At 41.1% G+C, this 1123277-nt stretch overlaps 6 protein-coding genes, 1 non-coding gene and 2 pseudogenes across 9 annotated transcripts; 1 reads left to right on the top strand and 8 right to left on the bottom strand.

Moving 5' to 3' along the window:
- Positions 1-17197: 17197 nt before the first annotated feature.
- Positions 17198-20877, bottom strand: LOC118618524 (annotated as a pseudogene).
- A 48573-nt stretch (positions 20878-69450) lies between these two features.
- Positions 69451-152195, bottom strand: SNAP25 (synaptosome associated protein 25). 2 transcript variants are annotated; one of them, XM_036245620.1, is made up of 8 exons: positions 152066-152195; positions 98921-99056; positions 96206-96247; positions 89207-89255; positions 83244-83361; positions 79183-79308; positions 76581-76725; positions 69451-70749 (listed from the first exon to the last, which is right to left on the bottom strand). In XM_036245620.1, exons 2-8 carry the CDS (start codon positions 98990-98992, stop codon positions 70681-70683), a joined length of 621 nt encoding a protein of 206 aa, XP_036101513.1. In that variant the 5' UTR covers positions 98993-99056; positions 152066-152195; the 3' UTR covers positions 69451-70680. The 2 variants fall into 2 exon arrangements, with proteins under 2 accessions (XP_036101513.1, XP_036101511.1); XM_036245618.1 differs by lacking the exon at positions 83244-83361 and adding an exon at positions 82948-83065 and having other exon boundaries at positions 69452-70749.
- A 157131-nt stretch (positions 152196-309326) lies between these two features.
- LOC118618523 lies at positions 309327-310419 on the bottom strand (annotated as a pseudogene).
- A 9867-nt stretch (positions 310420-320286) lies between these two features.
- Positions 320287-337708, bottom strand: ANKEF1 (ankyrin repeat and EF-hand domain containing 1). The gene is made up of 9 exons (XM_036245513.1): positions 337326-337708; positions 333110-333309; positions 332234-332383; positions 330537-330660; positions 326476-327298; positions 324180-324406; positions 322673-322836; positions 321296-321433; positions 320287-320445 (listed from the first exon to the last, which is right to left on the bottom strand). The coding sequence occupies exons 1-9, from the start codon at positions 337669-337671 to the stop codon at positions 320287-320289; spliced, it is 2331 nt and encodes a 776-aa protein (XP_036101406.1). The 5' UTR covers positions 337672-337708.
- Positions 337709-486136: 148428 nt separating this feature from the next.
- PAK5 (p21 (RAC1) activated kinase 5) lies at positions 486137-771506 on the top strand. The gene is made up of 10 exons (XM_036244816.1): positions 486137-486443; positions 615952-616099; positions 671947-672161; positions 731721-732506; positions 752421-752912; positions 754940-755073; positions 757016-757142; positions 765296-765421; positions 766982-767116; positions 769284-771506. The coding sequence occupies exons 3-10, from the start codon at positions 671958-671960 to the stop codon at positions 769437-769439; spliced, it is 2160 nt and encodes a 719-aa protein (XP_036100709.1). The 5' UTR covers positions 486137-486443; positions 615952-616099; positions 671947-671957; the 3' UTR covers positions 769440-771506.
- Positions 771507-778324: 6818 nt separating this feature from the next.
- On the bottom strand, positions 778325-794383 carry LAMP5 (lysosomal associated membrane protein family member 5). 2 transcript variants are annotated; one of them, XM_036245437.1, is made up of 6 exons: positions 793810-793895; positions 793083-793255; positions 792578-792709; positions 792359-792464; positions 790435-790623; positions 778325-778850 (listed from the first exon to the last, which is right to left on the bottom strand). In XM_036245437.1, the coding sequence occupies exons 1-6, from the start codon at positions 793871-793873 to the stop codon at positions 778672-778674; spliced, it is 843 nt and encodes a 280-aa protein (XP_036101330.1). In that variant the 5' UTR covers positions 793874-793895; the 3' UTR covers positions 778325-778671. The 2 variants fall into 2 exon arrangements, with proteins under 2 accessions (XP_036101330.1, XP_036101331.1); XM_036245438.1 differs by lacking the exon at positions 792578-792709 and having other exon boundaries at positions 793810-794383.
- Positions 794384-818207: 23824 nt separating this feature from the next.
- PLCB4 (phospholipase C beta 4) lies at positions 818208-1122522 on the bottom strand. Its single transcript, XM_036245264.1, has 39 exons — positions 1122452-1122522; positions 1079002-1079056; positions 983327-983425; positions 955169-955249; positions 954291-954350; positions 952818-952961; positions 926864-926943; positions 926234-926287; positions 920124-920205; positions 918674-918774; positions 917985-918042; positions 910388-910496; positions 906168-906378; positions 900431-900524; positions 899149-899228; positions 898502-898586; positions 895621-895711; positions 893749-893844; positions 888808-888908; positions 885242-885277; positions 882770-882911; positions 882056-882140; positions 881593-881717; positions 879729-879780; positions 875480-875582; positions 873416-873580; positions 870007-870211; positions 853164-853252; positions 852267-852417; positions 846917-846966; positions 846719-846784; positions 835794-835909; positions 834436-834511; positions 832520-832695; positions 829017-829118; positions 825208-825265; positions 824714-824800; positions 821762-821798; positions 818208-819695 (listed from the first exon to the last, which is right to left on the bottom strand). Exons 3-39 carry the CDS (start codon positions 983408-983410, stop codon positions 819607-819609), a joined length of 3621 nt encoding a protein of 1206 aa, XP_036101157.1. The 5' UTR covers positions 983411-983425; positions 1079002-1079056; positions 1122452-1122522; the 3' UTR covers positions 818208-819606.
- LOC118618783 (translation machinery-associated protein 7-like) lies at positions 1024840-1025034 on the bottom strand. The gene has a single exon (XM_036245263.1). The coding sequence runs from the start codon at positions 1025032-1025034 to the stop codon at positions 1024840-1024842; it is 195 nt and encodes a 64-aa protein (XP_036101156.1).
- Positions 1047507-1047610, bottom strand: LOC118619410. Its single transcript, XR_004957190.1, has one exon. It is a non-coding gene; the product is annotated as a U6 spliceosomal RNA (small nuclear RNA).
- Positions 1122523-1123277: the final 755 nt, after the last annotated feature.

Genomic DNA, 1123277 nt, shown 5'->3' with positions numbered 1-1123277 from the left:
TATTGAAATACTCTACTATTATTGTATTGTTGTTTATTTCTCTCCCTTTAGATGTATTATTATGATCTGTTAGTATTTGCTTAATATAGTTAGGTTCTCCAATCTTGGGTGCATATATGTTTACAATCATTATATCCTCTTGTTGAATTGACCCCTTTATTGTTATATAATGACGCTTATTTTTGTCTCTCCTTACAGTTTTTGACTTAAAGCCTATTTTGCTGATATAAGGATAGCTATCTCTGCTCTCTTTAGTTTCCATGGAGAAACATCTTTCATCCCTTCACTTTGAGCCTATGTGTGTCCTTAAAGCTGAAATAAGTCCCTAGTAGGCAACATATAGTTGGGTCTTATGTTTTAAAATTATTTTATTTTTTATTATTAATTTTAAAACTTTATTGGGGTGACATTGGTTAATAAAACTATATGGGTTTCAAGTATACACCTTTAAAAATCCATCCAGTCACTCTATACCTTTTGATTGGAGGCTAAGGATTTATAATGCAGTCTTACTGTTTTGCAGTTCTCTTGTTTGTTTCTTCCTCTCTTGCTGACTTCTTTTGTGAATTGAAGATTTTCCATCATGGCATCCTTTGATTCCTTTCTCTTTATCTTTTATGAATCTAGTATAGGTTTTTTTTCGTGGTCACTATCAGGCTTACATAAAACATCTTATAAATATATCACTCTATTTTACACTGATGACAACTTAACTTCAATTGCATACAAAAACTCTACTCTTTTACTCCCCTTATATTGCCACATTTTGTTTTGGAGGTCACAATTTACCTCTTTTTATATCATGTATCCATTAATAAATTATTGTAGCTATAGTCATTTTTAATACTTTTGTCCTTTATTTATTTATTTATTTATTTATTTATTTATTTATTTATTTTTGCATTTATCTTCAGATAGAGTGGGAGGGAGAGAGGGAGAAAGAGAGAGAGAGAAACATTGATGTGAGAGGGACACATCGAGTGGTTGCCGCCACACTACCTCAGTCTGGGCTGGGGACACACTGCAACCAAGGTACGTGCCCTTAGCAGGAACTGAACCCAGAACTCTCTGGTCTGCGGGCTGAAGCTCTAACCGCTGAGCCAAACCAGCCAGGGCACAGCCATTATTTCTTTAAACAAACCTCTGCCCCTTTCTTCCTTTCTTCTTTTTCTGGGACTCATAATGCATAGATTGTTTCTGTTAATGGTATTGTACAGTTCACACTCTGTTAAATTATTTTTTTCTCCTCTGACTAGATAACTTCAAAGGACCTTATACTTCACAGATTATGTCTTCTGCTTGATCCAATCTGTTACTGATGCTTTCTATTTCATCTCAATCATTGTGTTCTGCAGCACCGTCATTTTAATTTGTTTTTTTTATTTTATATTTTCTGTCAAACTTATATAGCTCATTACTGAATTTTGTCTGTTTTCTTGTAGCTCTATGAGCTTCCTTAAAATAACTATTTTAAGTTCTCTATTGGGAAAATCACAGATCTCCATTTCCTTAGGGTCAGTTACTCAAAACTTATTGTGTTCCTTTGGTCGTGTCAGGTTTCCTTGATTCCACTGCTGTCTTCGTATTCAAAGAAACAGTTACCTTCCCCAATCTCTACTGACTGGCTTAGAAAGAGAAATACCTTCCATAAGTCATGGCGGAGATTCTGAAGCTTTCTCAAACCTTGTCTATGGTTATTCCTGCTCTGCACTTCTTGTTCCCTATTGGGGGAAATTCTTAAAATTATATGTCTTCTCTCAATCCTGCAAAGCCAGACTGAGTGATGACAGCCTCCCTTTTGATTTTCCTGTGGTGGTGCTGATTGCTTGTGTTTGTGTGGTTTCTTTGAGTCTCACAGAGTAGAATTTGCTTTGTGTATGTGCTGACCAGCCATCTGCAGACTTGCTCTGCCATCATCAGGAGCACACACAAACCGCTGGCTATGATATGGGGGTATGTTTGGGTGAGGCACATGGAATATTGGTGCCCATGGGCCAGTTCAGGGGATCCACCGGTGATGTGTCCCCTGTGCCTCGTGGGTGAGCTTCCTGATGAAGTCTGTGACGAAGTTCATACCTCCCTCTTTGCCCTCTGAAAGCCCTGTCTGCTTTTGCCCAGCTGCTTCCCTCCCCACAGCTGTGCAGCACACTTAGTATTCTCCTAGTATTCTGCCTGTGGTCAGAAAGAAGTGGAAAGCCTAGTGTTCACTCACACATTCTCGTATTCCCCTGTGGGAAGAGTCCTTGTTGATAAGGTCTCTCTTGTCACCGAGTTGCGATGCCTTGAGGGAGGATGATGCAGGGATGGAACTGTTCCTCTTCAACGCAACCGATCTCTGATAGTTTTGTTCCAGTGGTGTGCTGGAAGTTCTCCCCTGGACTCCTGGACTCCCACAAAGGCTCTCTAGCTCATGGAGGATTGTTTAAACCAGTGTGCTTTGTAGGGGAAGATAGTAGAAAACTCTTATTTTGCCATTATTATGATCAATCTAATAATAAACTTCCACTCATATTCCACTGGTCAGAACATGGATATATGACTCCAACCTAATGGAGGCTGAAAAAAGTACACATGTGCCAAGAATAGGAACAAGATTGATGAGAACCTAGCTATTCTTTACAACATGATAGAATTAAATATATTAGTTTTTTTGGTGATATTTCAAAAATACAATTATAACTTTCAGATTTGTCACCTCAAAAGTTTGAAAACCATTGAGGCAGGTCCTTCTTTACAAAATTGTCACTCCTATTTAGCTCTAGAAATGCTATTCTATCATTTTCAACCAAAAGATAATTTTTCTGACCAAAAAGAGAAAAGCAAATTAGATGACGGACACCATAGATATAAATAAGTATCTTCATTCAAAGAATAACTTTATTCTTCCCTACATTTCAGTTAAAGAACAGACCTTCTGGAATAAAGTCAAGATAAATACTTTTTCCTCTCCTACAGGCTTTCAGGCTGAGTTTTTTACTTTTCTTTTTAACTCATTAACTCAAGAGCCACACATACCATCCAGATTACAACAAATGCCAAATCATTTGATTCCAAGTTCATGAGGCTCTTTAGGCATGCATACCATTCTAAAAGAAATGTTCAGGCTGGTCACGTAGCACTCTAGGGATGATATGTGCTTTAGGATTAGGATTACCAGAGTGTATTATTCTTCAGCAAAGCTAATTTCTTCAAACCTGTTTGTTTTCAAGTTTCTACAATTCTCTGGTTCTACTTCATGTTTACCACAGGAATCTTCATCTTTGTAAAGAGAAACATAACCTGCTATATAACTACATGTAATTTATAAAAAACTTGATGCTGTGTTTTGCAGTGAAATGAATATCACTAACTTAGAGTCCGAAGCAAAGGCATTTTCAACAAACGTTAAATAGTTCATTTCTAGTACTGTGAAATAAATTTAAATGTAAATTTGATAAAAATTAAGATGAAGATAAAATATCTAGGATGACTACTATATCATTATTAGGATAGAGACCTTCACCAGCCAATCACTTCTGCTGTGTATTATGAGATGTTGCTAGTTATGGTGATGGGGGCCAGGAAATGGTAACTTATTGGAGATTGTGATGTCATATTTGGTATAATTTTAGCAGTATTCAAAGAGGTATGTTATTATTATTCTCATTTTATTGAAGATAAAACTAAGACCCAGTGACTATCATCACATGGTTAGAAGCAATAGAAACAAGACTCAAATGCAATCTGCCATTTAAATTATTAGTAACACTTTTTCTGTATACCAGATGTGCCTTCATTAGAATGGTACTCAAGTACAGACTCTATGACTTATGGCAAAACACTTTGTATTGGCTTTGTTTTTGTTTAATACAGAATCTCACTGTTATTGTAGGTGATGGGAATAGCACCAGCTGTTAAATGCGTGGGGTCAGACTGGACATGGGTTCAGCACCTTGGTACCTGAGTTCTGATTAGGAAACAATTTAGAGCCAAGACTCAAACTACAAGAGAAAGTTTATTTGGAAAATCACAGAAGTAGAAGAAGTAATTTATAGAAGAAATGAGCTTAGGAAACCAATTACAGAGGCAAAGGAAGGACCCGTGGAGCTTGGGAGTGAGGAAGGTAATGGTAACGCGCCAGGGGGGAAGGGAAAGGGGAAGGTGTAGGTATCCTCTGGGAGGGTTTCAAGGGTGGAGATTTTAAGGGGATGTCTCAGGGAAAGATCTCAATAGAATATTTGGTAGGTTTCCAGGTGTGTCCTTTTAGGATTGGGTCGCCATTGATTGATTGATGGGCACCAGGGCAGAGGTCATTAGTCAATGCAGCTGGTCCTAAGGTCAGCTGTGGTGTTGCTTGTCTGGTTTTGCTGCTTCTCTGGTCCTGGGGCTGAAATACAAATGAGGCCTAGATGTTATCTCTGGGGAGGAAAGGTCAGGGGTCCAAACTGCTTGACCATCCAATATGCTAGGAGAGGAAAGGTCACCATGGGGGCAAGGTCCTACCATACAACCGTCTTTTGCTAGGCACCTAGGTCTTTCCACCCTGGTGACCTTCTGCACCTGGTTCATCGTCCTTGCTCAGCTCATGTCTGTCTAACTGCCTATCACATGATAAAATTCAATTCTTCACATAGCAATTTCATACACTACATTTCTTTACAGAATCTCAGCCTATAAAAATGATCATTGCTGCCCTGGCCAGCTTGGCTCAGTGGTTAGAGCATCAGCCTGCAGTCCAGAGAAACCCAGGTTCAGTTCCCACTAAGGGCACATAATCGGTTCCAGTTTGTCCCCGGCCCTGGTTGTGATGTGTGGGTGGCAGCCACTCGATGTGTTCCTTTCACGTCAATGTTTCTCCCTCTTTCTCTCTCTCTCTCTCTCTCTCTCTCTCTCTCTCTCTCTCTCTCTCTCTCTCTCCCCTTTCCACTCTATCTGAACAAAAAATGGAAAAATGTCCTCGGGTGAGGATAAAAAAAAACCTATCATTGCTGAGTCAGTCTTCCCATTGTCTGTGAAGAAGAGATTGTTTCACTAAATTAGAAATGACAAACTACTGATCAAACAATGCAAAATAAAATATTACTTGAGAGAGTGAAAGGTGTACTGGGCTTCCTGATGAAAAATTTGGCCTCTTTGTTCAAGTTCTAAACATACTGAATACAGAAAACAGACTCAGCAAGTGTTTTATGGAAAGTATTCATGGACTATATAGAAAACTGTTAATTCATAATGTGGATGAAAAAAGGGGCCACATACAAAACCTGACAAGCTCAGGGGAGGCCTGCATGACAGCCTCACACACTCAGGGACCTAAATAACCACACAGGGTGGTCTGAAATGAAAACTTTTAAACTAAAAGCTTAGTCTTGGTGAGTACTCATGTACTGGGCTGGCATCTTTCCTGATAAAGGTCAATCTTTACCTAAATTGAGCCTGTCTATTGTCTTTTTTGCCTAAAATGACATACCTTTGAAATGTCTGAGGAATCACTTTTTCCAGACCCCTCAGGACACAATCTCCCACCAGAAGCAGAGGCCAGAGATCCCCTAATTATTATCTTATCATGTTAATTGTTAACTGTCAACTATCCTTTACCCACCTATGTAAAAGTATGTGTCTATTCCTTTTACCTTTTATTTTTTTAATCCTCACTGGAGGATATTTTTCTATTTATCTTCAGATAGAGAGAGAGAGAGAGAGAGAGAGAGAGAGAGGAACACATCGGCAGGTTGCCGCCCACAACTCTGACCAGGGCCAAGGACGAACCACAACCGAGGTACATCCCCTTTATCGGAATCAAGCCTGTGACTCATTGGTCTGCAGGCCGACGCTCTAACCGCTGAGCAAAACCAGCCGGGGCATCCTTTTACCTTTTATCCCATCCCAGAGATTTTCTCACTTTGCTGTCTCCCACCTCCCCAATCTATCACCAAGGATTCCCTGTAATCTCTTCATGTCTTCTCTTTTGATTCTGATGAATAGAATAAGTGGTAATGAGACAAGCCAGTAAGCCAGGATATGCACAATAGGGAAACTGAGAGTTAAACAACCAAGCAGTCTGCAGCCATGTAGTAAATTCTATCTTCCCTAAACCAGGGACACAAGAGTAAATGGTTTGTACTTCTCCTCCCCAACCACAGGGTAAATAGCTTAAATCACACTACTCAGGGAGGCAAATAGCAGAAATCCAATTAGGGCCATTTGCCAACCATACCCAAGGACAGGTAAAGTTAAGAGAATAAACCTCATTTGGGTACATTAATGTAAAGTTGATGAATATTCTATTGAGATCCTCCCCTAAGACTTCCCCTAAACACCCAGCCTTTAGAATCTCTCAAAATCAAGGTGTAGGGCCTGCTCTCCCTTCCAGGAGCAGGCTCATGTCTCTCCCTACCCCAACACTCTTCTTACCCCACAGGTATGTATCTCTGAAACTAGGTGACCCCGCGAGTCTTGCAACCAGGGGAGAAATGGGCAGTGGCAATTCATCCCAGGCAAACCCCCTGAACCTGTCCCCAAGGGCCGCTTTTGTCTGACTTCTTAGTGGGCCAAAGCAGCCCAGCCTAGGCTCATTTCCCCAGCCCTTCCTTGTTTCACTGTCCCCAACTTTAATAAATGTCCTCTAGGCTCATTTCCCCAGCCCTTCCTTGTTTCACTGTCCCCAACTTTAATAAATGTCCTCTAAAATTTACGTGGACTCATGTTGTGAAATGTTTTCTGTGCAAAGTCAAGAACCCACAACTACCAGCTGGCCCTAGTCAGAGCTGCTCAGGGCCAGGTCCCCCTTTTGGTAACAGTAAAACTGCCGTTTTCTCAATCTGTTGAGATTTTGCTTTCTGGTAATTGTCAGTTTGGCTCAAAGAAACTCTTAAATTTTTTTTTACAGGTTTAGACATTTCTTACATTGACAAGAAAAAGCTCAAAATATGGCTTCTTGTAGTCAGAGCACCTATATGCTTTAGTTTTTAGAAGACATACCACTATTAAATTTAGTTTAATCTTTCTGAAGCTCAGTTTTCTCATCTGCAGAATAGAAACAAAAAAATCCTATTCTTGTCTTTTGGAGTTGTGAAGGTCAGTGGTATCTGTTGACACTGACTTTCGTGCTGTTTCCACACCATCTCTGGCAGGCCCGATCTTCTCGAGCGAGAGGGAGGGGCTCGGGCTGCTGAGGTTGCTGTGATCCTAAGCCAGCCTTCTCAGGAGAGAACAATAAACTCGTCATTTCTCAACTTAAGGTTTCTTCCATGTAGCACTGCCAATGGGAAAACAGGCAAGGCCATGTGGGCATTTGTCATCATTTGATTTCTTATAGACCAAGATTGGGCAAGATCAGGGAGAGAAATATCACTTAGACCCAGAAGCTCTCTCTCAAATGGGTTCAATGTAACCCTTCTACAAATAACTTGAGTGTTTTCCTGTCACCTTTAGCCTTTGTAACCTAAATCCCAAGGTGGAGCTACAGACAACTCTGCTAGTTCCACCTCCAATTATTACTTACTTCATTTGGGTGCATTTTTTCTTAGCAGATGCAGGAGGGCAGGTCCTCACCAAGGCAACCCCAGTGGGTGTGTTCAGGCTCCGTGGGACTCCCTGCCCCATTAAGTTACATTTTCAACTGTATTCTTGGCTAATTCACTTACATGATTTCAAGAATGTAAATAATTCACACTTTTCTTCTTCTCATTTTATTTACTTTGCCACAAAATCTCAATGACGTGGATACATCCCTGTGAATTTGTTGACTTCATACATTCTATTTCTACAACTGACCTTAATATATTTTCCTTCTTTGATACAATAAACTCCTCAACAGATCTACATAAGCTCTCATAGTGAAAGGCCATAAACAAACAGGAGACCTTTACAAACCTGATAACGCTAATATTAGATTTGTATTTCTCATTTCAAACCTAAAACATCATGCTGTCTGGACAACAGTTAGGATAACTCTGTCTTTCTTGTCTCAATGTTTTAGCTCCAGCTCTTCTGCCCCTCCTCTCTTCCCCCAAAAGATTTAAATTCTACCAACTCTGATATTGAAATCTACCTGTAAACACTCCCTTAATCTCTCAGATCTGAAGTCATTATTCACTGGCATTTATTGTTTGTAGAATACATTTATTAATTTGTTCAAGAACTGCTTTACAATATTTACTTTGCTAGCTCGCTTGACCATGTAGTTTATATTTCATACTGATTAGTTTTATGTTAATGTCAGTACTCCCCACCTAGAATTTTAACTCCTTAAAAACAAAAACTGTTCATTGTATTTCTACACAATTCCACCCTACTCTGTCCATTACCTTCATTAAGAAAGCCCTCTGGAAATTAGTTGTTTTTTTTTTTTGTTTGTTTGTTTTAAAACATGCTTTTTATATTTTGCTAAAGAAAATTAAATTGGGCTGGTATTTCTTTAACTATTTCCAAATCTTTTACTCTGAATATATACTTTAAAATTTCCAATTTACACCATGGCCTATTTGGCTCAGCACTTAGAGCATCGGACTGCAAAGCAAAGGGTCATGGGTTCAATTCCTGGTCAAGGGCATGTACCCGGATTGCAGGTTTGATCCCTGACCCCAGTCAGGGTCATGGGGAACGCAACTAGTTGATGTGTCTCTCTCAAGTCGATGTTTCTCTCTCTGTCTCTCCTTCCCTCCCTCTCATACTATATAATAATCAATGGAAAAATATCCTTAGGTAAAGATTAACTAAAATTTAAGATTTACTTTATTTTTACTTGTTTTCTGTATTGGTTTTAGAGAGAGAGAGAAAGGGAGAGGTAGAGAGAGAGAAACATCGATGAGAGAGAACATCAGTTGGCCACCTCCTGCATGCCCCTCACTGGGGATTGGGTCCACAACTTAGGCATATGCCTTGACCAGGAATTGAACTGGCAACCTCTTAGTGCATGGGTCAACGCTCAGCCACTAAGCCACACGGGCTGGGCAAGATTTACTTTTTTTAATTGAGATTTTTTTTTTTTTATCCTCACTCGAGGACATTTTTCCATTTTTTGTTCAGATAGAGCAGGAGGGAGAGAGAGGAAGAGAGAGAGAGAGAGAGAAACATCGACTTAAAGGGACACATCGAGTGGCTGCCACCCGCACGACCAACCAGGGCCGGGGACAAACCGCAACCAAGGTACATGCCCTTAGCGGGAACCGAACCCGGGTCTCTCTGTACCGCAGGCCGACGCTCTAACCGCTGAGCCAAACCGGCCAGGGCTTAATTGAGATTTTAACAGAGCAAATTTGTTATGGAGGTGGTGGTGATAATGGTAGTACATGGCAGAGCTTCTACAAGTTAGGAATAATTATCGCCGGTATTCAATAATTCAATGAGCACTTCCTATATATCATGTTGTAGTAAACAAAAACAAAAAAAGCTCTGGTTGGTGTGCTAAATGGTTAGCGCATTGGAACTCACACCGAAGAGTTGCAGGTTTGCTTCCTGGTCAAGGGCATGCACCTGGATTGCAGGTTTGATCCCCTGCCTGGATGGGGTTTGTAAAGGAGGCAACCAATCGATGTTTCTCTCTCTCTTCCCCTCCCTCACTTCCACTCTCTCTAAAAATTCAATGGAAAGTATATTCTCAGGTGAGGATTTACAACAAAAAAGACATTTGGTCTTTGTCTCCAGTTCCTGATGCAGAGCTTCAACAACTCTTAGAATTTTCTCAGTGGAAAAAATATGTTTTGTTATTAATCATGAACCCCTTTCCACCGTACCTGAATTTATGCTAATGAGATTCCCTATAACTGGGCCCTTAGACAGTGTTAGAATGGGTGCTGGTGGCTGGAAAAGAAGTTGAGAATTTCAGCAACCCCCTCCCCAAACACTGAGGAGAGAAGAGAGGCTGGAGATAGAGTTCAATCTTGTGGTTAATTTATTTAATCAATTATACCTAAACAATGAAACCCTAATAAAAACTCTGACCTATTGACAGTAAAATGGCCCCAGATGTTAGACCTGTGGAGTCAGACTAGACCTCAGTTCAGCAACCTCGGTACTTGAGTTCTGGCTAAGAAAGAATTTGGATCCAAGACTCAAACTATAAGAGAAAGTTAATTTAGCCCTGACTAGGTAGCTCAGTTGATTAGAACATTGTCCCAATAAGCCAAAGTGGTGGGGTCAATCTCTAGTCAGGTCACACACAAGAAGCAACCAGTGAATGCATAGATGAGTGGAACAGTGATGTATCTTTCTCTCTCTCTCTCTAAAATCAATAAATAAAATTTTTAAAAATGAGAAAGTTTATTTAGAAAGTCGCAGAGGTAGAATAAGTGAGCTATAGAAGAAATGGACTCAGGAAACAATTACAGAAAAAAAAGAAGGGCCTTTGGAGCTTAGGCGAAAGAGAGAAGCAAGGATAACCTGCCTGGGGGGAAGGGGGGGATGCATTGTGGGGAGGAGAAGGAGTAGGGGGAGACAGAGAGGGAGAAAGAGAGGGACAGGGAGAGAGAGGGGAGGGGGTGGGGGAGGGGGAGGGAGAAGGTCTAGCGGGGTCCTGTGTCCCAAGGGCTTTTAAAGGCTGGGATTTTATTTTATTTTTTTATCCTCACCCAAGGACATTTTTTTTCCATTTTTTGTTCAGATAGAGTGGGAGGGAGAGAGAGGAAGAGAGAGAGAGAGAGAAACATCGACGTGAAAGGGACACATCGAGTGGCTGCCACCCACATGATCAACCAGGGCCGGGGACAAACTGCAACCTGGGTCTCTCTGCACCACAGGCCGACACTCTAACCGCTGAGCCAAACAGACCAGGGCTAAAGGCTGGGATTTTAGAGGAGATCTAAGGGGAAGTTCTCAATAGAATATTCATCAGCTTTCCAGGTGTGACCTTTCAGGGTTGTGGTCTCCACTGATTGCTTGGTGCCAGGACCAGGGGTCATTAGTCATTGCAGCTGGTTGTGATGTCAGCCATGGCATTGTTTTGTCTGGTTTTGCTGCTTTTCCGGTCCTGGAGTTGAAACCCAACTGAGGCCTAGATGTTATCCGTAGGATGTAATGCTTAAGGGAGTGGTCATGAAAGGGCTCATATGAAGCTATTCTCCTGCCTCTCGTTCCTTCTCTAAGGGGGTCCAAAATCACATAACTAACAATATGCCAGGAGAGTAAAGTCATCCTGGGGGCAAAGTCCTTGTTTTCCCAGTGTTGCTAGGCACCCAGGGCTTTCTGCCCTGGTACCTGCTGTAACCTGGCCCATTGTCCTTGTTCTGCTCATGTCTACCTGCCTGCCTGCCACGGAACCACAAGGCTTGGAAAGTTTCCTGGCCAGTGAATGAAATATGCTGGTAGAGTGGTGGACCCTGACTCCACAGGTCCTATGCTCAGGACCCTTCCAGATCTTGCATCCTATACATCTCTTCATCTAGCTGTTCATTGATTGGTATCCTTTTAAATAAAAATGGTTATTGTAAGTATAGTGTCTTCCTGAGTTCTGTGAGTTATTCTAGTGAATTATTAAACTTCAGGGGGTGTGAGAAACCCTGAAAATGTGTACCTTGCTGGGTAAAAGTGTGGGTGGCTGATGTGTTATTGGTGATATACCCTCTGTGTCCCCACCTGTTACCAGTGGAAGTGGAGTTCTTGGGGTGCCACAGAGAAAATAATTTCCTGACAGGGAAAATAATTTCCTGAGGCCCCCATGGAAGGATGAGGCCTTATGGAAAGCTTTAGAGATGATGTGAAATTAATGGGGTTCTCTTCCAAGGTCCCATCTCCCTCTGTCTTACCATGGAAATAGTCCATTTTTGTCTTCAGAAGGGCTAGGATTAAAGCCTCTTCCGAGTCTCTGCTCCATATTAAAGCACAGTGTAGCACAGCATCTGGCTAGCTTAGCTTGTTGTTCCCAGCTACAGTCCATTTCATTTGGGGTTGGCATGACCATGGGCCATGTGGCTGCTTAAGGCTACATGGCAGGTGAGTGTGGGTCACAGAGCAAGAGAAAGTAAGCGCAAACAAGCGAGCAAGCAAGCGAGGAGCAAACAGGCAAGACTGAAGTGAGAAAGCAAGAACTCTGTCGGGGGATTACAACTGGGAGCTTAATTAATTAACCCTTCAGGATGTCATGCACTTGAAGTGGCTCTACCCTTCCAGCAAATTATCTTTTTCCCAGGTAAGACTGACAGGCAAGCACTTTCCCTACATCACCCCAACTTCATTGTGCATGTGCCCATCTCCCCCTTTGCTGGACTCCTTCCTCCAGTGATTTGCAGGGAATGGACTGATGGTTGCCTGGGGAGTGTGAAGTTGTAGCTTCCTGGTGAAGATGCCCAGGTGACCACGCTTATAATGTCTGGCTTCCTCTTCCCTCTTTCTATTATTAATTTTGACTAGCTAATTATGACGGTAACATCAGGACAACCAGGACTTGGAGCTGGCATCTGAAGTGAGGGACAGTCTTATGAGACTGAGTCATTAGCCTGTGGGGTCTGTGCTAACTCTTGGTAGTTAGTGTCAGAATTAAATTAAATTTATGGACACCCAGCAGGTGTCAGAAAGATGGTGTCAGAATGTACATGCCACAGGCAGAGGACTTTCTGTGTATTATCTCATCTTCACAGTAAACCTATGAGGTAAGTGTGGTTATTATTATCCTTTATTAGAAACTAAGATGTTGGAGCACAGAGAGAGTGACTTCTCCAAGATCAGAAACCTGGTTTCTTGGTATCAAAGTACAATGAAGTGACTCATTATGTTATACTATCTCTAAGTCTGACAAGTCTCATAAGGTAAAAATAATCAACTTGGTGGTAGGAAAATAAAGGTATATTGGAAACCTCTTTTGCTCATCTGGAAATCCTTTTGGTCCTTCCTCTTACTTCACCTACTGCCACAGTGACCAGTTTGGTGGGAAACATCTCATTCAGACCAGCCACGTCCCTGTTGTGCAAATATCATTGGAAACTGCTCAGCATCTACACATGTGAAGCTAGATGAGTTGGAGTGTGAACTCTTAACCAATATTGAAGAATTTATATTTTTCTCCCTACCTACTCCCTCCAGAATTTGACAACTCAGTGAGTAAGTAGTCTTCATGACAATATATTTATTTGCATAAATCCAATAAGAATCTGTTCTGTTTATAACAGGACATAGGAAACCAGGTTCCAATTGTGGTTTTATTAACAAAGTCTTTGACTAGAATGTCATGATCAAGAGAGACATGTCTGGACACTGGATGTCACCAAAAAGACTTAAGGAATGAAGATTGGCTTTAAAGCTGATAGCCCTTTGGAAAAATGGCCTGGTATCTTGCTTGTTCACAAAGTTCACAGCAGTGTTTCCAGGTAAGGGCAGAGAGAACCTCAAGACATTTTGGGGTCCTCAAGAATTTAAGGAATCCACCAAAACCCTTGTAGGCACAGCCAGATGGCAACTATGTAGCTTGGCTTCTATTATCTTGAGGGACTGACTAAAGCTCAATCTGAATATTCCCTGTAAGTGAAATTCCAGCAAAGTAGATTTGAAAGAGCCTATATGATCAATTGCTATTCTTGTTGTATTTATGCAAATAATCAGGTCAAATTAAAACTAGACCTAATGCAGTCTCTTTGATAAAAATGAGGGTGATTTTAGGGAGAGAGACATTGTGTTTCAATGAAAATCGCAATGCTCAATTGTGGATGTTGGACTCTATGACAGTTGATTGTCATCAACGTTTGAAGTTTTGTTTTTATCTGTGAACTGAACTGGTTTCTGAATTCTTTCAGTTGTCTTCAACCCTCCAAACTAAAATTTTATCTTTCTCTCATCCTTTGATTTGGAATTATTGAGAACTGCTGATGCAATATCAACCAGACAGAATTTACTTGAGCATCTGATGACATCACTAAAGGTATTTAAGCTGCTGATAAAGATGATCTGTCAGATTGTCACTGCTTTCTTTAAAAAAAAAAAAACCCGGCATATTTAAGAAAGAAGACGGTGGCAGGCAGAACCAGAGAGAGGGTGAGTGTGTGAGAGAGTGAGAGAGTGTGTGAGAGAGTGAATGAGTGTGTGAGAGAGTGTGAGTGGACGTGAAGGTGGATGACTAAACCCGGGCAATGCAGGAACATGGAGCAGAAGGTCCCTGTGCTGTGGGTGGAGCAGCCGGCTACTGCGGTAAGCGGCTCTTCAGGCCGCTTCTCCCTGCACCTCGGGGAGGTCCCACCATTTTGAAAGATCCTGGGTCTTCCCTGGGAGGAGGCAGTGGCCCAGCAACCTGAGCCCACCAGCGCACCTGGCACCATCAGACCAGTTCAGGAAGAATATATGTACACCCATGTTCATAGCAGCACTATTGACAATAGCTAAGATCTGGAAACAGCACAAGGGTTCATCAGTAGACGAATGGATAAAAAAGCAGTGGTACATATACACAATGGAGTACTATGCAGTTGTAAGAAAGATCTCTTATCCTTTGAGACAAAATGGAGGGACCTAGAAAGTATTATCCTAAGTGAAAGAAGCCAAGCAGAAAAAGACAAATACCACATGATCTCACTTATATACGGAATATAATGAACATAACAGTCTGAGGAATATGGTAGACCCAGAAACATGGAAGTAGGGCACAGACTGACATCCCTCAGAAGAGGGGGTGGGGGTGGGAAGAGATAAACCACAGAACTTATATGCATGTATACATAACCAATAGACATGGACAACAAAGCCGGGGACAGGGCGGGGATGGGGTGCAGAGGGGGGTGCCAATGGGGTAAAAAAGGAGAAACATATGTAACAAAAAAATAAAATAGAAAATTAACAACAACAACAAAAAAAGGAATCAATGCCATTCTTATACACTAATGATGAACTCACAGAAAGAGAAACTAAAAAACAATCTATTTACCATCGTGGCAAAAAAATTAAGATACCTGGGAATAAACTTAACCAAAGAAGTAAAGGACCTATTCGCAGAAAACTACAGGTAATTGAAAAAGGAAATAGAGAAAGATATAAAAAAGTGAAAGCACAGCCCTGGTCGGTTTTTCTCAGTGGTTAGAGCTTAGGCCTGCTGTCCAGAGAGACCTGGGTTCTGTTCCCTCTAAGCGCACATACCTCAGTTTGTCCTTGGCCCTGGTTGGTCACGCGGGTGGCAGCCACTCGATGTGTCTCTTTCACATAGATGTTTCTTTCTCTCTCTCTCTCCCTCCCAGGAAAAGTGTCCTGGGGTGAGGATAAATATAAAAAAAAAAAAAAGTGGAAGCACATACCTTGTTCATGGATTGGAAGAATTAACATCATTAAAATGTCCATACTACCCAAAGCAATCTATAGATTCAATGCAATCCCCATCAAAATACCAATGACATACTTCACAGAACTAGAACAAATACTTCAAAAGTTCATATGGAACCAAATAAGACCCTGAATAGCCACAGAAATCTTGAAAAAGAAGAACAAAGTTGGAGGGATCACATTACCAGATTTCAGGTTATACTACAAAGCCACTGTAATCAAAACATCCTGATACTGGCACAAGAACAGGCATATAGACCAGTGGAACAGAACAGAGAACCCAGAAATGGACCCAAGGCAATATGCTTTATTAATATTTGACAAAGGTGGCAAGAGCATACAGTGGAGTAAAGACAGCCTCTTTAATAAATGGTGTTGGGAAAATTGGACAGCTACATGCAAAAAAAAAAAAAAAAAAAAAAATGAAACTAGATCATCAACATATACCATACACAAGAATAAACTCAAAATGGATAAAAGATTTATATGTGACTCATGAATCCATAAAAATCCTAGAAGAAAATGTAGGCAACAATATTTCAGACATCATACGCAACAGAATTTTCACTGATACATCACCTAAGGCAACAGGAACAAAGGAGAAAATGAACATGTGGGACTACATCAAACTAAAAAGCTTCTGCACAGCAAAAGATACAATCATTAAAATGGAAAGGCAACCTACTGTACAGGAGAACATAATTGCCAATTATATATCAGATAAGGGGTTAATTTTCCATATATATAGAGTGTTCATACAACTCAACAAAAGGAAGACAAAGAACCCAATTGAAAAATGGCAGAGGAGCTGAATAGACACCTCTCCAAACAGGACACACAAATGGCCAGGAGACATATGAAGAAATGCTCATCATCACTAATCATCAGAGGGATGCAAATTAAAACAACAATGAGGTATCACCTCACACCTGTCAGAATGGCCGCTATCAACACATCATCAAACAACAGGTGTTGGCAAGGGTGTGGAGAAAAGGGGACTCTGGTACACTGCTGGTGGGAATGCAGACTGGTGCAGCCACTATGGAAAACAATATGGTGTTACCTCAAAAAATTAAAAATTGAACTTCCATTGGACCCAGTGATCCCACTTCTAGGAATATATCCTAAGAAGCCTGAAATACCAATCAGAAAGAATATATGTACCCCCATGTTTGTAGCAGCACTATTTACAATAGCTAAGATCTAGAAACAGCCCAAATGTCCACCAGTAAACAAATGGATCAAAAAGCAGTGGTACATATACACAATGGAGTACTATGCAGCTGTAAGAAAGAAAGATCTCTTATCCTTTGAGACAAAATGGAGGGGCCTGGAAAGTATTATCCTAAGCGAAACAAGCCAAACAGAGAAAGACTAGTACCATATGATCTCACTTATTTGTGGAATATAATGAACATAAGAGTCTGAGGAATGGGGTAGTCCCAGAGACGTGGAAGTGGGGTACAGACTGCCAATCCCCAGAAGAGGGAGTGGTGGAGGAGAGATAAACCACAAAATTTATATGCATGTATTCATGAACAATGGACATGGACAGCAAAGCTGGGGATAGGGCAGGGAGGGAGAAGGAGGGGAATCAGTGGGGTAAAAAGGAAACATCTGTAACAATAATAAATTAATTAATTTTAAAGAAAGGACACATTTATTCATTGTCGTGATCAGACTACTACATTTAGCAATCAACAGCATGGGTGTAAAAGAAAAAAATCTACATTAAAACACTTTGTTGGAATGCTTAACACTTTCCACAGAACAGAAACTAAAATAACCTGTTATACAAGTATTCACAAATACAGTCCTTGAGTTTTTGTGCCCATTCACATGAGTATTGTCTAAAACATGTCTTCTTTGTAGCAGCTAGGCCCTGCCACCACTGTTCTTGGCTGAGTTTACAAATCTGTTATAACCTGTAGCTTCCCTGTACTTCTCTGGCTCTCCTCTCCTGCGAAGCTTTGTTTCCTGGCAGTGATTAAAACCTGCCACTGCCTTAGCTGCTGCTGCTGCTGGAACCGCCATGGCCACCTTGGTTTGGCAAAGTTTTGGCCTCCACCACCATAGGGACCAGAGCTTCTGACTCCAACGTTCCCTCCTTTCATGGGTCCAAAATTTGAAGATTGATTGTTGTAATTGCCAAAATCATTGTAGCTTCTGCCACCTCCAAAATTGTTTCCATCGTTACCAAATCCACTATAGCCATCCCCACTGCCATCATATCCACCACCACCATGACTGCTACCAAAGCCACCTCGACCACTGAAGTTTCCTCCACGAGCAAAGTTGTCATTCTCACCAAAACCACCTCCAAAGTTTCCAGAACCACTTCGACTTCGTTGGCTGGACGAAGCACTAGCCATCTCTTGCTCAGATAGGGCTTTCCTTACTTCACAGTTGTGTCCATTCACAGTATGGTATTTCTGAATGGCAGTCTTGTCTACAGAATCATGGTCATCAAAGAACACAAAAGCAAAGCCTCTCTTCTTGCCACTGCCTTGGTCAGTCATGATGTCAATCACTTCGATTTTCTCATATGTTCAAAATAATCTTTTAGGTGATGTTCTTCAGTGTCTTCTTTAATACCACCAACAACAATCTTTTTTTTTTTTTTTTTTATCCTCACCCGAGGATATTTTTCTATTTTTTTTTGTACAGATAGAATGGGAGGGAGAGAGAGAGTGAGAAACATCGACGTGAAGGGACACATCGAGTGGCTGCCACCCACACGACCAACCAGGGCCAGGGACAAACTGCAACCGAAGTATGTGCCCTTAGCGGGAACCGAACCCGGGTCTCTCCGGACCGCAGGTCGACGCTCTAACCACTGAGCCAAACTGGCCAGGGCAACAATCTTTTTCACAGTTAAATGGGCACCAGGTCTTTGAGAATCTTCTCTTGAGACAGCCCTCTTTGGTTCCACAATTCTTCCATTCACCTTGTGTGGCCTTGCATTCATTGCTGCAGCCACCTCTTCCACAGTGGCACATGTGACAAACCCAAAGCCTCTGGAGCGCTTGGTGTTTGGATCTCTCATCACCACACAGTCTGTGAGTGTTCCCCATTGCGCAAAAAGGCTCCTCAGACCCTCATCAGTTGTTTCAAAGCTCAAGCCTCCCATAAAGAGCTTCCACAGCTGTTCCTGGCTCTTTGGGAGACTCTGACTTAAACCTTGTGACTGCGGGCGGGAAGACGTCAAAGATGCTCACTCGGGGATGTCCACCGGCAGAAAGCATCACTGCTTTGTTTTATTCCAGCAAAAGAAGCTTTAAGCCTTCTCAGCTGGCATTCTTACAGACTCAGAAACTGGTTTATAATGTACTGTGATCATTAACCTTTGTTGTTGTTTTTTTCTTGTTTTTATAGGCATACTCCTCAGTTAATACCCGATTGCAAGTTTACTAAATATAGGTCTCACTTTGAATGCCCATCTGCATCACCACCTCCTGAAATGAGACTCAACAATTTAACTGAACTGACTTATTTTCAGGACTAAATAATTGAATCAATGAAACATGGAACAATCTACCAACTTTACTTCTGAAGTGATAGGACAATTCCATATCCAGATGATGATAGGTTGGGGGTTCCAACCTATGCCTACCTTGGAAGAATCAGCTAACAGCCTCTCTGTTTCAGTCTCTGATCCCATTTCCTTGTCCTTCTTAGATCAGGCAGGGAGACTTCCATCCCTGTGTAGGCAGGGACCACAGCCCTTGTCTGCAGGATGCAGTTACTGAAGACAGACCATCCTCCCTCATCACCCCTGAAATATTTCGGGGATGGAGGTCTCTGAGGGGGGAATGAGATAGACCAGAAAGCCAGGACAAGCAGAATAGGTGAACTGAAACAGTTAAACAGCCTAAACCAAGGACACTAAAGGTAAATGGTTTGCACTTCTCCCCAGCCAGAGGGTAAATAATTTAAATCACCCTACTCAGGGAGACAGAGGGCAGAAATCCAATCAGTACCATTTGCCACCACAATAAAAAACAGATGAAGAGGATAAACCTCATTTTGGTACATTAGCATAAAGCTGATGAATATTCTATTGAGACCCTCCCCTGAACACCCAGACATTACAACCCCTCAAAATGAAGTTTCAGCATGTGCTCTCCCTCCCAGGAGCATGCCCACATCTCCCCCTACCTCCCTTCACTCTTCTTTCCCCACATCATTCCTAAACTCTAAAAGACTCCACAAGGCTTGCAACCAGGGGAGAAATGGGTAGCTGCAGCTCCTCCCGGGCTAATCCCAGAGCCTTCCCCAAGGCCCCTTTTCTCCAACTTCCCAGAGAGCTAAGGTAGCCCAGGCTAGGTTCATTGCTCCAGCTCTCTCTTGTTTCATGTCTGAAGCTTTAATAAACATCGTCTAAAGTTCACTTGGACTCGTGTTGTAAAACTTTTCCTGCATGAAGTCAAAAACTCACACACTACCATCTGGCCCTAGGCAGACCAGCTCAGAGCTAGGTCCCCTTTCCTGTAGCAAAACCATTCAGCAAATATTGATTGAGCACGTACTAGGTGCCAAATATTTCTCTAGGAAAACATCAGTAAACAAAATAAATTAAAAACATCATAGAGCAAAATAGAGATCCCTGAACTCATGATGCTTACATTCTAGCAATATTCTGATCAGAGATATCAGTTTATTTGAAACTCCTTTACTCTTAACCAAAATGTGTTTGTTTCCCTACCTATATCAGAACCAATTAGTAAACAGAGCTGGTGGTAAAGACATCACTCAGAGAACAAAGACTGCATAACATCTTGGTAAGAACTTACTCCTCATGGAGAATGCAAACCCTAGATTTCCAATAAAAGGTATAATTAAAAATTTTTTTTTCTTTATTGATTTTAGAGAGAGGAAGTGAGAGGGAGAGAGAGATAGAAACATTGATGAGCAAGAACATGGATTGGCTGCCTCCTGTATACTCCCCACTGGGGATCTGGCCCACAACCCAGGTATGTGTCCTGACCGGATATCGAACTGGCGATGTCTTGGTACATGGGTTGACGCTCAACCACTGAACCGTGCTGGCCAGGCTGATTTTTTTTTTTTTTTTTTTTTAAACAAGAATAATGGAAGGAAGACATTCAGGATTTTATCATTTCCAGATTTCTATTCAGCTAATTTGATAGGTTGGGATTGTTCATTCAGCTGTAATGGAACTATGGCCTTCTGTGAATAGGCATAAGTGATTCTCTAAAATGAAGCAGTATGCAGTTTGGGGGGGGGGGGGGAGTAAATGAAGAAAATTTTCCCCAAATTTGTTTTTCTACAGAGCTTTTAAAAATATAATGTTTCTTAAATTTTTAACAGGTGTCATTGATTATCTGCCTGGGAGGACTAGCCAATAACCAGATGAATGAGCATGTAATAAACCAATATTAAAGGATAGGTTTGGTTCAAAAGTTTGTGTGTGTGTGTTTGTATTTGTGATTGTGGTATTCTATTGCTTTTCATACTGTATGAATTTAATTAAACTTAATGATCTCAATCAATATAAACTTAAAATAGCTAAACATATAATTTTGTGCTAAAGTGTTATCTATATGATTGAAAAAAACATACCAGTAATTCATCATATTCTGCAAAAAGCACTTTGGTTTCCAAATGCTCTAATACTGCAAAAATTTTGAGTCCTGCTGTTAGCATCGATCACCAGGCAGAGCAAAGCTCTAAAATACTGGAAAGACAAAATATAAGGTGAGAAATCAAATCCTATAAAAATAACAATTTGGTGTTTACAGATGAATCACAACACTTTCTTACATTTTAACATATTAGTATTGAACATAAATGTATCTAACTTCTCTGAATTTGATTTGGCAAATATATGCATACACACATACACACTCACCCTTTTTAATTGGCACCTGACATAAAGCTCATTGAGGGTGAGCCCATGGTCAGTGGGTCAGTGTGAGATAGGAATCTTTGTTTCCTCAGCTTCCTAAATCCCTGGATGCCTCATGGTGTGCGTGTGTGTGTGTTTCTGTTTACCTGAGTTTAATATAATTCTTGCATTTAATGGTACAAGATTTTTTATGCAACATGTCCCCTGATCCCAAGCCATCATCTATCATTGGCTTTTTCCCAGGCCTCTAATTGTGTTAAATTTCTTGAAAGGGATACAGAATGTCTTCAGGGGTAACTTGAGGAGCTTTTCAAAAGTAAATTGATGCTGGAATTTCTCTCACATAGAATCTAAACTCAAAAGAAAAAGAAAGAGAATCTGTTGAATAATACTATATTGAATGTCACTATAAAAAACATTCAAACCTGGAGAGAATTTTTGTGAGTTTATTTGAGCCAAACTATCTTTTATACCTAATGTTGCCTCACTGTCTTTGGTATTTTCATGGAATTATCATGTCTATGTGAAATCCCCATATACATGTATTAAGCTTTGATTTTCTCCTGTTACTCTGTCCCTGTTAATTAGGTATTATCCCAGCCCAGAAGAATTTAGAAGAGGGGAGGAACAAATTAATATTTTTTAGCCCCTACAACCAGATAGGGAACAGTTAGAAGTTGGCCTAGATAATTGTATAGCCAGAGTAGAGAGACATCTACTTCTGTACTCAAGAGGTGCTGGAAAAAGGTCATCCCACCAATAATTTCTTCCTTGTTTTGTTAAATTAGAGTCATTTCTTTTGTTGATTAGAGTCATTTCTTTTGATTAGAGTCATTTATTTTCTTTTTCTGTAAGGCTTAATCTGAAATGTGCATAGTGGTAAAGGTTACAGGATCAGAAAACAAAACACCAACAAAAACATAGATACAGGGACTTGCAGTATAAGCAAGTCTGCATAAGGAAGCCTCTCCCCACTTCAGTTACTGAAAACTATACCAAATCTTCAAGGCAAAAAAAATTATCATCCCTATAGATTCCATCTTCCATGAAAGTAGGAGACTATGATTCATAGACTCTAAAATAAATACAGTACCTGAGAGGGGGCAGCAGCTGAAAAAAATGTATAATGGAAGGAAAAAGGCAGGAAGTCAGTAAAAGAATCCAGAGAAAAGTGGACCTCAGAAAGCACTGTCACATGCTTACTAAAGATTGTGGGCTTATCCCGAAGTGACTATGGGCAGCATAGAAATGTTACAACTTATAAAAATTGGAGTGGAGAAGATAGGAGTTAGAATAGATATGCCAGTTGTCTCATCAATAATAACTCTAATTTTAATGACATCAATAAAAGCTGGCTCATTGAGACTTCCGGTCAAGATGGCGGCGTAGGTAAATGCAGTATTGCGTCCTCCCACAACCACATCAAAATTACAACTAAACTACGGAACAATCATCATTCAAAACCACCTGAAATCAAGCTGAATGGAAGTCCTACAACTACAGAATTAAAGAAGCAGCTACATCCAGACTGGTGGGAGGGGCGGAGGCGCCACCGGCTGGTCCCACACCCACATGTGGCGGATAAAAATTAGGAAGACACCTCAGCTGGGCAGGTCCTTCCTGAGGACTGAGGGGTCCCCATCCCACACCAGGTGCCCTGCTCAGGGTTCCAGTGCCAGGAAGAGAATCCCCATAACTTCTGGCTGGAAAAAACAGCGAGAACTGAGGCTCAGGGAAGCTGAGGTGGCTGAAGCCCCAGGCAGCTCCACTTAAAGGGCCTGCACATGGACTTGTTGGACTCTCTCCCTCTAAGCTTGAAGGGGAGGCAGCTTGAGGGACGCCAGAGACATACAGGGAAGAACTGAGTTGTTTGGCATTGGAGTGAGGACTGGAGAGGGGGCTTTCTCCTGGATAGATATGCTGTCAGAGGCCTTTGTTCCTTTGGTGAGCCCTTCTCTCTGGCAGCAGACAGCCGCCATATCTGGCATTCCAGCAACCTGGCTCACACTGTTTGCCCCACCCTGGTGATTCCCTGAGGCCCTGTCCCACCAACTTTCAGGCCAACCCAAGTTGTTGCCAGTTGGTTAACTATAGGATTGGCCTGTCTTGGATCATGCTTCAGGTATTCCTAAATTCTTTCAAACAAGCAGCATCTGGTCTCAGCTAGCCCCATACCTCTCATTAAGTAATACATAGAAACAAACACAGGGAGGCAGCCAAAATGAGGAGACAAAGAAACAGGTCCCAAATGAAAGAACAGAACAAAACCCCAGGAAAATAACTAAGCCAAATGGAGATAAGCAACTTAACAGATGCTAAGTTCAAAATACTGTTTATAAGGATGCTCAATGAACTTAGTGAGAACCTCAGTGAACTTAGTGAGGGCCTCAAGAGCATAAGAAAGGACCAGACAGAAATGAAGGATGCACAGTCAGAAATGAAGGAGGCACTAACTGAAATAAAGAATAATTTACACAGATTCAATAGTAGAGTAGGTAAAGCCAAGAAGCAAATCATCGATTTAGAATGTAAGGTAGCAAAAAACACCCAATCAGAACAGCAAAAAGAAAAAAGAATCCAAAGAAATGAGGATAGTGTAAGGAGCTTCTGGGACAAGCATGTCAACATTCACATCTTGGAGGTGCCAGAAGGAGAAGAGAGAGAACAAGAAATTGAAAACCTGTTTGAAACAATAATGGCAGAAAACTTTCCTAACTTGGTGAAGGAAACAGACATACACGTCCAGGAAGCACAGAGAGTCCCAAACAAGATGAACCCCAAGAGGCCCACACCACGACACATCATCATCAAAATGCAAAAGGTTTAAGACAAAGAGAGAATCGTAAAAGCAGCAAGAGAAAAGCAGTTAGTTACCTACTAGGGAGCTCCCATTAGACTGTCAGCTGATTTCTCAAAAGAAATTTTGCAAGCCAGAAGGAAGTGGCAAGAAATATTCAGAGTGATGAAAAGCAAGAACCTACAACCAAGATTACTCTATCCTGCAAAGCTGTCATTTAGAATCGATGGTCATATAAAGACTTTCCCAGACAAGAAAAAGCTAAAGGAGTTCATCACCACCAAACCGTTATTATATGAAATGTTGAAGGGTCTTCTTGAAGAAAAAGATAAAACATATGAACAAACAAAATGGCAATGAATACATATCTATCGACAATTGAATCTACAAACAAAATGAACAAGCAGAACAGAAACATTCTCATAGATACAGAGAACATTTTGTTGATTGCCAGATGGGAGGGGGCATGGGGGAATGGGTGAAAAAGGTGAAGGGATTAAGAAGTACAAATTGGTTGCTAGACTGACAAACCTCAAAGGGAAGGGGGTTGGGTGTTGGAAAGAAATAAACCAAAGAACTTATATGTATATATGCATAACCAATGGAAACAGACAACAGTGTGGGAAAACGCAGGAGGGGGGCGGGAGTAGGGAGGAGGGGGTCAATGGGGGAAAAATGAGGAACATCTGTAATACATTCAACAATAAAGATATAATTTTAAAAAAAGCTGGCTCATCAAGTAATAGACATAAACACATCTTTAATAATACAAAGAGACTAGCCCTGGCCAGTTTGACTCAGCGGTTAGAGCGTCGGCCTGTGGTCCAGAGAGACCTGGGTTCGGTTTCTGCTGAGGGCACGTGCCTCGGTTGCAGTTTGTCCCCGGCCCTGGTTGGATTGTGCGGGTGGCAACCACTCGATGTGTCCCTTTCACGTCGATGTTTCTCTCTTTCTCTCTACCCCTACCACTCTATCTGAACAAAATATGGAAAAATGTCCTCGGGTGAGGATAAAAAAAAAAAAATACAAAGAGACTAGTAAGGAAGGTAATATTGATTTAAGTTGGGTGGTAGAGGAGAGAAATGAAATGGGGAAGAAAGAGGAAACACTATTGTTATTATTTTTCTTTATTATTTCTTGTAGCAGAGACCTGTTATGCTCTGACTAAATGCATTAGTAAGGTAATCACCAGAAGAGAACAGCAAACCCTTCTAGAACTCAGTGCTACACACAGAGAGCAAACCAAAAAAAACCAGACTATCTAAAGAAAGTCTTTAAAATACATATAAACAGGAAATATGAGATGATCTGACAGAACCGAGACCAAACATATATGCCATCTCAGGAAATGTAAGTGTGTTTGACCTACATGTTAAAAAAAGTTTAGAATAGATTGAATTATAAAGCAAATACAAACTATGTTATTTATGAGATACACTGAAATGATTTAGGATGGTCAAAAATAGAAATGGCAAACTCTAGGAAATGGCAAACATTGAATTTATATGCATATATGCACAACCAATAGACACAGACATTAGGTTGGGGAAAGCGGGGGTGGGGGGGTGGGAGTGGGAAGGAGGGGGTCAGAGGAGAAAAAAGGGAGAGGAGGGAGTCAATGGGGAAAAGAAGAAGACATCTATAGAGAACCCAGAAATGGATCTAAGACAATATGCTCAATTAATATTTGACAAAGGAGGCAAGAGCATACATTGGACTAAAGACAACTTCTTTAATAAATGGTGTTGGGAAAATTGGACAGCTACATGCAAAAATATGAAACTAGACCATCAACTTACACCATACACAAGAATAAACTCAAAATGGATAAAAGACTTAAATGTGACTCATGAATCCATAAAAATCGTAGAAGAAAATGTAGGCAACAAAATTTCAGACATCGTACACAGCAGAATTTTCACTGACACATCACCTAAGGCAACAGAAACAAAGGAGGAAATGAACACACCAGACTACATCAAACTCAAAAGCTTCTGCACAACAAAAGAAACAACCACCAAAATGGAAAGGCAACCCACTCTATGGGAGAGTATAATTGCCAATGATATATCATATAAAGAGTTAATTTTCAATATATATAGAGAGTGCTCATACAACTCAACAAAAGGAAGACAAAGAACCTAATTAAAAAATGGGCAGAGGAACTAAAAAGACACCTCTCCAAACAGGACATACAAATAGCTAAGAGATATATGAAGAAATGCTCAACATCACTAGTCATCAGAGAGATGCAAATTAAAACAACAATGAGGTACCACCTCACACCTGTCAGAATGGCCGCCATCAACAAATCACCAAACAACAAGTGTTGCTGAGGGTGTGGAGAAAAGGGGACTCTAGCACACTGCTGGTGGGAATGCAGACTGGTGCAGCCACTATGGAAAACAATATGATGTTACCTCAAAAAATTAAAAATTGAACTACCATGTGACCCACTGATCCCACTTCTAGGAATATACCCTAAGAAGCCTGAAACACCAATCAGAAAGAATATATGTATCCCCATGTTTATAGCAGCACTATTTACAATAGCTAAGATCTAGAAATATCCCAAATGTCCATCAGTAGACAAATGGATAAAAAAGCATGGTACATATACACAATGGAGTACTATGCAGCTGTAAGAAAGAAAGATCTCTTATCTTTTGAGACGACATGGAGGGACCTGGAGAGTATTATCCTAAGCAAAACAAGCCAAGCAGAGAAAGACAAATATCACATGATCTCACTTATTTGTGGAATATAATGAACATAACAGTCTGAGGAATGGGGTAGTCCCAGAGATGTAGTAGTGGGGTACAGACTGACAATCCCCAGAAGAGGGTGTGTGTGAGGGAGATAAACTACAGAACTTATATGCATGTATGCATGAACAATGGACATGGACAGCAAAGCTGGGGAGAGGGCAGGGAGAGTGAGAGAAAGGGGTATCTGTGGGGGAGAAGGAGAAACATCTGTAACAAAAATTAAATAAATAAATAAATAAAATATTTCTTAAAAAAAAAAAGAACCCTGGACTGTTTTGCTCAGTGGTTAGAGCATTAGCCTGCGGTCCAGAGAGATCCGGGTTCGGTTCCCGCTAAGGGTGCGTACCTCGGCTGCAGTTTGTCTCTGGCTCTGGTTGGGTCGTGGGGGTGGCAACCACTCGATGTGTCCCTTTCACGTCCATGTTTCTCTCTCTCTCTCCCTCGCACTCTATCTGAACCAAAAATGAAAAAATGTCCTCAGGTGAGGATAAAAAAAAAAAAAAAGAAAGAAATGAAAAGAAAGGGGCATCTGTAATACTTTCAACAACAAAAAATAAAAGAGAAAATATAAAAAATAAAACAAAAATGAGGCAAAGAAAAATAAATAAACAAATAGAAATTATGATTGTAATATCAAGAAAGGTTTACTTGAGTCCAAAAAGTAGTGGACATTTTATAATTTTTAAGGGTGCAATGCACATGAAAATATATGTTTTTAATATCTAAGTATCAAATAACAAAACAATAGAAATCCTAAGCAGAAAGTATAGAAAATATAAAGAAATAAGCCACTCTGGTAGTAGAGGACTTTAAATAAACTCTTTTAGTCTGTAATAGTTTGAATAGATGAAAAATACAATGGATAAATGGAAGGTCTAAACATAACTTAAAAGTAGAACTGATATATATATATGTGTGTGTGTGTATATATGTATATATTAAACCATACCCCCAAAATAGATATATGCATTCTTTCCAACTACTCATAAAGTATTCATATAAATTGACCACATTAAAGAAATGTAGGGCGCAACAAAAAAAATCTCAATAAATTCCAACGGTAGAAATACTTGAAAGGCTTGAATGAATGAATGAATGTTTCTTGAGCACTTACTGTGTTTTATTTTGGGTTCCCCTAGAAAACAAGTCCTGAGACAAGGATTTGAGTATAATTTGGAAAGTGAGGTTTTTGAGATTATCTAGGGGTTGAAGGAAACACAACTTGGGGATTTTGTGAGACAGGACAAGAGGAAGGAGTCAGTGATAGGTGCCTCAACCGAGCCAGCTACTGCTACGGATGATTCTACTGATGAAACTCTGAAGGCTGGTGTGCAATACTTCAGGGTTATGCTACCTGAGGGCCAAAGGAACTAGGACATTTCTACACTGTCAGAAGGGGTTGGAGGGACAGTGAAAGGCCTTGGGGAAAGAGATGCAGAGGTTGGCTGTTAAAAGTTGGGCTGGTGTATACTGAACTATTGAGAGGTGTAGGGGCATACAGGTGGGACACCAGCAGCATCCGATATTCAGTGTGTGTAAGTACAACATTTAATCGTCAGGGAAAGCTAAAAACCAGAATGGATTCATTTTTCTGGGCACACAAGTTGGACTGAGCAGAAGTATAAAACCGGGTTTTTCCCAAAGCTCTCCTGTCTTGTTTTCTTTTTTTTGTTTTGTTATTTTCCTAAAGGCTTTCCAGACAGGAGCCTCCTCTGCCAGTTGTACAAATGCCCCAGCTGTTTTCACTAGACTAGGCTGTACAGTTCATTACTCAGTCTTGTCTTGATTATGTCTACAGCCTTTGTTAGAATAGTTTGCACAAACTTTCCTAATTCAGGAAGCACTGATGTATTCTTATTAAGATGTATTCTTATTCTAGGCTTGTGCTTCCTATATTTCCTTGTAATTTGCCCTTGCTTTTTTTTTTTGTTTTGTTTTTTTTAAAGAAATTTGCTTTTTCTTTCTTTCTTTTTTTTTTTTAATATAGCTGGTGGGTGCAGGTGGGAGTACTTAACTAAAAGGGACTGTGAACAGTTTTGTAATGTGAAAAATATAACACAGGGTAAAATGTAAAATATTTAGCACACAATATGGTTTAGGCACAAGCCAATCCTCATGAACTCTTGATTGAATGCTAGATCTTCATTCTGTGCCAGGGTTAACCCTTTAGTAGCTGATTCTGGGGCCTCAAGGGGGCAGGCTAGGATGACTGGGTAACCTAGAAATTATGAAAAGGGCTCATAGCCATGGCAAGTTACCAATGGTACTTAAATATCATAATATTTTAACAAATTGTGAGTACTGGCTGAAACTCAGCCCTGAAACCCAGATAGATTTTGTCAATATTTACTTCCTTGAATTGGGTTTAGATGGCATTTTGCCTATACCTGCCTTGCACATGAGGACCGTGGAGTCTACAAAATCTCCCAAATGTCTCTAATTCATACCGGTTGTGATCTCTAAAGAAGCAACATGAACTGGATTAGTCTAAACTGATATCTAAAATCCTAGTTCCAATACTATTTCCAAACACTAATTAGTTGTGTGAGTTCATTCATCTACTTTTATGACTTTATCAAAGTAAAGTCACAAGTTACTTTTTCTTAGAGTGCAATCCCCTGATGTGGGCCACATTCAGGAAAATACCAGGATATAAATGGGCTTAATAGCAAAATCTGAGGGTTTTTTTTTTTTTTTTAATTCAAAGAAAGTGAGTAATTTGGAATCCTGAGGATTTAAATGGGCCACGAGCTTTCTTCCTAGAAATGGAGAATCTGGTATTTCTTGGTTTTTAACATGTGTAACCTGTGAATGAGAAAGGGCCTCTTGTTAGTGGCAAAACAGCACCAGGTGTTACCAGTGATTGGACCTTAGTTCAGCAACCTCAGTACTTGAGTTCTGGTTAAGGAAGAATTCAAAGCCAAGATTCAAATACCAGAAAAAGTTTATTTAGAAAGTCACAGAGGTAGAAGTGAGCCATGGAAGAAGTAAGCCAGCTGGCTGTGTGGACTCAGGAAATAAGTTACAGAGGCAAAAGAAGGGCTCTTGGAATGTAGGAGAAAGCAAGCAAGGATTTAAGTGCCTGGGGAAAGAAGGGGGTGGGGAAAGGCAAGGGTAAGGGTAAGGATCCAAAGGGGAAAGAAGGGGAGGGGGAAGGGGGAGTGGGAGATGGGAAAGATAGGGAGATGGGAGGGAGGGAAGGAGGTGGAGGGGTGGGGGAGAGGGAGAGAGGGAGGGAGGGAGGGAGAGAGAGGGGGAGGGAGAGGGAGGGGTGGGTGAGAGGGAGGGAGGGAGGGAGGGAGGGAGAGAGAGAGAGGGAGGGAGGGAGGGAGGGAGGGAAAGAAAGAAAGAGAGAGAGAGAGAGAGAGAGAGAGAGAAAGAGAGAGATTGCCCTGGGTTCTCTGTCCCAAGGCTTTTAAGGGTAAGAATTTTAGGGGAGGATCTCAATAGAATATTCATCAACTTTCCAGGTGTGTCTTTTCAGGGTTGTGGTCTCCATTGATTGATTAGCACCAGGGTAGGGGTCATTAGTTATTGCAGCTGGTCCTGATGTCAGCCATGGCATCACTTTGTCTAATTTGGCTGCTTTTCTGGGCCTGGAGCTGAAACACAACTGAGGCCTAGATATTATCTCTGGTTTGACCAAACCTCTGTCTCTGTGGTCAATAGACCCAAAGCTTTTTTTCTAAAATTATTTGATGTGGGTCAGAGCCTCATTGTCCTGAGAGTTTAAAGCTTAAGGAAGTGGTCATGCAAGGGCTTGTATGGGAGTCTTATTAGATTGTTCTCTGGCCCCCTTGTTTTTCCTCTAAGGGGATCTACCACATGACTAATGACATGTTAGGGTAGATAAGGTCAGGGGAGAGTCCAAACTGAATTGTGGCAGGATAATAAGAAGCTAGGAAAATTACTGGGGAAGTGGAATGGGAAAATTGAGACAAGAAAATTAAATAAGGCCAAACAGTTTGGGCAGCTTGCAGCCAGCTTGTGAATCATAAGACCTTATCTTCCCCAACCAAGAACACTTGAGAGCAAATGGTTATTCCTCTCCTTTATAACCAGAGAATACATAGCTTAAATCACCCTAGCCTGGGAAAATAGAGAACAAAGACCCAATTAATGTAATTTGTGCCAGCTAAACCCAAGGAGAGATGAAGTCTGGGGGACAAATAACAAAAACCCCCAAAGCATTTGGATGGTATCACTTGAGGGGGGAATGTTAGGCAGGATAGATAGATGCTAGGGGAGAAAGTGGAGAAGGGGAATAAAAAAGAGTTTATCTTACCCACTGAACAAAAAAGTCAACAGTCTTGGGATTTGCCAAAATTAAATTGCCAGATGTTCTCATAAAATTCTGGGAAAAGCCACAACATTGTAAAAGAGGATCCTTAAAATCTAGTCTATCCAGAAGGGAAACTTTGAAACATAGGAGGAAAATGTATAAAACTCTTGAACCCTCACCAGTGGTGTGCTCAGACTAGCTGCATTGCCTACTTGTGCTTTATGCCAAGTGTATTAATACATTCGCTTTGTTTCCTTATTAAATTCACTTGCTTTGCTTCAATACTGCTTTCTTTAACTCTGAATTCTTTCTTACGAGTGTGACAAGAGCCAATTTAGGGGGAGCCCCCTTTGACTTAGGCAGGTCTCTGGTAACAGAAGGACCAGCTATATGAAAAGTCAGGGAGTCTAAACCACATGACCAGAGATGTACTAGAGGAGGAAATGTCACATTGGGGTGAGGTCCCACCCTACAATTTCTGCCCTAGTGAACTTTCTTACCTAACCCACCATCATTGCTCTGCTCATGTCTGTCTAACTCCTACTACAGGGCCACATACTAAACCTGACGAGCTCAGAGTAGCCTGCGTGGTAGCCTAACAAACTCAGAGACCTAATGTAACCACATAGGATGGTCTGAAATGAAAACTTCCTAATTAAAAGTGTCTTGGCATGTAGTCATGTCCTAGGCCAGTATCTTTGTTGACAAAGGTCAGTCTTTACCTTAACTGAGCCTATTGTCTTTTTGCATCTACAATAACAAACCTATGGAGTGTCAGAGTAATTTCCTCTTTCCAGACCCCTCAGGGCACAATAATTGCACCAGAGCAGGAGACCATAGAACCCCTAATTGTTATTATTATTGTGTTAATTGTTAACTGTTAACAATTCTATGCCCACCTATGTGAAAGAAGTATGTGTCTATTTGTCTTACTTTTTATCCAATCCCAGAGATTTCCCCACTTTGCCTTCGCCTGCCTCCCTAATCTATCACCAATGGATTTCATGTAACCCCTAATGTCTTCTCCTTTGATTGTAATGTATAAAATAAGTGCAAAACTGCCATTCTCTGGAGCATTTTCTCATTCTGTTGAGATTTTTCTTCCCAGCAATAATGTTCGATTGGCTCAAATGAACTCATTAAAATTCTTACAGGTCTGGATGTTTCCTACACTGACAAATCAATTCTGAAGCAGATTCTGAGAATCTGTCATGCTGTCAAGCTGACTAAATTGTACAGTGTGCAATGCACATAATATTCAGTCATGTATGCATTTTCTATTCAGCCATGTATCTAAATTACATCTGCTGTCTTTTCCCTGAAGAAATTTTTTATTTCATTCTCATTTTTTTGTTGTGCTTAATATTGTTGCAAAGAAAAAAATATTATTCAAAACTTAGCAGTAAGGGGAAAAACAAGATTTCATCACCTTCATTTCAATGCCCTGTTCCTAGATCAAAAGTTGGCAAGCTTTTGTTTTTTCTTTTCAGTAAGAGACCAGATTAGTAAATATTTTAGATTGTGTGGACAATCCATTCTCTGTTGCAACACTTCAACTCTACAGTGAAAGCAGCCATCTACAGAACACAAGCAAATGACTGTGGTAGTGTTCCAATAAACTATTTACAAAAACAGGTGGTGAGTTAGGCCTGGTTTTAGTTTGCTGACCCTTGCTCTAAAGTCAGATAATATGCAAGTTTATTTGATTTACCATTTACTATTTACCATTTACTATTGAAGGTGATTAGCTAGTTATTAGTAATAGGAAAGGAGCAAAGGGAAGGCCAGGCATAATAGGCTTGTCATTTGAACAGCTTCACTGGGAAGCTGCTATTTCACACTCCCCAGGGGATGACAGGCCCCTGCAGATCACTGAGGGGAGGGGTCCAACAAAGGGGAGGTGGCATATGTACAGTAAAGTTGAGGTGACACAGGAAGAGTGCCTGTCAGTCATACCTGGGAGCAAAGATTATGGCCAGAGTGGGCGGAGCCACTGCAAGCACCTGAAAATTTGGGAATACATAATCCCCTAAACAAGGGAGTTCACTCTGTTGGCTCTTGTTGCCCTTGTTGCGATTCACTTTTATCTCATGAGGCTCTTTTGCTCCGGTTTCCTGCATTTGCCCATGTTTCCTGCATACCCACCTGGCCCTGTGGACCACACAAGCAGAGGAGTGGGGAGCACAAACCATGCCAGCCTGATGCTAGACTGGACATTGCTCCAACATGGAAACTGGACATAGGCTGTGATTTTGTTTTTTCTGAAGCCCCAGCTACACTTTTATGACTGGACAAAGGAAAATGAAACTTTGGAAACTCAGGGATTTAATTCTACAAATATAAAGTTTTATACAATACCTCACTCTCCCGTGGCGGCCTTTGGAAATTCTTATTTCAGCAGTACCCCAAGAACCCCACTTCCATTGATAACAAAAGGACCAAAATTCTACCACTCTGAAGTTTGCTTTTAGTGGTATTGATTTTAATCTGTTTATTAGAAACCAGAAGATTCAGAAAGAACCTTTGACCCTCCCCCATTTCCTGCCCAAGAGATTCAAACAGAGATTCAAGGGGAAGAGTTTAGGATGCTGCCTTAGCCTGATTTGAATTAAGTGTGGTAAACAAGCGGGCTTCAGTTAGATGCTTGTTAGCTAGATCCCTCTATGTCCTACTGTTTCCCCAACTACCTGTAAATTGCCCATTCTCACTTCTAAAACCCCTTTTCTCCTTTGTCCAAAATGTCTTATATACCCAATGTTGCCTCACTGTCTTTGGTATTTTTCCTGGAATTATCATGTCTATGTGAAATCCCGATGCACATGTATTAAACTTTGATTTTCTCCTGTTATTCTGTCTCTGTTAATTTGGTTATTGTCCTGGCCAGAAGATCTTAGAAGGTGAGAGGAAAAGTATTAATTTTTTTTTTAGCTCTAGCACCATTGATTAGAATTCAGGTAATTTACAACTCTATAAAGTCAGATGCTCTTTTATTGGAAACTGATAATGAGACAGGCTAGTAAGCCAGGACAAGTGGAATAGAAAAACTGAGACAGATAGTCAAACAACCAAGCAGTTTGCAGCCATCTAATAAATCCTATCTTCCCTAAACCAAGGACACTTAAGAGTGAATGATTTGGCCCTGGCCGGTGTTGCTCAGTAGTTAGAGCATTGGCCCACACACCAAAGAATTGAGAGTTTGATTCCCAGTCAAGGGCATGTACCTAGGTTGCAGGTTCAATTCTGGCTATGGTCCAGGTGCATTCTGGAGGCAACCAATCAATGCATCTCTCACATCGATGTTCTTCACCCCCCTTCATTCTCTCTAAAAATCAATGGAAAAAATATCCTTGGGTGAGGATTAACAACAACAACAACAAAAAGAGTAGTTGGTTTGCAATTCTCCCAAATCGGAGGATAAATAGCTTAAGTCACCCGATTCAGGGAGATAGCAGAAATTCAATTTGCCAGACACACCCAAAGACAGATGAAATTAAGGGAATAAATCTCATTTTGGCACATTAGCATAAAATTGATAAATATTCCATTGAGATTTTCCCCTAACACTTCCCCTAAATGTCCAGCTCTTAGAACCCCTCAAAATGAAGGTCTCAGTGCATGTGCTCTCCTTTCCAGGCGCACGCCACACCTTTCTTCCCTCTCAGGTGAGCATCTCCTAAACTCCGTGGGACCCCATGAGACTTGCGACGAGGGGAGCAATGGGCAGTGGCAGCTCATCCTGGGCTGACCTCTTGAACCTGTCTCCAAGGCCCCCTTTGCCCTGACTTTCCAGTGAGCCAAAGCAGTCCTGCCTAGGCTCATTTCTTCCTTACAGCATTTCTAGACAGCCCGAACAGCTCTGCCTGGGCTCTCTCCTGTTGCTTCTTCTGTCTTAAGTGCTGTCTTGTCTCACTGTCGCCAGGTCTAAATAAACATACTCTCAAAATCATCCGGACTTGCATTGTAAAACCTGTCCTGCACAAAGTCAAGGACTCACACACTACCGGCTGACCTGACGCAGACCCACTCCAGATCTCGTCCCTTTCCAGTAACAATAAGATATAAATAATTTTTTGGCAATATTATGCCAATAATTTTTGTCCAAGAACAATTAAAATTAGTTTTGTCTAATAACACAAATGATTTTTCTTGTGTAGACAACTTAAGCCCAAAAGCTATGGTCTTATTGCTGGTAGGAAAATAATCAATTTTGCATCTAACGTTGTGATTTATTGAAGCATTCTTCCTTTCATTTATTGATTATATAACCATCAGTTACTTGAATCTTTTTTAAAACTGATTTCTGCTCATGATAATTTTACATGAAAATCGTATTATGTTACATTTTGAAAATTATACTTTGTATATTGTTCTGTTAAGGAATTTACCTAGATTAGATCTCATGTTCTTCTCCTTCAATTTTATAAACAGGAAGGGTAAGGAAAAGTGTTCCCTTTGACTTCAAAATCTAATTCAAGACTTTAAAATAATTTAACCAAGAGCTGAAGACAAGTAAAAACCGTGTGAATATAATAAAGAAGACATGGGTGCCTTGGATAGAGCAGACATTTAAACTAAATGCCAGGCTCTGACTTCAAGTTTGGCAACAGTAGATAGTGTAGGAGACCAGAGTATGCTACTCCCATACATGCCTCCTTAGCTGATCATTTTGAGAAACAGCAGAGAGAGGAGAAGTTCTGAAAACAGAGTATAAATTGTGCTTTCTTCTTTTCTTTTATTTATTTTTTGATATTTTGTTTGGATAGAGTGGGAGGGAGAGAGAGAGAGAAACATCGATGTGAAAGGGACACATTCAGTGGTTGCCACCCACACGACCCAACCAGGGGACAAACTGCAACCGAGGTACATGCCCTTAGTGGGAACCAAACCCAGGTCTCTTCAGACCGCAGGCCAAAGTTCTAACTGCTGAGCCAAATCGGTCAGGGCTTCTTTTTTTTTCAATTGTGTTTTTTTGTTGTTTTTTTTTTTATCCTCACTCGAGGACATTTTCCCATTTTTGTTCAGATAGAGTTGGAGAGAGACAGAGAGAAACATTGATGTGAAGGAGACACATGGAGTGGCTGCCTCCCACACGACCCCAACCAGGGCCGGGGACAAACTGCAACCGAGGTACATGCTCTTGGCTGGAATCAAACCCATGAGTCATTGGTCCACGGGCTGACACTCTAACCACTGAGCCAAACCGGCCAGGGCATAAATTGCACTTTCTAAGGGAAATTTACTTTTATAAAGAAAATCTCCATTTGTGAAGGTGTCTCCATCTCCGTACTAGAAGGGGGAAGGGAGAGGAAGAGAGAAAAACATCAATGTGAGAAACATCAATTGACCAGGGGTCAAACCTGCAACTTAGGTATGTGCCCTGACTGGGAATTGAACTAGCGACCTATTGGTGCATGGGATGACACTCCAACCAACTGAGCCACACTGGCCAGGGCAAGGATGATGCTAAATCACTAGAAACCCTTATCAATTGGGATGGTACAGACTTAAATCTGTACCTTTTTCTTGCTTGCATGCTTCTGGTCCCTTTTCCATAACTTCCTCTTCAACCTCTACTTTCTTTATCTGTCAATACCCTTCTTCCTTTGTTTTAGCTGAAGATGATATTTAGGCCGGAGATCTAGCCACCTTTTTGAGTTACTAATCCCTGAATTACTTTTCCTTGCTTGCATGCTTCTGGTCCCTTTTCCATAACTTCCTCTTCAACCTCTACTTCCTTTATCTGCCAATACCCTTCTTCCTTTGTTTTAGCTGAAGATGATATTTAGGCCGGAGATCTAGCCATCTTTTTGAGTTACTAATCCCTGAATTTCTTTCATGTGTAAATGAGATATACTTGTTAATAAACTTTTCTTTTTCTTCTATTAATCTGTCTTTTGTTACAGAAGCCTCAGTGAAGAACCTAGAAGAGTGTAAGAAAATCTTGTTTCCCTCCCTTTCAAAGTATATGGTGTGTGTTTTAAATTCTAATTGGATAATATGCAGAGTATACCATCATGTGCTACTTTCCGGTAACATTTATCTCAAGATAGCAGGTATTTTTCCCACTGGAAGTTGTGAGCATACTTCTCTAATGTTACCTTTGCTTTCATACATGAAAATGCAACAAAATTAAAGTAGCTTTTCAGTGTAAACTACAATTATTCCTTAAATGTGCACCCCTCCCCAATAACTCGTAGGGGAATTTGAGAATTATAACTCCTGTTTCCCACTTTGGCTCATAGTGGTGACTTTTCCTGCTTTCAGGGGAGGCTGAACCTTTGAAGGTCAACTGAGTTCATGCCAATCAGCAGGCTGTGGCAAAATGAAATGGGTTTTTTTCCCCCCACATTAGACTAGATGGTGTAGCGCCCAGCTGAAAAATATTGTTTCATTTTGAATTCATGGTGGGCTTTTTTCTCTATTCCATGATGTTTGAAAGTCAAACTGAATGTCAGATAAAAATGTCACGCAGATTATAACTCATTTCCCTTGGATTCACTGGAGATGTACACAGTTGAAAATCTTGACTGAGTTATAGAGAGGTCAGTTCAACTATGCTATTCCCCAGAGCCATCCCCTCTAATCCTCATCCTAAAAGAATAACTCACTTTATTGTGTCCAGTTGAAACTCAGATAAGACTACACTTAAAAGCTTAAAGACAGTCAATTTACAAACGTTATAAAGGATAGCTTTTAGAAAAGATAAGCTCATGACTCTCATGCATATATAAAATGGGCACGTATCAAAGATTTTAGTTAACTCATTAATTAATGGGTAATTAATAAGTTACAAACAATTCAAAGGAGAATCCAAAGATAATTACACATATGTAGGTTATCAAGAATGCTGCAATACATTTGAATTTGCTTAACTGTTGCAAAAATGTCTTCTTCCACAAAGAGAGGGAAATTAATTGAAGCTTTCTCAAATTTATTTGCATATTTGTGGAAAAAATTATTTACATCTATTTCCCTTATCTACAACATACTGATTTGTATAAAACATGAATACAATAAAAGGTGTAAAGACTCCATAGAATCAGATAACCTGAAGGGGAATGCTACACAATGCCTCGTTTCCCATTGGAAACATTTAGTAATATTTTGGTGTATTCCAGTCAGTCCTTTGCAATTTTTTCCTACAAAAGAAAACCTAATATTATATTTGTATCTTTAGGGTTATATAAAACAGAAAAGGCAATATAGTGTTTGCCACCTGCATCTGTTTGCTAAAAGAATCAAAATAGGACAGATGGACTGAGTAGTAGCAGATACTTGAAAGCTAAAGAAATCAAATGGAAGGAACAGTACACTTCACAAAATACCCTTTGCTTAATCATTGTCTTTAGAGCATATTGCTTTGTGTTTCACATTGTGGAAAATTTTAAGAGCAACATACTAAAAGACGGAGCTGTCTTTTAAGCTACCCTGTTTTCATTTCACAAGCTTCTCAACATTTTGGAACATCAGGAATCTTGGAGCCTTGAATCAAAAGCCTTGGGCAATGATGTGAAAGTGTCAACGACAATTTTTCATGGAAGGATTAGGAGCCACTACACTGAATTCCATTCAGTAAGCCCTCATAGCAACCCTTAAAAAAAAAAAAAAAAAAATATATATATATATATATATATATATATATATATATATATATATATTCTTTATTGATTTTAGAGAGGAAAGGAGAGAGAGAAAGAAACATTGATGAGCAAGAATATCAATTGGCTACCTCCTGCATGCCCCCAACTGGGGATTGGGCCCACAACTTGGGCATGTGCCCTGACTGAGAATTGAACCAGCAACCTCTTGGTGCATGGGTTGATGCTCCATCACTGAGCCACACCTGCTGGGTGCAACCCTTCTTATCTACCTCTTGCTCCACCCAGAAGTTTCACTCCTAATAGCTATTCCTGAATCTCTTCTCTCCCTTATGCTCCAAAAGTCTTCAGTTGTGCTAACTCTTCTCCTTATTTCCCTTATCATTTATCTTTCTGTTTTTATACAAAGTAATTTTATCTTCTCTTCTTCAAGTTTTCTCTTCTTCTACTCTGCCTGTCAGCATGATGTCCTGATAAAGCAAATACTATGTTCTTTACCCTTTGAAGTGGATGGCAAAGACTCTCACAAAAACTTATAATGTGATAAGTTCCCCCATGCCACACTTTATTTCAAATTAAACAGTAGATATCTTTGCTATATGCTTTGGAATATAAATAAGTGCCATATCATAATTTTAAGCAGATAAAGCATAAATGATAATGATTTTGTTATACTTGTGAAAAAGAATTCCTAAGCTTTTTCTAAATGTCAGCCAGGTTCCTCCCAACATTACCCAAATGCTGGCAGGTGAAAGGACTGTATTTGCTAGGGCTGCTATAACAAAGTATCCCAGATTGGATGACTTAAACTATAGAAATTTACTATCTCAGAGTTCCGGAGGCTAGAAGTCTGAGATCCAGGTGTTGATAAGGTTGGTTTTGCTGAGGCCTCTCTCCTACACTTGCAAATGTCTGTCTTCTCCTTATGTCTTCACATGGTCCTCCCTCTGTGCATGTTTGTGTCCGAATTGCCTTTAAAAAGAAATTTTTTTTATTGATTTTCTTTTTAGAGAGAGATAGAAATATTGATGTGAAAGAGAAGCATTGATCACTGCCTTCTGTAGGTCCCCCATTGGGGATCAAGTCCACAGCCCGGGCATGTGCCCTGACTGGGAATTGAACTGGGACCTCTCAGTCCATGGAAGGATGTTCAATCCACTAAGCCACAGCAGCTGGGCCAAATAACCTCTTATAAAGACACCAGTCACATTGGATTAGGGCCCACTCTAATTACCTTATTTTAATTTAATAACTTTTAAAAGAACTTATCTCCAAATATGGTCACATTCTGAGGTACTGGGGGATAAGATTTCAACTTTGGGAGGACATAATTCATTCCATAACAAGGACTGTTTTTTTTTTTCATTTTAGTCGTGGAAGAATGTCAGATGTCCAATGATTAAATGATCTCTGAACAATCCGTCAAGCAACACAGCCAGCACCTCTAACTGATAACCTGTACTATTGGTTTTTAAAAAGTCATTCTTATACCCTAAGAAGCCTGAAACACCAATCAGATAGAATATATGTACCCGCATGTTTGTAGCAGCACTATTTACGATAGCTAAGATCTCAAAACAGCCCAAGTGTCCATCAGTAGATGAATGGATAAAAAAGCTGTGGTATATATACACAATGGAGTACTATGCAGCTGTAAGAAAGAAAGATCTCTTATCCTTTGAGACTACATGGCGGGACCTGGAAAGCATTATCCTAAGTGAAACAAGCTAAACAGAGAAAGACAAATATCATATGATCTCACTTATTTGTGGAATATAATGAACATAACAGTCTGAGGAATGGGGTAGTCCCAGAGACGTGGAAGTGGGGTATAGACTGACAATCCCAGAAGAGGGGGTGGTGGGGGAGAGATAAACCACAGAACTTATATGCATGTATTCATGAACAATGGACATGGACAACATAGCTGGGGACAGGGCAGGGAGGGAGGAGGAGGGGGGAATCAGTGGGAGAAAAAGGAGAAACATCTGTAACAAAAATAAATAAAATAATTAATAATAAAATAAAATAAAATAAAATAAGTCATTCTTAGAAGAAAGAATTTTTAGAGTGCAGCACTTTTTGGAGTTCAGAGTTGGCATTGTAGAATAAGTTTGAAGAAAGAAATGCTTTCATTTTTGTCTTTAAAGATATAAATGATGGACATATAGAAACCTTATAAATATCCTACAGGGTATCCAGATTAGCTATTTCCATAGTTTATCTAATTATTCATACAAAAGTATCATAATTATTTTTGGGTGTTTTTGACAACTTATTGAAATATAATTTACATACTATAAAGTTCACTAGTCTGAAGTGTATAATTATTGGCCGGCTGGTGTGGCTTAGTGGATTGACCATTGTCCCATGTACCAGGAGGTCATAGGTTCAATTCCAAGTCAGGATACAACATATTTAAAAAAATAAAATGTACTAGTATCATAAGTACTTATGTGTGCAGTTATGTGGGAAACTATTCTGCACTCTTTATGTAGACTATAATCTCTATGATAACTCTATAAGGTTGACATTATCTTTACAGATGAGAACATGAGGCTTAGAAATAGAAACAATTTTCTCAGAATCACCCAGTTAATGAGTAAAAGCACTGGTTATTCAAACCTAGGTCTGTGTGGGTGTAAAACTCAGGCCTACACATTGTACCACCCAGCCTCTCCCTCCTTATTTTTCCATAGGTAATACATTCTCATTGTATGGAACTCAAAGAGCATAGCTAAATAAAGAGAAAATAAGAATCACTTATCGTCCCATTACTTAGAGTTCACCAACAAGAAGCATGTGTGGCTTCATATACATAAACTCAGTTTTATAGGAAATGCCATACTTCTATATTTTCTTGAAATAAAATTGTCTTTCTCTGATTTTCATCCTACCAGATTGTCAGGAGATCCTTGTAAGCGACAGAGGTCCTGATCTTCCTTGGGATCAAAGAGAAAAATGGCAGACGTACGCACAGCTAGGAAAGTGGGGGAGACCTTTGATCTTTAACCCAGCATGGCAGCCTTCATTACTCTTTAATCTCTCCAGCAGCTCAGGAAGGCAGGCCTCAACCACTTCAGGGCCCAGAGGAGCATAGAGAGTCTCGTCCTGGCTGGGAGGCTCTGTGTTAGTTTGAGCTTCCTTCTGAGTCTTACACTACCTAAGGGTACTGTGAGGTATGGGGCCTGGGTCCTCCAGTTTACGGTACACACCTCTCCCACTTAAAGAACACTCCCCTTTATCTGACTGTCAATCTCTCCTGCAACTCCTCCTCTCACAGTACAATCCCTTTTGCTCAAGTTTTAAAAAACAGGAGCTAAGCAGGGTACTGTTTGTGGTTAACAACTCCCTTTGAAAAGGAAAATAAAGACTACTGAAAATTATTTTTCTACTTATTGTGACTATTATTTACAAAATCAGGATCACATTCAACCTGCTGTTTAATCAATTTTGACAGTTGTTATATTTTTTAGCTAGATTTTTTTTTTACTGCTGAATTTTAAGAATTTTTGTTTATTTTGGATATATGTCCTTTATCAGGTATGTTTTTTGCTATATTTTCTCTCACTTTATTTATAGTGTCTTTAGCAGTGGAGAAGTTTTAAATTATAAAATATCCGACATATCAATTTTTCCTTTCCTAGAGTATGCTTTTGGAATTGCTTTAAAAACTCATCTCTCAACCCCAAATCATAGAAATTTTCTCCTATATTTTCTTCTAAAAGTTTATAGTTTTGCACTTTACTCTTAGGTCTATGATTAATTTTGAGTTAATTTTTGTGAAAATGTATAATCTAGGTTCCAGCACCATTTATTAAAAAAAAACCTGTCCTTTCTCCATTGAATTGCCTTTGAGCTTTTATAAAAAATAAGTTTACTAATATTTGTATGAATCTATTGATGGACTCTCTATTCTAGTCCATTGATCTATGTGTCCATTTTATTTTATTTTGCTAACATCACACTGTTTTTATTATTGTAGCTCTATAGTAAATCCTGAAATCGGGTAGTTTAAATCCTCCAAATTGTTCTTCTTTTTCAGTATTGTGTTAGTTATTCTAAGTCTTTTGCTTTTTATATACACACTAGAGTCGATTTATTGACATCTAAAAATAGTTGCTGGGATTTCTGTTAGAACTGCATTGCAGTTATAGATGAAGTTGGGAAGAAAGGATGTCTCCGGACAGGACTGTCAAGCAATGACCAATGAGACTTGGTTATAAATGCCCAAGCTTTCCCTCAGGTAGGACAACTCTGTGCGAGTTCTACAATGCTCCTCAGAGGTTCCCAGCAGTGTCTAGCACCAGTTGTCCACAGTGGCAACTTCTCAAGACATCCTCTGTTTGCTGTCTTCTCTCCCCTACTCGCTTTCCCATTTCCCTACTGGTCTTCGCCGTAATCACCTCCCAAATAAACTACTTGTTCTCAAAACCTCATCTTAGTTTGTTTTGGGGGTGGGGGAGGGGAACTTAGACTAAGACAGACTTCTGACAACACTGGTATAGTAAAAGGCAGGTCTAATGAGGGAACACTATTTCCTATATGTTCTCAAATTCCCATGTAGGGTCAGGCTTAATTAATCTATATAGAAAACTCACAGTCAGGTAGCTTAAAACCTATCCCAGGCATTCAGATTTATTCTTTCATTTAAGAGGTAGCAAGCAAGTGCCCCTCTCAAAACTGCTATCTCCCCAGAAGGAAAATAAAACGGATAAAAAGAAATGCATTTAATTTCAACACATATGCAAGTGCATGAAAATGTACCTCGAAATAGCTAAACTGGTAAAAGATGTGCTATTTGAAATTCAGAAGATTTAGATTTGCTTCAGGCAGCTGTTAGTATCTAGGGTTTTATGGCTCACTAGTTTCAGGTTAGAAAATTAGAATTGCAAAGCATGCTGTGGTTTCAGTCTCCTCCATTTTTTCATAGTTTGTAGTGTAAGAGTACCCAGTGTGGGAGATAAGGGTGGGGGTGGAAAGGTAGGAGGAAGGAACGAAAGGTACCAAGAGAACGGGTCCAACTATCTGTCTTCATTTTTAACAGCCTTCAAAACAGTCATGCAGGAGCACTGCAGAAGCCCCAGGCATTTGTTGAGGGGGAAATCCTCTGGGAATGTACCCTTGAGGGGAGAAAATGGCTTCATAAAGAAATGATGCAAACATTGTACTTTGCCCTACCAGCAACTTCTCTCTTTATTTGTAGTTGTAGAAGGAAATATCCACCACATAAAGCCTCAGTCAGCTGTTAAAACAATGTATTATAACCTGATATTTATTTTTGCTAAAATGGATTCACATCCCTGACAGTCCAGATTCTGCAATCTTGCAAAGCACCCAGAGAGCCTTCCGTGACCTTGGGGGAGTGCAGAAGGCTAATGAAACATCCTCACTTTTGCAATTTAATTTTTCTTCAAGAACCCAAGCCAGAGCTAGATGAGTTTCCATCCAGTTTTTGGAGGAAATACCAAAAATGAATTAATTAAGCTTATCAGACAGTCTTTAAAACATGTAACATCAGACCTTTATTATGATATAATGTCAGCCAACACTCGCTTCACTTTCCCTGGGAGGAACTGAACTGAAGATTGCTGATCATGGAAGAAGTACTTTGTTGTCTCACCCACACACTCCAGCAATTGAAATCTAGTCTCCAAGAGACCTGACATCATATAAAGTGAAATTGTGTCCAGGTCTCCTAATCAATGAAAACATTACCTCAATACTGCTGTGCTTAGTCACTACTATGATTTCTCTCTTTCCCTGTAGCACCAAACATTATGGACAAGAAATTATTGCTACAGTACTTCACCACCTAATATTTTCTTAACTCTAAGATCTGCTGTCAGAACAGCAGAATGAGGCTGTTCTTTGGAAGGTCACTAAGCACCTCACCTTCTCCAACCCAATAAGCATTTTTCAGTCTTGATGGATGGCACTCCTTCTCTTTGGAAGCCTTGTTTTCTTGCCTTTTGTTGAAGTGATGCTTCTCTCTTTTCTGTGCATCTACTCAGCTATTCCATGAGGTCATTCTCCAAGGTTTTTTCTTTCAACCTTCCATTCTTTTTTTTTTTTTTTAATCCTCACCCAAGGACATTTTTTCGATATTTTGTTCAGATAGAGTGGGAGGGAAGGAGAGAGAGAGAGAGAGAGAGAGAGAGAGAGAGAGAGAGAGAGACATCAATGTGAAAGGGACATATTGAGTGGTTGCCACCTGCACGACCAACCAGGGCTGGGGACAAACTGCAACTGAGGTACGTGCCCTTAGCGGGAACTGAACCCGGGTCTCTCCGGACCGCAGGCCGACGCTCTAACCACTGAGCCAAACTGGCCAGGGCTCAACCTCCCATTCTTTATATTCATTCTCTCAACATGCATCCATTTCCATATTTTCAGCCATTACCTCCCTGATAGCTGGAGCGGCAGCACAGTCTTGACTAGTGAAGTACCCTTGATGATGGAATTCCCCAGTAGAACATGAGGAAGCAGGACATTAGAAGGAACTTGGCCCCCGGTGGCATCGTTGGAGCCACCATATTTGTTCTACCTGCCTACCACCTGGTTTCTTCTACCTGCCAGAATACACCCCGTGTGGTTAAGCCATTGTTATTCGGACTTTCTCTTATATGCAACAGAATCTAATTTAAATAATAAAATAGGTACAAAACTGCCTTCTTGTAAAGTCAGTGTAAAGTTTACATGATATAGGTCATGTGCCTAGCTTATGTGTATATCCAGGCATATCCTAGGTTGTCAAGATATTATAGATATTATTATTATTAGCTCTATGCCTGTGTTTTCAATGTCATGATGAACCATACTACAGAACGTGAACTATGTTCAAAACGAATCCCTGCCAAAACCAAATCTCCTCCTGATTGCCATAGTCTTTGGTTTATGATGTGCCAACCTCGTTATTAATCATGGTTTTGATTCTCTTCATTTAAAAATTTTTTTTTTCTTTATTGATTTTTAGAGAGAAGAACAAAGATTGAGAGAGAGATAGAAACATTGATGAGAGAGAACATAGATTGGTCGCCTTCAGCATGCCCCCCAATTGGGGATTTGGTCACAACCTGAGCATGTGCCCTGATCAGGAATTGAACTGGTGACCTCTTGGTGCATGGGTCAATGCTCAACCACTGAGCCACACTGGCCGAAATGATTCTCCTCATTTTTTTCCTCCTAATATTGAACCAATTGCTAAATTCTATTGATTTCATCCTTTACATTTTCTCCAATTCCCTTGGTTTTATATTTTCCCTGCAAACTCCCTAGCTAAAGCTTTCATTATCAATTACCCAAACATTGTAACCATCCACTCACTTGTTTTGCCACTTCCAGGCTACCTTCCTACTCCTGGTTATCTTACAGAAACTCTGACATGACTCTTCAGAAACACTGCTCGAATCTTGTTACTTCTCTGATTAAAAACCTGAGTGACGTGTCATTGCTGATTGGGTTAGACAACTCACTCCTTGGCCTGGCACTTGAGACCCCCAAACTATACTGTGATCCTCATCTCCATCTCCTTGCATGCTAATAAATCTAAACTCTTCAACTGCATTTTTAATTCTGTTGCTTGGTTCAGGTTTGACCACTCAGAATGTCCTCTTCCTACTCCACTCCTCATATCCTTAACATTTCAATATCTTAGGTAACCTAATTTTTTAATCTAATTTTAATTTAAAAAAAATCCTCACTTGAGATTGTGAAGGACAGACAATAGGGCAATAAAACAAAAGAACATACAGCTAAAGTACTGTGAAAACTTGTAGTTAAAAATTTCCCACTTGGTAGACCTTGCCCTGGACCCTAAGAGGATCACAGGAACTAGGTAGGAGGAAGGAGATAGGCATCAGCCGAAGCTGACGACTATATTGTGCAAATAGAACTGCTTACCCCACAGATTCATGGCTAACTGCAGATATCCGCTCTGTACATGCTTGCTTGCTCGCAGACCCTTAGCCCAATTTCTTAACAGGGGCTAAGAAAACTATATAAGCAACCCACCCCCTGAGCTCGGGGCTGCTCTCTCCTCTGCGTAGGATGGGACAATCACTGCGCGGCTAATAAAGCTCTCTTAATTTGAACCCAGTTTGGAGTCTGAGTCTGGTCTGTCTCGTTGGTCTACAACAAGATATTTTTTTATTTATCTTCAGATATTGTGGGAGGGAGAAACATCAATGTGAGAGACACATTCATTGGTTGCCTCCCACATGACCCCAATGAGGATGAACCGCAACCAAGGTAAGTCAAGGTACGTGCCCTTGACAGGAATCAAACCCAAGACTCTTAGGTCTGTGGGCCAACTCTCTAACTCTCAAACCAGCCAGGGTTACTTTTTTATTTATTTTTAATCCTTATCTGAGGATACTTTTCTATTATTATTATTGTTTAGACAGAGTGGGAGGGAGGGGGAGAGAGAAAGACATGGATGTGAGAGAGACACATCAATTGGTTGCCTCATGCATGAGCCCCACCAGGGCTGGGAATGAAACCCCCAACTGAGGTATGTGCCCTTGACTGGGAATTGAACCCGAGACCCTTTGGTCCGTGGGCCGACGCTCTAATCACTGAGCCAGGCCGGCCAGGGCTGTCAGGTAACTTTAAAAGCTCCACAGCAATACTGTTACTCCTGAAAGTCTTCCTTCCAAAAGAGATGTGATTTCCCCTTTACTCAAAGCACTTTGTATCTCTTTTATGGTGCTTGTTCTATTGCTTTACAGTGGTGGCTCTTAGATTTTAGAGAGCATCATAATCATCTGGAAGACTTATTACAGATTGCTGGGCTCAACTCCCAGAGATTCTGATTCAGAGGGTCTGGGGTGGGATGTAAGAATCTGCATTTCTAACAAAGTCCCAGGTGATGTTGATGCTGTTGGTCTTGGGACCATTCATTGAGAGCTGCTTTCTAGTTAACTGGATCCCATTCTCCCTCTACATTGTAAACTTCTTGACAATATGGTTCATTCTAATTTTTATATTTCCTGAGGCTCCCAGGACACAGCAGATACTTAAGTATTTATTTAAATGAAATTGCTTAGAACAAGAGGCCAAATGTCTGCTTTTGAAGTTGGCACTAACTCTTTGGAATTATGTTCAACTTAGTTTCCATCATCCAGAAAGAACACATCTAAGTGCTCTTGCTGAGAGCACAGCCAAATTCTTCCTGGTCTTTGCTGCTGTTCTTAGTCTGGGGAAGTGAGATCCAGTAAGCACCAGGGGGGATGTCAGGCTTTGAGGGCGATGACATGGCAGGATTTCAGGAAAAGCAGTAGTTGAAGGTCTCCCCCAAAGGAATAGAATGACAAAAGTTCAACATTTGGGAAATTAGGTATGAGGATTGCCATGGTAAGGTAATAACAGTTTTCAAATCTCTAACTGTACCTGGAGAGAGGCATTTAAGAGTCCCCTCCAAATACCTTTGTTCTCTCTTATGCTTTTAATGCTTCAGAAGCAAGTCACTCTAAATTCAAGTTGTGCTTCTAATTACTCTTATTATTATTCTTAGAATGTTCTTTAGAACCAACATGGTTTTTAGGAAAGAAAATTAATTGCAACTTTTCTTGGTTTGGAAATGTGGGAACTGACTATTCTGGCAAATTCATGTCCTGTTTTCCTCCCGTGTGTAGATAACAGACTGATTTTCTCCTTCTGCTGTCTATTCAGTTATCCAGTCAGGGCATTTTTTCAGGAGGATGAAGGGATGTTTTGCATATGGAAAGTCTTGTTAAATGACAAGAAAATAAAGAGCAAGTCAGCCAAAGAAACAGAAACACTGCAGTCATCCCCCAAAGATCTTTGCTTTTAGCTTTAGTATTTCATGTCATACTTCTCATGAAATAAATCCTAGAGAAATGATGAAGGATAGAAGGAGAGCATTATAAGAAAGAGAGCATATATCAAATATGGGTACTTCTTATTTTAAAGAGACAAGTCGATTAAACCCAGATGGAACATTAAAAATGGTGACACCTATGCACCGTCCTTTCCCAGCAGAGGCGCAGATGGTAGCTTTTCATTTGCACCACATGCCAACACAGTCAGTGTCTTCAACTGACAGCCCCTTCCCCTTCACGGTTCCAAGTTTACATGTAAGAGGACATGTTGGTTGAGTTAACTCAGCGACCCTTGGGAAACTGCATCGTGTGGGGCCCTGACTTAGCTATTTTATAATATTTTATTCTTCAAGGAAGCAGATGGGCTTGCCAGACCCTGACTTTTATCTACTGTTTTTGAGTACGGTGCCCCAGGGCTTCCTGCCCTTTCCAATGGCAGGCGGCAGATCTACAGTGGTAGAGAGAGTCCCGCAACATCTGCAGACATTCTGCTGAGAGCTCTTGTTTGTTTAAACATTGTGCTTCCTTCTTCTTTGTGTTTCTGAAAATTAGGGAGATGCTTATCTCTTCTTGTCCCAATAAGATTAAAAATGATGATTGATGTCATTAAGGGCCCACAATTTGGTCCTGAGTAAAAAATACTCCCCAAAACAAAAATACCAGAGTGAAAAGACACTTTGACCACCACCACCATTACCCCCACCAGACTTGTGGAATGGAGTGTCTGGGGATGGGAGCAGAAATTCTGCTTCTGCTGGGGAAATGACTATGGTCTTCTGGGGTCAACATACCTGCTTGGAGGGCCCAGGAAAATCCCACTTAAGGAAGGCCCCAGGTAACTAATAACTCAGAAACACAAACTCAAGGGAGAATAGAACTGTTTGCCAGCCTATCTCATGCTGTCCTGAAATGTCTACTTCACTGTGATAAAACACAACTGGCCAGAGAGCAGAGAATCCCTCATTTGGGCCCTAAGGCATTTCACAGCCTAGCATTTACCACTTTAATTCTTGGCTTCCCAAGCTTACCGATTCCACGGACAGTAATAGGCACTTACCATTTTCAGTATTTCACAACCTCTCTTGTCTCCTCTTCCTTCCTGTTAACAAAGAGCCGTCAGTCCTTTGAAAAACACTGTCTTCCCATGTTTTAGCCCTTTCTGTATCCCAGCCCTTTGCCATGTGGCGTTACGGCTTCCACCGTCAAGAGGTTCGAGCCTTTTCCCTGCCCTTTGATCCTGATTTAATCCCTGACTTGCTGTGGCCAGTGGGATGTTAGCAGGTGTGACTTCAGCAGAGGCTTGAGAGAGAGCTTCCTCCTTCCCACTGTGTCCCGTCTCCACGCGCCTGCGCCCAGCCACCCCGTTATTCCACTTGTCCCGGGAAAGACAGTCTAGAGCAGCGATTTCAACCGTTTTCATCTCATTGCCAAACTAATTGCCAAAATTCTTCGGCACACCAAAAAATATATTTCCTGCTTATCTGACAAAAAACATAGGTATAATTTGAATCATATCAGATGGCTATTGTTGTGTTGGCTCTTGTCATTTTTTTATTTTTATTTTTATTTGACAGTCTAAGGCAGCAGTTCTCAACCTGTGGGTTGTGACCCCTTTGGGGGTGTCAAACAACCCTTTCACAAGGGTCTCCTAAGACCATCGGAAAACATAAATTTCCTATGGTCTTAGGAACTGAGACACTGCTCCTCTATCTGCGATCCGCACACATACAACTTGAGGAGCTGTATTAAGGGGTGGCGGGGTTAGGAAGGTTGAGACTCACTGGAAGGGAAAAGAGGTCAGCGCCCCTGACTGAATAGTTAGGTACTGGATGTTTTAAAAATTCTTGTGGCACACTGGTTGAAACCAACAGTGAACTGATTCTCTTAGCAATCCTTTACCTTTCAATCCATTGTCCAAATCTGGTTTCACCTCCAAGGTAATTCCCAAGTTTGCCCACTTTCCTCCACCTCCACGGTTACCCCCTAGTCCAAACCACCTGCACTGTACTTCACCTGGAGTCTGTAAAGGTATTTCAGATGGTGCCCCTGCTTTCTCGTACACTGCTGCACACCTCTTCCCATTCAGTAGCCAAGGGAGCTTTAAAAACAAATGGGATGATGTTAGTCCCTGGATAAACCTTTTGATAGGTTCTCCTTGCTCCTAGAATAAAATCCAATATGTTAACACAGTTCTCAAAGTTCACCTATTGTGCTTCTCACCTGAACTTATACAGCACTGTCTCATCCTCTTACTAGGCTCCTGCTCCACTGTTCTGATCTTTTTGTCCTCAAATAAACCAAGCCCGGTCCCATCTCAGAGCCTTGAGGGGCTGCACCCTCTGCCTGGAAAGCCCGTTCCCAGCAATGCTAACCACCAGCTCTACATCCTCCGTCAGTTTTTGCTTAAACATTCCTCCTGGAGATCCTCTCGTTCCAAGTTGAAATTAGACCATTTAAGTAATGTCTATCCAAACATTAATCACAATCTGTAATTATTCTATTTAATTGTTTGCTTCTTTTAGTTTGTTTTTGTTAATCCTCACCGGAGAATATTTTTTCCATTGATTTTTAGAGAGAGTGAAAAGGAAGGAGAGGGAGAGAGACAGGGAGAGAAACATCAATGTGAAAGAGACACCTCGATTGGTTGCCTCCTGAATGTCCCCAGCCAGGGCTGGGGGTCAAACCTGCAACCCAGGTACATGTCCTTGACCGGTCATTGAACCCGCAGTCCCTTGGTGTGTGAGCGCTGACACTCTGACCACTGAGCAACACCGGCCAGGGCTAGTTGTTTCCTTCTTTGTTGCTGCTTTCCCAGCTAGAATGTAAGTTTCTCATAGACAAGATCTAGATTTTCTTATTTTCACTGATAGGTTAAAACCGGAGGACTCTTCTACACATGCACACACACACACATACACACCCTATACATGTAATAAGTATTTATGTGTACATAGTAACGAGTCCTTCAACTTCACATAGATATGTAATACATATGCAATGCATACTTATGTGTTCATGTACAATATGTATAATGAGTCTTATTTGTAAGCTGAAACACAAATATATACAATTCACTCTTCAGAATCTTGCATTATATAAAATATAAATCGAACACCTCTTTATAACCTCAAAGATAGGCCTACCTCATCCTTAAGGTTGCACAGTATTCTTTTGTGTGGATGTACCATCATTTATTTAGTCTGTGTGACCTAGTACTAAGATTGTTCCCATTTTAGTGATGAGGAAACAGAGACTGAGGGAGATAGTTTGCTGTAGGCCGTGAATGTTGGACTTGGTGTCCGAGTCCCAGTAGTGGAGTGGGGCTGCGTAGGCCAGGCACTCTGGGGGGTGTGCACATGCGGAGGCTAGTGTGTGTGGGGGGGTGTTCAGTTCTTGTTGCTGTTGCACTCTTTGACCTTCGGCTTTTTGTTGGCAATTCTCTTTCCAACCAATCCTTCTCCCAGTAGTTGAATGACAGGATGCATGTCAGTGGTTTTCAAAAGGCATTGTCCACAAATCACCTGGACATTTTGTTAATGTGCAGATTGTTGGGCCCCACCCCAGAGACTCTTGCTCAGCAGATCTGGGCTGGGGGCTAAAATTCTGCATTTCTAACACATTCTCAGGAGTTGCTGATGCTACCAGTCCATGGACTACACTTCAGGTGTGTAAAGTGCTCTGTAAACTCTGAAGCCCACACCAACTCAGGAGGATGCGAACTTTAAGTCTTTATTAAACCCCTACTGAATGCCAGCTATATGACAGGCATTACAGCAAAAAATAAACACAATGTAGGGGCCTCATTCATGAAGACTTAAGAATGTAGTTGGTGAAAAAAACACATGTGTCACAAAAACACACACTTTCACTGCAAGGAAGAGTGAGTAAGCCCCAAAGGAATAGTCTTTAATCAGAAACCAGTTCTGGGGGGAAAACAGCACTCTTCTGAGTGCAGACACTATGATTTTTGGCATCTACTTATTGAATATCTGGTGCAGAATTAGCATTCTCCCAGAACCGATTGATGATTGATTTGAACTTCTGTTTGCTGATCTGTCACTCAGCCAAGACTGCTTTAAGAGCCACACTGACACAAGGGGAGGGTGTCTTCGGTTGGGTCCTTAGAGGTGTGCCTGAGATGAGGATTCTTGTGTAAGTGCTTTATTTAGGGACAGCTCAGGGGAGGAACCCGTGACAGGGCAAGGGGAGCAAAGGGGGCGGGATAGGAGCAGAGCAAGAGTGTGGTCTCAAATATAGCCTCAGCCTGGGGCTCTGGAACGTGAAGGGCACCAACAGCTGTTCCACATCGAGTCAGGGGCTGCCCTTTAGTACCCTGATACCTGCCAGTGATTGATGGTGCATCGCCCTTGGGGGGCGGTACCTGCCAGCGGCCCTGGCACTTTCAGCAGGACCTTGCAGGCCAAGGGACCCTCCATCCTGGTTCACTGGATTCCTGACTTTCCCCCACTTCCACTCCGATTCCCACTGTCTTTGTAAAAACAAATCTTCTTGTTTTGTTTAGCCAGCACGTATTGATCACATATTCTAGACTCTAGGTACTTGTGAGGTTCTTTTAGCACCTTAACTTCTCTGTTTCACAGGCCGCGGTGACATCACTTGAGTGAAATGTGACCTGCTGGCTACAGGGAGAACCTTTCTCTCCAGGGTTGCACACCTGTAACTTAGCCAGTATGAGATTTGAGGCTGGCCCTCAGTCTAGCCTCTCCTACCTACTCCACACTGCAGTGGGGAGAATCTCTGTCAGGGAAGTCTGACCACTTTACTCTCACGTGAAGTCTTTAAGGTGCCCTATCACCCTGTTTTGGTCTGTAATATTCTTCATGCTCAGATATCTGTCACCTCATCTCTCACCCCTCCTCAAGCTCGAGAAGGCTGAAATGCCCACTCACCAGGGCTTTTGCGTGTCTTGGTCTTAGGTTGTCGTAGTACACTGAATAGCGGCCACCCAGAGGTATTAGTCCTACTCCCTGGAAACTGTTCATCTTACTTTATAAGAAAAAAGGTGTTAAAGATCTTAAGATAGAGATATCATCCAGGTAGGTGTTTTTTTGTTTTTTTGTTTTTTTGTTTTTTTTTAGACAGTGAGGAAGTGAGAAGGAGAGAGAGATAGAAACATCGATGAGAGAGAACATTGATTGGCCGCCTTCAGCATGCCCCACACTAGGGATTTGGCCCACAACCTGGGCATATGTCCTGATCTGGAATTGAACCGGAGACCTCTTGGTGCATAGGTCAACATTCAACCACTGAGCCACACCAGCTGGACTACCCAGGTGGGTCTTAAATGCAATCACCAGTGTCATCAAAGACAGAAGCTGAGGGAACGGTGCTGTGAAGATGGAGGCAGAGGTTGATTTGGCCACAAGCCAAGGAATGCAGGCAACCTCCCAAAGCTGAGAGGCCAGAACCGATTCTCCCCTAGGCCTCCAGAGGGAGCATGGCTCTGTCAACACCTCAATCTCAGACTTCAACCTCCAGACCACAGAGCGAATGAAATTCCTTTTTTTTGTTGTTACTACTTCTTGCCTGAGGATATTTTTCTATTAACTTTTTAGAGTGGAAGGGAGGAGGGGGAGAGGAAGAGAGGGAAATAGAGAAAAACATCAATGTGAGAGAGACACATCGATTGGTTGCCTCCCACATGACCCCAGTCAGAGTTTGGGATTAAACCTGCAACCCAGGTGCCTGCCCTTGACTGGGAATAGAATCCGAAACCCTTCGGTTGGAGGGCTGACACTCCAACTGCTGAGCCAAATTGGCCAGGGAGAAATTCTGTTGTTTTAAGCCACCCACATGGGGTAATTAGTTACAGCAGCCATGAAAACTACAGTTGTGATATTTCTGTTTCTGGAATTACCTGCCCTCTCCTCCTACAGCACACATTTCATCAGGGCGATTCCTATATCTGCAGCTCACATGCCAGCTCCTCCAGGCAGCCTCCGAGATGCCTTCCCATCCTCTCCAGGTTCCAGTCTGAGTTGACACCACTCCTGTCTCCCACGGTTCCTCTCTCATTGCTTTTTCCCACTCTTTTGTATGACCGTGTGTAGGTCCGTCTCCACGTTGACTTCTAAATCCCAAGGGCCTTGTTCATTTTTGTATCACCTGAGTTTGGCAAAATGCTGAGTGCAAGGTGGCTTCTTGGTGAGTATTTGTTTCTAGCCATGAAGGGAGGTAGACGCCCGCCGATCAGGCTAAAGGGGAGACGTGGGGCCTGTGAGGTCTCCATCACGGGCCAAAACCTGTGGTAACCAGCGAGTGGCAGGTCAGGTGGCTGGGCAGCCCTGTGCAGGCTGCTCCGCTGTGAACCGGCTCTCAAGCCCTCCAGGTCAGCCAGCTCGGACTACCTGAGGCCTCAGGCCTGGGTACCCCCTTGGGCTGTGTGTCTGCAGAGCCCGTGCTTATTTTCTGCTCTGAGTTTTTGATATCCTCCTCCTCCTCTCTCCCCTCTCCTTCTCTTGCCTCCCAAACAACAGTGACTCACAGCTTCAAACATTGCTCCCTTTTCCCATTATTTTTAGGAGCCGCATGATTTTCCTCATTGCCGCCTTCAGGCTTGAACCCGAGTTGGCCAGCAGCGTTTTATTGCTCAGGGCCAAGCTGGGGAGGGCGGAGCAAGTGATAGTTCAGTAAACCCGGCGTTGTTTGGTGTTAGTCATCTGGCTGCTCTGAGGAGGAAGTGGCTAAACAGGGGATTTGGAAGGTAGGAATTGGCTTCCATCAAAGGGGTGATGCTAGAGTTTTGAAATTCTGCAAATTCACTTTCCAACTCAGACTTCCTGGAAGAATTTTGCAGGATCCCTCCTAAAAATTTAACGATACTCCCTAAAGCCTGACAGTTTTCTATTAGCCTCCAAGGAAGGTAGATAATTATTTTGTTTATTGTGGTTATTAAAATTAAATTTCTCGGGGTGACATTGGTTAATAAGAATATAAGGTTTCAAGTGTACATTTTTTTAACACTAGGTAGAAACCACCATGATGTTGTACTTATGAAATGTGGACTTTGTGGGAGAGCTCAGTAATTTATTAACAAGCTGAATTAGTTATCTATTGCTGCACGGAAAACTGTCGCAAGGCTTAGCAGCTTAAAACAACAAGCATTTATTATCTCAAAAAGTTTCTGACAATCAAGATATAGGAGTGGCATGTTCTGTTTCAGGGTCTTTCATTAAGTTGAGTCAAAATGTTGATTGGGCTACTATATTCTTCAGAATGGGCTGGAGAATCTGTTTCCAAAAAGGCTTCCTCACATGCCGGCTGGGCGGAGGCCTCAGTTCTCAGTCACACAGCCTCTCCATCGGGTTGCTCGAGTGCCCTTACCACATGGCAGCTGCTTCTCTCAGAGCACGTGAGCCAAGAGAAGAAAGGAAGAAGGCTTTTGATAACCTAGTCTGAGAAGTTACACACTGTCACTTCTGCTTATTCTATTCTTAGGAGTGAGTCACTAAGCCCACACTTAAGGGGAAGAGAATTCAGCTTCACCTGTTGGAAGGAGTGTCAGAGAAAGTGCAGATATATTTTAAACCACCAGACTGGCTTTCCTTCAAATAGCTCCAGAGAAAGCAAACTAATCACTGTTACCCTGTAGATAAAATGCCACCTGGTATTTGAAAGTTCTGCTGAGAGGTTGTAAAACACTCAGAAATCCTACGTTATAATCATTGGAGTACTGAAAAGTAATACTTTTGAGGGTGAGTGAGAGGGTATTCTGTTCTCTTAGGCAATAGGGAGAAGAATTTGGGAAGAGTCAGAGATACCATTGGCTTGAGTTTAGCACTTTCTGTTTAATATATACAACATTAATTAGCAATCTCACTGTGCTCCTAGATTCAACAACTCAACACCAAATACCAGACAAAATCCTAATCTTCAAGAATGAGAAACAAATGGGGCAGAGATATCCCAGCTAAGCTGCCCCAGCCTAGCCCAGCCCAGGCAGAACCCCACCTGCCCATAGACGCATGAGAGAGCCCAGCATAGACCAGAAAACCACCCAGTTTAGGTCTGCTTAACCTTGCAAAAACGTGAGACATTAATATCTGTTGTATGCCCCTGAGCTTGTGATTATTTTTTTTATCCTCACCCAAGGACAATTTTTGATATTTTGTTCAGATAGAGTGGGAGGGAGAGAGAGAGAGAGAAACATCAACGTGAAAGGGACACATCAAGTGGTTACCACCCACACGACCCAACCAGGGCCGGGGACAAACCGCAACTGAGGTATGTGCCCTTAGTGGAAACCGAACCCGGATCTTTCCAGACCGCAGGCCAGTGCTCTAACCGCTGAGCCAAACAGGCCAGGGCACTTATGCAGCAATAGGAAGATACAAATTTGCAGTGTCTTGGAAGAGACAAATATAAAGGCAAATTTTGCAATGCAATATGACACATATCACACTTGAAGAATGAATGGGGTGCTCTGAGTGGAGTGAGAAGGAAGTGTGTAAATCTACCTCAGGGTGATCAAGGTTGTCAAAGACTTCAGCTGATGCTACATAAAGTCCTAAAGACAAGCAGATGTTTTCCACAGTGGGGTGGAGATTGAATTTGGCAGTGTGGGAAGCATATCTTTTTCAGATAACTGCAAGCATCTTACTAAACTAGGGAGCAATAGTAATGGACAGTCTTAATTGTTGGCAGCCATTAGCTCATGAATAGCTTCTTATGTCCTGCTAAAGAGTTTGCTCTTTATCTTAAAGGTAACTACTAAAGGACTGAAGGGGGAATCACATTATCAGATTTATGGTTTATTAAGCTCCTCCTGGGAGTATTTTGGACCCAGGCAGGAACTGGGGAGGATAGTCTTGAATCTGTGCTCTTCTGGATGTGGCCATGGGAAAGAAGTGGGCAGAGGAGGGAGGTGTTAAGAGGGGGTGCAGACAAGGGTCAGCAACCAATTAGTGAGGGAGTGTTACCTGGCTTCAGCCCTGAGGCAGAAACATTTGGACAGGGGTGGTGGTGAGTATTTCCGTATGGGTCATGCTGAGTCTCAGGTGCCCGTGGGTGAACCGGAGGGAGGTGTTTAGCAGGCAGGCAGAAATGTGGTTCGGGGCCTCAGAAGCCGAGCCTGCAGCAGGCATCTGGTTTGGGGCAGGCACCATCCACATGGAGGCATCAGCTGAAGCTATTATAAGCAAGATTGGGTTTATGGAGCATGAGAAGCAAACCAAATTTAGTACCTCGGGGAAACACCAACACCTGAAAGATGGGCAGAGGAAGAGAGGCCAAGAGAGACTGAGAAAGAGAAGCCAGAGAGTAAGAGAAGACCCAGAGGAAAGTGGTTTTGCACAAAACAAGAAAGGCGTTTTGAAGTTGGAGGTAAACGGTACCTAATATCCTAGAGGAGCCAAGCACAGGGGATTGAGAAGTCGTTTGTTTGTTTGCTTTGAACCCAGAAATCATTATGAATTTTATGGTGACCTGAGCAAAAGTTGACTCAAAGTCAAGAAGGATGAGAGACATTGGATAGAGTAGACAAGAAAACAGAGACATGAGTGGTTATTAACTAGTCTGTCGAAGAACCATTCTTGGTCTCTTGGCCTCAGCTTTGACTTCAGCCACAGATAGGCAGGTAGGTAGGTAGTTCCGTGCAGGCTTAGACTCCAAGCTGGCAGTGTCTTGCCTCTGGTGTGTCCTTTGAGTTTTTCCAATGTCATGGGCACCCATCAGAGCTTGCTTAACCCTGTACAAGTAATGTGTGCCTGATAATTGCGAATGTCACTTTGCTCTATTCCAGGAGGCATTTTTATTTCTTTTCTTTTTTTTTTTTTTTTGGTATGTGCCCCTAGCGGGAACTGAACCTGGGACTCTCTGGTCTGCAGGCCGATGCTCTAATCACTGAGCCAAACCAGTCAGGGCAGGAGGCGGTTTTTTCCACACTGGAATGGAATTGTGTGAACTATGCTCCTGCTGACAACTTTAGTTTTCTCCTTAAAATACAAGGTCAAGTCATGCCACGAGAGAGGGAAGGAAAAGGGTGGGCAGGAGGGGTTCCTTTGTATTTACAAGGCCCCTAGAGCTGAGGGGAGAACCAGATAAAAAGTTGGGGACTGTATATTTTTGCTTTTTTTAAACTGTTTTAAAACTTGTTGAGATATAACATACCCAGAGAAGTGCACACATACCATATTATACAGCTCAGTAATTTTTCACAAACTGAATATACCCACATAACCAACAGTCATATCAAGAAAGAAGACATTACTGATGCCCCATCAACTTCCCTTGTGTCCTGGTTAAGTCACCAACCCTGTAAGCCAAGAGTAACCACTATCCTAACTTCTAACACTATGGATTGACTTGTTTTTGAACTTTATACACATGGAATCACACAATATATTCTCCTTTGTAGTTGACTTCTTTCATTCTACACTGAATTATTAAGGTTTATGTATGTTGCTTTAGCATGTATTTGTGATGTGCTCATTCTTATGGCTGTAAGAATCCCATGTGTAAACAACGAGAAGGAATTTCTTCATTCTATTGTTGATGGGCACTGGGTAAACTCCAGCTGGGGCCATTATGAGTACTTCTGCTATGAACATTCTATTACCTAGCTTTTGGTGAACAAAAATACACTTTTCTGTGGACAGATACCTAGAAACCAACTGCTGAATCATAGCGTATGCATATATTTAACTTTCCCAGATACTGACAAATCGTTTTTTTTCTAGAGTGGTTGTACCACTTTACACTGCCACCTGCTGGGCATGAAAGTGCCAGTGGGGCCATAGTTTTTATTGGCCCAGTCCAGGTATTTACATGATTTTACCCTGTGTTCCCAAGGACCCTAGACAAGGGGGTTCAGGCAGAGGGCTGCATTCATCTAGAGTTTGGGGTTTATAGTCCAGGGATGAAGGACAGAAAATTGAGGATGCTGACATGAGAGTGGAGGGTGCTGTGTACCGTGGCTCTTGGTGACATTGGGAAGTTGGACTTAGTGAGAGAAAACTTAGGAGAAACAACTAGAAGTTTAGATAAGTTTGAAGGGCATGGGCAGAAATGTAAGAACATGAGAAAATTCAGGTGTGAAAAATCTGGTCAGAGAATGAGTATGGGTTCTCTGGAATTTGGGGCAGTGTCAGGTAGGTTGAGTCTGAGGATGAGAATGACTTTGTGGTATAGAAGCTTGTAACCAAGATCACCTTGAGGATGCCCATGAGAATCAAGGCAGAGAAGTGGACTGAGGAATGCAAGTTCATCAGGAAGCTGAAAGGGAACTAGCCTGGAAGGGACAGTAGGGAACTGAGTCCAAACCAGCCCCTGTCCTCCTGTTCTTCATGTACTACTTTTATTTAAGTGTTTCCTTTTATGTTTTTTTTTTTTTTTTGGTTCCCTTTTAACTATCTATTTCTCTGTTGTCACCCAAAACCTTTGATCTGCCACCAATATTTAGAACTTGATTTTTCCCATCTCCTTTCTATTGGTCCTCCAAATGATTTTATTTATTTATTAAAATTTTTTAGTTTTTTATTTAATTTTTTAAAAAAATCTTTATTGTTGAATGTAAACTGTATTACAGATGTTCCACATTTTCCCCCATTGACCCCCTCCTCCCCACTCCCGCCCACCTCCTGCCTTTTCCCACACTATTGTCTGTGTCCATTGGTTATGCATATAAGTTCTTTGGTTTATTCCCCCCCCCCTCCCCAATCCCTTTCCCTTTGAGGTTTGTCAGTCTAGCAATGAATTTGTACTTTTTAATCCCTTCACCTTTTTCACCCATTTCCCCAACCCCCCTCCCATCTGGCAACCAACAAAATGTTCGCTGTATCTATGAGAATGTTTCTGTTCTGCCTGTTCATTTTGTTTGTAGATTCCATTGTCGATAGATATGTATTCATTGCCATTTTGTTTGTTCATATATTTTATCTTTTTCTTCAAAAAGACCCTTCATCATATCATATAATAATGGTTTGATGGTGATGAACTCCTTTAACTTTTTCTTGTCTGGGAAAGTCTTTATATGGCCATCAATTCTAAATGACAGCTTTGCAGGATTGAGTAATCTTGGTTGTGGGTTCTTGCTTTTCATCACTCTGAATATTTCTTGCCACTCCCTTCTGGCCTGCAAAGTTTCTTTTGAGAAATCAGCTGACAGCCTTATAGGAACTCCCTAGTAGGTAACTAGCTGCTCTCTTGCTGCTTTTAAGATTCTCTCTTTGTCTTGAATCTTGTGAATTTTGATGATGATGTGTCTTGGTGTGGGCCTCTTGGGGATCATCTTGTTTGGGACTCTCTGTGCTTCCTGGACTTGTATGTCTGTTTCCTTCACCAAGTTAGGAAAGTTTTCTGCCATTATTGTTTCAAACAGGTTTTCGATTTCTTATTCTCTCTCTTCTCCTTCTGGCACCCCCAAGATGCGAATGTTGGTACGCTTGAAGTTGTCCAAGAAGCTCCTTACACTAGCCTCATTTTTTGGATTCTTTTTTCTTTTTGCTGTTCTGATTGAGCACTTTTTGCTTCCTTATATTCCAAATCAATGGTTTGCTTCTTGGATTTACGTACTCTACTATTGAATCTGTGTAAATTATTCTTTATTTCAGTTAATGCCTCCTTCAATGCTGCCTGTGCATCCATAATTTCTGACTGGTCCTTTTTTATGCTCTTGAGGCCCTCACTAAGTTCATTGAGCATCCTTATAAGCAGTATTTTGAACTCAGCATCTGTTAGGTTGCTTATCTCCATTTCGCTTAGTTCTTTTCTTTGGGTTTTGTTCTGTTCTTTCATTTGGGACCTGTTTCTTTGTCTCCTCATTTTGGCTGCCTCCCTGTGTTTGTTTCAGTGTATTACTTAACGAGAGGTATGGTGTTAGCTGAGACCAGATGCTGCTCGTTTGAAAGAATTTAGGAAAAACCTGAAGCAGGATCCAAGACAGGCCAATCCTATGGTTAAGCAAGTGGCAACAGCTTGGGTGGGCCTGGAAGTTGGGTGGGGTGGGGTGGGGCTGGGCCTCAAAGAGTCATCAGGGCGGGACTATCAGTGTGAGCCAGGTTGCTGGTCCCAGGTATGGCAACTGTCTGCCGCCCCAGGGAAGGGCTCACCAAAGGAACAAAGGCCTCTGACAGCACGTTTGTCCCCGAGAAAGCCCCCTCTCCAGCCCTCGCTCCAGTGCCAAACAGCTCAGTTCTTCCCTGTATATCTCTGGTGCCCCACGAGCTGCCTCCCCTCCAAGCTTAGAGGGAGAGAGTCCGATAAGATCGTGTGCGGGCCCTTTAAGGAGCTGCCTGGGGCTCCAGCCGCGTCAGCTTCCCTGAGCCTCAGTTCCCGCTGGTTTTTCCAGCCAGAAGTTATGGGGATTCTCTTCCTGGCACTGGAACCCTGAGCGGGGCACCTGGTGTGGGACGGGGACCCCTCAGTCCTCAGGAAGGACCTTCCCAGCCGAGGTGTCCTCCTGATTTTTATCTGTCACACGTGGGTGTGGGACCAGCCCATCTGGCCACAGGCCCTCGCGCCTCCGCCCCTCCTACCAGCCTGGATGTGGCTGCTGTTTTAATTCCGTAGTTGTAGGACTTCCATTCAGCTTGATTTCAGGCGGTTTTGAATGATGATTGTTCTGTAGTTTAGTTGTAATTTTGATGTGGTCGTGGGAGGACGCAGTACCATGTTTTCCTACGCCACCATCTTGACTGGAAGTTCCTCCAAATGATTTTAAAACAATGGCTTTTAAAAGTTTCATTTAGCCCTGGCCAATTTGGCTCAGCAGTTAGAGCGTCAGCCCATGGGCCAGAGAGTCCTGGGTTCGGTTCCTGCAAGGGGCACATACCTTAATTGCAGTTTGTCCCCAGTCCCGGTTGGGGTCGTGTGGGTGACAGCCAGATGTTTTTCTGTCTCTCCCTCTTGCTCTATCTGAAGATAAATGCAAAAATGTCCTCAGGTGAGGATAAAAAAAACAGGTTTTATTTATTGTTGGTTTTGATTTTTCTTCTTTAGCAATGAAACCAAGTCTCAGTTGAGACTTTCTCTATGGAGCAAGAAAATATGGAGCTGCTGTTATGAGGCAAAGGGCGCCTTCTAGGGTTGAGCAGCACTAACCTGCACAACTGTGTGCACATCAGATGCTCTTAAACATACCTGCAAATCCTCTTGTCCCGTCTCTTATTCCAGCCGCAGCAGTGGCAGAATTGCACCAGCCTCACACAAATACAACTGCCAGTGTCCGCCTCAGCCCCACCTCTCACTTCTGCCTGGGGCTTCTTCAGTCCACTAGTGCAGGGCATCCTTGCAAAGAACCCTTTGCCATTCATGCACACAGCCCAAAGTACAGGCAGTTACCACCCTGCCCTTTGACCAAACGAACACAGAAGTGAATGGGTAAATCACCCTTTCTTGTTCCAGGAAGATGGTCCTGATATACACGTAATAAGGCTTCTCAGCTGTCCGACGGGAATCAAACACCCAGGTGCTTGCAGCATTCATTCATTCCACAGCACAGTCTGGCATTGGCTCTCCCTCCTTGCCGTTTCACTCTCCCCTCCCCCTTTCCTGCTGGAATCACACTCCGGATTAACTACTTAGACATATGCCTTTATCTTAGCTTTGTTTTTGAGGATTCAGCCTGTAGCACCCCTAATTCAGCTGCTGGGGGTGGGGAAAGCATTGCCAAGGCACCCCCAAGGTTCATCTTGCCTTGAAAGCATTGCTCTGGAATAAAGTTATGTTGAGATAGTTTGTAGGAATATCTTGAGCTGAGCAGACTCTTTGCATTTAAGGTACACACATGAAAGTTCAGTGGGCAGAAATTCAAATGGGCCATTGTCATGTTCAAATCAATAGGTATGGAAGACAAAGTGGATATTCAGTGGAGAGGTATAAAAGCTATAGCCCCTTAGAGAATCTGTCTGGCCTAGTTCGGAGTTTTGTCTTTCCTAACAGATAAGAGTATGGGTTTAGGTCTCTAGGGCTTTCTATCTCCACAGCCTCTGAAAGTTTAAAAACAAACACCATTAGCACTTACCTCATCTTTCCTAAACTGTGGTTGTCACAGTTCCTTTAAAGAAGGAAGACAGTGCATGGAAGACAGCAGTCACCTCCCACACCCCTACTCCCCCAGACACCCAAGATACATCTTGTGTATACTTAAGCTGTCTCTGACACACATGATTTCTGTTTCATCCCTGAATAATGAGTCTTTTTTTATCCTTCTAGCAAAGAGAACAGTATATTTTTGTCCAGAAAATATAGGAAGGATAGGAAAATAAACAAAGCCCCCCACTCACTCCCTGAAATGTCAATGTAAATTCCCACAAAATAGCAACAAATAAAAGATGGCAGGGGAAAATCATAGTCTAGAATAAGGGTATTGGTCAAGCGCTGGCTGAGGATCCTATTCTATTTTGACCACTTTGAAATGTTTTCTTTCAAGTTCAGTTGCTGAGGGGTTAAGGATGGTGCTGAAACCCCATTGCTTGGAATAGGAGGGATTAGTTTCATTATTTCAGGATTAAGGTCAGTCCTATGAGCTGTAACATCCTGTCAGCAGTCCCCAGCACCACGGTCACTCTGCTCATGGGTCTCAAATCCTCTCGGGCTGCTAGCCTGGTGAGCCTTCTAGTTTTTCTTTTGAATACTACCAAAGGGGAAGAATATTATTATCATGTGTCCACTCTAAGACACACAGAGGGTTCACCCTAAACTTTTCTTTCCATAAGACTTCACAGCCACAGAGGAGAGAGTTCCATAGGCCTGTTTGAGGGTCTGGTAGATTGACTGTAAATATAGTCATATTCTTCACCCCTCTCTGCACCCACACCCTCTATAATATGACTTGGAAGCTTTTCCCTATCTCTGTGTCTGAACTGGTCTTGTCATTTGTTTTGGCCAATAGAATGTGGTAGGAGTGAAGAGCTTAGAGGAAGTTTTGCATGCTTCCATTCTCTTTCTTGGGATTTTCCTGAATTTGCCATGAGAATAAATTTTGATTAAACTGATGGAGAATGAGAGACAACAGAGAGAAAAGGTGAGGGGCCTCGGGCAACAGCTGGCCTGCTCCCACAGGCTAAGCTGCCCAGCTGAAGTGCAGTTGACTAAGTGACGAGGAGCTCGGCCAAGACCGGAAGAACTGCCAACCAAGCCTAGCTCAAAAATGCCGAGTGGCAGAATTGCAAGCTAAATAAACATTCATCTTTTTAAGTCACTATGTTTCGAGGTGGTTTGTTTCAGAGTTATGGCTAACTGTTACAGAAGTTTCATAGCCTCCACAATATTTCTTGGGTGGTATCCTGGTTTGCCTTATCATTAACACTATTGGCAGCAGTGAAAGCAATAGGTAATATTAGGATAGAACTGTGGAGTGTATAATTCATTTGGTTCTCCCGATAACATCTAGAAAATAATTCCTATTTTAGATATGATCAACAGCAGAAACAGTGATAATGCCCTTGACTTTTGTGGCCTTTGTGTAAAGGTCAGAGATGGAACTTTAATGGTGAAAAATTTAGCACATCAACTGCTACAATTTGGTACATGGAGATATTTGTATAGTTGATTGGTAGATTTAACAAAGGCGTGAAACATATTTGATGTGGAAAAAAATTTACTTAAACTTAAGATGAAGTTCAGTGAGTACATCTCGTATGCATATATGCAGTGAGTGAGTGAATTCTCTAATTAGAAGTGGCAAGGGACATCTGTTTCTGTCTCTAATGGTGTTGATTGTGCTTTCTTTCACATTAATCGACATGTTGGTGGCACATAAGAATTACAAGGCATTTTAATGAACATTATCCTAGTTGATATTCTTAACCATTCAGTGAAACAGGCAACACAAGCATCATTATATGTGTTTTGCTTAGACATACATAGACTAAGGCTCAGGAAAGTCTGAAGATTCCTGGTTGAATTCTCTTTCCATGGCAACTCATTGCTACCCTTTAGTTTATAATTTTGTGGGAGGCAGCTCATTGCCTTTTATTGTAAACGTGTATTCCTCCAACTCTTGTTTGGGCGGGGGGAGTGGTGGTGGTGCATGAGGGGCAGAAGCCAGATCTCACAGATGAAGGACAATGGGCTCAGGCAATAGTTGGTATTTGCTTTGCATGCAGCTCCTTGCTCACTACCGAAGAATGCTAATTCTTAAATGCAGGTGGTAGGAATGAAGGGACACTTCACTGACAAAGAATGGGTCCAAAGAATGCTGGGAATTAGGTGAAAAGCAGCACATTTCTCTATGGCAGTGTTTTGGGGATGATGCTCAGAAGCTGGTATGTATCCCATGAGAAAGTATTGCCTGAGGTTAATACCCCAGAAGCAGACTGTGAAACAAGGATTCGGGGACAAGTAGTTTATTTGAGAAGAGAGTGTCTGAAATGCAAGTAGTGAGGTGGGAAAGAGAAGAAAAGACAGTCAATAAAGACAGTGATAACCATCAGGCAAAGTTATCATGTGAGAAACTGAAGACTGATTCTGCTGGGGGAACTCTGGGAGACAATGCAGAACATATACCTAGAGCTATCCCAACCTGGGGCCAAGAAAACTGGGTATCCACTCACCCATCCCCATCCATCTTGGTTGAGGACTGCTTCCAAAGGCATTAAAACATCAGCTCTGGTGTTCCCTGCCCCAAGGCAGAGAATTACAGGGTTCTTCATTGCTACAGCATATTGTGAGTAGAGGTAAGTGCACAGAGCACCAGCAGTGTCTAGTAGAAGGATTATGGGCCACGCTTTTCTGAGTTGCTTGTGGGAAGAGGATCATGAACTCAAAGCAGTAAACCCCCCAATGGCAAGAGCCTGGAGGAGCTAAGGATGGGTATAAAGGTGGGTGGAGAACATCAGCTGCCAGGGACTGGAAACCTAGAATGTTCAGTACTCGTCCTGGAAATAGCCATGGGCTCTACGGTTAAATGACTTATTCAGTTTCCTTGTGTCTCAGAGCCTCCTACATTCTAGGAGATTGATTTAGGTTTCTAAAACCTAGATGGAAAACCTGAGATATATGACTAACCTACCAGAAGGTAAATTACTATGATGATGACTGTACAAAGACCAATTAGAGCAAGACTTCCTAAATCTTGGACCATGAAGTCAATACTTTCAACTCTTCTAAGAAAATGTGACTCGATATTCCTACCCTGCACACTGTTTCATCCTCTGAACTTGCCTCCTTGCTTGGGCCAAGGATTTTTCAAGTCTATTCTGAACAATGGGGGAAAATCATCAAACCATTTTTGACTGAGTTGCAGAGGAGGTACTCCAGTATTACTAAATAAAAAGGTACAGGTAGTTTATACATTTGTTTAATCAATCCTGGCCTTGCTTCCCAAATGGGTTCACTTTCTTTTTTTTTTTTTTTTTATTTTTTTATTAATAAATTTATTTTTTTGTTACAGTTGTTTGTCCCTTTTTACCCCATTGGCACCCCCCCCACCCCCCCCCCCTCCACCCTGTCCCCGGCTTAGTTGTCCATGTCCATTGGTCATGCATACATGCATATAAGTTCTGTGGTTTATCTCTTCCCACCCCCCCACCCCCCATCCCCTCTTCTGAGGGATGTCAGTCTGTGCCCTACTTCCATGTGTCTGGGTCTACTGTATTCCTCAGACTGTTGTGTTCATTATATTCCGTATATAAGTGAGATCATGTGGTATTTGTCTTTTTCTGCTTGGCTTCTTTCACTTAGGATAATACTTTCCAGGTCCCTCCATGTCGTCTCAAAGGATAAGAGATCTTTCTTTCTTACCAAATGGGTTCACTTTCAACATATTTTAGTTATTCCAAAACTTGAAGAATTCTCTGCTTAAACTTACATCATCTGTGAGGTCTTCCCCCATCACTCTATTTTAAAATAACACCCATTCTCCTATCTCCTGCTCTCTTTATCCCCTTCATTGCTTTACATTCTCTCTGACACTTACCATCTGATATACTTTATATTTTACTTGTTGGTTTATCTATCTCTCCCCAGCTTGAGTGTAAGTCCAATGAATGCAGGGAATTTTCCACTTTTCTCCCTCTTCGCTGTGCTCTCAATACTCAGAACCTGGCATAAAAGCTCAGTAAACATTTCACAAATAAATAAATGAATGATAAAAGGCAGGTTTACCAACACCTCCTGCTAAGAAGTCCAGTACATTTGTCTTTGCTCTTCTTTGTGAAGCCAAATACCTCTTGGAGTTTCCTGTTTGATTCGAGAGAGGCACCATCCTGAATTTATCTTCCAGGCCTCTCTATAGCTTTGGAGTCACACACATCTGGTTTGAGTCATGCCTACGTCACTTACTTGCTGGGAGATCTTGTTTAAATAAAATATTAATTTCTTCTTCTGGAAAATGGGCTAGCAATGCCTGTTTTGCAGAATTTTTAAGAGGGTTTAATGGGTCTACATAAGTAAGGCACTTCACATGGCACCTGGCATGTACTGGATGATCACAAAGTAAGAATTTTCTTCCCTTTCTCTTCATTTCCACTGCAATCACCAACTTGCTGACAAAGCAGTGACACAAAGGTTGGGTGAAGTTGGTTACATCAGATGCTGGGTGTGCGTGTGTGGAAGAAGGATAACAGAAACTAGAAATGGAGAGGCAGACAGAGGAAAGGATTCTGTGACTAGGACCTAGGACCCTCTTTCACCTTCTGTCTGGTCTTTTGTAGAAGGGTCACGGAAGAGAAAGGGATGATTTAGTGTTGTTTACAGTGTTCCTCCTCATGATATTTCTAATGTACTTCCCGAGTTGGCACGTTACCCAGACCTGATTCATCCCTGGGGAATATGTTCTCCTTTAGTCAAAAGGAGCTTGTCTGCATTAGAGCTGAGGTTAAATAAACTCAATTATTAAAGAAATATGCTTCAGAATGAATTATGTTGATGGACCTTAAAGCAAAATGCCCACATCTTACTTTTCATGTATCCAGTGTGGGGTTTTAATTACCTGGACAGTGAGGCGAGAGAAATCGTGGTGGTATTGGTGAAGAGGGTGAAGGAGATGGAGATAGAGGCAATGGTGGTGATGGCAACAGTGATGGAGGGGATAACGGTGATTGGGAGGTACAGTGATAAAGGTGGAGGTGGTGAAGGTGTTAGCTAAGATAGTGGGGGGGTTGGCAGAGACAACAGGAAGGTGAAAGTGGTGGTCATTGAGGCAGTGGTAATGGTGGTGGTACAGGTAGTACAGGTAATTGTGAAGGTCATGGTGGTGGAAGTGTTGGTAGAGACAATGATGGTGGAAAAAATAGTGATGTTAAGAGAATTGAAAACACACGTCCACACAAAAACGTATACATGAGTGTTCATAGTAGCATAACTCAAAAGAAGCAAAAAGTGAAAACCATCCCAATGTTCATCAGTGGGTGAATAGATTAACAAAATGTGTTTTCCATATACTATTATTTGGCCATAAAAAGGAATGACGCTCTGTTATGTTTCAACATAGATGGACCTTGAAAACATTATGCTAAATAAAAGCAGCCAGTCACAAAGGATCACATATTGCCTAATTTCATTATATGAAATGTTCAAAATAGGCAAATCTATAGAGATAGAACATAGTGGTTGCCTATGGCTGGGGAAGTGGGATGGGAGTGACTATTAATAGGTGTCGAGTTTCATTTTGGGATGACATTTTTCTAAAATTAGACTGTGCAACTCTGAGTATACTAAAACCCATTGAATTATATACTTTAAATAGGTGATTTGTATGAAATGTCAAAAAGCTGTTAAAATGTTAAGGCAACAGTGGGGTGGTTGTGGAGGGTTCAATTTTGGTGGGAGCATATTGGGGGAGAAGGAAGAGTAAGAGCCGATTGACAACCAATATGCCTAAATCTATGTAGGGTCAAGTCTGAGCGCCATCGATTTTTCTTTCATTCTTTTTTCTATGTCTTCTGGAAAACTATATATCCTCCCACAGTCAACACTGAATTTACACACTAGTATTTCTGAAATATTATAAAAATCAAGCCAAGTTTCAACTGCTATTGGAATTGTGTAAAAGAAACACCTTTGTCTTTTCTATTCAATGTTCTCAGCACACAGAATTGGCCTCTTAGGAGCAATGGGACAGGGTAGCCAGGCTTCCTCTTCTTGTGTGAATACAAAATCCATGAAGAAGGTAAAGCAGACATCTGGTGTCTATAATTTTTAATAATTTTAAACTAGCTACAAAATGTCAATCACTTCACAAACTGACAGAGGAGACAGAAGGAATTTAATATTACATGCTGTAATGATATTTATCTCACAGTTTATATTTCATTCATTTATATTATTTTTTAAAGGTTTCTTTATCAGCTACTAAACATCTCAGCAATTTGGTGTGCATAGCTCTAGATTAAGCAACAGAGAATTGTACTGATAACAAATCACAGGGAAAATGGTGATTAGTAAGAGTCAGCCATATAAAATTTACATCTCCACACTGTTTCACAGCAAGATTGCTTTCTCCAAAACACATTCTTCAAAAGCAGCAAACAAACCCTATATTACATCCATTTGACATAGTTTCAGTCAAACGTGTTTTTGTTTTTTTTTCCTGGAAATGATTAAATGGTGAGTGTGTCAAAATCATCTTTTTAAAAAATTATCTTTTTTAAAGAAAAATCGATGATGATGATTAATTAATAAGTCTATATATTGACAGAAAGTGACGCTACTGCAGTTTTGCTGGTATAACTTAATCTTGACAGTCTCAATACTGAACATGCTTTGTTGCTTTGTTGTTACTGTTGTTGCATGTGTGTGTGTGTTTTCTCATCAGTATGCTACTGTCACGGAAAGATTTTGTTTAAGTAGGAACCTAAAAATCTATTTAGTTCTCATGCATAAATGCATAAATCACATCACTTTTAGTGCAATGCCTGTTATGTAATTCCACATTGTCTAATCATGAAATTATAAAGACAGATGACAGCCAGGAGGAACCAAAGACAGTAAATTTTGAGAGTTTCAGAGCCTGACACCCAAAGAAAGGACCATGGCAGTAGCTCTGTGGAATGTCAGTTTTACAAGGACAATACTGTGTATTGAAAGAATCAACAGCACATTGAGCATTCCTTAATTGTTGTCATTCAGCAAATGCCACTGAGGAGAGAAAAGGAAAAATGAAACCCAAGACATCTTACATAGTGAGTTAGAGCCACCAAATGACCACTATTTATAACCTTTGGAAAGAAAGAGACCCAGAAAGAACAAAAGACACAATATTTTGGGGAAGCTGATGGACGGCACAAGACAACATTCACAATGGGAGTGGACTGATGTGTGTATGTGTGCAGACCTACTAGGTAATACCATGAGAAAAGCATGAAGGTGCTGTCTTGCCTGACAGCATTTAGAACAGAACATAGGTGGGCACATTTAACCACTCCCCAGCATCTTTGTTGCACGTTGGTTGGCCTCATCAATTCTGGTTTTGTTGGAATCAGCCTAGGAAAAGGGAAAGAAAACAGAATCTAGGTTACCCATTAACATTCTACTCATCCTTGTAGGTCCAGTTCAAATGCCCCCTTTTGGGTGAAAACATCTTGAAACTTCACTAATCAGAATTGACCATCTTTTTTTGTGTGTTCCCAGAACCATTGCTTATGACTGTACATGGACATGATCACAGAAACTTGATTTTAGGTCTCATGACTGTTTTCCCCACCAGCAAGCATCCTTTTGAAGACAGAGTTATATCATTTCTCTTTCTCTCTTGAAATGACACCCACTGACTTTCTGCGGTAGACAATCAAATCTGCTGGATTGAGTTGAATTACTACCACTTGTATTGTTGGGTTCAAGTCATAGATATCTTTTTTTTTTTCATCCTCACCTGAGGACATTTTTTCATTTTTTGTACAGATAGAGTGGGAGGGAGAGAGAGAGAGAGAGAGAGAGAGAAACATCGATGTGAAGGGACACATCGAGTGGCTGCCACCCGCACGACCAACCAGGGCCGGGGACAAACTGCAACCAAGGTACATGCCCTTAGCGGGAACCGAACCTGGGTCTCTCCGGACCGCAGGCCGACGCTCTAACCACTGAGCAAAACCGGCCAGGGCCAAATCATAGATATCTTAATAGTAGTGCCACATTGAGTAAATTACTCAATATCATGGGGCCTCAGCTTTCTCATTTATAAGCTGGGGGCAATAAAGAGTATTGCTAATGAGCATGTGTGTCTACTATGTTTCACTCATTCAATGTTGGTAGCATCAAGATTGACATCAACTATGAGACATGTATACTGTTTTAGCTTTTTTTTCCCAAATGAGAAAACCAAGAAGAGAGGATTTAGGCAATTTGTCTAAAGTCACACTACTAATAAATGGGGACACAAGAGTCAGAAGGCAAGCAGTCTGGAATCAGAGTCCACACTTCTAATCACTATGTCAATCATTTTACTTGTTAGGTTCGCTGTGGGGATGAAATGCATTCCTACACAACAATTGTTTATTATATCTTATCTTGCAATTATTTGTTATTTGGTGAAAATCTTGCTTACTTTTGGTATATTTAATACTTTTTCAGCTCCCTTTTTAAAGATTTACTCCTATGAGTTTGATAACTGACTTGTTTTAACACAGGTACACTTACCATAATTTTGGGCCTTGATTGATCTCTTTACTGCTTGAATTACCTTTTGCTGTATATACAACACGAAACCCAGGACTGCTAACCAAGACAGAACTTTAAACTCCACAAATAAATTATTCTTAACATCACTGAGAAACATATGAGTTAGCATGTAGAGGCAAAGACAAAGATTCTAGGAAAACTGAACTGCTCTACTATCAACCAGTATTTATTCAGTGATTATTGATTTTGCATCTACTCCTGTGCATGGTGCATTCCAATCTCTATCAAGTTGGGTCTTCTTTATTCAGTTTAATTGTAAATTCCCAGGACACTAAAGTTATCCATATTTAAATAGAGGTTTGCCAAGTGGAAACAGAAATATTTCTAGATTATTCATAACTGAATTATCTGGCAGTGGTTCCCTATCATCTGTTTGGCTTATCAAGAGATGACTTTCAAAACAAGTAGGAGAGAGCATTCATTTTCTTTGTTTTGATCTATACACTCATACTTTTGGCCTTGGGCTCCTAATTTGGAAAATAATATTCTTTCCAATTTTACTTGGCTCTTAAATCTTCCTTCTTTAGCTACAAATTTTATCAGAAAGAATGACACTTTGGTGTAAAGGAAAATTACAGGCTCAGACCCATGTGAAATGGTTCTGCAGGTTGAATTATGCTATTTCCCCAGACTGAACTCTAAGAAAATCCTCAAATAAAGAAATTATCCATTTAAAAAGAATGGCATTTCTGGAGGCAAATATTCTAGGACCTCCTGCATTAAGAATGCACTGGTGAGCTTCATATGGTAGTGCGAGAGGATAGTTTGAAGTAAAGCACTAGGTTACTCCCGGTATCTTCAAAGGATTTGGGAGGAGCTGGAACAGACCTGTCTTCAATGAGCATCTGTGATTTACACCTAAATTCTTTCTGAAGCATATCAAAGTTTCAGCCCAAACAATATCTGACACAAAAGGAGCCATCTTTATTATTGGTATAATAGAAGTAGTACCTTTTAGAAAAAATCCCGAGATAATCTCCTTTTAGATATCTTCTTGGTATATGGAGAATGACCCTGTGTATATTCTATTTATATGCTTTAGAATAGTATTTATGGAATTCATCTCATCTCATTTTCATATTTCTATTTCGAGGATACTGAAGTTGCTGGCATACCCAGGATATGGTACATGATTTGCTCTTGTGGGAAAGCCAAGGTGCCCACTGGCAAGCCAATAATAGAGTTAGAAGGAGCTATTTATTTCACCCTTCGGAACACTCTGGAAATCTCCCCGACTTCAGACCATGACAGCTAGCTTTTAGGCCACAGCTCAGACTTCCAGAAGTGGCGGCTCATTACCCAACATGGCAGCCAGTTCTCATCCCAGGTTTGGACTGTTCTCTGATTATTTTTCAGATGAGAAAACCAGGTCACGAAGCTGGTGAGCAGGAAAACCCTGTTGGACTCATGATCTTAGCTTTCACATGCCATGTTTCTTTGCAGATAGGAGAACCCAGTGAATGCTAAAGCAGCCTCACTCTGTTTCACCGTGTGTGTGGCATCTTTCACTGACAACTTCACATTGAAGTTTGAGCATCACTAAGTTATTAACTTAGCAACAATTCCCATAAAACATCTGATATAAACTTGCCTCATTTAGTTTTCTGAAAGAATGATACTTTTAGCCCTGGCCGGTTTGGCTCAGCGGTTAGAGCGTCGGCCTGCGGTCCGGAGAGACCCGGGTTCGGTTCCCGCTAAGGGCATGTACCTCGGTTGCAGTTTGTCCCCGGCCCTGGTTGGTCGTGCAGGTGGCAGCCACTCGATGTGTCCCTTCACATCGATGTTTCTCTCTCTCTCTCCCTCCCACTCTATCTGTACAAAAAATGGAAAAATATCCTCGGGTGAGGATAAAAAAAAAAAATGAAAGAATGATACTTTTAAAACCTTATATGCATTTATAGAGGGGTGGACAAAAGTAGGTTTTTAATTGTGAATATGTGAAACATAGAGTGTATTCTTGTACTATTTAATAATTGCATTATTATCCACACAAACAACTGTAAACCTGCTTTTGCCCACCTGTGTATATAAATATCCAAAATTTAGAAAACTAGGTTTTTAAAAAGGCAAAGTAATTTCTTGACAGTCCTTAGGGATATATTGAAAATTTCATTGTTTTGAACTCCCCAAATTTCATTATTAATTCAAGTGATGAGAAAGGATATTATTGATGGAATTGGATGAAAGTTATTGTTGGGGTCATGAGAAAATATGGGAGAAGCATCAGAAAAATTCTCTTTTCTCCTACTGTGTGATTTTAATTTAATCTTAGGCATGTAGGGAACCTTTGCACACCATTTTCTATTATCAGAAATGAGAACATACATGAGAAGGTCAAAGTCTGTTAATAATTGTGAAGCTCACATAACATGTATCATTTGAGGGCAATGCTGGGTTAAATTGGGTTCTAACTAAATCATGTCCAGATTGTAATTATGGGGATGGGAGGCTAGTTATTCAAAGGCAACTAGACCCCTCCCCACTTCTTCAGCATTCCAGGAATGATACCAACCATAATGGCTATTTCCCATCCTGGCTTTTGATTAAACAATGTCGCTGCATATGTCTTTGTCTTTGTAGTAAATAAATGGGCCCCGAATGAAAGGTTTTCCCTAAAGAAGAAAGCTAGAATTGCGAAGTGGCAGAACTAAAGTGCCACTTGCCTTTCCAGGAACAATTTTTCTTGCTTAAAGTCCAATTCTATCAATAAAGGTTGACTCCTCTCTCTTAGTAAAATTTCTCCTCTGGAACTCTAATTGAGTTAGAGATACATTATCTCCCTACATCTTTGAGTAAATTGAGTCCATTAATAGAAAATGATGACTTGTTTTTTCAAATCATTTTTCTGTTGGAAGGTAGTTCAGCAATTATTCCTCAGTTCATTTTTCTGAGCCATAATGGGTTAGGTCAGTCTGTGTTTGCTCCGGTGCTTTCTGACCCTTCTCAGTATCATTCTGAAATCTATTGATTTGCTCAGCTTTAAAAGCTGCAGCATTCAAAGCCTTAAACAATGGTAAATGAGTCATGACTTGTGAAAGTAAGCAAAGTATGAACATTTTGCCAACCAATACTGACATTTATGTAGCTTGGTATTGATCAGGCAAAATATTACACGATCAGGTATTTTTAATATGGAGTCCATAGAACACAACAGGGCCTTTTAAAGTGTTCCCTTTATGTCTACTCGTTCCTTTTTCAAGTCAGTGGAGTTGGCTTGGGTAGGTACCAAGAAACTGAATATGTAGCTTTATGATTCAAGAGATTTCAAAAACATCTTTCTCTGTTCACCAAAGCAGCGTGAATTGTTAAAAGCAGTTTCAGGGTCTCAGGCTCAGAATCTCCCAGGGAATAAACTCACTCATTATTAGATTAGCCAACTAGAATTGATTATAGATGCACAATTATCATTAAACCTACAGTGTGTCTATTTTTTTCCTTTTGGCATTTGGACATTTTAAGAGATTATAAATAATAGTCAAGACTCTACTGACTGGGGAGAGGATGGAATATAAGGACACAGAAACTACGTCCGATTTGTATAATGTGGAATATTAGGTTTTGGTGTCCCAAGTCTTTCTTTTTCTTTTTTTTTTATCCTCACCCGAGGACATTCTTGCATTTATCTTCAGATAGAGCGGGAAGAAGGGAAGGGGGAAGAGAGAGAGAGAAACATCAATGTGAGAGAGACACATCGAGCGTTTGCCACCCACACAACCCCATTCGAGGCCGGGGACAAACTGCAACCGAGGTACGTGCCCTTAGCAGGAACTGAACCGGTCTCTCTGGTCCATGGGCCAATGCTCTAACCACTGTGCCAAACCAGCCAGGGCCCAAATCTTTCTATAAAAGCTTTCAAGCATTGCTTTCTCTTCCCTTCTAATCGCAAGCCCCCAAACCCAGCCCTCCCCATTCTACTCTTACCAGTCTTCCTTATGTCTCTTGATGACACTATGGGTCAGTCTTACAGCCACACCTGGTGTCCTTGTGTGAACTCAACCTTGTCGCATTATGTCCTTACTTTGAAACCTAGACATGTGTATTGGTGGACTGGAAAGGGAATCTGGGTCTGTTTGAACTGTCATTAAAGCTTTGGCATTTATAAAAAAAAATCAAAGTTTATATTCATCTTCTGGCTAAACTAAAATAACTATTCTTCCCCCATTTTCCTGATTTTATTCCTAAATCACATCCACTTGACAAGCTCCTAACCGTCCTTTAAAACTCAGTTCAAATTCAACTCTTTATTTTTTGAGATTTTCCCATCCCTGACCCTTGAAATCTTTCCTCATCTAACCTACTTAGCATTCTACGCGGGCTCTCTCTGTGAATTACATTTCCTGTGGCAGTGAGTTCACCTGGAGGCGAACAGCCTCCCTAGACTGAGTTTCTGGCAGCGGGGACGGCATCTTCCTATCTTTATATTCTCTCTGATGCCTAGTGCCTCTGAGGAGTACTTGCTAGATTAAATTCTATCCTCTGTTTACCAACTGCTGCTGAATTTTTGACTTGGGGTAGGCGAAAAATTTCCACCTGCCAGACTGTCTGAATCCAGTGCCACAGTTGGAGGGTCTCATCATGCCCTTCGCGCTTTCTCTGCGGTGACTCCAGTGGACACTTGTTGACTTTCACGTGCTCACCTTCTCCATGATCCTGTCAATCTGGCGGTTCTGTGTATCGATCTCATTGCCCATATCCAGGGCCATGTGACGGAGGTTTCCAATGATGCCGCTGACTTGCTCCAGGTTTTCATCCATTTCATTTTCTCGGGCATCATTTGTTACCCTGGAAGTCAAACAGCAATTTTTAGTGGACAGAAGTCGAGAAAAAAACTTGAATACCAAGGACCAAAACTTAGGAAAAAAATCCATAGACCTCTAGGTTCGGTCTTATCCATCTGAAATCTCCATTCAATATGAGAACATGATTTAGCTTTTATACATTAGAAAATAATTTTTACTTATTTTCTCTTATGTTATTAGAAAATACTTTTAAAAAAATGCATTTTTGATCCCTTGAATTTCTATTTTGAAGAGTTTCTATTATTAAATAGATTAATTTATTCACCTTTTACTTCTACCAGCACATCATTTTCTCCCTTCAAATGTTTATCCAATTTTTTTTTTTTAATAAAATTATTTTAGTTGGGAGAATTCTAGGTCACAGAATAAAGATGGAACTAGTTGCAGACTATATTTTTCTTTCTTAAATGTCAACCCAAACCTCCAAGAGTCAAATTCAGAATGAAAGAAAATCTCACTGTGCTAAGTCAGAGAATTTCTCTGGTCATTTTCTTTCCCATTTGGGACCAACATCAGTGGGAAGAGTAATGATAATTTCAGTCTGCCCCTTAATCCTGCTTGCTCCCAAGAACTCCAAATGGAGCAACTTGTTCGATATGATTTTCTGATTTCAATGGTGTGGGGTTTTTAGTGGCACTATAAATGGGTGATTTAGGGGGGAAAAGCTGTGATAAAAGGTTTTGTTCCGGTTTGAGTGGGGAGAAAGGAGTAGGCTCTCAAAGTGCCTTAACATCTTGCCTTTGTTTGCTTTTCTTTTCTTTTTTAACCTACAGCTCAGCTTGAAAGTTGAAAAGGCAGTAACTCTATTGCAGATGATAGGTACTTACTCCAGAATGTTCTGGCTAAATAACATTTTCCTGCTACAGATGGTGATGGGCTAAAAATGTTCAGAGAGGTAAAAATCCTTCCCCTGTGGTAACTCCCAATGCCAACTAGCCTAAGATTTTTAAAGCAGTCCAGTCCAGAAAAAAATGTAAGGGGGACTTCCTAGCTTTTAATGTAGAGGAGAAGCTTATTTAAATGATCAACAGCAAAGACATACTTCTGATTCAATAGTTCTCAGCCTTGATTGGGTATTAGAATCACCTGAGGAGCTTTAGAAACTGCAGATGCCTAGGTCCTACTTCTAGAGCTTCTTATTCAGTCGGTGTGGATTAGGACCAGGCACTCATATTAAAAAAACCTCCATCCATTCTAATATGTAACCAGGACTGAGATCCCCTGGGAGCAGAGAAAACAGGAATAGAACTGCCATCTGTGAAGCTCCAGGGAGATAGCTAGACCTTACATCTGAGTGACAGTGACCTGTCACTTGAATCTGTTACTGGTTGGCAACTTTAGTGGCCTGGGTATAGATAGCTGTACAAGTGCTATCCTAGTCACTGCTGAGTCCTGGTACAGTAGCTTATAAAAAGGGATTATTCTATTTTTGCTTTTCAACAACAGGAATATGTGTTACTGTATTGTTTTCTGGTCTCCTAAAAACTGAGTTCTGAATTGGCAGATCTGTGTAATTTGAGATTTTAAAAAATAAATCCTTAAGTTGCTTTTGCTTCTAGATCTCAAAGGAACTGATTAATAAGAGGCCAGGTATGCTCATTATCTTTACTTGTACCCCCAGATCTATTCTCTGACCTTTGCTCTTTGCCCTAAGAGCTGACCTCTCCACACTGTATCACCTGGGCTTTCTCACCTTCTGATTTCCAGAGAGCGTTGACAATGGCCAATGAGAGACTAGAGGGCAAGAGGAGGGACAGGTTGGGGCATCTATTGCCTTTCTCATTTCCTGCTAGTTTTGGCAGTGGCTGCGTTTCTCTACCTGCAGCCATCACAGTTGTTGGGTTCTGATAACAGGTCCCTCCTGCCCCTTCACGACTCTTCCTGCTGTTGCTAATCCATGCGTGTTTTAGCACTGCTCGTACTAACCCTGCCCATACCTCTGTAAAAAAACCTCTTTAATAAGCTGTTTAATTAAACTCATGGAATGAGATGCCTGTTTGCTGCTCCACTGACCTTGAATGTGATCAAGTGACCTGCTCTGTCTGATGAGACTTTGGCAAACCAGACACAAGCAAAGGCTTGATAAATGCTTGTGAATGGGAGCCTGCCCCTTGAAATGCTTTTATCACCATGTAAGAAGCCTGAATGAACTACTCTGCTGGAGAGGCAGTAGGGGGAGAACAGAGGTGCTCTGCTGACAGCCCCTGCCCACACTAGCAAGTGTCGACAGCCCCAAACAAATGAGTGAGGCTATTTTGGATCATTCCAGGCTTAGTTGCCTGCAATGAGTGAGCCCAGGAGAGGCTCTCAGAAGAACTGTCCAGCCAACATACAGATTCACAAGTAATAAAATGGGTGTTTTTTTAAAAACCACTCAGTTTGGGGTTGTCTGTTTCTCAAAAATAGACAACTGTTAGAGTGTTGGCAGCACATGGCTCACCTGCGGATGAAGCCACCACTGATGGCCATCTGCTCCCGTTCGTCCACCACACGTGCTGGCTGGCTGGCCACCACTCCATCCTGGTTGTTGCCCCAGGCTTTTTTGTAAGCATCACTTGATTTAAGCCTATGCAAAAAAGAGGGTGAGTAACAGGGCAAGGGAGTGGTGTGTCAAGCTCACAGCAATGATTATCTCTTCAAGCCAAGAACCGAACCAAGCAAATGAGTTTTAATTTGAGGCATTAGAGAATACCGATATATCATAATATGGACCCAAACAGTTGGCCACCACCATACCTCAGCTACTCAGCATTTCCTTTCCAACTGAGTCAATTGCAGTTGTTAAAACTGTAACCTTTGCCCACAGTCAGTTCTTGTTTTGGTATGATTTTGTGGTTTATTTAGATTTAAGACAAGGATTAAAGTAGCTGGAGGACATTCAGTTCTATTTCAGTGACATGGTTATATTTTGAGACACAAAACACACAGGAAAACATACTGGCAGACAGACACAAAACAAGACTGCCAAGTAGAGTGTGTACATCACACCACAGCAACACACTGTCATCAAGAAAAATATACTCGACCAAGTTTCTACACACTATCATGCAGAATTCCCTGTTTAATTTTCCCCCCTCAATGCATGTGTCGAACTAACCATTCCAGCTCTGCATGAAGGACATAAAGGTTTGGTGGTTGGCCAAGGGTGACGGTCTCTGAGTTGCCTCTAGCGTAATCTGAATTAGATAATATATCGGTACTTCCAAACAGTCACCATACATCCAGAGTTGATGTACAAACCTTTGTCCACAGAGACAAAAAGTAAAAGAGGTGTAGTGAAATGAATGCAGGAAAATAGAAGAGAGATCAAGCCATCTAGCACCGAAAAGGGAAATCCCTCTACGTCTTCTTCATGCACCAGCTACAGGCATGAGTAGAAAGTGAAGCATTCTCATTTAAGCCAAACTACTCAAGAAGTTGACCATTCTCGAAATAGGCACTAGCAGGACAGTAATAGCCTTCGTGAGGATTTGAAACGCAGTTTCAATAGCTTCTTTGTCGGGCTCAAGGTCAGGGTGGGAGTGAGTACAAACTCCTATTTCAAACTATCCTGGGATGTGGCAGCGGAGAGTGGTCTGAACTGGTGTGGTCTCCATGGGCCATAGTTCACTGAGCTGCCTTGGAGAGAAACTTAAAATCCAGGCATACCTGTTGTGCCCAATAGAAACATGTGCAGCATATTTCGGTGGGTGTATTGTAATTTAAGGCAATCAAAGATGTTTTAAGGTTCTTTGCATAGTAGAAACCACACACGTTTTAGTCCAAAAACAAAAAGAACTTCCTTTGGTCCCATTCTCACAATTTCTATTAAAGACATATGCCCCGCCCCGCTTTTCACTTTAACTAGAGAATCACAGCCATCGATTAAAACTGGCTCTAATATTAATACTTGCAGACTGGGGATCAAACAACCCCAGAGACAAATTAGAAAATTGTACAATGGAATCTCAGTAGCTCCCATAATCTAGTGTATAACACCACGGCCCTTAGAGCACACATAATCTACTGTGCTGAGGAACCATGGGCCCACTCAGTGGGACAGGAAGCAAAACATAATTTAATACAGCTTAGCATTTGGCTTTGTTTTTTTCCCAACCCCCATCCCCTCCCTCCTTACATTAGAAGTTACATGGACCTGGTGATGTTTTCTGCTATGTAAGTGTCTGGTAGACCATCTTTGGCTAAGTCAAGGGTGTCAGAAGGTTTGCGTTTCTGAGAGAAGGCAAATCACTGCACTCACAATGCTGCACATAGACTCACATAACTGCCGTACATCTATCATAATCCTTCGAAACATGCCGAGACAGGGCGAAGCCCTCAGAGAGTCCAGGGCACCACCAGACACTGCGTTGTGACACATGGTTTTTACAGCATTATTTACACACAATAGGGAACACTTCGGTCAAGCTTTGAAGCTCAGTTAGGGTCTCTTGTACAATAAGGAATCAGTGCCAACTAATGTGTGGAATGCACAGGGGTCATCATTTTATCCAAACATTCGATCCATCCCCAGGGGCCTGCCTCTACCCTTTCTCCACACACAGTTGATGAATGGAAAAAATATATCTTTTGGCATTCATCACAACACAGGTGTACATCTCACCTGGTGGCAAGTAGCCACTGAACAATATACAGTTAAATCTTGACTAACTGGAATGCTTTGAAATGAGTCATTTTGGTGAATTATTTGACTTCCTCAATTAACAGTGGGCCACGGAGGAAAATTTTGTTTCAGGGGTAATTTGTTGATTATCAGTTAGATTCTCGAGCCATTTGCCTGACTTAGTCTTAGGGTAGTGAACATGATTGAATCTTTTCTTGGTTGTGTTTTCTCTTGATAGGTCTGATGGCCTTTCCTCTGAAGATCAATCAACTGATTGTTTGGTCCTCTTAGATGTGGAAGTTATAGAATGGAGACTGAGTGAGAGAATCCGAACTACCTATATTGTCGATTTTCAATTCCTGATGTGATTTTTCCCACTTTGTTCATTTGTCTCTTTTTGTCAAAAAGTGGAAGGGAGCAAAAATATAAATATATTTAAAGGTTCCAGTTAGCTAGATTCCAGTTAATCAGGCTTTACTGTAGATCATTCTTTTTTAAAAAAAGTTTTGAATTTTTTTTGTAAATTGAGCCCCTCCCCTCCTAAAAAGGAAGTGGGATATTTTAAATCAGCCTCAAAGTTTAAAGGATGTGAATGGTCATATAATCAACTAGAAATGACATCAATTTCTATTCTAAAAGTTAGAACCAGGAGTGCTTTTAGGTAAAAGGTTTCTGTTCAAAGGGAAGTGGGAGGGGTGAGGGAGATCAGGTAACGGGTTTAATTTTCCAAATGCATGTTGGACAATCCACTCATGCATTTTTGTCCACGGCTAGTCAAATGAAACTATCTTCCAGAACCCTCATTTTCAGGTTCCATCTGTTGCAAACCTTTATAACCACATGTCACACTTCTGCTACATTCCAAAAAAGCGTTGCAGAACCTTGAGAACAGTTGAATGTTTTGTGATGTTGTGCATGCAAAATCTACACATTTCAACATTTCTGCCAGTGTACAGGTAATCTTTCAAAGGGAAGAATTTGAGAGGAATGGGTCCAATTTGGGTAAGGCTTGAGCACTTCTTGCTGAAGGACTCCTAGCCTCTGCTTTGGGTATAGCTGTGGCATCTCTTGTCTAATCCCTGAGCAGGTTTGGCAACTGGCGGGCAGTTGAAAAGGTGAATCACTGGCATAGACTCTAACTTACAGAATGCTTACTTGGGCCAAATTACCTGTCTCTTTTGCTTCTGAAAAATCTAACCTTGATAGATGTGCCTCTCATCTTCCAAACTTACCTCCCTGCCCCTGTCTTTTCTAAATCTGCAATTTTGGCTTTTGGGGTTGGGAGAAACTAAAATTCATTGGGTGTCTCTTTCTTGAGGCTAGTCTCTGTCTCAAAGTACACTTTCTGGAAAATGTTGAAACGTTCGTCAATAAAAGTTGCTGACAGTGAAGCTTTCACTGTAGTATGCCTGATTTTTAATGCATCAACAGTAACTCCCACTAATATCATCTATGCTATGAGATGAATGCATTGGAGACGGTATTGATCTGTTCTGCATGCCACATGCTCATCCTGCCTTTGTGCCTGGCAGGAATGAGCTTGTCAAGGCTTGGAGATGGGCCTTGGGAAACCAGAGCTTCAGGCAGGCAGGCAGCACCTACTTGTTACAGGGACACACACAAAGCCCGCAGAATTTTCCTAGGTCCGTCAAATTCTTTTCTGCTTCTTTCATGTCCTTATTGATTTGGTCCATCCCTTCCTCAATGCGTTCCAGTTGTTCTGATTAAACACAAGTATTTTATCCCCACAGAATGAAGCAGATGGAAAAGGACAAAGAAAAAAAAGACAAAACTTCAGACATTCACTTTGACATTAAAAAAGAAGAAAAAAGAAAGAAAGAAAGAAAAGAAAAAAAAAAACTGGACGCCACAGATTAGAGCTGGTACCCAGTACCTACTTGTTACAAGGACATATGAAAAGGCCACAGCATTTCCCTAAATCTTTTAAATTTTTCTCGGCCTCCTTCATGTCTTGGTTGATATGGTTCATGCCTTCTTCGACACGATCGAGTTGTTCTGGTTAGGACAAAGGGATGACAGTGTGGAATGAATTTTTTGGGGGTTTCCAACACAACATGAGAAATGACTATGTGACACGGAATTTGAGAGAGAAAGAGAGATATTGCAAGGCATTGTCTGAGAGGACGCATTGCTGTATGTAGACTGCTTCTGCTGCCCTACGTGGGCACGGGCGGAAGAAAACAAACAAAAACGATGCTCAAAATAGTTTGTAATTCAGACATGATGGGATGGGGTAAGTAGGCCTATTGGATTCTGGGTGTCCAGGGAAAAAGCCCAGCAGATTCACTTATTCAGATGCCAGTGCAATCCAAGAGAATGAAAAAGAGGGTGTTAGTTTATATATTAGGGGTTCAGACTTAAGGCTACTAGACAAAGTATTTGCTTCAAACTTAAAATGTCTCTATCATGGTTTTAAGCATTCTCAGCCAAGAAAGGGTAGAAAATAGAATCCATCTTTTTCTTTGGAAGAAAATAACAACAACTAAAGTGATAATTAGCAATGGGTTCAAGATCTTTTTCGCCTTAGCAAGTCAAATGGCCATCCACCCCAAGGCAGCACATGGACGGTTCTCATTTTTGAATACTTAATTCATAGGAACTCATAGAAGCTGTGAAAACAGCAACACCAGCACACAACATTACAAATGCTGGAACATTTCAGTTCTTCCTCTCATCCTGTGATTTACGTGCTGTGAAAGCTTTAGCTTTGGAAAGCATTTTACTTCTTTGCCCCCTATCTCCCATTCTCTACCATGGGAGACATGCTGGATCCCAGCCACAGGCGGAAAGCAGGGAAAATGAGTGCATCGGTCTCTGGAGCAGCGATGGATCGGAACATAGAGCAGAACTGAGTCACTGCTGCCAGCAAAGCTGACCTTAGTGTATCGAACATGTAGATCAATAGACAGAAAAGCAAATTGGACTTCTTGGTTGCCAGAGTTACATACACTAACTTGATTAATTGCAAAAACTGTGTCACCAAATCGAGTAAACTACAAATTCAATAAAAAGATTTTTAAAACGGTTTTTAAGACCATTAGAGGAAGGCAGTCATGGGATGTCTCGGCTGTCTAATTACAAAACCTAATTATACTTCCAGTCCTCTTTTCACCTGTAGTCTCGTGCACGCTTGCCTGTGATTCTAGGAATAAGGGCATGGCTAGGATAAAACTGGTAAACAATTCCCATCTACAGGCATAAATAATCGCTTAAAAACAATTTTGCATTAGATGGTACGGTGAAATTATTATTCTGAAAAACAAAGGTTCACTGGTGACCCAAACTGGCGAGACTGTCCATTTGGAAAATAAGAGCCTATTGTTTCCTCTTTTGTGAGCTGAAGAAGAGAATTCAGATGATTAGGAAAGTGCTATTTCAGCTGTGCTTTTCAAGTGACCAGTGAAAACAAAATCAGTGTTCTCCAGCACTGAATAGCTGGAGGACTAACGTAGAACTGGTAACCTTTTGCTGAATAAGTACAGGTCTAGTAAGTAAGGTCTTTAAGACAATCCTGTAATAAGCCAAAAAAAAAAAAAAAAAAAGGCAATTCTATACATCCCAGAAGATTTCGTACTTTTTAAAAGACTTCATTCCAATTTCCTTTAAAAAATATAATAAATTAGTTTATAGATCAAATTAACTATTAAATGAAGAGACTGGTGAAGGGGAACCAATCAACATCGTCAAAAGAAGAACCATGTTAAGGACAGAGAAAAATAGGGGTGCCAAATCCCAACGGACTAATTGCTAATGGCTTCCTGGAGTGCTGGGTTGATGTAATTGAAGGAGCGGCTGGGATCAGAGGGAAGAAAGCCTGTTGGACTCAGCTAATGATAGCTGAGATAGTCTGTCCAGGTATTTGCCCTTCCTGGAGAGTTTCTCCTGAGTTTATATTTTTGATCAAAATATTAACTCTCTGATGATATTTCAGGGGCCTCACTCATTCTGCCTTCAGGAATTCAGAGGTAACAGAAAAATTGGTCCACAAGCATTGGACTTCTGAACTAAATAATTCAAAGTAAAAGATAAAAACAAGCAGGTCCAAATCTGTATTCTGAGAGCAGGGTTTTGCCATGGCTGCTGGCTTACTCGGCATGGCTAAGAGAGCATTCTGAAGCTCTTTCAGAAAACTTGATTCAAAAAACGATTTAATAGCTGCCAATTTTATATTGGTTGAATGTATCTTTACACACAATTGTAAGTCAAACACTTAATTTAAATAATATTGTGGAACCATTTTCTCATAGATATTCTAACAATAAAAGCAAATTTTAGGGTGTACTGAATTGTGTTTGGGGAAATGTTAGGCTTATTGGGACTTCATAGCATACCAATCATTTCTATGAAGACATTTCTCAGGAAATGCTTGAGAATAACCTAGCTCCTCATTTTGTTCTGAGGTGGACAGCAGCACCTCAGGCTGGTACAATGCATTGTCCAGGGCTGACTGCTTCTTCCCTCCCTAAGTTTGCTTTCTGGCTCATATCTCTTTATTCTTGGACTTTTTGGGTCAGAAGAGGTATTCTAGTAGATAACACTATATGTTGGGGCAAGAACTTAACCTTTCTTCTATTGAGTTTGGATGACTGGTTATTTGTGATAAACCCACCAATGGCAGGATGCTCAGGGATCCAAGTTTAGACATCTATTCTACTCATCGTACTTAAGTAGGACATCATCGGGCCTTTAGGATCCTCAACCTGATAACAACAATAGAAGGATAGCAAAATATCAATGGTATTGACCAGTGTGCAAGCCTTCATGAGTGTATCCCGTTAATAAGATGGATGCCGCCTATATGATTTAATTTTTCTTGGCATTGATGAACATACAAAAACTCATTTAACAAAATTTAAATAACCACAGCTGCCAGATTAGGCAGTTGCAGCTTTAGTCATTTATTACGTATTGGTGAGTGGACTTTAGTATAAGGGATGTTTTCACAAGTGCTACCTTGTAGTGCCACACACCTTTTAAGAAAGTCAACAAGCTCTCTGAATGAGGCTTGACTTTGCCTTTAGTCTTCCAGGGAGGGGTCAATAACTTTACTGTTTATAGAGTTGATCCCATGGGATTTTCCCAAGAGCTACAGCTTCAGCAACAAAACAAACATATAACCCAGCAAAGACCAACAAAAGGAACAAGAGATAAGAAAGTGAAAGGTTAAATTATCCCACATTAGTTAAGGTTGTTTCATGGGAATTTCTCTTGGAGACGAGAAAAGTCCCAGCACTCAATACATTTCCAGGGCTGGCTGTCATGCTCTGTGCTCCGTGGTGTGTCCTGATACCTGGGTATAAAACAAGAATCCAGTAAGGAATTTCAGAGTGCAACCATTTAGCTGGACAACCTGGAAAGGTTCTGTAGAAGGGCGGCCGTTTCCTGAGACTCCTGTGCAGCTGCAGGATTGAAACAGTCAACACCTTTGGTGTTCAGGCATAGGCAGAAGTGCTAGAGCATCTCTGGAGAGAAATTTTAAAGCAGTTACTGATCTCAACAACTAAACACAGCGTATGCAGAATTAAAACACATTTACGATGGCAGTGAAGATAGTTGTTGACTTATGCTCTTCTGTCATTTTAAAAGGTGCTCATCTCCTATTATAGTTAAATGGAACGCGTGAAGTACATTTATCCGAGGAATTCAGCAGAGACTGTGGCATAGCCACATTTGAAATGTTTTAACTGAGAACATTAACTATCTCGTGGGGGAAACCTGCTGTTCTGTTGTGCTTGTCAGAGAATAACATACAGATGTTTCTGGGAATCATTTGCTAAGAATAATATATTTTTGCATTTGTATGAAAATTTTGGCAATTTTTTTCTCTAGATTTTTTTTTCAAAGTGCAATGAACTTTGCAACTCAAGTAAGCATGCTATTCACTTTCTCTCTTTTTGATCCCAGATTTGTATGTATTATTTTTTATGTTTTTATGTCAGTACTTTATAGTTAGGGGGGATAAAAGGCATTGTCCTAAGCTTTCCCCCAACCTTTCCTCCTATCGCAATGCTGCCTTTTCCATTCCCATCACACACAGATTATCAACTAAGAATTGATAAGGTGAGATGTTCTTAGAGCAGTATTGCATTTGAGACCCTTCCTACCCAATCCTCCTTCCTCCCTCCTCTCCTTGTGTCAGATCCACATCACAGTCTGAAGTCTCTCCCTGCCTATTACTCTTTCCTCTCCCCTTGACCTATCACTGACATTTCCTCAACAAATCTTATGCACTTTTAACTGATTCTTAACATTTGCTTCCCAGAGGTTCCCACAAATACACCTTTCCCCACCCGTGTCTGCCCCTTCTCTATAATAAATGATGATTGTCTTTTTCTTTTTTTTTTAATGGCCATACTATAATTTATTTGGTTGGTCTCCCCACTGACAGACATTTAGGCTGTTTACAGTTTTATATGATTACAGGTAAGGCATGTACATTTTTTTTTTTTTTTTACATAAATGTCAATGTATATCTGTAGTGTACAATTCTAAGAGTAGAGTGTTTTGGTCAAAGGTGGGTGCACTTCAAAATGTGAAGATATTATCAAATTACTCTTCAAACATTTGTTACCAGTCTACAGTGCCCATCTGTAGAATGAGAGTTTGTTTTTTCTAAGCATATTCACAACATTGGTGATGATACATTTTTAAAATTTGTGTCAGTCTTCAAAAGAGGGGTATCTTGTTGTTGTTGCATGAAGCATGGTTTCATATGTCTATTTGTAAACTGATGATTTATAACTTATACCCATTTTTATTTTAGTGTGTTGCCCTTTTCTTTGATGATATGCAAAGGCTCTCTGATTTTAGAAAAAAGTCTTTATGTCTCTTATCCGGATGGCAAAGCTTTTCCCAGTTTGAGGTTTATGCTTAGAGTTTGTTTATGGTATCTCATAAACAAGGATAAAAAAGTAAAACATTCACAACAACTTATTCACAAGTTTGTTACAAACTTATCTTTGATACTATAACATCTTTCCACAATTCTGAAGAATTTTCTAATGCTTTCGTAAAATATGAATAAAGATAAAACTTTTCTCAAATACTTGTTTATTATGATAAGAATTCAGAATGAAATCAGGTAACTGACTTATGGTTAAAATTAAATAAATCATACCCATATAACTGCATATATTGAGACAAGAAAAAGCTTGGTATTATTTATCTCAATTTCACCTTAGAGATGCTATACTAAAATGTTGGCTCTCTGATTTGCATTGCTTCTAGAGTCTCCATAATTTAAAAAACAACTCAATTGTTCAATTTCCCATTTTCCAATGATCCCCCTCTGCATATAGCATGTTAAAAAGAGCATCCAGTTACTTAAGGCACCTCCATAATGACTTGAAAATTAAAGCTGCCAGCTACTGAATTAGGATGGTCAAATGAAATGGACAGTATTAAATATGTATATGTAATATATATTATATACCATATACTATGTATTATATACTATTCTCTCATTCTATCTAACAATTATTAGAAGAAAATCAAATTTATGGGAAAGATTGGGAATAAGAGGAATAAGAAAATTCTTACACTGTCTTAAATACTATCATTTAAAAAATCAACCAAATAACTTGTCTTCAAAATTCTGTTACCTCACCATATATAAAAGGGAGAGGAGTATTATTCATTTAATCATGAAGACCTCAACATTTCCATATTTATCTTTACCAATCTTTTCAACAGAAAGAAAAGGCAAGATGATGAAAACTCCAGAATCTTCACACTCATCTGTGTTTAACATGTGTCAAAATGACTACCTGTGCATACACAAATTTTTTAACGCATTTTATTCAGACGAGAAATTGTTCTTACTGAAGAAATCTCAACTTACCTCCTTGTTCATCCAACATAACCAAAGTCCTGATACCAGCATCTTTACTCTATATTCCAATAATGGTAGCAAAGTTGAAAAGGAGTTAGAAAGAAAAGAGAGAAAGATAAATCAGTAAAGGGGATAATCAGCTCTGTTTGAAATGGAAAATGAAGAAGGACCAAAGAAAAAGAAGAAGGAAATATGGCAAGAGTATTAGGGGCTCAGGAGGGATTCGGAAGGCTGGGGTCACCTGTGGACTTGCTCTATCAGGGATCCCCAGGGTAGAAGAGGAGATGCAGTTCAATCTCCACAGGGTAGTGTGGCAGGTAAAGCTTGGCATGGAATTGAAATACACAAACTTAATATTGTACTGTGATTTTATATTTGGAATAGAAAAACATCTGCAGTTTTCTAATACCAACCACAGAAAGCTAATCTTACAACATCTGCTAGACTATATCTTCTTCTCTGGCCTGCTGTATCCGAATGTCTCCAGCAGCGAACTGGAGATTAGTGCCTCATGGAGAACACGTGTAAGAATCTGGGGGCAAGGTTTTTAGGTTTATCAAAGGAAGAGATGGCTTCACAAAAGTTGAGAAACACAGCTCAGGAGGAAACTCACTCTTCTGTGAGAGTTAGAAAATGAATTAGATTGTTCTCATTAAATAAGGATTTTGGAATAATCTAAAATAACTCTATTTCTTATTTCAGGTGAAATCTAAATTTCATCATTCTGAACCATAAGATTCTGCACAATAACATAGTATGAGAAAATAATTCATTCACAAACTTTATTACAGTTGTCAGTGGAAGTAAAGACTTTGTTTCACAGGGTAACTGTTAATAAGTAGGAAATGGCATTGCTTATGGTTTGAATTAATTGTTTCTTCAAGAAAAGCTCCTGTGTCCCCCTAGAACAAATTCTAAAATAAGACATCTCTCATAGCCCCATTTATTTTCCACTGACTTACTTTAAACTAAGAAAGAAAGAGAGAGATGTTAGTGGAGGTCAACAGAGGTTTTTGTTTTAAAACAGGATTTTAACATTTCAATTCCAATAGTGCTTCCAAAAATTAAATAAAACACCAAAAGTGATTTCTGTGATCTTTCATAATTGCCCATTTCTGCCCAGCTGGTGTGGCTCAGTGGCTGAAGGTTGACCCATGCACCAAGAGGTCGCCGGTTCAATTCCCAATCAGGGCATATGTCCACGTTGTGGACCAAATCCCCAGTGGGGGGCATTCAGGAGGTGGCCAATCGATATCTTCTCTCTCTCTCTCCCTTTCTCTTTCTCTCTCTCTAAAAATCAATAAAGAAAAAAAATTTTTTCATTGCCCATTTCAGAGAATGTGTCTAGTTAACTCTCCCAGACAGAAGCCTGCTTGCTTTTAAACACATCTGGAAAGGCTTTAGTTTTGAGATCAGGATGTAGCCTGGACAGTGGTGGCTCAGGGTGACTTCAGGAGTCATGCCCTGGACTTCTGGTGATTTCATGTTCTATCTGTGAGACCCCAGGCAAATGTCTCAATTGCTTTGTGCCTCAGTTCTCTCGTTTGTCACATATAATAATTAATATATCGTTGAGTTGTTATACGAATTTAATGAGTTAATATGTGGTGTGTGATAGCATGGTGCCTGCTCTATATTTAGCATCACAGAAGTGTTTATAAAATTAATACCTTCAGAAAATGTATCTATAGCAGGATATCTAGGCAAACTAAATATAATATTACCCATTGCCATCAGAAGCTTCTAGACCACTGCTTCTCAAACTTGAATGTGCATATGAGTCCACTGCTTAGGAAAGACCTTGTTAAAATGTGGATCCTGATTCAGCAGGACTTGGGCAGAGCCCGAGATCTTGCATTTCTAACATACTATTCCGTGCTGATGCTGCAAGGACACACCGAGCAGCAAGATTCTAGACCCCAGGAGACATTTCAAAATCCTTTCCTTAAATGCTTTGTAAGTAGACAGTCATCTACACAAGCCTGTATTTTAATGACTTCTGAGCCCCTTTCTGCAAATTTTAGCCATTGCTTATGATAAGACATTGTAAAAAGCAGATGGCATGGGGATGTGACCATGCAAGTTCTGGCGAGCCCAGAGGTACTTCAGAGCATCAGCTCAAGGCTGTGCATAGGATTCTGGTTCCATTCTGTTGGGGACAGTGTGTGGGAAATAGGCTAGTGATTTCAGTTTAGTCACTCCAACTCTCATTTGTTTATACTTTGTTGATATGCTGTTATACCCTTTATTTTATTTTGAGCTCTGCAAATATAATTTCACATTTGTTCCATTTGGTGCTAAATGTTTCAACACTGAAATGATTCACAGAACTAATCTGAAGGGGCAAGAGTTGACCCCAGTTTGGGAGAACAGAAGCAGTGAACACGGATCAGGGAGCCAGGAATGCTGGGTTGTGCTCTTAGCTCAAACAACAGCTAGTTGTGAGACTGTAAGAGTCACCTGACTTTTTGGGATGTTTCCCATCTTTAAGATAAGGGTAGAGATTCCAAATAAGATCGAGTTGTTGGTAGGTTGGTTCATTCATTCATCCATCCATCCATCCATCCATCCATCCATCCATCCATCCATTCATTCACCAAGTGTTTATTGAGCCTCCATTCTGCTCCAGGCACTAAGAATAAGAGGTAGGTAGACAAATGCATAGCTTCTCAATTGTGCTTTACAGTGTGAGGGACAATCTGGTCAGCTGGGAGGAGCGGGGATCTGGGAGTCAGTAACTCTGAATTGTAGACTTATCTTGGCAATTCTGTTTCTAGAGTCACCTGTTCTGTTTCTTAGCTTTCCCAGCATTCTGATGGTAATAGACTTAGAGTCTAAGTACTGCCCAGAGTACTTAGGAGGACACAAGGAGCTGGGAATAAATGTGAACTCTTCCACAAGTTCAACTTCATGGAGGCTGTGGTTCAAAAAGGAGTACATTAAGATAAAGGACTTCATTTGTATGGAATCTCAATCAGTTTAGAATGAGTTGCTTTTATTTTTGTCTGTTTTTTTAGATCCTTCTGGTTTTTGTAGAATTCTCAAAGAAAAAAAGTAAATATTGTAGGACTTGCTGGTGGACAGGAAGTTAGGTGCTATGTGTAAGAATTTACACTTGGGAATCAGGTAGACCTGGACTTTAATTTCATCTCTGCCTTTGCACCTGTGTGTCTCCCGCAAGTTAATTTAACCAGTGTGTACTTCCATTTCTTCCTTGGTATGATGGAGAGCAAAATGCTGTAGTTACACTTGAATTTTGACAGCGCAGGAAGTGGGCACCCCTAACCCCTGCATTGTTCAAGGATCAAAAGCTAATGAAAGATGGCTTTAAAGACTGAGTGAGATCATATGTACTTGATGACGATAGCTTTTAGCACAGCACCTGGCACATAGTAGCTTCTCAATAAATGTTAGCGTGCACATTTGACTTCACTGTTTTGCTGACAGCTTTTTTCCAAACAACTGGATTGTTCTTTGGAGAGAAGGGAAGGCCTGGGACAATATCCTGGGGGAAGCAGAATTTTATTTTCTTCACTTCCTTAAAGAGTATTATGTTTTAATAGCTAAGAATGAGAGGAGGTGGTTCTATTTTTGTCTTAGTTTCTATCCTTGGTTCCTATTTGAGATTGCTGGAAAAACTGTCAACCTAAAAACAGGGCAATGTGAGATATGAGGGATTTTTTTTTTTCTGTTTCTTTTATTTTCCTCTATTTTTTATTTTTCCTTTTTTGCAGATGAACTAAAATCATGTTTGTGGAACATTCTAAAGTCTTTCTTTTGTCATTCTGAGATGCTCTCCCCCCGGTCTAATGCATGTGAGTGCAAACTAGCAGGGCCAGGTGCTCTACCTGCCCATGGCCCCAAAGACCCACACCTGCCTGCCCGAGCACAGCCGCCCAGCCTGAATTCTCCTCGTAGCAGAAGGTCTGCAAAACACGGCCATTGCTTTAGAATGCTTATTGTCTTCTCATGGCCAAAGTGTCTGGAAAGATAAGTTGGCATAAAAGGCAAAGATGCTAAAATAACCATGCAATGTTGGGGAGCCCTGTAGGCACCACTCGGGCTTTTGAACCCCCCTGCCCTAAAGCAGTGTGGCTTTTCCTGGGTTGAACATTCATAGCCCAAGGCATTCGTGTGTAGACTGCATTTAGTGTTAGCAGAGTTAATGGTTTTTTTTTTTTTGGGGGGTTGGAATCAAATACTTCCTACTTGAGGATACATTCATGACTTTTCTACCAAAAGTAATTGTTGCCTCCTCTATGCTTTTAAGGCAGGTACAGCCTTGAATTTGGAGAGCTATTTTCACAGCTGTTTTCCTGCATGATATCAACTTTATCTTTCCTCCCACTCTCGGAGGTAGACATTCTATACATATTTGTTGAAATGCATCCATCAAAAGGGACAGCACCTTCCTCCAGGCTGGGAACCAAGTGCTATATAATTTTTAACCTTTTGGCTTGTGTATGGCATTCAGCTCTTCTGAACTTTCCCCACTGACCTCCATGTAACTTTATATTATCCTTGGAATGCTAATAAGGCTTACACTACAAAACAAACCTCTACCCCACAACTTTGTTTCACCTTCCAGTCTATGAAAGATGGCATAATGTTGGACATTCCACTGAAAGTGAGATTGCTTGCCTTCGGGAGACATCATGAGCTTAGTAACCTTTCTGGGCTTTGAGACTGAATTTCAATAGGAATTCTGCTCACTTCAAATTATACAGCATTGATGCACTTTGGGATCATGGGCAAGATCCTGGTATTTCAATTCTCAGATTTTCCAAATCATTTCTGCCCTTGATGAATATTTAATGCTGATTATCTTTAAAGAGAATTTCCTTTTTGATTGAAAAGCAGAATATCATCTGAATAGCCAATGCCCTAGACATAAGAGGTGTTTGACCATAAATATAAAATAACCCAGGAGGAACTAAGAACAAATCAATCTACTCTAATAATGACTCGCTCATAATTTCCTAAGTATGGAACGTCTAATAGCCTCCTCTCACATATTAGAAGTAGACGAGAGCTTCCAACTGTTTTGCTCCTTCTGAGAAGTAACCTCATGCTTGATTGAGAAACACTTTAGGAGAAACAAACATGTATGATTTGAGAATCCTACTTCAATCAATAGAGCTTTTGAGATTCTTTTTCCCCTACAATAAATCAGAGCAGACACTCCTTTTTCAAAACTTGGGGATGCTGCCTGCAATTTAAGACGACACATAGAGGCGTGCCTGTGGCCCAAAGTCTCTGCTGGGTGAGGGGCCAGTTCAAAGTGGTGCGTTTTAATGCATTGGCTCCACCACATTCCATGTTCTGGACAGTGTTTTGACATTGCACGGGGGAGCAAATTGGAGATCATTCTGCTACTTTAGAAATTTGCTTCACATGTGCGCATACGTAAGTAAAAATTTTAAAAATGAGCTGGGAGGCTATGGTTGAAGGTGATCAAGACGTGTCAGGATAATTATGTCAGCAGACTTCTGAGCTCCCTTCTGGTCAACATCAGAGCTCACGCAGAAAGGTTGCTAAGGTCTGTTGCTTTCACTCTGAAAGCCTCTCCAGCACTCCTAGACTTAGATTTACCTGCCTCCTTCTTGGTCCTCAAGTATTTCTGCATGAATGATGCTCCCAGGATAGAGCAAAGAATAATTTCTCTTCATTTAGAGAGCAAAGGGAGCTTTCCTGTGCTGCTGAGGGCCCCTTAATAGCCTGACTTCTCTGGGTACCAATTTGTGCTACATCGCAGGCTCAAATGGTCGTTTTTTGTGATAACAGATTTTATTAAGTCCACCTCCTTGCCCTTCCCAAGTGTCCTGGGAGGTCCTAGTTATCACCTCTCCCTATTCCTCCTGTGGCAATTCACATTTAGCCAACATATTTCATTCCTAGATGAGAAGCTAAAGCTGAAGAAATAAGGAAAGATGTTGGCTCCTATAATGTAAAAGGCAGCTGCCCTTCCTTTTAGCCTTGTAAAGTTTATCTTATTTTCTTTCATGTCATTGCATAAGCAATTTGCAGTGGCATGGGGTGAGTCAGCTTATTTAATTATTCTGCTACAGAACCTCCAAGATTTCTAACATGATAACCATACATGAATTTACACATTGATTATCAGTTTCAAACCCTAGCCAAAACAGCATCTCACAGAATAAAAACTATTAGGTTTATTTTATTCATTTAGATAAATATAACCCGTCTCATCCTTTTCCACTCCATCTCTCCCAAAGGGCAAGTTCAATTAATCCATTTATTCTTCCTGGTTGACTGCTGCACTCCCAAATTGGAATCAGTGAGTTTTATTGCAAATGGCCTTTTGATTCCATAATTGCTATCTGACCTATTTTGCCCATTTAAAAATAGTTTGGGATTCATTAACCATGCCTCACAAATGGAGGTTCAATCCAGAGTCAGGAATACAAAAGAGCTTTTATATGTACATTATTGGTCTTCATATTTCCCCTTACTAAAGAATTATCCTCTTATTTCATGAACTTTATTGTATTATTTTCCTCTCATTTCATGAATTTTAGTGCCTGAGTCTAAACATAACAACTTCTGAAAATGTTATACCTGTAGAGGTACCTATTTTAAAAAGTCATACATGTGGCTAAAGACAAAACAGAATGTCAAGATTAGATGCAACTTAAGGGCATCAAAATCATTACAATAAGTTTTTTCATAGATAATTCTTTTGTATATTAAGAATCACTATGATTTGTTTAAAGTGATTCAATCCTTTGTAATTTCTTGGGAGTATTTATTTGGAAATGTTCTTCATCTCTGCTTCTCAGATTGTAAAGGTGGCCTGGGCTGGGAGATGGATACTTGGATGACTACCTGCAACTGCAATACAACCCCTCCCTCACTGCATGGCTTCCTGGTAGGCTCCAGCAACACTGGACTCAGTGAGCTCATGGCCCAGGGAAAGGCAGTGGGGTCTAGGGAAGGAATATGTCAGTGAAAGGGATCCATTTATTATAAAACGTGGTCACTCCTTACCTCTTCAACCAGTTGCAGCATACGACGGGTGCTTTCCAGCGACTAAAACAAAAAACATAAATAGTATAAATGCAGGATCCAGAGGTCTTGGAAAATCCAAACTACATTCTTCCCTTGAGAAGCACTAAGGGTTACTGTCACATATTCTTACAATGGTAACTGAAACACAAATGGTCTTCCCATGTTCAATCTTTTTCCTCTCAGGCTTTCTACATAATGAGATTCCCTAAAGCAATTACATTGAAGCTGATCTTCATAAAATCAAAACCATATGAAGCTGATTTTGATATCAGACAAAGTAATCTGGAAAAGATAATTTTGTATGTGTAGGACACATGAAAAATGATCTCAAATTCTCATAGGACTAACTTGACCATCCTGGAACAGGAATAATGAATTTTAAGCACAAATATAATTTTTCATGAATTGAGATGAATTTAACATTATAAAGTCCCTAGAAACACAATTGGAAGTTCTTATCAATACAAATTAAGCTGTCACCTTAGGGTGAAAAAAATCAAGTGTGTTTTAAATAACTAGCCTATAGGACACAGCTATAATAATTACCTTCATCTCTAGATAAGAAAAAATAAGATGGAAAGTTTGGTCCCTCAGGCACAAAATTTCACTTTTTTCTCAGTTCTTGTCAAACGACTAGAATCTAACAACTGGTGTGATTTCTCAAAGTTCTGCTTCTAAGTGATGAACTTATTTTGGACAAGATTCTGCAGGAACATGAAGAATGTTAACTTTCCCGAAAGAGCTGTGAGCAGCCTGCTTTTTATTTTATTTTTTGGTACATGCCCCTAGCAGGAACCGAACCCAGGACTCTCTGGTCTGCAGGCCAATGCTCTAACCGCTGAGCCAAACTGGCCAGAGCCTGCTTTTTGAAATAGATTTGCTGTATGCAGTGGTATGCTAGCAAATGTTTAACATCTGGCTCTCCAAAAATTAAAAAAAAATTAAAAAGAATATAGATATGATTTAAGTTTATAAAGGATGAATACTTCAAAATTTACAAATAATAATAAAATACACAATACTCTTTATTATAAATTCCATAGAACTGATTGATTCTCACAGAAAGCTTTTGTCGATCTGTGCTGACCTGTATCCATGACTGTGGGTAGAACAGGTTGGTTCTGCCATGAACACTGGTCGATATTTTAATTTACATTAAGGAGTAAGAGGAAAGTGAAACAATGAAGACATGTTGGAACTTGATTTATTAGTCATTGATGCAAGAAACGTCTTTCCTGAAGAGAATCATAGTTTTCAAATAGACTTCCCCAATTTTTTGTGCTGTTCACAGTGTAGTAGCTGCAGATGTGCACGCTTTTAAGTTTAATCTTCATCATTATTTTCTCCCTTTTCTTAAGTCTAGAGAGTCAATGAAACAGGAAACCCAGCCTTCATTTGTAGTGTTTGTAGATTCCCACAGTATAAATCCTCTCACCCGTCTGATTTCTTTCTTTTTAAAATAATTTCTGGTAATATTTTATTTTTAAAAATTTTTTTATTTATTAATTTGTTTTTGTTACAGATGTTTCTCATTTTTTCCCCATTGACACCCTCCTCTCCTTCCCCCCAACCTCATCCCCAGCTTTGTTGTCTATGTTCATTGGTCATGCATATATGCATGTAAGTTCTATGGTTTATCTCTTCCCCCCAAACCCCCCTACTCTAAGACTTGTCAGCCTGTACCCCACCTCCATGTCTCTGGGTTAATTTTGTTCAGCAGTTTGTTTAGTTCACTATATTCCACAAATAAGTGAGATCATGTGATATCTGTCTTTCTCTGCTTGGCTTGTTTTGCTTAACATAATACTCTCCAGGTCCTTCCATGCTATCTCAAAGGGTAAGAGATCTTTCTTTCTTACAGCTGCATAGTACTCCATTGTACCACAGCTTTTTAATCCACTCATCTACTGTTTCCAGATCTTAACTATCGTAAATAGTGCTGCTATGAACATGGGGGTACATATATTCTTTCTGATTGGTGTTTCAGGTTTCTTAGGGTATATTCCTAGAAGTGGGATCACTGGGTCAAATGGCAGTTCAATTTTTAACTTTTTGAGGTAACACCATAGTGTTTTCCACAGTGGCTGCACCAGTCTGCATTCCCACCAGCAGTGTACTAGAGACCCCACCCATCTGATTTCTAAGTACATCATGGTGTGACTGTGGAGAACTTGGGAAGATTCAGTATCTTTACACTACAGATTCATAACATGTCAAGAACTTTGAAAGCATAGATAGTAAAATACAGTAAAATGATTAGGAAATGATGAGTTTTGAGTATTTAGTACTTGATTTCAATACAACCCACTTAATTGTCAGTTTATACAATTCAGTTATAATACTAGCTTGCAAAGTTCTGGAAAATGTAACAATCAGCTATCAGAATGGAGCTGGTTCCAGCTGACCACTAGCTGTAAGACACCCAAAGACACTCTTTTTTGGAGAGAATCTTGATTCCTCCAGATTTCTAGAAATTGAGAGTTTGGGCTAAGACATTAATTTGTACGTAGGTTTTATAATTGACCCATTTCTGTCTGCAGAGGCCTTAGGTGCACAGGAAACCACCGTCATACTCCTCGTGTGTGTGTGTTTATTGTAATTGACACATTAGAAGAAAAACCTTTCCTCACCTGAACCTGAATAAGACAAACTACCCCACTCTGTCCTTTGCTCCCTTTCAGTCTCCATCCTCACCTCATCAGCCAGCTGGTCGGCCCTCCGCTGCATCTCCTCCAGCTCATTGCGCATGTCCGCATCTTCGGCCATGGTAGCGGCGAGGGGTGGCTGGGCGCCTGGGCAGGGCGGTCAGTGCTGGGTTTGGCCACGGAACCTAGGAAGAGGCAGGTGTTAACATGTGAGAGTTTATATGTGTATGTGTAGGTGTGAGCAAATAGAAGACATAAATGGCCCACACCCTGTCTCCGTGACTCAGTTATCTGAACTGGAAGCCATACTCAAACAGGAGTCTAGAGAATTGCCTGTGTTTCCAGAAGATGCCACGGATGCATACTTGCCAACTTCGCCACAGAGCTAGATAGCTGTCTACTTTCAAAGCATTTTTTAAGAGCCAGACCACCCAAGAGTTAAGAATGATGGGGTGGAAGTGGTTCTGGGTTAGCATATTCTTAACCTCACATTTATTAATTTTTAACAGCTTTATTGGGGTTTAATTGGCATACGATAAATTCCACATATTTGAAGTGTATAATTTGAGAAGAAGTTTTCACACACACACACACACACACACACACACACACACACACCCAGGAAACCATGACGACAATGAAGAAAATGAACACATTGCTCACCCTAACCACCTTACCTCAGGCTGAAACAACCACTTACATGCTTTCTGTCACTAAAAGTTAGTCTTCATTTCCTAAAATTTTATATAAATAGTGATACAATATGATAAACTATTTCTTTGTCTCACTTCTTTCACTTAGCATAATTATTTTGTTATTCATTCATGTTGTAGTGTTTATTAAATTTAAAAAATATGTTCTTATTAATTTTTAGAGAGAGAGAAAGGGAGAGGGAGAGAGAGAAATATTGATGAGAGAAACATTGATTGGTTGCCTTCTGCATGCCCACTATGGGGATCAAGCCCACAACTCAGGAAGGTGCCCTGACCGGGAATCTAACCAAGGAACTCTTGGTGGATGGGTTGACACTCAACTACTGAGCCACACCAGCTGGGCTGTTGGAGTGCTTATTTATTTATTTTTACAGTTTTTTAAATCCTCACCCAAGGATATTTTTCTATTTATATTTAGACAGAGTGGGAGGGAGAGAGAGAGAGAGAGAAAAAAACATCAATGTGAGAGGGACGCATCGAGTGGTTGCCTTCTGCACGACCCCTACCGGGGCTGGGACGAAACGCAACCGAGGTATATGCCCTTGACAGGATTGAATCCATGACTCTTTGGTCTGAGGGCTGATGCTCTAACCACTGAGAAAAACCAGCAAGGGTTGTTGTAGTGTTTATTAACACTTTATTCCTTTTTGTTGCTGAGTAATATCCCATTGTATTTAGAGGCATTTAGGAGCAGAGGACAGAAAATCTTTAGTCTTTTTCAATTTCTATCAGAGATTGCCAAAAGGGATTATATGGGTGTGTGTGCAACTATTTCTTCAAAGAGGGATGGATTCTTGGTCCTGAAATATGACCAGCCCATCTTTTGGCTACTCTCTTGAAATCTCTATTGTACAAATTACAGGTAGCCTGACTGAGCTACCCCAGAGCCAACCAGCCCATCTCCCTTCATCCCTTCCTTCCTTCTTCCTTCCATCCTTTCTCTTGTGCTTCCTTCCTTCTAAATTATTTATTGAATACCTGTAATATGCCAGGACAGTGTTAGACACTAAAAATATGGTGATGGATGAGACAGGAAAATTCATTGCTGTCACAGAACTATAGTCTAATTGGGAAGATGGGAGTGACATAAGAAAATTAGATGATTCACTGTGAAGCGAATTATATTTGGGGACATATCATTGGTGCCCATAGGTCACAGTAGGCCTCCCTAAGGAAGTCATGTCCCCAGGAATGGCCATCTGGAAGGGTTCAAGAAGACAACTATTTGATACGATAAAAACCTCCGTGAGTAGCACAACTGTAGAAGGCATGGGCTTGTGGCTGAGGTGGTCAACCATGTACCAGAATTTACCCTTCTTCCTCCATGGTACACATAGTCTCTGGGAAATGGCTGACCAGTTGGGAATTGCATTTCTGGTCCCCAATGTAAAGAGGTGATGTCATGTGGCTAGAGATGGTTTATGAGATATGTAGTCAAAATACTGTGTGTACCTGACAGACTAAAGCAATTCAGAAGCAGACATTCCTTCTGCATGCTCTCTGCACCTTTTGTAAGCAAAAATGAGGTCCTTAAGGATGGCTAGGCCAAGTAACAGCAGAAACTGGGGCCCTTCAAATCTGTACCTGGAGGAAGCTTGATAGTTGACCAGAAAGACCTGAACCTTCATATGAGGTGACAAGGCACTTTTCTTGTGCCACACCACTGAAATGTTAGGGTTTTGTTTTGTTATAGCAGCTGGTGTTCCACTAACTAATAAAGGCCTGAACTTAAAATGGAATAGAGGCATTGCATAGAAGTATGATTTCCTAACTGAGAAACACATTTATGTTTGTCTTTCCATTGAAAACAGAAGCTTAGAGAGTAAATCAGATTTAGGGCTTTGGGACAATATCATGTTTTATTATTATTATTGTTATTATTATTGCTATTATGATTTGTATGAGAAGCATTTTTTGCAAAAATGAAAACTCTTCATCAAAATAAATCAGCAAGATACTCACTGGGAGGCAAGGGAGCCAACGTTCACAGAGAAAGGCCGTCTCTGTGAGCCTGGGAAGGGGGCTCTGTGACCCCGTCTCCCAGGCCCCTGCCGCAGTGCTTTCCTGACAGCTAAATCTGAATTCCTTTGGGATTTTACCTTAGTACGTATTATTAGAATCTTTCACATTTACCACTCTTGTGAAGTAACTCAGACTGTTCAGAGGTCCTAGGTAGGAGGAATCCTAAAGTAAAACTTCTTTGGAGATAATAGATTTCATAGTTCTTTTGTACCCAGTGATTCTTGAGCAAAGCATCAAATATGACATCAGAGTAAGAAAGAAGAAAAAAGCTTCAGGGCTGCATTTTACTCGTGGCATTAAAAAAAAAAAAGGTAGTAAGCTTATGTTAGGTTAGTTTTATGGGCAGTCATTTAAAATGCCAGCTGGGCATCCTATCAGAGCCTGCTAATTTTTGCACACCTGTTCTGGCCACCGGAGTATGCACTCATGTTGTGATATCGAGCTTTAAATGCTTTGTGTTTTGCTTAACTACAGGTCTCCATTTTAGAAACAAGGGATCTAGGAAACAGAAATTGGAAGGAATTTACACCAAGTCGCTCCTGAACCTTGAGGGAGAAGAGGCACAATTCCAGGGTTTCCGAGTGCCTGGGATCTACCCTCCAGAATAAAACGGTGGGTCATGGAAACAATGAGTAGCTTGTGGGCTGGAGTTTCCGTGGAGTGGATAAGGGCTTGCACGTCAGAAAGGTCTAACTGGGGCTGTGGGCTCTGGCACTCCGTGGCTGGGTGACTCTGGGCAAGTTTATCGCTGTCTCTGAGCTTCAGTTTTCTCACAGGGCAAATAATACCATCGCACAGGCTTGTTGACGGGAATATGTTATAGAGGTTCTGATCTACCTTGTTTGTGACGATGTGGGGGCTTAATATTCATAAAGCCTTGCTCATTATGGATAAGCCTGTGCCCTTTGCTAAGAGTGGAACAAAGCCAGAAGACATGCCGAGCCCCACTGGAAGCCTGAAACCAGGGAAACCAGCAGAGGGCCTGGGCCTCCAGTTCCTAAGCAGCACCTCTCGCGGGATTACCACGTGGGACACACAGAGCGCCTTCTCCTGCCATTCTCCACTTTTGCATTTTGCTGCTAGGTTCCTTGGGGGAACGTCTTCCTTCAATCTAAGCAAGCAACTGACCTTTCCATTTAATAGGTCAGTTTATTAGAAGGCAGAAGTCTGTGTGCTCTCAGACCTGTAATACTGTTGCAATTTCCTACTCCTCCAGGTCTATTTGCTGATGGATGCTCCCGCTCTCTCTCTCCTCTCTCCCTCTCTCTCTGGTCTCATGTGTTTCCTTGGCAATCTCTGCTCAGAGTTGCTATTCTCAGCATCTGAAGAACAGCTATTGGGCCCCTGGCTTCAAGCTGATGGCACCCTACCAGGAGCTGGCTGATGGAATTTGGGGAGATGGCAGAGAAGCATGTGGTGAATACCCTTGTTTTCACCACTTTCATGGTTTCCCCAGAAGCTCCCACACCTTTGTCCTGTTCTAAAGTACTCGGGGTGTGTCTGAGATTTGGGAGGAAGGCTGATGAGTCTGACAGATTTCAAATGCATAGCATTGCAAACCTGTAAAAGCAATATCCCCTCTCCTAATGAGACTAGAGGAACACCAGGTGTGGAGCACACATCCAGACTCTGTTGGGATATTTGATGCTAGAGTTTGCTAGCTTGTCCCACAAAGCCCAAACCCAAGCATATTAACATTCGAAGAGACAGCACTTAATGGTAATTTCAGTAGCTGAAAGGATGTTAATAGTGAAATGGCATTTATTATCTAGGCAATGTGGAACAGTGCATTCATATTAGTGCATTAAAGCTCTATCCTGTGTGCTGCCAGAGCTGGGAGTGTGGCCCCAGCCAGCACAGCTTGCTGTGTAAATGAGGAAATAAAAAGCAGAGCCACTCAAAACTATTCCCTGGGGCTCTGATGTAAGACAATCTCCCATCCATTAAGGGCCCAATAGCATTCTATTAATTATTTCAAATCACCACTGTTTAGGGGTCTGGCCCCTAGTAGGTGTTCAATTTATGTTAATTGACTTATTGAATGAATGACTGAATGAATTGTTCTGACACCCTCAGGTGGCATTTAATGTTTCCAAGTCAGCAATTTTCCTTGTGTGGTCTACGGCAGTACTTCCAAGACTTCAATGGGCATCAGAATCACTAGCAACCTTGTGAAAACAGACTGTGGGTCCCACCATCAGAGAGCCTGAGTCAGTGCTCTGACAAGGGGTTAGACTCTGCATTTCTAACAAGCTCCCAGATGATGCTGATGCCACTGGTCCACAGACAACACTTTGAGTGGCTCCTGTCTATAGGAGCTCCTGTCTCCTGGAATGTTAGGAAGTGTCACCAGGTGAGGTGGAGGAGAAGGTTCTGTGGTCATACAGAATAGGGAAACAGTGGGTTTAACTTGGGGTGCTTCAGGGAATTGTGTCCAAATTCAGCTTACTGTGTTTTCGTACTGGCTGTGAGCAAAGAATGGTTTTTACCTTTTTAAATGGTTTAATAATTTGTACATGTGAAAATTATATCAAATTCCAGTTTCAGTGTCCATAAATAAAGTTTTATTGGAGCACATCCACATCCATTGGCTTGCCTATTGTGAATGACTCGATGTCTAGAATGACTCTTTTTTTTTTGGTTAATTGATTTATTTATATTTTTTTCGATTGCAGTTGACATACAGTATTATATCAGTCTGTAGTATACAACAGAGTAATCAGATATTTATATAACTTATGAGGTGATCACTGTGATAAATCTAGTACCCATCTAATATGTCAGTGGCTCCTTTCAGGCTACAGTGGCAGAACTGAGTTGGTTGTGAGAGACCAACATGACCCTCAAAGCTGAAAATAGTTACTCTATGCTTCTATACAGAAAACATTTGCTGATCCCCTGGCTAAATAATATAAACAGAAATCCTTAAAGCATTCCTTATCAGTCCTTCATATCCACAAAGTATTGTACATTTCCTGTGGACACTATGTGTGGTGTGTGTGTGTCTTTTTTTTCCTGTTTGTATTTGACTGTATACTTCCCTTTTCACGGTGCTTTCCATGATAGAGTTTGTTTCCTGGACCATATTGTAAAACAAGAAATGATGCATGGAGTAAAATATAAAAATGAATTTGCCTTTGACTCTTCCTACAGGTTTTAAGGACTGCAAATCAGATTTAATCTGTGTGGTTAATTGCAAGCTTCTGGGGTGCCCATAGAGCCCTCACAAAGATTCCTAATTTCCATGACCAACTGCAGATCAAGGCTCATGGCCACAGATGTAACAATGGACTATTTATATCAGACACAGAAACATCTGAGGGTCTGTCACTGTCGAGGTATGTGGCACAAAGTGAGCAGGCTTTAGTCACTCCTTGATGTCAAGTATAATTTGTAAAGCTCTTCTTTTCCAGTACTGCATCCCAGTCTATTTGACCCACAATGAACACGGGGCAGGTGGCTTCCAGAGACAGCCCTTCCTCTCTCGTCAAGGGCTTACCTATTTGTATGCATTGGCTGAGACTGCTTTCTCAATGCAGACTCTGAACTCAAATATGAGGTTAGGACTAGGACGAAGAGGAGAGAGTGGCTACAAGGAGTGTGTTTTTGAAAAAGCAGGTGGATAGAGACATAGATGGCTGCGAACACTGGCCGTTATTCCAAGTACCATAGGGCAGGAAGTCTTGGAGAAGGTGTGATTCTCTTCATGCTCTACCTTTCAATTAATAAAACACACTAACAAACCTGTTTATTTCAACATCTGTTGGCTAAATTATCACAGAGAGCTGAAACCTATATATTGATGTATCCCCACACTGCTAATCATTCAAACAAATCTTCCGCAGGGTAGATCTCTCCTCCTGTCCACTCTGCCTACTTTCCGATGGAATTCAACAAAAATTTCTTAAAGACTCAATAGAATTTAGCAGAAGTTTATTAAAGACTCACTATATTCATCAAAGCCCAAAGACGAACAAAGGGACTTTACATGTAGGACATTTCTTCTTAAATATTAACAAAAATCATACTAACACATATCGAGGGCTTACTCTTTGAAGGGCACTATTTTAAGTGCTTTTCATATAATAACACACATAACCCTTAAATGATGCATGGTGTGTGTACTATTACCATTCCACTTTATAGGTTAGGAAACATGCTTAGAGGTAGCTATTGACATACGATGAATTTCAGATCAGGAATTTGGGTCATTTTCAAAGCACATTTATTATCAAAGTATATTGTGTGGATATTTTGTCTTTTAATTAAAAACTGAAAATATTTTACTTTTAGTTTCATTTACATATTGGAAAATAATACAGAGTGTTTTGACAGGCACATCTCAGTATATCCCAGCTTTTGATATTATTTATCATTCCACCTATCTTATTAATCTCCAGTTCTTTTCTCCCTTGTCTTTATTCTTTTTTTACTTCTATTTTCTTTCTAAGATGTATTATTGTGTTGTTCTTTTTATATCTTCTTAAATTAATAAAAGATTCATTTATTTTGCATTTTTCTTCTTTTGGGTATAGTAGTACTATAAATTGTCCTCCATATACTACTGTGGCCCTATCATATAGGTTTTGGAATATAATATGGCTTTGTTATTTATTTCTAAATAGCTTTAAATTTCATCTTTAATTTCTTCTGTAGTTCAAGTTATTTGAATGTATAATTTTAAAATGTAATTAATATAGGGTGGTTTTTTTTTGGTAATTTCAAATTTATTTTTGTTATGGTCAGTAAACATGGCCCATGTGATTTTTGCTATTTGAAATTAGTGAGATTTCCACTGTAACCTATCACATGACCAATTTCTGAGAATTTTTAATATGTATTTGGGAAAAAAAGTTTATTCTGTCTTTGACTTTAGCTACCTACCTACCTACATTAAATCGAGCTTAAAAGGAAGATTTGTTTTTCAAACTCCATGAAATTCTTAGTCAAATTGATCTATTGATTTCTGTGTATTCAAGTCTTCCATAATAACTGTAGCTTTATCACTTTCTTCTTATATTTCAGCCTATTTTTGTATTTTATATTTTGCAGCTGTGATATATATATATATATATACATGCCATGATTGCTACTTTTTTTTAATGGTGGGGTAGTGCTTTTATCAATAGCAAAGATTAGTATTGCACCTGTATACTCCATTTCACTATGTTATTATGTTACACAACTTTGGTCAAACTGAAGGGACAGGGATATACATCTTAGATCTATCCCTTAAATCTTCATAAACACCCCCCAAAACAACAACAAACCAGCATTATGCATCTAAGTTGTGGGAGCTCTCTTTTGCTCATGACTCATGCTTTCTCTGGGTTTTTGTCCTCATCTTCTAGAAGGAGCCAGCACTTGGATGTTTGGAGGCAGCAGCCAATTATCTCTTTCCCCAACTGTAATGATATGAAAATGTGATCAAGGATGGGCCTAGTGCTTTATTTTCATGGAATGAATTCTCTCCTTGAAGTTAATGGAACTATAAGACCCAAAGTGCCTATTCTAAGGGAATAGAGAAACACAGTGACAGCTGCTGAGAGACGTCCTGAAGATTCCTCAAGTGCATTGGGAGCATTTTCTATTCAGAATAATAAGAATTCTCCCCAGGTTTGTAGCAGCCTTTCTCGACTAAGAAAAATCAGCTGCATTTGTTCCAACAGTCTGTGTCACATAACTCTTGTCAAAATACTATGCACAATAATAGTCATTTACTGAAAACTTGCTATGTGATAGGAATCAAACCAGGAACTTTATATGAAACTGGGATGCTTATACAGAACACCAAGCCTTCACTACTCCAAATGTGGTTCCCAGACCAGCATCGGCAGCCTCACCTGGGAGCTTGGGCTCCACCACACACCTACTGGATCAGATCACTTACTGCACAAGATCACCAAGCATCAGAAGTTGAGAAGTGCTGCCCTAAGCCACATTATCTCCATAATAAGCATGGAAGGAATAAAGTGTAACCTGACTTGATAACCAACAAAGATCACAGAGCTGGTCAGTGGAAGAGGCTGAGCGTCCCACCTTGGGAAGCCTGACTCTGTGCCTCTATGCCCTCTGCTGCACCACATGCAATTGGTTCACTTTGCCCATTCAGCATGACCTTCAGACTTCTGGCAGCATTTGCTTCCCAAGCAGACTGAAAGCTCCATGGGCCACGGGCTCTGAATGTCTTGCATAGTGTCCTGCACTAGGAGGGTGGACACACTGGCTGATTTCCATGTGACAGGTCTTTCATTCAGAACAAAGGGGAGATGCTTACCAGAAAAAGCATCCTGGAAATTTTTCATCTTCCCCAAATAACAGTTTGCAGGCTAAGACTTGTTGTTTAAGATCATTAGAGCTCAAAAGGGAGAAAACACTGAGGACTTTGAATGTCTATTGGAGACTATACAGATTGTCCTGATAAATTCTTCTTTCTCGAGAACGAGGATAATGAAAGCGCAGAGAATAGTTTTAGCAGATAACAGGTAGCAATGTTCTGTTTACCCTTCTGTTGTTAAAAGTGGCCATTTCTTAAATCTACTGTGTCTGGTGGTTGTTTAAGATCTTTAAAGTGTGGGCTGGACTGGGCTCCCTGATCTTCTGTTTTGAACATTCTTGTGCCTAAAATTCAACCTCTTTGTCTTTTTATAGTAGAAACTACTGGTTTTAATAACTTTCATGGTTGAATCAAAAGATTATCTTTAAAATATAAAGAATAAATGGCTCATGAATGACTGATTTACCATCTCACATCCATTTTTATGCCCATTATCTGGTTCATGGAAAAATCACAAGCGCTCATAACAGGACTTCTCAGTCGCATGGTCTGAGATGTCCTTGCATCTAAACTTCTTAGTTGCTTGTTAAAATGCAGATACCAAGTCACACCACCTAAGGGAAGAGATCTATGAAGGTGGGGCTGAAATTTTCATTTTTAACAATGACCATGAATCCTTTTTATGCTCCCAGAATAGGAGGATTCCTGTGCAGCATCATGTAGGCCGAAGGGCTTTCTAAGTATGCGATGGGAAACGGACAACCCTAAGATAAGACCATCTAGAAATGCAAGCACGTGGTTCTGTAGCATTTAGGAGGCCCTCTTGATCTGAAGTTGCAGCCTTTGTTTCTCCCCACCATGTTCTCCTCAGTATCTGATGTCAGAGTATGTACTATGTTAAAAACACCATGAATGCATTCCTTTTAGGAAAATTTAGCTTAAGAACTATCTCAAATGACATTTCAACCAGCTCACAGAAGTGTCATCATCACCCTCAGTGTCTCTGAGGGGAGGCAATGATCACCATTAGAGCCCAATTCATTTCAAGCTTGGTTTATTTATTTTCCAAACCACTGTACCCCACTCCATTCCTAAATGGAACTATGTCTGTACATTTATATATATACACATATACAGTCCTGTTTTTGTTTCTGTTCAGAAGGGAAGTCTGACTTCCCCAAAGAGCCCCTTCCCTAGGCTATTCTGGGGTTAATGACAGCATAGCTGACAGGCAGCTTTGGCTTGGTTTTTGTTTTTAGGGGCCTGGGTCCGGGGTGGCCTAGCATTTCAATGCAGCTAGCTTTGGCATCTTGTAATTGCAACAGGGCAGCCAGCCACAACCAACACTGATTATGCCTAAATTCCCCCTTTTCAAAAATGCCAATGTTTCCTTTGTCTGTTTTGCAAATGTGGCCAAATGGGTATTTAGCACTGAGGTTTATATTATGCAACAGTTCCTGATTGTTTACTTGGAGCCGAAGCAAGGAGGACTCGATGACCGGGAGAGAGGAAAGGACGGAACCGAACCTCATCTTATTTACTCCTGATCATAGTCAAAGCAAACCACAGTAATTGCTCCATCCATTTAGCCAGTGTTTACTGAGTGCTACTGTGAGTGCAGCCACATCCGGCTCAGCTGGAGTGGAATGGCTGTCCCCAAAGGACGGCTGCAGGGGCTCTGGCTAGAAGCCTTTGCTTTCAGGTCACCTCCTCCACCTTGCCTAGGAGAGAACTGATGACAGAGTCTGTATTCCAAGGTACCTGGCTTAGTTCCTGGAAGAAGAGTGGTCTAACACGTGGTCACATGAAAAACAAGTCTCATTACACCCTAAATAAAATGATTCCACTCAGGAGTGCATGAACAGACAGAATCCAAGACTAAGCAGAAAGACCCTCATTTTCATCAAAACAAATGCCTTCTGTGCCCACATGACCAAGCCAACAGTGAGAAGGAAGCTGCGAAATGTCCTGGCCCAGTCTTGCCTCCCTTTAGTGGAGGATGCTGTTGCGCTCGGCTCGGCACCCTGGGATCTCCCTCAGTGCTCCACGTGGTCATCCTCAGTTTCTGCATATTCTACTCCTGATTTACACCTGTGATTCTCCTTGGAAGACCACTCAAGGGTGGCTTCACCTATCCACGGAGAGCTGCAAGTACCCAGGTTCCCTGGGCAGACCCATAGCTGGCAGCTCTCTGGCACAGTAGTACAGAAGCCAGATTTTTTTTTTTTTTTTGCCATAAAGTGAGACACACTTCTGAGATGTAATGGACACTGCAAAGGTCCTCTCAGGGTCATGCCAAAGCTAGGGCCTCACCTCCATTACTCCACTGCCTGACTTCCTCTCCATCTCACCATCTTGCTTCTCCTCCTCCTGTTTTTCCCCAGGAGTACATCCTTAATAACTCACCTGCATCCAAATCTTTCTAAGGGTCTGCTTCTAAGGAATCTAACCTAAGACAATATCCACTGGCTTGTGAGCTATATTTTATCAAGCATGGATAAACCAGGTGCTAAAAGGAATCCACAAACACTGCATCAGGAAAGGGCTGGGGGGAAGCCCTCATATTCCCAGATGTGCCAAAGAATAACGGGAGTCCTGGCTGGACTTGATTGGATTTGAAGACTCCATGCCCAAAATATCACAGAGTGGTGAGAACTTGGGGGTCATTGGAGCATCCTCCCCACAAAAGAAAAGAAAGCTCAGAGAGGTAGATTGTTGGAAGGGACGTCATCGACTCAAATAATTTAACTTCCAATCTAAGGCTCGCCTTAATGTTTCCTTGAAGCAGCAAACATCAGAAAAGTTGGGAGAAAGGGACTTGTTTTGTGTGTGCCCTTTGAATGTTTTCAGAATGTATGAAAATAACGTGACGAAGGCCAACGTGGCCAGTGTACGTCTCCTACTGTTAACTTCAGGCAATTACTCTTTTTAACTGCTATGATATCATCTTTCCACTAACAAAACAAAAACTCTAGTTTCTTCTGTCTTACATCTTTTCTGGTGGGTATGGATCTTGGTTTAGAATGTTTTCTTTCCTGAATTAAAAGGAGATATATGAGCTCTGTGAGGTTTATCGAAGAATCAGTAGTGTGCGTGTTGCTAAACTAATTGCATTGTGGCATTTTCTGTTATTTTCACCTTTCTTCTGGTGACATGCTGAATGGTTTGACAGGTAAATGATGCTTAATAACCATGATCTGTTTCTCCCAGGAAAGGTACTCACAGTGAAGACGCCCAAGGCCAGGTCCCCTATATCCTGGACCTGTTATTTCTGTAAACAATTTATCCAAAACCCTAAGCTTCCTGTGCTTTTTTTTTTTTTTTTTTAATCCTCATCCGAGGACATTTTTCCACTTTTTGTACAGACAGAGTGGGAGGGAGAGAGAGGAAGAAACATCGATGTGAAAGGGACACATCGAGTGGCTGCCACCCGCACGACCAACCAGGGCCGGGAACAAACTGCAACCGAGGTACGTGCCCTTAGCGGGAACCGAACCCGGGTCTCTCCGGACCGCAGGCGGACGCTCTAACCGCTGAGCCAAACTGGCCAGGGCAGCTTCCTGTGCTTTCTTCACAATTTAAGAATAAATTCACACTAGATGATTAACTTACTTAATCATTTAAAAAATTGGTTTCAATGAACTCATGTTTCAAACTTAACCACATTCTAAGTAATAATATCTATAAAATCAGATTTTTTTATTGTTGAAAATATTACAGATGTCCCCCTTTTTGCCCCATTGACCTCTCCTTCCCAGTCCTACCCCCCTCCTGCTTTCCCCAATGTAAAATCAGAATTTTTGTGTTATCTTAAAATACATTAAAATAGACATACAACTATTAAAATTTGAAAAGAACAAACTTTATCTTCCTCTTAAATTCATTTGGTGAATCACCAAGGGAGTGTGTGTGTGTGTGTATGTGTGTGTGTAATTGGTCCAGGACTACGCCACTGGCCTAAGGCTTAAATTCGGTTCTGCATTCTGTCATCGTTAGGGAATTCACTTGCCCTCTGATTCTCACCTGGAGGGCTTGTTAAAACTCAGATTGCGGATGCAGTAAGTGATGCTTGAGTGGGGTCTGATAGTTTACATTTCTTAGAAATTCTCAAGTGATACCCCTGCTGCTGATTGAGGGAACCCACTTCAAGAACCTCTACTCTTACCTGCTCTGACCACAAGGTCTTCCTAATTCTGCCACCACAATATTGTATCTTCCCTGGAGAAGCCTTTTAGGCAAGCTATTTCCTGGAGTGCCTGAAGGAACAGAAAGCTGGGTCTCACTGTGTTGGTAGAAAGCTGGGACTTCACTGTGTTGGTGGAACCTAGCTAGGATTGTGTGTTATTTGTAATCAATATTTTCATGGAGGGAAGAATTCATTCTGAAGCTTGTTTTTCTTATTACAAAACACCTAATTTCAAAGTCATGGGAGAATTGATCTACAAATGTCAACTACTCTAACTCCTGGAGGCTGCAGATACCTGCTAAATAATTATGGAGTTATAAATAAGCAGAGGACAGTTTGCAACAGACTCCAATGAACAAAGCCATCAGCACGGGGAGGAAGTTATAAGAAAGTAGAATCTAGTGCCACAAGGAACCTTGACAAGATCTGTTCAAAGTCTGGATTTGAAGCTTTGGATGAAGTGAGTTCCTGTTCTTTGAAATATCCAAGAACAGCTAGTGGTGCCTGGTGGTTGAGATTCAGTAAAGAGAAGGGACACGGTCATATGATGTATAAATTCCTTTCCAAACCTGAGGTCTCTGGCTCTGTGAAAGAAGTCAAGGTGTATTCATGGTGCTGATGCCACCAGCCCAGGTCCCCACATAACAGCGGGTTCTTTGTAGCCATGGAATTGGGATTTCCTGAGTAGCTAGGGCAAATCCTTTAACATGACTTCTCAATATCCACTTCTTCCACAGGGAGACATAGAGGTGAGAACTTTGATGGAGCTAACTCTACTCTCTTGTCCCTTTTGGGACAGGTTTGCCGTGCAGAAAACACTGCCATCTGCTTCTTGATATTAAAGGATCCATTGTGGTTGGAGACCAAAAGAATATTCCCTAAGTGGGCAAACTCAGAGGAACTAGCTGACTCACGTGCAAAGTCGGCTTCACAGAGGTGAGAGAATCAAAAATGCCACCCTAACATCGTTTATCAGATTTATCTAACAATCTCATATCAAACAACACAGGCATTCACCCTGGACTTTATTTTTACTTTTGATGGAGATAATTATTAATTTTTGGCCTTAGATAATAGTTCTGCTATGTCTCTCATTGAAGCCATCATGACTTATAAACACAATTCCACTCCAAACAAACTCATTATGCATCGACTTACTAAGTAATTAAGCTAAGAAGCTCACCAAAATGTATTTGCTCTAAACATAAATTCCTTGCAGGGTTTCTTAAATAGCAAAGCTCCTAGCTTACATTTTAGCATTTTATAGATCATTAAACACTTGACAAAGAGAGTTAGAACAAAAAAATTAAAATGTCTGGCCAGAGTGTCAGGAGTCCCAGCGGATGGCAGAAGAGCTCCAATTGATGTTAAAGTGCCTCTGAAGAGATTGTGTGGGTCAGTGAGCAGAAGACTGATTTGTAAAATTAGATTTACCCAACTTCCTGTTGCTTAAGATGAGTAACCAGTGTGACTATGAGTAACTAGTGTGACTGTAACCACATCAGTGTATAAATCTGGCTTCTTCAGTTACTCAATTTGGCATTTGCTATCATTAATATGGAATGGATTTAAAAAGCAATTTGGATTAGACTTTGTGCACAGTGGTCCTGGGGAATTTTTCAAACCACAAAGAGAGCATGTACTGAGAACATCAGAAGGAAGGAAGCTTTCTGTGGCCGAACGGTGAGATGTCCATGCTGGATAAATCTCTTATTGTGAGTGTCCTGTGTGCACTTCTATCATCGAATGTGTGTTTGATCATGGACAGTTTCAAGGTGCAATTTCAACAAGTTAAAAACATGACTCGTAAAAATATACAGTGAATACATGTCAAAGATGTACTTAACTCATTACGGAGGAAAGCAACAAATGATAAAGCTGGTTCACAGAAAATTCATATATAATAATGCTGTAATGAGATTTCTAAATTAGATACAAAGCTGGTTAATATCTTCTGGGGGAAAAAAAATCAACCCTTAACTTTTATAGTTATCTTTTCAACCAGATAGAAAGCATTTAACTTTTTAGCACACAAAAATATCCAAGTTAACAAATGTGTAACTTCACAGAGTCTGGAGGCTGATCAAAAGTGAATAGCTGTTGTAAATAGTGCTGCTACAAACATGGGGGTGCATATATTCTTTCTGATTGGTGTTTTAGGCTTCTTAGGGTATATTCCTAGAAGTGGGATCACTGGGTCAAATGGAAGTTCAATTTTTAATTTTTTGAGGTAACACCATATTGTTTTCCATAGTGGCTGCACCAGTCTGCATTCCCACCAGCAGTGCACTAGAGTCCCCTTTTCTCCACACCCTCCCCAACACTTGTTGTTTGATGATTTGTTGATGGTGGCCATTCTGACAGGTGTGAGGTGATACCTCATTGTTGTTTTGGGGAGTGGCGGGGGAAAGATAAACCACAGAACTTAAATGCATGTATGCATGAACAGTGGACATGGACAACAAACTGGGGAAAGGGCAGAGAGGGAGGGGGAGGAGGGAATCAGTGGGGGAAAAAAGGAGAATCATCTGTAACAAAAATTAATTAATAAAAAAATAAATAAAAAATAATAAATAAAAAAATTTTAATAAAATGTAAAAAAAAAAAAGTGAATAGCTGAAAAACAGAGAATTAAATAATTCTTGGGTGAATCCATTAGACAGGTATCCAGACTTTTTGATTTGTTTTCAAGTTTTAGATCATTTTTCTTAATAACAGAAACAGGAGTGATTTTCCTTGGACACTACGCCATGAAACTGGGGAACAGCCACCAGGCAAACTTTGCTTTGGAAGGCTGAGTGAATATTGATGCTTTTCCTAGGGTGCTTGGTGAAGAAGAGTTAAAATGAACAAAACGAAAACTCTTATTTCCATGGTTATTAAACCGGAGGAGGGGGATACATTAAAATCTCTTGTGAAGTTTTAAAAACTCCAGATGCCCAGGCAACACCCCAGACCAAATCAACGAGAATCTCTGAGAAGGGGTCCAGGCAGCAGAGATTGTAAAGGTTGTCAGGTGATTCTAATACGCGATATACTACTTGGAATCAATATATGTGTGAACATATTTATTTTTATATTGGGATCATACTGTTTTATTTTGTCATTATGTTTTCAAAATTTTCATTAATCATTAAACATTGCTCAAATGCCATTTTTAAAGACTATTATGTTTGATAAGGTAAATATCTTATGATTTATTTGGCTAATCACCTATTCCTAAATGTTTAATTCTGTTTTCTTTTTTTTCCTTCTTTTTCTTTTTTTTTTTTTTTGCCATTATAAGTTAGACTGCCATGAAAATATATTTTTATTCTTTTATTAAAGAAAAAATATTTTGTTCTTTATTGATTTTAGAGACAGAGGAAGGGAGAGGGAGAGAGAGAGAAACATCGACGAGAGAGAACATTGATTGGCCACCTGCTGCATGTCCCCTGACCCCAGGGCACGTTCCCTGACCAGGTATCAAACTGGGGACCTCTTGGTGCATGTCAATGCCCAACCACTAAGCCACACCAGATAGGACTGCCATGAAAATATTTATACAAAAATTTTATCTACATCTTGGATTATTTCCTTGCAATAGATATTTGGAAGTGGATTTATAGGTCAAAAAAATGTTTTAATGACATCTGAGACATATTACCAAAATGCTCTCTACAAAGGTTTGTATGCTTTTTAATTGATGATTTACTTAATATTTTCATTTATAAAATATTTGTATGTTCCAAGAACAGTTAGAAATTATTTTTTAGTCTTTCTCAGTGGTCATTTTATTTTTATTTTTTTATCCTCACTCGAGGACATTTTTGCATTTATCTTCAGATAGAGCGGGAGGGCAAGAGGGAGGAAGAGAGAAAGAAACATCAATGTGAGAGAGACACATTGACTGGTTGCCACCCACACGACCCCAACCAGGGCCGGGGAGGAACTGCAACTGAGGTACGTGCCCTTACCAGGAACCAAATCTGGGACTCTCTGGTCTGCGGGCGGACGCTCTAACCACTGAGCAAAACCAGCCAGGGCCTCAGTGGTCATTTTAAATTTAACTTTTTAATCCAGCTAAAACTTACTTTAGTGTATACAAGGAAAAGGTTAAAACTCTTATTTGATATTTTTCCAAACAGCCCCTTTTCTCAACATCATTTGTGGAATAATTCATATCTTCTCCATCAGTTTATGATTCAAAGAAGTTGATGATATAATATATAGGTTAGTTAAGTGTGCTTTGTAATTGTGAAGAGACTCACAGAAGCACACGAGAAAGGTTGAAACTATGAACAAACTGTGTTGAGCATATTCTTGTCTTAATTTTAACCACCCACTTCTTGGAGCTATCTAGTTCTGGTTTTAACTCTCACTCACTTATAGAACTCTTAGGTGTTGAAAAACAACTCAGCTCATCCTCTCTAAGATGGCTTTAATCTGTCCTCAAGCAGCTCTTAACTTTGCCAATGACAGGCTGCCTAAATCCACCTATTCTACTTTAAATGTTCACCCTCTGTACTGTTGGCTATACCTTTGCATTACCTATGAGGTGAGCTTTTTCTACGTAATATCCCAGATTGACTTGTTACCAATTCTGAATTTAGTGGGATCCATTTTTATATATTTTTATTTGTGTATATATTTACTTTCATATTATTTCTATAATTATTAAAGTCTCATTGTTCTGTAATTAAAGGCCCTATTTAAAATCATTAAGTGAAGCCTGAAGTTATCAAAGCCACATTACCCAAAGGAGGCCAGAAATTTTAATTATGCTGAAGAGAAATATTTTCAATGAGCACAGGACACAATTCTTCTACTTCCTACTAAGCTTTTTAAAGAATTGTACTCCATTAGCCCTACCAGGCTTTATTAGCTTTGTCAAGTCTGAGAAACCTTCACTGTGCGTCTCCTATTGCCAGGCATCCTACAGGCCACCAGTGACTGCTTGCTGCAAAGAGGAACAGCTGATTTTGGTGAATTTCCACCCACAGCCCTAAAAAGGCAGAGGAAGGTGTAGGTGTGTGTGTATGTGTGTGTGTGTGTGTGTGCACGCGCGCATGTGTGCATTACTATTACAGACACTGTGGGTAGCTTACCCTGACTCCACCTTCTCCTACCAGACTATCTTCATCAAGGAGTTAACTGCTCATCTGAAGGATACACGCAAGGTACTGGAAAAGAATTATGGGTGTCGCCTGTGTCCAGGGGACCTATATGCAATCAAACTTTTAAGTGCTTTCCAGTACTAAAGAGTCCATGTGAGACCATTTTGATTCTGAAAACCTGGCCAGTTGGTGGTCATGGTCATCACACTCACCGAAGGGCCCACTTGGACTTGTAAGCTGGCAAACTCAAAAAGGCTAACTTTCAGGCCTTTCGCTTACCTTTCGCAAAGGCCAGGCCATGGGCTGCCTCCTAGGGAAGCAATGCCTCGATGTCATTTTAAACACCGATAGCTAGAAGATGGCTGAGCTGAGGAGTCCCATTATGTCTCAGCAAACTTGTTACTTCAAATGAAGATGGCAGAAACCTCAGCCCCCCTAATATGACTGAGTAGGAGGAGGAAGCCAAGGAAACTTTTCTGAGGTCAATGAGGCACAGAGCAGGCTGTCTCTGTTTTGAGGAAAGTTTCTGAGCCTTTGGGAGCACCCAGTGCTTGGAAAAAGGGCTCCAGACTCCAGGCAGGCCTGACTAGATCACTCTTCGGGCCATAATTATTTTCCTTAGAGGATTCCGAATGCTTCTTTCTCCACCCACTGCAAGTGCCAGGCTTTCTATCCTGTTTCTCCTGCCCTCACAGTGCTCACAAAGCAAGTAGCTCCAGATGGGCCAATTGCTCAAAGTAAGCCCTGGCTTTGAACTCCAAAGCAGGACCCTCCTCTGGGGTTCCACAAGGTCTCAGCAGAGACACACTTCTCTCCTGACAGTGAGAATGAAGGGAAAAGGAGGTGCTTATAGGCTAGCCCCTCCCAGGAGCCAACCCTGAGCCTTCAAGACTCTGGGTGCAAGGGGATTTTTAGGGGAATGCTCCCTGGGGAGACCAGGGAAGAAGTGGAGGAAGTAGGTCAAGAAAGGGGAAGACGAGTAAGCCAAGCTCATCCTGCAGGGAGCTCTGGAGTATAAAGCACACCTTGGAGTATGTATCACCTCAAGGCCAGGGAGCTGGGCCTTTGGACTCCCTCCCACACCAGTCAGTCATTGGAGAAAGCGCTGACTGGAACAGGGGCACAACTGCCAGGCATTCCTAGCTCTCTGTATGGGTGATGCAATCCTCCATGAGGTTACACCAAGGCAGGCTGCTGCATGGGTAGAGTCATAGGCTGCCTTTGGCAGCAAAACCTGCAGAAACTGTGCAAGGGGCAGGTGAAAGGGACCCAAGGGGACCTCATGGGGGAACAGCAGTGCCTGCTACAGAAACTCTCTGGGGATAGATTTTCTTGTAGCTCTGGGCTGAGCATACTCCAGATCTAGAGAGGAGCCATCCTGCCAAAAGCAGGTGGTAAGCCATCTGTGGGCTCTGTGGGAACACAAGGGCACATCCTGCTTAGGGAACACTGCCAGTCAGCAGGGTGGAAGACCTGGCCAGGTCACCCTGAAACCTGCCTGGCCAGGCCCTTGTGGGCATCAACACCTTTTCTCTAGTCCCAAGGCGCATGTGTGACATGTAGATCACAGAACATTTTTGTCATATACTGTACATGCAGCTGTTAGACTTGTGTTAGAACTCCAAACGCACCTTTGGAGTTACTACTGAAGGACCCCCAAAGAGGAACTGTTCTGCATATACAAATTGCATTCAACCCTCATCCCTCTGAGAAGTGTAATAACACTCCTCAGCCTTGCTAAATGTGCAGGACCCTGGGCTGCTCAGCCATTCATTCAAAGGCCCTAATAACAATAAAACGATCCCTGAGTGTTTAGTGTCTGCCAAGCCCTGTTTAGATCCTATTATGTAATAACTCACTGCAACAATCCCAGCAACTCTGTGAAATGGATGCCTTTATAATCTGTTTCACAGATAAAAAACCAGGGCACAGAGGGTTAAATGAATGGCCCAGGGTTCCATAGCCAATAAGTAGCTGAGGTGGAATTGAAAGCCAGAGAGCCTGAATCCAGGGTCTTCATCACCGACCACCTATTAACAGTATGGTGGACATACAGCCCTAAGAGCTTATGCATGGATTCTGGATGTGAAGAAGACAGAATTCCACCAGGATCTGGTTCAGGCCTGGTGAGTGAATGCTACTTTAAGAGTTCGATCCCGCTTTAGCCCTCCTTGACTCTTCTCACAGTTTATAGGTAAGGACTGAAAGATAAGGTAAAGAAAAGTGAGTTGGTCAAGATCACCCAGTTTTTAGTATCCTTAGCACCTCATTCTTAGTATATAGTATCTATCTACCACATTGTCTTATTCAGGCTCCTTAGTTATCTTCTTCCTCAGAAACAATAATGAAAGACAGTTAACACTTACTAGGTCCTTCATATAATATGCATCAGGTGCTTCACTAAGCTCTCCACATGCATTTTATTTAACCCTGGTTATATACCTATGACATAGGAGTCTATTGTTATCTTGATTTTTTTTTTTTTTTCTCAGATGGAAAATCTGAGCTTTGGGGAGATTTAAATGTTTTGCCCAAGTTACACAATTAGCAAGTGGCCAAAACCTAAATCTCTTTGATTTTAGATTCGATTGCTTTAATTAGTGTCAAAAAATTATCCAAAACTGGGAACTAAAGCAAAAGAATGACAGCATCCTTTTATACCCTACCAGCACATCATCTAATTGGCTCATGCAATGATTATCTAATTTTCTAGGGGAATGTGACTTTGTTTAGCTTACTATTTTTCTCTTTCTCTCTTATCAGCTTTATTGAGGCATAACTGATATACAATAAGTGAACATATTTAAAATGTACAATCTGATACATTTTGTCACAGTTACATCGCCATGATCAAGGTAAGAAATACATTCATCACCTCACCCCCAATTTTTAATATTTACTTTTAATTAGAGACCAGATTGTCAAATCAGATGTTACTTTATAGAAGATTGAGCAAATAGTTTTTATCCAATAAGATAAAAATTATTTCTCTTTGGCAGAAAAGATAATCCCAAGTGTTATAGTTTTGCTTTATAGAATATTAATCAGTTTCATACTTAATTGAACACATTTATTTTAACATTCCTTTCCTGATTGTCTATATAAATCTTTGTTCTTCAAATAGTCTGTGAATGAGCTTTAGTAGCCTACTGGTTTTCTCATTAATGACGTAAATGAACCTTTGACATATACTCACCATATGTTGAAAGGAGAATTTTGCGTTAACTCTTTGGAAATTAAACTTTGCCACTACTGAGTTTGTGCATGTATCTCAGAATGTGTTGATGTATCCATGTGTCCCCACACTGTTCCAGAGAACAAATCAGGGCATATATTGTCTTACCCACCTAAGGAAGGCAGAGCTCTGGATGGTTCTAGAAGGTCCTGGCAGCCATGGTAGAAAGCAGGTTTGTGATTCTTACTCTTTATTTGGCATGCACTGGTGCGGTGCCCTGGCAAACAGGAGTGTACAGAGCATTTGCACCTTGAGTCTCTTCAGATTCCCATTGTTTCTATTCTCCCAGATTTGAGATTTCTTTTTTTCTAGCTGCACAAATATCCAAAATTTCCATAATTTGCTTTCTAGGGGCAGGTATTATAGGCAAAGAGGCTTTTCTTGCCTAAAGTTTACTTAAGCTAGAACCTCAAGAGGATTGATGAAAATGAAAGATTTCATGAATAACAAAATGGAAAGACAAAGACACCCAGGAAAGGTTAGCCAGCTTTAATCACAAGAGTCAACATGGCTCCTTCAGATAAATTTATGTGTTCCTCTTTGGAGGTAGCAGTAGGTTTAGTTAACATTTTCCAAGGAATCGGATCTCATGTCTATTAATCATTGCTCCCTCAGGAACAAACCTGATGAAAATGCTTATCTACTTATTTTTACTGTAATCCTCCAAATCCCTGTTATTTTGTTTGCTATAATATCACCTCTCAACTCTGCCCCGCCTTCTTTTCCTGGCCAGCTTCCACATAGCCTTTTGAATTCAGCACAAATACCATCTCCTGGAGGAGGCTGGTGGCCTGGGCCAAGGCCCCCTCTCGACTCCCGTGTGCTCTCAAATGTCTTGTCCTAGTATTTATTGACTCATGCTACACTGGCCTCTTTATGTATCTACATTCCCTCTTCCCCCTCCTGTGACAGGTCTTCATAGGATACCCTTTTGGTCCCAGTGTCTAACACACAGACACACTGAGTAAATATTTCTGAGGACAAGAATCATAGATCACATTTCTTTGTAATATTTTTTGTTTGACTTGATGCTAGGTTCTCAAACTTGAGTAGGTACTCACATGTATGGTGCTTAATTTTTTCCTTTAGTGTTTGGCTTCAATCTTCCTTTGACCATTTAAGGCAATACATTCTCAATTAATTTGAACATGTTAATATTTTCGGAGAGTCCAATAAACAATTTAAGAAACCACAGGGGGTAGAAGGATTGAACAGAAAATAAGAGCAAAACCCAAAACAAAACAAAACAAAACAAAACAAAAGGAGGGGGAATTCATAGACATTAACAACAGTGTGGTGATTGTGGGGTTGGAGGAGGATGGGTGGAGGTGGAAGAGGGCATAGAGGGGATAAATGGTGATGGGGAAAAAAAGAAATCACACACACACTTAATCACTCGCCTCAGTGTCATAGAAGGTGAAGTACTGAGAGTGGAGGCAAGTGTTGGAGAAACCCATGAAGATTTCCTTTATAGAGAATCTGGAGACTACTCTTGGCCATTTAGGTGTCACTTTTGTGGGCTTGAGTAATACACTCAGAATGTAGCCCCATGCAATTCTTATCTGGGAGCTCAGGTTCTAAGCAGATGGAAGGTGACCAAAGTCTCCTGAACATAAAATCATGCAGCTGTACTGTACACACTTCTGCTTGTTTGGTCTCAACTTGCTCTTTCATGACCTGGACACAGAACCAGCTCTCTTTCAAAACAGTTTGTAAATGTTGGTTGCAAAATAAGTTTTAAAAGTAAGTGGTTTTCTGAAGAAAATGAGTTCCTTAATTAAGAAACTATCATTTTAAGCCTAACCGGTGTGGCTCAGTGGATTGAGCGTCATCCCGTGGACTGGTTCGATTCCTGGTTCGATTGAGGTCCTGGTCCTGGTTCGATTCCTGGTCAGGGCACCTGCCCTGGTTGCAGTCTTGATCCCTAGCAGGGGGCATGCAGGAGGCAGCCAATCAATGTTTCTCTCTTACATCGTTGTGTTTATCTTTCTCTCCCTTCCTCTCTAAAAAAAATCAAAAACTTATTTAAAATAAAAAAAGAAACTATCATTTTAAAATGTAACTATAGAATCAGAGATCTTGAAAAGTCTTATAAATGGAAGGCAGTGTTCTGTTTTGCCTTCTGTAAGGAGAATGTTGCTAAAGGAGTGCTAGCTGGAGCGTGAAGGACCGGCAGCATCCTTCGGCTTCCCCAGGGAGCTTGTTAGACTGAAGATTCATGAGCCTGGATCTGCTGAACCGGAGTCCCGCTGAGGGTGTGGCCCAGGAACTTATGATTCAACAAGCTTTCCACGTGATCCTGATGGTCAGTAGTTTGAGACATGCAGACTTAAAACTTTCCAGGGGGTCAGCTGTCCTCCTTGGAAGGCAAAATAATCACCTACGCAGAGTTCTTAGTAGACCAGACTTCTAAACAGTTAGCCACATAAAAATCATCAAGAGAACTTGTTAAAACACAGATTCTTGGGCCCCAACGTTAGAGATTCTAATCCAGTAGGTTTGGAGTGGGGCTTATGAGTCAGCATTTCTATCAAGGTGCATAGTGATTCTGTTGGTCCCTGGACCACAATTTGAGTAATGAGGACAGATACCCAGAAAGCTATGAGCTAACCCTACATCACTACAAAAGCTACACTGCATCTGTCAGAACATTATGAAGGCTTAGTGATCACAGGAGGCTTACTTTTTCCTTGTAGAAAACCCATCGAAATATTACCAGGCTCTTTGCTGTTTAAAAATAGTATAGAGGCCTTTAGAGCAGATTTCTTTCTGTAGCTTCAAAAGGCAAAATCTTTGTGAAGTTTTTTCTTCCAGAATTTTTTTTTTTGATGAGGACAGTCACTTATATATCAGTATGTAAAGGCTGCTGGGATCAGGGCTCATAACACTACCCACCCCAGGGCTCCCAGTGAGAGCCCCTTGCCAAGGAAATGAATGAATGAATGAATGAAGAATGGATGACTGCAAGCTCAGCATTTCACAGGAATGCCTGACTCTCAGAGAAGCTTCATCAACGTTCTGAACTAATTTCTTAAGTATGATAGCCTCACCAGAAGAAAAGCATGGGCTATAAAATGAGGTGAAAATTGCCCGTGTTCATTGGCTCCCATGAGAATTAACTGGAAAAGGGGTATAACTCAAAATTGGCCAGCTGTGTGTCCATGGCCTACTAACTGAACTTCTCTGAACTTCTGCTCCTTCATCTGTGAAGCAGAATTAACAATACATACCTAAATGCTGCTATGAACAGAGCCTCTCACTGCAGTTCATGGACCAGCAGCATCAGCATCACCTGGGAGTCTGTTAGAAATGCAAATTCTTAGGCCCCACCTGCGACCAACTGAATCGTAATATTTAGAGATGGGGCTCAGCAATCTGTGTTTGAATTAAGCCCTCCAGGGATTCTGACAAACACTAAAGTTTGAGTAACACTAGATATGAGGACCAACAGTAGAGTCTCATGGTCAAGAATGGTTTAAGGACTGAGGTTGCACCACTTCAAATGCTGGCTCTGCTACTTACCTGCTGTGTGATCTCAGGAATGATGTTTATCTTCTCTGTACCTCATTTTCATCATCTCAAACATGATTGTTGTAAGGATTAAATGAGTTAATACATGTAAAGCAGTTAGCAGAAGGCCTGACACGTAGGGCTCAAGAAATGGAATTACTGGTTATTTAAATATAGATAGAAAAAAGGCCAATTATTTATAATTACTGCCTCTGAACCATGGTATCATGATTGATTGTTATTTTCTTTTTTATGCTTTACATACTTTTTTGCAATTAACATAAATTGCCTTAATCACCAGAAGAAACACTAAAAATGATTTGTGTTGAAAAAGGGAAAATATTAACTGAATCAAATATGGGGTATTGGGTTTGGCTATGGAATATTTAATGGAGCCTCGTGGGTCTCCCTGCATGCATGCCTTTATCCTTAGAGCCAAGTATACCTTTTGTTGGCTTCTGTATATATGTGTTTGATCATTCCCATGCAATCAATCCCCATGGGCCTCAAGATAATTGACTGAATTGTAGTCTTCTCCTTCCTTCCTTGAATCCATGCAACCACTAGGTGAACAAACCCAGGCTAGCCTAGTTGATCCTGACACAGACAATGTGGAATAGAAATAAGTCCTCTTAGTTAAGGTCACTATAGACCAACTAGCTCCCAGCTGACTCACCAACTGACCACGAAGTGAACTCAACCAAGACTGAAATATCTGCCCAGCTGAGCTCAGCCCAAATTGTTGACTTGTAGGATCAAGAACTAAATAAATGAATGTTATTTGAAGCTACTAAGGGGGTTATTTGTTACTCAGCAAAAGCTCACTGATATACTGAGTATACCTCAGGAATACTATAGTGCCATTATCTTATTCCTTTCTTCACATTCAGCAGTAAAATTTTCACTCCTTTATGTGAAGCGTTTTACAGACAGTTGGACTATCAGTATGAGTAAGCAGCAGGCAGCAAGTAGAGCAGAAACAAAGCATGCTTGGAAGGCACATCAGTCATGAAAGGCGTGGTCTTAACATCCTTCAATAAAAGAAAATAGGCCAAAAGGGGTAAAAAAAAAAAGCCTGACTTAATATAAATTTTTTAATATGGCATCTCAGGAACAACCAGCAATTCTATTCTTAGTCTGTTTCTCTATTGAAGCTGAAATTTATTTCCAGTTTAATGTCTATCTTGGTCTGAGAGAAAATGCTAAAGATGTGGGCCAGAACAGAAAGAAGTTGGTATAAGAAAGTGTTGTCAGCCCATTTCATTTAAGGAGCTTGAAAAACACTGAAGTAGGGCTGGACCCACTGACCTGACCAAGTGACTATTGATGATACTTACTGTCCACTCTGCTAATGGTCCTCGATCAATGAGAGCTCAGATGCAAAACTACCATGTTCTCTGCAACTTTAGGGAGTAAAACAGACCCTTGCCTCACCCATTGAGAAATTGCCTATTCTTTTCTAACTTTTAGGACATATGGCTTTCAATTAGATGAATTAGCACCATGGTTAACACAAACAATCTTATTATCATTACCCCTATTCAACACATGAAAAACCTGAGGAACGGGAAGGTTAAATAGCTTTCCCCTAGTCTGAGGCCCAAGTACCCACCATTAACCCTTATGTTAGAACTCAACCAGATGTCAGGAAAGTTCCTGGGAAATGGTGGATGGTCAATACTGTGTCTGACTGACCAGGTGAACCCTAACAAGGATGTTGCATTTGGTGGTTTGTGAACACTCCTAGAGAATATGTATTAATGACGGGCATATATATATTCTCCTCTTCTGTTCCTATTTTTCCACTCAAAGGGCCACTCTTTATGGATTTCAGGGGAACCATAAAATTCTTTATAGCTTAAAAGTAGCAATTTGGTAGGAAGTTTAGGAGACTTGTCTGGAAAGTGAGTTTTCCCAGAAGGCATGCAGTTTCCCCTCAGGTTCTGTGGGTGGAGGACGGCTGGAGGATGGCTGGGGAACTGATGGAGATTCTGGGCATGGTGGACAGCAAAATCATGCTCTCCCCTCCCCTGCCATGGTCGAGGTGGCTTGCCTCTTTTCTATGTAAGACATTTTGGCCAAACATCAACATTTTGTGGGCTTATTCAGTCTTCATTACTAAGAAGAATCTTACAAGTGCAATTTGCTCTCCCTCTCAATAAATAGGTCAGCCTTTTACATCTCTTTCCTTCCATCTCCTATCCCCACCCCACATAATGTGCAGATGTGTACAGAACACACATGCCCACTATCCTTTCATTTGCTCTGAACCAGGAACATCCATTGCGACACTCTGAAATACAGTGGGTCAGACTCAGCCCAGAACCACATGCCCAGAAAAACTGCTAGAACTCTGAGTTTTCCCAGCAGGCTTCAGCAGAAATGGAGTCATTATTCAAGCATAAGATGAATTCCAGTGATGAATTCTAGACACACTGATGCTCGAGGACACCCATCACCTGGGCTGAAGCTTTGAACCCCCAGATGTCAGTAAAAGTCTGTTTAAAATTTCAATCATAATGTGAATTAACATACTTTTACTCCCTGCCAAGTTTGGAAGCAGAAAGATGATTTTATAGAGAGACAAGCTGGAACAAAGGAAAGGACATAGCTGATGATTCGCAGATGCTCCTGAGGTCTCAAATTTGGATGCAGTTTCAGACACATAATAAATAAGTCACAGCGCATTATCATGAGTCTATTTATTATAATCTCATTTGAAAACACATATCAAGCACCTACTGTGTGGGAGTTTTTAGTGTGTGCATATGTACAAGAGGGATAAGTGAGCAGTCTTGTCGCCAAGAAGCTTGTAGTTGAGTCAGGTGCAAGAATATGGATCTGGGGACATACCGAGGGCGAGAACTTAAATGCAATACTTTCAAACCTACATTGTCAGAAACAGTATTTACTTTAGACTCCTAGATCCCAATGAACATTTGTTGTCCCGAAATATAATTGGATATAATCTAAGTTCTCACAATCAGAAACTTCCTTTGCATTACCAACTCTTGACATAAAAATGAAGGAGGTCAAATTGCCCTTCTTAAGTGTGGAAGACAAAGCATGAGGATGTATTTGGTCCTGATTCTTTTATGCTGACCTTCAATTCCAGGTATTGAAAGAGGTGTCCTACCCTCTCCAATCTCTAAAATCAAAGACTGCTGAATTTTCCAAAGGGCACGTTCAGAAATTGAAAAAACAAGAGACAAAGTGAGAAAGGGAGATTTATTATGGAAAGGATACTTAACCGAGGCTGGCTTTTGGGGGAACCAGGAGGTTCCTGAATTTTTCCAAACACCCCAGTTCTCTTTCCCTCACCCCCACCTGCAACTTGCCTTGTATAAACTAACAAGATTTCACAGATGTTTGCCCTGTTGGGCTTCCCTGCCCTGAGCTCCTTTCAAACAGTCTCACAACACCAGACACTTGTCATTTGTACCACCTGGTCTAGTGTAGAGGCGATGAGCATGGACTCTGAAGTCAGACTGCCTCGGTTCGAATTCTGACTCTGCCAACTCACTGGCTGTGTGCCTTTACGCAAGCTACTGTGCCTCAGTTTCCTTATCTGTAAAATGGGGATAGTATAGTCCCTACTTCACAGACTTCTTGTGAAGAGCAAATGACTACCTATTTCTGAAAATGACAAGAACAGTACCTGGCATATAGTACATGCTAAATAACTTCATTTAATAAATAAACATTGTGTAATGAGTTGTTTATTATGTCCCTCTCAGATGTAAGTTCCAACTTACTGTTTTATGTCATTGGGGTGCACTATTGAGGCAGTTGATATCTGGTATACAGGCTGGAGTAAGGAAGATATTACTACTGCTACTATTGTTACTACACATTTATAGAATGTTTGTTTTCTGTCAAAACTTTGTAGGCATTATCTAGTTTAGTCTTTGCAATGACTCTTAAAATGGGTACTCTAATGATACCCATTTCTCAGATGAGGAAACAAAGGCTTAGAAGGGACTAAATAACCCACCAAAGTTAACATAGCCTTGATGTGCTGGTTCAGTCCCAGGGGATCTGAGGAGCATTTGAAGTCCTGGATCATTTGAGAAAGTTTGCACAATAGTGACAGGAACTAAGGCAAAGAGATCAGGACAGTATGGTGGCCATAAAAACGTGTCCCTTAGACTTTTGCCAATAGGTGGAGCTTGATTACCACTTCCCTACACACACACACAAACACACACATGCACACACACACCTTGGGAGTGGATTAGACTCAGTGACACATCTCCAAAGATTAGAATGCTGAAGGGAAAAGTAACTTCACAATAGAGGGATGTGGTGAACACTACCCTGGGCAAGTAGTAAACTATTACATCACCAGTGATGTCCTATGACTTTCCCCTGACATGAGGTGACAAGTAGGGCACTTCACTTCTGCCACATTCTTTCCAATAACCCATAGACCCAGTCTACCGATAAAAATAGCAACAGACAAACCCTGATTAGGGGACATTCTATAGGGTACCCAGTCAAAGCTCCTCAGGGCTATCAAGGTCACGAAAAAAGAAAGATGGGGAAACTAGCACAGACTAAAGGAGACAGAGGAGACATAACAACTGCATGCAATGTGGTCCTGAATTGGATTCAGAAACAGGTAGAGAATGCTAATGGAAAAGCTGGTGGAATCCAAATAAAATCTGGACTTTGATTAACAGTGATGAACTAACACTGATTTCCTAGTTGTGACAAATATACCATGATAATGTAAGGTGTTAACAATGGGGAAATTGGATGAGACGTATACTGTCTTTGGATGAAAAGGTATACCATCTTTGCAACTTTGATACAAATCTAAAATTATTCAAAAGTAAAAAGTTTAGTAAAAAATGCCCCCAGAAATGGTGATTTAATTGGTTTAGGATGTGGCCTAGGCTTTTGAATTTTTATTTTTTTATTATTATTTTTTTTTTATCCTCACCCGAGGACATTTTTCCATTTTTTGTACAGATAGAGTGGGAGGGAGAGAGAGGAAGGGAGAGAGAGAGAGAAACATCGACATGAAGGGACACATCGAGTGGCTGCCACCCGCACGACCAACCAGGGCCGGGGACAAACTGCAACCGAAATACGTGCCCTTAGCGGGAACCGAACCCGGGTCTCTCTGGACCGCAGGCCGACGCTCTAACCGCTGAGCCAAACCGGCCAGGGCTTATTTATTTATTTATTTTTTATTTTTTTTATTTTTTTAGGCTTTTGAATTTTTATAAGCTCCTAGGAGATTCAGCCCTGGACAGGCAGCTCAGTTGGTTAGAGTGTTGTCCCAGTACGATAAGGTTGTGAGTTTGATCCCCCATCAGGGCATACATAAGAATCAATCAATGAATGCATAAAAGAGTGGAACAACAAACTGATGTCTCTCTCCCTCTTTCTCTTCCTCTCTCTCTTTAAAATCAATATAAAAAGAAAGATCCTAGGGGATTCTGATGTGCTGACAAATTTTGGAAACCACTGATCTACATTCTTAAGAGCCACACAGTTGAGGAGGTTACAGGGGCTGCTGCATTGAGGTGGTCTACTATGGTACCTTCTCTGTGGTCGCAGTTCAAGGCTTCTTTCTGGAACAGCTCTCCTTGTGAATAGGCCATGTTTACTCTCAGAAATCAGAATCAGGTCTCTTTGGTGGGAGACTCTAATGTCCTGGTTAGGCAGACCTAATCCTAACCTCCTTTGATGTTGGCTAAATGGGTTTTCAGATGTAACCTTTGTAGAACCAAACTAAAATGGAGTCACTTATGTCAGAGACAAAGGAGGCGGTCAACACAGGTGCATAAAGGAAACAACTTAACCTTATGGGAATTTACAACTGTTCTCAGAAATCAGCAGAGGACACACCAGCCAATCCCAAACTCTGAGTCTGTTCACACCTTGTTCCCCTGATTCAGCTACTCTGATCTAAATAGGGAAGAAGACCACTAGGCAACCAATCAGATGGAAAACTCAAATAACTTCTCTATTTATCCCATAAAAAAATCCCTTAGTCTGTAAGCAACTCTGAACTCACTGCTCCCGTAGCCTTGAGTTTCCTGACTTGCAGGTTGAATACCTTGAAATAAACTCATCTTTCTACTTTATTTCATTCAGTATGTAGAACCTGGCTTTTGACACCTTCAAGCATGGCATAAATTTATTCCTGAGAAGCTGAGTGCATGGAACATCTGTAAATCAACTTCTATTCTCAGTGCATAGGGGGAGCTGACGACTTAAAGGCATCTTGAAGAGAACCTGTGGGCAATGAGAGGTTCCTCCTGTAAGAGATTTCCATGTTAGCTCATTTAATTAACTTACTTTTTAAAAAAATATGTTTTTATTGATTTCACAGACAGGGAGAGGAGAGAGAGACAGAAGCATTGATGAGAAACACTGATCAGCTGCCTGCATGCCCCCTACTAGAGATCGAGCCTGCAACCTGGACATGTACCCAGACTGAGAATCAGTGACCTCCTGGTGCATGGGATGAGCCTCAACAATCTGAGCCAGGTTATTTTTAAAATTTTGGGTCCAATGTTTTCTTGCAGCAGGACATTTCATAATCTACTTGTCCCCCTTCCCTCACTCAGGAAGGCCATGGCTATAAGAATGGATGCTGGAGGTGCCCTGCCCAGACCCCTGTTACAATGTAGTGGCCAGTGCACTAGTTCCCCAGATGCTGAGCTTGCAGTGGCTCACAGTTTATATCTGTGACTTTTCCTGATACCTGCCCTTGGTTAACAGGGGCCACCTCTGAGATGCCTGGGAGTTTACATGCCCACACACTCCAGGCTGGTCAATGACAGACTGATGTGGGGCTACCTCCTTGCCTCAAGACAGGAAGATCTGTGATGCAATTTATACTCTGGAGTTCCCCATGGGATCAGTCTAAGGCTGGTCCCCAGCTGAGACCACATCCTTGTTGAGCTTTTCCCCTCCCCCATCCTACCTTGGTCCCATTCTTATTGGCCAACCTGGGAATCCTTTCTCATCAAATCACTTGCACACTAATTCCACTGCAACCAGGGAACGTGACTTGCATCAGCTAGTTCTCTGGTGGCCCTGCCTGGTGTTGCTCACCTGCTGGCTATGTCTGTCTAGCTGGGAGCCCCTAAGTAAGTCATGTCATCTATCTTGGTCTCAATTTCTCTATTTATAGACCAACTTGGGAACTGCAATTGTCTCCTACTGGGCTCCCTATTTCTGCTCTTGCTCTACCACAATCCAGAATGACCTTGTGAAATGATAAAAGTAGATCATGTCAATCCCTGTCTTAAAATCCTCCAACCAGTGCTCTTCAAAGAAAAGCCAGACTCTCCAGGAGGCCATGGTTGCTCTGGTCCTCACCAGCTCTCCGGCCTCATTTCATACCACCTTTCTTCTGCCCACTTCCCTCCAACAGCATTGGCCCACTGCAGTTCCCCCAACACACCAACCTTGCTCCCTTGGTCCCTTCTCATCAGGAGCTTCCTTGTCATCTCCTCAGAGGCCTTCTCTGACCTGTCTCTTGTTAACACCTCACCTTATTTTAGTCTCCTACTTAGCCTCATCCCCATCTGATGTTGTTCTTGTCTCTCTATGGTTTGTTCAATGTCTGTCTCCTCCCACCAAAATGTTATCTTCACAAGAGGACTTCCTGCCTAACAAATTCAAACGTGTCTTCCCAGTGCCTAGAGCAGCACTAAGCATGTAATAGATGCTCAATAAATACACGGTGAATGACAGAAGAAGGGAGAATCCACAGGTTCTAGGGGCTCCAACTCTATGTGATGAGGACGCACAGTGTTGAACTCAGCTGATGCCCTCTGAGGCCCAGGAGGCATTGCCAGGTTGCCTGTAACTTATAGAACAAAGATGCCAATCCTTGTCCCCTGATGGCTCCCCACCCCTGCCAGCCTGCACCCTTGAGTTCAGTCCCAACCCTGGTCTTTGTCTTCCTGGCCAAGTTCTTTGCTGCTCTCTTTGGCTCAAGGCCGCCCAGCTTTGGCAGGGCCCAGTATGCTGAGGGCCCTGCAGCCCACACGGACCTCCCTTGAGCTGGGTGCACAGCCCCTGCACTCTTGCTTCGCTCCATGGAAGCTCAGTGAGGCCGTAGGGCATCCCCATTTCCCCAGCAGCTGCTTCACAGCTACACTTCTATAGCTCATGTCAGGGACCCCCAAAGTCCGCAGTGATTGCTGGCTCCACAGAGTGATGAAGCCATCTGCCCGCTCCCCGGGACGCTAACTGCAAACACTGAAGCAGAATGCTCTGGAGGCCCTGCCTGCACTTCCAGGGCTCTGCGGGCCTCGGTTCTTCTGGAACGATGATTGTGGATTGAGGCAATCAGGTTAGAAAAGTGCCTGCGGAATCCAACTCAGGCCGGCAGGCGGGTCTGCAAACATCAAAATTACCCAATTCAAAAGGAAGCCGGGCCGCTGAGAAACGGTCATTAGGAAGACCTCTGACTGTGTGGCGCGGATCCAGGTGCCCTCTGGGGTCACAGCACGTGGACAGCTGAAGGAAGAGAACTGGGCTTTCCCCAGTGTGGAGGTAGGATTCTGAAGTAGTCCTCAAGTTTCCCTCTGGTGTTCCAGCTGTGTGTGGAGTCTCCTTCCCCGGAGGGTGGGCGACACCTATGACTATGACAGGATGAGCTTATGTTGTGTGAAAAGGTTATGGGATCTGCATGTGTAATTAAGGTTCCCAATTAGTTGATTTTGAGATAATCAAAAGGGAGATTACCTGGGGTGGGCCTGATCTAACCAGGTGAAAACCCTTAAAATAGGGACCTGGTCCTTCCTGCAAAAATAAGGAAGCCATGTAGCAAGGAATTGAAGAACGTGGTCCCTGGCTGACAGTCAGCCAGGAACCAGCCCTCAGTCCTTCCATGCAAGAAACTGAACTCTGTCAACAACCTGAGTGAGCTTGGACACGGACCTCTGGCTCCAGGTGAGAAAGCAGCCCCAGCTCACCCCCGGAGGGAAGCCTGTGGGACCCTGCACAGAGCCCTGCATGATGTGCCCAGACTCATGACCCATGGAAACTGTGAGATAATAAATGTGTGCTGCTTTAAGCCACCACGTTTACAGTAATATTGTTCCATAGCAATAGACAGGGAATGATCCTGGGGTCCGGTACCGCCTCTCTGAAATCAGAGGGCTTCCCCCTGCTTCGTCTCCCTCGGCTCTACTGCCTCTTCCTCTACTTAAGGAAGTCTCATGGGCATCGTGGGGTAGTGTGTAGGCTCTACTAAACAAGCACTAATTTAACAGTCACCACAGTGTCCTTGGTTGTGAGTGAAGGGTTTGAGTCGGAGGCCTCTCAACATTCCATGATTCTAGGATGTAATCACACAGGGATGGCCTTGCACACTGAGCAGGTCAGATCACCTAGAGCTGGGATCTAAGATGGGATTCAAAACTAGGTGTGAAAGACAGGAGGCCCCTAATCTTCCTTCTCTGCTGAAACACTTTGGATTTTGTCAATGGGTATTTGGGCCCATGTTATAAAACTTACAGTCACTGATACATATATATGAGATAGAAACATCAATGTGAGAGAGACACATCAATCGGCTGCCTCCTGCATGCCCTCCACTGGGGATCGAGCCCGAAACCTGGGCATGTGCCCTGACCGGGAATTGAACTGGGACCTCTCAGTCCATGGGGATGCTCAATCCACTGAGCCACACCAGCTGGGCTACACTCACTAATATTTACCAGAGCATTTGTCCATCGAAAACCTCAGCCCCATTCTTTTAGTTCTTTCAACTCTAACTTTATTTTCCGTTTTGTCTTGGGAGGGCTGGACATTGGCTTTAGAGCATCAGCAGTGGTATTGGCATTGATGCTCTATTGACATTGTTTTTCCAAATGATAGTATGATTCCCATGAAGTCAGATGTATTATCCCTGAGCTGTGCAGCACTGATTTGCACCCCACCCACTCCCTCTGATGTCTGTGTTGTTGCCACCTGGAGGCTGGAGTTCTGTGTTTGCTGCTGCAATCCCCTCCCTGAGGCTGAGGGCTGCTGCCTCCCTCCCACTCTGCTGCTGGCAGGCTGGAACCAGCTATTCCTTCGCTTGGTCCTTACCATGTGCCACTTTATTTTTAATATATTAACAACAGTAAATTGGGACTTTTATTTTGGTCTGATGCTTAAAAACAAACAATTGGGTTCCATTTGCTTTAGGTTCATAGGTGACATCAGCCCTGATGTCACAAGATGCCACAAAGAGAGGGTTCTCTGATTCTTTCAGTAGGACACCAGAGGCAGCAGGACCTGCCAAAGCACCTGACAGATGCTGGTCATGGGTGGGTGTGACCTGGAGGATGTTTAATGACCCGGAGATTCAAAGATGCAATGAGCTTGGAGAAAGTGGTCACAATTCCAGGGGACTGGGGGGATGTGAGGGACAACCCACAGTTCTGAGAGAGTGTTCAGAACACCAAAGGGACAGAAGTTAATTCCCTGATCCAACTTGAGAACAATAGGTAAAGAAACAAGAGAAAGAGAAGGAGGTTTCTGGAGAAATGGTGAGACTAGGCCTCGGCATGGTTGGGTTTTTTCTCAAATCAGCAGGAGGATAGACTTTCCACCTAATTGGTGTGGTGATTACAGTGGATGGAACTTAGTCTTGATGATGCATCTGGGTGACAATCTCAGCTCTGCCATTTCTGAGGGACTTGAGCTGTCATGAGCTGAGGGACTTACGGTACTTTCCTTAACCCCACTGTGTCCTAGTTTTCTCAGCTGTAAAATCAAACTAACACTATTTTGCAAGTTGGCATGGGAGTCACATGAGAAGATAAATGCAAAATCCTAAGCTTAGTGTCTGGCACACGGGTGCTGAATCGATGGTACCCAGTAGGAGCCCAATGACTATGTGTTGAACATATGCTGACATATGAATACACCAAAGCTGGAGACAGCCATTGTGATGCTTGGGGTGTCTGGAAATGACAGCTTGCAGAACTGTAGCAGCCATTCTTGAAGCTCTATCTCACCTCACAACCACCTTTCCTGTATACTCTGAGGGCCTCCACTGCAAGCACCTACCACTCACTGCCTTAAGGATTTCTCCAGTCTCAGGAGTAGGCCTGGCCTTAAACAAGGCTGGGTGCAAGTTTACACCTCTTAGCCACTGAAGGATGGGAATTGGTGCAAAAATAGCCTGGATCCCCTGCCCATGGGGGGGGGGGGGCAATTCAGGACCATGCCCCGGCAGGTGGTACCTGCTCACTAATGCCCCCATATTGGCTTTCCTCCCATCCCACTAAGCTTCCCTGCTTACATACCTGTGCTTCCTAGAATCATCTCTCAAATAAAACATGTGCATTCATCTTCTCAGGGTCTGCTTCTGGGAGGACCCGGCCTAAGACAACATTCTGTCCAAAGGATAATTTAGAAGCCTTTACATTTTTTTTTTTTTTTCGGCTTTGGGAACTCAGTAAACTGAAACTGATGTAGGATCTGAAAGAATGGATAGTTCTTTTGCCCAGGGTCTGACCTTAAGGGGTCTGCTCTTTGACATCTAAAGTGGGTTGAGAAAATATATAGCCAAGGCTCAGAATATTCTTTGGAAGTGCTCATCTAGACAGCTGAGTGAGTCAGACATCCCTGCTAATCCAGGGAAGGGCTGAGAGGAAGGCTCTGGTGGGGCTTTGAGGCCCCAGTGCAGGTAGGTGCCGGGCTTGTTTTCCATGACGCAGCAGCACAGTTGAAAAGCCTTCAGGGTTTTTTCCATTGCCTCCTCCCTTGGGTTCCCATTTCCAAAGTGCCCATTGGACAGAAGGCTGGCAGAGAACTGTTTCTGCCATTATGGGAGCTCTTGCAATTAGAGGACAAAGCAGGATTTGCTTAAACAGGGAGCACTTCTGCAAGGACAGAGAAAAACCTTTCAGTACAGTTGCCCTTACTAAGACAAGTCCAAGTGAAATTTCATAGAAAGAAACATCATCCCCAAACAGTAAGAAACTGATGTTTTGTTTTGTTTTCTTTTTTCCAGTTTGAATCCAGAAAGGCTTACTCACCCTCAATATTCAAAGAAAAAAACTTCCTTTGACTCTCCCCTGAATTTACCAGGCATCTGGGTCTGTGACTGCTTAGCTTGGAGAGATGCAGTGAGTTGTTCCTCTTGCCCCAAGGATACCTTAAACTTAAACCCTAAGGCTCCAAGTTTGGCTGGAAAAGGAATGAGAAGGCCTAAGGCAGTAGGGTAATAAAAACCCATCCTAAGTCCCCTGGGTTGTGGAATTTAGTGGAAGTTACGTTGCCCCAGATGGACAACCAGAGACTAGTCCCCAGTCTGTGGTACAGAAGGGGCTTTCTCTGACTTAATCCCCCAAGACTGGTGGGGCTGTGATAGATTTCTTTCTTTTTTGCAAAAATGGTCTAATAATTTCTCTCATAGTATTCATAATCCTGGGTGGTCCCTCTCACACTGACCATGTGCTTGGCCATGTGACTTACTTTGGCCAATGGGACAATAGCAAATGCAGCCTAAATAGACTAGAAAAGTGCTTATGCATTGGGGTGTGCCCTCTCTTGCTGGTTTGGGATAATGAGAGACATGCAGTCTAATCACTCCTGTCACCCCAGCCAAAAGCAAGCACCAACCATCATTCATGGACCAAAAAGACCCCAAGCAATCTACCAACTGACTGAAGAACCACTTAGTTAATCCACAGAACCAGGAGCAATAAAAAATTGAATGGTTGATATTCAAGCCACTAAGTTTTAGGGTAATTTGCTATACAACAAAAATCTGCATCCGGCTTCCCCAGCTATTACTGCTGCCTGGATGCCATGTAATCTGCTTCTCCCTCCATATCACTGACTTCCTCCCACTCTACCACCAGGAGGCCTTAGGAGGACCAAACCATGAGGCATCACCAGCAGAAATCTCAGATGTCTTCATATCACTTTACAGTTGTTGCAAATATCTCGAAATATTGTATATTCTCAACACCATTTTGAAATTATGGTAGTTATTGGACTCATCACCAAATGTTGTTATTTAATGCTTTAAGTTAAAAAGATGATATATTGCTGTATCACAAATTAAAAATATATTTTGATAACCGTACTTCACTATAATTGGTTTTCTATGAACTCCTATGTATTTTACTTTATACATTAAAAATATCACCCTGAGAAGGGATACACACGCTTTACGAAACTGCCAGTGTGGTTAATGGAAAAAACAGAAAGCTAATTCTGCTCAGGTAAAAAAATTAAAATTGGTTGATCTATTTAGTACATATTTGCCCAATTCTGTCTCACAAATACTGACACCTAATTCTGGCAGATCACAGAACCACCAAGAATGCCATAACTTTGGTAGGTACCGGAAACTAATTCAAATGCCTTTAGGGGCTAGAAGATAATAAAAATGTGTCAATTAGATCATGTAGATAAAAATATATAGTATTAGACTCTGGGAAAAATTGGAAAGGAAATACCATGCCTTAAAGCATTCAGATTTAAGATATTTTCACTGGCCATATACAGAAAAAGTTTGTTGATAGCATTAAATCTAGAAGCAATTGCTTTTTCATCCCTGGAGTAAGAACAAAATTGGACATCTGGTCAACTTTCGTCCTTGAGCTGGTTCTGCCATTGAATCCAAAGAGTTAATCTTCCAGGACAGTTAACTTTCTTATGCCCCAGTTTTTAATATCTGAAAATGGTTATGGTTTCTTTACCATCTTCCTGTCCAGAGCTATTATGAAGTTTAAAAATTAGATCATAATGAGAGAAAAAGAAACAAGTGTTATTAAACAGATGCAGGGTGAATCAGTAGAACTGTTTGGTAAGTGACCTGATAAAAATTCATTCTTTGTATATAAGACATGTTTTTTTGTTTTGTTTTGTTTTATTTTTTAAGTCACCAGCTTGTTGCATCTAAAAGAGGCACTTCAACAATGATCGAAGGTTTCTTGCCTGCTTTACCCAGAGACCAACTCTAATCTGTTTGGCCAGAATTGTTAGTAGAGCTAGGAGGAAAAAAAACAAAACCATTAAGGAGACACTCACGTGAGTCTCAAGCCCTAATGTGGAAGACTAATTTTTAATTTAATAATACACAAAAGCTTGATTCAGGAAACCAAAGATGAAAACAAGCTCAAATAAATAAAACAAACAAAAGAAAGAAAAAGCAGACTCCTGGAATGCTAGAGAAGAATGGACTAGAGCAAGTAGAATGAGAATATGACCTTGAACTTGAATTTGTTGGTTCAGGGGGAAAAAAAAAATCTTGTAGCCTAACAGCATCTTTGGACCCACTTCCTTTTTTTAGGATCTGTGTGCCTTCTTGCATCCCATCATTCAATCAGATACCAATCCTTCATCTTTACCTCCTCATTGGATCAGAAATGACTTGGCTTTCTACTGGGTCTTTTTGGTGATTGATGGTAAGAGGGACTCCAGTCAATGAATGCAGAGGCAGGAGGTTCTCCCTTTCTTCCCCCTCCCTACTTTACTTCTCTTCCCACTCTTTATTGTGTCCAAGGAAATTTGTGGCAAATTCAGTATTATGGTTGGCTGGGGCAAGGGCTTACACTTGTATTTTCTCCCACTGAGCCACATGTATCCTTATGAAGCCCACATGGGACACAGCCTACATAGCTATAGAAGGAACTAGAAGTATGGGAAATTCACCACTTAGTTAACTATCCTGTGCAAATATCCTTGGTTTGGCTCTCGTTTTTTAGTTCATCAGCCTAGTGGAGACCATAAGTGCCTCAGCTCATCAGGATGTCCATGCATATAACAAGGTCATGCTAAGAGGCAAAGTGAGCCAAAAGAGGGAATTCTTGACTAGAAGACCAGAATCCTTAGTTTCTGTCACTGTGGGCTGTTTAGATTTCATGGAGTCACTTTCTCTCACTGTACCCTGAAGCTAGAAGTGCTCCAGGTTTTGAAATCCAAAAGAGAAATGACAAGATGATGAGGAAGCATATCTATATTATCCAGACCAAAGTCCAATTCATTTTTATTGCTGATAAATGATAGAATCAAGTGCTGAGGTTCTAATAAAGGTGTAGAGTGAGTGGGAAATCAAAATCACTGAGACTTTAGGTGATTTGGTCTCTGCTCAAATGCCACTTTTCAGAAAGGTCTTCTCCCATGGCCCTCTCTAAATCAGCATGCCACCCTCTTGAGGCCATCACTCCATCCCGTCCTGTGTTATTTTATTTACAGTATAGTCTATCATTCTCCACTAAAAATGTAAGCACTGTGACAGCAGAACTTTATCAGTTTTGTTCTCTGCTTTTCTCCATTGCTTAGAATAGTGCCTAGTATATAGTAGAAGACAATAAACATTTGATTAATGAATGAATTATAATGAGGAGGGAACATCCTACAAAATCAGGAAAGTCTGAGCCCGGAAACATGTGAAAGAGCTGTCCTTCACTTTGGTTAAGCTATTCTATGTTCTTGAGGGGAAGTTAGTTTCTTTTTCTAAAACAGCAGAGATTTTGCTTGTGGTTTGTAGCCATTCCAAGTTTTTAAAATAAAGAAGGAAGATGACTTGTTATGTCTGCCTTGAAATTGGTTCTTCCTTCAATCGAATTGTGTGGTTCTGGCATGTAAATATACTATTTCATGACACTCCACACCCACAATTGATTGGTGTAAGCTGGGCACACCACCCAGTTGGACCAATCAGAGCCCTTCCCTGAAATTTTTGAGTATGAGGCATGGACAACAAATGGCAGTCTTTTTTCCATAGTGGATGTATTGGAAGTACAACTTGAGTGTTTATGTTTCTGGTACATGGAGGGAGGAACCGGCTTTTTAACAAGAGAAGCAAAGTCAGTGTAATGAAAGAAATAGGATAAAGGTGGCGGAGAGAAAGCCTTGTTAGTATTTAAACATTCTGAATTCTAGCTACCTCTCTATCCTTCCAATGGTTTGACTGTTCAACATTTATTCAGATTTTTTTTTGAGCCAGTCAATCTCCATTTTTGCCTAAATCACTTATATTTGAGTTTCTGTCATGTACAGAAAAATCCAAATACTCATAAGCAATAGCTAACTTTTTCAGGAAGATCTGCCTGGCAGTGCAGAATGATAGGAATGTTCATACCCCACTTTTATGGATGCTGTGTCACCATTTGACGCCAAAGGTTTCTGAGGATAACAACAGACTGAGAGGTTTCCTGGTTGGAGTGTGGACTGTGCTGTAGAGACGATTTGGAAGGGGCGGAGCAGAGTAGCAAGGCAGCACCGCCAGTGGGAAGAGCATTGAACTGTGAGTCAGCAGCCCCGGCTGCAGTGCTCACCCTGTGACTTTGGCAGTAATTTATCTCTGGGTCTAGCTATTTGTCATTTTTAAAATGTGCCATTTGTAAGGTCTGTTCGAGCAACCCAAATATATAATTCTACATGGGAGGAGGGCAGAAAAGACAAATGATATGAGTTATCAGGATCCTTTTCCCAGGGTCATTTGGTGCTCTGATCCAGGGCAGAAAACAAAGAATTGCAGGGATGAATGGGAAAGGGCCAGGCCCCTTTTCCTTGCAGCTGAGGCAATGTATTGAGGAGCCAGGAGAGCAGTGAAAACTACTTTATCCTTTGCACAGTGGGCACTTTTCCTCTCTAGTGCTCTTCAGAGGCTATAAGCTGGGACTTTAGAAAAAAGGAAAGGGCTGTTGTATCATTTGGTGAGATTTTAAATTTTGGTAGGTGTTTTGGGGAGGATTCTGGGAGTCAGAGTTATTATTGCAGTGGGGGGAAAGCATAACAAAGGAGTCCTCAGCCCCCCTCCCAAAACCCCATCACTGACTGTAGAGGGTCAGTAGTACTGCACTTGGGATCTTAAATTCAAACTCAAGTTCCTTCTCTTATTAGCTGTGTGAAAGACTAAGAAACCATTTTCTCCCTCTCAAAGACTCATAAATTTCTACCTTGGACCTTAAGATGGGAACCTCCACTCTTTGGGAAGACCAGTATTGGGAAGATAGCTTCCACCTTCCCCTTCACCCTTTCCTTTATTTGCCCCTCCCTCTCCCAACTTAAGTGCTCTGTGAGATGGGAAATGGGAAGAAAGCAAGTATAGCTCAGTCCCCCACTTGGCTTTTTTTGTGGGATCTGCCTGCCCACAGAAAGCTGACACTTACTGCTTCTCCTAGCTGTACAACTCCTGAGGCAGGTTCCGCACTTTGGGAAGGATTGTGGAGGGAGCAGGACTCAAGGTGTTCTAGCTGTCCTGTCTTACTACCCTTATCTCTGCAGTCTTTTCTCTTTTGGTGAATCCCAATGTCTAGACTTGTAGTAGGATTAGGAGTAGGAAGAATAGGCTGATTCTGGCTGCTGGTCCTAATCATCTTTTTCTAACCAGGCTTTAACAAAAAGCCTTATATTTTAATCACTAACCCCTGTCCATATATCAGTTGGTTCAACAAGGGAGTAGTGGTGACAATTAGCTCCTTGGAATCTCTGGTAGAACTTTGACCATATAGTATCCTCTCTAGTCAAGTGTGAAAATAACACCCATCACTTAGGAAGTTGTTATAGAAATTAAAAATAACACCAGGACCTCTCAGGATGTAGGTTGACACTCAATCCACTGAGCTACACTGGCTGGGCCAGAATTTTAGTTCCTTGCTGCATACAGGATTGCTTTGGAAGTCTTTTTCAACTATGAAACGGAATCATTATGTGAATGTAGCTTAGGAGCATACATTTTTCAGTTCATATAGCTAGCCAATGCAGGTTTTATATTTATTGGTTTATAAACAAAGCTAAAGGTTTCAAATGATGTGATGCCTGCAGAAATCTTGTAAACAAGGCTGGCTGTGAGGAAGTCTGTGTCTGCACCTCTCTGCCTTCATATTGTGTGCACAAATAAGAACACACATGCACACAGGCAATACTTATTAAGAAACCCGACCCTCCCCAACAAAAAAAACCTTAACACAAAGCTGAATACAAAATAAAGCCAACAGATGTAGCTTCAATAACGGTTCACTAAACAACTTACAGAAAAAATTTTTTTTTCTTAAGCTAAAGAATAGCAGGAAATTTTGCAGATCATCTCTTTTAACTCCTTAAGGGCCTTAAAAATTCAAGCATTAAGCAAGAGAGGACCAGTGTTTAGTTAAACCATAACCAAGCCTCTTTGGTCTCCAAATGTTATCCTGAGAACCACAGGGCCCTTCCCAGAGATACTATTCAAAAGCATTTAAAAAATCCTCCCTCAAATTGAAAAATTAGAGACCAGTGACACATTTTTCTCATTTTATCATGCATGCTACTCAAGCTAGAAAAATAATATGATACCAAGACTTTTTGTTTCTTAAAGCAAACTTAACATTATAAAGAGAAAATGAAACATATGGCCCTCGCATAACCTACAATAAAAAACATTGGAAATCTGGCATGCCAAATGGCAGATAATGAAACATGGTAACAGTCCCCGCCTCTCTCCCAGAATGCTGCGGGTAACAGTACTTCACTAGCATTAGTTCATTTAGGTCTCATGACAACCCATGGCAGCTACTGCTTTCTTTTTATAGATGTGAAAACTGAGGCTCAGTTCAGGTTAGGTAAGGTGGCCAAGGTCATACAGTTGCAGGGGCAGAGATTGGCTAAGTATGAAGCCATCTGACTCTCAATCTAGGGCTCAATGAGCTTGTCTGGATACTTAGTTGCCCCTGGTCACTCACATTATCATGTCTGACCTGACTTTGCAGCCCAGAGAACTGAGTTATTTGGATTTTGCCGTCTCATGTTCTACATAATAGGAGCATACTTTCTATGAGAAAATCTCAATGGGTTGTGTACAACTCACTGAAAAATTCATGGGGTGGTGGAGAAAAACATGGATTTTATAGTCAGAGAGATAAGAATTCCAAACTGTTTTAAGGTTGCCATAAAAATTAAATGAGATAATGTATACCAAGGGTCGAGTGGGACATAACATAGGCATTCAATAAGTTAGTTACTTTCTTTCTTGTGGGCATAAGTAATATCTTCATTCTCAGCTGAGAAAATAGGGTGCAGAATAACTGACCAGTGGTTTTAGACTTGGTTCAAGAGAAGGCCTGGGAAGAAGAAATGCAAAACTCAATGCTCACTTGGTGGTTGCTTTTTCTTAAGGATAAATGGGTCTAGAACTGTTAAATACATATTTTTAAAAAAGATAAATGGGTCTGATTTAGCACATCATAGCTAGGTTTATTTTTTCTCCTAGGCAAGAGGCATTGGATGTTTGAAAAAAAAAAAAAAGTTAGAAATTGATGTGTTTGAAGGATACTTTTCAGGAAGCCAAGTCAATTTAGACAGCTTGTACATACCATGCCACCAATTCTAGCTGAGCAGTAGCAAATATGTGACCCTGAAGTCAAGGGTTGGCCTAAGTCACCACTCTGGCACCCTGGTAACCACAATATATGTCTCAATGGACATATCGCATCAAAACTATCCTTTCTAGCTTCGTGAAAAGTAAAGAATTTTGACTGTATTTTATATATGCTAAATAGCTTGGTTTTATATGTGAAATTTACTTTAATAACTCAAAGGCAATGTTTTTGCATCTCTGACTATAAACCTGCTTTTAGCCATGCTTTTTTGGAGTACATTCTAATTCTTCATTAGCACTTTAACTCCTGACTCACAGTTGATACAGCAGAAAGTTGAAAAATATATTATTTGTCGAAGTTTGACAGTTGGGGTGAACCAAAGTGCTTCCTTGGAACATAATTTTATTCCAACCTTTAGGTGAGTTGTTGTGATCATAACTTTTAATTAATAAAAGCAGAAATTACATAAATGTTCTCTGCAAAGGGGTAGCTGACATCCCCATTCACTCATTCATTTCCTGTATACCTGGTGTGTGACAGGCATTGTTACAGATACTGAGGATTTAAATATGGTAAAGATAATGCCCTCACTCTCAAAGACTTTCATGGTCTATTAAGGAAGAGAAATACATAAACACATAATTACAAAGCAGTGTGATAAATCTTACAAGGGAGATGAGAGCATTGCTCAATGATCAAAAGAGGAGGGACTAATACCGGGAGGACTGATCTTAAATCTTTGAGCCTTGTTTAATGGCTAAGAAGTGGATTGGCCATGCAAAAGGAGGTGCTGTGTCTTTCTCTGTTACCCCATTCTTGCTCATGAATTTGAGTTTGGACTATGTTTTCTGGTCTCAGAGGTACCATTTTTCTCACAGTTTGACCTGTTTTCTCTATGAGGGGTAGGAAATGTTCTATATAGAAAGAGGTCCCAATAGACTGAGATAATGGAATATAAACATGTATTTGAGGAAAATTTTAGTGAAGTCCTAGTCAATTGCCATATGAAGAGACAAATTTACATAAAGCCATAACTGAGATATTTACTAAGATCCTTGATGGCTAAAGCTGTTTGTTGATATACAATCTGTTTATGATGTAGAAATCTGTCTGTGGATATTGGCCACTCAGTAGAAACCTTCAATCAATTGCACATTTTGAATAGAGAACCAAGTTATTTTATAAGTTTAATTAATGTCTTAGATTCTAAAAGGGATCCGATGTGAAACATGTCTTCTAAAATAGTAATACCTCAAAAATAGATCCCAGTAAAATGCATAGAGGGCAGAACATGCCTATTTTATTTACTGATCTATCTTCAGTAACCTGTATAATGTTCTCCTGGTACATGACAGATACTCAAAAAATATTTGCTAAATTAATGAATTAATGAAGACTGCTATAATAATAGGTGATTTATGTTTGAGGAATTCAGAGACGGTCATTTTGGAATGAGAAAAAATGGATATGTTCAATACTTTATCAGGCTTAAATCAGGAATACTATTTTGAATTCCAGTGTTGCAGTGAAGTTATAATGAACTTTCCCATTAAAAGAAATTTTCAATCTATGGCATTACTGACTATCTCTTTCTAGAAGGCTTATTGGTATTTCTCTCTAATTTCTGTTTATCAATGGAGAAGACACAGAGTGATTTACCTATCAGACCAACCTTGGACTAACTTCAGGGAAATTTAAGAAATATATTGTTTTGCAATTTGTCAGTTAATATTTTTTGAAACTGTATAAAAGGTGTAAAGAAAAAAAGACCAGCAATTCGGTCTGAGATTTTCCATGTAAAAGGAATTATATCTAACTTACAGGACTCTCAATGCTCAACTGAGAGATTTCTCTAAAATAGGAATGAGGCAGGAGAGCAGGGTGACTCTGGCCTCAGGGGGGCACCTAAGAGGCTTTCATTTCCTTATATGCTGTCATCAGTAAAGGACAGAAGCACTACAGGTATGAAAAGCCATCTCCCAAGTTCAAAATCTATGACTAGTTTGGATATAGGAAGTAATGGGGAGGCTGAAACCAGATGGTCATTTTATAGAACCTACCATTTTAGCAGAAAAATGACCTTATTCAAGCATAACGTGGACCAAGGAAGACAAGATGAGGTGAGTCAGCAGAAAGTGCAAACAGTCTCAATTTAAAACAAGAAAATTAGGCATCTCTGGGTAGTAGAAACCAAATCAGTTCAACAACAAAATCCAAACACAGAAGAAAAGATAAGTAAATTGTTTTAGTTTTCTTTTATTGGATCAGAATTCAGCTTTTATTAGCTGAAAGGATCAAGTATATTTTTTCCAGACCAAAGAAAGCAATCCATAAACCTAGTACAGCTCTCATTCAGCATCAATTGGGTGTAGACAATTCACTTTGAATTTCTCTAGAATGGTTATTAAGCATTTAAAAGGAAACATTAAAGGAAAATCGTTAAACAGGATTCTCCCCCCACACCTCTTTTTAGGGATACAGATTTGTTCTTATCATCAGTTTATTACTAGTGACGCTAACCTCTGTGAGTCAGCAGGAAGAAAATCTGTTAGGATCTCTTGTAATATCATGCTTTACTTTGGGAAAGATGCTGAAATCTGCAGAAGAAATGAGGCTGTAGCAATAAGAACACAGCTTTTCTGAAACGTGAATTAATTCACATGTGACTATGAATTTAATTAATATAATCCTTCTTTCTTCATCTTTTGTACTTAAAGCTGTTTTCAAATGTTTTTACCACACACACACCCATCCTCTAGATTTTATTAGTTTTTGAGCTGGCTACTAATATCATGTGATTTAGGTCATATGGAAATGTTATGTTTTAAGTACATTAAGAGCTCACAGACTCTATAAGAGCTTCCATTTTCTCTTTTCTAAAGTGACAGAGGAATAAAAAGGAGAAGGACATAGCAGCTAATCAATTAACTTAATTCAGACTTAAAGTAGCTTTAGGAGATGATCAAAAGGGGGTCAATAAAGAAATAAAAAATAGTTAATTAGTTGATAAAAGAATGATAAAATGTTTAGGCAGGTTGTAGAGAATGATGTGTGCCAGACAGCAATAAACCTGACTGAGAAGAATGGGAGATCCCCGAAGCAGTCAAGACACAGATCAGGGCTCTGGGGGGAAATCCAGGACTTCTTAAGTCTGATCGGCAAGACAATGGCAAGCAATTATTGAAACAAAAAAAAAGCATATATGTGTGAGTATGAGTGTGAGCGTGTGTGTGTGTGTGTATGTACAGAGAGAGAGAGAGAGTAAGAAGGGGGCTGTGGATGTAATTAATATTACGATGGAAGAGGGAGTCTGGTCAGTTATTAAAGCAGTATTAAGGCAGTGCTAGCAGAGACCATCAGGTCACTGGGCCCAGACCTATTATCCAGGGTGTTCAGCACTGATTTCATTGACTTCTGAATGGTGGAAACACTGGGAAACATTAGTCCAGTTCCTGTCATTCAGCAGATGAAGAAACTGAATTCAACAGTGGTTGAGTGACTTATTTAAAGATGGTGTGATTCCAAAACAGAAAATTACAAGCAGTTGGTTCAAGGCTAGAACCAGGTGTCCTGACTCCCGATGGGCATCCTTTGCCATCACGGCCTGCTGCTCAATTGAAGGGGAGAAGATATTGCAAAAAATCGTGTACATTCTCTGTGCTTCCTCTGGCCAATATGTTTGTGAGTGATGCAAGAGGTAGCACAGTATGTAGTTATAAACTGAGTCTCTAGAGTCAGAGTGATTGCATTTAAATCCTGGCTCTTCTCTGTGATGTTAGGAAAGATATTTAGCCTTTCTCTGCCTCAGCTTCCCTATCCTTAAAATGAAAATAATAGTACCCTGGCTACAAGGTTGTTATGAGGATCTAGTGAGCTAGTACAGGTAAAAGCTTTCAGAATCAGGGTTCACTCTTCTCCCCCACAGGCCTATTCTGATTAATCACTGCTTTAGATATCTCGCCCTTCTAAATCAGATGTATTGCTTGCTAAATGTTATTTGATATTATATATAAACTCATATAACCATGGTTGGCATCATTCATTTAGAGATCAAAAACTTCTTGGTCTTTATATTGGGTAAAGTGCTATGAGATCCTGTGAAAAAAAAATATGTAGAAATGAGTAGCTACATCATTACAGCGATAATAGCAAATTTGAAGAGTGTAGCCGGGGTGCTCTGAAAATTTCTCTTAAGTTTCTTTCCTCCCGTAGGACTAATTTTTAAAAATCTCTCTGTCCATCCATCATGTCCTACTTCCTCATTGTTATGCACATCTCCTCCCTCCCTCTTAACTGATCTTTGGAAAGCCCTGTGCACTCAGTATAATACCCACCAGTCCGACCTCCTCTTAAAGCATCAAAGTCACTACCTCCAGATTTCCCCCAGGGACTCCATTGAAAATCAAAACATTATCCCAAGGATGTCTTTTCTGCCAGCATCTTGGTAAAGAACAGATGAGGATAGTCCCTTGACACTTTAGAACCAGAATTGAAATAGCAACAAGATTTATGTCTGCAATTGCCATTTCTTCCTCTACACAAAGCCATTGACTATTCTGAATTCATTTGGAATTCTGAAGCTCTACTGTGAGAGTAAAAGATTGAAAAGGAAATGGGTATAGTTCAGAGCTCAAACTAGCCCTCAGGTGGGAGTAATCAACAAAAGTCAGCAAGGGTGGTGGGAAAAGAAATAGTATATAATGCCCATTTCACCACAATCTTCCAAAATTTTACCATAGTATCTATTGTGTGTGTGTGTTTTGCCACTTGGGCCTGGTTCTATGTATCATGCAGCCCGAAACATGCACAGAAAAATGGATACATATTTTTTTTTTATCCATCCAGTTAGTGTATTTGACAGTGTAGCATACTCAGAAGGTGCAAGAGAGCATTATGCGTAATTATTATCCAAGTGTACCTTTTGCGCATCTCTCATCACCAGATTCTTGACCTGCTTTTCAATCCTTCTGGTAGATGCTCATCTTGAATAATTTGTTTCAGTTAGTAATGAAAAATAAAACTTACAATTAACTTCTGGGCAGGATGTATAAGTCTACCTGTATTCTGAAGAGTGATCTTAAAAGATGCCTAAATGGGGACTGTTTCTTTTTAAAAATTAATCACCCCTTATTATACCAATTGCTCCCTTCTATTTCTGGATGAATGTAAATTTAATCTACTCTGTCAACAGTAATTTCTAGATGTTAAAAAAGACCTGATTACTTTGTTATATCAGCTTCTGCTCAGAAATCAACTTGAGAGGACAAAGTACCAAATCCTCAGCTTGGCATTCAAGGCCTTCCACAGGAGGCTCCAACTCTCCATTCTATCATATTTCCTTACACAAGCTTCATATTCCACCCACATGGATGGGCATTTTTAGGGTTTTCTGACCATAACTTGGGCTTGCCTAACTTTAGTTCTGCCTATGCTGTAACTTTTACTTAGCAGACCTCACCGTCTCTCTCTAATTTCCGAAAGCCAGCTCAAGTCCTGCCTTCTCTCCCACATCATAACAGTCCACTGTCCTCAGAATTTACATTCCTTAGTTTTGGCCACACTTACTTGGCAGTAATTATATACTTTATCATGGTTTTCTTCTACTGTTTTATTGTATTTTCATTCTGGTATTATGTATTAATTTTTATTATTTATTATTTTCATTAAGATTACTAGTGCTAAATGTATTGAGGTCAAAGACGATATAAGCATACGACTTTATATCCTCCATGGTGCTCACTAAATGATGAATATTTTCCTATCAGGTTTATCCCTGCTGACAAGGGATGACATTGCAGAAATGTATCTACCACAGAGGCTGTAAACCAATTTTCTTATCTGTAAGCATTGTGAAGCTGTTCCATAATGTGAGAGAAATAGTTTATTCATAGTACATTATCTAAAAAGCAGATTTATCTATTTTATCCTTCATGTCTCCTCTCTCAACTTATTTCTCAAATCATCTCTCATTTCTACTAATCATCGAAACCTATATGCTCTGTTGAAGGCCAGCTACTACAGGAAGAGGTACTACTGGCAGAAACATCAATCTCCTGGTTAATAACCATCACTTCAGGGTTAACTCTCAGAGCTTAGGAATGTCTTTAGACAAGCTAATTAAGGGGCAGTTTGTACTGTGTTTGTGCATGTGTGGTTGTGCATGTTTAACAAAGTAAAAATAAAATTGTGAATTCTTGGGAGATTTTACCATGGAGAGGTTAAGGAGATTATTGTTTTGTATTCTGAGTGTCAAGGTGGTAATTCAGAAAATGCCAATGAGCAAAGATGCAAGTACCATTGGAGGGTCTGCGTAAATATTTCCCGGCACATTCCTATGTCCATCTGCTCCTGCCTCTTCTCTCTGTATTGCCCTGAATTTTTAAAACTTCAAACATGAAATCTCTTGATTTTTTTTCCTGAAGCTTATCAATAATGTAAATGTTAAATTTATGTTTTTCTTTAATTTCTCAGTAAGCTATTCTAGAACTAGCTCTATAATTGTGCACATCGCCACTTCCTCCCAGGTCTGTGCCCTTTGCCAGCTTCACTGCAGTCTTCTACCTCCGCACACCACCCCCCCCTACTCCAGTCCTCCACTAGCAAACAAACCCAGCAGTAATTACTAACATCCAAGCACGTAATTCCGGCAGCGCTAGGCCTTTTCATTTGACGCAACTACGCAGAGGAGCTGTCTGGACATGCAGCATAAAGTCAAAGCCTTTTGATAACCCCCACCTATCTTTTCTTTCCCCATTTCATCACTAAAACACAGTTATTTTATTTCATCTGCATATTGAAGAGTTATAAAACTATTCCATGCAGTTATATACTGTTGAATAATAATTTTACATCCATGTACAATAACGAATTAATATAGACTTATATAGAAACACATGGTTATCCAGAAAAATAAAAAACACTAGGAGATAAATAGGTGAGAGAAAGTACCTTCTGTATGTGGACAGGACATTTTAGTATCTCTAGTATGTAAATGATTAAAGTTTTAACTAACTAAACACAACCCAAGACCTTATTTTGAGCCTTTTAAGGGGATCATAATAGCATTTCTTTAATGCATTGTATATGTCCTTATATAATATACTGTTAATCTTATTTAACAACTACCTGTATAGTCCAATTTTGCTCCTGGTCATTTAATGCAAATTTTACCTACAGCAAATAGCTGGAAATATTCCTGTGATAATTTGTGTTCACTCAGAGGCTCCAAGTCTCAGAGTAGACAATGGTTAAAGTACTTATCACTGCCTCAGCAAAATCCCGCAGTGCTATAATAGAAATTGCAGTAGATCTTTAGGTCAGAGTCCAATTTCAGTCTAACACCATAGTCCTTTCACCACATTACCCTGAAGGACATAGTTGGATTCTCCCAAGGAAAAACATTCTTAGTGCTGTCAAAATCAGAAACTATCATCTGATAACCACTGTCCATAGAAAATACTTCCACTCACTCTGAAACCATGGCCAAAGAGGTTAAATCTATATCTTATAGGACCTGTAATATTTCTCAAGGATATATTTTTTGGCTATGTGATTGGGTTCATGTCTAAGTACAAGCATGAGGGAGAAGGAAGAGAACAAGGAATGTATTCTTAAGGTTGAATCTGCTCAGTTCAACTACCCCCATATTTTTGTCAAACAAAAGTATGTATGGATATACATGTTTCCAATAAACTGATCATATTGGCACCTTCCTATATACCTCATTCATGCCCACCCAAGATCTATAGAAAGATCTACTCTGTACTAAAAACAAAACCATTGATATCTAACTGGAAGATAAATGAAGTTTTTTTTTCCAACATGTGTTTATTTCCTACCTAAAAAATTTGGAAGAGGGCCACACATAAAATTTCCACAAGTAGACTATTATTTTTTTCAAGCTATGCAGGAACTGAGGGGACAAGAAAGCAGGTAATTGCCTGCAAAGGAGTACCTGTGGGCAGGATTTATTTTTTCTTTCTTTCTTCTTCTTCTTTTAAACCTACTATGTCTGCTTTATTATGGTTCTCTGTAGGACCCGGGTCTCAGAGAGGCAATTTGGCCTGCAGCCCTAGAACATCTAGCCCTGGCAAGGCATCTCTGCCTCAGACACAACGCGGCGGCCAGATCGCTGTCCGTGGTGCTAAAAGGTCGAGGGGCCCAGAGCCGTCTTTCGGTATTGCTGTCCAGGGTGCTGAGTGCGGTCCTCCGCATTCCCCAAGGCAAGCCTACCGCCGCCAGCTCTCCGCAGAACCCTCCCACCCGGCACGACCCGCCCGCCTCCCGCCAGCCCGCAGTTGACGAGGAGCAGGAGGCATAAATCAAGTCCGCAGGGCATGGAGGCTGCTGTCGCTACTGCGGCTCAGCTTGCCCGGGGCGGGAACTCCCCCTTCCCTTTTCGCCTTCTCAGCGCCCACACCCTGCCTTTCCCCAATTCTTCCCTGGGTAATAGCGCCCTAACGTCAACAGTCATAATAACAGGTTAGAACGACAGGGTTTGTTTATTTTGGTCTACAGAAAAACAACAAAACCAGCAGCCTAAACATCTCTGAAAACTGCATCGCAAAATGGAAGAGAGAGAGGATCCCACTACTGTTTCAAAAGAGTAAGTTATTATTCAGTACGTATCCTTGCGCTTCCTCCCCACTGCTCCATCTGCAGTGTCCCGATTCATCCCTTCCCCACGCAGCTCACCTAGAAAATACTTTATAAAGCCCCAGGCAAGAGTCTAGCCAGAGGCGCACACAGGGAATACCGCACCCTAGGTGCACTTGTATTTGCCCAAGTTCACTTGGTCTGCTCAGCTGTGGTCCTCTCTGGGACCACAGCCATACCGCCAGATCCACGACCTGGGGAGTGGGCTCCTTACCTTTGCTTCTCCAGAGGGTGGTGTTCGCCGGGACCCTGCAGGTTGCAAGTGTGGAGGAGCCGCCGCGCAGGGAGGAAAGGAAAGACAGCGCCTGACCTCCCTAAGGTTTCGTCTTCAATGCAACGTGAGCTCTGCCCTCATCAAAGATGGCTGTCCCTTTGACGTCAGCAGCTTTTAATAGCCATCTCCGGGAGGGGCGGGGGGAGGTGTATTAGGGGAGGGGGGAGGGAGGGCAGAGGCTGGAGGTGGGAGGAGAGGAGCCGCAAGGTGCCCAGCTCTTGACTCAGCTCCCCGTGCACTTTACTGCAAACCTTTGTATTTTAGTCTTTTATAAACAACAGAATGGGACGATTGTTATAACTCCATTTTAACACTCGATCTCTAGACAAACGTTTATCTCGCAACTGGTTTTCTGATGTTGCTTGTATATGTTATGCATGTATGTGTATGTATGTGTGTGTATATATGATATATATGTATATATGTATATGATATATATGCAACTATATATTAAAATTTTTCCCTGGTGAGTTGAGTTTTTGGTTGAGTCACAGAAGGGGGCGGGGAGTCAGAGGAGCAGTAGAAGGCGAGGGCTAGTGGGGTGGGGGTGGGGGCGGATTTCAATTGCAATTTCTTTTTTCTAAAGGAGGTCCGAAGGGGCATTCCTGTCAACCATCACCAGCTCCATATATGGACAGGCTACGTGGGTTGCTATTTTTATGAGTGATTTTTTTTTTTCCATTTTATCAAAGCAGCATCGAGGGCTTGGAGTTTGCATTAATGTGGTCAGTTGGGGAGGATTCACACACGTTATTTTAAAGTACGTCAGAGCAATTATCGCTGAGCCATATCAAATGAGTTGGGGAAAGGGGGAAGGGATGGTAGTTAACCCAAACAGCGTGGGTTTGCTGGAGTTCAAGGCTAAAGAGTTGAGACTTGTTTGCAGAGGGCAAAATAGATGACGCTGTTTTCGGTTGAATTTGCGATCAGAGCCTGGATTTTTATGTTGGTTTTCTTAGGCATAATCGCTTTATAGAATTGTCCAGACTTCCAGGAGGAATGCAGAGGGCAAGGGGTTCAAGGATCGATGGGACGCTACAAAATTCTGGTGGTTCTTTCAGTGGACAAACCTGGGTACTAGTCGAGGCTGGCTTGGGGGCCCTCTGATGCTCAAAACAGGGCGTGGGTGAGAAAAGCTACTTGTGTGGTCATATGACAGATTAAAAATAAGAATCATAAAGCAAATCCTAACTGTCCTTCTTTGTTGTGCTTTAGGGAAGGGGGAGGGGCATGCAAATAGTTACGCTGTGGCAGCCTCTTGGATGATTCACAGGTGTTTGGGAGGCTGTCTCCGGGTTCTCCTAGGGGAGGGCGAGCTGGAAGCGCGTGGGAGGTGGGGGACCTCGGCTGGGGAACTGCTTGTACTTTTCCGGGAAGGACGTGATTAGAAGTCGTGCTTTGCGGTGTTGAAACTTGATGGCCTCTTTTAGGCAATGGAAAATCCTTGTCTCCGGTCCCGGAAAACAACGCACCTCTCCTCTCCCCACCCCCCAGCACACACGCTCCCACCACGCACACACACACCCTCTCGCTGGCCTGAGAACCAAGCTTAGGTTTTTAATTGCTCACTATAGGAGAGAGAGGGGGTTAAGAAAAGGAGAGCGAAGAGAGAGGGAGTGGGAAGAGAGAGGGAGTGGGAGAGGAAGAGAGACAATGAGAATAAATCTCAGGCAAAAAGGAAAGCAGAGTTGTAAAGGAATTGGGGGGATTAGAGTAAGTAGATCTATAAGAATTTAATAAAGGGTGCCTTTAATTGAAATAAATAGAAGTCATTGTTTCTTAAAGAGTCCTGACCCAAGGGGTATTTTGATATGTTAATGTTTTCAATAATAATTAACAAATAGTGTTTGAATTTTTATTAAAGCTGGATTCCTAAAGGAAGACATGTTGCTGAAATTTGTTTGCTTAAATATTCATTAAACACTTAAAATTATTAGACAATAAAAAAGAATAAAATCTGCAAGGTCCTTAGATACTTAATTGCCAATAAAACAAGTTATGGTTCTTACTTTCATTTTAAAGCAAACTGGAATGGGCTGGGAGAAGGGCAATGAATACAATGTCACTACAATATCCTTTATGGTCAGTTTTTGTTTTTGTTTGTTTTTTTCTAAAATGTGTCACTTTTTTAGCATGTGGAAGCTTGGGGGGAAATAAGCCTGCAGTGGGGAGAAATAAAACATGTTTATAGTCCTCAGACTGAAAGTCATTCAGTATAAAGTTTTGTGAAGAAATAGAGGAAGTGGGGGATTTTCCAGAATTAAAAGATAAAATAAAATAAAGTAAAAAAATAACTACGTCAGTGATGTATTTTCATCCTGTGGGCAAGAGCTGGGTGGCAGTCACAGGGGAGGACTGGCTTGTTATTCCGAATTTTCAACCGCTGATGCCCCACACTGACATCTTTAAAAATTACAGATAAGAGCAGAGAGGCTGATTTAAAGCATCACAGAAAATACTACGGGCCCTACAGGATTATCTCATGGTGGCAGCAGCATTTTCCATTCTCCTGTGCTTGTGTTAAAAATGATGCTCTTTGAGAGGCTCTTTATCTTGTTCTGGGAAAGATAGCAGGCTAATTTGAGAAATATAAACATTGGATAAATATAAGTCTACTAAGGATGACCAGATAGTCTTAAATATATTTTTAATATAATGAGATTTTTCATGTAAGTTTTTCTCAATGCTTGTTTTAAAAAAAATCCATAGTCATCCTTGCCAATAGGGAACCAGCAGATTCATTTTATTCAGGGTCTATAAAGCCCTAAATCCCACAGAGAAGGAAGGTGATGAAAATTTTGCTCAGAAATGATTCAGCTGCCTGTGAGTTATTTCTACAAAGAACCTACATGTAGAGTAACTAATGCTTAGGAACTCATTCGATGAGTAATGAGAAAATTACCTGCTCTGCTGGATGGATATTTACACTATGCTAATTCAGCCTCTGAAAGCTTTTTCTGTTATACCATGCCTCAAAGTATTATAGTTCTAGATCCAAAATATTTAGCTTGTATCTCCTAGGTAAGGTGCAAGATTCATGGTTGAATCAATAATCACAACTTCATAAAGAATAATAATAAAATAAATAATTTATAAAATATCATATGCTCTTTTCAAAGTCAATCCATGAGTAGCTTAGAAAGAGTCTAACTCAGCCCTGGCCGGTTTCTCAGTGGTTAGAGCGTTGGCCTGCGGTCCAGAGAGTCCCGGGTTCAGTTCCCACTAAGGGCACGTACTTCGGTTAGAGTTTGTCCCCGGGCCTGGTTGGGTTGTGCAGGTGGCAACCACTCGATGTGTCCCTTTCATGTCGATGTTTCTCTCTCTCTCTCCCTCCCACTCTATCTGAACAAAATATGAAAAAATGTCCTCGGGTGAGGATTAAGAAAAAAAAGAGAGAAAGAAAGAAAGAGTCCAACTCAGAACCCCAACACTCTCCCCACATCCCTATTACTCCCCCACCCCGTCTCCAAGGTCCTGCTTTGGGATATGCCTGGTACCCTATGATGATATTTTAACACTATGAGGGCACAAGGCTTGAGTACAAGAATATCAAATTTGACAGATAACTGTTTTGATTCCTGGGTGTGCTTTCCACATGACTTGTTTGCCACTTTCTCTTTGTAGTTCTTCCATCCTTTATCCCAGCCGCCACCCCATTTATAGTGACCTAACAGTGCCTGTCAAAGCTTAAATATAAACTTCCCAGGTTGTCCCTGTTTCCTGAAGCCTCTGAGGAAGGGACATATCTTATGAGAGGTAGAAAGACCACCAGGAATATTGGTTTCTGTTTCTGTTTTGCCAGGCTGAAGGAAAAAAAAAAAATAAGACTGCACACCCAGAATTTTAAATAACACTTTGTTCTTTACTAAGAACAACATTGTTGGAAGGGAGGAGAAGAGTGCCCAGCAGCCAGAGGCCGGGTGCTTCCACATTCCTGTTCCTTAATGAGTCAAAATTATAGGCTCTCTTCATACATGAATGTATCCTAGGACCGCCTCGATGCTGAACCATGCGTGCCTGTGGTCAAGTAGGGAGGAAGAAACTTGTGACAATTAAGGATAGAGAGAAAGAAAAAATGGTAGCCAAAATTAGCAAAACTCAAAAAGGCTCTTTGAAAAGAATCACAATATTCCTTCAGTAAGTCTTTTAAGAATATTTTTAGCTTTATATTTTCTCTGTACCTCAGTTGTCTCACAGGTAAAATGGGGACAATAATTATAACCAACTCACAAGGAAATTGTGAAGAACTTTAAATTATCATGTTTGGCATTATGAATATTGATTAAATAAGATAAATACATCAATTTGATGAGATTTTTAACTTTCTCTAAGTCATAAAATGTAACTGCTTTACTATGGAGGGTTAAATTTTTAAAAATATGTTTTTATTTATTTTTTTAGAGAGAGAGGAAAGGAGAGAGAGATAGAACATCTATATGAGAGAGAAACAGCGATCGGCTGCCTCCTGCACATCCCTACAGGGTACCATAGGGTATGCAGCCTGCAACTCAGAAATGTGCCCTGATCAGAAATCGAACCGGGATCTCTCAGTCTATGGGATGACGCTCAATCCACTGAGCCACACTGGCCAGGCAAAATTTTTTTTTTATAAGCTACTAGTAGATATGTATCATTTAATGGCTCTAGACCTTGGTTTCTTCATCTATATTAATTCATTCATTTACTCAACATCTGATACCTGCCATATGCTTGACATTGGAATATATTCAGATTTAGGTAAGACCGAGGAGGGAATTGAGAATTAAATTAACCTGACCAAGGGCATAGCTAATATATGGAATAGCTGAAATTTGAATTCCATTGTCCAAGTTCACAATTACTATGCTTTGGTATAGACTCTTCCAGCCCCTTCAGACTCATCCCCTCTATATTAGTAAGGGTTCTTTAGAGAAACAGAACCAATAAAATGTGTGTGTGTGTGTGTGTGTGTGTGTACACGCGCGCGAGCACACACACACACACACACTCTCTCTCTCTCCCCATCCTCTCTCTATATATATGCAAAGAAGTTTATTATAAGGAATTGGTTCATGTGATTATGGAGACTGACAAGTCTCAAGATCTGCAGGGTGAGTCGGCAAGCTCTAGAGCCAGGAGAGCTGATGGTGGTGCAGTTCTAGTCTAAAGGCCAACCGGCTCAAGACCCAGGAAAAACAGTTGCTTCAGTTTGAATCTGAAGGAAAAAGCCAGTGTCCCAGTTTAAAGACTGTCAAGCAAGAGTAATTTTCTCTTGCTTCAGAGAGAACCAACCTTTTGTTCCATTCAGGCTTTTAGCTGATTGGATGAGGTCCGTCACATTAGGGAGGGCAATCTGCTTTTCTCAGTCTACTGATTTAAATATTAAACTTGTCCAAAGACACCTTTACAGAAACACCCAGAATAATGTTTGGCTAAATGTCTGGGCAGCTGGCTCAGTCAATTTGACATAAAATTAACTATTACACACTTGTTTTACAGCTAACCTCTCTGCTTCAACATATTGTGCCTTATGTATGACTTTTCCCATTAGCAGCTTTAGGGGTCCATTTGCTAATGGGATGAGTTTATGGGACACTAACCACAAGGTTTGGTTGGGGTAATTTCCAAGAGAAGGATCTACTCTGGCAATAGGATTATCTGGAATAAACAGAAGCAACGTATTAGAAAGGAAAAGAGTACCGAGTATAATCAAGAAGGGAATTCAGAGATCAGTACCTAATAAGGAGAACAAATAAGAATTGGGTCAGCAGTTGCATTCAAAAGTACTTGAGAAAGTCAGCCAGTAGTCATAACACAATAGCCATGTTGACCACTGGTTTTGAGGAGATGATATGAGGTCTTAAGTAGGAATTGATTCCAAGGACCAACAACCCTGGCACTGAAAATCAGGCTGACATGGGTCAAGGTGAATAATTCAGCATTTTGGCTGGGAATGGAGCAAGGATATCTTTCTTTTCTTTTAGTATTGGCCATGAAGGGCAGTGCAGTTCAGCCAGCTAACAGCCAGCAAGGCACACTAATATCTCAGCAGATAGCATCAATGATCTGTTGGTCAAATCCAATGAGCTTTCACCTTTCTTAACCTCTGACTTCACATGGCACACTATACCAATCATTCCATTTCTTAAAGGGCTCTACAGGTGCCCTCACCTCTGTTTCTCTCCCTTCTTTGTTGGCTCTTTATTTTCCATAGCAGATGGGTTGAAGCAGAAAAATTGTGGTGCTCAGCAGGTTAAGTTGGACATTTCCCTGAGCTCCACACCAGCCCTCTGGGAACTCCATATGTCCATGGAACGTGCCCTGACTCTCCACCAGGAAAACTTCTGTACTCTAAACCAAAGAGAACAGTATGGAACAGCTCACAATTATACAGCCCTGTATCAATTCTAAACCATTGTCACACATATGATCTCATTTTATTCTCACAAATCTCTGAGGTATGTATAAAAGTAATTATCATTTTAAATTTCAATTAATATGTGAAAATTCTGATTGATGTTTCAAACTCCCATACTGACCATGGTACATCAAGAGAAACTAATGTCCCATTTCTTTCTTCACATGTTGTCTTTAAAAAACTTGATCCATACCCTTGAATTTAACCATCATTATATATGTATGACTGTTAATTTTATATTTCCAGTTCCACCTACTCTCACGATCTTCAGTCATAGTCTTAGCTTCTTACTGAATACTCTTATCTGAAGGATCAAAGTCATCTCAGTTGATTTCCTCTACTCTTATTCTCTTCTTACATTTGTAATTAACAGTCTCACCAGGTGTCCCATTTACTAAACTAGCACTCAGAAGCATCTTAGTTTCAGTCTCCTTTTTTGGCTTCTCTTTATCTCTATACTCTCATTTTTTGGTGATTTTATCAAATTCTAGAACCTCAAATAGCATCTATGTGTTAACACTCTCATATTTACAGATTCCGCCCTGATTTATCTCCTGAACTTCAGCATATATATCCAACTTCCTACTCAATAGCCACACTTAAATATAAAGCACATATGGATATATAACCTACCACGTATGAAGTAGAATTTGTAATTTTTAACTCCAAAGTAGCTCACCTTCCCACTAGTACCTCTATTAGTAAATGGCAGCTAGTTCCTCAGGGTGAAAATCTTATCTTATTTCACTGATCTCTTTCACATGCACATCTAAACCCATGAGCAAAATTGCCCTACTTTTAATACATTTTAAAAGTCTAACCATTTCTCAACTTTCCACAGATCCTGCCTTAGTTTAAGCCACCATCGTGTCTTACTTGGGCTATAACAGTAGCCTCTGAATTTGTCTTTTATTTTCTATTTTGCTGCCATAATAATGCTTTTATCTATCTATCTATCTATCTATCTATCTATCTATCTATCATCTATCTATTTTGTTAATCCTCACCCAAGGATATTTTTTTGTCATTGATTTTTTAGAGAGAGTGGAAGGGAGGGAGGGAGAAAGAGAGAAACGTTGATGTGAGAGACACATCAATGGGTTGCCTCCTGCCCACACCCTGACCAGGGCCAGGGATTGAAACTTCAACCCAGCTACATGCCCTTGACCAGGAATCAAACCCCTGACCCTTTGGGGTGCATGCCGACATTCTAACCACTGAGAAACACTGGCCAGGGCCACAATAATACTTTTAAAAGACAAATCTTTCTAAAAAATGTTTAGTGGCTCCTATAATACTTGGAAATCCTTGTCTTAACCTACAAGATCAGGCTCCTGGCCACCTCTCCAAACTCATTTCTTTCTTTTCTTTTCTTTTTTTAAAAATTTTTAATTGATTTTTCTAGATAGAGAGGAAGGGAGAGAGAGATAGAAACATCAATGTGAGAGAGAAACATCCATCAGCTGCCTCCTGCACGCCCCCTACTGGGGATCAAACCTGCAAACCAGGCATGTACCCCAACCAGAAACTGAACCAGTATCTCTCAGTCCAGTCCATAGGACTGACACTCAATCCACTGAACCACACCATCTGGGATCATTTCTTAACACCTACTTATCTCCATTATAATCACATTGGCCTCTTGTTGTTCACTGTATAATCAAGCTCACTCCCACCTCAGAACATTTGCATTATTACCTTTACCCAAAACACAGTTCCCCAGACTTCTCACATCTCACTTCTTCAAATGCTACTATTTCAAAGGAGACTTCTCTGATAATCTAAACTAGCTAAACCTGCTAACCTCTCTTAACCTGAATTATTTCTCTTCATAGAACTTTCCTCATTTTGAGGTTATATATTTGATTATATTTTTAAATCTATATTTTATTCCGAGAGTCACGTTTTTAATGACATTAGCTTTTCCTGTGGGTAAATTCTTTTTGTTTCTTAATAATATGCAGCTATTGCTAGTTCTTGATTTATAAAATAGACTATCATTTAACTTCCTATTATGGTTGATGATAATCAAGCTCTCTTACATAATTTCTTTTTCTTTTCTTCATTATTTTAATATCAGGACTTGTTAAAGAATCATTCAAGCATTAATATGACAAGGTACATATTATTCATTGATGAGTTAGTACCACACAATAAATATGCTTCTTCTTTTGAATAATTTTCCACTTTTTTGGGGGGAAGATTTTAAGAGCTTCTGTAGAAGAGAAAAGGATGGTTGCTTACAAAGAAACATGAATCACACCAACATCAGACTTCTCATCAGCAAATCCAGATGGTAGAGGTCAATGGAATATGTCTTCAAACATTGAAAGAAAAATAAATATTATTCTGTAAGTTTATTCCAAGCCAAAATGTTAATAAAGAATGAAGGACAAAATAAAGACATTTCTGAACATACACAAACTCAGGAAGTTTACTTTCTATGTACTCTGTCTTCAAATAAAAACATTTCCTGAAAATTGTATCTTAGCAAAAACAATAACTCACAAAAGAATCCACAAAATGTAGGAAGACAAGGGATTTAGTAAATATTAGAACTAATGCAGAATTTCTTTCCTAAAATCAAAATTAGGAAGGAAGTATAAAAATAAAACCATCCAAATTAGATCATTTAACAAACAGTATAATTTAAAAGGTGGATAATCCTAGCATTAGTCTAACAATAACATACACCTCTTCTAACAGAAAAAAAAAAAAAAAAAGATTAATAAATGCCAGGACAAACAGAAGCTATCCCATGCATTTTTGGTTCCAATATATCACAATTTGGAGCAAATTTTTATGGAACTTAAAGAAAGACCTTCCAAATGTCTTTTCTCTTTTATTATTTTCTTCAAGTGAAGATTTAGTGCCATAGGAATATATAAAGACTCACTACCTAGTTCTTCAGCAAATGGTATTTATATAATCATAATGCTGTAAATGCTATTTATGGATTTTTAAATTTTATGATCAAGTTGTAGATCAAGCACAAAAGATAATGACCTTTACCTAACAGAATCTAAATGTTATGAGGCCCAACATATAAAAATGGTGGTAGAGTTCTTACAATGTGTTTGTTAAAAGAGGGTGCTAGGGAGAATACAAGGTGAAGAAGTGTTATTTAATATATAAGCCCCAATTTACTCATTTTACATGGTAAATGGTTAAAATAATTGGTATCAAGTTTATAGAAAAAAATAAAATTTAATTACATTATATTATTATAATAAAGTTATATATAACATTATAAAATTAACCAACAGAAAACAAAAAATTAATATATGTAACAAAGCTTGGGTCTACAAATAAGAAAGAAAGAGTCAATTAGATAATGTTCTAATCTTTAAAAGAGAGGTTAATACATATTATCCAAAACTGGTAAATCAAGAAATAGAAGTATATCATTTAAAATTAAGGTGATAAACACCAAGAACTTAAAACTGAAATATTTAAAGATGGTCACTTTGGAGAAGGATAAAGAGTAAAATGCATAATTTTATTAAAAAATTTTTTTCTTAAAACTGTATTACTATTCTTAAAATCAATGGAAACATTAAAATTATTAGAAAATGCTTTTAAGTGACACTGTTCACTCAGGTGGGCTGCAATATTCTACTTGCAATGTGTATCTCATAATGCCTTGGAAATGCTAAAAACTTGTTTATTCAGTCTATCATATGACTTTCACTTTTATTGGAGAAGAAAAAAGTATTCTCTGAAATGCATTTTTAACCCCTTTGTTTTTCTGAGCAATGATAAGGACAGAGTCTGAATTAAAATCGAAAAGTGAGATGTGAGAACTAACATTTGGACAGGAGGCCTGTTGGAGTCAACATTTTAAGAATAAAATTGTGATTATGGGAGAGCCGCTTTTGGAATGGTGGAGTAAGGACCTCCAAAATCTGCCCCTCCATAAAAGCAACGAGAACACCAGCAAAAATGGTCAAAATCAATTTTTTTATGAACTCTTGAAATTATCCAAAGATTTGCAACAATCCAGGAAAATTTATTCAAGAAAAATATCTGAATCCATGTAAGAACAGCAAACTTTGTGGCAACCGACTTTCCCTATTACAATCTCCTTTTCCAGGTTCTATAGTAATCTTGAAACCCGGAGTCTAGATGCCAATGGAGAGGGGTAATTTGTCTGGAGCATCTCATCCAGAAAGCATTGTCACTACCTGACCTACTTGAAAGTTTTCTGGAAACTACCACTCATTGCTTGTCTTCATTTGGCATGACTTAGAATTAAATCAGTGTGAACAGTTTTCCTAGGGCATTTGTCAAAAACAATCAGCAGCAAATGTTTAATATAGCAGCTCTCTGAGGCAGTGATAATAGTTGGGGCAAACAAGAGGCTGACCAAAAAACTTAAAAGAAAAGGCTGAAAAATGAGATGTCCACAGGGGCTTTGAAAGCTCCACTATATTGCTGGCACCCTAGAAGATCATGTGCATGCATAGGGCTGGGTACATGCCCAGGAAAAATCTGAGAAGGCCCTATTCTTTGCATGACCTTGAGACTCTGCATTAAGCAGGAAGCAAAGGCTAAGGCACTGTGGTGAACTGTTTGCAAGGGTGTTTCAACACTACCCTAAAACAGACAGAGCTTCTGTGAAAAGACTGTGAGACTTATTGGTGCAAGGTGTTTAAAGAAATCCATTCATTCATTAACTGATCACAAAACTGAGAAGAGACTTTGGGCCACATACAACAAAGAATATAGACTTTACAGAAGTAATTCAGGAAAGCCACTAAACAAACAAACAGTGGCAGCAACAAATGCTGGGACGTGTGTGTGTGTGTGGCAGAATCTAATTTCCAGGGTTCCAAATTATACTATTTAAAATGTCTAGTTTTTTAACTAAATATTGAAACATTTAAAGAAATATGGTCCATAAGCAAGAGAAAAGCATCAACAGAAACTTCCCCTGAGGACACCTAGTCATTAAAAAATTTTAAATCAGTGATTTTAAATATGTTCAAGAAATAAAAGAATTCGTGTCTAAGAAACTAAAGAAAAACATTAGAGGCCCTGACCAGGTAGCTTAATTGGTTAGAGTATCCTCCCAATATGCTAGGGTTGCAGGTTCCATCTCCAGTCAGGGCACATACAAGAAGCAACCAATAAGTTAATAAATAAGTGGAACAACAAATTGATGTTGTTTTCTCTCTCTCTCTCTCTCTCTCTCTCTCTCTCTCTATATATATATATATATATATATATATGGAAAGATGAATCACCAAATAGAGAATATCAATAAAAAGATAGATATTATTTAAAAAGTCAAATAGGAATGAAAGAGACCAGCAGCCATGCCAGGACTTGGGTGAGGTCAACAAGGTTAGAACATGGGGGTGACCTTGTATTTTAGGATGATTTTGCTTGCAAGTTATAGAAATCTAAGTAGTGATAACTTAGGCAAAAAGGAAACATAATGGCTCACATAATTAAGTCTGCGGTCAGATCTGACTTTAAGAAAGTTTGGATTCAGGTGTTCAAACAATGTTATTGAAAATTGATCTCTTGTTATCTTATGTCTTGACTTCATTCTCAGATAGACTTCATCAGCTGTACTTAACAGCAGAAAAAACCATGCCACTTCTCTAATAGTGAGAAATCCCTGACTACTTTTGACATTGGCCAGGTCTGGGTCATGTGCTCCTTCTACAACCAATCACTTTGACTAGAAGGCTATTGTGCTCTGATTGACTAGCCTAGGTCAGAACCATGCATGATAAGTCCCATCCAAAATACATGGACTGAGAGTGGGGGAGGAGAGTTGTCTCAAACAAAAATCAGAATTAGGTAAACAGGAAGGGGAATGAATGCTAAACCAGAAAAAATAACAAACACTCATTCCAGAGAGTGGGGCCATTGAGCAACTGCAGGCGTTTAAAAGCATGGGTAGGAAGTCAGAGGCTCAGCAAGGAACTGAGACTTGAAGCGTTAAGTAACCTATGAGAGCAAGTCTGACTGCAGATGCTATTCCAATGGTATTTATTCCCTATTGTGATACTTGCTAAAGCAGTGCTCAGATTCTGACTTAGAAGGCCTGGGGTCAAGTCCAAGAGTCTGCATTTCTAACAAACTCTCAAAGGGACACTGATGTTGCTGACCCATGGACCATTTTGATGTGGAGTTGTGTGGATATATCAGGACATTTCCATTCAATCATCTCCAGCTGTGGTGAATTCCCCACTTTTATTGTCCTTCTCTTAAAATGGTTGGGGTTGGAGGATTCTGTGTGCCCTTAGTAGGCTCTATCCGGCTATCAGTTACCTCTCTTGAGGATAGCATGGGGATGGAGACAGCCTTTCCATCAGAATCATGGGCTTTCCCATTTCCTTATTTCAGGCCTGCACTGGTTTAAGTACCTAGAGAAACTACCCTTAAAAAGAGGCAAAGGAGATGCCTGGCTTAGGATTCAGGGAATATTTGTTAGCTGGTCTATCATCAGCATTTTACTCTATAAAGGAGCCAGAGATTACTCTGCTTCCTACTACTCATTTATTGTTCTTTGGCTATAGACTAGACAGTTTTGCCAAACCCTGGATGACTGCAATTGCATGAGTGGGCCCCGCTGAGGCCAATTCAAGTTAGCAGAACTGCCCAGTTGACCCACAGGTTGAAGAACCATACAAAATGACTTGTTGTGGTCCACTGAGTTTTGGGGAGGTGTGCAACACTGCATTGTTTCAACAATAGATTACGAAAAGATTCTATTTGTAAACGTGGGTGATTTCTAACTCTAAGCTTTTGTTTTCTCTGTAAAATGGTGATAAACTTACAGAATTAAGTGAATAGTAAATGATGAGGAGATAAAGAACTTACAGTATTCCAAGAAATGGCAGAATTAGGACTACAATTTGATCTTCTACAGCTAATCTTCAAGAACCCTCACAAAGAAGGCAACTTCCTAGTAGAATTAAGTAAATGATGGTGTGAGAGTGACAGAAAAGAAAAATATTTTGTGATTTCTGCTTGGTGTCAGGACAATTTCCTATGTCCTTCACTATATTTTATAGTATTATATCTTCCTTACCGGCTTACATGGTAAGTTTTAGTTTTCCCTTTTTATAAATGAGGAAGCCATGACTCAGCAAAGTGAGTTGACTGTCAAAATCCAACAGCTAATAGTGGAGGCCCTGGGATAAGAAAAAACGTAGATCTTCTCACTCTAATGACCTTGCTCTTTCCTCCAGTAAAAATCAGTTCAAACCTTACTGTTTTTATTAAAATACTGCATTTAGGACTCCCAGTACAGAGTAAGAAAATAGATGTCTTAGCCAAAATTTTCAAAGATTATTTTTCCATTTCTATTTGACTTAATGTTTCTTCTTTCTTTCTAGAAACAGTTTCTCTCTCTCTCTCTTTCTCTTTCCTTGCTGCCTTTGATCCTTGTATTTAAAATTCAAGCAGAAGGCAAGTGACTCAGCAAGTTGGATGTTAATCTTGATGGTTTATTTATTCTCAAAAGACAAAAAAAAAAATTCTCTTAGCAGCATGTCTAGAAAGAGGGGAATAAAAATTTTAAGGCTTTTATAGAAAAAGCATCTTAGAAATACATATCTTTCCTTCCTTCCTTCCTTCTTTCCTTCCTTCCTTCCTTCCTTCCTTCCTTCCTTCCTTCCTTCCTTCCTTCCTTCCTTCCTTTTCTTTCTTTCTTCAGTGCCAGAAAAGAGGCCCAAGCTTACAGCAAACTTTAAATGAACCTCTCTACATATATTTATGCTCACACAAACAAGATATTTTTCTTCCTGCATTTAATGCCTACAGGAAATCAGGCCTAGAATAGACTTTGTCGAATTTGATCCCTTGCCTCTAAATCTTGGTCTGACTAGACATAGCTTTTCTATTTTTAGTCATAGAAACAGAAGACTCAAAACCCATTGTTTCCATCTTGAACCACATGACCTGGATTTGGATGATGTATTGGTCATAATGGGCAAGATCATACTGCAGTAATAAACATTTTCATGTTTATAATGGCTTAACCTAACACAAGTTTATTCTTCTACTAGCTACTTGTCCAATACAGATTAACAGGGACTTTCTTCATTATAATTATGATGGATTTCTACTGATGGAGATTCTAGAATGAGCTACCATAATTGTCAGTGTTGGGAGAAAGGGTGAATCAGCCAAACGTAGGACTAAAATGCTTCTCCTGGAAGATATATACATATATAATTTCTGCTCATATTTAATTGTGCAAATCAAGTTATCTGGCCTCTCTTACTTTACAGGGTGAGAAAGTAGAGTTCCCTGTGTTCCTGGAGAAGTAGAGCTGGAGGTTTTATAAATAGTTCTAACAACTAGCCAAGACAGCCTGTCTGATGGTCATGTAGAATCCTTGCCTCTCCTGGGATAATAATGAAATAAGATCCTGGCCAATTCACTTTACTCTTGGGTTGGCTAACTTCTTCCATTGGGGAAAAAATCATGCAATATCTTAGAGGTTGACATGTATAAGGAATATATATATATCGCATTGCTTTGAATAAGGTAATATTAAACTTTATTCTGTAAAATTATATGTACCTAGAGAAACTACCCTTAAAAAGAGGCAAGATTCTTTTTCAGTTTATTCTTTTTTTTTATCCTGATTTTACTTATTTATTTTTTAAAGAGTTATTTTTTAAATTGATTTTAGAGAGGAAGGGAGAGAGAGAGACAGAGAGGCTGATTAGAAACACTGACGTTAGAGGGAAACATCGGTCGGTTGCCTCCTGCAGGTGATCCAACCAGAAATCAAAACTACCACCTGGGTACGTGCCCTGATCAGGAATCAAACTCACCACCTTTTGGTACATGGGATGACACTCCAACCAACTGAGCCACACTGGCCAGGGCTCAGTTCATTCTTGTTTCCATTGTTACTTAGATTGCTTGTACTCTCTTTTTATCTGAAAGATGCAAAGTTATTATTTTTTTTTATCTTTAATCTATCATGATTACTGAGCTCCAGGCAGTTCAAACTTTGTTCATATTACAGCTGTGAAATGTAGCTTTCTATGGTGGACTGACCCTTTACATGTGTAAAATTGGTTTTAAGCCCAGCCAGTGTGCTCAGTGGATTGAGCATCGTCCCATGGATGAGAGGCCTGGTCAGGGAACCTGTCTACATTGTGGGCTCAGTCCCCAGTAGGGGGCATGCAGGAAGCAGCCGATTGATGTGTCTCACATCCATGTTTCTCTCCCTCTCTCTCTTTATTAAAAAAAAATAAAAATAAAAAACATATTTTTTAAAATTAGTTTTAAGAAACTACATGCATATGTCTAAATTTTATCAAAACAAGACCCTCTTTTGATTTCCTAAGAAACAGTTTATCATATTTTCTACCAACTACATTTGAGATAACTTGACCTAGAAAACTGGATACACTGATATGAAAGAAGTTTCTAGAGCAGTGCTGTGGAACAGAACTCTGAGACCAGAAAATGTCCTGTAGCTGCTTTGTCCAATAAGGTGGCCAGGAGCCACATGTGGCTATTTAGCACTTGCCACGTGGCTACTGTGATTAGGGAACTGCGTTTTAAATTGTGTTTAATTTTAATTAGTTTACAGTTAAATCTAAATAGCCACATGTGGCTAATAACTACTAAATTGAATAGCACAGTTCTAGAAGCTGGATTTTCAACAAATGTTTATTATTGTTGAATTAAGAAAAAAATAAAAATTCATCCTTAATTTGAAATAAAAGAAGCTTATGTGTATGTCCCTGGTCTGTCTTCTGAAAACCTCCAACTGCCATTGGGATGTTTTCTGATTCTAGCATGTGGGCCTCTTGGAGTTCTGGAATTGGCATAATTACTTCTTTGGGAGTGGACTTCGAGTTAGGCCATGCTGGTTGGCCGTGTTGGACTGTGGGATGGGTAGAGGGAAAGTCAGCAATTATCGTAAAGTGGAACTATTTTGTCAGTCAGCATGGCGGCCCTGCCATCCTCTCCTGGTAAGGTCTGTGGGCCCAGCGAGGTGGCCTGAGGTGGACAAAGAGAAGGTCTTGCCAGCTTATGCTGAAAATGTTCTGAGGTTCACAATCATCCTATTACTTACCTCCACCCATTCTTATCACCCTCCCCATCACTGGTGAGGATCAAGGTGATAGTTTTTGTTTGTTTGTTTGTTAATCCTCACCTGATGTTATTTTTCCCATTGATTTTTAGATAGAGTGGATGGGAGGGAGGAAGAGAAAGAGAAACATCAATGTGAAAGAGAAACATAAATTGATTGCCTCCTGCATGACTCTGACCAGGGCTGGGGATCAAACCTGCAACCCCGGGTGTGTGCTCTTGACCAGAATTGAACCCGTGACCCTTTGGTAAGTGGGCCGATGCTCTAACCGCTGAGCCAAACTGGCCAGGGCTCAAAGTGGATAGTTTTTACCCCCTCCCCCCATTACCTTCCTTAGTGTTCTTGAAGTAACAATTGCTGTTTTCTCAAACTTTTCTAAAGTATTAGACAAGTATAAATTTACCCTTCCCCCCAAATATACACACAAAAGTCAATTGCTTACCCTATAGTTCCCCCCTCCCTAATATGGATATTTGGGAGTGGGCACCGACCACCACCATCACCAGGACAAAGCAGTTAGGAATATCTCCTCGTCTCTGATTTGTCCAGGATCTCCAATCCTTAGTATGTGCCATATACTGTGCTAAGCCCTGCAGGCACAGAGATGTCCCTCTTTCAGGGAGCTACCAGCCCACAGTGAGGAAGAGACATACAAATAGTTAATTCACGATAAAACATGAGGTGCTTGGGAACACAGGGTAGAGAGTGACACATGGAAATATCCAGAGTGATATTAATATTTCCCTTATTTACTTGGGATTCAGAGAAAGAAATATTTCCAAAAATGTTGATGGCAAAAATTGGCTCAATACTCACAGTCCTATTGCTTCTTTCTGATCTCATGGGCTAAATTCCTCAGTCTCACTTTTATTTAGTCTGAGGCCATGTGACAAGGTTCTGGCCAATGTATCTGGCTAAATAGACATCTTCCTATGGAAAAAACAAAACAAAAAAACTTCCTATTTTATTCTTCTTTTTTTTTCTTCTTCTCTTACAGGAACCTGGAGGCTAAGTCCAGAGGATCATCATGAGATGAATGGAGCTGGGTCCTTGGAACACTGCTTGGAAGTGACACCAGGAAAGACCCACCAATCTACTGGGACCGTCATGTAAGAAGCAAACCTCTACTGTTTTAAGTCAGTATAATTTGGGAGCTGTTTGTTATAACTGCTAGTGTCAATTACCCTTACTGATATGTTGTCCAGGTAGCTTTAACTTGGAGATTAGATATAATCAGATAATTTTAGAAATTAGAAAATTCTCAGTCTATTTAAATCTCTTCATTTTACAGAAGAGGACATGAAGTGACTTGCCTGCATCCACACAGGCAGTTCTTGGAAATACCAGGACTAGAATTCAGTCTGCTGAGTCTCAGTCAAAGGCTGGCTCTGCTAGGCCAAACTTGCCTCTTAGTCTATACTTACTTTTCTGACTCTTGTATAATGGCCAGTGACACAGAAACATGCAGGTTGAATTTTGTAGAAAACAAAACTTGTTTTAATGAGGAAGGGAACATTGAGATTTAACCAAAAGTCATTTATTTTGATATTAGCATTGTCAGGTTGTTTGTAAAGTACTGAATTTTAAACATAGTTGGATTGATGTGTCAGGACAAATTTAGGTTTATCATCAAGAGCCTTATACCGTGTGGTTTTGTGGCACTATACCTGATGTTTAAGTTTATCCATTGTCAGGAGGTGAGAGGTTGAAATTCTTAGGGTATAACATTTAGGCTCATCAATTTCTGAGGAAAGCAGGCTGTAACCTTGCTGACCATCAATGTCATTAGATTTAACTCAAAGTTTCTTCGTCCATGGACTAAGTCCATGACACCTATACTTTCTAGGATAAAATGGGACAAAGGAGCACAGGGTAATTGACTGCTATGGCAGATGCTGTTGCTTGTGTGATCAATAACCATTCTCCTCTTCTGTCATAGGCCCCAAATCGTGATTCATTTGTGTGGCAACAGGCCCAGCCTAGGTGATGAATGGTGATGAATGTAAACCAGACATGGCAATCTTGGTCTCCTTTGCAAATGATTTGTGTCAAAATGGGAGTGGGATCAAATTCTGACCAATGAAATGTAACTAAAAATCTTCTGGAGGCTTTTGGGAAATATTTTACTCTCTGTCAAAAAGGAGGTGCTGAGGAAAGGCCATTACTGTTTGCCCCTTCCTGCCTATGGACTTAGTTGTGTGAGGACATGACTCTTGGGGCTGCAGCAGCAGACCAAGGGTGGGAAATGACTAAGATTTAGGGCATTTTTTTTTTTTCACATCCCTTTGCAACACCTTCTCCACATGTGCATAGTTGCTTATTTCTCAAGTCACTGGGATTGAGGGATTAAGGATTAGGCCCTTAATAGGTTCCCCAATAGGTTTATTGGGTTCTAGTCCCCCCCCCTCTTCTTCTCTGATAAATTAGCCGAATCACTATGTTTTCATTCATTCTATCTACTCTGAAAAAGGGTGGTACAGTCAATATTTGCCATCAAGTTTCTTATTTGTAAAATTGGGATGATAAAAATCCACATGCTATTGTTATTGGAAGGGCTATATTAAATTCATTTACCTAACTAATATTTACTGAGTACTTGTTCTGAGCCAGAAATTGTGGTAGTACTGATGATGATGATGAGCAAAGTAGCCATGACCTCCCATTCTCATGAAACTTCTGATCTGGTAGAGAAGACAGGCAAGAAATGTAAACTTTTAAGCAAACATACCTAGAATCAGAAATTGTGAGAATATCAGTGAGCTCAATGGGATGAGATGAGTGAGGAAAATGAGTGGGGCAGGAATACCATTTTGGAGAGAGTGTCTGGAGAAGATCTCCAAGACATGTTGAGATTTATTCTGAGGAGGTATAATGGAGCCCACCAGTTGAATAACCAGGAGCAAGGGAAGATCTTTTAAGCAAGGAGAGAGATTTTGTAGCAGATGAAAAAGCAAGAACAAAAGTCTTGAGATGGGAGGAGCTTGGTAATTCTAGGAGAAGTAAGAAGGCCAGTGTGGCTGGAATGCAGTGGGTTAAAGGGAGAGTGAAGAGAGGTGAGAATGTCAGGGACCAGGTCATGTAGGACGTTTTAAGTCATAATAAGAAAGTTCAATTTGATTCTAATCGCAATGGGAAGTCTTTGAAGGGTTTTAAGCAGGGGAGTGACATGCTCCTATAGGATTTTAAAATAAAAACTCTAGCTTTTGTGTGAAAAAGAGTTTAAGAAGTTTAGGTGTAGAGTGAGGAGATCAGATAGGAGGCTCCATAGGCAGGAGATGGCAGAGGTTTAGAGTGAGAGAAATTATGTTAGAGGTGCTGGAAATAAGTGAACAATTTCAAGACAAATTTAGAAAGTAGAGTCAACAGGTTTTGCTGATGGATCAGGTATGGGTGGTAAGGAAAAGGAAGAATTTAATTTCCCACATTTTTAGTTTGAAGAACTAGATGGATGGCAGGCTACTTTTTGAGAGAAAAAGACTAGAGAGGAAGGTTTTGGACTTGGGGTGAAAATCAACTGTCTAGTGTAGATTTCTTCTTAAGATGGCTATGCAACATTCATATGGAGATGTTAGGTTGGTAATTGAATGTATGTCTATATATAAGTCTAAGCTAGTGTATCAGTTAGCTATTACTGTGTAACAAATCACATCAAAAGTCTGCAGCTTAGAAGAAGAACTATATTGTTCCCTTGTATTTCTTCAGGTTGGTTAATTATCCTGCATAAGCTGGATCAGTACTCAGCTGTGAGCTGTCTAGGTGGCTTTGCTTCTGGGGGTTGGTTGGTTGGTTGTCAGATGGTATAATGACCTATATGTTTTTTAAATTCTTTAGTGGGCTGCCTTGAGCTTGCCAATATGATAAAGGGAGGGTTCCGAGAGTAAGCAGAGTCTTAAACTAACCATTTGTACACTGTAACTTCCCCAGCTTTGTGTTGACCAAAGAACGTCATAAGGCCAGCCCAGATTCAGTGGGTGGAGAAACAGACTCACCTCATAAAGGAAGCTCTTGCAAAGTCACATTGCAAAGGGGTATGGATACAGAGAAGCCATTAACTGGGCCATTAATGTGATCACTTGACTATAATGCAGGTTATAGTTTGAGTCTTCAGCATGTAGATATATAAGTGGGAACAAATGAGCTCAACTAGAGAGAAAGTATAGATAAAGAAGAGAAGAGTCATAAGAAACTCCAGCATTTGGCCAATGAAGTTGAGGCCAGAAAAATGCCTTAGAGGGTGAAAGAGGAAATACAAGTATGTAGAACATGAATTAATGTTTAATAAAATGAGTTTGAATATAGTTCATATTCATTTATTGAGGGTGTCCTTTGTTTAGGGTGCTTAGCTAGCTCTGGGGTAGAAAAAATGAGGTATAAACTATGTCCTTCTTCTAGAAATTATGTAAAATGTATAATTTAGTTGGAGGGACAGCCCCAGACTTATATAAGTTAATAATAATGTATGACAATTATACAGGTGTTTCTCAAGAGCCCATCAGCAAGAATCCTTCAGTAAGATTTTAAAAAAAGGTCAACCCTTTGGCTGGTTACACAGATGTTTTCAGTTTGTGAAAAAAAATAATCAAATCATATCCTTATTATTTGTGTAATCTTTCATGTTGTATTGCCAAAAGCAAAACAAAATAAACATAGTAAAAAAAAAAAAGAATAAAACCCACCTCAGCTCTCTGGGTTGATACCTAATAGTGATTTAGTTTGATTAAAAATATTAAATGTCTTTTCTTAAAAAATTACTTTTTAATATTAATTTACATATATGTGATATAGTTATATATATTTCTGGACCAAAATCTAGAGAAAGAAGCTTGAGAATAAACAAAATGTTATTTCTCCTTGGAAGCAATTTAATCACAATCAATTTTAAAAACTTAATAGTTTTGAAGAACAAATCTAATCTTTGTCTTCTGTCCCAGCTTAAATGAACCCACAGTATGTAAAAGGACTTGGTTCTCTGCTTCACCATACACTGTAGTTTTAACATAAAGTGAAAGAAAATTCAAACAGAGAAATTGCTTTTTGTTATAAATTTATGCTAACAAAAGGTAAGAAGTTTCTTTTGAGCAAGACAACTAAAGAAAAGAATGGAATAGTTAGAAAGAAAAGAAGACCTTGAAGGAATTTAAAAAAGGGCAAATTAGATAGGAGCTTGCTTCCAAAACTGGAATGGGGACAAACTAGCTGGATCAAAAGAGAGTAAGTAGCTTTAGGAAAATTGGCTAAAGCAGTAATCATAGCATCTGAAGGTGGTTTGGATGATTTAGGGATGCTGGGACAGGGGATGGCAAGAGAGCGCAAATCCTCATGAGACTTGTATCATGCTCTAAGAATAGTTAAAATAACAATAGTCCTCATATAACTAATGCAACTAAAAATATTATTATTAACTGGGCATTCATAGCCTGTGAGCATGGTCAGTGACTGAACTCTCATACATTGGCTAAATTGCAAGGTACTTAGAGATGATGTGATACAAGCACCCTTAATTCAGATGAGGAAACTGAGGCCCAGATTGATTAAATAATTTGCTGAAGGCTATCTGTTTTTTTTTTTTTTCTCCTCACCCGAGGTCATTTTCCATTTTTTGTTCAGATAGAGTGGGAGGGAGAGAGAGAGAGAAACATCGACGTGAAAGGGACACATCGAGTGGCTGCCACCCACACGACCAACCAGGGCCAGGGACAAACTGCAACCAAGGTACGCGCCCTTAGCGGGAACCGAACCCGGGTCTCTCTGGACCGCAGGCCAACGCTCCAACCGCTGAGCGAAACCATCCAGGGCTCTGAAGGCTATCTGAAGAACTAACAATAAACGGGTATAGTGTTGGTCTGAGTTAATAACTCAGAGCCTGAACTGGCAGGCTTGTGCTTCGGTAGCTAAACCATGGAAAAATTGACCTTGTGGAAGATACAGTTGGTGTGGATTCTTTTTCATATTGGGCAAGGCCCGTGACTAGAAGCAGTGGGGATGCCGAAGGAAGTGACTTTACAAGGGGTGCCAATTTCTCTTATGATACAAAAATGAGTTTATGCAACCTGCATTATCTTTCTGACACAGCTGTGTTGGCCTTTCTCCAAACCTGCGAACCTCAGTGTGCGCTTGGACTCCCCAATCATGTTAGAGCCAGGCTTCTGCTCACAAAACCGGGGTCATCTTCCCGCATCTGTTTTTGTACCTATGAAGATTTTCTTTAGCTTTCTCCTTTTGTGAAGGAAAACAAAGACTAACCAGGTTTCTGGGCCCTTAGCCACAGCATCAGGAAAAAAAAAAAGTCAAGGCCTGTAGCTTATTTAAGCTCCACACCATGCATTTTAATTTCACAGCAACCCCAAGGAGTTTAAGAGAAGTACTGGAGACCCAAAGTCTGAGAAAAAGATGGTGCCTCTCATGAATTTTGCCTGTAAAATTCTGTAACCCAATATGGTGAGTTGTGTCCATTTTCCCATCCATAAAAGCCTCAAGGAATGACTGTTCCTCCATGTCTATTAACTAACTCCCCATCAGACTGTAGTGCTGGTTGGTCCCCTGCCCCAATTGTCCCTTTTTCAGAATTGCCATTTTTCCCCGTTAGGTCATTGCTATTCCCTCAAACTTGTTAGCATGACCCCATTAAGTCATAGCTTTGGAAAGATACACCTGTTTAACTCCTTTCCTCAGAAATTTCCATAATTTCTGCAATCTTTGTAACTGGTCCTTGTCATAGAAAATAAAACTGCTTAAAAGAGTAGAAAAGGTGCTTTCCTCCAACATACGCCACACACCTATATGTATCAACTGTGTTTTGGATTCTTCCTTTAGAAGGTCTGACTGGGAAATGAGGTAGGTTCTGTATAATAGGGCAGGGGGAAATCAGTTAGTCAGTGTCAATAATTTAGTCCTGTAGAAGACTAGGGCAATATTATTACCAGAGGGAAAAGTAGCATCTTTTATAAATGGTTAAGATCATAAACTCTGGGGACAGACCAATCTGAGTATATAATCCTAGCCTGACTCTTGACTCTCTGACCTTGAGAACAACCATTTAATATTTATGTAATATGCTCTTTCCATCTAGATTGTTGTGCTTCTAGCTCATTTTTATCCTTCAAGTCTTAACTCAAATTCTCCGCAGCTGAGGGGCCTTCTCTGTCTGCTCTCTCATTTAAGGAAATCACCCCCATCTCTGGCCCGTTATTTCCTCATTCATTCCTCTATTTTCTTCCTTGTACTCATGATATTATTTGTAACTCTCTCTTTTTTTTTTATTGATTAATTTTTGTTACAGATGATTCTCCTTTTTTCCCCCACTGATTCCCCCCTCCCCCTTCCCTCCCTGCCCCTTCCCCAGATTGTTGTCCATTTATAACATTTGTTTGTGTGTTTTTATATTTTTTCAGTTGCTACTTTATTCCTAGTTCAGAATAGGTGCTCAGTTAATGAAATGTCTGAGCAAGACCAAAAGTGCCAGCCAGTCTGGTAAGAAAACTCAATCTGATTGATTATTTGTTGGCCTCTGCCAAGCACTATTTGATAGAAATATAATGCAAGCCATTTATGTAATTTAAAATTTTCTAGTCATCACATTAAAGAAGTAAAACAAAAAAGATGAAATTAATTTTATAATGTGTTCTATTTCACCAATATATCCAACATAACATTTTAACATATAATCAACATAAAAATTATTAATGTAAAAATTACTGAGATAGTTTACATTAAATTTTTTGTAGTAAGTCCTTGAAATCTTGTATTTGATACTTAGAGCACATCTAAATTCAAATGCTGAATTTTCATAGGAAATCTCTTATCTATATTTTAATTTCATAAAATTTATAGTTGAAAAAGGAGATTCACATACTCAGTTTGTTCCAAATATGCTTAAACATTTTCTAATACTTGAATTAAAACAATTAAGTGCAAGTTTAGATAAATTAAAATGAAATAAAATTAAAAATTCAGTTTCTAATTATGGTAGACATTTCATGAGCTTAATGGCCACAAGTGGCCAGCGGCTACCATACTGCAACTCTAGACATCTTGCTAAACTTTTCGCATCATGTTATCTTGTGAAAACATATCAGATTATATTGTTTCAAAAGGAATAAGAGAAAGGAACTTGTACACCTTCAGTGGACTGTACACTAGATATTTGAACAAGTATTTTCCAAATAACACTTTATAATGAGCCTATGAGGCTGGTTTCATGGTCCTCATTTTATACATTGGGAAACTGAAAGCTGAGAGGCAGAGAACTTGCTCCAAACATGATGTCTTTCTCTCTCTCCCCCGTGGTTTCTAAACCAGAAAAGAGTAAGCAGAAGGCACACACCATCAGATTTTCCCCTGTCTTCCCCATCTCATTCTATGCACTACGCCAAACACCTGAGTGCACACCCAGCTTCTTCTGCTCAGGTGTAGGCAACACTGCAGGCTTTCTGCTTCCCACTCCTTGCAGAGACTAGGGAAGGCTGGCCCTGGCCAATTTGGCTGAGCGGTTGTAGTGTCGGTCTGCGGTCCAGAGACTGGGGAAGGCTGGTCACAGGTGAGTTTATGCCTAGGGAACAGAACTAACTTTCCTTCTCCCTTTTTGAAGGGCACTTGAAGGTAGTACTCCTCCTTAAAGGTAAGAAGAGACTTGCTTTGCCTCAGAGCCAAAGACTCTCCAGAAAATTAGGATCTTTCCCCACTGTTCTATGGGAAAGACCCTTCTTTGGGTTGGGATGGCCTCTGGGAGTGTGGCAACCAACTGAACTGCAATCATTTAAAATCTTCCACATTCTTCAACTTGGACAACATTTCTTCTGTCCTCTTTGGAAAAGATAAATTGAATGTTTTAAACAAGTTTGAGGTGACTAGTCATCATCTGTGTTCATAAACTCAGTTTCTCAAGAGTTCAGGTGGAAAAAAAGAATTTTGATGACTTTATATGTCTGAGATTACTAGTTGCCTCTCAATATCCCCTTTTCTTTTTTCCTCAGTGATAGAACACCTTATTTTTAGTTGGCACATGCCCCTCCTCTGAGAACAAAGACTACATTTCTCAGCTTTTTGGGCAGTTAACCATGATCACGTGACTACATTTTGGCCAATGCAGTGTAAGAGGATATGTTATGTGAGGCAGATGGAGCTTCCCGAAAGAGTCTCTACCCTTCTTTACTTCTTTCTCCAATGTACAGGCTGGAATGCAGAGTTGATGGCTGGAACTCCATTAGCCATGTTGGATCAGGAGGTGGAGGCCATACAACAAGGATAATGGAGCAGCAAGATGAAAGGAGCTTGGGTACTCAGTATCACGGAGTGCCAAACCTGTCCTGGGCTATCTAAATCTCAGTTCTCTTTTTGTGAGGGGATATACGCATATGTCTTCCTCGAGTCACTATTATTTTGCATTTTTTGTCACATGTATCTGCATGCAATCAAATCCTAAGTGAAATACATACACTTTGAAAATAGAAGACACTCATGGAGGTGAGGCTTCTGCAATCGAAAAGGCCCAATTGATAAGATGGGACATGGATTAAAAACTAAATGGGAGATGTGAGGCCCCACTTGGGCTGCTCATTATTAAGATGTATCTAAGCTCTAGACCCATCACCCATATTTATTCAGGATGTAATATATATCCATTAGGTCCTAGATTAAATATTGAACCTGAGGATCTCTATAGCATGTTCCAGATTTAAAATTTTTTTATCATTTTACTACTTGATTTTTTCTTCCCTCTGTCTCACTCTCATTTACTTTTTTGAGTTCATTTCTACATTCGATTTTCCAATGTTATTCTTCACAGAGATGCAGAATGGGACTAATTACCAGGGGGAAAGATGGCACAAAAGTTGAACAGAAAGAGAAAAAGGCTGGCTTTCTGGACTGTCAGAAAGTGATGCCTAGAATGTTGTCCTCATTACCCAGCCTGTTTAATAATGCACAAAGACACATACAAAAAGTGTATGTGTGGGAAAAAGAAGGGAAGAAGTGTCCAAATTCAGAGCGGTGGTTATCCCTGGGGGTGGGGTAGAAGATATACTATAATTCTTTCGTCTTATATACTCTTGAACTATTTGATTTTTTTTCTTAGGATGGGCATATTTTATTCTACAATTTGAAAAATGGAAATAACAATGTGTCCACAGTAAAGGGGTGGTAATGGTTATTCGGTCACAGGAACCAAGAAATATTCAGCTGTGCTCTGTCTACAGGCGTGCACAGGCCAAGACCACACTCTTGAAAACCTTAGCTCGTACTGGATCTGCATTTGTGCCTTTTAGGAGCTTGTCTTCTGCTTAGTCAATATGAGGGGGTTGATGCTGGGTAAATAGTAGGAGGAATTCTGGGCCAGGCTGGGGCCACCTGCAGAGTAGATCTCCACAGACTTACACCTACATACTTATTCCAAGTACTGATGCATGAACTCACTTTCACTTTGTTATCACACTTTTCTGAGCTTTCTGAAATACCCCAAATCCTCTTAACCACAGGCATTTTGCTGTTCTCTCTTCTAAGAACCCAGTTCTCTGTACTGCTTCAGGGCTATTGTCTTGTTATTGGAGACTGTATTAATAGATGCAGATTTCCATGTCTCCCCTTATCCACAGCTTTGGTGTGTGACCTTCCACACTGATCCTGGGCTTCACCAAGAGATATGTTTGATTAATGAGACAGTAGCCATCTTATTGAAAGAAGATGCTTGAAACAGTGCATTTTCATTTTTGCTTTCTCTCTTGGACCCTTGCACCATGAAGAAAACATGCCTGAGCTAGCCTGCTGGAGGGATGTGAGAGATACATGGAGCAGAGCCAAGTCATCCCAGCTAAAACCACCCTAGATCAACCAGCTGACAGCCAACCTGGCAGCTCATCATGGATGCCTGAGTAAGCCCTGCCAAGATCAGTCAAGGCTGATCCAGAGTTGCAGAACTTCCTAGTGGAACCATAGGCTGATGAAAAAGAACAAATGACTATTTTAGACCACTACGTTTTTGGGTGGCTTGTTGCAAAGCAATAAGTAATTGATTCGGTTGCACATTTCCTTCCCCACCTGCCCCCCTCGAAACCCCTTATCACCACCAGCTCTGCAATTTACCACTTATGTGACTATACCAGTTAGTTTTCTCTGTGTAGCAAACCATCCCAACATTTTTTGCATGATGATTTATTTATGATTATTCATAAATCTGTGGGTCAGCTATGAGTTCTGCTGATTTGAGTTGAGTTTACCTGATCTTGGTGGGTCTTGCTCAGGCATTTGTCATCAGCTGAAGGTTTGGCTGGTGCAAGCTGACTTATTAGGGTGATGTTGGGATGATGGGGTATTTTTTCACTTAGTCCCATCATCCAGCAGGCTAGTCTGAGCTTATTCACATGACGATCACAGAGCTCCAGAAGTATGCAAGAGTGGCAAGTCCTAATGTAAAAAAAACTTTTTAAACCTCTGTTTACATCATGGTTGCTCTATCCCACTGGCTGAAACAAAACATGCCCAAGCCAAGAGTTAGTGTGTAAGGGTACTACCAGAAGATGTAGATACAGAGGGGCATGAAAAATCAGAGCCACTAGTGCAATTGATCCATCATAGTAACATCACACAAATTGTTTGGTTTCTCTGTGTCTTAGCTTCTTCCTTCAAAAAATGGAGACAATGATAGTCATAGGTGGAATTGTGTCTCCCAAAATGATACATAGAAGTCCTAACCCCTGGTACCTGTGAATGAGACCTTATTTGGGAATAGGGTCTTTTCAGATTTTATCGAGTTAAGATGAGGTCTTTGGGGTGAGCCCTAATCCAGTATGACTGGTGTCCCTATGAGAAGAAGAAAACACCATGTGAAGACAGAGACACACAGGGGCAGATAACATGATACAGCTGCAAGCCCATGAATGCTGAGGATTGACAGCCACAATGAGGAGCTAGGAAGAGGCAAGGAAGAATTCTACCCAGAGTCTCGGAGAGACAATAGTCCTGCCAACACCTGGATTTTAGACTTCTAGCCTCCAGAACTGTAAGATAATACATCTCTGTTGTTTTAAGCCAGCTCATTTGTAGTATTTTGTTATAGCAGACCTAGGAAATTAATACAAAGCCCAAGTGCTCTGGCAAAGTTTTTATTGAGGATCAATGAGAACAGTTACTGCTGATGGATGGACTTTAGCCCTATCAATGATTATTCTGAGATAATGCCAGTCCCATTTCATATTGGAAGAAGCTCTTCAAGCAGGGATGAGGTTGTACAGCTGTGCAGCAGCATCAGAGCTACCTCATATCTCTGGTTTTAGAGGCCTTGGGGTTTCCAAGGGAGGAAAAGGCCAGCATCACTTACCTTGCTGTCAGCCTCCTCCTGGTTTGTGGTCAGCTCCCCAGGCTCCTGATAGACACCTGTCCTCACAGATCTCTGAGCATCGAATGGGGCATGCCAGCAGGGCCTGGGATGTTTCCCTTTGCTGAAGGAGAAGCCCTGCTGATTGCTGGCCTTGTTCTCAAGAAGCTCTAGCTCAGGGAATACATCAGGAAGGCAGAGGCTAAATTTAATCTCCTGTACCTTGTGATTTTTATACTGTGCCCTTCATTCATACTCATGTTTTGCAGGGAACTTGGTCTGGGCATTGCTAGAGGCAATAGTAGTTGTTTTTGCAGCCAAACAGGCAGAGAAAGACTCTCCTCTCCTGTAGGAAGTCTCCCATCTCCCCAAGCATTTTATGAGGATAAGAACATGAAAGTGCTCCCAGAATGCACCACCAGATTTCTCCCAGAATGCTCCCTGTTGATCCCAGCTCCATAACATTAATCACTGTGTTCTCTTTGGCTAGAGAGAGCTTTCCTACTTTCTCTATCTGTGGTAGTGGTTCTTAAACTTTGAGAACTTTAAAGCTGGTTCAGAATGAAGAGAGCACAAAACTTGAAACAAAAGACCTGAGTTTGAGATTCATATGTAACACAATGTGTGTTTTTGAGCAAGTCACTTAACATCTCTGTTCCCTAATATTGCTATTATTATCATTAATAATATCATTATTATTATCTGGGGGAGAGAGTAACTTCATTTTTAGAATCAGCTAAGATAATGAACCTGAAAGTGCTAAATTGTGTAATGTTATTCAATTTATAAAGAGAAAATGCATTCATTTATTCATCCAACTAATAACTGTTAGAAGCCTATTTATTGTCAGATCTCAGCTGGATGCTGAGAATAAGGTAGTGAACAATAATGTAGAGGGTTCTACCCTCATAGATGTTATATTCTAGTGCAGGAAATAGGCAATAAACTAGCAAAAATAGGCATAATTACAAATAAGTAGATAATTATATGTTTTAATAATTGACTAGAAGGCTGTATTCCTCTATGTCCAGAGTAGAAAATCAGACAGGTAGAAGTGTGATAAGGACAAATCTTCTTTTTTAAAAAACTGTATTTCTATAACACCTTCTGAATTTTCTGTAGATCTGTTTGTCTTTCTGTCTTGCTACTCTTTATTCAGTGGACCACTGGTATTTATATCTTCATGGGGAAGGCAGCCACCCCCTGGACAAATGTTGAGGGTCATTGAATTACAAAGGGGGATTTCTTAAGTCTAAGGAAACAAAGGTTTAGAAAACTCACTAAAAAAGAAAAAAGAAATGAAAAGATTTCAAACCTTTCCTTTACATATTAAGAGCAACTGGAGTCTGAACACAGGGTTTTACCATAAACCAGATGTAGAGAGAACTTAGTTTATATTTAAAGAAAAGTTTCAGTGAGACAGAAAGGAGTAGATATTTTCCACCACTAAAAGAGGGAGAGGGAGGAACTGAAGCACAGTGTTCAGATATGAATATACTGGTTCTTTTTAGTAGATATAGAAAACCTATTGAAATATGGTTTGACCTCCCCTCCAGTTACAGGGGTGGGACTTACTAGAAGCAAATGATGGTACATACTGTAATCTCAACTCCCTTGTTGACAATTGGTTCACAAACCTAGGCTTTAACCAATCAGCATATGACATTCTTCTGTCCACTCATTTGTTTTGAGATGTTCCAATCAGGCTGAAGGGAAACCTTTTAATGTAAGGTTATAGAGACGTTTCCTCCTCTCTCTCTACTGGTGATGAAGAAAACAGGCTCCCTATACAGCCATCTTTGGACCAAGTGGGAAACCAGCTTTGGCATTAGACCAACAATGTGGCCCCCAGAGTGAAGAGACAAAAAGATATCATGTCCCAGCTGATATTTCTGAGGTCTTGAACCAACCAACTGTAATACTAAACTTACAGTTTTATGATATAATAATTTTATTTCTTGTTTAATCAGTTAGAGTCAAGCTTTATGTTATTAAGAGCTAAAAGCTCCTGAGATAATACAATGGGAAAAATAACTGGATTGCTTTGGAGGAGTGCCAGAACAGGGAATTTTTTCTTTTAAGAGCAGATCTTAGGAAAATGTAAAGATTATTTTAAGGATCCCATGCCAACACAGGGAGGTGAAGGCAGAATAGAAATGGACACATGCCATAATGTATTTAATCATCAAAAAGGTTTGTGCCATCTGCTTTAGTCTGAGAATGCTTTATAAGGAATTCAGAATTTCCTGCATGACCTTGTGTCCCCATGAGGGGACTCTTACAGTAAAGGTGTGTTGATTTTGTAGTAGAGGGCAGCAGGGTAGGCCACTCAGGCTAAGATTGAATGGGAATCATTGCCATGTCCCAGAGGAGGAGTATAACAACCAAGACCTAAAGAGAAGGAATATTCAAAAGGGGCAGACCCATCAGCACTGATTTAGAGTTTTACCAGATAAGGTGAGGTATATCTGAACTTGAGTTCACTGAAAATCAGCAGAGAACCTATGTAGGTAAGACTGTAAACTTTAACCTATACCCAAATATCATATAAGAAGGGATGATCAGGTTGTGAGACCCACTGAGAAAGAAGAGATATAATCATGATAGGGCATCTGGAGTTGAAAGTGATTAATCATTTACTCGAATGAGACAGAATTAATTTGTAAGAGACTGTGTTAAACTCATTATGGTATATTGTAACATTTGCCCAATTCTTTGCCTATGCTGTATCTATGTCTTTTGTCATGTGACCTCATAACTCTTCTTTCTAATAAGGCAGAGTCTGGGGTAGATCTGTTTCCTCGCTCCTGGATTTGTAGATGGCCACATGACTTGCTGTAGTGAATAGAATGAAACTGAAGAAACATGTCCTTATTCTAAGCTTAGTTCTCAAAAGTCCTGTGTGTTACCATTTCTTTGCATTTTTGTGTCTACCATCAATATGAAAACATGCCCAGGCTTAAGAGGTTTGTGGAGGAGAGCTGAGTCACCCTAGTCATCCCAGCTGAAGTCATCTTAGATCAGTTGACAGCCAGAGGTTTTGGTTTTCTATTGCCACTGCAACAAATTACAAATTAATGGCTTAAAACAATGTACATTTATTGTTACAGATCTGGAGGTCACAAGTCTAAAAGGGGTCCATGGAGCTGCATTCCTTTCAGAGACTATAGGTCTTTTCCAGCTTTTAGAGGCTGCCCATATTATTTGTTTATTTACCCTTTCTCTGTCTTCAAAGCCAGCAACATAGCATCTTCTCTCCTGTGTGACCTTCTGCCAACCTCTTATAAGAACACGTCCACAAATTTTAAAAATCTCTTCATCTCAAATATTTAAAGTAATCACATTTGCAAAGTTCCTTTCACCATGGAAGGTAATATATTCATTGTTTCTGGGGATTAGGTCATGGACATCTTTTGGTATCATTTTTCTGTCTACCATACCAGATATATGAACAAGCTAGACCAAGATCGGCAGATACAGATGTGTGAGAAATAAATGCTCACTGTTGTGTGTGGCTGGAATTTTGAGCTTGTTTGTTATGTGGCATTGTTGTATCAATTGATAACAAACACAGTAAAGATTGAACTACTTTTTTTTTTTTTTTTCCTCACCCGAGGACATAGTTTCACTTTTTGTTCAGGTAGAGTGGGAGGGAGAGAGAGGAACAGAGAGAGAGAGAGAAACATCGATGTGAAAGAAACACATCGAGTGGCTGCCACCCGCACAACCAACCAGGGTCGGGGACAAACTGCAACCGAGGTACGCGCCCTTAGCAGGAACCGAACCCGGGTCTCTCAGGACCGCAGGCCGACGCTCTAACCGCTGAGCCAAACCGGCCAGGGCAAGATTGAGCTACTTTTAATTGACAAGTTTAAAATAATATCCTCCCTTTAAATGAAAGGGAGTTAAAATGAAAACTAGAGTATAAGATGGGAACAAAAGAGCAAAGAAACTTACTTTCCTTTTCTTTTATTATTTCTTTCCTTCTTTCTGTTTTTCATTCTACTTTTTTTTTTCATTGTGGAAAAAACAGAGAAAATCCAGAAAAAGAACAAAATATAAATAAAAAGCACTTCTAATCATATCAATCTGAGATAATTGCTATCAATATTTTTATGCATAGCTATCTAAAGTTTTTTCAAATAGTCAATGCCAGGAATTTCTATTCTGGGACTTTCAACTGAAGGTTGACCTGAACTAAGAAATCTCCCCTTCCACCTTAAACACCTAGAAGTGGCAAAACAAGCATATTGAAAAATAATAAATGAGAGAAGGTCAGCATTTGGAAAGTGTACTGTTTGGAAGAAGAAGAAAGATGCAAAATAACCTGAGATTTCTAAAGTATACATTTTAAACATGGTAGAAATACAATGTGACATCTAAACCAATAGAGGAAGCTGGAAAACAAAATAGATCCAACAAAATTAAGTGGCAGAAGAAAGAAACAAAGAAAAATCTCCCAAATGAAACGCACAAAACAAGATGGCAGAGAGATATCAGTAATTATAATAATACAGATATATTATGTAAAAGGTAGAAATAATCAAATTGGTTTTAAAAAATCCATTTATTTGCTACTCTCCAGAGAGGTACTGAAAGGAACAAGACTCAGGTTGGAAACAAATAGATGGAAACAGCATCTGATAGATCAGGCAAATACTAAAAGCATGCTGCGCTATAGATGTGAACAGTCATATATACACTGCAGTGCTGTTTACACTAGATACAATTTTAAAACAGCCTGAACAGCTGTAAAAAATGGAAAGGATAAGTATATAGCAGTTACAATGAATGAACTAGAACCATATGAATCAACATAGATTATTAAAATATTGAATGAAAAAAGAAATAGAAAAATGATACATTTAGTCTGATAACGCTCATCCATATATATTTTTAAAAACCACAACTCTATATATTTTCCAGATGTATGTAGCAAAAATATAAAAATCTGGACTGGGTGACATACACCATATTTATGACAGTCATTTTGAGAGGAGAAAAGATGAGACAGAGAAATAGACTAAATGAGACATTAGCTTTATCTGTAATATCTTAGTTATTTTAATTAAATATTCTGAAGGGGCTTAGCCAGTATGGCTTAGTGGATTCAGTATCGTCTCATAGACTGAGAGGTCCCGGTTCAATTCCTGGTCAGGGCACATGCCTGGGTTGTGGGGTCTATCCCCAGTAGGGTGCATGCAGGAGGCGGCCAATGTCTGTCTGTCTGTCTGTCTGTCTGTCTGTCTCTCTCTCTCTCTGTCTTTATTTCTTTTTTTTTCAATCTTCACCCAAGGACATTTTTTACTTATCTTTAGATAGAGTGGGAGGGAGGGAGAGAGAAGGAGGGAAGAGGAGAAAGAGAGAGAAACATCAACATGAGAGGGACACATCGACTGGTTGCCTCCCGCAGGACCCTGACCAGGGCTGGGGACAAACTGCAACTGAGGTACATGCCCTTGATGAAAATCGAACCTATGACTCATTGGTCTGAGGGACAAGGCTCTAACCACTTAGCAACCATCCAGGGCTCACATGGATGTTTCTTTCTCTCTCCCTACCTCTCTCTCTAAAAAATCAATGAAATCTTAATTTTTAAAACCTTCTGAAGGGATTATAATTAATTAATGTTTGTTCTAGCATTCTGTCTAATTTTCTGTACTTAAAAAATATCTCAAAGAAGAGTTCCTTAAAACAAAGTGAGGGATATTTTCTGTAAGCCCTCTTTCAGTGCCAAAATTGAGATTCTATTATCATATCTAGTAGATAAAGAAGAAGAAAAAAAAGAAATCCATAGTGCTTTAGAACTTACAGGAAAATATTGAGCCTTATTTACTATAGAAAAAAATTGGAAAAACCTTAAATGTCTAGAAAGAAAACTGATACTTACCTTGGGGGCAGTATTAAAGAACTGTTAAATTCACATTCTTGAACAATAGTTTGTGACATGGCAAAATGTTCACAATAAACTGTCAAATTAAGCAGGATGCAAAACTATGCATACATACATATTTACATATATGCAAATAAAATTGATCAGCTTTGTGGATGCTGGCATTATGGGTAGTATTAGCTATATTTTCTACAATAAGCATGTATTACATGTAATTTAAATTTCTTTTAATTAAGGAGGCTGGTTTCATTGCATTCATGTGAACTCATAAAACATATGTAGTGCCCTGGCCGGTTTGGCTCAGCGGTTAGAGCGTCCGCCTGCGGTCCTGAGAGACCCGGGTTCGGTTCCCGCTAAGGGCGTGTACCTCGGTTGCAGTTTGTCCCCGGCCCTGGTTGGTCGTGCGGGTGGCAGCCACTCGATGTGTCCCTTCACATCGATGTTTCTCTCTCTCTCTCTCTGTTCCTCTCTCTCCCTCCCACTCTACCTGAACAAAAAAATGGAAAAATGTCCTCGGGTGAGGATAAAAAAAAAAAAAAAAAAAAAAAAAAACATATGTAGTTAAAAAATAATAAAAAGACTGCTTTAGAAAAATTTACTAAATGACAAGTGTTAATATTCCAGATCATCAGAAATGATTTAGATTTGAGTGCTATTTAGTTATTTTCTGCCTCTTCCTGCCCATCTATGGATGCATTAGTTGTAGATTCAGAGCAGAAAAAAATAAACACTGATTAAGACAGTTGATAAACCCTAGTGTGGCATGTAGAGTCCACACTGAACTCACCTGCCACCAGGATATTTAGGGTAGTGACCAGTATAGGCAATTTTATCTGATAGAGAGGTAGATTCTTTTCCAGACTGGGACCTCCTGGCCTTACAGAACACTGTCATTCAGACCACCCTGGGCAGCACAGCATTCAGCCCAAGGAGGGCTCCTCCTGGCTAAGAATCTTACCACTTCTGGCCTCGGAACAGGCTTTTCTCAGGGATAGTCTTCTTCTATGGTTTATATCCTACTCCACTCAAGATTTTGATATTGGGACAAAGAATTTTATTTTATTTTATTTTTATTTTTTTATCCTCACCCAAGGACATTTTTCCACTTTTTTTGTTCAGGTAGAGTGGGAGGGAGAGAGAGGAACAGAGAGAGAGAGAGAAACATCGATGTGAAAGGAACACATCGAGTGGCTGCCACCCACACAACTGACCAGGGCTGGGGACAAACTGCAACTGAGGTACGTGCCCTTAGCGGGAACCGAACCCGGGTCTCTCAGGACCGCCGGCCGACGGTTAACGCTGAGCCAAACCGGCCAGGGCAAGAATTTTATTTTTCATTCCAGGGAAACAGCTTGCTGAGTCTTCTGGCCTCTCAGCAGTCCTGAAAAGCAAACCTGGAACGCTGAGGGCCCAGGAGTTAGCTGGTGGAGGCCCCTGCAAAGTTTAGGTGACCAGCACATTTCAGACAATAACAAACTAGATCTAGACTGGCAACCTTTCTCTTTCTCACAGCAAACATGGAAGAAAGCAACCCTGTCTGTGGCACACAGGTGGCAAACTCTGAATGGTGTGCTCTGTTGTCACTGATAATATTATGGGTATTAGTAGGTGGCAAACAGTATAAAAAATGTCTTCATTCTAATAAGCTAGCAGAAAATTTAAAAAAAGAAAATAAAAACGCTGCATTTGACACCACAGTGTCACTCGGAAACTGGCCTCTGTTTCAGAGAAATTGTCTATATCACTAAGAGTAGTTGCTTGTCCTAGGCTTATCACTAGAACTAGCGCTTTGAAAACTACCGACATTTCTTTTTTTCTTTAGGAACTAAGTTTCATAAATTTGCATTATTAGTACACAGAGGACTTTTGGAAGGAAACAAAGCTTGGTGGATTTGCTGCATTTCCTACTGCCACAGCTTGGGCTGGAAATGAGATTTTGTGCCCAGGAACAGTGGAAAGGGGCACCTGTTCAGTGTCCTGCATCTGCCTCCCAGCCAAGGCTCTCTGTGGATACCTGCCAGACCATTAATTGGTCCACTGGAGGGTCCAGCAGCTCATGTCCTGGGGCGCTGGCAATTCTCAAGAAAGGACGCATTTACCCCACACCTTGTTAAGGCTGACTGCAAGGCTCTTGTTAGAACATGATTATGTGTGCCCTAAACATTTAAATCATCTTTCTGGTGGAAGACTGCATATGCTTTATGGAAACATGTGGATCTTATGTTTGGGCTCCTGCAATATGCTAGACTGCTCAGTATAAGTCAGGAGGCTTCATCCTTGGGCGCAGATGCTGGAAACAGCAACCACAAAGCAACTAATCAGTTAAGAGGCTGTCGAGTCTCACTCTCTGTTGTTAAGTATTTATTATAAGCTTCCTCAAAGATGTAGTACAGAGTCTTCTCACTGAGTGTGACCCAGAAAACACGGGTAACATCTTTTCCAGTTACCTCTCCAAAGTTTCCCAGTAAGAACAACAGTTACAGTTTCTCCATCTCTTTCCACACATCCCTTTTGGTATCATATGACTCACCGTTTTCGGATTTCAGACTTTCCGTGCCTGCCCACCATGCTGGACAGGGGAACTCCCAGCCCCTTGCACTGTTCTTTGGAGAATCGTCTCCCTTCCCACTCCTAGCTTCTTTATTGATTTTAGAGAGGGAGAGAGAGATAGAAACACCGATGAGAGAGAACATCGATTGGCTGTTTCCTGCATGCCCTCCACTGGGGATCGGGCCCATAACCTGGCATGTGCCCTGATCAGGAATCAAACCGGAGACCCATTGGTGCATGGGTCGATGCTCAACCACTGAGCCACATCGGCTGGGCCCCACTCCTCACTTTAAATGAAACTCTGATAAATAGAACTCTTTAGTATGGACAAAGCAGAACTTCCGATCCCTTAAGTGTGGACTACACTTATTGACTTGCTTCCAAAGAACAGAGCATGGAAAGGGAGAAAAAGTTACTTTACAGTGGAGAAACTTGGCAAATGCTACCTCAGCCAGCTGATCAAGGTTAACATCCTCAGTGACAAGTCATATCAGCGATATGATGTGTTAAAGATGCTACTTTGCTTCTGTGGTCATTCTCCATAAACTTATATCCCAAGTCTAACCATGAAAAATAATTTAGAAAGACACTAAATAGAAAGATATGCTATGAAACACTTGACCAGTGCTCCTTGAACACTGTCAAGGTCATTCAAAATAAGAACAGTCTAAGAAACTGTCAGCCTAAAGAGGCCTAAGGAGACTAAATAGTAAATGTGATATGAACCCTAATTAGGATCTCGGAACAGAAAAAGATCACTAGGGAAAAACCAATGAAATCTGAATAAAGTGTGGAGTTTAATTTTTTGGTTTTGTTTTTGTTTTTTTAAGAAAAGAACAATTAATTTTTTGATCTGGACCATGTATCTAGTGAAGGCACAAACATCGGTTGTCCTGACAGGTGATATAATGACTTTTAATTAAATTTGCTCCCGATAAATTTTTAGTTCTTATGTAGTCTAGGCTTGTCAATATGTTACATTAAAAACAAAACAAAACAAAACAAAACAAAACACTCAACATAGTAGCCAAATATAATAAAAATAAATGGTAGATCAAACTTTACTTACATATTTGTAGTCAAAATGAAAGAGATCTAATTCATAACACAGCATTTAAAAATTTTTTTCTTCTCTCTAGTTTTCATATAACCTGTAACTTTTATGAACTTTCTTATTCTCCAAATCCCTTCCTTTCTATTCCCTCCTTCTGCTTTTTCTGAAGTTCTACAACACATATCTTCCCTGTTCCATCATTGTCTCAATCCTTTCTTCCTGCTTCCTCCAAGCTTTCTCTACCTATTATCCATTTCCATCTGGCACAACCTGGGACCTTGTCCAACAGAGACAGAACACTCCAGGGGAAAAGAGAAGAAGGTGAGTAGTCAAAGAGAAAATTCTCCTTAGCAGGGGTAGGAAGGGAATGAGGGAACACTAAGAACTCCATAAATTAATATAGCTTGCTCTCCTCCCAGTTACAAATAGTTGGCCTTGAAATGCAGACCAGCAAGCATTTGAAGAACCATAACAGTGAGTGGGGATGAAAAGTACATCCAGAGGAGAAATCAGCTGGTCCTGGTTCAGGTCCCAGACATATGATTTAAATGGTAAATTCTATGCCGTGTGCAGCTAAAGTCCATGTCTGCTCTGTTTTCTGTGTCCCAGTGCCCAGCCCAGAAAAAGAACCCCAAATATTTGATGGGTGTCCTTGAGAATAAGAGTGTCCATTTATTTAACTGTAAAACAGCAAACTTAGACAGTGTTTGCCTTACTCCTGTGGTTCTCAACATTCCTAATGCCTCAACCCTTTAACACAGTTCCTCATGTTGTGTGTGGGCATATCTGCATGTGGGCAGACCCGCCTGGAGAAGGATAGAGGAGCGGTGTCTCGGTTCCTAAGACCATCGGAAATATGTGTTTTCCGATGGTCTTAGGCAACCCCTGTGAAAGGGTCATTCGACCCCCAAAGGGGTTGTGATCCACAGGTTAAGAACCGCTGCCTTAGTCACTACACAGATTTTACCAAGAGTCAAGCAACCTACATTTTATGGAAAATAAGTTACAAAAAAGAGAGAAGTGTAGTAAACAATGCATCCGGGAGGACAGAGTATCAATGAGAGGCCAGAAAAAGCCTCCATAACAAAGGGGGACTTAAATAAGCTCGTTGGCTATAGTTTCTCACCTGTCAAATGGGAAAGGTTGGGTGGAGTCATCTGTGAGTTCTCACTAGCTTACTGCAATGTGACTTGGCAGTTCCTCCCATCAAGAAGTCAACTGTGTGCCCTGGCCGGTTTGGCTCCGCGGTTAGAGCGTCGGCCTGGGGTCCGGAGAGACCCGGGTTCGGTTCCCGCTGAGGGCGCGTACTTCGGTTGCAGTTTGTCCCCGGCCCTGGTTGGTCGTGTGGATGGCAGCCACTCGATGTGTCCCTTCACGTCGATGTTTCTCTCTCTCTCTCTCCCTCCCACTCTATCTGTACAAAAAATGGAAAAATATCCTCGGGTAAGGATAAAAAAAAGAAGTCAACTGTGACATGCTTTGACAAATAGAATGTGGTAGAATGACAGCATGCAAGTTTGAGCCTAGATCTCAAGATACTTTGTGATTTTTCTCTCAGTCTTTGAACCCTTCCTCCACCATGTAAATAAGCTCAGGCTTTGCTGAAGGATGAGAGACACATGGCCCAGTCACCTTCCGAATCCTAGACAACTGCTAGTCAATTCTAGAACCATCTGCTTAGCTGATCAGAAGCTGACTGCAGATACATGAGTGAGATCAGAAGAACCATCTAGTAGGCCATAACTCAGATTTTTGATAAACATAATAATGAGCCAAATAAATGATTTTGGGGGTCATCAAGTTTAGGGGTAGTTTGTTATGCAGCAATTGCTAGCTGATATAATTTTCAAAGAAAAACACAGTGAGTCTATTACTATTTCTTCACCTGTACCTTCAGACAGAGGGCACATTTTTCAGGCCTCTTTTCCTGACCAAGAAAGCATCCAATGCATTGTCTTGATCTGTTGCCTGCTTTTGTTTGGCCATATAACTTTTTGTATTATTGTTTAATTGGCTACTTAAAAAGCTCTCAAGACATGGTTAAAATTTAGTCCACATATTATCCCTGGAGTCTATGTATTTATGCCTAAAGCTCTTTCTTATTTAACTAAAATTGAGCTACTCTTGATGTTCACTGAAGAAAATAATGAAGTAGGACATGTCTGTCTTTTGTTTCTGCATCCCTCTCCTCTGAGAACCACCACCCTCGAGGGTGGACAGCATCCTTTGATTGCCTTTAGATGCATTCTCTATGAACACCTAGGCTTAGTTGTTTGGTGGCCCTTCAGATCAGAAGTCTGTTCTTTACATTTCAAGGTAACGTCCAGTTATATAACATTAATTCTGCTATAATGTAACTCATCATTGAAAACTCAGCTCAGATTGGCACGAGAGAAGAGGGGAAATTTGTTTCTGTTACTGAAGGGTATCTGGCTTCAGGCATGATTTTAATTAGGTTTCAGGTCTTTTTCACTCCTTCAGTAATCTCTCTTTTCCTCTGTGTTGCCTTAATTTACAGGCAGGCTTTCTCTATGTGGTGACAAAAATTGCCATTGAGAGCCCATATTTTCTACTGAATAACTGCCTCACAAAGATACAGCTCCCTTCTCGGTAATTTCAACAGAAGTCTGGAAGCCAATTCTCATTGGACCTCCTTGAGTCATGTGTTGTACCTAAACTGGTAACCTGTAGCCCCCCATGGAAAAGGTAGTTTGGGAGGTGATGGTAGGGTTAACATGACTTAGTCAAGAGAGACTGGGGTTTCTGAGGAATGTCAGGTGCTATTCTAAAAGGAAGAACAGATGTGGGCAGGCAAAATCAGCAGTTACCACGAGAACAGTGGTTTTCAATTTTATTGTACATTATAGTCACCTGTGAGAACTTTTAGAAACCTCCAGAAATAGGGATATACTTGGTCAGAGGTGTGGCCTGGGCATCAGTATTACTTTAAACTCTTTGGGTGGTTCTAGAGCAGCCAAGGCAGAGAATCTCTGCAGTAGGGATATTGATAGTGAAGTCAGCCTTAACGCTGGGGAATGCATTGGTGGCTATGGGTCATGCCTCAGGACTGCACCTCTCAGGCAGAAGACACTGGAGAAAGCTGGGAGTCAGTGTGGTGCAGTAGTTGTGGAAGTGAACTGGGGTAGGGAGACAGGAAGCTCTAATTGTCCCCATTTTACGTATATTAGCTGCCACCTTCTGTGTACACAAGCTGCCAGCCCTGATGACAACTTATAAAGTTAAATTTTGAGAATCTATTTGCTCCAGAAAGCCAAAAAATCCACTATGACACCCCCAGCTACAGAATGAAAGGTGCAAGGTTAGCTACCCTGTCAGATACACCCCTGTCCCTCAAGGTTAAGTGTAGAGACGCTTGGGGGACCTTGGCATCACTATGCCTGATGAGCCCACACCTGACTCCCCTGTACCCACCAGAGGGGGAGGGAACAGCCATTTCCATCTTTGCTACTGCAGTGTTTTCTCCCAGCTGGTTGTAGGAGGCAAATTCTTCTCATCTTTCTAGTGAGAAAAAGTTCTGGCCAATCACAAGACGCCAACTTGAGACTGCAAATGTGGGGATGAGATGGCAAAATCTGTTTTTGGAGCTGCAAAAGACACCCTTCTCGGTGAGCAGAGCCGCCCCAGAAAGCTTGTTGTCAGGCAGGCGCTGGCAGCTGCGCGCAGCCCAGGGGCGGGTGGGGGGGTCAGTGGCGGCTGCTCCCTGATCTCCGCCCCCAGAATTCCAATCTCCCTTTACCAGGGTCCAGGCGCTGAGCAAACACAATGGAGACACAAAGTCTCCCCCAACTTTCATTTTGGAGTAACCAGGAGGGGAGAATGCTCAGGGAAAGGCAGGGGGCTGCGGCAGGCAATGTAATGGATTGGGAATCCAATCCCCAACACATTGCTTCCTGTCCTGTCTTCCTTGGCTTGGGCATGTGACAAAGCCTCCCTGAGCCTCAGTTTCTCATCTGAAAAACGAGGTACTAGATGCTGTCTGAAAAGCCTCCAGGCTCTGCAAATTCTGAGGTTTTGATAAGGAAGGGTGGGGCTACCAGCTTGCTTTACTTTGGGGGCAACTGCTCATTTGAGGCCAACGAAGTGTTTATGACCCTCCCCACACTTTGTTTTAATTTATAAATGTCTTTATCCACAACAATTAGGTTGTTCATTCCTCTTTGCCCTCTTCTTCACTGGTTTCCTGACACAGTTTACCTAGACACTTCTTCAGTCTAGCGAGATTTGCCTTTTCTTCTGGGTTGGCTCATGCTATTGATGTTTTGAGAACAAATATGACCCCCCTTATTTTTAAGGGCAAGAAACACCCTCTTTTCTCCTTGCCCCCCCATCATTGTCATTCCAGGAGCTTGAACACGAGGGAGGATGCCCAAAGTGTGTGAGGGCAGCCAGGTCAAGTCGGATCTCCCCATGGCGTCAATTCCGGCACATAACACAGAGACATACTGTGCACTTTGCAGATACGGAGGCTGAGTCCGCTTCCGTTTTTTGTTCTTTTCTCCTCCCCTGTCTCCCTCCTCCCCATCTCTCCCCATTCCTTCCACTGCTATTTACTGATCCCCCAGGTCGTGATGACGTGCCAGGCAGTGTGCCAAGTGCCAGGGCCCCGAATTCATCAAGGGGTGGATTAGAAAGCTCTGCTCTAAAGGAGTCTCCTGGGGGCAGATGTGGCAATAAGCAAACAGTGACAATACAGCGCCCCGAGGGCTCCCGGGGAAATGAGCACAGGCTGTTTGGAAAGCCCACAGGGGACCCTGACCCAGGGGATGCCTTGCGGGCGCCCCTCGCCCCCGTGACAGATGGCAGAGGGGTGGTGCGGGGGAGGCACAGCTACAGACAGTCCTGCCTGCCGGCAGCCCAGCCTGTGCCACAGTGAGTCAGGATCCCCGCCTCCCATCCCCGGCGAGTCACCGCAGCCCAGCTCACTGCGGCACCGCTGACAGCCTTCCCGCCCACGCCCGCCCCGCATCCCTCCTTCCCGCCGCGCTCCTGCCTGCTCGGCCGAGCCCTCCCTCGCCTTTTGCTCGCGCGGGGATTTGGCTCCCGGACCTTCCGCCTGCAGCACCGAGCGCGGCCATTGGAGCGAGACTGAGGGGTGCGGTGCCCTCCCTGCTGCAGGGAGGCATCACCCAGGCGCAGTGCTCTGTGCCTTAGGAACACCGCTCAGGGAGAGCGGCGACACAGCAGCGGTGAAACATGACTCAGGATTCTCAGAGTGGCTAAGACACAGCTGTGCAGAGGGTCCGCTCTAGAGGGAAAGGTGGGAGGCAAGAAGCCTTGGGAGTCTAAGTCTCAAACACAGGGCCCTGCCCCAACCCTTAGCTTGAAATTCTGCGGCAAAGTGGAAATGAAGTTATAATGTATAGCTCTAAAAAATATCAAACTGATGTGTTCCGATGAATTCACACCAAGCAAGTGACCCAGGAAAAGGAAGTAGGATCCCAAAGCCTTGAGCACCCAAAGAATAATCCCACTGCAGGGCAAAGGCCAAGTGCCGTAACCCCACGGCCTTTCTAGACGACCTTTTGGGAAGAAAGGCTGGTGGCTGGATGGAAATGAAAACAGCACCCATCTTGGAAGAGCCACCCTCAACTCCGGGGCTGCCGATGGGGTCACCTGGTCCCCAGAAGCTAATTCTGTGGATGGAATCCATCCTTCCCAAATAGGCCAGTGGTGAAGAAATGGTGTTGCCCTGAGCCTCTTGAAGGAAAGAGCTACCTCAAGCCTAGATGAGGTTTGTCGGAGATGGGCGTGATTTATTCAGCAAAGCGTAAGACTTGGATCTCTCAGCTGATTAAAGGACAGTGGGAAGCCCTCTTTGTTTCTCTTGCCCATACCTGTTTGCTTCCAGATGGGAAAAAGGCTGTCCTTCGCCAAAGTCATGTTCCTGGAACCTAAGTCAGATCATACTGTTACTCAGATCCCTCAGATGACTTCCCATCCCAAGTCATAAACAAGCCTAAAATACCTTCCACCATGGGCCTTATTTCTCACCTCCTCCCCTTCCACTCCCTTCCTTCCTCCCTCTGCCCCAGCCGCAATGGCCTTCTCCATGTTTCTTTAACACACCAGGTACACTCTACCTCAGGACCTTGCCACATGCTAGCCCCTGTACCTGGAACTGTCTTTCCTCTGATATTTATTTCACTCAAAAGGCCATTGAATCCAAAATACTATCTTGTCTGTAGTACCTCTCCTCTTTATCTCCGTAACCTTCCTTACTGTTTCATGTCCTCATTATATGTTTATCTGTTTATCATATATCTTCCCTAGAATGTGAGGTTCCTGAGGGCAAGAACTTTTTCTTTATGGCTCTTCTCTTTGCAATGCCTGGTACATTAGAGGTGCTCAATAAATATTTCTGGAGAGAATGAGGTCAGGATAGACCAAGAAATTTGTTGAACTTTACACAGTCAATTAGTGGAAGAGCCAGGAGCTGAACCCCCATTACCTTATCCTGACCTAGAAGTTTTCTAGTTTCTCATGCTCAAGCTAGTTATTTGCAAATGATCTCAGAATAAAATCAGACAGGACAATGGCCACTGAGAAAGCCGGGATCCTTCTCAAGATGCAGTTGTTGGGGTCCTCCAAAAGCCCAAATGCCCCATTATTCACATTCTGAAATGTGAATATGTATGAAAGTAGTAAGTTTCAATAGATGTTGAGAGTTCATGTATGAGGTGGTGCCAACCGTTGGTCTTTCCTGACATTTCTTCTTTAGTCATCTTTGAAGGTTTAGCCGAAAGCCCAGGTGTATAGAGTTTAAGGCTTTTGTAATGACGCTCATCTTGTCCATTAAGGCTGGAGATATTTTTGGAAGAGTAAGTCTTGCCTACTGAACCCATAATCATAAGATTTATACTGAGGTGTTGAAATATGGCTGTCATCTGGGCAAGATGGGCATGCTACGTGGTTCAGTCTTCATGTGGCCATTTTTGTGTGGCATACAACTAGTTCCTTTTCTTAAGAGTTATTTATTTTCTCCTCTAAGTTTGAATGTTATAAAAGAGGTCTGAGAATTTTAGTAGTGCTAGCACTTTTTAAAAGAGCATAATGAGTCTGGCTGGTGTGGCTCAGAGGTTGAGCATCAACCCATGAACCAAGAGGTCACCAGTTCGATTCCCGATCAGGACACATGCCCAGGTTGTGGGCCCGATTCCCAGTGGGGGGCATGCAGGAGGCAGCCAATCGATGTTCTCTCTCATCAATGTTTTTATCTCTCTCCCTCTCACTTCCTCTCTCTCTAAAATCAATAAAGGAAAAAGAAATAAAATAAAAGAGCATGGTAAAAAGAAATAATTTCCAGAATTGGAGGCAGGAAAACTGGGTTTGTGTCTTGACTGCTCTATATACCAATTCTGTGACCGTCTTTGTATTCCATGTCCTCATTTGAACAGCTCAGGCTCTACTCTCTACCTGAAGCACTGTAGTAAGAATCAAAAGAGGTAGCCTGGAATAAAGTGCTTTGAAGGTGGTACAGCACTGGGTACTTGAGTACCAAGCATGATGCTCTTAGGAAGAATATTATAAAGAAAATTGAGGATGAAAGATCAAGTTTTGGAGATTACAGTCAGGGTGGGGTTATGTACAAAATATAGTGCACTGGGGCCAATCAAGAAAGAGCTTATGAGCCAAAATGGAAAATTTACAGAAATCAAGGGTCAAGTCTGAAATGACCCAGAGACTCCAGGGGAATGTGATCAGTGAACAAACTGTGATGGTTGAATCATAGGGCTGGAACCAGAGTTGGAATGACCAGACAAATGGATGACATTTTATCACTGAGATGAAACAGAGCAGAGGATGGAAGGAAGGGTAGGGCTGGGGCTAGTTCCTACCTTCTTCCCTTCTTTCATTTAGTAATAGAGTTGGCCCTTCATAACCATGGGTTCAACCAACCTCAGATCAAAAGTATTCCAAAAAGTGCTACATTTTTGCTGACGTGTAGACTATGTAGTTAGTCCTAGAATGGCTGAGTTTGTACTGAACATGTACATTTTCTTCTTGTCATTATTTCCCAAACAATACAATGTAACAACTATTTACATAGCATTTACATTGACATAATACATTAGGTATTATAAGTAATCTAGAGATGATTTAAAGTGTACAGGAAGCTGTGCATAGATTATACATAAATTGTACCTCCTTTTATATAAGGGACTTGAACATTCTTGGAGTTTGGTGTTCATGGAGTGTCCTGGAACCAATCCCCAGCAGATACTGAGGAATAGCTGTATTATTGAATGCTAACCAGGTGTTAAGCATAGTCTTTTCATCATCTCTGAAAAACTGTCTCCAGATAATTGATGAATAACCAAGTCCTTCTTCTTATAAGTAGGCTTCTATTGGGGCATGAATTATTACCCTCATTTTATAGACAAGGAACTGCTCCAACACCCAGCTTGGAGTGGTTGAGTAAAGAACTAGGGGATTTGAACTTCCTAAACACCTAGAAAAGCATTAATTTTCTATACATGGAAACCTGTTGTAGGTTTCCAGAGAGGCAGAAGAACTGGGTTTTCTAGGGCTTGGAGATTAGGATACATCCTACAAAGCTGAAATGGCAGAATCAGACCAAATAAAACACCTACTATTTTTTTTTTTTATCTCTTGGTATTTTAATTTTTTAATCCTGAGGACATTTTTCAATATTTTGTTCAGATAGAGTGGGAAGGAGAGAGAGAGAAAGAAACATCGACGTGTAAAGGACACATTGAGTGGTTGCCACCCACACGACCCAACAGGGCCAGGGACAAACTGCAACCAAGGTATGTGCCCTTAGCGGAAACCGAACCTGGGTCTCTCTGGACCACAGACTGATGCTCTAACTGCTGAGCCAAACAGTCCAGGGCAGTATTTTAATTTTTTTTAATTAAAATGTTTATTTTTCAATTACACTTTAATTTCATAAAATATTACTCTTACCCTTTTATTATCAATAAACTATTCTACGTTTTCTACCAGTTGCTTGCCTCTGTGTTGTCTCTTTTAATCACTAAGCCACTAGGCGATGGGCAGTCTATCTTCTTAGCACACCAAGCGCCAAGTCACTATGTAAAGAAGCACATTGAAAATATTGTCTAGTGACAATGTGTTTTCTCTAACATATTAACTATAAAATAGCCTTCAGATGCCTAAAGTTTTCAATCACTCATTGAATATTTATCTGGCACTTATGGTATTCTCCTTTGTGGATGTACCTTTACCTACTTTATTTTTACCATCTGGGTCCCTAATAAGAGCTCTTTATAACTCTATGATGATACAAATCCTGATACTGAAACCCCTGACAAGAGGTTCCTAGAAAGAAACAGAGTAATTATAACAAAAGGCAGACCCTATTTTTATTGAATGGGAAGATGGAAGAAAGATAGGGTATTAGTCAGCTATTACTATATAACAGATCAGTCCAAAACTCAGTAGTTTTAAATAATGTTTTCTGGTATTTTTTTTTCTTGTTTATATATCACTAGTTGGATGATCTAAGTTGGGTTCAGATGGGCTTGGCTTAAAGCTGCAAACTGGGTCTATATCTGTACACAGATACATATCTTTTTACTTGGTTCAGCAGGCCAATTTAGGTGGATAATCAGAGCACAAACATGCAAATCCAACTAGGAAAGTTTATGTCAATCTTGTTGCATCATGCTCACTAACATTTCATAAAGCGATTCACAGTGTCTCATTCATTACCAATGAAGAAGGGGAATCTATTCTACCTCTAGTGGGAGGAATTGAAATGGTCATGGTTACAGGGAGAGGTGAAGCACTAGTATCAATAATGCATACATTAGAATTTAGTTTCTGTATTTGGAATGTTTCCAGAATATAGCAATATGATTTTATTCCACCCCCTGATGTTCTAATTCATTAGAATCCGTTAATCCATGGATTAGGCTGCTCTAGCTGCAGTTAAAATTATTCCCCAGTGAAGGCGTTTTTGGTTGTTTATTTATTGGCAAATGCTAAATCTGGTGCATTGCTAGACATAGAATCAAAGAGTGCTGAGTTCAAGTCCCAGTGGCACCACTTATTATTATCTATGCATCTTTGAGTGGTCACTTAACCTCTCTGAGCTTCCATTTCATCATCTATAAAATGAGGGTAATAATTCATACTCTATCTTATAAGGTTGTTAAAAAGATCAAATTAAATGAGATCATGTGTTTGAAAGTGTTCTGTAAACTGGGAATAACTGTACAAGCATGTAGTATTATTACTATGCAAAGAGCTCAAAGCCTCTGACAGGTACTATTGGTACTGAAGATTTTTAGAAGTCCAGCTTTTTATCTACTCTCACTGATTCAGTGGCTTGGGTTATTATTATTATTGTACCCTTCTGGGCATTATTGAGCTCCTAAAGCCTTGTTCCTGAGGCAGCCAGAATGAAGTATGCATATTCTGAGTTGGGGGTGGGACAATCAGGGTGGAATTACCAGGAAAGGACAATGGAAAGAGGTGGTAAAGCCAAGAAGAAATTCAGCCCCCTTCTTGTTCTAGTGAATGCCAGTTCTGACATTAGTGGCCTTTTCAGGGTCTCAGAGCATGGAATTCTGAAGTCAACATCTTTTCCTGGTGTTTTAAGATTTCTTCCTGGTTATTTTCCAGTTTCTGGGGAGGTTGGAACATGCTGTGGAAGCCAATGCCAACAAAAACAGAATAATGCAGAACTTTGGACAGTGCCTTGTGGTTTCCTTGGCTTGGCTTTCATTTCAGCCATTAAATTCTTGATTTTTATGAATGCCCTTAAAAATACATACTTAACAACCTTAGCAGTGTACATTATGCATATTCATATCTGGAATGCCATCTGTTCTATCCCTTGGAGTGAGTTGGTTTCTAGGTGTATGCCATCCAGCCTCATCCAGGAGGTGGCCTGGGGTGTCCATATGGCTTCTGGCATTTCCCTGGCCACACCAGCACCTGGGCTGAGGCCCAGGAAGTGGTTCGAGGTTAGGGATGAGCACCAAATGGACTAAGGTTTGATTTTAAGTATGGTTTGACTTTTCAGGCTGTATCTGAAGGGAGAAGGAAAGGCAATGGGATATTTCCTGTGATTTCCCAGAGGCAAAACTCATTACTGAAAGGGTCTCTCACCAATGTAACGATTTAAACAAGGTCTAAATGCAGTGCTATAATCTCAGGTTTTCTAAGAAGGAACATTCCATATAACATTCAAGACAGATTATAGGGTCAACATGTGAGCTTAAGATAAGACAAACAATCGAGTGAAATAAAAACTCAAAGTTAAACTAATTTCAACTTTGTAGCTATGAAGACCTGAGCAAAGCATTTCATTGATCTGTGCTTCAGTTTCCTCATCTGTAACAGGAGTTGAATTGGACCAGATGCCCTTAAAGGCCCATCCAGCTTTGCCATCTAAGACTTTCATACCTTCCCTATCCTTGTTGGCAAAATGAGGAAGTTAAACCACTTTACTGTGAAAGTGCTAACTCTTTTATCCAATGATTGTAATTTCTAGGGAGAGTGAAATGGAATGGCGCCGGGCTCAATGCGAGCCCTGTGGCCATATGTGTTCTTTGGCAAGAATTTAGGATTACAAAATGGAAAGGGACACAGAAGACACCTGGACCTTTTCCCATTGGCATTAAAGTGAATGTTTTGTTTAAAATGCCCAAAATAAAAATAAAACAAAGGAGTCCGCCTGTTAACATTTTTCATGTAAATAATAGACAACATCCCATTAGTGAGACTAGTCAGAAAACGTATTACTTAAAAATGCATTTTTCGTCTGACAGGTACCATTTGGAAAGCAAATGCATGTTTCTGGCAAAGCCCCGTGCCTGATGATGTTTTTCTTAGCATGGAGGGTTTAGGAACTGGGAGAGAGATTATGCAGATGAGGGAGTATATTCAGAAATTAAACACGTCTGTGTTGCTCATCTTTCAAGACCACCAAATTAATAACCTCAGTGACTCTGATTCTTCCAATGGAAGAATCTAGACATATCACTGCTGCTACCAGAGCCTGGGGACCAGTGAGCATCCTCTGCACCTTGGGGTGCTAGTGCTTTTACTTCTCTTCCTCTCCTAAAATCTTCCATCCAGTACCTCACCCTCTGTTTGGCCAGCACTGATAGAAAATAATGCATCAGCTTATAGGGTTTTGAATTCATAGCTTCTTTCTAGGCTGAGGCTGTGTATACATCAGTCTTTTTGGGGGTGGGAAGGTGAAAATTATGTAAACTAAGCAACTTGTGAAGTGCATTTTTAAAGTGAAGATGTTACTTGTTGTAAATTCCTGCAGATCAGCGTAGCCTTAGTTTGCCGCTCTGTTGAGTGGTGTCTCCTCATGCAAGGACACAAGTGCAAGTAATTTAGTCAGAAGGTGGTACCAACAAGCCCACAGAGAAGTGAGGGAGTGAGACAAGGAAAGGTGGGCACGAGGCTTTGCAAGAAATGTTATCGAACAAATTAGGCTCAATTTCACTGGGGGATTCTGAGAGCCCAGATAGAGAATGTTTCTCAGAGTTATCCTGAGGGATCAAGGAAGTTGGGATATTTATCTATACCCCTGCCAGTCATTGGTTAAGGGCTTCCTCAAAGGGATATTAATTATCCTTTGTACTTATTGTACCAAGACAGAAGCAGTAGAGTAAGCCCTCAAAAATAGGGATTCAGGTAGGAGAGCATTACAGTGGTAATATCTGAAGGGATATGGTCAGGGCCCCACCTGCACTTGCTACAAATAGACATGTCAAGGAGACTGCATATAACAAATAGATATATGTAGATTAAATCATTAGAATTTTCCACTCAAAGTTAAATAATAAAGGAGCAATAATCATTTAAAACTGAAATATCTAAAGACTGAGGTGGCTTCAGGTAGAGCTTGGTCCAGGCTCTTCAATGCTTTGGCCAAGCATGGGTTTCTTTTTTATATTTCTTTGCATCACATATTATGTATTGACTCCATCCTCAATAGTTTCTACTTTCATGGTTGCAAAATAGGTATCCGTAAGCTGGTTGGACTATATTTTCTAGGTTCGACATCCAGCCAAGAAGAAAAAGTCTTTTCAAATAGCTTAAACAAAACTTGCAGTTAAGTTTTGGGGGCTATGATTGCCCTGATTAGGGTCATGTTTCCACCTTTAAAGCAACCCTGCATCCAGGGGTTTTAAGTCTATCAAAACTCACTTCTGAGTTTTTGGATGGTGGGGGAATGGTGACTCTAACTCAAAACACATGGCTGAGAAATTTAGTCGGTTGGGTTAGGAATAGGAAGTAGTTAATACTGAGGCTCTTAAATCAAACAGTAGAGGTGTTTGATAACTTTAAGCAAAGGATCTGATTCAAAAATATTGTATTTCAGCTCCCTGATGTCAGAATCCAGCTGAATGTGTAGGCAAGTGAGGGAGAGATTAACTGGGTGGTGATAGGGATGAGGTTTGGGGAAGAGGGAAGAAGGCAGGAAGAAAAAGTATTGGTGAAAAATTTGAGTACCAACACCCACGCCAGGGAGCTGAATTCAGACTGTATCTTTGACAACACTAATACTGGGTAATATTTATTTAGCCGAGCTTCATAAGCAGAGTAAAGAGTCTCATCTCTCAAATTGGCACAGAAAGGGGCCACAGCAGCCAGGGTGCTGATAATTAACAGTGAAATGCCTGGCATGGTCTATCCCTGCAACATCCCAGGGGACGTCTGGGACTGCTGGGCAAATTCATTTTTCTCTTACTGGCTGGGCTCCGGATGGAGCTGGCTGTAGAAAATTACTGGAGCAGCCAGCCCGGGCAGAACAAAATGGCTGCTCTGGGCGGGCAGGCTTGGCTGAGGGCAAACCACCTCTTACCTGTGAGAGATCACTTACACATTTTGTATTTTCAATATCCATAAACATAGACCAGTACAGGCAAAGGGGGGTTATATTGTTTTCAGTTCAAAAGTGCTGCACTTGAAACAGTAGTTGCAGAATCAAAAATGTTAAAACTCACCCTGGCCAGGTTGGAGTGTCATGTCATACACCAAAAGGTTGCAGGTTTGATTCCCAGTCAGGGAGCATACCTACGTTTCGAGTTCGATCCTCGGTTGGGGTGTGTAGGGGAGGCAACTGATAGAAGTTTATCTCTCACACCATATTTCTCTCTCTCTCCCTTTGTTTCTCTACAATCAATAACATACCCTTGGGTGAGGATTAAAAAAATGTTAAAACTTCAATGAACCCTGAAGATTATCTAGTTCAACCATATGAAACTGAGTACAGATGTGTGGCTTGTCTAACCTCACAGTGAGTTCATTGTAGAACTGACGCAAGAACTCAGCACTCCTATGCACTGGTTCAACGTCTGAGATCTAACCTGCCCATAGATCTTGTTCCCCTTTAATAGCTGAGTCATTTGGTGGAATTTCTACAGTAATTCAGTAGAAGATAGGAGGCTCTAGTCCTATTCAGCCCTGTTCTTGAATAATTCTGGAAGTCCTCTCTAATTAACTAATAATAGTTGATAGGGATGAGAGATAATAATCATTTCACTCTCGAAATATACCAGGCACTGTATTAAGTAATTTATATGCATTATTACTTTGAATTTTAATCCTCATAAACTCTTTGATGTGAGTGCTATTCATATTATATGATGGAGGAAATTGAGGTTTACAGATTTTATGAACTTGCCCAGGAACACACAATTAGTCAGTGGGGAATCAGGATCTGCTCTCGTGTGGTCTTATTGAAGAGCTGAGCCTATGCCTGTAACCACTAACTTTAACTTTTTCTTCTCAGCCCTGCCAGTGTTTTAATGACTTTGCTTCTCCAAGAAGAAATTCTATATCCTGAGAGATCTGATATCCTCTCCTTTATCTCTAACTAAAAAGTCAAAGTTTATTGTACTTTGTAGAATTGCTGTTCATGATTTTGGAGATTTGGTACTTTTTTTAGAGGATCGTAAAACACCACATTTACATATTTAAAGACAGTTTTCCAAGATGTCAGTTCAAAACAGATTTATCAGGATTTGAAAATGAAGTAATTTTCTCTTATTGCTGACTATGAACTGTCAAGACTGTGCAAGTTGTATGCCAGAATTGGAGCACTGTGGGGGCATCTGACCCCACCCAAGGGATCCCTGCCAATCTTCTCATTTCCCGGCCCCTGATCTGCATGACTTCCAATTCTCCTTCCTCTAGTTTTTCCAGATGGCAGACATCTTTCAGCCTCCTGGCTCCTGCGACTTCTTCTTACTGAATTGAAGCCAATTCCTGAAATCGAACTTCCTCCTCTTCAAAGGGGTGTGCAAAGCTTTGACAAGGATGAGGCCATCTGACTCCACTGCCTGTTGTCTTCTCTTGCGAATGTCCTTATTTGACCTTAGTTTTTCCCAGTGGTCCCCACGGAGAGCTGACTATTGACCTGATTTGCATCAAGTTTTACTGTTGGTCCTCTTCTCATCTTAAATCTTATTTCATCAAATTCATCATTAATATCCCATTCTTCTCTACTTTGGGGCATTATTATAACTTAGGGCAGGTGGGTTAACTCTACTATTTTAAATTTCAAGCAATTTTGTCAGAGAGCAGGCTCAGGAATGACTAAAAAATTGATCATGCATCTATTGGGTTATGGGAGAAGTTGCTTAACATGGGTGAGCAACCCACCACAAAAGACTGGAGGATTGAGGCAGAGGCAAGGATCACAGAGTCTAGTTTGTACTTCTCTTTTTCTATCCTATCAGCTTGTTAAAACCTAAATTTGCCTTTTTTACATGATATAATCTAAACTTTTCCTACATTATTAACAAAAATTTGCCATGCTCCTGTCTTCTAGAAGTTTTTAAGCTACCTGAATATTTATGAGATGTGTAATTGAGTATTTTCCAAAAGTATGAAGAATCAATTAATGGGGGCTTTTACTGCTCATTGAGATTGCCCTTTTTTAAGAAAAGCAAATACTTACTCTGCTTAATCTTTTCTTTATCTTTAATATGAGTACTTTTTACTTCCCTTTATATAAGTGTTTATATTTTAATTTACTATTTTACTTTTATTTCTTTTATGTTGAGTCTTGATGAAATCTGTAAGTTATTTCTCCTCAGTAAAATGTCCAAATATTACACACACACACACACACACACACACACACACACACACCATTTTGGCCAAACTTCAGAGTGTACATTGACGTTCATACCCACAGAAATCCATTACTCACACTACTGTCAGACAAATAGTTCTAAAAAATGAGTGCCATCATTATACTTTCCTAATCTCCGTCACTTCCAGAATACAAAATAAAGTTTAAAGTCTTTCATGACTATTGCTCAAGTTACTCTATTTTCATTCCTCTTCTGTTCTAACAAGGTTTTATGCATTCTTATCTCTTCATGCCTTTGCTCAGGCTGTTCTTCTGACCTGGAATACTTTTATCTCATTCTCTGCCTTGAAGAACCATATGCACCTTCCTATTTTCACTAATGGCATTTTCTGTGAATCCTTCTATCAGCTGTCTGACACCTATGACACAGACACAATCAGGATTCATCTCTCCTTTCTTTCTCTTACAACTAACTCCCTGAAGCTTTTCTCTTTTATAGTGTTTAGGAGCATATAAATCTTAAGATTAAACAGAACAATTAAAAATAATTTTGTAGCCCTGGCCGGTTTGGCTCAGTAGTTAGAGCATTGGCCTACGGGCTAGAGAGTCCCGGGTTCAGTTCCCGCTAAGGGCACGTACCACGGTTGCAGTTTGTCCCTGGCCCCAGTGGGGTTGTGTGGGTGGCAACCAGTCGATTTGTCTCTCTCACATTGATGTTTCTTTCTCTCTCTTCCTCCCTCCCACTCTATCTGAAGATAAATACAAAAATCTCTTTGGGTGAGGATAAAAAAATAATAATTTTTGTAAAGCTTTTAAAAAGTTTGTCGAATATTATTCATTTATTTATAAATAATAATAATAATTTAAATTTATTGTGCAACTGTTAGGTGCTAGACACTGGTCCAGCCACTGGGGCAAAATAGTGAATGATGCAGACAGAGCCTCTGCCTTCATGGAACTTTTTTGTTTTTAGAGTTGAAAGTAAGAGAGATTTCATTAGTGAGGCAGGAAGACAGAGAGAAGGCTATGCCACAGGCAGAGCAGTCCCTCCCCAGTGGAATTTACTTCTTTTATTGTGGCTCATGAGGGGTAGGGCATTTAAGAAGGGAGAGAAGTATTCGATATTTTTCCAGGAAAGGGGTAAAGACTTCTCAAAAGAACCCTATTGGCCATGTGTCCTTATATGAGCTTTCTGATCATGGGTGCGTGGGGTGTGTCATTTAGTATGCAAATGTATTGTAACGAGTGTATAATGAGGCTAGGGGTTACTGCAAGGTGAAATTAGTGGCCACGTTGAGTCAAGCTGGTCTCCTGCTGCTTCTCAGACATGAATCTGTTGGGGGTTAGTCCTACTATCAGGAATTTTTTTTATATTGAGGGTAGGAAGACTAGAAATAAGTTTTGAAAAACATATTTATGAATATTGAGTATTTGGAAGAACATTACTTTGAAAAATGAGATAGAGAAAGACTGGAGGAAGAGGGAAAGAAGAACATCATTATTATTTTTTTTAATTGAGAGGTCAGAAAAGCATCTCTGATATTTGAATTGAAGCCTGAATGGTAAGAAGGAGTTGGCTAGGTAAAGATGGAGGGAAGAGAGTAGAGTGTATAGGTAGAGTGTACAGCAAGTGCAAAGGCCCTGAGGTGGGAGATTGCTAAAGCAAAAACACGCCAGTGGGGCTGGGGGAGAGATGTTCTTAGATGAGATCAGAGAGGAATAAGGAATTTGGAATTTATTTTCAACGACATAGAGATGTCTAGTTCTGCAAACTCTTTGAGAGCAGACATACATACTTATGTGCCCTAGCACAGTGCTTGACAAAATAGGTAAATTCTGTAAAACAAGTTTTACAATCAAGTTATTTTGAGCACATTAAGACGTTTCTTATTGTAAACTAGAAGAAAAATTGTTTTCTACAGTGGATGTCCACGGTCACACTTGGGTAAGCTGAAATTTAGTCATTAAGTAATAACCCTTGAATTTCAATTTTCTCCAAGGACCATTGTGGGGACTTTTATGAGCTCCTAACACTCCTACTTGTCCTGCAAGTTCCCATTCATTTCACTTTCTTCAATTCCATCTTATCGCTAAAATGGTTCGAAGCTTCAGGAGTTTTACAAGCTTCAATCTGCTCTTGGCTTTTTGCCTCCTGACATTCAATTTTTACACCTACTTTTATGATTCAAGAATGGTACTAGACTGGCTTCCTCTGATAGCATTTTTTTTCTTTCAACACATTTTCAAGCATGTCTTATTTAGAATGCTGTATAAAACATATATGTTTAGCTTAAAGAATAACTACAAAGCAAATACTTAGGGAGCTTCTACTTAGGTTAAGAAATAAAATGATGCCTTTTAGAAAGTAGAATTTTAGAACTGAAAGAAACCTTTAGAACTACAATCACCTGGTCTGCACCCCTTGCATAGATAAAAGTCTGTGGCTGGGAATGGGCAATTGGTTCTATACAGGCCCCACAACAGTTCCTGACAGACAAGCACGAGCTCAAAACCCACAGCCCCACAGAGTGCAGGCGCTCAGCTTCTCGGACCAGGTTGTCTGGGCTCCAGAGAAACATTTTTCAGTCAAAACGAGGAGAGAGGAGCTAATTATCTCATAAAGGGATCGTTGTTTCCCTTTCCAGAAGCTCTCTATGAAGGTAACACTGAGGCCTACAAGGTGCTTGCTAATTTCATATGTGGTTGGATTTGAGCATGGGGTTCTTTCTTTAAAATCCTCACCCAAGGATGTTTTTATTATTATTTTTTCTTTTGAGAGAGAGGCATCAATGTGAGAGAGAAACATCCATCAGTTGCCTCCTATATGAGCCCTGACCAGGACCAAACCTGAAACTTTGATGTGTGTCCTGACTGGGAATCAGATCCAGAGCCTTTCGGGGTTCAGGACAACGCCCCTAGCAGCAAGCCACCCAGCCAGGGCATAGCATGGGGTTTTTATTTTTATTTTTATCACCAACTTGGCTCATGTGTAGAGTTAATATTTTCTAAGTATCATAAGATTTTTGATGAATAGCAGAATCAGAAGTGGTTTGGAGTTTTACCTCAGTGGCTTTTATTCCAAAGACAGTTTTACAGCTTTAGTTGGAGGGGTGGGGTGTTGAAATCATATTTCATCATTTCCCTAGTAGGGTTGAAATATGGACCTAGGTGATTTTATGCCATTAGCATTCTCTCTCTCTCTCTCTCTCTCTCTCTCTCTCTCTCTCTCTCCCTTTCTCTCTCTCTCTCTCTCTCTCTCTCTCTCACACACACACACACACACACACACACACTTATATCAATGAACCAGTTAACACTAGTACCTCAAAACACCAAAAGATACGGACAACGGTCACATAAACATCTGTATTTCTCCATGTAACTTTTTGCTTACCACAAGAGATTTTCTTGGTCTTTATAGGCAAGAGAGGAGAGGATGGACAACATTTTTGAATTCTTAAGAATTAATTTAAAGTTAGAAAACTCAAATGTCTTCTATTCCAGGTAGAAAATATGAGTTTAGTGTCCAAAGAGTGCTAGGGGACAATGATTGGCAATCATGTGCCCAGTTGTGATGCTGTGATATCATATGAAATAATTACTTTTGTCTTTATCCCAGATTCCTGTCATAGAGCCTTTTTTTTTTTTTATCCTCTCCCGAGGACATTTTTCTATCTTTTTGTTTAAATAGAGTGGGAGGGAGAAAGAGAAAGAGAGAGAGCGAGAAACATCGTTGTGAAAGGGACCCATCGAGTGGCTGCCTCCCGCACGCACGACCCAACTAAGGCCAGGGACAAACTGCAACCAAGGTACGTGCCCTTATCAGGAATTGAACCCGGGTCTCTCTGGACCACAGACCGATGCTCTAACCGCTGAGCCAAACCAGCCAGGGCCTGGCACAGAGCTCTTTAAACCCTTGACATTTCTGAGTGACAGTGTTATTATTCATAATAAGCCCCTTTATCATACCTGTGTTTATGCTAATAAGGTGACTCTTGGAGGATGGTGACTAGTTGCCAAAGAAACTAACCACATAATTACAAGCTGGGAACTTTGAGCCCCAACTCCCCAAACTCCTTTGAGGGGAGGGGAGGCTGGAAGTTATATTAATCACTAATGACCAATTATGTAACCAATTGTGTCTAGATAATGAAGTATCCATAAAAATTCTAACAGAAGGCATATGGAGAGCTTCCCAGTCGCTGAACACATTGCGGTTCTGGCTGCTAGCACTCACGGAGAGGTCATGGAAGCTCCATGACCCTCCACCCAGTTCCACTATACCTTGCCCTGTGCTTTTTTTTTCTATTTGGTTCTTCCTTAGTTGTAGCCTTTATAATAGGCAATAATAAGTAAAGAAATTTCCTGAATTCTATGAACCATTCTAGCAAATTATCAAAACTGAGGAGGGTTATGGGAATCTCTGTCTTACAGCCAATTGGTCAGAAGTACAGTGACAACCTGAGACTGGCATCTGAAGCGAAGAGCTTATTTTGCTTAGCATAATACTTTCCAGGTATGTTCCATGTCATCTCAAAGGGTAAAAGATCTTGTTTTCTTATAGCTACATAGTATTCCATTGTGTATATGTACCACAGCTTTTTTATCCACTTGTCTGCTGATGGACATTTGGGCTGTTTTCAGATCTTAGTTATTATAAATAGCACTGCTTTGAACATAGGGGTGTATATACTCTTTCTGATTGGTGTTTCAGGCTTCTTAGGGTATATTCCTAGAAGTGGGATCACTGGGTCAAATGGTAGCTCAATTTTTAATTTTTTGCGGAAACACCATTTTGTTTTCTATAGCGGCTGCACCAGTCTGCATTCCCACCAGCAATGTACTAGAGTCCCCTTTTCTCCACACCCTCGCCAACACTTGTTGTTTGATGATTTGTTGATGGTGGCCATTTTGGCAGGTGTGAGGTGATACCTCATTGTTGTTTTAATTTGCATCTTTCTGATGATTAGTGGCAATGAGCATTTTTTCATAAGTCTCTTGGCCATTTGTATGTCCTCTTTGGAAAAGTGTCTACTCAGGCCCTCTGCCCATTTTTTAATTGAATTGTTTGTCTTCCTTTGGTTGAGTTGAATGAGTACTTTATATATTTTAGATATTAACTCCTTATCTGATGTGTTATTGGCAAATATATTCTCCCATACAGTGGGTTCCCTTTGTATTTTGATGCGAGTTTCTTGATGCTTCTTTTTAATGATCTATTTTTACCTGATTTCATTTTATGTAAGACATTATTATATTTGAAAAATGTTTTTGGAAGATATTTCAACCTAAAATGATGTTATCTTCTCTAGAAAGAAATTTTATTTTTTTCTGTCACATGCCTGGGACACTAGCAATTTGAGGTCATCATAATCTATTTAGGGATTTAAATTATCTGGACAACCCCGATGACTCAAACCTAAACCATATGTAATTACTGGATGACCTTGATTCCAAGTTTGATCTTCTTGATACAGTGAGACTGACAAAAATCCTATACTGTTTTTGAGATGCATCTTCCAGATGGGCAAAAAGTGGCACAAAATAATCATGCATCTCTCTGGATTTCCAACTTTCCCTGGATGTTGCTAATTCTTCACTATATTATTTACTCCTTTGTGCTTTCAAGATGACTTTTATTATTAGTTTTTAAAAAATATTTTTCCAGATTTTTCTAGTTGTTCTCAATAATAAGCTAATCCAAGTTACTAGTCTTCTATTACTAGAGGGAGATGCCTTGAGCTAGTGTAATTTATAAACTAGTCACCTATGTACAAACTTTAGGGGCTGGTTATACACTGGCTAAGAGAACACTAGCTGAATCGCCACCTGTCTCAGACATTGCCCTATTATCTGTTCTTTGATGATTACCTCATTTCACTCTGACAGCGACTTCCTGACCTCCTCTCAAAGCCTTGCTGAGCCATGCTCATGATGCAGAACTCTCTTAGAATTATGTGACCTGAGCTAGAAGAAAAAAAAAAGATGTCTGTCCATCACCATCCTTCCTTTTCAGTTACATATATATAACATACTAACATAAATATTTTAGGGAGGTTAATATGTTTTGCTGAATGTCCAGTAGAGAAGGTGTGAGATTTTGGAAAATGTATAACTTGGGATTCTGAAAATCTAGCCATTTTCTCTCGATAAACTCAGAATATGTGATATCTTTAGAATATCTTCAAAATCAAATGTGTTCCTCTTGTGAGGTTCAGCTAAAGATTCAACTTCCTTTCAACACACGCTTTTGATGGGTTTGAAAATTGGCATATTAATCTGTGAATACTTGCAAAAGAGGCTTTCTTAATTTTCTTGGGTTAAAATTCTTTAAATGCATGAATGCATTTTTAGTAAGCTTTTATTGAAATATAAAATAAAGAGAGGAACATGCACACATAAGTGTACAGCTGCATGAATTTTGGTAAGAACCTCCATGTAACCAGGACTCAACATCAGAACTAGATCACTACTGCATCCAGATGCCTCTTTCATGTCCCCTTCTGAGTCACTAACCTCTAGAGTGTAACCACTCTCCTGATCTCACACTGTAGATGAGTCTGCTTGTCTTCGAACTTTACACATAGAATTATTTAGAAAAGCTCTTGACACTGGTTGTTTACTTTCTTTCTGTCAACACTATGCTTGTAGTATGTATTAATATTATTGCATTCATTCTTGTTTTTTTATAGTAATCCATTGCATAAATGTACCACAGTTTATGTACTCATTGTACTATTGATGGACATGAGGATTCTTACAATGTTTTAAATAGTGTTGCTACAAAAATTCTTGTAACTTCTTCTTACCTTTCAGTAAACATAGCTATCAGGACATTCTTGACCTTTCATCTTCTAAGTTTTATCCCGTTCACCAGGACTTTGACCCAGATTCTTGTTCATGATCTTTTCATTTGGACCAAATACAGATGGAGACTCAGAGATGATTCCCATGACCTGCGTTGTGCAAAGCACCTTGTCCAGCTGACTGTGGTGTTTTGCCTGAGCTACACCGCTAGTGTTTGAATTGGATGTGTTTGATAAAATGGAAAGATCTCATTGGTAAGTGCCTCAGTTTGGCTTAAACTCTGGGTCTGCTCCCTGATTTCTGAACTTTGCTTTGTGGTTTCATCTGTTGAACCAAATTATACCTACTAGTCACTATAGATGTCTTAGAAATTAATTCTGCCATGTACCCGTTGAATCTTTTAAAAATGTGAGAAAACTCTGTTTTTAAAAAAATAAAATTGTACCTTATGAGAATATTAATACAATACTATTAGCTAATGACGTTCTGTGAGAATTTACAAATGTCTGTTCATGGGATCTTCAAATTGTTTAAACTCTGCTTGAACAGAAAAGCTCTCCGTACATCAGCGTCAAAGATGCTTAAGACAGGATATTATAATTAGTGTAAGTTATTGTCAGACTTGCCTAGTAGCCAAAGGAGGGCTGACTTCAGGCAAGTCTATAGCTTTTATTCTGTGATGAAGATATCCAAAGAAATAAACTCTGCTTTCCTGCACTCCGCCAAATGTCCCCAAACGTCCCAGGCAGTTGAAAATTGAGTCAGCTAAAGGACTTCAGAACAATTAAATTGCAGTAATTGAAAACAAATTTCATAAAAGAAATTGAGTAGGTCGTTTGCGGTTACAGAGCACCTGCTAATGGATGTTTGCGTCAGCACGTGTAGCTTTACTTTGCCTCCCCCCACTGTAACATTTCTGAAATCCTTATTGTGTAAATTCTGAGAATGTGTGTGCTTCTAGTTCCATGAGGCCAGAATTTTCCACCTTCCAGTTTTTGTTATTGGTGCCGTATCACCAGGGTTAGTAAAGGACACGAAACTGCTCTAGGTATTTCAAGCAGAAGGTGATTTAATATAGGGAAATAGGCCTTACAAAACGGCAGGAAGAACAGCAGTAAAAGGCACCAGTGGAATGTTGGTTTCAATGTCAAAGTAAAAAAAAACAACAATAAAAAACAGTGGTTATTACATGTTCTACTCTTGCTGTCTCCATAATCACCTCATTCCCACAAGGCTATTGACGACAGAGTAAATCCCTGATTCTGACTCCTGCAGGCACTTGAATCTCTCAAAGCTTCCTAACCAGCGGCCTTCACTGCAGCAAGACTGCCTCCCTTTACTCTTCCTCACAAATCCCAGGCACGTGTATCTAATTGGCACAATGTGATTCATATTCAGAACCCTAACAGCCAGGTGTCTAGAAAGTGTCATTTTAAGATTCCCAGCCCCTTGGAAAGAAAACAAGGGGTTGAGAGAACTAACCCAAGAGTACACCACTTATACTCACTTTACAAACTAAAGTATATTTTAAAAGGAGACCTTATATTTATACTGTAAATGAAAATCCAGGATCATTTGACATCAGTAGTAGGTATTTGTCACAATAAATGCATGGGCTTTTGTGTTTTGTTTTGTTTTTTTACCATAAGTTTCCCATAGATATTTTTCCTCGTGGAGAGAACAGAGTAATTCCAAAAGGACTCTTCTCTCAGGCTATCCCCAAACTGCAATATTTCCTCACGCTACCGCCATCTATCCACTTTGTGTGAGCCAAAAACCAATATTTGCAATGAAATTATAGGTCATGTCTGAAGTAAAGCAGACTTCTGTGCAAGTCACAATCAAGATGTTCACCCCTGGTGGATGGAGAGGACCACAGGGAGCCTCTTGGGCCACCTGCAGTGCACATCAGTGCCCTTTGGGAAATGCTTTATTAGTCGTAAGCACACTGAAGCACCCTGCTTTGATCTCTTTTTTCCTTAAATTCGAGGGCAGACCTCACATTTTAAAAATTCCAACCTGGTGACACAAATCTAGGGAAGAAGAAAATCAAGAAAGATGACTCAGGGAATCTCAGGGAATAAAACAAAGACTCGCAGCCAGTTTAAAGCAGGACCTTGTTGCCTTTGTCTAGGGTGGGCTTGGAGGACCTGGGGTCACTCCTGTAGATTGAGCCACAAGCCCTGGTCAAGAGTTGTTCGTTTAACCCAACTCCGTTCCTGGAGCTTTGGGTCTATCGCTCCTGTTAACTGCTGACCAAACCATTCTCTGCCACAAGGACCATAGCTTTCTCCATTCTTCCTCCACTTCACTTTGGCCAGCATGTTCCTCAACCTCCTGTTCCCAACTCTGCTTCAGTTTTCTTCAGACCAGTCACACTACAAGCGACATGACATATTGCTGTCTGCCTCACGAAGAGCTCCGCGATCCGCTGTGTTGTTCACAGCAGAACCCACAGCATCTGGAGCACTGCTCGTTACCAACACTCAACTCCTGGTGGTCGAGCAAACAACAGCTGGGTGAGTGAGCCACTAGCCTTCTTGGTCCAGCCAGGTGAACCCCAGAAAGAAGCCTGAACCCAGCTCAGCCTTCACTTCAGACTTACCGTGTTTCACAGTGTTAGATGGATCAAACTGTTTGTGACAGAATGCACTTCAAACTCCAGGCTGCCTGCACCACACGGAGGCCTTCATGTTGTTGTAAACTCAGTTTTGAGATAACATTGGTAGTTTCCTCTTTTGTGTTAGAGCAGCGGTTCTCAACCTTCCTCATGTTGCGACCTTTCAGTACAGTTCCTCATGTTGTGGTGACCCCCAACCATAAAATTATTTTTGTTGCTACTTCATAACTGTAATTTTGCTACTGTTATGAATCGCCCTCAGAAATATGTGTTTTCCAATGATCTTAGGCGACCCCTGTGAAAGGGTCGTTCGACCCTCAAGGGGGTTGCGACCCACAGGTTGAGAACCGCAGTGTTAGAGGATGAAGAATTGGGTTGAGACCTGACTCTCCCATCTCCTGAATGGCAAGTCAGTTTAATTTCCCGAGACCCCTATAAAAGGGGATTTATTGTTTTTGTTTATTCACCACTTATTGCATGGGTCATATAAAATCAAGCATTTGTCTATGCATTTCATCACTGAAGAGATAGTTTTCTGAGCGCCTACCACGTGCAAGGCTTTTGAATGTCATGATCTCAGTGTGGCCCTTTCTAATCATCCTCTGTGACTTTTCAGCCACTCCCTCCTCCTTCTTTGCTTTTATTTTTCTCACAAAGGTTTTCTTTTCTAACTAAATACATATTTTATTGATTTATAATATGTATCCATTTAATTTTGTATTATTCATATTCCCCTACTATGCTTTAAGCTCCATGAAAGGTAATAATTGGATGATTTTTTTTTTTTGGTGGGGGGTAGGGGGTACTGTCTTTCTAGGGACTGGCCCATAGTGGGCACTTAATAATGTTGACTGGATAAACAAATGTCCCATGCTCAGAGTACAAGTGCTGATAGAATTCAGGCTATTGTATAAAACTCAAATTTATTCTTTATTAGAGAAAACTTGCTGAAGAATGTATGTTCTGTACAGATGGCTTGTACAGAAGGGCTAGAGTTGGGCTGAGAGAACAATTAGGAGGCCAGTACATAATCCAGGCAAGAAATGACAAAGTGAATTACTCAGTGTCTGTGAGTAAAGGGAAGGGGGCAGTTAGAAAACATTAAGAATGTGGCATTGTGGGGCATACATATGAGGCATGATGGGAAAAGTGAAATCTACATCAAATCCCTAGTTTCAGGATTGGACCTTTGAGTATATTACGGTGATCTTCCTGAGCTGGGAATGCTGGAGAATGAGAGGGTTGTCTGAAGGACAAACATGGGGAGGGAATGTGTTGTCAGGTGCCTATGGGCCAGCAGATGTTCACTGGATGTTGAGTACATAGCTCTGGGTTTAGAAGAGAAATTTAGGCTGCGGATAAATATTTGAGAGCCCCAATCTTAGGTTCTAAGGACAGCACGCAGAATGGGGAATACCATAGTTTGGCATAAATGCAGAAAAAGAAGAGTTGCAAAGAGAACTATGAGCAATCAGAAAAGCAAGAGAAAACCAGGGGAGATTTTTCAAAGTGGGAGAAGCCAACAGCATCACATGTCAGGAAGATATCAAGCAGCACAAAGAATGAAAATTTCCACCGGACTTGGCACATGGAGGGCCAGGTGACAGAACGGACATTCTGACTTGAAATCTGAAGATCCTCACTTGCATCGTCACCCCACCTCTCCATAGATGGGACCCCTGGGGAGTGCCCCATTATTCTAAAAAATAAGCCTTTGGCCTATTCTATTTGAGACCCCAGAATTCTGCACCTTGGGTGGTGGAAAAGGATTTTATTTACTTAAAATCAGAGACTACTATTGTCTCCTTGAGGTGAAATACCCACAGTTCCCTTACTTCATTAACAAACATGGTGTCTGAAAGTGCTGGGTTTGAAAGCCGGAAAACCTGGCCTGATTCAGCTTAAGATCTGTTTTGGCTAAAGGACGACCTTGAACAACACATGGATATTTTTCAATTTAGTTTTCCTCATCTATAAAATGATGGAGTTGTTCTCAAGTCCCTGGGAAGATGTATCGGGAGTATTTGAGCTTTAACCTTATGAATTAATGACATCTACAATGGATATTCATTAAAGATCCTGCAAGTATCTAATTTCTATTCCATTCCAATAATAATTGTGCTGTTGGACTCATTCTAATTCCTCTGTATAGTCTTTAAAGCACAAAGAAGCCTAAACAGTGCACAGATCTCTGGAATATCATCATGAGTAATGCAGCAGAATATTTAAGAAGGTGGAACAAAATACAGACTCCTCTTTGCCTCTGTCATAAGCTTCTGGCTGCTGTCAAGCTGCTAGTGATTTATTTAGTATTCTGGTTGCACAGAGACAGGGCTAAATCATTTTATCGATATTTAAGTTTCCCTTGAAAAGTAATGAACCCAAATGAAGACAATGTTCACCAAGGGTCCTGAAAATAAAACACAACAATAAAACCACCAGTCTATGTATTTTATAGTAAGATTTCTTAAAGGGAGCCAAGAAAATTTTGGTATTTATGTTGTGCATTTTCTCAACTGAGACCTTATTGTGTTTTGCAAACGTGACTCAAATGCCAGTGGTAATTCTCCCTTTTTGCCTCTCAAAGCGATGGAGCAAATGAGAACTGAAAACCAGGTTGTTGTTTTTTCAAGGTGGTATTAAAAACGTAGTCTTTGAAGTTCATGTGTCTAACTGTAGTAGATTATTGTTCAGGTCATCTTCACCCCTTCTTCCCATCCTCCAGGGGAAGTGTGGACTTTCCTGTCCAGCTGATACTGGCCTTTGCCACATCTTGCTCAGGCAATGGAATGTGGGTGGAGGTGACAGTGTCCCTGCTGCATGATACCTTTCTGACACCTGACGCTGTTGGCTTTCACCTGTTTGAAATGGTGTCTTACATTGAAGGAGACAGTGTGTGTTTCTGGTAGAGTTTCTGGAAGCTTTTCCCTCCATTGTGAGAAGGGCTTCTCCCTAGTAGCTGCTCTTTTTGAGCCTGAGTCCCAAAGGTAGACTATGGAGCAAAATTGCCTCAATGAACCTACAGACTCAGAGTGGCCCCAGCCAACTTGTAGACCCTGACATGTGAAGATAAATTATTGTTATTCTAAATTTCTGAATTGCCAATTGGTGTATAATATAATGCAATTGCGTCAATAGTTAACTGAGACAGTATCATTACTTATAGAGTGAATGCCTTTTGAGATGTCTGGTGTCTACTCTATTCAGGGCCTGATAGACTTAGGGCAAAAATCCAGACAGAACTGTACTTAGAAAAAAATTAGTTTACAATTTTTTAAAGCTCAGAAGTCAATTTTACCTTTATAGCTGTTGACCGTTTTTAAGGACTAAATCTCAACCAAAGGCATTTTGTCTCCTCGGGATATTTGGCAATGTTTGGATACATTTTGATTGCCATGACTCATGTTGGGGTGCTACTGGCATTTAGTGGGTAGAGGCCAAGGATGCTGCTAAACACCCTACAATGCACAGCTCCTCACTGTGAAAAATAATCTAATACCAAATGTCAACTGTGTCAAGTTTGAGAAACCCTAGCCTAAGTATATATGTCTCTCTCAGGGTATATTAAATTGTATCTTTGAGTAGCACAGCATTAAAACAGATATCATTGCCAGGCCAGTGTGGCTCAGTGGTTGAGCATTGACCCATGCACCAAGAAGTCACCGATTCAATTCCCGGTCAGGGCACATGCCCAGGTGTGGGTCCAATCCCCAGTGGGGGGCATGCAGGAGGCGTTCAATTGATGTTCTCTCTCATCGATGTTTCTATCTCTCTCTCCCTCTCCTTTTAAAAATTAATAAAGAAAAAAGTTTTAAAATGATACCATTCATTAGAAACAAATAGGAAAACTGGGCCAAGTATACGCTAACATGCCAGAGAGTATCCTGAGAAGAAACCATAATTCTCTTGTTTATTTACCATTGAAAAACGTAAAGCAGAAGTATTATCTGCTCCCTTTTTGAGATTTAAAAAAACTTTAATTGGACTTAAATGTCTCCATGAGGTTTTCCTTTTTCACCAGCACTTCAGGAAAATTCTGTGTCACTCAGATATCAGAGACCTTGTGATTTAGTTATTCACCGACTCTCTCATTCATTCAAATTATTTATGGAGCACCTACCATGTGCCAGGCACTCTTAGGATTTTTCATTTCCAAGCTGTCAGGTTTAATTCTGTGCTTGTTTTGTTTTGATTCAAACTGAGTATATGAGAGTGCATTGAAGTTCACATTTATTTTAAAGCACCCCAATAGTGAATATAAATGTTCACCCTGCACTTTTGAACATCCCTTCCTGCATTATGAGTTTCGAAAGAAAGTAGATCCTACCCCTCACTAGAGATATGAGAAGCATATTCTCATCGTCTTTATAGACAACCAGACACAACTGTGTAGGACCTTGTATTATAATCTAGTGGATGTTGGAGATGACTAGAGGTAGGTGCAAATGTTTTAGTGGCAGCAATATAAGCACAGGTTCATTTTACAGGCATATTGCTCAGTGTAGTTTATATTAGTATCATGTTTTATAAACAAATATTTCCTATGCTTTGTTAGTAAAAGGTGTACCTGCAGAATCTGATACCACTAAGTGAGTAATGATTCTGTTTAAGTGAAGAACAATGGCAACCTCAAGAGAAAATGTATTAGGTTGGACCTGAAACTGATGGGAAAGAAAAGGCATTTTCTGGAAGATCCAAGACCCACTTGGGTCCTAAAACGTGTCTAACCTAGTGAAAATGTCCCACTTCCCACTGTAGATTCCAGGAGTGAACTTGGCCAGGGCAGTCTCGTGAAAACTGCTGCCTCATCACTCCCTTTCCTCTGTCCCTTGGAAGCCACAGTGAAGGACATCCTGGTGAGCCAGAGTGTGGAGAGCTGAGAACTTGAGCAAGAAGACGGTTCAGGGCCTGACCCATGGATCTGAAGGTGCAGACAACATGCAAATGGAGTACTTCCTTAGCCACGGCAAACTGAAATGTTCATATCTTTTTGGTAATTCAACTTTGCTGTGTTTGATTCAATCCCAGTATCTCCTTCACATAATGTTTATTTTATTTTACTTTTTTTCTGTACCCAGCCACAGAAAGAGTAGAAGGCAGCTAGCAGGAAAATGATGGTCTGACAAAGAGAAAATTAATGGCAAAGGTCCTCTTTTATGTTTTCTAATCCTTACAAAAACCACATGAGAAGGTAAGAAAACTAAGTTCCTGGAGATTAACTAACTTGAATTTTAATTCAGGTATGTCTGACTTTCAAGTTCATATTCTTTTTCATTAACAACTTAGGTCAACCATGATTCTCTTTTCTGAATTGTTTATATTCAAACTAATATAATTTTTAAAAACGTACAATTTTATTTGAAAAAGTCATATGTAGTTCTTTGCATTCTGCTCAAAGTTGAAAGACAAGGGCCACCTTGAAAATATTATAACATTATGTAACTCTGGTAAAACTTCATTTTAAACACAATCTGCATATATTTTAAAAAATTGAATGTATTTGTGTTACATAGGTTAATAAAATCATATAGGTTTCAGGCTATAATACATCATCTGTATATTGTATTGCGTTCACCACCCAAATCAAGTCTTCTTCCATGACCATTTATCACCCTTTTACCCTCTCCTACCTCTCTCAACCCCCTCCCCCTCTGATAATCACTAAACTGTTGTCTGTATCTATGAGTTGTTGTTTTTGTGCTTAATCCCTTCAGCTTTTTCCCCCAGTCCCCCAAGCCCTCTCCCCTCTGACAGCTGTCAGTCTCTTCTCTGTATCTATGAGTTTGTTTCTATTTTGTTTGTTTGTTTATTTTATTCATTAGATTCCACACATAAGTAAAATCATATGGTACTTGTCTTTCTCTGACTGGCTTATTTCACTTAGTACAATACTCTCCAGGTCTATCCATGTTGTTGAAAAAGGTAAGATTTCCTTCCTTTTTTGTAGTCAGTAGTATTCCATTATGTAAATGTACACAGCTTATTTTTTTCATCCTCGCCCAAAGACATTTTTCCTTTTTTTTTTTTTTTTGTTCAGATAGAATGGGAGGGAGAGAGTGGAAGAGAGAGAGAGAGAGAGAGAGAAACATCGATGTGAAAGGGACACATCGAGTGGTTGCCACCCACACGACCCAACCAGGGCCGGGGACAAACTGCAACTGAGGTACGCGCCCTTAGCGGGAACCGAACCTGGGTCTCTCTGGACCGCAGGCCGGTGCTCTAACCACTGAGTCAAATTGGCCAGGGCTGTACACAGCTTTTTTATCCCTTTGTCTATTGAAGGGCACTTGGGCTGCTTCTAAATTTTGGCTATTGTAAATAACATTACAATGAACACAGGGGTGCCTATATTCTTTTGAATCAGTGTTTTGGGCTTCTTTGGATATATTCACAGAAGTGGAATCACTGGGTTATAAAGCAGTTCCATTTTTAATTTTATGAGGTAACTCCATACTGCTTTCACAGTGACTGCACCAGTCTGCATTCCCACCCGCAGTGCACAAGGGTTTCCTTTTCTCCACATCCTCGCCAACATTTGTTATTTGTTGATTTATTGATGATAACCATTCTGACAGGTGTGAGCTGATATCTCATTGTGGTTTTAATTTACATTTATCTGATGGTTAGTGACATTGAGCATCTTTACATATGTCTATTGACCATCTGTATGTCCTCTTTGGAGAAGTGTCTGTTCAGGTCCTTTGCCCATTTTTATTTAAAATTTTTTTTTTTCTTTATTGACTTTAGAGAGAGAGGAAGGAAGAGGGAGAGAGAGAGAGAGACATTGATGACAGAGAACATCGATTGGCTGCCTCCTGCATGCCCCACTCTGGGGATCAGGCTCACAACCTGGGCATGTGCCCTGACCAGGAATTGAACTGACGACCTCTTGGTGCATGGGTCGATGCTCAACCACTGAGCCTCACTAGCCGGACTCCTTTGCCCATTTTTGAATGGATTGTTTGTATTTTTTGGTGTTGAACTTTATATGTTTTTTATAAATTTTGAGTGTTAACCCCTTATCAGATGTATCATTGACAAATATTTTCTCCTATTCAGTGGTTGTCTTTTCATTTTGCTGATAGTTTCTATGCTGTGCAAAAGTGTTTTAGTATTATATAATCACATGTTTATTTTTTCCTTTATTTTCCTTTTCCAAGGAGCTATATCAGGAAAAAAATATTGCTACAAGAAATGTACAAGATTTTATTGCCTATGTTCTCTTCTAGGATTATTATGGTTTCAAGTCTAATATATATATATTTTTATCCTCACTCGAGGACATTTTTGCATTTATCTTCAGAGAGAGCAGGAGGGAGAGAGAGAGAGAGAAACATTGACGTGAGAGAGACACATCGAGTGGTCGCTACCCACATGACCCCAACCAGGGCTGGGGACAAACTGCAACTGAGGTACATGCCCTTAGCAGGAACCTAACCCGGGACTCTCCAGTCCGCGGGCTGATGCTCTAACCGCTGAGCCAAACCGGCCAGGGCTCAAGTTTAATATTTAAGTCTTTAATCCATTTTGAGTTTATTCTTGTGTGTGGCATAAGAAGGTGGTCTGGTTTTATTTTATTTTTTTCACATTTCCATTTTTTTCAGCACCATGTATTGAATAGACTATCTTTACCCCATTGTATTTTTTTATCTTCTTTGTCAAATATTAATTGACCACAACAGAATGGATTTATTTCTGGGTTCATATGATTTTTGTCATGGAAAAATCCAAGCCCTGAAACTTCCAGGCAAGATGGTGACATAGGTAAATGCAGGACTCACCTCCTCCCATGACCACTTCATAATTACAACTAAACTACACAACAACCATCATTCGGAACTGCCTGAAATCTACCTGAATGGAAGTTCTACCACTAGGGAGTTAAAGAAAAAGCCACACGGAGGCTTTTTCGAGGGGCAGAAGTATAATATAGGCTGGTTCCACACCCACGTGTGGTGGATGAAAATGGGGAGGGATACCTTGGCTGCAGAACTCTTCTCTGAGAAGTGAGGGGTCCCAGCCCCATATCAGCCCCCCATCCCAGGGTTCCAGTGCCAGGAGAAAAAGTCCTCATAACTTCTACCTGTAGAAACCAGTGGGGATTGTGACCGAGTGAAAGGGGTTCTTCTGGAGTCCAAGGAAGTTCCTCTTAAAGGGCCCGTGCAGAACTTACTCTGACTCGCTCCCTCTGGGCTCTGCCAGGGACATATGGGGAGGAACTGAATTGGGTGAAAGCTGAGTGAGCAGCATTCTGCCAGACAAAAGTGCTGGCAGAGGCCATTGTTCCTTTTCTGAACCTTCTCCTAAAAAAGCCAGCAAGTGGGCACTATATCTGAGTCTCCGTCAATCTGGCTTACACTATTTTCCTCGCTTACTCTATGATTCTCTGAGACACCACCTCCACTCAACTTGTGGGTCCACCCAAGCTGTTTCCAGTGCCTTCTCCATACAAATGGCCTATCTTGGTTCATGCTTCAGAGTTTCCTAAAATCTCTCAAACAAGCAGCATCTGGCCTCAACATGCCTTGTATCTCTAGCTAAGTGGCCTCAGACCCGGCACTAGCAATAGCTGGCCTTGGTTCATAGCTAGGGCTCACCTGGGCACCTCCAGGCCCAGCACAAATAGCAGCCATCTGCAGATTGCTTTGTAGTTAATGCTGGGTGGCCCTGGGCAGAACACAGGAGGTGGCTGACTTTGGCCTACACCTCCCAGGAGGCCCCAGAGCCAATGCATCTACTGGACAACTTTAGACAATATCAAAGCACCATCCAATCACCTCCACAAATGACACATTCACGGGGAAGACTCGGTGGGCACCAGAGCCCCAATGAATTAAGTCCTGTTCTTTGGGCTGGACCCCTTCACAGTTGATCCTCTATGGTAGTTGGTGGTCGCAGCCAGGCCGTGCAGCCAAATGGCCTGTGGGTAAACTTCTCCCATTGACATGCCAACAGCAATCAAGGCTCAACTACAATAGGAGGGTGTACACAGCTTCCTGTACACAGCAGAGAGTCCAGGAGGGTGCATCTGAGGTGCCCAGCTTGGGTGATCATGAAGGCTGTGCCAATGGACCCTACAGAACATCTAATATATAAGGCCACTCCACCAAGCCTGGGAGGTGTAGCAGCTCTATCTAATTCATAGAAATAAACACAGGAAGGCTGCCAATATGAGGAGACAAGAAACATGTCCCAAGTGAAAGAACAGAACAAAACTCCAGAAAAATAACTAAACAAAATGCAGACAAGCAATTGACTAGATGCAGAGTTCAATGAACTTAGAACTTGGAAACTGTCATAAAGAACCAGTCAGAAATGAAAAATATACTAACTGAAATGAAGAATAATTTACAGGGAATCAATAGTAGAGTAGATGAACCTAAGAATCAAATCAACAATTTGGAAATAAGGAGTCAAAAACCACCCAATCAGAACAGCAAAAATAAAAGAAGATCTAAAAAAGTGAATAAAGTGTGAGGAGACTCTGGGACAATTTCAAGCCTACCAACATTAATATCATGGGAGTGTCAGAAGGAGAAGAGAGAGAGAATAAGAAATTGAAACCTATATTTCTTTCATGAAAAAATAATGACAGAAAACTTCTCTAACCCAGTGAAGGAAAGAGAGTCCAAGATAAACAAGATAAACCCAAAGAGGCCCACACCAGGACACATCATAATTAAAATGCAAAAGACAAAGAAAGAATCTTAAAAGCAGCAAGAGAAAAGCAGTTAGTTATCTACAAGGGAGCTCCCATAAGACTGTCAGCTGATTTCTCAATAGAAACTTTGCGGGCCAGAAGGGATTGGCAAGAAATATTCACAGTGATAAAAATCAAGGACCTATAACTTTGATTATTTGACCCAGCAAAGCTATCATTTAGAATTGAATGATAAAGAACTTCACAGACAAAACTAAGGGAGTTTATTACCACCAAACCAGTATTACATGAAATGTTAAAGGGTCTTCTTTAAGAAGAAGCAGAAGGAAAAAAGAGGATTAAAACTTTGAACAATAAAATAGTAGTAAATACATATCTGTCACCAATGAATCTAAAAAACAAAATAAATGAACAAGCAGAACAGAAACAGACTCATAGAGAACATTTTGATGGTTGCCAGATGGAAGGGGGTTGGGAAGATGGTGAAAAAGGTAAAGGGATTAAGAAGTCCAGTTTGTTGTTACAGAATAGTCAACCAATCAGATCTAAGTACAGCATAGGGAATATAGTCAATAATATTCTAATAACTATGTATGGTGTCAGATAGGTACGAGATTTATTAGGATGATTAATTAGTAAGTTATATAATGTTTAATCACTGGAGTGTACAGCTGAAACTAACACAATATTGTGTGTCAACTGTAGTTAAAAATAAAAATGATTTTAAAAAAGAAGGAAAGAAAGAAGAAAGAGAGAGAAAGAGAGAGAGAAAGAAAAGAAGGAAAAGAAGAGAGGAGAGGAGAGGAGAGGAGGGGAAGGGAGGGGAGGAGAGGAGAGAAAAAAATGTAAGGATGTAAGCCCTACCTGGAGGGGGGAAGCAGGGAACATAAATTCATCCCTGTGATGGAAGGGTGACATTACATATGGATTCAAAGCATCTGGAGAGGCAAGGGATCTGCTCTGAGTTTGCAAATTTGATTTTGAGGACTGGCAGCATGGGAGCTGTGTTGGAGTCAATATCTGCCCAGGAACAGATGAGGTGACTACTGAGCTGTTCACTGTTCCCTTTTGATCCACCTGCTCCAATGGGCAAATCACCATGCAGCCAGAAGACCCGTGATCTTGTGCACTCTAACTTTATGCTCTCTTCCTCTCTCTCCGGGCTTTTGACACCATGTTGGTGGCAACCAGTGCTACATGCTTACAGGCACAATTCATTTGAAGTAATAAATCATTTCAAATGATAACACAAGAGGTAACTGTGGCCAGAGCCACCATTTCATTTTCAAGGGTTATAGATTTTTTTTTTTCTTCAAGAAAACCTGGTTTCTTCAGAGTCCAATGGAACAGTGCAGAAACGTGTGTGGATTTGGGAACCACACTGCTTAAATCCTGACTCTTCTATTTACTCACTGCATAACCCTGGGGATGTTCCTTCACCTCGTCAGTGTCTCAGTTTTCTCATCTGTAAAACAGACTCATTCATTTATTCCACATATATGTTCTGTCATATGTCACAACTTTGATTCCATATGCTGGAAGGAGCACTGAGCAAAACCAACAAAGTTCTCTGTCTCCATGGTGGAGACAGACAATAAACAAATCTGTTTGTAACATAATTTTAGACTGTGCTAAATGCCATAAAGTCTAATAAAGCAGGTAGAAGATGGAGAGATGGGGGAAGCAATGGCTACATTACTAAGGGCAGAAAAGAAAGGTTCTTGGAAGAGAGGACACAATGAAAACATCAGAATAATGTGAAGGGGGTGAGCTACACAGTATCACAGAGAAGAGTCTTCCAAGCAGAGAGCAGAAATGTAAACAAAACATAGTAAGTGTGCCCACCTTACTGGAGTGCTGTATGCGTTACATGATAATACATATAAAATGAGACCATAGAAACTACCCTGGGAAGGTTAGCTTTCATGTATCATAGAATCTCAGAAATGAAAGAATGATCAAGTTCTTTCCAATCTTCCCTGTATAATGCTGGTGTTTCTAAAAGAAGCCATGGATCTTCTGCTTAATTACCTGTCATGATGAGGCTGCCCTGCTTCAAGAAGCAAGGCCTTACTTCTACTGTTGAGGGACTGCGCGCTCGTGTGTGTGTGTGTGTGTGTGTGTGTGTGTGTGTGTGTGTGAGAGAGAGAGAGAGAGAGAGAGAGAGAGAGAGAGAGAGAGAGGAAGTGCTTCTGTCCACTGAACTTACATCCTACTCATGGGAACTACAAAGAACTTACCTGCTCCCTCTTTCACACCACAGTGCCTCCAACATTTGAAATGATTTTCATCTCAGCTCCATCAGCTCCTTCAAGCATCCTTACTTGTATGGCTTCCAGATTTCTCACATTTTCATTCAATCATTTAATAAATGCAGTACAATATGCGCAGTCTTCGAATATTGGGGACAAAACTGTGAGCTTAGTGTTTGAGGCTCAAACTTCCCCCACTCAGAAGCTCTTTCCTAAAAGCTGAGTCTCTACATAAAGAGGAGCATGTCTGCTCTTCTCTGTGTGCACCTGCCCCTCCTGCCATCCTGCTCGGGTAAAGCCCCAGCCTGCACCTGTCTGCACTCACATCTGTGGCAATGGATAAGATAACTAGTTGGCTGGCCAGTGCTTCCAGTTTCCTGAACACTGGGGTGGAGGAGGGAGAAGAGAGGGCAGGAAATGTTGGGGGTAGCAGTGAGTGGTGGTGGATTCAGAACAGATGTTACTGCTGTATTATTAACTAAGAATCAGATCAATGGGATTAGAATAGAGCAAGCCCTGGGTTCCAATTCCTGTGAGCCACCTAGCCTCAGCTCAGCTCCTACCCCTTGCCAGCTTCTCATAAAGCAAACCGTGGACGCAAGGGTTAGAGGGTATAGAGGAGCCCTTTATATAGTGTTATTCTCTGCTAGAAAATAATTTCAAAAAGAAATTGGTCTCATGGTAAATGACTCGGGCCATTTTTCTTTAGAGCTTACCTGCTATAGAGCAGACTGTCCTGGGCACCACTGTGGAGCATAGGCTTGACGTTTAAGCCATGCTTTCAACCGTGTTGTAAAGTTCCGTGTCATCTTTCTCTGATTAAATTTTTGGACAAAGACACATTTTTGAGCAGTAGGTAGAGACAGGACATAACAGTAAACAGTTATGTTTTGATCTGTTTGTTTGTTTTAGTTTTTATATTTAAAACAAAGAAATCATAATACTTAAATTGAATATGGGAAGGGCAAGTGCAAGAAAGATTGAGTCAGCCACACAGGCTGATCCAACATTAAACAACAGTCACTGTGCAAACAGCCTGTAATCACAACTTTGCAGTGATTTATCTGCTCTCCTGGGCTAGTTTGATAAAGCAGCCGCCCCATGGATGTTCATGTGAGGCCACTCCAGGACTCAATTTGCTGGAAGCTGCCAATTGGCTGAGTAACTGCTGGAAAATAAGGAGCCTGTTTTTCATTGGTTGACTTGTTTGAATGACAGGCAGGTTGGATAAGACCAGGAATCTTGTGTGGGCAGGTCCATTCCAGGACACCAGCAGTCTGACCTTGAAGCTATCCAAACTGGGCAAGTCGCCATTTGGGGATCCTGACAGCCACAAGAATTTGCAGACTCATCCTACCTGACTCAAAGCTTTGCTGTTGTGGAAAATGTGTCCGCAAAATTTTACTGCCTTCTGCAGCTTGCAGACAAAATTTTTTTTTTTAACTCTGTGAAGGTGGGAAATTACTATTCCTTCAGTCATCTGTACCCAGCCAAAGCTTAGTCATTCCTCAGAGGCAAATTCTTGCATGGATATTTTCTTGACCGCTGAAGTGCATAATAATCACGCTCTCCCCTAAACTCTTACAACTTTAATTGTCTAGATCAGTGGGTCTCAAACATCACTGTGCTTGGAACCCCCTGGACATTCAGATAAAAATGCAGGTTCTTATTCAGCAGGTTTGGGGTGGTAAAAAAGGAAGAGAGATACAAGCTTTCCAGAAGCTTCAGGTACATCTGGAGAAATGTGCAAGGTCACAGACAGCCCATTTCTATTGTCACAGAAATGGACTCTTGCTACATAAGGGTGGATCCCCTGAGAGCTAGTGAGACATGCTATTAAAAAATTGTAGACTAAAGAAACCCCTATATGATAGAAACTCTGTAGATTCCTCCTTAACACAATGACTCACACGTGACATAATGCTGATTAATTATTCATTAAATAAATGAATGACTTGCTAGTATCTAGGAGGCGATTGAGAGACTAACAAAGAAGATAAGGGTAAATTTAAGAGGGATTTTAAAGTCCTGTTTGCATGAATCAGAAAGATGGGGAGAATAGGGGTGGAAATTCAGGAAATATGGTACCGGGAGTTAACTGATTTACACACTAGTCATGTGGCATCTAACATATGCATTGCTAAATCATTTCTGGTACAAAGATTTTCACAAGCATTTTCATGGTCACGATAGGGTTTTGAATGAATTCACTGATCTGCCCTCCTGCGGGCACTGTGAGGGGTACACAGCGGGAAAGGCAAGAACAGCATCTACTCTGCCAAAGTTCCATGGGAAGTCCTGGGCTGCCTGAGAAACAGTTCCTCTCGAACAGTGGCTTTTGACTTATTATTTTCAGTGACCTCGGCCTCCTTTCCTATGCCTGGCCACCCACCAACACACAGCCCAACACACAGACCGGGTTTTAACCTTGGCCTGGAAACCTGGTCCTCTTTCTTGCAAAGCTTCATCTACTGGGAGTTTGGATGAGTGCCCTTGCTGCTCAACTGGACCCTGACTGAATAAACAGGCTGTAGCTGTTCATTGAGAGGGGCAGTCACCTCCCAACATTGGGGGGGAAAAGCCACTGGTGGCGGAAAGGTGAAATCTGTGGAAGTCAGATGGGCAGCGAGGAGAACCAGGGAGGCCGAAGATCAAGGAAGTAAGGAGATGACTGGTCTCGCACTCGGTTGGGACAGCTCAGGACACACGGTGGTTTTGCAGCCCCGCAAGCTTCCTCACCTGCCTAAGTGGCTCTCTCACAGCCTGTGGTACCCTCTTCCCTTTGCCTGTTCCAGAACCCCTGCCATGAGATCTATTCATTTGGCTTAGGAAACAAATCAGCTTTGGAAGGCCATTGTTAACTTTGGCAACTGTGGAGATGGTAAGGGGTAGGCTGTAGGTGTCCTTGAAGTCTTCCTATGTCAGCACCCAGGTAAACAGAACCCTGGGTATTTTCCAAAACCCCTTCAGCTGAATTTTAAGGGAGGCCATCGAGTCCAGAAACATTTTGCTGATCTGAACCCTGAGCTTTGCTGAGCTCAAGTCACCCTGGCTGTGGGACTCGCATAGGGCTCAGGGTGAAGGGGGAGCATCTAGATGTGTTCAGGCCAGGGGGAGTAAATATGCAACCTGGAGCTACTTCCTGGAGGGGCAGCAAGGGACGGTGAAACCCTAGGGTCCTCAGACCCTGCAGGTGCAGATGGGCATGCCCTGAGCTGCACCTGTCTTGGTTACTGCACCCAGCTTCCCTGCCAGCTCTGCAGTCTGGCTGGCTTTGTTTGCAGCAGAGCTGTGTCCTCTCTGGCGCAGGTGGTGTTGATGCTCTGCAGGGCCCGGTAAAGGTGCGCAGGGCAGCCTTCAGTTTCCCTGCAGTGAGGACCCGGGCCAGCTCCAGGCTGGCTGCCAACAGCTTCCTGACGGCTGCATCACAGCACAGACCTCTGGCTTGCAGGCAAGGGAGGCGTAAGGCAGCAAAGCTGGGGACTGGAGATGTGTCTCTGGCACTGCTTCATCCCTCTTTCCCTGCCCCTCTGCATTTCATGCAGTTTCCCTTTCCTCTTCCTTTCTCGCACCCTGTCCCCCCCCCCTTCCACGCTGCCACATTTCCCTCCTCTGCTGGGTCCTCAGGCCAACATCCATATAAAGTGATCCAATCCTAGTGCATCCCTTCAGGGCCGTGCTTTCTAGGGAGAAACAGGCTGGTTGACCCCATGACGTGTTAGACATGTCATTGGGAATCAGTGTGAAATAATGGAAATTCAGCTGTTTCCATCTAGAGAAATTTCCCTGGCGCAGGGCCAGCAGGGTACTCTTGCTGTGTCCAGTCCACCTTTCTGTGTCTGGATTTCCCATCTGCAAAGAGAGCAATTACCCATCCCTTTTCGGTTTTATAAGGTCTTGTGAGTCTCGTGTGGGATAAGGGAGGGCTTCGTAAACTTCAGTGTACGTGGAAATTACCTGGGATCTTGTCAAAATGCAGGCCCCAGTGTCATAGGTCTGGGTGGGGCCTGATATTCCCATTTCTAACAGACTCCTGGGTTAGTGATGCTGCTGGGGTGGGGGCTGGTAAAAAGAGGACAATCTGAACATTACAACCACCAGGAAACTGGAACATTGTAATTGTTTTATGTATTTGCCCATCTAAAAAGCACATTTGCATCCAACAATAAGTCTTTACATTTTTAATTCACATGAATGTCACCATTTGGGGCATCTCAGACAGCTGCTAGAGAGAAAATGTGACGTTAGGAGGAGGGACTTGTTATCATCTCGCTTGTCACTGAAGCTGCTGCCTCCTTTTCCTCCCCTTTCCTTTTCTTTTTCTCCTCCCAGGGTGGACTCAAAGACAGATTCTTACCCAAACCTGTGGTCAATGGGTGGCCAAGGGCGTCAGGTCAGATGATGGGCAAAAGAGGGATTGATTGAAAGTCACTGTATCCTCAAGAAAAAGAGAATATGTGTGCATCAAAAGGTATATGCATGAATGTTTGTAGCAGCACTATTCAGAGTCGAAGCCAGTAAGAACCCAAAGGCCTCACAGCAGTAGAATAGAATAAATAGATTGTGATTTATTCATACAATGGAAACACCACTGAACAATAAAAAACAGCAAAGTACTATAACATGCTCCCTTCTATAAGAATTTGACAGGCAAATGACGAGTGAAAAAAGCCAGTCATAAGAGCATATGCTATATGATTCTAATTATGTGAAGTTCAAAAACAGGCAAAACGAAGGAACAAGGTTTCTTCTGCATGAGGGGTGGCACTGACTGGGAGTGGGAACAAGGGAACCTCTGGGTGCTGGAACTGCTCTAACTGCTCATTCACTGAGCCCGATTCTCAAGATTTATATAATTTACTGTGTTTGTTATAACCCAATAAAGAAATTTTAAAAGTACAAAACGAGAAAGCCTAGTGCTAATTTTGCTCCTGAATTTTACATTTCTGGGCCCTGCTCTCTTGTTCTTTCTCTGTCCCACACCTTTCATAAAATGGAAGCCCCTGTTGGGTGTAGCAGTCAACTTCCCTGATTCGTTCCCTGCTGGCTTCCTGGGTATTTTGTTAGATCAGGGAACAGAAATAGAAGCTGCCTTCTCGTCACCTCCCTGTGGCTGCACACAAAGCTTCAAGCTGTGTAGTTTGCACTCACAGGGCCTCCTCTGAGCTCTGTGCCTGCCTCTCTCTGCCTCCGGAGCTGTCCCCTGACCACCAGAAACCCTGTTCTCTCCATGGCTCTAAGCTGCAAACTCATCTCCCCAAGTCAAAAATCAGGCATGGAGAACTGTGTGTAGTTTGTAATTTAATGCTTTTGTCTCATATTTGGGTGTCCCCAAGAAGTCAGAAAGTTGTGAGAAATCAGGTAATTGTTGTCACAGTATTATTGTCATAGTAATGTCATGTGGAGGAACCCATTCTGGACATGCCAAGGAACCACCCCAAAACTCGGTGTCTTTAAACATTTACCATTATTAGTTCTCAAGGTGATGTGTTAGCTGGGTGGTCCTTCTGCTCCGCTCCAGGCACTACTTATCTCAGCTGGGCTTTCTGGTGAGTTGGTGGCCAGCTGGAGGGTGACCGCTTGAGGATGGCCTTGCTCATGTTTGGTGGTCAGCTGCCTGTTTTCTGAAGGGATGACATGGTTGGGTCATCTGTTTCTCCAGCATTGTCACATGGTGGTAGCTAAGGGTCTGAGAGAGAAAGATACTCAAGGGTTCTAGAGGCATTGGACCTGGCAAACCATTCCTTCTGTTCCATTCTATCAGTCAAAACAAGTCACAGAGTAGCCCATGTTAAGAGGCTGGGAAACACTACCTCTGCATTGGAGAAACTGCAGAATTACATTGCAATGAGTGTGCATACTGGGAGGAGCAGAAGATCGTGGCCATATTTTGGTAATGAATGTACATGTAGCTGGGGCATTAAGACAGTAGCATTGACAACTGGGTCTTCTCCCTTCTGCAGAGCATCTGTGCGGGGTGGCAGCTGTCATCAGGCTTCAAGCTTCACTCTGACCCACAGAACCAATCAAACCAGTTCTGCAGCCCTCTTTATACATCAGTTCCATGAGGCTCAGCAGGCTATTTTAATTCTGACTGATCAAATAAATGTGTGGCAGTGTGGATGAGCATGTAAAAGGAGCAATCTTAAATGTTTCTGCTCATGGGGAGATGTTTTAGGTCAAGTTTCCTAGAAGAGCCTGGAATGAGGATTCTTGTCAAGTGATTTGTTGAGGGAAACTTCTCAGGAAAAGGGGAGGGAGCTAAGCAGGCGTAGATGTGGTCTCCTCTGGAGATTTCTGCCTCCATCTCAGTCCGTTACTGGCCTGGGCTGACCCTGGGTGAGGGGTGGCACACATCCCCATTGCTATGGCTCCCATCAGACTTATGCAGTTTCTAAAGGAGGATGTAGCTGTGAGCTCTTATTTTTTTTAATTTATTTTTTATCCTCACCTGAGGACATTTTTGCATTTATCTTCAGATAGAGTGGGAGGTAGAGAGGGGGGAAGAGAGAGAGAGAGAGAAATATCGATATGAGAGAGACACATTGACTGGTTGCCACCCACACGACCCCAGCCAGGGCCGGGGACAAACTGCAACCGAGGTACGTGCCCTTAGCGGGAACCAAACCGAGGACTCTCTGGTCCGCAGGCCAACACTCTAACCTCTGAGCCAAACCGGCCAGAGTGCTGTGAGCTCTTAATAGCCAACACTCAGAGCAGCTGAGAAATGGGAATTGTTGTCCAGGAAAGGGGGTCTGGGCTGGACCCCAATAGCATTTCCTGAAGAGATGCACTATTTAGAAAGTGAATTCTGAACTCAGAACTAGAGACTATTTAGAGGAGGCCTGATAGCTGTGTTTAAAAGTTTAATGAGCTGTAATGTCATATGAAGGAACCCACTCTGCAGGCTGATCTAGGATTCATAATTGGACCTTCCATAGAAGCAGATTTGGGCTTAACATAAGGGGAAAATGTTGCATAATTAGAGCAATCTGAAAATAAACAGGATTGCCTTAGGAGTAGTGAAGTTCCAAAAAATAGACCAGGCACCATTTGGCAGGAAGATAGTTTAGGACATTAGTTAGGTTCCTGAAAGATAGACAGAGAGAAAGGATGGCTGGGATCCCACATCCCTGAGTTCTTGATGTTCTCGCTAGGAATTTAAGAGGGAGTGTGCAAAGGGGACATTCGCTCAGAGCAAATATGCTTCTGTTAATACAGGGCTGTGGCCTCGATCCCCCTTTACCTTACCCTCAACTCTGGCTGGCTGAGCCCCATAATACCTGAGAGGTAGATAGAAGGGACCTTCTTACAATCAGAGGGGGCCCTGGTCCACATATACCACCAACTACAAAGGAAAAGAGAAAGGTGGAACCTAAGAGAAAAGCCAAGATAGACCCCAAGAAGAAGGGTCACCATGTAGAACCCTCCTAAAGCAATGCCAACTTTAAAACTAAAACTAGTTATTTTACCAGCAAAATGGGTTTGTTCAGGGATAGCATAGAAATGCAATAAGGACAAGCCACAATGGCAAAACTGTAGGCAAGTCCAGACAACAGAGGAGGGGACTAATAAGAGTTCAAGGTTGCAGTGGTTTCTCATTGGCTGTGAGCAGTGGTCAGTGGGTTTCTGCTGGAGCAGGGAGGGCTCTTCCCTCCTCTTCTTAAAAGTAGGAGATGAAATTCCCATGCGATTACAGTAATGTCCTCCCTGTCAAAATAATTCTTATCTTCCTTCTTCCTGCTGGTTATGCTGGCTCAATTGAGTGCTACCTGCGTGAGATGTTCCCCCTCCAGGGCTTTCGGACTCCATTTGAAATCAGGTTTCCTTTATTTATTTTCACAGCAACAAGGTCCCATACTGGCTTTGAGTCTGATTGGAGAAACTACCCTCAAATATCTGGGTCTTCTACTTAATGCTGAGAGCAGTGGAATTTTCTCATGCCTCCAGTCTGGCTGCACAATAAAATCACTTGGGACCTTTCAAAAAACTGCACTGTCCAGCTGCTCCCCAGACAAGCGAAATCGAAATCAGAATTTCTGGAGGCAAGAGACAGGCATCAGTAACATTTGCCCTCCATCTCAGGTGATTTCATTGTGGGATTAAGGTCGAAGACCATTGTTCTGCAGCAGTTCTCAGACTTAAGTTTACATCAGAATCACCTGGAGGAATTGTTAAACCAGATCATTGGGCTCCACCCTCAGAGCGTCAGATTCAGTAGCTCTGGGATGGGCCTGAGATTCAGCATTTCTAACAAGGCTGTTGCTGTATTGTTTTGAGTAATAAGTTTCTAGCTTTAGCTTCCACTGTCCCCCATCCCATTCCACCTGTGCTGATTAGGTATTTTAGCTTTCAATTGGCTAGGTCCTGGGGTTTGGGGGTGGTGGAGAGGGACATCAATCCACTGGGATGCTTGATAGGCAGTGATGAGCACCTAATGACTTTGAGACTAGAAAACAAGCTGGCCAGGAGGGTGCCTATTGTAAGTGGGAGTGGGGTACTTTCTCAGGTAAACATAAACCTTTGCTGCCAAGAAGAGAAAAGTAGCTGATGAAAGTTGTATATATTTCGAAGTAAGTAAATTGAATAGTACTTCTCTGGGAAAAAGATATTATTGTTTGGCTTGTTTGCAAAGTAAACATTTTCTGGTCAGGAAGTAACATGACAACTTGAAACAAATTTCACTATTAAGTAAAATAAAGCCAGTCAGGAAAAGACAACAGAAGCCATCGTGTTAAACTACAGTAGCCCAGCATTGCAAGTAAATATCACAGTTGGGGCTAACCATTCAACTTCTAAAATTTTGCCAAGATTGAAAATCATCCAGTGATGAAGAAATAATAAAGGAAGGCTCAAACGTAAGTGCAGATGTTGCATTTCCTGATTTAAGAGGAGAAATTTCCAAAGTAAAATCAAGCATTTTATGAGCATTTTGCTAGAATCAGATCTTATTCAATAAAGTTATGAACCACTCTTTTTAAACTCTTTGTACTTTTTAACTTTCTCTTCCAGTCCTGATGATTCAGTGTCTACAATTAATATTTAAAAAATTCTTTTTCCTTTATTGATTTTAGAGAGAAAGAAAGGGAGAGAGAGAGAGAGAGAGAAATATCAATGAGACAGAACATTGATTGGCTGCCTCCTGCATGCCCCCCACTGAGGATCTGGCCCACAACCTGGGCATGTGCCCACCCTGACTGGGAATCGAACCTGGGACCTCTTGGCCCTCCACTGAGTCACACTGGCCGGCTAATATTTATTTTGACCTGAATCATTAATTCCTTCTTTAGCAAGCCAATTTAGCAGCTTTGTTAATTTCCTATCCATATTCTTCCTCCACTTTATGAAATGAACCTTCTTTTTTTTTTTTAAGAGCAGCACAGTGCCCAGCTGAAGTGCTCACCACATCGCCTCCTGTGCAGCTAGACAGCTCCAGTCCTGGCCAGTGAGGTGAAACTTCACGGAAACCTTTCAGCTGTGGAGGGACCCAGCTTGCATGTACCTTTACCCCTTGCCTCTCATTATCCATCTCATCTCATCCTTCCCAGTACAGATGAGACGCCATCCTGTGGCCTTGAAGTATTGCATCTGAGGACAAAGGCCACTTGCCACGGCTGGCAGAGTGGAAAGGGAATGAAGTCTCGGATGATAATAATAACATCATGGCTTTATAGCATCAGCTCAGGGTTGTTGACCTCCAGGCTTCTTGTGACCAAAAAAAAAAAAAAAGCCTTATTTACATAGACTACCATGGTCTACTTTCTGTTTCTTGCTGCCCAAAACAATCCCAACTGATATATCCATTTACTTCCTTAAAGTAGCCCTTTCATGGACAATGGTAGAGAAGTAATTCTCAGACTGGTATGCATCAGAATAATCTGAGGGGCTTGTTGAAAAAACAAATGTCTGAGTCTCAACCCCAGATATTCTGATTCAGCACATCTGGGGAAAGGCCTGAGAATTTGTGTTTTTAACAAGCTCCCAGGGGATGCCGATGTTGCCGGTTTGAGAACCACAATTTAAAAGCCTGTCAGTGGAGAAAGGAGGAAAACTGGTTTGTGAGGGTTTCAGTGTGACCCTGCCTCAAGTGAGAGCTTGGTGTGGGTGACACCTCAATGTCTGTTTCTTGAATCCCCTCATTCTGTGACTGTTTTCACTGGCCCAAAGACCTGGATATCATCCATATTCAGCTGTTGGATGCCAGTAGACAAACTGGTTGGGTAAATATTTTCAAGACATTCTAGGTATTCAACAATGAGTAGGAATAAATCTGTTGTTGGGTCCTACAGTTTCATGACATCTTATCTTTGGAGGATTCAGTTCATACATGTAGTGAGTTTCAGACACCAAGGTTTCCTTTTGCTGTGTCTGCCTGCTGGGTCCACTCCCCAATGCTTACTCAAGGGAACAGCTCTTCCCTTATATCATTGAGTTTAGAAGAAGCTCAAGGTTACACTGTCTTCCTATTCTTCCTTTGAAGACTCTCACACTGTCTACTAATAATTGCTACTGTTTTAAGGAGTCAGGGGGGATTAATTTTCTGCAAAAACTGATTTATGGCTATCACCTCTGAGAAGATGGTGTGAGTCACTCTCCTTGACTCATGCTCATGGCAGAATATTCAGTGATAAAAATCTTCTCTTTAAACACAGAAAATTGATGAGCAAACTTCAAGGTCCTCCCCCTAATGTAGCAATTAATCTTGAGGTTAGAGAGAAAAAGCAAAAACAGTCTATTTGCAGAGCAGCAAAATGGGATGCCCCAAATTTGGGTTTTCAGGCCCTGTTCCCTGGTTGTGACTATTGAGACTTTGCCCTTCACATTCCCTGAGATTTTACATTAGGGATGAGGCTGACTCCTCTACAATTATAAGGACTAAGTAGTTAAAATTTAACATGATTTTGAGACTCCACAGAACAGGATAATAACTATAAAAATAATACAACTACTATCATTTATTTGAGCATAAGGCCCTGTTTTAATGACTGAACCTTGAATTTTTAGGAAGCCATTTAGACCTCCTAATGAACTCATGCGACGAATTCAAGTATTCCTCCCATTTTACAAATGGGTAATCTGGTCAAGGAAAGGGAGCTAACTTGAACTAAATCATAACTATTAATGTGGTGAAGCCAGAAATCAGAGGCTCAACAGGCTGACCGCAGAACTCTTAACCACATGGTGTACTAAGCAAAGCAAAACAAAACAAAACAAAACAAAACAAAAGAAGACAAACAAATATAAAAGAAAAAAAAAAAACTGTCACAGAGATAGGCTAATCTCAAAGTTTATTTCACTGTTAGGTCTATGAGAGAAGTTGGGGTAGCATGTTTATGTACAGAGGAGGTTTTGTAGGGATCAAGTAGAGTCCAGGGCCCATTAACAATTATAACATGCCCAGTTATTTTAAAATTTTATATTATATCATTGTAAGTATAAATATATAACATATAACATTATATAATATGTAACAATACATTATATATATATATAATACACACTCTATTGATTATAATGTGTTTTATAAAATGTAATATTTAACATACAATAGTTTCTATTATGGTTTTATTAAGATATTACTCACAAACCATAAAAATTTGTCAAACTGTTATAATTCACCACTATCTAATTACAGAACATTTTGATGAAGCACAATTTATTTTAATTTCAATTTTTAATTTTTTTGTTACAAATGTTTCTCCTTTTTTACCCCATTGGCAGCCCCCTCCCCATCCCCCCACACCGTCCCTGGCTTTGTTGTCCATGTCCATTGATTATGCATACATGCATATGAGTTCTGTGGTTTATCTCTTCCCACCTCCCCCCAACCCCTCTTCTGAGGGTTGTCAGTCTGTGCCCTACTTCCATGTTTCTGGGTCTACCGTATTCCTCAGACTGTTATGTTCATTATATTCCGTATATAAGTGAGATCATGTGGTATTTGTCCTTTTCTGCTTGGCTTGTTTCACTTAGGATAATACGTTCTAGATCCCTCCATTCCGTCTCAAAGGATAAGAGATCTTTCTTTCTTATACCTGCATAGTACTCCATTGTGTATATGTACCACTGCTTTTTATCCATTCGTCTACTGATGGACACTTGGGCTGTTTCCAGATCTTAGCTATTGTAAATAGTGCTGCTATGAACATGGGGGTACATATATTCTTTCTGATTGGTGTTTCAGGCTTCTTAGGGTATATTCCTAGAAGCAGGATCACTGGAAGTTCAATTTTTAATTTTTTGAGGTAACACCATATTGTTTTCCATAGTGGCTGCACCAGTCTGTATTCCCACCAGCAAGTGTATTAGAGTCCGCTTTTCTCCACACCCTCACCAGCATTTGTTGTTTGATGATTTGTTGATGATGGCCATTCTGACAGGTGTGAGGTGATACCTCATTGTTGTTTTAATTTGCATCTCTCTGATGATTAGTGATGTTGAGCATTTCTTCATATGTCTCTTGGCCATTTGTATATCCTGTTTGGAGAGGTGTCTATCCAGCTCCTCTGCCCATTTTTTAATTGGGTTCTTTGTCTTCCTTTTGTTGAGTTGTATGAGTACTCTATACATATATTGGAAATTAACCCCTTAGCTGATGTATCATTGGCAATGATGTTCTTCCGTACAGTGGGTTGCCTTTCCATTTTGATGATTGTTTCTTTTGCTGTGCAGAAGCTTTTGAGTTTGATGTAGTCCCATGTGTTCATTTTCTCCTTTGTTTCTGTTACCTTAGGTGATGTATCAGTGAAAATTCGGCTCCGTATGTTGTCCGAAATTTTGCTGCCTGCATTTTCTTCTAGGAATTCTATTGGTTCATGAGTCATAGCTAAGTCTTTTATCCATTTTGAGTTTATTCTTGTGTATGGTGTAAGTTGATGGTCTAGTTTTATTTTTTTGTATGTAGCTGTCCAATTTTCCAAACACTATTTATTAAAGAGGCTGTCGTTACTCCACTGTATGCTCTTGCCACCTTTGTCAAATATTAATTGAGCATATTGCCTTGGGTCCATTTCTGGGTTCTCTGTTCTGTTCCACTGGTCTATATGCCTGTTCTTGTGCCAGTACCAGGCTGTTTTGATTACAGTGGCTTTGTAGTGTAACCTGAAATTTGGTAATGTGATCCCTCCAACTTTGTTCTTCTTTTTCAAGACTGCTGTGGCTATTCGATGGTTTTTTTTTGGTTCCATATGAACTTTTGAAGTATTTGTTCTAGTTCTGTGAAGTATGTCATTGGTATTTTGATGGGGATTGCACTGAATATATAGATTGTTTTGGATAGTATGGACATTTTAATGATGTTAATTCTTCGGATCCATGAACAAGGTATGTGCTTCCACTTTTTTATATCTTCCTCTATTTTTTTTTTTTTTTCAATGTCCTGTAGTTCTCTGCAAATAGGTCCTTTACTTCTTTGGTTAAGTTTATTCCTAGGTATCTTAATTTTTTTGCCGCGATGATAAATGATAAATTGTTTTTTCAGTTTCTCTTTCTGTGAGTTCATCATTGGTGTATACGAATGCCGTTGATTTCTTGACATTAGTTTTGTATTCTGCTACTTTTCCAAATTCATTTATTAACTCTAGATTTTTGATGGAGTCTTTAGAGTTTTCTATGTATAACATCATATTATCTGCAAATAATGACAGTTTCACTTCCTCCTTTCCAATTTGGATCCCTTTTATTTTTTCCTCATGTCTGATTGCTGTAGCTAAGACTTCCAGTACTATGTTAAATAAGAGTGGCAAAAGTGGACATCCCTGTCTTGTTCCTGTTCTTAATGGAAATGTTTTTAGTTTCTGCCCATTGAGTATGATGTGGGCTGTAGGTCTTTCATATATGGCCTTTATTATGTCGAGATATGATCCCTCTATTCCCACATTGCTGAGCGTTTTTATCAGAAATGGATGCTGGATTTTGTCAAATGCTTTATCAGCGTCTATTGATATGATCATGTAGTTTCTATTCTTCATTTTGTTTATGTGGTGTATCACATTTATTGATTTGCGAATATTGTACCAGCCTTGCATCCCTGGGATGAATCCCACTTGGTCATGGTGAATAATTTTTTTGACGTATTGCTGGATCCGATTTGCTAGTATTTTGTTCTGGATTTTGGCGTCTATGTTCATCAGGGATATTGGCCTGTAGTTTTCTTTCTTTGTAGTGTCTTTTTATGGTTTTGGAATGAGAATTATGCTGGCCTCATAGAACGAGTTTGGAAGTCTTCCTTCTTCTTGAATTTTTTGAAATACTTTGAGGAGAGTGGGTGTTAGTTCTTTTTTGAATGTTCGGTAGAACTCCTCTGTGAAGCCATCTGGGTCTGGGCTTTTGTTTGCTGAGAGAGTCTTGATTACCTCTTCCATTTCCTTAGTTGTTATTGGTCTTTTCAAGTTTTCTATCTCTTTCAGGTCCAGTTTTGGGAGACTGTGTGTTTCTAGAAATTTGTCCATTTTCCTTAGATTGTCAAATTTGTTGCCATATAGTTGTTCATAGTAGCTGTTAACGATCTTTTGTATTTCTGTGGTGTCGGTTGTTACTTCTCCTCTTTCATTTCTGATTTTGTGTATTTGGGTTCTCTCTCTTTGTTTCTTGGTGAGTCTAACTACTGGTCCATCAATCTTGTTTATCTTTTCGAAAAACCAGCTCTTTGTTTCATTGATCCTTTGAATTGTTTTTTTGGTCTCTATGTCATTGATTTCTGCTCTGATCTTTACTATTTCCTTCCTTCTACTTGCTCTGGGATTTTCTTTTTGTTTGCTTTCTAATTCTTTAAGTTGTGAGGTTAGACAATCAATTAGAAATTTTTCTTTTTTCTAGAGGTAGGCCTGTAGTGCCATGAACTTCCCTCTCAGAACTGCTTTCGCTGCATCCCATAGATTTTGTGTTGTTGTGTGTTCATTTTCATTGGTTTCCAGGAAGTTTTTAATTTCTTCCCTGATCTCCTCGGTGATCCATTCATTGTTTAATAACATGCTATTTAGCCTCCATGTATTCAAATGTCTTTAGATGTTCTTGTTGCAATTGATTTCTACTTTCATGCCATAATGATCTGAGAAGATGCTTGATATGATTTCAATCTTCTTGAACTTGTAGATATTTAGTTTGTGTCCTATCATGTGGTCTATCTTTGAGAATGTCCCATGTGCACTTGAGAAGAATGTGAATTCTGTAGTTTTGGGGTGTAATTCTCTGTAGATATCTATTAAATTCATTTGGTTTAATGCTTCATTGGGAGTCTCTGTTTCCTTGCTAATTTTTTGTCCAGAGGATTTATCCAGTGTTGTCAACTGGGTTTTGAAGTCCCCTGCTATGATTATATTGCTGTTGATTTCTCCTTGGAAGTCCTCCAGAAGATTTTTAATACATTTTGGTGCTCCTATATTGGGTGCATATATGTTTATCAAGGTTATATCTTCATGTTGGATAGAGCCTTTCAATATTATGTAGTGGCCTTCTTTGTCTCTAGTTATGGCCTTCATTTTGAAATCTATTTGATCAGATATGAGTATTGCTACCCCAGCTTTTTTTTGCTTTCCATTTGCTTGGAAATTTTTTTTCCATTCCTTCACTTTCAACCTATGTGAGTCTTTTGTTGTGAGGTGGGTCTCTTGTAGAAAACATATGCAAGAGTCATGCTTTCTTATCCAATCAGCTACTCTGTGTCTTTTTATCAGAGCATCCAGTCCATTTACATTTAAGGTGATTATTGATATGTACTTGTTTATTGCATTTTTGTTTAGTGTGGTTATATTTTTCTTTCTATTTCTTTTACTAATTACAGTAGTCCTTTTAACATTTCTTGCAGTGCTGGTTTGGCTTAGCCTTTTTTTGTCTGGGAGGCTCTTTATTTGACCTTCTATTTTGAATGACAGCCTTGCTGGGTAGAGTAGTGTTGGATTTAGATCCTGGTTTTTCATTACCTTGAATACCTCATGCCATTCCCTTCTGGACTGTTGTGCTTCTGTTGAGAAGTCAGCTGAGAGCCTTATGGGGTTTTCTTTGTAGGTAACCTGTTGCTTATCTCTTGCTGCCTTTATGATTCTCTCTTTGTCTTTAATTTTTCACATTTTAATTACTATGTGTCTTGGTGTGGGCCTGTTTGGGTTCTTCTTACTTGGGGCTCCCTGTGCTTCTTGAACTTGAATGCCTTCTTCCTTCACCAAATTAGGGAAGTTTTCTGTCACTATTTCTTTGAATATATTCTCTAACACTTGCTCGTTTTCTTCTTGTTCGGGGACTCCTATAATGCGAATATTATTACGTTTCCAGTTGTCCCACAGTTCTCTTAAGCTGTCTTCCTGTTTTTTTTATTGTTTTTTCCTTTTGGTGTTCTGATTGGTTGATTTTTTGTACCCTGTCTTCTAGCTCACTGATCCAGTCCTCAGCTTCCTCTACTCTGCTTTTTAGACTTTCCTATGTGTTTTTGATTTCTGATATGTCATTTCTTATCTCTCCTTGGTGGTTTTTAATTTGCAATTCAGTTATTTTCAGCATCTCTATGTCTTTACTCATGCTGTTGAGCTTACTCAAGATTATGGCTCTGAATTCTAGCTCTGTTAACTTGCCTAACTGATCCACATTGATATCATCTTTGGTGGAGGTCTCTTGTTCTTTCATTTGGCTTCTGTTTCTGTGTTTCACCATTTTGGCTATCACAGTGGGCTTTGGAGCCTGTCAAGTATTCCCTGTGGATGTTGGTGTTCTGCTGTTTGTGGCTCCCTCTCCTGGGTTTTGATGAGCGAGGGAGGACACACATTAAACACCACTGTCAAGTCTCACTTTCCTGGTTAAAGTTGCTAGCCCAGGAAAGGTACTGTTATCCTCTAGCTTTTTGCCTAGAGGCTAGCAGTTGAGGTTACTTGAAGAGTTTTGGGTTGTCAGTTGATTGAAAAACTCCCTCAGGTGCTCAGCATAAGGGGATTTCCTGAAGGTGGCGCAGATGCTGGTTGTTAATGAGTCTCAATTAGCATTTCAATGGCCCACAGGGTGTGGTTGGATCTCTGAGGCAGAGGCTGCTGCCTCTTCCTAGAGATCTGGGAAGGAGCACTATGGCCACCATCCTGCGTGGCTGCAACTCAGCAAAACTCTGAATGCCCTCCAAATTCCGAGTGTCCCCACACAGTTCCAGTCCAGTCTACCCTCCCTCTGCTGGAGCCCAAGGTGAGTGGCTGTGGCTGTTTTAGTCTCTGTCCCGGCTCTGCACTGTGGAGCCGCTTGGGAGTGTAACCCGAGGGCACTGCTCCCAGCTAAGGCCGCTGCTGTCTGTGGGCTCCCAGCCCCGGTCTTGTGCCTTCGCAATCCTACCAGGATCAAGTCAGTGTCCCTGGTTATATGGTCCTTGCAAGCTGCTTTTCGGTTGCTTTTTCCTGTCGATTTGTCTGTGTTAGAGTTGTAATTTCAGTTTGGTTCTGGGAGATGGTGTGTGTAGCTTCCGTTCACTCTGCCCACAATTTATCTATTTTTTCTTTTGTACTTGTGCTTGGTGTTATAGCTAAGAAATCATTGCCTAATACAGTATCACAAATAGTTATGCTTAGGTTCTCTGCCAAGACTTTTTATCATTTTAGCCCTTACATTTAGATCTTGGGTCTATTTTTCTTCATTTGTGCATATGATATGAGATGGAGGTTCAACTTCATTCTTTTACATGTGGATATCCATTTGTCTTAGCACCATTGTTTCAAACACTATTCTTTCCCTATTGAATTGTGTTGATATCCTTGTCAAAAATCAATGACGGTAAATGTAAGAGTTTCTATTTGACTTCACTGATTTATATCTCAATCCTTATGCCAGTACCAAGTACTCAAGATGATTGCTGCATCTTTGCAGTAAGTTTTGAAATAAGAAAGTGTGAGTTCTCTAAATATATTGCTCTTTTTTTAGGATTGTTTTGGCCATTCTCAGTTCTTTTCATGTTCAGGAGATCAATCTGAGTACTGCTATCTTAACAATATTGTCTTCCAACCATAAATAATGAGATTACTTTCTACTTATTTAGGTATTCTTTAACTTCTTTTGACAATATTTTTTTCTTTCAGTGTTCACTTTTTCACCTAAATTTTTTTCAACATATTTTACTTTTTGGATGATATTATAAATAAAATTATCTTTTTAATTTTATTTTTCATCTGTTAATTACTAGTGTAGAAAAATACAATTATATATATATATATATCTTCTATCCTATAACCTTGATACACTTTTCTATTAGTTTTGGTAGTTTTTCTGTGGATTCTTTAGGGTTTTCTATGTACAATGTCATGTCTTCTGCAAATAGAGATAGTCTTATTTCTTTCTTTTCAATCTGAATGCCATCTTTTCGTTTGTTGCTTTATTTTGTTTGTTTTTGCCTAAGTGCTCTGGCTAGAATCTCCAGTATAATGTTGAGTAGAAGTAGTGAGAGTAGACCTCTCTGTTATGTTCCTGATCTTGGGCGGGGGCACTTTTTGATCCTTGATTAGTATAATGTTAGCTGTGTGATTATTATAGATGATCTTTATCAGATTGAGGAAGTGTTCTACTTTCCTAGTTTGTTGAAGAGTTTTATCATAAAAGGGTGTAGACCACAGGGGCACCTTCTCTATAATTAGAGGGCCCTCTATGGGGGAAGGCCAAAGTGGGGTCTGGCCTTACCGATGTGGGTACTGGCAGACACTGAATTTAAAGGTGAGATGGCTTCACAGTCTCTTAAACATTCTTTTCACCTGTGGTTTTGAACATTTCTTTGCAATGCAGCTAGAATTATTCTTATAAGAGAATGATTTGATTTTTACACTATTCTGCTTAAATTCCTTCAAGGGCTACTCTTCCTCCAATATAAATCCCAAATGCCTTCAAATACTAGTTTACAATTTTTTTTTTTTTTTTTTTTGCATATCCTGTCTCTCTTTTCTTGTCACTCTGATTTCTTGCTTCTTGAATATACCTTTTCATCAATGACTCCATAAATGTCCCTTTGCTTGGAATATTCTCTCTTCTCTTCCCCACCTGCTAGCTGCCTGTATATGGCAAGAATTTCTCCTCAATATGAAGCTTAGCCTGAAATTTCTGCCGGAAAAGCTGACTCATATTTCCAGGTGGAGGCCCCTCCCACACGTTGCCACCTCCCTGCTTACCCAGCTACCCATCATCTCTTGTGAGCTAAATTATTGCCTTTGTGAGCTCTGAGGAGGATATTTGTCATTCACCCACGTGTATGACTGTAACACTCAAAACGGGCTTCTCATTCAGCAGCATCACCATCAGCATCAGCTGGGATCTTGTTTGAATGGCAAGCTCATGGGCCTCACCTCAGACCTACAGACTCAGAAACTCTGAAAGTGGGACCCAGGAACCTGCATTCCAGAAGCGCTGCAGGTGATTCTGATGAGTGCTAAATTTTGAGAAGCACTTGTAGAGTTAGGGTCAGTGAATGAATAAATTTGTAAGTCCTAAAAATACTACTAATTGTGTAATCTTGACCAGATTACTTAGCCTCATGATTCTCCTCGATAATGCTGACCTCTCTGAGGTTTGGAGGTCAAATGTGACAGCTTCAGAAAAGGCTCCTGCACAGTATCTGACACATAATACTTCCTTCTTGTTTCTTCATTGTTATTTCTAATTCAGCTGACTGCTTGCCACGGTGGTCTTTAAATCCTCAGTCTGTTTGCAGACCCACCATTGGACAAATTTGGAATATTCCTACTTGTTTCCACAGATCTGAAAAGGGAATAAGTAAAATGTGGCTGACAGAAGAAGTTGTTCTCTGGAGTTTGCAGGTGGCCCATCTGGTCAGGAATTTGTCTGATTATGTGGGTTGATCAGCATATGTAGTAGGCAACAAAATGTTGAAATACATTCTTTCCCATGTTCAAGCCTACAGGCTAGGTGAGTACCATCAGTTTTATTTCCAAAAAGATAAAATTTTGGTTATCAGAATTTCTCAATGCCAACTATAATTGTATCCACTCTTTAATTTGGGATAATATCTCTCCTAGTTGTGTGGTTTTGATGTTTTTCTTAAAAGCAAATCAAGGCAGCATTTAAAAATTCCTAGGCTGTTTTCCTTGACCACATCCGAAAACATCCGAGTCTGGTTTCTAAGTTTCTAATGGTTTCAGTCAAGGTCTCATTCTCTTTAAATTGTCCTGAGCTTGTTGAAAAAGGGTTATAATTTCCTCCAAACTTATGTAAAATTGAATGGTCAATTAAAATACACCACCCAAATTTAATAAAAAAATAAAGATAAAAAGTATTGAAAGTAAAAATACACACTAACCCATCTCTTAAACTGACTGGGTTTTTCAAAGGTGTTTCAAAAGGTGGTTATGGAGATATAAAAATAAATGATGCTTGAATGGCGGAAAGCCCCACAGTTCTTTGAAGGTCCACTTTAATGTAGGCTGAAACTCTTGCAATATGAGAAGCGCTGCAAAGAAGGGAGTGGGGCAGTAAGGTGTTTGTGTTCTTCATCAAAGGGTAGAAATGGGTGGAAGTAACAAATGCAAAGAGGTGGAGAGTAATGGAGACAAAGAAGGGATGGTGGCTTTTGATCATGCACCCTAGCATTGTCTTAGAATTAAATGTGTGCGAGGCCCCCGAAGGGAAGCTTGAAACTAGGCTCTGGGAAAACAGTCTCAGCAAAGTGCTGTGCACCCAAGAACGACCGACCTCTGTCAGAGCCACCTTGCTTCCAGGAACGACACATTTCTGAACAATGAGCATACAAGGTAACCAACTACCAGGGGAATTCCCAACAAATCTATGCTGCATACAACTTTGTGGACTTTTTTGGAGCTGAGGGGTTGGCATGGGCAGGAAGAAGCTCCACAGGCACTGAGATTGAATCTCCCTTGCCTCATTGAAATGAAGTCTTGGAGTCAGTTAAAATTTGATTTTTTTTTTCCTAATGAAGAATAAAGCATTGTGCCATATTTTTAAGCACGAGAGTTTTTTAAAGCAGAAGGAAGCTGATAATTTAAGTTAAAAATCTTCTCTTTTTTGTCTGAATTTTCTCACCTCTGGAAAAGATGTCAGAACCAAGCAGACATGGGTAAGGCAGGTCCTTTGTGGCTGAAATAAAGGTAGACGATGGATGCAAATCCACAGTGGTGGAAACCCTCCATGTACATTTAACAGGGGCCTTCTGGGTTGCATGCTTTAAGAACAGAGCCACTGCCCTGGCCGGTTTGGCTCAGTGGTTGGAGCGTGGGCCTGCGGTCCAGAGAGACCTGGGTTGGGTTCCCGCTAAGGGCATGTACCTCTGTTGCAATTTGTCCCCGGCTCTGGTTGGTCGTGCGGGTGGCAGCCACTCGATGTGTCCCTTTCGTGTTGATGTTTCTCCCTCTCTCTCCCTCCCATTCTATCTGAACAAAAAATGGAAAAGTGTCCTTGAGTGAGGATAAAAAAAAAAAGAACAGACCCACTGTGAGAAGTCAGAAGGCATTCCACCTTGTCAGAGATAGTGCAAGATTTGGCTCAGAAAACAAGCTTGGCTTAACCCCAGCTTCACCACTTACTAGCTGTGTTGTTACTTATCCTCTCTGCATTTCAATTCTGTCATTTGTGTATTGGAATTATAATAGAGTATCCTTTAATATTATAGAGGTTATTAAATGAGCTAATGTAATCCTATTATTTAGAACATTGTCTTGCCCAGGATTAGGGCTCAGCGAATGTTAGTATCATCACCATCATCATCACCATCACATGGGACTGTGTGAGGTGACCAGAGTATTAATTTGACTTTATTCACTTCTTTTTGCAAACCAAAAGAACTAGATCAGCTGGACTAAGACCAGCTATTTCTAAGCATATTTCTAGCAGCAGAAATTATTTTTCAAACATAAAATTTAATATACCGTACTCATTAATGTTATTTTGATTCCAAATGCTTAAATCAATGTGAAGAATGAAAGATATTTGTGGGCTCATATTACAAAATAGTCTAGGAAGACCTAACATCAAAACACAGTGGCTTAAAGCAATAGTTTATTAGAATCTCTCATGGTTCTTGGCTCAACTAGGCTCTTCTGGGTACTTTTAGTTTCTAGCTCTCCTTGGTTATAGTCAGATGGCAGCTGGGCCATCACAAAGGCTTCTTCACGCACATGCCTGGCATTCCTTGGGCTGGGAAGATCAAATGGCTGGAGCTGGAATGGAATATCTGGGGCTCATTGGTCATTCCTCCCTCCCAACCTTCTTCCCTAGCTCCCTCCATCTCTCAGTATCTCCACATGATATTTCAAGCTGGGCAGCCTTGAGGTAGTCAGATTTCTTATAGGGCAGCTGAAGATACCAAGAGTGAGTGTTCCAAAAGAACAAGGAGAAAGCTGCATGCCCCCTTGCAGACCTAGCTTTGGAAGTCACAGAGTGTTACTTCCATTGCACTCTTTAGGTTGAAGCAATGACAATACGCACCCAATATCAAGGAGTGGGAACATAGATTCTATCTCTTGGTGGGAGGAGTGTAAAAGAATATACAGCTCTCTTAAAACTATCATACCTTCTAAGTCAACCGAAACAATGTATGCTTTCCAGATCTCTGAAAAATTGCTTCATACTTTTCCATTTAAAATCACATTTTAGAGATTATCCTTGGTCATGCTGTTCTGATTACATCCTGCCCTTGGTGGAAATGAGGTGAGATTATCAGAGCACAGCAAGAAATGTGGTTTCTCAAATAACTGCACGCCAGAAAAGAGGCGTAGATGTCACATGCACATGCAGTGGTCTCCCTCTAACCTATTTTGGATAGTTGGGATACCTCTTAACTCTTACAAAAACATTGAAATACCTCACCCTAGTATAGTTTAAGATTTTGCTATGGAGTACAGCTAGAATCAAGACAATTACTCTTTACCATGTACTTATTAAAAGCAGTGGGGCACTCTAGAGAGACTGTGATACAATCTGGTGTTATTACTGAAAAGTTGATCATTTTGGGGAAAACAATAATGGTGTCTTTAAGGCGAGCCCTGGTATTAATTACAAACTTTGACATGGCCTAATAATCAGGGTAAAAGGGAAAATACACAAACATATGAGCGCACCAATGCTCAAAGCTCTGCTTTGTGTGACCATCCTATCCTTGTGGTGATTAGCAAACATGTAAGTAAAATCAGAAGACAGGAAGAAAGCAAAATAAAATTCACCTACATGACCCACCAGAGGAAACCATTTCAGAGTAGATTATGAAATCCTGGTTCTTCATGTTTGCAAGGGTGTTTAAGAAAAGATTACATAGGTGAGTGTGTGAAAGTATTGTCAAAACATGCAAATTATGTCTTCCTTTTAATTTCTGACACCAAGTGCATGTGTAATTTCTTTTATTGAAACTTAAATGCCTTTAACATAACACAAGAGCAAAATTTCCCATTATACATTTGACTTATTATTAGAAGCTAAGTTCTACTGAACAAAGACCACTAAGTGATTTTATAAAAACAGCAAAAATGGTGTCCAATATTCTTCCCTTAGTTCGCTAATATTCAGGTCTTCCTAGTGATTCTGGTGGCACTAACTCTGGGATCATATGGCCAACTCCTCTCTCCTCAAGGCCTAAGATTCTCCAGTAAACTGGCAAATGTTTATGATTCTGGTGACTGGGTTCATTCAACAGGCATTCAATGTGCATTTACTGACCGCCAACCACATGCTGGGGGCTGTTCTAGACTCTTAGTTGACAGAAATAAATAAGGCAGTCATAGGTTTGATGTATGGAATGTATAGGTTAACACTTATTCATTTCCACTGTAAAGCAAAGAGGGGGATTTCCAAGCTCTGAAGTTGAATCATGCTCTTCCTCTCTCCGAGTCCTGTGTATACTTTCTAGAAAAACTACAGAGAACCCCAGAGGTGGCTGGTACAATAGCAAATGTTTTCTGGAAGCTTCAACCTATTGAATTTCCCCAAGATAAAAAATCACAAATATTTGTTCAAAGTGCATGCATGTAGTTCTCTATCAACGTGAAATTTTGTTTCTTGGGATAGAGCTAGACTGGATTCATGAACTTGGTTCTAATGCTGAAAGGGAAAGACCAAGCTGCTGTCGATGGAGAAAATCAATGGGCAGGTAGAATACAATATCCATTCAATCAACAAATATTTAAGTTCCTGTAGGTCCTAGGGTTATTGTGGTAAAAAAGGCAAAGTGATTCCCTTGTGAATTCCATGTTCTAATTGGAGAGACAGATAATAAATGAGTACAAATACATAAATTCTACAATTGCAGGTAAGATGGAGGCATGACAAAGGTAGGCTGAATTTTAAATAAATTAATGGCAATGGGGTTCTCTGAGGAGTTAAAATTTAAGCTGGACCTGAACAATATGGAGGAGTGAGTCATGCAAAGGTCTACAGAAAAGTTTCAGGCAGAAAGAACATCATTGGAAGAAGCAAGAGATTTCATGGGACAGCCCCAAACCAAGAGGAACAAAGAGCAGCGACTGGCATAGCACATACCCAGCTGGTGTTGAGCGCCTGGTAATGGGCTGTATCTGGAAAGAAAGGCTCCAGCTGTTCAAACAGAATTATGTACAGCTCAGAGCCATAAGTAAAGATGGATTCTGAGATCTGGGTAAAATTGGGCTGACTGGTGAGGTACTGCTGCTGCCTGGAAGAGACATGGAGACCCCCACGCAGGAAGCCTCTGACAAGTTTAACTTCGGACCCACAAGCTTTAGGCTTTTAGAACTGGAGACCAAGCAACCTTATTGCATGGTATGAAGTAGGTGATTGCTTCTGTCTCAGCATAAGCTGTCATCCTGGAAATGTACTGGAATACTGCACTATAGTGTGTTTGAATGGAGTTAAATTTTTAAAAAAGAAAGAAAGAAAAGAAAATCACAAAGCAATCCAATACTTTCTGTTCTGCAGTAGGCAAGTGAGAATAATACAAAGTCCCCAAGTGTCCCATGGTCTCTTGGGGTACCATAGTGAGCAAAATCCCAATATCTCTTAATTCACCCCTCTACCTGTACACGGATGCCCAGATCTTCCCACTTTGGGCTCCTGAGATTGCTGCAGGGTTTGGTGATTTTGTTGGAGGAAACTGCTGTGTATCCTCACATGAGGGAGACAATTTGAAGTAAGGTTCGCTTCCTGCTTTCATGGGTGTGAATTGTTTTCAGATTCCTCTTCTTTAAGGATATTATGGATAAAAGGTAGAGCTGACTCTGTTTTCCAATGTGGCTTCTACCATCTTCCCTCTCAAGGATATTATGTCTTTTGCTTTCTCTCTAATATTATGGTCTGTTCTCCAAAACCGGACTTTTCTTCAAGCATGAAATCCTTTCTACCTCTCAGGAGTAGGGAGAACTCCCCATTCTTTGCTCCTATCTTCAGCTGGTCTACATGGTCTGGTCCAGGATCTTCTTCCAGTACTTCAGCAAACCCATTTTTCTTGAACATCCCAGAAATAGAGAGATTTCCCCTTAATCTCCCCACAGAGTATGTCTTTCAGTAACATCAATAGACATTCACCAGAAGACATCACTGACGTTTTAAGTTATTGACCTGCCTCTCATTGTTTCTTTTTCTCTTCTGTGTTTTTATTTTTTTATTTATTTATATATTTTTTATGCATATAAGTTCTTTGGTTTATTTCTTTCCACCCCCCCAACCCCTTTCCCTTTGAGGTTTGTCAGTCTAGCAATGAATTTGTCCTTCTTAATCCCTTCACCTTTTTCACCCATTCCCCCAACCCTCCTCCCAACTGGCAACCAACAAATTGTTCTCTGTATCTATGAGAATGTTTCTGTTCTACCTGTTCATTTTGTTTGTAGATTCCATTGTTGATAGATATGTATTCATTGCCATTTTGTTTGTTCATACATTTTATCTTTTTCTTCAAAAAGACCCTTCATCATTTCATATAATAATGGTTTGGTGGTGATGAACTCCTTTAACTTTTTCTTGTCTGGGAAAGTTTTTATATGGCCATCAATTCTAAATGACAGCTTTGCAGGATAGAGTAATCTTGGTTGTGGGTTCTTGCTTTCCATCACTCTGAATATTTCTTGTCACTCCCTTCTGGCCTGCAAAGTTTCTTTTGAGAAATCAGCTGACAGCCTTATGGGAACTCCCTTGTAGGTAACTAACTGCCTTTCTCTTGCTGCTTTTAAGATTCTCTCTTTGTCTTGAACCTTTTGCATGTTGATGATGATGTGTCTTGGTGTGGGCCTCTTGGGGTTCATCTTGTTTGGGACTCTCTGTGCTTCCTGGACTTGTACGTCTTTTGCCTTCACCAAGTTAGGAAAGTTTTCTGCCATTATTGTTTCAAACAGGTTTTCGATTTCTTGTTCTCTCTCTTCTCCTTCTGGCACCCCCAAGATGCGAATGTTGGCACTCTTGAAGTTGTCCCAGAGGCTCCTTACACTAGCCTCATTTTTTTGGATTCTGTTTTCTTTTTGCTGTTCTGATTGGGCATTTCTTGCTTCCTTATATTCCAAATCGATGGTTTGCTCCTTGGATTTACATACTCTATTATTGAAGCTGTGTAAATTATTCTTTATTTCAGTTAATGCCTCCTTCAATTCTAACTGTGCATCCATGATTTCTAACTGGTCCTTTTTTATGCTCTTGAGGCCCCTAAGTTCACTGAGGTTCTCACTAAGTTCATTGAGCATCCTTATAAGCAGTATTTTGAACTCAGTATCTGTTAGGTTGCTTATCTCCATTTTGTTTAGTTCTTTTCTTGGGGTTTTGTTCTGTTCTTTCATTTGGGACCTGTTTCTTTGTCTCCTCATTTTGGCTGCCTCCCTGTGTTTGTTTCAGTGTATTACTTAATGAGAGGTGTGGGGCTCACTGAGACACGATGCTGTTCGTTTGAAAGAATTTTGGAAAAACCTGAAGCAGGATCCAAGACCGGCCAATCCTATGGTTAAGCAAGTGGCAACAGCTTGGGTGGGCTTGAAAGTTGGGTGGGGCGGGGCCTCAGGGAGTCAGCAGGGCAGGGCTACCAGTGTGAGCCAGGTTGCTGGAGTCCCAGATGTGGCTTCTGTCTGCCGCCCCAGGGAAGGGCTCACCAAAGGAACAAAGGCCTCTTAGAGCACGTTTGTCCCGGAGAAAGCCCCCTCTCCAGCCCTCGCTCCAGTGCCAAACTACTCAGTTCTTCCCTGTATGTCTCTGGCGCCCCTTGAGCTGCCTCCCCTCCAAGCTTAGAGGGAGAGAGTCCGATAAGTTCTTGCGCGGGCCCTTTAGGGAGCTGCCTGGGGCTCCAGCCACTTCAGCTTCCCTGAGCCTCAGTTCCTGCTGGTTTTTCCAGCCAGAAGTTATGGGGACTTCTCTTCCTGGCACTGGAACCCTGAGCAGGGCACCTTCCCAGCCGCGGGAGCCTCCTGATTTTTATCTGCCACACTTGGGTGTGGGACCAGCCCGCCCCTCCGCCCCTCCGCCCCTCCGCCCCTCCGCCCCTCCGCCCCTCCGCCCCTCCGCCCCTCCGCCCCTCCGCCCCTCCGCCCCTCCGCCCCTCCGCCCCTCCGCCCCTCCTACCAGTCTGGATGTGGCTGCTGCTTTAATTCCATAGTTGTAGGACTTCCATTCAACTTGATTTCAGGCGGTTTTGAATGATGGTTGTTCTGTAGTTTAGTTGTAACTTTGATGTGGTTGTGGGAGGACGCAATACCGCATTTACCTACACCGCCATCTTGACCGGAAGTCAACCTCTTCCGTGTTTTTAATAATGCCTACTTCTCAGTCTATGGATAACACTCTGCCCACTATCAGGCTCTGTTGAACTTTACTTCACCCCAGACCTGTAGTCGTTAGTCAAATTTAGAGGAAAGTTGGCTTGGCAGAGATTAAATCGGCTCACCTAATCCATTTCCCTTTCTTCCTAGATACACAACTAAAGTACATTTCCCAGCTTCCTCTACAGTTAGTTGTGGCCATATGTCTGAGTTTTCTCCAGTAGACTGCAGTCCACAAAAATTTTCTGTGAGTACCCTTCCAGCTTATGCTTTCCCCATTTACCAGCTAAATGGAGAGTATTATAATGGACTAAAATGGGCAGTCATGAAATGAAGGAGTCTAGGTCTCACCAACCAGGAGAATCTAGTGAACTTTTTATAAATAAGAAATAAAATTTTATATTGTTAGGCAACTCAAATTACAGAGGTTGTTTGTTGTAGCAACTAACATTACTACAGTTGATCAATCACTTTCCTAAGGTACTGTCCCACACAGATGGGCACATATCTTCCTAAACTTCCTTCAGATCCTAGACCACCTTGATAAGTCTGTGGCTCATTCTCAAGAGGCACTGGGTCTAATTAGGAGCAGCTGTATAGGAAGCAGAGACCCCTATTTCTAAAGCCAAGTCACTGATAGCTAACATTTATTTTTTAATTAATTACTTTTTTTTTTTAGTGATAGCTGACATTTAGGGAACATTGGCTAAGTGACAGTCATTGTGTTAAGCAAAGGCAGATTTACTGTGAAGCTATTAAAGTCAAAGCTTGGGGCCTCTCCCATGTGTGGACCCTTCCCCAAGCCTTGGAAGGTGCCTTAGCATGTTCACATGTTTTTATGACATTTGCAAATGTAAACTTTAAAAAAATTTGTGGGAAGGCATATTTGCATAAACTTTAGGCCCCATCAAATCTAAATACAGCCTGAAGGCTGAGTGTTAACATGTATTTTCAAATGTCATTCTCACAGTAATTACATAATAGCTACTGTTATTTTACAGAGAAGAAATTTGATCCATGAAGATTTTTAAGTCATTTGTTGGACTTGTTGGAACCAGGATTCAAGCACTGGCTTCAAAGCACAAGCTTTCTGCCACCCTTATGGGAAGAAGAAAGAAAAGAAGTAGGAGTGGCAATGTTTAGCATATTTCTCTTGGCCCCTCTGTATGACTTTCTTTGGACCCACCCTAATTTCTTTAGTCCCAGATAAGATGGGCTAGGAATTTATTTGGGGGGTTACAATAAAGTGTTAATTTCACACACTAGCAAGCACATAGGATTTAGCATCAGACCTGAGTTTTGGACTAAGGAAACAATGAGATATAATGACACAGGTTTTGCCAAGATATTGCAAGAGGTAACAGCAAGCAGTTGAATCAAATGATGGATGGATGGATGGCTGTCAAAGGCAATGGAACAGCTTCAAAGCTCATTGCTGCCTCAGCTTCCTGAGGCTCACATGGTGCCAAGGAACTGGAAGATGTGGATGATGAACAGGCAGGCTGGAAAGGGGGGATTAAAACATGCAACCACAGATGAGCCTTCAGGACCAGCAATGCGCCGAGGCTTGTGCATGCATGCCCAGCTGTTACCTGTGTGGTGGTTTTATCCCCAACGAATACGCCAGCTGGCGGATGTTTTATTTCCTTGTTGACTTTTTTGCTGCCACCTGGGGAGTCTTAGTAACTGTAAACACAGATTTAGAACACTAATAAAGTGTAGGAGCCAATGTGGTTGACTCTGCGCAGGTACTAAAGTCAAATAAACTGTGGATGAGCAGCTGGCATGGGGAGACCCCAGCCACATGGGCCGGTGGGGAGAAAGAAGAGGCCAGGAGCAGGGAAGTTGGATGAGAGAGAAAGGGATCAGATTGCTGAAGCCCCCAGGTTCAGAGCCCAAGACTTATCCACTTGTAGTAGATTTTGTTGGATGGGCAGGGGTCCCCAGCCCCTAGCTTCTGTGAGTGTTGACTGCTAAGGACTCACAAAGGCCCCCTTCCCCAAGAATTGCCCTTAACTGATGCCTCGAAGGTTACACCCCTTTACCACCATCCTCCATGCACAAGGAGAAAATCATAGCAATGACTGATGGATACAGCGGTATAAAAGGCCAGCCTCCTTGTCTTACGGAGGGGACAATTGTGCCAACGTTGTGATTTATGCTCCAGAGCCTTTCTTGAATGACCAAGTTTAGATTTTACCTAAGCACACATCTTTGCTTGGCTTCTTCCCATATCCTGTTTGCTTTTCTGCTTTAGATGATTCTCCTGAGAGTCACCCCTCAACACACCATGATCCCTATCTTGGGCTCTGCTTCTAGAGAATCTCATCTAAGATGGTACTGAGGGTCTTAGGCCCCCATTGCCATACCTAATTCTGGCAGGAAATGGGCAGAGCTTTGAAGCAGGAAGACCCCAGAGATATGTATTTAGGGCAAATTTTCCAGTTATGTGTATATATGGGGAATGGAGGGTAGAGACTGAAGACGTATTCTGAGGAGCAGGTGTCAGCTCCCAGGGAAAGCGAATGGGCAGAGGGTGGATTCAGGGCTTTAACCAGAAAAGTACAAGTATGATACTCAGCAAGATAACCAAAGACAAACCCAGTCCAGAGCCTGGGTCAGCAAAGCCAGGGAAGAAAATGCTATGACTTGTATGACTTGATACATGGAGGTTCAGGGCTCATGTCTGGTTCACCAAAGCTTTGGTCTGTGAGTGGCAAGACCTAGGTACTTATTTGGCGTGAATCTTTGCAGGTTAATTTTTTTTCTAAACCTCAGCTTCTTCATCTGTGAAATGATATATAACATACATTCAGAAAATAGTAACTATTTTATTATATATTATTCTAAGCCCCGGTGAGTAGTAGAATTTTTGCCTGCTATGTGGTGGACCTGGACTTCTTTATTTTTATTTTTATTCTCACCCAAAGACATTTTTCCATTTTTTTTTCAGGTAGAGTGGGAGGGAGAGAGAGGAAGAGAGAGAGAGAGTGAAACATCGACGTGAAAGGGACACATCGAGTGGCTGCCACCCGCACGACCAACCAGGGCCGGGGACAAACTGCAACCGAGGTACGTTCCCCTAGCGGGAACCGAACCCGGGTCTCTCTGGACCGCAGGCCGACGCTCTAACCGCTGAGCTAAACCGGCCAGGGCGGACCTGGACTTGTATGTGGTGGACTTAGGGCCCACCTGTAGATCCAGACTTGGAAAGGAAAGAAATGTAAAACTATGGGATACAAAGTAGGGGGTGAAATAATGCCCATGAAAGGCCATGATGATGCTTGTATGGTTGTCCGTGGTTCTGCATCTGAAGGCCCAGAGCCCTGAGTTGCCAGGTTTGCATCTTCAGAGCCAGTCTTAACAGGGAGAAGGAAAGGGAGAACGAGAGGGAGAAACAGCTGTAAGCCAAGAGTCCTCCAGATTTGATCATCGTTCAACCAGAATTAGATCCGAGAGGGACTGCTGGGGATAGCAAGTTGGCCAATTATTCACTCCCAAGACTGAAACTGCAAGAGAGTATTTTTTAGCTCAGCAGATACTACATCCAAAATGCCAGATTCTCAGTGCTTATATCAAACTGGAACTTGTCAAAGACAAGAGCATCAGAAACCCTCAGCCATTCAAATGTTCTTTCTCTAAGACAACTCTCTACTCTCTCTATACTATGTTGGTTTTTTTTCCTTTATTGATTTTAAAGAGAGGAAGCGAGAGGGAGAGAAAAATAAAAACATTGATGAGAGAGAAAGAACATCGATTGGCCACCTCCTGCATGTACCCCACTGGGGATTTGGCCCACAACCTGGGCATGTGCCCTGACTGGGAATTGAACCAGCAATCTCTTGGTTGCATTAGTCAATGCTCAACCACTGAGCCATACCAGCCGGGCTCTCTCTCTATTCTAGTACAGAGTTATATGGTCCTTATTTTAGGAGTGGTTTCTTTCTTTTTTTTTTTTTTTTACCCTCACCCGAGGACATTTTTCCATTTTTTGTTCAAGTAGAGTGGGAGGGAGAGAGAGGAACAGAGAGAGGGAGAGAAAAACATCGATATGAAAGGAACACATCGAGTGGCTGCCACCCGCACAACCGACCAGGGCCGGGGACAAACTGCAACCGAGGTACGCGCCCTTAGCGGGAACCGAACCCGGGTCTCTCAGGACCGCAGGCCGACGCTCTAACCGCTGAGCCAAACCGGCCAGGGCTTAGGAGTGGTTTCTAAGAAGCAGACCTTGAGATGAGAATTCACATGAGACTCCATTCATTAAGGAGGCTCTCTTGGGAAAAAACTGGGTGCAAAAAGCAAGACAAAAAAGAGAAGAAGTCAAGCTGAGTTCCAGCCTCAGCCTGATCCCCTGGGGGAGGTTGGGGATGTAAATGGCATCTCAGGTTTTGGCCTAAATCTAAGGCCAAGGAGCTGGTCTTTCATTTTCCTGCCCCAGTCAATCACTGGATAAGGGTTACTATTAAGCACATAAAATCCCAGGAGCTTTTGTCTCTCAGTAGCCACCCCATTGGCTCAAGTGTAGTTCTTCATAGAGCATCACAGAAATGGATGATTAAAAGCAGGACACTTAAAAGTCAAGGAAAGGCACGCTGAAAAGCCCAAAGGGGTCCAAGGGAAGCTGAGTGGGATATTAATGGATGGGCCGCCACACTTAAGATTATTTTAAAGGACTGAAAAGGCTAGTCATTTCTGCAGATATACAGTTCATCCTCTATGTTTTAGTATTATAAAAAAGAGGGCAACCCTGGCCGGTTTGGCTCAGCAGTTAGAGCGTCGGCCGTCCAGAGAGACCCAGGTTCGGTTCCCACTAAGGGCATGTACCTCGGTTGCAGTTTGTTCCCGGCCCTGGATGGGTCGTGAGGGTGGTAACCATTTGATGTGTCCCTTTCATATCGATGTTTCTCTCTCTCTCTCTTCCTCCCACTCTATCTGAACATAAAATGGACAAATGTCCTCGAGTGAGGATAAAAAAAAAAGAGAGAGAGAGCGAGAGAGCAGGGGATTTGGCTTTAGAAGATGCATTAGCCCTGGAGCTGCCTCATAAACTTTGACCTTGGATGAGTCACTCAGTTTCCCTGGGTCTCAGTTTTTAAATCAATAAAATGGATTTATTATTTTTGTGTTTCTTAATATAAATTGCTATTTTTTGCTGGCTCTACAGGATATGTGTTTAAAGCCTTGAATAGAAGGGCAGGTGTTTCTACTGTGTCTTGTAATTTTGTCTTTTTTTTTTTCTTTCTATTTCAAGACATAGTGTTAGCCATTCAAAAATAGAACTCTTTCTTTTACCACTATGTAATGTCCCTTTTTATGCTTTGGGCCTAAATTCAATTTCTTCTAACATTAATATTGCTATATCAGCTTTCTTTTAGTAACTGCCTTATTTTTTTTTCCCCCCAATCCTTTAATTTCAACCTTCTGGATGTTTATGTTTTAAGTATGTCTATTGTAAACCACATCTAGTTAAACTTTTATAAACCTGGTCTGATAATCTTGTTCTTATAGGCAATTTGACTTCTTTACATTTATTTTTATTACTGCCCTATTAAGACAGATAAATAATCTTATTTTGTATTCTGCACTTACATTTTAATTTGCTCATCATTTGCTTCTTTTTCCATTTTTCCTTTTTTCTATTTGATAATTTAAAATTTATAACATATTTACATAAGTGTAAAAATATTTAACAAAGTTTAAGTTATTTACTATCTCTAATCTATTTCCAAATAACCCAGGAACTTAGTATGCTTTAATTACTCACCAAACACCTTAACCCTCTATATTTTTCTTGGTATTATTTTAATGATCTCTAGTAATGTGAAAAATGCCATTCTTTTTAAAGAGTCAATAGTAAATTAAATTTATCAACATATTTTACTAAATTCTGTACAAACTATTGTCTCTGAATTCCACTTCATTTCCTCCTGTCTCTCAGGGTGTTTTCTTCGGACTAAACTATATTCTGTAGTAGTTACTTCAGTGAATATCTGTGGGTAATAACCTCTTTTACTATTTTTATCTCATCTGGAGTGAATTTATTTCATTATTGATTTTGTTGCTGCCTTTCTTTGCATTATAGATTTTATTATCGAATGGAGGCTGAGCACCCTGTCTTGCTGATATATATTTTATCTCTTTTTTTCACCTTTTGAACACTTAGTTCAAACCCAGGTCTTATATTGGTAGTTCAGGGCTTCCAACCTACAATGATGTTGGAGTTATTACATATTTGGCCACTAAGTCAGCAGTTAAGACAAAGTCCAGGTTGAAAGATTTTATTTCTTACAGCTTCCTGCTACACAGCTTTATAGAAATGATAGCTCACACAGGGGTTTTAAAAGCTTATTTAGCCTCCTTTAATAAATGAGAAAACCTCACACTTGCTTCTCTGACTTCAAACAGTAATTTTGAAGAATGAGCCTCCTACTTCCTTCCCATGCGACACTTTTAGTCTTGTTACATCATGGGAACCCAGATTTCTGCATTTGAGACTGAGTCTGCAAACTCAATCCCAATAACTTCATTGTATTTATTTCCATTTCTGGTTTTCAGAGATATTTATCTCAGTTTCTAGGGTGACTCCATCATCGTAAATTTCTCTGCTTAGGTGTCACATGTTGTATCAGTTAGCTGTTGCTGTATAACACAGCACTCCTACGAACTGAGTGGCTTAATATAGTAGTCATCACATGCCTGGGGTTTGGCTAGCCTGGGATGGGTTCAGCTAAGCAACTCTGCTTCACACTGCAGGACATGAGAAGCAGGAATAAAATTCCTGTGGGTTTTTTTTATCCTTTTGCTATCTAGTCCCCTATTGGTGTCCCCATTCCTCATTAGCTAAATAACTATTATACCATTGATGAGTCCATAAATATCAGTCCCCTGGAGCACAGAGCTGGGTTGAGAAGGGGATAGGGGTCAACAGAGAATATCCATCACATTGCCCAAGGGGAGTCATAGGCAGTAGTTAAATCACTGGGAGACACGGGGCATGCGTAAACAGAAAACCAAGACACACAAGTCTCAAAAAGGGGTGGTCACTCAAGACAGATTTTGGTAAATCACTCTTTTTGAACTTTTAGAAATATGCAACTCTTGGCTCAGTTGGAAGATACAGAGACAGAGGGGACGCAGTGGGAAAATCCTGTTCCCCTTGAAAGATTATCTTGCACTCAAATAAATATTGTATGCTTTGGATTTTTTATTACTTAGGTCTCATTAATCTAGTCTTTTGTACTGAAAAGAACGAGAAAAGGGCAGATTTTTTCATTCAATGGATGCTGGAATAGCAATCAGGAAATCTATTGAGCTCCCGCTCTGTTACTGTCAAGTTTTGTGACCTTGGATAATTCATGTCTCTTCCTGAGCCTTCAATTTCCTCCAGATAATGAGGAGGTTGAATCAAATGCTTCACAACTACTCAGTATTTATGGTTTATAGATGAGATTAATGGCACTTGCAGTTTTTTTTTTTTAATTAAAAAATATATTCAACACTGACTACCCATGTTCTGATCTCTTTACTGAATCACTCAAAAGAATAGGAACCTTGTGAAAGAACTTTATATTTCCTATGAAGTTCTTTTTGCCATGTTTTGATAATGGTAAAATAAAAAGGGTAGAAGCCTGTACATTCAGATTTTCAGCATGTATTCTGATTTCCTGGCTTCATGGATGTCCTAATAATTATCTAGAATTATGCATAATTTACCTACTTCCATTGTCTAAGAAATTGTCAGTTCTAAGTTCAGAGTTTGACAATTTATTGGTTTGTCCTGTAGAAATAAATTGGAGGCATCTGGGGCTAGTCTTTAATGTGTGTAGTTGGGGCCATAGATATGAAGCTGCCTCCTATTTATAACTGAGCAAGCTTAATTGTTGCTTTTCAATCTAAATAGAAAGGCTCTGTTTACTGCTGCTTTTAATTGTAGCAAGCTGGTGAGAAAGCAAGCAGGGCCTCTTTAGTAAAGGCAATTCAATAAAAGCATTTTGTCAATAAATTATTATTGCCATCATGAAAACCATGCACCGCATTCAAATATAAAGCAAGCAGCAGCTCAGCTTCTCCTTTGATGGACCCAGCATAATGCTTTTAAATTTTCTTAACTCATTCCCTTTTTCTCCTGTTTTTATAGACTGTTATAGCTGATAAAGGCATTGTGGATCGTCTTATTCTCTAGGCTTCATATTAGAGAGGAAAATTTGAGTTCCTATGCAGTGCTGAGACATGATTGTGTCTAGCCATAAACAGTAAAGATCATCTGGGAAATCAGAAAGTCAAACCCCTTTCTTTGTGTATCTGGTTGGAAAGGGATCATAGTGCACACCAGACCTTTGTTTGGGGTGTTCTTTTTATAAAGCTCTTCTCAAATATTTCCTACCAAATGCTCCATTTCATCTTTAGATCCCTGGGAAGTGAAGGATCTGAAGACGAAATATGAGTAATATAAGATGCGGATCCCAAACCACAAACCCAACAGTGTTTGATGAGAGAAAACTCCAGAAGCAGATTTTTTTGTGTGTGTAGGAAGGTAAGGATGAGTGGAGGATTGCATTTCTTAAAAAAAATAACCATGGCAAAATTTGTTTTTAATTTTAATTTAATTTAATTTTGTTTTAATCTTTGCCCGAGGAGATGTTCACTGATTTTGAGAAAGAGAGAAAGGGAGAGGGAGAGAGAGAGAGAAAGAGAGGGCGATTGGTTGCCTCGTGCCCCAACCAGGGACTGCACCTGAAAACTAGGTATGTGCCCTGAAGGGAATCAAATCCACCACCTTCTGGTGTACTGGACAATGCTCCAGCCAACTAAGCCAGCCAGCCAGGGCAACCATGGCAATATTTTTGAGACCACATGTTCCTCCATCAGTCTATTTCCCCGTCCCTTAAACCTAGATGGTGTTGACTACCTTGAAGAGTATAAGGCAACAGAATTGGTTTTGAATGACTTTTGAGGTCGGGTCCTAAAAGGCACCATGTGTCCACCCTCAGGATGCTTGTGCTTGAAACACAGTCACCATGTTGTGAGGGGGCCTAAGCCATGTGGAGAGCACCCATGTCGGTATTCCACTGAGGTCTCAGCTGACATCAAGCACTGACATATGAGTGAGGCTTTGAGCTGCTCCCCAACAGAACCTCAGTTTGTTTTAGGTGTCCCAGCTTTACGTAGCCCATATGACTCTGGGAAATTCTCTCAGCTTCAGGAATGAATCTGACTGGACTGAATCTCACCCTCTTATCTGTAATTGGTTTATGAAAAGTCATTTGACCCAGTTCTGGGCAATCATAAGTGATAAGAGATTATTCAGGTGCCTGTTTGGGGAAGTTCTGCCTTGCTTCTAAGAGTAAGCTATTCTCTCTCTCCATATTTGCATAAAGGTAGATAAATCACAATTGTCCCCTGGTGAGAACCAGCCTTAAAAATAAAGCTAACTGTGTGAATAGCAAAGCCAAGAATTGCAGACAGCTAAGCCCCAGATAATAATACTAGGATGCTGGATCAACCAACTCCTATTAAACTTCCCATTCACTCATTAAAAAAGTTACATTGTTGGTGTATAAGAATGCCATCAATTTCTTGACATTAAGTTTGTATCTTGCTACTTTGCCAAATTCATTTATTAACTCTAGTAGATTTTTGATGGAGTCTTTAGGGTTTTCTGTGTACAATAACATTTCATCTGCAAATAATGACAGTTTCACTTCCTCCTTTCCAATTTGGATCCCTTTTATTTTTTTCTTCATGTCTAATTGCTGTGGCTAAGACTTCCAGTACTATGTTAAATAAGAGTGGCTAAAGTGAGCATCCCTGTCTTGTTCCCATTCTTAAGGGGAATGCTTTTAGTTTTTGCCCATTGAGTATGATGTTGGCTGTAGGTTTTTCATATATGGCCTTTATTATGTTAAGATATGATCCCTCTATGCTAAGCGAAAGAAGCCGAGCAGGGAAAGACAAATATCACATAATCTCACTTACTTGTGGAATATAATGAACTAAACAAACTGTTGAACAAAACTGACCCAGGGACATAGAGGTAGAGTATAGACTGACAAACCTCAGAAAGAGAGGGTGTTGGGGGGAAAGAGATAAACTGCAGAACTTATATGCATGTATGCATAAGCAATAGACAACAAAGCTGGGGATGGGGCGGGGGGGATGGGGAGGAGGGTGTTAATGGGGGAAAAAGGAGAAACATCTGTAACAAAAACAAATTAATAAAAATAATTTAAAATAAATAAATAAAAAGCTACAATATCCCCCCTTATTTTCTGTTTTGCTTTTCAGGTTTCAATTACCCATAGTCAACCATGGTCCAAAAATATTAAATAAAAATTTCAGAGATAAATAATGCAATAAAGAATTTATAAGTTTTAAATTGCATGCCACTGAGTAGCATGATGAAATCTGCACCATCCCACTCTGTCCTGCCCAGGACATGAATCATCCCTTTTTCTAGTGTATCCGTGCTGGTTATGCTACCGACTTTTTAGTCACTTAATAGCTAGCTCAGTTATCAGACCAAGAGTCCCAGTGTCACGGTGCTTGTGTGCAAGTAATCATTATTTTACTTAACAATGATTCCCAATAGCAAGAGTAGTGATGCTGGCCATTTGGGTATGCCAAAAAGAAGCTGAAAAGTGCTTCCTTTAAGTGAAAATTCTTGAAAGAGAGAAATAAAAATTGTATACTGAGGTTGCTAAGATCCACAATAAGAACAAATCTTCTATTCATAAAATTTTGAAGAAGGAAAAAGAAATTTTTGCTGCTTTTGTTGTCACACCACAAACTGCAAATGCATCTGATTACACAGGCATTTTACCATCTCACGTCCTCACAAGAAGGTGGAGTACAGCACAATAGGACATTTTGAGAGAGAGATTTTACATTCACATAACTTTTATTACAGTACATTGCTATAACTGATTTATATTATTATTATTTATTGTTGTTAATTTCTTACTGTGCCTAATTTATAAGTTAAACTTTGTCATAGGAACGTAAGTATAGGAAAAAACATAGTGTATATAAGGTTCGGTACTATTCCAGGTTTCAGGCATTGACTGGGGGTCTTGGAACGTATCCCACAGATAAGGGGGACGACTGTAGTTTAGAGAGTATTGAAAAAACAAATGGCTACATAAAGCATCCTAGTATTTCCAAATGCCTCCAATGAAGGAAACAATTCCTACCCTCAGCTTCAAATACAACCAAAATTTGCTTTATCCCTTCTATCTCTGTCTTCTTACGCTATAAATGACCAGATGGTTTCTCTCTCACATGAAGGATCGTGGGATGAGCTCTGTGCAATCTCTCCAAACCAGTCCTTAAACAGAAAATGTCAGAAGTGGTATCTGAGCCTTAAAGTGGTCTGTGCTCTGCAACACAGCCTGAGAGGCTATTTGAGATTACGGTTTGCAGCAGCGGGGACAACAGTTGGCCTATTTCTGCCTCTTGAAATCAGACTCTTCTCTTCCCTTGATCAAGACTGGTCTTTGATTCTATTGCAGGGATTTAATGACTGATGGTGAGAATAACATTCATTAGTAGTCTTAACCCAGCAATTATGTTCCTGAACCACCAGTGAAATGGATCTTGAGACATTTATTTATATATTGAAAGCTTTCAAGTATCTAATATTTACTTACAGATTTAATTTATATATTTGTACAATTTCTTTTTTAATTAAGTTATCTGTGTCTGTTACCAACTCTGAAAGGTAACTGTAGTAGATCTTATTAATTTCATTGTATAAATACAATTGAACAGGGAGAGGGACTTCATTTCTAGGTTGACTCTATTGTGATAGAACACACTCTGTATGACTTCAGTTCTTCTAAATGTGTTGAGGTTTGTTTTATGACCCAAGGAATGATCTATCTTGGTACATGCTCTGTGGGCACTTGAAAAGAATGTGTATTTGCTGTTGTGGGGGTGGGGTGAGGGATACATCTATGGATATTGATTAGATCCTTTTGGTTGATGGTGTTGTTGAATTCTTACATATCCTTTCTGATTTTCTGCCTAATTGTTCTAACAAATAATAAAAGAGGGGTGTTTAAACCTGCAATTGTAACTGTAGGTTCATCTATTTCTCCTTTCACTCTATGTCCTTCACTCTTAGCACATTGTCCCTCTCATTTCTTTCCTCACGGCATTTTGTGTTGTCAAGACTATGGGATATCTCATTTGTACAAGAATCAATTCCCATTCATACTCAGAGAATAAAGGCAGTATCTCTTCGCAAGACACATGGAAGCACATAGGTTTATTGTGGAAAAGGTTAGTACCCCTTCAAGGTATAGAAGCTTTTAAAGACTTGAGAAATTAGGTATTTATTGTAAATTCTGTAATCCCTCTTTACATAAGGGGCCATGTTCCCCTAGCCGTATTTCCAGGAGACATTTCTTTCCTTAGCCCAACTTCGTCCCTGGATCCAGAAGAGTTAGGATAGGCTCTGTTTAAGATTTTTCTACTTCTAGTCACATCTAGACAACCAGCCGACCATCTGGTTTGACTCTGTGTGAAGGAGGAGCCCAAGCCTGTGCCCGCGGTGGTGAGGGTCCAGGAGAAGGGCAAAGGCAGCAGCGGGAACTTTCCAGGAACCATGTTCCTCAGGCACTGTCCCAGGCACTCTCTGTTCGTTCCCTTATGTGAGGAGCCTGACAATGCTCCAACATCGCTACTGTTACTGTTTTCATTTCATAGACAAGGAAATGGAGACTCGGGAAGGGGAAGTATTGTCAGGGGTTACTCAAGAAATCCATCAGCCAGGCCGGTGTGGCTCAGTGGTTGAGCACTGACCCATGCACCAAGAGGTCACGGGTTGGATTCCCTGTCAGGACACATGCCCAGGTGTGGGCCCGATCCCCTGGGGGGGAGCATGCAGGAGGCGGCCAATTGATGTTCTCTCATTGATGTTTCTGTCTCCCTCTCCCTTCCTCTCTATCTGGAATCAATAAAGAAAAAAATTTTTTTAATAAAAATAAAAAGAAATGGATCAGTGTAATTTCTTCCACCCTACCAGAACTTGCTAATGACAGGAGAACAGCATCACATCCATGGCCTTTCCCCACACGATAGCACATCTTTTTGAAATTTAAGAGAAAGAAGAGATGATATGGAAATTTCCTAATATTCATTATGAAGAATTGATCATTGCTGCCATGTTGTCTCATTTGTTTTAAATATTTTAAATAAAATGTTAAATCTCTTTGACCCTCCCCCACTTTCAAGCTCATCCTACTATCCCCTTTCTACGCTCATCTCCAAGGATAAATCTCTACTATAAGTTTAGTGTTTTTCCTTCGAGCCCATTTGTCACACGTTTCAGAGACCTTTCTGGAGGTAGAAAGCTTCCTTCCCCTTACTGCTTCCTTCCAGGGGTTTTGTGAATCCCACACCTTAGAAAATGCCGGGGATGTGCCTGCCCCTCTGTGCTGCTCCCCAGCCCCAAGGTCTGTGCTGTTACTGCCAAGGGCTCAGTCAGAGCAGCAGCCCTGGCCGGCCAAGCGGCCTCCCTGCTGTGTCAGGCACAACCCTTTGTTCTCAGTTCATGCTGGTGATCGTTCAACTCCAAGGACGACTGAACACTGCCTGGCATTTCCTTTCCTGAGCCCCAAGACAACTTGAAATGATGCCATCTAGTGTCCCAACCGTTGCCAGCAAGAGAACTGAGGCATCACCCTAAATAAAGCAAATATGTTTTTTAAAATATAAAGAGGTGTTTTGATAAAAATAACTTAAAACTGAAACTTAAGGTGTTTTTTTTTTTCCCACCATTGGACTGCAGGAGATACTGTAGGTATCTTATCAATACTTCCCTACCCTCACCTCTTCAGTGCCGTGTCCCAGCCACCAGCTGCCAGGACCTGCCCTTCTTTGCCCAGGACTGCCCTGACCTCTCAGGCCACTTAGTGCAGTGTGGGAGGCTGAAGTGATATGGAGTTAGTGTCCCCTGGGAGCAACCCTCAACAAATGACTGATAAGAATTGATGTTTAAATACCCCAGCTCCCTCCTTCAGGTAGGATAACAAAAAGGCCTGTGTCCAACACTTCCAGTGTCCCAGTGGAATTAAGCTCCCACTGCCCAGAGTGCTAGCTGGCTGGGGTATGCACACTGCATTGGCCGCTTCCTTCTATATCTTAATCCCCTCCCCCCCTATTTCCTTCACTGCCCAAGTAACCAAGTAAACCATTTGCTTGGGAATCTTTGTCTCCAAGTCTCCTGAACTTAAAAATCTCCTCTGTGGTAGTTTGTAGAAATAGCCACAAACCTTTCCCCTTCTCTATAGTTTTACACTGTGATGTGACAGAGTTCTATCAAAAAGCGGGATGGCCTTGGGTCTTGCTTTGGCCAATAGAATATGGCGGAAGTGATGGCATGCCAGTTCCAAGCCTTTGCTTCCAGGGTCCTTGACCACGTCTACTTTTCTCAAAGACTCATGAGCAATAATAAATGGTTGCTTCTGTAAGCCACTCAGTATTGAGTTATTTGCATACCACAGAAATGAACTGATCCAACCCCCATTTCACATCTGCATGTAAGATCTTCGTTTGTGTGTATTCTCTTCAATGAGAGTATGGTTTTCCCTAAAGAAAAAGCATCTTCTCAGGCACAGAGAGGTTAAATGACCTCCTCAGAGTTGCCCAGCAGAATGTGGGTGCCAGTTGCTGTCAGTATCATGGTTTATGCTCTGCTCCAGGCCTCTGTGCTGAATCACCTTGTCTTGGTTTGCCAGCTAGCTGCTGCATTTTCTCTCCACAACGCTGCCCGCCAGGCTGCTGTTTTTTTCCAAAGCTCTCTTTTTACAGAACTGTGAGGTAGGAAGCCTCTGTGTTTTCACGAATTGTGCCGAGGACATATGTATCTGACAGGGATTCAAGTGCCTGCAGAGCTGGCCTGAGATGGAGAGCTCACTAAAAATACTACAGCTTCTGGGCGCTGGAGAATTTATGGAGCTTCAGAGCAGCAGGGTGCAGAGTAAACAACACTGAATACAGTGGATTCCCTTTCAGCTCTAAAATGCCGGGATTTGAGGACTGAGCAGAGCTTTATGCAAAGGCAAAGCCAAAACACCTGGGGCTAATTGTGTTGTTGAATAGAGCTCTAGTAGGCTAGAACAGTGGTCCTCCAGGTGGGGTCTCTGTACCTGCCACATAGCACCACCTGGGAACTTGTTAGAAATGCAAGTTCTCTGGCCTCACTCCAGACCCTCTAAATTAGAATCTCTGGGGGTGGTGCCCAGAAATCGGCATTAACCAGCCCTCCAGGTGGTTTGGATGCAGGCTTGAGTTTGAGAACTACTGACCTAAAGCTGTGTTATTTCAAATGTGTCTCAGGCATTGGCATCGTCTAGGAACTGGTTAGAGAAGCAGAAGCCCAGCACCACCTTCCAAACCTCCTGAATCAGAATCTGCACTTAAAAGACCTGCAGATATCCCGGGCCAGTGTGGCTCAGTGATTGAGCATTGACCCCATGCACCAAGAGGTCACTGGTTCAATTCCCATTTAGGGCACAGGCCCAGGTTGTGGGGCAAATCCCCAGTCAGGGGCGTGCAGGAGGCAGCCGATTGATGTTCTCTCTCATTGATGTTTTTCTCTCTCTCTCCCTCTCCCTTCCTCTCTCTCTAAAAAATCAATAAAGGGGGGGAAGGAAAATTAAGAAATAGAAGACCTGCAGGTAATCTGATCACATCAAAGTTGAGAAGCCCTGGGTTTGCTCCTCATCTCCTTGAAGACTGTGATTTGCTAGACCTGGGCTGGGGCCCAATCACTGACATTTCGTAAAAGCTTCCCCATATTACTTGTGGTGCAGGTTCAGGGACCTCACTTTGAGGACCAAGGCTCTAGATTTCAGGCCAGGCTTAGCATCTTGGCCATGGCAGGGTTTCAAGCCCATCAGCGTTGGCCTAAGCCACTCTGGACAGATGTGCAGACTGTGCACTGCTCAGCTCCAGGGGGCACCGTTTGCGTAGACTGTGAGTCAGAAACCTGAAACCTAGAGCTGAGTAAGACTAGAGGCAGGGCTGGGTAATGAGCGGGTTTTAGAGGGAACTGGGTTCACATCCTAACCTTGCCGTTTAAATTGTTGTGCGATCTTGGCAAATACATTGAACTCTGCATCTCATTTTCCGCACTTGTAAGATGGAGACGATCATACCAGTCCTACTAGATGAGATTCTCAATGGTCAGCACATAAAATAAGCCCAGCAAATATTCATTCTTTTTTTTTTCAGCCAAGGGACTAGCAAGTGTCATCAGACTCATAGGCCCCTTCTCCTCCTTGAGTCTCCTCCTGGCCACTGGCCTAATTGCCTGGTTTAGGCTGAAGGCCAAGTGAGAATGATGGGATTTTCTTTAGAGTTCCTGGGGGTCAGATGAAGGTGATACAGCAATAACTCAGGCTGCTTATATTAGAAACACTTCCAAGGGTTTTGTAAAAATCAATTCATAAAAATGACCAATGTAGCCAATTTTAAACTGCACCATGGCTTCACCTACCTACGAAAATCATAAAAGATAATAGCAGTCTCTGGTCTTGCCAAAGCTCTCTGTGATGCCCTGGAGCCTGGAGTCACGCAGAGGCTTTGCGAGGGCACCTTGGCTAGTCGGGCAGGGAAATCTGCCCTCCTGCACAAAAAGGATCCAGTTAGGCCATGCCTGAACTTTTGTGAGAGGAAAAACCATCCAGGATGCTCTGAAACAAACCTAAAGACCAAATTAAAGTATGGATTTGGAGTGACAGGAGAGTACAGAGCAGGCAGCATGATGCTTTCAAAGCTCATTAAATACAAACCAACCAAGGCAATGGTAAGAATCCAGATGAACCTTGATGGTGTCAGAAACTAGACAAGCCTAAGTTTGCTTTTTGGATTTTAAGATGAAGAAAAAAAAAAAAAATGAGCTGGCGAAATCTCTACCACAAGGTGGAACCACTGCTGAGTTCAGCCTAAGACAGCCACGAGAGGGCATCCAAGATCCAGGAAAACTGCATAGTGTCTCCCAGGCGAGGTCCTGAGAGTGTCAGGTCTGGTCTGGTTTGGGTGTTTATCATGAACCTGATTCCTGAGAACTTCCCACCAGAAAGAAGTAGTCAGCTCCGTTAGGGAAGTAGGTAACTAATTGACCTATTTATTCACTGAAAATGATTTCTGCATCTAAGACCCTGGTCTGTTGTAGGTGTGACATTAAAGATGAGAGTGTACAACTTTTTTTAAATTTTTTTTTTTAAATTTTTATTGTTGGATGTAAAATGTATTACAGATGTTCCACATTTTTCCCCCATTGACCCCCTCCTCCCTACTCCCGCCCCCCTCCCACCTTTTCCCACACTATTGTCTGTGTCCATTGGTTATGCATATAAGTTCTTTGGTTTATTTCTTCCCACCCCCCCAACCCCTTTCCCTTTGAGGTTTGTCAGTCTAGCAATGAATTTGTCCTTCTTAATCCCTTCACCTTTTTCACCCATTCCCCCAAACCCCCTCCCAACTGGCAACCAACAAAATGTTCTCTGTATCTATGAGAATGTTTCTGTTCTACCTGTTCATTTTGTTTGTAGATTCCATTGTTGATAGATATGTATTCATTGCCATTTTGTTTGTTCATACATTTTATCTTTTTCTTCAAAAAGACCCTTCATCATTTCATATAATAACAGTTTGGTGGTGATGAACTCCTTTAACTTTTTCTTGTCTGGGAAAGTTTTTATATGGCCATCAATTCTAAATGACAGCTTTGTAGGATAGAGTAATTTTGGTTGTAGGTTGTTGCTTTTCATCACTCTGAATATTTCTTGCCACTCCCTTCTGGCCTGCAAAGTTTCTTTTGAGAAATCAGCTGACAGCCTTATGGGAACTCCCTTGGAGGTAACTAGCTGCCTTTCTCTTGCTGCTTTTAAGATTCTCTCTTTGTCTTGAACCTTTTGCATTTTGATGATGATGTGTCTTGGTGTGGGCCTCTTGGGGTTCATCTTGTTTGGGACTCTCTGTGCTTCCTGGACTTGTATGTCTTTTGCCTTCACCAAGTTAGAAAAGTTTTCTGCCATTATTGTTTCAAACAGGTTTTCGATTTCTTGTTCTCGCTCTTCTCCTTCTGGCACCCCCAAGATGCGAATGTTGGCACGCTTGAAGTTTTCCCAGAAGCTCCTTACACTAGCCTCATTTTTTTGGATTCTGTTTTCTTTTTGCTGTTCTGATTGGGCATTTTTTGCTTCTTTATATTCCAAATCGATGGTTTGCTCCTTGGATTTACATACTCTATTATTGAAGCTGTGTAAATTATTCTTTATTTCAGTTAATGCCTCCTTCAATTCTAACTGTGCATCCATGATTTCTAACTGGTCCTTTTTTATGCTCTTGAGGCCCCTAAGTTCACTGAGGTTCTCACTAAGTTCATTGAGCATCCTTATAAGCAGTATTTTTAACTCAGCATCTGTTAGGTTGCTTATCTTCATTTCGCTTAGTTCTTTTCTTGGGGTTTTATTCTGTTCTTTCATTTGGGACCTGTGTCTTTGTCTCCTGATTTTGGCTGCCTCCCTGTGTTTGTTTCAGTGTATTACTTAATGAGAGGTATGGGGCTCGCTGAGGCCAGATGCTGCTCATTTGAAAGAATTTAGGAAAAACCTGAAGCAGGATCCAAGACAGGCCAATCCTATGGTTAAGCAAGTGGCAACAGCTTGGGTGGGCTTGAAAGTTGGGTGGGGTGGGGCAGGGCCTCAGGGAGTCAGCAGGGCGGGGCTACCAGTGTGAGCCAGGTTGCTGGAGTCCCAGATATGGCTTCTGTCTGCTGCCCCCAGGAAGGGTTCACCAAAGGAACAAAGGCCTCTGACAGCACGTTTGTCCAGTAGAAAGCCCCCTCTCCAGCCCTCGCTCCAGTGCCAAACCGTTCAGTTCTTCCCTGGATGTCTCTGGTGCCCCTCGAGCTGCCTCCCCTCCAAGCTCAGAGGGAGAGAGTCCGATAAGTCCGTGCACGGGCCCTTTAAGGAGCTGTCTGGGGCTCCAGCTGCTTCAGCTTCCCTGAGCCTCAGTTCCTGCAAGTTTTTCCAGCCAGAAGTTTTGGGGACTTCTCTTCCTGGCACTGGAACCCTGGGCGGGGCACCTGGTGTGGAACAGGGACCCCTCAGTCCTCAGGAAGGACCTTCCCAGCCGAGGTGTCCTCCTGATTTTTATCTGCCACACTTCAGTGTGGGACCAGCCCTTCGTGCCTCCGCCCCTCCTACCAGTCTGGATGTGGCTGCTGCTTTAATTCCGTAGTTGTAGGACTTCCATTCAGCTTGATTTCAGGTGGTTTTGAATGATTGTTGTTCTGTAGTTTAGTTGTAACTTTAATGTGGTTGTGGGAGGACGATACCGCATTTACCTACGCCGCCATCTTGACCGGAAGTCATCTGTAGAACTTTTTATAAGAGAATCTCTAACCAAAAAAAAAAAAAAAAAAACCTAGCATTAGGACTCACTGGTGTTATCAAGGACAGGCTTGGAAGGTGTGGAATTTAGTACCCATTACTTCCATTTCTGCGGTGAGAACAGCAAGGCTATGGAACAGCTCACTAGTGCTACAGCTCAGTTATGCAGCAGCACAGGTGAGGAACAGCATGGCTGCCAGGCAGCCCTGGGGCTGGGCCCCTCTCTAGATAGACTGTTCTGCTCCTATGCTTGTCTGTTCTGCCCTGCTCTGGGGAGACATCTTTAGTGTTTATTCTTTAATGTTTCAGCTTCAACCCAGGAAACATAGTCTTTAATGGAAAGGGAAAGTGCCCTCCCCCAGTTAGAGGGGAGCTGGCTTGTAAAGAGAAAAGTCGCCCTGGCCTGTTTGGCTCAGCGGTTAGAGCATCGGCCTGCGGTCCAGGGAGACCCGGGTTCGGTTCCCGCTAAGGGCACTTATCTCGGTTGCAGTTTGTCCCCAGCCCTGGTTGGGTCTTGCGGGTGGCAGCCACTCGATGTGTCCCTTTCACATCGATGTTTCTCTCTTTCTCTCCCTCTCTCTCTGCCCCACTCTATCTGAACAACAACAACAAAAAAGACAGAAGTCCTCACCCCTGGTCCATGATTGGTCCATTTTCATGCAAATGAAAACTCCAAATCCTCCAAGTTTGATTGGTCTAAAAGGCACTGTCCTGACTGGTCAGAATGGACTTGCTCTGATTGGTCAGTGAAGATGCTGATGGGGGGTGGTTATAGCTGCACAGCTCCAGTTGGATGGGAAAACACTCACTCCTATTGATTGACAAACTATTTCAGGAACTTCTTCATGAGGGCTGGCTCAGATGACAGGAACACAGTGAAGGTAGGCAGTTTAGTGCAGGCCTCTCCCTCAAGTGCAGTTTGTGTGAAAGGCCCCTATATAGAAATGGCTGCTGGGCTCTGTTTTTATTTATTTTTAAAAATTTGAGCCCAGTTAGTCACAGGGATCCCTTCTTAGTAGGTATATTCTTTCTCAGTTTCTGTATATCATAGTGGTTTAGGATCCCATCTTTCCTGGAGAGATCTAGACAACAGGAGCAGCTGAGTAGGGGGACATGTTAGAAAATGACCTACCAAGGTATGTTCCAGCCAGACGAGTTGGTGGTCAGGGACTGTGAGGGCAGGATGTGCACTGCTTCATCCGCCAGCGTCTGCTGGGAAGGCGTTCCTCTCCCCCATCCTCACGCCTCTGCACCCCTTCCAGCGAGGCCTTTTGGCTAAGGAGGCCCTTTACCAACATGACCTACACCTCCACCTTCATTCCCACACCGCCACAGTTGGCACCAACTTTGTGAGTCATGAAGGTTGGGGTAGGAGAGAGGGGTTCCCTACAGCAGGAGAAGGGTCTCCCAGCCCAAGGGTTTGCTCTAGGAGAGCCGAGTCCCAGATAACCTGAAAATATGGTCTCCTCTATACAGAGAGCTCCTGGAAAGGCAAAGAGATAGGTTGGGTTTTCATGTATTTTCCTGGTTGTAGGAGACAGATGGATAAAATAAATAAGATGAATCAGATTTTATTAAGCAATATAACATTCCCCTTTCTAATAGAAATTTCCCAGTGAACCTCTTTTTTTTTTTCCTGAGGACATCTTTGCATTTATCTTCAGATAGAAAGGAAGGGAGAGAGGGAGGAAGAGAGAGAGAAACATCGATGTGAGAGAGACACACAACCCCAACCAGGGCCAGGGACAAACTGCAACCGAGGTACGTGCCCTTAGCGGGAACTGAACCCGGGACTCTCCGGTCCGCGGGCTGATGCTCTAACTGCTGAGCCAAACCGGCCAGGGCCCCAGCGAACCTCTTATATCCCAGTTTCCCACAAATAAAAGGAAGAACATCTTCCCAGGAAGACTCTGGATTGCTGTCTGAATCACTGGCACCAGTTCCTCTGGCTCCTCCCTCTCCAGGAAGTACAATCGGCCACGTCAATCCTTCCAGATACTGCCTTCATCTTGTCACTCTTTGCTCTCTACTTCCCACCATGGCCATCACGTCCAAGCATCCTTACCTGGTTTCCAGGGACAGCCCATCTCTTCCACTAACACCCATCTTCATCCTGCTGGTCATCTCACTGTCCAGTAAAAGGATCCCTGGTATCACCCCGCATGTTTTCACACACTGTTCTCCTTGCTTGGTTCTCCTTCTTCCTGGCAAGCTGAACCCAAGCTACATTTCTTCCGAAGAGTCTCTGCTGATTACATAGCACTTACTGATTTTCTCTTCTTTGAACTCTCACATCTTCCTACCGACACTGGGGGACATAATCCAATACTGTTTTTTTCCCCTCCTACTCTCTGTTATTTTAGGAAACTTGATTATGGCTTGACAATTAGATGCCTAGGTCGTTGAGGACAGAGGGTTGAACATAGCATCCCAAGGCCCCAGCATGCTGACCCCATGCATCCATTAGAAACACAATCAACATTTGCCTGGTTAACTCCCATGCATCCTTTGGATCTTAGATTGAAACTTACTTCCTAGGAGCAGCCTCTCCTATTAGATCCAAATTTACTAGTTCCCCCCCCCCAAAACATCATATATCTTTCTTGTATAGGACTCCTCAAAGATGTACATTTTTTTTTTATTTGTTTTATTTTATTACTCACTTTCTTCACTGAGGGCTGGGACTATGTCTGGTTTTGTTTAGTGCTGAGGGCGGTGCTGGGAAGACCGTGGGTACTCTGCGAGTATGTATTAAAAGGAGAGGATACATGTTGGTAGATGGCTGAACTGGAATGTGACATAGACTTCTTGAGGAATGAGGAGGACAGAGCTGAGGATGTTAATCTCCTGAGACCTGGTGCCTTTAAGCATAGTCCTAAACAGAATGGAACAGCAGAGGCTCAGTCAGGCCAAATCAGCAAAGTCATTTCAGAGTCATTATTAGCAATAAGTGACACATTTTCTCAAAGAATTTATGAGTAAGTTATAAAGTAGTATGTATTCACTGTAGAAAATATATAAAGTTTAGAAAAGTATTAAAAAAAAAAAAAGTAACTACAAGCCTACTACTCTAAAAAAGGCTTTAAAAAATAATAATATGTTCTTCCAACATTGGTTTGATAGGTTATTATTTCTTTTTACATAGTGGAAATTCTACTGGATATACAATATTAGATCTTATTCTTGTTTTAAATTTTAAATAATTTAACATGAAATGATGAGCATTTTCCATTATAAAAAATTCACTCTTTGTGAATCTTAGTTTTACAAAGCTCCAGAATGTTCCACTGTATGGTTGTTCTCTATCATCCCTCCATTGTAGGATGTGAAGGCTGATTGATAAATGCGAGTTTTGACCTTCATGATTTTGCAGACACTCTAAAATGTAAGGGCAGTGAAGATAAAAGGGAGCTGTCTCAGACTCCCCAGCTGCTTCAGTGGCATACCTACCTCCACTCATCAGCATATCACCCTGGCCACCCAGTTCTCAACCCTGCCAAAGTGAGTGGTTCTCATTCCTTGCTCCCTCATCCTCAGCCCCCTGCTCCTCCATCTTCTATTTCTCCCCATGTAGCAGACACTATTGATATCCTGCCCATATCCCGACATCAGCATTCCAATCGCTTCCTACTGCCAGCACCTCGGATTCTCTGCCTATGGACTTTCTTTGGCTGCAGGAGCATGTCCCCAGAAACAGCTCTCAACCAATGAGAAATAGGAATTAGTGAACAAATACCTCAGCTCTCATCACCCATGAAGAACAATTTGGAGGTATGTTCTACACAGAGCTCCCCACCAGGACTGAGTTCCAGTTACCCGCAGGTATAACTCATTAATGCACCTCTATTAACTTCCTTTCCTTCACTGCCTCATTTCCACATTCCTCTGCTGTGTTTCCTGGGATCATCTCAAAAGTAAATTATTTGGCCCAGCAGGTGTGGCTTAGTGGATTGAGCAACATCCCATGGACTAGAGTCTCTGTTCAATTTCTGGTCAGGGCACATGCCCAGGTTGTGGGCCCGATCCCCAGTAGGAGGTGTGCAGGAGGCAGTTGATCAATGTATGTCTCTCACATCGATGTTTCTGTCTCTCTCTCTCCAAAAAAAAAAAAAAAATCAATAAAAAAAATTAAATAAGTCATTTGGGCTCAAATCCTTGTATCGGGGCTTGCTTCTGGGGAACCCAATCTAAGATACCCCACAAGCCCACTTCTTAATTATAAGTTCTAGCACTTTTTGACAGAGTTTCTGTCTTCCTTTTGAATAGTGCAAGCTAAAACGTCTAAGTGATCCAACATATATTTTAAAGAACAGGGTAAAAATGCCCAACCATGCCAGTGGCTGACTCTTTGTCGTCAGAACTTGTGATAGGAATGCTCCCAATAGGGAATAAATTATGCAGAGAATATGGTCTCTTTGGAGGTGACTTCGGATTGTTATTTCTTTCTCCTCTCTTTTGTCCTCTCGTTGCTCTGTTAATCTGCTGCTTCTGCAGTAGAAATCATCCTAAAATGAATTATTTTTTTTCTGCCAATCCCTAATTAGGTTTCCAGACACACTCTCAAGCCTGGGAGTGATGCTAGGCATATGCTGCAAACAAGTCCATATTCATTTTATTTAATTAATAGTTATGACCAGTTACTAAAGGCCTGATGTATGCTGAGCACGCTACTAGGTTCTGCAAGAGACTCTGCAGGGTCTATTAAGACACAATCCTTGTAGGGAAGATAAGACCCATAAACAACTGGACTCATGTGTGGCCAAGCGTGATGCGTCAATTGAGGGCACACATAGACAAAAACAAACAACCCCAGAACTTTAAGAAAAGTAGTGATTCATTGTGGCTGGATTTTGAGAACGTTTTATGGAACAGTCTAAGAATGGTGGTGGATTGGAATTTAGTAGGTCAAATAGATCACACAGAGCGAGAAGTAGCCCAAGCTTCCCCGATCTCAATTCCTAGGGGACATCTTTTTGATGTTAAAAAGTGAGACTGCTGCTTCCTTCCACCCCCCGCCCCCAGTAGGTTACAAAAACTTGAGTTTTCTTCTATCTCAGTTTCTCCAATACTCATGGGGAAACGACATCATCTTTCTGATATAAACAGACTGGGCCAGACCTAAGTCAAGCCTGAAAACAAGCATATCAGTTAGCAGTGCATTTCATTTGAGATAGAAGAACCCCATCTAATGGGGATTTAGACAAAATAGACACTGACTGCACCTCATGTTAAAAGAAAACTGGAGCTAGGCTTTTGCTGCTGCAGAATCTAGCTCCTCAGCAACATCATCAAGGATCCAGCCGCACTGCATCTTCCTCCTCTGCCTTCCTCATGCTGCTCACCCCCTAGTTGCAAGTGGCTGCTGCTGTCCAGGCATCACAACTGCCTTTGAGGCAGGACAAAGGGAGAAGGGCAGCAACAGAAGTCTCTTTTCTTCTTACTAAAACAGCAACCTTTTTTTTTTAAGCATCTACCTGCATAACTGTACTTTTATATCATTGTCTGGGTCATATGGCCACTCCTAGCAATAGAAAATTCTGGGAACTTGGATAGTATTTTATTTTTTAGATTCCATAATTACAGAAAGCAAGAAAGAGGTTGGGAATGGCTGTACTGAAAGTCTTACAAATTCTGCCTTCTCTTATAGGAAACTGCACCTGCTGTGGCCAAGACTCTCAGAGCCTTGTTTCCTCTTAGCTGATAGCTGATTCATTAGCCAACTATTGCCGCAAACACATTGTATAACAGACCACTCCCAATTTCGGTGCAGGTAATGATAAGCATGTATTATCATGCTCACAGGTTAGATGATGGGCCAGGGTGGCTCTGTCCCACGTGTCTTTCATTCTTCTGGAACCAGCATGGTGTGGCAGAAGCACAAAAGAAGTAAGCAGGAAGGTGCTGCCTCTTTAGGTACAGCCTCAGAACTAGCACCCCACCACTGTGTCCACATTCCACTGGCCAAAGCAAGCCACGTGGACTCAAAGCAAGTTTTCTAGTGGAAGGAACTGCAGAGTTACTTGGGGGAAGGGTGTGGGTATGGGGAGGGTGAGGAACCGGATACGTCCCCCTACCCGAGCTGGGTAATCTAATACATTACCTGTGGGAAAACAGTAGTGGGGCTACAATGTAAATATATGTCCCTGCAGGTGACAAATGTGCCTGTAATTTGCTATGGCATACTTAAGACCACACCCAATCAGTGAAGTGACCACAGGGTTGTAATTTAGACCAGGTGTGAGGTAAGGGAGGGATACAGCAGACTAGTCCTTTAGGGAAGGCAGAGCATGTTGTAGCTTGAGTCACTTGTCACAGGTGGTTTTTATTGATCTAATATATCCAACAAAAAGGATTCTGAGGCTCAGCTTCCCACCATCCATCACGTGCCATTATCAGGAGCAGGCAATTCCTAGCCTCAGTCTCACGTGTCTTGGACTTTTCATACCCCAGCTGGGGACTGCATTCTGCTTTACCAGCAGTGACAACTGGATACGTTACTTTCGTTTCCCAAGGAGTTTTTCCCCAGCTGAACCCTACTTGCTATAATTACTATAACTTAATTAACCACATATTGTGATAATAAGAGGAGAATAGAGATGGAGACAACTCCTCATAATGATTATAATACCCAGATCATTTGATGGTGCCATTATACTAACCAGAGCATCCTTGACAATTAATTTAATTAAATTCTAACACATATTCACAGAGAGAAACTGCAATACAGGCAAATAATATACTTGTGTCCCTGGAAAAAGTGTATACACCCTTTACTCTGAAAGTGGAATTCACTCATTCATTCAATAAACAGTATCAGTAGGTTATTCATCTTTCTTGGGAGAAGAAAGAAGAAGCATATTATATATAGGAAGCATATTATATATGAACTCATTTGAGAAATCAATGAATCTTTTTTAAGAAAAATATATAATACCACATTTTTGCATATTCATTTAATGGGTTTATATTATAGGACTTGTCATCTGCCAGATTCTAGTGCAAGCATTTGACAAATATAAACTTATTTTATCTTTATTATAAATGCATGAAGTGGGTGCTTTGTTCCAATTTACAGATTGAAACTCGGAAGCACAGACTCTCCTTATTTTAAGCATTCAAGGGTCCTTTGACCCAAACAAACAACAAAACTAAACTAAATGATCTTCATTCTGGAAAGCTGAAAATTTGCAGGGTTTTAAAAAAGACTTGTTTGTAAACTGGGAGTGTAAACGGACCCTGTAAAGCTTGTGCCTGCTTGCTCTCAGGTCCATTCTGCACGCTCCTGCCGCCCTCTTCCACATAGCAGGGAGCTCACCCTGAACGCTGCAGGTCTCAGACTCCCCAGCCTTGGCTTCTGGCTGGACTCAGCCCACGGAAGGCATGGGGGCAGAGACAGGATAGCAAAGGGAAGCCAGGAAGAAGCCAGGGCCTCTCTTTCCTTTTTTTTTTTTTTTATCTCTTACTAGGTTTCCCTTGACCTCATGAATAAGATGTTTGATGAGCAAGTGAACAAGTAGTAGAAGTGGAATGGAAAGGAACACATCTGTTTGAGAATTTTTTCAAAAAATACGTGCAGGCCTGGCCAGATTACCTAAGAAGTTTCTCACAACAAAGATCTTTCTGTGTGTCTACCTGTTCCTCCTCCTCCTTCTCCCTAAGTATGTCCACAAGTGAGGATTAAAAGAAACCAAAACCCTGCAGAACTTTCTGGCAATTGATTAGATACAGAGAACGAAGGGAAAGGAAACTGAAATCTAATGACTTTAGGAAATGGTTGTAACTGCTAAGAAATGAATTTGAAAGGAAGTTGATTTGAAGAGTAAAGTGAATCCATATCCACATAAACTTTATTTGAGGTGATATGATATCCAAGTAGATATGCCCTGTAGGCAAGTGGGGGCATGAGCCTGGATGAGACCTCAGAATAGGAATGGCTGTGACGTCATTGAGCAAACCCTAGAGTAGCCTACTACTGTCCCCTGAGTGTGGTAGGAAGAGATTACTGAAGAATATAGAGAAAGAGAGTTTAGAAGTAGGAGATTCAGGTGATATAACACTGGACAGAGTTCACAGGATTAAGCTCACAAAGTAGCAGGCAGTTGTATCTAATGCAGTGTAGAGGCTACCTGAGACAAAGTAATACCAGAGATTGGATGTGGCAACATAGAAGTCTTTGGCAAGAACAGTATGAGTGGTGAAGAAAGAAAGCCACTTTTGAACAATTAAAGAAAAATTTTATCTAGGTTACATAGAAGTGGCTTTTAGGTCACTTAAGATGTTTCACAATGAAGAGAATGGCTGAATCCACAGAAGGCACTCAGTATATCCTTTCTGCTTTAAAAGTGTTATATTTGCAGCATGGTGATTAGAGAGGCAAAAGGGGTGAGGGACAATTCTGAGGCCCATTTTGTATGATTCTTTAGAGAATCCTGAGAGGAGATGAACCCCAATTGTCCACACAGTAACTGGCTTAATAATATATCCTTTATCAGCCATTTCTCTTTATCTGTCTCATTATCTTTATTCCTTCCCTCCTGCTATTACACTTAGTGCTACACCCAAGACCTTATTTCAGACTTTGCTTTGTGAGAAATTTTAACAATTGTTGACCAAATTAACTTTCACATAGGTTGTGTGTGATTTAATGTAGAGATGTGTGGGGACCCTAGTTGTGGGACTTGTGTTAGAAGGTTGACTCTGCCTTGAGCACTAACATGAGAATTCACCCAGTTGCTTCAAGGAAACTGACTCCTCCAGGCCTTCTTATTACTAGCGGCAGGTATCAGTAATGTTACTTTTTATTTTATTTTTTCTTTAATTTTTGTTAATTAATTTCTGTTACAGATGTTTCTCCTTCCCCCACCCCCGACCCTCTCCTCCCCATCCTACCCCCCTCCCCCTAGCATTGTTGTCTATGTCCATTGGTTATGCATGCATGCATGTAAGTTCTTTTGTTCACCTCATCCATCCTCTGCCATCCCCCTGCTCTGAGGTTTGTCTGTCTGAATCATACTCCTTTCTATGTCTCTCAGTCTATTTTGTTCATCAGCCTACCTTGTTCATGATATTCCACAAATAAGTGAGATCATGTGGTATTTGTCTTTCTCTGATTGGCTTATTTCACTTAGCATAATACTCTCGAGGTGCCTCCACGTTGTCTCAAAGGATAAGAGATCTTTCTTTCTTACAGCTGCATAGAATTCCATGATGTATATGTACCACAGCTTTTTTATCCACTCATCTACTGATGGACACTTGGGCTGTTTCCAGATCTTGGCAATTGTAAATAGTGCTGCTATGAACATAGGAGTACATACATTCTCTTACATTGGTGTTTCTAGAGGTGGGATCACTGGGTCAAATGGCAATTCAATTTTTAATTTTTTGAGGAAATACCATAGTATTTTATATAGTAGCTACACCAGCCTGCATTCCCACCAGCAGTGTACTAGAGTCCCCTTTTCTCCACACCCTCGCCAGCACTTATTGTTTGATAATTTGTTGATGGCAGCCATTCTGGCAGGTGTGAGGTGATACCTCATTGTTTTAATTTGCATCTCTGATGATTAGTGATGTTGAACATTTCTTTATATGTCTCTTGGCCATTTGTATGTCCTGTTTGGAGAGGTGTCTATTTAGTTCCTCTGCCCATTTTTTAATTGACTTCTTTGTCTTCTTTTTGTTGAGTTGTATGAGCACTCTATATATTGGAAATTAACCCCTTATCTGATGTATCATTGGCAATGATGTTCTCCTATACAGTGGGTTCCCTTTCCATTTTGATGGTTGTTTCTTTTGCTGTGCAGAAGCTTTTGAGTTTGATGTAGTCCCATGTGTTCATTTTTACTTTTGTTTCTGTTGCCTTAGGTGACGTATCAGTAAAAATTCTGCTGCATATGATGTCTGAAATTTTGTTGCCTACATTTTCTTCTAGAATTTCTATGGATTCACTAGTCATAGCCAAGTCTTTTATCCATTTTGAGTTTATTCTTGTGTATGGTGTAAGTTGATGGTCTAGTTTCACTTTTTTGCATGTAGCTTTCCGATTTTCCCAACACCATTTATTAAAGAGGCTGTCTTTACTCCATTGTATGCTCTTGCCACCTTTGTCGAATATTAAGTGAGCATAATGTTCTGGGTCAATTTCTGGGTTCTCTGTTCTATTCCATTGATCTATATGCCTGTTCTTGTGCCAGTACCAGGATGTTTTGATTACAGTAGCTTTGTGGTATAACCTGATATCTGGTATTGTGATCCCACCTACTTTATCCTTCTTTACCAAGATTGCTGTGGCTATTCGGGATTTTTTGTGGTTCCATACAAACTTTTGAAGTATTTGTTCTAGTTCTGTGAAATATGTCATTGGTATTTTGATGGGGATTGCATTGAATCTATAGATTGCTTTGGGTAATATGGACATTTTAATGATGTTAATTTTTCCAATCCATGAACAAGTTATGTGCTTCCACTTTTTTATATCTTCCTCTATTTCTTTTTTTCAATGTCCTGTAGTTTTCTGCAAATATAGTCCTTTGCTTCTTTGGTTAAGTTTATTCCTAGGTATCTTAATTTTTTTTTTTTTTTTTGCTGCAATGGTAAATTAGATTGTTTTTTAAATTTCTCTTTTTGTGAGTTCATCATTGATGTATAAGGATGCGTTGATTTCTTTATGTTAATTTTGTATCCTGCTACTTTGCCAAATTAATTTATTAAGTGTAGTAGATTTTTGATGGAGTCTTTAGGTTTTCTATGTATAATGTTATGTCATCCGTGAATAATGACAATTTCACTTCCTCCTTTCCATTTTGCATCCCTTTTATTTTTTCTATATGTCTGAATGCTACAGCTAAGACTTTCAGTACTATGTTAAATAAGAGTAGTGAAAGTGGGCATCCCTGTCTTGTTCCTGTTCTTAAGGGAAATGCTTTTAGTTTCTGTCCATTGAGTATGATGTTGGCTGTAGGTCTTTCATATATGGCCTTTATTATGTCGAGATATGATCCCTCTATTCTCACATTGCTGAGCATTTTTATCAGAAATGGGTGCTGAATTTTGTCAAATGCTTTTTCGGCATCTATTGATATGATCATATGGTTTTATTCTTTCATTTTGTTTATGTGGTATATCACATTTATTGCATTGTACCAACCTTGCATTCCTGGGGTGAATCCCACTTGGTCATGATGAATAATTTTTTTTAATGTATTGCTGGATCCAATTTGCTATTATTTTGTTCAGAATTTTGGCATCTATGTTTATCAGGGATATTGGCCTGTACTTTTCTTTTTTGTAGTGTCTCTTTTCAGTTTTGGAATTAGAATTATCCTGGCCTCATAAAACGAGTTTGGAGTCTTCTTTCTTCTTGGATTTTTTGGAATAGTTTGAGGAGAATGGATGTTAGTTCTTCTTTGAATGTTCTCTAAAACTCCCCTGTGAAGCTGTCTGGGCCTGGGCTCTTGTTTGCTGGGAAAGTCTTGATTACCTCTTCCATTTCCTGAGTTGTTATTGGTCTGTTCACGTTTTCTATCTCTTCCTGGTCCAGTTTTGAGAGACTATGTGTTTCTAAAAATGTGTCCATATTACTTAGATTGTCAAATTTTTTGCTGTCCAATTGTTCACAGTATTTGTTAGTGATCCTTTGTATTTCTGTGGTGTCAGCTGTTACTTCTCCTCTTTCATTTCTGATTTTGTGTATTTGGGTTCTCTCTCTTTGTTTTTTAGTGAGTCTAGCTAAGGGTCCATCGATCTTGTTTATCTTTTCGAAAAACCACCTCTTTGTTTCATTGATCCTTTGAATTGTTTTTTTTGGTCTGTTTGTCGTTTATTTCTGCCCTGATCTTTACTATTTTCTACCTTCTACTTGCTCTAGGGTTTTTTTGTTTGTTTGTTTGCTTGCTTTTTAGTTCTTTAAGTTGTAAAGTTAGATAGTCAGTTAGAAATTTTTCTTGTTTCTTGAGGTAGGATGTAGTGCTATGAACTTCCCTCTCAGAACTGCTTTTGCTGCATCCCATAGATTTCGTGTTGTTGTGTGTTCATTTTCATTGGTTTCCAAGAAGATTTTAATTTCTTCCTTGATCTCCTTGGTACCCCATTCATTGTTTAATAACATACTATTTAGCCTCCATGTGTTCAAATGTCTGCATGTTCTTGTTGCAATTAATTTCTAGTTTCATGGCATTGTAATCTGAGAATACGCTTGATATGATTTCAATCTTCTTGAACTTGTAGAGACTTAGTTTGTGCCCTAACATGTAGTCTAACTTTGAGAATGTCCAATGTGCACTTGAGAAGAATGTTAATTCTGTAGTTTTGGGGTGTAATTCTCTGTAGATATCTATTAAGTTCATTTGATCTAGTGCTTCATTTAGAGTCTTTGTTTTCTTGTTAATTTTTTGTCTAGAGGATCTATCCAGTGATGTCAGTGGGGTGTTGATGTACCCTGCTATAATTGGATTGCTGTCTATTTATTTTTTGAAGTCCTCCAGAAGATTTTTAATATATTTTGGTGCTCCTATATTGGGTGCATATATGTTTACCAAGGTTATATCTTCCTGTTGGATAGATTCTTTCAATATTATGTAGTGGCCTTCTTTGTCTCTAGTTATGGCCTTCATTTTGAAATCTATTTTATCAGATATGAGTATTGCTAATCCATCTTTTTTTTCCTTTTTGTTTGCTTGGAAAATTTTTTTCCATCCCTTCACTTTCAACCTATGTGAGTCTGTTGTTGTGAGGTGAGTCTCTTGTAAACAACATATAGATGAGTCATACTTTCTTATCCAATCAGCTGCTCTGCATCTTTTTATTGAAGCCTTCAAGCTATTTACATTAAGGTGATTACTGACATGTACTTATCTGTTGCCATTTTTGTTTAGTGTGGCTCTATTTTTCTTCTTATTTCTTCTACTATTTACAGCAGTCCTTTTAACATTTCTTGCAGTGCTGGTTTGGTGCTAATATATTCCCTTAGCCATTTTTTGTCTGAGAAGGTCTTTATTTGACCTTCTATTTTGAATGATAGCCTTGCTGGATAGAGTAGTCTTGGATTCAGATTCTTGTTTTTTATGACCTTTATTATTTCATGCCATTCTCTTCTGGCCTGTAGTGTTTCTTTAAGAAGTCATATAATAGCCTTATGGGGGTTCCTTTGTAGATAACCTGTTGCTTATCTCTTACTGCCCTTAGGATTCTCTCTTTGTTTTTAAGTTCTGTCATTTTTATTACTGCGTGTCTTGGTGTGGGCCTGTTTGGATTTTCTTTTTCTTGTTTTTTGTTTTGTTTGTTTTTGGTACGTGCCCCTAGCAGGAACCAAACCCGGGACTCTCTGGTCCACAGGCCAATTCTCCAACCACTGAGCCAAACTGGCTAGGGCTTGTTTGGGTTCTTCTTACTGGGGGCTTTCTGTGCTTCTTGAACTTGAATGTCTTCTTCCTTCACCAAGTTAGGGAAGTTATCTGTCACTATTTCTTCAAATATGTTTTCTAATTCTTGTTCATTTTCTTCTTCTTTGAGGATTCCTATGATGTGAATGTTGTTATGTTTCCAGTTGTCCCACAGTTCTCTTAAGCTGTCTTCCTGTTTTTTCTTTCATTGTTTTTTCCTTTTGGTTTTCTAATTGGTTGATTTTTTTCTACCTTGTCTTCTAATTCACTGATCTGGTCCTCAGCTTCATCTACGCTGCTGGTTATTCCTTCAAATGTGTTCTTTATTTCTGCTATGTCATTCTTCAGTTCCACTTGGTTGGTTTTCAATGTTTCTATATCTTTAGTCATGGTTTTGAGGTTCTTACTCATGCTGTTGAGCTTCCTCAAGATCATGGCTCTGAACTCTACCTCTGACGACTTGCTTAACTGCATTTCATTGATCTCATCATCAGTAGAGGTCTCTTGTTCTTTCATATGGGATTTGTTTCTTTGTTTCACCATTTTAGCTATCTCAGTGGGTTTTGGAGCCTGCCAATTTTTCCTGTGGGTATTGGTGTTTTGCTGTTTGTGGCTCCCTCTACTGGTTTTGGATGAGCGTGGGAGGACCCACATTAACACCATTGTCAAGTTTTACTTTCCTGGGTAGATTTGCAAGTCCTAGAAAGGTTTAGTTATCCTCTAGCTTTTGCCTGGAGGCTATTAGTCTCAGTTACTTGATGAGCCTTGGTTTATAGCCCTCAACTGAATCCTCTCTTTCTTAAGGTAAATCATCTTTGGTAGTGATTTTGTGTCCTCTTTTCCAGCTCTGGTCAAATGGCCCTTCATTCTATGACATTACATGTAAAAATTTAGGAAGTGCACACAAAATCATACAAATTAATTATGCATTTATATATAGTTTTTTTTTTACATTAAAAACAATTTTATTTCAATTTTGCAAAGGTAAATGAAATTTATATATTTCTAGAAAAATGTAACTTACCTAAAGATATTCAAGAGGGAATAGAAAAATCTGAAAATACACATAGCCATTAAAGAAATTGCATTACTCTTTAAAATTTCCTTATAGAGAAAATATTATGTTTGGATGCTCTCTCTCTCTCTCTCTCTCTGTTCTCAAGTTTTCAGTTGCTACTGCAACAAAGTATTGGTTTAAAACACAAACTTATTGGCTTAAAACTACACATATTTATTACCTTACAGTTTTGGCAGTCAGAAGTCTGACAAGTGTCTCACTGGGTGAAAATAAAGGTGTCAGCAGGACAGTGATCTTTTCTGGAGATGCGAGGAGAAGGTATCTGTTTCCTTGTCTTTTCCAGCTTCTAGAAGCCAGCCATATCCCTTGACGTGTGGCCCCTCCCTCCATTCCCTGCATTTTCAAAGCCAGCACAATGAAATGTCTGATCATTCTTCTGTATTCACATCTCTGATTGCAGCTGGGAAAGTTCTATGATTTTAAGGATTTGTAATTAGGTTCTCCCCACCCCCACCCCATAACCCAAAATAACTACACATCTCAAGATCCTTAACTTAATCACATCTACAAAGCCCCTTTGGCAATGATCACAGGTTCCAAGGATTAGCATGTGGACATTTAGGGGAAAAGCCCGATTATTCTGGCTACCATGATAATTTATAGTAAGAAGACATCCTTCACCGGTAAAGTAAAGGCTTTTGTGAGTTACTTCTTCATCTAGCATGCCATCTTTCTGAGAACTTTTAAGTGTAAGTCCACAGCAGGAAGGGTGTTCATCTTTGGTTAGGCATAGCTGAGCAGAAAATGTACTATACATTTTTACAATGGAAGACAATGAGAAATCTACAAGTCCATTAGGATGGTTTTTACCGGGATAGCCAGGCAAATCTGAAATTAAAATTATGACAGAGCTGTCCTGTAGAATTCCCCCAATGAAAAGATAAGCGTCATTTGCTCTAATTGTTGCTTTGCTACATTGCAAATTGTTTTGGCTGTAATGACAAATTACTGTGATTCTATGAGATATAACATTTTCACTAGATTGCAGCGGTTCTGCCAAAAACAGGTCAATTTCTTGTGAACCACGATTATGCTGAACTGGTTAGTTGTCTAGAAACTGGGGCTTGGAACTAATTATTAGAAAGTGTTAATGTTCACTGACCTAGAATGAATAAGCCTTCCTTCCCAGTAGATTAACTTCTCTTTAAGAAAAGAGCTAATGAAATTCAGAACCTCCCAGAGATCACAAGTAGACACCTGATTAAGCAAACAAGTTAAAGCAAGAGGTTGATAGGCAATCATGAAAGCAGTCCTTGTCAAGTATTTCCACATTTCATTGAGCAATTTTACTCATTGAGCAAATAAAGGAATAATGCTTTAAAAGTTCAAGAATTTGAATTATGCAATCAACCATCAGAAATACTCAAGCTGCCCTTTCCGTTGATCAAAGGGTAACAGCTTTTCCCCATCATCCTCAAAGCATTTGTAAAGCTTTTTCTGCTTTGTTTCTGAAAAACTACTTTATCAGATAGAAATTGTTCCCAAATTTAAGGTGCAAGAAATTTCTCAGATTTCATAGCTCAAGTCAAATGTTGCTTATGAGGATAGCAACAAGTACAGTATACTGTAGTTATTATGGGTTTTTCCTCTTTTTTTGGATTAGTGAAAACCAGGACAAATGGGGTATGGCTTTTGGGCTGCCAAGGTACATACTGCCTATCTCAATTTGGGCCAGTAAATTGTGGGCCTCTGTGTTGTCAGCATCCGCCTTCTCTAGACCTAGCTGGGTACCATGAACTTCACTACTGCCCCCAAAGATTCTGTGCTTTGTGTCTTACAGTAATTCCCATGCAGTCTCCCCTTTCTGGGTGCTTCCACTGTTGAGGTACAGCCTGGGTTGAGCTTTCTATCCTACCATTCTGAGAAATCCAGCTCCATTCCTGATTTAGCTTCTCTGCCTGTAAAGGACAAGGTAAAAATCACCTTCTCATTCATGTCATAAGAATTTATTGAATGTTGTCTTAGTCTGTGTTCCCTCAAAAGCAGACCTTAAGATAAAAAAAAAAAAAACCAAGTGTAAGCAGTTTGTTTGGGAGGTGCTCCCAGGAAACACTAATAGGAAAGTGCAGAAGTGAGACAGGAAGGAAAGACAGCCAAGAGTAAGCTACCAGTGTGGGCAACTGAAGCTCAAGCCCACTGGGAACTCTGGGAGCCAGTGTAGAAGACCCAGAGATGACTTATGGAGGGCTAGGGAACTGGGTTATATACCCACCAGCCCCTAAGGATCAGTGGTTGAGGTTGTCAGAGGTTAGTTTCCCATTCTGTCCAGTCTGCTATGCTGAGCCCAGCGTGGCTTTCAGCTATTTGGAAGGAAGTCTTCTGTACTGGCAGTTGGAAGTAGAGCTAACACACGTTGCAGTGGTAAGGCCCGAGGGCCAGTAATACAGTTTCAGCCTATGAGTTAAATATTGAAATGGGGCTATAGAAAGGCTTAATTTCTCTAATCAGAACATAAAGCAGAAGCAGCTATGTTTTGGTGAGTAATGCCAAGTGCTGTAGCAGAAGTACAAGGCATGATGTCTCTCTGATTTTATTTCAAATGGAGGGAAGACAACTCTGACTTTATCATGCAGCATGGGCAAGTGGACAAAGTATGATGGTGCTACTGCAATAGGGTATGTGACAGAACAGCTGCAATCGATAAAAGCTACACAAACTGTAAAGAAGAGGAAGACCCCCCCCCCCCAACACACACACACACACACACACACACACACACACACACACGGTTTATGGCTTAAGACCAGCAAAGACCAGCTCAATCCAACGTGGCAACTAATATCACCTAATGGTAACCCCTAGCTTCATCTTATGCTCATGTAATACATTAGATACTAAATGACATCATGATCTCAAACAAAAAGCTCAAATAAGGACACAAAATGGTCCATGGAGCTTCTCTGGGAAATCTCCAACCCTTTCCCAGGAATATCCTGAATATTCCTTCTCTTTATTAAATACCCTAGTGCTGAGTAAATTAATATTTTTTGTTTTTTATTGATTTTTAGAAAAAGAGAAAGGGATAGGGAGAGAGATATAGAAACATCCATGAGAGAGAACATTGACTAGCCACCTCCTGCATGCCCCCCACTGTGGGGATCGGGCCCACAACCTGGGCATGTGCCCTGACCGGGAATTGAACCGACGGCCTCTTGGTGCATGTGTCAACGCCCAACCACTGAGCCACACCAATTGGAGCTGGGCTCGAGTAAATGAATCTTAATAAAGGAAGTCATTTTCACTAAAGGGAAGCTGCTCTGTCTATGGAGTAGCCCATTTTCTGTCTCACTGCTTGACTAATAATCTTACTTTCACTTTAAATTCTGCTGGCTTGTTTTTTTAATTCTTTCCTGTGTAAAGCCAAGAACCCACAGTGAGTCACAAATCCTTAGGTCCCTGGACTACTGGAATGCCTGAGTCACTAGGCACATTAGGGAAGGATTGGAATTCTTGGGAAAGACTTCATGGAGGAGGCAGGAGGAAAAGGAAGAAAAGTGTTTGTAGAAACAGAGCCAAAGCCTGGATAGTTGGAGGAACAGAGAGAGAGCTGGCATGGAGACAAAGTTAGCCTACCATGTTGATAGACAAGGAACATGCCCATTAGATTGGAACTGTTGAAACATGTTCCAGAGAAGTGAGACTCTTCAAGCTTGACTGGGTAGGGAAAGGCCCACACTGAGATGTTTGAAGACAAAACAAAAAGTCTGGCATTGTTCTTTTCCTAGAGATGTCAGTCATTGCCTTAAGCCCATAATCCCTTTTGCAAAGGTCCACCTACACCCTCAGTACTGCTGGGGAAGTGACCATGTTCTGGCAGATGACCCTGCTTCTGAGGCCACATCTGATTGGGCAGGGGCAGGCATCTGATCCCAGATGAACTAATCAGATTCTGGTGTTTTGGGTTTTTTCCCTGGCATTTGGACCTAGGACACTAAGAGACTGACTTGGTTCTCTATACCTCCAAGGTAAAAGTTTTGTTCCCATAGTAAGCCACAGCCATGTGCAAAGATACTACACTAGAGTAAAGCATCATAAGGGATATTGAACTAAGCAAAAAGGAGTACAAGTACTGAGAGAATCGGAGAAGAGAGACCCAGTGGCCCCAGCAAGTTCAGGAAACTTTCTAATTCCCCCAAGGCTGTGGTGTACCTCTGGAATTTAGTTTGCTGTAAACTTTCCACTCACGCTAATTTGAGTGGTTTCTCCTCCTAGGAAATCAAGGACCCTTAACTAAGGCAAAATGGTAGCCATTAACTTGCATATTGCCAGTGGTTGGATTTTAAGTCCTATTGGTTGACATCATAGCTGGCGATCCCCAGTAGAAAGCCTTGAGACCAGAATTACATTGCAAATGGTTTTTTAAAGTAAGGGCTTCAGGGAGACTGCAAAGGAAAAGAGAGCAGGAAGCCTTGGTGAACTTAGAGCAAATCTGTGGTGCCTGCAGAGGGTGCTGCAGTGAAGTCTCGGCCATTCTCATTCTTTATCCCCAGGCAAGGGAGCTGGGCTTTCACTCTCTGCTTACTGAACGTTGCATGCTGCTGGGCAAGCAGAGGTAAATTGGGCAACACCATTTCCCTTAACTTGTTTACAATCTAGGTGAGGGAGATAAGCTTGCAAATACATATAGGCAACTAGAAAATTGGTTTCTGGGTAGGGGAGAATAAGAAAAGCTACACCCAAAGGAAGTGCTGTATGAACAGTAAATAATTTAACTATGTGCCATGTGCTCTTCCCTCCTTCACCCCACCCCCTACCCTGCCAAAAAAAGAAAAAAGAATATGAGAATCTCTTAACAACATAAGCTTGGCTGATTTTCACTTAGAAATGTGTATATACATAATTTCTTCCAGAAAATTGAACTTCCTGAAAAATTCCTGTTAAAGGAACATGGTAAGAACCTGGCAGGAGCCCAGTTAATACTCAGCAGCCTTGACCCAAGAAAGAGAAGGGTAAATATCAAACCCAATGACGATAAGATCTTGTGTGCTTTGCTTTTTCTTTTTCTCCTAAAGGCATGTTTTCTCTTTTAAGGATTAGGAACTTATTGTTTAAAGTACTTTTGGTCCAGGGATCAGGCTGCCAAGAAAGCAGTGAGAATTTGCTTGCAGTAGTGGGGTTTTTACCCAATGTGACCTCTGTTTAGAGCAGGAATTGTGAAGTCTGGACCAGCATCCTTGAGGCTTTCAGGAGTCTTAAGGGATTAACACTAATAAAACACCAAACTTTTTCTTTGTAACAGGCAAATCATATGCCATATGATAACATGTAGAGATGAAGATTTGGTGGATGAACAAAATATAACCTTGAGGTACGCATTCTCAAGACCAGACCAGCCAAGGATCAAAGTATGTATGTGGACAGATAAGGTTAGCCTGGAGGGCAGGGAAACTGCCATGTTTGAACTGATTGGATTATTTACATGTGAATAGGTTGGATTTGTATGTCAACGGGCAGAAAAACTGCCCCAAGAGGACCAAAGGTCACGAATGCCCAGGCATGAATGGATTTGTTATTTTATATCTCCTTTGATGTTTCTTTGCTGAAAAAAGTGAGAGACAGGGCTTGGTTGTATGGTCAGCAGAGATGTTATCTCAAGGAAATAATGACCTAAAACAACATGTAACCTGGGGAAACACTTTGCAAATAAATTGGGCTGTATCCAGAGATCTGGAGCATTTGCTCCCTTGTGATGCTCCCCCTCACTCCAAGCAGCATCTTCTTGTAGTTTATTGCATTGCAATGACCCCTGGCTGGCTGAGAAAGACACCAAGTGGTGACCCTGATGTGATTCGAATACATAGTGATGTGATTCTATGTGAGCAGCAACGTGACTGTATGCTAAAGAAAATGAGAAAAGGAGTTAGCAATCTGGACCAAAAGTAAAAATATGCTCTAGTTTTCTTGAGTCAGTAGTGCCAGGCTTGGGACAGCAGCCTGTATATCTAATGTTATGAGGGGTTTTCCAGTAAGACAGCATGGGGTTGGGATTTTCTAAAAATCAGCAACTTTATAGGCCAGTCTTACAAGAGCTGCTGGAAATAGGTCAATGTTTTGTATCAAAGCAGCTCTTGCAGCTTCTAAGGGACATGCAAGAGCACTGCCCATGGTTCCCTAAGAAGGGTACATTGTATTCTGATGTGTGGTTCAAGGTAGGGGAAACTTTTAGGGTGTGCAAAGATTTAGGATGTAATCTTTCTACCTCGATCCTTCTTTTATGGCAATTGGTATTTATAGCATTGCAGCTGCTAACAAAGGAAATCAATCCCAACAGCGTGGCAACTCCAATCTCCCCTTACTCTCCTCCGGAACTGACTGCCCTCGAATGGTCATCAAAGGAGGAAAATTCTCATCCCACAAGAGATGGAGGATTCCTCAGTTTCTCCATGCCCTGCAAAGGAGAGCTGTCTTAAAGAGGCCAGGGAAGCTAGAGATTTTGGAGCCTTCTCAGCCATAATATGGCCATGAATGTTTGCCCTATTAGGTTTTTAAAGAATTCAGGCAAAGCATAATGAAAAATGGTTTACAAAGTTCCTTAAATATAAGAATATTAGAGGAAATCGCTAATAGTTATCAGATGACTCCTTGGGATTGGACAGCACTCATAAAAACAGTCCAATTCACAGTGTGGCAGTTAGAATATCAGGAGGGAACCACATAACAGACAGTAGAAAATCTTGGAACAGGGATTCCTATTGGACAAGACATATTACTAGGACAAGATAACTATTTAGATCCCCGAGTAGGTAAGGCAAGATGCTACATTGTTTTGTCAGGCCTCAAATTTAGCTACTAAAGCTTGGGGAAGGGTTCCAGAGTCTGGAGGAAGGACACAGACTCTTTTCCTACAGTTAGGCAAGAAGCACAGGAATCTTATGTGTCATTCATTAATCAGTTTCAAGCTGCAGTAAGCAGTCAGGTAGGTAATACAGAAGCAGCTAATACATTGTTATTACAATTAGCCTACAAAAATGCTAATGCAGATTGTCAGGTGGTACTTACTCCACTGAAGGGAAAAACCTCAAAGATAGGGGAATATATAAAAACATGTTAAAATATCGGGACAGAAACACATTGGTCCAGAGCATTAGCTGCTGCTCTTGGGATGTTACAAATTGGAGGATTCAATAAAGAACAACAAGGGTCCAAATTATGTTTCAATTGTGGCAAGCCAGGACATTTTCTGAAGGAATATAAAAAAGGAAAGGTCAGAACCAGTGACACTCCTACTAAGCCTTGTCCTTGATGTGACAAAGGGCTGCATTGGACCAATTGGTGTAAGTCTAAATTTGACAAAATTGGAAATTCCTTGTTGGGGAAATGGGAGGAGGGGTGCGAGACCTGGTGCCCAGACAGCTCCCTGGGTCCCTCAGCCTCAGGCTTGTCTCAGTCAATCAAGCAGAGGGTTGGAGACCTCTGAGCCTCCACAGCAGGAAGTGCTGGCCTGGACCTTATCCTCACCACAGAATTAACCCTTGAGGAGTCTGATGTTACTTATTTAGCTCCTACTGGGTTTAGGGCCCCTTGCCAGAGGGGAAGGTGGGTTTAGTGATTGGAAGACCTAGTTTAACAATAAAGTGATGCCAGGGGTAATTGACTCAGATTTTAAAGGAGAAATTAAAATTATGCTTAAGGCGGTGAGAGTTCATGTATTAATACTGGGAACCCGAATAGCTCAATTCCTTTTGTTACCATATTGGGTCCCTGGAGCCACTTCCACAGTAAGAGGAAATGCAGAGTTTGGGAGCACTAGTCAGTGTGATGTTTTCTGGACAGCTGCTATTAACACCAAAAAGTCCTTGCTCTCCATTAATATACAAGGGCAACTATTTTTAGCATTAGTGGATACAGGGACAGACATTTCTATTATAACCGCTAGGGAATGGCCTGAGACATGGCCTAGAGCCCCAGTACCCCTGTTAGTGACAGGAGTGGAAGGAACTCGAGCTCCTCAACAAACTACTCGCTCCCTTTCCTGTGTAGGTCCAGATGGATAAAAAGGATGGATTCAACCTTATGTCATGGAGTCTCCCCTAAATTTGTGGGGAAGGGATCTTCTCTCTCAATGGGAAATGATTATTCAAACCCAGACTTTTGGCTAGGGGTCACTGGTAAAATTCCCCTCCTTTCATTGGCCTGGAAAACGATAGAGCCAGTATGGGCTCATCAATCAGTGGCCCTTAAGAGGGAAAATTTATTTCAAGCAAACAAATTAATAAAAGAACAATTAGAAACAGGCCATATAGAACCTTTAGACAGTCCCAGAACACTCCCATTTTTGTTATTCCTGAAAAGGTAGTAAATGGAGATTACTACCTGATTTGAGGGTAATCAATGCTATTATAGAACCCATGAGAACACTACAACCCGGGCTTCCCAATCCTACAATAATTATTAAAAAATGGTATGTAATTATTATAGATCTTAAGAATTGTTTTTTCACTATCCCTTTAGCCCTTACAGATTGGAAAAAAAAATTTGCTTTTTCTGTTCCCTTGATTAACAATAGTAAACCAATGTAATGGTTTTTATAGAAAGTACTACCCCAAGGAGTGATAAATAGTCCAACAATTTGTCAATACTATGTCCATCATACTATTGATCCAGTAAGAAAACTATTTCCTGCCATTTATTTATACCATTATATGAATGATATTTTGTTAGCTGCCTCCACCTCAAAAGAACTAAATCAGGCATATGTAATGCTTTAGGAGACTTTAAAAGAGACAGGATTACAAATTGCTCCAGACAAGGTACAGCAATTAAAACTTTGGCAAGCCCTGGACGGTTTGGCTCAGCAGTTGGAGCATTGGCCCGCAAACCAGAGAGACCCAGGTTCGGTTCCCACTAGGGCACGTACCTGTTGCAGTCTGTCCCCGGCCCTGGTTAGGATTTTGTGGGTAGCAGCCAGTTGCTGTGTCTCTCTCAAATTGATATTTCTCTCTCTCTCTTCCCCCCATCTCCCTCCCACTCTATCTGAAGATAAATGCAAAAATATCCTTGGGTGAGGATAAAAATAAATAAATAAATAAAACCTTGGCAATACTTATGGTGGATATTAGGGGCAAAAACTATTTGCCTCCAGAAACTTATCATTCCAGTAAAAGTAACAACTTTAAATAAATTACAAAAATTACTGGGAGCCATCAATGGGCTTTGACCTATGCTTGTATCACTACTCAACAATTAACTAATTCATTTAATACTCTCAAAGGTAATCCAGCACTAAATTCACCTAGAATTCTATCTATAGAGACACAACAAAAACTTAGAGAACTAACTACTCAAATACAAACCCGACAAGCTCATTTTAGGTCATTAAAAGACCCTATTCGGCTATTTGTATATCCAACTGCACCATACCCTACAACATTAATAGGACAATTAACTCCTGAAGTAAAATATCTTAAATTAATCTTTCTCTTAGCTACCTCATCTAAAACAATAACTCCTGCAGCTGTAAGAAAGAAAGAGCTCTTATCCTTTGAGACAAAATGGAGGGACCTGGAAAGTATTATCCTAAGTGAAATAAGCCAAGCAGAAAAAGACAAATACCACATGATCGGAATATATGGCATATAATGAACATAACAGTCTGAGGAATACGGTAGACCCAGAAACATGGAAGTAGGGCACAGACTGACATCCCTCAGAAGAGGGGGTGGGGGATGGGAAGAGATAAACCACAGAACTTATATGCATGACCAATGGGCATAATGGACATGGACAACAAAGCCGGGGACGAGGTGGGGGCGGGGGAGGAGGGTGTCAATGGGGTAAAAAGGGAGAAACATCTGTAACAACAACAAAAATATATATATATATTTAAAAAATAAAATAAAATAAAACAATAACTCTATTTGTCAAACAGTTAGCAGATCTAATAACCAAAGGTAGAAAAAGAACACAAGAACAGACAGGATATGACCCTTAGATTCTACATTTGCCTCTTACTCAGGAACAATTTACCACTTTGATTTCCCAGGCAGTAAACTTTCAAATAGCTCTAGCAAATTTCATTAGAAAAATTAATTACTCTCTTCCAGCAAATAAATTCTTACAAAGTATTCCTCAATTACACCTTAACCTGATGCAAAAAATCAGTGATATCCCATTACCTGAGGCTAAAACTGTGTTCATTGATGGATCAGATAAATCTCACAAAGCAAGAATATCCTGGAAAGAAAATGAAAAAACATTAGCAGCCTTGAGCCTGGGTCAACTCAGCATACTGAATTATGGGCTGCAATATTAACTCTTCAACAATTGATAGAAGAGTCCTTAAATATAGTTAGAGATACAAAAAATAAAACAAGCCTTTATTAAGCCTTTAGTTCATCAACATCTATTAAACTTATTCTTTTCTCTTCAAACTTTAATAGACCAGCAAAATCATTCTATTTTTATAACCCACATTTGATCTCATTCCACACTCCCTGGACCTTTAACACGAGGAAATCAACAGGCGGATGCCATTGTAGCAACAACTCCTGCATTTCTTTCTTTTTTTTAAATTTACTTATTTTTTATTAATTAATTTTTGTTACAGATGTTTCTCCTTTCCCCCCCACTGATTCCCTCCTCCTCCTCCCTCCCTTCCCCAGTCTGTTGTCCATGTCAACTCCTGCATTTCAGCAAGCATAAAGTTCGCATGCCTTTTTTCACTAAAATGCTGGAGCACTCATGAAAACCTTTCATTTGACCCTTGTGCAAGCTCAAGGTATTATTAAGTCTTGCCCAGATTGCCAACTTTCGTGAGGGACTCCAATATCAGCAGAAGTCAATCCTTGGAGTTTAACCCCTAATGCCTTATGGCAGACAGATGTAACACATATTCCATCATTTGGTCGATTTCAGTGGGTACGTGTTACTGTTGATACCCATTCCAATTTTCTGCATGCAACCGCCGCTACCAGGGAAAAAGCCGAAGACATTAAGCGTCACTGGCTGTCCTGTTTTGCACATGTCGGGGTGCCATTAGAAATTAAAACAGATAATGGGCCAGCCTATACATCTCAAAGCATTAAATTATTTCTCCAACAGGAAGCACTGGGCATAAAACTGGCATCCCCTATAACTCTACAGGGCCAGCTATGGTTGAATGTACTCATACTACTTTAAAATTATTAATTACAAAATAAAAAAGGGGTAGTATAAAAATCAACTTTCTCTGGCAATCTATACCCTTAATTTTTAAAATAGAGATCCCTTTGGCACTATAGCTGCGGAGCGACATTTTCAACAAAAAGTTTCCACCACAAGGCCTAAGCCTTTAGTCCGGTACAGAGATGCACAGCAAGGGCCTGAATGGCAAGGTCCTGCAGAGTTACTGGCTGGGGGCGGGGCTATGCTTGTGTTTTGTCGCCTACAGGTCCCAAGTGGCTGGCAAACTTGGTGGATAAAACCTTACCATGAACAGGAAGGACCTGCCCTTCAACCCGATTCTGCAGATGGCACAGCTGACCACAGATGCTAATTGTAAAACTCACACTGGGTCCCGGGGCCCCTCTTGAACCTTTCCTGGGGTTACCTGGGGAAGTCCTCAGCAGGTGCAACAACGTTCAGAGGAAATACTAACTAGAGTGGGGGCTTCTCCTACCCAGAGGATACTTTTTTGGCTTACTTATCTGTAATCTCCACACAATCTAGGGAAGGTATTTTATGCTGCTTGCTTATATTTTTGAGCCCTGCAACAGCCAAATAACACTTATGTTAAACTCATATTATGGCTCCCCCTTTATTTCGCCCTGTCACTTGGTGGGATTCGGAGGCCCAGTTATCTAGCAATGACACTTGCTGGACAGGAGGATCTCGTCTTCCCCCAGATGGGCCACTGCAAGAGAATAAGGATTGGTTCCAGGTCAATGCCACTGTTTCATTACCGGAGCAGCCCCCCATTTGTTTGTCCATCCATGAAACCCCTGCTTATGTTCCCATACAATTACAATGGCATTTGTACTATAAGCTGGCCACATCGGGCCAGACTGCTAACTTAGCCTTTATCACGGGTGTTGGGGTTAAAGCACAGAATGTCTCTCAAAATTCCAAACCCCCCGTGTCTATCCCCACCTGTGCTACATTTCAAGGAACCCTGGAGTTTAATATGGAGTCCCTGGCTCCATATTAAAAGCTTGCCACTTGAGAGAAGGACGGTCCACAGCTAGCCCTAATTTGAGTCTTATTATTGAGGACTGGGGTCCTCAAGGATGTTTGTCCAGTAATCATCGTGAGTTAAACTTTTTAACCCCCTCCAGTGCCTCTATTTTATGGACCAATGGAGGTCTCTCAGGACCTGTTCTCAGGGCTATCTATAAAAATCATACTGGCCCCCTGGCACACAGGAATTTGGAGTCTGGGTTTGCCTTTCTTTATGAGATATATATCTCATGGAAATTATACCCATAATAACAATGTTACTATGATATTGACTACCAATCACACTGATTCTATGATGGTTTATATCTCTCACCCATATATGTTCTTGGCTGCCTCTTCTCTATCTCTGAAAGTAATAATAGATTTAATATTTCTGTTAATCAACCTTATTATCTAAGCTACATTACTCATAAAAATATTACTATGCTTAATATTACTAGCATTATTCCCATGTACTATAGAGCAAAGGTATAGATACCAGTAAGCCTTACTCAACCATGGAAAGGTAAATCTGGTCTAGCACAATTAGCTAAAATATTTGGACACCCCCATAAAAAGAGGTCTATTGGGTGGCTGGTAACATTCATCATTTCAGCTATAGTCAGTGCTGCTGCTGCTGCTGCTGCTGCTGCTGCTGTTTCAGTCACGGCCTTGACAGAATCAGTCCAAACGACACATACAATGACTGGAATTATGACCAATGTTACTAAAGATATGACTTCCCAGATAAAACTTAAGAAATTCTGACCCAATTAGATGCCTTAGAGGCAGCTATATTATGGCTAGGAGAACATGAAGAGGCCTTAGCCACCTGCTGTACATTACACGGTAATTAGAAATTTTTTTTTTTATGAATTTTTTATTTATTTTTTTGTTACAGATATTTTACCTTTTTACCCCATTGGCACCCCCCACCCCACCCCACCTCCGCCCCGTCCCCGGCTAAGTTGTCCATGTCCATTGGTCATGCATACATGCATATAAGTTCTGTGGTTTATCTCTTCCCACCCCCTACTCCCCATCCCCCATCCCCTCTTCTGAGGGATGTCAGTCTGTGCCCTACTTCCATGTGTCTGGGTCTACTGTATTCCTCAGACTGTTATGTTCATTATATTCCATATATAAGTGAGATCATGTGGTATTTGTCTTTTTCTGCTTGGCTTCTTTCACTTAGGATAATACTTTCCAGGTCCCTCCATGTCGTCTCAAAGGATAAGAGATCTTTCTTTCTTACCGCTGCATAGTACTCCATTGTGTATATGTACCACTGCTTTTTTATCCATTCGTCTACTGGTGGACACTTGGGCTGTTTCCAGATCTTAGCTATTGTAAATAGTGCTGCTATGAACATGGGGGTACATATATTCTTCCTGATTGGTGTTTCAGGCTTCTTAGGGTATATTCCCAGCAGTGGGACCACTGGGTCAAATGGAAATTCAGTTTTTAATTTTTTGAGGTAGCACCATATTGTTTTCCATAGAGGCTGCACCAGTCTGCATTCCCACCAGCAGTGTATTAGAGTCCCCTTTTCTCCACACCCTCGCCAACACTTGTTGTTTGATGATTTGTTGATGGTGGCCATTCTGACAGGTGTGAGGTGATACCTCATTGTTGTTTTAATTTGCATTAGAAATTTAATCATAGTGTGTGTGTAACTACATTGCCTTGGAATGCCACCTCCCACAATTAGACAGTAATCAAGCAACACTTACAAGGAGCTTTTGCTGGCAACCTTGGAGGGGAAGTAACTAAACTAAAAAGGGCTCTGGAAACACAGTTAGCAGATATACAACTACTTGCTCAACAAAATGTCTTAAAGGCAATCTCAGATAACGTCCAATGGCTCAATCCAAAGCATTAGTTTGAGGGTTTCAATCTTAGAATCTGGATTTTTACTGCTATTGGTTGTTTTCTTATTTGTGTTGACCACATAGTACTCCGAGGACTCTGGCGAATGGTGTCCTCTATGCAGAAGACTGAAAATAGAGTGATGACACTCCTGACCACGACAGCCATGACGATTCCTCAATTACAAGAAAACAAAAAGGGGGAGATATAGGGATAGGTTTGGTGGACGAACAAAATATAACCTGTGATATACATTCTCAAAACCTGGCCAGCCACGGATCAAAGTCTGTATGGACAGATAAGGTTTGCCTGGAGGGCAAGGGAAGCTGCCCTGTTGAACTGATTGATTGTTTACATGTGAATAGATTAGATTTGCATGTCAAAGGGCAGGAAAACCACCCTGAGAGGACCATTGGATGAGAATGCCCAGGCATGAATGGATTTGTTATTTTATATTTCTTTTGATGTTTCTTTGCTACAAAAAGTGAGAGACAGGGCTTGGCTGTGTGGTCAGCAGAGATGCCATCTCAAGGAAATAATGACCTAAAACAACATGTAACCTGGAGAACCACTTTGCAAATAAATTGGGCTGCATCCAGAGATCTGGAGCATTTGCTTCCTTGCGATGCTTCCCCTCACTCCAAGCAGTGTCTGCTTGCAGTTCATTGCGTTGTGACAACCCCCAGCAGGCCGAGAGAGATGGCAATATCATTTCATTTTTTATGTATAAGCAAGTGCTACACACTGGTCAGTTTCGACAGAGGAATTCATAGTACTAAAATTTGGCAATGGTACATTTTAAGTAGCACAATTTTGAGTTTATTGAAAATGGTAATTCAGGATCCCAGAGAAACTGGGCTTCCATTAAATGTTTCACAGCACTGTGAAATGTGACACAGGCCGCTGGAGTGAATCCCCACAGGGCTTGGGGGAAACACTGATCAGTGCATCCCTAGTGGTGTATATATAGTTTTTAATTGCTGCTATTCTTGCTTCTTAATTATCAGTCATTGCTAGTTCGAATTCATCTTAAGCTAGTTTCTTTTCTATTTGGTTCATTTTCTTATATGGAAGAATGCTGTTTTAATCTGGATCTCCGCAGAAGTAGACTCTGAGATAAGGATGTGAGTGCAAGTAGTTTATTTGGGGGGTGATTTCAGGAGCCACTGGAAAGTGAGTGGGGAAGTGAGACAGGGAAGGGAGGAAAATCAATCAAGGATGTGCTAACGAGCAAAATTACTGCTGTGGGCAGCTGGGGCTCAGGCCCTTGGGGACTCCACAGAGACTTTGTATAACATGCCTCGGTGTTACCCACCAGAAAGATGAAAATCGGGGTACTTATTCAACATTTCCCATTGGACCATTCTTGAGGCCTGCTTGTGAAGGCATCAACTCCCACATCTCCAGCCTGCCCTGCATGCTAGATCATGCCCTGCATGCTAGATCATGCCCTGCAGCCAAAGTCCAGCCATCTGGCAGAGTTGAAGACGCTGAAATGAGGCTGCCAGGGAGGAGAATCAGAAGAGACAGCCAACAAGAGGAGGGCAGGGCACTGGGGGCTCTGACAGTGTCTGTTATGGATGCACATTTCCCTGAGCAGTGTTTGGGGCTGTAGTGTCCTGACCATTTGTTGCATTCTAATGAGCGATATAAGCCCATATGGCTGAGAGTCAGGAGAGCCTTACGTAAGGATGTACTCTTTAAGGCAAAACCTGGCAGATGAGAAGCCAACCCTGTGAAGAGGAGAGGGGTCCTAAAATCTGCATCAATTTTCCCCTTTAAAGTCTGAATGTAGAACAGGAAATTTAAATTTTGGATTGCTTAAAGAGTGATTTTTAGCAATCACATTCTCATTCAGAATAAAATTGTTTTTAGCTATCTCCTACAGTATAAACTTTCAAATTTTCCATTTGGTACCATTTTAACATTCACGCTTCTCTCCTCTAGCAACTTCTCTGTGCTCATCCATTAGTCAAATTTCCTGATCCTATTTTCACCAATCACTGTTTTAAAAATTTCCATCTTCCATCCTTGGTTTCTCTAATCCTTTTTGAGATACATAGAAATTATAGTTCCTTAGGAAAAAAAGAATATCACCCTGGTGGTTTGGTTCAGCGGTTGGAGCATCGGCCTGTGGACCAGAGAGTCCCGGGTTCGGTTCCTGCTAGGGGCACGTACCAAAAAAAAAAAAAAAAAAGAAAGAACATCTCATTTGAGATACAGAAAGCCTCAGTCTCCTTTAGAGATGGTGAGGACAATTCAATACCTGGGACTGGACCTGCTCAAATCACTCTGGTTATAAATGTTCCCACTTTGTCTTGCTTCTCAGTCCAAAGGTAATTCCATATTCCTCAAATGTTAGTCTTGAAGTGTGTTTTAGGACTTAATGTTCTGGGAGCAGTTGTGTGGACTGAGAGGATTTAGATGCACCTACTTGTGAAGGATGCCTTCCCCAAAGGCCCAAGTCACAGATATTTTTCTTGCTATGGAGTCACTATCAAATGGCTTTAGTGACATATTCTTTCCAGTGTAACACACTCCCATGGGACATGTGGCTTAATCCTGAGCATGCTCAGTAAGCAGTGCTAGAAAGGATACTGAAAACTTGAAAGATTATGAAGCTCAGATCTCATATTTTAAAAGATTTCTCAAAATCCTCCACATGGTAACAGCATCACTTGCCATCACACAATGACAGTATCCCCTTCCATTATATTCTCCATTGATGGCATCTCTGATATTTTTGACTAGAAAGCTGTAAAACCTTTCCTCCAATGGTTTTTCAGCCTTTGTAAAAAAAAAAATTCTTACAGTGGTATCAAACTCATGGTCTCCTCACGAGGTTATTCAGACCAGTTTCATAAAGTTCCAATTGTTAAAGACACAAAAGTATTCAGGAGCCAAATTATGGACTGTTGTAAGTGCTGTGCTAAAAAATTTGGATAGCTTTTTGTCATCTTGATTAAGGGAACTCTACAAATAAACCATGTTAGCAACCCAAATGGAAAAAGTAAACAATTACTAATGAACCTCAATGCCCTCTGGCACCTATAAAGTTCTCATCCTCTACCTAACATTTCTGTTTATCCAACAAATGTGGATTTAGATGGACAGACTGTCTCACTGACTTACTATGAATGACTATGGTTTATTAACAATGCTGTTCAGAAGAGATTTATTTTTCTTTCAATCTGTAGCTCTGATAAATCACCATGACACAAAGTAGTATTTTTCCAGTTCTTCTGTAGTGCTCACATTGCCCTAGAAGCATCTTTGAGTTGGTCAACCTGTGCCATCTGCTCTCATAGTGATATAGCATAGGTGCCTGTCTTCTGACTTGGAGTAGAGTGTCAAATTCTTACTCAGGTCTTATATGAATATCCCTTTGCAGTAGGATCCAAAATATCCCATTTTCCTTGTTTAACCTCATAAGACTTACAGGAGATTATCAAGGCAAGTCTTAAAATATTATTGCCTTAATAATTTGGTAGGCATTTAAGGTTAATCCCTAAGTGGCATGTGGAGGGTAAAGAACATTCTAAGCCTCATTTCCACTGCCTCCACTCAGGTCTTCTCCATGTCTAATCTGCAAAACTGCCATAGCTTACTAAATCCTCTTCAGCATCAGCCTTGCCATGTCTCCCATCCCTTCCCTCCTGCAGCCAGTTGTGCTTTTTCTTAAAGGCACACCTGACGGGTCACTGTCGCTTCATTGCTTCATTATTGCCTTTTGCATAAAATTCAGATGCCTTGTTGTGGAATTCAGAGCCTGTGCCAACTTCTCCCACCTCATCTCTTGTCCTGACCTTTCTCTCCTCCAGCCAGGAGGGATTACCTTTGGTCCTGGACAGTGTGTGTTCCCTGCTGGTTCTCCTCTTCCCTGTCTCTAGCTGCAGCCATCCCTCAGAGCGAGGTCCTACTGCATGTCCTCCAGGAAGCTTGTTCTCCACGACTTTTCTCTCTGAGCAGGATATGTTTATGTTCCATCTACCAGTTTCATTGCATCCTGAGCTTATCTCAAATGCTGGCACTCATGATTCCTTATTATAATTGTTTTCTAGTGTAATCCTCCCCATATCCGAAGCTCTTGGCAAGAACAGGCTGGGTCTTTTATATCTATAGCAAGGGGATGTCAAACATCATAATTGCCTCATATGGCAAAGGCATGATGAGTGCAGGTGCTCCAACTTAGAAGCGAATAAATATTCAGCACTTTAGAAAAGGTAATCACGCTGCTGAGAACCATTCTGCAGAAGACACCCTTTGAGTGAACTGTAAGTAATGGTTGGTTTTAGTTGAAGTGCTAAAATATGAATATGGCGATCTCTGATTATTTTTCCCTAGATTATGTTTTTGTTCTAGTAATTGTTACATTTTTAAAATTCTCTATAAGTAGTCATATTGATTACGGTAATAATCAGGGATAAAGGTTTAAAAACAGTGTATATTATTTTGTATATTTGCATTTACCTTTATGGCATATGTATTGAGCAAAGGGACTGGGGTAAAGACCTCAATAGGTTAACAGTGGTTTGTTTTCTTTAGGGTTGGAAAAATAGATGATATTTTTCTTCTTTCTTTTAATTTGCCTTTTTTTCCCCTGTATAATTACGTATTCTTTTTATAAGAAACAATTTTTTTCAAATAAGTGTAACAGTTGAATAAGTTACATGATTATTAGTAATTTGATTTTTCAAATAATCAAACCACCCCCATCAAAAGATTATTGAATTTAATCAAATCACACTGTCAAGTTATTTAGATATTATTTTGAGAACTAATAAAAAACAATCTAAGTATAGAAACTTGTAAATCATTATTTATTTATTTAAGAATAATTTATTGATTTTGAGAGAGAGAGGAAGGGAGGAGAGAGAAAGAAACATTGATATGAAAGTGTAACATCCTTGGGCCTCCTCCTGCATGCCTCCTATGGGGGATCAAGCCCACAACCCAGGCATATGCTCTGACTGGAAATCAAACTGGCAACCTCTTGGTGCATGGGTCGGTGCCCAACCAAGCCACGCTGACCAAGATAAATCTTTTTTTTTTTTTTTTTTTCCCACCTTAAATCAGTTTATTGACACAGTAACACAACACACTTGCCTCCCTGACACCCCCACCCCCTCACCCAGACTAGATCTCTTCCTTTCCCTTTAGAACAAGCTGTTCCTTGACAAAGAAAAGGGCAGTCCACCTCTACAACTCCAGTCCCACCCCTAGGCCCTATGGAGCAGGGTCTCAGGCACTATTCAGAACCTGTTAGAAGGGTGGGTTGAAGGGGTATGCAGTTAGCACTGTACTCAGCCAGGCAAAGGCATCCAGTCCTTAAGAACAGATTCTCCCCTTCAATCCCCCGGGCCCTGAGTTGCTATTCCTCTTCCTCTCTGCTCTTTGTGATCCAGGAAGGAGACATGCTGGGCCCCGGGCCTGTAGCCAGTAGCAAGACCTCCTGTCCATGATCTGAGAATTGGAGTTTGGCTAGTCTTTTTTAAGGCCCAGGCACCGCCCCAAAATGCCCTGGTGGTGGGAGTGAACTTCAGTGCCCCTGTTTAAAATGCACTGATAACACAAATGCCAGAGTAACACTAAGTTGTAAAGAAGGAGGGGTCAGACCTACTTTCTCCCGGCCAGACACAAATGCAGAGAAGCCCAGGTGGAGTATCAAAAAACAACTCAAGGACACTGATGCACAGGGGCTGAAAAGCCTATATTCAGGAGCCCCTGGGGTGACAGGAAGCAAGGAAAGAAAACACACAAGTCTTTAAAACCAATAAAGAAAGTCCAACAGCTGGGGAGCCTGAGACTGATGGTACTACCCACCAGCCCTCCAGGCCTTGACCCAGACCCAGATAGTCCCTCCCGGTCTAGGCAATGTCCTCCCCCTAGGCTAGATAGAGCACATCACACAGCGCAGTTTAAAAAGCATCTAATGCCAGTTCATAAACATCTTCATTACTATTGGTGATTACATGTGAATAATATGTTTATACTGTTCTTTATGGAAAACAATTTCAACGAGTCACCTCCAAGAACACAATAGGCAACCCTCACCCTGAGCCCCTCAGCGTCCTTCTCTAGACAGCAAGGAGACCCCTCCTCTGTCCCGGGGCTGCCTAACTTCCCCTCTTTCCCCACTGTGGCTCTTGGGCAAAGCATCCTCTGACCATTAGTTCTCATCGGACAAGTTCTGGTCCAGGGGGTAAACCATGAACATCACATCTGGCCGAGAGGGTACACAGGGATGGCCTGGACGTGCAATCTCAAAGCCAAGAAGCTGAAGGTCTTCGGGAGTGGAGCTCTGTCTTCCCCGCCCTTCCTGAAGCAGATGAAGACATAGTTCACTTTCATCTTCTCTTCAGCAAACTCTAGTAGTGCTAATAATCCTTCTTTGCTCCCATCAGCTAATAATCCATCCATCTGGGATTTCTACAAACAGGCTCTGGCTGGACAGGACTGCATCCCTTCAGCTCGGTGACCTCATACTGGAAGTGGACGATGTGAGGTTTTCCACCGGTCACCGGGAGGTCCTGGCTCACAGTGAGCTTCTAGTCCTTACATGTTAATATTTATTTATTTATTTATTTTTTTATCCTCACCCGAGGATATTTTTCCATTTTTTGTTCAGATAGAGCGGGAGGGAGAGAGAGGAAGAGAGAGAGAGAGAGAAACATCGATGTGAAAGGGACACATCGAGTGGCTGCCACCCACACAACCAACCAGGGCCGGGGACAAACTGCAACCGAGGTACATGCCCCTCACAGAACTGAACCGGGGTCTCTCGGGACCGCAGGCCGACCCTCTAACCGCTGAGCCAAACCCGCCAGGGCCGCCCTTACACATTAGAGCTGAGAGAGAAGGATCCCTGCGCCCCCTCGCCCACCGGGGATCTTCGACAGTGGGTGAGGGGCGTCAGGAGCCCCACAGAGGCCCTGGAACAATGTGCCTGCAGCACTGGAGCTGGGGACAGTTACTCAAAGGCAAAATATTACTGTCCTGGGTGTTTATCATCCTCGGGGGCTCTGCTCAGGGTGGGAGGAGGCGGCGCAGGGAGTGGGTAGGTGGGTGAGTGGGTGGGTGTAGGGCCTCGCGCGGGGCGATCTCTGCGGGTTAAGTCCCTGTCAGGCCGCGGGCTCAGCCGCCTCCTGCCTCAGCGACCGCCTGCTTCCAACTCCTTTTTTTTTTTTTTAGTGGAGAAAAATATGACTCTGGAAATTATAAAACGGAAACTTTATTTAGAACTATTGAAAGTACATGTGTCATTGTGCTGGGAGAAGAGCCTATGTCCGATTGTGAATTATAGAGTTGGTTTTTAATAGCATGGAAGTATCCATTTTTGTTGCCAAATCTATTATTTTTTAGTACATAATACACCAGAGATTAAGGATCCACATATTCATCAAAAGATTTACTCTGAAGAAATAAAAGTAGGTTTAATCATAATGTATACAGGTGTGTATTTATAGGTAGAGAATAAATGTTTGAAAAAATGGGACTAAGAAAAAGCAAGAGTCAATATTATTTTAGAATATTATTTGATTTTCTTTTAAAAACCCGTATAGTTTGCATTTATTACAAGTTAAAACTAAACACTACTTTAAATATTTATCAAACAGTTGAGATTTTTCTGAATTGCATTTAGCAAGAGCTGAATGAATAAATCCCTTGCTTATGGGTATTTATTGAGAAGGAGATTATATTTTTAACCATTATGAGTTTACTTTTGTGAGCAAAGTAATGTTAAGTTTTTAGAGGTTCTTGTAAATTACCAATTATCACAATCTGAAAATATGATTTACAAATTTGATGATCAATAATTTCCGTGTATTAGTAAATGTCATAGCAGATACTTCTACAGGTAACTTGTATCATTCAATCTAAAGTGTGAAAATTAAATTCTGACAGCTATAGAAATGCTAATACTTGAACACAAAAGCCTAATAACACTTACCTGAAAGATAAAAACATATATGCATTTAGCACTTTATAGTGTGACAGATAATAGAACAATTGTCTCGTATATATTGTCCCACTGAATCCTGCAGGTGCTTCTTTGTGTATAGATTGCTTCTTCCTCCACCCCTCAATCCTGCTGCTTTGACTCATTTTTAGATTAGGTGCTTCCTCAGAGAGGTCACGCTTTTCTTCCAACCTTCACCCAGTGCTTTTCCGTCGTAACAGTTGTCACAGTGTGTAGTGCTATTTGGTTTACTCAGTTACTGTCTGCACATTACAGAGGCGAGAGCCAAGGAGCAGTGACTACGCTTTGTTTAGCAAAATTAGTAAATTCTTAATATTTATTGAATGAAATGAATGAATAAATGACTTTTCGTCAATTTATGTGTCTTCTTTTAAGCTTTGCCAACAACCCCAGTGCTAGAGGTGAGAAACAGAGATGGGAAAACCAAAAACAACCAGAAAAGTTAAATAAAATTTTAAAAAATATTTTTTTCCTCATTATTCCTGTCATTTTTTTATTAAAAAAAATTTTTTTTTCTGCCCAAAGCTTGAAAAAGGCTAACCTTTTTGGACTATTGATTTGTAGAATGAGGCATAAAACATTTAAGAAGAGTTTGCTTTCTTCCAGATGATTTCTGTAAGTAGAAAGGATATAGAAAACCACCAAACCAATGATTGCACTTGAATCAATAAGTACATTTTCCATTTTTTCAGACATTTATCACCAAATGGCTGAGACAAAATCATCTGTTCTTGGTGTGTGTGTGTGTGTGTGTGTGTGTGCGCATTCCTGCTCACACATATCAAATGAAGAAAAGTCAAAGGCTTTACCAAGCAATAGAAAGAATTTTGTTATCAGCCCATTTATGCTACAGCAATTCTGTGGGTCCAGAACCCAGAGGAAATGTAAAAGGATGTGCTCTCATTTGCATCACAAAACACATGGCACATTTAGGAATTAGCACCACAAGGGAAACTTTAATGCTGTAGAACACATTTATCTCCTGATGTGTGGTCTAGGAACAGTGTTTTTATTCTGTCAGTTCTGCCTCCCACCTCACGGGGGGTGGGGGGGGTGGGAGGGGGGTGGGGGGGGGGGACTCTTGCAGAGTATTTGAGACTAGTTGCCCCTGGTTTATTTGCAATCCCTCTACTCTTTCAGCCTCAATACCATTGTAATGAACCCAATTATTAATAACTAGAAAGGAGCAAAGAGAAGGCCAAATAATATGTATGCCCAGTAAGATCTGGATAACATAGTGAAGATACTTGTCTGTCAGTCACACCTGGAAACAGATCATTGGCCAGAAAAGGGGTGGCCACTGCAAGCACCAGAAGATTTGATATTTAAGCTCCTGAACAAAGGAGTTTCCTTTCTTGCTCTCTTGGGACTCCTGGCTCTCTTTTTGCAGGGGGAACACTCCCCTGCATTCACCCACATGGCACATGGCCATGTGGACCCCACACAATGAAGTAATGGACTGGAACTAGCCTGATGCTGTGCTGGACTTAACTCCACCGTGGAACTGAAACTCTGGACTCTGGCTTTGCTTCTAGTTCTGTGAAATCCCCAGCTGCACATCTTCTAGGACTGGTTTAAGGGAAATGGGACCTTAGAAATGCAGGGATGTTTTTCCACACAAATAAAAATCACTCATTCTCCTGTGCAAGTCTTAGACAATTCTTTTTCTCAAGATAGCATAAGAACATCACCCCCCAGCACCCAGTGGAGAAATGGATCCCCCACTTCCACCAGTGGACACCCCACTTCTACCAATAACAGCACAATTGACAATTTTATGCATACTTGCGGCGAGGGGGAGTTGAGGCTTAAACGGGAGAGCAGAGGGGTAAGGGAGCCCCTCTACCAGTGGGCACTGATTAGAAGCAGCCGTTTAGAAGGCCTGCCTCACAAATAGATATGCTGTGAGTGCAAAAGGGAAAGCTAATATACTCCAGTGTTATGGACTGTGTGCATCAAAGCCCAATAAAAACAGGAGTTTGCGGCAAAGAACGTAAGGGTTTATTTTTAGGAATTGGTCAACACTCAGAGTCATAATCGAGCTAATGCTAAAAACCTGGCTCCCAAATGGCTTCCAGGAGGTGGATTGTGTGGGAGAAAAATCATTAATCATGGTAACTAAGGGAGTTAGGGTCATGATCTCTACTGATCAGTGGGCACTAGGGTAGGAGGTACTTGATCAATGCATCTGGTCCTGACATCAGCCGTGGTGTTGCTTCATCTGATTTTGCTGCTTTTCTGAGCCTGGAGCTGAAACACAATTGAGACCTAGATGTTATCTCTAGTTTGACTGAAAATGTCTCTGGGATCACCAGACTCAAGGCTTTGTTCCCAAAATTATTTAAGCTGATCAGAACCTTATTGTCCCAAGGACTTAATGATGAAGGGAGTGGTTGTGCAAGGGAGAAGGAGGCAGGTGAATCAGGGTGCTGCATGAGGCCGGTTTGAATCAAGAGGCGAGAAAGAAGAAAAGGTCACGTTAAAGAAATTAAGTTTCTATATGGTTACACAAGTAGAAAGAAACACTCTAAAGAGCAAATGCAGAAACTCAGGAGTTTAAGTCAGGCTGAAGTAGCACAAGAGCAAACGTCCCTCTACACGTGACTAGGCACTGAGAAAGTACACACAGGATTTTCAGTCATGTACGATGACTAGCTTCAAAATAATTGCAGTTGAGATTACGTTATATTTTCAAAATGGCAGGAAAATCCCTGGAGGGATTTATAAGCAACCATATGCATCCTGGGAAGTGGTAGATTTCCACTAGATTCTCCTGATTCCTCCCTCGCCCTTAGAATTTCTTTGATTTTAGTAATACCACAGTTCTCGGTGCTTTTCGATATCTTTTGAAGGGCAATCCATTCTGTGTTAGGACTCTCAACACAGACCGGTTTGATAAAAAGAGAATGTAATAGCTCATGGGGCTCAGGATTTCAAGGGGACTGAGCAGGACCACATCTAAGACTCGAGAGCTGCGTGTCCCTCCTGTGCCTGCTGGCTCGCTCGCTCTCCAGAGCCCTCATTGGTGTGCGTCCAGCCAGACTATCCCCGCAAGGTAGCAACGACATCCACTAGCAGCTCCAGGCTTAAATCCTGTTAGAATCCCAAGTGAAAAGAGGTCCAATGGGTCTGATTTCATCCTCTTCCTCTACCCAATTTCTATTTATGTTTTTATCACCCCGCCTTTATTTTATCGATTGGAATGGATCTGCCCTGCAAAGTGCTGTGTCTTCCACCACATGCTTCCCTTCCATCAGGACCAACTTAATTCCTTACTCAGCCTTCAAATATCAGCTAAATGCCATTTCATTTAGGTGAATTTCCCTGACTTCATAGTACGTACGACAGGTTTACATGTTGTGGAAGGACAGGGTTACCTTGTGGCTCTACTAGGGTAGCACTAAGCTTAACTCCTTGGATGCCTTTGGATGCCTAGAAGTCTAGTGAAGATGCTGAATTGTACTAAGCCAGGACTTTATAATGTGCTGTTTAAAGTTAAAAAAAAATTTTGAAGGCAATCTATACTAGGTTGTCTACACTTTCTAGAAATATATAGATTGACAGTTTGCATCTGGCTCACTACAGCCAATGTGTATCAAAGACCCCTCAATAAATGTGTGGCTGGGCTCACTTGATAATGTATTATCTGAAGATAAAGTGTATCCTGTCCTGAGTAACTAACAAAGGACTCTGGGGGTTATGTCTGGAAGTCAGACCCAAATGTGAGCCAATGTGCTCTCTCTGCCCTGCTTTTGTAGCTCTTACCGGTGTTAAAACCGTACACGAGTACACCCTCTGGAGTCGTGATAATCTTCAATGGCTCAACCTTGTGTAGATGTCACATATAACTTTTTGTAATTATTCTACTGAAATATATTTCTCCTACCAAACTAAATGCTCCATGAGGCACAAGCCATGCCTCGCTTTGCATTTCATTTTCTGCTGACATGCCATAGCGCTCGATATCTGATAAATCAGTATCCAACCAGGGAGACAGAAACCACTTAGAGTTCTTACAGAAGGGAAGCTACTGTAAGGATGTGGTAGCACAGGTGATAGAAGAGGCTGAGGAACCAACAGGGCACAGTGAGGCAGCCCAGATATTAACAAACAAACAAAGGAAGCTGGTACCGTCCTTACACTGGTGGGACAGAGGGAAGAGGTGCCAGAGCCCAGGGGCCAGGCCATCTGGTAGAAGCCCGAACCGTGGCCGGGTGTTCAGGTGGGAACTGGAACCATCAGGGAAATGGACAGATATCGCCTGGGATACCGCCCAAGGCAAAAAGGGAAATAACTCCGCTGGCTTCTCCTCTCCTTCCTTTCCTCTCTATCTCTTACCAGTGTCTGCCACTGTCTGAATCCAGCTGTGAGCCAGATGATGCAGAAATCCGGGAAAGGCAGTCTGGGGGGATCACTATCGTGTGATGCACCACAGGAAGAGCAACGAATAGCTCAGGACTGTCATGATCAGTGCTCAGTAAATAGATGCTGAACAAATGGATAAAACCAAACTGTATACAAAACAGGTGTTGCTGGTTGATTCAAAATCCTAGTAGTACCAGCCTTGAAAGGTCTAGATCTATCATGAAAATGCATATGTTATATAGACAGAATCTGGAGGCACACAGTCAGCCTGGCTGCTCTCACTTAATGATTCTGTTGCTGATCAATTTTTCTTTGGGCTGACACTTTCTTTCTTTAGCTATACAACATGTTGCTTTAGCTTCAGATCCATGTAGACTTATCAGTAAAAATTTGTCCATTGTGCATTTTGTTGTCTGTGTTGATTTCATTATTTAATTTTTATGAAGGAATCCTTATTTTTCTTACTTACAACTTCTTTTTTTTTATTCCCACCGGAGGCCATTTTTGCATTTATCTTTAGATAGAGCAAGAGGGAGAGAGAGAAACATCAATGTAAGAGAGACACATCGAGTGGTTGCCACCCACATGACCCCAACAGGGGCCAGAGACAAACTGCAACTGAGGTACGTGCCCTTAGCGGGAACCGAACCCGAAACTCTTTGGTCCGTGGGCTGATGCTCTAACAACTGAGGCAAACCAGCCAGGGCCTTACGTACAACTTCTTTAGGAGGGAAGTATCACACTGGGCCCTGCGTGTCCTGATCACAAAAACATAATAATCTCCCAAGTTTAGAGAAATAGATGGATATTTCATATCCTCTTGTAAAAGAAATCATTAAATTGATGGAAATCAAATCATCCTTTGTGTGTTAATTCTTCTTCAAAGACTTATTTACTGAAGATAAAAGGGAAAGATCATCATTATTAGTCCTGAATAAAACACACACACACACACACACACACACACACACACCACTTTATTTTTCTGGGTAAAATGTCTCCAGAGAGCCCTGGCTGGTTTGGCTCAGCGGTTAGAGCGTCGACCTGTGGTCCTGAGAGACCCGGGTTCAGTTTCCGCTAAGGGTGCGTGCCTCGGTTGCAGTTTGTCCCCGGCCCTGGTCGGTCGTGCGGGTGGCAGCCACTCGATGTGTTCCTTTCACATCGATGTTTCTCTCTCTCTCTCTCTCTCTCTCTCTCTCTCTCTCTCTCTCTCTCTCTCTCCCACTCTACCTGAACAAAAAATGGGAAAGTGTCCTCGGGTGAGGATGAAAAAAAAAAAATGTCTCCAGAGAGTTCCAGAGTGTTGATAAATATTCAGTGCTTCCTCATTGCCAGATAAAATTCACGGTGTAGTAACCATCACCTAAGGATCTAAGAATATTAATGTGAACCCATTGGCTCTGCACAAATGCCCCATCCACTTTCATTTGTAAATTTCTCTCAGGACCTGCCATTAAAGAAACACAAATTCAGGGAAAAAATGTATGCCTTTTACAAATATTTAGAAAATAACAACACAGTTCAAAGGACTATTTACTTCAAACGTATGTTTGTGTATAGAAGGCATCTGAATTCTCTTCTCTCTTCATACCACCCTCCTAAAAAACAAACTATAGGCTGGTGGTTCTCTTGGGCACCTTCATGGCCACACAGTGAATTTGTTAAATTGTGAATTCAATGAAAATTGCTAAAATAACTTCACTGCAGCTGATTCATTTGTATCAATTAGACATGACCTTATCCTGAGCATGACTTGAATGCATCGTTCTGTCTCTCGTTTATAATTTCCAATGACTGATATCACGTTCAACTCAAGTTTGAAGAAAAAAACTACCACTGGGATTTGTGAATTGCTTTCTTCTTTTAAATAGCTGCTGAGTTAGTTCTCATTGCCGTTCTTGATAATTCTTTATTCTTTAAGAGTGTTTTAGACAAATTTGAAAGTCTGTAAAAGTTACTTTGTTTTTTAAGAGAAAGCTTGTTATACAGAATAATCCTCAAGAAGTCACTGTCTAAATTTTGCACCCAAACCTTGCACACAAAAGTGTATCACTTGTAGCAGATGCTCTCGGTGCCCTACCCAGATTCCCTTTACCATCTGGCACCTCAGTGCTCAGCTGCTGTGGTTGGTGGTTGCTTTTTGCTCAGAGCTACCCCCTGTTCAGGAGGATTCCCTTTGGCTGATTGGAACCACCTTGCCTCTGTGCGGTTTCTGTCTCCACAGGGGCTGACCAATGACTTACTGATGTAACCAGCCCCTTTCCTCAGGGCAGGGCAATCTCTGTGGGACATTTCATTCTCCATAGCTTCCCATGGAATCAGGCTGAGGGTAACATTCTCTTCTTTAAATACTCTCCCATTTTTATTCTGCTTCCCTCATGCCCTTAAAAACTTCTCCTGGGAGCACTCCCTCAATAAAGCACTTGCACAAACGACCCTATCTTGGGCTCCGTTTTTTTGGAACTGGACCTAAGATACCTTGTTAATTACCTGAGTGTTTCAACTCTAGAAGAAATTGTTAGGCTCTGTAGAAAAGAAAAATAGACATTTGGTCGACTGTCCACTAGAATTACTGTTACTGGAATTAGTGTTTCCATCGCAAGTGAGAACTACTCTTCTTTCTCTAATGACAGAAACTAGATAAAGGACATGTTTACGTGTTTAAATCACTCCAACTGACAGCCTGAAAGTGAATCTGCTTCAACAGATTGTTCTGATTGTCTGATTTTTGGTCCTTATCCCTGTGCCTACTTTTGGCTTACCTTCAACTTGAGGTTGAAAGAAGGTTAAAAACAAACCACTTATTGAGCACCAACTATGAGTTGGCACCAAACTAGAAGCCTTACGGATGTTATTCCATTTGAGTCTAACAATAGCTTATTGAGGGACATATTCTCTCTCTAGATGATGACATTGAAACCCAGAGACCATTTGTAGCTCCATGGACATACTCCTAGTAAATGGCAGAGTGAGGATTCAAATTCAGATCCACTGAATACAAAACCACACTCTTAATAAGTTCCCCACAGTATTTATATATGGATGAGAACACACATAGAGGAGAGTATTTCCTTTTAATGTTTATCTCTGTATATACATTTCTATAGTATGCCTTGATGGGGTCCCTTTTCCCATACTAGGCACTCACTTTCCAGCCAACGGTTCCCACGGTGACCCACCAATTCCACTCGTGTTGCCCTTGATCACTGGCATAGCCTTGCAAGTGCCCTATAGCTCGTAGCTATGAACTGATGCAGGAATCCAGAAACCCAGTGCCTTTGCCTGTGCTCTAGAGCTCTCCGCAGGTTAGACTAAAGCTGGGTCTTCATGGGAAAGCTCGCCCTCGTTTGGTCTCTTTCACTTCCCTGTCTGGCTTCAACCCTTTAGCCCTCACTGGTCTTCCCTGGGAGCATTTCCTTAACAAACCACTTGCTCCTGAATTCTTGGCTCAATGTCCGCTGCTGAGAGATTCTTAACTAAGTCAGGATATATAAAGAGAAAAAAGAGGCAAATGCTACTAATAAAATCACTTTGGTATTTTGGACTTCTGGGTCAACTTATATTATTTTCTTTTTTGTTTAAAAATTTTTTATATATTTCTAGCAACAGATAAGGGAATGCACTTTTAAAATATTTGCTAGGGGACTCAGAATCATAACACCATAGATGTTGTCTTAGTTTGGGTCCTTCCAGAAGAAACTTTGAGACCAGAATTTAGGTGTAAGTATTTGGGCGGGTGGGGGGGATGATCTCAAAAACGACCAGAAAGGGTGGAGAAAAGCGAGAAGACAGGAAGCAAAGGGGGCTAATAAAGGGTGTGTTATCACACAGCTCTTTACTGTGGGCATCTTGATCTTATCCCCTGGGGAGCTCTAGAAGTCAGTGAGAACATGCACTTTAGAACAATCTCACCAGAACAGTGAAGGAGCTGGGGTGTTAATGCACTGAATCTGTTCAAGCACTGCTTGAGGGCTGCTCTGGGAGGCGCTCATGCCCATGTGCTTTGGCCCCTACTGTGCAAGTTTAAGAGTCAGGGGAAGCCTGCCAGCGTCTGGAAGTCAGGCCCCAGAGCGCTACAACCCCACAGCAGAGGGGCAATGGGTGGAGCTCTGACAGTGTGGGCCAGAGGCGTCGAAGTTGAGTTAACCCAACACACACCACTTATGATGATGTGTGAAAGCAAGCTCCTTCCTTAATGGACTAAAAACCCCTCCTCTTTCCTAATATTAAAATGTTTTCATCAATTTCCAGAATTATATCTTTAGCAAACAGAATGATGTCCATTTGGTAAATATTTTGTTGTGTTTCTAATGTTATGTTTATAACCAGAATGCCATTTATTCCACCATAATCTTAAAGAAGATTGGGGGAACTTATCCAGAATGACATGTAATTCATTGCACAATAAAACACACCTTCTCTAGACAGCTCAGAATATTTATAGTTGTTAAATCATAAACAAATATTTGGTTACAAATAATTTATGGAATGCTTTGACTTTGATGGAAACATCTACTTTCTACAAAGTTTGGTCCCTGGGCTTCAAAATGTTTAACCCAAGATGCAACTCATGTGACTTAGTTCTTGAAAGCAGTTTCCAATGCTCGCGCTTTCTCTGTAATGTTCTTCTGAAAGGGCATCATGAAGTCTTCAAAGTCCACCTCGTAAGTGAACCTCTCCCTCCGCAGCTCCCTCTTCTTGATCAGCTCTGCCGTTGTGGCTTCAGGACTCCAGACCTGAAATGAGAACCATAGCCAGAGCAGGTATGAGTGTGACAGCCAGTAAACACGCTACATCCAGATAATACTCAATGTGGTTAAATTAAAACAATCAAATTTACTTCTAAATCTATTTTAATTTGTTTTTTCCTCTTACAAGACTTCTGTGGTTACATGGGCATCATTATTTCTGATGCTATTTGGACAATGCATCAGAAATGCTCTTTAGTTACCACTCTGGTGGCTTTGGGCCAGCTGCTGTTCATTTTTAGAATGTCAAAACTAGAAAGCAATGGAATTAAATTATTTGGATTTACTACTGTAATGTCTTATAGGGAAATCAAAATTATTTTTATAGTGGAAGGCAGAGGGAGATGGTGGTCTCTTTGTCAGCAAGGACTGATGGGCATTCACAAGACCACTCTTGTTATTCAAAGAGGCCTCCACCTCTTTAATTGTTTCAGGAAGCTACTGAATAAATCCACTCTTAATTAGTAGGAAAGTCCTACTAATTAAGAAGTTGGTGGTAGTAAGTATAAAGAAGGATTGGGCCTAAGGTACCAAGAAAACATATCTATAGCACTTTAAATGGCCATAGGGAATGATATTGACCAAAGAAGATTCTAATCTTTCAAAGAAATTGAAAATGTCAATTCTAGAAATAATAACAAAGGGAATCAGATACTGGGAGCTAAACAAGTTGACTTACTGAGTTGGAAGTAGCAGGATCTGGCAAAAGGCCACTTTCAAATAGTAATTATGAAAAATAACCTTTGGACATGTGTTTAGGTGTTAATGCATAAAAGGTATTTGGAAAATGACATTATGAGTTTATGCCACATTATGAAAATCTTTCCAAAGTACTTACTCTCTGTGGAACAAACGTGATATCCACTTTCTTGGTATAACCACTGGTAATCATTGAGTTGAGATTAACCACATTATCCTTACGCATTTTCTTTTTTTCCAATACGGTTGGTACAGTATAAACTGATGAAAGTGATTCCTGGAAACAAGACAAAAAAAACTTATTAATTCCATAAACCTATATACACTCTAATATTATTTATTTTTCTATATCTTACTCTGAAGCCAGAAAAATAAAAACTAAAAATGCTACTACGTAAATTATAACTCAAAATGAAATAGAATATTATTTTAACTTTGGGTAGGGAGAGATGTTTCACCTTTTTTTTAAACTCTACTTAATTAGTAGTATCAGTGACAGATCTCATAATTCTTCAAGATATCTATCCTTGACCTGTGGCCATTCATTAATCAGAGGGATGTATACTTATTGAAATGATAATGGTGCGCATAGTAGGAGCTTTAGCTGATTAATCCTCCTTCACCTCTGGCAATCCTTATTCTTGTGGTCCATGTTTGTTACTCTCTGCTGTCTGCCTATGATCCCTCCACCTTATCTACTCTGCCACCTACATTCCCTCTTTCCACTTGATAACAATAAAGCTTTTCCTTCTTAAATGTCATCCCTTGTCATGTGTCTGCAAGAATCTCCAGGGATCCTTCTATTTCCCTAAAAGAAGCTTCTAGTCTATAAATGCACTTTAGAGCTTCCCTGATAATAACAAAGCCTTGATGTCTCAGACATCCCCACAGGCAACAACCTCAACCTTCTCCTGGTAGTTCAGAGGCAACCATGCCACTCCAGATTACCAGGATCAGTCAATTTGGTGCTTTAAACCTTCTGAAGTCATACTGTGTGATATCCAAATTACAAGTGGCCCCATATCCCTGGGTTCAGTGGTAGCCATTAAAATTCCTTGGGGAGGTGGGGTTAAGATGTGTAATGAAAGAGTATGAGACCAAAATGAAGAAGTATGCTTTACTTCATTGCTCATAAAGGTTATCCTCCTTCCCTTTGGGCCATCTCATCAAATCAGTGTAATGTAAGACCACACGCGCACCCCCCCACACACACACACATATTACAAATATGCATATATCCAATATCAGTTATTTTTTCAACATTCTAATTATATTTGGCTGAACCAACTTGATTTTTGTGAGGATTCTGTTTGCAACAAATCCTTTTTAGACTTTTCAGTAATAGAAATTTTCTTGCTAGATATTTCTTTGAAAGTGTTGCACAATGGTGCTGAAAATACAGATTGGCTGTTATTTGGCCCATGTTGAATAAGTATGTGAATAGTGCCACTACCCCACTCCCCAAAAGTTTTTAAGGCATTCCAGTTACTAATGGGTAATCAGTTGCATTTTTTACCTCTTCTTTGTTTGTTTCAGGACCTTCCGTTTTCACTTTAAGAGGTGGTTTGCCTTTCAGTTTTTGGTTTTCTGCTGGTTTTGGCAAGTTATCTAGCTTTTCTTTAATCAAACCAATTATTCTATAGTCAGCATATGCCTTTGCAATATCCATGGCAGTGTGCCCTGTTTAAAACATAAATTCAGAGCAATAATAAACAGGTTAATAATAAGCCATGTAGAAAAATCTCAGCATGTCAGCCCTAAGCAGGTGGTTAGTAAGGGTGTTTCTAAAGTAAATGGTATGTGTGAAGTTACAGAGCTAGATCAGATATTCTCAAAGGTGGACCCAACTCTAAAATCTCATAATCAAAATGCCAATTTTTTCTTGTTCATTTTTTTTTTTTTGGTATGTGCCCCTAGCGGGAACCGAACCCGGGACTCTGTGGTCTGCAGGCCGATGCTCAACCGCTGAGCCAAACTGGCCAGGGCTCTTGTTCATTTCTTTAGCATGCTTCTTAAAGAATCAATAGGAACTATTGGTAGATTACATTTTGAACATCTAATTGCTGGTTCTCATCCCACACTGTGCATATTACATGTGACAATTTTATGTTGTCCTCCCCTTTCCATGATGTAATGCCTGGAGAAATGGCTGGTCACAGTGCAGGTGGCAGGGATTCATGACACCTGTAATGCCCTCAGACAGGCCTAGCGCAATACTACCCACGACTCAGAGGCAGCCTGAAGCAGCTGGAGGTTTAATGTTCTTCCATCAAGAGGAATCTCCCTCTCTCCTTCTCCCTTCTTCTCTCTTTAATATCAGTAATAACATTTTTTTTTTAAAAAAAAGGGGAGCAATGGATTCTACTATAAAAAATGATAGCTCCAAGCAAGAAGCTCAAATATATAATCCAATTATTTTTTTTATTCTTCACTTGTGATATGATATTTATAAGGTAGGCCTTCTGTTTACTTCCTAGAGAAAGCCTCAATTCAGAAATGACTTTGTCCAGCTTTAGAAGGAATCCAAACATAGAGGCTTTAAACTATGCCAATTATTAGATTTTGATAGTAAACAGTATTGTGATAAATCAAGGTATGATCTGCACACTGGTGAAGTCCACAAACTAATGGTTACTAGAGCACAATGAAATAAGCACAGGAATTAAGAGTAAGTACCTGGAACTTTTTATAACAATTTGATGGAAGAGTTTTCTGTCATTTAAATCTAATAAAAAAAATTGGGGGCTTGTATTTTTTCCACTTTGTTTTTCTAGTAAATAATTCTTTATAGTGTTTTGCAAAAATGTCAGTCCGTGAAAGACTGCAAACATAAAGAATTAACACCAGTGATTTGCAAAGCTGAGTATGAGACAAATCTCCATAACATTTAACTCAGGCTTACGTGGCAGCAGTAATTCAGGGGAAAATGTGGTCCTGCAAGCATAGACTCAGAAGGGGTTTGGAATCGAACATAAATTCTCCTTTTCTAACCCTAACCATCAATAATACAAACTCATACATACCTTTTCTATTTTCCAGCTGGAATTTAGCACCAATATCAAGTAGATATTTTACAGTATCCAGTCTACAGCTCTCAATGGCTCTAGTTAAAGGAGTTGAGTTGTTGATCGAAACTGCATCTATTATGGCTCCGGATTTAACAAGAAGCTCAACAATATCTTGTTGGCCTGCATGGCATGCAAAATGAAGCGGAGTCCACAGAAAATTATCTGTTGCGTTAACATTAGCCCTACAAGAAAAGAGAGATGTAAAAGCTAAAATGTGGGTTGTTACAAGCACGGGAGGCTAAAAATGCTAAGAAAGACTTCAAAGTTTCATCAACTTGTTCAACTGTAAAGCAAGGAAGCTCTGAGTCAAGTTAAACGCTGTGTCATAATTTTTCTTGAGAAGTGCTCTGCATTATCTGACAGTCTTAACTTTGTGTGTGCACATGCATTTTGTTTAGTTTTAAAAGGCAATTAAGACTGTAGGAGTTGTCCGGCCGGTGTGGCTCAGCAGTTGAGTGTCGACCCATGTACCAAGAGGTCGCTGGTTCGATTCCCGGTCATGGCAAATGCCCAGGTTGTGGGCCCAATTCCCAGTGGGGGGCATGCAGGAAGCAGCCCATTGATGTTCCCTCTCATCGATATTTCTATCTCTCTCTCCCTCTCACTTCCTCTCTCCCTAAAATCAATAAAGGAAAAAAAATGAAAAAAAAAAAATCCTAGGGGTTATAATTTTGCAAAGGTTCAAATCACAGAAAATTATGAAATTGAATCCAATAAAGACATAAGCTGACAGGAAATATGAGTTATTTTATTTTGTGTCTTTTTCTGCATGTTATGAATTTTTTTTTTTTGGTATGTGCCCCTAGCTGCTAGGGCCTAGCGGGAACTGAACCTGGGACTCTCTGGTCTACAGGCCGACGCTCCAACCGCTGAGCCAAACTGGCCAGGGCACGTTAAGAATTTTTTAAATGTACTTTCATTATTAAAATTCTAAGTATTACAAAGTTATTTTAAATTTTAGTCCTTTTTAAAGATTTACTGTCCAGTCCTGGCTGGTTTGGCTCTGTGGTTAAGAGCGTCGGCCTGCAGTCTGGAGAGACCCGGGTTCGGTTCCCGCTAAGGGCACGTACCTCGGTTGCAGTTTGTCCACGGCTCTGGTTGGGTCGTGTGGGTGGCAACCACTCGATGTGTCCCTTTCACGTCTATGTTTCTCTCTCTCTCTCTCTCCCTCCCACTCTATCTGAACAAAATATCAAAAAGTGTCCTCAGGTGAGGATAAAAATATAAAAAATAAAAATAAAGATTCACTGTCCAAAAGTTTGAATCTTCATTAGTTGCTTTACACTCCCTCTTGATAATAAACAAATTTGAATTATTTTTTGACATTCAACATTTGTAGTAATAAAAATAATACCTCTTATCAAGTATGCAATTATTGTGCTAATAAGATATATTTTTACTAATTTTACCTCCAACAAATTCTGTGAGCTGAGTTCCATTGGAGCCCCATTAATAATATGATAAAACTGAGGCACAACAAGGTTAAGAAAGTTACCCCAGGTTATTTAGCTATGGTAAAAGAAAGACTTGAACCCGAGTAATTGCTTTAGATTAAAAAGGTAAGTGAACATATCATGCTTTGGTATTTTGAAGATTTTTACAAATGAACCAAGGAAGAAAACTGCTCTCTCTGGTGAAGGAAATCAAACAAGTGTTTAGTCATTATAGCCAACATCCTACTTATTGGAATTTGTTGGTATTCCCCTACACACACACACACACAAAAGAGGCAGATTAAAAAGTGACTCCACATAAAATCAATAAATTCTAGAGATCCGCTGTACAATACAGCAGATTATTATGATTGTAGTTAATACTATTACATTGAATACTTAATATTTGTTAAAAGTCTAGACCTCATGTAATGTTCTTATCACCATAAAAAAATTTTTAATATTAAAATAAAATAAAAAGCAACTCCACACCAACTAGGTAAAGCTCTGAGACCAAATTAACTTGTCTTGGGAGGCCAGTGATACCCAATCAGAATGCTTCTTCTACCCTCAGAGTGAAAACTTCTTGGTCTTCACTTTATGGGTAGTTGTTATTGGCAAACCATCTTTGTGTACATACACTCCTATGTTCCCATTAGCCTGGTTTCCCAAAGATCTACCTAAAGATCTAGGATTTAGGAGGGAAGCATTCTCTTGGGCTATTAAAATTCTGCAGTTGAATGTATCTTAACTTTCCCTTTACTTTCTTGAAATATGAACACTCATGAAAATTTAACCTCCCCAGACCAAAAACCTACCCTTTTTCAAGAAGAAACTTGACCACATCAATGTTTCCATTTGCACAAGCAGTCATTAGTGGTGTTTTGTAATAATTGTCCTTCATATCCACAGGTATACCTGATTCAAATGCCATTTTCAGAGAAGCTAGGTCTCCTGCCTTGGTGATAAAGTTAATATTTGAAAATACCTTCCCTGAGTCATCAATGTACCAAGCAGAGTCATCCTGAATGGGATGTTCTGGTGGACGATCTCGATTAAACCGACTGCAATCAGTTTTATTGTCATAAGTTTCAATCATGTAATATGGTGGTCCACCATCATTCCGCCGTGGAAATGCATTGTCAGGGATGGTGCAGATCGGGAGGGGTAAAACAAATTTGCCTTTTTTGGCCTTTTTGGCTATCCCTTTTTTCTTTTTCTTAGGTCCATAGGATCCCAAGACATAAGACTTGTTTAAGTATTTGGTTCCCTTAAAGAAATCATTAATGTTGATCCCTCCTCCCCGTAATGTTTCATGTAATTGAGCAATGGCAGACAGCTGATCCACATTCACTAACTCTTGCCTCTCCTCCAGCACCATCACAAAGTCATCCTTGGTGACTGTCCCATCGCCCCTGTCCACAAAGGAAAAGGCTCCCCGAAGGAAAGTCTCATGTTCTATTGACCAGTCATGAAGTAGCAGGGCCCAGAGTGGGTTAGGATTTTTGACTCCTGGCCGGGCCAGTTTATTAGCGATTCTCTCTGCCCTCCGTATTTCTTTGCCCGCTGCTTTGAAGCCGCCTTCCTTAGCCAAAGCCCTGGGCGTCTTATGTTGTAAATTCTTCCATTTCAGGTCACATCCTAAAATGTGAAGCATCATTGTTATGAGTAGTGCCAAGGTACCTGCATGTTCTAACAAATGACATTCATCAGACCGTTTTACTAACTTCAAGTACGTAGTCTGAAGTTGGTCCCTAAATTATTAGTATATAAAGATGAGCACATTGAGCTGTTATAATTACAAAATTGAGATGTATTTATTTATTTTCGGCACTTTACTTTGGCAAATTTACATTATGTGCCTCCACAGGATTAAAACATTAATATAGATACTTAACACAAATACCATATTGGGATACTTGCTGAGGAGTCTTTATACCAAACAAGGACAGAGTAAGGGTGACACTGGACTTTGGAAAGAAACTGGTTTCAGACAGTTTAAGTGGGCCCTTCGGAATTCAGAATGCTGAAAGACACCTGTTTCTTTTTGAATGATTATGACTATAAATCTGTGTGCAATCTTAAATTATATTTATCTATATTCTCCATAAAATTAATGTCATTTATATAGATTGACTGTTTCATAGTAAGGCCATGTGAACAACCAAACAGGAAAAAGTAATCTGTTCATCAAATCTGAAAGGATTCCAGTATTATATTTGACTAAGTTGTATATTAAATTTCTTTTTCCTTTTTGATTACTTACTTAAAATCAAGAGATCAATGTTACATGTAAGTATCCTCTAAAAAAATATACTTTCTGAATGCATGGAAGGGGGTGTACTTAGTGCTACCAGGAAGGCTATGTTGTCTATAATAAGGGTCTTGAGACACTGAAAATCCATTATGTATTTAAATGTTGGACAATGAAGAAGTTCTTTCTAGTGTTTTCACTCTAGTAGACTCTTCCATTGCTTTGCCAATATCACATAATAAAAAAAAAATTACTACCTAATTAGTATATCTAGCAATCAAAATGTATAGGCAGCTGCATGTAAAAATAAAACATGAATCTCCAACACTTTGTAGTTTTATCTCTTGTCAAAAAGAAAATTAATCACCAATGATTTTCAAGATTAATACTTCCCTTAGTATTGTCAAAAGTTTAAAAAGTATACTGAGGCTGATAAGAAAAAGTAAATTGGGACAATAAAGATGATAAAACTTCTATATTGGACAGTTTTAAAAACAGTGACTTACTGGGAAGGGGTCTCAATAGTATAATTCTATAGCATAATAATTCCATAGCAATTTTCGGTATGCTGTTTTCACTGAGCTTCTTTTGCTTAGTCAGAGAGTTATCTACCATCTCCCAAGCCACTTCTACATTCACCCCAGCACCATGGATTCAAGGATTATTAAAACTGCGTTAGCTTTCCACTTTCTGCTCCCAGCTTCCTCCTAGTGAGAAATCTTTATGTGGATAAAAGACTAAGACATCTCATCCTAAAGATCTGAAGGCATTTTGACTTGGGAGACTCTTTGTCTTCTCCTTTATAATTAGTAAATAAAGATCTGTTCATTCCCTTTGTGACTTACGTTCCTCTGTGGTCAAGATACTCAACTTCAGGGGCTGGTGCTGTAGGGCACCAGCAGCCAAAGGTCCACGAGAGGGGGAATTCTCCATGGGGTGGGTGCATCAGGAGGACTACGCCAAACTTCCCTCCTCCCGTGGACATGCGCTCCCTCTTCTTACAGGACTTGTAATTGCTCCAGTGACAGAACCAGGGGCAAAAAGAGGAGCATATTGAGGAAGATAGTTCAATGTGGGAAAGAATTCAGCCTTCACATGGAACTTTAGAAAAGATTAAACCCACAGAGTTTGCTCAGAAATGAGTCCTTTACTGCTAATGGTTTCTTGCTGCTCTGATGGACTTAGAACTAAGATTTAAAGATGGACAAGTAACTGGTAACTCTGTTGCTATGGAACTGAGTCACCGACTTAGGATCTGCTGACGCGGTTGTACTTCCAAACACACTGCAGAACTCAGAACATTTTCAGACATTTGTTCTAAAACCAGTCTAGTCTTTGCTGCATGGCTGGGGAAGGCCTTTGTCATGGCCCAAGCTCTGGTCCTCTGCTTCTCAGTGTGCTTTCTGTGACTTTATCCCAGGAGTGTACATGTTCAGTGATGTTTGTCAGTAAGAAAGCAATCGACATGTCAAAGTTGAAGAAGCTTGTCTCAATCCGGGCAGATGTTTCGTTTTTAGAAATATACTGTTTAAAATGAAATGTTAGAATAAACTGCCAATTGTAATAGATTTGAAAACAAGACTGATGAGATGGTTTATGAGAGCAAAATGGCATTTAATATGTTTTCCTTTATCTGTTAAAAGTGTTTATTACTTTGGAGGATGAAGGAGTAATCAGTTCTTACACTATTAGTTATGTAGGCACATCTGTCTTCTCTATAATGAGTGGTTACACTAGGGATCCCTGGGTCCCAGGGACTTCGGACATTTTGTGCCCATGTAGAGAACAGAAACACAGAAGCACTTTTCTCTGCTCTAATATAGAGTCACAGGACTTTACGTTGTGCCCATTTTTCAGAGATCAAAAAGCAAAGCAAAACAAAAACAACAACACTACCATAAAGTTCAGCAGAATGCAGTCCCATCTCTAACAAAGAATTTAAAAAATGTTAATATGCATTCAATTAGCCTGTAATTGACAACAAGTTGATCCATTTCTTTAAACTTAATTAGTTAATATTATCATTTTAAGGAATACATTAAGCTATACATAATATAGTTTATATTCCTAAATTAACCAAGTTACTTAAAAGCTACAGGAAAAGCTAAAATAATAAATGTTACTTATATTTCAAATTTTCTATTAAAATTTTTATTTTATTTTCTAATTCGCCAAATATATTTCCCCCATAAGTTTAAATTATGTAGAAAAGTTATCTTTGCACTTGACACAATAGAATATTTTAAATAAAATAATTAAGAATTAAGATTAAAAGACATGGTTTCCAGTGTTGTTCCTTTTTTAGATCGATGTCCACATGCTTTTTAAAAAAGGAGTTTAATAGTTATAAACATTTTATAATAATTTATTGACCCATGATCCGATTTTTAACAATAACCTAAAAATATTTGGGGAAATGGGTTTTTATCACTTTTAAGACCAGATTCCTGATTTAAAAGAAAGTAGACTAAGAAAAGAAAAATTAGTTTTCTTTCTACACACACGAGTGAGGTGGGGCTGTTGAAAAACATAAGCAACTGACAAGTGACAAACCTAAATCCTCTACTTATCTACAACATGGGTAAATCATAAATACTTCAAGCATAGAATTGCTAGACAATGTACCTCGCTGAGCTAAATATTTACAGCAATCTGCAAAGCCACCCATGGCAGCATAATGAAGTGGTGTGTTCCCATTCATTGCAATCAGCCCCACGTCTCCATTGTAGGCAAAAAGAAGCTTCAGTATCTGCAAAAGAAAGAATGGGTAATGTAAATAAGAATGTACATTTACTGAGTGCAGGCTGCACGTGGACCTGTGCTATTCAATACATTACATGTTGTTAGCCACATATTGGCTATTTAAAATTAAATCAAAATTAAATAGAAACCAAATCTTAAAAATGAATTTCTTTAGTTTCACTAGTCATATTAAAAATACTCAAAAGCCATATGTGACTACTGTATTGTACTCAATTGTACAGCACAGATAGAGAGCATTTTTATTATTGCCAAAATTCCTATCAAAAACATTGATCTAGAGTATAAAAACCTCTATACTCACTTGGGGCACTACAATCGTGGTAAATCCAGGCAACTTTATTATTATTTTTTTTCTAAATAATTAGTTGACCCAGGTGATTAAATAGATTTTATTTATTTATTTATTTATTTATTTTTTTTTTATCCTCACCCGAGGACATTTTTCCATTTTTTGTTCAGGTAGAGTGGGGGGGAGAGAGAGGAACAGAGAGAGAGAGGGAAACATCGACGTGAAAGGGACACATCGAGTGGCTGCTACCCGCACAACCGACCAGGGACAAACTGCAACCGAGGTACATGCCCTTAGCGGGAACCGAACCCGGGTCTCTCAGGACCGCAGGCCGACGCTCTAACCACTGAGCCAAACCGGCCAGGGCCAGGCAACTTTAGAAAGCATCAGACTATGGCAAACATCACGAGAGGATCAAATTCTTTACCAAATATAACTTCTACAGTGATGCATATCTTTATTGCAGAGAAAAGACTCAATGAAAAAAATAAATAAAGGTAACTGTGTTAAAACTCACACAAAAGTTGAGTAAAGAAATTTTAGATATAATTCAGATTAAAAAAAAAAAAAAAGCCAGCATTGGTTTCTATTTTGTTTCTGCATTGCCCCTGTACCTGTGAGATAATCTTTGCTGATATGTCCAGATAATCAGAACAGAGATTAAAATTTAGGCGAGCCACTAGCTGCACACATAAACCAGGGATAAGAGTATGTTGGCATTGTTTTCCCCACAATTAGATGCTAACATATTTTGAAGATTCTAATATGTAGTGGAGGCATAAAATACAGTAGCTTCAGTAGGTAAAACTTTTAAATAGTCATAGTTAAGAATACAGAAAAACATTATTAAATGTATAAATTAGCAAGCTGATAAAATTGAATAAAGAGCTAAATTTTGTTTTTAAAAACAGCCTGGCTGGTGTGGGTCAGTGGATTGAACTTCATCCCATGGACTGAGAGGTGCAGGTTCAATACCTGGTCGGGGCACATGCCAGGGTTGTGGGCTCGATCCCCAGTAGGGGGTGTGCAGGTGGCAGCCGATGGGTCTTTCTCTCTCTCTCCCTTCCTCTCTCTCTAAAAAAAATTAATAAAAAACATATTAAAATAGTATCTGGTATAAAATATAATCTTAGAATTATTTAAGGAAATCAAGATGGTAACTCAGAAAAAAAAAATTGCCTTAATGTAACCTACGTGATATTTAAAATTTTTGAAGAAAAGGAGAGAAAAGTGTTAGGAACAGATTTTAAAGCAAAGAGCAGATTATTACATCAAAATAGCCTCCTTTGGCAGCAAAATGTGCAGCGTTATGTCTCTCATTATCAAATACATTCACTTGACCGCCTCTTTCCAGTATCCCTCGAACCAGTTCCACCACGCCTTCTCTTGATGCTTCCATTAAAACCGTTCGACCTGTGGACTGGACAAGAAGCAGATTAAATGCTGTTTATATCTGTCTTGTTAAATGACATATTCAATATAAATACAATCTAAATCCATTTGTCCTTAGAGTCACTGACATGTTTAGTTCTCTAGATTTCATGTAACAAATAGGAAAAATGAAGCCAGTAAAATGGGTTAATATCCAAAATGTAGAATTCTAAAATCAGAGTCAAGGTCACACCAGATGTCCCTGTGAGGAAAATGTAGTTCTTATAAAGATTGTAGAGCAAAAAGAGAAAAAAGGGTAAAATATATGCTAAAGTTAGGTTAGAGGTGTTTTCTAATGAGAAAAAAATCTGATTTTGTTGTCTTGAAATGACAATTAAAAGATAAGCGAGTTCAATAAAATAAGCCAAATGAGGAGAGAGAGCAACATGAATAAAGAAAACAGCATAACTACATATTCTCTTTCCAAAAAGATAAATTTTTATTAGGCCTTAGTGATACCTTGTCTATTTTCTGTAATGATCTTTTAACATTATGCATAATAAATACCAATTTTCCAAACATAATTAGGAATAAATCATAGGATTATGGTAATATAAAGATAATGAAAGGATATCTTCTTAAAGCATTTTGAATAGAAATGAACAGTCTATAAGCTAACAGAATAATTTTACCATATTTAAATGCAAAAGTTACACTGATAAAACTCTATAATTGAAAAAAAAATGAATATTTATAATCACAGGAATAGTCATACTGAGTTGATAGCATTTGGATTGGCTCCTTTTTCCAAAAGTGTCAGGCACAACTCTTTAACGTTATGTGCTTCTTCGCAAGCTCTGAAGAATATTGGCTTTCCATCGTAGTTAGCATTGTTGACGTCTGCGCCATGCTCCAGGGCAATCAGTGCACAGCGATAATGCCTCTTAGTAGGTAAAATGCAGTAAAACAAAATACCTGTAGACAAATAGAATCCCCAAAGAATACTTATTAATAGTCTCTATACATTTCACTCAGATAAAAAAAAAAAAAGAATAATTTTTAAATCCATAGTTAGCTACAGTGATAGAGCAAAGGCATATCTGTCTGTTTTCCCTCTGAAACTAACTGATACACCAAGATAGATAAACAGACAAACAAAAAAACTAAGCCTGTGATAGTTAGTAAACAGTCAGAAGTAAGTGTGGCTTGGAGCGTTACCTTCTTCATATTCTGCAAAATAGTTCAAAGAGAAAGTATAATATAGGCGTAGAATATGTCCCACATCCTTCTAAAGATCCAGTAAGTATTTTAAGCATTTAAATGTTTGCTTATCCTTTAGAAACAATGTGAAGTGAGTCAAACATCAGTCCCTGGAAAATAGGACATTAATGGCAGAGAGACTACTGTGGAATAAGCAAAACAGTTTGGCAAGTGGCAACCAAACTGAGGGATGTGCAAGGTGAGCTAGGAAGACAAGACACTTGGTGCAATGAGCACAGCATGGGTTGTGTAGAATCAAGGCAGAATAGGGCAGTACTAACAAGGTTACGTATGAGACAATATTTGTATTTGCTTCAAGTTTCATTTTATCTATTTTTTTATTTTAATCCTCACCCAAGGATATTTTCCCCATAAAGTGAGAGGGAGGAAGGAAGGGAGAGAGAGAGGGAGAGAGAGAGACAGAGAGATAGAGAGACTGGGACTGGGGATCAAACCTGCAACTGAGGTACTTGTCCTTGATTGGGAATCGAACCCAACTCTTTGGTGCAAGGGCCGGCTCTCTAACTGCTGAGCTAAACCAGCCAGGGCTATTTTTATTTTATTTTTTTTATCCTCACCCGAGGACATTTTTTCTTTTTTTGTTGTTCTGATAGAGTGGGAGGGAGAGAGAGAGAGAGAAACATTGATGTGAAAGGGACACATCGAGTGGATGCCACCCCCACAACCAATCAGGGCCGGGGACAAACTGCAACCGAGGTACACGCCCTTAGCGGGAACTGAACTCGGGTCTCTCTGGACCGCAGGCCAACACTCTAACCTCTGAGCCAAACCGGCCAGGGCAGCCAGGGCTTATTTTATATTTTGAATTCTTCCTATATGATTTGCCATATTGTTTTTTCATACACACATCTTCTAGAACTTTGACAGGTTACATATTAATTTGAATGAGCTTAAATTTTGAACCATATGGCTGTTAACATTTGCTACAAAGATTCACTTGACCTTGTTTCTAATTTTACCTTGATTGTTTAGTTTTAATTTTACAATTTTTGATTTTTATGCTATACAATTTCTCAACCTGTTTTCTTTGTGATTTTTATCTCAGCTTCAAACTCAAGGAGGTAAACAGTTCTTCATTACAGTGTTTCCCAAAGTATATTCAACAAAACTCCAGGTAGATAAGATGCCATAAGGAAAAACGATTTCATGGTCAAATAAATGTGGAAAATGTCATGGTCTTTAGTTTGTCTGACAAATGTGAAATCAATATGCCCAAATTTGTTCTATCCAATGTTTCTCTAATGAACTTGACAGTGGAACCAGTTTTGCATGTAGCACTTATCAACATCCCAGTGACTCAGTGGTCCATGAAACACAACTTGGGAAATGATATTCGATACAGCTTTGAGAGACTTCTGTTGTTTTTTTTAGGATGTGACATTTTAAAACACATTTGACCTGAGTGCACCTGAAGTTTATTTCGTTACATGGTGCCATTAAGCAATTAAATAATTCTCCCTGTCTCTGTTCTCGCCTCTCTTTTAAGCAAGTCACTGTTTGGAGAGAGTTACAAAAGCAGATTGTTTCTGTCAGAAAACATTAACATTATAAAACTAGATTTATTTCTCTACTGTGGGGCTGATGATAACGGCTTTGTTCTTAATGTAACTCTTTGGGACAGCTGATGAAATCTACCAATTTAGCTCTGCTGGTTTGGCTCAGCAGTTAGAGCATCAGCCCAAGGACCTAAAGGGTTGTGAGTTCAGTTCCAGTAAAGGGCCCGTACCTGGGTTGCAGGTTCAATCCAGACCCTGGTCAGGGCCATGCAAGAGGCAACCAACTGATGTGTCACTCTCACATAGATGTTTCTCTCTCTCTCTCTCCCCCTCCCTTCCACTTTCTTTAAAAATTAAGGGAAAAATATCCTTGGGTGAAGAATAACAACAACAAAAAAGAAATCTATCAATTTATATTAAGCCTTCTTAATGATGTTTTTTTCTTTCTTTTTTTTTGTTAATCTTCACCTGAGGATATTTTTTCATTGATTCTCTCTCTCTCTCTTTTTTTAAAAAGGGAGAGAGAAAAGAGAGAGAGCAACATTTATGTGAGAGAGACACATAGATTAGTGGCCAGCTGCAGGACCCCGACCGGGGCTGGTGATCAAACCTGCAACTCAGGTACGTGCTGGACTGGGAATCGACCCTTCTGTCTGTGGGCCGATGCTCTAACAGCTGAGCAAACTGGACAGGGCCCTTAGTGATTTTCATGAGTTTATGTCAACTCCTGCTGGAACCTGGGGTTATTTGGGCAAGAAGCTCCTGGACCATGATCTTGCGATGGGATTAGGGAGGAGAACAGAGGGGAAGTGGGGCTGTCTTACCTGAGTAATCATGGAAATGCCATATGTCAAGTTTCAAGTCATATTTCCAAATTATTTAAAATGACCCTTGTGCCCTGGCCAGTTTGGCTCAGCGGTTAGAGCATTGGCCTGTGGACCAGAGTCCTGGGTTTGGTTCCCGCTAAGGGCACGTGCCTCGGTTGCAGTTCATCCCTAGCCCTGGTTGGGGTCCTGTGGGTGGCAGCCACTCAATGTGTCTCTCTCTCATCGATGTTTCTCTCTCTCTTTTCCTTCCTTGCTCCCTACTGCTCTATCTGAAGATAAACGCAAAAGTGTCCTCGGGTAAGGATAAAAAATAAATAAATAAAATAAAATAAAATAAAATGACCTCTTGCCCTGGTCAGTTTGGCTCAGAGGTAGAGCATCGGCCCATGGACCAATGAGTCCCGGGTTCAATTTTGGCCAAGGGCATGTCCCTTGCTTGTGGTCCATCCCTGGCCCTGGTCAGGGTCGCACGGGGGGCAGCCAGTTGATGTGTCCCTCTCACGTCAATGTTATTCTCTCTCTCCCTCTCTCTTTACCTGAAGATAAATAGAAAAATATCCTCGGGTGAGGATTAAAAAATTTTTTTTAAATAAAATGACCCTTTCCCTGGTCAGTTTGGCTCAGTGGTTAGAGTGTCAGCCTGTGGACCAAAAAGTAACAGGTTTGATTCTGGTCAAGGGCATGTACCTCAGTTGCGGTTTAATCCTGGCCCTGGTTGGGGTCATTCGGGAGGCAACTAATCCATGTGTCTCTCTCACACTGATGTCTCTCTCTCTCTCTCTCTCTCTCTCTCTCTCTCTCTCTCTCTCTCCCCCCTCCCCACGCTCCCACTCTAGCTGAAGATAAATGGAAAAGTATCTTTGGGTGAGGATTAAAAAAAAAAAAGACCCTAGAAAGTTGGAGTTTATGCCAGGATCCACCTTAATCCTTCAAATTCCCAAGGGCAACCAACTCCTTTCTACATCAGACTGCTATTGAGAAGAGACAGAATCTTAGGATACTAGTCCTAAGTCTAGTATCACTCCAGGTTCCAAACTGTGAAGAGGAATAATAAATGCTTTCCCTCTTTTGTTCCAAACAAGATTTTATATTTTATAATGGATGATTAAGATTACAATAATATCAGTGTGTGCCATGTTGAAAATTCTCCACATTTAGAAAAACCACCTAACCCAGATTAATCAAATTCCAATTTTCTTTTTAAATGAAAAAACTCTCAGATGTAGTTTTCCTAAGATTTACCTATACTGTTTTCAAATTGTGGAGAGTTGGTATCCTTAGGAACAGAAGAAATTCACTTCTAAAGTTGGAAAGCAAAAAAGTTCACTTTATTGATTTTTGGCTACAAAAAGAATTGCATCTGTTGGGTAGAATGTTGGGGTTTTACCTTTTCCTTCATTATCAACTGTAGTCATATCAGCCTTGGCCTTGGCTAATATTTCTATGGACAACTCATGGCCCAGTTCTGCAGCCCTCATTGCCGAAGTACAGCCCATTCGGTCTTTCACATCGGGGTGAGCACCCAGGCTAAGGAGAAAGCTGACCATGTCAATGTCGTTGGAAATTGAGGCTAAGTGCAGCGCGCTGTGTCCATCGATAGGATCTGTGAAGTTGATTAGTCCAGGGTAACCAAGTCTGGTCAGCTTCTCTATCTGTTTCTTGTCTTTGTTTCGAACACACTGAAGTAATTTGTAGATTTGCAGGTTCTCAAGCCTCCTGTCTGCTAAAGCCATACTAGACCAGCTTCTTGAAAATGCTTTTGTGGACCAAAACAAATACTATAGCAGAAAACACACACAAAACCAAAACAAAACATGTAACTCAAAGTTAGTTATGTCACCTTTATTTTGATTAAATAATAATTTAAGCCTTTCCCAAGAAGAGAGGCTGTTTCTTATGAAGTGCTATTACCATAATTTATTGCAACTGATTTCATGAAAGTAGAAATTACAAAATACAGATATCTTTAGCATAAAGTTAAAATATTTCAAAACAAGTCTTTTATCATAATGAATACCATGCAGTTTTCCTGTTATCTCATTTAATCTTCCTCCTTGACACAGCCTTCCCATTTACTTATGAACAAGGTGAGGCTGAATTACCAAGGTAAGGATTTGAGCTCCTCACCCTATGGCTCTGTACCAATGAAGAGACCATACAGGATTCAGTAGTTAATAATATGTGATAAAGAACATACAACATTTTGCTCATTATAAACGGGAATCGATGCTCTGTGAGATACCACACAGAGATAGATAATTCTTTCTTCATTTTATGTGACAATGAGGTAACAACATTTGAATTGAGAAGTAGTAGGCCAGGCTAGGTACTCCCAGCTTCCTTTCCTGCATGTTTTTCTTTGAGTGGGGTAAACCTGTTATTATATAGGGAAACCATTTCAGATAGAACAGTGGTACTATCCAAGGTCAAATCATTTCACAGCCCCTAATTTGTCTCACTGCCTCCACAACAGCTCCTATAATCCAATCTCTATTCAATCCCCTGAAAAAAAAAAATCTTTTAAAAATGTAGATCAGATAAGATCAGACAAGTTTTGACCTCAGCCTTTTGGATGGGGTTGCCCTTTCCATCCCCTATGATATGAATGGATCCTCGACCCATAGGCTTAGCCTATGTGAGTGAACAGTCTCATACAGTGAATGTCTCAAGAAAATGCTCAGAAAATACATCAGTCAATCAGCATCCCGTGGGGCCCTTCTACCAGAACTGTATGGAAAGACTACTCTTACCGCGAAAGTTGTTAAGCAGTGAGGGGTGGGGCTGGGGCTCAGGCAGCCGTGGTGGCTGTCACAGAAAGACTGAGAGAGAGACAGACTGATGGCAGCAGCTGCACTCGGGACTCTAGAAATCACCTATTGTGTTCATGTTCAGGGTTGCATGAGTAAAAATACCCTTCTCCTGATCTTATTTTGGTAGAAGCTAGTTAGCTGGATTCCCGTCATTTGCAATAAAAAGATTCCATCTTACTACAAAATCTGAAACTGTATCAGCTTTTCCCCACCACAAACCTGCTCCCTTACCTACGTTCCCTGTGGCAATGAGTTGCACTGTTGACCACTTGTTCCTTCTTTAACTGTGATTCTCTAGGCAACCACAACATCTCCATTGCCTGTTTCCCTCCTAACTCCCCGCCCCCCGCTTAGTCTCCTTTGCTGGTTGTTCCCCCTCCTCTGTTGGAAGCCTAATCATTGGAGTGCCCAGAGTAAGCCCTCCAGACACTTCTCTATTCTCAAACACTCCCCTGTGATGTCATCCCATCTGATCATCTCTAACTGTTTACACTCAAATTTATACAGCCATCTCTGACTCTCCCCAGAGCTCCAAATTATAAATCTACCAGTTAACTCTTCATTCTCACTGGGACGTTGGATAGACATGGAAACTGTATGTGTGCAGAGCAGGACTCTTGCTATCACTAGCCTTTCTACAGTTCTCCCCATTTTCAATAATGACACCACCAACGCAGCCACCTACTCAGGTTAAAACGTAGGAGTTATTCTTCATTCTTTCTTTCCCTCACATATCCCTGAGTCTTTAAATCTATTAGCAAATCTGCCCTGGCCGGTTTGGCTCAGCGGTTAGGGCGTCGGCCTGTGGTCCAGAGAGACTCGGGTTCGGTTCCCGCTAAGGGCACGTACCTCGGTTGCAGTTTGTCCCCGGTCCTGGTTGGGTCGTGCAGATGGCAACCACTCGATGTGTCCCTTTCACATCGATGCTTCTCTCTCTCTCTCTCCCTCCTACTCTATCTGAACAAAAAATAGAAAAATGTCCATGGGTGAGGATAAAAAAAAAAGAAAAAATCCATTAGCAAATCCTGTCAACTCTGCCTCCTGACACCAATGTGCAGTGGTACTATCCGTGGCCAAATCATTGCTACAGTGTCCTAATTTGTCTCCTGCTTCCACAACAGCCCTGTGGCTCATTCTCCATTCAGCCTCAAAAAAAATCTTTGCAAAATGCAGATGAGATGAGATCAGACAAGCTTCCACCCCAACATTTTAGTATAACAATTTTTATTTTTCTTTATTGTATTTTAGAGAGAGAGGAAGGGAGAGGGAGAGAGAGAGAAAGAAACATCGATGAGAGAGAACATTGATTGGCCACCTCCTGCATGCCCCACACTAGGGACCCGGCCCACAACCTGGGTATGTGTCCTGCCCAGGAATAGAACCCGCAACCTCTTGGCACATGGGCCGATGCTCAACCACTGAGACACACCAGCCGGGCTAGTATTACTATTTTTAAAAGTTAAGTTGTTAACACCCATGTATCCACTACTGAGATCCTAACATTAATGCTTGACTTGCTTTTACATATCTATCCATTGTATTTTTCTGATCCATTTCAAATAAAACTGCAGACATAGTCCAGCACGTATATCCTTAGCTGGAGTTCAATATTTGTCTACAGCTCTTTTTTCTTGTTTGTCTTTTGAATATGTAATGAAATGTACAAGTATTAAGTGTACCATTCCATGGGTTCTGACAAAGGCTTACATCTATGTAACCCAATATCCTCTCAAGATGTAGAACATTACTTCATGCCAGAACATTCTCTCCAGACCATCTTTTCAAAGTATTTCAATATCTTTCCATTGTAATCAGAAAAACAAACAAACAAAAACCCCCGACCCTCTGATGACCTCCTTCAGGTCTCTTCGCATCCTCAGACCTTACTTCAATCTCCCTTGATCTAGTGGTCTCCAGCTTCTCTGACGTTCTTTCTATTTATGAAACAAAAGCACGCTCCTGCCTCTGGAATGTCTTGCTTCCTCAGCTTGGAGTGCCCTTTGCTCAGAATTTCGGTTGTTTGGCCCTTCTCACCATTCAACTTGACGCCACCATGTTACTTAATTTCTTTTATTTTCTTCATAATGAAATAAAGAATATATAACATTTCTATAGATGTGTGATATAGGTATATTCAATTCATATATTGTGTATCTTCCCCACTAGTATGCACTCTTCAAGCAACAGAAGCTTTATATTATAATGACCATGATTTCTTCACCAGCCAGAACTTGACTCATATGAGGCATTCAGTTAATGTTTGTTCAAATGATCAAAAGTTAAAAGACTGAGCAGTGGAAGGAATCACAGAAATTCTTAAATTTCTGGCTTGAGAATCTGGTTACCTCTGCCTGACATGGGTAGCTCAGAATGGGGTCCAGACTGGTTAGAGAGTATAACTGGTTAAGCTTTGAGTATGCTTAATTTGACTCCACAAGGCAATAGTATACATAATTCAGGAGAGAGATCTGAGCCTGGTCTATGTGAAGTTATGAGGTATTCGGGGGGGAGGGGAGTTTGCAGGGCAGCTGGAGACTGTGTGGGAGTAAAAAGGAGTTTCAAGTGGAAGGAGTGACCACCACCATCAAATGCATGCTGTTTTCTTGTCCTTCCTTTTTCCTCACTCTTATGCCTGCTATTTATTCTTTGTGCTTCTTCCCTTCCTGCTGAGACATTGGCCATCACATGGCTTGTGGCTTTAATGCCTGCCCCGTTTGCTGTACCCTCTCTGTTCCCTTCTAATCTGGTTATCATGTGGGGTGAACTAGGAAACCAGATAAGGAATCTTATTAGAGCCCCCCCCCTTTTTTTTAATCCTCGGATAGAGTGGGGGGGGGGAGAGAAACATCGACGTGAAAGGGACACATCAAGTGGCTACCACCCACACGACCCAACCAGGGTCGGGGACAAACTGCAACCGAGGTACATGCTCTTAGTGGGAACTGAACCCGGGTCTCTCCAGACTGCAGGCCAACACTCTAATCACTGAGCCAAACCGACCAGGGCTTGTTAAAACCCTTTGTATAAATAGGCTCCCAATAAGTCCTGAACTGCCTCAGAAGTCGTCTGCTTGGCCTTTGCTGCATACTTAGTGATATTTATTTTAGCTACTGTTTATGGCTGGTTTTATTATCATCAGTCAAATTCTAGTTAGGTGCAGTGTCATTATGCTGCATACATATGTACATCCTACACAGAAGAAAATATGATGGCCCCAAATAGCTTACTGCTTGTACTGAATTGATACCACTTCATTGGTATGGACAGAGACTTCCAAATCAGTGACTTCATTGTTGACAGCCCCTACTCCAAAGAATGCAGCATGTGGCATTATCCCATCAAGCTACTACAGTGAATTCAGCATCTGTGGGCTAGTTCTGTGGCTTGCATCCCTTCTGCCTAGAGCCCCATCATGCTGGGGAGAGAACGGTGCCCTATGCAGTGTCCTTCACAACCAACTGCCAAGACTGAACAAGAGCCTCATCCCACTGGAGGAAATAACAGAAGTCCTGCTCTCTAGTGCTGGGCTCCTTGTAAACTGTGTAGCATCTCTGATCCTCTGGAGAGTTGCCACATATCCACACACCCCAGCTATATACTGTACCTTCGTGTGCCCTAGGGCATTGTAGCATACCTGCATCTAACCATTTATGTGGACAGTCTCAAGAGTGGAGTAGAACAGCATTTCTTGACTTGAAGTCCATGTTGGGTCTGAATATTCTGAAATATGGAAGAGTGTGTGTGTGCGTGGGGGAGGGGGGTGCAGGTGTATGTTTCCTCTGGGGGAGAGATCCCTGGAGCTCATCAACTTCCCAATGGAGTCTGTGAGACAAAGGTGTTTGTGAGAAAGAGGAATGGAGGGAGACGTGCGTGGAAGAGTGGAAAGAGTGTAGGAGTGAAGGTGGAAGAATCTGCTTTTGTGATCCATCCTCCTCTGCATTATAATTTATACAAACTGGTTGGACAGACCTGAACAGTTACCTATGTCGTTTGTGCCTCAGTCTCTTCATCTATGGAATGGGGATAACAATAGTATCCACCTCCCAGTGCTTCTGAAGAGGAAATGTGCTAATCCTTGTAAAGGACTCAGGAAAGTCCCTCAATGCAGGCTCACTGTGAATAACTTCGTGGGTCTCAACTCACCCACAAGCCACGGTTTGGATTGGCCGGGGGTGGAGGTGTTCTTTACTGTCCCTTTCAGTTTTAAGTCTCAGAAGAATCTGGAAGGGAGGGTGTGTAAGATGTAACTTCAAGGGAAAGGTCAGGTGGCAGGGACCAAGGTGCTAAGCTCACCTCTCAGTCGTGGGGGTGATCAGGAGCCAATGATGTCCCGGCACCAACTCCGATGCGCCTCGGCCTGCGGGGCGCCCGGCGGCCCCAGCTCTCCTTATCTGCTGCCTGGTGCTGGCTCCAGCGGCGACCTTGGGCTCCTGGAGCCAGGCTTGGGCGCTCAGTGGTGAATGGTGTCCCTTTGGGCAGGGCAGGCGAGCCGGCACACGGGGCTCCAAGGAAGGGTGTGTGTGTGTCCATGAGCCCCGGGTCTGCCCCGCGCGAGCGCGCGGACAGGTGACTGCAGGGGGTGGGGCGGGAGCCACCCAGACAAGGCCAATTGTGAGCTACCGACAGGCGAGGCTCGGTTACCTGGGCAACCGCCCAGGGCGCGCGGGGGGGGGGGGGGGGGGGGGGGGGGGGGGGGCTCGTCTCCGCCCACCGCTCGCAGCTAGTCCAATAAGGAGGCAGGGTCCCCACCAGGACCGTGGAGGTGGGTTCGCACTCCAAGGGTGATGGATGCGGGGCTGGCGCGCCCAATGCTAAGGTCCCTTGGAGCCCTGCTTTCTTTCATCCTCTTCTCCCACCTCCGACTTAATTAAAATAATCTCATTAGAAACTCACAGGTCATAGAGTAAAATAAATAAAATACATAATAAGATAATCTAACACATAAGAACAGTAAATTATATAATAAAATAAAAAGTGAATCTACTTGGCAGAGACGACTGCTGTAGATTTTTCTAAATCTACCCAAAACTTTTCTTTGCATACTCCAGGATGCATAGATGCTTAAAAATATTCGAACAAATGGGAGCAAATATATAAAAGAGATAATCTTATTTCAGGGCCTGCAAAATGTGCCCCCAAATCCCAACTCCCAACATACACATTTTTGGGTAGGCAAATTCTTAAAGTTTTTAGTTGTTTATGTGGATGTAAGACATGCATGCTTTGAAAAACAGTAGGCAATAGCTTCTGAATAAAAGAAATTGTCCCCCCTCCCACACTCTATTCTATTTTCTATCCAGACACTCTGTTTAGAAAATGTTAAGGACTATTTAATGAATACAAAAAAATGCACTGTATAACATGGAAATTGTGAAGAAACAAAGCACACCATGGCTAAAGAAAATGAAGGCTACCTCTACTGCTGAATTCCGTGTCATTCTCCCCAGTATGGTGTCCTCCCTTTCTTGCCCTCAGAGGTAACCACTATTCTAAATTTTATATTTATCACCCTTTTGTCTTTTAAAAATATTTTGCTTCATATGAATGCTTTCCTTAAAAATGTGTATTTTGTATTGCATGTTTTAGAATGTATAAAAATGTGTGTTATTTTGAACATCATATTTTTGAAATGTAACTTTATGTTTAATTATAGTGTCTTTATCTTAACAGCTGTCTACTACTCCATTGTATTACCATTCCACAATTCCACACCCTTTTAAATTCTTTTATCTATGGACATTTGAGATGTCTCCAGTATTTGTTAGTACAAGCAATGTTGCTATGAGCATATTTGTACATGTCTTGGAGTGAAATGTCTGGGTTATAGGTTATTTATAACATCAAGATAATGTTAATTTGTTTTCCAAGTATATATAGCAATTTAGACTCTTATTAATGGTGTGTGTCTCAGCCAAAACTTGGTTTTGTAACATTTTAAACTTTTGCTAATATAGTGGGTGTAAATTGGCATTTTGTGATTTTATTTTGCATGCTCTGATTACTGATTATTAGTCTGAGAGCTTGGTTACTTGGAGATTTTGAGTGTAACTTTATTGGCAAGCCACACTATCCACCCTCAAGTACTTACCACAAAAGTCTTAGATTATTTTAACAGAATCAGGATATCATTTGAATTACTCTCTCTTAATGTAGAAAGTTTCACATTTGAATTTGGCTTGTTGACCTAGTGGGGTCTGGTAATGAAGAGCAAGTAAGTCGTTCAGGTTACTTAGATCTCAGTTTGTAAAATCAGAATCTTATGAACTGCCTTTACAAACCATAAAAGAAGTAGGCATCGTAATGCATGATCTCATCTTAGCTCTCTGGTAGACACATGTGATTGGTTCTTGGGAACACTTCTATAGATGAATTATTCTAACACTCTATTATAGATTGTCAGTGGATATTTACAACGATGGTCTTTCTCATTTGGAGACAAAGTTGATGTCAGTGAAAACATTGTTTAACTCTAGAGAGTTATTTGATGATCTGGTAGATTTGGGGAAAAAAACACATCTAGAAGACTGAAGTGGGTAGATTAGTAATGTTTAAATTATGCTTTGATGTATCGAAACTATTGGTGCAAATATTTTGAGAAGTTGGGTAAATATTTGTTAGTGGATTGAGACCATGGAGATAAACAAAACAGCCTTACTCACTCTCCTAATATGATTTCAGGGAAATGTACTCTCTGAGTTTCATAAAAACTCTCTTTGATGCTATGAGCAGGTAGCTGAAAGTAGCTAGCTTCACAATAGATCATTATATTTGATTTCAACCGTTTTGTAGCCTATGGAGGCTAGTTATGCTGAGCTATTTTAATTTACCAATTTCCTACATTGAGCCATAACATGAATAAAATTTTAAAAATCTTACAGATTAGTAAATAGACACAACCTTTCCCCTCTTTCACCAATGTTGCAAAAACACTGCCAAGTTTTTAACTTGAACTTTATTTATTTTTGCCTTAGCCTGTTGGCAGTACAGTTATTAGAACTTGGGCAACACAAAGGAAAAAATGGGTAAAAGGCATTAGAAGTCCTACTGCTTAAAACAAAGAGAAGTGAAAGAAAAGCTTATATAGTTCTTACCAACACAAACTAGGAGACAGATGCATGGGCTCAATTTTCCTCTTATGATCTAAGCTGTCATCTTTATCTGGTATTAAATTACATCTTATCTTTAAATTACAACTTACAAAGAGATTGTACATTTAGTACTTCTTGCAAAGACACAGACCTCCTGCAAAATGCTTGATACATAATAGTAATTTTGTTGAATTATCTCACACATCTTTATAAAAACTGTCACTAAAATCCAGTAATAAACTGTATTAGCTACCGGAGCTCTTAAATAAGAATTTACTGGCCTGGCCCGGCTGGTGTGGCTCAGTGGTTGAGCATTGACCCATGCACCAAGAGGTCACCCGTTCGATTCCTGGTCAGGGCACATGCCCAGGTTGTGGGCCTGATCCCTAGTGGGGGGCATGCAGGAGGCAGCCAATCGATGTTCTCTCTCATCGATGTTTTTCTCTCTCTCTTTTCCTTCCTCACTCTCTAAAGCCAATAAAGAAAAACAATTTAAAAAAAAAAAAAAGGAATTTATTGGCCTGGAAAGCAAGCCAGAGGTCCATAGCAGCAACTATATTTCTTAATTTAAATGTGAAGATAAATGAAATACAAATTAGTAACTGGTGTGGTATGCCAGTGGCTGATGGTATATTTAATTGTGGCTTTTTAACCAAAATGTTCACTTCCTCTCTGGGAAGCATCATGTTAGTGGCTTTTCATGATAATAAGTGATTTACACATCGATTTTAATAAAATTATTAGTGTAAAATTGGGAAAAAATAAAATAAGTATTAAATATACAATAAACAGTTAATTTGGGGAAGACACATGTAAATACCATTTTAACTCACTCCAAGGGATTCTCAGTATAAGTTCTTTGAACTGCATTTTGTCTAATTTGTTTCATTAACTATTGTTTACTAAAAGCACATTGCAAGTAGAAAGAATATATTGTTATCACTATAAATGTTGTCTTGAATTTGACCTGTAGTTGTATGTATAAAACTTTCACACCTCTCAGCCTTCAGTCTCAGTTATACTTAATGAAACGTATGACTGACTCTATAATTTATGACTATAATACATAGTTCATAAAATTAAATGACATATTTGGATATGATAGAAATTTAAAATTATCTAATGTAGATCTGAAAGAAAGAGATGCTAGAGAAGCTAGAGAAATTTAGTCCAATTTTTGTACTACTCAGTTGAGGAAACTGCAAGTTAAAATATTAAGTGACTTATTCAAAGTCATGGAGTTAATTGGTGTCATATTTGGAACTAGAAGGTAGAACAGGATGTAGTAAACATATTCATTATAAGGTAAAGCTGTTATAATTGCTATTCTTATCTTAAAAAATGAAAAATACTTTGAAAATGAATTGGAGAGTTAATAATTATCAATATAATTATTTCAAATGGCTCACGTATCTGCACAATTTAGGTAAAAGTCAACATTGTAGTTTTCTAAATTAAATGGATATTTAATTCTAGTTTCCATTGTATATAAATTAAAAGAGAAACCCTAGTTATATTATCTAGTTGCTTCGTCTTATTTAATACATTTAATTCATCCAATTGATTAATATTTTTGGTCCTTTAGCTGTTTCCTGTAACTATGCTGCCTAAAGTCACTTCTTTTTTTTTTTTTTTTTTCAAAAAAATTTTAATTGATTTTTAGAGAGAGAGTAAGGGAGAGAGATAGAAACATTGATGAACGAGAACACTGATTGGCGGCTTCCTGCATGCCCCCTACTGGGGATCAGGCCCACATCCTGGGCATGTGCCCTGACCGGTAATCAAACCAGCAACCTCTTGGTGCATGGGTCAACACTCAATCACTGAGCCACACCGGCTGGGCCAAAGTCACTTCATTTTGGAGAGCTAGTAGCTATATGGGACAGATTTTGATAGTGTTGTGTGGAAGGTTGTTTGGGTTGACTTAGCTGAATAAAGGCAGGACTTCTTAAACTATTAATCTACATAAGAATTATTGAGAGGTCTTGCTAAAAATGCAGAATTTAAAATGAAAGGCCACAAAAATGAAGTTAAGAAAATTATTTCATTTACAATAGCAACAAAAAGAATAATACATTGGGAAAATTTTGATAAAAACGTGCACGGCTTGAAACTAAACACCATAAAACATTGTTCACAGAAATTAAACAAGATCTAAATAAATGGTAAAAAAAAAAATATCCCACAAAATCCCATATTTATGGGTTGGAATCTATCAATCCATATAATAGATTATTACTGCTAAAATGGCAGCATTCCCCAAATTGATCTACATATTCAAGAAAATACTTTTCAAAATTCCAGCTCCCTTTTTACAAAAATTGACAGGCTCGTGCCAAAATGAATATGGAAATGCAAGGGACTCATCATGGTCAAAACAATCTTGAAAAAGAACAAAATTGGAGTACTAAGATTCCTGATTTCAAAACTTACCTCAAAGCTACAGTAAACAAAAGAATGTGGTACTGGTGTAATTATGAACATATAGGTCAATGGGATAGAAACAAAAGTCCAGAAATAAACTACTATATTTATAATCAATTTATTTTAATAAGGTTTCTAATTTCTTAATGGAGGAATTTATATATATATATATATATATATATATATATATATATATAAATGATGCTTGGATAACTGGATATCCATATGTAAAAGAATAAAGTTGGACCTTTACTTCACATTTTAGACAAAAAATTAACTCAAAATAGTTCAAAGATATGAAAGATAAAACTCTTTATCTAAATATGAAAGATAAAACTCTTAGTAAACAAAGTAAGAGTAACTCTTTATAACCTTGATTTCTTAGGTATAAAACCTAAAGTAAAAGCAATCAAAGAAAAAAAATAGATAAATTTGTTTTAATAAAAATTTTTTAATTTTATGCATAAACAGATACTATCAAGAAAGTGAAAGACAGACAGCCCATGGAATTAGAAGAAAATATTTGCAAATAATATATCTGTTATGGTTATAGTATCCAGATGTATAAAAACCTTCTTCAACTCAACAATAAAAGACAAGTGACACAATTTAAAAATGGACAAAGGATTTTGATTATCTTCTCCGAAGAAGATAAGTGTTCAAGAAGCACATAAAAAGAACATCATTAGTCAGTAAGGAAATGCAAATCAAAATCACAATGAGGTATCACTTTATACTCACTAGGATGTCTATAGTCAAAAACATGGGCAAAAAGAAGTGTTGATGAGGATATGGAAAAATTAAAACCCCTATACATTGCTTATGGGAATGTAAAATGGGGCAGCCACTTTGAGAAAGTTTAGCACTTTCTCAAAACCTTAAACATAGAGCTATTATATGACCCAGCAATTTTACTCCTTTATATAGCCAAGAAAATTGAACACATATGTTAACATAAAACATCTATGCAAGTTCTACATGATTGTTCATAGTAATCAAAAGATGGAAACAACTCAAATGTCCATCAACTCATAAATGGACAAATAAAATATGATATATCTATAAAATAAAATGTTCAGTTATAACAAGGAATAAAGTTCTGATACGTGCCATAACATGGATAAACCTTGAAACTTTTATTTTTAGTGAAAGAAGCCAGACATAAAAGTCAAATATTATATGATTCTATTTACATAAAATGCTAAGAAAAGGCAAATCCTTGGAGACAGTAGGTTAGTGGTGGTCTAAGGTTAGGGAGGAGAGAATGAAGAGTGACTGTCCAGAATTTTTTTTTTACTTTTTAATTACAGTTGACACACCACTGTACACCTGAAACTAATATATTATATTATATTATATTATATTATATTATATTATATTAGTTTCAGGTGTACACCAGTGATCAGAAGTGATCATCTTGATAAGTCTAGTTTCCATCTGACACCATACATAGTGATTATAATATTATTGACTATATTCCCAATGCTGTACTTGACATCCCCCATGACTGGTTTTATAACTGGCAATTGTACTCCTTAGGATTTGTTTTTGGAGTGATGAAGATATTCTGGAATTAGATAGTGTTGATGGTGCACAGTGCTACGAATATACCAAAACCCCACCGAATTGTACACTTTAAATGATTAAATTTGATGGTATGTGAATAATAAAAATGCACTGCTGGAGTGTGGCCCAGAATTCTCGTTTCCTTAAAGCTCTTGGGTAATGTTATGCACTTGGTTCACAAATCACACTTGGGATAACAAGGGTTTAGAGGACTCTTTCTGAAGTCTGGATGGGGATATGGAACTCGACTTCTGCATGTAATACTAGCAGTGCAGTTGTATTTTGCTAGAGACAGGTGTCCCTCTTATATCTCCTGCGTTAAAGTGGTAACTGAACAATAAATCTTGGGTCAATGAGTGATGTACATTTCTCACAAGGGCCATGGACCTACCTCCTGAAGATGGCACTCCACCCACCCCTGCCCCCTGAAGGTCAATCAGATTGGGCTCTAGTGTAACTAGCATCAGGGAGATTGCGTCTGGGGAATTAGACAGTAGTTGGGAACTGTATCAAGCAGGGCCCCACAAGGGAAACAGAAATAATTCAAAGTATTTAACATAGAGGAAAATTTACTGGGATTTGGTTGCATAGGTGATAGGTGAATAAGATGCCAAATGGGATAGTGAGACACCCCAGAATTTAGTAACCCATGAAACCACTAACATATTTTGGTTGTTAAGGAAAGAGGCTGTATTAACAAAGTTCATGGGCCAGGTCATACCCAGGAAATTGGAAACAGTGAGTCTGTCTCAGTGTCTGGCAGGACCTGGGAACAGAGAAAAACAGCTAGAGACACCACGCAGGTGGGAAGGAGGGGGGAAACACCCTGACTTCTGCCTTTCTCCCACCCTCTACATCTGTGTGGGTTGCTATAACAAAAATACCACAGACTGGGTAGTTTACATTAAAAGAAATTTATTTCTCACAGTTCTGCAGGCTGGGAAATTCAAGATCATGTAGTCGGCCCATTTGGTTCCTGGTGAGACTCTCTTCTTGGCTTCCTTCTTACTGTTTCCTCACAGGCGAAGAGAAAGCTCATCTCTCTCCTGCTCTTCTTGTAAGGGCACTAATTCCATTCAATTGGGCTCCACCCTCATGACTTAATTGCTTCCAAATACGACCACATTGAGGATTAGGGCTTCTCTGTGATCTTGGGAGGAAACAAACATTCAGTCTATATACTCTTAGACCCTGGAAGGGCCTCCCAGTGGCTAAAGGTCATTGGAAACCAGCTGACACATAGCCTGGGAACAGCCGATGGAGATCAGCCCTCTGAAATGCACAGCCCAGAATAGGGGAAGAAGAAGAATGGAGTGGAGGGAAAATGTACCAAAGCATAAGGCCCTAAAGGAAGTGCATACTTATCATTTATGATAACAAAAAACAACAACAACACCCCCACCCCCCCGGAAAGCCTGGCTGAAAAGCTGTTCTCCTTCATGCTTCCCAATGTTGGCTGCACATTAGAATCACCCAAGAAGGTTTGTAAATCCCCTGCCAGGCTGCACCCCAGACCAATTACATAAAAATCTCTGGGGCTGGGACCCAAGCATGAGTGTTTTTTGTTTTTTTTTCATTTTTAACTACCCAGGAGATTCCAGTATGTAGCCAACATTAAGAAAAACAACTTAAAAAATTTTTTTTCTTTATTGATTTTCAGAGAGAGTGGAAGGGAGAGGTAGAGAGAGATGGAAACATTGATGAGAGAGAACATCGATCAGCTGCCTCCTGCATGCCCCCACTGGGGATCCAGCCCACAACCTGGGCATGTGCCTTGACCAGAAATCAAACCAGCGACCTCAATCACTGAGCCACACTGACTGAGCAAGAAAAACTACCTTAAAAAAAGAAATTAGGCAGATGATATTTTATGTATCTTATTTTTAGGACTTATAATAATAGAGAGCATCATTTTTCTATTAACCTTGTGTAACAGTTGATAAATAACTGGAACAAGAGAAGAAAGGAGGGGAATAAGCAGGAAAGACAAGAAAACTTCATAAATGAGTATTTTTATGGTGAACATAACACTTAGAAAGATGTCTGAGAGTAAAGTATTGAGTCGGCAGTCATAATCAGAGTGGGCAATTCAAAGGAAGAGTTGGACTAGGGGAAGAAAATCATCAGTATTAGATCATGGAAATAAGAGAATTTAAGTTAATAAATAAAAAACAAAACTAGATCAGCTGGACACAGCAGAGAGAGCCACAAAACAAGAAAAGAGGGAGAACTCGAGAAAGGGTTGCATTCTTTTGATCATAAAAATGAGAGGATCTGAAAGCATAATGGAAAACCTAGAAGTGGGGTCCTATCAATTGACACCATGTTTGCACTGCTTTCGGTTGCCCAGGAAACAGGAGCCCCTTCCTCATTCTAATGAGAGTATAATGAGGAACACCACATGCAAATATAGTCACAAATAATTAGAGGTAAAGTCATAGCTGGTCCAGGGAGCTTCTTTGGGGAAAGGCTAGGTAGAAATTGGGGTGGGATTTATGTGAGAGGTTGTAAGAAAGAGGATTTGATTCACACGTGAAAGCAGAAGTTGAAGCCTTGCAGGGTCTGGTAGTGAGTTATTTACCAGGTGGCTGCCTTTCCATGTGGTCTCTTGACACACTGGGCAAGTTCGCGCAGGCATGCAGAACCCAAACAGCCGGGTTTGGCCGGATCTCTGCTCAGGAAATGGAAACACTGATTTTGATGTAGGAGGAAAAATCACAATTTACAAAATTTACCCTGCCCTTCTTGAAATATGTAAATGTCAACTTTTGTGTGTTTTTTTTTAATCCTCACTAGAAGATATTTTTTCAAATATCTTCAGATAGAGTGAAAGGGGGAGGAGGGGGGCGGGACAGAGAGGGAAACATGGACGTGAGAGAGACACATTAACTGGTTATCTCCCGCACGACCCCCACCAGGGCTGGGGACAAACTGCAACCAAGGTACGTGCCCTTGGCCAGAATCGAACCCATGACCCTTTGGTCCACTGGCTGAAGCTCTAACCACTGAGGAGAACCGGCCAGGGCAATTTTTTTGTTTTGTTTTGTTTTTACTCAGTTGTCTTGCCTTCCTAGATACTAAAAAATTCTAGTTTTATATTTAACATTTTAACATTTGAAAAAATATTGTGAAAGAACCATCTTTAAAAATTATCTTTGATATTTGAAGATACTTTCGAGTGCTTTTCAAATATCAGGAAAACAATTTAAATATAATATTTTACTTTAAAATTTTTTTATTTCAATGATAAAAGTAGAAATCAAAATGCTTAATGTTTTACAGCAATGTTTCTCAAACTTTCCTGTGCATAAGACTAAGCTGGGGATCTGGTTACAGATTCTGCTGGTCTGAGGTGGGGCCTAAGATTCTGCATTTCTAACTAGCTCCCAGGTCATTCTGTTGCTGCCAGTCCAACGACCTCACTTTGAGTAGCAAGATTGCAATTTGTTAACAGCAATTACCAGAAAATATAAATGATGATTTTGTAGTTGAATGTGGACAAATGTAATATTTTTATTTCATGAACTTTTTTCAGTTGTGGAAATAATTTTTTGTCAGATGTCCCGTTTATAAATCACACAGTAATGCACAGTTGTAAAATAATTCACTAATTATAGATATGGATGGAGTAAAAGAAAAATCCATCTTTATTCTCCACCCTTCTTCTTCCTCAGATGATACCTATTTTTGTAGAATAAACTCTTTGGTGCTTTAAAAAAAATTTTTTTCTTTATTGAGTTTAGAGAGAGAGGAAGGGAGAGGGAGAGAGAGAGAGAGAAACATCGATGAGAGAGAACATTGATGGGCCACCTATGCATGCCCCCTACTGGGGATTTGGCCCACACCTTGGGCATGAGCCCTGACCAGGAATCGAACGGGCCAGCTCTTGGTGAGTGGGTTGATGCTCAACCACTGAGCCACACCAGCCAGAATGTATAATAAACTCTTTGTATATATGAATAAAAACAAATAGAAATAGTATAATGAATACATGGGTATTTACTGAGAACTTTTACAATGCCACCATAATGCTACATAACAAATTTACCTGAAAACTCATTGGTTTACACAGTCAACATTTTGTCCCGATGCTTGGGGTCTCAGGTTGATGGCCATTGTCTCATGTAGAATAGGCTTGGCTGGGCAGCTGTGTGTCAGGCTCTGTGTTCCAAGACGGAAGCACCTGGCTGGGGCTGGGTTCGAGTTGGCTTCACACTTCATTCGGGGGCCTGAGTGGAATGAGGAGTGGCAGTTACTTGGGATGTGTCCTTTTCACTGAGGATCACAATTGCCAAGAAGACAAGCCCAACATTCAGGTAAAGGTGATGTCTGCGAACACTGTGCAGCACAGTTATGTGGTCAAGTCCAGAATCACAGCTGTTCACTCAGCCCACCGTAAGACCATGGCAGAAGGGTGTATTAATAATATCATTAAAAAAAATGAAGAATTGTGGTGCATTTTTAATCTATGAAGCCACTGTGACTATTTTCTTTCTAGCCTTTCTGCTGTACCTTGTTTATTCTTCTATCCCCGGTAAAGTCAACTGCATTTAAGTCAAACTTTCATATATTGTCACCTGGCTTTTCCATCAGAAAGCACTAGGTGGGGAACAAAGAGGGTCAAACCCCTGTTCTCTTTGAGTGACTCCACCTTGGTGATGGTCCAGAGTAATGACTAACACACGAGAATAAAAAATTCCCCAATGGTTTCCATGTGTTCATAAAGGAACAGGGCAGAGCAGAGCAGTTATTTAACATAGTTTGGAGAGGTCCTTTGTGTATAGGTTAGAGAAATAAACATGTTGATTTCTTTCCCAATTTGTTCTTTAGTCACAGCCAAGGGGATTTTCATTAAGAAGATCTAATGCCATTTTGTAGTTTTTGTCTGCAAATTATAATAAATAATCTCAGTTTCAAAGCTAATTTTAATTGCCTCTAGCCCTTTACCAATGAACTATTCTTTTCACCTAAACGCCAGGAGGAGGTTGTTGCTATTGTTTTTCTTCATGTCTGCACATTTTGTCCTGTGCAAACTAATCTCAGGGAGCATAGTAGAAGCCACAATGCCCCAGTCTGCATGCCCTCAGCCAACTTCTGGATTCACTACAGCTATAGAGTCCACCCCACCCGTCCACCTCAACCAGTCACACCTCTCTGCCTGTGCAGGCAGCCCGGGAGTGCCATGGGTTTAATGCTTCCAGAAGTAACCTTCAATTAGTGAGGGGAGCCAGTGCATAGACCCCTGTCTTTCATCAGTCAGTGGGACACACGATCAGAAAGACTGAGATGCCAATAACTTGCTCATGCGCACACACTGCCTTCCCTTCCCTACTTCACACCCCACTCCCTTGCGGCACTCCCTGGTGTCACCTCCCAAATAAACTACTTGTACCCACATCCTTGTCTCAGGGTCAGTTTGGGAGCAACTCAAGCTAAGGTTATAAGTAGAAAAAGATAAGAGCTTTTCCTAAAATACACAAAACTCAGAGCACCGAAAACAAGAATAACTTACGTGCAGGGAAGAAGTGGCTGGCAGGTGGCATTGCTTGTTGAGGGCTGGCTAGTTAAAATAAGTAGGAAGCAAATACCACAAACGTGAATAGGAAGAAGACCTCCCACTTGCTCTTGGTCTGTGTTTGAAGCACAGAGAAGGTGGAGTTTGGCTCTTGGCAAGGGCAGTGCCATAGATGCCCTGGTGTCTTCTGACCTCCAATTTGTTTCTCTCTTCATGCCTCCTGGATATTTCTGCTTTCTTATGAGAATTTCATTGTTATTCATGTATAGATGGAAAATTGATGTAGAAAAAACAACACATTAAAAATAATGATTACATAATTCATGCCATCTCTAATGAACTGTGTGTTATTTTCTAAAAGCTACAGATGTTATATTACTCATAACATCCTGTTCACATATTAGTTATGTCACACAAATAGGATGTTTGTTAGCTTGAAACTTTCAAGCAAATTCTGTGTGTTTCTTTTCAAAAGTTGGTATCAGGGTGTGTTAATGATTTTTTTGTGCCTGTAAAATGAAGAGCTAAGCTAGTTGAGGTCTAAAACCTTTCTAACTCAGAGTGTGGTCTTAAAACCAGCAGCACCAGCAGCACCTAGAACCTTTTAGAAATGCAGAATCCTAGGTCCCAACCCAGAACTACTGTCTCAGAATCTGCATTTTAACAAGATGTCTGTCCAGTGATTCACAAGGACTTTAAAGTTTGAAAGACTCTGATACACCATTTTCTACAACTATAAGTCTACAAGTTCCAAGAGCTAACTTTGGCTTTAATTGTGAGAACATCTGACACAGAGGACACTCTCAAGACACCTGGTGACCATAGCACTGGGGTTTTAGAATATATAAGTAGATTTTGAAGTATTCACTTACTGTAAATATTTTTGCTCGTTCTGAAACAAGTTCAGTTATAGGTTTCAAGGATCTTTAATTACAATAGTACTTTTTCCATGTGTTGATGGTTTATGTACTACTGATTCTTGGAGCAAAGTTTGAGGTTTTAGAAGTTCAGAACCATTTTAATAGTCCCTGATTGGATGTATCTTTTAGGCAAGCAAAATAAAATTTTTTTTATTTCTTTATTGAATTTAGAGAAAGAAAAAGGGAGAGGGAGAGAGAGATAGAAACATCTATGAGAGAGAACATTGATTGGCCGCCTCCTGCATACCCCTCACTGGGGACTGGGCCCACAACCTGGGCATGTGCCCTGACCGGAAATCAAACCAGCGACCTCTTGGTTCATGGGTCGACACTCAATCAGTGAGCCACACCAGCTGGGCAAAATAACATTTTTTTATATCTGTTCAAGTAGTAAACCTCCATGTAGTACATTCAGTTATGTTCAATAATATTAACAAATTTTAAGCTAGTTTTTTTAAAATAAAATTTTTCTACCCATCAGATTAAATAAAGATCAGCATTGTTACTGCAGGATGTTGGACGGGAAACTGCGCAATGTACCATTGGTCAGGATATGAATTGACATGAGCTCTTTGGAAGACACAGCTACCAACTCTTTCCTGGGCACACATTCTACAGAGATGTTTCGCTTCAGAAATGTACATCCTCATTCTCATATGTTTATAAAAAATATGTACTAGACTGTTCGCTGAACCATTTCATAGAAACATGAAAACTGGAAATTACCTAAATGTCGATCAACACTAGTAAAGAGATACATTGTTGTCCAAAATATGTAATTAAATTCAGATATTTATACAGATTACAAATGCAGATTTTGCATGAGATATAGATAGAGGTCTATGAATAGAGAATGCTCAAAAGGAAAACACTAAGATTTTCACAGTGGCTGTCTCTGGGAAGTGGTGTGGTGGGGAAAGGGAGGACTTTTTACTTTTCAGTTATCTACTGAATCGAACCTATGACCTCTCTGTGCACAGGATGATGCTCAACCAACTGAGCCAAATGGGCCAGGGCACATGCCCAGGTTGTGGGCTCAATCCCTGGTGGTGGTGGTGGGGGGGGGGGTATTTGAGAGGTGGCCAATCAATGTTTCTCTCTGTCCCTCTCCCTTCCACTGTCTCTGAAATCAATAATAAACAAATAAATAATACATACATCTATATTTTAAAAACAATAATTGTTTTTCTTCTGAATGTTTTTCTCCTAGATTTAAAAGACAGGCTTATAAATTTTAGAATATGTGTGCAATCCAAATAAATTAAAAACAGAAAAATTCAAGAAGAGTTACTCAAGAAAAGATTTCTTAGCAATTCTCAGCTGCAGGGTCTCTGAGGAATCTGAATTCTGAACTAACACGTTTTCTATGACTAGTTTAAGGTATTTTGGTAGATGAACAACATTTAAACTGAAGTAATTTTTCAAATGAAAAATAATGTGAAATATATCATTTCTATTTACAAGTTGGCAAAGAGATTGCTAAAAGTAAAAAGTTTGTCAATATTAAAAAGATTGCTAATATTCAGGAGTCATAAGTAGTTATACACAGAATGACATGGAAAGATGCATATTTTAAATGGAACAATGAACTTTATTCTAATATGTATAGCCTGACACCATTTTATAAGATAAATACAAACATATTTCACAATAACCATGAGAAAAAGCTGGGAAGAACAAAATGCTCTTAACGATTACCTCAAGGGCAGAGAATTAGAGAACAGACTTTCAACCTTTTCTATTTACAGAATTTTTTTTTTTTTCAGTGTGAGACTATATAGTAGGTTTTTCTTTTTTTCAGTATTTTCAAAATTTTGAAAGTATAAAGAGTCCTGGTGAAATTCATTTACTTAAAACATAGTAAACAACTTTGTGATTATTTCTATAACTCCTCCAAAATTTTAATCTTTCTAGATTAAATAAAAAATATAAAACAAAAATTTCTTCTTATAATTAGGTTTGTGAAAAGATATAAAAGGTGGACTTTGAGCGGGGTATTTATATGTGGTGCCTATCAGGTTGGGACAAGGAAGTGTATGGGATTTTATCCTATATACTCATTTCAAATTAATGCCTTTGGAAGAAAAGATACACTGAGAGAAGAGATACAATACTGTGTTTTCTTGATTCAAGGAACATAAATCGTAAGTAAATAAATACTGTCTTAAAACTGTTTTATGGCACTCTTTTGAGGGACACATTTGAGAATTCTATGTATTAGCTTTTTTTAAAAAAATATTTTTCTTTATTTATTTGTAGAGAGAGAGAGAAAGGGAGAGGGAGAGATAGTAATATCAATGAGAGAGAACATCGACTGGCCGCCTCCTGCATGCCCCCCACTGGGGATTTGGCCCACAGCCTGGGCATGTGCCCTGACCAGGAATCGAACTGGAGACCTCTTGGTGCATGGGTGGATGCTCAACCACTGAGCCACACCGGGCAGGCTGTATTAGCTTTTTGTTTACTAGAAACTTTGATTTTTAAGGTTTCAGGGAATAAGGCAATTGAACCAGGAACTGTGAAAGATGAAGCAATGAGAGTGCTGAGTCTAGACCATGATTCAAACGATTTAACAAGAGCTTTAATTTTTTTTTTTAATCCTCACCCAAGTATATTTCTCCACTTATCTTCAGATAGAATTCAGAGCCGGAGGGGAGAGAGAGAGAGAAACATCCATGTGAGAGAGACACACGGATGGGCAGCCTCCCCACATGACCCTGACCAGGGCCGGGGACCGAACCACAACTGAAGTTCATGCCCTTGACCGGAATTGAGCCCGTGACTCTTGGGTCCACGGGCTGACAGTCTAACCACTGAACCAAACAGGCCAGGGCAAGAGCTTTAATTTTTATTAGAAATTAAGTTCTCTTAGAGATTGAAAGAGTTCTAAGATATTTTCATCTTTTTTAATTCTTATTTTTTTTTAGCGGACATTCATTGAAGCTGGGGACAGTGAAACAAGGAAGGGCCTAGAGTAGATGGAGCATCAGGAGAGGGATTGGGTGGGGAAGTGAGCCTAGGCTGGGCTGCTTTGGCTCACTAAGGAGTCAGAGAAAAGGGGCCTTGGGGACAGGGCCAGGGGGCTAGCCTGTGATGAGCTGCTGTTGTTCATTGCTACCTGGTTGCAAGCCTCGTGGGGTCCCTTTCAGGTTTAGGAGCTGCCTGCCTGAGGCGGGGGGAGAAGAACAGGAAGGGAAAGGCACGGCATACTCCCTGGAGGGACGTGCATCAAGCTATTTTAATCTTTTATGGCACCTAATATATTTTTTAAAAAGTTAGTAAGTGGCCCTGGCTGGTTTGGCTCAGTGGTTAGAGCGTCGGCCTGCGGTACAGAGAGACCCGGGTTCGGTTCCCGCTAAGGGCACGTACCTCGGTTGCAATTTATCCCCTGCCCTGGTTGGTCGTGTGGGTGGCAGCCACTCAATGTGTCCCTTCACGTCGATGTTTCCCTCTCTCTCTCCCTTCCTCTCTCTCCCTCCCACTCTATCTGTACAAAAAATGGAAAAAAAAAAGTTAGTAAGTGACCAAATTGGGTTAAATATTTGGGTATGATTTCAATGTTTACTTCCAAGAATTCAAGCGGTTGTATCGTTCAACTCCTTAGCTTCCTTCTGTGACTGTTCACATAAAAGACTGTGGAGATCACATCAGGAGCCCCAGTAGGAGACCTACTATAAATGTCTCCTGAGACCTGTTCCCTCCCTCTCTGTGACAGGTCCTGATGGAAGAACCTCACGGTTTCTTTCACCATTGAGAACCAGGCACACCCAAGTGGAAGCGGTGAGTTCAGCAAACTCTACGTGCTCATACTTAGGGAATGTTTGCCCATTCTGGCTTCCATTTGCTGTGATTATGAGACAGATTGTATCTCACTGTCTCAAAGTAACAAATGAAAAAACAAATCAAGTGATATGAAATAGAACATTCACTTTATGAGCAAGATCCTACACAGATAATCTTTTCCTTCCTTCTCTTCTTCCCTCCTCCCTCCCTCCCTTCCTCTCTCTCTCTCTCTCTCTCCTTATTTCTTTCTTTTATTGAAGTATGATATTAGTTTCTGGTGTATAACATAATTGCAGGTTTTCTTTCACAGATAAGCTACAAGCCTCCTTGGGGGTCAAGGCAGTGATGAATGCATAAAATACTCTCCCTTTTTAGATCACTAGCCTGTGCTATTTATAAGTCTCTAATATAGTGCCTTTTGATTGTTGATTAAAAACATAAATATATGGTGCAATTTTGGGGGAAAACACTTGATTAGCTGTTCAAGGGAATAAAACTCCATGTTGAAGTACGTTATTAAAAGCTGATTTTAAATATAGTGTACTTATAGGGTATTTCTTATTCCTACTGGTCAGCAAGGGAAGCTGCATTAGTTACCGTGGCAGACAAACAGATCACCTGGGGTGGTGCGATTCATTCTTTTCCAATAGTAAATGCTCTGAACCCAAATACGGTCATATATGGACATGTGCCAGATAAAATGAGGAATGAGCTGGCATATTTAAAACTGTGGTTCTCTTCAATAAAACCTAATGAGGAAATCTAATTAATACTCACAATAGAGAATAAGTATTCCCATTAGAAAGAGAATAACATTGAAGCATTAAAAGTATTTAATTGACTAACACTTAGGGTTGACCAAGCAAAGTGAGGTATCATTACCATTACTGCAATCCAAAATTGAAAATATGAACCTAAGTTTATAATATGAATAAGTGGTTTGATCTAAACATGTTTAACTATTTAATTTATAATACATTTATCTCAACCTTTAAAAAAAATCTATAACATTCTATGATCTGAAGATTATTGGCCCTGGCCCTTGAAGAGCCTGCGGTTTAATGGGAGGAGACAGGGGTATAAATATGGTCACAATATAAAATTAGTGCTTTGTTTAAGGGTATGAAAAAAACAATATGAACTCATAGCAGTGGTAGAGATTTATTTTGCCTGGGGTCAGCAGGAAAACCTTCACTAAAGTGGAGGCATTTTGGTTTGAAATGTGTTTGTAGTTTTTCTTGTAAAGAAAAGAGGACATGGACAAATAATTAAGTGAATGAAGCACAGCAAGGGCGAAGGCAGGGAGACGTGAACACTCACTGTGTGAAAACTGGAGATGGGACGAAACCATGTTCATCAATGTCAAGTTACTGACAGGCCACATGGTCTCTATCTGGCTGGTTTTAAATGTACTTTCAAATAGAAGAAACAAAACAAATTGTATTTAATTTGGCTAACTTGCTTCTTCCTGAACGAGGAACCTGCCTTTCTAACCGTTGTAGAAGGAGCAAACTGGTCTGCATCAGTAACAGTCCTGCAGGTGTCACATGCGTGTCCAAAACAGTGAGAACCAGCTCACATAGTGCTGGTACTCAATTGTATTAAGTAGCTCCCACTGGGATATGTTTTCCAAAATAAATTTGAGTAAATATTGAAAAACCAACAAACAAACATAGTGAATTTCAGAACTACGAGAGATTCTGAGTGATAGGCAGTGGAGAACCTGGGGTAGTGGACTAAAAGATAAGGCTTCAGAGATACCCCTGGTGTAGGCCAGCCTGGATGCTCTGAGGGACTCTCTGACCAACGCTGGGTTCGTTTTCATGTAGGACATTGTTACGGGCTCTCCCCTTCCTTGTGTTGACTTGGCTGCTGATGCCTTGCTAACTGCCTCTTCCATTACACTAGACCTCATGGCCCACCCCTTTCTTCCAGATGAACCTGGCGAATCAGGTCTCTGGGTACTTTTTCCCCACTCTTCACCTACATCTATACCCCCAAACTCCTTGATCTCCAACCTGTGCACTCTATCTCTGTGTGTGTGTGTGTGTGTGTGTGTGAGAGAGAGAGAGAGAGAGAGAGAGAGAGAGAGAGAGAAACATCAGTGTGATAGAGACACATTAATTGGTTGCCTCCTGCATGAGCCCTTGACCAGGGAATCGAACCCAGGACTCTTTGGTGCACAGGCTGATGCTCTAACCACTGAGCACGCTGGCCAGGGCTAGCTACTTCTTTGCTAGTGGCAGAGTCAGACTTATAGTAGCCTAAGGAATAGGACAAAAAGACATTAATTACACAGCGGTTTCTGTGAAAATGTGCTTAAGCCAAAGGAGTCTACTCATAACTACCAAACCAATGCAAGTTTGACGAAATCTAGCATGAAAATAGTCACTGTGGAAAAAAAGATGAATAAAAACAAAAGCAAATACACTTACATCTAAAAGGAAAAAATGCATTGTCAACATGAATTAGAGCACCTCAGAAGTAGTGGCTGAGAATACTCAGTAAGTATTTCTAAGAATATTAAGGTATTATTGTTCTGAAGTTTATGGGTCAGCTGGTTGGGTCTTCCGGTCTCAGCAGGCTCCCTCATGTATCTGTGGCAGGTGTGGGTCAGCAAGGCAGCCCTGCTGATCACGGGTAGGCTGTCTCAGATGTTTGGGGGTCAGCTGGTCTAGGATGGCCTCAACTGGGACAGTTGGTCTCCGCTCTGTAACTGTTCTCATCCTTGAGCATTCTGGTCAGGACTTATTTCCAAGGTACTGGCAGGACTCCAAAAGAGAGAGCCAAGTTTGATAACCCTTGAAACCCAGGCTGGGAACTGTCTCACTCACTTCTAACATGTTCTATTGGCCTAGCCAAGTCCAAAGGGGACCCCAGATTCAAGAGGTGGGAAAACAGACGCAGCCACATTCTGATGAGAACAGTTGCAAAGAGCACGCAGAGTTGAAGAACTGAAACGCTTTGACAACAGATGTTCCATGTGTTACTACTTGGAGTTAAAATACTTTTGCATTCATATCTTCTACCTCATGCACCCCAGGTTTTCTTAGTGTCTTGAGCATTCTTCATTAAATGAAAGACTGTTTCTTCCTGGCTGGTGTAGCTTGGTGGGAGCGTTGTTCAGTACACTGAAAAGTGGAGGGTTCAATTCATGTCAGGTCACATACCTGGGTTATGGGTTCAGTCCCTGGTCAGGTGCAGATGGGAGGCAAGCAATGGATGTTTCTCTCTCACTTTGATGTCTCTCTCTCTCTCCCTTTCCCTTTCTTTCTCTAAAATCAATAAAGAGCATATCTTTGGGTGAGGGGGAAAAATGGTAAAAGAAAAAAAAAAAAGGAATAATGTCTATTGTGTTGAGATTCATTTGGGGATTCTCATAATGTTCTGTGCCCTGAAGTCACCATTTCCACTTTAAAATTTGAGCCTGTCTAAACTCTGGAAATACTGAAAATGTTTACTTCGGAACTTTGCAAGAGTCTATACTTTTTAGACTAAAAATAATTGGACAAAATTAATATTTATTTGTGTATTGGCATTTATAAAACACTAGTATAGTTGCAAATAGGTCTTACTATAGTCATGTCTATTTTCAACTATAGTTCTTTTTCTCTAAATGATTAATTACATATCTGAGATTTGTGAGCATATAAACACGAGTCCACGAAAGTTATGTTTATATTACTTTTCTTAGTCACACTACAAACACTCTCTAGTTAAATAAACCTGGCTGTAGGAGCTTAACCCTTAGAAACAAAAAGTCTTTCCAAGTACATTTGTCTACATTGGGCAGGCTTACTTGAAAAAATATAAATCTTGTTGTTTTTTTTTAAAATCTGTGATTTTGAACTTGTCATGGCTAACAATGACACAAAGTCATAGTGTCTGAGAGATGTTAATCAGTAAAACTGCCAGAAATCAATACTTGAGATGAAAAAAAAAAAAATCCAGAATGTATGCATCATCTTTTTTTCTTTATTCAGCAAACCATTCACATGTCAAGTGGAATGAGGACTCGGGCATTCTTAAATACTTTAAGAGTGATACTTGATTGGATTTTAGTCATCCTTGAGATATATATTCGGATAATTATCACATATAATAAAAAGGAGGGTAAAATACTTTCTTCGATAAGTCATCTCCTTTGTGGTCAAATCTATTAGGTAATATTATGAAATGGAAATTTTGAAACAATTATGGTATCTCATACTATTAAAACCAAATTTAAATAATTGGCTAACTGATCATCTTTATTCTAATCTATTTCTGTCAGTGGTCTTTAATAACAATTAAAATAGGTTTGAGCATCGTCCAACAGACTGAGGGGTCCTGGTTTTGTTTCCAGTCAGGGCACATGCGGGGGTTGCGGAGTCGATCCCCAGTGGGGGGCGTGTGGGAGGAGGCTGATTGATGTATCTCTCTCACATTGATGTTTCTATCTCTCTCTCTCTAAAAAAAAATCAATAAAACTTATTTAAAAAAATAGTAATGCTATTAGCTATTTATCCGTAAATGAAAAATTTTGCTCTGCTCTTAATGACACCTGGCTACTAACTAAAGACATATTAAATTAAGTAAATAAATACAGTGAAAGAAAACTAAAACTAACAGAGACTGTAGTCGAGACAAATTATAAATAAGGATATTTATTTTCTGGTTAAAATTTTAAAATTCATTTCCATATTTTATGTCATTTAATCACTACATCAACCTTCTTGTCAGCTTGGGCAAGTTTTATTAAATACACTGAATTTGTGAGTTTGCATGCCTGGCACATGTTCAGCTGATCCAGGGAGGGCCCAGAACGCTGCCCACACCAAAGCCCCTGTTCTCTTTACCAAGGTGACACTGACATCTGGCCCCACCTATGTACTCTTCCAGAAAGCTGAGCCTCCAGCAAAAGGGATGGAGAAAGAGAAAGGAATTCAAAAGACACACGATGAAACCATTTTCAGCCATGAGAAACAGCCAAAGAAAGGGTATACTCAGCGTCTATCCCCACCCAAAATGATCCCAATCTATTTATTTATTTATTTATTTATTTATTTATTTATTTAACCCTCACCCGAGGACATTTTTGCATTTATCTTCAGATAGAGTGGGAGGGAGAGAGGAAGGAAGGGAGAGAGAGAAACATCGACGTGAGAGAGACACATCGAGTGGTAGCCACCCACACAACCCCAACCAGGGCCGGGGACAAACTGCAACCGAAGTACGTGCCCTTAGTGGGAACTGAACCCGGGACTCTCTGGTCTGCGGATGACGCTCTAACAGCTGAGCCAAACCAGCCAGGGTGGTCTCAATCTATTTAATTGGAGTCATGGAAAATCTCAAAAAGTAAAGCATGTGGATTTCAACTCCTGTGTTAAACTTCACTCTGTCAGAATTCAGCTTGCTTTTTATTTCATAGAAAATATGGACCAATTACTAACATTGATAATGTTATTGGTTATAAAGTTTTGTATTCTCTATGCCTTGTGAATATTTTAAATTATTGTTCAGCATATACTTACCCTCCTATGACTTCCCTGGAAGAAGTGTGCCTCTTTGCCCCCCTGATATCATGTCATTTTTTTGGCCAAAGGAATGTGACCCAAAATGACAATGTGCCAACTCTGAGCCTACACCTTAAGAGTCAACACGAGTGTCCCTCTGTCCTTCTTGTGCTCTGCTATTGCCATGAGAAGATCATGCCTCAAATAGCTTCCAGTCCAAGGAGGATGAAGGACCTGTGAACTAGACATGGACCAACCTGCAGCTTGGAGCCCAGCCCACTACATCCAGCCTAGATCAGCTGAATCTCAGCCAGCTCACCACTGGTGATAAGTGATTAGAAAGCTAAGACTACCAAATTAAGGTATTCACATTATTCTCTATTACTGAGTGAGAGCTACAGCAAATCTTTGAGCATAAAAACAAATGGCCATGCTATATCTTACCAAGATCATTATTGCAACCAGGTGTAGAAAAATACTTGAAATGGGGTCTGTTTCTATAGCCCCCACAGGAAAGAAAAACTGATTTTGGTTTGATGCCAGAACTTTAACATGTAATGAGGCAATATGAGGAATGGCTGGAGCTGTGTGAAGAACTCAGGGTTGGAAATTTACCCAAAGGAAATAATGAACTTGAACCTCTGGAAATATGATTGCCACCTAGTTAGGGATTTTTGCAAAAGAATAATTACACAGTAAATGTACTGTAATTGTTTTTTATTATCCTTACTTTGGTCTTTCTCTCTCTTTGTCTGTCTCTCTCTCTCTTTTAAAGAACAGTTTATCGATTTTTAGAGAGAAGGAAAGGGAGAGAGAGAAACATCACTGTGAAAGCGAAACATTGATCAGCTGCCTCCTGCACACACCTCCTACCAGGGATTAAGCTTGAAACCTGGGCCATGTGCACTAACTGGGAATCAAACCTGTAACCTTTCAGAGCACAGAATGATATACAACCAACTGAGCCACACCAGCCAGGGCTACTTTGGTCTCTCTTGATAAGAGCCTTCAGATAAGGCCTTCAGTTCATTGTTATATTTTCTTGAACATATTTGAATGGCTTTCCTAAGAATTAACTGCAACTGAACATCAAATTAATTATTGACTCATCTTGTTTAAGACGGAAAGAAAATTTAATAAATGTGCTAAAAAAGTGGAAGCACATACCTTGTTCATGGATTGGAAGAATTAACATCATTAAAATGTCCATACTACCCAAAGCAATCTATAGATTCAATGCAATCTCCATCAAAATACCAATGACATATTTCACAGAACTGGAACAAATACTTCAAAAGTTCATATGGAACCAAAAAAGACCCTGAATAGCCACAGCAATCTTGAAAAAGAAGAACAAAGTTGGAGGGATCACATTACCAGATTTCAGGTTATACTACAAAGCCACTGTAATCAAAATAGCTTGGTACTGGCAAATAGACCAAGGAAACAGAATAGAGAACCCAGAAATGGACCCAAGGCAATGTGCTCAATTAATATTTGACAAAATTGGCAAGAGCACACAGTGGGGTAAAGACAGCCTCTTTAATAAATGGTGCTGGGAAAATTGGACAGCTACAGGCAAAAAAATGAAACTAGACCATCAACTTACACCATACACAAGAATAAACTCAAAAAGGATAAAAGACTTAAATGTGACTCATGAATCCATAAAAATCCTAGAAGAAAATGTAGGCAACAAAATTTCAGACATCATACAAAGCAGAATTTTCACTGATACATCACCTAAGGCAACAGAAACAAAGGAGAAAATGAACACATGGGACTACATCAAACTCAAAAGCTCTGCACAGCAAAAGAAACAACCATCAAAATGGCAAGGCAGCCCATTGTATGGGAGAACATCATTGCCAATGATACATCAGATAAGGGGTTAATTTCCAAAATATATAGAGTACTCATACAACTCAACAAAAGGAAGACAAAGAACCCAATTAAAAAATGGGCAGAGGAACTAAAAAGACACCTCTCCAAACAGGACATACAAATGGCTAAGAGACATATGAAGAAATGCTCAACATCACTAATCATCAGAGAGATGCAAAATGAAAACAACAATGAGGTATCACCTCACACCTGTCAGAGTGGCTGCCATCAACAAATCATCAAACAACAAGTGTTGGCGAGGGTGTGGAGAAAAGGGGACTCTAGTACACTGCTGGTGGGAATGCAGACTGGTGCAGCCACTGTGGAAAACAATATAGTGTTACATCAAAATATTAAAAATTGAACTTCCATTTGACCCAATGATCCCATACCCTAAGAAGTCTGAAACACCAATCAGAAAGAATATATGTACCCCCATGTTTGTAGCAGCACTATTTTCAATAGCTAAGATCTGGAAACAGCCCAAATGTCCATCAGTAGACGAATGGATAAAAAAGCAGTGGAGTTCTATGCAGCTGTAAGAAAGAAAGATCTCTTATCCTTTGAGATGACATGGAGGGACCTGGAAAGTATTATCCTAAGCAAAACAAGCCAAGCAGAGAAGGACAAGTATCACATGATCTCACTTATTTGTGGAATATAATGAACATAGCAGTCTGAGGAACAGGGTAGTACCAGCGATGTGGAAGTGGGGTACAGACTGACAATCTCCAGAAGAGGGGGTGGTGGGGGAGAGATAAACCACAGAACTTATATGCATATATGCATGAACAATGGACATGGACAACAAAGCTGGTGACAGGGCGGGGAGGGATGAAGAGGGAGGAATCAGTGGGGGGAAAAGGAGAAACATCTGTAACAAAAATAATTAATTAATTAAAAAAAAGAACTGGTAGTACTTATTTGTAGGATTTCCATTCTGGAGCTCACCAATATTGAATTCTTTGTTATGAAAAGCTAGCTTATAGTGGGGACACCCCATTGTTATTAGTGTTATGTACAAACCAAATGATCACTGGCTAATAAAGATATTTCAGTGGCAGAGAACATAAGGTAGTCGTTTTCAATTCTGCCCCCACATTATGACCACCTAAGGATATTTATTAAGAAACATATTAGGGCTTCACCCCAGATCAAATAATAATAATTTTTTTAAGCCTTTCTGGGTAATTTTACTGTGCATTCAGGGTTGAGAGAAGGCAATTTTTAAAAGGCAAGTAATCTGGATAGTTTACCTATACAAAATGCCCCATGAAGAGTGCTATTTCTTATAGCCTAGTTTTTATACCAGACAACAACCAAAACCAACTTTAATGTGTACATTATTCTTCATATTGATTCAGAAACTAAATATTATTATTAAATTTTGCCAAGTTACAATTCATTTACTTTTTTAAACTATTGTTATTAATTGTAGTAAAATATATATAACATAAAATTTACTATCCTAACCAGTTTTAAGTGTACAGCTGAGTGTCACTAAGGATAGTTACATTGTTGTGTTACCACCACCGCCATCCATTTACAGAACTCTTTTTCACTGTGCAAAACTGAAAGTCTGTACCCATTATTTAATAACTCTTCACCACCCAGACCCAGTCTCTGGCAACCAGCATTCTACTTTTTGCCTCTATGAATTTGACAATTATAAGTACTTCATATAAGAATCATACAGTAGCCTTGATGGGTTTGACTCAGCGGTTAGAGCGTCAGCCGGTGACCAAAGAGTCGTAGGTTTGATTCCAGCCAAGGGTACTTCGGTTGCAGGGTCTGTGGGAGGAGACCCGTCGATGTGTCTCTCTCACATCGAGGTTTTTGACTCTCTCTCTGTCTCTCTCTTTCTCTCCTTCCCTTCCCTCCACTCTATCTAAAGACAAATGGAAAAAAAAAAAAAAGAGAGAATCATACAGTATTTGTTCTTTTGTGACTGGCTTCTTTCATGTAACATAATATACTCACAGTTTATCCATGATGTAATAACTTTCTTCCTTTTTAAGACTTAATAATATTCCATTGCATGTATATTTCATATTTTGTTTATCCATCTTCAACAGACACTTCTACCCTTTGGCTGTTGTGATTAATGCTGCTATGAACGTGGGTGTACAAATATCTCATTGAGATATTTTTGCTTTCAGTTCTTTTGGGTATACGTACACCCAGAAGTGGAATGGCTAGATCATATGGTAGTTGTAGTTTTACTTTTTTTGAGGAACCATCATACTGCTGAGGAATCACCATTCTGTTTTCTATAGTGGCTGCATCATTTTACATTTCCACCAACAATGCACAAGGGGTTCAATTTCTTCATATCTTCACTAACATTGTTATTTTCTGGTTTTAATAGCAGGTATCCTGATGCATGTAAGGTGGCGTCTCACTGTGGTTTTGATTTTCAGTTACCTAATAATTAGTGATATGGAGCAACTTTTCATGTGCTTACTGACAATTTGCATATCTTTTTTAAAGAAATGTTTATTAACTCTTTTGCTCATTTTAAATCAGGTTTTGGGTTGTTTGATTTTTAACTTGTAGAATTTTTTTTTTATAATAACCTCTTATCAAATATATTATGCACAAATATATTCTATCTTTTGCATTGCTTATTGAATCTGTTAATTGTGTTCTTTGATGCACAACTTTTAATTTTGAGGCAGTGTAATTTATCTATTTTTACTACTTTGCCTGTGTCTTTGGTACCATCCATCTACTTTTAGCAAAGTCTGTCTTCTAAGGCACAAAGATGATTTACAATGCAAATCAGTTGGAGAACTTGAATTAATTTGCTCTTTCAAAACACAGGATATTAATGAATAAAATTGGAAAATTCTGAGATTTTATTAAGACTTTAACTTTTGAAAAAGGATTACATTTGTTTAGTTGTTTACTTGGCCTGAGGTTTCTAATTAATGTCTAGTTCATGGATCATTTGAAATTGAAACATAGTGGGAACCCTTTTGAAGCCTAATTTTATGCATTACGTGTCTTTGTTTTGCCAAACTAATTCAGTGGGTAGCAAAAAGAATCTACTCAGTTGGCCCTTAAAATAATAAAATATTAGTCTGGGAGTGACTTTATATTTTTTACACCCATGTATTCATTTTATGGGTGAACAAACAGATCCTGAAGGAAAAGTAATCTACGTGATCAATACTGAATACAAAAGATATTCTCTGCTTGCATACAGCAGAAATTCATGGGTTTAGAAGTTTGAACAGCCTGTCTGAATCACAGGGATAATTGATGTCTGTAGGATGCAGGTGTGCATATGATATCACTCTTTAACTGTGAACAGGTGTTGCAATAGGAACGTGGGGATACATTTTGGGTGTTTAAGAAAATTTACTTCAAGGTTTTTCCCTCAATTCTACAAAAATTCCTGAAAACTGTCACCTTGTCCCTTGGGTGCTCCCACATCTCATTCATTCCCCAATTATTAGCAAGACATTGTGAGAGATGCTAAGAAACTCTGTGCAAATTGCCTTCTTGGCTGACCAAGATTTGTATTTCTAACTCATTTTATTCTGTAAAGTTTACGGTATTTGAGACCTGAGGAAGCCTTCTAGGTCATGGAGTTCACATCCCCTTCTTTTCAAATGGAGGCTTACAAAGGCAGTGACTTGACACAAACTCCCCAAATGGGTGTGATCAAGATCCTAATTGGACTCCAAGATCCAAAAGCTTTTATATTGTTAGAAATGTCACCGAAGCAGAAACAAAAAAGGGAAACGTGAAATGAATACGTGGGTGTAAAAAATATAAAGTCCAGGGCTTGAGTCCCCCCCTTGCCTTGCAGCTTCTGAAAGCGTGCTCCCCCCCCCCCCCTGAGCCATCCACAAGACCGTGGGCTTCTAGGACTCGAACCCCCAAACCTAGTAACAGAGCCATGGGCCATGGGTCCTTCCCCTCACAGCCTCAGGTACACTTGAGGTGTTTCCACTGCCATCAAAAATAGGACCATGAACCTTTCCCAAGTATTTCTACTTTCAGCTATCTTTAATAAAAGGGCTTTATTCTGGAAGGGTTAGCATACTTAGTGTTGTTCTTTCCTTAGTCACATAAAATTGTATTGACGAGACTGCCAATTTTCCAAAATGTTCAAATGCATCTAACCTTCCAGATAACAACACCCACTGAAAAATTATTGGACATCTGTGAGAGTCATCTGGGGTTAAATTAAAATTTTGATGTGCTGTGAAATTGGGTCAGTGCATTAGAATTACACTTTAATAGTTATGAATGTGCTAATAAAATGCTATTCTTCAGTGCAAATTGGCTACACTCCCAGACTTCAGGAAGCTTAGAAGAAATGAATTTCAAAATTTCTGATGAACAAATATGTATAAGAAGTCAGAAAAGACAAATCAAGAATCCTCTATTAAAGTACACAGTAAAGCCTAGACTTATCTTAGGAGTTATGATCTTAAAGGGGGCGTATTTGCACTACAAAGAGCAATATTTAATGGTGTGAGTAGCTACTAGAAAATTCATAAGGAAAGACGTTCTCCTTTCTTTTTAGAATTTGTGATTCTAGTGAAGTCACTGTACTTAGTCAACTATTTTCCACATTGCTTATTAGGGCAAAAGTAGGACCAAAAAAATGGGAGTTGTAGAGATTTAAATTTCTATTGGATATTACAGAGAATTTCTCAACAACAGGTTGCCCGGTCCAGCTCATAAAAAAATTGCTTAAGCGAGCCCTGACTGGTTTGGCTCAGTGATTATAACGTCAGCCTACAGACCAGAGAGTCCCTGGTTCAGTTCCCACTAGGGGCACATACCAAAAAAAACAAAATAAAAAACAAAATTGCTTAAGCGAAATTGGACAACTGTCTTTCAGGTATATTGTAAAAGATGTTTCTGAATTGGATGAGAAGTGCACTCAGTGACTTTCAAGGTCCTTTTGAATTTCAAGACTGTGCTGCTACATTCTATAAAATAAAGCTAAAAGGAATCCTAGCTGAATCTCTCTGGTAAATAATAGGTCTTAGAAATGAATTCTCACCTAACAGCATTTAGAATTTATCAGAACTAAATTTAGGTTTCTGAAACCCACCCATGGGACAGTCACAGCTTTGGGATGGGACAAAGACCTCAAGGGAGCTGCAGGAGGTTGGTGGGGCATGGCGGGGCATGGCGGGGCATGGTGGGGCATGCCACCCCAGTGCGCTGCAGAGCCAGCAGGTGCTCTGAAGGCGGCAGTAAGACAGGCACATGGTGGAGGTTGAAAGCAATCTTCAAAGACATTCAAAATACAAGGCAGTTTTGTTTTCCTTTCTTTCCAAATCATTACCATTGACCCTAGTCCTTTACACTAGGAACAGATAGGAGATAAGAGAGCTCTGGGACAAATAGCAAGAAAACTTTGTTGGGGTACAACTGTGCCCCATTAACCCTGAATGTTAGCACATTCAAGTGTAGATGTTTCTTAGGTATCCAGACCCTTATACAGGCAGAATTTTACGTGTGACCATACCCAAGGCTAGTGTGTCACGCTCCTTCACCCCTTGTCCATACTTCTGTCTCATACCCTGACCCTTAGGTCCTCCCTAGGATCCCTGACTCGTGCCTCATATTCAGGACCTGCTCTTTTGTCATCTCTGAATCAAAACGAACCTCAGCTGTGTCCTCATTTCTCTGGGCCTTCTAGATAAGTTGCTGAGTTAGTTAAAAGTTAAAGACAAAAAGAAGCATAATCTGTGTAACTCTCCCATGATATTTGCATATTAGTTGAGTTTTCTTAGAATTCAAAAACCATTTCACAAAATAACGCTTCTGTAATCATAAGTTCCATGCAGGTAGTCAGCAGTAGGGGTAATAGTTTAAGACCTGGTCTAGTCCTATAGCCCACATCTGACCAACAAATCACCCCTCTACATCTGTGTATAACTTTGGAAACTATGTGATGGTGAATTATTTTTAAATTCCTTACTGCAATCTATACTCATTCAACCAAATGTATCAGTTTCTCCTGTGGAGCGGTTATTGCACCCCCACAAATGACTAAAACATGGATAACACTATTGTCCTAAAATCAAGTCGTCATTTTCTAAAAGTTTAAATATGTTTTTTCTTTCATGTGCTTTTAGTTTATTTTTATTTTTGACACATTTTCTATTTCTTTTTTCAGCTTTATTGATTAAAAATTACATTTATTTAAAGTGTCTAACTTATATATACACGTAAAATTATATATATTTAAGGTGTACAACTCGATAATTTGATATATACATGCATTGTGAAGTAATAATCCCAAGCTAATTTACATATCTATCCATTCACATAGTTACCTTTGTCTTTTTGTACTTAGAACACAAGATCTACTAAAAGTTTAAGTATTTATTGTCCATGGGACTAAGCTTATTATTTTCTTTACTGAGTACAATTTTGCTACTTCTTTTGGTAAGGAGTTCATTTAAGTGTTACCTTCCATGCAGAATAAAATAATTTTACAGTATGTTGGAAAGAAATACTTTAAAAACTTAAGCAGTCAAAAATCCAAAAGCAATGGGGATCCAATAGGACAGGGCTTGGTTTAAGAAGTACTAATCACAGTGGCTAAAATGGAATCAATTTACCAGCATCTTCTGCAAATAAGCCAAATATTGTTCCTGAGAAAAAGGTATCTATGTACTATAAAAATATGCAATTATACCATAAAAACCCAAACACAGGACACCTATTATGGCCATTTGTCTGACAATAACCAAGATAAAACTGTTCTATTTTCTTCCCCTGAACCAAAGCAATGAAATAAAAACAAGGTGCCAGCTAATTCCAAGTGAGTCCCGTTTCAGGATTTGAAATGTTATTAGATCACCCTGAACATTTTTCTCACTCTCTCCAGTGTTCACAGGACACTAGACAAACTAAATCTCCTTTCTGCCATTTCACAAACTCAAACATTGTGTTTGTTCCCAGGACTGTGCGGAAAATACACTCTGCTCGAGGACAACTACCTTCGCCACCTGGAGTCCAGGAAAACAACCACTTATCAATGGAAAGAACATCCATTTTCTAAAGCTTTCTCTTCTACCAAGCCTTTAGCCAAACTGCTAAGAGGAGAATAAAACAGAAGTTTTCACCTATTGACCGGTGTCTAACCAATGCTTGGAAGAGAAAATAGCACAGGTAGGACTCCCTGATTTACTGAATACATGGAACTTTCAGCTGAAAACAAGGACTGTTTGTAGTCCCCATAGAGGACGCCAAGTCTATTTTTGAAAAATGAAAGATAATGATCAAAAGCATTAGTTTGTTTTTCTCCTCTGACCTCACTTGTATAAGCATGCATGTTCCTTGTATTATCTCATTCACAAAAGGGAGAGTTAAACTAAACATCCCACATGCTTACCTTAAAAAATATCTCTTGTATAGAAGAAAAGATCCTGGTTGGTCCAAATTCATCGATAAATAAGATATAATATTGTGCACAAATTTCTTTTGTTCAGTAAAAGGTATCACTCAGGAGTAGTGAACGCAGAGTTAATGGAGCCAGAAGCTTATATGATTGGGGGTCAGGGTGTCTTTTCAAAAAGATGCCTCGCGTTTGGGTGGGTCTGATGTTCCAGCAAGTCTTCCCACGGGTCTCCTGCACCGCAGAGAGTTCCCCTCTCATTAGAAGAGAGAACCAGGAAAATGAACAGGAACCATCCTGGAGCGGATTCTCTCTGTGTTGCCTGCAAATGGCTTCCCAGAAGCGTTGCTAGACTCCAGCACCCAGATTCTGCTCTTGTTGAAGTCACAGTTTTTTTCCATTTACCCTTTGAAAATATAGAGAATGCCTGAGAAAAAAATACCTGTTGCTGCCATTAAGGAAACAGCATATAGGATTACAAAAATGGCCAAAGCAAGCATGAGATCCACCCCAAAAATGATCAGCTTTGCCAACATGTCTGCATTTCTCCTTGCTCACACAAGATACTTACAAATTCCCAAAGTCACCCACCATGCAGTTGTCTTTGTAAGATGTGGGCAGGAAAAAGAGATGTTTCCAGACATGCTAAAACATGTTGCAATTCTTCTAAGTATTTACCAGGAAGGCTGTATGAAATTTTTGATTTCCCAACTGATACAAAATAGTGGCTAAAGGTAAAGCAGGGATATGGCTCCAGCATCACTACTGTGATGGGGAGATTTATTTTATCCTCTAACTGTGTAACTCATTCACTTGGATTGTAGTTTTCAAGGGGTAGGAACACATTCATGTTATGCATTTACAACATGCAAGGCTACTATAGAAATCTGATGATTCTTGGAAAATTAAAATATACCAGTCTAGTATAAAAGAAAAATAAACCCATTTCGAACATGTAAAGACTCAGAAAGTTTGCCTCTTTTGCCTGCGTTTAAAAAAAAATTACTTAAAGATATAATCTAATAAAACAGCTTCTTTATTGAAATAGGATTACTTGGTATACAGAATTTAATCAATAGAGCAAAAAAATAAATAAATAAATAAATCCAAGAATCACAGCTCAGTAGCAGACATAGAAGTAATAATTCAAATTAGAAGAGGAAGTTAGTGGGTTACCAGAGGTAGTCTTTAAGAAGACAGTCTCCTTCCTGTATTAAATAGTATCATTAAAAAAAAGCATGATGATTTAAAAGCAATATGGCCAGGATATTCATTAGTTAACAAGGTAAATAAAAGGTAATAGAGAATCCAAGGAAAACATCAAGTTGAGTAATAAAGCCATGGTCCTCAAATGAAGCAAACTAAACTGAAGCATGATTCTGAGTAAGTGGTAAAATATGAAAAGCGAGAATGTGTTTGTTCTTAATATTCAGAAGCTTCTGCTTTAAGTAACAGATCAAGAGTGCAAGATTGGTTTGACTCAGTGGGTTAGAGCATCAGCCCTTGGACTGAAGAGTTGAAGGTTCAATTCCTCATGGGGGAGGCAACCAATCATTGTGACTCTCTCAAATCTCTCTCTCTCTCCCCCTTTCGCTCTCTTTCTCTCCCAGTCCCCCTTCCTTACCACTCTACTAAAAATCAATGAAGCCCTGGCCGGTTTGGCTCAGTGGTTAGAGAGTCGGCTTGCAGACCAAAGAGTCATGGGTTCGATTCCGGCCAAGGGCATGTACCTCGGTTGTGGTTTGTCCCCGGCCCTGGTCTGGGTCATGTGGGAGGCAACCAGTCAGTGTGTCTCTCTCACGTCGATGTTTCTCTCTCTCTCCCTCTCCCTCTCCCTCTCCCTCTCCCTCTCCCTCTCCCTCTCCCACTTTATCTGAAGCTAAATGGAAAAAAAATTAGCAGATGAGGATTAAAAATAAAAAAGAAAGTGTGAGATTGTATTTCCAAAGAATTAAATCATAGTGCTTGATTTCACAATGAATCTTTCCAAATGCATAATATTCTAAATACTATCTACAAGTTTTACATTTCTAAGACCCAAAAACACACAAAAAAATTATTAATTAGAGTAATAGAATAGACTGCATAAGTTATAAACCTTGACAATTTCAAAGTAATGGTATTGCTTACAAATGTTTGGAGGCATAGTGAGGGAGATGTAGAGACGGAAGGAATTGCTTTCTACATCTTGCACAGCTGGGATTCGGGATGCTGTCTAATATTCCCATAGAAATGAAGATTAGGTATAGTTTTACAAATAATAAAGAGAGCCAATGGTGAGTTAAATATGCAAATGTAACAAGATTTGTGAGATACAATGGGTAGAAGAGATTGTTAAATTCTTCATTTTCATGGCAGGAAATCAACAGATACTGTTTAAAATTGCTAAATAACAAACCAGATGTATCTTATGGAGGCCCCTGTTGTCCAGTATGATAGCCACTAGCCACATGTGGCTATTGAACATTTAAATGTCTCAAGTCTAAACTGATATGTGCTCCAAGTATAAAATATACTCAACATTAAAAAAAGCAGTATCTTCTTTATATTTTTATATTGATTATATGTAAAATGATAACATTTATATATATGGGACTAAATGAAATATATCATTAAAATTATTTCACCTGTTTCTTTTTACTTTTTAAAATGTGACTATTAGACTAATTAAATGTGGCTCACATTATATTTCTATTGGACAGCACTTCTAGAATTTTAGAGCAAATCACCAGGAGACCCCAAACCAAAAATGTTAAAAAGTTTCTCTGGACGGTAGGATAGGTGTGCAGGAGGGAAGACTATATTTTTATTTTGACCCATTTTTATGGTATCAACTTTTATTACCATATTAATTATTTTATTATTTTAAATAAACATTTAATAAAATACAAACAAAAAATGCACAATAAATAAAGATGCTGATACTTTTTTAAAAAGTGAATTCAGTGAATTAAACTGAATGCAAAAGTCAAAAGAACAAAGTGAAGACAGTAATTTAGATTAAGTATGAAAACAATATACCTTTCAATATATGATTTTAAAAAAATGAGAGGAATAGCAGGTAATTATAATTGGGAAGGAAGGTTAAGATTATAAAATATATTTTATTAAGCATAGTTCATTTTTCAGCTTAAAACTCTACGTTAGTAATCATGGGGTAGTTTTATACAGATTAGATAAAATAATAAAAGTAAAATAATTAATAAATAATGGCATTGCAATGGTTAAATCAGGTGTATCTAGCTTTATGCTTAAGTAATATATACATATTCCAATTTGACAAAGAGATAGACTTGGCCGTGATTACTTTTTTTTTATCCTCATCTGAGGATTTTTTTTTTTTTCATTTATCTTCAGATAGAGTAGGAGGGGGGGAGAAAGAGAGAGAAACATCGATGTGAGAGAGACACATCGATTAGTTGCCTTTCACATGACCCCTACCAGGGCTGGGGACCGAACCACAACCAAGGTACGTGCCCTTGACTGGAATAAACCCGCACCTCTTTGGTCCTCAGGTGATGCTCTAACTGCTGAGCCAAACCGGACAGGGTGATTGCTACATTTTAAAAAGAAGCTTGGCCCTGGCCGGTTTGGCTCAGCGGTTAGAGCGTTGGCCTGCGGTCTGGAGAGACCCGGGTTCGGTTCCCGCTAAGGGCACGTATCTCGGTTGCGGTTTGTCCCCGGCCCTGGTTGGGTTGTGCGGGTGGCAACCACTCGATGTGTCCCTTTCACATTGATGTTTCTCTCTCTCTTTCTCTCCCTCCCACTCTATCTGAACAAAATATCGAAAAATGTCCTCGGGTGAGGATAAAAAATAAAAAATAAAAAATAAAAAAATAAAAAGAAGCTTGTCCTAACTAAAGGAACCAATAAAGAACTTCAGAATCAGATACCCTTCAATTCTATCTTGTAAATTCAACCCCTGATTTTATAAAGCTGCTGGAGAAGTAACATTGTTGGGGAAAGAATTCAGATTTTCTATTATAATTACAATGAAAGAAATTTAATAAAACTAAATTTGCATAGATTATTTAATAAAATAAAGTATGTATTCAAAATTTCTTCAACATATTAATTATATAAAATTAAATTCATTTTAGTAGTAATTGGAAAAAATATGAGTTCAGTCTTTCCTTCATGATGGAGGATATGTTTTCAGTCGTCACATTGAAAATGAAACTTCTTTGTTCCCATAGAATTTGTTCTGTCAAAAATGCCTGAAAATTTTCAGACGGGTGGACAGAACCAATTGTTCTTTTGGGTCACTGCTTTAAAATTTTCTCCACTGTGTGATTTTACAAAAGAGAGGAGTATATCCCACTTTCATTTTTAGTTGTCTTTAATTTCCCATTAGAACATTTTTTCTTTGGCTAGAATTTTGTTTTACGTTGATATTTGGATACCATTGCCTATGCTAACAGGTTAAATTTACTTTGTTGAAGTATTAAGATCTGTTGGTAAATTTTAATTAAAATATTTATTTTAGAAAAAAGGTTTTGATAGGAAAAGTGAGATTGAGGCATTAGAGAACAAAAGATTGAAACCTAGGAAGGAATACAGAAAGGGCTCAGTTTAGAGAGGATTACAGCAAACCTCATTGATTTTACAGGCTTAACACTGATTGCCTCATTGTGTGAGACCCTGGGGGCGTAAGTGGGGATTGTAGCTTTTCTTGTCCCTCAGTGTAAAAACTAAGATGTTTTTAAATGTATATTGATTTCAGGGTCAAGACTAAAAGGATCAGGGGGATTCTTTCACCAAACACAAGAATCTGGCATTCTTATCCTAAAATAGGTTTATGTAAAAATCATTAGATCTAGAACTAGTCAGAGATTGATGCTTTAATATATAAAGAGCTTTGCTGACATACATTTTTATTAATGGATAGGTTTTTTTCGTGATGCAAATCTGATCTTAGTTATGAGCACCAAAAATCACATTCAACTCTTTATCTTAATGTCCCTTAAATATATCTTCAATGATTTAAAATACATTTTGAACTAGCAGCAACCAAGGCTTCAGTCCATGTATAACTATTGCAGTGACTTCTGAAGCTAAATTATACATTTACTATCTCTTACCTTTTAGATCATCAAATCCCATAAGACTCGCTATAAATCTCTCCACTTCTACCCCATAATGACTTGGGCAGAAACATTCTGAATTAAAAGATGATATCACTTGATTTATGTACATCTGGACTTTCTGCTAAATGGCTTCCCAGCACTCTATCAATCTTTATAAGGTCCTGGTAACGTACTTCAAAAGAACTGCAATGCAGTGAGTTAAAAATGAGGCCTAAATTTTTGTCAATGTTACAAGATAAGAAGCTGTGTGACCTGGCCCATGCTGTGTAGCTGGTGATGAAGGAGTGGTTGCACTTTGCACTCAGCAGCCTCCTGAGCTCTGCTGCTTACCCCTTAAGTCAACTTCCACATCCTGAAATGACTGCTGCTGAGAGAGGTTGAGAGAAGCTTCAATGCTTGAACTTCTTTTTTTTTTTTTTATCCTCACTCATGGACATTTTTTCAATTTTTTGTTCAGATAGAGTGAGAGGGAGGGAGGGAGGGAGAGAGAGAGAGAGAGAGAGAGAGAGGGAGACATCGACTTGAAAGGGACACATTGAGTGGTTGCCACCCACACGACCCAACCAGGACCGGGGACAAACTGCAGCTGAGGTACGTGCCCCTAGTGGGAACCGAACCCGGGTCTCTCTGGACCGCAGGCCAACGCTCTAACCTCTGAGCCAAACCGACCAGGGCTGAACTTCTTTAATATTTATTATTGACATGACAAATAAGCTGGTAGAACTTACTTAAAATGTTACCTGATCAATTGCTTCAAATAGGAACCTCCCAAAGCCCAATATAATATAAATCATTAAGTCTGATGATTACGTTATAGTTCCTAATATTAGGTGATTCTTTCTTCCCTTAAAGGGGTTAAACCTCCCAGGCCTGTTAACATCAGATTTGGCCATGTGACTTACTCTGACCAGTTAAGGTAAGCTAACATCATTAGTTATCTTGCTTGTCTTAAAAAGTTGCTAAGACTGCCAAGTGGTTTAGAAAGAATTTGATAAACTTTATGAAGTATTGTTTTGTTCTTTTATTTTTCATTTGTGGCACAACATGACTTATTTTGCTTTGATTGCAATTTTTTGAGTGGCAGCAATAATTTCTTATGCTCAATAGGTTCACTTGATGAGACCAATTTCTTCTTGTAAGACCATTGGAGTCAAAAACAATTTGTCTCCACAAATTAGTGTTAAAATGCAAGTTGCATGCAGTAAAATCTTCACAATTTGGTTGACAGTTTGTGTCAAATTTCTAATCCCAAAATGACTTTCTTTTTACACCTGGACCTCTTTTCAGACCATGAAGACTGATTTCACAAAATTAACACTAACATGATGAATTCATCACAGATTTAAAAAAGAAAGACGCAGAGAGAGAAATGGATTCTTTCCAATTTATCAACTATCATATTGTTCCTCTTTCCTTTAGCATGGCTAATGTTCCTTTTGAGAGCTACTTTGAATTTTACAGAATTTTTTGCAAAGTGTCTGTTGTTTTAGTTTAGTGAGTTAAAATTATTTAATTCTAACTTTCTGCCAAAAGATTACTGTGGAATCATTCTACTATATGTTGTAGAAATCAGATGTACCCTGAGGAGCTTTCCACTCTCCTCTATTTAAAAAAGAAACAACACATGTTTTTATTGATTTTTTTTAGAGAGAGGGGAAGGAAGAGAAAGATAGAAACATCAACCAGCTGCCTCCTGCAAACTCCCCCAACCCCCAGTCACCCCCCCCCCCACACACACACACATACACACATACACTGGGGATCAAGTCTGCAACCTGGGCATGTGCCCTGACTGAGAATCGAACTGGGACCTCTCAGTCTATGGGATGACGCTCAATCCATGAGCCACACCAGCCGGGCTGCTCTCTGCTATTTTTTAAAGACCTTTGTCCCATTGGGTAGTTTGCATATGGGTTAAGATGTCTTTTCAAGTCAGTTGAGAAATATCAGGCATCTGTTGAGTAGGTATTATTCCTTGCAGTATCCATATGAAAAGGACATGTTGGCCATAGCTTTTGTCTGGGACACATAAATTGAGCACTTCAATTCACTTGAACAAGATAATGATAAGTGATGGCTCAGGCTCAGACAAGAGAGGCGAAGAAATGACCCTCCATTTCTTGAAGAGTTCGGAAGCTAGGAGTATGTTTTTGTCTTGTGTTCTCTCTGGCAAATATTTTCCTCAATAAAGTTCTTCCTCTTGTCTTTTTGGGCATTACACATAGCAATAGCACCACCTATTGGCCTATTCTATCTGTTTTATTTGCCGTCAAGATTTGTTAACTCCTCACTTGAAAGGTATGGAGAATTCAGCTTATAGCTTTACTTTTATCACCTGCTCTTGTTTTCTACTGAGTAGCTCTGTTGTGCAGCAGTTTTACAGTTAGTTTGGTAGTTCATGAGTGTTAAAAAGAAATTTTAAAATAAGCCATTTCTTAGCTCCTAAACTTTCTCTTATTCAAAGTAAGTTGTATAAGTACCATAAATAACATGTTTTTATTAATTTTTCTATTACAGTATGGAGTGAATAAATGAGTATTTAGGTATTAGGAGGCATATAACGTTAACTGGTTAATAACACTGGTTAATTAACTAGCCTAATTCATTTTTATTTCCTTAACCTCAAGTATTGTTTCTGCTTGTAGAAATAGACATGACAATCCTAGAGTTATGAGTTCATATTAACTTCTTGTTTGAAGGGAACTAGAGTGTGTATTTGGTACATGTGTGCAATAGAATTTTGGAAAAACTTTATGAATTTGTTACTTATTTGAAGATCCCATTTGCAAAAAACATGGAAATTCTCTTTTATTTCCATTTTTTGCTGAGTTATGAAATTGATTGACCAGACAAAATATAAGTCGAGATTCTTTTGAAGTTGGGTGTAAAGATCTCCAGATGAACACTGACTTCTAAAGGAATAATTAAATTGAGTGCTAATAATCTCACCACAGCTTCCTGATGTTTGGCTACATAAAAGCAAATGACTCACACACAATAAGGGATTGATAAATATTTGAAAAATAAGGGAAAGAGAGAAGGAATGAGTACAAAGACTATCAAACCATACTGCATGTAGGTCAGATTCAAAGCAGAGCCTGAGACAGAGACCCATATGTATGTGATGCACCAAAAAAGAATTATTTGGAAAGAACCCATAACAACGGGGATAAAACAGGATAACAAGGATGTGGTCTTAGGTAAGCCCAATCCCATGAGAGCTCTGGAGTATAAGCCACATCAAAAAGTTGTATTCTAGTAGACATGGGGGCAGGGATTGAGACCTGGCCATGTGTGAACCCTTAACCCCACCCTGCTCACCTTGGAGAAGCACTGAGCAAAAACCCAGGCTACATCAAGCTGCGAAAGATCCGGGCAGCCCAGAACATCTCCAAGACGATTGCCACATCACAGAATCGTATCTATCTCACTGCTGACAACCTTGTGCTGAACCTGCAGGATGAAAGTTTCACCCGTGACAGCCTCATTAAGACTAAGAAATGAGCCCGATGACCAAGAACTCCAGAGAAGTGAATCTGTTTCTGCCCTGTTGTTTGAGGAGCCAACTTGGGGTCCAGCACACCCCTACCCTGCCCCCAGTATCATGTGATGGTCCCCTCTGTATCTGTCCTCCCAGCCCTTCTCAAATGAAGACTGACCCATTTTCAGGGGAATGACTTGCCTCCTCCATGTTGGCTGGGTTAGGACAGTGTGTGATTTCTCAGTGATTTCCTACAGTGTTGGCTCCTCTCTCAAGATTGAGAGGCAATAACCACCATCCCAGGAATTCTCAATAAATTTTTATTACTTAAGCTGAAAAAAAAAAAAAAGTTGTATTCTCCTATCCAAGTCAGTCATTGGCTCTAAGTTTGTCCTTGGTTGCATAGAAGAAGACATAACTTCCCTGGCAAGATATCTCTCTTGCACACTGAGGTCAGTGCTCTGGAGAAGAAGCAGCTGCTAGCCATTAGCATCTAATATTCACTGCAACTGAGAGATGGGCACTTTGGCTCATCTAGGGAATCTGGGTAAAAGGCATCCGGTGAGGATCTAAAGGTGTGCTTCCATAGAGTGCTATTTTGGACTTAGTTTCATGTTTAAATACATTCAATATTCACCATCAACTATTTTATTTAACCTTTCTATTCCTGAGCTCATTATTTTTATTCAAATCTAAATTGATTGGAATTCATCTTCAAGAATTTTCTTTTTCCAAAACAATTCATGGGCATGACAGCTTATATATTTGAAATTTTTACTTGTGTTTACACGTGAAGGACAATTTAGGGGTATAATATTTTGAGTCCTACTTTTGTCTTCTCAGCAGTTTATAAATATCACTCTAGTCTTCTGGTATTGATATTTCCAGAGAGAAGTTGAGATAAACTTTTTTCCTTCTATGTCACTTACTTTTTCTGCTTGTGATTCCCATGTGATTTTTTTTTTTTATCCTCGAACTTCTGTAATTTTATCAGGATATATGTTGGTGTCTATGGTAGACAGAATAATACCCCCTACCCACCCACCCAAAAGATGCCCACATTCTAATCCCTGGAACCTGTTATTTTACATGAGAAAAGAATTTAGTTGATATCATTAAGGACCTTGATATGATGAGATTATTCTAGATTATCCAAGTGAGTCTAACTTAAACACAAGAGTCCTTTAAAAATCAGAGAAGGTGTGAGGATGGAAACTGAGTCAGAGAGAAATAAGATGCTGCACTGCTGGCTTTGAAAATAAAGGAGGGGACCACGAGCTAAGCAGTTCAGGCTTCCTGTGAAAGCTGAAAAAGGAAGAGAAGGATCCTCCCCTACAGCCTCCAGCAGGTGTGCTGCCCTACAGACGCCTGGATTTTAGGTCAGTGAAACCTATTTTGAACATCTGACCTCCAGAACTGTAAATAATAATTTTGTGTTGTTTTAAGCTGCTAAATTTGTGCTAATTTGTTACAGCATCCACAAGAAAAAAAAAAAGATAGTGTCCACCATTACTTGATCTTTTTTTGTGTGTCTTCCATATATATTAACTCCTTTGCAATCGTTTTCATTGTTCTTTTTTTTTTTTAAATCTTTATTGTGAATGTATTACAGATGTTTCTCATTTTTCCCCCATTGACCCTCTCCTCCCCACTCCCATCCACCTCCCGCCTTTTCCCACACTATTGTCTGTGTCCATTGGTTATGCATATAAGTTCTTTGGTTTATTTCTTCCCACCCCCAACCCCTTTCCCTTTGAGGGTTGTCAGTCTAGCAATGAATTTGTACTTCTTAATCCCCTCAACTTTTTCACCCATTCCCCCAACCCCCCTCCCAACTGGCAACCAACAAAATGTTCTCTGTATCTATGAGAATGTTTCTGCTCTGCCTGTTCATTTTGTTTGTAGATTCCATTGTCGATAGCTATGAATTCATTGCCATTTTGTTTGTTCATACATTTTATCTTTTTCTTTAAAAAGACCCTTCATCATTTCATATAATAACGGTTTGGTGGTGATGAAGTCCTTTAAATTTTTCCTGTCTGGGAAACTCTTTATATGGCCATCGATTCTAAATGACAGCTTTGCAGGATAGAGTAATTTTGGTTGTAGGTTGTTGCTTTTCATCACTCTGAATATTTCTTGCCACTCCCTTCTGGCCTGCAAAGTTTCTTTTGAGAAATCAGCTGACAGCCTTATGAGAACTCCCTTGTAGGTAACTAGTTGCCTTTCTCTTGCTGCTTATAAGATTCTCTCTTTGTCTTGAACCTTTTGCATTTTGATGATGATGTGTCTTGGTGTGGGTCTCTTGGGGTTCATCTTGTTTGGGACTCTCTGTGCTTCCAGGACTTGTATGTCTGTTTCCTTCACCAAGTTAGGAAAGTTTTCTGCCATTATTGTTTCAAACAGGTTTTCAATTTCTTGTTCTCTCTCTTCTCCTTCTGGCACCCCCAAGATGCGAATGTTGGCACGCTTGAAGTTGTCCCATAGGCTCCTTACACTATTCTCATTTTTTTGGATTCTTTTTTTTTTTTTGCTGTTCTGATTTGGCGTTTTTTGCTACCTTATATTCCAAATCAATGGTTTGCTTCTTGGCTTTACCTACTCTACTATTGAATCTGTGTAAATTATTCTTTATTTCAGTTAATGCCTCCTTCATTTCTGACTGTGTATCCATCATTTCTGACTGGTCCTTTTTTATGCTCTTGAGGCCCTCACTAAGTTCATTGAGCATCCTTATAAGCAGTATTTTAAACTCAGCATCTGTTAGGTTGCTTATCTCCATTTTGCTTAGTTTTTTTCTTGGGGTTTTGTTCTGTTCTTTCATTTGGGACTTGTTTCTTTGTCTCCTCATTTTGGCTGCCTCCCTGTGTTTGTTTCTGTGTATTACTTAATGAGAGGTATGGGGCTATCTGAAACCAGATGCTGCTTGTTTGATAGAATTTAGGAAAACCTGAAGCAGGATCCAAGACAGGCCAATCCTATGGTTAAGCCACTGGCAACAGCTTGGGTGGGCCTGAAAGTTGGGTGGGGCGGGGCCTCAGGGAATTACCAGGGCGGGGCTACCAGTGTGAGCCATGTTGCTGGAGTCCCAGATATGGTGGCTGTCTGCTGCCCCAGGGAAGGGCTCACCAAAGGAACAAAGGCCTCTGACAGCATATTTGTCCCGGAGAAAGCCCCCTCTTCAGCCCTCGCTCCAGTGCCAAACAGCTCAGTTCTTCCCTGTGTGTCTCTGGCACCCCTCAAGCTGCCTCCCCTCCAAGCTTAGAGGGAGAGAGTCCGATAAGTCCGTGCGCGGGCCCTTTAAGGAGCTGCCTGGGGCTCCAGCCGCGTCAGCTTCCCTGAGCCTCAGTTCCCGCTGGTTTTCCAGCCAGAAGTTATGGGGATTCTCTTCCTGGCACTGGAACCCAGAGCGGGGCACCTGGTGTGGGACGGGGACCCCTCAGTCCTCAGGGAGGACCTTCCCAGCTGAGGTGTCCTCCTGATTTTATCCGACACACGTGGGTGTGGGACCAGCCCATAGAGGCTCCGTCCCTCCTACCAGTCCCCATGCGGCTGCTGCTTTAATTCCGTAGTTTTAGGACTTCCATTCAGCTTGATTTCAGGCGGTTTTGAATGATGGTTGTTCTGTAGTTATTTGTATCTTTGATGTGGTTGTGGGAGGACGCGATACCACGTTCACCTACGTAGCCATCCTGACCGGAAGTCTCATTGTTCTTTTCCATTTTGTTTTGTGTGATTTTTCTGAGACCTGTCCATCGTGATCCTGATCACATTCTTAGTAGTGATGTTTCAATGTTTCTTACCTAATGTGCCTTTCATTTCAGTAATGCATTTATATTTTTATTACATTTTTTCCTTAGGGTCAGCTAGTTGACTGTTCATCTCCTTCTGTCTTCCAAAATCTTTGTTTGAACTCTTGTATATTTCATTTGATTATTCCATGCATCTCAAGGGGAAAAAAGTGTTGTGGTTTTTATTCTTTTCATTCTGTTTTTGGTTTTGTTTGTTGGGTCATCATGGTGCCTTTTTTTTCTCTGAAAATACTGAGAACTATATGCTTCTCTGGGAGTTCTCTTGTGGCATAGATGTTTCATCGACCTTTTACTTAGTTATTTTCTTCCCTGGTTTTTATGTGGTGGTATCTATCAGCAGGTGTGGTGACTTTGTTAACTTGACATTTGTTCAATGGAGCACGGGGTGCTGATTAAGCTGTTCAACAATATACCACCAGAGAAATTGAAATGGAGAAGTTTGTTACTCACAGGTCCTGGAGGACGTATACCGAGCTCCTGGAGGGGTCAAGTGGGGAGGTCAAGGCGAGGTGCCAACAGAAAGTGAGATAGAACCTGGGGCACATGACTTTATTAGGGTCTGTGGGTGGAGCCCTTTGGAGTTCTTTGGTTAAGTCTGGATGGTCAATTCAAATTCAAGAAGCAGGTTTGGGAGTCTTATCTAAGGGGTGGGTAAGGCAGGCAGGCACTGGGAGGCAGGAGAGACTCTTGATAACAAGGGCTATTGAGAAGTCATATCAGGAACTTGTGGGTGCTTGTAACTTTGAGCTATTATTTAGAGCATGTGCTTGCATGAGGGGGCCTGGTGTCAATGTAAGGTCCTGCAGGTGGTTTTACCAAACAAAACAGACGCTGAGACAGCAGTACCCTAAAGTTAGCTTAGCTCACCTCTAGAGAACAGGTCTCAAGCTGGTCCCTAATTGATTTTGAATAGGCACAGCTATGTGATGGATAATATCATAGAGGAGTAAAGAAGGAAGATTCTGGGACAGTCTGGGGTTCTAATAAGATCTAATATTTCCAGTATCCTCTTAAATGTTTGTCCTTGGACTTTACAAGTATATCTCTATTTTTAGCCTTTAGGAAGTTGGTGTGTTCTCCACCCAAAGTCGTTTTCTTCCTGACTTTGGGTGGTGAATACACAGTGCAATATGCAGATTATGTGGTAGATACATATGCACTGGAAACCTATATGATTTTATTAACCAATGTCACCCCGGTACATTTAATAATTTTTAAAAAGAAAACAAGGATGAAACTAATAGAAAATAATATTGAATGTAGACTGTAGGTGAAAAATAAAAAAGTAAACAAAGCAAAAAAAAAAAAAAAGTTTGTGTGCTTCACAACTAACTTCCTGAAATCTGAGCTCTGACTTAAAGTGACAGTCTCTCTCTCTCTCACCTTTAGCATCGCAACCAGTATTCTTATATCTTGTTTCGTGCTTGTGGTAATACCTGTCACTTTAGAGCAGATTTCATAGTTTGGGGCACTATCTTTCATAGTCTGACTTGAAGTTGTAGCTCCTCTTTTCTTTTTTTTACATTAAAAAAGAGATAAAATTGACAAGTCATTAAAGTCACCATTTTAAATTGTACAATTTAATGTTTTTGTATATTCAGACCATTATATAACCATCATTACTATCTAATAGCAGAATATTTTATCACCTCAAAGAGAAACTTTATACCTGATAACAGTTACTCTCTATTAGTCCTCTCCTGCCCCCACCACCACCCCCAACCAAGTCTCTGACAACCACTAATCTACTGTCTTGATGGATTTGCTTATTTTGGACATTTCATATAAATAGAGTCATACAATATATGGTCTTCTATGTCTGGCTTCATTCACTTAGCATAATGTTTTCCAGGATAATCCATATTGTAACATGTATCAGTACTTGATTGCTAAATAATACCATATTTTATTCATCCATTTATCTTCTGATGAATATTTGGGTTGTTTCCACTTTTGAGCTATTATGAATAATTATGCTATGAACAGTTCTGTACTTTTGTGTGGACATGTTTTCAATTCTTTTGGGTACTCTTTTTCTTTTTATAGATGGAACATTTTCCCCTCTGTTTATAATTCTTTTTCTCTTGTGTTTTAAGAGGATAGTGAAATAAAAATGCTTTTACTCTTCCATCATTAATCAGAAATGCCCTTATCTCATCTAAACCTCAGATATGAAAACCAAAGTCCACAGAGCTTTCTTACACAAATTGCTCAGGGGCACAAGCCAGTTAACAATGGAGCTGAGACTAGAAGTTTCTTTGACTTTATGAGAGCACTTTATTCTCATTTTCTTTTATGTTCTCATAATATCTTGATTCATTTTTTCCTAATTCCTTTAATTAGTTATTGCAGCATAATAAAATACTTCAATACTTAGTAATATAAAATGTCAACCATTTATTATTTTTCATGAGTCTTCAGGCCAACTGGGGGGTCCTGCTGGTCTGAGTTAGGCTTGGTGGGCTTATTCATCTTGGTCAGCTGCCGGTCTGCTAAGTAACTTATTGAGTATTGCTGTGATCCTTAACACATTTGGGATCTTGGCTGGGATGACTTATTGTAGCTTCTTGTTGCCTCTCATCCTCCAGCAGACCAGCCTCATGGCAAGGTCAGGGTTCCAAAAGAAAAAGAAGGATGTGAGTTCTCTTGAGGCTTGGACCTCGCACACCATCACTTCTATGCCACATCGTTCAAACAGGTCACAAAATCAGGTCCAGATTCAAGAAGTGGGGAGAGAAATAGATCCCACCTCCACGTGGAGGAGCAGCCAGCTCATATTGAAGGGGTGTGGTGATAGAGATGGGTATAGTTAGGGCCATTTTGCAATCAATCTACCACAGATCTTGCGCTAAGAATAACCTTGCAATAATCATATGAAAGTCAATAGGGAGGTGACAGGGAGAAAATAGTTCAGAGAAATAAAAAATTAAGACCGAGTTTTTATTGGAGTCGCACACCTATTCAAGATTTTCTATGAACCTTTCTTCTAGGTAGACCAGTATGCATGCTGTCTTCAAACCTGCTGCTCCTTCTCTTGGGCTCCACCATTGTTTTGACGGTGACTCTTCTATGTCACGGAGTTTCTGCCTCTAAATTCTTCCTATGCTTTGAGCGCCAGATTTGGACTATCATTAACAACCAGAGTGTTCCTCTTATAACACACATGCTTATAATAAATTTACTTGTCTGACCACAGTACCCTGGCCCTCTGAAGGGAACCTCCTTTAGGACAGAGCTATTGCCTAATGCAACTTTGTATCATCTAGCCTGGGCCTAACACATAGAAGCAGCTTAATAAATGTTTGTGGAATTACCAAACTAATTAATAAAGTCCTAATTGCCTTCTTTAGCACATTGTGTTTTTTTCCCTATTATTCATTTCATGAATTATCTTTATCACTCACTTCATACTTTTTCCTTTGTGATATATTGTGCAATATATGGGTATAGTGATACCTCAGTTCTCGAACATAATTCGTTCCAGGAGGACGGTCGAGAACCAAATTGTTCGAGAACCGAAGCAATGAAACCCAATAGGAAATAATGGAAACTGGATTAATTCGTTCCAAGCCCCAGAAAATGCCTATTTACTGGCCTAATTTGTATATAATATGTAGAAAAACATAAGTCTCAACAAGAAATAAAAGTGTACAGTATGTCTAAGGGTTAAATTCAGTGTAAAGCGTGACTCTCTCCACAAAGCGTGACTCTCTCTCTGCACTCACACTGATGACACAAGCAAGGCGCGCTGGGCCGAATGAACGCCATTCGGCTCAACTCGGCTCATCTCGGAAGTTCGAGTTCCAAATATTTGTTCGGATTCCAAGACAAAAGTTTCTCGAATCTCCTGGTCGAATACCGATTTGGTCGAAATCCGAGGCGTTCGAGAACCGAGGTATCACTTACATATATTTACACACATATACAAACACACATAGATCTCTGAGTATATATACATATGAATACATACACACATATTTTTATTTTATCTGTTTAATTATTTTATTGCTTTTTGGTTTAACTACATAATAAATACTGTAGTATTTTTAAATCTATTTTTTAAAATTTAAATCATTTTTAATTTTTAAATTATCATTAACATACAATATTATATTAGTTTCATGTGTACACCCCAGTGATTAGACATTATGTATCTTACTAAGTGATCATCCCAATGAATCTAGTACCCATTTGCCACCATACATAGCTATTAAAATATTATTGACTATATTTCCTATGCTGTACTTCAGATCCCCATGACTATTGTGTAAAAACCAATTTGGACTTCTTAATCCCTTCACCTTTTCCACCCATCTCCCCAACCCTCCTCCCATCTGGCAACCATCAAAACATTCTCTGTATTTATGAGTCTGTTTCTGTTCTGCTTCTTTATTTATTTTGTGTTTTTTAGATTCATTTGTTGACAGATTTGCATTTATTGCTATTTTATTGTTCATATAATTTATCTTTTTTTCTTCTTCATCTTTTTAAAGAAGACCCATTAACATTTCATGTAATACTGACTTGGTGCTGATAAACGGCTTTAGCTGGGGAACTCTTTAGATGTCTTTTGATTCTAAATGATAGCTTTGCCGGGTAGAGCAATCTTTGTTGTAGGTCCTTACTTTTCATGACTGTGAATATTTCTTGTCAGTCCCTTCTGGCCTGCAAAGTTTCTGTTGAGAAATCAGCTGACAGTCTTATGGGAGGTCGCTTGTAGGTAACTAATTGCATTTCTCTTGCTGCTTCTAAAATTTTTTCTTTGTCTTTAAACTTTTGCATTTTAATTTGATGTGTCTTGGTGTGGGCCTCTTTGGGTTTTCTTGTTTGGGACTCTCTCTGCTTCCTGAACGTGTATGTCTATTTCCTTCACCAGGTTAAGAAAGTTTTCTATCATTATATTTTCAAATATGTTTTCAACTTCTTGCTCTCTTTCTTCTCCTTCTGGCACCCCCATGAGTCAAAAGTTGGTACACTTAAACTTTTCCCAGAAGTTCTTATACTATCTTCATTTTTGAATTTTTTTTTTTCTTTTTACTGTCTTAATTGGGTGTTTTTTGCTTTCTTATATTCCAAATAATGATTTTACTCTCAGCTTCATTTACTCTACTGTTTATTCCCTATAAAATATTCTTCATTTCAGTTAGTGTATCTTTCATTTCTGACTGGTACTTTTTTGCAGCTTCCATGTCCTTTTTTATGGTTTCCATATCTTTTTTAATGCTGTTGAAATTCTCTCTAAGTTCAACTACTCTTCCCCTAAGTTCATTGAGCATCCTTATAACAAGTGTTTTGAACTCTGCATCTAGTAGATTGCTTGTATCCATTTTGTTTAGGTTTTGTTTGTTTGTTTGTTTTGTTCTTTCATCTGGGATGCTTTTCTTTGTCTCCTTATTTTGGCAGACTTCCTGTGTTTTTTCCTATATATTAGTTAGAGCTGTTATGTCTTCCTGGCTTGGTAAAGTGGTGTCTTATAGGGTCCAGTGGCACAGCCTCCTTAATCACTCATGTTGGGCACTCTATTTGTGGGCTGTGTACATGTTCCTGTTGTAGTTGAGCCTTGATTGCTGTTGGCATGTCAATGGGAGGGATTTACCCTTAGGCCTGGCTGCAACCACTGGAGGATCAGCTGTGCAGGGCCCACCTCACAGAGCAGGACTTATTTCATCAGGGCTCTAGTGCCCACTGAGTCTGCTCCTTGAGTGTGTTGCTGTGGAAATGGTTGGGTGCTGTTTTGATGTAGTCTGAAGCTGCCCACCAGGTGTGCTGGCTCTGGGGCCTTCTGGGAGGTGCAGGCCAACATCAGCCGCTGCCTGTGTTCTGCCCAGGGCCACCCAGCTTGAGCTACAAAGTGATCTGCATCTGTCTGCTAATTGTGCTGAGATTGGAGGTTTCCAGGATAGGACTAGCTGCAAACCATGGCCAGCTGCTGCTACTGCCTGGTCTGGGGCCACTTAGCGAGAGGTATGGCGCGCTCTGATGCCAGATGCTACTTGTTTGAGAGATTTTTAGGAAAGTCTGATGTGTGAGCCAAGACAGGCCATTTGTATGGAAAAGGCATTGGAACCAATGTGTTTACATTGGTTAGGCCCACAAGTTTGGTGGGGTGGAGTCTCAGGGAGTCATCAGGGCAGGGCAAACAGTGATAGTTAGGTTGATGGAAGACTCAGATATGGCACTCACCTGCTGGCTCTGTGGGGGAGGGGGAGAGCTAATCAAAGGAACAGTGGCCTCTACCAGCACTTTTGTCTGGGAGAAAGCTGCCCCCTAAACTCTTGCCCTGATGCTAGACACTTATGTCCCTGGTGCCTTTTAAGCTACTATCCCAGTACTGTAGCTTAGAAAGAGTGAGTCTGAGCAAGTCTGTGTTCCTGGGATGGCAGAAACCCTCTGTCTCACAGTCTCAATTCCTGCTGGTTTTTACAGCCAGGAGTTATAGAGAATACTCTTCCCAGCACTGGAACCCTGGGCTTGGGGAGTTGATGTGGGGCTAGAACCCCTTAGTTCTCAAGGGGTTACCTTTGCAGCCATGATATCACTCCTGATTTTTATCTGCCACATGTATATGTGGGACTAGCCCATTCTGCATCTCTGTCCCTCCTACCAATCTCAATGTAGCTTTTTCTTAAAATCCCTTGTAGGACTTTTCTTCAGCTAGATTTCAGGTGGTTCTGAATGATGACTGTTCTGTAGTTTAGTTGCAATTCTGATATAATTGTGGGAGGATGCAAGTACCCTTCAGCTCTAATTTTTACTTTATATTCCACTTCTAAAAAGAATTTGAGGTGACTTTTTTTAACAATATAAAATAGGTCATCATGAGTACATATTGAAAAGAATGGAGGAAACATTGTTTTATAGCAATGTTCTAGAAGCCTGATATATTATAGTTACTTTAGCAATTATGGTAAATAGGGAAACAAAACTAGAGATTTCATTTTTAGAGAAACTCTTCTAGGAGGAGTTTATATGGCTTCTTATAAAAGGAACATGACAAAATATATATGTCATCTATAAACATGGCTGTATAGAATAAGGAGAAGTATGTTTCATATGGCCATTTCTCATACTGACCTTCAATTAAACTCAAAGTATTAAACACTGGCTTAATGATTACTTTTCTATGGAGAGCGAAGCTAAAGTAGTCTAGGAGGGCTTGTTTCTGATATACCAACTTGAACTCAATGATAGAGTTTTGAGGATGTAGGCTAAAAAGGAATTGTCACGTTCCTGAAAAATTTGGCCTCAAGTGTCTGCAAACTTACTTGCTACTGGAAGGTTTCCAAAATCAACAGAGTCAACACTGAACTCCCTCAAGTGTGCCAGAAATATAGGTTTTTTTAATCATTGTCTGAAATGTGATCCACAATGAAGTTCATATTTAGATTACTAGAAGATAATACTAACATATTTTTATGAAAATAAATTTCATGAATGAGAGCTCACTGCAGAATACAAGAGAGTTGAAGAAATGATTTCAAGGTATATTTAACCAGCTTATGTCTTCTCATACATCTAGATCCTGTTTTTTTTTGTTTTGTTTTGTTTTTTTAATGAGTAAAGTTTGTTTTTAGATTTACATTCTTTTATTTATTTATTTATTTATTTAATTTTATCCTCACCCGAGGACATTTTTTCTATTTTTTGTTCAGATAGAGTGTGGGAGGGAGAGACAGAGAGAGAAACATCGACGTGAAAGGGACACGTCGAGTGGCTGCCACCCACACGACCCAACCAGGGCCGGGGACAAACTGCAACCGAGGTACATGCCCCTAGCGGGAACCGAACCCGGGTCTCTCCGGACCGCAGGCCAACGCTCCAACCGCTGAGCCAAACCGGCCAGGGCTAGATTTACATTCTTTTAAATTTCCAATAATTTAATAACGAAGTCAATGAATCCAGGTCGAATGAATGATGACATTGGGAGGTAGGATTTTGATAGAGTGGGGTTATTGTTGATGGTAAAGATCTATGGAACTGGGAAGGTGGACGTGTTGGCTATTTTCTTATGCCCCATCCATTCCCTGCCTTCCCTCCTCTGCTTTGTTCTCCAGGAGGCTGATCACTCCCGATTTCATTAGCTACTTCTCTAGTCATTTTTCATTTGGTGCCCTTTTGGATTTGGCCAATGGGAAGCTCTGCCAGAGATCACAGTGAGAAAAGAGCTCAGAATATTTCGTCCATACTCCCTGTCAGCTTTGGGTTTTCAGTTCCGGAAATGTCTGAGTCCGATAATTATAGCATTCACCTGGCATCCCATCTTCCATGGCTCCATTGGTAACGTCATCACTGCCCCACATCCTTTCAAATCTATGGGCGGTAGCAGTTTCCCACTCTAGTTAGTCTCTGCATGTCTCCTCCTTCCTCACTGGTTCCTTTAATGCTGCCCATACCTCTATAAATAATCTCTTCATTGATCATCTGAAAAAAGTGCTGTTTCCTGCTAGGACACTGACTACAATAGTAAAAGCTATTATGTTATAGTGAAATAGAAATTTGCAACACATTAACTGTAAGTAAAGGGAAATAGCAATGAGGTTAGATATTATTTTAAGATTATGTAACCTGGTTGCCAATTTTTGAAAAATAAGGCATAACTCAGAATATTTGCTTGGCCACCACAGAGGTAAAATATGGGTGGAAGGCAAGATGAAAAATTGCAGTAGGTACTGCAATGAAAAATTTAGTGGGAATAAAGATGAAAGTCGGAACTAACCTGGGTGTGAGGATGTGTGTGTGTGTGTGTGTGTGTGTGTGTGAATCAGAGTAGGTGAAGGGGCAAGAAAATCTGGATACTTATTTTTCTGCAAAATACGTTTATGTAAGCTACTGGATTTTAAGGTAGGTGTCAGAGTAAGAAATCATATGAACCAGTTTTTAAATTTTGTAACTCGTAACAAGGGATTCAGTGGTAAATACTTAATGAGAATTAACTGGCTAGATGGTGGCTGCAAAGGAAGTATTAGTGTTTTTCTACCAGCCAAAATGTACCTATTTTTCCCTCTCTCCCAGAAGTTGCCACTACCAAGCCTATCAAAACCATCATTTTTTTTTTTAATTTATTTATTTTTTTGTTACAGATATTTTACCTTTTTACCCCATTGTCACCCCCCCCCCACCCTGTCCCCGGCTTAGTTGTCCATGTCCATTGGTCATGCATACATGCATATAAGTTCTGTGGTCAAAACCATCATTTAAAAGAACTATGAAGTTGGCAATTTTTTCAGAACACTCCAACTTCATCTTTCATAAAATGATTCAATCAACAGATCAGGTTAATTGAGATCTAGAGAGTAGGGTCTTGACATGAAACTACCAGCTACTCTTTAATAGAGTCTGGATCTTTTCTGTGTGCTCTGTTCTCCTCATTGAACATTCCTTCCACCCTTTCCAGGATTCTAGTTAGCATTAAGCGAGACAATGTTGTGTGAAGGCCCCCAACACTGTTTTGGGGCCAGAAGGCTCGACCTGTGATATTCTCATTTGTTGGGAAGTATTGTGGTGTAGAGACACAGAGCTGAGTTTAAATCCAGCCCCTGTCCTATAAACTGTGAGCTCCTGAGCAAATTTCTTAACCTCTGAGTTTCAGTTCCTCATCTGAAGAATGGGAAACTACAGCACCCTAGTGTGAGAGGATATGTAACAAACGCTGTGTTTTTTTAAGCCTCAGTTTCCTCATTAGGATAATTCTGATTCCATTGAATTGTTGACCAGGAACAAATGAGATGAGCTTCCACGACTCTCAATGAATGTGCTTCTGCACTCTTATCCCAAACCCTTGTGATTTTGATCTACAAGTGACAGTTTGTAGGCAGTGGGGGAGGGGGAGCTCCTGCCTAGCTAAATTGAGTATAGCGAGTCCACAAGACTCAGTGATATTTCATTTGACCCTAAAAAGAATTTTTACAAGTGGACATGGGCAAAAGTAAAGGCACAAAGATGGGGAATGTACAAGATCATATTTCAGACTGATCACAATCTAAGGATTTTTTTCAGAAATGCGAGGGATGATGGCTAAAGCCAAATTGTGGGTAGTGACCTTGAATGCAAGGCAAAAATAAGTTTTTGTTTTTTTTTAATTAAACAATGGGGAGTCATGGAAGGCTCTTAAGAAGATCAAAAGTATGACTATGTTGGATCTAGGCAGGAAGTCAGATATAAAAATGGATTATGTGGACTCTGCATTTTGAATGCAATCATTCTTAGTTTATTTACTGGAATGGGGAAGCAGTGAGTGACGCCCACTGTTTCATAAACATAGGTGAAATTATGGGGTGGGCGGTGAGGCGAGAAAAGATCATTTTATCAAGTATTGTGTCCTTAAAGCCAGCATGGAAATTGACATTAGATATACTTACCCATATGTCACAGAAAATATAGGTTGTTTCACAGGTTATTCTTTATTTGCCCACCCTCCTCACCCAACCAGATCCATTTTCTGCCCTTCTCTGCCCTGTTTTATGCCCTGGATTAAGGGGATTTGAGAGGCAGCAGCAGGACCCAGGATGGTAGGAGGAATGAGAGAGGTCAGGGTATACATTCCTCTGGCTCCCTCCCTAATTTAGTCACATTTGTGGCAGTGGTTGTCCTACACTCATTAGGCTCCAGTAACACTATTTCCTCCCTTTGCTCTCCCAGGCCCAGACCCAAGGTGGCAATAACTTCCTGTCATTGGCTAGTCCTCTGGATGCTGTAACCACCCTGTGGGTTCTCTTAACCCCTCCCACACCTCTGCAAGTCTCTTGAACAATCTGTACTAGGTTCTTTTTCCCAGCAGGATCTTGAATGATACAGTTGCATAACTTCCCTTGAAACATCATGGGATTTGAGAGAGTCTCCAGGGCCTTCTACATCCTGCCAGGACATTCAGCTGTCTAGAGGCTTCACATTCAGCATGCACTATTCCCACTCACCCCTACCTCCTGCGGTCAGCTATCTCAGTTAAAGTTTCCACCACTCACCCAGTTGTTCAAACCCAAAGGAACCACTGTGGTTATTCTATTTCTGTCAACTTTCACCCCATCCAATCTATCACAAAGTCCTGTCACCTCTTTCTCCAAAGTATATCCCGAATCTGCCCATTTCTCTCATCTCCACTGCTAACAACGTAACCCAAGGCCTGTGTCATTTCAATGGTCTCTTAACTATTCTCCCTCCTTCCTCTTTCCAATTCATTTTCCACCCAGGAGCTAGAGTGATATATTTAACAAGTAAATTAGACTTCCTTGCCCAGGCTTTCGTTCCATCCTTAGAACACACCTTGCTTGTGTTCTCAGGGCATTTGCACTTGCTGCTTTCTCTTCCAAAATCTGCACCCACAGTTTGTACATGGTTCTTTATCTTTATTTAAATTTCCATTTAAGAGCTCTCTTCTTAGTGAGTCTCTCTTTGATCACTTACTGTAAATTATTGCTCTTTCTCGGTTACTGTCACATCATGTGTATATTTTCTCTACTGTCTGGAATTCTTGTGGGTGCTTTCTGAAAAATGTTGATCTTTTAGTAGTTTATTCCTTGCCACCCCCCACCCCCAGTTTCCCTAGAATTCAAACTCCAAGGGAGCTGAGGTCTGTATCTGTCTAATTCTCTACTGCACTGGCAGTACATAGAAGAGGGTGCAGACATAATAGATTCTCTATAAATATTGGTTGAATGAGTGAATGAACAAACATCTTATGAATTAAGAAAAAATAGAAAAGGAAACTCAAATGGCCAATCAACAATTGGAAAGAAGCCAAAGAAATGCCGTTTGCATCCATCCAATGGGGAAAAATAATTGCCCAAACCAAGTCTTGGCAAAGTATTTTTAATAATAGAGCTTTCAAGCATTTACCTTGAGAATGTCAAATTGTACACCCATTTTAGAGAGCAATTTGGCCCTGGCAGGTGTGACTCAGTGGTTAGAGCATCTGCCTGCACACCTAAGGGTCTCGGGTTTGATTCCAAGTCAAGGACAAATAATTGTTGTCTCTCTCTCCCTCATCCCCTTCCTCCCACCCTTCCACTGTCCCTAAAAGAATCAATGAAAAAAATATTCTCTGGTGAGGATTACAAAAAAAATAAAGAAATAGAGAGCAGTTTGGCAGCATAAAATTGAAAATGTATTTAACATTTGATTCAAGAGTTCTATTTCTAAGAATGTACTTTAGCTTGCATATTTTCATACAGAAATGTTATGAGTGTTTATTGAAATATTTTTGTATTAACAGAAAAACTAAAGCAATCTAAATGTATATTAATTAAGGAGTATATAAAATGTGACACCTTCATATGATCGAAATACTATATAGCATCCAAAAGGGATGACTGTTATGTGTATGTGCATGATGCATAAATATATAAAAGTCAAATGGTTATATCCCCAAAATATAATTTAAAGTAAAAAATAGAAATATGCATTCGACATCATTCATGTAAATAGAAAACACAGTTATTGTTCAGGGTGCAAAACACGGAGTAGAAAGAAATCACCGTTTATTATTATTTTCTTTGGGGAAGGGAAGAAGTAAACGGGCCCAGTGGGTTTCTGATGGAAAGGGACTATGTTTGTATGTTTTTTTTTTGTTTTTTTGTTTTTTTCCTCACCCGAGAACATTTTTCCATTTTTTGTTCAGATGGAGAGGGAGGGAGAGAGAGGAACAGAGAGAGAGAGAAACATCGATGTGAAGGGACACATCGAGTGGCTGCCACCCGCACAACCAACCAGGGCCGGGGACAAACTGCAACCGAAGTACGTGCCCTTAGCGGGAACGAACCAGGGTCTCTCGGGACCGCAGGCCGACGCTCTAACCGCTGAGCCAAACCGGCCAGGGCTGTTTGTATGTTTTATTTGATTCTGAAAGTAAATATAACTAAACTTTAACAATTATTCATTCTGTTGTTTTTGTTTTTTTATCCTCACCTGAGGACATTTTTTTTCCATTTTTTGTTCAGATAGAGTGGGAGGGGGAGAGAGAGAGAGAGAGAAACATCGACGTGAAAGGGACACATCGAGTGGTTGCCACCCACACGACCCAACCAGGGCCGGGGACAAACTGCAACCGAGGTACATGCCTTTAGCGGGAACCGAACCCAGGTCTCTCAGGACCGCAGGCCAAAGCTCTAACAACTGAGCAAAACCGGCGAGGGCTCAACAATTATTCATTCTGGATGCTAATCATATGGGTGCTTCCCCCCTGTTTTTAAAAGATCACATTTAGTAACTTCTAATTTCTAAAATAAAGTGAAATAATAAAAATGAAGTCATATATTTGTAAGCGGGAGCAGCTGGGAAAGACCATCGGCGTGAAGCAGAGGTGAGAAGCTGAATCAGGCTGCTGATGGCAGGAAGGAGATGCTATCAGGGTCTGTGCCTGGATCCCCTTGCTGACTGGAGCCCTGTGCCCATCACCTTCCGTGGCAAGTTTGGCTGAAAATGGCTCACGCTCATCCTCCTGACGAATTGCCTCATCCTGCGGGCCCTGAGCGGTGCTGCAGAGGACCCGAGGCCGCATGCTCTTGTTATCCTTTCCTCAAGGCCTGAGGGGATGCTGTCGGTGTGACCATGGGCATTTGCATCTGAAATACTTTATTGTTTTCCTGTACTTAAGATCATGTCAATGAACTTTTCCTGGGGAAAAAAAAACCTAACCCATTGAGTCGGGGGAAAAGGGGTAGAATTAGTTTTAAAGTAGTTCAAAATGATTAAAAGTAAATCCTACAATCAAGAAGGAAAAAAATATTAGTCTTACAATATGGCCCCATCTGATCTCAATTGTCTGAGTTTCTTAATATGAAATAAACACATCTATTCCACAATTAGAATGACAACAACAAAAATGTAGAATGATGCCCTGGCTGGTTTGGCTCAGTGGTTGGGGCGTCAGCCTGCGGACCAGAGAGTCCCAATTTCATTCCCGCTAGGGGCATGTACCAAAAAAAAAAAAACAAAAGTAGAATGACAAGAACCAGGACTTGTTCGCACATGTAATGGTATGATCCCCCTAAAATGGGAGAGTGACCCCTAACCATCCATGGACAGAAGACCTGCAGTCTGAAAGTGAGCTGGTCCCTGCACATGAGGGAAACTGCATGCATGGCACAATAAAGACGGCTGCATCTGGCCCTGGCTGGTTTGGCTCAATGGTTAGAGTGTCAGCCCATGGACTGAAGCATTTTGGGTTCGATTCTGGTCAAGGGCATGTACCTGGTTTGCAGGTTCAATCCCCGATCATGCAGGAGGCAACCAATCATGTCTCTCTCATGCTGTCAATGTTTCTTTCTCTCCCTTTCCACTCTCTAAAAAATTCAATGCAAAAATATCCTCAGGTGAGGATAAACAACAACAACAACAAAGATGGCTGTGTTTGCCAGAGACACACTCTACAGCCTGGATCATGTTGCCCAGGGCAGGCCCAGTGCACCTGTACCCAGGTGGAGAAAGGCTGGGTTCAAAGCCTTCTCACCTTGCTGCCTGGGAAACCACAGTAGCAGCCATATGCAGAAGTCCTTGCCTCTGTCCAGATTCATGATTATTTTTATGTAATTCAAAGGGCTAGAAAGAATTAGATGGGATTCCCAGTTCCAGCACTGACTAGCTAGTGCGGGCCATGAGGAAACTATTTGACCTCTCTGGTCTTGCATTTCCTTGCATGTAAAGCAGTGTCACTGCAAGTCTTCAATGAATCAAAACATTACATGAATCCACATTAGGCATACAGTCAAGGTTAGTGCCTTTTTCCTGAACTAATGCAAGCTTGGCTTGGTCTTGATGGCTACGCCTGCTGCCCTGTCTGGCCAGCTTTCACTTTCCTGCCAAAGGAATGAGCTGTCATGGATGCAGAAGTTCCTTCAGCAGAACGCCCCATCTTTCACTCTCACAGAAGTTCTAGCTTTGCACATGCTGCCAATAGCCCCCATGACAAATGCAGCGTGGCTAGGAGCGGAGGCTGAAGTGAGGCTGTGGTCTGTTTTTTGGATAATATTCCAAAACATTTCATTTCTTAAAAACATTTTAAAAAATATATGTGTCTCACCATTTGAGAACTTGCGATTGCTTTTGTCCTCTGTCTATGTATCAAGTAGCACCATCACTGTCGCTTGTCACCACCAGAGGTAGAGAATAATGTCTTGAAAAGAAATCCAATCCCCTTTGCTCTCTCAGCCCATTCTAAGCAGCTGCATGTTTGCCTGAGACAGTACATTTGGTGGCAAACAAACTGATAGATGTCATCTCATATAATTTCAGGATATTGATTCATTAGTGGATCAAATGGGGAATTGACTGTTTCCCAATTTCTCACGCATGCCCTTATCCCAAATTTATTCTTTTTCTTCCTGTTACTCCTTTACTGGAAATATTTTGACATTTCAACTTCCTAGCAAAGATGGGTGATTGAACATACACATTTGCTTTCTCTTCCTCCAAAGCCCTATATTTTACAAAACAGTAAAGCAATTTTTTAAAAAGTAAGACTTACGCCCTGGCTGAGTAGTTCAGTGGTTGGAGCTTCATCTGGATATGCCAGAGTTGTGGATTCAATCCCTAGTCAGGGTACATACAAGAATCAACCAATAAATGCATAAATAAGTGGAATAACAACCCCCAAAATTGATGCTTCTCTCTCTCAAAAGATAAAACAAAACAAAAACAAAAAACCTTTTGATAGAGAAATCCGGGAACACAGAGAAGAAAACCATAATTCAAGAAATTTCCCATACTGGAAGGTCTTAAGTTTTCAGATTGAAAGAATCCAGCAAATGCCAAGCATATTGAATAAAAATATTCCTATGCCAAGACACTAGAGTAATGTCAAAAGCAGGGGACAGAAAGAAGATATACTTTATGAAAAAGTCACAATTAAAGAAAAAAAGTAAAGAATGGTCCTGAACTGCTCATGACTGACACTAGAAGCTATAAACAACAAGAAAATGCCTTCACAATGCCAAAGGAAATGTATTTTCAACCTAGAATTTTATACCTTGCAATGTGTCATTAAATGTGAGAACAGAACATTTTCAGACACACAAGATCTCTAAAATTGTTCTTCAGGAAGCTATTGTGTAGCACCAAAGCTAATAAATAAATCAAGAAAAAAAAACACAGGGTTTAAGAAACATAGAATCTAATGCAGGGAAGAGATAAAGAGAATTACCAGGGTGATGTTGATTCATAAGGCACAGGATAAGTCTCCTGATGAAAGCATGCCAGAGGCTTTGGGAGAAATAATTTGAAAAGATAAAATTATTGAAATAATGATATATCTGAATATTTAAATTTTTTCTTTATTGATTTTAGAGAAAGAGGAAGGGAGAGGGAGAGAGAGATAGAAATATTGATGAGAGAGAACATCGATTGGTCACCTCCTGCATGCCCCCCACTGGGGATTTGGCCCACAACCTGTGCATATGTCCTGACCGGGAATCGAACTGGTGACATCTTGGTACATGGGTCAATACTCAATCACCAAGCCACACTAGCCAGGCTATATCTGAATATTTAAAGAAGAGATAAAAGTAATTGCAGAAGAGCATACAGTGGAGTAAAAGACAGCCTCTTTAATAAACGGTGTTGGGAAAATTGGACAGCTACATGCAGAAACGTGAAACTGGATCATCAACTTACACCATACACAAGAATAAACTCAAAATGGATAAAAGACTTAAATGTGACTCATGAATCCATAAAAATCCTAGAAGAAAATGTAGGCAACAAAATTTCAGACATCATACACAGCAGAATTTTCTTTAGGTAACAGAAACAAAGGAGGAAATGAACACATGGGACTACATCAAACTAAAAAGCTTCTGCACAGCAAAAGATACAGTCATCAAAATGGAAAGGCAACCCACTGTATGGGAGAACATCATTGCCAATGATATATCAGATAAGAGGTTAATTTCCAATATATAGAGAGTGCTCATACAACTCAACAAAAGGAAGACAAAGAGCCCAATTAAAAAATGGGCAGAGGAACAAAAATAGACACCTCTTCACACAGGACATACAAATGGCTAAGAGACATATGAAGAAATGCTCAACATCACTAATCATCAGAGAGATGCAAATTAAAACAACAATGAGGTATCACCTCACACCTGTCAGAATGGACGCCATCAGCAAATCATCAAACAACAAGTGTTGGCGAGGGTGTGGAGAAAAGGGGACTCTAGCCCACTGCCGTTGGGAATGCAGACTGGTGCAGCCATTATGGAAAACAATATGGTGTTACCTCAAAAAATTAATAATTGAACTTCCATTTGACACAGTGATCCCACTTCTAGGAATATGCGCTAAGAAGCCTGAAACACCAATCAGAAAGAATATATGTATCCCCATATTCATAGCAGCACTATTTACAATAGTTAAGATCTGGGAATAGCCCAAATGTCCATCAGTAGACAAATGGATAAAAAAGCTGTGGTACATATACACAATGGAGTACTATGCAGCTGTAAGAAAGAAAGATCTCTTATCCTTTGAGAAAACATGGAGGGACCTGGGAAGTATTATCCTAAGCCAAACAAGCCAAACAGAGAAAGACAAGTATCATATGATCTCACTTATTTGTGGAATATAATGAACATAACAGTCTGAGGAATGGGATAGTCCCAGAGACATGGAAGTGAGGTATAGACTGACAATCCCCAGAAAAGGGGGTGGTGGGGGAGAGATAAACCACAGAACTTATATACATGTATGCATGAACAATGGACATGGACAACAAAGTTGGGGATAGGGAGGGAAGAGAGGGAGAGGGGGGAATCAGTGGGGAGAAAAGGAGAAACATCTGTAACAAAAATAAATTAATTTAAAAAAGTAATTGCAGAGAATTTTCAGTTGACTTATAAGAAAAAAATCCATGAAGAATCAAGGAAACAAACAAAACACAATTATTCATTATAAACAAAACTAAAAGTTCACAAGAAATGAAAAGTAATTATAGTATATCACAGGGATCAGTGGTTGGAGCATTCATATAATAATTACACATTGTTCTAACCCAAATTGGGATAGAACTATCCTAAGAAGATGGAGAGAGGGGAAGGTACATTCAGTGGGGAATAAAGGAACAGGAAAATGCAGAAGAGATCATCATTTTTCATAATAGGAAGACTAGATAATGCCCAAGACTGATAATTAACAAGGAGCAATATAAGCACACAATTTTAAGCTTTATGGATGTCTAAAACAAAAGAATAGTTGTAAAAGTTTGGAAATGCTTGCTTGTTCAAAAAAACCAGTGACTGCAGGGATGTGAGAACTGGTTTTTTTCATAACAAATGTCAGACAACCATTTCACTCTTTAAATTATATACATATATAACTTCATAAAATTACTCCCCTCAAAAAAAAAAAAAAAAAAAAAAGACATATTAGAGAATTCTAAGTTATTTGCTAGCTTTCTTTCTTTCTTTTGTTATCCTCACCTGAGGACATTTTTGCATTTATCTTCAGACAGAGTGGGAGGGAGAGAGGGGGAAAGAGAGAGAGAAACATCGATGTGAGAGAGACACACCGAGTGGCTGCCACCCACACGATCCCAACCAGGGCCAGGGACAAACTGCAATCGAGGTACATGCCCTTAGTGAAAACCAAACCCGGGACTTTCTGGTCTGCAGGCCGATGCTCTAACTGCTGAACCAAACTGGCCAGGGCACTAGCTTTCTTTTTATTTTGTGTTTTCTTTCTATTTAAAATTTTATACAACAATCTAAATGTCTTTATTTAAATGGATTCAATGGTATTGATTAAAATAACTGACAGGAGACCATAGTGGTACTGTTTTAGCTTTAGGCTATATGTGTAGTTTATTAAACTGAAAGGAATTCAATAATGCGGTTTTTGGTTTTTCATTAGGGAAAGTACAACATTTTTTAATGAAGTGAGCTTACTTTAATTAGCTTTGTGTTCATGAGCTGAATAAAGTGAAAAGTTTGCTTATTTAGAATGATAGAAAGTTAGATATTCTAATTAATAGATTAGTCTAATTTTGTAAGTGTGGTGAATTGATTGAAAAAAATGTCCTTAGTTTTTCACCTTTTCTATATGCTTTTCCTATGCAATATGACTTTGTAGCAACTTCCATTGACAGGTGGAGCCTCTTTTTCCACCCTGGAATCGGGGCGGGCCTTGTGCTTTGCTTGGCCAGTGGAATGCCGTGGAAGTGTGGGTTTGCTCGTGCTGAGGCAGTTGTGTATACGTCCACACTTTCTCTTGGAAACAAGCCAGACTGTTTGATTGAAATGGGAGACAACAGGGATGTAGCTTTAGCCAAAGTCATGTTAAAACACCCTAGAGCCAAGCATGTGGGGAACCTGGCTTAGGTCAGTAGATCTGTCAATCCAACTAACCATTGACTGCAGAGACAGGAGTCAAACCATCTAAGTCTGGAACTGCCCAGCTCAGCTGAGACCTCATGAGCAGTAACAAAAGTTTGTTGCTTTAAGCCACTAAATTTGGGGGTGGTTCATTCACAGTACTAGATAACTGGTACACTAACAGTTATCAACTTGTATCCATAAATATTCAACTTTCAAAGAATTTTAACTTAATTTTTTAAAAAATGCACCCTGAAGAAGAAATTGTCATACACTCTCTAAACAGGAAAAATAATCTTAATAATCCTAACAGAAAAGCATGTTTTCTGCCCTCGCTGGTTTGGCTCAGCAGTTAGAGCATAGGCCTGAGGACCGAAGAATCATGGGTTCAATACCCGGTCAAGGACACCTACCTCAGTTGCAGGCTTGATCCCCTGGTTGGAATCCTTCGGGAGGCAACCAATTGATGTGTCTCTCACATTGATGTTTACACACACTCTCTCTCTTCCCCTCTCTTCCCCTCCCTCCCTCTGTCCCTCCTTTCCTCCCTTCTACTCTCTCTAAAAAGATGAAAAAAAAAATTGATGAAAAAATAACCTCAGATGAAAATTTTTTAAAAAGAAGCATTTTTTCTGCTTTCCTAAATATGTACCATCAGGGATAGCAGCCAGAGAGAGCGGAGTCCCCTGTATTAGAAGGAGAAAAATTGCTTTAGAGTAGGAGAGAGGTTAATAACACTAACTCCTAAATGAACAAGAGTAGGAAAAAGTCAGAATGGTGTGTCCAAGCTGGGATTCCATGAAATAACAGGGATCTTAAAGATGTAATTTTTAGTTGTTTTCTGTGAGCTATAAAGTGTAACACTTTCACCTTCACAGCTTATAGTTCCTATGAACTTTCAGCAACATGTATAACGCTTACTCATGCTTTCATGTGACTGGTGCAAATTTTGAATCCAGGTTATTGGTGGTAGGCTGGTGGGTGGTAGGAGTGGACATCATTAAAGGTGCAGTGGTGCCTATCAAAGTTAAATTCCCCCAAATAAGCTTACGTTGGGAGAGAAATTTAAACTTGTTGACACTGTATACTTGGTAGTAGTGTGAATCCATTTTACCCAGACTGCTCAGAGAAGGGAGCCCAACTGATGTCTCAATTACATCAGGCAGCATGCAAGGTTGTGGGATACAGTAGAAAATATAGTAGAAGTTAAATATATCTGTACCATAGGATCCAACAATCCTGCTCCTAGGTATTTACCAAATGAAATGAAAACCTGTATTCACACACACAAAAAACATACTTGCATATTTATAAGTTTCATATTTATAGTCATCCCAAACTGAAAACAACTCAAATGTCCTTCAGCTGAAATGTCGGCAAACAAACTGGGTTATGTCCATTAAATGGAATACTACTCAACAGAAGGAAAGGAGTGGTTTGCTGAAACATGCAACAACATAGATAAATCTCAAATGCCTTAAGTTAAATGAACGAAGCCAGACACAGAAGGCTACTGCCTGATTCCATGTATATGTCACTTTTGCAAAGAAAAACCATGGGACAGAAAATAGGTTCTGGAAGCTAGGGATGTATGTAGAGGCTGGCTGCAAGCGGCATGGGGGAATTGTCAAAGCAAAGGCAGTGCCTACACCTTGATCCTGATAGTGGCTACATGACTGTATACGTACGTCAAAACTTGCAGAATACACAAAAAAGGGAGAATTATGCCTTAACTATTATATTTTATTTTTTTAAATCCTCACCTGAGGTTATTTTTCTATTTATTTTCAGATAGAGTGGGAGGGAGAAAAAGAGAGAAACATCAGTGTGAGAGAGATACACCAACTGGTTGCCTCCCACATGACGCTGACCAGGTCCGGGGATGAACCACAACAGAGGCAGGTGCCCTTGACCAGAATCAAACCCATGACTCATTGGTCCATGGGCTGACGTTCTAACTGCTGAGCCAAACCAACCAGGGCTGCCTTAACTATTTTAATGGAAATAAATATTAGAATTAAAACCTTAGCCTGAAAGGGTTTTCAATTTACTTTTGGAAAGCAGACACTAGTGTTATAAAATTATCAATGATAAAAGCATAACTGAGTTAAAACAAACAAACTCTTTGAAGGCTATGGATATGAGTTGAGAAAGCAAAAAATGTATTTCCAGACCAGAAAAACTTGAGGAATCTTAAAAGTATTGCTTGGATTTAAGCTGCCTCTATAAGACGAGTGGGGATTAGGTACATGGGAAAAAGAGGAAAAGTGAGCAAAAATTCAATATTTTATTCTGGCAAGGAAAGAAGCTAGTGGGGCAGGAATAAGACACGTGTGATTGATAGAAACCAGTGCCATAGAGAACTCAGCATTCTCCCTGCCCAACCTCTGTTGCCTGAAGCAATCCTCCAGAAGGGTCTCTGTGACACTGAAGACCCCGAGCTACTGCTTTCGTCCTGTCCTTGTTCGTGTGATTCACGATGAACTTCATTTGGAGACCCCAGTTGCTAAGATTACATGGAAAACTTGCTACAAAGTCAGGATTCAAAGAGGCAAAACTTGAGGCTTTGAGAATTAAGACTTGTCTTTACATTGAGATTTCCCTCCAAAACAGAAAGCGTAAAAATGGAGGGTGGGGAGGGGGGAAACTAAGAAACAAAATCATAATTCTGAAATCAAGATGGATTACGTTTTCTTTGCCTGAAATGACTGTCGACTGCAAAGGAGGAGAAAATGGGGATTTTGGTTAACATTTGTTTCTAGGGAGTATGTTTATGTATACTGAGGAATTCCTGGGGCTAGAATGAAATCCTATTTGGGAAGAACGTAATGTTTTACACAACTGAAGTATGACATTGAATTCAAGGTGGTTTCCCTTCATTGCACAAAGGCAGCTCTGGCAGCACGTTTTGTCAGCGTGGAAGCCTGTGTACAGAGTGCTCAGTTGTTTTCATCCATGATGCCATCTGGGATAACATGGTGCTCACATGTATCTAGGTACTGTGGGGACACAGTAGCATGCTGTGAACAATGTATCCTGGTGAGGGACTAGGGGCTGAGGCTGCAGGTCGTAGCTGTAGCTAGAAAAGATTTTCTCCTGCTGTCCATGTGATTGACACCCGCTCTGTCAACGGCAGGCCTCCCATCCTCATTTTATCCGTCTGTGAAATGTTCCTTGCACCATTGGAATATACTCTAAATGGGATTTCCTTTAAAGACCACCCAGAAATTACAGTTGGTGTAAAATGCAGCTGATTGGTCCAATTTGCATTTATATGGAGTCCAGAGAGAAATGAGGCCTATTTGGCTTTGACCGATTGACTTCAAATTGCCTTATATCCTATGAGTCAAAGTGGCAAAAAGAGCTGATATGGCTCAGCTTTCTCCAAATTCTATCTAAAGTTAGGATGGCCAAATAATGCATCACCCACACTGAAATACTCTCCAGAATTAAAAACAGTGCTACCCAATAATTACACTCCAAGTAAACAGAGTCTGTTGGGGGAAGGAATAAGGCAAATGAGATACCATTGAAAGATCTACAGTTCTAGAACCCCTTGCCCACAATGAATTGGAATGAACCTACTGGCCACCAGCAAGGCATTGACATTCCACGAACAACACACTGATCAATGTTGCTCTGGTTTACAGAGGCTGATTGTTATTAGTATGTGATTGCAACCTGTTTTAGGCTTTATCTCTCAATTAGTTAAATAAATGTGTAACATAAAGATTTTTTAATACATCTTAATTTCCTACTATTTTTCTATAGCAGAGCATTAAACTCTGCAAGATTAATAAATAATAAATTGTTTCTCACCTTTTTTTCTTTCTACTTGCATACATAGCTTTGCCTAGGAAATACCATGAATTAACCATAGGATTTTTTTCTTTTTAAATCTCTTTGCTCTGCTCTGCATCCTTTGCATTCTTTTACATTGTATCTTCAAACACCTCATCTGTTTCTCATTTACAAGCAGGGAGAATTAAATTATTAAAGAGTCAGTTTAAAATGTTAACGGAAAATCCTTTTCCTTCCTCTTCATTGATCCTGGGCCTTTTCAAGCCTCATCACCCAAGATGTATTTGCGTACTTCATTTCTATTACCTGGAATGAAATAACTTGAGTTTGATACTAATAGAATATAATTTTAATACAGAAATAAAGCCTAAAATTGTTAGCATTACAGGAAGCTGCTCTTGTGACAATAATCTGCTCAATGACAACCCCAAACATTATGCTAATGAGATACATTAATCAATCAAATATTTATTGAGTAACCCACATGTCAGCTGGCCTAGTAGTGTAGGGTGTTGTGGCCTGACCAGGGGGAGTAGGGCATCACATGATAGGGTGGCTGGTCTCACACACACACACAAGAATATACTATTTTCATTTTAAACTCCATTTGTTATCATAATTAACTGTCTCTAACTGACCCATTTTTTTTTATTTCCACCTCGTTTAGAGATTAATTTATTAAGAGGGTTTTTTCCCCCTATTTTTTTACATATGGGCTAGAAATTATCCAGTACATCTTAAACACCAAATGATTTGACAGCTCTTCTCATCAGTTTCAGTGTAAAGGTTTGTGCAAAACAAAACTGAGTACTGCTCTTTGAAAATATATCCTCAGCTCTGGATTGCCCCCACAGGCTTCGATTAGAGCAGGACATTTGCCTGTAATGATAGCAGACAATGTCATTTCCAGTGACATCTGGGTTTAGTAACTTAAAGGAGTAAATGGCTCTGAAGTTGCATTATATGATTTTCACTCTCAATAAATACTCAGAGCCAAAAATAAACTGGGGTGAGCTGCAGGGAAATCAGACAGCTTATATAAAGCAAAAATAAGTAGAGCCTCATTTGATACTTTTATTATTAATTTTAAATGTTACAAAGTACGGGTCATGTTTACTTTCTTAAGTCAAGGAGTAGCCAAACAAAAATTCACCCTTTATTGGGATTTTTATTTTGGCTCATTTGGGTAAGTTTCTGACAAGCTTTTGTTAGATTGGAACTTAGCAGCAGCATTCATTAGCGCATAGCATGCGCTGTCGACTGGAACTGAGAGCCACAACGGGCAAACATTGTGTGTGGTGTGGTCCGGCCTTAGGAACGGTATCAAGGTCAATTAACTTAACTTGGAAGGTTTGATGATTGTCAAACAGACGAATCTCAGAAGATTTCCCAGGCAAGTGTGTAGGCCTCAAGGATATTCTGTGATGATAATCCTGAAAATTATTGTTGACAGCATTTGGAATGAGGGTTTTAAGGAATGGTATAACAGTTTGAATGACTATTGACAGCATTTTTCTTGGTACATCATGCCTTTTTTAAGTTACAAGAGCATGGTAACTTGCAAAATAGTCAAACAACCTAAAAATATGCAGGGGAAAACCAAAGTCTACCTTTCTCCAATCCTGTTATCCTGAAGTCGTTGTTAACAGTACAGTGTGTGTCATCTCAGAATCATTTTACATACCCACCCCCCCAACACACACACAGTGAATCAGCAATGTTGCCAGTGGTTTTCAACCTTCCTAATGCTGCAACCCTTTAATACAATTCCTCATGTTGTGGTGACCCCCAACTATAAAATTATTTTTGTTGCTACTTCATAACTGTAATTTTGCTACTGTTATGTCTTAGGCAACCCCTGTGAAAGGGTCGTTCGACCCCCAAAGAGTTCACAACCCACAAGTTGAGAACCACTGACTGAGATGCTTTGTGTAGAAATAATGGGTTGTATAGACCACATTTATATTTTTTAGTTTTCAAAAATGGGATCTTTCTATTGTTCTGCAACTTTTTTTTTTTACATTTAGTAAATGTCATAAGCCTCTTTCATGTCAGTCATTATAAATATGGTTTCAAAAAACTGTCTAAAATTTCCTAATATTCTTGTACAATTTCAATATTGCCTCTATGATGAACATTTAGAGTATTTCTAATTATTTGATATTAAACCAGAACACAGTAATCTCTCTATATACCTTTCTGAACGTTTAAGTATTTTTGAAGGGCAGATTACTAGATAAAGTACTGTTGGGCAGAAGAATTTTAAATGTTGATGAATAATAACACATTGCCCTCTAAAGGAGGGGTGTGTATCTGTACAAACTTATTTTCTCATCATAGGTCAATACCCAAAGGCATTGGTTTACAAAAAATTGAGTGATAGACAATGTCATAGCCTGAGTCCCATAGAAAAATAAAGCTTGAAGCAAAACTTATGTACTAATGCTTTGAGGTAGATTATAAAACTGTCCCCAATTCTCCGTTTCTCTCTGTACTCAGACATTTACAATGTGCCTCCATAAATTTCTTCATGTCTCCCATCCCTCAAATCTGGAGCAGCTTTGATGGGTTTTGCCCAGTGAGACTTGGTGAATGATGCTATGGCCCTGCATGCCTCCACTTGCTTTCCTGGGACATTGCTCAGCTGCAATGAGAACCAAGCAGGGCCAGCTTGCCGCGGGACCAGTACCTGTGAAGCAGCAGTAAGCCAGCCTAAATGGACAAAGTCCTAGTCAGCCCAGCAACTGACTGAGGCTGAGTCCAGAAGAGTTGCCCAGCTGAGCCCAGCCCAAATAGCCAATCTATAGAATTGTGACCTAAATGAATGCATGTTGTTTAAAGCCACTACATTTGGGGGTATTTTGTTATATAGCAAAAGGGGAACCCTTCCATGCTTTTGAGGGGATGCACGTGCAATGAAAATGAGAGAGGAAAAGAGAAGAGAGGCAAGCAAAGTAAGAAAGTAAATGCAAAGAATGCATTTCAGAGCTGGCTAGCTTCAAAAAAAACTGTCATAGCTTGGATCATGGCAGAGGGTTTCTGGAAGGACCTTATGGAAACACAGCATCTTGAAACAGGTTGTTAAAAGGAAGAAAGAAAAAAAAAGAATTTATCTACCAGCCATGTTCACCTCCTGTCTCTCATTAATCCAAGTTTGCCCCCATTGAGCGCTAATGCCCATGCATTTCTGGATTTTGTTATACTGTCTTTCTGATAGTCCAAGAAAGCTCAAGCTCACGAAAGTCAAGAGAGCAGCATCCTGGGTGAGTGTGGTAGATTGGTTACAAAAATGTTCCAAATCCTTTACTGGGCCTTATATCCATATACTTTGCAATGTGACTACGCAGGTCCTCCCATTAAGTGGCATAACCTATTTCTTCATGCCTTGAATCTAGGCCTTTCAACTTGCTTTAGTCTATAGAATATGACAAAGGCAATTCTGAGCCAGTTCCAAGCTTAGACTGCTTCTGGTCTCTCTCTCTTCAGACCCTTGTCCCTCTGTGTGAACAAACCAGGGTTAGCCTGGTGTCTGAGACTTGGTTGTCCCCATTTTGTACCAGCCAACAGCTTGCCAACTGCAAAAAGCAGAGTCACCTAATTAATTCACTGCTGACTGCATGCATCAGAGTGCTCAGCCAAGACTAGAATAGCCATCCAGCTAAGCCTAGCCCAAATTGCTGACTCCTTGAATTAAAAGCTAAATACTTAACTGTTGTTTTAAGTTCTTCAGTTTTGGAGTAGCTTTTATGCAGCACTAAATAACTATTTTATGCAGCAATACGGATAGAGTGAACTTGCAAATGAGGAAGTGGACCACACTTACAGAATCAAAACTTGAGAAGCTTCATAATTAAAAAAAACCAGAGCATTCTAAACTTGTAAACTTGTCTATCATCGTATCTTTGAACTGAAAGGTGTTGTTTCAAATTAGTTTTCTAATTAGTTGAGTTCCAATATAACGAGTTTTTAAAAATCTTTCTTTTAAAAGTAATATATGACACTGACAAGAAGCCTAGCTTGTTCTTGTACTGAAAATTGTTAATAAAATGTTCCCTTGTTTTTCATTAATTATTGCTTAATTTCCTGCACAGTAGATAGAATGGTTGTTTTTTTTTGTTTTGTTTTGTTTTTAATAACAATCAAACCTGATAGAAATGTTGGCTTGGATCTGTCACCCAACACAATGGACACATGTTACTTATATAATGGGCAGAGCGGTATTAATCTCCATCTCCAGGAAAACACTCTTAAATGAAGAATTATGACTCCTTAGTTTTATTAGCTATAACATGGGTCTAATGGTAGCATAATTAGGAATTTAAATCATAATTGCTTTATTTTCATAAAATGGTTGAAAATTTTCCTTGTGATTTAGAAGTGTGTGCTGATATTGATATTTCTGACCCTGGCTAGGGGAGGAAAATAAAGACCAAGTATGTCAAGACTCAATTGAGATCTCTAAGGAGACAACTTAGAGTGTTTTACTAATTAGTTCTAGGTAATTAGTTAAAGGTAGAAGAGAAATGCTATAAGCAGCCTCTCAGAAATGTATCAGAGACAAGCTCTCTCTCTATTTTTTAAATTTATCTTTTGTTAAAAGCATTACAGATGCCACCCTTTCTCCTTTTCTACCCATTGACCCCCTCCACCTCACTCTGTCCCCCCCACCCCCCCACCCCCCCGCCTTCACCACACTGTTGTCTGTGTCCATGGGTTACGTATATATGTTCTTGGTTACCCTCTCCACCCCACCCCTTCCCTCTGAGATTCATCAATTTGTTCCACACTTCCATGTCACTGGATCTATTTTTTTCATTACAGTCTACATATAAGTGAGATCATGTGATCGTTGTCTTTCTCTTACTGGCTTATTTCATTTGCATAACACAATGTTTAAGTCAATTTTGATGAACTCAGCCTCAAAGTGAAACAAATAACACCTAAGTGCCGTCTCTCGGCCTGCCAGGATTGGTGCAACGCAATGAACCTACAACCACACACTGGCTGGAGTGAGAGGGAGCTTCGCAAGAGTGCAAATGCTCCAGATCTCTAGATGCAGTCCCATTTATTTGCAGATCGGTACCCCAGGTTGCAAGTGGATTTATGTAAATTATTTCCTTGAGATGGCGTTACTGCAAACCATACACCCTAGCTTTGTCTCTTGCTTTTTAAGGGAAGAGCCTTTGAAGCCCAAAGATAACAAACCCTTATTCACATGCAAATGAAGCCCTCAAAGCACCTGGGTGGCCAGGTTTCCGAGAATGCATTAACACAAAGTTAAGAGTACATTAACACAAGGTTATAAAAGGTCCATCTTCCAACCCCCCAGCCCCACACCTAAGTGTTTGTGTTTCTTTAAATCTTGCTCCAAATCAAGGTTTCCCAATCTCAGCACTATTGACATTTGGGACCAAGTCATTCCTTGTTGTGGGGCTGTCCTGTGAATTGTAGGATGTTTAGCAGCATCTCTGGCCTCTGCTCACTAGATGCAGTAGCCCCTCCTCTGCATAGTTCTGGCAACCAGAAATGTCTCCCGATATTGTCAAATGTTCCCTGGGACACAAAAGTACTTCTACTTGAGAATCACTGCTCCAAATCAATATCTTTATGTGGTCTGTAAAGTTATATTGTGATTCTTGGGGACTGCTGCAGAAAATGATGGGAAAACTAAATAAGAGAGACTTCAGGTTCCCTAAACTGACTTCAACCAGATGAGCTCTAGTTCTGTTTATTCAGGAAGCCAGTAATTGGTTTCTTTTTACTAAATTGTATTGAATGGTCCCATGCATTCTTTTTTTATTATTATTATTATTAATTAATTTTTGTTACAGATGTTTCTCCTTTTCCCCCCACTGATTCCCTCCTCCCCCTTCATCCCTGCCCTGTCCCCAGCTTTGTTGTCCATGTCCATTGTTTATGCATACATGCATGTAAGTTCTGTGGTTTATCTCTCTCCCACCACCCCCTTTTCTGGGGATTGTCAGTCTGTACCCATGCATTCTTAAAAGATTTTCTTTATACACTAGTTTTGTGTATACAGGGCACATTTTATGTGGCTCAGTGGTTGAGCATTGACCCATGCACCAAGAGGTTGCTGGTTCAATTCCTGGTCAGGACACATGCCCAGGTTGTGGGCCCGATCCCCAGTGGAGGGCATGCAGGAGGCAGCCAGTGTATGTTCTCTCTCATCAATGTTTCTATCTCTCTCTCTCCCTTCCTCTCTAAAATCAATAAAGAAAAAAAAAGAATTTAAAATCTCTACCAACATGGGTTTTTTGAGCAATTTTTATTTAGATATAATTTTCATATGATAAACAACCATTTGAAGTTAATCTAGCACTGAGAGAGGGTCTTTTAAAAAAATTGTTTTTGCTTTTGTTGTCCAAAAGATTTCAAAATTATGATTCTAAGAAGTACAGAAACAAAATCTTCACTTGAGGCCCAATTATAAACATTTTAGCAGTTTGCCACTGTCCTGCTAACATAATGGTCAGCTTTTAAGGCAATTAAGCTGTGTAAAAATAATCACCATTAAAGAAAAGAGCTAAATTCACAGCAGCCAGTCTTCAAAAGCATTACCATTTTGCACAAGAATGATGTGCATTTAATCAATAGATGTGCCTAGTGAGAAAAATTCTACCTCCTTGAACTTTGGGGGTGGGGTGTGAAAATTATTTTGACACATTACTTGGGACTGCTATAGATCTCTTAGTGATAAAACATGATGAGAACACATAGGTTCAAGGAACATTCTGAATGTTATTTTGGGCATAGTACTTAATCAAACGTTAATGTTGTCAATGCCCACCTACTTGATCCAGTCTCTAGGTATGCTTATTTTAAGTCAGTTGTTCAACAAACAGTTCTTGGTTACCTGTTACATTCCAGGCCCAAAGCTCACTACAAGTCAATAAATAGCAATGAGTTATGGGTATATACATACATACATACATATATATGTATGATTTTTTTATTCACTTTTTCCCCCTTCCCAATTACTGAAACTTTATTGGAGTAATTTAACTAAATAAAAAGCAGAGGTCCAAAATTTAGTATATGCCATCTTTCTTTTAAAATCCCTGCTTCCTTGGTGTTCCAAGCACTCTATGTAAGTTAATAAACTGTGTGTGTGTGTGTGTGTGTGTGTGTGTGTCTGTGTCTGTGTCTGTGCAAGGAAACACCCAGTCTTTCTCCAAGCATAGCAGAGCTGAGAGAGAGGTTCCCGGGGAAGATGATGGGAAAGCCAAATATTGCCAGAGACAGCCCAGATTTTGCAAGTTGGATGAAATTAGAATAAATTATTTTCTAAAGTTTTCCCTCCCTCTTACAAAATGGAGAAAGCAGTAAAGGCACTTATGTCTAATTTCAACATTCAGAAAATAAGACCAACAGGTAAGTTTTTAAAGCTAACTGCAGCTTATAGACAAGTCTTTGCGTAGCCCTACTCCTGTTTTTGTCTTACCCTGAGAACATACATTTAATTCACTGAATTCTTAAGTATAAATTTAAAAGGCACTATTTCGCCCTGGCTGGTTTGGCTCAGCAATTAGAGCGTCGGCCTGCGATCCGGAGAGACCCGGGTTTGGTTCCTGCTAAGGGCATGTACCTCGGTTGCAGTTTGTCCCCGGCCCTGGTTGGTCATGCATGTGATAGCCACTCGATGTGTCCCTTTCAAGTCCATGTTTCTCTCTCTCTCTTCCTCTCTCTCCCTCCCACTCTATCTGAACAAAAAGTGGAAAAAAGTCCTCAGGTGAGGATAAAAAATAAATAAATAAAAATAAAAGGCACTATGTCACTAGATTTATAAACATTGGAGAGTTTTTATATAATTGTCTCTCAGCAGAAAAATACTCTCCTCCCCACAAATTCTTAATTTCCATATTGTTTATCTATCGATCGATAGATAGATAGACAGAGAGAGAGGGAGAAGAGACTATTGCTACCTAACCATCTCAGAGCTTTCACAATTGACTTTTCCTTACTGGTTGGGTCTAATTGCAATTCTAATGTTCTCATAACACCAGCTATCCCTATTTCTGAATCACTAATGACAGGTGCCGTTCATGAGTACGTGTTTATTAATTTGTACGAGTGTTTGATTATTGTTCATTCTCCTCACTGGGTCCTACACCGTAAGGAGTTAGATGCAGGAACCATGCCTGGTTTGTCCTCTGGCATCCATCATTCTACTTCCTGTTTCTATAAATTTGACTATTCTAGATATTTCAAATAAGTGGAATCACACAGTATTTGTATTCTCTTCTTTTGAAATGATTTTCTCCTCTTTTCATGATATCGATCTCTGTCAGTTTTCCTCTACACCCTCTCTCAGAGTCCCCCCCCCCCCCCGCCGGCACTTTCCTTCCTGTGACACTTTGGGTTGCCCCCACAACCAGAAGCTGAGACAAGAATTTGTGTGCAATTAATTTTAGAGGTGATCCTGGGAAACAATGGTTTGGGAGTAGAGAAGTGAGACAGAAGAGAAGAGAAAATATGACAAATGATACATTATCAGTAAAAATGCATTATCATTATGGGCAAGTAGGCTCTGAGAGACAGTGCAGGACACAATTTAGCACTGTCCTCACTACGTGAGGGAAGGCTGGGCATCTATTTGCCAACAATGCCCCATCCTCGCTGGCTGAGGGCTCTTCCTAGGGGTGTTGACTCCATGGATTTCCAGCCCATGGACTGCGTGGGCCTCTATATTCCATGGACAGAAGTCCTCCAGCAGAGAATGCAAGTGCTGGTGGAGGAACAATGAGACACTGGAAACAACTGCGAATGTCCTCTTTCCTTCTTTGCCTTTCTCACTTTACACGTGATCTCTGCTGATGCACCTCATCAATGCCCAGGCCGTCCATTACCTTCCACATGCTGAAAACTTCTAAATCTTTGGCCCAGATTTTTCTCCTATGATCTGGATTCTTATATTTATCTGTTGGATAGAAACTTCTGGGGGAGCTTATGGTATCGAAAAATCAACACCTTTGTTCTTCCACCTTTAGTGCTAATTGTAGTTAACTATTGCCCCCTCTCTCTGGTACCACTTCCACCCCCAATTTGGTGGGTGTAACTGTGACTCCCTGTCTCCCCGGTCACCTTGGAATCCCCCTTCACAATCACTTTTCAAGGCTAATCAGTTATGAAGATCCGTCCATTCCAATTTCTTAAAACTCTAGTACATCTCTTTCACCCAAATGTTACTTTCTTCATTCAGGTTTTTATGATCTCACAGTGACTATTGCTGTACTCTCCTAACTTACCCTCCTCCCTCCTCAATTTAAAATGTATCTGGTTCACGCCCAAGCAGCAGAAAGAGAGATCTCCAATTGTAAATCTGGTCACGTCACTCCATTGTTTAAATTCTTTGAATAATGCTTGATTGTAACAATTATTTTAAAACTTTTATTTTGCCAGTTACAGAGAGGTAGACTTTTCTTTTTTCTAGTTTCTAGAGAAATTAGGAAACAATAAGAATTAACCATTTCTTAAATATTTGAGAGATAATACTTGTAAAACCTGTCAGACATGGTTGTTTTGGAAAAAGGGCTCTTGACAACCAAATTAATTTACTGTATTCTTACTGGTCTATTTAATTATCTCTACTTTGATTATGTTTCAGTTATTTTTCTAAAAATGTGTTAATTCCATCTAGGTATTCACATTAATAGACATAGAGTTGGTCATAAATTCTTTTTTACTTTTTTTTTAAATTTTTTAAAATTGATCCTTATTGTTGAATGTATTACAGATGTTCCTCATTTTCCCCCTATTGAGCCCCTCCCCCCCACTACCCCCCTCCTGCCTTTCCCCACATTGTTGTCTATGTCCATTGGTTATGCATATATATATATATATATATATATATTCTTTGGTTTATCTTGTCTCACCCCTCAACCCCCCTTCCCTTTGAGGTTTGTCAATCTAACAACCAATTTGTACTTCTTAATCCCTTTACCTTCTTTACCCATTCCCCTAAACCTCCTCTCATCTGGCAACCAACAAAATTTCTCTGTATCTATGAGAATGCTTCTGTTCTGTCTGTTCATTTTGTTTGTATATTCAATTGTCAATAGATATGTATTCATTGCCACTTTGTTTGTTCATATTATCTTTTTCTTTAAAATGACCCTTCAACATTTCATATAATAATGGTTTGATGGTGATGAACTTCATTAGCTTTTTCTTGTCTGAGAAATGCTTTATATGGCCATCGATCCTAAATGACAGCTTTGCAGGATAGAGTAATCTTGGATGTAGGTTCTTGCTTTTCATCACTCTGAATATTTCTTGCCACTCCCTTCTGGCCTGCAAAGTTTCTTTTGAGAAATCAGCTGACAGTCTTATGGGAGCTCCCTTGTAGGGAACTAACTGCCTTTGTCTTGCTGCTTTTAAGATTCTCTCTTTGTCTTGAACCTTTTGCATTTTGATGATGATGTGTCTTGATGTGGACCTCTTTGGGTTCATCTTGTTTGGGACTTTCTGTGCTTCCTGGACTTGCATATCTGTTTTCTTCACCAAGTTAGAAACGTTTTCTGCCATTATTGCTTCAAATAGGTTTTCGATTTCTTGTTCTCTCTTTTCTCCTTCTGGTGTTGCCAAAATGTGAATGTTGGTATGCTTGAAGTTGTCCCAGAGGCTCCTTACACTATCCTCTTTTTTTTTTTTTTTTTTTGGATTCTTTTTTCTTTTTGCTGTTTTGATTGGGTGTTTTTGCTACCTTATATTCAAAATCAATGGTTTGCTTTTTGGCTTTACCTACTCTACTATTGAATCTGTGTAAATTATTCTTTATTTCAGGTAGTGCATTCTTCATTTCTGACTGCTCTTTTTTTTTTTATGCTCTTGAGGCCCTCACTAAGTTTATTGAGGTTCTCAATAAGTTCATTGAGCATCCTTATAAGCTGTGTTTTGAACTCTGCATCTATTAGGTTGCTTATTTTCATTTTGCTTAGTTCTTTTCCTGGAGATTTTTTCTGTTCTTTCATTTAGGACCTGTTTCTTTGTCTCCTCATTTTGGCTGCCTCCTTGTGTTTGTTTCTGTGTATTACTTAATGAGAGGTATGGGGCTATCTGAGACCAGATGCTGCTAGTTTGAAAGAATTTAAGAAAACCTGAAGCAGGATCCAAGACAGGCCAATCCTATGGTAAAGCAACTGGCAACAGCTTGGGTGGGCCTGCAAGTTGGGTGGGGCAGGGCCTCGGGGGATCACCAGAGCGGGGCAAACAGTGTGAGCCAGGTTGCTGGAGTCCCAGATATGGCGTCTGTCTGCCGCCCCAGGGAAGGGCTCACCAAAGGAACAAAGGCCTCTGATAGCACATCTGTCCAGGCCTCTCTAGCCCTCACTCCAATGCCAACTCAGTTTTTTCCCATATGTCTCTGGTGCCTTTCAAGCTGCCTCCCCCATGCTTGAGCCTGGAGGGTGCGTGTCGGAGTAAGTCCATGAGCAGGCCCTTTAAGAGGTGCTGCCTGGGGCTCCAGTCATCTCAGCCTCCCTCAGCCTCAGTTCCTGCTGGTTTTTCTAGCCAGAAGTTATGGGGACTTCTCTTCCTGGCACTGGAACATTGACCTGGGCCCTTGGTGTGGGACAGGGACCCCTCAGTCCCCAGGGAGGACCCTCCCAGCTAAGGTATACTTCTAATTTTTTTCTGCCACACGTAGGTGTGAGACCAGCCTGTCCACACCTCGCCCCTCCTACCAGTCGTGATCTGGCTGCTTCTTTAACTTTGTAGTTGTAGGACTTCCATTCAGCTTGATGTCAGGTGTTTTTGAATGATGGTTGTTCTGTATTTTAGTTGTAACTTGGATGTGATTGTCCTTTTTTACTTTAAAAATTGGTTACATATATAGTTTTCTACTTTATTTTACACATTTATTTATTTGTAAATTCCACTCTTTCTATTTAGTCTTACCAGAATCTATCTTTCTTATTAAGCTTTTCAAAGAATTAGCTTTTGGTTTTGCTTAATTACTGCTATTTGCTGTATTTCTATTATTAACAATTTCATAGATTTCTGCCTTTATTTTAATATTTCCTTTGTCTTTAGTTTATTACATTTGCTAGGCTACTATTTTTCATATTATTCATTTGCATTCTTAGCTCACTTTTTTAAAATTTATTTTTTTTCCTTTTTTGTTTTCTTGATGTATGTACTAAAGCTATCTATATGTTCTCCTCTAGGTATTCTTTTTTTTGTTTTTAATTATCACTCGAGGATATTTTTCTATTTATGTTCACATAGAGTGGGAGGGGGACAGAGAGAGAAACTTCGATATTAGAGGGACACATCTTCTGGTTGCCTTCTGCATGACCCCAACCAGGGCCAGGGATGAACTACAACTGAGGTAGGTGCGTGCCCTTGACTGGAATCAAACCCACGACTCATTGATTCACAGCTGATGCTCTAATGGCTGAGCCAAATCGAGCAGGGCTAGGAATTTCTTTTATGTCCCTTGGATTTTGGTATTTGTAAAAAAGGAAACTCCACTTTTCTCTCTACTACACACACACCTGACACCAAATGTGTGGGACATTTTTTTTCCCTACATTGACCAATTCTCTGACACCAGCTGGTTGTCCTATAATTAAATTCATTTCTGACACTATCTGATACCATTGTAATTAGCTAGTTATTAATAGGAAAGGAGCAAAAGGAAGGCCAGACATTGTGAGCATGTCATTTAGACACCTTTACCAGGAAGCTGCAATTTTGTACTCACCAGGGAACCACTGACCCATTCCCTATACGTCACTGGAGAAAGGCGTCCAACAAAGGGGAGATGGGCACAGTGCAGTAAAGTTGGGGTGACTAGAGAAGGTAACTGTCAGTCACACCTGGGAAGAGAGATCATTGGCCAGAATGAGCATGGCCATTGCAAGCTACAAAAAGTTAAGAATACATAATTCCTTAAACAAATGAATTCTCTCTCTTAACTTGTGACTCTTGTGTGATTCTTGGCTTTTGTGACTCTTGGCTTGTGGGGCTCTCTTGTTTCTGCTTTCTTGCATTTGCCCATATGGCCTACAGCCATGTGGGCCCCACATGCAATGGACTGATGGACTACAGCCGAGACAACAAGCGAAGCCAGCCTAATGCTGGATTGGACACTGTTCCAATGGAGTGAAAACTCTGGACACTGGCTTTTACTCCAGCCCTATTGAAACTACAGCTGCACTTCTTCCTTGGCAGGACAAGGGGAAATGGGACCTTGGGAACTCAGGGATGTAATTTCATGGAAATGAAGCTTTCTATAATACCTCATCCTCCTGTGGGGTCCTCTGAAAATTCTTATTCCAGAAGTACTCCAGGACCTCCACTTTCTACCTGGAGTAAGCATCAGACCGCCCCCCACCAAGTTAGGGGCTCAATTCCACAGGCTAGCCCCACTTCAGATGCCAAGCACAAGTTCAGATCTTTTGTACTTCTGATCACCTGGCTATAAATCTGGAGTTCTCACAACAACATTCTTGTGTTTGGCAATTTGCTCGAATGGCTCACAGAACTCAGGAAAGTACTTTTATTACTATTATCCATTCATTATAAAAGATAGAACTCAGGAACAGCCAATGAAAGAGATACACAGGACAAGCTATGGGGAAAGGGTGCAGAGCTTCCATGTCCTCTCCAGATGTGCCACCTCCATGTGCTCACCAACCCAGAAACTTTCCAAGCCCCTTCTTTCAGGGTTTTTACAGAGGGTTTATTATGTAGGAATAACTGATTAAATTATTAACCACTGTGATTAAGTCAACCTCCACTCCCAAGTAGGGCTGAAAGTTTCAACCCTCTAACTACACCTTGGTTTCCTTGGCAACCAGGCCCACCCTATGGCTACCTAGGATCCTCAGCTGCCAACCATTTATTGGTATACAGAAAGACACTTACCATTTCAGAGATTCAAAGTGTTTTAGGAGCTCTGGTTCGTTTTCCCTTCGCGGTGGCTGCTAAATTTCTAACACTCAGGTGAGGATAAAAAAAAAAAATGCTCCTTTGTAATTCGGCTGTGCGTCTCTGGTTATCTCGCTGACACCTTACAACAGTTCTCAACCTTCCTAGTGCTGCAACCCTTTAATACAGTTCCTCATGTTGTATGTGGGCGTATCTGCATGTGGGCGGACCTGCCTGGAGACGGATAGCGGAGCGGTGTCTCTGTTCCTAAGACCATCGAACATATGTGTTTTCCAATGGTTTTAGGCAACCCCTGTGAAAGGGTTGTTCGGCCCCCACAGGGGTTGCGACCCACAGGTTGAGAACTGCTGCTCTAACTCATTTCAATTGTTTTCTGGGAGTATCACCTTGTTTCGGATACCAATCAGACATAAAAGTTTATAAGACTTCTTTTACATTATTGTTATTAAATAAGAGAATTAAAAGCTATTTTATCAAATAACGTCATTAGCTATTTATCTTGATCACTGTAACCTTATCTGATTTCATCTTGTAAATGTCATATTGTTTTCCTTGAAATTAAAAAAAAATTAAATCAAGTGCTGGTTGTCAGAACAATTTGTTTTTAGAACTTTATGCTATTCTTTTAAATTAAGTACACAGAGATAGTTTGATCATGATAAATAAATTTAAGAAATTCTTTCCAATGTTTCATACATAAATCTTATTTTATTATTCTCAAAAGCAGAACATCAGATTATTACATATACACACACACATATCTAATATATATTTTAAAGAAATGCTATGGTTTCTATCATACTCCTTGTTTACAAATAATTTATATTTTAGAGATGTTAAATAATTACAAATTAAATAATAAGAAGCAGAATATTGATTTATCTTTTTTAAAACTTACCATGAATTGATAAATTTTTATCATTTTTTTCTAATACATTTTATAAGAGGTATTCTGTAATAAAGATATTTTTGATGTGCATTATAACATATCTATTTGTATGGAAAAATGATGTCCCACTTTTTTTCTGACAGATAAGATGGTTTTGGCTGATGATTTTAAAAGTGAGGCCTGTCTTTGCAAATTAAATAACTCAAAGGGACTTTTCCATGAATTGATCTGTAGCTCTGATTTTTGATAAAGAAAGAAAAATATACTTAAGGCATGTAATACCTTTAGAAATTTTAGAAGAATATTTTATTTGCAAGGCATATAGAAATTAACAATATTTTGATTTTCTAAAAGTTTTCAGTGTATATCCCTAGTTGAAAGAGCGATAAATCTGGTTAATAGTATTTGATCATTCTTAGTAAATCCTTTTTTGCTACTTCTCCCAGAAATTGAGATATTGAACAATGCTAGTGATTGAGATAGAAATACTTTTTGCGGTCTGAGTGTTTTTCAAGAGTTCAGCAAAATTGAAGGAGGGTTTTGTCAATTTCATTGCTGATAGAATCACTAAAAGATTTTTCTGATAGATTACCATGTGTTTTGGAATATGTTTGGAAAGTTCAAATAATTGAACATCATGGCTATAATTAAACTTCTCCGAATTGGGAAAAAGGCTTATTTGTGGCATTTAGAGATGTATTTGCAAAACACTAAACTTTTATGTTTAATATTTATTTATCAAAATTTGTAATACATTTATAATTTTTTATCAATTATGAATTACCAATAATTGCAGAGTTATTTCAGTATATTTTAAAACATATCGACTTTTATGGTCATCAGCAATAGAATAAAATGGTGAATTATACATATTTTTGGAGCTTAGAAGAATGTACAATGAGCAATAAAATCTTTCAAATATAAAACAAATTACTTTAGGATAAAATTCTGTAGGAGAATCATAACAAAAATTTAATTTAATGCAGTAAAAACTATAGTGAGCCCCGGCCAGTGGCTCATTTGGTTGGAGCGTCGTCCTGTGCACCAAGGAGCTGCGGGTTTATCCTCCGGGCAGGCGTGTGTGGGACGAGGCTGATCAGTGTTTCTCTCTCACTTAGGTATTTCTCTCTCTCTAAAAGCCAATTTTAAAAAAATGTCCTCAAGTGAGGATTACAATATATATACATAAAATTACTGACTCTTAATTGGAAATGTCTTCTTTTTAATGGAAATACTTAAACTATGATATAACAGTGTTATTACATCATTGGATTCAACTTAACATTTGTGAGGGGATTGATAATTTTTTTAAATTGTTTTTGAGATTTGGCAGCAAAATATTTTAAGACCGTTGTCTTGGGATTCCACTTTTAGGGAAACGGGTTTAGGTGTGAGCAGCACCAGGGCCACACACTACCCAGCCACAAGGTGGGAAGGATGCTTTGCAACTGGCATGTACCATGTTAGAAGTCCACATAGTGTCTCAGAAAGAAACCTTTGTCATGCTCGCTGCCAGCACAGCTAACCTCTCATCTCAGTTTAATGGCTCTTCCCATAAAACTCCAGTTCCTGCAATTCATGGCTCCTGCTAGTAAAGAAAATTATGAAAAATGTTGCCTTTTTGTGTCATGCTAGAGTGTTCTTTAATAAGCTTGCCTGGGGTTCACCTGATGTTTCAGGGTCGTGCAATCCAATGTCAACTTTCTGTACTGACAGAAATGACCTCTATCTGGGCTGGTTGATATGACAGCCACTAGCCACATGTGTCTATTTGAAATATGGCTGATGAAACTAAGGAACATAATTTTTAACTTTATATAAGTTTAATTAATTTAAATTTAAGTAGCCACATGTGACTTAGCCGCCGCATTGGACAGAACAGCTCTAGTACATGGACCTTGGTTTGATTTACTATTTACCAATGATTAGCGACCAGCTTCTCCAAAGTTAAACGTTAACTTCTAGAAGACTGATCAGTTGCAAACAAGTTCTGTCCTGTACTATAGGGCAATACAACTGTTTTATTGCCCTTAGTACATTAACCAATTTTGTATTTAATTAACAATCTTATTTCAATATTTCTCCTTTCATGGACAGTATATGCTTCAATCTCTTAAACTCTCCTTTTAACCCACCTTACCATCCTATCTCTGCCATTAGTGGGTTTCTACTGTTAATCAACACACATTCCATATATATTTATGAGGAAGTAGTGCTTTTGAACATTTTATTCTGATGTTGTTTCCTATTTTATCTCATTTACTGTTTACTGAGTTCATCGAGTCCTCGAGGTTTGCTCCTGGGTATGGTCCCATAGTGACCTTGGAAAGACAGTAGAGTTGGGAAGGGGCAGAGAATCTGAACCACGTCTGTACATGCTCAGTTATAAGCCTCATGCACTCTATCCTGATGTTTGGGATGTTGCACTTGATTTTTGCATCAGTGCCTTCTCAGGTCTCTTTATATCCTCAGAGCAAAAATTATATGCATGTATGTGTAACCATGGACATAGACAACAATGCGGGGGCGGGGGGGCATCGGGACGAGGATGTCAATGGGGGGAAAAGGAGAAACATCTGTAACAAAAATAAATTAATAATAAAAAATAACATTATCCCCCCCCCCCAAATAAAGATGCAAAATGTGGAAAATTAACAATTACATGTGTTGAATTCTCACTTCCTTTGGTGTTCGCCTAGTGCAAACAGTATTTTAGGTATAAAATAGTCACAGGAGGCTGTTCCTCCTCTCGGGGCTCTTAGAGTATTAACGCACTGGCTCTCCAGATCTCATATACCCGCCCTACAGGGAGTATGTCAGCGCATTCGTGCCTCCTAAAGGCTGCACATTTCACTACCATCTCCCATCATGCTCCTCCTCCCATCCCTGGTCCAGGACACTGCGTCTTACTCCCCTTTAAACAGCACACTCACATCTTCTCTGAGATGCTCACTGCACCTTCCTTTACTGAATACTGATCACAAAGTGCTATACAAAGCAGTCAGCAGTTACAAAATAAAAACAGTTATATTCAAAATTCATATATCTGTTTTCAAATGTGTCATTTCATACCTTCAACAAATAGAAACTCAAAAAACACTAATAGACTTATTGAGAAAGTTTAATAAAATGGATGAATACATGATAAGCATATATAATGCATATGTGTGTGTGTGTGTGTGTGTGTGTGTGTGTGTGTGTATAATCCACTCCTTGGTGGGTACTTCTTTTCATTAGATTTTCATAGACATTGGAAACAATTATTTATCCACTTAATCAATACTACTTATTATTCAATTGTTGTATTTAATTATTTAATTCTGACCTGTTAATGCATCCTAGATTATCAGAATTTAGTTAAATCTCTCATTATATGTGTGGTCTTGTGAACTTTTTTTTATATTGTTTATTTGTCTGTCTTAAGACTGATAATCCACATATATACATTTATGACTGTTACGGCTTTAATTTAAAACAACACTGTTTTATTCTGTAATTTTACCATTAATTCTACATTCAGATATTAAAATTCCATTGTTTTTATGTTTGCTTTTGTCAATATATATATTTATCTACCTATGTGTACCTATTAACACAAGTATGCTTCAAAATTATTATTATTAATAAATATCTTAATTTTTAGTTTAAAGGGGAAAAACACCTTCTGGATAGATACCAAATTTTGATAAAATATAATACCCATTCCTCCTCCCTCTTCTCTCTCTCTCTCTCTCACACACACACACACACACACACACACACACACGTTAGAAGTAGAGAAACTTGCCCTACTTTGACAAAGACTACTTCCAGAAATATATAATGATCATTACAGGCTAGCTGTGAAAACCTTAAAATGTATTCAGTAGAATAAATTCCTAGAGTCTTATTGACCATTTGTAAATCTATAGTTTTACACAGCTTCATCTAGCTTTGCAATTATCACACAAGAAGAATGATTCCTGACTCTAGTCCTAAAAGCAGGACCTGAGTGGAGGGTAAGTAGGGTAGGTCTAAAGGAAAATGAGCTTAAAGGGGGGGAGGGGGCTGAAATTCCTTAAGACTGATCTCATTATACTTTCAAACTTAGGTAGCTTCCACTCTCATGCAAGGGGCCAGGCTAGATAGTCCTGGAGATTTCCTAAAAATCCCTTTGCTCAGGCCAGTGAGATGCACTCCTCCCCTGAATCCCTGCCCCAGTAACCTATTCTAGGGTCCCCTAACCGCACCCCAGGTCTTTTCCATCTCCATCCTTCCTCCTATCCTTGATTCCAGGCCCTCTAGGTTTGCTGCTGCTAGTGTTATAACTCTGACTGCCAGGGTAGTTACTAAATTAGGCAGAGAGGGGCTGGGCATTTCTGGGCTGAAGCGCTATTCCATTAATACTTTCAGAATATTAACATGCAAAGGTGAAGTCCTACAGGGTTTCACAGAGCTTGATTGTAGTTTAAAATTTTTTAAATGAGGGAACTGCATGTGTTACAAGCTAGTGGGAGCCTTGGGTTGTTCGGTGGTGGGAAATTCCTTAATGATTTAACCCAACTAAATATGAAGTAAAAGAAGGGAGGCGCCGGGACGAAGAGAGACTGTGAGAGTTCATGCCAGCATTGTCAACCAGTAAAGACTGTTTCATTTCATAGAGGAATGAGACTTTGATTCTTGGGAGAGTAGAATTTAGGTGGGAAGAAGGGCAGAACAAACCATCCCTCAATGAACATCCTGTTGAAAAATTCCACAGATGAAACTAAGAAACAAAGGAAGAAGCTGTTAAGTAGCTGAAGAGGAGGTCCATGAGACCAAGCCCACAGGAGATCAGAGAATGACCTACAAGGTCAGGCACCAACCCTCTCTCCTGGAGCAAAGAGGGGGCACATGCTGCTGGTTAAGCTCTGGAGCAGGAGTCTGGGCAGGGCTGGAGAGTAAATGCTTTTGGCTTTGCAGGCTACATGGTTCCTGTTGCAACTGCTCAGCTCTTAGGGCACGAAAGCAGCCATCGACAAGACATAAACAAATGGGTATCGCTGCATACCAATAAACGTTCATTTACAAAAACTGGTGAATGGGCTATAGTTTGCTAACCCCTCATCTAGAAGATATTTTTTTTACAGTCATTGAAGAAAAAAAAAACAACAAAAAAAAAAAACTCAAGATGCTTCTAAAATTGAAGACTCAGGTAAATGAAGTGCATGAGGATAATTGCCCAGGAGAAGAAAGTAAGAGACCACGACAATAGCACTTTTCAACCTTTCTCATCTCATGCCACACATAAGCTAATTACTAAAATACTGTGACACACCAACAAATATGTTTTTTGTTTTTCTGACAAAAAAATAGATATAATTTTGATTCACTAGATTGCTATTGTTGGGTTGGCTGTTGTCATTTTTTTATTTGACAGTCTAGGGGAAGAGGTCAGTGCCCCTGACTCAATAGTCTGGTATTACGTTTTAAAAACTCTGGTGGCAGAATGGCCGCCATCAACAAATCATCAAACAAGTGTTGGCGAGGGTGTGGAGGAAAGGAGACTCTAGTACACTGCTGGTGGGAATGCAGACTGGTGCAGCCACTATGGAAAACAATATGGTGTTTCCTCAAAAAATTAAAAGTTGAACTGCCATTTGACCCAGTGATCCCACTTCTAGGAATATACCCTAAGAAGCCTGAAACACCAATCAGAAAGAATATATGTATCGCCCTGGCCAGTTTGGCTCAGCGGTTAGAGTGTCGGCCTGCGGTCCGGAGAGACCCGGGTTCGGTTCCCGCTAAGGTCACGTACTTTGGTTGCAGTTTGTCCCCGGCCTTGGTTGGTCGTGCGGGTAGCAGCCACTCGATGTGTCCCTTCACGTCGATGTTTCTCTCTCTCTCCCTTCCTCTCTCTCCCTCCCACTCTATCTGTACAAAAAAATGGAAAAAATATCCTCCGGTGAGGATTTAAAAAAAAAAAAAAAGAATATATGTATCCCCATGTTCATAGCAGCACTAATTACAATAGCTAAGATCTGGAAACAGCCCAAGTGTCCATCAATAGATGAGTGGATAAAAAAGCTGTGGTACATACACACAATGGAGTACTATGCAGCTGTAAGAAAGAGAGGTGCATACCGTGGTCTGCCACTGCACAACCATTGAAAATTGCTGCTCTAGAAAATACAGGTATCAAGCTAAGAATTACTTGAAAGGTCATTCACACCTAGTGGACGAGGCTACTTGATTCTTTGTTCACTAAGAGACAACACATCCAGAAACGCGTGGTGTATTCCAGGTGCAGAGAATGTGGTTCCGTCAAGGTGGGTCGGGAACAACAGGTTCTGAGATGCTACAGTCATGCTCCCTGGAGTCTGTGGGCCAGGCCTGGTTTTCATGAATGGCCCGTGAGTCGGTCATTCATTATACTTTATTGATAAATTGTTCATCGGCTGTTTTCTTCAGACAAGTGTTCTTTCCGTGAAGTGGTGATGATAAATGACAGCATAACAGACTTACAGAACTTTAAAAGTACCTCCAAATAAATAAAAGTTGTTGAGTAGGAACAGAAAATTAATGCACCAAAGACTTTTGTTTGAGGGGGTTAAAAAGCAAGATACAAAGTAAATGCTCTGAGGACAAGAGTACATAAAGGTTCCAACCAGAATCTTTAAAAAATGAATCGAACAATAAATGAAATGCTGGTAGAAAGTGGACTTGTTGGGGGAGACTTTGGAAGTCTAAGACACAAAAGCAAACAAAGAAAGGAAACAAAATCAAACAAACAGAACAAGGCGTTAGAAGGCGAGAGATCTACAGAAATCTTACAAATATATTCAAGAAATTCTATAAAACTTTCAAAGTGTCAAATCCTAATGAAGCTAAATTCAGCAAAAAGAAGTCTGATCTCTAGCAAGTCCAAGAGAGGAAAAAAAGAAAAAATCAAGACCCGAGGCGAGCATGAAGCAGTGAGGAGACACAGCTGAGAGAACCACTCAAGTTGCAGTTTATTACAAAACTCAGGAAGACCTAAAGGAAACTCTTGTTTACAAAAAAGAAAGAAAGAAAGAAAGAAAGAAAGAAAGAAAGAAAGAAAGAAAGAAAGAAAGAAAGAAAGAAAGAAAGAAAGAAAGAAAGAAAGAAAGAAAGAAAGAAAGAAAGAAAGAAAGAAAGAAAGAAAGAAAGAAAGAAAGAAAGAAAGAAAAGAAAGAAAGAGAAAAAGGAATTTGAAGTTTTGAATAATTGCAGTAGGCAGCTGAAATAACTGGTGAATCAACAGAGTGAGAAGATCAAATAAATCAGGGATGACAGATGATATATATCTCCTGGATATAATCTTTGTTAACAATAGCTGGAAAAGACTGAGGCCATTTCCCATCCAAACTGAGTGATGAGGCGTCAGCCAGGCATGAGCTGGAAGAGCAAATAAGGAACGTGAGGTTGTTTGTTCTCTGTGTTCGGCAAAGCTCCCTGGGAATGAATGCGAAACCTTGCAGCACCACGTAGGGACCCCGAAAGCACGTAACGCTACGGCTCCGAAAGAAGCTGATTCGGGAAGAGGGAAAATGGGGGAAAGAAACAGCCAAAGCAATCAGCTGCCGAGCAGATGAAAATTTACAGGCAGAGAATTCAAGAAATGGGGCCGGGGGCAGGGAGAATTACAGAAAATAAACATATTCATGTGCAATTCATGATAAGAAGGCCCATCACCGCTGAAGATAAAATTAACATCTTACGAATTACTATATATAAAAATGACTACTATAATTACTACTCTATAAAAAGAGCAATGCTTCAAAAACCAGAGACTCTAAAACCAAATCCAGGGAGACTTGATTCTGAAACAATCCAAAAGAAATGTTCTCAATCAGTGGGCAGACTACATTGTGCATTAGACTCACCTAGCAGGCTTGCTGAAATGAAGGGGCTGAGCCCATCCCTGAGTTTCTGGTTCAGTGGACTAGGGTGAAGCCTGAAATTTTGCATAGTAAGAGTTCTCTTGTTATGATGATGCCCTTGATCTGAGGGTCACACTTTAAGAACCACTGCATATTAAAATTGCCCTGGCATCCTTTAGACCTATTTAGTTAGAATCTCTGTGTTTAAGGCTCAGGCATTGCTGTTTTGTGAAGCAACTCAGATGATTTGAAGCAACACAACCAGGGTTAAGAAGCACTGCAGTTAGCCAAGATGGTTCTTTCTACCAATTCACTGAAACTGGCGATGTGTTACCTTTCATCCCTGCTGATGACATTTTCGCCTTTGATGTCTTTCTTTTCTCTTAAGAGATTTGTCCAGAAATTAACTAGTCCCACCCATGGGCCTCCACTTAGTCTTAGGCAGTCTTCTGATTTATCAGTGGAATAGTAACTGCCTCTGTATAGATTCTGATGAAGCTTCATTGAGAAACTCAAGGGGCTACTTGGATGTAGTTCAAGCCTTTCATTCTGGTGCCAGAAACTGCCACCTCTCTACACCTTCCCCACGTTTCCAGCATGATCTCACCCCATGCTGGTCCCCATACCTGAACTCACCTGTTTTTTACTCTTCCTTCCACCTCTGTTTCTGCTGTGCATTTCTTTCTAGACCTAAGTAAATAACCTTACTTTTAACCGGAATAAGAAACTTGCCCTTTGACTCTATGAGAATAGACCTGGACACCCAAGTCTTAAAATATCCAGACTCTCTTGGTTCAACAAAGAGCATATCATCTGGTCTCAGATCAACAGCTCTATCTTTACCCCCAAACCAAACCTAAGTGCCTCATTACCTCCAGCTTTTGCAAGATCTTTCACAGTTTCAGGTATATTAGTACCCCCTCCAAACATGTGCTCACAGGTACTTCTCACAGCAAAAGATAAGTCATAGGCTTCTCTAAGGTTTTCAGTATAAGACAATAAATGGCTTATTTAAATATTTCACTTGACTCAAATCCTATAATTTTTCATTTTTATTGAAGTAAAATTTTTGGACACGAGTAATGCATAGCTCTTAAGTACAAAAGTTGATGAGTTCTGACAAAATAGAACATTTGTATCATCTTAGAAAGTTCTCCTATGCCTTCTCTCAGTCATTCCAAAAGTCAACCTCTGTCCTGATTTTCATCACCACCCATTAGTTTTGCCTGTTCTTGAACTTCTTAAAAATGAAATCACGCACTATGTCCTCAGCTGTATCTATCTCTTTTTTGCTCAGCATAATAGCCATGAGATTCATCCATATTGTTGTATCTCACAAGTTTATTCTTTTGTGTTCCTGAGTACTTATTTTTTTATTATTTGAATACAACAGAATTTCTCCATTTTTATGTTGCTGGATATTTGGGTTATTTCCAGGTTTGGGCTGTGCTCAATAAAGTTCTATAAAGATTCTTGGACAAGTCCTTTTGTGGACCTACGTTTTCATTTCTCTTGGGTGCATTTCTTCCCAGGAAGCTATAGCATAACCACAATGTTGAACTTAATAAAATAATTTTTGAAGTTGATTGTACCATTTTACACTCCAAACAGCGATGACAGTTCTCCAGCTCTATATCCTTACTAACATTTGGGGTGGCCAGCCTTTTTCATTTTAATCATTCTGGTGGGTTTGAAGTGATAAGATTTATTATTTCTGCAGAATTTTAAAAAATGCACACTGACCCGAAATTGTCCATATTTGAGCCAAGTTATTAATGCTGAGGTTTGTATTTAATTTTTTTAAGTTTGCTACAGATGGAAATCATCTTTTGAGCTATAGTCTCTTTGTATATTATGACCTGATTAGTTTATTATTAATTATTTAGATAATATAATTTTAAATAATTTACAATGTTATGGAAATAAATGCCTTGTAAATAAAAATAATTTAAATTTAATTAGTTAACTAATTTACCAGAAAAAGAAAGAAATGCTAGAACAGAAATTAAAACAAAATGAAATGTTACTTCTTCATTAGACTATTACTAAAATTGTTTCCATTTGTTACTGCTACATGTGTTTTGATTTTCTTCTATTATTGTGTTTTTATTAATTTTTTGGAATAATAAATTTAAAAACATTTTTTCATAGGTATCCTGCTTAAAATAATTGCTCAAATTTTTTTTAAGAAAACTTGGTGTATATACTCTATAGCAGTGATTCTCAAACTTTGTTAAAAATTCAATTTGGTAAAACACAAAGACCCAGCCCCCCCCTTCTTGTTTTAAGAAGCTTGGTCATGTGTGTTCTTTGTTAGTTTTTCAGGTGATTCTGAGACACCCACGTTCATAACCACTGCTCTAGAGTATATTCCAGCATGAAAGAAGAGTACGGCTTAATTATGATGCAGTTGTCAGCAGTGACCAGCAGGTGGCTCACTGGATCACAACACTGTTTAGGGAAATGAGAGTTATTTGCATATCAAGGCATTTCCACAGAAATAAGTAATGAGTGGAAAGACTACAGTTATTTCTGAAGAATATTTCAAATGTCCTTTTCCTTTTAATGCTTTTGAATGTGTGACACTTAACAACTCTTCGTGTAGAAACTTCCATGTGAAACTTGAATGTGAAAACGGTCTAGATTTTTTACATTAGGCTGCATTTCTTAAGAAGACTTCATTTCTGTTAAGATAAAATGCTCTCTATACATTAGAAAGCACTTGACTTCTACCACAGGTCAGGCAGTAATTTATTCTGCTCTGGTTTGGGCTCACGAGGGTGGATAGCCTCACAGGTTCACATGGGAAGAAGCTGCCTTTAGGCCTGGGTTTAATTACAACTGATCAATCGCAGCGATTCTAGCTGCAGAGTCAGCTTGCTTTGAGTTTGCTGAAAAAGAACTTGCTATTTGGAATTGTACAGAGTGTTCTTTCTGGGGGACAGCTAGGCCAGCATTACTACTTCACTCAGTGCCCCACCGCCCACCCAGTCAAGGTGACATGTTCCAAAGCAAGTGGTGGTTTCCCAGATAGAGTTTAAATGCCCAATTCAACTTGGAATTGTTCTATAGGCTCGCAATGTCCAAATAAAGGCTTCCAAATAAACCTGAGGATATACTTTATTTCTTCACTGATCATTGGTCAACATTCACCGAATGCCCACCCTGTGCCAGATGGTTAGTGAGGCCTGAGAACTACAACACAAAAGATATCATTTAGACTTGGAGACAGGCAAGTGGTCCACTTGCTATAGTTGTGTGACACTTGTCATACCTGTAACTGATGGTTGGGTGCCTGTTGTTTACACTGCCACACCCTGGTTGCCCAGCACAATGCCCAGCCCATGGCACCTGCTTAATAAATATAACTCAAATGATGGAGTAAGATTTTTGGAGAACTTCCTTTGGGCTTGTTTTCTTTAATTATGTTTGCAGAGTAATCTGTACATTTGGGATTTTAGAGTGAAACTGACATTAGCTTGCCCATCTTCCCTCACCACTCACTTCTATGCTCTGAGAACACCTAAGACTCAACACCTGAGGGCTATTACATTACAGCCAATTGCTGCTGGAAGTCCCTCCAAGAGCAGCCTTCAACTTGTGACTTCCAGGCGTTGGTGGCTAAATGCCCCAGTAGTTTTGCTCTACAGGTGAGATAACTCTGAAGTTGTTCTACACTGTCTCTTAGAGTTCCTCAATGAGATAGCATTTCTCAAATAACCCATAGTGGTAGATTGCTTAATAACACATCTTTTACTAGATTCTTCCCATTCTCTGCCTCACCCTGTTGGTGGTTCCTAGCATTAAGTCTCAAATAAAACACTCAGGTCCTTATCTTAGGGTCTACCCCTGGAGGAAATTAACCCAGCAATAAACATGAGCTGTCTATGTGCAGGTGGGTGAGCAGTGGGAGGGTTTTTGGTGACACGTTCACAAACAGAAGCATGAGGGAGCTTGAGACTGTGGATAGTTAACAATTGATGGAACTTAGGCTATAGTAGTTGGAAGTATCCTAATCTTTAAAAATCTGCATTTTATTTTATGTTTAATTTTTTTCTTTATTGATTTTAAAGAGAGAGGAAGGGAGAGGGAGAGAGAGATAGAAACATTGATGAGAGAACAGCGATTGGCCGCCTCCTACATGCCCCCTACTCGTGATTGGGCCCACAACCTGGGCATGTGCCCTGACTGAGAGTCAAACCGGAGACCTCTTGGTGCATGGGTCGATGCTTAACTACTGAGCCACACCCACCAGGCGCATTTTATTTTGAAGGCAGTGGTGATAAACTAAAAAATATATTTTAATTACCCAAATGTGTCTATATAAGTAAAAACAGGTGAACTAACTAATTTGTCAACATTTTTTTTAATCCTTACCTGAGGATATTTTCCCATTGATTTTCAGTTAGAGTGGGAGAAAGGGAGGGTGAGAGAGAGACACACACATCCATCGGTTGCCTTCTGCATGACCCTAACCAGAACCAGGGACTGAACCGCAACCGAGGTGTGTGCCCTTGACTGGAACTGAGCCCGAAGCTCTCTGGTTCGCAGGCTGCCACTCTAACTGCTAAGCCAAACCAGCCAGGGCTAAAATATTTTTAAAAGGAGGAAAAGGGGGCATGTTATGACCTAGCTGTAAGATATAGGCAAGTGTAGATGAGGCTAAAGAGTGAATGAAATGACCCATGACAAGGGGGGACTACTTTTAGAATCTGATAAAAGTTACAAACACTTTCACATAAAAATACACATACTCAGTTTTACACAGGAGTTTACAGGTGTTCACTGACCCCCTTTAAAGCATAGCCATTGTCCTGATCAGTGTTGCTCAATGGTTAGAGCAACAGCCTGTGCACTGAAGGGTTATGGGTTGGATTCCCAGTCAAGGTCATGTACCTGGATTGCAACTTCTCTCCCAGCCCCGGTCAGGGTACATGCACAAGGCAACCAATCGATGCCTCTCTCACATCAAAGTTTCTCTCTCTCTCTCCCTTCTTCCCTTCCACTCTCTCTAAAAAGCAATGGAAAAAAAAATCCTCAGGTGAGGATTTACAACAACAACAACAAAAGCATAGCCATGGATCTCCTCAAGGTTTCTAGAAGAGCGGTTAGGAACTCCAAACACTGAGTGAGAAGAGAGAGGATTAGGGAACTGAAGCCTTGGGAACAAGAGCGTCTACATGGAGACCGGAATAAAGAGGGTAGAGTAAGAAGCTCTCCCTGGGACAGGAAAAGGCTCAGAGCAGAGTTTGACAGGGAAACAACAAAAGGTGCTCTTGGTTGAGCTACTTTTGATTAGTAGGAGGCAGAGAGCATCACTCGTTCTGCCTTTCACTGCTGTTCACTTAGGAGGACACCATAGTCATCAATCAGGAGATGTTTCATGACAGGACATACAAACTGAAGGTCCCAGGTGAAATTTAGTTAATAAACGTACTGCTTGGTTCTAACAGTTGTCTGGTGTGTTTTAAGTTAGTTGTTAATGTTTAAAAATAAAGAAATTTCTATATTTTCTTGAAAGGAAAAAATCAAAACATCTAGGGCACCATGCCCAGCCAGTTTCCACTGTTCGATTAGTTGTTGCCCCTGTGGGATATTGTATGGGCTCCAAATGGCCACAGCTCTTGCTTTCATTTACATTATTGACCTGGCTTCTAGAGACCTTTAGATTAAATTCTTGTGGAGGGTTTGTTTATTTGCTTCTTTTTTATTTTGAGAGTACATTTATTAATTTTGGGGACAGTGTAACAAGGAAGAGCTTAGGATAGAAGAAGCAACAAGATAGAGCTTAGATAAAGCTACTTTGTCTCACTGGAAGGTCAGAGGGAAGGGGCCTTGGAGACAGGTTCAGGGAGTTAGCCCAGGACAAGATTGCCACTGCCCATTGCTCCCCTGGTTGCAAATCTAGCGGGGTTCCTTAGAGTTTAGGAGATGCATGGCTGAGAGGGAAGAAAGGCGTGGGCATGCTCCCGAGAGGGAGAGTGCTAAACTTTTAAATTTCTGAATCTTAGGGTTCTCACAGTAAAATTTCATATCTCAATAGTCAACTCCACTATTCATTCACCTCCACTGTTCATTATCATTTATTGAATGTCTGCTCTCTGCTGAATACAGAAAGACAGATGCTGGAAACAGAGAGACAAACATGGCTGTTCTTGCTCCAACCTATTTATAGCATAGCCAATAGAAGCAAAAAAAAAAGTAGACTTAGAAAAATCCTGGTTGTCAGTTGTACAATTCCAAGAGGGTCCCAGGGCTCTATCTGTGAATTATTGTCACAAAATAATTGTGAAATTTTGAATTTTGATCACAAAATTCAGAGATCTATTCTCTTCTGATATGTACTACTCATTCAGAAGTTAGGTCAATTATTCAAGAAATAATGGAATCACTCATATCTTTCAGGAGTGGAACAAAGAAGACCTTGAGTACCAAAGGAAAATAAAGAGGAAATTGTGAGCAAATAATACAAAAGAAAGCTAGTAGGATGTTTTCCTGGACAGAAAGAGAAAGGGGAACATAGTGGTTACTTTTGGATCACCACTACCAGGCTGGTATACCCATAGGTCATGCACCCATAACCCATCTCCTCTAAATATTGGTTGCTGTAGCTCACAGATGCATGGAATTACTATCAGCCAGTGGAAGCTGCCTTCTACTGTAGGTTATGAACTTCCCTTCCGGGGGGAAGGACTTTCTGCAGCTAGCAACTGATACACAGAAGGGTACGAGAGACGAACGAGAAAGGTACAACTCATGCCCCAGAGTTCCCTGCTGGATCAGACTGAGGCCAGATTCCAGGAGAGACCATGTCCTTGCTTACTTTCCCCCTCTGTTCTGACGTGGTTCCCCATACCTTTTCTCCTGAGACCTCTTCCTCAGTTAATCACCTACCCCTGAATCCCTGTCTCACTCTCTGCTTCTAGGGAATTCTGACCAGCATAAAACACAAAGACCAATAAAACATTTGTTAGTAATTGTCTCATTAACCTAGAACAGAAAAATATCAACCTATAGGGTGCAATCAGATTTTGCAAAACTAGATCAGTATTCAATGATATTCTTTAATGATTTATATACCACAATTAAAGTCAAAATTCAATTTGCAGTTCTCTTTGGAGACAACAGAATACTTCCCTAGATGTATGTACATTTCCACATTAGAAGTTACTAACTTTAATTCCATTGCACTCATTATAGGCTGCTGAGGGGCTTCTTGTGAATGATAATTGACAGGGAGGTGGGTTTCTGTTGGTTTGTGCTAGGCAGGTGGATTTCAGTCCTGGCAAAGCCAAGGATTTTTAACTCTGGATGTCTTATTTCTAGAAATTGATTGACCTTCAGGTTATCTAGATTCTCATTTACTCAGCAGATGAGGAAAATAAAATTAAAATGAAGAAGGCTGTATAATCATGCCTTTAAACACTGAGTGGTCTTCCTGCCTTTGTGCAAAAACTTTAGCAATTGCCTCATGATCTTTCTTTCTGCGGTTTTCAAATGTCCTTATTCCCCTTTTATCTTCACCTCGTTTTCAGAGCACATAACATTGGGAGCAAGTTCGCATTTTAAGGGGACCAAGAAGAATGGGAGTTGAGTATTCAGAAGCATTAATCTTTTGACCAAATAAATATGAGGATTCTCTTGTCTGTTGCAGCTCCCATCTTAGAGATACCTACGCCCCCAGAGGCACACTTACACTCAGGTAGTACTCCCTTATTCACATTCTCTTCTCCAAGCTGGTTTAATAAGGTATAGTCCCATTTGAGGAAAGAAATAATTGGACTCCTTCTGGAATAACACACCATTCACAGCAGAAGGGAAAGAATAGAAAAAGCAAACCAGTTATTGTCCAGTTGAGATTGTTGAACACCAAATGCTCATGCAAGTCCACAGAGAGTTTTTCTTTTTTTTTTCCCCTAGGCCCCATCAGTTAAGAGTTTTTCTTTAAAAAAAATGTTTTTTCTTTATTGATTTTAGAGAAAGAGGAAGAGAGAGGGAGAGAGAGATAGAAATGTTGATGAGAGAGAACATTGATTGGCCGCCTCTTGCACGCCCCCCACTGGGGATCAGGCCCACAACTTGGGCATGTACTCTGACCGGGAATCGAACTGGCAACCTCTTGATGCATGTGTCCATGCTCAGCCACTGAGCCACACCAGCTGGGCCACAGAGAGTTTTTCAAGTTGTCAACAATAATGTAGAACATTTTCTGAAATGTATCAATCTTTGTCACCAGACTATGTTAATTTCCAAACTAAAAATATGTGGATAGCCCTAGCTAGGAAACAAAAGTTTCTTGATTTGCTCTCTTACATGTTTCAAAACAACCCCAATTCTGGCAACATAGTCCCCCGACTCCATTTGAATTTTCTTCACTAAATATATCAGTACATGACTTATTTGATGGTTCATTATTTGTCCTATCTCCATACCCACCCACACACAAGAATATAGACACTATAATATTAGGTGCATTGTGTATTTTGTTCACTTTTCTGTTCCCAGCAACTAACTGGTTCCTGGTATATTATAGGTGTTCAATAAATGTTTCCCAAATTAATGCACAGATTATAATGGCAACTTCAGTTGTATGAATTGCAAATGAGAAAAATGTAGAGTGTGAGAACACCAATAAATAAAGTAAGGATCTTGAAAAGCCTTTTCAATATTCAAGAAATATCTTTACCATATTTTCTAATTATTTAGGGGAGTGCCAATATTCTATCTGCTGGATCTACCAGGGATCCTGGGAAAGGTTATTTTAATACATAAAATATACAGCGTTTTTTCCCCCTTTCAATAGAAAGTTCATTCTTGCTGCCAAACTAAGCAAAATATATAATGTGCATGTCATGTGATAGGCAGTGAGGGTAGGAAGGACATGAAATTGCTTAGGACAAAACCTCAGCACTGTCTCGTATCAGCTATGAGATGCACTGCACTTAGGGTAAGGTCAGGGGGAGAGTGAGAGGAAACCCAGAATGGCTGAGCAGTGTACACTGATTCTCTCTCTGGTGCTGAAAGTGCCACTTCAAGGCCACCAGGGACCCAGGCTCCTCCTAGTTTGGGGCTCCACCATGCCAGTACGTAGCTTTCGTCCTCAAGTTCACCTTGTGCTGCAAGACGTCTGTCATAGCTTAAAGCCACTGAAGGATCATCAAGGCCAAAATAAGGAAGAAAGTCAGAAGGGTGACAAATGCTTATCTCAAAAAACACTTCTTCCCTCACAGTCTCAGCTCTTTATGCATCATCAAGTTCTGTACAACACTTGTGCTTACGTTTCATTGGCTATGCCCTAGTCACATGTGTGTCTAGCTTCAGGAGAGGCTGGGAAGGACACTTTTTTATTGAACTACATTGTTGCCCCCAAAAGAATTTTGGTTGTACTACAAGAGAAGAAATGGAGAGTAGATATTGGGTGGCAACTTACAGTCTTTGACATGCCTCAGATAAATTCTTTATCCTTTTTAAGCCTCTGTTTGCTCATTGTGAGACAGGTATAATAGAATTGTCAAGAGCACTGCATAAAATAACACATACAAAGTCTGACAGATAGAAAATATTTTATGTAGTTGTTACTGTTATTATTACCATCCCCAACCTCCAAGAGTTCAACACTTTCTAGGGGAGACAAGTCAAGCATGGAAAATATGTAAATGATAGTGAAATTCAGTAGAAGGTGATAGCTTTAAATCAATAGGGCAGATGAGTATTATAGACACAAGCAGGAACCACGAAGTTGGTAGGATTTTAGCTGGGCCCTGAGAAGTAGGTGGGGTATAAAAGGAAGAGAAAGTAGGTGCCCTGAAATCTCTTCTAAAGCATTTTTGCAAAAAGCCTTTTTATGCTTGTACAGTAGTCTCCGATTACCTGTGGGGGCGAGGTTCCAAGACCCTCAGTTGGTACCTAAAACCATGAATAGTACCAAATGCTATATATGCTATGTTTTTTTTTCTATACATACATACGTACACTTTATGGCTTTTCTTTGGCATAACCAAACTGCCAGCATCACCACTCTTCTGCTTTGGGCACATCCTTAACTGAAATATGGGATACTTAAACATGATCACTGTGATGTGGCCACAGTCAGCCTGGTAACTGAGATGGCTAAGTGACTAACGGGACAGTAGCATCGACAGCATGGAGAAGCTGGACAAAGGGCAATGCTTATGCATCCATCTTGGGCAGGAGCGAGTGAATCAGCCTGAGATTTCTTCTGCTACTCAGAACGGTTCAAAATTTAAAACTTATCAATTGTCTATTTCTCAAATTTCCATTTAATATTTTCAGGCTTCAGTTGACTGTAGGTAATTGAAACTGCAGGAAATGAACCTGCAGATAAAGGGTGGGGCCTACTGTCATTCAGTTTGCCATTATCACTTCTTCATTGCAAGCCAGCTAGCAGCCACTTTGTGGTGGGTAGGGAGGAAAGTATTGTTTGCTATGTGGATTTCTCTCTGATTTATTCCTCTCTCTAGAAGGAAGAAAAGAGACAGTGAAGGAGCTTCACCCACATGGAGAATTTCCTTATGGAAGACAGCCATGGGAATAATTCCTATCAATAATCCCTATCAATAATTCTTATCAATTCCTATCAGTAATTCCTACCCATAATAAACAGCTGCAAGAGACTCTAACTGTGGTAAATGACAGAGCCGTGTTCCTCATGTGTTTCATGGACATCACTGGAGAGATTGCTGACAGCGCAATTCTGAGTTTCCACTCCCAAATCAGAATCTGCGTTTTATCAGGATCCCCTGATGATTTGTATGATCTGTTTGAGAACCAATGGTGTACAACACACTCCTGCTCACTAGAAGTTAATATTTGGAGAGAAATAAAGCATTAGTCCCTTAAAATGAGCAAAACAGTGAAGGCACAGAACATTTTAAGTGACCCCAGGGTAACAGAGGACTTGACATGAAACCTATCTGAACATGAAAACAGTGTGCCAACTTGAGAGAATTTCATTAACAGTTATTATTTGCCTAATATTCCTAAAATCCCTTTCTGAGAATGGCACCGTCTCCATCTGGCAACTTCTGGCTCTCACTCCATCCAAATTGTCCTCATTTCATTATCAAAGAAAGTCTTTTATCTTAAATAAGTCAGCCCGTTGCCCTGCATTAGCACAGGTAGGTTGCATATTCCTCTTGGAAGAGCCTGTGTTTTGAAGAACACTCATTGATTGTGCCAAGCCCTTGTTCATGGCTTCTGCTTGCTTTGTAAGCATTGTCCTCCACCCCATCCCTGCCCCAGCACCACACCCACATTTTGGGAACTCCAAGTGTTGATTTGTCAAAGGAGACTTACACAGTTGTAGATCATGCCTAAAACCAAAACTTACTAATAATTCAGAGAAGCAGGACGTCTTCAGTTATGGGTGAAACATTTATTTTTTGGTAAATCTGAGACTGTAAGACACAGATGCCCAAAAGACCATTTTTCTCCCTTATTTAAATGAATTTTGTTTTCATATTTAACAGAGGAGATTCTTTCTGAGCAATATATATGGAAACACTACTCACACATATATCCATTTCCATTTTACGGAGGCTAATTTTATACGCTGTTAATTACATTCTGCAGTACAATGTTTCATTATTCAGCTATCCATGACATATAAATCCATAAATTCCAGTTTTGTGGACAATAAGTAATCAAGAATCAAGACCAGGCATATTCTGTGGGGGAAAAAAAATTTCTAGGTAAGAAATCGCAGGTATCATTTCACCAGTTAACACCATTAGTGTGTTCACCAAGTGGCCTTGTCTTCAGGTCATTACTACATTTACAGGAAGACTTTGACTGAATTCATTATTTCTTCTCTGCTAAGAAGGGAATGGTTACTGACATGCTGTTGTTTTCCGCCCCCTAGGAAACTTGCTTGAATTCTTAGTTTTTTTATTTATCACTCTTAGTTTTGTCAGTAATCTAACCCAAAAGTCTGCAAGCCATCCTCAAAACCATTCTCTCCTTCTGCATCTACATCCAATCAATCACTATAACCTACATCCTATATCATTCTTGAATCCATTTTTTCATGGTCACTGTAATTCAAGACTTTGTAATCTCTTAGCTAAATATTGTGATCTCTTGGTTTATCTGTCCACCTCTTAATCTTTTCTCCCTCTAATTTACTGTCAAATGCTTTCCAGAGTGATATTTCTAAAATATACATCTGCTAAACTCTTCAACAGCTTCAATGACACCTCTATGGCTAGCTGTTGCTTCATAATAAACCATCAAAAACTAAGGGGCTCAACACAACAGTAATTAATTTTTATAGATCATGGGGCCAGAGATGTGCTGATCTCAGATGGCTTCTTTTTTTTAAATCCTCACTCGAGGACATTTTTGCATTTATCCTGAGATAAAGAGGGAGGGAGACAGGGAGGACGAGAGAGAGAAAGAGAGAGAGATGTGAGAGAAACGCATAGAGTGGTCACCATCCAAATGACCCCAACCAGGGCCGGGAACAAACTTCAACCAAGGCACGTGCCTTTAGCGGGAACCGAACCTGAACTGCTGAGCCAAACTGGCCAGGGCTCAGATGGCTTTTTAATGCATCTTGTGTAAGGATGGAGTACTGCTCTAGGCTAGTCGAACTGAGGTAGGTTAGCTGGAGCAACTTCATCCCATGTGTCTTTCAATCCCCTCCTGGGACTAGCAGACTGACCAGAGCATCTCTATAGGGCAATGGCAACAGCAAAAACACACAGGCTCCAAAGTGCAAATCCACCCCACACCCTTGCTGGCATTATGTCCCCTAATTTCCCGGAGCTAAGGGGTATTATAGGTCACACACACACACACACACACACACACAGGAAATGGTAAAATTGGGGCCAATAATGCAGTGTATCATATCTTTTATTTCACAGAATACAAAATTCAGTGTGATGCTTGTGTAGCTACTGAACATGGGATCTCTGTTGTCTCTGTGTTTTCCTCCCAGGTGGTTGACTATTCCATCCTCAGAGTTGCTTCTCTCACTGACTAGATATATGCCTAGTTCTTAACTCCCACTGTTGTAGAGAATTTGCAGCTTGGTCCCTTCAATAAGACTAGGAACTCCTTGAGAGCATTCTTATGTCTCGTTCACTTTCATATCCCCAGGCTCTAGTATAAGACCTGGCCCTGATGTTGCTTTAAAAATCATCATTGAGTTGAATTGAATTGAGTAGAATTGGAAGTATATCTCCTCGAGTCTAAACACATTTTGTATTGAACACGATGTTTCTAGCATTTCTGAGAAATTCAGTCAGGTATCTGAGGCATTGAGGAGATTCCTGGGGAGCAACCCCAGTGCCTGGGAAGTTGACTTATGAGAGAAAGATCAATTCCCAGGTCCTAGAGAGACTTCGACATCAGGCAGTTTGTATGACAGGGAACAACATGAGGTTCAATAGCAGAACTCAAGTGGAACCTGCCCCAGGGGGAAAAATCACAGAGGCCCAGTATCATTTGGGAACAGGAATCATTTGATTCTAAGCACCAGAGAATTATAAACATTTTCAATCTCTCTCTTCTGAGTTCAAAACTGGCTCTAAAGGACTGACAGTGAGGTCAAACGACCTCATCCTTGAAAAGAAAGCAAGTGGGGAAACCAAACTGACAATGTTCTGGCAATCCTTAGGGCCATGGTATTTATTAACCTTGTCATCAACAATAACGTATGGTCCAGTGCCAGGAAGGAAGATCAGAATCACAAAGTAATGAAGATGTTTGAGTGGATGCTGAATGAATCTCCGGTTGGCCTGGGGGTGAAATGTGATCTACATGACAAAGTTTACCAATTCAGTGATAGAGAAAAGAGAAATAAAGAATCTAGAATGAAAACACTTTTTTTTCTACACACACACACACACACACACACACACACATATCTCTAAAGAATTCTGATGAATGACATATAGTAATAGGGTCCGCTGGGCTTCTTTAATGCTTTGTGCAAAGAGAGGAAAGAAATCAAAGGGCTCACCCGGCTGGTGTGGCTCAGTGGTTGAGTGTCGACCCATGCACCAAGAGGTCACCGGTTCGATTCCCAGTCAGGGCACATGCCTAGGTTGTGGGCTGATCCCCAGTGACAGGCATTCAGGAGGCAGCCAATAGATGTTCTCGCTTATCAATGTTTCTATCTCTCTCTCCCTCTCCCTTCCTCTTGCTCTAAAATCAATAAAGAAAAAAAAAATTTTTAAATCAAAGGGCTTATCAAACACCCTTTATTTTTATTATTTTAATTTTATAATTAAATTATTTTTGTTACAGATCCCGATCCAGCACCCCTCCTCAAAATCCTCCCCTCACAGAGTTGTTGTTTATGTCCATTGATTATGCATATATGCATATAAATTATTTGGTATATCTCATCCCTCCTCCCTACCCCCCTCCTCTGAAGTTTGTCACTCTGAACCAGACACCTTTCGATGTCTGGGTCTATTTGGTTCATCAGCTTATTTTGTTCATTATATTCCACAGATAAATGAGATCATGTAGTATTTATCTTTATCTGATTAGTTTATTTTGCTTAGCATAATACTCTCCAGGTCCCTCCATGTTGTCTCAAAGGATGAATGATCTTTCTTTCTTATAGCTGCATAATGTTCCATTGTGTATATGTACCACAGCTTTTTTATCCACATACCTATTGATGGACACTTGGGCTGCTTCCAACTCTTAGCAATTGTAAATAGTGCTGCTATGAACATGGGGGTACATATATTCTTTCTGATTGGTGTTTCAGGCTTCTTAGGCTATATTCCTAGAAGTGGGATCACTGGGTCAAATGGCAGTTCAATTTTTAACTTTTTGAGGTAACATCATAGTGTTTTCCATAGTGGCTGCATTCCCACCAGCAGTGTACTAGAGTCCCCTTTTCTCCACACCCTCGCCAACACTCGTTTGATTATTTGTTGATGGCGGCCATTCTGACAGGTGTGAGGTGATACCTCATTGTGTTTTAATTTTGCATCTCTCTGATGATTAGTGATGTTGAGCATTTCTTTATATGTCTCTTAGCCATTTGCATGTCCTGTTTGGAGAGGTGTCTGTTTAGGTCTTCTGCCCAATTTTAATTTGATTGTCTCTCTTTTATTGAGTTGTATGAGTATTCTATATATTTTGGAGATTAACCCTTTATCTGATGTATCGTTGGCAATTATGTTCTCCTATATAGTGAGTGGGTTCCCTTTCTATTTTGATGCTTATTTCTTTTGCTGTTTAGAAACATCTTAGTTTGATGTAGTCCTATTTATTAAATTTTTCCTTTGTTTCTCTTGCCTTAGGTGGTGTATCAGTGAAAATTCTGCTGCGTGTCATGTCTGAAATTTTGTTGTCTACATTTTCTTCTAGGATTTTTATGGATTCACGAGTCACATTTAAGTCTTTTACTCATTTTGAGTTTATTCTTGTGTATAGTGTAAGTTGGTGACCTAGCTTCATTATTTTGCATGTAGCTGCCCAATTTTCCCAACACCATTTATTAAAGAGGCTGTCTTCACTCCATTGTATGTTCTTGCCACCTTTGTCAAATATTAATTGAGCATAACGTCTTGGGTTCTCTGTTCTGTTCCATTGATCTATATGCTTGTTCTTGTGCCAGTACCAGGCTGTTTTGATGACAATGTCTTTGTAGTATAACCTGTATCTGATATTGTGATTTCTCCTACTTTGTTCTTCATTTTCAAGATTGCTGTGGCTATTTGAGGTCTTTTTGGTTCCATTATAAACTTTTGAAGTATTTGTTCTAGTAATGTGAAATATGTTGTTGATATTTTCACGGAGATTACATTGAACTGATAGATTACTTTGGGTAATATGGACATTTTAACATGGTTAATTCTTCCAATCCATGAACAAGGTATATGTTTTCACTTTTAAAATATCGTCCTGTATTTCTTTTTTCAATATCCTGTAGTTTTCTGAAAATAGGTCCTTTACTTCTTCGGTTAAGTTTATTGCTAGGTATCTTAATTTTTTGCTGCAATGGTAAATGGGATAGTTTTTTTTTTTAATTTCTCTTTCTGTGAGTTCATTATCATTGTATAATGCCATCAATTACTTGATGGTAATTTTGTATTCTACTACTTGCCAAATTCATTTATTTATTTATTTTTTAAAATCTTTATTGTTGAATGTATTACAGATGTTCCTCATTTTCCCCCATTGACCCCCTCTTCCCCCCTCCCGCCCCCCCTCCCACCTTTTCCCACACTATTGTCTGTGTCCACTGGTTATGCATATAAGTTCTTTGGTTTATTTCTTCCCACCCCCAACCCCTTTCCCTTTGAGGTTTGTCAGTCTAGCAATGAATTTGTGCTTCTTAATCCCTTCACCTTTTTCACCCATTCCCCCAACCCACCTCCCAACTGGCAACCAACAAAATGTTCTCTGTATCTATGAGAATGTTGCTGTTCTGCCTGTTCATTTTGTTTGTAGATTCCATTGTCGATAGATATGTATTCATTGCCATTTTGTTTGTTCATATATTTTATCTTTTTCTTCAAAAAGACCCTTCATGATTTCATATAATAATGGTTTGGTGGTGATGAACTCCTTTAAATTTTTCTTGTCTGGGAAACTCTTTATATGGCCATCAATTCTAAATGACAGCGTTGCAGGATAGAGTAATCTTGGTTGTAGTTTCTTGCTTTTCATCACTCTGAATATTTCTTGTCACTCCCTTCTGGCCTGCAAAGTTTCTTTTGAGAAATCAGGTGACAGTCTAATGGGAACTCTCTTGTAGGTAACTAACTGCTTTTCTCTTGCTGCTTTTAAGATTCTTTCTTTGTCTTGAACCTTTTGCATTTTGATGATGATGTGTCTTGGTGTGGGCCTCTTGGGGTTCATCTTGTTTGGGACTCTCTGTGCTTCCTGGACTTGTATGTCTGTTTCCTTCACCAAGTTAGGGAAGTTTTCTGTCATTATTGTTTCAAATAGGTTTTCGATTTCTTGTTCTCTCTCTTCTCCTTCTGGCACCCCCAAGATGCAAATGTTGGCATGCTTGAAGTTGTCCCAGAGGCTCCTTACACTATCCTCATTTTTTTTTATTCTTTTTTCTTATTGCTATTCTGATTGGGCTTTTTTTGCTTCCTTATATTCCAAATTGATGGTTTGCTTCTTGGATTTATGTACTCTACTATTGAATCTGTGTAAATTATTCTTTATTTCAGTTAATGCCTCCTTCATTTCTGACTGTGCATCCATCATTTCTGACTGGTCCTTTTTTATGCTCTTGAGGCCCTCTTGAGCATCCTGATAAGCTGTATTTTGAACTCAGCATCTGTTAGGGTGCTAATCTCCATTTCACTTAGTTCTTTTCTTGGGGTTTTGTTCTATTCTTTCATTTGGGACCTGTTTCTTTGTCTCCTCATTTTGGCTGCCTCCCTGTGTTTGTTTCTGTGTATTACTTAATGAGAGGTATGGGGCTAGCTGAGACCAGATGCTGCTTGTTTGAAAGAATTTAGGAAAACCTGAAGCAGGATCCAAGACAGGCCAATCCTATGGTAAAGCAACTGGCAATAGCTTGGGTGGGCCTGAAACTTGGGTGGGGCAGGGCCTCGGGGAATCACCAGGGCGGGGCTACCAGTGTGAGCCAGGGTGCTGGAGTCCCAGATATGGCATCTGTCTGCCGCCCCAGGGAAGGGCTCACCAAAGGAACAAAGGCCTCTGACAGCACGTTTGTCCTGGAGAAAGCCCCCTCTCCAGCCCTCTCTTCAATGCCAAACAGCTCAGTTCTTCCCTGTATGTCTCTGCTGCCCCTCGAGCTGCCTCCTCTTCAAGCTTAGAGGGAGTGAGTCCAATAAGTTCATGCACAGGCCCTTTAAGAGGAGCTGCCTGGGGCTCCAGCCACTTCAGCTCCCCTGAGCCTCAGTTCCTGCTGGTTTTTCCAGCCAGAAGTTATGGGGACTTCTCTTCCTGGCACTGGAACCCTGAGCGGGTGTCTGGTGTGGGATGGGGACCCCTCAGTCCTCAGGGAGGACCTTCTCAGCCGAGGTATCCTCCGGATTTTTATCGGCCACATGTGGGTGTGGGACCAGACCATTGAGCCTCCGCCCCCCTACCAGTCTCGATGTGGCTTCTGCTTTAATTCCATAGTTGTAGGACTTCCATTCAGCTTGATTTCAGGCGGTTTTGAATGATGGTTGTTCTGTAGTTTGATGTGGTTGTGGGAGGACGTGATATCGCATTTACCTACACCACCATCTTGACCGGAAGTCCCAAATCCATTTATTAAATCTAGCAGATTTTTGATGGAATCTTTAGGGTTTTCTATGTATAATATCATGTCATCTGCAAATAATGACAGTTTCACTTCCCCTTTCTTGTTTGGATCCCTTTTATTTAGAATTATGCTGGCCTCATAAAATGAGTTTGGAAGTCTTCCTTCTTGAATTTTTTGGAATAGGTTGAGGAGAATGGGTGTTAGTTCTTCTCTGAATGTTCAGTACAACTCCACCGTGAAGCCATCCAGGCACAGACTTTTGTTTGCTGGGAGTTTCTTGATTACATCTCCAATTTCCTTAGCTGTTATTGGTCTGTTCAAGTTTTCTATTTCTTCCTGGTTCAGTTTTGGGAAACTGTGTGATTCTGGAAATTTGTCCATTTTGCCTAGATTATCCAATTTGTTGGCGTATAATTGTTTATAGTATTATTTAATGATTTTGTATTTCTGTGGTGTGAGTTGTTACTTCTCTTTCATTTCTGACTTTATTTATTTGTGTCCTTTTTCTTTCTTGGTCAGTCTGGCTAAGGGTCCATCAATCTTATTTATCTTTTCAAAGAATCAACTTATCGTTTTGTTGATCTTTTGAATTGTTTTTTAATTCTCTATGTCATTTATTGTTGTTCTGACCTTTAGTATTTCTTTTATTTTACTTGCTTTGGGGTTTTCTTTCTGTTTGCTTTCTAGTTCTTTAAATTGTGAAGTTAGATAGTCAATTAGAAATTTGTATTGTTTCTTGATGTAAGCCTGCAGTGCTATGAACTTTCCTCTCAGGACTGTTTTCGCTGAGTCCCATAGGTTTGTGTTGTTGTGTGTTCATATTCACTGGTTTCCAGGAAGTTTTAAGTTTCTTCCTTGCTCTCCTTGGTACCCCATTTGTTGTTTAATAACATGCTATTTAGCCTCCATGTGTTTGAATGTTTTTGAGTGTTTTTATTGCAATTGATTTCTAGTTTCATGCCATTGTAATCTGAGAAGATGCCTGATATTATTTCAATCTTCTTGAATTTGTAGAGACTTAGTTTGTGTCCTAACATGTGGTCTGTCTTTGAGAATGTCCCATGTGTACTTGAGAAGAATGTAAATTCTGAAGTTTTGGGGTATAATTCTCTATAGATATCAATTAAATCCATTTGATCTAGTTCGTCATTTAGAGTCTGTTTCCTTGTTAATTTTTTGTATAGAGGATCTATCTATCCAGTGATGTCAGTGGGGTGTTGAAGTTCCCTGCTATGATTATATTGCTGTCGATTTCTCATTTGAAGTCCTCCAGAAGTTTTTTAAATGTATTTTGGTGCTCTTATATTGGGTGCATATATGTTTACCAAGGTTATATCCTCCTGTTGGATAGATCATTTCAATATTATGTAGTGGCCTTTGTCTCTAGTTATGGCCTTCATTTTGAAGAATATTTTATTGGGTATGAATATTGCTACCAAAGCTCCTTTTTCCTTTCCAGTTGCTTGGAAGATTTCTTTTCATCCCTTCACTTTCAACCTATGTGAGTCTTCCGTTGTGAGATGGGTCTCTTGTAAACAACATATATATGAGTCATGCTTTCTTATCTATTCAGCCACTCTGTGTCTTTTGATCAGAGCATTTAATCCATTTACATTTAAGTTCATTATTGATATGTACTTATTTATTGCCATTTTTATTTACTGTGGTAATAGTTTTCTTCCTATTGTTCTGCTAATTACAGCAGTCCTTTTAACACTTCTTGCTGTGCTGGTTTGGTGCTAATATATTCCCTTAGCATTTTTATTATTATTATTATTATTTTGGTCTGGGAAGCTCTATATTTGACCTTCTATTTTGAATGATAGCCTGGATGGATAGAGTAGTCATGGATTCAGATCCTTCTTTTTCATTACCTTGATTACTTCATGCTATTCCCTTCTGGCCTATAGTGTTTTTGATGAGGAGTCAGCTGAGAGCCTTATGGGGGTTTCTTTGTAGGCAAACTGTTGCTTATCCCTTGTTGCCTTTAGGATTCTCTCTTTGTCTTCAATTTTTGGCATTTTAATTATCATGGGTCTTGGTGTGGGCCTCTTTGGGTTCTTCCTACTTTGGGCTCTCTGTGCTTCTTGAATTTGTATGCCTTTTTTCTTACCAAGTTAAGAAAGTTTTCTGTCACTAATTGTTCAAATATATTCTCTAACCCTTGCTTATTTTCTTCTTCTTCTGGAACTCCTATGATGTGGTTGTTATGTTTCATATTGTCCCACAGTTCTCTTAAGTTGTCTTCCTGTTTTTTAATTGTTTTTTCTTTTTGGTTCTCTGATTGGGTGATTTTTTTTTTTTTATTTTGTCTTCTAATTCACTGAGCCAATCCTTGGCTTCCTCTACTCTACTGTTTATTCCTTCCAATGTGTTCTTTATTTCTGCTATGTTATTCTTCATTTCTGCTTGGTGGGTTTTCTTTTCCAATTGTATGATTTTTAATGTTCTATATCTTTACTCATGCTGTTGAGCTCTTTACTCATGCTATTGAACTTCCTCATTATCATTACTCTGAACTCTACTTCTGATAACTTGCTTAATTGCATTTCATTTATCTCTTCTTCTGTAGAATTCTCTTGTTCTTTCATTAGGGATTTGTTTTTTTGTTTCACTATTTTGGCCGTCTCAGTGGGTTTTGGAGCCTTCCAAATTTTTCCTGTGGATGTTCCACTGGTTGTGAATCCCTCTACTGGGTTTTGATGAGTGTGGCAGGTCTCATGTGAAACACCACTGTCAAGTCTTACTTTCCTGGGTAGATTTGCAAGCCCAAGAAAAGTTCAGTTATCCTTTAGCTTTTTGCCTGGAGGCTGTTATTCTGTTACTTGATGAGCCTTGGGTTGTAGCCCTCAACTGAATGAAAAAGTCCCTCAGGTGTTCAGGGTAGAAGAATTTTCAGTGGGTGGGGCAGATGCTTGCTGGCTGTTAATGAGTCTCAATTTGCTTTTCTCTGGTGGTGTTACATTCCTGAGGGAGGAGCTGTTGCTTCTCCCTGGACTCTGGGAAGGGATTCTTTGAATAATATGGCTATTGTCTTATGAGGGAGTAATTCAGCACAAAACTCTTGGTGCCCTCCCAGCTCTCCAAACTCCTGAGTCCCTCCCCACAGTTCCAGTACAGTCTGTTCTCCCTCTGTCAGAGCCCAAGGTGAGTGGCTGTAGCTAATTTAGTGCTCTGTCCTGGTACTCTACACTGTGGAGCGGACTTGGGATTTTAACCCCGAGTGAGCTGCTGTCTGTAGGCTCCCAACCTACCCTCTTGCACCTCCACAGTTCCAACCAGGCTCATTTTGGTGTCTTCTTTCCATCTCTGTTTATATGGGTTCTCTCCAGCTGGGCTCAAAAATCCTTCAAATAGTCTAACCTAATCAATGTTATAAAACTATGAAAATGGAGTCTCAATAAGAAAGAGGAAAATGTCAATACTGATAATTTCTCATAATTAAAATAAAACAAATATGGTTATTGAAGACTGCTTATTAAATCAGTGGATGGGAAAAAGAAAACCAGTTTTTTATGGGTCAGGTCTACAAGTGACACTCAGAGCCTCTCCTCATGTGCAATTGACCAGAACTCAGCGCATGACTGCAGCCAACCTAACGGGAGGCAGCAGGATACAACATGGAAGTGAGCTAACAACAACAAAGAAGAGAATGTGGGTACAAGTGAGCACTTGTCGTTTTGGCCACCAGTACATTTTATCTTTACCTGCCCTCAGGAATTAGGGGGCCATTTCCAGAGCATGATCATCCCAAGAATTAGCAAGCTCATGTATGTTCCACATCCTCTATCATGACACCTCCCCCTCTGACCCATTTATGCAGAGCCACACTGGTTTTAAGTGTCCTGGGGATCAAGAAGCATAGCAACATGGTAGGAGAAGTAGTGTTTGTTTTTTTCTTTTCCACTTTAATTAATTTACAGAGGATTGCAGAAGGCCCTTCATATGTATATACTGGGCTAAGGAATATGAGAAAAAATAGCCAGATCCACCTAAAACAAAGGGCTCTTTTCACAAGGTTGAGCACTTACTTGAGTAACACCTGTTGAGAAGAATAAGGGAAACAATGAATGTGTGCTTTCTTGCTCAACATTCTTGGGCAGAACTCCCTGAAAACAATCTTAAGCTATTTCAACCTTTGTTACCTAACATTTTTGGAACTATCATTTTGTCCCAAAGTGATGAAAAAATATTCAACAATAATGTAAACTGTATAATCATATTTGAATGTCATTATATTTAAAGTTAAATTTTAAATTCAAATCTATGACCCACTTACCTTGCCTTTTGAATCAAAACATCAAGGAAAACATTTATTTTGAGTGGCATTATTTTCATACACAAAATCATAATTAACATAAAAAGCACTTATGGTCCAGAAAACTATTATTATTAGTGTGCACACAGGGTGGGTCAAAAGTAGTTTACAGTCATGAGTATCTGAAACACAGAGCTTATTATTATTTATTAATTCTTGTATTATTTTCTATACAAACAACTGTAAAACTACTTTTGCCCCACTCTCTATATTATCTCACTTCATTTCACCATTACCCTATGAAGTAGGTATTATTATTTTCTCTAGTTTAAAGATGATGGAGTTATCCCCTAAGAGAGATGTCAAGTAACTTGCCCAAAACCACACAGCTAATAATAGACAAGGTAATTATTCAATCCCAGACAGTCTTGTTCTAAAGTCTGTGCTTTTAACCAATTCAAATATTAGCTTGCTTCTCCACCCCCACCAACATTTGAAATTAAGCACAACAGAGACATTTTGGTTTAAAAAAGATACTTTATGCATTCCTTTACATTAAAAATATTTTATTCTATCAAGTTATGATATTTGAGCATACATAAAATATATTAGGTAATATTTTCAGGTAAAAATAACCAAACTCTGCCCTGGCTGGTATGGCTCACTCTGTTTGGACCAATTAAAATGTTTGTGTCATTCATATGAGACATTCTATGACAAGTATACTTAGATTTTTACTTTATTCTTGGTAAACAAATCAACATCTGTTATCCCAGCTAAGCCAGTGTAGTCAGCCATGACTCTTCACAACAAATATGCTCAGAAGTCTATTTATCGTGGAGGCTTTGGAGAACTAGAGTGAGCAGCTGGCTAATAAGGCTCACTCTTTCCCTTCCTACTCCCATCAAAAAATTCTCTTTCAAAGAATCATACAGATGAACACAAAAAGAAAATACTAAAATATGAAAAAGTCAGGAGAGATTAAGATCACATACATGAGATCTGGTTTTTCTAGAACTGGTTTAAACATTTTCATTATTTATTGTATCCAGTATTCAGCAAGATCATTGGGAGCTACAACGTGAGTACTTAAGAAAAGTCAGTTCTTCTCTTAGCCCATTAGACTAAGGCTAAAACAATTATATATCATGAAACACTGAAGGGCCTGATATACATCTGATTGAATTTTTCTTCAGGTGGGCCTGTTTAGATATGTGCTGTGTCATAGCTAATAAACACTGGAACATAAGCTAAATGAGGACGGGTTATGGTTTATTATGGGAAGGAACACAGAAAACACAAGGGGCACCAGGAAACTGTTGGGGGTAATATCTATGTTAACTACCTGGATCTTGGTGATTGTTTCCTAGTGTATACATATATTAAATTTTATTAAATTATATACTTTAAATATGGATCATTTGTTGTATGTTATTTATACCTCAATAAAGCCATTAATTTTTTAAAAATGAGGTTAATCTTGGTGGTAATCTAAGCACCTTTCAGCCAGAGTGATATATGATTTTGGTAACTCCTGGGTTTTCTCAGGAGACCCAGGGGGACCCTCTGCACCCAGGCCCTGGAGAAAAAGCAAACTTTCTTCCACAGATATCTAAAAAATACTACATGTGGTCCCAGGCATAGAAAACAAAGAGGAAATTTCAAAAATAAAAGATCATATGTTAGAATCAGAAACAAACTCCAACTATATGCAGTATACAGAAGCCAGACATGAAACAGAATAACAAAAGAGTAGGGCAAAAGAACAAGATAGTTAATGCTAATCTAAATTGGAAAACAGAAATCACAGCCTTGATACCTTGTAAAGTTGAATTTACAGACCTAAGTACTAGGTGAGAGGGAGGTGATTTTCTGGTGTGACAGCACGAGGAGCTCCGTGGACCTGCTCCCCAGGGAAGTGGGTAAAAATTATGTATATTCACTTATACGATATATCTTTATAAATATACAGAAGTGGACAAAGGTAGGTTCACAGTCGTGAGTACAAGAAACAGATTAATCTTGTATCATTATTTTTTAATTATTATATTATTTATTTGCATTGCTACTGTAAACCTACTTTTGCCAACCTGTATATATTATATATATACAAAATTTATATGTATTTAAAAATATAAGCATTTAAGGTCTCTAGAAGTGGTAAGGGCATACAGTAAGTAAATATCTATTCAAGAAAGTCTACCAAAATTCAGTAAGAATAGGGAGAATGTGTTATATTTGAACCAAGACCACTCTCTTCAGAGCCTAGATTCCTTAAGTAACAGATTAGATGGCCGATATGTTTTAAACAATGCCCATCACTTTATTATGGATATAAAGGAGATCCTATAGAAGTTCACTGTTAGATAAAATTATGAAGGCAACTCTTTTTTTTTTTTAAATCTTCACCCAAGGATATGTGGTTTTTTGTTGGTTTTTTATCCTCACCTGAGGACATTTTTGCATTTATCTTCAGATATAGCGGGAGGGAGAGAGGGAGGAAGAGAGAGAGAGAAACATCGATGTGAGAGAGACACATTTACTGGTTGCCACCCATACGATCCCAGCCGAGGCCAGGGACAGACTGCAACCAAAGTACGTGCCCTTAGTGGGAACTGAACCAGGTCTCTCTGGTCCACGGGCTGGACACTCTAACCACTGAGCAAAACTGGCCAGGGTGTGTTTGTGTGTTTTTTAAATTGATTTTGAGAGAGAGAGAGAGGAAAGCAGAGAAAGAGAAAGAGAAACACTGATGTGTGAAAAACACAGATTGTTTGCCTTTCGTACACTCCCCAATGGGTGATCAAACCCGCAACCTGTTTTTCTGATTCTCTATGCTTCTTTCAACATCCTACTCTTTTTGATATAATTAACATTTATATAATTAACTTAATATATCTTAGATGTTATGCTAATTTCTATATCAATTATAGAATATCTCATTTAACCTACATATCAACCTTATACAATATGATCTGTTATTAATCTCATTTCACAATTGAGGAAATGAAGCACAGAGAAGTCTGAGATCACTAGTAGACTATGGAGTCAAGATTTGAACTGAGAACACCGACAGGTACTCACTGAGCTGTACAACTTCCCAACACATTCCAGTTGCCCATTTCTCTTAGCTGTGCGGAACCCTCTGCAGAAGCTATCTTCTCAAATGACTCTCCAAGCACATAACTGGTCCTCTTTTTCCAGTGGTTCTCAACCTTCCTAATGCCACGACCCTTAATACAGTTCCTCATGTTGTGGTGACCCCCAACCATAAGATTATTTTTGTTGCTACTTCATAACTATAATTTTGCTACTGTTATGAATCGCCATCAGAAATATGTTTGTTTGTTTTTTATGGTCTTAGGTGACCCCTGTGAAAGGGTCGTTCGACTCCCAAAGGGGTTGTGACCCACAGGTTGAGAACCTCTGTTAATATGCCCTTGTAAACACTCTATTCTAAATTCCATTTCTTCAGACATTTGCTGTGGAAAAAACTAGTGTATTAATTAAGGCTTTATTTTTGAGCACTCACCGTGTTAAAGGATTAACATTAAAATTGTAACAGACACAGTAAAATGATATAGGATTTGGTATCTGATTTCAAGGGGATTTCAGGCTCTTTATCATTTGGTAACCTTACCTTGATCTGGAATCCAGAAAGTTAGAAAGTCCTGAGGTGAGGTTTGAAGCATCTTTGCCCACTATTTTTTATGATTGTATAAATCATATCCAAAGAAAGTAGAGAAGTGTGTACAAGGTGGGAGAATAAAATATGGCAGAAGAGGTAGGTGGTCTGGCATAATCCTAGAAACGAATCCCTCCATATGCAGTGCTTTTTTACTGTTTCCCAGTGTATATCTATATGATAGATCTGCACTCAATTAAAGGGGCTGGAGTGGGCTAAAGTATGGTAAAATGTTACATAATCACATAACATACATAGGGAATAGTAAAGTAATCCATACTGTGGAGGGAGTTTAGATAACGTTGCAGAGGGTTAAATGCTTCTGACTGGCCTGTCAAGTGGCTCAGTTGCTTGGAGCATTGTCCTATATATCAATTGTGGGTTCCTGGTCAGGATACATATTTGGGTTTTGGGTTTGATCCCGGGTCAGGGAGCATAGGGTTTCATTGATAAATGTTTCTGTCTCACATCTATGTCTCTCTCTAAAAAAAAAAAATCAATAAAGCATCCTTAGGTGAGGTTTAAAATAAAATAAAATAAAATAAATAAAATAAATGCCTCTGACTGAAAGAGAGCTGGAAAGATTGTATAAAGAAGGTAATCATTGTATTAGGCTTTCCTATGCTCACGAATGGAAATATAAATATAGGAGAAAGGGCAAAAAGTCTCCCTAGGCAGTGGAAACTGCATGACCAAAGGCATGGAGGTAAGAAGGTTCAGGGGGTGCTAGAGAGAGAGCAACCTGTTTTATTTTCGGAAGAGAGCAAGTTGCACCAGCAGTAGCACTAAGAGATAAAAGTACAGTAAGCAAGGAGAAGGAAGAGTTTAAAGGTGACTGATACTTTGAGGCTGGGTTGTGGGGTGATCATGGAGCCTATCAGAGCAGAAGAACTCACGTGAACAAATTTAGGGAAAGAAAGGAAGGGGCCAAGGATAGAAGAACATGTTGGAAGAAACTCTGAAGGTATTTTTTTTTTAAAGACCTAAAGATGAAAGGCTCTGAAGCAGCAGAACCAAGGAGGCAAAGGAGATTGTTAAGAAGCGCTGGAGTGACGAGAAGAGAAATGGCAAAGCGCTGACTGGCACTCCCTCCATAAGCGTTCAGTCATCACCTATGAAGTGACCAGTGAAGCCACTCGCTGGATGCAAAGAATTATACTCCAGAGTTCTTATATTCAGTTTATTCTTAAGCAAGAGGGAGTAACAAATAAATGGAGAGGAAGAAGTGAAGGTTATTACTCTCCAGAGAAGCACTTAGAGGTTTGAGAAGTAACATAATGAAGAGCAGATGGGTGTTTCATGTAGGAGACATTTAAGTAGGTTTCCACCAAGGAGAATAAAGTCATGATGATAAAAAGATGAACATGCAGGAGAAAACAACTGATGGAGGGAAAAGAAGGGATGGTTAGTAGGAGAGTGAGGCTTGGAGAGAAAGCAAGGTGAGTTAATACATAAATTCCTTGGTGGAGAAAGAGAAAATGAAGAGAGTTAAAATCAAATGACTTTGAAATTAATTGAGTTGGGCATCAAGTCATAGTCAAAGAAGTAGGAGGTGAGGATGGCAGCCCAAGAGAGTGGAAAGTTTTGGCAGAGGATCTATGAGGAATGTCTACAAAGATTGTACTAGATTTTAATCCATCAATCACCCAGTATTTATGCAGCATCTAGTCTATGCCCAGTGATGTATGCGGTATTATATTTCAACCTTCCAGAGTGCTGGCAGTTGCTGCCAACTTGGCAATACCAGCAAATGTTGTGAAATGTGTTCTCTATAGAAGTCACTAAAAAAAATAGGAAGTAATTTTGGATTTAGGTCCTAGGGCACACAACTTGCTCTCTTTTTTTCCGTTTAAGATCAAAGCACTGGCAGCTACATTTGAGCATTTTTTTATTCTTTCTTTTTTTAAAAATTTATTTATCTGTACTGTTGAAAGTATAACAAATGTCTCTCCCCCCACCCCAATTGACTGAGCTTTTTAAAATTTTTTCTTTATTGATTTTAGAGAGAGAGGAAAGAAGAGGGAGAGAGAGATAGAAACATCAATGATAGAGAACATCGATTGGCCGCCTCTTGCATGCCCCCCCCCCAAGGGGTATTGGGCCCACAAATTGGGCATGTGCTCTGACCAGAAATCGAACCCGTGACCTCTTGGTACATGGGTCAATGCTCAACCACTGAGCCACACTGGCTGGGTGACTGAGCATTTTTAAGTCAATATTGTTTATAGCACTATTTCATTGTAACCTGTATTTTGTATGCTTGACTATGAGTCCATCTTCTTAGCTTTTCTTTGCAACTTTCATAGATTCATGCATGGCTTTACACTTAACAAAATATTGTCTAACAAAAAAGATGTAAAGTTATGTGTGTGGAGTGTCACAGAAAGTATCATTTTAACTTGAAGTTCATAGAATGCATGGATCCACAATGTACTCGAAATGTGTCCAAAAAAGAGAGAGAGAGAGAGAGAGAGAGAGAGAGAGAGAGAGAGAGAGAGAGAGAGAGAGAGAGAAATGGGCCAGGAATTGAAAAAGACAAAAGCCTCAAGATAGAGAAAATGTGTTTAGAGAAATAGTGAATTTGAAATATTGAAGGAGGAAATTCAAAAACAACAGAGACTGTTTATCCTCCACTAATATCCCTTCAGCATTCACCTTTACAAAGTACTCTGATGTTCTCCTAAGAAAGCCTGAGGCTTTCTCTTGCTTCCAGAGCATGATTGTGTAAAGTATAGAAGTGCCATGAATTCATATCCCTGGGAGGGGCCTTCAACCAATAATGGATAGCATTTGGTCTAGAAATCTTTCGGATTCCTCATCCCCAGATGGGACAATTCAGAAGCAGGTTCTACCACATCTTTCAGTGGGATCAGCTTCAGTTTTCCACAGTGATAACCTCTTCATCAACAGCTAAAGGGTTCCTTTTCTTCTTTTTCTTTCCTACCTCTTCTTTACTCATTTTCCACATTTGCTTCCCCAAAATAGTGAGTTGCCTAAGGTCATCTTCCAGTGGAACTGAGCCTAACATATAGAAACCAAATTTTTCTGCAAAAGAGAAAAATAAATAAAACTCATTAACATAAGCTATATTTTTCTTATAAATCTAGTTTATATCCCGTCAAACCACCATCTACCCAATTCTCCAAAATAGAAACCTAAAATTTATCTTTGACATTTCCTCTTCCGCACATCTTATATTCAAATCATCAGCAGGTTCTGCAGGTTCGCCTCCTAAATGTCTCTCCAATCTACTTCTCTCAGTACTGTTTGCACAAGGTTACATGGGTCTTTGTAATCTTGTTGAATGAATGAGTAAAACTAAATGTGGCCCTTTCGGTCAACGTGAAAAGGAAGTTTCAAAAGAAAGGTTAAGGGTCTTGGTGAAGTGAATGGGTCTCTGAACTTGAAATAATCTACTTGGAAGAATGGGAGAGATTGTAGATTAAGAGGTTCTTTTGTAAGACTTGGGGGGAACTAATTTGGAGATACTGGAAAAACAAATTTAGGCTGACCTATCTGACAAGTTCATAATGTAAGGTGAAAATGGAAGTCAAGGAAATAGGAACAATGCAACTAATATTAAAAATGATGAAGATAAAAGCAGACGATAACATGAGATATAGTGAGGGAATAAAAAATATTAACTAGGTCCTGATAACTGCTCTAAATAGAGATCTGGTGTCTATGACCATTAAGATTTGGGGAAGGAGATAATTGCAAATAGGTAAAACCAAGTATCTTTATATTTAATATTTGATACATAATGCATTATGCAACTGAGAAAGTTAATTTGTTTTATTTGGCATAATTTATGTAAGAAAAGTTATTTTTGCTGCTCATTAACTTATGTTTATTTTCAAAGAGCCTGCAAATGAGCCTTTAATGAATTGCTCCAGAATCTTTCCAAACACAAAGTTGTTGTAGCTGGTCTTTTCTTATTATCCAAATTTTAAAAAGGAAAATACTGAGAATATTTAAGAAACTTTCCTAGTATGGGAATGCACAGCCATAACAAACCTGGAGCTAAACCACAAGAAAAAGTGATCATTTAGGTCTCTTACAAAGAATGCCATTGGTGGATTATGATGGAACAGCTCATTGTCATGTGGTATAACATCATCTGCTGTCCTTCAGCAAATGTCTAGGTGGATTACATTTCTGGTCTCTGGAAAGATGGGACCAATCAATATGAAAAAACTGTCTTTGATTATCCACCACAATCACCCAAGGAAAATCTCAACTTTTTTGGTTTCTACCATTGTTCTTGTCAAGAGACTCGTGGTTTTATTTTAAACCATGAAATCTGCTTCTGAATTTATAAGTAATAATAATGTCAAAGGTCTCTTTTTTACCTGGGTTTGTTTCTTATGGTGATAGAAAGGTCTAGCTTGGAAATGTCTCTCTTATTCTTTTTCAATATCTTTCAGTTAATTTTCCAAAGAATTATTTATGCTTTCAGTAATTATGGAACTTTAAAATTCTTATATTATTATGGCTTTAAGAATGCCTCTGATTCAGGAGTCAAATAAAATGGCTTGATTTGGAAAACCACTCTGATGAGAAATAAAAATACATTTCAAAAATTTATGTTTGAGGATTTTCCCCAAATACTCATAGTACTTATGTCATCTCTTTTTCCAGCTGGTTGAAGTTGCTGATAACATTGCTGATATTAAAAAGAAAGGATTCCCTAGAGTATCCTAATTTTTACACATTCACAGACTCTCTCTCTCTCTTTCTCTCTCTCTCATTGGAATAGGTATATGCTGTTTGCATACTGTATTTTGATTTAACATATTTTTGTAAGTTGATAAGATTCTGACCTAAACATGAATTTAAGAAGGGTCAAAGGAAAACACTGGTTTTCTCTTAAGTCCAAATAATTGCTGGTTAAAGCTAACACTTTCTGCTAGAGGTTATTTATATTTTCCATTTTTAAAAATTCACATTGAATATTTTTGAATTTGTGAGGAAAAGATTGACAGTTGTCCCAGATTTCTCTTTTTCCACTTCTCCATTTTGATTGGGCATGTGGCCACTTGGAATAAAGATCCTTTTTCCAGTCTCCCTTTGCAGCTAGGTCTGGTCATGTGACCAAGTTCTGGGCAATGAGACATAAGCAGAGGTAGAGTGTGCAGCTTCTGAGAAGTGCTCGGTATCTCTTCTTCAAAACTTCCTTCTTTCTTTAGGCAGCAGTGAGAGACTGGGGTGGCTGGAACTCCAACAGCCATGCTGGACAATAAGATCACTTTGGGAACAGAAGCCATGCCTGACAGAGCAGCAAGACAGCCATAAATAAGGTCTCTTCCACCATAGAGCACCATTTTAATTCTGGAATGATTGACTTTCAAAATCACCCTTCTTGAATCTGAGTGCAAAATGTATCTATTTTTATAGCCTTATTATTTGAGGACTTTCTATTACTCATAGCCTATTATATATATTTAAAAAATTTGATTGTGTCCTACTAATATAAGATTCTACTAGATGCCATTTCCAACTAAGATGTAAGTAGTGATACATATAATTGCAATGGAAATTTTCAAGAAAAATCATTAGTCAGTCAAGATTTTTTTTTAGTGACTTTTTAAAAAATCCTCACCAGAGGTTTTGTTCATTGATATTTTTTAGAGAGAGAGGAAGGTACACAGAAAGAGAGAGGGAAAGAGAAAAACATCAATCAGTTGTCTCTGCCCCAACTGGGGATCAAACCTGTACCCTAGGTATGTGCCCTAACCAGGAATCGAACTCTCAGCCTTTTGGTGTATGGGTGACATTCCAACTAACTGAGCCACGTGGCCAGGTCAATCAAGATCTTTTTCACATAAAGAAAAGTTCAAAAGAAAATAAAGTTTTATGCATAGTTATTGTATCTTTTAAAATTTATTTTTAAGTTCCTCCTTAGTATTCCATTTAATGAAATTGAACTTATATGTAACTCAGCATCACAAATCCAATTTCCAACTGCCAGCACCTGTGATTTTTTTGCTGAGCACGTAATCTAACAATAGAACCTGCTCTTGCTGAGGATGGGCCATGCAGGAGGTATTGAGGAATTAACATGCACTCCTCAACTCAAGACCAGCTCTGAACCAACGACTGAAAGGAGATCACTTAAAAGTATCTCAGCCCCTTTGCCGTATCTGGTGGATTAACTCAAGGGGCATTTGTCTACACTGGTTCCCACTTTTCCCCACTAGGATTCAGATCTTATCCAGAGTAGTAACCAGCTTGTTAACATAACCTTTATTGGCTTCCAGCCTTTTTTTTTTTCCCCCTCATTTCCTCATTGTCCTACCATTGTTTTCTGGGTCCACATCCTAAATTAAACTACTGCACATGAATGCCTATCTCAGAGTCTGCTGCTGGAGCACTGGAACTAAGACATACTATTTACATATTGTGTACATGGCAGTAAAAACATTATGGTCAAGGGAATGATATAAATAATAACACAACGTAACAGCCAAGTAGGCCAAGGAGTGGCTCTCCTCTCTTTTTCTTTCAGTCCTCAATGGTAGAACAGAGCAAGGCATTAACACATCCCTAAAAAAAATGGTTAGTAAATAACGCGCTTGGAAAATGCAATCTTAAAACACTGGGAAGAAGATGTTCCTACGTCCTTTAAATAATTAAGATGAACTGGCTCAGGGTAAAAGCAAGCTACATTAATCTTTTCAGAAAAAGTGTAAATAGAAATCATGGTGCCTATTTTCCCCCTATAACTAAAAAGCACTCAGATATATAGCAGTTAATTAATAAATATTTGTTGAGTAAAAGTATGGTAGAGAGGGAAATAAAGTAAAGTTGTCAGATAGGTTGATCACACTATTAGGAATGGAAAGGCAAACCATGGAGTCAGAGAAGATATTAGCAATACATAATCCAATAAAGGACTTCAATTCAGAGTATGCAAAAAAGTCTAAACAAATTATAAACCACAAGTCCATAGAAAAAATGTTCCAAAAGAACACCTGTTATATCTAAATGGCCGATAAACAGTTGACAATATCTCAACTTTACTAGTCACCAGAGCAATGAAAACTAAAACCATAATACAATACCATATTTTTTAACTGTATTGGTTAAAAATAGAAAGAGATAATACCAAGTATTGGTGAGTATGTGGAACAGTTGGGACTGTCATACACCTCTGGTGGAAGGACAGATCAGTACAACCAGTTTGAAAATTCTTTGGCAATAGTTACTAAAGCTCAACATTTACATTTCCTCTGATGCAAAAATTCCATTTGTGGATATATACCCAGCTGCCGTGCATATACGAGTTCACCAAAAAATATGGATCAAAATATGCATAACAACAATATTGATAATAATCTGACTTGGAACAACCCAGATGGGCATCTACAGCAGTGTGAAAACTTAAATTGTGGTGTAGTCAGTGGATTATTTTATAGTAATTAAAATGAATGAACTGCAACTGCCCACACAACATACATGACTCTCACAAAAAAAATAATATTTGCATGAAAGAAGTCAAATACAAAATGTATAGACTGTAAGTTTCAAAGTACATGCAGTTAAAAAACAGGCAAATTTTTTCTGTGCTGTTAGAAGTCAGGATGATAGTTATTCCTGGGAAACATGCTGATATTTAAAGGAGCAAGAGGGGGACTCCAGAAGTGCTAGTTTTCTCAGCTGTCCCACAGCTACCCACCAGCTTGAGGATTTTCTAACACTTTTATCAAAGTTTTAGTCATCGTTAACATTTATAACAGCAAAGGATGCAGGGCATAATAGCAGAAAGAAATACAGTGATACCTCGGTTCTCGAACATAATTCGTTCCAGGAGGACGGTCGAGAACCAAATTGTTCGAGAACCGAAGCAATGAAATAATGGAATAGGAAATAATGGAAACTGGATTAATTCGTTCCAAGCCCCAGAAAATGCCTATTTACTGGCCTAATTTGTATATAATATGTAGAAAAACATAAGTCTCAACAAGAAATAAAAGTGTACAGTATGTCTAAGGGTTAAATTCAGTGTAAAGCGTGACTCCACAAAGCGTGACTCTCTCTCTGCACTCACACTGATGACGCAAGCAAGGCGCGCTGGGCCGAATGAACGCCATTCGGCTCAACTCGGCTCATCTCGGAAGTTCGAGTTCCAAATATTTGTTCGGATTCCGAGACAAAAGTTTCTCGAATCTCCTGGTCGAATACCGATTTGGTCAAAAGTCAAGGCGTTCGAGAACCGAGGTATCACTGTATAATAGGTAAAGATTAGGGAGGTCCAATGCAGGTGTTTTTGTCCTCCCTCTCTGTAGGGATGCAGGGATGCATCTTCTTCTCCAGCTGTGAAGTGCAAGGACACCTGCGAGATGCCCAGTAAAGTCAGTCATGTCTTATGGTCCAAAGTTTCTAAATGGAGCTCATCACATTCTAGCCAGATGACTAGCCATGGTGGTAACCCCAAACCAGACCTGGAGTGCATATTATGAGCCTTTGTATTTGCTTTAACATGCTGGCAACCTGATTTATTTTGACCCACTGCTTTGGGAATATAGACTAAATCTTCACCCAGTCACTATGTGAACATTCCAGTATTTAGTTCTCAGGGTTGACCAGGGATCATTACCATGGCTATAGAGATAAACGAAAACTGAGTAAAACAGTCCTGCTTCATTAACCCTCTTCTCTCTAGTAATGTTATCTTTTCTTCTCTGGGGACTGGTTATATGGCTATATTTATTTTGTAAAATATTTAAATATTAGACTTCAAAATTTAAAAAAGAATTAGACAGTTATCCAGAGCTATCAATTAGAACTCAGTTGAGAAAATAAATACTTTCTCCCCACATTCTTGGAAGATTACTGAAACCCCGAGAGTTATCAAAATAACATTAGGAAACCATTAGGGAATATAAAAACCAGAGGTGACTCTAAATCTAAATAGTCGAGAGAATGAGAAAGTGAATTAAACTCATGATGCTGAGTTTCAAAATATGTTTAAGTAAGCAGGCAATAGTAATTTTGTAAAGAATTGTATTTGGATGTTTTGGCTATTCTTTAATGTGTTTGAAGTGATCAAAATAACCAAATTCAGAACAAACATTTGCAATTTAGATAAGTTGTAATGGTAATTTAACTGGTTGCACAATTGATGTCAAAAGGTACTGAAAACAAATTTTCAAATGTTTATTATGTTTTTAATTTTAAAATCAAGCATTAAACTATATGTGTAAAGTCAATAGATCTGAATTATGGTTCCATTTAGTATTTATTAGCCGTGTGACTCGGGCAAGCCCTCTAACTTCCGGCTTTCTTACCTGTGCACTAAAAGGGAGCAATAGCTACAATGATATCGCTGAGGGGGTTCTTGCAGCAGCACACATTGATGTTTTAGTAAGTTACTACTTCAGTACCACTGACTAGCCAACCAATGCTTTGTGTGTCTCCTATGACCCAGGCACTAGGCTAAGGGATGTGGGGAAATGAAATGCTGGAAAACAGGATTGCTATCTTCGGGGAGCTCAGTTTGGTAAGCGGGACACAGAAACAAGACAACTCATAACAAAGGAATGAGATCAGAGAGAGACAGGGAATCAGGGAAGAACCCAGGTCCAGGTAACGCCGGAGAAGGGACTTTTATGAACCAGTTGGATTCCAAGAGGAAAAGGAAGAGGAAGTTCATGTCAGGGCAACACTTCAACAAAGGCTTCTATCATGAAAATGCTCAGTTAAACAGAAAACAGCCTAGCCTTGCTGGCCCGAGGACTGAGAAACAATGCCTGTGGAAAAATGAGGCAGAAAGGAAAGATTGGGACTAAATAATGAAGTGCCTAACTTCCATGACATGCAATTCGTAAACAAGGAGGGCCCAAGAAGGTCTTTAGCATAAGAAAAAACACAAGTAGCTCTGGTTTCAGATTCATGGTTGCCAAATGTCACCAGCTGGGTTTCCCAAGAAGCAGACTCTGAGCCAGAGTTTAGTGGTTGGAAGGTATGTTAGAGTGCCCTTAGGACACAACATCTAAGGACAAAAGAGACGAAGCAGGAGAGGGAAGAGGGAGGAATTGAGAGTAATGCAGACGCAGTGACAGTCTTGGTCAACCCCAGGCAGTTCTGGGTCTAGCATGGCCCTCCAGAGTTGCACCACATTAGGCTGAGAAGTCTAGGCTTTGATAGTTTCACAGGGATCATTGTGTGTGAGCTGCCCCGGGAAGGACCATGGCCTTGGACAGGGCAGTGATCTGTGGCTGAGGCTGGAGATGCTGAGAGCTGAAGGCCATCTGCCAACCACATTCCCAGGAGCCGGACAACAAGTTCTTCCTGGAGGGGTAGCTGGGTGGTGCATCGGAGTGCTTGTCACATCAAATTTGTACTTTAGAATCACTCCGGGGCCTTTAGAGACTCAGCTTTCACGCTGAACTGGTAGACATGGAATAAAGCCAGACCTTTTTATTATAAGTAAATTTTCAAGATGATTTTGATGCACAGAAGTTTGATAACTATTTTTTTAGATATTCACTCAACACCCTTGTATAAGGACTCGTGGCCAGAACTATGTCCTTGGCTTGTAGACTAACCCTCCTGCCTCCAAGTTCCTTCCTTTGACACTCACAATAACTCCATGAAAAAAAGCAGGACTGACATCTGTATTTTGAAGATAAGAAAACTAGCTTAGAAAGCATAAGTGACATGCCCAAGGTCATACAGTTGCTAAATATTACTCAGGCTCAAATTTGCCCATTCTTGCTCCCACTCCGTCCTTTCTTCCTCCCTCCTTCTCTCTCTCTCTCTCTCTCTCACACACACACACACTTAAACTTTACTACTGTATAAGTCACTGTTCTTGAAATAAATGTCTTCATCATCCTTAGAAACTTTTCTAATGTTCTATTAGTGGCTCTTTTTATAAAAATAAAAGTTTGTCCCCGTTGTGGTAAAAATAGATTTCCCCCTGTATTTTATCCAGCATAGATGATCACATGGCGCTGGCTTTGATCCGGGCCATAGCTTTTGCCTTACTTCTCAACACCAGATACTGACAAGAAACTGCAACACAGTCCCATCTGTTTTTTGTTTTTGTTTTCTGAATGAATCCTTTCTAGATCTTTATAAGACAGAGTTGGGTTTTCAAGAAAAAGAAGAGCCTATTAAATTCCCCTCCAAGAGGCAACTGAAGATTTAGGTGGCTTCAATGAGGATGTGTTTTAAATGCAAAAGCAAGTTAAAATGAAGATGGGTGGTTTAATGGGCAGAGGAACTTTGTTTTCTGTTTTGTTTGGTTTGGTTTGGTTTGGTTTGGTTTGGTTTGGTTTGGTTTGGTGTGAGCACATGTTGCCTTCTTCAAATCTCTGACTACCTCTCTGTTTCTGTCTAAATAACTAGGTCTGTGCAAAGCAGAGAGGTGGCCGCGATCCCTCCGAAAGAATCCCCATTGCTCTCCATGCTGACAGTTTTACTAAATGACAGGTGAGTCATAACCTTTTATCACTTGGGCATGGCCCAGGGACCATGACTGAGTTGTTGCAGATACAGTGCTGGTGGATGAGATTGTACTTTATTTTCTATTCTTTGACCTCGATATTAAATGATGGCTTGGAAAGGCATTAAGTGTAGCCTTCACATAGTGATGTTGAAGATCTTTTCCTTTTTACAGAAAAAATCTGGCATTGATATTCATCAGTATGCTGGGATTTCAACAGGAGAGAAGCAATTATACACACTTGTGTATAAGGAACTTACACAAGCCAAAGGCCTTAATTGCTTGGCTGGCATGCCTCATACTTTCTGAGTATATATAATACATAAACAGTGAATATTTTAATTTTCCAAAACCTGGCATCTCATTCACAATTCTTAAGCTTGTTCGGGAGCAAAGTTCAACCTAAATCAATCAAGGGGATTTCATACAAATTTTACTGAAATCTATGGGTTTCCCTTTCAGAAAAAGGATAAAGTAATTTACTGTTATTTAAGACTTCTGGCCCTTAGAGTCCAATTCCACAGAACTTCAGCTATTCTTTTTCACCAGTAGAAATCTACCTTTTCTCCACTGACTTATTATTATATGAAATTATATGAAATTCCTATGTAGATTTGGGTCATTTCTGGACTCTTCTGTTGATGTCTATTTCATGTGCTGATACCAAAATGTTTTAATTTCTATTTCCTTTAGGCCAGGAGAAACAAGAAGAAGGGGGGAGGAAGAGGAAGAGGAAGAGGGGATCAGGGAGGGGAAGAGGAAGGGAAAGAGGAAGTGGAAGGGGAAAGGGAACAGGGAGGGGAAGAGGAAGGGAAAGAGGAAGGGGAAGGGGAAAGGGAGGGAAAGGAAAGGAAGATTTCTATGAGTGTTTGTCAATGTGGAAGCTGTAGCTCTATTACCTCCTGGTTTTCTGCATATCATCTCTCTCACTTTTTCCTTTGTACTCACTTCTTCCTCCATCCACTCCTTTCATGTTGGTGTTCGCCTGAGTTCCATTCTTTGACCATACTCATTCAATGTGGTTTTCTTAACTGAGTGTTTCAGCTGAAACTCAACCTGGTTCCACACTTCCTTGTTCAGCCTCGGGCTTATTCTTCTTGCTGACTACTTGGCATCTCTGAGTCCTGGGGGCGTTCTCAAGCCTTTCAGTCTCAACACATTAAGAAAGTTGAGCCATATATCTTCTACTCCAAACCCATGCTTTCTCTTTTATTAACGGTCTCTGCCAATAGTATCATCCACAAAGGAATCTCAATCCACTGCCTAAAAACCATTATCCCTTTGGATGCACCATCCCCCTGATTCAACTTTTTTGATACCTACAGAATTTATTTCCTTCTTCTCACCCCTACTTTCACTGCCATGTTAGAGCTGTTGATTGTTCTTCTCAGAGGTCACACCAGTATCTCCCAACCTGAAGTCTTGCTCTGTTCCAATGCGTTGCTGGGAGAATGGTATTTTACAGATACAAACCTAATTGGGTCATCCTTAAATTACTTCAGTGTCTCTCTAGGATCTTTATGATGGAATTTCAAGTGCCAAGGCATGGCATCCAAGGCCTTTCACCAAGCAACCCTTCCTAGCTCTCCACACACATCGACTCTGCCCTAGTTTATCAAACACTTGCGTTTCCTGAATGTTCTCTCATGTCAGTGTGCCTTTATAAATCCTGTTCTGACTGGCTTATTTCACTTAACATAATACTCTCCAGGTTCATCTATGCTGTCACAAAGGGTAAGATTTCCTTCTTTTTACAGGCCAAGTAGTATTCATTGTGTAAATGTACCACAGGTTTTTTTAAATCTACTCATCTACTAATGAACACTTGGGCTGCTTCCAAATCTTGGCTATTGTAAGTAATGCTGCAATTAACATAAGAGTGCATATATTCATTCTTTTGAATTAGTGTTTCAGGTTTCTTTGGATAAACTCCCAGAAATGGAATCACTGGGTCATAAGGCAGTTCATTTTTAATTTTTTCAAGCAACACCATACTACTTTCCACAGTGGCTACACCAGTCTGAATTTTCACCAATAGTGCATGAGGGTTCCATTTTCTCCACATCTTCACCAACATTTGTTGTTTGTTGATTTATTGATGATAACCATTCTGACAGGTGTCAGGTGCTATCACATTGTGGTTTTAATTTTTATTTCTCTTATGATTAGTAATGTTGAGCATCTTTACATATGTCTATTAACCATTTGTACAGTCTCTTAGGAGAAGTGTCTATTTAGGTCCTTTGCCCATTTTTTATTTTTATTTTATTTTTTTCCTTTGTAAACTTATCTTTATTGTTTAATGTATTACAGATGTCCTTCCTCCCCCCCGCCCCCCACCTTGACACCTCCTCCTCACTTCCACCCCTCTCCTGCCTTTCCCACACTATTGTCTGTGTCTATTGGTTATGCATATATGCATATAAGCTCTTTGGTTTCTTTCTTCCCACCTCACCACCCCACTTCCCTTTGAGGTCCCTCAATATAACAACCAATTTGTACTTCGTAATCCCTTCACCCTTTTCACCCATTCCCCAACACCCCTCCCATCTGGCAACCAAAAAAAAGTTCTCTGTATCTAACAGTCTGTTTCTGTTCTGCTTGCTCATTTTGTTTGTAGATTTGATTGTTACTAGATATATATTTATTGCCATTTTATTGTTCATATTTTTTAAATCTTTTTCTTCTTCAAGACTTGTCAACATTTCATATAACACTGGTTTGGTGGTGATTAACTTTAGCTTTTTCTTGTCTGGGAAACTCTTTATATGGCCCTCAATTCTAAATGATAGGTCTGCAGGATAGAGTAATCTTGGTTGTAGGTCTTTGCTTTTCATCACTTTAAATATTTCTTACCACTCCCTTCTGGCTTGAAAAGTTTCTTTTGTGAAATTGACTGACAGCCTTATGGGAGCTCTGTTGTAGGTAACTAACTGCTTTTCTCTTGCTGCTTTTAAGACTCTCTCTTTGTCTTTAACCTTTTGCATTTTGATGACAATGTGTCTTGGTGTGTACCTCTTTGAGTTCATATTGTTTGGGACTCTCTATGCTTCCTAGACTTGTATGTTGGTCCTTTGCCCATTTTTAAAATTGGATTGTTGGCTTATTTGGTGTTGAGTTTTATATGTCTTTTATAAATATTGGATATAAAGCCTTTGGCAGATGTGTCATTTGTGAATATGTTCTGCCATTTAGTGAGTTGTCTTATCATTTTGTTGATGGGTTGTTTTTTTTTGCTGTGCAAAAACTTTTTAGTTTGATGCACTCCCATTTGTTAATTTTTCTTTTGTTTCCTTGCCCAAGGCAATATATCAGACAATATATATATATATTGTTACGAGAAATGTCCAAGATGTATAGCCCATGTTTATGTCTAAAATTTTTATATTTTCAAGTCTAACATTTACATCTTTAATCCATTTTGAGATTTTTTTCTGTATGGTGTAAGAGGGTAATCTAGTTTTATTTTTTGTACATATCTGTCCAATTTTCCCAATAGCATTTATTGAATAGACTATCTTTACCCCACTGTATATTTTTGCTTTCTCTGTCAAATATTAATTGATCATAATGCAATGGTTTATTTCTGGGTTCTTTATTCTGTTCCATTGATCTATGTGTCTGTTTTTATGCCAGTACCATACTGTTTGGATTATTATGGCCTTATAGCATAGCTTGGTATCAGGTAATGATACCTCCAACTTTGTTATTCTTTTTCAAGATTGCTGTTGCATTTTGGGGGTACTTTGTGGTTCCATATAAATTTTTGGAATATTAGTTCTAGTTCTGAGAAATACACCTTTGGTATTTTTATAGAAATTGCATTGAATATACAAATTGCTTTGGGTAGTATGGAAATTTTAATAGTGTTTATTCTTTCTGTCCATGAGCATGGTATATGCTTCCACTTATTTGTATCTTCTTAAATTTTTTTCTACAGTGTCTTATAATTTTCTGAGTACACTCTTTTACATGTTTGGTTAAATTTATTCCTAGATGTTTAATTTTTTGATGTAATTATAAATGGAATTGTTTTCTTAGCTTTCTTTTCTGATAGTTTATTATTGGTGTATAAAAATATAACTGATTTCTTTTTATAAATTTTGTTTTCTTTATTGGTTTTAGAGAGAGAGGAAGTGAGAGAGAGATAGAAACATTAATGAGAGAGAACATTGACTGGCTGCCTCCTGCATGCCTCCCACTGGGGATCAGGCCTACAATCTGGGCATGTGTCCCAACCAGAAATTGAAGCAGTGACCTCTTGGTGCATAGGTTGATGCTCAACCACTGAGTCACACCAGCTGGACCATAACTGATTTATTGATCTTTATTTTCTATCCTGCTACTTTACTAAATTTATTTATCAGTTTTAGTAGTTTTTTGGTGGACTCTTTGGGGTTCTCTCTATACAGTATCATGTCATCTGCAAATAATGACCATTTCACTTCCTCCTTTCCAATTTGGATGCCTTTTTTTTCTCTTGTCTGATTGCTGTGACTAGAACCTCCAGTACTATGTAAATAAGAGTGGTGAAAGCAGACATCCCTGCCTTGTTCCCAATCTTAAGGGAAATGCTTGTAGTTTTTGCCCATTGAGTAAAATGTTGGATGTGGGTTTGTTGTATATAGCTTTAGTACACTGAGGCATATTCCCTCTATTTCCACTTTGCTGAGAGTGTTTATCATTAATGAGTGCTAAATTTTATCAAGTGATTTTTCTGTACCTATTGATATAATCATGTGGTTTTTATCTTTTATTTTGTTTATGTGGTGTATCACATGTGGCTTATTGATTTGTGAATATTGTACCAACCTTGAGTGTCTGGAATAAATTCCACTTGATCACAGTATATAATCTTGTTGTTGTTGTTAATCATCACCTGAGGGTATTTTTCATTTGAGTTTTAGAGACAGTAGAGGGAAGGAGGAAGGGAGGGAGGAAAAGAGAGGAAGAGGGAGAAAAACATTAATGCGAGAGAGACACATCAATCAGTTGTCTCCCACATGACCCCAACCAGAGCTGGGGATCAAACCTGCAACCCAGGTTTGTGCCCTTGACTGGGAATTGAATTCATGACCCTTCTATCTGCAGGCTGGTGCTCTAACTGCTGAGCCAAACCAGCCAGTGCTGACCTTAGTGTATTGTTGTATCTGGTTTACTAATATTTTGTTGAGGGTTTTAGCATCTACGTTTATCAGGGAACTTGGCCTATAACTTTTTTTTTTTTTTTAGTGTCTTTATCTGGTTTTGGAATTAGAATAATGCTGGCTTATAAAAAGAGCTTGAGAAACTACCCTCCTCTTAAACTTTTTGGACTTGTTTGAGAAGGATGGGTGTTAGTTCTTCTTTGAATGCTTGGGAAAATTTACCTGTGAAGCCACTCGGGCTAAGACTTTTGTTTGTTGGAAGTTTATTATTATTATTAGTGCTTTAATTTTACTAGTTGTAATTTGTCTGTCCAGATTCTCTGATTCTTCATGGTTCAGTTTTGGAAGATTGTATGTTTCTAGAAATTTATCCATGTGGTTTTTATCTTTTATTTTGTTTATGTGGTGTATCACATGTGGCTTATTGATTTGTGTCCAGGTTGTCCAATTTTTTGGCATATAGTTGTTTATAATATTTTCTTACAATTCATTGTATTTCATTAGTGTCAGTTGTTACTTTTCCTCTTTTATTTCTGATTTTATTTATTTGGGTTCTCTCTCTTTTTTCTTGATGAGTCTAGTTAAAGGTTTGTCAATCTTATCTTTTTTTAAAAAACCAGCTCTTGATTTCATTGATCATTTGTATTGAGTTTTTAGACTCTATGTTATTATTTCTGCTCTGATCTTTATCATTCTTTTTTCTTCTACTCATGTTGGGATTTGTTTTATAAGTTTCTTTAAGTAAAAAAGTAGGTTGTTTGATATTTTTCTTGTTTATTGAGGTAAGCCTGTAATGTTATGAATTTCCCTGTAAGGACTGCTTTTGCTGTGTCCCTAGAATTTTGGGTTGTATTCTCATTTTCATTTGTTTCAAGGTATCTTCTTATTTCTTTTTTGAGCTCATTGATAACCCATTCATTGTTTAGTAACATGTTATTTAGTCTCCACGTCTTTGTGTGTTTTTCAGGGTTTTTTTGTGTGTTTTCTTTTTCTATTGTTTTGATCTGAGAAGATACTTGATATTATTTTCTTAAATTTATGAAGTCTTGTTTTGTGTCCAAACATGTGGTCTATCCTAAAAAATGTTTCATGTGCATTTGAAATGAATGTATATTCTGCTCTTTTGAAGTTAAATGCTCTGAAAATATCAGTTAAATCCATCTGATTTACTGTGTCATTTAAGGCTGTTTCCTTGTGAATTTTCTGACTGGAAGATCTATCCATTGATGTCAAGGGGGTATTACTGTCCATTTATCTCTTTCTGTCTATCAAGATTGCTTGACATATTTAGATATTCCTATGTGGGTGCATAAATGTTTACAAGGGTTATAGTCTCTTGTTGGATTGCTTCTTTTATTATTATGTGGTGTCCTTCTTTGTCTCTTACTATAACCTTTGTTTTAAAGTCTATTTTGTCAGATATAAGTATTGCTATTCCAGCTATTTTTTCATTTTGCATGAAATATACTTTTTCATCCCTTTACTTTTAGTCTGTGTGTATCTTTTGTTATATGGTGGGTCTCTTGTAGACAGTATAGATATGGGTCTTATTTTGTTATCAAGCTACCCTATGTGTTTTGATTGGAACATTTAAGCTATTTACATTTAAAGTGATTATTGATAGGTCCGTATTTATTGCCATTTTATTCTTTTAACTATATTTCTTCTCCTCCTCCCCCTCCACCTTCTCCTCCTAAAATACCCTTTAACATTTTTTGTAACATTGGTTTGGTGGCCACAAACTCCTTTAGCTTTTTCTTGTCTGGGAAACTATTTCTTTTTCTATTTTAAATGATAGTCTTGCTTGGTAAAGTAGTTTTGATTGTAATTTTTTGCTTTTAATATTAAAATATCACTTTTAATATTTCATTCCAATCCCTTCTGGCCTGAAATGTTTCTGTTGAGAAATAAGCTGACAGTCTTATGGGAACTCCCTTGTAGATAACTGTCTTTCTCTTGCTGCTTTTAAGATTTTCTCTTTGTCTTTAACCTTTGCCATTTTAATTGTGATGTGTCTTTGTGTTGGGCTTTTTGGGTTTATTATTTGGGGATTCTTTGTGCTTCCTGGGCTTGTGTGTCTTTTTCCTTCACCAGGTTAGGAAATTTTTCAGACATTGTTTCTTCAAATAGGTTCTCAATCCCTTGTTCTCTCTCTTCTTTTTTCTGGTACCCTTATGATGTGAATATTGTTTTATTTCATATTGTTCCAAAGGCCCCTAAAACTATCCTCATTTATAAAATTCTTTTTTATTTGTACTGCTTTGACTGGGAGTTTTCTGTTACCTTGTCTTCCAAATCATTGATTGTAGCCACCGCTTCATCCAACTTACTGTTTATTTGTTCCAGTGTATTCTTCATTTCAGATACTGTAATCTTTATTTCTGACTGGTTCTTTCTTATGGTTTTTATGTCCCTTTTTATGCTTTTGTTGTTCTTACTAAGTACCTTGCAGTTCTAAGTTCATTGAGCATCCTTATAACCATTTTTTCTGAACTCTATATCTGATAAGTTACAGAGTTCATTTAGGGTTTTTTCTGGACATTTCTCTTGTTCTTTATTTTGTCTCCCCATATGGGCTGCCTCTCTGTGTTTGTTCCTATGTATTAGACAGATCTGTTATAATTCTGGGTCTTGGTATGGTGGCCTTATGAAGTAGGTATCCTGTGGGACCCAAAGGCACAATCTCCTTGATCACTTGAGCTGGGTGCTCCAGCAATGCCCCTTGTGTGGGTTATGTGGGTCTTCCTGGTATCGATGAGTCTCAATTGCTATTGGCCTGTTTGTGCATGGTATTAACCCTCAGACTAACTGACTTTGGTGCTCAGTCCCAATCATGGCATGCCAGCTGCCATGCAGGTGCTGACCACTTGAGTTGGGTGAGGTAGTTTCTTAGTAAGTCATTAGGAAGGCGCAAGTGGTACTGACCAAATTGATACAGGTTAAAATTTAGTGCAAAAGTCCTTAGGTATAGCTGCCACCTGCTGAGTGCTCACACCTCTATTTGTTGGGGAAGAGTCTCATAGAGTTGTCATGGTGAGGCCAGCAGAGTTTATCAGTTGCAAATAGACCAAGATTTGGCTGTGTGAAGGTAAGGCTGAACACTACTTGGTTGGACATGCAAGGAAAAAAATGGCCCTAGTCCTTTAGCTACACAACTCAGTCTATCCTAGATTCTGCCAGGAGGAGCCCAAGCTTAGCAGAGTGGGGCCTCTGGGAGTTGAGAGAATGGGGCTAGTGGCTTTCCTGTAATGGGGAGGTGCCATTCAGTCTTTGGTAAAGGGGAGGGGGGTGGCCCCTGCCTCAGAGTCACACAATTTAGTCTGTGCCAGATTTTGTTCAGTCCACAGCAGGGCAGAGCACCAGCGGTTGAGCATGTGAGACTGCCAGAAATCTGGAGTGAGGTTAGTAGATCTCCCACGAGGGGGAAGTGGCAGTCGGGTTCATGGAAAAGTGTACGAATGGCCCTCACCCCAAAGCCACACAACTCAGTCACTGACACCTCTGAGTCGGCCCAGACTTCTATACCCCAATCAAGGCAGCTGATTCCTCAACAGGGTGAAGCTCTGCAGGGTGGGGTGAGAGGGAGTCCATAGATGGGGCTATTGCTTTCCCCCAGGCTGATGTATGAAGGGGAGTGGTAGACCCAAGAAGAACGGTGTCTGAGGTATGGGAGAACAGCTCAGCACAGGGATGCTGACAGCTATCCCTTCAGCTCTCTCCCCAGAGCTACCAACCCCAGATTCTCCTCACATAATTCTAGTCCAGTCTATCCTCCTTTTTCCAGTGTCCAGGATGAATGGCTGTGAATGAAATTTTGTGTGTTGGCTTTTTAAGAAGGTATCTGTGTTTCTAGCAGACTCATGTCTCTCCTTGACAGTCAGAAATTGCTGATTTTCACAGTCAAATGTTATGTGGGTGACTCTTTCTAGCTCTGGTGCTCTGTTCTGGGGAGCCTGGCTTGCGATGGAAAGATCACACTTCTCAGGGGGACCCCCCCCCACACACAGCTGAGGTATCCCTTCAGAACTTTGGCTGCCCACCCATGGGAGTAGGGCCAGCCCTTTTCCCATCTCTGCCCTTCCTACCAGTTTGGATGTGGCTTCTTCTGTAAATTCTTGGTTATAAGACTTTTCTTCAGCTCTTCTTCAGTTGGTTATCCAGGATGATTGTTCTATGATTAAGTTGTAATTCCAGTTTGGTCCTTGGAGAAAGTGAATGTATGTTTCACCTATTCCACCACACTCTTGGATCTTCCATGTTTTTTTCTGAGAGTTTTAAATATTTAAATTTAGGTTCATGACACATTTGAGTAAATTTTTCTAACACTCGCCTTGTTTTTGCAACCATATCCACTATCCATCTCCAGAACTCTTTGCTTATCCCAAACTGAATCTCTGTACAAATTAAACAATGATTTCCATTCCCCCTACTCCCCTAAGCCCCTGGTAAACATTATTCTACTTTCTGTCTCCATGAATTTGCCTATTCTGTATATCTCGTATAAATGAAACCACACAGTATTTGTCCTTTTGAGTTTAGCTTACTTTACTTAGCATAATGTACATCCATATTGTAGCATGTATCAGAATTTCATTCTTTTTTAAGGCTGAATAATATTCTATTGTATGTGTATGCCATATTTTATTTATCCCTTCCTCTGTCAGCGAATGCTTGGGTTGTTTCCACCTTTTGACTACTTTAAACAAAGCTGCTGTAATTATTGGTGGGAAAATATCAGTTTAAGTCCCTGCTTTCAATTCGTTGAGTATATACCCACACATAGAATTGCTTCCCACCAGCAGTACACAAGGATTCTAATTTCTCCACATCCTTGCCAACACTTATTTTTTTCTTTCATATATATATCTCCATCCCAGTGGCTGTGAGGTGGCATGTGAATGTGGTTTAGATTCGCATTTCCCTGATCAGTGATATTGGCCATCTTTTCATGTGCTTATTGGCCATCTGCATATGTTCATTGAACAAATATTTATTCAAGTCATTTTTAAATTGAATTATTTGTTTTTTTGTTGTTAAGTTTTAGGAGTTCTTTATATATTCTGAATATTAATCCCTCATCAAATATGTAATTTGCAAATATTTTCTTCCATTCTGTGGGATGTCTTTTCACTCTGTTGATGGTGTCTTTTGCACAGAAGAATTTAATTTTTATGTAGTCCAATTCATGTCATTTTTCTTTTGTTCTCTTTGGTTTTGGCATTATAAATAGGAAATCATTGCCATGTCCAACCTCATGGTAATTTTCCCTATGTTTTCGTTTAAGAGTTTTGTAGTTTTAGCACTTATGTTTCTGTTTTTTACCCATTTTAAATTAAGTTATGTGTATGGTATAAGGCAAAGGCCCACCTTCATTCTTTTTGTATGTGGATATCCAGTTTTCCCAACACTACTTGTTGAAAAACTGTTCTTTACCTAAGCACCCTTGTAAAAAAATATTTTTTTGACCATATATGTGAGGATTTATTTGTGAGCTCTCTATTTTATTCCATTGGTCTTTATGTTTATCTTTATATCAGTATCTCACTGTTTTGATTATTGTAGCTTTGTAGTAAGTTTGAAATCAGGAAGTTTGAGTTCTCCAGCTTTGTTCTTTTTCAGGATGGTTTTGGCTATTTGGGTCTTTTGAGATTCTGTATAAATTTTAAGACAGTTTTTTTTTTTCTATTTCTGAAAACAAACAAAAAATCAAACAAACAAAAATTATAAAGAAAATCACATCATTGAGATTACTAGGGATTGCACTTGGTAGTACTGACATCTTAACAATGTTGTCTTCCAGTTCATGAACATGGAAAGTCTTAATTTATATGTCTTCTTTAATTCCTTTCATCAGTGTTTTGTACTTTTCAGTGTACACATCTTTCACCTCCTTTTTAAATTAATTTCTAAGCATTTTATTTTATACTATTGAAAATAAAATTGTTTTCCTAATTTCTTTTTTTGATTCTTCATTGTTAGTGTATAGAAATGTAACTGTGTTAATTTTGTACCTGCAGTTTTGTTGAATATATCTATTCTAATTTTTTTGATGTGGAATCTTTAGAATTTTCTACATACAAGATCACATTTTCTGCGAACAGAGATAATTTTACTTCTGCCTCTCCAATCTGTATGTCCTTTATTTCTTTTTCTTATCTAATTATTCTCACTAGAACTTTCAATACTATGTAGAATAGAAGTGGCAAAAGTGGGGACCCTTGCCTTGTTCCTGATCTTAGAGAAAAAGATCTGTCTTTCACTATTGAGTATGATGTTAGTTGTGGGGAGGTTCATTTTTGCCTATGTATATCCATTTGTTTCAGCACCACATGTTGAAAAAGCTATTTTTTGTCCATTGAATTGCTTTTTCACCTTTGTCAACAATCAGTTGGTCATATTTGTGAGTCTATTTTTAGGTTCTCTATTCTGTTTCATTGATCTACATGTCTGTTCCTCTGCAAATACCACATTGTCTTGATTACTATAGATGTAGAAAAAGTCTTAATATTGTAGAATGATTCTTCTTACCTAATTCTTCTTTGTCAAGTTGTTTACCTGTTCTAGAGCCCATGCCTTTCCATATAAATGCTACAATAAATTTGACTATGTCTACAAAATTATACTTGAATTTTTAATAAAAATTTCAGTAAAAATTTAGATAAATTTGGGGGAAATTTATATCTTTACTATACTAAATCTTCTAATTTATGAACACAGTATGTCTCTCTATTTATTCAGGTCTTATTTGATTTATTTAATTGGTATCTTGTAATTTTCAGCATACAGATCCTATATATGTTTTGTTAAATCTATACATAAATATTTCATTTTGTTATGAGCAAATGTACATGGTATTGTGTTTTAAATTTTATTTTCTGAATGTATACTAAAATACAATTGACTTTTTTGTGCTGCAAGCTTGATGAACTCAATTATTAGCTATAGGAGTTATTTTTGTGGATGTTTTGGTATTTTCTGTGTAGACAATCATGTAATTTGGAAATAGTGACAGTTCTATTTATTTATTCCTTTTCAATCCAGTGTTTTTCATTTGTTCTTCATGCCTCATTGCAGTGGCTAGAATTCCCAGTACTATGTTGAGTAAGATGGTGGAAACAGACATGCTAGCCTTGTTCCACATCCTAGAGGAAAATCACTTGCCGTTCACTATTAAGTTTGATGTTAGCTGGGTTTCTGTAGACCTTTTAAACCAAGTTTAGGTAATTTCTCCCTATTCTTTACTTGCTGAGAGTTTTTAATCATAAATGTGTGTTAGATTTGTCATGTTTTTTTCTACATCAATTGATATAATACTATTTTTCTTTCTGAGTTTGTTAGTATGGTAGATTTTATTAACTAACTTAAAACATATTAAACCAGCCCTATATTATTGGGCTAAACTTCACTTGAGCATCACATGAGTATGATTCTTTTTAGACACAGCAAGATTTGGTTTGGTAAATTTTTTTCGAGGATTTTTGCATTTAACTTCAAAAGACCTATTTGCCTGTAGTTTTTGCCTCCCCTACTGTGTTTGTTTAGTGTTAATATCAGGGTAATACTACTGGCCTCATAAAATCAGTTGGGAAGTACTCCTCTTCTATTTTCTAGCGGAGATTGTGTAAAAGAGGCAAACTCCAGAGTTTCCAGGTGCAATCTGAAATTGGCCCCTGCACAGGGAGGGCAGGGAGAGACAGAAGAAAGATGCGGAGCACCCTAGATTGGTGGCGGCAATGTTAATAAGCAAAGGAGCGTACATATGAGCTTGTCTTGGGCAGTCACAAGACGAATCGCTCTCTGTACATACCCTCCCAAATTTTAAAAGTTATTCTAGAGGACTTCACTGGGTCCAGTCACGTATACTGTCCAGAAGGTCTCAACAGTACCTTATTCTATCAAGGTTGTATCCTTGAAACTGGCCCCTACTGTGGGAATGGTGGGCAGAGGCTACAATCCAAGGACACAGTAGGGGATAAGGAGCCTTCAGTGGGAGGAGAGGGGGTCATGTCTTCTTGATGACCTCCTCCAACGACTCCCAATTGCTGATTACAGGCTATTTTTCAACTTTTAAATCTCTGAGCCACGGAAAAGGCTATTACTTATTTAAAAATAAATTTTCTGAATTCCTCTGATAATCAGTCCTATTTTATGTATTAAAAGTGGTATATTAAATAAATGTATTAGAACAGTGGACAAAGTAATGTATTATCCAGATCCCTCTTAAGTGAAGGACCTGTCAACCCAGCTGCAGGGATTACTGCCTTTAGCTGTTCTCTCGTTCAGGGATTGCCTCAGCTTCAGAGAGCTGCCTTGTCTCAAGTTCATGCACCTTCCAAGGCAGCTCATACAATGATTAATGTTAATATATAAAGGACTGGACAACTCAAATCAACTCAGAACAACCCTGAAGGGTCATCCTGGCCCCAGAGCTCCCTGGAGAGATAGTGGCCAAGACAGTCATTGGCATGCATCATAGCCGAACCCCTCTGCTGCCCACTTTTGCTTCCGGTATCTCCCACACACAAGTGTTGGTCCTTAGTCAGCATCCTGCCTGGTAAACTCTCAAGAAATTACATTATATACAAAGAAAACCCTTAGGACTTAATGCAACGTAATATTTACAGAAATAATCTTATTACTCACTTATAATGTTTACTTTGCCTAAATCCTAAATGAATTTGAGGCAACTAACAGTAATCCTAGTATTTAACCAGTAGGAGCAACCACACAAATACATGCTTTATCTATAACAGTAAAGATATTTTAAGTGATTAAAGCTCAGTATTTCAAAGCAAAATTTTAATTGACACCAATCACAAATAAACATGTCTATAAAATATTTTCTGGCCTTTGCACCTGTGCAAAAAAAGAAAATATTTATGCAAATAAAGGTGGAGGTGGTGTGCCGGTGGTGGGTTTTAGGGCTACTTGTGTGGCCTAGATAATAAAAAGATGGATTTAGAGACTCCTATTCCTTTAAACAGAAAAACAGGATGCAATGTACCAGGATATATTTTTCCTTTATTCATAGAAATATTGAGGGAGAAAAGTAAGCATTCATTTATCATGGGCTCCTATTTTCATATGGCAGCTATGACATTAAGGGTACTGAGTGAATGGAAAACAAACAAGAGGGAAGAGATATATATTGCACCATTAACTAGAAAGTTGTTTGAGAGTTATTGAGAATAATAGAGTACTGATAGATACAAACTCTTATTTTTAATTTGCTATCCAGTATGGGATCAGATATCATAACTAGTTCATGAGGGTACTATTAGAGCATATGAGGACAGACAAGGGTGTGACTTTCAGATCCAAGGTTCAAAACTCATGATTGGTTTTGTGAATATCTCTGTCTCACTTGAAGCATAGACAGTGAACATGCTTGACAATTCTGGAGCCTTTGGGGCCTTTGGAGGTTGGGAAGGGAGTGGACAACTGGGGCATTTGAGACGAACCACAGATATTGGAAACTCCAGCTCAAACATACTCATCAGAAAGTCCTGTCAACTCTTGGTACATAGTCACTCTACTCTTATCAGTCTTATTTGGGCAAGCCCAGTCTTACCTTACAAGTACCACAATGGACACTTTGATATCTAGTCTTAGGTTTTGTTCCAGTTCAAGAAAGGCAGAGGAACAGCCAAGGCAAACTGGTTCCAGTTTGAGTACAGGCTCAATGAGCAACTAGTTTGCTAGTCAACTAGCCAAGTGAACATGGAGAGGTCAAGGAACCCATATTCTCCCAGGCTTCAAATTTTGCAAGAAAGTAGCCAGTTTGTGCTGGGTGCTCAGAGTCCAGCCCTACTGAGATTCCTCCCAGGGCAGGCACAGCAACCAAAGGACGGGTGGGGGATGAAGGGGCACCTTCATGTTAGCAGCCACACCATCTGTGGGCAGGAGGGGCCTCTGTGGACTGTGGACGCCAGACACCATTTCTAGTCTGGCTGATTGAAGGATGGCCACTGGGAGGTCACAGAGTGGGGTTCTCTAGATCCTGGCTACTCAGTGTGGTGGCAGGACCAGCAGCATCACATCGCCTGGGATCTAGAATCGTAGGGCCCAAGTCAGACCAACTGGATCCGAACCTGCACGTTCATTTACCGGCACATTTAAGTTTGACAAACACAGGTCCAGGTGGAAGTGATGAGGCTAGCAGAAGGATCTGTCCCTCAGCCCCGCTCCCTCCCACTTTTGCCTCTCCACTTAAGCAAGGCTCAGACCTGCAATGGTCCTGCACAAATTTCCTGCAAAACCGGAGTGTGGAGGGAGGGGGCGTGCAGGAGCTGCCCCCGCCAGGGAAGGCAGAGGATACGTGTGATTGGATGGGTGAGAGGCGGCTTTCTCCTGCTCGGGGCTCCGCGGAGAGGAGACACTCCCCCGACCCTCCCCCGACACCTCTCCACCCCCACCCCCCGCAGCTGCTGCCGCCTGCCTCCCGCCGGCTGCCACGAAAACACGGAACAGCTGCGTGTGCTCACGGAAAGTCCTCCTAGGGGCGACGCCGGGCAGCTGGGCATGCTCAGTAGCTGGGGGAGGCTTGGGTGGAGAGTAGAAAGCTTTGGCTCTGCCTCCCCCTCCCCACGGCCTCCGCACCCCTCGCCCCCAGCCCGTAGTAGTTGCCCGGCGTGCGCCCGGGAGACCGGGAACATGGCGCTCCCAGCGTAGCAGCCGAGGCGGCGAAGGGGATGAGGCGCCGCCGCTCGCTGACAGCCAGCCAGCAGGTAGGCAGGCGCCAGGAGGGGCTGCCTGGGTGGGTATGGGCGCGGGGAGGGGCGCTTGCGGGGCTGTGCACGGCTGGGAGCCGGGGCATCTTGCTCTGCCCGGAGAGGATGCGGAGCGGACATCTGTGACAGCGCGCAATTGTGCATCTCCTAGGAGATGTCAAAGGCTGGGATCCTCTGGCTGGAGGGAAGGGATCCGGGGACCGCCCCCCGCCCCCTTCACACACACCCATGCGCTACCACCCAGCCCGGGCTCTCCACGGGTCAAATAAAGGGTAGTTTCTTTCCACTGGGTGGGAAGGCGTGCAGGAGAACCCTGGATCCCAGTGTTGGGAGTGCGCTGGTCCCCCAGACCGCTGGCAAGCCCAATACCAGTTCTTTGTGTATACAGCTGTGCACGCCCGGGGGTGTCACCGTGCCTGTATCTCCCGAGGAGTGTTGGACATATTGCCAGGGCAGGATTTCCGTGTGGTTTTTGTCTCTTGGCAGGTGTGGACTGGAAGATGCAATAGCTGAGTCTTTATGGGGCTGTTTTCCTTTGTTACTTGCTTTGGAGTGTGTGTGTGCGTGGTGGGTTGTAATGGAGAGAGAGAGAACTTCTGCTCATGGGCACGCGTGTGGGCAGAGCGTGGAAGAGGATTTCGATTCCAAACTCTTGTCAAAATTGAGTGCTATGAGGACCTCCTGGAGGGTAAACTGGAAAAGTCAGAGATGAGCGCCCGGTTTGGAGGAGCATGTTAGCCTTTCTTGAATCCATGTGTGTATGTCTAGAGCTTTAAACATGGGACACAAGTTCATTCAACATTAGATACCAATTAAGGGAATTCGAAGCATTGAGGCTATCAGTGGTGGGCACTTTTAGGCCAAATTAATAAAGAAAAAAATAAGTTGACACAAAGCCAGAGGAAAGTGTCATAGTTAATAGTTGATTATACCTTAGAAGGCTCAGTGCATTTTGGGGGAAATCAAGAAACCTGGCATTCCACAGGGTTTTACCAAGAAATAGCCATAGGGTCCTCAGTAACTCAGAGGACCTCTCAGTGCGTTTTTTTCCTCTTCTGGGGTCCAGTGGCATGTGGACACTCACCTGAGTCCAGATGGACCAGTTGCTCTTCAGAAGCCCACACTACACTAGAATTCTATGAAATTGATGCCCCATAATAACTGCTGTGTCACCTTATATTTGTATATCTGTTATATTCAGCAGTACAACTCAGTTAGGGAGGGAAGGTAAATTTAGAATATGCTTTTATTTTTTTGCCTTATAATTTAAAGGATGGACATCTTTGACTGCAAAGTTTAGAGACACTACCCTCCATACATACTGCATTTATTTAATGGTCTCCTTAGGTAGCAAAAATGAGTGAGTATCATCTAAATAAAATAGGGAATGCTTGAGGAAAATGCGTTTAAGTAAATTAAAGTCATAAATGTCCCATCTGATAGTACTTTGACTTGGAATAGTATGTGCAATGCAGAAACACTGCTAATGGAAGCAGTACAAGTTGATGACAAGTTCATTGATAGCATTGGTCTTAGAATAAAATGTTTCTGTTCCCGTATGAATGGGTAGAGATTGATTGTGCTAAATCCCTGCAATTTGTTATTTTGTAAATAAGTGTGAGATTGAATTGCAGTCATTGAAAACACAGTTTGGCATTGCCTCTCCTTCCCGGTGTCAGTTTGCTAAAATGCTGCAGGTGTGAGAGGCAGGTGTTCTGGGGTGTGGGATCATCTTGGTGGTGAGACAGAGCTAAGTTTTGAGCTCTGACTCTCCCATTTTTAGTGTTGTGATCATGGGCAAGCTATTTAACTTTCCCAAACCTAAGTTACCTCGTTTGTAAAAGAAGCTTAGGAAGACTTCAGGTAAGAAAGACTTACCTAAATAGGTGGGTGTGTGGATTACTCATAATATAAACCACTAAGAAAACAGTGGTGATCAGCATTACAGTGGTTCTCAACCTGTGGGTCACGATTCCTTTGGGGGTCGAGTGACCCTTTCACAGGGGTCACCTAAGACTCTGCTCCTCTATCTGTCTCCAGGCAGGTCCGCCCACATGCAGATATGCCCACATACAACATGAGGAACTGTATTAAAGGGTCGCGGCATTAGGAATGTTGAGAACCACTGGGAGAAGAAGGGAAATGGATGTTTATTTAACCTATACTAGGTGCCTTGTATCATACTGGTCAGGTTTAAATATGTAATCTCATTTAATCTTCCCAACTGTACTAGTTTCTTAGGGTGGCTGCCTTAACAAATTACTAAAAACTAGGTGGCGTGAAACGAAAACTTTCTCACAGTTCTGGAAGCTAGAGGTCCATAATCAAACTGTAGACAAGCTGTGTGTCCTCGGAAGCCCCTAGGGGAGAATCCCTTCTTGCCTCTTCTAGTGTCTCCTAGCCCCAGGTGGTCCTGGACTTGTAATAGCATAACTCCAGTCTCTCTGCCTTATCTTTACATGGCAAAATCCTTTTCCTAAGTATACTATTCAAATTGAATCAAGGGCCACCCTAATTCAATATGACTTCATCTTAACTTGATTACATCTGCAAAGATCCTGTTTCCAAATAAGGTCACAATCATAGGTTCTGGTTGGACATGAATTTGGGGGGGGGGCACTATTCAGCCCAGTTTGCCAACATCCCTAAGATCTGCATTTAATGACAACATTAATATTAGCATACAAGTAGAAGGTAAAAATAGAGTGGTATGGGTTCAGAAAAGACTTTAAGGGCTATTTAATCCAGCTGACCTATTCGAGATTTAATTTACCCAAACGTGGTAAGGTAGAGCAGCATTCAAACATACCTCACTTATACAAATGTCACTTACCTGGAAACCCAGACAATCCAAGATCTCAGTCTTGAACAGGTAATATACTTAACATACCCTGTCCCAGATGAATTAGTTAATGTTGTCTTTCTCTTTTTCCTACCCCGCCAACACAATGCAAACACACACCAGAAATCCAAATTAAATAACAAAAATAACAACAGCAACAAAAATACCCCAATTTTAACACCTTTATAATCTTGCTTGTTCTGGTGACTGGTAACACTGTCCATGAAGTTGCTTTAGCCAGAAACTCAAGAGTCATCTTTGGTATCTCCATTCCCTTTGCCTTCCACACCCAAAATCATCACATAGTCTTATAAATTCTGTTCTCTACTCATATCTCTAAATATATCCTGATAGATTCTTCTTTCCATTCCTCCCACCCTCCCACCATCAAACTTCAAGTCATTTTCTTTCACCTGGATTATTAGTATAATTTTCTAACAAGATCCCTAGTTACTTGCTTGGCCCCTCCAATATTGTATCCAGAATAGATAGGATCATGTCAGTTCCCTGCATAAAATGCATCCACATTCCTGGGACAGATTCCAGAGACTCTCAGAACCTTGGGTACTTGGCCCGCCTCATCTTGGGCATCTCTTCCTCTTGCTGCTGTCATGCTGATCTCCTGTTTCTTGAATATCCCAACCACTTCCCCTACACTTTGCAAGTTCAAGCTGTACTCATCCTTTGGCTTCTTTGATCTCTCTTCCCCACAACACAAACCTCTCATCACCCTTCTGATTGTCTTCCCTAGCACTTACTTTCTAGCATTTACCTGTTTGGCCATTTAATGTCTGTAAACTCTCTGATGGCCATTTATGTTGTATCTTGCATGTAGAAGATGTTCAATATATTTAGGTGAATGAGTGAAGGAATGAATATTCTTTCTTATAGCCCTTTTCTGTGCCAATTGAAAGATGTGATTTTTCATATAGCTTTATTATTATTTTTTAAATTTATCTGTATTGTTGAAAGTATTACAGATGTCTCTCCTTTTTTGCCCTCATTGACCCTCCCCACACCACTCCTTCACTGAACTGTTGTCTGTATCCATTGGTTATGTGCATATAAATTCTTTGGTTTATCTCTTCCTGTCCCCCCTGCCCTTCCCTCTGAGGTTTGCCAGTCTGTTCCCTACTTCCATGTCTCTGGATTTATTTTTTGAAGAAGCTTTTTTATTTACTATGTTGTAGAAAAAGAGCAATTCAGAACCTCATTCTGACTTCAAAAGAGGAGTATTCTTAGCTTTAACAGCAGCATCTTCTAATAATTGGTTTTAAGTGAGTAGTTAATAATTGTCAAAATATTTCCTGGCAACTGAGGATTTTGTAAAAATATATCAGTCAGTTAACAAATATTTCTGAAATATTTGTTAGACATTTATATTGGCCATGCTAGTACCTAGGAGGATGGTGGTGAACAAGACTTTTAGGCTTCTAGAGATTAATAATTAACAATAATTAATAATCAATAACATTATTTATTGAACTTCTGTTATAGCCTAGGTTCTCATCTGTCCCCATCCCTACTTTTTGCTATAGATGGCCCTCCAGTTTTTCTCAACAATGCAGAACTCAAATCAGATGCACAACAAATATTTGATGAATTCATAAGTAGTAAATACTATTATCCTGATCTTTTAAAATAGAAAACATGTTTGGGGAAAAGAGAATCTGTTCACATATCTATAAGATGATGCAATTGCTTTCTGAATATATCTAGGGGGGTTCAGTTTTAAAAATCACCCTGCCTATTGTCAGGGGTTAAAATAAGAGACAAATGCTCTTTCTATGAGAACAGGCTCCTGGTATGTTTCTTTGTCTTCTACAGTTGTCAAAATTCTTAATCACCAGCTGAATTGTTTTCTTTGTCCTGTTTGATCCAAGTGAGAAGTGACGTAGTCTCTCATTCAGAGCTCCTTTTGGTAGCTTTGAATAGCAAGACTGAGTACCTGAGGGAAGAGAATGTGGTTCAACACAGGAACACAGGTTACATTTTGGATTTCTAGGATGTCCTTAGTTTCATGTCATTTTATTATTTGCATAAAAGGTGATCTTTAAAAATAAATAAAAATATTGGTTGGTGCATATGGTTTAGTATAACATTTTACCTAAGTGGTGATAAATCAGACTTTGTGTCTTGATTTTGTTTAAAAGTGATGGATACACAATTGATTCAGCTAAAACCTAAAGAAACTAATATGAGACTTCAGTAAGGTGGATGGTTATGTAATACATGTTCAAAAACCAATGGCTACCCAAAATATCAGTTTTACCAACAAAAAATAGAGTAGGAAATGATTCTGTTCAAGAATCTACAAAAATATAAATTACCTAGCAAAAATAGTAAATGTACATAAAATACTGGGGACTAATAAGAAATATCTAAAGACTTAGGAACCTATAAAATTTTACTCAGACACATAAAATAAGAAACAAACAAATGAAAATTTGCCTTATTCTTGGGTGGAAAGATGGATATTATGAACTGGTTAGTTTTCCATGATTAATTAGCTTTATTGCATTGGGATTTGGGAAACTTTGACAAAATGATTCTACCATTTGTCTGGAAAAATAACTATATGACAAAAATCAAGAAAATTTTGCAAAAGAATATATAGGGAGTGAGGGTGAGTCATCTTTCCAGAAATGAACAATAAATTTGATCATCAAATTATAATCATTATAGCAGAGTTGTACTGATGTAAGGAAGGATCAATAAATAACTCAATGGATAGAATAGCCTGGAAACAGAATCAGGCAGTTTTTGGAAAAAGAATGGTGATTGGAAAAAAGCATTTTGAAATGGTGAAGAGTATTTTACAAGAGTCAAGGAAATTGGCTAAGTATGTAGAAAATGTTCAACTAAGAACTTCTGTTTACATGACTCACTAGACCGTGTTCCAAATAAATTGGAAAGTTTACCTGCCAGAGGAGAAACAAAGCTAGAAGAAAATATTTAACCATTTTATGGGAAGGACTCTTTAATATAAAATTAATGGAAAGAATCACAAAGCAAAGATAGATTGAAATCTATTTTAAATTTTTGTATATGGAAAAATACAGTTTAAAGCAGAAAACAGTCATGAAAAAAAATATTGACCCCAAGCATGACAGAACAGATAGTATAATAGTCACACTGAATTCTTGAATATTAGTAATTAGAAAATAACATCCCAATAGAGTTGTCTAAATATCTGAATATGTAATTTAAAAGGAAGAAAAAAGGCTAATATACATATTCAATAAGTATTCCTACTACTAATCACAAGTATGCAAATTAAAACAAAAATGAGATACCATGTTCTATGTATTAAACAAGCAATGTGTGTGTGTGTGTGCGTGTGTGTGCGCATGTGTGTGTGTGTGTGCTGGCAAGGGTGCAGTGAGAAGGACATCCTCATTGGTGCTGGTAGGAGACTTACATGATACAATTTTACTGGAGAACAGTTTGAAAATATTTGTGAAAGCATTTAAAAGCTCAAGTTATCTGACACAACTATTTGGCTTTTATTTTACTTTCATTTTAGTCTTTACTAGGGAAGTAGAGACAGGCACAATTTATATGAAGTATTATTTACATAATTTTCAATAACAGAAACAATTGAGCAACTTGTATAACTAAAAACAGAGGGGCTAGATAAAAGTATTCTAATGTGCGCAAATGATGGACTGTAACATCGATGTTAAAAGTGACCATTTTGAAGATTGTGTAATGACATGGAATAACCTTCACCACAATTTTTAGTGGACATAACCAAATGCACTATTGCATTACAATGATATGTGTTTTGGAAAGTGGAAATATCACACATGCATATGAAAACTGGAACCAAAACAAAGTTCAGCAATGCCTGGGTGGTAGAAATATAGGTGGCTTTTCTTTTACTTTTTTATACGTTTCCAAATTTTTCAAAACTTAGTCAATGATAACATTGTGTTGTGAAACAGAATAAAACCCCAATATTTTACAAATATGGCATTCAGATTATAATTATTCATTTATGTAACCAACATTCATTGATTATCTCTTATGTCAGGGGCTCTGCCAAGTGTATCAGCACTTGCTTTGTATGCAAATGAAAGAAACTCTGTCTAACTTCAGCAAAGAGAATTCACTGGAAGGTTACCAGGTAGCTAAAAGAATTGTCAGGATTGAGGGGGTTGAGGCAAAAACAATAACAACCATCACCAAAAGACCGGCTTGGAAGCTAACCAGCACCTAGCCAGTTGCAGGGTCTAGGTATCAGATAGAGAGAAACAGCTGAGAACAGCCTGCTCAGGGCTGGGCCACAGCCCTCTGGTGGTTGTACATTGGGGTGTGCCCACCACACCCAGCCCACTTGGCATCAGAGAGAGGAGGGAGGGCACCTTGATTAACAGGCCCACTGCCCCTTATACAGTGAAAGAAACAAAAAAGATGAGATGGGTGTTAAATAACCAAAATCAAATTAAAACAAAAAGATAAACTAAAAATGGCCACTACCGCAGAACTTGGAAGTCAACAGGACTGAGTAGCAGCCACTCGTCCCTCCCCTCTACAGGGAACATCACTGAGATGTACAGTCACAGCTGGCACAGGGTTCGAGGTACAATGTGCGCCGCAGTGCCCCACATAGGAGAAGCTGTTTCCTGGTGTCCTGAAGAAGGGGGCTGTTCAGATCTTCATGTACAGGCAGAGTATTTGGAGGGGAGGTCCCATTCTCAGGTGCGATGAGAGCCAATGACTGGATTACTAGAAAGAGAGAACTGTTTAGCAGAAGTAAGAGGTATAGTTTGGAAATAAATGGAATAGTCATGTAAGTTTAGGCTTCTTTGTATTCTGAATTAGCTGACATTTATCAGGTGCTACAGTAATGTCTGAGTTTAGTCCACCAAGAATACTGGGCTCTTGGTTTGAATAACTGTTGGTCCGTACTACTAAAAAATAATCCATTGGTCAGTTTGTATTCTTCCTACAGCTTGGAAATAGGAAATTCCTGTGGCTAACCAGGTAATTTAATGCACAGGTTCACGTTGCTTTTATAACTGTTTATAAACTTTTTCCAGAGGAAAGAAAACTTTCAAAAGGAATGGAAAAGGGTAATTATTTTTCAGTTGTACTGAAAACAGGAAAGAGATAAATCTTAAATTACCAAGAGGGGCCCCTGTCCTGGACACTGCACAGTAAAGAACTGAACTGGGCTGCACCTATACAGCTATGCCTTTTTGTACCAATCAAAGGGCCCGTGTACCACCTTGGTCCCCTCTGGGTCCTGCTCTGCATACCCAGGACCTTGGGCTTCCCAGCATATAAATATAAGGCTCATGGGCCTAAGTGGGGCTGAGGAAAGACTGTTAATGGGGGTTTGGACATGCAGATGTTATAGTCCACACACGAGTGCCGGAGGCCAGAGTAGAAAGAGCAAGGGGGAGGGACACGAGACTGCTTCTTCTTCTGCCATGTTCTGAAATTTAAGAATTTTATATGTAAGTAAACCTGGCTTTTGGTTGTTATGAGGGCCTATTTGTTAGGCTAGGCACATGGAGCATCTTTAATAATTTTTTGCTTGAATTATTATAAATATCTTAGATATATAATAATCAGGATTCCATTTGTGTTCCATTTGTGCTCTTGCCCCTCAAATGTTAGAATCAGACCTAGTTGCTATTTTAGAAAGGTAACACTCAGGTGTTCACACACACACACACACACACACACACACTCACACACACCAGCTGCTTGTGCATCAGCAATGTAGATTATTAGAAAGTAGACTGCACTCCTGAGATTATAGCTAACATATTGAACAAGATGTATTAAGCCCTCATCCAGCTATTTTACCTGTGTATCTTAATTAGTCTTGATAGAGCTCTATAAAATAGGTCATTCAAGAAAAATATCATGCGGGAATAGGGTAGAAAGGGCAGTCAACCCCCGGCTCATTTGAATCCCATTGTCCATCAGTACTGTACCGTATGGCAACTCAGTAGGTGAGAAGAGAAGTTTTGTTTGGAGTCCTTGAACCTTCAATAATTTAAAAGTTGCTGGATTAATCAATCCACCTGGACTCTCAGATCCTCTGATTCAGCATTTTTCTTCATGCAAATTTCCTCCTGGAAGGAAAAGGAAATGCATTGACTGCCTGACTGTGTTCAGTATTATGATTAACAATCAAAGCCCCAAATCGGTATTCGGTGGCTTGTATAGAAACAAATTTAACTTACATTTTAAAACAGATGTCAGTTATGGGATTCCTTCCTCCAATTTTCAAAGGAATTGCCATCTGTGTCATTGGTGATACAGATAAATTGGTCATGGAGAGCACCTTTGTTTTTCCTTAAAGGACTGGTTCATCGCCAAGCCTCCTTTACTCCATTGTTCCACTGAGTCGAGATGACTTTATCCAAACGTTATTGGTTCCATCACTCTTTTCATAACAAATTATGGGGGAATGGGTGAGGGCTCACTCACTCTCACCTTGAGTCCTAAATATAAGATCTATGACAGAGTCTAAAGTTGTTAGCCTCACTATTCAATTCAAATTCAAATTCAAGGTTGACATGCTATTTAAGAAATGCAGTTATTTTCTGGATGGAACTTGATTCCTTTGCTTCTAAGCATGATCATTTGACTTACCCAAATGTGCATAAAATGACAAGAGCACAAATGGAACACAAATGGAATCCTGATTATTATATATCTAAGATATTTATAATAATTCAAGCAAAAAATTATTAAAGATGTTCCATGTGCCTAGCCTAACAAATGTGCATAAAACACTGATTTTATAGCTAATTGTCCTTACTGTCAACTGAGTTGCTCCCTTGCCTAATTTAGCTCCTCTGCAATTTACTGACCCTGGGAGAGGTCTTCCTGAAAGGGAAGAGTAGAAAACTTATACTTCATTTGTTTAAGAGAGACATTCTTCCCCCAAAGTAGGAACAGTTACTATGTGGGTATACTTTAACCTTTAATTATATAAATACGGATGGAGGAGGAGGTTAAAGGGAAAAAAAAAACTTACAGAAATTGAACGTAGGGTTTTCCTCATCAGTGTGGTTTTTACAACAATGTTGTCACTTCTCTAGGTTTTAGGGACATGGAAAGAAATAATAAAAGGAATTTTCCAGTAATATTTGAATAACAGCTATTCATAACCTAAGTTAAATAGTAGTTTGTTTTATAGTTTATGTGAGTTTTTAAGATAACAGCTACCTCACCCAGCTGATGTGGCTCAGTGGTTGAGCATTGACCCATGCACCAAGAGGTTGCTGGTTCGATTCCCAGTCAGGGCACAAGCCCAGGTTATGGGCTAAATCCCCGGTGGGGGCATGAAGGAGGCGGCCAATCGATGTTCTTGCTCATTGATATTTCTATCTCTCTCTTCCTCTATCTCCTTCTCTCTTTAAAATCAATGAAGCAAAAAAAAAAAAAAAAGGATAACAGCTACTTCCAAGTTGTGTCCTATCTTCTTACTACTCAAGGTAGACTCCATTCTCCCTTCTCACAGCAACAGCTCCCTAAATCTCAGCAACTTAAAACTTTCTCACATGTACCACTGCCATTCCTCTTAGCATCTCTCAACTCAACCTTGTGTCAACTTCCTACCTATTCTCTTTGTTTTCATTCCCACCGCACAATGAGCATCTGGTCATCTGATTGTCACCTTCTCATTGAAGACTTCCTACCCAGCTACCATTCCCTACCACCACCCTCCAAAAAATTTCTTCCCCATGGTTCTGGATTCCCCTCTTAAAGCATTCATCACAGTGTTTTGTAGATGTTTTCTTACTTGACTCCTTTCTTGCACTAGACTGAGAAATCTTTTAAAGCAGGTATCTTGTTTCTTGATCTTTCTTATTCCCAGCACCTACTTTTATACATACATATGTCAGGTCTTTAATAAATAAATGTTTGTGGATGAATGAATGTTACCTAAGCTTATAGATGAGCCCAGCCCTGGCTGGGTAGCTCGGTTGGTTCGAGCATAGATCTGACACACCAAGGTTGTAGGTTCAATTTTTTGTCAGGGCATATACAAAAATCAACCAATGAATGCATAAATAGGTGAAACATCAAATTGATGTTTCTCTCACTGCCTTTCCTCCCCCCTCCCTCCTTCTCCCTTTCTCTTTTCTTCTAAAATCAATAAATAAAAAATGTTTAAAAAATGAGTACAGACATCAAAGCCAAATGCCATAATGGAACCTAGCAATGACCTAATCTATTTCCTTAAAAAAAGTTTTACACTCATTTCATTTTCTGCATTACATTAATGAAAAATATGGCAGGAAAAAATTAATACTATCTCTTCCTGGAAAGAGAAAAAAATTTAAATATTGGATAGGTGTATAATGTAGACATTCTAAATGCACTGAAAAGAGAGAAAGTAATTGAACCACATTATAAGCTCAGGGCATGTTTTCCAACAGTAGAGTACATAAACTGAGCTTCTTGAAAAACATTAAGAATAATTATTTGGTTACTAGATGCAACTTCCGCCTACCGCTCTGTTGTCCCATACCTGGTGTGGATGCACTTCGCTGGGTGGTATGACCCTTGCTGAAGAAGCAACTGATTTTTATACTGAAAGCTGGGGTTTTATTCAGTTCTGTCCAACTCTTTGACATCCTTGTTTCCATAGTAACAAATGCCCTAAAAAATGAGAAAAACTGGGAATGAATCAAAGTAAGTGGTTCAAGCAAGGGGTTCCCCAGTGTAGTACCCAGGGTCTCTTCAGGCTTTTGGTCTTATGTATTTGTACAGTATTCTCAGAAGAGTCTAGGGTGATGACTGGAAGGAATTTTAAAGGCAATTTATAGATACTCTCTATGAAAGAATTTACTGTGTTTTCTTTAGCTTTGATTCCTACAGTGGGTACCTGTATTGGCATATTAGCAGTCTACACTGGTTGAAAGAAACATTTGCTACCTGGAGCCCACTAACAGCTAAGAATCAGGGAAGAACAAGTGGAGATTCTTACTGTCTTTGAAATATAGTTGAGCTGTCTTTTCAAAACTGGAAAGTGTACGAGAGCCCTGAGTTTTAGTAGGTACTGGCATTTGACAATGCTAATTAGGGTTTCCAGTCTTGTGGCCTAGATGTGTTCTGTTTGGCATGCAGAGTGTGAAATTTCCCCTATAAATCCAGATGTTTGGCTTCTCTTGAAAAAAAATTATATATACACAAATACAAAATTTGACAACACTGATCATGTTTCTGCATGACTACCATCAACTTTGGCTGAGCAGTAGGCAGGTGATGGAGTTCACCCCACCCCCTGCTGTGCACCATCAGGCTAGTTTACACGTTTATGTTACCCTGTTGGTCCTCAAAGGCTTTTTGTAACCTTTGCATTAGAGGAGAGGATTGTTCAATGGTTTTAGATCATTTTATTCTTATATGTTGTTCTTCATAATCTATAGTTTCCTGAAAACGAGTCAATTTATGTAATAATTTAAATATAAGGTAAATGATATTTTAGAAAGATGCATTTTTTTTAAATTTCATTCTAGAGAAAAGAAATCTAGCCTTGAGCCTCCTGTACTTGTATGTAGTTAGTTTAAGATGTAGAGTTTGGGGATAATTGGTGGGAATATTCGCATAGTTAGGCTTTAAGAACTAAACTTTTTCAATGTTTTTTCAACATTAGATGATTATAAAGAATTCTCTCTTGTGTTTCATTGGAATTAAACTGAAATAGAAAAAGAAATCATAGGGTCTTGAGCTTGCTAGAGGTAGAAATTATTAGAACTCAAAAGTATGCTATCATATTCCACATGATGTTATCATCTGGAAAGTATAAAACATTCACAATGCAAATATGCCCACAGGAGTGAAGTGGAACCTTATAAATGATATGTGTTCTATAGAATGGCTGGCAAAATCTCAAAATCAATATTGGAATCACCCAGGGTGACTGGGAATAATGATATCACTGTACCTTACTAAAAAGTAATGAAAACCAAATGAGATAGAAAATTCCAGAGTTGTCCCTAGAGTTTTTATTTGCTTGAGCTAGGAGAGTGAGAGATTTTAGGAAGTGGTTTTCCCACCCTTTTTTTTTTTTTTTCAGACCTCAGTTTTATTTGAAACGCAGAGCACAGCCCACACATCGAAGGCAGTTTTCCTTTCTACGCGGACCAGGTTATGTGTGCAATGACTGTAGGTGTCACTGTCAAACCGAAAAACGTTAGGTTCTAAGTTAATCACTTAACTGGTAAGACTAAAATGAAGATAATTGGATCTGTCCAATAGGGTGGTGGCTGCTTGCTTCTGCTTTGTCGTTTGATAGGCTGGATAACACAGAGGAAGCACATCACAACGAGCATTCTCAAGCAGGCATTCATTTGGCAGACATTCACTGGGCACTACTCTGTTTATGTGGGGTGGTTAGCCATGTGGAGGCACATCAGCGAACATAGATAGAAATATCTCCTGTGCAAGGAGAGACAGAAAGTAAATAATAAATATAATACGTAAATATATAGGATGTCAGAAGGTGATCTGTGGTTTGAAAAAATAGAGTGTTTCATAAGGGAGATCAGAAGTCTGAGATGGTGGCAGCAAAGTGAAGTTTTAAATAGAGGCATCAGGATATGTCTCACTGAGAAGGTGACATTTGAAGGAGGGGAGGGAACTACCTGTGTAGGAATAGCCTATGATAGACTTGAGAGGCCATCACAGGCAGAGAGAACCCAGTGCAAAGCTGAAAGGTAGAACACATGGCTTATTTGAGGAAGTGCAAGGAGGCCAGTGTGGTTGGAACAAAGAGAATGAGGAGGATGCAGAAGGAGGCAATGTCAGGGAGGTGAGTGGTCAGAACCAGTAGGCAGGGATAAACACCTTGGCCTTTTCTCTGAGCAAGATGGGGAACCACTGGAGAGTTTGAGAGGAGGAAAGCATCTGACCTAGTTTCTGGGAGTCACTTTGGTCTCTACTGAGAGGGGGAAAATGTGAAAATGGGAAACTGATCAGGAGGACATTGCAATAATTCAGGCAAGAGATGATGATACTTGGACCAGGCTTGTAGCAATGAAAATGGTGAGAAATGACTCAGTTCTCATCTATTTTGAAGGTAGTGTTTCCTCAGGATTGGGTCTGGGTTGAGAGAGAGAAAGGCGTCAAGGATGGCTTGAGAAACTAGAAGAATGGAATTGCCTTCAGCTAAGAAAGGGATGTCACTGGGAAAAGTAAGTTTCTAGGGGGAAACTCAGAAGTTTAGCTTTGGACATTAGACATCCCAGTAGCTGTCTACTTGCAGAGGAGATGTTGAGTATCTGTATTCTGACAGCTGGAAATCAGTAAACATTTGGGTGGATGCTAACTGGGCTTGCTATATCCATAAATGTTGTTTCCTTGGCATGTCTCTGCAAAATTCTTCAGAAGTTATAAAAAACCCTATCTTTTGCTAACCAATTGTGAGTGCATTAATTGGACCATATAGTAGTGTAGACAAGGACACCTCATGGACAGTGGGTAAAGGGCATTGAGCCTGAGTAAGTTGCACTCAAAGTCATTTCTAAATGAATGACGTGATGTAACTATCGGTGCTGAATTGGAGTCTTAGATAATTAAGCATGCAACTGTTAAATGCATCTAATGTTGAAAAATAGGACAGAAGTAAGGCTACAATTGACCTTGTTATGAAACAGAAAGGATAAACTATTCCCCAGGAGTAAGTCATTTATCCATGTGATGCAATTGCATTCTTTTAGGGCACTGATGAGCAGTTGGTAAGCCATCTCCTCCAAGGCATTAATGGTACTCTGTGTCCCAAATACAGTAGGTCCTTGAATAATGTTATTTCATTTAATATTGTTTCATTGTAACATTGATGAGAGAAAAAAAAAGATTTTCATCTGGGGCCACTGTCTATGTGGGTTTCCTCTGGGGACTCTGGGTTCCTCCCACATCTCAAAGATGTGTGCAGGGGGTGAATTGGTGTGTCTACATTATCCCATTCTGAGTGACTGTGGTGTGTGCATGAGTGCACCCTATGATAGAAGGGTGTCCTCCCCAGAGTGGTTCCTGTCTTGTGCCCTGAGCTGCTGGGATAGGCTCCAGCCACTGGCCACTTGCCACCCCAAAGTGGAATCAGCAGGTTTGAAAATAAGTATCTTACTTGTTTTTTATTACTTTTTTTTATGTATTTGTATAGCTCCATTTATTTCAGTGTTTTGAGTCTCTTTTAGAATTTTGGTGATGTTTTTGTGACCGTAAATACGCTTTAGAAACTTTCACTCTTGTTTATATCAATTCACCTATGATAAAATTAGTTTCATTATTACACTTAAAGTTGCAGTTTCCAAGAACCTATCAACAATATTAAATGAGGACTTAATGTAATGTGGTTCCTGCTATGATCATTTTTAGGAGCAGATACTATTGAAAGTAGAGAAAGTTGGAGAAAACATAATAAAAGTTATCCCTATTGGCCTGGATAATAAAAATGGTTTTAATGAGCCTAAGCCTTGCTAGAAACCTCAAATTAAAAACAGTTTTCAGTGGAGAAAGAAGCGTGTCTGATGTGTATGATTAGGGCAGCAACAAGTCTTAGTCATATTTATATCTGTGAATACAGTAAATGTTAGTGTATTTTAACTGGGTGTTAAAATGTACTTGATAAGCAAGAAGTAGGAATGGATATTGAGCAGGCAGTTAGCAGCTTGTAGTGAGATTTAAAAAATAACCCAGATGGTTTCCTTGATGAGAATGTATGAGTAGGATTATAGAGGAAGTGTTTTAAAATTGGCCATTTGCCTCAAAGAATTGTGGAGGAAGAAGGGGGTACAAAGCTGGGGAGGTCATATCGAGATCACTGGTAAGATACTTAGGCTTAGCAGACCCCAAATCATTGTGCTCTTAAAATAATAACTTTTTTAATTTTAATTTTTAAATTAAATTTATTGGCATGACATTGGTTAATAGGATCCTATAATAACTTTCAAACCTTGGATTTGAGATATGGGTTTAAGAAATGCATCATCCTTGGTATAACAAGGAACCCTCTTGACAACACCTTGGATTTTGGAATTTTCACACCAGACAACACCTTGGATGCTGGAGTTTCTCACCTGGAATGCCGGAAACCTATAGAGAATCCTTTCAAATTTTCTGATGTTCCTAAAGGAATGAACAGAAGAAATTTGCGGAGAGCTGTCAGAGTCAGAAGAAGAGTGATGTCAAGTGACTTTGAATCAACAGTGAGCTCTACTTCACCATCTGTGGTTGCTCTAATTGTTGAACCTGAGATAGTTTTGCTCTTTCCTAATCAGGACTTCAAGGCTCACTATTCAGTTCTTTTATATCGAGGACCTAAGTGTTGTGAAGCTTCAGGGGACACCATTTATGTCTCTCTGTCCATGTGAATGAGCTTCCTGGCATGCTGTAGTCCACAGCCTGAATGGCCTTCTGCACTGACTCTGCTTTTATTGTCATTGATTTGGTCCAAACTTTGTGAAATGGATCACCATGCCTTGTATTATATGTTTTTTTTTTTTCTTTTAACCCTCACCTGAAGATATATTTTTATTTTTTTAATTGATTTTTGGAGAGAGAGGAAGGGAAAGGGAAAGGGAAAGAGAAAAAACATAGTTCAGTTGCCTTCTGCATGAGCCCCCAACTGGGGATCCAACAGCAACCTAGGTATGTGCCCTGACCTTGAATAGAACCTTTTGGTGTATGGAACAACACTCCAAACAACCAACTGAGCCTCCCAGCCAGGTCTAATTATGTGTTTTCTGTTCTCCTTCTGAAATGTAAGAAACTTGAGGGAAGATGCTAATGTTACGTATTTATAATAGAATATGACGCCCTTCAGTGAGTTACTAAAAAATCTTTACTAAATACATGAGATAATAATAATGCTGGGACTTGTTGAAATTTAACTGTGTATTAGCCTCTGTGTAAAGTTTTTTATCTGTTTATGTTTCTTGGTCCAAACAGTGACCCCATGGGCGTACACATTGCCTTCATTTATCCTTTGAGGATGTTGAGATGGTTAGCAGAAGGTGCATGAGTAGAAACACTGAGTGAAGACAATTCTTTCAAGAATTTTGGTGTGAAGTACTGAAAGAGTTAACAATGAAGGTATAACTAAAATAGGATGTTGGGTCTGGGGGGAACATTTTATAGAAAGATGAATGGACTTGACATGTTTAAATGTTGATGGGAAGGACTCAGTTGTGAGTAGGAGATGGAACATGTAGTTGAGGGAACTGATAATTGATAATCATTCAGAGATGAATCTGAAGAACAGAAATGTGGAAGAACAGAGAATAGGTCTGTTCTCCTGGAACAGGAGTAAAGGAGAGAATGGGATGGATTTGGGGAATCTTGGTGTTGGGAACCTAAACATTCTTGTCTGAAGCCTTATCTTTGAAGAAGGAAGCAAAGTCATTTATTCAATTTGAGGGAAAAGGTTGTGGTTTTCATGGCAATGATGGTGAGCATTTGTAAGAAGAGAGGAGAAGGTTTGAAATGGTTTTTGCAGAGGTTCAGAGAGACTGAGTCTGTTGATCAGAGACGCTAGCATTTTCCTATACTTCCATCAGTTTATGTTAATGAAATCATGTCTGCAAATTAAAAGTCTAAGTACTCATTGTTCTTGTATCTACCATAAAATAGAAGTTTTTCCCAATTTAATTAGAATCTAAAATAAAAGAAGAAAGGCCTTCTGCACATAGGGGAAATTTGGATTTTATCCAATGCATTTAAAGAAAATAAGCTTTTCCTCTCCCGATTTCTACCTATTGATTAATTGTCATGAAAGTTGGCATTAGGAGGGGGCTATACTAAGTGTATTCTATAGACTAAAGCTTTATTTGCAGCCAGATGTTTTGGAAAGTGAAGAGTGAGTGTCTTCACTTCAATATTCTTTTGCTTGAAAGAGTCTAAACTCAAAGCGACCCAACTCGAGTTGTACAGGCAAACTAGAAAATTATTGACCTGTAGAGCTAAAAAGTCCAGAAATACAACTGATCAGGAGCTCAAAGATATTATCATGGTGCTGTGTCTCAGCTCTACCTATTTCTGTGTGGGCTTCATTTTCAGGCAGGTTCTCCCACTTTTCTGGAGTGATGTCCTCCCCACCCCCTCACTCTGCCACTCTAGGTTTAGATCCTACTAATTTCAAAATCCAGCAGAAAATGCTCAAGGACCCAGGGATTCCTAAAAAGTCTTAGGAATGAATTTCAGTAATTCAGATATTACTCTTGTGGGACATATGACAGTGCTCGTCCCTACTCTTAGTCTAGCCTGGAGAATGTTCTTGTTACTCTTTAAGTCCAAACCCCTGTCTGGTGTCAGAGTCAGAGTGGAGTTAACTTTCTCTCCAATCACCTGAACCAAGAGTGGGGGTAGAGAGGATTCATACGGATTATCAGGGTGCCATTATCACAAGCAGGAACAATGGATGTGGTACCAAAACAATGACAACAACAAACTTTTCTTAGAGTGGATAAAAGTAAAATTGCCCAATGTAATTATATTATTCTCTACAAAGCTTTCAGTCCCAGTGAAATTTCTCTGGTCACATAGTTTTGGCAGCCCTCACTTTTTGGACTGATTATATGTGAAAATATCTATTTTTCCTGGAAATGAATTAGCAGCTTCCAAAGACACTGAACATAGATTCTTCTCCCTCATCCTCTTGTGATCTTCACTTTCTATCTTTGTGTCCTAATTTTATTCTTGTACATTTGCTTCTATTTTGGAACCTTGGTAGGAAACAGATTTGTGTGGATATTCTGATTTAGTACAAAATTAAAATGGAAAATTATTTGCATATTTAGACTCTCACTTAATGGGAGGAAAGTCTGTGATAATTGCAACCTAAATGTTTCTCAGGGAATGAACTTTTGTGGGTTATTGGGGACATCCTCTCATACCAAACTAACATGAAATGCATGTACCTAATCTCTCAACTTCTCCTAGTGTTTTCTTTCTTTGGCTTTCTCGTACAGAGTATGTTTTCTTATAATTTAAGTGATTTGGTATCATTTTGTCCTGTATAGCTTCATGCATGTTTTGTTGGGTCAGTTCCATTTTTGGACAAGACAAATAGAAAAGTACTTTTGGTAATTACTGTCACTTTGGCTCTTATTCAGTTTAAATCATATCTAGTGCCTTTGTTTGGATTATTTCTCCAGTCCTATCTGCCAGCCGATGTTCTATCTGAACAGTGTTCACCTACAATTTTGTTTCAGTTTGATGTTTATGCATTCTTAAGACAGTGACATACTTAAAATTCTGTCTAATGATTGCCTTCAACCCATCTGAAACATGTTTCCATTCTTTTCCATGGAATATTATCAGATCTATATGTTAGGATCATTTCATCTGTCCATTAAGAGAGTAAATATCAGTGGCCTAGGAACATCCAATATATGTGCTTCTGTTCAGGTATATTTGCTTTCCCTGGTAAGGTTTGGGGTCTTGTAGATACTCATCCTCCTATGAGACTCAGCTCCATGAGCTGCTGTTCCCATGTTAATGGCTTGATGGTTCTAGATCCCTCTTTTCCCCTTCGGTTACCTCCTTTGGGTTCCCTTCTTGGAAAATATGTATATTCCTCCTTCACTTACTCCTCCAGAAAAGAGATTTAAGTCTTCCTTTCATTCCAGGAAAAATAATGTTTTCCCCCAGAACAATTTTATCTCCAGACCAAAAGGCAGAAAGAACAGAGAAATAAATTTGAAGAAAATGTTCATTCTGAATTTGCTTTTTTTTTTTTTTTTTCAAAAGAAACTCAGCCTTCTTTAATTTTTACAATAAAGCTGAACATTTGTCTTGGAAATGGCAATGGAATTTTATGTGATAAAGATAGCTACTGACCCCCACTGCTTCGAGACCCTGGAGTCTGGCTGTGTCCAGCTGTGTCTGGCCTTCCTCTGGCTCGACCTCATTAATTCAGAATTGACAACTTTGGAATTTGATATAATTCATAGATTTTAACCTGGTGCGTGACTCTGGACTAGCCACGACACTTAACTAAGCAAAACCTCATTATTACAAAGGCAATTTGCATGGTGGGTGAGACATTAGATTCTGAACTTGGCAGGCGTGGCTTCCAATCCTGTCTGGACCATTTACTAGCTGTGAAAATTGATCAAATTTATTAGTTACTCTCAATATAGATTTCCTAAGCATTAAAAAAATAATAATATGCATAGTTTCCTCATTAGGGTTGCTGTGGGTTACCAGCATCCCCTATTCAAAATGTAACTCTGATTTCCATTCTACACATTTTTCACCATCTGAAATTACCTTGTTCATTTATCTGTTTATTTTGTATTATCTTTCTCCACCAATAAAACGTCTTCTCCAAAGTATCAAGGGCCTTGCCCATTTTGTTCAGCCTTCTGTCTCCCAGCCTGGAAGAGTCCCTGACACATATTAGGGGATCAGTAAGCATGTGTTGACTGAAATAATAAATGAATAGATTATGCTTAGCACAGAACAAGACACTTAGTAGGCTTTCAATAAATGCACATTATTTCATTTGCTGACACCTGAGGCTTTTCTATGTGTGGACTTGAAAGTCTTTCATTTAGATATAATTTTTTTTTTATTGTACAGATTTTAAATTATGGAAACTTAGTTAGAAGCTAGTGGATTTTTTTTTAATATGTTTTTTTTATTAAGTTTTAGAAAGAGAGGCAGAGAAAGAGAGAGAGAGATTGAAACATTAATGAGAGAGAAACATCAATCAGCTGCCTCCTGCACGCCCCCTACTGGGGATCAAGCCTGCAACCCTGCCATGTGCTCTGACCAGGAATCAAACTGGTGACTTCTTGGTGCATGGGATGACGCCCAAGCAACTGAGCCACACGGGCTGGGGAAGCTAGTGGTTTTGAGATTCCTCTTCTACCATCAAGGGTTATTATGTTGAATGCTTTTATTTGTATATTTTTAAACTCGCATAAAACCATAATTTTGCTTCAGTAAAGATATACCGGTGAAATCACAAGGTGTGTTCAGTCATAAGCTGTTAGTAGCAGTACAAGATGAGAGTTCAGGTGTCCTTTCTCCTGTCATTCTCCCCACACTGCATGTCTGTGCAGTGGCAGCTATGGGAATAATGAGACTAGTAATGGTAATGGTGGTTCACCGTTATTTCCTTCTTAAGATGGCATGTATTACCCCATGAGTTTAGTGCTATGGTAATCCCCATATTTCAGATGATAAAACTGAGGCTTTAGGGAATTTATTGCACAAGATCCCTCTGCCACTTCTGAACCCAGTGTCTTTCCAGAGCCTGCCCTCATCACCACAAAGCAATACTGACTCCAGACTGCCAATCTCCTGTAACTCAGAACTTTCATTGAATCAGACTGCCCCTCACAGTCCAGTTTCTCAGAGCCAGGAGTGCCACGGACGTGAGACTTGGAGCCCCCTCAGCGGTGGGCCTGGTAAGAGCGGTCTTCACAGTGTCTCATGAAAAGCTGCGTGTCTGGCTTCGAGCACAGGAAAACCAGAGAAGCAGCTTGTTGGTTTGAGCTGTTGGAGAGACAAGTGGGAGCTGTCATCTGGCACATGAAATAGAACTTACTGGCTTATTCTCCCCTAAGAAGGTTGGTGGCACTAATTTTTAAAAATTTAGTAAGTTTATTGAGGTGATATTAGTTACTAACCTTATATATGTATCAAGTGTCAAATTCCATAACACATCATCTGTATGTCGTTCTGTGCGCTCACCACCCGAATTCCAGCCTCCTGTCACCATATATTTGACCACTTTTACCCTTGTCTGCTTTAATTATCATTTCATTTAATAAGCAGACGAAGGACATTTTTCAAATAGTAGAAACAGAAGGAATTGCTACAGTATAACTTTAATCATAATAAGGACTTATTTTTGACTCACTAGGGGCCACAGTAAGAACAGATAACTCAGAACACAGAGAATTCTAACAGAAACAGGACCATTACAAAATTATACCTAGTGATTTGACATATGATAGTAACTCCTGTTCCCTGTAAGAGCTGGGAGGGTCTGGCTTCAGGGATGGAACAGCGAGTATGGTCTCCACCTGAGTGTGCGGATTTTACCTGCTGCTCCAAGAGGGAGTGATGGCCCAGTAACATCACCTGGACCCCAACAGTACCTTTCTTCCCAAGAAACTCCAAGCACTTCACAAATGTATTGTAGTGTTCATTCTTTGTGTTCCAAAGAAATGGTGGCAAGTGTTCATATTGCTGTTTTCAATGAAGATATTAAATCAGATTTATAGGACTACCAGCATAAATAGCAAAGTATCATACAGCTTCCGGTGGCCACCCTCACATCACTGCTGATGTCTGCTGGGTGCTCACAATGTGACGTTTGGGAGGATTCTAGCTCCAAAGGTGATTCAGAACAGTGAGGCTTTGAGTGGGAAGATGTTCTAGTAAGAACTTATATTTTTATTTTTTATGTATGGCTAAAGATAACAAGCTTTGACTGGATAAATCCAAAATAACACTTTTACAAGGTAAGCTAAAAATTCTAACTGATAAAATAATAGTGTGATTTTAGTTGGCAACCTTTCTTTCTTCCTCAATGATTTATAAAATAATGGTGCATCTTGCAATTCCTGGTATCTTACATTCAATGAAATATAGTAATGTTAACCATAAGCAATTTTTGAAGGTGTGCTAAGCACTGTGTTAAGCCCTTTATATGCATTGTATCATTTATTTTATTACAGTAGTCTCCCCATGTCAGCAGGGGATATAGTCCAAGTCTCACACACACACGCGGGCGCACATACACACACTAAACTTTAATTTATAAATTACACAGTAAGAATTAACAATAAAATAGAACAATAAACTATAATAAAAGTTATGTGAATGGCTTTGGGCCACTATTAGATAAAATAAGGGTTACTTGAACCTAAGCACCACAATACCACAACAGTCATTTGGATAACTGAGATGGATACTAAGTGACTAATGGGCAGGCACTGTATACAGTGTGGATACATTGGACAAATGGATGATTTACCTCCTGGATGGGCAGGGTGGGATGGCTCTAGATTTCATCCCGATACTCAGGATGGTGTGCAATTTTAAACTTATGAACTGTTTATTTCTAGAAGTTTGCATTTAATATTTGCTCAAGGCAACTGTACCTTAAGGGTAACCTACATCCTGACCTATATCAGCACTGACTAAAATTGGAATCATAAAGGAAGTCCTCATTTGGCCTCTTTTGTTCAGTATTTTATTTGAGAGATTCTTTTGTGTGTTCATATATAGTAGTAGTTACTTCACTGCCATTGCTATGTAGTAGAGTAGCACCCCCCCTTATGTGGGGGATACATTCCAAGACCCCCCAGTGGATGCCTGAAACTGCAGATAGTACCAAACTCTATGTACATTGTATTTCTTCCTATACATATATACCGGTCATGAAGTTTAATGTATAAATTAGGCACAGTAAGAGATTAATAACAATAACTAATAATAAAGTAGAACAATATATTGTAAGAAAAGTTATGTGGGTGTGGTCTCTATTCTTCTCTCTGGTTTCCAGTCTGGTAACCTCAGTGGCTGACGGGTGGGTAGTATATACAGGAGGCAGATGCTGGACCAAGGAGGATCCACATCCCGGTAAGATGGAGAGGGATGGCATGAGATTTCCTCACGCTGCTCAGAATGGCATGACATTTAAAACTTATGAATTGTTTATTTCTGGAATTTAAAAAATTAATTTTTTAAATGGAATTTATTGGGGTGATATCAGTTAATAGAATTACGTAGGGTTTCAGGTGTACAACTCTATAATACGTCATCTGTACATTGTATTACACATTCATAACCCCAAGTCAAGTCTCCTTTCATTACCATCTATCCCCCTGTACCCCCTTCTCCTTCCCCCCACTCCTCTTCCCTCTGCTAATCACCATGCTGTTGTGTGTGTCTACGAAGGGAGGGCTCTGCTCTGGTTGAGGGTGCGAGGGAAAAATGGCCCCTGTCCTAGAGCCATCCAACTCAGTCTGTCCCAGATTTTACCCTGATTTCGGCAGAGCAGAGTCACTGGGAGTTTCTGGAATTTTTATTTTAATACTTTTGGACTGCGATTGTCCACAAGTAACTGAAATTGCTGAAAGCAAAACTGTGGGGAAAGAGGAACTACTTATTATCATTTGTTTATCCATTTGTCTGTTGCTGGACATTTCAGGTGATTCCAGTGTTTATCTATTATAAATAATGCTGCTGGGAACACTGATGTAAAGATGTGCTTTCCCTTCCCTTGAGTATATATCCAGGAGGGGAATGGTTGGGTCATATGGTAGGTCCACGTGTAACACTATAAGGAATTGTCAGCTTTGTTTCTGTGTGAGTTGCAGTTGCTCCATATCCTTCCCAATATTTTGACCCTTTCTGTTTTTTGTTTTTCATTTTAGTTAATCCAATGGGAGGGGTGGGTATCTCATTGTGATTTTATTTATTTATTTATTTTTATTTTTAATATATTTTCTTTATTGATTTTAGAGACAAAGAAAAGGAGAGAGAGAGAAACATCGATAAGCAACAACATTGTTTGGCCACCTCCTGCATGCCACCCACTGGGCATTGGACCCACAACCCGGGCGACCAGGAATCAAACCAGCGACCTCTTGGTGCATGGGTTGATGCTCAACCAGTGAGCCACACCAGCCGGGCTCATTGTGATTTTAAAATATATTTTCCTAATGACAAAATGATACTAAGAACCTTTTTATGTATTATTTGTTATTTGTTTATCTTCTTTGGTGAAGTGTCTGTTCAAGTTTTTTGTTCATTTTTAATATTGGGTTGCTTTTCTTGTTGAGAGTAAGAAGTTTTAAAAATATATTCTAGATGCAAGTCCTTTGTTAGATATGTCCTGTGAATATTTTCTTTCGGATTACGGCTTGTCATTTTATTCTTACGACAGTGGGTTTTGTTGTGATGCTGTCGCACCAGGAACTGGAACAGTGGTTAGCACGCGGTGGTGCTCAAAATTGTTCCTTAAAGAGCAGATTCAGTGAAAGTGGTTCCCTAGTCAGTGTCTTAGATTTCAAAACAGGCTTGAGCAGCCCCAGAGCCCTGAATCTTAATCAATGTAGATTACACATATAGGCATGCGTTATATAATGAAGTATATTATGTAATGTATATACTTGAAGGAATTCCTGATATAAAAGAGCAATAATAATAATTAACATGTTTTGATTGATTACTATATGCCAGGTTTGATCTAAGCATTTCTTATGTAAAAACAACGACAAAAAGTGAAATAGGTGTTACAACTGCTGTTATTTGTCCCTATTATGAATGTAAGGAAACAGGCTGATGGAGATGAAGTCACCTTTTCCAAAGTCACCATGAGGGAACCTGATGAAGCCAGTGTTTGAACAAAGCATCCTGAATCCATGTCCACAGAGGGCACGATGTGTAGACAGGCTGGAGAATGGCAAGAGGGAGCATAGTCACTTTTTCCATTACTCAACTCTACATTGTTCCATGGCTGTGTGAATGTATGTTAACTTTTATACTTTTGAAGCATTCTTAAACATAATATTTTAAAAGAGTTACACATTCAGGTGTTGGATGGCATAATGTAAAGACGCAGCTAGACAAGATTGGCTCGGTGTCTGCAGCCTGGTCCTTCGGGCCTGGGGGCCATTTAGCCTCACCAGTCGTGCAGCCTGCACCAGGGTGAAAGTGGCCGGCCACCGGTCATAGTGCCACTGCTCCCTTTCCCTCGCTCACTCCGCATCCTTAGACCTGATACCCAGATATTACAAATAGTTTTAACTGTGTCAGCATTTGACTGGCCCGCATGTTAATGTTTGCCCTGGACCATACTTTATTAGTAAAATGAACCCCAAAAGCTTTTCTTCTTTTCTTCCTTCCTTTTCCCCTAAATTTTAGGAACACATTTTTTTTGGGGGGAGATAGGTGAGGAGAAAGAGGCAGAAAATGCATATAAATATCTATTTATCTATCTGTAGGTATGTCTATATCTATATATCTATATATGCATATATAGATATATAGATATAGACATATAGATTAATTTGTAAATAGAGAATCATTGGTCAGCACTTTGTAAACAATCCGGTGCTCATTTTTCTCAATTCAAATATTCCACAGTCATTAAAAAGATATTCAAGTAATGCTTAGGCAGCATAGACTGTATGAAAATCTGCAGCAAATCATGCACTCTGTATAAACCACTAGACTGCTTCTATTGCTGATGTGGCTACCAGATGTCTCCTTTGTGAGCTGACTTCCACGGTATTCTCCACATCACTAGAGTTATTTGTGGACTTGATTCCTGAATGTTTCCAACTGTGTGTGCGTATATAAATGTGTGTGTGCATATATAGTGAAATTAGCTTTACAAATCTTTTATTTACCTATGTTAAGAAATGGTAAAATCTGACTTGGCGAAATTTTATTAGTCTATGTCAGGAAATGGATTATCCATTGTGGTAGTAGGTAAAGTACATTTCGCAAGGAGATAATTTTAACAGCTACTGGTCAAAGTATTATTTAAATTTGATATCACAGAGTTGGAATTATATTTTTATTCTTTTTACTTATTTTATTGGGGTGACACTGGTGAACAAAATTATACAGGTTTCAGGTGCACAATTCTACAACACTTTAATCTGTGCACTGTATTGTGTGTTCACCGCCCCAAGTCAAGTCTCCTTCCATCACCATTTATCCCTCCTATACCTTCCTCCACCCCCTCTCCCCTGCAATCACCACACTGTTGTTCGTGTCCGTGAGGTCCATGAGTTTTTTTCTCTCTTTTTTCCTTTTGGCTCCAGCCCCTCCAATCCCTATTGACAGCTTGTTAGCCTGTTCTCTATCTATGAGTCTGTCTCTATCTTCATTGTTAGTTTGTTTTGTTCATTAGATTCCACATGTAAGTGAGATCATGTGATATTTGTCTTTCTCTTACTGGCTTATTTCATTAGCATAATGCTGTCCAGGTCTGTCCATGCTGTCAAAAAGGGTAAGATTGCCTTCTTTTTAACGGCTGAGTAGTATTCAACTGTATAAAGGTATCATGGCTTTTCTATTCACTTATCTGCTATTGAGCACTTGGGCTGCTTCCAAATCTTGGCTATTGTAAATAACGCTGCAATGAACGTAGGGGTGCACTACTCTTTCAAATTAGTGTTTTGCTTTCTTCAAATAAATCCCCAGAAGTGTAATTGCTAGGTCATAAGGCAGTTCATTTTTAATTTTTTTTTAGGAAATACCATACTGTTTTCCACAGTGGCTGTACCCACAGTGCATGAGGGCTCCCTTTTCCCCACACCCTCGCCAACACTTGTTGTTTGTTGATTTGTTTATGGCGGCCATTTTGAGAGGCGTGAGGCTGTCTCTCATAGTCTATTCAATAAATGACATTAGGAAAATTGGACAGATGCATGCAAAAAAAAAAAGAAAAGAAAACTAGAAAACCTTCTTACACCATATATATACACAAGAATAAACTAAAAATGAATTAAGACTTAAATGTTAGCCCTGGTAGGTTTAGCTCAGCTGTTAGAGTGTTGTCCCCTGGACTGAAGGGTTACAGGTTCGGTTCCCAGTCAGGGGCACATACCTGGGTTGTATGTACAATCCCCAGTCCCAGCCGTGGTCATACAGGAGGCAACTGGTCGATCTCCCTCCTTCTTTCTCTTCTACTCTATCTAAAAATCGATGGAAAAGTGTCCTCGGGTAAGGATAAAAAATAAAAAAGACTTAAATGTTAGTCTCAAAAACATAAAAATCCTAAAAGAAAACATAGGCAGTAAAATCTCAGACATTTCTCATAGCAATATTTTTTTCTGATATATCTCCTCAGGCAAGGGAAACAAAAGAAAAAATAAACAAATGGGACTACATCAAACTAAAACGTTTTTTGCACAGCAAAGGAAACCATCAACAACAACAAAAAAAGTCAACCCACTGAATGGGAGAACATATTTGCCAATACATCTGATAAGGGGTTAATATCCAAAATTTATAAAGACCTTATAAAACTCAACACCAAAAAACAATCAAATTAAAAAAATGGGTAAAGGACCGAATACACAGTTCTCCAAAGAGGACAAATAGATGGCCAATAGACATATGGAAAGCTGCTCAAAGTCTGTAATAAGAGAAATGCAGAGTTGGAATTATAAATTATAGTTTCTGGAGATGTCAAAAATACAAATATCTGCTAAATTAACTCTAGTTATGTACTGCCTCTGCTATATTCTTGGTTTGCCTTGCTGATATTTGTGTCTTTCTGAAGGAGTAGCTGTCAACTTTGGCTACATGCTGTAGTCCCCTGGGGGTTTTAAAAATACTGATGTCTGGACTCCATTATACGTGATTCTGGTTTAATTGCTCTGAGGTAGGACATCAAGATATTTGAAAGCCTCTAGGTGCAGAAGACGTTGAAGCCCACTGACCAAAAGGTAGTGAAAGTGTTGAGGGGGCTTTTCTGACCAAGGATTTAACTCTGCCCAAGAAGGGTAAGGTGGTAAAATAAAGCCAGGGAGTCTTGGGAGGAAGTGTTTGTCATTTTAGCATTGGAGGATAGAGCTCAGTGTTAGGAAAATGCTTGCACAATGGAAAGTCAGAGGAGAGATAAATAGGATTCTGTGGCCAGAGCCTTTTCAGAGTTTGACAACTCAAAGGATGAAGAGGCTTCCTCAGAGTGAAGTTCTGACTTTGCAGCCTTTCAAGCAGTGTTCTCCAAAGGGTGGTTCATGTTCCGTGTGTGGCATGCATTATGATATTAGGTAGCTAACATAAACTTTTAAAAAATATCCTCACCTGAGGATTGTTTTTAATTGATTTTAGACAGAGAGGAATGGGGAGGAGGAAGAGAGAGAGAGACAGATGTGAGAGAGATACACCAATCAGTTGCCTCCTATACATATTCCTACAAAGGATCAAATCCTCAACCTAAGTATATGCTCTGATCAGAATCAAACCTGCAACCTTTGGGTGTATGGGACGATGATACACCAACCAAGTGAGCCACTGGCCAGGGCACTGACAGATAAACTTTTAGAAATTGTTAGCAGCTATGCAATTATTTAATACGTACTAAACATATAAGAGACACATTAAACCTGTGATTTCATGAATTTATGGTCAATAGGTGAGAATGACTTCTAAAATGAGTCCATTTGAAATTGATTTAAATAAAATTATAAATTAATGATTGTACAGGTGGTATATGACAGAAATAAGGAATATGAGATGGAATTTAAGATATTGAGAAACATTGATCCAGTAAAGACAATGCATCTTAAAAATTGAAATAACAGCATGAAGGGCTCCAGAGCTCAGGTTTTCAAATGTGATGTCACCAAAAATCAGTGTCAAAACCATGCTGTGGACCTTCAAGAACACTGTAGCTCGTCCAGAGACTGGGAGTAGACTGGGCTTCAGCAATATAAAGACAACTAAGGGAAAGCTTGAAGAAATGGTGTTCTCCGTGAAGAGAAAAACCAGGCAAGGATTACCCTGCTTCTAAAGAGGCAAATGATAGAAGATAGAGATGACAGGAGAAATCAAATCTATTCAAGTCAAAATTATTTAAATCTAAACTATCCATGTCGTATTTTTCATCAACTGGAATGAACTAGAACCCAGTTTAAGTCCAACATGGACAAAGATCCAACTATACAAACAAATTCCTGATGGGAGGAAAATATTTGCCCACAAGATCATTTTGTTGTCTCAACTGTTACTGTCCTTTTTAAAAACAGGTATTTGTGGCCTTGTGTACTTATTATGTATTTTTTATTTTTTAAAACATAGGATTATTGCCCGGCTGGTGTGGCTCAGTGGTTGAGCGTTGTCCCGTGCACCAAGAGGTCACCAGTTCCATTTCCAGTCAGGGCACGTGCCCAGGTTGCAGGCCCAATCCCCAGTGGGGGCATGCAGGAGGCAACCAGTCGATGTTCTCCCTCATCGATGTTTCTATCTCTCTCTCCCTACCCCTCCTCTCTCTCTAGAATCAATAAAGAAAAAATATTTGTAAGTAAGTAAATAAATAAAATAAAATAAAATAATAAAATAAAATAAAAAAAAACATAGGATTATCCCTACAATCTAGAATCAGAGTCATTATCATACGAGGCTACCAAAAAACATAACACAGTTTTTGATTACCTCAACAGAAAAGTAATATCAATTGTTGAGCAAAATTACCTGGCCATTTTGCATGGTTAGTTTACCATCCAAAGTCTCTGATTCGATAGGTCTGATGTGAGGCGCTGAATCTCTATTTTTATGTGAACATCATAGGTGTATCTGGTGCATACTAAAGGTTTAGAATGTTAGTTGAGAATCTAGAGGAGATAGTGGTGAGGTTTCCCACACTGGTCAGAGCACAGATCTTCCTCCTGAAAGCATCTTTTAAACAAAATTATAAGTAGTTTAGTCAAATACAAGGTAGAAAGAATAATATGATGAATGCTCCTATACCTACCACCCAGCATAAGAAATAATATATTACTAATTTAGTTGAAGTCCTTCTGTGTACTTATCCCCAAATTGCTTTGCCTTCCCCCTAGAGATAATCACTCCTATGAGTTTTTAATAACAGATTTACTGAGATAGAATTAATATTTCATACAATTGAAGTGTACAGTTTAGTGGTATTCACAGAGTTTTACAACCATCCCCACAATCAGTTTTAGAACATTCTCATCATCCTAAAAAGAAACCTAGTAATTATTAGCCGTCATTCCTTTTTTTCCACCCCACCAAACTCTTAAGTCCTAGGCAACCACCAGTCTACTTTCTGTCTGTATGAATTTATCTATTTGGGACATTTTATATAAATAGGACCATACAGTCTGTGCCCTTTGAGATTACCCTTTTTCACTTAGCACGATGTTTGTTTGTTTTTTTAAATTCATCTTTATTGTCGAATGTATTACAGATGTTTCTCCCTTTTTTCCCCATTCCCCTCCTCCCCATACCTATCCCTCCTGCCTTCCCCACCCTATTGTCGGTATCCATTGGTTGTTCATATATGCAAAGAAATTCTTTGGTTTATCTCATCCCACCCTCCCTCCCCCTTTCCCTTTGAGGTTCGTCAGTCTAACAATCAATTTGTACTTCTTAATTCCTTCATCTTTTTCACTCACCCCCCAACCCCTACCCATCTGGCAAGCAACAAAAAGTTCTCTATCTATGAGTCTGTTTCTGTTCTGCTTGCTCATTTTGTTTGTGGATTCAATTGTTGATAGATATGTATTAATTGCCATTTTATTGTTCATATTTTTGTTCTTATTCACCTTCAAGAAGACCCTTCAACATTTCATATAATACTGGTTTGGTGGTGATGAATTCCTTTAGCTTTTTCTTGTCTGGGAAACTCTTGATATGGCCATTGATTCTAAATGATAGCTTTGCAGGATAGAGTAATGTTGGTTGTAGGTCACTGCTTTTCATCACCTTGAATATCTCCTTTCTGGCCTGCAAAGTTTCTTTTGAGAAATCAGCTGACAGTCTTATGGGAGCTCCTTTGTAGGTAACAGACTGCTTTTCAGATTATCTCTTTGTATTTAACCTTTAGCATTTTGATGATGATGTGTCCTGGTGTGGACCTCTTTGGGTTTAACTTGTTTGGGACTCTCTGTGCTTTCTGCAATTGTATGTCTGTTTCCTTCACCAAGTTAGGGAAGTTTTCTGTCATTATTGTTTCAAATATTTTTTCAGTTTCTTGCTCTCTCTCTTCTCCTTCAGGCACCCCTATGATGTGAATGTTGGCACGCTTGAAGTTGTCTCAGAGGCTCCTTACACTATCCTCATTTTTTGGGTTTCTTTTTTTATTTTTGCTGTTCTGGTTGGGTTTTTTCTGCTTCCTTATATTCCAAATTGATGGTTTGCTTCTTGCCTTTACCTACTCTACTATTGACTCCCTGTAAATTATTCTTTATTTCAGTTAGTGCATACTTAATTTCTGACTTGCCCTTTTTTATGTTGTTGATGTTCTCAGTAAGTTCCTCGGAGGTCTCCTTAAGTTCCTTGAAGGTCTCACTAAGCCCCTTGTATGTCTCAACAAGTTCCCTAAACAACCTTATAACCTATGTTCTGAACTCTGCATCTGTTAGATTGCTTATCTCCATTTTGTTTAGTTCTTTTCCTGGAGTTTTGTTCTTTTCTTTCATTTGGGACATGTTTCTTTATCTTCTTACTTTGGCTGCCTTCCTGTGATTATTTCTATGTATGAGGCAGAGTTGCTGTGCCTCCTAGGCTTCATAGGGTGGCCTACTGTTGTAGATGTCCTGTAGGATCCAGTGGCACAATCTCCCTGAGCACCCCAGCTGGGCTCTTTTGGTGCACCCCTAGTTTGGACTGTACACTCTTCTCTTGTAATTGAGTCTTGATTGCTGTTGGCACATCAGTGGGAGGGGTTTATTCAGGCTGGTCAGCTAGCATGATATTTTTAAGGTTCATCCATGTTATAGCAGCTATCAGTATTTCATTCCTTTTTGTGACTGAATGATATTCCATTGTATGAATAATACTACATCTTGTTTATCCATTTTTTGTTGATGGACATTTGAGATTCCACTTTTTTGGCTGTTGTAAATAATACTCCTTCTAGGACAACTGGAGTACAAATTTTTATGTGGACATAAGTTTTCAGTTGTCTTGGGTATATACCTAGAAGTGGAATTATTAGGTCACTCTATGTTTAACTTTTTGAAGAATTGCCTGTGGAAAATAATGAACAAAATAAGCTGTGGAACAAAATAGATCCAGAGACATAGAAGTAGGGAACAGACTGACAAACCTCAGAGGGAAGGGGGGGTGAGAAGTGGTGGGAAGAGATAAACCAAAGAACTTATATGCATATATGCACAACCAATGGACACAGACAACAGTGCAGTGAAGGTGGCGGTGGGGAAGGATATGTCAATGAGGGGAAAAAGAAGGGATGTCTGTAATACTTTCAGCAACAACAACAAAAATAAAATAAAAACAACAACAAAAGGAATCGCCAAATTATTTTCCAAAGTAACTATCATTTTGCATTCCCACCCGAGTTCCAATTTCTCCATGTCATGTTCACTTTTGTACAATCTATTTGATTGTAGCCATTCCAGTGGATCTGAAGTGGTATATGTTTTTTTTTTTTTTTTCATTTCACTGATGACTAAAAAAATGGAGCATCTTTTCATTTGCTTATTAGCCATTTGTATATCTTCTTTGGAAAAATGTCTACTCATTTTTATTTTTTTAAATTTATTTTTTATTGTTTTAGAGAGAGAGGAAGGGAGAGGGAGAAAGAGATGGAAACATTGATGAGAGAGAACATTGATTGGCTGCCTCCTGCGTGCTCCTCACTGGGAATTTGCCCTGGGCATGTGCCCTGACTGGGAATCAGACCAGCGACCTCTTGGTGCATGGGTCGGGGCTCAACCACTGAGTCACATCAGCTGGGATGTCTACTAATTTTTAAATTGGGCTATCTGGGAATGCTTATATAACTCATTTATTTTAAAAATAAAAATTATGGATATATATATATATATATATATATATATAGAGAGAGAGAGAGAGAGAGAGAATTATACCTATATATATATATAATGAGTGCTAGACTATTATCATATACATGATTTGCAAGTATTTTCTCCCATCCTACAGATTCTTTTCACTCTCTTATAGTGTCCTTTGCACAAATTTTTAAAATTTTGATGAAGTCAAATTTACCTATTTTTTCTTTGGTTGCTTGTGCTTTAAGTGTCATATCTAAGAAACTGTTGCCAAATAATCTGAGGTCATTCAGATTTACCATGTATGTTTTCTTCCCAGAGTTTTATAGTTTCAGCTCTTACATTTAAGTCTTTGATCCACTTTGGTTAAATTTTGTATATGCTGAGAGGTAGTGAGGGTCAAATTCATTCTTTTGCATGTGGATTTCTAGTTGTCTGGCACTATTTGTTGAAAATACTATTCTTCTCCCCACTGAACTGTCTTAGCAACTTTTGGGGTGTATGCTAAAAAATAAAATAAAAGCGGGATCTCGAAGAGGGACCTACACTCCTGTGTTAATTGCAACATTATTCACAATAGCAAAGACATGGAAATCTGCCCGGCTGGTGTGGCTCAGTGGTTGAGCATCGACCCATGCACCAAGAGGTCGATGGTTCGATTCTAGGTCAGGGCACATGCCCATGTTGTGGGCCAAATTTCTAGTAGGGGGCATCCAGAAGGTGGCCAATTGATGTTCTCTCTCATCGATGTTTCTGTCTCTCTCTCCCTCTCCCTTCCTCTCTCGGCAACCAATTAAGAAAAAAAAAAAAAAGTCATGGAAACCTAAATGTCCATCAACAGATGAATGAATAAAGAAAATAGAGTATATATGTACAATGGAATATTATTCCACCTTAAAGGAGAAGGCAATCCTGCCATCTGATATATCATAGATAAACTTGGGAGACATTATGCTAATTCAAAGAAGCCAGACTCAGAAGAACAAATATTTCATGATCCCACATATATCAGGAATCTAAAGTAGTGAGAGGGAGGGAGACTCAGGGAGGTGCTGGTTAAAGCACAGATAGTTTCACCTGTGCAAAATGAGTAAGTCCTAGAGATAGATGGTACTACATGGTACAGAGTTAACACTGCTCTATTCTATACACTTAAGAATTTAGGAGGGTAGATGCTACGTTAAGTGTTATTTGCAAGAAAAAGAGGGGGTGGGACACTTTTAGAGGTGATCATTAAGGTTGTGGCATTGTATGTGGTGATGGTTTCACAGGTGTATATTTATCATCAAAATCACCACGATGTATACATTATGTACAACCTTTTTTTGTATGCCAGTCATGCCTCAATAAAACATTTTAGAGACATGTCAAAAGATACTATTTTTAATTTAAAAAAAAATGAATTGACCATAGAGGTCTGTGTTTTTCTCTGGACTCTCATTTCACTTTCATTGATATATATGTCTTGTAATCTGATTTGAAAGATTACCTGAAGTGCTTGCTTACTGTATCTATATGCTTACCCCTGAGATTCAGTAGTCTGAGAAGGTGCTTGAATATCTGTGTATATACAGGGTGGGGCAAAAGTAGATTTATAGTTCATTGTGTGGAAAATAATATAATAAGTAATATATAATAATACAAGAATAAAATGTGCTATGCGTACTCACAACTGTAAACATTTTGTCCCCCCCACCGCACTCCCCGCACCACCAGGTGACTCTCCTGTCAAGATAGTGCTTCTCAAACGTCTGTGAACGCATGACTCACTAGGGCTCTTGTTAAAATGCAATTCTGATCTAGCAGTTCTGGCTTGGCTCCGAGATTCTGCATTTCTAACAAGTTCCCAGGGGTGATGCTGCTGCTGCTGGTCCCCAGACCACACTTGTTAGTGGCAAGGGGATAGTAGGTCTCCCACAATAGCCATGGCCCATGTGGGCCTATAGAGACAATGTTAGTTTCACTGTATATAAAACCTTTTTCATATTAGTCTTTACCTTTATTTACTTTCATACTACCAAGATAATGAACTTATTTAGTTGGTACATTATGCCTTTATATGTCAGATTTGGGGGATTTTTTTTGTTGTTAATCCTCACTTGAGGATATTTTTCTATTGATTTTCTTTTTTTAGATAGAGTGGAAGAAAGGGAAGGAGAAAGAGAGAGAGTGAAACATCGATGTGAGAGAAACTCATCAATTGGTTGTCTCCCACATGACCCCAACAGGGGCCTGGGATGGAACCTGCAACCCAGATATGTACCCTTGACTGGGAATCGAACCCATGACCCTTTGGTACACAGTCTATAACCCCTGAGCTAAACTGGCTAGGGTTGGGGTATGGTTTTTTAAAAGGCTTCAGGATTTTAACTCTGGGTTGCATAGGAAAAAAACAAGTGGAGTTGGGAATGGTTCCTAAACAGCTTACTAACTATAATGTTTCCATTTATTTTAATTCTACTTATTCCCAGAAGCTGTCTACTGGCAGGTTATTTTTCCCTTACAAGTGGTACTTTAATGCAGATATAGAATGTCATCATGTTTTGCCTAAAAATTGGTTTAGATAAGTCACAGGTGCTAGATTCCATCAGTTTTTCCAGTATCCACTTGGTCTGCCTTTATTTCAGAAATGGTCTATTTTGAAGGCTGACGGGTTATTCTTAAAATCTTCCTTTTTTTTTTTTTCTTTTTTTACTGCTTGTCATAAGTCATTGAAATTGTTTTGATGTAGAATATCTCGATTTTCACGGAAGAAGCATTTGTCCCTTTCCTCTCTCATGAAAGCTGCTGTTGCTCAAGTACTTTGGTGAGGCTTACAATTCACAGTCCTCAAACGTGTGCTGGGCTGTGCCCTTGCATATCATTCCATGCTCCCTGGGCTTGGTGTCCTAAGTGGTTATTGATTTCCTGGTAAAGGGGTTTTGTAGTTTCAGGCAACTACAGCTGTTAATTCTGGATGTCAATTTCTAGTAAACTCACATTTTTTAAATGAGCATTTTTGTGCAGTGTTTGCTTTCAGAACAGTGACAACGCTCTGAGTTAGGAGCACTTGATCTTTTTGTTTGTCTTGGTCCTTCATTGTTCTCTAAATGTTTCGGGACGCTTTGGTGCTCCTTAAATAATAACGTCCTAGGGTTACTGGTAATTTTCGGATTTGAAATGTTTTTGATGCAACATGTTGGTGGCTCTGTATTTAGCTTGTATTTGAAGCACAGATTGAAACTTTTATTTTTTTCTTCAATTTTTACTAAATAGTGTTCTTAATATAAGAGGAGTTCATGCACATATTAAAATAGCAAATGTCACAGAAAGGAATCAAATGAAATTAACACCCCCCCCCCCAGCACTCTCCTTTTGTTGGTTGCCAATTCCCTTTCCTTGATGTTTTGACATCTCTGTTTCTAGACTGATGTAGACTGATGTAGACTGATCTCTTCAAACCCTGAAAAAATGGGGAATTTCAAGCAATTACATTATCTCCTAACTTTCCAACTCCCCAACTCCCAGTTTCTTCACTTCCCAAGTTTATATATATTTTCTTGGGATTTAATCGTATATTTTAAAACCAATTTCCTTTTCAAAATTTTAAAGTTATTAAATTATTTGATTTTATAAATAGGACACATTTATGTGGTTCAAAAATCATAACATAAACTAGTGAGCAGTTAAGGTTGCTTTCTCTACTCTCATTTATGAAGTTACTCCCCCCAATATGTAACCTATGTTAATAATCCGGGGTATTCCTTCAGATGCTAACAATGCACATGAAAGATATATGTGTACATTAGCTTCGTTCTCCGTATTTACAATTATGACTGCATTAAGCATTGTTGATTGACACTTCAGATCCCCTTGGCCTCACTTGTCTCCCAGTCACTGCGGTGACCGCCAATTCATTTTGGCCTCCAACCATCATCTCACAGGTTCAGCCTGGCTCCACCTCACGCTATGCACGAGCCACCTGCGTTTGCCTTCTTTGTTTATATCCAAAGCAGGGGACTCCCGTCTAACTGCCCTGAGAAGCATTTCTTGTGGCTTCTCAGGGGATGGCCCCAGATCAAGAGAAGTCAGTCACCCTCGTGGTGACTGGAGGCATCTTTGTATTGGTTCCTTTTACTTCCCTGTTGTAGTTCCCATGTCCCTCCTCGTGCTTGCTGAGGTTGTAAAGTGGCAACACACACACCTTGGCCTCAGGCCCTCCTTCTTCGTGGTATTTTGGTGGCCTTCAGTTTGAGTGACTTTTATGCGTGAAATTAATTTTACTCTATCTCAAGCTATTCAGAATTGAGAAACTTTAATTCACACTGGCCTCTCCCACTAGTCTGAAAGAGTAAGATTGTAGTATACTCAAATGTTGAATTATCAATCTTGCCAATATCACATTTAACTAAAACATGTTTGAAATCATGGTGGGTATAGAGAGAAGAAAATTTTTATTTTTTATAGCTGACTGAAATAGTTTATCTGGGCATATATGTTATATGTATACATATACATACTTAAAAAAAATCTATCTTTGCCCTGGTTGGTTTGGCTCAGCGGTTAGAGCATTGGCCTGTGGTCCAGAGAGACCCGGGTTCAGTTCCCGCGAAGAGCATGTACCTTGGTTGCAGTTTGTCCCTGGCCCTGGTTGGGATGTGCGGGTGGCGGCCACTTGATGTGTCCCTTTCACGTCAATGTTTCTCTCTCTCTCTCTTTCCCTCCCACTCTATCTGAACAAAAAATGAAAAAATGTCCTTGGGTGAGGATAAAAAAAATCTATCTTCTATTCGTATGGAGCTGAGTTCCATAGATATTTTTTAAGTGAATAAGAAACTCTTTAAGAAGCTTTGTCTAGCCCTGGCCGGTTTGGCTCAGCGGTTAGAACGCCCACCTGCGGTCTGGAGAGACCAGGGTTCGGTTCCCGCTAAGGGCATGTACCTTGGTTGCAGTTTGTCCCCGGCCCTGGTTGGTCGTGCGGGTGGCAGCCACTCGATGTGTCCCTTTCACATCGATGTTTCTCACTCTCTCTCTTCCTCTCTCTCCCTCCCACTCTGTCTGTACAAAAAAATGGAAAAATGTCCTCGGGTGAGGATAAAAAAAAAAGAAGCTTTGTTTAAAAATGTGGTACTTTAAGTACAGAATAGAAAAAGCTTCATTGAAAACATAGCAGAATATTGTGAGATACTAGGGTATGCTAATTATTTTCACCATCAGCAAATCAAAAGTTTTAAAATTGACACTAGCATGTGCACTGAGCAGAGTTTGAAATTTTGAGACTTTTCACGGACCAGAAGAAGGAATTATCGGGGTGTGCTATGTCTGATATTCCCCCCCTGGTGAGTCAGTGTTCCCAGCTACTGTTCCTTTTCCTCCTATAGCAGTGAAGGGAAGGCTGACCCACTACGTTATTCTCAGCCGTGACCTGGAAGCCTTCCTGAAAGGGGTTATATTTAAGGGCTTCATGACCTGTTTTCCCTTAGGGACACTAGTAATATTGAAAAAGAAAGGCTCTATTTGAGTGTTGTTATTGTTTTCTTTACTGATTCCCTTTCTTACTGTAAAAATAAAAGTTTATAAGAATAAACTGGATAATTATCGATCTCCCCCTCACCTAACTGTACTACTGTTAGACTTTCCAAACTCTTCTACAGCCTTTGAATTTTCAGAATGTGTCTTTATATTCATTTCTCTCACTATTTAGCTTCTGCAGTGCATTGTGCCTCTCCCGGTGGCCTCTGTCCTTCTAGGGCTGGGAGAGTGACGTAGAATCTCTAACTTCTTAGTGGAGGAAATGAACAGGTTGGCCGTGGGTTGACACTTGTGGCTTCAGTTTACTTCTTAGGAAGTAGACTGTGGAGAGAGCAAGGGTTGTTAGGCCATGTTCAGTCATTTCATTAGGCATCATTATAAATTCAAACTCAGGTCTGGTATTACACATTTATTTCTCACCTGCTGGCCTTGTTGATCATTCTGTCAAAGCGATTCCAATGGCAAGAATATTGGGAAGTAGAAGGTCTCTGAGTACGTTCTTCTTGCCATCCCATAGGCACAAAGTTCAAATAGAAGTTAAGATTCATGATAAACAAGGGTCAATTTAAATGTAAGTGTTTGATAATGGTTGGATAATAAACTTAAGATTTAAAAAAATAAAAGGGCCTTGCCCTGGCTAGTTTGGCTTAGCAGTTAGAGCATCAGCCTGCAGACCAAAGAGTCACAGGTTTGATTCCCAGTCAAGGGCACATACCTGAGTTGCAAGTTTGATCCCGGACCCCTGTGGGGTCGTACAGGAGGCAACCAATCAATGTGTCTCTCTCACATTAAAATTTCTCTCCCTCCCTCCAACTCTATCTAAAAACCAATGGGAAAAATACTCTTGGGTGAGGATTAAAAAATAATGAAAAATAAAAGGGCCTTTAACCTCATGCCTATAGTTAACTGAGAAACTCAAATTGTTTGGTTGGAAAACAGGCTATGTTAGCAACTTAAATAACTGCCTGTCTCTGTCATCTCTATGAAAGTGGCACTTGCCAACCTCAAAGCATCACAAATCCTAAAATTAGAGGAGAAGGTCAAGATCCTTGTTCTGGCCCTGAGCACATGCCGCAAAGCCTAGGGACCCAAGGAGATGATTGTTTTATTATGAAGTGTTGTAATAATGGCTGTCTCCTCATACATTCTACCCTTGAATTTTTAAAAAAAGATTTATGATGATGAAGTCCACACTGGCTTTCACTTGTCCATTATTTACATTGTTGACATAAGAAATGTCCAAACCTGTGCAATATTTTTATGAGTTTATTTGGACCAAACATATGCCAGGAGCAAGATCTCAAACGCTCAGGAGAGGAGCCGTTGGTGGCTTCTTTTATGCCTTTGAAATTAAGGAGGGAAGTAAGAAAGAGTACATGGAGGTGGGAGAAGGCAGGGTGGGGATCGGAGTACAGAATTGTTAACCAGATCATACCTTCTTTAGGGTGGTTACAGTTTATTTCAAAGGTGTGTTAACCTACATGCACAGAAACAATGGAAGGGGCTTGCTTAAGGCAAAGACACACCTTTTACTAAAAAGTTATATGCCTGGGGCATGACTACCCACCAGGACCTACCCAGTCAGGAATTTATGATAGGCTCACCCAGAGAGGTTACTTTCCGTAGAACCCCTGTTCTCATCCACGTGTTTCTTTATGGTGTCATCCTGGTCTGTCTTTTTCTACGGTCTCTTTCAAGTCTCTATTTTAGACCAAATATTCCCAAAACATTCACTGTCCCTCATGTTTGGTGGTCTCAGGAAGGCACTTTATTATTATGGCTGAGTTTTAGATTATAAATTGCTGTCTCCCGGTGTGATATGCAGAACTGAATGGAAGAGCCATAGGCATCTCTGCAGGACAGAACTGAATGGGAATGTCACTGCCGCCACACAGGACACACATCCTATTAACAGAGCCACAGCATACAAGGGACTTACTGCATGTTCTAATCAAAACTCCTCTGCCTTTTTTCTCATGTTGTGAGGTACCCCATCCCGTTCTTGTACATTTCATTGGGGGGACCCGAGTGCAATAAAAGATGAGCAAGCAAACAACACAAAAACAACAAAAAGGTAGCATTCTTCACCTGTTAAATGGACAACAATGAAAAAAGTTGTTGGGCAGACATACAGTTGCAATAGTCATTCCTGTGCCCTGAGGACAGTTATGTAAAGTTTATGGAGGGTCATTGTGCAATATGTATCAGAATTTAAAACATGCACACTTTTCACTTAAGAACTGTGTTTTTAAATGTACTTTTTGAGAAGGGGTCAAGATATCAATAAAGGTGTCTTCACTGCTTATCCAGTTCTTAGTCCATGAATCGTCAGTATAATCAGTCTTTTGCAGATTCACTTGAATTATTTTGCTCTCATTCCCTCCTTTACATTTGCATGGCAAAACGAACAAGCAACCCCCCACCCCAAATCTCTCCCCAGACTGGTTTTTAAACTTTCCACTGCATCAGAATCACCTGGAGGGCCCCACCACCAACCATTCTGATATAAGTAGTCCTGGGGTTGGGCCAAGAATTCGCATTGTTAATAAGAAATTAGGTGAGGCTGAAGGTGCTGGTCCACTTTGAGGACCAGGGCCCTAGATAAACATAAACCGATCCCTTTATGAGTGTCCCTGAGAGAATCAGCTGGCAAATCACTACCTATTCATGAACCCCAACTTTAAATGGACATAACACACTACCTGGGAATTCTAGCTAGCTTCCTTTTCCATTGTCTACAGAGAATTTTACATCTTGATTTTTCCCTTCAAACTTACCTCTTCTCACAGGCACATAAGTGCTCAGAGTCAGGCTGATGGCTTTGCCTCATGCTTTCTTAGAAAGTAGGTATTTCCCTCTGGTGGTTGCTGACATCTTATTACAGGTCTACAAAGCAGCTAATGCCTGAATCCCCCTTTTCCCTCCCTCTCCTCTTCCTGAAGGAAGTTAGAGATAAATCTTGTACTTTAAATTCTATACTTTCTAACCTTCTCCAGATTCACTTATTTGTTTTGTTATTCCCCCTCACCATGCTGGATTACTCTCATTAACACACAGATATGCTGTAGAATTTCCCGTGTTAAAGAAGCAAAAACTAGGAGCCACTTTGACTGCAAATCCTACAATTATTCTACTTTTCTCTAGAATTTTAAAGTGAAACTTCTGAGAATTGTTTTCATACACTTCTTCCTACATTACAATAAGTGGTAAATGTATTCTAGTCTGGTTTTGCCCCCCAAATGCCGCTGAAATGGATTTCCCTGTCCTCTCCCAACCTCTGAGCCTAGCCGTTAGCCCTCTCCTGTGTAACGTGTGACCACGTGAGCCTTCCACAGCTGCCTTTTCCAGGGCAACCTTCTCGAAACGGTCTCTGCAGACTGTATGTAATTCGTCTTCTCTCACCCCACTTTTCCTTTGTAGTATTATTCATCTCTCTTAGGATGATATACAACCATTCAAGAACAGATAAACCTTTTATTCTATGTGGAGAACAGATCTTGATTCTGAAATCCAGACTCGTATACACCTAATTGGCAACTAGACTCTGATATACTCAACTCTAGATTTCCCTCCAACCCTGTTCCTCTCCCATTTTGTCCCTGTTTCAGAACAAAGATATCACCTAGTTGTTCACAGTCCAGCAAGAATCTTTTGACAACTCCCATCTAATCTGCTATATCGAATCCATCACCACATCTTGACCTTAATCTTTGATTTTCCTTTGTCTTTCCATTTCCATTGCCCTGACTTGAGATCAAGGTCTATGCTATATCTTGCCTGTCCCTGTAATAACCCCCAACATGTCCCCTTGCTAGCCTCTTCCCAGTTCCTTTCCATCACAGCAGTTACAGAAAAGGGGGTCTCTTAAAAATGCAAATCAGATCATGTCACTCCCTCACTTACCCCTCTTGGGTAGTTTCCTACCACATTTGTAATAACATTTAAACTTTATTTAGCATCCTATAACATTCACCCATCTTCTACCTCTTGAGCCTAGTCTTGGTCTACACCCTCCGTATGGTAGCCACATTCATTGTCTTTGAGTTTCCTGAAAATAAGATTTCCCATGAGGGCGTTTGCCTTAGCTGTTCCCTCTGGTTAGATGCCCATATCTTTACAACCTGTTTCATTTTCATCTTTCAGGCCTCACCTTGTTGGTTACCTCCTCAGAGGGATATAAGTCACTTCTGTTTTCTCCTCACCACCTCCTTCCTTGGAGTGCAAAATAAAATTTGAAGGGATATGTTTACTTTTGTTTTCTAACTTATCAGTTCCTTCCAGTAACTCTGAAGTCTGTGGAATTAGACATATCAGCTGTTGCTCACATCGAAATTTCCAGAGTCTAGCTCATTGCATGGCCTGTTAGTGCTCAATAAGTTTTTGTTGGGAGACTGAGTAATGTTTATTAGAGCATTGTTTTAACAGCCAAAAGTCTAGCCACAGTGTAAAGGTCTGGCAATTTAATGATTCAGTTGTAGGACAGTCCACATGAAGTTAATTTCTATATGCTCATATTCGATTCATGTTTATGAACTGTTAAGTGAAAAAGCACACTTGAATGAAGTCCTCTAAGACAGAGCCTTCCAGAGACCTGAGGAGAACCCATTCCAGGTAGAGCCAATAGCTTGAGCAAAGCCATGGAGGTGTGACTGAGTCAAGAGGAAGGGGTTTCCAAGAAAATTGCTTTTACAGGGCCCATGGCTCACGCAACAAATGCCTTTTGAAAGGACTCTTGTTTTATCACCAGCCCACAGGCCTTGGATGTAAAGCAGGTATATGCAAAGTGGTTATATGAGTAGTTTGGTTTAGGCACCAACATCTGATTTGAAATTGTACTTAAGAAAAAAAAAAAAAAGATTTTAGCCCAGCTGGTGTGGCTCAGTGGTTGAGCATTGACCCATGCACTAAGAGGTTGCCAGTTCAGTTCCTGGTCAGGGCACATGACCAGGATGCAGACCAAACCCCCAATGGGTACATGCGGGAGGCGGTCAATCGATGTTCTCTCTCATCGATGATTCTATCTCTCTTTCACTCTCTCTTAAAAAATAAGAAATAAAAAAAATAAAAGATTTTGAAAGGATTGTACTTTCTAAAAGGATTGGTGGGTTGTTTGTACCTACTCAACCCGCCCCCTGAATGTTTTGCTGCTTTTGGTGAGAGTCAGCTCCATACCCAGCCTGCTGCACAGGTGGGCAAAGAGAGACTCATGTCCAGGGAGAGGCAGGGACCAGCATTTGGAAGTCCTGTGTATGTGTGTGAAGACAGAGGTATGAATGGAGCACACATCTGCCTTGTTGACATGAGCCGGTAAGACAGGGATTCAGGATTATTACCAAGGTCTTGTTTTAGGTGACTTGGTGAGTGGTGTGGGTCATTCACCAAAAATTACAAATACAGGAGAAGATGAAGCAAGTTTGTGAGGAGGGCATGTAAGGAGTTCAGTTGTGGAAGGGGTTGGACTGTGAGATCCCTGAAGGCACACTGGTGGACTAGCCCAGCAAGCAGGGAAATTGGAGCATATATTTAGGGCTTAGAGGTGATGTCTGGACTAAAAGTTAAGGATTATCTTTTTTTTTTTTTTTTTTTTACAAGTGATTTATGCTCACAGCAGTGGATGAACACAATACAGTGAGAAGAGAAAGCCAAGAGAATAATGCTGAATATTGGATCTTTTTTTTATATACTCTTTGTCTTTTTGTTTATTTGTTTTTGTTTGTTTTTTCTTTATTGATTTTTAGAGAGAGAGGAAGGGAGAGGGAGAGAGAGAGAGAGAGAAACATCGATGAAAGAGAACATCGAATGACTACCTCCTGCATGCCCCCCACTGGGAATCAGGCCCACAAACAGGGCATGTGCCCTGACTGGGAATCAAACCGGTGACTTCTTGGTGCATATGGGTCAAACTCAACCACTGAGCCACACCAGCCGGGCATGGATCTTACTATCACGTAAATGAAATGGGCCTCAAAATTGATCTCTCAGAGGGAGGAGGAGTTCACCCCAGTCATTCCCAGTGCTGCAGAGAAGCCAGGAAAATGAGGGGAGACCCTGCTACTCTTGGTAAATAGGGAATCAAGAGCAACCCAATTGTAAGAGAAATATCACGGGGCAGAGTGAGTGGGTCATGCAGATTGAGATGTCCCCAGTGAAACCTCTGCTTTTGTGGAGCTTGTAATAAAAGGGAGGAAAAGTGGAATGATGATCAGGCAGGGTTGTGGAGAAAACAAAACATTTTATTTATAACATGAAAAGGAAATGGAGTTTGTTAGTGCCTAGGACTTGCCCTTTGCCTGTGTAGCAAGGGAGCTGCACCTGGCTAACTATAGATGGAGCACTGTTCTTCAATGAATTTAGTCACATTAAAGTCCTCCCTTTCTCTCAGCCTTGATTGGATCTGAGGCTAGCTCTGAATTAGGAGTTTATTTTCAGAGATACTGTCTCCTCTTTCCCTCCTCTTTGATCCAAGCTCAGACTATGCAATAAAGCCACTCTTCACAGGTCGCTTATTTTAGCGACCCTTCTCCCTTTATGTAACATTTCCATCCAAACCTTCTGTCCTCCCACTGCCTCATGTCCTGGAATAGGTTTCTTGCTCCCCTTTCTTCCTCTTCCCACGCCTCACCTCAGAATAAAAACGTATCTTTCCTGGGGCCTCTTTTGTACCATTTGCTCTGTGACAGGCAAACAAATTTGAGTATTTGTTCTATAGATGCTATGGCTTAACAGTGGCATGATGTGGTTTGTATGTTCACCTTGGTTCTCGAAGCCTTGAACCAAGCAGTTGGTTGCAGGAATTTCAAACACATGAGTAGAACCAGTAGAGAAAGTGGGGGGGGGGGGTGCAGTTTGCTTTGCCTCAGCAAGAGGCAGGCTCTTCTAGCTGCCTGGGAGAGCAGTTGGGGAGTTGGAATAGAAAGCTGTGCTAGGGAAGGAAGTGCCTGAAATTAACTTCTGTGGCAGCTCCCTCCTCAACTGCTTCAAGCCGATGCTTATTCATTTGCTTGCATCTTGGGTATGGAGAGAACTGCCTCCTTTCCGACTTCATCAGCATCTTTTCGCAAACCCATGTGGTTAGGATTATGGGAATTCAGCCACTTAGTCTTATCGGTGTCATTCCTGGGGCACTTTTTGACTGATGCCAGCCCCTATGATCCTCAGCATCTCTGGAGATTAGGGGAGAGGGAATGCTTTATTTCAGCCTCACCTGGAGCCTCAGCAAGACATTCAGAAGATAGTTCCTTGGCTTTTCCCAAGGAATCTGGGTCTTTCCAGTGTTCCCCTCACTACCACATGTGGGACCAGGAAAGGGGGTTCAGGCCTGCCTGGTACCAGCAATGTCATGAACCCTTCCTTCTCCAAAACAGGTCAAGCCTGTCATGCTCTTGAAGTCACCTTTAATACTAATTCCTGATGATGGTAAGAGTAAAAACTTCATGTAAGTGACATTTTGGGAAAAATGTAAAGGAATAGCTCAATGGGAGCTTTTTTCCTTCCTAGTGAAAATCTTAGAAATTAAGTGTGTTTTAAACTTACAGTGTAAATGCTCACACCTTCAAGAGCCTGGTATTGCACTTTGAGATGTGAGGGCAGGTGGTGCGTATTGCAAACAGAAGAGCAGTTTGATAGCCATCTGTCCCCAAGAAATGCAGCCTTGCCAGCAAGATGAAGCAATGATGACACCTGCTTGGACGAAGAGCTGTGACTTAGGCATAACTTTCAACACATATAGTGTTCCATAAAGGAGAACGGCAGCACACCAAGCAGAGATTTTACAGAAATATTCAAACATCCTCATGTTCCATAAAGAAGAGAGACAGCACAGCAAGCAGAGATTTTTACAGAAATATTCAAATGTCCTTGCATTTCAGAAAGAAGAAAGACAGGCCCTAGCTGGTTTGGCTCAGCGGTTAGAGCGTTAGCCCATGGACCAAAGATTTGCGGCTTCAATTCCGGTCAAGGGCACATATGTCAGTTGCAGTCACTCCCGGCCCTGGTCGGGGTCGTGCAGGAGGACAACCAGTCGATGTGTCCTTCTCACATTGATGTTTCCCTCTCTCTCTCTTCCTCCCTCCCTCTCTATCTGAAGATAAAATAGAAAAATATCCTCAGGTGAGAGAAGGAGAAGGAGAAGGAGAAGGAGAAGGAGAAGGAGAAGGAGAAGGAGAAGGAGAAGGAGAAGGAGAAGGAGAAGGAGAAGGAGAAGGAGAAGGAGAAGGAGAAGGAGAAGGAGAAGGAGAAGGAGAAGGAGAAGGAGGGGAGGGGGAGGGGGATCAAGCACAGATTTTTTACAGAAATGTTCAGATGTACTCGAGTAGCCAAGACCTTGCCTTCATGGCAGTCAGTGCGTACTTCTACAAATAGTTGACTTATTCAGCCTAAACTGCATACTAAGGGCTTCTAATACTCTAGGCTAAAAAATGTCTAAAGGCCTTCATTGGCCTTCTTCTATTAGATGCATTCCATGCCAGTGGTCACGTTCTACTAGGGGCATCTTTGTGGATAGTCCAAGAGGATTCTGAGGACTGGGTTTGGGTCTTTATTCACCTGCATATCCTTGTACATCCTAAGTTCGTGTTTGATGGTTATTAAAGCTCTGAGACCTGAGATTCACTGCAGAGCTGTCTCCCCTTGCTGGCTGGCTCAAGGTCAGTTACCCTCTGGTTTAACTGCTCTTCCCTCTGCTTGCGGCGATAGGATAACTCTACAATGAAGCTGAATCTTGGCACCTCTGATATATAACACATTGAGAAGAAGACAAAGGACTTTCAGTGATGAATAGAGGCATGCATAAATTGACCCAAATATCTCATCTCAACAAAGGCGAAAGCATGACAGTGGCTTAGATATGAGCAGAGTATAAGAGAAACAAGATGCTTGGATAATGCCTTTGCTTTTTGGAAGGTGATAACCAGGTTTATCTCTGTGCTGCATCCTTCAGACAATACCTTTGAATACAGGCCCTTTACCTTCTTACTTCTCATGTTGATGCTAACACTTGTGCTTCTCTTTCCTAGTTTTGATCATATTTGCCCTGCTGGGATCTTAACACAACTATCGTGGGTTAGCAGTTTAGGATTTAGGTGGTGGTGTGCAAGGATTTTACCCTGACCTTCATGTAAAGCTTGTCTGGGTTTGTAATGACAGAGGTTACGTCCTGACAAACTCTTTGGAAAACTGTCAGGGTGAGGTTTCAGTAAAGAGACCAGAGGTCTATTGTGACAAAATGCTCAGCAGTGATAGATTCTTGCCTTGTTGGAGACCCATTTTCCGTGGTTGCTTGGTTGACATTTCTTTGTAATCCTTAGTTTGATACATTTCTGTGCATTAGCATCAAAGTTGTTGCCACAGCCCTCTAACTAAACCTGTTAGCCATTTCTGGTATATGATCACAGTCAGTGGAGTTGGTGCTTCCTTTAATTTATGTCTGTTTAGTGAAAACAAAGCAAATATTGTAGTTTTCTTTCCTGTGAATGGCACTGGCTTTGGTTTACACAATGGTGTGTTTACACACACACACACACACACACACACGGTGTGCTAGAGCCAACTAATTTTCAGTCATTATTAAAAAGTATATATAAAACAATTTTATTTAAAAAGTATAGTTTACTACATTTTACTATTATCTATGTTATTGTAGTTATTTACATCTATTGTATGCATGTGGAAAATACTATATGATGTTGCGTTACTGCACATCTATTCCCAAATCTGTTTTAGCAACATCAGGAACTTTTTTGGAGAGCAACTTGTTAAACATATACCAGCACAGCACTGTAAATGTACACACACACACACACACACACACACACACACACACTTACATTATGTATGCAAATCCTTTTCATAAGCATGCAGAGTAGGTGTCAGTTTTTTATAGATGAAAAAAACCAAGACTTAGTTTAACTAACTTCCAAGGGACTACATTCATGCTTCAATTTAGGAAAGACTGAAGCTATACTGGAATAGAAGTAAAAATCAGAGATTTGAAGGAAGACAGAGACAGAGAACTATGTAGAACCTAGGGAATAGCATTCCAGGAGGAGGAACCAGCCAGTGCAGAGGCCTGGAGTGGGATCGTGCCTGCCGTTTCTGAGGCCAGGGGGGCTGCTAGAAGGCTGGAGTAGAGAATGGAAGGGGAGAATTTGAGGGGCTGAGAGATGCAAGTCCAGATAACTGACGGCTTTTATGAAATCAGGCAAGTACTTTCCTCTCTGTAGCTTATTTTTATGCCTTATTCATGCACATGGTTCGAGTAAACTGAGGGTAAGGTATGTGAATTCACTGTAAGTCATTGTTAATAAAGCTAAGCCATCACTACAGCTCAATCAGTGTTCTTTTCCTTTTGATTGAAAAGTTATTCTTTCTTAGAATTTATTCTTGCCATCTTTAGCAGCTGCATGATGACTGATCTGGAAATACTTAAATGTACCCCTCAGAAGTACCTATTAGCCTATTTAAAATCTATGTGAAATCCCAGTGTAATGCAGCTTAAATTCATCTGGGATTACTAGGATCTGTCTTTAGCTATCTTACTGACAAAGTGGTAGAATCGCAACAGAACACTCATTTGCACTTTTCACATGGCCAGTCTCATGGATCACAAAAGACTAGAAAATATATTGAAACATATTCTGTATTTAGAAACTCCAGGTCTTTTGATTTTTACCAGTTGTTCATTATCCATAAAATACATTACCAAGTCCCCATATCCTCATATAGATCACATAGACTATTGTTATTTATTTATTTATTTATTTTTATTTTTTATCCTCACCCGAGGATATTTTTCCATTTTTTTTTTTTTTTTGTACAGATAGAGTGGGAGGGAGAGAGAGGAAGGAGAGAGAGAGAGAGAAACATCGACGTGAAGGGACACATCGAGTGGCTGCCACCCGCACGACCAACCAGGGCCGGGGACAAACTGCAACCGAAGTACGTGCCCACGTGCCCTTAGCGGGAACCGAACCCGGGTCTCTCCGGACCGCAGGCCGACGCTCTAACCGCTGAGCCAAACCAGCCAGGGCGACTATTGTTAAATAAAGGTATCATATAGACATAATGGGCTTCTATGGCTATGGTAATATTCTGTTTCTTCTTACATGAGTGTGTTAAATTTATTAAAATTGAATAGGCTTTACAGTACTTTTTGTGCACTTTTCCATGTGTATGTTATACTGTAGTTTAAAGAAAAATTTTTCTTAAGAATGAGTAGGGTTTCGACAGAAGAGAAAGTATTTGCTCTACTGAACCAAGAAGACACTAAAGGAGATGGGGCTAGAGTCAGAATGAACACGGCGTGAGTGTGTCACAGAGAGGAGATGGCTCATTCCACAACAGGTTCACTGAGTACTTATGTGTCCCAGCTACAAGGTGCTGTGGGCTGGATCCTAAAATCATGCACAATCTGCTTCTCCTTTGTCTGCCTCCTTCATCAAACTTAGAAACTCAAATACTCCATTTCTGAGACTCCCTTCTAGCTAGGCATGGCAGTCTAAAATTGTTTGATGGAAAAGCCCTTAAAAGGGGTCGACTCAGTGGACATACTCCCTAATCCTTCTGTCTTTTTCTTTCTCTTTTCTTTATCCTGCTGGAATAGGGCCATGGTGCCCACAAGCAGGTCAGAGATCTTTCAACCATGATAGGACACGCATCAGAACAAAGGCCTATATCCCGATAGGCCGAAGTTGAGGGTTCCATCCCCGATCAGAGCACATACAAGAATTAACCAATGAATGAATAAATAAGTAGAACAATAAATCAGTTTCTCTCTCTCTGTGCCTCTTTCCCTTCTTCCTTCCTCTCTCTCTCTAAAAATAAATAAATATTTTTTTAAAAAGGATGTACAGATAGAAAGAATGAAGTATTATGGATCAGTGCTTCTCACTGATTGGTTGGTTTGACTGATAGGCAGGTTGGATAGGTTAGGGATGTGGGGGTCAGTCCATTCTAGGCCACTGTCCTGACCTAGAAGCTGCCTAAAAAGTTGCCCTTTGGGAACATGGCCACCATCATCCACAGACACGCTACTGTAACAGTTGTTTATGTGTTTCTTTTGACATACTGGACATACTCTTATGAGTGACATGTGATCGAATAAATCAGTTTTGTTGTTGCCAACTTTTTCAAAGTTACTTTTTACTGATTCAAACACTTTTCTCTCCTACTCATAGTCTATTTAGTTTTATTATCTTCAGATGTTAATCTCGTGTCATCCTCGTCTTGGAGGAATTTTCTGTACAAGAAAACATTTCAAACATTTCCATATCTGGAGAGAATACATGTTATCTTTACTCAGAAACTTGATAATTTTCCAGGAAAATACACTCAGAGAGAAATGGAGAGACTGAAAAAGGACTTGATAAACTTGAAGGTTGACAAAACAGACACCGTGATTCTCCCAGTTGCGTTAGCACATTTTATCACAGCCATTTTGAAGCTGTAACATTAAAATCCTTTGCTGACTGTCACTTGTCATCAAACTTAGTTTCTGTTTGCATTTTGTTGATGCATTTGTGATCATACAAATCATATATTACTGTGCTCACACAGTGATCATTTAAATAATACAAATATGGTTATATGTACATTTGCCAAGTTTTAGGAGAAAAATGGGTTCAATCTGTTTAATTATTATGGTGAGTTTTTTATATTCTTTCGTCAAATAATTTATTAAAGTCAGGAATTCTCATAATGATTATAGAGTACAGACTGGAAAAATATCTAGGGATTGTGATATTTAGTTAAAGTTGTAATTCGATGTATGTGTTTTGAAAGCCAAAAATACAATGAAAGATAAAGTGAAGTGAATATAATACAAAAACTTACTGAAATTATTAGAAGATACTATATTAAAATAATAAAAATGTTTTTTAATTTTTAAAAATATGTTTTTATTGCCCTGGCTGGTATGGCTCAGCAGTTAGAGCATCGGCCCGCGGACTGGAGAGTCCCAGGTTCGGTTCCTGCTAAGGGCAAGTACCTTGGTTGCAGTTTGTCCCTGGCCCCGGTTGGGGTCGTGTGGGTGGCAACCAGTCGATGTGTCTCTCTCACATTGATGCTTCTCTCTCTCCCCTTCCCTCTCTATCTGAAGATAAATGCAAAAAATGTCCTCTGGTGAGGATAAAAATATATGTATATATACACATGTATATATAGATATAGATATATATACACACATGTGTATATATACACACATGTATACACACACACATATATTTTATTGATTTTTCTAGAAAGAGAAGAAGGGAGAGAAAGGTAGAAACATTGATGTGAGAGAGAAATAGAGATTGGCTGCCTCCTGCATGCCCCCCACTGGAGATGGAGCCCACAACCGGGGCATGTACCCTCACCGGGAATCGAACCAGGACCTTTTAGTCCATGGGATGATGCTCTATCCACTGAGCAACACCAGCTAAGAAAAAATTCTTTTTGTTTTAAATGAAACTACATTTAGTTCATTTTAACATGAATTCGATCAATTTATACCTGTCTTTGTCAGTAGAGTAAGAGAGGTGAGGTAGGGAGGATTGTGAAATTTCACCCAATGATGTGGCTACACCTCCTCTCTCTTTGTTTTCTCTCTTGCATTTTGCAGATGGTCCTGCCTTCCACTTCACAGAGAATGCAGTCCATCTGTGGCTTGCATCTCTACTTCCCTCACTCCCACCCGAGGCTCATGTATTTATAACACCAAGCTTACTGCAAACTGAGCCCTTAATCTCATCTACTCTCTCCTGATTTTGGACTTTGCATCTCCACATGAGCCCTACATTTTGCTGGTATATACAACATATTTCTTTCTTTCCTTCTTGTCCTCAATCCACAGATGCTACCAGGTCTCCACCACTTGCCTTTCCTCTCAAAAAGCTGCCCTCTCAAGACATTCTCCTTCAAACATCTTGAGATGCTTATGTATTCTTCCATTCTTTCTTTAGCCTAGAATAAGTCTTTTCTTATTTTCCCTTCTCCAGAACACCACATTGGCAAAATTCTTACTAAAAGTAAAAATAAAAAATAAAAATAACCTAAAAATTCAACAAATTCATTTTAATCCTCAGTGCACATGATCTCTGAAGATTCTCCATCACTTTCTTTTGGACTCTGTCCTCACCATTTCCTTGCAGTTTTCTTCACTCTCTTTAATGAGATTTTTCTCTGCTTTTCTCCATGAGTGACTCTTCCCCTCTGTAATTGCATCCAGCCCCATTGCTGTCGCAATGATTTCTGCAACAGTTATCACCAAATCCATGTCCCTTAACTCCAGTCTCTCCCTTTAGCACCAAAGCTGTATTTCCAGCTTGTGCTAGATATCTCCATCTGGGTGATGTCTTAAAAATACGCCCCAAACTAATTTTACTTTTCACCCTCTCTCATCTTTGAATTCACTTTCCCATCCCCAATGCTGCACCTCAGCAGTGGCAGCCCCAGAGCAAAAACTTAAACAAGCTTCTGTATCCTCTATAAAAACAAAACAGGAGCATCAGAAATGTCCTTTTAATTAAAGTTTAAACCAGTAAAAATCTGTATTATCTATATTTTTGGCCTAGTCTGAGATCCCTGTGATCAGTTATTGAGAAGACACTGGCGTCTGTTATTTAATTTTATTTTTTACCTTTTTTTTTCTGGTTGGACTTAAATTATGATTTTTATCGTAGAGTTGTAGTTGATTGGTGTACCCCATTTCTTGCCAAAGTCCTTGTTATAAATAATTTGATTCATGCATTGAAGGGCAATTGAGAGAGTTAGACTAATTTTACAGATAGGAGGTTCTTAGCATAATTAAATCTGTTAAACAAGGAGATGAAAGCTGTTTTGGCCTTCAGGATCTTTGAGAGCATCATGTTAAATGAGACCCAACCAACAGAATTTTTCTAACTCTCTTATTTTTTTCATACAGAGAGTTATAGCATTGAATTATAAATTAAAAATTGAGTCCTAGAGTTAATAAATTTAGACTTGATTTAGAGTACCATACATATATATACACTTGTGAAATAAATATTATTAGGCATGATTTAAACACATTGTTCATACTATATACTGGTAGGAAAAAACAAAATAGACTTCTTTCCTCACAGTAAAGATAACTCTTCTCGAGTTTTACGTAGACAATAATAGGACCCAAGACACTGAGGTGGAGAGGTTCTCAGTCCCTGGTCTCTTGCTCAGAACTGATGCTACAGAAGTTCCAAACATTGCACAATGCTTGCAGACAGGAGTGGGAGAAGGACCTGCTGCCTGGGCTCACACTTCGGGATGTGGGCTGCGGGAGTCTTGAATATATGTACATATATATAATGATATTGTAATTGGATATATTACTTGGTGCCTCTTACGTCAATACTGTGATTTGTCCTATTTTCACAGTTTGGCAAAAAGAAAAAAGTAGACAACTGTGCCTACTCTCTTTAGCTTTAGAAGTGCTTGATGATGGTGACTGGGGGCCTCCCCTGAGACAATATGGTTATCATGGCACTTAGCACACCGGAATCCAGTGTCCTCCTAAGAGGATTCTAGTATGTACATAGTGGGGGAATAGAAAATGTGCCAGATGAAAAGAGAATTCGTCAGTATCGGGAGCACAGTTGCAATTTAGACCAAATATTCTATCTAAAAGGAGTGAATGTGATACTTGAAGGAAAACCAAAGAATCCCCCTGTAGTTACACCATTTATTCTTGTGGGAAATGACAGCAGTACGAATGTGGGAAATTACTCTGTGGGCGGAAAATGGGGCTGTGGGACCTTGTACATGGAAAAGCACCCTTCAACAGCTCTGGCTGAATCACTGACAGAGGCTTCACCCAGCTCTACTGAAATGTGATAACATATGAGTGAGTGCGTATGATGCAGTTTTTTATTTTCTCAAATATATATGTTAGGTGTACTTTACATTAAGTGAAAGGCACAGATTTTTTGAGAGAGAGAAACATCGATGTGAGAGAGACACATCAACTGCTTGCCTCTTGCACCACCATGACCATGACCAGGGCCAGGGACCTAGCCACAACCAAGGTACATGCCCTTGACCAGTGTGGAACCTGTAACATTTTGGTCTGCAGGCTGACGCTCTAACCACTGAGCCAAACTGGCCAGAGCATACCACCATAGTGTTTTCCATAGTGGCTGCACCAGTCTGCATTCCCACCAGCAGTGTACTAGAGTCCCCTTTTCTCCACACCCTCGCCAGTACTTGTTGTTTGATGATTTGTTGATGGCGGCCATTCTGACAGGTGTGAGGTGATACCTCATTGTTTTAATTTGCATCTCTCTGATGATTAGTGATATTGAACATTTTTTTTTCATATGTTTCTTGGCCATTGGTATGTTCTATTTAAAGAAGTGTCTATTCAAGTCCTCTGCCTATTTTTTTAATTGGATTGCTTGTCTTCCTTTTGTTGAGTTGTAATACTACTTTATATATTTGGAAATTAACCACTTATCCGTGTATCATTGGCAAATATGTTATCCCATACAGTGAGTTCCCTTTTCACTCGGATGCTAGTTTCTCTTGTTGTGCAGAAGCTTTTAAAAAAACGTTTTCAAAAAATTTTTAAATTGATTTTTAGAGAGAGAGAAAGAGAGGAAGGGAGAAGGGGAGAGAGATAGAAACATCGTTGAGCAAGAACATTGATTGGTCACCTCCTGCATGCCCTTCATTGGGGATTTGGCCCACAATCTAGACATGTGCCCTGACTGGGAATTGAATCAGTGACCTCTTGGTATATGAGATGTCGTCACTCAACCACTGAGCCACACTGGCTGGGTGATTGTGCAGAGCTTTTTCGTTTGATGTAGTCCCATTTATTAATGTTTTTCTTTTGTTTCTCTTGCCCTAGGTAATGTATCGGTAAAAATTCTGCTACGTAAGATGTCTAAGATTTTGCTGCCCATATTTTCTTCTAGGATTTTTATGGTTTCAGGAGTTACATTTAAGTCTTTTAACTATTTTAGTTTATTCTTGTGTATGGTGTAAGTTGGTGATCTAGTTTCATTTTTTTGCATGTAGCTGTCCAATTTTCTCAACACCATTTATTAAAGAGACTGTCTTTACTCCATTATATGTTCTAGCCTCCTTTGTCAAATATTAATTTAGCATAATGTCTTGGGTCGATTTCTGGATTTTCTGATCTGTTCCATTGATCTATATGCCTGTTCTTGTGCCATTACCAGGCTGTTTTGGTTGATGTCTTTGTAATATAACCTTATATCCAGTATTGTGATCCCTCCAAATTTATTCTCCTTTTTAAAGATTGCTGTGGCTATTCAGGGTTTTTTTTTTGTTTTTTTTTTGTTTTTGTCCCATATAAACTTTTTTTTTTTTTTTTATCCTCACCCGAGGACATTTTTCCATTTTTTGTACAGATAGAGTGGGAGGGAGAGAGGGGAAGAGACAGAGAGAGAAACATCGATGTGAAGGGACACATCGAGTGGCTGCCACCGCACGACCAACCAGGGCCGGGGACAAACTGCAACCGAGGTACGTGCCCTTAGCGGGAACCGAACCCAGGTCTCTCCGGACCGCAGGCTGGCGCTCTAACCGCTGAGCCAAACCGGCCAGGGCCCATATAAACTTTTTGAATATTTGTTCTAACTCTGTGAAATATGCCACTGGTATTTTAACAGGGATTGTATTTAATCTATAGATTTCTCTGGGTAGTATGGATATTTTATTTTATTTGTTAATGTTTTTATTGATTTTTTAGAGAGAAAGGAAGGGAGAGATAGATAGAAACATCAATGTGAGAGAAAAACATCAATTGGCTGCCTCCTGCATGCCCTCTACTGGGGATTGAGCCCACAACCAGGGCATGTACCCTGACCAGGAATTGAACCGGAACCTCTCAGTCCATGGGATGACACTCAATCCACTGAGCCACATCAGCTGGGCTGGAAATTTTAATGATGTTGATTCTTCCAATCCATGAACATGGTATATGCTTTCACATTTTTATGTCTTTCTCTATTTCCTTTTTCAATGTCCTGTAGTTTTCTGAGAACAGGTCTTTTATCTCTTTGGTTAAGTTTATTTCTAGGTATATTAATTTTTTGTTGCAATGGTAAATGGTGTTTTTTTTTCTTTCTGTGTATTCCTTATTAATGTATAAAAATGCCAACAATTTTTGAATATTGATTTTGTATCTTGCTACTTTGTCGAATTCATTTACTAATCTAGTAGATTTTTGGTGGAGTCTTTAGCTTTTCTATGTACACTATCATGTCTTCTGTGAATAATGACAGTTTCACTTCCTCCTTTCCAGTTTAGAAGCCTTTTCTTCTTGTATGATTGCTGTGGCTAAGACTTTCATTACTATGTTGAATAAGAGTGGTGAAAGCAGATATCCCTGTCTTGTTTCTGTTCTTAAGGGAAATGCATTTAGTTTTTGCCCCATGGGTATGATGTTGGCTGTAGATTTGTCATATACATTATTTGTTGTTTTAAGGTGTGATCCTTCTATTCCCTCTGTGCTGGAGATTTTATCATAAATCGGTGCTGGATTTTGTCAAATGTTTTTTCAGCATCTATTGATGTGATTATATGATTTTTATCTTTCATTTTTTAATGCAGTGTATCACATTTATTTATATGTAAATATTGTACCAGCCTTGCTTCCCTGGGATAAATCCCTCTTAGTCATGGTGTATAATTATTTTAATATATTGCTGGATCCAATTTGCTAATATTTTATTGAGGATTTTGGTGTCTATGTTCACAGGGATATTGGCCTATAGTTTGCTTTCTTTGTAGTGTCTTTATCTGGTTTGGGGTTTAGGATTATGTTGGCCTCATAAAAGGAGCTTGAAAGTCTTCCTTCCTCTTTAATTTTTTGGAATATTTTGAGAATAGGTGTTAGTTCTTCTTTGGATGTTTAGTAAAACTCCCCTGTGAAGCCGTCCAGACAAGGGCTTTTGTTTGCTGGAAGTTTATTGATTACTGTTTCAATTTTCTTAGTTGTTATTGGTCTGTTTGGGTTTTCTGACTCTTCCCTTTTGAATTTTGGAAGTTTGTATGATTCCACAAATGTGTCCATTTTTCCTAGGTTGTCCAATTTGTTGGCATATAATTGGTAACCCATTCATTATTTAATAATATGCTATTTAGTGTCCATATGTTTAAATTTCTTTTTAGTTTTGTAATTGATTTCTAGTTTCATGCCATGGTGATCTGAGATGATGCTTGATATGATTTTAATCTTCTGGAACTTGTAGAGATTTAGTTTGTGTCCTAACATATGGTCTATCTTTGAGAATATCCCATGTGCACTTGAGAAGAATGTATATTCTGCAGCTTTGGTGTGAAATGTTTAGTAAATATCAGTTAAATCCAACTGATCTAGTGCATTGTTTAGGGTCTCTGTTTTCTTGATCATTTTTTTTTGTCTAGAAGATCTATCCAGTGATGTCAGTGGGGTGTTAAAAATCCCCTGTTATGATTGTATTGCTGTCAGTCTTTCCCTTAAAATCCTCCAGAAGTTTTAAAATGTATTTTGGTGCTCCTATAATGGGTGAATATATGTTTACCAAGGTTATATCCTCTTGTTGGACCAATCCATTTAATATTATGTATTGACCATCTTTGTCTTCTAATATGCCCTTTCTCTTGTATTGTATCTTATCAGATATGAGTATTGCTACATCAGCTCTTTTTCATTTTCATTTGCATGGAAAATTATTTTCAATCCCTTCACTTTTATCCTATAGGAGTATTTTGTTCTGAGGTGGGTCTGTTGTAGACAGCATATATATGGGTTATGTTTTCTTAATCATTCAGCCATCCTATGTCTTTTGAATGGAGCATTTAAGCCATTTACATTTAAGGCTATTATTGATAGGTACTTATTGGTTGCCATTTTTATTCTTTATGCTTGTGTTCATCTCTCTCTATTTCTTCTTTTTCTTACAACAGCCCCTTTAACATTTCTTGCAATGCTGGTTTGGTGGTAGTAAATTCTGTTAGCATTTTTTTGTGTGTCTGTGAAACTTTATTTCACCTTCAAATTTGAATGATACCTTTGCTGGATAGAGTAGTCTTGGATTCAGTTCCTTGCTTTTCATTAATTTGTATACTGCATGCCACTCCCTTCTGGCCTGCAGAGTTTCTATTGCGAAATCAGCTGACAGTCTAATGCAAGCTCCCTTATAGGTAACTTTCTATCTCTCTCAGTGCCTTTAAGGTTCTTTCTTTGTCTTTAATGTTTGCCATTTTAATGATGTGTCTAGGTGTAGTTCTTTTTGGGTTCATCTTGAGTGGGACTCTCTGTGTCTCCTGGACTAGTGTGACTTGTTCCTTCACCAGGTTAGGGAAGTGTCCTGTCATTTCTTCAAACAGGTTCTCTATTTCTTTCTTCAGTTTTTCTCCTTTTGGTGTCTCTATGATGCAAATATTGTTATGTTTTGTATTGTCCCAATGCTTCCTTAAACTCTCCTGCTTTAAAAAAATTTTTTTTTCCTATTTGCTGCTCTGTTTGGGTGTTTTTTCCTACCTTGTCTTGAACTCACTGGTTCAGTCTTCATCTTTTTCTAATATACTATTAAATTCTTCCAGAGCATTTTTTATATCATCCATGTCTTTCTTCATTTCGACTTGACTTTTATTCATAGCTTCTACCTCTTTTTTATGTGGGTGTAATTCTCAATAAGTGGCTTTTAATTCTCACAACATTGTTTGAGCACCCTTAAAACTATTGCTTTGAATTCTTGCCCTGGTCGGTTTGGCTCAGTGGTTAGAGCGTCAGCCTGTGGTCCCAAGAGACCTGGGTTTGGTTCCCACTAAGGGCACGTACCTTGGTTACAGTGTGTCCCCTGCCCTGGTTGGGTTGTGCAGGTGGCAACTACTCAATGTGTCCCTTTCACGTCGATGTTTCTTTCTCTCTCTCTCTCTCTCTCTCTCTCTCTCTCCCCCTCCCACTCTATCTGAACAAAATATCAAAAAATGTCCTCGGGTGAGGATAAAAAAATAAAATAAATAAAACAAAAAACTATTGCTTTGAATTCTTTATCTGACAAACTGCTTGCCTCTATTTCATGTAGTTCCTTTTCTGGTGATTCCCCCTTTTCTTTCATTTGTGGAGGTTGTTTCTTTGTCTCATCATTTTAGCAGTCTGGTAATTTGGGGCCAGGTGAGGCATATTAGGATGCTTAGGCTGGTTGGTATGTATCAGATAAACTGCTGTGCCTCCCAGTCTTTGTGTTGTGGAGTAGTCTTTTTGATCTTCTGAGCTCATCCTCTAGGAATAACCCTTGTGTGGGTTATGTGGCCCCTCCTGTTGAATTTGGATCTTGATTGCTGGTCTCCATTTGTGGGTGGGCTCAGCCCCCAAGGTTGTTAACTGTGAGTTTCAACCCTGACCCTGTTGACTCTGTCATGCCAACTGTTATATAGGTGTTGACAGAATAATACAAAGCAAAACCAGAGCAAATCATAAAGAACTGCCCCCCCAAAAATATCAGCATCTACAATAATAAAAGCAACTGCCTCGACAAAAATATTCAACAAACAAAAATAAAACACGCACACATACACACAAAGTATACTAAGAGGCGTGAGACCAAAATAATTAAAAGAGAGAGAGAAAACAAAAATGAAAGTAAAGAAGGCAAGGCAAAACCAGACCCAAACCAGAAGCACCTGAAAAAAAATTTTAGTATCAACAATGATAAAAACACCAGCCTCAACAAAGACAAACAAACAACACACACACACACACACACACACACACACACAGAATACTAGAATACCAAAAGAGTTAGGAGAGGGGAAAAAAGAAAAGAAAAAAATTGAAACAAAAAAGGCAGAGAGCCCTGGCTGGTTTGGCTCAGCGGTTAGAGTATTAGCCCGCGAACCATCCCAGGTTTGGTTCCTGCTAAGGGCATGTACCTGGGTTGCAGTTTGTCCCCGGCCCCGGTTGGGGTCCTGTGGGTGGCAACCACCCGATGTGTCTCTCTCATATCAATGTTTCTCTTGTTCCCCTCCCCCCACTCTATCTGAAGATAAATGCAAATAAAAACGTCCTCAGGTGGGGATAAAAAAAGAAAAAAGGCAGAGACCAGAAATAGGTTAAGTATAAAAAATAAACACACACACGGTTAGAGCCTACTCTCTAACCGCTGAGCCAAACCGGCCAAAACTCTCTGCCTTTTTTGCTTCCAGAACATAATGACTGAAACAATAACAATAATTTTACAAAGTAATAATACTAAATTGAATAAAATATAGAGTAGGAAAGTAAAAAATGGGAAAAAAGAAAAAAACGAATCAAAAGTAAACTTTAAATGAACACACAGATCAAAACAACCACCACCACCACCACAACAAAAAACACCTTGGATAGCCCAGCTGGTGTGGCTCAGTGGCTTGAACGTCATCCCAGGACTGAGAGGTCCTGGTTTGATTTCTAGTCAGGGCACATGCCCGGGCTGTAGGCTTGATTCCCAATGGGGATTATGCAGGGAGCAGCCGGTCGATGTTTCTATCTCTCTCTCCCTTCCTCTCTCTCTCTAAAAAATCAATAAAAACATATTTAAAAAAAATAAAAAACAAACCAAACAAAGAACCTTGGATCTACTATTTTTGAAGCTCACTGGATTTAACTCTGATGTTGGGTCTGGCCCCTTGGGTGTGGGTCTGTTCTCTTGGGAAGTTCTCTGGTGTAGGACAATGTGCTGTCCCTGCCTGGCCCTGGGCCTCCTGGCTGAAGCCCTGCAGGGCAGGATCCCAGGTAGTCCTATGGGTGGGGCTTCCCTAGCCCAGAGGCTGGGTTGCCTTTGAGGCTCATGCTCAGATGTATTTGTTCTGGGCGAGCTGTGCTGCTGCACCCTCCCGCCATGCTGCTCAGCCACGCTGCTCAACAGCACGTGGTTGTTCACACATTTCACATCTTCTCTTGTCCTCTCTCCACTCCCCCTGCTTACAGTATTTTCAATCAGCTATTTTCAGGTGGTTTTTCAAGTTGATGTTCTGCAGTTTAGTCTCAAGTCCCGTCCTATGCTTTGAGCAAGTGGATGGAACTTTCTCAGGCTTCAGCCATCTCACTTCCCTCCATCACCACATGCTTTTATCTTCTTTTCTTCCTCTTTTTTTTTTCACTACTTCCTAACCACATCAAGTCAATGTGTAATCTTCCGACTTTGGGCTTTTCTTAGTCACTTATGAAACTATTAGAGTGTGACCTCCAGACAAATGAGAGAAGGCAGGAAGATATAATTTACCAGATTCACATGCATTGTCTAATGCTTATTACATAGAGTTTAAAGAGAAACAATGCAAGGAAAATCCTCTTTCTATTATCATTCAAGTGGATTATGGTATACTTGTATGAGCTTTGGGACATGTTGTATCTCTTTGGGTAAAGCCAGCTCATCTTCCAGACAGATCTTCTTGGATGGTCTTCTACACCTTGTTGAATTTACCATAGCCCTTGTTTGATTTTGAATGGAGGGGAACCTAATTTCTCAGCATGCTGACTTACCTATCTTAGTTTTAGTTTTCTTATAGACACCTGGGGAAAGAACATAGAGTATGCCTCAGTTTTCCCACTGAGTGTTGAGGAAGTTCAAATATTTATCCAACACTTGGTTGAGGCTCACCTTTGGGCTATTAACACACTGGTGTATTCAGACTGCCTTGAATACAGACTGAGCACCTCTTCTTGACCCTCAAACCAAGAGAAGCATGTGAGGAAAGTCTCTGCTGCTGTCCCCAGGGTGGGCCCAAGGGATATGCATGGGCACTGAAAGCATCTGTTCCATTGTTTCTCAAACACAAATGCACATTAAGTATATTCACCAATACAGAGGTTAATGTATGAAAAGTTATAGTTCTGATTTATTAATATTCAATGAGAAACATAACCACCAGGAATCCCAAGTATGTGTGATCTGACAGTGATACCTTCTCTTTGTGGTCATATCCTAGTGAGAAGCCAGCTTATCTTCACAAGGAAATTGGAGCTTTCAGAGTTGGTAACATGAGCTTTTTGGCTGGTGTTATCCCCCCAAGTAGGGTATTTCTTTATGGGAATGGGCTGGAGACTCCTGTTAAACGCTTTCTTGAGTTTGATTTTTTTATTTTAATTTACAGATATCTTACCATCATTCTTCTCCTAATACACAATGCAGTTCCTTAGCCATGAGCATTATATCCATAACCATAATCCAATTAAATGCCTCCAGGTCACCTTAATTTAGCTTGGAGGGTCACCAGTAATCTCTTAGTCACAGCTCCAGATGGATGCTGTTATCTGTTATCTTTGCATTTTTTAAAAATAGTTTTCTTACTCTAGGTTAAATTTAACTTCAGTTTTAGGAGATTCTTTTTTTTTTTTTTTTTATCCTCACCCGAGGACATTTTTCCATTTTTTGTTCAGGTAGAGTGGGAGAGAGAGAGAGGAACAGAGAGAGAGAGAGAAACATCGATGCGAAAGGAACACATCGAGTGGTTGCCACCCGCACAACCGACCAGGGCCGGGGACAAACTGCAATCAAGGTACGCGCCCTTAGCGGGAACCGAACCCGGGTCTCTCAGGACCGCAGGCCAACGCTCTAACCGCTGAGCCAAACCGGCCAGGGCAGTTTTAGGAGATTCTTTACTGTTAACTTCACATAGCTTCCTGCAAATATTTTCTTGATAAAATTCAGTTAGTGAAGAAAAAGTGAGTAATAGTTTACTAAGGAAAAAATCATTGATAATATGTTCATTTTTGACACCCTACTATAGTGGAAAGGACCCTAGAGTCCATTAGGTTAAACAGCATGAAACTCACAGTATTCAACCACTTTGACCTATAAAATGTCCATTTCATATGGTTCGGTTGACATAAAGATAACCTTTCCTTTTAAAAAGTGAATCAAGATGTTTGCATTATATCTGTGTGGCTTTGAGGCATATCCTCCCTCCTCTTTGGGTTTTGTTACTCATCTGGAAAATGGGTTTGGCTGGAAAAATTCTAAGAAGCTTTGCAACAATAACCCTGTCTGGTTTTATGAATCTTAAACAAGATAAGAAGGCCCTGGGCAGTCAGTGGTTTGACTGCTACAAGAAATCTTGTTTCTAGGATGTTTGTTCCTTCTTGTTGATCTCTTGCTTTCTTATATCTACCATCTCATAGAGGAAAGGGGTGTTCCTAGGTATGTGTATACCTAGGAGCTCTCCTCTGTTCTTTTCTGATCTTCTTACTAGACAGTTTTGTCTTGCCCTTAAGACAGCTTCTGTATGAATTCTCTGTTCCCACAGTTGCCTTATGATAGGGGTGATCTCTGCTGTTTATCTATCCTTAACAATTTGCTTTTCCATTTATACTAATATTAGAGCTCTGGCAATGAGAATGACTTCTCAGGAGCACTTGTTCCTTGTAGCACCTCACCTTCAACAATTCTTCAGCCCCACTGTGGTCTGAAATCCATTGATCCTACCACCTTTTCACTGTCCCTCATCCCCTTCATGTCATTTGCCCTCTATTTCAACTCAAATTCTAGCCTCCATAATTGTAATTACTCTCTTGCCTATACTTTGCACACATGGCCCTGTCTTCTTCCTATTCACTTGGCAAAAGTGTAACTCTGATTGCATTCAACTCTTCACTCACTTGTTGCCTGCATGTGCCCAGCTAAACACAGCTGGAGAAAAATGTACCATCATGCTGTCTGGTTTCACTTTGTATTCATGACCACAAACCACTCATGCGTCCGAGAGCTGCTGGGTAGTCTGATTATATTTCCTGAGTCCATTAAGTCTCCTGTTCTCTTATATAACCATTTCATGCCTTCTTCCCTCTTCTCTCTCATTCTAACTTGTAGCTGATGTTCTTGCTTCTTGTTTCATGAAGAAAAGAGAAACCATCAGAACAGACGCCCCAACGTTCCTCACCGTCACACTGCTGACCTTGCATCTGCACTCAGGTTCTCTACCTTTGTTCCTTTTGCTCAGGATGAACTGTCTGTGCTCCTGCCAGACTCATAGGGGGAACCCTACTCCGTAGGAAGTAGGGCATCATCCTTTCTGGTTTGCTGTAGTAACTCGCCCCTTCATCCTGGTTCATCAGCTTTACCTTTCTGCATCACACACATATGCTCTTATTTTTTCTCTAAAAAAGAAATTCTCTTGACTCCAGGATCCTCTGGCTATCACCCTATTTTTTTACTTTCCCTTTTAGTAAAACTTCTCAACAGAATTACTCATATATTTATTTATTTTTTATTTATTTTTCTTTATTGATTTTTTAGAGAGAGAGGAAAGGAGAGGGAGAGAGAGATAGAAACATCAATAAGAGAGAACATCAATTGGCTGCTTCCTGCATACCCCCCACTGGGGATTAGGCCCACAACCCGGGCATGTGCCCTGATTTGGAATTGAACTGACAACCTCTTGATGCATGGGTCGATGCCCAATCACTGAGCCACACCAGCTGGGCTATTCATATATTTCTGTGGGATCATATCATTCCACAATCTCCTGGTTCTACATTCCCCCACTAGCTCCTACAGATTTCTTTGTACCATATGTAGTTTTTAAAGAGCTTCTTTCTCTAGAAATATTTCATCTCAATACCATAGGTTATATCTCATGGGAAATGGCTGGTTGGTAGCTTAAAACAGATGAAGAGAAGGGGAAAAGCAGCCAAATATTTAGAGAATGCGGAAGCCATTCCATTCCATCATCTTTGTGTGAAGCATTTCAATTTACTCTGTACCTTAGATGTGTTCCATCTAGCCTACAGCTGAGCTGAAAGTACATTAAGTCTGTCTAACCAGGCTTGAAGGAAAGCTTGGAGATCATTTGTTCTTTTAAAATCGCTTTGGTTTGCAATTGTCAGATTCAATTTTGAAGGGAAGAGTTTAGAACATCATTGAAAGTAAAATACAGGCAGAGAAGCTATAGCCAAATCTGATAAATTTGTGTCAAAGTCTTCACCCTGTGGCAAAGAAGTATTGTTAGTGCTGATGGCTGAGGGGTAAAGCATGTCACAGGGACACCTGTGTACTTATGCAGACTGGCAGGGATGGAGAGGAACTATTAGAACCTCTGCCTTGTAGTTTGATGGCATGTTTTATTCCACGAGCAGCTTTGCAGGTAGTATTCACTCTGCTGATTATGAGAGAGAAGTGCTTCGTTACCACACACTTGGAAACTCGTCCTGCTTTAATGTCAATTCGTTTATGCCATAGGTCATCATGCCCCAAACACCAGTATTTTCACTTATCTACTGAATGTTAATTGAGCTAGATTTACTACGTCATGCTTCTGATGAGTCAGAAGTTCAGGCCTAATAAGTTATAGCTCTGCTTTTGTGCTGCTGTTAAGAGGGATGCTTGTCATTGTGATATTTTGAAAATGTTTAAAAATTACAATTAGAGGGAATTCTGGGAAGGTGTCAGCAGTTTGGGAGGCTTAGTTTGTTTTCTTTTAAAATCCTCTCATAAAAGCAGGACACTTAGATAGCAAGACTGAAAACCTATGGACACGATTAGAACAAAACTAGGTGACAAGGCACCTCCTTGAATCCTAATTATAAGTAGGACAGGACAATCTCCCAGCCCCACAAGACCTGCCTCATTCTCATGACTGGCAGGAAGAAACAGAGGGAACCAGGGCTGTGACTAAAGGACCAGAGAACAGGGAAATCTGAAACTAACCAACAGGTACTCCGTGAAATGCTTAAATATCGCCTGGAAATATGCATTCCTTCTTTATTCACTTATTTTAAAGGCCTTTCTTGATTGTCCACACTTGGCCAGGCCCAATTTTAGACACTAGAGAGACCACATCAAACAAGATGGAAAAGGTCTGTCTACTCTTATGTTTATTTTTATGTAACGTTTATGTTCTCAAAGAAAAACATATAGACAGATAATTTAATTTCAGAGACATGGGTGTACTGAAGAAACAAAAGGAGGGTAACAGGAAGGAAATGGTGACCAGGGTGAAGAAATTGTTATTACAGAATAGATAAGTAAATTATGTTGTTGAGAAGGTGACATTAGAGCAGACTGGTATGTGTACCTTAGGGGCCCATTTAATTAATAAAGTGATCAGGATCACTTTTGCTGTAGTCTGAATGTATGTCCCTCCCAGTCTTCGTATGTTAAAGCCCTAACCACCAAAGGTGATGGTTTTAGGAGGTAGGTTCTTTGGAAGGTGCCTAAATCATGAGGGAGAAGCCCTCACGCATGGGATTGGTGCCCTTAGAAAAGGCTCCAGAGACATTCCTCACCCTTTCAACCATGTGATGACACACTGAGAAGGCGCCAGCTTATAACCGGAAGAGGACCCTCACCAAAATTCATTCCAGTGTGGTACCTTGATCTTGGGCCTTCCAACCTCCAGAACTGCAAGCAATAAATTTCTGTTGTTCATAAGCTACCAAGTCTGTGGTGTTTTGTAACAGCAGCCCAAATGGACTAAGACAACCTCATTGCTTATTTGATGCAGTATTAAAATTATTTACTTAAAAAGGTTAATCATTCTGCTTTGTGATCCTGACATTTACTTGTTTTTTTTTCTTCATGTAATACCAAAGGCTGCCTCCATCTAAAATCAGAATGAATAATTTGGCTGACACAAATACCCTGGACCAAACAAATATGATATTGATTATTTCCAAAATAGGAGATCAAGAGGGATTTCCAAGACCTTGCTGTGGTTTAACCTTGTCTTCAGGGATTCAGTTCTGCGACCCTCAGTGTGTTGATTAAGGTGGTTACCAGGGTTCCCACATAGCCATGACTTAAGTAGGAGGGAAAAGTGGTCAGTCTCTTCTCTTGTCTCTCTCATCCTTTTCTCTTAAAAAACAAACATCTTATTGCAGTATAACAGAAAATTGTACATATCCTAATCATACAGCTTGATATAGTTTTACAAACTGAATGCATTTGATCTAGCAACCAGATCAAGAAACAGAATATAATTAGCACCCAAGAAACCTCTCATAGTTCCTTTTTTTCATATCTTCTCCAAGTGTAACCAGTCATATGATTTTAATCTTCTAACACCATAGATTAATTTTGCCTGTTTTGGACTTGAAACGGAACTACATGCTATGTAACATCTGGTGTTGGCTTCTTTCACTCATTATGTTTGTGAGATTAACAGTGATTGTTTGTGTGTGTGTGTGTGTGCGTGTGTGTGTGTAGTTGTAAACTATTTTCATTGCTTTATAGTATTCTATTGTCCATCCTACTATTGATGAACATTTGAATAAGAACCAGTTTGGAGTCACTGAGTCATATGCCCATCTCTTATTTGTAGCAGGACCTGGGGGGACGGGGAGGCGGGGAATAGCCAATGATGTGCCATTAAACAGTCAGCTCTCTGCATGAGTTTCAGGAAGTGGGGCTGATTTATAGCATTTGCCAGTTTCCCTGGTGTAAATACTCCCGCCATGGCCTGTTTAAGGTACCGACTTTATATCTACCAGCTAGCAAAGAAAAGAAGAGGACGGGGGAAGAGTAGGAAGCTTGTTCTGTAGACAACCAGAGTTTCTGCATCAATTATTGAGTTATTGCCATGGAAACACTAATAAACCACCATTCTAATCCACGATTGTTTTTGTAAAATTTTGACTATTGATAAAAATGGGCTTTTAGGAACTATTAGTTATGCTAGACTAGATTCATGCTGTATTAATAAATAACCCCAAATTACATCAGCTCCACACAGTTTATTTCTCACTCATGCCATGCCCACTGTAGCAAGAGCTGCTCTCCGGTGCAGCTGTTCCCAATGCAATGATTTAGCAGCTCAGGCTGCTTCTGTGTTATGACTCCTCATTTTAACACTCAGCCCCATGGCCACTGCTGAAGAAAAGGAGAGACATGAGGGTTTTGCATGGATTTGTAGGAGCTTCAGCTCAGAAGTGACTTGTTACTTCCACTCACAGGCCACTCATTGGCCAGAACTAGTTACCTGGTCCCTCCACCACAGAGAACACCCACTCATGGCCATACATCTGAATTTTTCTAGAAAATAACTGACACCTATACTCAAAGAATTATCCACTACTAATGCATTCTCTCAGAAAATAGAGGAAACTCTTTATTGAGCAATAATAGGATTAATCCTAATTAAGACTGTTTTCTGGCATGGCTAGTAAGGCTCAGTGGATTGAGAGTCATCCCATGGACTGAGAAGTCCCAGTTCAATGATTCCTGGTCAGCATACATACCCAGGTTGTGGGCTCAATCCCCAGTAGGAGGGGTACAGGAGGCAGCCAACCGATGTATCTCTCTCACATTGATGTTTCTGTCTCTCTCTCTCTTCCTCTCTCTAAAAAAAAAAAAAATCAATAAAAAAAGACTTTAAGAAAACAAAACACGACTTTTTATTTTCTGTATATGAGTTAATGTGCTTTTGTATTGGACTCTGCCTTCTGTATTTATAATGCTTTAAGCATAATGCTGATTTTGCAAACACCATAGTCATGGTTGATCTAGGCAAGACTCATCAATGAATGTTAAAATCACTCACTAGGTTAAAGTTTGTTGGGCAAGAGAATATTCACACAGTCTTAAAAGCATCACCCACAGATTATTACCTACACGAGGGAAAAATAGAAATAGAGAGATTTGGCAAATAATGACTCTTTCAAATTTAATATTGCTAATAATAGAACAAAATGAAACCATGTACTTCATAAGATGCATTGAGAAAGAATGTCATGTCATCTCTGCAGTATTTTGGACAAAACTGTTAAATATGAATGAAATTGTGAGAAAAAAATTGGCCAAACCAAATTGAGTACCATCCTTGAAAAAACTCAGCTGTCCCATTAAATGTCAATGTATTGAAAGCCCACATAATGCCCTGGATTAAAGGCGTCTTAGGAAGCATGATGACTAATGCAGTGTGAGACTGCATTGGATCTGGAAAAAAAATCAGGCTATAAAGGGCATTATTGGGACAATTTGGAGACTTTGATTAAGGCCATATATTAGAAAATAATATTGTATCAGTGTTAAATTTCCTAAATGCAATCAGTGGTCATGTGGTAGAATAATTTTGGTTTTATGAGAAATATAATAATATTTATGAGTGAAATGTCATATCTGCAAGTAACTTCAAAAGATTCCCCCAAACATCTATACATATATTGTGTACATATTTGTGTGTAAGTATCTGTATAATTGTGTATACGTTTAGACGTACACACAGAGAAAGAGACAAAGAAAGCAAATGTGGCAAAATGTTAACTTTTGATGAACCTTTGATAATGATGAAGATTATTACATGGATGTGAATCTTCTACTCTTGCAATTTTTCTTTGGATTTGAAATATTTTAATACAAAGTTGAGAAAATACTATTCATTACACTTATTCTGCAGTTTCACAACTTTGTTCTGTAATATTTTGGGAAAATGTCAATTTTATTGTGCTCAACTTCACTACGTTGTTTAATACATATATTTGTCTAGTAATCAGGTAAGAATAAAACTTGTAGCCCGGCTGGTGTGGCTCAGTGGTTGAGTGTCGACCCATGCACCAAGAGGTCGCGGGTTAGACTGCAGGAGGCAGCCAGGCGATGTTCTCTCTCATCAATGTTTCTGTCTTTCTCCTTCTCCCTTCCTCTCTGTCTAAAATCAATAAAGAAAAAAAATTTTTTTTAAAGAATCAAACTTCTAGAAGAAGGATTCTCAGCAATCACTTTACCTTGAATGTGCCTGAAACACAGGGAAGATTCTGTCCAAAAGCAGAGAACACCTTTTGTGGGTTTGTTTAATATGGCATCATGCCTGGAATTTGATGAGAAATAATGTGAAATCCGGGGTGGGGTTTTTTTGTCTAATTCTTGAATGACGCTGGTGATACTTTACATGTTGATACTGTAGGGAAAACTCCTTAGCATAACCTGTAGTGCTGAATGAATGTGCTGTCTTTCTAGAACAGGCCCAGTAATTTCATGGGAGGAATAGCGATATCAGATGAACTTCAAAAAGAAGCTGAACTCTGATGAATTTGTGTTTTCTTCAAAACATCAAAAACTTGAAATTTCGTCTTGGGAACTTCTGGGACACTTTTTTGGCCATTCTGTCAGAAGTGGGTTGATGGACCCGTAGAAGCAATATTGACCCTTTGTACGCCTTTTATGAGTTCAAATCTGAATGGGAGAACAGCAGACCTGTGTGGCATAGTTTTGCTCAGAGTTGAAAACAAGAGCCGGGTTTTTTTTGTTTGTTTGTTATTCTCAGAATGGATTGTTGATAAAACGAATCATTCAACTCTCAGTACTGAGACTTCTGGTGAGTAGCCTGGAGAAATAAATGATAACATTTTAGGATGTTGTCATTATTTTTTCATTGCCCAAACAGTCTAAAATGAGCTTTTTAAGCCTCTTTTCTTTTTTTGGTTCTACTTTTTGAAGCACACACACATACAGAAGTGAAAGCTATCATTATTTTCAGTAAATATGCCTCATGTGGCTGGAGCACTGGCTGCCACAGCTGCTTGTGAAACCACATGGAAAGGGCATCCACGCTGTGTGATTTAATTACAGATATTTAAATACCTTTCAATACAAGTCTTGGAAAAAAATGAGGGCAGGGGGACACCTCCCAGTAGGGTAGCAGCTTATTGCAGTATGAAGCTGTATACTTACCTAAAAGATTTTATTTGACTAAAAGGCTCATAGATGGAAGTTGACTAGTGAATGAAACAGTTGATATATATTATGACCTGAATATAACCTTAGACTTAGAGCTTAAAATAGTCTCCTGGGTCTTATAAGATCCTCTTTTCAATGACCCAATATTCTTCACCCAGCAACATTGTCTTCCAGCTTCCCGGGGGTCACTCCCAGCTGTGTTTGGGTAAACACTGTGCCAGCACTACTGTGGGCTTAACCCAGGATCCACAAGTGGGACCAGAGGCACCTCCCTTCTGGACCTTGTACAATGGACAGCATCTCTACCCAGTGTAGCATTGTGTAGAACAGAGCTACTCAAAATCCAGTTCACAGTCCAGAGCATCATCCTCACCTGGAAGGTTGTTAGAGACGCTAATTCATGGGCTAGGGCCCAGGGATGTGTGTTTTAAAAACCTCTCCCAGATAATTTGCTGAAGTCTAACAACCTTCGATTTCCAACAAGTGTGAGGCAACAATCAGACATATAGCTGAACACTTCTCCAAAGGTAATCATGATAATATATATTCACTCTGCCAAAGAAAAGTTGTTTCCCAGAATGCAAACGGATGAACACACTTATCTATAAGATGTGACTTAGAAATGGGTTCTTAAAAGCGTAAATGTGCTACAAAGTAATTTCCTTAAAGCATGGTGTTATCAAATGTTTAGCAGTGAAAAGACAGTAAAATAAAGAGGCAAAGCTAAATTTTAAAGCATCTTGCATAACTCCTATACTCTTTAGGTTTTTTTGTTGTTGTTTTTTTCTGGGTTTCCCTGTTATAGGACACAGTGTTAAGTGAAATCGTTCTCATTTGAATTTTTTTTATAATGGATGCTTGCTTGCTTTCTCATTAAGAGTTCTTAGGAGCTAAGCAAAGGTTACATTCATGTGTAACTCCTCAAGGGACTGCGTTGTGACTGGAGTCACAAAGGGCTTGGTCCCTTTTGGAGAGCAGAGATAGAACTCAGTGATCCTTGGGACCGGGTTCTATGTTGGTAAAAGCTTTCTTTTCCTTGGACGTGGCTTCCAGGGAACAGACAAAGTGGGAAGTTTGTGGAGCAGGGGCCCTATGGACTAGACTGAGGCATTTCTTGTCCTTATTAGGAGTTTCTCTTGTCTGGATTTTATTTTCATAAGCTGCTATGTTCATTTTAGTTCCTCCAATTCATTATGTGCTAAGCCCTGAATTGTAGCATTGGCTGATTTTGGGGGTATAAATATTCTCACCCTGGGACCAATTTCAAGCTACCAATGTGAGGTCACTAGAGTGGAGCTGGGACAGTCAGCCTCACTATGCTGTGGCAGCTCACACTGCCTGGAGTCTTATGAAATTAAAGAAAATAGGAATTGTGTTAGCCCTCGGTGGACATAGGTCGGTGGGAGGAATCATTGTTGATGCACAGGTGTGGAATGTGGGGTGGGGGACAGATCTGTTCTTCGGGAGATGAGAAATATGCATGTTTGACTCTATTCCTTTCCATGTGAACGCGTTGGCTTCCTGTGTTGGGGAGCCATATACAGTGTTGGATTCTACGTTTGTGTTAATAACATGATGAGTTCACCACAAAGCATAAGGACATCACACCTCAGGTTCAGGATAAGTGACTTAGCAACACCTTTATTTCCAGCTAGTATATCCAAAATATTATCATTTCAACATACAGACAGCATATAAATCATTAATGAGATACTTTACTTCTTTTGCCCCAAATCTTTGAAATTTGGTGTGCATTTACAGATGAGAGCACATGTTATATGTCAACTCAAACTAGTCGCTTTTCAAGTACTCAGTGGTGACATGAGGCTAGTGGTACTGTAGGGGGCAGAGCAGTCAAGGAAGGTCCCTGGATTTGATTTCCTGTTGACTGCATTTGCAAACGTGTCATTTGCTCTCTGAGTAACGCCACAAATCAATTCCACCCAGTATGTCAAGAAACCAAATATGTAGAATCAAGTTTTGGCCCAACTGATGCTTTCTTTTCTCAGCTAGATTATGTTCCTCTGATTTCTCAGGCCATAAAACCTTCTGCTTATTTTACAGAAGTATTTTGATTATTGATATATTGAAAACTTTAATATTTTAAATGTCTTAGCAAATGTATTTGCTGATGTTTTGTTATCTATTAGAATAGGGTCTTACTCATAAAAATTAGGTCCTCATTTATTCTCTTTTCTCCTTAAATTGAGAAATAGTTGACACATACTACTTTCAGATATACAACATAATGATTTGATACTTGTGCATCATTCATAGTTACAATTTTTTTTTTTTTGCGATGAGAACTTTTAAAATCTACTTTCTTAGCAATTTTCAAACATACAATACAGTATTATTAACTCTAGCCACCATGCAGTATATTACATTATCTACTTTTTCTTTCTCTCTTCACCCACCAAACATGTATTGAACACTTATTTGGGGCCAAGGCACAGTTATAGGTCCTGGGGCCTGTCAGTGAAAAGACAAAGTCTGCCTTCATGGAGCTTACATTTTGGTGGAAAAGGCCGGCAGTAAACAGAACAGCATATATATATTATTAGTGCCATGAAGAACAGGTTTTTTTTTTGTTTGTTTGTTTTTTGTTTGTTTTTTGTTTTGTTTTGTTTTTTTTTATCCTCACCCGAGGACATTTTTCCATTTTTTGTACAGATAGAGTGGGAGGGAGAGAGAGGAAGAGAGAGGGAAACATCGATGTGAAAGAGACACATCGAGTGGCTGCCACCCGCACAACCAACCAGGGCCGGGGATAAACTGCAACCGAAGTACGTGCCCTTAGCGGGAACCGAACCCGGGTCTCTCTGGACCGTAGGCCGACGCTCTAACCGCTGAGCCAAACTGGCCAGGGCTGTTTGTTTGTTTTTTTATGACTACTTTTTTAGAGCAGATTTAGGTTTATAGCAAAATTAAGAAGAAGGTAACACAGATTGAGCATATCTCCCCACACATGCAGGCTCCCCACTATAAACATCACCCACCAGAGGAGTATATTTGTTGCTGTTGATGAACTTATAATGATACATCATAATTACCCAAAGTCCATAGTTTACATTAGGTAACATAGGTACTTAGCAAATTTTTATGGTGTGTTATCAAGCTTTACCTTACTTTAATCAAATCCATGTGTAAAAATCAAATACCATATGCAAAAATAAGTTGGATAGTGGTTATTTAAAAGTCTTTTTTAAAAAAGATTTCTCACTTTTCAGAACTTTTTACTTCAGGGTTTGTTTAATTATAGAAAGCTTAGATTTAGAGCCTTTTTTAAAAATCCTCACCCGAGGACATTTTTGCATTTTCTTTGGATAAATCAGGAAGGAGAAAGGGAGAAAGAGAGAAACATCGGTATGAGAGAGACACATCGACCAGTCGCCACCCACACAACCCCAACCAGGGCCGGGGACAAACTGGAACCGAAGTACGTGCCCTTAGTGGAAACCGATCCCGGGACTCTGGTCTATGGGCCCACACTCTAACCGCTGAGCCAAACCGGCCCGGGCTAGAGTCTTTCTTTGAACTAATTGACAAAAGGGGCCTTTTTGGGATTTACCTATACTGTAAAATGAGTTACAGCAAGTCTGGTTAGGAGGATGTTTACACTGCCTTATTTTGCATCCCTGGGTGCCTAATTTATGGACAGTTCACACATCATACTTCCCCACAGGCTGTCAGATGCATGGGTGAACCACTGTTGGTGCCATCTTTTGGCGTAAACTTTAAAGGCCTTTGAAAAGTAGCTGCCAGCAGGGCAGGTCAAAGACTTTGCATTTTCATATTTCCAGTTGAACCCTAGGAAGTATTTATTTGAGTTGCTAATGTGAACAGTGCTCTGATTTGTGTATTAATTAAGATTGTCTGATTTACTGGGCAAAATGTGAAAGCATTTAATAATTTAAAGGTGATGTTTTCAAAGCATTAATTGACTTTTGAGGTTTAAGACACTAAAGAAAAAGATGTTAACTTGAAGCAAAGGTTTTACTGCAGTTGATTGCAAATGCAGGATGTTTCTGGGGTTATAATATATTATGCTAGGAAAATTCTTTCAGTAGAATTTAACTGGCTGAGTATAATAGAGTGTTTTATTACATAATAATTGACTTTAATGGTGTAGGTATTTCATTTGGCTATTGAAATCGTGTTAATGTAACTGTAATTGGAACAATTGTGTTTACTTTTTAAACATCTTTAACATGTCAGATTGGGTCAGTTGATTGAGTGCTTGAGATAATACATTTTGTTTTCACAGATTTAATTTTCTGGGATATATTGTTTCCTGAAATGTCTTAAGCCATTTCCCAGTAGATAGAGGTGGTTATTGAGTTCCTTTCTATACATCTAATTTCTTAATTTTTCATTGCAAATCAAATAGAAACTGATGCTGGCTATCTTAAGCAAAAAGAAATGTTTTGGAAACATAATGGGACAAAGAGAATTGATAGAAGTATTGAGCCTCAGTTTTTGCAAACAGGCAGGAGCCAAGAGCATTCTGGTGGCACCTGAGGTTGGGGACCTTAGAAGCAAAGCCTGAAATGGAGATTCTTGTGCAGATGACTTACTGAGGGAATGTTCTCTGGAGAAAGCTGTAAGGGAGTGAGAGTAACAGGATAGCGCAGGAGAAGGAGTCCAGCAACAATAAGGGTTCAGGTAAAATTTAGCCTTAGCTTGATTCTACAGGGAGTTCTGGAGCTTAAATATCATGAGAGAATTGTTCCACCTTGAGACAAAGGGCAGGCTTTGGTGCTCCTGTCTCAGCCAGTCATTGGGTATGGACTGCCTCCGGGTGGAGGTAGTCTCCCCATCAGAGATGCCGGACAGCTCTCTGTGGAAGAGGGTTACCAGTTTTAGAGCGTTTGCCACTTTCCATGGTGTGATACTCCCGTCATGGCCTCTTTCAAGCTACCAATGTGAAGTGACTGGAAGTGGAGTTGGGAAGAAATTTCACAGTAAGCTCTTAGGATCTGGTTCCAGAAAATCATTGCTTCCAGGCATCTCCTGGAGAAGGGGTTCCTGTCTGTTGAGGGCAGTTCTTTGGAAAAACTATTATCAGCCAAAACCCCCAGCAGTTGGAATACAGATCTGGAAAATATCTACTAGAGGTTGATGTGCTGTAGGGAGCTCGACAAGCATCACACAGTAGGAACAGGACTGTCAGCAGGAGGCTTCCACTGACTGCCATTGCTTCACTCACCCAAAATGCAGAGTCCTTGAGAAGGTAAAAGTTGGTCCTACCTAGGTACATGCCCCCTATTGGTTGTACCAGGGAGGTATGAGAAAAGATTTAGCGCACTGTGCTTTAGCAGTAGAAAGGAAGCGCTAACTCTGCCAAGACCATATAAAATTAGGGGGAGTTGTTATTGCTCAAAAAGGACCCCGAGAGTACTTCCTGATGGGAAGTGGAGCCTATATAGCATGGTCAATAAAAGAACATCCAGCCTAAGAAAAAGTCTTATAAAAGTTTATTTGAGCAGAACTGTTGACAATTGCTGGGAAGTTTTACAGCTTATTTTATACATTAAAATAAAAGATGGGGATGTAAGGAGGGGGTACATGAAATTCATTGGTGGTGGATTAGGGAGGTGGCAGAAAGCAAAGTGGGGACATTTCTGAGATTGGATAAAGAGTTAAAAGGAGTGACCCATACTCTTTTACATTCATGAGTGCAGGATAGTTAACAGTTACAGCAGATAGAGATTGTATGGGGGAAGAAAATAACACTAAAAGGTTCTGTGATCTTGTGCTCTGGTGGGAGGTTGTGCCCTAAGGGGTCTGGAAATGGGATTACTCTGACATTCCAAGTTGTGTTATCTTAAATGCAAAAAACAATAGACAGGATCACTTAGGGTAAAGATCGACCTTGGTCAAAGAAGCTACAGGCCTAGGGTGTGACTACCCACCATGATTCATGTTTAGTTAGGAATTTTTATGTTCAGACCATCCTATGTGATTACTTTTGGTCTTTGATTTTGTAGGACCCACCACGATGGCCTCCCCTGAGCTTGTCGGGTTTAGTGTGCAATCCCTTTTTCACCCACAGCATCAGTGGAAGTTGTAACAAAAGGAACTAACATTTATTGAGTACTTTTTTACTTAATGCCAATAGTTATTTGCCAGCAACTGCTCTAGCTACTCCATATACTCCAGCAGAAACTGTTGGTTGCTTCCTCACCAACGTCCCAAACTTCATCCTTGGTGGCAGAATCCTACTACCATTAAAGAAGCTCAAAAAATGCCAGATGTCAGCTGTCCCAGCTTCCCTTGAACAGGGGACATAAGCACATGACCCAATTCTGACCAATGGGTTCTGGGGGAAGGTCTTTTGGGAGGTGAGCCTTCTGGGAAAGAGTTACCTTTCTTATAAAAACAGACACTCATAAAGGAAAACCCTACCACCTTTTTTCCTGCTCTGAACAAAATCATGTCAGAACATGATGCTTGAAGCTATGGTAGCCATCTTGTGATGAGAGGAAAGCCAAGAAAATCCCAGAAAAGCTGACTTGCAACCCTGATGTTGTACTGTTAGATGAACTCTGAAACCATGTATTTGTGGTGTCACTATTACATGAAACTTTAAACACTTCAGTAATTCTTCTTTTATATGGGGGTTCAGCTATTTGATATATTTATTTTATGTTATTTTATGTCAGTATCCTGTAAGGGGTATATTCTTGTTTTCATTTCCCATGTAGAGAAACAGGCAAAAATCATTAAGTAACTTGACTGAGGTATGACAAAAAATTCAGACTTTTAGGTCTGACTCCAGGGGCTGAGATTTGTCTCTATACCAGACTACTTTCTTAAATATTAGCATTTCCTGTTCTCTATCTTCTTTTTTATTATTATTATTATTATTTCTTTATTGATTTTAGAGAGAGAGGAAGGGAAACAGAGAGAGAGAGTTAGAAACATTGATGAGAGAGAATATGGATTGGCTGCCTCTTGCATGTCCCCCACTAGGTATTGGGCCCACAACTTGGGTATGTGCCCTGACTGGGAATTGGACCTGCCACCTCTTGATGCATGGGTCGACGCTCAACCAGTGAGCCACACTGGCCGGGCAACTATCTTCTATATAAAACAGAACTCTCAGTTCTTGCTTTGTCCCCATTGACATTTTCATTGGTTACTACCATGAAACCTGAGTTATCCAGGAATCAGTCTTGTAGAACGATCAGGCCAACAGGGAGGATCACATCTCTTTAGGAACAAAACCATCCCTGGCAATAAAAAAACAACCTATGAATATCAAATTGCATTAGAAGAGCTTCAAACAATGGGCAGCCACTTCCAACTCAGCTCAGATCAGCTATGATCCAGGCAAGAGAAATGCTAATTCATAGAAGAGAGTTTCAGGTTTTAGAGTGATGAGGACCTCCTTCACTGCTCAGTATTTCTCATAATTCATGGTTAAAATGAGGAAGAATTATTACTTGGTGGGAAATCTCTCACTTTTATAGAAAACTCAGTACACCAGAATGACAAACTACTCAATGAATCTAGCAATTGGAAACCTTTCTTTATCTGAACACTAATTTCATAACTGCTGCCTTCTCTTCTTTGATTTTTGCTTTTGTTTATGTCTTCATTGCAGACTTAAAATTTTTCCTTTTCTTTTCTATGACAGTCCAGATTATTTGAGTGAGAACCAGGACAGCAGTTACTCCCTCTGAGCACAAACCCAAATATAGTATAACAAAATTTAGATAACATATTGGTGATAACAGTTGTTAACACAAAAATGTAAAGTCATTGGAGAAAGCATGGTCAGACATACGATTGAAACATCTCTGGCTAGAATCTGAGTCACACAGAGAATGGATTCAAAGGCTCATCTGAATTTCAGGTGCTCACTCCCACACCAGCTGATGGGTCAGTACCCCTCCTACCCTACACAGCCTGAGATTATGACATGACTCCTTTTTCATCACATCCACTTTTTCTGCCTTCAGGGAAGTTGGTAAGAATCTAACTTTTCCTCAGTCCCGTTTTGTTTTTTTACTTGACTCTATGGTGACGTTAACTGAAACAATATTCTGAGACTTTGAGATTTAACTATAGGATTTTCCTTGATGATTTTATGTTGCATTCCACATGAATTATTAATGGATGGAAAAGATAAAAGACTGTGAGCATATCTATTTTCTAGGCATTATGCTAGGTAGACCAGGATAAGGGGAACCTGAAAAACCCTTTTGGTTATACAAAAGATAAGGATGGCCATCAACCCTGTATTCCCTTTTTGTAGATGAGTAAATTGGTACAGAGAGATGAAATGACCTGTCCAGGGGCACATTATGTCCCAAGTGCTTATCTCTCTGGCCTTTCTCCCGAGCTCACTCTTTTACAGCTGTCTACAGACTACACCTGTCCTTTACAACTGACTCTCTTAATTCTAGCCTGCTTTTCTCCCAGGGCCTTCAGGCCAATAGCTCCACCTATAGATATGCTAATTATTAGAGGAATTTTGCTTGAGGTTTGAGCATTTGGCAGAGATTTGCAGGAGCCTGAAGATGGGATTAATGTCAGCATGGGTCTCAAGGGATTGGGGAGGTGGAGGAAACAAAGAGATTTAGAGATTTTGTACTCTTCTTGGGATTTCTGTTGCTGCCTAGATGTCACATACCTCCTGCCCTGCCCATTGTTTCTTCCTGTGACATAAAAGAAGCCTGAATTCTGGGCTCTCTTAAAATGGATTTGTGGAAGCTTTAAGGTCGATTCCCTACCTTCTCAAACTGGCACCTTGTCTATCAATAAACTTTTTCTTACTCCAAACTCTGGCATTTGTTGGCTTTTTGAAATGTTGCACACACAAACCTTGAATCAGTAATAGAAACTATTTGAGACCATTTGTTTAACAGTCTTTGGCAAATATGAAAAATTGGTATACTCTTCATGATTTTTTAATTGGGATTTCCCTTCATGGAGTATCACCTTCCATGAAATGATCTGGTTAGGAGAAGCAGCAGAGAGAGAGAGAGAGAGAGATGTTCTTATTTGGTAAAATAGTAGATAACTGTTCATTGACACCTAGAATTTTTAAAAAATATATACTTTTCTGTGAAACTCGACAGCATGTAAACTATTGCTTTCTTGCTTGGCAAAATTAAAGGAATTTGTCATACAAGGGTGGGCAAAAGTAGGTTTACAATTGTAATGTGAATAAATAATACAGTAATTAATAAATAATAGTACAAAAATAAACTCAGTGTTTCATGTGCTCACAGCTATGAACCTACTTTTGCCCAGCCCTTATATTTCTTGGTCTGTTATACATCAATATTGACTTACCCTCTAATGATACATTATGTTTAAGTAACATGGCCTTTCTCTTACTATAATAAATATTACCTTAGGGCTACCTATAGAATATAAACAAATGCAAATGTTTTTGAGTGGGGTGTTGTACTTTTATAAATTGTATTGTGTAAACATCATACTTGGTTCTTTTTTTTTATTTTTTTTATTCTAGGGAGTGAGGGAGGAAGAGAGAGGGGTGGGGGAGAAACATCGACGTGAGAGAGACACATTGAGTGGTTGCCACCCACACAACCCCAACCAGGGCCGGGGACAAACTGCAACTGAGGTACATGCCCTTAGTGGGAACCAAACCTGGGACTCTCTGGTCCGCAGGCCGACGCTCTAATCGCTGAACCAAACCGGCCAGGGCTCATACTTAATTCTTTACTTTCCCATTGTAACAATAGATTATTGTTGTATAACACACTATATATACATCACAATTTAGTGATTTAAAACAACCAGGATTTATTTCACTCATTGGTCTGCATGTGTCAGGGCAGCTTTGTAGATCTAGGCTGTGCTTGGTTGGTTTCGGCTGGTTGGCTCACATTTGTGAAGTAAGTTGGATATCAGTTTGTGTTTGGCTGGTCGAGGGTGCTCTCTGCTGGGATGTTGGGATGACTGGGGTCTCTGTCCCTGTAGTTTCTCATATTCCAGAAGGCTAGTCAGTGCATTCTCATGGGGGTGGCAAGGTTCCCAAAGAGAGTGGAAGCTACAAGGTTTTTTGAAACCAAACCTCAGAACTGTCTCAGTGTTGCTTCTACCCCGTTTAGTTAGCCAAAGCAAGTTATATATCCAAGCCAGATACAAGGGATGGGGAAAATGGGCTGTACCCCCTGATGGGAGGAGCTGCAATGTCATTGCAAAGGGCTTGGACACAGGGAGGGATGGTAAATTGGTGGCTGTTTTTGCAGTTCTCCATATGCTGATTCCCCATGAATCAGGCACCAATTCTTATCTGTTCTGTGAATAAAATATTTTTTAAAATTCTTCTAACTCTCACTACCACTAATCCAAATCACTAAGTCACCTGATTTACCACAGTAATACCCTAACTTAACTACCCTAAATCCATTCTTGGTCATCTCTAACCTGTTCTCTATACAATAGGCATGGTATACTTTAAAAATAGAAATCAATTTTGTCACTTCTCACTCTTAGAATAAGTCTATACTCTTTCTGTGCCTGAAATGTCCCACAGTGCTTTGTCTTCTGTCAGGCAAAATCCTATGTGCTTTCTATGAAGGCCTGGAGCATTTCAAACTCATTTTGTCTCAGGGACTTTATAATTGCTGGACCCTATTCCTGGTATGTTCTTTCTCCAGCTTTTCATATTATTTATTTCTTCTCATGCAACCACATTTCATAGAGGGTCCTTCCTTAACCACCTATGTCAAGTAGGACACTACCTTCATATTGCTTTGTATACTTCCTTAATTATACTGTTTGGTTTGGTAATTTATGTTTTTATTCCCCATCTCTTCCACCAGAATGTGTGCTTTATAAAGTCAAAGACAGTATGTGGTTATGCACAGCATTGTACATAGTAGTCACTTAATAAATATTTGCAGATCTCCTATAGAGCAGACATCTACATAAATTTTTTACTAAATAACAAAACTGAGAAATACTTATAACCTTTTGCTTAAAATGTAATTATTTCTCATATTTTTTGGGCCATATTCTCAGGTACACATCATAAATATTGATCATGACAAATGATCTTTTATTATGGAAATAGAGTCAGGATAGTCCAAAGAAGTAAAAGCTGATGCATGCTCTGTATATTGTGATGGAATTGTCAAAAGAAATATATTAGTATGTTGCTAAATCAATACAATGCAAGTCTACATTTTCAGATGGAGGTCTTTTCCAGATAAAGGCCTCAGTACTCAAAGCCTCATTTCCCACATGGAGAAGAGATCTCTCTGAAATTGAATTTTATTCATGCTTGAGAGAGAAGTGAAATTTCTCTGTCATGAAAAATGGGTATCAGGTGCTTTTGATTTCCTTTTATCAGTTGCTAATCAGAAGAGATGAGGGGAGAGAAGCAAGCTAATGAAGAAGCCAGTCATTTCATAGGCATTAGTATTGTAGGAAGCTTTGTGATTGTTAATTAGATGATGGCCTTGGGAAATACATTGTGAGGGAGAAATGGAGGAGGATGTGGTATATTGCAAAGCCTCTCCCTAGGTGGATTACAACTAACTGTGTTTATGCTAAAATGTTTTGAGTCATAAGAAATAGGTTTTGAACAAGAGACATCTGGTGTTTTGAAGATGCTAGAGGACATTTTTCCTTACAGGTCCTCTATTCATTAGTAATGATTTGTATCTATACATTAGTAATTTTACATCTCTTAATATAAATAGTTTAGAAACATATTGCAATGCACATTTGTAATTTGGAAGGGCTGCCAAATAGTTGTACCTTTTCTAGCTGGGAGAACACCTTCCTTTAGGAATCTGTAGAAGCCAGGGAAGCTTGATGCTCTGTTTCCCAGCCTCCTTTGCAACTAGGATACAGGCTTGTGGTGTAGGCTTGGGCAAGCAGATAAACACACCCTAGACTATTATATAAAGAAGCAGAGCAGGAGAGAATCTGTTTTATTGATAGACGTAAGTATTGGGAATTGGGGTCATAGGACCAGTAGAAGCTAAGATCTGTGCTGATGGTGGTGGCTTTTTAAGCTATGCGAAAACACAAACATGTTCTCATGGACAGATTGTGGTAGAATTCTAGTCATGGTCCATTTTAGCCTCCTTTGCCTCTCCCTGGTTCTTATTTTAGGCTTCCCAGCAGTGCTGTGAGTTACCTTCCACCCTTTCAATAAATTATTTTGCTCTTCAATAAAGCAAGGTCACTTTTTGTTGCTTACAGATAAGAACCATGACTAACTCACTCTCTTGAAAATGCTAACTACGCAGTGAGTAGTTCTATTTCCTCGAAAATGTATAGTCCCTTATATGATTAACATAATCATATGTTAATGTTGCCAAGTACCATGCAGATAATGAAATTCTTATTTAGGAGGATTTAAAAATTTTGTTACATTGGTTTCCCAATTCGTTCATTAAAATTGTAACTAATTTTTGAATTAGATTCTCTTTAGTCAATGTTATGCTTCACTGTGTCTTTTTTAAAAGATGTCACTTAAAAATATATATATAGTTTTATTAAATAGAATTAGCCCATTTAACAATTTTCTGCTAGCATGATTATTCTCACTGTATGTTTTGGGAAGTAACAAGGAGTCAAACAATTGCTGCTACCTCCAAGAGAGCAATTCCCTCTGGTAGGTAGTGTGGGCAGAAACTGATAAAGGTTAATGTATTACATATTTGAAGATCTGGCTCAACAATTACTTGTTTATTTAAAATAGTTTATTGGATACTCGCTAAAAGCCAGGAATAATAAAGCACAGGAGAGTCAGAACTGAATAATACGTGGGTAATTCTTCTTTAAGAAATTCTTTAAGAGCTTCTAGTCTAGGGCAAAGGTATCAAGTATGGTCCATGGACCTGTGCCATGTGCAAACTGTTTGTTACTGGTCAATAAAGGATTAAGGAATTTGTGCCATAATACCTGTCATTCATCACACTGTTTAGTCCAATTGATGTTTCTCTAGTGTAAGGTTTTTAGGTGTTTTTGTTTTGTTTTGTTTTGTTTAGAAATGTCTTAATTTACATTTTTGTGCAAGTTTCTTATCTTGTCACTAATCATAACAAGCAGTTTGGGTTATTGGGTACTTTGAATAGTAGTGATTTTAAAAGGCAGGAAATAACAATCTTTGGAACAGGAAAATAAAACCTCACATTAATATTCGTTTCAAAACAAACATTTAAATTAATATTTATTTTAGAGCCCTCATATATTATTTCCATAAGTGAACCCTGAGCAGGTGTTAGTATATGCAAATCACTGTTCTGGATTTTGTGAGGTTTATAAAAACATCAAAGATAACCATGGTCATCAGGATTGTTCAGCCTCATAAGTAGGAAAAGACATAAAAACAATTGTATACATTCAAATATCAGCTATGGTTGAAAGCTCCAGAGTGTTTTAATAATTGTTGCTCATTAGAAACCTCTGTCTATACATTAATTTAAATAAGTTTTTGATAAGTTGACTGATTGATAGACAGTATCTATAGATATAGATATAGATATAATTTTATCCTCACCCAAGGACACTTTTGCATTTATCTTCAGAGAGAGTGGCAGGAAGAGAGAGAAACATTGATGGGAGAGAGACACATCAACTGGTTGCCACCCACACAAGCCCAGCCAGGGCTGAGGAAAAACTACAACCGAGTCATGTGCCCTTAGCGGGAACCAAACCCGGGATTCTCTGGCCCGTGGGCCGATGCTCTAACTGCTGAGCCAAACCAGCCAGGGCTTGACTGTTATATTTTTATCTCAGTTTTGTATTTGTGTGTATGAGTTAATAGATCTCCATAAATCTTTAAAAACCCATTTCCCCCCGATTAAGGCAGAATTAAGAGTACTTGTAGATAAAAATAATGATAATAATAAAATAAGATGTTGGCATTTTTGTGAATAGCTAACAGGTTGTTTACAATTTCTTTTAAAAAATAATTCATTCAAATAAAGCACCAGATAAAAAAATTTAAAATGTTTTTGACCACAGTTAAACTAGAGACAGCCAGGACCAACCTGTGGTATTGGAGGACGGAAGAGGGGTTATGTTTGGAGGATATTGGGAGGGAGAGGGCATGAGAGAAACTTCTGAGGTGCTGGAAATGTTCTAGGCCTGGGCTGTCCAATATGGCAGCTACCTGCTACCATGGCTATTTAAATATAAATCAGTTAAAATAAATACAATAAAAAATTAAGTTCCTCAGTTGCACTAGCCACATTTGACATGCTAGTGATGCTGTGGCTAATAAATTGGGCATTGTATAATTACATTATATTATGGGACCTTTTCATCATTGCAGAAAGTCCTATTAGATTGTGGTCTGCGTTGTGATTGGGTGTACAGACGTGTCAATAATGATTGAGTTGTACACTTAAGATTTGTGTACTTTATTATAGTAAGTTATTTGTCAATTTGAAAACTATATAAGGAAAAATTAGATATGTGGTTCTCTTGGCTTTCCTTCTTCAGCTAAAGGGATGTTTTGTCATTTTTGGACACTGGGAAGCCTGGGTAGGGTTATAAAGAAGACACATTCTGGGACCTGTACTGCCATAGCAGAGGTGACCTCCACGGGGCATGTGCCAAAGGTGTGTGGGGAAGGGCGGGCAGGGCAGGGGCTGCCTCAGGTCCACCAGCCGAAAGGGGAGCGCTGGGGACACCAAATAAAAGAACAGTGTCAGTTTTTGGAAGATCATTGCCAGAGAAGGGACGACCTATGCTCTCCTGGGAGGTCAGAAAGTTTTTAAAATGCTTTTTGTTGTTGGGCTTGCTCTAGTCTTTTAAAAACCTTGCTCCTGCCTAATGCTGGTGATCTCTTTATCACTGATTTCTAGGGGGTTTTGGGGATGGGGCGGAAGCTGGAATAAAACTAGTGAAAAAACGATGTATTCTATTAAACTAGATTAACCAATTCTTTTTCTCTTGTGGTTTTTAATTGACATTTCCTCTCCTTTTTTTAAAAAAAAAAATTATTTTCTTCATTGATTTTTAGAGAGAGAAGAAGGGAGAGGGAGAGAGAGATAGAGACATCGATGAGAGAGAACATCGATTGGCTGCCCCTTGCATGCCCCCCACTGGGGATAGGGCCCACAACCTGGGCATATGTCCTGACTGGGAATCTAACTGGCAACCTTTGGGTGCATGGGTTGCCGCTCAATAGTGTGCAACACTGACTGGGAACCTCTCCTTCCTCCCCTCCCCCCGCCATATTTTTCTTTTCAGGTTTTGAGGATTTTAGCAGAGTTAACACTTTTCAGCCTTAATTTATTCAAGGCCTATTACACAAATGCAGTCCAGAGAGCAACAGCATTGATTTCCCCGGAGCTTATCGGACTCCGCCCCAGAACCGCAAAGCCAGAACCTGCATTTCGAAAGCCCTGTGTGTGCCCTGCAGCTAGAGGACACTGGTGCGGAGTCTAAACCTCATGGATGTGTTTACCATAGAGCAGCCAGAATGCTGTGTACGGACACTAATTAATTAGGTTGATTATTTTGTTGCCCATTAGCCAAGATGAATGATAGACATTAGACTGACCATCTATTGTCTGCTAATGTAACAGCTGTGGAGGGTTGTTTCCTCCTGGTGGGATCTCTCGTTGCACAAAGAACTGAGTCCCCAAGGTTGAAGTCCATTTTCTTATAACAGGCATGTGGGCTGTCAGATGTATTTTATACATTAAAAGTGGAAATTGCTTTTTGATGTTGTGTCACTCAGAGTGAAAAATGACATAGAAAAAGATAAGTGCACCATTTTAAGCCTTTGACTGAGGCAATGGCAATTGAATAAGAAATAACTTGGTACTGACAGCTTTCAATTAATCTCTGAAAGAAGAAAAAAAATGAATAGCCCCAAATGTCAGATAATTAACACTACTTATAGTTAGCTGTGTAAGGTATGTTCTACTTGCTTTTGACTGGGGGTAGCTTCATTTCCAATCAAATACAGAGGACAGACTCCGATAACCTGACTTGGAAGGCACAAAGGGCCTGTCTAGTGTTCTCTTCACCCCCGTCAACCTGCTGCTCAGACTTCTTCCGCAGCTCACGCCATAGGCAAATCAATTGTGCATTCCCAGAGAGGCCTCTCAGGAGAGCTGGAATGAGCTGGTTTTTCTCAAATCACAGAAGCCTGGAAAGCAAAACTTGATATTGAGAGTTGTGTGGAAAAGAAACGAGAACTAAGGCTGAGTGCCATGGTGTGCCAACCATCGAACCCAACGGCAAGATGGAGGTAACTTTGAGTTCGTTTGGAACATCATTCAGAATGGGCAGTCTGCCACGCCAGTGCATGCATGAGAAAGAGCCCTGCTGTGACGGTGCCTGTGACCAGGGACAGAGTCAGAATGCTCCGCCAGGTTTCTGTTCAGTCCATCATCTGCTATCCACCCAGTTAGCAGCACGAAGTTGAGGATTTTTCTCTCCAAAATTCTTAATATTTTTATTGTTTTATCCATTCACTGGGCATATTTTAAATGTCCATGACAAACTGTATACTTGAGATGATAATACAATCAGAGAAGTCTTTGATTTTAATGAGTTTATGTAGTCTAGCTTATAAGGAACACAGGCTGGTATTGCCAGTTGAATGAGCTAAAAGCAAAATGATTTGTCCTAGAAAAAGCCATATTCCTTTCTCAGGTTTTGTTTCTATTTAATAAACTCGAATGTTTCAGGGTGTCTAAAGTTGTATGTATTAAATTCCTGTGGTTGCTGTAACCAAGTACCACAGACTTGGTGGCTAAAAACAGTAAATGTCTGTTTTCTCACAGTTCGGAAGACCAGAGTCTGAAACCGGTATCATTGGGCTGAAATTGGGGTGTCAGCAGGGCCACGTGCCCTCCTGAGGTTCGAGGGGAGGATTCACTCCCTACGTCTTCCAGCTTCTGGCAGCTGCCAGCATTCCTTGCCTTGTGCCTACATCTCCCAGTCTTCAAGGCCAGCATCTTCAACTCTCTCTTCACATCACCTGCTCCTCTGTGTGTTTAATCTCCCTCTGTCTCCTTCTTAGGAAGAATGCATGCCATGGCGTTGAGAGTGCATCTGACTAATTCAGGATAAGCTCCCCATCTCGTGACCCTTAACTTATCACATCTGTGAAATCTTGGCCCTATGAGGGAATACTCACAGGTCCCAGAATTAGGATGTAGATATCTTTTGGGGGGTTGTTTCTCAGCCTACCACAGACTTTATGGAATTAGAGCATTTCCCTTTAAAATATTTCTTATTCTTGCCCTGGCTGGTATTGCTCAGTGGTTAGAGCATCAGTCCTCACACCAAAGGGTCATGGGTTCGATTCTTTGTCAAGGGCACATACCTGGGTTGTAGGTTTGATCCCTGGCCCTGGTCGGGAGGCAACCAATTGATGTGTCTCTGTCACATCAGTCTCTTTCTCTCTCTCTCCCCTGTCTCTCTCTCTCTCTCCCCCTCCCTTCCACTCTCTAAAAATCAGTGGGAAAAAATTCCTCAGGTGAAGATTAACAACACCAACAACAAAATGTTGCTCATTCTTAATGAATAGATATTGTATCTGCACGTTGTTCCAGAAAGGATCATGGACTTTACCTAGGATTAAGCTTTACTAATAAATAATGAAGAATCTGACAAAAACTTATCTCAGTATCCCAACATCTCTGAAGGGCCCATGGACCTCTCATGTGACTTCCTAAAACTCCCGTTTTTACCCCGGAATGCATTTTGGTTTAGGAATAACCACCAAGTGCTACCTAAAGGCGTGACACAAGTTAGTTCAGGTGAAACCATTTAGATTTAGGACTTCTCATTTTTGTATACTTTATTAGTCACACAGGTAGAGTGCCTATATGTTCATTCCCAGCAAGCTGTATCTGTAAATCCATAGGTTAATTGTGCGAAGCTGTCATGGCAGACCGGGAATAACCTGCTAAAACCTTGGATGAGAAGTTTCTGGGTTATCTTCCTGCTAGTGAATCCCATCCCAGAGTTTACAAGGCTGTCTGGTCTTGTCAAGGTCAACACTTCCTCAAGGGTACCCTGAAGGCAGCAGGAACAAGGAAGTGATAAACCCAGTGTTAATTCTCTTTTTCCCACAAGTGAATTATGTTTTAGATTTAGAGAACATTCATTTATGACTATACCCAGATATTGGTGGCACTTTGAAACCTTACTGTTAGAAACAAAGTACCTAAATAAATCCACAAAAATCTAATTCTTTTTTTCAGTTCATCTTGAAATGACTGTGTGTGTGTGTGTGTGTGTGTGTGTGTGTGTGTGTGTTTTCTACACAGAAGTATAAAGCAAACAGAAATGAAAGGGAACTAGATAACAGGAAGGTTTGCAAGCTGAATGCCTGCTGTTTGAACAGAACTTGGTATATTTGCTTATACTGAAGATGCCGCAGGGACTTCAGCTAAGAGAATGATCATCCGTGTGTGTAATTTATTTATAGGATATTTAGATGCTTTTATTGCACAAGATTGAAAACAATTAAACCCTACTTCTATCTGATGAATGAAAGAGTGACTTGAATACAATAATGGGGCGCCTATTTTTATTATGGGCTGATTTGCTTTAGTTTTATAGTTAACCTTTGTTACAAGGCAATAATAAAGTGAAGATGATTTTTCTCTTTCACTTCATATTTATTTGGCTTTTGCATGGAAGAAACAGTGTATACTTGGCACCTGATATTTCCAGGGCCATCTGTCTGCTGGTTTCCTTGCTGTGAACAGATTTACAGTATGATGTGGGTGTGAGGGGAGGAATCCTTATTAGAATCTCTTCTAAGAAGGTCAAGTCTGTGTGGCATCTGAATGCCCTTGGGGCATGAAGGTTGGATAACAATGGCTTTATTCAGCTCTTCTTGCTCTGTGTCTTCAGAAAACTGCTCATCATAGGACCACTGCTGGCCTCCAACTTCCCCTTGATATCTTTCAAAGATAGGATTTAGAGTAAGGACAAAAGGACAGGATCCCTGAGTAGCTGCTTCTCATGTTGACCTGACATTTTTCAAAGTATTGCTTTCAGGAAGGGAAAGAGGGAGAATTATTTCCTCTGTTGGATCATTAGGATCCTACTTAGCATTGTCTGAAGAAGTGGGTATATCAAAGATTTCACACAAGAGCTGAAAACCCCCCTCGGTTTGACTAGTGGCCTTATTCCTCCAACAAAGACCTTCACCCATCACACTGTGATTATGATAGAGCCTGGCATTTATAGGACACCTTAGGGTTTTTAAAGCAATTTTATAGATGCTGTCACATTTTCTCCTCAGAGTAACCTTCTTAAATACTCTGGGTAGGTATTAATATTAAATTTATAGGTGAGAAAATTGAGGCTAAGAGAGGTCAAGAAACTTGCCCAAAGTCATGTCATTCTTAATCAACAGAGTGGAGTCTAGAGCTCATTGCTCCAGAAACTTAATCCTTATTGTTACCTGTGTAGACATACTCACATTTCTTCAGGGACCTTTTGGGTAATAGAATTACATGAGCTTGGGAGGGGTAAGAAAATAGTAGTGGGCTCAAGGGTGATCTCACAAAGTGTGAACAGTTTTTTAAGATATTGTAGTGTCAGTCCCCCCCCCCCCCCACCCCCGACCACCCCTTCTCTATTTTCTGTCAGTAAAACTGGAACTTTACTAGGTCTCATTGATACGTGTCATTCCCATCTTTCACTTTGCAGACAATTTGAAAGGTAAGTTCATGAAACTGTACATGGTGGTTGTCCAGCAGGGGACTTTGCATAGATGAGGCTAAGTGGAGGCCAGTTGGTGGTAGCATGTGGCAGTGTAGTCTGTGATCGATATGTCACAAGTGACAGGGGAAATATTTGGAATGGTTAGCCCAAGGCTTTGGGTTGGTTCCACTGCAAAAGGCTGAGCCATATTGGGACCTGAGGGATCATCCAGTTAAACTCTCATTTGCAAGCATTTTAGGAAGTGTGGGTGTTATAGCAGTTATCTACTGCCACAAGAATACTGAGTAAAAAAGCATAAAACCTCAGTGGCATATTTCAATAAATGTTTATGGCTCATGGGTCTCGCATCAGCCAAGGGTCAGCTATGCAGCTATGCTGATCTTGGCTTGGCTGGGCTTGCTCACGTCTGTACTTGGCTGGCTATTGGCTGATCTAGGCTGGCCCCAGCTGGGAAGAGTGGGGCAACTCTGCCCAGCTCCATTTGTCTCTCACTTTTCATGTTCTCAAGAGGAAAAAGACAAGGTCTCTGAAGACCTAGCCTTGGAGTAGTAAACTGTTATTCTGTTGGATAGAGCACATCACATGGGGTAGAGAAATACACCTCACCTTTTTGGGAGCAACTCTGAAGTCACATGGTAAGAGGTAGGAAGACAGCAATTACTAAATGCTAGAGACATTACTAAATCTATCAATCACAGTCACTCAACAAGTTAGAAAGAGTGATAGGATAAAGCTATGACTCTTGCCCCACCCCCACAGTATTGCCTTTCACATAATTTCTGCAGCATGTCAATTTGTCTTAGGCATGCACCTCCCCCTAGATAAGCCCCAGGCATTTAGAGCCTTCAGTTCACTGCTAGGCTCCCTGCTCATCCCCCAGCTGGGCTGGTGCCTCGTTCTCTGCAGACACTCCCCTAATCCCTGCTACACTATTAACTCTCAATTAAGTAGTTTGCTGATAAAGTCCAGTGGTGGCTTCAACATATTTACTACCTAAGAATATTTATAATTTTTTTTTTTCCTACAGACTCCCTGTTTGGAAACTGTTTTGTACCACAGATTTCATAATTATTTTTTCCTTTAAAAATATAAAGCATGTACAACTATCAAACAGAGCGTCTGGTTGGTGTGAGATATCACACTGAGCAAAACCTAGATGAAAGTAAGACTGTTTCTGCTTCAGTTCGCTTGGACCTGCATTTTCACAGGTCAGCGCCCAAGTGTGGTTGACCCTTTGACTCTGTCTTCACTGCTTTCCAGGTTGAGAGCCTTGGTGATAAGAGATGCCTCTATCTGGAGCATTTTCTTATACCCAGATGCTTCTACCAACAAAACATCTTTCCCTTGTGTTTGTCACTCAATCTTGGAAAATTATTGATTATTCAAAAATGGTTGATTCTTTAATTTCACTAAGACTATTCATTAATCTGACCCCTGATAACAAGTTGAGGTGGAAGTACAGGTTTATATTGATGATGTCATTTAGCTCTTGGAAAATACTTAAAAATCCAGAGAAAGGCTAGGATAGATTAAAAATAGCATTCTCTGTTAAGTGGGTAATGTAGTTCACTTCTTTCTGAATTTCTAAAGGTTTAAATTTCAACTTCCATAAAATATGGTACGGGTGGTACCAAAAGTTCTAACAATCACAATTTAAGACTATTTCACAGCCCTGGCTGATTTTGCTCAGTGGTTAGAGTGTTGGCCTGTGGTCCAGAGAGACCCGGGTTCAGTTCCCGCTAAGGGCATATATCTCAGTTGCAGTTTGTCCCCAGCCCTGGTTGGGTCGTGCAGGAGGCAGCCACTCAATGTGTCCCTTTCACGTCGATGTTCCTCTCTCTTCCTTTCTCCCCCTCCCACTCTATCTCCCAATCTATTTGAACAAAAAATGGAAAAATGTCCTCAGGTGAGGATAAAAAATAAAAAGACTATATTTCACAGACATGAATTGTGCCCCAAATGTGTGCAAGTTTACTTTTATCTCCATGTCACAGGAAAGGTCAAATATGGAGATCATTTTAACCAGCTGGAATAATTTTGTTCTTTGTATGATTCTAGCCATGAGGAGACATCAGTGAGCACCTAGAAAATGGTTGCAAGCTGTGATTTTAAAAAAGGATAGAAAGAAAAAAGAAAGAATAAAGACCCTGTGTTGATTCAACTGCAGAAAGAAGAGTTTTTTAGTGTGGTATAGCATCATGATATTTGAGGGACTTTGCATATATTACACAGTATTACAAAATATGGATAATGTATCTTGAGGCATTTGTACACGAAGAATAATCCCTGTATGCTTTTTAAAATGTGTCAGTAATTTCTTTTCTGTTTAAAAAAAAAAATGTTATTTATTGATTGTTACAGAGAGATAGGAAGGGAGAGAGAGAGAAACATCAATTTGTTTTTCCATTTATTTATGCATTCATTGGTTGGTTCTTGTATGTGCCCTGACCAGGGATCAAACCCAAAACCTTGGCATATTAGGACAATGCTCTGACCAACTGAGCTACTTGGCCAGGACTAGCAATCATTTCTTAAAACAACACAGGAGTTCAAGAAGTGCTATCTAATAGAACTTTCTGCTGTGATGGGAATGTGTTTTTTGTCTGTTTGTTTTCTTGATTTTAGAAAGAGAGGAAGGGAGAGGGAGAGAGATAGAAACATTGATCAGAGAGAACATTGATTGGTCATCTCCTTCATGCTCCCCACTGGAGATTTGGCCCACGACCTGGGCATGTGCATTGACTGGGATTCGAACCAGTGACCTCTTGGTGCGTGAGTCAAAGCTCAACCACTGAGCCACATTGGCTGGGCTGATGGGAATGTTTTATACTTGCACTGGTAATACAGTAGCCATTAGCCCTATAAGGTTATCAAGCTAGTATGTGGTTAGTACAACTAAGAAACTGAATACTCTTTTAAAAAAAAAAAAAAAAAAAAACAACTTTATTGATGTTAACTGACATACAAAAAAAAATGCCCATATTTAAAATATATAGTTTGCTACGTGTTGACATGCATACAATGATTAAACTATCAACAAAAATAAGACAGTGACCATTTTTATCACCTCAAAAAGTTTTCTGGTGGCTTTTTAAAATCTCATGTCCCTCTCTACCCACCCTCACCTCTGTCCCCAGGAGGCAACCACTGATCTTATTTCTGTTACCATGTAGGCTGTTGTATTTCCCAGAGTTATATATAAATGAAATCATCTAGTATGTGTTCTTTCTTGGTCTGGCCTCTTTCACTCAGAATCCTTATTCTGAGAATCATCCAAATTGTAGCATGAATAAACTTTTGTGTCAGCTTGAAATTACATTCAGAAGAGAGACAAACAACTATAGGCCAAGAATAAACAAGCTCAGTTCAATTAAGGATGTAGAACAAAAATAGAGTGGAAATGACTTTTTCTTGGCTGATCAGGCTGGGTCTGAGAATATTGATAAACCACTTATTACAAGAAACACTTATGTCATGCAAAGTTTAATCCAATTTGATGCCCCTCCTCAAAAAATAGTTTATTCCAATTTATTGTTAAGAAGCAGTCTATTGCATGGATATTTCACAAAATGTTTAAAGATTTACCTGTTGATGGCCATTTGGGTTGTATCCAGTTTGGGGCTGTTACCAGCGAAGCTGCCATGAACATGCCTGCAAAGGCTTTCTGTGGATATGCGCTTAGATTTCTCTCGAGTAGATGCCTAGGCATGAAATGGCTGGATCATACAGAAGGCATTTGTTTATTATTTTAAGAAACTTCCATAAACTGTTTTTGCAAAGTCCTTATACCATTTTACATTCTCCCAGGAATGTATGACAGTCTCAGTTCTTCACATCCTTACCAAGACTTGGTATGATTAATCTTTTCAATTATATAACTTTTAGTAAGAGTGTGATAGTACCACATTGCACTTTTATTTTACATTTTCCTAATGACTAATTGAACATAGTTTCATATGTATACTTATCAGTATATAGTAATGAAGTACCTACTCATATCTTTTTGTCCGGTTTTTAATTGGGTTGGTTGATTTTTAAAAATTATTACAGTGATTTGAGGATTCTTTATTCTGAATACAAGTTCTTTGTCAGATTAATGGTTTTAACATGTTTTTTGCAGTCTTTGACTTGTGTTTTCATTCTCCTAATAGAAGTCCATAATTTTGATAAAGCATAATTTTTAAAATTTTTTTATGGTTCATGCCTTTAGTATTATATCTAAGAAATCTTTGCCTTACCCATGATCACTAAGTTTATTTTCTATGTTTTCTTCTAGAAGTTTTATAGTTTTACATTTTACATTTAGATCCATGATCCATCCTGAGTTACCTTTTTCTATGGTGATACCTATGACTTAAGTTCATCTTTTTGCAAATGGATATGCAATTGTTACAATAGCATTTGCTAAAAAGACTATTCTTTCTCTACTGCATGGCCTTTGCAACTTTGCTGAAAATCAGTAGTTCATATATCTGTGGTTCTATTTCTGAAGCCTGTTCTGTCCATTGATATACTTCATTGTCTTGATTACTTATTTCTCCAACTTTATTCTTTTTCAACCTTGTTTTAGCTATTCTAAGGTTTGAATTTTAATATAAATTTTAGAATCAGTATGTCATTTTCTAATTTTTAAAAAGCCTTCTGGGATTCTAATCTATAGTTAAGATTGAGTAGAACTGATCTCAACAATATTGGGACTCAAGACGCAAGTGCAAACTATATCTCTTCATTTATTTATGACTTTAATTTCTCTCAGTAATCTTATATAATTTACAATGTAGTTTTGTCACATTTATCCCTAAGAATTTCATATTTTTATGCTATTTTAAATGACATTTAACTTGTTCAATTTCTACTGTTTGTTTCCAGTATATAGAATACCATTTGTCTTAATATAGTTATCTTGTATCCTTTAATCTTGATAAATTTATTTTCTGTAGATTTCAACAGATTTTTTAATGAATAAACGTATGTTTTACTTCTTTCCAATATGAATGCCTTTTATTTTGTTTTCTTGCCTTGTTGCTCTATCTAGACTCTCTAGAACTAATGTCAAATAGATGTAGTTAGAACAGACATCTTTATCTTATTCTTCATTTTGGAGGAAAAAACAATCCTGTTGCTATTAAATATAATGTTAGATCTATGTTTTTCATAAATATCCTTTATCAGATTAGGCAGTTTCCTTTTACTCCAAGTGTGTTGAGTTTTTTCATCAGGAGTGGATGTTGAATTTTGTGAATGGCTTCTATGTACCTATTGAGAATATAATTTTTGCCTTATTAGTACATGGAGTACATTAACTTTGAAATGTAAATCAACTTTGTTTTTCTGCAATAAATTCCATTTGACCATGATATATTATTCTTTTTATATACTGTTGAATTCATTAGGTAAAATTTTTATTAAAATTTGTATGTCTATGTTCATGATGGTTATTGCTGTATAGTGGTCATTTATTACAATATCTCTTGGATTTTGGTAACAGAATGATGCTTTTTAAATATAGTGATATGTAAAATATTTCTTTATTTCCAAAAGAGTTTGCGTGGAATTAACATTGTTTTTTTCTTAAGTGACTGAAAAGGTTCACCAGTGTAGTTATCTAGGCCTAGAGCTTTTGTTGGAAGGTTTTAAATTACAAACTTAATTTTTTAAATAAATATGCTACTGTTATTGAGTAAGCTTTGGTAGTTTGTGTCTTTCAAGAAATTAATCCTTGTCATCTGAGTTCACAAATTCACTGTCATAAATTTTTGCATATTTTTTATCCTTTCAATATTTGAGAAATCTATAGTGATAATCTTTTCATCATTTTTTATATTGATGAATCACAAATCACAACTGGTAGGTCATGCCATCTCTTTTTTCTCTGATCAGACTTGCTATCTGTTATCAATGTTATCAATCTTCTCAAGAAACAGGTTTTGATTTTATTAATTTTCTCCACTGTTTTTATGTTTTCTATATATTTCCTGAAACAGTGGTATTTATTATTTACATTTTTCTACTTTGGGTTTTATTGCTCTTCTTTTTCTAGTTTTGTTAAAGTAGAAGCTGAGGGCATTGATTTGAGATATTTGTTATGTTCTTTTATTTTTTAATATGTTTTTATTTATTTTTTAGAAAGAGAGGAAGGGAGAGAGAGATAGAAACATCAATGTGAGAGAGAAACATTGATCGCTGCCTCCTGCATGCCCCCTATTGACACTTGAGCCCTCAACCTGGGCATGTGTTCTGACCAGGAATTGAACCAGGACCTCTCAGTCCAGGGGACAATGCTCAATCCACTGAGCCACACCAGCCTGGCTTATGTTCTTTCATTAATGATTTAGTGCTATAAACTGTCCCCAAGGTACTATTGTAATGGGGTTCCACAAATTTTTATATGTTGTGTTTTTTTATTTACTTCTGAGTAATTACTAATTTCCCCATTGATTATTTTTCTTTGACTCATGGTTTATTTAGAAGTTAGTCTCCAAATACTTGGTAACTTTTTAGAGTTTTTCTGTTGTTTTCTGATTTACTTTCATTATAGTCAAATAACATACTTTGTATGACAGAATCCAGAATCCGGTAAAACTAATTGAGACTTGTTTTATGCCCCAAAATAGAGTCCATCTTGGTAAGCATTCTATGTGAGTTTTCTTTGGATGTTTTTTAAAACTACATAAGATGTTTTTTATTTTTTAATTTATTGGGGTGACACTGGTTAACAAAATTATACAGGTTTCAGGTGCACAACTCCACAACACATCATCTGTACACTGTGTGTGTGCTTACCACCCCAAGTCAGGTCTTCTATCACCATTTATCCCCACTGTACCCTCCTCCACCCTGCCCTACAACTGTATCAGATTCTTAGAGATGTTCTCAAGCCTTCCTTGCTTCTGATATTCGGATAATGTCCTTCTCTAGATGAATCCTCTGCTAATCTACATGACCTTAAAACAAAGCACTTTAGCACTTCCGCCTTTCAGTTTCTGCATCCATGAACCTGGGAGGTGGATAGAAGGAAATACTAGAAAAGACTGATAATTGTTTTTTCCAGCTCAAAAATTCTGAGTACACAGTATTAAATGACACCAAATTTATATTCTTCTCAAAAAGAAACTTTTGGGGGAGGAGCATACAGCCATACTGTGAGCTGCCTACAGAGATAGTCTCAGAGCTTCAATGCTGCTACTACAAGGAACTGAATTCTGCCAACAACCTGAATGAGCTGGGAAGATAAGAAGGCAGTCTGGCTGAATCCTTGGTTGCAGCCTACTGAGACCCTGAGTAGATGACCCAGTGAAGCAACACCTCGATTCCTGAGCATGAAAACTGTGAAATAATAATGGAAACGTCTCAACATATGGATCTGGAAAACAGGTGAATGAGAGTGGCCCTGCAGCGTTCCCAGATGGCTTTTCAAAGGTCATATGGTTGCAGGAAATCTGGATTTTTTTTTTTTTTTATCCTCACTGCAAGACATTTTAGCATTTATCTTCAAATACAGCAGGAGGGAGAGAGGGAAGAAGAGAGAGAGAGAAACATCGATGTGAGAGAGACACATAAACTGGTTGCCACTCACACGACCCCAACCGGGGCTGGGGACAACTGCAACCAAAGCGTGTGCCCTTAGCAGGAACCAAACCTGGACTCTCTGGTTCCTGCGCCGATGCTCTAACCGCTGAGCCAAACCGGCCAGAGTGGAAATCTGGATTAAAAAAAATGTATTTATCTTTAGTCCTCCATTTTCCCCCCATTGTCCACCTTCACCCAGTTTCTGCCCAACCACAGCCCTTTGCCAGACTATTATCTGTGTCCATAGATCATACATATAAGTCCTTTGGTTATTCTCTGCCTTCCCAACCCCCCCTCTTCCCTCTGATATCCGTTAGTCTATGCCATGGTTTTTCGCCTCTGGGCCTATTTTGTTCATCTGTTTATTTTGTTCATTAGATTCCACATATAAGTGAGATTATGTGATATTTGTGTTTCTCTGACTGCCTTATTTTGCTTATTATAATAATCTTCAGGTCCCTCCATGTCATCTGAAAGGGTAAAAGATCCTTCCTTTTTTTTTTTTAACAGCTGCATTGTATTCCATTGTGTAAATATACAACAGTTGTTGTTTTTTTATCACTCATCTACTGATGGGCTCTTGGGCTGTTTCCAGATCTAAGCTATTGTAAATAGAACTGCTATGAACATAGGGGTATGTATTCTTTCTGGTGGGTGTTTTGGGATTTTTAGGCTATATTTCTAGAAGTGGGATCACTGGGTTAAACAGTTTGATTTTTAACTTTTTGAGGATATTCCATACTGTTTTCCATAGTGGCTGCACCAGTCTGCATTCCCACCAGCAGTGTACTAGGGTTCCCTTTTCTCCACACCCTCACCAGCACTTGTTGTTTGCTGATTTATTGATGGTAAGCATTCTAGAAGGTGTGAGGTGATACCTAATTGTCATTTTAATTTGCATCTCTCTGATGATTAGTGACTTTGAGCACTTTTCCATATGCATTTTATCCATCTGTATGTCCTCTTTGGAGAAGTGTCTATTTAGGTGCTTTGTCATTAAAAAAATTTTTTTTTCTTTATTGATTTTTAGAGAGAGAGGAAGGGAGAGGGAGAAAGAGATAGAAACATTGACGAGAGAGAACATCAATTGGCCACCTGCTGCATGCCCCCACTGGGGATTTGGCCCACAATCTGGACATGTGCCCTGACTGGGAGTTGAACTGGCGACCTCTTGGTGCCTGGGTTGACGCTCAACCACTGAGCCACAGTGGCTGTGCCCTTCTCCACCTTAATTGGATTATCTGTGTTCTATTTGTTGAGTTTATGAGTTCTTTATATATTTTGAAAATTAATCCTTTACCCAATATATGTTCTCTGATACATTGGGTTTCCTTAGCATTTTGAGGATGGTTTCTTTTGCTGTGTAGAGGCTTTTTAGTTTGATGTATTCCCATTTGTTTATTTTTTTCCTTTGTATATGTGAAAATTCTGCTACATAAGATGTCTAAGATTTTACTGCCTGTGTTTTCTTCTAAGATTGTTATGGTTTCATGACTTATAATTAAGTCTTTTATCCATTTGAATTTATTCTTGTGTATGGTGTAAGTTGGTGGTCTAGTTTCATTTGTTTGTGTGTACCTGCCCAATTTTCCCAACAGCATTTTTTGAAAAGACTGTCCTTACTCCATTGTATGCTCTCGCCTCCTTTGTCAAATATTAATTGAACATAATGGCTTGGGTTCTCTGTTCTGTTCCATTGATCTCTATACCTTTTCTTGTTCCAGAATCAGGCTGTTTTGATTACAGTAGGTTTGTAGTAAAATTTGATATCTGGTATTGTGATCCTTCCAAATTTGTTCTTCTTTCTCAAGATTGCTGTGGCTATCTGGGGTCTTTTTGGTTCTATATACATTTCTGGAATATTTGTACTAGATCTGTGAAATATGCTGTTGGTATTTTAATATGAATTGTGTTGACTCTATAGATTGCTTTGCGTAGTATGCACATATTAATCTTTCCAGTCCATCAACACAGAATATGCTTCCACTTATTTGGATCTTCCTCTATTTCTTTTTTTTAATGTCCTATTGTTTTCCAATATGCTCTTTTACCTCCTTAGTTAGGTTTATTCCTAGGTATCTCATTTTTTTGGTTGCAATGGTAAAAGAGATTTTTATTTTTTAGTTTCTCTTTCAGAGACATCATTATTGGTGTATAAAAATGGCATCAATTTCTAAATTTTAACTTTGTATCCTGCTACTTTGCCAAACTCATTTATTAACTGTAGTAGTTTTTCAGTGGATTCTGTAGGATTATCTATGTACAATATCATGACACATGCTAATAGTGACAGTTTCACTTCCTCCTTTCCAATTTGGATGTCTTTTTTTGTTTGTTTGTTTGTTTGTTTGTTTGTTTTCTTGTCTTATCATTGTGGCTAAGACTTCTAGTACTAGATTGAATAAGAGTGGTGAAAGCAGACATCCCTGTCTAATTCCTTTTCTTAAGGGAACTGCTTTTAGTTTTTGTCCATTGAGTATGGTGTTGACTTTAATTGTTTTTGTATATGGCCTTTATTATTTTGAGGTCTGATCACTCTATTCCCATTTTGCTGAGAATTTTTATCATAAATGAGTGCTGCATTTTGTCAAATGCTTTTTCTGCATTTATTGTTATGATCATGTGATTTTTATTCTTAATTCTGTTTATACAATGTATCACCTTTTATTATTCCAGCCTTGCATCCCTGGAATGAATCCCACTTTGTTATGTTGTATAATCTTTTTAATGTATTGCTGGATCTAATTGCTAATATTTTGTTGAGAATTTTAGCATGTGTCTTCATCAGGGATATTGGCCTATAATTTTCTTTTTTTGTAGTGTCTTTATCTGGTTTTGGAATTAGGATAATGCTGGCCTCATAAAAAGAGCTTGGAAGTGTTCCTTCCTCTTGAATTTTCTGGAATAGTTTGAGGAGGAATAGGTGTTAATTTTTTTTAATATTTGGTAAAACTCCCCTGTGAAGCCATCTGGTCCAGGACTTCTGTTTGCTGAGAGGTTTTTGTTTTTTTTTTTAGTTTTTTATTACTGCTTCAATTTCATTAGTTGTTATTGGTCTATTCAGGTTTTCAGATTCTTCCTTATTGAGTTTTGAAAGACTGCATATTGCTAAAAATTTGTCCATTTCTCTAGGTTGTTCAGTTTGTTGGCATATAGTTGTTCATAGTATTTTCTTACAATCCTTTGTATTTTTGTGGTGTCAGTTGTTACTTCGCCTCTTTCATTTCTGATTTTATTTATTTGTGTCCTCTCTCTTTGTTTCTTGATGAGTCTGGCAAAAGGTTCATCAATCTTGTTTATCTTTTCAAAGAACCAGCTCTTGGTTTCATTGATCTTTTGTATTGTTTTTTCAGTCTCTATGTCATTTATTTCCACTCTGATCTTTATTATTTTCTTCCTTCTACTTCCTGTGGACTTTTCTTGTTGCTCAATTTCTAATTCTTTTTGTCATAGGGTTAGATAGTTTATTAGAGATTTTTCTTGTTTCTTGAGGTAGGCCTGTAATGCGGCCTGTAATGCTATGAACTTCCCTCTCAGGACTGCTTTTTCTGTGTCCCATAGATTTTGTGTTATTGTATGTTTATTTTCATTAGTTTCTAGGAAGTTTTCATTTCTTCCTTAATTTCATTTTTAATCCATTCATTGTTTAATAACATTCTATTTAGCCCCCATGTATGTGTTTGACTGCTTTTTAGTGTTTTTATTATAGTTGATTTCTAGTTTTATGCCATTGTGATCCAAGAAGGTGCTTGACATGATTTCAATCTTCATGAACTTGTAGAGACATTTTGTGTCCTAACATGTGGTCTGTCCCATGTGCACTTGAGAAGAATGTATATTCTGCAAGTTCGGGGTGAAATAATCTGTGAATGTCAAATAAATTGATCTGATCTAGTGTGTTGTTTAAGGTAGCTGTTTTCTTGTTGATTTTTGTGTGTGGAAGACATCCAGTGATATCAGTCCATTACTCTGACTATATTGCTATCTATTTCTCCCTTAAAGTTGTCCAAGAGCTTTTATATATATTTAGGTGCTCATATATTAGGGCATATATGTTTACCGGAGTTATATCCTCTTGTTGGATTGATCCCTTTAGTATCAGGTAGTTCCCTTGCTTGTCACTTGTAATGAGCTTTGCTTTGAAGTTTATTTTGTCAGGCATAAATAATGCTACCCACCCTCCCTTCCTTCCTTCCTTCCTTCCTTCCTTCCTTCCTTCCTTCCTTCCTTCCTTCCTTCCTTCCTTTCTTCTTTCTTTTTCATTTTCTTTTTGATTTTGGTCTTGGAAACTATTTATTTCACTTTCAGTTTTGAATGATAGCCTTGCTAGATAGAGTAGTCTTGGTTTTATATCCTTGCTTTTCATTACCTTAAGTACTTCATGCCTTTCCCTCTGGCCTGTAGTGTTTCTATTGAGAAATCAACTCACAGCCTTATTTGAACTCCCTTTTAGGTTACTGTCTCTCTTTTGCTGCCCTTAATTTTCTCTTTGTCTTTAATGTTTACCATTTTAATTATAATGTGTCTTGGAGTCGATCTTTATTAGTATTTTCTGGGATTCCTGAACTTATATGACTTTTTTCTTCACCAGTTTAGGGGAGTTTTCTGTCATTATTTCTTCAAAAAGTTTCTCTATCCCTTGCTCATTTTCTCTCGCTGGTACACCTATGATGTAGATGTTGTTCCATTTCAGATTGTCCCAAAGTTCTCTTAAACTATCCTCATGCTTTTAAGGTATATTTTCTTTTTGCTGCTCTGATTGAGTGTGTTTTTTTCTACCTTGTCTTCTAATTCACTTATTTGATACTGTGCTTAATTGAGCCTGCTTTTAATTTCTTCCAACATATTCCTGATGTTGGATATAGTGTTCTTCATTTCTGCCTGGTTCTTATTCATAATGTCAATGTGTTTTTTTCATGCTGATATAGTTCCCACTAAGTTCCCTGTAGTTCCCACAGAGTTCCTTGAACATCATTGTAACTATTTCTCTGAACACTATCTCTGATAACTTGCTTGCCTCCATTTCATTTAGGTCTTTTTCTGGTGATTCCTCTTTTTCTTTTCTTTTTTTATCCTCACCCTAGCACACTTTTTCATTTATCTTCAGATATATCAGGAGGAAGAGAAAGAGGAAGAGAGAGAGAGAAACATTGATAAGAGAGAGACATATAGACTGGTTGCCCCCCACATGACCCCAACCAGGGCTGGGGACAAACTGCAACCAAAATATGTGCCCTTAGCAGGAACTGAACCTGGGAGTCTCTGGTTCATGGGCCAATGCTCTAACTGCTGAGCCAAACTGGCCAGGGCATTTCACTTTTAAAAAAAAATTGGGGGATTGTTTCTTTGTGTTTCCTTTTTAGTTATATCTTTGTGTTTGTATCTGTGTATTAGATATACTTGGTATGACTCCCAGTCTTCATGGGGTGGGCTTTTGTAGTAAATGTCCTGTGGGACCCAGAAGTGTATTCTCCTTGAACTATTGAGCTGTATGCTCTAGCAATAACACTTTTATAGGTTATTTGGGCTGTCTTGTTATAACTGGGTCTTGATTGTTGTTGTCCCTTTCGTGGGTGGGCTCTCCTCTCAGGCTGACTACTACTATAAGCCTGGTGTAGGTTCAGATTAGATATAGCCTTTTCTGCAGAAGTTTCAGCTACCCTACACTCAGTAGGATTGGTCAAAAAAGTCTCCGGTTGAGAATGTCATCTGCCCAACCCACAGAGGGGATCTAAGCATTTCCTCCTAGTTCTAGACAGGAGCCTCTGAGGGTCTTATACTTGGAATGTGCTGCTCTGAGCTGTTCTCCTAATCCTCACTGAACTGCACCCAGTGGGCTTATCTGGAGCTTCAGAGGGTTGATCCAAACCATTTCCTATTGGGGATCATGTTCCCAGCCTGCAGGAGGAGGAGGCATGCTTCACTCCTCCTTCCTGGGATTGGCTGGCTAAACTCACAGGACCCTTGGATCAGTCTCCCCACAATGCAGTCACAAAGCCCAACTCTCACTCATCTGACTCCCCAATATAAGCCTTCTAGGGGATGCAGTGGGGTGCCATCCCAAAGAAGCCCTGCTTGGCACTCTTGCACTTTAATCCAAACTGAAGGGGTTACAAAGTTGACCCTGTACAGCACTCCAGTCTCTCCACACAGCTAGTCTCAGTAAAGCTGGGGCCTAGAATCCCGGCTCTGCTTGTGCTCACAGCTGTCCTCAGTGTAGGTCAAAACTCCCCAATCTGCCCTGCCACCAACTCCACAGGATGGATTAGTCTGTGCAGCTCCAGAGGTAGGGGAAGGGTTTCCAACCCCACACTCAAGGTGAAAGAATCCTATCTGCTTCCCCACACCACACAGTGTAGTTGCTATTTGGGGCTCTGTACCTTGCCTTTCAGGAAAGCAAAGGGTCCCTCAAGTCACTGCTGGGTGCACCCCCTCCCCTTTTTTGGAACCAAACACCTCCGTGCACCCGTTCTAGTAGCCAGAGCCTGGGGTGAACCTTTCCTTCTGGGGCTGCCAACATTAGGCATGCTCTTCTACTGGGAAGGTATGAATCCAGGCAGACAGAGTTCCCCTGGATCCCTCTGCCCGATGCTGTGCAGGCTCTCCTTTCAGTCTCTGCTGCTCTGGATTTGGGATCCTGCATGGGGACGTGAGCCCACACTCCCAAGGGAAGGAAGCTTTGTAGCCTGTATCACTTGGGCCTCTCAGCTGAGCACGAGCTCCAGGGGGACTCCCCCTTTCTGCGACTCCTCCTCTCTTACCAGTCTCTACATTGTTTCTTTAGTGCTCCTTGGACAAAATATGTCCAATCAGCTACACTTCTCTTGTTTTTTCAAGCTGGCTGTGCAGTATTTTATCTGTAAATCCAGTCTAGGCTGGGAGGAAGGGCACCCAGCCTCCTGTTACACCACAGCTATCTTGCCCATCTATGCATTCTATGTGGGTTTTGGGGTTTTTTTGTAATTTTTTTTTTCTTTATTGATTTGAGAGAGAGGAAGTGAGAGGGAGAGAGAGAAAAACATCGAAGAGAGAGAACATCGATTGGCTGCCTCCTGCATGCCCCCCCACTGGGGATCCGGCCCACAACCTGGACATGTGCCCTGACCAGGAATTGAACTGGCAACTGCTTGGTGCATGGGTCAACACTGAACCCCAGAGCCCTGGCTGGGCTCTATGTGTTTTTAACAAGAATGTCTATCTTGCTGTTGCTGGTTACAGTGTTCTATAAATGTCAATTAGGCCAAGTTGGTTGTTAGTATTGTTCTAGTCTTCTATATTCTCATTGATTTTCTGTCTACTTACTCTATCAGTTATTGAAATAGTACCAAGTCTCCAAAAATGGTTGTAGATGTGTCTATTTTTTTGCCCTACTATCAGCTTTTACTTTATATTTTGAAAGTGTTTTTAGATGTATAAACATTTAGTATTTTATATCTAATGAATTTTATATCTGATGAATTTTACCCTTTGTTGGTGTGGAATGATTGGCTTCATTCTTGGAAATACTCTTTGCTCCGAAATCTTTGTATGATATTAATAGAGCACTGTAGCTTTCTTTTGATTAATTTTACCATATCCTCTTCCATTCTTTACATTCAATTTATTTGTGTTTTTATAAAATATATTTCTTGTAGGCAGCTTAAAGTTGGGTCTTGCTTTTTTATTCTGACATTTTTGCATTTTAATAGGTTATTTAGACCATTTTCATTTGTGATTATTGATATGGTTATGCTTAACTGTATCGTTCTTGCTATTTCTTTTCTATTTTGCCCTCTCAAATTTTTTTGTTTGTTTGTTTCTTTCTTTCGTTTTTTGGTAGGGGCAAATGAAGTTCTCAAAATATTTTTATTTCACTTTCAACTCTTTTGGATGGAGAATTCTAGATTGACAGGGTATTTTTGTTTGTTTGCTTGTTTTCATTTCTTTAAAGATTTTACTCTACTCTTTCTGTTTCTTTTGCATTGTTTCTGATAAGAAATGTGGTGCTTTCATGAACATAATATATTATCTTCAGCTAAAAGTATATCTTTAGCATTGTGTTTGAGCAATATAATTATGATGGGTCTTAGTGTAGTTTTCTTTATATTGGGGGGGGGGGGGTGGGCTTCACTGAGCTTGTTAAGTCCATGGATATATAATTTTCATCAGGTTTGGAAAATGTTCATCCATTATATCTTCAAATATTGTTTCTGTTCCTTCCTCTTTATCATTACCATTAAAGAATTCACTTATATTAGTCCACTTGAAGTTGTTCCATGGGTCACTGATACGATATTTTGTATCATTTTTCTATGTTTTTCCTTTTGAATAGTTTCTATTGCTAGGTCTCCAAATTCATTAATCTTTCATTCTGCAATATCTAATCCGCTGATAATCTCAACTAGTGTGGGGGTTTTTTTTGCATCTCACACATTGTATTCTTATCTGTAGATAATAGATTTGTGTCTTTTTCAGGCACATGGAATACAGTTATAATCACTGTTTTAAAATCCTTGTCTAATTTTAATAACTTTGTCAATGTGGTTTGGTTTTTTAAAGGATTTGTTTTCTCCTTATTGTTCATATTTTTCTGTTTTTTGAAATACCAGGTAAATGTTAGATACTGTGTTTTATCTTGGCTGCTAGATGTTTTAGTATTTCTATAAATAGTCTCTGAAACAGTTATGTAGAAACAGTTTGATTTAGGGGAGTGGGTCTTGCTTGAATATTAGGTGTAACTGGAGCAATGCTTGATCTATGGCTAATTATTACTGATTGCTGAGTACTTTACCCACTCAGTGTTCCATGAATCTTCAAGATTTCCATCCAGTCTGGCTGATAACAGCAGGAGCTATTGTTGGGTTTATGTGAAGGCTGGTCATTGTTACCTATAAACATTTTGGGCGATTCTTTCCCCAGCCTCAAGTAGTTTCTTTGCATGCTGCACTGCTCGGTACTCAGCTGAATATGTTCTACAAATCCCTGGAGTTTGTCTTTTCTTTCTCTCTCTCTCCTTCTATCTCCCCCCCCCACTCCCCCACACTCCCTCTCTGGTACTCTATCCTGAAATCTCCACCTGCTTTGTCTTAGCTCAGTCTTTACAACTCAAGGTGTCTGTTGGTCCTCTCCTGGGTTCCCCCTTCCTGCACAACAGCCTAGAAAACTCCCTCTTGAGCCCTAGCCTTCTTATGTGAGCAAAATCAAAGTATCTAGAACCAGATGGTAGGGTTCTTTTTGAAGAATGATATATCCATAAAGCACATAGGTAATAGATATTCTTAAATGTAAATTCTATTTTCCTTATATAGTATTATATATTACATATACTTCCATCAAGAATAATTTTGAGAAATGACCGTTCACTCACCACTCCCGAGTTTGCCCCTGGGGGGCTCATTTCTCCCATCCATTGTTCCATGGCTTCCAGATTCTGTAGCATCCTCTCACCAGCTGTGCTTATCCCAGGCTGGTTAGCTCTACTCTCTCTTCATGTATGCAAAACCACATCTAATTCTAAGGGGAGTATTTGCTAGCAGACTTTATTAAAGATTCACAGAGAGAAATTATAGAAGACAATGAGAGAAAACTTTAAATTCATTGTTAGTTATTAATATTACTATATGCACCAGAAATTCTCAGCCACAGGGGAATTCTCTCCGGCTGTGTGCTGCATTGTTGGCCTTGACTTTGCCAGGTCCTGGAGGAGATACTCTTCCACCCCCACCTTCTGCCCTCTAGTATGTCTCTGCTTGTGTCCCGTCTCTCATTACTTTTCCTCTGATCTATCCAGTTGACTACTCACTATTCACAAATTTCTTTTACTCTTCTGTGAAGGTCAAACTAGCTCTCTGCCTTATTCCTTCTATACCTTTGACCTACTTTTGCATAAATAGATATTAAGTGTAGTGCTTCTGTTTACAAAAGATCTAAAAATTTCTCCAGGTTTTCATCCTTCCTAATACAAAGAACAGTCATAAGCTTTGTGATTACACTTTTCTTTTAACATAACTGAGATCGATTTCATGCTCAGGTGTGCTCTCAGTAGTGTTAAAGGGAGACATTCCCCTATCACAATAGGAAATCTAATCTAATTTTTCTAAAGTCAAATTTTTGTCCATGGTAGTCTTTGGAATGATTTCCATTTTTGTTAAAAGGAGAACCATCCTCATTAAATGATTCTACATCTTAGTTAGTCATTCAAAATTGTTTGTTAAAACCAGTGTAGAGACTCTTGGTGCATACGGTTCTGCTTTGGCCTCTTAACACAGTAGTATGCTTCTCAGCAGAAGGATCAGTTGTGAAGAAGTGACTGGAAAACTTTCTGAAGTCTCACCATCTTTCAAACAGGTCATCAGTTCAATAACAAAGAACAAACATGAGAGGTCATGTTCATCTCAACATCAACGTCCATTGCCTTCACAGCTTTGATCTCAGCTTTGTGTAAATACGTATGCATTTGTTTAATTGATTGCAAATCCTCTTCCATACTAAATAAACCTTTACTTTTGTGAGGTTACAGGACTATGTCTGATTCATACACAATTCACTAGTCTGTGAACCCAATGTCTGCCCTTTTAAGCACTTGGTAAGTGTTTATTGTTGAATCTTGTTCTGAGAAAAGAAAGTAGGTTCTTTCAGGCACAAAGTGAAGCCTAGTAAAATACAAACAAATGATTGTGTTTATCAGCCAGCACCAATGTCACTAGTGAGTAAGAGGTAGAAGATGAGGTCTCTTTCAGATTATACTGCTGTTCTAGGCTTATTAATAAGCAAAGGTGGTAAGTTATGTCTTTATTCAATACCATCTCTTCTTAAATAACAGAGCATTAAAAAACATTGAGTTAACTGGAAGAAAATGTGTTCACACAGAGGCGTATTATATGGGATGTGAGTGTGGGTAGGAGGGGAAGGAGGAGGACGTGAGAGAAGTCACTGATAGATGAGCCGGAGATTAAAATGTCCCTGAACTCTGAACAACCTTTGTGTAGATGACTGTTTAGGAGAGGGGAAGTGTGTGGGTACATATTACCAAGTAGCATTATATGGTCTGTTGTAGGAATTAGATCTACAAGAGAGCCCACATGAGTTTATTATAGCACCAAGACTTGGCAGCAGTAATTATGCTAGTATAAGCGTGGAAGGACATAGACTGAACATGTCAACAATGTCTTGCATGCTTGGATTCTGAGTGATTTTTTTTCTACTTTGTGCTTTATATGTGTTTATAATTTTTTTTTTTACAATGAACAATATATAATCAAAGAAGTTTTAAATGTATAACTTTTGCCATGTATAGTTGGTGAAAATTATGTTTTGCAATCTCATGAATGCAAATTAAAAGCTACCCTAAGAAGCACACACTCTAAGTATTGCTGAGTTATCAAGTAATTCGACAGCCTTAAGGCTTGCAATGTTTTATTGATGTTAGGATACATAAGTTATTTAAAAATAAATGTTTTTACTTAAAAAAAAGCCCTTTAGAATTTTTTTTTTTTCATTTTTTACACAGTGCCAATTTTTGTCTAGAGGTTTTATGGCTTATTAACATGCAACCTTCTATTTGACCTAATGATTCTATAGATCTTTTTATTTATTTTTTATTATTTTATTTTTATTTTTTGGTACGTGCCCCTAGTGGGAACCAAACCTGGGACTCTCTGGTCCACAGGCCAACGTTCCACCCGCTGAGCCAAACCAGTCAGGGCTATAGTTCTTTTTAATGAGCTCATTTTATTGGGGAGAAAATTTTTACATGTCAATTTTTAATGTAAATGAAATCCATTCTAAATACTATTAATTGCATTGGAAGCTGATTATAAAATTATGCTATTAATTTTGACATTTTATATTTACTTCAGACTCTATATTCTAATGTATTATTTTCCATGTTGCAGAATATAAATAAAACTGTTTCATTATTGGCTGGGGATGTTTACTGCTTAGTGGGTTTTCTTTTGGCCTACATTAATGTCCCAATAATTTTTCTACCTGCAAAGTATTTGAGTTATAAGTGAGACAATTTCCAATGATATACTTCCTCTGCACTATAAAGTCTCTGCTTTAAAAGGGACACATTTAAAAACTAAAAACGTGGATGGTTTCAACCTTTGTATTGCTAGTATAATTTATATTACATTCTTCTTGGAAAAATGTTATTAATCTATAATATTTTAAATCTCAGTCTTTCATTCTTTGGTTATTGTCACTTAATCTTGAAGTCATCACAATAAGTCATAGAATACTCTAGATTTGCAGTGCCAAATATTGGAGCCAGATATGGCAATTGAGAACTTGAAATGTGGCTACTCCAAATTGAGAAATACTGTAAGCATTAAATATTCACTAGATTTTAAAGATTTATTATGAAAAAACAAATGAGACTATTTCGTTGATACAGTTTTCAGTGAGGATATTTTGGCTATATTGGCTTAAGCACAATACATTATTAAAATTAATTGTACCTATTTTTTGCCTTTGTAATGTGGCTATTAGAATATTTAAAATTATGTGATTCATATTTGTGGTTTAAATTATATTTCTATTGGGCAGTGCTGCTTTGGAGCTTGCTCCTTTGTCAAGGAGATGTGTTCTACCAAAATTTGTTGATGAATGAACCCCTCTGTCCTTGCACACAACATCAAGACTTGGCAAATTGGTATCCACCAAACTCTGCCATCATGTCAGTGTCCACTGGATCTCACTGAGGTTGCTTCTTGCTGTATATTGCAGCACAGGAATTTTCCCTGTTCTGACCTTTGGGCTTTGTTTTTGGGAAACAGTTCCCATCAGCCATTGACATACATGAATCCCAGTTGTTTTTCATTGGATGAGGCTGAGTCCCTATACAATAGATCAAGGATTAGCACAGAAAACCAGCTGACAGGAATTGGAAGTCAGCAATCAAGAGCTTAATAAAATAGACCATCACTTGCTTAGGCTAACAGAGGTTGCTGGTGTCTGCAATTTAATGTGGATGTACTTGTGTATTCATTCCGAGGGAGTCAGCATGCCACGTCAAAACACACATCATCATAGCTTTTCTAGATTTTTGTTAAGAGCTTTTACCTTTCACAAAGAACAAATTTTGAGAGCTTAAGATTTTTTAAGCGCCCTGGCTGGTTTGGCTCAGCGATTAGAGCATCAGCCTGTGGTCCAGAGAGTCCCGCGTTCAGTTTCTGCTAAGGGCACGTACCTCAGTTGCAGTGTGTCCCCGGCCCTGGTTGGGGTCGTGTGGATGGTAGCCAGGCAATGTGTCTCTATCACATTGATATTTCTCTCTCTCTCTCTTCCTCCCTCTCTTCTTCTTGCTCTGTCCGAAGATGAATGCAAAAGTGTCCTCTGGTGAGGATAAAAAAGGATTCTCTTAAGCATGTATACATTTTTACTTTTTCTGTTAAAGTTTTGTGATGCAGAATGAAATGATAAATACCTAAATTCAAACCATGGGCTTTACTTTCTTGAATTTCTTATGTAACAAAGGTATATAGGTCTCCATAGGAGAAATGTCTCTTTTTAATTTTTTCTAAAACCACTGCAGTTCAGTGCCAGTTATAAATTGATGTATCCTTTTTGTGGTAATTTTATTGATGAAAGTTGCTATTTCATTTTAAAATAGTAATTATAAAAGGATCAAATTGATTTGTAGTAGTTTCTTTTTTAAATATGATTTTATTAATTTTTTAGAGACAGAGGAAGGGAAAGAGAGAAACATTGATATGAGAGAGAAACATCAATTGGCTGCCTCCTGCATGAGGCAGGAGTGGTCGGTAATGTATCGGCCTAAGTGTTGCAGTGAGACTTTAAGGAAAGCCCACAACCCGGGTATGTGCCCTGATGGGGAATTCAGCTGGGACCATTCAGTCCATAGGACCAGGCTCAGTCCAGTGAGCCACACTGGCTGGGCTCTGTTGATCTTGACTGAGTTCTCATATCGGGGACTGGCTGTAGGTGGTTCAGTATGGTCTCAGCTAGGACAAATGGGTCCCGTTCCACATGCCCTCTCATCATTCTCTAGCATGAACTATTTCACGTATCAGTGGAAGGTTTCCAAGAGACAGAGTGCAACCACTCAGGGCCTGTTGAAGTCTAGGTTCAGAACTGATACTCTGTCATTTCTGCCCCCTTCTCCTGGCCAAATCAAGCCATAAGGCCTGCCCAGATTAAATGGGTTGGGAAACAGGTTCCACATCTTGATGTTGCAAAGTGCATGAATAAAAAAGGATGCCTAAAAAAGTAGGTTACAGTAAATATAACACAGTTGTCTTCTACTTCCTTTACCTGAAGGGAGGATAGATGCATGGTTCCTATTCTTACCTCATGGTCTAAGATGACTGCTGAGTCTCCAGCCATCACCTTGATTTTGCAAGCAAGAAGCAGTAGAAAGGGAGAAGGGCAAATAGGGCTCATGTCTGCCTTCTGACCTATCTAATGAGCTTTCCTTAAAGTCTCACTGCAACACTTATGCTTATACATTACCGACCACTCCTGGCAATGAGAGGTTAACTGATACCTTGTGCCCAGTCATAATCAGAGTTCTGTGCTCTGGAAGCCAATAGTGAGTCAATAACTGGTAGTTTCAGACATATCAAGCACAGTACCCAGCTTATATTTTACTTTGATTATTGGGCAGTGTTATAAAATATCCTGACTTTCCAATAAAAAAAAAAAACCCTATAAATACAGAAATTTTATGTGAAATCACCTGTACTTTATATGTTAGCACCTAAGCGAAATAAGCCAATCAGAGAAAGACAAATATCGTATGATCTCACTTATTTGTGGAATATAATGAACAAAATAAGCTGATGAACAAAATAGACCCAGAAACATGGAAGTAGGGTTCAGGCTGATAAATCTCAGAGGGAAGGGGTAGGGAAGGCGAGAGAGATAAACCAAAGGACTTATAGGCACAACCAATAGACACAGACAACAACGCTGTGAAGGGAGAAGGGGTGGGATGGGAGCAGGGAGGAGGGTGTCAGTGGGGGAAAAGGGAGAAACATCTGTAACAAAAATGAATTAATTAAGAAAAACATTGTTTATTTTGAAGTAATTTTAGACCTACAGAGAATTTGCAACAACAGTAGTTTCTAGACACTCTTTATCCCCAGTGTTAACACTTTACATAACCATAGTAAAATTATATAAAACAGAAATTAAAAAATGATGTAGGACTAAAAATCAGGAGTTGGCATTCTTTTCCTATAAAGGGCTTGATAGTAACTATTTTATGTGATTATCACTGCTACTTAACTCTATCACTAAAGCACAAAAAGCAGTCACAGACAACATGTAAACAAATGAAGAGAAAAATCAGTGTTTCAGTAAAACTTAATTGACAAAACTAGGTAACAGACCACATTTGACCCGTGAGCTGTAATTTGCCAACTCCTAAAATAAACTTAGCTAAAGACCTTATTTGATTTAATTAGTTTTCTTCATTAGTGCCTTTTTTTCTGTTCAATCCAAGATTTAGTTGTCATAGCACCTTAGTCACCCTCAGTCTAAGACAGTTACTCATCCTTTTCTTACCTTTCATGAACTTGTTGCTTTTGAAGCAGTCAGTTATTTTGTAGCATGCCTCTCAATTTTTATTTGTCTGATGGTTTCTCATGATTAGATTGGTGTTATGTGTAAATACAGGTATGTATGCATGAGTTAGTATACATACATGTATTTTCTAACTGTGATTGCCAAGTGAGCCTAAAATCAGTGACACCCCAGGAGCAAAGAGCATACAGATCTCCCAGATCTAGATTTCTAAATCTCATTCTCCAATTAAAGGAACCAGGGCTCTTTGGAGAAGTAGTTGACTCCGTGGCTGGGAAGGGAAAACTATATTTTGCCCAGAATATTTATGTTGTCAGAAAGTAGCCCTCAAAAAAGAACAGAGTATGTCCAAAGGACACATGAACCCATGTGAAGGAGTCCCCAATGGCCCAAACTGAGGTAAGTTGAGCAACAAAATACGTAATGAGATTTTTGGTTTGTAGCCCCTAGAATAAAATAAATATCCCCAAGTACATGGAAGAATTCAAATTAAATACATGGAATTAAATAAATTCCAATGAAAGAATAGAAGACATAGAAAATTGCCATTAGGCAAATGGACAGTAATAATTGTTGCAGACACAGTCCACTGAAGATTGCTAACTCAGTGGGCTAAGGTTTGTGGTGAACAGGGTATCCGTATTATCTAAAAAGTGTCACCCCCCAAGATTTACTAATTAAAAAGGGGGAAATAGTAACATTTTCCTACTGGCAAAAAGCACCTTAACCAAATGATCAAGGTTAACATCACCAGTAATAAGGTTTATCAACATCATGAATCTCCTATTCTAAATGTTTTAAGTATCGCCTGGCTGGTGTGGCCAGTGGTTGAGCATTGACCATGCACCAAGAGGTCAGTGGTTTGATTCCTGGTTGGGGCACATGCCCAGGTTGTGGGCCAAATCCCCAGTGGGGGGCATGCAGGAGGCAGCCATTTGATGTTCTCGCTCATCGTTTCTATCTCTCTCTCCCTCTCCCTTTTTCCCTCTTTAAAATCAATGAAGAAAAAAAAAATTAATGTTTTAAGCATTGATTTGGTTAGTGGGATTTTGCCTTTGTATTATCAATTTTCAGCCTCTACCATAGAGACTACCTTTGGTAATATTTGATTTACCACAGCTTTGTCATAAAATTTTTTAAATAAATAAATTGTATTTTTTTTGCCTTTTAGAAAACAATGTATTTTCTTGTTCACTAGAAAAATGTTGAAGTATGACTCAATCACAGTAGATGAAATGAAGTATGCATGTGTTTGGTATTCACTATATTAAAATCACAGAACTGGTACAATTTCTAGAAAGAAAAGCAAGACCATACATCTTTAGTAACTACACATGAAGAAGAAAAGAAGAAGAAGAAGAAAAAGGAGGAGTAGAGGAGGAGGAGAAAGAGGAGGAGGGGGAGGAGGAAGGAGGAAGAAGAAGGAAGAAGAAGAAAGAAGAAGAAGAAGGAAGAAGAATCATCTAGGTGGTTATGTCTTTGGACCAATCATTTCAAACATATAGTTTATACTTGGACTGTTCTATTGAATTAAGCATCCTAGAGTTTATCTCTTTATTTTCTAGCACGTACAGCTGATTATTTTGCTTTGTGCACTAACATTCCTTGTGCTTTCCCCCCCGAGCCAGATAGTCAAAGTTCTATCATGTTTTTATTTGCTTAAAAAATTTTCTATACTTCATTTTGTAAAGCATTTGGTTAACATCAGTTTCACCCAGGATCACTTACTCTTATCAAGACTTCAGTTTAGCCCTGGCTGGTTTGGCTCAGCGGTTTGAGTGTCGGCCGGCGGTCCAGAGAGACCCAGGTTTGGTTCCCACTATGGGCACGTACCTCGGTTGCAGTTTGTCCCCGGCCCTGGCTGGGTGTCAGCCACTCGATGTGTCCCTTTCACGTCAATGTTTTTTTTTCTCTCTCTCCCTCCCACTCTATCTGAACAAAAAATGGAAAAATGTCCTCAGGTGAGGATAAAAAAAATAAAAAGACTTCAGTTTATTGAAATACACTGCCCATTAAAGATGAATTTTAGAAGTGAAAGTGCTGTGTTGAGGCTGCTGCTTTTTGACTGTGACATTCTAAGTTGATTGAACTGTAGTCATGCTTTGTATGTACATTTTAGTTGACTCTTTAAATTTAAACTTCTGAACAATCACCTTAAGGAAAAGTAGCCAATGGCCCAGGAAGCAAGATTCATAAACCTAAAGATCCATGAATTTAGAATGTGCGCATGTGGATACAAAGTCAGAAACACCATATATTTTTATTAACAGGCTGCCCATCCTGTCTCTATGATACTTTGACACCTATATATTTTGTCTGAAAATGCTTTATCTTTTTAACTTCAAATATAAAAATTATTTTGAAACATCCTTCTATAGAAAACAGAAACATAATACAGACTTTCCTTTAAAATGTTTGATCAAAATTTGTTTTATTACTGACATTTAGAAACATTTGTTTTGGCCTCACATCTTGTCATCAGTAACAGCATGTAAACTTTTTAGAATTATCAAATTTGGGGAAACCTGTATCACATTTCTTAACTATATGAGTCCTAAGAATTCAGGGTATTTGTGGTTCGCTTATACAGTAACTAATCTTAATACTCTTTAAATGGATGAACTGTATCACCAGTTGCTCATTAATGTCTTCCTTGTTATGACTGTGTTAAGGTTTGTTATCTTCATAATCTTCATTTGTGTCAAATCAGAAAGAATTTAAATATTTCCTGGCGTTCATGTATTTTACTCCAAGTTCTTAACTGAATTATCAAGCAAGAACCAATCCATTCCTTCAATTCACCACCTTCCTCTTAGTGAATGCTTTGGGATGATCTGAAAATAATTGTGGTACAAGTGGCTTCTTCAATGTCACAATTATTTCTGTTGATTTAATCATTTTAATTGCTTCTGTTTGATATTCCATTATTTTTTCTTAGTTCTCCCTCCATTCTTTATTTTATGTTTTGCTTTGGAAGTGACAATTTTAAACCTAATTATTTTATTCTCTTTATATTCTCTTTTTAAAACCATGATTCTTTAGATCAAATAAACTCTAGTTTTTTAATATTATTTCTTTTTTATTCTTAATCCCTTCACCTTTTTCACCCAGCTCTCTAGTCCACCTCTCCTCTGACAGTCTGTTTCTATTTTGTTTGTTTATTTTATTTGTTCTATTTTATTTTATTTGTTCATTAGATTCTATATTAAAGTGAAATCATATGGTATTTGTATTTTTCTGATTGGCTTATTTCACTTAGCATAATGCTCTCCAGGTCCATCAATGCTGTTGCAAAAGATAAGATTTGCTTCTTTTTTATAACCAAGTAATATTTAATTGTATAAATGTACCACAGCTTTTATATTCACTCATCTACTGATACACATTTGGACTGTTTTCAGGGGTTGCTTATTGTAAATAATGCTGGATGAACGCAGAGTACATATATTCTTTCAAATTAGTATTTCAAGTTTCTTTAGATATATTGCCAGAATAAATGGGAATATGGGAGTTCAATTTTTAATTTTTTGAGGAAATTCCATACTGCTTTCCACAGTGACTGCACCATTCTGCATTCCCACCAACAGTACACAAGGGTTTTCTTCTCTCCACATTCTCGACAACACATGTTTTTTGTCGATTTATTGATGATAGCCATTCTGACAGGTGTGAGGTGATATTTTGTGGTTTTAATTTGAATTTCTCTGATGATTAGTACCCTTTAACATTTTTTTTAATTGTCTAATGGCCATCTGTATGTCGTCTTTGTAGAAATGTCTATTCAGGGTCCTTTGCTTATTTTTTAAAATTAAATTGTGCTTAAGTTCTTTATAAACTTTGGATATTAACCTCTTATCACATGTATCATTGGTGAATATGTTCTCCTATTCAGTGGGTTGTCTTTTCATTTTGTTGATGGTTTCCTTTGTTGTGCAGAATGTTTTAGTTTGATAGAGTCCCATTTGTTTATTTTTTTCCTTTTGTTTCCCTTGCCTGAGGCGATATATGAGAAAAAAAAATGCTATGAGAAGTGTCCAAGATTTTATTGCCTATGTTTTCTAATAGGAGTTTTATGGGTTTTGAGTGTAACATTTAAGTCGTTCTTTCATTTTGAGGTTATTCTTGTGTGCAGTGTAAGAAGGGGGTCTAGTTTCATTTTTTTTACATGAATCTGTCCAATTTTTCCAACACCATTTGTTGAATAGACTGTCTTTACCCCATTGTATGTTCTTGCCTCCTCTGTCAAATATTGATTGACCATAAAGTCATGGCTTTATTTCTGGGCTCTCTATTCTGTTCCATTGATCTGTATGTCTATGTTAATGCCAGTACCATCCTGTTTTTATTATATGGCCTGGTAGCATAGTTTGATATCAGGTAGTGTGATACCTCCAACTTTGTTATTCTTTCTCAAGACTGCTGTACCTATTTGGGGTCTTTTGTTGTTCCATATACATCTTGGAACATTTGTTCTAGTTCTGTAAAATATGCCATTGGTATCTTGATAGAAGTTGAATTAAATCTATAGATTGCTTTGGGTAGTATGGACATTTTAATGATGTGCTTCCACTTGTTTGTATCTTCTTCCCTTTCTTTCTTAGTGTCTTATAATTTTCTGAGTACAGGTCTTTTACATCCTTGGTTAAGTTTATTCCTAGGTATTGTTTTTAAGCAATTGTAAATGGAATTGTTTACATGGTATATAACATTTATTGATTTGTGGAAGTTGTACCAACTTTGCATCCTTGGAATAAATCCCATTTAATCACGGTGTATGATCTTTTTAATGTATGACTGGATCTTTCTTTGCAGTGTCTTTATCTGGTTTTGGAATTAGGATAATAATGCCTTGTAAAAGCAACTTTTAGTCTTCCCTTCTCTTGAATTTTTTGGAATATTTTAAGAAGGATATGCATTATTTCTTCTTTGAATGTTTGGCAAAACCAGCAAATTGTTGGATTGCTCCCATTATTATTATGTAGTGTCCTTCTTTGTCTCTTGTTATAGCCTTTGTTTTAAAGTCTATTTTGTCATGCATAAGAATTGCTACCCCAGCTTTTTAAACTTTTCATTTGTGTGGAATAGTTTTTTCCATCCCTTTGCTTTCAGTCTGTGTCTTTTGTCCTGAGGTGGGTCTTTTGTAGACAGTGTGTGTGTGTATATATATATTTCATCACTTTGACTATTTCATGAAGATGTATATATCTTTATTTCTTATCCATTCTTTACTCTTTTGATTCACGCACTTAAGCCATTTATATTTAAAGTGGTTATTGTAGGTCCGAATTTATTGTCATTTTATTCTTTATAGTTATGTTCCTCTGTTTGTTTATTTTTCCTTCTTCTTAAAGATCATTTAACATTTCTTGTAATACTGATTTGGTGGTAATGAACTCCTTTATCTTTTTCTTGTCTGGGAAGCTCTTTATTTCTTCTTCAATTTAAATGATAACATTGCTGGGTATAGTAGTCTTGGTTGTAGGTCCTTGGTTTTCATCACTTTGACTATTTCATGCCAATCCCTCTGGCCTGAAATGTTTCTGTTAAGAAATCACCTGATTTCTCTTGCTTCTACTAAGATTCATTCTTTGTCTTTAACCTTTATATTTTAATTATAATGTGTCTTGCTGTGGATCTCTTTGCATTCATCTTGTTTGGACTCTCTGCACTTCTTCTTTCCTGGACTTGTGTATTTTTCCTTCATTGGGTTATGGGAGTTTTCAGTCATTATATCTTCTAATAAGTTCTTGATCCTTTGCTCTCTTCTTTTTCTGGTAGTCCTATGATGTGGTTGTTGTTGCACTTCATGTTGTTCTAAAAGTTCCTTAAGCTATCCTCATTTTTTTAAATTCTTTTTTTTCTTTGCTCTGATTGGGTGTTTTTTTCTACCTTGTCTTTCCAATCGGTGATTTGATTCTCTGCTTTATGCGACCTACTGTTTATGCCTTCTAGTGTATTCATTTCAGATATAGTATTCTTTATTTCTGACTGGTTCTTCTTTATGGTTTCTGTGCCCTTTATGCTGTGATAGTTCTCACTAGTTCCTTGAAGTTCTCACTAAGTTTTTTGAGTATCCTTGTAACTATTTTCTTAAACTCTAAATTGGTAAATTGTTTACCTCCATTTATTTTAGCTCTTTTTTTTTTTTTTTTTTTTTGAGATTTCTTCCTCTTCTTTCATTTAGGGCATGATTCTTTGTCTCCCATTTTGGCTGTTTCTTTGTATTAGGTAGATCTGCTATGCCTTGCAGTCTTGGCCTTATATAGTAGGTGTTTTATGAGTTCTAATGCCATGGTCTCCTTGATCACCTAGGCTGGGTTCTTCCAGAATATCCCTTGTGTGGGTTATATCAGCCCTCCTGTTGTAATTGAATCTTGATTGCTGTTGGCCCATTCATGAATGGTTTCAATTCTCAGGCTGGCTGACTATGAGAATCAACCCCAACCACAGTGTACAAGTTGCTGTTTAGGGACCAGACAAAGCAGAATTTGCCTTAGCAGGGTCTGGTGCCTATTGAAATCTTCCTTTGGGTATTCTGCTTGTGAGGCTAATTGGGTCCTGTTCTGATATTGTCTGAAGCTGGATGTACCAGTTCTGGGGCCTTTTGGAAGGCACTCTTGTATAGCTCAATGTTATATACTGCCTATGACTGGCCCTGGGCAATCTGTTTGCAGGTACAAAGCAATGCACAATTTGTGACTGCCTCTGCTGGGCCTGGGTGTTCATGGGAAGGACCAAACTACACATCAAGGCTGGCTTTCACCATCACCAAGATCCTGCTTTGCCTGTCATTTGTCTGTTTTACTCAGTCACTGAAAGAGCCTCTGGTGGTACTCAAGTTGCATGAGGACAGTTCTCAGAAAGTTACCAGGTTGGGGCAAATGGTTTTCACCAGATTGATACAGGTTCAAACTTGGTGCCAGTGTTTGGTCTGAGGCCACTCAGCAAAAGTTCCTGGGTATACCAAATCTAGTTGAGTTATCAGGATGAGGCCAGCGGAGTTTATCTGGCCCAAACAGGCCAAGATTTAGCTATGTGAAGGGAAGGATCTTCACTAGTATGGCATGTAAGGGGAAAATGGCCCTTTCCTAGAGCCTCACAACTCAGCCTGCCCAAGTTCTGCTGGGAGCCAGAGCTCTGCAGGGTAGACTGCTGGGAGTTTGGAGAATGGGGCTAGTGGATCTCCTGTAGAGGGGAGACACTGGTTAGGCTTGGGAGAAGATGGGAGCAGTGGCCCTCACCACATAGCCACACAACTCAGTCTGTCCTGGATTCTTCCCAGAACTTCTCCCCAGGAAGGGGCCACCAGGAATTAGGAAGGTGGGGCTTCTTGGAGTCTAGAGTATGGGGCTAGCAGATCTCAGTTTTAACATGAAAGTTAGGGGAACGGCCCCTGCCCCATAGCAACAAAACTCAGTGATATCCCTGAATGTTTCTGGACCTCTGCTGACTCCTCAGTAAGGTGTGAGTTCCACAGGGTATGATGACAGGGAGACCAGAGGTTGGGTCTATTGCATTCCCCCAGGCTGATGCCACACAGAGAGGAAGGCTCTACCCAAGAAAGATGGCATCTACAGTGTGGGAGAAGGACTCAGCACAGAGATCCTGATGGCTGATCCTTCAGCTCTCTCTCTATCTCCACAAAACCCATTCTCTCCTCATATGACTCTAGTCCACTCTGCCCTCCCTCTTCCAAAGCCCAGGGTGAGTGGCTGTGAACAAGATTTTGCATGTTGGCCTTTTAAGAGGGCTCCTGTGTCTCTAGCCAACTCCCGTCTCTCCCTGGCAGACAGAATACGTGCTGATTTCACAGCCAGATGTTATGTGGGTGCCTGTTCCTGTATCTGCTGCTCTATGCTGGGGAACCCAGCATGATGTTGAGACCCCACACTCTCCACAGGGAATGTTTGCTGCAGAGATAGTCCTTTGCAATCCCAGCTGCCACCTATGGGAGAGGGGCCAGCCCTTTTTGCATCTCCTCCCTTTGTACCAGTCTTAATATGGCTTCTTCTGTAAATCTTTGGTTATAAGACTTCTGTTCAGCTAGTATTAGTTGGTTATTCAGGTTGATTTTTTTTATATTTTGGTGGTAATTTCAGTTTGGTTCTGGAAGGAGGTGAGTGTAGCTTCCATTTACTTCACGGCCATCTTTGATCTCTAATTTCCCTCCATTCTTTAATAAATAAGCATAAAGATGACATAAAAAGATTCCCTTTCTTAAGCAATCAGAGCAGGGCAGTTTAATTTTTTTCTTGTTTTAATGATACCTTCAGAACAACTTTCTATATTACAATTTAAAGCTATGTTCAAACCTGGTTGACTTAGTAAACAAAATTTTTGTGAATCTATGAAACTACAGTTTAGCATACTTAACATGTCGATGTGCCCATGTTGAAAGGCTTAAGAAGCTTTATAAAAGTCCACCTTTCTCCATGCACATTATATCCAGAGTTGCAGGGCATGGGGAAATCCTTGTGCCATGAGGCTGGGTCAGTGATGACAAGGAGGGGTCAGAGGACACCTGGAAGCTATTGCTGCATTGGGATGACTAGCAAAAACTGAACTGCAATGGAAATGAACTGCAGAACTCAAAAATATATTTCACTAATTGCAAACCAAAAGAACCCCCAACTTAAGTTTCCTTTTAGCTAGAGCCCCAGAATAGCGATAGCCACCTCAACTCCACGCAACACCTAGAGAAGTGTGATGTAGGAAGTTGGGATGCAAAGAGACAGCTGTCTTAACCAGTTGCTGTTAAAATATATAACCCATTTTTTAAAAATATATAACCCATGTGAAAAATATATAACCATGTGAACATATATTGTAAGGTCTTTCCCAGGACCTTGATGACCATGAACAAGTTAGTGGCCATGAACCTTTGCTTCATTTATCTCTGTTTCTTCTTGTGCAGGAAGATAACCAGAAGCAAAGTCAATGAGGACATTGATAACAAATTAGTAGCTGCATGTTGGCAATTCAAAGAAATCCTGAGATCTTACACTTGAGAGAAGTTTCTCACATTTGACAATAATTCTTAAAAAGATCATTTCCAGGACCAAAAACTTTAATAAACTCTTTTAAGCCCAGCTGGTGTGGCTCGGTGATTGAACATCAACCCATGCACTAAGAGGTCACCAGTCTGATTCCGGGTCAGGGCACATGCCCATGTTGTGGGCCCAACCGATCCCCAGTCGGGGGCATGCTGGAGGTGGCCAATCGATGTTCTCTCTCATTGATGTTTCTCTCTCTCTCTCCCTCTCCCTTCCTCTCTCTCTAAAAATCAATGAAGGAAAAAAAATTAAAAAATAAACTCTTTTAAGCTATGAATTAAAAAAAGAATTGCTTGGTCAATGACGCTAGCCTTTCTTGGAATGGGCCTCTGCAGGTGAGGGAGCCTAGGTTTTGTGGTTCATTCACTTATTTATGATTCAGTTTCTGTTACTAATGTTTATCTAACTCAGCCCAGGGACTTAAAGTTCAGTGCCCCCATTAAAAATTTTGCTTTAAAGAGGGGACTGATTATAAAAATGGACTCTGTGGTAGCCCCTTCTCTATCTTTCTTCCCACATCTCCCCACCATTCCTTTATCTTGTCTTCTGTCTTTGGAAATCGAAGCTCAGCAGGATCAGCATGGACAGGTGCAGATTCATTGAAGTGGAGACTAGGGACTCTTCATGATCTGGAGATATCATCACCGGGTTTTGAGATGTTATCTTTTATTGTTTTCTGTATCAATTAACTTTAAGTTAATTTCTGTATAACTCAAACTCTTAGGAATTAAAATGACTTTTCTAAATGTAACATTATATCATGATTCAGAGTATTAAAGTTTTTATATGCACATCAGCTCATTTAATCCTTTAAAAATTGTGTGGGCATGTGCTATCATGTGAGTACATGCTATGCTGTTGTTACCATGGGTTCAGAATGAGGAAGTTCAGATACAGAATGGTTTAGTCAATCAAGTTTAAAAAACAAGTACACTCCAGTGGGGTTAGAGCCTGGGGCAGCTAGCCAATAAAAACTTCAAGTGCTTTTTCTATTCAACCAGAAAACCAGTAGATCCACACTTAACTGTTCACTTGGTTTTTCAATATAAGGAATAGTTACTCCTAAAATAAAAGCCAATGCATAACAAAGTACTCTTCCAGATGAAAAGAGCATTAATGTGAGACCATTAGCTATAGTTTACCATCCTGAAAGGCTCAATCCTTTCCTTGTCTCAAGGGATTATTGTCTCAAAGGGAATGTCTCATAGAGGCCAGACATCTAAACAGGGTATTTTCCTGTAGGAGAAGGTGAGATTGTTCCTAAAAGTTGTTTCATTATTACTTGAAAAGAAAAAAAAAAAGAGCTCTCAACCCATATTTGAGGAAATCCAAAGACAGCAGGTAGTTCTGTAAATTCCTGAGAAGGTTCCCTAGAGAGGATTCAGTGCAGCAGACAAATGCAAAAATAACTACTGCAAAAATACAGTCCCATGTGTCACAGTCATCTTGCTTGGAATGAAAGAGACCATTTTTGAGTGGGTTGGGTTTTCTGTTCCCAAATTCTTAGTGTCTCTGTTATGTTGTGTTCTTCCATGGAAGCAGAACATACCTTATTCCAACTATGAAGAAAGAAGGGATGCTGAGCTCTGGCTATAAATATTTTATTATATATAGAGAGACAAAGATCACAGAGGTGAGCAGCAGGAAACAAATGTGATGTTGTTTCCAATTTCTCAGAGAAGGTTTATATTAAACTGTCTCTGCCGGTGTGTTTTTTGCTTGCCTTCTACACTGTCACACCTGGTAAGGAAATCCTGTGTATATCTACGGTTTACCTGTTGGATGAGGAGCACAGCATCTAGCTGAAAGTATATAATTATCCACATTGTAAAGTATACACAGAAAGCTATTATAAAATTCACATAGTGCTGAAGCTAGATTTTTAAGAAGGAGGATCCATATTAATTTCTTTTGAAAACACTCTATTTTAGTAAAAATAATAAAAGGTGAAAAACTAAATTGTATGTTAGATTTTCTCCATAAAACTCATTTTGTTCTCCTCTTACCTATATTGTCTCAGAGTTGTTGGAAGACGCTGACCTGATGGGGTTTAGCATCTTTCATGATTCTGTACATATTGGAGTTCATTTGGCCAGGACTCAATACCAGCCATGCAGAGACTATTTTCTTTTTTTTTTTTCTTTATTGATTTTAGAGAAAGAGAAGTGAGAGGGAGAGAGAGATAGAAACACTGATGAGAAAAAACATCAATTGGCCGCCTCCTGCTTGCCCCCTACTGGGGATTTGGCCCACAACCCGGGCATGTGTCCTGACTGGGAATTAAACCAGCGACCTCTTGGTACATGGGTTGATGCTCAACCACTGAGCCACACTGGCCAGACCAGAACCTATTTTCTTTGAGAGAGAGAGAGAGAGAGAGAGAGAGAGAGAGAAAGTCCTGTTTTTCTAACATAATATTGCAGACCACATATCAAACCTACCATTCACAAATTTGCATCTCTGGGTACAAGGGGAAGTGGATAAAAAGGTGAATAATGCAAAAAGCATTTTAAGATTGCAGGATTGATGGGGCCATTTCATACTGGGTCTAAAATACCTTAAAATATATCTGCATCAGATAGTTATCCTTGGATGTGTGGAGGAAAAAAGTATGCAGGGACTAAACTATTTGTACTTTATGGTTGATGGTAACTCTCTGTTCTGTGCTTTATAAAATAGAATCTTAGAGTTTTTAAGTAATTTGCCAGTGAGCCCAGAAATATATGCATATCTCAGAGTCAGGTGTCCTTTGTAGTGAAGTTTTTGTTTTTTTGTTTGATCTAATGGTCAAAGTGCGCAATATTGAGAGGTCAATTTATCAGAAAATCTATTTAAACAAAATGTGCAAAATGGCATTGACTTATGTGTTAAGAAGTTAGTTGTGATTCTTTGATAGTTATATATCTCTATTTTTATCTCACACACACACACACACACACCAGCCACTGAGATGCTTATTTTGCTGGTAAGTCAAAATGTGGGTGAACTATAACTTTTTCAAATTATTCACAGATGACAGATCACTGCTTTTAGGTTTTAAGAGTTAAATTCAGTTATCTTGGGTTGGTTTTGTAGTTAATAAAAAGAAGAGCCAACACTTCATACTGTTTGTTATTGTCCAGGAACATTACATGGGCCATTTTCACTTTATCCTCCAATGGAGGCCTCTTCAGTTTCCAGGTGAGGAAATACACTTGGGGACGAATGACTTGCCCCAAACCCTGCAGCTAGTATAGGTGGAGCCACATCTGTCAATTCTAACTCTAACCTTTCCTCTTAAAGGTTAGAAATATTACAGTTTATTAAAATTGAAGACTAAATTTCATTGGCATTTGCATTTCATATTAAGATGTAGCTTCAGAATGGTATAACTGTTATCTGAAAACAAGCTACTGAACACTCAGATTGCTGTTTTTTAAGTCAGCGGGGGCAGTATGGCTTTATAAAAGAGAGAGATATAATGGTTTCTTAGTGGCATGTTTAAAGAGAAAGAAATCTGAGCGGAGAGTTTTAGTGATGATCTAGGCACATATTAAAGGGAGTTTATAGCATCTGATTTATTATTAACTTATTATTTACAGAATAAATAGAAAATTTAAAATAATGCTAATTCTTACAAAATAAGCTCAAAGCAAATATTGGTTAATGATATATAAAGTATAATAATGCTACTAACAAAGTGTAAAAGTAGATGCATTTATTTCATTTTGTTTTTCTAGGTCAAGGTATCATTTTTGTAAAATATATTGAATTACGTTATTGTTAATGCAGTAGACCCATATGGTCACATCAATCCTGAAATTATATGTCCTGACACGGTGACTTATCTTCTGATGTTCTGAAATATATGGAGAGACTACCACAGGACCTTAAAAGAAAATTACATCTATTTATATTTTAGCTGATTTTGAACTAAACTTTTTATTGTCAATTACAGTGACATTCAATGTTATATTAGTTTCAGGTGTACAGCATAGTGATTAGACATTTATACAACCTACAAAATGATCCCCCTGATAAGTCTTGTACCCACCTGACACCATACACAGTTATTACAATATTATTGACTGTATTCCCCCATTCTGTACTTTACATCCCAGTGACTATTTGGTAACTGCAATTTGCACTTCTTAATCCCATCACTTTTCCCACCCATCACCCCAAACCTCCTCCCATCTGGCAACCCATTTTGAACTAAATTAAAAGCGTATAAGAATCGACTTTCAGAATCCTCCTCCTAAGATTTCTCGTTGCCTATGCAGGACTGCACTGGAGCAAGTCCTGCTGATCTTAGAATGACAGTTTCACACACAGGGCATGCGTTTGAAGTGATTTCAGCAACAAGTGACTTTCCATGAACTACAAATAAATTGAGGTTAAATTTAATCACTTTAAAATATTGACAAGTAAACTTAATTGGAAAATCTTTGCAACTGCTTTAAAACATAAATCTGTTATAAAATTAGAAGTCCTGAGGAAGTCTTAAATATTTTTAAATGCACTAGAAAGTATATAAAGTGTAAAGCCTCCATTTTTTATGTCACAGAGTGTTGGCATTGTCACAGAAAACACCAGTCTGCTAAGTGAGTACATTGTGCCTACTGTGAACTGATGCATATAATAAAATAGAAGCAAGTATTTCTTATTATTAACCAAGGAGAAAAATGGAGTCATCTTCTGGCAGAAGTTTGAGTTTTCCCATAGTGAATAAGGTGGACTATATACACCTATAGCTATTTTCAGGGAAGTTTCTATGCACTTGTCTGAAAATTGGATGAGCAATGATTAATATCAGGAAGAAAAAAGAACTGGGATCTGGAACCTGTTATTTTATTTAAAACTTTTTTTTCTTTATTGATGTTAGAGAGAAAGAGAAAGGAGAGGGAGAGAGACAGAGTGAAACATCAATTGGCCACCTCCTGCATGCTCCCCACTGGGGATCAGGCCCACAACCCGGGCATGTGCCCTGATCGGAAATCGAACCGGTGACCTCTTGGTGCATGGGTCGATGCTCAACCACTGAGCCACACCAGCTGGGCTAGAATCTGTCCTTTTAATAGGTTGGGAGAGAATAGCTGCTTTCAGTTTCTGGATCTTTCATGAAACACATAAAATTTGGATTTAGTCTCTTTTTACCCTGTCAGTAATACTTCTTTCTTTATTTTTATTAATTTATTTTTGTTACAGATGTTTCTCCTTTTCCCCCAGAGACACCCTCCTCAGTAATATTTATTGTTTACTCATTTAAATAGCGGTACTGTACTGAACTATAAGCAAAGTTAGGAACTTACAGCTCTACGTATAACTTTGATTCAGTCAATGTGTATACAGTCAATCCTCATTATCTATGGATTTTGTATTTGCAAACTCACCTTCTCATGCTACTTGTATTCTTGTGTCTGTCGTTGGTGATTTTGCTGTTTGCAATGGCTTCCAGCCTCATGCTGAAGTGCTGTCTGGTGTTCTAAGTACAAAAGCTGTGGTGTGCCTTAGAGAAGATGCATGTCTTAGGTGAGCTTCCTTCAGGCATGATTTATGGTGCTATTGGCTGCGAGTTAAATGCTAATGAACCAACAATATATTGAATAAGGTGTCTTTAAGCAGAAACACACGTAAGACCATAAAACAAAGTTATATATTGGTTAAGTGATGAAAATGTTGGGGCCAGAGACTAGCAGAAACCTATTCCCAAGTTTCTCCTAACAATGGTTTAGTGTTCACGGCAAATTTATAGAACATAACTATAGCAGGTAATGAGACTCAACTGTATTAAATATGCGTGATTGGAAGTCAGTGGGCCAGGCCCCAGAGATTCAGGGACCGATGGCACAGTCCCTGTCCCCATTGGGTCACCCTGGAATGATTAGAGAAGGTGCTAAGGGGAGGCTCGCACTGCCCGACTGTGTCCAGGTCATAATACACAGAGCAGTAGCTGACCACCTGAGGACATGATAGAGACGGTTTGGAAAGGATGTACAGCGTGTAAGAGAATGTGAAGTAAATGAAGTTAAATGTTTATTTTAGATAGATAGATAGATAGATAGATAGATAGATAGATAGATATTACAGATGTTGCTCATTTTCTCCACATTGCCCCCTCCACTCAACTCCCGCCCCACCCCAGGATTTCGCTGCACTATCGCCTGTGTCTATGGGTAATGAATATGTGTGTATAAGTTCTCTGGTTAATCTCTTTCCGTCTCCCCACCCCCTTCCCTCTGGTTATATATTTATTTTTAAACAGAGCATAATGTTGGTGGGGCTCTGACTCACGGAGGTAACATGTTGTTACAGAAACACACTGTGGCAAAATGCTTCCGCCTCTTGCCAAAATGGACATTGGGGGGAAATGAAGAGCACTGAAGAACTCCAAGGAAAAGCTGCACAAAAGAAATAGCCACACTCCTCTGGAGTCTGATTCATCCACAGCCATCATATAAAGGTAGGGGAAGAAATTATGGTATGGTTTTGCCTTTTTAAATTTTATTTTAAATTTTGCCTATATTTAAAACAAACAGCCCTGGCCGGTTTGGCTCAGCGGTTAGAGCGTCGGCCTGCGGTCCTGAGAGACCCGGGTTCGGTTCCCGCTAGGGGCGCGTACCTCGGTTGCAGTTTGTCCCCGGCCCTGGTCGGTTGTGCGGGTGGCAGCCACTCGATGTGTTCCTTTCGCATCAATATTTCTCTCTCTCTCTCTGTTCCTCTCTCTCCCTCCCACTCTACCTGAACAAAAAATGGAAAAATGTCCTCGGGTGAGGATTAAAAAAAAAACAAAACAAAACAAACACACATACACAGACTGGAATATTATTCAACCATAAAAAAGAAAGAAATTTGGCTGTTTGCGCAACATGGATGGACCTTAAGAGCATTATGCTTAGTGAAATAACTCAGACTGAGAAGGACAAATACCATATGATCTCAATTAAATGTGGATTCTAAAATATAACAACAACATTTAAAAAAAACTGAACTCATAGATACAGAGAAAAGATTGGTGGTTGCCAGAGGCAGGAGGAGGTGCCCAATGGGAGAAGGGGGTCAGAAGTTAACAAACCGCCAGTTATAAGATGAGTAAGTCCTGGGGATGTAATGTACAGCATGGTGACTATAATTACTAATACTATGTTGTATATTTGAAAGTTGCTAAGAGAGTAGATCTTAAAAGTTGTCATCATAAGATGGAAAGAGTTGTAACTATGTGTGGTGAGACATGTTAATTAGATTTATTGTGACTATTTCACAGTTCATGCAAATATCAAATTGTTATGTCATACACCTGAAACTAATACAATGTTATATGCCAATGATATCTCAATAAAAAAAAATATGCAATAGTAAAAAAAAACAACAGAAAAGTACATTTATTATTCAACAAATATTATTGAGTGACTGCTGTGTGCCTGCAAACTGCCCTACGCACAGGGGTGCGAGGGTGAACAAAGAAGGCCGGGGCGTGGCCTCGAAGGACTGGGCGGTCTAGTGGGTGGAGATGAGTAAGTAAATAAATGCAAAAAAATTGTAAATCAGTGCAGCCACTAATAAAGTTTATGAACATGGTGAACAGGTAATGAGATAGCGGGTGGTCGCGGCTCCCTTGGTTCAGGTGTCAGAGCAGATCAGAGAACGTTGAGCTGAGAGAGGAATGATGAAGAAGAGCCAGCGGAGTCAAGGTGTAAAGACAGGACACTTTATGTGCCGTGACCTAGGATCTAGGTGGATGTTCAAGGCTCAGAAAGCAGACCTGCATTTCTTTTGAGAGGGGATTTGGAGGAGCATGAGGGAGGAGGTGACATGTTGGGGAGGCCTGGCGACGTCGAGAAGTGACTTAGTTTTACTCTAATGGAGACAGAAGCCCTTGGAGAGTTATTAACAGAATAGTGAGTTTATGTCATATTTTTAGAAGACTCTTCTACTTTATTTAGCTAAGAGGTAGCAGCTCAGTAAGAGCGTCCAAGCTGAGAGATAATGGTGAGTTGGCTTAGGGACACAGCACTGGGGGTGGATGAATTTCAAATACGTTTTGCAGCTACTTCCCCTAGATTAAACCAGAAAACTGCCAATGCTCTTTATGAATCCCAACATAATTCTAATTTCCTTGTGAAGGGTATGCTGTTCATTTGTGTTTTAATAGACAATACTCAAATGTAATTTACTTTGCTGTTTCAAAGAATAGGTGATCGTGTATATGTTTGTGGCCTGCTTTTGAAACTTAGAGGGGGTCGATGTCAAGTGGTGAAGATAAAATTCCTTCCTGAAACCTCGTGTTCTAGGCAGGTTATCTTATTACACTTGGTGGCTGGGGCCTTCCAGAAGCCCCTGCAACTCTCTTCCTCCTCCTCGCCTGGTTTCTGACTTCAGAGAACATTGTAACTCAGTCCACGAGAGGTAGGCAATGTGAAGGGTTTTCTTTCTGATAAGAAACCTGTGAGTCCCCGGCTGGTTTGGCTCAGCGGTTAGAGTGTCGGTCTGCAGACCAGAGAGTCCCGGGTTCGGATCCCGGTAAGGGCACGTACCTCAGTTGCAGTTTGTCCCTGGACCCTGATGTGGGTGGCAGCCAGTCCATGTGTCTGTCTCACACCGATGTTTCTCTCTCTCTCCCTCCTGGTCTGTCTGAAGATAAATGCAAAAATGTCCTCGGGTGAGGATAAATAAATAAATAAATAGAAACCTATGAGTATTTTAAGGACAAGAGGATTAGAATGCAAGTCTGAAGCTTTTAACTGGATTATTCTTAGGTGGAACAGTGAAGGAAAAACGAAAATACTTCTTAAAATAGGTGTTTAAAAAGACAAGAATGTGGCTTTAAGCGATGTTTGCCGGAGAAACCACCACTCTCCACAGTGAGGGCTTCCTACGCCGGAGCATGTGAGCACAGGACAAGAGGAGGGGTACAGGACAAGAGGAGGGGTACAGGACAAGAGAAGGGGTACACGACAAGAGGAGGGGTACAGGACAAGGGATTATGTAAGGACCTTGGCAGGTAGCGCCAAGATTTCAAGAAGCCAACAGCCACTATTAGAGCATCAACCAACCTGTTTGTGTTCAGAAGAAATTTCGTGATAACTCAGCCCAACATTTTAAGAGCTCAGCAAAGCACAGAGCCCTGCTTTCCAGTACTCATAATATTCTGAAATGGCTCCAAATTAGGGTGCCTCCCTCTGCCCCAGACATTATCAAAAGGTTTGGGTTGTCAGAAGCCAGCCTCAGAGCAGCAATTCTACAGTTTCAGGTAATTGAAAAACATGTAAAGCTGTAATAAAGGCAAAGAATGAAGGATAAGGTACAGCAGGAGAAAGCAAGCCCAGCAAACACTGGAGAGGATGGAGGCTTCCCAGTCCAGCTCCCAGGGTCCTTTCTCCACCACACAGGATGCACTCCATGTTCTGGTCACGAACCACCAAAATACATGTGCAACACCTTCATCTCAGGGGAGCCACGGCTCAAGCTTACTGAGGGATATTTTATATCTACAACTCTGGTAGCTGAGAGCAGGCTTTGTGAACAGGTAAACAGGTGCAAACCATCAATCCATATGGTTTTAATAAAGAGTGTAGACAAGCTGGTACAGGGTGCCGCTGGGGGAATTTGAGACTTTTAACAGCGTATTATAAATCACTAGCTGGTGCATTTCACTTCTGTCTTGGCCAAGGATCAATACCATGGTTGCAGGAGCCCTTCGAGATAAGCACAGAGGTACCCAACTGCAAGTTAACCCTGTTTTCACGTACTCAGAGAACTGAGCCATGTGAATACATCTGAGAAGACCTAAAAATGTTACACCATATTCTGTGATTGGTCTTGTCATATACTGGTTTGGATGCAACTCTTTAATTAGCTGGAGAGATCATTAAGAAACTAGGAAGAAGTCATTAAATCCTGGAACAATAAGGATAAAATAAAACAGAAAGAGCAGTAGTGTCTTGGGTTGGTTTCCCTAGAATCCGATGGTGGGACAAAACATTTGGATGTTATTTGGGTAGTGATACTAGGATGCGTGGAAGTGAGTGGGGATGTGAGACGGGGGAGAAGGAAGACGGAAAAGATGCGTTATCACCGCTGTGACCACAAAGCACACAATCTCATTGGACAGCTATGGGATACATATAGAACATATTTTGGATTTATCCTAAGGACAAGGAGATTGGGGTTTGTAGCCACCTTCTCCCATCTGACTTGGGTGAGGGCTGCTCCCCCAGGAGGAAATGGATGATGTCAATTCCTTGGTATTTGTGGTCTACCATATATGTGGACCAAGGGGGCTCCAGCAGGGAGAGGAACCCTCAGGAAGAGTCCCAGTGTTTGCCATTGAGGCCACCATCAGGTCAGCATGAACAGAAATCATGAATTCCAAGGGGATGTGGCTACGGCAACTACAATTCCTGCTGTAAGAAGTGATACAACAACGAAGATGATCACGATCATATCACTAGAGAGACCATTTATTGAGTAACTATAAGCCATGTACTATACTGAATGCTTTATGTACATTTTAAAATTTAATTGTTATTTGTTGAGCACTCACTATGCCAGGTTGAGGGGTGGCCAATATATCTTATCACCAAAACCCTGCAGCATATACATTATTTTAGTCTTCAGTTTATAGATGAGCAGATAAGGTTGAGTAACGTTAACCAAATTCTCTGAAATAACACATACAGGAAATAGAGTTGGGATTCAAACTTTGGTTTGCCTCCAAAACCATCCCTTGGGCATCATGTTATCCTTAAGGAACTAATTAATCACTGATATTTTTCCGACACCCAGTTGCTACCTGTATTTTGGGATACAAAACAAAAATTGCCCCTCAAGGAGCTCACATGTCTGTGGAAGAGAAAGACAGGAAAGCATGTAGTGATATAAGGGCTATAATGCATGTATGCTGTAGCTATCAGATGGAATAAAAAAGGGAGTGTCAGTTGTTGCTGCATAACAAATCAATGCCTTGACTTAGTGGCTTAAAACAATAAGCATGATTGCTCATGAGTTATTGGTTGAGCTGACAAGTTCTCATCAGTCTTTGGCTGATCTTAGCCAGGTTCACTCATTCATTTGCAATCAGCTGAACATTGGCTGGAAGGCTGAATAATCTAAGTGGCTTCACTCACATATCTGGTAATTGATTGGATGAAGCTGGGTCAGCTCAGTTCTCCAGCAGGCTAGCCTGGGGTTATGCACACCGAGGCCATAGCCAAGGAAGGTTTAAGAGAGTGAACAAAAGTGTGCAAAGCCTCTTGAGGCCTAGGCTCAGAACAGTCACTCCTGCTGCCTTGTTAGGCCAAAGAAAACCAAGGGCTGCGTGGGAAGAGACTCTCTACCTCTTGGTGAGAGGAGCTTCATGGGCACATTTCCGAAGGGCATTGGTGCAAGAAAAGGAAGATCTAGATGGCAGTCTACCAAGAATAGAAACATCTCGATTAAGCTTCACGGGGTGAGTAGGTATTCCCCAGCCAGAGAACGTAGGAAGCCAATGTAAGGCAAGAAAGATGGTATGTGTTCAAAGACGCAGAAACCTAATGTCCCATGGTGCTCTCAGGTGACTTGGGAATGAAGGCATATTGTGGTAAGGGAAAGAGAAGTGTCAAACACTGTGAGAGAGCAAGAAATATTCTGGTAGACTGCACCAGAATTCAGGAAAATAGAAGTTAACTTGCAGACAGAAAAATATGTTTATGAAAAAGTAATAAGCAAATGGGAAGATAAAAGTCAATGAGTGCATGGTTAGGTGGACAGATGAGTGTAGCAATTGCTTGACAAAATTATGATATTTTTCTCTTATGAAAGGATTTGTATTTCTTTCATAAAGGGAAAGAGGGAGAAAGGGAGGAAGGAAATACTTTGGTGGGTGCTTGGAGAAAAATGTGAGGTTGAGAGTGGGTCTAAATGCAAGGACTTTCCGCCTCTGTGCTGGTGGCTTCAGGAGGGTAATCCAAAGATTCAGATTATGCCCCAGAATATCTGTGTGATGCACCTTCCTTATGCATGCTAAGCATAGTGAGTGAGTTTTTGTGGAAACCTATCAAGAATTGTTGCATTAAAGTCCCAAACTGAAATTCCAAGGCTCTGGACTCTCACAAGACCAAGTTTCTGGGGCAGTTTCTATCGGCATTAGGGATCTATACATGTGCATTTCCCCTGGGACGCGTGTGTGAAATGGTCATTTGCAGTTCATGGGTTTTTCACTCTGAGACTGAATTTTGTAAATTAAATAGAAGCCTAATTCTACAGTATTCCTAAGTGACTTTTATTACTTCCTTGTGTTTTAAGTCTGATGTTCTTCTAAGTCATAGGTGCGGCAGATTTTAGTGTGAGGCTTAAAAGGCTGATATTAGCATCTCCAGCTCCTTGGAGGCAAATGGGAACTTGACTGCAGAAATAAATGCTGGCAAGACCCATGAATGGAGACCCCAGCCCAAAAGCGCCACCACTGTTGGCTTACATTTCTTCTTCTCTCCCAAATCACATGTTTTAACGAGGTAAAATAAACAAAAAATAGCATAGCTAAAGCTAAATAAAAGTTAAAGTTGATAGCAAAGCTATAAAAATCCAGTGAACATTCTCTGGGAACCTAGTAATTGCTTACTTTATTAATTCTTCTTTAGGGAACAGATGCCTCCCCATTCTGGTTGCCCACCTCCCCTCCAGAGGTAACCACTATCCTAAGTTTGTATCAATTCCTTGCTTAAAAAAAGTATCAGCCCTGGCTGGTGTGGTTCAGTGGTTAGAGCATTGGCCCATGCACAGAAGGGTGGCAGATTCGATTACAGGTCAAGGGCATGTACCTGGGTTTCAGGTTTGAGCACCAGCTTTCTTCAGGGCACGTGCTGGAGGCAACCAATCAATATGTCTTTCTCACATCAATGTTTCTTTCTCTCTCTCTCTCTCTCTCTCTCCCCCACCATCTCCCCTCCCCTCTCTTCCTTCCTTCCTCCTTTCCTTTCTCCCTTCCATTCTGTCTAAAACTCAATGGAAAACATTATTCTGGTGAGGATTAACAACAATAAAAAGAACCAAATATGAATATTATTAATGTTTGCTTCCTTTTGAGCTTTATGATCATGATCTCATGTAGTTTACAGATTTGCTCATTTCACTGAACATATGTGTCTAAGATTCATCTATGTTGTTACATGTAACTGTAGTTCCTTTTCACAGCTAAATACTATTATGCTGTGTGACTAGATCACAATACATCCCTTCTCCTCTAGATGGACATTGCTATGGTTTTCATTTTTTGTATTACGAAAATACTGTGATCCCTTGTTTATATGTCCCCTGGACCACATGCAAGTGTTTTTCAGGGCCGCACAGACAGAGGGGTTTCTAGGACGAGAGCTCGGTGGCCAGTCATCCCGTTTGCCTGGATCTGCGGAGGTTCCTAGATGGCAGGATATTTCGTACTAACACCCACGGTCTCAGGCCAACTGGTATGAGCAGTCACCTTCAATAAGTATGTGTTCAACTTTACAATGTAATACTAAACTCTTTTCCAAAGACATGGTAGCAATTTACACTCCCGAGCAATGAGTGGGAATTCCTCTGGAGAGCGCTTCTGCCGTGCGTGGTGCTGTCCGTGTCTTAATCTCTGCCACTCAGTGGAGTGTGAAATGGTTCTCGCCACAATCTGAGTTCCCTGGTTGCTAATGGGTTCTGTATCTTTTCATGTTTTGTTCTCCATTTGTGTTCTCACCTGCGAAATGTCTTCTGTATCTTTTGTCGCTTTCGGTCGGGCTGGCTTGTCAGGCACATCTTACGCAGCTTTCTTGTTCTGCTGGCGTCACCAGCACCCAGAACAGGGTTCGTCAACAGTAGCACTAATGACATATGGGACCGAGTAAGTCTGGTTGTGGGGACTGGCCTGTGCATTACAGTATGTTGAGCATTATCTTTGGCTTCTACACACTAGATGCCAATCGTTGTGCCAGTTGTGGCTACATAAAAAGTCTCTAGACATAAAAATTTCTAGTCAGCCCCAGCCTGTTTGGCTCCACCGTTAGAGCACTGGCCCCTGGACCAAAGAGTCACAGGTTCAGTTCCAGTCAAGGACATGTACCTTGGTTGCAGTTCGGTCCTGGCCCTGGTTGGGGTCATGTGGGAGGCAATCAATCGATATGTCTCTCTCACATCGATGTTTCTCTCTCTCTATCTCTCCCTCCCTCCCACTCTATCTGAAGATAAATGGAAAAATATCCTCAGGTGAGGATTTAAAAAACATATATCTGTAGTCAGATGTCACCTTGACTAGAGACTAGTACCTGGCTGAGAACTATTGACCAAGATCCGTAGCAGCTTGTCCCATGGGAGAGAGAAGGAAGAAAGCAGATGCATCCTTCTCCATGTCTCTCTCTGATGGCCCATTCCAAGGCATATGTCCCTGTACATGTTCAGAGGTGTCCCATGTCATTTAGCAGATGCATGTTCTGGGCCACTGGCTGTGTTCCTTCATGGTGCAGGTGTGGGGGAGCATTTTTCTGCCAAGGGCCATTTGGATATTTATAACATCACTCACAGGCCATACAAAATTGTCAACTTAAAAATGAGCCTGCTGTATTTGGTCAGGCTAACTTGGTGAGGCGTGTGATGTGAGCTGGTGTTGATTTTGCAGGCCTTGTTTGGCCTGTGGGCGGGACATTCCCCACCCCTGGTAGGCAATGCAGTGGCCAGGACAGCAACACACCACCTTGTCTCGCTTCCTATCCTTCCCTGCCTCGTTTCCTTATTTCCTTTCTCATCTCTCTCCTACCTTGGGAATGCATGTTCCAGTGAACGCATTAGCACTCGATGTTTGTCTCAGGGTCAGTTTCCCAGGAAAACCAAGCTGAAAGGAATGGCTGTAGAAATGATACCCTGTGGATTTTGGAACTGATTTACTAACCTGTCTGAAAGCAATAGCGACCACATTCTGTGTGTGTGTGTTAAATTGGAATAAAACAGCATCGCAATTATTTAAGCTCTCACCTATAGTTAATTGAGATAAAATGTATGTGGAAGGTCAAATGCTAGGAAGGCTAGTAGGTACGGTACACAATGAATATTGGAGCAATGATGATTGTGGAGTAAGGTGACTACTCTCACCACCCCCCTTTTTTTTGACCTGCAAAAAAAAAAAAAAATGTTAGGTAGAGGGTAGTCATTTGCCAGCTTGAGGCATGCTTCGAAAGCCAGAGGGCATCTATGACAGCTTTTTTTTTTTTTTTTTCAATGAGATAACCTTGGTTTACAACATTCAGGTGTACAAGATTATAATTTGACATTTGTATATACTACTACATCATGCTTTCCAACAAGTTGGTAGTTTCCATTCATCACCATACTCTATGGCAGCCTTGAAAGAGACGTATCTCTGGTCATTGCAGGGCAGACTGGGATCAAATCCAGGCTCAGGCCCTGACTTTAAGTTTGGCAGAGCTGCAAAGGGGACGGCATAGCTTTGTATGGTCTCCTGTCTCAAACTCATGCCCCTGGCAAAAATGCTGAGGCCTACTAATATGTGCCATCAGAGCCAAGGAAACCCATGTGGGAGTGGACTTGGAATGTACTTTTGGGATGACAAAATAAACTACCCTCTGGACCAGAGGTGATTTAATGATATAGGGCACTCACTCATAACTCAATATTTAATCACTTGTCAAGGACACTTGAAACAGGTTCTGATAGGTGTGTGTGTGTGTGTGTGTGTGTGTGTGTGTGTGTGTGTGTATGTGTGTGTGTTTAGGATATTTTTTTGATGCCTGTATGTTTTAATGACCTATAGGAAATGGAGAGGAAAAAATCCCCAACTTCTTTGACACAGCCTTGAAAAGGGGTCAGGTGGCTCAGGGAAAAAGATTAGAATGGATGTTAGAATGATGATGGGGTCCAGAGCAACAAAGGCTGTGTAGCAGCACACACTGTTAGTGGCAAGGTGGACTTGACTACCATAATAGGTAGCAAAATTAAAGTGCCAGTTAGGGTTCCCTGGACCACAGGCATCTGATAATGGCTGTGAGCCTGGAATTCTTTGTGACAAAATAATTAGATGGCTGACTAGGATGCTGCACAATTTGGATAATTGGGAGAAGAAAGTCCTGAAAACGTGACCATAGAGTATCCTGGTCCCTTCCCTAGTTCCCATATCTGACTCACTTCCCAGATGGCAAAGGGTCATGCCAGTCAGCCCATGTTTGCCTTTATTCCATTTTTAATTATTTTTACATTCTACACATTGCTATTTTGTACTTATCTTCTGATTACAATATATGAAGTGCAATAGATGAAGAAACTTTTATTCTTGGTGATGTTTCTCCTTTGTGTTAGGTAATATTTAATTACATATGTGGGAACCTTAGGGCCTAAACTGCAGGTATTTCCTATGGGGACTCTTGCTTTGCTTCCCATAAATAGAGTCAGGGATAACTTACGCCCTTCTTTGAAGTTCCATCCCAGGTTCTGTCTCTTGGGCTTACCTGCCCTGCCTTGTTTTGAGAAGGGCCTAAGGCTTGGTCTTGATCAGTGTTGTTATTATCATGTTCCTTTAGATCTATCCTGACTTTTTCATTAGTTGACTCTCTACAAGGGTTCTCAGGCTCCATTTCTCTTTCTTTCATTCTGGTGGGGCAGGGGATACTCAGATAGTTTCTTTACTATCTTGTGAGCCAGTGTTTCATTTTTAAAATGTATCCAGGATATGATTGTATTTTAGCATAAGGCACCTTTAGATTATTTAGACTGCATGCTACCAAAATGAAGTAACTCTGGCTCCCTACTAACATCTTGGCAGCATGAAAATGACTAACTGCATTTAGAAACTGCCCAGTGCACCAGTCATAATAGAATTGGGTTTGGTCCAGGAAGTGTTTAATTGAACAGATCAGAAGGGCTGCGTTTCTCATTGTCAAATATCCTGCTCCCGTGGTTAATAGAACCGATCAGAAGCCTGGGCCTGGGGTGTATATCTGAGAGAAGTCTTGCTGTGGAAGCCAGCTCAGCTGGCTGACCTGTCCATGCATTCCCTCTTGGACATTTAACACAGGCTTCAGTATCTGCTGGGCTGTCCCTCTTATTTTGGTCATTTCTTGGAAACAGGCTGGTATATGGAACTTTTTAGAAAGATTTCCTCATATTTCATAGTTTAACATGTAAAAAGACAACTTCTTAACTGTCCAGGACACTCTCACTTTGGAATTGCCAAGTCCCTGTGCTCTCAAGGAGAGAAATGTGAATGAACCAGACTGACAAGCCGTGGGCTTCTCGTGCCCACGGAGCCCAGGCGATGTGAGACAGTAATGGTGGGAACTGTGACGACGGGGGAAGCTGGGCGTTTCTAACTTCAGAGGCACTTAACCCTGTCTGTTATTTCTCTTGGCAGTGGTTCTTAACCTTCCTAATGCCATGACCCTTTGCTACAGTTCCTCATGTTGTGGTGACCCCCAACCATAAAATTATTTTCATTGCTACTTCATAACTATAGTTTTGCTACTGTTATGTCTTAGGTGACCCCTGTGAAAAGGTCATTTGGCCCCCAAAGGGGTCGCGACCCACAGGTTGAGAACCACTGCTTTATGGGCATGTAGCCCAGGTCGACTCAGATGTCTAATTTTTTAAAGAGAAACTTGAAAACTGGAGTTTTCTGGTAGTAGATCTGCCAATTTTTAAACATTGATATATTAAAAAACAAACAAATATATGCAAACAACGAAGAACCTGATTGTGTAAGGAATCAACACATTTGTAGGCAAACTTAATCTATCCTGCAGACAAGTTCAAAAAACCAACATGCAGTTTGCAATTGATGAGTTTCAGAAAGTAAATTCTATCTGCATGGCAATTTTATTGTTTTGTGTCAAAGAAAATAACTTTAATGTCTTTCTTATTTTTGCTTTTGCTTGCTGGGTGTTTTGCTTGGGATTTTTTCCCCTAGTAAATCTTAAAATTCTCTTGGATACTGTATCGACTAAGGCTATAAGGTGCAGCAAAGATTCTGTGTGTGTAACATAGAAACAGTTCAGAATCTCAAGAAAGCTACACTGTGACCCATCAAAGCCCCCCTAGATTTATATCCCAGGAAAATTCGTGCATAACGAATCTATTCATAATAATCTCAAACTGGAAAGAAGCCAAGGGTACAACAGAAGAATGATTAACACATCTTGGTTTATTCACTCAATGGTATACTGTGCAATAATGAAAAGAACATGATATGGATACAGCAACATGGATAAATCTCACAGACATTATGTTGAGCAAAAGAAGCCAGACACCTAAAAGTATGTATGTGTGACTCCATGTACATGGTGTTCGAGAACAAGTGAAACTAAACCGTGCTTCGAGAACTCAAAAAACCAGTTTACGGTGCTGGAACTCTAGAGGGTGCACAGGAACCTTCTAGGGTACTGGTGACGGTCTGTCCCCCAGGCCAGGGGGTGATTTGATGGCTATAGACAGTGGGGACTTCTTCATTCTACGTGCAACATAAATAACTCTGTGGGGAGCAGTGGTTGGAACAGTGAGTTTGCAGCTCAGGGATGACCTCTGAGCAGTTTAAAGGTTTTCAAGTATCCCTGTTTGCTACTGGTGTGATGGAACTGGGCACTTGAAGGTCAGTTCTTCCCATTCCTCTCCAACATGCGATGTCTTCATGACAAATACACATGTGTACAGAGATGAAGGCATTCTGCTTTCCCATGTGGCATGATAGTCCAATATTTTCAAGTCTTCCATGTTACCTGCCTATGAAATGGGAATTCTTTTAGCCGTCATAGACATTTAGTTTTGTATAACATCTAAAAACTTAAAAGAGTGGAGCTTTGGGGAACATTACTGTGTACACTGGCCCCATACCTATCCCTGCAAGTATCCTTGTCTCTGCATATTAAAAACAAAAATCATAGCAGACAAACCCTTCTCCCATCACTCACGAGCTTAATATTTCAAGTTCTGCAATTAATAGACTCAGGAGAGGAAAATAGGCACCACAGTCTGTTTCTCTGCTACTTGTCATGCCGCAACGCAAGTGTGGCCCCAACGGGAAGCAACAGGGAAGGGCCATTTGAGAGCTCCCAGCCTGTTTTATTGGCATCTGAAGGTGGGCCAAGGAGAGTGTCTGTAGAGAAACCAAAGGAGTAACTGAAGGAGTGGAAGCACTGAGCCCCTAACCCTGGAAAGGCTTCTGAGCACGCAGTCAAGACTGTGTATTCCAAACACATGTGCAGGTCCTCATTGCTTGTTACAGCTCTTTGCTTGTGTGGCGTGAAATGCAAGAGCCTGAGACCTGGCTGAAATACGGGGGATTCAGAGAAGGGGGTTGTGTTGTCACAGTTCACAGCTGACACTCCCGCCTGCCTTCCTAAAGGCCTGACTCCTGACTGAAAGTTGTAGTCATGTCTTCACGTAGTACTCAAAACATAAAGCGACTCAGAATCTCTATCAAGCACTCACCTTGCTCATCTATAACTTACAAAAGACAGGAAAAACTGGAAAATGGTCTTTGTGTCAACTTGCAATTATTTTATGTTGTTTTGTTTTTAAGCACATTAAATCTCATGACAGTAAGCTTCATGGGAAGTTTGGCATTTTAGTGCATGACATTTTCATTTGGCAGAATCAAACATACCTGACTTGGGAGTTGGGTGACCTCAGTCATTTTTGGCTGTGTCCCCTTCGGGCTGCAATGCGGTCTTGAGCTCAGTTCTTAATGTTTCTGAGCACAGAGCAAAGCAAAGTGAAAACCCCTCGTCTGCCTGTTCCTGCGAAAGTGGAAAGTGTGATGCCCATGGAAAGTGTGATCCTTATATCCCTGTGCTTAGCAAGCCCACCAGATGTCGTGTCTGCAAACATTTCTTGGATGAAGTTCTCCTTGATTCTTGCAACTGGTGTTTTCATTTTCATGAGAAAGGGAAGTGAGTTTCTTTAGGTGTGGAAGGATAACTAAAGAGCATGGATTTTAATGGGGGAAAAGGAGGTGTACAATTATAATGTAAAATATTGAATTTTATTCTAGCTTCTCTTCCAACTGGCCAAATGGCATTAAATCAATGGAGTTGGGTTTTTTATTTATTCCTAAAATAGGAATTAGTATCTACCATCCTGATCTACCCAAGAGGAGGGCTGTAAACATCAAAAGAAATCATGTCTGAAAAGGTTTTAAAAGTATATAGACAACAATGCTGGAGGGAGGGATGAGAAGGTGGGTGTGTGGGGGTGGGGGAGGAGAAACATCTGTAACAAAAATAAATTAATAAAAATTGGAGAAAAATAAATTTAAAAAAAAAGAAAAACAAAACAATTCTAAATAATGGTTTTGTTGAACTACATTCCACCTTTATGGTGGAGTATATTCAATTAATATTTAATAGTATTGAGAAATGCTCATGATAAAATATTATTGGTCAGAACAGAGCAGAACAATCTGTAATCTCTCTACCTAAGTAAATATGGCAAGAAATTTACAAAAAAAAAAAAAGTTTTAAAAGTAGAAAGTAAGACAACATGCAGATAGGGTTTAGACAACTTCCTTCTCTTCTCAAAAAGGTTTTTAAACAATGTGTTGAAGGTTCTGAAAAGATCAGTCAAGCACCCTATCCAGCTTGCCACACTACCTGATTTATTTTCTTCTATTACAAATCCAAATAAATTATTACTAAATAGCAAAGGCATTGCATATGCCAACTGATCACAATGGTCAAACAGTTCTCACATGGTGGGCTGTTGCCAAGAACTTGGAGACCTTTTATGGCCAATGTTTTCTTATATCAATGTAGGTCATCACTTGGAAAAATGTATGTATTGTCCCAATCTGCGCTGGTCTGAAAGTAAAAAGGAGAGCTATTAATATTTATGCCAGGATAAAAGTAGTAAACTAGAACTGTTCTGGGCCAAATATATATATATATATTTGTGGGGAAGATTAAAAAAACAGCAACAGTCAAAATAAGTGTATATATACCATGGTTCTAGTCTTCAAGAAGCCAGAGTCTGTATGGCAAGCGAAAACTTACAAAATTCAATGATGCAAAGAGAATACATGAAAGAGGGTAGCCTGGATAAACACAACAATAGATGGGTTTCCATGGCTCTGTGTAGAAGGCAGCCAGAAGAGGGCTATAAAGGAATTTTAAAAAAGATAAACTTTATTCTTACAATAAATATTTATTGAGCACCTATAGATGCTCAGTAAATAGGTACTCAATAATACAGGCAATATTCTAAATGCTAGGGATTTATCAGTGAGCCAAACAAAATCCTTACCCTTGTGAGTTGTATATAAAATCTGCATCTCTTTCATATGACCATTTAGATGGCAAGATGTTTTTTGACAAGAAAGAAAACGTTACTTGAGAAGAAGGGAACAGGATGATTCAGCTCCTTTTGTGTTAAAATAATTAGAGAACCCTAGCAATTAAGCTAACTGATCTTCTAAACTCAAATCTGAGAAATGGAGAAGGGTTTGTCAAGCATCCATCCATTCATTAAACAAATATTAGTTGTGAACCTGCTCGGTGCTGGGCAGTGTTATGATCTGGAGGCACCTCAGTGAGAAACATGGGGAAGCTCCCTGCCTCTGGGGAGACATTCATCTGATAAAATTGGGTCTCCCATATTATATATCTCAAGCCAGAGAAATGAATATTTTTTAAAAAATAAAGGTTCTTCAAGTACCTTTTTATATATTCATTTCATTCATACAGAGCTAATAAGGGGAAAGCAGTTATTTGCACTTCTCTATAATACAATTTCCTTGCTCTGATTATTTCTATGTGGGCCCCGGTCTTTGCTTCTGCAAATTTAATAGATGCCTATGGCAGCTGGGACTCATCACTAAACAAAACAATCTTTCTCCCACATGTCTGTCGCAGAGCGTGCTAGACCACTGTGGCATGAGAGGTCTCACTGGGAGTCTGTGAGATGGTAACCCAACTATGAGGTTACCAACCCCATGCTTCTTCTTTAGACAGGACAGTGTATTTATAACATTTCACTATAGAGTTCATTCAGGTCATTGCAGAAAAGAGAAATAACCCTGGTATCCCCAGGGTTCTGGAGCACACATAAAAATCGCAGAAACACAGATTGCTAGACCTGGTCCCCAGAGATTCTGATTCTGTGGTCGAGCCCAGAGTTTGCATTTCTAAAAATCCTAGGTGATGCCTGTGTCAGGCATGTTCTATACATCATAGGTCTGAAAAAATAATCTATGACTCCAAAGATGTATGACAATTATAAATTTATATAACAGTCATCCAGCTATTTGCTAGATTGAAATGATAACTTATATAGAGGCATTACTTTAGAAAATATAATTTGTTCGACACAATGATTCAAACGCCTTCATGAGTACACTGATATATTCTTCATAGGAAGTTGGTCTTAATGTATATTGTTATAAATTACTAATGAACTAAAAGTTATATGACTCATTTGTTCAAATGCACTTTTTGGTTTCGTTTTATAAGTGTATGATTGCAGTGTACATGTTATCTATACATGCCTACTTTGAAATGCTGCATTACTGATAAGTTCCCATAATTTAATGTGCTATATGGCTCTTTGAGTCAGAAATGACTTTAATGAACTATTCTTTGGCTTTATTAAGATTTCACATTGAAGTGTGTGTGTGTGTGTGTGTGTGTGTGTGTGTGACAGACAGACGGATGGACAGACAGAGGCAGGAGAGAGGGAAAGGCAATGGAATGGAGAGGAAGTGAGAGAGAAACGACACAGTAAACTCTCATTTTGACCCTGATTTCCTCCTTTGGGAGAATCGAGCAGTCAGGTCAGTTGCTCCTTGCCACACTTTCAGGGCATCGCCTGCGGAACACTAAGGTCTTATCTCACTCTTAGATTTATCAAGAACCATGCTAGATTTACAAAGAATGAGGCTTTTACCCCTTTTCTGAAAAAGGAATATCAATTCCCTTCACAAATGGTCAACTACTTTCTCTCCTCATAAAGGACTCATTTGTCCCTCATGCCACATACGGTATGGTAGAAATATGTTATGGTATTGATCCCTGATTTGCTGGTAAGGGAGGAATTAGCGTTGCTTTTGGCAACAAACCTAAGAGCCAGACTTCTGGTTTTGTGAATGTGTGTCAGTGGGGAAGAGGAGAGTATTTCCTCTTTTTCTTTTTTAATGAAGAGCAAATCAGGTGCTTGTCTGCCAGGGTCACACAGCTGCTGAGTTGGTGCTGACCCCGTGACACACCCTGTTCCAGGATAACACAGACTCCCAGCTTCAGAGTTTGTCGTCACCACACACACCTAAATCTTTTCAAATTACACATTTCCAGTTTTAATGCATATTTTACAACAGTGTAAAATGGCATCCTGAGTGCATAAGAACTGGGATTATGATTAATTCTCAATGTTTCTTTATCCTCCCCCCTTCCCCCCAAATAACTAAATAAATGAAGTTAAATCAGCTACTTCAAAAAATCACAAGGTTGGAATCCCTTTGGTATCAGATACCTTCATTTCCATCATATTACATGGAACTGTATTCATGGAATAAAATATAGCCTAACTTCAAATTGAAATAAAATTATGAGTGACTCTTACTAGGGTTCGTAGATGAATTCCTACACATACAGTGGCAAAGATGGACTCTTGATATTTCAGAATCATGTTCTGGAATTGTATTTCCATTTTAGTGTGGAAGATAGTATACAAACAAGTAATTAAAGAAGGTGAATGCACCACCTTGGCCAGTTTGGTTCAGCAGTTGAGGCATCGGCCCATAGACCAAAGAGTCGCGGGTTCGATTCCGGTCAAGGGCACGTACCTTGGTTGCAGTTCAGTCCCTGGCCCTGGTCGGGGTCCTGCAGAAGGCAACCAGTCCATGTCTCCCTCTCTTTCTCTCTCCCTCTTCCACTCTATCTGAAGATAAATGGAAAGATATTCTCGGGTGAGGATTTTTTAAAAAAGAAGGAGAATTGCACTAATGATCTTTAACTTTCCAGTTGCTTTCTTAAAAGGCACGTGGCTTTCGTATTTTGGGCATTAATGTCAAGTTAGTTGCAATACTGGGAAAACAGGTCCTGTTATCTGGCTGTTTTGTTTTATATGATATTTTAAAAATATGCTGAGTGACTCTCAATTGAATGAGTGCGTACTAAATATTACTTCTCCAGGAGAATGTATAATAAGCAGAGTTTGAACAAGTGATGCATCATGTACCTGGGCAGGTTCGGTGATTTCTTGGTGCATGAACTGAAACTTGGTTCTGCATAGCAATGTTGGCTCAGCAGTCTCAGAGGCTTCTGAAGGGAGGGAATAGCAGCCCTGTTCCTAGGTAAGGAACAGCTGGGATTTGTGATCACCTTTCAAACCTTTTAAAATGAATGATCCCAAATAAAAGTGTTTATGCAAATAAAATATCTTAAATGCAGACAGACTATGAGGTGCTGTTAAGAGTCTTATAATGAAATAGTGAGAAAAATGTCTTGGATATAAAGAGTAGAAGAGGATCTCTTATGTACATGGACTTGTGGTTCCATTTTTTCCTTTCCTTGTGAAAAACAGAAAGAGGTTTGTGACTTAATTTATGAATGCTGATTATTTAAATTAGATTATTTTTATAACTGAGAGTGACCAGAAACCTGTGGTATCTTCACAAACTTTTTGTCCTGAGCAGGAAAGGCGATCCCTGTAAAAGCGCCAGCTTTGGAGTGGTTGTAGAAAATAAAGTGGGCCCCGGCCAGGCTGGCTCAGCAGTGAGAGCATCGGCCCTTGGACCGAAGAGTTGTGGTTTCGATTCCGGCCAAGCGCACATACCTTGGATGCGGTTCAGTCCCCAGCACTGGTTGGGGTCATGTGGGAGGCAGCCAATCTATGTGTCTCTCTCATATCGATGTTTCTTTCTTTTTCTCTCCACTGTATCTGAAGATAAATGAAAAATATCCTCAGAGGAGGATTAAAATAATAATAATAATAACAATAATAATGTGCTTTCCCATTTAAACCCTACCAAATGTGGGCCATTCAATCAACGTGTTACTGACTGGATGGCTGGCTGAGAGATGATCAGAAGCCCTTTTCTTTCCATACAGTCTGTGATTTGGTGACAGAGTTCCCTAAGGCCTTTTGGGGGACTTGTCACTCCAAGAACAGTATTTTTTCTTTACCTTCACTCTTCCTTTCCTTGCCTTTCCCACCATCTGGGTGTCCTAGGGAAGCAAGTGCATCTATCTTGTGGTATAGATGTGGCCCAGTTTATCGTAACTCTGTGGGTTTTCTCTGGGGAACTCAAGTACCCCTGTATTTGAAACATCTGCAAGTCCTTCTCGGTGTGGGCGTCTGCGTGTGTTTCTGTGAGGCAGCTACAGGGCACACAGATGCTCCTGTTGCCCTGCCTGCTTCCCTGTGGCTTTTTCTAGTTACAGAGTCTCCATGTGGGGGGCAGACAGAAGTGGGAGCACCCCTCAGCCAAGGATGGACAAGAGCTGATGAAAGAATATGGCAGCTTCCTAGCTCCTGGGGGAGACGTAGGGAGCAGGGGTGGGAGACACTTCTGAAGCAACTTGAACTTTGTCTTGCAGACGTCCCCGGCAGGACTGGGACCAGTGGCCCCCGCCGGTAACTTGCTCAGAAACTCAGCATGCATTGGAGCCCCCCTTCCCCTGAATCATTGTCCTACTTCCCTTGCTTCCTGCGACGACCTCGCAAATAAATTACTTCACTCAAGTCCTTGTCCCAGAGGCTTCCTCCTGGGGGAACACAACCCATGTCTCCTCTCAAAGATAGTATGATGTGCCATGTCAGCGTTGTTTCATCAGAAGGCAGGTCTCCGTGGGAATTAGCAGTCCACAGTCTGAGCAGCCACCCCAAGCCTGCAGGCGGGGGTGTTCTGCTGCGCTGTTGCCAGCCTGCCCTCCGCGGGACTCCGGCTGCCGCAGTGTCCTTCCATGGCCATAGCGCTCCTTTGTCTTCCTGACCGGGGCAGACTACGGACAGTTTTCCTCTCGACTGACCTAAGTGTTTCACTTATAAATAGCCACCTATTTATATGCTACTATGGCTGACTTACTGGGCAAAGAGAGCCATTTATTGAGGGTGGAGTCAGGTTTGCTTTTTCAAAGATCTAGAATAGAGCATCTTGTACTCAAAAAGGGGCCGGGGCATCTGTGTGCAAAGGTCCCTGTAAGCTCTTACTGCCCAAAGATCAAAGAAATGGCCTAGAACCTCAGATGCGTTCTAGTTCTCTCTATTCATATCTATCTATCTATCTATCTATCTATTTGCACCTGAATTCATGGAAATACCCAAGAGACATTTGGCTGTTAAATGATTCTCACCCTAAATCGCAATGTATTTCAAACCCCAGAGTAACAATTATGGGATACAGGGACCAAAAAGTCATTTTGGATAAAGGCTCAGAATCTGAATAATCCATTTATCTAGTCCAAGTGACCAGAGAGACCTTTCTCCAAGCCTGTTTGCAGGATGTCCCTTGCTCTTCAGAAGTTTCGTTGCGAGGTTCCAGATCAGGAAACACTTGCAGCATGAAGCTGGGGAAAGGCGTACTTGTGGGCTGGACGAAGTGCCAAGGGAGGTCAGGGAACCCAAGAGAGAGTTATACTGCCAGATACAGACACAAAGGAAGGGGAGGTCTCAAGAAAGAGAAACAATTAAGAGTCTGTTTGAAATCAATTGAATGTCCATCTGCTATCGAACTTCATCAAAGCCCCGATCACAGGGAACTGGTGATTTTCTGGGCAGGTACTTAGGCTGGCCACAGAATGAAAGGAAGCAAAGGACTGGTGGATTTATTCTGCATCTTGATTTTTCCTCTTTCTGATGCCGGGTGTGAGGGCTGGGATGCGGCAGGCGGAACCTCCCTTGGCTTCTGCCGAGGGGAGGGTGTTTACGGAGCAGTGACACCTTCCAGCTCAGAAAATAAGTGAAGCCGTGCCTGATGGGATGTGCACCCACCGGCCTTAATTACAAGGCACAAAGGCGCCAAAGGAAGAGTTTGAAATGTGGCTGATGTAAATGAACTTGTAAGTGTGAGGGAACTACTTTCTAATGATCCGGGCACACATCTGCAGCGAGGGGACCAAGTCCTCGTCGTCACCGCACCTGCAGTGATGGGCTCTGTTGACAGGGCTGTCCTTGATACCCAGCTGAGACTGGCATCACTTGGCACCCATCACTTTGTAGGACTGACCAGAAAAATGACTCGTTAACATTGGGATCACACTCAGATGTGCCAGGCAAAATTGTTTTCATATGATAACACTTTTGATGGTAGCCCTGGGTAGTTGTTTGCTGATGAGGACACTGAGGCAGAGATCCAAGGTTGCGACGTTGAGGTGCCCCTACTCACTGCTCATTTCTATCCTGTGCTCAAGCTCTGGGAGCCTCGGCCTCCCGCTGTGCGGGGAGGAATGCCCAGTGTTTTCCAGGCTCTGGCTTTGCGGGGAGAGGAAGAGGAAGGGGCCGTCACTGGGCAGAGAAGGGTGCCGTCGGTCCCAGGGAAGAAACCCCAAGCTCAGAGCCCCGTGCCCAGCCTGGACAGGTGAGCAACCAGCAGAAGCCTGGACACCCTGAGTCAGGGTCGGTTACCAGTGGAGTAAACACATAGACATCTTCTATTTCTAAAGGACTTGGAATCTTCTCAGCTCCATTCTGAAGAAGCTGCTTAAGTTCAAAAGGCCTGTGCTGTCATCTCCTAAATGACACAAAGTGCACATGGGGGAAAAGCAGAATCTGAAGTAAGACATTTCACTCTGGCTCTTCATGGGGCTCTCAGTCTAGTTTGGAAGCAGGAAGGCAGCGAAGTCTGCCCTCTGCTGACTCTGCACCTTGTCCCTTCTGTGACCCTCGGTTCCCACGGGGCTGTGAACCAGCCAGTTGCAGACTACTTCCATCTCCCTGAAGGCCTCGAGCTCTTTCTCGCCTTGGTGTCTAGTTAAGTATTCAGAACACCTTGATTCCAGTCCCTGTCCTCTAGCACCTCCCCCACAGCGATGCACGGACCCTTAGCTCAGCTCAGACTTCGTTCATTCACTCCTTGCTTTCACAAAAAATTCTCTCTCTCTCTCTCTCTCTCTCACACACACACACACACACATACACACACACACAGGCACAAGCCTATTCCCAGGCTTCTCTTCATCCTAGCACTTGTCACACTATACTTCAATTACATATGTATTTGATGTATTTGTGTGACTGCTCATGAGGACAAAGACCTTGTCATATGCATGAAGATATTCTCAGTTCTGGGTGCATGGCGGGCACAGCACACATGGTAATTGGATGGGTAAGTGGCCCATCTAAGTGACCCAAAACACATATTTGGCCATATCTGGAGCCACCGTTTGCAGTAGCATTTGAAATTAATCACCATATATTTATGTCTAGCCCTGTACTTTGGAAAAACATGAAACCTGGGAAACTCTAACCCAATGACTACCCGGAGTAGCCCCTGGATCATGCGAATCACAGAAAGTAAGATTTTCTAATGCAGTGGAGGAAATCAAAATTCAGCATGACATGGTGAAATAGGAAGTGTCAGAATAAAATTCAGTGAAGAAAAAAGCACAAGGAACCACGAGTGGAGAAGAGAAACTATTGAAAAGTGAGATGGTAAACGATGAAGTGCAGGTAGAAGTGTTGTTCGAGAATATCCAGTGGGGACGATGTGACTGAAGCCGGCAGGAGAAACGTGGGGACTTGGCGTCTGCAGGGACTGGTGTCCGAGCACCAGCCACGGGCACCGAGCCTCTCCGCTGGCTGCCAGCTGCCAGTTCGCGCAGCTCCGGGGCCGACAGTTCTTTTCCACCCTGAGCAAAGCTGTCAGCCTGGGGACGAGGTAGGCGGACAGTTTCGGTGAATTCACACCCCAGGAGTACTCTCCACCCATTGCTCTCTTAGGAGGAAACAGCCCCTCCGTTTTATACTTTTTTTTTCAGAATTCCTCAGCGGGATGTAACAGCCCTAATTAGCTATCTTCACCTAACACTTCCTTCCTTCCCAAACGGTGGTCCCTGTACTTCCCAAATAAGTAAGAAAGGAAACCTACCTCCCACCGGAGGTGGGTTTAATTTAAACCCATTTAAATGAAGACACTTCAATGCAAGGGATGCCTAAGGGTTAAGGAAGGAGACAAGGATGGTGAGACCCCCAGGGACTAGGAACAGCAGGACGCCTTTACTGTCCCTCGGCCTAGGGTTCAAGGAGTGCAGTGTTTTTTCAGGCACTGTGATGGTGGAAAAGCACAGCCACTTTTGGAGGCAAAGGGCCAGAGCAGAAAGAGAGGGGGAAAGAAATACCCTGACTTGTGTCCTCTCCTGCCCTCATGTAATCTGACAGTGTCTCCCCCAGCGGCCAAATCCATCCAGACACCAGTCACCAAGGGAGTCTGGGCCAAGCGGTCCACATGGGTCAGCCTCCTAGGGCAGAGAAGGGCAGATACTGGACTTGGCAGAGCTCACAGAGGATAAAGAGCTCATATGGTAGTCCTACTTATCACATTATAGTCTGGGCTCCTGCTGATACCGTCAGATTCTAGATTCTATTACTGAAGAACCCAAGGAGTCTTTCTTAGCCACTGCAGAGATGACTTGAAATTTAAGTCATTAAACCATGGCTAGCATGGTTGTTGGTTGCAGGGAGGTCCCCTATACTAAAGGTGGTGAGTTCGATTCAAGATCAGGGCACATACCAGGTTTCCCAGTTTGATCTCCAGCTGTAGTTGGGGCATGTGGAGAAGGCAACCAATTGAGGTCTCTCTCCCTCCCCCCTCTCTTCCCCTTCCCCTCTCTCTAAAAATAAATGATCGTGTTTTCAGGTAAGGATTAAAAAAAAAAGTTAAGGCATTAAGACCCATTAAGAAACAATCAAGGCTCATTTAGCTCAAAGAAAAGAAAACTGAAAGATCAATTAATATTGTTCATTGCATGTAGCAGTAGTTTGCTAACCAAGGAGATGGGTTCCAACATCATAGATTTTTAAATCAAAAACTTCAAGGGCAGGGATGGAAATAAGGCAGGCAGCATGGGGCTGCTCTTCAGAACACAGATGATACAACCGACAGATGGAACCTTCAGTGAATAAGTAGTAGCAGAAGTAGCCTTAACAGCTGATATTTATTGAGCACTTGCTATGTGCTACACACTATGCTATGAGCACCCTGAGTGTTACCTCTTGCAGTCCTCAAAACAGCCCGGTTACATAGATATTGTTGTCCCCTTTGAGTAGGTTTGCCAGGACTGCTATAACAAAGTGTCACAGCTGGGTGCCTTAAACAGCAGGAATGTATTGACTTACAGTCTGTAGGCCAGATGATCTGAGATGAAGGTGTCAGCAGGGTTGGTTCCTTCTGAGAACTGGAGGGATAAGCTGTCCCAGGCCCTTGGTGGTTGGCTGGCAGTCTTTGGCATCCTTGGCTTTAGTTCCCTGTCCTCATCTTTACTTGGTGTTTTCCCTGTGTGTGTGTTTGTGTCCAAATTTCCACTTTCTAGGACACCAGTTACATTGAATTAGGGCCCACACCACTGATCCCGTTTTAACTAATTACATCTGTAACAATTTCATTTCCAAATAAGGTCATATTCTGAGGCACTGTGGTTAGGTATTCAACCTATAAATTTCGAGGGGATACAAATGAACCCATAATTTCATTGTTAGATGAGAAAACTGTTAGAACTTAGGTAACATAAAAATTACCCAACTAGAAACTGTTTTCCTTTATTTTTTATATCTGTTTTTATTTATTTTTTATTTTATTTTATTTTTTAGAGAGAGAGGAAGGGAGACAGAGATAGAAACATTGATGTGAGAGAGAAACATCCATCAGCTGCCTCCTGCGCGCCCCCTACTGGGGACTGAGCCCAAAACCCGAGCATGTGCCCTGATTGGGAATCAAACTGGGACTTCTTAGTCTATGGGATGAAGCTCAGTCACAGAGCCACACGGAATGGGCTGTTTTTCTTTATTTTTATTGTGGACACTGTTACACGTTACCCAGTGTGCTCTAAAGCAACATTTGTCGGAAGCATGAGGCCTGTGTTATGGGGAGGCAAGGACAGGGCTGGATTAAGATTAGAGATATTAGGGCCAAGCTGTCTCCAAGGAGGAAAGAGATCAGATGAGGGGCTGGAGACAAGTATGTGTCTGAGAAGTCGGGGCTCGCAGGGGTTCCTAGGAGAAGGAAGGAAGTCAAGTTACAGTAGCTCTTCAGGAGAGAGGAGTACCTGCCATGGCAGGCATGCTGCCCTCCCCACCCCGCACATCCCCAAGTTTGCCATCAGGTCTGCCTTCCAGTGGCTTTTAGTCATGAAAAAAGTCTACCCATTTACTGGAAAATGGGGCAACTCCACACTTCAAGAGGCTTAAAAATACTAATGCCTGATTGAGGAGACATCGGACATGAGTGAGTGTAGTCAGCTTGGTCATGAGGTTTTGATAAGGTGGAGAACAGAGACGGTACAGAAAGCAGCAGAGGCCGTTCTGGGTGTGGTGTAAATGTCCCTGGGAGGAGGGGATGAAAGGTCAGCATGTCACTTAACAAACCTGTGTGCCCAACTTACTCATGGAAAGAAAACTGGCATTGTCGATAGCTTCCTTCCCGCACATTTCCAGACCCCGAGGCTGCCCTTTCCTGACGCCCTCCGCGCCTCCATGACCTTCGCGTCTTCAGAGCCTGATTTAGTCGGAGTCGGAAACACTGTGACGAACAACTTCACAGCTCCCGTTGGCTTAGTGCAGTAGGTGTTTGTTTATCCTTCACGTCCCAGTTCCACACAGGAGTTCCGGTCCAGCAGCCCTCCGCAGACGCGTTCGCGACCCAGACCCGAGGGAGTGTCCCAGGGTCACAGAACTGGCACCGTGCTAGAGCCACGACCTGAACCCAGGCAGTCTATTTCCAGAGAATAAAGGTGCCCTTAACAACCTGCAGGTCCTGGCCCCAGTCTGTTTGTAATGGTAGCTGGCTAACCTCTGTAACAACAACAACAATCTAAATTCCCCATGGCCTGGTACCACGGAAGGGCATTTCTCATTCACATCACCACCCACTGTGAATGGTCTCGGTTGGCAGCCTTCCACATGCTCCTTCGGGACCTGGGCTGCTTCTGTCTTAAGGTCCACTTGTTCTTCTAACTAACTGTCATAGGAGGACAAAGAGAGAGCTGAGAATCACTCAGGGGAATTTTATGGGTCATGCCTGGAAATGAGATAAATCAATTGCCATCCTTATTTTGTTGGCCTGAACTTAACCGCATCACCACGCCTAACTGCAAGCATGGTTGAGGAGTGTGATCTAACCGTGTGCCTGGGAGAAAAGGGAAGCAGCTTCTGTCACAGCTTAAGATCTCAGAGCAATCCATGTGTACAAAAAAAAAAGAAAAGAAAAACAGGCAGAAGATAGGTCCCCCAGGTTCCACAGCATCTTGTAAGGCATCTTTGTTTGGGCCTGCATTAATGGAATCTACATTGCAGCTGCAGACACAGGCAGATTTGCTTTCTGAAATTTCTGAGAAATAAAAACGATTGTCAACATGAATGAGTTCGTTTATAGGCACTTTATTCCCAAGAGAATAGCTAATTGAGGCCTCTGTGTAAAAATATAATTATTCACAGAGTGTGGGACTTTGTTTTTCTCTTTCTTTTCTATTCCTTCTGGAAACAGAATGAGAGGTAGGAGCCCAAATTGCAGCATGAGATATTTTTGGTTAAACAGAAGTTGGAGAGAGAATGTGACTCTTTGAACAGAATTCCTCAGTTGCTTTGTGAAATCCCTGGAGGTTTCTAATGAACAATGTAGCATCACATCAGGCCCTAAAAAGAAGAGCATCAGCCTTTCTATTAGTGCTCGAGTAGTGTGATTGCAATTTACTTAAGAATGGAGTTCTAAACCCTAGCACCCTAACGTCTGGAGTGGCGGTAAAGATCAGCCCTGCAGTGGTTTTCACAGAATCCATAAAGCTACCTCCTAGAGCTTGAGCACAATTAGGAATTTTTCCTTAGTCCATAGATCCTTCCACATGTAGAAGGCTCTCCTTCCAGTGGGCCAGGAGCTGTGCTCCTGTGGTAACCACCTCTTTGCCTCCTGCAAAGGGAGGCTGTTAGGATAGACTCCCCTTCTGAAATCTGTGCCCGCGCATGAGAACCTTAAAAACGTGACGCTGCCTGGACTGCGGGGCTCACCTCAAAGTGTTTCCCGTTTCTTCAGGACCATGGGTCCTCAAGGTTATTAAATTCTGAATTCCCCAGACTAAGGAGGCGAGCGAACTTTCAGCTCCACGTCTGAGCCCTTTGGCCACGGCTGTGTGCGTGCATTCAAGTTCTGGATCTGTAGTTTTTCTGCATCAGTAAATGCCTTGAGAGGAGACAAAACTCCGGAGGTCACCTCGAGCACACGCCTCTCCCCCGTACCCTGGCCTCTCTGGCTCGGCCACCTTAGTAGCTCAGGTGCCTGCGAACGTACTTTCAAAATAAATTGTCAAGCTTTGCTGGTTGTTTTAGGTGGGAGAGTTTGTACGCTATCCTTTTTAGAAATGGAAATGCAAAAAAAACAACAGTATATTTGAATAGTGGAATTCTCACTACAGGAAAAGGTCAATGGTAAAAATGCTTACCTAAAAGAAACTGACTTGGAAGTTTCAAATCACACCGTCAGTGACCAGTAATTCTGTCTATCTGCCCAGCCATCCTGGCTTCAGTGTGCTCTGTACCATTAAAAGAAAGCCACGTAATAAACCTCTATAAACCTTAAAAAAAAAAAAAAAAAAAAAGCTGTAGAATAGTCAGAGGCTATATGAATTATTTTACATTATTTATTATGTGCCAGGAAAAATACAGGATGCATATTGGTTATTGTTAAAATTAAACACCACCCGCTTTCTTTGATCTTGGAAATTTTGTTGATGTTTAAGTTCAACATTTCCAGGCATTAGGCCTTGGTGACACAGAAGGGGGCGGAATCTTCACGGCTAATTTACCCACTGTGTAGCTCTATGGGCAGCTTCATCCCGCTGTGCTTCAGACAACGTCTTAGCAGCCTAAGTGTGGTCACACGGGCCTCTCTGATGCCCCTGTCTAAGGCTGCCCACTGCCAAACAGTCAAACTGGAACTGGGGAGAAGAGGCCAATGCCACCAAGGGTCCCGGCCTGCGCCGCTCAGTCCCCACACCCTGCTACCCCTTTCTGTGAGTCTGGAGAGCCCGGCTGGGGCTGGTATGATGCGTATTATTAGAATGCCGAGGTCCAGGAAATTTGTCTGAGGAGAGAGTTCAAGTGTAGTGCAAAACCTGAGCTTAATTAATGTAGAATATATTACTAAGTGAAAGGCAATCTTTTTTAAGATTTAAAAAAAAGATTGCCCCTACCCCTGCAAAAAAAAAAAAAAAAAATTAAATACTGTTTTGATGTGTCCCTAAGGATGTGGCTGTCAGTTTCTTTGGGGAGATACTATTTGTTTTCCTCTGTCTTTAGATATTCTTCAGTGGTCAATGTGAGAGTCTCTGAAACACTTGCCAACCATTCTCTAATTTTATTGCTAGAATATCAGATGTGCATTTAATACCTAGAGTTCGCCATGGCCAAATGATTCCATTGGTTGAAGCATCATTCTGTATAACAAAAGGTGGCAGGTTCAATTCCCAATCAGGGCACATACCCAGATTGCGGGTTCAGTCCCCAATCAGGGTGTCCATAGAAGGCAACTGATCAATGTTTTTCTTTCTCTCTCTCCCTCTCCTTTCCTCTTGCTCTAAAATCAATAAAAAAAAAAAAGTTTATAAAATTGACCAGCTGAAAGGAAATACATAGACACCATATAAAATATAAAAGTAATATATAAATATGCTGAATATTACAAAATATATAAAACTGTGAGCAAAATTTTGAGAGTAAATTGACATAGATTTTTTTGCCCTCTGGAAAATGAATCATCACCAATGAGGATGATTTTATATGCATAAAAAAAGACTGTTTATATATACATATTTATATGTCTGTGTGTATACTGATCTACCCTTTCAATGGTTTCCTAAAGACTTTTATTTGTTGCTTTTCAAAGAATTTTTATATTCAAAAGAAACTCCACCTGTCCTGCCCAGCCATGTTTTCCAACAAAGCTGAAATGCAAACCACCCTCTTTTCTTTCTGCGTGTAAAAAATGACATCAGTAATGTTCACATGCTTCCCAGGAATAAGGATCTATTGGATTCTATTTTTCATTCTGGGGAGACAGAAATCAGAGTCTATTAGATCATTCAACATTAACAAATTATAAAATTTATGTGTGGTATTTTATTTATCCACATTATTTTCAATAATTCATATATTGCTTAAAGCAGTTATTTGTTTCATTGTCTTGCTTTACTAATTTATAATTGGAGCTATGTTGCAAGGAAGTGTTATAGAACTGGAAAATAAACTTTGCTCGTAGCAAGTTGTCATCAAATAGCCTCGTGACTAACAAAGTAAGCAGCAAGACACATGGTATCAATTGACTCATTTGTTTATTACAAATATTTCGAATGGTTGCATAGGTTGCCTTTCTTCTCGAAAACATTTCGTCTGCCCAGCCAGTGTGGCTCAGTGTTGAGCACTGATCCATGCACCAAGAGGTTGTGAGCCAAATCCCCAGTGGGGGGCATGCAGGAGGCGGCCAATTGATGTTCTCTCTCATCGATGTTTCTATCTCTCCCTCTCCCTACCTCTCTCTAGAATCAATAAACAAACAAAAAAAATTTTATTTTTTAAAATAAAAACATTTTGTCCTGTGGTAAATTTAAATTTAAAATGTGACCTGAATAATGTAAGTAGAATGGGGAAGAAATACATACTGGGAATGATGAATTATTAAACTGTTGAGCATTGTATCCTTTTATTCATTATTATATTGAAATGGAGAACAGATATTTATTTATTTATTTTTAAATTTCTTTTTTTCTTTATTGATATAATAGAGAGACAGAGGAAGGGTGAGGGAGAGGGAGATGGAAACATCGATGAGAGAGAACATCGACTGGCCACCTCCTGCATGCCCCCAACTGGGGATCGGGCCCACAACCTGGCATGTGCCCTGACTGGGAATTGAACCAGTGACCTCTTAGTGCATGGGTCAACACTCAACCACTGAGCCACACCAGCCGGGCGGTGAACAAATATTTAAAAGCACCTACTATGGGCTATGCCTTATGCGAAGCACCATTGGTCCTATTTGCTTTTTCAATTTCAAATTGAATTTTGGTCATTGCCAAGTGTTGAAGCCCCTCATTTTTGTCATTCTTACATTAGAAAATGGTGACCTCCCCCTATGCTTTTGTGGATGTTCAGCTGGGATGGTTTGACTCTTTCCTTTGTATATTTCCTTTTTTGTCACCTGTATTCAGTTCCACTTAAAAAGCTCCCAGGACCGCCATATCCTGGATCATTCTCAACTTGAGGAAACTCCTTTGCTTGATTCAGTGCTTGAAATTTTTAAATGTTTCATTTTTTTTCCAGGAACTGGGGTCCCTATTCAGGAAGAAGAGTGTGGTAGATGTTGTAAGTGCCCCACCCAGGTCTCTAGGTGCCCTTATTGGGCCTGTGTACCATCCCCCCACTGTGGTGATGCTGGCTGCCAGCAGCTCACAGCTGCCCCTTCTCTGGAGAGTTGCCCCAGCCAGTGGAAGCATCTCCACCCAAGATGCTACACTCATAAGCAATGATTGACACAGGAGTCCAACATGTGGTTCCCCTTGCTGGGTGGCAACCAATGCTCCAGGCTCCCCCCAGAATAGGCTGAAAACAGGCTCCAGGTAAGCCCACGTCCTTGCTGAGCACCTAGCCCTGCTTATCCTGCTGCCTGAGAGCATTCCCTCCGCAAATCATAAGCAGCCCAATTCCTTCATCAGGCTCTGCTTCTAGGAACCCAACTGATGACAGTAAGGTTTTGCTTTTGCTGAAGAGACTTTCTCAAAATGCCCGTAGCATTGAAGAATGATGTGTGCCCTTTCACTCCTTCTTGTTACTCTCACTGGACTTCTGTTTGCCACAGTAGCTGCCTGTGGAGAGTCTGGATATTGTAGTAGATATTTCAATAGAGTGGATGGCAAATTTCAATGATACGACTCAAGTTATTCACTCCAAAGGGGCACATGTGATACATGTCTCCGTTAAATTATAGTAGATTATTTTTCATTTGTGTTATTCTAAGAACTAGTGCTGAACTCTACTTTTCTCTTCCTCCTTCCCTTCTTCTTCAGCTCATTTATAAGTAAACAGAAAGCACTTGCTTAGTGAGCTATTGAAGATAAAGGTTTAAGATGCTGTAACACAGAATCTCAAACATACAACGTGTTCAACAAAAATAGATGTTTGTTTCTCTCTTTCTCTATAGCCTAGGCATGGAGGCAAGCTCTGCTCCACCACTTAATTCAGGGATCTGGTCTAACTGAGAGCTGTCCTGAAGATGTGGTTTCCTATGTTCTCATGGTCACCATTTCTCAGCAGTGGAAAGAAAAATAGGAGCCAAGTTCAGGGCAAATATCTCTGCATCTTGAAGACAGCCTAGAAGTTGCATACATAATTTTCTTTTCTTATTTAAAAATTTTTTTCTTTATTAATTTTAGAGAGAGAGGAAGGCAGAGGGAGAGCGAGATAGAAACATCAATGAGAGAGAACATCAATTGGCTGCCCCCTGCATGCCCCCTACTAGGGATTTAGCCCACAACCTGGGCATACGCCCTGACCAGGAATTGAACCAGTGACCTCTTGGTACATGGGTTGGGGCTCAACCCTGAGCCACATCAGCTGGGCCATAATTTTTGTTAATAATTTAGTCACCTGGTCACAGGTAGCAGTAATGAGAATTATAGTTTCTAGCCAGGCATTTATGTGGCTTGGAAGAAGGGATTTGAGGGTGGTTTTGATGGGGGGAGGGGCACACAGTTGACGGTGTGCCACGTTTGTTGCTGCTCAAGAAAATAACTCAACTTGTGAATAACCGATACAGATGCTGACCATTCAGTTGTTCCTCCACACCCTGCAAGTTGTACTGCCAAGATATGCCTCCCGTGCCCACTTTTTAAGAGAGTTTTTAATAAAATAATTTGACGTTTATGGGTCAGGGCTGTGTCTCAGTGAATATTTTTCTGACTTTAAATGTCCTTTGGCTTTGTATTTGTGAGCTTGTGGTACATAACATGAAGCTGGAGGCTACAAACCATTTTTTATCAACAATAACTATCATCCATGCATGACTATTGCCTTTGGTACTGCCAAGGATTTGGGATGGTAATTGTAGAAGAAAGTGGGAGAAATAATTAGAAACAGTAGCAGCAACAATAGCAAATACTCTCTTGGTTCTTTTGAGAAATGAAATGCTATTCCACGAGATTTAAAGATACCTAGCCAAGTTCCATTGTCTGACCAAAATGTTTGTTTCCGGATAGATTATACTGTAATCATGACATTTTCCAACCACTTTTAACATACACCTTGTTCATTTTCAAAGTCCCAATTCGTACAACATCAAAGAATCATAGAATTCTAGAGCTCAATCGGGTCATTGGAAGTCTGATTTACTGCCAGAAACCATTGGAGGGTGGAGGATCTCTTGTGGTACAGAAAAAGGGTGTCAATACACTGAGCTGTTTGGAGAGAGAAGGGGAAATGCTGAGCTTCCTTCAGTTTGGGTTAAAGTGTTGCACCTTGGTTAGGTTCTACAGATTTTCTCCTCCAAGCATTGCTCAGATGGCATAATTCAGTCCCAGAGAGGAGTCTTCACTTGAAGTCAAGAGTTCTGACATGTTGTCTGCTGACCCTGATGGAAGGGACTTTTCTGCCTGTGTCTGACCTGTTTGTAAATTCTCTTTTCATAAGACCAAGGATGCATTCATTTGTATCTGGCTTTTTTCAGTCAACATCATGTTTGTGACATTTATCAAACTTTTCTTTATAGTTCCTTCTCATTGCTGTCTAGCATTCCATTGTAAGAATATGCCACAATTCATTTATGTCTTCTGCTGCTGGTGGGCACAGGGTAATTCCCAGCTTGGGATTCTTGAACAAGAAAAGGCAATGAAAGCTAGTGCATATAGAAAGGAGACATGCACAGCAATGGCTTAAATGCTCTTATTCAAAAAGCTCTCGTCTTCTTCTGCGGGAATATATTTTAACTGACTCTCTCGGTGATGATATAAGTTCCCTGGCTTTGCTGGAGAGCTCAGAGAGAGCCTGTTGGATAAGGGCTCCGGAGTGCAGCTCTGCTTTACTTTTGCAAAGGAAAGGGCAATCTTTGCTGAGTTTATATATTTCATAATTATGACATTGTAGAAAGTAGGAACAATAAGCCTCTTTTCCATTTTAAAAGAGCCAGAAATCCCACCATTCTCCAACAAACCTACTCAAATTAAACAGTAGTAATAAGTTGAAGAGAAAAAATGCATTTTGGCATTTTTTCAAAGATCTGAATTTTAAAAGGTTATTATTATGCATAACAGAGACAGGGAAATGACAATGCTATTTAAATAACCCTCACTAGAACGTCACACTAAGTACATTTTAGACACAGTTTCAAGATGCAGAAATTAGGAGTTACTATCCTGGCAGTATTTCCTTCCAACCAGCTGCACAGTGGGGGTTGCTTCACAGGAACACCTAACTTCCACACTAAAATCAACGTTTGGTAAAAAGAAAACATTGCCCAAACCACTGATCTTACCATGGCACTGTTTTTTCTTTATGAATTCATATATATAAAGGAAACAGAACTCCACCTGTTATCCTATATCACAACAAAGTCAATTTTCTAAAATATGCAATAACTTCATTAACAACTTCACTGGCAATCTTTCTTAGGGTGTTACTGCTAAAATTTTGCGTAGTGGCTACTAATCTCCATTGTTGCTACTTCATATTTGTGTCTCATTCTTTGGCTCATTAAATATAATATAAAAATTATACATTAAAAGCCAGGAGAGCTTGATATGGGCCTTATATCTGCCACCAGCTAGTCAAGTGATCTTAGGCAGATGATTTCATTCTAATCCTCAGCTTTTTTCTCTTTGATGTGCAAGGGCAATGCTATTGCTGATACATAGTATTGGTACCAGAAAAATATGACATGTACATTAGGGTAATCCTCACTGTCATAACAATTAAACCCCAGAACTTCATTAGCTTACCCGATATACTTGTATTTCTCTCTTGCATGAAGTCCAATGCAGGTGCTCCTGGTCAGCGGGAGGGTCTCCTCCACGCAACAATTCAGGGACCTATACCTTGACATTTACCACCTCCTTGCACTTCGTCTTGCTCTGCACCCAGACAGCAAACGTGACAGCCCTGATATGAAACTGGCTGACTTCACTGCAGTACACACTCTGTTGGCAAGGGCGAATCACACAGTCATGCCTGGGTGCACAGGGAGCTGGAATATAGTCCCAGGCTGGCACCCACCTCCTGGGCTGAGCGCCACATTGCGGAAGGGGAAATCATGTGAAATCCATATACTGGGTGGGGCAGAAGTGGGTTTACAGGGGTGAGTACACAAAACACAGAGTTTATTTTTGTTATTTTTGTTGAGAAATGATTGTATTATTTTCCATACGGACAACTGTAAACCTATTTTTGCCCCACCCAGTACATTATGTGAATTTCACATACGTTGGGAAGCGTTTTGTTGTTCTTGCGGTTAACATTGTAGTTACTTTTTTCTGTAGCACCATCATTCCATGCCAGCATCCCATAATCACACCAGACGTCATCACGTTAGCTTAGAAAAGATGACCAGAGAGTAATCACAGTGTGAAATACTGTAGCGTTAATGCCCAGCACATGGTGTACACAACAGCCAATATTTTGCTGAGCTAACAAATGGTTCTCCATCAGACGGGAACCAAACTGTGCTAAATCTTAAACCACGAAGAACAGAAAAATGTGTGTGCTGTACCTATTAGAGAGTGACAGTGAGGGAGGTTGGCAGATAGACCCAGGCTCCCACTGCAGTGAGGTGGAACCAAAGGAGCACCCTCTTCCAGGACTGGGGAGGCTGAAGAGCACCCCAAGGAGGTCACGCTGAGGAGGCCAACCCTGCATGACCATCTCCCCACAAATCTCCCCCCTGGGGTCTAGGGAAATCAATATACCCAGAAAGCATACAACCAGATGATCACATCCTAACCCAAATCAAACATTGTTTCAGTTCAAGTCACCAAACATTCAAATCACTGCCAGTCCACTCAGAGAAGAAGAAAGTCCTGAGGTGGCAGATGATGCCCTAAATCACTGCTTTTCAAACTTGATTGTGCCTCAGAAACATCTGCAGAGCCTCATAAAACACAGATGTCTGGGTTGTACCCCCACAGTGGCTGATTCAGTAGGTCTGGGGTGGAAACCCCCAAATTTGCATTTTTGACTTTCTGGCCAGTGACGCTGATGCTGCTGGTCTGGGGGCCATATTTGAATACTGCCCTGTGCTATCTGGTTCCTGTTCCAACTGTCCTCATGCCTCTGTCCTGTTGCTCACCTCTCTCCGGCTCACCAGCCGCTCTTTGTGAACCCACCAGGCATGTCCCCATGGCCAGGCCTTTGTGCTTGCTGTCACCTCATACTAGAACCCTTTGCCCAGGTAGTCTCATGGTTTTCCAAAGAGCCTTCAGATCTTTGCCCAAATATCACTTTTTTTTTAAATTCTTATTTTATTTTTATTCAACAGAGGATATTTTCCTATTTATCATCAGACAGAATGGGAGGGAGAGACAGAGAGAAACGTCGATGTGACAGAGCCACATTGACTGGTTGCCTCCCACACAACTCCACCCGAGCCAGGGTTGAGCCACGACCGAGGTACATGTCCTTGACCAGAATCGAACACCCAATTCATTGGTCTGCAGGCCTATGCTCTAACTGCTGAGCCAAACTGGCCAGGACCCAAATATCTCTTTCTTAGATACATCTTCTTTTCCCTGATCACACAATTTAAAATTTCTAGTCTGTCATCCCAGTACTCACTACCCCCCTTCCCTGCCTTTCCCCCCCTGCCAAGCCTTATTCCTTTCTAATACACTAAGTAACTTACCTATTTATTTCTGTATTGTTTTGTTGTTTTTTTTCTCCTGGCTATAACACGAGCCCCATAAAGGTGGCCAAGATCTTAGTCTGTTTTCCTATTGAGTTTTCAGCACCCAGAACAGTGCCTGGCTTCATAGGTGCTCAATAAAATATTTGTTGGATAAAAGATGAAGGGAGGAGTAAGGAAGGAAAGAATGGAGAGACAAGTTAATCTTCCTCTACAGTAGATTTCATCAGCTCGGAATGCAGGTTACATCTCCCAGGCACAGAGCCACTTTGTTGCAAATTTGTTTGCATTATATAATTCTGAAAGCCTTAGCACCCGTCAGCAGCATTATCCTCAGGCTCTTCTGGAGTTAGAGAGCCTCCGGTGACGGGCATGAAAGGAGGTCATCAAGCTGTCTTACAGTAGGAGTGGGCAACGTCAGGTTTGGAAGGAAGTTATGGTATCAGAGGCTAATTGTTGTTGATTTGCTGTATTACTGGGCCCTTTGGCTGGTCTGATTTAGACTGCACCAGCATCCCGGGCCTTTCTCTTTGTCATACTTGTTGTCTAGAAGCAAAGCGAGGAGCCAGAAGGGGAGCGTTACACCCCAAGGCAGGGGATTCTATGCATGGGAACTTCTCTTTGAAGCTGACACACCATCAAGACTTGACCAATATTCTTCAATGGGGTAGAGATTCCTAAACCCAATACTCTATTTGTGAAACCACATATGATCAGACATTTTAGAAGTGGATAGCTAACCGGCTTATTCTTCCCATAGCCTCAAGAAGGTGTCCAACTTGGTGACAATTGGTAGCAATGCTAATAACTTATTTTTGGAAATAAGACAAGTGCCATTGCCCAGGTAAAGCCTACATTCTCACCAGGAGGTGGTGGTAGTATATGACCCTCAGATGAGAGGGAGCAAAATTAGGCGAGTGTTTGTGCAACCCATCTGACCAATCTAAATAAAACAAAATTAAGGTGACTTAAGGTTCTTTTGCTCCATGTGAAATTCCAGTGCATCACATTTTCTCTTCTTGGAGACTGAAGTCTCTAATGTTCTTAAACTTGATGTTTCCTGTTATGATTTATAGGAGATCTGAGTTTGATTGACAGCCACACATGCATGCACATGCATATACACACACAATCTTACTTGCAGTCACCTGGGAAGTTTGAGAATTACATTATGACAACCACCACCATGTATTCATAGTTTCTTGGCAGACCTCTAAAATCTGTATACCCAGTGTGGGGATTTGGAGGCCTTTATAGCTGTTGTAGGGGCATATAGACCCCTGCAGTAGTCTTTTAAAGAGAAGGCGGGGCCCTGGTCGGTTTGGCTTAGTGGTTAGATTAGAGTGTTGGTTTGAGGGCTGAAGGGTCATGGGTTTGATTCCTGGTCAAGAGCATGTACCTGAGTTGCAGGTTCGATCCCCGGCCCTGGTTGGTGTCATGCAGGAAGAAACCAATCAATGTGCCTCTTTCACATTGATGTAGCTCTCCCTTTCTTTCTCCTTCCTTCCCTCCCTTTCACTCTATGTAAAAAATCAATGAAAAAATATGCAGACTGGTGCAGCCACTGTGGAAAACACTATGGTGTTACCTCAAAATGTTAAAAATTGAACTGCTATTTGACCCAGTGATCCCACTTCTAGGAATATACCCTAAGAAGCCTGAAACACCAATCAGAAAGAATATATGTACCCCTATGTCCATAGCAGCACTCTTTACAATAGCTAAGATCTGGAAACAGCCCAAGTGTCCATCAGTAGATGAGTGGATTAAAAAGCTGTGGTACATATACACAATGGAGTACTATGCAGCTGTAAGAAAGAAAGATCTCTTATCCTTTGAGATGACATGGAAGGACCTAGAGAGTATTATGCTAAGCAAAACAAGCCAAGCAGAAAAAGATGAATATCACATGATCTCACTTATTTGTGGAACATAATGAACTAAACAAACTGCTGAACAAAATTAATCCAGAGACATAGAGGTGGGGTACAGACTGACAAGCCTCAGAGGAGGGGGGTTTGGGGGAGAAGAGATAAACCACAGAACTTACATGCATGTATGAATGACCAATGAACATAGACAACAATGCTGGGGATGGGGTGGAGCGGGTGGGGGGCGGGGAGGAGGAGGGTGTGAGTGGGCGAAAAATGAGAAACATCTGTATCAAAAACAAACAAATAAATAAATAAAAAGAATAACATAATTAAATTTTTAAAAATGCTCAGGTTACGGGATTAACCCAAAAAGAGAGAGCGACAGAGAGAGAAGGGGCAGGGATCTTAATGTGCTGTCCTGAATGGGGGAGGGCCAGAAACTGGAGTGTTCTGCCAATTCCCAGAATTAGAGATCACTCTCTGTGGTGTGCTGGTGCTCCTGGGCTTGTAAGAGTCAGTTGTGTGCATCTTTTTAAAATTCCTTTTTAGCAATGTCACATGGTAGCTTGAAATCAGTCATGGAGAAAATACATGTACCCTTGTACCACAGAATTTGACAAATAAAACAGCAGGGCTTGACTGTCCCCACGCAGGCCCTCCCCAGTTCTTCCCAGCACACCACTGCATAACTGTGGTAGATTGCAAACAAGGCCTTGATTCTCTGTCTCTCCCTGTAGCCACACCCTTTGCAACGTCACTTTGTAGTTCCTTCCTTTGAGCAGTGGGCTCCATTTCCCCACACCTTGAATCTGGGCTGGATTTATGACTAGTTAGGACTTGTATTAGTGACAGAAAATAGTGGAGCCAATGGTGAGCCTTTTCTGAGCCTGCGTCTCAAGAGGCATCACTTCTGCTTTCTCTCGGAACCCTGACACCACCTAAACAAGCCCATGCTATCCTGCTGCAAGGTTAGAGTCTGTGTGGCCATCCTAGACTGGTCAGTCTCCAGCTGACCGCAGCTGGCCACGAAACACTTGAGTGAGCACAGTCAAGACCAGACACAAAATGTCAGGCCACAGTATTGTGAGCTGAACAAATGGTTTTTGTTTCACTCAGTGTTGGGTGGCTTGTTATGCAGCAGAAGCCAACTGATACACTAATCTATCAACAATTGCCCGTAGATTTTACACAGACAAATGTCAGCAGTATTGCCAGGATTAATGTATAGGCCAATGTCTATCTGGGAACCTGCCTCACTTAGCAAATACTTTCTGTATCAAAGTTGATGAGGATGTTGGGGTATTGGGATCAGTGGAGTAGAATACAAAAGGGAACTGGAGAATCTGGGGCTATCTAGTCTATGTCCCTCTCAAGATGGGGGGGCCACTCCACTTCCCACTTCAATCAATATTGCTTCAGCCACACAGATAGCTTCTGTTGCTTAAATAAGGCTTCTTGGGATCATTATCCTTGGTGTTCCTTCTGCCTGGAATACTCTGTGTCAGCTTTGAAAGACTACATCTTTCTTCCCTAAAGACTGAACTTTAGGCATTCTCCACCCCCTTCCATATCGCAAGTAGTCACACAATTATTTTCCTCAAAGATATTTACACATCACTATTCAAGAGAAATAGAATATGAGGTACATATTTTATTTTTAATATTTGGTAGCCACATTTTAAAATGTACCAGAAAAGTGAGTTAATTGAGTAATGTGTTTTACTTAATCCAAAATACCTAAAATATTATCATTTCAATATATAATCAATATAAAAAATGAGTAATTTTCAAGACCACAAAAATGTATTTACTATTATTTATACCAGCTTTATTTATAGTAGCCCAAAACTGGAAACAACCACACTATCCTTCAGTAAGTGAATGGTCAAACAAATTATGGTACACCGGATCATGGAATAGTACGCAGCAATAAAAAGGAAATAACTATTGATATACAAACAAGTTAGATGGATCTCCAGGGTATTATGCTGAGTGTAAAAATAAAGCCAATTTCAAATGGTCCTATGCTGTATAATACCATTTATATAAATGTCAATATTACAGATTCATGGAGATAAAAAACAGACTAGTGGTTGCCAGGAGTAAGGGGTGGGGATGACTATAAAGGGGTAGTAGGAGGGAAATCTTTGTGATGACGAAACAGTTCTGTGCCTTGGGTAGTGCTGGTGGTTACACAAATCTACACATGTGATTGAATGGCAAAGTATGGTATGTACACATTGTATCAGATTCCTGGTTTTGATATTGTACTATAATTGTGTAAGATATAACTGGGTGGGGAGCGAGGTGAAGGCTACATAACACCTCTTTATATTTTCTTGGCAACTTCCTATGATTCCATAATATTTTAAATTAAAAAGTATATTTGCACACATATATATGAAATGTTTTACAGTGTATACTAATTCTTCACAATTTGGTGTCTATTGTACACTTACTGCACATCTCAGTTTGTATTGGCCCCATTTCTGGGGTTCAGTGGTCTTATATACCTAGTGGCTGTTATATTGAATAGCACAGCTCTGTCATATGACCTTATTTTGGCAGCATCATAGGATTTTTTTCTACTCTATAGTGTTTTGTTTATTTCTTTTCTTCGCAAGAATGATACCTAAACATTATTGAATGCCCAGTCTATGTCAGGCATTGTTTTATGTGTTTAATAGACATTGACTCATTAAATATTCACAAAAATCCTTTAACATAGATATTAACTGTTAATGGGGAGAAAACCGAGGCATGAAAAGATGAAGTGATTCGCCCCGTTTAGTGACAGAGCCAAGGTCGGAATTCATAAGGCTAACTCTGAACTTCACCATGCTTGTCTGTCTTTTTCTTCCACTAGAGGGTCTCACCTCTCCTCCCGTAGGTCTCACCCCTACCCCACCACTGCTTTGCCTTGGTCCACAGTTGTGCGGACTAAACATTTCTTAAGGAGTGACCAAAACTGATGAGGAAGAAGTTGGAGAGCTGGGTTCTCTGCCCCCCTCTGCCCGTGGGAGCTATATGCTGAAGTGGGGTTCCTTAGAAGCAGAGCCTGGGGTAGGATTCGGATGCATGGCTGCCAGTCTAACCCTGTGAGCTCCCAGTCTGGCTCAACTACAGATTGTTTTTATCAAGGGAAATATTTTGTTTCAGAGACCAGTTATTTAACATATATTTATTGAGCACCTACTATATGCCAGGCACAGATAAGGCGGACATCAACTTATGGGACTTATGGATTACCAAGGAAGACCAAATTTGTTTTTTCAAACATTGGTAAAAGAGGAGAATGACCCAGGCTTTCTGAAAGCCAAATAGCCAGCATTTAGAAGTTTTAAACGTACATGCTGTTATAGGCTGAATTGTACCTTCCATTCATATGTTGAAGTTCTAGCTGCCAATACCTTAGGATGTGACTATATTTGATGATAGTCTTTTGAGGTATTTAAGAAGTGAGGTCATTAGCATGGGCCTTATTCCATATGACTGGTGTCATTATAAGAAGAGGACATCGGGACGCAGACAGGTACAGAGGGAAGAGCACGTGAGGACAGGGAGAAGATGGCCATTACCAGCCAGGAGAGAGGCCTTGGAAGAAACTAACACTATGGCACCTTACCTCAGGCTTCTACCCCCAGTTCTGTGAGAAAATAGATTCCAGCTATAAGCCGCCGACCTGTGGTACTGTTATGTAGCAGCCCTAGCAAAGGAATACACTTGCCCTTTGTCACCTTATTGCCATACTCGCTGTCATCCTGTGCCACAGAACTGCTCGTATTTATGCAGAATGATGCAAACACCTGGATTCTCATGGGAATGCTGTTTTTAAGAGTAAGAAAATACCTTACACGTTAATCAATAAAGGAATCAATAGATGCGTTACTGTACATTACATTTTATAAAGAGCAAGTTTTGCCCTGGCCGGGTGCTCAGTTGGTTGGATCATCATCCCATACACTGGGAGGTTGTGAGTTCGATCCCTGGTCAGGGTGCATATGAAAGGTTACCTACTGATGTTTCTCTCTCACATCCTTGTTTCTCTCTCTCCCTTCCTCTCTCTCTCAAAATCAATACAAACATATCCTCGGGTGAGGATTTAAAAAATGAAAGTATTCATATGTTGTGATATGGAAAGATCGCCAAGTTTTTTCTGGTTGGTTTGTTTTTAAACAGCTAAGATAGGTTAAATGACACAAGCTTGTATGTAGGTGGTCATGTTTGCGGATGAAAGGTCAGGTGTTCGTAAACAGACAGAAAGAGGTCCAGCTGTGGGGTTTTGCAGTGAGAACAGGTGTGGCTGACGACTTTCAGCCTTTCTTCTGTATGCTGCTTCACCGTGTGAACTGTCCAAAGCTTGCTTGCATCCATGCGTTGCTTCTGTTATTTGGAATAGTCTTTTTCTGTACCGTAATAGTTACCCAAGGGGCTGTGACGGATGTAAGAAGAGAGAGATTCTGGGGTTCAAGAGTGGCCCCCTTGAGGAAGTGGTGTTTGATCTGAGGCCCAAAGGGAGACTTAGGGTGAGGGTTGAGATAAGGGGGGTCAGAAGTTGGAGGGGGCAGAAGGCCTTGAAGGGAACGGAGAGGACTAAGGACAGAAAGCTTAAGGAAGGGAGAGAAGGAGTGGACTCAGGGATCCCTGTGAGCTGTGTAAGGAGTTTGGTTTGGTTTTTAAGGTCCATGAGAAGTCACAGCAAAGGCTTAGAGAGCAGGATGCGATCATATGTTTACATTTTAGGAAGGTTGGTTTGCCTGCAGGGTGGAGGGCTATTGGAAGGGGAGAGTTTAGTTGAAGAAAAACTTAGCTAAAGGACTTTGTAGTGGCCTAGGAGAAGGATGGTGGCGGCCCGGTGGGCCGGTGGGTGTGGCGGGTGTGATAATGGCCCGCTCCAGTGTCTGTGTCCCAATTACTGAAATCTGTGAATACAATAGGTGGCATTGCAGAGGGGGATTAGGATTGCAGGTGGATTTACAGGTGCCAATAAACTGACGTTACCGTAGGGCCGTTGTACAAATAGGCACAATGTGATCACAAGGGTCCTAGAAGCGGAGGAGCCGAGCAGAAGAGGAGGGTCAGGCAGAGCTGTGTAACAGGAAGAACAGTCAGAGACCCAGTGTTGCTGGCTTTGAATATGGAGGGAGGGTCCAAAGCCAAGGAATGCAGGTGGCCCCTAGAAACTGAAAAGGGCAACGAGCTGGGTTCTCCCTTAGGGCCTCCAGAAGGGGACACAGCTCTGCTGATGACTTGATTTTCACCCAGTGAGACCCATGTCAGACTTTGACCTTCGGAACTGTATGATGATGAATTTGTGTTGTCCAAGCTGCTGTGTTTGTGGTATATTGTTACAGCAGCAATAAAAAACTAATACAGTTGCCCTGGCCGGTTTGGCTCAGCGGTTAGAGCGTCGGCCTGAGGTCCAGAGAGACCCGGGTTCGGTTCCCACTAAGGGCATGTATCTCGGTTGCAGTTTGTCCCTGGCCCTGGTTGGTTGTGCGGGTGGCAGCCACTCGATGTGTCCCTTTCACGTTGATGTTTCTCTCTCTCTCTCTTCTTCTTTCTCCTTCCCGCTCTATCTGAACAAAAAAATGGAAAAATGTCCTCGGGTGAGGATAAAAAACAAAACAAAACTAATACAGTGGGAATTCTGACAGCTATACAGATGTAGTGGGCATTTGGGGAGCAGAGTGGACAGGAATTGGTGGCAATTGGATGTGCAGTGTGAGAGAGAAGGGCAAGTCCAAGTGGAGTCCAGAATTGGCCTCAGCAATTTGATGCAACATGGTTGTACAGTTAAGACTGAGATATCTAGAACAGGAACAGTTGAACATATAGGAAGATCATGACTTAAGCTTTGGAGATGCTGAGTGTCAAGAGTGGAAAGAATCCAGGAGGAGAGTTGGATGCATAAATCTGGAGCTCAGGAGAGGGGTCTGGGCTGTCTCCATACCTGGGATCATTGGCAGGAGAAAGAACTGAACTTGTGCTATAGGGTAAGACCTGGTGAAATAGGAGCGCCTGTAACATTTAACACATTTTTCTGAAATTGTTTTTGAGTGCCTACTCTGTTGATGCTATTCTACCAACTATGGTTTTCTTCTTCCTACTGTTTAAACATTGCTATCCCTCTGGACAGTGTGAAATGATCATAGTTTAAATATATTCTCAAAGCATGCCATTTTTTAGTTCTGGATGGGGGGTGGCAGGAAAATGAGATGAATAAGCAGAAGCCAGATGGAGCGTCTTGCAGTGGTTAAGGGCAGACAGTGTGGAGTTGGGTGAATGGATATGATAAGTCTGAGTGCAGCCACAGATTCCAGAATCGAGACAGACTCAGAAAGTGTAGATGAGAAGGAACCAGCAGGTAGGTGAGATCCAAGCAATTAGATCAGTGGAAAGTGCCTGAGAGATTCATACAGCACACAAATAAGGAGTGAGGAGTCAGAAGTCCTGGCCAGGTAGCTCAGTTGGTTGGAGCGCCATCCCAATAGGTTGTGGGTTCTATCCCTGATCAAGGCACATACAAGAAAAAACCATGAATGCATAAATAAGTGGAACAACAAATCTCTCTTCCTCCCTCCTCCCTCCCTTCCTTCTTTCCCTTTCCCTCCCTTTCTCTTTCTAATACCAATAAATAAATAAATAAATTTTTAAATGTAAAAAGAAGCCTGGCCAGTGTGGTCAGTGGTTGAGCATCGACCCATGCACCACGGTCTTCAGTTCGGTTCCCGGTCAGGGCACATGCCCAGGCTGTGGGCCCGATCCCCAGTGGGGGGCTTGCAAGAGGCAGCCAATCGCTGTTCTCTCTCATCGATGTTTCTATCTCTCTCTCCCTCTCCTTCTCTCTTTCTCTAAAATCAATAAAGAAAAAAAAATTATTTTTAATTTTAAAAAGGAGCAAGGAGTCAGGTATGAAGGTGGAGCTCAAATACAAAGTATAGAAATGGGAAGCCAGCGACAGATGGAGGGGCAGTAGCTGCTGAGAAGGCGGGTGCCGTTGGGTTAGGGCCCAGGTCAGAAGAGCAGGCACAGAGCACACAGCAGCTGGGTCATACGTGTCTGCACAGGACAAGTGGGGACCAGGCACAAGAGTAATTGTACTTGCCCAGCATGCCTTGAAGTGGTTTTTCTGCGGTGTGAAGCACCTGGTAGAACCCAGGGACTACCCCATGGGTGATGTTCAGGGGACATAAAAGAATCTCAGGAAAGGAAGCAATGTCATTTACATCTTTTTTGGATATGATGACATTATTTTTCTTAGAAAACAACTTTACTTTTAGATTATATTATGAGCCCATCTCGGGTTTTCAAGTATTTTCCTCTGAATCCCAAATGGGTGATTAATGTTACGTTTTACCTAAAAGCAACATAACTAAAAGCCTGGTGCATCTTTCTTTTTAATTTTTTTTTCTTTATTGATTTTAGAGAGAAAGAAAGGGAGAGGGAGAGAGAGACAGAAACATCGATGAGAGAGAACATCGATTGGCCGCCTCCTGCATGCCCCCCACTGGGGATCTGGCCCACAACCTGGGCATGTGCCCTGACCGGTGACCTCTTGGTGCATGGGTCGACGCTCAACCACTGAGCCACGCCAGCTGGGCTTGGTGCATCATTTGTTCCTGGTTCTGAGTCTATGACAAATGTTTGTGAGCAGTGACATCTCAAGGGACAGTGCAGTTGGTGCTGCCCCCTGCAGGACAATTTCTCAAACAGCTCTCTTTCTTCCACCAATGGCAGGCCGGTCATTACACTTCAATCATCTGCACACAGGTAGGAATTTCAGAAGTACTTAAATATCCATTACTACATTTACCAAGTTCTTCACAATAGGTCTGAAGATAAGAAAAGCGAAACCTTCTCCTGAGGGAATCGATAAGAGAAGAATTGCTCCTGAGAGATACAGTGAAGGCACCGTTTTCAGTTCTGTGCTCATATTCTAAGAATCCAGCTGTCCGGCTGGCTGGAAACCTTACTAGTCTGGTAATTACACTGACTTCTCACTTCAGCTCTAGGGCTTGCAAGCATGCCCTAAGTAGTTGTCAGTGCCAAAGGTTAGACCAAAGAGATTGTCAGATAGATTCGCTCCAGCCCTTCTCCTCTGTTCCCTGCCCCACCACATCTTCAACAGGCGCCTCTCTGCTAACCACTGCCTTGTATGCAGTCAAAGCTCCTGAACTATGTCAATATAAGAAACGTCCAAACCTGTAGAGAATTTTTATGAGTTTATTTGAGCCCAGCTGATGACATAGGTTGGGGAGCAAGATCTCATGCTCTAGAGAGTGACTGTTTCACAGTTTCTTTTATGCATTGAAATTAAGGAGGGAGCATAAGTGAAGGTGAGAAAAAGCAGGGCGGAGATAGAATTACAGGCTTTATTCAGATTGTGTACTCTTCGGAGGTTTGTCTGCTTTAGGAGGGGTCTGCAAAGGCATTTTCAAAGGTGTGTTAACCTAGAGCACAGAAACGATGCGCATAGCTTGCTTGAGGCAAAGATAAGCCTTTACTTAAAAAGATATGTGCGCTCTTCCCCTTTGAGACAGCATGGAGGGACCTGGAGAGTATTATGCTAAGCGAAATAAGCCAGTCAGAGAAAGGAAAATATCACATGATCTCATATGTGTGGAATCTAATGGACAAAATAAACTGACAAACAAAATAAATCCACAGACATGGAAGTATGGAACAGACTGACAGACTGACAGGAAGGAGGGAGGGAGGGCCGGAGAGACTAATCAAAGAACTTATATGCATATATATGCATAGCCCAGGCAGGCGAAGACCTGAGGTGGGGTGGGAACTGGGTGAAGGGGGCAAAGGGGGAAAGAGGGGGACGTCTGTAATACTCTCAACAATCAAATAAATTAAAAATAAAAACAAAAAACTTATATGCCTGGGGTGTGATTACCCATCATGACCTGCCTACTTAGGAATTTGTTATCAGATCACCCTATGAGGTTACTTTCCATAGAAACCCCTTTTCACCCATGAATATATTCATATTCTTATTAGCATTATTATAAAATATACTCAACGTAAAATTCACCATTTTAACCATTTTTAAGTGTACAGTGGCATTAAGTATACGCATCTTGTACAACTGTCTTCAAGATCCATCTCCAGAATCTTTGCGTCTTCCCGTGGAAATTCATTAAACAGTAAGTCCCCGTTTCCCCTCCCCCAGCGCCCGGCAATGCCATTCTCCTTCCTGTCTATAAATTTGACTACTTCAGGTACTTCATATAAGGAGAATCACACAATATTTGTTGCTTGTGTCTGATTATTTCACTCAGCATAGTATCTTGAAGATTCGTTCACATTGTTGCCCGTGTCCCAAATACCTTTTAAATAATTTTGAATAACTAGAAAACTAATATCTTTGCAATTTGTATCGTGTAGCCCAAACTCCATTCAGAACCCCTTATAAGCATGCCAACATTTTGGAAATAATAGATATTTCCCATAAGTATATCACTGGTCTTACTGATTATTCAGCTCTAGAAATTAATAAAAAAATGTTAGAAGTTGTACAAAAATAAAATTACCAGGCATATGGATAACAAGTTCGACTTTGAGCAAGAAAGTTGAAAATGGAATTCATAGTCCTGAAACTGACTTCTTGAGCCAGAAGTATTCAGGAGGGGAAAAAAAATGCTAGTGGCTATTTTCCAGGCCAGTAAGCATGTTTGCAGACAGGCAGAGTTTAATATTGACTTGCAAGATCACTTTGTTTTCTATGTAAACATGAAGAATATTTGTATTTTTAAAATTTTTATCCTCACCCAAGGACATTTTTGCATTTATCTTCAGATAGAGCAGGAGAGAGAGATGGAGGAAGAGAGCGAGAGACATCAAATGGTTGCTACCCACACTTGGTGTCGGGGACAAACTGCAACCGAGGTACATGCCCTTAGTGGGAACTGAACCCAGGACTCTGTGGTCTGCGGGCCAACGCTCTAACCGCTGAGCCAAATCGGCCAGGGCAAGAATATTCTTATCAATTCTCCTCCACATGCTTGTGATGGTTAATATTATGTGTCAGTTTGACTGGCTAAGGGATGCCCAAATAGCTGGCAAATAACATTTCTGGGTGTGTCCATGAGGATGTTTCTAGAAGAGATTGGCGTTTGTATTGGTAAACTGAATAAATCAGATGCCCCTCCCCAGTGTGGATGGGCATCCTCTACTTACTCGGGGGCCCTCACAGAACGAAGAGAAAGGAAGGGTGAATTGCTATCTTCATGCGTGAGCTGAGACATCCACCTCCTGCCCTTGGACATGGATGCTCCTGGTTCTCATGTTTTCAGATTCAGAACTGAACTGACACCATCAGCCTCTGATTCCCAGGCCAATAGACATGGCTGAATTACCAAGAGCTTTCTGGTTCTCCAGCTGGCAGACAGCAGATTAGGGGCCATCTTGGCCAACATAACCACATTAGCCAATTCCTGTACTTAGTCCTGTTGGTTATGCTTCCTGGGAGAACCCTGACTAATACAATGCTGATACCATAAGCAGAGGACCTCTGAGCTAAGAAGTGTCATTGGGGTTTCAGTAGAGCTGAAAGTAAAGCCAGTGTCCAGAGTTTCTGTTCCATGTTGCAGCCAGGTCTAGTTCAGCATCAGGCCAGTTGTCCATTAGTCTACTGTGTGTGGGTCAAGGCAGGGAAGCAGGAGCGTGGATTCCTGCAAGCCAGGAGTCAAGTGTAACACGCCAGGAGCCAAGAGAGTGAACTTCTTTGTTGAGGGACTTAAGTAGCCCAAATTTCATGTCCTGACAGCGGCCATGCGTACTCTGGCCAATGACCTGTTCCCAGGTGTGACTGACAGCAAGCATCTTTGCTAATCTGCTCTATTTCACTGGGCATGCATCCGTCTGTCCCAGTCCAGTCCCTTCCCCCAGCGGTCTTCAGGGAATGGACAGGTGGCTCCCTGGGGAGTGTAAAGCTGCAGCTTCCTAGCAAAGCTGCTCAAGTGACATGCCTGTAACATGCGGCCCTTCCGTTGCTCCTTCCCTGTAATTAACAACTAGGCTAATTACAATGGAATCAGCACCTCCCAGCGTGGTCAGAATGTAAGGGAATGGCTACCACACATAGCCCTTCAACCTCTGATCCCAGAAAGACTCCCTTTATGTTATGTTAGCTCGTATTGTGTTGTTGACATTGTATACAAAGGACTTCTTCTACTTTCCTGTTTAGTTATTCTAACTATTCCAGAAGCTAGGCACATTTGGAGTTATCTCTATTAAGAGAGGAGGACTCTCCGTCTCAGAGGCTGCCAGGGTCACCGGGCGTGCCATGTAGGAGATGTGGGACAGGTATTCAAGGCAGCGAGCCTAGGGGAGTGCATGAGCCTGGTCTCAGGATGTGGACTGCCTGAGCCCTGAGCCCTCTTCAGCTTCTTTCTGCTTGGGCGAACTTGGGCACATTCCTTAACATCCCCGGGCCTTGGTTTCCTCATCTGTATGGTGGGAATAATTGTTTTTATTATGTAAATTTCAGTGAAGAGAACATGTGAGTGTTCATGTGCAGAACAGTGTCTGGCACACAGTAGCCCTATAACAGTGGAGTTTAAGGAACATTTTCTGGTCTCTGGTGTGGGCTGTGTGACCATCACAAAGCACCTGGCTCAGATAGCCCCAGGTACTCTTCTCCTGCTTGCTAGTCTTTCTCTGAATCCCTGCTCACTGTCCCAGCTAACAGACCTGAACTGGGAGAGGCTGCATCCAGGAGCTTTTGGACAACGCATGTGCTTAAAGCAAGACGACCTGCTAAGTCAGGTCCAAAGCTGGGGTGCTCCGGAAAGCAGGTTCAGGGCTAAGGTGACAGTGAAAATTTCAGAGCATTGCACTGGAGTCTGAGAATTTGGATTTCCTTCAGACTCTTCCAAGACACACCTTTCTTATGAGAACATGTAGGGATCGAAATCACCCCTCAAAGCAGCGTGTGCCCTGAGTTTTGCAAGAAACTTTCAGAAACATGAATCTGGCGTGTGTTTACTATCTTCCTCTAGGAATGTAACTAATATTCGTACAGTAAAGACTTTGAGAAGTTCCATTGTTTTCACAAACTTATTTGACTAAGAGATCAACCCTCTCCCTTCTAATTCCCCTTTCAGAGAGCTGGTTTCCTAGGAACACACTTTGGTTAGTGCTGATTCAGACTAGCAGGTGAATGCTCACCTGTGTATTTAATAATGAAATGAGGGGATTAGGCAATAGTAGACATTAAGTCTTAAAATGCCTAATCTTAAAGCTTGTAGCAGACTTTCTGTTGTACTAAGCAGTGTCTATTGTTGAAGTAAGAAATGTCCAAACCCGTAGAGTATTTTTATGAGTTTATTTGATGATAATTTCTGGGAAGCAAAATCTCAGTGGATTGAGAAAATGCTCCTGAGAATGGCAGTTTTGCACCTTAGTTTATACATTACAATCAAAGGAGGAGGCATAAGGAGGGTTACATGAAATCCACTGGTGATAGATTAGGGAGGTGGGACAAAGCAAAGCAGGGAAACCTCTGTGATTGGATAAAAAGTAAAACTGATAGGCACATAATTCTTTTACATTGGTGGGTACAGGAGTGTTAACAATTAACATAGACAGCACATAGAGATGGTGCAGGGAACAAGATAACAATGAGGGGTTCCCTGGTCTCTGTGGTCTTGTGCGCTGGTGGGAGATTCTGCCCTGAGGGTCTGGAAAAGGGGGTTACTCTGACTTCTAAGGCATGTTGCCGTAGATACAAAAAGATGATAGACAGGCTCAGTTAAGGTAAGGACTGATCTTTGTCAGGGAAGATACTGGCTCGGGACAGGACTACCTGCCATGACTCACTTTTAGTTAGGAAGATTCCATTTCAGAGCATCCTGTGTGGTTACTTGGGTCGCTGAGTTTGTAAGGCCACCACGCAGGCCTCCGCTGGGCTTGTCAGGTTTAGTATGTGGCCTCTTTTTTGTCCACAATACCAAAGGGTTCTGGAAGGCCTGCTGGGACTCAGGAGCAGGACGGTATTCCATGCCCTTGGTTTACATGGACGCTCAACAGCACAGGCCGTCGGTTCTCCTCCAGCCTTGTCTGCTCAGTGATGGAGTTCTGTCTCAGAAAAAGGGTCCAGATTTCCGGAGAGACATGAGGACCCAAGAAACCTCCAGAATCTCATAGTTACCTTATTCGAGCTCACACTACCCACCAACCTGTATTTCTAGGGGAGCAGGGTTTCTAAGGGCCAGGTGTGTCCAGTACAGAAGGCAGGTTCTGCAGCCAGTGACGAAGAACGTGTGCTGGGAGGTTCTGAGTCTCCAACTTTGCCTGTTTCTAACCTGGGCTCTGAGCTTCTATAAATGGAGGTATGATAATAACACTCTTGTGCAAAACAAAAGAGTCAACAGAGCAGGCCTGAGACTGCCTATCTAAGAAAAGTCTATTTGCTAGGTTGGACCCTGGCTGGCATCTGGAAGTTGGGTTTTAGGAGGGTTCCCATCATTCCCCAGTAAGAATGGCTCACTGTGGCTAAACAGTTTATGCAAACTATGTGGTTTATGCTGAACCTCTATTTCCTTCAAGAGTCTGACATTGGGCATGGACTAGGCAGAGGGTGCTTTGTGCCCAGTGCCCAGTAAAGTCCTCAGGCACTGAGTCTCTACTGGGCTTCCCTGATCGACATCATTTCACAGGCGTTGTCACAGTCCAGTGCGGAGGCATTGATCACGTCCTGTGTGTGTGTCCACTGGGAGAGGACCCCTGGGAGCGTGTGTCTGCTTCCCTCCAGACTTCGTCCCACACACCTTTCCCTTTGTGTCCTTTCACTGTGACACATCGCAGTCATGAATATGACTATATGCTGAGTCCTGTGAATCCTCCTGGCAAATGGAACGTGGGGTGGTGTTTGTTGGGGATATATATATAGGGTTGTTGTGGATTTTAAGTGAGAGCATACACATTGAACATTTAGCACCATGCCAGGTATAGACTAAGCATAGACACATCAGACAGAAGACACCATCTACCAAGCAGATCTTCACTTCCCTACCATGTGTCCCTCTGCTTCACGGTGCTAAAAAGCACCAGGACATTGTCTGTCTTTCCCCTGCATGTGGGATTCCTCAGTGCTGTCAGAGTAATGGCCATCACTAATAGGCCATCACTACACACCATGCAGAGCCTCTCTCTGCGTTTAGTCTGGTGTGGGCTTCACGGGAACGTTGCTTTAGGAGTTGGAACTGGTTTTTTATTTTGTTTAAAAAAATTTTTTTTTTTCATTGATTTTAGAGAGAAGAAGGGAGAGGGAGAGAGAGAGAGAAACATCGATGAGAGAGAACATCAATTGGCCACTTCCTGCATGCCCCCCACTGGGGATCTGGCCCACAACCTGGGCATGTGCCCTGACCAGGACTCGAACCGGTTACCTTTTGGTGCATGGGTCGACACTCAACCAGTGAGCCACACCGGTCAGACTGGAAGTGTTTTTTATTTTCCTTTCTGGTTGCTTCCTCTGTAACTCTTTAACTCCAACTTATTAGACTATACTAATGGTATTTATTGTCATTTAGATTACAGTTGTATAGTATCACAAGATACAACATAGGTAAGTGAATTCAGCTGTGGGTTTCCTTGTACAACTGTCTTATTAAAAACAAGAACAGTATTAATTCATTGATTTTTCTTTATACTCCCACTTGAATGGCCTAGCAACCACTGGGAAATTCACAATCAGGAAGGGAATAGTAAGACATTTCTGTTCTGGATCTAAAAATATTTGGCCTAGTATTTTCAGTGATTGCTCGCGTTTGAATACACGCAAAAGAACTCTTCTAAAATGATTTTCATAAATGACTGTTTTTAAAAAATACTCATGAAGTTTATTAAAATGTCAAGTGGACTCAGCCAACACATGACCAAGTTATATTTTTCAGTGTTTCTTTATTTTCACTAAATAACACCGAGAGATGTTATACAGAGCCACTTACTTACTTGGCATAATTTCCTGGCCACTGAAAACATTCAAGGCCCTCAACCACCCACATAATAGCATCAAAATCAAGACTCTTCTGAGTCAACACAATGGCATAGCAGCTAATATAGTTACCCAGGTTGGACATTGTCAGTTGAGACTTTGAAGCAGCAAAAACAGAAAGAGAAAAACGAGTATCTGAAGATGCAAGGTATGGGGTGCTAATCAGGTCTTTGCATTCCTAGGACAGTTGGCTTTTTTCCATCCATCAATTTACTCCAAAATATAAACAGCATAAAGTAGCAGCCATTTATTTGTGTCCTGATTCTGTAGGTCAGCACTTTGAGTCTAGTTCTGCTGGGTGGTTCTCCTGGGCTCACTTAGTGGATAGCTGCCACTCAGCTAGGGGGCGCTGCTCCTAGGCCTGGTTGCTGGCTGGCCCAATGGGTGACCGAGCTACATGGTCCGTCACCCCCAGCAGGATAGTTTGATTCTTATGCTGGCTGTTGGTTCCAGGAGCAGCAGGAGGGAAAGCCCCCATGTGCAAGCGCATTTCACGCTTGTGTCATGGTTTTAGTTGTCCCACGGGCTACAACAAGTTACAAATGCAGGTATGAGTCTGTGTGGGAGAGGCTCACCCAAGGGCATGGCCACTGGCAGGCATGAAATGTCAGGGGTTATTCCTGCAACCACAGCTGGGTTTCTTCACTTCTTTACCCTTGGCATAGGTGCACTCAAATATTTAAAATCAGTTGACCAGTATTTTAATTTTTTTTTTTCTTTATTGATTGTTTAGAGAGAGGAAGGGGGGGGGGGAGAAACATCGATGAGAGAGAACTCTGCATGCCCCCCACTGGGAATTTGGCCCAGAACCTGGGCATGTGCCCTGACCAAGAATTGAACCTGCGACCTCCTGGTACATGGGTCGATGCTCAACCACTGAGCCACACCAGCCGGGCTGACCAATCTTTATTAACCTACTGGTAGCAAGGTACTTCAAGAATAAAAAAATGTATAGTTTTGCTTTCCAAGAGAAGCAACATCAAGGCATTTTGAGCTCTTATCATATTTCATTAGTTTTTCATTAGCATTTTATATTAGTTTTCTAAATTAACCTGAAGCAGCAACCAGGATGGATGGTAGAAAGGATTTTGATAGAGTCTGGGAGTTAAGGCTGTGAAGGATCTGAGTGCTGTCAGAAGAATAGAGATTCAGTGCTGTGGTCCGAATGTGGCCCTCCAAATGTCTGTGCTGGAACCCTCACTCCCAAGGTGATGGTTTTTGGAGGAGGGGCTTTGGGGAGGTGACTAGCTCGTGAGGGCAGAAGCCTTCTGAAGGGGATTCAGCCCCTTACAGAGGACGCCTGAGGGAGCACCTTTGTCCCTGCTGCTGTGTGAGGTTACAGCAGAAAACAGCCACCTGGGAAGCTGGTCCTCACCACACCGAATCTGCCAGCACCTTGACCTTGGACTGCTGGTCTCCAGGACTGTGAGGAGTAAATGTCAGTCGATTAGAAGCCGCCTGCCCTTGTTATAGCAGCCCCAACAGACTAGACTCCAAGTAGGGATGCAGTGGGGGCTTGAGCAGAGCGGGAGCGACAGGCTACCCTGCTCGCCAAACAGGCAGAAGTGTGAAAAGGAGAAACAGAAAGTGTAATGACAGGTGAAGAGAAGAGAGGGAGAGAAGGAAGGAGGGAGAGAGCAAAGGAAGATGTTAACATTGATGGAGCTCTGACCCCAGGTGCTATTCTCTGAATATTTTAGGTGATTTTAGTCCATCAGCAAATATGCCAGAAACTGGCAAATAGTCATGGACGAGTGGGCAGCACCCATTGTCTCATGGGCCTTATATTCTAGTAGGAAAACAGACACTGGGCACACTGTCACCCATCATTAACTGACAGCAAATGGAGGGGTGCTGTGAAGAATGTGCACACACAGCTGGAGGAGTGTGTGACCCACCTGTTCAAGTCTGAGGGCTGCAATAGGCCTGCCTATCAGAGCAGTGCTGAAGCCAAACATCATCTTATAGGACGCCCAGCACAGTAAAAAAGGGGTCTTCCTCCCTGCCCATCCCCCTCTCCCCAGAGGTATATTTAATACTTGTAGTACCTACTTTGTGCTAGGTGCTTTTCATGACTTTTTCAAATGTTTAATCCTAATAATAATTTTATGTTCCATTTTTTATGTACAGTTAGTTGTTCCTCAGTATCCATGGGGGATTGGTTCCAGGACCCTCTACAGATAACAAAATCCACAGATGCTCAAGTCCCCCATAGAAAATGGCATCATATTTGCATATAATCTATATACGTCTTTCTTTATGCTTTAAATCAGTGCCAGTTACTTACAATGCCTAACACAATGAAAATGCTGTGTAAATAGTTGTTATACTGTGTTTTTAGGGCATAATAAAATAAAAAGTTTGTACGTGTTTAGTATAGACACAACCAACTTTAGTACAGATACAGCCATAATAGGCCTAACTATATAGTATGCATTAGTCACAATGTAATGTTTTTTTAATACTTTTGATCCGTGGTTGGTTGAATCCTTGAATGGGAAACCTCGGAATATAAAGGGCCAACTCTGTGCACATATTATATTTTTCCACACAAATGGTTTAGATTGTAAGTGCGCACCAAACTTTGAGGTGCTTCTCCCTGTGTGCTAGTCAGCTTTTGCTTTAATAACGCCACATAACAAACAAGTCCAAGGTCTCAGAGGCTTAATTATGAACATTGATTTCTTCCTCAGGAGTCAGCTGTGGCTCAGTTGGACTTGACTACTACTGGACGTGGGATTCGTGTCTGCTTCCTGCAGCTCTCCTTCCAGAAGCTGAGGTTGCATCATCCACCAGAGAGATCTTTATGCCAAGTGGCAGGAACACAGGAGGGAAAGTGGAAACACACACACAGGGCCCCAAAACAGAACCTTCGCCCTGAACAGGCACACTGTCTCTTCTATCCACAGTCTATTTGTCAAACCAGGTCATACGGCCAGGTCCAGAATCACTGGGGTAGGGAACTGTACTCCACATGGCCAGTGCAAGGGGAGAACAAACAAAATTAGAATCAAATTAACTGTACACCCTGAAAATCCAACTTTCATCTTTTGTAGCTGGCGTTTAGTGCCGCGACTTTCAACCGGGGTGCCACACTAATTTTTTAGACACTCAATACCTGAGTGTTTAGTCAGGGGCACTGACCTTTTTCCCCTTAGATAGTCAATGAATGAATGAATCAAAATTATACCTTTTTTTTTTTTTTGTCAGATCGGCAAAAAATATATTCTTGGTGCACCACAGAATTTTAGTAATTAACTTAGATGCGTCAAGAGATGAAAAACATGTTGAAAGTTGCTGATATAGAGGAATTACTGAAAAGATGTAACTGTGAACGAATTAGTAATTTCCCTGTGGTCTTCTGCTGACAAGATATAAACAGCTGCCTCTCTTCTGTTTACATTTCCCAGGTTTTTGCATCATGTTTGGAAAGAAAAAGAAAAAGATTGAAATATCTGGCCCCTCCAACTTTGAACACAGGGTGCATACTGGGTTTGACCCACAAGAACAGAAGTTCACCGGCCTGCCCCAGCAGTGGCACAGTCTGTTAGCAGACACGGCCAACAGGCCGAAGCCCATGGTCGACCCCTCGTGCATCACACCCATCCAGCTGGCTCCCATGAAGGTATGCTGAAGGCTTCTTATTCAGTTGACTTAGGAAGCATGTTCTCATTTGATTAAGACCATCATCTTTATGGGCAAACTATAAAATGCCTAAGCAGTGTATTTGTTTTTATTTTTATTTTTTTATTTTTTTCCTAGTTTCTTTTTGTTTTATTATTATTATTATTTTTTGTTACAGATGTTTCTTCTTTTTTTCCCCATTGACACCCTCCTCCCTATCCCCCCACCCCATACCTGGTTTTGTTGTCCATGTCTATCGGTTATGCGTACATGCATATAAGTTCTGTGGTTTACCTCTTTCCTCCCTCCACCACCCTCTCTTCTGAGGGTTGTCAGTCTGTATTCTACTTCCACGTCTCTGGGTCTACCCTATTCCTCAGACTGTTGTGTTCATTATATTCCACAAATAAGTGAGATCATGTGATATTTGTCTTTCTCTGCTTCGCTTGTTTCATTTAGGATAAGACTCTCCAGGTCCCTCCGTGTCTTCTCAAAGGATAAAAGATCTTTCTTTCTTACAGCTGCATAGTACTCCATTGTGTATATGTACCACTGCTTTTTTATCCATTTGTCTACTGATGGACACTTGGGCTGTTTCCAGATCTTAGCTATTGTAAATAGTGCTGCTATGAACATAGGGTACATATATTTCTGATTGGTGTTTCAGGCTTCTTAGGGTATATTCCTAGAAGTGGGATCACTGGATCAAATGGCAATTCAATTTTTAACTTTTTGAGGTAACACAAAAGTATTTTCCATAGTGACTGCACAAGTCTGCATTCCACCCAGCAGTGTACTAGAGTCCCCTTTTCTCCACACCGTCACCAACACTTGTTGTTTGATGATTTGTTGATGGCAGCCATTCTGACAGGTGTGAGGTGATACCTCATTGTTGTTTTAATCTGTATCTCTCAGATTATTAGTGATGTTGAGCATTTCTTCATATGTCTCTTGGCCATTTGTATGTCCTGTTTGGAGAGGTGTCTATTTAGCTCCTCTGCCAATTTTTATTTTTAATCCTCACCCAAGGACATTTTTTGATATTTTGTTCAGATAGAGTAGGAAGGAAAGAGAGAGAGAGAAACATGGACATGAAAAGGACACATCGAGTGGTTGCCACCCACATGACCCAAACAGGGCTGTGAAGAAACTGCAACCAAGGTACATGCCCTTAGCAGGGACAGAACCCGGGTCTCTCTGGACCGCAGGCTGACACTCTAACCGCTAAGCCAAACCGGCCAGGGCCCAACACCATTTATTGAAGAGGCTGTCTTTGCTCCATTGTATGCTCTTGCCTCCTCTGTCAAACACTAATTGAGCATGTCTTGGGTCCATTTTTGGGTTCTCTGTTCTGTTCCACTGGTCTATATGCCTGTTCTTGTGCCAGTACCAGGCTGTTTTGGTTACAGTAGTTTTGTAGTATAACCTGATATCCGGTATTGTGATCCCACCTACTTTGTCCTTCTTTTTCAAGATTGCTGTGTCTATTGAGGGTCTTTTTTGGTTCCATATGAACTTTTGAAGTAATTGTTCTAGTTCTGTGAAGTATGTCATTGGTATTTTGATGGGGATTGCATTGAATCTATAGATTGCTTTGGGTAGTATAGACATTTTAATGATGTTAATTCTCCCAATCCATGAACAAGGTATGTGCTTCCACTTTTTTATATCTTCCTCTATTTCTTTTTTCAATTTCCTGTAGTTTTCTGCAAATAGGTCCTTTACTTCTTTGGTTAAGTTTTTTTCTAGGTATCTTAATTTTTTTGCCACGATGGTAAATGGGATTGTTTTTTTTAGTTTCTCTTTCTGTGAGTTCATCATTGGTATAAAAATACTGTTGCTTTCTTGACATTAATTTTATATACTGCTACTTTGCCAAATTCATTTATTAAATCTAGTAGATTTTTGATGGAGTCTTTAGGGTTTTCTATGTATAATATCAAGTCATCTACGTATAATGACAGTTTCACTTCCTCCTTTCCAATTTGGAACCCTTTGATTTTTTCTTCACGTCTGATTGCTGTGGCTAAGACTTGCAGTGCTATGTTAAATAAGAGTGGCGAAAGTAGGCATCCTTGACTTGTTCCTGTTCTTAAGGGAAATGCTTTTGGATTTGCTCATTGAGTATGATGTTGGCTGTAGGTCTTTCATATATGGCCTTTATTATGTCGAGATATGATCCCTCTATTCCCAGATTGCTGAGCATTTTTATCAGAAATGGGTGGTGAATTTTGTCGAATGCTTTTTCAGTGTCTATTGATATGATCATGTGGTTTTTTTCATTTTGTTTATGTGGTGTATCACATTTATTAATTTGCAAATATTGTACCAGCCTTGCATCCCTGGGATGAATCCCACTTGGTCATGGTGAATAATTTTTTAATGTATTGCTAGATCCGATTTGCTAGTATTTTGTTCAGGATTTTGTTATCTGTTCATCAGGGATATTGGCCTGTAGTTTTCTTTCTTTGTAGTGTCTTTTTCTGGTTTTGGAATTAGAATTATGCTGACCTCATAAAACGAGTTTGGAAGTCTTCCTTCTTCTTGAATTTTTTGAAATAGTTTGAGGAGAATGGGTGTTAGTTCTTCTCTGAATGTTTGTTAAAACTCCCCAGTGAAGCTGTCCCAGCCTGGGCTTTTGTTTGCTGGGAGAGTCTTGATTATTTCTTCAATTTCCTTAGTTGTATTGGTCTGTTCAAGTTTTCTATCTCTTCATGGTCCAGTTTTGGGAGACTGTGTGTTTCTAGAAATTTGTCCATTTCGCTTAGATTGTTGAATTTGTTGCCGTATAATTGTTCATAGTATTTATTAACGATTCTTTGTATTTCTGTCGTGTCACTTGTTACTTCTCCTTTTTCATTTCTGATTTTGTGTATTTGGGTTCTCTCTCTTTTTGTTTCTTGGTGAGTCTAGCTAAGGGTCCATCAGTCTTGTTTATTTTTTCAAAAAACCAGCTGTTTGTTTCATTGATCCTTTAAATTGTTTTTTGGTCTCTATGTCATTTATTTCTGTTCTGATCTTTATTATCTCTTCCTTCTACTTGCTCTGGGGTTTTCTTTTTGTTTGGTTTCTAGTTCTTTAAGTTGTGAGGTTAGATAGTCAATTAGGAATTTTTCTTGTTTCTTGAGGTAAGTCTGTAGGGCTATGAACTTCCATCTCAGAACTGCTTTCACTGTATCCCATACATTTTGTGTTGTTGTATGATCATTTTCATTGATTTCCAGGAAATTTGTAATTTCTTCCTTGATCTGCATGGTAACTCACTCATTGTTTAATAACATGCTATTTAGCCTCCATGTGTTCAACTGTTTTTGCATGTTCTTGTTGCAGTTGATTTCTAGTTTCATGCCATTGTCATCTGAGAAGATGCTTGATATGATTTCAATCTTCATGAACTTGTAGAGACTTAGTTTGTGTCCTAACATGTGGTCTATCTTTGAGAATGTCCCATGCGCACTTAAGAATGTGAATTCTGTAGTTTTGGGGTGTAATTTTCTGTAGATATTTATTAAATCCATTTGGTCTAGTGCTTCATTTGGATTCTTTGTTTCCTTGCTAATTTTTTGTCTAGAGGATCTATCCAGTGATGTCAGCAAGATGTTGAAGTCCCCTGCTATGATTGTATTGCTGTCCATTTCTCCTTTGAAGGTCTCCAAAAGATTTTAAATGTATTTTGGTGCTCCTATATTGGGTGCATATATGTTTACCAAGGTTATATCTTCCTGTTGGATAGATCCTTTCAATATTATGCAATGGCCTTCTTTGTCTCTAGTGATGGCCTTCATTTTGAAATCTATTTTATCAGATATGAGTATTGCTACCCCAGCTTTTTTTTCTTTCCATTTGCTTGGAAGACTTTTTCCCATCCCTTCACTTTCAACCTATGTGAGTCTTTTGTTTTGAAGTGGGTCTCTTGTAAACAACATATATATAAGTCATGCTTTCTTATCCAGTCAGCTACTCTGTGCCTTTTTATCAGAGCATTCAGTCCATTTACATTTAAGGTGATTATTGATCTGCACTTATTTATTGCCATTTTTGTTTAGTGTGGTTATATTTTTCTTCCTATTTCTTCTACTAATTACAGTTCTTTTAACATTTCTTGCAGTGCAGGTTTGGTACTAATGTATTCCCTTTTTTTTTTTTGTCTTGGAAGCTCTTTATTTGGCCTTCTATTTTGAATGATAGCATTGCTGGGTAGAGTAGTCTTGAATTCAGATCCTTGTTTTTCATGACCTTGATTACCTCATGCCATTCCCTTCTGGCCTGTAGTGTTTTTGTTGAGAAGTCAGATGATAGCCTTATGAGAGTTCCTTTGTAGGTAACCTGTTGCTTATCCCTTGTTGCCTTTAGGATTCTCTCTTTGTCTTTAATTTTTGACATTTTAATTACTATGTGTCTTGGTGTGGGCCTGTTTGGGTTCTTCTTACTTGGGACTCTTTGCACTTCTTGAACTTGAATGCCTTCTTCCTTCACCAAATTAGGGAAGTTTTCTGTCACTATTTCTTCAAATATATTTTCTAACCCTTGCTCATTTTCTTCTTCTTCGGGGACCCCAATGATGCAAATATTACTACGTTTCCAGTTGTCCCACTGTTCTCTTAAGCAATCTTCCTTTTTTTAAATTGTTTTTTCCTTTTGGTTTTCTGATTGGTTGATTTTTTCTACCCTGTCTTCTAATTCACTGATCCGATCCTTAACTTTCTCTACTCTGCTGTTTAGTCCTTCCAATGTACTCTTTATTTCTGCTATGTCACTCTTAATCTCTTCTTGGTTGTTTTTAATTTCCAATTGGTTGATTTTTAATGTTTCTATGTCTTTACTCATGGTGTTGATGTCCTTAGTCATGCTGTTGAGCTTCCTCAAGATCATGGCTCTGAATTCTAGCTTTGTTTACTTGCCTAATTGCATTTCATTTATCTCATCTTTGGTAGAGGTCTCTTGTTCTTTCATTTGGGATTTGTTTCTTTGTTTCACCATTTTGGCTATTTCACTGGGTTTTGGAGCCTGCCAAATTTTCCCTGTGGGTGATGGTGTTCTGTTGTTTGTGGCTCCCTCTACTGGGTTTGATGATCATGGGAGGACCCACGTTGAACACCACTGTCAAGTCTTACTTTCCTGTGTAGAGTTGCAAGCCCAGAAATGGTTTAGTTACCCTATAGCTTTTTGCCTGGAAGCTATTAGTCATAGTTAGTTGAAGAGCCTTGGGTTCCCAGTTGAATGAAAAACTCCCTCAGGTGTTCAGTGTAAGGGGATTTCCCATGGGTGGGGCAGATGCTGGTTGTTAAATGAGCCTCAATTTGCATTTCAATGGCCCACTGGGTGGGGTTGAATCTCTGAGGGCGGGGCCACTGCCTATCTCCAGATCCCTGGGAAGGAGTAAGATGGCCACAGTTCTGTGTGGCTGCAACTCAGACAAAGCTCTGTGTGCCCTCTAAATCCTAAGTGTCCCCACACAGCCAGTCCAGTCTGCCCTCCCTCTGCCGAAGCCCAAGGTGAGTGGCGATGGCCATTTTAGCGTCTGTCTCAGCTCTACACTGTGGAACCCCTTAGGAATTTAACCCCAAGGGCGCTGCTCACAGCTAAGACCACTGCTGTCCATGGTCTCCCAGCCCCCTCTAGTGCCTCCACAATCCTACTAGGATTGAGTCAGTGTCTCTGGTTATATTGTCCTCGCAAGCTGCTTTTCTGTTGCTTTTTCCCAACGATTTGTCTTTATTTTAGTTGTAATTCCAGTTTGGTCCTGGGCAATGGTCTGTGTAGCTTCCATTCACTCTGCCACCATTTTGGAATCTCTTGTATTTGTTTTTAAATATCCACAGATTAGCCACAATTATTCTTCAGTGATTATAATGCTCACCATAATCCTTTGCACATGCAAAGGAACCTCAGCTTTTAGATGTGAGATATTTTTTATTTTATTTGTTATTTTATTTACTTTTATTGGTTTTTAGAGAGAAAGGAAAGCAGAGAGGGAGAGAGATAGAAATATTAATGAGAGAGAAACATCGATCAGTTTCCACACACCCCCTACCAGGGATGGAACCCGCAAGCCAGCCACGTGCCCTGACTGGGAATTGAACCAACGACCTCTTGGTGCACAGGTCAGTGCTCAACCACTGAGCAACACCAGCTGGGCTGTGAGATCTTTTTAAAATCAGACATATAAAATATAATTACAAATAGGAAATGTTTATTTTACTTCAAATGATGTTTGCTAATCTTTATACTGAAGAATATTACCCACACCTTATGGTGAATACCGGCAATAACTTTTGATTAAACATTATATTAGATAACCTTTGTTGTTTTGCATTTACTCTCAGAATGTTTAAACTTTTATATAAAATTTAGGATTGATATATTTTACAAAAAATTTATATATATGCATATATACATATGCATAGACATGTATATACATATAAAATGTTTACATATGTAGTCATATATATATGTATAAGTATGCATATATGTTCAAATTTGTTGATATAGTCTGAAAAAAAAGCTGTTTCAAATAAAAGTGAATCATTTGAATCATGGATTTACCCTAAAGAAATTGCCATGGCCGGTTTTGCTCAGTGGTTAGAGCATCGGCCTGCGGTCCAGAGAGACCCGCGTTCGGTTCCCGCTAAGGGCACCTACCTTGGTTGCAGTTTGTTCCCGGCTCTCTCTTCCTCCCACTCTATCTGAACAAAAAATGTAGAAAATGTCCTCTGGTGAGGATAAAAAAAAAAAAAGAAATGGCTAGTAGATTTTGTCAAGAAATGTTCATGAAAATAATTGCATTAAAGCAGAAATCAGATGTAGTAAATTTCAGATACATTAAGTTTCTACAAAGAAAATCTAGCCATTGCAGTTTTCTTCTGCATCTCAGAATAAGAATTTCATAGACCATCAAGTAATTGCCCCCAGATCTTCCTATGTAGTTAAACATTTTCAAAATTTATCATTATATTATCCAATAGATTCCATTCTATTCTATATCTCTTGCTCATTGTATCAGTAGACATCAGAGCTACATGAATACCTTATTCTATGTTAACATGAATATTGAGTACATTGTCTTTAAATGATAGACAAAACAAAAGTGGATGTAAAGAAGGATCATAGCTAATAAAGTATGGGAAGTACTTATAAGGTATCATCTGAGCTGACTAAATTAGAATTGCATTTCTATCATTTATGTGTCATCTTGGTCATTCTGTTCTGGTATTGAACATGTGAATGGTTTCTGCCTAGAGATCAATATGAAGTCTTCTAATCCTGTATCTTCTGAATTTGATTTTCTGATAGGATTTTGAAACTTTTCAGGCCAGCTAAAATGTAAAATATGCAAAAGATGAGTATTTGAAAAGATAACTCTTTAGGGACAAAAGGACCTTCCATTTTAAACAGGTATTGATTGATAGTTAATAGAAATTGACCAATTTACCAACTCTACTGGTTAATAATAGGCAATATCTTACTGCTGTACATATTTTTTTCTGCTAATGCTTAATTAATGACCAAATAATAGGGTGGGCCACATCTAAAGAGAAGTAAGGATTAGAAAGAATTTCCTTTTTTTGGTTTTATTATTTTTCTCCTATCCCAAGTTTTTATAAAAACTAGAAAATGGAATGTTCAGTGTACCCAGAAAAGTCCACTGCTGTTAGTCATCATGATGAAGGAAAAATGCCCAACTCAAATGAGGGTTTATTTTCTTACCCTTGAGTACAGTTCTCATTTGACAAGGAACATTCTAGAAGTATACTCTAGAACATTCTGGAGTCTTAGTATAATGCTCTAGCTGATGGCCCAGGATATGTGCTCTCTTTTAGAGAGCATGTTTATTATTGGGTAAGGACAGAGTATTATTTATTCACCACGGTTCTTCACTTGTCAGGTTGTAGCAGGTGCTGGCCACGGTGAAGGAGGAGGAGCCCCCATCTCGGTGAGAATTCACCACGCTCAGTGGGCGTAGGCTAGAGGAGGACTGGCTGGCTCCTCTTCCATCTTCCGGAGGAGCTGGCTTGTCATCCTCTGTGACAGAATTTAAAAGCCCTGCTGAGTTAGAGCAAGGTTTTCTACATGCTGAACCCAAGCCCCATGATGCTCTCAGTCACTTTATCGCTTTCTAGCTTTAATGCCAGATGTGTGAGCATCCAGCCTGTATTAAATGAAAATATTTGTTATAAATGCTTAAATGCCATCTGGGGGACAACTGGAAAATACATCTCAAGTACAGATCCAGCCCTGAACTCTGCAAATGAGAACTCAGGCACAGTTTTACCTGTGAGAAAAAAATAAAATAAAAACAGACAAGAAATGACAAACAATAGTCAACTAGGTTGAAATTTCCCGAGAAAGGGTGGAGTTAATCAAGTGCTTTGAACTGGACCTTATACTCTCACCAATCGTCGTTCGGTTGGTCCTCTGGCTTCAAACCCTATGAGCGCCGCCAGCACTGTTGGCACCTCCTGGACAACATTAGTGGTTCCGGGATCCTACTGACTCCACCAGACTCTTAGAAAAGGGAAAGTAGCCCTGGCCACTTTCTCAGTGGTTAGAGCATCGGCCTGTGGACCAGAGAGTCTTGGGTTCGGTTCCTGCTAGGGCATGTACTTCGGTTGCAGTTTGTTCCTGGCCCCCGTTGGGGTTGTGTGGGCGGCAGCCGATTAATGTGTCTCTCTCACATCGATGTTTCTCTCTCTCTCTCTCTTCTTCCCTCTCTCCCTCCAGCTCTATCTGAAGATAAATGCAAAAATGTCCTCAGGTGAGGATAAAAAATAAAAGAAAAGGGAAAGTAAAGGGTTTAAGGGCCCTGAGGATTGGATGATTCCACTGTCTGGAAATGCCTTCTCTGGAGAAATCTTCCCAGTCACTTGAGAATTACATATGATAAACCATGCAGAATATATCTCAGGAGTCAGAATAATCCTTGAAATAAGAGGTGATAAATGAATCGATAGAAAGGAGTGAATACATGGAGTTGTGCAGATTTAAAGTCATTTTAACACAGTTATTTAAGTTAAGTAGAACCAACAATTCTAATTTGATCCAGTTGTCCTTTGAAGGGAACAAGGGAAGCCCTGTACGGTTTGGCACAGTGGTTAGAGCATCGATCTGTGGATCAAAGAGTCGGGTTGGATTCCGATCAAGGGCACGTACTTCAGTTTTGGTTCAGTCCCTGGCCCTGGTCAGGGTTGTGCAGGAGGCAACCAGTTGATGTGTCTCTCTCACATCAATGTTACTCTCTCTCCCACTGTCTGAAAATAAATGTGAAAATATCCCGATTTAAAAAATTGTTTTTTAAATAAGTAAATAAAGGGAACAGGGGAAATTAGACAAGAGAGCATGACATAAAAGCAGTAAATGTGCCCTGGCCAGTTTGGCTCTGTGGTTAGAGCATCGGCCTATGAACTGGAGAGTCCCGGGTTCGGTTGCCGCTAAGGGCATGTACCCTGGTTGCAGTTTGTCCCCGGCCCTGGTTGGGGTTGTGTGGGTGGCAGCCACTCAATGTATCTCTCTTGCATCGATGTTTCTCTCTCTTAAAAAAAAAGAAGAAAGAAAAGAGAAGAAAAGCAGTAAATGGAAGAAGGGTACAGTAAACGCCAGTTGTTCAGTACTGGTCGGTGAGCTTCAGACAGGCTGGTTCTGAATGGAAATCTGCTGTGGCAACCAGCCCTCTCCTCTGTGTTGACCCAGGTTTTCAGATGTTCCTGTTCAGAACTTTCTTTAAATTGCAGGCCATGCTTACCAGGACACACCTCTTGCATGTAGATTTATTCGGATCAGTGTTCTCAAACTACAGTCCCTCAGAATCACCTGGAGACTTGATAAAACATGACTGATGGACCTGTCCCCAGAGTTTCCGATTAAGTAGGATTGGGATGGGGCCTAAGAATTTTCATTTTAATAAGTTCCCAGGTGATACCCATGGTTCTGGTCCAGGGACCACATTTTGAGAATCTTGATTTAGGTCATTATAAAGGAATTTATTCACATAATATATCATCAATGCAAGTTTACACTGGCCAGGATTTCCAAAATTTCAGAAATTTAACCAGAAGCCATAGATTGACTCAAATTTGTATCAGAAGCTAAAGTTCATGTACCCAGGCCAACGGCATGTGGGCAAACTGAGACCACCTGAATACCCAAACGGAGGAGCGAACTGTCTTTGAGAAACTGTCTTTAACATCTAACATCATTTGGTCCACAAGGGCGTCATAAGCAGTATTACCAAAGTTCCTACTGAAGTCGCTGTGTCAAGGGCAGGCTGGACGGTCACAAGCGTTCTAGCGGGAAAGCAGAGTTGGACTCTCTCGGCTCTCGGGGCCTGTGGCTTTCTGGAATCCCTCCTTGTCTGCCGTCTGCCTTTCCGCCTCCCACTGCCGCAGAGACTGGGAGGAAACCCTCACACTGGCCCCAAGTTCTCACGCGTGCCTAATTCAGGACCTTTAGGCAAGGTGACCTTTGTTCTCGAAGAGTGGACCAAGCCAAGCCAAAGGAAGGGTTATTCTAGATCTTCACTTCCTGACCCAGCCATATCTGGGCACTTCTGAAAAGCAGTTTTCCATTGTATCAGTAAGTTAGTATTTAATGTGCCCTATGCCTGCCCTCCAACTCCCCCTTCTCCTCTCTCTCCCCCCTCCCTCCCCCATCTCTCTTCTCTTTCTATTTTCTTTACACACACACCCTTCTGAAAGTAAACAAATTTTTATAAAGGAAATTAATATCGACCATTTAGCAGTACCGTTTTTCTTTTATTACTGCGGTGTTTCCCCGAAGCTACCTGAACATTTCCTTCCCACGACTGCGCAGCCTTGAGGCCAGATAACCTAGGTGTTACTCCGAAAAACAGGAGCTGCTGTTTCCAGGGTAGAGGGACTCATCGCAGGAAAGCTGTGGCTGCGGGCCCTCGCCCCAACTTCCACTCTGAGGAGGGCAGGGCATGGACACACCCCCTCCCCAGACCGGTTGCCTGGCTCCTCCTGGCTCCCAGAGTGATGGTTCTGTGATCACAGATGAGTGGGTCCCACACCTGAGACTCACTGGGACCAGTAGGACATAACCGGCCTTTCGTATTGATCCTGGAGTCTGGAAGAGGGAGCCAGGTTCCCAATTAAAGCTGGACCGCTAAGACCCCACGAATGCATGCTCCCCATCTCCCTCCAGCGTTTGGTGTCTGCAGTCACCCTCAAGAGCAAAGTAAACATAAAGAGAATATACCCTTTTAAAGCCATGGTCAATAATAGGTTACATTGGAAGGTGATATATGACCAATTGACGGTTGGAGCTATTTCTGAAGGCCTTTTCTCTTAGTTTAATATGCCTCGCCCAGCATTCCTGCAGGGACCATGTTCTCCTGCTTTGGCTCCGGGGTGCGCAGACACAGCAGATCACACACAGCGACTAAATACCGGCAGGGGTCCTGTGACCACTTCACTTTGACTGTTTTGCTCCAGTTCTATTCCCAGAGCAGATGCTAGTGTGAGGCAAAGCAGGCCTCAAATCTATATAGTCTGCAGATCTTGCAGAAATATCCCTGGAAACAGGCTTGACCAAAATCCACAATATTATTACCAGACATTGGATGGTGTTTTACAGAATACACAATCTTTAATATTTATTAGTCTGTGGCAGAGCAGTCATTTAATACCTCTAACCCAGTTATAGTGATTGGAAAAAGCTGGACTCCTCACGGCTGACTGATTTGTTTCAAGTCACCCAGTTTCTATTTTGAAACCAGATCTAATACCAGAGAACCATTGGTGTTCGGTGGCCCCGCACCCCATCTTTCCTCCTCCCGTGCCTTTCTTCCCAAAGGGGTGAATGATTGTGTGCCTGCCCCCTCCAAAGTATTTGCTTTGGACAAGAGGACCATAGGGAAAAGGCAATAAATAATTCCAAGGAGAAAACCTCATTTTTCAGCATCAGACAGGTGAGTGGAGTGCTGGTACATTTGAGCAGGAGAAATTTTCTTGTTTGCTTCAAGTAGCCTAAGAAAGATTGATTGGCCTAAAGAAGTTTGGCAAAAAACAATAATAATAATCAGAGATGGCGGTGATCATTATGGCCCTGATCAGGCGTGGTTGTATAAGATCCTTACCTATGCCATCTGTGGACTGAATTATTTAACTCAGTTCTTCATTCATCTTTCCATAGCCTCACGGAGAGCTAAGTACTTCCCCACCCCTTGAATTTGGACTTGGCCATGGGACTTGATTTTGGCCAGTTGGGTAATGTGAGCAAAGGCTTGAAATAGACAGCGGAGATTTCCCTTATTGCTTTTACCATCACCATAAGAACATGCCTTGGATAGTTCGGTGATTCCAGAAGATGAGAAGAACCATCCCAGCCCATCTGCATCCCTATAGCTTGAAGCAGTCACCCCAGCCCCAGCTCCATTGAATGTGGGGTGGTTTTTCACACAGCATTATTAGACAACTGACTGATACACTACCTCACTTAGCCCTCATTTCTTTTCAAATGAGTGGTGTTTACTTCATCTTTTAGGTACACCATACTTCACTTTGAGCTTTGCTTTATTGTACTTCAAACGTGTTGTGCTTTTTACAAATGAAAAGCAAGACGCTCCAGCAGCAAAAAGATTACAGTTGGCTTTATTGTGATACTCACTTTATCACAGTGGTCTGGAGCTGAACCCACAATATTTCTGAGGTATGCCTGATATGGAAAGCAAGATTAGCAAGGTTTAAGAAGGTGCTGAAAGTCCCACTGGAAGGGGCCCAGGATTCAAGCTCCGCCCCTAACTCAGAAGCCCATGCTTGTAGCCAGCACCCAGTAGCCTTTTGACGATGAGGGTGTGTTTGGACATGAGTGCTGCACAAATACTGCTGAGGCAAAACAAAGGCACTTCCTTCTCACCTAGTCCTGCCTTTTCATCTGACAGATGACACGACTGGTCCAGGTAGATAGAGGGAATTTTCCCAAGGTCACAGAGCAAGTTAATGTCAGATACAGTTTCTGTGTCTGGGGATGCTTCTGAGTCAAGCACTTGGAAAGCCTAGAGTTGGTGCACGAACTAGCAGTCACTTGAGAATCAGACTGGGAAGTCATCTAAATGCCTCCCTCCCTATAATTTCGTATCATCACTGCCATACGACGTCACGTTCTAGCTGTAGAGTCCTCAGAGCCCTCTGCCGAGTCTTTCACTGTGCATGGGATCCACACAGTCTGCTCATGTGAATCAGGCAGAATCTTTAAACAGGGAGTATCAATGAAATGTTGCACCAAGAAGCAAATGAGTAAACGTCCAAATGTGTGCTGCCCACCTGTCTCCAGATGGCCCGGCTGCTCCTTGAGCTGATCATACTTGAGGTCAAATGGTGAGCCTTCCGATCACAAGCTTCTCCCCGGACTTCCGCTGGGTTCCCGCCGAGTGGCCTGCCCTGAACTCCTGCCAACTGAACTCGCCGAGTGAGGACGGCTGTGCTTTGAAAACTGAAAAATTCTATATTAAGGGAGAAGATGTTGTCAGGAACGCCTTCTTTGCCCCAGCACTTCCCTCCTGGTAGGGGTGACCTAACTGAAAACAATCCTAAATCAGAAGAAAAAGCATGCGGCTCTCTGTGACTCCCACACATGCTTGGAACTTCAGAGACTTCATTTCACCTCTCATTTAGCATCTTACAGAAATTGGGGCACTAACATGGCAACTGTCAAATCCTAGAGTTTTATCATCCTTGTCGTGTAATATTCAATAAGCATTATATTGTCGACTCTGTTTAAAGTAGTGAGAAAGCCATTCATCGACACTTTGATCATTTCCAACCAGGACATCACTATGTGACCTGTCGGCGGCTCCTGCTATTACCAACACCGTTAAAACTTCAGTGAAAAAGTCTGTGCCCGAGACGGCACTGCTCGAAGCTCTCATCACGCAATCCACTGCCTTTGGAGAGTGGGCGTATTCGTTTTTCATTGCTGCATAACAAATTGCCGCCAACTTCGTGGCTTAAAACACACACACATTTATTATCTCACAGTTTCCAGGAGTCTGGAGTCCAGGCAGGGCTTAACCGGTCCCTCTGCTCAAGGGCTCAGAAGACTGCTGTCAGCAGGACTTTACTGCCCTCTGGAGGCTTGGCTGGGAAGAATCCACTTCCATGCTCATTTAGGTTGTTGGCAGAATTCACTTCCTCTCTGTAGAACTCGTGGTAGCTGCTTCTTCGAGGCTGCAGGAGAGCGAGAGCTACTCTGCTTGGAGTCTTATGTATGTATCGTAGCAGAATCACAAAATGACATCCCAGCACTGATGCCATCTCGTGTAAAACAACCACGGGAGTGACATCCATCACTGTTGGCTAGAAGCAGCAAGGCACAGGTCCTTGGCTCGTGGACAGGGAATTACACAAAGGCACCAGCAGGGGGCGTCATCCCAGGGCTTGTCCTCTCTGGTCCCCATTGTCTCTCCCACCTGCAAGATACATACATTCACCCCTGCCCAAGGTTCCGGGAGTGTCATCCCATTAGGGCATTGTCTTAAAGTTAAATTAGGGTCAGGTGTGGCTAAAGGGCTTGCGTGTACTCTATTAATCTCAGCTGCTGGGGCACAGTTTCTCTCCAGCTGTGGACCAACATGGGCTGGTGGGTCAGGCATAGGGTAATAATTGCAGACATTCCCTTCAAAACTGGGGGAATGGAAGGTAAAAAGGAGTCACTGGTCCAGAGCTCTCTGAAACCCAGCCTGGCAAATGTAGGGAGTTCCTTGATTAGAAGTCAGGCTTGGGAACAGTCCTCTGTGGCTCAGGCTCCACTCTCTTGCCCCTCGGTGCTGCTGTTTTTCGTGGAGGGTGGCTCGTGTGTACAGCAGTCGTTTTTCCAGCCTGCCCTCTGTTGTCGGTAGAATTGGAGGTGCAGCAGCCTCCTTTGGTCTTTTAATATCTCTGTCCCTTGCAGTGCAAGCTAGCAATGTTTGTATTTAAACAATTTCTTATTACCTTTGTAAACCTTGTGTGGATCTCACTGTGGTTGACTCCGTTAGGCAAAAGCTATACCCACAGATATTCTTAAGTAAACCTCCTGTCCTCCGGCCTCCTACTGAGGCGGCTGAGGGACAGTGCCCTGCGGCCTCCAGGGTTCTCTGCTTTGAGGGAGATCTGCGAGGCGCACCCTTGATTTCTTCAAAAGGCCTCCCAGCGATTGCGTGTTCTGACCTTCAGACCCTCTGAGTCTTAGCGGCGTTACCGTCACAGCCTCAGAAGAGGCTTCCCTGAGAGGCAGCTCCTCATTGGTGTGTCTGTGCCACCTGGAGAAGCTCAGCACTTTTAAGACAGGGGATCCCGGGGTATTGTTTTTAAGGTCTCCCTTCAACTCATCTCTCTTTAAGCAGAAAGAACCTAGCAGCACTCACCACACTTTTCTTGGAAATCTCTAAGGATGTCGACACATTTGTCACTTCCAGCTTCCGCGTCCCACATAACTCCAGGAGACAGTTCTGTCACCCTTTCTGCCACGACATCGCAAGGACCCCTTCCTCCAGCGTCCAGGAACATGTCCCTCGTTTGCTCCTGAGCCTCACCGTCAGCGTCCTCAGAGTCCAGATTTCTACTAAGAGTCTGTTTGTGGCAATTTCAACTTTCTATACCATGTTCCTCAAAATTCCTTCAGCCTCTACTCACTTCCTGGTTACAAACACCTCTGTGTTGTTAGGGACTGAATCGTGTCCTTCCAAAATCCATAGGTTGAAGCCCCCTCCCCCCATGTGACTGCATTTGGAGATGGGCCTTTAAGGAGGCATTAAGGTTAAACAAGGTCATAAGGCTGGAGCCCTAATCCTATAGGACTGGTGTCCTTACAAGAAGAGGAAGAGACACCCTGGGCATGCAGTCAGAGAAAAGACCCCATGAGGACACCACAAGAAGACAGTCGTCTGCAAGCCAAGAAGAGAGGAACCAACCTGCTGACCTCCAGCCTCCAGAATGTGAAAAATCAGTCTCTGTTGTGTAACCACCCAGGGCGGTACTCTGTGATGGCAGCCCTAGCAAGCAGCACCCCTCTCAGATTCCAAAATGGGTAACAAGTTACCAAAAACTCAACAGCTTGTAACAACACACATTAATAGCCTCACAGTTTTCATAGGTAGGAGTAGGGCCATGTTTAGCTGGATCCTCTGCACAGGCTCTCACAAGACTGAGATCAAGGTGTCCACTGGGCTGTGTTCCCATCTGAGGGCGCAACTGGGGAAGAATCTGCTTCAAAGTTCATTTGGCTTTGGTGGAATAGACTACTGAGACCAGGAGGGAAGAGAAGTCAAGAAAGGGTGAGTTCGTGAGCGCTAAGTGCTGTGGGCACCTGGGGCCCAGCCCCAGAGAGACTCTGCAGAACACACCTTTGACTTAGCCCCGCAGGGGAGCCAGAGCATCTGTCCACCACCTTCAATCCCGCGCTGGCTGCAGGTTGCCCCTGGGAATTAATCTCCGGGAAAAGTCTACCTGCCCTGCATTTGGCCAGGCATTCCGCAGCAGCCAGGGGACACTTTCTGGTAGTGAGAAGTGGGAAACCTTCAGGGTGGACAGGAGCTGCCTGCAGGTGACCTCCAATGTGGACCGAGGGATCCAGGCCCAGCACCAAAGGCATCAGTGTCCATGTAGCACCTGCTTTCATTTCTTCATCAGATATTCATGGTGAACCTACTATGTTATAGGCAATGAAGCTTGAGAAAAACGGTGTTTGGTCCCCATCTCTACAGAGTACACAGGCTAGTGGGGAGAGAGATGTGTGCAGACACATAATGAATGTTACTATAGAACAGATAACACGATAGAATATATAAACATGTTGCTGCAAAAGCTTTGAGAACGGAATGGCTACACTTCTTAGAAAGTTTATGGGAGGCATAATTTTAGATTTTTAAAGAATATAGTCATATATTCATGCCTAATGGCAGGATACCCTGAGGTAAGAAAATAACTTTACCAAGAGGCAGTGACCGTGTCCTGCTTAAGAGCCCCTGGAGCCAGACTCTCCCAGATCAATACAAAACCATGGGTCTGCCTATTCCAGTTATTGGACCTCAAGCAAGTTACTCAGCCTCTGTGCTCACTTCTTTGTCTGTTAAAAATGGATATAATAAGCCCTGGCCAGTTTGGCTCAGCGGTTAGAGCATCAGCTAGTGGTCCAGGGAGACCTGGTTCGGTTCCCGCTAAGGGCATGTACCTCGGTTGCAGTTTGTCCCTGGCCCCAGCCCCGGTTGGGGTCGTTTGGGTGGCAGCCGATCGATGTGTCTCTCTCACATTGATGTTTCTCTCTCTCTCTCTTCCTCCCTCTCTCCCTCCCACTCTGTCTGAAGATAAATGCAAAGAATGTCCTCAGGTGAGGATAAAAAAAAAAAATGGATATAACTGTACTACTCACAGGGCCAGTGTGAGGACTAAGCTGTCTCATACTTTTAGAATATTAGTGGTCAGTACATTTTGACAAAATGAAACAAACCCATTTATCACAAGTACAAAGTATGATAAAAATTGCCATTTTTAGGACTAGAGCAATGTTTGGGGTTTGCTTTCTCCCACAATACAGCAAAGACTGGAGTCTCAGTTTTGGAGATAATGCCCTAACATCCCACAAGATGTGCGTTCTCAGAGTCGGGTCTCGGAGACCAGCGGGGACCGGCAAACGCCCAGATCCCTTTCACTCCGGTGCTTTCCAGCGAGTTTCCTCAGGGCGGGTTCCGATGCTCTCTTTCCCCTGGACCGCAGGATGCTGCAGGCCACTCCTTTCTCCAGAAGCAGGGGTCAGGAGGACGGTTATTTCGGCAGCAGCCTCTGACTCTGGCCGGCCACCCTCCCTCCGCCTCGTTTTCGCTAGATCTGCCAGCTGTTAGGCTAAGAAGCCCTGTCCGCTGGGAACCCCACGCCAAGTGCCCTTCCTGAAGGCTGCAGGGCTGGTCCATGGGTGTTTGACGAAGCAGCACCCAGGAGAGATGCTCACAGAAACAGGTTTGCAGGCCCAGTGCCCTCACGCCAGCTCCCAATCTGTGGGGCAGGAAATGGGAGAAGTGAGCAAGTACCAGTAAACCTGTTCCCAAAGAAAACTCTCTGGTGTGTTCACCACAGAATTTTACTCATAGAAGCAAATGCACTCATTTGGGAAATTATTTGTAATAACCTTTAAATGTTGTTAGCATATGAGAGTAATACTTAAAATATAGGAATCTGTAGAGAAGGGAGATCTATTGTATTTCCTCTGCCCACTGTTAAATGTGGATGTACTTTCTTCCATCATTTAAATAGACACACACACACACACGGGAGGGTGAGATAGATTTGATAACAGTGTCTATGCAGTTTTTATTTCCTTTTTTTCACCTAAGGCAGTAGTTCCCAAACTTTCTTGGTTTACAGCACCCCGCGTCTCAGTCATTTTTCACAGGGCTTCCTAGGCACAAAGAAATAGTTAACCTTTCCATTTATGAAGTCATTCAATCCAAACACGTTAATAGGTATTTAACAAATAATACACATAAATTGAGATTTACATTTTTGGTCATTTTTATTTTTATTCATTCATTTATTAATTAATTATTTATTTATTTATTTATTTATTTAGTGGTACATGCCCCTAGCAGGAACCAAACCTGGGACTCTCTGGCCCGCAGGCCGACGCTTAACTGCTGAGCCAAACTGGCCAGGACTTTTTTTGTCATTTTTAAAGAAAACCCTAATGAAATGTGCACACCTGTTGGGCCCTGAACACCTTCTTCCGCCTCGGAGCCAGCTTGGGTACCATACCCTCATTTCCTGTTCCACATTGATTTTTTTATTTTAATTTTTTTTTCTTTATTGATTTTAGAGAGAGGAAGGGAGAGGGAGAGAGAGAGAGAGAAACATCGATGAGAGAGAACATCAATTGGCCGCCTCCTGCATGCCCCCCACTGGGAATTTGGCCCACAACCTGGGCATGTGCCCTGACTGGGAATTGAACCAGCGACCTCTTGGTGCATGGGTCAATGCTCAACCACTGTGCCACACGGGCTGGGCTCTCCACATCGATTTTTACACAGAACTTGCTTTTTTTTGTCACGACAACTGCCAGATACACAGCTTTACATTTACTGATGTCATTAAAAGGCAGGTAATCGAATACAGAGACTTGAACTACCGTGAGCTGGTGATTTATAAGGTGTCTGACAGAGGTTAGATATTGCTGTTTCCTTCAAAATTGGGAATGACCTTGTCACACCTTGAATTCATGGTAGTCCTCTAGGGCACCTCAGTGTACAGTTTGAGAACCATGAACCTACATGTTACATTGCCTGCGGCGTGGTTTTTAGTGGCCACATTTGGACAGACAGGCCATGATTTGAAATTTATGTTGATTTGCGGTTCACTTTGTATTGATAAGTGCATTGTCTTCAAAAGGGTAGGAAGTTCCACTCTTTGATGTGAAAGTGGAATTTTTGAAGGCAGTTACGAGGCATTGTTTCTTGGCCTATTTCTATTCTCATCTTGCAGTTTGGGGGCCCAGTTAGCAGGCGCCACCTCATCTTGGACCTATGATTTCCCACCTCCCCAGTCGTCCCATCTTCGTGGTTTCTATTAGGCTTTAAGAACAATGAGCCTAAATCAGGAAACAATCTTTAACCCATCAAGGAGGCCACACATTTCCAAGGGAATGAATGAAAACAAAGCCAAGGAATTGACAAGACTTTGTAAATTAGCAACAATGAAATTGAAATGAACCTAGAATGCAAAAAAAAAAAAAAAAATGCAGGCAGTTAAAAAATAGTCAACTTCCAAAAACTGCTCATTTCCCCGGCACAGACCTGGGCTCCGCGCGGTCTCGCACTCGCTGGTGCTGGCTCCTGAGGGGCTCACCCTGCGCCCGCCTTCTGTTCCTCTGCGCGGCGCTGTAGGCGGCCGTGCAGCTTTGGCGATAGCTCTTCAGCGAACGGTCGATCCCTTCCCTGCGCTGGGTGAACACTCCTGCCCCTCTAAACATTTTCTTGCCTTGTGAGGTTGTTATGTGCATCACGTCAAACAAGAAAGAAAGGAGGAACTTCAAAATGAAAGAGCTGTTGGCAGGTTTACGGTGGTGTTGACCGAGGGGATTGTGGAGCTTGGTGGTGGAGGTGATGGAGGCCGCGGAGGTTGGTAGAGGGGGTAGAAGTGGGGGTGGGGCAGTAGTAACCAAATGTGAGACCTTCAGGAAATTCTGCCTAGAGATGCAGAGGGCCCACAACTATTTGTGCCCAGTGATAAGGCTCTGTTGTCCACACACCAAATTGCTAGTAACAGACTCACAACTTGGTTTTCTCTGTGGGACGCAGGGCTGGGGGTAATAGAATGAATACGTTGAGCCTTCCTATGTGAAGATAAGTGATGGTATCCTCCTTTTGCAGATTGCTAATTTAGGGCTGAGAGACACAAGGGACTTGCCAAAGGTCACACGGCGATCACGCGGCCCAGCTGCAGCAAGGGGTTCAGCCAGCTTCTAAGATGCCAGGGCCTCTCCAGGCAGCAAAGCCATGTTGAAGGTGGTAGCCACCGAGGGATAGCAGCACTAGTAGCATATTACAAGGCATAGCTGTGAGGAGAAAACACAAAGCTTAATTCCAAGAAAACAGATAAGTTAGAAGAAACTGCGCTTTATCTCTAACATTTCCATGCAGTTGTAGGCATCACAGGAAAAACTCTCCTGTAAGCACCTTCTAAATGGTCAAATTCCATTGCTTTCTAACGTATTTACCATGGCAATGCCTTGGTTAGGTTTTCAATATGGCATTCATTCTGCAAGCTGGACCTGCGGTGCTTGCTTAGCTGTGATGTGTGCGTCCATGACTGTGACATTGATAACTAGCAGAGGCTACAGTGTTTATAGAATTGAACCAAATGTGAATTTCCTGATGCAATTCCCCCATGCCTTATTTATTTTTATAGCAAAAGTTCTCTATTTCTGCCAAAATCTGAAAGGTATATATAAGCCCCTCTCTGGGATTGTGATTTTTACATGTTTTCCTTGTGACAGTTTATTCTCTAAAGTAAGACTGCACATGCGATGTTAAGTTATAATTTCTTCCTTGACTACAGGGCGTACTATCACCCTGGGGTGGGATTGTTGGGTCATAGGCATGTATACCTTTCAAGTGAATTGAGTGCAGACGGCTCCGGAAGGTGATTCTGGTCCACCCCACCCGTGGAGCCCAGGTGTGAGTCTCCATGCACGCGGACCATGCCGTGGCATTATAAGCTATTCCAATACTTGCTGTTCCAAGGAGGGTCTCACTGTTGTTTTTCTTTTCTTTTTCTGATTGCTAACATGTTTTGGTCATCTCTTCACATCGTTAACTATTGGACCACTCATTCTGTGAATTGCCTATCCAAATCCTTTGCCAATTTTTCTGTTGGTTTTCCTGTCTCAACAGCTGAGTTGCAGGATTTCTTTTTGTATTAGTAAGAGTTTATTTGGTGCATTTAACTTTAAATGCCCCCTTGTCTGACATTTCCAAAGCTGGTTGCTTTTTTGTTTACACGTATCTGGTATGTCTGGTATAGTGTGTGTGTGTGTGTGTGTGTGTGTGTGTGTGTGTGTATCAGCATTTTCTTGCCAACAGCAAATAGTTTGGTTTTATGTCATTTTTTCTTCACTCAATCTCTCATTAATCAGAAGATTCAGTGTCATGGCTCATATATTTATTTTATTCTGCTATATTAGTGTTTTATTTCATGTACATTGTTTTCTCCTCTTCCGTATTTTCTTGCTAATTTGATCATGTTGCTTCTCGTTTGTTAACTGGGAGGTCACTTGTTTGTTCAATCAATGAATCCTCCCCTTTCTCTGCTCTGGGTGTCAAATACCTACTTCCTTACTATATTTTGTAAACAAAACCCCAACTAATTCCCCCAGTAAGATGTACTGTGTCCCCCAAAGAAATGCTCTATTTCTTCCCTGTACCCCACTGCAATAAGACAAGATGTTTAGAAAACTTTTGTCCATTTCCCTTCTTCCCCTTAATCACTTTTTGTAACCCAGGGACTTCGACCTTCAATAAAGGATAGCAGACAGAGAGGAAAAACAACACTTAGTTTTCTAATACCTTCCAAATGCTTAAATTTTGATAAAATTATTTTAAATTTCTAGTGGCTAAACTATTATTATTATAACTCTCCTTATATTATCTCAAGACTCCTTATTTAGCAATTTTATTATACATGATGGCTTGACATTATTTGTTCAGAATTTCATAAATGTGTGTGTGTGTGTGTGTGTGCGCGCATGCATATGTATGTATGTATAGAGAGAGACAGAGGGACAGACAGAGACAGAGAGGCAGAGTGACAGAGACAGACTACACACCAGGTCTGTTGCTCAGCTGATTGTCTCTCTCCTCTCATGCCGACCTCATCCTGAGGTCAGTGTCTGGATTAGCACCACTGACCAGAACTTGCTGCCGTGATGGAAGTGTCTGATACATTTGCTGTCCAATAAGTAACCACTAAGCTACATGGAAACACTGAGATCTGGAAATATGGAGAGTATGACTCAAATTAAATATTTTATTTGTTACATTGATTTAAATTTAACATTAAATAGCCACATAAGCTAGTAGCTACCATATTGAATAAAACAGATCAAGATCATTTGTTATTTGGCTAGAGCATCGACTTTGGCGTTATTTCTAAAATGGGTATGTGCTTTCTTAATTCTAACCTGTGGTCATAAATATATATTTGGCTTTGGTTTTGCTGATAGTGACTTATATCTTGGTTGAGGATAGGCTTCTCAGCTTCTTCCTCTCAGATTGTGTTCCCTACGACCTGAGATGTGATTCTCGCACATGCTCGGTGCAAGGGGAGCACTGCAGAGGGACCTGTAACATCTAGGGAGCAGGACAGGAGCGAGCACCAGCGGAGCACAGACAGGGCTTCACTTGCAGTCTGGCCTCAGCCTTGGCCCACAGAGAGCTCTGGACGAACGAACCACCGGGTTATCTCACCATGAGGTGACAGGTCTGACCGTTCTTCCCACTTACCGATCAGCCACTGGCTGCAGGCCATCCCAAAGAAGGGCTACTTTACCAGGCCTGTCGGGCGAGGTGGTTCTCAGGAGAAGTGGGCGGAGCTGCGCGGCCAGCACTCAGCCCCGGCGGAGGGGGTCCCGTCAGGCACCGGCAGTGTCGACCCCTCGCTCTTTAGCTTCCAGTGTTTAGAAAATAAACCCACTAATGTTCTCATTCTGCTTTCTTTCCTGGAAGTATGTCGGTTTTTCTTTATTCCTAGAGTTGAGGCATTTTTCAGGATATGCCAAGGGCTGTTTTTGTTTTGTTTTGAATTGGTCCTGCCTTTGAAGCTGCATACTCAGGTCTTTCTTTAGCTCAGGGAAGTTTTCATCTATTATTGCTGTTCCTCCATCGGTTCTCTGTTATTGTTTTTACACTCCCATTATTTTGCTTATTAAGCCCCCCCCCCCCCTCGTGATTTTTCTCTCTCTGTACTTTTGCAGGTTTTGAGACCTTACTTCCCATTGTCAGGCTCCACTTCCTGTCACAGCTGTTGACCATCCTTTTCTTCAATCCATACACTGAATTGTCTAGTTCCAGACACACTCTTTTGTGACATGCTGGAATGATCGGGGGTGTTGCTGCTTTTCACATTTTAGTTGTCATCTGTCTCTCCCAATAGCTCTGTCTGGCGGGGTATGAATTTATTTTGTTCTGAGCCAATATCTCTCACTCTCTGGCTGCTATAGACTCCCTTAGGTGGGAACACACACACACACACACACACACGTACTCACACACACACATACTCACACACACACACACACTCACACACACACACTCACACACACATTCATATTCCAGATGATTGATGTCTCAGTTGGCTATTTTCTTTCCTAGTAGTATTTTCTTGCCATGGTCCTCCTTCTGCCCTCTGCATTCCTTTGAAAGACACCCATATTCAAATATATATTCTTTCATTTCAGGTCACCTTGTTTCAGCAAACACCTGCTATGGGCCAAGCCCAGTGCTCCGCTCTGGGGACACAGCCATGAGTGACAGGCATGAGTCCTTCCTTCCAGGAACATTTACTGCGCGGGGGAAACAGATGTGATCTGGAGACACCATTGCAGAGTGTTGGGAAGGGGCAGATAAAGGTGTGGTGGGATGGCAGGGAGTCTTTTTTCACATTTCTGCTCTCAGTACCCACCTACTTGTCACAACAAAGCTTCCTGCCATGTCCGCTGCACAGGAAAGGTGTAGGTGTCGTTCCATTCCATCCTTGGACCATGTACAAGTGCATTCGAAGAAAGGTGGCTGGCATAACGGAGCATTTAGAACTGAGGCAGCTTGACAACTGGTTGGTAATGTCTGTCAAAGACTTGGGGAGGGAGGGACACTATGGCTTTCTTCAGTTGCTGAATTATTGCCCAGTGGGAGGGGCATCTAGGATCCGCGAGGAAGCCCCTGGAAGGGAAAATAGGAAGAGCTACGTGAGGAATGCACAGGCAGGCCTCGGTACTGTGCAGGACTCTGCATCCGTGTTCTCCAGCAATGGGAGGGCTGCCTTGGAAAGTATGGAGGTCCCCATCATTAAGAATATTCTAGTATTGACCCAACTGCACACATAAAAGGCAGCTGGACACAGCAGCTGGGGCAGGAGCAACAGCCAGGAAGGCCCGGAGTAGACACGTTTGTTAGGGAATGTGGTGCCCGAGAGGTTGAGGACACCCACGCAGGGTAGGGGTACAGGGAGGAGTGGAAGGAGTTGGAGGCACGAGAAGTGTGGCCATGGTTTGGCACTTGTGTCTTCCTCAAGGACAGGTCAGGAAAGAATGGCATTATTTTTGAGTTATATCTTGCCAAGTCCTAATGACATCTAAGATTTCTAAGGTAGAATATAGCCATGCTTTTTTTTTGTCTCAAACTTTCTTCTCCTCCTCCTCCTCCACTCCCCTCCCCCTCCTCCTCCTCCTCCTCCTCCTCCTCCTTCTCCTCCTTCTCCTTCTTCCTTTCCTCTCTGCTTTATCAAAAACAAAGGACAATAAAAAACAGATTCTACCTTCCATAAGTCTGCTCAAAAACTTCAGCCTTGAAACATATATTCTGTTATGAATATATTCATTCATCCAAGCTTTCTTTACCTTTCTTGTATGTTCTGCTTATAGAACTGTGTCTGTCACCAGGCAGGCGTTCAGTATGTATTCGATGATGGTATAAATTCAGATACATTCCAGCCCATAATAGTTTGCCATGTATATTAACATATGCCTCAGCAATGACCCTGGGTCAGGGAATATTAACAGAAAATACTGCAGCCAGATGGAGTAAAGCTGTGTTTCTTCAACCTGATTGTAACGGGGTCGGCTGGTGAGATTTGGGAGGTACCTGATGTTTTTTATACATGTATATAAGTAACTTTAAACTCTCTGCAGTAGGCATCTACCTCATCCTTTAAAGTTATACACTGTTTTCTGTATTACCTACTGCTTCAGCCAGCATTTCATTGACCTGTTCCTTCTCCCTTGAGTGTCTAGCAGCGGTTCTCAACCTATGAGTCGCAACCCCTTTGGGGGTCAAACAACCCTTTCACAGGGGTCGCCTAAGACCTAACAGTAGCACAACTACATTTATGAAATAGCAACGAAAATAATTGTATGGTTGGGGGTCACCACAACATGAGGAACTGTATTAAAGGGTCGCTGCATTAGGAAGGTTGAGAACCGCTGGTACAGGCTTTGTGCTTTCGATAGAGGATGCTGCCATCTAGTGGGTTTGGGGCCACACGACAAGCCTACCCAGTGGGTTTATTTTTCATTATATTAATATTAATTCAGTTGAAGAATAAATAGTGGGTAGAGCTTGAGTATTTTTTCCATGGTGTTTCTTCAATTTCAGGACACAATTTAGATGCTTAAAGGTGTCTTTGATGCTTTGACAATAAAACTTAAAATGTTCATTTTTTGTTTTTCCTGATTTGGTAGAAAATCCCCAGTCTCATCCCTGCAAACTGAGTAAATCTCAACCTGTTTCCTCATTTTTGTTGTTGTTGATATTTTGTCCAGATAGAGTGGGAGAGAGAGAGAGAGAGAGAGAGAGAAAGAGAAACATCGACGTGAAAGGGACACATCGAGTGGCTGCCACCCTCATGACCAAACCAGGGCCGGGGACAAACTGCAACCCAGGTACGTGCCCTTAGCGGGAACCGAACCTGGGTCTCCCTGGACCACAGGCCGACGCTCTAACCACTGAACCAAACTGGCCAGGGCTGTTCCTCATTTTTTAGGTAAGGGTTTACTGTGTCAGCTATTCTAATGCCAACCCATATAAAAGTCACCTGGGAAGAATTACTTAAAAACACAAATTTCCAGGGCTCAGTCCCCAGAGTTGGTTCAGTATGTTGGAGAACTACTCGACTAACATTTCCCCCCTTGGTTTCAGCTTTAAGTTCTGGCTTTGTCAAGAAAAATGCAAAGGTGCCACCTAGTGTTCCTGAGTCGTTTGTGCAGCCTCACTCAGAAGTAACTAAAAGGAACGGCGGTGGGTGGTGCTACATCAGACAGGAACATATTGGAGCTTTAAGCTGTCAGTGTTTCCAGTGATAAATGCAATCAAATTTGCATTGAATTAGGGAAGCCGATGCCCTTGTGAGAGAAGCAAATGTTATCCATCAAGTCTCTTGGAATGATTGGTTTCATCTCCGTTTTGATTTATGACTTGGCCTTTTTCTGAACTCAGTTATATCCTCTTAGCCTTGTGTCTGAATCACACATAGTTGCAATAGTCCAGCTTTTTTCAGTTATCTATATTTTTACACCTTCAGGAAGACCCAAGTGAAGAAATGAAAGAAAAGACTTTTGCAGAGAAAAATTGTAATTTCTAACCCCTTCCCATTTCCACTTGCAGTAAGCAACAGACGGCTAAGGACTTCAGCATTCCTCCTCCACCCACCCTGGACTGCCACCCTTAGGTTTAACTGCCACGGAAAGCACAGACTGCCAGGCTCCTGGGGAAGGAGGCATGCTTTCTTAGGTCACGGGCATTGCACCCCAGTGTATCACCCTACCCCACAGACCTTCCATTCCCGTGGTGCTGGCCACAGGCCATGTTATGCAAAGTGTTGAGTTCCCAGAAAACCTCAGCATAGTGTTCATGGATTCCAAAGAAATAACTCAGAGGACTGGCTGTGAAAGACATGGGTTTATTAGGACTTGTGTGCACACCGGTGGCAGCTGACGGGTGAAGTTCTCTGTCGCTCCGGCTGCCACTGGGGAAGTTGCCCCACTATGCCCCGTCCGGGCTGAGGATGGCTGCACTAGGGGCGGCCTGCGGGTTCTAGCTTCGCTGCCACCTAGACTTCCCCAGCACCAGGTTTTACAGAGTAAGAAAAACAGCATGCGGCGGGAGGGGCACGGGCCCCTGCCCACGCTGTGTGAGATCAGAACACTCGCTGTTTACAACCCAGGCTCACATCTAGAAGCGGTTTTTCCTTGGCCTTAGACTGAGTTGCTGGCCGGGTTTCCAGGGTCTCGCAGTCGGCATACAGATGGCCTTCGCTGTTGCTTCCACAGGAAGGGAGGAAAGCTGGAGTAAACGGCCCTTGTTCCCGTTTACCACACAGGCCAGCAGCTGCAAGATTCCCTGGGAGTTTGTAAGATGCAGAATCTCAGGCTCAACCCAGACCTGCTGAGTCAGGTTCTCAACCAGATGTCCAGGTGATACGTGTGCACATTCACGTTTAAGATGCACCACCCTAGTGCACCCAAGGTTCAACTCTGATGCCCTTCCCATCCTGCTGCTTTCCCTGATGGGTTCCCAGGAGCACAAACTGGTCTGGAAGGATGGGCATCAGGCAGATCTGGATTTGGCATCAGAAGCTGCCCCTTCCTGCCCACGTGATTCGTGCTGTCTCCTTAATCTTTCTACATCTCTTGTTCCTGACAGGAACATGGAAACTATGATACTAACTTCAGGGGGATGTGGGCTCACGTATGTGAAGTGCCCCGCCTGATGTCTGCCTCATAGACCTTGATAAATACTAGTACCTTTTACTACCCACCTACCTCCAGGTAAAAGGGTAGTTGAGTATAGTTTTAACATTGCTTGGTGGGTTGCTTTTTAAAACTGGCCACACTACTTCTTGGACACTCTCCTGTCAGGTATGGTCTCCATCTTCCCTCCCCTTGACTCAAGCGGGCCTTCTGATCCCCTCATGACCAGAGGAATGTGGAAGAAGTATCACTGCAGACGCTCAGGCCGCTGAGGAATGGCCACCCACTTCCTTCTGCCTGGTTCTCTCAGGAAGCCCACTCTGGGGGAAGCCCCACTGTGTAAGGAACCACCATGCTGGGGACGCCTTGTGTCGGTAGGCGCTTGGTGGACAGCCTGGCTGAGCTCGCAGCCCAGAGTTGCCATCAACTGCCAGCCATGTGAGCATCGGGGACGGCCAGTCCCTTGTGCCTGCAGCCACAGCCAACGTGTGACTGCAGCTGTAGGCAACTGCCCACACCCTTCCCCAAGTCCTGACCCACATAGTTACAAGCAAATAAAACATGGGGGAGGGTCATTTATGCTGTAACAGTACATTTGGAGTTCATTTTTGTGAATGATAGAAGGTTTGTTTGTAGATTGATTGTTTGCATATGAATGGCCAATTGTTTCAGCAGCATTTGTTGAAGTGACTATTTTTGCTTCTTTGTACTATCCTTTGTCAAAAATTAGTTGACTATATTTGGGGGGGGTCTATGTCTGGACTCTCTATTGTGTTTCATTGATCTATTTCTCTCTATTTTAGCCAATGCCACACTGTCTTGATTTCTATGCTTTGTAAGTCTTGGAGACAGGTGGTGTCAGTCCTTTGACTGTTTTTCTCCTTCAGAGTCTGTTGGCTGTTCTGGGTCTTTTGCCTCTCCAGAAAAACTCTGGAAGCAGTTTGTCAATGTTCAAAAATAACTTGCTGGGATTTTTTATTAGACTTGCACTTGATCTATAGATCAAGTTAGGAAGAACTGACATCTTGACAATATTGAGTCTTCCTATTTGTGAACATGGGCTATCTCTCCACTTATTTGTTCTTTTTTGTTGTTGTTGTTTCTTTTATCATAGTTTTCCTTATATAAATCTAGTAACTATTTTGTTAGATTTATACTTAAGTATTTTATATAAGAGAACACTAATATAAATGGTAATTTCAAATTCCACTTGTTTGTTGCCGATATATAGGAAAGTGACTGACTTCTGTATATTAATCATATTTCCTGCAACCTGGGAGGGTTTGGAGTTGATTCTTTGGATTTTGTGCATAGACAATGATGTCAAATATGAACAAAGACAGTTGTATTTTTTTAATTCTCAGTCAGTGTAACTTTTATTTACTTTTCTTATCTTATTGCTATACTGGGACTTCCAATAAGACATTGAAAAGGAGTGGTAAGAAGGGACCTCCTTATGTTGTTTCTGATCTTAGCAGGAAACTCTCTATTTTCTCATCATTAAGTGTGATGTTAGGTTGAGGTTTTCTGTAGGTATTCTGTATCAAGTTGAGGAAGTTCCTCCTATTCCTCATTTGCTGAGTTTTTATCCTGAATGGGTATTGGATTTTGTCAAATGCTTTCTCTGGATCTACTGATATGATCATGTGATTTTTCTTCTTTAACCTGTTGATGTGATGGATTGTATTAATTGATTTTCTAAGGTTGAACCAGCCTTACTGAAGGGCTGCCCTTCAAAGATGAGTTCCAGGAACTGGTCATTAGAAGCAGAGCACACAGAGCCAGGGGAGAAACACTTGGGAACAGTACAGGAGACCCAGTAGATCTGAGCAGATTATTAGCAATGTCTGCTATGAAGGCCAAACAGGCAACTACCAGATCAAAGAGAAAATACCTTAGGATCTTGTAAATATGCCAGCACCTATACCTACCTGTCTGTAATTCAAATATCAGGCACTTTTCTGTGTTCTGTTCAGGTAAATATAATAAATATATGATGCTAATTGAGAATTCAGCAAGCACACTGTACCATGCAAGCTGGCTCTCCAGTCGGGGAATGAGAAATAACACCCACACACAGCAGTTTTGTTTGAGAAAGCAGGAATAACTGATAGCACAGGCTCTGTGTACGAAGCACACTGAAAATCCACCTGGGGCAGCATATAAGGGAAGTGTCTGATCATAGTCTGCCTATCTGAAAGGTACTAATTCTTCCATTCCTTTGATATCCTCAGTGGTGGCTGGCCTGGTTCTGAATACAGTCAATGCAGAAACAATTGTAGAATCTATCAGCCCACTGTACACACCAGGTTTTTTGTCTAGCAGGGTGATGATTTCAGTCTTATCACAAAGATAATAAGTTGACTTTTATTATAATCATCTGCAGTTAAGTAGCTGCAGTTGCTTTATCTATCTCTAACACTAGGGGGCAGACGCGAGTCTTTTTGAAATTCTTTGTTTCTTACAAAACAATGGCTATGACTAATTTTTAAAGAAAACAAAACAAAGAAACAAAACCTACTACATTTGGCTACCTCAGGGGAAAATTACCATCTGATATTTTACTTCTTCCACTGTCATGTACTAATTACAATCCTTCTGTGGACTGATTTAAATGTGTTACTATCCATCTGCTCTGTCTGTTTCTTTCTACTCCATTTGGGACCATTTTTGAAGATATATTTGAATTTTAAACAGGAAGGTCTACTGTCTGTGTCAAAGGTCCATCAGCTAATGTAGGGCTGCAGTTTCCAAATTTCTAGAATAAAACATTTGCCCACATCAGTCATTTTTAATGTGTTCTTGTTTTATTCGTGTGAAATCTTCCAGTGGAACATGGCCAGTGGCCAAATGCCTAAAGACCCTGATGCCCCTGCCTCTGATGGCTTTGACCCGAGGGCTGGCCTCCCAGTTCACAGACCTGCTCGTTTTCCCAGTGCGACCCCTCCCCCTGAACGCCTGCCTTGCAGAAGGAAAAGAATGGTTTGCATCAGCTCAGCCCCTCGTGGTGTCTTTACCTGGAAAACGTCAGCATTTTCACACGTGGGCTCGGCCTACGTGTGAATATGTGGGCGCCTACGCAGGGTTAACATGCTTCTCTGATCCTCTTTCATCTGGAAGGAGGAGGCCGTGGCTCAGCTGCTTAGGGTGGCACGAGGGCTCTGAGGGCCGTGACCTCTCCGTTTGATTCATTCTCGAGGCTCAGACTCTACCTGAAGCCAACTAGTCAGTTGGCAAATTACAGCCACTGGCCGGGGCCTGGGCAGCGAAGGCATGTCCCTCTGCATTGCAGGAGAGACCTCACAAAGCAGAACCCTCCTACCCCCGGCACCGGGGGATTGCCGGGACCCAGTTACCCAAAGCCTGGTGTCTGGCTTAGATCCTGGGAAGGGCATGGAACACATACCTCCCGGACAGTGGGTATAAGTGGTGAAGAGGAATCGTTAAATTTGCTCCTTTTGCAGATGTTTCGTTTTGTTCTTCATCACACTGCATATCCTCCATCGCTGGGGCTTTTCCATTCCCCTCTCTCGTTCTCGTTTCCATTACCAGTGGCATCAGACGAAGCGGTAGCAGCTGACAGTTTAATTTATTAGGGCTGTCGGGGCCAATCTACCACTGGTAATAGAACACTGTGGAAGGGGACCTGTCCAGCAACGCAGATTAAATCTAAATGATCCGAATGGTGTTTTGGCAGCTTCCTCTAAATGAATTCATTTTAGAGTCCCCCTATTAATCTTGTTTTAATATGAGAATATGTGTACATTACACGCACATTTCTCTTTTTAAAAATACCCTGGCAGGGTTTACAGACAAGATACTTGGTATTTAAAATATTTTTACTCTGATTTTGAAAATCTAGTCAAAGGACATTACTCGGGGTCCAGGGTGCCTGACGCCTCGTCCACACGGGAACTGCGGAGGCTGCTGCGCAGTTTAATCCGCTCCAGCACGTCTTCTTGGACCGCTTGGCTGTCCTCTGAGATCAGGCATCCTCTTGGCTAAAGCATTTGTGGGAAGTCTTTTACATTTCACTTCTATCTGAAATAATTTCAAATTTACTGAAGAGTTGTAAGTACCATATAAAGAATTCTTTGTGTAGAATCTGTTGAGATGAATTGTCACCCAGTGCTCCATCCCTTCCAAACACCAGTGTGTGTGTTTCCTACCAAAAAGGAGCATCTTCTGTGTAGCCACATGTCACCATTAGATCAGGACGCTCACACTGAGACTTTCTAGCCATGAAGCCCCAGGCCCCGGTGAGGTCCTGCAGTGTCCAGCAGGGGCCGCCAGAGCAGGGGCTCCAGCAGAAAAACACGTGTTGCACTGACGTGCCGCGTCTCCTTAGTCTCCTTCAGGCTGGATTGTCCTCAGCTTTACTTTGTTCTTCTTGGCTTTGGCACTCGGAAGAGTACAGGCAAGTTGTTGGGTTGAATGACCCTCGGTTTGGTTTCCTCGTAGTTGGGTTCAGGTGATGCATCTTTACGGGCCGTCAGAGACGTGGTGCTGGGTGTTCCCGTTGCATCTGTCTCGTCGTGTCCCATTGTGTTTCCTTGTGGCACACGCTGCGATCACTCCACGAAGGTGGGGTCTGCCGGTCTTCTCCACTGAGGGTTATCGTTCTCCCTCAATAATAATCAATAAGTATTGGAGGGGAAGGTAGTTTGAGAATACGAAATAGGTTCTTCATTATTAAGACATGCATCAGCAAAAGGTTTTTGATCCAAAAACTCAGTTCATTTTCTAAAAAGGCTTGGTTTTCTGAACTTTGTATTCCTGATGCACATAGAGGGAAATTAACTCTTGGTATCTCTGTATTCCTTATTCAGTCAGGTTGCAAGCTCGACAGGCCCTCACATCCACTTTTTTTCTTTATTGATTTTAGAGAGAGAGGAAGGGAGAGCGAGAAAGATAGAAACATTGATGAGAGAGAACATTGATTGGCTGCCTCCTGCATGCCCCACACCGGGGATTTGGCCCACAATCTGGGTTTGTGCCCTGACTGGGGATCAAACCAGCGACCTCTTTGTGCATGGGTCGACACTCAACCACTGAGCCACACCGGGCCCTCACATCCACTTTTTAAAAGTTTTGACATTTAACATACATATGGAAAAGTGCAGAAATCATAAGTGAACAGCCCATCACATATTCACAAATAGAACACACTTGATCAAGAATCACCACATTATTATGCCTACTTACCACCCTGGCAAATGCCCATCTTGTGCCCATTTCTGTTCTCAGTCACCCCCAAAGGTAACCACAATCCACCATGGATTTCGCAGTTTCTGAACTTGACTTTAATGGAATAGTACAGCATCTGCTCCATGCTGCCTGACTTCCTTCAGTTAGGATTATAGGATTGTGAGATTCATCCTATCTGTGCCCCCACATGGAACTGCCACCATTGTCTCTCCCAAGCCACCATCCACATTTGGAATCTTCTGTTCCTTTGTTTGTTCATTATACACCTACAGAGAATCCAGAATATTAGGCAGAGACTGGCAGTGATGGACAAACCTTTGATCATCTGGCCTGTCCACATTCTCTCCATTTGTAACCCAATGGGGAAGAAGCGGTAGTCCACGTGGTACCTGCCACTGTTCCAGGTGCTGACACATGCCCTCTCTCATTTGATCCTCCCTTCAGTCAACCTAAGAATACCTCACGTCAATGTTGCAGTCAAGGAATCTGATACTTAGAGAGAGACTTCTGCAATTTGCATAAAGCCTTAGAATTAACAGGTGGCAGAGCAGACACTTAAACGTGCATCTATCTGTGTGCAAAGGCCCCGGTAGGAGTCACATGGGTGCCCCGTTTCATGTCCTCTGAAGTCCCCTCAGTCTACCTGTAGCATCTGTGAACTGATCTCATGCTCTGTGTGCAAGCTCTCTGACATGACAGGTCAGCCCAGAAATGCCAGGGTATTAATGCCCCCAGAGATGATCCTTAACCAATAAGAAATTTGTTGAGTAAATGCCTTCACTTCCCTGTCCCTTGGTGGGACAATTCTGACGTGCATCCTGTGTGAATCCTCCAAGGGTCCTGCTAGACTGAGCCCTGGTCGCCCACGGTGGTCAGCTCCTGGTGCACCGTGGTGGATTTCTCTCGTTTCCATTGCACTGTCCTCGGTCTCACATGGCTTCCTGGAGCCTCCTCCCAAACAAAGAACCTTCACTGAAGTCCTTCCTCGGGGTCTGTTTTCAGGAGAACCCAGACTCGGACACGTGTTCTCTTTGCAGTTCCCTGTGATGGGACAGCTAATGCCTACATATGGGGCACATTCCAGATTACATCCCAGTGGTCAGCTGGACCAGTATCCTCTCCCACAGAGTGCCTGGCCTTCAGCACTCAGTGCCCCAGGAGGCAGGAAACCAGTGTCAAGACAGCAGTCATCTTGTTCTCTTCCCTCAAGACAGTGCCCACGGAGAACGGAGGCAGAGGCGGTGTCTGGTGCATGGGTGGCCGAAGGGCAGAGCCGGCCAGGTCTGAGAGACTCATAAAGCAGGAGGATCATCAGCGGTCCCAAGTGTGGATGCAGCCATTTTGAACAGGGATTTATAAGTGTTTAAAAGCAAATGCTTTGGGTCTAAAGAAACCTGGCTCCCAACTTGATTCCTCTACTTAAACTAGCCGTGTGACCTTGACCATGTTTCTTACCTTTCTCCGTTCCTCAGTTTTCTCATGTCATGTGGTGGCAATAACTCTGCCAGTTCTACAGGGTTGTTGAGTGGATTGGATTTGAAAGGATAAGCCCTCACCACACCTCTCAGGAGATGTCACTTTAAAAATTTTAGCAATGTAGGTGTGCTGGCTAAGACAGGGGCTCTACTCTGCAGCCACGCGGCTTGGGTTCAGATTCACAGCTTTCCTACTTGCTGGCTCAGGCCTCAGTGTCCACATCCCCAGAATGGGGATAATGACAGTTCAGGCCTCATAGAGTAGTTATAAAGATGAAACAGAAAACAGAGATGGGGAGGTGGGAGAGAGAACTTGAAACAGTGCGTAGCACATCAAAGCACTATGTTATTCCTAAAGCTAGAAAAGCAACCTGGATCAGAAGCTGTGTGGAGACAGGAAGGCACAGAACTGGAGCATGGATCCGGACAGTTTTGGTTAATGAACGTGTGGGAGGGGCATGAGTGGTCAAGAAGAACAGTGTGAAAAGACAGTCCTGAATCTTCCTCTGGGCACAAGCCCTGGTGACTAGGCATGGAGAAGGCAAAACCCTGGGGTGCCAGGAGGTGCTGATTCTCTGATTAAAGTCGAGCAGAATGCAGAGCCTTTGGGGAATGAGAGGGCGTCAGTAGGAGGGAGTCTCAGAAGCAGGAGGAAGGAAACAGAGGAGATGGAGTTGATAGAGATTTTTAAAAGATGGATGTCTGTCTCTTCCCCACCGGGCAAACCTGGCTGCTCCTTATATGTCCTCCCTCTCCACCTGGAAGCATTTCCCAGGAGAGGATAAATGTTGCATCCGTCCCTCAGAGCTCCATCTACCCAGAAAGCCACTCTGTCGTTGCACAGGTAGCTCCTAGGAGATTGGCTGCTTCTCGATCTCGAGGCCTCTGTGGGTCTGTGATATGCCCTCTCCGGGCCACCGTGCCTACCAGCTTGCTATGCTTCGCGAGGCTTCTGTGTTGACAGTTGTCCCACTCAGCTTCCTGGGTTCTGTGCCAAGACAAAATGGGACAAAATAAATCAACTCGGCTTCCCATCAAAGACACCTCTGTCCCAACCATCTGTGATGCAGAGGAACAAGAATTAAAAAGAATGACTGATGATACATGTTATTTTTGTTATGTTGACTTGCTTGCTTTTTGTTTTATTTTGTGTTATTTTCTGGGTAAAGACGAGATTAAGTAAATGGATATTTTTGCCGGCACCAGCTCTGTTGTGTATTCACTCAGGCAAGATGAGGAAGGCCTTGGGTTAAGTTCGAATTGTCCCCTAAGATGAAACCCAACTTTGGTTGATAAAGGGGGTCCTTTCTGTGTCTTGCTCAAATGCCGTGGTCACATTTGACTGATTTTGAGCAGCTGTGAGCCTCAGCTCTGTCGATGTTGCATGTAAACCAAGGTTTTTACTAGCTTCCCATCTAGCGTGGAAAAGTCCTGCAGTGCAAAATGGCAAGAGTGGAATGAACTGCAAAAGGACCCCTTAGATTCTCAGGACCCGACTGACTAATCAGCCTAGAGCTCTATCCATGAAGATGGTTACTGCGTGGTGGTCGAGGTTCTGCACCGCGAGGCACGTCCCGGACCCTGGGGCTGTGAGCACAGTGGCTCATCCTGGGCAGTGCAGTTCTGTAGATCGTAAACTAGAGAGGTTAGAGCAAGGGCTCGGCATTCAGACATTCCTGGAATGTTATCCCGACTTCACCACTGCATTAGGCAAAAATGCTGCATGACAGACAACCTTAAAAATGTGATGTAATGTTTTTCTTGCTTGTGAGTCTGCAGGTCAGCGGGGTCACTCTTGTTCAAGTTTCAGGACAGCTGAAGTGGGCTGCAGGTTTTAGATTGGGTTCAAGTCTGTCCTAGATGCCTCTTGGGATGATTCTTGGATGAGCAGGTGCCCAGATCAGGCTCTTTCCAAGGACAATGGCAAGAACTCAGGGAAGCAGGCCAAACAATGCGAGCCCATGAGAGCTTTAGCTTGTGTCTATTCACCAGCTTTCCAATGGCCGCAGCAAGACACATTCCAACTCCAAGTCAGTGGATCAAGGTTTATACACCACATACTCTCTGGGAAGCACTAAAAGTCACACCCAATGGCTTGAATTTGTAATCATCACAGGGAGGGGGCATGAAGAATTGAAACATTCTTTCATTCTACTACAACCACTAACAAGCTGCAGAAACTTGGACAATCATTGTAACTTGTCTTTTCTCATTTGCAAAATGAGGCATAATAATGCTTACTCCTAGAAGCCGTTGGGAAGGTTAAAAGCAAGAGTTCGGGATGATTAAAGAGTGATTTGAATTTCACAGAATCCATCCTTTCTATTCTGGACCCCTTTTTCCTGATTTTTGTCCCCTGACATCCCCTCTATAGTACCTCCCACCCTCAATTCCTGAGCTATTTTGCTTGGCCTCCCCAACTTCCAGGACTGATTTTATTATACTTGCACATGAGGTTAGGGCAATGTGACTACTTTGCAGGCTCTTGTGTATTCAGACTGTATATGAGATTGACTCAGCTCTGTGGTTGTGCGGCCCCATTTCCATGTGAGGCCTTGTGCAATACACACCTCCACCTCACCTTCCAGCGTAAATGTAGAAGAGAGCTCTGGATGCTGAAAGTGACCCAGTGCTGAGGGAGAATCACTTCCACACACACTGACCACCTGCTGGTACTGGGTCAGAGTGGGACTGCTGACCTCTAGAAGGGAAGTTCTCGGTCCTTGTCACGTGGAACCAGAAGTATACACATGACATGCAGAAGAATATATAAGCCATGCAGCCAAGATTATACAAGGTGTCTAGAAAGACTGTCAAGAAGAAGGAAGCAAGAGCCCTTGAGCCCTGCATGTGACCTACCCTGTCTCCTCCCTTATCAGATAGGTCATGTTCCCTGTTCCCTGTCACATGCAGACGAGTGGGGGAGGCAAGAGAAGGCAAAAGCACTATTCCAGTGGAAGAACCTTTGTGGAAACATGAGGACAGAGGAGAAGCAGTTTCTCTGACAATCTGTTTTACAAATAAGGAAGGTTAATCCCTTGCTGGGAACTTTCTAGCCAGTGGAGAAAGCAGTAGGTTTGGAGTTAGTGGTCTTGACTAATATCAATAAGGGATCAAGTTATCTTTTATCACAAATAAGATTGTGTAACAAAGCACTCCAAAGCTAAATAGCTGAACACACACCCCAAACTACAAAACATCACTGAAGGAAATGAAAGAAAACATAAATAAATGAAAAGACAGCCTGTGTTGGTGGATTGAAAGACTTAATGTTGACTCATAGTTATCGACAGTCAATGTGATTTGTATCAGTATCTCAATGGTGTTTCTTTGCAGAAATAGGAAACCCCATCCTAAAATTCATATAAAATCTCAGGGACATCAAATAGCCAAAATATTCTTCAAAAAGAACAAAGTTGAAGGACTCACACGTTCTGATTTCAAAACTGACTACTAAATAAAGAAAGAAAGACCAACGCAGCATAGAACTGTCATAATGATAAACATCTAGGCAGAATCTAGAGCCCAGAGACAAACTTTAACATATGTGGTCAAATGATTTTTGACAAGAATTCCAAGCCCATTCATTGGGGAAAGGACAGGGCTTTCAACAAATGTGCAGGGGACACTGGGATATCTACCTGCCAAAGAAAGATTCTGGACCCTAACCATATACAACATCTATAGGAATTAACTAACAATGAATCAAAGACCTAAACATAAGAGCTAAAACTATAAAACTCTTAGAAGAAAACCTAGGGAGAAAGCTTTCTAACACTGGATATGACATCAAAAGCACAGACACTAAAAGAAGAAAATCAATACATTTATTGGATTTTGTCAAAATTTAGAACTTTGTGTATCAAAGGACACTACCCAGAGAGTGAAAGTACAAGCCACAGAATGGGAGGAAATATTTGCAAATCAATTTTTCTGCTAAAGTATTAATATCCGGAATATATAAAGAACTCCTACAATTCAAAAACAAAAATAAACAATTCAATTCAACAATAGACAATGGACTTGTATAGACATTCTCCAAAGAAGATATAGCACTTAAGTGCTTGAAAAAATGCCCAACACTACTGGTCACTGGGGAAATGCAAATGCAAATCAAAACTTCTGAGAGATACCACTTCACACCCATTAAGATAGCTATTATTTAAAAATAAAATTATTGTAGGGAAAACAAATGTTTCAAGGATGTGGTGAACTTGGACCCTCATGCACTGTTGATGGAGTGTGCTGTGGTGTAGCTGCGGTGGAAGCAGTGTGGTTGTTCCTCAGAAGTTAAACAGACTTACCATGTGGTCCAGCAAATCCTCTTATCACTATATAACCAAAATGATCGAAAGCAGGGATTCAAACAGATACTTGCACACCATTGTTCACAGCAGTGTTATTCAAAATAGCCAAAAGGTGGTCCATCAACAGATGATAGAATAAGAAAATAAGATATATCCCTGGCCAGTTTGGTTCAGTGGTTAGAGTGTCAGTCCTCAGATCAAAGGGTCGAGGGTTCAATTCTCGGTCAAGGGCACATACCTGGGTTACAGGTTCAATCCCCCGTCCTGGTCAAGGTCGTGGGGGAGGCAACCAATTAATGTGTCTCTCTCACATCAATGTTTTTTTTTCTCTCTCTCCCTCCCTCCCTTCCACTCTATCTAAAAATCAATGGAAAAATATCCTCAGGTAAGAATTAACAAAAATAATAAATACATAAATAAAAGAAGGTATATACATTTAATAGAATATTATCTTTTCTTAAAAAGAAGTGAAATCCTGACACATGCTACAACATGGATGAACTTTGAAAACATTATGCTAAGTGAAGTAATCCAGACACAGGGACAAATATTCTACGATTCCACTTACATAAAGGACCGAGAATCGGCAAAGTCATACAGATGGAAAGTAGATTAGAGCTTACCAGGAACTGGGGGCAGGTGGAGGGAGAGTTATTTTTTAATGGTAGAGTTTCTGTTTGGGAGGATGGAAAAGTTCTGGAAATATGCAGTAGTGGTGGTTGCACAACAGTGCGAATGTACCTAATGCCACTGAGTTATACACTAAACACAGTTAAAATGGTTCATTTTAAGTTATACCACAATATCTTTTTTTTTAAGTTTTTTTTTCTTTATTAATTTTAGAGAAAGAGGAAAGGAGAGGGAGAGAGAGATAAAAACATTGATGAGAGAAAACAGCGATTGGCCACCTCCTGCCTGCCTCCCACTGGGGACGGGCCCACAACCTGGGCACGTGTCCTGACTGGGAATGGGCCTGGCAACCTCTTGGTGCACGGGTTGATGCTCAACCGCTGAGCCACGCCGGCTGGGCACATAGTATCTTTTAATAGAGCTTCAAACAATAAGCATTTGTTGTTCCTCTTTATTCTGCAAATTGGCAATTTAGGCCACGCTCCACTGGCCGGTCTTCCAGTCTCATCTGGACTTGTTCATGCGTGTACGGTCAGCTGCTGAGTGGGCTGGGGGCTGGCTGAGCAGGGGTGGTCTCAGCTGGGCTCCCCCAGCTCGGCTTCATGAGTGTCTCGTCATTCCCCAAGCGAGCCCAGGCTTGTTCGCGTGGCAGCTGGGCGGGGGCAAAGCTGCACATCCTCTAGAGGTGTAGGTCTGAACTTGGCCGGAGCAAGTCACGTGGTCAAAGCCAGTGTCAGGGGGCAGGGAAACAAACCCTATCTCCTCGTGGGAGGAGCTACAGAGGCGCCTTGCAAAGGACCTGTTACAGACAGATGGGAATTGGCACCATTTTTTGCATCAACTTACCACAACTGGACATTGTCAACCCAGAGCGTGTCAGGACACCAAGTGGTTTGTGGCAGGATGGGCTTATATATCTAACCTAGGAATTGTTTACAATAGAGGGTCAGTGCATGTTCTAGGAAGTTAGAGGTGTAGGCAAGTATATACAAACTCCAGTCAGGGCACCTGATGTCTCTCCCAGGCATTAAGCACCTGTCAGATTATTTTTCAATCAAGCCAGCTACTTCAGAAACTTAGCCATTATAGGAACAATAACTCTTTGGAGCAGCTGAGACACGCAAAGGGTCTTCAAAACAACAGAATATTTGGAGCTGGAAGGGAGCCAGGCAATCTCAGTGCAGATGGAAACTACAGCAAGGCAGTATTGAGAAAGGCTTCATCGTTGCCAGAACTAGGACCAGACCCCAGATGCCGAATGCACAATCCAGTCCTCCCTTTAAGACATAGTGGTGGTCTCATTTTCTTTGAAATATGCAAACCCAACTCAGCCGTTCAAGGAACTTGATCTGCTCTTTGGGACTTTACAACTTAAAGTGTGGTCTGCAGACCAGCAGCATCATCTTACCAGAGAGCTTGTTAGAAATCCAGAACCTCGTGCCCCACAGCAGTCTGCTGAATGAGAGTCTGCGTGTTAGCAGGATGCCCTGGGGATTTGTGGGCGTGGTGGGGCCTGCGATGCACTGCCTCAGGACCTGGTTTCCAACCTGGCTACTCATTGGAACCACCCGGGACAGGCTTCCAGTACTGCTCCACCACAGAGACCCTGGTTTGCCAGCTTGTCTGGCGATAAGGATTTTTGAACTCTCCTTGAGCTATCGCTTCTCCATAGTCCATCTAATGTACTGAAGATGTTGGCAGCTTTTGATTAGCTTTTTCCTTTGTACAGTGGGCTGGTATATTCTTAATGAACAAGACCCTAAATGATGACCTTGCTCTAGTGTTCTGGGTCGGATGTGGGATTAAGGGATTTATACATTTCTGAGGATTGTTTAAATGTGTTTTCATGAGGAAGGAAGGTAAAATATGGGAACTGGCAATTGAGAGAAAATTTTTTAAAACCTATTTTGTTTCCAAAATGGATGGGTACTAATGTATAATGAAATTCACATAGTAATAGTTTGAACAGTTTTAAATATAATAAAAGACTGAGGACCAAGAAAAAAATATAAATCATGGAAGAAAGAAAAGAACCCCCCCCCCCAAAAAAAATACAAATCTGTAAGCCTTGCATGTAAACATAATCAATATTAAGGTATAAATTTGATTTTTTTCAAGCCTCCTGGGAATCCAGTTGAAACAGTTACAAAATTTTTATCAGTAGAAAAGGATAATGGGAGAAACAGTCTTTTTTACAGTTTCTAATTATAATTTGTAAATAAATGATCCATGAGGTCTTTCTGTGGGGACACTGCTGGCATAGTGAACAATGTCTTCAAGAAAAGTCCTAGGATATACCCTAAGAAGCCCGAAACACCAATCAGAAAGAATATGTGTACCCCATGTTCATAGCAGCACTATTTACCATTGCTAAGATCTGGAAACAGCCCAAGTGTCCATCAGTAGATGAATGGATAAAAAAGCTGTGGTACATATACCCGATGGAGTACTATGCAGCTGTAAGAAAGAAAGATCTCATCCTTTGAGATGACATGGAGGGACCTGGAAAGTATTATCCTAAGCAAAACAAGCCAAATAGGGAAAGACAAGTATTATATGATCTCACTTATTTGTGGAATATAATGATCATAACAGTCTGAGGAATGGGGTAGTCCCAGAGATGTGGAAGTGGGGTACAGACTGACAATCCCCAGAACAGGGGGTGGTGGGGGAGAGAGAAACCACAGAACTTATACTCATGTATGCATGAACAGTGTACATGGACAACAAAGCTGGGGACAGGGCAGGAAGGGGAGGAAAGGGGGGCATCAGTAGGGGGGAAAGGAGAAATATCTGTAACAAAAATAAATAAATTAATTAATAAAAAAGAAAAAAAGTCCTAGGGCAACAGCAAGACTAGATTTCATCTGTTTCTTACAGTGTCTTTTTGTTAAATCTATGGTCACCATATGAAAACAATTGGTGGAATACAATTTTGGAAAAGAGAAAGATAATAGAGTTTAAGTTTCTCATGTGTGTTTGTGTATGTGTGTATGAACAGCTTTATCTGAGCTATAATTCAGGAGAGGGGAATGGTAAAATCATCCTCTCTTTAAATCTTTGAAGTTGGCCAGGTTGCTATCATCCCTCTTAAGGAAGAAGGGGGTAGTCTCTCTGTGCTGATGTAAGGGCTCTTGCTGTTCGGTTAATATCCAGTAAACTCTTCGCAGACTCCTGCTTTCCAGACTTTAACTCGCCCTCTGGGATATTTGAGCACAGTCATAACAGGATGAATATGCTCCAGCATTAAGCCACAGAACACATTCTAGGAACATAATACCCCAGTCCCTGCCCTTTGTGTTATGAATGGATCATCTTCCCCATTTTGTTTTGGATGACTTTTTTTTTATAAAACAAAGAAAGGACCCTACTAATCTGGAGTTCAAGGACTAGGGAATATCTTTGCTTTGATACTACACACCTATATATGCAGATATACATATAAGTGTACAAACGATATATATGGAGGGGTGGGCGAAAGTAGGTCGACAGTTGCAATACAAATTAATATAATAATAAATAATAGAAGAATAAACTGCTTTCAATACTCACGACTGTAAACCTACTTTTGCCCAACCTTCGCGCGCACGTGTGCACGTGTGTGTGATTTTGTGTGTGATTTGAGCTGACATTCTCATAGCCAGCAGTCTTCCAGGTGGGACTGGTGCTGCTGGCCTGGGGACCACACTTCGAGTGTCAAGGGAGAAGGCGGACCAGCAACGTGGCTCCCATGCTTGGCGGCACAGTGGACTCGCCTGGGAGCTTCAGAAATTACCGAAGCCCCACCTGGAATCACCACCAGAGCTGTAATGTCTCTGGGGCAGGGTTTTGGCTTTAGAGGTGTTCCTAAGCCCCCGGGGTTCCGGTGCAGCCATGGCTGAGGCCACGGCCCTAGGAGCTGCCAAGTGAATCTCACCGCCTAGTCTTTCCTAAGAGCCATGAGAAAGCCTCAAGGTGCACTCTTATTTTTTTTTTTCTTTATTGATTTTAGAGGAAGAGAGAGAGAGAGAAAAACATCCATGAGAGAGAACATCGATTGGCCGCCTCCTGCATGCCCCCCACTGGGGATTTGACTTACAACTTGGGCATGTGCCCTGACCAGGAATCGAACCAGTGACCTCTTGGTGCATGGGTTAACACTCAACCACTGAGCCACACCAGCCGGGCTCAAGGTGCACTCTTTAAACCTTTACTGGGTTTCAGCCCTGGCCAGTTTGGCTCAGCGGTTAGAGCGTCAGCCTGCAGTCCGGAGAGACCCGGGTTCAGTTCCCGCTAAGGGCATGTGCCTCGGTTGCAGTTTGTTCCCGGCCCTGGTTGGGTCATGTGGGTGACAACCACTCCTCGATGTGTCCCTTTCACGTCGATGTTTCTCTCTCTCTCTCTCTCTCTCCCACTCTATCTGAACAAAATATCAAAAAAAAATGTCCTCGGGTGAGGACTTAAAAAAAGTAATAATAATAAAAATAAATAAATAAACCTTTACTGGGTTTCAAAAGATAAAATCTTTGAAATGTGAGCAAATCTTACATCTTTGAGGGAGGGAGAGAAAGACAGATCCATCCTTGGGGGAAAAAGTCACATTTTGGAAAAGAAAAGAGAAACCATATGATTTGATTCTGTGAGTAGCTTATATACATCAAAGGAATGTTGAATTAGCACGTCTGTTGTGCAAGAACAGCATCACACACTTGCGATCTCTCTGGGTGAGCCAAGGTAGTACCTAGAGAGGCATCAGGCCCCACTAGCAGGAAAAAATTAGGGATGAAAGGAGACTCCCAACACTTAATAGCATCCTTTAGTTGGCATTTGCTAAGCTACTGGACTACTCAGTGTGCAGTCTTGTATCTTAGATTGGGTTTCCCTCCTGTCTGACCCAGCCACCAACCCACAGCCACAACCCCAACACCTGTTCTTCTCTCTACCTCCCACCCTTGGACCCTCAGTCTTCCAACTCTGATGCATTATCCTTACCTATCAGCCCCCTTCTTTATTAATTCTCTTCCAATTTAACTCCATGTTTCATCCGAATTCTAGCCCTCATCAGTACTGACTCGCCGCCATCCATCCATGGCAAGCGCCTGGCAAGCAGTCATTCTCAGATATAACCAGTGTCCCCCCTGCCACTTTGCCAAAGCTGCCTTCAGGTGCTGCATATTTACTAGAGAAGTCAGGCAACCACTTGGTTTGGTGCCACTCCAGTGTAGTTTAACACAGAAATAATTTACATATAATAAAAGACAAATCATATCCTGGTCAGTTTTGCTCAGTGGTTAGAGCATCAGCCCACAGACCAGAGTTGCGGGTTCGAGTCTAGTCAAGGGCACATACCTCAGTTGCCGTTTGGTCCCCAGCCCTGGTTGGGATCACGCTGGAGGCAACCAGTCAATGTATCTCTCTCCCATTGACGTTTCTCTCTCTCTCTCTGTCTCCCTCCCTCCCTCTTACTCTATCTGAAGATAAATGGGAAAATATCCTCAGGTGAGGGTTTAAAAATAAATAAAAATTTAAAGAAGACAAATCATATATATACAGTTTGCAGAATTTTTACATGTGTATATTCACGTGACCACTACCCAGATCAAGACATAGAACATTTTCATCACTCAGAAACTTCCCAATGAGCACCTAGGCCTGGAGTTCATCATTATTCTAACTTTGATCACTAAAGTGAAATGAATAACTAATAAGAATGTTTGGTAAAGCTGACCTTAGTATCTAATGGGCTTCGAAGTCTCATGTTTCTGAAGCGGTTGGAAGAGTTGGAGCCCAGCTTTTCCCCACAGGGGCATAATGTTTCTTGACATCTAAGACCAGTACATTCCTGAACTATTAAGTACATAATTATAGTACCAACTTATACTTTAAAATGTTATTGAACTGCCTAGCAGTTTTATTTCTAGATTAACCAAATGTTTAGCATTTATTATGCCTCAGAGAGATCATTTTCATGCTTGTTAAGGTTGCTGAAAATGTCAGGTTGAAAAACAAATTTAAGTTTCTGACACTCAAGGTAAAATTTTGTTGACCAAATTTAAAATAAATGTACCTTGTGCTTCTTTATATAGTCTACAAGAGAATGTAGATTATTTGCCTTCTTTAAATTTAGCATTGCATATTATCAATATTTCAAGAACTTTTTATTCTGTTATTTTTACAGGGGGAGGTGACAATTAATGTGTAGACCACGCATTTTGTTCCTAAAATTTTAAATGTCAGAAACTCCAGCCAATGCGATGTAACAAGATGTTTCTTTTGTTACAGTGACAGAATTTTGAAGTTGTTGTCAAGGCTAATAGTTCCCAAGAGCCAACAACTTGTTTTATCCCAGTTCCCATAATCCTGAGTTTTAAACATCCTTTCTTTTTTTTTAATGTTTCTTTAGGACTTTTTGTTTTGTTTTTCTATTTTGAGAGAGAGAGGAAGGGAGAGGGAGAGAGAGATAGAAACATCGATGAGAGAGAACATCAATTGGCCGCCTCCTGCCTGCCCCCAACTGGGGATCTGGCCCACAACCTGGGCATGTGCCCTGACCGGGAATCAAATGGTGACCTCTTGGTACATGGGCCATGCTCAACCACTGAGCCTCACCGGCCGGGCTTACACATCTTTCCTTAAGATAGTTTTATTTCTGGAAATAGTGTTTATCACCTTGCCATGGTGGATGCTTACATTCCTTTCATTGTATCACAAAGTGGGTGGGGCTTATTCTTGCACGCTTTTGCTGTCTTTTCCACACACCGTGGGAGGTTAAGTTGATGATGCTGTGATTTCAGACAGAGAGAGGCAGTATTTATAATAGTTAAGAGTAGGGCTTGCTTTCAAACTCTTCTCTATCAGCTGCGTGACACTGACAGGTTACTTGGCCTCTCTGAGCCTCATTTCCCTCTTCTGTGGAAAAATGCCCTTCATCTCAGAGTCATGTTGTGAGGACCAAATGGACAAACGCATCTAATTGTCTTGGCACACAGCCATGTTTAGGTCAATGGTAGTGACTAGAAGATCTTTTAAACTAATTCATGGAATGGTGGCAGTCGTTTTATTTAAAGCTCAGATCCTATGCCCATCACATACGTGATGCCTCAGGTGAGCTCCCCACCCAGCAAGACCTCCATGAATTTGCTTCTCTGCTCTCGCTTGAAAATTCCTTTGAGACCAGGATACAGTTTCTTATTCTACGGGACGGACTTGGCCTACAAACCAGATTGCCTTAGAAGTGGGGAGACCTGAATTTTGTGTCCCCTTCTGCCACAGAACCACCAATTGTAAATGAACTCAGGGGTCCTTTGTAGCCAAGTGACCACACCCCACTGAAACTGCACACCCAACCTACTAGGAGGCTTTCTTCCTTTTTCACACAGCCCATAAATCAAATACAAGGACACTTTTCCCCACCAAATAAAACCTGTATGGCTGGTGACACTGTAGATCAATAGTCGGCAAACCTTTTCTGAAAAGGTCCTTATAGCAAATATTTCATGCTTTGGGGCCACAGGGTCTGTCTCAGCCACTCAACTCAGCCAGTGGTGGTGCGAACACAGCCGTTCATTCTTCATAAACAGACAGACGGACGAGGCTGTGCTCTGATAAAAACATATTTACAAAAACTGGCTGGCTTTGGCCCACAGGTCATAGTTGGTAAATCCTCTCTCTAGATCAATGCTGTCCAGTAGAAATAGAATACTGTGCAGCTGTAAAAAAAGAAAGATCCCTTCACCTTTGATACAGCATGGAGGGACCTGAAGAGTATTATGCTAAGCAAAATAAGCCAGTCAAAGAAAGACAAATATCACATTATCTCACTTATAAGTGGAATCTAGTGTACAAAATAAACTGAAAAATAAAATAGAACCAGAGACATGGAAACATGGGACAGACTGACAAATCTCAGAGGTGGGGAGATTAACCAAAGAACTTATATGTAAATATGCATAGCCCATGGACACAGACAATAGGGTGGTGAAGACCTGGGTTAGGGGGGGAACCAGTTGGAGGAGGACAATGGGGAAAAGGAGGAGAACATCTGTAATACTCTCAACAATAAAGATAAAGAAATTAAATATATATATATATTGCAAACCACATTTAATCTTACATTTTTAGTAGCAACATTTAAAAATTTTTTGATATATTAAAACATCTCAATTTGTAAAGACTTCTAAAATATAGAATAAAAAAACTTAGAGTCGAAAAGGACAGATGCCTTACCTCACAAACAACTGAAATTCACTAAAGCAACCATATACCTAATGGCTAAATGAAGAATCTTAAGTGATGATGGGAAACTTTGCATAATTACTAAAATGCCCATTTATATAGACTGTAAATAGAACCAAAATTCTAAACATAAGGCTGTGACAATTTAAAATCACTTTAGCCATAAAAAATCTAAAACCAACTCCGAGATAAGCCTTGGCCATACCCCTGCTGATATTTCATGTGACTCATCCTTTATGGGCAAGAGCAGATGGAGGGCTTAATGATTAGCACAATTCAGGAGAAGCCTGCCACCCAGGACTCATCTCTGGTGAGTTTCCACTCATAAAATGTCCCGTTCTCTACTCACATCAAGGCTTGCATTCCCCACCCCCAGGCACGCAAGCCTTTCCCCTCTGGTAGGCAGGTTCATGCACCCTGGTGCAAATGAGCCCAGGTCCTAGCTTCTATGCCTCCTTTCTTCTGCATCTCCCTGCTCTAGCCTGTGTGGAGGAAAGGGGCGCATAGATGAAATGGGGCTGCTGACTTGGATGGCCTCAGCAGCCCTGACTCGTCTCAGATCCTGCAGCTGGCTGACCCAAGCTTGTTCATCTGGGAAAGGCAGGGGGCAGAGAAGGTGGCAGCTAGCAAGCCTTCTTGCAGCCCAGACTAAGAATTGGTATAATGTCACTTCTGCCTCCTTTTGTCTATGCAAGACGTGTGGCCATCCCAGGTTCAAGGGTGGGGACATAGATTCCCCGCCACTTCCAATACAAAAACCTACAAAGTCACATTGCATGGGAAGGGGGATAATTGTGCAATTATCACAGAGACTAATATCAAACTGCATTGATTGGCCCCTACGTGATACATTTTAATGAATGTGCCTTCCTTTACTCCCTGCATGAGTTTATATCTCATCCTGAAATATGGAAAAGTAGAAACATTTGTTCATACATGGTCTACTCTTACTGATACCCTCAAATCAAGCTCAGATAAGCAGTTCCATTCACAGCTCTCAGTGCTCTGTCTCGGGTTGTAGGTGATCAGTAACACCTTTTCTACCAGCACATTATCAGTGCATGTCTGGTTCATAACTCAAATTGCTCCCTTGGTATCCCAGGAGCTGGCGTGGATGTCCTGGGCTCCATGGCCAATGCCAGTGATGGGCAGTTACCCTGGGCATACTTTGTGGGAATGCCAAGATAGTCTGCCCCTGCTTACTCTCTATTATTCCCGGTCTGATTTCTAATTCTGGACTCACTATAATCATTATTATTATGATATATTTGTTAAGGTAATTCTAGCTGTTACAACATATTAACCCTTACATCTCAGTAAATAAGCTCAACAAAAGAAGAGTTTATTTCTCAATCACTGAAGATCCAATGTGGATTTTCCCAGCCCGAGTGTGGCATTCCACATGGTCATCCAGCAATGCAGATTTCATTGCATGGCTCTCGCGTCCCCTGGCACTTAGAGGATCCTGCTAGATCTTGTCCATCCAGCTGGCAGATGGGAGAATAGAGAGAAGAAAAGGGATTTCTTTGTGACTTTTTCCTGGAATACATATCATAACCTGCTCATATGCCATGAGTGAGAATTGGTCCCATGGTCCATATAGATGCAAAGAGTGCTGGGAAATGTGGCTCCTGGCTGGGACAGCTTTGCAGCAAGAGGTTTGCATTTTGGGGAGTGGGGGTCACGCATACCTTTGGTGGTCACCTAGCAGATCTGTGTATTGATTAAGAATGCCCAGTGGGGAAAAGAAGGGGGCTCTGTTTTATTTCATTTTAATATTTTCATTGTGAAATATATATATATATATATATGGAAAAGGTGAATTGGTCACCTCATGTGTCAGTCTTTTTACTCCAGCCACTGCTGAGGCAACAGCTACTCACCTCAGGCACACCCTTACCTCCGCTTTCGGACAGGACAGTTTCTTTACTGCCACCTTCTGGGGCACATGTGGGAGTCCCCTCAGCCATTCTGAGGCAAGAGATGGGAGCAGGCTGATGAATCCTTCCATCTTCACTCCCTCAAGTGGTCAGTTCTGAGCCTCAGTCTGCACAGCTCTTCACGAGAACCGAGCCCACTTGTCCACAGATAACCATCTTGATAATTCGCCCATGAACACGCTTCCCTCCTTCCTGGTTCACCCTCCTCTGCTCCTTGACCTCACTTTCCCAAATACACCACTCACATGCAGGCCTTTGTCTTGGCTCTGCTTTTGAGGAACCCAGGCTGAGACTCATGAATGTCGCGCTTGGGAAGCTTAAAGAACAATGTCAAATGCTTGTATCTGCTTCCCAAGTTAAGACATATATTATGGACTCATGTCTCGTTTATCTCAGATTTCTCCCTGCACTTGGAAATGATTTTTTGTTTGACTAAATGAACAGAGATACTTCCACAGACCTCGTTGCTCTCTGGACAACGGACTGGGAAACAGCAACCAAATAGATAAATTCCCAGCCACAGCACTCCTAGTCAAATCGACTTTAAACACAAACATAACACACTTTGGTCCAATCGACTTGAGTTGACTTCAGCCTGGCTGCCTCACATTCCAAGCAGCAAGAGCCAGGGCTCTGACTGTCCACATTTGCTTTGCCCACTTAACAATAAACAGAAAGTCACCTTCCGGGATTGTCGGTGAATGGAACTGGTCACTACATGTGTTGGCTTCTCTGGGCTTTAAGAGGCAGAGAAAGTGGTAAACAGTAGAACATGTTCCAATTAACTTAATGAGGAAATCTGGATTTCTACAAAATTTACAAAACCTTTTTTTAAACACACTCTACTTTCTTGTAATTTGTGTAGAACGTAATGTTTTTAGTTAGTAGAGGGACTGGTTTCTTTGGATTCCATGTAATTAAGATTATTTTGTCATTTACTTCAAGGGATCTTGATTGAAAACTCTCACCACCACCTCCACTCTGAGACATCCTGTCCTAATTCTCCTATTTTCCTGGAATACGTGATTCTCAATTACTCGCCCAATTAGCCTCACCACTATGGTTACCAAAAAAAAAAAAAAAAAAAAATTGTGTATGTAGAAACCTGAAAGAAAATAGAAGATCTGAGTTCTCTGGTGTTAGAAAAGCCAACCACAAATTAGTCTTTTTCCTCTTCCTTCCTTCCTTCCTTCCTTCCTTCCTTCCTTCCTTCCTTCCTTCCTTCCTTCCTTCCTTCCTCTCTCTCTTTCTCTCTCGTGTACCATCCGAGTATGTCAGGTGTGTTTGTTTGTTGTGATTATGTACCCAGCTGTTTCTAGCCTCATGCTTTCATAAAAACGGGAATCGGTTCCCTGCAAACAGGGCAGGAATTTAGATAAATTGCTTAAAAGTAGATACTTTGTGAGAGCGTCCTGGTTTGTCTCCAGTCATGGGACTATTTAGCTTATTGACCTCCTGAGAAGTGTTTACCCAGAAAGACAAAATGAAACACCTTCTTGAGGAGGGTGGAAGACATTGTTTTTGAAAAATAAATGTGAGGTCTTATTAGGGCAAAGCCGTTAATTACACACTTCATTATTGTCAAGGTTAATACAGTCGGGGAGAGCAGAGGCACTTTGTCATCGCTTCCCCGGGAACAAGGGGAGACAGCTGTTCTTACGGGCAGATCCATTATAGCTTATCACCAGCCGACAGCCTGAGGAAGGAGCACCATGAAATATGGCCGCTGTCACCGGAGCCAGAGCGGACGCAGAGCCAGGCCAGGCGCAATGGCAGACAATGCGAACCGGCGTCAGACTCAAACAGATTGCGTTACATTGATTTTCTTAATGCCTGGTTGTTCCGCAGCATGAAATTCACTGATACTCTTGCAGTTATTATATTATTGATCTCTATAAAACGGCACGATCTTGCTTTAATGAGCATCAGATACTGACAGTAATAAATAGTGGCTCTGACATTTTTTTAAGCCCGGTTAAATCGTGTTGTAAAATTCTGCATGTGTAGATTTCGTTAATACCGTCTGCGGCTTAGGATTCCTTAAAGCGAAGCCCATGTCAGAGAAACAACTATTGCCTCGGTTCTGGGTCCACCGGTCTTCCTGATTAAATAAGGCTATTATACCCTTCTTTTAAAACGTTCGGTGAGTGGGGAGTGTCAACAATTAATTTGTAATAAATATTTACATTATGCAAGCCCCTTCTTCTTAACACTGATTTAATAGTTTTCACCAAATGAGAGAACGTATGTGCTTTCTTAAGAGTTGATACCATTAGGAAACATTTTCAAATGCTGAAGAGGAGATTCAAGAAGAACCATGACTCAGGTACCCTATACTTTGGTTTCTTCGATTTTTTTTTTTTTTTTTTTTTTTACAATAGATGGAATTTTCTTCTTTTCAATGTGTGCACCACACCTTCAGTTCTGTGGTGCTCGGGTTTTATTCGTGACTAGCGCTAAGGCTCAGAGCTTCACAGCAAGATCATGATGACGCAGCAGCAGGTGGTCCACAATGGTGACATGTTGCAGTCTTCGTTTTGGTTAAACCTAATGAATATTATACCTTCATAGGGAATGGGAAAATATGGAACAGTGTAGCTCCCAACAGTCAACTATAACATAATATAAATTTAACATAATACATATCTATATATTTAACACTATATCTATATATTTATATATATAAAAAACATATTTAACACTAAACTCTCCATATATAAAATGCAAAATCCTACTGTACTGGAAAAGCATATCTCGGTCTAACATTTTTATTATGAAAGTAATCCTGATTATAGAGAAGCTGGAAAATGTAACAACCCCACTGAGGAAACAGCACCAGCCCAGCAGGGTCATCGCCTGGGAGCTCACTCCAGATCCGGAATCTCCGCCCCTCCTCACTCCTGTTGAATTAGAATCTCCCTTTAACAGAATCTCAGGGGATTTGTTTGCACATTCGAGTTTGAAAAGAATTCGTGTAAAATATCAATCATCCTTAATCTTTCCACTTAGAGAAGACTAATTTCAATATTTTACTGTATTTCTATTAACCTTTCTTTTCCATACATATATTTCCATTTAAATATTCAGAATGTAACTTAGTTTTTGCGACTCAGACACTGTGTGTTTTAAAAGAGAACAATGGTGTTGATCATGATTTGAATGCATTGCATTTTTTAGATCTGATGAGTAGTATTGAATACATATAACAGTTGTAATTAATTTGAGGTACATCTGTTTCAATTCAAGACATTTGTGTCTAAAGTTACTAATAGTCATTTTTAAAGTCTTCTACACCAATTTTCCTTTTACTTTCTACATGTGAAGCTGAGATTTATTTTTTATATCTGTTGGTTGGAATTTTATTTTTTACCTAAATTATTATCAGCCTAATTTAAAAGTACACTTTATCCATAAAAATTGTTAAATAACTACCATTTATTATACTTATTGTATGCCAAGAATCATACCTACTTTTCACACAAAGTATTTCACTGAATCATCAAATTAACCCTATGAGATAAGGATTTATTCTCACCATTTTATGGATTAAGAAACTGAGTCTTTAAAATGTTAAGTAACTTCCTAATATCATATTGCTGTGAGCCTAAGATTCAAAACAAGCAGAAAAATATTACACTGTTTTTTAAAATGTTCTTTACCCAGTGGATAGACTATTTTTTCTTCTAAATATCATTTAGCTCATAACAATGCTAATATTTCTATTTCCATGTTAACAAATAGAGAATTCTATTTATTGAGTTGACCGCTATAATTTTGCATGTGAACTGAGCGTACTTCTCTGGATACGCAATGAAGAGTGCACAGAAGAGCAGATTCCCCACCTCTGAGGCCACTAATTAATGCATATGCTGAAACAGGAACCCTCTAATCTCTTACAGAAATATGAATGAAAATATTTGGGGGCCAAAAATTATAAAATAGCTGTTTATGATGGTTTGATTTTCAATATCCTGAGTAAGACATTTATTACATAATTAATGAGAAAAGGCTCTCCCAAACAGACCTTTACATTATGACTTAGTCAATTAAATATATTTACAGCCCTGGCTGGTTTGGCTCAGCCGTTAGAGCGTCAGCCCTTGGACCAGAGAGTCCCGCCCGAGTTTGGTTCCTGGTAAGGGCACGTACCTCGGTTGCAGTTTGTCCCCCACCCTGGTTGGGGTCGTGTGAGTGGCAGCCGGTCGGTGTGTCTCTCTTACATCAATATTTTTCTCTCTCTTCCTCCCTTTCTCCCTCTTGCTCTATCTGAAGATAAATTCAAAAATGTGCTCGGGTGAGGATAAAAAAAAAAATTTACAGATAGTGTAGATAGGATGGATATAGACATACAGATATTCTAGATATCTATTGTAGCTGTCTGTGGAGATAGATGATAGATAGATAGATAGATAGATAGATAGATAGATAGATAGATAGATAGATAGATGCCCCTTTTTGGCATGTAAATCCCTTTCTCTCAGTATTCCTAGAAACAAAGTTAGTTTCAAGTCTGCCCATTCAACTAATTAAGGAAATGGAAAGGGTTTCAGTGGGAAAGTAGAGAGATTTAAAGGACCCAGCAGTTTCAAAAGTATTCAATAATGCTCTGCTCTCAAAGGAATCACATAGGAAAGGATTTTTTTTCTTCTCAATATCTGTGTCCTAATAGTAATAATAGTCCAGCCTCATCATAGCCATTTATTCACTTTCTGAAGATGAACAAGCAGATTTTCTGTATATAAATTCCAAAGGAAAAGTGATTCAGATGCTAATTTGATATGAATGGGGAACCCTTTCTTCCTAATCACAATTACCCTCAGAACCCCGAAGATGGTGGCATCTCAACACATTCTGATCATCTCTGTCATCGTCTCAATCACTCAATGAGTGTTGAGCTGGTAATTACCTCATTTCTTCCCACCATCCAATTACTACTATTGTTTCCTTCTGGAACTAGATGATAATTCTCTTCCTGAAAACTTTCCAAGATTTTTAGTTTTTTTCCTCTTATCTTTTCTTTATAATTTTTATGTTTTAACTTGCCTTCATTCTTATTAAATATTCTTTTTTTTTTTTATCCTCACTTGAGGACATTTTTCAATTTTTTGTTCAGGTAGAGTGGGCGGGAGAAAGAGGAAGAGAGAGAGAAACATCGACGTGAAAGGGACACATCGAGTGGCTGCCACCCGCATGACCAACCAGGGCCGGGGACAAACTGCAACCAAGGTACATGCCCTTAGCGGGAACCGAACCCCGGTCTCTCTGGACCGCAGGCCGGTGCTTTAACCGCCAGGGCTTATTAAATATTCTTAATTTATTTATATTTACTGATTTATGTCTGCCAGACATCTGTATTTATTGAGGGCATTAGTATGTTTTAAAATACTATTAGAATGTTTGTAATAAAAATAAATATAACTCCTAAAAAAAAGTTTGTCATCCCTACCCCCATCAGCCTCTACAATTCCTGGGGGATGAAGAGTGCCCCTAAATCTCAAGAGAAGTTACCCATTTTACAAACTGGAAAATGGGAAATAAAAGAATAAAATGAATCACATAGCAAGTTTAGCTGAAATTGAGACCAGAACCTAGAAGTATCCATACTCAGTAAATTCAACTCATTGCTAAGTATAGAGTACATAATAGAAATATGCTCTTCAGTGACCCATTTTTGACAGCTTGTGATATCACATATCAAACCTTTGCATTGCCAACTGGTGCTGTTTTGTTTAGCTCAAACAAATCTGAAGAATACCTTGGAAAGAAGGCTAGACTGGGAGAAAGAGGACTTGGGTTTCAGTCCCAAAGCCTCAGCGACATACCAGTCGGCAAAGTCAACACTAAGTCAGTTTTGCTCTGTAAAAGGAGATTCCTTCCAACATTTAGATCCTGAAAATGATTTTGTGGTCCCAGAGCTGAATATTTCATGTATTCAGAGATGGAAAGGGTGAGGACAGACAGAAAAGACTTGTTGAAATATTAAGATAGGTAGCACTTAGAGAAGTAATTTTTTTCCTAGGATATAGACCCAAAGATAATATTGAATATGAAAAATTCTAATATAGTCATCTATTATTTGGCAAGTTCAGAGAAAGTCTGGATAATATTTTTGCTAAAAGATTTTCCCAAGTAGGTCTGATAATTCAAAAGGTACTTAAAAACCTAGACATAAAAACCAGTTATTATTCATGTGGCACATCAGTCAACCAGAAAGCTACTTGTAGGGGACCATGAATTTCTTATCACATTTTCTTTGAGAGAGAGAGTAGAAATATGCAGAGGGTAATGCTATGCAGAATTCTGGCTAAAAAGACATTTAATTGATATACTCTGATATAAACAAGCGATTGCTATTTTCTTAAAACTTTCTGTAAATAATATTGAAGAGACCAACAGTTTAAATCCAAAGAGAGTAACAGTACACATGTCTAAGAAGGTTTGAAGAGCACCCCGAGCAAATTGGAAGAGAAGTTGTAAACAGGTAAAACCCACCTGAAATGCAATAAGAAGCTGCTCAAATAGACATGATATTTTTGAGGGTGAATTATTAGCATTCATACTTAATGTATTAGAAGATGTCCATTTTATCATTTCCTCTTCCTGTGCAGCTCACCCGTCCCTGTTCACAGGTATTATTTCTCCATATTCATCTGCTGGGGGGGACATCAACATTAGTGCTCTGAGGAAAGATCCAAGAATATATATGTTTACGGTTCTCTCTCTGGGGTGCGGGGCTCCAACAGAACATCACTACTTTGGCAATCAGTCAATTGATTTGTACCCTCCCTCATACAATCACAACATATCATATACTGGAATGCTATTCAGTGATAAACAGAAATCAGGAAAAAATGTACTGTTCATTCATAGAACAACCAGGATGAATTGTGCTAAGTGAAAGAAGCCTGACCGAAAGGCTCCATCCAGACTGTGTGATTTCATTCATATGATATTCTGGAAAAGGCAAAAGTACAGGAATGCAAAAAAATAGATCAGTGATACCTGGGTTTGGGGAGAATGTAGTGTCTGAATAAGGGAAGCTCAGGAGATTTGGGTGAGCAGGGGAACTAATTTGTACGGCACTGTAATGGTAAATACATGCTCCTTCACATTTGTCAATAGGATTTTCCAGCACAAAGAGTACACTAATGAATAAAAATTTTTTAAGTCAACCTCCTGGATTGAGGATCAGCGGATCCCAAGATGGAATGCAGACTGTGACAAAACAATCTATTACACATATCTGACATAACCTCATTGAAGGGGGTGTGGGAAAAAAGACTTGGAAAACAGTATATTGAGTGGAAACTGTAAGAGTAAAGTCAAAAAGATCTGTACATGAGCACTGTGCTCTAGTTGGCAAAGTTGTTTCCCTTGCTGGTGTGGATTAATACTCTGAAACGGCTGCATGTGTGTGCTGGGATTGACTAAGTATGAATAACAGATGGTGACATCAGGCTTTTCACTGTCACGGGGCGGAGGGGATTACAGATAAGTAAGGGGGAAAGCTAGAATGAACCCTGTGGTTCTAGATTAGGTTCAGAGGCAATAGTATAAATTCATGTGCAGCTTAATATAGACAGATGGGCAGGTATAATGATACATGTGTACATATAAATGGTAAGTATATACATACATATTTTTTCGTTCTGTTCAGGAGAGGGCCAGGAAACCATGACACCCCAGTAGCAATGAGCATACCCAGCACCCAGATTCTAGTTCCTAGTACCATTCTCCAATAACAGAAACCAGGGCTCCTTGGGAAAATGGCTGACTTTAGGGCAAAACAGGGACAATCCAAAAAAACCTGGAGCATCTTATAGTGTCAGAAAATAATGAAAAAATAAAATGATGGGGGCTTGTCAAAGGGACAAAGCAGCCGGCCTGAAAGAACTCTTAGTAAAAGCTGGAATAATTTCGGCAACAAAACAAATAATGTGGCAATGGATTATAACCCAAAGTATAAGACAAACACCCATGATTCCACCCATACTGATACAAATAAATGATTGACTACTACAAGCGGGGAGAATAGACAAGTCGCCTGTGCAGAAGAATTCCAAATACCCTTCTAAGGAGATAAGGCTTGGCACCTCTTCCCTTGAGGATGGGCTGCACTCCCTGTCTTACTTCCAAAGAGTGCAATATGGAAAGGGTGGGGGTAGTGTAACTTCACAGTGTGGAAATTTGGCAGACATTAGCCAGGTGATCACGGTCAACATCATCAGTGATAAGCCATGTTGTAGTGTGTACCCTTGATATGATGTGATGAATTTGGTACATTATTCTGTGGTCTTCCTCCCTAAAACCAATAACCCTGATTTAACCACGAGAAAAGCATCAGATACACTCAACTGAGGCACATTCTGCAAAATACCTGACCAGTACTCCTTAAAACTGTCAAGGTATCAAGAACAAGGAAAGTCTGAGAAACTGTCACAGACCAAAGAAGACATGACAAATAAATGTAATGAGGTATACTGGATGGGACCCTGGAACACTAGGGAAAAAAATGAATGAAATCTGTATCAATTGCGGAATTTAGTTCATAGTAATGCAAGATGTTAGTGATGGGAAAACTGGGTGATGGATGTATGAGAACTCTATTATCCTTGCAACTACTCTGTTAATCTAAAACTATTCCAAAATTAAAAGTTTATTCAAGAGAAAAGGGTAGAGACTGAAAGTATTAGTCCAGGGCTAATTTGGGGGGATGGCACAAAACCCTGTCTTTCACTATGGATAGTTTTATAAGCACTGATCTAGAAAAACATTTGCCAGGATGACTTTGACTTTTCTTCCAGTTTGAAATCTTCTTTCTATTGTACTAACTCCTTGCTGCTTGCTCAAAGACATTTTTCTCTTAAACTCCTGGACGTCTGAAGTCACAACACTTTGTTCTGTGTTCTTTTATCCACCCCCATCATATTTTGCTGCAAACCTTGTCATCATCAAGGTGCAGCTAGCTGACTGGCTTTGTAAGTGGTTTGTGCTTTCCTTCTGTTCCTGGTATTCCAGTGCTGTTTCAGTTCATTAAGGGAACATTTGGGCTTGGCAATTTGTCACCAAGATTCAGGTACACCTGCATCATTACCAAGCCCCCAAAATTTAGTGGTGATTATACACAAAAATGCGGCCATAACAAGCATTACAATCATATATTTAATAAGAACACACTTGATTATGAATTAAATCACACAAGAACTATCATGCTGCTCCCTATTTACAGTTCAGAAAGCTCCTTTCTCTTCTAGAAAATCTGATAACTTCAATTATCATGTGTCTCCCATGAAAAAAACAAAAACAAAGTGCAATTATTTCTCAGTATGTTACTCTTTAAGTAACAATGCTGACTGGGTTTAGAAATAATCTGGAAAATGAATGAGAAAACATAATAAATACGCCTTTTATGACCAAACAGTTATAGACTATTAAAATTATAATCATCAGCTTATTGTTAGATGGTTAGGGTTGATTATTTAAGGGAAGCGATTTCCAGTGAACAGGTAAATAAGATAATGATAGCCTCAATAGTCTTCCAAATGGCTTTTTGATGTTTAATTGATCTATTGAGATAAGTAAGGGACATTTTGCAATTTGAGATTATTGTTTAAATATTTTATTTATTTCACCACTGAAGTCAATCAACAGGAGTGTGTGTGTGAGTGTGCGTGTGCGTGTGCGTGTGTGTGTGTGTGTGTGTGAATGTGTGTGAATCAGTTCTATGAAATGTTCCTGGGGTCTGTTTTCTTCTGATTTAAATTGGATGGGGTGGGTGTGAGATTCCTCCATCAATTTGAAAGCCTGAAATGTTTTCTTTAAACAGTATTCCCTTTATTATTCCCAGACAATCGTTAGAGGAAATAAACCCTGCAAGGAATCCTCCATCAACGGCCTTCTGGAGGATTTCGACAACATCTCTGTGACTCGCTCCAACTCCCTAAGGAAAGAGAGCCCGCCCACGCCGGACCAGGGAGCCTCCGGCCACGGCCCGGGCCACCGGGAAGAGAACGGCTTCCTCACCTTCTCCCAGTACTCCAGCGAGTCCGACACCACTGCGGACTACGCCACCGAGAAGTACCGAGACAAGAGCCTCTATGGAGAAGATCTGGATCCGTTTTATAAAGGCAGCCATGCAGCCAAGCAAAATGGGCACATAATGAAAATGAAACACGGGGAAGCCTACTATTCTGACATGAAGCCTTTGAAAGCCGATATCGCCAGATTCCCTGTCAATTATCACGCACACTTGGACTCCCTGAGCAAGCCGAGCGAGTACAGCGACCTCAGGTGGGAGTACCAGAGGGCCTCGAGCAGCTCCCCGCTGGACTACCCGTTCCAGTTCACGCCTTCCCGAACTGCAGGGCCCGGCGGCTGCTCCAAGGAGAGTCTGGTGTACAGCGAAAGTGAGTGGGGACCCGGCCTGGATGACTACGACAGGAGGCCAAAGTCGTCCTACCTGAACCAGACGAGCCCTCAGCCCGCCATGCGGCAGAGGTCCAGGTCAGGGTCGGGGCTCCAGGAACCGATGATGCCCTTCGGAGCAAGTGCTTTTAAAACCCACCCCCAAGGACACTCCTACAACTCCTACACCTACCCTCGCTTGTCCGAGCCCACAATGTGCATTGCAAAGGTAACGTTCACCGCCTCCCTGCCTCCCTGTCTCTAGTGGGCACGGCCCTCCACAAAGGTGGTGCTAGCACCCCCTTCTTACACTGTCAGATTCTAAAGTGCTGGGTTGCCTTTTAAGTGAGAATCCCTATGGAAATTCTGTCTGATTTTCAACCCTGAGCCCCAAGAGCAGAAAATGTAGGGCAAGACACATTTATTCATTAAAGTAAAAGTCTTTGGGGAATCTCCTATGGGGTTTCTAGTTAAAAGGCAAAAAAATCCTGTTTATTTGAAAGAGAACTTAGTATAATGTGAGCACATCATATTTATCATAATTCTTTGTTACGGAGTGTACGATTGTAAAGCGTTAGATGGAATAATACAGTTGTTCCTGCATTCTGGCAAAGTTTATGTGGTTTTGATGAAAAGGGGAAAACATCAGGATAATGTGGTAAGTGTTTAACTAAGTTCATTTTATTCTACTTAAGGGACAGTTCATTTTGAGAGCATGTTCTTTCTGCTATTGTCTTGAAATGTCATTTTTTGTTTGTATGAAATTTGGGGATGGTAGCTGGAAGCTGGTTGCTGGACATTTTTCATGTGCTTCTTATTTTGTTTTGTTGTAACTCCTCTCTTGGTTAAAAAATAATAATGATAATGTTAGCTGCTGCAAATTTGCTTTGAAGTTTGGTGATGATATCTCAGTCTGGGGAGCACTGTTGGAGAAGTTATTGAACCTGAAAGTACAGACTTGGCAAAATACTGTGGAGAGTGTGCCAGTGGTTTATTTTCCCATGGTAACAGAAATGTTTTCGCTACCTCACCTGTATAGCAAAGTGAAGATGGAGCATTTGGTGATGGGCTGTGGACAACACAGAGATTTCATCCTAGGTGAGAGGGACATGACTTCTAATAGTGTGATGGTTTATACCAAGTGCTGTCTCTTCAGCAGCCTGATGGGCTGTGCAGCAAACTCTGGGAAGCAGGCCTGCCTGCATTTGCCTGCTTATTGACTGTAGATAGTCAATATTTTTCTTTGCTTACTATTTCTCATAATCCCAACCTTACGTGTTAAAGTCATTTAGGGACATGCTGGGAGTGACTTAAGCCATACTTTAGAAAACAAACCTCTCATTTTCATTCCCAGTACATAAAATGAAAAACAAAGACCTGAATATATGCCTCCAGTTAAAATTTAAATTTGAGAATGCTTTTCATCTTACTGTGTTAATTATTTGAACTCCCATGGTCAGGGTATCATGACTGCCTTTACTTCTTATGTTCTTACCAGGGTAGTTGTCGGCAAGAGGATTGTCTAATTGACCAACAGACAAAAGCTACGTGAAGCCCTGTACATATCACTCACCTGAGGGACCCCTTCATAGTACTAGAGGGGAATAAGAGAATTGACTCGTTCCATAGGTGTATCTAGTAACATGCTTAGGTTTTGAATATCAGTATTTACTTTATGTAGCAATAAAGAATGTGACTTTCTTTTCAGCTTTATTTAAGTATAATTGACAAAATTGTAAGATATTTAAAATTTACAACACGATGATTTGATATATGTAAACGTTGAGAAATAATTCTCCTCCGAGTAATTAAGACATCCATCACCTCACATATTTACTTTTATTGGACAGGGTGAGAACATTTAAACTCCACTCTCTTAGCCCTGGCCAGTTTGGCTCAGCGGATAGAGCATTGGCTTGAGGACCAGAGAGTCCTGGGTTCGGTTCCCACCAAGGGCAGGTACCTCGGCTCCAGTTGGGGTCATGTGGGTGGCAATCACTCGATGTGTCTCTCTTATGTTCCTCTCTCTCTCTCTCTTCCTCCCTCTCTTCCTCCAGCTCTATCTGAAAATAAATGCAAAAGAAAAGAGAAAAAAAAGTCCTCGGGTGAGGATAAATTCTACTCTCAGGAGATTTCAATTATACAGTACAGTTTAATCAAAACTATAGTCACCATGTTATACATTAGGTACTCAGATTTTATTCATCTTATAACTAAAAGTTTGTACCTTTTACCAACTTCTCTTCCCACCCTCATCCCTGACAACTACTTTCTACTCTCTGTTTTGATGAGTTCTACTTTTTTTTTTTTTTTTTTTTAAGATTACACATATAAGTGATACCAGAGAGTACTATTTTTCCTCTGTCTGGCTTACTTCACTTATCATAATGCCCATCTGGTACTTTCATGTTATTGCAAATGGCAGAATTTCCTCTTTTAAGGCTGAATAATTCCACTGTGTATATATTTTCTTGATCCACATTTCACTGACCCATTCATCTGTTGACAGACACATAGCTTGTTTCCATACCTTGACTGTTGTTAATAATGCAATAGCCATGAGAGATAGCTATCTCTTCCAGATAATGATTTGTTTCCTTTGGATATATATCCAGAGTGGGAGTGCTGGATCAGATGGTAGTTTTATTTTTAATTTCTTGAAAAACCTCCATGCTATTTTCCACAGTGGGCTGTACCAGTTTACATTCCCATCAACAGTGTTCAAGTGTTCTTTTTCTCCACATCCTCACCAGCATTTGTTATCTCTCATCTATTTGACACTAGCTTTCCTAACCACTGAAAGGTGATATTTCATCGTGATTTTGATTTACATTTTCCTGATGATCAGTGATGTTGCACACCTTTCTATGTATCTGTTGGCCATTTGTATGTCTTCTTTAAAAAAAAAAAAAGTCTATTCCAATTCTTCGCCCATTTTTTAACTAGGTTATTTGTGGATTTTCTTTTTTTGTTTGTTTTTGTTTTTGCTATTTAATTGTATGAGTTCCTTGAATATTTTGGATATTAACTCCTTATCAGATAAGTGGTTTACAAATATTTTTTTCCTATTCCATAGGTTGCCTTTTTATTTTGTTGATGGCTTCCTCTGCAGAGCAATAGTTTTTTAGTTTAATTTAGTTGCACTTGTTTATTTTTGCTTTTGTTACCTTTTCTCTTGGTGCTAAATCCAGAAAGTTTTTGTCACAACCCATGTTGAAAGCTTTTCCCCTATGTTTTCTTCTAGGAGCTTTATGATTGCAGGTCTTACATACAAGTCTTTAAACCATTTTGAGTTGACTTTGTATATGTTGTAAGATAAGGCTACAGCCCGGCCAGTGTGTCTCACTGAATTGAGCGTCGTCCCATGGGCTGAGAGGTCCCAGTTCTATTCCTGGTCAGGGCACATGCCAAGGTTGCAGGCTTGATCCCCAGTCGGGGGTGTACAGGAGGCAGCTGATCCATGTTTCTCTCTCACATCAATGTTTCTCTCTCTCCCTTTAAAAAAAATTAATAAAACATTTTTATTTTTTTAAAGATAAGGGTTCAGTTTTATTTGTTTACACATGGCTATTCAGTTTTCTCAGCACTATTTACTGAAGAGACTATCCTTTCCCCATTGTATATTTTTGGCTCCTTTGTCATAAATTAATTGAACATATTTCTGGGCTCTCTGTTCTATGCCACTGATCCATGTGTCTATCTTTATGCCAGTATGATACTGCTTTGATTACTCTTACTTTGTAATACGGTTTGAAATCAGCAAATGTAATACCTCCAGCTTTGTTCTTCTTTCTCAGGATTACTTTGGCTAATTTGGGTCAAATATTACTTTATGTGTATGGTGCATTTGAACACTTGTGTTAGGGAGCTGTTCTATGTCATTGTCATAGAGAATATTTTGTCCAGACTCTGTAACCTTTGGGCCGTGGAGCTGGCCCATTGGCATATCCAGCCTACCCAACACTAATTTCCAGCATCTGGAACCTCAGGATATTTATTTCACTTAGAAATCCCAGCTTCTGGGTTGCAGTTTTCTCTTGGGGGGGGGGTAGTCTGGTATCTCTGGGCTCACGTTTTCTCGCAGCACTGGAAACAGATTGGCTGGAGGTCAAGGCTGCCCCACTAGAAGGGACATGCCCTGCTCAACCCACTTCATCCCTTTTTCCTATTAGCCCAATACCTAAGGCAGTGGGGTTTATTATACCCACCAGCAACCCTGGCCAGTCATTTCACAGGAAGGAAACCGGTCCATAAAGTCACATGGCACACAAGGTTTCATAGTTTGTTGGCTGCTAAACAAGGACAAGAATCCGGGTCTGGTGTTTCTCCTAAGTCCAATATTTTCCCCATTATATGGGCATATCTTATTTCAGGGGTTTAATTGCATTTGCCAGTCAAACCCATGAGAGGGCCCATGGCTACCAGAACTGTAGGCTAGGTGGAGACATGGGAAGAGGATGGAGAGGGGGGAAAGGAGGGAGCAGGGGATAATTTGCTCAGTCCTCACCAGCTCCCTCTTCCTGCAGACTTTCAAATATAAGGCAGAGGAGACCTACCCTGAAATCTGGTTTTGTCAACCCAGAAACAATGCCAGAAACTACTGTGGCTCAGACAAAAATATAGAATATAGAATAGAAATATAGAAAATATAGAACAGTTCCCCCAAGATTTTTTCAGCCCTTATAATCAGGACTCCTAAGGAGCAGCCTGTTCCATGTTTCACAAGAGACCCGTGAGAAATTCACGAGTAGGTTTTGGGAGAGTCGGAAGTGGGAGCCATGTTAGTAATTATAACATTTACTGGATTAAAAATAGAATATGTCTCTAACAAGACTTAGGTGCCTGTGTCTTTAGAACTCCAATAACAGGAGAAAGCACAAATCTCATGTAGGTCTCCAGATAAAGCAAAAATGAGTGTGTGTGTGTGTGTGTGTGTGTGTGTGTGTGTGTGATACCAGTTTTACATCATTTGGCCAAACTAAAAAAAAAAAAAAAAAATACTAATGTTAATCTACAGAGTTAAAAAACAAAACAAAATGTATATGTGTAACCCATAGATACAGACAATAATGTAGTGTAGGCCTGGGGGGGGGGGCAGGAGCAGGGTGGAGGGAGGCAAAGCGGGGGAATGGAGGACACCTGTAATAGAGTCAACAATAAAATAACTATATTCTTTGGCGAGGAATTAAAAAAAGAAAAGAAAAGATAAAGCCAAACAAAATCCACATAGCAGTATTCATGCCACAGAACTATCAAAACAGCCAGATGTGTAGAGAGAACAGTTTTCCACCCTCCCTTGCAGACAAGTCTGCCTCACGTGGAGGGGAAATGGCTGGAGATATTGTCGCTGTGCATTTGGTTTTGCTCATTCTGATGCTCTCCTGGTACCAGGCAGCTGCTGGCTGGAGTGTCTTGTCTGGCTCAGCACATCCTTCCTTGCTCTGGCTCCAACCCCTGAGAAGCCTCCAACAAAATCACAATTCTGCCAGTTCACTCGGTGCCCTCTGCGCCGCCGGCATTCCTCAGCCCTGTGAAGCTTTGAGAGGCTCAACCACAGCTGGGCCCGTCAGCTCGGAGGAGAGCTGGGCTCAGCTCTCTGGGCTCAGCCCCTTCACCAGACATTGGATACATTCCCAGTGGCACAGGAATGGCTTCTGTGGGTGCCAAGCCTTACAAGCTCCTTTTATCATCTGCAGCAATGAGGTCCCCTTGGGTTGCATCATCCTGTCTCATGCCATAGCGGGATTTCTCGATCTTGACACTATGGACATTTCAGCCTGACAATCTTTTGTTGTGTGGGCTGTCCAGGGCATTGTAGGATGTTTAGCAACATCCCTGGCCTCTACCCACAATGTCGATAGCACCTTTCTCTCACTTGTAACAACCAAAATGTCTCCAGACACTGCCAAATGTCATAAGGGGCGCGGGGCGAGGGGGGGGGGGGAGCAAAGCAGCCCCAGTTGAGAGTCACTGTTCTGTGGTTATTATTTCTCCAGGACTTTTTGGCAGTCAAGGCTGTAGGTTCTAAGATAAACTCCCTCGGTTTGAGTCCTAATATTGTCACTTATAACTGGGTGGGTAAACTGCTTAACTATGCCTCTACTTTATCTATAAAATGGGGATACAAAGCATCCCTGCCTTATCATGTTGTGTGAGGGTTAAGTTAATAACTCCAAGAGCCTAATGCTTGATGCGCAAAGTCCTTATGCATCAATCTCTGTGTGCAGTGCATGGGTGGGTGGTGGCTGTGATGTGATGCTGAGGGTCGCTCCGTGCCAGCACTGTGTTAAGCATCTTAATGACATTACCCCATTTAGTCCACACGACAGCTTTAGAAGGATTCAAGATCATCTCTTTACCACCAAGAAGCAGAGACTCAGAGACTAAATTGTGATGGACATGCCAAGGCTCTGAAAGCAAATGGCTGAGCCAGGATCCAAAACTAGTTTTATCTGACTCCAAAGTCTAGATATAATCCAGAATATTTCCATTTCCCCAGAAGAACCCGAGGAGCAGAAAGATGGATGTGAGGCCGTGAGGCCCAGATGCACACACTGCGGCAGCCCTCGCTGCTGGTGAAGAATGGGTGGTGACACACTTGACTCGGTCTGTTCTTGGTCAGGTGGAACCTTCAGAGACATTCCTTAGTGTTACCCAGGCTGTGATTTGCGGGTAAAAGCTGGACCATGGGCTGCAAAGAAAGCATTAAGAGTAGGGATCCCTGAGACTTGCACATGCTCATGCACCCTGAGTTGGTCTCACTCGATTTTACAGAAGACAATCCAGATGCCCGGGTTTTGAGCACTTACTAGCTGTGTGATCTTGTCTGTGCCTCAGTTTCTTCATCTGTAAAGCGGGTTGTTTCAATATCTATTTTGAACTTGTCCTGAAAATTAAAAAAGATTAATAAATGTAAAGGAGTTAGGATAAGGCAGGTGCTCATTGTTACAGCCCTTATTCCTAGGAATAGTTCCAGTTAGAAAATATGGCATTAATATCTGCTATCGCCAATCATAGAAACATCCTGTCTGTATACTCTTTTATATCTTTTCAAAGTATGGGGACAAGTTCCGTCTGACTTTGCCCTCACAGCTAATTAGTACTAGTGTACTCACTTTAGAGATGAAGGTCACAGCAGGCCAGCGTGGCCCTGCGAAGCCTTGGTGGCTGAGCTGGCCCCAGGACCCCAGTCCCGCCACCTGAGTGCTTGCTCTGCTCTCTAGCATGGACATGAATCCTCATACCTCCCACGGAAGCCAATGCTAAGGGAGAACAGACATTTTAGCAACATGAAAGCAAGAACCATCAAAACATAGGTGTATAGTTATGATGGTTCTTACCAGCCAACATCCCAACTTGACCCCCATCATCTCCTCTGCCTACAGCAGCAAAGTGGCCAGGGCTGCAGCCCAGGATGTCACAAACGGATGGCACATACGGGGTTCTGAGTGAAGATAGAGGATGCAAAGGAGAAACGGTGGCGTGATTCCCCAGACTTTCCTCTGGAGTCACCGGTGTGAGGGTTTCTCACTGCTCTGCTATCACTTTGCTTTCCCTGGAAGGAAAAGCAGTTGGACCTGTGGGCTCAGTGTTCCTGCATCAATAATTTAATGGCTCATCCGTCTTTGTGGCACTTGCCAGGCCCAGATGCAGCCAAAACTCCAGGAACAAAAGTGCAGCTCCTTGTCTACTAAGGATCCCTGCTGAACCTTCCGGAGTTGCTGTAGGAGCCTGGGGTGATGAAATGGAGCTGGTGATATCTGATTCTCTGCGCCAGAAGTCTGAGGTGCAGTAAGTGGGGGGAGGAGAGAAGGAAGGAGGGAGAGAGAGAGAGAGAAAGAAGTGCTTAAAAGCTTAATATAATAATGGGTATTGTCTTTAGATTTTTTTCCTTTATATATAGGCTTCTGTAGGATGTTCACTAAAGCTTATAAAACGTCTGAGGAGGTGACTCAGAGCAATACCTGTTTTTCTAATGGAGACTTTGGGCATCTTTTGCATATGAATGGGCTAATTTTCCCATGCGTGTTCTTGTGGTTCACAGGAAAGTATATTTTGGTCATTGTAAATGGGTTTTCCCATTACCAAATTAAAAACAAAATGATTGTATCCTGGCCTTACACATTTGGTTTGTCCCCGGAATCTCCAGCTTCTGTGGCTGCTGGTGGCCATAGATCCCAGGTCAGAGTAATCTGCTCTTGAATAGAGGATGCATTCTTAGCATTTGGAGCAGCAACCTTGGGGGCTTAATTGGGTAAACGGATTCAGAGGTGGAGGAAGAGCCTACTGATCACAAATTTATTCATTTCTTCAAATTACTAGGGTGTGCTTATTTGTAGTGGTCATAAGCCTTGTGTCCAAACATTCTCAGTGTGAGCTCGCCATATATTTTGCAGGGTAGGGAAGGACACGACTCTTTCGATTTTGTGCCATAAGGTGTAGATTCCTACATGCCTAAGGAATCCGCTGTCATGATGGGGGAGATTGACACTAAATATGGTGAATGACTTTCTGCTACATGCAGTTTGGAAATCCAGCAGCTGTCTGACCATCCAGAATTTCACTTACTTCCCAAGCAGCCTGCGTGACTGTCTTAAGGAGACACCTTGAAGCGTCAGGTCTCCCCAGGGCCTGCTCATGACCACGACTCATGGCAGTGATGATGCATGCTTCCCTCTTTTACCGAAACAGAATGTGAGCTCAAGTTGTATGTTGTGTCCCTTTGTCACCCAGCCAGAGTGACTATAATAGGTCCACTTAATTTTGTAAGTGAAAAGAAGTCATTGGGAGTAAACTAACCATGGTTGGGCACATGCCATCATTGTGCCTCAAGCAGGGATGGCAGCTACTATTTTATTAGGGTACAATTAGAGCTGGAACAATTTCCTACCACCCAGCAACCCAGGGGACAGCCTGGAGCTGTCATGACAGTGACCACCTCGGAGCAGAGCGAGAAGCAGAGGCTGGAAAGATGGAGACACATGAGCCCATTGGCCACAGGCCAGGCTGTCTGCCCCGCCTGAGGTCCAGCAGGGGCTGCCCATCAGCAGCGTTCCTGCCTGTGGCAGGGAGAATTTAATTGCAGAGCATAACCAGAGGGGCAGATGAGAGTAAACACACATTTGAGTCACGTGTTTTAATGAAGTCCTCTTCCCCTCATTACCAGGCTCTGAAATGCCCCTTCAGAGAAAGCCAGTGACTGATTCTCTCCAGAATTCTTTTTCTTCCCCAAAGCCAAGGCTGGTCCTGTTACGTTTCCCATTGAGTCAAGCAAGGGCAATTGGAGATGTCCTTTCCTTGCTCAGGTAATAGAGGCCTATGATTCACTTTTATCCCACGTTGGATTTATGCAGAGCAAGCAGCACCCAGTCTGGCTTTTTCATCTTGAAGATGAGCAGTCTCTGCTTTATTGTAGCCTGAAAAGGAGTATTGGAGCATCACACCTAGGCGCCGGAACCAGCTGTCTTGCAGCCCCATCACTCTGCGGAAAGTGGAAAGGGCGACCCTCCATCCTTCACAGAACATTCCGCAGTCCCCATCTTGCGGGGGCGCGCACATGCGCACACACACACACTCAATCTGGAATGATCCAACCAGGGCCTCTCTGTCACCAGTATAGAAGGCGGCAGTGACAAATAGATGCTGAAGCAGGATTTTTTTCCCCCTTCTTCTGTTTCTCCCCCTCCCCCCACCAGGCCTGTTTTTCCAGTCTTGGCATAAAATGGTCAAATGATGTTCTGCTGCAGAATTCAATTTCACAGTTCAGTTAGGTCCTTGATTACACTGCCAAATTCAGATTAATGTGCATTTAACTAACATGGATCATGGGATTTCTGGCTGACAGCCAGATGTAATCAGAGCAATTGATAGCTGTGTGGAATTTTATGCCCTGTCCACCCCTGCGCACTACTGGTGAAATTGATTGATTAAATGAATTCATTGCTATAATTATGTATAATTTTGATACATCACAAGCCTGTGCCTGACCCTATCCTTGGAGATGTTGTTCACATTGTGGAAGGGAAGTTTGACAGAGTTGTTAACTGGGGATTATTTACTTCCATTTAACAGCCCCCCATCTCTGTTATACTTTTTGATTGGGTTTGAATAGAGACATTAAAAAGCACATTTCTTTAGGAATTAATTGGTATACTGGTATACTAAAAGGCATCAGAAAACTAATAAATGAATAGATGTCATTAAGCATTTCAAAGAGAAGAAACCAAAACTGCTTGCACATTCTTTCAGTAGCTTTAAGGATTCCTGTAGAAAGAATTCCTTCTTGGAATGTATCCAATTTTCAATGACAATTAGTGGCCTTGGAACAGCAGCTAAGCAGTTTAGCAGCCTGGGTGCTAGTTTGCAAAAATGATCCAGTCTTCTCTTAATGTATCTGCCATATGGAACCCCTCTCAAAAGTATGCAGACCATGGTCCCATTTCTATGAAGTTACTTTGTCACCAAATCACAGGACTGCTCTCTTGGCAGGAGTGGGGAGGAGACTTCCTAGTCTCTGTATTGTTCTCACCCCTGCTCTGGCTCCTGTGCCCTTGCTAGGTCTTCAAAGGTAAACTACATGCTTAGATCTTTTGGCAATGGTTTGGGGCATGGGTGGTGGGAGGTACATGGGATTTGTTTATTAAATATCTGCACCTTTTGCTCGTCCAAATCCACTGCATTGTGGTTTCACTAAGAGTCACCCCTACATCTTTCTCACAATACTCTGGGCCTGCTCATACGAACTCCACGTGGACTCTTTTTCTTTAATTTTTTTTTCTTTATTGATCTTTAGAGAGAGAGGAAGGGAGAGGAAGAGAGAGAAACATCAATGAGAGAGAACATCAATTGACTGCCTCCTGCATGCCCCCCACTGGGGATCAGGCCCACAACCCGGGCAGGTATCCTGACTGGGAACTTGAACCAGCGACCTCCTGGTGTATGGGTCGACGCTCAACAACCTAGCCACACCAGCCGGGCTCTTTTTCTCTTTATAGAATATACTCGTAAATCAGGTTATTGAAAAGGTTGCACAGTTCAGACTTTGCTCCTTTGCAAGTCCTTCTTACATGCATGAACATGCGCGCATGTGCAAAACAGTATAGATGGACAGATTCATCCTTTATGTTTCGCTCACTTCCAAATATAGGATATAGGAAAGACGATTTCCAATAGAACAATTAAATAATTATAACAGTTTAAGAGCCATGTAAGAGAGCCAGGAGGGCTTGTTACAAAAGAAAATGTGGGCTCTCTTTTTTGGAAGACTCCATGGAAGAATGTTTGGGCATTGTTATAACTGAACACAGAATTCTGCTCTGGCCAAAGCAAAAATGAAAGTGATGAATTATGTACATAAATCAACTCATTTTGCTCTGATGATTATTCCTTTTTTGTATATATTGAGCTGATTTCTCTAAGCCAAGACTGTTTAAAAAAACAACACCACTAATTTTTTTTTCCATCTCCCTCTTCCAGACATTATCATCCATCATTTTCTGGCCCAGTTCTTGCATTCTCTCCAGGCTGCTTAGACATCTGGGCCCCAACGAAACACCCTAACAGGCTTTAGCTCTGTAGTTGTCACTCCGCTCTGTGTCCACCTCTGTCCTGTCCCTTCTAGCTTCTGATCGTTGAAGGAGCTCGCAGAACGTTGTCAAGGGCGCAGGTTGTAACGTGGCGCTGTCTGGACTTGAATTCTGACTCTGCTTCTTAGCTTTGAGGACTTTGCCTGGCCTACATAAACCCACCATGCCTCAGTTTTCTCATCTGTAAAACAGAACAATTATGGGGCGTATCTCACTCTGTAACTTGAGGTTCAAATGCAACCATGTACATACAGTGCTTAGAACAGCCCCTGGCACATGGGAAGTACTCAGCAAATGTCAAATATCATCATTAACATTAGTGTAATATCATCTGTCCTTCAAGGATGGACTTCTAACAGAGTACTTGGCTGCTGGAAGGGGCCCAGTAATACACCCCTGCATCTTGTCAAGGAGAGAGTGTCCAGCCTTGATTACACATACCAGGGAGGTAGAAATGCCAAGGCAGGGAGGAAGGCAGGCCTGTGGTGCCAGGGTGCCAGGCATGTGGACACCCAGGTACCCTTCCACTGGGAGTGAAGGACTGGTCTGAGCAAAAGAATGGGGTGACGTAATCTTCTTAGGACTGCAGGGCCATTTGACGTGGATTACTTGGGGGCAATTTCACCAACCCGAGCCTCAGTTTTATCAACAATAAAATGGAACAAATTGCTCCCTGCTTGACTGTCAGGGTGAAAAAGAATGAGACTTGCCACAAATGTGCAAGCCAGCAAACCTCGCCATCATGAATCCCACAGCTGGGTCAGCGACGTGGTGGCCTCGAATAAGGTCATGCATGCATTTCTCCTTCACAAAGTCAGCTACTTACCCAGCATCTCCTTGGATGGATGAAAGCCCATAAGGGAAATCATGCGTTCCCTCACTCAAGACAAGCAATCAATTGTCCTTTCACGATTACACATCGGGTTTGGTTCCAAAAATTGTCTTTTGTGATAGTGGTTGCTCCTCACGCATCGCTTTTACCAGCAGACATGAAAAACATTAGCACTGTTTTGTTTCACAGACCTCTTTTCAAAGACGGTTGGCTCGCAGTGAACAACTCTGCGTTCTGTGTGACTGGAAGTTGTCCCGTTCACACAGCAAGTGTCTTCTTTCTGCCACGCGCCGGCTGGAAGGCCTAGGTCCTGACAAAGCTGCTGACACTCAGCAAAGAAGAAAGGTGGCCCATGCAGTGGGGAATGGTGTTTGCGATTCCTAGAGGATACATTTTTTTTTTTTTTTTTAAATATATCTCACCCTGGCTGGGTGGCTCAGCTGGTTGGAGCATCATCCCATACACTGAATGGTGGTGGGCTCAGGGCACAAACCTATGTTACAGGTTCGATCCTCAGCCTCCTCAGCCTCATTAAGGGGGTATGCAGGAGGCAACTGATCGATGTTTCTCTCTCACATCAATGTTTCTTTTTCTTTCTCTCTCTCCCTTCCCTTCTCTCTAAATATCAATAAACATGTCCTCAGCTAGGGATTAAAAAATGTATACTTTTTATTTGTTATCCAGGCTTGTGGGGAATGAATTCAATTTTGCTTAAAGCAGAGGAACAAATCCCCCAAGGAGATACTAGATGATTGTACATGATGGTTCCCAGGACACACTTTCAAAACAAAAGTAATACCCCCTCTTCCATTCACACACTGTCCTGTGGCTCGCTGGGCCTGGCTAAGCTCAAGAAGCATCTGAAGGAAGAGCCCAATTGTTTAATTTATACTGACATTCTCCTCCCCCTACCCTCATCACATATATACACCAATGTTCCTTGTGTATGGCCCAAATCCAGCTTAGAAAAAAAAAAAAACTTGATTTCAAATACAGCATTTTAATTATTATAATACACTGTTCAATATATTGTAATTAAAGGAACTTTGATTGTTTTGAGGATTGTTGGCTAGGACTATATATATATATGTCACCAGTACATTATACATCTGTAATAAATGCTAGCTATTTTATTAATAGTGCAGTTGCTTCATTCCCGCTGCTGTGCTGAGCACTTTATTTATTTTTCACTGTTGATTTTAGAGAGAGGAAGGGAGAGGGAGAGAAAGACAGAAACATCAGTGAGAGAGAACCTTGATTGGCCGCCTCCTGCATGCCCCCTGTTGGGGATTAGGTCCACAACCTGGGCGTGTGCCCTCACCAGGAATCGAACCGGCAACCTCTGAGTGCATGGGTCCATGCTCCACCCCTGAGCCACACCGGCCGGGCTGTGCCGAGCACTCTATATAAGATCACCCCCTAGGAAGTACTGGCCAGTCACTGTATGATCCCTCTTACGCATATTCAGTCCTTTGGAGCTCACAGTGACATAAGGAGGTGGGAATTATTCTTATTTCCACATCTTCCAGATGAGAAAACTGAAGCACAGGGAGTTTAAATAACTTGCCCAGTGTCACTCACTTGGAAATGGCAGAGAAAAGGTTTTGAGCCCAGAGTCTGTTTTTTGTTTGTTTGTTTGTTTGTTGTCTGTTTGAACACCAGCTTGCCATAGTTAAGCCTCATAAAAGCCCTATGAGGAGGGTATTGTGATCCTCATTGTACAGATGAGGAAACTGAGGCTCAGAGAGGCTAAGTGATTTGGCCAAAGCCGTCAGAGTCAGAATTCGACCCTAAACATGTCCGTCAACCGCATGTATTCTCTCGGTTCTGCAGTCAGGACAGCGCAGTGGCTGAGCAGCTCCCTGGGGGCTGCTGGGAGGCTATGTGAGTGGCGGGCTTGCCTGGGTGTGGTGGTGTCAAGGCAGGAAGGGCTGTTGTGCAAAGGGCAGCCCGTCCTGTGGGTGCCAATGAACAGGGCAGAGAAACTTAGAGTGGTGCCATGGTGACAATTGTAAGGAGCCACGGTGTGCAGATCTTGCTCCTTGACTTGTGGGCTAGGCCTGCAGTCATGCCGTGTGATAGCACAAGAGCTTGGGACACCAGCCTTCTTCCAGATGCCCACCAGGTTGCCAGTCCAGCAAGCAACATGCCCACCCTCCTCACTTCTCGGTAGCATTTGACATGCTTCATTACTCTTTTCTTCTCACAATATGTTCCTCCCTTGGCTCCAGGACACCCTAGTCCCTTATTTTCTTTCCTGTCACTGTCTCCTCCTCCTGCTCTTTCTGTCTCTAAATGTTGAAGTCCTTGGACCTTCTCTTAGACATTCAACATCATGGCTTACCAAATACTGATCAGATTCATGTTTTTTGCTGCAACCCTTCTCTGGACTCAAGGCATATCTAAGTTGCCTAAGTGACAATTCCTCATGGATGCTTAATAATTCTCAAGCTTAACAGGATCCTAACAGAACTCTGTTTTCCCCTGTGTATTAGTTATCTATTGCTGTGTAACAAATTTCCCCAAACTTAATAGCTTAAGGCAACAATAAACACTTCTTATCTCACATGCTTTCTGTGTATCAGGTCTCATGACTAGGTGAGCAGGGTGATTCTGGCCTGAGGTTGTACTCAAGATGTCAGCCAGGCTACAGTCACCTGAAGGCTTGACTGAGCAGGAGGACCACTTCCAAGGTGGCTCGCATGGCTGTTGGCAGAAGGCCTCAGTGTCTAGCTGGTTCTTGGCAAGAGGCCTTGCCACTTGGACCTTTCCATAGGATTCTTGAGTGTTCGCATGACATGGCAGCTGGAGAAAAGCCAGAGCAAGGAAACCAATAGAACAGGTAAGGAAACCATGATGACTTTTTTGGCCAAAGGCGCTTACTATCATTTCTACCATATTTTGCTCACACAGAGCAACCTCATACAGTACAGGAAGAGATGACACAGGGATATAAATGTCAGGAGGCAGGGATCATTGTGAGCCATCTCGGAGGCTAATGACCACACCCCAAAACCTAACAGGGAGTAGGTTTTGGCCTGAGCAACAAATCATTAAATGGCCTGTTGCTCGGGCCAAAATCCTAGGAGTCATCTCTGATTTCTTTCCCTCAGATTCTAATTCGATCCATCAGCAACTCCTGTCAGCTCTGTCTTCAGACCCTACCCTGGATCCCACCTCTCTCTCTCTTTTTTTTTTTTCTAACTGCAGCATTTTTTCTCCAATTTTTATTAATTTATTTTTGTTACAAATGTTTTTCCTTTTCCCCCCTAGATACCCTCCTCCCCATCCCCCCCCCCCAGCATTGTTGTTTATGTCCATTGGTTATGCATACATTCATATAAGTTCTTTGGTTTATCTCATCCATCACCCCTGCCCCCTACTCTGAGGTTTGTCAGTCTGAACCACACTCCTTTCTATGTCTCTGAGTCTATTTTGTTCATCAGCCCACTCTGTTCATTATATTCCACAAATAAGTAAGATCATGTGGTATTTGTCTTTCTCTGATTGGCTTATTTCACTTAGCATGATACTCTCAAGGTCCCTCCATGTTGTCTCAAAGGATAAGAGATCTCTCTTTCTTACAGCTGCATAGTATTCCATTGTGTATATGTACCACAGCTTTTTTATCCACTCATCTATTAATGGACACTTGGGCTGTTTCCAGATCTTAGCGACTCTAAATAGTGCTGCTATGAACATAGGGGTACATATATTCTTTCTGATAGGTGTTTCGGGCTTCTTAGGATATATTCCTAGAAGTGGGATCACTGGGTCAAAAGGCAATTCAATTTTTAATTTTTTGAGGAAACACCATAGTGTTTTCCATAGTGGCTGCACCAGTCTGCATTCCCACCAGCAGTGTAGTAGAGTCCCCTTTTCTCCACACTCTCGCCAGCATTTGTTGTTTGATGATTTGTTGATGGCAGCCATTCTGGCAGGGGTGAGGTGATACCTCATAGTTGTTTTTAATTTGCATCTCTCTGATGATTAGTGGCGTTGAGCATTTTTTCATATGTCTCTTGGCTATTTGTATGTCCTTTCTGGAGAGGTGTCTGTTTAGGTCCTTTGCTCATTTTTTAATTGGGTTCTTTGTCTTCCTTTTGTTGAGTTGTATGGGCACTCTATATATTTTGGAAATTAACTCCTTGTCTGATGTATCATTGGCAATTATGCTCTCCCATTCAGTGGGTTCCCTTCCCATTCTGGTGGTTGTTTCTCTTGCTGTGCAGAAGCTTTTTAGTTTGATGTAGTCCCATGTGTTCATTTTTTCCTTTGTTTCTGTTGCCTTAGGTGATGTATCAGTGAAAATTCTGCTGTGTATGATGTCTGAAATTTTGTTGCCTACATTTTCTTCTAGGATTTTTATGGATTCACGAGTCACATTTAAGTCTTTTATCCATTTTGAGTTTATTCTGTGTATGGTGTAAGTTGATGGTCTAGTTTCATTTTTTTTTTGCATGTAGCTGTCCAATTTTTCCAACACCATTTATTAAAGAGACTGTCTTGACTCCATTGTATGCTCTTGCCACCTCTGTCAAATATTAATTGAGCATAATGTCTTGGGTCCATTTCTGGGTTCTCTGTTCTGTTCTATTGATCTATATGCCTGTTCTTAGGCCAATTCCCAGTTGTTTTGATTACAGTAGCTTTGTAGTATAACTAATATCTGGTATTGTGATCCTACTTACTTTGTCCTTCTTTTTCAAGATTGCTGTGAGATCCCACATCTCTTTATCTCATCTACAGCACCCACCCTTCTCTCAGCCCAACTGACTGCAGTAAGCTAATTGGTACCCTTGTTTCTACTCTTACCACCAAAGTCTCTTCTCCAGCAGCCAGAGTCTAGATTATGTTACTCCTCTCTGCTCAACAACCTCAGTGGCTCCCACCTCACTCAGAGCGATGGCCGGCATCCTTGCCATGGTCTGCACGATCTGGCTCTTGGCTGCTTCTCTGTTCGTTTTTCCAAACTGCCTCCCTCTCCATTCCAGGAGAGCTCCATGTTGTCCCTCAAGACTACATGTGCCTCAGAATCCTAACTGTGCTCCTCCTTCTTCTGGCTGGACCACCCCCTCCCCACAAACTCATATGGCTTGTTCCCTCACTTCAACCCGGTTTCTGTTTGAATGACACCCCACAGGGCAGAAAGCACTTCCCTGTCCAAGATCACACCTCATTATTCTCAACCTTCTCACTCTGCTTTATTCTTCTTCATATCACTTATTACTTCTAGACCACATCCTGTATAAGTATTGGTTTACTTGTTTATCATCTATCTCTTTCTCTAGAATATAAGCTCCAGAAGAGCAGAAATACCATACATGTTTTACTACAAGTGGACCTTTCCACTGCACCTGAAATAATGCTTAGCACATAATAGTTGCTCAGATATTAATTTGGGAAATAAATGAATCAATGAGTGTACTACCTGGGAGCAATCCATTCAGCTAGAACAGTGCCACCTAATAGAGTTTTAACAGTGGTAGAAATCTTCTCTATCTGTGCTCTTTGATGCAGTGACTGTTAAAAAAAATACTTAAAATGTAACTAATATGACTCAGGAACTGAATTTTTATTTTAATTGTATTTAATTTATATTAATTTCAATTAAATAGCCACATGTGGTCAATACCCACCATATTAGACTAGATCTAGATTTTGGGGGTGGATGGGTGGGAGGAGGCATGTAAATGTCATTCCATGACATTTCAGTAGAGAAGTAGAGACTTTCTGAGCCGCTGTGTTAAGAAGGAGCCTGAGGTCTAATAAAGAAATCTTCTTTGAACATCTTCTATGTATCTGGCACTGTGCTGTCATCAGGATCTTACGGAAAGAGTCCACGAATCAATTAGCACTTTCTGCTCTGGGCAATGAAGCAAACGTGGTATGATGTGTTATATTTACCATCCCTGATCTCAGTCATGCCAGGGGTGACTGGGGCTCCTTCCTGCTCCCTGGAAGAGGATGATTGCTGGAACCTACACCTACTGCATTTAAGCCTCTCGCTGGCTTTTCCTACCCCTGCTGCGTCTGCCCTCCCCGTCTTCCTGCAGATTCCTTAATCCAGTCTTCAAGTCAGACTTGAATGTTCTTTGCTGGAGTCTCTTTGAGGGCTGAGCACATTTCTCTTTCACACACAACCCCCTGCAAATGTTGGTTATTCTCAACTATATTGCACTTATTTAGTGAGAACATTGCATATGTTTACCTTATTGCTTTACACCAGTCCTCCCTCATCCATGGTTTTACTCTCTGTGGCTTCAGTTGTCAACCAGTGAAATCATGGAAAATTCCAGTAGTAAACAACTTTTAAGTTTTAAGTTGAGCACTGTTCTGAGTAGTATGATGAAATCTCAGGCCATCCCACTCTGTCCCACCCAGAACACGAATCATCTCTGTCCAGCATCTCTACACTGTATACACTCCACACAAAAACACCCTTAGTCACTCCATAGCTGTCTTGGTTATCAGATCAGCTGTCACAGTATTGCAGGGCTTGTGTTCAAATAATTCTAGCTTTACTTAATAATGGGCTCAAAGTGCAAGAATGGTGATGCTGGCAATTTGAATATACCAAAGAGAAGCCATAAAAGGCTTCCTTTAAGTGAAAAGGTATGTATGTGGAGTGTATACTGTGTTCTGTACTATCCAGGGTTTCAGGCATGTATCCTTGGAGTGTGAGGGGAATTGGTACAATAAAGGCTGTCTGCACAGCAGCCATGTTTCCCTTTTATGTTCATGCTGTGTGTGTGAACAGCACATACCACCCTCTAGTATGGGAGTCCAGGAGGGTGTGTATATACAGAGAGAGATTTTTTTCTTTATTGATTTTTATAGAGAAAGGAAGGGTGAGGGTGAGAGAGATAGAAACATTGATGAGAGAGAACATCAATTGGCCACCTCCTGCATGCCCCCTCCTGGAGATCGGGCCCACAACCTGAGCATGTGCCCTGATCAGAAATTGAACCAGCGACCTCTTGGTGCATGGGTCAATGTTCAACCATTGAGCCACACCAGCCGGGCCCAGAGAGAGATTGATTTATGTGATTGTGGAGGCTGGAAATCTAGAATATGCAGGGCTGGTTGGCAGGCTAGAAATTCTGGCTGGAGTTGATGGAGTCTTGAGTACAAGGACCATCTAGATGCAAAAATCCCTCCTCTGTGGGTGACCTCAATCTTTTCTCTTAAAGCTTGCAACTGATTAGATGCAACCCACCCACACTAAGGAGAGTGATCTGTTTTACTCAAAGTCTACTGATTTAAATGTTAATCACATCTAAAAATTACCTTTACTATAATATCGAGGCTGGTGTTTGACCGAGCTACTGGGTACCATAGCCAAGTTAAAACATATAATTAACCATCATATTCTTGGTCATAAAACTTGTTATAAAAACTCACCGTTTTTTGGCATTTCTCTCTTTCTTGTTTTACTTCACACCTCTAGAGATCACATCCCACTTCTTACATTCAAATCCCGGTCTCAGAGACTTCTGGGGAACTTGACATGGAAAGGGAAAGAAAGAGGCTAGATGAAGAGATTGGAGGTCAGATACAGGGTGGAAAGCAGGGTGACCCAGGGCCTTGGAAGGTCAGCCTCACCCATGAACAGGTTGTGCCACGGTGCTCTCCATTCAGACCCGCCGTGTTTTAGCTCACTAACCAGCTAGCTGTGGCATTCAGACGTAACGTGAATATTCTTCATCCTTGTCTGTCTTTCCAGGTGGATTACGATCGAGCACAGATGGTCCTCAGCCCTCCACTATCAGGGTCCGACACCTACCCCAGGGGCCCTGCCAAACTACCTCAAAGTCAAAGCAAAGCAGGCTACTCCTCAAGCAGCCACCAGTACCCATCCGGGTACCACAAAGCCACCTTGTACCACCACCCCGCCCTGCAGACCAGCTCACAGTACATCTCCACAGCTTCTTACCTGAGCTCTCTCAGCATCTCATCCAGCACCTACCCCCCGCCCAGCTGGGGCTCCTCCTCAGACCAGCAGCCCTCCAGGGTGTCCCACGAACAGTTTCGGGCTGCCCTGCAGCTGGTGGTCAGCCCAGGGGACCCCAGGGAGTACTTGGACAACTTTATCAAAATCGGGGAAGGGTCAACCGGCATCGTATGCATCGCCACCGAAAAACACACGGGGAAACAAGTTGCAGTGAAGAAAATGGACCTTCGAAAGCAACAGAGACGAGAGCTTCTATTTAATGAGGTAGATGATGTATCTGGATCATCCTTTCTCATCTGCATTACACTTATTTCCCATTTCAAAAATACCACATGTGCATTTTAGGACATTAGAAAACAGTGAAAATATAAATATAAAAATAGCGTCCCCCATGATCCTTCCTTCTTTCTATGCGTGCATGGCTGCTACCTTTAGGAGGAGCTTCATGTATTTACGCACTGTGCCAAGCATTGATCTGGTTTGATTCTCACAGCTCTGTGAGACAGAAAGATGTTATCACCATAGCAACAAGGGAATCTGGATTCACGTTACATGACTAGCCTAGAGTCACACAGCAGGAGGATGGCAAATTCCAAAGCCTCATGCTACCCTGTCTATGTGGGTTTATATACCTTTTACACTGAATATCCCTTATAGCCAATTTTTTTTCTAAGCACAATAAACAGAGGTCAGTTTAACAATGGACTAACTGTCACTCTTTAGGAACTTTAAAATATTTTTTTCTAACTATAGAAATAATGGATTCTTTCTGTAAAATATTTTTAAGGCCTCATAATTCCATAACCAAGAAATAGTCTACATTAATATTTTAGTATTTCCTTTCCATATCTTTCTACTTAGGGAAATGATCCATAGTATTGATTTCCAGAGAGTTTGTACCAGTTTAGACCTCACCAAAGTGCTGTTTTATCCTCACTAGCATTGGATACTATCATGCTATCTCTGTTAATCTGATAGACATAAATAAATCTCATTGTTTTAATTAACGGTTATTACCAGTAAAGATGAATCTATTTTTAAATGTTTACAAGCCATTTTTTAAACTTATTCATTGAATTGCATGGCCTTTGTACAATTTTCAATTAGAGTGGTAGCATTTGTCTTGTTGATTTGTAAGAGCACTTGATATATTAAGGAATTAACCCTTAATATATAGATAGATCGAATTTATATTTGTTGCACCATTTTTCCACTTTCTCATTTTACCTTTTAAGCTTGATCATCATTTAAGAGTTCTCAAATGCACATAAGTGGAAAAAATGAGTACCTGTGTCCAGGGACAAAGCATTTTGGAGCATTTAATGATTGTATGGGGGACTTGAAGAGAGAGATGAGCTTTTGCGGATAAGAAATCTAAGTCTTAAAGATATCATGTCAGGAATCTAAAGTTAGATAATATGCCAGTCTTTAGCAAAGAATGTCCCACCTACATACACCTCTCAGAGCAATAAACAGACACTGTGAAAATGCAGTCAGCTGTGACTTTGGATTCTCATCTACAGCGGCTCAGGTGAGGTCACACACCCCCAGCTCCCAAAGGTGTTCATTTCCTTCCCAGGTTCTGCACCCCACAGAAAGCACCAGATGAGTGGGCTTCTGCTTCTTCCCAGTCCACAGTTTCTGATTTCTGAAACGTGTTTCCCCCAATGCCAGAACAGACAGGGCAAATATAATTTCAACAAACAACTCTATGATTTATTATTTAACGCTAATTCCAAAAATGTCACCAGAAGCTACAAGGCAACAATTCCTGGAAGATTTCTCCAGCAAACAGACTCTAATTATTCTTTTATGCCTAGGTCATCTTTGTCTTTCCCTTCCAGACCCATCCTCTATATTCAGCCCAAACCTCTCTCAAATCCAACCCAGACCTTCTCCCAAGAAATGAAGTTGGTATCATAGGACTGCACCTCTAGAAACTGTTTATTTCATTCACATGAGACTCAACATTGACTCACTTCCAACTGTAGTGTGGATGGTGCCTTCTAAAGGAGACCCTTAAGAATCTTATCACATCCCCCCCAAAACAGGCAACTCGCCTCCCTCTGTGGCTGCAAACCTGGTCACAGTTCTGCCGGTTCTCACTCCTGTTCTCTCCCGTCACCCAATGTCTGCTTGACCTGCCATTTTCTCTAAATTTACTAACTTGATTCCCTTTATTTCTGCTAGCTACGCTCAATCCATTGTACTCACAGCACAAATGTCACCCCAAGAAAACAGAAGCCACATTTTACTGTCACAAGTCAAAAAGTATCTTTCTGTTCGCCCAGGTCGTGATAATGCGGGATTACCACCACGACAACGTGGTCGACATGTACAACAGCTACCTTGTCAGCGACGAGCTCTGGGTGGTCATGGAATTCCTGGAGGGCGGCGCCTTGACAGACATCGTAACTCATACCAGGTAAGTTTCTTTATTATCCAGACACACCATCCAAGGTACTTATTATTCTCCTCCGGGGTGAGGACACGATGACCATCTTTGTGAAGTCTTTGTAAATTGCAAGCACTTTGAAGTCAAGGACCATGACTACCCTCTTCCTCTGTATTCAGCAGGTGCCTATTATAATATCATGCATGCATAGTCCATTCATTCAATTAACATTCTCCTTGCCCTCCAGAAGTTCATTAATACCCATTGATTTTAAAATCAGCAAGCTGCTGAGAATAAAGTTTTGGTGACAAATAGTAGAATTTTCCATTTCTACATAGATATCTAAAACTAAGTTCCAGTCTCGTGAGTTGCCATGACATTGCTGTGTGTTGCTACACCAAGGGTACCTGAGGAAGGGTCAGATGGAAGATCAAAATTTTATGTCATAATGACCAACTTATATAACATAGAAAAATCCCTCCGTTCTGTTTTTAAATAGTCTTGCAAGTAACAGTGGTTAATTACCATTGTTACACACTTCCCTGATGTGACAGTTGTGGTCATTGCATCAAATGTTTATCACTTTTTACGTGCCAGGCTCTTTCCTACATGCTGGTATACAAAAGACACAAAAGAATAAGGCTGAGCAACATTCCCTCAAGGAACTCACAGATTAGAAGTAAATACATTATTTCTACCTGTGGACAACTAGAAAGATGTATGTAAGTAGCATAGAAGAATACCTGAATGTCTCTATCAAGGCGTGTCAAGAAAGATTTCTAATATAAGGTGATATCTGCGATGGGTTTTGAGAGGTAAGTAGGAGTTTACTCAGACAGAAAATGGAGGAAAAGGACATTGAAGTCAGAGGAAAGAGCATATGCTAAGACAGTGCTTCTCCAAAGGACACTGAACTTTTTTCAACAACATTTCAGCTGTCGACTCCTGGCAGTGTAACCATTGACATGCCCACCCCCAAAATACCTAAGATTATCTTAATTTGTAGAAATAAATACACTGAAGAGACCTAAGAACAAGATAAATGTGACTCACAAATAAAACAATTAATAAAAATGTACCTAAAGGAGAGGGTTTTTCCTGCCTTGGGGAGCTTCAGATAGCTACACATGTCTCTCGAGTCTCCCTTTGTCAAGGTTCTTTTCAATTCCTACTTTGTAGCAAATGAATAAGGCTCAGATACATTCCATCAGGAAGTCACAGATTAGAAATGACTACATCACAATACCTCTGAAAGCAATCATACTCTGAAAGCAATCTCCTCTGAAAGCAAACATACCTTCTTCCGAGGAGGGCGGCCAAGCAGTGTGGGAGCTCATGGCCAGTGCTGTGCTTGGTTTTCTCCTTCCCATGGCCCGTCTCTTACAGTGTCACCCATTCACACCCAGTAATTAGTAACTAACTAGGTCCACTTTCCTTCCTGACAGATGGACCTGGAGCATGAGCAACCTCCAGTTCCCGGAGAAGGGAGAGGAAGGGTTAATGAGAGGCAGGGCAAATCTCAGAGATCCAAAAACCACTTTGCCTGAGTCCAGCCTTGGAGAGAACCCTGGTTGTCTCCATTTCCAAGATAAGGAAAAAGAGACCTGAAGAAGTCAAAGGACTTGTTCAAGGTCACCTCGCAGACACACCTGGAACCTTGGTGCTATTCAGTTCACTCTCTTCGTAGGACCCTGAAGGTTTGGCAATACCTAAGGAATTACCTATAAGAGTCCAAGGTAGTGCATTTGCATCAGTGACCCAGAAGCCAGCCAATGGGGCTCTCTTGCCTTTGGCTTATATTTGGCCCCTGCCTTCCTCGTGCCTAGCCATAGTTTCTGCAAATCAGATCCCAAAGACGCCCTCTTCCTTGCCCATAGATTTCCCACACATGGGCTGGTTCACTAGAACTCAAGAGAGCTGCAAAGATGTTCTTAAGTCTGTCCTTGCTCCTTAAATGTTCTTTTCTTTCTAGAATGAATGAAGAACAGATAGCTACTGTGTGTCTGTCGGTTCTGAGAGCTCTTTCCTACCTTCACAATCAAGGAGTGATTCACAGGGACATAAAGAGTGACTCCATCCTCCTGACAAGCGATGGGCGGGTAAGAGCTTCATGTTTGGCCCCTCCGTGCTTTACTTTGTCACTTCATCTGTCATGGGTATTGTTCTCCCAAGAACACTTCTTATAATTCTGATTTTTTAGTCACAGGTCGCCCACTGCCCTTCCCAGAAGGCTTACAAAAGGAAATTACCATCCTCTGTGTCATCCTGTTAGTCAGAATTATCTGTGACTTGAATGTGATGGATAATTTTTCACCTTAACAGTGAGTGGAGGAAATAATAGAAACTGTAGAAATTTCATTTCTGCCACGTTCTTGTTTTTGTTGGAGGAGATGACGTTTTCTAGGGCCGTATCCACCCTATTATTCTCGTGACCATGCGTGTCTGCAGTACCTGTCTGAGTCCCTGCAGGAAACAGATGTCAAACTAGAGGTTGTTGTGTGAAGGGGGCTGCATGCAGGAGTCTGATCTGCAGTGGAAGCCAGACCACAGTGAACATGCAGGGTGGGAGCTGGGGGAATAAGTACCCCACCTCACTCTGTTCCTTCCTTCCGTCTCCTCCTGGTGCTCCCTATTGGCTAAAACAAACCAGAAGCCATCACTGCAGTCAACACAGGTCGCCCTCCCAGGGCCCAGAGAAAGTAGCAGAGTAGATGTAAGGACAAATGGAAGATAGTTATCATATTAGCATATCTCCAAGCTTGGCATTATGTTTAATGGGCAGTTTTAAATCCTGCTTTTTGCATTGCTCTAACTTAAAAAAAAAATTTTTTTAAAGAGGTCTTTTTTATTTTTCAATTTTTTTTCCTTCATGGATTTTAGAGAGAGAAGAAGGGAGAGAGAGAGAGAGAGAGAGAGAGATAGAAACATTGATGAGAGAGAACATCAATTGGCCGCCTCCTGCATGCCCCCCACTAGGGATCAGGCCCACGACCTGGGCATGTGCCCTGACCGGCAATTGAACTGGTGACCTCTTGGTGTATTGGTCGATGCTCAACCACTGAGCCACACCGGCCGAACTAACTTAAAAACATTTTAAAGAGAGTATATAGCAGTCAGCTTTTGCTACATAAACTATTCTGCAGTTAGTGGCCTAAAACAACAACCATATATTTGCTCATCTGAGTCAGCATATGAGCTGATCTCAGCTGGGGCAACTCATCTCTGCTCCATGTGGCATCAGCTGAGCTCACTGTGGTAATTGTGGTCAGTCTGCAGTTGACAGCCTCACTCATGTGCCTGGCGTTTGGCTGGCTGTCAGCCAGGGCAGTAGAGGTAATGGCCACATGTCACTCATCTCCCAGTAGACTAGCCCAGGCTTATTCATGTGCCGCCTGTGGCAAGGTTCCCAAGAGCAGCAAGACAGGCAGGCCCCAATGCACACACACTTTTGAACCCTCCACTCACATCATGTTTACTGATGCTCTTTTGGCCAAAGTAAGTCACACAGTCAAGCCTAGATATAAGGATTGGAAACTGTTCAATGTCATTAGCCCTTAGAGAAATGCAAATTAAAACTAGAAGACACCACTACATATTTATTAAAGTGAAAAAACAGCAATAACACCACTTATTCATGCATGGCTGGTAAGAAAGTAAAATGATACAGCCACTCTGAAAATGATGAAGCATTTCCTTTCAAAACTAAAAATGTACTTACCAAGTGACACACTTTGGAGAAATGGAAACATATTTCTACACATAAACTTGCACACAAATGTTTACAGAAGTTTTGTTTATAATAACTCAAACCTAGAAACTCCCCAGAGTCATTGAAGGGCAAATGGTTAAACAGACTGTGGTGTATCTGGACCATGGAATGCTCGGCAAAAAACAAAGGAAAGAATAAGTGGATACTTGATGAACCTCAAGGAAATTATGCTGAGTGAAAAAAAAACCAGTCTTTAAAAGATACACACTGCTTAGTTCCATTTATATAACATGTGTGAAATAACATAATTATAGAAATGTACAGCAAATGAGCAATTGCCAGGGGTTAGGGATTAGGAGTGTGTTGCTATGAGGGAGTCTTCTGGGGAGGGTACATTTGGGTACTTGATTGTGGTCATGATTGTGCAAGGCTACAATGTAACAAAACTGCAGAGTATATTCACACATACATATACCACAGGCACAGATGAGTTCAGATATAATTGAAATCTGAGTGAGCTCTATGGACTGTTCCAACCCGAGTTGCTTGGTGTTGATATTGAACTATACTTGTATGAGATACTAACATTAGGGAGGGCTGAGAGCACATTTCTTCGCAACCTCCTAATTATTTCAAAGTAAAAAATAAATAAATAAAAGACAGTGAATGTGTTCTGATTTAAAAGGATAAATCCTTTCTGGCTTCTTCAAAGAGTAGAAGGGAAATTACTTGCTATCAGCTGAAAGTAGATCGTTCATTATTTGTCCATGGCAGAAATAATACCTAGTGAGTCACCTATTTGTCTTGAGCAAGGGGATGTGGTGTTGGGGTTTGAAAGGGGAGACAGATAGCATGTCACAAAGCGGTTGCCAGAATTACATGACGCAATTTGTGTAAAACCATTAGAAGTAAACAAGGCGCAAGGGAGATGCTCAGAGAGAGGGTGATCCCCACCCCACCCTTGCAATTACGGGTTGAGTAAAATCATCCACAATCTTTCCTCGGTCTGGGCCTTGCATCTGAGAGATGATACTTAGAGGCCACTAGACCGTGAGTGATTAACTTTTATCAAATTCATTGGCTGGAATGAAATTCAAACTTATTAAGCCTAGTTATCTATTGAAAAGGGACATACACAAGTGATTTTTTTTTTTTTTTATCCTCACCCGAGGATATTTTTCCATTTTTTGTACAGATAGAGTGGGAGGGAGAGAGAGGAAGAGAGAGAGAGAGAGAAACATCGACGTGAAGGGACACATCGAGTGGCTGCCACCGCATGACCAACCAGGGCCGGGGACAAACTGCAACCGAAGTACGTGCCCTTAGCGGGAACCGAACCCGGGTCTCTCCAGACCGCAGGCCGACGCTCTAACCGCTGAGCCAAACCGGCCAGGAACACAAGTGATTTTTAAGGTCTTTTTTTTTTTTTTAATTGATTTTTAGAGAGAGAGAAAGGGAGAGGGAGCGAGAGATAGAAACATCAAAGAGAGAACATCGATTGGCCGCTTCCTGCATGCCCCCCACTGGGTATTGGACCCACAGCCTGGACAGGTGCCCTGATGGGGAATCAAACCAGTGACCTCTTGGTGCATGGGTCGGCGCTCAACCACTGAGCCACACCTGCCGGGCTGTGGTCTTTTTAAAAAAAAAACAAAATATAAATTGATTGCCACAATTTAAAATTTGGGAGGTTTCACATAAAATTTCAGTTTCCTGTCTTCCCTGCAAAAAAATCAAAGTATCTGACATCACTGTGTCTGATTTCCCGCGGGCAGTGACGGAGGTGGTGTGATGAGGGTAAGTAGCACCGAAGCAGACTCCACTGGTCACCCACCCATGACTTCCTAGTCAGTGCTCACTAGCTTCACCTCCAAATGCCACCACCTGCGTCTCTTTCCCTGGGGACTTTCTCTGGCCACCATCCTCTGCCTTTCTAGTACAAAGCAGGTTGGAGATTCAGGGAACTAACATCCACACTCCCCAAGAACAGCCCGTACACAGATGGGGGTTGGTGTGCCAGTACCACAGCTCGTGCCCTCGGATGGCATAGCTCTGAGGCACGCCCCCCGGCTCCAGCCTCCCAGACTTTCTCAGCAGGACCTGGATCTGGTTCACACTGTGTGGCTTGCTTGGTGATTAACCCTTGACTGACTGCCTTCCCTTCCCTATGGCACGTCCCCTTTTCCAGTGTTCCCTGTACCCACCCCCCCAGCACTGAACCCTTGACTCAGGAGCGTTTCTGGGGAGCCCAAACTAACAGAGTGTCCAGAGATGGCAGTGTGTCTGCTCTCTACACAGGATGTGAGTGAGGGTAAAGGGTAGGTAAGGGCACAGCCTGGCACCAGGGCTTATGCCTGTCCCAAGCCCTCTTTTCTGTGCCCCTGACAATCAGCTGGAGGTCGATGTCTCTTTACCAAGGGCATGGAACCCTCGTTTTCTGCTGTCTCCACACCAGCCATGTAATTCATTGATATTATTGCCTCGCTCCCTTAGGCATTTGAGTTTTGCTGTCTCAAGTCACTAGAATTTTATAATTAGAAAACACCTGAAGTTTATTTCCCAAATGCTCTTCTCAAATAAACAGACTTGGGCATATTAAATACCTTCTTTTTTTTTTTTTTTTTTTTTTTTTTTACAACAAATTACAGTTATTCTGTATTTTAACCTGCATCTATAATTATAATTACTGGTGTTCCTTATTTACGTGGATACAAGTTACTATCTAGTGTCTTTCATCCTGAAAAGCTCACTTAGTATTTCTCGTAGGGCTGGTCGTGTAGTAACAAATTAAAGTCATTTCTTTCCAATAGTCGCCAAGATACACCAAGTCTCTGTTTGTCCCCCTTCCCTGCCACTCCACAGAGGTCACTTTTCCTAAGGCAGGAAGCACAGCAGAAGTCAGGAGACTCGGGTTTGAGTCCTGCTCAGATTCTGTTGTACAGACTTGGGCAAGTTCCTGCCGCTCTCTGCACCCTGTCAAATGGCAGAGGCCTGGCTGAGGCCTCCGAGCTGTTCCGAGCCACTGTGATGCCCTCCTTCTCCTCTCGGGACTGGCTGAGGAAGTGTGCAGTGAGCTGGGGACACCCTCAGTCTGGCCCCTCCTATTACCTCTCTGTTCCTTTGTCCTTGGCTCATTGCTCTTCTTAAAAAACAGTTCTCAAACTTTAGTGAGCATCAAAACCTCTGGAGACCTTGGCAAAAAACAAATTCCTGCCCCCTCCCATTCTGATTCAGTCACCCTGGGTGGTACCCGAGAACCTGCATCTGTAACACATTCCCAGGGGATACTGATGCTACACGCTTTGGGAAGCACTCGGGAACCAGGCTCAAAAGCATCCACGCAAAGCCCTGGCGCAGGTGCAATGCTTCTTCCGAGTGTATGCAATTTACAGAACGTGGGTTTTACATTCTGTTGTAAACCTGTAGCAACCTTGCGGATGGACGCTTTTGCCCCGCCTTCCCGGTTTTTGCCAGGCCTCTGATTCCCAGCCGGGACATGTTGAAATGGATGAGACCTCATGTTTAAACTGCAGCTTTGTCTGAGCTCTAAGCTCTAGTTCCTCATCTGGCCCCCATGGAACAAGCTCCATCTCCTCCTGTGAGGGCGGGCAGTGTGCTAGCTCCAGTTCTCTCAGCCTGACTGCATTAGTGGGACAGAGGCGGTTTCCGAAGCAGGCACATTGTACAATTCTATCCACAAGGAGGCTCAACTTAGGGCTTGTATGATTTGCTTCTAAGATCTGCCCACAATGTCTTATTATATTCATTACTTGAGTTCTCATTAACTATTTTCAGATTTATTTGGATGAATATTATGTGCCACTATAGTCTTTTAGAATATTGTCTCTTTTATGTACTTGGATCAGTTAAAAAACAAAAAACAAATTTTGCAGAAGCACTACAACAGAACAGGCCTGGCTTCCGAGTGCTGAGTTTCAGTTTCTCATCTTACATTTTGTCAGGGAGATCACTGTTAGTCTGGCAGATTTGGGGTCTTTTTGTACGTCCGGAAAGAGAAAGCCACACTGGAGATAGTGACATTAAAAACTGCCAATACCGCCCTGGCCGGTTTGGCTCAGCGGTTAGAGCGTCCACCTGCGGTCCGGAGAGACCCGGGTTCGGTTCCCGCTAAGGGCATGTACCTCGGTTGCAGTTTGTCCCCGGCCCTGGTCGGCTGTGCGGGTGGCAGCCACTCGATGTGTCCCTTCATGTCGATGTTTCCCTCTCTCTCTCTTCCTCTCTCTCCCTCCACTCTACCTGAACAAAAAATGGAAAAATGTCCTCTGGTGAGGATAAAAAAAAACAAAAAACTGCCAATACCAAAATGCAAATGCATTCACCTCCTTAATCTTGCAGATCTCTTAAATGTGCAGGCAAATAAAATGTACCGGCAGAACTGTTCCTCCTCTTCCGTCTGTGCAGTGAGGTTACAGATTTACTCATATTCAAGTTCTGGAAATAACTGCTCACACAATTCCAATTTCACTGATTTTAAAAATGAACCTAGACTTCTTCACAAAGCTCCATGGACTAGATTTTTTTCAAAAATCTTTTTTAAATTTAATCTATTAGATTCAGTGTGCTTAAATATCTAAACTGTGTATCAAAGTTCAACCACATTATTATAAGGTTTGACTGATACCTTTAAAACCTCAGTCTTTAAAACCACCTACTCCTCCTTCGTACCTAGCATCCCCATCTTCCTCAAGGTGGTTCTGGGAGACTAAGGAACAAAAGTGGGTTATGGGACCTCAGGGTGAAGGAGGTAATACTATCTTCTTGCTCCTCCCTGGCCCCTGCCTTGACTAAACGGGCCTGTTCTGCTATCTGGACTGCTAACCACTGAGGCCAAACAGGTCCCATCAGTTGCTGGGCTTTTCAGGAGGCTGCCTCTGCCGAACCTCACAACTCCAGCCTCTTGCCACAAGAGCTCTTGCAAGCTGTCCTTGGCACTGCTTCCTCATGTCAGCCATCGGCCCATTCCTTCACCGAGGTCTGATGGAGCTTCTGGATCCCTGCACACCTCACGGAGATCCTCTCCCTTGTTTGTGGGGGGATGGATGCTCTTCAGATATTTGATTCTCAAAACAGCTGTCTCCCATAAGTCAGTGGTTTCATGGAAGCCAGTAATGGGGGCCATATTGGACACAGCCAAGGCTGGTGTTCAGCTGGTATTCAATAGTGTCTGTATTCATTAAACTATTGCAATATTCTCATGCTTGTTGGCTAATGTTCACTGTTTCAAATCACTGGAGTATCCAACTCCCTTTGCCTAATTAAAGATGGTAATGCGCCCTGGCCAGCTTGGCTCAGCAGTTAGAGCATTGGCCTGCAGTCCAGAGAGACCCGGGTTCGGTTCCTGCTAAGGGTATGTACCTGAGTTGCAGTTTGTCCCTGGCCCCAGTTGGGTTGTGTGGTTGGCAGCCGCTCAATGTGTTCCTTTCACGTCGATGTTTCTCTCTCCCTCTCTCTCTCCCTCTCGCTCTCCCTCTCCCTCTCCTTCTCCTTCCCACTCTATCTGAACAAAAAATGAAAAAATGTCCTCAGGTGAGGATAAAAAATATAAATAAATAAAGATGGTAATGCCTCCAAGATAACTTCAGTACACCACTTAACTTTTAGCTTCTGGTTGGTCTAGATGAAACTGGTTATTAAATATTTTGACTATTGCCTCTGAAGACAGTCCTCTTCAGTGAGATCATCTGAGGGTCATAGCAGATCATTGTGAACGGGAATCATGCCTCCCAGAAATAAACGGAGTCCCTGTCATCTGGAATATATCAACAGACAGGGTGCCTAATGGTGGGATATGTTATTAAGAGTATTCTTAAAAGCTTAGTGCAAAAGTTTTCGGGCTTTTTGATGACATTTAAGATAATAACATACACATACATTGGCTCATTAGAGTGTCACCTCATACCCCTGGTAACCAAGTGCCAACACCCAGTTTTGATGCCCATATTTTCATTTGCACTGATGTTCACACTGGCAACTTTGATTGTCATGAACAAAGGATGAAAACAGAAGAAAAAAAAAAAGGGAGCTGGTATTTAAACCATCCTGTATAAATGAGGTCTTACAATTCAAATACAGAAATAAGGTTGGTTATTTGACTCTTTCATGGTACTTAGAAATCTAAGTGTGCAGAAGAATCTTAACTGTGGCAATTTGTACAAATCTCTCACTGAGAATAGCAATTTACTTACACTGCATCTATTACATTGAAGTTATAGATTTGAATTTTAACAAATTTGTTGTCTGCAGTGTATTGAATTTTTAAACTTTTTTTGTTTCATTCTTTTATAACAGATCTAAGTAGCAGGAGTTTAAACATTTGCATGGAGGAGCCATGAGAGTTTTTCTATTAAAAGGGCTCATGCTTTTCCAATAAAAGGGTCCACCAGCCTCTCCTCCAATAGTATTCCCAAAAACTGTTACTGAGACTGTCTTGTTTGTTTGTTTTATTTTAATGTCTCTATATATTTTACATCTCCAACCCAGTATATTTAAATTGTCAGTTTGTTGCTTTCCTTTCCTTTACAGATAAAGTTATCTGACTTTGGTTTCTGTGCTCAAGTTTCCAAAGAGGTACCGAAGAGGAAGTCGTTGGTTGGCACGCCCTACTGGATGGCACCGGAGGTGATTTCTAGGCTACCTTATGGGACAGAGGTAAGGGAACGACAGCCGTCGCTTGGGAGGCAGGGCCTGGGCAGGCTCAGGGACACAGTAGTTCTGAGAGTGTTAATGACCACTGGACCTCAGGGTGATGACCTTGGACTCCACATTTGCCCCCATTCACTAGACTTATCAGAGTCGATTGTGGCGGAAGGGAGAATGGCCAGCACCAAGGACATTGCCTAACACGGACCTAAGGGAGTTTGCTGAGATCCTCCCACGGACACTGGGGGAGATTGATTCGCACTCTGGCCCCACCCTCAGGGCAGGCATGCACACAGCAAGGGGATGCAACTTGAAAAGTGGTCGGAGACACACACATGAGCAGGTGTGATGATTCAAAGGATAGAGGGTCAGAGAAAGCTCCACAAAGAAGGGGTTATAATTGGATAAACAATCATGTTTTCCCGTAGAAAGAAACCTCATATGAATATTATATATCAAAATATGGCACAACTCCCCTGAAATGGAAACAATTGCTCATTATTTTTTAAGAGATCGGGTTTAGATGTGAAAAAGGGGGACCTTCTAGAGAGGGAGCAGTGTGAGTAGAAGCTCGGAATCATGCAAGGCAGCACACACACACAGAGGCAAGGAGCTCCTTCCGGCAGGACTCACAGTATTCCCACGTGTCTGGTGCAGAAGGCAATTCTAAGACAGGAGACGGGTAGAAGAGGTGGCAGGGGTCAAGGAGCGAGGGACATTGCATAAGTCGGGCAGACTCTGCTCTCTCCCCCTTGTTTGCTTGCCTTTGGATGAGTACGCAACTTATTTTTCTCCCTGGGGTTCCAAGAGCACACATTCTCAGCGAAGGTCACTACAAGGGTTAGAACGGGAACGCAGCTAACTGATAAGAGGTGTAATGAGACGGGAAGAGGGAAGTGACTGTCACTGGGAATTTATGGCAGAGCTAGGGCTTCTCATTGTCCTGGCTCCCAATTCTTTACTCAGAAAGAATTGCTTGTCATCTCTTCCTTTTCTTTTCTCCATTCCCTGAAAATGGTTTTATAAAACGGGGTTTTGCACATGCTGCTTCAAAATGACAAACGCAAAGGGAAGAACCCCGAAGTGGCGGGGGGGGAGGGTGCAATTTTAAAAATCAAATTAATTCAAGAATCAGAATGTATTGTGCTGTGCAATGGAGCCCTTTGTAGTTTGTTATGCAGATGTCAAAACTCTTATTTTTCATAGTTTAATGTAACTTTCATCTCTGTTCATAACATAAAACTTTGCATGTTCTTCTCAACTGCCCCGATAGACAATTAACTACCAAAGACAATTAACTACCAAAAAAATAAACTTCAAAACTTCAGAATGTTAGGGTGTTCATGGGTACCTAATTGTCTTCCCTGGCATTGTCTTGAAAAAGCAAATGAAGACCATTAGCAAACACTCGGTAACTCAATGATTCATTATATAAACCTGTGTTGTAAATGTTGATAAATTACAAACACCACATTAATTTATGAATGAGTATAATTTGGTTCCCTGGACACATCCAACATTGCAAAACTTTCTCCTTGCCTGGAATAACCGGTGGGTTGTGCCTAACAGGTGGACATCTGGTCTCTGGGGATCATGGTGATAGAAATGATTGACGGCGAGCCCCCCTACTTCAATGAGCCTCCCCTCCAGGCCATGCGGAGGATCCGGGACAGTTTACCCCCACGAGTGAAGGACCTACACAAGGTGAGAAGTGGCATCTGTTGCTGGAGTTCAAAATCATTCTTGGGTTTATCTGTCTCCCTGAAGCTTTAAAGACTGGCCTAGCACATCCAGGAGTAGATCCTGGTTTATAAGCAGGGACTTTAAATGAGAGTCACTTGGATTCAAACCTCTGCCATTCCTGACCACTGCTGGCGGAGGACTCGGCCTCTCCATCGCTGGAGTTCATTTGTCAAGTGGGCTATGACCAGCTCCTCTCTTGTGGTGTTGGCTGGAAAAGCACGGCTGGGCCCCACTCAGCACTCCCTCATTGAGCACCTGCTGCATGCCAGGGACTGTGCTCAGTGCTGCGGCTATAACAGTGTGAAACCCCAGCTTTCCTGACTCTCGCAGAGCCCGCGTTCTAGCTGGGAAGGCTGATGATAAGACACAGACAAATGGATGAACATAATAATTTCAGAGGTCGGCACATGCTAAGAAGCAGATAAAACACTGTGAGGTGACAGAGCGTGCCAGGGAGGGGACTGGGAGCTCGTTTAGGTTGAAGAGGGAAAGCAGCCCTTTCTGGGGGGGATCACCCAAACTGGAGTCTGAATGGAAAGAAGGAGCAAGCAAGCAGAGATCTGGGAGGAACATGCCCCAGGCAGAGAGACAACAAGGGAAGGTCCCCAAGCCGAGACGGACAGCTTCCATGGCTGAGCACAGTGACCAAGGAGGAAGGGAGGTGTCAGAGAGGGAGGCAGGAGCTGCGCCGTGCAGGGCAGTGAAGGACATGGTCAAGGGATGAAGTAGCGTCCTTCCTGTGTTTCAAGGATTGCCAAGTAGGGCCAAGCTCAGAAAATAAACGATGCTAAATTGAAGAACCACCACTAAGGCGGCCACCAGTGGGGGCAGGCTTTCTGAGAGGGGTCATTCCACAAGACCAGAACTATAAACACTGACCCCACACACCTCCACTCCTATGTCCCTCAGAACAATAAGAGAGGGGTGTGGGGCTGCCTTCTAGGGGAGACTAGCTTGTAATGGTAACATCTCCTCTTCCCTTGCCCCTAAATCTTAGGGAAGAGCCCCAATAGATTTACTTATAGAGGTTGTGTGGACCTGGCCCCCCCCCCCAAAAAAAGGCAGGGGAGCCTCCTTGACTTGAACAAGAGGTTAAAGCTCTTCCTGCATTGGACTAAGTTTAAATAATAAAATGTGGTTAAAATAGTACAACATCAAAATAGTCCCACGCCCCATATAAATGGGTGTGATGTTCTTCAAATTCAAGTACAGGAGCCGCTTTAACCCAACTGGTCAAAAACTGGAACCTGCCCAAGGTGGTTTCCCAGATGGAGAAATAATATGTGGTCTAGTTCCACAGTGAGCACCACACTGAAAGGGATGTTTGCCACAGAGGGAGGAATCTCACAACCCAACGAAGAGTGAAAGAAGCCAGACAGAACAGTTGACAGTACTCGACTACGCAGCAGCATGTCTATAAAGGACAAATGCAGGCAGAAGTGATTGGTGCTGTCAGAGGTCAGGATGGTGTGATCCTTTGCATGGAGAAGAGTACTGAGTATTGACAAGAAGGGGCCCAAGGTAGCCTCCTAGAATGAGAAATGTTCTATGTTTGCGTAGAGATGGAGAGTAAATAGGTGTAAATGTGTGTTTTAAAAAAACCTACTATAAAGCATACACTTCATATTTATGCACTTGAATGTATATAAGCTATTCCTCAAAATTAAATTACAAGAAATTCAAGGGAAAAAATGCTGTCTGCATGAGATACCCTTACAGAAAGGGGGTTTCACAAAGCCTACATGGTTGTAGTTGTTAGAAAAACAAGACTATTCCGTGTTCAGACCACACATCACCATAAGAGTATGACCAGTGCCTGTGCAGAATAAGTACCTTATAATAGCTGCTATTATCACTAATATCATCATATTTTATTTAGTGAATAAATTGTCAGTCTTCATTGCACTGCCATTTACTCCTATTATTTCAAACTTGAAGGCAAGGTAAACATTTTGTGTTAATAAAGGAAATACCTCCTCTTGCTTCCATCACATCCTTCTCCTCAAGCTGACCTTCTGGAATTGGATGTTGCTAGAATGATTTTTCTGGGAATTAGCTGGAAAGCATTTTAGGGGAACTGGGTTGGCTCTCTGTGTCCGTCTTCAGGATGGTTTCGATGTTTTCGCAGGTTTCTTCAGTGCTCCGGGGATTCCTAGACCTGATGCTGGTGAGGGAACCCTCTCAAAGAGCCACAGCCCAGGAACTCCTTGGACATCCGTTCTTGAAACTCGCAGGTCCGCCGTCTTGCATCGTTCCCCTCATGAGACAATACAGGCATCGCTGAGCAGAGCATTCACATGGTAAACAAAGCCGGATGAGGACGTGAGAATAATTCAGGAGAACACGAGGAAACCATGGAACGTGCAAAGGGCCTGTGCATTCTAACCAGCTGATGGTGGGACAGTGTGATGACCAGCAGGGTTCAACAGACCAGGGCATCTTCTTGTGTCTTAAACAGGCATCTCTCCACTGCAGCTGGCATGGTCATTAGAATACGGCTTTCATAAGTCATTATTATATTTTTCAGTCCTTCATCCGGCACATCAGAAGAACTCAGTGCGAACTCTGTTACGATATATCCTAGCCACATGCAGGGTAATGCATAGGATTTTCTATATTGAAAGAATACTTTTCTGGCAAAAAAAAAAATTTAAAAAAAAGGAAAACAAAAAGCACTTTTTTCTTAATGGTAGCAGTGTAATGTATTTTGCAATGAATTTGTAATTTTTTCTGTACGATAGTTTTGATAATTTATAGTACTTTGATGTCTGGTAGCCATTGTATCAGTTGAAGTAATACTTGTTTACTAGCAAGAGTTTGAACAAAGCCTTTCCTACTTTTTTATCCCTTTCAGAGAAACAACGATTCTTTAGGAACTTTGAATACTGAATGACTCTCAATCACCGTCAGCTTTAGTAGAATATCTTTCTTATCTTAACAAGTGTCTTATGTGATGGACGAAGAATTAAGAGTGATGGTGATGGTGGTGCACATTTCATTTATCCAACCAAAAATAATCAAGTTTGAGCCACAGTATACCACCAAATTACTCTTTGGGATAAAGCTAAATATTTTGAAAAATCATATTTTCCTTTAAGGCTGTTAGTCACACACCAGTGTTTGCACGGTGGGATGTTTCCCCCGGTGCCCTGTCTCAAATGGGTATGACGTCCCCTTGTGGCCAAATTTCCCTCCCAAGGAACAACTGCTAGAATCATGAGCCTCAGTTCCCCAAGTTGAATGTCTCAGTAAGGCCGTGAGATTTCCAGTCTCACAAAGGGAAAGGAGATGGAACAGGGCAGGATGTTTGCTTTCGTTGTCACTGTTTTTAGAACTCTGTATGCTAGCACACCAAACCCTCGTCTGCATTGACCTTTGTCCCACAATGTTAATTGCTATTGTTCATGTATCGTGCTGGGAGCTGGACCGACTCTAGAGGATGAATTGGGAAGGGTGTGACCTGACTTCCATCGTGACCATGTTCTGATGTGTTTCCGACATAGGAGAGTTGTGCTGCTGACTAGATCTTCTCAAATGTGGATAAAAATGAATGACTACTACAATACATTTTGTGTTGCTTGTTGGATGAATTTGCATGTTAACTGTAGGCCAATATAGATTTGCCTTTAAAACTCCGGAAGAGCTACATAGTCATCATTAGTTTCTATTAATTATGCATCAGACAAAAGCCATTTGTTACCAAACTGGAAAACCAGAGGCTTTTCTTACTGACTTCACATACTGTAACAAATATGAATTTAAATTGAAAATGCTCTGGTTGCTCTAAGCATAATTAAGACTTTTTTGTAATTAATAGGTTGCTAATTATTTATTATAGTTAAAAGGAAAAAAGGCATAAAATGACCTTCTGCTGATTAGATTTTCAGTCTTCCCCCAAACTGGAAATGCCTCACCATAAATAGAACCTGTAATATTGTTTCCTAAAACTCAACAAGTCAATGTTTCATGTAAAATATTAAAATATTAATATAAATGTGTAAGAATAAAAACAATCTAAATGCAGAAAATGGCAGTCCTAAAAGTTCATGGAACAGATTATATTAATTTAGCCAGGACTATGTAGTAGAAAGAAAAGAAAAAGAAAATCTCTTTTTAGCCAGAACAAATATGAAAACCATTGCAGAAAATAGTGGATTTTGGATTCTAAACATTTTGACAGTGTGATGGAAATTTTTCTGTAATTTTCTTATCACTGGGTATTTTTTAAACTATTCATTGGGTTTACCAAAAGCTACTGTAGCTTAAGGTTTTGTGAGCACTAATGATTGGCAGAAACTGCACTTGCAAATAAAAATAAATGTTTGCCTTTTTCCCACTGTGTCATTAGAAACTCTACTGATTTTCCAAATTTGTTTTCTTAAGTAACCAAGAATGGTTTCATTATGATCTTGGAGAATGCAAATGAGCTGGTATCAAGTTATATGCAACATCATGATGACATGAGCCAAAGACAAATATTCCCATACCCAGGGGTTACAAACAATGTAAAACTATGGTGTAGATAGCACTACTGAGGAAGAGTAATTATTGAATTCTGAAGTCCAAGCTCAAGGAAAGCCAGAGTCAGAGCTTAACGGCTCCCACTCCACTTCCCTGTTCCAAAGATGCTGAACTGATCTGAAGGCTCCTACCAACAAAAACATAAAAAAAGAGATGTTTTTGGATCAAAGATGGTGTGGTAAGAGCTCTCTGGTAGCCTGGAAGAGAGTGTTACCCCCTCCCCTTCTTGTTTGGGTGACAAAGGAGACATTAACATTTAACTCATGAAGTTGAGAGGGACACTTGTGTATAAAGAGTTAATTTCTCATCTGGAAATTTCAGAAGGTGAAAACCCTCAGGGAATAAATAGCCTGAGATACTATGATGAGAAAGGATGTAGACTATCATGTACCAGGGGAGAGAAAGATGGAGGTCAGCTTCCCCAGGCAGGTCCCCAAAGCCATTGCAGGGCATGGAAGGAGACATCAGCTTCCTTTGGCTATGAGGGATCGTGGAGAAGGAACAGGGAACATGGACATGGCAACCCACTTAACTAAGCAATGGGATACCCAACTTAGAGAATGCACTGGAGATATGCACCATAGGGGAAGACTAAAGGGAGATACAGCTGCTTTTCTGCAGGGTGAAGGGGTCAGGGTAGCACTAAACCTGACTCTAAAAACTACATGTACCATCTGCACCAAGACCACTCTAAATAGCAGAGGCTTCAGGCTGACACCAATGAGATTCAAGCATCTACCATTTTTCCAACAGCATCTCCAAAACAGCCAGATGGGTTACTAGAACCTCCCTTCCCAACTGCTCCCTATAATTTTAGGCCATGTGTTAGGGTGAAACCCCATGGCTTGGAGACGGGACTTGGAAGAAAGAAAGTGTAGTAAGAGAACATTACATGTTTCTTGCCCTTACCTATCCACTGCTACCTGTTTATCTTTCTCTGATTGATGTTTAGCTCAAGCAAAGGAGAGGGGAGTTATTTTGAACTAGAATGAGAGAGAGATAGAAACATGGATGTGGAAGAGAAACATTAATTGGCTGCATGCCCTCCTCCCCCACTCCGACTGGAGATAAAGCCCACATCCCAGGCATGTGCCCTGACCAGGAATAGAACTGGGACCTCTCAGTCCATGGGACAATGCTCAATCCACTGAGCCACATCAACTGGGCAACAGATTGATTTTAAATGGATTAGATAGAATCAGACTGAGTTATGGTTGTATCCCCATTACCCACTGGGAAGAACACATTTAGTAGAAATTACTGGAAAAATAAAACTATTCCATGTAGTTCACAACTCAGAGTTCAGACTTCTTGCTCAAACAGGTCAAATGAATGGCACAGGGCCATCAAAGAAATGGCAATGCGACTCCAGGAGAGAAAAGATAGATTTGGTCTGAAGTAGATACAAAATGTACAAGCAGGAGCATCTGTGAAAGTGACCTGACACCATACAAATTCCAACTGAGCAGTGAAGTCAGTCAATGGAGCCTTGGAATGTGTGCATTTTGAGTTGTATTTCCAAGTCTAATGAATATATCACCTTAATGTGAGTCTTGCCAAAAAGAGAACGAACCTAAGACAAAGACTTTGACACAAATACTTTATTTGGAAGATGATCCCGGGAAGGTCACGCAACATGGCAGAGTTGAGAAGTAAGACAAAGAGGAGAGAGAAAAACTGTTTTAATGAGTGGGTTACCACTATGGGCAATCCCAATGGAGACACTCTAGGAGAGACACTCCAGAATCGTCCTTCCGGAGGTGAAGATGCTGGGTATTTACCCACCGTCTCCTACCCCTCACTGGGTGAGAGTTGCTCCTACAGCTTTAACTCCCAGAGCTTCCTCCTGCTCTGTACGGGGCAGTGTGCTCCCTCTAGCAGAGAGGCAGAGGTGCAGGGGGCCGTGGCACACACAGAAACTCCACAAGTGACTTTGAGGAAGGGCCAAGGGAGCATGGGTGGGACCCTGACACAGCTACACAAATAGATCTAATGAGGGACAAACAGAAGACTTGAGAAAAGGAGAGTTGCTGATTTATGGGTCAAAATACTCTGTTTCCTTTTCTAAAAAAAAATGTTTTTATTGATTTTTTAGAAAGAGAAAGAGAAACATCGATATGAGAGAGGGACATTGATCAGCTGCCTCCTGCAATCCCCCCACAACCCCGACATGTGCCCTGATCGAGAATCAAACCAGGACCTCTCAGTCCATGGGACGATGCTCAGTCCACTGAGCCACACCAGCCAGGCAAAATATACTGTTTTCAAAGCAAAGCTATTTCTTATCTTAAAGAGTTTGCTCGGGGCGCAAATGCTTTGATAATTATGCCTCATCACTGTCAGCATTTAAAAATAAATGTAGCCCTGGCCAGTTTGGCTCAGCGGTTAGAGCGTCGGCCTGCGGGCCAGAGTCCCAGGTTCGGTTCCCGCTAAGGGCACGTACCTGGGTTGCTGTTCGTCCCCGGCCCCGGTTAGGGTCGTGTGGGTGGCAACCAGTAAATATGTCTCTCTCATGTCCATCTTTCTCTCACTCTTTCTCCCTCTCTCCCTCCCACTCTATCTGAAGATAAATAGAAAAAAATGTCCTTGGGTAAGGATAAAAAAATAAAAAGAAATGTAAAGTGACTTTAAGGTCTTATATGATCCATCTTAACTGAGCTCACCAAGGCTCCCAGCATTCATCAGAATACCTGAACAGACCACATGTGCACACACACAAATTTCAGTTTCTTGAGGGCAGGGATGTTTACCTACTGTGTTCACTGATGAGTCCCCAACACCTATACCAGGGTCTACACACAGGATCAGTGCTAACAAATTCTCATCTCATTTGTCAAATGAGCCTTTGTGGGTCCTTCCCCAGCAGACAACCTGACAGGTCTGGGCACTTTAACTGACAACCAAAGTAGCCACTATCGCAGGAGTTAGCCAAGGTTCCCACCCTGGACCCTCTTGCCTGTCTGAAGCCTATACATGTCTTCTCAGAAAGAAATGGTTTTAAGTGTATTAAGTAAAATACATCAGCTTACAAAGAAAACCAATTAAAATATAGTTATCATTTTTAAATTTTTATCATTATAAAACATTAAATAACCTAATCTTGTGAAGGTCTATCATAATTCCAAAGTAAGGAATATAAATGACTTTTGGAGAAAACTCCAACAAGGGTAATGTGGTGATTTCTGCATGTACTACAGTGGTTTGGTGCCTGTGTTCATAATTGAGGGGATGCTACCTTTTATATGAGGTGAGTAAAAACCAAAGGTGTACATTTTTCTCCTCCAAGTTCATGGACTTTTCCACCTAAAGAGTTTACTGGGCTGGGGGTGGTGGGAAGTCCCTGCACAGAAACATACTCTGAATTTAAATTAAACTGTGGCTACCAGGTTTAAAACCCTTGCATCAGTCCCTGTAGGTCTTTTTTGAAATTGTATGGCAGGCAAAGTCTGAACAGATGTGTTAAAAATTATGCTAGTAAAATGTCATCAATAATACCTTTTATGAGCATTTCCAGTGTGTCAGGCAATGTGCGAGGAACTCAAATGCATTGTCATGAATCTTCAAATAACTGCAAGAAGGGGCGAGTGAGCACTATTTTCAGATGCGAAAATGAGCAGAGAGAAGCCCAATCATTTGGCTAATGTTGCAGGTAGGCTGATAGCAGAGTGTTTCTAACCAGTTTTCACACTGCTGCACTATATTACCTGAGGAGTGTGGTGAAACTGCAGATTCCGGGGTCTCACTCCAGAGATTCTCACTCCGTCCGTCTGGGATGATGTTCTAGAACTTACGTTTTCTTCAGTGGCCCTGGGGAGATTCTGGTGCAGGCTGCTTGCAAAGTGCCCTTTGACACACACCGATGTAAGGGATGTAAGGTTGTGTCTGCCTGGCTCACCCCAGACCACAGCGCGCTGCCTCCACCAGACGCTGCAGGGCATTCCTCTGACCCCTTCCCTTTCCTCCACCTCCTGGTCTGTCTCCCACACCCCCGCGGCTTTGCCACATCCTTGCTCATGGAAAGACTGGGCAATCGACCAGATGACAGTGGTCAGAGTTTAGAGGGCTTGCTCAGGCTGGAGAGCAGTCTCTCCTGCCCCCTGAGAGAGCTTCATGGGAGCTATTTCCCAGAAATGGGGGAACCAAGGAAAGAACTGCACTCAGAATTTAAATGAAACTCATGCTCCCCCAACAGAAATCTGCATATGGTTTATCAGGCCAGGCTTTTCCAGGCTGGTGCACCAGCAACCGGACACAATATCCTTTTGTGCCCAGAGGCGTTTGTGTTTAAAACTCCAATAAAAATGAAAAATGATGGTTAAAGGGTTTATTGAGCACCTGTGCTTTGTGTGTTTTCTCATCTCTGAGCGTGAGGAGCAATGCAGAGGGGGGAGCCACCGCCTCAGCTTGCTCCTGGTACAGCAGCAGCTGGGAATGCAAAACGCGGACGCTGACCAGGAAAGCAGCCCAGGACTGAGGCCCAGGGCTGAGTGGGTCCCTCTGCACTCCAGGCCTTCCCGCCGAGTCCACTGTCCCTGCCCAAATGGCAGGCTCCCTTTATTTTGTTTAGTTGCTAAAGAAGATGAAGACATGGCTGAAAGAGATAAAGCGAGGTGCAGAGACAGTAAGCTGAGCCTGAGACCTCATCTGAGGACAGCTAGCTAGAAAAAGATGAAACAATTAATAACGAGGGTAGTCATAGTGATGCCGCTCTTTCCGCATACTGCATATCGCAGGGGGAAAATCAGTCTTTTGCCTGAGAATTAAGAAATTTGAATCCTAGGAAGATTTAACTGGTGAGCTTAGACAAGGATGTGGCCACGTGACAACCTTTTGAAAGGAACCAGTTCTTTTAGGAATGACCTGCGTACGTCTGTTTTTTTCTTGTCATTCCTCCCGCTACCCGCTGTTCAGTTGTCAAGTTTACGGGGTGTACAGCAGTACACCCAACAGTTAGCCTGCACTCAGTAGGTGCTCAAAAACTGTTAAATAAATGAATGAATGACAATACCAAAACTAACAGAGTCTGGTTTCATGAAAGTAATTAACAAACACACACACACACACACACACACACACACACATTTACTGCTGTGAAAGTAAATTAATATGAAGTTTTCAGGCATATGACTCAAAGTTCTAAAAGTTTTTTTCTAAAGGGGTTATAGAGCCCGGCTGGTGTGGCTCAGTGGTTGGGCATCGACCCAGGCACCAAGAGGTTCCCGGTCAGGGCACATGCCCAGGTGGGCCTGAGCCCCAATGGGGGACATGCAGGAGGTGGCCAATCAATGTTCTCTCTTATAGATGTTTCTATCTCTCTCTCTTCCTCTCTCACTAAAATCAATAAAGGGGGAAAAGTAAAAATGAAGGTGTTACGGAAACCAGGGGTAACTTATTGATACATCTAAGTGTTCATTTCTCCCCAAATCCTTCGATGGAGACAATAAATAAGAGGTTTGTGGGGGAAAAGTACATGGGATGCTGGGAAGGAAAGGGTGTCAAGTCTGGGACAGTGGGGTAGGAGGAGCACAGAAGACAGCAGGGTGGGGTAAGCCGTGGGGGATGTGCCCCCTCAGCAAAGGCATCTCCTCCCCTTTGCAGCGTGCAGCCTGTATGAGAAATCAGGGCTTCGCCCTCACTGGTGCCAGACAGACACTGAAGAGAGATCACTCAGAGGGAAAGACTGCGGTTGAAAGAGCAGCAAACACATGGGTAATAGCACAGCAACCGGCTGATACTTATCAAGGTTTGCTGGGATATGTACTCCTAAGATGCACTACTGTCAGCAGCTGAAGACTCGGGCGATGGAGTCACGCTGCCGCTCAGGGGGGGAGACTGTATGGGGTGGGAGGCTTTCCACCTTGACACCGGAGAATAGGACTTCCTCATCCCCAACTCAGCTCTTCTAAAGAATGATTATTCAGAAAGCGAGGAGCGTTCAAATAATGAAGTTTCAATAAATTACATTTACTTCCAATAAAACTCCACCTAGGCTACCATATTCAGTCTAGCTGTTTAATCCAAAGTGAAATACCAAACTCAAGACCAAAAGGCATCAGAAGCAATATCAGACCAGTTGATTAAGAGGTGCCATCATTAAAACAACGTATATTTGCCAAAACGAATGCATATTTTTTTCACCTGGAAAAGCCAACTTCCCCTCCAATGCCTGCCTGCCCTTTGTTTGCTTTTCCTCTTGCAGAAACGAAAAGCCCATGTTCGTCCTTCCCCTCGCCTCTGGATGCCAAAGAAACCATTTTACGTTTGTTTACTTCTTTCAAGAAAGCAGCCACATGTTAGACTGTAGTGCGTTTTAATTCATTCTGAAAAACAAACTCGCATGGATTGATTGATTCCTCAGGTCCCCTTATTCGGACCTGGCACGTTATGAAGTCCGAACCACTTCACATAGTGACAGTAAACGGGTCTTGTGCTGTGACGTCACTGGGTGCAGGTAGCAGTGGACATTCCCAGACAATCACTAACATGCAGAATGCCAGCCGGAAGCATGGATCACTTTCAGGGGTCTTGCCGCAGGGAGCATGAGGTTGTATTTTGTGTGCATTGACAACTGTGTAGGGTAAGCCAGTTGTATTTGAGGAGGCAAAACACCCCCTATTCCTCTGAACCTAAAGGGGTGTCTTCCCAAAAGGAGTGTCTTTCCAATATGTACGATTTGGGGCCAGATACCCCTCTGAGTTGTATGTGTTGCTACTTCGAGAGTCAAAGCCAAGCCAACAGGAGCAGAAAAGCTGGCTGGCCCCCTCTATTCCCATTCCCAGCACAGAGAGAACAACTGCCATTCACCCCCCAAAATCCAAAAAGTCCCTCCATCCCTGGGTTTAAGCATGGATGCTGGCCAAGCAAGCCTTGGATACCCAGGACTGCTGGATTGTAGCTATGTTGGTATATCCCATGTACAGGTGGGAAAGTGCTTTTGTTTCTTTACCTGATCCAGGTGGGGAAGAGGGGCTTGGGGGCTGCCTGCCTAAGGGCCCCTAGCCCATGTGCTTATATTGAGACCGGTCCCTAGGGATCTGCACCTGGTTGGCAGTCATTTTGTGGTGGATGTGGTAAATCGCCAGCGTTACCACAATGACGAGACCCAAGATGAGCCCCAAAATCAGGGGCAAGGTCTCCTCCAACTGCTCCCGCTCATCCACTGGGCATTTATGCTCTGAAATGGGAAGAAAGAAGACAAGCAGTGAGCTCCTGTCAAAAGGTACGAAATTCGAAGTCTTCTTACTGAAACCAAAGCAAAGATGGGGATGGCAATCTCTCTCAAGGGACCTTTGGGAAGACATGTCTTTGAGAAACAATATTACCCCGACCAACTCTAAGACCCAATCATATATTTTTGCATAATTTAAAATAAAAATACACCAATGAAATAGGGCAACATTCGGTTACAGATTCCTAGCAGATGTCAACAAAATATCCAGATGATTTTTTTCAGTTTTCTGAGAGACAGCATTAGACACAACCACCATCATTTTTATTGTTGGTTTGATTTTATAACTTTTCATTGAAGTATAATGTACACATGGAGAATTGCACACAAATATACAGTTTTTAAAAGTCTGAAAATACCAAGTGTTGGCAACAATATGAAAAATTGGGACTCTCTTACATCGTTGGTGGACAATGGTACGAACACTTTGTAAAATTGTTTAGTGTTTCTAATTAAAGCAAAAAAGAACTGTGAGACAGAAAAGAGTACATATTGCGTGATGCCATTTATGTGATGGTGATTAAATGAAATCATAAAAGTGCTTACGTCTAGCAAACAGGACACAAGGGAACTTGCAGGTGTGGTAGAAATGTTCTATAACTTGATCTAGGTGAGAGTTGCATGATTGCAAGTATAGGTCAAAATGCAATGGGCTAAATACTTCAGATTTGTGTATTTTAATGTATGTAAATTTACTAAAATTTTAAAAAGAAAGTACAGAGCTTAGTGAATCTTCACAGATGAACACCCCATGTAACCAGCACCTACACCAAGAAAGAAAATGTTACCAGCACACAGGGTTGACTCAATTTTATCTGTGAAAATTTAAAACAGTATAATAGCCCTATGCCTCCATTTTCACATAGAACCAGAGAAAGGCATTTTCGGGAGACCTGGTGGTCAGCTACATTGTAGAGCTGACAGAAAGGCATTCCTAGAAACCATACACATTTACTCGGGCTCCTTGTGGGTAGCTAGTACCTTTCACCAACATATGAGCCACAACTGGATAAAACAGGCTTCAGATCTCTCTTCATAAAGATCAAGTTCTTAAGTCAACATGAGCCAGTGAACATTTATTGAGCAACTACTACATGCCAGGATGCTCCGGAATCCCTGTTGACACAGTCCTTCCTCTCAGCTCACCTGAGACGAACAGAGAGGAGGATGAGGTCAGGGCCACAGGAGTCTTCCCTCTCCAATAAAGAGACTCTGGGAAATCGCAGGCAAATGTACAGCTTTTAAAAAGCTCATTTTAACATGCCTGGTCCCTAAATTAATCTTCAGTTCTAAGCACAAAGATTGTCTTGTGAACTCTCCCACAAACACCACTGTTATTATTTCACACGTAAGTTGAGTGAGACAGAAAGAACTAAGGAATTTGGCCAGGGTAAATGAAGCCCCAGTCTGAACTCACATAGCCTAACTCAACAGCATCATCAGGGCAGTGCTTGGCAGACATGAGCTAGGGGTTCGAGTCAGGGTCAGGTCCACAGTCCTGAGCTGCTGCCATTCGGTGGTGCTGAATCATAAGGTGGGCAAGAAGGAGGCTCATAGAGGTACATCCAGTTTCTGGAAATTCAGTGAGCTAGATACTTATTAGGAAGGGGTATAAGGATACTTTTGGGAAATATGTTGATATTTCAGAATTGTAGTGATGACTTCATAAGTATTGCTAAGAGTCAATATTTATCAAATCATAAATTTAAATTTTGTAGAGTTTATTCTATTTTAATTATACATTAATAAAACTGTTTAAAATAAATGTGTAAACATATACATATATAGATTCCCCAAATGAGAAAAAAATTTTAAAGATATTTTGGCAAATATTAGGGATCTATCAGCACTAGACTTAGCCTTTTCATTACAACCAGGGCTGAAGAGAATGAGTAGGAGTCTTACTTTTGCACTCTTTGATTCAGTTCTAATGAGCCCAACACTTTGGGTGTCGGCCTGTAGCCAGATATCCCCATGTCCCCAGGGGAAAGACCTACTGTTGTTACCAGGTGCACCAGGGGTAGCTATGGGCCGAGAACTTCACAGTCGGAATTCTGGCTGGATCCGCAAGATTCCACATCGCCTCTTTGGAAATGGAGTCTCCAGGGTAGCGATTGTGTCAACAACAAAGGCTATTTGTTTCCACACCACAACACACTGCTGTCTGTGTTTGGTTAACGCAGATTGTGAGGTTTGCTCAATTTTCATGTGCTAGCTACCAGCTCATACCTTGTATGCATAACAAACCCCTTCAAACACACCTGAGTTTATGTTAAGGAGGTGACTTGGGAAAAACCTCTAGATCACCTAAGGACACGGGGACTGGTTGCCAGGAGAACCAACCCTGTGATTAAAGGGTTGCAACTTCCAGCCCCAATCCCCTGATTTCCGGGAGGGGAGAGGGCCTGGAGATTGAGGTCAATCACCAACAGCCAATGATTTATTCAATCATGCCTCTGTCATGAAGCTTCCATAACAACCCAAAATACAGAGTTTAGAGAGCCTGTGGTCGGTGGACATGTGGACATATGGAGAGAATGGCGTGCCCGAGGGGGAGGGGGGGCATGGAAGCTCCTTTCATAGTACGTGGGTGATCTAATAAGCAAAATGTTTCTCTGAGTTCAGTGAACCACTCTTACAAATTAATCGAACCCGAGGAGGTCGTGCAAACCTTCAATATGTAGCAGGTGGGTCAGATTGTTGTCTGAGTGAGGGAGGGAATTAGTCATGTAGACTGAATTCTTAACCTGTGGGATATGATTGTATCTCCAGGCAGATCGTGTCAGAATTGAGTTGAATTGTAGGACGCCCAGCTACTGTCAGAAAATTGCTTGGTGGTTGGGAAAAAACACCACCTACTGGATTTGGTGTCAGACTTGCAGGGCCAGAAGTATTATCCTTAAATGGATAATAACTTTGGCGTTGTTATGAGAACGTCTCATGTCCCATCCTTTAAGGAAAACAGAGGAGAAAAGCACAATGTATTTTAGCTAAATATTATGTTTTTTACTATTATGTTATGTTAAATTACTATTATGTTTTATTTCTTAATGAAGGTCTTGTGGCTTTAGGAAAACCTGAACTAAACATAGCACAGGAAGTGGTATCTGGAGGGAGTATAAAACTACAGACATCTCAAACATGATCATGGCGAAAAAAGAGGATATCAGAAAGTACCATGAAAAATACTGAATCTCCATCTCCACCCATCTCCTTCCACTAAGAGGTCAAATAAAGGGGAATTCCTGAGCCTGCTACCCTGATCCACCCTTCCGAAATCCACAAAGTTCCGGAAACCAAAAGTGCTTTGCTATCACTCATTTGGCAGCAAAACCTGACTCGAGCTCACATTGGACTGCTCGTGATTCTCACTCATCCTACCTAGAGTGAAGATCCGCGTGTCTCACTGCAGGATTAAGATGTATTAATATATCTGATTACAGGGGGGCTGCCCTAACTTTTCCAGGGCCTCCCATTATACAGTATCCCCACTTCTCCACAAGGGCTGTGTTCCAAGACCCCTAGTGAATGCCTGCAACTGCAGAGACTCCTGAACCATATATTCTATGTTTTTTCTTATATACACTTACTTATAATAAAGTGATTTATAAATTAGGCACAGTAAAAGTTAACAACAATAATTAAAATAAAATAGCCCTGGCCAGTTTGGCTCAGCGGTTAGAGTATTGGCCCACGGACTGGGGAGTCCTTGGTTCGGTTCCCGCTAAGGGCACATACCTCAGTTGCAGTTCATCCCTGGCCCTGGTTGGGGTTGTGCAGGTGGAACCAATCAATCTCTCTCTCTCTCTCTCTCTCTCTCTCTCTCTCTCTCTCTCTCCCTCCCTCCCTCCCTCTCTCCTTCCCACTCTATCTGAAGACAAATGCAAAAAAAAAAAAAAAAATCCTCAGGTGAGAATAAAATAAATAAAGTAAAGTATAATAAAACAATTATAACAATATACTGTACCGAAGGGTATGTGACTGTGGTCTCTGTCAAAATACCTTATGGTAATGTATTCGCCCCTCTTCGTGAGATGACACTGCCCGCGAGATGGGATGAAGTCAGGTGAGTGACGCGGGCCCTGCCGTGCCGCAGTGGTCAGTGTGTGACCCGGACAGCTGCGAAGTGATTAATGACAGGAGCATAGACAGTGTGGCTGTGCGGGACGAAGTGACGATTCATATCCCAGGGGGGATAAAGTGGGACAGCGAGATATTTCACCCTGCTGCTCAGAACGCTGCACAATTTAAAACTTATGAATCGTTTATTTCTGGAATTTCCCATTTAATATATTTAGACCGTGGTTGGCCGTAGATAACTGAAATTATGGAAAGCAAAATCATGGATAAGGGGGACTACTGAATATAAACTACGCAGTGTACCGTCTCTCTAAAGTCTATAATACTCTGAATTCTGAAACACATCGAGGGTTCTAGCTGGGACTCACAATAAGGGACTCGCATTTCCCTTGTGGGCTTCAGCCAGTGTTTTCAAACTGCCTCTGACCTACAGGGGAAACACTGTAGCTACAAGTCAGAACAGATGTATATACACATAACTAAGGCCAACGTTTTACAAAATAATAGTGATCCTTACTTTGTGAATCTAATAATTTATACTCTTCTATTCTCTTTCATTTAAAGCAGTGCTGGTCATGACCCACTAAAGTAGAGGCTGTTATCTTATTTTGTACTAGTATGATGAAACTATAACCCCTTCTCAGAATAGTGCTCACAAATGCCTAAAAATAAATTTATAAGATTATAAAGGAAACGGATTACACTGAAATTCAGCTATCAAAATATGTTCTAATAATTTGGGACACTAATAAATGTACTTCTTTGTTAATACACATGTGTACTGGCTGTGGTCACAAAGTAGTGAGAAACATCATTGTTACTTTGCAAGATCTGCAAAAACTAATGTGAGATGAAAATATTACTATATGTAACAAAGTCACAGGTACTACTAATACTACAGTGGGTTGTTATCTTTATTTAAAATTGAAGAAAATGTTAACTATTAATCAGAAACTAATGGAAATAAAGATGTAAGTATTTCCCATTGAAGTGTACAGACCCCTGAAATCTATGCACAAACCTTATAAACCCCAGGATTAAGATCCTATGCAATAAACTGAGTGTGCACCCCTGGATTATAAGACAAGGGAGACCCCAGATCTCTTCCTGGGAGAAGAGCATCTGTTGGTTCAGCCCAGACCAAAGGCTTTGGACACTCGGAGACCCCTAACTCCCTGTCCACCTCCATAGGCCTTGGGGTCCCGCATGCCTCTGTCCTGGCTGGACTCGGGGTTCTAGATCACACACAGGGGCGTAGGGTGGATGGCGACAGCCAGCCTAGTCACTGGGAAGACCCCGAGGAAGACAGGTCAGACAACAGAGGGCAGAGCTAGTGCTAGTTTTCAGCTGCCAATCACAGTCCTATCGACCATCAACCTGCTGTCCCCCACTGAAACCTTGATTCATCATAGGTTCTGTCTTCTGTGTGTTTTATTTCATTTTGTTCTCTTTGATGGCTACCTTATTCAAAGTTGTATTTACTCCTTGAGGCAAACAAAATCTAAGAATCCTTCCTTATACCCCAAATGAACAGCACTGAGATGGGCCAAGAGGCAAGCTGCCTGCCTCCTTGAGCTCCGCCAAGGCCACAGACGATTTCTGTCCGAGGAGGAGGGCAGCTGTGCTTCCCTTGCTGCCTGATGGGGCAGCGAAAGGGAAGGCTTTGCCCCTCTTTCCACTTTTCTCTGGGCTGGCTCTGAACTGCCACAGCCTCAGCAGACTGTATTTTGTACACTGAGAAGTTCAGATGCGTGGGCTTCAGAGCCCTCTGGCTGAGGACGAGGTGGACGAGGCGAGAAAAAAGAGACGAGAAGTGATTCTGATTGAGGCTCCTGCGTGCCAGGAACAAGGCAAGCGAAGGAAGGAGTCGTATAAACTCTTCACCCACGAGCCTGTGAGCCCCTCCAGGGCAGGGAAAGTTCCTATCTCCCAGTACCCAGGGGTAGCAGACACGATCAAAGTCTCGTCCCCTTGACACTCACCACTGCCACACGTTCCCATGGGTTTTCACTACAAGGCAACTTAGATGTCCCAGAGTTAATGCCTGTCCCTCCATCCCAGCAGTCATTGGAAAGGTTGTCAGGTACCCTGAATTTGTGAGCTTTTCATCATGGTTTCTAATATTCCTAACAGCGTGATTGGGAGATGCCACCTAATCTATGTTTTACCCAGATGGAGTGCATAGGCGTTGACAGGTAGATGCTCCCCCCACCCCCACCTCTGGTGGGATAACTGAGGCAGGTTCTTTTTTTTTATCCTCACCCGAGGACATTTTTCCATTTTTTGTTCAGATAGAGTGGGAAGGAGATAGAGGCAGAGAGAGAGAAAAATGTTGACGTGAAAGGGACACATCGAGTGGCTGCCACCCGCACATCCCAACCAGGGCCAGAGACAAACTGCAACCAAGGTACATGCCCTTAGCAGGAACCAAACACAGGACTCTCTGGACCACAGGCCGATGCTCTAACCGCCGAGCCAAACTGGCCAGGACATGAGGCAGGTTCTGTAGCCTCTCCCAGGGTTCCAGCAGCGTGACCCCGGGTGCCCACAGGAGTAACCTGCTCATCAGTACACCTGTGCTGACTGCCTTGCCTTCCTGTCTCACTTCCCCAATTCCTACCAGTCTTTCTAGGGTCATCTACTAACTACACTACTTGCACTCACACACTCCCTTAGGATCAGTTTCTGGGGAGCCCAACTAAAACACTATGTTCCAGGATGATACGGGGAACACAGACTTCTAAGACTGACCAGCAGCGTGGCCCTCCCCCGGGGCTCCATATTCTGGCCTTCAGCACAGTTCTCATCAGTGTTAATAATTGAATTATCTCACCCTGGCAGGTTTGGCTCAGCAGTAAGAGCGATGCCCGCGGACCAAAGAGTCCTGGGTTCGATTCTGGCCGAGGGTACGTACCTTGGTTGTGGTTCGTCCCTGGCCCTGGTTGGGGTTGTGTAGGTGGCAACCAATCGATGTGTCTCTCTTACCTCGATGCTTCTCTCTCTCTCTCTTTTTCCTGCTCTCCCTCCAGCTCTATCTGAAGATAAATGCAAATATATCCTCGGGTGAAGATAAAAAATAATAATAAAATTGAATTATCTCCCTCTGCATGCTTCTACAAGAGCTCCTGAGGAGCAACTACCCAGCGTGACATGTTTCTTGACAGGAAAGTGCCCAGTCAGTCACAGGCCTACACACCCGTCTGGATCAGCGTCAGCAGACCCTTCCTGTGTTGGTGGCATGGCACCGAGCCACAGGGCACCTGCTGCGATGGCGTACAGGGAAAGGGGAGGCGCCCTCATTCCCCCTGGGACACAAATCACTGCCCCACAGCTCTGGGTACAGTGCAGGTCAGGCGGCCTCTCCCAATCATGCTGCGAGCAGCCATGACAAAGAGTTCGCGAGTTTGGGGTACCCGAAAACCTTCCTCAATGTGCCTCCTGCCTCCACATGTCGATGATCGTTGCCCAGCAGAAGTAGCTGAGGCCCCGAGAGGTGACGACCACAGGATCTGACGCCCAAAGACGGTCTGGCACCAGCCCTGGCAGCCGTAGGCGAGCCGCCTGCACCCATAACTTGCCTTCTCCGAGCCCCACTTTCCCCACTGTCAGCGAGGATCTCAGTCACTTCTGGGTTGGTTTATTCACTTTTCCTCCTTGGGGATTAAAAAGTGACCAGTCTATCTGTGGTAACTTTTAAATGCCCGCAAAACCTGACTCTTTAATAAAGAGGAACGGAGGCACCCTTCCTGTTCTATGGTTTCTTCGGTGATCATGCATAGAAGTTGCCTTTAATTCAGGCCATTGCCATACTCGGGCTGATGTGTCCCCTCCCAGTGCTGCCTCCCCACCCTGTCCCAAACAGCAATGTCCTGGGCCCTCAAAGGGACACACAGGAATGGGCTGTGGGAGGACAAGTTAACCCTCCCACTGAGCCACAGGGTGCCTGGAGCTGCAGGGCAGATGACACACAAAACGTATTTGTTATGGAAATGAGCCAACTTGCCTCTGTGTATTGGCCCCCGGGTGGGTTATTTCTTCACTGAACACTGAGACCCATTAGTGGAGAAGCCCCCTAGCGCCAAACTCAAATTTTTACACATCCAATTATTTTTAAAAGAGCCCGAACAGATTTTCAGCCATTTAGAGCCTGCCTGCTCTGCATAACAAACTTCAACCAACAGCTGTTCCCCATTGATAAGACAGGGCCTTGTACTTATAAGGCCCAGAGCCTCTGTGCTGTCCCTCAAAGCTCTCTGACCCAGAGACTCCTCACTGTGCTGCCAAGTGACAGACATCGCCTAGGCAGGGAAGCCCTCTCTCCAATCCTCCTCCTCCTCCAGCAGTTCCTTGTTCTTCTTCCCCTCTGGATGGTGATCCATGAGGTGCCTCCCTCTGGACAGTCCCATGCTGTGAGGGGCTTCCCTGCTCATGCAACTCGGTCCAAGTACAACCCAATAAAGCTTGTGTGTTACGGCCTCTCATGGTCGTATCTTTTCCACAGTATTCCACAGACCAGGACATCACCAGGAGCTTGCTAGAAACGAAGCCCCTTGGGCCTTGCCCCCAGACCTGCTGAGCCAGACCCCGCCTGTTCACAGGCTCACACAGTTGTACACACTGCAGCAGACGGCTGTGCACACTGCAGCTGGAGACACGCTGGGCTAGGAGAATTTCCTTGGGCACTGGTGTAGTAACCAAGCTCAGTACTCAAAAGGGATTTGTGTGACAAAGATGTCAACCCCCATTTGGGCGGAGAGAAGCTCTGTGAGTGTTCACTAATCCATTTCACTGCCCCTTCCTTGTTGTTCTCATTCTATGAAGCAGGCAGGTGTGAAGCTGCAGGCTGCCAGGTACGTCCCCTTGCACAGGGAAAACATTCTTCATAGAAACCCTGCACACACCTAACCAACTGTGTGTACACACTCCTGCAATGGGCATACCAATATATGGCCAGATGCCCCTCCACATGCGTACACACACACACACACACACACACATACACACACGGAGGCATGTTCCACTCACACCCATACAGACATCCGCAACACATCTAGGGCCTCCTGAGCCTCTATTCTGGGGAATGGGGGACCAAAGAAATCTTTTGAATTCCAGCAAATTAAATGAAATGATCTCTTACGAAACACAGTGGGGGTCAGGTGCTGAGAGGCTCAGACCAGAGGAGCCAGGAACAAAGGGAGCCCTACCACACAAGGCACATCGACCGCCTGAGTGACTGAGTGGGGCTTGCCTGCTTCCTGGAGCGTCAAGGCTTAAACCCCAGGGCACTGGGCAGAAAGGAACATCCTAATCATTACCCAGAAACGCCTGGGTGACACAGGCGCAATTTGCTTGTGCTTAAGACATCTGCGCTTCCACTTCGGAAATTATATATATGCTTCCAAACTCTCTAAGACTATCATGCCATCGCAGACCTGGAAGTGAGTAAAAGACTGCTTGTCAAACAGAAGATGTCATTACACCCATGCCAAGAACTTCAGCGATTTTTAGGAAAGTCGCTCTAGTCCTTATGCAGAATTCATTTACTCTTACATTGTACACAATTCTAAACATCCATGAGATTTGATTTTTCAGTCCATGAATGACTGTAAGCAATGACTGAGAAGTAACCCAGAGCGGGTTAGGGCAAGGTTGTGGTCAGAGACCAGTAAAAGCAGCAATTACAGCACCAGCAGTATCAAGAAGTAAAGACGCGCCTGAGAGCAACAGACAAGCAAAAAACAAAAAGGCACCAGAGGCCATTGAAAGGACCCATAGAAACTTTGAGTATCCATGCTAGGTACCCGGGGCACTGATACTACACAATCCAATATTTTTATCATAGATTCCTGGACATCAATAATCACCAGTCCAATTACATTTAATTATATTTAATATTATCAGTTTAAGCAAGACATTATTGCATGTATAGATATTTCTGTAATCCAACAGAGCTTTTAAAAATGTTAAGGTCTTGACACAGAGTTTAGTTTCAGTTTTGTAGAAAATACATTAAAATGGAATAGCCCATCCTTCCACAAGAACAGTTAAGTGTGGCACCGCTTTACTACATCAATTAAATTCTGATTTGCCCGGCACTGAAGCATTTAGAAGTCTCTATTAATTGAGTTCAAGTTTCAGCATATCAATTCAGCCAAAGTTAACTGGACATCTGCAATGTGCCAAGCATTGCATTAGGTGCTAACCATACGAGGATGAAAAAGAAGCTGGCCCTTCTCTCAAGAATACAGGGATTCTCAATGCTTTCAAATGACCACATGGTGGTGGCGGTGGGGGGAGGGAGTCTATTCACTAGAGTTTGAGTGGTAGGGGCATTTTATGAAAGTTGGACTCCTTGGGAAATCACAATGATTTATGTGTGACACAGATGGGCACTCTCTAATATCCTGACCATTGGAATAGTTGTATTCACCTTGGGAGTCCCCACCCAATGGAAGGCATAAAACAATCAGAATCTCTCCCCATTTTTTTTTTTTTAACCACAAGGAGTCAACAGATTATGAAACTGTCTTTAACAACCTCCCCAGACAAGAGACAGAGAATAAATGAATTGAAGAATTCACTTAACCTACATTGGCCCAGGGTAAATTGTTGCTAGATTTGGACAAATTGCAGAAAGGTGAACTCCCTTCACGCCCTACCTCTACTGGGAGGCAGAGAACCAAGAGAATGGGGATGCCCTGAACCTTTCTGATCCCCTTCCAGGGGCTAGCACAGACTGGGAAGAAGCATTTCCCCCACAACCCAGAGTGAGCAGATCAAGGACTCATGGCCCCCCAGAGCCTGTGGGTATCCCTCCCACACAGTGAGTGCTGGATGGAGACAGGTCTTCATAATTATCTCTCTGTGATTTTTGTGACCTACACACACACACACACACACACACACACACACACCTATAGCATGCTAGCCACACAAAAACTTGAACTCACAGTCATAGAACCTACAGCTGGAAGTGTGTGTGAGAACATGGAGAAACTGAGGCCCACAGAAGCAAAGGCTCTTCTCCGATCTATGGTTGTCTAAGTAAATACCTGAGATGTTTAGCGCTTTTTTATTGAAAGGTTTAAGCCAAAATTATATATTTTTTCCAAGCTGCCTTTCTCACCTCTCTTCCTATCAAGGTTCCTCTTTGGCAAAAGAAGGGAGGGAGAAAGGGAAAGATAAAGAAATAAAGGAAGAGAGGGAAGAATGAAGGAGGAAGAAGAGGGGGAAAAGAAAGAGTCATTGAAGAAAGTTGGTATGATTCAGTTTACTATCTTTAGTCTTTGAAAAATATTACAGAGGAGGTAGTGTCATGTCAGCCTAGAGGAAATCCAAGTGGCAGCAGCCTGGAACCTAGGCAGGTCCCCTTCCACATCCATCCCGAGGTCAGCCTTCCTTTTCCCTCCTGCCTCCCTTTCTCCTCCCAGCACCACCCCCACTAACCTACCTTCACTGAAGACAAAATCAGAGATGATGTCAAAGGGCTGGATGTGGACTGCAGACAGGATCATGGTGACTGTCTTCTGCGGATCACTGGAGGCAAGTGAAATGCTCTGCTGAGCTTGACACTCATAGGACATTCCGGCTGGGGTGACCAAGGCAGAGAGGTGATGAGAGTTGGCTGTATGCTTCCCGGCTGCAGGGAAGACCCAAAGCAATGGTTAGGTTCCTCTCATTGGCAGAACCCCCCTTGCTCCTAAGCTCCCAGCCAGAGAGTTGGTTCTTGCCTCCCAGCTCCAGAACCCCTTCTACAGTCTGTGTGGCCAGGCCATGTCAACTTGCCAGGGCTGGGGCTCTGCCTGTGGCATTAGTGGTGTCAAATACACCCATTCCTTCATGAGTAAGTAACTCCTTAAACATTAATTTGGAATTTGGGGAAATTTTGGAATTTCTGTTAGGAGAGGAGCATGATATCTAAAAACCCAACCGTTTTTACTCTATAAAACCTAACAACAGAGATACTAAAGATCCAGAACAATTACTTGGTTTTCTGCACTTCACACTGGTCCCCAAAGAATAAAATGTCTTTCTCAACAAAGCATATTTGATTTCTGGTGTCCTGGGCAGATGCCCTGGGCAAATGCTTGAATGTGAATTTTTTTTTTGTCACTTCAAAATAGGCCTCCCTTTTATTAATACATGCAAATCTCTGTCAACAATATGGATGAAAAAAATTTTTAAGTTAAACTGAGAGTAACCTAAGATTACAACACTTATTCTTACATATAAAATATTTGAATGGGCAGTTCTTGATCAAGTATCACACATAGCTTAGGTGAGAACAAATGCAAGGCAATATTCAATCGTAGAGACAACTCCATGCTATTGAGTCTAAACCCTCAAAGTCAACCAAACAGCAATTGCACAGAAGTCCAAACTGAATTTTTAGTGCCTCTGAGAATATGACTTTGATTATTTATGTCATAGTTCATTGTAGTTCATCAGAACTTGCAAAAGGCTCTTAGGAATCAGAAAACAAACCCACAAATGTCCTTTTTGTGTTTTAGAAAGTGAGACAGAGATACAATTATTTGAATGTGAATTTTGATGAAGGGAAGAAAACACCTTTTTTTACTGTGATGATAAAAGGGGTGAGAAGGGAAAGTTGGCGTGTGTATTCTTTCATGTGTTTAATAAAAATATTTGCCCAACTCAGGTGTTCAGGTGATCTGCAAGGCCTCATTATGAGTAGATTAGACAATTTACAAAATAAATACATTTAAATGTGGTCTTTGACAGTGCCTGCAAATGCAAACATTGCTATTTGGGGAACGGACATCCCTCTGGCCACGATATTTTTGGAGAATCTGGGTGAGTTGTCAAAATGATGGGCAGAAACAGCTATAAATTAGGCCACGGTTCTGAATGCACTCTGGGGTGGCTTCAGTGGATGACTGAAGACAGCGTGGGAGTCCTGCTGCCATGGCAAAAAGATACTTAAGACCATCAAATCCTGACCTGAAAGGAGATTCATACTGCCCCCTTCAAGTTTTAGCTCAGAAAAACCAAGGCCCAGAAAAAACATACAGCTTTGTCCTTCTCTGCGCCTTTCTCAAGGACAGATCATAAGAGGTCGTCCTGAAGCAGCCAGGGGAAGTCAGGCCCCCACAAGAGACAAACCGGCTTCAGGCCAGGGGTGAGGGGCCGGTACTCTGCTCTGGTTCCTTGCGCATCTACGAGGCCTGAGGTCCAGAGGACCCACTGGAGCTTCCGCTTCCTCTGAGCCAGGGCGGATTTGGCCTGGGAGCGCAAAGCCCGACCGGTTTCCAGAAAATTTCCGAATTTCCTGAGGAATTCGCCCTCCACGCCTGTGCTTCTTCAGTGTCGCGCTTTCCCAGGCTCCCTCTCCAGCCCTGCTGATCTCTACTCACCTCTGACTGCGTCTTTAAAATGGGTCTTCTCCGAGGAGTCGTAGATAAACTGGACCTTGCTCAGCCTCCACGTCGCCTCGGGTCCCTTGGAGGTGTTGTGACTTTCCTGTCGAGAAGGGGAGGCGCGCATCAACTGCCCCTTTGGCTTCTGGGTGGAGAAACCGAGGGGCAGCCCCTGCCCACACCCTCTTGGGAGTCTGCGTCCCCACTCCGATTTACCTTTACAAACAGCAGTTTGAGCGTGTACGCGCGGTCCACCCAGAACACCTGCAGCTCCGACTCATTGTGGCCACAGCGGCCGTTCACTTCAGCACCCCGGGTCAGTGATATATCAGCCTGTTCCGTGATCAGCTGGGAACACAGACGCCCCGCACCCCCTCAGCGCGCCAGGCCCCAGTGGGGGCTGTAAAGGGCGGCGCGTCCATACTCCGGGTTGCACGCCTGGGCGCTCCTTTGCGCCGGTGCTCCCAGGTCCGGGAACATGCGGTTAGATGCTCTACGTGCAGACCCCGCCGTTAGGGAAGCAGAAAGAGGGGGATTACTTTCAAAGCAGGCAGGGCGAGCAGAAGGCAGTACAAGCTGGAACCCCCATGCAGCATTCGGGAGCAGCCTGCAGGGGCTAAGGGGGCAAGGCGGGCGACCCAGGTCTTCATAGGGCCTTCAGGGTCGGTGCCCTTCGCCCCTGGAGCCCTAGGAGCAAGCTGGGAGGGAAAAGATTCCTTACATCGACATAATTGCTGGCCCACACATCATAAGGGACAATAAATTTGGCTGCAAACTCTGCCATGAGACATGTCGTCCCATTTTCCCGCACCACAAATATATCTTTTTCAGGGTTAGTGGAAAGGCCAGAAAGATTTTCCACTTCTTGTTCTGCCATGATTCGAGCCATTGTATCTGCGGGGGTGGAAAAAATCCTATCGGTTCCGGGCTCAGGTCGCCCACGCGTCATGGGCAAATAAATGGTTGGAGACTGGTCTGCGGGCTCTGGGGTCACAAACTTCCCTGACCACTGCTGTGCGCTCTGCGGGCCACTTCTCTAACCTAGCGCCAACAAATCCAACTCCGTTGCTGTTAATTTATAATTAAAAAAATAAAATTAAAAATTAAGCCGCTAATAAGTTATAACCCGACTGGTCTTCTTCTTTATTTGCGGATTTTAAACTAAATTTTTCTTGCCAGTGCTTTGACCTCACGAAGCAGGTTCGTATAGCACTCTGTCTGGGATATGGCATACAGGTGTGTACTTCTCTGGGGAATTCCTCGTCACTAGCAGGGAGGGCCCCCGCCCACTCCCTCCACTCCAACCCCCACTCCACACCCCCCAAAAAGAAAAAAAAAATCCGCAAAATGTTAAGGGCCACATCTTAAGCTACTGACTTTACTATGCTGGCTCAACATTCTCCATAAGGAGTGTACTCGGTCTTCGCAGTAGCCTAAACGTTACTCACGAAACAGCATTAGGAGAACTCGAAGTCTATTCAAGCTGAAAACGGCTCTTCCTCGGAGATCCATGCTTGCCTTGCAGCGAATGAGGCCAGATGTGCTGCTGCAGAGGCCGTCTGAGAGGGAATCCCTTAAAGTCGCTGCTGCAGTGAGCCGGGGTGAGCCGGGGGCGGGGGCGCCGAGAGGGAGGAGGGAGGGAGCGCGTGTTTTGTGAGCGCTGGCGAGGACTTGGTGTCGGGTGCCGCACCGACCGATGCAGGCGGAGAACGAGTCAGCTCACTGCAGAGGAATGAACCGCGCTGCGAGGGAGCTGTCCACGGCTGCGAGTGCTGAAAGGGATAGGTTGTGTTGTAGGAGTGATTGTGGCTTGGATTGTGCAGAAGGCCAATGAGATTTTTGGGGGGATGGGGGGCTAAAATTCTCTCTGAGTCTGCTTATTATTTGGCAATTGCATCCGCAAAGATGATTCTGTCCTGAGAAACTTAATGGACTTATTCCATATCCATACCAAGAACAGTTATTAGGTGGTGTAGATAGCACAATCATATCACTGGAGTCCCGGCTTCTGAAAATGCATCTGGCTTCTGAAAGAAAACGGCAGAGCACAAATTGTTGATGTTTGGGGGGGGGGGTGGAGGAGTAGGCAGGAATAGAGAAGGAAAATGCTATGGCAACAGTTTCCTGCACTGGGAGACATCCCCTGCTGAGCTCAGGGGCTTAAAGTTAAATTGACGCCTCCCCACATGAGGCCATCAGTCAATGCAGTATATACATTTGGGCTTACTTTCTGTGAGTCTTGCTCTCCCGTTGCATGAGGACTCTGAACTCTAGGGTCAACTATCTACCCTTACTCATTATATGGTGATTACTCTGCCAAGAGGAATGTAAGTGAACCTCAAGTTTGTGAGAGTTATCTAGGGTCTCTTAAAACAGTAATGTCTCAAAGTTATGTAAACACACAGCTACACACACACTCACACTGATATAACTCCTCAGCCTCTAGTGGGACAGAAAAACAAATACTACTGAGCTAATTCCTATATTTACTTTCTTGGTAGCTAACCTTTTTTTTTTTTCCTCCATAAATCAGAATCAGAATACAGTTATTTCAGCAACAGATATGCTGGTGTAGTGATCTCCAAATATTTTATTTCTTAGAGGATCTTCCTATGTGAATAATCAGTAATATAAGGTCATAAAATAATGTCATATTAAGGGGCAAATTACAAAGTATTTTCATGTGCATTGTCAAATTTGATCCTCTTACAACTTTAGAAGGTAGGCAAGAGAAGATAAACCTCACTGTGGTTGTACATAACTCAAAACTAAAGCTCAGGGAAATTAAATGACCTTCCTAAATGTCACATGGGCAGTTAGAATTAAAATAAGAAAGCCACATGCTTTAACTTTGTAGGGATCATCTTAATTTTTTCTTATATAATACTTTGACTCTCCAAGATATACCATATTTTTATTTCCATAAAAATCTTATTAAGTGACCAAATAACAAGCTGTTGGTAAAATTTCTATTATTAATTTACATTCCTGAAATATATAGAATGCTGTATTAAGTATAATAATATTTTGATATGACATTTGCTCCAAAGTGTCTATATAATTATTCTTTCAAACCTATTCCTCTATTGATAATTAGGTACATATTTTTACAACTTTATTTTTATCTCTGTATATTTCATCCAATCATTTCTCAAGAATTTTACATAAATGACTATATATAAAATAATTGAAGCAAACTTGTGATTGATACAAAGTCAATTATTATCAGCTGAGAATGGAAGTTGTAAAATTTATATACCTTAGCATTTGTCATGTTAGCAATCTGTCATGGTAGCAATTGTTATTTTCCTGTAGTGCTGTAAAAACTAGGAAACAAGGAGACATATGTAATGAATGAAGCTTTATATTTTCTCTGCCTCTCTCTTTCTCTTCCTCTAGTACGTTGAGAAAAGAGAGACATAGATTTTAGTTCAGTATTCACTATTTATTATTGAACAGATGTTAGTGTTCCTTGTCTTTAAAAAGTGGCATACTAGCTCAGAGGATGGCTGGATAGGCCAAGTGAGCCATTGAATATAAAGCATTCAAAACAAAAGACAAATCAATTTAATCCATCAACATTAACTGAATACATACTACCTGCATTATGCTTGGTGCTTTGGAAACCTATAGATAAACAAATACCATTAAACAAGCAGGAGAGCTATCTGTAAAAGATTATGACAGTTTCTCTTGTGACACATTATTGCAGATATCCTCACTTTATAAGTTGTTAAAAGATCAACTGAATGAATGACGATTAACTGCTTTAAAAATAAAATATTAGATGGGAAGTAGCATTGGTCATTAATATTAAATTATTGTAGTTGATTTATATATCACAATGGCTTTGGAATCTCCTCTAGATCCTCTAAGATCTTTGAAGGATTCTCTTCAATTCATGTACTTGGTTATTGAATTAGCCTTTGTGAATCTCATACCACTCGGTGATTGCTGTTTTATATAAGTGGGGAAAAGTCCCCTGCATGTACAGAACATCAATTTGGATGGGAGCTGAAATTTGTTATGTTGATATTTCAGTCCACACTGAAATGTAAAAATGCAGTCTGGCTCTGCTGTCTCCATCACCACCAGCAAGGAGGGAGGGAGGGAGAGAGAGAGAGAGAGAGAGAGAGAGAGAGAGAGAGAGAGAGAGAGAGAATGAATACGGGAGCACACATAGATAACAGAAAATAGAAGCAAGAATAATTTAACTATACTGGACAAGATGTACGCCAAAATTACTACTTAACAAAACATTTTCTTGTGCTTAGCTTATCACTGAACAATTTTTTATTTCATTTAATCACTGCCCTTGAATACCTTTAAAATCCTTTCTAGGACAGAAACCCTTTTGGATAAGAACTGAAAAATAATAAGTGTACACCATAATGTTTTGTGCATAAATTGCCAAACCCTGAAATGTGTGGAAAGAATCAGACAATTGAATTTGGGCCTCCAATGCACTTAGCTCATATGTCCTTGATGAAATTTCCCTTATCCTTTCATTTTACTGGCCTCTCCTGCATCCACTTTAATAAAACAAGAGTCGCTCCTGCAATGAGGGCTAACAGCAGAGGAGACAAAGCACCAGGAAATATCCCTCTCGTTGGCAAAGTGTATTTATGATAAATTCTTAGAAAAAGTGTCCATTTATAAATTCATTTAGAATAAATGCCTTCACATGCTGGAATGCAGGGACCAAGTCCATATAATAACACCCTGAATAAGCAGATGGTAAGACCAGGTCATCATTTCTGAAAAGTTCAACAGTAAAGAAATGTATTTTTCTCTTTCGAACTAGGTATTAGTTTACCGTTCTGATCAGTTTTAGGTTGATTAGCACTAGCTCCAGTGTGTAAATTTTTAGGCCATAGAGTACCATCCTCTCTGCTTTCCTAGAAATGAGGAAAATCTTAACTCAGGGCGGAAGAGCCAAGTGAGGATTTTAAAAATATTTAAGAAGTATTTTCTCTAAGAAATAACAACTACTTCAATGGCCTAAGGTTAGGGAGGCTGTGGCTCATTTAAAATAGTTTGCTACCTGAATTCTGAGATAATGAAATTCCTTAAAATCATTTTATGATGTGTTACAGGGGTCCCTAGGCCCCAGTTAACTACTTTTTAAATTGTCTATTTGAAGTTATCTGCATATTCACTTAAAGATGGGTTAGAACTACGGAAAATTGATACTAATTACCCTTGGGGGAGGGGGAGAGTGGGGCAGCCAGTTTGTTTTGCTTTAAAGGAAGCTTTGCTAGTGTACAGCTGAAGTCCTGAAATGCCCGTGGGTGTTCTGATGTAAGTTTGGTTTGTTTCTACCATTGTTTTGGTGAAGACTTTGCAAGACGCCCCAGTCACCAAGAACAGAAAGCAATACGCTAGTTATGCCTTTATTACACCACTAGAGACAACTTCTGGGAGAAGTGACTTCAACATCCTTTCCAAAAGGATCTCTCCAGGACTAAATGCCATACTAGGAATGACCTTAGCTGAGAAGTGATCTGAGCAATTCTTTTTTTTGGGGGGGGGGGGGGGGCTGGGAATTTCATTATTAAAATGTAGTATCTCAAGGTGCAAGAAGTATGTGCTGGTCAGGACACACGGACAGCGTGGCCTGCGGTGTTACCTTGGGTGGCACCTTGGCAGGTGGGCCTGCTTGCACAAGGCTTGGAGCTTCGCGGGGCGCTCCGACTGCGGACTCGGTGAGTAAAAGCTTCTGCGGAAGCGAGTTGAGCTGCGCGCTGCTGCCGGAGTCTAGCTGCCTGCACCCTGAGCTCGCGACGACCTCAGCCTGGGAAGCCGTCGACGTCTGGCACCTAGAGTGGTCTCCGTAGCACTTTCCCGTAAACACTCCGGGTTTAGCCGCGGGGGCGAAAACTCTTGCCCAGTTGCAAAGATGAGGTCCACAACGGTTCCAAAGCGGGAAATGGGGGACAAGTCCGAGGGTACTGGAGTTGAGCAAGTTCCCCGGCCACGACGACAGGGGCTTTTGAGGACCAGGAAAAGGAGAGAAAGAGCCGGGCAGAGACTTTCTTTGGAGCTCCCACGCCCAGGAAGTCTCGGCAAACCCTGCTACGAGGCGGGAAGGGTGGGCGATGAGATCCCAGCGCTCTCAGGACCTCCGGGCCTTTCGGGTCTCCCCTCCCCAAGAAAGTCCGGAAACTTGGGATGGGGGTGTAGGGTGCTCAACAAGGAAGAGTGAGGAGACCCGGTTACAGAGGCTTCTCTCTCTCTCTCTCTCTCTCTCTCTCTCTCTCTCTCTCTCAAACTGCCAGTCTGTATCCGCGTGGAAGGGAAATGCCCCCGAAGTGCCCCAGCGGCCCAGTTCCGGAACCAGAGTCAGGAGGACGCTGCGCTCCAGGCCCAGCGCCGCGCGGGGACCCTCGCCGCAGGTGGGTCCTTGGACAACTCCAGGATCCCCGCGAGGTTTTCCAAACCGAGAGGAGATTCTACTGAGGCTGCGACGGCGGGAGGCTCAAAGCCGCGTCGAGAGCTCCGCGCGCACGGCCGGGAAGAAGCGGCCTCTGCAGGCGGGGTTGGATCCCGGCGGGCGCGGGCCCGGAACCGCAGGTGAGAAGGTGGACTGACTCTCCGGGCCCCTTTGTAAAGGTCCCTGGTCTCTAAGTGAAGCTCTGGTAGAGAGGAGAAGTGGGACTGAAACCTACCCGTAGCTTTCTGGCCTGCAAGAGGCCCAGGGCTGGGAGGTTTTGTTTTGATTTTTAATCAGGGGGTGGGAGCGGAGGGCATTGTCTACCCTCACTTGCAACTGGAAGAAAACCCTCATCTTCAATCTTAATGGGGGTCTCCAGCGACAAATCAGGAACCCACCTTTCAGTGGCAAGTCTCAGTCCGCAGAGGATGACCCAGTGGCCCGGCTGCACGCCGCCGCCCTTTCCTCCGAGGCCGCTTGCGGTGGGTCCCGAGGCTGCAAGTGGGTGGCCTGTCCACGCCTCTTTACGCTTCTCCCACCAACAAGGCCAGAAAAGAACTCTAGGAGGCCCCAAGCCTGAGAACACCGTGGAGACCTTCCCGATATTCTTTTCAAAGTAAAAATAACACTAAGTCTCAAAATGAGGGAATGAAAACACGACATTCAGATCTTTTTTTCCTTGGCGACTCCATGGTTATTTTTAATTCAAAAGCAAATTTGCGGGTGCCCCAGCCTTGCCCATTCCTGTGAGATCCTCCGGAACCCCGCCTCCCCAGGTTTGTCTGCCAGAGGTCTCGGTCGCCCAGCTGCCCCCCCTCCCCCGCCCCCGGTGGCACCCGCGTGTGCAGACTCAAAATCCAAACCCATTTGTTCCCCAGGAGGTTCTTTGTGTTTCCAAATCGCCCGGGGGCCGCTTTTGTTTGTTTCCTTTCAGTTGTCAGTACAACATCTGGGTCTGTAGAGGTTGTAGCCACTGCCTCGCCCACAGCTCTGGACTCACACAGGCCTTGGAGCCCAGGTCACCAAAGCCACTTCCAGCAACGCGCCCGACCCCTGTCACCTGGAGGTCGGGAGCCTCGGTAGCTGCCGCTGCACCGTATTCCCGGGTGACTTTGTGGAAAAGCACAGATGGGGGACGCCTCCGGCTGGCACTTTGGGCCAGCTGATGGATCGTCTCATTTCCCGACTTGATGGACCGGAACCTGAGCTGGCGGGGAGTGGGGGGCGGGTGTGCATCGTCCAGTAGGAGGCCTTGGGAGCTGAATTTTGGTTGGGGGGGGGGTGCGGTATACAAATCTCAGAAGAAGGCTGGGAATACCCCACTTGCACCAGCACGAAGTTATCCCTTCCGCGGTTTTCTGTTCCCGACACCGCGCCGCGTCTCCATCCCCGTCCCCGACGGCTTCGGGCTGTGTGTGTGGCGGCGGCCCCCGGGGGTCTCGGGGCGCCGCGCCGCCTCTTCTCCCTGGGGACTTGGAGTCGCCCTTAGGGCGCATCCGGCAGCCTTTCCCGGGTTGGGGGGTGTGGGGTGGGCGCTGGGCAGGACTGGACTTGGCCACCTTGTGCCTGGAAAGAGTTCTGGGTGGGGTTGGGGGACGTGAAATCCGCAGTGCAGGGAACAAAAGGCTTCCAATCGGGGGTCCATCTAAGGTCCGATTTTCATGGACGGGGAACTTGGAGGCCGTCAGCGGGACGGGAGTTAGGAGTCCGAATTAGCGGTAAAGGATGTTGTAGAAGGTGAGTGGAGAATGCGCGCTGCAAAGCTTGCATCCCGCTGTCCGACCACTGTGAGGTCCTGGGGAGGGCAGAGCAGCTGTCCCTGTCCTGGAACCTCAACTGCAGCTCAGGCGGGGTGGGGAGGGGAACCCAGCGAGAACCCCAGGCTGCAAAGGTGAGAGGAGGACAGCCTACTGGAGAATGTGGGGTCACTGAGGTTCCTGCCTCTGGGCATGATTGTGATGTTTTTTTTCCAGCTTCCTGAAGTTTTCTTCCAGTTCTCAGACACTGAAACTCCGGCTCTGCTCCAGGGCTTCATCCTTGGCTGCGTCTTGGAGGACACTAAGGGGTTCAGGTCTGTGATCCCAGGAAATCCTCAATCTTGGGCAAAGTATTCCAACCCTTTTCCCAAGCCACTCCCCAGCTGCTGGGAAAGTCCACACTTTCTAGAGCCAAGAAAGTGGCACGTGGGTCAGGGCATTTAGACGACGAAGCCCAGGTCGAAGATCAGTGTGGTCCTTGGACCAGTAGCATCCCCTTCACCCAAATTCTACAGAATCTCAGGCCACGCCCAGCCCTACTGCAGCAGAAGCTGTATTTAAATTGGTTGTCCAGGGGAGTGGTGTGCCTCCAGGTTGGAGAAGCTCTGACCTAGTTTATAGGTCCTGAGGTTAGCCACTGCCGACTTGTCCCACTGTGCGTTTCCCAGCCTCATTTTCATCATCTGTCAAATGGACCTATCACCCCAGAACTCACTTTAGACCAATGAAATCAGAATATCTAGTAGGTGGAGCCCAGGCAACAGTCTATTTTTAAGTGCCCACAGGTGACTCTAACAACAGCCTGGAGTAACTAGTGGAGAAATACCACTTTTACAGGTTAGTTCAGATACAGCCTGAGCTCTATGCAAGAGAGTAGTACAATGGTTAAGGACTCTGGGCTCTGTAGCCTGATTCATTCTGGCTTCAGCAAGTGTGACCTCGACCAACTAATTAACCTTGCTGGCACTGTTTCCTTACCTGTAAAATGAAGTTGTTAATAATGCCTACCACAAAGGGTGTGGTGCAGATTTAGAATCAAACATTTAGAATAAAGTTTAATAAATGTTAATTTACAAGGTCAAGTCTCTCAGTCTTTCCTTTTAAACCACAATGGGAAACTACATAATACGGCATTTCCCTGCCAGCCTGTCCCCATGGTCCAGGGCACAACAGCTTGATTTTTCTCCAATATTCACATTTATTAAAGAAAAAAAAAATTATACATGAAAACCAATGTGTTAAATCACTTAGCAGTTTAGCAAACTCAGTCCTCTGAGAAAGTTGATTTTGCTGCTTCCAATAATTGTATTCTTAGTCTATCAGTTTTAGAAGTGTGCTCAGCTCTGTGTCTTGCCAAGGAAACCACTGCATAAAAAGCCTGGAGTACTTGTTAAGAGACTGATGGAAGGGCCCCGCCCACCCAGAGGTCCTGACTCTGTAGGGTTTGGGGAGGAACCCAGCAATTGCAAATCTAACAAACTCCCACCTCCAGTAATACTGAAGCTTCCGGTCAGAGGGGATCACATTTGGAGAACCATAATGCCAAATGAATGGTCTGCTTTTGTAGAAATCTCGACAGCAGCATTGTCCAATAGAAGTGTAATGCAAACCACAATTATAATTTTAACTATTCTGGTAGTCACATTTTATTTTTTTTCATATTTATTTATTTTAATCGAAATATATTTGATATATAACATTATGCACATTTAAGACATACAAGATGTTGATTTGATACATTTATATATTGTAATATGATTGCCATTGTAGTGATAGTTAGCGCCTATGTTATGTCACATAATTATCTTTTTGTGTGTGTGTGTGTGTGTGTGTGTGTGTGTGTGGTGGGAATAATTAGAATCTAGTCTCTTAGCAAGTTGATGATTATAATACAATACTGTTGTCCCTATATAGTGCATTGCTTTCCAGGACTTATTTATCTGCTAGCTGCAAGCTTGTTCCCTTAAATGACGTCTCTCCTATTCCCCCACCCTCTGGCCCCTTGTAACCATCATTGTACGCTCTATTTTTGTGAGTTTGGTAGCCACAATTTAAAAAGTAAAAAGGAGGCCCAGCTGGTGTGGCTCAGTGGTTGAGCATTGACCCATGCACTAAGAGGTCGCCAGTTCAATTCCCCATCAGGACACATGCCCAGGTTTTGGGCCAAAACCCCAGTGGGGGCATCCAGGAGGCGGCCAAACAATGTTACCTCCCATCGATGTTTCTATCTCTCTCTCCCTCTCCCTTCCTCTCTCTAAAATCAATAAAGAAAAAAAAATTAAAAACTAGAAAGGAAATGGGTAAAATTAATTTAAATAGTATATTTAACCTAAGACATAAAAATAATATTTCAACTTTTAATCAATAAAAATATGCATTTTATATGAAATGTAAATTAATTTTGTAGTAAGTCTTTGAAATCTGGTATTTCTAATCTGGAATAGTCACATTTCAAGTGCTCAAGTGTCACACATGTCTGGCAGCTTCTGCAGTAGACAGTGTGGGTCTAGAGAATTCCTTCAACTGGAAAGAAGTAGATGTGGATTTTATTGTTCCCTTGGAAGCTGTCCAGAGATGCACACAAACCAGAATGTCCGGGTAGCTTTGTTTGTTTTTGTTTCTGTGGTACGTGCCCCTAGCAGGATCCGGACCCGGGACTTTCTGGTCCACAGGCCGATGCTCAACTGCTGAGCCAAACTGGCCAGGGCTCATAGCTTTGTTGTTATGTGGTGTTTGTTTGTGTGTACATGGGAGGCAGGGGTGAGTAAGGCAGGGACACAGGGGTAGGAAGATGTCAGGTATTTGGGAGGGCTGAGCCAAGGGGCTAATCCACTACTGGCATGATGATCAGTCTGCATCATGTTTTGAAAGGATGTTTAGTGGACATCGCTTGCTTTTCTCCCTCCACTCTGGCATCCACATCTACTTCCTTTAACTTCCTGGTTTCCTTCAAGGAAACCTGTGTCCAGCTTTCTGAGTACACGGAATTCTGGCACTGCTGAATCGGTCATTGACTCCTGATTCAGGGTCCAGTATCTGACCTTATGAGGAAGGATGAGGTCTTTCTCAAGGTTTGTAGGAAATGTATTTTTCTTCACTGGATTTAGCTAAGAGGATTTAAGATCTGGAGCTGCTAGAAGGTTAGCAGGTGACAATTTGAGCTTCTGCCAGTCCACTGGGAAACATATTTGGATGGAGGAGGGATGAATGGATTGAGGGAGGGGGGGGGGAGGGTGAGGAAGAGAAAGAGAGAGAGAGAGAGAGAGGGAGAGAGAGAGAGAGAGAGAGAGAGAGAGAGAGAGAGAGAGAGAGAGAGAGAAGAGCGCAAGAGAAGCTCCACAGGACTTGATTCACTGACCCAGCCATTCTTAAAGGCAGCTTTGAATCAGCTCATCTCTCCTACCTTCTTAAATGAGGGAGGGATTCATTTTATGAGTCTGTAGGTATCACAAGCTGGAGCAGAGTGGCAATTTGCATTTTTTGAGCAGCTTGTTCTTACATTCAAGCCCTTTGATGCATTATGATTTTTTAAGAAAAGAAACAGGACATGTAACTGTTATGGTAGCAGCCCACTTTTGGGGATCTTCTTTCTCAAGAGTGCCCTGTGTATTAGCTGCAATCTCATGCCCCTTGGCATTGAAGACTTGATAAAATATCAGGATCTAAAAACTGTATGGTAGATGTACTTCTCACAGCCTAGTAGTTAACCCAAGTGCTGACAAAAGGCTGCTCATTACTTCCCTCCAAGAGGATGACATTTGAAATAGACCTTAACAGGAGTATGAATGAATACAGATATTGATTGCTCCTTTTTTTGTGGCTATAATAATACACTCACACACCTCTGATTATATACTTATATTGTGGTTATTTTTCTGTTTTCCCTGCTAGTTGAAAACTCTTTAAGAGCACCTCTGTCATAAATGTGTACATCTCTCCAACACCTGTCACGGGGTCTGGAACGTCACAGATGCAAAGGAAGGTTTCCTGATAGACTTTGTTATTTCCAGGAGTCACTATGTATATGAAGTTAAAATACTTCATAATCACACTGTTCTATAAGTATTCATATATTATCAATGGTCGAGGTCCATTATGTAAACAAACATTTTATGAGTATTTATCAGACACTGTTCTAAGCTCTGTTCTAAATAGATCAATAAGACACTAGGCCTTTTTCCATCTTTAGACCTTGACCACTGGCATTTCTTCTGCCGGGAATGCCCCTCTCTCCCCTCGGTATCCCCCGACTCTATCATTCACCTCCATCACCTCCATCAGGTCCATCTTCAAATATGACCTCATCAGTGAGGTTTTCCCTGGACATCCTGTTCCCAGTGAAATCCTCTCTGTCCCCACCATACACCCCATCTTTCTTCCTGGCTTCATTGTTCTCTCTTATTACATATAACTTTTTTTAACCCTTCTGTACTTTACAAAATCTAAGGTTTTGCATAAATGACACACCATTATTTTATGTATTACTAAGATAGAGAAAAAATGCTACCGCCTGGCTGGTGTGGCTCAGTGGATTGAGCATCATCGCATGGATTGAGGTCCCAGTTTGATTCCTGGTCAGGGCACATGCCCGGGTTGCAGGCTCGATCCCCAGTGGGGGATGTGCAGGAGGCAGCTGATTAATGTTTCTATCTCACATTGATGTTTCTATCTCTCTCTCTTCCTCCTTCTCTAAAATATCAATTAAAAAAATGCTGCCAGTTAAGTCATGAGATTCCATTGATTAAAACTCATTCTAATTTCAGGCTATCAAAGTGGGAAAAAACAGCCTTATGTGGCTTAGAATCAACTAAATATAGTATTGCAGAATGCATTTATTTACATTATTTATTGTCTGGCCTATTTCAGTAGAACAAAGATTTCAATATTTTTTTATTGATTGATTTGAGAGAGAGAGAGAGAGAGAGAGAGAGATTTGTTGTTCCACTTATTTATGCATTCACTGGTTGATTCTTGTATGTGCCCTGATCAGGATCTAACCTGCAACCCTGGTGTAGAAGGATGACGGATGCTCTAACCAGATGACTTTTTAAAAAAACATATGTTTTTATTGATTTTTAGAGTAAGGAAGAAAGAAGGAGAAAGAAACATGGATCAGTTACCTCCTGCACATCCCTTACTGGGGATCCAGAACATTGATTGGCCGCCTCCTGCATGTTCCCCACTGGGGATCAGGCCCACAACCTGGGCATGTGCCCTGACCCGGAATCAAACCGGCAACCTCTTGGTGCATGGGTCCATGGGTCGACACTCAACCACTGAACCCCACTGGCTGGGATAGTTTAGAAGTTTTTTTATATAGGTTTATAAGTACATAAAACTGGAAAGTAAACACCTTTTAGATGACTAAGTTCACCCTCTTGTTCTTTAGAGGAGCCTGGTGTAGAAATGTAGTGTATCTGTTCTCTTCCAGTCTTGTCATGGGACAAGGTTAAGAAGGGGTTAAACATGATTTTGACAAAAAGCCAAAGAGCTGCAAAGAGTGAATGTTCTGATAATCAAACCCCTTTATGCCCAACAAAGGTCATGGGGCTACTTTGAAGACCAGCTTAGAATCACAGGGTGGCATAGCAAGAAGGAGCCACAGAGGAGAACTTCTTCAGTTCAGTTCTTGTTCGAAGAGCAAACCAAAGCCTGGAGGGATGGAGTGCTGGGATACATCTTTCCTGCTTCTAGTTTTTATATCCCCAGCAGTAACAGTGCAAACAGCCTGAGAACCTCTTGGTAAGACTCAGCCTCCCTGTCCTGTTCTTCAACACTCACAGCTTCACTACACCAGCCCCCTGGAAACCATGGAGACGATCTTCATGTGCCCTTTATCCCTACCTATGCCAGGCACCCCAGGGTGCCCGCCCCCAGGTCCTCCTAATACAGCTCCGCTCCGAAGGCTGCCTTACTGGAGAGGTTACTGACATCATCTCCCATCTCCCCCAACTTCTGAAACCCGTGATGAGTCATGAGCAAATTTCCCTAAATCCTCAACTTCTCTGAAAATTTCCCCTCACCTGCTTGCTCTAACTTGGATCTGGATCGCACATGAGAACACCGCATTCTGTGCAGCCCTCTCAAGAAGGAGCCGCTCTCTCCCAACTCCTCCCCTGGGTCTGAAGGCGGTGTGTGTCCTCTTTGCTCCGGGTTGGAGTTGCTGTTTCCCAGACTATTCGCTCCTATTCCTCCCCAAGCCCCCTACTGCTCAGCGTTGAATGTTAAGTTGTCGGGTGTAACTGCACTACTCTTTCTGGTATTACCATCCACTGCTGTCACCTCCCAAACCCGGAGCGTGTCTCATCTCAGTATGTCAGCTACTGATTGACTCACGCTCTGGCGTTCCTATTCATGGTGGTGTCACTATCCACAGAGATGACTTTCTGACATCATAGCCTCTAATTCCTCAAGCTCCTCTCCATTTACATCCCATGTCAGCCACGTAATCCATGGTCCAACTTCCTTCCAGTCACTGCTCCATTTATGTTTCTCTTCATAGCACAACTCTTAGAAAGAGTTATCGACACTCATTATCTCCATATTCTCTCCTCCCATTATCTTGAATCCACTTCAGTTTTATTCCCACGGTCCACTCAAGCTGGTCTTGGGGCAAAATGGTTTTCTGATGAGCCATCTTGGTTAGGCTAAGCCAGTCAATCAACAGTAATACAAGTGTTCCTATGAAGATGTTTTGTGGATGTGACTAAAGTCCAGAATCAGTTGATTTTAGAAAGGGAGATATTTTAGATAATGATGGGCCTCATTCAATCAGTTGCAGGCTTTAGGCTTTCCTGAAGAAAAATATCTGCCTGTGGACATAAGCTTCAGCCCATGCCTGTGAGTCATAGCCTGTCCTTCCCAATAGCCTGCCCTTTAAAATTCAGACTTGCCTAGCCAACCCCCACCATTGCATAAGCCAGTTCCTCACAATAAATCCCTTAATATATATCTCCCTCTACTTAATATATATTTTCTTTTTGTTCCGCTTGAACCATCACTGGTTGAACCCTAGCTGACACATGAGGTTTTTCATGATTTCCAAGTTGCCAAGTCCAAAGGCAAATCCTCAGGTCTTACATAACCAATCAGCAGAATTTGACACAGTGATCATGTCATTCTGGAAGCATCTTCAGAACACTGCCCTCCCCTGGTGACTCATGGACCACTGGATGCTTCACAGTTCCCTTTGGTGGGTCCTCATCCTATGTTCTAAATCTTAAGGTTGGAATGCCCAGTCCTCAAACCTCTTCTCTTTCCACACACACTCAGTTGGTTATATCATTCAGTCTTGTTTTTAAGTGAAATGGATATGTTGATGATCTCAAAGTTTCACCACAAGTAAATCAACTGCCTAGTCAACATCTCCACTGAAATATATAAAGGTATGTACAACTTAACAAGTCCATGATAGTTAATTCTATGTGTCTGCTTGGCTAGGATATGGTGCCAGATGTTTGGTCAAACACCAGATTAAATGTTGTGATGGTTTTTTTTTTTAAGATGTGAGCAACATATCAATCAGTAAATTTTGAATAAAGCAGATTACTCTTCATAATGTGGGTGGGACTTATCCAATCACTTAAAGGCCATAAGAGAGACTGCGTTTTCTTCCCTGAGGAGGACGGGATTCTGCCTCCTGATTGTCTTCAGACTCCAGCTGCAGAATCAGCCCTTCCTTGCATCTCCAGCCTGCTGATGTGCCCTGGAAATTTTGGGATTGCCAACATCCATAATCATGTGAGCCAATTCCTTAAAATAAAATTCTCTCTCTATATATATACACACCCTGTTTCTCTGAAGAACTCTGACTAATACAATGTTCCCAACTAAAAATCCTATTTCTCTTCTGTCCCATTTCCCCAAAACCCTGCTCCCCCGCAACCTTCCCCGTTACAATTAGCAGCAACTCCAACTGATCAGACCAAAAGCTTCTAAACCACCATTGACTTCTCCCATTCCCTCATGCCCCATTTCCAATCCATCAGCAAATCCTGCCATCTATCCCTTTAAACCAGATTCATGATCTGACCACTTCTCACTGTGTTCACTGCTATGTCCTTGGTCTATGCCACCATTACCTCTCATCTAGACAAAAACCTCCTAGTTAGTTCCTGTCTGCCTGGGACTTTTCTTTATATAATGTCAAGAGTGATTCCAATGTATAGGTAGGACCACATCACTCTCTCCTCAAACCTCTTCGGTGGTTTCCCATTTCATTCAGATGAAAGAGCCAAGCCCATGAGGGTCTACCTGATGTGTCCACCACAGTCCCTCAACCCCTTCGCTCGCCTCACATTCTGGACACTCTCCTGTCTCAGGCCCTTTGCGCTTGCTGTTCCCTCTGCTGGAAATGCTCATCAGTAAGACTTAAGTTTGGCTGTGAGAGATGGAAAACCCAAAACAACTGTGGCTGAGACAAGACAGCAGTGTATTTCTCTCCCAGGAAAGTCCAGGGATCATGGCTCCAGGGTTAGTAGGCCTCCATGATCTCAGAGACTCAGGTGTCTCCAACCTGGAAAGGCCTTCATTCTCAATGACCCTTCATCATCCAAATAGCAGGAAAAAGCAAAAGAAGCAGGAAAAAATGGATCAAAGAGACAACTGTTGTCCTTTTTTTTTGTAAGCTTCACCTGAGGACATTTTTCCATTTATCTTCAGATAGAGTGGCAGGGGGAGAGAGAGAGAGAAACATTGATGTGAGAGTGACACATCAATTGGGTGCCTCCCGCACAACCCCGACCAGGTACAGGGAATGAAGCACAAACAAGGTACATGTCCTGGACCGCAATCAAACCTGCGACTCTTTGGTCCGTGGACTGATGCTTTAACCACTGAGCCAAACCAGCCAGGATGACAACTGTTGTCTTTTAAAAAAGGTGGGCTAAAGTGTCCACTGGACACTTCCCTGACATCCACTGCCCAGAACAGAGTTACATGGTTATACCTTGCTTCAAGGAAGCCAGAGAAATATAAGGTTTACTCTGAGATGCCATGAACCTTACAGAAATTCAGAAGGTCTATTCTTGAAGACGATGGAAGGAAGGACATTGGGAGGAATGTCAGCTTCTATTGGAAAGACAAAGACGCCCAGTGTGGCTTGTGTAGAGCAGTATGAAATTAAATTTGAGAGACTAGGTAGGAGTAGAAGATTATTTCTAATGATAGTTGCCAAAATTTTCTCCTGTTCTTGTACACTTATGTTACCCTCCAATCAAGAGGCAGGTCTCTGCTCCCTTTTCTTGAGTTTGGGACTTGCTTTGACAACAGAATAGGTGGAAGGGATGTTCATGGCTTGACTTAAGCTTTAAGACTACTGGCAGCTTCCTCTGCTTTCCTCCTGAGAGTCAGCTGCCAGGAAAGGAAGCCAGAAATTGATCACCAAATGCCCCAGAGCACGTAGAGAGGGAGAAGCCCGGGAGCCACCCCAGTGGAGGTACCAGACACGTGGGTAAAGCCATGTTCAGCCCCATTTGGGTTCCCAACCAAACACAGACATACCAGTGACATTAGCCAGTACCAAATGGAGCAGCAGAACTGCTCAGCTATCCTTCCGCTGAGCATCACGAGAAACAAGAAATTGTTGTTGCTCTAAGCACTAAGCTTCGGGGTGGTTTGTTACGCAACAATAGAGAACTGAAATAGCAGGGCCAGATCACGTGAGGCTTCAGGCTCGGGAAAGGAGTTTGGTTTTTATTTTTGGTTTAGAGTAAGTGTTAGAGAATTGTAAGCAGATGAGTTATATGATACAATTTTTACCAGAGGCACTGTGTGGCCCTGGCTGGTTTGGCTCAGCAGTTAGAGCGTTGGCCTGAGGTCCAGAGAGACCCAGGTTCAGTTCCCAATAAGGGCACGTACCTCGGTTTCAGTTTGTTCCCGGCCCTGGTGGGTCGTGCGGGTGGCAGCCACTCGATGTGTCCCTTTCACGTCGATGTTTCTCTCTCTCTTTCTCTTCCTCTCTCTCCCTCCCACTCTATCTGAACAAAAAAAGGAAAAATGTCCTTGGGTGAGGATAAAAACAAAGAGAGGCACTGTGTGGGAAAAGGGGTGCAGTGGATTAAGAGTAGATGGAAATGAAACCATTCCAGAAAGACAGGAAGAGCCTATCATACTTGTAGATTAGGCCCAGGGGGTGAGAGAAAAAGTAATGAGAGTTTATTCTTAGAATTTTATCCTGAGGCTGGGAGTGTGGTAATATCATCAATAAGTGAAATATGAAGGAGCAGGTCAAAAGAACCCAGGAAAGCTGTTTGGAATGACTTAGGTTTGCAGTGCCTATTGTGTATACAATGGCGGCGTTGAGTGAAGAAACGTGAGGGGGATCGCTGGACATACACGTTTGAGTCGGATTACGACGACTGCTTCGTGCTGCTTCGAGGCTGTGTTGTTTTTGCCTGCCCCTCAGTGCAGCGTCCACTTTCTCAGAGAAGTGCAAAATATTAGTGAGCCCGAAAATTAGAACTTCACATTGAGAAGTACATTCAGAAAAGCCTCCTGTCCTTGAGACGGTCCCTGGCTTCCTTGGCACCTGACACACATGTGCACCGGGCCTGAGATGATTAATGGGCTCGATTGTTCACGACCCACTTCTGGGCTGTTTCTTCCATTATAAGCCATTTGGAAGCTGGAAGGCTGGCTGGATTCCATTTCAACTGGAACACTACCATCATTGTATTGTTTTTTTTTTTAAGACAACCAAACCAAAAAAAAAAAAAAAGATGCCACCCAATCGTATCTCTGGAGGTCTTGTTATTAAAATATGGCACAGATTATAGTATCTGTGTATTTTGTGTTTTCAATCTCGTTCATTAAAACATTCGAGACGGGAGATCAAGAACTGGTTAGTTCTCACTGGTTTGGGTGATCGCTGGAGCACAATTTCCTATAAATTATTCACGACTTCTGTTGATGTCGTCGACATTTCTTGTGTAGCTTCCATACCAGAGGATGGGCAGTGAAAGAGAAAAGAGGCAGCAACGACCCCACATTTTTTCCTGACTGACGAATGCAGTAGGCAAATGTCTAGACTCATCCTGTTGCCTGACACTGAGGAGTTTGCTGTCTAAGAGGGAAGACAGTACACACACGGGCACTTGGCACACTTTTGGCTGCAAATTCCCCTTATTTATTTCTTTTAATCAAACTAAGTCTAATTTGAATCTCTTCCCTTGATCCCACTAGCTGTCCAAGGTTGGGGGGAAGGAAGCCCAGTGCAGCAGACGCTCTCGGTGCCCACTCTTCCCTCGGGCTCCCCTGCAGCTTTGGGGCGCGGTCTTTTTCATGCTTCCGCCTCAAGCACTTGTGGCTTCCTCCCGAAGGGTTTCTTCAGCAGCAGGACCTTGTCATGCTGGGGAGTTACTACCCTCAACAGCAACCTTCGAGAATGAGGAGAAAGTTGGAGGATAAGTACCCCTTTGATTTCACCCTGGGACAATTCAGAGGTGAGTGCTATAATGTCCCCCAGAGTCCCCAGTGGGATTGAGCCCCAGTTGCCCATAGTAGAAACATCCCTCCATAAATATACTTTTATTGCTCTACCCCCAAATCCCTATGTTTCCTGGAGTCACCTCTCAAATTAAGTACTAGTCTGAGGGTCTGAATTTTGGAGAACACACATTGAGATATCCAGCATCACTTCTTTTGGACACCTCGATGACACCGTGGGGAATGGGGGAGCCTCCCACCTCTCAGTGGCAGAGGTCACTGCTGCTATTGCTCCTGTCCCAGCCAGCATGGGCTGGGTTCCAAGTCTAAGGCAGCCCTCTCCTCCTACACTGGCTTGTAACACAGGGGGTCTTCCCATCTGGGGTTCTGCCACTGCCTGGACCCCTCAGAGCCCGTGTCTTTGAAGACCCTTGACGGCTTCTCTCCAAAACCTGGAGAACTGGGTTCCCACCACTTGGCTCTTCACCTTGGGGAATATCCACCCCCTTCCCTTCTGTTTACTCAGCTCTAGTGGACCAGATTGGGGACCGGCAAACTTTCTCTGCAAAGACCAAGATAGTAAACGTTTTTGACTTTGAAGGCCATAGTCTCTGCCACAAGGATGTAACCCTGCTGCTGTGCCAGGAAAGCAGCCACGGGTTATGCACGAGTGGATGAGGTGGTCACGTCCCAGCCCATCTTTATAGACACTAAGATTTAACTTTGATAATGTTTTATGAGTCAATAAAGTTTTCTTCCATTTTTTCCCTCAACTGCTTAGCAATGAGAAACGCTTCTTACCTCACGGGCTGGACAAAAACAGACAGCAAATCAGATTTGGCCAGTGGGCCAGATTTTGCTGATTCCTAGGCAGGACTTTTAAAAGCAAAGTCCTGTTTAGATTTTATTTGCTGCTAAACTCCTTTTTGATTGGTATTATTTAAATAAAATCTAATGAACGTTAGGAATGTGTTGGATTTACCAGTTCTGATGTATTACTGACAAATACATCCTTCCAGGGCAGGGAGAACATCCCTTTGCACTCCCCCGTCACTTCCTGTGGTGGTATGCATAAATTATTCAATAATAGCACCAAAAGCAAAATGCATATTATTTGTTCTTTGCTGTGCTCTGTGCAGTGGGACTCACTCAATCACTTCCTCATTTGAAGAAGAAATGATAAATCCCACACTAACAGGTTGCCATGACAATGAAATGACATTGGGTCTGTGGCAATGCTCTGTTAATTGTAATTGTAAAATGTCAGGTGGTATTGTGACCATGGTTTTTAGGTATCAGATATGACAGTTTCTGGCATAGGGCGGTGGTTTTGTAGAGAAGAGGAATCTGGAAACTGGAGCATGATGGGTTCTGTTTTTAATCTTCTGCTGTGTGGCTTTGTGACCTTGACTCAACAATTTCTGCATCAGTATATGGTGATAATGTCAACAACTTGTCTGTGACATGAGGATGAAATGAGAATTTTAAATGCTATAAACTTGAAAAATTCAACTTTAATACTAAGGGTCTGTATTAGAAGGGTGTGTGTGCATGTGCGTGTGCGTGTGTGTGTGTGAAGTTTTAGGTGCATTCTGATTCACCTAAAGTTACTGGGGCCCTGGCCGGTTGAGCTCAGCGGTTGGAACGTTGGCCTGCGGTCCAGAGAGACCCAGGTTTGGTTCCCGCTAAGGGCACGTACCTCGGTTGCAGTTTGACCCTGGCCCTGGTTGGGTCAGGGACGTGTGGAAGGCAGCCACTCGATGTGTCCCTTTCACATCGATGTTTCTCTCTCTCTCACTCTTCCTCTCTCTCCCTCCCACTCTATCTGAACAAAAATGGAAAAATGTCCTTGGATAAGGATTAAAAAAAAAAAAAAAAAAGCTACTGGATCATGGTGTGAGTGATTAGGAATAAAATATTAAACTGGCCTCCTCTGGAAATAAATTTCAAATTTGATCTTAGTGGAAACTTCAAGGGGTCTCAAAAATTTCCAGGATGAAGTAGCTTGGAGACTGTCCCTTGTCCCAAATTTCCAAGAAAGTAATGTCAATAAGAATAAATAGTATCATTTACAGTGATAAGTGCAGCCACTTACTTTTTTCTTTTCACATAAAGGCAATGATGCTACTATTTTTAAACCATCCCCCACCTCCCCCCTTAATATTTTTTCATTATTCTAACCTATGAAGCAGAACGCTTTTCATGAAATATTATTAACAACGATGGCTCATAAAAATTCATCCCAGAGGCACTACCCAGAATTTATTGTGACATTAAAGATGAAATTATTAAACTTTGTGCTTGGGATTCTGTTAAATGCCAAGCATAAAGGGAAGGTAGAAATGCGTGGTCCTCGGATAGATTTACAGAAGTGATGATGAAGGAAGCTATTGTGAGCTTGGGATAAAGCATCCATAAGAACACCTCCACACTAAAATGATACAGGACATTCCCTCATCACGCTTCATAATCACACTTGATATTGATGGATCCGCATATCAAGTGCCTGTTGGCCATTGCGATAGTCACGCTGTTTTGAAAGGATGCTAACAATAAGAATAGACAAGTGTTTTTCTTGAATTTGAGAAATCACCAGAAAGCTTATTTAAGCCTTTTAATCAGGTTTTCAAAGCCATTGCCTGAATAAAAGGCCACACAGTTACAAATCCTTCATTCTACCTCACAGAAAATAATTTAAATAATTATTTGATGATTATTTACTATCTGTTCTTTGCAAAGCAAATGAACAAAGTCTGAAAAATTAGTCTGGGCTGGTGGGAAAGTCATATGCTTAAATAGCTTTCAAAGTATAAATGGATAACTTCAGAAGGGCAGATGATTTTGCTTGGGGGAACAAGGGAACTTTTGGAGGTGGCATTTTGGGAGGTTGCTTTTAAGGATTGCTAGAACATCATGATGTGATATGATTAGAAAAGATGTGTGATCTCTGTGTATGAACACAGAGTAATGATACATTCAGACTGGCTATGTAAGTAGTCAGGTTGGGGTCAAAACTGAATGCTGATAGCAGTACTTTTAACATTATTCTTTAGGTAGTGAGTAACAATTCAGTATTTATGAGCGGAATGGTAATATGATCAAAGCTGTCATTTGGGGAAATTCATCTATGTGTGGAAGTGATTCTAAGGACAAAAAATTCAATAGGAAGTTACTAACAATTCTGGGTGTTGAGGACAGCATTTGTAAGGGGGAGAGAGGAGCTTCTAAGACAGGGTAGAATTCACAGGTTTTTATCAACAGATGAGGTGTGGGAGCAAATGCAGATACAAGATGCCCCTGCCCCCAAGGTGTAGCACCCTGTGGAGTAAATGAATAAACAGGGAGGGCAGATGCAGAAAGGGCCTCTACTTAAAAACATTTTTTTATCCTCATCCGAGGACATCTTTCCATTTTTTGTTCAGATAGAGTGGAAGGAGAGAGAGGAAGAAAGAAACATGGATGTGAAAGGGACACATCGAGTGGTCGCCACCCACAGGACCCAACCAGGGCAGGAAACAAACTGTAACTGAGGTACGTGCCCTCAGCGGGAACCGAACCTGGGTCTCTCTAGACCGCAGGCCGACACTCTAACTGCTGAGCCAAGCCGGCCAGGGCAGTGTACACGTGGGCCCTGTGTATAACTCTAAAATTCTGACAGGAAGAGGAGCAGTTAAGGTCAAGTCCAAAGTGATGGACTTGAAAATTATATACAGGGAAGCAGAAATTGAAGTCATGTGAATGGAACAAAACAGCTAAAGAAAAGTACAGAGAAGATTCTTTGAGTAGATGGTGAAAGATGGATTTCTTTTATTTTTTGAATTGCTTTCCAGGAAGATCATTGCTAAATGTGAAACCCAGCTGCAGAATTCTCTCTTCATTTAGGTTTTCTGATATAAAGTTTGTCTTGTACTTCTATCTTTAAAACTTGCCCGCCCTCCCCCCGCTTAAAGGTTGGGGTTTGAGTAGCCTGTATAATATTTTTGCAATACTATATAATTCATGGATGCCAAGATGCACATATTTTTTACATTTTAATCTCTGAAACTGAGATGTGTCTTAGAGTCACTGGATGGTGCGTCATATTTTAATTGGCAGCATGTTTTCATTCTTTGTGGCACATAAAATAGTGGTGCATGTTATAATCAGTGGTTCTAGATTCGATGAAATATGGTACTTCCCACTGGGTTTCCCTAGTTAGCAATGTTCCCCCCACAAAGCCTTTTATTCTCCCAAGAGAAGAAGAACAAGCTACTTGGGGATGGAAAATTACAGTCCTGTATGGCCATTCTAATCAGTCAGAAATGGACAGTTGAATACCTTTCTGGGCTGATAGGAGGAAGAAAGGTAAGAATTGAGACTCAAGTACCCTGACTCAGAAATTGGAACAAAAAGTTCCAGGGGCTGGAGAAGCAAGATGTAGTAGAAACCCAGGTAGTTGGAAGCCCAGGACCAAGCAAGCTTGCTGCTTGCTTCTTGAGACATAGCTCTAGACAAGGGCAAGCTTCTGGGATAAGCCTCCATGGTTTTGGAACAACATGGCCCTAGTAGCTGACAAATGACCCAAGGAAGTACTTAAAATTGGACCCGAGCTGTCACCTCTGGTTCCCCTGTGGCCTACAAAGATCCAGAAGGTCCTGTGTATCCCAGAAGAATGTTGGAATCAACTGAGCCCAGGGTGAACACTTGGCAGAGCAGAGGCTTTAAGACACTAGGATGGAGCCCGGCCGGTGTGGCTCAGTGGTTGAGTGTCAACCCATGCACCAAGAGGTTGCCAGTTTGATTCCTGATCAGGGCACATGCCCAGGTTGTGGGCCAAATCCCCAGTGAGAGGCATGCAGGAGGCAGCCAATTGATGTTCCCTCTCATCGATGTTTCTCTCTCTTTCTCCCTTCCTCTCTCTCTCAAACATCAATAAAGGGGGTGTGGGGGAGACACTGGGATGGAAGGACACACTCTGCAGGCCTACCGTACAGGGCACTCAGGACCACGCAACAGTGGGGACACCGGCACTCCTCCCCACTGCTGGGAAGACATACGAGCCTCCCCTCCAACCCAGATGCCACCTGCAGAGAGGGGCAGAAAGACCTCCTGAAAGGGGAGGGAACTCTAATGGGGTTTGACTTTGAAGTAATTGAATATGCCTCTGAAATAAAGTGTTTTTTAAGCTGGAAGAGACCGAGTTATTTTTAATTGGGAAGATTTTTTTTTTCCTTCTTAATAAGCAACAATTGAAGATTTGAGTACAGTATGAACTTGTAATAGATAATAAAACACATCTTGTCCTGGCCGGTTTGGCTTAGCGGTTAGAGCGCTGGCCCGAGGACGAAAGAGGTGCGGGTTTGATTCCGGTCAAGGGCACGTACCTCGGTTGTGGTTCACCCCAGCCCTGGTCAGGGTCATGCAGGCAGCAGCCAATTGGTGTGTCTCTCTCACATCAGTGTTTCTCTCTCCCTCCCTCCCTCCCTCCTCCTCTATCTGAAGATAAACAGGAAAATATCCTCGGGTGAGGATTTAAAGATAAATAAATAAAATAAAACACATAAAGTACATTTTATGCCTATGACAATGGCACAGTTTGGAGGAGGTAAGGTGTCTAAATACTAAAAATAGTTTGGGGTACCAAAAATTGACTCTGGCTATAACACTGGGAAAGAATTACTTATGTTAATGCAGGAGAATGAAAAGCCAGAGAAGAAGTAATCAGAAAAATGAGAAAACAAGGAGTAGTTCTCAGAAGCAGAGAAAAGAGGAAGCAAGCAATGGATTCGGTCAGGTGCTGCGCAGGACGAGGAACTCACCTGAGCTCAGGAAGAAGCCAGTGGACCTGATGAGGAGCGGCTGTCCGGAATCTGTGAAGATGGCAATGCAAACGTGGTACCATTTGATAACCATACTTCTGCATGGGATGCTGGTGCGAGATATGTCGTCTGCCTCCATGGTCTTACAGATAAGGACATTTGGAGCCAGAGAAGTTTCACAGAAGCCAATTCAAACTGTAAATATGAGTAAAAGGAAACCACGTATCTTTGCACTTGGGAGTCAACCTAATCAGCCCGTTCTGCATCCATTTGGGAGAAAAAGATTTTGGGGGCATGAACAAGCCCCTTTGGAAAGCAATGAAGTAATGATCTCTATCATTTACGAAAAAGGCGAAGCGTTTACTGAAACCATCCTTGGGAGCAAATACTCTGACAGATAGCAAGTGTTTTAACTTTTTATTAGAGAAGTCGGAAGTTTAATTTCATTACTGATGGTAACATAATCGTCTCTGCTCTGCTCAGAGGAACACACAGAATCCATTTGTACAAGCATATACAACAATTCAGTTGGTGTTTTGTGTCCTGAAATCAGTAATCTGATTAGTCCTAGACCACGGTCTGTCCATGCGCTCCTCTGGGCTCAGCACCCGGCTCAGTTCCCCGCGGAACCCTTTCCCATGCGCTGTCTGAACACACTACAGCGTGAACACCATGCAGAGTAACACTGTAGCAAATTGTTTCAATATTTGAACAGACATAAAAAGGTTATTTCCTGATATGAAATTCTGAAAATCTGCATAAATATTTTTGTGTAAAATTAAATTAGTTATGTATTTTCTCTGAAACTAGAAGTTGAAGTATCAAGAATGCCCACATAATTCATATACACATATATATAGACTTTTTGTTATGCTAAAAGTCTTGATAGTCAAATTATATTCTGTGCCATACATGTATTTAACCAGTATTGATTTGGCGTTAGGTTAACTGTGTCTGTACGGATTAGTCTTCGTTGGTGCTTGTGTATCATGCAAACATAGTTCTAGTATTCCTGTTCACTAGTCTTGTCAGGTGGCAGGCAATACTTACATGATTTTGCTCTATAACAGTGTGAGTTAGGAGTATAAATACTTTGTACATGGTCACATTTACAAACGTTTGCCAATACCACTTCACAATCTTGAAGGTGTAATAGTGAATTATAATATCTGGAATCATCTGAAACAATTCCTAGAAAGCAATGTCAGATGTAAACGTTCTTAACTGCGTCTAACAGAGTCTTCCTTTGAGCACGGATGAGTTTTGGCACAGGTACACTGTTCTATTTTTCTATTGTTCTAATAATTTCCACAACTTGTACAGGAAATTAGCTCCTTATGGCATGGTAGAGACATGGCACTTACTGATGAGGTAACTTAGATGTAGAAAAACTCTGCAAAATCATTTGTCTAGCTAGACACCACTTCTGCTGATGAATTTGTAGACAGAGGTTTTTTTTCCCTCCTGTACATGCATTTGCTGTTAAATTGCTAATGCACTATTTTTGCTGCAGCTCAAACATGTCCTAATGCATCACGAAGCAGAGTTGTTAATACAAAGCTCGTTTACTTGTGATGATATCTTATAGCAAACATGTTTAAGTTGTATTATCGATGGTTAAACTCTGCCTTACGGGAATGGTAATTTGGTGGATTTGTAGCTACTTTTGGTTGGCCAAGGAAATTCAATATGTGAAGTGGAAGTATGTAAGTCTGTGGTTTGGGGTAACATCTTGTCTATGCATAAAGGAGACAAACACAAAAGACGACTTTCCTCCAGGGATTGTGTTCAGAAGTCTGGGAGTGAGCTTTTGACGCTGTGGGTTTTGCTGCTTCAGTTTGTGTTCTGGAGTTTCAGACTACTGTTGCTGGTCTGCGGTCCATCTCGGCTTCCAATTTCACCATCTGCTGCATCTCCTTCGCCTGCAACATCAGAAACATGGCCTTACATGTTGAAACCCTCTCCTGAAGGCACGTAGCATATCCCTGCCCTCTCTTCTCCTGTGAATCTGCCACTGTGTCCTGAGATCTTGAGAGGGAGGCAGAGTCAGGGGGTCTACCCCAGACGTAGAGTCTGAATCTGCGTCTTAATCAGATCCCCAGGAAATGTTTATGTGCACTGACGTGTGAGAAGAATGGGTCGAAACAGCAGGAGGACCATCTGAAAAGAGGCCGAGCCAGTCACTGGATATTTAGACTGCGTCACGTCAAAATGTTGTTTGATTTAATTTCTACAGATTGACATGCTGCCTTCCTTGACTGTGTGTAGATTATTTGATCACTTTTAGAATAATCATTGCTTATGCACACTTTATTCACAAATAACCTGCAATTTAATGAAAAGTAGTTCCCTCAGAATAGAACTGGTAGGGAAGGTTAGGTGGGAGGGTATCACATTGGTTTGGCTGGAGTATCCTGCAAATAGAACATTCCAGGAATATGGAGGGTCCCTGGAATTCTGTTGTCCAAACACTATCCCTATAGCTCTCATTTCGGTAATTAATTCTTTTACCAGTTTCCCAGGCAGTAGGCCATGGTGAGCTCACTCTCATGAATTAAGACTGTCACTAAGACACCAGGAGGTAGAAAGAAGTCAGATGGCCAGGTTCTGGTGGCAAACAAAATGCTGGGCAAAAAACAACTGGTTCGTTTCAACTTTCACTTTCCATCTGAATACTTTTCCCAACCTGGTGCATGTATCTTTTGGAGGAATAAAGCACCCATTTCCTCTTTTAGTAATATACCACTTTGAAATAAAAGACTTTTAAGAATGGAATCATGTATATATAAAGATATAACTCAGAGGAGGATCTGAAGTTCTTGATGTTACTACTGATGTCTACTTAGATATTCCAACTAAATAGAAGGTTAGTAGGAGGGTTTGGTCAACTCTACAGATCATACTATGAGTATGTAAATGTCCTAACAAAGTCCTATACAAAATTAGTTTACCCCCTGGAACATACAGTGATATTCTTATTTTTATGTTATAAATTTACATTTTATTTTTGTGAGGATGACTATAACAACACCAAAGAATTATATCTTTCTGCTTACATTTGGGATGGATGGTTTCCTCTACTCAGATATTTTTTTATGTCTGAAGTATAATAATACTCTAATAAAGAAATGAAAAAAATGGAGAAAAATATACAAACATGAAACTATGACAAACGGTATTCATAAAAGATGACAGTGAAACATTATTAGTACTGAAAATTAAATCTATTTTATACTTATAAGTAGTAAGAAAGGATTCACTATGCTTCTCCCCCTTTGGCATTTAAAGACAAATTGAACACAGCTGAGAAGGAAGAACCATATGACATTAAAAGATTATTTCAATAGTGCAGTTCTTGTATGAGCAGGGTGACCATTTATTCCCATTTGCCAGGGACAGTTCCAGCTTATGTCTTTAGTCCTGGCAATTATGACAGCACCCCCTTTTATTCTCACAATGATTCCAGTTCAAACAATAAATTATATGGTCACCCCACTGATGAGGGGTGTGATTAAGGTCCTTGGCAGACTGGATCTAGCAGGACACGAGTCATTGTAGAATGACATTTTAGGACGTTCCCACCATTAAAAACCACCAATGAATTCTTAGTGGAGTGCTTTGAGAATGAACTGCAGTCATATTAGTGCTTGTGAAAGAGTTGACCCTGTGACCCAGTCTCAGCTGTGGCGGTCCACATGACCACGGTGCCCACCCCCTATTCCTGATGCCTGGATATGTCTTCCTTAGCATGACTTGAGTGTCCCAGGTCATTATTACCATCCGAAATAATTATCTAAAGATCTGGGGCATTTCAGTTTGAATATTACATCAGAAATCCAAGCATGAAATAATCAAGCTTTTCAATCCAAACCCCTGAAATAGTAATTCGTTTGTGAGCAGATGCAAATCATCCGTGGAAACTACCCCGAGAATGCGGACGTAGTGGAGAAGGAAAGCGACATCGCGCTTATCAGAATTTCGGTCCTACCTTGAGTTTGGGACACTGCATGACAGGATTTCAAAAGCTGTTTGTACAAAAATAGTAACGTCAAAATTGAGTCATACATACGAAACAAAGAAAATAAATGAATACTGAAGTGAACTTGAGAAATGAATGCAAAAACCATATACAGAAAAGCAAAATGCTAAGAATAAAACATGTATCCAACCGTCAGTGACAAACTTTCCCCGAGCTGATCTCAACATAAAAAAAAGAACAAAACAAACAACCGATGCCTGTGGACCCCGACTGCGTCTCTCTTCTGCGGCAGTGCGCGGGGACCCTCCCTCCAGCAAGGTGCTCACTTCTCCGTATCAAATGATAGGACTGACGACAAAAACCAATTCTTTCAACTTGGGTGTGAGAGCAACAGAGCTGTTAGTGTGTGAAATGGTACATGTCAAGATGGGATGTGATCCTGGGAGGTCTATGGGAAAACTGAAACAGAACTGTGGAGTTTTAAACGAATACCTGGCTGATCAAGTAGGCAAGGCTTTAGGTGTCTCAAAAAGGACACCTAAGTTAGGATGCAGAATCAGAACCAAAATATATTAAAACCTGATTGTTTCTGCCAGTGCCCTCAACACTGGTCTAGCTAATTAAGTAGACCCCTTCCAAGCGTTGCCTCGGGGGCCCCGGGGGAAGTTAAAGGAGCAGGGTAACGGGAAAGCAGTGAGGAACCTGAAAGGGAGCTTTTACAGGAGAATGTTAGACGGAATTTATCTGTGGCTTTGAAACACAAAGATCTTGGGGTTTGACTGGCTCGGGAGATTATTATACAAGTTTGCGGTTATCTGGAATTAAGACTGCTTTTTGCCAATGAAAATGTTTAATGGATTAGAAAGGGAGCTCCCCTACACAGTCCCAGACCTCGTCTTATGAGGGGGAAAATGGAGTCAATGTTTGTGCCCTTTGCACTGTGCCTAGGACAGTGCTGTAACACACTGGGTGACTAAATTGAGGGCAAAAAATGTATACTAGGAATATCTGCTTGAATTTGTTGTAGAATAGGCCATATTTGTAAAGCAAAGCTTAACATGAAATTCAAGTCCAAATTCCACATCTATTAGAATATATCAATATATCTTGAATTGCTCTTCATTGAATTTAAATTAAATTTCCATCCAACCTCAAGCCTTCTCAAGTTCTGCGCTTTCCTAAGCTTCTGTGACTGAAAGTATCAGCCGTGGGTGGTAGACATTACTTATGACATATTACAAGGCACTGTATGACTTTTTGGAACCAAAAGCCGCTATCCTCCCAACATGATCCAATCCATACAGCTACTACTAATTCAATATTTTAATGCCAGAACTCTGGTACGATTAGAATAATTCATATATTAGAATAAAAGCTCAAACTGTTTTTTTTTATTATGTACCTTAGCACTGAAACTAAAAACACTAAGTAATTGTATTCCCAAGCTCTGAGAAACACCACTATTACAGTGATGAGTAATTTTTAGCACATTTACAGTCTTTAGTCAAACCTGTTGCTAAGCAACACAATCATTTCTAAGTAGTTTCTTAATTTAGTTAACTGAAACATAAATGTGCCTTACCTTCACTGTGCCTTCTTCTTTCCCACCCAGACCCAAGTCACCAAAGTGCATTCTAATGTTTTGGAGATGGTGGCTTATTCTTATTCATATTCCTGTTTCTCCCCAGAAGTGTTATAAGAGCAAAAACATAAACTGGGTAATTTGTACCAGAACTTGATGTAACTATGAGTTGGCCAAATGACTTTGACCCATGGGACAGTAAACAGTTATTGTCCCCCTTGGGGATCTGTGGACTGTTAATGAATAGACACATTTATCGGAAAAGGAATCAAGAAACTTAACTCAGAAGTATGTTCATGAATAAAGCACCATCCCCCCAAGTAAAGAATCTGCAACCAGAGGATGCAATTATTTGTTATCCAATTGCAATATATAACAAAAAAGATTTTATGGTTTTGTTTTACTTTCTCAAGAGTACTTTTTACCGTAATTCCCACCTAAGTGTTCCTCAATGGGAACCATTTCTTTGAAAAAAATATACCTTAAACAGGATTGCTTTCAAGATGGGAGAAAGCAGGCAAGAGCGAGCCAGTGAGTTTTAATTTCATCAAAACTTTTTTACAGTTTCTAGACAGAAGTAAATGATCTAGAAATAATAACTTCCAAACCAGCTACACCTAAAGAGCAGAGTTTGAACTAAGAGACACTGAAATTTAAACTGCTCTTGAGGGTCATTTTGCCATATAAGCCACAGGTATTTCCATCACACTGAAACGAGACTGCGGATGGCTGATGGGCTGTGGCCATTTGGGATGGAGCCCAACTGTGTGATGCTTAAAGTAAACAAACTAGTATCTCGGTGTTGGTATATGTCTGATGGCCTAACTAAACGGTTGGGTTTGGGATAACTTTTTGTTTGTGTGTACGCCATTTAGTGTTTTGCCTTGCTGGAGAAAAGCACTAAGGGCGTGGTGTCCACTCCTTCCGTCCCTCTTGTCAGCCCAAGAAGGCTTATAACTGCATTTTAAGGCTGAGGTAGACAACAGGTGGTTTCTCTCATTTGCTTTTAAACACAATATCACTTGCCCCTAGGTTGCAAATTGTAAAATTCTAAATGAAAATAGAGAAACAATGTGTAACCTCTCTTTTTCCGCCTCTCAGTAATGTCATTCTGAGAATCCCCATAATTATCCAAGTGATGACTTCTGATGCCTTTTTTTCCCACAGCTACATTCCTCTCCCACTTCAAAGAGGGATGCCTTCTGCTCTTGTTGGCTGAGACAGGGGAATGCAGTAAGAGGCACTACGTTTTGCTGGCCGCTCTCCCACGCCACTACGCAGACACGGGCTTTCGCAGAGGGGTCACGGCAGGCCGAGGGTATCTGCCCCCCGAAGCTGGCTGGCTGCCTATGTCTTTTTACACTTTTTAGGTGAAGTACCTGCTCATTCTGTTTCTCTAGGAATTCTAGGTGCTCAAGCTGGACTTTTTTCAACTGATCCATTTCTTTGGACTGTTTCATTGCGAGCTGCAAACAAACAAAAACAACCAAAGACAATTCTGATAAACTTTGTGTTGTACTCTTAAAACTTATGAATGATAAATGACTAGCAAGTTTATGATTTAAGTGAGAGAGATTATAATTTTTAAAGAAACAGTTTGAAAAGTGGGATGTTTAGACCCACAATTCTTACTGGGAATCTCTCTTCTGTTAAAATCTTAGAAAATAATATTGTACTTACACATTCTTTATATAAAGTGGTTCCAAATAATTACCTTAAAGATTTTGGGAAACTATTATCATAGCTTTCAGGGCACAGAGAAGCTAGAATGTTTAATGTGCAGAAAAATCAAATTAAGCAAATTAGCTAGAAGTCTGATATCTAAGCATACATTACTGTTTATAGTTTTTAGAGAAAATTATAAAATACTTACTCTCTTTCTTTCTTCCAGAAACTTTTTAGTGTTGCTGCTGTTTAACTCCCTGACTCGCCTAAAAATAATAGGTACAAATAATAGTTGGTGTGACATCGAATGGAATTAAACAAGAAAGAGTTATGTTCTGTTTCATTATCTGGGTAGAATCATCACTTTCTTTTCTGGAATTTTACTGTGGAATTTGGAAACATGAATTCAACAGAGAAAGATATAAAAAGAATATGCATACCCATCACTCAGATTAATCAATATTAATGTTTTACCATATTTGTTCCATATTTTTAAAGAAAATGATATTCCAGGCATAATCAGAGCCCCCTCTGTATTCTTCCTGATCCCATTTCACTCCTCTCTCTCTCTCCAGACACAACTACTCTCTGAAGCTGTTATGGACTATTTCTAAGACACTCCCAGGTGCTGCTGGTGTGTATTGTTTCACGTGTCTTCCAAATTTACCTAAATGGTAACACATTCTGGGTTAATTTCTATAACATCACTTTGCCTTACGTTTTAGAGATACACTGTTTCAAACTCTTCCATTCTTTTCATCTGCTGTATGAATATTTCCCATTATGAATAGATTACAATATTCCCATCTCGCCATTATAAAAAGTAGATCATTTCCAAACAATGCTGCAGTGGTCTGGCGCCTTGGGCCCCGCGGCGCTTGGTACACTGCATATCTGTGGACTGAGTGAGTGAACGAAGTGCAGGGCGTGTCTTCTTGCGCACTAGGCAAAGGGTTCTCTAAGGCAGACACTCGGACTTGCAGCTGGGAAGGGAATGAGCAACTTCGCCTTTACTCCAAAGCAATGGCCCCAGCCTGCACTCCCGTCCACAGCGTCCGGTGGTCTTCTCCCCGTCTTCGCCCACCGTCGCACACTTGCTTTTTTGTCAGTGTGTTGGTTTTGTGAAATGACATCATGCTTCTCTTTATCCTGCTCTGGTTTCCGGTGAGGTGGGGTACTTCTCATGACTGAACAGACTTGGAGCGGACTGCATTTCTGTAACTGTTACAGGTCTAGCCACGTTTTCTTCTTTTCCGGTCAGTTTTGATATTTCCATCTTTGTAGGCGATTGTCCATTTCACCTGCTTTCAAATTCATTGGGAGTCTTGCTTTTCAAAAATATTGATTATATTTGCAGTTACTTACCCTTTCCATTCTAATATTACTTTCTAATCTGTGCTTTCTCTTCATTGTCAGTCTTGCTAGAGGTTTGCTGACTGGATTTTTAATAAATAACAAGATTTTGTTTTTGCTGATACTATCTATTGCCTTTTATTTTCTATTTCAATAATTCTTGCTTTTTAAGTCATTATTTCTTCTCATCTGAGTTCTTTGGGTTCACTCTGTTTTTCTGATTTTATACTCTCTTTATTTGAGTATTTATCGCCTTAATTTCCATTTCTTTTAAAAGTGTATAAAACATCTCTAAGCAAAATAAGCCAGTCAGAGAAAGACAAGTACCACATGGCCTCACTTATCTGTGGAACATAATGAACAAAATAAGCTGTCGACCAAGAGAGATCCAGAAGCATGGAAATAGGGAACAGACTGACAAGCCTCAGAGGGACTGGGGTGGGAGGAAAGGGAAGAGATAAACCAAAGAACTTATATGCACATATGCACAACCAACTGACGTGGACACTAGGCGGCAGAAGGCAGGAGCGGGTGGGAGTGGGAAGGAGGGGGTCATTAGAGAAAAAAGGGGGGCATCTGTAATACTTTCAACAAAAAAATAAAAAATAAAATAAAAATGTATAACATCTGCCTGGCTGGTGTGGCTCAGTGGATTGAGCATCATTCCATGGACTGACAGGTCCTAGTTTGATTCCCGGTGAGGGCACAGGTCCGGGTTTTGGGCTCCATCCCAGGGGAGGTGTGTAGGAGGCAGCCGATAGATGTTTCTTGCTCACATCAATGTTTTTTCCTCTCTCTCTCCCTTCCTCTTTCTCTAAAAAAATAAAGAAAAACACATTTTAAAAAATGTATAACATCTAGGCTATAATTTTCACTCTAAATATCACTTTAGCTATTATGTTGTGTGTTTTTTTTTGTGGTGAGAATATTTAAGATCTACTCTCTTAGTAACTTTCAAGTATAGAATGTAGTATTTGTTAACTAAAGTCAACATGTTGTGCACAGATCCCCAGAACTCATTCACCTTAGGACTGGAAGTTTTTACTCTTTTGACCAACATCTCCTCATTCCCCTACCCCTCAGCCCCTGGCAATCACCATTCTATTACTTCTATGAGTATGAGTTTGGCATTTTTTAGATTCCACATATAAGTGAGATCATAGAGTATTTATCTTCCTCTGACTTATTTTACTTAGCATCATGTCTTCAAGGTCCATCCATGTTGTGGCAGAGTTGCAGGATTTCCATCTTTTTTTATGGCTAAATTACATGTGTGTGTATATATATATATATCTCCCCTTATCAGATATACGGTTTATAAATATTTTCTCCCATTCCGTAGGTTGCTTCATTTGGTGATAGTTTCTTTCTCCGTGCACTTTGGCTTCCTTCTACACATTAAGAAACTGTGTCTCCATTGTCATTCAGTTATATGAATATTGTGTAATTTCTGTTGAAACATCTTCTTTGACTCAAGAATAAAGGTGCTTTTTAGCTTCCATATGTCTTTCTTAGCTCTCTGACTATAAATTTTTAATTTTAATTCTTCGATTTTTTGAAGTATCTACTTTGTCAAACTACTAAAAATTAAAATTAAAAATTTATAATTAGAAAGCTAAGAAAGACATATATAAGATAACCACTTGGCATAGAAAAAATTGTTTTTCTAAAAATGTCAGCCATTTACAGGTGTTTTAGAACCACCTAGATACAGAGTTACAATAAATAAATATATTAAGTCAGAATTAGAAAATTAAATACTTTGCTAATTAGGTTACCAGTAACTCAGAACTGAAGATAATTTAAGAGCTGGGATTAGTGCTATTAATTCCCTCTCCTGGGTAGCATGACTGCAGGCACACCGTCATTTGGTTCCAGACCACAGCAATAAAGTGGGCATCTCAATAGAGCTAGTCATAATCTTTTTTCGAGGGTCTTGCCCTCAAATTTTAAACATGCAACATCTGTGAAGCAAAATAAAGTGAAGCATGTTGTATTGACGTCTTAACAGAAGTACAAAGGCCAGACACCCTTGGCTCAGACAGACAAATCCATGGTGCAGTGTCTACTCCAGAGCTTGGGATCAGGCTGAAGAGGTGTCCCAGTGAGCCCAGACCCTTGCTCAGCCCCATTCCTGGCCCGCGCCTGCTTCCCGCACTCCCCTGCTCTGAAGATCCCTTTCTCTGTAAATCACATGCACCCAAACTCCTGTCTTGGTCTCTAATTCCTTGTCCTAAGACAAGGACAAACCAGAAAAACTGGGTGGAGTTTTTGAGATATATCCTTGGTATCAATGACAGTGCAAGTGAATCAAGGGAAGACGCCAGTCCTCCTACAGGCTGCTATTCCGAGCTGGCCCATCCAGAATAGGCTTACACCTGAGCAGGTGAGATGCTAGCAGGAGGACCCATTGGAATATGGGAAGGATCTTTTGCCATGTTTTATAAGTGAGCACACATATAATGAACATGCATTTCTTTTACTGGTGGCAGTAAACAATCAGAGGATGACTGTTCTGCAGTAATAATAAATCTTCATAGCAGTTATAATAGCAGAAGTCTTCGCCACAACTCACAAATGTGAGCCTGTGTGTGTACGCACACACACGTTAAACCTATGTCTTCAAGGCAACGCTCTATTCCCGCAGACAGAAGTCTCACTTACCTTTCCCGTTCTGCTTTGTTCTTGATAGACTTGTCTTGGCTGATGGCTTTGCTATTTTCCATAGAAATCTTAGCCTGGTGTGCTCTCATTTCCTTGCTTTCCCTGTGTACGAAACATAAACAGGGAGAGGGAGAGTGGGGGTGAGTGTTTACTGGCCACAGAGGGTCAGCTGGAGAGGGTAACGTTCTGGAGGTGGGTGGTGGTGAAGGTTGCACAACGGTGTGAATGTAGTGAATGCCTCACACTTAAGAACAGCTAGAATGGTAGGTTTTATGTTACAGGACTTTACAATATGAAAATTAAAAACAAACAAAAATATTCCACATGTAACAATAGGACTTGGTTCACTTTTTCTTTTTATTAGTGAGTTCTTCGTGGGGAGGGGGAGCCCCAATTCCTGCGCATGCTTCTCCCTGAGGGCAGTGGGTCACCTAGTGGTGAAGTAACAGTGATGGACTGGGCAGAAGGGACACTATGTTTGACCACAAAATACAAGACTTTTCCAGCTTTGTCCCACATGTGTGGGGGTCAGATGTCCTGAAAGAGAGAGAAAGAATGCTCCCACCCTTACAAGTGACCGTTCTGTTTTCTGACGGCCTGTGGGAATGAAGGGAACGAAATGCTTTCAATCAGCACAGGAAGTAGGAAAACAGGATGTTTCCAGGCGACCGATCACTGTGTGCCCAGATGCATGTGTTTGCATCGCAAAGACTCGGTCTTCAGATTATTTATGTGTACATTAAAGGCATACGATTTAGAATAGAAAGGTGAGTATTATTAACAAAGATTAACAAATAATTTTTTTTTCTGGCACCTATGGACATCTCCTTGAAGCACTACCTGGAAACTAGGGAAGTCAGGTTACCTAAGTGGGGTCTGCTCATCGAAAGGGATAGAAAACCACCCAAGTGTCCATCAAAGAATGAATGAATAAAGGTGATGTGATATATACACAATCGATAGATATAGCCATTTATAGATATATATAAAATGACATACTAATCAGACATAAGAAGTGAAATATTGCCATTAGCAACAACATGGATGGATCTTGAGAGTATTACGCTAAGTGAAATAAGTCAGAAGGAAAAGGACAAAAACTGTATGATTTCACTCATATGTGGTCTACAGGACAAAAAGGAGCAAAGAAAATCACAAAACAAACTCATAGCCACAGACAACAGAATGGTAGTTACCAGAGGAAGGGGGTGGGGGAGGCTGGACTGGGTGAAGGGGTCAAACATATGGAAACCCAAGGAAACTAGACTTCGTGGGGAGCATGCACGAGAGTATACAGATGTGGAGTTATAATCTATATAGTGTTATTAACAATGTTACGTCAATAAATTTAGGTTTTAGGGGAAGAAAAAGGGATAAAAAGGGAGGGACAATGCTGTAACAGGTTCTTCAGTTAGAAACATCAGGGCCAGAGGCAGGAATACATATACAGACTCCTGGGCCCCAGAAAATGGCTCTCAAATTTTTCCATAATTTGTTAGCAAATTGACCATTTCTTCATTCATTCAGCACTTATCAATAACCAAAAGCTGCTGAAAGCGTTAGGAAGGCAAGGTTGATTAACCAAAAACAACAGCTATGATGAGTAAGAGAAACGCAAACACGGGGTACGGAGGACAAGCCCAAACGCTGCTGTTGCTTTGAAGAAACGGCCCTGCGCAGATTCACATTTTAAGGTAAGTTAATAAGTAGGTGTGGTCTCTTCAGATGACTTCCTAAGGAACGCAAGAATTAGTTTGTTTTGTTTTCTCCTTTGAACGATGCCTACTGTTGCAGGCTACAAAAATGAGGAAAGAAGTGCCTTATTCTGTGAAGTGTGTGGCACAAGGGTAGACGCCTAAAACCTGATGTTGTAGCAATGATCCAGGCAGACTGAGGAACAGACCTTTCTGTACACTGAACTGTGACTATTTCCAAGGCAAAATAGAAAAGACAACTTCTAATCCTACACAACAAAATAGAATATAGTTGATCTCTGAGCAACATGGGAATTAAGGGTGCCAACTCCCTGCATTATCCATACATCACTTTTGACTCCCCAAAACTTAACTACTAAGTTAAGACTAAAAGCCTTCCTCATAGCATAAACAGTTGATTACATATGTTTTGCATGTCATATGTATTACATACTGTATTCTTACAATCAAGTAAGCTAGAGAAAAGAAAATCATAAGGGCCCGGCCGGTGTGGTTCAGCAGTTGAGCGTGAGGTTGCTGGTTCAATTCCCGGTCAGGGCACATGCCCAGGTTGTGAGCCCGATCCCCAGTGGGAGGTACACAAGAGGCGGCCAATCAATGTTCTCTCTCATTGATGTTTCTATCTCTCTCTCTTTCTTCCTTCCTCTTTCTCTAAAATGAATAAAGGAAAAATGATTAAAAAAAAAAAGAAAATCAAAAGGAAGAGAAAATACCTTTGCAGTACTGTATATATTTATTGAAAACAAACCCAGGTATAGTGGACCCCGTGCAGCTCAGCCATGCCACTCGAGGGTCAGCTGTACTGTAAAGTGGGTAGGGTACGGAGCCTTAACCTACAGGTCCTTCTTTCGTTGTCTCGAATGAGAATTGAAAACTAGGGCAAAATACTTCATGCTCTTATGGCTGTATATATCCCTCCAAGATAAGGTGAGGAATTTGGGAATGCAATCAGATAATCGATACAGTTAGCATGTTAAAAATGTCTTGTTTGATTTGTTTGTATAATGCTTCTATTATCCATTTTTCTGTGTGTATCAATAGGCCCTAACCATGGTGTGGAGTGGGCATTGGGGGACAAGCAAGCAAGTTGCAACAAACTGTTATCACAAGAACTGACACGAACGTTTTCTTGGTGTGTGTGTGTGTGAGAGAGAGAGAGAGAGAGAGAGAGACAGAGAGAGACAGAGAGAGAGAGAGAGGTGGGGGTAGGGGTCCAGCTCATCATTTGCTGGTAGTTCACATGTAATATCCAACTTGCTGAAGCAGGAAAAGACCAAACTAAACCGATCCTTCGTTGTTTCCTTAATCAGGACTGTCTTTCTAATTGTCACAGAAGTCCTAATAATGCAACAGAAGGGTCTCTCCACTTTTAGCCACAGAGTGGTCAGTACCAGTCACTCTGGGCTTCACTGGCTGGTCTTTACCTCATTCTGTCTCTTCTCTTCCTAAAAGACTTCAGGGGGCTTTTCACAGACCATTCTGCAGGCGGTCGTGCCGTTTGGGCTGGATGCTCTTTCTCCTGTGACACCTTTTACTGCGTATCATACACTGCTTGTGATTTGACTTAGTTTTCCATGTGAGTGTTAATATCTTAACACCTGTAAGCCCTTGGGTGGCGGAGGCCATTTCTGACAGTTCATCTTGTCATATCAATCATATGATCCGACAGACATGGAAGCTCAATATTACGTGCCGAGTTGATTTCACTTACTCCCTCAGCTCACACATGCAAAAGTCACGTTTTTTTAAAAATAAGGAGCACAGTTTGGAGATGGCGACCTCTCCTACCTGTCGTGGGAAAGTTTCAGCTGCTGGGTTTGCTGCTCGTGGGCGTTGATCAGGAGCTTCCTCAGCAGCTCGCACTGCTGGCTGAGGTGCAGGTCCCGGATTTCCTGCTCCTCGGCGCTGTGGGTGTTGATCATTTCCGACCACTCCTTGGTGTGCTGTGCCACAATCTCTTTGACCTGTGCAGGGAAAAGGGGAAGGTGCCGCCTGGAATTCTCACATTCCAGGTATAACCAGCAAGCACAATGTTAGTCATGCATTTTAGTTCCTTCCCACCAATTTACTTGGTGACTCAGTGGACACCTATGTCCTGCAAAAAATATGTACTAATCAGTGGCAATCAGGAAGTCATAGCTTATTTAAAAAAATCAATCACTTTGGTTCTAAATATTTAACGATGGCACGTTATGTCACTGCCGACCTCGGCTTCTGATGCTTTACCAATTCTATCAGAATTCTCTGCATCACCTCACACCTGTCCAGTTTCACTCCTACCAGGCCACAGGTCTGCAGTGAGGGTGTGGGTTCTTATTCCTGGATCATGACTGCCTGCGTCAACCCTACGGAGGCTGTATCAGCGCCCTCTGCAATGCGGCTCCCCAGCTCCTCTCATCAAGATCTGACTCTCTTTCTCCACCTCCTTGACTTTGGCTGACCTCCTGACTTGCTTCCGTCATGAGCCAGCAGCAAATGTGATGCAAGCAGAGGCTTAGAAAGTGCTTGCCCTTTTGCTCTGTCGGGAACCCCGAGGCTGCCCTGTGACCGAGCCTGTACCAGCCTGCTGGACGACGAGAGGCCATGTAGGAAAAAGCAAGCAGCAGCCAGCTAACCAGCAGGTACCCGAGTGAGGACACCAGTCCCGCTCACTGGAGACACATGAGCGAGCCTAGCCGAAATCAGCAGAAAACCACCCCGTTGAGTACAGGCCAAATTTCTGACATGCTGAACTGTGAGCTAATAAATGGTGGTTGTCTTGACCCACTACATTTTGGCATGGCTTGTTCTACAGCAAAAGCTAACTGACAATGGCCAAGGTTTCTACTTTTCTCTTTATGCGAAGAATCTAAAAACCATGGCGTTTTGCACAGGCATTAATTCTGAAACAGTCCAGTTAAAGAGAGAGAGAATGGGAAACAGCTCTCCAAGACACACGGCTTCCTGCTTCAGAGACTTCATGGCAGAAAGGACACAAGATACACAGTGCCAAGGAGAACTTCAGCTTGACCGGTATGGCTGGCCCGTGTGTGCAGCAGGGTCACTGGGCTACAGGACAGAACTGCAGGGGACATATGGAGGGAGGCTGACTGGTTTGACCAACAGCTGTATTTGGAGCTTTCTTTAAGAGTTTTTTCTTTCCTTTTATAATTATTATCACTGGAAAACTTATTTATGTTCTTGACTGGAACTTAGCATTCACTTCTCCAAATGTCTACAGTCTTAATTAAGGTCTCCCAGATTCCTATTTTCCTGTGTCTTTGAGGAAATACAAGTAATGAGGCTTATCTCCTAGAATAGCAACTCTTGATTTTTGTTCTTATCACAAACTTCCAAAGCTAAGATGGAATATCAAAGAGTAACTCAATCCCTAGTTAGGTGGTTTTCTGTCATATGTTTAATGTTACTTCCCTAGGGAAGCATATTCTGTATTTTATATAGTATTTTCTTTCAGTTTATTCATTTATTGTTTCCCTTGATGTCTCTGAAGCAGAAAACAAACACTGTTAGCATATCTCCACAGATGAAGGAAAAGGTGTTCCATGAAAAGTCTTTCTCTAAGCCAGTAAGACTGCAGCCCAGACCCTTTCCTGTCCCAGACTAACCCCAGGCTAATGTTACTTCTGATTGATACTATGTAGCTTTGAAAAAAAATTACAAAGTATCTCCTGCAAGTTCTGCTGTAAAAATAGGCATTTTCTTACCTTAGATTTGTGATCTGTTGTCAGTGTTTGAATTTTAATTTCTGTTTCTTTTTTCATTTCAAGACAATTACTTCCCCTGGGAATGAAAAATCGCAAATGCATGCCAGACGTTAGATATCTTCCCATTCCCGTGGGCCTTTGCTACAAAGCTTTCTGATGGAGAGAGTTTGTTCATCAGACATGGCATGCCACGGCTCATTGGGCAACGCCATTTTCCCAGTGACAGATGCATACCTTACAGAATTCTGTATCTTGATTACTCAATTCAACTGCCACACAAAGAGACACTGCAGACCTAACAATTACTTCATTGTTAAGGGTCTGTTGTCAGAATTTCCATTTTGGTTCCTGCTTTTCTTCCAGCTATTTTTCATTTATTCAATAAAATCTTATTTGGAATAAAAACTGGAAAACTGGCCCTCAGTGAATTGTTAATTCTTCCATTTTGGTTATAAAGCCAGATTTTGTCTTTGATACATGCCAGTAAGGAAGAAAATAGCATTTCTTGGCATATAAGGGTGATTTGTGCTTCTTATTCCATTGTGATCAGAAAATATATACCAGGAAATTGCCCAGCAACCATTACCGCCTATCTCAGTAATTTTTTTTTTTTTCCTTTTGAAACATCCAAATCATTGCTGAAACCAGAGCACGTTCTGAGTTTTTGTCTTCAGCATAGAATGCTTTGATTTACTGTGGCCTAAGTCAGAATGCTTCGATGTACTGTCCACTCAGAGTGTCTCCAGGAGAAGCATTATTCTAAAAAACACTAGATACCTCATCAAATCTATTACTTCCCAATGGCTGACACTGAGTATGTTTCTCCTTTCATCTGTTATTTAGTGGGCTTGCTGCATTAGAGAAACATTCTCCTGGCTTAATTCTAGAGATAAAATCTTTCACAGAAAATGCAACGATCGCTTTTATTCAACAGTCTTCTCTGTGGCATAAGGTAAAAATGCTTCAAATATTTAAAAATCAAAAATTGCATTTTTGAGCCAATTAACCTTATAATTTATTTTCTGGCTCTGCAAAATAATCTCAGTAAGTTCAAATCTTCTTAGCTTTAGCTTGTCCTTCCTTCTCCCCTGATTCACCTCCAAGATACTTGAGTGGAAAACACACGAGAGACAGTTATTCTATCATGAACCAAGAGCTGTAGAACTTGAATAAAGCTCCTCTTTTCTACTTTAATCATTCCTTTCAGTTGAATCAGACTCTTATTTTCCAGGAATAATTTTAATGATGAAAACTGAGTTAGAATGAAATTCTTCCTTGGCCTCAACGGGCAGCTAAACTATGGAAAAGACAAAATATAAACCAGCAAAAGGCTTCCAGAAGGAAATAAGCAGTATTACCCCCTCTTCTTCATCGCCTTCTCTAGGATTTTCTCGTGAGTCGACTTCTCTTTGTCATACTGTGCCACGATTTTGTCAACTTGTGTGCAGTGTAGCTTCTGCATGGTACTGTGCTCCTGAACAAGAAGAATGTGCAGTTACAAGCTGAACTCTTAGTGTGGCTGATACACTGTACCAAACATGTGGCTGGCATAATTTTCACCAGCTTTCCCGGAGTATTAGTTTGGAAATTAAGGAGTGACTGAGTCTGGGAACTGGAAACACTTCCAATGTCCCATCCAACATGTAAGTCTTTTGTACAGGCATATCCTCAACAAGAAAGTCTCTAGCCTCAGCTTAATGAATACACCCACCTCAAAAGACAGCCCTGCCCACCACCTGGCAGCACAAATTATCCCTCATCCCAAAGTCCTTTCTTCTGCACATATGTATCTCCAAAGAATCTCCACCCATTCGTCTTTGTTCTTCTGTCTGAGATACTTAGTCTATTGTCCCTTCTTCACATTGTCCTGAAATACCCAAGTTCAGCTGCCATATTTCTTTTTTAAAAATTATTATTCATTAAAGTATAGTTAATATATAATATTATATTAGTTTCAGGTGTACAATACAGTGATTTGACATTTACATACCTTATGAAATGATCGCCATGATCAGTCTGGTAACCATGGGTCACCATACAAAGTTATTATGATATTATTGTCTATTTCAGCTGCCACATTTCTTCTCCTTTATGTGCTAAGTATAACTATTCATCCTGTGATATGGCTTCAGAAGACCTGGCACATGTGGGAAGGTCTTGAATACCATTATTACAACAATAAGAATTGGCGATGTAGTTGGAACTACCAGTTGCTTTTGAATCCCTATTACTTGGTATTTTCACCAGCATTCTTGATGTTGACAGAGTGTTCTGGAACTCTGGTCTTCAGCCTTACACATATTTAAACTATTTCCCATCTGCTTCATTCAATCACTGAAATTGGGTTGCAACATTTTGAAAATAAGTATTTGTCTATAAACATTCTCTTCTGATAATTTGCCCACAGCCAGTGAGTTAGATGCTCAGCTCCCCAAGCATAGAGGAATCCAGCACAATCAGTAATATCCAACTCTAAATGGTATTGGATGTTATATCCTAGTCTTATTCTTGAGAAACTTAGATAAATAAAATGGTATTTGAGACTAAAATTGATATATATGTTCAGGTTTTATAACCACACTCACAGTCATATTTCCTTTTGCTTATACATTTTTTAAAGTGAGTGACTTAAATAAATAATTTTTTTCCTAAGGTAAGCTTGACTTGAAGCAAACCTAATTTATAAACATTTCTAAAAGAGCTAATAAAATATTAATGTGGAAGGGAAGTCTAACTTTACCGAGATTTCCTTAATTTCTAAGCTCTGTTCATAAATTAACAGAAGACTTGATCTACAATTTGTTTACACATATATTCTTCAGAAATGCATTGGTACATAAGGTCCCCACAGTCTTGTCTGTGGGTAAATGCCTTTGGGAGAAGTCATGGAGAGAACGGTGCTGGATGGGGGAAGGGTCTTAGAATAGGTCTTGACAATGGGGACAATCGGTGTGGTCCAGGGGATGTTATCTTGCTATGGATTTGGGGAGTCAAGGAATCACATGTCATAGTGTCTTCCTTAATTTGTTGTTGGAACAGCAAACACATCCGGCCATATTAACAACGTGTGTGCACTGCTGTGTCATACACACATTTCAGTCAGGGTTTCTGCAACATGGCATTGGGTTAAGGTCTTGGGTTCTTCAGTCTCAAATCCTGGAAAAAGTCACTTACCCTCTCAGTCTGTTCATCTTTTAATTGGGATAGAGATGCCTACTTCCAGGGTTGTTAGGGTTAAAAGTAAATATAATAAAAATCATATTTCATATACCTGTTATACATTATTTAAAATATAGTTACGTACAATTCTATTTATATTATTCAATATCCATAATGATATTCAGAGAGTGACTTGGGATAAAAGAAAGAGACCAGAATAATTAAATCAATAAATCTTTCCTCCAAGCTTAATCTGCTGTCCTGGGGAATATATTCACACTTGACATATCCTTATTTGAATGAATTTAACTGCTCTTGCATCGTCATGGGAAAAAAATCTTGCTAAACTGCTCTACTCTTGGTCTACCTTCAAACATTTAGAAGTCATCCTGCCTGCCTAGCACATGTATTAATTTTCCTGGGCAAATAAATGAGGGACTCGATGCAATTCTAGATTAAAACATTAGAGGTGCCATATTCCTATGTCTCTTGCAAATATCATTGAAAGGAGGATGAAGATAGTTTTTTAAATTTTATAGTGCAACATAGGAAAAGGAGGGGCCTTGAGACTTGAAAGTAAGCTGCCACAGACTATTTCTTGAGGAAATATCCTGGCAAACCTATTAAACCAATTAGATATGAGGAATGAGGCTGTCTGTACCATATAAGGTGTTCATGATGGACTCAAGTCTATAAGATATGCTCTACAGGGGTAGGGCACAAAACGTCGCATGAACAGATGCCCAATAAGTATTTGTTGCATGAACAAAAATTTAGCATGGTAAAACAGCAGGAGGACTTGGATTCTGGTCCCAGCTTAGTTAATAATTTACCAAATGGCCTTGTAAAATATATATACATTTTTCCAGGCCTAATTTTTTTCAATTAGAAAACTGCACAACATCCATTTACCTACCATCATTCATCACTTGGTTCTGGGCTGTAAAGTCACCTAGTGTATGCAGAAATTATATGAAAAATCAGAAGCATACTGAATTAAAATGGTTACAGTCAATACAAACAAGACAGCTGGTCTTGAAAAATTATCTCTGTGTTTATGTGCTTAGAACTCTATCCCTTTGTGGTAGGCAATTATTACTGAAATGTTTTGGGATAATCCTGTTCTCAGACACCACTTCTCCTTTCACAAAGGAACAGGGATCATCATGTGACCAGGGTCAAGCCTCGCCTTTCCGGTAGATAAAACAGAGGAGCCAGGAAATAATCTCAAGCTCATTTTAACTTATAAAAGGTCTATCACTGATTTTATTCTTTTGGTCCTTAATTAAATCATAAGACACTATATAAGATGTACATTTTTTCATTCATTCAGGTCAAGAGTACCAAAGTGTGTTGACTTAAAAGTCAATCTTGCCCTGGCCAGGTGGCTCGTTTTGTTGGAGCATCATTCTGTATACCAAAAGGTTGCAGGTTCAATTCCCGGTCAGGGCACATAACTAGGTTTCGGATTCAATCCCTGATCAGGGCACTTACAGGAGGTAACCCATCAATGTTTCTCTCGCACAGCAATGTTTCTCTCTCTCTCTCTCTCTCTAAGGAAAAAAATAATCAATAAAAACATATCCTCAGGAGAGGACTAAAAAATAAAGTCAATCTTAAGTGGGCCATTTTGGAGGAATAAATGTATAGCTTTGAGCTGAATGTGTACATGTTTCTTATAGAAGTTAAGAGTAAATTCACCTTCTTTTGGGAAAAACTTCTGCAATTCATTCTTGTGGCTGATGTGACTGTGCATGAATTTTCACATGACAGATGTGAGAAATCCGAGTAAATCACAGAGGCTCAGCAGGTAACTGTGATCACCAGTAAACTGCCTCTGTGGACGGAATCTCACTGAGATCTTGTCATGAATTACAATTGATGGTATCAGCTAAACTGCGTGCACGGCAAAGAGCAAATTTTCCATTAGTAGCTTTACTGACATGCCAAGTTTTAGTCAGTTTCTCAGGTATTTCATTTGACTCATCTACTGGGGATGTTGCAAACTGGTAGCCCAAAGGATGAATACAATCTGTAGATGTACTTTTTTTCTTTCTTTCATTTTTTTTTTTTTTTTTTATCCTACATGGTGTTTCAAGAAAAGATTGAATGCCCTGGCCGGTTTGGCTCAGCGGTTAGAGCATCGGCCTGTGGTCCTGAGAGACCCGGGTTCGGTTCCCGCTAAGGGCATGTACCTCAGCTGCAGTTTGTCCCCGGCCCTGGTTGGTTGTGCGGGTGGCAGCCACTCGATGTGTTCCTTTCACATCGATGTTTCTCTCTCTCTGTTCCTCTCTCTCCCTCCCACTCTACCTGAACAAAAAAATGGAAAAATGTCCTCGGGTGAGGATAAAAAAAAAGAAAAGAAAAGATTGAATCAGTAGCTAATATTGAAAGATCAAAAAATTCATACAAGATTTCAGATTTCATTATTCTCCTTTAGAGAATGAAGCTGGTCCACAGATTCTTGAGGTACCAACAGTGGGAGCTGAGACTGACTTGCCCTTTGGACAAATTCCTTCATTGATTTCTTGCTTGGTCCGGCACTTGAGTTGAAATTCTTCTTCTAACATGTTACTGAGCATATTTAGCTGACTTTGAGTTTTATATCTTTTGCTCAATCTGAAAAGCATGGACAATTGAAAAGCATGCCTATGTCTTAATGAAGGTAACCCTAGCTCTGTACCCCACTGAGCCCAGTGCTAGGGGGAAGTCACCAATGATTAGTTCTGCTTTTTTCTGTGTCTCATCTAATGAACCCTTGACAACCATTTCACTAGTTTCCATTTCAGATTGAACAGGTGGCTCTAGAAGTGAGAGACAAGTGGCAGTCTAATTGCCAGCTGCATCGACAGGGTCAAAAGCAAATGACCATTGCCATTTCCCCAAAATGGTATGTTAACTAGCATCTTGATCTCATTTGGGGCTCAAATGGTCACTACCCATTTTTTGTTTCTTACTATCCTAACAGCAGATCACATATCTGTTTCTATGGTTCTCTTTTGCAAATGGCAGATTCTCACATTCACACCACTATTTCTTCTCTATCCCGTAGCTAATTGTCAAGTATGGAAATAGGCTCTCTGTTGGACCACACACTTGTTTCTTAAACCACTGGGATTTTCTGAGAAGTGGAATTATTTACCTAGGCTGATATGTAAAAGCTGAGAGTGCTGTACAGTCACGGAATATGGACTAAGTAATGGTTTCTACTCTTTTTTTTTTTTTTTATCCTCACCCGAGGACATTTTTCCATTTTTCGTTCAGGTAGAGTGGGAGGGAGAGAGAGGAACAGAGAAAGAGAGAGAGAAACATCGACGTGAAAGGAACACATCGAGTGGCTGCCACCCGCACAACCGACCAGGGCCGGGGACAAACTGCAACCGAGGTACGTGCCCTTAATGGGAACCGAACCCAGGTCTCTCAGGACCGCAGGCTGACACTCTAACCGCTGAGCCAAACCGGCCAGGGCTGGTCTCTACTCTAAACTACCAGGATCAAGGCTGAGCCGTGAGCACTGTAGTCGAGAGGGTGCAACCAGGCCACCTTTCTTTTCTAGTAAGTAATTTTATAACCCAAGGCTTTGGGGGGGGGGGGGGCATATTTTAGCTCCACCACAGGTAGCTTCAAAACTTTAAGTTGTAGATAGTCCGGCTGGTGTGGCTCATTGGTTGAGTGCTGACCCATGTACCAAGAGGTCGCTGGTTTGAGTCCCCACCAGGGCACATGCCCAGGCTGTGGGCCAGATCTCCAGTGGGGGGCATGCTGGAGGCAGCCAATCGATGTTCTCTCTCATTGACGTTTCCATCTCTCTCTCCCTTTCCCTTCTTCTCTCTCTAAAATCAATTAAAAAATATTTTAAAAAGTTTGTAGACATTGTTTCATGGAAAGGCTGGGGGAATTTATCATCGCTATTGCTTGACTAGGACAAAACCTGTGTTTTAAGAAGGCCTGATCTGCATCTTTCAGGCAACCAGGGGAGTTTCCACTAAGTGGCCAGGGCCAGTAAAGGGTATGAAATAATATTCCAAGTGAAACAGCTCTCAGAATTTAGTGTGCACGGTGGAGCCCGTGTAAAGTGTTCTCCTAGACCTCGCCATGAAGGTGAGAATAAGTCTCCGATGGGCATGAGAATATGCATTTTTATGAAGCCTCAAGCTTTGCTCTAAAAATCATATGTTAAAAACCAGTCCCAACAGAAGTCAAGGTATTGTAACCCTGACAGACTCATGGTTGCTCTTAAAAACCTTTTACTAAGACCATCAAAAAGATATGTGTAAGGAAAAACTAATGTGGGAAAACTCAGAGGAAACCAAGTATAGTAGTTAAGAGTTTGAGTTCTGAAGTCGGAAAGAATGTTCAAATCCTGGTTCTACCATGTAAGAAGCTAGGTGATTTAGTCAAGGTGTGTTTATTTTAAAAGTAAATGATCTCATCTAGCAAATGGTTGGTAGAACTGCAAAAAGGGCCACAGTTATTTCTGCCTCTGTATCCACCCCCCTGAAATGTGACTTTGCGGCTCTTCCTATCAAGAGGTAGAGTCTCCTTCCTTGAATCTGGGCTGGCCTTGTGACTTGCTTTAGCCAAGAGAATGAGGTGGACATCATGGTGTGCCAGATCTGAATTGAGGCCTCAAGAAACCCTGTCTGCTTCTGCTTGGTCTCTTGGGACCCCTGCCCCCAGAAACACGCCTGGGCTGCCCTGGTGGAAGATGAGAGACCACGTAAAGCAGCAAGGAAGGGCTCAGCAGAGGCCTTCCTGAGTCAGCCAGCCCCCCATCCAATCTGCCCTCCATGAGCCAGACTGGCAGTAACAGCCAATGCAGGAGCAAACCTAGCTAACACCAGAAAAATCACTTAGCTGGACCCAGCCCAACTGCTGAGCTCAAGATTGTGAGCTCAACAGATGGTGGTTGTTTTAAGTCAACATTCATATATACCTTTTATCCTAGAAGTTGCTTCGGATGAGACAGTGGAAAAAGGTTAGGAAAATGTTATAGACTAAAAATTACAGAAGGTTTATAGAGAAGAAAGTCTAATTATTTGAAAATAATTACTTGCAAAGCCCTTGGACAGTTAAAATAGATGAAAAGCACTTTAGTTTTAACAGCATTAACTAGTTATATTGCTCTGGGCAAAGGACTCAGCTCTCTGAATTTCATTTTACTCATGTCTAAAATACAGACAGTATTATTTACATTTTAGGGGTAACAGGAGGATTTGAGAATATATATAAAATGTGTGACACAAAATTGCATTAAATAGATGTTTACATTGTTAGTAGTAATTTTTTTTTAAAAAAAAACATTCACAGAATTATGAGTTCATAAATTACACTGCCAAAACGAGCTGAATTAGAGTGGGCCCCCTGTGAATTTAACGTGGGAGCAGGATTTCATTCATAAACTTATAATCACACACTTGTTTGTAACTTGAACTTCTGCAGGACATGCAGACGGGAAAAACAAGTCGTGAAATGCATCCCCCTGCTCAGAAATGCTTCAGAAAAGTATTCTAAAAAGCAACAGGCAGCCCAGCCGGTGTGGCTCAGCGGTTGAGCATCCACTCATGCACCAGGAGGTCACCGGTTCGATCCCTCGTCAGGGTACATGCCCAGTTTGTGGACCCGATCCCCAGTGTGGGGCATGCAGGAGGTGGCCAATAGATGTTCTCTCTCATCGATGTGTCTATCTCTCTCTTCCTCTCCCTTCCTTTCTCTAGAATCAATAAAGAAAAATAAAATAAAATAAAAAATAAAAAGCAACAGGCAAGCTATGTACATTTTATTGTGGCAATTTAGCTCTGTTACTTGACCTAAGAAACTTTAAAAGCTTCTTCAAAAAAAAAAATCTATTGAGTTGGGATTGAGGGACTGAAAATCTCCTTTCAGGTTTTGCTTTTATTATAATGCGGAGCTCCCAGAACTCAAGGCTGTTTTCTGCAAAGGAAAGCAACTCGGGTTCTTCCGTCCACGTGGCGTCCACGTGGCATGCACTGGTTATCAAATACTGCGAACATTTCCCTGCCGACAGCGCGAAGAGAACCACAGGAGTGCAGCGCAGTGGTGTCCGGGTGGAGAGGAAGCGCTTAAAGCCACCTCTACACGACCTCACAGAAGAATAATTTTTCAACTGTCACAGACTCAAACTTTGTGCCCCCCACCCCCCCAACCCTATCCTTATGTTGACACCCTAAACCTCAGTGTGATAGAATTTGGAGGTGGGAGGTGATTCGTCAGGGGGGTGGAGCCCTTGTGAATGGGGTCAGTGCCCTTATAAGAAGAGACAGGAGAGAGAGGACAGTCCCCTCCACCACGCGAGGACCCAGCAGAAGGAGGCTGTCTGAAAGCCAGGAAGGGGACCCTCATCAGATATTGGATCGGCTGCTCCTTGATATTGGACTTCCAGCCTTCAGAACTGTGAGAAATAAACGTCTGTTGTTTAAGCCACCTGGTCTACGGTGATTTGTTACAGCAGCCCAAGCTAAGACATCATCTTGGCCACTTTTTTGGTTAAGCAGACAGGCCTGTTAACTGACCTGAGTCAGTTTAAACTCAAAGGCTTAGACAAGCAGTCAGCAGACAACTCTGCTCAACATTATGTAGGTCAAGTTCTAAAGAACTGAGGAGCACCTTCCTTAGTAGCTTCTAAGTAACCAGTACGCTGACATTGTCCAAACTGGCTGGAGATTGTCGTCATATCCCGTGTGTTGCCACTGCACTTGCGCCACGAGGGGAACTTATGTACTTATCACAGTAGCTAATATCCTACAGAGTAATTCAGTTCTGAACTCAGATGGTTTGAGTTCAAATACTGGCTCTGCTGTTCCCTTAATCTGAGATATTAGTTCAATTGCTTAACCTCCCTAACCCTTGATTTCCTCATTCACAAAATGTGGACTTCAATAGAAATTACCTTACAGGGTAGAGAGTAGTAAATAGATGGGCCGCCTCCTGCATGCCCCACACTGGGGATCGGGCCCACAACCTGGGCATGTGCCCTGACCGGGAATCGAACCGGCGACCTCCTGGTGCATGAGTGGATGCTCAACCACTGAGCCGCACCGGCTGGGCTGCCTGTTGCGTTTTAGAATGCTTTTCTGAAGCATTTCTGAGCAGGGAGATGCACTTCATGACTTGTTTTTCCCGTCTGCATGTCCTGCAGAAGTTCAAGTTACAAGTGTGTGATTATAAGCTTATGAATGAAATCCTGTTCCCATGTTAAATACACAGGGGGCCCACTCTACTTCAGCTCGCTTTGGCAGTGTAATTTATGAACTCATAATTCTGTGAATGTTTTTATAAAAAAACTACTACACGTAAATACATGTAAAGTGCTGAGCACAGAATCTGGAAAATACCGAACATGCAAAAATTCTAGCTGCCATTACTGCTGTTATTATCATCATCAGTATATGTCCTGCTTATGCCTCAAGGAAATAGTAAATAAGGATGAGGCATAAGCAGGACATAGACTGATAGTAAAAAAATAGTAAAAAAAAGCTTTAAATTTCCAAGTAGCCCAAAGGCCTCTGAAATGCCTGCCTCAAGAAAGAGATCCAATTTATTCATTTATTTATCATTAATCCTTACCCAAGGATATATTTTTTTTAAATTTTAGATATAGTGAAAGGGAGAGAGGGAGAAAGAGAGAGAGAGAAACACTGATGTGAGAGAGACACAACAATTGGTTGCCTCCCACATGACCCTGACCAGGGCCAGGGATCGAACCTGCGACCCAGGTACATACCCTTGACTGGGAATCGAACCCCATGACCCTTCGGTGTGAGAGCCAACACTCTAACTGCTGAGCCAAACCGGCCAGGGCCAGAGGTCCAATTTAAGTGGAAGGACAAATCTGCTGAATGATGACTTGCCATATGCGTAACAGTTCCATTCCTAACAATTAAAGTCATTCAGGTTGTATTTTCTCTTATTTCCTTTTCTCTCTCCTTTTCTGTTTACTTTCCATAGTCTAGGTTGTTGTCAATGACCAACAAAACTAAAATCACTACTTTAAATAGCTCTGTCACCAATAGTCCCACATTTATATCACTCTGTAGCAAGTTTCTCCTGTGGGTAATTCCACTGGAAATTCCAGTGGGTAAAATGATTCATGAAATTTAGGAGCAGAAGTCTTTGAAGTGACCTTGATATCAGCAAATCCATTAAACCATCAGTCCAATAGTACAGGGACCGTTACTAGGCCAACACTAGGCTGCAGTTCTCAAAGCAGCACACACAGTTGAAGAGATGACAGTTCTGGGTCATGTTCTTTGCATCTTAACCTCTGGAGTGAGTCAGAGGTCCGTCATTCAGGTCCAGCTCTGCAGGAAGTGCCTTGGATGGAGGCTTGGCTCAGAGAATAAAGCAGTGGGAATGCAGCATTGCTTGGAAAGAACTCAGAGGCCCTTTGGAGAAACAAAGTATCTCTTGCTCTCATTGTCCTTAATGGAAGAGGACACATATTATCCTCCCAGTGACAGCAGTTGTGACGCATCTTAGGCAGAAAGGAGGTATTCTGCTTTCTGCCTTCTCCCTATCATTATCAAAATACCTCTTTGATGGGTAAAAAGGGAAAATAAGTATATTTCAGAAATAGGCCACCGAGCAGAGTTCACATACTAGGGGAAAAGAGAAGAGCTCGCTCTCTCGGGGCCCTGGGTGAGAAGGCCGGAGCCTGTCAGCACCTCCCTCCACGCGCTGTGTGTGGCAAACTATCTGCCAGCGACCAAGGGAATTTGGTACCTAGAGGCTAAGATTGAGAGCGTCTTCAACAGTTAGGCTACGGCCCACTAGTTTAGATAAAGTCATTTTATTAAACAACTTTTAAATGGACAAAGCTTTGTTATGCCTTTGAAACAACTGCCAGAAAGGCAGATTATAAATCAGTGGCAACAGATCCCAAAGGGATTTTATGTTTCAATTTCATTTCTAACTGGTTAAAATGTATGTCCTGTTGTCCAGTTGACTGGTAGTCATTTCTAAGTAGTGTTTTTGGCTGTGAAGAATTCGTTGTTCCGTAACACAAAATAGCAGCTTTAGGTTTTCCTCAGAGAACTAAAAGAAAAAAAGAACAAACAAACAAAACTACTCAAAAAAATATGTATGTACACACGAAACACTGTACCTTTGCATGTTTCTTCTTTAAAGAATTTAGCTCCTTCTGTTGTTTCTTTAAATGCTTCAGGTAAGCCTATGAAAGAAACAAAGAGGATCCCAAATAAGTTTTTGTAGCCAGGATGACCACACTTGAGAAACAAAAATATATTGGTTTTGCCAATATGCATAATCTAAGAGTACTTGGAAAATGACTGAGCAATTTTACCTTCATCTGCTTTAAATCTTCTATCCTCACTTGAGGAATCAGTTCAATACCTTAAAAAAAAAAATTGGACACTGTGTTTATTAAAAGTTAGAATAACTGATAATAGAAAATTCACATTTTGAAATTTCCTCGAAAGAGTCTGAAACGGCTTCCCATATAATGTCATGGATATAAACATCTCAATAACTAGACAAAACTGAAATGCTTATTGTCTTAAGTCAGGTTTCCTAGAACCAGAGCCTACACAGAATTTATTGAGGGGAGGCTCTTGGGAGAAAGCCCTAAGGGGGCGAGAGAAGCAGGCAGGACAGGGCAGAGGAAGAAGCCAGGAGGTATTTCCACCTTGATCCGACTGGGAGCTCATTAGCACCAACGGCCCTCCAGACCTGTTCTATCTTCAGGTAAGGAGAGTGGGCTTTTGCAACTCCATTTTAGTCAGCTAAGGCCTTCAGAGGGTTTACAAAACCTTCCAGGCACTTCCAGGCAAGAGAACTCCCGTGGTTTGAGGGCAACTCTCCATGGAGAAAAGTACAGCTATCAGCTTATTCCCAGCAGGTGACCAGGCTGAGATCTGACCAGGCCCAACAGCATCTAATACAATTACTTTTATCTTTGCATTTCAAGGCTTATCATACTAGTCAATTAACTCCCAATTCTCTCCCAACTTCATCATCAAAGACTAAACAAAACATTTTTTCAGCTTCTTTTTTCCACTACATTTAAGTTGAGCATGTAAGCAAAATGCTATTGAGCACAGCAAAGCCTTTAACATCCAGGAAACACTGAAATCAAACCACTGGATACCAGGATGCTTTCTAGAGGACCTGGAGTAATGTACTAAGGCATCCTGCTGAATGATGCTAGGCTAGCGTCGCCATGGCAACCACAGTGGTAGAAGAATCCCCAAACAGGTTCCATTTGGCTTCCGATTTTCACCTTAGGCAAACACAATGAATTCTCATTCTGTACTATAATTGATTTCCATGAGAACGCAGAGGCTAGGTGTGAGATAGTTAAGAAAGATAGGCATCTTGTTTTCAGTCATATTCATTTTAATAAGATGTGCACATCCAGTGGAGGGTGGTAAGACTGGAAAAGGAGAATCATGGCTGACAGAAATCAGTCTTGTGATCTGTAACATTTTATGATAGGGTGTCAAGGGAATATGAGGTTGATTTCCTATCTCTTTTAAGTCTTATATCCCAAGGAACTCCCTGCTTTATTGTGGACAGTGAGAGGCAGTGAAAGGCTAAAAGCTCCTATCTTTGGGTCTTTTTTCTCTTTCTTTATTTTTGTTACAGATGTTTCTCCTTTTCCCCCCATTGACAACCTCCTCCTCCTCCCTCCCCGCCCTGTCCCCAGCTTTGTTGTCCATGTCCATTGGTTATGCGTACATGCATATAAGTTCTGTGGTTTATTCCTGCCCCCCACTCCTTCTTCTGGGGATTGTCAGTCTGTACCCTACTACCACATCGCTGGTCTACCCTGTTCTTCAGACTGTTATGTTCATTATATTCCACAAATAAGTGAGATCATGTGATATTTGTCTTTCTCTACTTGGCTTGTTTCGCTTAGCATAATGCTCTTCAGGTCCCTCCATGTTGTCTCAAAGGATAAGAGATCTTTCTTACAGTTGCATAGTACTCCATTGTGTATATGTACCACAGCTTTTTTATCTACTCTTCTACTGATGGACATTTGGGCTGTTTCCAGATCTTAGCAATTGTAAATAGTGCTGCTATGAACATGGGGGTACATATATTCTTTCTGATTGGTGTGTCAGGCTTCTTAGGGTATATTCCTAGAAGTGGAATCACTGGGTCAAATGGCAATTCAATTTTTAATCTTTTGCGGTAACACCATAGTGTTTTTTTCTCTTGTCTGTAAAATGAACATACAGGATTGGGAGCATACAAAGTCCTCAAGAGATCTAACAAATCTTCAGAGTTTGACCCAATCTGATGAGACTTTTCTTTTTTTTTTCCAACTAAATCTTGATTAACAGGAACCTATGAAAACAGAAACATCTATCACCTGGTTTTTCGTTTTTTGAGAAAGATATAAAGAACTTGCAAAAATCTCAGTCCCTAGAAATGATTGTTAGAACAGGAACTGGTACATGTGCAGATCCACCTAGAGCAGCACGTCCGACAGCACTCTGACGATGCAGTCCCTTACTCCCTAGACTCTCCAGTCTCTTTGTTACCACGCCACACATATTATGACAATCTCGGGCTTGGGTCTCCCCTGCTCTTCTTTACTCACCTCTCTTGCGAATCCTCTGGGCACTGCCAAGGAAGTAATGAGATCGAGCTACATTGACTTAATTTATGCAGGTCCCCTGGGGCCTGTGCCCTCTGTGGCAGAACTCGTTTCTTAGGGACTGCTCTACTACAGTCAGGGGCTATTCCAAAATGTTTCTATATTTTTATTCTTCAGTTATGGCTCCACAATTCTTAGCAGAGGGCCACCTATCCAACTTCTTAGATCAATTGGAATCTATCTGTGTTACACTGCAAAAATGGCCACATTTTCCCCCTCTCATCAAGAGGTGGAGTCTATATCTCTATCCCTTAAATACGAATTAAACTTGTGACTTGTTTTGCCCAATAGCCCACTAGCAGAAGCTGGGAAACACTGCTCTTGACACCCTGGGAGCAGCATTCGACAAGCCTATTTTGGCTGCTGGATGATGTGAGACAACTTGCCAACTGAAAGACATGCAAGAGGCCATCCCATATTTAACCTCTAGTGCAATCCACCAGCCAACCACAGATGCATAAGCAAGACACAGAGAGATCAGCCAAACCAGCTCAGACCAACCAATCCAATGGAACAGGACCTAAGTAAATGGTGTTGTTTTCAGCCACTAAAATTTGAGGTCATGTATCATGTGGCACATTCTAACTCATAAGCTTCTTCAGTTCTTCCTTTCCACTCTGAAAATTTCTTTGTTCATCCTTCTTCTTGGCTCAGACAGAAGATCTCTATTCCCTCCTTATAAAGCAGAATCTCCTCTCTTCTCTTAAAAAAATTTTTTTTTCCTTTATTGATTTAAGAGAGGAAGGGAGAGAGAGTTAGAAACATCGATGAGAGAGAACATTGATTGGCCGCCTCCTGCATGCCCCCAACTGGGGATCAGGCCCACAACCTGGGCAGGTGCCCTGACCGGGAATCGAACCAGTGACCTCTTGGTACATGATTCAATGCTCAACCACTGAGCCACACTGACCAAGCTCCTCTTTTCTCTTAATTCAGCTCTTTCTCAGAGCTTTGTTTCAACACATTCTGCTCTCTTGCATTTTCTTTCTCTTTCTTTTCATTAGTTCCTCCTAACATGCTAGTCCTCCATAACAATCATTACATAACAATTTAACAATTTGTTAAATCATTACATGGTACATGGATCAACACCATTACATGGTGCATTGGTTGATGCTCAACCACTGAGACATACCGGCCGGGCATGAATACCACAGTTCTTAACTGGACCTTAGCATCTATCTCCCCCTTTCAGTGAGTTCTTTTGTCAAGACTGTATTAAGTCTTCTTTGAAAAAAATCCTTTGATTTTCATTCCCTACTGTCTTTTCAGGATGGTCCCAGAACCCATTCCAGACCAGGAAAAGTGAACTACTCACCACTGCCTATCAGCAGTCCCTTGTCCCCTTTTCCTACACATCTAGATTGCTTCCTATGTGGCTTCTTCCTTTTGGCTCCTGCACCATCTACTCATATATACTTCAGACCTACGTTACAAGGCCCAGCTCACCTGGGATCTCATCCATAAGTCTTCCATGGGACCCTGGCTGGAAGGGATTCCTCTTCCCTACTGTTCCTGAGGGGTCAGCCATCAATGACTTCAGCCTGTGCAGAAGTCTGCCCTATCTTACCTCTCTGGCCACTTAGGTCTCTCATGGTGTGAAGGCATTTCTCATAAAACCTAGTACTGTCGCTTAGAGTAAGCTTCCAGGTCTCCTGAATAAAAGGAGAAAACGAAACAGCATGTAGACCCTCTTTCTCAGGGTGACTATCAAGAAAACTAGAATGGAAGTGAGAGCTACTTGGATCCTTTGAATGCAGCCTTTTTTGGAATCAAGGATGAGGCAGTTCCAAATGCAATCATGTTTCCTTCTAGAACTAGGTTTACTTTTGTCCTCTGTCAGCTGGTCACACTGCACTGTTTTTTTGGCCATCTAACACACTATAATTACAAATGTCTTTTTACTATGGGTGTGATACAAGAGCTTTAATTAAGCAAAAACTTTCCATTTTCCATGTCTATCTCTAGCTGAGTGGCTAATGGTAATAACGACCAGTGCTGATACACAATGCCCAAAGCCTATATTATTTCCTTGCTATAGGTTCTTTCCAGGGAGGAACAGAAAAACAGCTGCAGGCAGTGTACAATTTGGGCTACTTTCCTGCAGTATCATTTTCTAATTTGTTTTATAAAGCTCAATGCACATTTAGTTTCCTGCTAAATTACTGTGTTGCTTTGGTTTGGGAAAGCCTGTTTTTCTTACCTTAAACTGCAGTGCTGTGTGTATTCTAAGTGCACAAGCAACTTGATTTCCTTACACCAAGGACAGTGAAGTCCCATATAATTGGGAAATATATATACCAAGTGAAAAAATCAGTAGGAAAAAAAATTCTAATTAAAGTAAGAGAAGTGAATTTAGTAAATGATCCATGGTCAAGGAGGATATTTAAGATATTTAATTAACAGTATGGAATTGGCACCATCCAATCAGAATGGATGCCTGGTCACTAAGAATGGAAGTCAACCAGTTAGTTGTCTCTCTACATACCAGCTGCATATTAGCATCCACATGTAACCACAAAGAACTCGCCCCCATCTGATAATTTTAAAAATAAATAATCATGGATGCTAAATAGCATAGATGACATTGTCAAGAAGAGTATTTATTTTATTTTTTGAAGGTTCTGGAATTTAGAAATGTCTGAACCATCATAATTCTGCTGGTTCATGAACCTACTGGCTGTCCAGAAGGAAGTGGGGAGGCGTTAGAGAAGTTCACTGTGTGAAAGTGCTTCCCAAAAAGGACACCGAATTTAAACATTTTCTAAAATGATGGATATTGTACTCGGTGTAACCAAGGTGCAGGGGATCCAGCAGATGAAACACCAATGTTGACTCTCTATTAAACAGAGAAACTGAGCAGTTTGTCTAATCTACAAGAAAACACGTTGTTCTTGAGTTTCGTGGGGCATGAAAATGGGCAAAATGAACAATTCTAAATACCCTCATAAAAGATTAACATAAAGGACTTTGTAAAAAGAGTCTAAAATGACCAGAACAGACAAGGAGCCCAAACCACATCCTTTACCTTTCTTGGCTTCCATGCCGGACCCCAGGGCAGCCGTGGTGGCAGGTCTGAGCTCAGAGCTGCTCTGCGGGGTGACGTTTGTCTTGGCAGTGTTGGCCTTGCCTTTCTTGTCGTTCTTAGAAGTGTCACTGGGCACATCAGCTATGTCACTCTGGAACAGAAATGTTTATATTAACCCAAATGAGTGCCACCTCAAGTTCAGTCGTCTTGCACATTTTCTATTTTACTGAATCCTCTCTGGGCCACTCAACTTCTCTCCCTGCAACTGCCTTCATGAATGGGTCTCTGCCTGGCAGGAGGAAACATCACATGGTTTCCTCAGGCTTGAGGCAAAGGACGAAGCCAAGGAAAGAAGATCCAACTCCTTTACCAGCAGGGTATACCTTCTCTTTCACTCGCTACTAGAGAGATCATTGCTTCCACTCCAAACTGAGGAGTGTGATGAGGGAGCTTTAAAACCAAAGAAATAAACACTGCAACTGTGCACTGAAGTGGGAGATGGCTGGATGTAAGACTGGTAAAAAAAATAACAAAATAATAAATGTCAGCTCCATTAATTTACTGAATTGAGTTGGCTGGTATTTCAATGTATCACAAAGGCAGCCTATATTTTAAACAATGGCCTTTTTCTCAATTTAGTTTCCTGCAGGGAAGGGGTCCCTAGATGTGAGTTGGGCCATGTTGAAAAAATGGGATTGTCAGATGGTGGTCACATTTTATTAAATACGCCACTGTCTCATTGGTCCTTGACACTGTTCCGGTGAATTGATAAATTCAGTTTCAAAAACCTTCTTTGAACTTATTTAATTAATTTTTTACTTTGTCTTGCTCTTGTAATCACTGCTTGACAACTAAACTTCCCCACTTGGCTGTCTTTAATCAACTACTGCTACTTACGGTTTCGATGCCCATAGCTCTCATTTGGTCTGCTCTTTTTTCCGTAATTGAAAGAAACTTCTTTGGATCCGATAAAGCATCCACGATATCTGGGGAGGAAAAAGAACACTGAGCTGTTCATTCTCTGTTTTACTGAAAACATCCGAGGATGTGCAGCTGCTCCACATTCGGAACCTGGATTCACACTGCGCCTCCAAGTTCCCCTCCTAGGACATGAACCGAGTTCACAAAGCAGAGCTAGTTGCTGAAACAAGAAATGAGTAAAGGCAAGGATTAAAGGCCAGATGACTTCCTCTTGTTTTCCCTTTGGTTCTCCCCAAATAAAGCAGGCAGTATGGCGGAGCAAGCCAGGTAAATCCTTGGGCTCCTGACTACTTACCGTGTGACCTTGAGCAAGTGGATTAATGTCCCCAGACTCCGTTTCTTCACCTGAAAATTAAAACTGATACCACCCACCCTGCAGGGTACTGTGAGAATTCAGTGAGATGATGGATGTCAAAGCATCTGAAGCCTAGCAGATGCCACTAGCACTACGTCTGGGTTTTAGATATAGAAAGCTAGTGCATTTTTAAAGCCAATTTTGTCCCATGGTAGATAAACTGAAATATTTCTTCAGTGTTTTCTCAGCTATAATTTGCACTTAAAAACAGTAAAACTGCATCTTTTATATAACACCATTTGAAGAGTTTCAAGTACTTTCAAACAGAATTTCATAACATTTTGCATAATTTACCAATACCATAGAAGGAATAAGTATTCTTGTTACCTTAAAACAGTATATAATTTACAAATTTTAAGAATTATGTTTTTCAGTTTCCCCCTAGCAGAATCACTTTCCTAATTATTGATAACATAATTTTCTCGGTAAAAATTTTTCTTTTTCCTTTTATAACGGAAAATAATATATGCACATGATATATATTCAAATATATAAAATAAAAAGTAAAACTCTCCTCTCCTGTTAATTCTATGTCCAGTAGGTAACTACTATCACCCATTTCTTTTATCCTTATTTTTGTTTTTTAGAACTCCAAATGGGTTGATAGTTTTCTCCACCTATTTTTTATTTTTAAACTTCACATGTCTTAAAAACACTTTCATATCAGCAATATAGATCTATTACATTATTATTTTTAAAAATGTTTTTATTTATTTTTAGAAAGAGAAACATTGACTGATTGCCTCCCACATGCACCCAGACCAGGGGTCTAAACCACAACCTAGGCATGTGCCCTGACCAGGGATTGAACTGGAGACCTTTCAGTGCACAGATGATGCTCAACCCACTGAGCCACACCAGCCAGGGCAAGGTCTACTACATTATTATTATTGTTTTGTTTTACTACATTATTTCTAAGGGCTGCTTAAATAGACTCTTTTCTGAGTGGCTATAATACCTTTAACCAGTTCCTTATTGACAGGCTGTTTGATGACATCCAGTTCCTTCCTGTTATAAAGTGTTGCAGTGAATGTCCTTGAACACCTCACAGGATACCTTTACATCTATCCATTGGATAAAGTCCTAGAAGTTAGAATGATCAGTAAGGGCATTTGTCCTTTTGGGAGTTATTGCTAATTGCCCTCCACCAAAGTTACGCCATTTTATTCTCCTACCAGTGGCCCATGAGAAGGTTTGATTCTCATGATCACTCATGTCCCTAAGAATTCTTTGCCTCATAATGGGAAATGTGGACATTAAATCACACTCAGGAATTACCACAGATAATTATTTTTTAGAAGTTAATATTCTAGGAATGTATCTATTTTTAACATTATTTTAAATGAATAATAAATGAAAAAATTCAAACATATACATAATTAGAAAGAAAAGTAAAACACCCCCCTATACACTGCTGGTGAAAACCTAACATTTTTATAAACAGTCTGCCTCATCTCCTTTATCTATCCTTCTAAAGGGATAGATTAGAAGAAAGCATCCTTCTTTCTCTCTCTGCTTAAACGTTTGAAGGTAAACTCCAGACATCATAACATGTCATTCCTGATTACTTCTCGATGCATCTCTGAAAAACAAAGGGCAACCAGGCCAGTACTGTATCCAACAGGACTGGCAGCAATTCCATACTATGACATAATGCATGGCCCATGTTAGTATTTCCCCTATTAAAATCAGTTCATTTGAATCAAAGTCTACACTGTGTCTCCGATAATTATGTCTGTGAAATCTATTTTAATCTAGAATAGTCTGTACTACTTATTTTTCATAATGTATAGCCATGTTGAGGTGAAAGGTCTTGTCAAGGTGTCCTATAAATGTCCCACATTCTGAATCTGCATTCCTCCTTGTCGTATCATTCAGTTCTAATGTATGGCTTTCTCTCTTAAAAAAAAGTTTTTATTGATTTTTAGAGAGAGAAAGGGAGAGGGAGAGAGAGAGATAAGCATTGATGCCAGAAAGAAACATCGATTGGCCGCCTCCTGCATGCCCCCTACTGGGGATCAAGACCACAACTCTGGTATGTGCCCTGACTGGGAATTGAATCAGCGACCTTTTGGTGCATGGGACGACACTCAACCATTGAGCCACACTGGCCAGGGCTTGGCTTTCTCTTTTTTTAAGAATACAGCATAGGAGGTGCTGTGACTTCATGTGGGTCACATTGAGGCAGATAACGTCTGTTTTTCCACAGCTTCAGACCACATTGAAGCACCACCCAACACCCTTTACAATGACACATTCAAGGGGTGAACTCAGTGGGTACCTGAACCCCACTGAAGTTAGTTCTGCTCCATAGGGTCCGCCCCTGTGCAGATTCTCCATGGTGGTGATGGACAGTCCTTGCAGCTGATCAAACCGGGAATAAATCCCTCCCACTGACTTGCCAACAGCAATCCAGACTCAACTACACAGGAGGGTGTACATAGCCCACACTGGGCGCAGTGCACCTGGAGTGCCCAGCTCAGGTGACTGGGTAGGCTGCATCACTGGGCCCTACAGGACACCTACTATATAAAGACACTCTATCAAGGATGGGAGATGTAGCAGCTCTACTAATACAAAGAAACACACACAGAGGCTGCCAAAATGAGGAGACCAAGAAACATGTCCCAAATAAAAGAATAGAAAAAAACTTCAGGAAAAAAAAAAAAGAGAGACAAGCAATCTCCCAGATACAGACTTTAAAACACTGATTATAAGGATGCTTAATGATCTCAGTTCAAACTTCACTAAAGAGGTGGAAAACACAAATGTGGAGATAGAAAACACACTTAGAAGAAAACCGGTCAGAAATGAAGAATGCACTAACTTCAATGAAGACTATATTACAGAGAATCAACAGTAAAGTAGATGAGTCATTGAATCAAATCAGCAATTTGGAAGATAAAGAAGCAGAAAATGCCCAATCAGAATAGCAAAAAAAATTAAATTAAATGAAGATAGTTTTAGGGGCTTTTGGGACAACCTCAAGCGTACCAACATTCACATCATGGGAGTGCTGAAAGGAGAGAGAGAGAGAGCAAGAAATTAAAAACCTATGTGAAAAAACAATGACAGAATACTTACTTAATTTGGTGAAGGACATAGAGACACAAGTTTAGGAAGTGTAGAGAGTCCCAAAGAAGATGAACCCAACGAGGCCCATACCAAGACGCATCATAATTAAAATACCACAGGTTAAAAATGAAGAGAGAACCTTAAAAGCAGCAAGAGAAAAGCAGTTAGTTCCCTACGAGGGAGCTCCCATAAGACTGAGTTCTCAACAGCAACTCTGTAGACCAGAAGAGATGACACAAAATACTCAGTGATGGAAAACAAGGACCTACAACCAAGATTACTCTACCCAGAAAAGCTATCATTTCAAATCAAAGGACCAATCAAGAGCTTCCCAGACAAGAAGAAGTTAAAGGAATTCAGCACCACCAAACCAGTATTACAAGAAATGGTAAAGGGTCTTTTTTAGTTATAATAAGAAAAAAATATTTAAATAATAAAATGGCATTAAATATATATCAATATATATTTTTGTTGTTAATCCTCACCTGAGGATATTTTTTCCATTGATTTTTAGAGAGAGTGGGAAGGAAAGAGGGAGGGGGAGAGAGAGACAGAGAAAGAGAAAGAAACATTGATGTGAGAGAGACACATCAATTGATTGCCTCCCACACGTGCCCCAACTGGGGCTGGGGATCAAACCTGCAAAACAAGGCACATGCTCTTGACTGGGAATTGATCACATAATCCCCTCCGTGTGTGAGCTGTAACTCTAACCACTGAGCATAATGGCCAGAGCTATCAACAATCACTTTAGATACAAGTGAATTAAAGGTTCCAATCAAAAGACATACAGTGGCTGAATGGATAACAAAATACGACCCTTACATATGGTGTCTACAAGAGAATCACGTCAGATAGAAAGATGCACATAGACTCAAAGTAAAGGAATGGAAAAAAGATGTTTCACATAAATGGAAATAATAAAAAAGCTGGGGTAGCGATATTTATACCAGACAAAATAAAATTTAAGACAAAGGCTATAACAAGAGACAAAGAAGGACCCAGAAATTCCATTTCTGGATATTTATCCAAAGAAACCCAAAACACTAAATTGAAGACATACATCCATATGTTTATTGCAGCATTATTTACAATAGCTAAGACATGGAAGCAACCTAAGTGTCCATCAGTAGAAGAATGGATAAAAAATAGTGTTGCATATATACAATAAAATATGACTCAGCCATAAAAAAGAATAAAATCTTGCCATCTGCAACAACATGGTTAGACCTAGAGGGTATTGTGCTGAATGAAACAAGTGAGACAGAGGAAGGCAAATGCCAGATGATTCCACTTATATGTGGAATCTAAAAAGCAAAATAAATGAACATGCAGAACAAAAACAGACACAAAGATACACAGAACAGTTTGACAGTTGCCAGATGGGAGGGGGTTGGGGGACGTGTAATAAATGTGACTCAGAAGTACAAATTGGTTCCCTACAGAAGAGTCACGGGGATGTAAAGTACAGCAAAGGAAATACAATCAATAATATTGTAATAACTATGTATGGTGTCAGGTGGGTACTAGATCCATCTAGGTGATCAGTTTGTAATAGGTGTCTAATCATAGGCTTGTACACCTGAAACTCATATAATGTACATCAACTGTAATTTTTAAAAAAATTATTTTATTTTATTTATTTATTTTGTTATCCTCACCCGAGGACATTTTTCCATTTTTTGTTCAGGTAGAGTGGGAGGAAGAGAGAGGAACAGAGAGAGAGAGAGAAACATCAATGACGTGAAAGAGGCACATCGAGTGGCTGCCACCCGCATGACCAACCAGGGCCGGGGACAAAACTGCAACCGAAGTACATGCCCTTAGTGGAACTGAACCCGGGTCTCTCTGGACCACAGGCTGACGCTCTAACCACTGAGCGAAACTGGCCAGGGCTAAAAAAAAATAATAATAATTAATAAAAAGCATGCAGTAGGTTAAATAGTGCTTTCCAATATTCATGTCTACTCAGAATCTCAGAATGTAACCATATTCAGAAATAGGGCCTTTTCATATGTAATTAGTTAAGCACTTAGATGAGACCATCCTGGATTAGGGTGGGCCCTAAATCCAATGATCATTATCCTTATAAGAAGAAGAGAGGACACACAGAGACAGAGAGAAGAAAGGCTAGGTGACCATGGAGCAGACTGGAGTGACACAACTCTTAGCCAAGGGGCACCAAGGATTGCTGGGCCACCAGGAGCAGGAAAGAGGCAGGCGAGGATCTTCCCAAGGGCCGCCAGAGGGAGGATGGCCCTATTGACTCCTTGATGTCAAACCTCCAGCCTCTAGAACTGTCAGAGAATAAGTTTCTGTTGTTTCAAGTTTCCTAGTTTGAGCCCTGGCCGGTTTGGCTCAGCAGTTAGAGCTTCGGCCCGCGGACCAGAGAGACCCGGGTTTGGTTCCCAGTAAGGGCACGTACCATGGTTGCAGTTTGTCCCCAGTCCTGGATGGGGTTGTGTGGGTGGCAACCAGTTGATGTGTCTCTCTCACATGGATGTTTCTCTCTCTCTCTTCCTCCCTCTCTCTCTCCCACTCTATCTGAAGATAAATGCAAAAATGTCCTCAGGTGAGGATTAAAAAAAAAAAAGTTTCCTAGTTTGTGGTAAATATGATTAAATATGGTGTCTGAGAAAAAAAATCTGTTACTTATATTCTTGGATATACATCTTCTATATAAAGTCAAGTGCTTCAACTCACAAAACAGACACTCTTATTGCTAAGAAGGATCCATGAGCCCCTGGAGACCTCCCCAAGTCCTGTCATGGTTGGATCTTGGGGGAACTTGAATCCCAGGGGTATACTTCCTGTTTACTTGGACTTTGTCCTGAGAGCTAATCCTACACAATTCTGAGCTAGACTATATGTTCTATACTTCGTAACATCTAGTTACAAAACAATATGTAAACTAGGTCACGTACTGTTTTTATTACAAGAACAAGCTGACTGAGATGCTCTTGGCAGCCAACTGCTGTAGGATTACTTAGACCCAGGCTACGCCATACATCAAAATAAGATGCTGCATTAGTTGGATAAATACTATTACTTAAATGTATCCTCAATTATCAATGACCAATTCTAGAATTCTAGGTTATGTCCAAAGATCCTGACATTCTGCCTTATTAATTGAGTTTAAACGAGATGCCTTATTTGTAGTTACATGTACCTTAAAAATATTTTTTACAATGGAAATTTTAATGAAATAGAACTCAGTTATAATATAATATAATATAATATAATATAATATAATATAATATAATATAATATAATAGTAAATGACAATAAAAATACACTAAGTATAAATAAGTCTTGTTCAAATTAAATCACATGGTACAAAAAGGAGATTACAAGACGGCTAAATGCCTTGGACACGGTTGAGCAGGTTACTTGAAACAGTTGCTCCATTCCAGGCGATTGAATCATAAATTAGATACTTCCAGGACATATAATTTTGCCATGTGGCAGCAGGTGACCAGGATGGCAACTAAGCACCTGGAACAAGGGTACTGGGCCAAGGGAAACAGGCTCAGATTTAGGGAGCCAAGACCAGTACCCATCTCTTCTAGATAATTTTTCCATTGTAACCTAGTTTTTCCTGTGGCAGAGAATTTTAAACACATACTTTGTACACACACACACACACAGTTTCCTTATGTGATATGCAGTATATATCAAATATAGAAACTGATTTTCAATATCCACATGTAAAATGATATATAACCAGAGAATGAGAGTCTATATCTCAAATATCTCATAACCTTATGTACTTGTATAACTCTATTGGAAAACGTTCATTCTTTTTCCTTGCCTCTGCCCAGAAAAAAGATTTCAGGAAGCCGTTAAATCATTCTGGAATATTCATGGCCAAACTTTTGCATATTCAAGTAAACCTGGAATCTTCCTTTGGTGTCAGCCTGACAACTCACGGGCTTCCCCCTCATACTGGGGAACACTGTGGCTGGCTATAGCCCATGTAGTTCAGCGCTCCACAAGACAAACCACTGTGGCAAGAATGAATTTTAAATGCCGACAACATTACCTAGTGCATAAATAGGCCTGTCTAGGGACTAGTTACTCTGAACACCTAAGACACGGGTCCACATTGGCCTCTGACTCTACAGAACCCACAAGGGGAGCTAAAAGGTTCTCGATACTTGGAAGCCATGGCACAGCTATGAAACCTTTCCTTTTAAAAAAGAAAGAGATTTGCCTTTTCTCATTTGCTTCTTTCTTCTGGACTAAATGAAAATTTTACTTATTTGGATTTTTTAAAAATCCACCTATTTGGGGGTTTAGTGCCATTTTGCAGGTGAAGAGATTCCATGTATATCCAGTTTTCCCCTCCCTCTCTCCTGCCCCCCATCCGCTGCCACTTCCCTGTGGAGTTGAAAGCATCGATTAGGCATACCTCCACACCAGAAAGAAGTATAGATTCTTTAGTACAGGCTTCTAGATACGTATAGGGTTTCAGGGGAGCTCTGGTTTTTGTTTGTTTGTTTGTCTACCAATGGTTTTCAAGGCATTTGATTTGGGTGCCTCAGTGGTGAGCACCCACCGTGGTACCTAGGACTCTGCCTCCCCCCGCCATGTACTCACTCTTGGCCCAGGTTCCCTCCCACTCCTCACTCTACTGTTTCTCTCTCATCAAAAGATAAAGGCAGAAGGAAAATACATGTTCCCCTACTGGCTGCAACTCAATGCTAAAAAAGGTTGACAAATCTTATAACTATGAACTCGCATGAGCTCTCTTGACTTCTACCAAATGATTAAGCATCCCCCAAACGGCATTTCCTAGAATGCTAGAAGATACAGCAGGTGCTCAGAGGCAAAGGATCCTGTGCTCGAATGAATCGGGAAATGCTCATGTGTCCTCCTCCTCTCGGGCTCCACCGTGCATCTCAAAAACTGCAATGAGGAGCCTGTTCAAATTCACGTAGCCTAGCAATTCCTGATGTATTTTACCATAATCCACCCTGGGAGCTTTTTCTCTTGGCATGCTTACTACTCGAAAGAGGCCATAAAAATGGATACCACTGCTGTGCAAATAGCTTTTTCAACATATATTTAATAGAGAGAATAATGTGTTTTAACATCCATGAAAAACAGGACAAAACAAATTGTATCAGAAAATCCTGAGCTCTTACCCAAGGAATGACATCTTAATTTAGGAGGTTCCTCCTCTGATGTAAGCAATGGCCAACTATCTTGACAAGGGGGTTAGAAAGCAACCCTGTGAAGATGCTGGGCGGAGTGGACAAGAACCTCCCACCTCCTACCGGGATGTATCTTTAATCACAGGGAGGCAGAAAGGGGAGCTGGGCAAACAGAAACGAAGGGCCACTTCATTTTTGCTACATAGAATAGCCTCGTTGCAGAAGAGGCGAGAAACATCCATTTAAATAGAATGCTGATTCTCCCTCCCGGTATTCTGGAAGAATAGTGTCGACTCTCTTATTTCCTCCCCTCCCTACCACTCAGTAATAATAAGAGAAATACGAACGGCAAAACCCATCAAAAGCAACAGTGGGTGAGAAAAGAAAAATACTGATACCAGCTTGTCATATACTTGTCACCAGCTTTGGAACTGTTTCCTGCCACCGACAGCGATGCAGCTATGGCCAACGGTGACAGAGCCACTGCGATGGGTCAGTGCCTAGTCTGTGGCACTGGAATCGACAGGTCTGACAGCCAAGACAACTCCAGCACTCCGGGTCTCTGGATTTTCTTGTTTCTTTTATCTTAGCACTCAACTTACTAACTTCGATTGAAAAATTAAACTGAGGTTTCATGATTTATTCCTAGTCATCTCTCTTCTAAATGTTACCTTTTTTTTCATATCAAAATTTAATTTATGAGCCCTGGCTGGTTTGGCTCAGCGGTTAGAGCGTCAGCCCACAGACCAGAGAGTCCCGGGTTCGGTTCCCGCTAAGGGCATATACCTCGGTTGCAGTCTGTCCCCAGCCCCTGTTGGGGTCATGTGGGTGGCAGCCACTCGATGTGTCTCTCTCACATCAATGTTTCTCTCTCTCTTCCTCCCTCTCTCCCTCCTGCTCTATCTGAAGATAAATGCAAAAATGTCCTCGGGTGAGGATTAAAAAAATTAATTTATGATAGTTAAGAGACTTCATCTCTGCTCTTCAGCCCAGATGTATTTTACATCTAGGCCACTTAGGAAATCAGACTACAGTAGCCCCCTATCTGTGCGGGATGCCTTCCAGTGGATGCCTGGAACCGCAGACAGTACCGGACCCTACATATACTACGTATTTTTTCCCTAGAAATATGTACCTATGGTAAAGTTTAACTTATAAATGAGGCACAGCAAGAGATGAATAACAATAACTAGTAATAAAATAGAACAAGTATAACAATCTGCGGTAATAAGAGTTACATGAATGTGGACTCTCCCTCCCCCTCTCTGTCAAAACATCCTGTAACCGTCTCAGCTTCTCCCTTAAAGGAATTGCTCTATGTCATCTTTGGCATATCTGCTCTGCCAGCATCACTACCCTTGCATGTTGGGGCCATTACTAAGTAAAACAGGGTAATTTGGACCCAAGCACTGTGGTCCTGATAACCGAGGTGGCTGCTAAGTGACTCATGGGCAGGGAGGGTACACAGCGTGGAGACGCCGGGCAAGGGCTGATCCGAGTCCAGGGTGGGACGGAGCAGGATGGCGCAGATTTCATCATGCTACTAAGACTGACTTGCAGTTTAAAATTATGAATTGCTTATTTCTGGAATTGTCCATTTAATAAATTTGTACCATGGTGGACCTCGGGTAACTGAAATCGGGGACAAGGGGGGCTACTGTACCTACGAAGAGTTCAGAAGCTCTAGTGGCCGTCCTGGCTGTTTCTCTTGGGCCTTGGGAGTTATTGTCCTGTATTAATGAGGAGAAGCACTGCACTAACACCCTCTGCCTCCGTTCCCAAGGGGACCTGCCAGAAATCGGAGAGGGTCAAGGTGGAAACACTGGCTCTGGACCTATTTCATGTTGGGAGGGAACAGGGCAGCCCAGAGATCAAGGCTCTACAGAACACAATATGCCAGAAGGTAGAAATAATTATGGGCGATTGGAAAAGTGCCAAGTTGTCTCATCAGGAGGAATTCATCTTCTTATGGTGACCTCCTAAGAACCCAATATTGGCACAGAAGCCCAATAAATATGTGACCAGCAGAAATTTTAAATGCCCAGGCCCTGCCTACGGAATTGTTTCAACTTGAGAAAACCTTTTAGGAACATTTTTTTTGTTCTCTGCTTTTATAAAATGAAACCACCCACCTGACTACGAAGACTTAAAATACACTTAAAAACCACGTAGAACATAAAGTTGTTGGTTCCTATAGACATTATGGTAGCATCACTAATGCATTCGAGTTTTGAATAGTCATAGTAGGCAAAAAATTCAGAGATTTTTCTTAGGATGATGAATGGCTATGGCAAAAGAATTTATTGCAGCAAACTTACGGGTGAAATTAAGGAGCAGAAACTATAACCAATGGATTTTTCTTTACCTTGTCTAAACTACCTTGTTAAAAATAAATACAAATTAATGGAGGGGTTCCTATGATGGGGCCCGTTCCAGAGCTCACTTGATCTGCACTTACGAGTGGGGACTGTGGTGATCCCCGAGTTGACATGTAAAATGCTTTGCAGGCTCAGACGAGCTCCGCCAGACAGGAAGCCGTGGTGTCCAGGCAGCATCCTCACACACCTGCTGTGTGGCCTCAGTGAAACAGCATCCTATCAGGCCAAGACGAAGAGCCAGTCTTTGAATCCCCAGACATCACACAGAACATTATTTAGATGTTGAAATGTATTTGAAATCCCATTGGAAATTATGAAAGATCTTATGAGTAAATCAAAATGTGATTTAAACAGTTTAAAGAAGAACAATACATTTAAAACAAACAAACAAGCACAAAAACAAAGGGTATTAGAGAGTATTCTTCTGGCCAAGGAATACGTGTGACCGAGAAGTGCACGAAGATGCTCGGTATGACTCATAATTGTAAATATGCACACTGAAATGATGAGCTACCACTGTACTGCCTTTACTGGAAACATTGAAGAATTCTCAGACTCCAGAATTGGCCATGCTGAGTGAGAACAGGCAGTCTCATCTATAATGGTGGTGGCAATACTGATCCAAACCAAAGGGCTGGGTAAAGACATAGTGGTATATACACATATAATGGAACTTTATGTAACCTTTACAAAGAATAGGAAAGCCTTTTATGCACTGACATGAAATGCTTTCAACAACATGTTATGTAAAGAAAGTATAGCATAGAACAGGATGTATTATGTATCTTGTATGGTAAAATTAAAAATATATACACACACACATAATCTTTACATTTATGTATAAATATATTTACTTATGATTTTAAATATTTGCACAAATACACTTTATGTTTTATAACCTGCTGTTTTAAGGCATTCATGTATTTCTTTTTTAAATCCTCACCTGAGGATATTTTTCCATTTATCTTCAGATAGTGGGTGGGAGAGACAGAGAGAGGAACATCAATGTAAGAGAGACACATCGACTGGTTGCCTCCCACATGACTTGGACCAGGGCTGGGGACTGAACCACAACTACTGAGGTACGTGTCCTTGACCAGAATCGAACTCACAATTCTTCAGTCTGCAGGCCGATGCTCTAACCACTGAGAAACTGGCCAGGGCAACATGTAATTCTTTTATTTTAAATTGTTATCAAAAATTTTCTAAGCAGCAGAATAGGTTGCTTTAATTTTCTTTATTTTTTTCCTGAATTCAAAACAAATATGTACTTAAAAATTTTTTTCTATAGACTAATTTTGTATTACCTTGCTGTTATAAAAAAATATGGTGATTATATGTATATATACATATATATGTATACACACACACACACACACACACACACACACACACACACACATATAAATTTATAGACAGTAAAGTTATATGCTTACTTAAACTTAAATAACCCAGAAGTACTGAGTGGAGTCCCGCCATAGCAGCTGCCATACAGGACAGAGAGCTCTCTGTAATGCTCCTGAAGTTGACCAGTGCCATTGCCTAGCTCCACTAAACCCTTTCCTGTCACTCGCAGAGTAACTACTGTTAATGTTGGGTGTGCACCCTTCTAGAATTTTTTCTGTGCACTTTATGTACTCATATAAATAGTTAGGGGTCTTTGTAAATAATAGAGATTGTTTTGCAATTCACTTTTTCTCTCAGAAATATATCACTGTCATCTTTCTGTTTTAAACACTGCAATCCAAGTTATTTTTAATGAATGCATAGTATTCTATAACATGTTTATGTTTAGAACATATTTACCCAGACTGTACTGATGGGCTTAGGTTGTATCTGATTTTTCTTTTTTTGTTGCTGTTGTGAATCCTCACCCGAGGGTATTTTTCATTGATTTTTGATAGAGCAGAAGAGAGGAAGAGAGAGAGAGGGAGAGAAACATTGATGTGAGAGAGCCACATGGATTGGTTGCCTCCCACATGGCCCTGACCAGGGCTGGGGATCAAACTTGAAACCCAGGTACGTGCCCTTGACCAGGAATAGAACCCGCGACCCTTCATTCTGCGAGCCGATGTTTTAACCACCGAGCCAAACTGGCCAGGGCATTTCTGATCTCTTTTATACAAATAATGCTGTCTGATATTACAGGATGGGTTCTTAGAAATTAGCTGGCTTTTAATAATCAGAGTAAAGTAGTAAGTAATTCCTAGGTTAAGTGTTCGGTGAACTATAAAAGCGGGGACTTAGTTAGCTTGGTCAGGCTCAGAGGTCTTTCTTCTGTAACTGGGTCCAAATTTGTGAAGTGACTGCGGACAAGCCAATCCACCTAACAACTGAGAAGATACAACTTACCGAATTACATCTTTTCCTCTGAAAAAATGTTTTAAATAAGTACATCAAAGAAATACCATTTTAACTGATTAACCAAGTAAGTGTTAACAAAAGTTGTATCTCATATACTGTGATGTGTTATTTGGCAATCTGAACCTAAAACTTAAAATATGTACACACTCCTTAATACAGTACATCCATCTCAAACTTTTCATCTTCAGGAAACGATTGAGAATATTTCCCAAGCTTTGTATTGAGGGTTCTTAGAATCAAAATAAAAATAAAACTGACCTCAGTGTTTACCAGTGACTAAATTATGGCATGCGTAAAAGAGAATAACATGCAACCAATAAAAATATTTCATGATATGGGGAAATATTTCCCATTATGTGAAAAAGATTACCTCTCTGAAATAGTGAGTCCAAATGAATATGCAGAGGAAGATACGATTTAATTAAAAATAAATTAGAGAGAAAGAAATGAGATTGGAAATAAGGGAGTTCTCTCTGGGAAATAAATTTATGAATGACCCTTCTTTTATTCTTTGTACTGTCAGAATATCTCTGTGATACATATTTTAATTACTTTGCATTTTACAGAATAAACCTGCTCCACATAATTGTGGAATGAGTGAATCTATATTATCTTTTTTTAGCCAAATAAAATCTGATGATATGTATCAACAACTTCCCCCCTTTTCCCCCCTAAAAATGCTGGAGTGTGAGCAAACACTTTCATTTTGAAAAATTTCCTATAATCAACAGAGAAAAATCAATGTTCTTGAGAATAGAGACTCAACAGATTTCCTGCCATGCTAATTCAGTACATACATGTTCAGATCTGAATTTGGAAGATTACTTAAGCAGATGAAATATACACACATTGTATAAATCAAGATGCTGTAAAGATCAGAAATTTGGAAAAGAACGTTCTTGTGTTATTTTCAGGGAAGATCCTTAAGTCTTATAATGTCTGCTCTCAGTTTCTTCACATATAAAAGTGATGACTAAAAAATTCTGAATAAGCAGTCTCTGAATGTCAAATCTGAGGTTAAGACATTAACAGCAGACCCCACCACAGTATGGAAATTCCAAATGCTTCCGATAAAAAGTGACCACAAGGACATGTCAGAAAAGACTACTTGCAGGACTGTCTTTAAAGAGATTAATTTGGATCAATACTTATATAATTACTGACACTGGTAATAAGTTATATTATAAATACAGACATTTCTTCAGCATGGTCCTGCATATGTCCACATCCATTCTGAACAATTTCACATGTCTGGGCTCTATTTAGATAACGGGCTTGACACAAAGTAGAAACTCAAACTATCTTTTCCCTTTTCTCTTCAAAAGCCCCTTTCCCTGGAATGAATTATGGAGTTTCATTTGAAAAGTAACCCATGCAGAGGCAAAACCTGTAAGTCTTTCATCACAGTTGTCTATATGACTATTTCTAAAATGTATGAGGCTTCATGCACTGCCTACTTTCTAACTCGAGTATGCGGAACATGACTTAATTCATCTGCTGATCCCTGGTGACCATCACATGCTCCTAAATACACACTACAGGACTTCTGGCCCATTTCTGGTAGAGTTACCTGGCCCACAGCAGCCTCTCCAGCCTCTTCTATGTCTCTTATATCTTCTACCATATGTTGAAGTTTCTAATAGGCTTTTTTTTTTTTTTTTTTCCAATTGAAAACCACAAGGGAAGGAGGAAGGAAGGACTCATTACCCTGGATTTTGTGACTAAAAAATCCCCATGACTTTTTGAACCAGCAACCAGGTTGTTAAAGTGGAAGACTAGTTGCATAAAATCTGCCCTGCAGAGCAGCATGCATTCCTACAAACAAGCAACAAAATAATCCCAATTCCCTAAACCTAACTGTGATGTGTTCCAGTGCAGTACAGAAGTCACAGCTGTATCCGTAGCCACACATACAGGCAGGCACACATTTTCGAGCCTGGCTAGGGCATATACAGTAATGATGAGCACCCCACAAAAATACTATGAGCCGGCAGCGTTAGTATGTTCACTTTAGGGGTGAAGAAATGAGAGGTTTGAGAGGTCATGTCACTGTCCCAAGGTCACCTGGGCAGCATGTGAACTGTTGGTTAATTTGATGCAATTACTCTGCTGTACTGTGTCCATCTGGTTGAACAGGCTCGAAGAATACTAAAACATTTGTTTTCATTTAATGTTCTTGGCTTAATGGGGGTGGTCAGGTTTAAGCAAAATCCTATGACTTGGTCCAACCTTAGATTCCTCCCATTCCTTAGCAAAACCAAAGGTGGTCTTCTAAGGATTAATGACCAGGATTTTCATGGGAAATTGAACTCTCTTGTGAATTTGGAAGAAAATCCAGGCATATTGAAAGCTGAGTTCAATTTAAATCTTTTAGTGATGCCAGTTGATATCAGTGTTCCATATAATGTCTTCCCCCTCTTTGAATGATGCTGTAAAGTATGTCTTTCACAAATATATTTGAAAAAATTGATAAACATAAAATTATATTTAAAAATAAGAAAGAGCCTGGCCGGGGTGGCTCAGTGGTTGAGCATCGACCCATGCATCAAGAGGTTGCCGGTTCGATTCCCAGTCAGGTCACATGTGCAGCTTGTGGGCCCGATCCCCAGTGAGGGGCATGCAGGAGGTGGCCATTCGATGTTCTCTCTTATCGATGTTCCTATCTCTCTCTCCCTCTCCCTCTCTCTCTAAAAAATTCAATAAAAAATAAATAGAAATAAGAGAGAACCTTAAAAATAATCTAAGCTTGGAAGGCAACTGTGCTCACCTCTATGAGGAATACTATGCAGGTGTAAGAAAGAAAGATCTCTTATCCTTTGAGATGGCATGGAAGGACCTGGAGAGTATTATGCTAAGTGAAACAAGCCAAGCAGAGAAAGACAAATATCACATGATCTCACGTATTTGTGGAATATAATGAACTAAACAAACTGACGAACAAAATTGACCCAGAGACATAGAGGTAGGGTACAGACTGACAAGCCTCAGAGGAGGAGGAAGAGGAGTTGTGGGGGGAAGAGGTAAACCACAGAACTTACATGCACATATGCTTGACCAATGGACATAGACAACAAAGCTGGGGATGGGGCTGGAGGGGTGGGGAGGAGGGTGTCAATGAGGGAAAAAGGAGAAACATCTGTAACAAAAACAAATTAATAAAAAAAATTAAAAAAATAAAAATCTAAGCTTGCCCTTTCTTTTCTTAGCATGAACCCTGAGGCTGTGAGTCATCCTGGTTTCTTTGAGGCTACAAGGGTTGGCAGCACTGGAGGAGCAGATGTTTTCTTAAGTCACTGGTGAAATATTTTATAATCTTGTAATTTAGGACCATATACATATGTGATTTAGGACAATAGATAGATAGATAGATAGATAGATAGATAGATAGATAGATATAGATACCATATTCTGTACCAAAATGTTTAACTTACCTCCAAACCCATCAGGCACATATGTTTTGAGCACAATATTGCAGAAAATAGTTGGCAGTGATAATGGTTTGTTTCCCTCATTTCGAAGGGAAATGTGTCGGTAGCCGGCTTGGAGGCCATCCAGTGGGAGAATCCTCTGGCCAATGAGCTTGTTGTTGTCATCGTACACGGCTATTCTCAAGACTGCCAGGTCAGGGAGGATGACCTGCAAGCAGAGAACGGTACTTTTCACTGAATTATGGAAAGCAGCTCCCAAGAACCCCGACTCTCAGATGCTCCTTCACACGTGAAAACAGGCCCCTGATCAACACGCATTCCTCCAGTATCCTGTATAAGCTACAGTGCCCGGGCCAGGGAGGAAGGCAGCTGGACGGGTTTCCTGGGAATCATCTCACTGAAGGTTTTACATGGAATGAATGTGCACGATGACTAGCCCAACCCTTGTCATCTTTCCCGGTCCCCACCCATGAAATGGGTAAGCAGAAGGAGACCCTGAGAAATAAAGTGACTCTCCTTATTCTCAGAGATAGTCAGCCACAGTTGGGCCTAGCAATTGGGCCTCGTGACTTTCTCATCCTGAGGTCTGCCTGCTACCTGGGCTGCTTCTGATGTCTAATTCAGCCTGTTTTTAAGAATGTAGAGAGCATCTTTGAAGAAAAGCTTTATGTATAAAAGCTACTTTATAGCCCAGCCGGTGTGGCTCAGTGGTTGAGCATTGACCCATGCACTAAGAGGTTGCTGGTTCGATTCCCGGTCAGGGCCCAAGTCCAGGTTGTGGGCCCGATCCCCAGTGGGGGGCATGCAGGAGGCGGCCAATTGATGTTCTCTCTCATTGATATTTCTGTCTCTCCTTCGCCCTTCCTCTCTCTCTCAAATCAATTAAAAAAATATTTAAAAGTTACTTTATATATAAATACGAATTCTCCCTTTTTCTTATATTCCTCAATTTTTAAACATATTTGAGGATATTAAATAGAATAAGATGGGACAGCTAGAAACACTAACATATAACCAAGACACCTACTCTTGCCATTCCCAAACTGAACAAATGGACATAAAACCTGAGCTCACATAGGAGAAACCCCATCCAAATATGAAATAGCAGCAACATCACAAACACAAAACCCAATGTTTGTAATGTTTTTAATCAGGAGTGCCTTTTCATTGGCTCAGAGCAATCTGGGACATCTGGGCTGACTGGAGTACTGTGGCAAAGCAGATGGCACATGGATTGCCTGCTTATGACTAGAGGCTGGAATTTAATTCCAATTTCAATAAGATAAAAAGGCAAAAAGTTAAAATTCAGCCAACGTCAGCCACTCTATTGTTTCTCACGTGATGAATGGAGGTTTATTATCTTGTGAGATTACTGCAAAGAACAAAAAACAATAACAACAAAAAAAGGAAACAATTACAGTGCTTGATATCAATGATAGGCAATTTAATTTCTGAAGGACAGTGAAGGATCCAGAATTGGCATTGGTTTTGAGGGCCAGTAATGTTATGTAAAGAAACCAAGTTCACTATTTCTTTACTCATAAAAACAAAGTGTCCATCAGCAGATGAGTGGATTAAAACACCGTGGTATATTTACACAATAGAATACTACTCAGCTGTAAAAAAAAAAAAAAAGGAAGTCTTACCCTTTGCAACAAGCATGCATGGACCTGGATATTATTATGCTAAATAAAATAAGCCAGTCAGAGAAAGATAAATACTAGACGATCTCACTAATATGTGGAATCTAATGAACAAAATAAACTGATGAACAAAATGGAACCAGAAGCATGGACACCTGGAACAGGCTGGCCAGTGCCCAAGGTGGGGGGATGGGTGTGACTGGGTAAAGAAGGTAAAGAAAATAGCTAAAGAACACAATGCATACCCCATGGACACAGACAATAGTTTGGCAAAGGGAAAGGGGAGAGGTGGGTAAAGGGGGAGAAGGGGGACTTCTGTAATAATCTCAACATTAAAAAATTTTTAGCCCTGGCCAGTTTGGCTCAGCGGTTAGAGCGGCAGCCTGCGGTCCAGAGAGACCCGGGTTCGGTTCCCGCTAAGGGCGCGTACTTCGGTTGCAGTTTGTCCCCGGCCCTGGTTGGTCGTGCGGGTGGCAGCCACTCGATGTGTCCCTTCACATCGATGTTTCTCCCTCTCTCTCCCTTCCTCTCTCTCCCTCCCACTCTATCTGTACAAAAAATGGAAAAATATCCTCGGGTGAGGATAAAAAAAAAAAAAAAAAATTTAAATAAAAAAAATAATAATAATAAAAGAAAAGAAACCTTAAGATAAAACAAAACCAATAACAAAGAACTGTGCAGTTAAAGTTCTGAATTTCTAGAAATGTGTGCCAGGATTATTCATTATGACAAAGAACACTGGCCAAACAGACAACAGATCCAGCTAATAACAAACTGGAAAAACCAGAGAAGAAAGAAAGAAAGATCACAGGTGTGGATGCAATTTATATCTCACTCTGACAGCAGAGAGCAGGTGACAGTGCGCGGTTTGCATGATAACTGTATTCACATCACAAGGTGAACCTAATTTCAAAACAACCTGTTTCATTGTCCCTACATTGATCTCCACTAAACTGGTTTCCGTAAACCAGTTAGTCTATTGTGAAGAGAATAATCCCTATTCGTTAAGACGGGAAGCTGATTATCTGTGCTGCGTGACACACAAATGGAGCAGAAGCACCTGGAAACGCTGTGCCTACAGAAGAAGCAAGAGCCCATTTTGATCAGGATAATAGAAGTGAGGGAGAAAAACAGACATTCTTAGAGACAGCACGGCCAATGAACGGATTTTCCAATATGCTTCCAATTGACGAAAGAGAAACAAAGTGAAAAATAGTTACAAGACAAAATGCTGAATCACAAGAGAGAATGACTGTGATTCTACTTAGGATCATATTATTGAACTGAATAAAAAGCCCCAAAATACCAAAAATCGCACATGAAGCACAGAACCAGCAGGTAGCAACAGGTACTGTGCCCTCTGGAGGCACAGGGCAACACCAACTGACCACGTGAAGTCATTCACGGGCCTGAATTATGCTGAAGCACCGTTCCTGCCCTCCGAGCTAACGGAACAGTGCAAGTCGCCAGCTGCTGCCAGGGCTGGGAAGAACTCTCCTGTGTGATGTGTGACCCAGCGGGGATGCATTCTAAGCGAATTGTACGCCTGGGCTCAGGCATTGTCACGTAGGAGATGTGCTTCCCCAAGGAGAGAAGCGCCCAAAGGACAGGGACAAACAAGTAACAATCATATGACAGCTACAGCACTTACCCATTAAAAGAAAAAAAGAAGACACTTTGTGTTGAATAACTGTCCTTCTATCAGGTCTATGCATGAAAACATGTTGCCCAAGTTAGCAGAGTGAGTCTGACACACTGAAATGCCCTACCTTTCGAAATACGAATGATTCTTCATTGTAAACGGGATTGAGTCCGTTGTTCATCACCATGCGAGTTCGGAATTCCTTCCGTATAGTGTCCGTGGGCAACCCGTACATGTCCACTTCTACGTATGTGCCGATTTTCTTATCTGATAAGAACTGACCTGATATGACCTATACCAATAGGGTAAGAGAGAAACAAAGTCTGTGTAATCATCAGAAGCAAAAGAATAATCAGGAATTAAGAATTTCTCTGCCCGTCTTTAGAAACTTGAATTATCTATGGAAATAATGGCTTCACTCCCCATTAAACTAAAACACTATTGAGCACCTACTCTATGCAAAAAAACTATGCTAAGCAGAGGTTCTACCTCAAGAACTGTCTAGAAAAAGAACAAAGGAAATATACACGAATCATATAATACAAAGGAATAGTGTCCAAGTATCTTCATGTCACCTAAGTGCCCACACCTATGAAATGAAGTGATGGGTTCAAATATGCCCTAGGATCACTTCACAGCTCCAAAATTCTGCCATACATACTTTCACTGAATTCTTTTTAAAGTCTTAAAAAGACACACTCAGAAAGAAAAGCAATGCTGAAATTTGCATTATTCTTTTCTAATATTGACACCAGTCAGCTATCTGTTATGTATTTACAAAGACCAGCATTGAATTCTATTTATTATAAAGCTATGAAAAGACTATTTTTCATTTACTTTCCAAATGACTTCAGCCATTTATCAGTTTTTTCCCATATTATCTACTAACTAATAATTTTGAAACAGTTTTTTGGCGGCACAATTGATATACAGTAAACTACATATTTGAAATACACAATGAAATCAGTTTTGATATATAAGCACGTGTGTGAAATCATCACCAAAATTAAGACAACAAACATTTCCTTCACCTCCCCAAGGTTTCTGTGTGGCCTTTTGTAATCTCTCCCTCCCTCCAGCTCTGTCTGCTGGAAAGCACTGAATTACTTTTTTGTCACTATACTTTAGTTTGCATTTTCTAGAATTTTGTATGAATGGAATCATACAGTGGGTATTTTTTCCATTCATAATCTTTACCGTTTTAGAGCAGTTTTATGTTCAATTTAGCAAAACTGAGCAGAAAGTAAAGAGAGTTTGCAGATACATCCTGTCCTGACACACACGACCTCCCACATTACGTGCATCTCTCACCAGAGTGGTACATTTGTTGTGTCAATAACCCTCTACGGACACATCATTATTACCGAAAGTGCATAGTTGACGTTAGACTTCACTGTTGATGTTGTATGTTCCATCAAATCAAATGTAAATGACATGCTCCACCGTTACAGTGCCATGTACAATGGTTTCACGGTCCTAAAATCCTCTGCTCTGCCTATTCCCCTCCCACTCCACACACGGCAACCACTGATCGTTTGTCTCCATCCTTTTGCTTTTTTCACGATGTCATGTAGTTGAAATCATACAGTATGTAGCCTTTTCAGATTGGCTTCTTTCCTTCAGGAATGTGCATTTGTTTCTTCCCTGTGTTTTCATGACTCAATAGCTCATTTCCTTTTAGCACTGATTAATACTCCATTGTCTGGATATACCACCATTTATTTATTCATTCACCAAAGGACATCTTGGTTGCTTCCAAATTTTGGCAATTACAAACAAAGCTGCTACAAAAATCCCTGTGTAGGTTTTTGCATAGACACAGTTTTCAGTTCATTTGGGTAAATGTCTAGGAGTGTGATTGCTGGATCGTATGCTAAGAGTATGTTTAGTTTCGTAAGAAAGCACTACACTGCCTTCCAAAGTTTTGGATTCCATTTTGCAGTCCCACCAGCAATGAATGGGAGTTCCTCCTACTCCATATCCTCTGCTAGGGATTCTTTTTGATCTGGTGTCTTTCACGAAAAGTAGTGATGAAAATGTATCTCTTAAGAAAAAAGGGGATTTTTTTAGTCCAAGTTGAGAACAACACATGAATCTTGCCCCTTGACATGAAACAGTTTAATTGTGATTTCTTAAGACCTTTCGAGGGCCACCTGCCTACATCATGCTCTTCTGTGAAGAGCAGCCTTACCTGCACTGAGCAAGTGGCTGCAATCACCCCATCAACAGGAGTCTCAGAGAAAGGATCAAACGTTCGATCGGGCCGTCTCATGAAATCTGGTTTGAGAAGGTACCTGGCGGGACAAAAGCACAGAAGGAATTTGCGATCTCAGTTGCTTTTACAAAGAATAAAACACTAACTCTTCAGGTCGCTAAATACTTCCTTTTCCCCATTTCTAATTTAGGAGCTATGCTTTTAGGTAGAGAGTCCTAAGATTGAAGAGAATAACCCTGCCCTATGGACCGTCCTAAAGAGGAGCAGACAAGAAGGAATGTTCTCTAGAACCTAGGATCAGGGACACCTAGGACTACCTGATACTATCATTTTCTCTTGAACTTGTTTATGCCATGGATCTCTCCAGATATTTGCTCTTATGTGCACAAAATAAAATATGAAGAATAACAATGAAAAACCAATTATATAAGCTATAGTTATCAAAACATAGAAAATACGTAATATTTGGCTCAGCGGTTAGAGCGTCGGCCTGCGGTCCGGAGAGACCCGGGTTCGGTTCCCGCTAAGGGCACGTACTTCGGTTGCAGTTTGTCCCCGGCCCTGGTTGGTTGTGTGGGTGGCAGCCACTCGATGTGTCCCTTCACGTCGATGTTTCTCTCTCTCTCTCCCTTCCTCTCACTCACTCCTACTCTATCTGTACAAAAAAAAAAAAAAAAAAGAAAATACGTAATATTCTACTTAAAAAAATTTTTTTTCCTTTATTGATTTTAGAGAGAGAAGGAGAGAGAGATAGAAACATCAATGAGAGAGAACATCAATTGGCTGCCTCCTGCATGCCCCCCACTGGGGATCGGGCCCACAACCTGGGCATGTGTCCTGATTGGGAATCAAACTGGTGACCTCTTGGTGCACGGGTCAATGCTCAATCACTGAGCCACACCAGCCAAACTAATATTCTACTTCTTTATTGTATTTTAACTAATGTATTAAATTATGAGATGTAATGGAAAGTTTGGTAATTAGCAGAATTTCAAAGTTCTGCTATGCATAAAAATAATTTTAGAGATCTATGACAACAGTAATGTTATAAAATAGTTTTGATTTAAATTGGTGTTAGAGTCACAGGTACCACTAATATTACTGTGCATTGTTGTCTATTAATAATCAAAGGAAGCTCTGGCTGGTTTGGCTCAGCGGTTAGAGCGTTGGCACGTGGACCAGAGAGTCCTGGGTTCGATTCCCACTAAGGGCATGTACCTTGGTTGCAGTTTATCCCTGGCCCCGGTTGAGGTTGTGTGGGTGGCAGCCACTTGATGTATCTCTCTCACATCATGTTTCTCTCTCTCTTCCTCTCACTCCACCTGAAGATAAAAGCAAAAAAAAAAAAAAAAAAAAAAAATGTCCTTGGGTGAGGATAAAAAAAATAATAATAATCAAAGGAAATCTGAAATTTCAGTTAGAGGTAGGTAAAAATAAAGATGTAATTATTTCTAGCCAGGGTAATTAGGCAAGAAAGTAAAGTAAAAGTTATCCAGAGTGGAAAGAAGTAAAACTAGTTCTTTTCCCAGATGACAAGATCTTGTATATAGCTCTCTCTAAAAATCAATAATCAATGTTCTCTCTCATCGATGTCTCTCTCTCTCTCTCCCTCTCCCTTCCTCTGTCTCTAAAATCAATAAAGAAAAAAAATTATAAAACAGCTATTGTTTGTCACTGTAGGCCTAAAAGGCACAGAATGCCACTGTTGGGCACAGACATGCCACCCTCAGACATAGTCCACAGGGATTGTTGTAAACGTCCTTGCACATGGAGAATGGCCAGGACAACTATGAAAGCCGGACAACTATGAAAGCCACAGGGGCCCCTGGTACTTTTGCTCCATGGACAGGTGTCCTGCATGGCTGGTCGCAGCTACTGGGTATGACTTTGTTCTCACTGAGGGACACAGAAGGTCAGAGTTGGGCAAGATTTCTTCTCTGTGCCCCAAGAGTGACAACTTTTACTTTAAGGGGAGGGCACACAGACTGAATAACACTGTCAATGCCTCTTACGTTGAGCTGCCCCACTGAACAATCATAGATTTTTGTCCCTCTGGTGGGCTGAGGCTTTTGGTCACAAGGCCTCAAAGACATCTGCACAGAATTCAGGCTAAAGTAGCAGCGTCTTATAAGGTATTTTAAAATAAACAATGGTACAGAAGAGAGACACATACATGCAAACTATGGGGAAATAGCAAACTCCTAGAAGGAAACGTAAGGAATGCATACAACTTCCATCGAGACCTCTTTTTACCAGAAGTGGTTCCCCACACCCCCCCAGGGTCAGTACTAGCTGTGGGACAGCTGAGGTGAGAAGGGAAAGTGTTGGCTTTCTGGGTCATGGGGAAGGGTCTAAGGGGGGAGCACGGGGAGGTGGGGGGGACTGACGTGTCTGTGTGAACCACAGGGCTGTGGCTGCCTCCCTGGACTTGAAGGCCCGATTGATCAGAGCGCTCCTTTATTCTTGCCTGATCTCTGGGTATGAACGACCACAAGGTCTTAAGCTTCCTTAAACCTCACGTTTGCAGCAAATTTCACAGTTCATTAAGTCCTTCCACATACACTCACATTCACCCTTACTGAGCTGTGACAACAAGCCTGTGTGTTAGGTGTTGTCATTTTATCAAGCAGAATATCGAGGTTCAGAGTCCAACATGCCTGGCCAGGGACGTGAAGCCAGCATGGGGAGGGGCTGGAGGGCTTCTAACCCCACACCACAGCTGCCCACGGGCGTCACTGTCTCGGCCTACCCCTGGGGGTCCACCCATCAATATCGGTGCACAAGCTCTTGGTTATGAACACTTTGCATTCAATAACAAAATATAAGCTGGGTTTTTTAACTACATAATTTTTATTGCATTTTCCCTAGTTATTTGTTTTTTTGTTTTTTTTTTGGTACATGCCCCTAGCGAGAACTGAACCCGGAACTCTCTGGTCCGCATGCCGATGCTCCAACCACTGAGCCAAACCAGCCGGGGCATTTTCCCTAGTTTTATTGAGATATAATTGACATAACATTTTAGTTTAAGGTGTACACTTTTTACTTTTTTCAAAATACACAGCAGAAAAAAAATGTGTACACTCCAGCTATGTGTGTGGGGGTGATTCAGGCAGTAGGGCCGTGTCCCCCGCAGGTAGGTCCACGGGCAGAGAACCACGTGGCAGAAGGGAGAGGTGGCAGTGTGCACTTTGAACCTACAACTGCTGAGCAATTTTGCTTTGACTGTTTTTAGTGGCAACAGTTAGATGTTCAACCAGAGAGGCCAAGAAATCTCTGAGAGTATGTTACAGGATGAGATGACACTCCACTGGGTAATTTAGGGTCCTTTGGGCAGCGGCTTGGGGTTACTGGCCTGCTGCCGGGGACATATGCATGGAGATAAAAAGGGCCACACAGTGCTTTTCATCTCCGTAGAGTTTTAACTTTATAATTTTATTTCCTCTGTCATCATTTCAGTGGAATTAACTTTTCTTATTTCATACTTGATCCACTGATTTTTTAGGGTGCTATTTATAAGACATGCAAAAGAATGGAGAGAAGACAAAGTTTTCCTCTCAACTGAATTAAATAAACTCGCCACCCATCGTGTTATTATATATTAAATCAGCTTTATTTCTCTATTTGTCCCAGGCAAAATATATATCTTTAATGTCCCGTTAATGTCCAAACGAGCAGGGATCTTTGTATATCCTAGCTATAAAAATCTCCTATTGAATTTAAAGTGAGAAAGTTAAACTCTAGAGTGTATATGAAAAACTGCCTAACTTATAGCTAAACTTTTATTTTATTTTTTTATTTTAATTAAAAAATATTTTTTCTTTATTGATTTTAGAGAGAGAGGAAGGGAGAGGGAGAGAGAGATAGAAACATCGATGAGAGAGAACACTGATTGGCCACCTCCTGCATGCCCCCCACTGACAACCTGGGCATGTGCCCTGACGGGGAATAGAAACGGCGACCTCTTGGTGCCTGGGTCGACACTCAACCACTGAGCCAAACCGGCCGGACATAATTTATAGCTAAAATTTGTTTTAGAATATGTAAAACTGGAGATGAAGAATGCATATTTGCAAATATACTCTACCTAGGGGTTTCATTTGTTTCCATCCCTCCCTCAAGCCCAGCTTAAGTCCGACAGCCCCTAATTAAAAACAACGCGGTTTCATTACGACTGTGGCACAGAGCGCAGGGACACAGGGACAGCAGTTTAAATCGCATTACTCACCCGCATGATCCATTATACTCAAATTTTCCCTGATTCAATTGCATCGCTAAATCTGTCAAGAGACAAAAATAATTTAGCATCTCATCTCCCTGGACAAAGAAGATCCTAATGGGGTGATTTTAAACAATGGAAAGCAGATAGTGATCCTAGGCTGAAAGACTGTTCTTAACACTGCAAGGTACTACCCTGTCTGTTTAAGCACACAACTCTCACTTTATGTTGGAATAACCTTGGGTTTAATTTAAATTAAACACAGAATGTGTTTTCATAAAGATCACACCAGCATTGCTTTAACACTGGGATTAACTCTATGAACTTAGAGTTGAGAGTATAGATGTCCAACCTGATGTAGTTGGAGAGGATGTGCCTTGTGACCCCAGAGGAAGGTTTCCCTGGAGATACCCAGTAGGTTACGTGTGAATATAAAACTCCATTAAAAAAATAAAAAATAAACGAGGTAAAGTTTCATGTAAAAATCAGTGCTCTATGGAGAATCCTTCTAGTGGGCTCCACACGTGCAGAGCACAGCTTGTGATTTTTCTCTTAAGCAGACACAATCTTCATTCTTTCTTTTTATGAGCCAAGGAAATGGGTCAGCTGATGGATATTTTTCTTCTTCAAAACGCTGTGGTTAGACCTAACATTACAGAATGAAACATAAGCTGACCTACTGAATAAACTGCTTTCAGATCACTGAATCCATGCAGGGGACTCACTGATAACTGAGAATACAACGTGACATCATTCTAAGAAAGTGAAATTATCTTGTCTCTGCTGGAAACACTCTGGGATTGTCCTGGCACCTGGTCACAGTTTAGTATAGCAAGGAATGATGGGCGCGCGTGCAGAGATTTGATTCCAATTTCTCGGTCACTGCGGAGATTCGACCAATGAGTGGGAAATACAGTCTGGTCACATTCATGCCCCAAGTGTGAAAGTCAAAGGATCCTCCAATCAGTGCAGAGCACAGAGAACAAGGTGGGAGAAATTCTCAAAGAATGGCAAGGGGATTCGAGAACAAAAATGCCCCCAAATTTGGAAACATGGGAGGTACTAACATGCAGCAAATAACTCGACAAGAAAGCACTGTTTTGTTTTACCATTATTACAGACCATGCTATGGAATTAACCATAAAAAGTGAATAGTTTTGTGGCGTATTTGTTACCTGTTTTAGATAAGAATCTAGAGTCCATTACTTTTCTATCTCTAGCCTTAAAATTGTGATCCTCAGCTCTTATGCAAACCTCAAAAAACATGAAAAAAAATTTTTTTGCATTTATAAAAGTTTGCTCCTTTCCTTCTGTGGAGGAGGGGGAATCATATATTGGAAACCTGTCTTTGAGTCACTTTGGAGGATAAAGTTATATATTATACCTCTAGGAACATATATACTCCCTACACACCATTTTAGCAGAGTGTACCCCATAATATTCTGTACTTTTAGGGTGAGATATCACTGTGTCTTTAATATGTGCTGAATGTTAACAGTGGGAAGATACTTTCCAAAGGAAAAATGAGTCACAGTGATTACAAAGATACTCAAATTCTGTTTTTGGAAATGAAGATACATTTGATCCAAAAGAAAAAAAAAACTGAAATATTTGGAATAGGGGAAAATGGTTAGCAGAGCAATCATGGCATGTACAAAAGGAAATTTGATATAAATCAAAATATATTATCTTCTATCATTGTTTTGCTCTGTTTTGAGTTTTTAATTTCTCACCATTACATGAACCCAACACGTTGTTTTGCCATATGTCTGCTTCCTTTAAAAAATGCCCACAGCCAACTGATGGCAACTGTTGGCACCACCCTGCCAGAGCGTTCCCGTGGAATTCGAGGTCACTGGACATCAGTTCCTACCTGGGGTTTGATAGTTCAGTGAAACCATCTGGCAGCCAGCGTTCCAGAAAATCTGAGGCATGTAATTACTGGAATCGACTCGGCCTCCCTTGGGGTAAATGCGACTCATTTGCCGTTTGTTATAACTATGTAATTTATTAAGGAAAAAGGGTAAAAAAGCTTATTCCAGAAGCAATAAATAAACAACAAAGAGCTGAAATAATCAAGGTCTAGACTAATAATGACAAACAAGTAGACAAAAGAGAGCACATTTCACATTTATAAATGATGCTGTGGAGAAAAACTGGTTTGCTGTGTGGATTATGAAAACAATTCACATTTGGGCAGCTTTTCCCGGTCTCTGTGGTCTTTTACATGTATTGTTTTATTAGCTCTGCGGTCACAAGGATGTATTAGCCATTTATCTATTTTAGAGACTCCTGCCAAACCCAAAGTGCACCAACCACTTATTCCATAAGGATACTTCACAAATTCAATCGCGTGTGTCTTCAAGTAGCCTAGGCCAACTGACTCGTTGAAAGAAGACATGTTATAGTGAATATTGCGTTCTGTAAAGAAAAGCAAAGACACGCTCAGAAACCCTGCCATCAAATGGTCCCAGGAAAAAAGACAAGCAATGAACAGAATTACACCCCCGAATCATGAGACTTTGCAGGCAGATGATGCATTATTGTATCAGTAGCTCCTTCTTTCATTAACGCCCTATGGACGGAGACAGTTGGCTTTAAAAACATTGTGATAAATTAAATTTGGAATCATTAAGCAAATAATGTGCACATGGTTGCCACACTTGGCCACCCTTGAAATATGTATAATGATGATGATGATGGCTTCTTTAGCCCAGAAATAATTAGGGGAAATTGTAAAACACTTTACACATTTTTTGACCAGCTTTTGATGAAAAGAGGTCTTATGAAGTATATTGAATGCAAGAGGCTACCCTCTTTGAGTGTTAACAAGTCCAGTCTCTCAGAGCCACCTTGTGGATGGTGTAGAGAATGACATTACAAATGCCACCACATGCCAAGAACATGTGCTCTGTGAAACAACAAAATAGGTGAGGTGGAACAGTCTCCAGGCCCAGAGAGGGGAATGGCAACAAGTCGGATCACAGCTCATCAGCATAACAGCAGCAAAGCAGACAAAGAAGGCAACAGCGTTTGAACTTTGGCATTACCTTCAGCCACATGGAAACCTTGAAACTTGACCGGCTGTGCATAGTTGATCATTGTGGACAAATATGGATGAATATTAGTGGTAGCACCTACATATTTATAAGATGCCATCCATGCCTGCTCATCTTCTACAGTGACCAGGCCCTACAAGCACAGGGAAGGGAACATACATGTTGGTGACTTCAGCAGGACTCGCAGATGTACGCTCCAGACTTCCTCACTAAAGATAATTCACACACACACACACACACACACATTGAAAATAAAGACCCTTTCCTTGCTCAATTACACTAAAGGATCATAAAAGTTAGTGTCTATTTAGCTCCAAATAATCCAAAAGGAATATCTTACATTTTTAGGACATTTTTTAGATTTTCAAAGGACTTTAAAATATTCAAGAAACTATATCGAGGTTCATGGAAATGCTATGAAATATACATAGCAGGGATTAATTATTCTTATTTTCACAAATGGAGGCACAAAATCAAAACAGTGACTCTTGAACTTGAGTGTTCATCAGAATCACCTGGAGGGCTTTTAAAACACAACACTCCTGGGCCCCACCCTCAGAGTTTCTGATGAGATGAATCTAGGTTGAGGCCCAGGAATTTGCATTTCTAACTAGCTTCCAAGTGATAATGATACAGGATCCTCCGGGGGCGAGAATTTAGTTAACACTGCTCTAGGATTTAAGCCACATACACAGTAGTTTGCGGAATTTTTTTTTAAGTGTTTTCTTAAAATAATCTGATAACCCAATCCATAGGACATTGTCCTATTGAAATACTAAAATTTTATCATTTTTCCTAGAGGAAAAAAACAAATTATTTTAGGTTATTTCTTGGTAAATCAGAACAAAACCAATAACAAAAAGAATGCCTTCAAAAGTGAGCAACATTTTGTTGAGAACTTGGAAAAGCCAAATTTCCTGCATAGACAGTTAGAGACAGATAAACTGCTTAGTCACATGAATCAATTCATTAGCTAAGAAAGGGTCAGACCATTTGTCTTATCTGATGATCTGACATTCTAAAGCATCAAACTGATTTCACAAATAAAAGCCTGAGATACGAAATAATATAAGATTGTCGTTTTTTTCATCTTTTTTTTTGTATGTCCCAACCCCTCAAATAGGGTAGAGGCCAGTCTGATTCTTGTGTGTTTCATGATAATAAGAAACACCAGCGTCCTGTGCTGGGCACCGGGCTGAACTCTGCATGCACTGTCCTTACTGTCAGTAGTCCTGTGTAGTAAGAATTAGAGTCCTGCCCATTGACCACATGAGAAGACTGAGGCCTTGGGGATTACAATAATTTAGTCACAGCTACTTGGTTCATAAAAAGCAGTGACCGAAGGCCAACCTGTCCTTTGTTTACCACAACACCTTATGAAATTCTAGTAGAAGAGAATTTCACAAACATCTTGGGAGAGGACTGGGTTCAGACTTATCTATAATTATTCCAAATTTAAAATTTCCACAGTAAGAAGACAGGGTCTTACTCCAAATAAGAGAGAAACCCAGAGAGAGCAAGACAGTATTTTCTACAGCTCTGAAAAGTATAAATCAAATTACAAGGTAAATGTCTGCCTGTGGATGCCATTGGTCTCACTACTGTAATAAACCACATACATTTACTAAATAAGACCACTTTAATATCATGGGGAACTCTGAAGAAGTTACAAGAAACTAAAAATAGAACTTACCTTCCCTTAAAATAAAGTCAATATCTAATAATGTCAAACTTCCGGAATGTGTACAGTGTGAAATTAACAATCTGTCAGAAGGCCAGTGTAATCAGAATGAAGAGAGACTTTCAATTTCACTACAATATGGATTTGCGGGCCAATTATTAGGTCATTTGTATTTTGAAATCCAGTGTGTTGATGATCATGTATTGCTGTTCTAGGAATGAAATCTCTAATCCTAGCTAAGAAAATGCCTAACTGCACCAAACATTTATTTTTAGGAAATCATTTTCTTTACGTGTCCTAATTTTGGGATTTTTTAAAATTGGGATTTAAGCATTTCATTAATGCTTTCTTTTAAAGATTCTTAAAATTGCCTTGGCTGGTTTGGCTCAGTGGTTGGAGAGTCGGCCCATTACCCAAAGAATTGCGGGTTCGATTCTGGTCAAGGGTGTGTACCTTGGTTGCGGTTTGGTCCCCAGCCTTGGTAGGGGTCGTGCAGGAGGCAACCAGTTAATGTGTCTCTCTCACATCAATGTTTCTCTCTCCCTCTCTCCCACTCTATCTGAAGATAAATGAAATAATATCCTGGGTGAAGATTTAAAAGAGTCTTAAAATTAGATGCATCAAATGTAATTATACCCATAAACAGTAAGATTGACATTCCATGGGGCAGAGGAGAAGAAAGAGTAATAACACTTAGTACACAATGTTCAACATTGCCTTTTTCAGGGTCCACATAAGGTGTCATAACAAAAACAAAATGCACAATGAAATTCTTTTCTTACCTTTTTGTTGTTTTCATGTTCAAGATCATCAGAAACCTAAATTAAAGAAAAAATAATAATTTGTTTACTCCTCTAATGGGCAAAATTCCAAATTTGCACCTTAAATATTTGCATACTTAAATATAGGTAAACATTTTATTCTATTTATTTGTTAAGATGGGAATTTATTAATGACATACAGCCATGGCCAAAAGCAAATACTCAAAAGATAGTATTTTACAGACCAGAGTAGCTCATGTGAATGCACTCTCCCTCCTTTGCTGACAGTTTTCAACTATTTAGATCCTTCCTAATGGCAATTTCATTAGTGAGTTAGTCACTGGGGCTTGGGAAACAGTCAGTGTGGCCGCCTGCCTGATATGTAAGGGGCAGCAAGCATGAACAATCGTCCTTCAGCAATTCAACATTCATGTCTAGGAATGATAAAGGCTTTATGTTGTAAAACAGTATAAAGGTAAGTACTGAGTCTTAGTAGATATACAACAGTCTGCAAGTAGTCAAAATTCCCTATCAGAAAAGATAGGGCGTAATAGCGGTATTCCTTTGGCTTTGCTCATCAGACACTCTCTCATTTTCTTGCAACCAAATGTATCTATCAACTACCTGCACCTCCATCCACTGTCTTCAGTAATTAAGTATCCTTGCTCCAAAGACCACACCTTCCCATCACCATCACCCTGATCCCACAGGCAGTTAGCCCCTCTTTCCTGCAAGACTGAGTCTCCCCCTCTCTGCCTGCACCCTTTTCAACAGACTGCAAACACTCCAGGTTCAGTCATCTTAAAAATAACCCTTCCTTGACTCACGCTACCATTAACCACCAGCCCATTTCTTATTCCTCTTTATAGCAAAACTACAGTCTCTACTCATTCATATCTCTCTTCTCCAGTGGCCCCTACCACCCCATAGAAACTTGGGGTCGCCAACATTTCCAGGTCACCAATGTAACCAGCCCAATGGACACTCTCGAGCCTTCTTAATCGCTCAACAGCGTCAAAAACAAGCAACCACTTTGCCAGGTGCTTGGGGTCTGGGGAGCTGTTTGCTGGTCCAAGGCTAAAAACCCAGTGATGAGAGGATAAGTTCCAAGGGTCGAATGTGCAGCAGTGACGATGGTTAACAGGACTGTAATATGTATCTGAAAGGTGCCGAGGGAGCAGATCTTAAACGTTCTCACCACACACACAAAATAGCAATTATGTGAGGTGACGGATGTGCTAACTGACCTCACTGTGGTAATCATTTCACAATATATTTGAGTATCAAATCATCACACTGTACATCTTAACTTACACAAAGTGGGGCACAGGTGTGTTTACACTTGTGAGTACATGACACAGAGTTTATTCTTGCATTATTATTTATTAATTATTGTATTATTTTCTGTACAAACAATGGTAAGCCTACTTTTGCCCCACCCTGCATTATGTCCACTATATCTCCACAGAGCTGGGGAACAAGAACCACCACTCCGTCTTTCTCTTCACGCCGTTCTCTGGGCTCCACTGGTCTGGTTGTCTGGTTTCCCTACCACTTCTCTAGCTATATACCTTGCTCTTTGCACTGGTTCCTCTCCCGTGAGTTTGCCTGTCAATAGGGCTCCACCTGGACCTTCTTTTCTGCCTCTTCCCACGGATCATCTCAATTATTTACATGGTGTCAAATAATATCTTCTAACTTCCCAATGTATCTCTCTAGTCCAACCTCTCTTCTAGTTCCAGAGACAGGAGATGCTTTTGCTAGTGATGCTGATAATGACAATGGTGAAGATGGTCATATGGCAGCATCTTTATGAGTTACAATGTGCCAGCACCATTCTAAGTTCCTTACATATACTAAACCCATCCACTCTTCGTAATGAACCATTTATTATCTTCATTATGCAGATGAAGGAAGCAAGGCACTGAGGGGCTAAAGGCCTTACCAAGGTTACACAGTTAGGAAACACACCCAGAGTCAGAGGTCAATGCTACGCAAACACCTAGGAGGCACCTTAAGTACCTCACAGGCCTCAAACAGCCTGTCTTACTTGAAACTCCTGAATTCTGTCTCTTCCAGGCTTCCCCGAGGTATACCCAGGTCCTCAAACACAAACCCTAGAGAGTCATTTTGCATCCCTGTCTCTCCCTCATTTCCCCACGTTCAATCCATCAGCAAGTTGAATCATTTTTGCGTCCTCAGTAGATCCTGAACCCACTCGAGCCTGTGTTCTGCTGTCAGTTAAACCCTCAGGGTCTGGCCTAGGGTGACAGCCCAGCCGACCTGCCCTTCCCGTGTGCTCCTGCTTCCTTCGAAACTCCTCTCCGGAAGGTAACCACAGTGATTTTTTAAAAAACCCTTCCAGGCGACATTGGCCTCTTCTTTACATATTTTCATTGGCTTCATCTTTCTCTTAAACGAACATCTGAGTTTCTCATAGCAGCCTCCCAAATCCCGCATCGCCTGGTTCTCACCTGTTTGCGCAATCTCATCCGGTTTCTCTCTACCCCTCACTCCGTTCACTGTTTACACTGTCTTTGTTCTTACCACTGCGGTCCCTCTGCAAATAAAGTTGTTTTTCCATGTCTGTGCGTGTCTGGTTCTTCTTTACCCTTTGGGTTCCGGTTTCCTTATGCCCTCCACGACATTATCCTCCATCTTGGCGCTCGGCTCCCTTTAGTTTCATACCAGCACTTACCACAGGTTGTAATCATGTCACTGACTGTTGTTTGTTTCCCACGCCCTTCCTATAAACTCCCGTCAGACTATAAGCTCCACGAGGGCAGAAATCAAGTGTGCTTTGACCCTTCCGGGTTGTTATGGCCTAGCCTGTGCCTGGCACATAATATGTGCACAGTACCTACTTTTTCTTGGCTGAGTGGTTGGACAGATGGGAACATCTTTATGCTTACTGTATATTAGCAGGGAGATGAGCTCTCTAACTAGTAGGGCTGGTTTTGTAACGAGGGCTTGCTTGTGATGAGCAGGGGTCCTTTTCCTGATGATTTCACCAAGCTAACCTTTGTACTAGGATGCTGCTGTCGTCTCCCTATTCAACTGGAACAGCGATTTCCCACCAGTGTGCCACGAGAATTTTTAAAACATGCAATACCTGACTATTTAGTCAGGTGCACTGACATTTTTTTTTCCTTAGACTGTCAAGTTAAAAAAGAAAAATTACAACAGCCAACCCAACAATAGCCGTCAGGTATGAATGAATCAAGATTATATCTTTTTTTTTTTTTTTCAGATCAGCAACAATATAATGTTTTTGGTGTGCCTCAGAATTTTAGTAATTAGTTTGCGTGTGCCATGAGATGAAAAAGGTTGAAAATCACAGACTTAGAATAATGCAATAAATGATAATATTTAAGGGACACTGGCCAAATGAGTAGGGGTCAACAATGGGGACGACTAAAGAGTCATTTACTGTCTTTCCTACTGTCTTAAATTCAGATCTTAAACTGGTCAGCCAATGTAGAAGAGGAGTTACAGGCTAGTCTCCTGTGGTAGTTCCATTTCTATCGTTTAACAACTAACAGCTGCTTCTTGAGAATCATGAGATAAAGGGGACCCGAGACACTGGCCTTCTTGACACTATTTGCAATAGCTTCCTTGTGACCCAAGTCATCAGCGGAAAGTTCACTTCCAAATTTGTACTCGGGGTGAGCTTCTTCTTCCTGGTCAACTGTGTGAAAGACAAAAGAAAAACCCATGAAGCCAAATTACCACCAAGCAGTCAGAACTTCTCCATCATCTTAGGTGAACATGAGCTTTTAGAGGAGAAGGAGAAGGACGCTAAAAGAAAACAGGAACACTGAAAAATGCAAACTTTTTTTTTTTTTTCCAAATAAAACTCTCACTAAACTCTTCTCAAGGATTATATCTTGTTATTTATTCTCTCTCTTGCATCTAGCATGGCATTTGACATGTTTGATGCTTAATACATTTTTCTTCAGTGAATGATTATTTCCATCCCAGCACACTAACCCTAAAAATTAGTCTCAACACCTCAGGAATACCTGTAACTCACAAAACATATATTTTGATCTTCCGTGAGATCTAGAGAAAACGAGAAGAAAATACAAGAAAAGGAAAATACATGATACTTTTGAAAAGGAGACTAAAATGTCCACAAGTTATTATGTGACAGAAAAAAACGAAGAGCTTGGAAGGACTGTGCTGCTCCTGGAAGCTGTGTCAAAGCTGACTTAGGGTTAGAAGGCTCTGCCGTCATTTCTCAGGCTCACGCTAAGGGCGGGGCTAGAAGTGGGCACTAAATAAAGTGGGACCACAGGAGCCTGGTCATGGCTATTAGAGGAGGCACAGAAGCACTTGGCCCGTTGGCCCAGGAAGGTGACAGGAACTCTGATATCCACCCACGTCCATTGGTGAAGAAAGGGTTACTCATTAGAAAACAAGCCACGTACTGAAGTGAGATCTGGATTCCCAGGATTTCTGGTAAAGAATCTGCCTGAAAACTAATTTTGCCCTTGAGGGACCCATATTGTAGAAAAAGAGGGAAATGCCCTGGCCAGTTTGGCTCAGCAGTTAGAGCGTCGGCCTGTGGACCAGAGAGTCACGGGTTTGGATCCCGCTAAGGGCATGTCCCTAGCCCTGGCTGGGGTTGTGTGGGTGGCAACCACTCGATGTTTCTCTCCCACATTGATGTTTCTCTCTCTCTCTCTTTTTCCCCTCTCTCCCTTCCACTCTATCTGAAGATCAATGTAAAAATGTCCTCAGGTGAGGGGAAAAAAGAGAGAAACAATGTCTGCGTACAGACTCACAAGGGAGGTGAGTAGAGCCATAAACATTAGAAATCTTTTTCAAAATCATGTTTAAAATGTGCAAAGGAAAAGGCAAGAGCAGGAGTAAACATAAAATGATTTCACTGATTCTAAGACACATCCCCCAGCCCACAGTTTCATATAACGGACACTGCAATGCACCCTTCAACTGATGGTATTCGAAAATCAACTAGAAGCAGTTTTCTTTCTTAGGCAAAATAAAACAGTGGTGTCTTTCAACTGATGTTATATTGGATTCGGAATTTGAGAGACTGATTACAGCAAGGTGCTACTTTAGGCATGGGAGGAAGGTGAGGTGAGAGACAGACACCTGCCTCTTCTGGACTGATATTCTGATGAGGGGATAGTCTCGAGGTGGATGATTAAAAACAAAACAAACAAACAAACAAAAAACCCAGTAGGTCATATAGGCTTTGGGTAGGTAAAAAAGAATTCGAGGAGCCACAGGAGGGCTTAATCTAGTCTGGCGTCCTCATTTTACAGGTGGGGAAACAGATTTGAGATATGATTTGACTTGTGAGGTCACAGTAAGATACGGACTAGATTCCTCCAGATTCTTAGAACAGTGCTCTGAATGTGCCCTGGGTTTCCATGGCCACAGGCCAGAACGAAGATGCTGAAACTTCCCACCATCACTAACAAATTTCCATCTCATGTATCTGTAGTCTAACCTGCCCAGCCAGATGTAAACTACTTGAATTCAGGGGTATGTTCCATACAACTGGTATAACCACTTTAAAATAGTTATATATATGAATGTTATCATCTCTCTTTGTTGCTGTTGTTGTTACCAAAGGATATTTTTTCCATTGATGTTTTTAGAGAGTGAAAGGGAGGGAGGGGAAGAGAGAGAAACATTGATGTGAGAGAGACACTCTGATTGGTTACCTACCACAGGGGCCTTCCCCGGGGGCCAGAGATATAACCTGCAATCCAAGTGTGTGCCCTAGACCAGGAATCAAACCCACAACCCTTTGGTCTGATGCTCTAACCACTGACCCACACCAGCCAGGGCATCCTTATCATCTCCGGAGTGTGCAAATATGTACAGGCACACATACAATTCTGACATTCCTCACTGCTTGTCTCACAGTCCTGGGAGTCACATGTCCTTCTGAATCTAAATCCGGCTAATGAATGCGCACACGCTTGGATCGACTAGGCCGTTTCTAGTTCCTACAAGCTCCAGGCAGCCTGCCCTCTTGAACTACGCTTGGTTTCCTCTTGCCTGCTGTGTCAAAGTGTTCAAATTAGAGACTGTAGTCATTTATATATAGTAGGAGCATACTGTGATGTCAGAGTAATTACAGCCAACTGATAGACCAGAACCATAACTAAGCATTACTGAGGGAACCTAAGAACCAAATATGTAACTGGTATGGCAGAAAACTCAAAACCCTTAAAGAGAACTTCAAGTAGACCATTCTATCTTCTCAGCTACTTTCCTACATGTATACTATCCCTCATGAGTATTTCTGTCAAAATTTAAACAAAATCTCAAGCATGTTTTGAAGTAACATGGGATACACTAGAGGCATATTTTTGTATCTGAAAGAAAAATTAACCTATTCATAGAAGCTGGGAAAGTACCCTGAAGGATGATAAGTGGGATCACACTGACCCTCATTTTAGATTAATATGTGTGCTCAGAAATTCTCACATCTTTGATTTTCATCCGTTACATTCTTTCTCCTTTAAAAATGTTTTAACAGCCATGTTGCACATTTGTGTTTTCTTCATAGTCCTGTACATTAGAAGGGCAGGCTTGTAAACACAAAAGGAGTTAAGGCAATTCTAGGATTGAATCTTAGTCTGCTGCTTACCAGCTGTGGGATCATGCACAAAACGTCGGTATAACAATGGTAGTTGTTGTTATTTTCTTTCCTGTTAATTTACTCCATTATTCTGCAGTTTGTTTTATTGGATTATAGTATCTAGTGATGTCTTCATGGTTTTGATTACCACCTATGAAGCATAACTTAAGAAACTGTTTTTACCTAAGATTCAACTTCTCAAATTTTAGAAGTATTTTACTGAAGTTTTGAATATATTTCTTTCAATATTTCGTTCTTAAATCTTGTTTAGGTTTGTTATTTGTTAAAGCTGTGAAATAATGTAGTAGGCACCGTGGCACACTATTTTCCAAAGACAGCTGCAGTAACATCTGCCTTCCCATTTCTTCTTCTGCAGTGTGACCTTGCCGCTCACCTAACTCCTGGGACCTGGGTGGGTGCTAAATCTGACTTGATACATAACAAAGAGAGGAAGTGATGATGTCCCAGTTCCAGGCGTAGCTCTTAAATAGTTTAGCAGCTTCTCCTTTCTGCTTCTTGGAACAAAACATGGCCACCATGCTATGAGAAGCCAAACCACATGGAGAGGCTACATGGGGGTGCTCGGGTCAGTAGGCCCAGCTGAGCTCCCAGCAGAAACAACTGCCAGCCACACGAGTGAGCCACCTTGGACACCTGGCCCAAATGAGCATTCAGAGGACCCCAGCCTCAGATGTCATCTGCTGGCAGCTGCATTAGAAACCTCGGGGAGAACACCAACCTGAACCCAGACGGTCCACGGAACTGGAGAAGATAATAGTGTTGTTTTATGCCTCTAAGTGTTGGGGAGATGTGTTACACAGTAATAGATAACCCTAACATTCATTGATTCAATAATATCAGATATCTCAGGCCTTCTAGACCTGCCCTGACATACGAAGCATATGAAAGTGAGTCTTCTGACTTATCTCGGGAGGGAAGTTGAACCCATGGTCTGCACCTGCGATGTTATGAAGTCCGTTCCACAGACAGAAGTCTTTACTAAAGGGTTGTGAATTAGTTAATTCTCACAGCTTTCAAGCTTTCACCTATAATATCAAACTTTCCTAACATCTACTCTTGTAGTTCAGATATTTATATAACAAAGGAGAGTTTTTACATGTATTTCTAAATTACTTAGCCCAAAGAATTCTATAAATCCAAGGCACTGTCTAACCAACACACACAGTGCAACTCCAAATTATTTTGTTAATAATTTCTCATGCTGCTTAATGAACAAGTAACTTTCTAAAAACATTCCAAACCTCTCAAAAGACCTGTTCAAAAACAAACATTATGGTTGTGCCTATAGGGCCAAAGTAAAACAAAAACTAATAGCAAATATTAAAATATTTTCAACAAGGCTGCCTTTGTTAAAATTATCTGCTTGTACAGATCTGGGGAGCTGGTTATTTGAATGAATTAGAATTTTAAAGCTTCTTTGAGATTCCAGTTCATTTTGAGCGTGCATATGAACCAATCATTTACTTGAGAGTCTTGACTCACGTTCTCTCCTTTCAACTTGCCTTACTACTATCTCATTAACTAGTTCATGTGTTGGTTTACAGGAAGGGACTGCAAAATAAGCTCTGTGCTCCTAGCCCTGCCTCCTACAGCAAGTGCTTCGAGTCTGGCTGTGAATTTCTGCTGGACAGCTGAATGCACAATGGGAAGGGAGAGGACTAAGTCACTACAATCTAGTGCCCAGGAAAACTGAAAGTAATGCTATTTGGAAAAGTACAAAAAAACCCAAAAAAAAACAAAACCAAAATATTAAGTCTGGTACATGAATACACACACCTGACTATTAAGAGTTAAAACATCACATTATGTAAAAGGGTCTATGGAGACAAATTCATTTTTCTATTTTAGAAAGTATGTCTGTGCCACGTAAATGAAAACAACCTACCGCTTTCTATCTCCTCTTCGTTATCGTCCTCTAAGATGCTAGCTGGAGCCGCGGACTCGCCGGCTTCCATCATGCTTTTCAAAGCTTCGAGCTGTTCTGGAAGGAGAAGGCGACAGATGTTAAATCATTTACGAAACCTGGGCTTTAAGATCCACTGAGCAGGGAATGAAATGGGATGAAACGGATTGTCGGGGCTCCCCCATGGGCTACGTTCCTAAGGCCCTGTCTCACCTGGTCCTGGGGGTTGGCCTTAAGGAACAGCAAGGGTCCCATTATCTACACAGGATGAGAAACTACTGAAACATCTCTGGTCAGAGGTTTGAGAGGGGGCTCAGTCACTGGGAAGGCTTTATTTTAAGTCTTGATAACAAAAGCCCATAATTGGAGGAATATTCAGGTGAAGTGACAGAAAAGAATCATGCATACTGAAGACTGACAAAAGTTCAGGAGAAAGTATTTGCAACTGCTATAACCAGAGTTATAATCCCAATATATAAAAACTGCTCGACATCAGTGAAAGACAAATAAAATAATTTTTTAAATGGAAGAAGAGAAAATCATAAATAATAATAAAGAAACTAGTTATCAAAGACATATAAATAAAAAATCAAGGGATAATTTTCTTCTATTTTGGGGCACACATACTGTAAAAATAGCCAACAGTCAGCATTAAGAATAGTTCTGGGAAACAGGCAGGCTGGTATATTATAGTGGGTGTAATTGGTACAACTTTTCTGAAAGACAGTATAACAAGATATATCACAGTATAACATGTGTGCATGCTTTGACCAACCAACTCTAATTGTATCAATTGATAAGGTTGCACAAATGTACAAAATGAACATTCAGGCATGATTATTATCGTTATTTAAAAAAATAATTTTTTTTTCTTTATTGATTTTAGAGAGAGAGGAACGAAGAAGGAAAGAGAGATAGAAACATCGATGAGAGAGAACATCGATTGGCCGCCTCCTGCATGCCCCCACTGGGGATTGGGCCTACAACCTGGGCATGTGCCCCGACTGGGAATTGAACCAGTGACCTCCTGGTGCAGGGGTTGACGCTCAACCACTGAGCCACACCGGCCAGGCCAAAAAACTAGTACATTTAATGTGATCCCAGTTTTGTTAAAATGCATGTATGTCTAAACATGCATGTGTGTATGTGTCTCTAGTACATGTATTTATGTGTAAAATATATAATTTAGTGCTATTTTATTAGTTTCTTATACTTGTTTGTTGTCTTTATTTTCCAATGGCATCATTGCATGTATAATAAAAGTAAACTATCATTAATATAATTAAAATTTTAACTTAAGAATACCTAGGGAAAAACACAAAGCAATCATACAATATTTCATGCTACTAATTTATTGAAGCAAGAGAACTGCTGAAAGAAAATGTTTTAGGAAAATACAGGGGGAAATATCTATAGAAAACAATTCCTCTCTCAACCTCTCTGATGCACACACACACACACACATTCACACTTTCACATTTACCTAAGATCCCTAGATATGTATATGTCAAGTAAGCAAAGTGCAAGGGAGTTTTCATATAAGATGAGAAAATGCTAGTTCCTTATCTTCTGATACATTCTAACATGCCTCTTCCACGGTCTTCTCTCTTCCCCTTGGGCCCCGCCCAATTCTGTTATGTGAATGTGCTTTCCTCACGGTAGAAATGAACTGATGCAGAAACTAAACGCAAGTGGAAATGTGGCAGCTTTGCTCGGAAAAGTACATGTAATAACACCACTGTACTCCTTTCTCCCCCAAATCAGTGGTTTTAAAACGACTGCATTCTAGAAGCTGAACTGTTGAAACACACATTGTATGTATGCTTCCATCACAGACACAAGTATTTGACTTACTTTGTTCAACCTCAGGTTTCAGTCGTTTATTTTTGATGAGTATTTTCCTTTTGAGGTCATTGGGGGATGGCAAGGGCCTGCCTGGTTCGAGCTACAGGGAAACAGAAAAGGCTGGATTAACGGCAGGTGGTGCTTCTCCCTTCTCCTTTCCAGCCTAGAATGAACCCAGAGGCCTGTGAATCATACCACCCATGTCCACCAGATGGCAGTCAGCACAGTCTTATGATTTCCTTTCACAGCCCGAATTAGCCCACCATATCCAAGTGTGCCCTAGACTATCTGGTAACTTGACATCCATGCAGCCTCCAGTAAGCAGAGCTGTTCCCGCTGGCCCAGTGGAGCCGGGTCCCACCTGGGGTGGTGTTGGGACAGAGCTCCTGTCCAACCTCGGGTTCTGCCCCTTTCAAATATCTGGTCAAGTACAAAGAATCATTGTGCCAGCTCTGGTCAGCAGTGGCTTTCCCACCATAAGAGTCTCCCCTGATCTCCCCAAGGGTTGGGCTGCACTGTAAGCCTGTCTGTTCAGTCTGATCCAACCTCAACACTAGGAGTATGGGCTGTGGGTTCAAATAGGGAAACAAGGGAGTGGTCTTAATTGCTGAAATCCGACCTCTACTGTGGTTTCATTTGCTTGGATTTCTGTCTGCAAAGGAAGTGTCCCTTTCTTCTATTACCTCTAATCCATAGAACTGTGCCCCATCCAGTCATCCATTCCCCATTCCCCATTCCCCATCCATCCATCTGTGTACCCACCCACCCACCAACCCATCCACCCCTTCCAGGCATCCACTCATTTTCAAAACTGATGTTTATACTACTTATAACATGCAAGGCACTATGCATTCCTATGTCTGTTTTGCCTCAAATGAGGCATCTTGCTGAAACACTGCTTCCTTTGGGAAGCCTGTTGTGAATGAGTCCACTCCCTGGCACTCTCTCTTGAACTTGCGTATCTCCAATAAAAATTCAACGCATCATAGGCCATTTTAGTTATGTTTTTACATTTGTGTGCTGTGTCCTAACTCCCCCACCCCGTGACTGAGAGCTCTTTAGTCCAGGGAGCAGGTTTTACTCCCGTTTACATTACCTATGCTTCTCATAGCACCTTTCACGTACGTGTACATCACTTCACAAAGAATACACTGGTATTTCCCCAACAGCAAGCACCTTAGCCCAACCAAAAAATAAAATAAAATAAACAGAGGGCCTAGGTGAAACAAGAAAAATAAGAGAGATAAGAATCAGGGATGTTTCTCAGTTTGGGTTCCTTCCAATCAGTCTGAGATGAGGATTAATGAACCGGTAGTTTATTTGGGAGGCTGCCCCAGGAAACTCCAGAGGGGCAGGAAAGTGATAAAATGAAGACGGACAGCCAATCAAGGGTGTGTTATCAGGCAAGTTATCACTCTGGGCGACTGGAGAAGAATCCCGCTGGGGAACCCTGGGGGACACCGGGGAACATGTGCTCCAAGTCATCCTTCCTGAAGAGTGAGGGAGCAAGGGGTGGGTGTTAATCCTCTGGCACTTGTGGCCGTCTTTCACCCGTGGGCAGAACAGGCTTCAGTGTGGAGGGCTCTCCCCCGGGGAAAGCTGCAGAAGCTGAAAGTCAGGCCAGTATGCAGAGAAACAGGCAGTGATTCCTGCACGTGCACTATGGTGTCAGTGAACGAAAGAGAATCGGAGTGGGTGTAAGGGTGCAATTATCCTCGTCTCCTAGGTTCTTTTCCGTTCCCACAGATGATTTCTGAAAAAAACTCATTGTTCAACCACACGATGTGTTCCCAGGTAACACAACACCTCCCTTCATGTCAGTCATTGTGATGTTCTGCTGCCACCTCAAGCTACCCAACCGGGCCCATCTGCTGCTTGTCAACAGGGGGTAAAAATTTACTCCTGCTCCTTGTTTTATACTTGAATTCCGTTGGCTGTCTTGCTACTCCTAAGACCTGTGACAGTGGATCTTAACCACTTGGGGTTACAGAGCTTGTAAAATGTGATGAACTGTCTGGAATGTTTATATAAAACAATTGCATGCAATTACACTGAGTTCACAGACCCTGCAAAACCTATCAATGGTCCACAGGTTAATAATCTTTTGCTTGATAAAGAAATTAGCAGTTATAAAAATGAAGCTTGCCCAGCCGGTGTGACTCAGTGGGTGAGCATCGGCCCGTGCACCAGGAGGTCACTGGTTCAATTCCCGGTTAGGACACATGCCCAGGGTGTGGGCCAAATCCCCCGTTGGGGGCATGCAGGAGGCGGCCAATCGATGTTCTCTCTCATCAATGTTTCTCTCTCTCTCTAAATCAATAAAGAAAAAAGAAAAAACTAAAAAAATGTACATAAAACATTGCCAAGTATTTATTTTGGAGGTGAGAACTTGAACTTCACACTCCTATGACTTCAATCTGTGAACTTTCCACAGGCTCCCGTGGGTGTTGAACCCTGGGTGCACATCTGAGTCACCTGACGAGCTTTTCAAAAGCACCATGTTCAGGCCTGACCTTGGATCCATTAAATCAGAATCCCGAGTGGGGACCTGCAAAGGTATTTCTCACAGTTCCCCCGGTGGTCCTAACATGCCACTGAAGTTGGGAATGATTGCTGAGCTTAGACTCTGGTCAGGGGGCACTTTATGAAATTTTAAGACAGAGATCTCAGAAACCAAAAGACCCCAAGATCTTCTGAATTTAATCAAACCTAGTGTTTACGTCTCTCTCCACACATCTCTCTGAAGCAGGATAAAAGCATTCTGCACCAACAAATTTCAATAAATATGAAGATCTTTAGCATTAGTTCCCTAGTACTACTTGACCCCTTAGAGATGAATTTCAAAACAATTCCATTCACGTTAGAAATATGGCTCGCTAAAAATACATACTGGATGGGATTCAAGAGCTTGTTTCAACAGGAGGTCCCCAAATAGATCTTCGCAATATTTGGACATCTTGTACTGTTGATATTTGCTGGAAAGAAAGAATGGGCACTTGTAAATTCAAACATCCAGTAAGTCTAAGAAGAAACACCCATTCCCAGGCGATTTAAAACTTCCACTCTACAAAATGCATGACTGTCTTCTTGGTGTTCATGTAAGATGTACTGTTACATACCACAAACTCTAAAGAGTGTCTTTTAAAAAAGGAGTAGATTCTGCCCCCACACTAAGAGCTGAAAAAACAGAACTTAAAAATGCCTTTCAAGTTCAAGAAGTCTGATTTCAAATATATTGCCAAGTCTTCCAACTCAATGTAACTTTGGGCAAGGTGTCCTGATAGCTGCCTTTTTGTTTAGAGAAAGCACCTCTAAAACACAGTAAGATGACTTTGTTTTTGTTTTTTTGGAGGTGGGGAGCAGTAGTGGATTGGGGTTTTCTTTCTTTCTTTTTGTCTTTTTTTTTTTTTTTGCATTAGACTATGTGTTACATAAGACCAAACAAATTATTCGCATACTTAAAAAGATGTGGAGCAGGAGTGGGGATAGGAATTAGGAAATAACCCTTAGAGACTTGGAGTAGATGAATCATTATACCTGCAGTGATTTTCAAAGGAGAGAATTACAGGAAATTCAGATGTGACAAATGCAGTTTCCTTGATGGCTTGAATAACATCCTTTAAAAATAAAAGAGTGTTAATCAGAGAGAAGAGAGAAAAAAAAAATTAAGGCACCTGAAACCCATCAGAGACTATTAATTTGAACTTTTCAGAAAATCAATTCTGGCAATTTAGATCAGGAGAACCTCTTTACCTTGATTCATCCACAGGGTGAATTCCCTGCAGACAGACCCAGGCACAGTTAATGTGGATAATGATAATGTTTTCCAAGCTATCTTTTCCTTCTCCAAAATTATGGTGCTATTCACCGAAGACAGTTCACCTACATGGCAGGCTAGTTCCTTGCTCAATAATCCGCCTTGACAGGTTCAGAGGTCACCTTCTGGCTGGCACAGTGATTTTCACAACAGGCCGCTATTCTGCTCTTCCTGCCTTGTGGGGAGATGTGTTGGTAATAACCTAAGGACTGCTGGAAGCCTTTATTGACTTTTCGCTGCATCTGGGAACCAGTTTTTGGATACATTTCTTGAATTTGATGAAGACTCTCATGAAATGATGTGACATTTACAATATCCCTTGTTGCTTACTGGCCTGGTGAAGGGGGGGGGGGGTGGTAGTGAAGCAGCATGTACAGGGAGGTGCTCTGGATGCCCCTCTGAACTGAGAGCTTGGTCACTTGAAACTACTTTTGAATTAGTTGAACATGTGAGCATGCTCCCATCACCATCTCTCCTAAGAGACGGCCGGCCTCACTTTCTGCTTAGCTGTAGAAAGCATGGCTGCAAACCAATGCTTCTACAACCAGAGCAAGGTTAGATCATCTTGGAATATTTAATTGAGCACCTTTATGTCCAAGGTGCTCCTTTAGGTATTTTTGCTTAAAGATTCTTCCTAGGTGAAATGTCTGTGACCTTGAATGTCCACTTGACATTTATCTTTTTATGCCACTTTGAAGTCCTTCAGGAATATTGCAAAGTAAGAAAAGAAAAGAAAAATAAATAAAATCAGACTTTTTAAAGTAAGTAGAACCAGGGAGACTGCCAGAGAAACCTCATCCTATAGCACCACCAGCATTTAAGCAGGCAAAGTAGCATAAGGAAGACACAAGGCGGAGAAAACATTTTTTCTTATTTCTCCTCAAAACTAGAAGAAAGGAATGTAAAGGCAAAATACTTGAAAAAACAAATAATTTGATTTTCCCACACCACTTATTTCCACAAGAAACAGAAAGGCTATGGCTATGTAATTTGAAAACTCACCTTGAAAAGGATATCTGTACACATTGCTTTTCCATGAGTTATTATCGGTTCTTGGTCTTCACCTTTTCCGTCCCAACAGTCAAGTTCTACACATCTAAGAACACAGTGAAATTACAATATTAGACTCTTCCAATAAAATAGTGTGTGTAAAAATTAAAAGGCACCAAAATAAGTTTTCTCATAGAAGTAGAAAACGGAATGAATCAAGTCACATGATCACTTCATGGAGTATGAAAGGTAAAATCACATTACAGTATTTTCTTTATCAGTTTGGTGTTATAAAAAAGGGACTGTCAGAGATTAAAAGATGTTTCAGAGAGAGAACAACCAGTGTGGTTCTGTATGAAATTCTAGTTGTGACAAAGCTACTGTAAAAGACAGTTTGGGGGTCTTTGGGGGCTAGCTGCTGCCCACATCTGGCCTCCTGGACAGGGAAAGGGCTGATGCACTGACTGGCAATACAAGGGCAGAGCAGAAAGAAAATGGCAGCAGAGTGAATGGAAGTTACAAACACTATCTACCAGGACCAAACTGGAATTGTAACTAAAATAAATACAAATCATCAGGAAAAAACAACTGAAAAGCAGCTGGAGAAAACCTGTATAATCAGGGTTGAAAAGAGGACACCAAATAGAGCCTTGTAGGAACTGTAGAGGTGTGAGAGGGCAGACTGGGAATCTATGAACAGCAGCTGAGGGCTGTTTAGCTGTGAGCAATTTCCCGCTGAGAAGGCAGGGGTTAAAAGAACACCAAATAATCTACAGCCACTCACCTTGGGCCCTGGCAAAGGGAGGGCAGACTGAACTGGAACTGTGTAAAGAAAGTTGAGCTCAGAGGAGAGAGCTAGGATGGAGGACACCAGGAATTTTATGCTGAATCACTCCCTCATAGGACAGTAGCCATATTACTCACAGAGCCCCTTCCCAGGGCACCAGGGAGAAGCAATCGGCTCTCCCTCAGGAATTTAGCACCACTCGGCCAGGCCAGAGAAATGCAAATTGAAACTCATTAACAGCTAGAGTCTGCCAGCAAGCAAGTGCCCCACCCACGCTGGAAATCCTCTTACACTTGAGGGATTTTTCATTTAGCTGAGGGCTACAAAACTAGGCTCATCAAGTAACTGAGACTAATAACCTGAAGGCAAAAGTTAGAGGATAACTGAACCTTTGCTTGGAATGCAAATCTTCCCAGGAAAGTAAGAGTTGACAATGGTATTTCACATGAATCCTCCCACACTCATCCAAACCCACTAGAGGGAGCCACAACCAGCGGAACACCAACACCCACAGGAAAAATTTGGCAGGCTCCAAAACTCACTGAGACAGCCAAAATGAAGAAACAAAGAAACATATCCCAAATGAAAAAGCAAGAGAATTCTACAGGGAAAGAGATAAATGAAAGGGAATTAAGCAAGATATCAGAGGTAGAGTTCAGAGTAATGATCATGAGGAAGCTCCACAGTATGAATAAAGAGCTCCACAGTATGAGTAAAGATATAGAAACATTGAAAAACGACCAATTGGAAATGAAAAACCACCAAGAAGAAATGAAGAATGACATAGTAGAAATAAAGAACACATTAGAAGGAATAATCAGTAATGTAGAGGAAACTGAGGACTGGATCAGTGAATTATAAGACAGGGTAGAAAAATCACCCAATCAGAGAACCAAAAAAAGAAAAAACAATGAAAAAATAGGAAGACAGCTTAAGAGAACTGTGGGATAATATGAAATGTAACAACATCTGCATCATAGGGGTTCCAGAAAAAGAAAATGAGCAAGGGTTAAATAATATATTTGAGAAATAGTGACAGAAAACTTCCCTAAATTGGTGAAGGAAAAAGGCATACAAGTTCAAGAAGCACAGAGAGCCCCAAGGAAGAAGAACCCAAACAGGCCCACACTAAGACACATAATAATTAAAATGCCAAAAATTAAAGTCAAAGAGAGAATCCTAAAGGCAACAGGAGATAAGCAAAAGGAAAAAATACAAAGGAACCCTCACAAGGCTATCAGTTGACTTCTCAGTAGAAACACTATAGGCCAGAAGGAAATGGTAAGAAGTAATCAAGGTAATGAAAAACAAGGATCTGAATCTAACACTACTCTATCCAGCAAGGCTATCATTCAAAATAGAAGATGAAATAAAGAGTTTCCCAGACAAAAGGGGCTAAGGGTGCTGGTTAGCACCAAACCAGCACTGCAAGTAATGTTAAAAGGACTGCTGTAATAAGCAGAAAATAGGAAGAGAAACGTAACCATATTAAACAAAAGTGGCAATAAATAAGTACATATCAATAATAACATCAAATGTGAAAGGATTAAATGCTGCAATCAAAAGACCCAGAGTAGCTAAATAGATAAGAAAGCATGACTCATATATTTTTTGTTTATAAGAGATCCACCTCACAACAAAAGACTCGCATAAGTTGAAAGTGAAGGAATGGAAACAATTTTTCAAGCAAATGGAAAGGAAAAAAAAAAGCTGGGGTAGCATATATCTGATAAAATAGACTTCAGAATAAAGGCCATAACTAGAGACAAAGAAGTCCACTACATAATATTAAAAGGAGTTATCCAAAAGAAGGATATAACTTTGGTAAACATATATGCACCTAATATAGGAGAACCAAAAAACACTAAAAATCTTCTAAAGGACTTCAAAGGAGAAATCAACAGCAATACAATCAGACAGGGAACTTCAACACCCTGCTGACATCACTGGATAGATCCTCTAGACAAAAAATTAACAAGGAAACATAGACTCTAAATGATACACTAGGTCAAATGGATTCAATAGATATCTATAGAGAATTACACCCAAAAACTGCAGAATTCATATTCTTCTCAAGTACAGATGGGACATTATCAATGATAGACCATATGTTAGGACACAAACTATGTCTCTACATACTCAAGAAGATTGAAATTATATGAAGCATCTTCTCAGATCACAGTGGCATGAACCTAGAAATCAATTACAATAAAGACACTCAAAAACATTCGAACACATGGAGGCTAAATAGTATGCCATTAAACAATGAATGGGTTACCAAGGAGATCAAGGAAGAAATTAAAAACTATAGGACATTGAAAAAAAATAGAGAAAGATACAAAAAGTGGAAGCATATACCTTGTTCATGGATTAGAAGAACTGACATCATTAAAATGTCCATTCTCCCCAAAACAATCTATAGATTCAATACAATCGCCATTAAAATACCAATGACATATTTCATAGAACTAGACCAAATACTCCAAAAGTTTATATGGAACCAAAAGAGAGCCTGAATAGCTACAGAAATCTTGAAAAAGGAGAACAAAATAGGAGGGATAACAATACTGGATATCAGATTATACTACAAAGCCACAGTAAACAAAACAGGCTGGTACTGGCACAAGAACAGGCAGATAGATCAATGGAACAGAAGAGAGAACCCGAAAATTGACCCAAGACATTATGTGCTCAATTAATATTTGACAAAGGGGGCAAGAGCATACAATGGAGTAAAGACAGCCTTTTTACTAAATGGTGTTGGAAAAACTGGACAGCTACATGCAAAAAAAAATGAAACTAGACCACCAACTTATACCATATACAAGAGTAAACTCAAAATGGATAAAAGGCTTAAATGTGACTCATAAACCCATAAAAATCCTAGAAGAAAATGTAGGCAACAAAATTTCAGACATCACATGCAGCAGAATTTTCATTGATACAATGTGTAAGGCAAGAGAAACAAAGAAAAAATTAATAAATGGAACTATATAAAACTAAAAAGCTTCTGTACAGCAAAATAAACAATCATCAAAATGGAAAGGGAACCCACTATATGGGAAAGCATAATTGCCAATGATACATCAGATGAGGTGTTAATTTCCAAAATATATGGAGTACTCACATAACTCAATAAAAGAAAGACAAAGAATCCAATTAAAAAATGGGCAGAGGACCTAACCTCTCCAAACAGGACATAGAAAATGCCAAGAGACATATGAAAAAATGCTCAACATCACTAATCATCAGAAAGGTGAACACAGAATGACTATGAGGTATCACCTCACACCTGCCAGAATGGCTGCCATCAACAAATCATCAAACAACAAGTGCTGGCGAAGGTGTGGAGAAACGGGGACTCTAGTACACTGCTGGTGGGAATGCAGACAGCCACTATGGAAAATGATCTGGTGTTTCCTCAAAAAATTAAAAATTGAAGTGCCATTTGACCCAGTGATCCCACTTCTAGGAATATACCCTAAGAAGCCTGAAACACCAATCAGAAAGAATATATGTACTCCTAAATTCATAGCAGCACTATTTACAATTGATAAGCTCTGGAAACAGCCCAAGTGCCCATCAATAGACAAGTGGGTAAAAATCTGTGGTACATATATACAATGAAATACTATGCAGCTGTAAGAAAGAAGATCTCTTATCCTTTGAGATGACATGGAGGGACCTGGAGAATATTATGCTAAGCGAAATAAGCCAATCAGAGAAAGGCAAATGTCACATGATCTCACTTATTTGTGGAATATAAAGAAAAAAATAAGCTGATGAACAAAACAGACCCAGAGACACAAAAGTAGGGATCAGAGTGACAAACCTCAGATGAGGGGGTGGGGGTGAGGGTGAGATAAACCAAGAAACTTCTTTGCATATATGCATAACCAGTGGACATAGCTAACAATGCTGGGGGTGTAGGGGTGGGATCTGGGATCTGGAGGAGAGTGTCAGTGCGGGAACAAAGAGAAACATCTATAACAAAAGTAAATGAATAAAAAAGACAATTTGGGGATAACTGAGAAAATGTGAATATGGGCCACACCTTGATGATGTTAAAGAATAATGTTTAAATTTTGTTAGGTGGGATTATGTTACTTTGGCCATAAGACAAATGTTCTCATTATTTCAGCAGTTCATACTCAAATATTCAGAGATAAAAATAATGTTGTTCATTTCTTTTAAAATATTTCCATACTCAGCCCTGGCCGGTTTTGCTCAGTGGTTAGAGCATCAGCCTGTGGTCCAGAGAGACTCAGGTTCGGTTCCCGCTAGGGGTGCATACCTCGGTTGCAGTTTGTCCCTGGCCCTGGTTGGTCGTGCGGGTGGCAGCCACTCGATGTGTCCCTTTCAATGTCGATGTCTCTCTCTCTCTCTCTCTCTCCCTCCCACTCTACCTGAACAAAAAATGGAAAAGTGTCCTTGGGTGAGGATAATGGAAAAATATTTCCATACTCAAAAAGTACAGGTTAGGAAAATACGGTATCAGTTATTGATAACCAAGAAAAGAATCTTAATTTCTTATTTTTCACTTTCAACATTTTTGTCATATTTTAAGCCTCAAATATTTGCCAATTTCTGTAAGAGAAAAACAATTTTCAATCCTTTTTATTCTCAGAGAATTAAATTTTAGAACTTTAAACATTCAAGTTAAATTTGCAAGTGACTGTGACCAACAGGATACAGCATGACTTCCTAAAATATGCATTTTGGGGGGTAATTTTTACAGAATATTTTAAATTTAAAGTAGAAAATATCTTTTGACCCACAGAAGGACTCTAGACCGCGTGGAACAGATACTGTCCTCCCTTTTTCGGGGCTGAATGACTACCACAATCCCTTTAAGAGAAGGACCAGTGTCCATTTCACTTTGAGTATTACTTCCATTGCTTTAGAGAAAAGTAAAAAGGCATCATATACAAACAAATCCAATAGCCATCTTGAGTTTCTGACCTGCACCCAGCCAGCAGAACCTGTTTGTACATTTCTACTGAAGACTTCCCGCCAAACTGTCGGCCAGTGAGATAGGTGTTGTGGGAAGAACTGATGAAGTAGTGAGCCAGAGGATGGTCCATTTCTTGGTAAAGTTCTAAACGATCTAGGAAGACTGGGGCGTTTTCATCTGACATCAGATATCTGCAAAATCCATCACTCGATATAAGCCCTAGGGAAAAAAAAAGAAGATCTTAGTAGACTCGTGGCTTTGTTAGATACACATCTCCATGTCTTATTCTTGGAAGTGGAAGCAGATTGAACAGGAGGAGCAAAAACTTTTTCACAGTTTATTTTTCAAAAACCTTCATTATTCGGAATTTGAACAAAATAACATAGTTGCACATTGTAAGTAACCTAATGCACTCCACAAAGAGGTAGCATTCTGCATTCATGCCCATGATGGCACAGCATACAGTTCCCTGAGTTCAGCAGCACAGCACCCTGAGCTGTGGTGACCCGGGGTCAAGGGGACCTTGGTCTTGTTCCACCTCTGCCACTCCACTGCTTATGCCCTGTGTCTCAGCTTCCTCTTCTGTCAAGTGGGGGGAAGTGCTGGCAACACCTGCTTTCCAGGACCATCAGGAATGGGAAATGAGAATATATACAAAAGGCGCTCTTAAAAAACTAGAGTGTAGTCAACTACAAGGCACTATTCTTCTCACCATATTGGAGAAGGGGTTAGTGGCTTCTCTGGATCTAAACAATTCAATTTTCCCATTTTATCTAAGAGGCAGGGTATGGGACTAATGAGAAGAGTATGCAGTTGTCAGAAATGTGGCCCCAAGAGCCACTGCTCCTTCCAGCCACGCCTTTCTGACATGGGGACAGGACCCATGCTACCTAGAGGAGAGGCAATCATTTCGGCATCTTCTATCCTATCAACCATTGGCAGCTTCAGCTGTTTGTTTTTATTTACGCATTTGCAAGTTATACAGTGATTTCAAGCTTATGGACATGGACAGATGATAGCATAATAAATAGCCATGGACTTCCACCAGAGCTTTGTCAGATCATAATATTTGACCTTATTTGCTTGACATTTTTTAAAGGAATAAATGGTTATAGATGCCTTGGTGGTACCCTGCGTGCCCCACCCTCAACTCCTTTCAATTTCATCTCTCTACTCTAATGCAGACAACCACTATCCTAGTTTTTGTTTTAACATGCCCCAAATAGTTTTGAAACTTTACCACATGGGCATTTATCCAAACATTCGGTAATCTTAAATATTTTAGAATTTATATGAAAGATATCCCACTCTTTGCATTTGCAACTTGCTTGCTTCACTCTAAATTTTCTTGAGTTGTCCAGTTAATATAAGTAGATCTTGTTCATTTATTTTTCACTGAATAATGTATAGTATGCCCAGAAATGTATAGCAGTCCATATATAAATACACCACAATTTATTGTCCATTATTCTGTTGATGAATATTTAGGTCATTTCTAATTATAATTAAAAATACTGCAATAAAAATGTGTACCTCTACCTCCTGGGCACACGTATTTATTCTAAGAGCAAGAACTTTTTGACGCATTGGGATATTAGAAGTGATACTGAAATAGACAAGCCCCTCCTTCATGAAACTCATATAGTATGGGCAAGAGAACAAATATATTAACAAATAAATATAAGTATAGTACAGTGCCAAGAAAGTGCTAGAAGGAAATATAAAGCAGGGGATAAAGTGATCAAGAATGACCAAGACACTGTGGCCAAAAAGAGCCGTGCTGAGGAGGTCAAGTTTCTGCATGAGGAGCAAGCCACATGCACACCTGGGGGAGCCCCATCCCAGGCAGAAGGCTCAGCAAGTGCAAAGACTTGGGTAGGAGTGTATGCCAAAGGGCAAAGTGGATGGAAATGAGGCTGGAGAGGCAGCCAAAGGCTACGACAGTTGGACTTCAGTCTTCCCTTAGCACTTTGGATTTTATTCTAAGTGTACTGGAAAGCCTTCAGAGGGTTTTGAAGAATGGAATAACATGATCAGATCTGGTGTGTGAAGGTTTACTCTGTGTAGGATATAAATTGTAGGGCACTGAGTAGAAAGGAGAAGACTAATTAGAAGTCAACTGGCATTGTCCAGGGAGAGATGATGTATGCTCGGAAAGTCTGGTAAAGGTGGAGATAATGAGAAATAATTTATTTAGAATTTATTTTGCACACAGATCTTGTAGATTGTACTGATGTATCAGAGGTAATATGAAAGAACAAAACAGGTTGAGGATAATTTCAAGAGTTTTGGCTTGAAGAGCTGGGTGAATATCAGTACCAATTTCTAGGCTGGGAAAGGAACAGGTCTATGGGGGAAGAGAACCAGATCGTGATGGACATTTACATTTGAAATGCCCATTCAACATGCACATGGAGAGTTCTACTACAGGTCTGTAGAGATTAGGAGTGGAGAATTTAATCAGAAAGTCATGTGTGTAGAAGAAACCTGAAGTCCTCTGTCTGGACGAGCTCTTCTGGGGAGTGGGTGTAAAGGGAGCAGAGATCTGAGGACCGGACTTGGGCCACTCTGACACCAGAGTTGGGAAACAGAAGAGAAGTTCTCAGGACACCTACATGGACGTGGACAGGCTGAGCTGCGGGGAGGTCCATTTTCCACTGCACTAACTATTGCCAAAATATTCATCAAGATGGTGGTTTGTACCAATTTAGGCTCCCACCAAAAATTTATTAAGAATGCCTTTTGCATCACAGTCTTACCCATACTTGATCATGACAGACTTTAAAATTTCCATCACCGGTGCTTTTTGGAAGTGTCCATGATAATCTCATAGATGTTTAGGTCCTGGAAGGACTTTAGAAATAATCAACGATCGACTTCTACCATAACATCTGTCACGACTGCCGAGTCTTTCTTCTTCACCAGACCACAACTGCCTCATTCAGTTTTGAATCACCAGCTTCTAGCACAGTGCTTTGGTACCAAGGCAACCCTTTCTCAACTTTAAGGAATGAAGGTAGGGAGATAAAAACTATTCAAATGGCTGCATGAACCCCACTATCTTCCAAGCAGGGAAACTGAGGTCCAGGAATACAGTTCCTTGCTCAAGGTCACACAGTGACAGGGTAGCAACAAAATCAAATCAAATACTGAAAAGTGCTCAATTTTCTATGGAGCCGCTCTCCATCACATGCAATGTAGAATAAATTATGATACTCAGAATATTGATAAGAGGTAAGTAATGAAGCTGTTTGCTGAAAATAGGTATTTGGGGGCTCTAGCAGAGTGTAAATACAGGACTACAATCAAGGAAAAATTCTATTGGATTTGGAAAAATATCACAGGTGAGATCACGCTTCATGGTGGGCCAGGCACGGTATAAATGGGTTCTATGTAGGTGCAGAGACTATACAAACCTTTTAGCCTCATTCACCGAGATACAAAATAAAAAGAACGCCTGTTCTAAAGAGGAGGAAACTGCAGCCATGATACTCATGGGCACTTGGGACAGACAGGACTTGAACCTAGATCCCTTTTCTCTCTCCAGGGAGACCAGGCCACAGGCATTAGTTCAGGTATCGCCCTGTCCAGTTACATTAGCATCATCCCTCCCATCATTTGTAGGTGTTTTCCACTGTTACGGGACAATCTTAAACTCAAGCCTTTCCTCTGTCAAATTTTGGAATAGGCAACACATTGTTTTCAAAAATTTATTGAAAGGGACAAATGTTCATAAACCCCTACAATTTGCTAAATTGATTCCTGACTATTTAATTTCATATTAAGTTTAATTATCTTCCATAACAGAGGCGAAATGATGGGTGAGAAGGTTCATCAAATAATGTATGAAAAGAGAAAAAGAAGGTGTGAATTTCTATAGGAAATGGAATTCCTTTCAAAGATTGATACGATTGTATTTGGCATTTTTACATGTTAAGTATTACACAATATAAGCATTATAAAATATAAGAAAGAACATGGCAGAATATCACTATAATGTCTTTAATAATACAATGACAACCTTTTAACTCATGCAGCATGGAGAAATTTTAATGAAAGATAAAATTTATACAACTTATAGAAAAAAAGTCAGCCAGTTACCAATCCTTGGCTCTAGAGAGTTCCAAGGCATTTAAAAAGATTTTTAACTAAACATCTAAGAACTTTAAAAGTTACATATATTCTTGCCCTTTTTCTAATAAAAAAAACTTTTTTTCACTTTTATTACCTTTTTTCTTCAAGTCTTCATCGGGCTCATACATCTCAATGATCTGCATTGCCCTTTTAGCATCATAAAATGGGAATAAAATTTCATTGAGTCGAGGGTCTCGCTGATGCTATGATGAGAAAATAACTCCATTTAGGTTGACATTTCTCGCTCCATGGTGTTACACACTACTCAACTATGTAACATCTAAAACAAGATATATTTATAATATCATATTTATAGTTACAAAGATAGGATTTCACTGTCTTCCTGTCTTTCTTCCTACAATATACTTCAAAAAACTCCAAATTTGGATGTACTTGGTTGGTTCCCTCACTGAGCTAGAGAGGAAGAATACAGAATATACTTTGTTTTTCCTTCAAAAAGTGAAGGATACGAAGTATGGTGTGTATGTCAACTGTACTGTCTTCTTGTTCCCATCCCACAGGTAAGACATTTGGCATGAACGTCTATAAAAAAGTAAAGTCAAAAATTTTTTAAAGAAAAGAAAAAATATGAAAGCAAAAAAAAAAAAAAAATCCCCAAATCGTTATAATATACTACTTTAAATGCCAAAACAAAAACAATAATAAAATCCCCTAAGACAGACAAACATCGTTTCATGTCCCTTATAGCTTTCTACATCAATAAAAGATTTCTTGGGCACTCTGAAAACTTTGTTTTCTTGAGTAAATATTTATCAAAATGAACCACTCTTCATGATGATGAAAATTAATCAGCACAAGAATATTCACAAACTGTAAACAATATAAAAATCTGGACTTAAATGTCAGTAGTTCAGAAAGTCTAACTCAGTTTGCCCCGAGGACATTCTCTGGGCAGAGTGCATGTGCATGATTACGGTACTTAGAAGGGTGGTGCTTTCCTGCCTTTCCAATCAGCACATAGATGCTCACGGTAGTGCGTGAGTCATCAGGAGCAATGCTATCCCTGCAGCCTATCACTCTAACTTCACAGCAACGATGAAACAAGTTTCAATTACTAACTGACTCAGCTACAATCCTCTGTGTGTGTGTGTGTGTGTGTGTGTGTGTGTGTGTCTGTATATACTTGGAGGCAGTGGGCCCATTAAATTTCTTTATTGTTCACTGTGGATTAGAGGACCAAACACCGCAACCCTGGTCATCCACCAAATAAATAAATAAAGCAAACTTTAATGGAATAATGGCAGATAAGCAGATGTGAGCAAAATCTGGTCAATAGGTAGGACTTTGGCAACAACTCTTTACCCAAATATATGCACAGACTTTGGAAAAACACAACTGAAAATGTATTTAAGAAACCATTGTTAAAAGTTCATATGGATTTCCCTTCCCCATTTATTTTGAAATAATAATTTGAAGAGGGGGTTACACAGAATGAATGCCTTTGGCCAAAAGAACTTTTGATGTAATTCCCTAAAGCACTTGTGGCCTAGCCTGATCTGGTCTTCCCACCTCCCCACCGAGTAGAGTATTCACTCAAAAGGAATCAGTATTCCTTTTGTCAATGTATCCCAATGAAGCATGCTTCTGCTGTCATCTAAGAAATTACGCTCACAACAGCTCACATCCATGCATGTGCTAGAGCAGAAACTGTTATATTAATCACAGGCCTTGAGACCACGAAGAACAAACGTTATGGGCTATGCAGAGAAACTGTGAGGTGGACCGTGGGTTGCCAGGCAGTGCAGGCATGCGACCCCTGGTGTGGGAAATGGATGCTCTCATGCAAGTCCAGAGATCACTAGTCCAGGGAATGACAAGCACCACCCCTCTGGTGAGAATACATTGTTTAAAAAGCCAACCAACCAACCAACAAAAAACTTTCTAGGCACATTCCTTCTCCCATCCGTCTCTGTAAATCACATCACGAAAGAAGGTGGGTATGGGATAAAAGGTCCTTTTGAGACCTCACTGCAGTTATGTGCATGGCTGGCCACTGTATTTCTCTTCCTTACTAAAATTAAGTCTTTTGATTTAAAGATCTGCTCATTGGTAAATATTCTGGACTAATGGAGATGATGGGGTAAATCCATATGAATTAAAATAGTGAGAGGAAGAAAAGATTCAGCTAAAGGGCAGAGAAGAGATGAGAGGGACTCCAGACATATTATGTGCTGTTTACATACACATGTGTGTGTATTCCAAATGGTGTGACCAATAATGGGATCTGTGAATGGCAACAATGGCATCACCCTCTCCCGGGAGCTTGTTAGAAGTGTTAATTCTGGGGCCCCGCCCAGCCCCACCAAATCTGATCCTCTGGGGAGGAACCTCTGAATCTGTTTTTTAACAAGCCTTCCAGAAGATTCTGATGGGCTACAATCTAAGCACTGTTCTAATATGTAAATATGTACAGATTTGAATATATTTGAATATCATTTTTAGAAAAGTACCTATCACAAGGATAGAAGTCCTACAAGGATAGAAAAATGTTAAATGTTTGCAATGTCTTCCCAATTAAACTTCTTTAAAACTCTGTCTCACAGTATGACATTCACTAGAACACCTGCCTATCAGAAGCAACAGCCAGGGAAACCGAGGCCTACGGTGGATGGACCATAATCCTCTATTCTACATTCACAGGGAATCAGCACTGGGAACAGACAACAGGAAACTGCATTTGTTTTTGCAACTGCTCCACCAGATAACATAATATTTTGCTTTCACTAAAATTTTCACATTTCCAAAAGGAAGAACAGTGCAATCTGGATAATCCAAAGATAAGGAAACAAATGCTAAGACTTGTGTTAGAGTCACACAATTATGACGTTGAGATGAAAAAAAAAAAAAAAACCACCAAGAGGAGGAAGCTCATTTCCAGGTGACCTCAGAGGAATAAAGTTGCAGAAGAGCTCCACCCGGACATAAGGACAGCAAGACAGATGGTGCGCAGCTCTGAGGAATGGACCATCAGTTTCTCATCTGGGCTCAGGGAAGCAGTACATCCAGGACATGCACCCCATGGTGTCCAGAGCTTTGTAAAACCAGATTCTAAACAGCTTCCAAAAAGGGGTTACCGAACGTGCCCAAGTGAATGAGGATTAATGGGCGTGGCTCCAGGACAGTCCTTGCTCCTCTACTGAGAAAAGGCATCCGCGGCTTCCATCCAAGCAGCCTTGGGGCAGATAGATGTAGATGTTGACGTAAATGATATTCAAAAGAGATACAAAGAAAATAAAGGAAAAATTGGCGAGGGTAGGTTTACTTGTAAGACTGAATAACACTGTTACCATCATAATTAGCTAGTTAATATTAATAAAAGAAAAAGGGCAAAGGGGAGGCCAGACAGTATAAGCATAGTCACCTGGGAAGCTTGACCGGGAAGCTCCAGTTTCACACAGCGCTGTTCCCGGCAGGGATTAGCACGTTCCCTTCCCCCATCTGATACTGAATGGTTGGGGCAGCAGGAGGAGATGGGCACATGCGCAGTGAAGTCAGGGTGACATAGGGAAGATACTCGCCTGTCAGTCTAGCCTGGGGAACAACGGACTGGCTAGCGGGTGGACCCCATCAGAAACGGGCAAAATCTTGAGAAGATGAAATCCCCAGATGAAGCATTCCGTCCCTCCCGCTCTGGCTCTTGCTTCTTCCTGTTCTCTCTGGCTCCGTGACCTGCACTCACCCTGCATGCTCTCTCTCCATAGCCATGTGGCCTGAAACAGCCATGGGCCACGTGGACTCCACACACAGGATGCTAGCCTAGACGGTACTTCAATATGAAGCAGAAACCATGGGCAGTGGCCTTGCTGGAGACAAGATGGGACTTCTTCCATGATGAGAGGGACAGAGGTGGGAACTTGGAGGGGAACTCCCTTAATTTTACGTCATCATTAAAGCTTTCCATGAAACCCCAACCTCAACTGGGGACCTGAGGAAATTCTTTTCCTCCCGGCACCCCAAGAACTCCACTTCCACAGATAGCAACGCCCCTCTCTTTGCCCATTCAAGAATATAGATAGCATAAATGAAAAGAGATCCTGGGTCCTTTCTTACATTCTTTCAACTGAAAAATATTTTTTAAATCAGGTTTAGCCCTATAATGATGATACGATATGTAAAATGCAGGGGGAAGACTACCAGCAACAGGAAAATAAAGCTAACTCCTTACTATTACACAGGTCTAAGATCCCTTTCTTCTCTTCCTTAGTTGGATCTTTTTCTCCCGCTCTCCATGTATCTCTCAATTCTGCAGACCCTCAGCTGTTACCATCTTCATAAAAAGTCAAATAAAGGATGAAGGTAAAACGAAAATCAATTTAGCTTCTCATTAGGAAGGGGAAAGAGAGGTGAAACGAAGGGGGCCTGGAGATGTTAATTAGGGCTGTGACATCAGACAGCAGTATTCATTCGGCAGCCGTAACAAGGGCTGCCCTAGCTCTCCCAGCTGCCCATTTGCTCTTCTCATAATACAGGCAAAGCAAGTTTCCCGCAGTCTCCTGGAAGGGAACACGGAACATAGCTGTGGCCGCATTTTAGATCTGAGTGGTGGATTTCCATGACAAAACTCATTATGGCCAATAACTGAAGGTATATGCCGCTCTCACATTCTTCCCGTTCACACCAGGCATTCAGGGGATCCAGGTAATTCACTAGTACCGTGCTTCACAAAGTTCACCTGCAGACAGATCACCTGGGGATCTTGTTAAATGCAGATCAGACTGCGTGGGACCCACGATTCTGCATTTCCAACAAGCTCCCAGAGGATGCCTATGCTGCATCCCTGGACCCCACTTTGGGGAGCAATCAACAAGGAGATACTGAGAAGCAGACAAGGAGCAGGTCTAAAGCTACTGGCGGGGGGCAAGTTCGTACGTGTCGCATGGCATGGATAGGCAAAAGGAGGTGCAAACCCCTATAGGATCAAGGCAATAAATGTCCGATTGTGTCTCCACCTCTCCTCCCAGTTTCCTGGAGATACATATGAATACATTAACAGGAAATTTCATATAAAGAGTAAAAGACTTACAAGCGGGAAGGTGGTGAGAGGCAGGATGGCTTTTCTAATAAAATGGAACTTTTCCCCTATTCTAATTGGTCAATGCTGATGTACATATCTATTGATTTTTAATTTCTTGATCATGTCTCTGGTTACCTTTCTAAACTCTCTTACATATTCAAAGAGTCTTGCAGTTGACAATTTGTAATATTCAGGGGACACAAGTATCATCAACAAACAGTGAGAGTAGGACCTTGTCCTTTCATGTTCATGGGACTCATTCATGTTTTCTTGTCTTATTGCTTGATCTGGGGCTTCTAATACACATGTCAAATTCTAGCTTGTTGAGACTGTCTCTAAGGCATTTTGAAAATGTTTAGGTCTAAGCTTTTGGATTCATTGACCCTAACATTCCAATGCCTGTTCCCTTCTGGGGTGAACCCTGTCTCCTTGCATTATGGGGTTTGAAGGTGTTCTGCCTAAAGGATGCTTTTGATTTTGGAGAGATGAGATGGGCAACAGTAGGACTCAAAAGAGAGAATGCAAAGAGCTGGCAGAATGTTCCCTAAGTCTGACAAAGTTTCTTCAAGAAGACATTCAGATGTTTGTCTAGTTCTTCCAGTTGAGTCACTAGGATAGAAAAGGAAGAGATTCAGGGCAGACACTGATTAAAAATAAAGGCCGTACACTTTCCTGGGTTGTCTGGCAGTCTCCATGTCCTAATTAAATCAATACAAAATCACACTGATTCCATCAGTCCCACCCCCAAATTAAAGGTGCTTCCCAACTGTTAATGAGAAGCCAAACAGAAGGATATATAAATGGTAAATGAGAGCTACTGACACTGTCATCATGATAGATAAAAGTTTACCAAATAATAAGTATTTAAGAAAGAATTTGGATGGCAGAGCAAGAAAGTAGGGGCGATCATTTAAAAGTTAAATGTTATGTGCTTAGACTTCGGGAATGACAAGAGTGATTAGTGGGCAGGCCTACAAAAACAATCCCAAAAGGAAAGGCATGAACTAAGAACCCATGAATGCAGCCCTTTCCCTCAGACATCAGACTTTTTCCTTTACCTGCACAATGAAATGCAAACTTTAATAGCTGGCTGGGTGCTAGCTTCACCCCAGTGCCCACTGAGAGGTCTTCAGTTGGAAGGTGCCAAATTGATGACATGGTAGATGTTCTCACCACTCAAGTGTCTTTCCTCTCAGTAGAAAGCAAGCTTCCTGCCCATCTCACCAAAACTTAAGATGATCAAACACCCAACGTGCATGAAAAAGCTTAGGGAAACAGAACAATAAGTTTGTTTTCATTTTTAAGGCCGAGGAGGGACAAAGGGGCAAAGGAAACAAAGGAAGGCGGTTTTACTTCTGAGCAATGGTGTGCAAGAATGTGGATAATATCTGGGTAAAGATTATGAACACAGTATTCACATGAACAAAAACCAGTGGAGTGCGGACACTTCAACTGTTTTCAAGTAAAGTAAATATCGTAGTGTACGGAGAGGGTTATTTGAAAGTGGACATCTGTGCTGATCTATGGAGTAGCCTCTCGTTCCTGCACCAGTGCTTCTAGGCTCTGGTAACTGTGCCTTCTAATGTGCAACCCTACAGACTGGAAGTCACTGAGCCTGGCAGGGAAAGAAGAGCTGAAGCCCCTTTGCAAAGGTGTGATTTGTCTGCCTGTTGTCTATTTTGAGGCAATACCTCAAGTCTGGCATGATACTCTCTCTTCTAACGCTTTCTCTTTCTATGGTATAATGGCTAACATAAATTGTTTTGAAACAAAAATACACTCTCCATTTCTCACTTAGAGTGTTATTAAAGTGTTGGGAAAAACATGAATTTCCCTTTTTTGGATTTAGCGAGCGCTTCAGTGGGTTTCACTGAAGAGAAAACACTTTCATTTGTACGTGTAAAGAAAAAAAAGTTAATTTGAGTTGGAATAACAATTGCAACCTTTACTTGTCCTAAAATACTTTATTCTGCTTAAGCAAATTCTGTCAAACCAGTTTTGGTTGTTAAGTGAATCATGTTCTAAAATTAGCTCTGAAAATGTTACAAAAATAAAAATAAAAATTTAACCTGCAATCCAGATGACTAATATGTACTATATTTTCACCCAGGAAATATAATTGTGCTTGTCGTCAAAATATTCTATTTGAATCTACGTATTTTTCTTACATGCAACCCATTAAAAGACAAAAATAAAGCTGCCCAGTCCATGCAAAAATATTTTTAAAAAGTTAGCAATGGAGAATCCAACTATACAGAGTGGTAAATTCAATCCATTCTCTTTCTATTTAATGAGATCAATAGGTAAACAAACAAGCAAAAAACCCCATAAGTACCTTAAATATCATCTTGCAAAAACATAGACACATTTAATTAAGTAAATATATTATAAAAAATTCACACACACACACACAGAACCAGAGCTACACATCACAGCAAGAAACCGACAAAAAAGCGGTGTGCAAAGCCAACGTGTAGGAAGTGCATGAACACAAGGGCAGCAGCTGATTTTTGCACCTGGTAAAGCCATAATGGAAAGATCAGCAGGTCAAAAGCAAAGCGAATGAGGGCGTATAATGCGGGCATGCAAGGAGGACACTGGAGGAAGCAAGCCACTGCACACAGACTATATGGAGTTAATGTATGAAAAAGCTTACTTCATTTAGAAAGCTCACTAATTGGTCTACCGTTAAATAATCAGTTTTGTCTCCATTGCTGAAAAGAAATTTATTAGAAAAAGTAAGTTTTTGTATTTTTGCTACAGTAGGTACGATTTACATGTTGACATTTGTTGATGATAATTCTAAACTTATTGTCTAACCCTGAAGTAGTGGTGCATTCTTAAAATGGCCAGAGACTGTAAGAACAAAACTCAACAACAAAGGAAAGGAAACACTTCCACTAGCTCACAGAAAAGTCTGCAGTTCTTCGTTAGCATTATCAAAAGGCATTGCTTAAAAAACAACATGTAAGTCATCCATTTGAGGTAACTGGAATGAATGAACTTTTCAACAACATAATAACATTCCAAATTGAATCTAGTTAGTTCACATAACAGGTTAATACCTAAAGGAGCAGGTTAAAATTGTAGGTAGTTAGTAAAGCCAATGCAAAGGGAAAAAAAAAAAAAAGTTCCAGGTGCTGCCACTAACTTATGTAAAAGCTTCTCAAAAAATCAGTGAACTTTTACACAGATAATCTAAGGGGTGAAAATATAACCCTGACTAGATATTCCTGGATGCTATCAACATACTATAATACAATATTATGACAAAAATTTTTTAAAAAAAAATCTAAAAGGACAAGGATAATATTGATAGGACACTTTCTCATAAATGGAACTTACATTTTTTTAAAAAGATCCTCTATATCTGTCCGAGGACAAATCTTTTGTGTCAGTTCATAAAACTTTTCATAAGTAAATGCTGCAGGCTCTATTTCGTCATTCTGTAAAGAATAAAGAATAAATCATGCAACATAGTTTCTCCTTGGAAGGAAAAAACCACAGGATCACGAAGCAAAGAGATGACCACTTGGGACCCCAGGGCCTCCACCTCTGACTCTTGCTGACAGAAGCCAGAGGCCAACCTCCAGCTCGGCCGGGCCGTCTGTCAGGACACGTTCACGTGGAAACGAGTGTTCCCGTTACCACGCAGCCAGCCACGCTGTAGGCAACCCTCGGCTACAGCCAGGCCTGCTCTGGGAAACACCCCATCGCACACACACAAAGAAACATTTCCTCCTTCTCTACTTGAGGGAGCAAAACAAGTGCCGGCCTGAAGGATGCTGAATAAATCCAGCCCAAAGTTTACTTACGCTTACTTATGTTGTGAATGTTCACAAGACTACATAAAGGGGCTCAGGACAACCCTAAAAGATTTTACTCATCACGCTGAAATTTATAGTTCCAATTGGATTTGTTAAAGCAATAACAGGCTTAAATCTGTCTTGCAGTCAATAAATTAATTTCGGTTATTTTAAATCTGAAGGGCTATTAACACAAATGGTTTGTGTGGGAAGAGGTGCTTCATAAAATACCACCCAGCCGTCTTGTCTTGAAGAACTGAATTTATTAGTCAATTATTCATGCTGACATGTGCTGGGTTGAGGCAATGCTGATGACCTTTTCTAAAATAAGCCTTCCATAAACTGCGCAAAAGAGTCATTTCCTTTCCTTAATAAAGTTGACAAAAACATCTGAAGTACACTGTCTGAATTTGAACACATTGAGGTTGAAATGCCCAGAAAACAAAAGCCAGGAGGGAAAATAAAGAGAAAAGTGACTGTACTTCTATGTGACTGAATCTAATTCTCAACCTGAGGTTGGCTTAATATATACAATCTGGTGTATTACAAATAAGAAAATAAATAAGAAAAATGGCTTTAGAAACACAGTATTAAATAAATGAATACCTTATGCTAAGTAAAATAAGTCAGAGAGAGACAAATACCCTAACATTTCACTTACATGTGGGATCTAACAAACGAAATAAACAAAAACAGAAATTCACAAACCAATGGTTGCCAGATGTAAGGCGGTTGGGGGACTAGGTAGAAAAGGGGAAGAGATTCGGAAGAACTGGTAGTTACAGAACAGTCACGGGATGTAAAGTATAACACAGGGAATGAGTCAATAATGTTGTAATAACTGCATATGGTGTCAGGTGGGTACTGGACTTACTGGGGGGATCACCTCGTAAGGTATATACATGTCTAACCACTATGCTACCCACCTGAAATACAATATTGAATGTCAAGTATAACTGAACAATAAAATAAAACAAATGAATGAATACCTTTCCACTGGGGAGACCTAACTCCTTGAGTGCTTGAAAGATCACCTTTTCTGTTTTCCCCGATGCAAAGGTTCTAGTAATACTAGAGCAGAAAAGAAAGAAAAAAAAAATTCAAGTCATTGTTAATTCTGTTTTCGCTGACGCAAAGCTCCAAGTAATACTAGGGATGGTGGGAAGGAGAGAAAAGGAAAAGGAGAATAAAATCAATTCTCATTTCTAGGTGTATTTTACTTCCCAAACTTGCGCCTGCAATGTTCCTGTGGTCACCAGCTGATTCTGCTAGTGAAGCAACTTGACTCTAAGACAGGCTGACCCCCGGGGGGCTTGCAAATATCAGAGGCTCTGGGGATACATGCTTTCGGACAAAAGCAATGAAACATTTTTACACTCCCAAGTTACTTCCTTAGGAAAAGGGAGTGTGGCAGGTGGACACTAGCAGTGGAGAAACACCTCATGTTCACCTTGTCTGGGCTTGGGGAAAATAAGTGGGCCCCTCAGAACTCAGCCCACGCCGGTGAATGCCCTTACCCTGGTGCCACGCTTCCTACAGCTGGCATGCATCCCCAGATATATGTTGTTTATTTGTTTGTTTTCTGAGCTAACCACCCTTGAGCTACTCTGAAATGTCAGCTGCCCCAAGGACTGCGGAGTTTGTCATGAAAGTGCTGGGTGGGGGCGGGGAGGCAGGGGAACAACTATTCCACGTTTTCACAGACTCTCTGCACTATCCCTAAACACGGTATTTTTGAATAATGGTGCCGTATAGTGTACATTAAGACTAGTAAAATGAATATCAATTCAATGAGCATGTTTACTAATGATGATAAAAAGAGAAAAAAGACTCTGTATGATCAATAGACTGGTGACCCTCAGAATGAATGCTATTGAGCAGAGGACTTGGGAATCCACACTTGGCCTGAGCCATGCCTTAGCTACCCAAAGGAGCCTCCAATCACTCCCTGATTGGTAACTGGTGTGTAAATCAGAAGTCCAGCCTCCACTTAAGGCAGCACGTTCTCGCATCTGCGAAGCCTGGCTTCGGAATGCCTTCCCTGTGAGCACGAGAGAACCTGTAACAGCGCCGTCTGAGTCCCCACCTGGCCACCGTTCCCATTAGTGGAAGGCAAGCTCCAAAGGTAAGCACCGACCCCATTAACCCTGATGAGTGGGACAAAGCCCCACTTCAACCAAGGAGTACGAACTCCCAAAACAGATTGGGAGGCACTGACTTTAAGTAAATGAATTGTTACATGTTCATTCAAAGCTTTATTGATTCATACTCGGTCCAAGAATACTTCAAGAGGTATAGTTTTAAGAGTGCTTGAGACAGTTGTATTCAAATGTAGGGAGGCCTATGCATCCTCTTTAACAAACCTACAGACATGTGTGTTTGACATCCAGTAAAATGATTACTAGTGTAGAGGGTGCTATTTCCATATTGTCCCACCTCTCCAGAGTTCGTGGAATTTGTATGCTTTAAATTAAACTGGGTTGAGAAGCAATTTATATGCTCTTTACAAAACAGGGGGAAAGTAGCTAGCTATTTGTGTGTGTGTGTGTGTGTGTGAGTGTGTGTGTGTGTTTAGTACACATTAATGGGAGAGCTACAAGCCCCCAGCAGGATATCAGGCACTGTGTTCAGGAGGAAACTCTGCATAGAAATCTCAGGGTCTCTCAGCGAACTTGAACTTCTAAGGTTTGAACAGGCCTGGCAAAGGAGGTGAAAAGTGATTGACATGCTCAGGAATGTAGCAGGTATCAGGTCCTTCTGATAAAACAGAACCTGGGAATCAGGTGGGGGGTGAGGCAGGGAAAAAGGGAAGAGTATATAGAAACAGGCTCTTTTTGACTAGGGCTTGGTGAAGCACCAAGAAATAAGAAGTAGAAAAAGAACATCTCATGGGATTAAGAAGGTCCAAGCCTTTGTGGGAGGCAGAGAATGTGAGAGAGAAAGTAGGGTGTCTAGTGCCAGGACAGAGGGAAACCCACGGAGGAATATATTAGTGAGGGCCAAGTCTGAGGCCAATACCATGACTGCACAGAAGATAATAAAGGCAAGAAGTGGCCCTGTGGGTGGAGGGGCTCATTCTCAGGCCCACCTTTTCATGAGGGGACTTGGGCTGGGCAACCTCACCCCAGATTTGCTCATCTCATTCCATAAAAGAGAACAAACCCAGGATGGAAAGTGGGAGAAAGGAAGTGAACAGACCATTCCCCTGGGCGGTGCCTTTATTCCTTTTGCTTCAGGCAACTTTTGGAATCATTCCTGGGCCTTGAAATGGATTTGCTAAGGTGGAGGGGTTGCGGAGTGGAGATGGATTCTTGGAGTCTCCAGTGCATCAGAGGTCCAGCAGAAGGCATTTAACCAGGGTCCTGAGAGAAACTGCTCATCACAGGCTGGGGCATTTTAGACAACATTGTGGGGCATTTCACGGAGACATATTTATGAAGAACTATAACTTAGTCAGATGTTCATATATAGCCTCATGCCCACAAAGTAAAGTTTAGTGCTTCATAGCCAACAGATGTTCAAAGACATTTTGTTGAATCTAAATAAACCACTTCCCCAAAGGAAATGTTATAAATGCAAATACCTGTAGGTGGTCCCTTGTCCTATGTATGTCCTGGTTAAGTTCCGTGCTCCAGGGAACCTGACAGATGACTAAGACACCAACGATCCTAGACCCTAAGGGAGTCTCACTCTTTGCTTGCCCTCAGAGGGTCTGTAATTTATCCAATGGTTTTAACACCATGTTCTGAAACAGTCAGGGAGGACTCATGAAGTGACGCCCCAGCAGAACCAGACCCTCCTGGTGGGCAGGGTGCATGCACATGAAATCACACCTGCTAGTGGCCTCTGGGACATGGGTGGATTCTGTAGAAGATGGGCTGCCGTGACCACACCTGAGGTCTCACCCTTCTTGAACCCACTGTTCCCTTCCAGACTTCCTCCAGCCCGAGCCCACAGCTACTGTCTGGCTACCATTTTCCAGCCACTGCTTCCGACTCCGTTACAAAGGGGGGGGAGATGGCAAATGACAGAGTGTCCCACCCACAGCTTTGGTCTGAGTGGGAAGATAAACCAAGTGTGAGTTTGTAAGTTTGAGAGGAAGGCAGACTGCATGAGATGATGTACATAGAAAGAAAAGAGAAGAGAGAGATAAAGGGTGAGACTTTCTTCATTTATCATTCTTGAAACGTCCTGGCTGTTAAATTTCAATGAATGCTGAAGAGCAGGGGCCATTCCCAAGCCACGTAGTGACTGTGGCCAGATCCCTGGAACACTGCATATATACCAATGGTTTCCATTTTAGAAGCTCCAGAATAATAGTGATGAAATGACATTTTAAGTGTTTACTCTTCTTTTATTTATTTATTGAATTAATTTTTAATTAATTCAGGAAGAACAGATTGATGTATTTTTTTATCCTCACTCGAGGACACTTTTTGCATTTTATCTTCAGATAGAGCAGGAGGGAGAGAGGGAGAAAGAGAGAGAGAAACATTGATGTGAGAGAAACACATCGACTGGCTGCCACACACACGACCCCAACCGGGGCCGGGGACAAACTGCAACTGATGTATGTGCACTTAGCGGGAACAGAACCCGGGACCCTCCAGTCTATGGGCTGACGCTCTAACCACTGAGCAAAACCGGCCAGGGCTGTTTACTCTTCATATCCATGAAAACATTCAGAACAATATCCACCTAGCCTTTGGCAGCTCATCCACCAGGAGATTTATCCATTTTTTTTCTGGCGTGGTATCAATTCTCCATCATTTCCAACAAACTGCCCCCGAATCGCAGATGGCTTGTGCCAAACACCTGTTAATACTGGCAGTCCCCCAAGAGTTCATGTCCAAGAGAGCTACAGAAGGTGACAAAATATCTAGGCTATTTCTACACAGAAAAGTAATAATTCTATATGTAAACATGCTAGATAAATATCTTTGGATTGAGAAAGAGCGTCTAAGAGTAAGTAATAGCGAGGTGGTGAGCAAGGTGCATGCACATGAAATCACACCTGCTAGTGGCAAGGTGCTCTGACCAGTGTGTGTGTTTTATACTTGTCCATTTCCTGAACCTCATCTGGGAAGAAAACGCAGGAGAGTAAGCTATGTAAAAACCGATCCAACTCAGATTTCTTTACACTGCTATCTGTGTTCTCTAAGTTTGGACTTACTACTTCCATACTAATTTTCAAGAAAAATGCACTCTCTTTTTACCAATAGCTGTAGAATGCTGGGAAACATTAAAATAAGCGCCCTGTTCTTGCTCAACAGAACACAGAGTTTTAAATAAAATAAGGATCAGTGTAAAGTGTCTTTGCCAACAACCATCAGCCAAGGTTGCTCATAGGGCTTTTTTTTTTTTTTTTAAATCCTCACCCGAGGATATTCTTTTCATTTTTTGTTCAGATAGAGTGGGAGGGAGAGAGAGAGAGAAACATCAATGTGAAAGGGACACATCGAGTGGCGGCCACCCACATGACCCAACCAGGGCCGGGGACAAACTGCAACCGAGGTACATGACCTTAGCAGGAACCGAACTCAGGTCTCTCTGGACCGCAGGCTGACACTCCCAACTGCTGAACCAAATCAGCCAGGGCTCATAGGGCTTTTCATATACCAAAAAGGAGGCATAAATTGACTTGCTAGTAAATTGTTAAATAAAAAGCAGAGAATCCTCCGTTTAGATCTAGAGACCACAAAAAATCCCTCTAAACACTCAACAGAAGGTTAAGTAGAAAGATATCATCTATGGTCTTTCTGATGGCATGAATGTTTTTCATTTTCTCATTGATATTTCAATTGTGTCACATGGATACTTGAGTTCATGACTGCTATAATGCCCAGAATGAAGAAAAATGATGACCTCTAGGACCATTCTGTTCAATCTGAAAAGAATAACGTTGAGGGACTACGAAGATATTCTAATAGGGACGCAGAATGGACGCTTCAGAGCAGAATGAAGTGGCTGGGTGGAGAGGAAGACCAATGGCCAACTGTGGTCAGCATGCCACTGCCGAACTGCGTCTAATTCAAATGCTATGCCGGTGGCGACTGCCCTGTAATTCTGGGTTTTATTTGTTGTTGTTGGTTGGTTGGCTTCTTTGCTAAAGTGGTGTCCAGGGAAGAAGTCCATGTGAATCTGAGTCTGGAGATCCCTAGACGAGTAGGTTGGTATCTGGGGAATCTGTTTTTGATTAAAGTTGAGGGCTTAAGTTCATGAATCCAAATACACTCCTGGCCTCATGTGGATACCTGATGCTCTGGGGGCCAGTTCGACTTCTGGATTTCCATGCAGTGCTTGCACAAACACCGACCAAAATGATACTCGAGAGTTTGGCAGAGGATTCCCATCACTACCATCCTAAGAGCTGCCACCTGTGCCCACAGACTGTTAGCAAACACGAGGACCTGAGAGGGAGTGGAGAGGCAGGAAGAGGGAAGATGAGGACACGGGGCCAACACGTCGGCACTAAATGTGTGGAGGATGTAGCTGGTGTTCTCCTCGCTCATGACTCCACCCAAGCTCTACGGGCATCCTTTTCCGCATCGCTACTATGCTGATCAAGGCAAGGAGTCGACAACTCTGAAGAGTGTGCAACAGTCCACCTAGGGAGCCAGTGCCAAGAAGACAGAGGAGCCCGCCTGCCCTGGGCACCCGAGAACCAGCAAAGCCTAGGATGAGACGCACTGTGCAGAGGCATCGCCTTCCTGATGCCCACACCCTCCCACTGTAGGTGCCCAAGACGAACGTCGTTAATTTTAGTCAATGGTTGCTGAAGGCACAGAGGTGAAGGACATTTCAATCTTAAAAACCCACCTATTCGAAGATTTTTAAAAACAATGCTACATTTTCAGATGGTCTTTAACTTATCAAAGTACAGTAGTCGCTGCCCTCTATTCCGAGGAAACTGCAACTTTATGTCCATAAATGATTTTTACAAACTGAACATGACATTTGATGAAGTGATTCGAGCTCGGCTTCCAGAATCTTTGCATTAAGTAGTTAAGAAGTGTCTGGGGTGGGGGTGGGGGAGGGCTCTCCCGGCTCGGGTCTGAGGGCGGACGAGGTACAGAGAACATGCAGAGGAGACACCTACCTCCTCACTGGAATCTTCCCGTTTGTGTTGGTCATAAACGCCAATTTCATCCAGCTGGAAAACAACAGGACAACCCTGTCTTAATGGTTCTTAGGAGAAACAGCTTCATCAGGATAAAAACACTTCACAAGATCGTTCATTCAAACAGAGAACATTTAGTCTGAAAACCAGGGACAGTTTGACACTGTAAGATAAATTTACAGTTGTCTGATCGCAAATAAAAATACCGGCAGTTAAATTTGAATTTCAGATAAACAGCAAATAGTTTTCACTACAAGTATCACCCACATATGCATAGGACACAGTTATATTAAAAAATTATTGGTTAAAAATCTACCCCTTGGTATCCCTCTGGATTTGGGATACAGTGAGTTGGGGTAAGGCCTGCTCTCCAAATTCTAAAAGTACGTTTGGAGCCCTGATTGTGTGCTAAGCAGTCCTTGGGATCAGTGACCTCTTCTTCACCCTAGCAATGGGTGCTCTTGCAAGTACTACCCTTGGCCACACTCCCCAGTTCTCAGTTCTATGCAACAGAGCAAGACATTGCCTGGCCACATATAAGCCTCATTTCCTACTCTGACCCTCTGCTTGATGACAGCCACGAACAAAGGGCAAAGAAGCGAAACTTACTGTTTCTTGAGGCAGGTCATCGGACTGACGTTGTTGGCCCTGAAGTTGTGTATGATTGATCTCAGGCCGTCTACCCATTGCTGAAAGTAAAAGAAAAAAAAAAGTGTTCTTGGTGAGTAAATCAGCTGGAGCTAAGCCTGGTTGTGATTAGATAGCCTGTATCCATTTTGTAGAATAATAACATAAACTCTTTGCCTTCCTGCCACACAGCCATCTTCATTTGGCACGCTTATTTATTCTCTTTTATGAATTTTATATTTATTGATTTTGGTTTTTTTTGTAGAGAGAAACAAACATCTATTTGTTGTTTCACTTACTTTTTACTCATCCATTGGTTTTTATATGTGTCCTGATCTGGGATCTTGGTGTATTGGGACGATGCTCTAACCAGCTGAGTTACGTGGCCAGGGCCTGCTCATTTTTATTCTTTAATAAACTGCTTTCACTTTTCCCATGAAGATAAATGTGGCGTCCATAGTGTCATCAAACACTGGGTGGCCACGAAGGAATGCTCCCACTGACGGACTTGGTAGGCCTTCTATTTGCTGTCTACATAGCAGCCCCTTTTCAATCACTGGCAACCTTAATCATTTCTAAGCATCATTATACAATACAAGATGACATATTGAGCTATTCCTATTCTAGACAATGAATGCTTCAAGGAATTCATCAATTTTATTATGTGATACTACTTCACTCTAAGAGTTTGTTACATATCTTACTGTCTGTGTTTTTCAGCAAAGCCTTACAAAGTAAAACATTCCCTGATTGCCAGGGTGCCCAGAGGAAGCAGCGATGGGCTTACATAATTTCTTGTTGAGGACTTGGACCACCCCATGGATCGCCAGGGCAAAGTGAAGGAAGACGGTGCATGGCAGTCACATGCCATGGAATTCGGGTCTCTAAAGGACATTTTAATAGAAAAAGTGGCCTGTGAATTAAGGCTAACTCTGTCCTTGGGTCCAGTAACTGCCAATGAATGCCAAACCAAGTTGCTAAAACAAAGAATGATGCTCTTGGCAAAGTGCTTTGTACAAAATGAATGCCGGAGGTTAAAAGAGAACCGGGGCCCCCACACAAGCCGGCACCTTACCTTTCTAGTCTGACTGCTGAAGCTTTGTGCTGGGAAGGGAAATAGACAGTAATACAGGTGTACTTTCTACCTGCACTCTCCAGTATGGCAGCCACCAGCCACACATGGCTGTATACATTTGAACTGAATAAAACTAAAATTTAGTGCCTACACTGCACTGGTCCATTTCAAGTGCTCACAGCCAGCAGCGTGCTCATGCCTCCCACGCTGGGCAGTGTGAATACAGAGCATGTCCTTCCTCACAGAAGGTTCTATTGGACAGCACTGCAGGGTCCTACCAGCTTTGACACGGTCACGTGATGTAATTACTACGATGGCAGAGGTGATGGCTGAGTTTTGGAAGTGTGTGTGTGGTTTCAATTTTAATTGTGGTAAAATATATATGACATACAATGTATCATTTCGGCCCTTTTTAAGTGAACAGTTCAGTGGCATTCGTGATATACATATTGTGCGGTCATCCCCACCTTCTACCTCCAGGTCTCTTTTCCTCTTGCAAAACTGAAACTCTGTACCTCTGGACCCATTAACAATGTCCCCTTTTCTTCTCTCCCTAGTCGCTGGTAACCACTGTTCTACTTTTTGTCTGTATTAATTAGCCTCATGTAAGTGGAGTCATGTAGTATCAGTCTTTATGTGATAGACTTATTTCACTTAGCATAATGTCCCCAAGGGTCATCCATGTAGCATGCACCAGAATTTCCTTCCTTTTACTGGCTGTGTAATATTCCATTGTATGCATGTACTGCATTTGTTTATCCACTCATCTGTCCATGGGCAGTTGGGTTGCTTCCACCTGTTGGTCATTGCAAATAGTGCTGCTGTGAATGTGAACATAGGGTCCAGATAGATATCTCTCTAGGTTCTTGCTTTCAATTCTTTGGGGTATACACCCTGAAATGTCCTTGCTGGATCATGACAATTCTACTTTTAATTTTTTGAGGCCTCATCATGTTGTTTTCCACAATGGCCGTACCATTTTACAATCCCACCAGCAGTGCACAAGGGTTCCAATTTCTCCACATCCCCACCGACACTTGTGATTTTGTTCTGTCTTTTATTGTTTTGACAGTAGCTATCCCAATGGATGTGAATCTAACAGGCTTTTCTCTTTTCTCTTTGTGCTCCAATCATACCTAACAGCTTTCTGAGCTGTAAGAGGTAAACTTCCTTTCACAAGCAGAAAAGGCCACTTTCTGAGGACCGTGACGGCACTGAAAACCTCAGCAAGCTAAGTGAAGTCAGGATTCCGAGAGAGGAGGAAGAGATGAAACAGGAGCATTAATGAAATGCCTCAATTATTTTCATCATCAGACTTCACTTCCTCTGTCAGGCTAAATACGGGACTATAACTCCCTGGGGACTATCAGATATCCTGCTACTGGCCTAACAAAGCAGAGGCTCATACAGAGTTTCCCAAGGGGACACAGAAAAAGCACAAATGATTCGTCTGGCATTCCCTGGGAAGCATTTTCTTAACCTGAACGCTTGAACGTGCTTCAAAACACAAAACAACATCCATGGTTTCCTAGGACCGAAAAGTGGATGATTTCTGAGGCTGTTTGCTGTTTTTTTTCCTGATTGTTCTAATTTAGTTGTTTCTAGAAATTGATTGCAAAGATGCTGGGCTTTAGGAGGCTTCTGCAACCTCCATCCATCTTTTGAAAATCAGGTGCTGGTGAAGACTCTTGTTTACGGTGATGGAAAGGTCCCTGAGGGTGACCTTGGAGGCCACTGCTCCATGTCAGCCCCCAGGCTTCAGTCGGCAGGAAATGCCTTGGAAATCCTCACGAGTCCTAATGTGCCCTGGGAGCGTGGTTGCTGGTTATTCTCTCTGTGATGATGGAAGTGAGGTCAAGGGCTTGGCCCAAGGTCATGGAGCCGCTAGCTCAGGACTGTATTCTTCCCTTCACATTGGGGATATTTTCACTCAAGCGATGCTCACGTCTCCCTCCATGATGGGGAAAGTCCTTTCAGACCTTTCCTTCTCTCTGTTATCTTTCAGGTCATGTACACTTAGCATATCAAGGGCAAAAGGCTGTAGAAAATATGGTAAGCATTTTGCTCCTTTTGCTCTGTTTTGTTTTTAACATGAAAGAGACGAAACACCAGCAGGTGTCAGCAGAGCCTGAGAATTTAGCTGGAAAGTTGTCCAAGAGTAAACCAGATGCATAGCAACTTCTCTTAATGTTTCCAGATTGGCAGAAGAAAAAAACTGTGACTTAGATACATTGGGTCCATGGTGACACACTCCTAACATGATTCATGGGACCCTGGGTGCCTTCCCTCTTGTTCTCCACCCTGAGTGGGCACACGCAGCCTGGATACTGGGGACCAGTCCACAGGAATGATTCCGTTCAGGTGTCTAAATCAGCGGTTTCCACACCTGTCACTGTCACTGTTACTGTTCTCTTACTTTAATCTTTTCCAATTTTGTTTAGATTTCCTTAAAGCCTACTTCAGCCCTTCTTAGGAGAAGGGAGAAAGGTCCTCCACAGGACTCTTGAGGGCTTGTGCTGGGTGATTTGAGCATAAAAGAGGGAGGAACAGGGACTGTCTCTAATTCTCTCCTGGGATCCTTCGTCCTCTCCTCTTTGAATCTTTAGACTTGTCTTCATCATGCAGGGAACATTCACTTCCAGGCAAATGGCTGGGCCTCAGACTTGACTATGTCCTTTGCCCTCAGAACACAAGGACTGTCAGACGAAAATAATCCTCTTCCCATTAAAAAAATGTGTATAGAGCCCTGGCCGGTGTTGCTCAGTGGTTAGTGTTGGCCCATGCACCCAAGTGTTGCAAGTTCGATTCCCAGTTAAGGGCATGTACCTGGGTTGTCGGTCTGATTCCTGGCCTCGGTCGGGGCACGTGCAGGAGGCAACCGGTTGATGTCTCTCTCTCACATCAATGTTTCTCTCTCTCCCGCCCCCCCATTTCCACCCTCTCTAAAAAATTAATGAAAAAAAAAAATCCTCATGTGAGGATTAACAACAAAAAAGGTATATGGAGATATAACAAAACTATGCCGAAAAATAGATGAATTTACACAGAGCATATATCTCACTTTTTCCCCTCTAAACACATTTTATGGTTATAAAAGCAATATTTGTAGAAAAATGTAAAGTTAAAAAGCATAAAGCAAAAGGTAAACATCAGCCCAAATCCCACGACGGTAGGTCCGGACGTGGTGAACAGGTTCTGTGACTTTAAGGGAAACGACACATAACAAACCAGTTTTGCCACAGGTTAATTGATATAAACAAGAGTTAAGTTCCTACAGCATCTCATCAACATTACTACATGACGACACTGAGCAAAATGCCCTGTTATTCAAGGGCCTGCTGTACTGATGCGAAGAGATATCCACTGACAACGTTTTGCTCTTTGTCCTTCTAGCCTTTTTCTATGCACAGAGATTTGTCCTTTTAAAATAACCGTTATCATTATTATACAGTCAGCACCACTTCAACTCAATCTTATCTCTAGATTTTGTTCCAGAAGCACTCTTTTTAGTCATTTTAAAAAAAAAAAGCATATTGTCAAAGCAAAAGCAATACAGACCCTGTGACACATTCCAAGTCTGCTCAGTAATTTTCTCCAAAGGGAAAACCCAATAGCACCCTCCCTAACCTTTTAGCGTCTGGCTCTCTGTTTTCAGAGGTGGCATTTTAACTAAGTGCTCCCAAATTAACTAGAGATGTGCTACTTAGGGAACCAGCAGCATCAGAAGCCCCTGGAAATTACTGAAATGCAAATTATCAGGCTCCACCTATTAAATCTGTCTCTAGGGCCTGGAACAGAAATCCGTGTTTAAATAAGGTTCCAAGTGATTCTTTTGCAAACTCACTAAAAGCATCTCTGTTCTAAATCCATGTCACTCAAAACAGGTGACTCCAAGACCAAGAGCATCAACATGACCTACTCCTTGGTTAGAAATGCAGACTCAGACCTCATCCCAGACCCAATGGATCAGAATGTGCATTTACTAACATTGCCAATGACTTGTGCACATTCCATTTGAGACGCATGGGTCTAGGAGAGGGAGTCTCTCCAAACCTGGAGCACCTCCTTCCATTGTCCATCTAGGAATATCCAGGTTTGGTTCCTAAGGAAGGTGACAGTTTCCTACCGTGCCTTCTGTTGGAATATGCAACTTTTAGGAAGGACCCACAGTCCTGATTCGCTCTTCTTTTTTGTCATATCCCTCCCACCTAGGCTGAACAAATCTGCATTCACTAGATTAAAAATTCTGACCTGCACATTTAGGAAATAGAAGTTCAATTGCTTTTATGTGGAAAAAGGGGCAGCAAGAGACGGCAGGTGGTGACTTTCACAGTCCTTGTCTGAGCTGTGAAAATAATGAATGGATGAGGCCATCTGAAATATTTAGAACATGTGAATTTTTGGTACCCAGAACTCTTCAACTTTGATCCATGCAAGGTTATTTTTGTTTTGTTCTTTTGTTTAAGTAAGTGTGCATAAGAAAAAGGACATATTTCAACTGGCTATCCTTAAGGTGCCTAATTGCTCTAATAATGAATTTGTTTTCATCGGCTCAAACAACATAAGCCAGGAGTTTATATAATTTGAAATACAGCTTTTGATCCCTTTAAACTGAGTTCTGGTAAGACTGAGGGTCCTTCCAGAAGGGAAATAAGACATGAAACTTTCAAGTAAGATTTCCAGTGTGTAACATTGCAATAAGACACAATTCTTTACAAGGTGTTTAGAATGTAAAATTGCAACATTTCACAAATCTCCAGGTGAATCATAATTCAGTGGAGTTATTGCATCTTTACAGTAAACTAGAAACGTAATTTTAGGAAGGCACTGAGCTTTTGCACTAAATTCTGAGCATTTGCCACTAAATCAGCGGTTCTCAAGCTGTGGGTCGCGACCCCGTTGGGGTTCAAACGACTCTTTCACAGGGGTTGCCTAATACCATCGAAAAACACATATTTCCGATGGTCTTAGGAAGCGAGACACGGCTCCTCTATCCGTCTCCAGGCGGGTCCGCCCACATGCAGATACGCCCACATACAACATGAGGAGCTGTGTTAAAGGGCTGCATCATCAGGAAGGTTGAGAACCACAGCACTAAATAAAGGCAGTGGCTCAGATTATAGAGTAAAGACACTGTAGAAAGAACCCCAGATGTTTTCTCAAATGAGTCCCTAAAAGCATGGTGAGTGAAATCATTTCAGTTCAGTTAGAATAAGGTATTAGTTGATATTAAATTGCCAATATTTAATTTTGAAGGCCAGCCAAGGGGAAGACATTTCCAGCAGGAACACTGTGAAAAGGAGACTGTGGATAGCACTCAGAGACTAGGTTAGTTGTTCCCAGAGCCTTTTGTACATCAGAACCCCCTACGGAGTCTAAAAGACTTTTCAGAAACCTGGACTCCACCCCTGGAGATTCCCATTAGAAAGCTGAGTGTAGGTGGGCCATCAATCTACTTTTTAGGCACTGCTGATCATTCTAATGTGAATATACAACAGAGGACCTCTGAACTACACCACACACACTAAATTTAGTTTACCCCAGTATTTTTCAACTTTAATGTGCATTTGGATCACTTGGGAATTTTGTTAAAGTACAGAGTCAGCAACAGGAGGGCTGGTTTCTGCACTGAAGAGTTTGCATTTTTCACAGGCTTTCAAGTGCTGCCATGTAGGCATGTGGACTTGTTTTCTGTGCCCTGCTCATGCAAGGGTAGCAAGGCCTGTATGTTATTTCTAGACATCGCGTATCTTTAATACCACTACTAATCCACTAATGAAAAAGCAGTTCTACTCTTCATTATCCCAGCTCTTCTCTGTGGGTCCTTGGACCAGCAGCATGAGCATCACACAGGAGTGTGTTAGAAAGGCCATGTCTTGCCTGGCTGGTGTGGCTCAGTGCTTGAGCATCGACCCATGCACCAAGAGGTCACTGGTTTGATTCCTGGTCAGGGCACATGCCTGGGTTTTGGGCTCAATCCTCAGTAGGGGACGTGCAGGAAGCAGCTACTCTATGGTTCTCTCTCACATGGATGTTTCTGTCTCTTTCTACCCCTCCCCTCCTCTCTCTCTAAAAACCAATATAGGTCTATTTAAAAAAAAAAAAAAGAAAGGCCAGCTGAGCCCACCCAACCTACAGAACCAGACACTCGGGTGGGCTCAGCAATCTGCAATTGAACAGCCTTGACTATAATGCAACACCCACTGGACTATGCTGGTGTCAGAGCATCCCCTGCTAATCAGAGATAAAGATCTTTGGAGAGGTTATGGAGGTGGCCACTGGAGACCTTTGTCTGGTTTTGTTTTTCATCTGTTGTACTGAGATATAATTTATACATAATGAATGGGCTATGGGCTTTTGATTTCAAGCTTTTCAAATGCAAACTAACCACCCTTAGGGTGAGTACTACCAACAGAGACACTTCAAATTTTAAATTCTCATTCCTCTGTTTTGGATTAAGATTCACACACACATACCATTGTATACTAACCTATTCTGAAGAAAGTTACAAGCTTTATCAAAGTAAAGCAGGCAGCCAGTGGGAGGCTGGCTGAAAGGAAGTTCCACAGTCAAAGAAAGTCCAGGAGCTGGTGCTGTTCCAGGATCTCATTAGGCAGCAGGAGATAGCCCTGTGGAAGGAAGCCTACTGGGGGCAAAGGTTCCCCCCTGCTTCCACGGGAGGTAAGTACAAAATCAAGACAGGCCTGGTCTGGAAGGCCTGGGCTTCTGGGGATAAGACTTACTAAATAGTCTGATACAGAAACAAGACAGAAGTCCATTCCCCATAACTAGGGAACATGATCTGAACACTGTTCACTTGGGCCACCCATGTCCAGTGATCAGGCCTGAGCACCAAGGCTGGAGCGCACACAGCAACTGGAGGCTGAGTACCAGTGTCTCCTCGAGTCTCAGTCCCCGTGGTGCTTGGCCGAGGGCTGAGGCAGGGCCAAGGATTAAAAGACCCGGGGGCAGAAGCAGGAGTGGACAGGCTGGTGATTTAGGCAGGACTTGACCAGAAACATTAACATTTTACCCTCCCAATGTGCTCACCTACGATGCTAAATCCGTTCTAAAGTTAAATGGGAGCTGATCTTAGCAGTGTGTGTTTGTGTATCATACTCATTTTTACCATGCCTGGAAGAAAAGAAAATAACTTTTCTCTTTTATTTCAACTACCTTCTGGCGCTACTGAGGAGACCAGTGCGGGTAAAATTACCAAGCATCAGTCCCACAAGGTATCAATGTCGGTGCTGCAAACTCCCCCACAGCAAACAGGCAGACAAAGGCGATGATGACAGTGAGAACGAAGCAGGCAAAGGACCCGGACGTCACCATCACTGCTACCCCAGAATAGAAGCTTGCAAGATGGGAAGAATTTCATGCATAATAAACGAGCTTAGGTTTCAATCCTAGACAAATCCAGTTGCAAAACCCAGGATGAAAGGTTTAATTAAGGACCCTCTGATAATGACCAACAGCAAACTATTAAAACTGGTGGCCAACAACAATGGGGATTTGGTCAAAAAAAGAAAAAAGAAAATTACTACAGAACAAGCCTAGAAGTAATCTCAAAAGCCCTTGGGAAGCCAATAACAACTCTCATAAAATTTTCAAATCCAAAAGACAGCAACTGTGGCTTTTTAAATTTTTTTCTTGACATAGTCTGAGTGTCTTCCAGAAAATACAAAATTTTCATCTGCTGTTCTCTGTCCAGAGAGTCAAGTTGGAGAAGGTTAAAGAAGGAATGTATTAAGCGTCATCTGTTTCTGAAATTACCTCCAGAGCATGGCAAATGAGTGCTTGGGCAGGAAATAAGCTGCCATATATGAGTATGTGAGGCTGTGTTTCCAAGATAGATTTGGATGGGGCTGGATAATATTCATACTTTCCTAGTCAAAATTAGTTTAGCCACTCACAGATAGTCAAAACAGTCTGTCAGCCTGGCTGCTTATCTTGACAACACTGGGTAGTTAGGTCAAAAAGGACCTCTAAATAGTCGCAGGAAAGGAGAGGATGCTGTGCTATTCTTGGTCATCACTCAGAAGCTGGAATGTCACATTCCCAGACCAGATCTGTTTCTGTCCATCACCATCCCCAAGAGATCTTTTTGCATTGCCTAAGCCAGATTCTGTAGATACTCTGTAACCATGTCGTATTAAAACTATAGAATCTTGTCCCAATAACCACGTCTCATTCCAGATACCTATTCAATCAGTATACTGTTGAAGGGAATCAGAATATGCCACCCCCAAAATATGCCTCTTGGGTACAAGAATTATTTTGAGATGAAGGCATCTGAATTCCTGAAATCCCTTATCTGCCTAAAAGCAGAGTCTCCCTAAAGAACTCAATTATCTTGGCCCTGGATGAGTAGCTCAGTTGGTTAGAATGTTGTCCCAATACAACAAGGCTGAGGGCTCAATCCCTGGTCAGGGCACATACAAGAATCAGTCAATGAATGCATAAATAAGTGGAACAACAAATTGATGTTTTTATTTCTGCACTCACTCTCTCTCAAATTAATAATAAATAATAATAATACTCAATTATCTTAAATACTCTCCCCAGTACCAACTTTAATCCTCTTTTCTGGAATACAAAAAAATTGGCACCACACCCAAGCAGAAAATGACTCAGAACTATCATATCTACTCTCTCTTCTTGTCACATTTACTATCTGTTCTCCTAAGAGTCCATTAATCTTTCTTAAAAATCATTTGCTCTCCCAAAAGTAGCCTTTCGCTCCTCTTTCCCCTATTAAGAAGCTTCACAAACTCTCAAATCTCACTGCTCCTTTGGGTTCACTTCTTTCTGTGATCCCCCCATGCATGTAAAATTAAAAACTGATAGATTAAATTAATAAAAAATAAATAGATTTCTATTTCTTTTCTCTTCTGTTGTCAGTTTTTACTGCAGACTCAGACATCATACATAGGGTGTCCCCAAAAATGTATACACACAAAAAAAGTGTAATTATAAACCCAGTGTTTATTAAAATACATTTCATTTTCAAAATGTAATAGAATCTTCAGTCACCCTCTACACATTTTTTGGGGACACCCTGAAAACACAAGTACATTCGGAATGCATTCATGCCTATGTTCACTCCTGCCTACTGACTAAATAAACAATATGGGGTGTGGTTTAGTGCCCCAGGGTTCACAGAGCAGCTCCCTTCCTACGCACCCCAGAAACCATTCACAAAGCTTGTGAGTCGTTTGGTTTATTTATGTAACACTTATTTGACATTCACTGGAAAACTCTAATATAACTGAAGAACTTCAAGATCTTGAGAAAACCAACAGCATCACCCTATGCCAGTCAGAAACCACCAGCTTTGTAAGAGTGCATTTTTTGGTCACAACTGTCAAATTTGCAAAATCGTGGTGGGTAAGAAATGAATGAACAGCTGCTGAGTTGAAAGATGTTCATGAAGTTGTCTCTTTGGCTGACGCCTATGTTTATAATCCCTGAGGTCACAATCCTCCTGACAATGCTGGCAAATTAAGTTGAGCCAAAATGAACAGTATTTCAACATGCGTACAGATGCTACCTGCTGAGGCTCTGTGACAGATATAATCAATCAAAGGGCCAACTCTTGCCCAGGCAGCATCAACCTGCTTATTAGCTCAGGTACATCAAATCTATATGTAATCCTATAAACTAAATAGAACTTAATATAAGAGACACTAAAAAGAATCTAAATCACTGGGTTTGTTTCATTACCTAACTTTCTATCATTATGGAAAAGTCCCCCCACCTTCTTGTGCCCCCAAGAAAGGGGAGGTGGAGGGAGAGAAGAAATATGGCAGTAGGAAAACAGAGACAATAAAAAGAATATTTATGGGCACGATGATAAATGAATGCCTACATTCCATTGTTTTGATACTTCTGGAAAAATACTAGGCTGAGTAATGCCTCTATAACGTCATTTGCTGACTTTTCCCTATAAAATTGCCATTCTGAAAGATTTTCATTTGTGCCCCCTCAACAGGCCAAAATAAAAATGAATAGAAGTTTGAGAAATAGCCCTTATGGGTTTGCAAGGTGGTTAGAGCATCAGCCCACAGACCAAAGGCACATATCTGGGATGCAGGTTCAATTCCCAGCCCCGGCCAGGGTAGTGCGGGAGGCAACCAAATCAATGTGTCTCTCTCACATTGATGTTTCTCGCTTTCACTCGCTCTCTCTCCCCTCACCGTCCTCTCTCAATCTCCCTTCCCTTTTCCACTCTATCTAAAAATTAATAGAAAAATATCCTTGGGTGAGGATTAATAACAGCAAGAAGAAAAGCTTGAGAAATAGCTGACTAGCCCTCCCCTGCCCCTTGTTGAGATTGATATGAGAACAGTAACTTTCTCAGAGTGCTACTATTATTGAAGAACTTTGTGGATTGCCTTTCTCTGTTGCTAGTGAGGGGGGGGGGTTCTTGGGGAGCCACTGGAATAAGCATTTCCGGAAGTCCCCACGGGAGGATGGGGTGTGGCAGAAAGCTTTATTTGCGTGGAATTACCTATCCCTGGGCCTGTAAAGTCCCATTTCCCTTAAACCAGTCCTGGAAGAGGTGCAGCTGGGGCTTCCGTGGAGCTAAAAGCAAAGCCCGTGTCCAGGGCTTCCGTTCCTGGTAGAGCTGGGTCCGGCACAGCACCAGGCTAGTTCCAGTCCATCAGGCCACTGTGCGTTGGGTCCACATGGCTGTGGGCCATGTTGGAGAGCGTAGAGCATGACAGCTCCACAAGCCAGGAGTCAGGCATGAGCAACAAGAGCAAGAGAGGGAACTCCTTTGTTCAGGAGCTTAAATACCAAGTCTTCCCGTGCTTGCGGTGGCCATGCCTATTCTGGCCAATGACCTGTTTCCAGGTGTGACTGACAGGCAAGTGTCTTCCATGTCACCTGGACTTCACTGGGAATGCGTCTGTTTGGCCTTCCCTCTGCTCCTATCCTGTTAATTAGTAACTGCGTTAATTACAACAATATCACTACCGCAGAGAAACCTGTCCAGCAAGACTTTCTTTCTCACGCTTCCTTGACCAGGGAACTCCCTCTAAATGTGGACTTTTGAGGAATCCATTTTGCTGATCATCAATTTGGGAAGTGTTTTCTTCCCAAATACTACACCTCCCTCAGACAATGATATTAAACATTTACCTTAAAGACTGCAGTAAGCCTGGCCGGTGGCTGAGCGTCGACCCATGCACCAGGAGGTCACCAGTCCGATTCCTGGTCAGGGCACATGCCTAGGGCCCGATCCCCAGTGGGGGGTATGCAGGAGGTGGCCAACTGATGTTCTCTCTCATGGATGTTTTTCTCTCTCTCTCCCTCTCCCTTCTTCTCTCTCTAAAATAATAAAGAAAAAAAAGTGCGGTAAAGTCGCACGATGATCTAGGTGGAAACAGCTGTCCCTCAACCTGAGAGCTGCTGCCTAGGGCAGTGGCAGGATTCAGCATCTTGTGTGGATCCACTGCCCAGCTTCAAAACACCAGCTCTGCCACTTCCTGGCTGTCTGACCTTGGACTACTTACTCACCCTCGCTGGGCCCATTTCTTCCTCCATAAAATGAGGATGCTCATACCCATGCCATAAAATTGTTGTGAGAAGTAAAGGAGATAATACACGTCAAGTGCTTTGAACAGGGTCTGGTACTCAATACAAACTTAAAAACCTCACTGCTGTTCCTCTGGTTATGATGATGGCGAGGGGTAAGCCAACCTTTTCTGTAAAGGGCCAGGTAATAAATGTCAGGCTCTGGAGGCCACGTGTGGTTCTCTGATGCACAGTTTTTATGTCTTGTTTGGTTTCATAACCCTTTAAAATGTAAAAGCCACTCCTAGCTCATTGGCTACACAGAATCAGGCTGAGGGCCATCTGGCCCATGGCTGCAGTGTGCCAGCCCCTGACTATGAGATTCTTAAATTATTTGCTCCAGATCATAATGCTCAGAGGCAACAGCCTGTCTCAGGTGTGGTGTCCTACCCACCCCCTTATGGATCCCCTTTTATTTTATTTTATCCTCACCCGAGGACATTTTTCGATATTTTGTTCAGATAGAGTGAGAGAGAGAGAGAGAAAATTGACATGAAAGGGACACATCGAGTGGTTGCCACCCACACGACCCAACCAGGGCCGGGGACAAACTGCAACCGAGGTATGAGCCCTTATCGGGAACCGAACCCTGGTTACTCCAGACCACAGGCCGATGCTCTAACCACTGAGCCAAACCGGCCAGGGCTGGATCCCCTTTTAAAATTATAACGCAAAGACCAGAAAACCTACAAACACAGGCAGGCCTATATTATGCACATATTATGTTCACAGTGGCAGTTTTTGCTAGCAGTAAAAACTGGAGCTTTGTGGTAAATGGAGAAGCAATTTAAAGCTAGTGACATTTTTCTCTCCCAGGGGCCAAAAGGTGAAATCCAAACTTCATATTATGTTTCTGGTGCAATTAGAGTAATTCATTTGCATTCCCTTGGTGGAGTCATTTGATAACACTTGCAATTAGGGCAAAATGAGCTGCTCTGGGCTGAACCTAGAGCCTAGTCTCTTCTTAGGAAACCTGCCAAGTCTATGCAACACAACGGTGAGGGAGGCCCCGGCAATGAAAACACGTCCTAGGTGAAGACCACGGCCTTCTGAACAGAAGTGCCCAGGAGGCTGGACGGTTTCTAAAGAAGCACGAGCTGGTAACACCAAGAAAATGAACCTCAAAGATCATGGGGATTGACAATTACATGGAGCCCAAGAAAACAATTTAAAGACCGGGGAAATGCACGTGACGAAAAAATTTAACTATAAAATACAGTAGATTAAACTCTATAAAACAGCATGAGCACAACTGTGTATAAAAGAAAACTGTGTGTGCACATTAAAAAGACGTTAAGGTGGTTGGGGGTTGGGGGAGCTTCTTGGGCGCAGGGCTTCGGAACATGTTTTAGGACTAGGTGGAGTGGGCGGTTGCACAACAGTGCAATTTACCAAATGGCACTGCACTGTTCGCTTTAAAACGGTTAATTTTATGTTATGTGCATCTCGCTTCAATTTAAAAACAACACAGAGGAAAGGGGAATGCTCTCTAGGAGGGGTTTATCTTCTTGTTTTTACTCATCTACTTTCTTGTTTTAAAAAAATTTTTTTTTCGCCCTGGCCAGTTTGGCTCAGCGGTTAGAGTGTCGGCCTGCGGTCCGGAGAGACCCGGTTCGGTTCCCACTAAGGGCACGTACTTCGGTTGCAGTTTGTCCCCGGCCCTGGTTGGTCGTGCGGGTGGCAGCCACTCGATGTGTCCCTTCACGTCGACGTTTCTCACTCTCTCTCCCTTCCTCTCTCTCCCTCCCACTCTATCTGTACAAAAAAAATGGAAAAATATCCTCGGGTGAGGATAAAAAAAAAAAAAAAAAAAAAAATTTTTCTTTATTGATTTTAGAGAGAGGAAGGGAGAGGGAGAGAGAGAGAGAGAAACATTGATGAGCGAGAACATCGACTGGCCACCTCCTGCACACCCCCCACTGGGGATTGGGCCCCAAACCTGGGCATGTGCCCTGACCAGGAATCGAACCGGCGACCTCTTGGTGCATGGGTCAATGCTCAGCCACTGAGCCACACCAACTGGGCTCGTCTGTACTTTCTACTAGAATGAGAGGACAGATGAGCTCCACCATGAGCAACACCCCTCTTGCATTCAGAATACACCAGTCAACAGTGTCAAGATGCCCAGTCCATGCAAAAGTTGAGCATGACTTTGCCAGGCTGCTCGGTGGTGTTGCCGGCTGGGGCTACGCCGCAGCTCCAGGCCTTTCTCGCTTTGCTCCCCTCGCTCTTCCAAGGAAACCTCACTGATGCAGGTGCTAAAACCCCCTGAAAACTACAGCTCATTTCTTGAGCACACATTTTGACAAGGAGCTTTACTTTTAAGCAAGTCCAGTGCTAAAAAAAATAACAGTAAAATTCCACATTTGAAACTTAAGCAAGTAGAGGGTTTCAAAGGAAAACAAAGATAGCAATTTGCAGAATGTTGAGAGATGCAGAACACAGGGATGTGGAGACCAGGTCTGGCCCTACAGACACATCCAAAGGGGTCCCACATAGCTCGTGATCACCTTTGCACGGTATGAGTCACAGCAGGTCCCATGACACACATCTTCCTCATAGAACACATTTAAACAAATTCATTGTCCTGTCCCCTCTTGTTCCAAAGCAACCAGGTCCTCAGTTTCTTGTAACTGTATCATCATAGGCCTAGGTAATGAAATGTAAGATCTGGTCTCTACCTGACGTTCTGTAACCTCACCCTGAAACAATCTCACTTGATGACACATTCCAATGTGTTTCCGGTCTTCCTCCTTGGGTAAGCAGTTGAGACCAAGACCAACTGGTTTTCTTGTATTTTGTCTCAGTTCCCCTCAAAATTCAAGGTGCAAAACAAGTGCCTAGGGATCTTGAAGTGCAGATTCAGATTCAGCAGGTTTGGGATGGGGCTTGAGAGCCTGAATTTCTAAGGAGTCCCAGGTGATGCTGAAGCTGCTGGTCCGGACCAGGCTTGGAGAAGCACTGCTCTCGGCCATGTGTTATTACCACATGTAATTCTTCCTGGGATGTAAAGAGTGTGCATCCCACCACACTGCCGGTCATGACCTGTTACCTCCCTAGAAACTTCAGGGCAGATTCCACAAGCATCGCAGCTTGGCACTCAAAGCGGGCCATAGTCTGAGCCTAGTTTTCCAATTTCCTAAATGTTCACTTTAGTCTTCTCGCTGGACCCAACCCTGTGGTTCCAACATTCCTCTGCTTTTGAATCTCTGCTCGTGTCTAACTCCCATCTGCACAGCCTCTCTCTCCGGGTGAACGTCGCACCACAGACATCACCATAACGTGACCAGCAGGCCCTCCCTCTTCTGGGTACAATGTCCCGCCTCTTCGAAGGAAAGGCTTCTCTCCCCTCCACTCTCCAACCACAGAGCCGCCTACGCTGGTAGCCTGAGGGGTGGTGATGAGACTCACATTAGGCTCACCTAGGACTTCCAGCAAATGTCTTTCTTTTTTTTTTTTTTAGAGATAACCTTTTTTTCTTTATTGGTTTTAGAGAGAGAAGAAGGGAGAGGGAGAGAGAGATAGAAACATTGATGAGAGAGAACACCGATTGGCCGTCTCCTGCACGCCCCCTATTGGAGATCGGGCCCACAACCTGGGCATGTGTCCTAACTGGGAATCAAACAGGCGACCTCTCGGTGCATGGGTTGATGTTCAACCACTAAGCCACATCGGCTGGGCACTAGCAAGTGTCTTGTCAAACCAAGTCGCCTGTTCCCTCGGCATTTAGCACTTTTGGGGGGCAAAAAGATTCATTAAATCTTATAGGCGAAAGTAACATCAAGGGTCACTTGGTACAACTCTCTTCTTTTACAAAAGAGGATTAAAAGGCCCATTTAGTGAAAATAATTTGTCCAAGTTTAGAATTCATCAAAAAATAATTCTTGGGTGAAGAGCTGAGCGAAGAAAGGAAAAAACAGGTATCTCATTCAAAATGCCAGTGAGGTGAACACATTAAGTAAATATTAGCATTCACCTTAGTTTAAGTGTATTTATACTATATGCTGGCTGATGTCTAGAGCTAAGGTACTAAATGATCCACAGACATGCCTGTCATTTGGCACACACAGTATTCAAAACAATGAATGTATCTGTCAACATTTTCACATTAGGAAATTTCATGTAAAAAATCCAGATATCCAGTATCTCATGGAAAAAGCACTACTACCACCAACAATTTAGCAACCTGAAGCCCATGTTCAGAGAGTTGGAAACTGGCTGGAAGTCAATGGATGCTGCCCCCCACCCCCACCCCTCGGTTATGTGTGTGGGTATGGGCATTCAGTTCCCTCTATTTGTCTTCTCTGGAACTTTTTTATATTCTCATCATCTCCCTGGCTCCTGTAGGCATCTGATTTCACAACTTCTGGTCTAAAGGAACTATAGCTTTTGGTGCTACAGAGATAAAGAACTCATTTCAGAATTCAGAGAGTGTCACCATGGCTGAGACAGAAGTACCGGATCCTGGGACAGGTGGCGCTGCAAGAGCCAATGAGGACCAAGGCAGCAAGAGAGATGAAAGGTGGTGTGGGAGGCCCAAGGAGACAAGTTTCTCCCACTCCACAGATTCACTGATGAACACAGCCCTCCCAAAGCAGAGAGTTGGATGGTCTCTACATTCAACTCAGCAATAAAACAAATGAAGCCCATTACCATTGTTTGGCAAGAAAACACCTAGGCGGGCTGGGTGCTTATGAACTTATGAACTGGCAACCACTCATCTGCTCTGATTCACAGCTCTGTCCTTAAGAAAGTGTTTTACTGCCTCACTGATTTGTTTTACATGAATTCAGAATCCTTCAAAGAAAAACAAAATGAAACAAGAAAATGCCAACTTTCAGACTTGGAAACAGGCACACGAAAATAACACACGTCCACCACCCAGACTTGAGCCTCCAAGAACTGTGAAGCTACAGGGGCTGGGGTGACAGATCAGAAATTCAGATTTACATTCAGCCATACAGCACTCAGCAAGCATTGGCTCAGGAGAGCCTGGGCAGCAGATGGAGACGTCAATGTAAGTTCTTCAAGGCTTCTGCGAGAGGAGCAGGAGATAAAAGCTCCTTACTGAGCTTTTCTGCAGGCAGTGGTTCTCAAACTTGAGTGTGCATCGTCAACACCTGCAGGGCTAATTAAAACCTGGGTTACTGACTCGGCAGGGCTGGGGCAGGGCCTCAGAATCTGCATCTCTGATTCAGTTTCCAGGCACTGCCGGCGCTGATGGTCTGAGGACCTCACGTTGAGAAGCTCTGGCATATGGAATACAATTAAAAGTGCATTTCAAGAAATAGCATTTTAAAAAGGAGGTGTTTTGAAACAAACCTATTTCTAGTGTCATGTTTTAAATTGTGCTTTTTGTGTTTTGACTTAGTGAATTCTAATCAATGGGTAGGCCAGTGCAATAGATAGATCTAGAGATTTACCCGTATGCTGCAGTCAATTTGGTAAAAATGTGTTTGGGTTCAAAATTGTTGTGATTTTTTAACCAAATTCATCTGTATGCTAAGCCAATGGGACTCAAATTTCACCCAGCTTCAGAAAGACCTGGGTGAATAACCTGCTAGTTAAAACAGATTACTGGGCTCCACCCCAAAATTTCAGTTGCATTAGGCTCCACCCCTAGAATTTCAGATTCATCAGGCTCCACCCACAGAATATGAGATTCATTATCCACCCACAGAATTTCAGATTCATCAGGCTCCACCCTCAGAAATTCAGATTCTTTAAAAGTGTCAGCAGAGAGAATTTGCATTTTTAAGAAGCTCCTAGTGAGGCCTCTGGTCTGATCCCTTTGAGTAGCTCCATGCTTGGCTGTGGGCATAGAAATTAGTTGAGTGGCCCTGGCCAGTATGGCTCAGCAGCTAGAGCGTCAGCCTGCAGTCCAGAGAGACCCGGGTTCGGTTCCCGCTAAGGGCATGTACCTCGGTTGCAGTTTGTCCCGTCCCTGGTTGGGTCGTGCGGGTGGCAGCCACTCGATGTGTCCTGTTCACGTCGATGTTTCTCTCTCTCCCTCCCATTCTATCTGAACAAAATATGGAAAAAATATCCTCGGGTGAGAATTAAAAAAAAAAAAATTAGTTGAGTGGAGGGAGGCTCTGCAGGGTGTTAGCAAAGCCAGTAGGTGAGACTAACTAAATAGTGAACTTGATTGTTTTTTTCTTAAAATATGTTTTCTTTCTTGATTTTAGAGAAAGAGGAAGAAATAGGGAGAGAGAGAGAGATGGAAACATCGATGAGAGAGAACATCAACTGACCGCCTCCTGCATGCCCCACAGTGGGGATCAGGCCCACAACCTGGGCATGTGTCCTCACCGGGAATCAAACCAGCGACCTCTTAGTGCACGGGTTGATGCTCAACCACTGAGCCACACCGGCCAGGCTGAACTTGATAGTTTTTTTAACGAAACAAAGAATAAATCCTTCTCCAAGAATCGTTACAGCAAGCCTTCCACTCAACATAATTCAAATTCAGCAAAGCGATTTTGACATTCGACCCAATTTACTAAAATAAGATTTATTACCTGTAATAAACCACTTGACTTTATCTTTCTTGCCTACAAAAAAGAACATGCAACATTTTTGTAATTTAATTTCTATAATAGTTCTCTACACACTTATGTGATGACTTGGTTACAAAGCACAATTATGAAGTTCGCCAAATATTTACAACCTGCATAAAGTATAACGAGGAGTCTGGGAATCGTCTGAACTCAGTTCAAATCTTTGCATTTTGATCCTCATAACAGCAGCTTATTTTTGTGATCACAGGAAAATTCGACTTGCTATAAAATAACAGACCGTCGTAGCTATTTTAAATGAGCACTGCATGCAGGTTCATGTGCTGCAACTGCGAAGCCAGCCTGCTGGGCAGCCCAGCCGTGACTTAATGAAAGACACCTGGAACCCCTCAGCTGCCCAGAGCAAATCCCCCGAGCAAGTTGCATTCTAAGACAGAACAAATACGTGAGAGAAACTGACTAGCTTTTCTAACTGTTAGAAAAAGAAAGTTAGCACGTTTGGTATTATTCATGTAGTTTATGGTAACAGTGGGCAAAGAGATGAGCATAGTACAGGGGGAAACAAAAAGCTGTTACAGCTTAGAAAAAATTGGAAAGGGCCTTTTTCACGTGGCTGCTTTGATTCATAGGTGTTTTAGGACACCTGACCTGTGAGACTCACCTATTCCCCACAGGCGCGCTGTGTTTGAGGAAATGGTGCCAGCCATCTGTTAGCAAGTCCTTTTAACAGAGGGTTTTTAGGGAGAGGAAATGAGAGCGAACTTTTCTAACTGAAGTGACAGGAAGCATTTAGGTAAGCAGAAAATAATGATCTAAATTGAAAAGAGGCCAAGACGCCAGGGTTCAAACCTCCAGTCCTGTTGTGTCTCCTCAGCAGCAGCCCCAGTACATCCTGGAAAGTGACTCTAAAAATAATACCTTGGAATCCCAGACCTTTTGGACTATCACTAAATCACATTTTCTCATTCGTCTTGTCCAAAGATACTTTCTTAGCTTTTCTTAGCGCTAAGCTGTAAAAGAGCTTGAGGTGTACAGCAGTAAGGATTGTACATATTCGTCAGCTGGGTTAGAATTTACTGGTTCAGTCAACATAAAGACCTCAATAAACAGATGTTTATTAAACACTTTCTAAATGCTGGGTATTGACAGTTTTTGATGCTACGGATGCAGTGAGTAATAAAAACTCTGCCCTCGCCCTGGCCGGTTTGGCTCAGCGGTTAGAGCATCGGCCTGCGGTCCCAAGAGACCTGGGTTCGGTCCCCGCTAGGGGCGCGTACCTCGGTTGCAGTTTGTCCCCGGCCCTGGTTGGTCATGCGGGTGGCAGCCACTCGAAGTGTTCCTTTCACGTCGATGTTTCTCTCTCTCTTCCTCTCTCTCCCTCCCGCTCTACCTGAACAAAATATGGAAAAATGTCCTTGGGTGAGGATAAAAAACAACTCATGTGGAAGAAGAAAGACAACAAGTGAGAATATGAAGAAAAATAAAGCAGGACAAGGAGTTAAGTGCTGGGTCGGGGGGAGACGGGGAGCTCCCACCAAGGTGATATTCCAGTAAAGACCTGAGAAAACGTGAGGGAGAAAACACCGCCTGTCACTGGGGAAAGAGTATGTTCCAGGCAAAAGGAACAGCACATACAAAGTCCATGAGGTAAGAAGGAAATGCACGGAAGAAAAAGGGAGAGAAGGACAGAAAGGGGAAAGGAAATGAGAATCCGTGCTTGTCAGCTGTGGAGGGTTCGGAGCAGTGAAGTGGTATGATCTGAATTACATTTTTTTTATTTATTTATTTATTTATTTATTTATTTATTTATTTATTTATGTCCCCTCCCCTTCCCCCCCGCCTTTTGATTTTAGAGAGGAAGGGAGAGGGAGAGAAAGAAAGAAACATCGATGAGAGAGAACACTGACTGGCTACCTCCTGCATGCCCCCCACTGGGGATCGGGCCCACAACCTGGGCATGTGTCCTGACTGGGAATCGAACCAGCGACCTCTTGGTGCATGGGTCGATGCTCAGCCACTGAGCCACACCAGTCGGACTAAATTACATTTTAATAACATCTCTCCAGCTGCTATTTGAGAGTGGATTTAAAGGGTGAAGGCCAAGGCAGAGCAACCTGTTAGAGGAGAGATGACACCGGCTTGGATCATGCTGCAGTCACGGCGGTAGGGAAAAGCAGCTAGATCCCAGACACGAGCACTTGTCAGCAGATCCGTGCAGGATGTGCGAGGACGGCGTTCGTGGTCTCAGCAGCTTGGAAAAACTGTGGGTGGAGGGTGACACATCTGGATGTGGACTTAGGTTTATGATACTACTGGACGTTTATTTCATGGGGGAGACACGCCTGGAGGACGCAGCTCAAACCTTCGCAAGAGCTCCGGAGGTGCAGTGGCAAGGGCGCTGAGGAAACTGAGCTACAGGAATGCCTTTGACACTGGCGTCATCTTTTACTGGGGAAAAGGAAGAACAGTCATATTTTCACTGTCATGGGTACTGAAAAATATTTTGTATTTCTTTGAAACCTCAACTCTAAAAAGCCAAGATTTCATGTAAAAATATTATTGACTTGCTGGAGCAGCGTGGCTCAGTGGTTGAGCGTCGACTCGTGCACCAAGAAGTTGCTGGTTTGATTCCCATTCAGGGCATATGCCCAGGTTGTGGGCCACATACCCAGTGGGGGACATACAGGAGGCAGCCATTCGATGTTCTCTCTCATTGATGTTTCTGTCTCTCTCTCCCTCTCACTTCTTCTCTCTCTAAAATCAATAAAACAGATTTTTTAAATTGACTCTTAGAACACCCACTTGAAATAAGAAAAAAATATCAGAAAACCTATTTGAGAAGTGGAGGCACAAAGAAGGTTAAGGGCTCAAGGGCAGGATCCTCTGCGGGTGAGCTGCTCCTCCACGGGGCGTGCATGAAGTTGAAAGTTGGCCCCCTTGCCTGGATTGAATGTTTTGCTAAGTGAATGCTTTCCAGACAGTCAGACTGTAAGTGTCATAAGAGTCTAGAAATTAAGAACAGACTCAAGAATCTCTTAGGACAAAGACTCCTAAAAAGGTTCTAGACTAGATACTGCCTTAACTTACACCTCACTGGCCGGACCAAGACTTGTCAGATGTTCAAGCAAGCCAAACACCTCGCTGAACTCACAGTCAGCCAGCTACTTTCCAACGCCGTACGCCTTGTGCTTTCACCTTGCACGCTGACCACGGTGACTTATGTTTGTTTCCCAACTGCTCTATACTTGTAATAAAAAAGCACACAAACCGATGAAGTGAAAAGGTGAAAAGGTTGTTGTTTCTCTACGAATATTCTGGAAAGCTTCCTTTAAAGGCAAGTTGCTAAAATACGTTTTCTTAAACTCTATGGAAACAAGACAATGAAATGATGAGGGAAAGAAGTCCCATCCTCTGTCTCCTTGCGATACTTCATGAGTGTCTTTGAAGCATCAGTTCTACTTTCAAATATCCAAACTGGGTATTTTAGATGATGCATTATGGATGAGGTACACACACAGAATACATTGGCCCCAATCAACAGATCCATACTTAATAAACACACTTCAGCCCCAACATTAAAAGACTGACCAACAATTGAATCATATGTATATGCTTTAAGTGAAAATAAAGTGTTTAAGGCATATATGCCTTATTTTTAAAAAAAGATGACTTGCTTTAACTGACTTTTACGATAAGCTGACCAGGAATTCAGCTGGCTAAGAGGGCTGTTAGCACATTCTATGGTGCCTAAGCTGTCCTCATGTTACAGTGGTCGGTGCCACAAAGTGTCACAAACACTGTTTCAGGTACTCTGGGAGATCTCTACATTTCTCACTTGCCTGGATTTAATGTGTGCATTCTGCCATCGTTTTGACCTGAGGTAATTACATCTGTGTGTATTTTGTACATATCCTGTCACTTTGATGGGCTGGGTGTTCTGTTAAGGATGATGAAACCCACAGAGGAACAGGAACAGAATGGCAGTGATGGGGAAATGCTGTCAGTGCTGGAGGCGGTAACTATTATGATCTGGAATAATACTTAAGTTTTAAAATCGGAAAGTGGGCAAGAGTATCCACATACATGTGTACTTAGTGAAAAAAAAAACTTTTTTCAGTATCTTCTCCAAGTATCGATCAACCAACAGGCCACACTCTAATGATACAAACTGTCTAGTTTGGATAGTGAGGTTTATATGGATACATGATACTATTATTGAAATATAAAATCCTTAGTAACGATTTCCAGAAACGGAAACATTCTGTTTCTTTAATAAAAGCAGGCCTAAAGAGTGTTGATTTTCAACTGAAAATCCAATACAGAATTATTTCATAGTCCTCACTTCTTTGGCTAGCTAGTACTAAATTTCAGTGGAAATGTTACTAGAAAATAAAAATCTTATCTTTAAGTATATACTCTGTGCCTCAAATATACACATACATACTACCTACTCATGAGTACAGATTTCAGAACATGGTTCTTAAACAAAATGGACCAAGACCGACCACAATCAGACCATGGAAGGCAAACAGTTAGGGATTTACTGAATGGAGCTGTTTCCCAGGACTGCACCTGCTCAGGGCATGGAGTGCGTAGCATCACGTGGAAATCAGAAGGCCCGAGTTTTAGGCTGGACTTTGGCCAAGCCTGCTGTGTAGTCTTAGGTGAGTTCTTTTAACTCCATGGCTTCATTTCCTCATCTGAAAAATGGCCTGGTGGGAAGCCCTTCCTAAGTTCTATCTCCAGCTCTAAAGTTCTGTGACCCTGTGATCATGAGCTAACACGAGAATGGCAGCGCGTGAATCACTTTCCGTGCAAGAACGCATGCAGTCCTCACGACAATCCTAGAAGCAAATATTTTGGTGTTGTTCCCACTTTACAGACCAAGAAAATGAGGCACAGAGGCAAACTGTGTGTCTAAGTCACACAGCTGAAGAGCAGAGTTTTGAGCCTAGTCAACATGGTCCCAAAGCCCAGATTCTTTAGCTCATACCTAGTCATACTGTTCTTTGTAATATGACAGGATGACAACAGCCAGGAAATAGGTCTACAGAAGTGTCATTTTGCAAAATTTCAGGTGGCTAAATATCTGTATGTAGTTAGCAAGCCTTTTTCGTGGGTGGCCAGCATGGACTTCTGGGCCTGAATGTTGCTATGGCAAAGAGCAACTGAAAAGACCTCTAGCACACAGGCAGGCGTGAACTACAAGTAGCAGGAATAATGTTTGTTTAGATCAGCAGGGTTCCAGGAACCATTCAAACAGGTGTTGATCTGAGCAAAATAATCAAAGAACTTGAAGGCACTGCAAAATCTATTCTCTCAAAGGAAGGTGACCTGGAACAACATCACAAAGCCAACAAAACCACCACAAGGACAGAGGCAAAGGCTCTCAGGTCCCATGGGGCATCCATTCCTGGCTTCAAAGCCAAGAGGCCAGGAGCGTCTCAGAATTCACTGCACAGATGAGTCACCTGGGTGGGTTGGGGGCTCTTGTTAAAAATGAAGATTTGGGATCAGTGGGTCTGGTGGGCCTGTGACTTTAACATGTAAGGAGCTCCCGGGTGAAGCTTCAGACACTGGGCTGTGGACTCAACCTGCAGAACTCAGCTCTGCCACCAATTAACTCAGGGTTATATCTTCTAATTTCAGTTTCCTCCAGTGATCTCGTGTACATTCCCTGGTAGCTCTAAACTTTGATATTTCTAATGATGGCCTTTATCCTTCAACTCTGAACTGAGTTTCCACTTGTAATACTACTGGGAAAATGAAATGCTTCCTGCATCCCACAAACCTAGGTCTCTGGACTGGGACAGCCAAGGCATAAGCCTCTTTATACATATCACAGAAAGATAATGGGAGTTTTGTCTAGAGGTACCCCCCCCCCTTTGAGAACAGAAGACTTACAGAAACATGAACTCGATTTGAAGCTTTCTACTTCATTGGCCAAAATCTCGTTGAGAGGCTTGCTTGCCAGGGCAGTGTATGCTGATTTGGGTGTTGAAAGTTGGATCTTAACCCAATACTGTAATAACATATTGGGGGTGAGCGTGGATGTCTTAAGCAACTACACCTGCACTGTCCACCATGGTAGCCACTAGCTAGGTGTAGGAACTGAGCACTTGAAGTGTAGCTAAACTGAAAACACACATCAGATTCCAAAGACTTGGTATGGACAAAGAATGCAAATACATCACTAACACATATCGATTTCATGTTAAAATGATAATAGTTTGGACATACTGGGTTAAAGAAATTATTTCACTGGAATTAACTTCACTGTCCCTGTTTACTTTGTCACTGTAGCTGCTAGATACCTCTAAATGTAATGCATCGCCTGCGTTATAGTTTACTAGGCAGAGCTGATCCAGGCCCTGGCTACTGACGCTGCAGTTCTCAGACCAGCGGCGTCCACATCAACGGGGAGCTCGTTACAAAGGGAGGATGTTGTCCCTGCCTCAGACGTATTGAATCCAAATATGGATTTTAACAAAATCCCAGGTGATTCCTGTGCACATGCCGGTTTGAGAGGTGCCAGGCTAGTTTTTCCTGTAGAAAGTGTTTGGGTTGTTGACGTCCATGAGTGGTATGCTCAAAGGGTATTGTGAGTTTCTACACCAATATACCAGCAAGGCAATGAAAATGTTTTTAAAATTTAAATTATTATACAATCAAAACTATATACCTCAAAATTATATTATACTTAAAATAATTATGTGGACCAATATGTATGGGGTGGGGGAGGCTGTTTCACTGAGGCTACCTTTGTTACGTCTGGATTTTCTGCCACCATGTAAGTGAAACTGATGTTCACCAGATCGGTACCACTGCAGACACACACTATCCGTCCTTCCAGATCATTTTCTGACTTTCCAACGGCTTCCAGAGCGGCCAGGATTTTGGGATCCTGTGTGGAGGAATACAAACAGGAGAAAATGTTAGATCACAGAGCATGAAGGACACAGGTAAAAAGAAACCACATTTGACAAAAAATATATATGCATAAGGACAAACATTTTCTTTCCATCGTAAGTAAAGGTCAGATATCTAGCATTATTCTAAAACTTGTCAGGGTCAAAGCTGTAACACTACACAACTCATCTGGTGAGACAGGTACTATAATGTTATTGGTTTAGAAAACCAGGTGTGAGGGTCTTTCTTTAGGAAGGACCTAGAAGATGGCAACGGGAGACAAGGCTCCGACTGGCACCTGGTTGTGTCCGCAGAGATCAAAGGGGTCTCTCACCAAGGGACAGTCACTGAGGTTTCACGCAAATAAGCATGGCATTCCCACAACCAGCAACAGTTACTCAAAGATAAGATTATCTTTCAAGTAGCCTGGACACGAAGACGGAGTGTGCTCATCTCCAGGAGCGTGGCACCCTCCTTTGGAATGAAGACTGTGCAAGTTTACCCTAATTAGCAAATAAAATATTGTTTTTAGAGTCCTTGTAAAGAACTCAGGAGGAAACGCCAGCCCAGTTACACGGAAATTTTAACTAACACAAAAGAGGACAGCTTAACAAAATCAAGTTTGGCACATAATTTTGTATTGAATATCCAAAAACCTGCAGAGCTGTTATGGAGAAGTGAATAAACACTGTGCTAGAATATTCTAGAAAAAAGTCTTGAATTTCCTAGCACCAAAGGGGGAACATCTGTAATACTTTCAACAACTGAAAAAAAAAAAAAAAAGACTAAACAAATAAATAAATTCCTAGCACCATTATGCAAACAAGTTCTTATTCAGACAAATCAGTCACTGTGAAGAAGGCTGATTCACACACTCTCATTTTTTTCTCTCAAAGGCAAACCGAGCTTTCAAGGTGAGCCAATGTCTTCACGCACAGGTGCACAATGATGGAACTCCCGAAGCCATTACAATTTCCACATCAACCACAGACCAGTGGTGACTCACTAGCTGCTTACTGAAAAGGAATGGGGGACTTGCAAGTTATTTCTGAGTTAAGGGAACTGTTTCTCTGATGTCGGTATCATGCAAAGGTTTTTGTTTTCAAGGGTTAATAACATTTCTAATATAACTAAACATAATGCAGTCCAAATCACCCAACAGTTATAGATGAGAAGATTTCTAAACCGTCTCTGTTCTTAACTCCAGGCTGATGATTTGGGGGCAGTAGCTGGGGGCAGAAATGGGTTAAACAGTATACAAGAGACCATTTCCAATCTAAGTAAGTCTGTGTTTAGAAGAATAGCAAACACCAATCACTGGTACCTTTGGTGTGACACCCAAACGAATACTGTTGATGAGGGAGCATTCTAGCACTTGTCCTTCCTGAAAAGAGAGAATATAATACAGCCGTGAGCCTAAATTCTGCCAGAACTATGGCACAGACTAGGTACTTAGCAAATGTTTGTGATGATGAAGGCAATGCTGGTTAGACTAAGGTAGAAGAGGAAGTGAAAAACAATAAAATAATTTGTACCAGTCAGAAATAATCAAGACCCCAAACACTCCATTTCATACAGACACATACACACACACACACGTAACTCTGAATAATTATTTATAAAATGTTTACAAAATGCTGTTACTTTTTCACATATAATGTTAACGTATGCATATTATTAAACATACGGTGTGCATGAAATATACGTGGAAATAATGCTAATTGATATATAACTCCAATTCCACTTTTCTGAAATCAGCTCAGAGGTTTATTACGTGCGCACTGTGGCATGCACTGAGTTGAGTTCTGCAATATAACCAGATGAACATGCTCTTTATGTACCTTTGAGGTTTCAGCTTAAACAGCTCATTTTCTGGGGAATCTTCCTAACTCCCAAGATTAAATCAGACCCGCCTATCTTAAGCTCTTCTAACAACCTGACATTTTCTTCCACAACACTGAATGACTTGTACCTTTTTTTTCAATGCCTGACTTTGTTCCTGGACTGAAATCTACGAGGGCGAGGATCCTGTCCTTGATCCACTCACCCCAAGGTCTGGCCCTGGAAGCACATTTCTAAAAATCCTGAATGAATGAATAAACACAGGTCCACACCCCCAAGACGTACTTGTCTACTTGCTCGGAAATAAAATGGTTTCACCCACACAGCAGGAAAGAACAGCTTGGTGTCCCTGGGCCATACCTTGCCTTCACTCTTCCAAGTCAGAAAGAAGCCAAATTCATCCACTTTGAAGAGGCAGTTGGGTTCGAACACAAAGGATTCCTGTTAAAAAGAAAAAAAAAAGTGTTGATCTGCATGACTCACACCATTTTGAATCTAATAAAAATGCAAGTATCTTTTAGCCTCTACACAAGGGACAATGAAAAGTCGCCCTTTTGTATCCTGACTACATTTCTTATTATATTATGGAATGTTTTCATTTTGAAACTGTTTGTATTCACATTTGTATCCAGGTGAGAGATGGATCAATTTTATGTTGTATCCTCCTCTAGAGGAATTTTAGGAACAAAATAGACTCGTTCTGAAGGTCACACAGAAGACAGTTTCTCCAAGACCTGGGAAGAAGAGCTCCTGGAAAGGACGTCGGGGTTCCAGCCCAGGGCTCTCCCACCACACCAGGGGGCTCACTGTCGCTACCTACATACTGTCAAAAATCAACAGATACTTTATTTTGGGAAGTTGTTGTTATTGTTATTATTATTATCATTATCATCATTTTGGTCTACACATTCAGTAGTTAGATGTCTCCTCAGGAAACTGCTAAGAATTTTGCTCTTCTGTCCAACCTCATTTGGTGTCCTTTAAACTAGGACTTCAGCAGCACTGTGAGCTACTCACAGGGAGTCCTTGGACCAGCAGCATCAACATCACCGGGGCGCTTGACTGAACTGTAGAATCTAGGACTTCAGCTCACAGGGACTGAATCAATTTCCAGAGTGGGGCTCAGAAATCTGTTCCAATAAGTCCTACAGGTGATTTTGATGCACAATAAACTTTGAGAACCACTGCTGTAGCCTTTGACATCAGGAATTCTTGTGAATACTACAAAATCAAAATTTAAATCAAGAAGGGATGCTGGCCAAATGCAAGGGCCCCAGAGCAGCTGTGTCATACTTCCAGAGGATTTCAGATCATTAGCAAGAAAGCACCCCTGTGCTTAAGAACAGGAAAATTGTATGTCAATGAGAGAGAAGAGGTGTTCAGGGAATGAACCCAGATGCCCTCTGCCTTCTGTCTGGATTACACCAAGACTTGGCACCCATGTGTCAACAAATCCACAGTCTTCTCATGATCTAAAACACTCACCCCAGATTGTTACAACTCCAGCAATAAGGAATCTGTCTAGCCACACAGGTCAAGGCCCGTGATTTAAAACAAAGAGTTCTTACAGGATTACGAGTCTTAAAGGCAGTTCAGACTCTTAGCTTTACCTGTTAAAATGTATCTTTCTAAATTTCAGGGAAGCAACAACATGCCTCAAGGTAAATCCAATGTGAAAACTCTGGGCCACCACACAGTGGCAGAATGGAGAGTCCTGGAAGTCATAAACAAAGCCAGCATTCCCATTTGTTTGGGGGGTTTTCAGACTGATGAACAATTATCATACATAGTTCAACTCTGTACCAGGCACATAGCATTGAATAAGACAAAAGAAGGAGCATGGAATGCCCTTTGTCTTTGGAATCCAAACCCAGTTCTGACATTTACTTATTATTTACCTTCTTCCAGAAAGACACCTTCTAAATCTCAGAATCCTTGTCTGGTAAATGCAAGTATTTACGCCTGCTTTTCAGGCTTGTAGTGGGAATTCAGGGAGATGGTAAATATACTTAGTCCACAGTTACAGTTGAGCAAGGGGTAGCAAGTTGCTAACATATGGAATTGCCAGTAGGTGATGTTTTTGGATCCACACAATGACTCTTTAGGATGGTGCAGTTTCTTAGAAAAGGCTTGACCCAGAAGTTGACCCTTGAGATGGGCCTCAGAGGATGTGTAGAAGTGGTCCGGGTGAAGCAGGAGGGCAGGCCGAGGGTGCAATGTCTGTAACACATGCAGGCTTGTCCTGACACTGAGCACTTCCAAGGAGTTGGTGTGGCTAGGACACCTCAAGGGAGTGGCAAGGGATGGGACGGGGCACACAAACTCTAGACCAGGAGGGTGCTGAACACCACGCAAAGCTATCAATCTTGACCCAAATGACCACAGGGAGTTTTATATCATTGCTGCTTAAGATATGAGAACTATCAACTAATTGAACTATGAGAATTAGCACATTTTAGAATACTTCCCAATTTATATTCTAACAAGGCACAATGTTCAAAAGTATGTTCTAAACTGGTACTTACAGAGTAGGCCCACAATGAATCAGCTACCATCATTAGTAATTTATGTGCACCCTATCTAATTCCAAATAAATATTTGAGATGCTCCATGAAATATACATGATGAATAAGAATGGGTTTCTAACTTATTTTGAGGTAGAACTCTCAGTTTCTTAGCCACCTTAACGGCAATAATGAGTTTTTTCCTTCTTCCTCTTTCAGTGACTCAGTGCTCCTAGAACTTATCAATGCTACCTTGCAATTTTGATTCCTAACATCCCATTCTTGGACCATGTCATCTGATCCTTCCAGCCCCTTGCTCGACAGTCCTTATTTTCCTGTATCTGACTTCTTTGCAACTTCCTATTCATTAACCCTGCCAATCTCTTACCATCAGACCTCTCCTCTTTCTTCCATCCCTGTACAGCCTAATTCCACGATCCAGTATTACAGTCACTTCCTCACAGACACCATCAACTCCCCTGTCTCATTTTCTGTTTGCTTGGCCAAAAAACGAAGAGTCTATCCTATCGATACTTTATCACTGAAGTTGATAAAGAAAATCACAACACTGGATTGGGATCAGAGCATAGGGAATACAGTCAATAATGTTGAAATGACTATGTATGGTGTCAAGGGGGTACTGACTTTCCAAGCAGATACGTTGTGAGTTATAGAAAGGTCTAACCACCATGCTGCACACCTGAAACTAATATAATAATTTTGAATGTCAACTGTAATTACTTTGAAAAATAAATTCAAGATTAAAAGCTTCAAATGGACAGTCAACAATGATGTTCTACCCTTTAATGCTTTCTGAAAAGGGTCCCCACTCTTTGAAAGGACTACTTCATTGCAGCCAATTACTGTGGTCTACTGAGTAAAGAAAACCCATCCAATGAGAACTTTTCTCCTTTCCCCTCCGGATGACGCATGATTTCTCCCATCAAAGGTTAGTCCCCCACTTATGCTCCAGATTCAGTCCTCTTCCAGATTCCATCCTCTTGCACCTACATAAGAACTTCAGTCCTTTGTCACCACCCAACACACATCATTTTTTTCCTCTATTAGATCATTCCTGTCAGCACCTAAATATATTCTAGTTGCTCCCACTTCATCCTTCAATTACTACCTCATGTCTCTAATCCCTGTTAGGGCATAAAATCTTTAAAAAATATGTCTATGGTCACTGTTTCCACTACCTCTCTCCTATACCATCTTTGACCAATTCTACCGCCTTCCATTTGTATCACCCTCCGAAACTTCTCTGGCCAAGTTCGCCAAGACTTTCAGGAAGCCAAATGCAGCGCACACTTTCCATTTCTTATCTGATTTGATTTCTTCGAAGCAGCTGACTATTCCCTCCTTCTTGAAACACTCCCATCTTGATACCCCGATTGTGTTCCATTTCTTCACTCTCTTTTCCTTTTATACTCAACGTCTACATGTTCCCTAGGATTTAGTTCTGGGAATTCTCATTTATACTGTGCTCCTAGATTTCTTTTAACCCCATGGGATTGGTTGATGACTCCCAAACTTATCAAAGCAGCCAAGTCCTCTCTGAGGTCCAAATTCAGATGGCTAACTCTCTACTTGACATCTCTACTCAGCTGCTTCAAAATTAATATGTCCATAACTGAGTTCTTTATTCCCTGCTCTCTGTCCTCAAGTCTCTCCATCACAAGACTTTCTTAGTTCAATAGATGTCACTAGTATCTACCCACGTATTGAAACTGAGTCATCCCTGAGTTTCCTTCATCTTTCCCTTATACTTCCATTAACAAGTCCACTTCCATAGTATTTTCATATATATTTTACTCCATCTCCACCACCACCACCACCTTAATGCAAACCATCATTCTCTCTCCCATGTACTGATTTTCCCACGTATAGTCTTTCTTTCCAAAGCAGCCAGATTGATTCCTTAAACATTCATTCAGTTCATTAAAACCATTCAGTGAATTCCCATCATATTAGAATAAAATTCCAACTCCTTGCCATGGCCTAAAAGGTCCTTCATAATATGGGTCCTAGGGACCTTCTCTCATGCCACTTTCCAATCTTTGTTCACTACAGCCATCAGAACCCTTGTCCTTGAACTTCCCAAGTTTTTTCTATACTCGAGGCCTTTGCACTTGAAGCTCCTCCAGTCCAGAGGTCTCTTCCTGCCGCCATGAGCACTAGCTGGCCCCTCTGCATCTATGGGCCTTACCCCAGTTATCCCTCCGCAGAGGAGCTTGCCTGACTCCTTAACAGGTCTCTCATTTTATTCTGTATTGCAGTTCCTGACTATTTCCTTGCTTGTACTGAACACAATCTGTAATTCTTTTATTTCTTTGTTTATTGATGTATCGCTTAGCTCTCACACCAGAGCATAACCTCTTTGAGGGCACAGTCCTTGAAACTTTCTTGTACACATTTGTGTTCCAAGAACCCAGCATATCAAAGGCACACTACAACTAAATCCATGCACTAAGAAATAAAATGAATTTTTTTTTCAAATACAATATTTTATAGCAGGCGAGTATGTAAAACATCCACAAGAAGTTACTCAAGTTCAGGGGGTTGTACCAGGCCCAGAACCCAGCAGGGTTAGTCCTTGGAGGGCTGCCATGGACAGATGTACAAACACAAGAACAATTTGTTGAGGTTGTCTGCCTGGAGGAAGGGGCCCCAGTTTCAAATGCATACAAGCTCATCTTAGAGGTTGGTTGTGGCTTTGAGGCGCCTGCTGAGAATCCCTGTTGGACCAGGAACACTGTTTAAATTCCATTGCAAAGAAATCATTTTTGAAATGGGATAAGAACTCTGGGCAAGGATATGAAAAATAAGGTAAAATAGCAAAATAAGGACAGACCAAAAGAATCTTTCAGAAGTGCTTGTCATAAGGTCCTACACAAGGTAAACAGGATGCCACTTTGGCTCTGGGCTTCCCAGCAACAAATGCAAAAAGGGAAACAGTATCATTTATCAGGTGCCCATGTAGTTCATAAAACAAATATATTAGATAATAGGAGAGGCAACTGTCAGAATAGAAATTCTCCAGGGAGACCTGTAAGGAGCTCTGTGCAATTCTAAATGGCAAGATTTCCAACAAAGCTCACATGAGCTTATCAACTGTGACTGAAAGATTCTTGGACCAAATGTGTTCAAACTACCCATGAAAATCAGAGAGCAAATCTGAGGGTATGTGGCCATCAGCTGAAAGGACCTGAAACACAACCTATTTAGGTTTCTCTCCACCCCCACAAACAAACAAAAGGACTGGACCCTCTGGTGAGTAAAGGCACACAATCTCTATGTTTTCCTTCTTTCTTTAACCTAACAGCAGTTCAATTTCTTTCTTTCTTTATTGATTTTAGAGAGAGAGGGGAAGGGAGAGGGAGAGAGAGATGGAAACATCGATGAGAGAGAACATCGACTGGCTGCCTCCTGCATGCCCCCCACTGGGGATCGGGCCCACAGCCTGGGCATGTGCCCTGACCAGGAATCGAACCGGCGACCTCTTGGTGCATGGGTCGACGCTCAACCTGAGCCACACCGGCCAGGTGCCTAACAGCAGTTTAAAATTTCATGTGGACACCTACTGACCAGACTTGGGCTGTGTCCCCACGACTAGACTGAGGCAGTAAGTCCCCTTGTCTGGAAACATTCTTCAAACTTGGCAGGGCGGGGAGAGCATGAAAGGGAGCCAAGCTCCTCCTCCTTTGCAAACCTGTCTTCCAGTGAACAGATCCTAGGAGAACCCTCTGGTAAGAAAACAAAGCCTAACAGAATTTCTTCCGGTGGGGCTCAGAATTTCAGTTCTCAGATGACTCAGTTAAAATTCATCACAGTCACGTGAGAGAGCCCAAGGACTAGTTAATTCTCCCATCCCAACCTAAGTCTTTCCCTGGGCCACTGTGACAAAGGAGGTGAGAGGGACAGGAGCTCCTTCTGTGAAACTACGGCCACTCTGGGGGCCAGGGGAGCGTCTTGTGTGAGAGAGGCCAGAGAAATCACTCCTGCTGGAATCGCTGCAGCGAGAAGCTATTGGTGCCTCCAGGACCCTTCTCCGAGGGGCTTGACACTACAAACTTCCAGAGACACTTCCCCTAACATGTGCTACGTCACACTATTCACTATCACAACCCATCTTTCAAAAATTCAAGTTCCTTTCAAAACGACAGATTGAACTTTTCCCCCCTTTATTTCAGTTAAAAAAGTTATTTGGTTAAATAAACTGGAATCCCATTTCTTCTTATAAGGAATGGCAGAGAACCTGGCAAGCAGAACATGCTGACAGAAGAGAAGGAAAGTATTTGGGTGGGGTTTCTAGATAATAGGTAAATGATTTTAATTTTGATTTGTGGTTCCTTCTTACCCTTTCTCCATTACCATGACACACGTTGATTGTGACTCTTTCTACAGCATCATCAAATAGGGGACAGTCAAGCCTAACAACCAGCTAGGGATAGGGATTTGGGACCAGCTAGTAAATGCATCCACTCAACCCCAAACCTTGGCTGAGCTGCTGAGAGGCTCTTTTGTGCTCGTGTCTGGGTGGGTAGCTTAGCATATCCACGGGAGTAAAACGAGGACTTTCACACCCCCTACAACCTCCTGCTGGTGGGCAAAGAGGACCCTCAAAGGCCCCTGACGAGTCGAGTCGTTTACAGTTCCTGGGTCCAAGGCCAGCCTCCTCGCCAGGCACCTGCTGGAGAATCCTGGAGTGGTGTCACGTAACCTCACCAAGCTTCATTTTCTCATCTGTAAACCGAGAAAACTGATGCCAGCCTCACAGGGCTAGCAACACTGAGAAAACCTAAGTACGAGGGACAGTACATGCTGAGCAAGCGTCGTAGCTACGAGAAAACAGCCCCGATGTTATCTGAGGGCCACGGTGCCAGGCATTTCACAAACACGAGCTCAAGTGAATCTCACGGCCACCCCACAAGACTTTGGATCAGATCGACACGTCCAGTGGATTCTCCACGACGATGTGCACATGCCGAGGGGCGCGGCCGGAGCTGGCAGCGGCGAGAGCCAGGGGCGAGTGACGCACTTGAAATGTGGCTGGCACAACGAATGGGATGGATTTTTAATTTTCAGTCATTTTTATTTTAATAACCACACATGGTTAGCCATTACCATACTGGACAATGCAGTTTTAGAGATTGAAATAATTTTTTGAAGGAGAGTACCTTCTTTAAAGCCATACTTGATAAGTAACAGACCTGGGGCCCAAACAGGTTTCTCTGATCCCCAAAGCAGTGTCTGTTCTACTCTGTCAACCTTGACCTTGACGAAGCAGCTTCCCCTCCGCTCTCACCAACAGGATTTTGGATTGTCGGTAAATGAACACTGCTTTGGTAAGCTCCAACTCTGGGTAAACAGTGCTCATCCTCCTTGTTTCCTGGTTTGATCAGACCGAGTGGAAGAGAAAAGGACCTTGTCAAGGTTGGGAGAGAGGCAAGTGAAGTCTGAGTTAGGAAAAGGCCCTCAGGGTCTCACCAAGTATCAGTAACTTTATACCCCCAACCACTAAACCAGAAGAGCTGGGTGTGGCCTTCTGGTAGGTGGTGTCTGGGAGAGAGTTAACCTAGGGATCCCAGAGCTCCCGCTTCGGTCAGATCCTGGAAGGTAACAGCCCAGGTGATGCCTCATGGCCTTTTTGCTTCAGCTCCTTATTCCAGAGAAATGGCTAAACTCTGTGTTTAGCAGATCCTCTTTTATTCTGCACACAAACTTCCCTTTCAAAATCACATGTGTTTGTGTGTGTGTTTTGTTTTAAAATCCTCACCTGAGGATATATATATTTTTTCTATTTATCTTCAGATAGAGTGGGAAGGAGGGAGGAAGGGAGAGAGAGAGAGAGAGAGAGAGAGAGAGGGAGAAAGAGAGAGAGACAAACATCGATGTGAAAGAGACATAGCAACTGGCTGTCTCCTGCATGACCCCGACCAGGGTAGGGGAGGAATAACCGAGGTACATGTCCTTGACCAGAATCGAACTCACCATTGGTTCATGGGCTGACACTCTAACCACTGACCCAAATCAACCAGGGCACGTGTTTCTTCAAGGTAAAACTGAAGCCCCTGTTGATGACATTCAGCCATCAGAAGGCTTTATGGACTGCTATAACGGAGAGGCACTGGTCCGAAAGTTGCTTTTTCCCTCATGGGCATGGTTTCCCCTTGGAAGGATCCAGAATGTTCACTCCAGTTGTTAATCTCCCTTCTTTTTACAGATCACCATGAAATGACTGACACTCAGCTCACATTTTGCAGAGGAGCAGAAGGGCACTGGCCGTGGCCATGCATCACCGACCCTTGCTATGCGCTGTTCACCTTGAGAGGAAACCTGTCCTGCAACGGAGGAGCATTTGCAACTTCTGCATTCCTTTCCTTTGCCTTCGATTCTCTGAACGGAGGTCCCTATTGGGTGAAGCTGTTTAATTTAATACAGACCTTTCCTCCCATACATAATGCTCAACCAGAACCCAAGAGGATTCTAGTTGTAGTTCTCATCTCCTGAGGAGCAACTCAAAAGGTCTGCTCCTGCACCACTGCACCAGCTGTTCCCAGCCCACGCGCACAGGGCTTACTACGCGCCGGGCCTGGCTGAGCACCCTGTACGCATTAACTTATTAAGCCCCCAACACTCCTCGGAGGGAGGGACTGTTATTATCCCCATTTTACAGGAAAGGCCATTGAGGCATGGAAATGGAGTGTCTTGCCCAGTATTGTGTAGCCGGTGGAGCAGAGCTGGGATTGTTGGCTGCGCCAAAGCACATGTTTAAATCACAGCTGCTCTGAGGCCATAAGTGAGACAGCGACACAGTGAGGCAGTGGGCCCGGGTGGCCGCTCAGCAGTCACATCTGGGGGGGGGGGGGGCTCTGCTGTCCTCCTCGTCTCCAGATGCCAGTCTCCAGATGTCAGAAATGTTTGGTTCTAACTGCCGCATTTCTGGAAGATTCCCATGACTGTGCTGACGGTATTAGTCACCAGGTTATTAGGGGTGGTGTTTCTCTCTGCCTCCTACCTGATGTCAGAATTTTTCTCAGAGCCTCGTACTCAGAAAAAGTGTTTTTCCTCATCTGTTTCTTTCCTTGCAACCTAACAGACACCGCAAATCCTGAGACGGTTCCTCTCTCTTGCATTGCTTTGCCATCAGGATCACAAGTAGCTAATCTGCGGCTCACTGATTTCAATTATACGGGACATTTTTGCTACCCAGAGAGGGGCTGCCTGCTAAGTTTGCCTGTAATTGGCTGTCCTTGAACATTTTTTTCTTCTTTTCAATCTCTATCTCTGTGCCATTCCTTTTATCTGGTGGCACATATTTCTGCATTACAGCTTCCTTTGGGCTGTGGAAGAAATAAGCACGAAAGTTTTTGTATAACTAAGCACAAAAACCAATTCATGAACACGAGAAGCCATTGGGCGTTGTCCACTGGTTTCAGGGTCAGCAGAGCTGATCCCGAGGTGGTGGGACCTGGCCAGCTACTTGAGCTCCGTGTCCTCCTCTCCAAAAGCAGGAATAACAACATCAGCAATAACACCGATCTCGCAGGCTACCTCTGGGCATGAGAGGGCGTGCTGCATAATCTGAATCCAGGAAAGTATTACTCATTATGAAAATAATAAAACAGTAATCGTAATTATGGCCAATGTCGCTAGTATTGATTATGATTACTCACCCAAGAAACAAACGAGGGAAATACCACCAGCCTTACCACATGGATGAGGAAACTGACCCTAGCTGAGGTGAGCAAGTCACCCAGGAGGACACAGATACGTGGCTGAGTGACAGGGACACTGTGGCAGAGAGAACATTTCTGTTTGGGGGATGTTTGCAATGCACATTGGTGCGCCTGTGTGCTTATTTCTTCCGATCCAGAATACGGACCTGGAGTCTGCGCACGAGGGAAGCCCAGAGTTTACAAGTAACTATTGAGCTAGACTCACTGAAAGTCTGGTTTCTGCACAGGGAGGTTGGACCAGCCTCAGTCTATACTCGGGCTGGGGGCAGCCATCAGGACAGTTTGGCCTCTGCCATCATCATGGGCGTGGCGGCAGCAGTGACCTGAGGAGATAACCCCCCCCCCCCCCGGTTGGGTGCCCTGCCCTAACCTCTCTGACATGGCAGGTCCCTCTCCAAGGGTGAGAGGACAATCAGGTGAGTTACTGAGCAAGTTTTAGAGGTGTGGACCCACTGCTTATCTTGGGTTCTAAATTCCATGGAAACGGACATGAAACTGTCTCCCCTCAATCACCCACCAGGAACATTTAAAGCACTTATTTCAGTCATGACAGTGAGATCCAGTGAACCTTATTCTGGTGTTGAGTGGGAAGTTTAAATCCACTCATTCCATTTTATTCTTACCCCAGAAATAAAGAATATCATCAACTTTCCAAGTGGCCTGGAAGAGTCGGTCAAAGTTACTGCAAAGCAAGAGGAGAAAGGTACAATGGCTCTCCTGATTTATCAGGCTACATTTCAAAAAGCAACTGACATTGGGCTTGATGGTGCTTATCATTAACAAGTTCTCTGCCCTGGCCGGTTTGGCTCAGCAGCTGGAGCGTTGGCCCGCAGACCAATGATTCGCAGGTTCGATTCCGGCCAAGAGCATGTACCTCGGTTGTGATTTGTCCCTGGACCTTGTTGGGGTCATGCAGGAGGTGGCCACTCAATGTGTCTCTTTCACGCTGATGTTTCTCTCTCTCTCTCTCTCTTCCTCTCTCCTTCTCCCACTCTATCTGAACAAAAATGGAAAAATGTCCTCACATGAGGATAAAAAAAAAAGTTCTGTCACAGCCTTGGCTCTGTGGGGATGTGGTCAGCTCAATGAGGCTCTGGGTTCGGGGGAAGAAGGAAGTACGTGGACAAGCCACCTGGGAGAGTCAGACTCCATGCTTCCGATGGCTTACTTCATGCTCATCAATAGTTATGAATTCCCACCTTCTCTTTTACTTCCAGATAAAGGCTTAAATCACTGGGACTTAAATTTCAAGGTCTGCCAGTGTGAGATGCCAAACTCTCTGTGGCTGTCTCTCCTTGTCCCTCTCTCCTGGAACATCTGGACATTCTGAGGCCAACCCTGGTTGCTCAGATTCTGAGAGGAGTCCTGAGTTGTAACAGGACATTGGGACAGGCTCCCCAATTCTTGCCATAGAACACTTGAAGAAACTATTCCTAAGATACTTGGCAGCTACCTCTTAGCTTGCAGAAGGAGGAACAGAGTGAACAGAACATGCCATTAGGAGGAGTGCGTGGTCACTCAAAGTAACTTTCTTGGACAGGAAAACTCATGTTAGTGAAAACAGTTGCCTTAGCAACTAAAGTAAGGAAAAATTAAAGATCAGCTTACTCTGAGCCAGGGAGGAAAATAAATGTTTCTGTAATAAATATTTACAATAAATAGTAAAAATACACACGTCACCTCCTTCCCCTTCCCTTCCCCACACCACCCCAAAAATTCTCTCCTTGAGCAAACCTGAGCCAGGCTCTTCTGAATATTCTTCCCAATTAGGCCTCAGCTTTTGGACTTCTGCGTGTGTCTTTGCAATCAATGCCTAATGATAGCAAGAATCCCGCTAAGATTGTTTGGCCAGAATCCCCCACCCTCAATATCTGATCACCCTTCATATCTGATCAGGTTCTTCAACCTCCACTGTCTCCCAGGTGATACCTACCCCTGACCTCTACCTGCTCCTTAGTTATAAATCCCTTCTTGTACTCAGCGTGGAGCTCAACCTCCTCCCCTCCTGCAAAACCCCACTGCAGCGGTCTCCTGGTTACAGCCTTACCACTTCTTAATAAGTATCATAAATAACTTTGTCTTTGACACCCCCTCCTCCCCAAATTCTAAGAACAACAGGAGATGTGCTCTGCAGGCGTTCTTGAAACATGGCAAGGCTGGTACGTCTTTCTTTTCAGTACAGCACTTCTCATAAAAACACAATTAGTTCCAGGATAATAAATTGCACTGAGCAAGTGGTTAGACGTACGCTGACACAGAAGACATATAATCACTGAAGAGGCAGGTCCAGGAGCGAATATTTGGACTACGGCTATATGGAGAAGACAGACCATGCTGAACAGAGTCACTGAAAGGAAAGGAGTCGCAAATGACTTTCGTGAACTTTCCCTTTGATCTATGCTGTTCCCACTTCAATACGTCAGCTTTTAAAAATGCTTTTCTTTGCACTAGCTGCGTGATACGTCATCCCCTTCCCACTTTCTGTCTTCTTAAACAGCTTATATGTAGGCCTCAAAGACACACAGTTCCCAGTGGCTCTTAGGGCCGATTCTGGCTCTATCCCTTTTTATTGTGCCTACACGAAGTGCAGCCACGACTGGAGCATGCACACAAGGACCCCTGCTACCTTCTAGAGAATTCTGCAGTGAGTGCAGAGTGGGCTTCAGAAAAGAAGATCAGCAGTCCCAAAGACTTAGCACGTGACTGTGCTCCACGGGGCCGGGGGGAGGGCGGGGAGGTGGGCTGGAGGGGGCTCTGCATCAGCTGGGTCATCAAGGAACAGACACCAGACAGACTTGGAAGGGTAGGATTCCTTAGGGGAAATGCCTGTGAGCGAGAAAGGGGAGAGGAAACAGGAGGAGAGAGCCTCCAAAGCATGAGGCCAGCTAACACCTGTGAAAGGAGAACAGGGAGGAAGGAGAACCGGGTAGGAAGGGCCTCGGGCTGCAGTGCCTCTCTGCCAGGTGGACGGGTGCCCCACAGCAAGGACTGCCCTGTGGGGCAGGGAAGGACCTGCTCCCTTCCTGGAACTCCATGGCTGGGAACCTTGGCAGGTGCGCGGCAGGGGTGCTGAGACGCTGCCGCTGGAGGCTGTCCACTGACCACACTCCAGGGGCAGGCTTCTCTTGGAAGATCTCAGCGGCACGCCTCCATGGTGCAACAGACGGTATCTCCTGCTAACCCTTCTCTGTATCCCAAAAAAGGACCTCAGTACCAGTTCCTTGGTACCCTTAAAATTCCTACAAATTAGGAACCACTTAGGTAACAATAAATTTCAGTCCAGGATATATAAAGGACTCGCTGGATCATTGTCCCTATTGAGTGGTGAATAAATTCCTTGTTAGAAATATAGCAGTAAATAAAAACAAGTCTTTTCTCATGGGGATTTGGACAAAGAACAGAAAACATCTAATATATCAGGAATTGATAAATCTAAAGATAAAAATCTAAAAGGGTAAGAGGAATGTGTGTGTTGGATATGTGCACACACAGTTGTTCTTTTAAAGTAAGGTGATCATGAAGGCCTCTTGGATGAAGTAACTTTGAGCAGAACTGGAATGAAGGGAGGAAGTGAACCATGGGAACTGAGAGTAAATGGGGAACAGCAGTCCAGAGAGGAAACTGCAAGTGCAAAGGCCCTGAGGTTGGAGTGTGTCTGGTACTTTCAAGGAACATTGATGATAAAGTGAAGTGACAGGTCATGTAGGGGACTTGTAAGAGGGACACGATGGACTTGGAAATCAATTGGAAAGAGGTAGGAAGCCACTGAAACTTTATACCAGAAGAGGGGTATACTCAGATATATATATATTTTTAATCCTCATCCAAGAATATTTTTCCATTTATCTTCAGATAGTTGGGAGGGATGGGGGGAGGGAGGGAGGGAGAGAGAGAGACAGAGAGACAGGAGGGAGAGAGAAACATCGATGTGAAAGAGACACATCAACTTGCTGCCTCCAAGCAGGGCCACAACCAAGGTTTGTGCCCTTGACACGAATCGAAACCTCAACTCTTTGGTCTGCATACTAATGCTCTAACCACTGAGAAAACTGGCCAGGGATCATACTTATACTCTAAAAACAAATCCACCTTAATTAGCCCTCACAAGGGGCCTGTGAGCTAGGCATTATCACCCCATCTTTCAGACAAGGAAGCTGTGGCTTGGTAAATTTAAAGCTAGTTCATGATCCTCTTTTTTTTTTTATCCTCACCCGAGGACATTTTCCTATTTTTTGTTCAGATAGAGTGGGAGAAAGAGAGAGGAAGAGAGAGAGAGAGAGAGAGAGAGAGAGAGAGAGAGACATCGATGTGAAAGGGACACATCGAGTGACTGCCACCCACACAACCAACCAGGGCTGAGGACAAACTATAACTGAGGTACTTGCCCCTAGTGGGAACCAAACCTGGGTCTCTCTGGACCGCAGGCCGATGCTCTAACCGCTAAACCAAACCAGCCAGGGCTAGTTCATGATCCTGTATCAAGCAGCAAAGGAAAAGCTGAATCTATTTTGGCTTAACCCCACACCCATGCCCTTAACCAACTATGTGTATTTCAAACTCTTCCAAAGAGCTATGTGGAAAAGATTTTACTTTAAATATCACTTAGCACAAAAACCCTTTCTTTATTTGCAAACAATATCCTGGCAACTTGGCTTTGGCGAGCAGAAACTAGGCTTCTTTTCGCATCTCCCAAAGTCAAGAGGCTCACCTGCCCTTTCAGGTACCTGGGAGAAGAAAATCCACAGCAGAAGAACAAAGGAAGTGCCAGCAAAACAGTCCCAGGGCAACTCTTTAGGAGAAAGAGCAGGTCACCCTGGAGGCCCGGAGGCTGAGCTGGCTCCGCACGCACTGCATTCCGTGGTTTGGACAAGGCGCCATTCCAGAGCCAGGAGCTGAAAAACTATGTGTTTCTTATTACTTCACCAGAATCAGTATTAAGTATTAAAAAGACAGGCTTCCCTGCTGAGAATATTTTATGTCTACTTCCATTGACTGAAAAGAAATATTATGTTTCTTTCATATAGTACATTTTACTTACATACATATTTTTTCCCTTATTGATTTTATAGAGAGAGGAAGGAAGAGGGAGAGAGAGATAGAAACATCGATGAGAGAGACCATCGAGTGGCCGCCTCCTGCATGGCCCCCACTGGGGATTTGGCCCACAACCTGGGCATGTGCCCTGACCAGGAATCAAACCGGCAACCTCTTGGTGAATGGGTCGACACTCAACCACTGAGCCACACTGGCCGGACTACTTATATATTTTTTTTAATAGAAATTTTAAAAGTCCTGGTTAATACATTTCTATTCTTAAAGGCTGATCTTTATTGATCATAAAGTAGAGGTATTAGTGTTCTTAGAGCCACTTATTTGCTCTTAGGGGAAAACAGGTGAAAAATAAATTCTTTCCATCTTCACTTCACTATGACAATCAAATTAATAATTCTTGAATGTAATAGTATAATAATTATGATCTAAAACAGATAAATGGGTAACTAAAAGAGCTAAATAGATCTTTAAACAATTCTAGCTTCCATTACTAAACTTTAGAACAATTATATATATACATATATATAGTTTTGTTTTTGTTTTTTTACATCATACATATATTCCAAAAAAATATGTTTCTTTGGGTAGGGGAGGAAAAATTTTTCCTTGACCCTCTTACTGTCCCTGGCTGGGTCTAAAACTTAAACTGACAAACACAAATTAGCAAAACGAAAGCAAACAGATTTATTTATTTTTTATTTTTTTTATCCTCACCTGAAGACATTCTTGCACTTATCTCCAGATAGAGTGGGAAGGAGAAGGGGGGTGGGGGGGAGGGAGAGAGTGAGCGAGAGAGAGAGAGAGAGAGAGAGAGAAAGAGAGAGAAACATCGACGTGAGAGAGACACATCAACTGGTTACCACCCACATGACCCCAACCGGGGCCAGGGACAAACTGTAACCGAGGTACGTGCCCTTAGCCGGAACTGAACCCAGGACTCTTCGGTCTGCGGGCTGACGCCTCTAACCACTAGCCAAACCGGCCAGGGCACAAACAGATTTATTTAAAGTAAGTTTTACTTGACAGGGGAGCCTCCTAAGAAAATGAAGACCTGAAGAAACACTGAGACCTGCGCATCAGTATGTGAGGTTTGATGACGAGTGGACGGCCATGGAAGAACACGGCAGGTTAAGGAGTATGAGCCTGATGGAGAGTGGACGGCCGTGGAAGAACACGGCAGGTTAAGGAGTATGAGCCTGATGGAGAGTGGACGGCCGTGGAAGAACACGGCAGGTTAAGGAGTATGAGCTCGATGGAGAGTGGACGGCCGTGGAAGAACACAGCAGGTTAAGCAGTATGAGCTCGATGGAGAGTGGACGGCCGTGGAAGAACACGGCAGGTTAAGGAGTATGAGCCTGATGGCGAGTGGACGGCCGTGGAAGAACACGGCAGGTTAAGGAGTATGAGCCTGATGGAGAGTGGACGGCCGTGGAAGAACACGGCAGGTTAAGCAGTATGAGCTCGATGGAGAGTGGACGGCCGTGGAAGAACACGGCAGGTTAAGGAGTATGAGCCTGAGGCGATAGTGGGACGGCCGTGGAAGAACACCGCAGGTTAAGGAGTATGAGCCTGATGGAGAGTGGACGGCCGTGGAAGAACACGGCAGGTTAAGGAGTATGAGCCTGATGGCGAGTGGACGGCCGTGGAAGAACACGGCAGGTTAAGGAGTATGAGCCTGATGGCGAGTGGACGGCCGTGGAAGAACACGGCAGGTTAAGGAGTATGAGCTGAGTGTGGTGAAGTGAGCGAGACTTGAGCAAGAACTGCTTGTTCGGATTCCTTTCGGGTCCTTTTGTGTTCGGAGGGAAAGATGTTCTTTCCTTCAGGTGTAGGGAGGGCGTCTGTCTCATGAGAGTTTTATGACCTGTTTCAGAGGGCAAGGTCAGGGTGACCTTCCTGCCTCTGCTGTTTTGTCTCCTTCAGCTTATAATATGCAATATGCCAAGGTGCCATGTTTTAGGGTAGTGTGACCCGAACCCCATCATTTGTACATGGTAGCCATTCTGAGTCATGATACACATAGCTGTGATTCATGTTTGTTCTCTTTATCAACACATCAGTTCTGGAGACTGGCTCCATCAATTACTACATGTTGGATAGCTGGTCTAAGCTTCTCTCTCCTCGGTTGTATAATGTGGAAAATGCTCTCCTTTAATCCTCACAACCACCTGACGGTTTAAAGCGATGACTGGGCTGAGCACTGTGCCCGGCACATTAAGAGCAGGTAGTTTAAAGATCTCCATACAACCAGTAGGTCCAGCTCCTCTGGAAAAAGAAAAGTCTCTTTTATTGATCAGTTCTGTCCTGGTGATCTGCGATTGCCTGTTTGGGGGAGGTTAGCTATAAAAAACTTGAAATGGATTTAATAATTTTTCCTTCTCAGGAAGCCTAAAGCTCCTTACCTTGCCCTGTGCCTAAGGGTTCTCAAGCTGTCTCATCGGAATCTCACAGAGGACTCCAAGGACTGCTGGAGCCCACCACCAGGTCTCGACTCAGTAGGTCTGAGGTGGGGTCTGATAACTGCCTTTCTAACCCGTTCTCAAGAGCTGCTAATGCTGCTGGCCAGGGACCACACTTTGAGAACCACTGCAGGCTCGCTAGCCCGGAGTCTTTCTGCTCAGCCTGTGACCAGCCCGGTAGTCAACCATTTGAAGCCCTAATTTGCAATCTGAAAAATAAGGCTAAAAAGATTCCCAAACAATAGAGTTCCTACGAGGCTGTAAAGACACGATACTTTTATAGCATTTGCTCAGTAACACCATTTGTACAGCACCCAGTAGCGCTCATGGTGGCAGATATTTCTATTGCAAGCACTACAAAGCACCCTCTCTAAAAACAACCCCACTAGTAACAATAAAAATATTTCCTCGTAATTCTTAGGAACAGGGAATTCACTCACATGAAGTTGGGGGTTAAATAAATGCAATTTTATTATTGAAGAAGGGAATGCAAAGTGATGCATTTTAAAATATGCTGTATGTTACATTTGACTGTTCTTTTGTTCACACTCGAGTCAACTCTATTAATTCAACAGCTAGACCACATGCATTAGCAAAGTATATTCCTAAAGAAAATGCACAAACAGGACGAAGCCAGGATGTCCTTTGGGTCTCTTCACCATCAACCTGAGACTGTAAGGCTGCCCTGGCCACTGTGCTCCTGGGCACCCGCAGGAAGAGACCTGGCTTGAAGGAGTTAATAGTGAGCATTTTCCTGTTTCCTCTTCAGGCTGAAAAGAAGCAATAAAGAACCAGCACTGTCATTTTAGCCACTGAATTTTAACTAACGTCTTCAGCATAGCACCGTAACATTTCAGAGACGTACACTGTCCCTTAGCTAGTTCCTTATACTTTAATTTTATGGACTCATTATTTACACACTTTCCTCCTCTTTTGCTGTATTGTTCTGTTCCCTCAAGCTCCTTCGGAACTGAAAGCCACCCCAGATCCCTTCTCAGGTTGCCTGGTGGATGCGTCTCACGTCTTGCCATGAATAAGCAGTCCTTCCCGTACCCTTGAACAGCATCCGTCTCAAGTATTAGAGTTTTCCATGAGAGTGACTCAGACACTATTTCATGGGTGAAGTGCTTCCATTCCTCTCAGGAACAGAGTTGTTTTCCACCTTTGTGAGGAAGTGGAGAACAGTGAACTCCAAGAAACTTCACAGAGGGAAAAAACATAAACATGAGGAGATAGGCAAAGACAAACGAAAGTGGAGCATCTTAGAAAATAAAAGATAAACAAGAGTGATCGCTTATGCAGCAAAAACTGATGCAGTAATAAAGGAAAGACGGAAATACAATAATACAATAATATGTTTGTAAGAGAAAACAAACAAACAAAAAGTAGTTACCCGAAAGTATCATCATCACCATCAAAACTAATTTGTTATTTGTTTTTGTGCAACCTTATTTGTCTTCTAAGCTAGGTGTGTACAAACTACAGCCTGTAAGTCAAATCCAATTGGTCCCTATTTTTGAACATTTTATTGGAACACAGTCCATTCATTCATTTATAGACTGTTTATGTTCTGTGGCTGCTCTTGCATTACAAAGATCAAGTTGAGTATTTGAGAAAGAGACTATGTAGCTCACAAAGTCTAAAGCATTTGCTATCTGGTCTTTCATAAAGGAAGTATGTTGAGCCCTGTGTGGAGCCTTTTCAACATGAGATGATCAATGACATACAAAGTACCTAAGACAACTGTGGTTGACTGCAATGAGGGCCACAACCCTCCACCCCTTCCTGTATCTACACCCCTGCAATGTGACTTTGCAGCTCCTCCAGCAAGATATGGAATAGATGTCCCTACTCCTTGACACTGGGCAGGCCTTGGGACGGCTGCGGCCTAGAGAATGCAGCAGTAAGTGGGTGTGCCCAGAAGAGAATACGCCCTCCTGCCTGCAGGAGGGTGGCAGAGCAGCTGGGGTGGAGACGAGACCACCCTGCTGAGGCCATCCTAAAGCAACCGCCAGCAGGCCCAGCAAACCCTTGAGTGCCCAGCTGAGCCCAGCCCAGAGTGCTGACCCACAGAATCACGGGCTTCATAAATGGTTTGTCTTTAACCACTGACGGGGTTAGACTATGCCACCCCGAAATGCCATGTTGGCATATGAATTATTGGAAGCTGAAGGTAATTGAGAAGCAACAGATGCAGAAAGAGCTTCCTTTATCTGAGTAAGGCAGAAACTTCTGAGAAATAAGGACTTCCATAAATCCCCTCTCCAGGGACTTTTCCATTCATGAAGAAGTCAGAAAGCTAGCACCAAAATGAGTCTGCACTACTTGGCACTCTATGCTATATATCTCACTTATATATCCCAATCAGGGCAAAGCTTCCTCTTCAACAAGGCAGAGGCTCTTCCTTCTCCAGTCACACACTCAGAGGGGCTCATGGTGACGGAAGGAGGGTCAGTAAACTCTCTGATTTGAAATCACTCTTCTAACCTCATCCACAAGTAAAGGAGCAAATAAATGTGCTTTAGGAATCTATGTAGCAGAAACCCAGGTTACCCCGGACTCCTGTGAAGCAGCCCCTGAGTTAAGGCAGAGAATAAAAGTGGGGAGAAATTAAGTCATTTACCGGCAGAAACATTAGGCATCTTATAATCAGTGCTAAGAGTTGACTGATAACAGCTTTTTAAGGTTTCCAAAAGCATTCAGTGAGGTCTTGGCTGAACATTGTACAGAACAGACATGGTTTCAACCACGGTGAATCTTTGCTCTGAAGTGTCAGCCACACAAACTGCCTCATATGCACCAGGAGCCTCTGGCACAAGCAGATTGTCCCCATTTGAGGTGAGAGGGATGCTCTCTCAGACAGGGGAAAGGACGAGCTCAAGGTCATTATTTGTAAATGTCAGGGTCAGTGCTCAAACCATAAACTTTTGTTTTCAAGTCAACTTACTTTCCCAAGGATACTGACCTTTCCTTAAATGCTTGGAAGCCAGAGAGCGCTAAGCCTCGGGGGTTGGAGGGTATTGATAATATGATCAGCACTGTTGTTTTAGAAGAAGAGGCTGGTTGAGAGGAAGGAAGAGTCCTGAGTGTTTTTGCAAAAACCTGGGGGACGCTGGCTCCTGCAACTCTGGGTTGTTTCATTGTTTGGACCAACTGATTAAGTGCCCAGGTGCCTAGTCACAGCTTCTTATTGTGTGAGGAAGAGTCACATGGCTATGTGAAAGGTAACTGAAGGCAGATGGGTGAGAAATCACATAATCCTTCGGTGAAAAATACTCTTCAAACCCATTCACTTTGACATCTGCTCTTTTCCGGCACAGAAATGTTGGGAAAGATGTCTATGGGGATAGAGCCAGTGAGAGGCAGGACTATGACTCCAGATCCCCTTCTTTCAACTCCTGGTGTCTCCAACCACACTTGTCTCACCTGACACATCTGGCCCACACCCCCGGAAACTGCCGCCCACACAGCTACGGACATCACTGTCTCCCAATGTAAATGGGATCATGGCAGTCCCTGTTGAAAACCAGCTTCCCATAACAATCAGAAAGAAAAATCCAAACTCCTTGTTCGGGTTCTACACCACTGATTCTCACTTGAGTGTGCACTGGAGTTCTTTGAAGGGCTTATTAAAACATATATTGCTGGGCCCATCCCCACTGTTTCTGATCCATATACGAGAATTTGCATTTCTAATAAGATTCCACCTGATGCTGATGATGCTGGTTTGGGGAGCACTTTGAGAGCTGCCGCCCTACACGATGAGGCATCTGCCCACTTCTGCTTTTATCATGTGCCCACACGTGAGGCCCCCTCTAGCCAGGAGGCCAACAATGGCCCTGGGAGTGGTGGGCTGAGAAAGGAGGAAAATGCATCCATTTGTTCATCCTTTTGGACAGTTTAGTATGTTTTTCAATGACCTTTTTGCTCAATTTATTTTAAACCAAATCCTACATGATTTCTCCTACTTGCCAACTGTTTCTCACATACTATAGAAAATGTGAAGATAAATCCATTCCTTCCAGGAAGAGGACACACACAGGGCATCCACAAACGTACTTCTTCTCCAGTGTTCTCTTCATCTGCATCAGTCTCCCCAGCCCCCTGTGCCAGAAAGCCCTGCCTTCTTCAACACTCCGTGCTCCCTCTCACCTTCTGCATCCCCCAGGTTAGGAAAACCTCTCATTCAATTTCATACTCACGCTCTCCCCTTATTTCCCACATGTCTGTCTGCTGGGTCCTTCCCCCCCAGCTTTTCCCTCCCACACCCACTTCCTGGTCACCATTCAGACCTTTCCCTTCCCCGCTAGATGCTGACTGAAGAGTCCCTGTAGCTTTCAGGATCTCCGGCCAATGCTCTGGGCTGGAAAGCAGAGCCATGTGTGGTGCGGACATGACCCATCTCTGTAGTGTCAGCGGCTGCTCTCCACCACCCTCTTTCTGCCCCAGCCTGATAAGCCAAGTGCCCTCACTCCACACCCAGGTCTTTGCAGGAGCCCTCGTCTCAGCTGGGCTTTGATCAGCAGACTGACTGATCAATCAAGACTCAGCCCCAACAGGGCCTGGGCCCCGAGGCCACCCAGGTCAGTCCCCTGGACCCACTGCCCTGCCGATCTCACACCCTGAGGAGCACAACCCTCCACCTTCCTCATCACAACCCGACTGAGGAGAACGCAGAGGGGTGAGGCCGGCAGAGCATCGGGGGCTGTTTGCTGAGGGCCTGCAGTTTCAACGGAGACATCCGGACTTAATTTGGTGTATAACAAAGTGATAGCAACACATTTTTTTGTTTTGTTTTAAATGTCCCAGCAAAGCAGCCATACACTGAACTAATATTCGCCAGGCTCCGTAGAATAAATATTCAGAAATTGAACTCCATTTAACTCATTTCCCTACTTCTTCCCCAGCTCCCCCTTACTCCAAATTTGAAATTATATTATTTTTGGTGTTGTAATTGGCAACTTTTACACTTAAAATAATAGACACAAGCCTCGACTCCATGCACCATCAACTATATCAACATTACCTCTCACTGAGAATGACCTTCTGGTCTTCCCTCCATGTCTCTAACTCCTCATGTTTTCCAACATCTGTCTGCATCCTTACTTTACATCAAGTTAATAACTTCTTCATTCAATAATAATTTGTCCATAATAATTCACTGTTTTGCCTACCGTTAGGTTGATTCCAAAAGCTGAATGACAAATATCATGATCACTACCATTATGATGGCTATGTAAGTATCCTTCACTGTAAATACAAGTCATGAGCCCAATATCCTGGCCCTGCAGGTACGATTCAGTTTAAATTATCCACAACTTGGGGACAACCTAAGAAGCTGGCTCTATATTCTTTCAAGGTTATATAAGAGCACTATCTAGAGACCCACACGAGAATGCCTCTTTCTCTAAGAATACACCTGTTTGGCTTACTGTCTTCTATTGTTTGGGCCCAGGTTCTTGAAGTTAGGTAGATAAACCAACAGCTGTTTTCTGTTCTATAGTGATGCACGTGATTTGTGCCTGGTGGAGAGACAACCACTGAGGTTACAGCTCTTTTGCCCCGAGAGCAGTCACAGGTTTTGCGTCCACTTGATAACACTGTGTCAGCTCCCCTCTCCTGACTGTATCGAAACCTCTTCGCCAGCGCACTCAGAACTAATTTACCATCACGCTGGTGTCCTCACTGCGGAGTTAAATACATCTTGAAGTCAAAATGCTTTCTCTGAGGGTTGTGTTTTTAGTTTCTTGGAAATTATAGTTGAAAAATGTCTCACTTCACTGATGAGCAGCCGGGGTGTGTAGGCTGCCTGGGCTTTGGGGCTCCACCAGCTGGCCCAGCCTTAGATTTCAGAACCTCCTTGGAAATCCGGCCTGTCCACATGGCCTGACTTAGGCGGTACTGATCCTTCACTCTGATGTTCCTCTGGGTTGGACGGCTGCCATAATTGTTTCTCTTTTCCTGGGGGCTGTTGTATGTATGTACCAACTGGCCCACGTATGTGCACGTAGGGGAGGGGAGAGGGGGTGGTGGGTGGGAGGAGCTAAAGACCAAGTATCTACCAGAAAAAGGCACTCCATCTGGGCAGCTTGCCCCAGATGCATTCAAGTCCCATGGGCGAGAAAAAGGGGGGGCCCAGGCTGGGATCTGTGATATGGGGAGAGTGGGGCCAGTGGTGGCCGAAGTGTTTCTATAAAACACTGAAATTTCTGGTCCAGCTGCCACTAAGAAATGACTGAGGAAATTGTAGGTTCCAACTAAGTGAACTGAAAACTATATCTTTTTTTTTTTTTTTTTGTCCTTTATTGATTTTAGAGAGAGAGGAAGTGAGAGGGAAAGAGAGATAGAAACATCGATTGGCCACCTTCTACATGCCCCGCACTGGGGATTTGGCCCACGACCGCGGAATGGATCCTGACCAGGAATCGAACCGGCGACCTCCTGGTGCATGGGTTGAAGCTCAACCACTGAGCCACACCAGCCAGGCAAATATCTTTTTGTTGGGAAAGGAGATGGTATTTAAAATTTGGCTGTACAATAGTTTGAGCTGATTGTCTAGAACTGTGCTATCCAGTGATAGCCACCAGCCACAGGTGGCTATGTAAGTTTTAATTAAAATTAAACAAAACGAAGAACAGCGCCTCAGTCCCCCTGGCCACATTTCGAGTGCCGAGCAGCCCCATGTGACAACAGGCAGCAGAGACACAGACCACGTCCACCGCTCCGAAGTTCTCACGGGGACCACGCCCCTTCCCTTAGGACGGCAGCATTCTCACAGATAAAGTTCTTTTCAAATTTTGTCTGAGCACATGTTTTGCCCTTCAAGGACATACAAAAGGCAAGGCGGTCTCAGGAGTCTGGATGGAGAACCTGAGGTGAAAAGGGAGCCAACCTGCCCAGGATGACAAGGGACTAGAATTTTCCATTTTTCTCCTTTGCTGGAAAGGGAGAATTTTTTTTTTTTTTTAATATCTGAGAAGAGGCATATGGAAAAGAAGAAAAGGGTAGGTTGGACAAGGACTCTGGGAGAGATTAAAAAAGTAAAGAAACAGGAACATGCATCCTGGCAGGAGAGCAGCGCAAAGGCCGAGACTCCCCGGGCAGGCTGGCTGATGGAATCCATCCACTGTGCTCTCAGATAGAGTCTGAACGTGTCCGGTGAGTGCTGCAGTTCTCCGCTACCATCCGATGTCCTTGCTCCTGGGACTTGACGGTACAATGGGTTTAGGAAGAGAAACCAACTGAAACTGGGGACAGAGAGGTGGCAAGGCACTGAGGATATGGCTAGTCACCCAGACAGTGTGAGCACCTGGGAATTCTGGGAAGGACTCGGAGGCCCCCAGTGGCCAGGGGAGGGGGGCTCCAGCCCTTTAAAATGGACATGAAAGGAACATCAAACCAGTTGAGTTAAAGGCATTTGGGTTGCATGTGTTTTAAAAAGCACTGCTGTTTCTGTCCTCTGCAATAAAAAAAAATCTCGCCTGGAAAGATTTTGTATCAATGATGGCTTAGAAACAAAATGTCTTTTGCCTTTAAGTAACTTCGAAGTCAAGTAAAGTCAAATAAAAAAATAAAAAAAAACGGATTTGGAAGTGGCATGGGCAATCAGAGGTTACAATGCAGGCTATATTTTGCAGTTCCTGAAATGTCGGATTACTTCAAAAAATCCCTGAGTACTGCAGAAATAATACAATAATGCTTAAATGCAGTTGCTCTGATTACATTTATTGACTAGGTAACATATAATTTTAAAACCATGGCTAGTATTTTTTTTTTCCTGACCTAGTGAGTGCACCTTCATTCACTTTCCTGCCTTGCTGGAATATAACTTCATGTTTACCTGACCTTTCAGGCCACATGGACACTGTCATGCGGTGCTGAAGGCATTTATGTCCCTTCAATGTGGTCCCTTTGCCAGGACACTTTTCAGAGGCTCAGGTTGTGTTTCCTCTAATTCTCATTCCTCCAATTTGCTGTCAGCTGTCATTTCTCACCATTGTTCACATACAAATGATAGAAACAAACCTTTTCTGCTTATGTTTTGTTGCCTTCAATATTTTAATGGCTATGGCTCAAAACGACAGAATCTTATAGAATTGGGAAATTAAAAAAAAAAAAAAACTGGCTACAGTCCACTTGAAATAGTATTTGACGTTCTGGTTTCATATATTGTTATAAAGAGACATATTTACTTTATGAGGTTTAATTTTTTTTTTTTTTTGCTTCAAATCCTAGTAAAATAGCACTTGAGAGAGTTGAAAACTTAGCTAGAGGTATTTAACATGTGTTCATGATTTCTTTACTCCTAGTTTTACCTCATTTTCAGAGGGTCCTGGAAAACAGCAAAAGCCTCTGGAGAGTGAGAAATGGGTATTTTCTCAGTGTGAACGAGCTGTGATGACTAATGATCAAAGAAAATCACCATGTGAAATTAAAAAATTATTCCAGGATGATGAACTTCCAACTCATTTTATTGATCACAAAAGCACATTTGTCTCTAATATATTTCTGCTTACATGAGAGTAGTACAGGTACTCAAGCAGTGATTGCATTTAATCACTTCTAAATGACCTTCTCTGAGTAACTGGAAACCATGTAGTATTTTTTAATTATCCTAGGAGCCTGGAAAACTGCCTTAGAAACCACAAATCTTTTGGGACACTAACAGATAGCGAGTGAAGTCTCTCACCAGCTCATGACGAAGGGCAATGGCCATCATCTTGGTGACACTGGTACCCAACCTACACCTGGCTTACCTGGGGGACAGATTTAGAAATGCATCTAAGCTGATCCTTGGCCCTCTGTGCCAAGTTGTGTAACGTGGATAAAAGCAGTCAACTACAATAAACTTACTTTGTATTAGAATAGAACAAAATCAGATTGTTGATACTGATCATTTTTAATTTAAAAGATAAAAATGTCATATGGTTTACCCTAATATTTTGAATCTGTTGAAGTACAGATCCCCATACAGGTCAAGGATTGTCAAGTCCTCTCACCATTTCAATGATCATGAAGATGAGCAAATAAACCACAATTAAACCAGACCGAGTTGGAATCAATTGTATCTAAAATCCCTTTTGATATTAGACATCTACAGTGAGTTTAGCAGTTATAGACATTCTGCTAGTCCCCGGAGAAAAATAAGTAAAACATTGTCCTTGACCTCAAGAAAATCAGAATATAGTAGGAGAGACAAAAACATCAAATAAACATGAATGCAGCATCATATGTGCAAGGGTAGATTAGTAGTGGCACAAATGAGTTATCAGTTCTTAATGAATGTGTCAGGGAAGATATCAGAGGTGGAGAATTCTCACCTGGGTTCTGAAGGATGAGTAGGAGTTCACCAACCCAACAAAGAGGAACATGTTTATTTCAGAGAGAGGCAGCAGCATGCATAGAAAAGTTCTTGGGAGAACTGTAAGTGGATTGTCATGGCTAACGCAGAGTGTGTGTGTGTGTGTGTAATTGGTAAAAGATAAGGTTACAGAAATAGGCCTAGGCCAAATTATGGAAAGCCTTGTATTTCATTCTGACCAGTTTCCTCAGTCCTACAATAGGGAGTCATGATGTATATTTTCAAAAGGTTACTCTATGATCACAACCATAAGAGAGGAAAAAAAGACTAAAGGAAACCTGCCAGAGAATTACTAGTGGTTGCATCCAGGTGACAGAATATTACTTTCTGTTTCTTCTGATAGCAGAATGCACTTAGCGGTCTTTTCTGAGCAGCAGTCGTGTGTCAGTCATGTAAATAGCTGTCACTTCAACACTTTAATTCAGTACGAGGAGGAGAGACACATTGGGGCCCATCCTTTGCCTTTCCCAGTTTTGTTTACTTACAAAGCAACTATGGTATAAATCTAGAGAGTATTATGAAACACATTTTGGAAAAACCAAGTCAACAAGTACTGAGTCACATCGGCCCACAGACCACGCAAAGGCCTGAGTCTGAATCCCTGGGAGGGGCTGCCACATACATTCAGTTGATTTTGAACGGAACCCACTCTGACTCTAAATGAAGTCTTAACAGTTTTACATTTCACTTTGCTGAGAGGTAACACAAATGCACCACACACTCTTCTCCAATTCACCTCAAATTCAAGTACAATCTAAGAAATACAAGGCATTTACTATGCTAATGAGGCTTCAGCCCACCTCCTCAACCTTCTGAACAGATTGGGGGCCCCGAGTCCGTGCCAACAAAAAGCCTGGGGCCACTTGCCACCTTGCAGGAACAATAAGTGACAGGAGCAGAGGCGTGCAGCTTAGGCCAATCTGTTCTGTTTAAATGAAACCAGCGGAGCAAACAACGAGCACGAAGTCCAATCGCTATTGCATTCATAACAGACAGAAAGTTTCATGTCGAAAACCTGCCAAAAGCCCTTCATTAGGCAAAACTGTTACTACATGAGACCCATCTGTACAATGAAGATCAGAACAGCAACAACCTTATAAGGTTGTTGTGAGAAATTAAACAGTCCATGTAAAATACTGGAGAAGACTGGCTGGCACACAGTGAGCTCTCAATAATTTATAGCATCATTATCGTTACATCTGGCACATGGTAAGTGCTCAATAAATACAGTATCATGATCATTATCATTATTATGTCTCATAACTTGCCTCTTTCCAACTATTCCAACTTATAAATCTCAAAGATGCTCTTTCTTCTGTCAGGGACTATTTATTCAATACTGTAATTAAAATGAAATAATTATAAGAATGTTTTGAGAGAGATTAATAACACCTCCTTACCTCTTCATATCTGTCAAAAATGGCTCCTTCTTGCAAAAAGGAAGGAACTTCCTTCTGCCAGTTAAATTCATAAGGTTTGGCCATGATTATATTCAAGACCTAAAAATAAGAAAGAATATTTCATTAGTGTACAGATTTAAAAACAAGTGAAGATCAAAGGTTAATCACTTTATATTTATATGTTTGCAAAGCTTTTCTTCATACAAATGAAAGAAGACCATAACTTGTCTTTTTTCTTTCTTCTTCCTTTCATCTGACCCCAATTTCTCTTCTTGTCTCTAAACCTGGAGAAATAGTATCATTAAGAAATGCCAGAGGCAATCATGTGTGAAGCTTTCCCCTGCTCTTCAAATCATATAAAGTAATAAGATCACATGATCAGATGGCATCAGATAAGATAAAGAAACCACACACCTGAACCTATGCGTAAGGAGGGCTGCTCCAAGCCTACACTCCGGCTGAAGGTGCGCGCATGGGCAGGAGGAGTCCACAGGGTGACGGAGTGCACCCTCAGGTGGGGGTAGCTGGAATTTTTTTTGCCCTTGGGCCTCTCTTTAGCATCTCTCACCTGTTCCTCACTTAGGCCACTCAGGGAACCACAGAATGTTTGCTTTAAGGCAAAGACTGGGATGGCTTTGAAAGAGTGCCCAGGCATTGTCCAGGGGGCTGCCTGCACCTAGGAAAAGGCTGGAGTTCCTTTTATCCACCTTTGTTAGCATCGTGCACCGTGGTGTACATTCAAGCAGCTGCAAGCAGGACATTTTAAATGCAAAGGTAATCAATCACCCACGGAGAATTGCCAAATACGTATGTAATGCCAAGAACCTAGGAGATACACACCGAATGCAGAACGTCGAAGAATTTATACCCAAGGAAACAGAGCTAACAGGATAAATAGCTTTGGCTGATATCCTCAGAAGGAGGAGAGAGTGCATCCCGTTCCCCAAACAGCATTAACTACAAATTCTAGAAATTTAAAAAGAGATTGTTGAAGTCAAACTTTTAATAGTTATAAAAACGTTATTTTTAATTTAAAGAATATTTTAAGATGTAAAGAATTTAAAATATTTGTAAAGAATATTAAAAATATAAATTATAAAGAGAACGCAGATAAGGTGAGCCAAAGAATTCTCCAAGAATGCAACATGAAAAAACATAGAAAGCATGAATGAAAATGTGGAGAAATGGAAAATGAAAGTTTACTAACCACACACATCTATATATCTATCTCTACCATTTCTTCCTTCCTTCTTTGTACCCCAGCCACCCATTCACATACCACAATCTCAAAATCTAATCACGATTAGGCCATAGAGGAAATCTCAGCATTTTTCAAAAGGCAGAAATTACAATCACCATACTTATTGGCCAAAACTAAGCCAACTAATAAATTAATAGCAGAAAGTACATAAAATCTGTGCACATAGGAAAAAATATGAACATGTAGACATACTTCTAAATAATTCCTGAGTTATGTAGACTAGTCAAAGCAGCAACTGTAAACTTCTTAGAAACGAATGGTGGGAACATTATATATTAACACCAAGATATGTAACATGCAGACAAAAAATAGTACAAAATGATCAGTAAAAATGAACTGTTTTCTGAATATATATTAAATACAAATTTGGCAAATGTTGGGAGAAAGAGAAATGGGGGGAGGAAGATGATGAGGAGAAAGCATAAACACAACATTCACAATGAAAAGTGGGGTGTAATTACAAAGAGGAAAAGGTGAAAACTGTAAGAGAATACTTAATCAAAATATTTGAAAGCTTAAATAACATGGAAAGATTTCAAACTTTAAAAAATTGGCTCAAAAAATGAGCAGAATACTTGTGAATGGTGTAAGTTGATGGTTTAGTTCCTTTTTTTTTTTTTTTACATGCACCTGTCCAATTTTCACAACACCATTTATTGAAGAGACTATCTTTACTCCATTGTATGCCCTTATCTCCTTTGTCAAATATTAACTGAGCATATATACCATACACAAGAATAAACTCAAGATGAACAAAAGATTTAAATATAAGTTGAGAAACCATAAACTTCCTAAAAGAAAATATAAGCAGTAAAATCTCAGACATCTCATGTAGCAGTATTTTCACTGATACATTTCCGAGGGTAAGAGAATCAAAAGAAAAAATAAGCAAATGGACCTACATCAAACTAAAAAGCTTCTGCACAGCAAAAGAAACCATCAACAAAATGAAAAGGGAACCTACGGTATGGGAGAACTTATTCACCAATGATACATCTGATAAAAGGTTAATTTCCAAAATATATGAAGAACTCATACAACTCAACACCAGGAAGACAAACAATTCAATTTAAAAAGAGGCAAAGGGCATGAATAGATACTTCTCCAAAGAGGACTTACAGATGGCCAAGAGGCATGAAAATATACTCAATGGTACTAATCATCAGAGAGCTACAAATTAAAACAATTATGAAGTATCACCTCACATCTGTTAGAATGGGTACCATCAATATATCAATAAATCAATAAACAAGTGCTGATGAAGATGTGGAGAAAAGGGAACCCTAGTGCACTGCTGGTGGGAATGCAGACTGGTGCAGCCAGAGGAAAACAGTATGGAGCTTCCTCAAACAATTAAACATAGAACTACCTTTTGACCCAGCTATCCCACTTCTGGGAATATATCCTAAGAATCCCAAAACACCAATCAGAAAAAAATATATGTACCCCTATTTTCATAGTAGTGCTATTTACAATAGCTAAGATTTGGAAACAATCCAAGTGTCCATCAGTAGATGAGTGGATAAGAAAGCTGTGGTACATTTACACAATGGAACACTATGCAGCTGTAAAAAAGATGAAGCTCTTACCCTTTGAGACAGCATGGATGAACCTGGAGACTATTATGCTAAGTGAAATAAGCCAGTCAGAGTAAGACAAAAATGTCATGATCTCACTTATATATAGAATCTAGTGAACAAAATAAACTGATGAACATGGATACATGAAACAGAATAATAGATCTCAGTGGGGAAGGGGGTGGAAGGGACTGGAAGAGATTAACCAAAGATCACATATGCTTATATGCATAACCCACAGACCAGAACAATAGTATGGGGAAAGCCTGGGGTGAGGTGGAGGATGGGTACAGGGGGACAAAAAGGGGAAAATGAAGGACATCTGTAATACTAACAACAATAAAAAAAGAGTGGAATACTTAAATAGACCAAGGACCTAGGAAGCAATTAAAAATATAATAAAAGATTAGGCCCATATGGTTTTACAGGTGAATTGTACCAAATCTTCAAGGAAAAAGTAAATCCTGTGTACCTAAATTTTTCCATGACATAAAAAATAATAAAGCTACTACCCAACTCATTTCACAAGTTCTATTATCAGATCTTGACAAGGACACCCCAAGGGGGTTAATAACAAACCTTAGAATTCATTATCAGTTATAGAGAAAAAAATTCTAGTTAACATTTGAACAAATCTATTCCAGAAGTTATTAAAAGAATATTCTGAAATGCTTCAATACTGAAAACAAATCAATGTGATTCACTACCTAAAGACATTAAGGGAAAAAGTCTAATATGTGCATATCCAGGCACATGTTACAAGGTAAGGTACACCTGAATGTGCAAGGTCTCTAACACATTCCATTAAGTGGAAACTGGATGCCACAGAATGATATGAAATATGAACAGTGTGATACCATTTACCTAAATACACAGCTGCAGAATGCTATGAACAGTGTAATACCATTTATATAAATAGACACATAAGACAAACCTATATATTTCTCTAGGTATATACATGTGTATATAAGTAAATTATTTAAAAATTTGGAAAGAACCTTCCACATTTATGATCCTGCTTACTTCTGTGGAGGAAATAAGGGCTGGGGCTGAAACATCAAGGAATCTGTAGTGTGACCTCTGTGCTAGATATTTTTATTATGGGAATATATTCTTGAATGGTGTGTGCTTATGTAAATAAATGCAAATTTCAAAAAGACAAAAAGAGCCCTCGCCGGTTTGGCTCAGCGATTAGAGTGTCGGCCTGCGATCCAGAGAGACCCGGGTTCGGTTCCTGCTAAGGGCATATACCTCGGTTGCAGTTTGTCCCCGGCCCTTGTTGGGTCGTGTGGGTGGCAGCCACTCGATGTGTCCCTTTCACATCGATGTTTCTCTCCCTCTCTCTCCCTCTCCCACTCTATCTGAACAAAAAATGGAAAAATGTCCTTGGGTGAGGACAAAAAAAACAAAACAAACAAACAAAAAGACAAAAAAAAAATTGAATCTCATGAATAGGTGGACACACCATTCTTAAGTCCCAAACAATTTAAAGCAGACGAAAAATACATTAGGTCATGTTTCAAGTACCTTTCTCACAGCATCCACCACTGCTGTTTGAGGAGGAATTTCTCCATTACTCATTATTGTCCGGGCTAAAAGCTGGAGAAAGCATTCTAACCAGGCCAGCTAAGGTGGGAAGTAGCCCTTCATCAATCAGCACCAAGGCTTCCCTTGTACAGCCAAACAGATGAGGCAGAAAGCAGCAGGAGAAGGGAGGTGCTTGTCCCCAGGCCATCATGTTAGGCTGGTCCATGTCTCTCTGTCTCCAATAACGACTGTAACTGAGCCTCTCTCCTTATCTTTCTGTCTCTCTGTTTCTCTCAGTGTGTTTTTCTTTGTGTCTTTCCACGTCATTTCCCAGTGTCTGTCTGAGAAACACACACACACACACACACACACACACACACACACACACACACACAGCCTCTTCACCCAAGGCAGCTTAGTTAGAAGCAAGCTTCCAGTACAATGATATGTATTATTCATGCCTTCTGTGCCATAAAACAGATCTATAGATAAAAAAAGACTGCAGACTCTCTCTAACTGTCAGAAACTAACAAAACACAGGGACTCAAATGATTAAAGACAGTTGAAAAAAACAATATGGTGGCGTCCCTGGTTGACCAGGCTGTGGAGAGTAGGCAAAACACCTCCCTTCTGCACACCTGCATACATTTTCACTCCTGCCAAGTAAGTCTTTCAATATTTCCCTTCAGTTTTTTTTTTATTTTATTTTTTATTTAATTAATTTTTGTTACCGATGTTTCTCCTTTTCCCCCACTGATATCCCTCCCCCCTCCCCGCCCTGTCCCCAGCTTTGTTGTCCATGTCCACTGTCCATGCATACATGCATATAAGTTCTGCAATTTATCTCTCCCCCACCACCCCCTCTTCTGGGGATTGTCGGTTTGTACCTCACTTCCACGTCTCTGGGACCACCCCATTCCTCAGACTGTTATGTCATTATATTCCAAAAATAAGTGAGATCATGCGATGTTTGTCTTTCTCTGCTTGGCTTGTTTCACTTAGGATAATACTCTCCATGTCGTCTCAAAGGATAAAAGATCTTTCTTTCTTATAGCTGCATAGTACTCCATTTGTGTATACGTAGCACTGCTTTTTTATCCATTTGTCTACTGATGGAAATTTGGGCTGTTTCCAGATCTTAGCTATTGTAAATAGTGCTGCTATGAACATGGGGGTACATATATCTTTCTGATTGGTGTTTCAGGCATCTTAGGGTATATTCCTAGAAGTGGGATCACTGGGTCAAACAGCAGTTCAATTTTTAATTTTTTGAGGTAACACCATATTGTTTTCCATAGTGGCTGCACCAGTCTCCATTCCCACCAACAGTGTACTAGAGTCTGATTTTCTCCACACCCTCGCCAACACTTGTTGTTTGATGATTTGTTGATGGCGGCCATTCTGACAGGTGTGAGGTGATACCTCATTGTTGTTTTAATCTGCATCTCTCTGATAATTAGTGATGTTGAGCATTTCTTCACATGTCTCCTGGCCATTTGTATGTTCTGTTTGGAGAGGTGCCTATTTAGTTTCTCTGCCCATTTTTTAATTGGGTTCTTTGTTTTCCTTTTGTTGAGTTGTATGAGCACTCTATATATATTGGAAATTAACCCCTTATCTGATATATCATTGGCAATTATGCTCTCCCATAGAGTGGGTTGCCTTTTCATTTTGGTGGTTGTTTCTTTTGCTGTGCAGAAGCTTTTGAGTTTGATGTAGTCCCATGTGTTCATTTTCTCCTTTGTTTCTGTTGCCTTAGGTGATGCATCAGTGAAAATTCTGCTGCGTATGTCTGAAATTTGGTTGCCTACATTTTCTTCTAGGATTTTTATGGACTCATGACTCACATTTAAGTCTTTTATCCATTTTGAGTTTATTCTTGTGTATGGTGTAAGTTGATGGTCTAGTTTCATTTTTTTGCATGTAGCTGTCCAATTTTCCCAATACCATTTATTAAAGAGGCTATCTTTACTCCACTGTAGGCTCTTGCCACCTTTGTCAAATATTAATGAGCATATTACCTTGGGCCATTTCCGGGTCCTCTGTTCTGTTCCACTGATCTATATGCCTGTTCTTGTGCCATTACCAAGCTGTTTTGATTACAGTGGCTTTGTAGTATAACCTGAAATTTGGTAATGTGATCCCTCCTACTTTGTTATTCTTTTTCAAGATTGGTGTGGCTATTCAGGATCTTTTTTGGTTCCATATGAACTTTTGAAGTATTTATTCAAGTTCTGTGAAGTATGTCGTTGGCATTTTGATGGGGATTGCATAGAATCTACAGATTGGTTTGGGTAATATGGACATTTTAATGATGTTAATTCTTCCAATCCATGAACAAGGTATGTGCTTCCACTTTTTTATATTTTCCCCTATTTCTTTTTTCAATGACCTGTATTTTTCTCTGAATGGGTCCTTTATTCTTTGGTTTAGTTTATTTCTAGATATCTTAATTTTTTTGCTGCAATGGTAAATGGGATTTTTTTTTAGTTTCTCTTTCTGTGAGTTCATCATTGGTGTATAAGAATGCCATTGCTTTCTTGACGTTAACTTTGTATCCTGCTATTTTGCCAAATTCACTTATTAAGTCTAGTAAATTTTTTATGGAGTCTTTGGGGTTTTCTACATATAGTATCATGTCATCTGTGAATAATGACAGTTTCACTTCCTCCTTTCCAATTTGGATCCCTTTTATTTTTTCTTCCTATCTGATTGCTGTGGCTAAGAATTCCAGTACTATGTTAAATAAGAGTGACGAAAGTGGGCATCCTTGTCTTGTTCCTGTTCTTAAGGGAAATGCTTTTACTTTTTGCCCATTGAGTATGATGTTGGCTGTAGGTCTTTCATATATGGCCTTTATTATGTCAAGATATGATGCCTCTATTCCCAGATTTCTGAGCGTTTTTATAAAAAATGGGTGCTGGATTTTGTTGAATGCTTTTTCAGCGTCTATTGATATGATCATATGATTATCTTTCATGTTGTTTATGTGGTGTATCATATTTATTGATTTGTGAATATTGTACCAGCCTTGCATCCCTGGGATGAATCCCACTTGGTCATAGTGAATAATTTTTTTGATGCATTGCTGGATTCGATTTGCTAGTATTTTGTTTAGGATTTTGTCATCTATGTTCATCGGGGATATTGGACTGTAGTTTTCTTTCTTTGTAGTGTCTTTTTCTGGTTTTGGAATTTGAATTATGCTGGCCTCATAAAACGAGTTTGGAAGTCTTCCTTCTTCTTGAATTTTTTGAAATAGTTTGAGGAGAATGGGTATTAATTCTTCTTTGAACGTTCGGTAAAATTCCCATGTGAAGCCGTTCAGGCCTGGGTTTTTGTTTGCTGGTTGAGTCTTGATTACATCTTCAATTTCTTTTTGTTGTTATTGGTCTGTTCAAGTTTTCTATCTCTTCCCGGTTCAGGTTTGAGAGACTATGTGTTTCTAGAAATTTGTCCATTTTGCTTATATTGTCGAATTTGTTGCTGTATAATTGTCCATAATATTTGTTAGTGATCCTTTGTATTTCTGTGGTGTCAGTTACTATTTCTCCTCTTTCATTTCTGATTTTGTGTATTTTGGTTCTCTCTTTGTTTCTTGGTGAGTCTAGCTAGGGATCCATCAACCTTGTTTATCTTTTCAAAGAACCAGCTCTTTGTTTCACTGATCCTTTGAATTGTTTTGTTGGTGTGTATGTCATTTATTTCTGCTCTGATCTTTACTATTTCCTTCCTTCTACTTGCTCTGGGATTTTCTTTTTGTTTGGTTTCTAGTTCTTTAAGTTGTGAGGTTAGATAGTCTATTAGAGATTTTTCTTGTTTCTTGAGGTAGGCCTGTAGTGCCATGAACTTCCCTCTCAGAACTGCTTTTGCTGCATCCCACAGATTTAGTGTTGTTGTGTGTTCAATTTCATTGGTTTCCAGGAAGTTTTCAATTTCTTCCTTGACCTCCATGGTAACCCATTCATTCTTCAATAACATGCTCTTTAGCCTCCATGTTTCCAAATGTCTTTGCATGTTCTTGTTTCAATTGATTTCTTGTTGCATGCCATTGTGATCTGAGAAGATGCTTGATATGATTTCAGTCTTCTTGAACTTGGAGAGACTTAGTTTGTGCCCTAACATGTGGTCTATCTTTGAGAATGCCCCATGTTCACTTGAGAAGAATGTGAATTCTGTAGTTTTGGGGTGTAATTCTCTGTAGATATCTATTAAATCCATTTGATATAGTGCTTCATTTAGAGTCTGTGTTTCCTTGTTAATTTTTTGTCTAGAAGATCTATCCAGTGATGTCAGTGGGGTGTTGAAGTCCCCTGCTATGATTGTATTGCTGTTGATCTCTTCTTTAATGTCCTCCAGAAGATTTCTGATATATGTTGGTGCTCCTGTATTGGGTGCATATATGTTTACCAAGGTTATATCTTCCTGTTGGATAGATCCTTTCAATATTATGTAGTGGCCTTCTTTGTCCCTAGTTATGGTCTTCATTTTGAAATCTACTTTATCAGTTAGGAGTATTGCTACCCCAGCTTTTTTCCCCTTTCCATTTGTTTGGAAGATTTTTTTCCATTCCTTCATTTTCAACTTATGTGAGTCTTTTGTTGTGAGGTGGGTCTCTTGTAAACAACATATATGTGAGTTATGTTTTCTTATCCAGTCAGCTACTCTGTGTCTTCTTATCAGAGTATTCAAACTATTCACATTTAAGGTGATAATTGATATGTACTTATTTATTGTCATTTTTGTTTAGTGTGGTTATATTTTTCTTCCTATTTCTTCTACTAATTACGGCAGTCCTTTTAGCATATCTTGCAGTGCTGATTTGGTGCTAATATATTCCCTTAGCCTTCTTTTGTCTGGGAAGCTCTTTATTTCAGCTTCTATTTTGAATGATAGCCTTGATGGATAGCATAGTCTTGGACTCAGTTCTTTGTTTTTCATGACCTTAATTACTTCATGCCACTCCCTTCTGGCCTGTAGTGTTTCTGTTGAGAAGTCAGCTGAGAGCCTTATGGGGTTTCCTTTGTAGGTAACCTGTTGCTTATCTCTTGATGCCGTTAGGATTCTCTCTGTCTTTAATTTTTGGCATTTTAATTACTATGTGTCTTGGTGTGGGCCTGTTTGGGCTCTCTGTGCTTCTTGAACTTGAATGCCTCCTTTCTTCACCAAGTTAGGAAAGTTTTCTGTCACTATTTCTTCAAATATATTCTCTAACCCTTGCCCATTTTCTTCCTCTTCGGGGACTCCTATGATACCAATCTTTTTATGTTTCCAGTTGTCCTACAGTTCTCTTAAGCTATCTTCCTGTGTTTTAATTGTTTTTTCCTTTTGGTTTTCTGATTGGTTGACTTTTTCTATCCTGTCTTATAATTCACTGATCTGGTCCTCAGCTTCCCCTACTCTGCTGGTTAGTTCTTCCAATGTGTTCTTTATTTCTGCTATGTCATTCTTCATTTCCACTTGGTTGGTTTTCATTTTTTTCTATATCTTTACTCATGGTGCTGATGTCCTTACTCATACTGTTGAGCTTCTTCAAGATCATGGCTCTGAACTCTACGTCTGATAATTTGCTTAACTGCATTTCATTTATCTCATCTTCAATAGAGTTCTCTTGTTCTTTCATTTGGGATTTGTTTCTTTGTTTCACCATTTTGGCTATCTCAGTGGGTTTTGGAGCCTGCCAAATTTTCCCTGTGGGTGTTGGTGTTCTGCTGTTTGTGGCTCCCTCTGCTGGGTTTGGATGAGCCTGGGAGGGCCCATGTTAAACACCACTGTCAAGTCTTATTTTCCTAGGTAGATTTGCAAGCCCAGGAAAGATTCAGTTATCCTCTAGCTTTTTCCTGGAGGCTAGTAGTCTCAGTTATTCAGTGCCTTGGAATGTAACCCTGGTGTTCTATATAAGAGGATTTCCAGAGGATGGGATAGATGTTGGTTGTTAATGAGCCTCAATTTGCATTTCTTTGTCTCACCTGGGAAAAGCTAAATCTCAGGGGGTTATGGGGGGGGGGCGGGCTCCCGCTTTTTCTCACAGCTCTGGGAATGAGCACACTGGCCACCATCCTTTGTGGCCACAACTCAGCAAAAACTCTGAGTGCCCTCCAAATCCCGGCTGTCCCCACCAAGTTCCAGCCCAGTCTGCCCTCCCTCTGCCATAGCCCCCAGGTGAGTGGCTGTGGCTATTTTAGCACTCTCTCCTGGCTGTCTGCACTGTGGAGAGGGTTTGGTCTTTATTCTCCAAGGGTGCTGCTCACAGCTAAGACTGCTGCTGTTCATGGGCTCCTAGCCGGCCACCCTCTCGGGCCTCCACAGATCCTACCAGTGTCCCTGGTTATATGTTCCTGTCCTGCTGCTTTTCTGTTGCCTTTTTCTGAGGATTTGTCTTTATTTTAGTTATAATTCCCATTTGGTCCTGGGAGATGCTCTGTGTAGCTTCCATTCACTCCACCTCCATTTTCACATCCTCTAAGCCTATCTTGTGTGCAGCTGGGTCGCACAGGCCTCTCTGGTGCCCCCGCACCCTGCAGGTCCCAAGGGCGGGGAGCTGGATGGCAGCAGTCTCTCTGGGGTTCCGGCTTCCCACTACTCTTGTTAGCTGCTGAACTGCACAGGCCTCTGTGGAGCCCCAGGTCTCACCGCTGGCATTTGGGGAGTGCTGCTGCCCCATGGGGCTCAACTCCTGCTCAGCCTTTGCTGTGGTTTTGGGGATGGGTCTCAGCTGCTGGTCTGTGCTTCTGTTGCCTGGGGATGGATGTCTGCTCCCCAGACTCTATTGTTGGGGGTATATTTCAGTTTTATTTTAAAGGGAATCACAAGCAACAGGAGACTTCTGATATACAAAAGGTCATACAGAAAATGAAAATGAAAAGAAAGCTTGTATCAGTGTGCACCGTCTTTCACTGATTTAACTGATTTTCCCAGGATCCTTTCAGTGAAAGAACACACAACACAAGTCCACAGTACATGATGTTTCTCAGACTCACTGCTATCTTTACTACTAAAATAGTCATCTCTGGCTTGGGCACCAATTTCATCATAATGGTCTCATTATGTGAAGGATTTTGTGGGGGCTAACAAGAATAGGAAGGTAATTTTGATCTTAATCTCTAAAGACACATGCAGTGGAGGCAGGAACTCTTTTTTATGACTTATTTTCTCACAGCTTTTGGGGTTCTGAACAAGGTAAGAGGCATTTTTGCAAAATGACACTGGAGCATGCTGCATTTTCCATTTTAAACTGGGAGCTGTGCCTTGCCGTGTCTCTGAAATACTTCCTAGGTTCTGTCGTGAGGGGCAGCAGCTGAGTGATTTTATATACTAGATGGTCCAACTATGACCTACAGACTAGAAAAGGCTGACCCAGCTAATCGTGTTTAACGGCAGTTTGATCCAGGTAATTGATTTTAAAATGGGAACAAATGAAGGTACATGTTGTAATCAAAATTCGGAGAAAGTTAAAGGGACAGTTACTTCCTTTAAGAGGCATGGAGGCAGGGGACTGGTCACTCTAACTACATCCTTTTTGCAATTATCTCCAGGCCTTACTCACTACTAACCAATAAAAAGTCGCTGTTACAGGGCTATGCCAAAGGTTCCTCCTCTCAAATTCTCTGGCTTGCCTTCTAAGGCCTCATTTACAAGATACTTCAAGGTTCAACCGCCCCCTCCACCTGCGAGGACACCACCTCACCATGCAGAGCCACAAGAAAGGGCCCTCGTTCTTCTCCAGGAACACGGAAAGTTAAGGACAATTTACACAGAGGAGGGATGTACAACTTGCACCTTTTCCAGAGTAAACACCTTGAGCAGCTCTTGGAAGGAAGCCAGTGTGCTTTTCAACAGTCTTATTGTTTTTACATTCTTATGCAACCGGAACAGATTAGCTATTGCACTGGCTGCAGAGGGGAAGGTCCCCAAGCTGCAGAGCTTGGTGAAGAGGGGACAAAGAGGAGGGGAATCCTAGGAGGCCTTATTTCAGAGCACAGGTAAAATGCTTCTTCTAAAGAAGTTGACAAGAAATGGAAGGAGTTAGCAGGAAGATGGATGACAAGAGAGCTCGAGTAGGCTGTTGGGAACCAAATATTTAAGTAGGACATGCACATCATCTACAGGGAGGCCTTCCATGTATTCATCCATTCATCCATTCAGTCGGCACGAACCAAGGAAGAGCAGCTGTTTGCGCGCTGGCCTGCTCTGCCAAGCATCTTTAAATCACAAGTACCTTTAAAAAGGGAGATGGAGGGAGATGTGACACAGACAGAAGAGAAAGAGGCAATGTGACCACTGAGGCTGAGATTGTGGAGATGCGGCCACATGCTGAGGACAGTTGGCAGCCACCAGAAGATGGAACAGGTAAAGAATGGATTTTCCCATCCAGCCTGGAGGGAGCATGACCCTGTAGACACCTCGATTTCTGAGTTTTGGTTTCTTGTACTGCAAGCAAATAGATTTCTGTTTTCTGCCACAACTTTGTGGCATATTTTTATAGCAGCCCAAGGAAACGAATGCATTGGGCCAACTGAAGCTGGACATCTTCCGAACGGCCTAGAAAACTGCCATATCCATCTGAAAAGGAGGATGGACATTCAGCATATACCTGTTCAACTGAATCAAAGACAGAAAGGAACGTCCGAAATGGAGGGTCATCTAGAAATGAATGCAGGTGACTCCTGCCCTCCTATTCCACAGCCCCTTTGGAGAGTAAAGCTATTTCTACAGTATATCATTCCCCGGGATCTAGATGTCTTGTAACAATTTTGCCTCTCAGCAGTGAACAGAAATGTTAAATAAACTTTGCAGCTTCCCCACACCAACCAAGGCATTCTCCATTTCTTGTTTTTATTTGTGGATAAATGAGTTTGTATGAAAAAGTATTTGCTTCCACTTGATAACATATAACATTCCAGTGATAAATTTATACATTTTCCTAAGTGTTACTTTTATCTTTTACTTTCAACCTCATGACAAAAACAGTTCCATAAAGAATTAATCCCTTCTCTAGCCAACCATACAAATCCTGTTAAACTCAATAAGCCAGGACCTCACATGACCCAAGATGAGGACAACCAAGGCTGTTTTCCAGAACACACAGTGTTGAGGTAAAATTTCCACTGACCAAAAGTCAGTCAGTTGACTCCATCAAGGAGACTTCGGTGTCTGGCTCTTCGATCTTTAATAAGACATCCTTATATTTCTAAAAACAAACGGACAGCTAGATCAGATCATCCAGCGCTTTTAAATAAATGGCTTTACTTGAAGCAAAAATCAAATTTGACACTGATATATTGCACCATTAATGACAGTTTTTCCCATTTGCTAAAAATATCTCTGTTTTCATCAAGTCATTAAATAACCTTTTCAAAAAATATATAAGAGGTGGAAGATTAATAAAATGATAAGATGCAATGCTATTGAGGGTGGGGTAAGGGCATTCTTGTATATTTTATTAGAAAAGAATTTTGCAATATGTTTCCATAGCCTTGAAATCCATACTTTTTGATCTAGTTATTCTACCAGTAGGATTTATCCTAAGGCAATGCATAGAAAATTTATATAATACAAAGATACTCACTGTTGTGAGTATCTTATATGAACATCACTAAGTGAGTGGTTAAATAAACTATAGTATTTAAATATTCTGTGCCCATTATAAACAATGCTTTTAATAAATAAGTATTTGCTGAACAACAGTAAATTTAGAAGTGTTTCTAAAAATATTCACAACTCTTGTCAAGCAAATACAAATACTCTGAACATATTACTAAGCAAGTAAAAACCTGTATGCAAGAATGATCCAAATTTTTATGTTATATACACATTTCTTACACACACACACTCACACACACACACACACACATTTTAATAGGGAAAAAAGACTAACAAAACATACCAAAATATAAGCAGGCATCAATTACATCTCATTAACAGACTTTTAGGTGATTTTTATTTTCTTTAATACTTTCTGTATTTTAAAATATTCATAATGATTTTAATTCGTAGAATCGAGAGAAATGTTCTCTAAAGTAAAGAGATCACATTAAAAATCTTATTTTATTTTCCTTGACATAAATCACTTTTTAAATAATGTCCATATTTTCCACCACAATTCTTGGCAAGAACAAACAGCAGGAAGAGAATAATAAAGCTGTACAATGTTCTCCTTTTCCTTTCAAGATTTAACATCTTGACTGTCCATTGGGAAGGAGTCACTTGATAATACTAACTAAAACTTTGCTATTAATTCTGAAACCTCTCCTATACTTGCATTTGGGGATAAAACAGATTTTGGTGGTGCTGGATTTAGTCTTCTGTGAGTTCTGAACTACAGAAAACCTATGGCCTTTGACATGACAAGTCTACTAAATGTATCTAAATATATAATAAGCATATTTATTTATCAATAAAGTACCTCCTGGTTTAAAATAATTTCCTGGAGTTTTTAAAAGACACAAACTGAATGAAAATAAAATGAAAATAGCAAACATCTCATCTTTGTCGCTCTCCATCTCAACAGTCATAATTAGGAGGCAAATATAACTTAAAATTACAAAATAGATGAGTAAAATTACTAAAATGAATTGCATTTATAAATTCATTAGATGGTACTTATGACCATTATAGGCTCAATGATATCAGAATTTTACGAGACGTGTAAAAGATGCTTGGTTTTGTGGGATAGTTAGGATCAGTTTAATTTGGCTGAAATAAATATCTGTTCACACAAAATTCAGTCTTAATGACCAATTTTCAAAGAAATTAGAATCCAATGAGGTATACAGTTTCCCAAGAAAACAAGTAATTTGTTTCAAAAGATTGTCTGGATGTTGGTTGTTTGCCTTCAGCAACTGCCTTGGAAAGGACACCTAAGTCTACATGCCAGCTCTCCAACATGCTCTTGAGCATGACAAATGGCTGAAATTGTGTTAAAAGTAGTTGTATGGCCCTGGCCAGGGGCTCAGTTGGTTGGAGCATTGTCCTCTACACCAAAAGGTTGCAGGTCCAATTCCCAGTCAGGGCACATACCTGGGCTGTGGGTCCAGTCCCCAGTGGGGCGTACACGGGAGGCAACCAATGGATGTTCCTCTCTCACATCGATGTTTCTCTGACTCTCTTTCTCCCTTCCTCTCTCTCTCCAAACATATCCTGGGAGGGGGGGGGGCGTAGTTTTCTATGACTGGGGTTTTCTGACCTGATGATGCCTCCCTCCTCACCTCTTCCCAGGTTGTTGAGTCCCTCTGAAGGGCTCGGGCAGAGGCCCAGGGTCAGGAAGCCACACTGGTGGACAGGTTGACAGCAGCAGGGCCTGTTTCCCTCCACAGGAGGTCTTCTGAGGTGTCTTATTCCTAAGTGTTTAGTGAAGCCCCTGGCTGAACAGTATTTTGATCTTTCATAAATAGAAGATATATTTGCATATTAATGACTTTTAGAATAGTGAATTAGAGACGTGATGGTTAAAATGAAATGTTGGTGTAATCGAATGCAAGATAAATCAACTTTTAGAATATGAAAATATATAGTGTGTGTGGTAGAAACCTGGAGAATGTATAATTTACCTGGATTTTTCCCTGACTTCATGTAATAACAAACCTGTTTTAGTAAGCTTGTTTTAATAAATTATAAAAATTCAGCAAAGTAAAGGCATCTTATTTCTTTTATGCCTCTGAAATAAAGTATTTCTGTTTTTACTGACTAAGAGGGCACTCACTGTAAACAGCAGAATGTATTTTATTACTACTAAGTATGTAAGCTAAACAGAGTTAACTTCAACAGCCCTAGGAAATACAGCAATCCTGGAAATAAGACAGTTAGGCAAATCTGGGATACTTATAAACAAAAGAGTGAATTTTTTTTTTCTTGCTGTAAAAGTAGAAGAATTTGCCACTTTTTTCAAGACCAGAATTAACAGAATATATGGGGAATGTGTACAGTTCACCATGCACAAAAACAACTTCTCCCTGGGTAGTAGGTATGAGCTCCATACAACAACATTTGGGAGAGTTCAGTCCTTCTCACTCCCACAATAAGGGTTCTGGGGAAATAGAAAACAAAACAGCATCATGACAGATTAAGTGTGTACTGTTTTCAGTGACAGTCATAAATAGATTATACAAATAACTGTCTCACCTGAACACCTGTTTCATGATGTTCTGAATTGTGCAGCTAAGATCAAAGTCTGGGGCTTTGTCCCTGGACAGCCCAGGGGTTCAGGTGTAGGGACTATGAGAATGGGAGCTTGGGTTGACCTCTCCCTCAGTCTTGCTTCTTTACTGGAACACCCTTTGAACTACTGATGATAAAATCTGGATAGCCAACGTGGGGACTCAAGCCAGGAGCACGGGGAAGAAACCAGAGGAAATTTAGGCCCCATGGATTTGCCTTAGATCAGTGGTTCTCAAAATGCAGTACCCAGACAGCAAATATCATCTGGGAACTGATTAGAAATGCAAAATTTTAGGTCCCACCTAGATCTTTGAATCAGAAAAATCTGGGTTTGGGCCTAGAGCTCTATGGTATATCCAGCTGGTCAAGTTATTCTGATGTCAGCTAAAGTCTGACAAAGACTGCCTTGGATCAAGTCTTCATCAAAAGGAAAAAAAGCAAAACAAGACAAAGAAGAGGGAAAAAGGGTCTTTTGATCTTCACTATATCCCAGGCCAGCTCCCCAAGGAAAGAGACTTGGTAGGAATTTGGGACAAAACATCAGGTAAGTAATAAAGACAGCCCATTTGTCTAGAATTAGTACTTCTCTCGGGGAGGCCATGGAAAATTGAAGATACGGAGATTCTGGGTCCTGGAATTGCTTTCCAACCAAGATCAAGAGTAGATACGGAGGACCTCAAGTAAATGGGTAATTTCCTTAACCATTTCTTCTAAGACCTGTTCTTGAGGGTTAAGTCTGAAGAAGCCAGTTTAGGGTTACAGGCAACTTGAAGAAAGCAAACAAAGGTGACATAACCAAAGGCTCAGTCAACACAACAGCTATTTAATCTATAATGTGGAGAGTGCAGTCACCTAATGAGAAACTTTAAGCACTTCCTTCTTCTGAATCAAACTTTTATGGTCCCTGATAACTACAAGTCATGAATGCTGATACTCCTCCTATGAACTCAGAAAGAAGAGATTAGGTAAACAAAGGGTCAACCAACAGACTTAGTTGTTAAGGAGCCACCATTTACAAAAGAGCCAAGGAAAAAGATCATGTTAAAACATGAAGGTTTTGGAAGAAGCATGCCCTTGGCTACACTGAAAAGCAGCAGCATCTCAAAAGACGCTCAAAAATATTTCCATTTATGTTCTTCTCTCTGGATCTGTCAAACTTGACTCATTGCCCCAAATAACACTGAGCATTTTGCATATTTCCCTTTCCTTCTTATTCCTGAACCTCTCTTTTAAACTTAGTTCTGGTTATCCTGTGGGTATCAGCAAAGAAACTGGGTAGGTACCACTCCTGTATTTTCACTGGAGGACCCTGTACTTTCTCATTGAAGAGCCCACCATGATACATTGTAAAGAGTTGTTTATCTGTATCTTCACTACAGGAGAAACTGAGAAGGCAGCCTTGTTGGTTACTATATATTATAGTGTCCACCACACAGTGGGCACTCAACAAACAATGAATGAATGATAGAGTGGATGAATGAATGAATATCTTATTGTGTGGAGGAGCTCTGAACCAAGTAAAAACAACCAAGACAGAGGACAATAAACTCTTGTCCAGTTACCCAAACGCACATGTGGGTACCATTTCTTGTATACCCGCTCTTCCCTCCAGGGTATTGAAATGCTGTTCTCAGTCTCTTGTTCCCAACTCATACCCTGCTGCCCCCTGGTGCCTGACTGGAACCCAGCCAGCAAATCAAGTTTCCACTCTCCACTGGGTTCTGCAGCCTGGTGGAGCTGATGATTTAACTTCTTGGCTGTACATTCCACCTGCCTCTGCTATGCCCAGCTCTTAGCTCTGACCTCCGACCACCGATTCCCCTTCAGAACTGTTCATTTTGGCACCTGGGTCCTGAGGTGGGGCCACACCTGGACATGTCCTAATGGGGTATGTGGTTTTCTTATCCACAGAGGCGGCCTCTTTAGAGGAGACTCCCCGGCTGTTCCTAAGGCCCTCCTCTTTTCTATGCCTAGTCTCCCATACCTTGCCTTTCCTTTGCCCTTGGACTGGCTCTTCCACAATTATTAGGCAAAATATCACCAACAGGAATCATAAATGTCAGGGGAGGATGTTCTCTTTAGAGGCCTGATTTTGCCTTAATTATATGAATATTTCAAAGGAAAGAATTTTATTTTATCTTTGCTTGAACAATCTATCTGGTGTTGCCTCAGGCATGTGTATGAGGATTGCAAGACATGGCTTTACAAAAGCAGAGGAGCTGCTTTGGCCCAGCAGCGAGCGCAGCTCCACGGGCTCGAAGAATTCTTTATTTTAAAAACTACTTTCTTATTAAAATAAACATACACAGACAATGGGCTCTTAAATTTAATCAAGATTCCTGATATTTAAACATTCTCCAAGCAATTTTATAAATAGGTTTTTGCTATCATTATACAGGAGTCACAAGATGAGGATAAAGTGTAAGACCATGGATTCTGGAACTGAGTCCAGACCATAAAAGGAGAAAATAAAATATTTTTCCTTAGGTTTTGAGCTAAAAGGTATCCAAAGTTAACAGCTTTTATATGTCCATACACACAAGGGTACCATACGACCTGAAAATAACCTGTGGTCAAAGAGGTATAGCTTAAATAAACCTCAAACCTCATACAGATTCAATGACCTCCTCACTTTAATGTTCAAAACGTTTCACCTCCATTCTTCAAAAGCTTAAAGGATAGAAATGGAACAAATACAATAGAGCTAATGAGAAAAAATTACATAGAACTTAAGGTTTTAGGAGGTTGATTTTTTTTATATTCATGCAAATTCTTTTTTGTTCTTTGTTTTTTTAATATATATTTCTATTAAATTTATTAAGGTTACATTAGTTAATAAAATTATATAAGTTTAAAGTGTACAATTCTATAATACATCATCTGTATATTGTATTGTGGTTCACGCAAATTCCTTTTTATTTTTTCTTTATCGATTTTATCAAGAGAGAAGGGAGAAGAAGAGAGAGATAGAAACATTGATGAGAGAGAACATCGATGGGCCGCTTCCTGCATGCCCCCTACTGGGGATCCAGCCCACAATCTGGGCATGTGCCCTGACCGGGAATCAAACCAGTGACCTCTTGGTGCATGGGTCGATGCTCAACCACTGAGCCAGACCAGCCGGGCCATGCAAATACTTTTTTAAAAAAACCTCAATCCATTTTTATGCTTTTTTTTTTTTTTTTTTTTTTTTATGCAGAAGATACAATTAGTCTGAAAAGAAAAAGAAGTGAAATCCTTCGTCTCAGTTCATTTATAAAAGAAGTGCTAACTTTCCAGGTTTTTTGCTTTATTTTTCCAGGTGTGGCATCATATAATTAGCCATTATTTCCAATGAGGCAGAAAACTTCCTTTCTGTATGGGTATACGTAAGTGTGAATGCACATAAAAACCAGGTGTACATATTAGAAGACGTGTTGCCTCTGGCTCTGTCAGCTAGACCAGCAGGAGACTGAGCATTTCATCTGTTTCACCGTCATTCCCCTAAAAAATACCAGCACCAATGTTCATACCATTTGAAATAGGTCTTCTAATGTGACATTAGCAAACTGAATTAGAATGATCCAAATTTTGTGGTTCTATAAGTAATTTGGCCACACCTTAAAAAATGAGTCTGACTTTAATTATATATTACATCTGTTCCACAATTAATATTAAATTAATATGACCTATACAGCCTGCTGGAATGGAAACAGCAGGGCAATCAGAGATGGATGACCTGGATTCCAGTCCCAGCTCTGTTCCAACTACTTGGGTGACCTTCAGGAAGCCCCTTAAGCTCTGGGAGGCTGAGTTTCCTTGTCTGTAAAACTTGGAAGTTGAAACAGTCATTTTTCTAATCCACTCTAGCTCTCATCAGTTTGATTAAACATTATTTGAGCTCCAAATAAACATAGATGCTATTTAAGAACCATATGTATCCTTCCTGAAATATGTTTTACTTCCTAAAATGAAAGCCACCTGCAGATGACTCCACATAAGATGAAAAACAATGCAGAGCTATTGTGCATTGAGGAGCCAGTGGCAGGATAATGACACGGTGACATTTCTAGGACAGCTCTTCAGTATCAAAGCAGACTTTCAAGATGCCAAAGGCTTGCCCAATTCTGGTAAGGTCAACAGCCTTCAAATAATTGTTCCTTTCATAAATGTGTGCTTTTCCTGGATTATTTTAAAATGTGTTTGCTTCTATTGCTTTTATAGACACCGAAAAACATCCCGCACTCTAACAAGGCCCAGAGGCAATGGGAAGGATATCAGAGGTCAAAGAAGTTGGATGTGAAGTGATTCCCAAGAGTTCCAGTTGTATTTTATTTTAGCAAATGTCTCTAACTTTTAATTCAAGCCAGATCAGAAGGGTGGGAAAAAGAGAGCAAAACGGACCTCCTGTAACTAAATCCTTGCCCCTTTGTTAGACAAGTCTTTGCTTCCCTCAAGTGTTGACACTAATAAGCAAAGTGACTGAAAATTGCTTCAGTCCTTGCATCTGCAATCAATTATTTTGTTTGCTAAGGGGGAAAGTTGGACTCATTCTAAAATGCTACAAGATCACAGGCAAGTTTCAAAGACACCAAAAAGAAGTCAACAGCCTGACCTGGACTAGAAGGATGACATTCTCATTAGGGCAGAGAAGCTGGACTTCCTGCCCTAATGAAAAATAAGTGGTTCCTATCACCACTCAGCAATAAATGGAGATGTTGGGAGCTATTTACCTCTGACCCACAAACTTCCCACAGCTCTCACAATCAGAGCACCCAACCTCTATGCATTGGTTTACATTTCACCAATTATTTTCACACACTCTCTTTAAATTAAAAATCATACCCCAACTGCAAAATGCAGACTCTTTCAAATTATGGTAGAACTAGAACTTAAACCTTTGACTTTAAACTCTCACATTCTGACCTTGGTTCTCAGAACAAAATTTCCTTAAATTAACAAAATTTCCTTAAATTCATTAAAACACTTCGAAGAGATGGCCTCTAACCAAGATGAGGGAAAGTCAACTTTTCCTGGGATTGTATTTAAGCTGCTTTAATGAAAGGTAGTTAAACCAAACACAAGGAATGCCTCCATAAAGGAGGTGCCTATATGCCATGCCAGCACTATCCATTTCCTACTTCAAACTCACCCGAGGACAGAGATCCTTGTTACCTTCAGCTACAAAATCAGGAAATCTTTTATAGTATCCAAAGGAAAAAGGAATTCAAGGTTTATGTATTTCTTTAAAATGCTATCCTAAAATAATGTTCATATTTAAAAGATCACCGTGTCTTTAATTTTTAGCTTTGTTTTTTAGAGTATTCTAAATGTGATAGAGGAAACTTAGTTTTATCAAAACATCAGAATATGGCCACTTGGTCCAGGACATTAGTTGGCCCTCCATGGTATTTTGGAAAATCTGTGGTGGGTGTTTCAACAAAATTAATGTGGTTGCCTATATTTAACTCTGATGAAATCGTAAGTGTGAGTAAGCCATTATATATATTTTTATCTTTATTCTGCCCTAATTGAAAGCAACCCCCAAGGTAAAATGGGAAAGAAAATAGGATTCAATTATGGTCATTATATGAATGATAAGTTAAATTGGGTTTTGTGAACAAAACATCTCATGAAGTTTTAAAGAGAGAAAGGCCTATAATTAAGATATATTTGGCCACCTATGGCATACCATCCCACGGCCAATCTTCTTTAAGTACTCAAAACAAGCTTGACTCAATATCACCATTTCCTAACTGTGAATGTCTTAAAATATGAAATCTACTTCAAATATTCTGTCTAAAATGACTTTTTGAGTAGCGGCCCCTTTTAGTCTTCAAACTCAATGTCCTTTTCTTATTCCTGATCTTTTCTCACCTCTAGAATCCAGCTCCACCTTCCCCTATACGCTATTGATCCTCTTCCCACGTGTCTGTTTCTCCCCTTTTCTCCTCCATCCTTTTTGTTCTAAGTGATTTCCCTAGTGTGGCAATCCTATGGTATCACCACGTCCTCTCTTCTCCGGAGCTCCACTCCTCGCCTCCACCACTGCCCCTTCTAGCGCTTCAGGTGGCCAAATATGTCCAGAGCTGTCACTGATACAAAATGACTGCATGGAAGAATGGGTCAGATTATCAGGACCAACACAAAGATCTTCCTGGAGGTTAATCACACACACACACACACACACACACACACACACACACACACAGAAACTACAGGACAAAAACACTGGCTTTTTATATTAAAAACATCTGAACAGTTCTGGTCAACTCCAATCCTAATGAGCTAATGGTGAAGAGGTAGTTGTAAACCTTAAACATCTTAACACAGTCTTGGGAAGGACATCTATGAAGGGATTTAACCATCTCAGCAAACTAGTTTAGATTCCATCATTGCTTTAGAATATTTTTTACACCTCTGTGACCCACTTTTAAGAGGCATATTTATGAAATAGAAATCTGGTGAAGGAAGTAACATCATTTAAGCAACAATTAGTAAAACAAGTTTCCAGGGATTTCAGAGTTAATCTGAGCTCTTCCTGTAACCGGGTAGAAACAGAGCCCAGAAACCAGTGAGCTGGGCAGAGCTCACAACCCTGTTGGTGGACTGTGACTGCCTGTTCCACACCCATCCCATCCCCATCCTCACTCATGGCATTGAAAATCACTCATATGGAAGAAGTGATACGACATTCTGTGTTCATTCCAAGGAAAAGCTATGTACGCAAGATTAGTGATCTTAGGCGTGTAGCTCTTAAATTGACACCAGGAAAACAATAACTTATTTTACAATGAAAATTATAATTTTTAAATTTCAGAGGTGATGCTTCCAGTCACTTAAGGATGTAGATGCTCCTTTGTTCTTAGAGGTTATAAAGGGATCGTTGCCCTGGGTGAGATGGTATATTAAATGCTCCTCTAATGTCTTTGCAGAAAATAAAGCTGGGTTAGTCCGTCTCCAGGGAGGACCTCACAGCCTCTTTCAAAATTCTTCTGACCCAAAGAAGTCTAAACACTCTCTCAACTTCAAATATGCAGTGACATGCATTTTGATTTATTCTGAATAAGACTATTGATTAAAACCGAAGTGGTAAACAGTGAGATGCGGAGTGATTGTATGGGGAATGTCTACCCGCTTTTGCATTGCCAAATAGCCTTGGAGCTAATAAAAAGCATAGTTTTCCACTCCTTAAACAACTTCATCTTGTCTTTGATTTGAGTACTTGAAAGGGACTCTTGAAAGAGGCAAGCCATAAAGGAGACCACAAGAGGCAGTTTAGAAAACAATGATTCACACTGACTACACTTCAGACTTTTTTCCATCCTCAACTAAAATTGATGAAAAACACCATGAAGACAATTTTTATGGGCTTCAGAGCTTGGTCATTTTGGGTCATCCATATGCCAGTCTCTGGAACCAAAGAATTTCAGTTTCAGGATACTGGCCAACATTTTAATTTGGGGAAGTTGAAGTCTGTTTGCCAAACATTCCTCCCTTTAATTTTATAAACTGGATACAGTATCCTTACTTAACACGTGTCATAAACCATTGTACACTTCTTTGCTGCTCGACAGCTGCTGCGTCCACCCACAGATGGTATTCTTAATCTTAAATACTGGAAACTTATGGGTAAAATTTCCTATCTTAACTTCTTTTAACAACATGGAGACAACTGGAGTTATCAAGACAGCAGGCGCCTCAGCAGCAGTTAAGTGACACTGTGCAAAGGGAAAATGTGTCTTAAAAATTCTGTGTCTGTTCTCTAGCTTAAGTTATGGAAATTACTGTCGTTTGGCTTAAGAAGAAGAAAAACACCAGAGATCTGAAGAAATTAGAGATAAGATAAAACTATGAAATGCAGATAAATCACACATTCTCTCGTACAAGAAAGTTCCCATCACTTCTGCAGTTTATATCACAAAGCAATTTTATGAAGGTTTTATGGAAAGGTCACTATTGCATTTCTGTAATATTAAATCTATCTTAGCATACAGAAGTCCCCCATGTGCCTGAAATATTAGTTCAAGACTAAGTTTATTAAGGCTTTAGAAAAGATCAATATTAACTTTCTCCAAACATTACAAACATTTTCAAATCAGATAAGCAGCAGGATATAAAACTCTGGCTCATAAAAATACAATCAGGAAAATGGCATCATTGCATATTAGTTCTTGGAGATTAACTTTAAATATACTTTAAAATTGTGTCGCAACGGAAATAGACAGAATCATGGTTCAAGTCTGTGTAGCACGTATAGAAGGAAGTGAATTGATATTTTTAAGGCAATTCTAATTCAAGTGCCAATAACAACTTTAGTTATCTTCATAATCTCTCTGTCTCTTAATTCCTTCATCCATGAGTTGAGCGATGATTGAACAGAGAAACACATTATGTCCATCCCTGAGACTGCTAAGTTGGCTATCTGAAGTTTTCCAACTCACATATTCTAGAAAGGTGTAAAGTTTACCTGATGCAATCAGGTAGCAGAAACCTGTTATTTGGCAATGTGTGAAATGACTGTAGTAATTTTTTTTTATCTTTATTAAGTCTTCACTGATAACAAACATTGGAAAATCACAATGCGCCCTGGTGAGGAAAGCATAGCCTGAAGTTCATAGGGCACCCACAATCTCACCAGGCCCCCATAAATGAAACCATTCTTTGACTCACAGACAAGAGACTCACAACATGGCTTGGCCCACAACCCTGTGTCCAGAAGATGCCATGGAAACCTTCCTAGTGGTGTGACCATACAGATCTCAGGAGATGAAAAATCTATACCTGCCCTGGCCGGTTTGGCTCAGCGGTTGGAGCGTCGGCCTGCGGTCCAGAGAGACCCGGGTTCGGTTCCCGCTAAGGGCGTGTACCTCGGTTGCAGTTTGTCCCCGGCCCTGGTTGGGTTGTGAGGGTGGCAGCCACTCAATGTGTCCCTTTCACGTTGATGTTTCTCTCTCTCTCTCTCCCACTCTGTCTGAACAAAATATCAAATAAATAAATAAATCTATATCCAGATGCTGATGGCTCATGAATATTCCTTCCTACTGGACCTCAGGTCCTCTTTCCCTATTCAGTTCTCTGTAGACTTTAATAACTGATTAGGATTCTTGCTCCGTGATTTTATGACTCATGATGACCTCCCTTGGCATGGTCTTAAAACTTGAACTCCCACTGAATTTCATGGTTGTGTTTTAACCTAGATGCAGTACCTCAAGATACATTCCTAGTTCTCTGCAAAGTAGTATAGTATATCACATGTCAAAGCTTAAGTGATTGGCTGCAGAGCTGGTATTTCCTCTGGGCCTCAGGGGATAAAATGCTGGTTCTCAACTATTCCTAGGCAATGACACAAAGGCTTTAAGCCTCAGAAATGGATGCTAAGAATGCAAAATCAGAAACCAAGAAGTTTTCCCTGTTACTTCCCAAGCTTAAATCAGTCTCCTCCACCATTGCCATACAATCTCCTCACATACTCAATAAGGACTCACTTCTTTAGTTAAACTTGGACAAAGTGTGAAGGTTCATGGGAGGGGCCACACCCCACATGTGTTTATAGGTGATTACATTTCTGCCTACTTGATTACTGATAAGCCCACTGTAGGCATCTTCATCCCCAAAATATAGTAACTGGGGGTAAAAAAACTACACTGAACTTTAGGCTAATTTCAAATATCCATCAATACACACATCTACAAAGAATACCTCACGCTTGTGTAAAAAGCATGAACACCGTCTAGTGGACAAAAGTACACTCAGAGTAGGAAGGACTAATTTCAAGACCTGTTTCAACTCAGTACTATAAAACCAAAGAGAATCCCACACGTCATATTTCAAGGAGTTTCCCTGTCCAAAACCAGACATGCTTATAATCTATCTGAAGGAGGCTGTCAAGGTCAAGGAGATAGCACACTCCTGGAGCAAAGCAGCTCCCTGCACAGTTAAGGATTTGTTCTATTTCACAATAGGCACTGATGCTATTAGCAGCTGAGAGCATTTTAACCTTGGCTAACCTCTAGATGTCCTGTGAATTCTGTACGAGGAGGACTACATCATGCAAGAGAGGGCAAGGAACATGCTTTATTGACTGAGGGCCGCAGCAAGTAAATATGGTAATTCAATCTTTCCTTTCACTGAACAATACACGTAACAGCCTAATATTAGTCACATGAAACCATAACTCAGCTACGCCAAAATATCTTGGAAACAAACAAATGTGCTCATAAAAAGCCTGGTTTGGCTTGGTTAACATAATGCCATTATGAATTTACTATAATTCCATTTCTAAAACTCTAAAAATTTCTATATTGTTTACACTTATCACAATATGTTACTTTTGTGATGTTTTAGAAAAATCATACCTACTAAGTGAATACAGAAAATTCTTTGCTTTTTATGGTTTTCTTCATAGAAAATGAGTTCATGCAGGTTGCTTTTTCATGCAGAAAGTCAATGCTCACCCCAGTACATCATCCCCTGTATAACCATATGACATCAAGGCTATTTTAAGTTAAATAACTGCTCATTATAGTTAGTTGGGTTTTATCAAAACACGTAGATAGCAGAGCTATCTAGATTTGGTATAAAAACTAATATTTTTGAAAGCATAAATTATAATAAAAGCAAAACATAAATAAGGCGCTCATTTTTTAAAGGATTATATCTAGTAAACTGCCAGAAAAAGTTATATAATCTATTTTTTCTTTTGTTCTATTTATTTATGATAGAAGAAGGTTTTGCTACAGATGTCTAAATATCAGCATATATATGTTTACAGATATTAATGATTTGCTAATACAGAGTCAATCTTGGAAGATTTTTCAAAGGAGGGAATGAGGTGAGAAATCCATTTAATGTTGGAGGACAGATACACAGATTTTCCCCCCTTTCCCCATACCCATATAATTCTCAATGACTTTGATATTTTTTCCCTTTATTTACACGACTTCCCCCCTCCCTCAGCCAGTCTACGTAATGCTCTAAGGTCCCACATGACATAGACTTGTACCTCGCTCCTCCCATCTCCTAGTCCTTCCCCACGCTCACTAGACTCCAGCCACGTGGACTTTCCTCCTGTTTCTCACAGAGACCATTCATAATTCTGCCTGAGGGCCTTTGCATATACTAGCCCCCCTAATTTGCACTGCTCTTCCCTAAACATCTGCATGACCTTCTACCTGCAGATCACTGTTCATGTCACCACATCTGAGAGGCCCCTCCTAGCCACTCATTACAAAATACCACCACCACCTCCACCAGCACTAAAATCTCTCTTCCCACCTCCTCTATTTTTCTACTTATAACACATCAATATCTGATATCTAATATTTTATACATTTTGTTTGTATTTGTTTTCTATATCCCTCCACCAGCAGAGTCACTTTGTGTGTGTGCTTTCTGCTCTGACTCTGTCGCATAAAACACGTGTGACACAAAGGTGCTCAGTAGATTCCTGTGTAGAACGAATGGATGCCTCACGCTTCCCACTTTCCTGCAGTGAAGGAATTAACAGAAGAATCCTTACATGACAGTGGTTTGATGTGTTGGTGACTCAGGATAAAGAACAATTAAATAGAACATTAACGTTTACAATACAAAGGGAATAAACTAGGACACCAGGGGTAAATATAGCCTTCTCCTTCTTCCCCGATGGATTAGCTATTAGTTACTTCACTTGCTAGACTGGATACTATATAAATTCAATGGTGGATACAGCACAGGCCCCACACTGAAGGACTCAAATCCACCAAAGCAGAGGAGGCAGGCAGATAATTCGACACAAGCTGTGTAATACTTTACAGGGATCTAGAGACAGGAGAGGTGGCCCTTACTCAAGGAGACAAGATCAGGAAGGCTTCCTGGAGAGAAGTTCTGAGTGGGCCTTCACGTGTAAGGCTTCTAACGAAGTGAGATGGGAACAGGGGATCCAGGCCTGGGAAATGCGACATGCAGTGGCTGGGAGGTTGGAAGACTGTATGTGATCAGCAGGCAGCAGTCTAGTCAGCATTTTGCTACAGAACAGATACACCACTTCATACAACCCTTCCTCCTCCCTCCCATCCCCACCTAGCAGAAGACCAGCCTCCAACCACTGAAAGGCTGACGAGGGAAGTGCATGGTGTCTTTGAGTAAGACTAGCTCTCAAATGGACTTTCTTAGAGTGCATCAGCGAGGTGTAACTCTGCCATTTGAGACAAATAATGGCTAAAGCACAGAAGGCTTTACTTTTGATCTTCCTTTGTGTCCATCCTTTGTGGGGTGCATATGTCTAGTTCCAGCCAATGAGCTCTGACTACAAGGGAGGCGGGGCCCTTCTGCGCTGAAACATATGCTGCTCCTTGTGCAGGCACCTCAGACCATTTGCAGAAATGGCCACAAAGTCTTCCCCTCCTGACACCACGCCCACTGCAATGTGACGCTGCAGCTTCTCCATGGAGACAGAGAGATGATCTCTCCACATGGACCTCGAAGCTGGCTTTAAGCACGTGACTCGTGTTGATACAAATCACACGCAGGAGAAGCACTTGAACACTGGAACTTCCTTTTTTTGTTTCTCTTTGGAGCCCTCAGACGAGCGTGAAAAGGGCTAAGAAAGCCTGCTGGAAGGTGACAGGCCACGCAGAGAGAAGCTTCCAACCCGCCACCCTGGTCGAAGCCCCGAATGTGTGACTAAGGCCCTCCTAGATCACCCAGTCCCTGCCCAGCCAGACTAGTAAACTAACCAACCAGCACACAGAGGTGTGAGGAATAAAACACATTTTTTTTTAATCCACAAAAATTGGGGGTGGTTTGTTACACAGCAAAAATGAACTGGTACACCTGCTAAAATAAGGAGGACTGGGAGAAGAGTTTTCTACATGGCTCTGGTGAGTAGCTGGGCATTCTGATTGTTATGTATATTGTGCTATTAAAGAGGATTAAGGAGATTCAGGGAAGAGTAAAGGGAATCTGGAATATAAAAAATAATAAGTATCATATGATATCACTCACATATTTAGAATCTAATGAACAGACTGAACTAACAAGCAAAATAGAGACAGAGAACAGGCAGCTAGCTCTGGGGGTGGGGGCTGGTGGGGTAGAGGGATTAAGCAAGAAAGAGAAAGAACCCATGGACATGGACGGGGACAATAATGTGGTGATTGAGGAGGGAGGTGAAGAGGGTGGAGGAGGGCATGGGGGGATAAATGGTGATAGAAAAAAAGAAAAGAAAAAGAAATAAATTATCTTAAGAAAAACAGTAAGAAAGCAATTAGAAACTAGCAAAGTGATCCATGGTGTGAGTATGGGAGCATAATAAAATTACTCAGCTACCTATAACTATTTAAAGCAAGGTCTTAAAACTATCACTTTTCTGGAGGATGCTAATTGTTGTAAACACAAGTCTGTCCATTTGACTGTAAGCAAACTGACATAGAAAGGTTAGTTTCTTACTTGTCTTTGAAACCCTGCTTCTCCAAACCCTGTGCCTAGCAGAGACTGTTCTCTTGAAAATACGTTTTTATTAATTTTTTTTAGAGAGAAAAGAAGGGAGAGAGAGATAGAAACATTGATATGAGAGAGATACAGGGATTGACTGTCTCCCACACGCCCCCTACTGGGGATCGTGCCCACAACCCACAACCCGTGCATGTGCCCTGACCAGGAATCGAACTGGGACCTTTCAATCCATGGGATGACGCTCAATCCACTGAGTCACATGGGCTGGGCAAGACTGGTGTTTTTAATAGGTAATCAGAGAAACTTTGAAGGCATGAATAATAAGATAAGGAAAGAAATGATTTGATTATGCCATGTGATAACAGAGTAGTGTGCTACACGTTATTCCATATCCCCTTTGATGTCAGCCTTTGCTTTCTCCTAAACTGTTCTTATTTATGGCTCCTATTCTCTTCTGAGGAATAAGTAAGACAAAGATTAGGTGATAATTAAGAATCATGAAGGGCACCTGGATTTTATAACAGCATTTTACAGCAGGACAGCACACTAGCCATTTTACAACCCTTAGCTGTACTTTTCACTTCTGGGTGTTTTGCTTTCTGTTTAACTCAGATGGCTGATATTGTTTGTAAATTTATGTTGAGATAAATAAAGTAGTCATGCAATATTTATAAAATTTTTAGTGTGTTTAATGATTCGATACCTACATTTTAAAAAATTAAGCTAAATAAAAAACGTCAGCCATCTAACCATAGACAGTTTTCCCAAGAACCTAAAACTGAACTCATTCTCAATTTAATTTAACAAAATCATTCACCTCCACATTTCAAACTAAATACAGACTATCAATTTAATTATACGAACCTACAATTTTGGAACAAATTTGGGTAATAAAGTATTATGTGATAAACATGAAACACTTTAGGATTCAGTTGTGTTTATGTATCTATTTAGCTTCACAGTTCAGGTGAATTACTCTGAACCTCTCCTAATCTGGAGTGTTTTTCATTCCATCATTTTACCCTAATATTCCATGAATTATTTTGAATGTGTTAATATGCCTAGCCTATATATCTGGCTCATAGCAAGAAAAATACTGCTCCAAAATTTTATTTCACATGCATAATATCACTTGCATAATAATTCATATATTGTTAACAGCCACATTTTTAAGTGTTTAGCTTTATTTCCAATACTGTTTCCTCACCTCTAATCTGAATAAATACTCTGTGGCATAGGTGCTCTTATTGTGTCTGTTTTGCAGATAAGACAACGAAGGTCTCAGGCAATTAAATCATTTGTTCAAAGTCACACAGCTATTCAATGATGGAGCCAATCTATAAGCCAATCTATGAGACAGCCCCATCTCAGACTTAGTCCAGGAATGTTAAAGGAAGTCTACTTTTTTTTTTTTAATTAACAGAATAGTGCTTTTGAAAAGTGAAATTCCTAAGAAAGTTTGATTTAATATGGAAAATTAATTCCAAAGAAACTTTCAAAAGAGTATCTATTAAAAATGGTATGCCTCTTTTTTTTGGTCTCATGGAGCAGATGTTCTTTTGCCCCGAGCTAACAATCTCCTTCCTGTTTCTTTCTTTTGCTCTTTGCTGAACCGTAAAGCAAGGAGGCCTCCAGGTGCTGTTGTTACGGACACGCACTCCACACACAGACCACGGTTCTGGTACACCGGCTGCTGGGATGCTCGACAGATTTAATAGCTGAATGTACCGCAGCTTGCTCAGTCTCCAATGCAATGAGCCCGTTAGGGTGAAATTTCATGAAAGAAACACAGGGCCAAAGAGAAGAGGAGCCAATGAGGAACAGATTGGTTCACAGTATACAAGAAGTAAGTCACAAACACGAGTGTTCAGCAACCTTAAAAATCCAAGCAAGGAGGTATACGTTTCCTCATCATTTTTCTTCCTGAGGAGACTACTTTCCTGGTTGCTAACTCCTACTAACAGGAGATGAGAAAGCCACTAAAATTAGGACAGACTCCCACCTTCCCTGCACATTCCATCTGTCAGGTCAAAGAGGGGGAGCAGAACATACTTGCCCTTTGGTCTTCCTGCCTCCTCTTCCCAACCTGGAAATGCAACGTGAAGAGCCAAGGTTTTTGTCCTTTACTAACCGTCCGAACTGCCTTGGGAAACAGGAGGAGTAACCAAACGCTTCTGAGCCTGAAAGTCAATGAATCTCCCTCCTGGGGGCCAGAAGGTCAGTAGTACACTCAGACCAAACCTCCCAGGGGACCCGACCTAAACAGCAAATTAATCTTTATTCCCAGAAACTCCACAGCCCCCTCTTCTGGTTAGAGAGCTGACTTCTGTGTACGTGAGTCTCGTTTCTTCTGGCTCCTAGTAACCAAACAAATAAGTCCCCATCTCAGCTTTAGTAGAACTGTCTTGGCATTACCATCTGCCAAATACAAAAGGGGTTAGCTGGCCAGTAGCCAGTCTGTTTATGGTGGAACACCCTACACATCCAACGGCAGGGTGGAGTAAAGTCAACTGGCAAAGCCACATGATGGAACAGTACAAGGCCATTAAATATGACAGCTTCTAAGAGCTTTTCATAGCTCAGGGAAATGCTGGTATTATTACTTTAAATGAAAAGGTGGAATGTAATACCTGATTTCAGCTGTTCAAAAAGATGCACAGAAACCAAATGCAAGAAAACATTCAAATGTCAGGCAGTAGTTTCATATGGATGAAGGATTCCTGCTGAGTTTTTTCTTTTTATAATTTTATGTACTCTCTCAAATTTTCAAATAATTATTTCTTACTTGGATTGTTAAAAAAATACTCCAATCTTCATAAGAGATTATCAAAATGATGATGAGCTCCTAAGAAGTTGCTTATTCAGTCAATCATGGATACCTCTGAAGTATCCTTCATACTTCAAAGTTCAGCTGAATTTTTCGCTAGTCACTCTTCTCTGCATTTTATTCACCACTCTGCCTAAAATGAAGCCCCGCCCCTCCTATCTCCCCTCTTGCAACCACTGAGCCTGTGAGGTCTGGCTCACATGTCATTTCCCCTGGAAGTTTTCCCTGAGCCTGTCTCCCTCGACTCCCACGACACTTTCTGCATCCTCTCCAGGACAACGGCCCTTTTCCTTCCAGCACGATAGTTACTTCAAGCTTATGTCCAATCCTGAAAGAAATTTTAGGTCCTTGGGAATCTGAACTCATCTTTGTTTACCCTGCACAATGCCTTATACAAAGGAGGCATTCAATAAATACTTGCAGATAAAGAAATACAGATGAAACATACAGTGAGTTGTTTAATGTCAGATTTATCTCATAATCTGTCCTTGGAGATTTTACCCATTATGTAGACAAATGAGATACCCCATATTTGGATGCCCACAGTTTCAGAGTTATTAGCCCTCTGGCTTAATTGAAGCTGTGCAGCATACAATCTACCCTTGTTACTTATGCAACCACCAAGAATGAAGATACAATAAAACTTTTAACAAAGTACTAGATGGGAACTCCATGAGGGCAGGACCTGTGAATCTTTCTTTTTTGTGACCCCCTAGCACACAAGTTCTCGATACATGGTTATCAAAGAATAACGAGATGAGTGAATGAATGAACAGGCATTGTACGGGGGAGGTGACCCCTTGCGGTCATGTATGGGAGATGTTCATTTTACATGTCAGCTGTCATCAGAAACCCAGTGATTGCTACATTAGATGACGCTGGAACCCCCGCTCTCAAATCTGCTAGTCGTGAGGTCCTCTGCAGCTCTCTCAAGCTGTATGTAGGCGGCAATGATATCTAGTGGTAAGTCCTTATTAGGGTGACATTAGGTAAACGCAGGCAGGCAGCTGAACACAGTGCCCAGCAATGAGTTAAAGCATGTCATCAAAGGCAGCTGTAATGGCTATCAGAGTCCCTGTTGGAATAATCATGGATGAATTAGCAGGTAGAAATCTTTGCTTCAAACTTTCCTACAATGCACTTTTGGAACTTTATAAGCAAACATATTTTCTGTGATTCTCTTAAGTAACACTACTTAAAAACTTAGAAGCAATGTATACCCTCGTGAACGATGCTATTCTTATAAGTCACTCTTCTCTGGACATCTTGCCACTGAAACATCAATGCCAACCCTTTTTCAATTTGGCTGCAACAAAATACACTAGTAGGAGAATGGCAAATGCCTTCCTTGATTTATAGAGCAATTTAAGTTTATGGGAGAAGGTAACTGACACGCATTAAAGGTTTACAGTTCTGCAGCCACCCCACTCACCCAGCACAGTAATGGCCTTGTAAGTGGGTGATTCCACACAACTGGAATTCTGCTTGCTCTGACCTTAAGCAAGTTTGTGTTCTCGGTGTCAAACCCTCCAAGAAAACAAGGTGGACACATCTGCTGAGCGGCTTGTGGGATTTAACTGAGCAAAGCTGGCGTAAGGAAATGGGCAGGTTTCGGGGCTGCGTGCGGTCCTCTACCAGACAGCGTTACTGTCCCCGATCTGTTTATTTTCAGGAAAATCACATACGTGGAGCAGACCTTCTGGAAAAGTTTTATTGTATTGTTTCAGAACAGGAGTGCCTGGCCTGTGTGGCCCTTGAGCTGAGGACTTTAGTTCCTCCTAAATGAGAAGGCTGCCCCAGGTCATTGCCACGGCTTTCGGAGTCCTCTGGCACTCAATCCCTTCCCTCCTCCTCTGCAGTGAACAGTGCACTAAAGGAAATCATTATCACGACTCACAGCCAGGAACCGGTCTTACCACAAGGAAGACACTCATCAACCATGAAGCATCTAGCCAGCAGTCACCTCTGTCACTGTGGTTAACAGCTGACACAGCAGTAATAAGACTACTGTGGGAAATTTGGAATCGGAGGTCAGGTGCCTATATAGTGTCTTTCATCTGTTTCTGCCCTACCTATAAACTGTGGCAGGGACACCACATGGGCTAAGACATGAGTCCTCAAGTTCTCAGGAAAAGAAACAAGACTGCTCATTTTAGAAAATCAAATCGTCCATAAACCAAAAGAGCCAAGTCCTTTTTTCTTGTGTTTTGTTCAGGCCTGTTTGGCTTATCTATGGAAACAGCTCAGGCTTTGCAAAAATTGGGCTCAGCGGTCATTCAATATTATGTTGCTAAGTACTAGTCCTTTCCAGGTTAAACATGTTTACTCGGCACAAAGGCTGAAATTTTACTGTGACTAACATAGAGCGAATCCATTTCGCCTCCTGCCCGGAAGAGAGGTGACGTCCACACACTGGATCAGGTGTAGACGCTGGGTTACAGGAGCCCAGCCCGGGCTTCCCAAGCCTCCCCTTGCATCCAGATCACCGGGGAGAATGAAAGGCCCTGTTCAGAAGATCTGGGGTGGTGGCTGAGACCGAACATTTCTAACAAGCTCCCAGGTCATCTTCATGTTGCTGGTCCATGGGCCATATTTTGAGTAGCAGAGAATTCACTGGGGTTTGAATCTTACTTCCTGAATTGCTTCTTATCAAAGGACTAGCTCGACTGTGGCCGCGGACGAGAGGCAGGAACAGTGGTGGTGTGACGGGGGAAAGAGCAGGGTGTTGGAATGAAACAGCCAGGCTGGAGTTTCAGCTCTAACATTTAATAGCCACATGACCTTGGGCAATGTTAGAGGAACGGATGTACATAGTTCTCAAGTCTTTATTTTGTAAAATGAGACAAATGATCCCTATCTCACAAAGCACGGGAGAATGAAAAATATAAACATACACATGGAGACTTGCTTCTAACAGGGACTCGTGACCACTGGCTCCTGACAGATCAGCCACATCCATGCACTCCTCTTTCCCGTGGTCCACACCTGGCCACACTCACCTGCCCTCTCTGTACTACTTAGAGCTGTGTAACCGGCCTGTGAATGAGAGTGGGAGAGATGTGTGCCATATCCAGACAAGTCCCTAAAATCCTTCCACACACATTGAGTCATTTGCCCCTTCTAGGTGTATATCATCCTGAGGGGAACTTGGAGGACACACATTAAAGATGACATCATCCCAGACCTCTGAATAACTGAAAACACATGGCAGCCCCACCAATGACTTCACCTGCCCAGTATTGTTACATGCACAAAAATTAAACATGTACCATATTTGAGCCATTATGTATTTGTGGCCCTCTTTGTTAGAGCTGCTAGCCTACCTAAGCAACACCTTGCCCATCCTTCTCCTTTACTCCTTCCTCTTCCCTCCCTCCTTACGGTGCTCTCCCCTGAAATAGTCCCACAGCCCACATGCACCCTAAATTACAGTCTATTGGTTAAAAGCATACATTTTGAAATGAGAACTGCAAGGACCAAGTTTCTCTCCATCCTTTCCTTGTCCGGCCCTGGACAAGTGTGCCTGGATAAATTCCCCAGCCTCACTTTTCTCAATGTGGAAGAAGTCTTCATGGCATTGCTCACTTCTTGGGAAGGACACATAAGATAATGCCTGGTAAGTAGTTGGCACCTTCCCTGAATTCTAGTGGCCTCTTAGGAAGAGGGTCCCACTTGGTAAGATGCCACCTGCGTCCTCCTCTAGACCAGTTAATACTCTTTCAGGAGTATCGCAAATCACTCTTGATTTGGTTGTTATAACCAGCAGTCCCCACTGTACGGACACTTCCAAAGAGCCTCCCTTGCCTTCGGGGAGTTCCTGACTGGAAAAATGTTTTTTTTTCAAGCATCTTAAGCATAGTGATGTCATTCTTACACTTAAATGAACGAAAATTACAAAACTCAAAGGTGGAAGAAAGAAAAGGATCAAATAATTAGTACAAACGTGAAAAATTTTACATAAGGTAGGTGTTTTACCATTTGAAAATCTGGATTGTATAGAAAAAGCAAGACCCTCAGATAACGAGGGATATTTATACTCCATGTTTATTCGCTCTCTTGAGCCATGAATTAAACCTATCAGCCAGGAGAGAAATCCTAAAAAGGAGCACAGCTTCTGTTGCCAGGGATTCCAAAAACAAAGGTAAGAGGAAAAATATGAGCATGGTTTTCACAAGACAAATGATACTTTTCTCCAGAATGCTATGATATGTTCAAGCCAGAATTCCCCATTATAAAAACACATCCCCCAAGGTTGATGGAAATGTGTTATTGTGCCCAACCATACACGTGACAGTATGCACACACATGCACACACAATTTCAACCACGTGTTCACATGTATAAAAATGGAACAAGGTCAGAATTTGATTATTTGGGGGTAAAGACATGTTCAGCCTTAACACCTACTGATAGGACACCCATATGCAAGAGAGTATCAGTCTAGTTCTGTTCATCCTACTTCTGCATCTCATTCTCTTCCTAGTGGCAAATGACAGGGATCAGCGCTGCTCCTCTTCAGAGGCTGCACGCGTGGAGGTTTGCTAGAATCTGCACCATGTAGCAGGGATTGAAGAAACCATAGCGTTCTAAACGGAAGCCCCAGGAGCCAGAAGCCCATTGATATGCGGTCCTCTAACATTTAACACGCCCTTCCTTGTCTGTGAGAACAATAAAATGTGGGCCTGAAGCAGGAACTGTTAGATTCACGTGTTATACTCTAAATGCACCTCTTCCCTCTAACTCCTCTTTCCTGCCCATCCAATCAGTTATGAATTCCCATTAAATCCTCTTAATCTCCCTCGAATCTTCCCCCTTCCCCTGCTCCTCCCTCATCACCCTTTTTAAGGACTGTGGAAAGCCTCCTACTTAATCTTTCTGCCTGCAGTCTGTCCCCCTACTCTTCCCTCTGTTCTCTACAGAAGCCCAACAAACTATGAAAAAGACAAGTTTTATCATGTCACTTGATTAAAACCCTTCAAAAAGCCATTTAATAACATATTTTAATAATGATTTACATAATCTGGCTGTTGCATCATACTTTTATCATTTACCCCAAACACACACACACACACACACACACACACACACACACACACACATTTCCCAACACCAAGGACCAATTCCGTACCTAATGTAGCATCTAAATAGAACATGCTTATACCCACCTCTTCCTCCAACCCACAACTCAGTGGGGAGGCCCTCATTTGAGATTCCTTGCTTCTCCCAAATGCCCTGTAGACTCCAGGACATACAAGTATGGGCTCTACTGTCGACTGCCTGGATTCCAATCCCACCTGTGCCTTTTACAGCTGTGTGATCTTCAGCTAGTTTAACCTCTCTGTGCCTCAGTCTCCTCATCTGTACAATGCAGATATTCATGGTGCCTACTTCAATAGGACTGTGTTGAGGGTTAAATGAGTTAATATAGAAATGACTTGGAGGAGATCTGCCACCTAATCATTGCTCAATAAATGTTAGGCAGGAATAATAATGAGATGTAGCTGAACTGTTCTATGCTCCATCTGTAGGCCATGAAAATGTGGCTGTGCTTTGCAAAAACAGGTGTGTCACTGTCAATCCTACATGGTACATGACCTATGTCACATCTTCAATACACTGTTGATTCAAACCAATCAAAGATTTCCATCATCCTAAAGGGTTTTCAGACTGCTCTAAATTACACAGGTTGATTTCCTCCTATGTGACTTTAAAGTCTTTTATACACATACGATAGATAGATGTAGATACAGATAATATAGATATAGCTAGAGAGATACAGTACCTGCTGTATATCAGACACTGTGCTAGGGACCCAGAGAGACAAAAGGAAATGAGAAACATAATCTAACCAGACTCACAGGTAAGGCAAGTTAACTGCTATGAGTGAATGAGCTATGGTCTTTCTATTATGCCAAAAAGCAAGGTGACCTTGCCCAATATCAGCTGAGACCATGTTTTTATTTTAAAGGTATGCTCACTGTAAATGCGTCACACCTACTCACCCCCAGGAGTGGAACACTCTCAAAAACCATTTGGTTAGTGCCCCAAGAGCTCCTGTAGCTCATTTGCTTTGCACAGAAGAAACTGCCAAGTATGTGACCTGCCACAATGAAATGTACTTAGAAAGTGCTAAGACAGTGTTATATCCAGGCTTGCATTTAAGGAGGGGGGGGGGGCACGGTGGGAAGCTGATGGTCTATGTTGGAGACGCTGCAGCTCTTTGTAAGCACATTATGGTTAGAACCATGATAGCATGTAAATCATCAGGAATGTCCATCTTGGATTTCTGATTGCCAACCAACATCCTCATTAGCACAGCATTTTTTAAATATCTACTAAAGCACCTATACTGTTTTAGGTGTAAGGCCCTGATCTGATTTAGTTGCACCAAATTATTTTCAAATGATATAGCAGAATCTCATTACAACAAAGTTTTGTTATTAAGAAGGTTCCCATACATCAGGTCAAAACATGTCCCTCTAAAATCCAATAAGCACACACTCTAAAAGCCCCACTAATGTAGGCAGCCTGGATATTAAATGTGACTTCTGACTCCAAGCTGTAAGAATTCCACTCTATTTGCACTTAGGCAACCCTTCTTGGAAAAAACGCAGTGTTTCTAGTTAGTCATCTCACTGGTCCACAAACATTTTATGCAAAATGTATTATTTCTTCATACCTTGCACTGCTCAGAAGTGAGTGACAAAAAAAGTAATTTGGACAAGCTGGTATTATCTGCATTATAGATGCACATAATTATACGTATACAAAATAGCACCGGCAGAATCAATGTCTCCTAAATGACATCAAGCTTAAATGCAAAGGAAAAGCTAAAATCTAGTGGTGAAAAGCATAGACGTTGTTACCAGGGAGCCCTGGATTCTAGTCGTGAATCTCAGGAAGCTGCCTAGTTCCTCTCAACCTCAGCTCTCTCATCTGTTCAATGGTGATCATAAAATATCTCCATGACAAGGTTGTGAGACAGTGAATGTGACATGCAGGATGTCTGGGGTAGAGTAAGGAGAAGCAGACACCTTGGTTTCCTCACCCATGACTGTTCAGCTTAACATAAGAAAGTGCATGTTGGCTCTGGTTTTCAACTGAGACATAAGATGGACAAGCAAGAAACTCCAGAAAAGAGATGGGGGCGAATCCTCAAACTGGACAAATCCAAAGCTGATAAACTACATCCCACCCATTAAGGCCTTTCGGAAGCTGAAACTGGATGGTGGAACCTTTTCTCTTTTTCTTGATTGTTGGCTAGTAGTGCTGTCTCCTACTGTAATTGATAAACCAATTTCTACAATGAATCATCAAAATAAGCTTAAATCTGTCTGGAAGAAAGGCTGTCTGTGAAAAAAGCCCAAAATGACTCCACTTCTTGAAATAAAAATTTAGGTGGCCTTCACTGGCCTTTCCGTTTTAATCTGGCACCAATCAACAATTCATTTTAAAGGTATTGCACCTTTTGGAAAACTCAGTGAGGTAGGATGAATAGACACTTGCTACGTTCTAGGTTCTTCGTCTAAATATTAGAATGACAAACCATCCGTTTCTTAAGATTTATCTAATTGTCCTGATTAGACTATATAACCTGATTAATCGTCAATAAAGTTTGAAGTCATCCAAGAAAGGTACAATATTTACCTTTTTCTCCTTTCAAATTTTTACAGGGCAGTGAAAAGGTAGGAACATTTCAGGGCAAAGAATTGGGAAACTGAGACAAAAATGTTAAAACATAAAGTATGGAAAATGTGCAGCTGGCTTGTAGATAACAAGCCATTATCTTCCCCAAATTAAGGACATTTGAGAGCAAATGGTTAAAAGCCTCCCTAACCAGAGAATACAGAAAAGAAGGGGAGTAGGAAGAGAGAGGGGGGTAGTCTTTCTCACCCACAAAACAAAGAAATCAGCCATTTTAGGGAAGGGGGATGGAAAAAAGGGCAGTTTCACTCCCTAAGCAGAAAAGCCAGCAGTCTTGGGGATTGGCAAGATAAAGTTGCCAGGTGCTTCTCATGAATTTTGGGAAGGTCACAACAAAGTAAAAAGGGTCCTTGAGAATTAATCTGTACCAAAATATTCAGCAGAGGAATTCTGAAACCTATAGACAGAAGAGTATGTAACACCACAAACCCCCACCCAACTCACTCTTCAGATTAGCTGAGAGCCCATCTGTGCTTCATAAGCGGGATGTATAGATTTGCTTGCTTTGCTTTTTTAAATAAACATGCATGTTTTAATTTTTAAAAATAAATTCACTTTAACACAAAGCATATTATCTGGAGTCACTCATTTGAGTTCATTCCTACGAGCATGACAAGAATCGAGGTGGGGACAGTCCTCGGCCTCTGACTAAAGGGCTGTCCAAGAACACCTCTCTAGTGTCTGTGAGAGGTGCCTGTAACAAAACGAGTTGGTTTAATTCCAGGCAGCACAGCATCGGGACAGAACAAAGATGGAAGAACACACTTCGGCAGGATCCTGGGCTGGGTTTCTCTGACCTCATAGGTCTCCTCTGACCATTTCACAAAAGGTTGAAATGGTAGAGGGATAAGAACTGAAGAGATGAGTCACTGCATGATTATTATTTTTTTATTTTTTAACAAATATTTTTTTCTTAAATGCACAACAGGCTCCAAGACAACGCTTCATTCAAGCTATAGGTGGCAAGAGAAGTCATGACAGGGAATCCAGATGTTAAAGCAGGAATGGAATTAAGGCTCACCACTGCCCCAGGCATGAGGAACAGCTCACTTTTGGCCAGATTTCTTAATTCCATCTGTGGCCAGGGGGCCCTTCCCTGGGGCTTTCGCTGTTAACTCCTTGAGTTTTTTCTGCTCCTCTTTTTGGTTCTGCTGGAATGCCTCATCTTCCTCGGCCATCTCCTTGGTCTGCTTCTTGGGCTGTTTCAGGGGCTTCTTCTTGCCACCTTTGCAGCTGGACATGGCACCTGCCACCCTTCCCCAGACCCTGCCACTGGAAGCTAGGACATTTACCTTCTTCATTTCTTTATCATGATTAAGAGGCAAAGTGAGGTTCATAATATCCATGATATCTGTAGTGATTACAGTGGGTAATGGGGGTGGATGGAGGTGGAAGAAGGCACAGAGGGAATAAATGATGATGGAAAAAAACATATATATTGGAGATTTTGAATAAAAGATAATACATGTAATACTCTCAAAATGAAAGTCATGAATGGTGTATATACATTCAATGGGATACTACTCAGCAATACAAAGAAATGGATTATCTATACAAGCAACAACACAGATAAAACTCAAACGCATTGTGCTCATATCAGATTCAGTACACACTTTATAATTCCATTTCTACACCATTCTGGAAAAGGCAAAGCTATTAATGATGGAAAACAGAGCAGTGGTTGCCAGAGGTTAAGGATGGAAAAAGGGCATGACTACAAACAGGCAGCATAAATCAATTTTTTGGAGTAATGGAACTGATCTGTATCCTAATGTCAGTGGTTACATGACATAATGCATTTGTCAAAACTCATATAACTTATGAATTTTACTGCCTGTGAATTTAAATATGAAGTTTAAAATAGAAAACATACTGTTTAGTGAGGCCTAATCTTAATACTATTTTAATCTCTGGACAGGTGATTTCTCTTGAACATGAAGAAACTTCATTAATAAAACCTCAGAAGTTATTTTTTTTTGCATTTCTATTGAGGTATCATTGACAAATAAAAAGTGTATATATTTAAGGTGTGCGATATGATGTTTTGATCTATGTATACACTGTGAAATGATTGCCACAATGCAGCTAATTATCATAGCCATCACCTCACAGTTACCTTTTTTTAATAGTGAGAACACTTAAGATCTATTCTCAGCAAATTTCAAGTATATAATAGAGTATTATTAACTATGGTCACCATGCTTCACATTAGATCTCCAGAACTTATTCATCCTATTAACTGAAACTCTACACACTTTAACATCTTCCCACTTCCCCCATCGCCCAGCCCCTGGCAACCACCATTCTATTCTCTGTTTTTATGAGTTTGACTTTTCTTAGATTCCATATATAACTGAAACCATGCAGTATGTGTCTTTCTGTGACTGCCTTATTTCACTTAGCACATATCCTGTAGGTTCACCCATGTTGTTGCAAATGGCATAATTTCCTTCATCATTTTTTTAAGGTTACAAAATATTGCATTCTGTGTGCGTGCGTTTGTGTGTGTGTAGTATATGTTATACCATAATGTATATTATTATACTATATATGTTATTGTATTGTATATATATTATATATATATGTTATTCTAGTATGTGTGTGTGTGTGTGTGTATACATACTATTATTTATCTACTACATCCATTGACAGACACTTAAGGTGTTTCCATACCTTGAGTATTATGAATAATGCTCGAATGAACACATATACTGTTTTGAGATACTGGTTTCATTTCCTTTGGTTATATACTCAGAAACGAAATTGCTGAATCACAAGGTAGTTCTATTTTTAATTTATCAAGGAACAAGAGAACCCATTGTCAAAAACTGTAGTATATACTGTAGATTGTCTCTGTACTCCATTCCACCCTTCCTCTGTTGAGGAAGTCAGCAAGCTAAACGTTAAATTTCCAAGACTTCTTTGTAGCTGGGTTCCGATTAGAAGTGGAACAGATTAGAAGCACTTAACTATCTGAAAGGCAGCGGCCGTCTTCCTGCTGCCACCGCTCCTGGCAAGCAGGTCATGAAAATCAAGAACTTTAGAGGTGGTTTTTGAAGAAATCGCAGCAGTGGTCTGACCTTGAACTTAAAAGTCCAGTGCTGACCACACCATTTCTTCTCCAGCCTTTTAGACCATTTTGCAAGCACCCAATCCCTGTATTAAATATTTTCTGGCTGAAACACCTAGAGTGGTTTCTTTCTCCTGCCTTGATCTCTGTTGATATAAATGCATGTTTATTTATAAAATGGCCTCATGTCATGGTGCTGACAGCCAGGATTATTTGGAAGTTTCATAAACATTGCATTTAAATTCAGCAATCCATGACCAAAGTAAGCTACCTTCTGTTTTCCAGATTTTACAGTACTACTCAGACTTTGCTGTGTTAAAATGATGAAGTATGTTGGCTTAATAAATTATCTCTCTTTAAAAAAAATGTTTTTTTCCTTTACTGATTTCAGAGAAAGAGGAAGTGAGAGAGAGAGAAAGAGAGACAGAAATATGGATGAGAGAGAACTTCGATTGACCGCCTCCTGTATGCTCCACACTGGGGATTGGGCCCACAACCTAGGCATGTGCCCTGACCAGTAATCGAACCCGTGACCTCCTGGAGCATGGGTCGACGCTCAACCACTGAACCACACTGGCTGGGCAATAAATTATCTCTTATAGGTGACAGCTCTAGGCTGATATCCCACAGTATCAAACCTAGCAGAAAAAAGACTTAATTTCCTAGGTATCTCAAATACAGTTATCAGAATTGAGCTTGATAATCCTGGTCGGTCAGATCCAGGTATTCCATCTATTCTATCCCTAGCTATAGGAGGTCACAGCCCAGGTCACTCCCATCACTAACAAATGAAGACAGGACATAAAACCTTTTGCCCACTGACAACTTTAGCATGTCCTTCATAGATTTTTTTGCTCCTTACTTGTAGATTTTAAATGTATTTTTCCATCTCTGTTAACAGTTAACCACATTAGTTAAGCCTTAAATCAGTGCTGCAGACTTGTTTAAAAAAAAAAAAAAAAAAAAAAAAAACTTCCCATGAGGCTTGGCAAACATAGCCTGAAGTACTATTAGGAATAAGGCTAATTTTTGGGTGCCTGGAGACTGAGCTCCCTGCATTGTTACACCTCTAGGGAAGATACTTCAGTAAGTTTAATAAGCATACCCACCTTGCTAAAACAAACACAGCATTTTGGACAAGGTACATAATAACAAGACTCAAAGAAAATGCACCAATGAGGGTAAAGGTCATAAATATATGGTTGAAAATGCCTTGTATCTAAGGTGCACAGTACATTTGTATTAGGAGAATTAATGATGTATCTGTATTTTAGGCTCTACAGGAGTAAAAAAGGTTGGCCTGCGCTATTGAGATGGTTTCTTTGTCTCTAAAGTAGAGGTGGCACATGGCAGTGAATTTTGATTGTTTTTGTCTCAACACCATTCCCCCTTCTATTGATAAGAGTACCCTGATGTTCATCTTGAAATTCTCCCCTGTCTGGATCTCAGAAGCAAACCTTGTGACCTGGGCTATGACCTCCCATTGCTAAGGATGGCATACTCTTGGTTCCAGAAAGAACAGAATACTGGATCTGACCGACTGGAGTTAACAAACTGAATTCTGAGACTTTATTTGATTCTTGGGAAGTAGAGTCTTTCTTTCTTCTGCTGGGTGTGAAACAATGGGATATGAGCCTAGAACTCCCAATGACTACCAAGTGAAGCCAGGGAACTATCCAAACATAGTAGAAGGCAAGTCAGCGAGGCAGAAAGAAACCAAATACAATCAGACTTATAGAGACCCTGGAACCAGCTATGCCTGAAGCACTTCCCAGCTATGTGAACCAAAAAATTGCCCTTTTCTTCCTTAAAATTCCTTAAGTTAATATATTAGTTCATTTTTATTTGTTGACTTATTTTTTTATCACCAAAACAGCCTTTACTAAAACATTAATCTTCATCCCAAATGTATACTTTTTGTGCATATTTTCATGTTTCTAGAGCAGACATTCTTTACTTTTAATGAGATTTTTAAATGAGTTGTATTCCCCCAAAAGGTCAATTGCTTTTCTAAATAAAAATACCTCAAGCCCTGGAAGGTTTAGCTCAGCAGTTAGAGCATCAGCCCGAGGGCCAAAAGGTCATGGGTTCAATTCCCAGTCAAGGGCATGTACCTGGGTTGCAGGTTCAATCTCTGGCCCCAGTCAGGGTTGTGCGGGAGGTAACCAACTGATATGTCTCTCTCACATCTCTCTCTCCCTCCCTCCCTCCTTTGCTCTCCCCTTTCACTCAATCTGGAAATCAATGGAAAAATATCCTCAGGTGAGAATTAACAAATAAAATAAATAAATAAATAAATAAATAAATAAATAAATAAATAAAAAGAATACCTCAAAATTGATTTAAAATGGTCCTTTAGGCACATTATTATTTTTAAAAATTAAAAAAAAAGACCAATTTCTACTTCTGAACAGAAAAAGTAGATATAGAGTAATCATAGAAGAGATGAAAGAAAGTAATTCACCATAGAAGGTAAGGCGTTTAAGATCCTTGTTGCTCTAGGAATTCTTAATTGTTAGAGACACTACCCCAAATCATATCAAACATACCGCACAGCAACCAAACCAAACACAGTTCTGTATACATGAGGATGATTTCAGTCACAAGTCGATATGTTGTAGTTGATAAAAGAGTTGATAAAATGTCTTACCTGGGGGATATTTAATGAAATACCTAGTCATTTTAAAGTTGTGGTTCTCAACTCATATTTTGGAGCCAATAAAACTTTTTCAGAACTCATCTCTCTTTTTTTTTAAAGGCTGAAAATGTCCTGGAACCTAGGAACTGTGACTAGAATGCCAAATAGGATAGAACAATTAAAAGGATTACTTTTTAAAGTTGCTCCCTAAGAATATGCACACAGTGTATGTTTTCCTCTACTTGACACTGAACTGCCTGTTTGGACTGTGAAGTCTGAGGCTGTCTCTGCTGCCCTGCGGAGACCACAGCACAGGCTGCTTCCTCTTCATTCCCAACGTCCAGGTTCTACCGCTGCAGTTAATGGCTCCCTAATACATTTTTCCCTTTTAAAAGAAAATTCTGCAATTTGATGTTAATCTTCTAATTTATAATTTGTTACCCTTCTGTGGCAATCTTCTAATTTATACTTTTGAGATCGATACAGTCATACAAACATTTCAGTGACTCCAAACAGAACAAAATAAAAAACAAAAGCAGCCACGCGCGCTCTGCCCATCCTCCACTTCAGAGAAGCAGGCCAGATACCAGAAAAACAAGTTTAAAAATATTCTCAAATAATCCACAGATCCAAACTGAGAAGGCAGCTTCAAAAGAGAAAAAAAGGGAGAAAAAAGTGAAAGTGTTGTTATTTTCTTCAAGGGAGAAAGTGGAAAAAGGCTTAAAACCCTCATACAGATAAAATACAAGGAAAACAACAGCTTCTAAGCATCACATTGAAGTAAGTACAGAGCAAACAATTTTTCTTGGATTTGACCATAGACGTGTGGGCGGAACCAAGTACCTACTGATTGGTATATCATCACTGGTATGAAGCTAAGGGAAAGCTGACATTAGGTTCGAAACATCTTTATCTAGAGAAGGGCTTCTCAGAGTTTAACCTGCAAATGAGTTACCAGGAGTTTAAAAAAAAAGAGATGCTGACTCTGATTCAGTAAATGCAAGGCGAGGCCAGAGATTTTGCAATTCCCATGAATTCTCATGTGGCGTTGATGTTCGCTTTGAGTAGCAAGGCTCCAGGTTTCAGTATGTTTTAGATTTCCCTTCAATTTGAATCAGCTTGCCAACAAATATATCGTCACATTTCAAATACTGTTAAAGGTTCATACTATAGACGTGATTTCCCTTCACTATAGGTGAAAAGTACACATTGCACTTTTTTCCAAGGATTATTTTTGGGACAGTGGTCTTTACTCCCAAGGATTCGGCTTCAGTAGGTCCGGGCAGGGCTTGAGAACATGCATTTCTAACAAGCACCCCGGTCGTGGAGATGCTGCTGCCCACGGACCACGCTTGCTGACCCACCATTTTGGTGCATTTGTCAAGAGTCATGCTGAAAATTTCTGTAAAAACTGATGCCAACAGAACATTTTAGCATCAGAGAGAACCAGCAAGTATTGGGGCTTCAGAAGGCCCGAGATTAACCTTTCCCAAGGCTCTCATTTGAGAGGGGAAGAGCTTGGGTACCAGAATGACTGGGTGTTACATGGACACCCACAGAGCTGGTTAGAGAAGCAAATCAAGGACCAGAGCTCTGCTCTTTTGTAGCCACCCCAAGAGTCTCGCCCCTACACCATATCACTGTTTTGTCATCTTTTACAAAAACGCCTGAATCACTTACTGACGGATCCCTAATGAGCCATCATTAGTCCTAAGAGTCATTCTCTGTTTAGACATAACCCAGACAGTGTTTTTCAGTGCGCGGCCCCACGGGCCTCCACTGTTGGAATCACAATGGGACTTGTGTTTGCCCAAAGATTCAGATTCTTAGAGCTGTCCCCAAACTACAAAATTTGACTCTCCCGGGCTAGCCCCTGGGAATCTGCATTTTAACAAACATCCCTGTGGGGCCATTTGATAAAGGTCAATAAAATGATAGTTCTCAACCTCGGTAACACTTTAGAATCCTGGGGGGAGGGCAGGGTGTAAAATTCCCCATGCCCAGGCTGCACAGTACACAGTCGCACTGGTACTTCTGGAGGGGTGGCTCGGGCAACAGAACTGTCAAAGCTCCCCAGCAATCCCCATACGCAGCCAAGGACTGAAAACAGTACTGAAAGAGGTCCACATACTTCCATATTCCTATCCACAAAAAGGATGATAAACCTCCCAACAAAAATGATACTGTACTTTGTTTTAATGAATATAGAAATTCAGTCACCTAGAATACCAAAGGTATGAGAGCAGTTGGCTTTGACAATTCCAACCTGATCCAGGGAAACAATCTGTTTTATTCTAACACAGTAAACATTGAAGAAAGTTCTGAATCCGTGTCAGGAGGGTCCCTCCAAGCTGGGGCTTCCTGCTTGCCCAGAGAATGAGAAATTCTTGTTATTTCCATCTGGTCACTTTCAGCAGTTACGAAGTAAGGGTTTTTATAAGAAAATAATTTTTATGCACTGTCTGATCCAGTTACTAAATAACAAATGCTTCCTTGCAAATGAGCAGATTGATCTAATAATAATGGCAGGTTCTAGTGACCTACATTACTTCCCAGGGCTCTTTAAGGAGTCAACAACAGAAGCTGCAGGAAGATAGAATTCCTGAAAAGTAGAGTATCTGAAATTTATCTTTTTAGACTTCATAACACTAATGGTATAGATTTCTGAATTACTACCAAGGATATTCTACCCAGTGAACTTCTTGAGAGTGTCTGTATTCTAAATGAGCAATCTTGTTTTTTCTCCATGATCAAAAGTTGTCTGTTTAGTTCAAAAAGAGCTTTATTTATTTATTTATTTATTTATTTAATGTGTTTCTAAAGACTTAAAAAACTTGCAGAGTTGGGCATATAAATGGAGGTAGGATAGTGGCTTGATATATAAGTGACACTTATTAACCTCAAGATAATGACAATTAAAAGTGAGCTCGGTGATACTTCTGTTTTGGCAATGACTTTAACACCTTTATTGCTCTTCTCTTTCCTTTTTCATCCTACCAATCTCCTCTTGGTGCCAACACGTTTCCTGCATCAGACTCAAGCATCTCTCTCCATTCTCATCCTGGATCCTGACTTTCAGCAGAAACACCTTCAAAAGGGAGTTCAGTGCGTACAAGGGAAGACTCTCAGGGGAAGCTCAGCCAAATCAACTAACTTGCCAGAAATAAGGCTCCAGGCACCTGTGGAAGAAGCTGTCTCAATGGCCCTAAGCTATGATTGGTTCCCAACTTGCTACTTCATCTAATCAGCATTTCTCAAATAGTAATGTCCTACAATTATTGGGGATCTTGTTAACTGCCAGACTCTTAAGCAATAGGTTGAGTGATTAACACCCCTGGGTTGGGGTCGTGCACACCCAGGTGATACTAATGCTGCAGGACCATGGACCACACATTCAATAGCAAGGAATAACATACTATCCTTGGTGGAAAAGAAAACAGTGATGGTGAAAGACTATGTCGCCTTTCCCAGATCTGCTAAGTATCAGTGGTAGTGGGCAATTTTGGGGTGCCCATAGAGCCCACAACTCACTTCTTTTAGAATTATTATCCACAGGGTATCGGTGGCACCCATATTTGTGTCGGGACCTTGCTCCTGGCCAGAACTGATTGGACCAAGGACAGACATATGCTCAACACTGAGCCAATCAGCCTTTTTCTCTCTTGAGAGTTTGGGATTGGACTTCATGATGCCAGTCATGAGTTGCTTGAACTAGAGGATGCAAACATCTGGGGCAGTCACTGTACCTCATGTGGAAAGAGAAATAGGAACAGAGAAAATCAGCACTAGATGGGCAGAGGTAAGAGACCACCTGAAAATCAGTTGTCGCCTGGATCCTTGAAAAATTTTTGGGTCATATTTTCAGATCCTTTCCTTCTTATCTCAAGATTCCTGGAAACAGCCCTGTTAATTCTTTCAATAAATTTCCCTTTTTCTAGCTTAAATTAGCTTGAGAGGGAGCTTACAAATTCTAATGCAAAGGGAGTGTAGTTTCATTTTTATCGTAGAATATATTGACACGTCAGTCCAAACGTTATAGAAGACATCCAGGCTCTGTCCCACAGGTCAGGATCTTAGAGAAAAACACAGTTCTGGTCTATATTCAGCAGTGGCGGGCAGCTGCCTGGGGCTACCTATGAACAATCCTGTGACCTTTTGAGAGTCATTTAAAAAAGGTCTTCATTTCCTCATGGAATGTCAGACAGGGTCAACTCCTCAAACTCTTCAAATAATTAAGGCTATGTTTACTTCAATCTACTTCCTTCCTTCCCATGTCCTTCAACCTTGTTGTCCTTACATATCAAGTAAAAGGAACCCCGACTAGTCTTCCATCCTACCTCCCTATGCACGTGACTTCCATCCCACCCCACGGGAGACAATGGCTAGCCCACAGAAGGCATCTAGGAGGTGGTAGCTATCATTTTTATAAATTCCTCTCTCCACTCACTCACTCCCTCCCTCTGCTGAATATCTGTATGCTCCTCCCATCTTGTCTTACCACACTCTTACTTATTATGATCATTGCAAACATCTCTGATCTTCTACCTTTTAATAATTTAGTGATTCTACACAGACGGCATCAGCTCCTAGATTCCTCTCTTCCCTGAAGACCGTTCCTTCCTCTCACCACCCCACCCCATCCATTCATTTAATTATAAAAGATATCCACCACCACACACTCCTTTCCCTAACCACTGCCGCATCCCATTTTTTATGACATGTATCAGACTTGGCCCAGGTGAAATTCACCTAGAGAATGTTCATTTGTGTCAAATGACTCATTAAAGGTAGATGACCTGGCAAAGATGAATCTGCAACTTCCTGCCTCCCTGAGACAAGGGCAGAATCCAAATTTCATTTTTGTCCTCAGACTCAAGGGTATAGCTCCATGCCACTGTGTATTAATGAAGTTTTCATTTTTTCACCTATTGAGGGGAACAGAAGTGCATAACCAGTCAGTTTTCATTCAGCTAATACTAACAACTTAGAAAATGTATGACAAGGTAAGCATCTCATTAACTTTTTATGTATGGTATCAATTATACACTCAAACTCAAGTAGGAGAATAAATATGTTTAATCCTAATCACAATAAAAGTGCAATATATTCATTCCCAATTTAAACTCTTAGATGTCTTTAATTGACTTCTCTCAAATGATCTATTTCAAAGCCATTGAAACTATGCTTATGAAGAATATTCAATGCCATGAAAAAGCACTCACAATATAATGTTCTTCAGGAAAAAAAAGAATATATATATACAGTATATGTCCAAAGTTTTAAGACATAGTTTATTACCATAGTCTGGAAATACTAAAAATAAATACAACAAAATATTATTACTCGTTATGTCTAGATGATAGGATTGTCACAGTAAGTATTGCATTTCTTCTCTGTAACTTAAAAAAATTTTTTCCTTGCACATAAACATTTATAATTATAGAAAAGGTAAAAAAGGTATATATTATCTACATTCAGCAATCATATTCTCAGTTACTATGTACAAATGTGAAAGCTGAACAGTGAAGAAGGCTGATAGGGAAAACAACTGATTTATCTGACATATGAAACATGGTATTGAAGGAGAGCTCTATTGATGCCCTGGTCTGCCAGAAAGATGAACAGTGGGTCCTAGAGCAAATTAAGCCTGAATCATCACTAGAGACAACAGTGACAAAACTTTAGCTGTCCTACTTTAGGTACATCATGAGAAGGCAGGGTTCTTTGGAAAAGACAATAATGCTGGGAAAAACAGAAGGCAGCAAGAAAAGAGGAAGACCAAATATGAGATAAACTGACTCCACTAAAGAAGACACAGGGAAGCGCTGGCCAGTGTGCTTCAATTGACAGGAACACCCAAAGGTCATGGGTTCGATTCCTGGCTGGGACACATAACTATCTAGGTTTCAGGTTCAATCCTGGGTAGGGGTGTGTGCAGGAGGCAACCAATCAATACATTTCTCTCACATCAATGTTTTTTTCGCTCTCTCTCCCTTCCTCCTTCTCTAAAATGAATAGAAAAAAAAATTTAACTGAACGAACTTATTTTCAGGAGTAAATAATCAAGTCAATGAAACATGGAGCAATCTACTAACTTCGCTTCTGGAATGACACAACAATTTCATAACAAAATGATGATGCTTTGGAGAGCCCAGCCTATCCCTACTTTGGAAGAATCAGTTAATAGCCTGTCTGTTCTAGTCTCTGATCCCATTCTCTGTCCCCCTTAGATCATCAGGCAGGGGGAGACTTCCAGCCCTGTGTAGGCAGGGACCACAGTCCGTGTCAGCAGGACGCAGTTACTGAAGACAGACTTTCTTCCCTCATCTCCCCTAGAACATTTCGGAGATGAAGTTCTCAGGGTGGGAGCAGGGGAATGAGACAGGACAAGTGCAACAGGGACACCAAGACAGATAGTTAATTAACCAAGCAGTTTACAGCCATCTAGTACATCACAAAATCCTATCTTCTGTAACCAAGGACACTTAAGAGTAAATTATTTATACTTCTCCCCAATCAGAGGGTAAATAGCATAAATCATCCTACTCAGGGAGACAGACAGCAGAAACCCAATTAGTGTCATTTGCCAACCACACCCAAGGACAGATGAAGTTAGGGGGATAAATCTCATTTAGGTTCATCAGCATAAAACTGATGAATTCTATTGAAATCCTCCCTAAGACCTCTCCTAAACTCCCAGCTTTTAAAACCCCTCAAAACAAAGGTCCCAGTGAGTTTTCTCCCTCACAGGAGCATTCCAGGGCCTTTCCCTCCCCCTACTTCTTTCCCCACAGGTGTGCATCTCCTAACCTCTAAAGGATCCCACTAGACTTGCAACCAGAGAGAAATGAGCAGTGGCAACTCGTCCCAGGCAAACCCCCTGAACCTGCTCCCAAGGCCCCCCTTTTCTCTGACTTCTTCGTGAGCCAAAGCAGCCCAGCCTAGGCTCTCCCGTTGCTTCTTCTATCCTAAGCCCTTCCTTGTTCCACTGTCCCCAGCTTTAATAATCATCCTCTGAAAATAAAATAAAATAATATAAAATAAAAAAAGTCACAGGCATGAGTCTATAAGAACTGAGCACAGCTGTTGAGAACAGGACATTGTGGACATCACTCATTCACAGGGTCATCAGGAGTAGGAACTGATGCAGAGGCACATAACAAACACACATTCAGCAAATTCAAATGATTCATGCACCTCCTTTGTTCTGACTGTCCTGCTGGCAGCCCAGTGTATTGTGTCAATGTGATTTGCTCAAATGCTTCTTATATTACGTGTTAGAAATGAAGCACAGGGGAGGGAGACCCCTCCACTGCATTCTTTGCAAATGCCTTAGACGGAAAGGATCAGATCAGGAATCTATCGTAGGGTTGTTTCGAAAATGATAACACTTGCCTCTTAGACTAATAATGTATTTGGGGTTGGGTGAAGAAAAATGATGGCTTTAATGCTTTTCATGTAACTTATCCTGTTTTGTTTTGTTTTTAATTTCTAAACTGACTGTGTCCTACCTTCTAAGGCAATGTGATCTGTCCTAAGAAAGCCCTGTGAGAACATATTTACTTTTTTATTTCTTCAAGTATTTTTATTTGAAAAATAGAGAAAATGGTCAAAATTAAGTAAATGATAATTCCATGATCATCTTTCTCTGAAAATTTATAAAACAAGAACATGAAGTCCCTTCCTTCTGCACGTCCAGTCAGACTTCTGAGAGACAATGTCACCAGTCATTGATATGTATATGTTCATGTGGATACATACATATGCCATGTACATGTGCATGGTAGCATATGCATGTATATGCATAATTATAAAATAGATACACAAACATATATGCTTTTCAAAAAATTTAAATGACATCATTTTACATAGCTCTTTGCAGAACAAATAAAACACATTTCTCCAAGGGATCCATTGACATGAATGTCATACATGTTTTCAAATTTAATATTGCCAAATTGCCCAAACCAAGAAAATCTATACAAGACATCCACCACTTACAAACTTTCTTTAAGAGTATGATTATTTTTATTATTATTATGAAAGTAGTAAAAATTAAAATTAAAGCCATCCAGGAGTCTGGGGTGGGAGGGAGAAATGCCTTGAAAGTAAATGGTGGGTTGTTTTTTTCCTGAAACTGAGGGGTGGTTAAAGGTGTTTATCATCTTGTTACTCCTCATGCTTTTCATATGTCTTACAAATATTCTTTTGAAACTGCTGAATAGTTTAGAAAATAAGAATAATTTTCTAAAAGATCTGAGCATTAAAAAACAGAAAGCGTTCTCTTCCCACTGTGGCAAGTCCACCTCCACGATGGTATAAATAAACCGATCATTTCTGCTTTCAGTTCCTCTGGGGTATGTCCATCCCCCTGGAGCAAGGGTTTGTCAATAGAAATACATAATTTAAATTTTTCTTGCAGTTACATTAAAAAGAACGAAAACAAAATGGCAAAATTATTTTAGCAATACATATTAGTTAAACCAAATATATCCAAAGTATTATCATTTCAACATGTGATCAATATAAAAATTGTTTGGGATATTCTACCTTTTTTTATACTAAGTCTTTGAAGTCTGATGTATATCTTACAGCACATCTCAGCCTTAAAGGGCCACGTTTCCACGTTTCACCTGCTCGACAACCACATGTGGCTAGGAGCTACTAAACTGGAATATACCCTTCCAGATAATATGCTCAAATCCCTATTTCTTGATTTATCAACTAAAAGTCATCATTCACTTGCAGAGTATGCCATTCTCTCTATTTTTCCTTCCCTCCATCTCTGCTAGAGTTACTTCAATATTTTGTTTTTCAACTGACCTTTAGACATATTTAAAGTTCTACTTCTTGGGGTGTGTGTATGTGTGTGTGTGTGTGTGTGTTATTTTTGTATTATTTATTTTTGTTACAGATGTTTCTCCTTCCCCCTCCCCCAGACACCCCCTCCCTATTCCAGCCCCCACCAAGAATTGTTGTCTAGGTCCATTTGTCAGGCATACATGCATATAAGTTCTTTGGTTTATCTCATCCCTCCCCTCGCCCCTCTCCTCTGAGGTTTGTCAGTCTGAACCACACTCCTTTCTATGTCTCCAGGTCTGTTTTGTTCATCAGCTTTTTTTTGTTCATTATATTCCACAAACAAGTGAGATCATGTGGTATTTGTCTTTCTCTTGGCTTATTTCACTTAGTATAATACTCTCCAGGTCCCTCCAGGTCCTCTCAAAGAATACGAGATCTTTCTTTCTTACAGCTGCATAAAGTTCTACTTCTTAGTTCACCAAATAGAGACAATCTAATCCCCCCCCTTTTGTAAAATGAGAGATTAAGGTCCCTTTATTCCCTCTGCCTCTCTTCCTCCTCCTGTCTCCCAACCTTTCTTCAGAAAACTGTTAATTTTACATTATCCAAGTTTTACCATTTATAACTTGTGCTGTACTATAATTTTTTTTTACATACTGATTTTGTAAACTGGAAAATGAATAACATTTACAATATAAAAACTGAATAATTATTCTACTCAAAAACAAGCAGGGTGTATGAGTGCAGAGAGGTGAGTCGCTGTGGCTCAGTAAACTGGAGTGAAGAAAACTGAGGAGGGTCCCTTTTAAATACTGTAACTTCACCTGCTCACTGAGAACACTGTTGTATCACACCTTCTGTTACTGAACCTTCATTTGCTTTGAGGATTTCAGAGTTCCCTAAAACACTTGTTCTGATTTTGAGAGCTTTTTTGTAAAAAAAACTTGTCAAAAAACTATTGCCTTGGGTTTTTTTAAAACTGTATTTCTTGGTTTAGTTTATATACCTGTCCTTGAGACTCATCTTTCCCTCTTTTGCTTTGTTCATTAATTCTGTTAGGAATGATCTGGGGGTGGTCAAATATGTGAGCTCTTATTTTAGTTCTTGTCTTAAAATGCTTTCATTTTCTGTTCATACTAAATTAAAGTTTAGCTGGAACAGAACTGCAAGTTCTAAATAATTTCCTCTGCAAACCGTGAAGGCATTGTTACCTTTTCTTCTAGAAATCACCTTTGTGGTCAACTTCCTATCCTACCCCCACTTCTGGAATCTTTTGGCATCCCCTCCTTGTTCTTGGTGTTCTGAAATGTCATGAAAACATGTTTAGTGACTGGTCTATTCCTATGCTTATTCGTACCTATTCTACTTTGTACTCACAGGGCCCTAGTGGTCTGAAGACTTGGAGAATTTAAAGTGTGTGTGTGTGTGCACACACGCACGCGCGCGCGCGCGCACACACACACACGCCTGTGCACATGTAGTTATTTCCTCCACTTCTTTTTCAATTTTTTTTTTCTTTCTAGACACTCTATTTGAAGATGTAGGACCACTGGATTAATCCTCTAATGTCTCAACTTTTCACTCATATTTTCCAACACTTTCTTTTTCACTCTGTTTTTCTCAAAGGTTTCTTCATCATTTCTTTCAGCCGCTAAGTATTTTTTAAGGCATCAACTGTACTTTAGTTTCCAGGAATTCCTTCTTGCTCTCGCATGTTCCTCTCCCACGGGAGTCTCCTCTTAACTACCCCTGATGATAAAATTTAGACTTTGTTAAGGATGTATCTCTTTGCTGATTCATTTTTGCTTCTTCTGGCTCAACTGGTAGGTTTGTTCTCTTTTAGCTGTTTGTTTTTCCTATAATATCTGCTGATTCCCGTTTGTTCAATCATGTTATTGAAGAATCTAGAAGCCAAAGAGAAATCTGGATCCAAACACTTGTCTACATAGATTCTTTATTTCCACTCACCAAAACGTGAACCATTTAATTTCTGGTCACCTTTGAAATCGTTTTTGGATATCCTTAATCTAGGTGGCCCTAAGAACCGTGAACCATTTGGATTTAAAACTTAGCTTTCTTGTTGCAGTTTGAAGAGTATGGCAGATGAAGGTATAATGGGCATTTTTTCTGGGTCAAATTTTATCAGAAAGGGTCATGGTTATGACTTAGTCATATGGCTACACTGAGACAGACTCTGGAATTAATTCAGGATTACAGAACTTTCAAGAAGCAAAACTAATTTCCCTTACATTTAAAGTCTAAACAAATCAATGAGTGAATGAATGCATTTATTTTCATACTACACCCATCTGTACCATTTTAAGATATTCTACGACAGCAGAAAGATAGCTAGAATTGTGCAGGTGCCTCCATCCTTTCTGAGCGTGGTAATCTGTGCCAAAGAAAGAGCAGGAAGTTAAGTGTCCTGTTTCCAGAAGGAGAGTGAACACTGCCTCAGAGGAGAGAATGAGAAAGTAAAAGCGACAAAGTAAAAAGTCAAATGGTCTTCAGAGGAGAGAATGAGAAAGTAAAAGCGACAAAGTAAAAAGTCAAATGGTCTCTGTGTGCCGATTTAATTGCTTTTCTCTCAAACTAGTCTGAGAGCCATATTTTTAAAAAGTTACTGAGTAACTGACCGCCTTGCCATGAAATCTTGCTCTAATGTGCAATCAGCCCTGATCAGAGCAAAGACTTGTTTACAAAGCTGACTGTGCAGGTTACCTTCCATTTACTTCAATATCATTATTTCCTCAAACTTTGTCATCCCACATACTAAGGGTCACACCTAAACAAAGTCTCCAAAAACAAAACCCTCAGGAAAACATACTGAAGAAGTCCTTTCTCAAGTGATTATACATGCATATTATATAACGTTTACATAAAAATGTGAATAATGTTAGTTAATTTTCCAAATCAGATGAAAAACACTGCTAACACTGGGGATACTTAAAAAGATATGCTGCCCAGGGGAGAAGACTGTACATTGCTAACCATCTGTAATGAAATGTAAAAGCCACCAAAACAAGACCAGATGCCTCAGCAGATGGTACAACTTGCCCACCCAACATCCTTTCTCCTGATTTCAGTGGGTGATGAAAATGAACTACAACTAAAAGATCCTTGCTAAAAATACTTCCTTCTTGAGCCTTACTTATAACGAGAGGTAGATTTGTGACCCTATTTAGTCCAATGAGAGTTATGTTGAAATTTGGGGGGTAAGCTTTTCTAATATAGAAAGGTTTCATTTTCTGCTGGGATTACGCATGTAATATTGGGAGGCACTGCACCTATCTTGTAACCATGAGGCAATGAACATCAGGATGAAGGCTTATCAACTAAAGATGGTGGAGAGTAAATAAGAAGAGAGGCTGGGTCCCTAAGGAAATGACTCAGCTCTTGAACCAGCCCTAGACTACCTATTACTGAACTTATGTGAGGCAAATGAACTTTTGTATTTAAATACTTTTTGGTTCACAGAACTCATTTCTGATTAATACACTGGCAATACCTGAACTTTAGTTGGCCCTCCTGCCATCTGTACACAAGAATTTTAATGCTTGACCAAAATGGAGATAACTTTTCCTTTACAAAACTTGTTTTAAATCTTAGATACAGGTCCAAGATCCCTTACCAAAGCCTCTTGAGGTCTGATACGTTTCATATTCAGAAAGGTAGTATGGAGTATATATGACACATTATGCAATAGCCCCAACAGTTCTAGGCAGCACCCTTCAGTTCAGGGGTTAACAAACGATGGCCAGTGGGCCAAGTCCAGACTGCCACCTATTTTTGTAAATAATGTTTTACTGAAACACAGCCATGCTTTCATTTACATCCTGAATGTAGCTGCTTTCCTGCTAGCTACAATGGGACAGTTGAATCGTTGCCACAGAGACAGTATGATCCATAAAACCCAAAATATGTACCATCTGGTCTTGTATAGAAAATGTTTCCTGATCACTGGCAAATACACCAGTGACACCTATGGCTATTCGCTCTAAGTGGGATAAAGACTTTGGATAATCTCCTATTGCTTCAGGCATAATTTTGCCACTTAATTGATACCAAACTTAAGGAAAAACTACGTTTTCAAAGTTGTAGTGCTTTTAGAATTACGGAAGAAGGGGCTGAGGATCTGTAGCAGAGAGGAGAGAGGGGCAGGGCATCAGGCTGATGTAAGCTACCATGGAATGTTCAACTCGCCGGCTAGTCCTTCAATGTCTGAAAGCCCAGAAGCTTACAAAAGCCTACTGACATAGTGCCCTAAGAAATGAAGGGGCAGCATACTGCAGGGACAAGAACACCACCTGATGAGTAAGAATGACTGCTAACCCTACTTTCTGCTGACCTTGCTCTTCTCTGGGTCTCTGCATTCAAATCTGTCTAATGGGACCACAGTATTACCAACTCTGCCTGGGGCCACAGAGGACAGTGAGATTATTTGTGAAAGTGCTATGAACGTGGCAAGGCACAACACATCCATGTGTTATGTATATTATTGGGTAAATATTATATAGCTCATTATATATGCAGGCATAAATATATATGTCACTAGAGATAATGTGTATTTAATTATTTACTTTCCTTTTTTTACTGAATATAGTGTTTTACTGCAGAAATGTCAAAATTCCTCTGGCCCTCCAAAATGTTAAATGGTTCTTGATGATATTTCTTAATTCTAGTACTAGGATTTTAACACTATGCTTTTAATATTTTGTCATTCTATACATAATTGGCATCATACAAACAATATTTCTCAGGGAACTTCTCTGAATAACTCTTGGACCATGTCTACCAAATATCCAAAAATTTCATAGGGACTTTATCATTAATTTTTTTTATTGAAATATAAGTATTAGAAAAAAAAATATGTAAATGTGAAAGATTTTGAAATAAGACTTTTAGTAATACTTTAAATCCTATATTACAACTTAAAATTTCAAAAATTAGATTTTTCTAATCTAAGGTTTTTTTAAATCAGAGAATCTACACAGTAAAATACTGCCTTAATTTTCAAATACAAGATGAAGAACTGATTTTGTTGGCTCACTCCTATATTTCTCCAAATTCTCAGTCTTCACAAACTTGTTTATACAATTCAGACTGAAAATATTTACACTCTAATCATGATTTCCAGAAACTGATAGGATCCTCTTAAAATTTAGTTCTCTTATAAGAAAGATAGACTAATATGTAATTGTTTCATCTCTCACACAGCCTAAATGTCACACAGTCTAAATTTTTAGAGAAGTCCTTTTATTAGATTGGACAGCAATTACTGTCATCATTGAAATGTATCCTGTACAGATGCTCCTCTACCAAGAAACAGGTTAGATTTCAACAGGCTGCGGATCAGTTCCTTTGTTCTCGGGGCCGCCAACAGCATCTCTCAGAGCTGGGCAAACTGAACACACTTTGCTTTAACATAGCTTTGTTTGCACATGAGAGCCACTCAGGTGAAGATTCCTGGGAGAGGGACACCTATTTTTTCAAGTACGTCCTACTAAGAGTCCCTCTTCAGCAGAGAAACTCAGCAGGTCTAGTTTGACACAGAGGCATGTAGATGCCACAGCCTACGTTTCAAGGTACGTGCACATTTTAAGTCTCCAGGGAAGTACACATGGACAGCTTACAGGGTACCCAAATATGGTCATAAAATCACATCTCAGTTTGAGCTTATTGACTCAGAGCTGCTTTAAATGAGCAGACTTCATGCCCATCTCATTTGAGCTTATCATCAAGGAAGAGGCAAAACATAATAAGCAAAACAAATGCGGAATTATGAGCACCTAAAGGAAATTAATGCTGAAAATGGGTGAGATGCCATCTGGGGAGTTGAGGAACAAAGAAAAGGCCATTATCTATGAAACACTGATGCTGAGTTAATGAATAACAAGACAAAAAAAAAGGAGCGAGGTGCATTTTCACTGGGGCGAGAGGGTGGATGAGAAGCCGGAAGAAACTGGCATCCTTGATGGCCTTCAGAGTGGGCTTAGTATGTACTCAATTCAGACTAAAAGTATTTACACAGTCATAATGATTTCTAGAAACTGGAAGAATGCTCTTAAAATTCAGTTCTCTTTCAATAACTACAGACTAATCTATAGTTGTTTTATTTATCACATTGCCTACATTTGCACAGGCTAAATTCATCAGCACAGAGCAGGGGCCCTAACCTGCTGGCCACCTAGGAGAATAAGGAAGGCAAGCAGTGGGGAACTGTTGACAGGAAAGCAGAGAGAGGAGTTAGCCAGTGATTGAATGAAGAATAAGACTACGCAAGTGTGACCTAAACAAGTATAGCAGGCCAGACCCCTCTCCCTGCTGTAAATATCCACAGAACAGAGAAAAGCCAGTACGGAAACTACTCTTGGTTACTCACTCAAGAACATCTATCACAATACTGATTGGGTTCCAATGAATCTGATTCGAGGGGATGAGCCAAGATTAGTCTAGACCAGTGGTTCTCACACCTGGCTGTATATTAGAATAATCTGAAAAGCTTCAATAAAACACTGATGGCTGAACCCATGACAGGAAGTCTGAATCCAAGGTGCTGGGGCGAGGTGTAAGCGTCAGTATGTTCTAAAGTTCCTGGTCACTTTAAATCGCAACCAAAGTTGAGAACAGCTTTGACTGATTTTGTTCCAACTTTACTGTACACTAAATTAAAATGTAGATTTTTAATTGACTAGATCTAGGGTGCAACCCAAGATTCAGCAGGTCTAACGAGCTTTCAGATGAGTCTGTTATTGCTGGTCCCAGATCATACTTGAGGCAGACGGACCTAGTCCTGCACTGTCTGATACAGCAGCCACCAGTCACATGGAGCTGATGGGCCCTTGAAATGTGACTGGTGTGACAAAGGAACCCAATTTTTAATTTAATTTAAATTTAAAATCTGAAACTTGATTTGATTATTGGAAAACCTTTCATTATTCATGGAGCAATCTGGGTATGTGAATAATTTTTCAATTGTGACCTATGAGATCTAAATAAAATCTGTATCTACATTTGTGTATCTGATGTATCTGTATACCTGATGGAAATTTAGCATTGAAATTGAAATGTGGCAAAAGTGTAAAATATAGACTTGATTTCAAAGACTTAGTATGGAATAAAGGATATAAAATATCTCACTGGGTTCTGGTCAGTTGAGCTCAGCAATTAGAATGTTGACCATGGACCAAAGGGTCGTGGGTTCGATTCCTGATCAAGGGCAAGTACCTGGGTTGCAGGTTCGATCCCTGGCCCTGGTCAGTGTCATGCAGGAGGCAACCAGTCGATGTGTCTCTCTCACATTGATGATTCTCTCTCCCTCCTTCCTTTCCATTCAATCTAAAATTCAATGGAAAAATATCCTTGGATGAGGATTAACTCTCCCCCATCACCCCCCCCCCACAAAAAAAAAAACAAAAAACTAGAAAAGGATAAAAGGCTTGGCGCTTTGGCAGCTATTCTACCACCAGGAGGAAACAAGACTCTGAATCCTGGAGGCCCCTTTGAGTTGCAAATCAAAATAGGAGCCTCCACCTCTGAATTTCTTTTTAGATAAAAGAAAAATGAATGCCCTCATAGTTTAAATCAGAGCTTCGTAAATATTACTGTGCATGTTCCCTGGGGATCTTGTTAAAATGCAGATTCTTTTTCGGCAAATCTGGGGTGGGATCTGAAATTCTGAATTTCTAACAGGCAGATACAAGGCCCACACTTTCATTAGCGAGGGCTCAAACATGAATTAGATACTGTAGTACTTGCTGCTGAAAGCACTCTCAGGGAACACGGGAGGCAAGACCTATCTCTGCCCACTAACAACAGCTCCATTTGCAAACCGGCTGATGTTATAATCATTACTGCCCAACTGGGGGTGCAGGACATCAGAATTTGTCCCTTTCCCAGAAGATAATAGCTATTATAGGAGCAAGAAGGTAGAAAGCAAGAGCTCTGTGGTTACATGAGTTTGGAAGATGCTGGGGTCGAAGAAGGTAAGACGCTTTCTCTACTGGTGGACTTTGCGTGACACAGTCCCTACTATGGTGGTGCATGCTGTGATTTTGAAAGCATTGTTAATTGCATACTTAATTACAAAACACTTTCTTTTCACAGAGAATAGCATTAAAATAATAGGCCATGGAAAATATTTTGTGAAATGCTGCACTTTAAAAAATAATTTTTTTTCTTTATTGACTTTAGAGAGAGAGGAAAGGAGAGGAAGAGAAAAAGAGAAACATTGATGAGAGAGAATATAAATTGGTCGCCTCCTGCATGACCCCCACTGGGGATCTGGCCCACAGCCTGGGCATGTGCCATGACCGGGAATCGAATCCAAGACCTCCTGGTGCATGGGTCGATGCTCAACCACTGAGTCACACCGGCCAGGCGAAATGCTGTATTTTTTAGATCATAAGTTAACAGAAAACGCCAAGGCCTACAATCCTTGATGCTCCAGAAAATGTAGTGTATGTGGTACTAAATTTATAAGCAGCATGGAGCTTGGGGTAAAGTAATCTAGATTCAAATTGCTCACCATGCAGCACACCTCTCATTTCAGCTGTGTGACGTGGACATCCTCACCCGTGAGACAGGAGCAGAAAGCCTGCCTCCATCACAGAACTACCATAAAGATATTATGTGCTCACACTTTTCAAAATGACACTTGGATGTGGAACCAAGTTAAAACTTTGTGTATATATTTTCCCCCACAAATACACCATGGAGTAGAATGTATAACTCGCATGTAGTCTAAAGAAAACACCTGGGAGAAAATCCCAGCTTCCTGAACACTGTGGGGAAATCACTCACCTTCCTCTGCTCATAAGTGTGCTCCACAGAAAAGCCGCGTGATTGGACGTGCTTTAAAGCCAAAAAGCCCTGGGAGTCTGAGGAAGTGCGGGCTCACTACTCGGCGGGTCTGCCCACAGGGCATCCATCCCACAGATGGCCATCGCTTTCCAGACTTTGCAGTTTCAAATTGAGAGGTTAAGATATCCAGAGTGCACAAGGCTTCAAGGAACTGATTCATGTTTTTTAAAAAAGCCAAGACACTGAAGGATTTTTTAAAAATGTATTGGAGTGACATCAGTTAATGTTAAGTTTCAAGTGTACAATTCCACAATATATCATCATCTGTCTATTAAGTTGTGCTCACCACCCAAAGTCTAGTCTCCCATCCCCATATATCTGAGTCCCGTTACCCTCTTCAAAAATAGACAGGATGCTTCACAAGTGTGTGTGTCCTCCTTGAGCAGGGGCCATGCTAATCTCTGTCTCATTCCAATTTTAGTATGTGTGCTGCTGAAGTGAGCACAAAAGGATCTTTAAATGATAAAGCATTCATTTATAGTAAGAAAACATTGTAATAACTCTCAAGTGAATCATATTCTTTGAACAGTGAAATTATTTGCTGCTCAAAGGCAATGGCAGACATGAAGAAACTATTCTCTTGTGGATGGTACTGATGGCAATCTGTCCATTGTGTCTGCTTCTGTCATTTATACTTTAGAAGTCGACCTCCCTCCCCGCTAATGTCTTTGGATAAAACTTTATATGGAATCATTCATTTGTTGGAAATATATTTACCTGGTTCTTTCAATGTTGCTATATACTGAGAAGAGAAATATAAGGTAGGCACGGTCCTGTCTTGCCCATAGGTTACAAGACAAGTGAGAGATAAAGCATGTACTGGAATAATAGAAAGTTGAGAGAGTGTGCCACAAGAACCTTATGAAAATTGCATGAATCCTTTCTGGTTTAGGGTCAGTGGTGGGCAGACTAATAGCTGACTGCAGCTGGCCACTCCCTAATGCCCAGCCTCTGCAAATACACACGTTACCTGGCACAGAGGAATGCAGTTGCAGATGGCATTATGATCGCTGATCAGTTGATCCTAACATAAAGAAACTCTCCCGGTTATCCAAGTGAACCGGATGCAATCACAGAGGTCCTTAAATGGGGAAGAAGAGTAAGAAACAGAAATGACACGGGGTGAAAGACTCCACAGGACAATGACGGTGTTGAAGGTGGGAGAGGGCCACAAGCGGAGGAACACAGGTGACCTCTTGAAGCTGGAAAAGGCAAGGAAACATTCTCCTCCAGAGCCTTCAGAAAGGAACACAGCCCTGCCCACACCCTGACTTTAGCCAGCGAGACCCATTTCTGACTTCTGACCTCCAGAGCTAGATGATAATAATACGTTTGTCTGTTATAAGCCACTGACTTTGGGTTCATTTCCACAGCAGCAATAAAAACTTAATATAGGGGATCAGAGAAAACATTATGAAGGAACCAGCCTAGAAGTTGGGCCTTAAGAAATTGGAAACAGAGTTTAAATTCTCAATAAATTAAAAATAAATATATAGTCCTCAAAGTGTTAAAGGATTCACTAGGTGAGATTTATTTTTCCATCCAATGGAAAAATAAATAAATAAATAAATAAATAAATAAATAAATAATAGAAACTCTTAATACAATTTTTACTAAGTTAGTCTAACATAAAAGACAGGTCTTTTGCTCAGCTGTTGTGGCTCAGTGGACTGAGCATCGTCCCATGGACTGAGAGGTTGAGAGGTCCTGGTTTGATTCTTGGTCAGGGCACATGCCCAGGTTTCAGGCTTAATCCTCAGAAGGGGGCATGCAGGAGGCAGCCAATCAGTGTTTCTCTCTCATCAATGTTTCTGTCTTTTCTCCCTTCCCCTCTCTCTAAAATAAAAAATAAAAAAAAATAAAAAATCAATAAAAACACATATATATTTTTTAAAAGTTAGAAAAGACAAGTCTTTTTATACTCTAATGATATATACAAAAGATGCCGAAATTAAGCATTTGAAAAATATGTACTGCTCTGAAAACTTCAGGTGATTACCACATTTTATTCCTAATCTTAAAAATTTTCCCTTTATCCCACTCATAGCAAGAAACTATTCAAGTAACATGGTGTATTAAAAGATCTCCAAATTTGGTATTAGTTTCAACCAACACAGAAAGCCTCCAAGTCAAGAGAAAGCTTAAAAGATTTTTTAAAAATGCAAATGTCAATTATATAAAGAACTGCCAATGTTCAAGTGAACCTAATTCTACATGGTTGTAATCAGAGTATATATATACACAGGTGGGCAACAGTAGGTGTACAGTTGTGAGTATGCAAAAACAGTTTATTCTTGTTTATTAATTATTGTATTTATTAGTATTATTAACCTACTTTTACCTACCCTTGTGTGTGTGTATATATATGTATATATACATATATATAATATATAATACACACACGTTTTCTGTATATGTATGTGTGTATATGTGTGTGTGTGTATATACAGTAATGGGCACAGATATAGAGATTATGTAATATATATGTAATACAGACATTTATTTTAGTTTTATAATTAATAGAGCTAACGGGTCATTGATGCGATCAGAAATACGGTCCCCAACACTGTAGTTCTCAGTGTTGCAGGAACTCCTGCACTGATTCAGCCTGACTATAAGGATAAACATATCATGCTGTTGTAAGCCAGCACCTTATACAACAAAGAGTTTTCAACGGTTTTCTCGCAAGGGAAGAATAAAAATATTTCTATTAATTCCCATTGAGGAAGTGGAAGCTGCATTACCAATATGCTTCCCTCTGTGTCTCGGCCCACAGGGATCGGACCACAGAGCAGTAGAAACAGAATCAAGGGCCTGGAAAGCCTGCTTCCTCGGTAACCCCAGGGAGCCCTGGTTGGAAGCGCTCTATTGAGCAGTTTGTTTCAGAGCAGACAGGTTCAACAAGTATCAAAGGTAATTATTCAGAGTATACAACATGCAATCAACTTATCAATCCAGTGCCACAAGGAAACATTTAACTAAACAACCCAATTCCACTAAGCAACTGTCTGGCAGGATCAGAAACAGAAATGTGTCCAAGTGGAGGGCGTGGGCCACAGGCCAGGGCAGTTCTAAAGCTAAGCAAGGCCTCAGTTACCACAGTATGGGAGGGGATACAGAAGAGTTATTTTCCACTGCACTTGGAGAATGTTGTGTAATTATTCAAAAAGTTAACACGGTGTCTACGATATCTTAGGTGCTACAGTACACACGTAAAAGTTCTAAAATGTTTTGCATACCTCTAACCTCATTTATTACTTTAATGCGCTTAATGTCAACTCAAACTTACATGATGACAACCAAGCTGCACAGAGACGTGTTTAGAGTTATTTCCAAAATAAGCTTTTCAATGTCTCTTAACCTGGGGTCGAGAGAATTTAGGGAGGGGAATGAAATGATGAACTAAGATGTAGAACTTACACCTTTTGTACTAACTTATTAAAATTTAGAATTTTCCTCAATTACAGGCATAGGCAAAGAACTACAATCATATTAGCAGGATCTGTGATTCTGTCACCAATGGAAACCACAGACATTTTCATCTCACGTTACAGTTACTTGAGAAGTATCTTGTAAAGCTGTGTAGTCTCATCGCTACTGTAATAGTACAGGAGTTAACATCTCTGCTACTAGATAGTATTATGCTATGTATTAAAGATAAGTACATATTACTATATCACAATTCATAATACTTTGATAGCTGTAATACAATATCAGTGTTCTCCTTGGTGATCCTATGCATTGTATTTTATGCATTAATAGCCATTATTCTGCAAAGGATCATCACAGGCTTTCTGGATGCTAAATGAATCCATGACACACAAATATTAAGACCACCCTGAGCTTTAACAACTAGTCGATTCACTCAATCAGTTTCAAATTCAGTCGAAATAAAAGACTGAGATTATATACAAAAGAAGGAATTAGAAGTGTTTTCCCTTTTAATTCATTTATTCCTCATGTGGCAGACAGCAGAGTAAACCAAACGTTCAAAACACCAGAGCAGGTGACGTGGGAGATACAAGGAGGAAGAAAGTAACTCTGTCCTCAACCAGGCCAAAAGCCTTGCAGAAGAAGAGAACTGTAAAGACACTGGTACACAGACAATATCACTACAAGGTTATTGAGCGTTTGATTAAATAACTAACTTTTACAATTGACCATCACTGAAAACTGTTAGCTAGACTAGAGTTAAATTAAGATTTTCTGCAGAAGATTAATCTGGTAGAGCAGTTTTTAAAGGGGGCTGGAGGAAGGTTGAGATTATCAAGGAAATAGTTATCATAACTGCAACAAGAGGGAGCATGGTTTGGTGGAATGAAGTGCCAACAGGGAAACAGAGAGGTGATTCAGGGCATAGAGCTGTGTTATTTTGTGCATGGGCTCTCTCTGAGCCATCCAAAGAATTTAACTGTCAACAAGGACATATTTAGTTAGACTAACTTAATGTACATTATCATGCCATTACTTATATGTATGCACACTATATCACACAACTTATTCAAAAGAGTGCTTTCAGCCCAGTCGGTGTGGCTCAGTGGTTGAGCGTCGACCCATGCACCAGGAGGTCACTGGTTCAATTCCCAGTCAGGGCACATGCCCAGGTTGTGGGCCCGATCCCTAGTGGGGGGCATGCAGGAGGTGGCCAGTTGATGTTCTCACTCATTGATCTTTCTATCTCTCTCTCTCTCTCTCCTTTCCTCTCTCTCTAAAATCAATAAAGAAAAAGTACAAATTAATAATGCTTTCAACAGCTTTGTAATAACATGGAAAAATATTCTGTCACATTAAGTGAAAAGCATTACACAAAATTATATAAATGTATCGGTGTATGTGGTGTATCGCAAAAATGCCTCCAATCCTTTCTCTCTCTATATATCCATACCTGTATTAGTTTCCTATATCTCCCATAACAAATTACAACAAACTGGGTCATTCAAAACCACAGAAATTTATTCTCTCAGTTCTGAAGGTCAGAAGTCCAAACTCAACCTGTTGGCACAGACACATTTCCTAGGGCTCCACGGGAGATTCCATTTCTTGTCAATTCCCTTTCCTGCTGGTTGAGGCCACCTCAGTCCAATCTCTGCCTCTGTCCTCATATCACCTTCTCCTCTCCTGTGGCTCTCAAACTCCCTCAGCCTCCTTACAAGGTTGTGATTCTATTTAGAGCCCACTTGGATAATAATCCAGGGTAAATTCCTCATCTCAAGATCCGTAACTTAATCGTACCTTTTGCTATGTAAAGTAACAATCAAAAGTTCCAGGGATTTGACATGGATTTCTGGGGCAATTTTTCAGCCAAACACAACGCCCTTTGTCATGTGATTCTGTGGCTCCTCCCACCAAGCAGCAGAGTCACTCCCTAAATCTGGACCAACCCTGGGGCTGCTTTAGCCAACAGAATGCAGCAGCAGAAGAAATCTTGTGTCAGTTCCTAGCCTAGGTCTCCAGAGACCTTGCCCAATTCCAGTGACTGTCTCTGTCTCTCTCTAATTGTTAATAACATGGACATTTTTAACTAGACTAGCAATATAAATTAGGTATTATCATACAGAAAAACCTGCCTCCACCATGTGAACAGGCCTAGTCCAGCTTTCTGGATGATGAGGGCCACGTGGTCCTGTCAACATCCTCAGCCTGCAGCTGGAAAACTCTCAGAGGTGTGAGGGAAGCTGCCCTTGACCAGTCACCAGCTAACATGTCAGCTGATGCACATATGAGCAATCCCAGCTGAGATCAATCGGGTCAGTCCACTTACTCAGAACTGCCCGGTGCCCCCCGAAGACTCAAGATTAATCATAAATGCTCAATCTCTTAATCCACTGACATAGGCACCATGGTGCACTTTTGTTATGGAGAGAAAAATAACAAGCACCACCACTCCCGGTCAGATTTGGAGCCCCGCAAGATTGAGTGCATGTTATTTTGCAAATTCAAAAGGAAACTTCTTTTAAAGAACAAATTTAAAATTTTCAGCAAAACAACAAAAAAAATGAACTCTACCGAACACTCCTTCCTTTCTTGATCATCAAGTAAATATAGTAGTATCCTGAGTAGACAAAAAAAATCTGTTTTTCTAATGGGGACATAGTATTATCACTGGATGCTTCCATCATGTGTAGACTAATAGGATGCCATGCATGTGGCCAGGATTACCTACTTTTTTTTCTTCAGGAGTTAAAAAAGATCATCTGATTTTCATCTCCAAAATTAAGTTTCCAAGGAAACAATCTCCACTGATTCATAATTCTGATAAAAGCTAGCTGTCAGATTAAAATTTTTTCCATTACTAAATTTTTGTTCTTACTAGCACAACTAAATTGATTTAGAGTTCGAGTTTCTCAAAAAATATTTTGGAAATGTCATTATGTTCTCTGTGACATTATATGGCATTCTTTAACAGCTTTTTAATTGAATTCAATTTGCAAGGGAAAATGAAACCTAATTCTCTTTGGGAGTTCCTGGGAGATGTGGGAAAGTTCATCTGGGTAATGCAAGAGACATGATTCATAACTAAGAGGCAGTAATGTCGCAGGATACTGTCCCTGAGAGCTTACACTAACACCTCAAGATTAGGGGTCACAGAGAGGGACAGGACATCCTTGCTCACAAGGGACAGCTCTCCTATACATGACAATGAATTGACCATTTAAACCAGCTTTTGGCTAAAACAACCTCTGAATGCCCAGGATACATGAAGAAATTTGAGTCCTTAATAATATAAAATAATATTTAAAGAGGGCTGACTATGTTCCTGGCACAGTCCTTCTGTTTTACATAAGGAAGCTCAATTAAGCCTCACAATACCCCATGAAATGTTAATTAATTAATATTAATTCCCATTTTACAGATAAGAGAGCTGAGGCACAGAATAGCCTGAGATTGCACAGCTAGGAAGTGGCATTGCTGGGATCTGAACCCACGCAGGCTGGTTCTAAAGTATCCCCTTAACGATGGCCTCTCCTTCACATCCAAGTTCTGAAAGACCAACCTTCCAAATAAGCTCAATTAAAAAACCAAAGCAATCAAGACTCCACATTTTTTAAAAAGTAAAGATGCAAAATTGCAAATTCAAACCCTTTTAGAGAAATCATAAAAGAGACTCCACTTGCTCCAGCCCCCTTTGGTTAATGGCTCTCTAAACTGTTCCTTCACAAACACAGGCAGGAGAACCGGTTGCATTACAACCCATGGAATTACCAAATGCATCTGACGACTGTGCAGAAATCACAAATCACTCAGAACCCACACTGAAGTTCCTAAGGGAAATTTCTTCTGGGTTCATTTGAGCAGCCAGGAAGAACAGCTTAGCATCATTCCCTTTAAATAAAATCCTTCAAACTTTTTATCCTACCACTGTCCTCTCTGGATTCACCAAGTCAATTATTGAACCATTGTTACTAGAATGTCTATCCTGCTAACAATCTTGTTCTTCTCTGTACCTTCCCACAGTTTTTCTAGGCCTCTTTTTAGGGTTTGCAGATAAAATACAGGACACCCAGTTCAATCAGATTTTCAGATCTACAGCAAAAATGTTTTAGTGTAAGTATGTCTCATTCATAAGTATATCCCAAATATTACATAGAATATACTTATACTAAGAAATGACTAGTTTATTATCAGAAATTCAAAGACTGGAGATCCTGTATTTTACTTGCTAATTCTGGCTATTTTCTCTCTTTTAAATCTGTCAAAACTACGATCACTCTTCTAATTCAGCTGTCTCAAACTGGAGCACGCAACAGAATCATCTGCAGGGTTGTTAAAATACAGCCTCCTCGGTTCCTCCCCAGAGTTTCTGATTCAGTGGGTCTGGGTTGGTGCTTGCGACTCTGCATTTCTGACAGGTTGCCAGGTGATGCTGATGCTGCTGGTCTGGGGACCACACCTGGAGAACCAGTACTCTAATGCCCAGGTTTAGGTACAGGGGGGAGAAGGAGCATCACCAAATCTGTAAAAGCCCCAACTAACTTGGATAAACCCAGAGGACAGCATGTGAATCTCATCTCTGCCCACTAGACACTCAAGTCTCCTTCCCTCAACCTGGCTAGGAAATCGGAAAAGATCTGATTTAAGGTCCAGCCACTGTTCACAGTGGATTAGATTCCCCAAGACGGAAAGGACCTCTTTACGTTTCAAATGAATTATTGCCCTAAGGCAAGCTTGTCAAGGGACCCACGAGCCAGCTTGTTGTTTTCATTTGCCCATAAGAGAATTAATTTGCCCCTTGTCTCCAAGGAGCCTGGAAGGGGCTCCATCCCAATTTCCCTTCTTAAAAGCAGATGTCCTCATAATGACTACTTCTGTTTTACTCTCTGACCTTTCTCCAACCTATAAACCCTGGTGATTCTTCCAGACCCATGAGTCTGGCCAAATAGCTGCCCTGTCCCCCAGGCACAATATTCGGTACAAGAGCCTGGAGCTGATTGCTTTGATGCCTCTCATTAATAGCCTCCCTGTGTCCTTTAATTCTGTCCTGTATTTTTGAAGTCTCTTCCCATTCTGACTCTGGGACTTGTTGGCTGATTGCATGAAGCAGCAGTGACTTGCACCAGTTCTAAGTGTAGATTTCAGAAGCCTTGCATACTTCTGCTTCTTCTCTTGGAGCCCAGCTCAGCTGGCATGAACATACACAGGCTAACCTGATGAGGCATGAGAGACCACGTGGAACAGACCCGAGGCACCCAAGGGAGGTCATCCAAGATCAGCTAGACCCATTAGCTGACCACAAACACATGAGTAAGATCAAATAACCCTAGCCCACACCAGTAAAAATACTCAGCTGGCCTGTAAATTTGTGACCCAAAAGACATGGTTACTGTTATAAGCTGAGATTCTAGGGTGATGATTAGGTAGCCATACTGTGCCCACAGATAACTGATAAACTGCCTGACATTCTGGTCCTGCCTCCACTCAACTCTCTGATTTAATAACTTTGTCAAGACTTCTCCCTGCCTGGCTCCTACCAAGGGCTGCTCTCTAGGGAAGGAGCTATCCTCATTTTGGCCTCTCCAGGGTATGCCCTTGGCTTAAAGCCTGCCACTTCCATTGCTACTCTGGGCATAGTCCTTGAGTGCATCTGCTGATTCATCAAACAAGTATCCTGAATTAGACAGTCATTGTCAGTGTCCGTCAACACTAAGCACAGTGCTTTCATTTCCTTTTCTTCTATGCTTGGCCAGTTGTTTCCCATTCTACTCCTGGCTGACTGGTTTCTCTTAAGGGGCTGTGTGTGTGTGTGTGTGTGTGTGTGTGTGCGCGTGTGCGTGCGCGCGCGCGTTTACTGTTTTTGCCATGAGATGAATAAAAGAACGTCTGACAGACTGATTTGCCAACCCCTGGTTCTCTAATAAGAAATGCAAAGAAGGGGTGTAAATGGGCAAGGTAAACAGGGACCAGGGAAGACAGGCAACAGTGTTTACCTGACTCATTAAATCATTACTGGTATCAAAATCAGAGAAGCCTTCCCCAATCAAGTGAGCATTTCCTTCATAGTTAAACAATCAAATGAATCCCATCAGAATCTTTTCCTACTTATTTGTATTTATTTCCTGTTGTGCTTATATTTCAAAGAAAACTAAGCCTAAATATTTCTTCCATAGGTACTATCTTTCATACCATAATCTTAAGAAAGAAGGGATTTGAAGGAAGGCATGTAACCAATTCAGTGGGCTAGGTAAGATTCTATGACTCGGTTCCATTCTTTGCTACCCAGCGGAAATGGTAACCAAATTCTGAGGAGTAGCACAGCCCATCAAAGCAGACAAGAACAGTACAACCTAAGTGGCGAGGGTTGTTGGACTGAACTCACGAGTTTGTCTCCCCTTCCTTCCTCTCTCCTTTCCCCCATAGGTTCCCCTGATCCTCCCAACGAAGGGAAAGTAAAGGAACAAGGAAGAGAACTGACTGATGAGTGAGGAGGCCAGAGAGAGTCAAGAGCAAACCAGATGAGAAAGCAGAGACTGAAAGGGAGGCAGGCTGTGGAGAGACCAGAGCAGGGAGCTGCATTCCCAAAGGCGGAGGTGGAGGACAGCGGCTCTGCCTGAGCTGTCTGCTGCGGAGGAGAGGAGGAGCGACCAAGCTTAGACAGAGCACAGAGCTTTTAAACGGTTACATAAAAAGCAAATGCTGAAAAGACTGAGGATATAAAGTTATTGACAATGAACTAGTGTTGAAGAGGGAATGGAGGGGGAAACTGAGCAGAAGGGGAACAGAGGGAATTAACATGGTTAAGGAAAACAGGAGACATACTTAACAATCAGTACTATACATCCATTAAGCATCCCGTTTGTAATGAATATATAACGGCATGGGAAAACTAGCATAAGATGCAAAAAAAAAACAACCAAGGAAATGCTCTAATATTTGACAGTGTAGAAGGACTGTGCAAAGATGGAGTGGAAGGCAGTTCTGGGGAAGGACACCACCAGTTTACATGGCAGGGGCAGCAAGAGACTGAAGGAAGAAGACACCGAGGTTCAAAAATGCTTCGTAAACTAACATAGGCCACTCAGAGACGAATTTTACATAGTGATGTAATCACCAAAAAGTCAAGGTTGTCGTTTATAGGAGTCAAATGCATATTCATCAACTAATAACCAATGTCCAAAATTCATCCGGCACCAGAGAGCGAGGATATGCTTTAGGTTATAGTAGTCACCAGGATAAGATTAAAGACAGAAATGGTGACAGTGGTTGCTTCCAAAGAGTTGGATGTGAGAGTATACAGGAACTGACCGATTTCAGCACGTCTTTCTTCACTATTTCTTTTTTACATATTACGTTACTCAATATAAACATAACTAAAATGTTATACTTTCCCTACTGAATAGTTACTAAACACAGATGAGCCAGTCGGTAATCCCATGGCAGAGGAAGGCATTTTGTTGTTGTTGTTAATCCTCACCTGAGGACATTTTTTTCCATTGATTTTTTTTTAGGGGGGGGATGTTGAGAGACAGAGAGAGAAACACCGATGTGATTAATTGCCTCCCACATGTACCCCAAGCAGGGCTGGGGATCAAACCTGCCACCCTTTTGTGCATGGGCCGATGTTCTAACGAGTGAACCACACTGGCCAGAGAGAGGAAGGCATTTTTTTTTTTTTTTTTTTTTTTTGAGAAAAATCAAGAAGTCCCTCAAATGTAATCTGGTTGTCTTCAAGCACCGTCTTTGACAGCGTGGAAAACTGCGCTGAACGCTCAGGAATGGGAGCCACTGTCCATTTCCACTTTCTACGCCTTGGAAAATCAAGGAGGCAGCAGCCACCCAGTAATGTGGTGTTGCCCACCGACTGTGTCGTGCGTAGAGGAGACTGCAACATCAGAGTTCTCCCTGCGACACATTCACCCCACACCTCCCAGCATCACCACGCTCAGGGGCCGTTCTCACACTCTGCCCTGGACCACTACAAACAACTCCTTACTGCTCGCAAGCTCACTGTGTCCTCCTTCTCAAACCCCAGCCCTGCTTCCAGCCCCCCAGCCAATTCTGTCTGTTCCTTTCCTGATGCAAAACTTTCTCTGGCTCATCACTGCCCACAGTAGTGTGTCCCCAAGAGCGACCCAAACAATATTAATGCCTCCATTAGTGCTTATAAAAATACTAAGAAAACAAAGGAAAAGAAAGGATTTCCTGGAAAAAGAATTTGGAAAACACTGTGTACTCCAACTCCCACTGGGAGATTCACATCAGACCGCTTTGGGTTCTGGGAATCCCTGGTAAAGAAAAGTGTCTAGCTTTGTCGAACTCATGGTTCACGTCTGCACGAAACATCTATTGACACTACTTAAAATTCCTCTTTAGTCAAGCAAAATTTGGCCACACTTCTGGTTTGTGTTCTCAGGACCTGTGATCTATCTTGCATGGTGCTTCTTAAAGGGATGGTATATAAAAACCACAGGGAGGGCTCATGGAAACCCAGACTGCCGAGCCTCATCCCATGGGGCCAAGATTCAGCATCTCTAACAAACTCCGGGGATGCTGCTGGTCCCTCAACAATACCACAAGTAACAGGCTCCCACAGGAAAAAATCCAACGCCTTCACACAACACTCAGGCCCACTTCACCCTCCTTTTCTCCCATACCTTCACCCTGGTCATCTTAAGATGCAGTCCAAAGAACTACTTCTTTTTTCTGTCTTTATTGTCCTTCCCAGTCTCCACTATCACCCTCTGCCAAACTCTTCTATCTGCAAGTTCTGGAACTAATAGATACTTGGTTGGCTTGCCTTTACCTTATTTACACACTTTAGAAATGTCTATCCTGATTTGTAATTGTTTATTTGCACTGCTTAACTTTTACTGTCATCTAGGAACTGTAGGGAGTCATATTCTGTGTGTGATTTATGTGTGTAGATGACATTATCTGGAAGAATGCCTTATAAATACTAAGTGCTCAATAAACATTAGTAAATGTATGCATGGCTAGCAATGCAGCTGGTCTGAATTAGAGGAGGTCCGTATTAACTCTAAATTGCAAGACAGATAGGCGAACTGTTCTGGTTAGTGAACTCTGCTAAATTTAAATTCAATTCAGTGAATATCTACTGAGCACCTCTGAGGACTTAGAGGTTGTGCTGATTGTTTACTGCACTTGAGTAGTTGTATACAGTGGCCCACGTTAGAAATATGAGGAAATGATCTTAAACAACACAATGTTAACAAAATCTGAAGGTGTGTGTGTGTGTGAGAGAGAGAGATTACAGGTCAGTTATTTATTTTTTAATATGTATTGATTTTTTAGAGAGAGAGGAAGGGAGAAAGAGATAGAAACATCAGTGATGAGGAAAACATCGACTGGTTGCCTCCTGCATGCCCTCTACTGGGGATCAAGCCTGCAACCCACACATGTGCCCTGACAGGGAATCGAACCAGGACCTCTCGGTCCATGGGATGAGGCTCAGTCCACGGAGCCTCACCGGCCAGGCTGATTACAGGTCATTTAAACACACACACATACATCTTGACCTGGGAAGTGGTTAGATGGGTATATATACAAATTTTTAAAACCTCGAACCTCGAACTATAATTTACGCATTTTCCAGTATGAAAGTCACACTCCAATAAATAAGACAATGGAGAAATGCGAGGAAAAATAATGTATGTAATATACAGAAAGACCATGTTTTAAAGTTCTTACTGGTATTTTTTCATTCATTCTCTCTTAAGAACTTAAGACCTGTGGGAAAATAACCCATTATTCTACAATCTGTATTTTTGTGACCCAGCAAATGTATCGTTAAGGAATTATTTAGAGAAGTTAGTAGAATAAGAACTATCACAGAGGTGTCATGATGACCTATGAGGGGTGACAGGAACAAACAAGAGCAATCCATGTGCTCTTGGGTAAATAACACACATTTCAGCTGTCCTTTCTCATGAAAGAAAGGATCTTGTTCTTTCATTCTTCCAGGCCAAGTTGTATCCAAAATCATCTAACCTACGCCACCTTTGAAGGGAAAAGCACCCAGCCGTTGATCTCATCTGAATTGTTAGTTTCCATAGAAACTCTTGTAGAATGCTCCTGCCTGTCTGGACTAAGTGCCTCTCCCATTAATTCAAAATGAGTCCAGGAAAGCCCTGCCTGGGCGTCTGGCATCACCCAGTCCTGCTCTGTTGCAAAAGGACAGAAGAGCACTTAAGTCAGCATCTGTTACCTTTATCAGAAGAGCTGTCTCCATTACAGACACACAAATGAAAGATTAAACACTGCCTTGTCCAGTTAGCCTAAACCTTACACTGTTCCCTGTAGGGCTCTCGTAAAAAGGTTTCTGAGACTCATATCTGAAAAACATAAACAGAAACCCAAACCAAGAGAAAAAGCCTGGATACTAGAAAAGGAACCTTGTGTCCTATCAATTCCTATCATTACATAATGACCAGCAGCCTCGAGGGTAATGTTCTTTATGCTGGAAGGTTCTTCTCCCCTACTCTGCTAGGGAAATCCAGCAAAAGTCAGGCCTTGGAAGGAAGCACAGCCCGGAGGCCGTCTAAACGTTCCTAGCTTCACCCAGCATACCCTCTCACCACCGCCAAGTTCTCCTGTGCAGGTGTCGACATTGAGAGGTTAATCCATGGCAGCGATTTTCAACCTTTTCATCTCATGCTACACAAAATCTAATTACTAAAATCTGCGGCTCATCAAAAAATATATTATCTTTTTTGTTGATCTGACAAAAGAATAGGTATAATCTGGATTCATTCACACCAGACAGCTAGCTATTGTTGTGCTGGCTGCTGTTGTTTTTTTATTTGATGATCTAAGGGAAATGAGGTCAGTGCCCCTAATTAAATAATCAGGTGTTGCATGTTTTAAAAATTCTTGCAGCACATGGGTTGGGTTGAAAATCAGTGACCTATGGTATAAGAAGTCAGGAGGGAGATTACCTTTAAGGGGGGCTTCAGGAGTGTTGGGGTGCTCTTTTTCAGGTTGCATTCACTTCATTAAAATCCAAAGAACTGTACTCTAATAGAGATTTTGTAAACAAATACATAACAGACAAACCAAGGCATCTAGGGAACAGAGACAGTCGGTCTGGAAGAGATAAAGGCGATCACAGCTTGCTCAGTTTCCTGCCGAACTAAACCGGAAAGGTAAGTTAATAACAAGATCCAGACCACTGGTGAAAGAGGCCAAAAGCAGTGACTGTGGCGTCTACATTGCATTCACTCTTCTTCAGTAAAAGTGTGTGCATGAAGCACACCTAGCCAGAGCCTTTCTTACCCAATGAACGATGTAAATCAACTGGTGTTTGTAGGAAGCATTTATGGGATTATCTGCCCAACAACTTACCTCTGCATCTGGGAACTTTGCCAGCCAAGGCTGACTGGTCCCAGGCTCACTGTTATGCCATTCATTGTCTTCCCAAGGATTTTTGAAAATAAAACTGAGAAAGTGGTCTGTCTTTTGGATGCCTGAGGCTACAACACGTATAGTTTGTTGGCTGTTGGAAGTCATGTTTCCACCAAAGAAGTCTGGTATGCTGAAATAGAGTTGGTTTATATCAATTGAAGTCAAATGGTCTTAGATGCTATTGTATATTTTTCTGTAAAATATGGATCAATACATTTTAATATTTATGGCCTAAAAGAAGCAAAGGTGAGGTCAAGACTCTTGACTTTTAATCTCAAGTGATAATCTGTCCACCCAACTTTAGTCATCCATGCCCATGGACATTTGCTTGACTTTGAAATCACACAACAATTGTGCTCCCTTTAAAAGTCATATGCAAGCATCCCTTCCCTGCCCAATCATCTGTTATCTTCTCTACTATTATAACTCTAAATCCATCAACTGGTAATCTCACTGAGACCTATCATCATCCATGATAATATCATCCTAGGTGATCTCACATGGTTCCAAATCTTCAAGTGACTCTACTACTCATTATCTATCATGGTCCCCCGGCCTCCCTTCCCTTCTTCTCCATCCAAAATTCCATTGTTCATCATGCACTCTTTACACCCTTGCCTCACCCTCTCTCCAACACATCCACTTTGCCAATTATCCGACATGGTTACACCTATTCTCTTTCTACTAAGCAACTGCGGACATGGCATTCAACTAGGTTAGAGAAAGACTCACAGCCCAACCGACCAGTCTTCACATTAAACTCAAGACTACAAATCTCAAATGAAGACTGTCCAACAATCCTTCTTTAGTATGTTTTCTCTTCCGATCTCTAAAGTGATTATCTCATATGGTCTCTTCAGTGATACCACTGCCTCTAACCTACTTCTTAGAAGTGTCAACATAAATCGGCTTTAATTCCTCATCTCTCTCTCTCCTCAGCCAACTCTAATTAGAATTCTCCCTTCTTGACAAGGTCCTTAGTGACTTCCCTATTGTGAAATTTGATGGTCATTGTTCTGTCCTCGTTAACCATCTCAACAGCTTTGACCCAGTTAACTACACTCTGCTTCCTGAAACATCCTCTTCTCTTGGTGACAGCAATTCCACACTCTTCTTATTTTTCTTGATCTCAATGGCTACTTGTCCTCAATCATGATCCCTTCTGTGTGTTTAATCTCTGCATGCTGGAGTGACCTGGGTATCTTCTCTACGCATTCTTGCTTCCTAGGTGAACTACTTTGGTCTCAAATTTTAAAATATTATCCATATTCCCAATATTCACGTTTCTATCCCTAGGTCCCATATATCCAACTGCTCCAGACTCATCTATCCAACTTCTTACTTGACATTTACACTTGAATATTTACTTAGCATATTAAACTTTAAAGTTTCAAGCAGAACACTTGATTGTTTTCCTCTAGTCTTCCCATGTTTTCCCCTTAGTTTTCCCCATATCAGTATATTTCTCACCCATTGTTCAATCTGGCACCCTAGCAGTCATCTTCAATGCCCCCTTCTCCCTCACAATCCATATTCATCTGCCACTCATGTGGTCTTCAAAATAGTTCCCAAATCTGCCTACATCTCTTCATCGCCAACTCTGGCACTCAGGTTTAAGACCCCATAGTCCTTTTTTCTTGGGTTGGTCCAGTAACCTCCGAATTGGCTTATCCACATTCAATCTTTTCACCTCCACACCCTCAATTCATTCTCCCTTGCAAATGTGATTTTCCCAGTCATAAATCAGGTCATGTCTATCAATGACTTCTTATTCCTTACAAAAACAGAAATATCAACAATAAAAATCTCCTTACTAACATCCAAAGAGGGACACCATATGGCTGCTGCCCACCCTTCTGACTTCATCTACCGTTCACTCCCACTAGGGATAGGTATTTGAACACACCAAGTTCATCTCTACTTTAGAACCTTTGCACTTGCTGCTCTCTGTCTTGAAAGTTCTGTCCCTTATTCTTTTTCTTTTTATACTCACCCGAGGACATATTTGCATTTATCTTCAGACAGAACAGGAGGAAGAGAGGGAGGAAGAGAGAGAGAGAAACATCAATGTGAGAGAGACACGAGTGGTTGTCACCCACCCAACCCCAACCATGACTGGGGACAAACTGCAACCAATCTACATGCCCTTAGTGGGAACCAAACCTGGGACTCTCTGGTCCACAGGCCGACACTCTAACCACTGAGCCAAACCAGCCAAGGCTGTCCCTTATTCTTCACATCACTCACTGGCTTTTTAAAAATCATTTGAGTCTCAGTTCAAATGTCACTTTCAGAGTTCAACATTCCTGATGATGCATCCAAAGCAATCACCTACTCCACCACAGTCAGCCTTTATCATACAATCTCATTTTATTTCCTTAACACATATCACTACGTGAAATTATCATGTTCTTTTGTTTGTTTACTTCTTTATTACATATCTTCCTCTACTAGAAGCTATGCTTCTATAAGATCAGGAATATGTCTTATTACTGCTTTCTTCCAAGGGCTTAGAATAATGCCTGTCACATGGTAAACAATAAATATTTGCTAAACAAATAAAAAAATCACAGACATAAAATACAAAAAATGACCACTTAGAAAAACACTAATGAAGAAGGACCTATAAAATTTTCCCGGGTCAGCATCATTATCATTTAATAGTTAAAGCTTAAAAATATAAAATTTGAAACTAATTTCTGAATTTTCAGAACAAAAAGTAAAATAAGATACAGTTTACTCACTCTAGACAGACTATAAATTGGCAAAGAAGCAAGATGAAATCTGGTTCCATTTCAGCATCACCAGCCTTTGACAATATAAATCGTCTCTAGCACTCTGCGCAGGAATAACATCTGAGAATTAATAAACCCTTTGATGCTAAAAGCAAAGAAGTTGCTTTTACTAAGTTACATCCAGTATTAGATTAACATATGACAAACATATTTTTCTCTCAGCTTTATCTTTTAAACAATCAGAGAGTAAACAAGCCCGACAGGATTTTAGCAGCAGGTTCTGAATGACCAGATTAGACACTTGCAAATAATGGTGAGACTGTTTTTCTCTTGTTCCTACTTTTCTTTCCCCGAGAACTTGTATAGTATACATGAAACACTTACCCACTTTTCAGACACTCTGGCTGATGTAAATACGTGACCCATTCTTTACTCTTTCACACTCATCCGACATTAAAAATGACCTATTAATTTTACCCAGCTGTAGCTACCTATATAAGTGAAGTATCCACATTTCTTTTGGATCAGCCAAACAGTTCTTCTAGGTAAATGTACTAAAAATTAGTTGTATTTTTGCTTTTCAAATACAAAACGTTAATATTGAAATTTTCAGACTCTACACAAGTTTCCTTTCCCTGGCCCAGGAGGTGCTACCATGTTCTTCTACTCCATGAATTCCACGTGCGCTGGAGCTGTCCCATAGTGAGGCTAAGGAACAGCAGCTAGACACAGTATTTATTATTTATTTTATTTTACTTTTTCCTTTATTGATTTCAGAGAGAGAGGAAGTGAGAGGGAGAGAGAAATAGAAACATCAATGAAAGAGAACATCAATTGGCTGCCTCCTGCATGTCCCCCACTGGGGATTGGGCCCACAACCTGGGCATGTGTCCTGACCAGGAATCGAATCGGCGACCTCTTGGTACATGGGTCAACACCAACCGGATGACACAGTATTTTTTAATATAAAATAATGAACTAATTACAGAGTGGGTTCTCTTCACAGAGCCCCACATGAGTACCAAGTAGGTTTGGTGAGAAAAAGGTAACTCTCTTCTAGGAGGTTTTCTATGAAGCATGTTCTCCCATATAAGGGGTTAGGGTTGAATTTGCTCGACATCTTCCCCATACAAGACCCCAGAGATCTCATTCTCCTGTTATAGCTTCATGAAGCTTTTCTCCATGAGATAAACTGGAGATTTCTGTTAGAATAGCTCATTTCAGAGGCTACATGCAAAGCAGAATAAGGGAAGACAACAGCTACCACCAGCACTCTCCCAGCGAGGATCGCTCCCAGTGATCTGGCTAGACCAAGCCACACAGGCAAGTAAGACATGCACCGTTGAAATAAATGTTCTGATTAAACTACTCATTTTCATTTCGGAATAAAGAACTGCTACTCATAGATAAATGGACTTGTAATTCCTTTCCAGATTGTTTTTTTCTGACTCATGAGTACAGGCAAAGTCTATTGTGAACATAAAATAGAATCAGCCACAGAATGTTTACAATCAAACCATCCTGGCCTCAAAGCCATGCTCCTGAAAGGGTCTGGTCCCTCACTTCTTGAGTCTGGGCTGGCCTGTGACTTGCCTTGGTGAACAGAGTGTGGAAGAAGTGAAGGTGGGTGCTTCTGTGCGCGCTCTCTCTCTCTCCATACTTTGTTACTGTCATGTGAACAAGCCCAAACTAGCCTGCTGCAAGTCAAGTGACACATGGAGGAGAAATGAGCCATCCCAACTAAGGCCATTCTAAATGAGCCAGACGTAATATACCCAGCAGTTGACCAGAGACACATACGAGCTCAATGGAGATCAACAGAACCTCCCTGACAAGGTCAGCCCAAACTGCCAACCCACTGATTCATGAGCTAAATAAATGTCTTAAGCCACTACATTTTGGGGGTAGTCATGCAGCAAAAAGTAACTGACAGAACTAAGGAGGTAGTTTCTTTCTCATTCGTAGTATATAGGTTCCTCGCCTACAACTTTCCCTTATTCCTTGTGCCTCTGACTTTTGAGCCACTTTTCTGGGTTAGTTCCTACTTTACCTATTCTCTCTTTCACTCACATGCTGCCTGTTATAAGATGAATTGTGTTCCCCCAAAATGTTAAAGCCTTAACCCCCAGTACTTTGGAATGTGACTGTATGAGGAGATGGGGCCTTTAAAGGGGTGATTAGATTAGAATGAGGCTCTCCGTGTGGGCCTTCATCCAATCTGACTGGTGTCCTTGTAAGCAGAGAATGTTTGGACATGCAAACAGAGGCCAGGGATGTGGCGCCCAGGGAAAGACCATGTGAGGATACAGCGGGAAAGCAGCCATCTGTAAGCCAAGAAGAACAGCCTTAGGCAAAACCATAAAATCAGGGATATCTCTTGTTCACTGCTCTCTTCCAAGTACTTAGAACAATGCCTGATTCATGGTCGACACTAACCATATGGCACCTTGATCCTGGACTCCCAGGCTCCAGAACTGTGAAATAAATTTCTGCTGTTTAAATCATCTAGTCTGTGATATTCTGTTATGGCAGTTCTAGCTGACTAATACACTGCTTGTGAAGAAAACTGGCAATAAGTTTCCCAGCTTTTCCCCCTGATAATCACTCTGATCATGTCTTTCTTAATCTTAAAAAGAGTTTTAAACACAAAGAATTCATATTTATTTGTTAAAAATGTTTAGTGTATTAAAATACCAAATGAAGTAAAAAAAATAAGCTCAACACTTTTGGGAGATATATAAGATAAAATAAGGAGGTAAAACGTCTACCTCCAACACCATCCTGAGGGGGAATCCCTGTTAACATTCCTGTCCTCTCGCAGTCCGTGCTTCAGTTCCTGGCCTTCTTCCATGGCAACCGCCCTGTAAGGCAATGAGCACATGCAGGGACAATGCCCTTTCGCTGGTTACACAGCATCCTAAAACCCTTCCTCTGTTTGCAGAGTTTCTGAGGCTGCTTTGGTGGCTGAAAATGGCGGATAGTCACTCTCCTAACTGATTTAAAAGCGCACATCCAAGTGGAGGGGTTACTTGCTCCTGCTCCATGGGACTTTACTGGTGTTAGTCCTGCTCACACGGGGAAACAGTCTCACAGTGGATGCAATCGACAGCAGGTTGTCGTCTGAAAATCCTGGCGCGGGGCTGCTCTACAGAACATCCACGGAGCACCACCTCTTTGGTATAATTAGTAAAAACAGTGGCTGCCATTAATTGAGCACTTATTATGTGTCAGGCACTCTCTAGGAGCATGGGGTTTGTGTTGGTGCAATTGATGGTTTGTTTGTTTTCATCAGATGAGAACTGTGTCCTCCCGGCAATGCTCTGAGTTCTTGCCAAACCCTGAAGACAAAGCTAAGCTGACCACAGTCCAAGGTGAGCTCCGGCTGGTCCCTGCGTCAGGCCTGGAAGCATCTGTTGCTCCTTGAAGATCTGCTTCTCAGAGTTCTCTCAGGCAAAGGCTCTCACCGGGTCTTCTGCCCAGGGCGGACTACAGGGCTAAGGCCTCCTAACTTACATGTCCACTCTGCCCCCCAAACTCCTAACCTAGTTAGGGGGTAACGAAAGCTCCCCTCTCACCTGCACACAAAGCAGCGGCTTTCAGGAGGCCCTGCACCAGCCCAGAAGTTACCTCCTGCTCCCTCAGAAATGGCCCTAGGTCTTCTGATCTAACTAATTTCTTGCTATCTTGTTTAGTCTAATCCAAGTAGTTCTACCTATATGATTACTTTGGCTTTTCACTCACTGCTCATGTACACAAGTACACACAGAAACACACACAGGTAGCTGTTCCTAACTCTATTCTAATGATAGTCAGGAGGAAATCATGCGTTTCTTTCTCACTGTCCAAGGGTCTAGGGGTTGAAGCAAGCTTCCTCCTGCACCCCAAGGGCAATCACTCCCCTTCTCCTAAATGGGGACTTTAAGGGTCATCTGGAAACGCTTCAGGAGAAGTTGCTATGGATTCACAGATGAGTTATTTCCAAAAGGAATGTCCCACATAGTCTCACTACCCTCCCAGGAATGGGCCAGACTGAGCACACTGCAGTGAATGGGAGTCACCCGGCAGCTGATTCCGGCCAAACCGCCCGTCTTCCTCCTCGCTGGGTCTCACCGCCCCCGGCCGCTCCCGGCTGTTGATGCCTTTGTCACAGCGTTCCTTCATATAAGAGAGGGTTTTTAGAAATTGTTTACCTACTCGACAATGACTATCACCATGTAACTTATGCATAAACCAGCGAATTATACCCAGTTATCCCAGGAATGGGCAGGCTGTATGGCTGTTATTTTCCAAAAGGCTCCATTGGGATTCTAACCAGCAGTTTTTACCCAACAGCCTGTGCACTGGCTTGGCTCTGCCACCAACTCAGTTATTACCAAGGTTCCCAGGAAACAACCTTAAGCAGGAAAAGCCTTTGGATTCTAGAGTGCCTATAAGAAATTCCCATACAACTAATGCTATGACTATTCACCGAGTTGCTTCTTCTCCCAAGGTACACCACCACCGTTTCAGACTCACCACAGGACAAACAGATGATGAAAGCAAAAGGAGGATGGGGCCCTGAATAGCCAAATTAATACTGAAAAAGAAGAACCAAGCTGAAAGACCCATATTTCATTATTTCAAAACTTACTACAGAGACACAGGAATCCAAACAATATGGCACTAGCATAAGGATACTCATAAAAAGCATGAAATAGAATTGAAAGTCAAAAAATGAAATGACACATCAGGGCCAACTGATTGACAAGAATGACAATATCATTCAATGTGGAAGGAACAGTTTCTTTAATAAATGTCTCTGGGACAACAGGATAACCACATACAAAAGGATAAAGTTGGACCCCTACTTCATACCATATTCAAAACTTAACTCAAAATGGATCAATGACATAAATAAGAGCATAAAACCACAAATCTCTTGAAAGAAAACAGGGTAAATCTCCGTAACCTTGGGTTTGGCAAATGACAATGAATGCAGGAGCATCAAAAACAAAAACAGGTAAGTTCAATTTCATCAAAATTAAAAACTTTTAGTCTTGGCCGGATGGCTCAATTATTGGAGCATTGTCCAGTACACCAACAGGTTGCAAGTTCAGTTCCCAGTTGGGGCACATACCCAGGTTGTGGGTTTGATCCCTGGTCGGGGCATGTACAGGTCTCTCTCTCTCTCCCCCCCCCCCCCCTTCCTCTCACCCTAAAGTATGCATGCACACACACACACACATATATATTTTAATTAAAAACATTTGTGCATCAAACAACATTATCAAGAAAGTGAAAAGAAACCTACAGAATGGGAGAAAGTATCTGCAAGCCATATATCTGGTAAAAATCAAGTATCCAGAATATATACGGAACTTTTACAGTTTAACAATCAACCCACTTTTTAAACAACAGGTGAAGGAACAGAATATACATCACAGCAGAGAAGGCATACACATGTCCACAACCACATAAACAGACGAATGAGGTCCTCAGTCATCACGGAGTGCCAATAGAAACCACGTGATGACTGTTCACTCCCAGCAGGAGGGCTACAATAAAAAGCAAAGGAAAACAAGTGTCGCCAAAGATGTGGAGAAACCGGAACTCTCATAACGTTGCTGATGGGAATGAAAAATGGTGCAGCTACTATAGAACACAATCCTTCAAAAAAGTTAAACCATTCCCAGGTATATACCCGGAATAACTGAAAAGAAAGACTCAAATACATGTATGCACATGTCCACAGCAGCACTATTCCTAGTAGCAAAAAGATGGAAACAGCCCAAATGGCCATTAGTGGATGAATGAATAAACAAACTGTGGATACGCATACAACTGACATGATTATTCAGCTGTGAAAAGAAATGAAGTACTGAAATATGCCATAACACGGATGAATTTAAAAAAAAAAAAAAAAAGATGCCTAGTGAAAGAAGCCAGATGCAAAACGTCACGTATTCCATGATTCCAGGTATATGAAATACCCTAATGAGGTAACCCCACAGAAACAGCAGGCAGGCTGGCAGTGCCAGGGCTGGGCACGGGGAAAGTGGGGAGGGAGCAGCTGTGCTAAACGGGGTGATGGAAATATTTCAGAACTAGACGCAGGTGGTGGTCGCGTACTGTAAATGTGCTACATTGTTCGCTTTAAAACGCCTAACTTTTGTTTTGTGCTTTTCACTTCAATGAAACAAAAAGCAGATGGCAGAAGAAAAGGCACAGCAGACAAAGCTGCGGGGTGGTTAGGTAAGATGGGAGCCCCTGGGAAGGCAGACATGAGCGCCAGGGGAGGACCGTGCTGACGGACGCGGATGGAGGGAAGAAGGAATGGTGTGAATACAAGAGCAGGCGGTTCGATACTACGGGGATGGTCCTCCTAACAGAACAGCAGCATCTGTTCTGTCATCTACAATCTTCAGAATCGTCACCTTGTAAAGTGCTGGGGGCAGGGCAGCCTTCGGGAGGAGCACAGCAGGGTGGCTGGGCCCTCAATGCCCGCCTTTGCAGACCCTCCCTGCTTTACATTGTACAGAAGACAGGGCAGAGGGAGAAAGGGGCAGGGTAACTAGACATTCGTCCTGTGCCTCATGAACATCCACGGAAAAGAAACAGCATTGAACATACTAAATATTTATAAGACAGATCCTGTATACGCACCATCTCCTTGTAAATACTTCCAGAAAACAATGCCATGGGTGATTCTGTGCTCCTTTTCCAGATGGGAAAACCAAGGCCCCAGGCTTCCGTCACACACACTCTTCCTACCATAGTGCATCCAGCCAGGTGAGAAATAAAAGTCACCAGGAGCATCACGGGTTTTCAGGGAACTTTTAATTGACGGAGGGAAGTGCGTTTGACTTCTATTTTTCTGCTAGCTCAATAAGGACTCTAACATTTCTCCAAGGAGAAAATACCCCGGTTCTAGACCGCCGTGCTATTCTTCGAGGAGTATAAAGACACTCCTGCATCTGTTTCTTGCTGCTTATTTTTTACGGGTACCGTCTCCTCCCTGCCACCTGAACGCTCACTGAAAGACCACACGTCCTCGGCCACATGGGAAGGGTCAGTGGATCACCCACCTTCGAGTCCTCCTCTAACTGCTTCTTTCCTGCTTTTGTGACACTTGATTCTCCCCAAGGGCCACAAAATATTGCTGATCTGCGAGGTAGTTACGGCCCAAGGTCGCTGGTTTCTCTCCTGGGAGGGCTCATTTTCATCCTCAGGCTGCAGCAAGCTGCCTTTCCCACCTGAGGACGGTCAAGACCGGATGCCTGCTCCTCTTTTCATTTCCGAAAAAGAAGTCAAAACTTTTCAAATGCAATCAGTTCCACCGGCTTTCACAGTTTATTGATAAATAAGAATAAAATAAAATAAACAGAGAGCTAAGTTGATTTTGTTTATTTTTTTTCCCCTCCCTCTTACAGAAACAGACCAAACAAAGCAAACATTTCCATTGCGGGATGAAAAAAAAAGCCCCTATTTTAGGCCTGGAAAAGATTCATGACGCCCAATTCAAAATGGGAACGTCAGCAGTCAGCAACGTGTGAGGAGACAAGAAATTCTGTCTCTGGAATAAGAAGTTCTTGCTGTCACGATCACAAGGGCCTTTGGAAAGTGACACACAAAAGCAATTTATACCATAATGACTCCGACAGCAGCACACTCGGAAGCTGCATGTGAAAAGCCCAGTCGAAGAAACTAAGATATACAAGGGCAACAGCGAAAATGCTCTATATCGCAGTTAGTCCTTTGCTAGTTTCTTCAAATCTTTTGGGAAATAAGCGGGAACAAATAACATCATTAAAACAGACTTTTAAGAGTTTGTGTTGAAACATTTTTTAGACTAAAATTAGCACAAGTCTTAAGCATCTGCTAGAGTAGAAAACTGTCATTTTCTTCCCCAATACCCCTCACTCTAATTTTATGATTAATGCTTTCTCTCTAACATTTTACTTTAAAAATGAAGCTGATTTTTTACAATGAACAACCGTATTCCCACCACTTGGCTGTTTTGAACATCTAACCTTTTATTCATTCCTTTATCTATCCATCAGCCCTTTTTATAAGTGTATTTCATAGTAAATGAGCTGCAGAATTCAATACACTTCGTGTCTAAAGTCTTCTGCTGTTGTCCTTTTCATCTTTTCTAGGTGAAGGCTGTGACTTTGCAAGAGGAAAGAGGGAGAGAAAGGAAAGTGAAAGTTCATTACGCAACCAGTGTCCGGGCCCTGCTGAGGGAAACACAGGCTGGCTCCAACAAGGCTGAAGGTCTTCCTATGGAAACCTGGAACAAAAAGGTTTGCAGAATGCTGCCTTAGCAACTGTTAGGAAAGTTATTGTTCAAAAGTCATGGTGTCTGTCCCACACCCTTTCCTCCCTCCTTCCAATCACCTTGGGAAAAGAGGCCCAGCTGGACATGGAGACCAGGAAACAGAGCAACAGAGAATCACCTAGAAATAGAAAGATTGTATCCACAAAGTTGTCCAAAGTGGAGAATTCTGCCTTCTGAACAGGACACCCTTACATGGCAAAGGTGTCTCCTTGGTAAGAGGAGTAAAGGGCTAGAAAAGTCTTCCTTTCTGTTGTGTTTGCTCGTTTTTCCTCTCATCTCTCAATTCCTCCACATCAAGAAAGAAAGGAGAACATCTGAGGCTCGGTGTGCCCACCACTTGAGAATGCTCTGATACTGAAAACTAAGTGAAGATAATGAAAAATGGATGAAGGCCAAGGCTGGCCATTCATGGCGTAAGCAGAAGATTTGATTGTCTTAAAGGCTGCCCAAACAAGCCACTACATTTGTTGTTGTGTTGTTGTTTTGTTTTGTTTTGTTCAGATAGAGTGGGAGGGAGAGAGAGGAAGAGAGAGAGAGAGAGAGAGAGAGAGAGAGAGAGAGAGAGAGAGAAACATCGACATAAAAGGGACACATCGAGTGGTTGCCACCCGCACAACCCAACCAGGGCCGGGGACATACTGCAACCAAGGTACATGCCCTTAGCGGGAACCGAACCTGGGCCTCTCTGCACCACAGGCCAACGCTCTAACCACTGAGCCAAACCGACCAGGGCCAAGTCACTACATTTTGGAGGGCTTTCTTACACAATGATAAATAACTAAAACAGACTCCACAATATAACTGGACCATGCTGACACTTCACTTCATATGCTGCAAAATCCCCTTTGAACCCAGTGTCAATCTAGCTACTAACCACCTTTCTCATCATGTATTTTGCACTCCAGCCTCATCAAGTTTACATGCAAGTACCTCAACTTTTCTAGAGTCTTCTCCCCAGCACGCATTCCACACAGATATATTTTTCTATTGCCTAAGATGCCCTTCTTTCCTCTTTGAAGTCTTCCCACTCTCACTGAAGACCCACATTCTTCCCAAAAGCCATCCCAGAATTCCGCACCCCTGAGAGTTACCAGTGGCTTCTTAGCTGCCAAACCTAATCCTTTTCATAATTCATGCCGACAGGGTATTAAGTTCAAAATGCAAGCAGTAATAGACAGATGAGCTCATGGACAACAGTGCCACTTCATTTTCCACCGAGTAGAGTCACCAGACTGGGAGACAGACCCAGGAGTGCTGACAGTCTTCATTCCCAGGAAGTGAGCGTCTTACCAGTTTCTCCACGACAGTCTGAGGTTGCACTGTCCGTGGCAGCCCACCAGCCATGAGTGTCTTCTGAGCACATGAGACAGTCTGAATTGCTGGTTGTCGTAAATGTAAAATAGATGCCAGAAAACCGTGACACTTCACTGTTGATGTTGAAATGATAATCATTAGGGATCCCAGGCTAAATGGACTATTAACATTAATTTCACCTGTGATCTTGGACTTCGCAGCCTCTGGCTCCAGGTGCTATAACAACCCATTTCTTTTAACTTTTTAAATGAGGCTATGAGGAAATTTTAAATTGCACATGCTGCTCACATGATATTTCTACAAGACCATATTTTATTCTATACTAAATTGAAGGTTCCCAAAGAAACACTATATATTTCCCCTAAAAAGTGTGTGAAAAGAAAATACTTTCAAAGTAAAGGGCAAATATTAGAAAATGAAATTTTAAAGGATGGGTAAGAGATGAGAATGAAAGATAACAGAGTGAGTACATATGTTTCTAGCAAGAATAACTGCCAGTCAGACAATACCCTTGCCTCTTGTTCAGGGCACTGAAATAATTATCCATGACGATATTCATTTAAGGGAAGATTTAAAACTTCAGATATTATTTTTAAACTCTAATACATACAGAAATTCTATTCACTAAAAATTACCTAGGTGTCTCTCAGACTGCAATCACTTTAGGACTTAGATATTGAAGCAGTAGCCCATTACTTTCTCAGGGGAAAAAAATTAATTTATAGAGCTTCTGAGAGTGCTTAACTTGCACCAGAAAATGGTCTAAGGCAAAGATTTTCAACCAGTGTGCTGCAAGAATTTTTAAAATATGCAATACCTGACTATTTAGTTGGGAGCACTGACCTCTTTCCCTTAGATTGTCCAAAAAATAAAAAATAAAACAAAACACACACACACATAGCCAACACAATAGCTGTGAATGAATTAAAATTTATCTATTTTTTTTGTCAGATTGGCAAAAGAATGTATTTTCTGCTGTGCTGCAGAATATTAGTAATTAGCTTCTGTGGGCCATGAGCTGAATAAGGTTGAAAATCGAGGGTGGAAGGGATGGAGATGTGCCTGTAGGGGGAGGAAGGAGCCAAGTGGCATGTGGCTGGGTAGAGCAGACACACCCGTGTCCCGTCCAGACACCACTGGGTCCCTTTTAACTGTCCTGTGTGCCCGTCTCCCAGTTTTTGTGTGCTTGGTTCTAAGAGATGGCACCAGCAAGTTTCTTAAGAGGAATACCCTTGAACGTGGGAACTGCTTCCCCTGCAGATGCAGAGTCAAGGGCTCCCAAGTTTCCAGCCCCTCTTCAGCAGCCCACAGCCAGTAACGGATGCAGGAATGGGAAAGCCCACTTCCGTGCCTTGAGCAGAAAAAACAGACTCTCAGGAGCAATTATGCTCCAGAGTTCCCCCCGGGATCAGCCAGCCTGAGGCAGGGACTGTGCTCAAATCATCCCTCTGCTTGGATTTCCCCCTTTCCCTCTCCATCCGCATCTCACTGGTTTCTCCCGGGAGCCCTGCCTTAATAAAACACTCATGCAGAAATCCTCATCGCAGGTCTGCTTCTGGGGAGCTCAACCCTAGACTCTTGTCATCATGAATGGGCTCTAAGGAGACACGAAGCCTAATTATTGTTCCACGGATAAGAGCTTCTAGAACATATCGGTTTAAAATAGCTGCACTGCTTACAGTTTAATAAGAAGCATTTTGTTCCTAAAGATCACTGCAGTACCCTAAACACAGGTCTTAGAGCTAGAAAATGCTGCTAGTGCTGGCTCAACACAGACATCTCCAGGTGTGAGAGTCGTCAGGATGGTGTGAGGCTCCAAAGTGGAGGGGAAAACAAAGAGAAGTCAACATTCAAGTTTGGTGAATGTTACATCTGACAGTAATGTTATAAATTCTGTACATAGCCAATATTTAATTGAAACAATTTAAAATCATTCAGAAAGGAAGAAAGGGCCCCCAACATTAGGTAAATGTTTCAAAAGAGTAATACATCTTCCAAACTGAAATGCTACAGGGGAGAAGAATCAAGGGTTGTTTTCTTTCTTTGCATGAAACTTGAAGACAGCCTTTGGTTTGACCAGGTTAATAAATTCCTCTTCACCAAGAGTCATTCTGAAGCTAGAAATATAAGAGTAAGGATACTTCATCCCAAAACACTCATTTTGTTGTCTATATAAATATATATTCTATTTTAGTTTATTGCCCAACATTGATAAAAGGCTAGGTTGAATGTGGCACAAATAAGCAACATCTAAAATACACCTTTGCCATCACAGGAATTAAAATACATTTTTTTAAAATCCTCACCCGAGGACATTTTTTGATATTTTGTTCAGATAGAGTGGGAGGGAGACAGAGAGAAACATCGACGTGAAAGGGACACATCAAGTGGTTGCCACCTGCATGACCCTCGGTTGCAGGGCCGAGGACAAACTGCAACCGAGGTACGTGCCCTTAGCGGGAACCGAACCCGGGTCTCTCTGGACTGCAGGCCAACGCTCTAACCGCTGACCCAAACCGACCAGGGCTGAAATACATTCTTAATGTGTATTATAGATGTAATTGTCTTTTAGAAACAAAACCATTTGGAACTAATGTACAGTCCACTGTTGGAATCACAGAGAAATAAGCAGGTGTTCAAGACACAACCAGAAAAGTTTAAGTTCTTCAGTCAACATGGTTCCAATTTTGAGTAAAGACATTATGAAAGAATCAGATTTCAGTTCAATACAAAAAACAAAACAAAACAAAACAAAAAAAACACCTCAAGATACAAGATATCCAGTAACATAATATTGCTAGAGTGGAATGTTTTTATTTTTAGGAGAAGACAGAGAGAAATACAGGAGAATCCTCTCTGTGGAAGGAAGGTTAGACTAACACAAAGATGGCCATCAACAACTGGTGAAGTGTGGGGCACCAGGTCCAATCAGGCCTCATCAGCTGCGGGGACCAAAGAGAAGCCCACATACTGCTATCTGTCCCAGGATCCGAGGCCACCCAAAGTCTTTGTAAAATCAAATGTGTGGCATTTATTCCACTTAATATTCAAAATTTCTTCATGGACCTTAAAATATTTAACAAACAACTTCTTAGCTCCCTGTGTTTTATGTTTTTTGTTTTTGTTTTGGACTCTTGAATCAAGTGTTTATTTTCACTAAGCACACAATTCTTTAAAATATGTTTTTATTGACTTTTTAGACAGAGAGGTGAAGGGAGTGGGAGAGAAAGATGGAAACATTGATGTGAGAAACATCCATCAGCTGCCTCCTGCATGCCCCCTACTGGGGGTCAAGTCTGCAACCCAGGCATGTGCTCTGACCAGGAATAGAACTGGTGACCTCTTGGTGCATGGGACGATGCTCAATCCACTGAGCCACACCAGCCTGGCAGCACACAATTCTTAATAGAAATTATTTATAATACAGCTGATGAGAAATGGCCTATTTGTAAGGATAATGTAACTATTATGTAGAGAAAGTGGGTAGTCCAGAAAAAAGGTAATAAAAAAGACTAAAAAGCTGTCACATCTATACTGATTTAAAGTCCCTAAAGAATTATGCAGCTCCCCCCACCACCCCCAACTCTGGTTTGCCTGCTAAAATACGCTTTATGAGTCATCCTTGGGGAACAGGAAAATATAGTGCACTTGACTAAAAATAGGTAAGAACATTCGATAATAAATCTACTTTCTTGATATTCTTGTGTCATCATTAAATACGGATCACTAAGAGAAGTGTGATTCTTTCTGCCCTTCACAAAGGGCCAGAAGAAATCAGCCCTGGGTCCTGAGAAGGTAAAGGAGGGTTTGCTATGATATGCACACAGCAAAGAAAATAACATTGATTTTAAATGCCTGGGACCTGGAGCTCACCTGTCAGGATGAATAGTGGTTGTCTTTCTCATACGATCACTATAAAATGACTGCTTGTCCCTTGAAGTAAGAAATGATATACAGTCCAATGTTTTACTTACAACAGCAATTAGAAAATAGCAATTTGATTAAAGGGTCAGACGAGAACAATCTCTCATATTCACTAGGATTCTGGCTCTAGCATAAAGCATTGTCAAGTTATAGTTTATAAATAAAAACTGCCCATATAAAGATATTTGTTTCCCATTTTAGCATTTCTTCGAAGATTTGTAAAGTGGTACTTTCGAGGGGCACTGGAAGAATTTATTTACATCATTCCACTGAGAGTTCCCACAAAGGGAGGGAGGATGCTAGCAGCAACGAGCATGCTCCTGCTTCCTCACACAGGTGGCAATCTCCGTAAACAAATTCTGCACAGGACCAAAAATGAGTCACACATTTCTCCTCAGAAAGCATCGCAGAGAACAGTCACGTAAATAAAATGCAGGCAACATTGCCACAGATGGCAAGTAGAAAATCTAATAAACAGCAAAGTGCCCAAGGTTGGTGGAATGAATAAACTCAAATCTACAAACTGCCAGGGGAGCGACGCTCGGTCCCATGCAGGAAAATGTCTGTGAATCCGCTCTGAGAGGTAGTTCAGCTGGGACATCAGCGTGAACGAAGGGGCTTATTTTACACATGGAAAGTTCTAGAACCCCACAACTAGCAGCTCTTGGCTGCAGTGTGCAGAGTACTCACCAGGCTCTGGACCAGCTGCCAGGGATGGCCGCCTAGTCAAGCTCACAGCGCCGTCCTGTGAAGCAAGCAGACAGACCACAGAAAAATCAGTGTAAAGAACTTCTGGAAATCTCGGAAAGAAACAGCCCTTTGCACTTCAAAATCAGAATCCATAACTTTAAAAAAAATACATCAGAAGGACACATTAATAAAGTAGTGACATTAGTTTCTAAACAGATGAAGACAGTCATTAAATCAGAAATATTACGGCTATTCCCAGCCTATAGGGTTTATATACCCTCTCGACTAAGCTGCTGATCTACAATTCAACTTCTTAACCTATCAAAACAATCAAGGAGCAATTGAACGACATGTCTATCTAAAATCTTCTAAAATTAAAGAGAATGATCTTTTCCCGATCGACAGTAAAATGCCCTCGGATGAACTGTAATTGTAAGAAGCAGTTTGCCCTTTCAAAGAAGAACCGTACCGAGAGGAAAGATTTACAAAGAATTGCATCTATCTACAAAGAATCATTTTTTGTGTGTACTTTTGCATTGCCTTTTATAAGTTGTTTATGCAGATTCTGGATTTGACATTGGATTTCTGGTTGTTGGAAATTTAGGTTTCAAGATCTTTCCAAGATGAGGTAAGGGTGGGGGAGTTCCAGGGGGTGTCAAAAGTCCACAGAAGTAAGAGGAAGCCCATTTGTATTGGGGAAGGTAGAGGCAGAAAAAAAAATGGCAATTGAGAGATGAAAAAATGATGTCTATAAAATTTGCCTTGGGATTTTGTGAAGGTCATTATCTATGCAAGGATATGCCTGTAGTAAGATTCCAGGTGAAATGGTACATCCTTATATTGCAAGACAATGTCATTAAAAAGAAAAAAAAGTGAACCTGGATCTATACAGACAGATACGGAAAAAAATCTCAGGTCCTAATATTAATTTTTTAAAACTCAAGTAGTAGCCCTGGCTGGTTTGGCTCAGCAGTTAGAGCATTGGCCTGTGGACCAGAGAGTCCTGGGTTCGGTTCCCACTAAGGGCACGTACCTCAGTTGCAGTTTGTCTCTGGCCCCAGTGGGGGTCGTGTGGGTGGCAACCAGTCGATGTGTCTCTCTCACGTTAATGTTTCACTCTCTCTCTTCCCCCCACTCTCCCTCCTGCTCTGTCTGAAGATAAATGCAAAAAATGTCCTCGGGTGAGGATAAAAAATTGAAAAAATAAATAAAACTCAAGTAGCATACGAATATGTATACTATGACCCCACCGTACTAAAAACAAACCTCACGAATATAAACACAAAGACAAGGACACTGTTATGTGCAAAAACGTATCTGGATAATGAGAAACTCTTGGGTGTGGCTGCCTCTCAAGAACTTGTACTGAAGGAACATAAAAAAGAGTCTTTGCATTTCAACCCAACATTGAAACATTCTGTAATATTTTACCATGAGACCTATTTTATAATTGACAATGAAAAAGAAATAATCCAGTTCATCCCAAACTCCCTATAGAAAGGCACATTCCATTTTAAATACAAAATTAGAGAATATAAAGCATCATGTACACTTAATTTACTGAATATTTACTAAGGCCGAGGCTCTAAGCATGGATTGCATCACATTTATTTATTCATCTTTATTATTGAGAGTATTAGAGATGTTCCTCCTTTTCTACCCTCATTGCTGCCCTCCACCCAGCTCCTGCCCCGCCCCAGGCCTTCACCGCCCGCCCTATGGCCTGTGTCCATGGGCTATGCACATATGCATATAAATTATCTGGTTAATCTCTTCCCGCCCTCGCCCTGCTACCCTTTGAGATTCGTCAGCCTGTTCCATGTTTCCATGCCTCTGGTTCTATTTTAGTTTAATCCACAGAAAAACTCCAAAGTGTTTGTACTGTGATTGTTCCCATTTTATAGAAGAAAAAAGTGAGAATTTGGGGGAGTTTTCAAGACTCACACAGAGCTGGCATTCAAGCTCAGGCATCTGGCCCATGTTTAGCCTCCTTGCCATTGCCTCCTCCATGGCATTTACCTGTTTTCAATGTTACATTTATATTTGTAATGATGTATTAATATGACTGTAAGTTCCATGAAGACAGGGATTATTTGTGCATTAAAAACCATTATGTGCACCCCAGCACCTAGCATAACGCTTAGCACATAGTAAGTGCTCAATAAATCTTTGATAAAGGGATGAATGACTAAGTCCGTACCCACCCCCCACTCCACTCCAGGGCTGGAAAGTTGAACTACACAACAGTTTTATGCCTCCTGGGGCTATGAAACAAGCTGCATTCCAAAAAAGGTAATTGACAGATGACCCAGCCATACCATGCTCCTCATTTTGAGAAACTGCTTGTTGCTCAAGTCTTTCTGCAACTACAGACTTAAAGGTTGGACACATTTCCCCTTACTTCTCTAATTTTCTAGTGACTATTCCACATGAAACTGATGCATTTTTCCATAAACCTTTCTAACTCTGTGCATGAGTGAAATGTTGCAACATTTGGGGAAGCCGATGTTGAAATACTCAACTACAGGGAAATGAAACAGTTTGCCATGATTCAGGTACCGGCACGGGGGAGGCAAACGTGTAACTGACTTGGTATTGTAGTCACAGGTGAATCAAGCCTCAGCCTACCTTTTCGCTCTACTATTCCTCTAAGTGTTGAAGGGTATGAACAGGGTCTTCGGTGAAGGAAAGATTGGATGAGCAAGTGTGGGTGTCTATCTGTGCTAGGTCTCGGTGAACCTCTGTGTGTTTGTGTCCCCATGTATACATTTGGTCTTTTCTGTGACAAAGAAGGAAACCTAATAAATAGATAAAATCCTCAAATCCCAGATCCTATTAGTGTTAGTATTAGCAAAAACTGTTTTTCATTCAACAAGGACTATTCAATGGAGAAAGACTACTCAACAAACAGTGCGGGGACAACTGGACAGTCACATGAGAAGGGATGAAGGTGGGCTTCTACTTCAAACCATTCAAAAATGAGCTCAAAACAGATCATAGATCTAAATATAAGAGCTAAAACCATAAAAACCTCAGGACTAAATGAAACATAAAAGTACAGCCGACCTTCGAACAATACAGGGGTTGGGGGCACCGACCACCCACATAGTTGAAAACCCACATATAACATAAGTTGACCATCCACATACACAGATTCCCAATGACAGGTGGAAAATACAGTTCACCCTTGAAAAATGTGGGTCCCAAATCTGCACTGTTCAAGGGTCAGCTGTGACCTTGGGTTAGGCAACACCTTCACAAATATCACCCCAAAAGCACAAATAGCAAAAGAAAATATAGACAAAGTGGATTTCGGCCAATTAAAAATTTTGTGCTTCAAAGGTCTACATTAAGAAAGTGAAAACAGCCCTGGCCGGTTTGGCTCTGCAGTTAGAGCATCAGCCTGCGGACCAGAGTGTCCTGGGTTTGGTTCCTGCTAAGGGCATGTACCTCGGTTGCAGTTTGTCCCTGGCCCTGGTTGGGGTTGTGTGGGTGGCAACCACTTGATGTGTCTCTCTCACGTTGATGTTTCTCTCTCTTTCTCTCTTCCTCCCTCTCTCCCTCAAGATAAATGCAAAATATGTCCTTGGGTGAGGATAAAATAAGAAAGTGAAAACATGCTCTGGCCACTTTGGCTCAGTGGTAGAGCGTTGGCCTGTGGACCAATGAGTCGCGGGTTCGATTCCGGCCAAGGGCACATATCTCAGTTGTTGTTCATCCCCAGCCCTGGTCAGGGCCATGTGGGAGGCAACCAGTCAATGTGTCCCTCTCATGTTGATGTTTTTTTTTCTCTCTCTCCCTTTCTCTCCCTCCCACTCTTAAACAAGAAAATAAAAATAAATAAAAGAAAGTGAAAACATGCCTGGCTGCTGTGACTCAGTGGTTAAGCATCAAACCATGCACCAAGAGGTCACTGATTCGATTTCTGGTTAGGGCACATGCCCAGGTTGTGGGCCCGGTCCCCTGTAGGGGGCGTGCACGGGGGGCATGCACGGGGGACGTGCAGGAGGCGGCCAGTTGATGTTCTCTCTCATTGATGTTTCTATCTCTCTCTCCCTCTTCCTTCCTCTCTCTCTAAAATCAAGAAAGAAAGAGAGAGAAAGAAAGAAAGATTTTTTTGAAAATCATATACATAATATCTCTCCATGTACCATTCTGAAATACCTGCATTTTATATATAAGCTGTGCCATTAGTAAAAAAACTGTAAAACACTGTCAAGTATCTCCCCACGGACCACCAGTGGGAGAGTGTTCCTCTGCAGGAGACAATGCTATGGTAGGTGATGGAAATGGCCACACAGGCTGCCTCCCTGCATTCCCTTGGCAGCCTGAAATGGCCCATCAAGAGGGGGGACTGTTTCTTCAGCCTTTGAATCTGGGCTTGGCCACATGATTGCTTCGCAGGTGAGACACAGCCGAGGCTTCACAAGTCTTGTACATGGGGACCTGCCCTCCTGCCAGTCTTGCAAACTTGAAACCACCACGTGAACCAAAATAAGTGGTTACTGATTCAGGCCACCAAGGTTCAAGAAGGTTCATTATGCCGCACACACTCACAGATACAACTGTTCTCTAACATTTTGTTTGTTTGTAAAACAGTGATTTTCACGTTCAGTAGTAAATCGGAGTGAAGTGACCTGTTTTGGTTCAGTCTTGCCCAGTCGATCTTCACTTAAAAACAAAATCTCCAATATTAAATATTGTCAGTAAGGCATCCCTGCTAGTCCTTCTGTGTTGGATACGCACAGGGTGGGGGCGAAAGCAGGTTGGCAGCTGTGAGTAGGCGACACGCAGAGTTTATTAACACAATAACTTGTGTTATTATTTAGCAATTACAGTGATACCTCGGTTCTCGAACGCCTCGAATTTCGACCAAATCGGTATTCGACCAGGAGATTCGAGAAACTTTTGTCTCAGAATCCGAACAAATATTTGGAACTCGAACTTCCGAGATGAGCCGAGTTGAGCCGAATGGCGTTCATTCGGCCCAGCGCGCCTTGCTTGTGTCATCAGCGTGAGTGCAGAGAGAGAGTCACGCCTTGTGGAGAGAGTCACGCTTTACACTGAATTTAACCCTTAGACATACTGTACACTTTTATTTCTTGTTGAGACTTATGTTTTTCTACATATTATATACAAATTAGGCCAGTAAATAGGCATTTTCTGGGGCTTGGAACGAATTAATCCAGTTTCCATTATTTCCTATTGGGTTTCATTGCTTCGGTTCTCGAACAATTTGGTTCTCGACCGTCCTCCTGGAACGAATTATGTTCGAGAACCGAGGTATCACTGTTATTATTTTCCATACAAACAACTGTCAACCTACTTTTGCCCCAGCCCTTAAATACTGCCTGCACATCAGCATTTAACTTCTATTTATGGAAAATGGCATTAGTTTTCTATTGAACTTAAGTATATCACAATAAGTATAGTTATTTATAGCAATGTTACCACATTACCATAGTTATCTAGCAGACACATCTTATTTGTGAATAATATATTTAACTGGAAAGGACGAGTGATAAATTCAGGTGAGAGACAGACTTGGCCAAATCCATAAAAGTGGCTCATGGATTGCCCAAGTTTAGAACCCCGTGGACTGGGACGATGCTCCTCAAACGTGAACACGCATACAGATCACCAAGGTCTCTGGCTGAGATGCAGATTCTGGTTGAGGCAGGTCTGAGGTGGGACCAAAGACTCCCGAATCTCTAATCAGCCCCCCGCGGGTGACGCCAACACTGCGGGTTCCAGAGTGTACCCTCTGAGAAGCCAGCACATGGGACAAAGCCAAACCCTGGCAACCAGACGAAGCAGAGGGCAGTCATTTACCAGCTGTGTGGTCTCAAGTAACTGACTTCACCTCTCTGAAACCATCTGTGAAATGCGGGTGATGTCAGACCAGTCTCAGAAGCCTCAGTCAGGGTGAAATGAGATGAGACACGAAAGGCATGCAGGAAGGGCTCAATTTCCACTTTGTTCTCTTTCATAGTTAATGACTTCCAGAACAGTCCTTCAGTGGACTTGCAGATTGAAGAATGGGATATAGTTGGGCCAAAAGTACCTTAGGTTAGCCCAGATGGTACCATGTCACAACACGAAGAGTCCTAGGATCTTAGAATCACATCTCCCCAGTACAATCACACTTGACATTTTCTCACACAGTACGAATATGTTTATGTCTCCTCAGTGTCACTCGACAAATAGCTACTGAGCATCCACTGTGTGCTAGACACTGTTCTGGGCTCTGAGGACAGGACAGTGAACAAAGCAAACGAAACTCGAGTCCTCACCAAGCCCGCACCTCCGATCCTCTTGTTCTCCAAACTGCTCACACATTCTCAGTCCTCCAGGCTGCCCGGAAGGAGGGGCTGCTGTGGGCCACATCTGGCCACTACATGCTTACGTGTCCCCACAGCCATCTTTTAAAGTTTGAGCTGGTGTTCCCATTTTTTAGTGGGAGATTTCATACACATCACTGCAACCGCAGCTTCTCCTGGAAATCTGGAAGACTGAGCGACAGGGACCTGAGAGCCACAGATAACCCAGGCGATGCTGAGGCCAATGTCCCTTCCCAGAGGGCCTGGGTGCCCCAGTTCCCACAGCCCCCACCCTCCCCATCACTTCCACTCAGCTCCCTCACTTACGTTCTCCTGCTCTCCCCCCCTCTCCTCTTCCCCACCACTGAGTTACTGAGCCCTAAATGAAAGACACAGTCACCAACATGGAAGGAAGCGGATTCTACCTTCTATTTTGTGTATTTTTTCCTAAACCACCATGCAATAAACATCTCACAAGAGAGCAATTTAACCATTTGTTTGCCTCTTCCTAAGTCTAAAACTGCCCATTTGAGAAACTACTCTAAGTCTGCCCAGGACAGTATAGCTCCTGTGTCTGCCACCCCCGTGGCTAGCCAGCTCTGACGTGTACAACTGGGAGCTCTTTACCGGTACATACTATGAGTTATTTCATGGATTTTTTTCTCTAAATAATGGTGATGGTTTTGCGATTACCCACCTCCATTCTTTTGCCTGGCTTTCTATAGCTGTGTGAAAAACTGCCACAGACTTTGTGGCTTAAAACAACACATGTTTGTTAGCTCATTGTACTGTAGCTCAGAGACCCGGTACCATTGCTGGGTTCTGTCCAGCGTCTTACGAGGCTGAAATCAAGGTGTCTGCTAGGCCTCCTCCCTTCCTGGAGACCCTGAGGAATTCATCTGCTTCTAAACTCAGGCAGGTCATTGGCCAGTTTTACTTCCTTGTGGTCAAAGGGTCAAAGGGTTAAGAACCTGTCTCCTTGCTGGCTGGCCACTGGGGGCCACTCTCAGGTCCTAGATGCCACCCACACTCCCTGTCACATGCCCCCACCATCCTCAAGTCAGTGGTGGAGAATCTCCCTTCTATGGAATCCCTTTCTCTCTGTGAATCTCTTGCTCTGGCCCGTTTTAAGGGCTCAGCTGATAAAACAGGCTCACGGAAGGTAAGTTCTTGTTCTTAAAGCCACTGTGCCACACCATGTAAGCTAACCACAGGAGTGACATCCCATGATAGGCGCAGCGCCGGGATGACACAGGGGGCAGGGGTCTGGGGCCATCGTCCAGTTCTGCCCAGAATACCTAGTACCTGCTAGCATGGACTTGTCACCTGCCTGCAATTCTCCTCTCAGGCTGCAAACCGAGGTCAGGTCACAAGAACAGCTAATTGGCCAGTAGAAAGGATAAGCAGAAGTTAAAACCAGGGAGTTTATTTGTAACAATTCTCACATCCATCACTACAGTAGTTAATGTTATCTAATTCTAGGAATGCGTACTCCACCAGATTCCAAATCTATACAAAATGTTTCTGTCCTTGCCCTAGCCTGTTTGACTCAGAGGTTAGAGCATCGGTCTGCAGTCCAGAGAGACCCGGGTTCGGTTCCCGCTAAGGGCGCGTACCTCGGTTGCAGTTTGTCCCCGGCCCTGGTTGGTCATGCGGGTGGCAGCCACTCGATGTGTCCCTTTCATGTCGATGTTTCTTTCTCTCTTGCTCTCTCTCCCTCCCACTCTATCTGAACAAAAAATGGAAAAATGTCCTCAGGTGAGGATAAAAAAACAAACAAAATGTTTCTGTCCTTTAACTTAAATCGAATCTTGTGAAACTGGATGTCTAGAAAACAGACATTCTAGAAAGAGGAGGAAGGGGAGATGAGAAACAAACATATACCTGTTACCTAGAAGGACAAATAAAATGTTTTTAATGACAAGTATCCAAATAATACCATGGGCTGAATTTTTTAAATTACATTATATTTCTAATTTTTAAAATTACATTTTCTAAATTCAATCCATTGAAATACTTTTTCATCCAACTACTTAGTTATTTGGAAGTTCAATAGAGGCACTATATACACAATCAATGAATATTTAATGGAAAAGGGTAAATATAATTAAAAGCATACTTAATACATCCACAAGCACATGACATATTAGTTAAGACATGTTTAACAGAAAAAGAAAATAAAAATGTTTAAGAGCTCTCCCTTCAAAAAATGTCTGGTTACCGAGTAAAACAGTCTGACAGGTTTGGAAGAAGCCAAGTAAACAATAACAATAATAATAACTGCCGATTAATGAGAAATTACGATGTCCGTATTAAATCTCACCACACTGCACGGGTAGAAACTTTTCCCGATGAGGATGCTGAGGCAGAGTGGTCACATCACTTACCCAGAGACACGGGGCAAGCAATCAGAGGAGCGTGCCTTGAACCCTGGTGTGCGGCTCCGGGACCCTTCCTCTGAAGACCGGTATCTGCCTGTGCGCCCGCCTGCGCTTCCACCCTGTGTGACAGGAGCGCTTTCTCCCAATGACAGAGCACGAGGTGGTAGCCAAGAGCAGATGCACTGCACTCACTGCACTCGGACAGATCTGGCTCGCATCCAAGGCCAGAGGTGAGTGGGGGCTGCAGCCTGGCCAGGGGGTATGTTTCTATAATTTGCATAAAGACACCCTATATACCAGCAGCAGCCTTGTCCAAGGAAGCCTAAATTCTCTTTAAAAGAAATAACCCAGACATTCCTCTAACCCCTATGTCTTTATTTAGAAGGGGAAGAGGGACAAACAATTGATTCCTTCTTTCTCCTTTTTACGCCTTCCAAACCCTTTCCCATTATCCTACATTTTGAAATTGAGAGATTATGAAAAGATGGGAACAAAGTGAAAGCCAACACTAGAAGCAAAGAAGAAAAACCACCGGCTCCCTTTCCTATTGTAAAGAGGAAAGTGAGCCGTCTAAATGAAAAGGGGTGGGGAACACCCACCTTCGGGCCCTAGAAGGCCTGAGAAATCAATACCCCCTAAGATCCACCCACCGCACCAAATGAGCCTGACCAAATTTAACCAGCTAATTTGTTAAGTTGATAATTTTGTATGACCCTCGAATGATGTTATAAATATCCAAATGGCCCTTGGCAGAAAAAAGGTTCCCCACCCCACAGGTAATAAGAAGGACAAACCTGTAGTACAATAACCGCAAACGTTTTCCCTCAACTCCACGCATCGAAAGTGTGGGCAGCATGGTACCAGGGTGCCACTAGCCACAAGGAGCACAGACGGCATGAAACCCAGGTTTAGCAATCATAATAATGAGTCACTGGAAGTGGAGTTGCGGAGTTGGGGTGGCTGGGGACCACAATATTACATCCTGACATCTGCATTACTAACACACTTGCCTTCAATGACTCATTGCAACAACGAGGTTGGACAAGGCTACATGTCAGGTGGCATTTGCTCAGTGATCTTTCCTGTTCCTTCAAAGCATGACCAAGGGCTGTGACCATGCTGGAGCCCTCTGCGTGAGGAGGTGGGAGCTACTCCAACTAGGCCTTTTTTTTTTTTTTTTAAATCCTCACCTGAGGATATTCTTCTATTTATCTTTGGATAGAGTGGGAGGGTAAGGGAGGGAGAGAAAAGGAGAGAGAGAAACATCAATGTAAGAGGGACACATAGACTGGTTGCCTCCCACACCACCCCAACCAGGACCAGGGATGAACCACAACCAAGGTACATGCTCTTGGCCAGAATCAAACCTCTGCAACTCACTGCTCTGCAGGCCGACACTACCGCTGAGCCAAACCTGCCAGGGCTACTCCAACTATATCAGTCCTCTTGATGTTCTCCTATGTTTAATTTCAGCTCCAGTGTCCTGGTGGTCACATGGCAGAAATTACAGAAATATGCACTTGTTTTCCCAGAAATACCTCCCTTTAACCTGTTGCTTGTTTCGGATCTTAGCTTTCACAAAGTTTTATTGGTTTGAATTTCTCACGTACATACTTTGACTTAAAAAGCACCATTACTGCGGCTGGAGCACTCCCACGCGCTTGCGATCAGACAGAAGCCTCAGGTCCTTGGCTGCCTGTCGTCGCCAGTGACCCCTCAGAACATTCAAGCAGGGTCTTGGTTTCAGCAACTTGGATATATGCCAACCCAGGTAATTATTCTCTGCCTACCTAATTTCCCCAGGCAATTTTAATTGAAAATGGTATTATCCTGTACTTTAGTTCTAATCTGCTCTGAAGTGTCCCTGTGTCCTGCTTCTTGCCTCCACTGTAAGCTAACTGAGCTGATTTCTTTTTGAAGCTTAAGCTGAAAAAAAAAGTTTCTGACTCTCCCAAGGGAAGAAATATCAGATAAATATGAGCCATTTAATTAGTCTCAAACCAGGGTACTGAATACCATTGGCAGTGGTTGCAAGACACCCCTCCTTGTTGCCTAACCTCATGAAAGTTTCTTTTGTAGGCAGAAACACAGAGGTTTTCTTACTGGAAAACTGATCAAAATATGGGAGTGGGGGAAGGAGGGGAGTGAGAGGGAAACTGAGAGTGTTTTACTCTCCTGAAATGATTTTAAAAGGTACTGTTCCCTTGTTCATTTCCAAATAACCTGATTTAGAGTTAGCAGAACAAAATGCACAATTTAACACAGGCATGCCTGAAATCCAATGAAAATGCAATGGGAATGCGCTTGCTGAATACGACCAACAAAGATGCATTTAAACCCATGCTGTCCAAAAGAAGTATAGTGAAAGCCACACGCATGGAAAATTAAACATCCTAGCAGCACCATTAACAAAGTAAAAAAGAAATATGGAATATTACTAAGCAATAAAAAAAAAAAAAAGAACTATTGATAACACAACAAGCTGGATGGCTCTCAAGGGAATTTGATAAGTGAAAAGAGCTCTTCTCTACACACTATAGATTCCACTTATAAGACATTTTTTAAATACTGATTTTTAGAGACAGAGGCAGGGCAAGGGAGAAAGAGAAACATCGATGTGAAAGCAGAACATCAATCGGCTGCCTCCTGCACACCCCCTACTGGGGATCAAGCCCACAACCTGGGCATGTGCCCTGATGGGGAATCAACCAGCAACCTCTTGGTACACAGGATGACACCCAACCAACTGAGCCACACCGGCCAGGGTGTTTATGACATTCTTGAAATGACAAAAGTATACATATGGAGAACAGATTAGTGATTCTTGGGAGTGAGGGAGGGAGGGAGGGAGGCAGCTATGGCTATAGCAGGTAGCACAGGGGATTCTTGTGATGGAATTCTGTATTTTGACTGTGGTGGTGGTCATAAGAATCTATATTGGTGATTACACACACCAGAATGCATGTACAACTGATAAAATCTGAATAAGGTCAGTGGATTATATCAATGTCAATTTTGTGGTTGTGATACTATACACCATTGTTTTGTAAAATGGTACCGGTAGGGAAAACTGGATAAAATATTTTATGTCATGCAAATCTACAATAATCTAAAAATTAAAAGTAAAAAAAGTAATAATTTAATTTTAATAATATATTTAACCCAGTATATGCATAATTTTCTCAAATAAGTGATGTACATATAATCAATATAAAAATATAATTATGTATTTTTTTCATTCTGTCTTTGGGATCCGGTGTATAGTTTATACTTTCAGCACATTTCAATGTAACGTAGCCTCATTTCAAATGTTCAATGGCCACATGTGGCTGTGGCTCCTGGTACTGGGCAGAAAAATACGTTAGCTAATCCTAACATCCACGCCCCCAACCCCTCCAGTACCACACTCACTATGGCATGGAACATCGCTGCTTTCTAGACGTCTCTAACAGAGCAGGTTCACAATGAAGCCCTTAGGGCTTAGATGGTCACTGGAAAACAATGGTTTGGCTGGGAGAGAAAATCTCATCAGTGGTACCAACCAGAATCTGTTTCAGACCCGAGTTCCAAGACAAAAATTAATAATCTCTATTAAATTATTAAAAATTAATTATCTCTATTAAAGAGATTTCTGGTATCTTCTAAGAAATACTACCAAAGAAGAGTTTCAATAGCTATATTATATTGACTGGGTTCAAGGATTAAAATTTTAAACTATTTTTGTACCTTTATAACTTTTTATGTTCTCTCTGCCTCTCTCTCTCTCTTTCTCTCTCTCTCTATTTTCCTATGATGATTAGAAGTAGAAGTATTACAATAAAAAGGCTTATTTTGGGTTGGGGGTTGCTCTTCAGAGTCATGAGACTGTGAGACTCAATGTTCCTCTACAGACAGTCATGGAGGAGAAAGAAACAAGTGATAAGTATGTGACAGCAGCTTTGAAAACTACACAAAATGAGGCCAAATCTCTTGGGACTCTGAAAACTAAAGCAGGGAGCAGACCTGGTTCTCAGACCAGGTCTAACACGAAGCCCCGGGTTCAATCTCAAGAGAACAGCGCAATCTCCATCCCCCTATGAAGTAGGAACAGATGAGAAAACTCTATTCCCAAATGGAGCCTTAGGGAGTATAAAGAGAGTGGGTTTTGGAATGAAAGAGACCTGTGTCTGAGAAAACAGTCAATTAACCTCTCTTGGACCTAGTTTCCTTGTTTTTAAAGCAGCAAAAGTATCTATCTCACTCATTGTTGTAAGGTTAAATAGAATAATGCATGAAAAGTTCCTATCACGTTCCTGCAATCGGAGTGGGTGTTCAGTTACAGTTCTCTCCCACTGTTTTATTTCTGCACTCAAATGACTATGCATGTAGAGAAAATGATCCGTGCAAATTAAACTAAGAGTAGTAACATCAGAAACTCAAGAGCTATCGCTCAGGAAGTAATGCCAGAGACAAACATTTCATTTTAATCTGTTGTGATTCACTTCTAACCTCTGTAGGAAGCTGGTTTCATGACCAATCTAGGTATGTAGCACTCTTGAGACAGCTGTATAAAGGCAGGTACACCTAAAGTAAAGGACTGAAAATAGCCTAGAGCAATGGAAACAGGGTGGTTTCGCTAGAGAATCATGACTTCAAGAACCTTTACATATTTGCATTCTTAACAAACATAAAATATACCTTCCAGTCACCAAGTGAAATAGAAAAATGAGTATGGTACAGCTTACATGAACCAATCAACGTCTGAAGTTCTCTTGTTATGAATGATATAACTTTGATAGTATATTTATGTTTGTCAGATATTTTTTTGACCATAGACAACTGGTCAACCATCTGTTCTATGAGACATTACATCATAAATTGGTCCACTAGATCCCAATAATGTGGTACAGCAATAGCTTGTTTTTTTATTGATGTAAATAAATTCTGCAAACTCTTCAAGGCCCGGAATAGAGCTACCAAAGCCAGGGCCCCACGACTGGTACCATATTGAATAGAAGGGCTCCAGAAGCACAGTCCAGAATAATCTATATGAACAATCTGCTCTGATTCTGTTTATGTTCAAAGCTATTGGGTTTTATGAAGAAACAAAAGCAGCCAATTTATTTACAACTTTAACATGCAGGACAAGTTCCCAGTCTTTGTTAGTAATACCACCACTGCTCTGGGCTAATCAGCTAGGGATGGGGAATGGTCCTTCCAAGGATATGAAACATCTTCTGGGAGAATATGGGAAGGTTTACTGTCATTGCTACTTCCAACATCACTGTTAAAACCCATCATGCTATAAGCACTACCGAAAGCATGACAAAGTCTCTTCTGGAAACCACAGCAACTTAAGTAAAATGCAATGAGGAACTAAGACTTAGATGTGCTTACCCACCTAGGAAATTCAGGCTTCATCAATCAATGCCTGGACTCAGAGGCACAACTGGTTTTAATAATCGATTGAATGATCAATCAATAAAAATTAATTAAGAAAATTTATTCCCTGTTTTTATTATTTTTTATTCACATACAGTTAAATTCACTCTTTCTTGGTATACAGTTCTGAGTTTTGACAAATGCATACAGTCATGTAACCACCACACAATTAAGATATTAAATAGTTCCATTACCCCAAAACCTTTTCATGCTTCTCCTTGGTAATCAGGCCCCTTTCCAATCCCACACGACCACTGATCTGTTTTCTGTTCGGATGATGATGTCCTCAGTGTATGGAATCATACTTCATGATGCTTTTGAGTCTGACTCTGGCTTCTTTCACTTAGCATAACGCATTTTGTGACCTATCCATATTGATGTACTCATCAATAGCTCATCTCTTTTAACTACTAAGTAGTATTTCATTGTATTGATGTACCACAATTTTTTTTGTTTTTTGTTTTGTTTTAATTTTTTTCATTTCCCAGTTGAAGGATATTTGTTTTGGGTTGTTTCAAGTTTCTGATGATTATAAATATTAGTGTACAGATTTCAGGGTGAGCCTAAGTTTTCATTTCCCAGGAATGGGATTGCTAGATCATATGTTAAGTGTATCTTTCACAGCATAAGAAACTCTCAACCTTTCATCAAAAGTGTCTGCACCATTTGGCATTCCCAAGTACAACAAAGTACAGAGAATCCCAGCTGTTCCACATCTTCACCCACTGAAATGATCAGTATTTTTCTTATTTTTATTTTAGCCACTCTGATGGGTGACATCTCATTGTGATTTTAAAATTATGAATCTTCAAGTTCTATCAGATTTCAGGGTAACACATATTTCTACCTTTTTACTTTTGGAGATACTTCATCAAGTCCAGACAGTTAAGTAAATTCACAGTTATAGCATGAAGAAGATCTGATTCTATAACAAATGTTCCTTGTACAAGTGCATGGATGTATATAATACCTACAAATTATGATAATACATCAATAATGATAATAATAATAGGTTCCAATTTAACAGTAGGAAATAACTCTTTAATACATAATTTTCATTAATGTAAAAATAATAAATTACTGATAATTTAAACATGTATATATACAGCTGTCTATAGACTACATACACACATATATGTCATTATAAAATGCAGTTTGTCAAGCATATTGATAGTTTAAATTTGATTACAAAAGATCTAATATTTTATATTATACTAAAAATTATACCATAAATAGGACATATTTGCACAAATTCATGATCTGATTTCAAATGTTAGCTGCTCCAAGGAGTATCTACAGTTTTCAATCATTTATTGACTGTTCTATTTACTGTTTCTAGTTTAAAAAAAAACCTAAAGATATGGTTTAGAATTTTCAGCACTTCTAATTTTTTACCACTCTGTTGTAATAGTTACCTGTCTTCTAATGCTAAGAATAATTTTATGCATTCCTTATCTATGCCCATTGGTGAAACAGGAAATTAAATGTCTCCCATGAAAAACAGCTGTTTTGCTCATTCAACAAACATTTACTGCAATTTTAGCAAGCTGGAGAGAGGTGGTTTCTATTTTAGATAAGAGTCCTCAGGGGGGGTCTCTTTAATTAAGTGACATATGAGCAAAGAGCTGAGGGAAGTGGGGGAGTCAGCCTTGTGAATCTTGAAGAAGAGAGAACAGCAGGTGCAAAGGCCCTGAGGGGAGTGTGTGTTTTACAAGGTTGAAGAGATCAATGTGGCTAGAGCTCAGCAGAGTGAGCAAGAGGACATTATAAGATGAAATCAGAGAAAGAGAGCCCGATCATGCCAAGACATTGACTGAGTCTAATTCTCAATTACATGGAAAGCAATTAGAGCATTTTAAGTAGCAGTTACATAGTCTGACCTAAGTTTTAAAAGAACACTTCGCTTTTGGTGAAATAGCTGTAGCAGGACAAGAGAAAAGCCGAGCAACCAATGAACAGGCCACTACGAGTCCAAATGAGCAATGACGGTGGCTTGACTGATGCCGGTAACAGCTGACACGGGGACGGGGTAGGATTCAGCACATACTCTGAGCACAGAGGCCATAGGACTGGCTGACGGGTTCCGTGTGGAGTGCAAGAAAAAGAAATGATGTCAAACTTGAAAACCAGCATCACAAAGGTTAAAGAAACAATCACTTGGTCTGAAAAACAATGAACCGTTTCATTTCCATAAGGATCTTTAAGAAGCTGAACCACAGTAACTGGAATTGTACTTTCGACAAGCTCTCGCGTCCAGCTTTTGAGGTTTGAGTGAAGACAGGACACTGAGACTGCTATTTCCAATAACCAACCTTTGGAACACTTGCTGCCATCAGTCACTGAAGGCACGTCACCGAGAATTCTGAGTAAAGATTAAAATCAGATTACATTCTTTCTCTTCCACCCTTAATGACTTTTAGGTAATGTAGTCCATATCAACTACTGTAGCGGTTTGACAGGAATGAGCCAGATGAATGGACTGACAACAGCTAAACAGGATGATTGAAATGTAAATAGATGAAGATTAACGCAGCAGAGAACCTAAGCCAACATGCATGAAGAGATAAGACTCAAAATAGTAGACTGTAATTTCAGAAGTTTCACACATTCTATCAGTTGTCTGAAATAATAAAATCTGGACACCCTGGGTTTGGAATACAATTTTTTTTTCCCTTTCTCTCAGAAAGTTAAGGATGCTGTCAAGATGAAAACCATGTGTAATGAAGATTACCTAATGACTCAAGACTGAGTAATCATTTCAAAGACATTCCAGACAGCTGTGAAGGACTAGAGTCTGAAGTAGTAAGTGGTGCTGTACAACGTCCCCCCAGATTTCAGGATCCTGCCGCCCAAGATCAAGGTGAGAGGAGCAGTCAGTGCCATGCTAAGGTGTTTCTCAGGGCTCCATGGGCGATGGGGACACCAAAAAAGCCAGTTTGGGGCCAAACAGTCAACATAGTATCCTTTAGGTTTATTCTTATTACCTTACACACAGTGTTTCCACACCTTACAGTATTTAATAAATGCTTACTGAAAGGAAGAAAGGAGGGAGGGAGGGAGGGAGGAGGAAGGAGGGAGGGAGGGAAGGAAGGAAGGAGGGAAGGAAGGAGGGAAGGAAGGAAGGAAGGAAGGAAGGAAGGAAGGAAGGAAGGAAGGAAGGAAGGAAGGAAGGAAGGAAGGAAGGAAGGTTCCGTCAGACCAGGAAAACCTTAGGACAGGGATTTATACCTTGGGCAGAGTAGGAAGGTAACCACATTCCATTTTTACATCAAGGCAGGCCCAATGTTAAAATTCTGAGGGGTATAAAGGTGACTTGGTGCTACAATGCTAAAACCTATAGAATTAAAAGAAACAAACAAAAGAGAGTAGAGGCTATTTTGGAATTTCCTAAGAAAGTTAAAGTCCTTCAATATTTAGTAATACTTATTGATGGGGTCCTACTTGTAATACATGTTCCCGCCCCCCCACACCACATGAGTATAGACTAAGCACCTTTGAAATCCTATGTTCTCCTGTGAAATTGTACATGATGCCCTCTCAACTTAAAGGACTCACCAAAGACTGAATAAGGGTTGACAAAGCCCTGTACTATTTCTGTAGATGGCCTTCAAGAACAAGAAATACAATGTTAAATCAAAACTCGGGAACACAGTGATATGCTGGTGAACAAATTCAGAGGCCATCCTTACAATTCCAATTTATTGACATGCCATCCCCTCCATTCATCATGATTTGAGGGCAGTGTTAATCATTCCCACCTCTGGAGCGGAGATAATCTAAGGACAAATGAGTAACCAAAAATATCCCATTAATATGACTACTCAGCCACATCACAGTATTCATCCTAAGTTGAAAACTATAACTCTATTTAATGGCACAAAACCCTCCATTTATTTGCATCTTACGAGCAATCATTCATGAGCCTGAAGCAGCTGGCTTAATCATCTTGCCCTTATTGAATTTACTATTCTCCCTCACATTAGTTCTGCTGCAGGAAAAGGATCGCAGTTCCCTTTCAATAACTCCCTGACAACTTAGAACCAGAAGGAATAAATTTACTTTGCTGACTCTCTGTTTTCCATGAAGAAAGAGAACCAGTAAAAGTGACTCTCCTGCCCTGGACGGTTTAGCTCAGCAGTTCGACCATCGGCCTGCGAACCACAGTCGTGGGATCAGTGCCAGTCAAGGGCATGTACCTCGGTTGCAGTTTGATCTGGGCCCTGGTTGGGGTCATGCGAGAAGAAAATGTGTCTCTCTCACATCAGTGTTTCTCTCTCGCTCTCCCCCTCCCTCCCACTCTTCTCTTGAAATCAGTGGAAAATATCCTCGGGTGAGAATTTTTTTTAAAAAGTGACTCTCTTTAATTGATGCAAACCTACCTTCTTCTTCTTCCATTTTTACAGCAAGATAAATGTTGACTAAAAGTGCCCTGTGTGGTTTTTCTTTTGTTTTTTCTTTATTGACTTTAGAGAGAGAAAGGGAGAGGGAGAGATAGAAACATCGATGAGAGAGAACATTGATTGATCGCCTCCTGCATGCCCCCCACTGGGAATCGGGCCCACAACCTGGGCATGTGCCCTGACCGGGAATCACACCAATGACCTCTTGGTGCATGGGTCCATGCTCAACCACTGAGCCACACCAGCCAGGCTGTTTTAATATTCTTTTACTGTGTTTGTTTCAAGAGGGGAAGAATGTGTTTTCAAGACAGACACCCTGCCTGTTAGATAACAGTTGCCAAATGCTGACTTAGAACAACATTAAGAAAAACCCGAATATAAATGATGTAAAAACTTTGAGACTATACCTGGAGAGACTTATGCTTTCCATGAGAACACAGTTAACTTGCAAGATTAGGTTTCCTTCTGCTGAGAAAGGGCAACAGAACGCAGGTCAGAAAGCTCCCCTAAGCCAGTAGAAGTTTCATTTTGTTTGTTTTGGGCCAGGGAAGTTTAATGATTTAAACCTCCCCCAGGAAATTCCTACATGGATTCCAGTGCAGTCTAGACCGCTGCTGCGCAACAGAGATGAAATGTTTGGCACTGTATAGTTTAAGTTTTAGTTGCCACACAGGAAAGGTGTCGAGTGCACAGTAGCCACAGGTGGGGAGTGGCTCCCACATTGGACAACACAGGTCCTAGGGCAGGTCCTAGAGAGAATCCGAGAAACTGACTGATGAGTGGTCAGTGAGCTGTCAGTGGGTGATAGCAAACTCAGTTACATGTGACGGACGAAAAATAATTGAAGAGGCGCATGCAGTCCTTGGTCTGAAAGCACCTGGAATTCTAAGTTATCACAATCGTCCAAAGTGAACTCTTCTCTAATCATTATAGCCCCAGGTATTTCACCCATTATCCCAATGTGCCAAAAATTCTGTAAGTAAACATTTTGTCACGTTTGTAAAAAATATTAATTTACTACTCTTAGCACCTTGCTTTCTTCACATCGTATATTCTCTGCAACTGATGTTCTTTGTTACTATGTCCAACTGATGAAATTCAAGTTTAAATTCAATTCAGGCCCTGGCCAGTTTGGCTCAGCAGTTAGAGCATCGGCCTGCAGACCAGGGAGTCCTGGGTTCGATTCCGGCCAAGGGCACGTACATTGGTTGCAGTTTGTCCCTGGACCTGGTTACCTGGTTGGGGTCATGCATGTGGCAACCAATGTCTCTCTCACATCAATGTTTCTCTCTCTCTCTCTCTGTCCCCCTCCCACTCTGTCTGAAGATAAATGTAAAAATATCCTCTGGTGAGTATTAAAAAAAAAAATTCAATTCAGAACTCCAGCTCTCACTTTGAAATCTAATCATAACTATTTCTCAATAGTAAACATTTTGCATGATGCTCTAATCCCTGAGCCAAATGGGCCAGGGCCTGAATTGAACTTAAACTTGAATTTCATCAGTTGGGTATAGCAACAAAGAACATCGGTTGTAGAAAACACATGATGTGAAGAAAGCAAGATGCTAAAAGTAGTACTGAACATTCTGCTAGACACTTCGCGAACATGACCTCCAACCCACCAAAGATAGACATTATTACCCTCATTGCGGGAAACTGAGCCTGGAGGAGGTTAATAACCTGCCGAAGGTCACAGGAACAGCTCTGTGTAGCCCTCACCTCTATGACTTTCTACAACCCTTCTCTGCCTTCATTTAATAACGACAGCCAATGTCCTTTTATTACTGAATTGCCCACCCAATGCAAGCATCTTTGCATAGGCTGAATTCTGAACACCAACTCCTATGTTATTTCTCTGGGAACAGAAAGCAGCAAGAAAATAAGAACCAACTGTCACTACTGAGCTTGCAAGAGGAAAACACAAACTTTTCTCCACCTAAAGTCCAAGATCAAGAAATTCACTGAGTACCACTTCCATTACATAATCCTCCCACCCAGGTGTCCACTTACACGCCCAATAGTGGCTTTCATTGCTAATTAGAGGTCAACCCTAATAACAAGGCCTTCTTCCATTCTCAGGGCACTCTGGTCCCCAAAGTCATTAGTGCAAACTTGTTTCAATTGCTTTTGATTCTGTCTGCACAAAGATTTCTCTGTGGGGACCACTGCTATTCCAAGCCCCTGCTCCCCTTCCATACACTGTTGCTAAGGAGAAGGGAGTCCTGCCATTGTATCTACTACCTGAAACCCTGCAATCTCCACCACCCTTTCTTAACATCGGGGCCCTCCCTGCTCAGAACTACAGCCTTTGGTTTTTGCGCCTCTGAGCAAGGCCCAGCAGCTTCCATGCAAAGTCATAAACAACGAGCGCCCTCCACTGTGACTGCAAATTCAGGTACTTCAGGGGCCTCCGAGCTTCGAGGAGCTCTCCCTGGATGACTAGATTAGGGCAGGGAAGTAGCAGTGCAGATATTCTCAAAGCAGATTGAAAAAACCAAGGACTTCCTCCTTTGCCGCAACTCTCCGTTTCATCTGATTCTGGGAAGACAGAGATCAGTGGTCATGTCAGTATGAAAATGGTTTTCTAAATCACAAAAATGTTCGGGCTATCTTACCTCTAAAATCTCCTTTTTTTTTTAAGGCAGTCAAACTCTCGCCCAGGTATAGCTTTGACCCCCTGTCAAGCAAGATAAATCCTAAAGCAAGCTAAGATCTGGCTCCTCAGAGGATGCCGGCCCATGGACCAGCAGCCTCAGCACCATCTGGAAGCTTGTTAGAAATGCAGGGTCTGCATTTTAACACGATCCCAGGTGACCGGTATCCGCATTATAGTGTGGGATGCCTGGTCCACAGTTAAAATGAATCTGACTTACGATGTCATAAATAACCAGTCGATACAGACTAAAACTGTTCATCTAATTCTGATTATGCTAGGAATTGTTGGGGTTTGTTTTTAAGCCTGTTTTTCTCACTTGAAATTGGACTGAAAATAAAATAGTTTCCAGAGAAAAGCCAACTTTCTTAATGTGGTCTTAGAATCCTGCCATCTCTTCACTGACTGAAATTCAAGTTCATACTTCAAACCCCGAATGCACACTAATTCTTAAAAGACCATTGCAAATGAGCTTGAGGACAATAATAAAATAATTGCTTGTTGTCATAATTGACAAGCCCTATGAATTCTCCTTTTCCAATCACAGTAAACTCTACTAGGATGACTTATGAGAGATATAGTTTTATAATATAACGCCATCAATTTGAAATGAAGTAAGAAAATGAGAAAATATGTGGATTTTAAAGCTATATGAACCTGGGTTTTACAGAAAAATGTAGCTCGTATTTCCAGAGTTCACCCTTCAGCAGTTTTGTGAAGGTAAATTTATAAAATATAAATACTTTAATAACAATGTCTCTGCATTGATTAAACAAAGTAAGTCATTTTATCGTAAACATTTTTATCATGAACAACACTCTTCAATTTGTTGTTTCAACAAATATGTGAGAATCATTTGTTCTAATATAAAAATTTATATTTTACTTCACAATCCTTCTAAAGGCAGTTACTTCTTTCACTTACCATCATTCAGTTGTTTAAAAAGATGAAGAAATACCAAGTTAACAATGAGCATACATAAAAAGACTAATATATAATGTCCACTTAAAAAAAAAAGCAATTTATGCTTAAGGACACTATTTTCCACATTTTAAAGATGACATGATTTTGCTTTCTAAAATTTTAATATTCTGATTATTAAAGGTCTGAGACTAAGAAAACCTAGACTATAGATGAAGAAATGCCAGTATTCAAAAACTGATTGTCCATAATACCAGCAAATGACCAAACACTATCTCAACATTGCAAGGTTTTCATGAATCAAAAAAATCCTGAAGGTCACAGTGTATTTTCACCTTCTGTCTATTAGGTATTTTATTTGACTAGAATTTGATTTTTCTTGATGGATGCCAAGAAGAAGGAGAAGGAGGAAGAGGAGGAGGAAGAGTAAGGGAAGGAAGAAGAAGAAGAAGAGGAGGAGACGGGGAGGAGGGGGAAAAAGGGAAGGGGAATAAAGAAGGAAGAAGACGGAGGAGGAGGAGAAGGAGGAGGAGGAGGAGGAGAAAGGGAGAGGGGGGAGAGATACATTTCCCATTCCTTTTTGTTTAAATGTAAGATATCTGGCCAAAGCCAAAATCTGAACATATTCTGGTTCTATTTCCTCTTTGGCTTCCCAGGGAGCTTCCTGTGAAAACCAGCACCGCACTGTCCAGTAACTGCCCTCTTGTCACTCTGGACAAACAATGAGGTGGAAATTGCTTCTTGTGGCTGCTACTAGCAGGTCAACCAGCCCCTGGGAGAGGAGACAGAATGATGATCTCCAGGGTCCTTCAGATCCACCAAGCTGGCTCAGTGAACCACAGCAAGGTGGGTGGCCAGAATGTGAAGCCCACGAGACAGGGACCCCACTTGTAGAATTCCCAGTCTGGCATGGCCTCTCAAGCCCTCTCTGTACTGGCACCTCCCGGCGCCCCCTGGTGGCAGCTCATGGAACTGCTCCACAGCAGCCATGTGCTCCTTTGTACCCTAAACTGGAGACCTGCTCTGCTTCCTTCTGGGTCCAAGTGCTCCAAGGAGGGTGAGACTGGAGGAACAGAAAGGCCGTGGCAGTGCCTCTGTCTGTGTGAGGCTGCTCCTCCTACCTCAGATGCTCATAACTCTCAGCATCCACAGTGCATAATGCAGCGATCTAACTGAGCAAACCTTCCCCGAGAAGAGAACAAGAAATTTGGTTGCACACATTTTTTTGCCACAATAACAATAATAATAATAATAAGCACTTGAGGGAGAACAGTGGGAAAAGCAGCTCAACGGCGAATGTCCCAGCGGCACGGCGTGCCCATCAGGCACTCCCACTTGAAGATCATGCAGTAACTGTGGGCGGGGCATGGCGAGGGGGAAGAGCCAGGGAGCCAGAGAAAGCCCTCATGCTGCAAAAGGGCACAGCAGACCGAGGTGCAAGACTGAGGTGACGGGAAGAGGTAAGGCCAAATGGCACTATGAAGAGAGAAGGGGAGGCAGAGAGCCACTGTCTTGAACAGGAACTGAGAAGCAGGGCCCCTCAGAGCCCAGGACAATCCTGGACTGTGGGCTTGGGCAGGAACTTGGAGCCACGCCTAGATGGGGCAGCTGGGCTGGGTGCATACACTATTGTCCTAATAGAGCAATATTCAGCTAGTTCCTTTCAACGAACTCTAGAATTCCAATCGGTTGGCATCATGTCCCTGCTTCTAACCTCTGCCTCCAATAGTATGTTCTCCACCCAGAAGGCAGGACTATTCTTTTTAAAACATAAATCTGATCATGTCACTCTTCTGCTCAGAAGTCAATAGATTCCTGATACACTCTGAATACAACCCAGAGTCCTTACCCCAGGCCCTGGGTACTGTACTTATGCCTCTTCGCTGCCCTCTGCAAACCCCTTCACAGGTTCCTCTTTAGGGTTCTTGCACTTACTCTCCCTGCTGCCTTGGATATCTAGGTAAGTCTCTTACTTTGTTTAGGTTTCTGCTCAAAAGCCACTTCAGAGAGACCTCCTCCACCACCTGTCCAAACTGGCAGCTTCCACTTCTGTCACTCTTCATCCCCTCAGCTTTAGCACTGACCCATCGCCTGACACCCTCAGCTTCCACTGCAGGCTTGTGATTCCTTGCCTAAGAGCCCTCCTGGCTCAGGAGCTGTGTTCATCCTGGCACAGGAGGGCAGACCAGCAATGCCCCGGAGACAGCCCTCAATCAAAGTCAGATGGGAGATGGTAAGTAACCAATGTCTACATCCTTCTTCAAGGCACTTCGAACACCTGTTCTACACTGTCTTCCAGAGGTCCCCAGTGGAATTGGTCCCTGGTTGCCCACAGTGCTAACCTCCTTGATAACACACCCTTTATTAGCTTCCTTGCTTTCTGTCTCACTACCCTACTCTCTTTCCAGTATATTCTGGTATCACCTTCTCAATAAATTGCTCACACTTAGAACTTTCTCCCAGGATCTGCTTTGGAAGGATTTCAAATTAAGATACCACCCACCCCTCTTCCTAACAGTGCCCAGAACATAGTACATGTTCAATAAATAAATATTTGCTGAATGAATGAATGAACTGCCATAGTTAACCTTCACCTTGGCAATGCTGCTGACCAAGAAGCATTCTGTGTCTCATCTGAAAACTTGTTTAACACGCAGACAACTATCCTTGTTTCAGCTAGAACTCAGACTCTGAAAGGGCCTGGAATGGATCTACGTAGTTTCCTTATGAACAACAGTGCTACTTATGAGAGTGATTCCTCTCCTGAGATTCCAGAATGGTTCTCTATCTAGAAACAGGTTCCTTCTCTTACGTCAATGGGTATGTGCTCCAATTCTCAGACCCTAATCTGTATCATGTAAAGAATGAGCAGGAGCATACCATTAAAAGTCACTCCTAAGCTGTCCAGATGCAAAATCCTTGCCTCTCTGTGGCTTCCCCTGGAAGCTCTGACGTCAAGAACCAGGGCCAGCACTTAGGATCTGGAGCAGCTACATCATTTGGCTACAGCTCCCCTCCCCACAAAAAACCCATAGGGTTTCTTGTTATTAAAAATGTCAAGATGGTGACAGCAAAACATTAAACCAAACACAGAGAGCCCTGCCCGGCCAGTGTGGCTCAGTGGTTGAGCACTGACCCATGCACTAAGAGGTCATTGGTTCGATTCCCGATCAGGGCACATGCCCAGGTTGTGGGCCTGATCCCTCATGGAGGGCATGCAGGAGGCGGCCAACTGATGTTCTCTCTCATCGATGTGTCTATCTCTCTCTCCCTCTTCCTTCCTCTCTCTCTCAGATCAATAAAGAAAAAAAATTAAAACAAAAAACACAGAGCCCTTCTGAGTCCAGGGCCCTATGTGACTACACAGAGCACACACCCATACAGCTGGCCCTGCCAAGACGCCCTCAGCGGTAGACTATCAGAGCCCTCGTAGGACTGCTTGCTACCTTGGCACTGATTATTCTCGGAGATCATAGAGTATTCTGTTTTAGGTTCAGCCAGCACAACTGTGCAACTCCTGTACAGCAGAGGCCCGTGGGCAGCTCCTCAGAGCAGTCTGGCTCACTTTCAGACTTCCCAGACGCCCACGCAATAAACCACGGCACACGGTTCCCTGCTGCCTTCTCAGTGGCTCAAAATGTTGACAACTCCAGGGTTATAATTACCCTGTTGAGACTCAGTTTAAACACACAATTAACAGAGAGAGAGAGAGAGAGAGAGAGAGAGAGAGAGAGAGAGAGAACAAGAACCTGCTTTTAGATGCCAGAGAATATGAAAGATCTCAGATCAATTTCAAGAAAATCTGTTCAGGTTCACTGCTCACGGGTCTGCTGGGGGCACTGCTGAAAGGTCAGAAGGTTTGGCAGAAAACTGAAAGAGGAACAAAATGGCCTGTGGGCGTCCTGCTAAGCTTCAGGCCATGCGTCTTTGAGGGAACATACAGAGGCGGCGATGTCAGGACTCAGCCTGGACTGCAGCAGACCTGCAGAAACACGTCCAAGGCGGGAAAACGGTTCAATGACACTGCTCCTGAGATGCTTGCTGTGTTAGGGGAGGGAGGGAAGCAGTCTGCTAATGTGTATGGCAGATCCCCAAGAGGGAGACCCAGGATGTGTTTCCAAGTCTGACGGACCACAGAACCTTTGACTGGCCAGGCAATTGGTAGGACTAGGTAGGGTTCAACAGGACAGACTTTGAGAAACGGTGACTTAGAATGTGTTTAAAATCTAATTAACCACAAATCTTATTTCCTGAAAAATCAGGTTATTTGTTTTACTGTACAGAATCCTAAGGTTTCTGTTTCTTTTAATCCTGCTATGAAATGCAAAATAAATGACTGTCTCTGTTTGAAATGTTGGCAGAATTTCATTTCATGAAAAGTTACTGAATTAACCTCCGCATGGTACATGATACTGTACCATCGGGATTTCACTTCGAAGTGTATCAGGGGTGGGGGTCAACAGTCAGACACTTCTGGGTTAAAAACCTGGTTCGGTTCTGTTCGGGTTGTATGACTTTGGGCATTTACTAACTTCCATGGGCTTCAGTGTCTTTTGATGGTAAAAGGAAAGAGTACCCACCTCTCAGGGGTATTGTGAGGGAGAAATTAGATAATGGTCAATGTTCTCGAATATATCATGTTCCAACCAAACTCCAGATGTCCTACCAGAAATTGTGTCTCACCTACAAACTCTGTGCTTAGGCCCACAGCCTCGTATAAACCCAATTTTTAGTTCTTCACAAATCCTGATGGCCCATCATTCAAAATGTCCCAAATCTGATGACTCTTCACCAGCCCAGCCCACCCGAGCCTGGTTCCAAGCACTCTCCCTGCCTCCTGGGCTTTTGCCAATGTCCCCCCTGCCTGCCCTGTCCCCCTGCACCTTGTTCACAAGCCAGGAGCCAGAGGGATCTTATTAAAATTTTAAAAACCCTCTAAATAACAGTCATCCCTTTGGTCTAGAAGCAGTGGTTCTCAACTGGGTGTGATTTTGCGCCTCAGAGGACATTCGGCCCTGTCTGGAGACGTTTCTAGTTGTCACAACAGGGAGAAGGGACGGCTACTGGCCCCTCTGTGGCACAATCCAGAAATGCTGTTTCAAACCTCCTACAATGCACAGGAGAGCCCCCCACGAGGAAGAATTATCCAACCCCAAATGCCAGCAGTGCCAAGGTGGAGAAACCCACGGTTAAAGGACTGGTGTGCTCCGGACTAATGCCTGAACCTTCTACCTCTGACACCTCTCGTGCCCTCCCGTCCTCTCCGTGCTGCAGCATGGTGTCCGTGCTGTCCCTCGCACATGCCGACCCACGCCCCTGCTCTCTGTGCCTGGGACGTTCTCCCTGCAGGTGTCCAGAGTGCTCGTCATTTCACCGCTTAGCCTCTGCCACTCACCTCGTTTTAAGTTGCAATTCCCCTCACTCCTGCCCAGCATTCTCCATCCCCCTTTTCTCCACAGAACTTAGCACCCTCTGGCACGTGTCACTTTCCTTGCTTTTTCTTCCATCCCTTGGTATGTAAGCTCCAGCAAGGGGGAGACTCTTGTCTGATTTATTCACATTATGTACGTGGTGCATAGCAGGTATTCAATAAACATTTGCTGGAATGAATGAATGCATGCATGACTACTGCCTTGTAGATGTGCCTGGATTATGGCTGAGAGAAAGCTTCTGGTTTGAGGATGAAAAAGCATGTGTTTAGATTTATTACCAGGATGATTTACAACCTGTTTTGTTCAAAATAGAGAGAGATAAGAATAATTCCCAAATGGTCTTCATCATGTATCATGGCAAAAGCATGGAGGGTCTAGACCCCCACCCTTGAAACTTCTTTCAGCTACAATTCATACATGTGAAGACGGTAAGCTACTGGATGGTGTTTGTCTATGGTAACTCTAGTTTTCCAACTAAAAATAATCAGTGTGTCATTGTTAAAATACAACTATATTTATGGAAGATAAAGGGGAAGAATATTTTAAAATCAGGACAGTTCTAGAAACTCCAGAGTAAACATTTTTTATTCAATTTATTGGAGGACATTGGTTAATAAGATTATTTAGGTTTCAAGTGTGCATTTCTAATATACACGATCTGTATATTGCACTGTGCGCCCACCACCCAAAGTTAACTCATCTTCCATCACCATATATTTGACCCCTTTACCCTTTACTACCCCCTTCCCTCTGGTAGCCACCATACTGCTGTCTGTGTCTATGAGCTTGTGTTTGTTTTCCTTGTTTGTTCATTCGTTGCATTCAGTTTTATGTCTCACATATAAATGAATCATTTGCTTAAGTTTTTTTTTTTTGGTCTAAGTGTTTTTATTTATTTATTTATTTATTTATTTATTTATTTATTTTTAATTTTATTTTTGTTACAGATGTTTCTCCTTTTTTACCCCATTGACACCCTCCTTCCCATGCCCCCCACCCCATCCCCTGCTTTGTTGTCCATGTCCATTGGTTATGCATACATGCATATAAGTTCTGTGGTTTATCTCTTCCCACCCCCCCACCCCCTCTTCTGAGGGTTGTCAGTCTGTACCCTACTTCCATGTTTCTAGGTCTACCCTATTCCTCAGACTGTTATATTCATTATATTCCATATATAAGTGAGATCATATGGTATTTGTCTTTTTCTGCTTGGCTTGTTTCACTTAGGATAATACTTTCCAGGTCCCTCTATGTCGTCTCAAAGAATAAGAGATCTTTCTTTCTTACAGCTGCATAGTACTCCATTGTGTATATGTACCACAGCTTTTTTATCCATTCGTCTATTGATGGACACTTGGGCTGTTTCCAGATCTTAGCTATTGTAAATAGTGCTACTATGAACATGGGGGTACATATATTCTTTCTGATTGGTGTTTCAGGTTTCTTAGGGTATTCCTAAAAGCGGGATCACTGGGTCAATCTCAAAGATAGACCACATGATAGGACACAAACTAAATCTCTACAAGTTCAAGAAGACTGAAATCATATCAAGCATCTTCTCAGATCACAATGGCATGAAACTATAAATCAACTGCAACAAAAACATGCAAAGACATTTGAACACATGGAGGCTAAATAGCATGTTATTAAACAATGAATGGGTCACCGAGGAGATCAAGGAAGAAATTAAAAACTTCCTGGAAACCAATGAAAATGAACACACAACAACACAAAATCTATGGGATGCAGCAAAAGCAGTTCTGAGAGGGAAGTTCATAGCACTACAGGCCTACCTCAAGAAACAAGAAAAAGGTCTAATTGACTGTCTAACCTCACAACTTAAAGAATTAGAAAGCAAACCAAAAGAAAACCCCAGAAGGAAGTAGAAGGAAGGAAATAGTAAAGATCAGAGCAGAAATAAATGACAGAGACAAAAAAAAAAACACAAAAAAAAATTCAAAGGATCAATAAAACAAACAGCTAGTTTTTCGAAAAGATAAACAAGATTGATGGACCCTTAGCTAGACTCACCAAGAAACAAAGAGAGAGAACCCAAATGCACAAAATCAGAAATGAAAGAGGAGAAGTAACTACTGACACCACAGAAATACAAAAGATCGGTAACAGCTACTATGAACAACTATATGGCAACAAATTCGACAATCTAAGCGAAATGGACAAATTTCTAGAAACACACAGTCTCCCCAAACTGGACCAGGAAGACATAGAAAACTTGAACAGACCAATAACAACTAAGGAAGTTGAAGATGTAATCAAGACTCTCCCAGCCAACAAAAGCCCAGGCCCAGATGGCTTCACGGGGGGGGTTTTAAATGTGACCCGTGAATCCATAAAAATTGCTTAAGTTGCTCTAACTTATTTCACTCAGTATGATATTCACAAGGTCCATCCACAGTGTTGCAAATGACAGTATGCTCAACTTCACTAGCTATTAGGGAAATGCAAATCAAAACTACGCTAAGGTGCCACCTGCCTGGCTAGAAGAGAGGCAAGCAGGAGAGTCACTGAGGCCACAGCACAGAAGTGCGAGCGCCTGGGGCATCCGGCTGGGGATCGGTGTTCAAGGAAAGCTGATACACAGCGCAGAGGCAGCAATGATGGATTCATTTCTCTGGGTTTTCCTGCTCCTTCCAGGGGGAGCATAGCTGGAAGGAAAGGAACTGATTTAGGTAAACAGGTTGAGAAAAGAGGCAAAAAATAACGAATAGTTCCAGCTAGATGCAGAAGGAAGCTGGCCAAGAGCAGAGATCAAACAGGGCCTGAACCATCCCAGGGGAAGCAGGAGAGAGAGGTTGCTGCTAAGTGGCTTGAGTTTTCCCACACCCGAGGGCTCATAGATGGTCAGAGAGGAAGGCCAGAAGGGTGAGTTCAATGAAAGCCATGACCTCAGGGACTACTCAAGCCACTTCATAAAATAACAATGCTCATTTTTATATGGTTTATCAGTTGGCTTCAGAGAGTGGAATCAACGGTATGGGATTATTTTGCACAGATGTTAGAGTAGCGCTTTCCTGAAAACAGCTTCACCCCAGTCGAAGTCCTCTAAAACTCAGGCTGTGTTGGCAGAAGCCAACCTGCCATTATCGGAACAAAACAATCTGAATAGGTTACAACAAATACTACTTTTTGAAAACTTTCTTTTGACTCCTCTCATTAGTAGACATGTAAGATGTGAAGCTGGAAAACAATATCATATGATACGGCTTTAAGATTCATTAAATTTGATTTTGCAAAAGAGCCACCTGTGGTTAAGGGATAACAAGAGTCCACCATCACCCTTACATGGGCATTCACTTATTTGACAGATATTTACTAAGTTACTACTCTGTTAGAAGGTACTCTGTTAGGAGGTGCTTGTGAAACCACTGTAATAACCGAGTTAGGAATAACAGGAAAGGAGCAAAGGGAAGGCCAAGTACTACAGGGTGTCTGTGCAGTTTGCCAGGAAGCTGCAGTTTAACACTCCCCAGGGAGCCAATGATGCCTTCCCTGAAGATCCCTGGGGGAAGGGCCTGCCGGGGAGGACAGTCACATGCCCAGTAAAGTAAGGGTGAAATGGGGAAGGTAGCTGGACACCAGGAAACAGGCCAGAATGGCCGTGGCCACTGCAGGTGAGGAAGATTTGGGGTACTTAAGTCCTTAAACAAAGAACTTCGCTCCCTTGGCTCCTGGCTCTCTTGGGTCTCTGGTTGCAGGGGGCGCGCTCTCTTGGCTCCCCTGCATTTGCTCACATGGCCCATAGCCACGGGGACCCCACACAAGAACTAATGGGCGGCGACTAGCCTGATGCTGTACCAGATCCAATTCCAACAAGGAACAGAAACTCTGGACACTGGCTCTGCTTCTAGCTCTGCTGAAGCCCCAGTTTATATTTCTTCCAGGACTGGATGAAGGGAAATGGGACTCTGGAAACCCAGGGATGTAATTCCTCACAAATAAAAATCATGCATCCTCCTGTATAAGTCTCAGAAAATCCTTTTTCTCAAGATATGATAAGGACTCCACCCCCAGCACTCAGTGGGGAAAGGGATACCCCACTTACACTGATAACACTGGGGGCATATCAGTCATCAAAACCACCACCACCAACCACCCCCATCATGGCATGTACATTCTAGAGAGAGGAGAGAGAATAACAAACACGAAACCCATAAACAGTTAAATTGCATAATAAGTTTAAAGGTGGCAAGTGCTATGGAAAAAGAAAAACTGTAGCGAACAGAATAGGGGTTGATAAGAAGGGGAGGTATATAGTTAAGCAACACGTGAAGGAGATGAGAGACTTGGCCATACAGGTTAGTGGCCAAAGGAGAACTTTGCTGGGAGAGGAAAGAGCTGAGCAAAGACCCTCAGATGAGAGCATGCCGGTGTGTTCAGGGAACAGCCAGGGGGCCAGTCAGAGCAGAGGGAGGTAAAGACGAGGTAATGAAGGTCATAAGGGGTCAGATCACACAGGCCTGGAGGTCACAGTCAAGGCTCTGGCTTGCACAGGAGTGAGATGAGGACCACTGGAGGATTCTGGGAAGGGAGGGACAAGGTCTGACTAATGCTTAGCAGGGCACTCTGGATGCTGAGTGAGAAGAGACTACAGAAGGGATCAGTATCCAGGCGAAGGAGAACATGGCTCAGACCAGGGGGCAGCCTTAAAAGAGGTAGAAAGAAGGTGGGTACTTCCTGAAGGCAGAGCAGACAGGGTTCGCCAACATACTGTGTGTGTGGATTGAAAGACAGGAGTCAAGGATGACTTTGAGAACAAGCCTGAATAACATGCCCTTGCTAAATTTCAATATAAAGACCCCAAAATCTTGAGAAAAGGTGATCAAACACCGAGGCTTCCATTTAGCACCTTCTATTTAACAGAGGAATCAGCCCCAGCAGGTTCATCCACAAAGATGCAAAGTATTCATGGTCAGCAACTTTCACCTGGGTGTTGTTCTGTTCCGACAGAAAATCTAGAGCGTGTGCAACAGGGCAAGCGTTACATAAATTAACACGTGTGACTGTCAAGATACTGTTTTTCTAATAAAATCAGGGCCTAGAGGAATGTGTCCTATGTACACAATAAATACAAGTATTTGATGGCCCTGACTCAGACCATAGTGGCAAAGTTTTCCTTAAAAGTCAGCTAGTTGTATAAAAATGTTGTTTCCTAGTCATAAAAATCAGGGAGGTTTTTTTTGAAGCAGGATGCTAGATTATGACCCTGAAATGTTTTCTTTCAATACAAATTAAAATTTCCAAACACAACAGAAAACCCATGGTCACAGTAATGTTATCGATCTGAATCATTTCTGGAACTAAAGGAACTGTGACAGCTTCTCAAATATAGCACAATGATATCAATGTCATGGGTTCCACCACGCTTGGGGGTGTTACCTAGACTTTTTTTTTTTTTTTTTAAGTGCTTTCTAAGGTAAAGAACATTCACACAAAAATATCACCTTGAGCTCATTCTGAGCCAAATAAAGCAACCTACTCCAATGAAACAGGAAAAAATGGAACTGAATTAAGCCAAGAAAGGAGATAAAGGGTGTTGATCCCTTTTTCATTGCTACAATACTGGTGCGATCTTCTCTGACCACGGATTGCCTTCCAAATCATAGCAGATGGTGCCCAGGGTCGAAAGTGTCGCCGCGTGGAATACGATGCCTCCGACCTTCCATTTCATTCCTTCTTTGAAAGTTCCCATATTCTAGTACATTCCAATTGCTTTAGCTTTTTTAAATTTTTTTATTTTTTTTTTATCCTCACCCGAGGACATTTTTTTCCATTTTTTGTTCAGATAGAGCGGGAGGGAGAGAGAGGAAGAGAGAGAGAGAGAGAAACATCGACGTGAAGGGACACATCGAGTGGCTGCCACCAGCACGACCAACCAGGGCCGGGGACAAACTGCAACCGAGGTACGTGCCCCCAGCGGGAACCGAACCCGGGTCTCTCAGTACCGCAGGCCAACGCTCCAACTGCTGCGCCAAACCGGCCAGGGCAAAATTAATTATGTCTCCTTTTAAAGGAAACCCAGGAAAACAAAATCTATACTTGTAAAAATGATAGAGGAGAGTAGTCCCTGTTGAAGCAGATCCTCAGTTTAATATATTTACGAGAGAGTAACAGCTTCACAGATTAATCTACATGTATCTAGATAGAAAGACCAAGTGTCACTGTCATAATTGGCTGGTTTATTGAAAGTAACAATGGGAAGAAAGCAAAGAGGAGGCCATACATTATAAGCATGGTCACCTGGGCAGCTTCACCAAGAAGCTACAGTTTGACATTCTCCAGGGAACTTCTGGTCCATTCCCTGCAAATCACTGGGGAAAGGGATCAGACAAAGAGGGAGATGGACACATGTGCAGTGAGGTTGGGGTAATGTAAGGAAGGTGCCTGCCTGTCAGTCTAGTCTGGGGAACAATGGACTGGCTAGAGGGTGGACCCCATCAGAAGCACATGGAATCTTAGAGAGTTAAAATCCCCAAAGAGTCTCCCTCCCTTGTGCACCTTGTTCCCTCTCTCTCTTGCTCCGGGACCCACACTCACCTGTTCTCTCTCCAAAGACATGTGGCTTCTTAAGGCTACATGGCCGATGGACTGTAGCTGGGGACACAGGCTAAGCTAGCCAGATGCTGGACTGGACTGAACTTTAATATGGAGAGAAGACTCCGGGCAGTGGCCCTAATTCTTGTCCTGATGAAGACAAAATTGGACTTCTTACATGGCAGGACAAACAGAGATGGGACCTTGGAGGGAAGCCCCCCTAATTTTACAGCATTAATAAAGCTTTCCACAAAACCCCATCCTCCTGTGGGGGCCTCATAAAATTATTTTCCTCACAACACCCCAAGAACACCACTTCCACCAATAACACGTGTGTATCAATCTATTAGGATAAATCATATTAAATTTTAAGTGTTCAACCATTTTGACTAACAAAACCATCTATGTCATGTGGTGCAGCCTAAGACTTACCAGTGATATATCAGGATGTCCAATTTGAAATTAAGATAACGTTTCTCTATAACATACAAGAACAAGGAGGTCAGATTCCATTTTCCCTCATTCAATGCATATACAACTTTAAATATCTGTATATGATATACCAAAAACCATAGTAAGCACTTAAACATTACACTCTGTCGTTACAATTACAAACAAGAGAATTTAAAACTAATGATAAATTAGATTAGACCAACATTCTGTCCTAAGTAAGTATCTCAGGCTTGATGGTCCCTTTTCATACTATTCCAAAACTTCATTTTCAAATTCTAGCAGATCTTTATTCTCTCTTACCTGTGGTCACAGGAAAGAATTTCTACCTCCTCTAGGGTATCAGAGCCCGTTCCCTGTGCTACCTGCTCTCCCTTCAGGTTCTGGAGGAACCCCACCAGCCCATCACTATTCGGTCATTTTGTCCTCCACAGCGCGAACTGATGGAGGACAGTAGCGTGGCCAAGGAGAATACTTCCTGCCACTGTATCATCGGAGATGGTCTCAGCGACCCAGTCTCGGTTATCCCGTTACTCAGGACAAACAGAACAGCTATCTTCATGGGATGGGAGAGCTCCCGCTCCACGGGCCTGTGAGAGGCACTTAGGCTGGAAAGTAGAGAAAACGCGGGAGACCACCTGTGCTCGGACCACACCCTCCAGGGCCAGGAGAGGCTTTGAACTGAGTTCTGGCCACGACTGAATAGCCACACAATTTAAAAGCTTTAAGGCAGAGCCATAAGGCAGAGCAGTTTGACTCCCGGGCCCCTGAAGAAAGATGTGTTGGGTCCTGAAGTCCCCACTGAGCGGGTCTCAGGTCTTGTGAAACACACTCTTGCTTGTGAATAGGATTTGAAATGAGTGATTCTATGTTGACTCAATCTGAGTGTGTTTTTTCTTTCCTACTGTGTCTCTTCGAACTTTGTTTTTATTTATTTATTTTTAATTTATTGAGGTAACATCCAATAGCATTTCATAAATTTCACATATACATTATAATTTGATATATGTAAACCCTACTGCATGCGCACCACCAAAATGACTTTCCTTCCATGACTACATTGGAGCCCTTTACCCAATCTGCCCCACCCGCCTCCTTCCCCTCTGGCAACACCACTCTGCTGTATGCATCTGAGTTTGATCTTATTTAGTTTTGTTTAGTTCGTTCGTTACTCTTTTGTTTTATATTTTTTACTTTTCCTTCTCATGTACTCCCAACCTGTCGACTCCTCGGAGCACAGACAAGACCCAGGTGAGACAGCGGAGCAAGAACTGCCACACAGGTCACAGCAGAGGGGCTGGGTTTTGGCACCAGGAGACCAACTCGTCTGGTCAGAGGACTGAACACCCCCTGTCCCAGGAACCTCTCCATCCCCAACAAGCTGGGTAGGACGGTTCTGAGCTCTGACAGCCCAACCCCAGGCCTGTCACCTCTCCTTCTGCCAGAGCTTCTGCCACTCGTCACTGCAGCCACGCCAGTACACCGCCCAAGGATGCACTCAGTAAATACCACACATGCCCCTTCTGCAATAACCCAGACTGCAGAGTCGTGGGCTCGGCCCTAGGATGACTGCACAGATTCCCCTTAGCCTTCGCTTTTAGACAAAAAAAAAAAAAAAGTACAAGCCTCTTGGGTACTTGGACTGGTCCAGACCAGTAAAGGGCTCCTTTCATTGTGAGAGGCCAAGTGACTGACATCGTCAGCGTGAGAAGGAAGCCTTAACCTGTTCTCACATGAAGTGGGCTCAGCAGGAGCCAGCAGCCAGCTCACGGAGCCCAGAGCTGAATGACTTTTAAAGATGAAGAATCAACTCTTCAACAATGCAATTTTTATTGCTGTAAAACTACTCCAGCTAATGATCAATTCATTTATACAAAATGCATTATTTGGATGTTTACCCAGGGCCAGGCTATGGGTGAGAGGCTGTGGGGAAAAAACAACAAAACAGACACCGACCATCCCCCCGACCCCACCATTGTTCTCATGCCCAGTCTTAAAATCAATTACCTACTCTGCCCTTCTCCTCTGAATCAGTTCGGAAAGTGAGCCCCAGATCTGAGAGTAATTTGCGAGTCCTACTCCTACTAATATTGATCTTAATCTCCTTTCTTTAGGAAAAAGTAAAATGGATAGATGGGCACCCTTTTGAGATACAGTATTAGTATTCTAAGAAATTCTATAGAACAACTATTATTTGTCTCATTGTATTGTCCTAGTGAGACTGTTATGAATTCAATGTTTGTGTTCCCCAAACTCCATATGTTGAAGCCCCAACCCTCAAGGTGATGATACTTGGAAGTGGGACTTCTGGGAAGTAATTGAGGGTTAGATTAGGTCATGAGGATGGGGTTCTTAAGATGGGATTAACATCCTTAAAAAGAGAAAGAGACAATCTCTGCCATTCTCCATGGGCACATACCAAGCAAAGGCCATTTGAGGAAACATTTGAGAAGATGGCCTTCATCAGACAGAGAATCTGCCTGCTTCTTGGTCTTGAACTTCCAGCCCTCAGAACTATGAGAAATAGATGTTTGTTGTTTAAGCCATCCAGTCTATGTTATTTAGTTAGAATCGCCCAAAACAACTAAAACAGACCTAGAAGGTATAGGGGGAAAACATACAGCTAAATAGTCCTCAAGAAAACACTTGACTGTTGGGCATCATCGAGATTTACTCTGAGAAACACCTTGAATCATGATCAATATGGCAAGAGAAAACAATGCCCGTCACCCTGAGCCTCCCACGACGGATGCCATGACATTAGCGGTCCGCTTGCAGAATTAACAGGATCAGGGTCTGTGTTCCTTGAAAAGACTAACATCATGAACACAATGTCAGTACAGGAGAACTGCACATAGAGTATGAAGCAAAGATAGTTGACGGCCCTAGATAAAGGCGACTACTTGGACCTCTCTAGTGGCCACATCCTGATCAGCTATTCACAGTTTGGTCAAGGTCATAATTTCCAGAGAACCGTCCCCAGTAACACAATCAGGCGTAACATATGGGCTCTGCAGCTTAACTGCCTCATTCACACTGGACTTATCGTCTCCGCAAATCTCACCCTAGCATTTGGCAAGCCCATGTCTGAATAACAAGTTCAAGGACATTTGTTCAATTATTGCTCAAGTGATTAAATCATTTTCTGAGAACAAAGTTTTCCAGCGTATGCGAGCAACAGCTGATCCAGCTAGAATCACATTACAAAATCCCTCTCAATGAGGTAACTCTTAGGAAATCTACAGCCTTTTTTCCCTGTAGAATTTGCCCTTGGAGTCCTTGAATGGGTAAGAGTGGGTATGAATGTGACCTTCAGCCAACGAATTCAGTTAACAACACCGAAGTGATCTGCACAGCCCGCACTGCACCTTGACGGCAATCTTTCCTTCGGGTTGGCAAGAATGCCCATCTTTGTGTTAAAGACAGCAGTCACATTAGAAATGACTCGTTTTCCCTGTGCAAAAGGGGATTTTCAGTTGGAGCACTGCTCATGCGAGATTGAGCTTTGGCAAGAGGTAGCCCGAAGCAATGACTTCATTGGGCTTTCTTCCCTGTAGCAACTCCACACAGTCACATCTAACAAACCCCCCAGTAGCTTGCAGAATACAAACCGGATTTCCAATGGAAAACTTCTTCGTCAAGAGGATGATTCTACTGGTGAGATTTACATCTCTGAACAATAGGTACTGGCACTCATGAGAAGAATGCTTTCAACAGTACCAGAGATCATTTTACGTAATAATCCACAGCGATGCCGAGACACAGAGAGGTTTTTATGATGATGAACATTTGGCCCACAAGACTATTAGGACAACATATGCTTTTGTTCAGAACCCTCTATTTCACTTACCCTGATACCAAATGAGGGATTTCAGCACAGAAATTTCAGGTCATGTACTGAGTTTTCTAATGTCTAGGAATATCACCTTCCTACACAAGGTCTGGCACACAGCACACACTCGTTTTACCATGAACGCTGTATTCCTATGTTCACCAATTATTCCTGTATGTGCTTCATATTTTCCTCATCTTCGCTAGGGAAGAGACTGTGTTGGATGGTGATGTGTTTTATTTTGTTTTATCTAAGGCAAATGATTTCAGCCCTGGCCGGTTTGGCTCAGCGGTTAGAGCGTCGGCCTGCGGTACAGAGAGACCCGGGTTCGGTTCCCGCTAAGGGCGCGTACCTCGGTTGCAGTTTGTCCCCGGCCCTGGTTGGTCGTGCGGGTGGCAGCCACTCGATGTGTCCCTTCACGTCGATGTTTCTCTCTCTCTTTCTTCCTCTCTCTCCCTCCCGCTCTGTCTGAACAAAAAATGCAAAAATGTCCTCGGGTGAGGATTAAAAAAAATAATAATAATAATAAGGCAAATGATTTCAGGATTTTCAAACTGAAAGGAACCTAAGATCCTCTATTCCAACCCCTAACACTGACCAAGAAGACCCCGAAGTGCAGAGACATGAGAACAAGCAAGCCTCAAATAAAATGCTCCTTCACAATTACATTATCTCATTGACTAAACAAGCATGCACTCAGAGAGACTAAAATACCCATCAGTCTAGACTGCAAACATTTGACACATCTTATTCAATATCAAGAGAAGAAAATCTCATCTCCATCCTCAGTAAAAAACCTGCACAACCTTGCATATATTTGTTTTCTATTGCTCCTATAACACAACCCACAAAACTAGTGGCTCCAAATAAGACAAGTTCATGATCTTAAAGTTTGATAGGTCAGAAGCACATGTGTCTCACCAGGCTAAAACTGAGGTGTCCACAGGGCTGTGTTTGGAGGGGCTAGGGGAAAATCTGTTTCCCGTCATTCCCACTTTCTACAGGCCACGCACATTCCCTGGCTCACAGCTCCCTTCCTCCATCTGCAGGAATGATCCGTCAGTCTCAAGTTCCTTTCATGAGATGGATTTCTCCTGCCATTTCTTCTAAATCCCAGCTCGCTTGCTCTCTCTCTCTCTCCCGCGTTCTATCTTTTTCACAACTGTCAGTTAGAGTTCTCCACTTCTAAGGGCTCATCGACTCGGTTGAGCCCATCCAGATTATCCAGAACAACCTACCCACCTCAGGGTCCATAATCTTAATCATGTCTGCAACCTCCATTTTACCATGGAAGGTAACATTTACAAGTTCTAGAAACTGGGACTTGGACATCTTGAGGGAGCTATTATTCTGCTTAGCATACCTGCCCACCCTTCTGATCCTTACCTCATTACATGGCCCCACAATCCATCTGGCCAGTCGGAAATGTGAGAGAGATGCCAGGATCAATCCCATTGATTTATACTCCACATCCAAATAGAAGCTAAATCTCATCTACTCTTTTTTTCCCACTATACTATAGTGTGTTTTTATTTTTTCTTTATTGTTTAGAGTATTACAGATGTCTCCCTCCTTTCTTTACCCCATTGCCATCCTCCTCCCGGGTCCCACCCCACCCCAGGTCTTCAATCCCCCCCGCCCCCATTGTCTGTGTCCATGGGAAATGTATACATGCATATAAATTATTTGGTTAATCTTTTCCATGTTTCCATGCCTCTGGTTCTATTTTATTCATCCGATTATTTTGTTCATTAGATTCCATATATAAGTGAGATCATGTGATATTTGTCTTTGTCTGGCTGGCTTATTTCACTTAGCATAATATTGTCCAGGTAATAGTTACTCTGTCAGGTACTGACACTCACTTCTCTATACTCTCTGCTACATCCAAGATCCAGGCCTCACCAGAATTCTTCACTCCTTATCCTTCTTCTGGCACAAGCCTCAATCTTTTTCAGTTATTCACACTGTCCTTCCGAGGTCATGTGCTTCAGGCAAGGTGTGCTCCAGCCCCAGTTCCAGGGGATTAGTCTAAGCTAGTCATAGTGACCCACATACCTTTCATCAGTCCTTTTTCAACATGAGAGGAACACAGGGTCCTTAATGAATGCATTGAATTAACCAACACAGGAGTCACTTTACCTTGAACTTTCTTGCTAGGTCACCAAAGTGAAATTGAGTTGAGGGCTTCTGTTACTTGCTGCTAAAAACATCCCAAATGGTACACTGGTCATTGAAACGACTGCAAGATTCTGCTCACTGTTCTACCTGCTCCTACTCTTCCATTACCTCCAACTTCCACACTCCACTTTCTCCATCTTCTACCAGAAAGGAGAATACTGTCCCAAAGCCACCAATCTTACCAGGCATCCCTCTGTTCAAAATGCTCAAGGACACCCCATTGCCCATCATACCTATAATTCTAAAAAATATGTGCTTATACTTCTCTAGAAGAATCTAGAAAAACTATATAACCAAAAGCTGATTTTAAGAAAATATCTTTTTTTTTTTTTTTTCATTATACACTCAAAAGAATTGTTAAAAAGATCATTTCTGGCATGTTGGAATGCTGATATTTTTAGTAAAACAGCTGTTACATCACTCTTAAATATATCCATAAGAATCTAAACACCATAGTGATTTGATACCCATAATTATCCATCCTAAAGTAAATAAGCTCTTTAACATTTATGTTTTGTACATGCTCTTCAGATTTCCATTTTACTTGCCCTGCCAAATTTTATCTTAATGAATATATTTTTATGATTCAAAGTATTTTGCTGACTGACCTATCACACATCCCTACACACACAAAACTATGCATATAAGTCAGAATTTTAATTTTAATTTACTTTGAATTTGGCCCCTAAGGGTGAAACAATCTCTTTTGAGTTACACAACATTTACTAGTAAACAATTGAGAAAAACCACATAAACATAAAAATTTTGGTCAACAATTATTAAATATAAAAAATAAAACTTTGAAATGTATCTCTTGATAAGATAAACAGGTCTTTTAAAAATTAACCCACGCAGCTATGGATGAATATTCTTTAATGCTAATTGGCATCCATTTTATATATTTCTACACTGACAAGTCCTTTTGGCTGACACAAGTAGATTAGTGTGTGAGCGTTTAGCTGTAGCTACATGGCCCACATCTTTGAACTTGTTTTAGGCCATCCAAGACAGGGATCCATCAAAATTATTTTTAATTGCCTATCAACCAATGATTCAAATATGTCTTCAATTTTGTTGTAAGCAATGTGTCCTTTTGTTTAGCACTTGGAATGTTTTTACATCGCAGAACAATGTATCCTATTAAGATTCTGGAAAGATAAAAGGAATGCCTTTCTCCTTTAAACAGGGAAAAGGGGGAGCAGATGCACTGTCAGGCAGATCAACCTCAGGAAAGAGTACATATACGCGTACTGAAGCTGAAACCTGGACACTTACTCCCTTAAGAGTCTCTGAGGCCCCGCATGTACCCCATTAGAATACCTTGATTTATGCCCAAGGTATGCCTAAAGCCATCCTGCAAATGGCTGACCCATAGGATAAAACCAAAATTTTCTTGCATAAAACACAGTGCCTTTCATGATTCCATCTCCCACCCTTACCCCCTCCACTCTTCTCTACACCAGTTGGAAAAAGCCGAATGACATACTGGTTCTAAGTCTGCTGTCAAGTGGAACGTGTCAAAAAGACTTCCTTCCTTTACTATACTTTGACCCCTAGCCTGTTGCTATTTTACTTATTTTTCATTTGTTTATAAGAGTTTATTTGAGTCAAACTGACGACATAGGCTGGGGAGCAAGATCTCAAATGCTCCCTAGCTTGCTGCTATTTTAGACAGGAGAGATGAGTCACTGACATTTATACTGGCACCGTGTCCCCGGCTCAGGCCAGTCCCAGGGGCTCTGCTTGCTGTATGATATGAATCAACAGCAGCCGTGCAGCCATCATGCCTTTAGGACAAAATTCTGCACAACAAACTACCCCACCATATATTTTATTCTCTAAAACAAACCACCCAATCAGATATTTTATTCCCACACTCTAGGAACACGAGTCAACAATCCCAGCATTTCCTACATAAAGATGAGGTTCTTGCTATTCCTCCACTCTCCTGTCTCTGTCCTAAGTGCTCGTTCTGAAGCTTTCCCTAATCCTCCCCTCCCCATTCCAGGACAGAATGAGTCACTCTAGTCCCTGTCCACCATGCTGCTTTTACTTCTCCTGGAAACTTTTTTGCACATTCTGCTGGGTGTCATGATGATGTGCGTGTAAGACTTGTCTCCCTGTCTCCACAGCGGTCCCATCCACTGGTTCCATCCTCATTTGATCCCTGGGCCCTGACCACCCTTCTTGACAATCTCTCTTCCCTCACCAGTTCACCTGTCTTGCTCGCTACATGATCGCTCTTCCTTCGCTTCTCTCAACTGGACCTCCTCTGCCACCGTTCATCTCAGAGGTCCTCATACTTCGCACGGTGCGATACCAGGGGCCTCGGTCTATACCAAAGGGGCCTGATACCCAAATCATATGATAGTTAGTGTTTTCTCAAGTTGGAGAGGGGGAAATTAAAAATAATTTCCTCGTGTTAGGGTTTCTATAATTTTTCTTAAAAATTTGCCTCTTAACTGTTAGGAATGGCCAGAGAATGGGAAAAGTAAACAAATATTAAGGAAAAACACAGAAATAAATCACTAACATATCATTTAAGTGTTTGTGCATATGCTCATGGGTTACAATTTCATCTTATGTATAAAATTATATCTTGTATTTCACTAGCGAAACCAGCCCTGTGTATATTCATATGATATAATGAAACATATCCACATTTCTCCATGTTTGTATGTATACACTTCCATGTGTATGTGACATTAATGTTTATATATTAAATGTCAACCTACAATTACATTTCTGTTTGTCTGACATCACAACATGTAATGTTCGAGGGAGTCTCGAAGGCATTGCTGGTGTGAATGCAAAATCGTCCAACCATTTCCAAAGCCAATTTGGCAATTTTTGATGTAGCTGAACATGCATATGACCCAGCCATCCCATCCTTAGGTATTTACTCACGAGACGCAGAAGTGTGTCCACACAAACACTTGTACACGAATGTTCATAGCCACTTGAATAGCCTGAAACTGGGAAAACATGCATGTCTGTCAATAGGTAAATGAACTGTGATATATCCATACACTTCCTTGACACAGACATTTTTCTGAAATCACTGGAGGGGAACTCAGAGATGAAGATGGCTCCAGCAAAAAAGGCATCTGAGCAATGGTGGGCTCTCTGCTTAACATCTGTGACTGTTCAACTCTGTGGCCTCAGGCTTGGCTGACACCCAGGGAAGACTGTCAGAAGGGAGGTTAATGAAAGTAGAGTGTCATAACTGTCTGATGTTATCTGTTAATCTAGAAGTGTATTGTTCTTTCTGGTGGTCTACGTGACTACTCACCATAGGGTTTTACCATTACGTCCTATAAAAAAGAGACCCAGGCCCTGGCCAGGTGGCTCAGTTGGTTGGAGCATCATCCAGTGCACCAAAAAAGTTGGGGGGTTGATGTCTCAGTCAGGGCACATACCTAGGTTGTGGGTTTGATCCATGGTCTGGGCGTGTATGGGAGGCAACTAATTGATGTTTCTTTCATATCAATGTTTCTCTTTCTTTCTCGCACAAAAAAATCAATAAACATGTCCTCAGGTGAGGATTTTTTTTAAAAAAAAAGAGAGAGAGACCCTATCCTGGGAGGGGTGTGCATAATTCCCAGCTGGCCATCACAGGGAGCACAGCTGCTTTGCCTGTATATGTAAGTTTCTCCTATTAAAAGCTCTTATGAAACGGAAAAAGGCTACGTGTCAATTCTTTGAAATTGATCCTGAATTTAGACTTTTGGGG

Source organism: Molossus molossus, unplaced genomic scaffold (assembly GCF_014108415.1).
Source record: "Molossus molossus isolate mMolMol1 unplaced genomic scaffold, mMolMol1.p scaffold_m16_p_6, whole genome shotgun sequence".
NCBI classification, from domain to species: Eukaryota; Metazoa; Chordata; class Mammalia; order Chiroptera; family Molossidae; genus Molossus; species Molossus molossus.
The sequence above is the reverse complement of the archived record's forward strand: the minus strand, read 5'-3'. Positions and strand labels throughout refer to the sequence as shown.

Bases quoted from the DNA above. Each gene is read 5' to 3' on its own strand.
- SNAP25 (XM_036245620.1), bottom strand. From the start codon at position 98,992: ATGGCCGAAGATGCGGACATGCGCAATGAGCTGGAGGAGATGCAGCGG. The intron at 89,256-96,205 runs GTAAGGAGTGAC...ATTGGAATATAG, and splicing joins TGCTGCAACTGGTTGAAGAG to AGTAAAGATGCTGGTATCAG. The intron at 76,726-79,182 runs GTGAGCCATGTG...TTTGACTTCCAG, and splicing joins AGTGGTGGCTTCATCCGCAG to GGTAACAAATGATGCCCGAG.
- ANKEF1 (XM_036245513.1), bottom strand. From the start codon at position 337,671: ATGGCTTTAGCAGACAGGAGGCTTGAGAACCTGCAAATCTACAAATTA. The intron at 333,310-337,325 runs GTAAAACCCCAA...ATTTGTCTACAG, and splicing joins AGTTGATAATGAAGGAAAAG to GTATTTTGTTTTACTGCATT. The intron at 321,434-322,672 runs GTAAAAAATGCA...TCTTGTTTCCAG, and splicing joins CTGAAACAAACAAAGAAGAG to GAATCACTTTCATCAGTTTA.
- PAK5 (XM_036244816.1), top strand. From the start codon at position 671,958: ATGTTTGGAAAGAAAAAGAAAAAGATTGAAATATCTGGCCCCTCCAAC. The intron at 752,913-754,939 runs GTAGATGATGTA...CTGTTCGCCCAG, and splicing joins GAGAGCTTCTATTTAATGAG to GTCGTGATAATGCGGGATTA. The intron at 765,422-766,981 runs GTAAGGGAACGA...TGTGCCTAACAG, and splicing joins GGCTACCTTATGGGACAGAG to GTGGACATCTGGTCTCTGGG.
- LAMP5 (XM_036245437.1), bottom strand. From the start codon at position 793,873: ATGGATCTCCGAGGAAGAGCCGTTTTCAGCTTGAATAGACTTCGAGTT. The intron at 792,710-793,082 runs GTAAGGAATCTT...CTGTGTTCCCAG, and splicing joins GGGCCAGCAATTATGTCGAT to CTGATCACGGAACAGGCTGA. The intron at 790,624-792,358 runs GTGAGTAGAGAT...TCTTCCCTGCAG, and splicing joins TTTTAAAGACGCAGTCAGAG to CCGGGAAGCATACAGCCAAC.
- PLCB4 (XM_036245264.1), bottom strand. From the start codon at position 983,410: ATGGCCAAACCTTATGAATTTAACTGGCAGAAGGAAGTTCCTTCCTTT. The intron at 881,718-882,055 runs GTATCCTTATGG...TAAATTACATAG, and splicing joins CACGCGATTGAATTTGTGAA to TTATAACAAACGGCAAATGA. The intron at 875,583-879,728 runs GTGAGTAATGCG...TTGTCCCGCCAG, and splicing joins GAGTATAATGGATCATGCGG to GTACCTTCTCAAACCAGATT.
- LOC118618783 (XM_036245263.1), bottom strand. From the start codon at position 1,025,034: ATGTCCAGCTGCAAAGGTGGCAAGAAGAAGCCCCTGAAACAGCCCAAG.